The 1,153,433-nt window shown below is 42.2% G+C and overlaps 1 protein-coding gene across 1 annotated transcript; it reads right to left on the reverse strand.

Annotated features, from left to right (window-relative positions):
* Positions 1-250,662: 250,662 nt before the first annotated feature.
* On the reverse strand, positions 250,663-933,835 carry LOC122787919 (heat shock factor protein 5-like). The gene is made up of 6 exons (XM_044054845.1): positions 932,705-933,835; positions 854,325-854,672; positions 633,577-633,671; positions 610,335-610,862; positions 460,354-460,543; positions 250,663-251,795 (listed from the first exon to the last, which is right to left on the reverse strand). Exons 1-6 carry the CDS (start codon positions 933,264-933,266, stop codon positions 251,728-251,730), a joined length of 1,791 nt encoding a protein of 596 aa, XP_043910780.1. The 5' UTR covers positions 933,267-933,835; the 3' UTR covers positions 250,663-251,727.
* Positions 933,836-1,153,433: the final 219,598 nt, after the last annotated feature.

Genomic DNA, 1,153,433 nt, shown 5'->3' on the forward strand with positions numbered 1-1,153,433 from the left:
TTAATGGACACATGGGACCTCAAAAACCTCAAAACCACCAGAGCCATGAGAGCCAGAAGAGCAAAAATCTCAACACGGATATAAATAGGACATGCTGAGGGACAGATTCATCACCCAGAGACCCTCCCCTACCATGGAACAGAATCACAGTCCATGTGAGGAGGCAGAGCAAGAGACCCCTTCTGTTCTCTGTCTGGAGAAATAGCAGTGGATGGGAGATGTGCCTGAGGTTTACCCCTGGGATCTCTGTACAGAGGCTGCTGGAACACTGCAACAAAAACTAAAGGATATAGGCATTCTCCTAAAGGGGTGGTTTGTAGCCACACACACAGGGGGGATAAACTACCTAGGGCAGCTATAGCTATCATCCAAATGGAGAAGTGAACATTAATACCATCCTAGTTTTGTCTGAGATTGAACTAAGAGTCAGTCTGGAGTACTTTCATGCCAGTCAGTAGGTTTAATTTGGGTCTGAGTCACAATTCCTATAGTATATGTTTTTCTCATCTACCTCATTTCTCCATAGACTGCATTTGTAAGCTAAACTTCAGTTACATGTATATTAATCCAAAAATGAACTGCTTTCAGGCCTTTGTTTATAATGCTAAGAACCTGGATGTGTTAATCTTCATGAACCTTACTGCACTAGCCTATGCAAAGCTAGTGAAAGATATAAACCGTGACAACCACTGATGTGCAGTGATCATGGGGTTATAAAGATTAATTTGTTGCTAGATAATTCTGCCAAAGTGAAATCTAAACCAATGCAAAGAAGGTTAATTACAGATTTTACGGACGCAAAACAGTCACTGTATAAATCTAACTGGAGTGAGGTGTTCAGTGGAAAAACTGCAATTGGAATGTGGAAAGTTTTGAAAGATAAACTGAGTGCAAAAAAAAAATAAAAAAAATGTTTAACATCAGGACCTAGGCATACAACAACAGGGGGGTATATTTCCATAAGAACAAGATAGCTGGTTAAGGTTAGAGACAAAAAATATAAGAAATGGAAGAGGTGTTGAACTACAACTTTGAAAACTAAAATAAGCAAGCTGGACAAACAGATTAAGCATAGTGTAAGACAAGAGCAAGAAAATTTATATAAAGATATTGAGCATAACAGGAAACCTTTTTATAGATATATAAAGTGGAAGGAGTAAAGACACACAAATTGATAAACTGTGCAGATTGTAAAATATATTCTTAGATACAACAGATTATAGATATATTTGCAAAATCTTATGCAAAACAGTTTGGCTCCACAAAAGGGCTGATAAGTTGTCCTAGTGACATCCAGGTAACCCCAGATATTGGAATCAAATTAGACTATATTGAAAAAGAACTGTGTGAACTGGATCCAAACAAAGCACAGGGAGGGGACAGAATTAGTAACAATGACCTGAGAACACTTCAGCAAGAACTTACAGTACCATTATATCTATTATTCACTGGGTCATATAAATATGGGGAGATTCATCAAGATTGGAGACATGCTTATTAAACCTGTCTGAAAGGGAAAGGGAAATAGGACAAACCCAGAGTCACACAGACCCTTAAGTCTATTTTCTTGTTGTGGAAAAATAATGAATAAGGTAATATTGGATAAGTTGTTGTCAAAACTGGATAGGTTGGGACTTGAAACCATATATCAGCATGCATATGTTGAAAACAGATCTATTACCACCTGTAACATGATGTTCTATAACAATATAATAGTTATGAATGAAAAATTTTGCTGTGATGTAATTTATATAGATTTAACTTCAGCATTTGATAGGATCCTACACAAAACACTGATCAATAAATTAGTACAACTAGATATTGATGTACTGTTGATAAGATGGACAGCTGCATGGCTTACAAATAGGACATGGCAAGTATCATACAGCAACTGGACAGGTGAAATCCTTGGTTACAGTCAGAGTGTCCCACAGGGTTCTGTCCTAAGTCCTTACTTGTTTAGACTGTATCTTTCAGACCTAACTTTTTTTTATCTGAGGTGTTCTACTGTCTATATGCAGATGATCTGAAATTGAGTAAACTGATTACATGTGTTACAGATAAGGCAGGTCTGCAAAATAACTTGACTAAATTGACCATTTGGGCACAGGAGAATAAAATGCTGATAAATACATCAAAAACTAAGCATATGAGATTTGGGAGACATAAATTGGAAGGTAAATATTTAATATAGCACACAGTGATTGAAACTGTAGATTAATTTAAGGACCTGGGTATATGGGTAGATTCAGTTATAAGTTTTTCTAATCATATCAACCAATTGGTTAATGAGAGTTATAGAACTATAGGTTGTATAAAAAAAGATTTATAAAGTATAGAAAATCAAAAATAAAGAAGTCCTTGTTTGTTAGTTACATTAGACCTAAACTTGAGTATGGAATAACAATATGGAAACACTATAAGAAAACAAGCATGAGTAAACTGGAAAAAGTGTACAGCAGAAATATACATGGATGTGAAAATTTCAGTCATTATGAAAGACTAAAATTTCTGAACTTGTACAGTGTCTCTTACAGATATCTAAGAGGAGATCTTATTCAAGTATATAGGGCATTTAGACACAGCTACCTCTGGGAATGTTTGGAGTTATCAGAAAGTACTAGAGAATCATCACATAACCTAGGTAGAAGATTCTATAGGAATAAGAAGTGTACTAATTGGTTCTCTGATAGAGTAGCTACCAAATTACATTAAAGCAAGTACTAGTTTAGATATTTTAAGAACATCCTGGTCACTTATGGGAACAAGTGTTTTGGTATATTGGGAAGCTAGAAGAGCATTAATGCCCGTGCTTGAAATATTTGTATGTATGTAGGGGCAGCCTTAGGTCAGTTTGACCTATGTGGCTCAAAAGGGCCCTGTTCTAGGCTATTGCGAAATCATTATGCCTTACATGACCCAGAGATTTACTTTAGAGATGCTACAGCACCTTCCTAATAGCTGTATTGTAGTCGCACGTCTTGTTAACTGTGTGGACAAAATTTCCTGTCATGATCTGCACTAGCCACTAGTCCAGTATTAGTAACTGCAGCTTCATGCCTCTAGTATGGCTCAGATTGTTAGTTGTTTGTGCTCTCATAGTGGTCGGTTTGCTGTCACTGAGTACTCAACAGGATTTTCAATGCAAAACTAGTTGGATTAACCATCTGCTTTTGTGTACCATTCTGTCTGCTCTATCTGAAGAGAATAAGGCCAGGCTTAATTTGAAGACTGACCGGATACTGTTTTCTTCTGCTTCTCCTGCTGATACAGGGTTTATGGTTAGTTGGTAATAGATGGCAGAGAAATGCTTAGTGCAATCATAGACAGGAGCAAAATAATCCTAATGAACTGAAAGATGAGGTGTGTGTATGCCGAGTTGTCAGAGGCAGATGTGAATAAAACAAAATCATTCACTTGGTAGAAAGCTAGAAAACAGTGACAGAAATAGCCTGACTCCTACAATTTCTTTAGTAGTAGTATTACAGTTTCATAGTCACAAAATTGTTGCCAATCAGAAAATTAAAGCCAGAAAATCACCGGACTGGTTTGAAGAGGGTTGTTTTGAGGGAAGTGTATCGTAGAAGATTAAATAAACTCTGTGGGTTATGGCTGCTTTTCCTAGATCCATGTGGCTTTCATTAAGGCATTCTGATTTCCTTCCACCTGTGAAAACATGATACTTAAAGACTACCCTAAATTATCCCTGCATGTAATCCCTAGTTATCCTTGTAAGCGGTGGTATGACTGAAAAAGATCTACAGTTTAATAAAAAAATAAACATTCAGGTACATTTAAAGTGGGGTGTGATATGAGCAGTGCCATTTTAATGAGAGTCCCGAGATGGTGGTCGTGATTACTGTTGTTGTTGAATGAGTAAGTTTAACCGTTTTATATTATTTGTTGAAACATATTGTTTGCAACAAGGTATAAGAATTAACTTGGTGAGAAACTCCAACCATTCAGATCAATTGTAGGGGATGGCTGTAGGCCCATAATGTAAGACAGGGGCAGGAGTAATATGAAATTTGAAAAAATAATGGAGGTTAGAAATGTTTCATGCTACTTTTGGCTCACTTGTCTTCTCCCAGCCATTAAGTGCAACCCCACTGACTCATTTATCTAGTAGTTCCTTGCATCCAAGGGGCAGTAATGAGTGTGAAGATTTGTACCAGGTTTCATATTTTAAGATCCAGCCTGTCTTTCAGCAGCATTTTGTTTGGTCCTGTCTGCAGCTTTGGGGTATGTAGTGTACTAAACTTACAAAGCTTATTTATTTAAAAGCTTGTTAACCAAAGCAGAGCACTGATCATTTTCAGGCTCAGCATGCTGGAAATATAGCAAATTAAACAGTAAACTTTAACCACTGTCGCTACAACAAAGGTATGCAAGAGTAAACATGAAGGGAAGTATAAATCAGGATAATCTGTAGCATGAATGGACGCACACATTCATTAACATGGTACAAGAATTCATTCAGTAAACTCTATAAGAAGAGTACCTATGCATTGTCATAATGTAATATAATATGATATTTCTACACAGAAAGTAATATGCTAAGAACAAAAGATGTGTAGTATCTATTATCATTGGACATGGGATGTGAAGTAGAGTAAAACCTGAGTCAAATAAGAAGAAAATTTGAAATGAGGAAGACAGAGAAGAGAGAAAAAAATAATAAAAAGAAGTGCAGGGAGAGAGAGAAGTGTGTGTGTGTGTGTGTGTGTGTGTGTGTGTGTGTGTGTGTGTGTGTGTGTGTGTGTGTGTGTGGTAGCTGGGTGAAGTATGCAGATATCTCTTACTCTAGTTCAGGAGATCTGGGGAGTATTAGAAGTGTTTGGGAACATATTTATTGGTAAGCTAAGGTGCACTTACCTGATGAAACAGAGTGTAGAACACGGGGCCTTTGTGACCCATCAAGTAGGCCACTTATTGTATGCCTGAGAGAGTTCTGTAAACAATGAAAGCAAAACTACAAGAGATGGTAAATGTGTGTAACCTATTAGTCCAAATCTTTACTTCTGTTTTAATATGACTTATGACAAAATATGAACAAATTGGTTTAAAATAATGCATTAATTTGACTGAAAACTCAGAATATTGAAAATGGGAGTTTGCCCAGAGTTTGTATATATAATTAGCAGAGGGTGTGTGTGTGTGTGTGTGTGTGTGTGTGTGTGTGTGTGTGTGTGTGTGTGTGTGTGTGCACAAGCGGGGTGGTGCAGAGTCCCCCCCCGCATTAAATAGGTTTTCATTATTCTTGGTCTTCAGCATTTTGGGTTTCAGTTTAAGTTTTTGATTAAATGAAAATATTCCAAGTAAACATACTGTTTCATTTTTAGTATGTAACAGCATATATTTGTAATACTTAATATGAAATAGTTTTGCATCCAGGAGACCACCATGAAGGGATGGTAAAAGTGGTAGGTGTGAGGGTTAGCTGAGGGTCCTCACCAAAATGGTCAAGATTCAACCCTGTTAGTAGTGCCATAGGCAAAACTGTTGCCATTGATCTCATGGTCTTCTAAAGCTTTCTCAGCCAAAACATTTATCATAAAAGGAACCTGAGCAAGACACTTGCACAGAGTAGTTCAATTGCTGGGAGAAGGTGCTCTCACACAGCTGAGAGGCTGGCTGCATTAAATAATATTTATTTAGATTACCTATAGCACTGCCAAAATATAGGTTTCCCTACATGCTGTTCAAGGAGCAATTGGTAAGGTTCTACTACCCAGACACAACTGGCCATTTTGCTTACAGGTCAAATGGTGGATATCATAATATTATTCGATCACAAGTGTGAGTCTGCTTCGAAATTTAATAGGAATTTTGCAGCTAGGTTGATGAGGTTGTTCATTCATCATCAGCTTTGGCTGGGAATTTATTTCTCTTAAGTGACTGTGTCTTGATAATTCACAGTCATAACCTTGGTATATTCCAGGTATTACCTCCCAAACATGAGTTATCACATTTCAGGGGAAATCATCTCCCAGATTGTGTTAATTCAAAAAAAGGATGAGACAGTTCTAATCAGTTTCTTAAAAAAAAGTTCATTTAAATCCGTCAGAGCTAAGAAGGGAGTGAAATCTTTCATGTCAAGGTCAAGGGGATCTTTCTCCTGTCTGAAAAAGATATTAGGCACATTTTTCTCAGTTGCTTCAAAGCATTTTTTCTGAGATTTTGGAGAGATTAAATTGTATTCAGCAGGTTTAAGGGTTTTACTGTGACTTCTCTTAGTGGATCATGTATATAAATATGCATACATGTATGTATATATGTGTGTGTGCATATGTGTATTTATCTCTATGCATATATATATATAGGTGTATGTATATGTGTGTGTATGTATATAATACGCACACTTACATACACATATTGTGACAAGCCCTCTTCATTCCAGGGCAGTAACTAAGGAGTCTCAGTCCTTACTACACTCTCCGGTAAGGGAGTGTCACTAAAAGCAGGGACAGAAATACACAATTTCCCCTAAGAGTACACCAGGAACAGTTTTCAAAACCTTGGTTTGGACTATATGCTTCACTCCAGGTCCCCAAACGAGTCTCCACACTAACCACTGCAGAACACTGTGTCCCAGTTCTAGGTATCTGATGCACACACTCTTAAATGTCTGATATTTACACACACACACACACTCTTGGGAAAGAATGACACAAATTTACCTGCTGTGTTTCTTTGCCCAAATTACAAGGTGATGGCTGCCATCAGTCGAATACCACAATATCCTTCAAAAGGGGTGTTTAGTTATATTGGGTAAAATAGATATTGAAACAAATGGTAGTATGTATCACAAGCAGTAAGGCTTTTCAGAGTGGCCCTGGTGTTATCACAATAAGCATAAACACTCGAGTTATTAAAAATATTCACTAAATAACCAGCCAGAATGAGAGGTAGTAAAACACTGAATAAAAAAATGAAAGGATTTAAAACATGTAAATACTGAATAATTGATTCCAATAAACAGAGTTTCACACACACAAAATATGAAAATACTGTAGGACAGATCACATATTGAGTTTGGAAAACCTCTAGCTGTAGTTCCATTACTATCTGAAGATTAACTGTCTATATCTAATGTAAATAACTCAGCATAGCAAAATTATACTCTTACTTCTGCAAGGCAAGATGAGGAATTATGTCCACACTCCGGGATCTTGTCTGTCCTCAGCAACTGGAACCACTACTCTGGAAACAACTGGACTACTACTGCTGAACTGGAAAACAACTGAACAAATGACTCCGAACCTGCAGATTTTTTTTAAGTTACAGGAAGCTGCTATGAGAATTTTACTCTCTCATAGCAGTATTTGAAATGTAAAGAAACAGCTGCAGTGAAGATTCTGTTTTTCCAGCTCTGGCATACAATGACATCACAACTAGGTCAGCTGACTCTGGCATGAGCTGCAGTGAAGATTCTGTTCTTCCAGCTCTGGTACACAATGACATCATAACTAACTCAGCTGACTCTGGCATAACATACATTCAGAATTCTCTTAAAAAAAAAACAAGTACACTTGGTCAGATAGAACAACAATGACATTCAATCATCTTGCATAAATCAAAGTGATAATCAAAAGACATAAACTTATTTACAAAATTGTACCTAATTATGCTGGTATATGTAATGCAGGGTAATTTACAATTATTTGCAAAACTTCACCCAGTCATGCTACCATAGATAACAGTACCTGATATCCTCACAAACACACACACACACATACATAATATAGACATATATATGTGCGTGTGTTTATATACAGATATGTATATAGATCTACTTCAGTAGATCGAAATGTCAGATAACCAAAATTGAAATTCATGAAACTAGAAGACTGTAGTTTCATAACAACAAAATTTTACTATGTTGAAACTTGTAAGAATGAAGCACCTACTGCACATGTCCAACAACAATGAACTTCTGAATGGAGATCGTGGAGCACAGAGAAAAACAGCTGCTCTATTTAAACAATTTAGAGTAGCTCACACATGCAATAAGCTACCAAATTATATTATAGCATGCACTAGTTTAAATTTTTTAAGAACAGCCTGGACATTTATTATGGGAACAACTGTGTTGGTATATTGACAGGCGAGAAGGGCATTATTGACTGTGGTTGAAACATTTGTATGTATACTAGTAATGTGGTGGTCACAGCATCTCTGTATATTAAATAACAGCAGCATCCTACTTGTGAATATGGTCCACTAAGAGACCCTTTTAGAGACAGGCGCACACCACTACCACTATGAGCACTCTTAAGCAGCTTTTGTGAATCTTCTGATAAAAGCCTTAACTGTACCTGTCAATCCATCATCCAAAATGCACAGGAAGCATCACTTTGGCTCAGTCTTGTACCATTGTGCAACATGCAAAAAAATAAAGTAAGCATATCAAAGTCAAATGCCTCTGAGTCAAAGTATGAACGATGGGAAAAACAGTAACCAAATTTTATAAGGATGGATTGTGTGATCAACTGTTTCACTGACACCCCATTTAATTGAATTTGTAATCATAAAAGTTAAAACCAGACAGCCTTGTCTGTTATGGGAGCCAGATATCCATGCCACCCATGAATGGGGCTTTGTCTAGTCACCACCGTATTAAATATAATTATATCAAAGACCTTATCAAGCAGTCACTGACACATACCTGTCAACTGTACAGATTTTTGCCTTATATTTTTGGTCTGTTTTTTCATAAAATTGTGATTTTCTGTCAAATTAGTGGCAAATCGTTAAAGACTGAAGTTAGAAATAATGACAGACGTTTGAGTTTCAGACTTCATACCCTTAAAAAAATTGTGCTAATGCAAAATTTGTTGTTCTGTCAACTTTCTAAGTTTGTAAGGCCAATATTTAAAAATTGTCCCTATTTTTGGGCTTTTGTCCAACTTTTATATATGGCTTTGTCCAGATTTCTTGCTTTAATAAGATGAGATGTATGCACTGACATACCTCTCAACTGTCTAGATTTTTGCTTCATATTTTGATTTGTTCATCATAAAAGTTGTGGGTTCCTGGAAAATCATTGAAGACTGAAGTCACTAAATAAAGACAGATGTGTTGAGTTTCAGACTTCATATCCTTCAGAAAATACATACTAAAGCAAAACCTGTTTTCTAGCAACTTTGCAAGTTTATGAGAGCAATCTTTGAAATCTGTCCCTGATTTTGATCTTTTCTCCCCCCATTATTTTTGTTTTTGTCCATATTTGTTGTGCTTAGAGGTTGAGAAACATAGTCACTGATGAATCAATCAGTTGCCTATGTAGAATATGACAGGAACATCCTTTGACCCTCTTGCAATCTGATTCTTCTTCAAGCACTCATGGCATGTTACAAATCCACTGTTTTGTTGCTTAAAAAATAGTCCTGCAAGAATTAATTTTATCATAAGACAGCTGATGAGTTCAGCATTTGAAAATATGTCCTCACATTGTGGCCCTGCAGTGTGGAGCAGCATGCTCCATTATTAATGCTATATTTCCTTAAGAGGCAGAAAGACAGACTGACTCACTGATAGCATTGTCACTTTACAAGACAGAGCCTTCCAGTAAACCTGAGTAGGAATGAAATCCAAGAAAGCAGTTGTTAAATCAGGCACAGGTAAGATGGCCTGCAGAGAGGCCAGCCTGAAGAGCTAAACCCATAGATGGAGCTGGTGAAATGACAGCAACCTCAGCCTTTGGTAAGTGCAGCCAGTGTTTTATATGCAGATTAAGCCACATTGACATTAAAGTCCAAGTATTGCCCATCTCATGGGCCTTGTAGGAGCAGTGCATTACAGGTGTATATCTGGTTATTGTTGTGTATAAAATTATAGGAATAGGCTTCTCTATGTGTTATGTAAATGACATTTCAAACAGCCATGAACTGTCTGTGTTTTTATCATGATAATGTCATGAAAGTGCAACTTTTGCTGCATATGATTATTGTTAATGTAATTATGGCATTAATCATATTTTGAATATGATCACTACCATTATTCAGCTGCAACTCCGCAACAATGGCAGGACACATTAGAATACAGAGGAGAAGGAGAGACTAACAAGAAGAAAGCAGTGGCCGACTCTCGTACTGTAACACGTATGACCTGTCTGCATACTATGCTGCCTGAGTCAGTGTAAGACATGGCACCAGCTAATGCTTTCCTGATCCTATTGTGTTTCTACCCTGCAGAGGAGCTGCCTGTTCTGGCAGCCCCCCAAGACCACAGATGGAGTATGGAAATGCCCTGCTCTGATGATTATACACCATGTAGTGCAGCTGAGCATCCCACACTGGGTCATGGCTGCAGCTCCATATTCCAAAATCACTGAGGTAATTATCCAGGTGGCTTAGCTGTTGTCATTTGGGCTCTAACAGATGGATATCTGCTAGTGAAGCCACACAAAGCCCAAGTCCATGGTTATTTTGACTGTACTATCATGGTGTAGAGCTGCTAGTTAAATTAACCGAAACAGGGAAGAACTACACAAGTCCAAATGAGCCAAACAGAGACAACTAGAGAAATTCAGATTATGACCGTTGCAACATTTACATACATAGTTACAAGCTGGACTTCACTGTCATGAATAAGTTAAGCAGGGAACAGTAATGAGTACCCAGAGCAGCATGGTATATGCAGATGCTAGATGGTGCTGCATCTTTTATTGTGATCTTTGGCACTGCGACTAGACTGGTAACTTTTCCCCAGACCACTTTCGCTGTAGGCACTTTTTCGGCATGCCCTCCTCCCCCCACTGCCTTTGTTTCTGCTATCTTGTAAGTAGATCTGTACCCTTTACCAACCCATCCACAGTGATACCACTTATCCTCTCACTCTGTTTCTCCACTTTTTTCTATTCCCATCTTCACCTTGTCCATACACCTCTTCCTTCCTTAATTCCCTTCTATTGTCCCTCCTGTGCAGTAAAGTCTGAACATGCTAAGCTGATCAGCCCTCGCAACATTGCCTATTTGTTTTAGCTCATCCTCCACAATAGCGCAAATCTTTCTTTTAACACACCCACTACTGATATGACTTTGATCATTATAAGCATATTATCATTTGGGCTGGCTTGCATATTTAACTTTTCATCTGTCTTGTTTCTATTGTATTGTATTTTTTTTAATAATTATAACTGTATTCAACAAACCTATCAAATCTGCTAGACATTGTCTATACTCATACCGTGTTGCTAAGGCCTGGAACTCCTTACTTGTATCCATCAGGTCAGTGCCCTCCCTTCTATCTTTCAAAACCATTCTGAAAGACTTTGTAGCCAAAAGCTGGCTCTTTTCTTGCTCAGCACTTGAATAAACTATATCCCTAAATGTGGAGAAATACCTATTCATACCTTACACCTCCTTACTCTCCTTTTTCCACTGACTTGCTTACTTCTATCAATTTCTCTACTCAGCTTTCTCTCTAAATATACCATAAGAAGGCTTTTATCTCATTTCATATTGCACTGATGTGTTATTATACTAACCTACCTTTAATTTCCCTACAAAACTCGCTTAAATTTCGCTAAATATTAAATCATTGTCATATAACTTCTTGTTTTTGTTTTTCTTTCGGCTTTTCCCGGTTAGGGGTCGCCACAGCGGAACTCCGGTCCGCTAATGATTGGCAGTCAATTTTTATGATGCCGAGGTGCCAGCCCGATGCCCAACCTTCAACGAAGGCACACCCATTCACGCATGTCTTTCGAATGCCACTCGACCGCGGGGAGGACATACAGACTCCACACAGAAGGCACTCCAGCCGAGAGTCATACGGGAGAACCTCTTGCTGTGAGGCGACAATGCTACCGCTGCTTGTATCTATTCTAAACCAATGTTTTTATATTATTTCTCATTTGTATAATTATTTAAACTGTCGATGTTGTTTGCATTATTTTTAAAGATTGTAAAATTATTATTCTTAAAATGTTTAATACTTTGGTGCTTTTCTCCCCCAGGCCTCTGCTGAAAACGGGATCCTAACAGTCAGACTTTCCTGGTAATCAAATGTCAATAAATAAATAAGCATTTTGCTTTACAAAGGCCATTTCTCTCACATCTGTTGTATATTTCCTTGTAATGTACAATGCTTCATCAAAGTCTTCTGTTGCATCCATTTCCAATGTCTGATTTCTTCAGGATATTTGCAGTTTCAGCCTCCTCATTAATGTCATGTTATACTTACTATAATCAGCCCACTGACCAACTGACTTGAGATGCATCTCCCTAGACTATATGAAGAGAGATATGATGGAGCTCTCAGAATGTGTCCCAAAGTGGTATAAGAACAGCATTCCAACTTCTCCAAGCATGATGCCACAATACAAACTGAAGATGACTGACTTCAATAATAGTTTTTCTTTCCTGTGTCATTCTAAGGTAGTGTGATATCTGTAAGCATGGAAGGAGATAGTCAACAGAGAGCACTGCTTTACCAGGCATGATCTGCACCTGTCCCTTCTAGGCTTTCAAATATTAGTTAAACACCATCTTCCCCTATAGTGCATTTTTTTATGCAATGCCACCCTGACAATAAACCCAACATAGAGATAAAGACAATAGGCAAGAGGGGGCCGGAATTTATTGCAAAAAAACTGGCAAAGCTACCAAGATATTGGGAGAAAATAACTAGATAGGGAAAGACAATAGAATGAGAAGCTGCCAAGAATTTATTTGGACTGCAGGTTAGAGACTGCCTTCCCTGTCAGGGATTGATATCAGAGTACAGGCTAAGAGAAAGAAATAGGGGGGGTCCTAAATGAAAGACCAGCACTGGTAGAGTTTTTAACAGACTCTAGAACAGAAGCTGCCATTAAAAAAGAAATAATTAGTAGAGCATATAAAATATTACACAGTAACCATAAGAATCAATCAGAGGAGGTTAGAAAGGATTGGGAAGAGAGAATGGATAAGCAATTCACAAAGAAACAATGGGAGGATATATGTATGTCTCCCAAATATGCAACATAATCGAGAAGATTTAGGATTTTTGCCTGGAAATATTTACATAGATATTTTTATACCCAAAGTAATTTTTCCTCAGGTAGACAGCAAATGTTGGACGTGTGGCAGGGAAGAAAGTGGTAATTGCAATCATTTTCTGTCAGTGCGGTGAATTGGCGGACATTAAGGATCATCTGCGGGATGCAGTGTCAGAGATGCTGAGTGGGCAGATTGGTCTGACGAGGGAGATGATTTTCTGAGCTATGATACAGAATTGGAATTGCCTAGACATGGTAAGGCCTTGCTGTGTCTAATAATGGTGGCTGCCAAAAAAGCAATTACTAGAAAATGGAAATCAAAATCTAAACCAACTATACTGGAAGAAGTGAATATAGTAACAGAGATAAAACAACTGGAACTGAGATCTTTAAAAAAGGGTAGGAGCAAACTACAAAGGAAAAAAATGGGAATTGTGGGAACAATACATACAAGTGAGGAATGAGGCCTATTTATGGGCAACTCTAATTACCCAGCTAGTAACTGGAAATTATATATGACACCAAACTTGCAGGCACAGGAATTCCTGGACTGCGTAAACACAAATTCCCTGGATCACATTGTCAGTATGCCATGCAGGGACACAAACTTACTGGACCTGGTACTCACTAATATGGGAGAGTTATGTACACCGCTTAGTGTAATGTCCTTTCTGGTCAAGTCAGACCACAGAACAGCCTCCTTTGAATTAAAAATAAGGACCAGAACCCCAGCTAACACTGGAACATTCAAGAACTACTCTAAGGGTAACTTCCTACTATTAAATGATAACCTGGCAAAATTTCCTGCCCCCCTGAGAACACTGCTGCCTATGTGGAACTGTTGAGAGAACCCCTATACAAGCATCTTAATAGCTGCATAAAGGCAGCTGTACCCACCAGGAGTAAATACAGAACTAACTCAAAAAACAAGCCACCCTGGTGTAATTAAAATATCAATAGGCTGTATAACGAATGAAAATCATGACAGAAATTGAGATGTAGTGCCCAGCAGAATAAAAGGACAACCAAAAGGCATTCTATGATGATTGCAGCCTCAAAGGCAATACACAATTGTGTGCTGAACTCATTGTTAAAACAGCCACCTACACTGATCCAGAAGATATAGCAAACCTACAAGCAGACAAATTAAACTCTAACTTTACCCCTCTTCCCCCAGCCGCTCTTCAGGCAATACCATCAAATGCAACTCCCCAGCAATCACTAGGGAATAAGTCCACAATGTGGTCTCTATGGCTAAGAATACTGCATCAATGTTCCCTGACAGTATCTCAGGCTACCTTCTGAATAGCATGAAACATGACCTATCAGGCTCCCTGGAATCACTAACTGCAGTTTCCAAACAGGCTTCATGTCTCACGAATGGAGAACTGCAAACATCATCTCTTTACACAAAAGCAGGTGATTTGTGGACCATGGAAACTACAGACCCCCATGTTTCACTAGTCTTATGCATACCCATGGAAATATTTATTGTGGAAATGATGAATAATGACAAAGGAAACTTCCACACACTGGACCCAACTCAGTTTGGTTTTATCAGTGATAGGTCATACCTACTCAACCTGGTGGACTTCTTTGGATGAAGGGAAAACTATTCACACTACTTACCTTGACCGGGCCAAAACATCTGAAACAATACCCCACATGACCATTGTTTGGCAAATTCAAAAGGTTGGGTATAAAGCTTTATGTTAGTGGATAGCCATTTAGCTCATTGACAGGACCTAAGAGATTAGAACTGGGGAGTCCACCTCTATAATGAGACCAGTCACCAATGGAGTGCCTCAGGAATCAGGCTTGGGAGCACTCCTTTTTGTATCTACTTCTCTGAAGTCCAGTCTAGTGTCTTGTGTTTCTGTCTGACAAAATTTGCAGATGATTGCAAATTAGGATAAGTCACAGAATACCCTACTGATTCTAATGATGTCCTTCCATATCACTGTTGAAGTATTCCTAATGTAAGGGATCTCCTGGCAAGGATAGCCCAACGTCCATGCATACACCAAAGCCTTTTAGTATTTACAAGTGCCGTATGTCTCACACACGCTCCCTGCACAAGATGATGTATGTATGCTCACACTTCAGAAATTTGCCACCAGTGTGAACACCTTCATTGAACATCTGTCTGAATGCAATCATTGAATGTCTGTCAAGCTTTCTTCCTGTGCTGGTTACAAACTGTTTTTCAGATAAGTGCCCCACTGGGGTTCTGCCTTCTTTCTTTTTTATTTTTAGTGTTTGTTTTATGTCATCCAGAAAGGGAAAATGTCATTGTGAGAGGCCGATTCTCAATAAAGATCATCACAACCAGTGTCCCTTCTCTCTGTGTGCTTCCCACGATCATACATAGTGTTTTATCTGCTAAGCACTTGTCCCCAAGACTCTATGTAGTTGCCTCTCCTCCTTGTCTATTTCCCTTGAAAACCAACATCCTAAGCCATTGGCTCAGGGTACTGTGATGCAGTCTTCTCATCCTGAAGGTTAGTATTTGGCCAAGAAAAAGGCCAAAAAACTCTGGTATGATATGGCTGCTGTTCAGCCTCCAACAGACATCTCTCTCAAGGCTAGTGAAACCCAGAGGATTGTTTGTTCATTGCTTTTGAGTTCACTGCCACAACCCCACTGGAGTACAGCATGGATCTAACTTCTCATACATCCTCTGAGACTTTCCAAACATCTGCTCCAGATGTTGAGGGTGATCCTTTGCTGATTATATCTGAGGTACTGAGGGGAATTCTGCAGATCTTAGTGAGGGAGGAGATCCTTACTACACTTATTGAGTGTTGACAAGCATATGACCCTCTCAGGCTTTTTCAGACTGATGACCTACAGAAAAATAATCAGAATGATGATATTTTTTTAAGTGGGATTGTTCCCAGGTTTCTGATATCCAGAAGAGGTATTATGAGCTCCTCCAGATAGTCTCTCAAGCTGCCTGCTTTTCCTGTAGTTCTGGCTACCCTCCTGGATACTTTTCAGCAGCTTCTGTAGCCCCTGATTCTTGGTCCCCAGCTCCTAAGAAACCTGACAGATTTTACATGGTGCCTGATGATTGTAAATGACTGTATAAATGTCCTTCTGATGATCATTCTGCAGTGTCTGTCTCTTCTGATGAATCCTCCAAGCTGTTGCAATATACCAAACTGTTTCACTGCTTCCTTCAGATAAGGATAGTGGGGCCATGGAAAGGCTGGGCATAAAAGTTTATACTGCTGCCAGGCTGTCTATTAGGGCTATTAATTACCAGATTCTTATAACTAGTTATGTTTCAGCTCTTGTTTCTCAAATTTCTCAGGTGATTTCTGAAGGGAAGCCTTTGACAGTTTCTTTATTGGGTTCTACCTCTTAAGATGCCTGCCACTCTGTCAAATACAGTTATGCTGCAGCTGATGCTTTTTCCAGGGCTGATGCATTTGGTTCTGTTAACAGATGTTACTCTTGGCTTCATCTTCAGGCTTTACCTGAAGGCCAAATTATTGAATGCTCCTTTGGGTAATAAAAATCTTTTAAACTTTTTAAATCCCTCCAGGATAAGGGCAAAGACTTGCAGGCATTGAAACACATTTTTCTTTCTCCTATTCTATTGTTCCAGAGGAAAATTACCCTTCCAAATCTACCTGTGTTTACAGACAGTTTCATCCTCTGCCTGAGGGTTCTAGACCTGTATCTCTCTCTAAATCTGCAAAGATCCCTGTTTCCCATAAACTTCCTTTTCCTTTTCAGGACAAGGCAGGTTCGATTTGACAATTTGCTCTCCCTTTCCCTCCAGGAAAGGTTCCCTTGTCCCCTCCAAACTGGTAAAAATGTCATGGGTTGGAAATCTCTTCCTCCCTTTCTGGGCATCCCTCAGCCTTCTCTAGAACAGCTTCCTCTCTTCCCAGAGGTGGTGCTTCTTTTGTGACCCAGAGCACCATTCAAGCTATGCTCCCTGCCCAAGAAGGGAGAGGTTTTTTATTGCAGAATGTTTCTGGTTCCCAGGAAGGAGGGCACCTGGAGACCAATTCTGGAACTTTCTCAGCTTGATACCTTTCTCAAGGTCCCCTCTTATCGGATGTTATGTCTTCAAACTTTGTTTCCTCCTCTTCATCCCCAGGCCTTTCTGGTCTCTCTGGATCTCAAGGATGCACACCTACATATCCCCATCTATCCCCTTTTCAGGAAATTATTTTAATTTCTCTGTTTCTTCCTGACATTGACAGTTCTCTGCTTTTCCCTTTGGCCTCTCTTTTATTCCAGGGGTATTCACCAAATGCCTTGCTCCTGTCGTCGCTTTTTGCAGGATGAGGGGGGGGGTCCAGATCTTTCCTTATCTGGGTGATCTGCTCTTTCATGCTTTGTCCATTGAAGATCTGCTTCAGGATCTACAGTTTAACATTTCTCTGCTGCATAGTGTGGTGTCCACCATAAAATGTCAAAAATCAGTCTTGACTACTACTCAGGATCATGTTTTCCTTGACTACATGATCCAGACTGTCCCCATGTTGGCATTTCTTCCTGCCCCCAAGGCCCTGTTTCTGATTGCCTTTTTCCAGTCTTCTGTTCCTCTGCATTCAGTCTTGGCCAGGAAATTTCTCAGGGTCCTTGGGAATGGCTTCCACCATTCCCATGATGCCTCTGGCCTGGCTCCATATGAAAAAGCTTCAGTGGTACCTCAAGTCAGTGTGGCTTAAACATTTTCACCACCTGAACTACTAAGTTCCCTTCTTTCCTTGTCTTAAGCTCAAGCTTCATTGGTGGATTCATCAACTTTCTCTCAACCTGGGGTTTCCTTTTCAGTCTCCAATCCTGAGTTGAGAACTATTTAATGATGCCTCAGACGGGGGGGAGCTTCCTTTGGCTGTCTTAAGGTTCAGGGCCTTTGGCCTCTTCATCAGAAGTCAGACCACATCAACATCAAGGATGTGAGGGCTCTGCTTCTAGATCTTCAGGCTCTTCATACCCTCTTTCATCCTGGGTCCCTCAAAGATTTCTCAAACAATACCACAGTGATGTGTTATGTCAATAAGCAAGGAGGTGGAAGGTCCTACCTCCTTGTCAGGCTAGTTCTTCAGGTCTGCGACACAACTGTCCAGTATCAAGTGACTCTTCAGGCTATCTGTATTCCCTCAAAGTGCAATCTCATGTCAGACACTTTGAGCAGGTCCAACCCACAAGTTCACAAATGGATGCTTCACAGAGATGTGCTCCTGGACATGGTCCTTCGGTGAGGTATTCCTCAGGCAGATCTTTGTCTCCCCTATGAACAAACAACTTCCTCTTTTCTGCTCCAGAGTCCCAAGTCCTCTGGCTTGGAAAGTGGGATGCCTTATCTTTCCTCTGGAAGGGGATGTTTCTGTATGCCTTCCCTCATGTTCCTCTGCTTCTGAGATTCTTGCACAAGATCAAGCATGACTCTCCCAAAATCCTGCTGGTGACTTCCTTTTGGCGAGATAGCATTCGTTCCCCCTTCTTTCTCACTTGATCAAGGGTAATCACCACAAGTTACCTCACTTGGTGGACTGTTTTGCACAAGGCAAGTAGTCTATTATCCATCAGCATTTGTTCAGTCTTCATCTGACACTGTCTTTGATCCCTTTTGGGCACCTTTTTTCTGAGGATGTGTTTTGGGCCCTGCAGGAGGCCAGGAAGCTCACTACCAGGAAATTGCATTTGTCCAAATGGAAGAGGTTTTCTGTATGGTGCCACTGTCACCATCAAAACCCTCTATCTTTGGATGTTCATCTGGTTCTCTCTCATTTGTGTGATCTGCTCCATGTTGGGCTGTCATATTCTTCTTTTAGCCCACCTGTCAGGAATTTCTGCTTGTCTGACTTGAATCCTCCTCTAGCTTCTAGATTTCTTAAAGGTGTCCTTCATATCAGGCATCCATGGAAGCCTATTCCACCTTCCTGGGACCTCAGTTTTGTTCTTGAAAAATTGACTTAAGCTCCTTTTGAGCCTGCAGCTTCAGCTTCCTTATAACTTTGTACTTGGAAGTCTGCTGTTCTTTTGAGACTTGTTTCAGCCAAGAGGATTTCTGAACTTCAGGCTCTCATGTATGCTCCTCCTTTCTTAGTTTTCCACAGGGACAAGGGTGCATACTAATCTTCCTTTTATGCCTAAGGTGGTCAATGACTTGTCCCTTAATCAGTCTATTAACTTGCCTTACTTTTTTCTCCAGAGTCTGCCAGTAAGAAGGTTCTTCACACCTTGGACTTGTATAGACAACTTGCATATTAGTTGGATAAAACTAAAGTTATTCACAAATATGAGCAGCTTTTTATTTGTTTTCATCCCATGTTTTTGGGTTTATCTGTTTCCAAGCAGGCTATCTCTTCCTGGAGTTTTAAAGCCATTTATTTTTGTTCTTTTCATGGCAAATGTCTTTCATCTTTAGGTAATGGCTTACTATACCAGCACTGTTGCTTCCTGTAGTATGTTTTTCAAGGGTCTGGATACCAATTCCATCCTTGAGGCTGCTTCTTGGTCTTCTGTCCATACCTTTGCTAAGCATTGTAAGTTAGATGTTATTTTCAGGGCTAGAGCTGGTATTGCTGGGGCTATCCTGCATGGGTTTCTTGAAGGTTCTTTAGTGCCTTCCTCTTCCCAGGTTTCCTCTTGATCTTTTGTACTATCCCTTTTGTTAAGAATAATGGAACAGTGATATGTGGTGGTGGTGCTGCAGTAGCGTTGTCGCCTCACAGTTAGACGTTGCCAATTCGATTCTCAGTTAGAGCATCTTCTGTGTGTCGACATGTGTGAATGGGTGTTCCTTCGTTGAAGGTTGTGTGTTAGGCCCGGCAAGCCAGCAAGTAAAAATCTACTGCCAATCATTAGCGGACTGGAGTTCCGCTGTGGCGACCCCTAACCGGGAAAAGCCAAAAGACACAAAAAATGGAACAGTGATATGCAAGGACAAAGTGCAGTAGTGTAAAATCTTACCATAGCAATAGATGGCCTGTTAGAGTATTCGCTCCATCACTCTTGACCCCCTCTGTTCTAGCCTGTTCTCCTTACCCTGGGCTCTTCTCTGTTTTCTTCTTCTAGATGCACATGCTCCTTTTGGTCCCTGGGGACATTCTGTTCCTTCTGCGGCTTTTCAGTTCTGAAGTGTCTATCCGGACATCATCTTTAAGCCCTACTCCATGCATGGGGAGCATACATGTACAGTGTATGTTGCCTGTAAATCCTAAAAAGCTTTTGTATACTTGCTGGATGTTAGTCTGTCCTTGGTAGTAGATCCCTTACATTAGGAATACTGCAACAGTGAGGAGAAGGACATCTACTGTTCTTATAATATTTTACATGATGGTACTTTCTCCAAGAAGGACCGGCATAGACAACTGGTGTCAGAGCCATGGACTCGAACTAAATAGCAAGAAATGCATAATAACATCCTTTTAGAAGTTGGCTAACCCTGTTAACCTTCATAGTGACAACACACCCCTAAGAGTCAACCCAATAGTCAGGGACTTGGGGAGACACAAACATGGTAATCTTAGTCTTTGGCCATCATACGTCTATGATAGTTGGGGAAATCTTTCTATGTTGAACAACGTCTAACCAAAGGTATGAGATCTGGGTCCAAGGAGGTCATTATTCCATTGTATTTGGCACTAATAAGACTTATCATTGAGTACAGTGCTCCTTTTGGTATGTGCATAACCAGACATATACAACAAATGGAACATCCACAGAGGTTCCTCATTAAAAAAATACAGGGTGTAAATAAAATTTCATAGGCTGACCTTCTCAAAGCCCTATCCCTATATTCTGTCTCCTACAAGCTGTTAAGGGGAGATCTATGCCCACCATACAAGGCATTTTCAGACCCCACATTGATAGACATCCTACATATCCGTAAAACAAACAGCACCAGAAGTACCCACTCTAAAGACTTCATCCTTGACTCTCATATAAATAGGACATGCTGGAGAAACAGGCATGTATCCCAGAGACTACTCCCTTCTATGGAACAGACCCAGCTTCTGAAGCAGAGTCCCTCCCTAATCCAATTCAAATTTAACTTGGTCAACTGGATAGGAGAACCAGAAATTAATCCCTGGTTTGGTGCATAATGGACACAGGCAGCCTGTAGTTGTTTCATCTCCCCGGACCCTGCTTGTAAATGTTTAATCTCCCAAGTCCCTGCTTACACTACCAAGGGTACCATAACTTGTCAGAGATTTTGGATGCATGGTTAGGTTTAAAAAGGCCCTATTGGTCATTAGCCTAGTACACATCCATGAACCTATTAACCATGTCTTATCACAGTTTTTTTATTCACATGCATTTATCTTTGTGGACTCATTTTCAAAATTGACATTATGTAATATTTTCCCCTATATGCATCATAGTTCTGATGTCCTTGGGCAAAGGTCTCAAGAGCAGCGTTAATACTTGACAAATGGGCATAATGTTTTAAAACAACAGAACCACAATACATTCCTTTAGGGTACCTAGTGACCTGTTTGCTTGACAAAAGCATAATTGAAAGTTAGCTGCATTTGTTTTTGTTTTTTTTTTTTTGTTTGTTTTGTTTTTCAAAAACCGCTATATATTCCTACAGTGTATGTTCTATCATTTGCCCAGCCACCTCTGCATAGGATCTTCTATGCTTTTCTGATTTCCTTTAATCTATTTTCCTGTGTGTTTTCTTTATATCCTCACTAAGAAAATCCCCTGCTTTTGAAAACATTTCAGATTTTGCACATCCGTTTGGATATTTTGCCCATATGTCAGATAAATTACCATTTTCTATTAGCATCATGTCAAAAAAGTTGTCCCTCATTATGCACAATGAAAACAAATTATTTGTTTGGACACCTGCTCCTACCTTCAGACTACTTTTCATTTTTTATTTCAAAATCACATGGATCACAGAGTTATCTTCTCTTTCCCTACAAGTACATTTCTTCCATTTTATTGTATTTGGTTTTAAAACAATAAATGACAAAAATTCAGCTATAAAGCAAACAAATATTTACATAGGTCCACAGCTGATCAGTGCATCAAAGTTAAACATTTCAACAACAATTAATATTTTCAAGCAAGTCTTTAAGCCAAGATGTATATGAATGTGTAATATTATAAATTCTCATCTTTGTAGTATGCAGTTCACTTCTGCAAACTATACTTTTCCAGTTTTTAGCAATTACGTTTCTGGCTATAGCAAGAATAGTCCAAAGAAAAGGCACTTGGGTTTTTGGAATTATCTAAGGAAATGGAGCATTAAATAAAACCAAAGATTTAGAAATATTACATCTATCTGATGATAGAACTTGAATGAAGCCATTGATTTCTTTCAAGAAAGGGGAGAGGACTTCACATCCATATACCATATGTGTCCAGTCAGTTATTATTTCAAAATCACATCTCCAGCATTTAATTCTATTTGATTTATACATAATAGTAATTGTGTTATGAGTGACAAAATCTCTGTGTAAGAATTTCCAAGTGAAAATTTTCCAATTTAATGGCCATGTAATTTTATCTGTAGATTTCAATGTTGTTTTCTTCAGAAAAGTCTCCATTTGTTTTTGAGGAGTAGTTCCAATAGGAATTGTCTAAATATATAAAATCTAACTTAATTTTATACATTTGTGACAAATGATTTATTTTTCAATGCATTATTATTGATATTTATTACAAATTCCAATAATCTGAGAAACAATTTATCTGGGTTAAATATCTTATTAATCTCTGTGTTCAGAAAGTCTATATATATTTGTAAAATTAACAATTTCTCAGAATCCTGGTTGTATTTGGACTTAAAATTTTCAACAGCATATATATCAGTACCACTTAAGAACTGATGCCAATAAATTAAGTTACTTTATTGTTTCAATACTAGCATTTTGTTGGTTATGAGTTTCTAAGCAGTCATTTGTATATGCAATCGGAAACAGAAAATATTAAATCTTTAATACAATGGTTAGAATATGTGAACTTTTGGAAAGAGGAAATGATGTTATTTATATAGGGAAGTTTGGGTCCCTATCAGTTGATTGAGTTTTCAGAAACTCAAACTCCATATTGTCAAGACCATATGATCGACTTTTTGAAAACTCAAAGCTTTTGAATGGAAATCACTGTATATTGACAATCAGAAAATGTACCCTTTTCCTCACTGTAATGCCATCTCAAAGTCTGTATATATAATTTGCAGGGGGTGTAGGGGGCACAGCCCCACACATGAGAGGTTACAGGTGGGCTTACCCCCTGCAAATATGTAAAAAAGGTAGATTTTTTTACGTTTGAGTTTTTAGAAACATGATCATATGGGCTCTTTGATATTTTTTTCAAGTTTCTGCAAAATCGATCTGATATAGACCTGGATTTTGAAAAGGTCTAATTCCATTTGCACAAAAATCTTTTAGTAACCAGATAAAACTATTATGGACTATTTGTTTGTGACTGGATAGGATTTTTTTATTTACTAATATTTATTGATGTATTTGTCTCCACTTTGAATCATAATATGAATTTATCCAGAATGCTTGAATATCAGGGAATCCTATTCCACCATTATAACAACATTTTCTGTGCCAATCAAAGGAAACTCTTGGTTTATTAGAATGCCAAAAAAAAAAATAAATAGAATATTATTTATCTTCATCAATTTATTAGGTGGAGATAGTATTAAAGATTGTAAGACAAACAGTATTTTAGGGAAAATTACCATCTTAATAAGTATTACTCGTTCTTCCATGCTAAAGAAGATTTTGATCTCATTTGTGACTGAAAAGAAGTTGTGTGCTCACCATAATGTTTCATATGTGTTGTCCATTTTCATTTATCCTCAACATATGGGTTTGCTTCTGAGTAACAGAACTGACTCTGCCGTTACTACAGCTTGCAGAAGCCAAAAACTCTCAAGCTCACCCCTTACCCATAGTGCTCCTTTCCTGTTACCTCAGATCAAGTTTGCAGAAAGACAGAGAGATAGAAACCCAAAAACTTTCACAGAGTCCATATGGAATCATATAATAACATTAATAATAACAGAAGTGGCATATGTCCATTATCCAAACCACCAAAACTTGAGAGCAGGGTGAAGGAGGGTGGGGAGTCGAGGATAAATAAAAATGGACAACACAGATGGAATGTTATGGTGAATGCATAACTTTATCTGATGTTGTCAACTTTCATTTTATCCTTGGCATATGGGACTGAGTCCCCAGCTACTTTAGGCCTTAGGTGGACTTGAGAAAGGATATTCCTCAGTACCATAGAACCAAATAACGCTCTTGCCCTGAATACCAAATCCAATTTGTAATGAGTAATAAAGGTATGAGCAGTAGCCCAGGTTGCGGCTTCACAAATGTTATCCATAGAAACTCTAGAGTGAAAAACTGCTGAGGTAGCAACTCCTCTTGTAGAATGATCCTTTAAAGGCCTAGGCAAATTAATTTTGTTTTAATTATAGATAAAAGAAATGCAATCTTTGAGCCATCTGTCTAGTGTCACTTTACTCACTGGTTGGCTAAGTCTTGTAGGGGAAAATGACACAAATAGTTGGTCAGACTTTTTTATATTCTTAGCTCTATGTACATAGAAGTGCAGTTGTCTGTGAACATCTAGTAAATGTAAGTAGAATTCACCTTTGTTAGCAAAACTGGGAAAAATTCTGGTAAATTAATTGTCTGATTAATACTGGTCTCTGACGCTACTTTAGGCAAAAAGGAAGGATTGGTTTTTAGTGACACACTATCTTTGTGAAATATAATTTTCAGAGATTTACATAACAAGGCTTATATTTCTGAAATCCTTCTGGCAGAAATTATTGCCCCTAAAAATATAGTTTTCCAGGATAAAAACTTTAGATCACATTCAGCTGATGATTCAAAAGGAGACTGAACAATGGTTTGTAACACTAAGTTCAGATCCCAAGGTGAAGTAGAATCTTGTAAGATGGTTTTCGCAAGAGTGTTCCTTTCAAGAAGACTTTGCAAAGTTTATGAGAAGCCAGAGGAGGAGTCTTTAAAAACATTATGGAAATTAGAAATAGCTGCTAATTTAACTTTGATGGTAGAATGGAAAACACCTGCCTTGAAAAGTGTAGCTAAAAATTCTAAGAATTTATTAATGGGCACTAAAAAGGGATTAATATTGTTGTCACGAGCCCAAAAGGTAAACCTCTTCCATTTACTAGCATGAAGTTTACATGTAGCTGTCTTAAGCGAGGCTAAGAGTATCTGATGTTCCAGGGAGGGGAGAGAGAGGGATGCCTGGCTATTAATGGAACTGGAGAAACCAAGCTGTCAGCTTGAGGTTTACAATGTTTGGCTGGATTAATCCCTCTGAGTGAGCTAAAAGGTCTGGAGCTAGGTCCAGAATCCAAGGCTATTGAATCAGATAAGTTCTGAGAAAAATAAGTCATATTTGTTGAGAATCAGTATAGTGCAATGAGGATTACTTTGCTCTTCAACCTGATTGCTTTCTGTAGAAATTTCAGGATTAGAGGAATTGGAGGGAAGGCATACAGTAGTCCAGGGGACGTTACATGGAGAAGAGCATCTCTCTGTGACTCCCCCAGAGGAAGGATCAGGGAAAAGTAGTTGCTGCACTTGTTGTTTAGTGGAGAGGCAAACAAGTCACAGCAAGGCTGGCCAAATTGATGAAAAATCCTTTTCATCACTTTCGGACAGAGACCACTCGTGAGGCAGGAAAATACACCTGCTGTGTTTGTCCACTATCAGATTGGAAATTACCGGAATGTGCATTGCTATCAGAAAGCAGTTGAAAGAGATTGCCCACTGCCACATTCTGAGAGCTTCTCAACAAAGGGGATAGGATTTGGTTCATCCCTGCTTCTTGATTTTACCAAACTACTGACATATTGTCTGCTTGAATTGCAATTGTTCCTGAAGGAAGAGCAGTTTGAAAGGCTTGCAAAACTCAAAGCACTGACCTTAGCTCCGGTACAAGTTAGCCTCTAAGGGGGACCAGGTTCCTTGGACACTCCTGCCCAGATAATGCCCCCACCCCATCTGGGAGGTGTCCATGGTCACTATGGCTTGGGATTGTGATAGGGCACAAAAATGGCCTAGGAGAATCTCTTCTGAATGTATCCACCAAGTTAGATCTTTCTTTTTCTAATGATTGGTGATCAAAATCTGGTCTGAGATGGGTTGGTGTAGTATTGACCATTGGGACGCTAGTAACCATGGCAGTATCCTCATGTGGAATCTTGTTGAAGGGAACTAGTGTTATAGCTGCAGCCATGGAGCCCAGTGCCTGTAGGGACTAGGCAAGCAATTACCTCTTTTGTTGTTGATTCTTTTCTGTACATGGACTCTGATTTTCTGCAGTCTTAAAGAGAGAAGAGCAGCTATGGAAGTTTGAGTATTTAGAAGGCCTCCTCTGAACTCTAAATTCTGTGTTAAGGTTAATTTCGGTTTTTCGTAATTTACAGTTGTTCCTTGGTAAGAGCAAATGTGGAGTACATGGTCTTTTGAGTCTATCATTTGATGCCTCGTTGAGGGTGCTAATGAGCCAATCATCTAGATATGGAAATACTCGGAATCTCTGCAGTCTCAAGTGAGCTGCTACTATGCCATATACTTTAACACTCTGGGGGCTGTGGTGAGACCAAAGGGCAAACTCTGAATTGAAAGTGATTGTCTCCCAGACAGAAGTGGAGGAATCTTCAGGATCATTTGTCCATCTTTATTTGGTAATACACAACCTGAAAATGTATTATTTATTGACCGGGAAAGTCTGACTGGTTCAGGAGCCCATTTTCAGAAGAGGCCCAGGGAGAAAAGACCCACAAACACATTGATTACATAACTGTAATTTTACAAGACAGTACATAAGAAATGACACAGTATGTTACAAGAAATTACAGAATATTACAGAATTTACAGGAATTACTGTAGAATAAGTACAATATAGCATATTGAAAAAAGATTAATAAAATTGTGAGAAGTTACACTAGCAGTGTAATTTACAAGAGGATATTATATATATATATATATATATATATATATATATATATATATATATATATATATATATATATCTACACACACACATTTAATTTTTTTTTATAATATTGAAATAGGTTGAAAGTTAAGAAATGGAAAATATCGTTAGGGGGTAGTATTAGGCTAATGGTTATTAGAGGGAAAGTATAGTCATTAGTGGGGTAGTTTTAAAGGGATGAGGGGGAAATAGAAAAGGGTTTGTTAGATTAGTAAGACTAGAGGTTGTTTAAAATACCTATAAATCAGAAAGAGTTTCTTACTGGATTTTAAGGGTAAAATTGGGGGTGAGCTAGAGGAAAGCTCCAGGAGAGTAGGATGACTTATCTATTTGGGTAGATGCAGGGACAGCTTTTAGTATTTAGTAGGTAGTTCTTCAAGGTGAGTTTGAATTTATTGAAGCAGCTAATGGTATTTATGCTGGTTAGAAGTGAGTTCCATAGTTTAGCGACAGTGTATGAGTAAAGACAGTGTCCAGCTCTTTTGTTTGGTATATGAACAGTTATGAGTTGTTTATTTTCAGAGTGAAGGGTTCTGGTGGGGCTATAGGGTACTAAAATGTTCTTCAGGGAAGTTGTTTGGACTGTAGATAATTTTATGTGCTATGGACAGTTGAATGAGGTTAAGGTGTTGTGGAAATTCTAGCCAGTTTAATTCCCTTAAGGGTTGGCAGTGATGGGAGCAGTACGAGTTGCTTGTGGCAAATTTGGCAATTTTGTGGTAGCAGGACTAGAGCTTATTTTAGGGTTGAATGCAGGTTAATAAAAATGGGGGCACTGCATAATAGGGAGGGGAGCAAGTAAGTGTTGGCAAGAGTTTTTTTGGTGGTGCTATCCATGAAATGTTTGTCTGTATAGAGCTCCTAATTTGCAGTGTTTTTTTAATGACATTACCAATATGGTGCTCAAATGTACGTTTGTAAATGGTAATACCTAATAATTTAGCATGGGATATGGTTTCAATTTCTGTATTGTTTTGGGAGAAAATACAAAAGTCAGGTGAGAGGGGTTTTGCTGAGAAAAGTAGAAGCTTAGTTTTTTTTTTGGCATTAAGGAGTAGTTGTGATTCAGTTAATCTGGCTTCGATTGAGGTGAAAGTATCTTGGGTTATCTGTTGCAGGTGGTGTAGATTATTTGAGGAGGAAATGATGGTAGTATCATCTGCATGTTGGATAATGGAGCTAATAGGAGAAGCAGTGTGAAGGTTGTTGGGAAATATGTTAGAGTAGAGGTCCAAGTATGGACCCTTGTGGTGCTTCAGTTTGGTTAGTTTGGCATTCTGATAGACTATTTTTGCCATTTTACACATTTTTGCCTGTTTATGAGGTAGCTGTTAAACCATTAGTGGGTGGGTGGGGTACAGCTGACATTAGAAAGGTGTTGAAAAAGTTTGTGATACTGTATCAAAAGCCTTTGACATGTCGTCTAGTAGTAGTACAGAAGTAATACTACCAGAGTCGGTGGATCTCTGTACAGTATCCATGAAGGAGATAAGAGCAGTGCTAGTGCTGTGTGAGGGATGAACGCCATGTTGGGCCGGGGTGAGTAGGTTGTGTGTGAGGTGGTGAAGTAATTGTTTATGGATGCACTTTTTCAGGAGTTTGGATAGTGGGGAGATGGAGATTAGGCAGTAGTTGGGTTCATTGGAGTTGCCTCCTTTATGAAGTGGGGTGGTGATTGATTTTCTTTCCAGAGATTGGAAACATAAGATTCTGTAATGGTGCAGTTGATCAGAATGCTGATGGGGTTTGCTATGGCTTTGGCAGTGAGTTTTAAGTATTCTGGTGGGAGTTAATCGGAGGAAAGAGCATGGTTTTAGTTTTCTAAGGAGTCTCTGAATTTCTGAGGTTGGTATTGGTTGTAGTGAGAAGAGGCTGGCCGGTGTAATATTGCTTTGGTGAAGGGGAGAAGAATTGTCTTTGAGGGGAGGAGATGATCTTTCTAAGTGAGAACTGCTTGTATGGGATAGAGGAGGAGGAGGGGGAAAGGAATTTGATAAGGTGAGGGTGGAGGAAGAGGAGTCAATGTTATTAATTTGTGTATGCTCTTTATAAAATGTGAATTGAGCATAGTGGCTTATTTTGAGGGTGTTTTTCTGGGCATTGTGATGGGTTTTGTTTGATGCCAAGGGTAAGGTTATTAGTTATGCTTTTCCAGAATTGTTTTGGGTTATTTCTATGGTTAGTTAGTTGGTTAGAGAAATGGTTTCTTTTGTCCGTACATACTAGTTTCTTGCTTTGTTTCATGTATCTAAGGTTATGTTCATTTTGTATTTTTGCCATTCTTTCCAGGCCTTGTCTCTGTTTTGTAGAAGTTGTTTAGTGGACTTTGTTAGCCAGGGGGCATGGTTTGATTTTACTCTTTTAGTATGAGGTGGGGCTGGGTTGTCTGTTGAGCACATCCAATCATCTTTTTCCCAAAATGGAAGAATGGACTGTACTGTGACTATCCAGAATTTGGTTTGGCAAATGGCTTTGTTCAGTACACTTGGATTCAGAATTGGTCTCCAGTCCCCTGTATTCTTTGGCACTAAAAAGAATAATGAGTAAATTCCAGACTGTGGTCTGGTGGGACTTCTTGGATGACTCTTTTTTTTCTAGCAGTTTCTAGAACTGCTTGTTCCCTCTGACTGGGTGCAACATCTGAGATTTTCTTGCATGTGGGAAGAGGAAAGGAAAATGGAATTTTATAACTCTAGATGTAATACTCTGCATCCAAGCATCCGATGTTATTTGGAGCCAGGCATTTTGGTGCAGGGATAAGCATCCCTCGACTGCCTCCAGAGGAAGACAATCAGGCCTCCTTTCAGGAGCACTGATAAGGTTTACCAGAGAAAGAATTTCTGAAACCCTGATTTTGCAGGCCACCTCTACCCCTGGGGGAACTACTTCCACATGTGTCCTGAAAAGGCCCTTGGGACTTTTTGAACCACATTTTTATACTGCTGCTCTGATTTATAGAGCATGGTCGTTGAGGAGTGGAAAACATACACCCACCACAGAAAGAGTCTTTCCATCTTTCTAACACCTGAATAAAGTTTATCTAACCTCTGGGCTAAAGAAGGACAATCCGTCAAAGGGTGCATTGACGAATGAAGACTTAAATGGCTCCGCAAAGTCACATAGGCACATCCAGGCATGTCTCCTAATGGCAATGCCTGAACCCACTGCTCTAGTGGTCCCTTTGGCTACATGAGCAATGAGCCACATGGACAAATTGGACACAGACTCCAGGGTTACCAAATGGGAAGGCACTTTCTCTTGGACATCCTCAGGAACAGTTTCTGTGAAGGTATCTGATAATTCCTTGACCAGATCCCTCTGAAGTCTGGTGAAGTGTGCCAAGTAATTCAAGGACCTTAAAGCAAAAGTTGATGAAGCATAGACCCACCTACCAAACCTATCCATCACCCAAGACACTGTGTTGGGTGAATTGATAGAAGTGATCTCCTTGGCCAGTTGTTTTTTGTGACTGCCGCCATGACCATGGCATCAACAGCTAACCCCTTGGCATAGAACTATTTGTCTTCAGGGGTAGACAGAATTAGTCAGGTGGTGTCTGGAGAGATTCTCTGGTATCCCTAATCTTCCATGCCTATCAAGAGATTAACTGAATGAGCTCATCAGCAGGAAGAGTCACCCAAAAGGTAAATAGTCAAGTGCCAAAAGCTTGCAGATACACTAACCCTCAGGAGAAGGATCTTAACTTCGTCACCCCTCTGCTTTCATATTTGCAGGATGTCTCCAAAGAAGACATCATCAGTGGGTGACCTTGGGAATCCTTCCCCTTAATCAAACTCTGTGTTTTCAGTGATCGATTCCTCTGGGGTATCCAAGTGTTTCCTCTTGCACTTCTTCTTCTGAGGAACCTCCTTCGTGGGATGATCTGGGGAGGTATCAGAAGAAGAGGGAATTCCCTTTGGGAATGCTGTGGTTTTGGCACCTGCTGCCCAGTGGAGGTACTGATTGAATATCTGGACAGCAAGAAGGCAAGGTTATCTACTCCAAAGTGTAACAGGCCAGCTGGTTAACTGCTGCAATCAAGGCTCTCTCCACACCTTCGAAACGGAGCCCAGAGCTGAGAAAGACCGCCTCAGAATTGTGGTCACTCACCGCTCTGAGGAGACACCTCCTAAGGCCAAGCCAAAATGATCCATGCTGAGGCTCTAAGGTGCAGAGAAAGCTAAAAAGAAAGTCAATTCTAGCCCCTCGGAGCTGAGAGGACAAATGTGGCACTGGGAGGTTGCCAGTTCTGACTGAACCAAAGAGCTCAGAGTGAGAATCAAGTCCTAAGACATGGACATCTTCATCTCTGATACAGTTGATGCTGGGAGACTTCGAGCCAAGGGCTCTAAAGCTTCAGATGAAGTTAGAGGAGGAAGTGCTGGAGTGGTAAATGAAACTTTGGATCCTAAGCCAGTGGGGACAGGAGCCACAGTGGAACTTAACAGTCCTCTCACCCAGAGTATCTTATTTACCAGTCTCTCCACATCCTCTTCAATTAGGCTTTTGGTGAAATGAAGAGACAGATTGGAAGGTGATTTGGGCCTTTCCAGAAAGAATGAAGGCAGCCTATCTGGAAAGGGTTCAAACGAGGGTGAGTATCTACTTCTAGGCAGTGTCAACTTGGAGCATTCTCCCTATAGCTTACTCGGTGCTGAAATGTTCAGAGCTGAGGAACTAGTCTGCACTAATGATTGTGGTGCTAATGGGTCAAGCTGCATCTCGCCAGAAACTTATGGTGTGGAAGACGTCATTTTATCCAGTAGGTTCGGTTACGAAGAAGGTGTAGGAAGAGGCATCTTTTGTACTATGTATGTCAGTTCTGAAGAAACTCTAGGAACCGAAGATTTTAGCTTTTTTTTTTGTAGATGGTGCCAAGGGAGAAGTTGTCATTGACAGACTCCTTTTCTTTTGTTTCTCTGAAGATTTAGCGGAGAAGGAGGAGGAGGAGAAGCTGATGCATCAATTTTACTTTTAACCTTTTTCAAACCAGATATGGCCTGACTAAAAGCAAATGGGATAAGGCCCTTCAATATTAGTTTTTTTATTTCAACTAAAGCTCTGTGGCTGAAGGAACAGCATATAGAGCAGGTCTCCTGAAGATGAAGGGGGCCTAAACAGTACATACATAACAGGTGTGCTTCCGAAAAAGGTATTTTATGCCCACAGTTTTGGCACCTCTTAAACCCAAAAGGGGATTTGGAAAAAGAACTGCAAGCAGCCACATACTCACACAAACACACATGCACTTAAGAAGAAGAGAAAGTGCTATAAAACTACCTTTTTTACGAGAAAATCCAGGAAAGTTGCACAGGGAAAAGGCCATCAACAATGACAGTCAAGAATACAAACGTATTGCAGAGAAAGAGAAAGTACACAAAAGTGCAGAAGAGGTTCAACACCATATAAGATAAGGTAAGGGAAAGTAAGGGAAACAGACTACTGAATAGTCAGAAAAAGAAAACAAACTTTTACTTAGCTTGCTTGAGAGTAAAGACAACCACATCTGACACACAAAGCGGCAAGTGAGATCTGGGGTAACAGGGAAAGAAATATTGTGGGTAAGGGTTGAGCTTGAGAGTTGCTGGCTTCCACGAGTTCTAATAATGGTTAAGTCAGTTCTAATGTTCAGAACTGAACCCATATGTCGAGGATAAAATGAAAATTAACATCAGATCTTAAAATGTTATCAGCAACCTGTTGAACATTTTTATAATTTCTTTACTATTAGACATAATGGTTATACCATGATATTTAATTTGCTTGCTATTCCAATTGGTTAGGATATTTTTTGCATGAAATTTTATTTTTTTTATTAATTATTAATATAGTTTTATTATGATTAATTCTTAAGTTCAAGATTTCTTCAAACTGACTAATAGAGCTAATTGTTTGTTGTAATGAATTCTCTATATTTCATATTGTTAGTAAAATACCATCAGCAAAGAGTTGAATCTTTAGTTCTAAATCTTTTATTTTTCTACCATTAATGTTCTTATTGGATTTAATACTATCAAAGGATTCTATAGCTAATGAAAAAAGTAAAGACGATAATGAAAAGACCTTGTTTTGTGCCTTTTTGTAATTTAAAGGAATTAGAAAGAAGAGAACCCATTTTAAGATAAGCATGGGGTTATAGAAATTAATACAATTAGCTCAGGTGAGAAATTATGCACTTCAAGTGCTTTAAATGGGTATAACCAATTTACTGAGTCAAAAGCCTTATCTGAATCAAGACTAATGATAGAAAGGTCTTTTTTATTTTTATTTGCCTAGTTTGTTAATGTATGTATCCTTATATTGTCTTGTACTTGTCTATTTAAAGTAAACCCAGTTTGATCACTGTTAGTTTAGGTATAAGTAAATTAATTATGTTAGCTAAAATGGGCATGAACATCTTATAGTCCATGTTTAAAAGTGAAATGGGTCTGTATGATAAATACTTCGTAGGATCATTATCTTTTTTTAAAATAGGTAATATAAGGGAATATGTCCATGATGGGAGGACTTCAGCAGCTTTTATTTCTCTATAGAGCTTATCTAATATTTTAACTGTGTCATCTGGTAGTATTTTATATAGTTTTGGTATAAGACCATCTAAGCCCAGTGCCTTATTATTTTTTTAACTTTTTTTATTTGAAATTTTATTTCTGTTAAAGTGAATGGTCTACCTTTTTTACTTGTTCACTTGTTATTTTATTTATATTTTCCATTAGAAAAGTTTCAACTATATCATCATTATCTAGGTTATATGTATTTATATTTTCATAAAATATTTAAATCCCTCAAGAATATCTTTAATATCTATTCTTTCTTTTTTGTTATAGGTGTTATAATGTCTTTGATATTATTTAGTTTATTCATTTTCTTTGATCTAAGAGCAAGTTTATACAAACTTAAAGGGTTTACTGAATATGCCTGAAATATAAGTTTTTCCATGTTTATCAAAACTTTAGGATTTAGAATTTCAGCATATTTTTAGTTTTTAGCTTTTAAGTTCAGACTGACTGATAATGTGATTTGGTTTTAGATTTAATTGTAGAGTGTCTGTTTTAGCCTGTAGTGTATTCATTTCTTTATCTCGTTCTCTTGTTTTACTAATATACCAGCTTGTAACTCTTCCACTTAAGTAAGCCTTTAGTGAATCCCCATTCATTTTTATTTCTATGACATTTTTGATCTCTTTTACATATCAATCCTTGAATGCTTTTATTTTAAAAATGTATGTTGGTAATCTCCTGTGATGTATTGAACTGTCTGTTTTTAAAATAAAGATTATAGCATTATGGTCCTTTAATCGACATTAAAGTATTGAAACTTCTCTGATATGTGATAACAGAATGTTTGAGACATGCATTTTATCAGTGTTTGTTTGTGTTCCATGTTTATATGAATAATGGGTAAATTGAAGTGAGTTTGTTTTCTTTAACTCCTACATGTCCTTCAACGTCATTAGATGTACAAAAAAAGTGTTTGGCTGAAGATGTGATTCACAGCTTTCTATTTGCAGTGAAATCTTTGTCTGATAATATGCAATTAAAATCAACAGCCATTATTGATTCACCTTTCATGTAATAGGCTATTAATATTTAAGTGATTTTTTTTTTTTTGCATATTTAGCTCTGACTCCTGGAATCCAATAAGGGTTCACCAATGTATATAGTTTTCTGGTCCACTCAGTTATAACAATGTTTAAAATACCATTTTTACCAACATAGTTATATTTTACTTTAGGCATTACTTATGAGCTCTTCCATAAAATGAGGGTGGGGTGCCTCCTCTTTTAGCTCAAAAGCGAGAAACTTCTAAAAACATTTTTTTTTAATGAAAGTTTATTTACATGTGTTTCCTGAAGAAATACTATTTGAGCTTTATGTAATTGCAAGTATTTGAAATGACTCCCCCTCTTTACTGGATAATTCAATCCATTAATATTAATAGATATACATTTAAAATCAGACATTTATATTAGACAAAAAAACACAGGTATAGTGAAAATCACTTGCTATTTACTTTATATATAACCATATGAAATCTTCAGCTATGGACAAAACTTTTGAAACCTATTACCGAACAGTATAACCCTAAAGCAGGTCTGTGTTCACACAATCGAATGGCTATTCCATGAGCAGTAATCCATGAATGTCACTCTCGTATTGTAAAATCATTGTAGAAAAATCATCAAAAGGTAAAAGTTGGCCAACAACAAGGAAGTACTGCACTGTATATGGTAAACTAAGCAAAACCTTTTAAAATGTGCCCTTTCCTCCCACTGTAGTGCAATCTTATAGTGGTTATATATAGTTAGGGTGGTGTGGGGGTGCAACCCCCTACCTTCATGGGTTATTTCTTTGTTGGCCAACTATTACCTTACAATGATTTTTTTTTATGATTATTTCACTCTTCAATGAAAGTGACGTTTGGGGATTACTGTTCGTGGAATAGCCATTAGGTGAAGTTTTTCTTTGACGTGTAAGAACATAGACACTCCTAAAACATTCTACCATGGAATAATGTATTCCTAGTTTGTTGAAAGACAGACAAACTACCCCTCAAACTCTCCACTAGACTAACAAGGCTTAGCTCATGCTTGTGATTCATATTCATGTGTCTCATATGTTTAGTGTGCATCATGTTAAAAAAGCCCGTCAGTGAGTTATTATGAATAAGGAAAGTTTAACAGGTGTTCAGAATCTTTATTATAAGTTGACAAAACAAAATATCTCTACAGTCATCTTTCCCCGTACCTTACATTATCTCCCTGGTCTACTATAGGGAGGAAGTAAGTTGTTGTTTTCATATTTATTAATTTATAAGTCAGATGCTATATATGTGTTCTGTTTTATTTACTATGTGCAAAGCTGTTCACAGGATCATAAGTTCATAAATTAACACCAGGCTAACTGCCCTAGCCCAGCCAATTACATCTTAATCACATTTTCCTCTGACGGTCCAAAAAGCATCTATTTCCACACTCTCGCTAGATGTACTAGTTATCTTGTTGTCTCTTGCCAGTGATTATCTAATAATAGATAGGCTCTGTATCACCACCCATTGTAGTCTTTTGGAATCCAGTTAGATGAACACCTCTAAAAACCTGTCTTACCTACAGCTTAGAATATACAAGTAATATGGAAGTTCTAATTGTTCCAACTACATGAAAAATATGGACAAATAAACAGAACTAAATGCGTCAGCTCAATATGTTTTAATATCATCTTCATCAAACAAAATATTGCAGGATTTATAAAAGTTGGAACAGTGACAGAGATAGAAAAAAAGATCAGGTATGTTTAAGTTTGCCTGACTGTCTGTCTGAATTATATATTTTATGTGTAGAAAGACAGAAAGAATACAACAAAAAATGTTTTGCATTGAAATATTACGTCATCATGATCCAGTGATCCTCTGGCTGTAAGAGGGTGAATCCTAAGGAAATTCATCATTCTGCATTTACTGATTATTTCCTTATGTCATGTCTTTCTATATCCTCACAATATTTCTGCGCCCTACAATATTTATGAATATAGTGGCAGATAAATACTTTGTTCTGACTTTAGAATTGAGACTTTTGTTACCCCATATTTTAATGCTTTTGAAGAAGGTAAAGCCGCTGTGTCCATTCTGCAGTTCATAATTGTGAAGATGTAGGCAGACCGCAAGAAAAAGTTATCTTTTTTTAATACAAAGTCAGCCTTTGAGCATGAACTTAGTTGCAGAGAAATGATAAAATCAGTGTGAATACAGAAAGATGTGGTTACATGCAGGAAGAGAAAAAAGGAGTTGTGCTTACTGGATAAAGTACTTGTAGACAGACACTGGTATGTATTGCAAAGTGAGTGAAGCAAACATGCAAAATGCAGTGCAGCAAAATGTAGAGCTGTACGTAACAGTCATCACTTTATATACACTATGGTGTAAATAATCTCAGAATGTAGAGCTGTACGTAACAGTCATCACTTTATATACACTATGGTGTAAATAATCTCAGAATGTAGAGCTGTGCGTAACAGTCATCACTTTATATACACTATGGTGTAAATAATCTCAGAATGTAGAGCTGTACGTAACAGTCATCACTTTATATACACTATGGTGTAAATAATCTCAGAATGTAGAGCTGTACGTAACAGTCATCACTTTATATACACTATGGTGTAAATAATCTCAGAATGTAGAGCTGTACGTAACAGTCATCACTTTATATACACTATGGTGTAAATAATCTCAGAATGTAGACCTGTACGTAACAGTCATCACTTTATATACACTATGGTGTAAATAATCTCAGAATGTAGAGCTGTACGTAACAGTCATCACTTTATATAAACTATGGTGTAAATAATCTCAGAATGTAGAGCTGTACGTAACAGTCATCACTTTATATACACTATGGTGTAAATAATCTCAGAATGTAGACCTGTACGTAACAGTCATCACTTTATATACACTATAGTGTAAATAATCTCAGAATGTAGAGCTGTACATAACAGTCATCACTTTATATACACTATGGTGTAAATAATCTCAGAATGTAGAGCTGTACGTAACAGTCATCACTTTATATACACTATGGTGTAAATAATCTCAGAATGTAGAGCTGTACGTAACAGTCTTCACTTTATATACACTATGGTGTAAATAATCTCAGAATGTAGAGCTGTACGTAACAGTCATCACTTTATATACACTATGGTGTAAATAATCTCAGAATGTAGAGCTGTACGTAACAGTCATCACTTTATATACACTATGGTGTAAATAATCTCAGAATGTAGAGCTGTACGTAACAGTCATCACTTTATATACACTATGGTGTAAATAATCTCAGAATGTAGAGCTGTACGTAACAGTCATCACTTTATATACACTATGGTGTAAATAATCTCAGAATGTAGACCTGTACGTAACAGTCTTCACTTTATATACACTATGGTGTAAATAATCTCAGAATGTAGAGCTGTACGTAACAGTCATCACTTTATGTACACTATGGTGTAAATAATCTCAGAATGTAGAGCTGTACGTAACAGTCACTTTATATACACTATGGTGTAAATAATCTCAGAATGTAGACCTGTACGTAACAGTCATCACTTTATATACACTATGGTGTAAATAATCTCAGAATGTAGACCTGTACATAACAGTCATCACTTTATATACACTATGGTGTAAATAATCTCAGAATGTAGAGCTGTACGTAACAGTCATCACTTTATATACACTATGGTGTAAATAATCTCAGAATGTAGAGCTGTACGTAACAGTCATCACTTTATATACACTATGGTGTAAATAATCTCAGAATGTAGAGCTGTGCGTAACAGTCATCACTTTATATACACTATGGTGTAAATAATCTCAGAATGTAGAGCTGTACGTAACAGTCATCACTTTATATACACTATGGTGTAAATAATCTCAGAATGTAGAGCTGTACGTAACAGTCATCACTTTATATACACTATGGTGTAAATAATCTCAGAATGTAGAGCTGTACGTAACAGTCATCACTTTATATACACTATGGTGTAAATAATCTCAGAATGTAGACCTGTACGTAACAGTCTTCACTTTATATACACTATAGTGTAAATAATCTCAGAATGTAGAGCTGTACGTAACAGTCATCACTTTATATACACTATGGTGTAAATAATCTCAGAATGTAGAGCTGTACGTAACAGTCATCACTTTATATACACTATGGTGTAAATAATCTCAGAATGTAGACCTGTAAGTAACAGTCATCACTTTATATACACTATGGTGTAAATAATCTCAGAATGTAGAGCTGTACGTAACAGTCATCACTTTATATACACTATGGTGTAAATAATCTCAGAATGTAGAGCTGTGCGTAACAGTCATCACTTTATATACACTATGGTGTAAATAATCTCAGAATGTAGACCTGTACGTAACAGTCATCACTTTATATACACTATGGTGTAAATAATCTCAGAATGTAGAGCTGTACGTAACAGTCATCACTTTATATACACTATGGTGTAAATAATCTCAGAATGTAGAGCTGTACGTAACAGTCATCACTTTATATACACTATGGTGTAAATAATCTCAGAATGTAGACCTGTACGTAACAGTCATCACTTTATATACACTATGGTGTAAATAATCTCAGAATGTAGACCTGTATGCGTAACAGTCATCACTTTATATACACTATGGTGTAAATAATCTCAGAATGTAGACCTGTATGTAACAGTCATCACTTTATATACACTATGGTGTAAATAATCTCAGAATGTAGAGCTGTACGTAACAGTCATCACTTTATATACACTATGGTGTAAATAATCTCAGAATGTAGAGCTGTGCGTAACAGTCATCACTTTATATACACTATGGTGTAAATAATCTCAGAATGTAGAGCTGTACGTAACAGTCATCACTTTATATACACTATGGTGTAAATAATCTCAGAATGTAGAGCTGTACGTAACAGTCATCACTTTATATACACTATGGTGTAAATAATCTCAGAATGTAGAGCTGTACGTAACAGTCATCACTTTATATACACTATGGTGTAAATAATCTCAGAATGTAGACCTGTGCGTAACAGTCATCACTTTATATACACTATGGTGTAAATAATCTCAGAATGTAGACCTGTACGTAACAGTCATCACTTTATATACACTATGGTGTAAATAATCTCAGAATGTAGACCTGTACGTAACAGTCATCACTTTATATACACTTTGGTGCAAATAATCTCAGAGAAAATTTACTGGATAAGCTTCCTCAATAATTTTATTCTGCCTTTAAGACATTTGTCAAATAATTTGTGTTTAACACATCTGCTTAAAACTTTAAAAGCTATAGACGCATCGATTAAGTCCTGCATTACTTTTGTACTGCTACAGAATTGTCCTGTGCTGAAACATAAGCACACAGTGTGTGTGCAGCTTGCCTGCTGATTTTGCATTTTAGCAAGAAAATGAAAAGTTACATGAACCATAGAACAGTCATATAAAGCTTTAAGAAATCATAGTAACTGTGGGGATGTGTTCAAGCATGGCAACTTGTAGAAAAGATTGAAAAGGCTTCTAGAAATCTATATAAAATATTTTAGAAGTTATATTATGCTTTTAACACTTACTCTGGCTGTTTTGTACTTCCATTTTGGATTTGCTTGAATAAATGTTTCAAAGAATTACACTAATTCTAGAGAGCTGTATAGAGTACTGAATAATTATAATGTGTACAGATTTAACAGCTGTTTTGGTGCTACTATAATCACATTTTGTTTCTCACTGTTATGTATAAGGTATGATGACCGTCTCTTGCTTTGGCACTTGCTATGCCTGCCATGTTACTTATATTGTAGATATCTATGAAGAAAACTTTGAAGCCTTCCATTTCAGCCTCCATTTATTATATGCACCTTAACTCCCAACTTCTTTGCTCAAGAATTCTGGACAAAGCCAAAAATAATGCAGGAAAAAAGACCCAAAAGCAGGGGGAATTTTAAATTATTACTCTAATTCACTTAAAGTTGAAAGAACACGTTTTGCATCAATATGCATTTTCTGGACAATAATTAAGCAAGAAACTCTGACTAGTAGCATTATTGACTGCCATAACCTTCACCGATTTACCAGGAAAATCAGTCATTCTGCAAAATCAGACAGTTGAGAGATAGTGTGCATTATTGCATAATATGTAGCATCAAAGTCATTTCGCTGTTTAAGACAGAAATGTTGAATAAAATATTTAAATGGGCCTTGGAGGTTAGATGTGTTAAAAGACAGTAGTACATGAGTAGCATCCTAGGAATTCTGTCTGCACACATCTTTACACTGATTAGTTAGCAAGGAGAGATAACTTGTATAAAAATTAAATGAGAGCATGCCAATATATCTTGTCCCTTGTTTATGTATACAACTAACTTGAAAATATAATTGCAAGTGGATTTATTTGATGTCATTAAGGGTGCCCTTCTACTGTGCCCCATTTCTTTAGAGGGTTTTTTAATGTTATCTGACTACTCCAGTATATAGACACATAAATATATATTATAGTTTTGGGTCTGTTCATTGAATGAAGATTTTATTGACAATGAACTAATTAAAAATATTCTCTTAAAAGTACATTTCCTTGAGCAAACACATGATGGAATGAGGAACAAATCATTATAGTAAGTAATAATGTTTAACTTCCACAATACTACTACTGCAAACATGCATTTTGTTAAGAGACTGTGGGCAGACTGTGAGGCAAGTCCTGTAACTGGTTCCCACCCTGAAATATAGGATCATCATCTCCTCCTTATCTTTATATGTAGATATATCTCTTAAAGGTCCAAAGAGCAATTTTGCAGAGAGACAGTGGTTGAACTGACTACACCAAAACCCTCTAGAAATTGTACTATGAGATGTATTGATTTAGGCCACTTACATGCAAAATAAGCCTGAGATCCTTGATCTTTTTTTTGGCTTAAAAAGGTATTTTGAATAATATCCACACTTCTGGTCTGGTCTGGTGAGACCTCCAGTGTCATTCATTCTTCTAGAAGGTTTACAATATCTGCAGCTGTTGCTGTTTACTGGGGATGGGACAACCAGAACAGGAAGTGAGAAAGATGTGAATTAGAATGACATACCTTCTGGATACTATGTCTAATATCCATTGGTCTTGTTAGCAGTCCCACTGACCAAAAGAGTGAGAGATGACCCTTAACTTCCTCCAAATGGAACATTCAGATAACACCTTGCAAAGATTGTTGATGCCCCCCCCCCCCCAGTCTGAAGACCATGGAGGCTCGGACTTCTCCTAGAACCTTTGCTGTTGCATTGGAGTCAGCCCCAAAAGAGAAAAAAGAAAACACTACCACGCCTATGTTGTTTCTTCCTGGGCTGCTAATTCTGTGGCTGTTGGTCATGCTAGAATCAAGAGGGATGGTTAGGAGCTGTGAACTTAACAAAAGTCGTTAGCACTTTCTCCTCTAGTTTTACATTTTACTTTAGGTGCAAAAAAGCCGGCAAAATTAAACATGGATGCACTCAGGTCATTGAGCCAGAACTATCAGTGTGACTCACAGTCCACAGCTATTACCCGATCTAGGAACCTAAACCTTGTCTGTGACATAAATAGGACATGTTTGTGGGACAGATGTGTGTTTCAGAGACTACTCCCTTCTGTGGAACTGGCTTCCCATCCATGTGATGCAGAGTTGTCCCCTAACTCGGTTCAAGCATAACTTGGACCAGTGGGGAATCAGAAATTTACTTCTGGTCTGGCACCTATGTCTCTAAATGCTAGATATACATTCCTTAAAATAACCTTGGATACCAAAAATTGTTAGATACATTTGGGTAGCAAAAAAAAAAAAAAAATCAGGTCCCATTGTCATTAGCTTAATAAACGGCTATGAACCTATAAACTGCTCCGGTATTCTAAAGACTGACTTACAGATCGCTGTGTAATGACTTCAACAATGGCTTAGTTTGTGATGTCACAACAAGGAGAGCCAATATCTGTGAGCCTAGGGAGACTTGATCAATAAACCACGACGTTTTGCTAGAGATGCACTTGTCACTACTTGGCTTCCAGATACTGGCTTCATAATGCTTTTTTTAGGCCATACCAAGTTGGTAACCCTCCAACATAACAAAACTCACAACTACCTAATGGTATTGCTGCTTATTGTTAGGAGTTTAAATAAAAAAACTGCACTCCCTGGAAGCACTCTTTACCCTAGAGAATGCAGACATATGTGCAGGCACAAGAAAATGGTTCAGAACCATAGAAAGCACCCCAGCTATCAAAGGCTACAATGCTTTTCATACATTTTGATCCCTCTCAACTCAGGATTAAACAAAGGGAGGGAGGTGTCTCAGTGCTCATAAAGAACAGGTACACTGCTAGATGGGTCCAACAACATGACTCATTTAAGCTACTACATGTCCAACTAACAATAGGTGTGACCCCCTATCATATCTTTGCCAGGTACAGATCCCCTAACATGAGTCTGGAAAACCACACCTCTTACCTAAACCTACTGGAATCTCTTAACATTCAGCATAATGCCATATGGTGACTTCAACTACCCTGCCATAAACTGGGAGACTTGTACAATCCATAATTCATTTGCTCAGAGGGTTTTGGTCTTTGTCAATGCAAAAGCCCTGAACCAACTAGTTAGCTCCCCAAGTAGAGGTACAAATATCCTAGACCTATTATTCACAAACATGGTGGGATGCTTCTCCCCCCTCCATGCATTAACTCCTCCCTGATGAGATCTGACCTCAAAATGATTTTATTAGTATTCAAACTAACTTAGAACCCCTATCAAACTCTAAACTTGTTAAGAACTTTGCTAAGGCCAGTTACCTCATATTAAGTGACAGCTTATTAAACTTCCACACCCCTTTGAACCTGGATGACACTCAGGCCTACTCTTACTGTACACAAAAGCACTGTACAACCACATTCATAGGTGCATAAGGGAGGCAGTACCTATCTGAGTCAAACCTATGATTACTGCTAAAAATAAACCACCCTGGTGGAACCCTAGCATAAATATGCTATTCAGCAAAAGGAAAAAATCCTCTCCAAAGTCAAGAAGGAACAGACAAATCAGTGCAAAGAGGCACTCACCAGTCTAAAACAAATTAGAAAGCTGGTCAAATCTGCCAAAGCAAATTATGAGGCAAAGATGGCCTCCAGGGTGAAAGATAACCATAAGGCTTTTTTTAAATTATGTTCATAACCTCAGGGAAAACATTTGGTGATGTGCAGAGTTAATTATGAATGGCAAGACAACACTTACACCCAGCCTGAAACTACAGAAAACCTGCTGGCCGACATGTTCAAGTCAAACCCCCACCCCATCACCTCCTACCACAGCTAAAGAAATACCCAAAACCATCCCCTACCAGTCATTATAAGGGAACAGGTCCTTACTGTGCTTGCTAAAGCCAAAAGATGCTTCTTAAATAGCTTAAAACAAAATCTGTCAGGAGCAGTAGAAAACCACTTTAACCACAGCCTCTGAATGGACTTTGTCCCAGAGGAATGGAGGACTGGAACAGTTGTCCCTCTGCACAAGTGGCGGCCCATCAACTGAACTACAAACCCATAAGCTTGACCAGTCTTATCTACAAGGACATGGAGGGAATTATCATGGACCTGATCAATAATGACATAGGAATTCTCCAAAAACTGGATCAGACCCAATTTGACTTTGTCAAAGGTAGGTCTTGCTTGCTCAATCTGTTGGACTTCAAGAAAGTCACCAGGGCCATGGATGAGGGTAGAACAGTACACACTCCTTATCTAGACCTGGCCAAAGCTTTTGACACAATCCCCCACTTGGGGATCATAGATAAACTTACTGAGTTATGCATAAACCCTCATATCATCATTAGATGGATAGCCAGCTGGCTCACTGACAGGGCACATGTTGTCTGGATAGGTGAATTCCCTTCCAATAACAAACCTGTTACTAGCAGTGTCCCACAGGGCTCAGTGTTGGGTCCCCTCCTGTTTGGTATATACTTCTCTGAATTGATAGCCAGTGTTGGGGGCCTCTGGCTCAGCAAGTTCACCGATGATTGTAAGCTGGGAGCAATCATTGACTCCCTAAACGATGTTGACATCCTACAAACGGTTCTAAAAATGACAAACGACCGGTGACAAACCATGGTCTTGAACTGAATGCTAAAAAAAATACATAATCATGCCCTTCAATAAATCAGATATTCCTACAAATTATAATATTGATAGCACCCCCCCAAAAGTAAACCCAGTGGTGAGGGACCTAGGAACACAGATAGTAACCTAAACTTTGGCCACGAGGTAGCTACAGTATTGAGGAAATCCTTCTGTGTGGCTCAACTTAGGTTCATAGGTAGGTACCAGGCTATCTGCTTGAGGGCATTTTTAAGCCTAGCCAGAGTGTGTCGGCTTTTGCCACCCCATTGATTAACTGAGCCTCTGTCAAGCAGAACCAATGAAGTGATCCCAGGGGTGTATTTTCTTTTACCCATCCACTCGTCAACGCTTCTCTTGAAAAGTGTTAGTGAGGGGCTCTGCCTAATGTAGTTAGGAATTTTGTTCCAAAGCATGGGAAGTCTCTGTGACAGGAATCTATCCCTCCACCATGTTCTATTTATTGTTGTGGCAAGGTTTAGCTCACTAGAGCGTGTGGCTCGCAGTGACTTGGATTTCTTTAGGTGGAGCATGTCCATCAATTTTGAGTTGGACATGGCTTTGTAAGTCGGGCAGAGATTACCTCTGAGTAAGCGATATGCCACTAAGTACTGCTGGAGTTTTTTCAGTCGGGCTGCATAGGACATATGTTTGAGGCCAGTAATCCTCTTGGTGAAGTGCTTTTGTGATCTTTCCAGCTGTTGGAAGTGTCTTGTGAGGTACATCCCAAATGGGGCATTGTACTCTATAATGGGTCTGATGAGTGACAAGTAGAGGGGCACTATAACCTCTTTATTTCTAGCTGCGAACCCCTTAGTAATTAGATGGGCCACATAGAAGGATTTCCTAACTACTTTGGCAATATGATTGTCAAAGGAGAGATTACTATCTACCTGGGTCCCCAGATCTCTTATTACCTCTTCTGTATTAAGGGGGCTGCCGCCTATGTGGTAATTCGTGGGTGTTTTGTTTTTCACAAATGGGATGACTATGCAGTTTTTGGCATTTAGCTTGAGGCCAATACTTTGAAACCAGGGGTCTGTCTCAGTAAGGCCTTTTTGAAGGATGTCCGTGTCAACCAGAGAGTCAATTATGGCTCCCAGTTTGCAGTCGTCAGCGAACTTGGTTAGCCATAGTCCTCCTGTGTTTTTGCCTGTACTTCTGAGAAATATATGCCAAACAGTAGGGGTCCCAGAACTGAGTCTTGCGGGACACCACTTGTGACTGGTTTAGAGTCGGACCTGGAGCCCGCTATTCTTACCGTGTAAGTTCTGTCTGTAAGCCAGTTGGCAACCCATCTTGTGACGTAGGGGTTTATGTTCAGGCTGTTGAGTTTTTCTATAATACCTGAGTGAGGAATGGTGTCGAACGCCTTGGTGAGATCAAGATAGGCTGTGTGAACCACCTTTCCTTCGTCTATGGCCTTGGTGACTGTCTCGAAGAAGTCAACCAGGTTTAGTAGGCATGATCTGCCCTTAAAGCCGAACTGGGTCGGGTCAAGTGTTTGAAGGTTCCCAATGTCTTTGTTAATGAGTTCCATGATGATGTGCTCCATAGCCTTGCAGACCAGGCTAGTCAGGCTTATGGGGCGATAGTTACCAGGGTCATTTGTGGCCCCACCTTTGTGGAGCGGGACTAACCATTGCTGTGTGCCATTCTATGGGCATGTAGCCTGTGGAGTGGCTGAGGTTGAACAGCATGTTTAGGTGGGGGGTTAGTTTATTCTGTAGTTCATGCAAGACGCAGCCTGGGACACCATCTGGCCCCACTGATGCTGTGTTTTTGGCTTTTGAAAGGGCTGTTTTCACCTGTGCTTCTGTGATTTCCGAGTCACTACACTTTTCCGGTATTGTTGTGGGCCCTTTTAAAGGTGAGAGGGAGGTGGTTTGCACTGAATCTATCTGCCAGGATGTTGACAATATCAGTAGGTTCAGTATATTTTGTGCTATTTTGCACTAGCTCAGAGCATATCTGCAAGTTGCCACTTAGATTCTTGACATAGCTAAAGAAGGCTTTGTGGTTATCTTTCGAATCCTTGGCTATTTTTCTTTCGAAGTTAGTCTTGGATGATTTTATGAGGGACCTTAGTTTCTTACTGATACTGATCAGGGATGTCTTTCCTTCTTGGGATTTGCTTTTTTTCTGAACTAGTTTCCTCCTCCTGTTGTATAACCTGTTTATGGCAGGGATCCACCAGACTGGTTTCCTTCTCTTAGGGGAGTGAGTCTTGGTCTTGCTAGGGATGTCACGATCCATGCATCCTTGTAGGTTCTCATAGAGTGCAATTGTAAAGGATTCTGCATCTTGGGCAGTGTTATCCTTTAGCGTGGGGACTGTGAAACTTACCACCTCTGCCTTAAGTAAGGTGAAGTTTGCTTTAGAAAAGTTTTTCACTGTGGTTTCCTTGGTTGGGGGTGGTACTTATAAGTAAAGGCATAGCATCAAGATCTAAGAAAGTCATAATGCGTACTCTGACCTCATCAGCCCCATAATCTCATACAATGCTCCCTTCCGCATGTACCTAACCAGGCACTTACAACAATTGGAGTGGCCCCCAGAGGTTTCTCACTAAAAAATACAAAGTGTAAGAGACATGTCTTACACAGACTGACTAAAGGCCCTATCCCTTAACTCCATCTCATATTGTTTATTGAGAGGGGACTTATGCCTGGCATACAAGGCATTCTCTGATCCAGCCCTGATGAAAATGTTAGATATTCTCAAGGGTAACATGTTCCCCATGGTCCTGAAGATTATTTGTGACTATAACAGTACTTGTTGGAAAGACAGATTCGTATCCCAAATGCTACCTCATATTTGGAATAAACTTCCCATCTTCGTAAAACAAAGCACCTCCATCACTCTCTTCAAAAAGTACTGCCCATGTCCCTTATGGACAGAGGCAGTCTGTAAAGTGACTCAGGGCTCCAACACCCAAAGAACCATTACCCTGATACTAGCCCATCCCATATCTGGGGAATTAAGATATAATATTGTCCTATCCTAGGTATGACCAACTAGGCATGTAAAACCTCTTGTGTCATTAGCTTAGTAATTTTTTTTTTATTACTATTATTATTTGTTTATCGGGAAAGTCCAACTTGGAACAAAGCCAATTTTCAGCAGAGGCATGGGGAGAAACATTCCAGATGCATGTCTTTGTAACATGGGAGGAAACTGGAGTACCCAGAGAAAACCCACACAAATGCAGGGAGGATATGCAGACTCAAGACAGAAGACACTCCAGCCGAGAATCAAACAGGAGAACCTCTTGCTGTGAGGTAACAACGCTACTGCTGCACCAGTACGTCATCCGTAATCACATATGAATCTATGTAGAAATGCACCAGGATGATAAAGAAGTCTAAAATGATACCTGTATTACTAGGAATAAGGCCACTAGCAAAAGGGAAGTAGGATGCCTCCAGTTGCTGCAGGTGTCTGGTGAGGTACATACAAAAGGGAGCATTTTACTCTATTAGTAGTCTGATAAGGGGCGAGTACAGAGTTGTAATCTCTTTCACTCTGGATGCTATACCTTGACTTATGAGATGAGCAATGTAGAAGGCCTTCCTCATCACTGTAGGCACATGCTGATCAAAGTTAGGGTAACTATCAACCTGTGTTCCCACGTCTCTCATCACTGAGTTTGAACTTAAGGTGTTATTTTATAGATTGCAGGGATGTCCCTCTTGTTGAAGGAAATGATGATGCATTTTTTTGGATAGAGTTTAAGACCATGGTTTTGGCACCAATCATTTGTCTGCGTAATCCCATTTTGAAGTTTGTTGACATCATTCTGGGATTAATTGATTGCTTCAGTTTTCAGTTGTCAGTGAACTTTGTCAGCCACAGACCATCTATTTTTGCCTGAACTTCTGAGAAATAGATCCCAAACAGTAGAGGGCCCAGAAATGAGCCCTGTGGAACACCACTGGTGACAGGTCTGCTGACAAAGGTGGAATCCCTAACTTTGACTCTGTGTGTTCAGTCAGTGAGCCAGTTGGCCACCCACCTAATGCCATATGGGTTGATCCCCAGCTGAGTGACTTTCCCAATGATGCCTGAGTGGGGAATTGTGTTAAAGGCCTTGGCTAAGTCTAGATAGGCAGTATGCACTGATTTGCCTTCATCCAGGGCTTTGGTGTCATTCTCAAAGAAGTCCACCAGGTTTAACAGGCATGATCTACCCTTGACAAAACCAAACTGGGTCAGGTCAAGAGTTTGAAGGTCTCCTTTATCTTTATTAATAAGGTCCATGATGATTCTCCCCATGGCCTTGCAGATAAGGCTGCTTAAACTTATGGATCTATAGTTCCTAGCATCAGTTGATGGACCACCTTTGTGCAAGGGGATACTGGTTATTGTCTTCAGTTCTGCTGGGACAAAGCCAGTGTTTACACTGCACTTAAACAGAGTAACCAGTGGTTCCAGTAACTCATGTTTTAGACCATTTAGTATGCAGCCTGGGATGTTATCAGGGCCCATACAGGCTGTGTTTTTAGCTGTGGACAGTAAAGTTATCTGCTTTTTTAAGATACTAGATGGAGGACTGGTGAAAGGTAAGCTATGGGGTATGATTGGTGGGAAAAGGGTGGTGAAGTTTTCACTTAAACTATCTGCTAGCAGATTAGCTGTTTCTGCAGGTTCATTGTGGGTGATATCACCCACTACTACTAACTCTGCACAAATCTGAGCCTTCCCATTTAGATTTCAGATGTAGTTAAATAATGCTTTATGATTATCCATAGCTAGGAATGCTAATTTAGTTTCGTAGTTAGCTTTAGAGGATTTTACAAGATGACTAATATGTTGGATTTATGGTTAGGCCTTAGTGGTTGCAAGACACTGATGTGTGGACTATGCATGGTATGTGGTGTGGAGGGTTGTGGAGTTCTCATGTGTTTTTGCCTCTGAGGATTCCTTTGTTTGGGTTTGTTTTTGCTGAGAACCTCTGCATATGTGGATGTGTGTGTAGCTGTGGGTGGTGTTTGAGGTGTAGTGATTGTGTTGACAACCTTCTCAGTACCAGATATACTGGCTTGTGAGAGAGAGAGCATAGACTCTAGCTTCTTTATGTAATAGCATCTCTCGCAAATTGTGTTCCTAATTGGTAGCAGTAGATGGTTGTCCATGTACAAGAGGCAGTTGCTACACTGTCTCAGGATGTCCATATCAACCAGGCTGGCAGGAAAAACTGCAGGAAATTGTCCATCCATATTTGTCAGAATCTGAGGGAGAGAGGCCAGGGAGAGCTAAGGGTTAGGCCTAAAGCCCAAGTGCTTAAACCCAAACTAAGAGGCTTAGAATAACAAAGGCAAAAATATCCAAGATGGAACACAAAAGAGGACACCACTGAGACATGTAAAGCAATTTTAATGACCAAAAAGGTTAAGCGTTTTCGACCTTACATAAAGGCCTTCTTCAGAACAAATGATTCTAATACAAATGAATACTAATATACCCCTACTAATTGATAAATCCACCAATAAAAATAAGAAATCAGTTAATTCAATTAAGAAAACCTTTAAAAATATGTCAACAAATTTCTGTGTGTAAACCATGTCTACATTTTCTACGTACAAATCACATTGCAAACAATATTAACTTTGTAAACATTATTAGAAAAAAAAGAGGGGGATATATAGTGAAAGATTTTCATTTACATTTGTCATAACAAAGTTTCTATGTGGTATTATTTTATAATTAACACCAGCATTTAAACCAGGTGGATTATAAGCATTAAACAATACCTGCCATCTAAGTTCTCAATAATCTAGCTCCCTTTCCCTCTCCCCATTAAAATTACTAGATGCTTGATTAATGACAGTAAAGTAAAATATATCTAGGCTTAGAATAACACAATTTAAACAGGTTTAAAACAAGCATCAATCCATATGTTACCACATGGGTAGCAAACTGGCTCACTGAACCCACATAATCAAAATGGGGAAGCCACCTCAAGCAGCAGACCCGTAAGGAGAGGCATACCCCAGGGATCAATCTTGGGACCTCTGTTATTCGGGATATACTTCTCTGAGGTGCAGGCCAAAACCAGTGGGGTATGGCTGACCAAGTTTGTAGATGACTGCAAGCTGGGTGCAGTCAACAATTCCCCAAGTGATGTGGATGTCCTCAGAGGGTCTCACCCAAACAAACAACTGGTGCCAGAAACATGGCCTCAAGCTGAATGCCAAAAAATGCATCATCATCCCCTTTGGGGAGAGTGATGTCCCCACATATGTTAATAACAATGTCTTAAGTACACAATCAGTAGTGAGGGATTTGGGCACCCAGGTTGATAGCAACCTGACTTTTGACCACCATTTTGCTTCCATTGTATGGAAAGCTTTCTATATGGCCCCCCTCATAAGTAATGGTATCTCATCCAAGGACAAAGAGGTCATAACATCCCTGTATTCTTCCCTTATAAGCCCAATTATTGAGTACAACAACCCCTTCGGCATGTACCTTGCAAAGCACATGCAGTAGCTGGAGAGACTACAGAGGTTCCTCAGCAGGAGAATCCAAGGCCTCAAACATCTATCCTACACAGATAGGCTGAAAGCCCTCTCCCTCTATTTAGTTTCATACAGACACTTCAGAGTCGACCTCTGTCTGCCACACAAAGCAATCTTGGACTCCGCCCTGATGGGACTGCTGCATACCCACAAGTCAAGCTCCACTCAAGCAACTGTACGCGCAATCTCAACCTGGTGAGTGATATCAATAGGACTTGGTGGGACAGATATGTGTCCCAGAATCTCCCCGATCTGTGGAATAGACTCCCCTTCCACATCAAGCAGAGTACCTCATTATCCCTTTTTAAGCACAACCTGGATAACTGGATGGGAAACAGTAAATACATGCCTGGGATTTCCACCTGTGTCCCTGCTGGATAGGGACTTTGGGTGCTGACTTGTCTAAACATGGGGTAAACTCTTGGTTAGGCTTATGAGGACCTCAGGGCCACTAGCCTAGTAACCTCTTATGATCCTATGTCTGATTTTCCTGTTCAAGCTGTGGAGGGTGTTCTCCCACTGCTGAGATGTTTTCCTCTTGCTTTTAGACAGCGTTTTCCTCCTCTTATTGCAGAACCTGTTTATGCTGGTTGTCCACCAGTGTGGCTTGTTTTTACTTTTTTTTTCTCTAAAATCTTTTTATTGATTTATAAGAAATATCATAACAACAACCATTATACATTGTACATAAAGACTTTTTGGAGTTGACTAGAGATGTACAGCTTGTGTAAGCAGATTGCAAGTATTTAGGATAAGAAAAATAACATACAATACTACATACAATATTTACAATAGGTAACCAAGAAACAAATGAGAGAAAAAAAAATTTAAATTATAGACAACAGTAAAAATTGACAAATGAGAGTAAATAGATCCTAATTATGTACCAAGACCAGAAAAACTTTAGAAGCTATTAAATGTTGATAATACACAGGACCTTCTCCAATACTTTGTTTTTCAGAGCCATTTTTTTGGACTCTTTATCATAGTTTTTTGAGCAGCAATGTATGAGTAAGCCATTTTTCTAAAAGTATCCCAATTTAATTTAGTACGGTCACACCAATTTTGGGTAATATAAAGTTTTATAAGTGAGCAAATAAATATAAACACATGAGTATCTATTCTGGAAAGCTGTACTACTGGTGTATGAAGCATAGCAATTTCCCAAGACAAAGTGGATTTATGATAACCCATTTTCTGTAACCTTACTTTCAAAGAAGTCCAGAGTTTGTGGGAAAAATGGCAATACCAAAGAATATGCAAAAGATCAGCTTGGGGAAAAGAACAACATGGGCAAGAAGGAGATTTACTAGCATCAAATTTATTCAGTTTATAAGGAGTATGATAAGCATTATTATTAATCATCAATTGTGTATAGAACAATTTCTTAAATGGGGAATATTCCAGAGAGTTTCTAATGGCCAAAATTTTTTGATTTTCAGTAATTTGAGAATTATGATTCACCCAGATACCTGAAAAAAGACAGCATGAGCCTTGTATTAATTTATTTAACAAGTTATAAGAATTTGAAAGCATTTTCACAGGTGATGATATTGTTCTAATTATCGTGTCTAGATTTTTCAGATCTTGCTCTCTTGGTTTTATGAGACCACATTTAACCATAATCACCCCCCTTAATTGACGCAAGATTATAGTATACTTACAATTAACTTTCAAAGTGTTACGTAGGTTAGCCAGGTTCAACTCTTTATACTTCAAGAGATCCCAAACACATATGTTTTATAAGGGGATAATTTGTTAGATTGAATGGTGAATTATCTGACATTATGTTGGGATTTAGGTGAAGTGGTTGAAGTAAATGAAAAATATTATCAAGATTGATAAGTTTTAATAACTCCTGAAATGCTTTGATCTTTTGTTTAAGGAAATTAGAGATTTTTAGAGTGTTCAAATTATCTATAGAGAAGAACAGAATGGCCTCAGGATTTATGTTTTTAGATAAAATATACTGATACCATAACTTAACCCAAGTCGGAGCCTGAATATGTTGAATATTATTTAATTTAGAAATGGACCATAGCTTGTTTGCAGAAACAATTAAGTAATAAAGATAAAAATTTGGTAAACACAAACCACCCCTATCTTTAGGGATTGTTAATCTAGAGTAGGAAACCCTAACAGTTTTAGGAAACCACAAAAATTTAGCTAATTCTTTATTAACTTTGTCAAAGAAGGATTTGGGAATTATCTGATCTGAAGAATTGAATTGATACAGAAATTTGGGAAGGATGTTCATTTTGATTATTGCGGCTTTGGATAGAAGTGATAAATTCAGATATTCCCATCTACGCATATCAGACAATATTGAAATCCAAACTTTATTCAAATTATTTTGAAAAGAAGAATGGTTATTATGCTCCATATGAATACCCAAATATTTCACCCCAAACGTAATTTGAAACCGGGAGTCAGAAAACAAGTAAGATTTATGTACCAAATGATTTAAAGGTAGAATATGAGTCTTCTGAGGATTTATGAGATAGTTCAAAGCAAGAGAAAATCGTTCAATAGAATTAGTTATTTTATTAAGATCAGTGATAGGAGTTTGGAAGTATAAAACTAGATCAGCAAAAGCAGAGAAAAATAATTTAGTATTGAGAATCCTAGGAATCCTATGATATGTGTTTTGTGTTATATATAGTAGTAATGGTTCTAAATATAGATTAAAAAGAAAAGGAGACAAAGAACAACCCTGCCTCGTACCTCTGGTAATCTTTATAGGGGATGATGTGGAGCCATTAATGTGAAGTCTGGTAAAGGTTTCTTTATATAGAGTTTTTATTAAATTTATAAAAGAGATGGGAAAATTAAAACAGGACATGGTTTGAAAGAGAAAATCCAAACATACTCTATCAAAAGCATTCGATGCATCTAGGATCAATGCATACATTGGGTTATTGTCACTTTTTGTAAGATGTATAATAGACTCCAAAGTCAGGGTATTGTCCCATACATGTCTGTGAGACATAAACCCTGTTTGGTCTAGGGATACTATTAATGGTAAAACCTGATTCAACCTATTAGCAAGAATAGATGATAAAATCTTGATGTCTAAATTGATTAATGAAATTGGCCTATAATTACAAGGGTCAGTTTTATCTTTATTATTTTTCAAAATTAGTATAGTTTTTGAGGTGTTCCAGTGAAGATCAGCTATGTTGTTAATTTTTATATAGTTATACACTTTGAGAAGAAAGGGAGCAATTACTGACTTAAAGGATTTGAAGAATTCCGGTGTGAAACCATCAGGTCCAGGAGATTTACCAGGTTTAAGTCTATCAATTGACTCAGAAATCTCTTGGAGACTAAGAGGGGCTGAAAGAAGGCTTTGTTGATTTACATTTAACATAGGGAATATTAAAGAGCTTAGAAAGCTGTTTATATGTCTATTTACCATTGATTTGGAAGATTTAGAATATAACTCTGTATAAAGAATTGTAAATAGATGCATAATTTCCTTATCCGTGTTGTATAATTTGTTTTTATATTGTAAGGGTGATATTTTAGGCCTATCAAAATTATTTTTAATTATTCCAGCCAAGGTTCTAGAAGGTACTTGAGCCCATTCAGAGTACATGACTAATAATCTTTGTTCTAATATTGAGAGATTATTTTGATTAAGTAAAATAAGTTCTTTTTGACAATCTATAATTTGCGTTTAGTTAGTTATTTGGCGCCAAAGAATTTATTTAAAGTGTAGACAGTTATTTTTCACTAGTTCTGAAGAAGACCAGATAATATGGTTGAAAGCGTTAAACTCTAACCAATTTTTGGCGTTTTTTATTTTGCTACACGTTATTTATATGGTGTAAATCAGTATATGCGCCTTGTTCTTATATTTTTAATAGTATCGTAGCTTTAGTCTGTGTCATTCGTTTGTCTCGCTGGCGTTGTGTGGATTAAACAAACTGTGTGTGAAGAACTGCATCCTTGTGTTTACTGGGACAACTAGCGCTCATTGGTGGAACCGAAGTTTTTTGGTATACAATAAACATTCCTCTTAACCTTGCCTTACAAGCAGCCCACCGTATATCATAAGGAATATCTGTTGAATCTAACTTGTTTTCCATATCTTGAATTATTTCTGAACACATTTTGCAAATATCTTTATTTAAGAGTAGGTTGTTATTCATTGTCCAATTGTTTTGTTTGGATAAATTACCAGCTTTAAACGTTATATTTAATTTTAATAAAATTCTGGAATGATCTGAAAGAAATCCGGGTTCGACAGTAAAGTCCAATAACCATTTTGAAAGAGTATTAGATATAAGAAAAAAATCTAATCTAGACCAAGAACGATAGCATTTTGAGTAATATGTGAAAATATCTTTTTTATTTGAGTACTCTGTAAGATGTAACGGGTCTATGAGATTATAGTCTAAAATTAAATCTTCGAGAGCAAGAGATGCTTGTTGATTACAGGAAGAGGAACAACTAGTGCGATCAATGTCTGGGTTTATTACAGCATTCCAGTCCCCCCCTACTATAACATAGTGATCTTTGTAAGAAGTGAGTATATTATATATCTGTAGAATAAAGAAATGTTGTTGGCTACACGGACCATATAAATTTAGTACCAGAAGTGGTTTATCCAGATTATGTATGGTAGAAGTGAAAAGGCACCATCTACCCTCATTATCATGTTTTTCATCAATAATAATCCCTTGAAATTTTTGTTTGATTATAATAGCCACCCCCCTAGAATTAGAAGTGTCCCCAGAAGCTATTATTCTTTTGATCCATTTTTTTATTTTTATCTTTCTCCCAATCTACTCTGGGAATATGCGTTTCTTGTATGAAACATATACTGGCCTGTGATTTATAAATCAGATGAAAAAGTAAAGATTTCTTGGCTTTATTTTGGATTCCTCTTATATTCCAGGAATCAACTATTAATAAATTTGTCATGTACTTAATAAAGGTTTGATATCATATGTGCAGGAAACTAGTGTAATTTCATGTAAACAGATAGTGAAAACTAAAAGGAGACCTAATCTGGTCTTGGTAAAACAATAACTCTCTAGTAAAATATGCTTCAAAATAATATTAACTTTAAACTTACACACTTCCTTCTTCCCTACCCCAGTGCCTACCCACCAAAGCTCATCTATAGAAGGAAGATATATAAATCCCACTACAAGTTTAGTGAATTTGGTTACCAATAACTTCACAATGAAAGAAGAAACTTTAAGTAAAGTCCTGAAAAGGACTAAAACAATGTTAACAAAACTAAACATATTTACACAACTAACAAAGCACAAGATGTCCGACATACTCAATCCCCATTCAACTGTATAATCACAAGCTCCTATAAGACAGAAATTATTGCATTGAAGTAATTAACATCATATATCAGGTTTTAATATTACTGAGACTAAAATAGAATTAGTAAAGCGTAATAAAACAATACATATTATACACCTTAATGCGTGTGAACTATATAACAGCACATCCCAAACCACGCAACTTAAAAATAGTATAAATATAAAGTATACATATTACAATATGAGATAGAATATTTATAAAACTATATGCTATTTAAACATTATAATGCTAACTAATCATCTGTAACATCATGTAAACTAAACTATAGGACACAAGCATATAAGGTTACTAGTAGTAATGAGATCACCATCAAAACTAATGAAAAGTCATCTATCAATACAAGTCCACACCCCTCCTAACCCTAGTTATGCATATCATTAATAAAATAAAACATGTTATCTTAATGTATTCATGAGACCTTAAAAATCAAGCCAATATACTGCCTAACCTGAGTATTGTTTCATTTAGAATTTGAGTAAAATATGTTCTAGTAAGGTCACAAGAGGTTGTATATTACCTCTGACAATCATGCAAACATTTTACACATATAAAATATTAACATATTAGCTGAGAAACTTTCAAGCATAAAAGCAGTAATGCAGGAATACAATTAAACACTCTAACTAATAATAAAGAAATAGAGAATTCCATAAGACCCTCCATAAACTGTAACCATTTCTCCAGTTCGTCGTACAAAATAAGAATCCTATTTACATTATATTAACATATGCCTACGAACCAATTTTTCAGTCTTAAAGAACAACCTTTCAAAAAAAAAAAGAAAACATCAATGCATGACATTTTTATAATATTTTAAGTACCTCTCTGCTTAGAGAGAGCCCTATTAATACAAAACAACGAGCATTAAAGCCCCAATCCATTTTCGGAAGCATCATCACTTCCGCACAAAGCAGGTACTCACAAGAGCCTTTGGTAGCTCATCCATCAGCACGCAAGGCTCCTGACACATCATTTGTTAGTAGAACACTGCTGGGATGACTAGGGGGCACAGAACACTTGTCACTTACCATTGGTCTCGATTACGGGAAGCCCGGAAGACAGCCTTGAAGTGATGAGACACATTTCAGTTCTAACACCAAAATCTGCGTGATTATGAAGCACACAGCTGAATCAATACAACCCGTCTCGTGTATCTGATGTACGGAAAGACGAGACGTTCACCCTAAGAGGCCAACGTCATCCTGAAGCTATGAAGTTACAGAAAAACAGCGTGCATAATCCGGAAAGTATTGAAGTAAAACTGAAAAGGATTGTAATGCTGTATTGGCTCGAGACCCTGGAAATTTCCCTCCATTCTGTTTGTTTTTTTCTTTTTTTTTAAATGCTATGTTGTCAAAAACAAAATCACTTTACAAACAATTATGATCAGATACCTCACACATACTGTTAACGCAGAATATATAAAAATACCAATATTCTGTGTTTGTGACATTTCTAAAAGCCAATAAAAGCATATAGAACATAACATGAAACTAGATTGATTTTTCTAATATTATAACAAGTCACTATTCCAATAAATATTAAGAGTGCATATTAATAAATGAAGATATACTGACCAAACAGTAAAAGCATTTACATATTTAGGAGATGTAATATTATGAAACTGACTCAGGAAGAGACTTGAATACTTTTAAAAAAGTGTCTTTAGCTTCTTTAGGGTCTGTAACCATAAATCTTCTGTCATTGTGACTGAAAGAAAGAGTGTTAGGATAGCGCATACGGAACCTTATTCCTCTTTTTATGAGCTCTGCACAGTATGGTGAAAGTTTTTGTCTGTTCATTTTAATTTGTGGAGGTAAATCCTGTGAAAAGGACAATTTATGGTTATTCCAGACAAATTGTTTTTTGCTTTTAGCTGCTTCCAATATATGTTGAGTGTCTTGAAAATTAAGTAGTCTTGTGTAGATAATCCTAGGTGAAGTGGAATCCTGTCTGGTATGCAAGGCTCTGTGCGGTCTTTCTATAACTAAGTTTTTTGAAGTTGTCTCACAATTTAGTAATGCCTCAAATATGTGTTTAGTCACTGATGATAAATTCTGATTTTCATAAGACTCTGGTAAACCTCTAATTATGATATTATTTCTGCGGCTCCTAAGTCCAGTAGTTTAGCTTGAATTTCTGTAATGAGCTTATCTTTAGATTTTAGATCTCTTTCAACTGAGTCTGCTCTTATTTCTAAGGCTATATTTTTGCTTTCAATAATGTCCATTCTTTCACTTATCTGTTTTAAAGTTTTACCAAAATTAGTGAATTGTTCAGAAAAACTTTGTATAGCACTTTGAATAGGTTGTAATGCCATCTTTAAATCATCTATATGAAAGTTAGAGTCATTTTTGTCTTTAGTACTTACTTTAATGATCTCAGAAGATTGTTTGGTGGTTCTTAATCTTTTAGAACTAGTGTCCTTCTCTGGTGAAAGCATAGAGGAGAATTTGGCCTTAGTATTCTGCGTCTCCATGGTATCACAGTTGCCAGCCATGCCCAGAATAGAGGTGTGAAGTCAGGATAACTGATTCTAAGATGTACTTCCAAGGTGCACGTGACCAAAGTCTGATGAATCCAAAATTGTTCCGAGGTAAAATAATTCAAAAGCTGAACTCTTCCGAAGAATAAATAATCCTATTACGAAGGAATAGTCTCAGAGGTGCTTTTTGTAGAAAAAACTGAGGAAAAATATCACTTAGAAGTTGTAAAAAATAGCCGGTTATTACATAACAGTGAGGAGCACAGTGAACAGGGACTAGTCTAGTCAGCAGCCATCTTGGAATCCCATGGCTTGTTTTTACTTCAGGACCTTGTTTTGGTCCTTTCAGGTATGGCTGAATCAGTACATTTGTATAGGTGTTTATACAGGCCATTGGTGTATGCCTCAGTGTAGAAGTCCTTGCTGTCAGTGGGGACAGGAGGTTTGAAACTATTAATGCCATATCTTAGGAGGCTATAGTTTGCTTTGGTAACATTTTTCAACTTGATAACTCCTGAGGGGGGTAAGTTATGATTGTTACTTCAAATGAGACTGATTTATGATCAGACTTTACCAGGGAGGGCTTCAAACATGGGGTGGTGCAGTGATCTCCCATGTTGGTGAATACTAGGTCAAGAACATTAGAGCCCCTTGTGAGGGTGCAGACTATCTGTTCCAGGGCATTTGTGTAAAAGTCCTGGAACTTTTGGGCAAGCATGTTTGTACTTGTATACATTTCTCAATCAGTGGAAGGATAGTTAGTCTCCCATAACCAGAGTGTTTGGCTGTATTGCAAGTGACTGAAGTAGGTCCGAGTAGGCAGTGTGGTTCATGGAGGGGGACCTATAGCTAACAATGATGTGGAGGGGAGTCTTTCTTACAGTTAGTTATACTAGGAGTAACTCTAGGGGGGGTCCTTCTGTTTAACCACTCTTGAGGTGTATTTTTCTTTGATGAAGATCGATACTCCTTCTCCTTTGGTTCTTTCATGTTTATTTTGTGGTCTGAATGTGTGGAAGGCAATGCAGCCTTGCATGGCCGGGGTACTTTCTGTGGCCTTGTACCATGTCTCAGTGATTGCACAAACATTAACATCTTCCAAAGTAAGGAGTGCTTCCAGTGAGTGCAGATTCTGAATTAGACTACTAGCATTAAGCAGCATAACCCTGAATTTTGTTCTTGTGACATTGCCTAAAAAGGGCACTATGGGGGAGGCAAGTAACTTTGCCAGTAACAGAAAGCCAAGAGTTGACAGGTGAGCACCATCTCTAGCAAAGCAGGGTGGTCTATCAACCATATCATCCCAGGCTGACAGGTACTGGATTCCCCTGGACTGACACGAGAAGCTAAGCCAATTGTTAAAGTCAATCATTTTTTGTCTGTCTTGTGGCGTAATCCTAGGTGATGGTAGAATGCTGCTTAAGTCTAGGGGCATGCCTGCCTGGGACACACAATCAGAGAGCTCAGTCATGTCTATCTTCATAAAGTCCAGTGAGGAGGTACGTCTCAAGTCATTCACTCCCACATGGATTATGACAGAGTCACTAAAACCAGTCCTTAATTTCATAAGAGAGAGAAAACACTTTACAAAGCAGACAGTAAAGCAGATTAGTAAGGAAAGGTAGTCATTACAAAATTCACCATAATCTAACAGCAATATAGCTGGCTTTATTGAAGTTTAATTAAATAGTCACAGCTAGAGATCAGAATGCACAACTTGTCAAGGTATTTCTACTTTGTGGGGCCCTGCAAAAAAAACAGCACCACCTAACTAATACCACCATCTCCAAGGTTGCAAAGCACTGAACATAAATTATAGCCTTTCCCATTAAGTTTCTTATTTGGTCCTAAAGATGAACAAATTAAATAAAGAAATAAGCTTTAACAGATGAGCTGAATACCCTCTGCAGCACCTAAGCTAACCAATAGAACATGGGAAGCCATCCCATCTGAAAAGTGAGGGTTAACTGGAATGAAAGCAAAAGCAACTACAGCAGGGGTTTAAATCATAAAAACATAATGGGTCTTCAAATCAGTCATATATTCCAAACAAAGCATACCCTGTAATGTCACAGCTGTGAGATATCTAACTCATTAACATCTATTTGAAGTGGAAAGCCACACCTCTAGCAGCCTACACACATCTTGCATTCCGGAGCATTTATCTGAAAAATAAATTTAAGCATAAGAAAAACAAATCTAAATATTTTGTGAACCATAAAAGCTATTAAAACTGTATAAATAGCAATGTTATCAGTAAGAAGTGTTCTTTGCATTGATAATAGTCAGTGCATTCATAGTCTATTCCATAACTATAACCAGTAGCAGTTAGTGCAAACTATACTGTCAAAGGAAAAATATACTTTAAAAATGATCAAAACATGGTAGGTTCAGGTTAAGGCACTTTAATCTTGCAGCAAGGAGACAAAAACGTGCTAATACAGAGTTTGTCTAACCAGAAACAGGTAATGCATTTATTTTTATAGGTTATCAAATTAATCCTGTCCTACCATGCTGACATAACAGATTACCACGTTTTCATCATCATCTGCTGACCATCTTTCCCATGAATTTCTGCTGATTTAAACAATTTTTGTGTGAAACTTCCTGAGGAAAACAGCATGGCCTTGGTTATTTTCAGTTAGATACTTGTTATGCTACATTCAAGATACTATGGCTAAATCAAGCACAATGCTAGCAGTTCATTTTTCTAATAATCATTTGTCTACCTTATCTCTAAACTACTGCAGCTGCATGGGTTCCCATCCTCTGAACAAGGCTGTTTGTCTAGAATCATTACATTTATAATATAGAGTATTGTTCATTCATATGCTTCTGACCTAGCAGATAAACACCTGCTTCTCAAGTACATTTCCACAAGGCATAAACAAGAATATTGCTGTGCTAGCAGTTACTAGGTCAGAGGGCAACTTGCAAGTTTCAGTAAGCATGCTGCAGTTTTAGAAAAGCATCTTTTTCAGTCTCATATGAAACTCAATTTGTATATAACAGTGCATGAAAAATAGAATGAAAAGCATATTAAAAGCACTTGATTATTAATTTGGCATTAAGCATACACACATTAATACATATTTGTCTAACATCTCCCTCCTGTTAATACTTTTTATTCTATTTTCAAAAAAGGATAAACAGCTTGCTTCTTTTCCTAACCTCTTCCATTCAGGATTTGCAGTTAAGAAAGTCATTCAGTTTAAACTTTTATGAAAGTGTCTCGCATTCTAGCAGCTCTTCAAATTCAGTACTTTGATACATAGTCTCAGATACGGATATATCTATGAATTCTTTAATTAATTTCTTCATGCAGGGATTCCATAACAAATACAAACTCCTATTAGGAGTAATCCTACCCCAATAGCAATCAATATGTTCATAAAAATGGAGCCCCACCCCCCGAAGGCATTCTGAAAAAACTCTGTCAGAGGGTTTGGGCCCGGTTTGGTCATGGCCGACACTTGCTGAATTACCTCGAGATGGTCGTTAATCTCATGCTGATGGTCAGGAATGAATGCACAGCACTCTTCTTTGATTAAAGCGCAAGTTCCACCTGTTGCGCTAGGGTGAAGTCAAGAGGCATTCGGTTTTGAAGCATTACAGTTCTCATGGCATTCAGTTCATCAGTTATCAGTTCAAGGGCAGAAAAAGTCGCATTACTCATGATTTTGAGAAGTTTGGACAGTTTTCGCAGCTCCCATATTGATTTAACTCCGTCATACATGGGTGATATACCTGCCCAGGATATAACAGCATCACTCAAGTCCATGTGCACAAGTTTGGTTCCCACTTTACGATGGTCTTTCCACCCTGCTTCGATTCGTCCCACTGGATTCTCAGGTTTCTTAAGACTTTTTGGTTACGTCTCGAGTATTTTGAATACTCCCCTGAGGCAAAACCGCAGTGTGTCGGATGGCCGGAACCAGGTATCCCAAAAAACAACTGCCAGACCAATTCTCAGGTAACCATTTATATGCCTTTTTGCCACATACAAAATAACAATCCTCTACCTTAGTCATTACTTTGTTACGAAATGACTGCCCTGCATGAAACATTTTCCTATCTATCACTGATAACTGTTTGAAAAGTACAGGATTGTGCTGTACCTGATCAAGAGTTTTATGCATAGATTTCAAAAATGAGTCATAATCTGTACTACAAGATCCACTCAAATCATTTGGTTTTCTATAACATTTGTACTGTACTGTAACATTGCATTTACTCCATCTAACTTGGATGGAGTCATTTTTATAAAAACATACAATTCCTTTTTGTGTCACAGGCAAATACAGTGCTACCTTATCTTGTGTTTTAATAGCGACTGTGTCAAAAACCAGATTTTCCCAGGTCTCATTGACCCCTAGGGGGATAGCAGTCATTAATAAACCCCCGTATGCTGTTGGTATGGCCGTACAGACCCAGCAGTTCGAAACATTAAAAGTCTCTGCGTACACATGTGTATTTGCCTGATAAGTGTTAAAGTTTGGATGCCAGTCTATGTTTGGTTCATTACATCTAATCAGTTCAACCTTTGTGGCAGGAAAAAAGAACGGCCACAGCAAAAAGAACAGTGTGATCAATATTGCAATAAAAACAATCATACAAGTTTTCTGAGGTTGCTCAATGTCTCTACTCACTCTGTATCTGGCCATTTTGTTCTTGTTGTGCAACAGTAACAAAGTTTTTGTCCAGTTCAAAGTTTTTAACCAGTTTACAGTGCGTCAAATGAATCCAGGAAGCTCGCTCTGCGATCTTGACTGCAGTGGGTGTCGACAGTAGTACCTGGTACGGACCTTCCCACTTCGGAGAGCTCCAATTCTTCCGTTTCACAATCTTCACCCAGACCCAGGTGCCTGGGGCTACTGGTGCTTCCGATTTCGATTGCTCTTTATCTGAAACAGAATTTAACTGCAAAAGTTTGTTATTCAAAAATCGCCTCATATATCCTGCAAGTGAACTGTCAGCCTCCTGCTCTGTAGACATGAGAGGTTTCCACTGAGGTGTATAATATGCCCTCCCAAACAAAGCTTCAAAAGGAGTTAATCCCTTTACATTTGGAACAGTTCTCATACTCAACAGTGCTAAAGGCAAACCGTGCACCCAGTTTTTCTGTGTCTCTTCTATCAATTTCCTAAGCTTATTCTTCAATACCCCATTGTGCCTCTCTACTAGCCCTGCAGATTGAGGGTGGTATGCACAGTGGTTCTTTAACGATATCCCAAAATAACGACTGAGTTGTTGGATTGTTTGGTTCACGAAATGTTTCCCATTATCGCTATAAATCTTTTCCGGTATACCAAATCTAGGTATAATTTCTTTAACGAGGACTTTTGCAACAGTAGCTGCATCTGGATTTTTAGTTGGAAATGCTTCTACCCATTTGGAAAACATGTCTATAATAACAAGACAATACTTCTTATTCTCACATTTATTCAATTCTATGAAATCTATACAGATAGTATGGAACGGATATGGTGGTGTAGGAAAATTCCCTTGCTTAGGCTTCAACGCCCCTTGTGCATGATGCTTGTTACAAACATGGCATGCTGCACAAAAAATTTTTGTGTAGTTTGTAAACCCGTAGGTTGTAAACACTCGATTCACTAACTGTACCATCCCCCCTGTTGAGACATGGCTCTGCCCATGGCTCAACAATGCTGCATATCTAAACAAATTAGATGGCAAAATCGGTTTCTTTTCCTTGGAGATGTACATTCCCTTTTCGAGGATTGCTCCTCATTTTATCCACTTTTGTTTCTCAATGTTTGTAGTAAGTGTCTGCATTGTTTTTAACATTTCTAAATCTAAAATCTCTGAGGGTTGTAATTCCTCACTCAAAAGAAAAGTTTCTGTGGCTGAGGCTGCCTGCTTTGCGGCTGTATCAGCCCATGCATTACCTTTTGAAATTCTATCCTGTTGTTTCGTATGAGCTACGCATTTGCAAATAGCTACTTTTTTAGGTAACTGAATTGAATCTAACAAATCTAAAATAAGTTGCGCATGATTAATCGGTTTACCAGTAGATGTTATCATTCCTCTATTTTTCCACTGTTGCGCAAAAACATGTACAGTAGAAAAAGCATACTGACTGTCAGTATAAATGTTCACTTTCTTACCTTTTGCTAAGGTACATGCCCTTGTTAAGGCAATCAATTCTGCTGCTTGTGCAGATAAGTTGTGTGGTAAAGATTTTGCTTCTAAAGTTTCAGTATCAGAAACGACTGCATACCCCACTAGGTTCTGTCCTGTAGGACCCCTCCTGCACGAGCCGTCCACATAGCATGTCACCTCGGCATCATCCAAGGGAACATCCGTAAGGTCTTGTCTAGGTAGTGTCTTTTGTTCAATCTCCTGCAGGCATCAGTGTGGTTTGCCATCTGCAGGGGTTGGAAGCAAAGTTGACGGATTCAAGGTTGTACATCGTTCAGTTGTCATATGAGGTTGGCTCAACAGTATGGTCATACAGGAAAGATGCCTAGCTGGAGAAAGATATGCTACTTTTTCTTGCAGTAAAATAATTGCGACTGCATGAGGCACTCTCAATGTGAGAGGGTGGAATAACACTACTGAGGCTGAAGCCTGCACTGCCATTGCAGCTACAACTACTGCTTGTACACAGTGGGGCAAGGATCGCGCCACTGGGTCTAACTGTGATGAATAGTAAGCTATGGGGCGTTGTTTGTCCCCATGTTGCTGTGTCAATACTGATGTCATATAACCTTGCTTACAATCTACATTTTGGATAAACTGCTTGTTATAGTTTGGTAATCCTAAAACTAAGGATGATGCTATCAATTGTTTCAGCTTACAGAAAGCTGCTTCTGCTTCAGGTGTCCATTGTAATAAATCTTGTGCTGCTATCTGCTTTTTAAATATTAAATCGGCCAGTGGAGCAGATTCCAAAGCATAGTTTGGTATCCAACTCCAACAAAAATTAGTAGTTCCCAGGAAGGACATCATTTCCTTCTTGGTAGTTGGTCTAGGTGCTTGTAAAATCGCTGTTTTTCCTGTCTTCATCTAATATTCTACCTTCTTTGGATATTACATATCCCAAGTATTTAACTTGTTTTCTCCAAAGCTGTAACTTGTCTTTGTTTACTTTGTGACCTTGAGTAGCTAAAAATCGTAATAAAACTATCGTGTCCTCCTTGCATTCTTGCTGGGTGGGGGCTGCCAGCAGAATGTCGTCTACATAAAGTAGAATCTGACTACCTTTCGATGGGATAAATCCCGCCAGGTTGCTTGCCATTTCCTGTGCAAATATTGTTGGACTTTCACAATATCCCTGTGGTAATCTGGTATATGTGTACCGCTTTCCCTGAAATGTAAATGCAAACCAATATTGGCTGTCAGGGTGTATCGGTATCGAGAAAAATGCATTACTAATGTCTACCACTGAAAAATATTTCTGTTCTGGCTTTAAATCATTCAGTAAGGTGTGTGGATCTGGCACTGTTGGTGCCCTGGGTATAACTGCATCATTTACAGCTTGTAAGTCTTGGACCATACGCCATTCCCCGTTTGCTTTCTTTATAGGAAATAAAGGTGTATTACATGGTGAATCAGGAGATTCTATTAAGACTCCTTCCTTAAGTAAGGCTGCTATGATAGGCTTGATTCCTACCTCTGCATCCTTTCTCAAGGGATACTGTCTTTTCTGGGGTCTAAATGCTGACTTTGGCGTTATGGTAACTGGTCCTGCTGTTCGTATAAGTCCTACATCTGATTTCCCTGCTGACCAGAGAATGTCTGGTATGTCTCGCAAGGCTTTTTCCTCTTCTTCCAATAAGAGTAATACTCAGCTATTCTCACTAGCCTGTGAGTGTACAGCTGGGTGTGTCTGTGTGATCCAATTCAATTTCTGTTTCTGTACTCCCTGTTCAGAGAGCTCTAATTCTGTCTGCTTTTCCCACCTTGTGACTTTTTCACCTAAGTCTGCCCATTTTAAAGTTTTGTTCTTAGTCAAACTAACATGTGGCAGTCGATTAGATTTGTAAAGTGCTAAAAACTCCTGGGGCAATGAACAGCTTGCTACACTGTTCCCTTCTGTATCCCAGTACAAGTTTCGCAATACTAGCCTGTTTGCATGGTTCTGAAACAATTCTTGTTCATAATCTTTATCAGGTCCTGGTCTATTACAGTAATATAGAGTACAATGCAACAAATGCTGTTTGTCAATGTCGAGGGAGGGGAACTTGCTGATGGCTACGTTCATCAGTTCTTCGGTTACTGCCCCCGGACCAGTTGTAACCAAGTCCTGGCTGTACCAATAATACATTTCACCCTCCGGTCGCACTACAAAAGTATCCATTTGTCGCTGTGCTTCCATACCCTGCATGGTTGGAACTACGGCTATGCTAAATATCTGAATCAAATCTCTACCCAAAAGATTTACTGGGCATTTTGCAGAAACTACAATTTTACTTTTCTGAGTCATCCCTGAAACGGGGTCTATTATTGTTATGTCATGGGAGAGTGGCTCCCAATACAGCTGTCCATTAGCTGCTTTCACTAGTATATAATCTGGTGATTCTGTATCTTCCGGTAGTTTGGAAGGGTGTATCAGGGTGCGTGAAGCCCCTGAGTCACACAAAAATTTAACTTCCCTCCCCTCTACCAGAAGCGTCACTTCAGGTTTGGTGTCTGCTAAGTAAAGCTTTAAGATCAAAAGAACTAGGTCTAAAATTTCATTTTCTTCTATGTCCGTGTATTCAGACACATCCTCTACCCCTTGTGTCACATCCTCTTCTCCTGCTATCACATTTACACTTAACTTTCCCTGCTCACTCTCTTCCAATGATTCCTGACTATCATATAGTCATTCCTCATCCTCCTTATTTTCTGTAGTTGCCTTCTTGTTTAGACTGCAATCCCTCGCTAAATGTCCTTTTTTCCCGCACTTAAAACACTCACCCTTTTTCTTTCTTTCCTCGAAATCTTCTGATCGTTTGTTAGATTGTTTATTTCCCTGGGTATTTTTCTTACCCTTTTTCCCAGTTTGTACTACAAATACTTCTGACCCATCTTCTGCTGAAAATACTTGAGTTTTCTTTTTCTTTTTACTATTAAAATGTCTTTCTGCATGTCTAGCATATTCAAGTAATGGCTGTAATCTACTTGTTCGATGATCTACCATATGCTTTGTAATAAAGCTACTAATGGGAGTTATACTACCCTTCAAGAATGCGTTCTTTAACTGTTGTTCATATGAGGAATCATGTGTCTGGTTTTCTGGTATCTGCATTCCGCAGTGATTATTAAAACACTCTAACAGTCTAGCATAATATCTATCAACTGTTTCACCTTCCTGTTGAATGCATTGATTAATGCAAGTCCAATCAGCCCTAGGCTTCCACTTTTCAGAGATTCGGTCTGTCAGACCTTTCACTCTGCCATCCAGTTCTGCATTAGTATGTGGGAGTGGTCTAAGTTGTGCGTCACGAGGATTCCAGTCGCCACTAATCATGTGCCAATCTGGACCCACAATTTGTCTAACTACTTTTTCTACTTCCTCTCCATTTAAATGGTAACTTAATCTCATACCCTGTAAGTCTTCTAAAAATTTTCTAAAATTCACTTTTGGGTGGGGAATACCTTCCGTGGCTTTCTGGATATCTTCCGGTGTCCACGGTCTATAAACCAAAAGAGTCGGATCTTGTACTGCCTGTCCTGCCTGAGGATTCGGTACTTCTATGAGCGGACACATCTCTTCTTCACTCATAGCCTGTTATGCTCTATTTAATTCATTTAATTCAATTTCCCTCTTCAAGTCGCGTGTTCGTGACCTGGTCTCGATAGGATTCCTGACAAACGGTTGTGCTTTTGCAGGGACTGCTGGGTATAGCGGAGGTGGATCAGCTCGTCCACTCGCTTCATATTTTGGTAACAGAAGTGGAGGGGGCGAAAGAGGGGCCGTTGCTATTACTAAGTTATTCTTTGTCTAAGAACATTGTCTTTGAATTTTTAATTCTCTGCTCCCTACTATTTGCTTCCTCAAGCCACCTATGCGCCTGAGGGACTCCTAATTGTCTTTGCTTTTTTAATTGACCTTTCGCGTCTATTTTTAACTGTTTTACAAGTTTCATAAGTGCAAGTTTATCTAAATTACCCTTGAATTTATACTTATCGACCCATTTGGTGTAATATTTAACATTATCAGCATGCTGTAATTGCATATACTTTGCGTCTTCAGTTAGGGGCGTGTCCCGGGAACTTTTTGTGCACTGATTTCCCATTGGTGTCTTAGCTAAGCTGTAAATTGTTACGTAACCCTTTCTATCACGTGGTACCACAAATCTATACCTTTTCACAGTTTATCTAGAATAACTGTCTACCTATTCTGTTTCCCTGATCTATGAAAAAGAACAGTAACCCCTTTTTCTGTCCCTAATCTGCATACACAAATTTACCTGACAAAAAGCAGTTCTGTACCTAGTCCCTGATCTTAAATCAGAAATAAGGTAATTCCTCCTTACCTGACCCTCCGTGAGTTGATCCACCGGATCGTTGACTCGTCCTCCAGTCCCAGATCAGAAACAGTGGCTGGCCTCTTTCGAACGTCAATTCAGTCGGAGGTCTTTCAAAACAGAAGAGCCGATTTGGCCTCTTCTCCGTACGGTTGCATGCCACTGGGCCTAATTCTGACCTAGGCCTAGAGCGAGAGATATGTTTCCGGTCCGAAGGACCAATCTGTCAAAGGAAAAATATACTTTAAAAATGATCAAAACACGGTAGGTTCAGGTTAAGGCACTTTAATCTTGCAGCAAGGAGACAAAAACATGCTAATACAGAGTTTGTCTAACCAGAAACAGGAAATGCATTCATTTTTATAGGTTATCAAATTAATCCTGTCCTACCATGCTGACATAACAGATTACCACCTTTTCATCATCATCTGCTGACCATCTTTCCCATGAATTTCTGCTGATTTAAACAATTTTTGTGTGAAACTTCCTGAGGAAAACAACATGGCCTTGGTTACTTTCAGTTAGATACTTGTTATGTTACATTCAAGATACTACGGCTAAATCAAGCACAATGCTAGCAGTTCATTTTTCTAATAATCCTTTGTCTACCTTATCTCTAAACTACTGCAGCTGCAGGGGTTCCCATCCTCTGAACAAGGCTGTTTGTCTAGAATCATTACATTTATAATATAGAGTACTGCTCATTCATATGCTTCTGACCTAGCAGATAAACACCTGCTTCTCAAGTACATTTCTACAAGGCATAAACAAGAATATTGCTGTGCTAGCAGTTACTAGGTCAGAGGGCAACTTGCAAGTTTCAGTAAGCATGCTGCAGTTTTAGAAAAGCATCTTTTTCAGTCTCATATGAAACTCAATTTGTATATAACACAGTGCATGAAAAATAGAATGAAAAGCATATTAAAAACACTTGATTATTAATTTGGCATTAAGCATACACACATTAATACATATTTTTCTAACATATACCCTCCTAGGTGAAGGTATAAATGCATTCCAAACCCCACCCCAAGCTGGAACTGGTAATTATGCCAAAGCTTACACTAAAGCCTTGTACAATCAATTGCATAAGTCTATAAACTCAGCCATTACAGAAAAAATCAAAGCCAGAACCCCAAGTAAAAACAAGCTGCCATGGTGGACATCCAGCATCAACAAACTTTACAATAAATACAAAAAGTTGCTGTCCAAGAAAACAAAGGCAAGGTCCCAACAATGGAAAAGCACCCTTCTCAGCCTTAACAGGCAAATAAATTGTCAAATCCTCCAAGGGCTCCATTGAGAGAAACTTAGCAAGTACAGCCAAGGATAAACATAAGGCCTTTTACAGATATGTACATAACCTAAAAGGTAGGACCCAAGCATGTGCAGAATTAGTGGCCAACAGTATCTCGCACACTAACCTCACAGAGATAGTGAACCCGCTAGTGGATAGGTTTGGTGAAAATTTCACTCCCTTATCCCTTCCTAACTTAAAACAAACCCTCCCGGCTCCCCCAAACGTTCCTCCACCCTACAAATCTGAAGAGCAGGTCCTCAAAGCCTTGTCCAAGGCAAAATCATAGCCTCTGCGGGACCAGACAACATCCCAGGCTGTCTTCTAAACAGGCTAAAACATGAACTAGCATCACCACTGAGTAACCTTTTCAATCATAGCCTAACCACAGGCTTTGTTCTTGCAGAATGGAGAACAGCAAGAGTTATTCCACTCCCCAAAGGTGGCCTAGCAACAAACTTGTTACAGATCAATAAGCCTGATCAGCCTCATCTGTAAGGCCATAGAACGTATCATTATGGACCTCATAAATAAAGACATAGGTGACCTCCAAACCATGGCTCCTACCCAATTCAGCTTTGTGAAGGGCAGATCCTGCCTGTTAAATCTGGTGGATTTCTTTGAAAATGTGACCAAGGCCATTGACTGAGACAAATGTGTGCACACCGCATACCTCGACCTGGCAAAGGCTTTCAACACAATCCCATACTCAGGCATTACTGATAAACTTATCAAACTGAATGTAAACCCCTTTGTTGTAAGATGGGTTGCCAACTGGCTCACAAACCAGACACACACTATCAAAGTGGGAGACTCCACATCAACCAGTAGACCTGTTAGTGAGGTACCACAGGGGTCAGTGCTGGGCCCCTTACTGTTTGTTATATACTTCTCAGAAGCTCAGATCACAACTGAGGGGTTGTGGCTGACCAAGTCTGCAGACGACTGTAAGTTAGGTGCAATCGTTGAATCTCCAAATTATGTCAGTATACTCCATGAGGGCCTCACACAGACCAATGACTGGTGTATTAGTCACTGTCTCAATCTGAATGCACAGAAATGCATCATCATTCCCTTCAGCACAAACAATGTCCCTTCACACTATCAAATCAACAATACCCTAAGTAGCCATGAAGTGGTAAGGGACCTGGGATCACATGTTGACTGCAACCTTAACTTCGACCACCATGTGTCTATGCAGTAAGGAAAGCTTTCTATATAGCACACTTGATTAGTAAAGGCATTGCCTCAAGAGCAAAGGAAGTTATAACCCCCATGTACTCACCACTTATCCAGCCCATAATTGAGTATAACATTTGGTATGTACTGTACTAAACACCTGCAGCAATTAGAGAGGCCCCAGAGGTTTCTAACAAAGAAGATCAAGGGGCACCAGCATTTGCCTTACACAGACTGACTAAAGTCCCTGTCACTATACTCCATATCATACAGACTTCTTAGGGGAGACTTATGCCTGGTCTACAGAGCACTCCAAGACCCAAACCTAATGAACTTGTTGCATATCCATAAATGAAATGGGACTGGGGCTTACCCATTCCAGGGACATAAATATGGCCTACACCTTAAACAGAATATGCTGGAGGGACAGATTTATCTCCCAGCGACTGCCACATCTTTGGAACAGGCTACCAATTCATGTGAAACAGAGCACCTCTGTGATGCTGTTAAGGAGGAACCTGGACGAGTGGATGGGGCACCATAAATTCTTAGCGGGCATAGAGCCCACAACCCTCCTGGACATGGGCAGTCATGACTAAATGCAATCTTGGGTATTGACTAGCATTTCTATGGTATTACAATGGGATGAAACGACTACGCTAAAATGACCTCCAGGTCGATAGCCGAGTAATCTCCTATGATTCTATGAACTACTGTAATATATTATAATGCTCACAAACTCAAGTTATATATTTTTCTAAACTTTTAAAAAATTTCATATCTTGAAAACTGTACAACCCAGACATTTTGTCAGAACTTTTTTGTTAAGTAGACATAAGCTTTCACTTGACAACAAGAAATTTCTCTGTAAGTAAATGTTTATAGCAATAGTTACAGAAATATGAAAAATATGTATTTAATGGTATAATTAGCATTATAATAAAAGTAATACTGAATATCTCTCAAGATGTGCAACTTAAAGTTCAATTATCAGTCATCTTCAACAACATAAAAGGTTTCACCTAATGTCATGAAAGTTTGTAAATCACGTTTTTTGAAGTATTAAGTACAAATGGAAATATTGCTTATTTTCATAATTACGAACAAACTAGCAATATTTCCAGTACAGTTTTATACAAAGCAGAATTTTCAGTGAATTGTCCTGTCTCCCACATTGGTGTTTTGACACCATATACCTCCACAAAATGTAGTTTTCTCAGATATGGAAATATAAACATAAATATGAATAAGTGGAAAACAAAGATTAATTTCTCCACTGTAGGACATCTTACATTAACAATCTTAGTGTCATTTTGTTAACAACTCCTTGTTCTTTCTAATACTATTATTAGCTGATAAGTTACTTAGTTAAAGAAGCCAGATCCTAAAAGGTTCTAGATGCCATTAGGAGGTATGGGTATGAACTGAAAGTATACCAAAACAAGGTATAAGAGGTAATGCAAAGAAAATTAAACAGTAAGTCAACCACATCCGGGGCTGAGTCTGCATGACATTCTGTTCTGGATATCTGTAATGAAGTCTAGACAGAAAAGGACAGAAACAAATACAATGCAGAAATATCAGTGATGTACTTCTTGCACCTTTGTATTTGGTTTTCTTTGACCGGGGATGTACATTTACAAGAGTGGTTTAGCTAAAAACTGAATGTTCACATGACCCTTTGGGATCTGTATCTTAATATTCAATTTTGTATTCCAGTGGGGCATAGAATGGTTTTATTAGGCCATAATGTAAAGGTAAGAATAAATGGTCATTTTTTTTATGTTTTTGTCAATCTCCTCATTAAAAAGAGAGTCAGATTAACACGCAAGCATGTTTTTCCACACTATGCACAAGAAAACAATTGTTTTGCATTTTAAAATAATGCATGAGAAGAAAAAAGGCAAAACTGGTTTACTAACAAAAATATAGTATGAGTACAACTATAAAAAATGTAGTATTTTTGTCAGATTGTATCATTAGGTCCAGAAGCTGCATGCTGGATTGGATCACAAGCAGCTATTCAGGAAAAGAACATCATCTTGACTTAGCAGATTCTATAGCTAGTCCATACATCAGCACTGCCACCACTCCCATATACCCAAACCAGCACACAAGCAATAATCTCATAGAACATCCTTGCAGTGAAACACACACAACACAGTTCTTATGTGGGGTACAACCCCCCATCATCCTCTGCAAGGGTCTTTCCCCAAAACTTACACATCTGACTGATGTAGCACATACCTTGAGGCAAGTGCTGTTGGGGGGATATAGTCACACAAATATCCATCTAGTATTTTTCACATATCTCCCACCAAAAACATTGTATTACATTCTAACTAATACTTTGAAGCACACAATACATCTCCTACCTGCACACACATACTTTAAGCTTTCCACCACTGAGTATACAATGCAAGCTCTACCTCTGAACATACTTTGCATGTAAATAATAAGTCTGGCAGACACAGCCATACTGTGACACACATCAAACACTTCTGATCACACACGCTTTGACCACTACCTACACAAACACTATGTAAGTTATCGATCACTCACCCCACAAAACATTTCATTTACTCACTCAAAACACAGGACTCCCACACAGATGGTATGATTTTGATTACTCATGCCAACTAATGTATTCAAGCTCTCACTCCAAACCTACAAGCACAATATTTACCAACCATACCTACCTACAAATATTGGAAAATATCAACACCCTACTACCAACACACACACACGCACACACACACACACACACACACACACACACACACACACACACACACACACACACACACACACACACACACACACACACACACACACACACACACACACACACACACACTGATCTGCGAGACTGAGCACCTCTTGTACAGTAACAAGCACTTACTTTGAGTGAGAGAACCAGAACAGCCCACAGTGATGGCCCACATGTGCATATATGTGAGATGAATATATATATATATATATATATATATATATATATATATATATATATATATATATATATATATATATATATGTATGATGTGTGTGTGTGCATAAACACTTGACACACATATATATTTCACAACAGTATGCATTTGGCCTCTACTACTTAATGACAGTGCCTTCTAATAGCTGGACATCACCTCATTTCATCTGTTCTACCATAAAATTGGACCAAACAAGACTCAAATCCTAAATAATCAAATGCAACTAAGTAAAAACACAGGAAACCTTACAATAATGCCCGTTGCACTTAATGATTCACCCACAGACAATATGATCAGTGGAAAGAGACAGATGTAGTTCCTTGTAAACCAAAGAAACCTGACAGGATTTTCAAGCCCCACCACAAGCACTGGGAATACTGGTTAAGAACCTCTACTGAAGATTCTATTGTTGTGGTAGCTAGCAGCCATTAAAAGGGATTCTGTGCCTCAGGTCTCCATGATCCACCCAACAGGCAAGGACTAGAGAGAGAGAGAGACTGGTCACTTTGGGAAACTGCATTCACATCTTCAACATTTTTCTAAAGGGAACCGACTTACTACACATAAACATTGCATTCTCGCCATAAAGTCTTGCATGAAATGCTGAAAAGTGCTGTCAGGTGAATAACACCAAGTTCTAGAATAAACAGAATTCAGGCTTCCAATATATCTACCTTGTCCAGATCACCATGGAGTCAGCTCATAATGCAGATGATGGTGCCACAATGGCTACAGGTAATGGTGTGACAGTGTACCATCATGTCTGGCATTGCATGTATAGTTTCTGAGGGAACTTCACTGGGTCCTTCCTAAGTGCCCTGTTTAACAAGCAACTGACTATGACTTTTTCCTTATTCAGCCTGATGAGTAGAAGATCTGTTTGTCTTGTAATGGTATCTCCCATGACCATAATATTGGGTTGTGTGATGGCTTGATTCATGGCTTTGAGGTTGAGACACCATGAGATATGGCTGTATACATTGTGGTTGTTTTAGCAGAGGTTTTTTGAGGTTGCTGAGGATGTTTATTGTAAGTGCAATGTCAGGGAGGTCCTTAAGGTTTAGGAAGATTACTTTCAAGAGTCTCCGCATACGACGGTCTACGTTTCTGGAACCTATTGTGTGGTAGATGCAGTGTGTGTGTTACAGGCAACCAAATTAGTATTGCATATGCTTGCATGTGACAGCCTTGTCTCCAGTGACATTATATAATTACATCTGTCACGTACCATATCAGTTTGTTCAGGAATTAAATGGTTGTCTGTAAACAGGAGAATTGCATTAACTCAGGATGCCCATATTCACCAAAATGGCTGCAGAGATGGAAGGGAAGTGCATATGCATGGCTGCATATCCTTAATACTTGATCTACTTTGGGATAGTACAAGAGGGTTTACAACTGGCTAGAGTGCATGCTGGAATGATATAGGCTGCAGTTAAGACTATAAGGGAACAAACTCATGGGGCTGTACCCCTCAATGTACAAAACTAGTCACTCTTTGTACAACTAAGTACTGAGGAAATTTCAGAAGAAGTTTTACAGGGAAAAATGTGTCTACTTTCCTGTATCTATACAAATCAGTTCTAAAATCCACTGCACAATGAACAGTGGCTGTATAGGAACAGAGAAAAATCAAAAACAAGGAAAAGTGCCTTCTGACCAATCAGAAACCACACACCTTTCTGTCCTTTCAGTAATCCTGGGCCAAGAAATGCCTCAGGTCCCCTATACCCTCACTAGATTTTAACAAAAGCAGTTCTAACTTGAGAACACAAGAAATGGCAGAAAGTGCGAATTCAACAAGAAATAAAGTACAATGATGCAGTTAAATCACCAAGCAGTACACATTTCAAGTGCAGAAGTGATGAAAAAGTATTCATCTGTCCTGCTTTTAGGCTGTATTCAAGCAAAGATCACTTCTTTGGTGGCATTGTTGCCAAACATTGCTGAGCTCTCTGTAACTGAACCAAACATGACACAAATGTGCTATTTGCACTGCTTGGTGATTTATTACATTGCTGTGCTTTATTTATTGTTGAGTTTGTACTTGTTGCCCTTTTCTGTGATCTCAGGTTAGAACTGCTTTGATTAAACTCTTATGAGAGTAAAGGGGACCTGAGGCATTTCTTGGCTAGGATTATTTAAAGACAGAAAGATGTGTTGTTTCTGATTTGCCAGAAGGCTGTTTTCCTTGTATTTCTTTTTTCTCTGCTGTTACATACTGTAGTTGCTGTGTGTGCCTTACCTAACTGATCAAACTGCTTTTGGGACCCTGCTCAGCTATGATGCAACTGAAATAATGACCTTGGAGTACAAGGTGAGCCTATGTATAGGAGTACATAATACAATATTTAAAAAAATACATTATTCTGTAGTCTTTTTACTGTATGAACACAATGCACAGACAATAAATTCAGAGTAAGCTTGTGAAAAAGTTGTTAAACATACAGAAGTCTGAATCATTTGAGCAAATACTAGACCATTCAGAGATCTTTGAATAACTCAATTAAGTAAAACACAGCTGTACGAAGTATTACACAGACTTCAAAGCTGATGCGGGTATAATGAGGCCTCAGTGCACTTAAACTAAGAAGCATTTTGTAAAAAATGTTCTAATTGCTCTATATTGGAAAAGTTTGCTGGAAATCCAGGTGGCATTAATGGACTGTTTTTTTTTTATTTAAAAACAAGCTTTATGGTTGTTATAAATGTCATTGCTGAATTAGGTTCCTGCAAGCTTCCCAGGATTAACAGGTTGGTGCTGGTGAGCTAGGTTTCTTTCATGGCCGCATAAAACAACAACAAAAAAAAAAAACATGATTTTTTTTTTTATTTAGGGAATAAGGCACTATAATGTTGGGTACACCTTGAAGTCTTTTTTTTTATTATTAACATGGAAAGGTAGAAATAATTAGAGAAACCTTTCTTCCTATTTTTTTCCTATTAAAATATTCAGTCAGTGTTTTTGTCAGATACAATGTGTTCCTCATTCCAAGAATACATTGTCTTAGTTATCCTCAGCACCAGTGAGAACAGAGCTAGCAATACAGACACGGGAATCCTTATTGAAGCCACACTGGTTGTGATATGTTTAAAATGCGCTCACTGGATAGACAGGGTTATACCGTGTCCACAGAGGGGTAAATATTTCTACTCTTTTGTTTAGTTTGTTGTGTTAACAATACTACTTTGCATAGTCAGTATCCTGTGACTTTTTTGCCTAGTCAATATCCTTTGATGCATTTTGACCAGGTAAACAGCAGATGTACAGTATACAGTTATTGTTTTTGCATTATAGATCTAAGCAGTAATGTATTGCTGATACCATCTGATGGTCTGTATTACCAATACAGGCAAAGGACACAGACATTCCTGTGCCCACGCATGAGTTAATAGGGAGACCAACTTGTTTGTTGGGCAAGTCCTAAAATAAGAATGTCTTCTGGTTAGAAATGAGCTCCTGATGTCACAGCTACAGTTCTGGTCAGCCAATGATGGAAGTCCTGACTACTGACATTGCTGTCCCCTGCAGTGGGCAACCGGTGTCCGTACAGATGGCTGAATCCGGTGCTGGTAGACAGAACACCTGGAAAGACTGCAACAGAGGGAGCAGTTGCACACATTGCAACACCCGAGTATGAAATTATTTATTCTTCTACTTGCATGTGACATTTGTCAAAATGATTTGTTATATATGCTGCATATGTTTTATTACTGTCATCTGTTTTGTAGATCTGGAAGCACAGTTACTGTGAATAGCACTAATTTCTGGATAGAGGGCAGGGAAATTCTTGTCCCTTGTTGTCTTTTAGTGGAGGTGGAGTGTGTTGTAACTCAGTGCAGACTGCAATTTTACATTCATTCCCATCCAGTTAGTCTGTGTGGTTCCTCCATCTTACACTACCTATTTTCTAGGGCAACAGAACATTGTTCTGTCACACTTCAGGCACACATTAGTAACTGCTGATAATATGGCTTCACTTACAGGTACACCATGCTTACTCTCAGAACATTCATTTTCTGCATGTTCTGCCTTAAAGTGCGTAGTAATATTTTAGATGTGGTTACAGTATGTCAAAATGGTGTTGCCTCCTCCTGCATGACCAAATGCGATATACTTCCTCCTGTTTTTATGCTTTTACTTACAGCACGCTGTGCACACATGCATGGTGCTGTTTAAGTTTGGAATTTGACTGCACATAAATCCAAGCAGGAGCTGCTCTGTTGAATCCTGTACTGAATTCTGCTAAGGCCTGTTACTGTTGGCACATCCATATCGTCTCGGTTGCATTGTATTTAGAATGAAATAATCAGTTCTGGCAAGTGTTAAAATGGCACTTTTTATGTTAGGTTTGCTGCATATTATGTCTCTAACATAAGTGGGCACATGTACACAAGTATCTAGACCCATAGTTTGTAGCATACAAACATGCTTCTGTGTTCCATTTCTGACTCCTAAATGCACTGCCTTATAATTTATTTTGTCACAAAACTTGGTCACTTCACAATGGGTATTACATGCTGCACATCATCTTGAAAGCATGGCATGTATCCATGTGCTTATTCTAATGAATCATAAATCTCTGGCGCCCTATGGGTAATATGTGCCACAAAAGATGTATGTCCATGTTGTGGATATGCATGCCACAGCATTCTTGCAAATGGCACTTTTTATACTCAAGTCACTTTGCATGTCTGCGTAGCTCGGCAGCTGTCATAGGTACAGTTCTTTATGTAATACATTACAAACAGCTGATAGAACTTGGTTCTGCATATATACATGTCATCCACTGCCACTACATGTTTTGCATTTTGGGTATATGGGTGCTACTGCACTGTCATGACATATTTTTCCTAGAGGTGATTCGCATGGCATGCATACATGTGATCCCTATTTATTACACCATTAGGCATTGACTGTGAAACAATGGAGGGGAAAAGACCAGCCAGGAAGCTCTAAATGTCAGTCACCAGGAAGTGGAAAATGGAAAGCCTGGGACAGTGCATGTTCCATGCCACAAGGTTGTGGACTTGAACCCATCATTGTGAAGGAGCTAGGATATGTCTTGCAGAGTTTTTTTATCAAATACCATCCTGTTTTTGAGATCATCAAGGATTCTGCAGACTGCCAGATGTTCTTTGTAGAACACATTAAGTAGCGCACTACATGGTTTTGGTTCATGTTATCATTGTCCGAATCACAGACAGCACTCTGGGTTATATTTTGTTTTTCTTTGAGTGACTCATCTCATGGGTACAGGGAGATTCCCTGCACTACCTAAATATATAAAATCTCCAACACCTTGAAAACTCATTGTTCACAGTCATGCATCAAAATGTGGATGAGTTACCTGTGATTTAAACTAATATCATGCCACTTGGCATGTTTAACTTCACTTATAGCAGAGGTAGTTATCAAAACATGATTTTATCAGACTTGTCTGGTCTTTGATGGGAGACAACCAGCCATAAGTCCCTGTACTGCCATGCCCTGTCCAAGGGCTCCAGGGAAGTCATCAATCACCCTGCTGCATAATGATGCAGCTGCCCTATTTGGCAGTCTGCAGTCATACTCTTCCTTCTTCCTGCTGTGTTACTCTGTGTCAGTGCAGCTTTTAATGGCATCTCTACTGCCATGTCCCCGTCTTTACTGGTGGGTGACATCACCATCAGTGTCTAGTGGGTGACCAATACAGCAAACAAAAAGTGGCCAAAATAGAAAATGTGAGACATTAATGGAGATTTAAGAGGAGAAGGAAAAAAAGGCAGATTAGTGAGGAGGATGACAAGGTGGAATAATTCTGACCCAATAAATTTACATGCAGTTTATTTACAACTGGATATATCTTTATTTACTAGTGTCTTCAACTCTACATGGATGTGTGTATATTTTCATATTACGTATCATTTGTTTGCTGCATGAAATATTCCTTGTATGTTACAGACCTGAACATAACACGTTAGTCATGAAAACATGTGTTAAAATTTTGTAAATATATGATCCGTACATATAATGTATGCATCTGTGGTGACCATCTACTACATACTGCATCTGCTCCCACTGCCAACAAGGATGACAGCAGCATATTTCAGGGTAGATCTATTACTGCCATGCGATAATGCTGCCACTATATGGCACTTACACACTTCACCTTGCATACTCACACAGCACTTGCATGGGATGTTTTCAAATGTCCATGGAACTTCAAATAATGTCCTAACACATGCTTTGGCCTTACATATTCCTGCTGTCCCCATTTGATATACTAGTGCAGTGCTAACACTGTTTTTGTTTATGTTCCCACATATATACAAGCTCTGACTTTGGAATGGGAAATGCACTCTTACTTACACAGACATTGCTACACTGACATATGCTGTGCTTTAGACAGTAAAAGGTCTCGTACTCTATTTCCTGTTTCACATTGCAGCTTTTAAATTGTTTGTTCTACGGCAAAGCTAGGCATTTATTTATTATTACTGTGTGCATTTACAGGAGTTTGGCTACAGCTATACTCAGTGCACACCAGATAGATCACTCTGCATAATATGTTTTGTGCTGCACATTGTGAACAGTGTAGGAAATCTTATTTGAAACTCTCTTCACATTATGTGCTGTGTTTTGTGCACCCTACTTTGTGCAGCACAGAATTAATTTCATACATATGGTGCCAGATTCCAAAAGAGTAGCTTTTAGTGCAAGTCTGCCCTAATTCTGCAAGACTTATTCTCATTGTAAATGACTGACTTCTGTGCAACGCCCATCTATAAACAGGCTTACACTGTGGGGGTCAGATTCCAAAAGACCTGCTCTCATTGTAAGTGAGAACAAGTCTTTCGGAATCGGGCCCATGATGTTTCACACCATACTTTTGGAAGTGATAATTTTCTTAGGAACATTTCAGCATTCTTTCTTTCTGAAATACTGTGCAGAGCACTTTTTCAGACTTGTATGTAAGCCTTTACTTTCTTGTATGGAAATTCTTGGATACAACATGAACACTTCTGCTGAGATATTTCTAACCAAAGTACCTGCCAGCACTCTCTATTAAGCTTTAAAATATTGTGTCCGAACAGTTCTGGACTATAATACCCAGGCATCATGGTCAACAACCAGTTAAACGCTGCTGTACTCTGATAGCAGTCATTGCATGTATTGCTGGCCGTGAATCAACATATCCAGCCTTAGCATTCTTAGAGCTATGGTATACATTTTCGATGCTACGTGAACAAGCAAATGGACAAAAAGAAAAAAAAATGGCCACAGGTAAGATGTTACAACTCTTCACGCTCTCGTTACCATTTCGCACCACATGGCACATTGGTCAACGAACACCCCTCCAGGCACTCGTTGCTTCTATAGTGGTTATGGTTTTCACAGAGTCAAGTTGCTAGCCTGGCACCCAATCCCCCTTGGAAGGTATACCACACACACACACACATGCACTCTCTCTCTATATCTCTCTCACCTAGAGCCAATTTAGTGACCATTCCACCTGCAGCATATCTTTGGAATGTGGGAGGAAATTGGACCAGCCGGACGAAACCTAAGCAAACACAGGGTGGACATGCAGACTCTGCACAGAAGGCACCCCAGCTGAAAATTGAACCAGAAAACCTGTTGCTGTGAGGTGACAACACAAACCATTGCACCATCATGCTACCTCATTACAGCTCTTACTACAAACTAATTTCTTGTTTAGCAAGATTTATCTTGATGTTTCCTTCATGTTAACCCAGACTTTACATACGAAAGGTAAATGACCCTAGTTTATTTCACTTTTTTTTTATTTGTTGACCGGGGGAGAGCACTAATCTCCTTGAATCTTTTTCAGACTCAGCCCAGGACCACTGTCTGGCTATGCTATTTGCTCAGACTCAAACAGTTAATCAACTGAGGCTGAGGGGATCAAACCTTGGACCATACAAAACAGTTTAATAGCTCCTTAATCTTCCTTGCCAACTGCCAGACAGGTTTCAGTCTTCTTGTCTCCAGGCAAAAAGAAGCTACAGCAGACACAGTCAAGAAACAAAAAGTGGCATGAAATATAGTCACGTTACATTGTGTTAATCAAAACAAAAATTTAAATTCTGCATGCTCTCTCATTAATAGTCTACAAGTGATATTTTGATAACACGTTGAATATTTTTCTTTACATTTCAAAAAAACGAGGCAACAAATACTGTAGCAGCAGTTTTACAGAACAGGCACATGCTATACTCTGTGTTTCACGGATTAGGTCATTGTTCTGTGTTCTAATCCTATTGTATTATTACATTTCTGCATCATTTCTTAAATAACACATCTGCATTCTAATCTTATTCTCAAGAAGCAGCATTACACTGCAGCATTGCCAATAATCAAATGTGCAGGAAAACACAGTTAGCCGAACAGAAAAACTGTAATAATATAAGGACTTCTAGTCAGTGGAGTTAGTTCCATGCAAAATAGCCAGTTAAAAAAGAACAGAAAATGTAAACCACACAAAAGCTGCAAAGTGTGCTCTCTGTCTAAATATATTTTCTTAAATCCTCTACAACTCTGTTTCCCGTCAAAAACAGTAAATTAGAATGCTATTTGAGTGTCTTTTTTCCATTTTCAAGTTGTTGTGTTGTGTCTTTCGGCTTTTCCCGGTTAGGGGTTGCCACAGCGGAACTCCGGTCTGCTAATGATTGGCAATTTTATTATGCTGTAATGATATGATGTAAAGGATATTAATCTGAAGTATGAGTATCCCTATGTACATATACCACATACTGACCCATGAGTATCCCTATGTACATATACCACATACTGACCCATGAGTATCCCTATGTACATATACTACATACTGACCCATGAGTATCCCTGTGTACATACTGACCCATGAGTATCCCTGTGTACATATACTACATACTGACCCATGAGCATCCTTATGTACATATACCACATACTGACCCGTGAGTATACTTATGTACATATACTACATACTAACCCATGAGTATCCCTATGTACATATACCACATACTGACCCATGAGTATCCCTATGTACATATATACATACTGACCCACGAGTATCCCTGTGTACATATACTACATACCGACCCACGAGTATCCCTGTGCACCTATACTACATACTGACCCACGAGTATCCCTGTGTACATATACCACATACTGACCCATGAGTATCTATATGTACATATACTACATACTGATTCATGAGTATCCCTATGTATATATACCACATACTGACCCATGAGTATCCCTATGTACATATACCACATACTGACCCATGAGTATCCCTATGTACATATTCTACATACTAACCCATGAGCATAGTATCTATATGTACATATACTACATAGTGATGCATGAGTATCCCTATGTACATATACCACATACTGACCCATGAGTATCCCTATGTACATATTCTACATACTAACCCATGAGTATCCCTATGTAAATATACCATATACTGACCCACGAGTATCCCTTTGTACATATACTACATACTGACCCACGATTATCCCTGTGTACATATACTACATACTGACCCACGAGTATCCCTGTGTACCTATACTACATACTGACCCATGAGTATCCCTGTGTACATACACCACATACTGACCCACGAGTATCTTTATGTACATATACCACATACTGACCCATGAGTATCCCTATGTACATATACTACATACTGACCCATGAGTATCCCTGTGTACATACACTACATACTGACCCACGAGTATCCCTGTGTACATATACTACATACTGACCCATGAGTATCCTTATGTACATATACCACATACTGACCCGTGAGTATACCTATGTACATATACTACATACTAACCCATGAGTATCCCTATGTACATATACCACATACTGACCCATGAGTATCCCTATGTACATATATACATACTGACCCACGAGTATCCCTGTGTACATATACTACATACTGACCCACGAGTATCCCTGTGCACCTATACTACATACTGACCCACGAGTATCCCTGTGTACATATACCACATACTGACCCATGAGTATCTATATGTACATATACTACATACTGATTCATGAGTATCCCTATGTATATATACCACATACTGACCCATGAGTATCCCTATGTACATATACCACATACTGACCCATGAGTATCCCTATGTATATATACTACATACTGACCCATGAGCATCCCTGTGTACATACACTACATACTGACCCACGAGTATCCGTGTACATATACCACCTACTGACCCATGAGTATCTATATGTACATATACTACATAGTGATGCATGAGTATCCCTATGTACATATACCACCTACTGACCCATGAGTATCCCTATGTACATATTCTACATACTAACCCATGAGTATCCCTATGTACATATACCACATACTGACCCACGAGTATCCCTTTGTACACATACTACATACTGACCCATGAGTATCCCTATGTACATATACTACATACTGACCCACGATTATCCCTGTGTACATATACTACATACTGACCCACGAGTATCCCTGTGTACCTATACTACATACTGACCCATGAGTATCCCTGTGTACATATACCACATACTGACCCACGAGTATCTTTATGTACATAAACTACATACTGACTCATGAGTATCCCTATGTACATATGCTACATATTGACCCTTACTGTAAAACAGCCCATTTATATTCTTTGTATATTGACATACAACATTCGTTTGTACCAACTACTAACTGAATACTTTTCTGTAGTCAGTATGTTGAACATTTGGTTAATCCATTGTATCATTCAATGTGAAGCCAGTAAGGTATACTTGATGTAATAGGTGTCAGAACTTTTTTTTTCAGAATAGCCACCCATGAGGAAACTCAAACTATTACTAAAGGGAAAAAAAGAATCATTATGCCATATGGACTGTGGTAACAGCAAGGAAAACTAGTTTGGCACAAAAAAAAATCTAGTTAGAAAAAAATGACAACACAATTAGGTTCCTTGAAGTATGAAAAGTCATTGTCTCTATAGCCACTGATGTTTGAAAGTTATTATATGTTTTTCTAACCAATATATATATATATATTTCTGAACACTATCCTCAGTACAGCCTAGAGAAATTTCTATGTAAAATTGATCTGTCAGAGAGAAAAGAAATGTAAAGCATTATCCCTTCTTAGCATAAATATCAAATTTACGTAATGCCATCTGTGACATTTCTTTACTGATATTACTTAGACAATTTCTTTTCAGTCTCGTACCCTTTTCCATGAATGTTTTATGAGTTTTCTGATTTCATAATTTGTATTGTGTGCCTGATTCCTGTTCTCTACAGCTATATGCATACCAAAACTGGTTTTCTATTCTTTGCACTGACATGATTGATGAGATTGTGACATTTATCCCTTTGCCCTTGCAGATGAATTAGCAACAACAAATAAAGGGAATTATCTGGCTAAAGGTATAGAAGATAATAAACGGTGTCACGGAGCCGAATGCAAAGGCCAGATTTGAAAATTTACATATCTTCTGACATGGCACAACGAAAAGATATGAAATGTGCACAAGAGATTGAGTCATATTTGCAGAGAATCAAAATGAGGTTAACAGTTGCCACCTGGGTCACTTTCCCATTTTCAGAAGGTTAACCTTGTTTATAGCTGCAGGTCTGACTTAGTTTTTAGTGGATAAGAAATCTTTGCATTTGTCCTTTGGGGAAAAACAATGTGGTACAAAATAAATCTTGTTTTACTATATGAATGCCATAAATCATGGTATGTAGTTGCTCTCCGTTTGGTTTGTGTACATGGTATGTAGTTTCACAAAACTGTACTGTACAGCAAGCATTCCTTACTGTCAATCATAAATGGAGTAAAATACAGTCAAATTAAAAAAAATAAATAAAATGTTACAGCTGACTAATGGCAGTGACAGCCCTAGTACTCTACTGCTACTAGTAGTACTACTACTGCTAATAATAATAATAATAATAATAATATCAGTTTGATAACCAAGTAGGCCAACTAGAGAGAGAATCCTTTTCAGGAATGACCTGGAAGCAATGTGTGGTGGTGACTTGCTCAAGGTCACACCATAAGCAAATGACGGCTGGGGGAATCAAACCTTGTACCACAGGAACTACAGCTCACAGCCTTAATCCTTTGTGCTAACAGACGGAAAACCTACATGAAAGCATTTACAATATAAGTAGGAAGACAGCACTAGAGTTCCATTACCTTTGTGCATATATAGATAACAGAAATATAGTATTCATACTACTTTATTTGTTAATTGAGTAAGTGGGCTGTTACATGACCCTTTATATCCATTACCCGGGTCTACTGGCAAACACACAACAGCAAATATACTATATATCAAATTTACATAGCACATAATCTTAATTACCTACTACATGATGTAGGCTACATATACAGTAATAATATAATAAAACATCAGTATCAACCAGTGTTGGTTGCTGTTTCTACAGCTAGCAGGTGGATAATATTGTATTTTTTGAAACCTCTCTTCCTGAGCTGTCTTGTATTCCACCAGCTTTTTCTTCATTTCGACCTCTGATTTTTGCAGCTTTATCGTCTCATCTGAATGTTTATAGCGTCTTCCATTTTTCCAGCCTTTTGTTGTTTGTGTTGATATGTTCCATCAGTTTTTCATTTATTTTAACCAGGTGTTGTATACAATTGTCTTATTTTTCCTGTAGGTTACTAGAATTCATATCTGGATGTTTGCTGAACAACTGCAAAGCCTTCTCCAGTCAGTGTTTCTTCCTCACATTTTGTAGCTGATTTTTTTCTCCAGGTCCCTGATATTTCTTTTTTTCTGGCAACCAGGCAGTACACTTACTAGTCAATTACTGAAATTTACCCATAAACACAAGTCTGCTGGTCTTCTCTGCTGAGTTTCTATTTCCGCACAGGGAGAGCTAGAATTAAACTGTTACTCAATGTGCAGCCATCTTATTGTAAAACAGAAAACAAAAAAAATATGTATTTTAACCAGACTCTATGAAGCATTTCTATTCAAACTCACAAAGCGTTTAAGTTGTTTTTTTTTTTACCTTTGAAGTTTGTGCTGTTTTCAGGCTAATTAGTTCATCCGGAAGAGAGTTCTAGGAGATAGAGGCTAGTTTGGTCAAATATCTTTCAAAGACTGCTAAAGAGAATTGTGTTTGGAGAAGTTTAAAAGTGCCAGAGTTTCTTAAGTAATAAGATGCTTTAGTCGTTTGTTAGCAAGAGAGTCACAGTATCTATCAATCATTGATTAGAAAGTTAAAGAATTCAGCAGTAAATGTCTGAAAGCTATAGGAAGCCATTTGGCTTTCAGTATTACGTGGCAATGATGTTTAATATTAATATTAGCAAGATAGCAGAGTCTCAGAATCTGCTTTTCTGTGGTTTGTAACAAATTAGAATGGACAGCAATATTATAGCAATAACCCACGCCTGGGTGTGGGTAATGCGGGATTTACCCACAATTGGCGTGGTTTCGCCCTCGGGACCAAACAAAGACAACCGTGGGTAAATCCCGCATTACCCACACCCAGAAGTGGGTTATTGCTATTATACTATGACATTATTTAAGAAAAGAAATAATTACTTTTCTTAAATAATGGCATTGTATAATGCCTCTTTGCTGCCCTTCCGCAGCTGTCTGGTATTCTGCGTCTGTTCTGATGTACTGCGCATGCCTACGCAGTACATCAGAGCTGTGGCCAAAAGCAACGGAGAAAGCAAGATCTCCGTTGCTTTTTACTGTTTCGCTATGTTAAATGGGTTTAACATAGCGAGGCAGCTTTAAAATAAGCAACGGAGATGTCTGTTGCTTATTTTAAAGCTGCCTCGCTATGTTAAACCCATTTAACATAGCGAAACAATAAAAAGCAACGGAGATCTTGCTTTCTCCATTGCTTTTTTTTTTAAACCTGTCTCGCTATGTTAAATAGGTTTAACGGAGATCTCCGTTGCTTATTTTAAAGCTGTCTCACTATGTTAAACCCATTTAACATAGCAAGACAGGTTTTAAAAAAAAGCAACGGAGAAAGCAAGATCTCCGTTGCTTTTTACACACTGTATCGCTATGTTAAAGGAGTTTAACATAGCAAGACAGGTTTAAAAAAAGCAACTGAGATCTCCGTTGCTTTTTTTAAACCTGTGTCGCTATGTTAAACTCTTAACATAGCGAGACAGTGTTTTAAAAGAGACTTATAGTAATGGAAAAAGTCCGGGCGACCGGACCTTTTTCCATTAGTATAAGTCGATTTACAACGTGCACGCTGGCCAATCAGCATGCACGTTTTGGAATATTAATGGGGGGTCATGGTATAATAGGGATTGCATACTCCATTCTGGATATTAACACATTGATGCCTACTACATGACTAGTTTCTGTGATAAGAAGATAAGTTAATCTATGAGAGAGCTTCATTTTCTGCATCAGAAACAATTCAACATCTTTTCATAAGATTCTGCGATGTTCATGCTTTGATAACATTTCAGTCTATAATAACACATGCCAGTGATCTAAAAATGCATTGCTTCAGACCTCACCAGTTTGTCTCTGTTCCATGAATTAGCACCTTCTTAGAAATCAAGAAATAATAACAGTTTTGCATAACTCCAATTGCCAGGGTCATTAGAAGAGGCATAAATGCAAAGGATGTTGGAGGGAGTGTATTCTTGACCCATCAAAGATGAGACTCTTGTAGTTTGGCTGATATGTTAGAGTTTATCTGTCACAGCTAACATCAAGGGTTCTCCAAGATGAGTCCTTGTTTAGACTGAATCTCAAGAAGTAACCATCAAGGCCCATAGGGGGGTCACACGAGTAAAGAGTCCAAATAACTGACTGCAGGAATACTAACTTTTTCATGAGATCCAATTCCCAGAATTATTCTTGGACCATATCCTACAAAGCAGATCAAATGCCTAAGGCAATATTATCTTTTTGTGCAGATATTCTTGAAGTAAGCACTACAGGTAAACCCTAGAAGAGTGAGTTTTAACAATTACTACAGCCAAGTAAACCTGTCACACCTAACCCACAAGGCTCTGACATAAGTAACCCCAACCAAACAGCAAATTCCTTTAATTCCTTCTTTACCGAAACTATTCAAACCTTAGCAAGTCAACTTCCCATCAAAAACACAAACATGTCTAACAGCAACCCTAACCCACCCCCTCCATTTCACTTTCAACCTGTCCCTACAACTTATATCCTCTCCCTTCTCAAAAAACTCAAACCATGTACTCCTTCTGCTGACCTACTACCCGCTGAATACTTGCAATTAGCAGCAAAATCAATAGCCTTCCCAGTTTCAATACTGATAAACAGAACCATCACTGAAGGATATGTACCTAAACTTTGGAAAATCTCCCATATTATCCCACTTCATAAGGGTGGAAATTCTACTGAAATCTCTAATTACCGCCCTATAGCCCTTCTTTCACCCTTATCTAAAGTTATGGAAAGGTGTATCCACAAGCAACTGCTTCACCACCTTCTCCAAAATAACCTACTCTCTAACACCCAACATGGTTTCAGACCATCCCACAGTACCACCACTGCCCTCCTCTCCTTTACAGACACAATCAACAAATATCGTAACAACAACACCCTTTCCTCTGCACTTTTCTTAGATCTATCCAAAGCTTTTGACATGGTCAACCACCAAATACTCATAAGCACTCTTCAATCCTTATCAATTGATACCCAATCTATTAACTGGTTTAATTCCTACTTAAGTAACAGACATCAAGCAGTACTCTGGAACTCCACTCTATCCTCCCAACTACCTGTCAACATTGGTGTCCCACAAGGGTCTATACTAGGTCCTCTCCTATTTTCTTTATTTATTAATGACCTACACCAAGTTGCTCCCCAAGCTACATGTATACAATACGCAGACGATTCAACGCTAATCTGCTCAGCCACATCTGTATCAGACCTTCACTCCCTCACACAACACATATTTAACTCTGTAGAAGAATGGTTTTCCCAGCACTGTCTACTACTTAACCCTAAAAACTAAACTGCTCCTCTTTACACCTTCCAGCAAATCTCCCCATATTGATTTTACTATAACATCAAAAGATGGCACACCTATATCACAAGACTCCACTACCAAACTACTAGGCATTACCATTGACAACAACCTGAACTTTGATACCCATATTGACAACACACTTAAAACCATTAACAAGAAAATAGGCTCTCTTTACAGAATCAAACCTTTCCTCACTCCAGAATCTAGAACAACTATCGCCCTCTCCCACCTGATCTCACCCCTTCTCTATGCCTCTCCCATATTTACCAACTTATCAAAAAAGAATCTATCAAAACTAGAAATCTCCTACCACAACATAGCCAGATTTGCCACAGGAAACCCCTACAGAACCCACCACTGTACCAATTTAAAACAACTAGGCTGGCTGGAATATCAACAGCAACTAAAAATTAACCAGCTTAGCTTAGCCCATCAAATTCTTTATCATCCTGACAAAACACCTATACTTTCCAGTCTAATTCAACCATACCACAACCTAAAGTCCCTGAGATCTGCACACAAACTTCTGATAAACACTGTCAAGTCAAACAACAAGGCCGGAGACTGTCTTTTCTCAAACACTGTTGGAAAATATTGGAACCTACTTCCCTCTGAACTCTCATCTATTCCCTCAAAGTCTCCCTTTAAAAAGAAACTCAAGCTTTACCTCAAAACACAATGGCTGTGCCCCTGTACTAATCCTGACTAACTTTACTTCTTGTCAGCTGACTTACTTCACCCCTAAGTTTCACTTTCTTTTCATCTATTTTTCCTCTATCCCTCTCTCTGTACATGTTTATTGTATACTTCATGTTTGTCATGTTCTACAATACTTTGTTCACTCCATCACTTTTGTACCACTTGTTTATTTTTTTCAAAAAATGCTATTTAGCCTATTATTATGTTATTATATCTGCATGTAGTTCTTAATAGTTTTTACTTAGTATCATTAAAATTATATAAGCGGAGCTTATCTCCCCGGGCCTCTACTGAAAATGGACATATATCCAGCTAGACTAGCCCGGTCAACAAATGTAAAATAAAATAAAATAAAATAAAATATTACATTTGTCAGTGCAAAGTTAGCCAGCTGGTAGCAAAAGTCAGTTCAAGTTTATTAAAGCACTTCATTACCAAAGTACTTCATATCAGCAAAACATGAACAGTGAATATCACTGATTAAAGTGAAATAATTGTACAAATACATACAAATGAATTAATTAAATCTTCATTAGGTTTTTCAGTAGCAACATCCAGTGCTAGTAGTGGTAAAAACAAAAATAGTTTTCAAAAGTTGATAAAGGTAATGACACTACAACAGGAAAACAATTAGAATGGTTATCATTAGCAATATATAAGTGGACAAGTGACTGTTAGACCATAATATAAGCAAACAAAAACTGGCACATTTGAGGAGGAAAAATAGTATAAAAAGGTAACCACCTTTAAATGTCAGTGGCAGTCACACACATGGAGCTGACATTCGTACATTTTCCAAGGCTACCAAGTCTCAAGATATTTTTACCTTGTCATTACCCTCCACTCAGGCTGTGGATACCCATCCATTCAGCTAGTTTATGTTTAAAGGTAGGTGGTCAGTCATACTGCTTAACATGTAGGGAAGATTATTCCACAGGTTTGGGCGGCATCTGTTCCTCAACCCATGTTTTATTTATCTGTGTTTGAAAATGTAGGTCCATAGTTCTAGTATTGGTGAAGATTCTGGAATTGCAGTGAAACAGGAGGTCCAGGACTATCAAGTCTCTAATAGTGTGGCAAGTGACCACAGATTTCTCTGCTCAGAAGTCTATAAGGCAATAAATAAAGGGATAGAGCTTCTAGCCACTTTTGGTAGCTCAGGGACTTTCGGCCTGTGGTCTTTTTTTGTCTAGGAACCTTTGGGGTCTTTCCAATTTTTTGATATATTGAGATGCATCCTGAAGGGGTGCTGTGCTCAATAAATTGCCCATCGATGCTGAGTACATGGAAGTTGTTATAGGTTCATAGGTAAGTACTATGACAGTATACCTCTCAATTGTACAGATTTTTGCAGAATGTCCAGATTTGTGGCTTATGTTTTTGGTCTGTTCCTCATAAAACTTATGGTTTTCTGGCAAATCACTGGGATGACCTTAGGACTTAAGTCACTAAATAATTACATACATTTGAATTTTATTTTATTTTTATTTATTTATTTATTTAACATTTGTTGACCGGGAAAGTCCGACTAGGTTCCACAGATCCTGTTTTCAGCGGAGGCCCATGGAGAAATGCTCCAGAAGCATGTCTTTAGAATGTGGGAGGAAACCGGAGTACCCGGAGGAAACCCACGCGAACGCAGGGAGAACATGCAAACTCCACACAGAAGGCACCCCAGATGAGAATCGAACCGGAGAACCTCTTGCTGTGAGGTGACAGCATTAACCGCTGCACTACTGCGCCGACATTATTTTAGAGTTCAAATCCTTCAGAAAATGTGTATTAAAAAGCCCTGTTACTCTAGCAACCTTCTAAGTTTATAAGAGCACTATTTAAAATATGCTCCTATATTTGGGCCTTTGTCCCCCTATTTTGTCAGGCTTTGTCCAGAGTTCATGCACTAAGAGATTTGAGAGGTATGTATGGCAGCTGCCCTTGTGGGTCATTTTAAGCCTAGCCAATTTCCCTTTTCATGCTCGAATTAACCTATCCCGTTTGGTTAGAGATTGGCCTTACCCATCACATGTTGAGTAATTATATATTACCCTTAATGAGAATAACTAGGATCATACCATAGATAATTTGAGGGGATCCATGCACTGGATAATGCATTTAGGGGCTGCGTCTGCCCTTCAGTAGTACAGGAGTCAGTCCTGGGGTAAATTTTCTGTTTCCTTATTTAATTCCTAGTAATTTTCTAATTACTACTTTAGATCCTGATGATATTCCCTTTGGCAATTTGTTGGTTTAAATAAAATAATTTCCTGAAAACTGTTGTCACATTATCAGAAAAGAGGGAGCAATTAACGCAAGTACCTGGGTGTCTAATCACGTTTGTTTTGTAGAGGTATGTTGTGTAGGCAGTATGATGAGTGGAGGGGTTGTCCACAAAAAGTGATGACACTACACTTTTTAGCACTTTGTTTTAGTCCAATTTTAGCACAGCAAGTGTTTACTAGTGAGAATTCATTCTGGAGGGATTGGATGTCATAGGATAACGTAACAAAAATCCCCCATGGGCAATACATTTCAGAACAAAACTATTCCTGAGAACATGAATAGATTCTGCAGAGCATTAAAAGCCAGCCAAATACACTGTTCAGAAGTTTCCTCCAGCCTCCAAGAAGGCAAAACGAGATAGAACAGGGGAGGATTTGAGACTGCCCATCTAATTATCTAGGTTTACCTTGAAGGTGGTAAGGATACTACTCTGCTTGACATGTAATGGAAGTTTTGTTCCAGAGGTGAGTGAAGCACTGGGATATGAATTTATCATGCCAATGTCTTTTATTTTTGTGTTGCTGAAAGCTTAGTTCCTTTAACCAGTTATTTGAGGTACCATTTATTCTGCAAAGGAACAGGAGGTCAAAGAGGATTGGGTCTTTCATCGGCTCAAAAGGCAAGCTACAGATCTCCACTATGGAGTCTATAGGAGACTGAGTACAGAAAGAGACCTGTCAGTTTCTCCTAATAACTAAAATTTTTGAGTCCACTCATGTTTTTTGTTATGAATCTTTGAGGTCTTTCAAGTTGAATGACATGTTTCAATAAGTACATGCCAAAAGGTGCATTATATTCAGTAATTGGTCCGATGAGATATAAGCAAAGGGGAAATAAGACTTGTTTTGATCTAGTGGAAATGCCTTTGGAAATTAAAATGAGACAGATAGAAGACTTTCCAAACCACTTTGGAAGCATGATAGTCAAATAATAAGGAATTATAAACAAGACTGCCTAAATCTCTTATGACAGTATCTGTTTGGAGGGATATGTCACCTATTTGTAAGTGAAAATATTTTATCAAAATGACCTAAGCTACGTTTTCTCACATTTGAGACCATTGTCCTTGCACCAGTTGTTAACTTGGTATAAGATTGAGTAACACCACCCAGTTTACAGTCATCTTCAAACTATAATCACAGTCCAGCAGTGTTAGCCTGAAGTTCTGAGAAACAGATGTCAGATAGGAAATGCCTTAACCATGAGCCCCGTGCTACATCACTGGTATTTTTGTTTATTTATTTTTTCCTTTCAGAAGTGGCACCCATGACTGTAACCACATGAATTATTTCAGATAACAAGTTACTTATCCACCTAACAACACAATGATTTACAGTTAGATTGTATGTAAATATCTGCACTGGGTATATCATTAAGGGCATTGGACAGCTGCAGATATGCTGTCTGTACTGCATAAGCACTATCAGTTAATTCTTAAAATAAAGTAACAAGGTTAAAGTAGCAGTTAATTCCTCCAACAAAACCAAATTAAGAGTCCAGGGTTACAAAATGTTCAATGTCCAGATGAAAGTGGTCTGAGATAACACTCACCATGCTACTGAGACTTATAGGTTTATAGTTTCCAGGGTCTGTGGCTGGGTTACCCTTGCATAATGACATTACAGTAGCTGTTTTCCAGGCTACAGCAATGTAGCCAGTGGGGAGGCTTAGATAAAAGTAGGGGTACAGATAGGCCATATTTGGCACTGTTAAACAACTTGGTATATTATCACGGTCAATAGTTGAAGTGTTCTCAGATTTTGAGAGGGCTGAGTCAACTTGTTTCATTGTAATTAAAGGGGGGTGGTTGGGAATGTAGAATAGGTTATAACTGTGGGTGGCATAAAAGTTTCACTAAATTTGTCAGCTAAGATATTAGCCGTTTCCTTTATGTCAGTGTATGCTGTGTAATTGTGGACTAGATCTGAATGTTGTTTGATGTTTCTGCCTAATATCTTGTGACAGTTAAAGATTTATAGTTATTTTTTTGTTTTAGTGATTATTTTAAGTTCATACATAGTTTCAACCTTCCTAATGGTTTCCTTAAGCTCTCTACCAATTTGCTTAAGTATACTTTTAAGCTATGTAGAATGAGACCAATTTCCTTCTCTTGTTATACAATTTTTTTATGGATATTCCACCACAGGGGGTTATTTTTTAATTTTTCATTATATTTGGTGAGGACAGACCTGCCTTATCAGTGTACATAAGTGGGGTAGAAGTCAGAGGCATATGCAGCAGCTTCAGTAATATGATCCAATTGAGGATGGTTACAGTGGAAATTATTTTTGCCATCAAGTAACTGAAGAAGATTTGCTTTTGAGAAGTCTCACAGATGCATTTCCATGAGAAATACCACCAATTATAAAGGAAAAGTCGCTATTTTGCAGTCTGATTTAGCAAGGAAAGAAGTAGCCATATTTGTGAGGACTAGAAGGATACTGGGGACCAAAGTAGTAGGATGGCTAACTATTTGTAAAACAGAGTTGGCATTTATAATGTCAAGGAAGTGTTGGACAGTGTAGGTCAGTAAGTTTATTGATTGTTGAAGTCCTCCAGCAGAAAGTTGTGGGTTTAATGGGGATTTTAGCTAATAAAATAAGATAGCTATCTTGATCAGAAGGGCACACAGAGGATGTTCTATAACTGGCTATGAAGTGGCAATTAGTCTTGTTTATGGTGATTTGGACATCTAGGAGTTTAGATGTGGTGTCCTGAGGAATATGTCATGAGGTGGTGCATTCTTGATAAATACAATGGCCAGTAGGTGTGAAGACATGATAGGCACTATACCCAGGAATAGAGGGAGTACTTTAATTGCCCTGAAATCATGTCTCTCTAATTATAAACATATATGAATGTGTTCAAGTTTCAAAACACCCTCAGGTTTGGACAACTTTTTGTTTAGACTTTTGGTATTGAGTAGACCCACATTAATGTGTTATCAATTAGAATTTCTTGGGATGGAATGTCTATCATATGGACTCTTCTTAAAAAAGGCACTATGGGGGCAGAAAGGCTTTATCTAGAAGGCAAAACCTGTGGTGGCAAAGTAAGAAGGCTTGTTACCCATGTCATTCAAAAAGGATGTATACTGGATCCCACCCCACCCCCCCACCTTAGAATGACACCAGTTACAAAATGAATGATTAAAGCCAGTTACCTTGTCTTTGAATGCTGGCATCATTCTCTATGTTGGCAAAATGCTACTCAAGACCAGAGTCTGTTCTGTTTCAGACACATGCATAGCAAGCTCAAACATATCCTTCTGCATGTCACTCTGAGTTGAGTGAATATGGTCATTCACCATGACATGGACCAATATTTGGTCAAAGTCATATTGATCAGCTGGAGAGATTGAAGAGCCTTTGTTACATCCCAGAGCATGGCTCTAGAAAAAACATTTGTCACCTATGGTTATCTAACCTGGTGAGGGTGGGGTCCTTATGTCTGACAATAGAGTCACCAATTAGTAAAACATTAGCACGGTTAGATGCAGTCTCAGTTGGACAAAATGTCTTGGAGTCTGCATCCTTGTGACTCTTAGAGCTATGCGTGTCAGTTGTGGGTGTATTGCTGTATGAAATAATAGCTGAGGTTTCATAGCCTTTAGTCTGAGAGGCTGAGGCAGTATTCTTTCAACAAATTTCGGCATAAAATGGTGTAGAAGTGGCCTGCTCTGTTTGCTGTGCTTACTGAATTTGTTCTGAGGTGATACGTTGAGTAAATACTTACACTTCTCACATAATGAATCATTGCAAGGTGGCAATAATATATCTTCGGTAAGCATGAGACATACTACACTGCATTAAAATACCTAGTGCTGGATACAGAAGGGATAAAAGCCGAGTGAGATCCCATATTGTCCAGTGCAGAAAAGGCAGTATAACAAACTAAGATTAATAATTTCGGCATAAGACAATGCAGGATAATTGACTGAATATATGCATGTATCTGTGAATACATAAGCAATAGTTGAAAATTTGCAGAATGGTAAAAAGATCAACCACATTTGGTTGAATGCATAAAATCCTGAATGGACAAAAAACATTTTTTTTCTTTGTGCTACTCACACCACCAATACTTATATACACCAACTCTGAGGTCACACAACAATGGAGAAAAAGGGCAAAGTCCTAGGCCCCACTGTTAATCTTAGGTTTAATGTTTTTCGACCCAAGAATTGCCAAAAAGTGTCAGTCGATTCATAGGTCAACTGAAAAAAAAAACAGAAAAAAGAAATTATATATATATATATATATATATATATATATATATATATATATATATATATATATTAGAGTGAATGTCTCTTTGGTCGACATCTGTTTAGTTAACAAACGTTGTTCAGTGTGTGTGAGATCACACAATTTTTGGGATATATTTTTTGCCCAATATCATCCAATCTCTGAGTTAGTATATGTAATTAGCATGTTGTGTGGGCTTGTCCCCCTTCAAAAAATGTTTTGCGCTATTCTTTTTTTTTTTTTTTATTTTGCATACACTGAGGTTATTTCTCAGCACATGAATAGTAGTGTGTCTACTTTGACACTGACATTTTGTGGTCATCATTTGGAATATTGATGTTTGGATGTTTTTGACAAATTTCAGTACATTCGTATATATGTGTGTGTATATATCTATATATATATATATATATATATATATATATATATATATGTGTGTGTGTGTGTGTGTATACATATATATATATATATATATATATATATATACACACACACACATATATATATATATATATATATATATATATATATATATATATATACACACACACACACATATGTGTGTATAAACAATGTGCGTGTGTTATACATATAATAGAATGAGCAGTATGTTTAATTTTCATATGTAGCAGCATTAAATCCCACAGGATGTCTTAAAAGCACTTAACATAAACTTTAAAATGGTACTGACATACTGAAATGGTCTAAAATTCAGTCACCTGAAAAAAAGTTCCAAAGAAATGGACGGACAACAGTAAAGTCCACAGCAAAGCAACAGAACAAGTTCATGGCCAGCAAGTCTCTAAAGAACAGTCTTCAGACAGAATGACAATCCTTGGATTATGATGTCAAACATGACACCAAACCAATGTGTGTGAAAATAGCAACTTCATCCATTTTTTTTCCATCCACTACAATGGTGAAGCTATAAATGCTGGCCAAAACCAGCAAAACAATTCCACAGCAGTACTATAGCACTAGCACTGGGACCTCAGATCTAACTTAGACATTATAACCAGCAAAAGAGCAGTTCTGGAGTATTCATAAGACAACCAAGGGTGAAACGCTAATGCTGGAGTTGAATGGTCTTGCAACCATCTGTCAAAAAATGTTTTGAGAGCTGCTAACGCAAAATAGTGTTTTGCAGAGAGATGCAAGTCTCCCTCTACCTCTCATTTTATAGAGGCTATAACACACAACACACTCACTCACTCCAGTTGTCATTCTACTTGGAAGTGCCTACTTAACAACCACTATCCCTTCCCCCTCCTTTGCGAAAGAGATGGATAGCTGGACGCTCCTGTCATGTATCAATTTCAGGTAACGCCCACACTGGGTGTGTCCATTCAGCATGTGAAAGGCCCACACTCCCTTGGTGTCTACTGTCCTCAAGAAAGTGTGGAAATGGGTAGATTACTTCATGTGGAATACTGAATCCAGGATTCAAAAGGAAACTAGGGTATATCTGGATGGGCACACTGTTTTTGCAAAAGACTAGAACATGGCTCCTTACATTTACGGATATGAAGCTCCAAGATGTTATGTATAGTGCTGGTGGCTACCAAGAAGCATCTTCTAAAATATGAATTCAAACAATGGTGAAGTAGCATGCTCAAGCAGCCAGTGGACAAGCCTGTCAGCTGTGAGGTTCCAGTCCCAAAGACAGGAAGAATTATTCAAAAGACAAATAAGTGATACTTTAAGGATGTGCTTAACCAGCCATTGCTGTGTCACAGTCCTGCCCTAGAAAAGGTTAGAGCTGAAATGTGCTGCTTGACATTTGAATAACTGAATCTCAGATTAGACTTCTATACAAGATAAGTCATGATAACCTGCAAGCTGACGAGCAGAAGTGATACTAGATGCTGCGCCAAGCAATCTGAGAAAGAATTCAATTGGAAATATAAGAATGCTGAGTGAGAGGCATGCTACCAGCTTTAATAACCTCAGAGATCAGCTAGAAAAAACAGTGGATGCAAGGTATCTACATCAAAAGCCAGGCCATTGCATGACATTAGTAGTTGCTGCAACAATGATGGACATCCTTGGCTTAATCCAGGAAAGCTTCCTGTATCAGTAGGGACCTGAGAGCTCAATCCATACACTTCTAGGTTACCAAGGGGTGACGCTGAGTGTTTGGTGTTTTGGACATTAACTTTGCTATGAGATATGAGATCAGTGAAAATGACACACGTGCATGCAAGAATCCAGTGTTATTACAGAGAGAACATGCCCACCTCTTCCTGTCATTTGTCCTGCTGAACTGAACATAAGTGACCGATGCTTTCTTCAGAGTGACTAATAGGCTGATCTCTCTAGTTCTACATATCTGGAAGCTCTTGATCAGATGAGTTCTGAATCTGCAGCACCAGCAAAGAACCTGGCACGTGGTACAATGTCTACCAGCTTGTTCACTTGCCAGGAGTCGCGAACCACTGGAGGAGTAACGCCCCATATAAGACCCTCTAACACTTGGAGGAGCGTAAGCTCTTATACCCCCCTTACTTGTTTAGGTACCACACAATGGACAGATTGTGTGACAGGATTAGGAGAGGTCCGAGGAAAACTTTTGCCTTCAAGTCAATTCATACAGCACTTAGAAATAACTTGTTGATGCATAGCCCTTCTCCAGGAGAGAGATACTTCCTGCATAATATAGAAGCCAATGTTAGCACCTCAGAAACAGATGAGGCATGCATGGTTGAAAATTGTAATGGGTTCAGTTGCCGAATGAAGGACCAAACTGAAGACAAGTAAGGACTGTCTACCACTCTATAGACTGGCAAAAATGTTTGATTACCAAAAAAGGTCCAAAAGTATAGGATGTATTTGAAGGTACTGACAGCAAACTGACCAATGTAACATTCACATCTTCAAGTGTGCATATGGCTTCATGACTATTACTGGCAGCAGTTATGGCCAGAAGGCACAGCAGAGACCAAGCTTGGGCCATGCACTGTATCCTGACGAAGATAAATAGAAGCATCACATCCTAGGCCATCTCCAAACCAGTGCAGGAATAGATTACCTTGGAGTGAGTCCAGCTTTGTACCAGTAATTGCCATAATTTGAATGTAAGTCAGAGAGGTTGTCCTCAAATTTAGAGTCAACTTTAAGGACTGCTACTCTAGGAGCTCCCACATAAGGGATGATTAAGGGAGTTTAAGGCTGACCTGGAGCCAGTCATCCAGGTAAGGGAGCACATGGATATAATTCTCTTTCAAGGTGCTGTCTTCCAAGACCGACATACTGATAGACTGTTGAGAAGAAACTCAGATGGCACTGATAGACTGTTGAGAAGAAACTCAGATGGCGGTATTTGGTGCTGGAAGTGATACTCAGCTATAGAAGACTGGAACCGCCTCTTGTACAAGACCAAAATGATGATTCTCAAAAGGTGTCTACTATGCCAAGTTACAGGATTTAGATGTCCTGTAGGGTAAGTGCATCTCTTCTGATAGAGTGGCCATCCAAAACCTGATGTGGCACATATGATACTTAGTCACTGTTATTCACAATGGGCAGTAAACCTTCTGTTTAATTTATGACCAAGAATAGATGCGATTAAAACCCTACTTCTCTTCCAGAGTCAGGGTAGCTACAGCCTATTTCAGTACTAGGATAGATTTATCTGAATAGTTCTGCTAAGATAGATGGATCTGCTAGAGGCACACTTCATGGGGAAGACCCGTGTGTTGCAGAACATGACCAAGAGTGACCACCTTTAGAAACCACTTGCCCCTTGTGTGTCTTATACAAAGCTATACCTGTTGTGCAGTCCAAGACCAGAGTCTGGACTGATGTGGAACAACCAGTGCTGCAATCATCTTAGCCAGTGCTGTAGAGAGCAACACTGTGTGATGCTTTTGGAATCCTCCTTGGGCAGTGGGTAACACTCTGCCTCTTTTGGGGTTGGCCAGGTTTTTGAAAAGGAAGAAGTGGTAGTGGAAGGGAACTATAAAGGCTCAGCACAGAAAGAAAATACCTGATTCTTCCTCAGAATGTCATCAACCATATCATGAGTGGACAAATCAAAAATAAATCTCCTAATGTATAGGCATCCAGGATCCTGTTCCTGAGCTGTTCCTTCACTTTTTACTGTGGGCAGTTTCAGCAGTTCTGACCTGTGTATGCTCACACCTGAACCTGTAACCCTTCCCAGGAAATCAGTACAGTGAATTACAGCAGGATGCATGCAGGCCAAGCGTACTTGATATATAGACAGTCTCTCAATGAAGTTAAACCTTCCAGGAGGACATATGGGTCATCGAGCTTCCGCATAGATCTAATCCAGCCAATTCAGTGCTTCAGCCTCAAACCCTTCCAAAATTTCCCATAATGCTCTGCTACCTCTGACTTACTCAGATCAAGTTTGGAGCCTGAACCTAAAGGTCTTGTACTGCTTCTGTTTCAGGACAAAGATTGTTCACACCCAACAGACACGTACTGCAAAGAAGGCTGGGTTGCTGTATTGGACAGAATGGAATAAAAGGATCTATAAGTAAGTACATGACTTTTGTATCCAATTCATCCAGTCCATCTGCTCCAACATATGGGTCAGAATCCCCAGCCTCATAACTTCTGGATGGCCTCAGGATGGGACAACTTTCAGAAAAGAAGCCCTGGCTCTGGAAATGCAGTCCAACATGTAATGTTTAATAAAGGTGTGAGAGGAAGATCATGTAGCTGATTGATTCATGTCATCCAAGGAGAGAGATGTGAATGCTGTTAAGCTGCTACAGCTTTAGTGGAATGAGCCCTGGGTTTGGAGGATAAGGACCTGTTATGGAGGGTGCAGACAAAGGAAATGCAGTCAGACAACCATTGAGACAAGGAAATCTTAGAAACTTTCATCCCCAGCTTGTTCTGGGCAAAGGACACAGGCGCCATTCTGTGGAGATAGAAATGGTGTTGCCTGTGTACATCCAATGTATGCAAAGTATATTTACCTCTATTTTGGTAGTTAGTGAAGAACACAGGAAGATAAATACGTTATGGCAGGTTGGCCTCAGAAGTCACTTTTGGAAGGAAGGTAGGGATGGCTCTCAATGTAACCTTGTCCTTGTGGAAGACACGGACAGGGTTACATTGAGAATGCCATCTTAGTGTAAGACAATGCAAGGAGAAATGGGATAGTGAGTGAAGTTCTAAGATCCTCTTTGCTGAACTGATAGCCACTTTGAACATGGTTTTCCAGGAGAGGAATTTAAACTCTGCCCGTGCTACTGGGAGGCCAGTGATGGGACAGAGTTTTAGTGGGGGTCTGTTCCCCGTGAGAGAAAATGGCTGAGAGAGTGACAAAATAAATGCTGCTCTTGATGATATGTGAATTTGCAAATAAAACAAACAGGCTCAGGAAACAACCAAGGAAAGCAGTGCAACGAAGTGCTGTAAGGTCCTTACAACACTTTGTTGCACTGCTTTCCTTGGTTGTTTCCTGAGCCTGTTTGTTTCATTGTTTTTTTTTGCTGCTTACCAGTTTGTGAATTTGCAAATAGGTCACAGCAGGTGGCACCCCAGCTACTGAATATATCCTCTGCAGTTGCTGGATTCAGGGACTACTGAGGCAACAGGAGATTCTTGCTGATCCTATTCACTAGACTGTTGAACATTCCGGAAATGAGCATTACAGTTAATTGGTGAGAGGCCATCACAAATTGCCACAGCCTCGCGACAAAGCAGATAAGATCAGCCCCCCCCCCCACACACACATGTTTCTGTACCAGGCTACAGTCATGTTGTTCATCTGCATGTTTATCACTTCCAGAAGGAGACAGTCCAGTAATTAACACATGGAGAGCTCCCTTAATCTCCAGGACATTTATGTGAAGACCTACCTCATATTCTGACCAAAAAGCTTGGGCTAGTCTCCCTTTGCAATGCCCCCTCCCACTAGAGGAAGGATGTGTCCATTGTTACAGCTGCTGATGGAATGGGAACCTGTAAGATCCTGCCTGTCTGTCTGATGATGCCAGCAGAGAATAAAGCCATCAGTACAGGTGAGACCTGCATGACTGAGTTAATACAATGGGATGAGAAAGTGAATCATACTTCTGAGACCACTGAGACTCAAGCAGCCATTTCAGAATCCTCGTGTGTAAAGAGCAAACTTCACCATTAATATCAATGATGCCACGAGGCCCAGTACCCTCAAGACAGACATCACCTGTGGGCACTCGAGCTTCAGAAGGATTTGTATTGCAGTCCTCAGGGATAAAATTCTGTCCTGTGGAAGAATGGTTGTTGTGTCCAACTAGCAGCCCAGAAAGACTAAACATAAGGCTGGATTTTCCTAGGTTGATGGATATGCCTAGGGAAGCACATCACTGAAGCATGTAATCCCTGGCTTGTTGAAGAAGCCGCAGGAGTAAGTAATCCAGGTAAGGGAAAATCTTGAATCCCAAAAGACATAGATGAGCTGCTACTACTGCCATGCATTTGGTGACCACCCTGGGGGGCTTTGGTGAGACTGAAAGGCAAGGCTCTGAAATCGTTGGGACTGGCTCGCAACCAGAAACACAGTCTCCTGGACTCCATTATTTTTATCTGAAGCCAAGTATCCTGAAGATCTATGGAGTGCATCCATCCATTTGTCCAATGTCACAGAAGAATTGATGACACTGAGATGATTCAAAAGCTGGTCTTTAAAGATAGTTGTTTAGGAAACTTAAGTCAAAGATGGGCCAGAATTCCTTTGTTTTCTTTGGAACCAAAACGAATCTTGAATAAAATCCAGACCCTAGGTGTTCTGGTGGGATCTCCTGGATGCCGCCCTCTTGCAAAAGAGAATGAATTTTTTACATAGCAGTCTTTGCCTGATCGGATGGGACATCTGGCAGTGTAAGAGGCTGGGCGGAGGGAATCTCCAAAAATGTAATGAGATAACCTCCGGACACAAACCCCTTGCTCACTTGCCTTGTGTTTTGCAGACCACTTCTACTTCTGAGCCTGTGTCCTTTGAAGTGGCCACCTCTGCCTCCGCCACTTCTGTCAGAATAGTCATACTAACACCTGGACGCTTGAAACCAGAGTGATTGTGACCCCCCCCCCCTTAGGTGCCAGTTAAATTGGTGCTGAGGGGGTTTGTATTTCATTCCCACTGCAGAAACAGTCTTACCATCCTGCCCACTCTTCTACATCCTTTCTTTCACTGCAGAACAAAATAGAATGGTACCTTCAAAGGGGGCATTTGTGAAGTATGATTTATAATTATCCTCAAAATCACACAAATGCAGCCAGGTATGGCATTTCCTAGGGATGCTTGCCCCAGCTGCCCTCTCTGCTCCTGGCGTCTCCTAGTGATTCCTGTCTCAGCTGCTCTCGCTGCTCCTTGTGCCACATTATGCAAAAGAGTGGCTTAAACTGCTTCTGTGACTCTGGAGTAATAGGATTCTTCAGAATGGATAACTCTTGCTGAGCAAGATCCCTCTGGAATCTTGTTATATGAGTGCATAGTTCATGTCCCAAATGGCAAAGAAGCCAAAAGCATAAGCCTGCTTCCTCAATCTATTCCTTGACTCCTTGTTGAGCAGATGGATAGAGGGAGAGTCTTTGAATAACTCTGTCTCTTTTGTGGCTGCTGCAGTAATTATGGAGTCTACTGGTGGATGTTTTGACCAAAAGACTTTGTCTTTGAGAGAATGGAGAATCTTACCTGGCTTCCTTGGAACCGATTTGCAAGTGTCAGGTTCCAGCCATGACTTCCTCACCACCAACAGCCACCCTGTATGTAGAAGAGGTCATTCCATGTACCTCAAACAGTACTGCTTCATCCTGAAAGGGAGTTTTAGTGGGCAAGGATCCCCTCTGTCACATTAACTCAATGATCTCTCTGAAGGATGCATCCTCTGCAGGGGACATTGGGGAACCCTCTCCATCTTCTGAGTTGGTATGAGAAATGACCGACTCAGACAGTGAGTCCAGATGTATCCTTCCCAATGCTTAGAAAACAGCACCAGCTTCCAATGGATCCAATGACACTGCACCCATGGTCTGATCCAGCTCCCCAACAGGAGAATGCGAAAGGGACCCTGGGGTATTTTTGTCTCTGCCCAAGGGGGCAGTACTGAGCAGGGGATCAGGCCTGATGTTTCAAAACCAGCTGTTTCAGAGAGAACCACCGAAGGTGCTCACCTGAGTCCCAGGCTCTGAGACTCAGACACTGGATCTGAAAAGGTCAGAAATGGGTAAGTCAGACCCAATGACACTGGAGCCAATGAAGCATGTATTAATGGTTCTTAGGCCACAGGATCTGGGTAACAATAAGGATCTGAATGAACAGGACCTGAAAGGCAGACCAGTGAGGTACCCTAGAATATGGCAAAAGTGTATGGATCCAACCAACTTTGGAGCCGATGGAGTTGCAATAACCCCCATCTCAATCTGAGTCTTGATAAACTTTTGTAATAGTTGATATAAATCAACTTCTGTAGGACCTGAAGGATTTTGTAGAGAAAACTGAAGAAAGCTTTGAAACGGGATGTTCCTGTTTCTTTGGTGAATCATGACTTGGGATAGGAACCCCCACCTCCAGATTCAGGAGAGAAGTGGAGGGTAGGGGTCCATGAAGCATGTTCTTCATTTCTCAGGACCTTTAGAGCTGATGATGGAACCGAAGATTCAGAGGAACGTTTCTTTGGATCCAAACCCTTGGCTTTGGAGAGCTTATTGCCTCACTTATTAGATTTAGAAGTTTCTAGATTTGGAGGAAGAAGCCCCCTTGACAATCAGTTTATTCCTCTGGTCTACAAGTGTCTTTAAACCAAAAGCAGCACAAATGTCAAAGGACCGACCGAGATGAGAAACCCCCCAGAAAGACAATACAGATCATGAAGATCTTCAGGGGGAATTTTATAAACATACCTGGAGTACCTCCTAAAGCTACTGGATTTCTCCATTGCTAAATAGCCAAACACAACAGTTAACAGTGACTAGAACTGTAAACTGAAATACTCCACTACTAAATTGCAAAACAGTATTAAGGAAGTAATTATAACAGCATATAAGCTAACTGCTCCAAAAAGCTATCCAGACAAAAGCTGATCAGGAGGAGAAAAAAAATACAATCCTAATCAACACTCTAAGCAATAATAAACACTACAAAAACTAGTATAGTAAGAAACTGGAAGAAAGGTAGAGACAAGGCTGAGGAAGGAAGGGATATACATAAAAAATTTTAAATCTTAATCTAATGAAACTGTCTAAACAATATGAGAAACAACATTATTATATGTATTATCAATAACTAGCCCAAAATGTCAGCACAAGGTGATATAGAAAATGAAAAAGTACACAACTGAGGCAGAGTGCTTATCTGCTGAAATCTTGCTACAAATCAAAAGGCGGCAAACAAGATCTGAGTTAGTCAGGGGGAGCAGGGCATTATGGGAAGGGAAAATTTTGAAAGGGCTCAAGGCTGGTGCACTGAATCACACAGGTCAGATCTCAGCAGAGGCTCGAGGATTGGTATGTCAAATCAAACAGACTGGATGAATAAGATCTCTGTGCTACAATTCAAATCCGAACTGAAAGAGCACCTGAAAAATAATGCAGTGTGTTTATGTTTCAGGGATGCAGGATAAGACATTAGGTGCCGGACCTGTTAGATAGGAATAATTGTAAGCACTACCTCAACAGTTTGTAAGTATACAGAAATAAACCTCTAGTGAACATCCTTGTAAATAATGCAAATAGCAATTCATTTACGCAAACTGTACACTTAAGTATTATTATACATAAGGCCCACAGACCTTCTTTTAATAATGAGCATTAATAGATTTTTTTGTTAATTTCATGTATGCTGTTTTTCTGCTAATATTTGTCAGCTGGTCATAATTATCTCAAAAGTGTGCTGCTATTTAGTGTCTGACTGTTGTTAATTTGTCTTGCATATTGCTCCTGTGACGTAGCTGAAAAGGGTCCTCTGACTTAGCCTACTATACCCAGTTACTAAACTGCAATGAATAACATGTTCAAATAATTTTTGGACAATGTCCCCAGTATTACATGTACCATTCATAATAGCCACAGTATATAACATAGTAGGACTGAGTATTGTTTGACTAGACAGGATTAATTTCTTCTAAATTCAGCTTCAAAAGCAGTTATAGATTAGTTTTTCCATAGACGTCATGAATAAGCATCGTTGAAATCATAGTAACTTCATTAATTCTTCATCACTAAACATTTTATGTTCACATCAACTAGGTCAAACACTTAGTCTTATGATGTACAAGCATTTATCTTGAAATGGACAAGTCTTTAGCCATGTTTTTCCAACCCATGGGTTAGTGCCCCCCTTAAGCAGTGCTTTTAGATTTGCTTTTGTTTTCCCACCCTGCAAAGCTGCTAAACATATGACTCTAGTCTATTAATCTTTATATTCCTTAATCTTAACAAGATATTATCTTTGTGAAAATGTCATGAATCACTTATCTCAGCTTGGAGTAATATAATCTATCAGATTTCACTTTTAATGTGATCTGGGGATTGGGGGTTGGCGTAACAGGTAAGGTGTTTACATTGAGACTGATTCTCACCTTTGGTAACTATCTGGTTATTAGCTAGGCATGTAATAGTCTGCAAACTGATTATCTAGTATTTACATACAGACCTAATAAAGATTTCCAGTCATTTGGGTAAAACAACCTTCACCTACATCATTTACATGACGGCTGTAGCTCTTTCCAATAAGATATCTTTCTCCAATCCTCCTTCCACGCTTATTGTTCATTCCCACTGATGAAAAATGTCATAGCTTGATAGTTTATACTGTATGGACATCTTTATGACCACTTCTGATCCTCTTTAACTGGCTGACTCCTTTTTAAAGTCTGTCTCCTTGCTTCTCATTCTACCCTGGCCACTACCACACCAACAGTCCACTATTTGTTACTGGTTACAATGTTATGCCTTCCTGTCCACTGTTCAAAAAAATATCAAAGTCAAAATAATAATATAAATGGGGATTTTCATTTTGAAAGGAAACCATTGGGCAATTTCTGCCTTGTTTGCTTGTTTGAAGATTTTTTTTTATTTCAAATTCTACATCTATTTCAGTTCTTTTTTTACTGGTATGTTCAGTGCAGCTTACATAAATCTGTGCTATTTTCAGCATATCTGTTGCATACTAGTTATGGATTTTAATTAGATGTTTCCAATTAGTCTCATTAGTGTAGTTTCCAATAGCAATATGTCTTGAAGCATGAAGGATTGTACCAAGTGCATCAAAACAGAAGACAAAAGCAACACCTTCACTTTCTAAAACAGTGGTTGTCTGTTTATGAAATTAAAAGTTACATTCTTACCATAACTAGCTATCTGTATTTTCATTCTTCCTCAATGTATGGGTTCAGATCCGATCCTCAGATCCAACTTTGCCATTTATTTCAGACCTAGGATCCAGCTCTTGAACTCCTCCCTGTACCCATAATGCTCTGCTGTATCACCAAAGTCCCAGATCGAGTTTGTTGCCCAATCCCCATAGTATGAACACAGACATGATATGAGGAAAAAAGACAGGGCTAAGACCTGGAACTGTAGGTTCCATTACAGTCCAATAGGTCAATCCTGAAGCTTTGGATTGGGGGTGGATGGGAGGGAAGTTAAGGAAGAATGAAAATGGACAACACAGATACCTTGTTAAGGTAAGAACAAAACTTTTAAATCTGTTGTTGTCCTTTTCATTCTTCCTCACCATATGGGACAGAGTCCCCAGCTACATTGTTGTTGGGTGGCCCTCATGGAAGGATATTCCAGAACAGCACTGAACCAAAGGATGCTCTATTTCTAGAAGTAATATCCAAGTTGTAATGAGAAACAAAGGTATGGGCATTGGACCATGTAGCTGCAGTACAGATGTCGTCAGTAGATGTTCTGGACCAAAAAGCAGATGAGATAGTCATGGATCTGGTTGAGTGAGCCTTGGGGAGGCCTAGGTAATGTTTTGCCTTTTTGTGAATAGATCAAAGAGATGCAATCTGTTATCCATTTGACTAGAGTGACTTTAGACACTGGATAACCCAATTTCTTTGAAGAAAAAGAAACAAAAAGCTGATTTGTTTTTTTTGGAATTGTTTAGTTCTAGTAAGACAAAAACGTAATTGTATGTGTACATCCATGAGGTGTAGCATGTGTTCTCATTTATTGGTAAAAGTTAGAAAGAAAACTGGTAAATGAATGGATTATCTAATGTTATTCTCTGAAGCCACTTAAGGTAAAAAATGAAGGGTTAGTTCATAAAAATTGTGTTTTCCCCTCTCTTGGCCAGTAATCAAGCAGCCTGAATCCTCACCACTAACACTGTAGAGGGACATTCACTTGGAACAAAAGTAGATACACATAGTATTTCCAGATGCAGCTCTCTGCATCAAGCACAATTTTCCTTAAGAGCACACAGGGAACACATACAGTCTGGGGTCTGAGTTTCTCTCTCTCTCCAGGTCCCCAGTAAGACTCCCCATTGGCATAAGCTGAAAGGTTGAGTCCTCAGCTGAGTGTCCAAGCCAAGTCCTCCAGCAACCCTATCTGTGAAACCAGTGCTTTGTGTTTCTGCTCCAAGAAGTTGATCCACACACTCCTTGAGATTTGATTTACACACACACCTGGGAAATCCTGGCACTAGCTATGCCCCCTTCTGCCCAGATTATAAGGTAGTTACTGCCACCAGACACTCCAAAGCCAGCTACTCTAAGGCTGTTACAAGGGTACCCAATTATACTGAGTGAAATTAATATTAATACCAATGGTAGTGTTTGACCAATCCAGTAAGGCTTTCAGGAGTGGCCACATAGTCTCCAAATAGATATAAGTACTCTCAAAGGTTAAAATATTCTCCAAAGGACCAGCCACAATGAAATGTTTAAATATATTTAATAGTAAATAATAAAAGAATATGAAATATCTAGGTCTATATCACATCATCGAAGTTTTACAACTTTGAACGCTATATGGTCGAACCCATATGTTCAAAGTTGAAAAACTTCAAAAACTTAAAAAAAAATAAAAATAATGAAAAACTTACTTGACTGCAAGCCCCCCTGTACCCCCCGCATTTTAAATATACCAACTCCGAGATTGCACTACAGTGTAGTAAAGGCAAATCTTCCCTTTCTGCACTGTACTCCATTGTAGTACGGTCTTGAAGTTGGTATATTTAAAGAGTGGGCAGTGTGGGGGGCACAGGTTTACTGTGCTGCTGCTTTCAACTGACTGAGTGGGATGTCAGGAAGTTTCTTCCTTTTGGTAGGAGGAAGAAGTGAAAATGGTATGTAATAACCTCTGGATATTCTGCATAGCACCCAAGAATCTTGTGTTATATTTGCCCATGTATCTGGGTGCAAGGACAATCATGCCACGACTGCCTCCAAAGTTATACAGTCAGCTCTTCAGGAGTGCTGGAAAGGCTTGTCTGAGAAAGAATCCCAGAAGCCCTTTTCTTGCAGACCCCCTCTGCCTCTAGGGTGGCATCTGGCATTGAAATTTCCCCCTCTGACTCTGGAGGAATTGCCACCATATGGATCTTGGAAAGGACCCTGACATTTGCAGAACCACATATTCTTACTGCGTCTTTGATTCCTAGAAAAGGTGTGTTGAGTCATAGAAAACTTGATTCCTACAGCAGACAGCATCTTTCTATCTTGCTCACTGTGGGTTAGCGCCTCCTTAACTGATGGCCCAAACAGAGAGGAGCTGTCAAAGGGGGCATCAATAAAAGATGTCTTAAAAGGTTCTGTGAAGTCACAAAGCCACATCCAGGTATGTCTCCTTAAGGCAATGCCAGAACTGGCTGCTCATGAGGTGCCTTCAGCTGTGTAAGAGATCAACCTTATCAAAGCATTGGATATGGACAAAAGAGTAGCCAACTGAGAAGATGTTGTTTTGAAGTCCTCAGCAGACATGGAAAGCTCCTTGGTCAAATCTGTCCGAAGTCGTGTGAAATGTGCTAGGCAATTTAGTTACCTCAGGGCAAAGGTTTAACGGGCAAAATTTGCTTTCAAGACCTTCCCATCACTCTAGGTTCCCTGTTAGGCAGATGGACACTAGGGCTCTGTTCTGCTAGCTCCTTGTTGATGGCTGCCACCACCACCATGCCATCTATCTGGACCCCTTTGTTCCAATGTGGCCTATCACAGTGGGGGTGCCAAAAACTTGTCTGGTCTCTTTGGAATAGGTCCAAAGGTGTCCAGCTCCTTCCAAGCCCAGTGGGCCACTAAGTCAATAAGTTCATCTGCCGGGGGGGGGGGGGTGACCAAAGACATGGGCCAGAATCAAAAGCCTCCAAAAATACCAATTCCTCTGGTGAAGGGTTTTGGGAAGACCAACCACCTTTCTGTTTTAAGATCTCTAAGATATCTCCAAAGGAGATGTCATCAGGTGGTGACCTGGGGGACCCCCTCTCCCTCATCAAAATCGATATCCTCTGTGAGAGACTCCAAAGGGAAGTCTATGTGTCTCCTTTTACATTTTCTCTTCCAGTAAACTTCCTTTGTGGGATGTTTAGATGAAGTCTCAGGGGGGGGGGGGATTCCTCCACAGGAACTGGCTCAACACTCATTGATTCTGGCTGTTGCTGCAGAATAGGCCCGTGCAACTGTGAGCTAGGATCCGAACAGAAAAAGTTGTTGGAGCTGAGATATGAGATGAAGGTTCTTTATGGAGAGAAAAAAGCCCTTTCTATCACCTCAAAGGCAGACAGACCAGAGAAAATGCAACCTGCCTTCTCAGAGCCGAAACTCCCAAGGAAGGCATACCCGGAACCTCCCCGGATTCCAGCCTCAGGGGTAGAACCAGATCCAAAGTGTTGAGGCTCCGAGAGGAAGGGACAGATGCAAAAAAATCGGAGCTGAGCCCATCCTCTCAGATCCGACACTGACACTTTAGCACTGAGACCTATTCTGATCTAGTGGCATCAGGGTAGATCTGGTCAAGGAAACAGTCAAAGAAGAAGAAGCTTTCCTTTTAACCGACACCAGACCCCAGGGGATCTCAGATTCTGGGATTCCGAAGCCATTGAGCAGACTGGAGAAAGAGAAAATATGGCTGCAGAAATTGTAGGCATACTAATGGATCCAGTACTGTATGAAGTTGACAAGACCCCCATCTGTATCTGTGCTCTAAGAAACTTTCACATCATCGTCTCCACATCTGTTTCCAACAAGCTCCTGGATGACATAGAGGAGGAAGAGGAAAGAGGCCTAGATTGCTTCTTGGGTGTCTGAAGCAATCTCGAAGTTGGGGTAGGAGAAATGGCCTTAACAGTATATTCCAGTGTAGTGGTCCTATAGATAGGACCCTGTATAAGATCTGAGGCTCTAGGATCTGAAGGTACAGAGGTGGGGCTTTTATTTTAATGACTGCAGTAGATGATTTCAGATCCAAAGGCTTTGGATCTAATGGTCCAGGCTTAGGATCCAAAGGCATAGGATCCAATACCTTTCTGGACTTGGAAGGAGGCTCCAAAGGAGAGCAATTTCTATGCTCAGGAGGAGCTGATTTACTGTGTTTAGAGGGGGTTTGAGCCCCTGAAGTAGTAGTAGCCAGTAAACGTTCTCTCAACACATGTTTATTGCACTCCTCCACTAAGGCCGTGGGATTAAATGTCGCACAAATCTTACAACTGGTATTTAGATCAGCCCCTATACAATACACACAGTCCTTGTGGGCATCCAAGTCATGGATTCTATGCCCACAAGAAATGCACTTCTTAAACCCTGTGGGTTTCTGTAACATGATAGAGAAAAAAAATCACAGCAATAACCAACAGTAAGAAGACAATCCGCAACACCAAGTAAAAGTAATGACCTTTTTTTTTTAAACAAGAAAACTAACAGCAAAGAAAGTTCAAAATACTAACAATGGTAACAGAAAGATACTCTTATAAGGCAGACAGACAGAAAATAGCAGCAATGGTAAAGGAGAATACTGTTTACATGGTAGAAAAGGAGGTAACCTAACACCAGCGATAACTTTGAAAGAAAGGGAAGGAATTAAAGTAGAGGAATGTTTAAGGACAAGTTTTAAAAACAGAAACTTCTACTACTGACAAAAAACCCAGAATCATTCAAGAGCTAAGGAAGCCTGCGTCTGTTCACAAAGGCGGCAAACAAGATCTTGGGCTTTGGTGATACAGCAGAGCATTATAGGTACAGGGAGGAGCTCAAGAGCTGGATCCTAAGTTTCAGATAAATGGCTGAGTCAGATCCGAGGATCAGATCTGAACTCATATGTTGAGAAAGAATGAAAAGGACAATATCAGATCTAAGCAAAAGTACTGATAAATCAAAGCAAGAAAACTCTGAGCAAAGCAAACTGCAGCCTTGCCACCTACTGTACAAATATTGGGCTCTGTTCATTAATGTTGCACATGATCCAAAGCTCATACAAAAGGTCAAAGGGATTCAGAAGGAAGCTATGCACAATGAAGTGGCAGTATACACATCTCTGTTTCTGTTGAAGACAATGACTGCAATTGATATGTAAATAGGGAACTACAGCATATTCTGCAATACATAAACATGTGAATAATGCAGTATATTATGGAGCAGATGCCAGACTTTGTCCTTACAATGAGGACTAAACACAGATATAACTGGACAAAGACAAGGTCACAGTATTGGTGATGTGCTGCTCATCATGCAGTGTCTTAACAATACCACTACTATGAGCCAAGACACTGTATAAAACAAATTATTTAGTGAAGGGATACAAAAGCCCATTCCAATGTGCAGGCAAGCACTACAGTGCAACCAAACACCATCCTGTACCCAACATTGTTAAATTACTAAGTTCCTGCAAATGAGAGTACTTCAAGAACAAGATCCTATAATTAAAATATTAAATACTATAATGACCTGCAATCCAAGATCATGCCAAAAGAGTGTGAAAAAAATCATATATTGCACCTTGATATGATGAGAGCGGGAAGCATCCCCAGTCCACCAATGTCCACACACACCCAGATATCACCTTCATTAAGTTTCAACTTCAAATACTCCTGCCAGTTTATAGCTAAGGACATACAGTGTTTATATAAATTAAGTAAACACTCTTATTTCCCATGGAGCTTTTTCCAGGTCATGTGCTGCTTTTTATAGATTTGTATCTCCATTGGTGTATACTAGGTTATCACTCAAGTACGGCATTAGGTGCCTAGCCACTGCAACTCCCACTACCTGATACCCCTATCCATAAGAACGGAGAAGCAAGACCAGGAGTGATTTTATGGGCAACCACAAAGACAGGAAACCCAGTGCCCAAAAACTACAACAGAGAAGTTGCTGCAACCAGTAGTAAATCATGAATGCACTGTCGAGTATCAGCAACAGAGAGCTGGAGATAATCCAGCAAAAACTTTATTACAAATTAAAAAATAAACCATAAAACACATTAACTTTATCACTGCATTTTTCGTCCTACAATCTCAGACTTCTTCAGTTGCACAAACACAGGTGAACAAGTTCAATACATAAATAAAATTACCTCCAAAAATCAGGCTGGCAAAGTCAATTAAAAATCAGTTAAGTTAATACTGCACTAGCCTCAGTCTACTAGAATGAATGACCCTAAAAACTATAAAAAATACTAAGGTAGAAGAAAAAAACCTTGCATATAATAATGTAAAACTCTAGTCTGCAAAGTAGTTAAATTCTACTCCCTATCCCTGAGTTTAAAATGCCTCTGCATTAAAAACAAAGACAAAATGCATGAATAAATGCATGGATGAAAATAATATAGAAGCCACATAAAACTTAATTTCTAAACAGCTGTCCAACAGCACCATCAAGTGTTTTAAAACCTTGACTTGCAACAATGTACAACAGAATTACTTAAACATAAACGTAAAATATTAAAACCTTAAATACATTGCATCACTAAATAAAAAATAATATATAATAAAATACTGTCATATTAAATTTAAAATCCTCCTAAAAGTAAAAGTGGAATATGAATGAAGACCACTTAATCCACACTTGTTCTGCATGGGACATGAATAGTCCATCCCTGATAGCTTAGCCACCCTAAATTTGAGGACTGGGGCCAGAAAATATTGTCATTAAAACCAGGTAGTCTATTTGCTTCTAAGGTGAGCTGCCAATAAACCTCTATATTCTGTCCTTGTTTCCCATACCCCACCCAAGGATCTTTTTCAATTTCTTCTAGAACAAAGAACATGAAGCTTGATTCACTACATTTGATTTGATGCCTATATAAGGCGTTCTTTTTTTCTTTTTTCCTAATCTTGTACGTGTTTATAAATTCTTTTCCTCAATCTACGCTCAGTCTTCCCTACATAGAAGGAATTGCACTTTTTACAAAGGGCAGGATAGATCACTCCTTCACAGTTGCAGTTATAGCAACTATTTGCTTGTATTATTTTGTCCTTACCAACAGTGAAGACAGAATCTCTACTAGAGATATACAGACATTGTGCGTAGGCCCCACACTTGTATGTCCCAACTTTCAACCTTCCTTCATTTTTATTGTTGTTCTTATGTTCTAACAGTTCCCTTTTCTAAACACAAATTTCACGGGGGTCCCTAAAAAGGTTGTCCAGATCAGAAAGCAAGCAAATCTGTTCCAGTTTTTATTGATTACCTCTTTAATAAGTGATATATGACTATTAAAATTCATAACAAAGGCACTTTTAAAATTATCCTCCTGTTCTACCTTTGAATCCACCTCTTTGTTTTCTGTTTGCATCACACCTTCCCTTTGTATATCCTCCTTATCTAAAATAGGAGAAAATCTCCCTTTCTCCCTTCTCTAACTTCATGAATAACTTCATCCACTAATTTAAGGGGGTATTTTCTATCCAAAAACATCCTTCGTAAATTAACACAGTCACATAACACATCATCTTCCCCAGAAGTCATTCTAGAAATACAGGTGAATTGTCCTTTAACAAGACTTCATTTTTGTTTATATGGGTGAGCACTATTAAAATGTAAATAGGAGTTAAAGAACATCTCCTTCTGATAGATCCTGGAAATACATTTTTGATTTATTACATCCTTTAGTATAAAAACATCCAAATAATTCATATCTTTGAAAATATGATGGGTGAATTTTAAAGACTGAGTAGTAGTCTTAATATATTCTAAAAATTCCATAAGCTTGCCTTGTGGACGCACCCAGAAAATACAAATATCGTCCAGGTAGCACTTGTATAGATTCTAGTACTTGGAATAACAAGACTTAAAAACATATTTGTACTCCCAGACAGATAATTCAATATTAGCAAAAATGGGGGCACAACAAGCACCCATAGCCACTCCACTTTCCTCTCTGAAAAATTCCCATTCTAAATGTATCAAATTATGCCTTAACACCAAATCTATCAGTATAACAAACATTTTGACCTCATCACAAGTAAACTCACCCCTTTCCTTTAAAGCTTCTTCAAACCATTGTAAACTGATATCATGGGGTATAACCATGAAAAGATCAACAATATCAAGAGTGACAAATATAAAATCCTTCCTGAACATGTCAGACTACACAGATCTTAAAAAATCCTGGGAATCCTTCAAAATCCCTTTCTCTCAACTCCATACCTTCTTAAGTTTAAGGTCCAGGAATTTAGTCAGTGGGAAGGTCTTAGAACCTAGAAATTAAGTTTTATGTGTCTTCTATAGTATTTTAATCCATGCATTTATTCATGTGTTTTGTTTTTGTTTTTAATATAGAGGCACTTGAAACTCAGCGATAACAAGTAAGATTTAACTACATGGCAAACTAATTAGAGATTTTTACACTATTCCTATATGCAAGTTTTTTTCTTCTACCTTAGTATTTTTTATAGTTTTTAGGGTCATTCATTCTAGTAGACCTCGTTGGTGCAGTGTTAACTTTTTAACTGATTTTTAATTGACTTTGTAAACTGATTGGTGGCTCAGTCTGATTTTTGGAGGGAATTGTATTTATGTTTTGAACTTGTTCACCTGTGTTTGTGTATCTGAAGAAGTCTAAGATTGTAGGATGAAAAACAGTGATAAAGTTAATATGTTTTATGGTTGATTTTTATTTATTTACTTTTTTGTTGTAATAAAGTTTTCATTGGATTATTCACAGCTCTCTGTTGCTGGTACTTGTCACTGCTCTTGTGATTTTTTTGGTGATTTTATGGGTCCACATACACTCATTCAGGTTGTTTTTTTAAACAAAGTTAGGGTCCTATTTTGGTCCCTATGGACAGGGAGCTTATTCTAATGTTAAGGGATCTGTTGGAAGTGTTATCTGGACAACACATTCTTTTAGTATTAAGCTGTAGATTTAAATCCATAGAACAAGTATTGGTGTTGCCTGTTTTGCAAACATATAAACGGTCAAGCAGGAAAGTGCCATTTGCAGCATTGTAAGCTATGCAATGGTCACCACTTAGAGAGTTGTAGGAGATGGAGTACAGTGATTGGGCATATGGATTTTAGATGTTCTGTGTAGCTTAAGGAGCTCATACCCAAGGTGTTCTTTGTAAGGAAGCAGTGCACTTTTTTCTAGTTTGTCATATCCCAGGATAGATACATGCCTAAGGAGAAATTATATTCTTTTATGGGACTGACAAGGGAGAAGTAGAGAGGGACGATAACTTCCTTTGACCTGAAAGATGTCTTTAGTTGTTAATTGCACTAGGTGAAAGGATTTTCTAATGATTGTTGACACCTGGTGACTAAAGAGTTTGTTGCCTACAAACATTCTAGATCTCTTATGACACTGTCCATTTTGAGGGAGGTATCATTTATGAGGTAGGTTCTGGATGCTCCCATTTTACAGCGAGAACAATACATTTCTTTGTACGGAGCCTGAGTGTGATTAGACTTTTTCAGAAAACATGGAAATCATTTGGTAAGCTGATAACAGCTGAGTTTGCAAGGAGAATATGGATGTCCTATAGTAAGCTGTTAGCTCTCAGTTTGCTGTCATCAGCAAACTTAGCTAACGACCCCTGATAGCTGCTTGGAAATCAGTAAACTATATGCCGATGTGGAGTGTCCCCTAAACAAAACCTTGTGGAATGTCACTTGTAAGATATCTTTTTGAGGAGTGTGTGCCACCAACTCTAACTTCTGGGTCTTGCCTGATAGCCTGGTGCTATCGAAGGAGTCGTGTAAGACAACATTTAATTGTCATTTTCTAAATAATGCAGAAGTGTGGGATAATGTCATAAGACTTGGTTAAATTCTAGCACTAGCCCATTAACAGCAGATAAAAATCTTTACTTCAGAATTTTAATTGTACTGGTATAGCTATGGAGAAGACTAATACCTCTTTGGAGAGGAGTGTTCAGAGGGAACAGTGAGGAGGTCGGTAAGGAAATGACAGCAGTGGATATCTGAGAAACAAATCTGGTTGGCAGTATTAATACATGCTGCTTTTATCACTGAGCAGGTGAAGGCAATTCTGATGTGTGAGAAGCAGATATAAGGAGGGCAGCAAAGAGCCCTGCAATCATAGTAATGTACTGAGGTTTGATGGGTATTCTTCTAGCCCAGTCATGGGATAAAACATCTCCTAAGGTGATGGGTTGAGGAACATTTTAGAGTAGTGATAATCCTAATGCCATAATGTTGTAAGTAAAATTACCAGAAGCTTATTGTGCCATAATTTTGGCAGATGATTGCAGAGAAGGTCAGTTTCTTTGTGTCATATAATTTCCAGTGGGAGATCTTTTATGAAGTATCTCTAGCACCTGGGAATTATGAAGTGTGGAGAAATACACTTCCAGTGAGGTGCATGTGTTACAGTATCTTGCCTGAGCACACCATGGTTCCTCCAGCCCTTCATCTCAGCAGCTTTGATACTATGTGAGAAGGGCAATGTTCACTACGTTTCTGGTACGGTATGATTTTTTTTTTTGTATAATCTCCAAGTTTGTCTCGATGAAAACATTTCTCTCTCTCTCTTTCCTAGACCATTGTTCAGAGTTTATAGTGCTACTGCTTATTAAAAGGCCAATTATTGTGAGTTCCACTATAGTGAAAAGTAAACCACAGTTTCAATAGTAATTGTCTACATGACAAGCTATTCCCCCAAATGCAAACCAACGGTATATAGGGGGGAATGCTCTGAGGTACCTCTTGGCATATATTTCCCTGTAAACACTGTAATGATCTCATAATTCTGAGAAGGACAGTTACAGATTCTCAGACTTTGAACTGCGACCATTTCATACTCTAAAGCTTCAGATAACATATTGAGAAGTTCAGACCCTTGGGTGTAGAGTCAGGCTTCAAAGGATTCTAGGTTATTGTGCATCTTTATTGTCATATTCTGTTTATATAATGTTGTGATCCTATCTTGTGGCAGCACTGGTCTAAGTATCATATTCATTTAGAATCTAGAATATAATTTTGTTGTAAACATGTTTAGGAATATACAGCTTTAGGTATTGTGCACAGAAGAGACGTCAATGTGTAATGCTCTAACATTCCACTGCTCTTCATTTATTAGTTTACATATCTTTTCTGCTTACATTTGCTGTCTGCCTTTCATTAAGTTGGAATAGCAGCAGAGATGTTATGATTTTCATGTTTTGCATAAACCTGGATTGTACAATACCCAACACTGTAAAATTTGCATTAGCAAGGGAGATTTGTGTAGGTGGAGTGCTTCCTTGCAGATCTGTTCAACAAATTCATGGAGCTCAATTCCTCTTTATTTACCTTTTTTATTATTTCCTTGTAGGAGTTTTTTGGTTAGCCTTGTATTTTAATATACCAAGAGGGTTATCGCCAAATATTGTGTTTTCCAAATAATACTGCCCAGAATGCCATAACTGCAAGGTCTCTCTGATATCATATTGTGGAATTGAAACTTGTGTCTCTAGACCAGAGCAGTCTGCTTTTAGTATTCCTTTTTTTCTTTTCTGTTATCATTCCAGCTGCTGTGTTAAATATAAACTGTTAAATGATAACAGATGAGCTGTTTTTTTCAACAAGACACAACAGTAAATATTTCTGTAAATAAAATAAATAGACCTGCAGAAAGCTGCACTTCACTTAACATTTCTTGAGGCCTGTCTCAGTCTTGACTTTGTGTGATGCACGACTTCATGCTGGCAGATTATTTTTGTCAGCCACTGATTCAGTTATTTCTTTATTTTATTTTTTTTATTTCAAAATTGAGGATTGCAGACTGTAGCACATGATTTCTCCTAGCATGCAGGTGGTATCTTTCAGATATTTGCTTTCTCGTGTGGCATATTAGAATTGTCGCAGAACACAAAGACAAGAATTTGAAAGGTGAATGCTGAGTTATAAAAATGGTAAGCATTATTTTTTTTCCATAAAACGTGTCCATCAAAAAAATTGTTGAACCCCCCCCCCCATTTAGATGGGGTCTATATTAAATCACCGAATGCTTAAAGTGAACCCTGACTTATCGACCCTATGTAACCAAAAGCTTAAAATCCCGAACACTTGGAACAGTGATTTTTTTTTCCCCAGGGAAAAAAAAATCGCTGTTCCACAAAATAAATAAATTAAATAAATAAATAAAAACTTCACCCCTCCCCCACACCCTCCTACTTAAATATACCAACTCTGAGATCGCACTACAGTTTGGAAAATGGCAAAGAGGTGACCAAGCGATTTCTTTCCCAGGGAAAGAAATCGCTTATATGCCATTTTGCTGTTTCGTGCTTTCAAGTTCGATCAAGACGCATTTGAAGGATTGCATCTTCAATGATATAATAGGAACCCTTTAGATGTGGGGGGAACACCAACATATGCCTGTTATACCAAAGAATCCCTGGGTTAATCATAATATTTTCTTCCACAATCTGTGACTGTGAACAAGTCACATAGCCACCCAGTATGGTGGTTACTTGGGATGGTTCAAGGATAGAGGAATTAGTGTCTGCCACTAAATGCCATTTACAACATGTTAAATTTTAGCTGTGCATAGGACAAGTTTTCCCCAAATAATGCATATTGAGGAGAAAGTTGCATATCTCTCTGGTGATCTAGTTTTTCTTTTTCTCCTAATTAGCATCAGTTTTACTACTTGCATTTACCTGAGAGCCTTTAAATGTATCACACAGAAATACAGCAGAAAGCCAGGATATTAGCAAGAAAATGAGAATAGTTCAGAGTCTGACTCATGATAAAAGCAAGTTACGTACTTACTTTAAAGATCCATTTTGTCTCATTTTTGTCCACTTAAATTGTTTGGCTTGTCTGATACGATCAGATTCGACCTTGGCACCTCCTTCCAGAGCTTTGGATCTGAGGCTCTGACTCCTCCCCTACCCAAAAGTCCCTTATCTCCTCTAAGCTACCTCAGATTGAGTTTGCTGACTTTATCCAAGTTATAGATCTATTCCATACCTCTCAACTGTCCAGATTTTTGCAGAATGTCCAGATTTATGCCTCATATTTTTAGTCTATTCCTCATAAAATTTGTGATTTTTCTGGCAAATCACTGGGATGATCTGAGGACTGAAGTCACTAAACAATGACTTACATTTCAGTTTCAGACTTCAAATCCTTCAGAAAATGCATGTTAACACAAACCCTGTTACTCTAGCAAATTTATAAGTGGAATATTTAAAATCTGTCCCTATTTTTGTTCCCCCATTTTATCAGGCTTTGTCCAGATTTCTTGCAGTAAGAGGTTGAGTGGTATGAATTATATTCCTAAAAACTGTAGAAACCTGCAAGTGTCAAGGCTAATTGGCTTGCTAATACCCCAGTAGGAATCAAAGGAACTTTTTGAACAGGCAGGGTCTTAGCTGAATTCTATCGGAGCACCAGAAGTTACAGGTGACAATTTGGAAGGGGAGCAGGAGGGATGGATGTTGAACTGGATGAAAATGAGACAACACATATCTATGATTATAGTAAATACATAACTTTTGTATCTGATATTGTCTATTTTTGTCTTAGTCAACTTCTGAGACAGATTCCCAACCTACTAAAAAGACACCTGTGTGGTATCACGGAAAGACATTCCTGAGTAAAGTGGAACCAAAAGATGAACATGCTCTGGATTGCACGTCCAGTTTGTAAATGAGATATAAATGTGTGAGCCATGGACCATGTTGCTGCTGTAAAACCCCGTCATTATGCACAAAGGAAATATAGCTTGACAGCCATTTAGAAATCGTGACTTTGGTGTATTTCTTCCCAAATGAAGTGTACCACAAGGGTTTGGATCCATGGGACTCAGATCCAAGAAGTGAGCTGGCAATGGAGAAAAAGGTAATAGGGTCAATAGGCCTATATCTGGAGCTCCCGTCTGGGACGACACCAGGAGGACCCCAGTTGGATCTGTGTCCTTAAGAATTTCCTCATCAATACAGTCAACATCCAGTTCAGTAAGACTTCTGGTGGATCAGACTGACTTCAATGATGAAGGCCTGGAGAACTGTTTCTCTTGTAAAAATAGATGAATGGAGCCGAGGGCTCACTGGCACCAGGGAAAATCTAGCATGAGGAGAGGGAGTTTGGATCCGACATCCTTGATGTTTTAGGTACCAGACACACAGGATCAGGGGAGTTTTTTCTCAGTTTCTTATGTGTCTCTTTTTCCAACTTTTCAGATCTTTTCTCTAAAGAATTTTCATTTTCTCTGTGCTTTGCTTTAGACTTGTCTCAATCCTTTTTCCTGTCTTACTGCTTGGGGAAGCTGAAGCTAGCCTAGAATCAGAATATGAAAATCCTGTCTGAGTGGGAAGCAATCCTTTTAAAATACATTCTTCTTTCCTGCCTTGAAAAGCCCTAGACCCAAAAACACCACAAATATCACAATCAGCTTGAAGGTGGAGAACAACTAAACAATGCACACATACAGAGTACAGGTTTTAAAGAGGGATTTTGTGTTTGCAAACTGACATTTTTTAATACCTTGAGGTTTATCTGACATCAGAAAAAATTACAACAAACACAGTAATCGAAAAATTTAACACACATACCAAGTCTAATTCTAAGTGAAAAAAATCACACTTTTATCCTTATATTTAAGATATAATACCAATAAACAATTTAGAAGAAACAAAACAAACACCTTTCAGTTAATCTGATGCTATTATACTGCAAGTATCTTAAAAATGCCTAACAATTATGTCATAGATCTATAAACTACACTAAGTATACTAAAATGGAAGAGTCAAAGACATCTAAAATATTGGAATTAACACTTTCACTTATGAAAAACACAGCTCTTGGACACATATCTGGAAGATTCATGTGGCAAATGAGATCAGAGGTAGCTTAGAGAAGAGAAGGGTATTATGGATATTTGAGGAGTCACAGGCTCAGATTCAAAGTTCTGGAAAAAGGTGCCGAGCTCGGACCTGATAGGATCCGACAACCCAAACACTGAGTCAGATGAAAATAGACAACACCGGATCTATTTCCAGTCACAGGTTTACTCCTGTACAGGATTAAGCAGTGAGTGTGAATTATGTCTCATTAGCATGAGCTGTGCCCTGCTGAAGTCCATGTCACCTGAATACTGCTAGGGCGCCAGTTGAAACACACCCTGGACTTTTGTGGAATTACCTACTGGCTCACCATAATTATTATTATTATTATATAACTTAGTTACCAGTTATACAAGTATTATTATATAACTGAAATTACAATGTTGCAATGCTGCAATATACACAGAAGATATCTTATGTACTAGATTGAGTTATACAAGTATTATTATATAACTTAAATTACAATGTTGCAATACTGCAATATACACAGAAGATATCTTATGTACTAGGCTGAATCTATACACTGCCATTAAATAACTCATTGTGCAATAAATGACAAACAGCTAGTTATTATACACAAACAATGACTCATTTCATGGGAGTATGTCACTTCGCTGAAGGTAGTTTCTATGAATGCAATAGGGTGTGCTCTTCACTGAAACTTTTCCCTGACAGTGGAGTTTGCCTTTTCCTCCAGTGTTGTGCAACTGGAGGTGGTAAATACAAGTCCAGCGTGTAAGAGCAGTGTACCTCCAAATGGCAGGGGGTGCTCTACCCCTACAAAAACATCACTGTAATGTTTGCCAAAGGTAGTTTTAGTGAATGGTTTTAGATTTGTTTTCGTTCACTGAAATTACCTTTGGCAACTTGCATGAATTCCATTTCATACAGCCTGTCATCAATAGAAACTGCAGAAAAATAAGGATAACTAAATGTAGGCACAATAGTTAAAAAAAAAAAAAAAAAAAAAGTTGACTGTAGTTATAGTTACTTGCTTATTGTCCACTCTCATCCCTTCCACTATTTTGGAAACAACAATTTCCAGTTCCACCCTGCCCACCAAAGTAAAATACTCTACCAGTCTAGTACAGTGAAAACAGCAGCACCCATCCTCTGCGGAATTTTCACTATGGTGAAAAGGCAGAGTTGTCTGATGTGTATTTTTTTCCCAAAATATAAGCCAGTTTATTCTGTCAGTGGTAATTATTGCTTCCCTGTAAGCTGTATTGATAGTGTCTTGTTGAACACACAAACATACTCTAGTGTGCATCAAGTGTGACCTTGTCCCAGACACTGAAGATGGAAGCTTCCAGTCCACCAGTTACACTTTAATTGTTATGCAGAAAATATTGATTTAGTCATCAAAAAAGGAAAAAAAACTTTTTTAATGTATTCACCAAAACAATTAATGTACTCATGTACTCACCATAATGTTTCATCTGTGTTGCCCATTTTTATTCTTCCTCATCTGTTGGGTTCGGATCCAATACTCTGATCTGACTCGGCTGCTTTTTCTAGATCGTAGAACACTTGAACTCTGAATTCCTCCCTTTACCCATAATGCCCTAGTCACCTAACATACCTCAGATCTAGTTTGCTGCCAGTAGACCTAAAGAGCAGTGGAGATTAAGGAAAGAATAGTAACTGGTTCTCAAACAAGGAACAGGGGTTCCTCCAATACCCTTCAATCTCTCCAGGAATAAAGTAAAGAGGGGGTTCATGGGTGGGAATTTGAGGAAGAATGAAAATGGACAACACAGATGGAACATTATGGTGAGTACATAACTTTATCTGATTTCACTTTCATTCATTCCTCAACTGTTGGGGCAAAGTCCCCAGCTACCTAAATCCCGGGAGGACACTAAGGAAGAATTCCTGAGTAGAGCTGCTCTTCCTCTAGAGACCAGATCCAATTTGTAATGAGCAATAAAGGTATGAGGATTAGCCCAGGCTGCAGTTGCACAAACTTCATCCATGGAAGTTCTTGACTAAAAGGCTTTAGAAGTTGCCATGGACATCATGGAATGGATTTTTGGTGGTTTTGGTAAAGACAACCCCACGTTTTCATAAACAAAGCTAATACAATCAGTCAATTATTTGGCCAATATCACTTTAGAAACTGGTTTGCCTAATTCTGAATCAGAAAAGGAAACAAATTATTGTTAGGATTTCCTTAAATCTTTGATCCTATGAAGGTAGAGGCATAATTGTCTGTAAACATCCAACAGGTGTAACGTACATTCTCCTTTGTTTGAAAATTCTGGAAAGAATACCGGAAGGTTGATAAACTGGTTAATATTGGATTTTGGCACCACTTTATGTAAAAAGGAAGGAATGGTCTGTCAGGAAACCCTATCCTTATGAAAAATTAAATAAGGAGGTTTAAAAGACAGACCCTGATGTTCAGACAGACTTGCAACCAGAAAAACAGTTTTCCAGGTCAAAAACTTTAGATCAAACTTAACTGATGGTTCAAAATGGAGTTGGGTCAAGGCTTAAGAACATTTAAATCTGAAGGAGAAGTAGGATCCTTTAAAGGAGGCTTAAGTAAATAGGTTCCTCTGAGAATGGTTTGCAAATGTTGGATGAAGCTAAGGTAGAGTTATTTACTCCTATATGAACATTGGAAATGGCTGCTAATTGGACTCTGACAGTTGAGCTAGCCCTCTCAATGAAAATTATCGATAAAAAAATCAGGAAACTTAGAAAATGGTGTTGAAAAGGGAAGTACATTCTTTTTGTATGCCCCAAAAAAGAAGTTATGTACTTTGCATAATGTTCCATCTGTGTTGTCCATTTTCATTCATCCTCCATCTATGGGTCCAGATCTGACTTGGCCATTACACCAGCTCGTGGCCTCTAACAAACTCTCTTGCTGCTTCTTCCTTACTCATAATGCACCCCTAGCATCCCTCAGATCTTGTTTGCAGCTTCACAGGAAGACCATAAAGGAATAACTATATGGAAGTAAATATAAATGACATACTTAGTACTAGACAAAGAACCCTCCTTTCTCTCTGAATCAATTATGAAAATATGGAGGGAAATGCCATATTTGGGGCTCAGTTCCACAGACAACAGTTTGTTGAAGCCTCTTCCATCTCCAGAAGTCAGAAGTGAGAAAGGGAAGTGGGTTGGTGGGTGGAGAGTTGAAGATGAATAAAAATGGACAACACAGATGGAACGTTGTGGTACGTACATAACTTCTTTATCTGACGGCAGTTTTCATTCATCCTCCACCTATGGGTCAGATACCTTAGCTATCTGAACCTCTGGTTGGACTCCAAGGACTTGTATTTCTGAATATGATTGAGCCGAAGCCTGTACTTATCCAGGACCTCCAATCTAACTGTAAAGGTATGAAGATTTGGCCAAGATGTAACTATAGATATATCATCCATGTAGATTCTGGACTGGAAAAATAGCGAAAGAAGTCACAGATCTGAATGATTCTTTAGTGGTTTTGGTAAGCAAAGAAGTTCCTTAATTTGACAGGTTGCCTTTCATTTATCTATAAACATCTGGCTAAGATCACAATTATGATATATTTCCCAACTTGTTCTGTTGAAAGGAAAGGAGTGGTAGAATAGACTTCTTACCATATCATATATATATATATATATATATATATATATATATTATAGTTAGGATTATAACTTTCTATGCACAACTAGTAAACGGAGCATGTATTCCCAACTTATTGTAAGCTCATGCACCATCTTAGGAAGGAGAGGAGGGTTTGTATTCAACATGACCCTATTCTTTTTTTTTATCCAGATGCAGGTTTACAGGGGAAATATTTGAAGGTTTATAGAATCATATTTAATTTGAGTGTAATAGGATCTGTAAAGTAGGATTGTCTGCAAATGGTAAGTATTCAAAATAATTTTCTTAATATTGTGACAATTCGGAAAGAATCCTAGATGAAAGCAGAGATAGGTGTGAGTTGTAGTTTGAAAAACTGGCTCTGCTCCAAAAGAAATCTTCCTCACTACTTTTTCCACAATTTCTTCTGTGAGGCTTCTGAAAGAACTAATGGAATATAATGATGTAGAACTATGTCTTTCTAGAAAGAGGAATGTACCTTGGAGGGGATCAGATCGACTGATGGTGACTACCGTATCTTAAGCAAGTTTATCAAGTTAGAAGGCTGAGGCATAGATGGATTTGGTTTGGATTGCAGCTGATCCGACAAAGTCGGTTCTGATAATTTTGTCTTTATCTGATCTGAAGAGATGGTGGGATCATTTCACTTGGTCTTTTTAATATTTGAGGTTGAGATCAGATCTTTATGAGACCTTCTTATGAAGAATCTGAAGCCGAGGAAGAAAAAAAAAGATGGCTTAGGAGATGAGGTATGGGAAGATGTAAGTTGTAGAATTTTTCTTATTCTGGTCCCCCTATAAAGCAGCCTTCAAAATTGACTTCTGAAAAGTTTCCTAGGGAAGAATCAATGGAAAGTTAAAGATATGAGAAGAGTAAATGAGTAAGAGAAACCAGACTGTCAGTTTTAGATAAGAAATGTCCTGAAAGACCATATCTGTCGGATGACAGAAGTTATTGTAGATAAAGTTCAGAGCAAAAGAAAAATATATTTGTAATGGTCAGAAAGGTACAATAAGAATGACTTTGTCCATCTATTAAAAGGGGAAAACAGTTTGATGAGGACCGTAGGACCCAAGAGGATTACCATATTTTTCCTCCTAGCTGTTGCTAAATGACATTGCAAATCAGGGAAGAAATTTTCTGTGGATGCTTTTCACAATGATTTCAGATTTGTCATGCTGATGGTATACAAGAAAGGTCGTAGCCAAATTAGTGCTGTCAACTGATCAATTATTTCCATCACATAATTGTAGAGATGCAAGCCGTGAGGTAGTAAAAATGGGCCTGCTCAGTCATTTTGCTATGACAGGCCTATTTGATACCACTAGAAGGTAGATTTTAGAAGTCATCCACTATTATGCACTCCCCTAGGGCTCTTGATACTTGGAAAAAAATGTTGGTTTCCTCTTGTATGTTGTTGTACCACATCCACTAGGAGAGAAACTGTGTGCATACCTGGATTATTCAAATTAATCTGAAAAAAGTTTAGAAAGGATAAGCCAGGTGATGAACATACAGAAATAGTGTGATGAGCTGACTTGTTAAATGCAACAAGACCAAAAGTGGTCTCTAGTCCTGATTACAAAAGGTCTGGTGAGATCTTTGAATGAATTCCTTTCTTTGCTTCCTTAACAATTATCAGTGCTGTCTCTTCCATTCAACCTGGTTGAACAACAAGAAGTAAGAAAAGGATGAAGATAATCTGATGGAAAGAACTTTTGGGGGGGGGTCATTAGCAGACAGAGACCAAGACAGATTCACACTGGATCTTCCTTATAGCCCTGTAAGTTTGTCAGAAAATTCAGCAATCTGAAAAGACACACCACCGAAGTATAAACACACTTCACAAAAAACTGTCCTCCATCCCAGACACTGCACAGAAGGATAGCCAGAGGAACTCTGCTTTGTTAGCTGCCCATTTTTTTATTTTTTTAAACCACTCGTTTTAATCAACTTTCCTTTCCACTGGTGGCCATTTGCATCCCTGTCTTGAGCAGCATTGATATTATCCTGTCCATATTTTCCCAAAGATGTAGACTGAGAGAAAAAAAAAATGAGAAGCGAGAGATTTCCAGACATGCCTCACTGTTCATCAGTTCCAAAAATTCAGGATCAACAATCGACAAAAGTGTAGGATTCAAGGGAAAGCCAGGTTCTGACCCAAAGTGGCCGAATAAAGGTTCCACGTGCCATCTGAAGGACTCCATCCATCTAGGTCGAGGTTCATAATCCGATGGAAGACATCAGCTAAATCCATCGGATCCCACAACAGCCATGTCCACCTACCTAAAGGGAACTTGGATGCCAAGGTAGTCCTGAATCTCTTGATCCAAAATTTTTCTGGTACCTTGCAAACTCTACTCACAAGAAAAAAGTGGACAGAACAATAACTTAAGGCAAAAAAATCTAAATACCTGAAAGGAAAGCTCCTCACTAGAACATATCTCTCAACCTCTTAACACAAGAAATGTGGACAAAAAAATAGACTAATGGGGAGCGAAGAGTCAAATATAAGGACAGATTTTTAAATAATTAATGCTCTTGTAAAGTTAGAAAGCTGGTAGAAAAAAACAGGATTTGTATTAGTAAGCCTTTTCTGATGAATATGAAGTGTAAAACTCAAATATGTAATTTTTTGGTGACACTAATCCTCCAAGATTTGCATGAAGACTAAAGATTTTATGTACAAACAGACCAGTATTTTGTATTAAAAAATCTGGACATTTCAAGAACATCTGTACAGTTGAAAGGTCTACTCCAGAACCAAACTACGCCCATTTGTCAGATTGGAAGACTCAAGATACAACCCAACACAACAGAAAGGAAAGAACATATGAAGAGAACCAATGGATGCTTAAGGAGCAAATTCCATCATTGCAAGCAACAAACCAGGATCATCCTAAATTCCAACTCTCATCCAAAACAAAGGATGGATTGCATGCAGCTAGAGTAAGGCTTGGCACTAAAAGAAGGCGAGACTGAATATCAGAAGAAAGTCCTAAATTTATTGACATTTGGTGAACGGGAAATTCTGACTGGGTCAGGAACAAATACAGTATGCTATAATAGACTGCAAGTATGGTAGGATCTGTATTGGCATGCATTTACTGAAGGATACGTCTGAAACCCAAATACATGTCACTATTCCATGACTTCAGTCCTCTGTGTTCCCTCTTGGAGCAAGAAATCTGGACAAAGGCATAATAAAAATGGGACAAAGGTCCAAAAACATCAAGGACAACTTTTAAATATTGCTCTTACAACTTAAAAAGTCCCCTGCCATAAACAAACTTTACAACAAAAGGAAGAAACTGTTGCAGAAAAGAGGAAAATCCCAGGATGCAAAAAGCTCCCTTACCAGCCTCACTAAGAAGCTGAGATCCCTCATAAAATCCTCCAAAGCTAGTTATGAAAATAAAATTGCCAAAGATTCCAAAGACAACCACAAGGCATTCTATAACAATGTCAAGAATCTAAATGGTAATGCTCAGATCTGCTCTGAGCTACAACATAATGGCATTAAATATACTGATCCCAAGGATATTGCCAGTATCCTGGCAGATCAATTCAGTACCAACTTCACCCTCCTCTCACCCCATAAATGGCCCATCTCAATACCGGAAGATTGCCAAATTCCGGTAATAACGTCCACACAGGTAAAAACCACACTCTCCAAAGCTAAGAATACAGCATCCATGGGACCAGATGACATCCCAGGCTGTGTACTACATGAACTACAACATGAACTGGCACCTCACCTAAGTGTCATGTTTAATAATAGCCTCACCTCAGGATTCGTACCCACTGAGTGGTGCACAGCTACAGTTATCCCACTCCACAAGGGGGGATCCACGTGGAGTATGACAAGCCTGATCTGCAAGGCCATGGAACGTATTATCATGGAAGTTATAAACAAAGACATTGGCAACCTTCAAACACTGGACCCCACCCAGTTTGGGTTCGTGAAGGGCCGATCTTGTCTCCTGAACCTGATTGACTTCTTCGAATCAGTCTCCAGAGCTGTGGGCGAGGATAAGGTGGTCCACACAGCCTATCTGGACCAGGCCAAGGCCTTTGACACCATCCCCCACTCTGGAATCATAGATAAACTTACTAAGCTGGGCATTAATTCCTACGTCACTCGATAGGTTGCTAACTGGCTTACTGACAGAACCCACACTGTAAAAGTAGTTGACTCCAAATCCAGCTGCAGACAAGTGACAAGTGGAGTACCTCAGGGTTCAGTCCTGGGACCACTCTTGTTTGGCATCTACTTCTCTGAAGTACAGGTCAATACTAAGGGACTCTGGCTAACAAAGTTAGCAGATGACTGTGAACTTGGAGCCATTATTCAATCTCCAAATGATGTGGATACTCTACAAAAGGGCCTTACAGAAACAGATGCTTGGTGCCAGAGCCATGTGCTCAAGCTCAATGCCAAGAAATGTATAGTTATCCCCTTTGGGAAAAAAACATCTGCCCATGAATTACCACATAGGTGGCAGTACACTAAACACAGAAAGTGTGATAAGAGACTTAGGGACACAGGTGGACAGTGTTCTCACCTTCGATAATCACATCGCCACAACAGTCAGGAAATCCTTCTATGTGGCACACCTCATCACTAAGGACTTTTCATCCAGAAAAAAGGAGGTCATTGTCCCACTGTACTCATCCCTCATTAGACCCATTATAGAATACAATGCCCCATTTGGTATGTACCTCTCAAGACACCTGCAACAACTAGAAAGGCCGTAGAAATACCTCACTAAAAGAATCACAGGCCTAAAGCAGATGCCCTATGCTGACCGCCTTAAAAAACTCCAGCTATACTCTGTCACATATCGTCTACTCAGAGGAGATCTCTGCTTAACGTACCAGGGGAAGAAATAGCCAGGGAATTGTTATGGCTTGGCTTGTATAGGCCCTAGGGCTGATAGCCTAGTACCAACCTATGAACAACAGAATATCGAGTTTTATGTTGGCATAAATTTTCCGAATAGTATGAAATCTAAAACTCAAAGGTCTGTTATTAGTTTTAAACTTCAATCTCAAATGATTTGCTACTAATTTGCCAGAAACCACAATTTTTAAAAAATGGAACAAAAATATGAGGCAAAAGAATAGACCTTCTGCAAAAAAACCTATACAACTGAAAAGTATATGAATTCTTGATGCAGAAAGTTGGGCTGTACAGCTGAAAGAAATGCTCCTGAACCAAGTACATCTGTTTGCTGGATCCAAAGACTTAGCATCTGACTGAAATATCTCTCCTTTCAATCTGATATCAATATTCTGCAACAAAAAATCAGAATCCATGCAAGAAGAGGAGTGTGGAGTGGAAGACGAGCTTAATGTAGAAAAGAAAAAAAGCTGCCCCTGTATGCTCAGATCTGCCAGGACAGACCGGAAATCGTAAACCACAACAGATAGTAGCCGGATCACACTTAGAAACACCTGGTCTTTGCCATAGACCCCAGGTCAGGAGATATAGGATCTGACAAATTTCCATTGGATCTGAAGAGGGTTAGGTCACAGCAGACTTGGATCTGACACTCTATCATCAAAGTCTTTACAGGAAGAGCTCCACACCTTTTGTGAGCAAAAAAGAACTTTACATTATGACAGCGCTGCACATTGTACTAGTATTAATTTAGAAAGGTTCTAGGAAACAGGATTTGTAGTCTGAAACCGGAAGTATTCCATATTTAGTGAGTGACATCTTTAGATCATCCAAGCAACGTACAGTTGAAAGGTAACACCACTGTTAGTCTATAAATATCCTATACTGCTCTCCTGTGCCTTCCTGTATTTCTGCATATTATTATACAATATTTTAAAAAGACTTCTCATTGGAACTGCCAGACAAGAGACCAGAAAAGGACAATTGGCTGATGACAGGGAGAGGGTTAGCTCACTACAAACCTCAGATCGAACCAGAGTAGTTATAAAATTCAGAGTTTTTTCTGATGATGACAGAAACCAATTTAGACCTTTTGAAGGGTCTCAGATGAGATCGGATTTGGGGGGGGGGGGGTTGAGGTTTCAATAAAACCGCTTAATAAGAAACGTATTAGGTTAGTGGGTTTTTTTTTTCCTGTGTGTGAATGCAGAGGTCGAGTCCACCACAGAAAAAGCAGTTTACTGAAGAAACTCTATAATGAGGAAGTGCAGGAAATTTAAAAAGGAAGGTAAAACCTGTGTACATAAAGACAGAATTATTTAAAATTTAAATTAGTATATCACAAAAAAGAATTAAACATACTGGCATGAGGAAGGGAAGGAGATATTTTATGAGAGAAATAAAGGAATTTATAAATAAATTACTTATCCTATATTGTGAAGCTCGAGGGCTGAAGACAACCACAACCAGTGTGTACAGTGGCAAACGAGATCTGAGGGATGCTGCAGGTGGTGAATTATGGGTAGGACGGAGCTCGAGAGTTTGTTAGAGGCCATGAGCTGGTGTAACGGCTGAGACAGATCTGATGGTCGGATCTGGACCCATATGTGGAGGATGAATGAAAATTGACAACATCAGATCAAATCTTTTCCATTTATTTTTGCAAATTTTTTTAGTGGAAGCTTTGTGGGAAGAAAACAGAATGTGATGGATGGGGGGGGGGGGGCCTGGAATGTCCAGCAACCAATGGAACTGGAAAACCATGCAGTCAATCTGAGGACTGAGATGTCCAGATGAGTCATGACGGTCAGGTGAGACAGAAGATCTGGAGTTTAATCCATAATCCAGGGTGGGTGTAGAAGATGAGGCCAAAGGAAATGAAACTGTGTCTGACAAGACCAGGATGGGCAATGTGGATAACTATGTTTTTCAATTGAGATGTTTTCTGGAGAAATTTGAGAATGAGAGGGAACTGGGGATAGGTATAAAGGAGACCTGAGGGCTTGTCATGAAGTGGAGCCTCCCTCAGTGGCTCCCCCAATGGGGGGATCATGGCAAAAAAACAGCTGTACTTGTTTAGGGGAGATGCAAAAAGGTCACAGCATGGTTGGCCCCATCAACGGAAAATCCTCATAGCCACATTTATGTTGAGAGACCACTTGTGAGGCATCAGAATAGATATACCTAACTTGGACTCCCCCAAGATCGGGGTATCTGTTGCTATCAGAAAGAGATTGGATGAGATCGCCCATTGCCATACTCGCATAGTTTCTTGACAAAGAGGGTCAAATGTGGTTCCCCCTTGTTTGTTGATATACCAGACCACTGACATATTGTCTATTTGAATTGCAGTAGTCCTGGTTGGGAGAGTGTCGTGGAAGGCCTGCACTGCTAGGAGGATAGCTCCCTTCTCCAAGACATTGATATGCATGTTGGCTTCTTACCATGGGCCTTGGACCATGTTTCCCAGCAAGTGCCCCCCACCCAGTCTGAGAAGTGTTTGTGGTCACTGTGGCCTTGGCTTGAGGGAGAACAAAGGGATGGCCTTCTTATATTTGATTGGTGTGGATCCAGCAGAGATGGTAATTCTTGCAAGCTTGCATTATTTTGACTTGACTGGATTATGGTTGGAAAACAGACTATTGAGTTGAGTGTCCATTGAAGGAGTCTCATATGGAACCTAGCTGGCGATACAAGGGTGATTGCCACTGACATGGACCCCAATGTTTAGAGTATGAGACAGGTTGAAAGAGAGGAGCTCTGAATGATCTCTTCGACCTGAAACTGAATTGTTTGAATTCGAGACAGAGGGAGAGAAGCTGTCTGAGTGACTGTATTGAAAACAGCACAAATAAATTCTAGAGTTTGAGTTGGATTAAGTTGAGATTTGTTGTAATTGACAGAAATCCCCAGATGAGATCACAGTTGGAGTAATTAGCCCATACCTGAATTAGTTGATGCCTAGTTGGAACAGTCAGGAGCCAGTCGTTAGGATATGGAAATATTCAGGATCCCCACAGTCTCAAGTTAGCTGCAACTACTGCCATGCACTTGGATAATCACCCTGGGGGCTGTGGTGAGACCAAAGGGCAGTGCTTTGAATTGGTACTGACTGGCTCCCAGCCGGAAACATAGATATTTTCTGGATTACCTATTCATTTTTGTGTGATAGTATGTATCCTGAAGATCATCTGAACACATCCAGTTATCCTTGTACAGAAACAGCAGAATGGACTGAACTGTGACTATCTGAAACTTTGTATGTTGAACTGATTGATTTAGTTTGCTAGGATCTAAGATTGGTCTCCAGTCCTCTATCATTTTAGCAGGGAAAAGAATCTTGAATAAGTTCTGGACTATTTCTGGTTGGGGGGGACCTCTTGGATGACTTTTTTTAGCAGCCTATTTCTAGTGCTGCTGCTTCTCTCTGAATGGGTGGAACATCAGGGATTTTGTTTGACACTAGTAGGGGTGAATGGGAAAATGGTATGATATAACCTCTGGCACTCATAAATCTGTTATTTCTAGCCAAGCTCTCTGGTGCAGGGATAAATGACCCTAGACTGCCTCCAGAGATTGACTATCGGGCCTCCTTTCAGGAGCACTGATAGAATCTGTCATGGAATGTATCCCTGCATCCCTGATTATGTGGACCACCTCTGCCATGAAGATGGTGTCTTTCATTTATGTCACCCCCCCTGCCCTGGCAGAACTATCTCCAAATAGAATCTGGAAGGGGCCCTGGGATTTCTTACACTACATTTTCTGTTTGCCTCGTTGGTTCCTGGAAGAGGTCAGATGAGAAGTCGAAAAATGTACGTCCAGAGCAGACAGGGTTTTCCCTTCCTGCTCACACCTAGAGAGGGTCTCTTTCATTCTGGGGCTGAAGAAGGATCCTCCGTCAAATGCAGCATTGACAAAAGAAGATTTGAAGAGTTTTGCAAAATCACAGAAATGCATCCAGGCATGTCTCCTAATGGAAATGCCTGAACTTACTGCCAATGTGGTACCTGCAGACACATGGAAGATAAGCCTCAAGGACCAGTTTGAAATAGACTGAAGGGTAGCTAACTACAAGAAACTAGTATTCTCTGTCTAAGAGGATATGGTTCCAGAGAGGGATTAGGAAAGTTTTTTGATCAAATCCTTCTGAAGTCTTGTGAAATGTGCCAGATAATTCAGCATTCTAAGGCCGATGATTGCTGAATCATAGCTATGCTTCCCAAACCTGTCTAGCACCCTAGACTCCCTGTTAGAGGGGTTGACAGAGGAACTTTGCCCTACCAATTCCTTTTTAGTGGCTGCAGCTACAACTGTGGCATCAACTGGCACTCCGTTACTCCAGTGTGATCATTCCTTAGGTGGTGCCAGAATCCTGTCTGATCTCTTAGGGATTGGCTCAGTTGTGTCTGGCTCCTTCCACTCCTGTTGAGAGACTAAATTTATGAGCTCATCAGTGGGCGAAGTCACACAGGAGGTAGATGGTCCAGACCCAAAGGCCTCCAAAAACACTGACTTTTCTTGGGTAGGGGTATTGGGGGACCAACCACCCATTTGTTTTAGGAGTTTTAAAATGTCTCCAAATGAGACATCATTGGGTGTTGATCTGGAGGACCCTTTCTGTTCATCAGTGTCCTTAGTGCCAGACTCCCGAGGGCAGTCTATGTAACTCCTTTTGCACTTCCTCTTCCAGAGGAACTCATCAGTGGAGTGCTCTGGTGAGGTATCGGAAGAGATAACAATACCCTGTTTGGTGGCCTGGAAACTGGTTTGAACTGGCTGCACCAGTGGAATGGATGACTGAGGCTCTGGATGCAAAATTGAATGGGATTAGGAAGTCAGAGCTGAGAGGGTAGAGAAGTCTGAACTCTAGGTATAGAGAAGACTCTATCCACTACCTTACAAATTTGAAAAACCACACTCGAGTTTGCAATCTACATCTGAATACTATGGCAGTAAACGAGATCTGAGGTATGTTAGATGGATGGGCCTTTGTGGGTAAAGGGAGGAGCTCGAGAGTTCAAGTATTCTACAATCCGGAAAAAATGGCTGAGTCTAATCCTAATTTCAGAACCGAACCCAACAGTTGAGGAATGAATGAAAAAGACAACATAAGATAAACAGATCTCTTTTGTCTGTTTCCATCCTTTCTCAACGTATGAGTGTCAGATTCAACCTCAGCAACTTCTAAGCTTTGGATCCAGTGCTCAGGCTCCTTCCCTATGCATAATCCCTCATGTAAGGAGTGACCTACCTCAGACTGAATTTCCCATCAATAAAAAGGAATTTAAATTGTATAGGTGTTGACAGACAAACAACCTGGCAAACATAAAAAGTGCCTGCCACTGAAAAGAGAGTGAGAGAAGGAAACAACCTTTAGGAGCCATGATAAGGTCAGTTAGAGCCATCTCAGAATGGAAACATAATAAGAAAACTACATACAAAAAAATGAGGAGTGTGATGGTGGGAAGGTAGTTGAGGAAGGACGAAAACAGACGGCACAGATCTATTGTTGTGGTGAGTACACAGCTTTCATATCTGATGTTGTCTTTGCAGTTTGTTCCTCAACATGTTATAGAGTCCCCAGCTACTTTCTTTCTTGTGAGGCCTTATGGAAGGGTATTCCAGAGAACAGCTGAACCAAAGCAGGCTCTAGATTTGGACTGCATATCCAATTTATAGCATGATATTAAGGTATGTACCTTAGTCCAGATAGCTGTAGAGCATATGTCATGAATTGGGACACTAGAGAAGAAGGCTGTAGACAAAGCCACATATACGGTGAAATGAGCCTTTGGGGTTGAAAGAACTGGCAATCCTCTTTCTTGATAATCAGAGGAAACCCACTATGACAACCAGCGTGAGAGGCTGACTGGATTCTGATTTTCCCAGTTTAGTAGTAGAAAAGGGCATAAATAACTGATCAGATTTCCTGAAAGGTTTTGCCCAGTGTTAATAAAAATGTAACTGACAATGAACATCCAGCAAATGCAAGGTACATTCACCCTTGTTCGAAAAATTTAGGAAGAACACTGAAAGACTTGCAGACTGATTCATGGATGATTCATAAGCCACCTTAGGAAGAATAGAGGGTTTGTTTTTAAGGGATATTCTATTCTTGTGAAAAAACAGGTAGGGAGATTTAGAGGAAAGGATGTGTAGCTCAAAGAGTCTCCTAGAAGAAATGATAGCCACCAGAAATAGAGATTTCCATGATATAAACGTCAGATCAACCTTAGCAACAGGTTTGAATGGGCCCCAGTCAAAGCCTGTAGTTCAATAGTAATGTCCCACAGAGGGACTGGATCTCCGAGTGAAGGACATAGTAGAAAGGTATCTCAGAGATCCAATAGTCATATGATTTTCCTTTCATATGGAGAGAGGATATTGGAGCCAACTGTACCTTGATTGTGGAATAGCTTGCTCCACATTTGAAATGATGAGTGAGGAAGTTCAAAAATTGCTGGAAGAGGGCCTGAGAAAGGGTCAATATTTTTTCAACCACCCAAACAGAAAACCTTTTCCATTTGCTTTTATAAATTTCCGGTATTTACGTATTATCGCAACCACATTTGGAGGATAAGAAACAGCTATTTTCCAAGCCATAGTCGTGCCGACAAATGTACTTAAAAAAAATTACTCAAAATATATGTATATACGACAAGACTGGTAGAAATATCCTGTTGTTTTTAATGCACACAAGTGGTCCAAAACTGTGTGAAAATCAGTGGAGGTACACAGTCTGTTTTAAAACCGTTAAGTACTACTGCATTACAAGTAAGACAGGAGTGCCGGCACACCTGTCAACTCTCCAGCTTTTCCCAGAATGACCAGATTTTTGTGTCGTAGCTTATTTTATTTATTTATTGTTTTGTGCATCTGTGGGTGCTGTTTTCCACATAAAATGTGTGGTTTCCTGGCACAAGGCAGGATAGTTAAAAAAGCTTCACTGTTAGTAACACTTGTAAGCTGTCGTTTTGGAAAAGAAAAACTCAGACTCCACCATGACGACGCTGACAGCTCTAAACCCCAAAGAAGCATATATGCTTCTCACTGTTGCACATGTACTTCTACCTCTGACATGTGGAAAGCGGCACTTCTTTATGGAAATCCTACACTTTGCAGGATAAGCTCTAACTTATCGCCAGGAGTACGGCTTTCAAAACAGTGTGGTTGCATTACAGTCATTTAAAAGACTTTATATTTTAAAGTTTGCACTGTATTTGGCTTGGCTTGTGTTTTCTTTTTCTGATTGGCGTGTTTGGTAGCGTACACAGGTAGAAAGGGGTAGGATTACTAAAATCACTTGCCATTATCTTATGGAGTTCATTATCTTAAAAACGCTGAACAAAGGAAGGGTAGGATTATTAAATTCACTTGGCGTTTTCTGAGGGAGTTCATTATCTTAAAGTTCAACAAAATTTAAAACATTACTGTTTTATAAATTTCTCAAAGCAATGTTTACACAAGCATATTATGACAGCCATGCACTGTCAGCATTCACGCCATTCTAAGCAACACGTTATTTGACTGAGAATGGAATGTTGCCATGAATGCTGACAGTATGTTGCGATAATACGTAAGTACCAATTTTCCTACTAGAGGTTCTTTGGGAAGAAGACAAAATGTGCACAACTGGAAATGAAAGCCTGGGCTGTCGAATCATCATTGGAATTGGAGAAACCATGCAGTCAGCTTTAGGGACTGAAAGTTCAGATAAGACCATCCCCAACAGGTGAGATACAAGATCTGGATCCGAGACCAGTGAACTAGATGAGGCCAAAGGAGGGGAAACCAGACTTCTCAAGGTCAATAAGGGGGTTAGAAGTATGACTAAGACCTTCATTGCAGATACTTTCTGAAGATACTTTGGAATCAGGGGTGTCGGGAGAAAGCCATAAAGGAATCCTGGGGCCAGGAGTATGTTAGAGCTTCACTAGGTTATTCCCCTCTTGAGAGAAAAGAGCAAATAACTTGTTGCATTTGGAGTTGTGGGGAGAGACAAAGAGGTCGCAACAAGGTTGGCCCCAGCAGGTGAACATCTGCTCCATTACTACTGTTTTGAGGAAAAACTTGTGAGGGAGTAGGATAGACCTGCTCAACCTATCCCCAAGGATATTGGATTTCCCCTGGATATGGACTGCTAATAGTGACAAGAAGATATTGCCCAATCACACACTCATGGCCTCTCGACATATGGAATATGATCTAGTTCCTCCCTGTTTGTTGTATGAAACAAATGTCATGTTGATATTCTGAATGGCTATCACACCCAAAGGGAGAGTCTTTAAAGAACTGCAATGCTAGAACAGCTGCTTTCATCTCCAATATATTAATGTGAAGACTGGCCTCTGATTGGGACCTTGCGCCTTGCACTGTCTTAGCAAGATAATGCCCCCCCCCCCCCCCCCCAGTGAGAAAGCATCCTTGCTCACTGTGACTTAGGAGGGAAGGAAGATTAAAAGGTTGTCCCTGTAGAAGATGCAGAAATTCTATCCACCACAGTAAGCAAGTTCTGCAAATGCTCATTAGAATTACTAGGAGATACATAGGTTGCTTCCTGATTGACCATTGAATAGCTGTAGTCCATTGAAGAAGCCAAATGCAGAATCTGGTAATTGGCACTAATGTGATGTGGGCTACTATGGAGCCTAAAAGGCAAATAATTAGTCTCACTGGTAGATTACGATGAGTTAAGATGACTTCTTGAAGGGAATGTCATTCTTGTTTGAGAAAGTTTTGGTATCTGAAATCTTGTGTCCAAAAGTGCTATGATAAACTCGAGGGACTGGATTGGTTATAGCTAGGATTTTTCTAGATTCACTGTAATCCTCAAGTCTTAAATGAGTATATTCCTTGTAGGATCATTAATAAGCCAATCATTCAAATACAGGAATCCCCTGAAACCCTGTAGTCGTAGATGAACTGCCACTAATGCCATACACTTGGTGAACACTTGGGAGACTATGGTGAGACCAAAGGGAAGCAATCTGAATTGGTTGAGTGTCTCCCAGCCAGAACCAAAGGTACTTTTCTGGAGCGCCTGTCCATCTTTATGTGGTAGTACACATCCTGAAGATTTATCGAACACATTGAGTAATTCTTCCTCAATAAAGGAAGAATGGACTTAAATGTGACTATACAGGATTTTGTTTGCTCTATGAACTTGATCAAGTAACTTGCACCCAAAATTGGCCTTAGATCCTCATTTTTCTTTGGCTCTAAAAAGAATCTTGAATAAATTCTGGATTCTGTCTAGTCTGGAGAGACATATTGGATGATTCAGTTTCTTAGAAACTTCCTAATTTCTGAAGCAGCTTCTTCCTTTGTGCCCAAAAAGAATTCCTGATGTTCCACCCTTACAAAGGGAAGAGTATGAAACAAAATTAGATAGCCTCTGCTTATGATCCCCTGCAGCTATTTGTCTTGAGTGATGGACATCCAAGTTGCTGGGTGCAAGGATAAACATTCCTCAATTGCCTCCAGAGTGTGACAGTCAGCAAACATCCTGGAGTGCTGGAAAAAGCTTCTTCAAGAAAGGACCCATGAAGCCTTGGTTTTGCAATCTACCTCTGCCACTTGGGTGACATCCATTATAAGAGTTTCACCTTCTGCCTGAAGGAGCTCTTTCTCCAGAAGTGTAAGATGCAAAGCCTTGGGATTTGTGAAACTAAATTCTCTTTTCTCCCTTCTAGTTTTTGGTGAAGGTCCTTTAAGCGGTACAGAATTTGATCCCTAAAGCAGATAGGGATTTACCACCCTTCTCACTTCTTGAGACTGTCTCTCTAACTTTGGGACCAAACAAAGCTAATCCATCATATGATGCATTGATGAAGGACCTCCTGAAATATTCTGCAAAATCATTTAGTTGCATCAAGGTTTGCCTTCTTATGGAAATACCTGTGCTGGCTGCTCTGGATGCATCCTCTGTGGCATTAGAGATAAGGGAGCTAGAGGCATAAAATAGTGACTGTAGGGTAGCCAACTGTGAATCAATGGATTTTCTTTGATGTGCAGACAAGGTCTGTGGGAGAGAATTGTCGATTTTCTTTGCCAAATCCCTCTGGAAATGAGTGGTGCATGCCAAGTGGTTAAGTGCTTTTACCAAAAAAGTGATATAGAGCAGGAGTAGAAATGCTTCATAAATCTGTCCATTGCATCTGATTCCCTATTTGGTGGGTGAACAGAGGAATTTTTGTTCTGCAAGTTCCTTCTTGGTGACTGCCACTACCATAGAATCTGCCATAGGGCACTTGCTCCAATGGGAACATTTTTGGGAGCAACCAAAAAGTTTTTTTTGAGAATAGGCTCAGCTGTGTCCATTTCCTTCCATGTTCAGGAGGAAATCTTGTCTACTATCTCAATGACCAGGGGTACCATGCAATAAGTAGATGCTCTAGAAACAAAAGCCTCCAGAAAAACTAATTCTTCTGGAGAAGGCCCCTTGGAGAACCAACCCTGTTTGAGAAGTTTGAGACACCTTCAAGAGGGATGAGGGAGATCCTTCTCCCTCATCAAAATCAGTGTTGATGGTTGAGGATTTCTTGGGGAAATCCAAGTGTCTCTTCTTACAACTATTTCTTGTGAGCCTCCATGTGGGTTGTTCAGTAGGGGACTCTGAAACTGATCTCTCTCTCTCTGGTGGCCAGACTTAAGGCTCAAGGATGCTGGCTGTCCAGATGGGACAAGAAAAGCAGGCTACAGACCCTGGCAAATCTTACTGGGGGAGGGCTGGGTCCAGTTCTGAGTGGGTGGACCTCTTTATAGGTTGAGAAGGTACTCTCTCAAAATCCTTGAATGTCAGGCTTGATGCAGACCCAGGAAGCTTTGCTGTCAGAGCTGAAACTCCTGAAGGTCACTCAACCATAGAAGTCATTTAGTTGTTGATGGATAAAAGGGAGGAATGGATTCAAAGACATTGGATCTGATCCTACTGTCGTAGTCACTGCTGATGGTTTGGCTATGAGACACTGACTCCGACAGCTTTGGAGATGACTATGTCAGAGAAGTCATAAGTCATCAGAGTCTAGGAAGCATGGAGCCTGGCCCTGATGCATATCTGTCTTGGGCAAGAGTCAGATCCAGAGACTGTGATCCAAGAGGTCCGATCAAAGAAGGTCCCATTTAATGATTGAGGAGAAGTGGTTCTTCCAGATCAGACAGTGGTCTCAGCCAGGCTCTGATGCATATCTGCCTTGGGGAAGAGTCAGATCCGGAGACTGTGATCCAAGAGGTCCGATCAAAGAAGGTCCAGTTTAATGATTGAAGAGAAGTGGTTCTTCCAGATCAGACAGTGGTCTCAGCCAGGAGTACCCCCAACTGGATTTGGGTCTGTAGGAACTGCCTCATCATCCTGTCCATGTCGGCTTTATTGAGGCTCCAAGATGACCTAGCTGACCTCAGAGAAGTAGAAGAACGTGGCCTGGAAGGATAACTGGATCTTCTTGCAGGACTGGAGACCAAAGCCTAAAGGAGATAGGATCTGGAGATAATCCAAGTAGTGTTATGGATATAATAATTATTAAATCCAAAAACAGAGTAGGTTCTGAAAGTCTAGAGATCTTAGTAGATGGAGCCGACTAGGGTGTAGGATCTGGAGATCTTTTCCTTTTTGATTTAGATTTATCTTTGTCCTTTTCTTTGTCCTCTTAATGCTCCTTGGTTTTATCTGCATTTTTTGAAGGTGAAGATGGAGAATGGGAAGAAGCAGCAGACGCAGACTTCCCAAATCCTGAAGAGGGCTTCTCTCCTGTAGTAGGCTGAAGGAAACCCTTAAGAATCGGCTAATTTCTTTTATAATTTCTTTTATCTATGATAGCTCATTGCCCACCTCACAAATAGAGCTGACAATGTGTAAATAGGAAGGCCCTAGGCAACACATGCATTTACTGTGTGCATCTGAATTTCATAACTTGTGAGAGCATGCTGTCTATGTTTTTAAAACCAAAGGGCTTGTCAGCCATCCTCACAGACAAAATAAAGAAAATGGAAACGGAAATTAAGTTGTCCTAGAAGAAAGAATTTTAAACTATGATATGTATATATAAATACCACTACTACTACTACACTATTTTTTTTTTTTTACTTTTTATGACTTAAGCCCCAAGAGAAGCAAGAAACAGAGAGAAAAAGGGGTAGTGGACAGAAAGCATAAATGTTAAACAGGAGGAGTACAAAAATGAAGCCCAAATGAAAAGTACTTGTCTGGGTTTACTATCAAATGGGCGATCAGACTCTGTGCGATTCAAAGTAGTCCAAATCGACCCCGTTTGGTTGAATCAGAACAGCAAATGCAAAAATATAGAAATCTACAACAGCAAATGCAATACAGCATTCGCTGTTGTGCACTTCTACATTTTCATGCAGATCACACTATAGTGGGGATCGGAAAATGTACCCTTTCCCTCACTATAGTGCCATCCTGAAGTTTGTATATCTTAGTAGCAGGGGGTGTGGGGGGGGGGCACAGCTTCCCTGCAAACATGTTCTTTACTGTGCAGTGCACAGTCCTTCCATTTGCGGAAGTGCGTTGAATGTTCGAATTATGTCAAATTTGAACATTCACCACTTCTGCGTTCAATATTTTTGTTGTTCGCTGGAGATGATTTCCATTTTTACGGTTCATAGAAACAATAATTTGCTTGCAGTGAAATTGACAAAATGATAGTAAACAACTAGTCTGTTAAGATATAATTTTCCCGAAAACAACTACTGAGCACCAAGATCCATCAAATCCATATGGCAGCAAATGAGACCCAGGGTATCTCGCTCCTTACACATGGGATTATGTAGGGGAAGGAGCCTGAGCACTGGATTAAGAGTTATGTATTTACCATAACTTGGCATCTGTGTTATCCTACGCCATCATTCATCACCATAGGGTCTAGGATAAGATATCAGATCCGAGCCAGCAACATACTACATACTGATCCAAGGCTCTAGCTCCTCCCTCTCCCATGATGCCCTGCTGCCCTCTGACCCTCAGATCAAGTTTGCTGCAATGTACCTCAAGACTACTCCCACATGACTGGAGGGAAAAACTCCAACTTACTCCCTGATCTGCAAGGTAGGGGGATGGTGGAAGGGAAAAATATGATGAATGAGAACATAGGATAACTCAGATGCCAAGTTATGGTAAGTACATAACTCTTAATCTGATGTTATCCAAGTCATTATTCATCACCATAGGGTCAGAGTCCCCAGCTACCATCTACCCTGGGAGGCCTCAAGGAAGGACATGCCAGAGCACTGTGGAGCCAAGGAAAGCCCTTCTCCTAGAAATCAGATCAGTCTTGTAGTGAGAAATAAATGTGTGAGGGTTATACCATGTGGCAGCAGCACAAATGTCATCAATAGAAATCCTTGCTTAAGAGACTGAAGAAGTTGCTATGGACCTAGTAGAATAAGCCTTGACTTTTCCTGGAACCTCAAGGTGGGTAAGGTCATAGACAGTGGAGATGCAGCTAGATATCCATTTAGAAATAGTGACCTTAGAAACCAGAAGACTGTGTCTACTAGGGGAAAAGGCCACAAAAAGCTGTTCTGACTTATATAAATCTTTTGTCCTATGCAGGTAGAATGGTAACTGTGGGTGAACGTGCAAGGTATGTAGGATGTACTCCCCTTTGTTGGAATAGTTGGGGAAGAACACTGGAAGCTGAATACATTGATTTAGAGAAGATTCAGAAGCAATCTTGGGCAAGAAGGAGGGGTTTGTCCAAAGAGAGAGACTGTCCTTGTGAAAAATCGTGTATGGAGAAGTAATGGTAAGAGCTTGCAGTTCTGAGACCCTCCTAGCTGAGGTAATAGCCACCAGGAAGCCCGTCTTCCAAGACAGGAACTTGAGATTACAGGAACTAGCAGGCTCAAAGGGACTCCTAGTCAGAGACTTCAAAACCAGTGTGATGTCCCAAGGAGGCTAACGATCCTTAATCGGTGGCCATAGCAGAAAATACCCTTTCATAAATGCTTTACAAAACCTAAATGAAAAGGTAGACTCGGAGTTCTCATAAAAGTTGGAAATCACTGCCAACTGAAGCGTGATAGCAGAAAAACTTGCTCCCCCTTGGAAAAGGGAGGACAAGAACAACAGTATGTCTGAAACTGAAGCAGAAAAGGGATCCACATTCCTGCTCTTAGCCCAAATGGAGAACCTTTTCCACTTACTACTGTATACCTTTCTAGTGGAGGGTTTCTGGGAGGCTAGAATGATGCGTTTAATGGAGGACACTAGCCTGGACTATTTCAATGTAATCATTGGAAATGGAGAAACCATGCAGTTAGATAAAGGGTCCAAAGATTTGGGAGAGGAAACCCTGATGGATGGGAAATCAGATCCTGACAGGGTCCAGTACTCTCTGTCTGCACAATGGGTAAGAATGTGTTCCCCCTGCCTTTTGACATACCAGACCACTGCCATGTTGTCTGTCTGGATTGCAATAATTCCTAGAGGGACGCAGTCCTGGAAGGCTTGCAAAGATAGAAGAACTGCTGTCATCTCTAGAATGTTTATATGCAACTTGGTCTCTACTGGTGACCACATGCCTTGGACAGTCTTCCCCTGTAAATCCCCCCCTCTCTCCAGCAGGGGAGACATCTGTGATCATAGTGGCCATGAGTGATGGGAGCAAAAAGGGCCTGTCTAGAGAGAGATCCTGAGATTTAAAAAAACACCGGAGTTGACATCTGCACATGGATGTCAGTTTTATGTTCATTAACAGGGGATGAAACAGAAATAACCATTGGACAGCTAAGGTCCATTGTAACACTCACATGTGGTACCTGGTCAGAGGAATGAGATGAATGGCCAAGGCCATGGATCCGAGAGCCCGAAAAAACAGGCAAGCTGGGGGGGGTGGAACAAGTCTAAGATCTGTATGACTTCTTCTCATATCAACTGAATTCTGCGCAAATGTAATGCTGCAATCTCTGAAATGGAGTCTAACAACTCTTATGAATTCCAGCTGTTGAGTGGAGATCAGATTGGATTTCACAAAGTTTGACAGTGATCCACAACTGAAGGAAGAAGGAAAGAACATAATGAATCGCTTGTATCAGTCAATGCCTCAAAGGTGCCATGAGGAGCCAATTGTTGATATACAGAAAGACCTGGAACCCCTGCAGTTGCAGGTGAGCCACTACCACTGCTATACATTTAGTAAACACCTGGGCGGGCTGTGGTGAAGACTGAAGTGTAGGGCTCTGAACTGGTAATGATTGGCTCCTAGCTGGAAGTAAAGCTGTCTCCTGGAATGCCTATCTATTTTGATGTGATAGTAGGCGTCCTGGAGATCTACAGAGCACATCCAATTGTCCTTGCGTAAAAGGGGCAGAATAGACCGAGCAGTGATCATCCGGAACTTTGACTTCTTTACTGAAAGATTGACCTCCAGAATAGGACATAGGTCCCCCACCTTTTTTGGCACTAAAAAGAAGCAAGAGTAAGTGCCTGATCCTCTTTGTCCTGCTGGGACCTCTTGGATTGCCCTTTTTAGAAGAAGTTGTTGAACTTCTTTGAAGGCCAACTCCCTCTGAAGGGGTGGAATGTCTGGGAGGTAACTTCTTACTGGAAGTGGTTCTGAAAAGCGAATGAAGTAGCCTCTGGAAACAATATTTAACACTCACTGATTGGAAGGGATGTTTGTCCAGGCTAGTGGGTGTAGGGAAATGTGACCCCCGATTGCCTCCATGGCAGAGCAACCAGACAACACTTCAGGAGCACTGATAGAGTTGCTCAGAGAAGGGTTCCCTGGAGGTCTGATTTTGTGGACCACCCCTGCCTCAAGGGCATAGTCATCCATTGAAACCTCTTCCCCTGCCTCTGGAAGTGGAATCCTCAGGAGCTTCCTGGAAGAAAGACTGTGACTTATGGAACAACATCATCTTAGTCCCCCATTGGGTCTTAGAGAAGGACCTCTGGGGAGTTGAAAGCTTGATTCTCACCCCAGACAGATTCTTCCCTTCCTGCTCACTGTGGATCCAAGTGTCCTTCAGAGAAGGCTCAAAAAGAGTAGAACCATCGAAGGGGGTATTGGTAAAGGATGCCTTGAAGGTTTCTGTGAACTCACATAAATGTAACCAGGCATGATACCTCAAAACAATGCTGATACCAGCTGCCTGAAAGGTAGCTTTTACAGAACTGGAAATTAACATCATTTAGGAATTTGTGAGGGAAGTCAGAGTGGATAGCTTGGGAGACACCTTTTTGAGGTCCTCCACTGGCAACATCTCTGTAAGAGAAGGGGAAAGCTCTTGGACCAAATCCCTTTGGAGGAGGTTAAAATTAGCACACAATGTGTTGCTGTCAGTCCAAAAGTAGCTGAGGCATACACACACTTCCTATAATGGTCTGTTGCCCAGGACTCTCTGTTTGGGGAATGGACCATGGAACTATGCTAGCTCCTTTTTAGTGGTGGCGGCAACCATGACTGGGACACCTTTGCTCCAGAAAGAATGGACTGCAGGTGGGCTAAAAAATTTATTGGCTTTTTTTGGCTCCACTGTGTGCAGTTCCTTCCAGGACCTGCTGGGGATTAGATCTACTAACTCACCAGCAGGGGGAGACACCCAGGAGGTAGACAGACCCATCCTGAAGGCCTTCAGAAATGCGTACTCCTCCGAAGATGGAGATTGGGGAAGACCATCCAACCTTTTGCTTCAAGATTTCAAGGATATCTCCAAAGGAGAACATGTCAGACGGAGATCTGGGGGACCCGTCTCCTTCCTAGAGGTCCATATCCTCAGTGAGGGACTCCACGGAGAAGTCCAAGTGCCTCCTCTTGCACTTTCTTTTTCAATGTACCACCACTGCTGGCGGCTCTGTGGAGGACACAGAAGAGATGGGAACTCCTAGAGGGGAGGAGACCTCCTGAAGACTCTATCGGGAGGGCTGACCCTGGACAGGATAGGAGGCCTCACCAGCCAAAATAGAGAGAGGCAGGGAGGAACCAGGAGGTGCAGCAGTGGAAACTCCAGTCCTGGAGAAGGTCTTCTCTACCACCCGGAAAGCCAAGGGGCTGGAAGCTGGTCCATTACCACATCCAAGGGAGTGGTCCCCTGGAGAGGAGGAATGAGTCCAGAAACAGCAACATGACCCCTTTTTGATACCAGGCTGGAGCTATCGAAGGCAGAAGTTCTCAGGGGAAGAGTCCAGTCCAAGAATATGGTACCAGATCCCCCCTCCCGTGGTGCTGATGTTGACCACTCCAGAATGGGGAGCACCTCACTCAGAGAGTGGAGGAACAGAATAAGCCAGGGATCTTGATGGGATCGAGACAGGGGAAATACTCGGCTTCACCGGAATCTGACCACAGGCAACATGGTCCCTAGATTCCAAAGCCACCAGTGTTGAATGAGTTGAATGAGAAACCGGGAGGGGTGAGGTCCCTCCTGGCCAGATGGACAGGGGAATCTAGGATCCCCAACTGTATTTGGGCCTTGAGGAAGTTTCTCTTCATCCTATCCATATCTGAGGGTAAGAGACTCCTTGAAGATCTAGATGAGGAAGAGGAGTGGGTAAACTTAGAGGAAAATTATTTAATAAGACAAAGTTCCATTAACCAAAAAAAAACACAAAATAAACTTCAAACACCACTAAGGGTGACAGCATACTGGTTTCAGCTTATAGCCTTCATCAGTGCTAACTTAAATGTGCCTATTAAATTATTACATTTATACATAAGCAAATCCAATATTATTGGTTCTTTATAGCAATTTATTTAAACCAGGTATAAACAAGGCTCCTAATTTCACTATCCACATATGTTCCTTAAAATTTAAAAGTGGATGTAAACCCTCATGTGGTCTTGTATTCTTATAAATTCTATCTATGATGGTAAACGTGTGTATACAATAGGCACATTTAAGTTAGCACTGATGAAGGTTATAAGCTGAAACCAGTATGCTGTTTCACCCTTAGTGGTGCTTGAAGTTTACTTTGTGTTTTTCTGGTTAATGGAACTTTCTTATTAAATAATTTTTCACTAGTGGCTATATGGAGTGCTGGCAGCTTTTGTTTGGGACTTGACTTTTTGGGCCTTGCACCATGCTGTACTTGCATAAGGTTTTGTACACTACTGCTTTCTTGATTTTCCGTGTGCTGTTGGTGCAATAGCCCTTGGTTTCATCAGATGGTGTATAGCAATTGAGCATTTCGGCTCTGGTTCGTGAATTAGACATTGCTCCATTAGGATATATCTTTTGGTTTGTGCATGGCCCTGGTGTGTAAATTCAGGAATAATTTATGGGGGCGAAACAGGCCTGTGGATTGGCAATGCTGGTGGCTTTTGATTTGGAATTATTTTGTCTTTATAGTGGATTACAGCTACATGTAATGCAGGGACGAGGAAGCAAATGCCACCGCCTGTTTATCTGAACAACTGAATGGCTCCTGAGTTTTTTATTTTAAGGGATTTTGTGTGTGTATGACTGTTGCCATTTAGTGACTAAAACCCTTACACTGGGTCCATTTTCAGAACGCAAGGACAAGGAAGCAAATACTGTTGTCTGGTTATTCAAATAATTGAATGGTTCCTGGACTTTTTTATGACTAAGAACTTTTTGTGCATATAACTATTATCATTCTGTGTTCGTTAACAAATCCCTCTTCCTATTTAGGTTGTAATTGTTTCCAGGGATATAAAGCATAGTCTCTGGTGAAGTTTTCTCCCTTTATTATTTAGTATATATAACTATACTTTAAGGGAGAAATTTTTTAAGAATAATAAGTTTTTTGTGCAAGGAAGGGGTATTGTTTATTATACCATGATCCCCCCAAAATGTGCACGCTGATTGGCGTTATACTAATGGAAAAAGGTTTTCCATTAGTATAACTTCATATTTACATGTTAAATGGGTTTAACATTGTTAAACTCATTAAGGGCAGTAAACAGGCATTATACTATGCCATTATTTAAGAAAAGTAATAGTTTCTTTTCTTAAACAATGTCATCCACTTCTGGGTGTGGGTAATGCTAAATTTACCCCGGTTGGCTGTTTGGTCCCTCGGGCTTCACCCTCGGGACCAAACCACGCATAATGTAGTATTCATTATGACCATTGTCGGATAATACTTCACATGGTGTATTATAGTGCCTAGTTAAAAAAATTGAAATTCCAATATTACTTATTGACATAGAACATATTTTCCTACCCTCTCCCTTATTTTCAGGGCAAAACAGATAGAAAAGCTTTTTTTATACTGCCCTTTATATATTAAAATACAGTGGTTCAGTGGCTTTGAGGTTAGGTGAGGGCTATTGCACTGATAGCTAGGGAAAATTTTGGAGTTATCTCACAATGTTTCTTTTTGTTTTAGTTGAGCTTTAGACCTTTCAATGGATCTTACACAAATCATCCGGGGTGTGTCTGTTGACAGGGATGACCTGCAAATTTTTGATTCATGTTTTCAGACTAACAACAAGGGGGGTACCGAGTCTTCGGAGTTTAGTTCCTGTAAGGATACCTTTGGGGATTTGCTAAATGAGATAAAGGAGATTAGAACACATATTTGGCATCTTAGGCTATTTAAGGCATATTTAAACAAAAATGTTTGCCCACGAGGTCTAGCGTAAGAATACAACCCTTTGTCAAGGGTGGGGACCAGATTTTATTGACCCAATGGGAAGAGGCACAGCAATCAGCCTCCATGATTTGTAAAGGTCTTGATTGAATTTTATGAACATAGGGTTGGTATTATTTCTCAAAATATCAATGACCTGTGTGATAGGCTTGTCCTGGAAGCCTTGTACCTTATCTATAAGGAACAGGTCTCCCTATTGTCTGAGAGTTTGATACATTTAGAAAAAGATCTTAAGGCAAGAATGATTAAGAAATATCAGCAGGATATTCGGAACTATTCTGGAGGAAAACCCTTTGTGGCCAAAAAAACAGTACAGTTCAGTGATAAAAAAGGTTCCATTTTGGTAAATTTTAAAAGGAAAAGGAAACACGCAATTTAACAAAAAAAAAAAAAAAAATCCAAAGGTTCCTCAGAGGGAGGTGGTGGTGCTGCGGTAGCGTTGTCTCCTCACAGTAAGACGTTGTCCTGTTCGATTTTCAGCTAAAGCGTCTTTTGTATGGAGACATGCGTGAATGGGCGTACCTTCGTTGAAGGTTTTGCATCAGGGCTGGCAATCATTAGCGGACCGGAGTTCCGCTGTGGCGACCGCTAACCGGGAAAAGCCAAAAGACCCAAGACAAGGAAGGGAGGGAGGAAATATAGAAGGCAAGTTTGGAAACTATGTTGGCTCGGTTGCCACGGAAATATTCATTCTAATGTTCACAATATTTCTTCCTTAGAGATGACCTCTGCAGAATGTACTGTATTGAATAAAGGCATGGGATTTGTTCCCAGTTTCTGTGTGTCAGAATATTCTTTTCCATAGGATGTCAATTTTTGTAGAACTCTTAATCTGAAACTTTATTTCAATCGGGTTGTGGATCAACAGAATGAAGATTCTAACAGTTTTCGTTTTGGATTTCTTCCTTTGCACCTCCCATGAATAAATATGTTGGAATGTTTCAGAATTTAGTTTGAAGGATTTACATTTCCATAAACAAGTTTTTAGTCATGGGGGTTTGGATAATATCACGAGGGATGAACATCAAGCTCTGTGTAGACTAAATACCAATCATAATATTCTCATCAATCAAGCAGATAAGGGGGGTGCAGTAGTCATTTGGGATTGGGATAGGTATCAAAATGAAGCCGTCAGTCAGTTGTCTGACCATCAATATTATCATTTGATGGTTTTGGATCCAACTTCAGTCTTCAAACAGGAGATAGTTTTTTGGCTTTGGCCTTTGAAGAAGGGATAATTTCTAGACAAGTTAAGTATCATTTATCAGTGGTAAACCCCACGAGACAAAGCTTCTATATGTTACCAAAGATCCATAAAAACTATTGTATACCCCCTGGCAGACCTATAGTGTCAGGGAGGGGTTCATTTACAGAACCCCTCTCGGCTTTTTTGACTAAATATCTGAAACCTCTATTGGAACATATAAGGGCTTGTATACAGGATACTACCCAATTCCTTAACATTATTGCAGATATGCAGATTGAGAAAGGGTGGCTACTTTGCACATTGGATGTTAGTGCATTATACAACAACATCTCACATTGGGCATGTTTGACTGCCTTAGAATTTTGGCTTACACAGACTTCTTTATATGATCCTGGGTTTAACACCTTCCTATTATGTCTTACTGAGCATGTGCTGAATAAAATGTTTTCTATTTTGACAATTCGTGTTATTTATAGTTAAAAGGGACAGCAGTGGGAGCGTCCTTTGCTCCCATTTATGCTGACCTTTTTATGGGATATATATAGAACATAATTTGATATATGATGCTAGTCGCAACATTTATTTAGAAGCCATTGACATCTGGTGTCGCTATTTGGATGACTGTTGGCTGGTTTAGTGTTCGGACGAAATGTATTTACAAGAATTCGTGGAGTATTTAAATGGAAATAAGTGGGGGATCAGGTTTATGTTCAATTACCATCCTCAGACCATTACTTTTTTGGATGTGCAGGTTAATGTGCTGGATGATGGGACATTAAGTAGCACTGTATATAGAAAATACCCACAGTTTAACAACTTGCTCCATGCCACCAGCTGCCATGCACAACGTGTAATAAATAATATCACAATTCTTGAGACTTAAGAGAATTTGTTCTAGGGCAGCTGATTATGATACACTTGCTAAGGGATATGATATATAGGTTTCAAATGCGGGGTTATTCCAATCAGGTTATACAGAAAGCAGCAACCTCTGTGCAATGTAATGATAGACAACAGGCTTTAAAATATTGGGACAAAACCCATACACAAAATCCGCTTATTAGATTTATTATGGACTTTGGTTACAATACAAGTTTTCTGAAAAGTATTATATATCGACATTGGCAGATCTTACAAATGGATGATAGGATATCGGGGTTGTTACCATAGAGGTTCAGGTTGTCTTACAGGAAAGGTAAGAGTCTGAGTGGGTGGTTCAATCACTACAAGAAAGAGAATAAATGGGGTAGAAGGAGGAGATTGGATGGTAGTCCGTTAACAGGCAGCCATCCTTGTGGGAATTGTAGCTTTTGTAAGCTGGTCCTGAAACAGAATGTTTTTACCTCATCAGATTGTTCCAAAGTATTTGATATATTGATTTTGGTAATTGTAATAGTGATTGGGTGATATATTTAGGTAAGTGCACCTGTCCAGCTTTTTATGTAGGACAGACCTCACACCCACTCAAACTAAGAATATCTGAACATCTTAGTGATATTAAGAGTAAGAGAAGTGGTAATGCTTTATACAAACACAGTATTAAACACCCTACAGCTAGATACACATTTACCATCATAGACAGAATTTATAAGAATACAAGACCACATGAGGCTTTACATCCACTTTTAAATTTTAAGGAACATATGTGGATAGTGAAATTAGGAGCCTTGTTTACACCTGGTTTAAATGAGTTGCTATAAAGAGCCAATAATATTGGATTTGCTTATGTATAAATGTAGTCATGTAATAGGCACATTAAGTTAGCACTGATGAAGGCTATAAGCTGAAACCGGTATGCCGTTTTCACCCTTAGTTGTGGTTGAAGTTTTTGTGTTTTTTTTGGTTAATGGAACTTTGTCTTATTAAATAATTTTTCACTAGTGGCTATATGGAGTGCTGGCTCCTTTTGTTTGTGACTTGACTTTTTTGAGCCTTACACCATAGCGTACTTGCATAAGGTTTTGTACACTACTAAACTTAGAGGGAGATCTCCCTGACCTACTGCGATGTTCTGGGGTATGGCTCCGATGTCTCAGAGCTGACTGCATCATTTATTTTGGAGGTAGAAGGGACAACTGCCTCCTCCAAGACTGTAATCAGATCCAACAATCCTGTCGGATCCAAAGGCTTAGCTGACACACAGGATAATTCTGACGAAGTGGTTGGATCCAAGGGCCTCTGATCTGGAGATGCCCTTGACTTGCGAGAGATCTCTGCAGCTCTTGGCTCCGAAGACCTTGGATCTGAGACAGACCAGGCTGGAATCAGATCTGGAGACTTAGGATCTAACAGCTGTGGTTTCTTAGAAGGAGCTGGCTGGAAAGAAGGCATTTTCCTCTTCAGATCTGAAGAGGAAGCCTTCCAGGGGGAAATAAAGGTCCCCCCCTGGCTCAGGCTATTTAAAAATAGTTTATTGCAGTGCTCCATCAAAGCCCTGGGGGTTAAATGTGACACAAATGTCACATTCAACCTCCAGGTGTTGAGAGCCCAAGCAATACAAGCACTCCTTGTGTGTGTCAGAATTAGGCATCTTCAGACTGCATGAGGAGCATTTCTTAAATCAGCCATAATTAAAAAAGCTAATTAAACTAAACTAAACCACTAAAAAAATTATCACAGCAAAGCACTAATGGCAACAAGAAAAAGGGCGCCAAAACCCAATGCATACTAAGAAGAAAACCTTAGCTAAGGGAAGGGGAGGTAACAAACTATAAGAAACAACAGCATCAAACTACAACAGAAACTTATTCTAATAACTAGACCTGAAGTTACAAGAAAATAGAAACAAGCACTTATCTGTCTAGAGCCAATGGAAAATGCGTCTGCACAGACTACATGGCAAATGAGATCTGGGAGTCAGAGGGCAGCAGGGCATCATGGGAGAGGGAAGAGCTAGAACCTTGACTCCATCTGTAGTATATTGCTGACTCAGATCCGATATCGGATCTTGGACCCAATGGTGATGAATGATGACTTGGATAACATCAGATCCAAAGTTTAAAAGTGGCCAAAGGCAGATCAAAGATTGGATCCAAGACCCATACATTGGGGAACGGACAGAAAAGGCAACATCAGATCATTAAGTACATTATTCACTATGCATAAATCAAAACATTTATTTTACATTATATATTATTGACTAGTTATACACAAATGGTACAGTTATTTTGCATTATAACAGGATGTACGCTATTGAATTTATTTATATATATATATATATATATATATATATATATATATATATATATGATTATATTTTAAAAATATATATAAATAAGTAAAGAAATGTTTTCACTGCAGCTGCCCTTAATTTGGTTCTGTTGTTCATCCTAGGTTCTTAACAGCACTGCTCCTTTTCCAATATCTCTCACTCGCAGTGTTTTCCCTGCTAGTTCTGGGATCATCTGCCCACCTAGTTCAGGTTTCCTCACTTACCTGATGAATTCACAGATAGTTTGTCGGCATCGTCATCTGCCTAATGAACTGGGCCTGCCTGCTTCGTTCACCCTTGCTACTCTCGGGCTTCACTCTGCTCCCTTACCCTGCCCCCAATTCTCACCTGCCCCCACAATCTGCACATTTATTGACACCAAACCACAATCCCTCCACATCCACACCCACCACCTCACCCAGTTCCAAAACAACACCACAATTGCAAATATTAACTAGCTCCACCCCTCCACCAACTAAGTCCTCCCACCATACTCTATACTTCCACACTATCACCAACAACCAAAACACCACCTACACACCCTCTGGTAACTGTTTATCTCTCATCTATTACTACTAGTTACCCTTGTTACACTTTATACCTCTAGCTGCTACCATAATGGTCACATAATATTCCACCCCAGCCCAACCCTGTTCCTCCTACCGAACACACATTTACACTCCTTTCACCAACATCCAACCTCACTTACAGAATTACTCTACCACTGAGCTATACAAGCATAAATATACAGATTCCACCATACCTTCCACTAAATCCAACAGATTAACTAAACTTATAGTCAAAATTCAATCTCCATTTCTATTCCTACAAACACAGCTCCAAATATTTGGTGATTTACACCCCATCCCTGGCTTCACAACTGATGCTATCAGCCTCACTAGTCCAAACATCCAACATGCAATTAACTGTAAAAAATCCTGCAACTTACTTATAGTTGGTATGAAAACTAGAAATATCATGAACAAAATTGATGAAGTACACGCCACACTCTCAGCTTACAAACCAGACATCAAACTCCTTACTGAGACCTAGCTCAAGCCCCACATTAAGGACAATGAAATAAATGTGGAGGTGTTGCCTTGCTACACAAGACTGTCCTCAAGGTAGACCTTGTACATAAAGATATGCCAACATTTAACATTGCAGAATCCATATTCACCAAAATTCAAATGTCTACTGAAGCAACTAAACTTAGTGTGAATTTATATACTCCCAGGTGACAACATACCTACCCTTGAGTCTTTACTGAACTGGGCATCTGCAAACCTCCCACAGGTGACACTCTTCCTAGAGGACTTTAACATTGACTGGAAATCCATTAACACAACTATCTCCTCTAATCACATCAATCTGTATTCCTATACTCAGCTTAACCAAACACCCAGCTGCATTGACAAAAACACAAACGAGGAAGCCATTCTAGACCGGATACTTACAAACAACCTATCTGCTGCCCAATACTGTGGTACACTACCAAATGGCCTTAGTGACTATCTACCCATATTCATATTAAGATAATACCTAAAAACCACTAAAATAACCACCCTACATTAAATCCATAATTCAAAAAATTTCATACCTCAGCATTTCATTAATGCACTAAGGTATTGAAACTGGGCACCTCTTACAATCTTCATATTAGACAAAGCAGTGGACTACTTCAATTCCACCTTTATAAGCATATTAAATCAGATGGTCCCCCCTACGGACAATTCTAATAAAAAAAAAAACAGCCCCATTGCTCTCTACAAACACAAGAACGCTTCTCAAACTTAGGGATAAAGCTTGGGATACCTGGTATCACAACAAGACTGATCACAACAGGCATATCTTCCTTGAACTACGCAATAAAGCAAAAAAAAAAACAGATAAGGCAAGAGAAGAAAACTCACTACACAGAGCTACAAGTGAAACATACCACTAACCCCAAAAATTTCTGGGCAGCTGTCATCCAAGTTTTACAACCAGGCAAACCCAGTACCACTCCCCCCAATGTCAGAGGAGACAATATAGAGATAGCTACCCAATTCAATGACTACTTCACTTCCTCCATCCTTAACCTAACTAGCAACAGCCAGACCAGCACCTCCCACAGCCAATTAGCAACCCAAACTCATACCCCCATTCACTCTCAAACCAGTTCCTACCAACACAATATACAAGCACGTGACTAAACTAAAACCCAACACCCTGGCAACTGATAAACTCCCTGCAGAGTACCTCAGAATTTCTGCTAGTGCTATAGCTTACCCCATCTCAGTACTAATCAACTGGTCTATCAATGAGCATACAATTCCAGCCCTTTGAAAAACATCCTATATAACACCCTTGCACAAAGGTAGTTCCTCAACCAAACTTAACTACCACTACCCCAGAGCAATCTTATCCCCCCTATCAAAATTCTTAGAAAAATGTATCCATTCTCAGCTGATGAAACATTTACTTACAAATAATCTCCTCACCAACACTCAACACAGCTTTCACCCATCCCATAGCACCACCACAGCACTCGTATCCTTCACCAACACTGTCAACTAACATAGAAACCTAGGAAATCCTAGTGTCTGCCACCTTCTTCGATCTGACCAAAGCATTTTATGCAGTATCCCACAGCAAACTACTTACTGTCCCAGCCGAACTCAACCTAAACAACCCCTCCTTGCTCTGGTTTCAGGACTACCTATCCAACTGCCAACAAACAGTTAAGTGGCAAAATTCCCTCTCTTCCCTTCTCCCAGTAGCAGTAGGTGTACCACAGGGATCCATTCTGGGACCCCTACTGTTCAGTATCTTCACAAGCACCCAGCAGGCTACAGAAGTTCAATACGCAGATGATAATACAGTGATCTGCTCAGCCCCCACACTCCATACACTCCAGATTATAACCCAAGAGGGCTTCTCCAATGTTGAAAACAATTTACAAAACTCTCAACTAATATTTAACCTCAAAAAGACCCAGCTTATGCTTTCCCGCCCTACCAAAACTATTGACTCTTTTGCTCTTTTCTCTATCAGTTCTGCCAGTAACACCCAAATCTCCCCAGTATCACAAGCTAAACGTCTTGGTGTAATACTTGACCAAAACCTAAAGTTTGACAAGCATATAGCCCAAACCATATCCAAAGTTCATAAAAAACTGGGAACCTTATACCGCTGTAAAAACTACCTAACCAAGTAAACCAAAATCACTATATTCAGAACTCACCTTCTTTCTGCATTGCTCTATGCATCCCCTATATTAACAAACCTTGACAGACAGACCTAAACAAATTGTCCATGTGCTATGATAAAACAGCTAGATTTGCAACCAACTCTAATTTCTACTCCCACCACTGTCACTCACTAAAACAACTAGGTTGGCTAGAACTCCACAACTTACTAAACTATAACTGGCTCACCATGGCTCACTACTTGCTGTACCACCCAAACAAGATTCCTGATCTCTCTGGCTTACTCAACTTTCAGAATTCTGCACATCAACTAAGATCCACTAAAAAAGCCCTTCTTAAAGTAGCTTAGTGTAGACATAGAGCAGGGCAATCCCTCTACTCCTACACAGTTTCTAAAATCTGGAATTCTCTTCCACCAGACATCAGATTGCAAAACTGGAGTCCCACCTTTAAATCCCAGTTAAAAGCCCACCTCAATCTGACCTGGCAATGTACTTGTACTGATCATGGCTAGCCTTGCTACCACCATTCAGATAAATCTTCCTCCAGCACTACTCATAGATTAAACTCATAAAAAAACTACCAACAATGTACTGTATTTTTAAATGAATGTATATAACTGTATATAGTCTGTGTGCTTTCTTTTTCAAATGCATATATTTTGCTTTACTACTGTACGCTCTGTAAATTGCATACTGCTGTAATTTCTCCTAATGCTATGCCATGCTATTCCATTGTTTGCCCTATTGTATGCTCTATTAATTGTCTGACTTTTGTATTTTTGTCATGTATGTGGAGCTTTTCTGCTGAAAACGGCCACTTGTTTGCCCTGTCAGACCAACCCAGTAATCATATCTAAAATAAATAAGTATTTAAATGCTATAAATTAGGTCTGATACTTCAGAGAGTGGAAATGCCAATGTCAGTTAAAAAAGTGAGCAGTGGGGCTATGTGGGGGGGGGGGGGCACCTCATGTGACCAGTAATGCATAGATTCCATATTTTACCCTTGTAATCTGCAAGCCATCCTAGGGTAAGCATGTAATCTGCAGAGTGAATTAAACACTATGTGCATAGTATTAGCTTCTGTACGTAAGATCTAAAGCACATGTGGCCACAAAGATTAATTGAATGCAGTCAAGAGGGATTTAAAAGTCTGCAGTTGTTTTAAGATTTATACAGGATAAGGTACAGAACTTTTGAGCAGAAGGGGACTCTAGTTACACGAGACTGACTCCTTAGTGGAGATGGACTCCTTCAGTATGATCAGATAAAGCATATTTTGAAGTTACAATGGCTTACTAAAATGAAAGTTATGTACTTAACCATCATGATAGATCCACATTGTCTGACTTTCATCTAGTTCAACATGCGGGTTGTTGGATCTGACCTCGGCAGTGATGTTAAAGCTTCCACAGTTCCATGGCTCTGACTCCTACCGTACTCATAATTCACTGAACTCCACCCTAGTACCACACACCAAGTCTGCCCCTTACAGAACAATGACACTTAAATATGACCATATATTAGAATACTGAAACCAGTTACAGAGAAGGAGCTAGGGAAGTAGTCAGACAGGTTATAAAGTAGCGACCAGCTGGTCATCTCAAAGCCATATGTATCAATTTGATATGTAGACAGGAGGGAGGGAGGTTGAACAAGTATCAAGAAAGGACATTCCTGAGGATTGTGAAACCAAAGGAAGTTCAAGATCTGTATTGTACATCCAGTTTATAATTAGACACAAAGGTGTGGACCATGGAGCAAGTTGCTGCTGCACAGATGTCATGGATGGGAAATTTCTTATAAAAAGATGTTTAGCTGACTGTTGCCCTTGTAGAATGAACCTTTGATTTAGCCCGAAGGGTAAGAGAAGGCTCCGAAAAATATCTGGATCGAACCATCCCTCTGGAACCGATGCTACAACTCTAAGTCCCTTCCCAGTCCAAAGGCATCAGAGTTGAAAGAGAAAAGGAAGCTGTCGGTGTCAAAGTAGCTTGTATTCTCTGCACTAACACAGGCTCTTCAGAGTCAGCCAGATCCAACACTACCATAATGAAAGGATGGACTGGGACAGATGAGATGAGTGCAGGGGTAGAATATGCAACAGATGGTACGGTCCCCGGAGATCATACCAAAAGAACCACAAGCTGGATTTGCGTTTTAAGAAATGTTCTAATCATCCTATTAGTGTCATATTCCATTAAGCCTCGAGATGACCAAGCACATGAAGGCACAGACAAAGGCCTGGAACATCATCTTTCTTGAAGAATCGGAGAATGCAATCTTGGGCTCACTGGTTCTGGGGAAAACCGGGGCCAAGGAGATGACTGAATCCAAGAAGCTTTCAGCTCTAACTTCAGGGCAACTTTTGGATAAGGTCCGACCAGCACTGTCGGATCTGAAGAACTTTTTTTGGCTGAAGGAGACATCCTTTTCTTTTTCCTTCTGTCTGCCCTTCTTGTTTTCCTTTTGTTGTGACTTCTCTCTAGACTTTGGCTTATCCTGTTTCTTGACAGGGGAAGCAGAGGAGGAAGGCCCAGGCAATGATGAACCCTGTCTGAGGAGGAAGACCTTTTACAATTAACTTTTCACATCTAGCTTGAAGCACCCTGGAGCAGAAAGAGGCTCAAAATGGACAGTCTTAATCTAAATGGGCAGAGACCAAACAGTAAGTGCAAAGTGTGAGGTCTTGTGAGGGAGCTTATGCCCATACTCAGCACACTTTATTTATTTGGTATATATCTTGTTTGGTATATATTTCTCGGAGGTACAGGCCAACATGGAAGGACTGTGGCTGACCAAGTTCGCAGATGACTGCAAACTGGGCGCCATAATCGACTCTCCAGCCGACACAAGCATCCTCCAAAAGGGCCTCATAGAAACAGACAACTGGTGCCAGAGCCATGGCCTCAAGCTAAACGCCAAAAAGTGTATAGTCATCCCCTTTGGCAAAAACAAAGTGCCCACAAATTACCACATAGGTGGTAATCCATTAAGTACAGAAGAAGTAATTAGGGACCTGGGGACCCAAGTTGATAGCAATCTCTCATTTGACAACCACATGGCCAAAGTGGTTAGAAAAACATTTTATATAGCCCACCTAATCATGAAGGGATTCACATCTAGATTAGGGGAGGTCATCGTGCCTCTTTACTCATCCCTCATCAGGCCCATAATTGAGTACAATGCCCCTTTTGGGATGTACCTTACCAAACACCTGCAGCAACTGGAAAGACCCCAAAAGTACCTCACTAAGAGGATCAAAGGGCTCAAACAGATGCCATATGCTGCCCCGTTAAATAAACTCCAGCTCTACTCAGTGGCATACCGCCTGCTCAGAGGTGACCTGTGCCTAACGTATAAGGCCATTTCCAACCAGGAATTAAGGGACATGCTGCACCTCAAAAAATCCAAATCCCATCGAGCTACACGCTCGAGAGACTTGAACCTCAGCACTGAAATAAATAGGACATGCTGGAGGGACAGATTCATAACCCAGAGGCTCCCTTCACTCTGGAATAAAATCCCAGTCCAGGTTAGGCAGAGTCCCTCATTGACTCTTTTCAAGAGGAATCTTGATGAGTGGATGGGAGATCGTAGGTTTACCCCGGGTATCACTTCTGTGTCACTGTTAGACAGAGGCACAGTATACTAACCTCGAAAAAGGGCATAGCAAAATTAATTTAAAATGGGTGGCGAAAGCCAAACATACTCTGGCTAGGCTTATAAATGCCCTAGGGCAGATAGCCTAGTATGAACCTATGAACCTATTTTAACATTTATTTACCGGGAAAGTCCGACTTGCAACAAAGCCAATTTTCAGCTGAGGCCTGGGGAGAAACACTCTAGATGCATGTCTTTGTAACATGGGAGAAAACCGGAGTACCTGGAGGAAACCCACATGAACGCAGGGAGGACATGCAGACTCCACACAGAAGGCACCCCAGCTGAGAATCGAACCAGAGAACCCCTTGCTGTGAGGTGACAATGCTACAGCTGCACCACTGCACCGTCCACTTCTTAGGTTTTAGAGTCGCTATCTTAAAAACAACTTGTCACATACACAACAATATAGCTAAGTAAGTAAATATTCTATAGTTGATCCTACAAACTACTAAAAGACAAGAAAGAGACTGTCTATAGTAAGACTATACAACTACCAACTCTTACAAAACTACCTGAAATTATCTAGTTAAACTATCTAAACCCTAATTAGACACAGAAAAACTTCTGCGCTAATCATACTAAACTTGAGAGAAAAATATTCTCTGTAGGAGAAGGAGATCCAGAAGAAATAATTTCTATAAAGGATATGGTAATAGAGCCCTCACAACACATCTGAAGTCTTCAGGTGGAAAACGAGATCTGAAATACTAGGAAGGAGTTCAGGGAATTATGAGTAGAGGAGAAGTCAAGAGCCCTGGAACCATGGTAGCTTCAAAATTGGTGCTGAGGTTGGATCCGACAACCCATATGTTGAATCAGATGAAAGTAGATAACATTGGATATTGTATTAAAAATAAATGTGAGAACTTTTTGAAGACTGACATATATATGATAACATGGAAGGTAAGGTTAATAGGCTTGCTGTTTGCACATGAGTTTGCACTGGATGTCCCCTCCCTCTAGTGTCTCACTTTTGCAAACTATTATACAGCACACTTGATACTAACATAAATAGCACACACAGCAAAATAATCCACAGCCAGTATATTATTTTAAAAAGTCGTCTCAACAGATCATGTCATAAAGCAACCACTCACAGCAAATCCAATTAAAATATATATTAACTGACAGATGTCCCCTCCCTCTAGTGTCTCAAGTTATTTTTTGACCAGGCTGTGTTTTCAATAAGACTTTTGCAAACTATTATACAGCACACTTGATACTAAGAGACACTTCATCCAGTAATGAGTTTCAGTGAAATGAATTGTCGGTACACTTGATACTAATATATATAGCACATATATATATATATATATATATATATATATATATATATACACACACACACACACACACACACACACACACACACACACACACACACACACCAAAAAATACAATTTGGCAGCTGCCTTTTCCCAGACATGCACTTTCACCTGGTTCAAAACAAAAAAAAAGTTATTTTGAATTATTACAAACTGCAGAATGTTTAAAAACAACATTAGTATTTTATTTATTTTTGATAATATATAGTATACACAAATTTATAAGCCATCTGTGCCATCTTACAAGATATTCTGACAACAAAGAATGCCTTGCAGCTGAGGAGGCAAAGTAAAATATCTTATGTAGATCTAAAAGTGCAAAGTGCTTTGGACCCCAAAGACCTGTCTAAAGTAGAAACTGTAATGTATTGTCTGCCTGTCTATCTTTCAAAACCTGCATGCATAATTTCCTTTAGGCTTGTCAGTATGCATTACATTCACCTTTAGCCTTTCAAATATGTTTTAAAATTAATATTTTTGTACTCAACTCTAAGGATTACTCTTATTTTGTTAATCAAATCTTGAATCTTTGAAATAATCCAGTTATTACTGACAACCTGCTTAACGGGCATGCTGAACAGTGAATGCTAGTTACAATGTTCTATCCAAACCTAAGCCTATGGAATGATTATTTGGGACAGTATTGCTCCTTTTATCTTATATTTTGCCTACCCTGTTTTTTTTCTATATAGTCTTTAGTACTTCAGGTTTGTGAGAAAACTGTTTTCTTTCTATATAGTCTTTAGTACTTCAGTTTTGTGAGAAAACTGTTTATTAACAGATCTCATTGTAGAAATCTAGACAGCCTATCCTTTAATGGCATTATCCTTAATTAATATGATTGCTACTGGATGCCAATATATACATCATGTATGCCCTGAAGTGCTCTCCCATCTTCCCTACATGGGGAAACAAACAAGTTAGACTGTAGGAGCAGATCAGAGATGCAGTGAATAAATAGAAAGCCCTACTGATAATCATTGTGATTTGAATGTGGGTTTTCTTTAGGTTCACTAAGGCCAACAATTCTCAATTGTTTACCTTAATAATAAAGGAGGAGGTATCATTTTCAATGATATTAGATAAAGAGACTCTTACAATACTGAAATCTGGCACTTTAAGTCCTGCGTGATTTACTCAGGAATGCACATAAAAAACTCGTTCAGGTTTAAGTTAGTTGTGGATCTTTAACTGGTGGTGGTTTAAATGCACTCATCAACAGTTGTGTTTTTAACCCTTGCTAATCCCAGGAAAGCCGTTTATGACATGCCAGGTAGTGATTTGTATTTCAATAAACTTCTGCTTTGCTGTTTTAATGTTGTTTTATTATTTTGGATATTGTAGTTTACATAAATTTTAGATTTTACTTTTTTTCTGGATTCTAATCTGTGCTTTTCAAACCTTGCAAAAACTCATGCTTTCTTGATGCCAGTAGTTGTTCTTGTTTAGGTTCATAGGGAGATAGTAAGCAATTAGTTTGTACACTATTACACATCTAGCTAATAACCAAACAGCATCCAAAGGTGAGAATCAAATCCAATCCTTTTATTTCTTTTGCATTACCCATAACAACCCCAAATCTCCATTGTACACCTCTCTAGTTATCCAGTCTGTGGAATTTCATACGCAGTTTAAATGCTTTCGATTGGCAAACATTCTCCTTCTTTGAAGTCTCTCTCTCTCTCTCTGCTCTTAATAAAGACCAGCAATTGAAAACAGCTAGCTGAATAGCTGACAAAGTCCAATATTCTATGGTATAGCTGCAGGACTTTAAAAACAGATAAAACTCCTATTAAATGATGAAATTGTTATCAAGAGAAAGTAAGTAAACTTTCTTTTCTCATCTGCAATCAGAAAATCTTTAAATCTATCGTTACATTTATTTAAAACAGTGTTTCTCAAACTTTTCTGATCGTAGCCCACTTTGACAAAGCACATAACTCAGTGGCCACTAGCCCCTCCCATAAATCACATGATTTAAAGCTAGGTCATATTTTGAGTACTGACACACGTAAAATCTCATTCCTGACATACTAATTTAATGAATAATTTTCCCCAGTAACCCCTTCATTCATTTGTATTGTGCATGCACAAGCAATAAAATGAGACAATAAATTATTTTGCCCAGCAGTCACTTCAACAGTCTGACCATGTATGCACAAGCACTTCCCTTATACACGAATTAATTATTTCACTGAGCAACATCTTCATTATCATGTCCAGGTATACACAAGCACCAAAATGTAACATTTCCAAAAGAGACCCCTTCAGTAAAATGTCCACGTGCAGTATGTAGAAGCACTAAAATGAAGCATTTCCCCAAGCAACTCCTTCAGTAACATATGTACAAACACGAAAATGAAACATTCACCCAAGCGGCCCCTTAGGTAAAATGTTGTGGCATGCACATGCACCAAAATTAAACATTTGCTCAAGCAACCTCTTCAATAACATATGTACATGCACCAAAATGAAACATTTGCCCAAGCAACCCCTTCAATAACATATGCACAAGAACCAAAATGAAACATTGACCCAAGCAACCCCTTCAGTAATATGTTGAGGTATGTATAAGCACCAAAATGAAACATTTTCCCAAGCAACCCCTTCAATAACATAAGTACAAGCACCTAAATGAAACATTCACCCAAGAGACCCCTTCAGTAGAGGTATGCACATGCACCAAAATGAAACATTTGCCCAAGCAACCCCTTCACTAACATATGTACAAGCAACAAAATGAAAAATTGATCCAAGCGACCCCTTCAGTAAAATCTTGAGGTATGCACAAGCACTAAAATTAAACATTTTCTAAGTGACCCCTTCAATAACATATGTACAAACATCAAAATGAAACATTCACCCAAGTGAGACCCTTTCAGTAAAATGTCGAGGTATGCACAAGCACCAAAATGAAACATTTGCCCAAGCGACACATACCTAACAAGCATGCAGTCTTGGTGAAGTTCAAAGATTCACTGGTTTCAAATAGACTTCCAGCGCGTGACACAGCACAGACAGAACTGGTACTTTTAGGGTTTCTCTTTCTGTTTCTGGCACGCTGCTGAACCTCTGCTGATTGGTTATCTCAGCTTGCAGTTGTAAGCTGAGATTAACCAATCAGCTTCAAGAAAAAAGGGACTTATGGGAGCAACACATCCAGACACCAGACAAAGACCTTTATTTCACTAAAAAAAATGGACAGTGAAGAGGACAGATATATTTATTATTAACTCTTGAGGCACACCAGGAAATCCCCACAGCCAGACCACACTTCGGGAAAGGCTGATTTGAAAGCTTAGAAAGTTATAATAATTCTCAGTGTTTAACAACAAATGAATACTAGAAATACCCAGGTGAGGTGGATATGAGGCATGGTGACAAATGAGTTAGGATTTATGGCAATAACACATCTATATATGGTTGGCACTTGTCCAAGAAATAAAATAACTACATTTTCTAAAAGATGAAGACAATTCACAATGAATATGACATAAGTCAGAAACACATTTTTTTTTCTTTTCTTAAATATTTCCTGTTAGGACTGAAATCGGTCTCAGTTCAGCAAAGCTAATCTCTCAGCCTTAGTAAAAAGTTGTGTCTAGGGAACATCAACTAAAACACACATTGTAGCATGTGTGTGACTACAAGAGTGTATAGGACTTCTTCCATGCTGTAGCACATTTTTACAATTTGTACTTACATAAATGTACATACATCAGGCACAACACACAATTCCTCAACAAACTTTGAAACAGTCCTCTTATGTGGTTACTAGATGGAATGAATGAATAAATAATTATATGCATGCAGAAATTGCAAAAAAAAAATGTTCCCATTGATGATAACCTTGGATTTTGGGCTCTTGGTCCCTGTCTTCAAAAGCCATCAGTGAATGTGTGTTAGATGCAGAAATATAAAAATTGTTAGAATGAATGGTATTCTGCTTTATGAATGAGGAAAACATTTTGAGATTTGGTATAAATCAAATACAGTATTTAAGCTTGCTCCTTTGATAAAAAGGGGAAGAAGCCTGTGATTTAGGCAGGGGTATTCTGTTTTGTAGTAATCCTAGGCTGGACAGGCTAGCTACCACTGGCTGACTAGATTAATAGTACGCTGGAGTTTCTTACACAGTTGTGGGTACATAACTCATGTCAGGAAACAGGATATCCTGTAGTGGACTCAAGTGCTAAACTTTCTTCTGTTATCTTTATTAAGAAACAATGAACAAACACAATCTTCGCTACCATTTTAACCATATAAAACTCAAACTAACATCGCTACATGCCATAAGAATTCTCAGACTTTCTCCATCATCAATATATCTACACTTTATACAAACAAAATTGAACAGATCTTCCCCAAACCTTTGTTGTAGACTTCCTCCCATGCAGTACAACTAATACTAGTCGTTGTGCCCTCCCGCTAATAAATCATAGTTCATCTCATCTCCAGTGCTTTATACTACATGGGGGAAAAGCTGACAGATACTTATTCATAAGAAGCATGCTTCTCCCAAATGTGAGTTGTTTAAAGTGTAGAAGGCATCGTCAGCAATGCATACTGCTTTTCTGCAAATAGATGTCCTAAATTATAGCTAAACAAGGTATTTAAAATATATCATAATAGTTTCAGCGTATTTTCCCTTTTCCCTATTTTGTATCTACTGACAAGAAAAACTGTGTTGTTTAACCAGTAGTACATCTTCTGTTCCCTTTGTCTCCTGTTTTTAAACTTATATCTGCAACATTTCCATCTCTGGCTTGCTCTCATTCCCTCTTCAGCTCTGATTTTCACAGTTGCTTCCTTTCTAATTGTTTCAGTGCTGTTTCACATTGCTGACCTGACCCTGTCAGTACTGGTTCCAACCAGCTAGGCCACTGTGATATCCATCTCCAGTCTGTATTCCAACCCGTCCCCCAGTTTCTTTCATTTTCTTTTCTTTCCAACCTCTCCTGCAATTTTGCCTTCCTTCCTGTGGCACCACATTTTACCTCTCTAAACCACTCTAATCCGTTTCCTACACCACTGCTAGAATATACCTTACCCCTTGCATACTTTTGTCTGAACTTACCTTACACTCCACTGATTGTTTTTCACTTTTGACCTTGATTCTTCCTTTCCTTGGCTCTACCCGCTCTGTTCGCCCTACGGGCTCACTCTGCTCCTGTACCCTACTCCAAATCCCACCCCAATACCCTTACACTTAGCTAACCACTCCCACCATCCAATACAAACTATTTAGCTAGAGACTTTCACCACTTCCACCATCCAATCCAAACTACCCATCATACCCCCAAAATCTCCTCCTACAGTTCACCCGTTATAGTAAGTCTACCTTTCAGAGTTTACTGCCAAACACAACTTATCCTGATAAACTACTAAACAATTAACCTAAACCGTAATCTCTTACTCAAACTAACTTTACAACTTAACTCACCCCCTACTACTACTCTAATAACTAACATTATGACCCTCGAATCTCTATCCCTACTTACTCAAATAATACTTCTAATTACCTTAACTTACCTAAATTATATCACCCAGCCTACTAATGCAAACCACTCTCCCCCTCCCCATTTCACACCACTACGCCATCCTCTACAAGGTACACCTCTACTGTTACTCTTGTATCTCCCAGTCTCTACCCTGTCAATACTAGCATGCCATACCCCTATAGACTCCTACCTAACTCTAAAAACACTGTTCCCAACTACACTAGTTTAATGTTCACAAAACTCTCTACCTATATAATACACCCCAAACAAACCAAATACCTCATCTATCATCTTATCTCTATCCTTCTCTCCAGGGACATCCACCCAAACCCAGACCCTTCTAGCACACTGCATCCAACCCCCCAAACCCAGACCCTTCTAGCACACTGCATCCAACCCCCCAAGCAACAGGCAAACCCCTCCACTTCTCAGTTATAAATGCTCAGAGCCTATATAACAAAATTCCAAACCTTCATGCCTGGTTTCTACATAGCCAGCCCAATATTCTCTCCATCTCAGAAACATGGCTTAAGCCCCACATACAAGATTCTGAAATAACTCCTCCCAACTATCGCATGTTAAGGAATGACAGAACACAAAAAAGGTAGGTGGTGTAGCACTCCTTTACTCGGCATCCCTCTTAGTCACCCCTATACCATACCCTTTCCGAAATTTGGAAAGGCAGAAATAATACCAGCCATACTCCACCTAAACAAGCATAAACTCATATTTGTTCTCCCTCTATATTCCCCCTGGCGACAATATCTCATCCCTTGAAGATATTCTCTCCTGGGTCTCTACCAACATTCCTCATGGGTCCATAATCCTGGGGGACATGAACATAAACTGGGCCACAATCCAATCTCACACTAACTCACTCAATATTAACTTGTATAACTTTACACAACTAATCAGTTCCCCTACCAGGCCTTCCAAGAACTCCATCACTGGAACTACAATAGACTGGATTCTAGTATCCCATCCTCACTATATCTCTGGAGGGATAGATTCCTGTCCCAAAGACTTCCCATACTCCGGAACAAACTACCTATCTATATCAAACAAAGCTCCTCATTAGCACTCTTGAAGAAAAATCTTGATGATTGGATGGGAAATGGGAAATTCACCCCAGGGATCACCTATGGGGCTCTGCTTGATAGGGGCACAGGAAAATAATTTTATTTGGTGGCGAAAGCCAGGGTACCTTTTTGGCTAGGCTTATATAGGCCCTAGTACCAATAGCCTTGTACCTACCTATGAATCTCCCAGACCCACTAGCTGACCATTTCCCCCTTTTGCCTACTGTCTCCCCTCTTCTATACAACTAACTCACACCTATATTTCCACTCATTGCCAAAAGAACTTCAATGCTGAAACCTTCTCAAATGCACTAAAAAGCACAAACGGGAACCCATTAAAACCTCTCTCCCTAGATAATGCTCTATCCTACTTCAACTGTACTTTCATAAACCTGCTCAACTCCTTTGCCCCTCTAAAAACAAAACATATAAAAAGTAACCATGTACCCTGGTTAAGCAAAAACACCTTAGCTACTATGTGACTCAGTGACAAAGCATGGAAACGTTATCATAAAAATAAAACCACTATCGCCCTAAACGAATATAAAACACTATGAAATAAAAAGTAAAAAAAACCTTATTACCTTAGACCAGAAAGCCTATTTCTCCACTCTCCAAACCAACCACACCACCAATCCCAAACTATTTTGGAAAGGAATCTCATCTCTCCTCAACCCGGGAAAAAAAGAAAACCCTTGGTACAACCCAGATGCCTCTGACGTGGACTTGGCCACCCAATTTAACTATTTCTTCATAGAGTTCATAAGCAAGCTAACATCATCCTTCACCAACACCTCTACAACCCCTCCTCAACATGCTCCCATCCCTTCCTCCCCTAGCATCCCTTTCCCCTCAACCTCCACCTTTCTCTATCAGTCCCATCTCTATATCCACCATAAAAAAACTTCTAAAATTAAAACCTGGTTCCAATGCCCCTGATGAAATTAGTAGCCACAAAAGCCATTGATCTCCCTATCAGCATACTAATTAATGTGTCTATCTCAGAAAGCCAGGTCCCCCAGCTCTAGAAGAAGGCTTTTATTATTCCTCTCCATAAAGGTGGCAATAATAATGACAACCCAAAATTTCACCCTATCACCATCCTATCCCCTATTTCTAAGCTACTTGAAAAATGTGTACACCAACACCTCTTACCCTACCTCATCAATAATCAGCTTCTTACCCCCACACAACATGGCTTTAGACCAGGTCATAGTACCTCCACTGCCCTCCTCTCCTTCCTAGAAACAATCAACAAAGTCCGTGACTCTGGCCACTTTGTATCCACTCTTTTCCTTGATCTCTCTAAGGCATTTGACACCATTTCCCGCAACCTTCTTCTTAGCAAACTCTCTAAACTTAACCTATTCCCTTCCTCTACCCAGTGGTTCTCAAGCTGTCTTACAAACAGGCAGCAAGCAGTTAAATGGAAAAATGCTACCTCACCTTTCCTTAATACATCCACAGGCATCCCCCAAGGTTTCATTCTAGGCACCCTACTATTCAACATATTCATAAATGATTTTTTCCGAGCCAGTTCTAACTCCAGTCTCATCCAATATGCTGATGATTCTAATATAATATATTCCTCCCCTTCCATCACAACTCTTAACAATCTAACACAAGCCGCCTTCTGTTCCACTGAACAGTGGATGCTCGACAACCATCTAGCCCTTAATGCAACCAAAACAAAACTAATGTTATTCAATGCATCCAAAACCTCTTCCCTAGACAAACAATCCTTCATAATTACCAGCAATAATAATACCCCCCTAGAACTAGTCTCTGACACAAAATTACTAGGAATTATCATTGACAATCAACTAAAATTTGATAAGCATCTACAAGAAAATATCAAAAAAACCCATAAAAAATTAGGTATGCTTTACCAACACAGTCGCTTTCTCTCTCCCACCACCACCAGGATTACATTAGCTAATACATACCTCATCCCATCCCTTTTATATGGTGCATCTATCCTAACCAGCCTACAACCTTCCCTCAAAACAAAACTCTCATCTTGTTATAACAAAATATCCAAATTTGCGGCAGGTCATAGAGCTTCTTCTCACCACTGTAATTCCCTTCACCATGAAACATGCTGGAGGGATAGGTTCCTGACCCAAAGACTCCCCATACTCTGGAATAGACTGCCCATACATGTCAAGCAGAGCGCTTCCTTGGCCGTCTTCAAAAAGAACCTTGACGATTGGATGGGAGATAAGAAATTCACCCCGGGGATCACATCAGTCACCCTGCTAGACAGGGGTCCAGGGAAGTAAATATTGTGGGAAGAAATATCCAGGGAATTGTTATGGCTAGGCTTGTATAGGCCCTAGGGCCAATAACCTAGTACCAACCTAAGAAACAATTAAGTTGGCTAGAATTACCAAACTTACTCACATATAGCCAGCTCATCCAAGCACACAAACTCATTCATAACCCGTTTCTTTGCCCCTCCCTAGCAAATACCTTTGAAATGCATAAACCAGATATATTCCTAAGATCCATTTCCCAAAACCTAATTAAATTGCATAAACCAACACATCCTGCTGGGAATCAGTTGATGTCCTTCTCTCTTGCATGCCTCTGGAACTCTCTCCCTTCTCCCATCTGCACCACCAGCAGTCTCTCCTTGTTTAAAACCTCACTGCACTCGAACCTTACTTCACAATGGAAATGCTCTTGCTCTCATCCAACCTAATTCTACCACACTTTCTTGCTAACTTTCCAAAGTTTGTTGCCTGTCACTACCTCCTAAAGTTTTACATCCCTTGGGACATATTCGACCAATGACTAAAAAATTATCTCACTGTAATTCCCTTAACAAAAAAAAAAACTACTAACTGAATTAACCTGATGTAATTTCCCTAATGAAAATCTTTTGTTATTTCTGTATTATGTAACATCTATTTGAATTGTGCAATATGGGTTTGTACTATACAAAATATGTATTTAACATTTAATTGAAATATATATTATGGATTTGTGCTCTTTCTGTACTATGTATTTGTATTTCTCTGGAGCTTTTCTTCCCAGGACTCCATTGAAAATGGGCTCCTTGTAGCCCAATGGACTATCCTGGAAAGCAAATTGCAAATGAATAAATAAAAACGTTTTTCGGTTCTTTGCTTTGCTTGCAGAGCAAGCACCATGATGTAATGTGGGAGACAGTAGTCTGACAGGGCTTATGCTGTTAGGATTTACGCTGCTAGGCACTGATGTTCACTGCAGGGCACGCAGGATGTGTTGGTGTGAGAGAAAACTATTAACAGCTGCCATTCTGCTTTAGCGACTGAAACTTACTGTGATCATTATGTTAACTTATTTTGAAGTATGTTACTTCAAATCAACATGCAGTGCACCTACCTAAAGTTTGTTTTTCCCCTGCCAACAGTGTTTTTTCAAGGATTCTAAAGGAAAGAAACATTGATAACTGCTGCCTGTTTTCTATGTATTACACCATGGCATACTTCTGAGATGATGATCTGCCTGACACCTCAGTCTTAAATTAGCTGGAGCAAATGGTTCACATGTAGTGAATGCAGGACACATTTCTTGTTGTCCTTCACATAGCTGGCCTTAGGCATAGGCCAACTAGGTGGCCGCCTAGGGCGCCACACTAACAGAGGCACTTTTCCAGTAATCTGGATGGTGTAGGTAGACCAGGATGGGGGCCACAGGGTGGTATTGGGGGGCACTGTGGAGACATTTTGCCCAGGGCACCAGTTGACCAAAGGTCGGTCCTGGTCCATCAAGAGGACTATTAACTAAAGTGCAACTTCCCCTTTTACCTCTTCTTTTATGACCCTTTTCAGTTTGCTTTCCAGACCTGCCACAGTACAAAGACTGCCCTTGTTATGGTTTAAAATTACTTTCTTAACGCTTGGGATCAAAAGGTGTATTAATTACTGGTTGTCCTTGTTCTCATGGCAGTTCCGGATAGGGCTGAACATGGGATCTGCTTTGAATGCCTGGAACATTCATTAGAAAAAGAACACTCATTCATCTACCTACTTAACTGAATAAATTACTTGAAACTTCAACAAGGTGTCTTTACTCCTCCCACATGGTTAGTATCACAAAAACAGTCTCCTATATCTGCTAGCTAAAGTGATTTTATATGGACTAATCCTCTGTACTTTGTCATACCTCTGATCTGTGGAATTCTACAAATTTTCACTTTGAGCCTTGATCTTTTCTCTCTCTGCACTTGCTTTCTCTTGGTAGGCTAATCAGAATAAGAGGGTTACAGTGTCATTATGACAACATACATCTTTGCCTCACTCTCCCTCCAGAATATGGGATAACTCTGATTTTCATTTATGGTGATCCTGACTGTATCCATAAAGGCAGAATTCATTCTTTATACATTGGGGAATAGGAATCATCAGGTCCATTGAACCTGAATATTGGTTCAACAGATTTCTGAAATTCCATTGTGATTTTTGTCTTTCATATAAAACCTTGCAGGAAATAGTAGGAAAGTGGCTAAAACTCAGCAGCACATTGAAGATAATTGTCTTGGAATGCTATTCTTAGGGATTCCAGATTTCCACCCTTCAGTATTCACATTATCTTTGGAAAGAAGGCTTGAATCTCTGTCAGAGATGTGCATATGATTTGTTAGTTGTTCTCCATGACAAGTTGACACTTCTGGAACACATCAGCTGTCATTAAGTCTGTATCCTTTCATCTGTAGAACATTGCTTGCATCAAGGACAAGAGGATCTGACTGGTTATATACACCCTGGGTTTGTCATGGCTTGACTACTCTCAGTACGGCCAGCTTCTGGACTACGAGCTTGACTGTCTCCTGCTTGGGTCAGACTTCACTAACAGGTTATTTACTGGCACTTCACATTACCAACATACTACACCTGTCCTCTGGCATCTGCACTGGCTGCCTGGTACTATATTACATGGGAACCCAATCTGATAAATTCAACTCAAATACTGTCTGGTGTGCATTCTCTGTTCTTCCCTGCCTTTAGTTTATTTTACTTTATTTTGAATTTGTTAACTGGGGTAGAGCACTGATCCCATTGGACCTATTTCAGTCTCACACAGGTGTAAACGGGTCTACATTATATCCTCGAAATCTGTAAACAGCGAATGCTATCTACAGCAAAAATGCCATGCATCGAATTCACTATTTCCAATCTTCACTGTAGTGCAATCTCACTATTTCCAGTTTGCTGCACACCATTTTCGCTGTAGACAGCGTTTGCTGTTTACAACTTCCGAGGATAAAAAAAAGTCACAAAAACTGTAAATCCACAGAAAGAAGTCGGGAATCCACACAATGTAGAATTTAGTGCTTTTGTCTCTTTATTAGAAGCTTAATCAGAATAATCAGTACAAGCAGCCCCACACTTAAATACATCTCCCACAGCATTAATAATGACATAATTTCCTGTAGAACATGCATGCAGAATAAAATCCATGTTAAAATAGTAACATTCCTTTCAAAAAATTTTATTCATTTAAAACATGTTAACAATGTTTTTTACTTGAATGTATATGTATACAAATACACATATATTCAACCATATATTTACATATAAAATTCTGCTTTTAATCTTAAAATCGAACTGATGGGCATGGCACTATTCAAACAAGGATACTCAGAGGCATTGTCTCTCACTTGCCGCTTCAGTTCCAAAAAATCATTTAGGGGCCCTCCCCTCTCCCCCATTATAACTTGATCTATAATAGTAAATCTGAAATAATGTCCATCTTGTGTAGCAATATGTGCAGCTAAAGCATTTGTCATGTCTGATGTTGTAGTTTTCATTCAATCCCCAACAAATGGAACAGCATCCTAGCTACATGTATCCAGGGTGGACTCAAGGAAGGATATTTCTGAGCACTACAGAACCAAAAGATGCCCTACATCTGGAAACCAGATCCAACTTGTAATGAGTGATAAAGGTATGAGGAGTAGCCCAAGTTGCTGCTACACAAATATCATCGATAAACTTCTTGGATAGAAAAAACATGAAAGTAGCCACAGATCTAGTGGAGTGTGCTTTCAATGGATGTGTAAGAGAAATGGCCGGTTTAGCATAAAAAAAGGAGATGCAGTTTGTCGGCTACTTTAACAGAGTAACGTTGGAAATCAATTTCCCCAATTTTGGTTCAGAGAAGGAGATAAATGGTCTGCTTTCCTGATTTTTTTCTGTTGTGTGGAGATAGAATTGTAATTGTCTATGAACATCCAATAAATGTAGGATATATTCTCCTTTGCTGGTAAACTTAGGAAAAAACACTGGCAAATTGATAGTACTACTGATGTTGGATTTTGACACCACCTTTGGAAGAAAATATGGGGTGAAACACAAGGCAACTCTATCTTTGTGGAAAACCAAGTAAGGAGGTTTACAAGATAGAGCTTGGATCTCAGAAATTATTGAGGAGGCAATGGCAACCAAGACAATTTTTCTCCCTGAAAGATATTTAAGGTCACATGTATCTGCTGGTTCAAAGGAAGGTTGTGCGAGAGACTGAAGCATCAAATTCAAGTCCCATAGAGGTGCAGGGTCTTTAAAAGGGGCCTTTAGAAGAGTGTCCCTTTTAAGAAGACTCTGCTCAATTTGAGAAGCTATGGGTGCACCATTCAATCCTGTATGGTAATTTCAAATTGCTGCTAGCTGTACCCTAATTGATTGAGGTACTGGAACAGTCTTGAAAAAGGTGAACAATGAAATCTAGAATGTGATTAATGGGAATTGAAAAAGGGTCAAGATTATGTTGCTGAGCATATATGGCAAATCTTATTCCATTTGCTTGAATATGTTTTCCTTATCAAGAGTTTATGGGAAGACAATTGCACTTCAAACAGGTGATGACTGCATAAATTCTCTGGCTACTAAGGGAACTGGAGAAGCCAAGCCATCATCTTGATGTTTGGTATATCCGGGTGTGATATTCCTGTCGGGTGAGACAGGAGGTCCGGAGATGGCTCTAGATTCCCTGGTGCTTGAACCAGGTGAAGCCATAGGAAGGTAAACCAAATTTGTTGAGGCCAATAGGGGGCAATGAGGATCACTGTGTTCTTCCACCTGGCAGCTTTCTGTAGAAATTTTGGATTCAATGGAGTAGGTGGAAAGGCATAAAGGAGACCATGGGGCCAATTGTGAAGTAGACCATCCTTCGGTGACTGTCCCTGTGGGGGAATTAGGGCAAAGTAGTTGCTGCACTTGCGGTTTAGGGCAGAGGCAAACAAACATTGCAGCATGGCTGGCCCCACCGATGGAAAATCTCATCTGCCAGTTTCTCATTGACTGACCACTCATGTGGAAGAAGAATGCACCTGCTCAGTTTGTCCACAATCACGTTGGATCTCCTCGGAATGTGGGTTGATAAAAGAAAGCAGTCAGAAGAAATCGCCCACTGCCAGAAACTCGACAGCTTGGTGACACAATGGGTAAGACTTGATTCCCCCTTGTTTGTTGATACACCAGACGACTGACATTTTGTCTGTTTGAATCACAATTATCCCAGAGGGAAGTACATCTTGAAAGGCTCACAACGCCAAGAGCTCTGCTCTCATCTGTAGGACATTTATATGCAAATTGGCCTCTTCAAGGGACCAAGTACCCTAGACTGTCTTCCTCTGATAATGCTCCCCCCTCCCCATCTGGGAGGCATCCATGGTCACTATGGCCTTGGGCTGTTGGGGAATGATAGGATGGTCATGGAGCAGTTGATTGGACTGGATCCACCAATACAGCTCTCTTGCAAGTGTTGGTAATTTTTTTCTGATACAACATAAAATGATGGAAGATTGACCACTGAGTAGCCAACATCCACTGTAGGATCTGCATGTAAAACCTGGCCAACGGGATTAAGGTTATCGCTGCCGCCATGAGGCCTAGAGTTTGGAGAACTGTGCGGACTGAGATTGATGTGTTCTCAGTAATCTTCTTGACCTGTGATGTTATTGTTTGAACTTATTGAATATTATTCTCCCTCCAGACCTCTCCAAAACTCTAATCATAGACCTACTATAAATCTACAAACCCAAGTCTAAATTTGGATGCAACATGTACAGCTATCACCCCACTATTGTTTGGAATAGGCTCCCACTAGAAATCAGGACCCTTATACATCCTAAACAATTTAAGACAGCCACCAAAGGGCACTTTAAACGTCACTGGTCCTGGCACTGCACTCTCCCTCCTTAAACATCCCCTACTTCTCATACCTTAATCTATATTCTGCCCTTAACTCACTGTTCTCACTAGCTCTCTCTAATCTTCCTTGACTACTCTTTCTACTGTATTCTAAAATCTGTTAAGCAAATTGCCTCAGAGAAACATTCTATTGTAATTATCTTGCCTTCTTGCAACTACATCATGATAAAACTGGGTTTTTGTAACCACTTACCCCAAAAACTATATTCATCTTAATGACATATTTCTTTTTATACATCTTGAAATAGTTAAGCTATACTCCTGATTATTGACACTGTATAACATTGTATTGCTACTTAATGCCTTGTAATAATCCTGTAATATTGCTGTTTGATGCTAATTTATAATGAAAATTGTATAATGTTGGAGCTTTTCTCCCTGGGCCTCCACTGAAAAAGGGCTCTTCAGCTCAGTCAGTCAATCCTGGTCAACAAATGTAAAATAAATAAATAAATAAAGTTGGTGTGGTGGAAGGGAAGCAATGACTGTCTTTATGTTGAGCAGTGCTCCAATAAATTCCAATGTCTGAGTTGGCTGAATTTGTGATTTGTTGTAGTTTATGGTTATTCTTAGGAGAACACAAGTGTGCAGAACCTGATCCCTTGCATGTATGAGTCGATGCCTGGTTGGAGTGGTAATGAGCCAATTTTCTAGGTAGGGAAACACCTGGAATCCATGAAGTCTGTGGTAAACACCCTGAGGGTTGTGGTGATTCCAAAGGGCAGTAGTCTGAATTGGTGTTGACTGGCTCACAGCTGGAAGAGTAGGTACTTTCTGGTTCACTTGTTCATTTTTATATGATGATAGGCATTCTGAAGATCTACTGAGCATATCCAGTCGTCCTTGTCCAGAAAAGGGAGAATGGACTGAATCATGGCCATCCAGAACTTGGTTCATTGAACAAATTTGTTTAGATTTGTGAGATCCAGAATAAGTCTTTCTTTGGCAACAAAAATACCTTGAGTAAATTCCATATCCTATCTGGTCTGGTGGGACCTCATGGATGACTCTCTTTTTCTATCAGCTTTTGAATCTGAATTGCTGCTTGATCCCTCTGACTGGATGGAACATCGGGGATTTTTCTGGGAATTGGTGGTGGTAGGGAAAATGGTATAGAACCTCTGGATATGATCCTCTGCACCCACGTATCTTTTGTTAAATCTAGCCAGGCTCTCTGGTGCAGGGATAAACATCCCCTGTCTAAATAGGTGGACTGTCTGGTCTCCATTCAGGAATGCTGGTAGGGTTTATCAAAGAAAGATTTCTGTGCACCTTGGTTTTGCCAGCCACAAGGTTGACAATGTCTGAGTCCCCCCCCCCCTCTGTCCCTGGGGGCACTTTCTCCACATGTGTCATGGAATGGACCTTGGGACAACTTGAAATAAATTTTCCAGCCATTTCACTGATTCCTGGAGAAGGATCTTTGGGAGGCTGAAAAACATGCACACAGTAGACAAGTCTTTCCATCCTTTTCACACATGGACAGCATTTCTTTCATTTTAAGGCCAAAAATGGTAGTTCCATCAAAGGGAGCATTGATGAAATTGGACTTTCTAATAAAATGTGCAAATAGTTCAGTGACTGCAAAACAAAGGCCACTGAAGCAAAGACATGCTTCCTCAGTTTATCCATCACCCGAGACTCCCTGCTGGGGAGATGGACAGTGGAACTTTTGTCAGCTAGTTCCTTCTTTGTGGCTGCCGCAATGACCATGGCATCAACTGGAACCCCTTTCCCCCAAAAACTGTCTGTCCACTGGTGGTGCCATTATCCTGTCTGGTCTCTGAGATATGGGTTCTGTGGAGTCAGGCTCCTTCCACATCGTCCTAGAGATCATGTTGGTGGGAAGAGTCACCCGGGAAGTAGTGTGTCCTGTACCAAAGGCTCTAGGAGAATGGATTTTTCCTGCATAGCATTGGAGGATGTCCAATAGCTAGAAGCGGCAAATGAGATCTGAGGTAATGAGGTAGGTGCATTGTGGGTAAGGAAGAAGCTCAAGAGATCTGGTGGCTGTGAGCTTTAGCATCAGCTGAGTCGGATCTGATGGATCAGATCTGAACCAGTTTGTTGAGGATAGAATGAAGATCGACATCAGATGAATTGTTTTCCAAAGAAGAAACTTCATATCACAATCATTTGCCGGGGCTCAAAGGGTTTGAGCCAATCCCTATAGGATGAATGTGAGGTGTCAAGGAGGAGATGGATCTTTTATTAGAGGTCTAAGGAGAAAAATTAATTTAATGAAAGCTTTAAATACTCTGGAAGCTGACAGTGGGAATTGTTTCCAGTGTGGAAGTTGGATATGGCTGCTAATTGAAGTTTAATAGTATGAGAAACTGTCTCCTTCCTTAAAAAAGAGTAGAGAGAAAAATAAATTCTCTTTTGATGTGATGTAGAGATTTTTTTCCATTTACTTCTGTAGAATATCTTGATGGAAGACCAAGAAAATGTCATGAACTGAAGACACTAGCCTGGACCATCAAAACTATCACTGGAAGTGGAGAAACCATGCAGCCAACTTGAGACCATGGAGATTGGGATGTTGCACTTCTGATGGGTGAGATAAGAAATCCCGATTGGTCTCCAGTATCCATGGATGATATTTGACGTGAGACCAGAGGAAGGGGAACTATACCTGTCGAGGCCAGAAGTGGGCAATGAGTATCACTGAGCTCTTCAGCCTGCTTGCTTTCTGTAGAAACTTCTGAATCAATGGAAGAGGGGGGTAAGCATAGATGAGACCTGGGGCCACTCTTGAATCAGAGCAGCTCTTAATGACTCCAAAGGGGGAATCAGAGTGAAGTACTTATTGCACTTCTTGTTCAGGGTAGAGGCACAGAGATCCTAGCAAGGCTGGCCCCAATGGCTGAAGTTCATGTTTGCTAGTGACTGACTGAGGGGCCACTCGTGTGGAATCAGAATGGATCTGCTGAGTCTGTCTGCCAACACAATGGTTTTCCCCTATATATGTGTTGCAGTTAGAAAGTGGTCTGAAGAGATGGCCCATTCCTAGACCCTCATGGCCTCTTTGTACAACTGGTAGGAATCAGTTCCTCCTTGTTTGCTGATGTACCAGACTACTGACTGCTGTCCATATGGACCGCAAAAGGCCCCAGAGGAAGAATGTCCTGAAAGGCTTGCAACATTAGAAGGACTGCTCTCATCTCCAGGACATTGATATGCAGCTTGGTCTCTGCAGGAGACCAAGTATCTTGGACCATTTTCCCCTTGAAATGCCCCCACCCCAGTTGGGAAGTGTCTGTGGTCACTATGGCAGTTAGGGGGATGATGACAGCTGGCCTAAAAACAGGTTGTCCGACTGTATCCACCATCGAATATGATGTTTGCAAACTGGAGTGAGCTTGATGGGAAAAGATAGAGGCTGGTAAAGAATAAACCACTGTACCACCAATGCCTACTGAAGGATTTGCATGAAGAATCTTGCTAGACGGACCACAATAATGGCAGCTGACACTGATCCAAGAGTTAGTAACACTAGATCTGAAGTAGGATGTTCATTTGTCAGCAACCTGTGGGTTACAGATCTGATATCGGATCCGAGCCGGCAACTTGTTTCAAGCTAATGGATCCGAGCTCCTAGCTCCTCCCTTCACCCATAATCCCCTGCTAACCCTCCATGACCTCAGATCTAGTTTGCCGTGCTTGTGGATGGCTGGATCCTTTTGAGCTCGTCAGCTAAGTGGAATTTTACTACTTTTATCTGTACTTTTCCTGTCAGAATTTTTCTTTTTTAGTTAAATTAATTAAGAAAAAGTGTGCAAGTGTTAGGCTCCCTTATTATTTGTTCTTTAATTAGTTCCCCTCCCTTCGCTGATCGTTAGTGTGTGAGTGTGTGTTGTGTTTCTTTTTGGGGCCTGTGTGTGTATGTAGTTGTTTTTTTCTTTAAAAAAATGGCTGAGGCCCCAAAAGCCATATTTTCCAAATGTACCGAGTGTGGCCATAAGCTCTCCCCGGCTGATGGCCACACTTGGTGCGTTCGGTGCCTTGGGGTTGAACACCTTACCTCAGGCTGTACCATCTGTGCAGCGTTCAACCCCAGGGCACTGAAAGAGCGGAGGTCGAAGCTGGTCCTTGCGGGACTTTTACCCCTGGACTCGGCTTCGGCCTCCGCTACCTCTGCTGCTCCTGTGGCTCCACCACAGCCTGTGGTCGATGCCACTCCTGCCCCCCTGCCTCCGTCCAGGACTCAAACTCCCACTAAAGTGTCGGAGGACAGGGAGGCCAGGAGGGAGAAACGGAGGGAGAAGCATCACAAGTGGCGGGCTGAGACCTCTGTTTCGGCCCCGCCAGCTAAGCGGGCTTCTCCCTCCACTGCTTCTAGGTTTCCTCCTCCTCGGCTCCGATCCCCTTGTTTCTCCCCTGGGCCCGAGGTGGAGGAGACCCGATCTCCATAGAGGTCATTGAGGCGGCATTCCAGGCCTGCCTCGGTGGCCTCTTCGAGATCTACTTTTAGTTTATCCGATGCAGACTTGGACCGGATGATGCGAAGATTCATCCAGGCCCAGCTGCAGATGGGAGTGCTCTTCCCTCCCCCCCCCAGGGGGGGGAGCTCGACACCTTTTTTCCACCCTATTGCTCCTTATTCGACCCGCTATCCGGGTTCGGAGCGTTCGGAACCGAGCAGCGTTGGAGCCGGGGGTGGGTCGGCACCAACAGTACTTGGTACTTCAGATCCGACCCTGCACTCGAGCCTGTCGGATCCGACCTCTCAGAGCCGTGGTCTGAGCTTTGGATCCGGGGGATTCAGTGTGCCTTCGGCTCCATCCAGGTCGGAGCCCACTGGTCCCTGGGATCCGACGGTCTCGGCGCCGGCTCCGATCCCTTCATCGGATCCGAGTGGGAGCCGACTTTCAGATCCATTAGAGAGTGGCTCTTCCTCGGCCTTCGATGTTGTGGAGTGGGCTCTGTTGAGAGCATCCGGACCCCCGGTTCTTGCATCGGCTCCTCCCTGCACTCCCTCTCTGCTGGGCCAGGCTTCCATCACCCGGCCAAAGGGACAGCCTGCTTCGATGTCACAGATGGTTCCATTGGAACAAGATGTTGCTGGCGAGGCCTCCTCGGACAGTCCCCCCAAGGAAGTTCCCCGTAAGCATAAGTGCAAAAGGAGGCACATGGACTCGCCTGAGTCCTTAATCGAGGACACGGACTTGGAGGAAGGGGAAGGCTCCCCAAGATCGCCCCCTGAGGATGTCTCCTTTGGAGACATCATGGAGATGCTGAGGATCAGAGGTGGGTGGTCTGCCCCCCAAGTCTTCCTCAGACGAGTCTGTGTTTCTGGAGGCATTTGAGGCAGGCCTGTCTACCTCTTGGGTGTCCCCTCCGGCCACCCCCCTGGTGGACCTCATTACCACCAGGGCGTGGAAGGATCCGGACACCATGGAGCCAATACCGAAATGCCCAGATAGGATTCTTAGCCCCCCCTCAGACCGATCACATTGGAGTAAGGGGCCCCCCGTAGATGCCATGTTGACGGCGGCAGCCATGAAGAGGGAATTGGCTCAGGAGAGCCCCTCAGTCCATCCACCGAGCAAAGAGTACCGTTTGATAGGCTGCTTAGGGAAGCGAGTCTTTAGTTCAGCGACCTTCTCGGTAAGGTCTCTGAACTATATGGCACATGTCATCAGGATGCAGTGGGATATTATCAAAGAATACGCTGCATCCCCCCTGAGTCCATGTCGGAGGATGACAAACAATTGTACTCCACCCGAATGGCCACTCTGAGATCGATTTCAAACACCTCTATGTAGCTATTGTCCCACGCCACAGAGGGAGCCGCTAGGGCTAGCAGAGCAGGCCTAGTCATGAGACTTCAGGCCTGGCTCCGTCATTGCGATTTTGCGGAGCCCTTTAAAGCGTCCTTCGCGAACGCCCCTTTTGATGGTTCTGCCCTATTTGGCAAAACAGTTCGCGAGACATTTGTCCAGAGCGAGAGGGACGGGAAGACATTGTCTGCCATCGGAGTCCGCTTCTCTGCTCCCCAGAGGTCCTTTTCGAGGAACCAAAACGGTCAGAAGAAGATGTGGTTCCGAAAATCACAACATTCCCAACCAGCTCCGGACAACCAGTCCTACCGTGGCAGGAGGTGGACAGGGAGGACACCGCCCCAGGGGCAGAGGGGCTCCGAGAAACTTTGGGTCCAGAGAACCTTTCTCTGAGTGGCCCGTGCAGCAGCCCTGAGGGGTTGCCCGGCTGCTCCACTCTGGAGGCAGTTGGGGGGCACTTTTCGGAACACCTAGCGGCATGGGAGTCCATCACAACAGACCACTGGGTGCTTCACATTATATCCAGAGGGTACAAAATACCACTACTCCATGCCCCCAAATCCAAGAACCTCCCCGATGTACCACCTGATCATAGGGAGGCCGCAGCTGCAGAAATTCAGCAGCTGCTAAGAAAAAGAGCCATCCAGCCCGTCCCCCAAGACCAGCTCGGATTAGGGTTCTACTCCAGGTTCTTTTTGGTGCCAAAAAAGACGGGGGACTTGAGACCAATCCTAGACCTTTCCCGCTTGAACCTGTCAGTAACCAAGGAAAACTTCCGGATGGTCACTCTTCAATCTATTCTCCCCCTTTTAAGGGAGAACGATTGGATGTGTTCCACAGACCTCAAGGATGCCTACTAACACATTTTAATGGACAAACAATCCAGGAGGTTCCTTCACTTCCGGCTGGGGGCCAGTCACTACCAGTTCAGGGTCCTTCCCTTTGGCCTCACCACAGCCCCCAGGGTGTTCACCAAGGTATTAGCAGTGACTGCGGCCCACCTGAGACTCCAGGGAATACAGGTCTTTCCGTACCTGGATGACTGGCTCCTGACTGCACCAACAAGGCATCTACTTTGCTCAGCCAGAGACTTCTTTCTCCGTCTAGCCCCACAGTTAGGCATTACTATCAACGTCGGCAAATCTCTACTGGCTCCAACGCAGGTCATAGAATTCATAGGTGCCAGTATAGACACCAGAGATTTGCGAGCCTTCCTAACTTCCAAGAGAATCCGGAACTTACAACTTCATGTGCGGGCTATCCTCCAATCAGAGGCTTCACCAGCGGAATTAGTCCTGAGGGCACTAGGCTCCATGGCGGCAGCGATTACGCTCCTTCCATGCGCCCGTTTGAACATGCGGGCACTGCAATGGACTCTGCTAGTGCAATGCTCCTTTCTATCCCTTCCTCTCCACCATCCCATTGCTATCAGCAAGGCTTGCAGGAGGGTGCTTCTATGGTGGCTCCAAGCCTCGAACTTTCATACCTTCTGTACCTCTCCCTCTCTCACCACGGTGACCACGGACGCTTCCCGCCTCGGGTGGGGGGGGCATTATTCAGGCACGACAGTCCAAGGCACGTGGAACGATACAGAGACCTCCCTACATATCAACGTTTTGGAGATGAGAGCGGTGCTGTTGGTGTTGCAAGCACTTCAGGGCCTCCTCCCCACAGGAACGATTGCAATTCAGTCGGACAACATGTCGGTGGTCTGGTACATCAACAAACAGGGGGGAACCAGATCTTACCCTCTTTGCCACGAAGCCATGAGAGTGTGGGAATGGGCGATCTCCTCCAACCGCTTTCTGATTGCAACGCACATTCCGGGGAGGACCAACATCCTAGCGGACAAGCTCAGCCACACCTTTCTTACCCCATATGAGTGGTCTCTCAATCCACTAGTAGCGAAGCAGATATTTGCAACATGGGGGCAACCCTGCTGCGATCTTTTTGCATCTCCATCAAACACCAAATGCGGCAATTTCTTCGATATAATCCCCACTCCAGGGGAAACTCCAAGAGACGCTCTGGTGCATGCTTGGCCACTCGGTCTACTCTATGCCTATCCTCCTCTACCACTAATGATACAACTCTTACAGAAAGCCTCACGGTTGAGGAGCAAGATGATCCTCATTGCCCCATTCTGGCCTCGGCAAATTTGGTTCCCTTACCTGTGGTCTCACCTTGTGAATCACCCTTGGATTCTAGATCCCACTCCGGATCTCATCTCCCATCCGTCGAACTTACCAACTCCAAACCTGGACAATCTGAAACTGACAGCTTGGTTGCTCCAGTTCCACTCCTAGTTAGGACTCCCGGTATCTCTTCACCAGTCAAAGCCATCCTCGTGGCAGCGCATAAGCCCTCCACCAGGAAAGTGTACCACAGTAAATGGAAACGTTTTTCCATCTGGGCGGAGCATCACGATCTAGATCCCTTTATGGCTCCTCTTCCATCCATATTAGACTTCCTAACTGAACTCTTTCAGGAAGGCGCTAGTTGTTCATCTGTAAAAGTGCAATTGGCAGCCATATCACATTACCATGTGGGACATGATACAGGGCCTTTGATGTCAGCCAAGTTGTGTGAAACCTTTCTCAAGGGCACCTTTTTATTTAGACCCCCTGTAAAGGAAGCCGTGCCCCCCTGGGATCTTACATTAGTTCTTCAAGCCTTGACTGCTCCACCCTTTGAACCCACTGCTTCAGTAGATCTCAAATTCTTGTCATGGAAAACAGCATTCCTTGTAGCCATCACTTCAGCGAAAAGAGTGTCAGAGCTTCAAGCTCTCTCTGTGAAGCCTCCTTACCTGATCTTTCACCCAGATAGAGTGTACCTCAGGATCAATCCCTCCTTTCTTCCCAAGATAGCATCAGAAACCAACATAAATCAATCCATAAATTTACCGGTTTTCTTCCCTAAATATCAGAATAAGGGAGAGTACAAGCTGCATTCATTAGATGTTCATAGGCAGCTTCGCTTTTATACTCATAGGACAGCTGGCCATAGACAATCCGACCAGCTGTTCGTTTCCTTTGCCAAATTTAACTTGGGGAAAGCTATCTCTAAAGTATCTTTATCTCGCTGGATTTCTCAATGTATCCTGCTGGCGTATCAATCCTCTGGTAGACCCGCACCAGAAGGAGTTCGTGCTCATTCCACCCGCTCCATTTCTACCTCTGTGGCCTTCAAGTCTAGAGTTCCATTGGATGATATTTGTTCTGCAGCCACTTGGGCTTTATCTCATACCTTTATTAACCACTACAAACTAGACGTGCTTTCTAGAGGGAGAGCATCCTTTGGCTCTGTGGTGCTTCGTAATATCCTTCCATGATGGCCACCCAAGGTGCAGGTAGCTGGGGACTCTGTCCCACAGGTTGCTGACAAATGAACATCCTACTTCAGATCTAGAAGTTATGTACTCACCATAATGTTCCATCTGAGTAGGTAGTTCATTTGTCTGCAACCATCCCCCCCTCCTTCCCCCTGGCCTTCTTCGGATCTACTAGTAGTTAGATATCCTTTTGTTGGATATATATTGAGGGGCAAACTCGATCTGAGGTCATGGAGGGTTAGCAGGGGATTATGGGTGAAGGGAGGAGATAGGAGCTCGGATCCATTAGCTTGAAACAAGTTGCCGGCTCGGATCCGATATCGGATCCATAACCCACAGGTTGCAGACAAATGAACTACCTACTCAGATGGAACATTATGGTGAGTACATAACTTCTAATTTTGCTACAGGGGATAGAAGAGACAGTAAGTACCATATGTGATTTCTCAGAAATGTGATGCAATGAAGAGGAAGCGAAGACACTTGGGTCATAGTATCCAGTTGGGTCCTTGTGAACTCTATAATTTGTTCAGGTGTCAGGTTCAATTTAGTAAGATTTATTGTAATGTCTAGGGAGTGGGAGATCTGAAGCAAGTAATCCCTGATTTGTAGAAGTTGATGCCTGGTTGGGGTGGAGAGCAGCCAATCATCTAGGTAAGGAAATACCTGGAATCCTTTGAGCCTCAGGTGAGCTGCGATAACTGCCATGCATTTGCTGAACACCCAGGAGGCTGCAGTGAGCCCAAAGGGCAGTGCTCTGAATTGGTAGCGATTGGCTCCCAGCTGAATGTGCAGTTGTCTCAAGGAATGCCTGCCCATTTTGATGTGGTAATACTATCCCAGAGATCTATACAGCACATCAAATCATCCTTGCACAGAAGAGGCAGGGTGGCCTGAACCATACCATTTGGAAGTTGACTTCTTTACATACTAATTCAGATAGCTTAGATTCAGAATTGGTCCATTAAAAGGAAGTGGGAGTAAATTCCGAAGTCTACTTGTTTGGTTGGGACTTCCTGGAATGTAATAACCTCTGGATATTATACTTGGCACCCAAGCATTGTTTGTAAGATTTGTCCAGGCATCTAGGTGCAGGGAGAGATGGCCCCTGACTACCTCCAGAGATGGACAGATGGGCAGCACTTTAGGAGCATTGATAGGATCTCTCAGAAAAGGAGTCTCTGAAGCCCTGGCTCTGTGGACCCCCTCTTCCTCTGGAGTGACATTTACCATTGAAACCTCCTCATCTGCCTCTGGAGGAGGTATCCCTCCACAGGTCTTGAAAAGACCCTTGAGATTTCTGGAACCACTTTTTCTTTCCTCCTCACTGATTTCTACAGAAAGTACAGTAAGGGGATGAAAACTTGATTCCCAAGGCAGACCTCTTCTTTCCCTCCTGTTTGCTGCAGGTAAGAGTATCTTCCACTGATGGTCCAAACAGAGAGGAGCCATTGAAGGGGGGGGGCATTAACAATGGACATCTTAAAGGGTTCTGAAAAGTCACATAGCCTCATCCAGGTGTGTCTCCCTATGGCTATGCCTGAACTGGCTGCTCTTGAGGTACCCTCCCCTGCATGGGAGAGCAACCTCGTGGAAGAATAAGCAATACTGGAGAGAGTATCTGGTTGGGGAGAGACTTTGAGGTGCTCCACCAACATGGTCTCAGCAACAAAGTTTGAGAGCTCCTTGATCAAATCTTTGCAAACAGGTAAAATGTGCTAAGTAATTTAACAACCTCAACACGAAAGTGACTCAGGCATAGATGTGCTTTCTGAATCTGTCCATTGCTCTGGACTCCGTTTGATGGATGGACAGAGGAGGTCTGCCCTGCTAGCTCTTTTTCAGTGGCTGCCACCACAGCAATGGCATCAACAGGGACACCTTTGCTCCAAAGGGGTCTGTCTGCTGGGGTAACTAGAAATTTATCTGGATGCTTGGGGATGAGCTCAACAGTGTCCAGTTCCTTCCAGGCCCAGCGGGAAACTAGATCTGCAAGTTCACTCACCTGAGGCTCACCAGAGACATAGATTGGCCTGCCCTGAAAGACTCCAGAAACACTAACTCCTCAGAAGGAGGCAGTTAGGAAGACCAGCCACTCTTCTGTTTCAGGATTTTCATGATGTCTCCAAAGGAGACGTCATCAGGTGTCAATTGAGGGGATCCTTCTCCGTCATCAAAGTCTGTATCCACTGTGAGAGACTCCAGCGGGGAGTCCATGTGCCTCCTCTTGTATGTCTTCTTCCAAGGTACCTCTTCTATTGGGTGTTTGGGGGAGGTATCAGAAGATTGGGGGACTCTCTGGGGAAAGAGTATGGAGGTTTCCTCGGGGTAGGCTGACCTAATGGAGCAGGAATGATGGGCTCAGTGCTTGGGCCCAATGGAGGATGAAGGGGTAGGATCCAAGATGTGAGTAGACGGATATCTATGCAAGGAGAAGGCCTTTTCCACCATCTGGAAAGCTGACAGACCCAGGGAAACTCTTTAAATTCCTCTTGGAGCCAAGGCAGCCAAGGAGGAAAAGACTGCCCTCGCCCTGGATCCGCTCCCTCCAGAAGGAATTAAACCTCAGCTCTCAAAAGCCGAGGCACCAAGAGGAAGGTATGGATCCAACAGCTTTGGAGCTGAACCCCCCCTCCCCCAGACCTGACACAGACTTCTCAAAATCTGAGCAGAGCTTGTCAGGGAAACCGTCATAGTCAAGGAAGGGAGCTTCCTCATTTCTGACTTTTATTCTCTTGGGTATCCTGAACCCTGGGACTCTGAAACCATGGGTTGGATCAGAGAAGGATAATGAATAGGCTGTCCAGGTGCACTCATGGATCCAAGAAGGGACGGAGTTGGCAAGACCCCCATCTGGATCTGAGCCTTGAGAAACATCCGCATCATTTAGTTCATATCGGCCTCTTTCAAGCTCTTAGAAGATCTGGACAAAGCTGAGTAAGCAGGCCTGGGATGTTTCATCGGTGTCTGAAACAATTTGGGTGGAAGAGACCAGGAGCTGGTTTCAAAATTAATTCAGGAATTTGGCCCTTAGCTGGTGCATCTGAGTATTTTGGATCTGACGCTAAACTTGATGGCAAAGGAAAGGTTGTTATTGTGATTCCAGGGAGGTCAGTGGATACGAGCAAGGTATAACCTTCAGATCTGAAGTTCTCTCACGCTTCTCGGGAAGTTCTGACGGAGTCCTCAGAGACACTGAGAAGGCTTGTTTTTTATTTCTTGGAGCCTAGGGGTTTGGAGGGGGTACGAGCCCCAGAAGAGGAAGGAGGAGCACCAGGAAGCAGTCATTTAAGCATCAACTTGTTGAACTGATCTGAGAAAGCAAGAGGATTGAAGGAGGCACACACTTTGCACTGGGCCTTCAGGTGTTCTGGCTCCAGACAGCGTGCACACACTTCTTGTGGGCATCTGAATTAGGGATTTTGTACCCATAAGAAGTGCATCTCTTACAATCAGTATTTTTCTCAGACATCTTGGAATAGCTGTAAAATGAAACACACAGCCAGGACAAAAAAATAGCTTACAGATATTCACTAAACAGTGAAAAGGGAACCAAAAAAAAGAAAGTTTTATTTGTTTTTTTTTTTTGTAAACTAGAGAGAAAGGTAAGAAAGGTATAAGAAGTGACCATGGGCACCGGGCATGGACATGCGAAAAGCAAACAGGAGAATATTTGAGGCAAAGCCATAATGCCTGTGAGAACTCAAGGAGGAGGATAGAGCTATGCCAGTTATCAGGTTATAATAGTTATAAAAGTTATGAAAGTTGTAAAATAGTAAATAATCCCCCAAAAAATAGCACACTCCTACAGCACTGAGAGTCAAATCATGTCCTGTTGCTTTGGTGACAAGATCTGAGGAGTTGAGGATAGTGTAGAGCATTATGGGTAGAGGGAGGAGCTAGGGACTCGGATCCATGTCTTGGAAATGTGGCAGAGTTGGATCCGAGGTTTGGATCTATAACCCATCAGTGAGGAAGAATGAAAAGGACATCAGATTCTAGAGTTTGCTTGAGAACCAATTCCTCCTTTTTGCCAAAGTTTGCTTCAGAAGCAGTACTTAACCTAATTAATATACCAGCTTTCTTTCCCAACGTCAGTAACAAGTGGGAATACATCCTTCACTTGTTGGACATGCATAGATAGCTCAAATCCTGTCTTCACAGAATGAACCCCCCCCCCCCCCAGGAAATCTGACAAGCTTTTCCTTTCATTTTCACAAGCAAAATTGGGAAAGCCAGTGTCAAAAGTAACTTTAGCCAGATGGCTCACTGATTGTATATCTTATGTCTACAAAGAGAAAGCAGTGACTCTTCCGAGGCCTTCAAGGGCACATTCAACAAGATCTATTTCCACTTCTGATACATTCTTGTCTAGAACTTCAGTAAGTGATATCTGTGCTGCTGCTGCCACATGGTCTAATGCCCATACATTTTTACCTCATTATAAACTGGATATTTTTCCCAGGGACAGGGTGGCTTTTGTCTCTGCATTCTCCGAAAATATCCTTACATGATGACCACCCTGGGTTTCAAGGAAATGTGGACTCTGTCTCATGAGTTGAGGAATGAACAGAAAAGATACCATCAGATACAAAAGTTATGTACTTATCATAACATGCAGCTATGTTGTCTATTTCCGTCCTTCCTCAATCTCCATTCCTCCACACCATGGAAATTATCTATATATTCTTCTGGTATGACCTGTGGGATTTGCTCTGAAGATCTTTTTCCTTTTACCTCAGCTCAAGATCTGATTATCTGCTGAGTGTTTCTATATCACTATCTACACTGTAATGTATTTCACTTTATATGGGATATTTTGTGGTTAAGTCTCTAATAATTTAGGTTTGAGGGCAAACTCAATCTGAGGTAATGTAGGGTTTGGAGGGGATTGTGGGTAAGGGGGGGGGGCAGAGCTATGGAGCCTAAGTCTTGAAAAAAGAGGTCGAAGTTTGATCCAAAGCCCACGAGTTGAGGAACGGATGAAAAAGGCAGCACCATATCTAAGTGTTTAGTAGCAGTGGAACCAACTAAATCTATAGCTGCTAGATCAGGTTTGAGAATAATGTATAAAAACTTACTGCAGGCATTAACACACACACACACACACACACACACACACACACACACACACACACACTCTAAACCAGACAGAACAGGACAAATGGCTGTAGGTTCTGGAAATTCCTTAACAACTCAGTATTTTATCCATGGTGGTGCAGCGGTAGCATTGTTGCCTCACAGCAAGAGGTTCTCCCGTTCAATTCTCAGCTGGAGTGTGAGGAGTGCCTTCTGTGTGGAGTCTGCATGTCCTCCCCGTGGTTGGATGGGCGTTCGAAAGACATGCGTAAATGGGCATGCCTTCATTGAAGGTTGAACGTCGAGCTGGCACCTCGGCATTAGTGAAAATCTACTGCCAATCATTAGTGGAGCAGAGTTCTGCTGTGGTGACCCCTAACCGGGAAAAGCCGAAAGACAAGCAACAACAATTCACAGTATTTTCCGAGGAAGTGAGAAACCTCAATGTTCTCCCACTGAAAACATTGGCTCATTCTATCAGTAGTCTTAGAGAAACAGAAACCCCCATAGGGAAAATCAGAAACTGAGCTCTCTTCTGAATCTGATTCAGAAATCTGAGAAAAAAACACCCTACATGCCCTTTGCCTTCCTGTTGAGATTCAGAATTCTGAATCTCTTCTGGAAAAGAAATATCCCTCTTTCCTTTACCAGAAACTATTTTACAATAGCCTGAATTAAATCCACAGCCAGACTGAGTAAGCTACTTCTGTCTAAGGAAATTTGAGGACGAGTACACATATGCTTAGTTTTCTATTTATTTTTGACAGGAAAAATGAGGACAGCACATTACTAATGACAGTAGCAACTTTCCCAAGGATAGGCACAGCATTCTGACACAACAGTGAAACCTTCCCTGTTCTCTCTCCCAGGGCTGACAAGTAGTTCTCTCTCACCCATTGAGGGGACCCCAACACCTGCAGAAGACGTGGCTAATACCTGGTCCACAGTGCCTATAGGTACTACACCAGAGGGTTTTTGGATTAAAGATGATTGATCTGAGGTACAACAAATGGCCATATCAGAGTCACCCACCTGCGGTTGAGGTAAACTGATAGCCTGCTGTGATGGCAAAGGCTGTTTGTTTAATTTTCCTTTTTTTTTTTTTTTGGCTGGAAGAAAGACCAACCATAAGACCAATAGTTTGTTCCCTGGTCATGCCGAAAATGCTGCCTCTTTTCTGGGAAAGATGAGCAGCAAATGCCTGTAAAAAAAAAACTACCAAGTTTTTAAAAGTCACTTTTTTCACATAAAAACACATTAAAAACACTTTAAAACACTTTCCAGTCCCAAAACAGTAAAATAAATACAAGTTTTCCACAGAAAAAGTAGTTTTCAGTTATTTTACACAACTTTTAAACTGACAGGACAAAAGTAGCTCCCTTTTAAAAGTATAATACAGTCTCGTGACAGTCCATTAAAACACAAAACTCCTAGCTGTAAAATAAATTTCCTGAAGAGGAAAGTAATAAAATACAAACAATATTTAGAAAATGGAAGTTTTTTCCTTCAAGGGAACTTATCTGCCCAGCAAAGGAACAGCACTAAGCCAACCATCAGTCATTGAAAGCCTTATGGAGAGAACTCTTTGGTGGCAGTAAAGCTCTAAAGGGCTTGGTGCCCAAATTTGTCTTTCAGTCAGCTCAGCTTGAGCTTCCTGACAGTTTGGATGTCTGGAAGGTACCCTGAAACTTTGGAAGATGGTCAGCTGTTGTATCCTTGCCAGGATATAACCCATATAGCTAAGACTACTGCAACAGTGATCACTATGATGTACATCCAGTGTTCCCTGGGCCACAAGGGATTCACCACATTAATCTTTGGGGAGTCCTCCTGAATCTTCAGAAGTATCCTGGAAATCATTCCAAGGAAAAGAACAGGGATGTCTTCCAGGCCTTCTTGCATGGATTCCTGGAACAGAATTTTGTCAGTTGATTGTTTACAGAGGAGGTAAAAAGGTCTACCTGAGATGATCCCCACAGATGGGTCTAATATTGGAAGACCCCCCGAATCAGACTCCATTTGTATGGGTCTGCCCTGGTCCTGCTCAGCTGGTCTTCCAAACAATTTTGCTCTGATGAGGTGAAAGATGCCTGTAGAATGAGATTGTGTTATAAAGCTATATCCCATGCTAACATGGCTAGTCTGCATTGGGATTCAACACAAAACAACAAAAGAAACCACAATGAAAAACACTCAGGAGGCAGCTACTAAGAACACAATCCAAAATTTAATGGTGCTTCTGGTGCCTTGGCATACAGCCTTCAAAAATAACATAAGTCACCACCATTCCCCATTATATCTCAAACTGCTCCAATTAAACAATCTAATCATTCAATTAACTTGCTACATAAGCCTGCTTAAATAAACATACTCCTATACACAAATTTCTTTCAATACAAATATATCACATACATTATAAATAACATTATAACTTTACATGTTCAAATTCACATCTAAATTCATATCTTTAGGTTTCAGAGTATTATAATTTGATATAAATCTACTTTCCATCTTTAACAAACTGGCTAAAAAATCACCCCTTCTCACAAGAAAAGGTGTAGCCAAAACACTAAAAAAGAAACTGGCATCAAAACCCCCATGTGCGTTAATAAAATGTTCAGCTACTGGGCTATCTAAATTCTTATTTCTAATATGGCCCAGATGTTCAAGAATTCTAACTTTAACCATACACTTAGTTTGTCCCACATACCATCTCATAGGAGTGCACCCACATGGTACAATATAAAAAAGCCCACAAGAAGTACATGAAAACCTCCCCACTGAACAAAATAATTTTTCATTAATCTTGCTACCTGAAATGTTCTTACTCCTAGAACATACCTTACATCTTCCACAAGTGAAGGAACCTATGCTAGTCCCATGTGTGGAAACTTTTTTAAAATTTAACAACTCCCTCAAATTTAGTTATCTTCCATAAGAAAATGTGACATGTCCTGGTAACAAATGCTTTTAACTGTTCATATTCACACACCACTAGCCACAGATCCTTCACTGACCTTCTTGAAATATCAGAAAATGGGGAAAATGGGGTTATGAAAAACAATTTTCCCCTGCCTTTCAGTATCCTGAACAGAAAATTGCATCTGATGATGTAAATTTTTATTCATTCCTTACTGTTAGGACTTCAGTTCTGTCCTCGGAACTGACATGGCTGTTACCAAGCTCATGCCAGCCAAAAACTCTCAGCTGAGACCTACCCACAATGCCCCTCTCAGTCTCTTCAGATCTCATTTGCTGTGTTCCTCGTCAGACATGCCAAGCCTTCTCTCAAGCTAAGTGCAGAGTTTTTTTGTGATTAATCAATATATTTACCTTCCTCTAGTCAGTTTTCCCTTAAGATTATCGCTTTGTCTTTAACTTTATATACTTTCTTACTATAACCTACCCTCTACCTTTGGTAGTTCTTTTCATACCATTGTTGATCTCCCTCTTCCCTACCGCTTTGTGGTATTTCTTAGTATCATTGTTGGTACTCCTCTTTTCTACCTGTTTAAAAAAAGAAAACTCTTCTTCTATAACCTTGCTGTTGTTTTTTGGTTGGTTAAATTGTAGTTTAGGACTATAGTGTTTGAGTAGTTTCCATGATGTCTGATAAAAGTAAAACTAGGATTTAAACAGTGTGATAAGTGCAGGCCCAAGATGCCCAACTCAGATGGCCATGCCCAGTGTGTTTATTGTTTGTGCGTTCACCACATCAATGCATCCTGTGATATATTTGTTTTAGTTTCAGCAACCGTACATTGGCTGAATGTAAGAACAAGTTTATTCTGAAGGGTATGCTGAAAACACCCTTCTTGGAGGCTCTTTCTGGGATGGAGGTCTCATCACCTCCTAAGCATAAGGATGTGAAAAAACATAAAGAGAATGGAGTCACTCTGTTCTGACATCTCTGTCCTCCTCAGAACCAAGTCAGTACCAGGCTTCTCCCGTGCCTTTGGCACACTGCTTCGGCACCAGGCTCCATGTCTTCTCCCTTGGTGCTGCCCTTAATTCTGACTCCAACCACTGTTTCAGCTTTGGCACCATCCCCTATAATTCCAGTAACGAGTCTTTATTCACAAAGCTAAACAACTCTTAAAAAGAGATTTAAGACAGCGCTTTCCTGGACCTGGACCCAGGCTTTATCAGTCAAGAATAAAATACATATAGTAACAAGCCATTTTTTAGCATATTTTTGTTAATTAATCACATGCTTTTTTTTTCTTAAAGATTAATGGCATCTGTTTCAAATGAAATAGAAAAGAATATGTTTTAAAACTCTGACAATACTAACAAAACATAACTAAAATCAACTATATATATTATAATTAAATTCAGTAAATCATAAAAGAAAGGCAAAAATTTGCATCATGTTTATTTTGTCACAAATATTAACCATATTGACAATATATAGGTAGTCCATGAATGGGATAACTGTCATTATTTATAACCTGGCCCTTCTAAGCCATCAAGTCTAAGCTGCCAGATTAACTATTCCCAATCCCCACCTCTAATATTGGGATTTACCTGTTCATACCACCATGAAAAACAAGTTTATAATTAAAACCACCACAGGTAATACAGTGACCGATGTAAAAATTAATTTGACGTGCTCTTAAATAAATGTGGTGATTTGGTGATTATTAATCATAAAAGAACATTGTTTACAAGCACCACATTTATGTTGTCCTACAAACTGTGTTAGATCTTCTCTCGAATATCTCTTTTTTAAATTCGTCCCCTTTTCGAACAAAATGTTAGTTTCTTATGGATGATATGCTCATCATCATTCATTGGTTTCTAAGACAAACCAAATAGTGTTTTATTTCTATTTTCTATATCTTCTCAGAAAAAGTGTAAATAAAATTGCCTCCATTTTCCATTGTGTGCAGGCTTGTTGTTCTGGAACTAGGAATGTTGGAATGTTTATGCCCAAATAGTGGTGTATATAATGAATCCCTTTTATTTATAATCTCATAAATGAGATTTTTGACTAAGTCCTTGGGATAACCCCTTTCAATGAACATCACACTTAAATTACTTACTTCATCAATGAAATCAGTCAACCTGCTGCTCATACGGGAAGCTCTGATGAGTTGCCCCTTCAGTATTCCTTTCTTTTGATGGAAAGGATGTTGACTGTGATGACTGAATGTCCCTGAAAATTGTTACATCCAAATAGTGAAGTTCGTTCTCACTAATCTCATGTGTAAAAGTTAGGAAATCAGTGGTTGAATTAATGTATTGCAAAAAAGTCAAAAGTTGTTAATGATGCAGATATCATGCACTGAACTCTCCGTGTACTGACACAAAACACTACTGTAGACAAATGATCACTTCTTCAGTACTTTAAGATCCCAAAATAAAAAAGCACAAGTTAGACGAGCAGGAAAAGTAGAAAAATTTTATTTTTCCACAACGAGATATAAAAAAAACCAGTAAATTCAAAAGCAGCGCTTTCCGTATAAGTAGCTTTTTTTCAAGTTAGGTGTTAGGTGTCAATATTTAAACTAAACCAACCCTGCTCATGTGATTAAATTAATTGCATCATTGCCATCAATTAACTGTTAGAAAAAAATGCTTAAAAATGTATACATTCTAAAAAATGCAGTTCTACTCTTTAAAAACATTAAAAGCTGTTGCTTTACTACCCAATCTTATTGTAGCTTGATGAAAAAGTAATATAACTAACTTTGAAAATCTTAAAATGTAACTTAGTCTTTTATATAAACCCCTTGTGTATGAGATGCATTGCAGACATTTATTAAAATATAATACTTTCTTTTGGGGTACAGTTAGCACCAGTTTTGATACCAAAAACATTTCCCGTGCCCATTACTTCTGAGGGATGTGTAAATTCCAAAAATGTCACCTGAATGCTTTGTGTAAACCCCTTGTATATTAAATTTATTGCAAACCTGTATTAAAATACAATACTTTCTTTTGGGTTACAATTAGCACCTGTTTTGATGCTAAAGTCAAACATTCTTCATATCCATCACTTTTAAGGAATAATTGAACCAGCAAAAAATCGGAAATCAAAAATCACCAAATTCAAAGCCATTAGTGTTGGTACATCTTCAAATTGTAACAATGTAAAGGTGCTTCATTTAATCCTATTTCTTCTAGCTTTAAGAATATCACCTATACTTATCCCTTCATTTAGGCCTGGGTGTTTGGTTGCATTAAGTTTTAGTTGCCAAGTTAATTCTTTAATGCCAAGTATTGTCTCCCAGTCTCCCCCTCTCAAATCCTGTTTTACGTTGTCCACTACAAAAAACTTTAATGTCATGTTCTTACAACTGAGAGAGTGTTTATAAAAAGCACTTGTCTCTTTCTTTGTTTTGATGTCATTTATGTGCTCATATATTCTACGTTTTAATTGCCTCTCAGTTTTGCCCACATAAAAGGATGGGCATGTTTGGCAGAATCCTATGTATATTACAGCCGATGAGTTACAATTGTAGTACTTTTACATGAGGGGATATGAACCTGTTCTTTATTGATAAGATAAGAACACTGTTTGCATCTACCACATGCAAAGGTCCCTTTTCTTTTTACTACTGAACCTTGCTGCTTTTCTGCTGAATTGATGTTTTGTTCAAATATTCCCTTCAAATTAATGTTCCTTTTTCTAGTGAAGGAAATATGTTCAGGGAATAGTTTGTTAAATTCATCTTGTAACGCAATCATAGGCCATAAATTCTTGATAGTGTTTTCAATCAATAAGGAATCCTGGGAATATGTGTATAAAAAATTCTTGTGTTTGTCACCCTTTGCAGCATATTGCTTACTAAATGTTACTGGCCCTGTTCCCAACAAAGGTTTAAGATCATTCTCTCTTCTATGAACAATTTCATCCAGTATGACCTGAAACAATTTAAAGGGATAACCAAAATTCTACCTCATCCTGAAATAGTTTGTCTGTACTACACATTCTGGACGCCTCACCAGCTGTCCGGATGACCACTGTCAAAATGCAAATATGCATTACAGTGTGTTTCCTTCCTGTATATCTGTGAAGTAAAGCCTTTTTGATTGGATCTTTTCGTTAATGTGATGTCCAAGTAATTCAAACATTTATTACTCAAAGTGTAAGTAAATCTGAGAAAACTAGTGGTGTTCTCCAGATAGCCAATAAAACTTAAAAATTGTTGTTCTGTACCTGACCATAAAATGCAGATATCGTCCAAAAACCTTTTATAGAATTTAATGTGTTCTTTCCAGCTGGTATTGTGGATGAATTCCTTTTCCCACTTGTGCAAGACTATATTTGCATATGCAGTAGCGCATGGTTTTTGTTTGTAAAATTCTTCATTGAAGTGTATAAAGTTGTTGTGCAACACAATTCTCATAAATTCTAATATTGTGTTAACTAAATCACTGCTAAGACCTGATTCCTTAACAATAGCTTCCCCAAACCAATCCATACCTTGCTCATGCGGTATGCTAGGAAATAATTCGACAATATCTATTGTTGCCATGAACAGATTAGAATTGTCCATTTCCTGGTTTATATTTTTTCAAGTGAAAATCAATAATTTTAAAGGAGTCAGGCCCTTGTGCACTTTTGGGAACAAAAGTACAGCTGTTCTGGGTTTAGGTACAAGTAAAATCCTTGCAAAAGTAAATCATGTATATAGTATTTGATTTTACTCACTGCTATATTAAGCTCATTCAACGAGCTTGGTTCATATGTGTTAGTATTTTGCAATAAACCGTAGATATAATTCTCATATTCAAGCTGTTCATTACTCTGGTTTTGTTTTTCTTTAAATTGTTAACCACATTCTGCAAGTGTTCAGGGAAATTAATGGAGCCATAGTTTTTATTTCTGGCTAAATTGTCCCTAAAATTTTTTTCTATAATTTCCTCAAACATTTTTAATTTAGGATGGACCGGGGGGTTAAAAGTGCTGCTTCTAACAAGAGCAATTTCAAGTGGGGCCTGGTTTTTAAAAATTGCAGTTAGATTTAAATTTCTTATGAATAGTTTGAGTTCAATTAAAAGCCTAGGAAGAAAAGCTGGCCTACTAGGTACAAATTGTAGTCCTTTAGTAAATAATTCAAAAAAGTCTTTAGTAATATTCATGTCTGTGTAGTTGTATATGCTAAAACTGTCAAATGTGTGAACACTGCACAAGCCGTGTTCACTTACAACCATGGAGACCAGTATGTCATCATTATTGGGAGAATTGTCATAACTCAACGTCTCTTGCCCCATGCATTCTGTTGATATTGATTTGATTTCACCCTTGGTCTGCCCTGGGGAAGTTGAAAACCCTGCTGCATGCTATTGGCACGCATTTCATCATGGTTATAACCATTGTTTCTGCTGTGTGTAGTTACAGTCTCAGTGTTCTCAAAAATGTTTTGTTTGTGAGCCTGTATTCCATTAGGTCCCTTTCTAACTTTTTTGTCTTCCTATCTAAGACCTTAAAACAATGCTCATCTACTTCTCTGAACGTTTCATTATATTTTCTTTTGTAACTTAAAAATCTTTCATCATTGATAATACTGTCGTGCAATGCATTTAGTTCATTCAACAAAACATCTTCTTTTTTCATATAGTCATCAACCATTAATTTTAAAACCTCAATTCCAGTTTTGTTAAACAAATCTGTGAGCTTAGAATGCAAAGTTGAGCCTGCAAAAGCGCTGTTGGGGTATCTAAAACCAACTTTGATGCATTCCTGCAAATAATTAATCTCTAACTGTGAATTTTTAAAGGCATAAAGTTTATCTTTAAATGCCTCAAAATCATTGTCCAACTGCTCCAGTTGCAGATTAAAAGTACCTGTTTTGAAACACGGCAGCTGTTCCATCCAATCTTTAAAGTTGAAATTATTGTCCGTGTTAAAAGTTCCATTTTATCCGAAACAAGTGGATGATTCCTCTATTAGAAGATCCTGGTCTTGGGCCTCTTCTACATCTTTCGCCTGCTGCTGGTTGCAAGGTATTCCTGAAGTACAGGAACCATTAGACTTGTTAGAGTTCAATATAGTGTTATTTAGTCTGCCATGACTCAGAACCAGGAAGCAAAACGAATCCCACCAGGCAAAAGGCACTGAACTCTCCGTGTACTGACACAAAACACTACTGTAGACAAATGATCACTTCAGTACTTTAAGATAGCTCCAAAATTTAAAGCACAAGTTAGACGAGCAGGAAAAGTAGAAAAATCCTTTTATTGCACCACAACGAGATAAAACATTCCAGTAACCACAAAGCCTTTAGCCCGTTGTAGTAGGGCTTTTTTTCAATGTTATCAATATTTAAACTAAACCAACCCTGCTCATGTGATTAAATTAATTGCATCATTGCCATCAATTAAATGTTAGAAAAAAATACTTAAAAATGTATACATCTTGAAAAATGCAGTTCTACTCTTTAAAAACATTAAAAGCTGTTGCCATGACCACATTCAACCAAGTGCTTGGTATGTTAGCCGAGCTGAAAGGACTGCTTAAAATGCAACAAAAGGACATTTCCAAAACAACGTATTCTGCTACTGTAAGCACCCAACCAACTCAGCAATCTACCAATGCGGATGCAGGCTGCAGGAGGGTTTCTTCGGAAGCGCTGAATGAGAACCAAGAGATAAATGAGAACGGAAAGATTTCTAATACCAAAGAACTAAAGACAAAACAAAAGATTTTGATTTTGCCAACTAAACCATATTGGTTCTGTCTCCATCGAATCAGATTTTGATACTTTTAAAAATAAATTGTATGCTTTAAAAGTAACCAATGTGAAATAGATTATTTTAAATTTCCCAATTTTGTGAAACAAGGCACTGCACATTACAAACAACTATGATATATTTGACAAAGCAGGTTTAGAAGTCATTAAATTAATGATAGCAGAATATGCATCATACAGTCATTTCAGACAATGAATTTGCCATGGTTAAATATGACTATGACAAGGTCTTGACCACTTTTGTGCAAAAATTATGACAAGGAAGATTAGGTAACTAGAAAGGGAGGAATTAGCATATCCCTGTCACAATAAAACCAATGGAACAACAAATAACATCGGACAAAGATATTTCTTTGTATTTCAACACACCTGAAGTGTTTAACCCTGTTACAGTGTCTAACCATACTGTAAACGATAATAACATCATGGTAATTGAGGAAAGTAACTGCAAGATTTTCAGAATGAACAATTTCAGCATATATAACTATACTGAAGTTTTAATAGACGAAACAGCTTTCAAAATCTTCACAAAGGGTTTTCACTATGTACCATCCAGTAGGGTGAACTTAGCATGTTTACTCGTGGATCTTAACCTGTTCACCAGGGGATTGAATTTGAAACACTTTTTCAAAGATAAAGCATGTGAAATTACAGGGCTTAACAGAAAAAGTACTTTCAAGTTATATGAAGAACTAGTTGAGCAAGAATTAAGAAACAAGTTCCTTCATTCCACAGTGGTGCAACAAACTAATATGAACACGGAAGAGCTTGATTATATTTCCATGTTATCTAAGGAACATATTAGGGTAATGAAGCCAGACAGCATGCACAACATGTTACACGATGAGATTCAATATTGTTTGACATCCCACAATGAGTATAATATTGCCTTAGCCAAGATAAAATATACACTTTATGACAAACTTAATAATTTTTGGTAGTAAGCAAACCCAGGGTTCCTATTATTTTATTATTTAGACCCATTGTCTCCGGTGCAGGTGGGGTAATGGAACCCATAGCTAAATTTATTGATTATATTACCAAACAATATACCCCGGCTATGACCCATGTAGTTAAGGATTCCTGGGAATTTCTTAAAAATGAAACTAAGTTGAGTAACAACTTTATAAATTTAACAACTGAAATGCTGAGCATTGTCTTGGACAATAACTACATGTTCTTCAACGGTGAACTGTTCAAGCAATTGAAAAATGCAGTACTACATAGATGGGAGCAAGCACACATTTTTCAATCTGTATGGGCTCAATATATTACCTTTTACTGCAGATACCTGGATGATATCTGCATCATTTGGGATGGTACTAGGGAACAACTTTTGACTTTTTTGCAATACATTAATTCAACCACTGATTTTGATGTTCATTGAAATCATTATATACACCACTATTTGGGCATAAACATTCCAACATTCCTAGTTCCAGAACAACAAGCCTGCACACAATGGAAAATGGAGGCAATTTTATTTACACTTTTCTCTGGAATTTCATAGAAAAAAAACACTAAATTTAAGTTTTGTCTTTGTTTGTGAAACCAATGATGAGTTTAACAATGTTCTTTTATGATTAATAATCACCACATTTATTTAATTAATTTAAAGCCCCACGGACACTTTACTTGTAACACAAAAGAGTATATGAACACATCTACAAGATACTATACAGACAGTTATCCCATTCATGGACTACCTATATATTGTCAATATGGTTAATATTTGTGACAAAATAAACATGATGCAAATTTTTGCCTTTCTTTTATGATTTACTGAATTTAATTATAATATATATGAGGCACAATTATTTTAGAGTGCATAGTTGATTTTAGTTATGTTCTATTAGTATTGCCAAGGTTTTAAAACATATTCTTTTACCTTATTTGGCTCTATTTCATTTGAAACAGATGCCATTAATCTTTACTCATGTGATTAATTAACAAACGCTATTTAAAATGGCTTTGTTGCTCTGTAGGTGATCTGGGACTTTGTTCTACCATCCCCCTTGGTGCCAACCTTGGTTTTGACACAGGCTCCGACTACTGTACCTGCATCAGCACCATCCCCGGCCATGGTGCCGATGTCTTATATGGCTCCACTGACACAGTCTGTTCCAGAGGTTGAGCACCTTCCCTGAACCAGATACTGTCCCTCTTATGACCCCTTTTTGGGACACCAGTTTAGTCCATTTCTTGAGAGACCAGAATCTCCATCAGCAGCTTCCTTCAGATCCACCAGGAGTCTTTCAGAACAAGATGTAGTGAGGGTTGTAGACCAGCTTTTGGCAGCTAGAGGTTTACCCACCCCTGCTAGGTCTTCCTTCCCTCTTGTAACGGAAGCTCTTATGGCATATTCACCTGTATATCCTCCTCTGGCCTCCTCCCAGATCCTGGAGACTTTGGCACCAATGGCCATCCTGGTGCATTTTGTCTCCGCTCTGAGAGCGGAGGCTTCCCTGTCAGCATCGATTGCTCTTGGTGCAATGACTCCATTGGAACTGGTGCACTTTCGGAGCAGTGATTGGGCTGTCGGCACTGTGGCTCCTAGTTCAGTGCCTATTTTTTCAGTGGAGCCATCCATGGCCACAGTTCTCCTAGCAGCTATCGGTCCTCTTGGAGCTCCTCACCTGGAGGCAGGCTCCTCAGCGTGGGCTGTGACCCCAGTTCCGAGGTTGTCCTCCTCAATTCCGGGCTCCCATTCCTCCTCGGCTGGCCCTGCTTTCCAGGTGATGGAGAGGGTCCTTGCCAGAACAGGCTCACAGTTGGCACCATTGGCATTGACACCAGAACCCCCTCTAGCATGCAGCTGTCTCAACCCCCTACTCTGGGACCCTGAGCACGGGAGCCGCAAGACCTTCTCTTGAAGGGAACCCTTTCTCCAGAGTTGTCCTCAGAAGATCCCACTGGAGAGCCACCCTGGAAGAAACTTTGCAAGAGGAAGCATCTTGATTCCTCTGAGGAATACACCATTGTCTGCTGTGGGCTTACGTTTTTCCACCTCCCCCCCAGAGATCCTACTCCAGGAACCAGAGGGGAGCAAAATTGTGGTTCAAGAAGTCCCAAGGATGTTTTCGTGACACTCGTGATGATCAATCCCCCTGGGGCAGAGAGGGCAACTCTTCCGGAAGATGCCCCTTTTGGGGTAGAGGGGGTCTGCGCAACCAGGTGCTAGAGATTCCTTCTCTAGCCAAACCTTCCAGCACTCCTGAACAGAGGCCCAATAGCTTTCCTCTGGAAGCAGTTGGGGTCGATTTTCCCTGCACCTACAGGCCTGGCGATTCATAACAACAGATGCGTGGGTGCAGAGAATAATATCCAGAGGCTATCATATCCCATTTGATCTTACTCCCAGACCTGTAAAATGAATCCCCGATGTCCCACCCAGTCAGAGGGAGGCTGCAGCCTTAGGAAATGAAAAAGCTGCTCAGAAAGAGTCATCCAGCCAGTCCCACCAGACTAGAGAGGATCCGGGCTTTGCTCGAGGTTCTTTTTAGTGCCAAAAAAGACAGGGGACTGGAGACCAATGCTGGATCTTAGCTTACTAAACAAATTCATAAAACCTCAAAAATTCCAGATGGTCATGGTACAGTCCATCCTCCCCCTTCTGGGGGACAACTGGATATGCTCTAGAGACCTCCAGAATATGTATTGCCACACATAGATGGACAAATGCTCCCAGAGATTTCTCCACTTCCGACTGGAAGCCAATCACTATCAGTTCAGGATACTGCCCTTTGGTCTCTCGACAGCCCCCAGAGTGTTTACCAAATGTATGGCAGTCGTAGTAGCTCATCTCCCACTACAAGGATTCCAGGTGTTTTCATATTTAGACGATTGTCTCCTTACCGCCACGACCAGGAATCTTCGCATTCTCAGTCTCTCTTACACTCAAAACCTTGCTCTTCGCTTGGGTATCACAATCAACATGGACAAATCACAAACGTCTCCAACAAGAGCACTGGAACTCATTGGAGTGATCTTTGACACAATGTCCTGCCAAGCTTCCCTTCCTCCTCACAGGCTCTCAAAAATAAGAAGCCAGATTCAAGTCCTCCTTCCACAGACCTTTGTACCAGCACGCCTTGTACTACAGCTATTGGGATCTATGGCAGCAACCATTACCTTAATTCCACTAGCGAGGTTTTACATGAGACTAGTATAGTGGCTCCTTTCATCACAATGGTCGATCTTGACCCACTAGACCACATGATACGCCTTACAAACCTTTGCAAGAAAGAAATGATTTGGTATGAATGAAGCTAGAATCAAATCTTTGGTATCAACCATTCTGTCTTCCCCAGCCCAGGGTCATGGTGACCATGGATGCTTCCCTGTTAGGGTGGGGGGCATTTCCAGGGAAAGACAGTCCAGGGCACCTGGTCCCCCATGGAGGCCAATTTGCACATAAATGTCCTGGAATTGAGGGCAGTTCTCTTAGCTTTGCAATCGTTCCACGCATCCCTTCCTTCCGGGATGATTGCAATTCAGTCGGACAACATGCCAGTCATCTGGTACATCAACAAACAAGGTCGGAACCAGGTCTTATCCCCTGTGTCGGGAGGCCATGAGAATTTGGCACTGTGCGATGGCTTCCAACTGCTTTCCTCATAGCAACGCACATTCTGGGAGTTCCAATCTTATTGCGGACAATCTGAGCAGGAACATTTTGATGCCTCACGAGTGGTCTCCCAGTCCTTTAATAGCAGATCAGGTCTTCTGCCATTGGGGCAGGCCTTGCTGTGACCTGTTTGCTTCTCCCCTAAACAACAAATGCAGAAGCTATTTTGCCCTGATCTCCCCTTCGGGGCAGTCACAGAGGGATGATCTTTTCTGGGTCTGCTGTATGCCTTTCACCCATTTCCTCTCATCCCAAAATTCCTCCAGAAAGTTCAAAGGTTGAGAAGCAGAGTGATGCTCATTGCCCTTTATTGGCCCCGTCAAGTCTGGTTCCCTTTCCTATGGCCTCACCTGATTTACAGCCTGTGGATCCTGGATCAATCCCAAGGTCTTCTGTCTCATCCTCAGGGACTGATTTACCCCAATCTCCACAGCCTCAAGCTCACAGCTTGGTTTCTCCACTTCCGATGATTGCCAGGCTACCTGATATTTCATCCCCTATTCACGAGATTCTTCTGGCTTCAAACAAACCTTCCACCAGGAAAATGTATTCTAGTAAGTGGACTAGGTTCTATAGATGGGCCAAAGAACATAACATAGACCCCTTTTCCATGCCTATTCAGAAGATCCTACAATATCTCACTACCCTGTTTCAAGCAGGAGTTTCAGCATCAATGATTACAGTACATTTAGCAGCTACTGCAAATTTTCACAATGGAACTGACAATTCATCTAAGTCACACCGACTGTGCAAAACCTTCATGAAAGGAGTATTACATATTAAACCACCTGTCAAGCCTCCTATAGAGCTTTGGGCCTTGACATTGGTGCTTCAGTCATTAACAAGCCTCCTTTCAAGCCTTCTAACTCATGTGATATGAAATTTTTGTCTTGGAAAAGTAGCCCTTACCTCAGCGAGAAGAGTATCTGAGTTGCAGGCCTTGAGTATTAAGAGACCTTACTTGATTTTTCATAGAGAAAGTGTGTCCCTACGTACTGATCCCTCCTTTTTGCCCAAGGTCATTTCTGGGTTTTCCATGAATCAATCTATTGACCTACCGGTTTTCTTCCCTCATCATTCAAATAGAGGGGAATACCTTCTGCATACCCTCGATGTTCATAGGCAACTTCATTTCTACTTGGACAAAACTAAATCTTTCAGAAAAATGGATCAATTGTGGCCTTTGCAGGACCCAGACTGGGTAGGCCTGTCTCCAAAATAACTTTATCTTATTGTCTCAGAAACATCATTACTTTCATCTACTATCAGAACAAAGTGTACTTACTTTCCAAAATAAAGGCTCACTCTACTAGATCGATGGCTACTTCAGTGGCCTTTCATTCCAGAGCCTCTATAGATGATATCTGTGCAGCAGCCACTTGGGCTAGACCTCATACCTTTATCACTCATTACAAATTGGATTTGGCCTCCAGGGGACGAGCATCTTTTGTTTCTATGGTGCTCAGGAATGTCCTTCCTTAGGGCCACCCAGGACTCAAGTAGCTGGGGACTCGGTCTTAACAGTAAGGAATGAATAAAGATTTACAACATCAGATAAAGAAGTTATGTCTTACCATAATGTTCCATCTGTGTTTTAGATCTTTAGTCATTCATTACTTCCCGCCCTCCTTCCCCCTGCCTGGACTCCTGGTGGACTTTAGGATTTCCTTATTAGTTAAGGTATTTGCTCAGACAGAGCCTCCTACTGTCACTTTTATTACTTCTGTACTATAATGGTGGGCAAACTCGATCTGAAGAGACTATGAAAGGGGCATTGTGGGTAGGTCTTAGCTGAGAGTTTTTGGCTGGCGCGAGCTTGGTAACAGCCATATCAGTTCCGAGGATGGAACCAAAGTCCTAACAGTAATAAATGAAGATCTACAACACAGATGGAATGTTATGGTAAGACATAACTTCTATTTTTTTTAAAGTAACCATACTTGTTACTTCTATCACCACTACCCCACATTTAACACACTGTCCTCAGCTTTTTTCAGGCTGTTACTAGAATAGACCCTTTTCAACAGTTTATGTTCTACCTTCATAAACTTTCCTGCTACTAACCTTTTAGCAGATGTATTGTCATAAATCCTTTTAAATTCCCCCCTAGGCAATGCTGCCATCAAATGTGATGGATGCATACTACTGACTTATAAAAAGCTATTTACAGCAGTGGGCTTAATGTGGGGTTTATGTTCTACCTTCAAATTTTTCCCCACATAAAATTCTACATCCAAAAATTGAATGTTCTATCTACAGTGAAGGTAAACTGCAACCCCAATTCATTGTGGTTCAATTGATACAACAAATACTGACAACTCTTCTAAATTACCCCTGCAAAAAAATCAAATCCTCAATATAATGTTTAAACAAAATAACTTTAACAAAAAATTTTGTAAGATAAATAAATCTATTCTCAAAAAAAGCCATGAAAATAATAGCATCACTGGGGCAAAAGAAGCCCCCATTACAGTACCTTCATTCTGCAAATAATCACCCCAAAATAAAATTAGTTGTGTTAAAACTCTAACAATTCCACCAAAAAGGCTGTACATGGTCCTTCCCCTAACATCCATTAAACTGCTTCCAGTTCCCACCTTCTCTTAATGTTGGTATATAATGCTTTAATACCTATGGTTGCCCAATATAAATCTTTACACTAATGAATCTCCTTCACTTGCTGACATGTCAGCTGTACACTTAATATGAGAAGGAATTCTTGATAAAAAGCATTTTAAATGAAAATCCAAAAATGATCCCACACCTGCTACAATTGGTCTCCCCGGGAGATAATTCATGTTTTTATGCACTTTGGGGATGGCATAAAAAATAAGGTCTTTACAAAATGTAATAATTTGCTCACATCCCTGTTCAAAAAGAAACCTAATTTTTCACCTTTATCCAAGACCTCTCTCAAGTATTATAATGTCTCATGGGGTTGTTTATTATTTGTTCGTATTCTGGTCCTGCTAACAAATCAAAAACCATTTTCTCATACTTTTCCTTAGAAAACACCACTCAATTTACCCCCCTCTCCTTGTCTGCCTAGCAAAACAACTACAAATTCATGACTTCTACATTGATTTAAAGTTTCCCATTCTGCTTTAGATAAATTATACGATTTTTGAGACTTCACAAACTTCTGATATTCAAATTCTACTTTTTTGATTAACACCCTTTCAAAACGTACAATATTAGAGCATCTACAAGGAATAAAAGTGCTAGGATTAGAAAGATAGGGGACCATTAATTTCCCATAACCAGTGAAATAAGCAGTATTCCCATCGCCCTCATTATCAGAAACATAAAAAAACTCATTTTCATATACAGACATGTCAAGCAAAGAATCTTCCATATCAGACCTTTCAACATTTTTAACTTCATTAAATACTTGTCTACCTTCAAAATATACTCTTAAATACAATTTTCTGCAACATTTTTTAATGTCCAAAATGACATCTGCCAAATATGGGAAATGAGTAGGAACAAACGTGCTTCCTTTTAACAACAAACATTTGTGTTCTTTACTCACGGTGGCATTCAATAAGTTTATAATGAGTAACTGTTCAGGCACACACCCTATTCTCATTCATTTCACAAGAAAAAACATTTCTCTCTGTGTTTGAAAATACTTACTGAATGCCAACAATAAGTCCACAATAGCTCCATTATCACGTCATAACTCCACATTTTCAGTCTTTTCTTTATTTCCTTTTACCCCCTTGGTTTCTCCAATTCTGGCCCTTATCCTTTTGTTGGAAATCTTTTTGCAAAGGCTGCCCTGTCTCACTTAGTTGCCGAATATCTTCAAATGAGACATTCTTCTTCCTTGACTGTATTTCAGATCCGGAAGAGTTACGTGATGTAAAGGACCTATCGTCAACAACTTTGGTGATCACAAGCTCTCTTCTACTTGGTTTCCATTGCCATAGAAATACCAGATCTTTATTAAAGTTTGAAATGTCACGGTTTAGCTTCTTTTTCTTTCGTTCAACAACCTCACTCTCAACTTTACATAAATGGACTTTAATGCCCTTCATAAAATTAATAAAGGGCTGCTCAGTTGTTTCCTTCACCAATGCATCTTGTAGCGCCTCAATATTGCACCAGACCTTCTCATACTGTCTTTCGTTCTTTTTTACCAAAATCAATGTACATTGTGTGGAAACCTGCTTCCCCTCCTCCATTAAATTGGCTTTATCATCAGTAAAGTCATAGGCAGGCAATTTATCTACAAGGAGACCCCTAAGGGTAATTTTCAAGTCCAAATATTTTTCCCGCAACATAGTGTCATAAAATAGTCACTTCCTTCACCATGGACCTAACTGTTTGAAATGGCTGTGAAAGATCCCCTAAATTCAAGCCAGTCCAGGGATCCATACCTGCCAGTTTATCTTTCCTCTCCTTTAGCCAGTCCTGAAAAAATGACTTATTAACAGGCTCCTCATTACTTTCCACATGAAAAATACCAGGAACAGCAGATGCTCCCTCCAGAGACATGATGAAAACTACGATTCAACACAAAACAGTAAAATAAACCAGAATGAAAAACACTCAGGAGGCAGCTACTAAGAACACAATCCAAAATGTAACGGTGCTTCTGGTACCTCAGCATACAGTCTTCAAGGAGTAACATAAGCCACCACCATTCCCCATTATATCTCAAACTGCGCCAATTAAACAATCTAATCATTCAATTAACTTGCTGCATAAGCCTACTTAAATAAACATACTCCTATACACAAATTTCTTTCAATACAAATACATCACGTTATATATGCCTCAGTGTTTTTTATTGTAGTCTGCATTGGGAGTATGATCTGGTTTCCTCTTGCGTACCACATCAGCGTGGTGGCGTCTGTAAACATTTAATGAGATCACAGATTCAGAGAGTTGACAGCATTTATTAGTAGCATTTCTCTTACATTAGTGTTTTAATAATTTTTGTCCCACAGACCCTGCACTTTTATACCTATTGATACTGCTCCCTAAGCAAAGTCTGTGGTGTGTGCTGTAACTGACTGCTTTGGAGCAGGAGGGGAGAATGGGAGATCTGGATTCTGAGATATTTGATGTCTTCACCACATGATCTCCCTTTTTACACATCCCAAAATTGGAATTTGAAGTCAGTGGGTGTTTATGCTGCGACCATAGAGATTTCAGATATCATTGTATTTTTCTCATTTGGAGTATTGCAGGAAGTATCACGGATGGCATGAAACCCAGAATACTGAGGTTTTCCTTTGCTGAGACAGAAGTCTGAGTGGAAAAGCCCAGGAATAGACAAATATAGATCAATTTTTTCCCTGTGGAAGAAAAGCTCTCTGTACTGACATATCCAGCCGACACCCCAGGAATACAATCCTGTGTGAATGTACTCACCATAACATTCCATGTAAGATCATCTCGCCTTCATTCTCACTGATGGGTTTGGAGCCGATCCTCGGCTCCGACTTGGCCAGATGCTAAAGCTCGAGGTCTTCAAACAGCTCTTCGCCTACTCCCTATCCCATGATGCATTAGTGCTTCCCTCATATCTTGTTTGCCCAATCATACTGATAACTAAAGTACATAGGGATTGAAATAAGAATACCGTAGATAAGGACAAGGCATCACTAAGATTTGTCTGAACTTTCTGGCCCTCAAGACTTTAAAGATAGGGGGTTGGTGGGGTGGGACGTAAGAATGAAGACAAGACGAACAACTCACATGGAACGTTATGGTGAGTACATAACTTCTTTATGTGAAGTTGTTCTATTTCACTTTCATTCTCACTGATGGGTTAGTGTCCCAAGCACCATCTCCTTGGGTGGCTCATGGAAGTATATTCCTCAGAACCTAAGGAGGCCCTACCTCTGGAGGTCCTGTCCAGTTTGTAATGAGTGATAAAGGTATGAGGTGAGGACCATGTGGCTGCTGCACAAATGGTATCTATAGGTAGCCTTGCTAGAAAGGCTGAAGATGTGGAAACTGCCCTGGTTGAATCAGCCTTAACTTTATGATTTAGTGCCATGTGCGTAGAGCTGTATGTGAAAGAAATACAATATGACAACCATTTTGACAAAGTGTTTTTTACCACAGGAGTACCCTTCTTCGAATCTCAAAAGGAGACAAAAAGTTGATCTGACTTTCTGAAGTCCTTAATCCTGTCTAAATAGAATCAAAGTTGCCTATGGACATCGAGTTTGTGCAGCAAGTGTTTCATTTTGTTAGTATATTTGGGAAAAAAAACAGGTAATTCTATAGTCTGGTTGAGATTTGTTTCAGAACAAACCTTATGTAGGAATGAAGGATTTGTTCTCAGCTTTACTCTGTCATTATGAAAAATCAAGTATGGGGCTTTGGGCGAGGCATATAATTCTGAAATTCTTCGAGTGGAAGAAATAGCTACTAGGAAAATAGTCTTCCATGATAGGTATTTCAAATCACAGGATGATGCAGGTTCAAAGGGAGGTAAAATGATTCATGAGAGCACAAAATTCAGATTCCATGGAGCAGCTGGGGTTCTAATAGGTGGTCTCAAGTGAATAGTACCCTTAAGGAAGGCTTTAGAAAGTCTGTGTGACATGATGGGGTTCTGTTGATCACCAACATGAAAATTAGAAATTGCTACCAATTGAACCCTAAGGGTTGCCACAGCCGCTCCTTCATGAAAGTTTAGTCAGAAACTCTAAATTGGAAAAAATTGAAGCCATATATGGATCAACATTATTATTTGATGCTCATATGGAAAATCCTTTCCACTTGCTAAGGTATAGATTCCTGGTAGAAGATTTATGTAAAGAGATTAGGATGTTCTGTGCTGCAGGTGATAAATTGTGGAACCTGGCTATTCGTGGAACTGGAGCAGCCAAGCTGTCAACTTCAGAGTATGAACTGCAGGATGAAGAGCCCCTGATGAATGCATCAGAAGATCTGAAACTGGGCCCAGAATCTATGGTTCTTCCAGTAGATGAGGCTGCAGAAAGGGGAACCAAATATGACAAGGCCAGTAAGGGGCTATTAGAATAATGGTCCTTCCCAGAGTGCTGGCTTTCTGTAGGAATTTGGGTATCAGAGGAAATGGGGGAAAGGCATAAAGAAGTCCCAGGGGCCAACTGTGTATGAGTACATCCCTTGGGGTATCCCCCGAGTTGGGGATCAAGGCAAAGTAGTTGCATATGGTGTTGGTGGGGGTTGCAAAGAGGTCACAGCAAGGCTGGTCCCATCTGCAGAATATCCTTTCCACTATTTCTTCTTTCAGGGACCACTCGTGAGGCAACAGAATTGCTCTGCTCAACTTGTCCGCTATCACATTTGAGCTCCCCGGGATGAGCGTTGCTATCAGAAAGTGCTGGGTGGCTATTGCCCACTGCCATACTCTCAGGGCCTCTCAACATAACGGGTATGATCTGTTTCCTCCCTGTTTATGTACCAGACTAGTGACATGTTGTCTGTATTGCAACACTCCCTAGAGGAAGAAAGTTTTCAAAGGACTGCAATGCTAGAAGTACCACTCTCATCTCTAGGACATTGATATGCAGATGAGCCTCATGATTCTCCCATGTGCCTTGGGCTGTCCTTCCCTGAGAATGCCCAAATGCCCCCCTCCCTATCAGGGAGGTGTCCATGGTCACAGTGGCAACAAGGGTTGGTAGAACAAAGGGACATCCTATTGTCACTTGAGAAGAGGGCAGCCACCAAAGAAATCCCTCTTGCATGACTTTGCTATTATAATGGGATGAGACACTGCATGTTCCTGATAAGACCATTGTGTGAAAACAAGCCATTGCAGTATCCGCATGTGCATTCGGCCTAATGGAATGGCAATGATGGCTACAGCCATGGTCCCTAGTAATTTGAGCACTACTGAAACTGGGGCTCCCTGTTTGGGGATGAGGTCCAGAACTTGTTTGCGAAGGCTCACCACTCTTTCCATTGGAAGTTTTATTGTCATGGAAACTGTGTCGAGATCTGCTCCTGTAAAAATGGTATGTCTGGATGGCTGTAAAGCAGATTTGTCCCAGTTTACAGTAATCCCATATCGACTGCAAAGATCTAAGGTTGTCTCCCTTGCTTGTATGAGTTCATGCTTGTTGGTGGCGGTGAGGAGCCAGTCGTCCAAATATGGAAACCCCTGGAATCCTAACCATCTTAGGTGAGCTGTGACTACTGCCATGCATTTGGTGAACACTCTGGGAGCTGTAGTGAGACTAAAGGGTAGAGCTCGAAACTGGAAGTGACTGGCTCCCAGCTGAAAGTGCAGATGATCCCTGGATGGTCTGGCCATCTTTATATGGTAGTACGCATACTGGAGATCAACTGAGCACATCCGATTGTCTTTTCCAAGAAAAGGAAGTATAGACTGTAGTGTGACCATCCGAAACTTTGTTTTTTTTTGACAGATTTGTTCAATTTGCTGAGATCCAAAACTGGTCTCCAGTCCAGTTTTCTTTGGAACTAAAAAGAACCTTGAGTAAGTTCTGGATCCTCTCAGATCTGCTGGGAATGGTTGGATGACACTCTTTTCTAGCAACCTTGTAATCTCTATGGCTGCCTGTTCCCTGTGATTGGGTGGAACGTCTGGGATTTTTTTCACAGGGAGTGGAGGTGTAGCAAAGGGAAAGGTGTATCCTCTGGATATTATGCTTTGCACCCAACGATCTTTTGTGATTTTTAGCCAGGTGTCTGGGTCTAAAGATAAGCATCCCCTGACTGCCTCCAGAGAAGGACAGATGGGCCTCCTTTCAGGAATGCTGGTAGGGCTTTCCAAAGAACCGATCCCTGTCACCCTGATTTTGTGGGTCCACTCTGCAGCGTGGACAGCGTCTTCCATTATTGCCCCCTCTTCTGCCTCTAGAGGGGGTTTCACCACGTGTGTCAAAGAAAACTCCTTGGGCTTTGCAGAACCACATTTTTCCCCACTTTTCCAACCTTTAGGATAAGGTCTGGTGGGGGTGGAAAAATGGACTCCTATGGCAGAGTCTTTCCATCTTGCTCACACCTGGTAAGCGTTTCCTTCACTTTCGGTCCAAAAAGTGATGAACCATTAAAGGGGGTGTGCACAAAGGATGACTTGTAGAGCTCCGCAAAGGAACATAAGCGCATCCAGGAGTGTCTCCCAGGAGTAATTCCTATACCCGCTGCCCTACTCGTTCCATCAGCTGCATATGAAATCAGATGCATGGAAAAGTTTATAAGGGAATTTAGGGTAGCAAGCTGGGAGGTTACCTCATCTGAGACCTCCACAGCTACCGCACCCTGTGGAGTATCTCCCAACTCCTTAAGGAGATCTCTATGCAGTCTAGTAAAATGTGTGAGGTAGTTCAGGGATCAAAGAGTAAAGGCTGCTGAACTAAACATGCGCTTTCCGTATCTGTCCATGATCCTAGAATCCCTATTAGGAGGATGAACAGATGTGGAGGTCTCCGATAACTCCTTTTTGGTGGCTGATGCCACCAACATAGCATCAACAGGTACTCCTTTGGTAAGGAAAGCCTTGTCCTGGGGTAACATTATAAATTTGTTAGGCCTCCGAGGGACTGGTTCTGTGGTATCCGGGGACTCCCATGCCTTTTGAGAGAGAAGGTCCATCAACTCCTCAAAAGGCGGAGTCACCCAAGAGGTGGAGGGTTGAGACTCGAAGCCCTTCAGCAGTACTGACTCATCACCAGTAGGGTTAAGGGAGTTCCAGCCATCCCTCTGTTTTAGTATTTTTAAGATATCACTGCAAGAGATATCTTCAGAGGGGATGACCCTTCTGACTCCTCTAAGTCAGTATCTGACAATGGATTCCTGTGGGGAATCCAGATGCTTCCTCTTACAAATCCTCTTCCTGGGAACCTCAGTGGGAGCTTCTGGGGAGGTCCTGGAAGAGCAGGGTTCACCCAATGGGGGAACTTGAGACTCTGGGTCTCTATGCTTTTGAGGGATCAGTGAAGCAGAGGCAGACACAGGAACTTTAGGGGAGGAGATTGCTGGTACCGATGACCTGGGTGCCTGAGGGGCCAATGCTCTCCTCATAGCATCAAAGGCCCAACGCTTCAATCCTAAGAGATGCCTGGATCTGTAGAAGCAGGCAGTTTCTGTGGCGCCGAAGCTGTGGGCTCCGAGCCTGAGGTAGGTGACAAACTCCCCCAAGCTGAGGCCCCAAGAAGCAGTGTCGGCACTGAAAGATCGGTACGACTATCCTCTCTGGACCCGACCTGGCGAGTGTTAGCTCCTAGACTCTAAGGTAGGTACCAAAAAAGTCAGAGTAGTCAGAACCAAAAGCCCCAGGGGTGTATGATCCGGCGGTTCCACAGTCATCAGCTCCGAATACTCCGGCTCCAAAACTTCAGATCGAATCAGAGGAGGAACTGAAGAAATGGGCTGAGTTTTGCCCAAAGGGTCGAACCCAACAGAATTTTTGCTAGCGCCTGCAACTGCAAAAGCCTCTGTGCCACTTGATCCACATCCTTATCCGATAGTCTTGAGGACCGGGAAACTATAGAAGAGGCTTCTGACTGCAAAATTGGAGACTTTAGAGTAGGGGATACCGGTTCCAATACTGGGGACCGGCTCCTATTGACAACCACCACCTCCGGTTCCATAGGCATTGGAGCTGAGGTTGTAGTCTGGCTAGATTTAGATATTGATGAGGCCTTTTTCGGCTCCGATTCTGAGGATGAACTGGAAGACAAAGTTTTTGAAGACTTAGTAGATTTGTCCTTATCCAAGACTTCTTGAAAAGAAGATTTTAATAAACCTCTCACCATTAATTTATTATTGCATTCATGGAGAATGCAAGCACTAAGAGAGTGACAGATGGCACAATTTCCTTGAAGGTGCATCTCACCTAGACAATAAACACAGTCTGTGTGCTCATCTGTGATCAACATCTTTTGTCCACATTTGGGACATTTCTTGAAACAAGATTTAGCCTTCTCAGACATGGCAAAGCACTCTTATCCACAATAATAGCCCCAAAGAAAAATATAGGGCTCTAACTATATAATACCACAGTAGACAGTCTATGTAACTATAAGGTGCACAATATCAATAATAGCAATAGCAGCAATAATAGCCCCAATAAAAAACATTGTCTAACTCTAAACTACAGAAAACTACGATACTAACTATAAGAAGGACACAGTGTTATTCAAAGATATAATAACAATCCAACCCTAACAACACTACAAGGCTGAATTAAATTTACAAGTTCAATCTAATAGTATAAAACGAGCTACTGCTGCCCTAATAAAAAATGGGCTTACTACTTTAAAACAGAAAGGATGGGGAGGTAAGTTGCTCTAACTAACTAATCTCTAAGATATTATAAATAAGCCTAGAAAAAAAGGCCTCCAAAGCAGAGAAAAAAAGCAAACTAGAACTAAGTAAAACTATTAAACACTGAAAAAGTATATAAAAGTCCTAAGTGTTAATATATATATCAACACTGAGAAATGTTAAAGAGAAAATGCAAAGAAGTTAGAACAATACTGACCAGAGCTGTCAAAGAACTCCTGATCTGTTGCAGCGGCAAACGAGATCTGAAAGAAGCACTATTGCATCATGGGATAGGAAGTAGGCCACGAGCTGTTTGAAGACCTCAAATTTTAGCATCTGGCCGAGTTGAAGCTGAGGATCGGCTCTGAACCCATCAGTGAGAATGAAGGCGAGATATAACAACTTCACATGAAAACTTCTGAACATTTTTTTTTTTTTGGAACCCCTGTCTGTGTAGGAGCTCTTATCACTCATGTGAGAGATTTCTAACACTTTGAAAAAGACTCTTCAAAAATAAGCAAGTCTACATATGGAAAATGTAGCTTGTAAAGGCCTATGGCAGGAGCTATATACTTTGTAAACACTCTTGGAGCAGTTGATAGTCCAAAGGATAAGGCACAGAATTGCTAATGTGATCCAAACACATGAAACGCCTGTCCCCCATATAGTTATTGTCCCTTATTTGACTGCTCTTTGTTCTAGTTGGCTCCTGCTTTCTTTTAGGAACCTCCCTGCCATTGAATTGTAAACCTCTGCTTACCAGCAATCTGCTGAAGCTATTTGTTTCTTGAGAAAACTGAATGAGGAAGCTGAAAATCCCTTGGAAAATTTGTTGGTGGGCTGAAAAATCTGAGAGATTCCCTGAATCAACTTACCTCTATCATCACATTTTTTGATAACCTCTGCAGCAGAGGGTCCAAAAACTAAGTCTCTGCTGAAAGCAGAATTGAAAATTATTATTTATGTACTTACCAGAACTTAGTATCTGTGTTGTCCTCCTCTTTCTGCTTCACGTATGGGTCAGAGTCCACAGCTACATTATTTCTTGGCCGGCCTCAAAGAAGGATATGCTGGAACACCAATGAATCAAAGGATGTTCTGCTCCTGAACAAGACATCTAATTTATAGTAAGTCACAAAGGTATGAGAGTTGGACCAAGTGGCTGCAGGACAGATGTTATCAATGGGAATCCTAGATGAAACAGCAGCTGATGTAACAACGGATTTTGTCGAATGAGCTTTTGGAAGACCAGGCAACTGCAAACCATTCTTTTCATAAACAAAAGAAATATAGCTAGTAATCCACTTTGCTGTTGTCACTCTTGAAGCAGCTTGACCCTTATGATTAGGAGAAAAAGAAACAAATAATGCTCCGATTTTCTAAACTGCTTTGTCTTATGGAGGTAGAAACAAAACTACCTGTACACATCTAATGAATGTAAAAGGTATTCTCTACTGTTAGAATAGTTAGGAAAGAACACTGGTAACTGTATCCATTAGTTTATATTGGTGGAGGAAGCCACCTTCAGCATGAAAGGATTAGTATGAAGGCAAACCCTATCCTTGTGAAAAATGAAGTAGGGATGCTTAGAAGAAAGCTTGCAACTCTGATACCCATTTTGCTGAAGTAATGGCAACAAGAAAAGCGGATTTCCATGACAAAAACTTCAAGTCACAATCCTTAGCCAGTTCAAAAGTACTCTGGGTCAAGGCTTGTAGAACAACAGTCAAATCCTAAGGAGGAGTAGGCTCTTGGAGTGGAGGCCTCAGAAGACAAACCCCTTTCATGAAAGTTTTACATAATCTAGCAGAAGCAATAGACCCTGAAGGTAATCCAGAATGGCTGAAGTTTAAAAGATTCTAGAAACGACAGACTACAGAGGAATCTGAGCTGAAAAGGGATCGATGTGATTGTTGACTGCCCAAATCAAAAACCTTTTCCACTTACTCTTGTACACCTTCTTAGTAGACACTTTCTGAGAAGCCAAAAGGATAGCTTTGACCGGAGAAGAGCACCTGGACCCTCTAGCAATCATAGAAACTGGAGAAACCATGTGGTTACCTTCAGAGTGGGAAGATTGGGGTGGCGTCTTAACATAGGGTGAGAAAGGCGGTCCTGTTTGGGTTCCAGCTTTCATGGAAAATGTTTGAGGAAAGGGAACCACACCGAATGAGGCCAAAAGAGGGCAATGAGGATCACTGTGCACGTCAACCATTTGGCCGTCTGGAAAAATCTTGGGATTAAAGGAAGAGGAGGACAGACATACAGAAGCCCCGGAGGCCAATTGTAGACCAGAAAATCCTTTGGGGAACCCCCTGAAGGGGGAATCAGAATGAAGAAACTGCTGCATTTGTTGTTGTAAAGGGACACACAGAGGTCGCAGCAGGGGAGACCCCATTGGTTGAATATCTCATTCGCTACTGACTGAGGGACCACTCATAAGGCATTAGAATAGATCTACTGAGTCTGCTAACACATTGAATTTCTCCAGCACATGTGCTGCAAGTAGAAAGTGGTTTGAAGAGATCACCCATTCCCAGATCCTTGTGGCCTCTCTTGCAGAGGGTACAAACGGGTTCCTCCTTGCTTGTTGATGTACCAGCCTACTGACGTGTCCGTGTGAATAGCAATAGCCCTTGAAGGGAGAATGTTCTGAAAGGCTTGCAACAACAAAAGGACAGCTCTCATCTCCAAGACATTGGTATACAGACTGGTCTCTATTGGAGTCCATATGCCTTGGACCATCTTCCTCTGGAAATACCCCCCCACATGGGAAGCATCAGTGGTCACAGTGGCTGAAGGTAGGGGGAGAGTGAAAGGCCTGCTGACTGTGAGATCTGCCTGAGTCCACCGCTGTATATGAGACCTGCAAATATTTGTGAGTCTGACAGGAGCAGATAGGGGCTGATACACAACAGACCATTGAGCAGATAGCATCCATTGGAGAATGTGCATATAGTACCTGGCTAGCAGAACCAAAAGTACAGCAGCTACCATAGAGACCAGAGATCATAGACTCAACCTGGCTGGAGGAGATGGGAGATTCAGCATGGCTTGGACTTGAGATTTCAAAGTGTCCCTGCGATTTTGTGGCAAAGCAGCAATTTGAGTAGTAGTGTTTGAACCAACATTGGTTGTGACTTGTCCAAATTTATGGCAATGCCTAAAGTGAGACAGCTGGTAAAGATAGTCTCTGGCCTGACAAAGTTGACGCTGAGTAAGAGCACTCAGGAGTCAGTCCAGGTATGGGAATACCTGAAATCCTTGCAGTCAGATGAGCTGAAACCACTGCCATACACTTGGTAAACACAGAGAGGGCTGTGGTGAGACAAAAGGTCAGGGCTCAAAATTGGAACTGACTGGCTCCCAGGCTGAAGTGTAGATGACTTCTGGAGTGCCTGTTTATTTTTATGTGATACTACGCATTCTTGAAATCCACTGAGCAGATTCAGTCATCCTTACTCAGCAATGGGAGGATGGAATGAACCATCACCATCCAGAACTTGGTCTTCTTTACATACCAGTTGGCTTAATTCCAGAATGGACCACAGGTCCCCTGATTTCATTGGCGCCAAAAAGAAATGGGAATAAGCTTTCTGATCGATTGGGATATCTTGGACGACTCCCTTAGACAGCAATATGGCGATTTCGGTAGCTGTCAACTCCCCTCGACTGGGTGGGATGTCAGGGAGTTTTTTCAGTACATTTGGAGGAGGAAGGGAAAAGGGAATGTAGTACCCTCTGGAAATAATATTTCGCACCTAAACATTTTTCATGATTTGGGCCCAGGTGTTTGAGTGAATAGAAAAATGCCCCCCAAATGACTCCAGAGTAGGACAGTTGGGCAACGCCTGAGAGGTACTGAAAGGGCTTGTTGGGAAAGGATTCCCTAAAACCCTGGTTCTGTGGGGCGCATCTACCTCTAGGGTGGCATCTCCCATTATAGCCTCCTCCTCTGCTGCTGGAGGAGAGCTCTCCACTTTGGTCAAGAAAATAACCTTGTGATTATGGGACCATGTTTTCATAGCCTCCCTTTGATTCCTAGAGTAGGTTCATTGAGGGGTCGAAAATTTAATCCCCCAGCAGACAAGGTCTTACCTTCTTGCTCGCTGTGGGTCAGGGTGTCCTTAACAGATGGTCCAAATAGTGAGGAACCATCAAAGGGGACACTGACAAATGATGCCTTAAAGGGCTATGCAAAATCGCACAGTCTCATCAAAGCATGGTGACGCATTGCGATGCCAGCTGCTCTAGAAGAACCCTCTGCTGAGTGCTAGAGAGTCATAGATTTCCTTGATCAAGTCTCTCTGAAGGCCAGTAAAATGTGCCAGATAATTAAGCGCCCTCAGCGAAAAAGTAGCTGAGATATAAGTTCACTTCCCAAACCTGTCCATTGCTCTGGAGTCCCTATTCAGCGGATGGACAGTCAAGCTCTGCTGGGTGAGCTCTTTCTCAGTAGCAGCTGCCACCATCATAGCATCAACTGGAATACCCTTACTCCAGAAAGTGTGGTCCTCAGGGGGTGAAAGGATTTTATCTGGATGTCTAGGAACTGGTTCTATGGTGTCCATCTTCTTCTTCGGGCTACAAGGTCTACAACAGCATCCCCCAGGGTGACTACCCAAGACCCATCCAGAAGGCCTCCAGGAATATAGAAACCTCCAAAGATGTGCATTTGGAAGATCAGTCACCTTTTAACTTCAAGATCTCTAGGATGTCTGCGAAAGACATTATCAGGTGGCATTTTGGTTGCCCCTCTCCCTCATCATAATCTGTATCCTTGGTGAGGGACTCCATAGGGGAGTCCATGTCCTCTTTTGTGGGATCTCCTCAGTGGGATACTCAAGGAAGAAGATGGAAGAGGAAGGACCTCCGGTGGTGCAGACTGGAAGTCCTTCGAGACAGGCTGACCCTGGGCAGAAATGGTAGATTCAAGGCCCCGATCCAGACTGGGCACATGGGGTGGAGCAGCAGTCAAAGGGTCTGGCACTGTTCTGACAGAGAAAGCCTCTTCTAAAATCTGGAAAGCCAAGGGTCCCAGGGAGATCCCATTGAGCACTCTAGGAACCAAAGCTACAGAGAAGACGGAGGATGTTCACCAGAACACCAACTCCCAGACAGAAACAGTCCTGCACTGAGGGCCAAAGCTCTAACTGGGAGGGACTGATCCGAGATCACTGGAGCCGTAGCTCACCCCTTGGATTTGGGAAGCACTGCGACCTGAAGACCTCGGAGCAGAGGCAGTCAAGGTAATGGTTGGAGTCGAGGAAGCAAAAGCCCTCTGATCCTACCCTGAATCCCTGAGGAGACTACTGTCCTGGGGCTCTGAAACCAAAACCCTCATTGGAGAAGGAGAAAAAGGTGCAGAAAAGACAGGCTCGGATCCACAGAGCATGAAGAACCCCATCTGAATCTGGGCTTTGATAGATCTGACCATTTTGTCTATGTCAATATAAAGGCTCTGACAGGATCTGTTGGACGCCACAAAAGACAGATGAGAATGCCTGGGGGGTTTTGCAGGATCTTAGTATGGTCAGAGAAACCAAAGTGATGAATCTCCCTGGAGACCTTGAGGAAGACTGCGGATCCGAAGACCTACGATTCTAAATGGACTACCCGGATGTAGAGACTTGGATCCAGAGACATGGCAGAAGTGGAGGGCTCACTCAGAGCCATTAAATTGATCAGATCCAACGGAGCCTATATAGGCCTAGGCGCCAATGTAGTCAGATCCAATATGTGCGGGGTCTTGGCAGGCAGCTCCCAAGACTCCCTGGTCTCCTTAAGGTACCTTTTTTCACCTCAGAGCCAAGCAAATGTGTGGAGGGGGATTGAGTCCCTGGAGAAGAAGAAGAAGCTGGAAAAAGACCCATCAAGATCAGTTTGTTTCTCCTTTCTTGTATGGGTCTAAGGTTAAACCCCTCATAAATGCTGCAAGTGGTGGCCAGATGAGCCCACCCCAAGCAATATACAGTCATGAGCATCCAAATGTGGAGTCTTTCTACTGCATTTGGAGCAACTTTTGAAACCAGCTGGCTTCTCCACAGCAGACAAGAAAAACACTGTACTATTAACAATAGACTATCGAACAGTCCACTCTAACAGTAAAGGACTAACAACTAACAACTACACCGTACAACTGCTATTAACAATAGCTGTTATAACTATAATAATTAGAAGTTATGTACTTACCATAACGTTCCATCTGAGTAGGTGTATTCATTTGTCTGCAACCTGTGAGTTATGGATCCGATATCGGATCCGAACCGGCATGGTTTTCCAGCTATGGATCCGAGCTCTCAGCTCCTCCCCTCACCCATAATGCCCTGCTCTCCCTACATGACCTCAGATCGAGTTTGCCATAAATCAAAATACCCTAGAAAGGGTAACATGTAATATGCAGGAAACTGACAAGGCCAGGGGGATAGGAGGGCGGGATGGTTGCAGACAAATGAATACACCTACTCAGATGGAACGTTATGGTAAGTACATAACTTCTAAATCTGAAGTAGGAGATTCATTTGTCTGCAACCTGTGGGACAGAGTCCCCAGCTACCTGAATCTTGGGCGTCATGGAAGGATATTCGAGCACCCGGAGCCAAAGGGTGCTCTACCTCTAGATGTAATATCCAACTTGTAGTGGGAAATAAAGGTATGAGATGAAGCCCAAGTGGCTGCTGAACAAATATCATCCAGAGGAATCCTAGCTTTAAAGGCCGCTGAGGTAGAAACTGACCGGGTTGAATGGGCATGTACTCCCTCCGTGCGGGCCTCCCAGAAGATTGATAAGCCAATAAGATGCACTGCGAAATCCAGCGTGATAAGGAGACTTTGGAAATTGGTTTACCCAAATTGAATTTAGCAAAGGAAATAAACAACTGGTCGGATTGCCTATGACCAGCTGTCCTGTTCAGATAAAATCGAAGTTGCCTGTGAACATCTAAGGAATGTAGCTTGTATTCACCTTTGTTTTGATATTTAGGAAAGAAAACAGGGAGGTTAATGGATTGATTAATATTTGCTTCTGAAGCTATCTTAGGAAGAAAGGACGGGTTGGTCCTGAGGTATACACGGTCCGGATGAAAGACCAAGTAAGGAGGCTTGATGGAGAAGGCTTGAAGTTCCGAAACTCTCTTGGCCGAAGTAATGGCTACTAAAAAGGCCGTCTTGAAAGATAAAAGTTTTAGATCTACCGTGGCCGCAGGTTCGAAGGGGGGGGGAGCGGTCAAGGCCTGAAGAACCAAAGAAAGGTCCCATGGAGGAACCACTTGCTTTACAGGGGGTCTAAGAAGAAAAGTACCTTTTAGGAAGATTTTACACAATTTGGCAGACATCAGTGGACCGGAGTCATGACCAATATGATAGTGAGAAATTGCCGCAAGTTGTACTTTGACCGTGGAACTGCTGGCACCATCATTAAAAAGAGTGGTTAGGAAGTCAAGCACCAGAGGAAGGGGAACTGTGAAGGGGTCTAGACCTTGCCGCTCCGCCCAAATGGAGAACCGTTTCCACTTGCTGCAGTAAACTTTCCTGGTAGATGGTTTATGAGCCACTACCAGGATAGCCTTAACGGAAGACGAAATACCAGGAGTCCTGATTAGGAGTGGAACTGGAGCAGCCAAGCAGTTAGCTTCAGGTTGTCCAGATTCGGGGTTGATAGATGGGACGGGTGAGATATCAGATCCGGAATGGGATCTAGAATCCAAGGTGGATTCACTGAGTGAGACCTTAGGAAAGGGAACCAGATCTGTCGAGGCCAGAATGGGGCAATGAGAATCATTCTGCACCCCAACCGAGAGGCTTTCTGAAGAACTTGGAGCATCAGAGGCAAAGGAGGGTAAGCGTAAAGAAGACCGGGGGGCCAAGCATGCACCAGAGCGTCTCTTGGGGTATCTCCGGGAGGAGGGATTAGAGCGAAAAAACTGTTGCACTTGGTGTTTGAGGGAGATGCAAAAAGATCGCAACAAGGAGTTCCCCACTGTGCGAAGATGCGTTTCGCTACTTGAGCATTGAGAGACCACTCATAAGGGGAGAGAATGGTGCGACTGAGCTTGTCCGCAAGGATGTTGGACCGACCCGGAATATGCGTTGCGATGAGAAAGCGGTTGGTGGAGATTGCCCATTCCCACACTCTCATGGCTTCTCGACAAAGAGGGTAAGACCTGGTTCCCCCCTGTTTGTTGATGTACCAGACAGACATGTTGTCCGACTGAATCGCAATAGTTCCCAAGGGAAGAAAGGCCTGTAGTGCTTGCAACTAAGAGCACTGCTCTCATCTCTAGAACATTGATATGCAGTAAGGTCTCTGAATCGTTCCACGTGCCTTGGACCGTCTGGCCTGCAAAATGCCCCCCCCACCGGAGGCGGGAGGCGTCCGTGGTTACCGTGGCGAGAGGGGGAGAAGCACAAAGGGGGCGGCCTCCGTGGAGATCCTGTGAATGGAGCCACCACAAGAGGGACCGCTTGCAAGCCTTGCTGATCGCAATGGGATGATGCATAGGAAGAGCAAGATAAGACCACTGAACTAGGAGTGTCCATTGAAGGACCCGCATATTGAACCTGGCAAGAGGTAGAAGAGCTATCGCTGCTGCCATGGACCCTAGAGCCCTCAGGACCAATTCCGCCGGAACTGAGCTGGAGTGGAGGATGGCCCGCACCTGGAGCCGTAGATTCTGAACTCTGTCTGCAGTGAGGAAGGCTCTTAACTGTCTCGTGTCTAACCTGGCACCTATAAAATCTATGAATTGCGTAGGGGCTAGGTTGGATTTTTCTGCATTTATTGTGATGCCCAGGTGGGGAGCTAGATGGAGAAAGGAGTCTCGCGCCAATAATAGTAGATGCCTTGTTGGGGCGGTAAGGAGCCAGTCGTCCAGGTATGGGAAGACCTGTACCCCCTGAAGCCTCAGGTGGGCCGCTACCACTGCTAATACTTTTCAGAAAAAGTGTTGTGAACCAACCAACAGCACAATCCTGCCAACCGGGTCCCAATAGCTCGAACAGAACAACGTCAGGAAACTCAGCTCAGGAAATCTGCTGGAACACGGTAGTGTCTCCAAAAGTGCACCAACAGTCAAGAATCAGTCGATAGTAAAAAACACAGGTTTAATTCCACAAAACACAGGTTTCCACAATACAGGTTTAGCGCTTTCATCTACATCAGGTAGACTTCTTCAGAACCAGTTGTCACTAATTACATCAGCTTATTTAAAGCAGTTTTGGCGCCAAAAATTCATATAATACATAATAAATAGTACCTCTCCCTAAAAAGTTAAAAAGTTAAAAATAGCAATACAAACTATGTGTTGAACTGTATGTTTGAAACAAATTAAGCATAAAATGCTTGATGAACCACTAACCTAGGGAATATACAATAGCTGCTATGTGTAAACGAATATAAATAAACATATATATAAATAAATAATAAATAAGTAAATGAGTGAAAAAGTGTGTAGTGATTGTTACAATATCTTGTAGGTAAACAATATAATAACAATGGATCATTATATTTATGATGTAAGAAACTTACCAACCACAATAAGGGGGTTATTTGTGCGTGTGGATAATGCTAGCCACGGTCCAATAATAAGAAAGGTTTGATACTAATACTTTCGTTTAGACCTGGCCATGAAGTAGCATCGCACAAAATCTGCCATTTTGTCTCAAGGCATGACAATCCTACCTTCCAATTACCTCCATACTCGCTCACCCCTATTTGATCAATAATTAAAAATGTAAAACTGTGGTGGGGACCTTTTTCACTAATGTGTTTACTTAATGCATTATTCGTGTCAACTTTTTTGATTTTGTATAGGTGTTCGTATATGCGGGTTTTTAGCTTTCTTTCTGTCTTCCCAATATAATATGCTTGACAGCAAGAACAAATAGCCAAATAGACCACCCGCATGGAATTACAGTTTCCTTTCTTGCCATAACATATAGTTCTATTTTTGTTGCACAGTTTAATAATGTTCCTCTCATTTATGTATTGGCAATACCTACAACTACCACATTTGTGAGTGTGCTCATTTTTAGATTTATTCAAATCCTTTTTCTTTCCCCCCTCAACAATCCTCTTGATATTAACTGAAGTCTTGAACACACTGATGGGATGTGTTCCCAATACTGAGGCTGTGTCCTCAGAACTCAAAAATATATCCCAATGTCTGTTCAAGATCTCCTTAACCAAGTTGGAAAAAGGGTTGAACATAATGACGCACACATTCGTTCTATCACCAGTCACTTGCTTTTGGATGTTCTTCCCTACAAATGTGCCTCCTAACAGGGGAATGTACTTGTTTCCCCATGATCTGATGACATATTGAGTTACATCTGTCACCATCTCTAAAGGGTATCCTCTGGCCAAAAACATTTTGGAAACAGTGTCCATCTGTTCCTCCATATCCTGTCTCGTGGAACACATTCTTGCTACCCGAATGCATTGTCCCTTGAGAACATTGCGAAAAATGTGCGGGGGATGGCAACTGCCAAATTGTATATAATCATTTGAGAAGGTGGATTTCCTGAAAATTTTAGACTGAAAACCATCAGTTAGTGGAAGGTAGGATTGTCATGCCTTGAGACAAAATGGCAGATTTTGTGCGATGCTACTTCATGGCCAGGTCTAAACGAAAGTATTAGTATCAAACCTTTCTTATTATTGGACGGTGGCTAGTATTATTCACACGCACAAACAACCCCCTTATTGTGGTAGGTAAGTTTCTTACACCATAAACATAATGATCCATTGTTATTATATTGTTTACCTACAAGATATTGTAACAATCACTACACACTTTTTCATCTATTTATTCATTATTTATATACATTTATTTATATTCGTTTATACACAGCAGCTATTGTATACTCCCTAGGTTAGTGGTTCATCAAGCATTATATGCCTAATTTGTTTCAAACATACAGTTTAATACATAGTTTGTATTACTATTTTTAATTTTTGAATGTTTTAGGGAGAGGTACTATTTATTATGTATTATATGAAATTTTTGGCGCCAAAACTGCTTTAAATAAGCTGATGTAATTAGTGACAACTGGTTCTGAAGAAGTCTACCTGATGTAGATGAAAGCGCTAAACCTGTATTGTGGAAACCTGTGTTTTGTGGAATTAAACCTGTGTTTTTTACTATCGACTGATTCTTGACTGTTGGTGCACTTTTGGAGACACTACCGTGTTTCAGCAGATTTCCTGAGCTGAGTTTCCTGACGTTGTTCTGTTCGAGTTATTGGGACCCGTTTGGCAGGATTGTACTGCTAATACTTTGGTGAACACCCTGGGGGCTGTAGTGAGACCAAAGGGAAGGACCCTGAATTGGTAGTGACTGGCTCCCAGCCGGAAGCGAAGAAACCTCCTGGAGCGTCTGTCCATTAGAATGTGGTAGTACGCATCCTTGAGGTCTATAGAGCACATCCAGTGATTTTCTCCCAGAAGGGGGAGAATGGACTGCAGGGTAACCATTCGGAACTTCTCCTTGGGAACTGCCAGGTTTAAGAGTGACAGGTCTAATATTGGTCTTAGGTCCCCCGTCTTTTTTGGCACTAAAAAGAACCTGGAGTAGAACCCTGATCCGATCTGGTCTGGGGTGACGGGCTGGATGGCTCTTTTCTTCAGCAGATGGCCAATTTCTGCCAAAGCGGCCTCCCACTGACCGGGTGGAACGCCGGGAGGGACTTTAATTTTGGGATGTGATTAAATGGAATGAGGTATCCTCTGGATATGATGCGGAGGACCCAGCGGTCTGATGTTATGGACTCCCATGCCGCTAGGTGCTCCGAGAAACGCCCCCCCGACTGCCTCCAGAGTGGAGCAGCCGGGCAACCCTTCAGGGCTGCTGCGCGGGCCGTTCAGAGAAGGGTTCTCTGGACCCGAAGTTCCTGGGAGCCCCTCTGCCCCTGGGGCGGCGTCCTCCCTGTCCTCCTCTGCCACGGAAGGACTGGTTGTCCGGAGCGGGTTGGGACTGCTGCGACTTCCGGAACCACATCTTCTTCTGGCCCTTTTGGTTCCTAGAATAGGACCTCTGGGGCACAGAGAAGCAGATTCTGACGGCAGACAGCGTCTTCCCGTCCTTCTCGCTCTGGGTCAAAGTATCACGAACAGTTTTGCCAAAAAGGGCAGAACCATCGAAGGGGGCGTTCGAGAATGACGCCTTGAAGGGCTCCGTGAAATCGCAATGGCGGAGCCAGGCCTGTCGGCTGGTAACTAGGCCTACCCCTGCAGCTCTAGTGGCTCCCTCCGTAGCATGGGACAGTAACTGCATAGAGGAATTAGTCACGGACCTGAGAGTGGCCATACGGGTGGAGTGCAACAGTTTGTCCTCCTCCAACATGGACTCTGGGGGGGATGCAGCGTATTCCTTGATAAGATCGCGCTGCATCCTGATCACGTGCCAAGTAGTTGAGCGCCCTCACTGAAAAGGTCGCTGAACTAAACATTCGCTTCCCCAAGCGGTCCATCATCTGAGACTCTTTGCTCGGAGGATGGACTGAGGGACTCTCCTGTGCGAGTTCCCTCTTGGTGGCTGCAGCCGTCAACATGGCATCTACCGGAGGCCCCTTGCTCCAGTGGGCACGGTCTGCCGGGGGACTAAGGATGCGGTCTGGCCTTTTGGGGATTGGCTCCATGGTGTCTGGTTCCTTCCACGCCCTGGTGGTAATTAGGTCCACCAGGGGGTCGGCAGGAAGGGACACCCAAGAGGTAGACAGGCCCGCTTCAAATGCCTCCAAGAACACGGACTCTTCCGAGGAAGACTTGGGGGCAGACCACCCCCCCCTTATGCGAAGCATTTCCATGATGTCTCCAAAGGAGACATCCTTGGGGGGTGATCTTGGGGAGCCTTCCCCTTCCTCCAAATCCGTGTCTTCTGTGAGAGACTCGGGGGAGTCTATGTGCCTCCTTTTACACGTATGCTTGCGAGGTGCATCCTCAGGGGGGCTGTCTGAGGAACCCTCGCAAGCGGTGTCCTGTTCCAATGGAACAACTTGGGGCAATGGAGCGGGCTGTCCCAGTGGCCGGAAGGTGGAAGCCTGACCCAGTGCAGATGGAGCGCGGGAAGGAGCCGAAGCAAGTGACGGGGGTCCGGAAACCCTCAACAGGGCCCTCTCCACTACATCAAAAGCCGAGGGGGAGCCAACCTCGACCTAAGGATCCGATAATCGGCTCCCCCTCGGATCCGAAGAGTGGATCGGAGCCGGCCCCGAGGCATTCGGATCCGAGGGGGCAGCGTGCTCTGACACAGACGGCGCTGAAGGAACACTAATCCCCCCGGATCCGAAGCTCGGATCCAGGCTCCGAGAGGTCGGATCCGAAGCACTCGAGGGCAGGGTCGGATCCGAAGTACCTAGTACTATCGGCGCCAACCCACCCCGCCCGGCTGCTCGGCTCCACCGCTCCGAACCCGGGTAGGGGGTCGGAGAAGGAGCTATAGGTTTGAAAAAAGGGGTCGAGCTCCCCCCCAGAGGGGGGGGGGGGAGGCAGGAGCACTCCCATCTGCATCTGGGCCTGGATGAACCTTCTCATCATCCGGTTCAGATCAGCGTCAGATAAACTATATGTAGATCTCGACGAGGCTACCGAGGTAGGCCTTGAGTGCCTCCTCGATAGCCTCGACGGAGATCGGGTCTCCTCCTCCTCAGGTCCCGGTGAGAAGCAGACCAGAGACCGGAGCCTAGGAGGGGGAGAGCCAGTAGACAAGGAGGCCGGAGGAGAAGCCCGCTTAGCAGGCGGGGCCGAAACAGAGGTCTCGGCCCGCCGCTTGTGGTGCTTCTCTCTCCGGTCCTTTTTTCTTGCTTCCCTCTCCTCCAAACCACTAGAGGGAGGTTGAGTCCCAGGTGGAGGAGGGGGAGCAGGAGAGGAGGGAACCGAAGACACGGTACCCCCTGAAGGAGCGGTAGCCGAAGCCGTGTCCGGGGGCAGAAGTCCCGCCAGGACCAGCTTCGACCTCTGCTCCTTCAATGCCCTGGGGTTGAACCCTGCACAAATGGAACATCCAGAAGTGAGGTGTTCAACCCCAAGGCATCGAACGCACCGAGTGTGGCCATCAGCAGGAGAAAGCTTATGGCCACACTCGGAGCACTTCGAGAAGAAAGCCTTAGGGGCTTCAGACATACTAAGGATTTTTTTTTTTTAAATAATAAGTGCTAACTAGCCACAAAGAAAAAAACACAGGCCCAAACACACACTACGCACCAGCGAGGGGAGGGATAAATAAAAGTTATAAAGTTATTAAAAACTTTAAATTTTAAACTCAAAAGATAGGGAACCTAACACTTCCACACAAAACTGACTAAAACTTTAGAATTAAATGCTGTAAAAATATAACAATTGACACTTAGCTGAAAAGCTCTAAAATCCAGTCTGGTCACCAGCGCGGCAAACTAGATCTGAGGTCATGTAGGGAGAGACAGGGCATTATGGGTGAGGGGAGGAGCTGAGAGCTCGGATCCATAGCTGGAAAACCATGCCGGTCCAGATCCGATATCAGATCCATAACCCACAGGTTGCAGACAAATGAATCTCCTACTTCAGATCTACTATATAAAGACAGAAACAGAGAAGGGCCAAAGTCTGAAAGGAAGAGGTGGTAAAGGCAAGCAAAAAAGCCTAATGCATCTCGAAAGACTAGAGATGAGGGGAGGAGACAAAGAACACTGCCAATACAATCAAACTAAGTAAAACTGCAGAGGAAAAATGACCAAAATCTAACCAAAAAAGCAAAGACTTAGCTGAGCAATGGAAAACTACATCTGGACTCACCGGTGGCAATTGAGATCTGAGGGGGTTGGCCTAGAGGCAGAGGATTATAGGTAGATGAGTTTGAGCCTGGAAGCTAAAGTCTGTGGGAGGTGGCCGAGTCGGATCCGAGGATCAGATCAGAGACCCATGCATGAAGCAGAATGAGGATGACAACATCAGAAACTCATGTTTACATCATCTGGGAGGTTCTGAGAATGCAGCCAAGCAAACCTTCCCAACATAGTGCTAGTAGAGTCACAAAAGGGAACTGCAGATAGAACATTTAAGCCTGTCAGTTGACAATTCTCAAAATTAAAAGTTACGGAAGCATGCACTCCTTTTCCGAATTTAACAGTTTTACCTTCCTTGTCTGAAATAGGAATTGTTTGTTTCTTTCAGCTTTTCCCGGTTAGGGGTCGTCACAGTGGAACTCCGGTCCGCTAATGATTGGCAGTAGAGTTTTACGTGCTGGCTTGCCGGGCCTAACACACAACCTTCAACGAAGGAACGCCCATTCACGCATGTCGCCACACAGAAGATGCTCTACCTGAGAATCGAACGGGCAACGTCTGTGAGGCGACAATGCTACCGCAGCACCACCACCGCAGTCCTTGTCTGAAATAGGAATAGAATTATGAAATTGTTTTGCCGCAGCTGGATTAAGTAAATCATCAGCTGCTTGGACAGATCTGGGATACGTGACTATACACTTTGAAAATCTTGGTGCAGCAGGCTGGCTGTCAGACAAAACCACAGGTTGTGACAAACACATTCTGCAATGTTGACAGCACTAGGGGAATGGGTGAAGGTTCTGAGAATTCCGGTTAAAACAATTCATAGTATTTTCTGAGGGATTGAGAAACCTCAGTGGTTCCACCACTAAAAACACTGGCACATTTTGGAAACAAATTCAGAGAAACAGAATCCCTCCCAGGGACAGTCTGAATCTGTAGAGAAATGGGGCAGATACAGGTTTTTCTCTTCAGATTTCTGATTGACTCAAATGAGAAGATGGTATCAGAGTCTCAAATTTCTTCAAGAAAATAGGAATCCATTTTACATTTTCCAGAAAATACCTTATAAGAAAGGTCAGTAGCCTGTACAAGACCTACATCCACTTCTAATAAACTATTCCTATCCACAGGAACTGGTGCAGAAGATAAATATTTAATTTTCTGTTTTTTTTTTGACAGGAAAGTTGGGGCAAACAGGATTTTTAATGGCAGCTTCAGCATCCCCAGTGATGGGCACAACATCATGGATAAGCAGGGGCACCCTCCCTGCCCCTTATCCCAAGATGCACAATAGTGGCTCTCCCAGAATCAACAAGAGTGGCTCTCCCTTGCCCACTGAGAAGACCCCAACAGCTGGAGAGCATGTGGTGAATCCCAGGTCCACAGTGGCTGTATGGGCGACACCTGATAGATCTGGGAAAAAAGATGAGTGGTCTGAGGAACGAGCTTTGGCCCTAGCAAAGTCACTCACCTGCATCTGAAGCAAATTACTAGCCTGCTGTGGAGGCAAAAGCTGTTTAACTTTTTCCCAATCAAGTCTGCAGAGGAGCACTCTTTTCGGCATCAGGATTGTTCTGAAAGGCTTGGCACCCAAACATATCTTTAGGTAGCTCAGCTCAAGCTGTCTAACCATTTCGGCATGTGGAAGGTGCCCTGAAGCTGGCTGGTGCTTATATCCTTAGTAAGATTAATCCCATATAGGTAGGGCTACTGCAGTGGTGATCAATATGATGAACACCTTGTCTGCCCAGCAATGGAAAGTGTTAGGTGACTGTTGATCCTTGAAACCCATGAGATTAGCACTCTGACATGGCAGTAAAACTTTTAAGGGCTTCTTGCTCAAACTTCTCTTTTTAGTCAGCTCAGCTTGAGATGATTAACTGGGTGGCATGGAAGGTGAGCTTAAGGTTTGGAAGCTGGCTGGTATATCCTTAGGAGGATATAACCCATATAGCCAAAGCTGCTACAGCAGAATATCTGCAGCTTCCCTGACCACAAGCACATTAAACTCCAGAAGGTTCCAACTCTGGACAATAGCGTGTATGTTTTCTTTTCATAGCTGCAACTCTAGGACACGGCTGAAAGGGATTCATATTGTGAAAAGATGGACTCTGCAAGGACAGGAATGTACAGACTGGCTACTTGAATGAGAATGGGACCTAGCAATTGCATGGTAGTGGTGTGGCCTTGAAGGTAAAAAGAAAGGGAGTGTAGAAGACTCCTAAACGAAGGTGGTGGAGCTGCCCTCTCCCCCTACTGGAATAAAGTAGGTGTTAGGCACCACTTAGAAATTTTACGTGCGCTATTCTTGTCATCAGAGAATCCATCTTTGATGAACCAGCCTGTATCTGACCATATGCTACAACTTAGCAGTGCCTGTCAAGTTATCTGATTCCTAATTGGATTGTGAACAACCAACAAGAATACACCACAGTTGTTGGCCTAATGCTAGTCAGGACACACTTCCTGGCACAGGGGACAGTAGTATGTATTCCTTACTATCCTCTTTGTTCAGAAAAAATGCCACCACCTTGATGCCGAAGTTACTAGAAGGAGGTTCAAGTAACACTGAAGCTTCTGCAGCCTCATTGCCAGAAAAACTCTCCTTTATTTTTTTTCAGGGAGATTTACATTTGACTCTCATAATGCAACTCCAAGTGACAGTGGTAGCCTAAACAGAGCTATCTAGCCTGCTAATAATGCATCCATCATTATGGGTTTGTGTCAAATCTGGAAAGACAAAGGGAGCCCTATATCAGAACTGAAGAAAGGCATCTGCCATTTAAGAGACTGGTAATCTGAAACGAGGACCAAGAGAAAAGAATAACGGCACTGCAGCCATCATGAGAAGACTCCATATTATAGGCAGGCTAGCTGGAAAGTGATGGGTCACTGCAATTAGCCCCAACAGGCACAAGAGTACATACAGTGACATACTTCTAGGAGGCAAGATCCTTTATCCTCTGTGCATCCTGTAAGGGAGGGAGGGAAGGAGAAATAAGGATTTCTCCAAGCTACAATTAAACACTGCTGAGTAAAAAAATAAGTTATGTTCTTACCATAACGTTCCATGTGAGTTGTTCATCTCGCCTTTGTTCTTTACACGTGGGTTCGGAGCCGATCCATCGGCTCTGAGTCTGCAGCTTTCCAAGCTCAAGAACTTTGAGTTAGCTCGAGGCACAGTCCCTGTCCCATGATGCTCTCCTACCAACCCCAGATCTAGTTTGCTGAACCAGTAAGAAAAAAACACGCTAAGCAACCAATTATAAACAATATACAAAGTACATAACTATTTACAATAGCTAAACAATAATCTGGTTGGAAAGAAGGACACTAGCTAGACTACCAGTCATACCTGTTCTTCTATAACCTGGAGGGGGAAGGTGGGAGGGAGTGTAAGAACAAAGGCGAGATGAACAACTCACATGGAACGTTATGGTAAGAACATAACTTCTTTATGTGAAGTTGTTCAATCTCGGCGTTTGTTCTTTACACGTGGGTAGGGTCCCAAGCAGCCTAATCCTGGGTGGCTCACGGGAGTATATTCCTGAGAACGGTGGCACCAAAGGAAGCCCTGTCTCTGGAGGCCCTGTCCACTTTGTAATGAGTGATAAACGTATGAGGTTTGGACCAAGTAGCAGTTACACAAATGGTGTCCAAAGGTAGACGGGCTAAGTGGGCTAAAGATGTAGAAATAGCCCTGGTAGAATGAGCTTTCACCTCACATTCTAAAGGTTGTTTAGCTGAAGAATATACAAATTTTATACAATCAGCAATCCATTTGGACAATGTAACTTTGGATACCGACAAACCTTTCTTATTGTCTGCATAGGAAACGAATAGTTGATCAGATTTCCTAAATTCTTTTGTTCTGTCCAAGTAAAACCTCAATTGTCTGTGAACATCACGCTTATGTAACATGTACTCCATTCTATTAGCATGATGTCTGAAAAAGGTAGGAAGGTCAATAGACTGGTTCAATTTTGCCTCTGAGCAGATCTTAGGAAGAAAGGTTGGATTTGTTCTTAGACACTCTGTCAGGGTGAAAGACTAGATATGGGGGCCTGATAGAAAGTGCTTGTAGATCAGAAACTCTACGAGCCGAAGTAATAGCCACTAGGAAAATTGTCTTCCAAGAAAGGAACTTCAAAGGACAAGATAATGCAGGCTCAAAAGGTGGAAGAATGAATTCAGATTCCAGGGAGTAACAGGATGTCTGATAGGTGGCCCAAGGTGATGAGTCCCTTTCAAAAGGCTTTACATAATCTGTGGGACATAATGTTTGAGCCACCAATCCCACATGGAAGTTAGATATGGCAGCTAATTGAACCCTTCTTGTAGAAGCTGCAGCACCATCGTGAAAGAGCGAAGTCAAGAATTCCAGAATACTATGAATAGGGGCAACATAGGGATCCATACCATGATTAGAAGCCCAATGAACAAATGGCCTCCATTTGCTATTATAAAGTTTCCTGGTGGAGACTTTGTGAGAGGAAACTAAAATATGTTGAACCACTGGAGACAAATCATGTGAGCTGGCTAGGTTGGGAAGTGGAGCAGCCAAGCTGTCAGTTTGAGGGAGACAAGAGAGGGATGAAGAATTCCCAACGAATGAGTCAGAAGGTCTGGCACTGGGTCCAGAACCCAAGGTTCTTCCACTTGGTATTGCTGTAGGAAGGGGAACCATATCTGCCAAGGCCAAAACGGGGCTATTAGAATAACAGTCCTTCCCAGGCTTTTGGCTTTCTGTAAGAATCTGAGAATCAGAGGGATTGGAGGGAAGGCATATAGGAGAACCGAGGTTCAATCGTGTACAAGTGAGTCCCTTGGGCTGTCCCCCGGTGGGGGTGGAGGGGTACAGGGCAAAGTAGCTTCTGCATTTGGCATTCATCGGGGATGCAAAAAGGTTGCAGCAAGGCTGGCCCCATCTGCGAAATATCCTTTCTGCCACTCGTTCTTCGAGGGACCACTCGTGAGCCAACAGAATGGCTCTGCACAGTTTGTCCGCTATCATGTTGGATGACCCGGGTATGTGTGTTGCTATTAGAAAGCGCCCAGTGGATACAGCCCACTGCCAAGGTCTCATGGCCTCTCGGCATAAGGGGTAAGACTTGGTTCCCCCTTGCTTGTTGATGTACCAGACTACCGACATGTTGTCCTTCTGTATTGCAATCGTCTCTCAAGGTAGAGAATTGTGAAAGTGTTGCAATGCTAGAAACACTGCTGTCAACTCTAAGAGATTGATGTGCAAATGAGATTCCATGTCTGACCAAGTGCCTTGGACAGTTCTTCCCTGAAATAGCCCCCCCCCCACCCTATCAGGGAAGCATCTGTGGTCACTGTGGCTGTGGGAGGGGAAGTACAAATGGGTGACCTACAGTAACTTGGTGGCTGTTCAACCACCAAAGAAGGTCTTTTTTGCAAGCATTTGTCAGAAGAATCTTGTGTGACATTGGAAGCTGTTGATAAGACCACTGTATGAATACTAGTCATTGGAGTATCCTCATGTGCATTTGCCCCAGAGGAACTGATATGAGTGCAGCTGCCATGGTGCCTAACAGCTTCAGAACCTGGAATGCCAGAACTCTCCTTTCCATTAACAACTGGGACACTTGACTTTGCAAGGATATTACTCTTTCTTGAGGCAATCTGACCAGGGAGGTGGTGGTGTCTAGATCTGTTCCTATAAAGGAAATATGCTGCAACGGCAATAAAATAGAGTATGTTCCACCCATAAACGCCTGCTAGTTGTCTCTTCTCTCTTCTTCTCTTGGGCTGGAGATGGAGCCGACCCACCCCCCCCCGCAGCGCTCTAAAAAAAAGGTGAGCTGGTTCCACTGTGCCTGCCGGCTGCCCCCTATATATCACAATGCATGCTGGCGTGGCTCAGATCTCGCGTTTCTGTGAGCCCAGCTAAAAATATAACCCCAGGAATACTGGAAAATTTCCACCTCTAGAAACAAAGGAAGAGAAAGGGGTGACCTTAAGCCTGACTCTCCAGGAAATATGCAGGCATATACCTACTCCAATGAAAGAGAGTGAAGAAAGAGAGAGGTCACAATCTCTAAGATCTGTCCCCCAGGAAGGGGAAGGAGGTAGTGGGACGCAAGAAAAGAGGAAAGAATTCAACTTGGAACGCGTTGGTAAGCACTGCACTTCCTTCTGTTTCCTAATATCTCGCCTGGACGCGTTTGTCTGGATTGGACCGCCCCTAGCTGGGCTGTGGTGCCAGGCCTACAGAAACAGACCTTGAGCCTGGGAAGGGTCCAGTGTTAGCCAACTTAGCTCGAAGCTAAAGAACTTATAATGAGAAACGTAAAGTGTGAGAGTAGACCCAAGTAGCCGCTGCACAAATGCAGTGTATATAGGCAGTCTGTCTTGAGCTCTGGTGGAAGTAGCTGGGGCCAATGGAAAGGCTTTGTTAGGCTTTAGGTTTCACTAGCAATAAACAAGGGAAATCATGGTAACCAGAATCTAGATAATGATACTGCCATGAAAGTTGAAACTGAAAGTCCCTTCTGCATAGGAGGAGGCAGCCGGGGAACAACAGCTGGTCAGAACATCAATCCAAATTCAGACCAATTAGAATATTGGATTAAAAGGAGGAGGTCAATGTTTTTGGAGGTGAGCGTCGAGGGCTATCTTAGGTAAAAAAGCACGGTTGGTTCAGAAGTACCTGTCCTTATGAAACAACAGATAAGGAGGTCGTATTGTGCTGAGTGCATGAAGTTCTGAAACTCTAGAAGAAGGAAGTAATAGCCACCAGAGTAGAGAGTCCCATGATAGCAATCTTAAGCAGGAGACTGCAGGTCTGAAAGGGGAAGAATCAAAGAACTAAAAACTAAAAGAGGGTCCAAAGAGGAGGGGGATTATAGGAGGTCTGAAGAGGGAAAACTCCTTTCAAAGGGGAGGGCAAGCACTTGTGGGACATTATGGCAGACTCTGAAATGCCTACATGAAAGTTAGAAATAGCTGCCAGTTGAACTTTAAAGTGAGAAATATGAACCTGCAAGCGAAGAGAAAGAAAAGAGCTGAAAAAGCAAGATCGGATGGAAGCAGGAAAAAAGGATCTAAATCCTTGAGCCCAACAGGTGAACAAGCTTCCACTCCCATTTATAAAACTTCAACAGACTTTGGAAGATTTGTACTTAAAAATCAAAATACAGAGTGAGACATTTGAGGAATCCTGGCTAATGTTAATATTGGAGGAATTGAGGGAAGAGGTTCAGAGAGGAAGAGAGGGAAGGGAGGACTTGACCTCAGAGAGGACAAAGATCTGAAAAAGGGTCCAGACTGGTCCAGATGAGAAACAGAAAAAGGATGTAGAAAGGGGAACCACCAAACAGAAACCCAGAAAGGTAAGGAGCAATGAGGATGGGCCTCTGAGGAGGGTGATTTCTAGCTCCTGATGGAGAGATTGAGGGAAGGGGAGAATTCAAGGTACAGAAGTCGTGAAGAGGAGCGAGACCAGTTTGTGTATGTCTGCTATTCTCTCGATGTGTTAGTCTCTCAACACACATGTTGACTGTGTCTAGATTTGCAAAAAAAACAAACAAAGGAAAGTCCAACAAGGGGTGTAAAACAGCTAACAATAGCTCGCTGACCAAAATGCGGGTTTAAAGATAATTTGAAACAACGACGGTAATGGGTTGATAATTGTCTCTAGATTTGCTATGATGGTAATGAAGAAACACAGGCGATAAAAATAAACAGACTTTTCGCATTTTGAAAATGCTAACTTTTTGACAAATAAAAAGGTGTAGTCCATGGCCATTAGAAGAAGATGCTTGGTGGAGCTGAGAGGAGCCAGTCGTCGATATGGAAACAACTGGAACTCTCTTTAGTCCTCAGGTGAGAGAAGCTACCACTGCCATGCATTTGGTAAACACCGAGGGGGACCAAAGGGCAGGGCCCTGGAATGACTGAATTTGAAATGACTGGCTCCTAGCCTGAAAGGGAGGAATCTTCTGGAGCGCCTGTTCATTTTACGTGATAAAATGATCCCTAGAGATCCATGTATATTCTTCCCATTAGGGAGGATGGACTGGAGCGATGGACTCGGATCTTTTCTTTGACTGACTTTCTCAACTGACTTGTTCAAGATACTGAGATCCAGTCCTGGCCCCCAAACCACTCCTGAGTTGGAACTAATTGGAACCTGAGTAGTTGGTCTGGAACTGGTTGAATTGCTCTTTGAAATTTCCAAAGCTGAATTGTTTGCTTTGAAAAATCCAAAAGGGAAAGATCCCTTTGATTGGTTTTTTTGATCTGGATGAACACGAAGGGAATGGAATAGCCTTAGCAATCATGGGGAAGTAGTCACTTGATAGCCTGATGGACTGTACAGGCTTGTCTCTACCGTCAGGGATAGCCAGGCTTGCCTCGGGTGGACGGTGGGGGATGCTGAAGATGCTGAGGGTGAACCGCCGGAAAAAGCAGGGGATGTGCCTGGTTCTGCTTCTCCCCCTCTCGCTCTCGCATTGCCCTGGTTCTGCTGGGCTCTGGAACCGGTCCTGCAGGTGTAAAGGTCCCAGGTACACACAAGAAGAAGTGTGACCGGGCAGAGACATTTCTTGACACTGACAGCACGCCACTTCTTCTTCAGCGCCTGAGCGAACTAAACTTGGATATACTCGAACCGAAGTGTACACACAGACAAGAAACACACACACACAGATTATAGAAGTTAAAGGGGAAAAGGAATTATTTTAAAAGAAAGGTAAGTTATTAACAAGCTCAAGCTTCAAACACAACACAACCCCAAGGGAAGGGGAAGAAGGCCCGAAGGTCTAGGAAAAAGGTTGGATAAAAGCAGATTTTTTGAAATTTAACGTTATGCCCAACCTGGAACACAGGTTGATAGTCTAATCTCTGGCGCAAATTAGCTGATGCCTGGTGGTTGGGGTGAGGAGCTAGTCGTCGATATATGGAAACACCCGGAATCCTAAACGTCTCAGGTGAGCCGTGACCACTGCCATACATTTGGTGAACACACTGGGGGCTGTGGTGAGACCAAAGGGCAGAGCTCAGAATTGGTAGTGACTGGCCCCCAGCCAGAAATGCAAGTGATCTCTGGATGGCCTGGCCATTTTGATGTGGTAGTACGCATCCTTGAGATCTATAGAGCACATCAAATCGCCCATTTTGAGAAACGGAAGTATCGATTGAAGCATGACCATCCGGAACTTTTCCTTTTTGACAAATTTAGTTTGCTGAGGTCTAAGATGGGCCTCCAGTCCCCTGTTTTATTTGGAATTAAAAAGAACCTGGAGTAAGCGGACTGGCTGGATGACTCTCTTTTTCTAGCAGCCTTTGAATTTCTATGGTTCCAGAGACTGGGTGGAACGTCTGGGATTCTTGTACGAAAGGAAGGGGATTGTGAAAAGGGAATGATGTAACCTCTGGCAATTATGCTTTTTACCCAAGAATCTGATGTAATTCTTAGCCAGGCATCTGGGTATAAAGCTAAGCGACCCCCCGACTGCCTCCAGAGCAGGACGGTCGGGCCTCCTCTCAGGAGCGCTGATAGGGCTTGCCAAGTAACTGCTCCCTGTCACCCTGGTACTGCGGACCCACTCTGCCGCCTGGGTGGTGTCTACTATAGCCCCCTCCTCTGCCCCTGGAGGGGGGTTCACTACGAGTTCTGGAAAGCTCCTTGAGACTTTCGGAACAACATTTATCCACCTTTCTGCCCTTTGGGGTATGGTCTAGTGGAGGGGTGGAAAAATGGACTCCTACGGCAGATAGTCTTTCCTTCCTGCTCACACCTAGTGAGTGTCTCTTTGACTTTTGGCCCAAACAAGGAAGAGCCATCAAATGGGGTATTAACAAAGGAAGACTTGAAGGCTTCCGCAAAGGAGCATAAGCGCATCCAGGATTGTCTCCGCAGAGCTATCACTGAACCTGCTGCCCAGCTCGATCCATCGGCTGCATAAGAAACAAGCCGCATGAAGGAGTTCACAATAGAATTAAGGGTGTTAAGCTGTGCCGTTACTTTCTCCAAAACAGCATCATCTGTTTTGCCCTGTAGGGTATCTCCAAACTCTTTGAGGAGATCTCAGTGAAGACGGGTAAAGTGGGTCAAATAATTGAGCGATCTCATTGCAAATGTCGCAGGACTAAAGATGTGTTTCCTGTATCTGTCCATAGTCCTAGAGTCTTTATTAGGAGGATGAAAAGAAGAGGTTTCTGACATCTCTTTCTTGGTGGCTGCCGCCACCCAGCATGGCATCAATGGAGACTCCTTTCGTAAGAAAAGACCTGTCTTGAGGGGAGGTGATAAATTTGTTGGGCCTCCGAGGGACCGGTTCCATGGAATCCGGAGACTGCCACGCCCTTCGAGCGACCAAGTCCATTAATTCATCAAAGGGCGGAGTAACCCAGGAGGTGGAAGGTTGAGACCCAAAGGCCTTCAGGAACACCGACTCATCCTCAGTACGGGTAAGGGACTGCCAGCCACCCCTCTGCCTTAATATTTCCAGGATTTCTGCAAATGAGACATCCTCAGATGAGGACCCTTCTGATTCCTCTAAGTCAGTGCCTCCTCTTGCATAGTCTTTTTCTGGGGACTTCATCAGTGGGGGCATCCTGTGAAGTCTCAGTCAAGCAGGGGTCACCCAATGGGGGTTACCTGGGTCTCGATGCTTGGTGGGGACCTGTGGTGTAGGGACAGAACGCGTCCCTTTAAGGGAGGAAGAGGAAAGATCCAAAAGGTAAGGGTCTTAGAAGACACTACCCTCCTCATGGCATCGAAGCACCGGTTTCCCGACCTAAGGAGTTCACCGGTTCCAAAGAAGACTGCAACCTCCCAGGGGCCGAGACCACAGGCTTTGAACTAGAGGACGGAAACGAGCTCATCTGCGCCGAAGCCCCGAGAGGGAGTCTGAACCGAAGCATCAGTTCGACTCTCTCCCTTGGAGCCAGTGAGAGAGTGTCTGCTCCGAGACTCTTCGATCGGAACCAAAGAAGTCAAGGTTGATGGAGCAGAGGGCACTGGAACAGGCCTCGGCTCTGAGGGTTCCACCACTATCAGATCCTCTCTTTCCAGCTACGAAGGCTCAACTGGCCTCGGGGAGGAGCAGAAATCATGGTGGGGGTCATAGGCTTCGAAGCTAACTGGGTCGAAGCTGAAAGCAATTTGGCCAGGGCAGGGTTCACCAAAAGTCTCTGCACCACGCGGTCCACATCGATGTTGGAAAGGGTACCGGAAGAACGGGTCGAAGGAGCCACCGACTTAAGGATTGGGGACTTTAAAACTTCCGACACCGGCTCCAACACAATGATTTGGCTCCGAGGTAAGATTGCGGTGCACGGCTCCGAAGGCTGTGGAGCCGGAGACTGAGTCTTCCCAGAGGTGCTCGGAACAGAAGACTCGTGCTCCAATGACACCTTAGAAGACTTCGACCCCTTCGAGGACTTGGAGGTCTGGTCAGTCTTGTCTAATGCTTCTTGAAAATCTGGCGTCAACAGCCCTCTATCGACCAATTTCCTTCGCCTCTCTAATAAAACCCTGCCACTGAAGGAATGGCAGATAGAGCAATCTTCTTGTAAATATAGTGGACCCAAACAGTACACACAAGAAACGTGGTTATCGGTGATGGACATCTTCTGTCCACAGTCACATCTTTTAAATCCAGATTTTTGTTTCTCAGACATTATAAACAGAAATTATGCACAAATATCAGATCCCTGATAAGAATATCAAAAAGTCGAAACCACAGAACTCCTTAGAAAGTTCAGATCCCTGGACTGCAATGACTATGAGAAAAGTGACACAAAAACGTTCAATACAGTAATTATAAGAAAAATAAGGGGATAGGGAATTAGATTTGACAGAGCCCTGTCAAGTAAATACAACTCAACTATACCTAAGATACAACCAAACACCCTAATACTGGGTGATTTCAACTACCCTGTAATTAACTGGGAAAACTACTCATGTACCAACACCTTTGCCCAACGGTTCTTGGAATTCATAAATTCCAACACCCTGGATCAACTAATCCTTAGTCCCAACAGGGGCTCCAGTATCTTAGACTTGGTCATTACCAACATGGGAAATTGATGCTCCACACCTATGGTCACCCCCTCGTTGGTCAGGTCTGTCCATAAGCTAATCACCCTTGACATCCACATCCCAGCCCCCCAGTAGGAAACCTCTGTAAAAAAAATTTCTCCAAAGCCAACTTCATGCTACTCAAGTCAGAAGTGATAAACTTCATGCCACCCATGCTGACGGGAACTGAAAGTTTGACTGCTGAATCCTACACTAAGACATTGTACGAGCACATCCACTCGTGCATGAATTGTGCCATCCCCAATACAGCCAAGCCGCTTGCCTCCAAAAAAGGGAAGCCAATCTGGTGGTCCCCTGCCATAAACAAACTTTACAACAAAAGGAAGAAACTGTTGCAGAAAAGAGGAAAATCCCAGGATGCAAAAAACTCCCTCATCAGCCTCAGTAACAAGCTGAGATCCCTCATAAAATCCTCCAAAGCTATTTACACAAATAAAATTGCCAAAGATTCTAAAGACAACCACAAGGCATTCTATAGCTATGTCAAGAATCTAAATGGCAATGCTCAGATCTGCTCTGAGCTACAACAGAATGGCATTAAATATATTGATCCCAAGGATATTGCCAATATCCTGGCAGATTGATTCAGTGCAAACTTCACCCACCTCTTGCTCCCTAAAGGGCCCATCTTAATACAGAAAGATTGCCAAATTCCAGTAATAATGGCCACACAGGTAAAAAAAAACGCACTCTCCAAAGCTAAGAATACAGCATCCATGGGAACAGACGACATCCCAGGCTGTGTTACTACATGAACTACAAAATGAACTGGCAACTCACCGAAGTGTCATGTTTAATCATAGCCTCACCTCAGGCTTCGTGCCCACTGAATGGCACACAGCTACAGTCATCCCACTCCACAAGGGGGGATCCACCTTGGATCCCGGGAACTACCACCCCATCAGTCTGATGAGCCTGATCTGCAAGGCCATGGAATGCATTATCATGGAACTTATAAACAAAGACATTGACAACCTTCAAACACTGGACCCCACCCAGTTTGGGTTTGTGAAGGGCCGATCTTGTCTCCTGAACCTGACTGACTTCTTTGAATCAGTCTCCAGAGCCGTGGACAATGGTAAGGTGGTCCACACAGCCTATCTGGACCTCGCCAAGGCCTTCGACACCATCCCCCATTCTGGAATCATATATAAACTTACTAAGCTGGGCATTAATCCCTACGTCACTCGATGGGTTGCCAACTGGCTTACTGACAGAACCCACACTGTAAAAGTAGCCGACTCCAAATCCAGCTCCAGACAAGTGACAAGTAGAGTACCTCAGGGTTCAGTCCTGGGACTGCTCTTGTTTGGCATCTACTTCTCTGAAGTACAGGCCAACACTAAGGGATTCTGGCTAACAAAGCTCGCAGATGACTGCAAACTGGGAGCCATTATTGAATCCCCAAATGATGTGGATATTCTACTAAAGGGCCTTAGAGAAACAGATGCTTGGTGCCAGAGCCATGGCCTCAAGCTCAATGCCAAGAAATGTATAGTTATCCCCTTTGGGAAAAAACATGTACCTGTGAATTAACACATAGGTGGCAGTACACTAAACACCGAAAGTATTATAAGAGACTTAGGGGCACAGGTGGATAGTGGTCTCACCTTCGATAACCACATCGCCACAACAGTCAGGAAATCCTTCTGTGCGGCACATCTCATCACTAAGGGCTTTTCATCCAGAAAAAAGGAGGGAATTTTCCCACTGTACTCATCCCTCATTACACCCATTATAGAATACAACGCCATGTTTGGTATGTACCTCTCGACATCTGCAACAACTGGAAAGGCCACAGAAATACCTCACTAAAAGAATCACAGGCCTAAAGCAGATGCCCTATGCTGACCGTCTAAAAAAAATCCACCTATACTCTGTTGCATATCATCCACTCAAAGACGATCTCTGCTTAACATACAAGGCCATGTCAAACTCAGAGCTGCTGGGATCTAAACCTTGTCATCACAATGAACAAAACATGCTAGAGGGATAGGTTCCAGACCGAGACTCCCCAGACTCTGGAACAGACTGCCCATACATGTCAAGCAGAGCACCTCTTTGGCCCTCTTCAAAAGGAACTTTGATGATTGGATGGGAGATAGGAAATTCACCAAATACTGTGGGAAGAAATAGCCAGGGAATTGTTATGGCTAAGCATGTATAGGGCCTAGGGCTGATAGCCTAGTACCAGCCTATGATAGCATCAAATGTACAGCAAGCAACATAATAAATTATTGATGAGGCCATGTTGAGGATCCTCTTTTCTGTTTCCTTTTCATCTAAGTCAGAAAACATGAAAAGCTGCTCCAGAGCCAGTTTCAGTAAGGATGTGGTGAGTATGATGCAAACTTTTAACAAATGTGTCATCTCCTTTTGACATATCTGGAGAAAGAGACCTTAGCATTCACCCACCCAAAGACGTATGCTTGTCCAAGGGAATGAAAAAGAAATCAAGCTCAAAGTGCCTGAAGATCAGACAGGAACATTTGGGTGGCTGTGTAAGTGTGACCAATGGCCTTCTTTGGAACAGAGGTATATGATCTCTGCTGACTTTAAGACACAAAAATGGCTTCTTTCCTGACCATTTCTGACTGACAGACAACCAAATGTTTATCCTCTTTTTTTAGTACTTGTTTTGATTTTGTTTTTTTTGTTTGGAAGAGGAGACAGATTAAGCCATTGCTTAATTAACTTCATACCTCTAACAACTTCATGAAAGGATAGGTTATCGTGGTCTGCAAGACTTGGGGAGAAGGACTCAATACAGCCTTATCAATCTTGGTCATCCCTACATAGACAGAATGGGGTTTGCATGGGGTGCATGACTGAAGCAAAGTGAGAATCATCTCAAATGTGTGTAATGGAGGCATGTATCAATCACTGAATATAATGTCCCCTTTGCATGTATCTGTCCAGAAGCATGCAACAACTAGAACTACATAATATACTTTACTAAAAAAATACAAGGCATAAACAACATGTTCTACTTGGACAGACTCAAAGTCTTGTCACTATACTCATTATCCTACAGACTGCTAACAGGTAACCTATGTATGGCATAGAAGGGATCCTCTTAATACTGGCCATCTCTGGTCTTGCTCCTAATAGTAGGTGCTGGGGACACTGGTATGGCACTTTTCTGTAATCAAATGGCAAGTTGTATGGCACCCCCCCCATCAGTGGGGGATGTACCCATGTGTGAGTAATCAGTGGCGGCAGCAGTCAATGTCCACTTTCTCAAGGAAATATTGGTGTAAGTTATGGATTCCTGCTCTCCTACGTTCTCTGACACCTGCACTGTTTTGCATGAACTGTCAACATATTTTACTATTTGTGAAGTTTGCCTCTGTGTGTGTGTGTGTGTGTGTGTGTGTGTGTGTGTGTGTGTGTGTGAGATGAGATGAGATGCCCTTCTGACTTTCCTCTCTAGTACATGTGGTTTAATTTGCTGAAATACCATTTGCAACAGTTGCCTCTTAAGTGCAGTCATCCCTGGCAGTAGCAGCAGCACATCTCTTATACTTGTACTGGCTAGTGATCTTGTGACTGAAGGGCCTACCTGTTAAAGCCTCACTTTTGGCATCAATTGTGGTGACCTTCCAATGCTAAAAACTTTTGTCTTTCAAGACATCCACTTGGCTATTTGTTTCTTTTTTATGGGGGTACATGTAAGGCTTTAAATGTCCTTATTCTACATCCTTAGTAAATCTGGCACAGTTTTACAGTTACAGTATTATCTGCAGCAACAAATCTAAAAAATATATTTTCAGGCATTTTATCTACCATATGTGAATCACTTATGGTAGATATGTTATTACATGTGAAAATGTAGGCAATTACTTATCTCAATTATCAAAACAATACAAATTGTTCTATGTATTAATTGGAAACAAAGCAAAAAGACAGAAAGAGGCTAATTGTTTTGAAGAAGCAAGAACTGGAATTGAGGTGATTTCAGTTTTATATTTTGATACGTCACTGCAAAACAGACATCACAGCACTCTGTGGACATTTGCTGGAAAAATCAGAATGGATGTCTGTTGTCAAGTAGAAACCCCATATACTTCACTGCTGGAAGAATCCTTGAAAAAAGAGGTGAAGTTTATCACACACACACCTGCTCCAGTGAGGAAACACTGTAACTTAACTACAATTTGTTGGATGAACAGTGCAAACTTTAAATCATTTCCAGCTTTATTATTTTAAGAGTTAACATTCTATGGAATATGCCCTCAGTGCAGTAGTGGAAAAAGTTTAACACTGAAATGACTGAAACAGAAAAAAATATGCAGATTCCAATGGCATTCGTAATGTACTGGTACTGAAATAAATAAGAAATCAGTTTAAGTAACACTATCCTGGAAGACGTCAACACTATGGTACATAAATCCTGTTTTCCATAACTGAACCTGCTAAAATCTTGGCACATTTTTAAATACAAATGTTGAAGAAATGGCTTTGTTGTACATTTAGTTCGATCAAATTTTGTGCATATTTATAAATTCAAGATATGTAGCATATACAGTGGTAAACAGAACACAACTCTACAACAAAAACAAGAATTAAAAAGAGGGGGTTGATTCTTGTCAAGGGAAGAAACAACTGTCTGTAAAGAATGCTGCAAACAATTATACATTAAGGAAAAAGTGCCTAATGGCCTAGTTCCAAATAAAGGAGAAGGTGTCAGTGGTTGCTTGGACTCTCAAAACTCTGGGCCAGTGCAGGCATATCAAACTGCACATCATGCTACTGGTTTTGAATGATGAAGTTAAACTATCAATGTAGAACAGAAACAGCCCAAGCTGCTGACAAAACAGCAACAGTGATGCAAACAACTATGAAAACATGGAAAGGAGTTATTTTTGAATATGACAGTCATATCCTTGGAAACAGCTTTGTCATCTTCCTGATGTTGTGGCACTGTGACTCTTCTACTGCCAGTTTAGTATTTCTTGTTACTAAAGTGGGATTTTCTTGATAGCTGAAGTAACTGTACATCATGAATTATCAAGAAACTCCTTCAAAAGAAAACTGGAAGTACAGATACCAGCAGCTGTTAAAAATACATGTTACTCAAAAGGCTTAAATTAGTTTGCTGTCTACAACAGCTTCACACACATTTTTCAAGTTTTGGTGAATAACTACAGCAGATGCAAAGACAACATATAGGAACTATCCCTAACTGCTGACATGTAGTGCTATATTTTTCAATTATAAAGATGAGCAGCTATCTACAGTTATCTACAGACACTCCTCCTTTTCAAAGACATGCTGTTGATTGCAGGCAATATTCACCAGCAAGTGAAGATCTGTGAAATGAAAAAAAAAAACAAATGTCAATAAAATACAGATTTGTCTTAGTAATTATAAAAGTTAACATAGTTACAGGTTATATAGTTAAAATTTAGCCCGCTGTCTAATTTTATCATCCACCCTAATGGAAAAAGTATAGTTGTGTAAGTAAACTTGTCATGACGGTATATGTTCAAATAGATCACTGTTTCAGTAGCATAAACGGGAATCTGAAGGGATAAGGAGTGCTGGTATTGGGGTGAAACAGAGTTGTGGAACCACTGTTTCTCATACGAAGCCTGGACAAAGGAATCATGAGAATTGTAGAGGCCATAAAACCCAGAATCCCAAGATATTCCCTATCGGACAAAAGAGACTGATTGAAGCATATTAGAAATTACTTGTAAAATTATACTTTGTCCTTAGCAAGAAAAGACACCATGAGGGAATGCATCCAGAAGACATAGCAGAAACACTATCCTGTGAGACAGAATGAAAAAAGAAGTTATGTACTCACCATAACGTTCCATCTTGAGTAGTTGTTCTTCATTTGTCTTTAACCTGTGGGTTCCTGGATCCATATCAGATCCGACTCGGCCGTATATCCAGCATCTGATCCAAGCTCAAAGCTCCTCCCCTTACCCATAATGCTCCTGTCTCCTTCCTCCTTTCAGATCGAGTTTGCTGCCCAATCCAGAATTATCACCTGACCCGAGACTTGTCCGTAAAAGAAACCAAGGATAAGGATAAGGATAAGAGGCACACTTACAGTGACCACCTCCATTATTCTTAGAAGACACCAACAGTTCAGACAAGGCCGGAGGAAGGCGGGAGGGATGGCTGAAGACAAATAAAGAACAACTACTCAGATGGAACGTTATGGTGAGTAAACTTTTTTATCTGAAGTAGTCTTCATTTGGTCTTCAACCTGTGGGACAGAGTCCCCAGCTACTAGACACCTGGGAGGCCTTCATGGAAGGATATTCCAGAGCATGGTGGAGCCAAAGGATGCCCTGTTCCTGGATACAATGCCCAATTTATAATTTGAGATGAAGGTATGGGATGAGAACCAAGTGGCCGCAGAACAAATATCATCTACTGAAACTCTGGACCAAAAAGCTGCTGACGTGGCCATAGACCTGGTGGAATGCGCCTTCACCTAACTTGGGGAAATCCCCTGGCTGAATACGCCCGAATGATGCATTGACAAATCCAACGGGTGATGGTAACTTTAGGAATTGGTTTCCCTAAAAAGAGTAAACAGTTGGTCAGATTTAAGAAAGGTTTTTGTCCTGTGCAAGTAGAAACGTAACTGTGCAAGTCTAGTAAATGCAATTTCTATTCTCCTTTGTTCTGAAAATTTGGAAAGAAGAGCAAGAAGTTGATTACTTGATTAATGTTGGCCTCTGAAGCTACTTTACTTAGAAATGATAGATTAGTATGTAAAGACACCCTGTCCTTATGAAAAATCATATAAGGGGCTTTGATTGATAGAGCTTGAAGTTCCGAAACTTTCCTGGCGGAGGTAATGGCAACCAAAAAGGCAGTCTTCCAGAATAGAAAGAGCATATCCACTGAAGCTACACGTTCAAAGGGAGGCGAGACCAAGGCCTGAAGTACTAGGGTAAGATCCCATGGTGGTGCAGGGTACTTTACCAGAGGTCGAAGAAAAAAGGTACCTTTGAGGAAGGCCTTATAAAGCTTTGAAGATGCTAAGAAAGACATATTATTCCCCATATGACAATTAGCGATTGCAGCAAGTTGAACTTTGATTGTAGAAAAGCTGGCACCTTGTTGAAAAATTCCAGTTAAAAATTACAACACCGCAGAAACTGGAGCTGTGAAAGGATTTAATGCACGCTGAGATGCCCAGATAGAAAAATGTTTCCATTTCCTGGAGTACACTTTTCTGGTGGAAGACTTATGAGCCACCGCCAAAATTCTTTTGACGGGACAAGATAATCCGGGTGTCCTGCCTATCATGGGAACTGGAGCAGCCAAGCAGCGAGCTTTAGACTGTCCAGGTCTGGATGGGGGATCCCTGAGGGATGAGAGATGAGATCCAGAGCCGGATTCAATGTCCAAGGTGGAGCCACCAGATGAGACCTCAGAGAGGGAAAACATACTTGGCAAGGCCAGAATGGGGCAGTGAGGATAACTAAGTTCCCCAGCCTGCGAGGTTTCTGAAGAAATTTTGATATTAAGGGAAGAGTAAGATAAGCATACAGAAGACCGGGGGGCCAAGCACTTGTGAAAGATCTGTTCCGCTACTAAAGGATTCAGAGAACACTTGTGAGGCACTGGAATAGATGTGCTGAGCCTGTCCGCTAGAATGCTGGACCTCTCTGGAATGTGTGCTGCCACCAGAAAATGGCTGGTGGAGATTGCCCATTCCCATACTCTCATGGCATAGGGGACATGATCTGCCCCCCCCCCCCGTTTGTTGATGTACCAGACCACCGACATATTGTCCGTCTGGATAGCAATCCTTCCTGAAAGAAGATGGGCATGGAAAGCCTGCAACCCTAGAAGCACTGCCTTCATCTCCAGGACGTTGATATGCAACTTGGTCTCGTGGGGGGGACCACATGCCTTGAAATATCCTCCCCGTGCCCCCACCACCCCAGCTTGGAGGCGCCTGTAGTCGTGGGAGAAAAGGACGTCCCCAAACCAGGTCAGGAATGAATCCACTAGCGAAGAGAGTCCCTGCACACTCGAGAGATTCAGACAGGGTGAGTCAATGGAAGATCTAACAGGGACCATTGTCCACTGAAGGATCCACATGTGAAGATGTGCCAAGGGCAAGAGATTGATCATGGCCGCCATGGACCCCAATGCCCTTAATACTGTTTCTGCTGTTGGAGACTGAGTTTGAAGAATGCAAAGAACATGTAGCTTCAGACTGTGTATTCTGTCTACAATAAGAAACACTCTGGTTAGAATTGTGTCTAATTGCACCTCAATGAAGTCTAATATTTGGACTGGAGTCAGAGATGATCTGTTGAGACTGATGGCAATGTCTAACCTCTGGGGTAGAAGAAAAGAATCCTTCGCTTGATAAGGTTGATGACTGGAAGGGGCAGTGAGGAGTCAATCGTTTAGGTAGGGAAATATATGAATGCCCTGGGGTCTCAGGTGAACCAATACTACTGACATCACTTTGGTAACCACCCTGAGGGCTGAGGTGAGACCAAGGAGGGGGAGCACTTTGAACTGATAATGACTGACTCCTAGCCAGAAGCGGAGAAACCTTCAGAAGCATCTGTACATTTTGATATGATAGCATGCATCCTGGAGGTCGATCAACCAAGTCCAATCTTTCTCCTGCAGGAAGGGCAGAATAGACTGAAGGGCGACCATCCGGAATTTCACCTTGGCAACAGACAGGTTCAAGGTGGATAGATCCAAAATGGGTCTTAGCTCCCCCGTTTTCTTTGGCACAAAAAAGAACCTAGAATAAATACCTGCTCCGAAATGGTCTAGGGGGACGGGTTGGATGACTCGCTTTCTTAGCAGCTTTGCGATTTTCAGTGCTGCATCCTCCCTGTATGTGGGTGGAATGTCTGGGAGGTGTTTGGGTGGTGGAGGTGGCTCGAGAAAGGGGATTGTATAGCCTACGGATATAATTTGCAACACCCAAAATCTTTTGTGATGGACTCCCACTCCTTTAGGTACAACAAGAGATGGCCCCTGACTGCCTCCAGAGGTGAGCAGTCGGGCAGCTCTTCAGGGTTGCTGAGAGGGCTGTCCAAGAAAGATTCTCAAGACCTGTAATTTCTCGGACTCCCTCTGCCTCTAGGGCGATGGCTATCAAATCCCCCTCTGCCCCTGGGGGAAGGTGAGCCCTGAGTGTTTCGGGGAAAATTCTGAGATTTCTGAAACAGCATCTTCTTGGTCCCTCGCTGAGGGGCCGAGAAGTGGATCCCAATGGCAGACAGTCTTCCTGTCCTTCTCACTTTGAACTAAAGTCTCACATACAGACTTCCCAAACAGGGAAGAACCATGGTAAATGTTGTCTTGAAAGGTTCTGAAAACTGACAGAGCTGAAGCCAGATGTGTCGCCTGATGGTAACGCCTGTACCAGCTGCCCTAGCGGCTCCTTCGGTTGTATGGGACAGGAAGCGCACAGTGGTGTCCGCGAGTGATTTTAGAGTGGCTATACTAGCGGAGGAAATCTTCTTGTCCTCCACCAACATGGACCCTGGGGTCGACTTGGCTATCTCCTTAACCATGTCTCGCTGCAGCCGAATCACATGTGCCATGTAATTCAGTGGCTGAACAGAGAAGGTAGCTGAAGTGTACACCCGCTTTCCAAAATTGTCCATGGCCCTTGACTCTCGGTTAGGAGGGTGGACCGTAGAAAACTCTTGAGTGAGCTCCTTCCTAGTGGCAGCTGCCACCAGAATGGCATCAAAGGGAGATCCCTCTCCACCACACTGAAAGCCGAAGGGGAACGGAAATCCTGAGAAAGGGCAATAGGAGCCATCACCCTCTGACCCGACAGGTCAGAGATACCAAGGGGAAGGCTCCGCTCCAACAGACTCGGAGTTGACACCAACCCCTCAAATCCGACGCCGAGGCTACGGCTCCTAGAGCTTGTCGGATCCGAGCCAGTCAGATCAGACCTTTTCAAGGTACAAGGTACCGTCGGCCTCTCAACACCAAGTCTCCTCGGTTCCAAGGGCTCCGAAACTGAAGGCTGGACTGGAGAAGGAGTAATCGAGGTGAAAAAAGGCTGCATGTTCCCCGCTCTGGAGGGGAGGGGGGGGCATCGCATCTGTATCTGGGTGCGATAAAATTCTGCATCATCCTATCCATCTCCACTTCGCTAAGGCTACAGGTGGAGCAGGAGGAAGAGGCGACCGGATCCGGAGCTCCTCTGGTTCCCGGGGAAAACCGAGGAGAACAGAGCCAGGGAGACTCCAGTCTTGCAGCCGCTCTAACCGTTGGTGGTGGTCCAGCCGAAGCCAAGCGATCCAGGGATCACTTCTTTGGCCTATCCCTTTTAGTTGCTTTGTCTCCATCCCGGGACCTCTTAGCTGGAGTTTTGAGTCCCAGAGGCCGAGGAGGAGGCAGGGGCAGAAGACGGAGGCACACAAACTTGAGTCCCCGAAAAGGGAAGAATGCCCTTTAGAATGAGTTTCTCTCTCCTGTCAAGTGCTTAGGGATTAAACCTGGCACAGATGGAGTAGGAGATTTGGAGATGGCCTGCCCCAAGACACACTAAGCACAGTGTGTGGCCATCAGCTGGGGAAATCTTATGGCCACACACTGTACATTTTCTGAAGCCGGGTTTGGGATTATCAGACATGTCTCAACCTCAGGCCCAGCACCCACTCTATCACACAGACCACACACGCAAGGAGAGAGAGAGAGAGAGAGAGATTTTTTTTTTTTTTTACCGAAGGGAAACACAAAGGGGAAGTAGACAGTAGAGAAAGGCAGGTAGAGAGAAACAAAAGAGAGATTTACACCAAAAACAGTACTTACCACAAACTTTTATCACACAGACTTCGGATCACGATGTGGGCATGTAGTGTGGCAAACGAGATCCGAAGGGAGGAAGGAGACAGGAGCATTATGGGTAAGGAGAGAGGACCTTTGAGCTTGGATCAGATGCTGGATATACGGCTATGGATCCGGGAACCCACAGGGTTGACAACCAAATGAAGACAACTACTTCAGATAAAAAAAGATTTTTCTAAATTAACCCGAAATCCCATAATGAGAACAAATTCTTGACAAGTTGGTAAATGCATGTAAATATAGGAAAATGAGAATACCCTGCATCCTGCATTGAAATATTACTGTTGCCAAGCACTCTATAAACACCCCTGGCTCTGTAGACCAACCAAAGTGTAGGGCAAAGAACTGAAATTGTAAACCAGACACAGAAAAATCTTAAAAGATGTCTAAATACTTTAAAGTGGGAATGTGATGTTAAGTATCTTTTAAATCCAGAATTATTACTAACCTGAAAGGTAGAATGAAATGTAAGGGAATGTAGAGAGAGCATTTTAAATTTTGGGAATCTGAAGTGAAAGTTTAGAAAAAGGTCTAGGACAAGTCTCCAGGTTCCGTCACCCTTTGGAACCAGAAAGATGCTTAAATTAAATCATTGCCCTGTATGATGTGGGGAACAAGTTCCATAACCCTTTGTGACATCTGCTCCAAAATAGGAGCAAACAGTGAGGTCTGACTGGACATTTATGAAGGAATACCATTAAAAGGGAATGACTCTTAAAATCCAAGTGTATGAAATTATCTGGTGCTACAGACGGAAGGAAGGACCTATTCATTGAGGCAGCTTTCTAAAATGCCTGGGTGGGAAAAATGGGAAAACATGACAGGACATACAGTCAGTCTGACTTTTTAAATGATCCTCTGTTTTTGGAGGATACTCCATTGCATTGCTTTCTGAGATTCTGTCTGCCTGTCTCTTGCTGAGACAGTTTAGTTTGTTTTCTATAAAAGGATACTGAACAGGAAGGAACGTTATTATATTTTGGAACAGAGGGTTGAAAAATCTGTGATGCCCTGATTTAACTTACCTGTTTTATCAAATCTTTAAGGATCTCAGCAGAGGAATGGCCAAATACTACTCCTTTATCCAGGATCTTAGTTTTGACATCCTCTGGTAAATTCTGGCAACATAGCTATGCAAGCCTTCTCATCACTTGATCCAGCAGCAGCTGCTCTAGATATATATAGTATCAAGTGTCATAAGAACAGTTTAGAGAGTGTTTGGTTACTCGAGACATTCAGAGATGTCTTGGCTAAAAAGGAGGGGAGATCATCAATTAACTTTCTGTCATTAATATTAGGCGCCAGTAGAAACTTTAACAAATGCAAACCCGGCAGTTCAGTATTCTAAAGGATAAGGGAGAAGAATACTAAACATTCTTCCCAAATATATGAAATGCTTTCCCATCTTTGTTAGAAAGAATATTGTTAGCTGCCAAAATATGTTGGCAGAAGATAGCTTTGCCAAGGAAATCAGTGCAGGGTGTGATCTGCGTTGTGAAAATAGAAATTTGTGTATAATTTATTTAAAAAAAAAACAGAAATGAAGTAATCTTATGTAATTTATCAATTTTTTTTCGGGGAGGTGTGCAGGAGGTTGACTGTCAGGCTGCCAAGAAAACCTCTAATGCTGGCAAGACAGGAGGAACAACTGCAGACTAAAGAAACTTCACATGTAATAAGTTATATCTTTTTCTGAGACTCTGGAATTTCTTTTTATTCTCACAGAAAGAACTCCCTCTTTCTCTGGCTACAGAATAAAAAAAAATAACTCTCTTGGGGGGATCTGATTCCCCCTCCTGTGGCACGCAGCCACTTGAGAAACACAACCTAAATCTAATTCCTGTTCCTCAGAATGAGAATCAGAACCTGGGACAGGAAACTCTTAAAATTTTAGGAAGAGTCGGAATGTAAAGAATGAAAGGCTTGAAATAAGCCCTTCGTAAAACCCATCCAATCTCTCCTGTCCATCCTATGTGAAAACAGAAGAAAAAATGCCTAACATTTCGGTTTTCTTTTCCTGGAAGACTCCCCACAAAAGACTGACACAAGGATAGGTCCCATCCCCAGGAATAAAGATCCTTACTGCAGATTTGCATACAGCATCATCTACACTCTCCACCTACACCAGTTGTGATTCTTCCTTGACTGAAGAGGACAGCTAAATAGCTGCCAAGGACATGTCTTTCTCATGGTCCTTTGTAACTTCTCGAGGCGCAACACCCCGGGCATTGACAGAAATCAATAAACAGTCCAAGGTACCTGAAATTGCCAGAGCAAAGTCACTTATCAGCAACTGAGGTGAAAATGAAGCTGACATGAAGACCAAAGGCTCCTGTACAAATTGTCTTGCAAATAGGGAAATAAGAACCAAAAACCCTGAAGCTAGGTCCATGCTGTTCAGAAAAAAAGTGACTGCCTTTGGTTTTGGATACCTTGCCTGGAGATTTAACAATTTTATTGCAGCAGCTTCCACATTTTGTCCCAGGGCCCGTGGAAGGGGATAGTCACAACTTAGTGCAAACGTTGGTCACCACTGATCCATGTTGTTCCACATACAATCTATCAATACATCCAAACCCCATAGAAAAAGGTACTGTTTTTGATTTAAAAGCTTGGATAAACAATCCTGATTTTATGATTCAAGATCTAATCACTGGAGGTTCACTAACAGCACAAATTAGATTGATTAAATAAATGTAGGAACTTGCAGTTAGATACCATGTTCCTAAATGAATGTGTTAAGGCCAAAATAGTGCCAAGAGGTTTGAGACTTTGGAAATTTCCTGTTGGCCTTATAGTGAATTCAGCTTTACATTGCAATTTAACTGAACTATTTGACCGCACAGGAGTCGAGTTAACTCATTACATCCGAATGACACCTCCAGGTGCATCTGCAGTTAATTCCTACTGAAGCCTGTAGGTGTCAAATATTGCCTGTTTATATTTGCTGCTATAATTCTAAAATAATGCTATATTACAAGGTTTTAAAAGATTTCATCTTAAAGCTTACACAACAGCAAACTCAACTGCATTAATATTTCATCTCTGTCTTGTGCAGGTAAATAAGAAGTTATGTACCTACCATAACGTTCCATGTTAGTTGTCTTCTCACTTCTCTTTCGAGTGCTTGATGGGTTCGATCCTGCACTTGCTAAGCTCTACCGCACTTTTTAAGCTCTCGTTAGTTCTCCCCAGGCAGCCCCATATCCCACCCATATCTCATGATAAGCAAGGATCTCAGTGCTGACAAGCAACGCATAGCAAAGCATAAAAAAAAAGAAAGATAAAAACCAGAGGATGGAAGAAAAAGAAAAACTTACAGGATGGAAGCTGGAGCTCTTCTGAATGGTCTTCAACATAAGGGGGGGGGAGGGAAGAAGAGGAGCTTAAGAAAGAGGGAGGAAAGCAGAAAAGAAGGCAAGAAGACAATAAACACCTCTTTCTTAATGTTAAGTTGTCAATCTCTGGGTCATTCTTTCTCTCAGCCATTCCTGTGGATGGCACCGCTAAACTAGCACCTCTATGATGGGTGGCTCAAGGACTGTAGAGCCAAAACTGGCTCTGTCCCTGAGGGAAACTGTCCCTGAGGCCAAGAGCTCCAAGTGTGTGAGGAGTAGCCCAAGTGGCCGCTGCACAGTGGCCAAGGAAGTCTGAAGTAGCTAAAGGTAGAAGAGCTTGAGCTTTAGTTGAGTAGACAAGCAGTTTTTGAATGTGCTTGCTTTCTTTGAGCTATAAATTTCCAGAATGACTTATAAATTTCAGAGATGACCGTCACCTTAAGAAAGCCACAAGGACAAGGTCAAACAGGAAACAAAAAGTTGATCAGATTTGTTCTACAAAAATCTGATCAGATTAATAAATTCTATATCTCTTGAACATCAAGATAATGTAGCTTTTGTGAATGTCAATCTAAATAAGCTGTTAATAGTTTGATTTAGATTGTTCCTTGAAGCAATTTTTTCTTGAAAGGTTGAGAGAGCTGTGAAAATGAAAAAGGTGAAAACCTACTCTGTACGAAAGCCTGAAGTTCAGACACCCTCAACAGAAGAGCATGAAGTTAATGAACCTAAAGAAAGATGTAAAAGCTTCTAGAATAAAGTAATCCAGCTGGCTCGAAGGGGAGAAACAAAAGGGGATGTCACAGCTAGGGGGAAGAATCATGAGATCAAGGATAAGGATATTGATTTTTTAGTAGGAAAATTCCTTTCAAGAAGGCCCTGCAGGGCCTATGGGACAAAGGCCCTTCAGAGCCTATGCGACATATGATGAAAGGAAATAGCAGCCGACATGAATCTGACAAAGGCAGAAAGGCAGACTCTGAAAAATCTCTGAAAGGAGCAGTAATGGAAAAAGGATCTGGCAAGAAGTCCAATTTAGGATGAACAGGGGCAGGAAAAGAAGGATCAATATTTGCTTTTGTTAAGAGAAATCCTGGTATTTGCTTTAGTAAATCACTATGAGAGGATTTAACTTAAGCTATTAGGAAGGAATGCTGTGCTAGAAGGAGAAGGAAGGAAGGCTAGCAAAGGAAGGTTGAGAGAGAAGCTGTGAGATTGACCTGTGAATTGATTATGCAGCTGACCCATGGTGAGCACTGGGTCCGAATGCCTGGGTCCAGATGCCACCACTGCACCAAAAGGTGATGATGGAGGAATGGAACCAAACTTGTCGAGGTAGCTAAGGCAAATGAGATCAGGAAAGCTCTCAAAGGCACCTGAGGGGATCAACTGAGGGGATCAAGGGAAATGGAGGGAAGGCATAAAGGGGCCCTGGGGCCAATGAGGGGTCAGAGGGGCCTGCTCTGGATGAAGAGGATAGAGGGAAAAGGTTGCAGAAGATTGGGGGACATTTGTTTTGGGAGTAGCAAAAAAATTCCAATTCCAGATCCACCCAGAGACAGAAAATCTTTTGAGAGACACCTCTGCTGGAGACCACCCCAATCTGCTCAATCTAGCTCTGCTCATATGCTCCACTATAATGTTGGCCAGGCTATTAATAAGCCCGCTACCCATTTTCTGAGAGAGAGGACGCCCATTGCCATATAGACTGGACATGTTTCGCAAGGGGTAGGACTTTTGTCCGCTAGACTTGTTGTGGATATATTTTGCAGAAAGGAAAGCAGTTGTCTGTATGGACTGCAATTGTCCCTACGGGAAGAAAGTCGCTTGCACTGCATTACTCAGACTGTTCTATGTCTCATCTCCACTCGAGCAGCTGCGTGCCATGAGCCTGCCCGCTGATGGGCCCCACCCCCCCCAGGCAGGAGGGATAATGACCGTGCAAGTCAGGGAGGCAAGGGTGGTGACAGTGGCTATCGGGGATGGCCTTATGTCACCATCCAACATGTGAGCCCGGGAGCAGATGTGATTGTGAACGTCATCCAAGATGCTCATTGTATGCGAATGTCACTGAAATCTTATGGCCGATGTGAGTTGCTGGTACTGAAGAAGTGTGATGTAGAACCACTGGAGGGAAGGCATGTAGACTCGAGCCAGGGAAGAAGAATAACCTTTGCAGCCATGAATGAGCTGACCTTTTTCTTGCTGGCCAGAATGATTTCTTGCTGGTCTGAATGTGGCTGACATGAGTGTTCTGTTTTTGTTTGTGATGTTCGAACCCAAATTAAGACATGCAACAGAAAGGTAATTTCAGCTCAGAGGCGTGGGATGACTTTTTGCGATTGAGATAGCTTTCGAAGTTGGACAACAGAGCCCATGAATCCCTCCCGGTTCATTGTGTAATCCCTGGCTGCCCTAAGCTTTCGGCCAGTCGTGGGTGGCTGACAGTGAACCTGGAATCATGGCGTCTCTGACCTGTGACTTTGACCACCCAGGTGAATTGGTGAACACTCTGGGGCTTTGGTGATCACTCTGGGCAGGGCTCTGAACTGGAAGTGACTGGACCCCAGCGAAATGAAGCCTGGAAATCTCTGGGCTGAGAAATCTCCTGATGTGACTGTGCGATTCCTGAATATCCTGAAGCTGAAGATCTATTGACCAAGTTTGTTGGACAGACTTGAGAAGTGTGAATTGATTCCAATTCTTCCCCCCCTTTCCGACTTTTTGGGACAGACTGTTGATTCTGTTGAGAATCGTCTCTTGTCTTTGGGGTCTCCCTGCTCGAGCAGTCTTTTTGAGATTTCTTGAGGGATCTGAGCCTGAATGGTCTATTGTAACTGTCTTGAATTTGAGACTAAACTCTGGTTTTGACTCTTCTGACTACATCTGTCTTAGACCGAGGGTACATCTGGAGTCTTCTGTGGAATTATGTAGGACTTTCCTCAAAGGCTTTATGTAACCATTGGATATGATCGGGGATGCTCAGGGGTCTTGGACAGAGGCAATGCCTGGCTTCTGGGTACAGGAGGCTCTTCCCTTAGAGCCTCAGGGATGCTGAAAGGCTTTCTGAGAGAGGCTCCCCTGTTTCCTGGTTCTTGGGACCCCCTCTGCCTCTAGGCGTGACATTTTCTGCCTCCTCTGCGGGCGCTTGTTGGGTTTACCACCTCTGCCTCTAGGGGTAAACTGAAGACTGAAAAAACGGGTCCCACACCTGGATTTACTTTCAAATACATTTTAGAAACAAAGCCGTCCTTTCCAACAGCAGAAAGAAAGGGGTGTCTGTTGGGACCCCAACAAGGAAGGAGACCTATGCCCAAACAAAGCGACGCAAGAAAGGTTTCTTCACCTGAGGGAAAGGCGCCTTGAAGCCATCAAATCACACATAGCGCATCGACTTTTAAAGGGATGCGCGAACATCACACTCTTGGCTCTCCAGGCTTACAGAGCCCCTGCACCTGTAGGATATATGTTTTTCTTGAGCCCATGAGGCCTATGTAAGGCTGAAGCCACATGAGCCCGTTTGCAATAATATTGAGGGTTCCTAGCTGCGCAGCAATTTAAGGACATCCCTGGGTAGCCAGCAGGATGGAGTGAAATAACCAGCCTCGTAGCGCGCCTTAACGGAAGGATGTGACAAAGGGAATTCAGCTTAACATCCTAGCAAAGGCTGTACCAGGAAGGAGGGCAGCGCTACCAGGGCAGTTCATGGTGCTAGAGTAGCGGTTAGTGGGATGGATGTCGGGCAGTCATAAGGAGTTCTTACTTACAATGGGTAGCCACCACCATGGCATCATTTGCCGGCCTCCTGTTTTTAGTAAGGGCAAGCTTGGACAGAGGTGCAGTAGGAAATTTTGAAGGCATAAAAGGGGACTGGCCTCTACAGGAGGCAGAGGGTGGAGCGCCTCGCGTGCAATAACTGGTGGATCCTCCTGTCTCATCCTCAGAGGATTCCAGGTGGTGGACTTTCTCCAGGATCCAGGGAGTTCTTAGGTATCCTGTCTCCTCTACATCATCAGGGAGACCATCTGGGCCTGTGACCTATCAAGAAAGGGAGACTCAGGAACCTCGAGAAGGAGATATCCTCTCCTGGGGATCTAGGGGTCCTCCTCTTGGGAACAGGCGAGATCCAGTGGAGGAGACGGGGAGTCTCTGCTGGAGGTTCATGGAAAAGTTCCTAGGGAGGATCTCTGGGTCCTGTGGCAAGAGAAGACGAGAAAGACCCAATGGGGAGCTAGGGAGGGAGGAGACACTGGGTCCTGACTCAAGAGGTATACCAGAGGCAGTACCTCCTCCTATAGAGGAAGTGAAGCTCGGAAGCAGTCCAGAGAGAACCGCAGTGGCCAGCTCACCGGAGGGACCACGCTCGACCCAGGGAGGTCCGGGAGCAGCCCTCCGAGTCAGAGAGGCAAGGAGGGCTCAAAGGGGAAGAAAGGGGTCGAGGCCCTCCTCACTCACAGCTCACCAGGTGTCGAGGCTCCAAGGGGACGAATCCCTCTAAGAAAGTCTCATGCCACTCATAAAGTGAAATTTGAAGGAACGAAGCCCCACCAAGCAATCCCCAAGGAAGGTCTCAAGACTCCATAAGACTAGAACTCTAAGGAACTCGAGGGAGTAGTTGAAGGGGGAGCGTGAACGACAAACTATCTTCCTTGAAGACTCCAACCCGAGCTTGAGGGTAACCTTGAAGGAGACTCGACCACGGGTGTGGATGGCTCAGCCTCTCTCTGAGACATGATATGTAACATTTGGATGAGTACCTGAGACTGTCCGATGGCTCCTGACCTCTCTCTAGGAAGCGGGCTGACAATAAACTCCAGGAAGGAGACCTCGACTGCCCGTCTGAGCAGGATGAGTAGCCGCATGTAAAAGTGATCGTGGGCGCCAGCTAATCGACCCACTCTTCCTGGATATCGCCTCAGCAGTCGAGCCCACGGCACAGTCAGTGAACCTCCGGAGCCGAGGAGCCGACACCCGATGCCCGTCAGCGCCGGTCGAGCCACCAACGAAACGGTGTCTAGATGGGTAACGATTTTCGATGAGTACAGGTCGGCACCGATAGCCGCCCTGAGCCAGAAGGCTAATCAAGAAGCCGATACTGATTCGCTTCGACTGTCGGAGCGGGCTTTGTTGCCGCGATCGCTAGGCCTGGAGGCCTGGAAGTGAGCGAAGTCGATACGAGGCCGCGCACGAGTGACCGGCGCCGCTTCCGGGCCTTGGCAGATGAAGTGCCCCAAAACGGACACTGCAGGACTCTGCCCTCCGCCAAGACACAAACACACAGAGTCCTGCAGGTGAAGAAGAAAGCAGGAACAGGTGGCTGAAGGAAGTGACAATAGAGACATCTCTAACTTCTGACAGAAGTCACACTTCTTAAAGAAAAGGTCTCCTTTAACTTAGCTTAAACACACACACACACGAGTCACAGTTTAAAACTTAAAGAAATAAAGTTTGGACTAAAAAAATAAACACACACACACCACAGGGAGGGATGGGATAAGGTAATACCAACTAAAAAATATTAAGTAAACGGCAAAACACTTTAAGGGGGAATACTAAATTGATAGCATATTGAATAAAAAATATTTTTAACAGGAGGGATTGAATATCAGTAGAAAAAATAATCTTAGCTTTGAGCTGGTAAATAATTAGATATTAACTGGTGTTTTTGTGATATTCATTTATAGATATTTTCACATTTTTCAAAATATTTCAACAACCAAGCAACACAGACAGAACTCCTTAGCCTCATGTGAAAGTTCTCAGCTGGATGAATAAAATGCTGCTGACAGTATGTGTGTAACTTCAGTGGTTCCTGAGATGTTAAGTTGTTTACAAAATATTACAAATGTAATAGTTACTGTTTACTGTGACTTATAAAATTTGGTTTACGACCTAGAACTTAAAAAAATACTACCACTATAAAAATAGTTTGTGCTGAAGGATTTGCCATTTATACTTTTCATAACTCCTATGGTTCCAGAGATAGGAACATTTGTTTGAAATTTGAGCACATAATTTGATTCTGTGAAAAGGATTAGGCTCCACCCATTGGATGTTCCAGTGTAAACGTCTTGTGCTCCATTGGTATGAATGAGTTAAGTTGCTCATAGACATTGAGCAAAAAAATTGTTTTTAGAAAAAGACGTCTTTCAGTTGAATTCATGTATCAAGGCTGACCCCGCCTTACTGACTTATAAAACAGAACACTTAAAAGTATTTAACCAGGTGGATAACCTGGTTAAAAAGAATAAAGTCAAAAAACAGAAAAAAATTATGGAGGGACAAACGAAAATATGAAGAAAAATCAGGCTTATCCAAATCCCCAAAACTTCATTAAAAAAAAAAAAAAGCCTTGAATAGATTTAAGGGAGGAGAGTTTGAGATGGACACCGATATCAATCATACCCTGCATTTTCCAACATAGCAGGACCACTAGACAATCTTGATTTTTTTGACAACTTTCAAAATGATTAACCCACCTCTGACTAGAGACCATCAACTAGAATTATTTTGCAATGTTCCCCTTTTCGGAACTAACAAAACAACTCCCCCAATCCTGCGTGACGTACGAGGAAATGGAGAAACAAACAAAAAAAACCTCTGGGATATTTTCTGATATGAACAATATATACTATGATTCACCATGTCATGTGATTGTCAAATATGGATTTAAAGTATTTAGTTACAGTTATATAAACCTTCAGGACAAATATGTTTCATTGTTTAAGAAAGGATTTAAGTTTGACCCCACATTCAAACAGGACATAGTGCATGTACTGATACATTTCAAACTTTGTTAGACAAATGAATTCAATTATGTTTTTTGCCAATACAAACAGAATGCATACTTCAGTTCTACTCAAAAGGAGAAGCACATTTACACCACCTAGCAACCCATAGGCAAATCAAGATGTATTTTGAGGGTGAATATTACCACCAGACAACAGGGATAGCCCCAATATATCCCAACTTGGACAGCGCAGTGGTAGCATTGTCGATTCACAGCAACAGGTTCTCCGGTTCGATTCTTGGCTAGGGTGCCTTCTATGCGGAGTCTGCATGTCCTCCCTGCGTTTGTGTGCTTTTCCTCTGAGTGCTATGGTTTCCTCCCATGTTACAAAGACATGCGTCTGGAGCATTTCTCCCCGGGCCACTGCTGAAAATTGGCTTAATTCCAAGTCGGACTTTCCCGGTTAACAAATATTAAATAAAAACTTGGTTTTGGCCAAATGGGAGCACAGTAAAGTGTTCTGTTCACCTTTCTTTACCAAAATATTTAGATACTTCAGTTTTTGGACAACATTCTTATTTTATGGAAAGATGAGGATTCCAATTTTGAAAAGTTTTTAGATGAGTTGAACAATTCAATTACGTTTCTTAAATTCACCTCATCCATGGGAGTTGATTCCATAAACTAAGAGAATTTTATTGGTTACTTGGTTTTAAATGAGTACTTAATGGTGTTATAAAGATGTGTTCTGTTTCTGTCTTTGTTTCTGAAGAAGTCTGTTTTTGTAGACAAAAGAGTTGAATAAAAATTTTAATATGCTAAAGTATACTGAGAGCTCCTTCTGTCGTTGGTTAATTTGGAGGTTTTGCAGTTCTTATTTATGACAATAATCATCCTTTCTATCAGAAAAAGGCCAAATGGTGTGCCTTTCAAGACCGGTTTCAGTTGATGCAACGTTTACTATAGAACTGGATAACTATGCTATATGTTTTCAGAAAGAGGATAGCCCGATTCATTAGTGCATTCAGTGAAAGAAGAAATACTTCTTGGGCTCACAACATAAGATAACATTCAGTAGCGGCAAAAATCTTAATATTTTTGAGAGTAGTCACAACATTTTAAGAAACAGGCATAGTCCAAAATAGTGTGGATTTTATAAATACTGTAAGTACATAAATGATAGCCTTTATATTACAGTGGAAAATTATGAAAAAACTTTAACATGTCTAGGATCATGTAACTGTACCACCAGAATGGTAATGTTTTTAGCTTCCTGGACATCCTGCCCAGCCTTCTATATAGGAAAAATTAACAGAATGCTCAAGGATAGAATGTACAAGCATGATTATGACATCAGGAAACAAAAGGTTACGAACACATTATACAGACATACTCTTATACACAAATTATAAAAGTCTCTTACTTTTCATAATTGACAAGCAGGACGGGGTGGAACAGTGAATTACTTTTGAAAGAAAAAGAATTGCAATGGCAGCTATGGTTAGATGCTATGAAGAAACCAGGGCTGAATGATAAATAAGCTATCAACTGTAGTGTAAAAAGGAGAGCAGAAAAGTTGTAAACATTTTTTAACAGCTTGTTTAATTTTGTAGATGTGTACATATTTTATGTACATACTTATGCACATAAAAATTTTAACTTTTTTTACTGTTTTTCACTGTTGCAGGATCTATTACTGTCTTTTAACACTGTTTTGTTACGCTTGTCTTTTTAAGTGAAAGGTTAATTGCAACTGCATTCCAGGTTGGTCACATGTTTTTTCAAAGTTATCCAAGCCTCTACTAAGGCTAGTTCTTTCATCTCTGATGATGCCTTCTTTCGCAAGGTGAAAGCACTAAGATTTAACTCTGTAGAAAACTGGCTATTTGAAAACCAAATTACTATTTCTCCCTAAAAACCTTAACCACATAAAGTCTTCTTTCTTCATACTGTCACAAAATAACACTCAAATACAGGTGGACACCAGTACAAAACTCTTGGGTGTTACTATTGATGAAACACTAACCTTTGATTTGCACGTCAGTAATTGTATCCGAAAAACGCATCTCAAGCTAGGTCTCCTCTATAGAAACAAAAAATATCTTACCAAAACAGCAAAACTAACCCTTTCAAATGCCTACCTCTTACCCACTTTACTTTATAGCTCCCAAATTCTCACCAGCCTCAACAACGGACTACTAAACAAGTTAGAAACAACTTATAACAGGATTGCCAGATTTGCTGCCCAAAATTCTTACAAGTCCCATCACTGTCTCTCACTACGAACTAAATTGGCTAGAATTACCTAACCTGCTTCGGTATAATCAGTTTCAGATTATTCATTCCATTCTCTACAAACCTTCTTTCTGTCCAACTATCTCATCTCTAATCTCTCATTACCTACCCACTAGATTACTCTGCAGTTCTGAACAAGGCCTACTAAAATCTACAAACCAAGGACTAAAATGGGTCTCCTAGTCTATAGCTTTAACCCTTCCAAGGCCAGGAATAGCCTGCCACTAGTTATAAGATCCCTTGAACATCCCAATCAATTCAAAACCGCTACAAAAAAATACCTTCATGAAAAATAGACCTACCAATGTAATTATCCCCGTAAACACTCCCCTATAACCTTCTACTTCTCTTCCTTCCATTCAATAAACAAACTTACTACTTTATCTTCTCCTCTTTGTACATCACTGTACAAACATAACTAGTAAAATATTTCAGCTATGTAACTATTGCACTATTATGTATATAATATGTAATTATGAATGTATCCCTCTGATAAATGTATTCTATATGTATTTCACTTGAAGTTTAATGTATGACACTGTAATGCGATAATGTATGGTACTGATGAATGTAATGTGTGGCACTGTAATGCAGTAAACTATAGTAATTTATTTCTATATGTATTTAATATGTAAAATTTCTATTTTCTGTTGGAGTTTTTCTCCTCGGGCCTCCGCTGAAAATGGGCATTTGCAGCCCAGTCGGACAAACCCTGTCAACAAATATAAAATAATAATAAAAAAATAAATTAAAAAAAATTGTACTTTGTGAATAAACTTTTCTAAATTTATGGACAAAGCAGTGTCGTACATTTCGTTCAGCTTTTTGTTCTGTTTGTATATCTTCAGCATTTAACACTATAGCTGCCAGTTTCTGGTTGAGCTCCCTGGAGGAGTTAAGGTGTGTTTTTTCCTTTTGGAATTGTCTGCATACTGCAACAAACCCTGCTTCCAAGTGTTTGTTTTGGAAGAGCACAGTTGCCTGCTAGCAGCTGAGGCAAATTAGGAGCCGGCGTGACACCCTTTAACTTTTTTTCCTCTGGCTGACAGGGGAAGGTGAAACTATAGAGACTGATGGCTGCTACATGGGTAAGCAGAGTACGAGACCTCCAGAAACATAAGGGCGACAGGCTGTCCAGAACACAAATTCACGTTTATTTTAAATATTAAAACACACCATTAAACGCTTTCATCATCCAATCATGATTTCAGAATAAAAAAAAATTAAATAAAATACAAAGCCAACTTAAACAGTTACGTATTAAACCATTCAAGGACCCCCCCCCCAACACACACACACACACACACACACACACACACACACACACACACACACACACACACACACACACAGATTCCACTTAATTTTTTTTAAAAAGACAGGAGTATTTCACTCACAGAGACATGGGTAAGCCCAGTAAAAATTGTATGGGAAGTCTGTAGGAGTCAGCAAAAACAAAGGTAGAGAAACGAGAAACAGGCAAACCAGTTGTTAAATGTAAACTGTTCCACCAAACAAGTAAAGGTAGTAGCAAAGAAAAATATGGTAGCAGTTGTACAAAGTATAGCTCCAGACCACATAAAATAAACCAAGAACTTTAATATTTGGCAAGTGCTTTCACCACTGTCTGTGGCTTCTTCAGTAGGGAACAAGAGGCACTGAGTTACGTAAACCACAAACAGTATCATACCCTGAATAGACAAAACCTGAAGAAAAACTGTCAAAATTTTTTTTTTTTGTATTAAAAAAAGCTGACATAAACACACAAAAACTCCCTTAGAAATGCATAACATTCTTAATAGTTTCCTAGCAAAAACAAGTATGTGCTCACCATAACAATGCATCTGTGTTGTCTTTTCATGCTTCCTGAAAAGAGGGGTCTCAGATATGGCTTTGGTCACTTCAATAGACTTTGGCTCCGTAAAGCAAGCTCCTCCTCTGACCCATAATCCTCTCCTTAGCCTATATTACATCAGATTGAGTTTGCCATCTATTCAGTCTACCATTTTGCACCTAAACAAGGTACTCATTAGAGAAACAATCCAAAATAAACCCCACTCCAGTCTGACCGGAAAGAAAGAAGAGGAAGACAGGAGCTCATACAGGAAGGCAGAGAGGCAGGAATAATCTCTATGGGAAGACTAGGAGTGAAAAGGAAAATCTTCCAAAGCAGAAAGGAGGCTGGAGGGCAGGAGGCTGAGGAAGGATGAAAAGAGAACACAGATGCATTGTTAATGTTGAGTAGATAACCTTTGTATCTGATGATGTCGTTTTCATCTTTTTCTCAACCGATGGGACAGCGTCCCCAGCTAGGAAAACCTCTGGGTGGTCCTCAAGGAAGCATATTCCGGTGTACAGTGTAGCCAAATGCTGCTCTGTCCCTAGATAAGATGTCCAGTTTGTAGTAAACAATAAAGGTATTAGCACTGGACCAAGTGGCAGCTGCACAAATGTCATTTATGGAAGCCATGGACCAGAAGGCAGATTATGTGGCCACAGATATGATGAAGTGAGCCTTAGGAGGTTCCAGGTAATGTCAACCCTTTGTTCTAAACAAAGGAAATGCAATCAGTGAGCCATCTGGCTAAAGTTCCATTTGATACTGCCTTGCTTCCTTTAGATACTGCCTAACCCAATTTTAGCCTTGGAAAAATAAACAATTGGTCTAATTTCCTGAATTCTCCAGTTCTATGGAGACAGAATCTAAGCTGCCTGTGAACATCCAGAAGGTGCAGCATATTTTCTCCCTTGCTGGTAAACCATGGATGGAAAACAGGTAGCTTGATGGGGACTGGCTGATAGCTGTCTCTGATGCCACCTTATGTAGGAAAGAAGGGTGGTTTCGAAACAGATATGGTGGCAGGGAAGAGACTGACTGGAATTCTGATTCTCCTCTAGCTGATGTAACTGCAACCAGAAAAATGGTTTGCCAAGACAGAAATTTTAAGTTTACCTTGGCAGAGGCCTCAAAGTGGAACCGCCAAAGCCTAAAGATGTACTGTTAAATCCCATGGATGAGTAGCGTCCTTAATAGGTTGACAAAGTGAAAAGGTACCTTTGAAAAAGGCTCTGTGTAACCTCAGTGATGCCAAGAAAAATGATTTTCGCCTATGTGAAAACTAGAGATAACAGCGTTGAACCTCAATTATACAAAAAGAAGCTATTTATTTTCCATCTGTGTTGTCAATTTTCATTCTTCCTCAGCTGATGGGTTTGGATTCGACCCGGCCACTTTTACCATATCATCGGATCCTACAACTCTTGAGCTCCACCATTCAACCATAATGCCCCAGCAGCCTAACATATCTCAGATCAAGTTTGTTTTCCCCTAGATATAAAAGGGCAACCTACTGCAGAAAACAGCAGCGGTGGAAAGAAAATGGAAGCTGGAGCTTAAATAAGGAACAGGTTCCTGCACAACTCTTAGATCTCTCCATAAGCAAAGACAGAGAAGGGTATACAATGTTATGGTGAGTACATAACTTTTATCATGTGATGTCATTTTCATTCATCCCTCAACTGATGGGACAGAGTCCCCAGCTGCTGTAATCTTGGGAGGCCCTTATGGAAGGATAATCCAGAGCACTGCTGAACCAAAGGCTGCTCTGTTCCTAGAAAGCAAATCAAAGTTGTAATGATCAATGAAAGTGTGGAGATTATCCCGAGTTGCAGCTGCACAAATATCATCTAAAGATGCTCTAGACAAAAAGCTGATGAAACTGCCATAGATCTTGTGGAATGGGCTCTAGCAAATTTTTGTAAAGATAATCCCAATTTACCATAGACAATAGTTATACATTTTACCATAGACAATGGTTATACAATCAACCATACTTTTGGCCATTGTAACTTTAGACAAAGGATTGCCTAATCGATAGGAGAAAAAATAAATAACTGGTCAGACTTCCTAAAGTCTTTGGTTCTATGGAGGTAAAAACAAAGCTATCTATGCACATCCAACAAGTATAACGAATGTGCTGTCCCCTTTGTTTGAAAAATTGGGAAGGAAAACTGGGAGATTAATGACCTGGTTAATATTTGACTTGGAAGCTAACTTGGGTAAAAAGGATGGGTTAATACACAATGACACCTTGTCTTTGTGTAAAAAATTAGATAAGGTTTTGAAGATAGACCATGGAGTTCAGATACTTTTTAATCTGATGCAATAGCCACTAGAAAAATTGTTTTCTAAGATAAAAATCTTAGGCCAGCTTTAGTTCAAAGGGAGACTGAGTTACGGCCTGAAGAATTATATTTAAATCCCAAAGGGGAGTAGGATCTTTTAAAGGAGGACTAAGCAAAAAGGCTCCCCTGAGAAAGGCCTTGCATAATTTAGAACAGGCGAATGTACAGTTATTTTTCACCCATGTGGAAATTAGAAATGGCAGCCAACTGAACTCCAGTAGTTGAAAATTAGTGTCGTCTTTAAAAATTGAAGCTAAAAAATCAAGAATCACTGGTACAGATGCTGAAAAGGGTCCAGATCTTTGCTAAGGACATAGACAAATATTTTCCATTTATTCTTGTAATTCTGTCTAGTAGAAGCTTTATGGGAAGACAGCAAAATATGACTGACCTGGTAGGAGAGCCTGTGCTGTCTAGCAATAAGTGGGAACTGGAAAAAATATGCAGTCAGGTTGAGGCCTGTTATGTTCTGATAAGCCATGCTTGTTGGGTGAGACAGGAGGTCTGGAGATGGATCCATATTCCAGGGTGGATGTTAAAGATGAGGGGAGAGTAATGGGAACTAAATCTGACTAGGCCCAAAGAGTGCAATGAGGATAAGTGTACTCTTCAATCAAACTGTTTTCTGAAGAAACTTTGGTATTAAAAGTAAGGATGGAAAAGCATACAGAACACTGGAGAGCCAATTGTGAGCTAGAACATCTCTCTGACTTCCCCAATGGGGGGAGTGGGGCAAAGGACCTGCTGTATTTTTGTTAAGAGAAGTAGTAAATTGATTGCTGCACAGCTGACCCCACTGACGAATAAATCTGTCTGCCTCACTGGCATTGAGAGACCACATGTGAGGCATTAAGATGAACCTGCTTAGTTTGTCTGAAGTCACACTGGATTTCCCCAGAATGTTCATTGCTATCATAAAATCATTGGAAGAGATCGCTCATTGCCATACTCTTATAGCCTCTTGATAAAGAGGGTAAGATTTGGTTCCCCCTTGTTTGATGATGTACCAGACAACTGACATATTGTTCATCTATATCGTAGTTGTCCCGGATGGCAGTGTGTGGTGAAAGGCCTGCAATGCTAGGAAGACAGCTCTCATTTCCAGGACACTGACGTACATCTTGACCTCTTTGGGGGGACTACACAGCTTGGACTGCCCTTCCCAAGTAGTGCCTCCTTAGCTAAGCTGGGAAGTGTCCGTGGTCCACTGTGGCCTCGGGAAGGGGAAAACAAAGGGACAGGCTTTGTGGAGTTTGTTCAAATGGCCTTGGGAAGGGGAAGGCAAAGGGACAGGCTTTGTGGAGTTTGTTCAAATGGATCCACCACAAAAGATGCCTTTTGCATGCTTGAGTGATCTTGACTAACACAGATGGTGGATGATGGAGAATGGACTATTGAGTTGATACAGTGCACTGAAGGACTCTCATATGGGCTCTGGTCAACGGAACCAATCTAACAGCTGCTACTATGGAGCCCACTGTTTGTAGTATCAACTGGGCAGAAAGAGATGAATTCTGGATCACTTTTTTGACTGGGGACTGTACTGTATTTATCCGAGTAGAGGGAAGAGAGATGGTCTCTGTCTGAGTGCCTACAAACTCCAAAATCTGTGTTGGGGTGAGTTGATACTTGTAACTGACTATTATTTCCAGACGAGAACACAAGTGGAGCAAGTAGTTTTCTGCCTGTAGTAGTTGTGGCCTGGTTGGGGCAGTAAGGAACTAGTCATCTAGACACTGAAACACTTGGAATCCCAGCAGTCTCAAGTGAGCTGCTACGACTGCCATGCATTTGAACACCCTGGGGGCTGTGGTGAGATCAAAGGGTAGGGACTTGAACTGGTAGCAACTGGCTCCTAGCCGGAAGCACAGGTATTTCCTGGAACACTTGTCTGTTTTGATGTGATAGTACTCATCTTGGAGATCAAAACAGCACATCCAGTCATCCTTGTGCGACAATGGCAGGAGAGACTAAACCATGACCATTCATAATTTTTGGAGTGTTTGACAAATTGATTCAAATTGCTGCAATCCAAAATTGGTTTTGGATCCCCGTTCTTCTTTGGCACTAAAAAGAATCTCGAACAAGTTCTGGATCCTTGGTGGTCAGGGGGACCCTTTGGATGACTATTTTTGCAAGCAGTTTTTTCTGGATACCACTTTCTTCTGACTAGGTAGAAATTCTGAACTCCTTTTGGTCCGACTGGGAGGTTTAAAGGAAAATGGTATGTAATAACCTCTGGCTATTATACTCTACACCCACTTCTCTGATGATGGCTGCCCAGTCCCCCCCCCCACCCCAGACTGCCTTCAGATTGCAGCAGTTGGGTAACTTTCAGGAGTGCTGAAAAAGCTTCTCAGAGAAAAAACCCCTGAAGCCCTGGTGTTGCGGTTCCCCTTTGCCAAGAGGGTGACTTTTCCAATTAGTGTGCCCTCTCTCTCTCTCTGCCACGGAGGGGGAGGGGAGATCTGTCTCCATAGGAATCCTGGGAAGACCACTGAATCATGCAGAACCCCATCTTATACCTCTTCTCTGTTTCTGGGAAAAGGGCCTCTGAGGGCTGGAAAAAAGAATTCCTACGGCAGATAATGTCTTCCTATCCTGTTCATTACTAGAGAGAGTTTCCTTCACCTTTGGACCAAACAAGCTGGATCCATCAAAGGCAGCACTGATGAATGATGTCATGGTGGGGGGGGGGGTTGCAAAATCACAAAGTACCGCCTTATGGCAATTCCTAAACCTGTCACTCTTGAAGCTCTCTCTGAGGCATAAGAAATCCACCTCATGGAGACCTTCCATAGGGACCAAAGGGTGGCCTGTTGGGAAGAAACCATTTACTTGTCCCCGGAGACATAGACCCTGAAAGGACATCGGAAAACTCCTTGATCAATTCTCTCTGATCTCGTAACATATGTCAAACAGTTCAGCAACCTGAAGGTAAAGGTTGCTGACACATAAATATGCCTCCCAATACTGTCCAGTGCCCTAAATACTTTGGGGGATGGACATAACTCTGTTCAGCAAATTCCCTCTTGGTGGCTGCTACTACCACCATAGTATCCACTGAGGAAATCTTTGCTTGAATGGGCCAGATCCTTTAGCTCAACAAGATACTTACCTGGTCTTTTAGGGAAAGGCTCCATGACATCTGGATCCTTCCTAGCCTGCTGGAAATGAGGTCTACCATTTCATCTGCTGGGGGGGTGACTACCCAGAATGTAGATGAGCCTGCTCCAAAAGCCTCAAGCTCGTAGAGTTATCCTGGGAGAAGAAGGTGTCAGATGACCAACCACCTTTTTGCCTAAAAAGTTCCAGGATTTCACTGAAAGCAACATTCTCAAAGGGTGTTTTGGGGGAACCCCCACCCTGTCATCAAAGTCAGTGTCTTCCATCACAGACTCCTGCAAGGAATCTAAGTGCCTCCTTTTGCATTTATGCTTTCAAGGAGGCTCACTGATGGGATGCTCTTGGGAGGACTCAGAAGGGTGAGCAGAATCCTGGATGAGGACTGTCTCTAGAATTGACTGGGGCTGGCTGTCTTGATGGAACAGAGTGGAAAGACTCAGGATCCACAGTAGACAGATGTGGAAGGAGTGGATCTTAGGGGGCAAGGATGTCTTGTCCACAGAAGTGGAAAATGCTCTCTCTACTACCTCAAAGGCAGAAGTCATTGGGGAGCCAAGAACTAACCTGGTAGGAGCCAAAGCCACCTGCTCAGGACAGCTCCAGGTGTTCCAAGATCCTGCCTTGACATAGAGGTTGGAGCTGAGCTGTCTAGTGTCAAGAATCGAAGGGAAGGGATGTCTGCAAAAACATCAGAGTCTAACCCAAACCCTGGATCTGGTGCCTATGCTATGGCTCCAAGATCCTTCTAGCTCTGACAGATTGAGTTGTCTTGATCAGAGAAGGCGTCTGAGTCAAAGAATGGGCCTTGGGATCCAACACAGACAAAAAAGAAGTTATGTACTTACCATAACGTTCCATCTGTGTGTCCATTTTCATTCCTCCTTAACTGATGAGTTCTGATCTGAGCCCTTTGATCTGACTCAGCCGTTGTAAGAGCTCGTGGCAACCTTGAACTCTCGAGCTTCTGCCTTACCCAGAATGCACCACCCCATTACCTCAGATCTTGTTTGCAGATTACAGCCAAAGACAAACCTTTTACTTATGTAGAAAGAATTTTAAGCAGAAAATAGCAGATAACAGAAGCACAAAGCTATATCTGGAAAAGGCAAGGTAAAGACCCCCAAGGCTGGCTCTCTCCATTCGCTCTTCAGACTACACTGGATGGGGGTTGATGGGTGGGAATTTGAGGAGGAATGAAAATGGACAACACAGATGGAATGTTATGTAAGTACATAATCCAACAAAAATGTCACCGTATACCTTCTCCCTGAAAAGAACCAGACACCAGGCAGGGTAAGGTTATAAGCGCTTTTGTTCCCCTTTATTCACACTCAGTACAAATGGAACTTCATCAGATACAAAATCATATACACCCCCCCCTTTTTATATACAATTCAATTAATTAATCACAATCAATTAACTTAAATGAATTAATTAGTTAAGTGTTCTCTCAAGTTAAAAACACATTATGTTCTTTCTTTAAAAATATATAGCCATGTATAATACATGAATAGTTATCCTACAAAAAGCACACATATAATAAACATTTCATCTGTTAAGAAAATATAATTATAAATAACAATACATATATTAGATACTAACTTAATTCCTTCTATATTCAACTACATATACCATTTTTATCTAATCTCATCTGCCTTTAAATGAAACAAGCTCCTTAGAGAAATTCTGTCATTGATACCAGGAAAAACTGTGGCATTCAACAAAACCTGCCAGTGTGTGTCCCTATATGCTAAAAAACAGGGCCAATTACCCCACTTCCTGTCTACCTACCTTTTCCAATACACAGAAGAGGAATTTCTTAAAAATCCTTACAGATTATGCTGTGTCTAAATAAGGCATTTGTTTTGTCTTGTCTCTTAATTGCATAAATATGTTGGTAAATTTGCTTTTTTAACTTGTTTTCCATTTTTCCTATATGACATGCACAGCAGGACTGGCACAAGGCCACGTAAACAACTCCTTTTGTATTACAGTTATAATTCCCTGTCCCTGGAATTATTCTATTGTGACCTTCTATCAATATTTTCCTGAATTCATAGATGTACCTGCATTCCCTGCAGACATTGCATTTCTTCATATTACCTAATGGAATCCTATCTTTCTTCCTTTCAAATAGGTTCTTAATGTTGGGTCCTCTTCTGAAAACTATTTTTGGTTTATTACCCCATTTTTCAGTTAATCCATATGCCCCAAGAACACAATTCCAGTTCTTTTCCACCATTTTACAGACCTCTACACTATCCTCATTATATGTTAGCACACAGCAAGTAGTTACCTCTTCTGTCTTCTTAACATTCAACAAACTCTCAGGTTTTTTCAATAATGGGGGATAGAAATCTTCTCTCCTGCTTGTTACATAACTCTCCTGTCCCTCTAGGATACTAGTTGGATAACCCATTATTCCCAGCATAGTCTAACTGTACCATTTGTTCTTCAAACCTATTGTCATCTGTTGTTAATCTTGATATTCTAATCATTTGGCCCTTTACCAAATTTCTTTTTTGCCAAAAGGGGTGGTCAGATAACTATTCGAGTGGGTGGGCTTCCTAAATATACATGATTCATAACATCCATCCCTTCTATTTTTGCATAGGTGGATGTCCAGATAATTAATTGCTTCTTTTTAAATTTTACTGGTAAAGCTCAAAAAATCAGTAGTGGCATTAATATAGTTCAAAAATTCATCTGCCTCATCAAGCCCCCCTTCCCATAATATTAGAATATAGTCCAAAAATCTATAATAGCTAAAGATATTTTTCCTGAACATTGAATTTAACACAAATTTGGTTTCCCAATACCAAAGAACGATATTAGTAAATACTGGTGCTACTGCTGCACCCATTGCTACCCCTCAGGTTTGCTTGAAGTGTTCCCCCTGAAACCATACAAAATTATTTTTCAGAACCAATTCCATGAGGGTAACTAACACATACACCATTTAGCTTGAAAATCTAGTTCCTTCCCTTAGTGCTTCCTGGAAATATTCTTTTCCTTTTTCATGTGGAATACAAAGAAAAAGGTCCTTAATATCATTAATCAAGAAAACTTCTTCCTTGAACTCATTCTTTGCCATGCACTGTAATAAATGCCAAGAGTCCTTCAAGACATGTTTTTATCCTCAAAAAATCCTTTTAGATGGAAATCTAACATTTTTACTAAAGGTTCTGTTTTACTCCCACCTCCTGCCACTATGGGTCTCATCGGTGGATCCCCTAATATTTATGAATTTTGAGGATCCCAAAGAAGGCTGGGGTTACAGGATTGTTCACCTTTAAGTATCTCACCTCATCTTCACTGAAGTTATATTCCTGGAAGAGTTCTTCCAAAATCATGTCTAATCTAGCATTAAACATGTTAACCTCATTCAGTGATGCTGCATTAAAGTACGAACTGTCATTCAAATATTTAATCATTCTGGTGGTGTAGTCATAACGTCCAATTACAACTACCCCCCCCCCCCTTTATCGGGCTTCATGATTCTTACTTCTTGCTTACTCATCAACTCTGTTAATGCCTGTTGTTCCTTTTTGTTAAATTTTAGTTAATCCGTCTAGTCCCATTTCCTATTAAATTCCTGTATTCTGTTTCATTCAATCTTTCGAAAAGGGCCACCCACTGGTGTTAATAGGGGGGGGTTATAACTACTTTTTCTTTTTAGGGTTACTCTGGTTGCATCACTCTCCTTCCCATTCTGCATTACCAACTTTACATTTAAGGCCCTTGCAAACATCTTCAAATCAAAAATGGTATTAACCATATAATTCTGTTTCTTAGGGATAAAACTAAACCCTTTTACAAATAGTTCTGCATGGGTGTTGTTTAATATAATTCCACTGTAGTTATAAATCTTAAGGCACTTATATTCCAGAATACAAACATTTCCATTATTGTCATTATTGTTCCCTGTATTATTACTATTGTCAATATACATATCTTCAATAGGGACATTATTAAACTCAAAATCATGTTGTAAAAATATATAATTTCCTTCATTGGTTATGCTCAGTACACCTAAATTTTTGTTTGCTCCCCAAAGGTTCATCACAATATATCTCCTGTGTAATTTCAGCACAATGCTTTTCCATGTTTGCATCAAAATCATTATACAGTTCCTTAAGACATGCTTCATTAGATAAATCATTACATTCTACAGCATACTGTAACAATGAGGCATTATTGCTAAAACTTTCATTTATAGTATTCAGTCCATTTCCAATGTCCCAAGTATCAGCAACAGGCTCTTGAAACACCACAGTACAAGGAAATTCAGTATAACACTCAGTGCTGACATTTCCGCCAAACACAGGTGACCTTTCATTTGTTTTATTCTGGATTTTTGTATAATCAGTCTTCCCCATAAATTTATCACCAACAGTGTTATGCATCACCTCAGTACTAGAACAGTTAGAAAAATACTTCAAGCTGTCATTAACAACAAAGTGAGATGGCCTTACCTTTGGTAGAATGATTGTGGTGGTAGTCTCCCCTTCCTTCTGTTTTGGCCACCTTGTTGTCCACGATAGTCTCTCCAATACTGTTTTTTTTGTTGTTGTTGTTGTTTCTGGGTGTCCAGGAACCATACTTGTTTTTCAGCTGTGCAAACCTCCTTAGCAGTGGTTGAAAATCCTGCTCTAAACCAGTCCTTTGCTCACCAAACCCCTCCAGTTCGTCAACCTCATCTTCTGGCAAAATTTCCACAACTTCATCTGTTTCTACGAATGAAACTCTTGGCTAACCTTCTGCACCTGGAATCGGGTATGCCCTCTTCTGCTCTTATTCTTCCTGGCCTCATTTCAGCTTCTTCTCTTTTTTTTCTTTTTATTGTTATTTTCGTGCTGCTCAACCCTCAGGAAGATGGTGGAATAAACCCTTTTATTTGTCTCAAAGAGGCTATCAGCAGTTATTTCTCTTTGTAATGTCACAATTTCATCTTTCAAACTGCACATTATTCTAGCATTGTCTTTAATTAGTAACTGCATAAAGTCAATGCCTGTCCAGGTCAAACAGTTCTAAAAGTTCCCAGTGTAGGACCGAACCACTCTGAATGTTATTAGGGAACTTGCAGATTCTTAGCCCCTTCGGTACTCTTCCCAGGCGTATACAGTCTTCGAAAAACATATTGTCAAGCTGTAATCCCCTGAATTTTTTCAGGGTTTTTTCCAATTTGTAGATTTTATGCTTGTAATTGGAAACAGGATCATCACCTTCTCTTGGCTGGCCCCCGAATCCGTCCCACGATGGTATCGGTTCCCTATTCAGCCAGGAGAGGAATTCTCCATCACCGATTGGTTGCAAGCCTTTTCCATTCACTTTGCCTAATCCAATGGCATTCAGATCTCTCCGTACTGCCCTCGAGTAGCATGCTCTAGCTTCCTGCAACTCACCAGGTGACTTTTCAATGGCAATACAGTTGTTAACATTCATTTATTTAGCAGTACAAATTTCTTTTGCCCTACCGGAGCATACTAAGTCAACTTTAGTATTAATTTGGGATATTAAAGCCAAAGGCTGTGTAAGACTTGCACGGTCATTATTGCTAATATTGTCCACAGATTTATCCATTGCCAGGAACTTGTCAGTAAGCACTGGTCAGTCTATGATTCACAAAAAATACTTGCTTGTAGTTTCTCTCTTCAGAGCCAACTTCCAAAAAAGTGTCAAAGTCTTTTCTTGATCAAGTATCCTTTGTACCGATGTACACCAATATCACAGTAGTAAAACACACAAAAGCAAATAATACAACAAAAATGTCACAGGATACCTTCTCCTTGAAAAGAACCAGACACCAGGCAGGGTAAGGTCATAAGTGCTTTCTTTCCCTTTATTCACACTCAGTACACACGGAACTTCATCAGATACAAAACCTTACACACTTACCCCCTTTTTTATATACAATTCAATTAATTAATCACAATCAATTAATTTAAATGAAATAATTAGTTGTGTGCTCTCAAGTTAAAACACATTAATATGTTCTTTCTTTAAAAATATATAGCTATGTATAATACATGAATAGTTCTCCTACAAAAACACATACATAATAAACATTTCATCTGTTAAGAAAAAAGAAGTTATGTACTCACCATAACATTCCATCTGAGTAGTTGTACTTCATTTGTTTTCAACCTGTGGGATACGGATCTGTATCAGATCCGAACGGGCAAAAATTACTAGCATCAGCTCCGAGCTCCAGACTCCTCCCCTTACCCATAATACACCTCCACTGCTTTCCATCCCCAGATCGAGTTTGCAGAACTTATACTTAGAACCCGACCTGATAACATACTTGTGACCTATACTACAGACCGTAGGCTGAACATGCGCCAAGGTCCGGGGGAAGGAGAAAGGGACGGTTGAAGACAAATGAAGTACAACTACTCAGATGGAACATTATGGTGAGTACATAACTTCTTTATCTGAAGTAGTTCACTTCATTTGGTCTTCAACCAGTGGGACAGAGTTCCCAGCTACTAAACTCCTGGGAGGCCCTCATGGAAGGACCGTGGAGACATAGGATGCTCTCCTTCCAGATGTCAAATCCAATTTGTAATGGGAAATAAATGTATGAGATGAGGACCAAGTAGCTGCTGAGCAAATGTCACCCAAAGACACCCTAGATCAGAAAGCTGTAGATGTAGCCATGGACCTAATGGAATGAGTTTAACCTGACCTAGAGGAGACATGCCTTTGTCCTTATAGACCTGCAGGATGCATGAAGAAATCCATCTAGCTATAGTGACCTTGGAAATAGGTTTGCCCAAAAAGGGTCTATAGAACGAAACAAACAATTGATCAGATTTACGAAAATTTTTGTCCTGTGTAACTAGAATCATAACTGACTATGAACATCCAACATGTGTAATTTGTATTCCACCCTGTTGATAAAATTGGGAAAGAATACAGGCAAATTTATAGTCGGATTGATATTGACTGGTGACGCCACCTTAGGAAGAAAAGATGGGTTGGTTCGAAGGGAAACTATTTCTTTATGAAAAATCATGTACGGGAATTTTATGGACAAGTTCTGTAGTTCTGAAATCCTTCTAGCAGAGTTAATCGCCACCAGAAAAGCTGTTTTCTACGATAGAAATTTTAGATCTGCAGTTACGGCAGGCTTGAAAGGCAGAGCGACTAGAGCTTGGAGAACCATAGAAAGGTCCCACGGGGGACAAAATCTTTGACCGGGGGGGCATAGCAAAAAAGTGCTTTTAATGAAGGCTTTACAGTCTAGAAGATGCCAAGGAGGCAGAATTCTCACCCACATGAAAATGAGAAATGGCAGCCAACTTGAACTTTGACAGTAGAAGAACTAGCTCCATGCTGGAAAATATCAGCTAGAAAATCAAGAATGGTGGAAATAAGAGCTGTACAAGGATCTAAACTCTTCTGAGAGGCCCGAAAGAAAAACGTTTCCATTTGCTGCGATAAACCTTTCTGGTAGAAGACTTTTGAGCAGCTACCAAAATAGACTTAACTGAGGAGAAAAATCCGGGAGTCCTAGCAATCACGGGAACTGGAGCAGCCAAGCCATGAGCTTCAGGCTGTCCAGAATCGGATGAGGAACCCCCGATGGGTGTGGAATCAGATCTTGAATGGGCTCTAGGATCCAAGGTGGAGACAGAAGGTGAGACCAAAGGAAGAGAAACTATACCTGGCATGGCCGGAATGGGGCAATGAGAATCACCTTGCTCCCCAGTCGACAAGCTTTCTGCAGAAACCTCTGGATGAGAGGAACTGGAGGGTAAGCATACAGAAGACTGGGAGGCCAAGCATGAACTAGAGCGTCTCTGGGGGACTCCATTCAGAGCAAAAAACCTGCTGCACTTTCCTTCGGAAGTAGATGTGAAGAGATCGCAGCAAAGTTGACCCCCACTCGCTGAAGATCTGTTCCGCTACAGATAGTCAGAGACCACTCGTAAGGCATTAGAATGGTCCGACTTAGCCTGTCCGCTAGAATGTTGGACCGTCCAGAATGTGCATTGCGATGAGAAAGCGACCGGTGGAGATCGCCCATTCCCACACTCTCATGGCCTTGTGGCAAAGGGGATAAGATCTAGTCCCTCCCTGTTTGTTGATATACCAGACTACTGACATGTCTGATTGAATGGCAATCGCCCCCAGAGGAAGAAAGGCATGAAGGCCCTGCAACTCTAGAAGGACTGCCCTCATCTCTAGGATACTGATATGCAAGCTGGTCCCTATGGGGGGACCACAGGCCTTGGGCTGTCCTGCCTGAACAATGCCCCCCCCACCCGAGTTGGGAGGCATCCATGGTCACTGTGGTTTGGGCCAGGGCGGGAACAAAGGATCGTCCCTCCAAAATGTCTGGAGAGCTCATCCACCATATGAGGGACGACCGACAACTTGACTCAGGTGGATAGGATAGGTTACTGGTAAATTCAACAGGGACCACTGAACCGCTAGAGTCCACTGAAGAATCCGCATGTGTAGCCGAGCACATGGGAGGAGAGTTATGGTCCCCGCCATCGAGCCTAGGGCCCTCAACACTGATTCCGCTGTCGGGAGGTGAGAATGGTAAATTAGGGAGATATGCATCCTAAGGTTCTGAACTCTTTCCTAGGTCAGGAACACTTTGCACTGTAGTGTGTCTACCCTGGCACCAATGTAATCTATCACCTGTACAGGCTCTAGTAGAGACTTGACTGTGTTGATTGTGATACCCAAACAGAGGGGGCAAGTGTCAGAAAGTAATCCTTGGTTTGGGAAAGTAGACGCCTGGTGGGAGCAGTGAGGAGCCAATCGTCCAGGTACGGACAGACCTGAATCCCCTGAAGTCTCAGGTGAGCCGCTACAACCGCCATCACTTTGGTAAACACCCTGGGGGCTGTGGTGAGAACAAAGGGTAGGGCTCAAAATTGATAATGATTGGCCCCTAGCTGGAAACGAAGGAACCTTCTGGAGCTTCTGTGCATCTTTATGTAATAGTAAGCATCCTGGAGATCTAACAAGCACATCCAGTCGCTCTCTTGCAGGTATGGCATGATGGACTGTAGTGTGACCATCCGGAACTTTTCTTTGGCAACTGACAGATTCAGGGTAGAGAGGTCCAGGATGAGCCTTAAGTCCCCCATTTTCTTTGGCACCAAAAAGAACCTGGAGTAGAAGCCTGATCCGGACCGATCTGGGGGGACGGTTTCAATGGCTCTTTTTCCTAGCAGCTTGGAAATTTCCTGTGCTGCTGCCTCCCTTTGCGTGGGTGAAACGTCTGGGAGGTGTTTGGGAGGTATGGGGGAACCCACGAAGGGGATAGAATATCCTATGGATATGATTTGAAGCACCCAGCGGTCCGTTGTTATGGACTCCCATGCCGCTGGGTGCAAGGACAATCGTCCCCTGACTGCCTCCAGAGTAGAGCATCCGAGCAACCCCTCAGGGTTGCTGCCCGGCTTTGTCCGAGAATGGTTCTCAAGACCCTAAGTTTCGTGAACCCCTCAGCCTCTGGGCCGGCGTCCATTCTGTCCCACTCTGCCTCTAGGGGAAGAAGAGCCCTGAACGTCCCGGGAATACCGAGACTTCCGGAACCACATCTTCTTTTGCCCTCTCTGGTTCCGGGAAAAGGACCTTTGAGGGTTAGAGAAGCTATTTCCGAACGCAGACAGTGTCTTCCCATCCTTCTCACTCTGGACTAGTGTCTCCTTGACAGTCTTACTGAAAAGAGTCGAACCATCATAAGGGGCATTGGCAAAGGATGCCTTAAAGGGTACGGTGAATTGGCACAACCTGAGCCAGGCATATGCCTCATGGACAAGGCGGACCAAGCCGCCTTAGCCACTCCTTCCGTAGCATGGGAGAGGAGTTGCATGGACGTATTTGATACTGCTCTGGCCATTTTCGCGGAGAACGAAGCCTTGTCCTCCTGCGACATGGACTTGGGTGGAGACTCCTCCAGCTCCTTCACTAGGTCACGTTGGAGTCTCGTGACATGGGCCAAGTAGTTCAGTGCTCTCATAGAAAAGGTAGTTGAAGCATACACCTGCTTCCCTAGGTGGTCCATCATCCGTGACTCTCGGTCAGGAGGGTGGACCGAGGAACTTTCCTGAGACAGTTCCTTCTTCGTGGCTGCTGCTAACACCATGGTATCCACTGGGAAGCCCTTGTTCCAGGAAGGCCTGTCAATAGGGGCACTCAAAACCTTATTGGGGCACTTGGGGATCGGCTCCACGGTATCTGGTTCCTTCCACGCCCGCAAGGTGATCAAATCCACTAAAGGATCCCCAGGAGGGGACACCCAAGATGTAGAAGGGCCCATGCCGTAAGCCTCCAGAAACAGACTCATCAGAGGAGGGCTTGGGGGCAGACCAACCTCCCTGCTGGTGCAGGATCTCCATGATATCGCCAAAGGAGACATCGCCAGGAGGTGATCTTGGGGAGCCCTCCCCATCATCTAAGTCTGTGTCCTCGGTTAGGAACTCAAGAGTCCAAGTGCCTCCTCTTGCACGTATGCTTGCGAGGCACACCTCCTGTGGGGCTCTCTGGGGAGCAGTCGCAAGCCATCTGTTCCTCTGAGGGAACCGTCTGGGGCTCCTCGGGCACAGGCTGTCCCTCTGGTAAGTCAATGGGGACCGTAGACCGAGCAGAGAGGGTCTGGGCGGAGTCTGGGGGGGTGGTCAGGGGCCTCGATCCAATGGAGAGGACCCGTTCCACCACATTGAATGCCGAAGGGCAGCGGACCTCCTGGGAAGCTAATAAGGAGGCTGGTCTCCCCGGATCTGACGCGAGAATCGGAGCCGGACCCGAAGTGGACGGAGGTCCGAGGAAGGGAACCTGGAGCAACAATGTAGTTTCCGATGGAAAAGGTTCCACTCCCACGGATCCAACACCCAGGCTCCGGCTCCGAGAGTGGCTCAGACCCAAACTGGTCGGATTCGAGATGCTCCAGGCAGCTGTCGGCGTCAAGGACATAAGGACAGTTGGCGCCAACCCCTTGACCAAGGCCAACCTCGGATCCGAAAACTCCGAAGCCGAAGGTCGGATCAGGGATGGAGAAATGGGCTGAAAAAGGAGAAGCGAGCTCCCCCCCTCCTGGGGGGGGGGGGGTGGCGGCAAGATCCCCATCTGGATCTGTGTATGGATAAACCGCCTCATTATCTTATCCAGATCCATGTCTGATAAAGAACGGGTCGACCGAGACGAGGCCACAGACTCCGACTTGGCCGGTCGGGGAACCAAGGCCCAGGACACTGAACGTGCCTCCTCCAGCTCTGGGGAGAACCTCGGTGACCAGAGCTGAGGGGAGTCACGGGTCCGTGCAGACTTGCTTGAGGATGAGAGGTCCGGGGACCTCTTCCTCTTTTCCTACGTCTTCGACTCTCTTGCCCGCTCTCTACCTTTCCTCTGCTCCGCTACCACAGACTTAGATGCAGGAGTTTGAGTCCCAGCCTGGGGGGGAGGGGAAGCCAGAGAGAGAGAAGCGGGAGAGGCAGCCACTGTGACTGAAGCCAAAGACGAGGAAGGAGAATCAGTGGCAAGCAGACCACCTTTGAGAGACAACTGGTGTTTCTATCCATCAAAGCTAGGGGATTGAACCCCGCACAAATGGAGCTGTCCACATTATGGTGGGCCACACCTAAGTACAACACACACACACAGTGTGGCCATCTGCTGGGGAGAGCTTATGGCCACACTTTGTGTAGCGCTTAAAGATAAGCTTTTCAGCCATACTATCCAAACAAGAAGCCTTAAAAAAAGAAAGAGACAGACCAAAAACTTCCTTTCTTTAGACTAATAATACACCCACTCACCACACTAGACTGACTATGGGGGGGGGGGGGCACCACAGACAAACTACTCTAAACGAACTACAACTACAAACCTACACTCGATGCCAAAGCGATGGGAGGGGAGAAAGGGTACCTATACTACCCTGAAACAGCTAAAAGTAACAGAAAATTTAGAAAAACTTACAATTAGAATCACCTGCTAGCTGGAACTCTACAGACCCAATGTTTTACAAATCGCGGCAAACGAGATCTGGGGATGGAAGGCAGTGGAGGTGGATTATGGGTAAGGGGAGGAGTCTGGAGCTTAGAGCTGATGCTAGTAATTTTTGCCAGCTCGGATCCAATACGGATCTGTATCCCACAGGTTGAAGACCAAATGAAGTAAACTACTTCAGATATATATTTATAAATAACACATACATTAGATGCTAACTATATTGTGATATATATATATATATATATATATACATATATATATATATATATATATATATATATATATATATATATATATATATATATATATATATATATATATATATATATATATATATATATATATATGTGTGTATATATATATATATATATATATATATATATATATATATATATATATATATATATATATATATATAAAAAGGGGGGGAAGTGTGTAAGGCTTTGTATCTGATGAAGTTCTGTTTGTACCGAGTGTGAATAAAGGAAAGGAAAGCGCTTATAACCTTACCCTGCCTGGTGTCTGCTTCTTTTCAAGGAGAAGATATCCTGTGACATTTTTGTTGGATTATTTGCTTTTATGTTTTACTATTGTGATATTGGTGTACATCAGTACACAGGATACTTGATCAAGGAAAGACTTAGACACTTTTTTGGAAGTTGGCTCTGAAGACAGAAACTGCAAGCAAGTATTTTTTGTGAATCATAGACTGACCAGTGTGTTTACTGACAAGTTCCTGGCAATGGATAAGTCTGTGGACAATATTAGCAATGATGACAGTGTATGTCTCAACACAGCTTTTGGCTTTAATATCCCAAATTAATACTAAAGTTGACTTAGCATGCTCCAGTAGAGCAAAATAAATTCATACTACTAAAGAAATGAATGTTAATAACTATATTGCCATTGAAAAATCTCCCGGTGAGCTGCAGGAAGCTAGAACATCCTACTCGGGCGCAGTACGAAGAGATGTGAATGCTATTGGAGTAGGCGAAGTGAATGGAAAAGGCTTGCAACCAATGGGTGATGGAGAATTCCTCTCCTGGCTTAACAGGGAACCGATACCATTGTGGGATGGATTCGGGGGCCAGGCAAGAGAAGTTGATCCTGTTTCCAGTTAAAAGCAAAAAATCTACAAATTGGAAAAAACCCTGAAAAAAATTCAGGGGATTACAGCTTGACAATATGTTTTTTGATAACTGTATACGCCTGGGAAGAGTACCGAAGGGGCTAAGAATCTGTAAGTTCCCTAATAACATTGAGTGGTTCGGTCCTACACCGGGAACTTTTAGAACTGTTTGACCGGACAGGCATTGACTTTATGCGGTTACTAATTAAAGACAATGCTAGAATAATGTGCAGTTTGAAAGATGAAATTGTGACATTACAAAGAGAAATAACTGCTGATAGCCTATTTGAGACAAATAAAGAGGTTTATTCCACCATCTTCCCGAGGGTTGAGCAGCATGAAAATAACATTAAAAAGAAAAAAGAGAAGAAGCTGAAAAGAGACCAGGAAGAATACGAGCAGAAGAGGGCGTACCCGATTCCAGGTGCAGGAGGTCGGCCAAGAGTTTAATTCGTAGAAACAGATGAAGTTGTGGAAATTTTGCCAGGAGATGAGGTTGACGAACTGGAGGTGTTTGGTGAGAAAAAGACTGGTTTAGAGCAGAACTTTCAACCACTGCCAAGGAGGTCTGCACGGATGAAAAGCAAGTATGGTTCCTGGACACCCAGAACCAACAACAACAACAAACAGTATTAGAGAGACTATCGTGGACAACAAGGGGGCCAAAACAGAAGGAAGGGGAGACCACCACCACCACAATCATTTTACCAATGGTAAGGCCATCTCAGTTTGTTGTTAATGACAGCTTGAAGTATTTTTCTAACTGTTCTAGTACTGAGGTGATGCATAAGACTGCAGGTGATAAATTTATGGGGAAGACTGATTATACAAGAATCCAGAATAAAACAAATGAAAGGTCACCTGTGTTTGGTGGAAATGACAGCACTGAGTGTTATACTGACTTTTCTTGTATTATGATGTTTCAAGAGCCTGTTGCTGATACTTGGAACATTGGAAATGGACTGAATACTATAAATGAAAGTTTTAGCAATAATGCCTCATTGTTACAGTATGCTGTAGAATATAATGGTTTATCTAATGAAGCATGTCTTAAGGAACTGTATAATGATTTTGATGCAAACATGGAAAAGCATTGTGTTGAAATTACACAGGAGATATATTTTGATGAATCTTTGGGGAACAAACAAAATCTAGGTGTACTGAGCATAACCAATGAAGGAAATTATATATTTTTACAGCATGCTTTTGAGTTTAATAATGTTCCTATTGAAGATATGTATATTGACAATAGTAATAATGCAGGGAACAATAATGAAAATGGAAATGTTTATATTCTGGAATATAAGGGACTTAAGATTTATAACTACAGTGGAATTATATTAAATAACACCCATGCAGAACTATTTGTAAAAGGGTTTAGTTTTCCCCCTAAGAAACAATTATATGCTTAATACCATTTTAGATATGAAGATGTTTGCAAGGGCCATAAATTTAAAGTTGGTAATGCAGAATGGGAAGGACAGTGATGCCACCAGAGTAACCCTAAAAAGCAAAAGTACTTCTAACCCCCCCACCCATTACCACCAGTGGCCCTTTTCGAAAGATTGAACGAAACAGAATACAGGAATTTAATAGGGAATGAGACTAGACGGAGGAACCAAGAAGTAAGAATCATGAAGCCCGATAAGGAGGGAGGGGTAGTTGTAATGGAGCATTATGACTACACCACCAGAATGATGAAATATGTGAATGGCAGTTCCTACTTTAGTGCAGCATCACTGAATGAGGTTAACATCTTTAATAGTAGATTAGACATGATTTTTGGAAGAACTCTTCCAGGAATATACCTTCAGTAAAGATGAGGTGAGATACTTAAAGGTGAATAATCCTGTAACCCCAGCCTTCTTTGGGATCCCCAAAATTCATAAATCATTGGGGGATCCACTGATGAGACCCCCATAGTGGCAGTTTAGCAAAAACGTTAGATTTCCATCTAAAAGGATTTTTTGAGGATAAAAACATGTCTTGAAGGACTCTTGGCATTTATTACAGTGCATGGCAAAGAATGAGTTCAAGGAAGAAGTTTTCTTGATTAATGATATTAAGGACCTTTTTCTTTGTATTCCACATGAAGAAGGAATGGAATATTTCCAGGAAGCACTAAGGGAAGGAACTAGATTTTCAAGGGATATGGTGTATGTCTTAGCTACCCTCATGGAATTGGTTCTGAAAAATAATTTTGTATGGTTTCAGGGGGAACACTTCAAGCAAACCCTAGGGGTAGCAATGGGTGCAGCAGTAGCCCCAATATTTGCTAATATCATTCTTTGGTATTGGGAAACCAAATGTGTGTTAAATTCAGTGTTCAGGAAAAATATCTTTAGATATTATAGATTTTTGGACGATATTCTTATATTATGGGAAGGGGGGGGGGGGCTTGATGAGGCAGATGATTTTTTGAACTGTATTAATGCCACTACTGATTTTTTGAGCTTTACCAGTAAAATTTAAAAAGAAGCAGTTAATTACCTGGACATCAACCTATACAAAAATAGAAGGGATGGATGTTATGAATCATGTATATATAGGAAGCCCACCCACTCGAATAGTTATCTGCACTTTGAGAGTGACCACCCCTTTTGGCAAAAAAGAAATTTGGTAAAGGGCCACAAGATTAGAATATCAAGATTAACAACAGATGACAATAGGTTTAAAGAACAAATGGAAGAGACTATGCTGAGAATAAGTGGTTACCCAATTAGTATCCTAGAGGGACAGGAGAGTTATGTAACAAGCAGGAGAGAAGATTTTTATTCTCCTTTATTGAAAAAAACCTGAGAGTTTGTTGAATGTTAAGAAGCCAGAAGTGGTAACTACTTGCTGTGTGCTGACATATAATGAGAATAGTGTAGAGGTCTGTAAAATGGTGGAAAAGAACTGGAATTGTGTTTTGGGGGTATATAGATTAACTGAAAAACTGGGTAATAAACCAAAAATAGTTTTCAGAAAAGGACCCAATATTAAGAACCTATTTGAAAGGAAGAAAGACAAAGATAGGATTCCATTAGGTAATATGAGGAAATACAAAGGCTGCAGGGAATGTAGGTACATCAATGAATGCAGGAATATAGTGATAGAGGGTCACAATAAAATAATTCCAGTGACAGGGAATTATAACTGTAATACAAAAGGATTTGTTTACGTGGCCTTGTGCCAGTCATGCTGTGCATATTATATAGGAAAAACGGAAAACAAGTTAAAGCGAATTTACCAACACATTTATGCAATTAAGAGACAAGACAAAACATATGCCTTATTTAGACACAGCATAAACTGTAAGGATTTTAAAAAATTCCTCTTCTATATATTGGAAAAGGTAGGTAGACAGGAGAGGGGGATAATTGGCCCTGTTTTTTAGAATACAGAGAAACACACTGGCAGAATTTGTTGAATGTCACAGTTTTTCCTGATATCAATGACAGGATATCTCTAAGGAGCTTGCTTCATTTAAAGGCAGATGAGACTACATAACAATGGTATAAGTGGTTGAATATAGAAGCAATTAAGTTAGTATCTAATATATGTATTGCTATTTATAAATATATTTTCTTAAAGGATGAAATGTTTATTATATATGTGTTTTTATAGGTTAACTATTCATATATTATACATAGCTATATGTTTATAAAGAAAGAACATATTAATGTGTTTTTAACTTGAGAGCACACAACTAATTAATTAATTTAAGTTAACTGATTGTGATTAATTAACTGAACTGTATATAAAAAAGGGTGGAAGTGTATAAGGGTTTGTATCTGATGAAGTTACGTCTGTACTGAGTGTGAATAAAGGGAACGAAAGCACTTATAACCTTACCCTGCCTGGTGTCTGGTTCTTTTCAAGGAAAAGGTATCCTGTGACATTTTTGTTGGATTATTTGCTTTTATGTGTTTTAGTATTATGTAAGTAAATAACTAATTTTAGCTGATGTTGTCAATTTTTACTCCATTCTCAACTGATGGGACAGAGTCCCCAACTAGTATAATCCTAGGGTGGCCTCAAGGAAGGATATTCCTGAGCACCATTGAGCCAAAGGATGCCCTACTTCTAGAAATTGGAAGTTATGTACTCGCCATAACGTTCCATCTGAGTAGGTAGCTTCATTTGTCTGCAACCTGTGGGTCTTGGATCCGAGCTGGCAACTTGTTTCAAGCTAATGGATCCAAGCTCCTAGCTCCTCCCTTCACCCATAATGCCCTGCTAACCCTCCATGACCTCAGATTGAGTTTGCCCCTCAATATTTACCCCCCAAAAATGGGTATCCAACTACCAATAGATCCGAAGAAGGCCAGGGGGAAGGAGGGGGGGATGGTTGCAGACAAATGAAGCTACCTACTCAGGTGGAACGTTATGGTGAGTACATAACTTCTAAATCTGAAGTAGGGAGTTCATTTGTCAGCAACCTGTGGGACAGAGTCCCCAGCTACTTGCACCTTGGGTGGCCATCATGGAAAGATATTGCGAAGCACCGCAGAGCCAAAGGATGCTCTTCCTCTAGAAATCACGTCCAGTTTGTAGTGGTTAATAAAGGTATGAGATGAAGCCCAAGTGGCTGCTGAACTAATATCATCCAATGGGACTCTAGACTTGAAGGCTGCAGAAGTAGAAATGGAGCGGGTGGAATGAGCAAGAACTCCTTCTGGTGCGGGTCTCCCAGAGACTTGATACGCCAATTGGATACATTGAGAAATCCAGCGTGATAAGTATACTTTTGAAATTGCTTTCCCCAAATTAAATTTGGCAAAGGAAACGAACAGCTGGTCGGATTGCCTATGGCCAGCTGTTCTATGAGTATAAAAACGAAGCTGCCTATGAACATCTAATGAATGCAGCTTGTACTCTCCCTTATTCTGATATTTAGGGAAGAAAACCGGTAAATTTATGGATTGATTTATGTTGGTTTCTGATGTTATCTTGGGGAGAAAAGAGGGATTGATCTTAAGGTACACTCTGTCTGGGTGAAAGATCAAATAAGGAGGCTTCACAGACAGAGCTTGAAGCTCCGAAACTCTCTTTGCTGAAGTGATGGCTACAAGGAATGCTGTTTTCCAAGACAGGAATTTGAGATCTACTGAAGCAGCGGGTTCAAAAGGTGGAGCAGTCAGGGCTTGAAGAACTAATGCAAGATCCCATGGTGGCACGGCTTCCTTTATAGGGGGTCTAAGTAAGAAGGTGCCCTTGAGAAAGGTTTTACACAACTTGGCCGACATCAAAGGCCCTGTATCATGTCCCACATGGTAATGTGATGTGGCTGCCAATTGCACTATGACAGTTGAACAACTAGCGCCTTCCTGAAAGAGTTCGGTTAGGAAGTCTAATATAGATGGAAGAGGAGCCGTAAAGGGATCTAGATCATGATGCTCCGCCCAGATGGAAAAACGTTTCCATTTACTGTGGTACACTTTCCTGGTGGAAGGCTTATGCGCTGCCACAAGGATGGCTTTGACTGGTGAAGAGATACTGGGAGTCCTAACTAGGAGTGGAACTGGAGCAACCAAGCTGTTAGTTTGAGATTGCCCAGGTTTGGGGTCGGTAAGCTCGACGGATGGGAGATGGGAGATGAGATCCGGAGTGGGATCTAGAATCCAAGGAGGATTCATAACCAAATTTGCCGAGGCCAGAATGGGGCAATGAGGATCATCCTGCTCCCCAACCGTGAGGCTTTCTGTAGGAGTTGCAGCATCAGGGGTAGCGGAGGATAGGCATAAAGTAGACCAGGTGGCCAAGCATGCACCAGAGCGTCTCTTGGAGTTTCCCCTGGAGGGGGGGATTAGAGTGAAGAAATTTTCGCATTTGGTGTTTGATGGAGATGCAAAAAGATCGCAGCAGGGTTGCCCCCATTTTGTGAATATCTGCTTCGCTACTAGTAGATTGAGAGACCACTCGTACAGGGTAAGAAGGGTGCGACCTGAGCTTGTCCGCTAGGATGTTGGTCCGTCCCGGAATGTGCGTTGCAGTGAGAAAGCGGTTGGTGGAGATCGCCCATTCCCATACTCTCATGGCTTCGCGGCATAGGGGGTAAGATCTGGTTCCCCCTGTTTGTTGATGTACCAGACAACCGTCATGTTGTCCGACTGAATCGCAATCGTTCCTATGGGGAGGAGATCCTGAAGTGCTTGCAATGCGAACAGCACCGCTCTCATCTCCAGAACGTTGATATGCAGGGAGGTCTCTGTGTTGTTCCACGTGCCTTGGACTGTCCTGCCTGAATAATGCCACCCCATCCGAGGCGGGAGGCATCCGTGGTCACCATGGCGAGAGGGGGAGAGGTGCAGAAGGGATGGCCCGTATGGAGGTCCGAGGCTTGGAGCCACCATAATAGAGCCCTCCTGCAAACCTTGCTGATAGCAATGGGGTGGTGAAGAGGAAGGGATAAAAAGGACCATTGCACTAGAAGTGTCCATTGCAGTACCCCCATGTTCAGACGGGCGCATGGAAGAAGCATAATCGCTGCCGCCATGGAGCCTAGTGCCCTCAAGACCAATTCCGCTGGAGAAGTCTCTGATTGGAGGATGGCCCGCACATGGAGTTGCAAATTCCGGATTCTCTCGGAGGTTAGGAAGGCTCGTAGCTCTCTGGTGTTTATTCTGGCATCTATGAATTCTATGACTTGTGTTGGGGCCAGAAGAGATTTGTCGACATTGATGGTAATGCCTAATTGTGGAGCTAGGCGGAGAAAGAAGTCTCTGGCTGAGCAAAGTAGATGCCTTGTTGAGGCGGTCAGGAGCCAGTCATCCAAGTACGGAAAGACCTGTATTCCCTGGAGTCTCAGGTGGGCCACAATCACTGCTAATACCTTGGTGAACACCCTGGGGGCTGTGGTGAGGCCAAAGGGAAGGACCCTGAACTGATAGTGACTGGCTCCCAGCCGGAAGCGGAGGAACATCCTGGATCGTCTGTCCATTAGAATGTTGTAGCACGCATCCTTGAGGTCTATAGAGCACATCCAATGGTTTTCCCTTAAAAGGGGAAGAATAGATTGAAGAGTGACCATTCGAGATTTTTTCTTGGTTACTGATAGGTTCAAGCGGGAAAGGTCTAGAATCGGTCTCAAGTCCCCCGTCTTTTTTGGCACCAAAAAGAACCTGGAGTAGAACCCTAATCCGAGCTGGTCTTGGGGGACGGGCTGGATGGCTCTTTTTCTTAGCAGCTGCTGAATTTCTGCAGCTGCGGCCTCCCTCTGATTGGGTGGTACATCGGGGAGGTTTTTGAGTTTGGGAACATGGAGTAATGGTATTTTGTACCCCCTGGATATAATGCGAAGCACCCAGTGGTCTGCAGTGATGGACTCCCATGCCGCTAAGTGCTCCGAGAAGCGCCCCCCGACTGCCTCCAGAGTGGAGCAGCCGGGCAACCCTTCAGGGCTGCTGCGCAGGCCGCTCAGAGAAAGGTTCTCTGGACCCAAAGTTTCTCGGAGCCCCTCGGCCCCTGGGGCGGCGTCCTCCCTGTCCTCCTCTGCCACGGTAGGACTGGCTGTCCGGAGCGGGTTGGGAATGTTGCGATTTCCGGAACCACATCTTCTTCTGACCCTTTTGGTTCTTCGAGAAGGACTGCTGGGGAGCAGAGAAGCGGACTCCGACGGCAGACAACGTCTTCCCGTCCTTTTCGCTCTGGACAAGTGTCTCACGAACCGGTTTGCCAAACAGGGCAGAACCATCGAAGGGGGCGTTCGCAAAGGACGCTTTAAAAGGCTCCGCAAAGTCACAATGACGGAACCAGGCCTGACATCTCATGACTAGGCTTGCTCCGCTAGCTCTAGCGGCTTCCTCTGTGGGGTGGGACAATAGCCGCATAGAGGTATTAGAAATTGATCTCAGAGTGGCCATTTGGGTGGAGTACAATTGCTTGTCATCCACTGACATGGACTCAGGGAGGGGGCAGCATATTCTTTGATAAGATCCCGCTGCATCCTGATGACATGTGCCATATAGTTCAGAGACCTTACCGAGAAGGTCGCTGAACTAAAAACTCGCTTCCCTAAGCGGTCCATCGAGCGTGACTCCTTGCACGGTGGATGGACTGAGGGGCTCTCCTGAGCCAATTTCCTCTTCGTGGCTGCTGCTGTCAACATGGCATCTATGGGGGGGCCCTTACTCCAGTGTGATCGGTCTGAGGGGGGGCTAAGTATTTTGTCCGGGCGTTTTGGTATTGGCTCCACGGTGTCCGGATCCTTCCATGCCCTGGTGGTGATGAGGTCCACCAGGGGGTCGGCCGGAGGGGACACCCAAGAGTTAGACGGGCCTGCTTCGAATGCCTCCAGAAACACGGACTCGTCGGAGGAAGACTTGGGGGCAGACCACCCACCTCTGATCCTCAGCATCTCCATGATGTCTCCAAAGGAGACATCCTCAGGGGGCGATCTTGGGGAGCCTTCCCCTTCTTCCAAGTCCGTGTCCTCGGTTAAGGACTCAGGGGAGTCCACGTGCCTCCTCTTGCACTTATGCTTGCGGGGTACTTCCTCGGGGGGGCTGTCCGAGGAGGCCTCGCCAGCAACATCTTGTTCCAATGAAACCATCTGTGACATTGAAGCAGGCTGTCCCTTTGGCCGGGTGATGGAAGCCTGGCCCAGCAGAGAGGGAGTGCAGGGAGGAGCCGAAACAAGGACCGGGGTCCGGATGCTCTCAACAGAGCCCTCTCCACAACATCGAAGGCCGAGGGAGAACCACTCTCTCTTGGATCCGAAAGTTGGCTCCTACTCGGATCCGATGAAGGGATCAGAACCGGCGCTGAGACCATCGGATCCGAAGGACCAGTGAGCTCCGACCTGGACGGAGCCGAAGGCACACTGAATCCCTCGGATCCGAAGCTTGGGCCACGGCTCCGAGAGGTCGGATCCGACAGGCTCGAGGGCAGGGTCGGATCCGAAGTACCGAGTACTGTCGGCACCGACCCACCCCCGGCTCCAACTCTGCTCGGCTCTGAACGTTCTGAACCCGGATAGCGGGTCGGGGAAGGAGCAATAGGGTGGAAAAAAGGTGTCGAGCTCCCCCCCCCGAATGGGGGGGAGGCAAGAGCACTCCCATCTACAGCTGGGCCTGGATGAACCTTCGCATCATCCGGTCCAAGTCTGCATCGGATAAACTAAAGGTAGATCTCGAAGAGGTCACCGAGGCAGGCCTGGAATGCCACCTCGATGACCTCGATGGAGATCGGGCCTCCTCCTCGGGCCCCGGGGAGAAACAAGGAGATCGGAGCCGAGGAGGAGGAGACCTAGCAGTGGAGGGAGAAGCCCGTTTAGCTGGCGGGGCCAAAACGGAGGTCTCGGCCCGCCGCTTATGGTGCTTCTCCCTCCGTTTCTCCCTCCTGGCCTCCCTGTCCTCCGACGCTTTAGCGGGAGTTTGAGTCCCGGACGGAGGAAGGGGGGCAGGAATGGCAGCAACCACAGGCTGTGGTGGAGCCACGGGAGCAGCGGAGGCCGGAGCTGAGTCCGGGGGTAAAAGTCCCGCCAAGACCAGCTTCCACCTCCGCTCTTTCAGTGCCCTGGGGTTGAGCGCTGCACAAATGGTACAGCCTGAGGAGAGGTGTTCAACCCCAAGGCACCGAACGCACCGAGTGTGGCCATCAGCTGGGGAGAGCTTATGGCCACACTCGGTCCATTTCGAGAAAATGGCTTTTGGGGCCTCAGCCATACTTAAAAGTAAAAGGTAGAACTACACAAACACACAGGCCCCAAAAACACAACACACACACACACTCACTAACGACCAAACGAAGGGAGGGAACTAATTAAAGAAAAAAATTTTTATACTAAAGGGTTCCCAACACTTACAAACGTTAAAATTTGAAAGAAAAAAGGAAAGTTTGACAGAAAATATGAACTTATCTGACAATACACTTGCTGAGCTCAAGGGGATCCAGCTATCCACAAGCGCGGCAAACTAGATCTGAGGTCATGGAGGGTTAGCAGGGCATTATGGGCGAAGGGAGTAGCTAGGAGCTCGGATCCATTAGCTTGAAACAAGTTGCCGGCTCGGATCCGATATCGGATCCAAGACCCACAGGTTGCTGACAAATGAACTCCCTACTTCAGATCTAAGTTTAGCTTGTAATGAGATACGAAGGTGTGAGGTGAAGCCCAAGTTACTTCTGCACAAATATCATCCATGGAGGCTCTTGAATGAAATGCTGAAGAAGCTGCCAAGGATCTTGTTGAATGAGCACACAATTGTTTAGTTAAAGGCAAATTCATTTTATCATAAATGAAAGAAATGCAATTAGTGAGCCATTTGAATAGGGAAACTCTAGACAGTGGCTTGTCCAGTTTCTTTTCCGCAAAAGAAAACTGATCTGATTTTCCTGAAGTCCTTTATTCTATGTAAGTAAAAATGCAATTGCATATGCACATCTAGTGAATGCACCAAATATTCACATCTATTTGTATAATTTGGGAAGAACAGTGAAAGGTTGATAAGATTGTTTAATGTTGGATTCTGATACAACTTTGGGCAAGAAGGATGCATTACTTCGCAATGTAACATTGTTTTCAAGAAAAATTGGATATGGAGGCTTCACCGATAAATCCTGAATTTTTAAAACTCAGCTGGCAGAAGTAATGGCCACCAAAAACAGTCTTCCAAGATAGAAATTTGAGATCACAATTATTTGCAGGTTCGAAGGGTAGAAGAATCAAAGCTTGCACTACCAGAGTTAAGTCCCATGCTGGAGTAGGATCTTTAACTGGAGGTCACAACAAAAGTGTTCCACGTAGAAGCATCTTACAAAGCTTATGCAAAGCAAGAGAACAGCCATTAAGACCAACATGGAAATTGGAAATTGCTGCTAACTGAACCCTTACTGTAGAAAAAGTGGCTTCTTGATCAAAAAACAATGACAAAAAATCCAGTATAGTGTGAATCAGTGAAAAAGGATCCACATCATTTTCAAGTCTCCAGTGCACAAATCTTTTCCTTTTACTAGCATATTTTTTCTTGTAGATGATTTGATGGAAGATAATAGAATTCGGTGAACCAAGAAGGAGAGCAAAGGTTGTCTGGCTATTATTGGAAATGGAGAAACCAAGCCATCAGCTTGAGCTTTGGAGGATCCAAATGAACCATTTTTGCCTGGTGAGACAGTAGGTCTGGAACTGCATCCAGAATCCAGGCCACAGGAAGGGGAACCAGATTTGTCAAGGCCAAAAGGGAGCAATAAGAATGACCTTGCTCATTAGCTTGGCAGCTCTCTGAAGAAATTTCAATATCAGGGGGATCAGAGGATAAGCATACAGTAACCCGCGGGGGCCAGTTGTGAAGCAAAGCATCCCTCGTTGACTCCCCGAGGGGTAATAAGGGAAAAGTAGCTTCTGCACTTGTTGCTTATGGGAGATGCAAAAAGACTGCAGCAAGGCTGGCCCCATTTGTGGAAAATAATGTCCATTAATTTCTGGTTGAGGGACCACTTGTGAGTTAAAATGCAACTGCTCAGTTTTCTGCTAGCACGTTCGTCTTCCCAGGAATATACGTTGCTATGTGAAAGCGGTTGGAAGAGATTGACCACTGCCACACTCTTAGTGCTTCTCGACAAAGGGGCATGATTTGGTTCCCTCTTGTTTGTTGATGTACCAAACTACTGACATGCTGTTTGTATAGCAATCTTTCCCAGAGGGAGAGCATCTTGAAAGGCTTTCAATGCTAAAAGCACTGCTCTCAACTCCAGAACGTTGATATGCAAATTGGCCTCTTTGGGGGTGGGGGGCACATGCCTTTGACTGTCTTTTCTAGGTAAATGCTCCCACCCAAGCTGGGAAGCATCCATGGTCATTATGGCCTTAGGCTGAGAAGGGACAAACAGACATCCTTGTAGTAGTTATTCTGACTGGGTCTACCACATCAGGTCATTTTTTTGCACAAACTGGTGATTCGAACTGGGGCTGATAGGGGAAGCTGAAGTATCGACCATTGACATGCCAACATCCACTGAAGAATCCTCAAGTGGAATCTGGCCAGCTGAACAAGGGATTCACTGCCACCATCAATCCTAGTGCTTGTAGGACAAGACGAGTGGGGACTGTGGTACTGCAAAGTATCTTGTCAACTTGCGATTTTCAAGTTTGAACTGTGGAAAGGGGAAGAGAAGCTATTGTTGACCTTGTGCCTAGTAGCATCCCTATGAACTCTGTAGTTTGAGATGATTGCAGATGTGACTTTTTGAAATTTTAAGTTATGTACTTACCATAACTTGGCATCAGTCGCATTTTCAAAGACTTGGGTCCAAGTGTCGAGCTTCTCCCTCTATCCATAATGCTTTACCCTCTACTCAACCTCCTCAGCTCAAGTTTGCTGCCTAACATCTGAAGGACAAATGTAGCGACAGAAAAGAAATGACCAGAGGTTCAAACAGCAACCCAAGCTTCCCATGTATTCCACAGGTCCCTAGAAGTCATCAGGTAGGGTGGGTGGCTGGGAAGGAAGGTGAGGAAGAATGTTGATTTCTCCAAGGACTTGGAGGGTACAGAAGAAGTGCTCGAAGAAGTAACAGCTCTCTTTTTAGGTTTCTCTTTGGAGGGTCCAAATATAGCTTTTTCACAGGAAGAAGGCAACACAAATGCCAAGTTATGATAAGTATATAACTTAAAAGCCTGATTATGTCCTCTTCATTCTTCATCACAGACTGGTCAGAGTCCCCAGCTACTTCACTTTTGGGTGGCCTCATGGAAGGATATGCCAGACCACTGCTGAACCAAAGGCAGCTCTGCTTCTGGAAATGATGTCCAACTTGTAATGTGTGACAAAGATATGAGTTTTTGTCTGTGGCCACTTCACAAATATTGTCAATCGATACTCTGGAAGAGAATTGAGATGAAGTAGCCGCAGATCTGGTTGAAAGAGCTGTAGGCAGACTAGGCAACTGTAGTCCATTCTTGGAGTAAATCATAGAAATGCAGTCTTTAATCCATTTATCTAATGTAACTTCAGAAACTACTTGTTCTAAACGGTTAAGTGAAAAGACAAAAACGGTCAGTTGTCCTCCTCCAGAAATGGAAGACTTGACTGAATTGTGACCATCTGAAACTTTGTTTCTGAACAAAGTTGCTCAGACTGCTGAGAACTAATCTCCAGTCCCCCGTTTTCTTTTGCACTAAAAAGAATCTTGAGTAAGTTCCGGATCCTTTCTGGTATGGGGGGACCTCTTGGATGATTTTCTTGTTTAGCAGCATTTGTACTTGAATTGCTGCTTGTTCCCTCTAACTGGGTGGAACAGGGGGGATTTTCCTGGAATTTAGCGGGCAAAGGGAAAATGGAATTACATAACCTCTGGATATAATGCCAAGTGTCTTTTGTTATTTCTAGCCAGGCTCTCTGATTCAGGGACAAACGACCCCCGATTGCCTCGAGAGGGGGACAATCAGGCCTCCTTTCAGGAGCGCTGGAAGGGTTTACCAAAGAAATATTGTCTGGACCCCAATGTTGCGGGCATCCTCTGCTGCAAGGGCAGCGGCTACCATCTGAACTTCCCCCTCTGCCTCTGGGAAGATCCTCCACATGTGTCCTGGAAAGATCCTTGTGACTTTCTGAACCACATCTTTCCACCACCTCGATAATTCCTCGAAAAGGATCTTTGAGGGTGGAAAAACATACGCCCACATCAGAAAGGGTCTTTCCATCCTTTTCACACCTGAACAACGTATGTTTTACTTTGGGGCCAAAAAGGGAAACGCCATCAAAGGAAGCACTGGCGAACACAGACGTGTAAGGCTCCGCAAAATCACACAAACACATCCAGGCATGTCTCCTGATGGCTACACCTGAACCCACTGCCCTTGAGGTTCCTTCTGCCATATTAGAAATAAGCCTTATAGACAAATTGGAAATTGACTGTAGGGTCACCAACTGAGAAGTGACAGAATCTTTCACCTTTTCAGACACTGTTCCTTTGAGAGTATCTGAAAGTTCATTAATCAGAACCCTCTGACACCTAGTAAACTGTGCCAAGTAATTCACAGACCTTAAAGCAAAGGTTGCTGAAGCACAGACATGCTTCCCAAATATGTCCATTCCCCACGACTCATTATCAGGAGGAGCTACTTTTGTCAGAAAGTTCTTTTCTAGTGGCTGCTGCCATGACCATGGCAACAACAGGAGGACCTTTCAACTGAAACTTTTTAAGACTCTGGATGGGTCATAATTTTATCTTACAACTTAGGAATGGGCTCAATGGATTGAGGTTTCTTCCATGCCCGCTGCAAGACCAACTCCAGAAGCTCATCAGCTGGCGGGACCACCCAAGTAGTAGACGGGCCAGTACCAAAAGCCTCCAGTAGTACAGATTCCTCCAGCGAAGGGTTGCTGGGCTTCCAGCCACCTCTATGTTTCAGGATTTCCAAGATGTCTCCAAATAAGACATCAGGAGGTGACTGTGGAGACCCTTTGCCCTCATCAAACTCTTGTGTCCTCGACTGATTCAGGGAACTCAATATGCTATTTCTTGAATGTTCTCTTCTCGGGGACCTCATTGGTATAAGAGGAGAGGGGAATTGGTATTGGCTGTCCCTGTAAAGAGGATAGCTGAGGCTCTAGGCACAGAGGTGGAACAGAAGAGGACATAAGATCTGAAGGAGGAGGCATTACCTGGGTCTGAGGTGCAGACAGAGCTCTCTCTCAAACCCTAAAGGCAGACTGTCCCAGAGATGGATAAAGACACGGATCTGAAAGAACATGCCTCTGATCTGTAGTTCTGCCCTGTCCTTAAGACAGCCTCCCTGAGGCCAAAGTCAGACCCAAACTGACCACTGCTGAGGCTCCAAGATTCAGAAACTGCTCGAAAAACCTCTGAGTCGACTGCAGCATCTCAGAGCCGACAGGGTAGAACTCGCCCCAAAAGCTCTCCTGATCCGATTGAAATGAAGAGCTCACAGCAAGTATCTGATCCTGGGATGTCAGAATCCCCAATTCAAAAGAGGCGGTGCTAGATGATTCAGATCCAAGGGCTCTGAAACCTGTATGAGTAAAAGGAGGAATCTGCAGAAAAGGAGTAGTGGATACATGAGCTTCCCGACCCGATGGGGTAGGAGCCAAGGAAAGAGCTGACTGGTTCTGCGCTGAGAGGATCTTTCTCACTAGCCTCTCTACGTCTTCTTCAGTGAGACTTCTGGATGAATGGTTGGATAGAACTGATGGAGACCTTGGTCTTTCTGAAAAGGGAGAAGGCACTCTGGATGGGACTGGGTCCACCAAAGAAGAGTAACTTGCACTAGGCAGAATAAGTATCTGATCCGAGATCTTTGGATTCGACAAATCTTTGCTTGGCAGAGACTTTGGATCTGAAGAAGCCATCGGATCCATGGACTTGAATTTGGGCTTAGTGGAATCCGACAAAAGAGTAGGATCAGATCATTTTTGCCTCTTCTTCAAATGATCCAAAAATACAATAGGATCCAAAGAAGTTCTTTTTGTTGATTTTTCCAAGAACTTGGAGGGTACTGAAGAAGTGGTCGGATAAGTAACAGCTGTATTTTTAGGTTTCTCTTTAAAGGGTCCAAATATAGCTTTGTCACAGGAAGAAGGCAAAAGTCCCTTTAGAATCAGTTTGTTTCTGCGATCTACCAACGCTCTAGGGTTGAAAGTGTGGCAGATTGTGCATTTCTCCTGCAGGTGGAGAGGTTTCAAGGAAAAACCACATAAGGTGTGCAAGTCAGACACAAGGATCTTCTGACTGCATTTCCCACTTTTTTTGAACCCAGACGAGCTCTTGCCTTTGTCAGCCATCATCAAAAAAGAGAAGAATTAGCACAACCACAATAATTACCAGTGTAGGATAAAAACAACACAAATAGAAGTAATGTATTTACCATAACTTGATATCTGTGTTGTCCGTTTTCATTATGCATCACTACTGGGTCTACGGATCCGACCTCTGATCCTACTCAGCCATTTCTTCAGACTTGCGATCCGAGTCTCAAGTTCTTCCTCTCCCATAATGCCCCACTCCTTCTCTAACCCCTCAGATTGAGTTTGCTGCCTTCTCAAAGGTGATTTAGATTTATACTACTAGAAAAAAACAAAAGAAAGTGACCACAGTGAAGCTCAAACTAGGAACTTGTAGGTTCTCATATCTTCTAATATCTTCGCTAGCACTCTTAGCTGATATAGCTTGGGGGAAGGTGGGTAGGATGTGATGCATAATGAAACTGAACAACACAGATGCCAAATCATGGTAAGTACATAACTTCTAATCTGATGCTGTCCATTTCATTATGTCTCACGACTGCGTCAGAGTCCCCAGCTATGTAAACCCTGGGTGACCCTAAGGAAGGATATGCCTGAGCAACACGCAGTCAAAGGATGGTGTTTTTAGAAATAATGTCCAACTTATAGTGAGAGACAAATGTATGAGATATGGACCATGTTCTGCTGCACAAATTTCGTCAACAGAAGTTTTTGCAGAGAAAGCAGATGACTTAGACATGGACCTAGTAGTATGAGCTCTAACAGGATGGGGAAGTTGCATGCCAGACTTGGAGTAGACTGTAGAAATACAATCAGTAATCCACTTGGCTAAAGTAATTTTGAATACAGCCTAACCTAGAAAGAAATGAATACTTGTTCAGATTTCCTGTCTGGTCTTGTTCTGTGTAGATAGAAGTGCAACTGTCTATGCATATCCAGCGAATGCACCACATATTCACCCTTAATGGAATCATTTGGGAAGAATATTGGCAGGTCAATGGTCCGATTAATATTTGTCTCTGTGGCAACCTTCGGTATGAAGGAAGGGTTCGTTCTGAGGGAGACTCTATCCTTGAAGAAGGTAATATAAGGCAGTTGGGAAGACAGTTCTTGTAATTCCAACATTCTTCTTGCTGAAGTAATGGCCACTAGAAAAGCAGTCTGCCAAGACAAGTATTTTAAGTCACATGAGTTAACAGGTTCAAAAGGTCTCTGAGTAAGGCCGTGAAGTACAAGAGTGAGATCCCAAGGAGGGGATGGATCGTTTACTGGAGGTCTGAGATGAAAACCTCATCTTATGAAGGCCCTGCATAACCTTGAAGTGGAGAGGGAAGAAGAAAGATTGCTACCTTTCCCTACATGAAAATTCGCAATAGCTGCAAATTGTAATTTTATAGTGGAAAAACTAGCTCCACGCTGAAAAAGTGAACTGAGAAACATAAGAATATATGAGATAGGCAGAAAAAGGATCAATATTCTGTTTTGACACCCAAATGGAAAATCTCTTCCATGTATTATTATATACTTTCTTGGTGGAAGACTTCTGAGAAGCAAGTATAATCTCTCCAACAGGGAAGGCCAGCTTGAACTTTCATAGAATCACAAGAAGTAGAGAAACCAAGTGGTTAGTCTCAGGGATCTGAGATTGGGAATCTGATGTTCTGATGAATGGGAAATTAGATCCTGCCTGGGGTCCAGTATCCATGGGGGATACTTGCAGTGAGACCACAGGAAGGGGAACCATACTTGAGGCCAGAAGAAGCAATGAGGATGAGAGTGGCCTTCAACCTGCTGGCTTTCTGTAAAACTTTGGAAATCAGGAGAATTTGAGGATAAGCATACGGGAGACCTAGGAGTCCAATCGTGGACTAGAGCATCCCTTGGTGACTTCCCCTATGGAGGAATCAGAGTGAAATACTTGCTGCACTAGTTCAAGGGAGAGGCAAAGATGTCACAGCAATGTTGGTTCCAATGGCTGAATATCTGATTCACTACTGACTGTTTCAGGGGCCACTCATGTGGGTTTATGATCAATCTGCTCAGTCTGTCTGCAAGAATGTTGGACTCCCCTGGAATGTATGTTGCAATGAGAAAGTGGTTTGAAAAGGTTGCCCATTTCCAAATCCTCATGGCCTCCCTGCACAATGGGTATGATCAGGTTCCCCCTGCTTGTTGATGTACCAAACAACCATCATATTGTTAGTAAGAATTGCAATCATTCCCATAGGGGAGGTAGTCCTGAAATGCGTGCAACATCGGAAGAACCACCCTCATCTCCAGGACATTTATGTGCAATTTGTTCTGTGTCGTGGACCATTCATCCCAGAAAATGTTGCCCCACCCCAACAGGGAAGCGTTCGTGGTCACTGTGGCTATAGGTGGAGTAGGAGTGGTAGTCATCTGTAAGCATTCACTACTGCAAATGACGCTTGCAAACTGGGTGGCCAGACAGGGGTTGACAATGGATGCTACAGAATACATCATTGGACTGCTAGGGTCCACTGGAGAACTCGCACAAAGAATCTAGCTAGAGGAACCAGAAGGATGGCAGCTGACATAGACCCTAGAGCTATGAGGACCAGGTGAGCTGGTGGTGTCGAGGCATGTAGTAAGAGTTGTATCTGCTATCTGAATTATCTTATTCTCTGTGGAGGTAGCGCAGCTCTCTGTGTGGTTGTGTTCAATTGTGTCCCTATAAATTATATGTCCTGTACAGGAGACATCTTTGACTTTGCCAAATTTACTGTGATCCCCAGGTAATTGAAGAGTTGTAGCAGAACATGAATGGGGTTGAAGTAGTTGATGCCTTGTAGGTGCCATCAGCAGCCAATCATCTAGGTATGGAAACACCTAGAATCCCTGCAGACGGACGTGAGCTGGAAACACTGCCATGCATCTGGTGAACACCCAGGAGCAGTGCTGAGACCAAAAAACAGTGCTCTGAATTGGTAATGATTGGCTCCCAGCTGGGAAGTGCAAATGTCTCCTGAAGCACCTAGCTATTTTGATATGGTAGTACGCTTCCTGGAGATCCGTACAGCACATCCAATTGTCCTCGGCTAGAAGTGGTAGAATGGACTGTAGCGTAACCATGTGGAACTTTGAATTCTTTACAAATTCAGACTGCTCAAATCTAAGATCAGTCGAAGGTCCCCTGTTTTCTTTGGCACCAAAAAGAAGTTTGAATAAGCTCTGCATCCTTGATTTTCGGTTGAGACTTCCTGTATGACTCATTTTTTTCTAGAAGTTTCTGAACCTCTAGAATGGTATTTTTCCTCTCACTGGGTGGCACATCGAGAAGATATCACCCAGAACTGGGAAGAGGAAGAGAAAAGGGAATATAGTAACCTCTGGAAATTACGTTTTGTTATGTTTGCCCAGGGGTCTTGGGTGTAAAGATAGTCTGCCCCTGACTGCCTCCGGTGTAGGATAGTCGGACAGCTCCTCAGGAGTGCTGATTAGGGTGTTTCTGAGAAAGGTTCTCTACCACCCTGGTTTTGTGGACCCCCACTTCGTCTGGGATGGCACTGACCATTAAATCCTCTCACTCTGCCTCTAGGAGAGGATTCATCCAACAAATCTGGGAAAGACCCTTGAGATTTCCAGAACCACATCTTCTTCCCACTTGGTTAGTTCCTGGAGAAGGTCCACTGGGGAGAAGAAAACTTGATTCCTATGGCAGATAAGATCTTACCTTCCTGCTCACTGCAGGTAAGAGTTTCTTTAACTGATGGGCCAAACAGGGAGGAACAGTCAAAGGGGGCATTTATGAATGATGCCTTAAAGGGCGGAGCAGTGGTTAACATTGTCGTCTCACAGCAAGAGGTTCTCCTGTTTGATTCTTGGCTAGGATGTCTGCATGTCCTCCCTGCATTCGTATGGGTCGTCTCAAGGTACTCCAGTTTCCTCCCACATTCCAAAGACATGCTTCTGGAGCACTTCTCCCCAGGCCTCTGCTGAAAATAGGCTCTGTCCTAGTCGGGGTTTCCTGGTCAACAAATAGGTTCATAGATTGGTACTAGGCTATCAGCCCTAGGGCCTATACAAGCCTAACCATAACAATTCCCTGGCTAGTTCTTCCCACACTATTTACTCCCCTGGACCCCTGTCTAGCAGGGTGACTGACGTGATCCCTGGGGTGAATTTCCTTTCTCCCATCCAATTGTCAAGGTTCCTTTTGAAGAGGGCCAAAGAGGCACTCTGCTTGACATGTATGGGTAGTCTATTCCAGAGTCTAGGGAGTCTCTGGGTCAGGAACCTATCCCTCCAGCATGTTTTGTTTATTGTGATGACAAGGTTTAGATCCCTGGAGCGTGTGGCTCTGAGGGATTGGGATTTCTTTGTGTAGCATGTCCAAGAGCTCTGGGTTTGACATGGCCTTGTATGTTAAGCAGAGATCGCCTCTGAGTAGACGATATGCGACAGTATAGCTGGAGTTTTTTTAAGGCAGTCAGCATAGGACATCTGTTTTAGGCCTGTGATTCTTTTAGTGAGGTATTCCTACGGCTTTTCCAGTTGTTGCAGATGTCTTAATGGGTCTAATGAGGGATGAGTACAGTGGGACAATGACCTCCTTTTTTCTGGATGAAAAGCCCTTAGTGATGAGGTGTGCCACATAGAAGGATTTCCTGACTGTTGTGGAGATGTGGTTATCGAATGTGAGACCACTGTCCACCTGTGTCCCTAAGTCTCTTATCACACTTTTGGTGTTTAGTGTACTGCCACCTATGTGGTAATTCACAGATACATGTTTTTTCCCAAAGGGGATAACTATACATTTCTTGGCATTGAGCTTGAGCCCATGGCTCTGGCACCAAGCATCTGTTTCTGTAAGGCCCCTTTGTAGAGCATCCACATCATTTGGGGATTCAATAATGGCTCCCAGTTTGTAGTCATCTGCGAACTTTGTTAGCCAGAGTCCCTTAGTGTTGGCCTGTACCTCAGAGAAGTAGATGCCAAACAAGAGTGGTCCCAGGACTGAACCCTGAGGTACTCCACTTGTCACTTGTCTGGAGCTGGATTTGGAGTCGGCTACTTTTACAGTGTGGGTTCTGTCAGTAAGCCAGTTGGCAACCCATTGGGTGATGTAGGGATTAATGCCCAGCTTAGTAAGTTTATCTATGATTCCAGAGTGAGGGATGGTGTCAAAGGCTTTGGCGAGGTCTAGATAGGCTGTGTGGACCACCTTACCCTTGTCCATGGCTCTGGAGACTGATTTGAAGAAGTCAATCAGGTTCAGGAGACACGATTGGTCCTTCACGAAGTCAAACTGGGTGGGGTCCAGTGTTTGAAGGTTGCCAATGTCTTTGTTTATAAGTTCTATGATAATACGCTCCATGGCCTTGCAGATGAGGCTCGTCAGACTGATGGGACGGTAGTTTCCAGGATTCAAGGTGGATCCCCCCTTGTGGAGTGGGATAACTGTAGCTCTGCGCCACTCAGTGGGCACGAACCCTGAGGTGAGGCTATGATTAAACATGACACTTAGGTGAGGTGCTAGTTCATATTGTAGTTCATGTAGTACACAGCCTGGGATGCCATCTGGTCCCATGGATGCTGTATTCTTAGCTTTGGAGAGTGTGTTTTTTACCTGTGTGGCCGTTATTACAGGAATTTGGCAATCTTCCGGTACTGAGATGGGCCGTTTAGGGGGTGAAGTTGGCACTGAATCGATCTGCCAGGATATTGGCAATATCCTTGGAATCAGTATATTTAATGCCATTCTGTTTTAGCTCAGAGCAGATCTGAACATTGCCATTTAGATTCTTGACATAGTTATAGAACGCCTTGTGGTTGTCTATAGAATGCTTGGCAATTTTGTTTTCATAACTAGCTTTGGAGGATTTTATGAGGGAACTCAGTTTCTTACTGAGGCTGGTAAGGTAGTTTTTTGCATCCTGGAATTTTCCACTTTTCTGCAACAGTTTCTTCCTTTTGTTGTAAAGTTTGTTTATGGCAGGGGACCACCAGATTGGCTTCCTTTTTTTGGAGGAGAGCATCTTGGTTCTATTTGGGATGGCACGATTCATGCATGAGTGGATGTGCTCGTATAGTGCCTTAGTGTAGGATTCAGCAGTCGAACTTTCAGTTCCCGTCTGCATGGGTATCATGAAGTTTGTCACTTCTGACTTGAGTAGCATGAAGTTGGCTTTGGAGAAGTTTTTTATGGAGGTTTCTTTACTGGGGGGTGGGATGTGGATGTTAAGGGTGATTAGCTTATGGTCAGACCTGACTAAGAGGGGGTGACCATAGGTGTGGAGCATCGATTTCCCATGTTGGTAATGACCAGGTCTAGGATGCTGGAGACCCTGGTGGGACTTTGGATTAGTTGATCCAGGGCATTGGAATTTATTAATTCCAAGAACCGTTGGGCAAAGGTGTTGGTACACAAGTAGTTTTCCCAGTTAATGGCAGGGTAGTTAAAATCACCCAGTATTAGGGTGTTTGCTTTTATCTTAATATTTTCCAGTATGTTTAGAAAGGTGTAGTGAGAATCTTGGGGCATGGTGGGGGATCTGTAGCAAGCTACAATTTGGATTGCAGACTTACCTAGTGTTAGTTGCACCTGTAGTGAGAATCTTGGGGCATGGTGGGGGATCTGTAGCAAGCTACAATTTGGATTGCAGTCTTACCTAGTGTTAGTTGCACCTGGAGAAATTCAGACGCATTGTGTTGGGCAACTAGCCTGGTGGTGTGAATATCCTTGGTGAATAAGGACACTCCTCCACCTTTAGTGTTTCGGTCCTGGTTTGGTGGCTGAAAAGTGTGGTAAGAGTTGTAGCCTGGTATTGCAGGGGTGCTCTCTGGAGCCTTGAACCATGTCTCAGTTACTGCACAGATATCGATGTTCTCCATTTTTAGGAGTGCCTCGAGAGAGTGCATTTTGAGGTTTAGACTTCTAGCATTGAGTAGCATTACCTTCAGATTTTGCATGCTTGTACCTGTTACGGTGGTGATTTTGTCCTTTGAACTTTGCCTAAAAAAGGCACTATAGGGGTAGCAGGAGCCTTAGCCAGTAACCTGAATCCCAGGGGCGACAGGTGCAGACTATCTCTGGCAAAGCACCGTGGTCTGTCTATCATGTTGTCCCAGGCAGACTGGATCCCCTTTGAATGACACCAGAAGCTTAGCCAATTGTTGAAGTCAATCATTTTGTCCTTATATTGTGGTATCATTCTGGGCGAAGGCAGGATGCTACTCAGGGCTAGGGTCATACCTACCTGGGCCACATAATCCGAGAGCTCTTCCACGTCTCTCTTCATGTAGTCCAGGGAGCTACGTCTCAAGTCATTCACTCCAACATGGACGATGACATTGCCATATTTGTACTTGTTGTGGAGTGACTTGAGTGCATGCGTCATGTGGCGGATCCTGGCACCCGACAGGCAGCTGACTGTAATTTTCTCCTTGTTCAACCTGGTGAGTGGGACATCAGTGTGCCGGACTATAGAGTCACCTATGACTAAAGTGTTAGGTACATTGTCTTGCCTTAGGGGCTGTTGCTGGGTGGCACACTGGTGTTGTGAGCTATGTGACACTTTGGTTGTGATTGGTGTCTATTTGTGTTTCAGCTTCAGAGGTCCTTGTTGCTTGGGCAGGTTACCGCTAAGGGCCTCCGCATATGTGGATTTAGTGTTGCTATATGTGGGTGTTGGTGGTGTGGGTTTAGAAGGGCTATGTGTTGCTTGAGGTGTAGTGTGGGTGTTAACCTTCTCCTCTTGACTGTCTAGCACAATCTTGGGTGGAGAGAGCTTTGCTTCCAATTTGGCTATATAAGTACATCTCTCTCAGGTTGTAGTGTTGGGTGGTAGGAGGAGAGGATTGTCTGTTAAATAAATAAATAAATAAATAATAAATGAAGGGGTCCACAAACGCACAAAACCTCATTCAGAAGTGTCTCCTAAGGGTTATGCCCGAACTGGCTGCCCGAGAGGTTCCTTCCACAGCATGGGAAATTAGCCTACTAGAGGAATTAGCGATGAAGGACATAGTAGTCAGTTGGGGAGATACCTTCTTGAGGTCTTCCTCCGACAAAGACTGCACCAGGGAGTTGGTGAGTTCCTTGACCAGGTCTCTCTGGAGGCATGTAAAGTGGGCCAAATAATTTAATGTCAGTGTAAAGGTGGCTGAGGAATACACACACTTATCATGCCTGTCCAAAGTCCGAGAAACAGAGGAGCTCTGCTTGGCTAGCTCTTTCTTTGTGGCTGCCGACACCACAATGGCATCAACTGGGACACCTTTAATCCAGAATGGATGGTCAGTAGGGGGACTAAAGTATTTATCCACGGGTGTACTGATGGGCTCCATGGTGTCTGGCTCCTTCCATTCCACGTGGGCGATCAGGTCATTGAGCTAGTCTGCCGGTGGGGTCACACAGGACGTAGATGGGCCCTTCCCGAAGGCTTCCAGGGAACACTGACTCCTCGAAGGAAGGAGGTTGGGATGATCAGCCACCCTTTTCTTTAAGTATTTCCAAAATATCCCAGAAGGAGATGTTATCAGGTGGACCCTTCCCTTTCATCGAAGTCAGTGTCCTCTGTCAATGACTCCAGAGGGGTGTCTAGGTGCGTCCTCTTGCATCATCTCTACTGATGAAACCTCCCCCATGGGGTACTCTGGCAAGGACTCAGAAGACAGGGTTGTTGTGGGTAGGTCTGGAAGCTCTCCGGGAGGGGCTGACTGTCGACAGGATAGATGGGAGAAAAGCTCTGATCAGAAGGAGATCGGGTATGACCAGGGAGAAGACCGGTCGTATCTCAAGGTTTGTTGATCGCCCTTTCTGCCAGCTGGAAAGCAGGTGAAGCTGGGGATGCTCGTCTCCTCTCTCTTGGTGCTGGAGCTACCAAGGGGGAGAAGGACAAGGCCATCCCACGTCAGACACCGCCAGAAGGCACTGGGCCCAAACTGTCAAGGGCTGAGTCCCCAGGAGCAGGAACAGCTCTGAAAAGGTCGGAGCCGAGACCAATCCAGAGTCGTCTGGGCCAATGTATTATGTCTGGGACCTGCTCAGCTCTGAGGGCACCAGAGCCGAGCTAGAATGGGACACTGTCTGGATCAAAGAAAGGAAAATTCCATGCTCTGACAATGGCCCACTCAGGAAAACCAGATCCTAGAGTTCCGAAACCAGAGGTTGGATCGGAAGAGGAGGGTGACGTATTGGGGTTGGAGCTCTCACGGATCCTGCATGGGTTGGAGATGGCAAGATCCCCAGATGAATCTCAGCTTTGAGAAAACTCTGCATCAATCCTGTCCATGTCTGTGTGAAACAGCTGACAGGATCTTGAGGTTGAATGAATGGGTGGACCTGACCAGAGATAGGCTGATTCGAATGGTCAGGGCTGGGGCGATTTCCTCCGAAGAGGAGTGTGACTCTGGGATCTCCGATCTGAGGGTTTCTGACCTGAGGAGGTTTTCCCCAGAGATGAGAAGCTTTGGATCCATAAAGCTTCCATAAGATCCAAAAGGCTACTAGGACCCGAAGGCTGAGGATACGACACTGAGAGTGTCTTGCCTGGTACCGACTCTATTGGATCTGAAGAGACACGAAAACAAGTAGGATCTGATGTAGAATGATCTGACAATTTTTGGTGCTTCTCTGGCAAAGAAGACATGGATCCCAGGGCAGCTGATGGGGCATGCTTCTTAGCAGTGGGAGTTTCAGCTCCAGAGGTTGGCAAAAGACCTCTCAAAATCAACTCACTGCGCCAATCAGCAAGGGCTCGGGGATTGAAGTTCACACAGATGTTGCACTCAACCTCCAAGAGCCCTGGCCCTAGACATTACACGCACCTCTTGTGGGCATCCAACTGGGGAGTCTTATGTCCACAAGGAGGACACCTTTTGAAACACATAGGTCTGTCAGAACCCGTAGGTTTGTCAGACATACTATAAGGATAGTGAACACACACGCATACACACACACACACACACACACACACACACACAAACACACAAACACACACACTACAGATAAATCAAAAATACCAGTAAATATTTTTTTTTTAAAAGAAGTGAAGGGGAAATAATTGTTAGAGAAAAATGGGAAGGGTGGGAAACAACCCTATCGCCAATGAGAAGCTATAAGAGCTAGCTAAAAAGGGACGGGAGATGCAAAAAACTAACCTAACAAAGAAATATAACTAAAGGAGCGAAAAGAGAAAAGGACAAAACTCACTGTAGACTATATGTATGAAAAGTCAATTAACTCTAAGCTGAGGCTGCGGAATCGCGTCTGTGCTGAAAGGCAGCAAAGCAGAACTGAGTGGTTAGAGAAAGAGTGGGGCATTATGCGAGAGTGAGGAGTTTAAGGCTCTGATCATAAGTCTGGAGAAATGGCCAAGTTGGATCTAAGGTCAGATCCACAGACTCAGTTGTAAGGCATAATGAAATGGACATAATCAGATTACAATCTTTAACAGAAACACTTTTAAACAGAAGAGAGAAAGGGAAAAAGGAAAACCAACAATGGTACTAAAGACTACGATAATCATAGAAGAGGGGAGTTACTAACAATAGTAACAGAAAATACCGTGAATGTCAAAGGAAAGGAAAAAGGCAGAGAGTTTCTGAAAGAGGTAAGGGAGAAAACTAACTGTAGACAGAAAAACGTAATCTACAAATGATTATGCAAAGAGAAGGGATAAATATAAGTTTTTAAATTGGTTACTTATCACTAAAGCTTGGGAGAACAACGGACCATGTCTTTTTGCTGGAAGTGGCAAACAAGATCTGGAGTAATGGAGGTGGAGGGTTCTGGGTAAGGGAGAAGCACGAGAGTTCAAGGTTGCCACGAGCTTTTACAACAGCCGAGTTGGATCCGAAGGCTCAGATCTGAACCCATTAGTCAACGACTGAATGAAAATTGAAAACATCAGATCTCAGTATTCTCAGATCTGAAGACTCCAAAGCCAGGGGATGGATAAGAGTAGAACTCAAAAGTTGGGGACTGGACTAGTTGTCAGCAGATGGATCCGATGGAAGACTGAGAAGGAATGATTTCCAACTGAATCTGGCTTCTAGGAAATTTTTCCTCACCCTGTCCACATTGGCTTCTATCACACTCCTAGATGACCTGAAAGATGGAGTATGAAGGTGGTTTGGAAACCAGCTCAGCTGTCTCTTGTAAGAAAGGTCATTGGATTCTTGAGGAAATAGGCTCTGGAGAGAATCCAGGTGACCTGTGGAGTGGAGATTTTCATTTGGATTGATTCAGAGCCTATGGAGCGTTTGGATCAAGTTGGATTAGAGGAAGCAGTGAGATCCAAGGACTTTGCATTTTTCTTGGGTAGAGCTAAGCCCAAAGCAGGAGGAGGAGAATGCAATAGGAGGAATGCTTCCTAGAATCCTTAAGCTCACAGACTGAATCCCCTTGGTTTCTCTGCTGATTTCTTGGAAGACAGGGGAGCTCCAGAAGATGAAGATGATGGAAGCAGGCCTTTCCATAAAAGCTTGTTTCCGCACTCTGCCAGCGCTCAGTGAATAAACCCTGCACAAATGTCCCAAACTGTGTTAAGGTGCCCTTTTCCAAGGCAATACACACACTGATTGGGCATCTGAACTGGGAATTTTGTGCCCAGAAGATGAGCATTTTTTTTGAAACCAGTTGGTTTGCCAGACATCTTGAACCAACTGACAGGAACAGCAATAACAGAAGGATGAGGAAGACAAGAAAGGAGGGACTACCAACAATGGTAAAACAGAAACAACAGCAGTGTTACAAAATGAAATGCCATCAATGACAGCAGTGAGCAGAAACAATAAACAGTGGCGTGAGGCCTGACAAGACCAAAATAAAAAACGCTCTAGTCTTAACTATATAGCTATTATATTTCTAGAAAAATAAAGGGATGTAAAAAGAAACAAGACACAAACAGTTGCCTGCTAAAAGAGAAAAAAAGAAAGAGAGAATGACTTGTCTAACCCCAAAAACCACTTCAGCTGCAGGTGATAACAGTCAAACACATCTAGTAGCAAATGAGATCTGAGAAAATCCAAGTTATGGAGAAGATTTTGGGTAAGGAAAGCAGCTTGTGCTATGGAGCCAGAGTCTATTGAAGTGACTGAAGCCGGATTTGAGGTTGGATCCAAGACCCTTTAATTAAGAAAAAGACAAGGTCAGATCACAATATATATTTTATTTATTTATTTTATTTTACATTTGTTGACCGGGCTAGCCTAGCTGGATATATGTCCATTTTCAGTAGAGGCCCGGGGAGAAAAGCTCCAAGCATTAGCAGTGACAAAGATTACATTATACAGTAATAGTCAAAATAAATTACAGGACATTGTTACATTGAGGTTGAAATAATTTATACAGAGTCCTTAGTAGGTTAAAACTACGATCAAATACAGAGAACAATCATTTGAGAGAGAGCAGAAATTTCATTCAGAAAATCACACATTTCCGCAGAAAAATTAATTTAATGGAAGAGTTCCCCAACAGGGAACTTATCTGCCCAGCCCTGATGGATCTCTAGCCGACCAACAGTTCAAAGAAGTGCTCTAAGGCTGCAGAAATGCTCTGATATTCTCACTCTATCTTTATATGTAGCTTCTCTTGAGATCCTGACAGTATGTGGCAACTCATATATACCAACTCTGAGACTGCCATACCTTGGACAAAAGGGAATATTCTGAGAAACGATGTAGTATATGTATGTCCAAGCTTTCAGCTATTCAGTCTCTGTATTTTGGGACTTGGAGTAATGGGTCCCAGCATTTCCAATGGTTATCTTTAATGACTGTATCTACAGAGGTTAGAAGTTGAGGGACAGAAGCTCTGTTGTGTAGGGATACTAGTTTCTTCCTGCAGCAGACTGAATACATTTTTCAAGTATTCTGGAGAGGTCGAATAAACTGCTATAGCTTTAAAGTTAGTGTTGTCTGTTGAATTCCTGCTCTTGTGTAGAGGAATAATGTGATTTTTTTTTCCCCTACAGGGACAAAGAAAAAGACGTTATGCAATTGCCATAACGTTCCATCTGTGCTGTCCATTTTCAATCTTCCTTAACGTATGGGTTTGGATCTGATACTCAAATCCGACTCAGCCATTATTCTAACTCGTGGCCACCTACAAACTATTGCGCTCCTTCCCTACCCATAATGCACAACCCTTAACATCCCTCAGATTTGGTTTGCAGACTGACATGAAGACCATAAAGAATTGTCATAATTAGAATTCAACACATGGGACATGTGGTGCCCCAGGAATTTCATTCCTCCAGAATTCGCTTGTGATAAATGAAGGGGGATGGAGAGTGGGGAGTTGAGGAAGAATGAAAATGGACAACATAAATGGAATGTTATGGTAAGTACATCATTTCTTCATCGGATGTTGTAAATTTTCATTCTTCCGCAACGTGTGGGACAGAGTCCCCAGCTATCAAAATTCCTGGGTGGATTCTAATGAAGGATATTCTTGAGTATGGTTCAGGCAAAGCTCTCTCTCCCAACCAGCTCCAATTTCTAATGAATGATAAAGCTGCTAGGATTAGACCAAGTAGTTGTCTCATACCTAGACTCCATTCATAGTCTAGACTGGAATATAGTGGATGTTATCATAGGTGTAGTTAAAAGACCCTGTATTGGTGTGTTAGGAGAAAATTCAATTTAGTGTCGACAAACAAGATATAATCTGTGAACCGCTTGGTTGTAGTTAAGTTTGTGACCAATTTGCCCATTTTGTGATGTGTCAAGGAAGCCACAAATTCATCTGTCTTCCTAAGTTGTTTGTTCTCTGCAGGTAGAAATGTCATTATCTATAAACGGTTTACTATTGGCATTTCGAATCCGCTTCGGTCGACCATTTAGAATGCTGGATCTGGAATGCCAAAAAGTAAACCAAAGTAAAAATGAATACATCGACAACCGTGGTTCGATGTATTCGACATAACAGGAAATGATGTCACCCCCCAGAACCCCCCCCATACACCCTGTACATTAAATATACCAACTCCGAGACTGCACTATAGTGAGGAAATGGGCTAATTCCTTGTCCCTCACTAAAATGCGATCATGCACAATGTCGAACCAAAATGCTCGAAATACACTACCTGTGTAGTTGACACATTTTGGTTCGACATTCTGCTGACTTGAAAACCATATGTAGATCACATGCCAGTCGACCGATGCAGTTCCAAAGTTTTCAGTGTAGACCTCTATAAACATCTAGTAAGCACAGCATATACTCTCCTTTATTTGGAAGTAGTTGGTGCACTTGTTCTGGGTGATGCAAAAAAGTTTGTAGCAGGGTTGGCCCCGGTAGCAGAAAAATCAAGTCTGCTACTGACTGGTTGAGAGGCCACTCGCATGGAGTCAAAATGGACCTGCTGAGTTTGTCTGCCAGAACGTTGGATTTCTCCGGTATGTGAGTTGCAAGTAGAAAGTGGTCCGAAAACACTGTCCATTCCCAGACCCTCATAGCTTCTATGCACAATGGGTAAGACTGGGTTCCTCCTTGCTTGCTGATGTACCACACCACTGACGTCTGTGTGGATGGCAACAGTTCCTAGAAGAACGTCCTGAAAGGCTTGCAAAGTGAGAAGGACTGCTCTCCAAAATGGGTCTCAGGTCCCCGGTTTTCTTTGGCTCTACAAAGAAGTGCAAGTTGGATGACGCTTTTTTGCAGTAGTTTTTGGATCTCTGCTACTGTGTACTCCCTCTAACTGGGTGGAACATCGAGGAGTTTCTTCAATCTCTCTGTTAGAGGAAAGAAAAAGGGATATAATAACCTCTGTAAATAATCTTTAGCACCCATTTGTTTTGTGTTAGATCGGCCCAAGCAGCTGGATACAGTGAAAAATGACCCCTGACTGCCTCCAGAGATGAGCAGTCTGGCAAAGCTTCAGGAGTGCTGATAGGGCTCATCGGAGAAAGGTTCTCTGAAGCCCTGATTTTGCAGTCCCCCTCTGTCCCTGGGAAGGTGTCGCCCACTGAAACCTCCTCCTCTGCCTCTAGAGGAAGCTTCCCCGTGCTGATCATGGGAAGACTCCTGAGATTTTTGGAACCAGGTTTTCTTTCGATTGCACGGTCTAGAAAAAGTGTGTATAGGGGCTGAAAACCTGACCCCGATGGCAAACATGGTCTTCCCCTCCTACTTGGTGCAGGGCAGGGTCTCTTTGACAGATGGCTTGAAAAAGGAGGCTCCTTTAAACACGGCATTTTGCGAAATCGCAAAGTCTCATCCAGGCATGTCTTGTACTAGCAATGCCTAAGCCGGCTTGCCCATGAGGCATCTTCCGTGGAATGTGAGATGAGCCTCAGGGAAGAATTGGACAAGGATGAGCAAGTTGTCTGTTGGGGGAGACTTTCTTGAAATCCTCCGCTAACATGATCTCTGCTAGAGAGTCTGAGAGTTCCTTAACCAGATCCCTCTGCAGTCGATTAAAATGTACCAGTTAGTTTAACACTCTCAGTGAGAAAGTGGCCAAGGAGTTAAACCTGCTTACCAAACCTGTCTATCACTCTGGACTCCCTGTTCGGCGGATGGACAATGGAGCTCTGTTCAGATAGTTCCTTTCTGGTAGGTAGCTGCTGCCATGATCATGGCATCAACCAGAATACTGTTGGTCCAATATAGTCTGTCCTTAGGGGCAGACAAGAACTTATCTGGTCATTTCAGAATCGGTTCAATAGAATCCGGCTCCTTCCAGGCCTGGGGGGACAAATCCATGAGCTCATGATACTGGACTTCACAGGGGAGTCACTGCACCTCCTTTTTCACAACTTCTTATGAGGGATCTAACATCTGTGGGATGTTCAGAGAAAGTCTTGGAAGAAGAGCGGGCTCCCTCTAGGGGAAGAGTTTGGAGACTTGCCTAGACGGGCTGACTCCGGCCAGGTGTGATAGGCTCAAGTCTCTGATCCAAGGGGGGTCAACGAGAACGGTCATAGCTCAGTGAGACCAGATCCCTATGACTACAGAAGGCCCTTTCCAAAACTTGGAATGCTGAAGGACCAAGTGAATCCTTCCCTAGTTCCACAGGAGCTGAGGCTACTGAAGAAGAAAGGGCAGGGATCCCCAAGCCATGGGTTCCAGGTAGCATTGAACCCGAGCTGTCCAATGCTGAAGCGCCGAGAGGAAGAGATGGCTCTGAGAGTTGGAGCCAAGTCCCTCTTGTCAGGATCTGATGGGGACATCCCAGATCTGAGACCCACTGCGATCCAATGACATTGAAGCAGAGGCAGTCAAGGCAACAGTCACAGAAGGGGTAGGTGCTCATACCCAACCCCAGCTCTCTCTTGGTTGGCTATGATACTGAGGGACGGATTGGAGAAGGAGATTGCGCTTGGAGGGAAATGTTCACAGAGCCCAGAGGGGATGGAGCAGAGAAAACCCCCAACTGGATCTGAGTCTTAAGGATCTTCCTGATCATCCTGTCCACATTGACTTCTGAGTGGTTCTTAGAAGACCTGGAAGCAGCTACTGACAGAGGCTTAGAGTGCCTGATGGGCATCTGCTGTAATCTGGAGGGAGAAGCAGTCTCCATGCCCAGCACCACTGTGGGACCCCTCATTATTGGATCCAAAAGCTTTAGGATCTGAGGTGGCTGTCATAGCTTTGGGAGAACTGACCATCTGAAAGATACCAATCAGATCCGAAGAGTGCTTTGGATCCACTGGCACCGAAGTGGGCCTCCGATCCGAAGATCTTGGAACTTTAGCTGGCATCTCCAAAGACTCCAGGGACTTGAGGATGCTTCTTCGAGTCAGAAGACCATGCCACACTCTTAGAGGAGGTATGAGCCTGTGGAAAGATATTTGAAAGAGGAGGTAAGAGGTCCTTGAGAATTAATTTGTTTTTGCGGTCAACTATAACCCTAGTTATAACTAAAATGCTCAGCAAATTGTGAAGATACCAACATCATTTATAAGAACATCTGTATGCAATAAAAAGAAAGATAGTAAGAATGCAAGAAAAGGTGACAACTTTAATGACTTAGAACATCTAGGAGCTGGACTGGATATTCAGAATTAGAGCACACAAGTACCCTGGATTAGGATGTTATATTTTTATATACATATATTTTTTTTTTCTATATATATTTTATATATTTTTCTTTATATATGTTTATATATTTATATATTTTAAGATTTTTGTTATATAGTTGACTGGTGACTTCTATTACAGGCCTTCTAAGTAACTCTGAATTGACTATTATTATTTTTACCCTTTCTATCATGATTTCTTACTAATAACCCTAGGGTTGAAACCCCTCACAAATGGAGCAAGCCGACTGCAGATGCTCAGGCCCAAGACAGTAAACACACAAGTGTACATTAGAATGAGGGAATTTACTTGCTCATTCTGAGCACCTTTTAAAATCTGCTGGTTTATCGGACATCATTAACCAAATTATTGAAAAGAACTCTACAAACACAACAGCAAAACAGCTTTCTTACAGAACTAGAAAACTGAGCGACTAGTTATTACAAAGATTTCTAAATATCTATAAATAAATTATAAATATTTTTTGTTTGTTTGCAACAAGAAGAAGCCTTAACGGCTGGAAGGCGAAGCGAGAGAAGCATGAGAAGCCCAAAACAGAACAAGAAAAAAAAGGAGAAAAATTCTAACCTTACACTGCTAAGGAAGGGGAGGAAACTAATACAAAAACACAACTGTTACGAAGATTGAAGAATATGGAGAACTATTGAAGGATTGCTACTGCTATTCAAGACTCTAGAAACATGTCTGTCACTGCTGGTGGCAAACAAGATCCGAGGAAGTTGGGCAGAGGACAAAGCATTATGGGAAGTGGAAGGAGCTTGTGACTTGGATCCTAGTCTGTAAAAATGTGGCAGAGTCGGATCTGAGAGTCTGATCCATAACCCAACCATGAGAAGGAATGAGAGAGACAACATCAGATACAAGACTTATGTCTGACAGATCCAAATGCTTAGCATCTAACAGAGAAGTAACAGAAGACCTGTCAAATCAGAGGAGAATGTAGGATCCGAAATGAGCCCTAGGGGACTTTTTCGGAAGCATAATTATTGTTGTTTGAAAATAAAATTGTCTGTCGGACCCGAAAAACTTAGGATCCAATGACAGGAGTCAAACCTTTCGGATCTGAAGAGGATTTAAGATCCGGAAGAGATCTTAGAGATGTCTGATCTGAGGTGGCTTGATCCAAACTCTTTAAGACTCTCTTCTCTTTTTATTTTTTGGAAAGATCCTTGAATATCGAACTCCAGCAATGTTCTGAGAAAAAGGTAGTTAGCAGCAAACCTTTCAATATTAATTTTTCTTTCTTTGTTCAAGTTTTGAAAAAATGCGTGGTCAGATCCGATGACGGACAGATTGGACATAGCTTTGGATGCAGTTTTTGTACCTTCTTTTTCGGTTCTGAAGAAGCAGGGACTAGAGAAGCCGAGCAACTAGACTTTTTGACAGGTCTTTATATTTTGTATCGGGGGTTGAGCCCCAGCAATGGCTTTGGAAAAAAGAAGATGGCAGTAAAGCCTTTAACATCAGTTTATTCTTCTCTGTTCTCAGAAACTCACAATAAAAAGTGCAGTCCTAAACAATATAACCAAGGTTGTAGCAATGGAATTAAAAAAACTACAATAAATGTTGTATAAAAAAGAAATATCTAGTAATAAAGCACTGACATCAAAATGGAAAAATAGAGCTGTAAAATAAACTGTCATAAAAATGGAGAAAAATGGCTGGCTGGTAAAAGAAATAAAAGATTTGGGATTTTTCTCCATTTCAGATTTTCTGCATTAATAGTTATAAAATAGTAAAAAAGGTAAAGGGAAGAAGATTTTTCTTAGAAGTAAAGGAGAAAAGTTGATAAACTCTTCAAATTTAAGATTGAAGAAATAGTAATTTGTTTAAGTTAGAAAAGAATAAGAAATAACTTGTCTTTCACAGAAAACTTGAGAGCTGAAGGCAACCACATCTGAACTCTAAAGTGGCAAATGAGATCTGAGGGATGTTGGGGTGGTGCCTTATGGGTAGGGATGGAGCTCAAGAGTTTAGAGTGGCACATGCTAGAATAACGGCCAAGTTGGATCAGAGTATTGGATCCAAACCCACACATTGACAAAGAATGAAAACTGACATCGGATCATAGGAGTCTTGCAAATTACCTATTTATAAAGATTGAGACAGGGCAGGCATTGTTATTGACTTCTATTTTAAAGTACTCACTTGGAAAGTCATCAACTAAAGTACAGCATGATTTGAGTTTGAGTGTTTTACACAACATGTGGGCACAGATTTGAAGGTAGATGTGGTTACGTGTTGCTGTTGAGTAGGATTGAAATTAGATGCTGGAAGGGATTCCTTGGTTAGGGATGCTACACTATATATGAAATAAGAGTTGAATTGTACTGCAGATTCAAGTGGTGAGTTATTGGGAATGGTGAAAGGGTTGAAATTTTGGCCGGGATGTATTACTTTTTTAATGGCTGACCAGAATTTTTTAAAGTACTGAATGCAGAAACCAGGAAGTTAGGAAGACTACGCAACTGACATATACAGTGTAATCTATTGGTCAAGAGAAACAGCAGTGGCCTACTTACTAAGTGGTCCTTAGAGTGCAAAAAAAAGAAGTGAAGTACTCACCATAATGTTCCATCTGAGTTCTTCTACTTCATTTGTTTTCAACCTGTGGGAATATGGATCCATACTGGATCCGATCCGGCAACTTTAGTAGCATCTGCTCCGAGCTCCAAGCTCCTCCGCTTACCCATAATACACCTCCACTACCTTCCATCCCCAGATCGAGTTTGCTGAACCTTATACTGATAACCCGACCTGAAAAAATACTGTGACCTATAACTGCAGCCCGCAGGCTGGTCAAATGTCAAGGTCTGGGGGAAGGAGGGAGGGATGGTTGAAGACAAATGAAGTAGAACAACTTAGATGGAAAGCTATGGTGAGTACATAATTAGAAGTTATGTACCTACCATAACGTTCCATGTTAGTTGTCTTCTCTCGCCTTCTTTCTTGCTGGATGGGTTTGGAGCCGATCCTCGGCTCCGACTCGGCACTTGCTAAGCTTGAGAACTCCTTTTACCAGCTCGAGGCAACCCTATATCCCATGATGCAAGGCGAGGCTACCTCAAATCTCGTTTGGTAGCTAAAACACCCTGCTAAATAAAACTATTCCCAAAGGAAGAGCAAAGACTAACCTAGAAAAACTAGGCAAAGGTTCTAAAGATAGACTCTTTCTGCTGAAGACTCAGGAGAGTGAAAACTGAGAAAGAGAAGCCCTTCCAGATCTGTCCAGGCCAGGGGAAAGGAGGGAGGGACGCAAGAAAGAAGGCGAGAGAAGACAACTAACATGGAACGTTATGGTAGGTACATAACTTCTAAATGTTAAGTTTTCAATCTCGCCTTCATTCTTGCTGGATGGGACCGTGTCCCTAGCACCTGTATCCCGGGTGGCTCAATGGAACAGACTCTTGAGTACTGTGGAACCAAAACTGGCTCTGTCCCTGGAGGCCAAATCCAATTTATAATGAGATACAAAGGTATGAGGAGTGGCCCAAGTAGCTGCTGCACAAATGGTATCAATGGGTAGCCTATCCTGAAAAGCTGAAGATGTGGACAGGCTCCTGGTTGAATGCGCTTTTGGTTTTGAGGGTAGTTGCTTGCCTCTGAGCGAGTACACATAAGAAATGGTAGAGGACAACCATCTGGATAAGGTCACTTTCGACACTGGGAGACCTTTCTTGTTTTCTGCATAGGAAACAAATAATTGATCAGATTTCCTGAATTGTTTAGTTTTATGCAAATAATATCTGAGTTGACGATGGACATCCAAAAAATGAAGTTTTTGTTCAGCTCTGTCGGAATAATTAGGGAAAAAAACTGGTAGATCGATGGATTGATTAATATTAGTCTGAGAAACAACTTTGGGCAGAAAAGATGGATTAGTTCTCAAGGATACCCTATCTTTGTGAAAAACTAAGTATGGGGAACGGATACAGAGGGCATGAAGTTCAGATATCCTCCTTGCTGAAGTGACAGCCACTAAGAATATTGTTTTCCAGGTCAGCAACTTTAAGGAGCATGAAGCAGACGGTTCGAAGGGGGGTAAACTCAAGGATGCTAACATCAAATTCAGATCCCATTGTGGAGGAGGATGTTTTACTGGAGGCTTAAGGAGAAAAACACCTCTCAGAAAAGCTTTGCATAGTCTATGCGACATTATGTTATGATCTTGCAAGCCAACATGATATTTAGAAATTGCTGCCAGTTGAACTTTAACTGTCGATGAAGAAGATCCTGACTGAAAAACTTCAGCCAGAAAATCTAAAATTGAATGCACCGGCGCAGTAAAAGGATCAATGCACCTGGAGTTTGCCCATAGGGAAAAACGTTGCCACTTGCTAGCATAAACCGTTCCGGTGGACGACTTTAAGGAAGCTATTAAGATATCTCTGACAGGATCAGAGATCATAGGAAGCCTGGCTAGGGAAGGAAGCGGAGCAACCAAGCAGTGAGGTTGAGAGAACGAATGGCCCGATGCTGTTGACCCGTTTGGTGGATCAGAAGATCCAGAACTGGGTCCAGATGCCAAGGCTGCACCAGGAGATGACGATGTAGGGACGGAAACCAAATTTGTCGAGGCCAGTAAGGGGCAATGAGAATCAACTTGGCTCTCAAAACGGTAGCTTTCTGAATGACCTGTGGAATTAAGGGGAATGGGGGAAAGGCGTACAGAAGTCCCCGGGGCCAATCCTGGGTAAGAGAGTCACTCAGGGGATGGCCTGGTAGGGGAAAGAGGGTGAAGAAGTCCGGGCATTTGCTGTTTTGGGGTGTAGCAAAAAGGTCGCAACAAGGGGTGCCCCACTTCTGAAAAATCTCGTCCACTACCGATTGTTTGAGAGACCACTCGTGAGGCATGAGAATAGCTCTGCTCAGTCTGTCCGCCAAGAGGTTGGACCTGCTGGGGATGTGCGTTGCTATCAGAAACCGATGAGAGGAGATTGCCCATTGCCAAAGTCTGAGAGCTTCTCGACATAAAGGATAGGACTTGGTCCCCCCCTGTTTGTTGATGTACCAGACTACAGACATGTTGTCCGTTTGAACTGCAATAGTCCCCGAGGGAAGAAAGTCGTTGAGGGCTTGCAACGTTAAAAGCACCGCTGTCATCTCCAGGACATTTATGTGCAGATGGTATTCTGTGGGTTGCCAAGTCCCATGGACCATCCTGCCCTGATAATGCCCCCCCCCACCCGATCAGAAAGGCATCCGAAGTGACTGTGGCAACCGGAGTTGGGGGAACAAATGGTCGGCCCTGATGGAGCAGAGGAGAAGACATCCACCAGGTTAGATGAGTCCTGCACGATTGTGTGACCAAAATTTCGTGCCTCATGGGTAGGTTCTGGAACGACCACTGAGTGAATAACATCCACTGCAGAAGAAGCATGTGGAAGCGAGCTAATGGTAGAAGTACAATGGCCGCAGCCATAAGACCTAGAACCTTCAGAACCAATCTGGCTCTGACTTTGTTGCTCAGTAATATGATCCGAACGTATTTTTGGATGTCCAGAATTCTCTGATTTGTTAGTCTGGCTAACATACTGACGGTGTTTAGTTCTGCGCCTAAAATGGTGATAGACTGGCAAGGCAGCAGAGAAGATTTTTCGAAATTCACTGAGATTCCCAACTTTTTGCAAATCTGCAGAGTGTAGTCTCTGCTTTGAAGAAGCTGATGCTTGGTGGTGGCGGAGAGGAGCCAGTCGTCCAAATAAGGAAACACCTGGAATCCTTGACGTCTCAGATGAGCCGTAACCACTGCCATGCATTTGGTGAACACTGTGGGGGCTGAAGTGAGGCCAAAGGGCAGGGCTCTGAATTGATAATGACTGGTCCCCAGCCGAAAGCGGAGAAACCTCCTGGAGCATCTGTGTATCTTTATGTGATAGTACGCGTCCTGAAGGTCTATCGAGTACATCCAGTTGTCCTTGCCCAAAAAGGGTAGAATGGACTGAAGCGTGACCATCCGGAATCTTGCCTTTCTGACAAATCTGTTTAGATTGCTCAGGTCTAAAATCGGTCTCCAATCTCCCGTCCTATTGGGGACCAAAAAGAATCTTGAGTAGATGCCGGATCCTACTTGGTCTGCTGGAACAATTTGGACGGCTCTTTTTTCTAGGAGCTTTAAGACCTCCTGTTTTGCCAAATCCCTTTGACCGGGTGAGATGTCTGGAAGGGATTGGTGAGGTACGGGATACCTTTCGAAAGGGATTTTGTAACCCTCGGATATGATCGACTGTACCCACATGTCTTGTGAGAGGGAATGCCAGGCAAATGGGTACAGCGATATCCTTCCCCCGACTGCCTCCAAGGGTGGACAGTCGGGCAACACCTCAGGGATGCTGAAAGGGTTTGTCAGGAAGAAGCTCCCTGCTACCCTGATTCTGGGGACCCCCCCTGCCTCTAGGGCGGCGTCTGTTATTGTTACCCCCTCTGCCTCTGGGGGTAAACTGACCACGTGTGTCTGGCGTAACTCCTTGGGCTTTCCGGAACCACATTTTCCCTCCTTTCTGACCTTTGGGATAGGGTCTTGAAGGAGTGGAAAAATGGACTCCTACGGCAGAAAGGGTTTTGCCGTCTTGTTCTCACCTGGTCAAGGTTTCCTTCATCTGCGGTCCGAACAAAGCCGAACCGTCAAAGGGGGTATTGGTGAAGGACGCCTTAAATGGGTCCGCGAAATTACAAAGCCGCATCCAGGCCTGACGCCTAAGTGCCACTCCTGTGCCTGCGGCTCTACTCGCTCCATCGGCCGCATAGGATATGAGCCGCATGGAGGAGTTGGTTAAAGAATTTAGGATTGCTAGCTGTGAGGCAATCTTGTCTTGAGCCCCAGCAGCTGAAGGATCCTGAACCACTTCACCTAGTTCCTTGAGAATGTCTCTCTGAAGTCTGGTGAAATGACAAAGGTAGTTCAGCGAACGCATAGCAAAGGTCGCTGAAGAAAACATCCGCTTGCCATACCTGTCCATGGTCCTAGAGTCTTTGTTAGGAGGATGGACAGGCACGGAAGGATCCGCATGTTCCTTCATGGTGGCCGCTGCCACCACCATAGCATCCACAGAGACGCCTTTAGAAAGAAACTGCTTGTCTGAAGGGGCGTAATAAATTTGGATGGCCTCCTGGGGACAGGTTCCACAGAATCCGGGGCTGCCCACGCCTTCCGAGCCACTACCTGCATGAGTGGGTCGAAAGGCGGAGACACCCAGGAGGTGGAGGGTCGGGATCCAAACGCCTCCAGGTATACCAACTCATCCTCGGAGGGGTCGATGGAAGGCCAGTTCCCCCTCTGAGGAGTTCCAGGATGTCTGAAAAGGAGACATCCTCAGAGGGGGACCGGGGGGAACCCTCCGACTCATCTAAGTCGGTATCTGATGTTGTAGACTCAGGGGAGTCTGTGTGTTTCCTCTTACACGTCCTCTTGCACGGGGGTTCCCCTGCGGGATCAGGAGAAACCTCGGAAGAGGAAGTTATTCCCAATGGGGAAACCTGGGGCGATGGATCCCAGGGTCTGGGAGCAAGAGGCTGGCAAGAGACGACAACAGGCACCGAAGAGGGAGGAGCTAAAGGAATGGACCGTTGACCTGGCTCAGGTGCCAGGACACTCCTCATCACCTAAAAGGCTCCCCTCCCAGGGAGACCAGAATACTCCTGTTCGAAGGGACAGGAATTCCAACTCCACTGAGACAGAAGGCTCGAGGCCGATGTCGGTGCCGAGCTCACCAAAGCGAAGCCCGAGAGGGAGAGCGGGTCGGACAAGGGTCCGATGCCACTAGCCCCTCGGAGCCGACAATGGAAACTCGACCGGATCCCTCCAAGGAAGGTCTCATGGAGGAGATCGGAGCCAAGACGACGGAGCCGAAGGGGATGTATCGCCCCAGCGCCGACACGGTCACTGTCCCGAAAAGCTCCGGCTCCAAACTCTGGAGGAGAGTCGGGGGAGGAAGTTCAAGGGGAATAGCAATAGCCGAAATCTGTTGAGACGGGCTGTGGAGCATTTGGGCTAGTGCCTGTGACTTCAACAGCCTGCTTACCACCCTCTCTAAATCGTGGTCTGACAGCCTGGAAGATCTCGAAGATCGGCTCCGATGACTCCGTTCCGATAAAAGAGGAGACCTCGGAGCCGAGCGAATCGACTCCAGAGAAGGGGACCGAGATCTCTTCTTGGACGAAGCCATCGGAGCCGACGTCCTCTCGGTTCCAGATGGAGCCGAAGACTTTTCGGCTCCGATACTGGATAACACCTCGGCACCAGCCGGTGCCGACAAGGTAACTGGAGACTGTGTGTTGGAGCCGGAAGGAACCGACACTACCATCTCAGAGGTAGAAAGATCGGCTCCAGCCGGAGCCGATCTCGACTCCGAAGGAGTCGGAGCCACCGGGGAAGGCTTAACAACCGTAGCCTGAACCTTAGGTGGCTTGGAAGGTTTACCCGATCCGGTCTTTGTCGGTGAATCTTCTGGCTTTAATAAGCCACGGAGGATCAACTTGTTCCTCCTCTCCTGCAGGACTCTCTGGCTAAAAGAGTGGCATATAGCACAGGAGTCCTGCAGGTGTAAAGGCCCCAGGCAATAAACACAAGAAGTGTGACCGTCTGTCAGAGACATCTTCTGGCAGCACGAGTCACACTTCTTGAAGCCTGAGACCTTTCCTTCTCTAGACATAGTCTAATAAAAAGACAAAAAAAAAAAAACACACACTCAACAAGAGTCACACAATTAACCCCCAAACACACACACACTGACAGGGATTAATGAACTGGGAGGCTTAGGCCTAACAGAAAGAAAATTAAACTTTTACCCCAAAAAAGGAATATAGGGTGGGAAATATAGTATTAGCTATACACTCTATAATAAAACTAACCAATATAGGAAAAGGGGAAGAAATATCCCTGACTAATCTGTTGAATTAGAAAAACTCACCTGAGCTGGCAAAAAAGAGACCTCTTCGCGAAGCGGCAAACGAGATCTGAGGTAGTCTCACCTTGCATCATGGGATATAGGGTTGCCTCGAGCTGGTAAAAGGAGTTCTCAAGCTTAGCAAGTGCCGAGTCGGAGCCGAGGATCAGCTCCGAACCCATCCAGCAAGAATGAAGGCGAGATTGACAACTTAACATCTTCTTTATCTGAAGTGGTTTACTTCATTTGGTCTTCAACCTGTGGGACAGAGTCCTCAGCTACTAAACTCCTAGGAGGCCCTCATGGAAGGATATTCCGGAGCACCGCAAAACCAAGGGATGCTCTCCTTCTGGAAGTCAAATCCAATTTGTAATGAGAAATAAATGTATGAGATGAGGACCAAGTGGCTGCAGAACAAATATCGTCCAAAGTCACTCTAGAACAAAAGGCAGCAGACGTAGCCATGGACCTAGTGGAATGAGCTTTCACCTGACCTGGAAGGGGATATGCCTCTGTCCTTATAGACCTGAAGGATGCATGAAGAAATCCATCTAGCAATAATGACCTTGGAGATAGGTTCCCCAAAAAGGGTTTATAGAAAGATACAAACAATTGATCAGATTTACGGAAAATTTAAGTCCTGTATAAATATAATCGTAACTGTCTATGAACATCTAATAGGTGGAGTTTGTATTCCATCTTGTTAGAAAAATTAGGTAAAAACACAGGCAAATTGATGGTCTGAATGATATTGACTGATGATGCCACCTTAGGAAGAAAGGATGGATTGGTTCGAAGGGAAATCCTATCTTTGTGAAAAATCATGTAAGGAACTTTGATGGACAAGGCCTGTAATTCTGAAACCCTTTTGGCAGAGGTACTAGCCACCAGAAAAGCTGTTTTCCAGGATAAATATTTCATATCTGCTGTTGCGGCAGCCTCGAAAGCCGGAGTGACTAAAGCTTAAAGAACCATAGTAAGGTCCCATGGGGGAACATGAACTTTGACTGGGGGGCGTAACAAAAAGGCGCCTTTAATAAAGTCTGGAAGAGGCTAAAGAGGCAGAATTCTCGCCGCATGAAAATGAGAGATGGCAGCCAACTGAACCTTGACAGTAGAATAACTAGCTCCGTGTTGAAAAATATCCACTAGAAAATCAAGAATGGGGGAAATAGGAGCCGTGAAAGGGTCTAAACTCCTTTGAGAGGCCCAAAAGGAAAAATGTTTCCACTTGCTTGGATAAACTTTCCTGGTTGAAGACTTATGAGCAGCCATCAAAATAGATCTAACTGAGGAGGATAGTCCAGGAATCCTAGCAATCACAGGAACTGGAGCAGCCAAGCTGTGAGCTTCAAACTGTCCAGATTCGGATGAGGCACCCCCGAAGGGTGTGAAATTGGAACCTGAATGGGATCCAGGATCCAAGGCGGGCCAGGAGGTGAGACCAAAGGAAGGGGAATCCTTATCTGGCGAGGCCAGACCGGGGCAATGAGGAACACTTTGCTCCCCAGTCGACGAGCTTTCTGTAGAAACCACGGAATAAGAGGTACTGGTGGGTAAGCATACAGAAGACTGGGAAGCAAAGCATGAACTAGAGCGTCTCTAGGGGACTCCCCCAGCAGGGGGCCCAGAGTGAAAAACTCGCTGCACTTCGAGTTGGAAGGAGATACGAAGAGACTGCAGTAAGGTTGACCCCACTCGCTGAAGATCTGTTCCACTACTGAAAGATTCAGAGACCACTTGTAAGGCATCAGAATGGTCCGACCTAGCCTGTCCGCTAGGATGTTAGATCGGCCCGGAATGTGTGTTGCGATGAGAAAGTGACAGGTGGAGTTCGCCCATTCCCACAGTCTCATGGCCTCGTGACAAAGGGGTAAGATCTGGTCCCTCCCTGTTTGTTGATATACCAGACCACTGACATGTCTGAATTGCAATCATTCCCAGAGGAAGAAAGGCATGAAGGGTCTGCAACGCAAGAAGGACCGCCCTCATCTCTAGGACATTTATGTGCAATCTGGTCTCTATAGGGGACCACAGGCCATGGACTGTCCTGCCCGAACAATGATTCCCCCCACCCAAGTTGGAAGGCGTCCGTGGCCAATGTGGCTTGGGCCGGGGCTGGAACAAAGGATCGTACCTCCAAAATGTCTGGAGAACACACCCACCATATGAGGGATGACCGAAAGACTTGACTGAGTTGAATTAGATATGCCAATGGCAGTTCCAACAGGGACCATTGTACAGCTAGAGTCCACTGTAGAATTCTCATGTGTAACCGGGCACATGGGAGAAGAGTTATGGTCGCCGCCATTGAGCCTAAAGCTTTCAACACTGATTCCGCTGCTGGGAGATGAGAGTGGTAGATCAGGGAGATATGCAGCCTCAGGTTTTGAACTCTCTCAGAGGTCAGGAAGATTTTGCACTGAAGAGTATCTATCCTGGCACCGATGTAGTCTATCACCTGTACAGGATCTAGGAGAGATTTGGATGTGTTGATTGTGATCCCCAAACGCAGGGCAAGAGTCAGGAAATAATCCCTGGTTTGGGAGAGTAGACGCCTGGTGGAAGCATTGAGGAGCCAATCATCCAGGTACAGATAGACTGGAATCCCCTGAAGCCTCAAGTGAGCCGCTACCACCGCCAACACTTTGGTAAACACCCTGGGGGGCTGTGGTGAGACCAAAGGGAGGGCTCGAAATTGGTAATGATCGACTCCTAACTGGAAGCACAGGAACCTCCTGGAGCTTCTGTGCATTTTTATGTGATAGCAAGCATCCTGGAGGTCTAACGAGCACATCCAGTCGCTCTCTTGCAGGTACGGCATAACAGATTGTAATGTGACCATCCGGAACTTCGCTTTGGCAACTGACAGGTTCAGGGTAGAAAGGTCCAGAATGGGCATTAAGTCCCCGTTTTCTGTGGCACCAAAAAGAACCTGGAGTAGAAGCCCGATCCAGACTGATCTAGAGGGATGGTTTTTATGACTCGTTTTTTTGAGCAGTTTGGAAATTTCCTGTGCTGCTGCCTCCCTTTGCATGGGTGGTACATCCAGGAGGTGTCTGGAAGGTTTGGGGGAACCCACAAAGGGGATAGAGTATCCTGTGGATATGATCTGTAGCACCCAGCGTTCTGTTGTTATGGTCTCCCATACCACTAGGTGCAAGGACAATCCTCCCCCGACTGACTCCAGAGTAGAGCAGTCAGGCAACCCCTCAGGGTTGCTGCCCGGGTCTGTCTGAGAAAAGTCCCGAGACCCAAAATTCCTTGGACCTCCCCTGCCTCTGGGCCGGTATCCATTCTGTACCCCCCTGCCTCTGGGAGAAGAAGAGCCCTGAGTGCCCCAGGAATACTGTGACTTCCGGAACCACATCTTCTTTTGCCCTCTCTGGTTCTGAGCAAAGGACCTTTGAGGGTTTGAGAAGCGGATCCTGATGGCAGACAGTGTCTTCCCATCCTTCTCACTCTGGACTAATGTCTCTTTGACAGTCTTACCAAAGAGAGTAGAGCCGTCATAAGGGGCATTGTCACAGGACGCCTTGAAAGTTTCTGAAAATTGACATAATCTGAGCCAAGCATTGCACCTCATGGACACGCCGGACCCAGCCACCCTAGCCGCTCCTTCTGTAGCATGTGAAAGGAGTCGCATGGGTGTGTTGGAGACTGCTTTTAAAGTGGCCATCCTCATGGAGAACGAAGCCCTGTCCTCCTGCAACATGGACTTGGGGGGAGACTCCTCCAGCTCCTTTACTATGTTGCATTGGAGTCTGGTGACATGGGCCAGGTAGTTCAGCGCCCTAATGGAGAAGGTTGCTGAAGCATACACCTGCCTCCCTAGGCAGTCCATTATCCACGACTCACGGTCAGGAGGATGAACCGAGGAACTCTCCTGTGCCAGTTCCTTCTTTGTGGATGCTGCTACCACCATAGCATCTACAGGGAAACCCTTGTTCCATGCTGGTCTGTCTGTGGGGGGACTTAAGATTTTGTCAGGTCTTTTTGAAATTGGTTCCATGGTGTCATGTCAGTGAGGTGACCAGATCCACCAAAGGATCCGTGGGAGGGGACACCCAGGAAGTAGATGGGCCCATGCCGAAAGCCTCCAGGAATACAGACTAGTCAGAAGGAGGTTTGGGGGCAGACCAACCTCTCCATTGGCGCACGATTTCCATGTTGTCTCCAAAGGAGACATCCTTGGGAGGTGACCTAGGGGAATCTTCTCCATCATCCAAGTCCGTTTCCTCGGTAAGGGACTCGAGGGAGTCCAAATGCTTCCTCTTGCACTTATGCTTGCAAGGCACCTCTCAGGTGGGGGGTCTTCAGGGGAAACTTGCAAACCACTTGTTCCTCAGGGGGAACCGCCTGGGGCTCCTTTAGAATGGGCTGTCCCTCTGGTAAAATGAGGGGGACCGTAGCAAGAGGTGAGGGGGTCTGGGTGGAATCCAAGGGGGCAGTCAGGGGTCTCGATCCAGCAGAGAACCTTTTCTACCACGTCGAACGCCGAAGGAGAGCGAACCTCCTGGGAAACCAATAAGGAGGCCGGTCTCCCTGGATCCGAAGAGAGAATCGGAGCCACGCCCGAAGTAGACGGAGCTCTGAGGGAGGGAACTTGGTCTGACAAAAGTGATGAAAAAAGTTCCACTCCCTCGGATCTGACACCCAAGCTCCGTCTCCAAGAGCAGCTGGGATCTTGAGCTGGTCGGATCCAAAAAGCTCCAGGCAGCTGTCGGCGTTGAAGAAGCAGGTACAATCGGTGCCGACCCCCTGACTAAAGCCATCCTCAGATCTGAATACTCTGAACCTGATGGACAGATCAGAGAAGGAAATATCGGCTGGAAAAAAGGAAGCGGGCTCTCCCCTCCTGAGGGAGAGGGGGCTGGGCAAGACCTCCATCTGGATCTGAGTACGGATGAACCTCCATCATTTTATCAATATCAACCTCAGACAAATACCGGGTGGACCTCGACGAGGCCATGGACTCTGACCTGGTGGGTCGGGGCACTGAGGCCCTAGAAGCTGAGCATGTCTCCTCCGGATCTGGGGAGAACCTCTGAGATTGGAGCCTAGGGGAGTCACGGATCCGTAATGTTTTCACAGGTGAAGGGAGGTCCAGAGACCTCTTTTGCTTTTCCCTCGTCTTCGACTCTCTCTCCTTCTCTCTGACCCTTTTCCGCTTCCACAGGCTTTTGTACAGGAAGTTGAGTCCCAGCCTGGGAGGGAGGAGTAGCCAGGGGAATAGAAGATGGAGAGGCGGCCACAACAGCCGCTGTGACCGAAGCTGGAGACGAGGAAAATGTCTCTGAAGGGGGAAGAAGGCCTTTGAGGGCCAACTTGGCCTTCCTATCTTTAATGGCGTGGGGGTTGAATCCCGCACATATAGTGCAGTCCACACTCAGATGGGCCATGCCCAAGCACATAACACACAGTGTGTGGCCATCTGCAGGGGATAATTTATGGCCACATAAATATAGGCTTGTCAGCCATACTATCAGTAGAAAGAAAAGAAACTGAAGAAAAAGTTATATTTCTGACACCCACACCCACTAACCACACTTGTACACAGAAAAAAAAAACCTGAGGGGGGAGGGGAAGCAAAAATCCACACAATTATACAAACTAATCTAACTACCCTAAAACACTACAACTCGACGCACCAAGCAAGGGGAGGAGAAAGGGGAACCTATTCTATCAGTACCTGACGATTTTTAAAGAAAAAAAGATACTGAAAAGTTTTTTACCCACTTGAAAAACTTGGAGCTCAAGAGATCACAATGCATAAGCTATTTGTGGCAAATGAGATCTGGGGATGGAAGGTAGTGGAGGTGTTTTATGGGTAAAGGGAGGAGCTCGGAGCAGATGCTAGTAAAGTTGGCGGCTCGGATCCGTATTCCCACAGGTTGAAGGCCAAACGAAGTAAACTACTTCAGAGCAACTCCTTTGGGGGGAATGTGACAACCTCTTTCCAGAAAAGGGCAAGCATGTATTTGACTAATATATTTGACTAGTTACAGTTAATACACAGCAAGACTCTTCTTCTAAACTTGTTTACTTTGCGTTTTCAGTAAAAACTTTCAAGAGTTTGGTCTTATAACACAGCTCCTGCATTATCGAAGTGAGGGATAGATGTATGGACCACAGGCTCTGAAAGGAAAGAAAAGAAAAAAAAAAACTCTACTAAACTGTAATATATGGAAGCAAAAAAGTTAATACTTTTTCCAAGAGATGGAGGAAGGACCATGATTAGTAAGAGCAAAAGGATATGAAGTATTGCAAGAGTACAGAGTTGGTAAGAAAGTTTAAGAATGGTAAGGTCAAAATAAGAAGTTATGTACTCACCATAACGTTCCATCTGAGTAGGTGGCTTCGTTTGTCTGCAACCTGTGGGTCTTGGATCCGATATCGGATCCGAGCCGGCAACTTGTTTCATAGCTAATGGATCCGAGCTCCTAGCTCCTCCCCTCACCCATAATCCCCTGCCAACCCTCCATGACCTCAGATCAAGTTTGCCCCTCTATAGGTATCCAAAAAGGGTATTCCAATAAAACAACTCACATAGATCCACTGAAGGCCAGGGGGAAGGAGGGGGGCGATGGTTGCAGACAAATGAAGCCACCTACTCAGATGGAACGTTATGGTGAGTACATAACTTCTTAATCTGAAGTAGGGACTTCATTTGTCAGCAACCTGTGGGACAGAGTCCCCAGCTACCTGAATCTTGGGTGGCCATCATGGAAGGATATTGCGGAGCACCGCAGAGCCAAAGGATGCTCTCCCTCTAGAAATTACGTCCAGTTTGTAGTGGTTAATAAAGGTATGAGATGAGGCCCAAGTGGCTGCCGAACAAATATCATCCAACGGAACTCTAGATTTGAAGGCCACAGAAGTAGAGATAGAATGAGTGGAATGTGCGCGAACTCCTTCAGGTGCGGGTCTCCCAGAAGCTTGGTACGCTAAGAGAATACATTGGGAAATCCAGCGTGACAGGGAGATTTTTGATACTGCTTTCCCCAAATTAAATTTGGCAAAGGAAATGAACAGCTGGTCGGATTGCCTGTGACCAGCGGTTCTATGAGTATAAAAACCCAGCTGCCTATGAACATCTAATGAATGCAGCTTGTACTCTCCTTTATTCTGATATTTAGGAAAGAAGACCGGTAGATTTATGGATTGATTTATATTGGTTTCTGATGCTATTTTGGGAAGGAAGGAGGGATTGGTCCTGAGGTACACTCTGTCCGGATGAAAGATCAAGTAAGGAGGTTTCACAGAAAGAGCTTGAAGCTCCGAAACTCTCTTCGCTGAAGTAATGGCTACAAGGAATGCTGTTTTCCAGGACAAGTATTTGAGATCCACTGAAGCGGCAGGTTCAAATGGTGGAGCAGTCAGGGCTTGAAGAACTAGTGAAGGATCCCAAGGGGGTACAGCTTCTTTTATAGGGGGTCTAAGCAAAAAGGTGCCCTTGAGAAAGGTTTTACACAATTTGGCCGACATCAAGGGCCCTGTGTCATGACCCACATGGTAATGGGAGATGGCAGCCAATTGTACTTTGACAGTTGAGCAACTAGCGCCTTCCTGAAAAAGTTCGGTTAGGAAGTCCAGTATGGATGGAAGAGGAGCCGTAAAGGGATCTAGATTATGATGCTCCGCCCAGACAGAGAAACGTTTCCATTTACTGTGGTACACTTTCCTGGTGGAAGGTTTATGCGCTGCCACGAGGATGGCTTTGACTGTTGAAGAGATACCGGGAGTCCTAACTAGGAGTGGAACTGGAGCGACTAAGCTGTCAGCTTCAGACTGTCCAGATTTGGGGTCGGTAAGCAAGACGGATGGGAGATTAGATCCGAACTGGGATACAGAATCCAAGGGGGATTCACTAGGTGAGACCACAGGTAAGGGAACCAAATTTGCCGAGGCCAGAATGCGGCAATGAGGATCATCCTGCTCCCCAACCGCGAGGCTTCGCTACTAGTGGGTTGAGAGACCACTCGTAAGGGGTAAGAAGGGTGCGGCTGAGTTTGTCCGCTAGGATGTTGGCCCGCCCTGGAATGTGCGTTGCAATCAGAAAGCGGTTGGTGGAAATCGCCCATTCCCACACTCTCATGGCTTCGCGGCATAGAGGGTAAGACCTGGTTCCCCCCTGTTTGTTGATGTACCAGACAACAGACATGTTGTCCGACTGAATTGCAATCGTTCCTATGGGGAGGAGATTCTGAAGTGCTTGCAACGCGTACAGCACAGCTCTCATCTCCAGAACGTTGATATGCAGGGAGGTCTCTGTATCGGTCCACGTGCCTTGGACGGTCCTACCTGAATAATCCCCCCCCACTTGAGGCGGGAGGTGTCCGTGGTCACCATGGCGAGAGGGGGAGAGGTGCAGAAGGGTCGGCCCGTATGGAGATCCGGACCATGAAGCCACCATAATAGGGCCCTCCTGCAAGCCTTGCTGATAGCGGTGGGGTGGTGGAGAGGAAAGGACAGAAAGGATCATTGTACTATAAGGGTCCACTGTAGTACCCGCATGTTCAGACGGGCGCATGGAAGGAGCGTTATCGCTGCCACCATGGAGCACAGCGCCCTCAGGACCAATTCCGCCGGTGGTGCTTCTGACTGGAGGATGGCCCGCACATGAAGTTGCAAATTCCGTAGTCGTTCCGACGTCAGGAAGGCTCGTAGATCTCTGGTGTTTATTCTGGCTCCTATAAATTCTATGACTTGTGTCGGGGCCAGAAAAGATTTGTCGGCATTGATGGTGATGCCTAACTGGGAGGCTAGGCGGAGAAAGAAATCTCTGGCTGAGCAAAGTAGATGCCTTGTTGGGGTGGTCAGGAGCCAGTCGTCCAGGTACAGGAAGACCTGCATTCCCTGGAGTCTCAGATGGGCTGCTATCACTGCTAATACCTTGGTGAACACGCTAGGGGCTGTGGTGAGGCCAAAGGGAAGGACCCTGAATTGGTAGTGACTGGCTCCCAGCCAGAAGCGGAGGAACCTCCTGGATCGTCTGTCCATTAGAATGTGGTAGTACGCATCCTTGAGGTCTATAGAGCACATCCAATCGTTCTCCCTTAGAAGGGGAAGAATAGATTGAAGAGTGACCATTTGGAATTTTTCCTTGGTTACCGACAGGTTCAAACGGGACAGGTCTAGAATGGGTCTCGTGTCCCCGTCTTTTTTGGCACCAAAAAGAACCTGGAGTAGAACCCTAATCCGAGCTGGTCTTGGGGGACGGGCTGGATGGCTCTTTTTCTTAGCATCTGCTGAATCTCTGCGGCTGCAGCCTCCCTCTGATCGGGTGGTACATCGGGGAAGTTCTTGAATTTGGGGACATGAAGTAATGGGATTTTGTATCCTCTGGATATAATTCGAAGCACCCAGCGGTCTGTCGTGATGGACTCCCATGCCGCTAGGTGCTCTGAGAAGCCCCCCCCCCCCACTGCCTCCAGATTGGAGCAGTCGGCAACCCTTCAGTGCTGCTGCGTGGGCCGGTCAGAGAAAGGTTCTCTGGACCCAAAGTTCCTCGGAGCCCCTCTGCCCCTCGGGCGGCGTCCTCCCTGTCCTCCTCTGCCATGGAAGGACTAGTTGTCCAGAGCGGGTTGGGAGTGTTGCGATTTCCGGAACCACATCTTCTTCTGACCCTTTTGGTTCTTCGAAAAGGACTGCTGGGGAGCAGACAAGCGGACTCCGACGGCAGACAACATCTTCCCATTCTTCTCGCTCTGGACAAGTGTCTCGTGAACCGTTTTGCCAAACAGGGCAGAACCATCGAAAGGGGCGTTTGCAAAGGATGCTTTAAAGGGCTCTGCAAAGTTACAATGACGGAGCCAGGCCTGACGTCTCATGACTAGGCCCGCTCCGCTAGCTCTAGCGGCTCCCTCGGTGGCGTGGGACAATAGCCGCATAGAGGTATTTGAAATAGATCTCAGAGTGGCCATTCGGCTGGAGTACAATTGTTTGTCCTCCGCCGACATGGACTCAGGGGGGGAGGCAGCGTATTCTTTGATAAGATCCCGCTGCATCCTGATGACATGTGCCATATAGTTCAGAGACCTTACCGAAAAGGTCGATGAACTAAAAACTCACTTCCCTAAGCGATCCATCGAGCGGGACTCCTTGCTCAGTGGATGGACTGAGGGGCTCTCCTGAGCTAGTTCCCTCTTCGTGGCTGCCGCCATCAACATGGCATCTACGGGGGGACCCTTGCTCCAGTGTGACCGGTCTGCGGGGGGCTCAGTATCCTGTCCGGGTGTTTCGGGACTGGCTCCACGGTGTCCAGGTCCTTCCACGCCCTGGTGGTAATAAGGTCCACCAGGGGGTCGGCCGGAGGGGACACCTAAGAGGTAGACAGGCCTGCTTCGAATGCCTCCAGAAACACGGACTCGTCGGAGGAAGCCTTGGGGGCAGACCACCCACCTCTGATCCTAAGCATTTCCATGGTGTCTCCAAAGGAGACATCCTCAGGGGGTGATCTTGGGGAGTCTTCCCCTTCATCCAAGTCCGTGTCCTCAGTTAAGGACTCAGGGGAGTCCACGTGCCTCCGCTTGCACTTGTGCTTGCGAGGCACTTCCTCGGGGGGGGGGCTGTCCGAGGAGGTCTCACCAGCAACATCCTGTTCCAATGGAACAACCTGGGACATTGAAGTAGGCTGTCCCTGAGGCCGGGTGATGGAGGCCTAGCCCAGCAGAGAGGGAGTGCAGGGTGGAGCTGAGACAAGGGCTGGGGGGTCCGGATGCTCTCGAATGAGCCCTCTCCACTACAACGAAGGCCGAGGGGGAACCGCTCTCCCTGGGCTTTGAGAGCTGGCTCCCACTCGGATCCGATGAAGGGATTGGAGTCAGCGCCGAGACCATCGGATCCGAAGGACCAGTGCGCTCCGACCTGGATGGAGCCAAAGGCACACTGAATCCCTTGGATCCGAAGCTCGGCCCATGGCTCCGAGAGGTCGGATCCGACAGACTCGAGGGCAGGGTCGAATCTGAAGTACCAAGTACTCTCGGCGCCGACCCACCCCCGGCTCCAATGCTGCTCAGCTCCGAACGCTCCGAACCCGGGTAGCGGGTCAGAGAGGGAGCAATTGGAGCGAAAAAGGGTGTCAGGCTCCCCCCCGAAGGGGGGGAGGCAAGAGCACTCCCATCTGCAGCTGGGCTTGGATGAATCTTCGCATCATCCGGTCCAAGTCTGCATCTGACATGCTGAAAGTTGATCTCGACGAGGCCACCGAGGCAGGCCTGGAATGCCGCCTCGATGACCTCGATGGAGATAGGGCCTCCTCCTCCTCGGGTCCTGGGGAGAAGCAAGGAGATCGGAGCCGAGGAGGAGGAGACCTAGAAGCTGTGGAGGGAGAAGCCCGCTTAGCTGGCGGGGCCGAAACGGAGGCCTCGGCCCACCGCTTGTGGTGCTTCTCCCTCCATTTCTCCCTCCTAGCCTCCCTGTCCTCCGGCGCTTTAGCGGGAGTTTGAGTCCCAGCCGGAGGAAGAGGGGCAGGAGTGGCAATGACCACGGCCTGTGGTAGTGCCACGGGAGTAGCGGAGGCCGGAGCAGAGTCCGGGGGCAAAACTCCCGCCAGGACCAGCTTCGACCTCCGCTCTTTCAGTGCCTTGGGGTTGAACGCTGCACAAATGGTACAGCCTGAGGAGAGGTGTTCAACCCCAAGGCACCGAACGCACCAAGTGTGGCCATCAGCCGGGGAGAGCTTATGGCCACACTCGGTACATTTTGAAAAAATGGCTTTTGGGGTCTCAGCCATACTTGAGAAAAAAAAAGTGCTATACAAACACACACACACTAACGACCAGCGAAGGGAGGGAAAAAACTATGTAAAAAAAATATAAAATACAGGGAACCTGACTCTTGCACACTTTTTAAATTTAACTATAGAGGAAAGTTAAATAAAATCACACTTAACTGACAAATTTGCTAAGAGCTCAAAAGAATCCAGCCATCCACAAGCGCAGCAAACTAGATCTGGGGTCATGGAGGGTTGGCAGGGGATTGTGGGTGAGGGGAGGAGCTAGGAGCTCGGATCCATTAGCTATGAAACAAGTTGCCGGCTCGGATCCGATATCGGATCCAAGACCCACAGGTTGCTGACAAATGAAGTCCCTACTTCAGATCAGGTTTTGCATGTGGTATACCGATAGTAATAAAGTATACAGAGTTGTAAAGAACAAATTATCAGAACAAAGCACTGCAATGATAAGCACTATATAATACCATAACTTAGTAAACCTTCACTGGATTAACCAGTATACCAAAAGTGATCTAGTTCAATTGGTCGATGAACAACATTGTCGAAAACCACATAGTTGAGACCACATGATCAACAATGTAGTTCGTCAACCATTTTGACAGATTGCGGTATAATGGGAATTGGAGAATGTAACCTTTTCCCCAATGTAGTGTGATTTTGGCGTTAGTATATATAATTAGCAGGGGGTGTGAGGGGTGCAATTGGGCTCCCCCGCGCAAAAAAAAAGAAGTTATGCACTTATGTCCTGTGTTGTGCATTTTCATTCTTCCTCAATTGTTGCGTTCTTATCTGACTCAGACGTTACTAAAGCTCCTGGTACCCAAACAGCTCTCGAGCTCCTCAACTTACCCATAAAGCATCAACCCCTAACACACCCTAGATCTTATTTGCTGATATACCTAAAACAGAACATACTAATACATATACATTTATTCATATACAAATACTCTACAGAAAAAAACTGTACCTGGAGCTCAGCATTTGTTTTTCCAGAAGCCTATTCTGATAAGGGTTGAGGGGGTTGGTGTGCGGGAAGTTGAAGAATGAAAATGGACAACACAGATGGAACATAATACTAAGCACATAACTTCTTTATCTGATCTATCCTCAACTGTTGGGACATAGTCCACAGCTAACTAAAATCCCGGGTGGACTCTAAGGAAGGATATTCCTGAGCACACAGGCTGCTCTTCCCTCAAGACCAGATCCGGTTTGTAATGGGTGATAAAGGAATGAGGATTTGCCTAAGTAGCAGCCACACATATATCATCCATGAAAGCTCTAGACAGAAACACTGAAGAAGTTGCCATGGACTTAGTTGAGTGGGCCCTTCGAGGTTTTGTAAGGTTAGATCCAACTTGTTATAGAGGAATGATAGGCAATCTGTCAGCCAGCTGGTTAAAGATACCTTTGCAACTGGTTTTCCCAATTTAGAATCTACAAAGGACACACACAATTGATCTGTCTTCCTAACCTGTTTTGTCCTGTGTAAGAAAAATAATTGTCTGTGGTCATCCAACAAATACAACATATATTTATCTCTGTTTGCAAATTTGGGAAAGAAAAGTTGCAGATTAATGGACTGGTTAATGCTGGATTCTGACATCTCCTTAGGAAGGAAAGAAGCATTGCTATATAATGTTACTCTCTCCTTATGAAAGATAACGTAGGGAGGTTTACAGGACAATGCTTGAAGTTCTGAAATTCTTCTAGCAGAGGTAATGGCCACTAGAAAGATAGTTTTTCCAGGTCAGGAACTTAAGATCACATTTAGCTGCTGATTCAAAAGGAGAATGAATTAAGGCTTGCAGTACCAAGTTCAAATCTCATGGTGGAGTAAGATCTATATACGGGGGGTCTCAGCAAGAGTGTGCCTCTCAAAAATGATTTACAAAGTTTAGAAGAGGCCACAGAAGAATTATCAAATCCAATATGAGATTGGAGATTGCTGCTAACTGAACTTCAAGCATTGAGGAGATAGCGGCCTCATTAAAAATTGCTGCCAAAAATTCAAGTATAGTATGTACAGGAGCTGAGAAGGGAGTCAGTGTGTTTTTGTTGTGCCCAACAAATGAACTTTTCCATTTACTTGTGTAACGTTTTCTTGTAGAAGGCTTATGGGAAGATAAAACATCGAACATCGTCTGATCCTAAATCCCAAAAAAACTAAAATGCTGTTATTTTCACCAACACGTAGGTCTACCATTTTCACCTTTACCATAAAATCAAATGATGGCACAATAATCTCCCCTGACCCATCTACAAAACTATTAGGTGTCATCATAGACAATAATCTAAAATTTGACCTACATGTTAACCAAACTATAAAAAACATCAATAAAAAACTAGGGTCACTTTACAGAATAAAAGCCTTCCTAACCCCTCCAGCTAAAATTGCCATAGCTCGCTCTTACCTTCTTTCAACCCTTCTGTATGCATCCCCTCTACTCTCGAATTCGAACAAGACTGTCCTTAACAAACTCTCAATTTGTTACAACCACATTGCCAGGTTTGCCACTGGGCTGCCTTTTAAATCAGCTTGGTTGGCTTGAACTACCCAGCCTAATCCAGTATAACCAACTGATTATGGCCTATAAAATCCTCTATAATCCGGACAATACTCCTGCACTTAAAAATATTATCACCCCCTATAACAATCCTAGACTGCTTCGATCCTCTAACAAACTACTAATTCAGACTAGCAAAATTAATAACACAGCCAGTGATTATCTCTTTGCAAACTCTGTAAGTAGATCCTGGAACTCTCTTCCAGCTGATATTACCTTACTTTCCACCTTAGATCAATTTAAAACTAGACTCAAACAACATTTGTTACTTAACTGGCTATGTCATTGTATCAAGCCTGGCTAACTCTCTCTAGAATGTGTAAAAATCTGTTAACCAGTTTACTGTGTAATTTAATTTAATCCTGACTTGTGCTCAAGATTAACTGTAACCTGTGGAACTTGTTTAACTTGCTTACTTATGTAATCTCTGTAAATAGTCTGTTTGTAATATGTAATGCTGGTATTATGTAATGCTGTATCTGCTTACCCTTGGAGCTTTTCTTCCCGGGCCTCCGCTGAAAATGGACATGCATCCAGTCGAACTATCCCGGTCAACAAATGTAAAATAAAATAAATAAAAGAATATGATGGCTGGAGGAAGAGAGCACTGGTTGTCTGGCTATTAATGGAATTGGAGAGAAAACACTGTCAGCTTGAGGTTTGAGATATGCGGATGAATCATACGCGTTGGGTGAGACAGGCAGTCTGGAATCAGATCCAGAATCCAAGGTTGGTAAAGCAGATGAGGCCACAGGAAGGAGAACCAAATCTGTCAAAGCAGTAGGATGCAATCAAGTTAACTGGCTCTTCAACCTGGCAGCTTACTTCAGGAATTTTGGAATTAGGGGAATTGGTGGATAAGCATAGAGCAGACTTGAGGGGGGGGGTCAGTCGTGGAGTACAGCATCCCTCTGTGATTTCCCAGGAGGAGGTACTGGAGCAAAGTAGTTGCTGCATGTGTTTAGGTGAGAAGCCAAAAGATCACAGCAAGGCTAGACCCATTGACGGAAAATGATTTCTGTCAATTTCATGTTGAGAAGACCACTCGTGAGGTAGATGAATGGACCTGCTCAATTTGCCTGCTATCACACTGGACTTCCCAGGAATGTGCATTGCTCTGTTAAAGTGGTTGGATGAGATCACCCATTGCAACTGAGCGCTTCTTGACACAAGGGGTAAGATCTGGTTCCTCCTTGTTTGTTGATGCACCAAACTACTGACATATCATCTGTTTGAATCACAATTGTACCTAAAGGGAGACCGTTGTGGAAGGCCTGCAACATTAAGAGCAGTGCTCTTATCTCTAGAACATTGATATGCAAATTGGTCTATTTGGGGGACCAAGTGCCTTGGACTATTTTCCCAAGGAAGTGCCCCCCCCCCCCAATCTGGGAAGCGTCTGTGGTCAGGTATGGCCTTGGGTTGAGGGAGAATCAAATGACGGTCTTGTAGAACCTGATCTGCCTGAATCCACGACCAGAGGTATCTCTTGCACGCCTGAGTGACTCTTATTTGTGCTGACATGTGCTGGTAAGGATTTGACCACTGTGTTGCTAGCATCTACTGAAGAATTCTCATATGAAATCTTACTAGAGGAACTATGATTATAGCAGCCGACACTGACCCCAAGGCTTGAAGGATCAAATGAGCTGAAATTTTAGTATTGTGAATTACTTTCCTACCTGGAATCTGATAATCTGCACTCTTGCGAGAGGAAATGAAGCTGTCACTGTTATATTGAAGACTTCTCCTATCAAGTCCAAGGTTTGAGTTGGTTGTAACTGGGACTTCTCATAATTTATGGTTATCCCCAGATGAAAACAAATCTAAAGTACCTGATCTCTTGCTCTTATTAGTAGATGCCTGGTCAAGCGGTAATGAGCCAGTCATCTAAATACAGAAACACTTGGAATCCCTGCAGTCTCAGGTGAACTGCTACCTCTGCCATCCATTTGATGAACACCCCGGGGGTTGTGGTGAGGCCAAAGGGCAGTGCTCTGAATTGATAATGACTGTCTCTCAATTGGAAGCATAAATACCTTCTGGATTATCTGTTCAGGATGTGTGCTATCACATAAAGATGAAGGTCTATTGAGCACATCCAGTCATCCTTGCCCAACAAAGATAGAATGGACTGAACCATGGCCATCCAAAACTTTGTATGTTGAACTAACATGTTCAAAATGCTGAGGTCCAATATTAGTCTCTAGTCCGTTTTTTTGGCACTAAAAAGAATCTTGAGTAAGTTTTGGACTCCATCTGGTCTGGTGGAACCTCTTGGATGATTCTCTTCTACCAGCTTTTGTATTTCTGGTGCTGCAGCTTTCCTCTGCCTGGGTAGAATATTGGAATTTTGCATACAATTGGAGATGGAAGGGAAAAGGAAATTATATAACCTCTGCATATAATCCTCTGCACCCAAGTATCTCTTGTTATATCTAGCCAGGCTCTCTGGTGCAGGGATAGTCGACTCCCAATTGCCTCCAGAGCTGGACAATCAGCCCTCCTTTCAAGAGCGCTGGTAGGGTCTACCAGAGAAAGAATCTCTGTATCCCTGGTTTTATGGGCCTCCTCTGCTGCAGGAGCATCGTCGTCTGTTAAGAGTTCTCCCTTAGTTCCCCTAGGGCAATCTCCACGTGTGTCCTGGAAAGGACCCTGGGACTTTCTGAACCACATCTTCTGACCACCTTGTTGATTCCTCGAAAAGGATCTCGGAGGGGTCGAAAAACATAAGCCCACTGCAGAGAGGGTTTTTCCATCATTCTCGCAGCTGCAGTGTGTCCCCTTCACTTTTGGGCCAAACAATGAACTGCTGTCAAAGGGAGCATTGACTAACGAGGACTTGAAATGCTATGTAAGGTCACATAAGCACATCCAGGCATGCTTCCTAATGGAGGCACCTTCGGCTGCATATAAGATAAGCCTCATGGACAAATCTGAAATGGATTGTAGGGTAGCCAACTGAGAGACCACAGAAAATTAAGCCTCGGCAGTAATGGTCCCTGAAAGGGGTTTTGACAGTTCCTTGATCAAATTCCTTTATAGTCTAGTAAAATGTGCCAAATAATTCAGCAAACTAAGAGCAAAGGTCACTGATGCATAAACATGCTTTGCAAATCTGTCCATCACCCTAAACTCCCTGTTAAGGGGGTGAACAGGTGAACTTTGTTCTGCAAATTCCTTTTTGGTGGCTGCCACCATGACCATGGTGTCCATGGGCACCCACTTACTCCACAATTTTTTCCTGACAGATGGAGCCAGAATCCAATCTGGCCTCTTAGGGATTGTCTCAAATGAGTCAGGTTCTATGCCTGCACAAAGACCAAATCAATGAGCTCGTCTGTGGGCGGAGTTACCCAGGGGAGTAGACGGGCCAGCTCCAAAGGCTTCCAGAAATACTGATTACTCCAGTGAAAGGTTGCTGGGAGACCAACAACCTCTCTGTTTAAGGATCTCTAGAATGTCTCCAAATGAGATATCTTCCAGAGGTGATTATGGGGACCCTTCTTCATTAAAATTGGTATCCACAGTGACTGACTCTTGCGGAGAGTCCAAGTGCCTCCTCTTGCACCTCCTTTTCCGAGGAACTTCCTCAGTAGGATGTTCCGTTGAACTGCCGGAAGAGTTTGTAAGACCCTGCTGGGTGATATGCATGCCTTAAGCTGGTTGTCCTTGTGACATAGAATGATGTGGCTCAAAGTGCAAAGACATATGGGAATCAGGTGGAAGATCCAAACAGGTTGGTTCCATCCTTCCTGTCTGAACAGAAAACATTCTCTTCATTACCTTGAAGGCAGATCTCTCTGGAGAGGAGGAAGACATCGGCTCCAAGATGGTGCACTTCTGGATCACTGCCTCCCACTACTCCAGAGCAACCCTCCCTGAGGCAGAAGTCATAGCCGAGCTATCCAATGCTAAAAATACCTTGGAGTCAACACCAGTGCCTCGAACCTGACAAGGTAACTTTGGCTCCGAGAGTCATCCGGATCTGAAGAAGTCAGAGCCGGTGCACTCACAGTAGTCATAGAATCCAAAGATTATAGTATCTTCGGAACCGAGCCAGATGGATCCAGAAGGTTCGGATCCAGGGACTCTGAAACAACTGGAATCAGAGAAGCAGCAGACAATGGTGGAGTAATAGATGGATGGATTCCTTGACACAAGGGGGTACGAGCTGGGAAAACACCCATCTGTATCTGTGCCAAAAGGAATTTCCTCATTCTGTCCACATCTTTCTCAGTTAGACTTCTGGAAGAACGAGATAATGCAATGGATGGTAACCTGGAATACTACCTTTCTAAAAAGGGAGAAGGGGACCCTAGAAGTCACTGGATGCAAGCTTGGAGAATATTTTGTTCTCAGCAGTGTCTAAGGATCCAAAGAAATTGGATCTGAAGATTTCCTTGTCTGAGTCAAAGGGATTGGATTGGAGCGGCTTTCAGATCCGATCTAGATTTTTTCTTCAGCAGCTCCAAGGAAGGCGTTGAAGAAGTGGAAGATCTTGGAGACTTCGTCAAGGTCTCTCTAGTCTTAGTCTTGGGGGTATGAGCCCCAGCAACAGCTTCTCCAAATGAAGATGGAAGCAATCTTTTTAATATCAGTTTATTTTTTATATCAGCTATTGCCCTTGGGTTGAAGATTTTACAAATACAACAATCCTCTTGTAAGTGCTGAGGGCCTAAACAATAAATACACAAAATGTAGGCATCAGAAAGAGGTAATTTATGCCAACACTTTTTTTTTAAGCTGGCAGGTCCTTCATCTGACATGACAACTAGCAAAAGGGAAAAGAGAAAGAAAGAGAGTATTTTTTTTAAACTCTCTAAAAAAGCAAAAAGAGAAATACAAGCTTGAGAGGTCAGGCTAACCACAACCTTGAGCGAAAACAGCACACGAGATTTGGGGTATGTTGGGGATTGGTGCATTATAGGTAATGGAGGAAAATGAAAGCCTTTTGGTTACCACAAGCTTTAGTAACGGCAGAGCTGGATCCGAGGATCAGATCCAAACTCAACAGCTGAGGAGAGAATGAAAATTGATATCAGATCATTGTTTTTTTGTGTTTCCATTGATCACCAAACTGCATTGTCGAACATGTAGTCTTAGCCATGTGGGTTTCAACAATGTTGTTCATTGACCATTTGAAATAGTACTGTCTAAAGTGTAATATATCAAAACACCAGCAAATGATATTACATACATGCTTGTTAAAGGGCATAGGATCTGCATACATAAATCTTATATACCTTGAATGAAACTGATACAAAAACAACACCATACCAAGGTATTTTCATTATTCACCACACAGTCTTAAAATAAACAAAAATGCAATGTTGTTGTTGCTTGTCTTTCGGCTTTTCCTGGTAAGGGGTTGCCACAGCGGACCTCTGGTCCGCTAATGACTGGCAGTAGATTTTTACAAAACGCCAAGGTGCCAGCTCGACGCTCAACCTTCAACGAAGGCACGCCCATTTATGCACGCATGTCTTTCGAACACTACCCAACCGCGGGGAGGACATGCAGACTCCACACAGAAGGCACTCCCAAGCCCAGCCGAGAATCGAACGGGAGAACCTCTTGCTGTGAGGTAACAACGCTACCGCCTTACCACCGCAGCAACACAACATATAAAGAAGACAGTGACTGAATGGAAGTGGAGACCTAAGTGAGAGGAGATTTAGTAATACATTCTACTACAGTGACCCTCCCACCCTCAGATCAATTATTACAGGCATCAATCAGTTTTATAGCCACTACAGAGCAATTAACAAGAAGGCACTATGTAAAACAGGTTTAATTTCATTTACTGAGTGCAGAAACGAGGAAGCTAGGGAGACTAAGTAACTGGTATATGCAGCTCATCTATTGGTCAAGAGAAAGGACAGTGGCTTACTCAGCAAGCAGTCCTTAAAGTACAAGGACTACTCCATAGGGGGAATGTTGCAGTCACTTTCCAGCACACACCAGGTGTGTGTTTGACTAGTTAAAGTTAATAAACAGCACAGATCTTAATGTTAAATTTGCTTACATTTCACAATGACAATATTCTCAGTGGACTCTTTTTTTAAGAATTGGTCATTGCGACAGAGCTCCTGTGTTTCAGAGTCACAGATGGATGGTAGTAACCGCAGGTTTTTACATATATAAAGCAGAAACACAGAACCCAACCTTATATCCCAGCTATAAATTTATACAAGAGAATACAGTGTGGATGGTGAGGCTAGCTACTGCAGCAATGAGGAATTCAAACATCCACTGTTATGGGTAAGTGCATTTTACACAACTGTAAAATAGTCATCATTCCTACTGCTGCAATAGCCTTGAGGCTATATGGGCCGATTACAAAAATCTATACTCCCTGGGAGGACAAAAGGTATGGGTCTGGGAGCCCTTGGATAATGGTCAAAGCAAAGCACACCCTGGACCCTGAAAAGGAAACCGGTGTGTAATGCTTTGTAAAGGTATGCATGGAGGATCATGTAACTGCCTCTGGAATCAACCTCTTTCCAGTATGCCATCAAATAAGACAAGACTCTAATAGAATGTGCCTTGATACTGCCTAGAATGGATCTGCCGTAGCGGGCATAATGAAAAGCAATAGCTGAGGACAACTACCTAGAAACTGTCTGTTTAGACACAAGGTTTCCTTTGATAACAAACAGCTGATCAGTTTTTCTAAAAGACTTGGTTCTGTCAAGATAGTACCTGAGCTGCCTATGCATCTCCAGGGTGTGTAGAATCCTTTCTCCCTGGATTTGTTTAGACTCTGGGTAGAAAACTGGAAGATTGATGGCTTGACTCCCTTTTGGGCAAAAAAAAAAGATTTGTTCTTAAAGTGACCCTATCTCTGTGGATTATGAGGTAAGTTTCATCCACCACTCACTCTTCCTGCAGATGGCAGAGCAATGATAAGTACAGTTTTCCAAGTCAAGAACCTTAAATCTGCTTGATGCAAAGGTTCAAAAGGTGTCAAACTCAATAACTTCAGCAGGAAGCTGAGATTCTATGAAGAAGCACTCTATTTATGACGAGATCTCAGGTGTAAAACTTTTTTCATAAAATGTTTTTACCACATATAGACAAGAAAGAGGATGATCCATGGGATAATGTGGTGAAATAGCCACAAGATGAACCTTTACAGGGGGGTAAGAGAGGCCAAAGGAAAGTAACTCACATGAATGTTAGAACCCCAGCAGTAAAAAAAAATCCCTGATGTGTCGCTAGTTATTGGTTAGGCACAAACTAGAACATGACTTCCCCTTACCAACACATGATTTTTCTAGTAGCAGATTTTCTTGCCTCCTTTAGTAACTCCTGCACATCCTCATGAATTATGTGACTAAGAGGTATTAGAACTGAATCATCCAGGCAATCAGTTTAAGTTGACTGAGACAATGGTGCATCAAACTCCCTGGCTTGAGTGAGTAGATCCAATCTGTGAAAAAGCTTGAGGTAATTGCCCTTGGACAATTTCCTAAGAAAGGAGAGCCATGTTGCCTTGGCCAAAAGGGAATCACTACAATGATTTTTTGGAAAATCCTTCGGAATCTTAGAAATTACCCTGGATATTCATGAAAACTGAAAAAAGCATAAAGGAACATCCCTGTCCAAGGTAATGAAAATGCATCTGTTTTCAAGGCTTGCTTGCAAGGAGTTCTGTGCAGAATCTGTTTAGTAATCTGTTTTGAAAATATGTGAATAGATCAGTTTGAGGTTTTGCCCAAAACTACATTAGCTTCCAGAAGCCCCCTCATTCAATTTCGACTTGTGAGGGTCTATCCTGGTCTTGTTAAGCTTGTTTGTCACTTTGGTTTGCTCTGACATGAATGTAAGATGCTTGGAGGGATAAGGAATGCTGTACAGCTATCTCCCAAGCCAACATAGCCAGCCTGCATAGGGGCACAACCTTGTTACCTCCCTGCTTGTTGATGTATCACATGATTGTCTGTAATTTATGAAGAGGTCCCGGGGACCTTACATGATGAAGAGATTTTAAGGGTTGGATCACAGCCAACAGCTCCTTTATACTGATGTGCTTTGGTTTTGTCTGAATGACTCCAACAGCTTTACAAATTTACTCCCATAAAAAACTGTTCCCCAAGCATAATCTGAGGCATCTGTGGTGACAGATTGGTTTAAGGTCTGAGGAGGGAAAGAGAGAATTAGATTCAGCTGAAGTTATCTCCACAAAAGCAATTCCATTTTTTTGAAAGTCCAAAACTGGAATTTGAAGCTCCATAGGATGTAATTACTAGGTACATGTGCTTTTTTAAAAGCAGAGGTGTCTTTCTTATGTGTAAACTGGTTGAGGGAATCATACAAGCCTTGAACCACTGAATCCTGAGAAATTCTCCCGCAGAAGTCTGAGATGGATTAGCAAAACTCAGGAAAGATTCCACATAAAAATCCACCTTCTTTTGCATGAGAAAGACCTCTTGAAGAGAGAGGTATCTAGAATGCAAACAAGAAACATAATCATGTGAGATGAAGTCATGGAGGACTTTGCAACATTTATCTGGAAGCCCACATTGGTCAGAAAAGACATAAAAAGAAGTTATGTACTCACCATAAAGTTCCATCTGAGTTGTTCTTCATTTGTCTTCAACCTGTAGGACACGGATCTGGGATGAATCTGACTCGGCCGCATTCTCCAGCATCGGATCCGAGCTCCAAGCTCCTCCCCTACCCACAATGACCCTGTCTCTTTCATTCCCTCGGATCGAGTTTGCTGCCCACCATAGCAACCCAACCTGACACAATATCTTACCCCTTAGAACAGTAACCCAGATATTATCATAAGGAATGACAATTTATGCCAAAGAAAGGGCCATGTCTTTTCCAGCCAGACCACCACACAGCCCATATAAGGTAGGGAGGAGGAGGGGGGACAGTTGAAGACAAATGAAGAACAACAACTTGGATGGAATGTTATGGTGAATACGTAACTTCTTTATGTGAAGTTGTTGTCTTCCTTTGCTCTGCAACCTGTGGGACAGAGTCCCCATCTACCAAACACCTGGGAGGTCCTCATGGAAGGATATTCCTTAACACGGTAGAGCCAAAAGATGCCATACTTCTGGAGAGAATATCCAACTTGTAATGGGAGATGAAAGTATGTGAAGATCATAGGAGTTTACTAGGCTAATGGCCCTGGGGCCCTTACAAGCCTAGCCACGGGTTTATCCCTAAAAAAGAAACCACAGTCAGCACCTGTCACCCCTGTCAATGAAGGACAAAGGTGGAACCCCTGGGACAAATTTGTGGTTTCCCATCCACTCATCAAGGTTGCGCTTGAAGAGGTAAGCGAGGTACTCTGACATGTATGGGAAGTCTATTCCAGACACTGGGCAGTCTCTGAGAGACAAACCTGTCTCTCCAACAGGTTTTGTTGATGTTGCATATTAGATTTAGGCCTACTGAGCGGGTGATGCACCAGGAGTTAAACTTACGGATATGAAGCATCTCTAGTACGGCAGGGTCCGAAATTGCCTTGTAGGCAAGACACAGATCGCCTCTGAGCAGTCTGTATGACACCAAGTAAAGTGATAGTGATTTGAACCTGTTCGCACATGATAGGTGTTGGAGGCCATGGATTCTCTTTGTGAGGTAATTCTGTGGCCTTTCCAGTTGGTGCAGGTGTTTGGAGCAGTACATACCAAACGGGGCATTATACTCAATTATAGGTCGAATGAGGGAGGAGTACAGAGAGGTAATCTTTTTTCTGGATGCAATGCCTTTACTTATGAGATGAACCAAGTAAAAGACTTTTTTGACCACTGTCACGACATGATGATCAAATGTGAGATTGTCAACCTGAGTACCCAGGTCTCACCATGGATTGTGTGTTTAGGGGGTTGCCACTGAAGTGGTAATCAGTAGGGGCTATGTTTTTGCCGAATGGTATGATAATATTTTTTTTTTTACCAAAGTACAGTCCCAAGAAGGTGTAGGGTCCTTGATCATTGGCCTAAGAAGAAAGATACCTTTCAGAAAAACTTTACACAGCTTAGAAGAGGCTAGAGAAGCTGAATTTCCCCAATGTGGAAATTAGAAATAGCCGCCCACTGAACTTTACCGGTAGAGAAGCTGGCACCCTGTTGAAAAATGCCTGCCAGAACTCTAAGATAACAGGAACTGGGGAGCAGTGAAGGGATCCAAATCCCATTGAGATCCCCAAATTGAGAAAATCTTCCACTTACTCGAATAAACCTTGCTCGTGTAAGATCTATGAGCTATTGCCAAAATCCTCTTAACCGGAGAAGATAGCCCAGGAGTCCTATCATGGGAACTGGAGCAGCCAAACGGTGAGCTTCAGACTGGCCAGATCTGGATGTGGAATCCCTGAGGGATGTGAAATCAGATCCGGAACCGGATCCAATTTCCAGGGAGGGCACACTACATGAGACCACAGAGAAGGGAACCATATTTGGTGAGGCCAGAAGGGGGCAATGAGGATGACTGACCTCCCCAGCCATTGTGCTTTCTGAATGATTTTTGGTATCAGGGGTAGTGGAGTATAAGTGTAGAGAAGACCGGAGGGCCAAGCATGAACTAGAGCATCTCTAGAACTCCCCCAGAGAGGGATTCAGAGTGAAAAACTTCCTGCACTTCGCTTTGGAAGAAGAGGCAAAGAGATCACAGCAAGGCTGTTTCGCTACTGAAGGATTCAGAGACCACTCGCAAGGCATTTGGATAGACCTGTTGTGCTTGTCCGCTAGAATGTTAGACCTCCCCAGAATGTGTGTTACCACCAGAAAACAGCCGGTGGAGATTGCCCACTCCCACAATCTTATGGCTTCACGGCAAAGGGGGTAAGACCTGGTTCCCCCCTCATTTGTTGATATACCAGACTACCAACATTTTGTCTGGATGGCAATAGTCCCTAGGGGAAGAATGGTATGAAGAGCTTGCAGTGCCAATAGCCCCGACCTCATCTAAAAGACACTGATATGCAGATGGGTCTCCAGGGAAGACCACATGCTTTGAACTGTCCTTCCCAAGCAATGCCCCCCCCCACCCGAGTAGGAAGGCGTCCGTGGTCACCGTGGTCAGAGGGGAGGGAAGAATAAATAGGCGACTGTGAAGAAGTTCCAGGGACTGACGCTACCAGAGAAGAGAATCTGTGCATGCTCACGATAGATTAACAGGATGAGACAATGGTAGATCTAGAAAAGACAACTAGACTGCCAGGGTCCATTGAAGCCACCCTCATGTGTAACCAGGCCGTGGGAAAGTGGGTGATCGTGGCCGCCATGGACCCCAACACCCTTAAAACAAACTCCACTGGAGGAGATGGAACTTGAAGAATGTGCAAGACATGAAGTTTGAGAGACTGAAATCTGTTGGGTGTCAGGAAAACCTTGGTCTGAATGGTGTCTAGCTGGGCTCCAATGAAGTTCAGAACTTGACCTGGTTCTAACAGGGATTTGTTGAGATGTATGGTGATGCCCAACTTGTGAGCGGTTTGGATAAGGAAATCCCTGGCATGGCAGAGTTGATACCTTGAAGGGGCGGAAAGGAGCCAATCGTCCAGGTAGGGGAAGACCTGGAAACCCTGCAGCCGCAGGTGAGCTGCTACCACCGCCATCACTTTGGTGAACACCCTGGGGGCTGTGGTAAGACCAAAGGATAGTGCTCTGAAATGGGAGTGACTGGCCCAAGCCAGAAGCGGAGAATCTTCCTATGGCATCTGCACATTTTGATGTGATAGTGCACATCTTGAAGGTCTGCTGAGCACATCCAGTTGTTCTCCTGCAGCAAGGGCAGAATAGATTGGCATGTGACCATCTGGAATTTCATCTTGGCAACTGACAGGTTCGGGGCAGAGAGATCAAGAATTGGCCTCAAGTCCTCCATTTTCTTTGGCACTAAAAAGAACCTGGAACAGATGCCTAACCTGGACTAGTCTGAGTGGATGGGCGGGATGACTTGTTTTTCTAGCAGCCTGGAAATTTCCTGTGCTGCTGCCTCCCTTTGAGTGGGTGGAACGTCCGAGGGGTGTTTGGCTGGAACTGGCCTTTGAAGCAAGGGGATTGAATATCCTCTGGATATAATTTGCAACACACATTGATCGTCTGTAATAGACTCCCAGGCTGTTGGGTCTAGCGAGAGTCAACCCCCGGACTACCTCCAGAGATGAGCAAGCCGGGCAACCCTTCAGGGTTGCTGTGTGGGCCTGTCCGAAAACGAATCCCGAGACCCTTGGTTCCTCAAGCCCCCTCTGCCACGAGGGCAGTGTCTGTCGAATTCCCCTCTGCCTCTGGAGGAAGGTGAGTCCCGAGTGTCCTGGGAATAATCCTGAGACTTCTGGAACCACATCTTCTTCACCTCCGTTGATTACTGGAGAAGGATCTTTGAGGTGTGAGAAGTGGATTCCAATGGTCCGTTCTCCTTGCTCTGGACCCAAAGTGTCACGTACTGTCTTTCCAAAGAGGGTGGAACCATCGTATGGGGCATTTGTAAATGACGCCTTGAAGGGCTCCAACAAGGTACAAAGTTGGAGCTGGGCGTGATGCCTGATGGCAATTCCTGCTCCGGCAGCCCTGCCGGCTTCCTCAGTAGTGTGAGAAGGAAGCAAAATAGAGGTATTGGCAATGGAGGTGAGGGTGGCCATTTGAGAGAAGAAAACCTTCCTATCCTCCACCGACATGGACAGTGGGGTAGACTTGGCGACCTCCTTCACTAGGTCCCGCTGAAGCCTAATAATGTGTGCCATGTAGTTCTGCGCACATACAGAGAACACTGCTGAACCGTAGGCCCGCTTCCCAAAACGGTCCAAGGTCCTGGACTCTCAGTCCGGAGAGTGCACCATGGAGCTCTTCTGTGCGAGCTCCTTCTTGGTGGCCGCCGCCACCATGGCATTGACAGCGGGTCCTTTTGACCAGTGTGGCTTGTCAGAAGGGGCACTGAGGATCTTATCAGGGCATCTCTGGATTGGCTTCACCATGTTGGGCTCCTTCCACACCTGAGACTGTCACAAGATCCACCATGGGATCTGCGGGAGGGGACACCCAGGAAGTAGAAAGTCCTGCGCCAAATGCCTCCAGGAACACCGATTTGTCAGGGTTGGGTTTTTGGACCGACCGCCACCCACCCTGCCGCAGGATCTCCATGATGTCTCCAAATGAGACATCCTCTGGGGGTGATTGGGGGAACCCTCCCTTTCCTCCAAGTCCGCTGTCCTCTGTGAGAGACTCTGGCGGGGAGTCTAAGTGCCTCCTTTTACACTTGCATTTTCAAGGAACCTCCTTTGGGGGGTTTCTGGTAAGGACTCAAACATCCAGCTGTTCTCGTGTGGGAACTCCCTGGGGCGGAGAGGCAGCAGGATGTCTGAGGTGGCAGGATGGCAGAATCCAGACCAGAAACAGAGGGAGCCAGGTTGGATTCAGAGGATGACATCATTAAGGGTCTTGATGGGATCGAGAGAATCCTTTCCACCATGTCAAAGGCAGAAGGAGAACAAACCCCCTGAGCTGAGGCAACAATCGGGGAGCCGGAGCTGAACCTCTAGGCACCAAGACTCCGATTGGAAGGCTTGACTCTGAAAAACTCGGAGTCAAAACCACCAACTCGGATCCAGCACCGATGCTATGGCTCTGAGAGGCAGACAGCTCCTAGCTCACTACAGCCGACCTGCAATGGTCGGTGTCGAGGTACCAGGTACCATCGGCACCGACCCCTCAACGTGGTGGGCCCTCAGCCATGAGGACTGCATAACCAGGGGTCAGATCACAGAAGGAGTGATTGGGGTGTAGGCGGACTGCATGCCCTCCAATCCGGAGGGAGAGGGGGCAGGCAAGACTCCCATTTGTATCTGAGTGAGGATGAACTTCCGCATCATCCTGGCCACCTTGGCTTCAGAAAGGTTGGGGTGGATATGGAGGAGAAGGCCACCGACACTGGCCTAGACAGGCGATGAGGTGATGCCAATACCGGGGAACAGCTCCGAGGCACTTCCAGCTCTGGGAAGAAACAAGGAGAACGGAGTCAGGGAGAACCAGCGCTAGGAGCCGATTGATACTTAGTTGGTAGCTCAGCTGAAGATCATCGGTCAGGGGACCGCTTCCTCAGACTGTCATGGTGCTTACGCTTCTCTCCGTCCCCGGTCCTCTTAGTGGGAGGTTGAGTCCCAGAGGCTGGGGCGGAAACAGAGGTAGAAGCAAAAGGGGTGGCCTGGCCCTCCTTAGTAGGTGGAGGGAGAAGGCCCTTAAGAATAACCTTATTCCTCCTGTCAATCAATACGCGGGGACTGAACCCTGCGCAGATCGAACAGAAGGAATCAAGATGAGGGACCCCTAAGCAAACAACGCACAGTGTGCGGCCAACCACCGGGAAAAGCTTATGGCCACAGTCTGTGCACTTACGGAAACCCTGGTTTGGGGGTGTCTTGACATAATCAGCAGCAGAGAAAAACCAAAACAGAAACACATGCGTGCACGCACGCACAGACACACACACACACTTAGAGATACAGAGAGAGTGAGAGTAAGAAGAGTTTTTTTTTTTTTTTTTTTTTTAAATCAATGCCTAAACGTGAAAGGTAGGGGAAGGTAAAGATAGAAAGGGAATTTTAGATAGATAAAAGAGAATAGGATTTTAGATTTTAAACATACTTATCGAAAAAGAAGCCTGGAGCAGCAGACCACGATGCTTGCAAAGAGAGCGGCAATCAAGATCTGAGGGGAAGAAGGAGATGGGCATTATGGGTAAGGGAGAAGCTTGGAGCTCGGATCTGATGCTGGAGAAATGCGGCCGAATCGGATCCATCCCAGATCTGTGTCCCACAGGTTGAAGAGCAAATGAAGACAACTTCAGATCTCACAGCTCCTTGACATCTGGATAAAGACTCTGTCAAGATAAGCAAGTACTCCAAATAAGGAAAATGTTAATTTCATTCAGTTTGCAATGTGGTATGACTGGTGTTAGACATTTCATGAACACTCCTGGAACCGTAGTTAAGCCAAAGGGTAATGCAGAGAACTGAATGTGACCGAGACACACAGTGATTTAGAAATTTCCTGAAGCTTGTAGCTATGGGAATGTGACAATAAGCATTTTTACGTCCAGTGTTACCATTTAACTCACTGGAGGATGTGGGGTAACAGATTATGCAAGTTCAACATTTTGAATGTTGTTTACTTTCACATACAGGTTTAGGAATACAAGATCTAGTACTGTTCTCATAGAGGCCTCTTTCTTTGGTACCAGAAACATTCTGGAATAGAAGCCTTTTACCCCTGAGACACTGGTTCTACGAGTCCTTGGGTGTGTGAAGACAGAAGAACCTGAGGAAAATATTCTGCTTGTTTTACAGAGTGGGGAGGAATTCCCTTGAAAGGAGGTTTTTGTATCCAGTGCCATATGTAACCTGCCTGCACCACTGTTAACATTCAAGAGTCTGAGAAAATCTTTTGCCAAAGGGGATATTGAGGACCAGTTTCTGGAAGAGGTTTGTAGAGATGTTGGACAGGGGGATGCTGGCATAGTCATTCTGTACCACTGGTCTATCCTTTTTTTCTGAAAGGACCCTGTTTTATGTTGTTTCCCTCCATCCATCTCTGTTGGGCTCCTTGTTTGCGAGAATAGGACTGGTTTTGCTTATTTGGCTTTTTAATGAAAGCGGGAGACCTAAAAACTTTTAACTGGGGGACAATGGACGATCCTAGACAGTCCCTGAATCAATTTTCTTCCAACATCAAATTTTTTGAGAACCTGGGTAGCAGAGGAGCCAAACAATACCTCCTTGTCTAAAGCAGAATCAAAGATTTCAGACTTCTCATTAGGAAACATTTGGTTATGTATCCAGACAGATCTCAACACTGTAGCAGTTACATTGTCTCTTGACATAGCATCTGCATGGCAATACACATTCTTTATAGGATGCCGGGATACCTGGGATAAGGTACAAAAAGTCTGACTCAAAAAAGAAATTTATTGTCTAGGAACCAGGTAGCCAATTCTCTGACTAATCCATAAAACAAATCATAAACTTCTATATATATATATCTCTGATCATTCAGAATTCTGAAAGCTGCAGTGTAAGAAGAAAACAATCACTTATTAGTTGGTTTAACACTTTGCCTTCCTTAGAAACACTACACAGAGAAACAGAAGTATTTATAACTAAATAAACTAAGAAAACTTCTAAGACCCTTTGAGAAAGACACTGGACCTTGCCTTCCTTGTTATTAGCAGAAGGGTTAGTGTTCAATAACAACCCACTGCCAGCTTGCAAAGAAATGGATATGGTTGCTGGGTCTGATCTAAGGTGAGAGAAAAGAAATGCATTAATCTGAGGCACTTTATACATTCATCTGTTTAATTATGTATTTATACATTTATCTTCACTGACGACTGGTTATCAGGATGACTACAAGTAGTGTTCAAAACATTCTCCAGGGCTTGCAGTACAGGAGGGATGGATGAGGAATATCAATTTGCAACATATTACATCTCCTCAGTACAAGGGAGCATCTAGTTGTTACCATAAAATACCGCATTCGTCCTAACTATACTCCTATTAAAAGAAAATTCCTCCACAAGAGAGTAAGAGCTAATATTTTCAACACAGTCAGAAAGTTGGGCTTGTGAATCTGAAGGAGAATGAGCCGTTTCTGTCATCACCAGAAACCCTGTTTCTTCATGAATTTCTTTAAACGGAATGCCCAGCTATAACAGCTTCTGGATACCGGAATTTGTAGCCTGTAATGCATACCTTACTAAGATAAGAAAATCATCTTTCATAACTGTAATTACTATTTAAGATAAAAATAAGTTATGCACTGACCATGAAGTTCCATCTGTGTTTTCCATTTTCATTCTTTTTGCGTTAACTCGACCATTACTATAAGTTGTGGTGACCATAAAGCTCTCGAGCTTCTCCCTTACACACAATGCACCAACACCTAACATACTTCATATCTTGTTTGCTAGATTAGAATAAGTAAGAAATATAAAAAGAAGTTATGTTCTTACCATAATGTTTCATCTGTGTTGATCTACATTCATTCCTGACTGATGGGTTCGGTTCTGAATCTTTAGAACTGACTTGGCCGTTATACTAAGCTCATGCCAGCCAGAAACTCTCGAGCTAAGACTCTACCCATAGCGCCTCTCTTCCCATTACCTCAGATAGAGTTTGCCTACCAATAAGAAAATATGGAAGCTCTGTCTGAGCAACAACACTATAACAACCCCAGGACTAGTTCCGAACCTCCAGGAGTCTCTATGTGGGGGTAGGAGGGTGGGATATGAAGAATGAATGAAGATCAACAACACAAATGGAACGTTACGGTAAGAACATAACTTCTTTATCTGATGTCAATCTTCATTCATTCTTGACTGACGGAACAGTGTCCCCAGCTACTTTAGATCCTGGACGGCCCTAAGAAAGGATATTTCTGAGCACCACAGAGCCAAAGGATGCCCTTCCTCTGGAGACCATGTCCACTTTGTAATGAGTGATAAAGGTAGGGAGGAGTAGCCTAATTTGCAGCTGCATATATGTCTTCCATAGAAGCTCTGGAATGGAAGACCGCTGAAGTGGAAACGGATCTTGTAGAATGAACTTTAACTTTTGTTGGTAGTTTGAGTTTATTCTGGTTGTATATAAAGGTAATGCAGTCTCTTAACCATTTCCATAAGGTGACCTTTGAAACAGGTTTGTCCAATCTGGTACCTGAAAAGGATAAAAACAGTTGGTCTGACTTTCTAGAGGATTTTGTTCTGTCCAAGTGACAATGTAATTGTCTGTGGATGTCCAACATATGCAAGCAGTACTCTCCTTTGTTTGAAAAATTTGGAAAGAAGACGGGTAAGTCTATGGTCTGGTTGATATTGGACTCTGATGCAACTTTTGGAAGGAAAGCAGGATTGGTTCCGAGTAATACTTTCTTTGTGGAAGATTATATAAGGGTGATTCGCACACAAAGCCTGTATCTAAAATTCTCCTAGCAGATTGTCTATTGCCACTAAAAACTTGAAGTCACAAGTGGCTGCTGGCTTGAAGGGCTGACAAACTAAGCATTGTAAAACTAAGGTCAAATCCCAAGGAGCTATGGATCTTTGAAAGGGGGTTTTAAATGCTGAGCGCCTTTAAGAAAAAGTCTGCACAGAGGATGAGAGATCAAGGAATGATCATTAAAACCGTTATGAAAATTCGAAATGGCAGCTAGATGAAATTTAATGGTAGAAGTTGAGGCCCCCAATTGAAATAACGTGGCTAAGTATTCCAGGACCTTATCAACTGGTGCCGAGAAAGAATCAATGCCGTTTGTACACGTCCAAATAGAGAATCTTTTTAATTTATTTAGGCACATTTTTCTGGTGGACGGTTTATGTGAAGCCAGAAGTATGTTCTGCACTGGGCAGAAACCAATCCATCAGCTTGAGATGTTGAAGGCTGGGATGCACCAAGTTCTGAGGGTGAGACAAGAGGTCTGGAGTTGGATCCAGATTCCACTAGCGATGAACCGGGAGAGGCCAAAGAATGGGAAACCAGACTTGATGGGGCTAGTAAGGTGCAATGAGAATCACTTTGCTTCTCAACTATTGGGCTTTCCTCAGAAACTGGGGATTTAGCAGAATTGGGGAAAAGGCACACAGAAGTCCCAAGGACCAATTGTGAAGAAGTGCATCTCTCGGCGACTCCCTGCGAGGGGGAATTAGGACAAAGAAGCTGCTGCATTTGTGGTTTAGGGACAGGCGAACAGATCGCAGCTGACCCCATCGGTGAAAGATCTTCGTCGCTGCATTGGGATTGAGAGACCATTTGTGAGGCAGAAGGATACACCTGCTCAGTTTGTCCGCAATCACGTTGGAACTCCTCGGGATATATGTTCTTATCAGAAAGCTGTTTGAGGTGATTGTCCATTGCCAAACTCTTAGGTCTTCCCGACATAGGGGGTAGGATCTGGTTGAAATGCTTGCAATGCTAAAAGCACTGCCCTCAGTTTTAGGACTTTGATGTGCAAATTGGCATCTTGTGGGGACCAAGTGCCTTGGACAGTCTTTCCCAGAAAATGCCCCACCCACACCCTATGTGGGAAACGTCCGTGGTCACTACGGCCTTGGGCTGAGAGGGGTAAAAAAGGAAGACTTCATAAATTTTCTTCTGGCTTCATCCACCAAGATAAATCGTTTTTTGCAGCAATTTGTAATCAAGACTGGATGGGACATGGGGTGTGTCAGAAGTGACCACTGTGGCACCAAGAGCCATTGCAGCAACCTGATGTGATACCTCGCTAGGGGAAAAAGAAGTTATGTACCTACCATAACATTCCATGTTAGTTGTCTTCATCTCGCCTTCTTTCTTGCTGGTTGGGATCGGAGCCGATCCTCTGCTCAGACTCGGCCATCTTCTATAGCTCGAGAGCTGTTTACTGGCTCGAGGCTACCCCTTATCCCATGATGCCTAGCGCTAGCTACCCAGATCTCGTTTGTAATAGCTAACCCCAGACATAGCCAGAGAATCAACCTGTCCAAACAAACAGGTTGAGCATACCTGTCATACTCTGTCAGTAGAGGAAACAAATCAGAGAACACTCAGCCAGTGAAACTAAAACTCCTCTCAATCCAATAGGACAGAGGGACGGAGGGCGGGACGCAAGAAAGAAGGTGAGATGAAGACAACTAACATGGACCGTTATGGTAGGTACATAACTTCTTTATGTTAAGTTGTCTATCTCGCCTTTGTTCTTGCTGGTTGGGACAGCGTCTGTAGCACCTACAATCCTAGGCGGCTCATTGGAACAGACTCTTCAGAACAGTGGAACCAAAGTCAGCTCTGCTCCTGGAGACCATATCTAGCTTGTAATGAGAAATAAAGGTATGAGTATTTGCCCACGTAGCAGCTGCACAGATAGAATCCATGGGCAACCTAGATTGGAAGGCTACAGAGGTGGCCAAAGCCCTAGTAGAATGACCTTTTGATTTGATAGGCAACTCTTTGTTTCTCAATTGATAAATTAAAGTAATAATGTGAGACAACCACCTGGATAAGGTCACTTTGGAAACTGGGAGACCTTGTTTGCCTAGAGCGTAGGAAAGGAATAGTTGGTCCGACTTCCTTATATCCTTAGTCCTATGCAAGTAAAAACGCAATTGTCTATGAATGTCCAATTGGTGTAATTTGTATTCTGCCTTGTTGGTGTGGTTAGGGAAAAACACAGGAAGGTCTATAGATTTGTTTAAATTGTTTTCTGAGCAGATTTTCGGAAGGAACGAGGGATTAGCCCTCAGAGCAACCCTGCCCTTATGAAAAACCAAGTATGGAGGACAAACACATAGTGCCTGAAGTTCAGAGACACGTCTGGCTGAAGTAATAGCTACCAGAAAAAGTGTTTTCCGAGATAGAAACTTAATAGAGCAGGATGCTGCAGGTTCAAAGGGGGGCATAATTAACGAGGTTAGTATCAAATTACGGTCCCAAGGAGGAGGGGGATCTCTCACTGGAGGTCTAAGGAGAGTAGTCCCTCGTGAAAAAGGCTTTACAGAGCCTATGAGACATAATGTTTGAATTAGACAACCCAACATGAAAGTTAGAAATGGCCGCCAATTGAACCCTGATTGTAGCAGAAGTGGACCCAGAATGAAAAAGTTGTGATAGGAACTCCAAAATTTCGTGGACTGTGGCTGAAAAAGGATCTACGTTCCTAGCCTCTGCCCAACAAGAAAAACGTTTCCATTTGTTAGCATAAGTCTTTCTAGTTGTGGACTTGTGAGAAAAGACAATAATCTCACGAACGTCCGGGGGAAATGCTGGGAAGCCTGGCTAAGATTGGAAGTGGAGCAACCAAGCTGTGAGCTGGAGTGTTTGGAGGGATTGATGCAGCCCGCCTGATTGATGAATCAATAGGTCTGGAATCTGATCCAGAGTCCAGGGCTGATCGAGAAGGTAATGGTGCAGGAACAGAAACCATATCTGTCGAGGCCAGTAGGGGGCAATGAGGATCATTTTGCAACCCAACGATATTGCTTTCTGTATGAGTTTCGGTGTCGGGAAATGGAGGGAAGGCATAAAGAAGTCCCTGAGGCCAATCGTGGACTAGAGCATCTCTGGGTGTGTGACCTGGAAGCGGAAGAAGGGAGAAGTAGTTGCTGCATTTGCTGTTGAAGGGGGTGGCAAAAAGATCACAGCAAGGCTGTCCCCATTTGCGGAAGATCAGATCTGCAACTACCTGATTCAGAGACCACTCATGAGGCATGTGAATAGCTCTGCTGAGCCTGTCCGCTATGACATTGAACCTCCCAGGGATGTGCGTCGCAATCAGAAATCGTTGGGAAGAAATCGCCCACTGCCAGAGTCTGAGTGCTTCTCGACATAGGGGGTAGACTTAGTTCCGCCCTGCTTGTTGATGTACCAGACCACTGACAATGTTGTCCGTTTGAATTGCAATGGTCCCAGAAGGGGAAGAGTCTTGAAGAGCTTGCAATGCTAGGAGCATGGCTCTCATTTCTAGGACGTTTGTATGCAGGTGGTACTCGTGAGGCTGACAAGTGCCTTGGACTGTCCTGCCCTGATAATGCCCCCCACCCTATCAGGGAGGCATCCGTGGTCACCGTGGCAACCGGAGGGGGCTGAATGAAGGGTCTGCCCTGAGTCAGTAGTGGGGAGACCATCCACCAGGAAAGATGCCTTTTGCATGCTTCTGTAATCATGATCATGTGAGACATGGGCAGCTATTGGAAAGACCACTGTGTGAACAGAAGAAACTGAAGGATCCTCATGTGAAAGCGGGCCAGTGGAATTAGAAGAATTGCCGCTGCCATGGAACCCAGAGTTTGAAGGATGAACCTGACTTGGATCCTTTTGCTCTGCATTAGAATTTGTACTTGCTGGTGAATTGTAGACACCCTTTCTGGCGGTAGCCTTGTGGACATGTTCTTTGTGTCTAAGTCTGCTCCTATATAGGTGATAGATTGACAGGGCAACAAGGCAGATTTTTTGAAGTTTCTTGTAATGCCTAGCTGGGAGGAGATTGTGATAGTGTAGTCCCTGGCTTGCAGAAGTTGATGCCTGGTAGTAGCAGTGAGGAGCCAGTCGTCTAGATATGGAAACACCTGGAAACCTCGACGTCTCAGGTGAGCCGTGACCACTGCCATACATTTGGTGAACACCCTGGGGGCTGTGGTGAGACCGAAGGGCAGAGCTCTGAACTGGTAATGACTGGCTCCCAGCTGGAAGCGAAGGAATCTCCTGGAGCGCCTGTTCATTTTGATGTGGTAGTACGCATCCTGAAGATCTATGGAGCACATCCAATTGTCCTGACCCAGAAAGGGTAGAATGGACTGTAGCATGACCATCCGAAACTTTGTTCTTTGAACAGACTTGTTTAGTCTGCTGAGATCCAGAATCGGTCTCCAGTCCCCTGTCTTTTTTGGAACCAAAAAGAACCTTGAGTAAGTTCCAGATCCGTGTTGGTCTGCCAGGACTTCCTGGATGACTCTTTTTTTCCTAGTAGTCTTGAAACTTCTATGACTGCTTGGTCCCTCAGATTGGGTGGAACATCAGGAAGGGATTTGCTTGACGATAAGTGGGGTTGACAGAAGGGAATTTTGTAACCTCCGGATAGAATTGACTGTACCCATTTGTCTTGCATTAAATTTTGCCAGGCTTTTCGGTACAGTGAGAGTCTTCCACCGACTGCCTCCAGAGGCGGGCAGCCGGGCAACCCTTCAGGGATGCTGAAAGGGCTTCTCAGAGAAGGATTCTCTGTTGCCCTGGTTCTGCGTACCCCCTCTGCCATGAGGGCGGCGTCTATTGTTGTTATTTCCCCCTCTGCCCCTGGAGGAAAAATCGCTACGTGTGTCAGGCAAGGCTCCCTGGGATTTTGGGAACCACATTTTACCACTCTTCTGACCCTTAGGGTATGGTCTGGAAGGAGTGGAAAAATGGACTCCCACGGCAGAGAGAGTCTTGCCTTCTTGCTCACACCTAGTCAGTGTCTTTCACCTGTGGTCCAAAAAGAAAGGAACCATCAAAGGGGGTGTTGGTGAATGACGCTCTAAAGGGTTCCGCAAAGTTACACAGCCGCATCCATGCATGTCTCCTAAGGGCCACGCCCTTACCTGCGGCTCTACTCACACCATCGGCTGCATAAGAAATGAGCCTCATGGAGGAGTTGACTACAGAATTAAGGGTTGCCAGCTGGGAAGCCACTTTAGCTTGAGCCCCCTCAGCTGATGGATCTTGAAGGGTATCTCCTCTGAAGCCAGGTAAAAATGGCATAAGTAGTTCAGTGACCTCATAGAAAAGGTACCTGACGCAAACATTCACTTCCCATATCTGTCCATGGTCCTAGACTCCTTGTTAGGAGGATGGGACAGACAAAGAGGTTTCCGCTAACTCTTTTTTTGGTGGCTGCTGCTACCACCATGGCATCAACAGGAACACCTTTGGTAAGGAACTGCTAATCATGAGGTGCTGTGATGTACTTGCCAGGTCTCCTCGGAGTTGGTTCCACTGTATCCGGGGCTGACCAAGCCTTTCGAGCCACCATGGACATAAGTTGATAGAAAGGCGGAGAAACCCAGGAGGTGGAAGGTCGGGAACCGAACGCATCCAGGAATACAGACTCTTCCTCGGTAGGGGCTAGGGAATTCCAGTTCCCCCTCTGCTTAAGCATTTCAAGGATGTCCGAAAAAGAAACATCTTCACAGGGGGATCTCGGGGACCCTTCCGAATCATCTAAGTCTGTATCCGAAGTGACAGACTCAGGGGAGTCTATGTGCTTCCTCTTGCAATTCTTCTTACGAGGGGGCTACTCTGAATGTTCAGGGGAGGCCTCGGAAGAAGAGGAAACACCCAGTGGGGTGCCCTGTAGCGCCGGTTCCCCACGCTTGGGGTCTAGAGAAGGAGCAGAGGTTGGCACAGGCACTACAGGGGATGGAGCCCGTGGGGCCGATAGTGGAGCTGACTCAGTGGCCACCACACTCCTCATGACATCGAAGGCGTCCCTGCCACAATGCTGAGAAGGCTCCTGTTCCAAGGAAATCGGAATCCTTCTCAGCACCAAGGGAGATGGCTCCGAGGCCGATGTAGGAGCCGAGCTCACCTGCGCCGAAGCTCCGAGAGGGAGAATGGGGTCGGACAAGGGGCTGATGCCACTCGCCCCAGTGGAGCCGACGAGGGAGCCCCGGTGCCCAGATCCATCGACGGACGGCACCATCAAGGGAATCGGAGCCGACGACGGAACTGAAGGAGACAGTTATCGGAGCCGACGGTTCCACTACTTGAACCCCAACGAACTCCGGCTCCGAGCTCAATGGAATCGGAGGAGGAACATCGATAGAAGTGGACGGAGCCGACACCTGTTGAGGAGGGCTGGACAACATCTTGGCAAGTACCTGCGACTTTAGCAACTTACTGACCACTCTCTCCACATCGTGATCCGAGAGCCTACAGGATTGAGAGGAGTGTTTGCAGCAGGGGAGACCGAGGAACCGAATGTATCGATTCCAGAGAAGGGGACCTCAGCCTCTTGTGGCTCCGCGAAGGCTCCGAAGTTTTTGATTGAGCCAACGGGGAGATAGTCTTATCGCTTCCAGCCGGAACCGAAGTAGCAGGTAGAGACTGAATCAAAAACGGCTCCGAACTTGGAGCCGACGATTTGGTAGATTTAGGGGATTTCACAGGCTGAGTCTTGGCCAGTGAATCCTGGGGCTTTAAAAAGGCCCCTAAGAATAAGCTGCTTATTACGCTCCTGCAGAACTCTGGGACTAAATGCATGGCAGATAGAACAAGAGTCCTGCAGGTGCACAGCACCTAAACAATAGACACACGAAGTGTGCCCATCTGTCAGCGACATTTTCTGACAGCATGAGTCACACTTCTTGAACCCAGACACCTTGGATTCTTTGAACATCCTGTAACAAAAAATACAATAGCTACCAATCAAAATACAGTCTAGAAAAAACACAGTACACTACAGACTAAAGCTAATTTTTTTTTTTTTTTTATAGGAAAGCTTCTAACTCAAACGGCTAGCCTATAAAGAAGATAGAAGGAAAGCCTCTAACTTAAACGGCTAACCTGACAGGAATAAGGAAGGGGGAGAACTCTCTAAATTAAATGAGTTCTAAAGGGACAGGAAGGAAGCTACAAATACACACTTAGCTAACACAACAAATATAAGACTAAAAACTAACAAAACCCCCTAGGAAAAGACTATTTCTAGTAAAAAAGTTCTATAAAGAAACTTTATACGAGCCTGAGCCAGAAAAAACGACACCTCGCAGCTGAAGCGGCAAATGAGATCTGGGTAGCTAGAGCTAGGCATCATGGGATAAGGGGTAGCCTCGAGCCAGTAAACAGCTCTCAAGCTGTAGAAGTTGACCGAGTCAGAGCCGAGGATCGGCTCCGATCCCAGTCAGCAAGAACGAAGGTGAGATAGACAACTTAACATCTAATGTTATTGTTGCTGCCATGGATCGGAGAAGTTGTAGTACCAGATGAGCAGGAACTTTGTCTTGGGACAGGATAATTTGTAGTTGCGATCTTATCTTTAGCAACCTATGATGAGTAAGGGAAGCCACACAGGATACTGTATTTAGTCTTGTTCTGATAAATTCCAGATCCTGTGTGGGAGACAGCTGTGACATTTCTTTGTTGACTGAAATGCCTAAAGTTTCACCAAGATGCAAAACAAAATCTTTGGCTCAAAGCAGGAAATGCCTAGAGGGGGCAGTGAAGAGCCAGTCTAAATATGGAACACCCAGAATTCCTGTAGTATCAAGTTTGCTGCTACGACTGTCATGCATTTGGTGAGCACCCTGGGGGCTTTGGTGAGGCCAAAGGGCAGTGCCTGAAATTGGTAATGATTGGCTCCTAGCTGGAAGCAGAGAAATCTTTTGGAGTGCTTGTCTATCTTTGTGGTAATACACATCCTGGAGAACTATAGAGCACATCCAATCATCCTTCTCTAGAAAGGGAAGGATAGACTGAACCGGGACCATCTGGAATTTTGTCTCAACACAAATTTATTTAATAGACTGAGATCCAAAATTGGCCTCCAGTCCCCTGTCTTTTTTGGCACTAAAAAGAATCTTCAGTAGAATCTAGATCCTATCTGTTCTGGTGGGACTGGTTGGATAACTTTTTTGAAGCAGCTTTTGAACTTCTAGTGCTGCTTAGATCCCTCTGACTGGGTGGAACATCGGTGAATCGCCTTTGGGGTTTGGGGAAAAGTGAAGGGAATGCAGTGACCTCTGGTAATTACTGTCTGCACCCAGAAATCTGATGTTATTGTAAAACAGACTGAGAGGTACAGAGAAAAATCTTCCCCCAACTGCTTCCAGAGGTAAACAATCGGGCATCTGTCAGGAGCGCTGGTAGGGTTGTCTGGAAAAAGAATCTCTGGAACCCTGGTTACGCGGACCACTTCTGCCATGGGAGGGGTGTCTTCCAGAAGAGTTCCCCCCTCTGCCCCCAGGAGAATACTCATCACTTGTGTCCCGAAAAGGTCCTTGGGTCTTCCTGAATCACATTTTTCCACTCCTCTGATGCCTGGAGTAAGGTCGTTGTGGAGTGGAAAAACACATGCCCACAGCAGAAAGGGTGTTCCCATCTTTTTCACAACTGGCTAATGGGTCTCTAACTTTTAGGCCAAATAATGAGGTAGCATCAACAGTAGCGCTGACAAAGGAAGACTTGAAGGAGTCTGCAAAATCACACAAGCGCATCCAGGCATGCCGCCTAACGGCAATGCCTGTACCTACTGCTCTAGACGTCCCTTTGGCTGTATGTGCAATAAGCTGCACAGACAAATTCCAGGGTGGCAAGCTGAGAGGCAACCTTATCTTGAACCTTGACAGACACTGCTCCTGCAAGGGTGTCTGAAAGCTTAGTCATCAGATCCCTTTGGAGTGTAGTAAAGTGTGCCAAGAAGTTCAAGGACTGAATAGCAAAAGTCGATGAAGCAAAGACCCGCTTCCTGAATTTGTCCATTGTCCAGGATTCTCAGTTTGGAGGATGGACATGGAACTCTTTGACTTCCTTTTTGGTGGCTGCCATCACCACCATGGCATCCACTGCTAGACCCTTAGACCAATGAGGCTGATCCTCTGGGGCTGAAAGAATCTTGTCCGATCTCCAGGGAATAGGCTCTATGGTGTCAGGAGCCTTCCATGCATGCTGAACGATCAACTTGATTAGATCATCAGCATGCAGGGTCACCCAAGATGTAGATGGACAGTCATGAAAAGCTCGCAATAAAACAGATTCCTTAGAGGATGGGTTTGAGGACTTGCAATCACCCCTCTGTTTTAATATTTCCAGGATATCTCTAAAGGGGATATCTTCAGGGGGTGACCATAGGGACCCTTCCCCTTCATCGTAATCTGTATCCTCAGTGACTGATTTTTCTGCAGAATCCTAGTGCTTCCTCTTGTACGATCTCTTTTGGGGTGGCTCCTCAGGGGGGAAGTTCTGAGGAGAACTCCGAAGAGGGTGTATGCTGAACTAGGGTACCTTGCTGCTCTTGTCCCCACTGTCCAGAAGTAGCAGATTGTGGCAGCTGCAAACCACAGGGAACAAAAATATGGCACTCCAGAGACAGAACCAACTGGAAGCCTGCTGAGGCTAAAGCTCTCTCCATAATCTGGAAGCTAGGCCTGCCCGAAGAGGGACGGGAGCCCAGAAATGAGAGACGAATTCGGACCAGGGTCAGACACTGCTCCGATGAGTAAACCGGTCGAGTAGGAGCCGAGAGAGAACTTGAAATTACCATGGTACCGAGAGCCATGGATGGCACCATAGAAAAAATCGGAGCCAATCCAAGGAACACAGAGCAGGCAGCCAAGTCACCATGGTCCTGTGGGTGCGACAGTTCCGAAGGCACCAAAGCCCACAGGGTAGATTCTGGCACCAAGGTGAGACCCACTATTGGCACAGAAGCAGTTGACACTGGGATCGTCAAACCAATGGGCTCCAAGACCTGGGGGGAGGTTGAAGGAGGAATATATGTAGGAGTCCTGGAAGAGTATAGTTCTGGGAGGGAGAGAGGTCCGAGAAGGTGCAGGGAGGCATCTGGCTGCTAAGAGCTGATCCACTAATCTGATTACATCCAATTCCGACAGACTCCTGCAGGAATGGATTTATATTCCTGAAGGAGATTCAGGTCTTTCCACAAAGGAACTTGGCTGTTGACTCAAAAAGGGGTTTATTGAAGGGGAATATCAACATCGACCTTCGGTACCATGGTCTGCTGAATAGGGGGAGAAAATGGAATTGGATAAGTAGATGTAACAGTTGTCTGCACCGGAGAGGTTGTTGTCGCAGAAGTCGTGGTCAGTGCTGTAGTGGTTTTAAAGATCAACAGTAGACGGCACCGATACTGATTTTGTTGTTTTTGATACTAGAGCAGAAGGCAATAACATTTTCTTTGGTTCCGAAGAAACTGTGGGAACTGGGATTTTTGAGATTTGGAGTCATGTACTTAAGGGGAAGATGGTACCGAATGACTATTTTTCTTTCTTTTTTTTTTTTGTGTCAGACTTTGGAGATTTTGAAGTCTCCACCTCAGAAAGAGCTTCACCAAAGGGACATTTCAATAAGCCTTTGAGAATTAATTACGTCTCTCTGCAAGAGTTTGGGCACTAAAAGCCCTTTACCAATATCACAAGGAGGTTGAATTTCCAGATGAGGAACACCCAGACAATAAACGCAAGAAAGATGCCCATCAGAACTGGGCATCTTTCTGCCACAGTCCTTACACTGTTTGAACCTGGAGGTTCCTTTTTTTCCTCTGCCATGTCTTGTCAAGAACAACATAATGAGCGCACACACACACACTTGCAGTAAAAAAAAAAAGGGGGGGGGGGAGAAAAAGGTTTAGAAAAGTAAAAGCCCTTCCCCCCTAACTACGGTATATACAGAATACCCACACAGGTAAAGGAAGGAAAGAAACAGGAGAAAAAATACCAAAGATAGTATTGAAAGATTACCAACAGTAAGAGGGAAGGAGAGGCCTAATACCAGCAATGGTAAAGTAGAGATACCCTGAGGTGAAAACAGGGATAGAAGGCTTCCCAATGAAGTCCCTCAAACAAAAAGAGTTAAACAACAGTAAGTATTACGATATGAAAAATTTTTAAAGTATAACAGTAAACAAATCAGAAAAATTTTGAGCACTTAACTGTGAGCATTGGCTGACGCGTCTAATTTTCTACACGACAAACGAGATCTGAGGTAATGGGAAGAGAGGCAGTATGGGTAGAGTCTCTGCGAGTTTTTGGCTGGTACGAGCTTTGTGTAATGGCCAAGTTGGTTCCGAGGATTCGGAACCAAACCCATCAGTCAAGAATGAATGAAGATTGGCAACATCAGATCTATCAATAAAAGCCATGTACTTGCCTTAACGTTCCATCTGAGTTGTCGATTTTCATTCACTCTTGACCAATGGGACTCTGTTCTGATCCTCAGGACCATCTTGGCCCTTATATAGCTTGCGCCAGCCAAAAAAAACTTTCCAGAACTTGAAAACAAAGGAGAATATATGTTGCACATGTTAGATGTTCATAGACAGTTACATTTCTACTAAAGTAGTTGGGGACTCTGTCTCATTGGTCAAGAATGAATGAAGACTGACAACATCACATAAGAGTTATGTACTCACCATAAAATTCCATCTGTGTTGTTGATCTTCATTCATTCTTGACATCCCACCCTCCTTCCCCCTCCTGTAGATTTCCTGGAGGATTGGACACTTGTCCTGGGATCCTTTATGTTTGATCTTGGACATTGCTTCTACCTTTATCTATATGTTCTTCTGTCTTATTTTGTCTGCAAACTCAATCTCAGGTAATGGAGAGAGGGGCATTGTGGGTGGAGTCTTAGACTGAGAGTTTTTTTTGGCTGGTGCGAGCTGTATAATGTCTGAGCCGGTTCTCAGGATCGGAACCAAGTCCCATTGGTCAAGAATGAATGAAGATTGACAACATCAGATCTCTCGTTACTCCAGAAATCATTGTTGAATGGTTGGGAGTTGGCGGGTGGGGAGATGAGGAAGAATGAAAATGGTCAACACAGATGGAAGGTTATGGTGAGTACTTCACATCTTTATCTGATGATGTCAATTTTCATTCATTCCTCAACACTTGGGGCAGAGTCCCCAGCTACCTGAAATCCTGGGTGGGCTCTATGGAAGGATATTCCTAAGCATGGTTGAGCCAAAGGCTGATCTTCCCCTTGAGACCAGATCTAGTACACAAAAGATACAGTCAGCAAGCCATCTTGCAAAAGTTACTTTTGTAACTTATTCACCTAATCTGGTACCTGCAAAGAAGACAAAAAGTTGATCAGATTTTCTAAATTCCTTTGTCCTATGTAAGTAAAAATGTAACTTGTCTATGAACATCTAACATGTGCAACATATATTCTCCTTTGTTTTCAAATTCTGGAAGGAAGACAGGCAGATTAATAGAGTGGTTGATACTGGATTCTGACACCACCTTAGGAACGAAAGAAAGGTTTGTTAGTAATGTTACTCTATCCCTATGAAATATCAAGTAAGGAGGTTTGGAGGACAGTGCTTGAAGCTCAGAAATTCTTCTAGCAGAAGTAAAGGCCACTAGAAAGATAGTTTTCCAGGTCAAAAATTTAAGATCACATTGTGCTGCTGGTTCAAAAGGGGAATGAGTTGAGGCCTGCAGTATTAAATTCAAATCCCATGGTTGAGTAAGGTCTTTATAAGGTGGTCTCAACAGAAAAGTGCCTCTCAAGAAGGCCTTACAAAGCTTAGATGAAGCCAGGGAAGAATTCTCAAATCCTATATGTAAGTTAGAGATTGCTGCCAACTAAACTCTAATGGTTGAGGAGTTAGCTCCTTCATTAAAAACTGTTGCCCAAAAATTCAGGGACACTCTGGACAGGGGCTGAAAAAGGGTTGATACATTTCTGATGCGCCCAAAAAACAAACCTCTTCCATTTACTTCTGTAAAGTTTCCTTGTAGATGATTTATGGGAAGATAAAAGTATCTGATGGATGGGGGAAAGAGCATAGTTTGTCTGGCTATTAAAGGAAGTGGAAAAACCATGCCATCAGCTTTAGGTCTGAGATATCCAGATGCATCATTCCCATCGGGTGAGGCAGGAGGTCTGGAACTGGATCCAAAATCCAAGGTTGGTAAACTAGATGAGGCCAAAGAATGGGGAAACAAATCTGTCAAGGCCATTAAGGTGCAATGAGGATGACTCTGCTCTTCAATCTGGCAGCTTTCTGAAGAAATTTGGGGATCATGGGAGTTGGGGGATAGGCATACAGGAGACTGGGGGGGCAGTCATGGAGTACAGCATCCCTTGGTGATTTCGCAGTGCGGGGACCAGGACAAAGAAGCTGCTGCACTTGTATAGTGAAGAAACCAAAAGACTGCAGCAAATCTGGCCCCACTGATGGAAAATCATATCTGCTACTTGGTTGTTGAAGGACCACTTGTAAGGTAGTAGAAATAACCTGCTCAGTTTGTCTGCTATCATGATGGACTTTGCTGGGATGTGCATTGCTATCAGAAAGCAGTTGTAAAAGACCACTCATTGCCATACTCTGAGGGCTCCTCAACACAAGGGGTAAGGTCTGGTTCCTCCTTGTTTATGTACAGTGGATATAAAATGTTTACACACCCCTGTTAAAATGCCAGGTTTTTGTGATATAAAAAAATGAGATGGCAATAAATCATTTCAAAACTTTTACCACCTTTAATGTGACCTATAACCTGTACAATTCAACTGAAAAATAAATCTGTTAGGGGAAAAAATATAAAAAATAAAAAAAACGTACAATAAGTTGGTTGCATAAGTGTGCACTCCCTTAAACTAATACTTTGTTGAAGCACCTTTTGATTTAATTACAGCATTCATTCTTCTTGGGTACACTCCTGACATCAATTAGAGAGACTCTGATTAACCCCAAATAAAGTTCAGCTGCCCTAGTAGGATTTTCATGACATTTACTCAGTTGCCTGCTACAGCAAAAGCCATGGTTCACACAGAGCTTACAAAGCATCAAAGGGATCTCATTGTTGAAAGTTATCAGTCAGGAAAAGGGTACAAAAAAATTTCCGCAGCATTGGATATACCATGGAACACAGTGAAGACTGTCAAAAAATGGAGAAAATATGTCACAACAGCGACATTGCAAAGAACTGGACGTCCCTCCAAAATTGATGAAAAGACAAGACAAAAACTGGTCTGGGAGGCTGCCAAGAGCCCAATAGCAACACTGAAGGAGCTGCAGGAATTTGTGGCTAGCACTGGTTGTGTACTACATATATCTAGACTATGGTGTAGTGTTGCAAGATGGAAGCCTTTTCTTACACAGAAAAACATCCAGGGCTGGTTAAAATTTGCAAAACAACACATCAAGTCTCCAAAATGTGTTATGGTCTGATGAGACCAAGGCTGAACTTTGTCCACAATTCCAAAAAGTGCGTTTGACACAAAAACAACATTTTGCATCACCAAAAGAACATCATCTCCACTGAGAAGCATGGTGGTGGCAGTATCATGCTTTGGGGTTGCTTTTTTTCAGTTGGAACTGGGGCTTTAGTCAAGGTGGAGGGAATTAAGAACAGTTCCAAATACCAGTCACTTTTGGCACAAAACCTTCAGGCGTCTGCTAGAGAGCTGAAGATGGAGGAATTTCACCTTTCAACATGACGATGGCCCCAAGCATACAGCCAAATCAACAAAAGAATGGCTTCACCAGAAGACAGTATTTTGGAATGGCCTAGACCTAAATCCAATAGTAAATCTGTGGGGTGACCAGAAGAGGGCTGTGCACAAGACATGCCCTCACAATCTGGCAGATTTGGAGCACTTTTGCAAGGAAGAGTGGGCAAATATTTCCAAGTCAAGATGTGCCATGCTGATAAGACTCCTACCCAAGACTGAATGCTGTAATTAAATCAAAAGATACTTCAACAAAGTATTATTTTAAGGGTGTGCACACTTATGGCAACCACTTATTGTACATTTTTTATATTTTTTCTCCTAACAGATTTGTTCATTTTTCAATTGAGCTGTACAGGTCATAGGTCACATTAAAGGTGGGAAAAGTTTTGAAATTATATGTTGTGGTCTCATTTTTTTATATCACAAATAACTAGCATTTGAGGTGTGTAAACTTTTTATATCCACTGTACCAGACTACAGACATTGTCCACCTGAATCACAATTGTTCCTGAGGGGAGAGATTCTCAGAATGCTTGAAACGATAAGAGCATTGTTCTCATTTCTAGGACACTGATATGCCTGTTGGCCTCTTCGTGGGACCAAGTGCCTTGGACTATTTCCCCCAAGAAGTGCCCCCCACCAAACTGAAATGTGTCCATGGTCACTATGGCCTTGGGCTGAGGGAGAATGAAAGGACGGCCTTGAAGAACTTGACCTGATCGAATTCACCACCAAAGATAACTTTTGCATACTTGAGTGATTTTTACTTGGACTAACGTGTTGATAAAGAATTGACCCTTGAGTTGCTAGCATCCACTGAAGAATCCTCATGTGGAATCTCACTACAGGAATTAAAATTATGGCCACTGACAGTGACCTTAGGGCTTGAATCGATTTTGCTGAAACTATTGTACTGTGAATTATCTTTTTTTTTTTCTAAAAACTTTATTGAATTATTACTCATGACATAGAGACATTTACATTGATATAAAAGTAATCAAACTGTATTAACAAGTAAACATTTACCAACATTACACTTCAGCTCAATAGCACGAGTATACCAGAATTCACAAAGGGGTGAATGAAAGATGTTGCCAGTTGAAAAAACTTGTATAAAAAACACTTTATTATAAATTACGGCAAGGTTAAGCGCTTTCATCTAAATACATAGACTTCATCAGATGAAGTCTTATGTATTTAGATGAAAGCGCTTAACCTTGCCGTAATTTATAATAAAGTGGTTTTTATACAAGTTTTTTCAACTGGTAACATCTTTCATTCACCCCTTAGTGAATTCTGGTATACTCGTGCTATTGAGCTGATTCATTGTTGGACTCGAGTGTTGATATATTTTGTAACATTACACTTCACATATCTTGCTATATATCATATAAACTAAGCAAAATTACATAAATTATTCAGTTACTACTTTTTTTAAAATCAAGAAACATCTTTATTAAACCATCACTTACGACATAGGCAACCATACATTTATATAAATGAAAACAAACCACACCGACACAATTCTAGTTGCAAGCACTTTACATCACAAACCATACTGATATACACCCACTTGCAAACATTATACATCACTTATAATCTACACAATCATTTTTAGTCAAACTGCATACCACATTTAAGTCCTGCCTTCTTTTAAACCTCATTTATTCCCTGTATGTATTTTTCCACAATTCCCATTTCTCCTGTGTAGTTTGCTCCTACCCTTTTCTAAAGATCTCAATTCCAGTTTTGTCTGTTACTATCTTCACTACTTCTAGTGAAATTGCTTTAGATTTTGATTTCCATTTTCTAGTAACTGCTTTTTTGACAGCCACCATAAAGAGACACAGCAAGGCCTTACCATGTCTAGGCAATTCCAATTCTGCATCATAACTCAGAAAAATCATCACACCAATCTGCCTACCCAGCATCTCCGACAGTGCATCCCACAGGGAATCCTTAATGTCTGCCAACTGACCACACTCCCAGAAAATATGTTCCCAATTACTACTTCCTTGTCGCACATCCAACATTTGCTGTCTACCTGAGGAAAAAATTCTCTGTAGTCTACTTGAGGTATAAAAATTTCTATGTAAACACTTCCAAGCAAAATCCTAAATTGTCTAGATTTTGTTGCATATTTGGGAAATGTACATATATCCTCTCATTATTTCTTAGTAAACTGCTTAGCCAGTCTGTCTTCCTAATCCTTTCTAACCTCCTCTGATTCTTATAGTTATCGTGCAATATTTTATAGGCTCTACTAATTATTCCTTTTTTAATGGCAGCTTCTGTTCTAGACTGACTCTACCACTGCTGGTCTTTTGTTTAGGACACACCTATTTCTTTCTCCTCGCCTATACTGATATCAGTCCTTGATAGGGAAAGCAATCTCTAACATGCGGTCCAAATAAATTCTTGGCATCTTTCCATTCTGTCATCTCTCCCTCTCTAGTTATTTGCTACCAATAACTTGGTTCCTTTGCCCGTTTTATTCAATAAAATCCAGCCCTCTCTTGCCTATTGTCTATAACCCTAATTGCAGCCATCCCTTCTGTCAGAATTTTCTTTCTGCATTCCTGTGTTGGCTTAGTTCTTAGGATATTTTTTGCACTTTATAAATATAATATTCTGTATGATTATTTTTATTCTCCTTAAAGGCTTGCATCCAAAATCTCAAGTTTCCTGGTTTCTTGAGCTCCTCCCTGTTTTATCATCAACCCTTTCCACTTTGAATTATAGTTTTCTGCTTGTGCTATGTATAGGAGCCTTAACTGTGTAGCTCTGACATACCCCTTCAAATTGGGTAATCCCAATCTGCCCAGTTGTACTGGAAGAAAAAGAAGTTATGTACCTACCATAACGTTCCATGTTAGTTGTCTTCATCTCGCCTTCCTTCTTGCTGTTTGGGTTCGGCTCCGACTCGGCCATCTTCTATAGCTCGAGAGCTGTTTACTGGCTCGAGGCTACCCCTTATCCCAGAATGCCCAGCGTTAGCTACCCAGATCTCGTTTGTGATAGTGCACACTAGACATAAGTAGAGTAACCAGTTACCTAAAAACTGGTTGTCCAATACACCTAAACAAGGAAAGAGTCATAAATTATCTGGCATGTGAAGTAATAAAAGATACTCAGCCAGTGAAAACAAAAAGGAACTCCTCTCAATCCTCTAGGAAGGGGGAAGGAGGGAGGGATGCAAGAATGAAGGCTTGATGAAGACAACTAACAAGGAACGTTATGGTAGGTACATAACTTCTTTATGTTAAGTTGTCCATCTCGCCTTCATTCTTGCTGTTTGGGACAGCGTCCCTAGCACCTAAAATCCTGGGTGGCTCATTGGAACAGACTCTTCAGAACAGTAGAACCAAAGGAAGCTCTGCTCCAGGAGATCATATCCACTTTGGAATGAGAGATAAAAGTGTGAGGGTTTGCCTAAGTGGCAGCTGCACAGATTTAGTCTATGGGCAACCTAGACTGAAAGACTACAGAGGTGGCTAATGCTCTAGTGGAATGACCCTTTGGTTTAGCTGGTAGCTCTTTATTTCATAACTGATAAATAAAGGCAATAGTATCAGATAACCATCTGGATAAGGTCACCTTTGAAACTGGAAGGCTTTGCTTGTTGAAAGCATAAGAAAGAAATAACTGGTCTGACTTTCTTAGTTCCTTAGTTCTATGGGGTAAAAACGCAATTGTCTGTGCACATCCAATTGGTGGAGCTTGTATTCTGCCTTGTTGCTGGGATTAGGAAAGAAAACTGGGAGATCTAGGGATTGATTTAAATTGTTCTCTGAGCAGACCTTAGGAATAAAGGATGGATTGGTCCTCAGAGAAACTCTGTCCTTGTGAAACACCAGGTAAGGAGGACGAACACATAGTGCTTGAAGTTCTGAGACATATCTAGATGAAGTGATAGCAACCAGAAAGTGTCTTCCAAGACAGAAATTGTAAGGAACATGATGTTGCCGGTTCAAAGGGAGGCAAAATTAAAGAAGCTAAAACTAAATTGAGATCCCAAGGAGGAGGAGGATCTCTAACTGGGGATCTAAGAAGAGATGTTCCTCTCATAAAGTCCTTGCAGAGCTTATGAGACATTATGCTAGAATTAAACATACCGATATGAAAATTAGAAATGGCAGCTAGTTGTACTCTAATGGTAGCGGAAGCCGCACCAGACTGAAAGAGTTGTGCTAGAAATTCAAGAATTTCTTGGACTGGGACTGAGAAAGGACCCAAATTTCTAGATTCTGCCCAGTAAGAAAACCGTTTCCATTTACTAGCATACATTTTCCTCGTAGCAGACTTATGTGAGGAAACAATAATATCACGGACTGCTGGGGAGATATTGGAAAGCCTGGCTAAGGATGGAAGTGGAGTAACCAAGCTGTGAGGTGGAGAGTTTGAAGGGATTGGTGCAACCCGCCTGATTAATGAATCAGAAGATCTGGAACCGGGTCCAGAATCCAAGGTTGATTCAGAAGGTGGAGGTGCAGGAATGGGAACCATATCTGTCGAGGCCAATATGGGCAATGAGGATCATTTTGCACCTCAACGATTATGCTTTCTGTATGAGTCTTGGTATTAGGGGAAAAGGGGGAAAGTGTAAAGGAGTCCCTAAGGCCAATTGTGGACTACAGCATCTCTGGGTATATGAACTGGAAGAGGAAGTAGGGAGAAGTAGCTGCTGCATTTGTTGTTGAGAGCAGTGGCAAACTGGCTGCAGCAAGGATGTCCCCATTTGCGGAAGATAAGATCTGCAACTTCCTGATTCAGAGACCATTCGTGAGGCATGAGGATAGCTCTGCTGAGGCTGTCCGCTATGATTTTGGTTTTCTCAGGGATGTGCATTGCTAAAAGAAAATGCTGGGAGGAAATAGCCCATTGCCACAGTCTGAGTGCTTCCCGACACGAGGAGTAAGACCTGGTCCCGCCCTGTGTGTTGATGTACCATACCACTGACATGTCCCTTTGGATTTCAATGGTCCCAGAAGGAAGAGAGTCTTGAAGGGCTTGCAACGCTAAGAGCGCCACTCTCATTTCTAGGACATTGATATGCAGATGGTACTCGTGAGGTTGCCAAGTGCCTTGGACTGTCCTGCCTAGATAATGCCCCCCCACCCTATCAGGGAGGTGTCCGTGGTCACTGTGGCTACCGGAGGGGGTCGTATGAAAGGTCTGTCCTGAATTACTAGTGGGGTGTCCATCCACCAAGAAAGGTGCCTTTTGCATGTTTCTGTGATCAGGATCATGTGAGACATGGGTAGCTCCTGGAAAGACCACTGCATGAAAAGAAGCCACTGAAGGATTCTCATGTGGAAACGAGCTAATGGCACAAGAAGAATGGCAACTGCCATGGAGCCTAGAGCTTGGAGGACATATCTGACTTGAATCCTTTTGCTCTGCATTAGAATTAACACTTATTGACGAATAGTGGAAACTCTTTCCTGTGGTAATCTTGCAAACATTTCTTTTGTGTTTAATTCTGCTTCTATGTATGTGATAGACCGATAGGGCAACAAGGCAGATTTTCAAAATTTACTGTAATGCCTAGATGAGTGCATGATGTGATTGTATAATCCCGTGCCTCTAAGAGTTGATGCCTGGTAGCAGTCAGGAGCCAGTCGTCTAGATAGGGAAACACCTGGAATCCTTGACGCCTCAGGTGAGCCGTGACTACTGCCATACACTTGGTGAACACCCTTGGGGCTGAGGTGAAACCAAAGGGCAGAGCTCTGAACTGGTAATGACTGGCCCCTACCCGGAAGCGAAGAAATCTCCCGGAGCGTCTGTCCATCTTGATATGGTAGTACAGGTCCTGAAGATCTGTCGAGCACATCCAATTGTCCTGACCTAGGAAAGGGAAAATGGACTGCAGTGTCATCATCTGGAACTTCACTTTTTGTACAGATTTTTTCAATCTGCTGAGATCCAGTATTGGTCTCCAGTCCCCTGTCTTTTTTGGTACTAAAAAGAATCTTGAGTAAGTTCCGGATCCTAGTTGGCCTGCGGGGACTTCTTGAATGGCTCTTTTTTCTAGCAGTCTTGAAACTTCTGTGACTGCTTGATGTCTTAGATTGGGTGGGACATCTGGGATGGGCTTTTTTGATTCTATGGGGGATTGATGGAAGGGAATTTTGTAACCTCTGGATATAATGGATAGTACCCGTCTGTCTCTTGTTATATTTTGCCAGGCTTTCGGGTACAGCGAAAGTCTTCCCCCGACTGCCTCCAGAAGTGAGCAGTTGGGCAACTCTTCAGGGATGCTGGAAGGGCTTGGCAGAGAAGGTTTCTCTGTCACCCTGGTTTAGCGGTCCCCCTCTGCCACAAGGGCGGCATCTGTTATTGCTGTTTCCCCCTCTGCCCCTGGGGGAAAAATCACCACGTGTGTCAGGCAAGGGTCCCTGGGATTTTCGGAACCACAACTTTCCGCTCTTTTGACCCTTGGGATAAGGTCTGGAATGGGTGGAAAAACGGACTCCCATGGCAGAGAGAATCTTGCCTTCCTGCTCACACCTGGTCAACGTGTCTTTCACCTGAAGCCCAAAGAGAAAGCCATCAAAGGGGGTATTGGTGAAGGATACTCGAAAGGGTTCTGCAAACTGACACAACCTCATCCAAGCATGTCTCCTGAAAGCCACACCTGTCCCTGTGGCTCTGCTCGCTCCATCGGCTGCATAGGAAATCAGCCTCGTGGAGGAGTTGACTAAGGAATTAAGAGTCGCAAGCTGAGAAGCTAATTTGGCTGGTACTCCCTCAGCTGTAGGATCTTGAAGGGTATCTCCAAGCTCTTTCAGGAGATCCCTTTGAAGACGTGTAAAATGGCATAGATAGTTCAGGGACCTCATTGAAAAGGTCGCTGAAGCAAACATTCACTTTCCATATCTGTCCATCGTCTGAGACTCTGTTTGGAGGATGAACAGATGAGGTTTTTGCTAACTCTTTCTTGGTGGCTACTGCTACCACCATGGAATAAATGGGCACACCTTTGGAGAGGAACTGCTTGTCCTGGGGGGGTGTAATAAATTTGTTTAGTCTCCTCGGAGTAGGTTCCACAGAATCTGGAGCTGACCAAGCCTTTCGAGCCACTACAGACATGAGTGGATCAAAAGGAGAAGATACCCAGGAGGTGGAAGGTTGGGAACCAAATGCATCCAGGTATACAGACTCGTCCTCGGTAGAGGCTAGGGAAGTCCAGTCCCTCCTCTAAGCATTTCAAGGATGTTCGAAAAGGAAACATCTTCAGAGGGGGACCTTGGGGACCCTTCCGATTCATCCATGTCTGTAGCTGAGGTGACAGACTCGGGAGTCTATGTGCTTCCTCTTGCACTTCATCCGGGGAGGCTCTTCCAAATGATCAGGGGAGGCTTCGGAAGAAGAGGGATCACCCAATGGGGTGTCCTGGGGCATAGGTGCCCTACACTTGGGGTCTGGAGGAGGAGTAGAGGTTGGAACAGACACCACGGGGGGAGGAGCCGATGGAGCTGGCAGTAGAGCTGTTTCGGGGGACAGCATACTCCGCATGACCTCAAAGGCGTCCTGACATCTAGGCAGAGAAAGCTCTGGCTCCGAAGAAACAGGAGTCCTTCTCCACGTCGAGGGTGATGGCTCAGAGGCCGATGTTGGAGCCGAGCTCACCTGCGTCGAAGCTCCGAGGGGGAGAATGGGGTCGGACAAGGGTCCCATGCCACTCCCCCCCCCGGAGCCGACGAGAGAGCCCCGGCGCCCAGATCCCTCGATAGAAGGTACATTCGAGGTAATCAGAGCTGACGTCGGAACCGAAGGAGAGATGATGATCAGCGCCAACAGTTCTACTACCTGCGGATCCATGGTCTCCGGCTCTGAGCTAAATGTAGTTGGAGGAGGAACAGAAATAGAGGCGGTTGGAGACTATACCTGTTGAGGTGGGCTGGACAGTAATTTTGCCTGTGACTTAAGCAACCTACTTACTACTGTCTCCACATCATGATCCGATAATCTAGAGGATTGCGAGGAGTGGGAAGAATGATGGCTACATTCACTCTGTAACAAGGGTGACTCAGGTGCTGAGTAGATGGGCTCCAAGGATGGAGACCTAATGTCTCTTATGGCTCTGAGATGGCTCCAAAATAGCAGATGGAGCCGACAGAGGAGTTGCCTTGTCAGTGCCAGCCGGCACCGACATACTTGGTTGGTCAAGTAAAGGAGTCTACTCCGAAGGTGGAGCCGACAGCTTGACAGACTTAGGGGATTTCGCTGGCTGAGTACTTTTAGCCGGATAATCCTGAGGCTTCAGTAATCCCCGAAGGATTAATTTGTTTTGTGCTCCTGCAGGACCCTTGGACTAAAAGCGTGACATATAGAACAGGAGTCCTGCAGATGAACAGCGCCCTAACAATATACACCACTAGTGTGCCATCAGTCAGAGACATTTTCTGACAGCATGAGTCACACTTTTTGAAGCCAGATACCTTGGTATCTTTAGACATTTTGCTAACAACCACAACAACAATAAGAAAAATCTATACTGCAAAATTAAGAAACAAACAGTCTTTCTTTTTTTTTTTTTTTTTACAGTTAAGGAACAGAAAGGAGAGCCTCTAATTTAAACGGCTGTCCTAAGGGGGGGGGGGGGGGACTCTCTAATTTAAACGAGTTCAGGGGAAACAGAAGGCCTGCGAGTTATGGAGTGACGGCCAACAAAGCTACAACACACAAGAAAGCGATAAGGGATAAAGTAATATATCTCAACAAATACTTGACAAATTTTTAAGAATAAACAACAATTATAATACAAAAAAACTATACTAAGCCTGAGCCAGAAACGAAGCAACCTCGCAGCTGAAGCGGCAAATGAGATCTGGGTAGCTGACGCTGGGCATTCTGGGATAAGGGGTAGCCTTGAGCCAGTAAAAAGCTCTCGAGCTATAGAAGATGGCCGAGTCAGAGCCGAAGATCGGCACTGAACCCAAACAGCAAGAATGAAGGCGAGATGGACAACTTAACATTCAGCTTTTCCCATTTCCATTTTCCCCTCCCAGATAAAGCCCTTAAACTCAATATTGCTATCAAACGAAAAAAGCTGAACAAACTGGTAAAACACAAAGCCCAAGGTGGTAGACTGGAAAAAACCAACCTATATATAAGCAGTCACAGTAACAACACGAAGTTAGTTTCTTTAAACTAAACTTTATAATAGTGTTCGGAAAACGACGATGCGTCCTTCCTCTCCAGAAAAACAAAGCTTAAAACATTTAATGCATCATGTGGTACCAATTAATTAGTCCATATGCCTAAACTAAGGCATTTAGCAGCATAAATTCAGATCAGATAAAATGATAAAATAAACTCCTTACATGAACATTCATATACACCACAAAAACAACTATATTTACTTCTAACTTAATTAATACTTTAAACAAACCTTAGAAATACTATCAAAAAAAAAAATAAATATCATATATTTTAAATTATTATTAACCCAATACCTTCAAGAGGATTGAAAATGAAGAAATATTCTTATAAAATTAACAAAACATCCTTATCTAATACTTTTTTCTAATATACTTTAATACTATATATATCAAAAAGTGCTTTTTCATTTTCAATATTTTATATTTAAATTAAAAAAATAAAAATAAATATTAAAATATAAAAATTAAAAGGCACTACAAAAATCAATTATAAAATAATTAGCTAATAACTAGCTTCCCTATTATTTTTTTTTTTTTTTTAAAACACACACAATGTTTTTTTTCATTCCTATTAAGCCCTGGGCGCGCTTGTGGCTCCTATTCTTATCTACCAACTTAGTGTTTGAGCGTCCAGTTGAATTTGCCATGGTCCTACAAGGCAATTTTGTAACACCATGAATTCAATTCATGGGTGGGGGATATTATAATATGACATGAATATGACATGACATATTAATATAAAATAGCTTGGAAATAATATAGTATAAACACGTTGCAAAATTAGTCAGGGTGGTGATAGACTCTCAATATTGCTGTCCACAACTTCTCATCTCGTTGAGGAAAATATGCCTGTGCTGTGTACAAGACTAATGGAATTAATAAAATGCTATGTCTTGCCATAACTTGGCAACATGTCTGTCTTCATTCCCCTTCATGATAGGGTCTCGGATCCAACCTTCGGATCCAGGTTGGCCACATTCTCCAAACTTGGATCTGACACTTGAGCTCCTCCTCCTTTCCCATAATGCAATACACCCACCCAAGCACCTCAGATCGAGTTTATTGATTCCATACATCCAACACCTAGACAGCAAAAGAAAGCAGATGAAGCTCAGACATGGGACCTATATGTCCCATCATGTTCCACAATCGTCGTCGTCTTCATTCCTCATCACAATAAGGTCAGAGTCCCCAGATATGTAATTCCCAGGTGGCCCTCATGGAAGGATATGCCGCAGCACCATCGTTCAAAAGGAAGCCCTGCTCCTGGAAATGATATCTAACTTTGAATGTGCCATAAAGGTATGACTGCTAGACCATGTCACTGCTGCACAAATGTCAGTGGAGGATCTAGATGAGAAGATGGAAGAAGTAGCCATAGCCCTAGTGGAATGTGCCCTAGGAGGGCGAGGTAATTCTACAACCTTTTGTGAGTAAATGAAAGAGAGACAGCCAGTTATCCATTTTGCTAAAATAATCTTGGAAACTGCTTGGCCTACTTTGTTAGCCAAGAAGGCTATGTACAACTGGTTAGACTTACCCGTGTTTAATTCTGTGCAGATAGAAACATAAATGTCTATGAACGTCAAGAAGATGTAGAGCATACTCCCCTTTATTACAAAACTTTGGGAAGAACATTGGTAAATGGTTGGACTGACTGATATATTCTGTGGCTACTTCAGGCATAAAAGAGGGATTGGTACATAAAGAAATCCTGTCCTTACGAAAAATTATGTAAGGAGGTTTGGAAGATTAGGCTTGTCGCTTGGAAATTTTCTTGGCCAAAGTTATAGCCACCAAAAAGAATGTCTTCCATGACAAAAACTTCACGTTGCAACTGGCAGCTAGTTCCAAGGGTCCCTAGGTTAAAGCCTGCAACACGACAATGAGATCCCAAAGCTGGGAAGGGTCCTTAATGGGAGACCTCAACAGGAAAATACTCTTCATAAAAGATTTGCATAATCTAAAGGTGGACAGGGAATGAGATTGACTAGCAGTGTGAAATTGAAGCTTGATGGTAGAGAAGTTAGCTCCTTCCTTAAATAGGGTACTAAGGAAGAGTTGACTGTCCGAAACTGGTGCTGAGAAAAGATCAGTATTCGTATTCCTAATTGTAGCCCAAATGGCTTACCTTTTCCATTTACTGGTGTAGACTTTGTTAGTTAAAACCTTTTGCGAGGCTAGAAGAATTTTATGGACCAGGGAAGCAAGCCTGGACTGTTTTGCTAGGGTTGGAAGTGAAGAAACCACATCATCAGCCTGAGGGCACGAAGGATTAGGTGATGCATCCCTGATGGATGAGAGAGGAGATCCTGTCTTGGCACCAGTATCAATGGAGGATATTTCAGATGAGACCAGAGGAGGGGGAACCAAACCTCATGAGGCCAGAAAGAGGCAATGAGGATGACTGAGCTCTTCAGCTTGCTTGCCTTCTGAAGAAACTTGGGAGTCAGAGGAAGAAGGGGGATAAGCATACAGGAGACCCAGGGGCCAATCGTGGATCAGTGCATCCCTTGGGGACTCCCCTGGAGAAGGGATCGAAGTACAGAACTTGCTGCATTTGTTGCTGAGAGGAGAGGCAAAAAGGTGCAGCACGTCTGACCCCAGTGATTGAAGATCATGCTCACCACTGACTGACTGAGGGACCACTCATGCGGAATCAGAATTGATCTGCTGAGTCTGTCCACCAAGTCGTTGGTTTTCCCCAGGATGTGCATTGCAACCAGAAGGCGGTCCGAAGATCTCGCCCATTCCCACATCCTCTCATGGCCTCCCTGCACAAGGGATATGAACAAGTTGTTGATATACCAGACAACGGACATATTGTCGGGTGGACCACAATAGTCCCCAAGGGGAAAGCATCCTGAAAGGCTAGCAACATTAGGAGAACTGCTCTCATCTCCAGGACACTGATGTGCAACCTGGTCTAGATGGGGGACCATGTGCCTTGGACCATCTTCCCACTGTAATGCCCCCCTCCCACCCAAAATGGGAGGCATCCTTGGTCACTATAGCTATAGGTTGGGGGTGGTTAAAAACGGTCTGCCTAGTAGGAGATTGTCTGACTGAAGCCACCACCTGGTGTGCTGTCTGCAAATTGGAGTCAAGCTGATGGGACAAGATAGAAGCTGATGGAGAATGGATCATTGTACTGCCAATGTCCACTGAAGAATCCACATGAAGAACCTAGTGAGAGGAAGTAACAAGATTGCTGCTGACAAGGATCCTAGGACTTGAAAGACTTGCCTTGAAGGGTGGCACTGGTGAGATAACTCTTGGACTTGATTCCACAGTGTTATCACATGGTGCAGAGGAGGGAAGTTATTAGATCTCTCATTTTCAGCTGTGTTCCTATGAATTCCAGGTTCTGCACAGGAACCACATTGGACTTTGTTTAGCTTTATAGTGATACCCAGGAAGTGTGAAAGCTAGCTTAAGTAGTCTCTGGCTTGGATAAACTGATACCTCGTGGGGGCAGTAAGGAGCCAGTCATCCAAGTATAGAAACACTTTGAATCCCTTGAGTCTCATGTTGGCTGCTGCTACTACTGCCATGCATTTGGTGAACTCTCAGGGACTTTGGTGAGCCCAAAGGGCAGTGCTCTGAACTGGAGATGACTGGCTCCCAGCCGAAAGCACAGGTATCTCCTAGAATGCCTGTTTATTTTGATGTGACAGTATACGTCTTTCAGATCTACTGAGCACATCCAATCGTCCTTGCACAACAATGGCAGAATGGACTGAATTGTAACCATTCGGACCCTCAACGTCTTTACATAACAATTTAACTTGCTTAGATCCAGAATGGGTCTTGGGTCCCCTGTCATTTTCAGCACCAAAAAGAAGTGGAAGTAGGTTCCAAATATGGTTTGTTTGACTGGGACCTTTTGGATGACTCTCTTTCAGCAGTTGCTGAATTTCCTGTGCTGCCTGCTCCCTCTGACTGGGTGTCAGATCAGTGAGGTTCTTGTTGGAGTTTGGAGGGGGAAAGGGAAATGGCAATGTAGTAGCCTCTGGATATTATGCTTAGCACCCAGGGGTTTTGAGTCAAATGGTTCCAGGCTTCTGACTGCAAAACGAGTCAATCCCCAACTGCCTCCTGAGATGAACAGTCGGGCAGCGCTTCATGAGTGGTGATAGCGCTTGTCAGAAAAAGTCTCTGAAGCCCTGGTTTTGTAGGCCCCTTCAGCCTCTAGATTGGCACCTACCATTAAACCCTCCTCCTCTGCCTCTAGAGGAGTTCTCCCAGTGTGAGTCCTGAAAATGTCTTGGGATTTATGAAACCACGTTTTCTTGCCTCCACTTTGGTTCCTGGAGAAAGGACCTCTGAAGCATAGAAATTTGACTTCTACAGCAGGAAGGGTCTTCCCATCCTTTTCACTGCAAGTGAGAGTATCTCTAACCGACAGCCCAAACAGTTAAGAGCCATTCACAAAGGGCACCTTAAAGGGCTCCGTGAAATTACATAGCCTCATCTAGACATGCCTCCTTAGCAAAAGTCCTGAACTGGATGTTCATGAGATACCTTCCGTTGTATGGGAGATTAACCTCATCAAGGGTTGGTGACAGAAGATAGAGTGGTCAACTGGGGAGAAACTTAAATTCCTCCATAGGCATGGACTCGTAGAGAGGCTGTGAAAGCTCCTTGATCAGATCTCTCTTCAGCCGGGTAAAGTGAGCTAGGTAATTTAATGACCTCAGCACAAAGGTGGCTGAGGCGTAAATGCACTTTCCAATCCTGTCCAATGCTCCAGACTCTTCCTTAGGCGGGAGGACACTGGCAGTCTCTTCTGCCAGTTCTGTCTTAGTGGCTGCTGCCACCACTATAGCATCAACTACAGGACCTTTGCGGGTGGAAGCAGGAACCTATCAGGGCACTTGGGAATGGGACTGATGGTGTCTAGTTCCTTCCATGCCCGGCAGGAAACAAAATCAACAAGGTCGTCCATGGGTGGGGGGGGGGGGCTCCAGGTTGTAGATGGGCCTGCCCCAAATGTCTCCAAGTGCAGACCCCTCGGAAGGAGGAGGCTGGGAGACCACCCACCTTTTTGCTTCAAGATTTCTAGAATGCCTCCGAAGGAGATGTCCTCTGGTGGGAATTCGGGGTGATTCTTACCCCTCATCTAAGTCAGTGTCCTCTGTTAAGGACTCCATAGGGGAGTCAACGTGCCTACTTTTGCACATCTGTGGGACCTCCTCAGTGGGATACTCTGGGGAAGTATCAGAAGAAGGGGATCCCTCCTGGACAGGGAGATCCTGGAGGCCTCTTGGGACAGGTTAATTCATGACAGGATGAACAGGCTCAAGGCCCTGACCCGACAGGGATACAGGGGTGGATTGGGAGACATATGGTGACAGATCTCCAACTCGGGAGAAAACCCTCTCCACTACCTGAAAAGCCGCCGGACCAGGAGAGGTCCTCTCAGTCTCCACTAAAGCCAAAACCACAGGGGGAAAACGGCTAGGACTTTCACCAGATCTGCGGCCTCCAGAAGTGGTCAGACCCGAGCTGTCAAGGACTGAGGTGCCTAAGGGAAGAGATGGCACCAACAAAGATAGAGCCGATCCCAGACCCCTGAACCCAGCACCGACACCTCTGCTCCTAGATTCTCTGCTCCGAGGAAATAGCAACAGGGCTAATTCTAATTAAGGGTAATACTGGTGTCGAGGAAAGAAGCTTCCCCTGCACTGAACCTGACACACACAGTAGTCCCTAACCCTGCAACTCCAAAAAATAGGGCCACATCGGAGAAGGAGTCCTGATGGTATGGCCTGGGTAAGCTCACGGATCCAAAAGGGGACAGAGCAGAGACTACCCCATCTGGATTTAGGCCTTGAGGGAATCTCCATCATCTTGTCAATCTCTGCCTCGGACCAGCTTCTATAGGATCTGGAAGAAGCAGATGGGGGGGGCGTCAGGAGTGTTTGAATTTAACTGAGTGAGCAGGAGATCTGTTAAAAGCTCTCAGATTCCGAGCCAGTGGATCTGACACCAGAGCTGATCGTGGAGGAGGCGACAAAGATATAATTTTCCCTGGATCTGAGGATGCTGGTGGATGTGATGGGGTAGATGCTTTCTTCAGATCCTAGGGGTCAGATCCGAAATTTTCCTTGATGTGGCTTTGGGCTTTAGAGCATCTCTTGGGGAGACAGGGAGAGACCTCTTTTTTTTTGCTTCTTTAGCAGAAGATGAAGTGGAAGCCAAGAAGGGGTCTGAGCCTCAGGAGCCGATGATGGAAGAAAACCCCTCAGTATGAACTTGTTACTTCTGTCTGCTAGAGCCCAAGGATTAAAAGAAGCACAGACTACACACACACTGCCTTCAAGTGGTCTGCATCTAAGCAACAGACACGCTCCTTGTGGGCATCCTGACTGGGGATTTTATGCCCATAGGAAGTGCAACTTTTAAAGCTGGGAGAAGGTTTGTCAGACATGACAACAATCAAATCCTGCCAAAAACCAATAGACAGTCAAAAGGCGAAACTGGAAAGGTAACTAATCTTAGACTAGAAACTTAAATCGGAACTGAGACTAATTCTAATTTAACGTTAACTGTAATTTAACTTTAAATGTAACTTTTAACTACAACAAACTTTTTTTTTAAACAGGAAGGAAAATAAGCAAAGAGAAACACACACACACACACACACACACACACACACACACACACACGCACACGCACACGCACACACACACACACACATTAAGGTTTAAAGAAGAATTATAAGAGGGAGGTCATTTAAAACCCAATGCTACTGAAAAACTATCCTGACTTTCCTGAGAAAGGTAAGTATTGCTCAAGAGCTCGGAGAGCCGCTTCTGGACGCTGAAGCAGGAAATGAGATCTGAGTTGCTTGGGTGGGTGTCCTGCATTATGTTTAAGAGGGAGGAGATCAAGATTCGGATCCAAGTCTGGAGAATGTAGCTAATCAGGATCTGAAAGTCTGATCTGGGACCCTGTCGTGAGGATGAATAAAGAAGACAACATCAGATAAACATTTTTACTGTTTGTATCTTGTTATCTACAGCCATATAACAAAGCTTCCATTTTCTCAGTTTTTGTATTATCTTTTTCTTAGACTCATCCCATATATCCTTAGCTGCCACACCAGAATCATTTTTAATCCGTATTCCTAAATATTTCATTTTATCATGTCCCCATAAATAAGGATATTGCTGAACCAATGCATGTGTGGAGTATATAATTTACTGCTATTGCCTTTCCTTTCACAGGATCATAGGTCCATAGCAGGTTACTAGGCTATTGGCCCTGAGGCCCTTATAAGCCTACCCAAGAGTTTAGCCCACGTTTAAACAAGTCAGCCCCCGATACCCCTGTCCAGTAAGGACACGGGTGGAATCCCAGGGGTATATTTTCTGCTTCCCATCCAGTTATCCAGATTGCGCTTAAAAAGAGGTAAAGAGATACTCTGCTTGACATGGAGAGGGAATCTATTCCATAGGTGGGGGAGTCTCTGGGACACAAATCTGTCCAGCCAACAAATCCTGTTGATGTCGCAGACCAGGTTGAGGTCGCACGTGCGAGTTACTGAAGTGGAGCTTGACTTCTGGATATGCAGCAGTGCCATCAAGGTGGGGTCCGTGATTGTCTTGCATGCCAGCCAGAGGTCACCTCTGAGGAGTCTGTATGAAACTGAGTACAGGGATAGGGCTTTTAGCCTATCTGTGTATGGTAGATGTCTGAGGCCCTGGATTTTCCTGGTGAGGAACCTCTGTGGTCTCTCCAGCTGCTGCATGTGCTTTGTAAGGTACATGCCGAAAGGGGTGTTGTACTCAATAATGGGCCTTATAGGGGATGAATACAAGGATGTTATGACCTCCTTGTCCCTTGGATGAGATGCCCTTATTTATGAGGTGGCCATGTAGAAGGCTTTCTGTACAATGGAAGCAACATGCTTGCTATCAGCCTGGGTGCCCAAATCCCTCACGGCTGATTACGTGCTTAGGACGTTGTTATTAATGTGATAATTTGTGGGGACATCCCTCCCCCCAAAGGGGATGATGATGCATTTTTTGGTATTCAGCTTGAGGCCATGATTCTGGCATCAGTCAATTGTCTGAGTGAGACAGTCTTGGAGGATGTCTACATCACAAGGGGAATTAATGACAACACCCAGCTTGCAGTCATCGGCAAACTTGGTTAGCCATAGCCCACTGGTTTTGGCCTGCACCTCAGAAAAATATATCCCAAATAACACAGGCCCCAAGACAGAACCCTGGGGTACGCCGCTTGTTACTGGTCTACTGGTTGAGGTGGCTTCCCCTATTTTGACTTGATGGGTTCTAGCAGTGAGCCAGTTTGCTACCCATATGGTAACATATGGATTGATGCCTAGTTGAGAGAGAGTATCTATTATGCCCGAGTGGAGAATGTCAAAGGTTTTGGCCAGGTCAAGGTAGGCGGTGTGCACTATCTTCCTCTCTTCCATGACTTTGGTGACTGTCTCAAAGGTGACAGTGCTATTTGTGACTTGCTGAGTAGGGTCACGTAACTTGTGGACTTAATGACGCCATTGTGTCACTGTTTAACTAAACAGAATTCTGTGACATCGCTTTCTGGGAGCCAAGAAGTGGTTTTGAGCAGTCAGGGAAATGCAGGCTCTGGTGTTAGTGGTGTTGTCCGAGAGACTAATGGACATTTTATGAATAGTTTCGATGGACAAAAAACCCCGGAAGTGTTTCGAATTGAAGGAACAATGAACAAACAAAGTGGAACTACCAATGACGATGTTGGGCACAATAAATTACCTCAAGGTGACTGTTTAAATTCTTCCAATGGCAAGGACATGTACCAGGTTAATTTAGGTACCTGGTTAAACAGGAATGTGACTTATGATGCTGTTGTAGTATTGAATGACGAAAATGATACAACAATAATTTATCTAACTTGCATGATTTACTTTTTAAATTTAAAACATTAAGTGCTGCCAACGCATATCTTAGGGAGTGTATCAAATTGAAAATAGTACCGAAAGGTTTAAGGGTGTACAGATACCCTAATAATATTGAGGAGGGTTCAGATTTCCATTTGGACCTGATTAGAATCTTTGATGCATGTGGCCTGGATATTCTTAGGGCCATTATTAAGCACAATGAGAAATTCCTAGAAACAGTGAATGTAAGAATTAACAACATCAATTCTATGTTAATGAATGATTTATTGTTTACTGTGGAGGATGAGAAAAAAGTTATTTTAATTTAAGGGCAGAAATTGATGATAATGTGAAGTATATTGTCGACAGGAAAAAGCGGAAAATTAACAGGGACCTTTCTGAATATGAACATAATATTCAATACCCTAAACCTAAAGGCCCTATAAATTTTGGAAATACCAAACATTATGGTAGAGATGTGGATCAGGGCCACAGGAGCGGCCTTAGGTCAACTGGTGCCCTAGGCAAAAGGGCTCCATGGTGCCCCCCACCACACCACCCGGTGTCCCCATCCTGGTCTACCTACACCAAATAAACACTGAAAAAGCATCCCTGCTAGAGCGGCGCCCTAGGTGGCCATCTAGTTGGCCTATGCCTAAGGCCGGCTATGCAGGGCCAGAGACTCCCTGAATATAAGGAACAGGTTGATTTTGAAGGAATGGTCCCGGTAAATAATTACAATGACCCTTTAGAATATCCTCCCCTCTGGAGGTCCGAGAGGTTAAATAACAAGGGTTCCACCAATTACCATCAGGGAAACTGGAGGGGATGGAACAATCTAAAGGGCAGATAGAAGACACTTTGGGAGGTTCGACTATTGTGAGGAAAGGATCACAACTAACCTACAATAGTCACACCATTTTTAATTATAGTAGTTTAGATATTACAACAGTGTATTTTGACCTTTTTTCTAAAGGTTTTAAGTTTTTTCTGAATACGAAATGTGATATCAGCAAAGCTTTAATTGATGTAAGGATGTTTTTACGCAAAAAGAACTTGGAGCTTTTAATAGAGGGGCAGAACACAATAAGTGACACAATGAAAAAGAAAAGTGTATGGAACCCCCCCCCCCCCCACTGCACCCACAGTCAAAAAACTTTGAACATGTTTTTTGACAAAGAATTAAGGGAAAGAACAAGCACCAATAAGGTTAGACCCAACCTAAATGGCGATGAGAAAGTACTTTTGGAGTCTCTTAGAATGAATAAATACATCAGGGTGATAAAACCGGATAAAGGGGGTGGGTACGGTCCTCATGGATACTGTTATGTACGAGGGGAAGATGATGGATTTATTGTTAGATGACAGTAAATATACTAAGATATCTGTTAATGAAGTGCACATAGCATATAAAACATTTTTTTTTTATGTTAAATGATTTGGTACTCGAGAGTTGTTTTGTTTAACAAAGAGCCTAGGGTACCGTCCATTTTCGGGATCCCAAAGGTCCACAAGGACATTGAGAACCCCCTTTTAAGGCCAATTGTTGCTGCTGGCCAATCGGTCACTGCACCTATAGCAAAATATTTAGATTTCAAATTAAAAGCATTATCCATGAGTGCTAGTAATGTTTTAAAGGACTCATGGGACTTTTTGACCAGTGTAAGGGACATCCAAGTAACAGACAACAGCAATATTATTTTTATCACCATTGATGTAGTCGATCTTTTTACTTCAATCCCACATAAGGCTGGCTTGGAATTTTTTGAAGAAAAGATAAGGAAAGAAAGTAAATTCACAGACAAAGAAATATGTTATGATGACCTTAATGGAGATAGTATTGAAAAAGAAGTTATGTACTCACCATAACGTTCTATCTGAGTAGGTAAACTTCATTTGTCAGCAACCTGTGGGTATAGGATCCATATCGGATCCGAGCCGGCAGCTTCAAACAGCTAAGATCTGAGCTCCAAGCTGCTCCCCCTTACCCATAATCCCCTGCCATCCCTCTCTGACCTCAGATCAAGTTTGCTATAGTAACACAGAACATTACAACAAAGGATCACCTGCAAATTCTAACCTGAAGTTATCCAGAGAAAAGGACAAGGAATCCTTCTAGGACGCACTATAGGTTAGGGGGATGGAGTGGGGGGGTTAGTTGCTGACAAATGAAGTTTACCTACTCAGATGGAATATTATGGTGAGTACATAACTTCTTTATCTGAAGTAATTAACTTCATTTGTTCATCAATCTGTGGGACAGAGTCCCCAGCTACCCAAACATGGAAGGATATTCCGAAGCACTGCAGAGCCGAAGGATGCTCTCCCGCTGGAAATTAGATCCAACTTGTAAAGGTTAATGAAAGTATGGGATGAAGCCCAAGTGGCTGCTGAACAAATGTCGTCCAAGGACACTTTGGAGCAAAAGGCAGCAATAGTAGAAATCGATCGGGTAGAATGAGCATGAACTCCTTCAGGTACAGACCGACCAGAACTCTTATATGCAAGAAGTATACATTGGGAAATCTATCTGGACAATGTAACTTCTGATACTGGTTTGCCCAAAGAGGGTCTTGCAAAGGATACAAAGAGTTGCTCAGATTGCCTATGTTCAGCGGTCCTGTGCAAGTAGAATCTCAATTGCCTGTGTACATCCAGAGAATGTAGTTTGTACTCACCCCTGTTTTGATAATTTGGAAAGAAAACTGGTAAATTAATAGATTGATTAATATTGGGCTCAGAAGCAACTTTGGGTAGAAAGGAGGGATTGGTCCCGAGGGAAACACTATCTTTATGGAAGACCAAGTACGGAGGTATGGTGCAAAGGGCTTGAAGCTCCGAAACCCTTCTAACCGAAGTGATAGCAATGAGAAAGGCCGTCTTCCAAGACAAGTACTTTAGATCCACCGAGGCTGCGGGTTCAAACGGAGGGGCCGTCAAGGACTGGAGAACAAGGGTTAAATCCCATGGAGGGACTGCGTCTTTAACCGGAGGCCTTAAGAGGAAGGTGTCTTTTAAGAAAGTCTTACATAATTTGGAAGATGCTAAGGAACCGAGATCACTTCCCACATGATAATGGGAAATTGCAGCTAATTGGACTTTGACCGTGGAAGAGCTAGCACCTTGGTCGAATAAAGTCGACAAAAATTCTAACACCGCTGGTATGGGATCTGTAAAGGGATCCAACTTTCTATGCTCTGCCCAGATAGTAAAGCGTTTCCATTTGCTGTTATAAACCTTTCTCATAGAAGGTTTATGGGCGGCTACTAGAATAGCCTAAACAGGGGACGAGATACAGGGAGTCCTAAGTATTACTGGAACTGGATCAGCCAAGCTGTGAGCTTGAGGTTGTCCAGATTCGGGGTTGGTAATCCTAGTGGGTGAGAGATAAGATCCGGGGTGGGATCTAGAATCCATGGAGGATTCACTAGATGAGACCATAGGCATGGCAACCACGTCTGACGAGGCCAGAATGGGGCTATGAGGATCACTCTGCTCCCCAACTGACGGGCTTTCTGCAAGAATTTTAGCAGTAGGGGAAGAGGAGGATAAGCATAAAGTAGACAGGATGGCCAAACATGCACCAGAGCATCTCTGGGAGATTCCCCTGGTGGGGGAATTAGAGCAAAGTAGTTGCCGCACTTTGCATTTGAAGGAGACGCGAAGAGATCGCAGCAAGGTTGACCCCACTTGAGGAAGATTTGCTTTGCTATTCTGGGGTTCAGAGACACTCGTACGGTGAGAGGATAGTTCGACTCAGCCTGTCTGCCAAAATGTTCGACCGACCCGGAATGTGCGTCGCTATGAGAAAGCGGTTGGTGGAGATCGCCCATTCCCAAACTCTCATGGCCTCTCAACAAAGCGGGTAGGATCTGGTTTCCCCCTGTTTGTTGATATAGCAGACCACGGACATGTTGTCTGTTTGAATTGCAACTGTCCCTAAGGGAAGAAGGGCCTGAAGTGCTTGCAACACCAAAAGCACCGCTCTCATCTCTAGGACATTGATATGCAATAAGGTCTCTGAATGGGTCCACGTGCCTTGGACGGTTCTGCCCATACACTGCCCCCCACTCTAGGCGAGAAGCATCCGTGGTCACTGTGGTTAGAGGTGGGGACATAGAAAAGGGGCGCCCTATCTGGAGGTCCGGTGACTGGAGCCACCAGAGCAGGGATTTCCTGCAAACCCTGCTGAGGGGGATGGGTGAACTCAGTGGGTGTAGCAGGATGGACCACTGAACCTGCAAGGTCCATTGTAGTATCCTCATGTTCAAGCGCACTAAAGGTAGCAAATTGATCGTGGCCGCCATGGAACCTAGAGCCCTCAGAACCAATTCCGCTGGAGGAGCTGAGGATTGTAGAAGGGCCAGTACGTGGAGCTTCAGAGTACGAATCCGGTCCGGAGTTAAGAAGACTCTCAATAGGTTTGTGTCTAACCTGGCTCCTATGAAGTCTAAGATCTGGGTTGGATGAAGGGAAGATTTGTTGAGGTTGATTGTGATTCCCAGCCGGGAGGCCAAGTGGAGGAAGTAATTTCTGGCTGAACATAGTAGATGCCTGTTGGGGGCGGTCAGGAGCCAGTCGTCCAGGTACGGGAAGACCTGTATTCCCTGGAGTCTCAGGTGGGCCGCTACTACTGCCAAAACTTTGGTGAACACCCTGGGGGCTGTGGTGAGTCCAAAGGGAAGGGCCCTGAACTGGTAGTGACTGGCTCCTAGCTGGAAGCGGAGAAACCTTCTGGATAGTCTGTCCATCAATATGTAGTAGTATGCATCCTTGAGGTCTAGCGAGCACATCCAGTCGTTTTCCTGTAAGAGTGGGAGAATGGATTGAATGTTGACCATCCGGAACTTTTCTTTGGCCACTGACAGGTTTAGAAAGGACAGGTCGAGGATTGGCCTTAAATCCCCCGTCTTTTTTGGCACCAGAAAGTACCTGGAGGAGAAGCCCGATCCGGATTGGTCTCGGGGGAGGCGCTGGATCGCTCTTTTTTCTAGCAGCTGCTTTATTTCTGAGGCTGCTGCCTCCCTTTGATTGGGTGGGACATCGGGGAGGCTCCCGGGATCTGGGAGGGGGATTCAGAAAGGGGATTTTGTAACCTCTGGATATGATTTGAAGCACCCAGCAATCTGTTGTAATGGACTCCCAAACTGCTAGGTTCCTCGAGAAACGCCCCCCGACTGCCTCCAGAGTGGAAAAGTCGGGTAATCCTTCAGGGCTGCTGCACGGGCCGATCCAAAAAGGGTTCTCTTGACCCGAAATTCTTCGGTCCCCCTCTGCCTCTGGACCGGCGTCCACCCTATCCTCCTCTGCCTCTGAAGGACGAGGGGTCCAGAGCGAAACGGGACTGTTGAGACTTCCGGAACCACATCTTCTTTTGTCTCCTTTGGTTCCTGAAGAAGGACCTCTGGGGAGCCGAGAAGCGGACTCCGGCAGATGACGTCTTCCTCTCTCTGGACCAGCGTATCACGGACGGTCTTGCCAAAAAGCGAAGAACCGTCAAACGGGGCATTTGCGAAGGATGCCTTGAAGGGTTCTGCCAAATCGCAGAGGCGGAGCCAAGCATGTCGTCTTAAAACAATGCTCGCTCCGCTGGCTCTAGCGGCTTCTTGCGTAGCATGGGAGAGGAGCCGCACAGAAGTGTTCAAAATGGACTTGAGTGGCCATTCGAGCTGAGAATACCTTCTTATCCTCAGTCAACATGGACTCTGGGGGCGACCCGGCGTATTCCTTGATGAAATACCGCTGGAGACGTATGACGTGTGCCATATAGTTCAGCGACCTTACAGCGAAGATAGCTGAAGCGAACATCCGCTTCCCCAGGCGGTCCATCGTCCGAGACTCCTTGTTGGGAGGATGGACCGAGGAACTCTCCTGGGCTAGTTCCCTCTTAGTGGCAGCCGCCATCAACATGGCATCTACTGCAGCACCCTTGCTCCATACCGTCCTATCAGTGGGGGGACTGAGGATTTTATCCGGTCTCTTTGGAATGGGCTCAACAGTGTCCGGTTCCTTCCATGTCCTGGTAGTAATGAGACCTACCAGGGGATTGGTGGTAGGGGACAACCACGAGGTAGATGGGCCTGCGTCAAACGCCTCCAGAAACACAGACTCATTCGAGGAAGGTTTTTGGGCTGACCACCCCCCTCTAATTCGAAGCATCTCCATAATGTCTCCGAAGGAGACGTCCTCGGGGGGGGGGGGCACCTTGGGGAACCTTCCCCTTCGTCCGTGTCTTCTGTCAAGGACTCAGGTGAGTCCAAGCGTCTCCTCTTGCACTTACATTTGTGAGGGACCTCCTCGGGGGGGGGGGGGGGGCTATCCGAAGAGGCCTCACCAACCACATCTTGTTCCTCTAAGGGAACCATCTGGGACATAGGCGCAGGCTGTCCCTGGGGCCGGGTGATGGAAGGTAGACCCATCTGAGAGAAAGTGCAGGGTGGAACCGTAGTAGGAGCCTCAAATCCCTCGACAATACCCTCTCCACAACATCAAATGCCGAGGGAGAACTGCTCTCTCTTGGATCCGAGAGCAGCCCCCTCGGATCTGATGTGTGGACCGGGGCCGGCGCCGAAGCAATCGGATCTGAAGGGCCAGTATGCTCCGACCTAGACGGAGCTGAAGACACACTGACACCTCCGGATCCAAAGATCAGCTCTCGGCTCCGAGAAGGGACTCGACAAACTCGAGGGTGCGGTCAGAGCCTAAGTACGAGGCACTATCGGCGCTGAACCTCCCCCGGCTCCTACGCAACCCAGATCCAAAGGCTCCGAACCTCGGAAGTAGGTCGGAGAAGGAGCAATCGGGGCAAAAAAGGGGGTTAAGCTCCCCCCGGAGGGGGGGGGAGGCAGGAGCACTCCCACGCATCATCCGGTCCATATCTGCATCAGACAAGCTTCGGGTGGACCTAGAAGAGGCCACCGAGCCGGGTCTCCTCCTCCGGCTCCGGGGAGAAGCGAGGTGAATGGAGCCGGGAAGGAGAAGGCCCGGAAGCCCTGGGAGAGGCTGCTTGTTTAGCTGGCGGAGCCGAGGAGGAAGACTCGGCCCGCCGCTTGTGGTGTCTGTCTTTTTTCTTCTCCTGCCTAGCTTCCCTCTCCTCCTGGCCTAAGGTAGGAGGTTGAGTCCCGGCCAGGGGAGCAGGGATGGAAGGAGGCACTACCGTGGCAGGTGCCACGGAGGGAGAGGGGGCCGAAGCCGAATCCGGGGGCAAAAGTCCCGGCAGAATCAACTTCAACCTCCTGTCCTTTAGAGCCCTGGGGTTGAAGGCTGCACAAATAGTGCAGCCTGAGGAAAGGTGGTCAACCCCAAGGCAAATAACACACCGAGTGTGGCCATCCGCTGGGGATAGCTTATGGTTACACTCTGTGCATTTAGAGAAAAAGGTTTTTGGGGCCTCAGACATAGTCTAACTAAAAACAACACAAGGCCCAACACACACGACTTCACACACACGGAGAGGAATAAACTACACTAAAAAAATAACAAAATAATTTTATAACTAAAGGGTTTTTAACACTAGGGAGCAACACACACAACAAGCAATATTAGCTACAAGAAAAAGTTAGAAAAAAATAATATTTTTCTCACTGAACGACTAACTCCCACGCCTGGAACTCGTTCAAAGCTGTTGATTCAACCGCTGCGAACGAGATCTGAGGTCAGAGAGGGATGCAGGGGATTATGGGTAAGGGGAGGAGCTTGGAGCTCGGATCTTAGCTGTTTGAAGCTGCGGCTCGGATCCGATACCCACAGGTTGATGAACAAATGAAGTTAACTACTTCAAATCAATAATTATATTTATTTCCAGGGTGAATTTTTTTAAACCGATAAAAGGTGTGGCTATGGGGGCTATGTGTGCCCCTACATATGCTAAGCTGGTTATGGCCTGTTGGGAAGAAAAATGTATTTTTGGATCAAAATTTAAAAATAGTTGGGCCCTCTACAAGCGGTTTTTGGATGATATTTGTATATTCTAGACTGACGGTGAGGAGAAATTCCACAAGATTTTGATTATATTTCTAAAAGCACAGAATTTTTGAGGTTTACCTTCAATATGGGCTACCAAAGTATTGATGACCTAGATGTTAACATTTGGAAAGGACAAGAAGGTTTTGATTCCAAAGTGCATAGGAAAGAAAAGTATTGTAATTCCTTTCTTCATTTTAATAGTGCCCATCCATTCCAACAGAAGAGAGGAATGTTAAAGGGGCAGTATGTCATGGGTAGCAAAATGACCTCATTAGACAGTGACTTCATGGATGAATGTAATTTGTTGAAGCAAATGTTTTTAGACAGAAGTTACCCAGGGCTATTGATTAGTGACATTCAGAATGAGGCAATCTTACATAGAATTGATAGGTGATAGGTTTATACACATTCTTAAAATCCATGGACTCTGACATGTTGAAAAAGGGGCAAGTTCCTAGTAAAAATACGACTGGTGTTTATGAGAACATTTTTGTGTTAGATTATAATGGTGACTCTAGTATTATTAGGAATGTGGTTCAGAGTGAGTGAGACAATTTTGTTAAACTATCAGATTTGAATTTAAGGTTTGATATACCCCTGAAATTTGTTTACAGGAAGGGAAGAAATGTTAAGGACCTGTTGGAGAACAAATACAGGGAACCTGTTGCCAAAAAAACTGGGACCTACAAGAGTGGAGCATGTCAGCAGTGTCCTTGCATATCTAATACCTCGGAAATGTTTATAAACAGCAGGGATAGAACTATTAAGTCTAAATCCTACAACAATTGTAACAGTAACGGACTTGTGTATATTGTTTTGTGCAAAACATGTGATGCATTTTATGTGGGTAAAACGGAGAGGTGCTTAAAGAGAAGGATACACGAGCGCCTCTATGATGTTAAGAAAGGTAATAACAAGAATGCCTTATGTGAACATGTTCAGGTTTGTGTATCTGCATCTTTTACATTTTTTCTGACTGATGAGGTTTCTATTGATAAAAGGGGTGGACCATGGGAGACCATGTTAGAATATTGTGAATTATACTGGCAGCTGGTTTTAGAAGCCAGTAGATGGCCAGGTTTAAATGAGACTGTCTCCATCACCCTGGTTTTAAAATTGAGAGCTGCTAAGTTATAGTACTCAAATTTTATTTATATTTTATTGCAACATTTTTGTATCTTTTACTTTTAAGTATTTTAAGTATTTATTGTGATTGTTCATACTTAGGTTTTATTATATGAATTTTATTTATGGTGACACCTACAAAAGTTTCATTGAGCATTTTAAGCATAATTTATGGTATTTACTTATTTATGTAATGTACCTTTAAATTCTCATCCTCAAATTTTTAATTAATTGTATTTAATTGTTTTTAACATCTTATTGGTCCAGCTAGTTTGAATTAAGTATTCAATGAATTAATTGAACAAAATGGCTGTATCTGATGGTGTGTAAAAGAAAACGTACTGGTTGTGTGTCAGCGTTAATATTTTATTGTGATCTAATACTCAGCTGGATTTTACTGTGGTTTTGGATTAAACACCTATATTTTATACTGTGGAAACTGCTGTTGAGTGCTCCTTTCGGTTTATTGGTTTATCTGAGCGCTTTCCTCCTGAACTTGGTACTGTCTCAAAGTTGTTGACCAAATTTAGCAGACATGACTTTCCCTTGAAGCCAAACTGTGTAGGATCGAGTGTTTGGAGTTTGCCAATGTCCCTATTAATGAGGTCCATGATAATCCATTCCATGGCCTTGCAGATCAGGCTAGTTAGGCTGATGGTTCTAAAATATCCCAGATCAGTCCCAGATCAGTGGACGTTCCACCTTTGTGTAAAGGGATGACAGTGGCTGTTCTCCACTCAGCTGGGACGAAGCCAGTACTCAGACTTTGGTTGAATAGGGTGGCTAATGGTGCTGCAAGTTCCTGCCTGAGTTTCACTTAGGATGCAGCCTGGCATGTTATAGGGTCCCATGGAGACTGTATTTGTTTGCCTTTGAGAGAGCAGTGATCACCTGTTGCCTAGATATAAGGGGAAGGGGGCAGGTACTGGGGATGTCCTGATTTACTGATGGGGACAGACGGATGAAAATTTCGCTGAATCTGTCAGCCAAACAAGTTTGATATATCTATGGCATTTGTATATGTCTGGTCTTTGACTACCAGTTTTAAACCGATCTGGGTGCTTCCTTTGAGGTTGCGGGCATATGTGAAGAAGGCCTTATGATTGTCTCTAGTAGATGTGGCCAATCTGGACTCAAAGTGTGCTTTGGAGAATTTTATTAGCACTCTTATTTGCTTGTTCAGGCTAAGGAGACATTGCTTCCAACTGGGCACCTGCTCCTCCTTCATCTTGGACAGCAATTTTTCCCTTTTGTTTTAGAGTTTATTTATTGCAGATGTCCACCAGACAGGTTTACTCTTCCTTGCGGAGGATAATTTAGTCCTGTTGGGTATTCCTAATTCCATTCATCTATATAAATCCTTGTATAGTGTTTTGTTGTAGTTTTGGATATTGGTGCCAGTTCCTACAGAGGGGGGAGAGGGCTGTGAAGCTGTTTATACCATCCCTCAGGTGGCTGTAATCAGCTTTGGAGAAGTTTTCATGTCTGATCCTAGCTACAGGTGGGTTGGAGGAGATGGTGACTTCGAAAGTGACCACTTTATGGTTGGATCTTACCAGGGAGGATGATACTATAGGGATGCTGCAGTGGGTACTCATACTGGTTAATACCAAGTCCAAGATATTATCACCTCTTGTGGAGGTATCGACCAGTTGTTCCAAGGCATTTGCATTGACAAAATCAAGGAATCTCTGGGCATTTGTGTTTTCTGGCAAGAGTAGTTCTTCCAATCTATGTTTGGGAAGTTAGCCACGCAGGAGCAGGGTACAGAGTTGAATTTTGATAGATTCAAACAGGTCCAATTAGGGAGATTGTACATCTTGAGTCAGATTTGGGGTCCGGTAGCTAGCTATGATTTGAATAGGGGTTTTGTCAGTGGTTAACTGCACCTGGAGTGTGTCCTGTACGTCATACTGTTTGACCAGCCTGGAGGTGTGTATGTCTTTAATGTATATTGAAACTCCACCTCCTTTGGCTTTACTGCCCACAGTTTGGGGTCTGAATGTATGATAAGATGAGTAACCAGGTAAGACTGGGGTGCTCTCCGCAGCTTTGAACCAGGTTTCTGTGACTGCACAGATGTCAACATTTTCCAAGGTTAAGAATGCTTGCAATGAGTGCAGTTTCATGTTTAGACTCCCAGCGTTTAGCAGCATGAACTTTAATTTGCGTTTTGTTGAAATGTTTATGTTGGTTTTATCGACCTCAGGACTTTTCCTAAAAAAGGCACTATGGGCCTTTGCCTGAAGCCCTGGTGAGACAGATGCAGGCCATCTCTGGTAAAGCTTTATTAATTTTGTATCCTGAAAAGATCTGAAGCTGTCTCAAAATGTTTCACAACACTGCCTCTTTCTGGTTTTGTCAGGTATAAAATATCATCTGCAAATAGAGAGCTTTTCTTGGCTATCATACCAATGATATGCCTGAATTTCTGAGTCCCTTATTCTCTTTATCAGTGGGTCTAAATATAATGCAAATAAAGGGGAAAGAGGACACCCCTGCCTGGTTCCTCTGCTCAAGAAGAAATTATCAGACAGGAGCCCCACACACTTTAATTTTCACCCTGATCCCTTATATATCCTCCTAATCAACCTTATAATTTTTTCAGGAAATGCAAATGATTCTATTGCCCTGTTCATAAAGTCCCAGCTTACTCTGTCAAATGCTTTCTCTGTATCAAGACCCACCACCAACAATGGCATTTTCTTTCATTCTGCATCCCTCAGTGCTCTATTAATGTTGTCAAATTTGTATTTATTTTATTTTACATTTGTTAACTGCGATGTTCTGACTGAACACAGGTCCATTTTCAGCTGAGGCCCGGGGGGAAAAGCTCCATAGTAAGTAAAATTTTACACAATATGTTAAAATACAGTATACAGAGAATTTTCAAACAATATGTTAAAATACAGTATAAAGCAGAAAACATAAGACATATATATATATATATATATATATATATATATATATATATATATATATATACACACACACATATATTCTCATATATATATATATATATATATATATATATACATACATATACAGAAAAAATAGTTACACATGGTTAATAGAATAAGTGTGCAAATGTCTCTTCTCCACAAAACCACAGTGATCCAAATCTATCAGTTTTGGTATTACTTTTGCCATTCTTTTAGTCATTATAGACATGAACACTTTATAATCACGGTTTAGTATTGAAATAGCATGAAGCAATAGTATGAAGCTGGATCTGATGGGTCTTTACTCCCTAGGTATTACAGCTACCACTGGTTTCTTCCAGGATGTTGGTACGTCTCTACCTCTTAAAATACTGTTAAACAGAACCTTCCAGATCTTTATAATTTTTTCCCCCTCCTAGCTTCCAAACTTCCACAAGAATGCCATCTATTCCTGGGGACTTTCCTGTAGATTGGTTATGCATCACAATTTTTCTCTCATCTCCTCCTATCCTAACCATTAGTAATTTAGCCTCATCTACCTCTAACTTTAGTATATTTAATTATTCCACAAACATTTCCATTTGTACCTTTTCCTGATTTCCATTTTTCTCTGTTTTATACAGACTTTCATAGAATTTCCAAAACACATCTAATATCTCTACAGGATCTCTCATTACCTTCCTTGTTATAAGTTTCCCAAAGTTTGGCGAGAGCCTTTTCTACTATTTGTTGTCTGAGTCATTGTGATAAAAGTTTTTATGCTGTAGTGTTACTATCAAAAACAAACAAAAAAAAGCCTTTGCTTAACAGCAATCTCTTTAAACTCTTGTATATTACTGAGGTAATCCCTTATTTTCTGCTTAGTATTCTGCAGTTGATCCTCCTCTTGTTCTGCGAGATCCCCCCTATTCTGCAATACTTTAACATTTGTCAGTCCCTCTAAATAGTTCTTGTTTCTTAACCATAACTCCCTTTCTTTTATTTCCACCCTATTTTTAAACTCCATCTTAACTTAATCTCACTCTCTAGCTATATTTTCAGAAGTAATTTCTATCTACTCAGCTCCTAAATAATCTCCGCTACTCATCCCTTAAAGTCATCTCTTTTCAACAAATAGGTGGGAAAGTGCCATTGTCTCATTTTTGTTTCATTACACTGTGTTTTCATTTTAGTTATTACTGGCACATGATCTGAAATAGTTACTGGATGCGTGCTGAGACCTTCAATTAAATGCACATGTTCCTGTGAAATTTTAATTCTGCCTAGCTTAGCCCAGTCTTTATATCTTGGAGAATAATTTGTAAATTCACTCTGAACCCCTTTTACTGAATTCACATCTTCCAAGCCAAATATTTTCATAACTTTCTTCAAAAATCTACCCTCCTTTTTTATACTTTCCCTTCTGGACCCCCCCAGACACATCTTCACTGCTGCAAATCAAATTCCAGTCCCCACATACAAGTAATATCCCCTGCTTGAAAGCTGATTATTTCTCCCATAATTTTCTTAAGCTCCATTATAGAAGTTTTAGGTGGAATATAAATGCATGCCAGTGTAATCCTCCTCCCTTGCCAGCAGCCCCTTAGCACTACAAATCTGCCATTATCATTTTTTATCCTCTTCTGTCGCTATTGGAGCTCCTCTTTCAGTTAATATAAGTACTCCTCTTTTTTCTTTGTCCCAAATATTCCTCTGAATAACCATCCTGAAAACCTTTCTTTATCAAATTCACATGTTTGGTTCTTTCCAAGTGTGTCTTCTGTAACACAGCTATTTGCACTCTACATTTTTTAATATACTTCACTATTCTTTCTTTTTTGTATTTATCTGCGAGACCATTAACATTTAAAGACATTACAAAAAGCATCACTGTGTTAAAAAGTTATTCCCACCTTTAATGTATAACACCTTTTTTGTTAAATGTCTAGTTCCAGCTTTTGTGTTACATGCATAAACTGTTTGGCAGGTTGAACTTTTTATATAGTTGTTTCTTGTTATATCCATTTGAGCCTATGTCACATTTTACAAAACATTTTGTTTTACTGAAAGCCCTCATACAAAAAAAAAAAGCAAACAACCCCTAAAACCTATTACTTGAATACTAACACATGAAACTATATACATCTTCAAACACTGAAATTTTACCATCCTAATAGGAACAAATGTCTCAAACTAACAGCCACACTTACAAACTTGAGTTAACCTAAAAGAAAGGTTAGCCATGCTAAGACACGTGGCGCATCATGTGCTTCTACTAAGTGCTAACTGGTATTGTCTTATCTTTATAGCTCTCTCAGCTAGGAAATCCCCCAAATGCTTTCAGGGAACATTATCTCCTAGCCAGTTTATCTTTTTCTCCAGCCAATCACTCTCCACCAACTGTAATCAATCTCTCTTTATCAGATTGTCTCCATGGAGACATAAGAACCAGAAAGGCAATTTCTCTTTAGTAGACTGTTTCCATGGAGACATGAGGGCCAGATACAGAATTGCTACTAAGCATACATTCATTTGCTAGAAAAAAAATCCTCATAATAATCAATATTCTATTTCATTCACCTTCTTTCTCTTAAAACATGTTACTAAATCAGTCCGCGCTCTGTAATCTTGTCATTTCCCCATACAAGAATGAGAAAAAGCACATTCATTTTACCTTTGTCATGTTCTTTTAACCAGGCTTTTTTTTGTTTACACTGCAGTGCTTACATTTCTTAAAATTGAACAGGAACAGAGAAGGGAGAAAGGGAAAAAAAAGAATATCAGCACCTATTTACAATCCCCATTACACTTAAAAATAACTGAAAACACTTTACTTTATAGCATGCAAAGAAAACCATACACCACAAGAATAGTAATATTAAGGGGGAAAATGTTTTCTTTACTTACAGCTAACTTTTTCTCTTGTCTCTCCCTTCACAAAGCATTCTTCCGAACATAATGACATGAAGAAGGCCATATACTTCAGAGGCCCCCACAAGTCCAACAAATTATGAAAAAGTCCAATATTTCCAGATCTTCTTGAGCTGTCGTATTTCACAAATACAGTAGAGAGTCAATTATCTGAACTAATTGGGACCTAGGGTTGTTTGGATAATCAGACTGTTTGGATAATCAAACATATAATTGAACCAGATTAAAAAAAACTTCTAAAAATGCTTTTGATGGACATTAAACAAGAAAAATAAAGCAAATTTACTCTAAGTACAAAACAGTACAGTATATTATTGTAATAAAATATTTGCCAAATTGCAGCATAACAGATACCAAACAGGACACAACTACATATAATCCACTATAAAAATCATGAATTGTTTTTTGAACCAAATTCAGTAGTCTTTTCTTGGCAGCTAAATCACTCATTCTCTTCAACAGCAGAAGTTGGATAGGACAGCTTTCTTCTTGTTGTTCATACCAGGACATTGCAGCTTCCAGTGCTGTAAAAGCCTTTTCATGACTTGGTCCACTTTTTCTGTGTTCTTTACCATCCTCATCTCTAACTTCATCACCGGTCGCTTCCTTTTCTTCTTCTTGCACAAATGACAAAATTTCATCATTCAAAATTTGAAGGCCAGGATCGTCATTTTCTAACCACATCTGTACATCATCTTCGTCACAGCTGGAAAAATCCTGGGATTGCCTGGATCACGTCCACAATTTTGTTTAGATCCTCACTGGCGTCCACATCAGTTGTCTCATTTTCTCCTCTTTCAGCCAGCAATCTATTCCAAGCCTTTTTAATATTCTCTTCTGAGAAAGTGTTCCAAGCATCAGCCACGATACAACAATCTTTAAGATCAAGTCTTTTTGAAAAGGCCACCAAACTTTCCTCATCTTCAGCCAAAAGTAAACAACATATGACTTGCTTCTTATACACCTTTTTAAGCTTTTCCATAACATATTGATCCATTGGTTGAATCAATGCTGTTACATCTGCTAGCAAAAAAACTTCAAAATTTTCATCAACTGCATTCAATTTCTCCACTCCTGGATGTGATGGTGCATTATCCAGCAGAAGTAGTACTTTTCCTGTTTTCTTTTCTTTCTGTCTGAACTAGTTTACATTTAGAATGAACACATTTGTATACCAATAAAGAAATATTTCACAATTCATCCAAACACTCTTCTGTGCTCTGTAGCACAGTGGGAGACATGTCACATTTTTGAAACATCAGGGCTTTTTGGCTTTGCTAATCATTAGTGGGGGTAAGAGATGGCTTCCAGTGGCATTTGCAGTTATCATAACTGTTACTCGCTCTTTGTTAACTTTAAAACCAGGTGCCACTGTTTCTCAACTAAATGCAAGTGATTTACAGGACAATGATTTCCAGTATAAACCAGTTTCATCAGCATTATACACGTCATCGAGTGAATAGCCTTCTTTTTCCAAAACGGCCAAGAATGTTTCTTTAAATCTTTCAGCTGCAGGTGCGTCAACAGATAGATTCCCCTTGAACCTCTAATTCTCTTATGCTATGATGAGATTTTAAAGTTGTTTCACCAGCCACTGCTAGCATTAAAATCGGATGGACCATTGAGCTTTTTGTTTAACCCAAATGCTTTTTCACACAACAGTACACCAGAGATGGGTTCCCCTTTGCTTCTTCTTTGCACAAATGATAAATACATAGCTTTTTCTAATTTTTTGTCTTTCAGGTTTTTCATGGTTTTTCTCCTTTTTGACACTGCCCAAATTCAATGCAAACTTCAAAATTATATCTTTTTACTTTTGTTATCAGAGATTGTAGCCTTCCCAACACTGAAAATCTTCACAAGAGATGATCCAGTTCCACCCTTTTCTGGTCTATTGATAATCTGAATTTTTGTTTCAACAGGTAAAACATTGTGATTCATTTTTCTTGTGGAGAACATAATCACACACAAAAATATACCTGTAACAAAAATAACAGAACTGAATACAGTATTGTATGCCCACGTAGGCAGCCCCAACTCCTCACATCCTGTAGATGACTCATCATCAAAGCATGTGTCTGCCACTCATTCACTACATATTTACCTTTTAAAAAAATACCCTGTACTGTACAGTATAATAGTTAAGGTGTTTACCTTACAGACACAAGGTTCAGGGTTTGATTCTCACAAGGAGTAATTGGCTAGGCTTAAAATGGCCCTAAAGGGCTACTAATCTATGAACCTACTGTATTTCAAATTTTATAGCACAAACAATGATAGACATTTGCTGAACAAAGCAATACAGTCTCACAATGAAAACAGACTTAGCATTAAAACTTCTCTGCCCTTTGAAACTCACTTTCATTGAAACAGTACTGAAACTCAGATTCAAAGAAAATGCATCTGGCCAGTGGCAGATAAAGTACATATTTGGGCTGTTTTTCAAATCATAGGCCCCTTGCACATTTTAAGGACCATGCATAAATGAATACACCTTCCTGATTGTATTAAATAATATTCTCAGTATAATACAGCACCATTTGCTAGAGCGTATTTTAAAAAAGAAGTTATGTTCTTACCATAACGTTCCATCTGAGTAGTAGACTTCATTCTTCTGCACATATGGGTATATGGATCCGATTTGGATGCGAGCCGGCAAAACTTTTCAAGCATCAGCTCCGAGCTCCTCCCCTACCTATATTGCATCACTTCCTCCTATCTAGCCCCAGATCGAGTTTGCTGTCACTAGAAAGCAACATAATCACAACCCTAAACAGGAAACCCTGAAAAGTGAGGGGGACGGAGGGAGGGAAGGTGCAGAAGAATGAAGTCTACTACTCAGATGGAACGTTGTGGTAAGAACACTTCTTTATCTGAAGTAGATGACTTCATTCTTTCTGCACATATGGGACAGAGTCCCCAGCTACTAGTATTCCTGGGAGGCCCTTATGGAAGGATATTTCTGAGCACCGCAGAGCCAAAGGATGCTCTCCCTCTAGAAATAAGATTCAATTTATAATGAGAGATGAATGTGTGCGAATTGGCCCAAGTCGCTGCTGCACAGATATCGTCTAATGGAACTCCTGACCAGAAAGCTGCAGAAGTGACCACTGCTCTAGTGAAATGAGCCTTCAGTACACCAGGAGGAGATAAACCTTTGTCCTTATAAACTTGTGCAATACACAGAGTGATCCACCTTGCTAAGGACACTTTCTAAACTGCTTTGCCCAAAAACGGTTTTGAAAAGGAGACAAACAATTGATCCGACTTACTGAAGGGTTTAGTCCTATGGAGGTAAAAACGAAGCTGTTTATGGACATCCAATAAATGAAGCTTACGTTCACCTCTATTCTGAAAATTTGGGAAGAAAACTGGCAAATTTATAGATTGAATAATATTGGCTGCTGAAGACACCTTGGGAAGAAAAGATGGGTTTGTACGCAGTGAAACCCTATCCTTGTGGAAAACTAAATAGGGAGGCAAGGAGGATAAGGTCTACAACTCTGAAACTCTTTTAGCTGAAGTGATGGCGACCAAGAATGCTGTCTTCCATGACAAAAACTTAATCAGAACAGAACTGTCTGGCTCGAAAGGGGGAGAAGTCAAGGCCTGAAGGACCAAAGTCAAATCCCGGTGGGCACTGTTTCTTTAACTGGTGGTCGCAATAAAAAAATGCCCTTCAGGAAGGCTTTACACAGTTTGGCAGAAGCCAGAGCGGCCTTATTTTCACCTACATGAAAATTGGAGATGGCAGCCAGTTGAACCTTGATGGTGGAAGCACTTGCGCCTGACCGAAAAAGATCTGCCAAAAAATTCAATATGACCGGAATAGGGGCGGTAAACGGGTTCTGATTGCGCTGAGAGGCCCAAATGCAAAAACGTCTCCATTTACTATTGTAAAGTTTCCTAGTGGAGGCTTTAAGAGAAGCTACCAGAATATTCTTAACAGGGGACAAAAGTCCGGGAATCCTGATGATCATGGGAACTGGAACAGCCAAGCCGTCAGCTTGAGACTGTCCAAGTTGGGCAGGGGCAAGCCCAACGGGTGAGAAATTAGATCCGGACATGGATCTAGAGTCCATGGAGGAGCCAACAGGTGAAGACCATAGGAAGGGAAACCACACTTGGCGCGGCCAGAAGGGAGCTATGAGAATGACACTGCACTGCAGCCGGCAAGCTCTCTGAAGGAACTTCAGAATGAGAGGTAACGGGGGTAAGCATACAGTAGCCCTGAAGGCCAAGCATGGACTAGAGCATCCCTGTGGACATCCCCCAGAGGGGGGATCAGAGCGAAGAAGTTGCTGCACTTCGAAGTTGGAAGGAGATGTGAAGAGATCACAGCAAGGGTGACCCCAAACACGGAAGATCTTCTCCGCCACTGATTGTTTCAGATACCACTTGTATGGAAGAAGAATTGCTCTGCTGAGACTGTCCGCTAGAATGTTGGTGCGTCCCGGTAAATGCATAGCTATGAGAAACCGACTGGTGGATATGGCCCACTCCCAAACCCTCATGGCCTTGCGACAAAGGGGGTAGGATCGGGTCCCTCCCTGTTTGTTTATATACCAGACTACAGACATGTTGTCTGATTGAATGGCTACCGTTCCTGGAGGTAAGACAGGATGGAATGCTCTCAACGCTAAAAGCATTGCCCTCATTTCCAGGACACTGATGTGTAGCTTGGTCTCTGGAGGGGACCACGTGCCTTGGATTGTTCTTCCCAGGAAGTGCCCCCCACCTGAGCTGGGAAGTGTCCGTGGTCACCGTGGCTTGAGCCGGAGGGGCTAGGAAGCTGCGCCCTGCAAAAATGTCCGCTGATGGAAGCCACCACTGGAGTGACTTTCTGCATGTCTGATTGATTCGGATGTGGAAACTCATCGGATGGTCTAGCCAGGACCATTGAACCGCCAGAATCCACTGAAGGACTCTCATGTGAAGACGTGCAAGAGGGGGGGTAGAGATTGCAGCTGCCATCGAACCCAGGGCCCTGAGAACATTTGCTGCTGTGACTACAGAGTGCTCCAGGATCGCTGATACATGGAGTCTGAGATTTCCTATCCTTTCCGGGGTGAGAAAAATCTTTGAATCGAATCCAACCGTGCCCCGATGAAGTCTATGATCTGAACTGGAGTCAGGTGGGACTTGTTGAGGTTGATCGTGATGCCTTACTTGTGAGCCAGACCAAAGAAGTAGCGTAGATCCTGAAACAAGAGACGTTTGGTGGATGCAGCGAGGAGCCAGTCGTCTAGGTAGTGGAATACCTGAATGCCCCGAAGTCTCAGGTGAGCCGCTACGATCGGCATAACCTTGGTGAACACCCTGGGGGCTGTGGTGAGACCAAAGGGTAGGGCTCTGAATTGAAAGTGACTGGCCCCTAGCTGGAAGCGGAGAAACCTCCTGGAGCTCCTGTAGACCTTGATGTGATAGTAAGCGTCCTGGAGGTCTAACGAGCACATCCAGTCGCATTCTCTCGGAAACGGTAGAATGGACTGTAGAGTGACCATCCGGAATTTTTGTTTCTCTACCGACAGGTTGAGGATAGACAGGTCCAGAATGGGCCTGAGGTCCCCCGTCTTCTTTGGCACTAAAAAGAACCTGGAGTAGATGCCTGATCCAGATTGATCTGGGGGGACAGGCTTGATGGCTCGTTTTTGTAGCAGCTTCGAAACCTCTAAAGCTGCAGCCTCCCTGTGAGCGGGTGGAACATCTGGAAGGCGAGCTGGAGTTATGGGATGTGAAATGAAGGGGATAGAATATCCTCTGGATAAGATGTTTAACACCCAGCGGTCTGCAGTAATGGACTCCCATGCCACTGGAGGCAAGGAAAATCTTCCCCCGACTGCCTCCAGAGTAGAGCAGCTGGGCAATCCCTCAGGGTTGCTGAGCGGGTCTGCTGGAAAAAGGTTCCCTAGACCCGTAGCTTCTGGGACCCCCTCTGCCTCTAGGACGGCATCGGTCCTGTCCCCCTCTGCCTCTGGGAGACGAATATTCCTGAGTGTCACGAAAGGACTGTGATTTCTGGAACCACATCTTCTTTTGCCCCTTTTGGTTCCAGGAATAGGACCTCTGGGGGTTAGAGAAGCTGATTCCGATGGCTGACAGTCTTTCCGTCCTTCTCACTCTGGGTTAGTGTGTGACGTACAGTCTTCCCAAAGAGGGATGATCCATCGAATGGGGTGCTGATGAAAGACGCCTTAAAGGGGTCCACAAATTGACACAGCCTGATCCAGGCGTGTCGCCTCAAACCAACGCCTGTACCAGCAGCTCTAGCGGCTCCCTCCGTGGCATGAGAGATGAGACGCATAGAGGTATTAAGTCACTGATTTCAGTGTAGTCATCTTCGTGGTAAAGAACTGCTTGTCCTGCTGCAACAGGGACTCCGGGGGCGACTCAGTTAGCTCCGATATAAGGTCTCGCTGCAGTCGGATGACATGTGCCAAGTAATTCAGCGCACGTATAGAAAATGTCACTGACGAGTACATGAGCTTCCCAAAACAACCCATCGACCTGGACTCCTTGTCTGGCGGATAGACCGAGGAACACTCCTGTGCCAGTTCCTTCTTTGTGGCAGCTGCAACCACCAAAGCGTCTACCGGGGCTCCCTTGGACCATGCCTGCCTATCTGACGGCGGGGAAAAAATTTTGTCTGGCCTTCTGGGTATAGGCTCTACGGTGTCAGGATCCTTCCATGCCCTACTGGTGATGAGGTCCACCAAAGGGTCAGCTGGAGGGGAGACCCAGGAAGTAGATGGGCCCACACCAAAGGCCTCCAAGAATATGGATTCATCCGCAGAGGGTTTGGGGGCTGACCAAGCTCCTCTTTGGCGGCGAATCTCCATAATATCTCCAAACGAGACGTCTTCGGTAGGTGATCTGGGGAACCCTCTCCTTCATCCAAGTCCGTATCAGTGGTAATGGACTCAGGGGAGTCCAAGTGCCTCCTCTTGCACTTGCGCTTACAAGGTTCCTCTCCAGTGTGACACTCTGGAGAGGATTCGTAAGCCTCCGGGGGTTCCCTGAGGGGAACAACCTGGGGATGCCTTGGCACGGGCTGTCCCTGAGACAGGGCCATGGGAGCAGAATCCGAAATCAGAGGGGGTCTGGGTGGGATCTGAGGATGTGAGCTGAGGTCTCAACACCTGAGAGAGGACCCTTTCCACTGCCCTGAATGCTGATGGAGAGCACACCTCCGTAGAACGTAAGGAAGAGGCTTTCCCTGGCACCGAAGCAAGGACCAGAGCCAACGGCGGGGTAGTCTGGGCACCGAGGGTGGGATCCGAAAGAGCGAGATCTCGACCCTCGGGTCCGACTCCCTGACCACGGCTCCGAGAGTCCCCTGGATCCGAGATCGGATCAGCGGAACTCAAGGTGACGTCCGGCATCGAGGAAACGAAAGCCATCGGTGCCGACCCCACAGCTCTGAAAGGTCTCGGACCCGAGAACCCCGAAGCGTCTGGTCGGATCGGGGAAGGAGCAATAGGGTGGAACATAGTAGAAGGAGGACCCCCACCAATGGGAGAGGCCCCTGGTAAGACCCCCATCTGAATCTGGTTCTGGATGAACCTCCTCATAAGCCTGTCCATATCAAGTTTGGATACACTCAGAGTCGATCTGGAGGAAGCGACCGACTCGGGTCTAGGTCGGATCAGAGGGGAGTGTGGAGCCGAGGAGAACAAGACCTGGGTACCTTAGAAGAGGGGCTGGAGAAGGTTTCCCTGTTCGGAGACCTTTTTCTGGGCCTGTCCCTCTCTTTATGGCGCCTCTCCTTCTCTCTCTTGTCCCTACCTCTGTGAGACGACTCTGAGGAAGCAGGCCTGGTGGGAGGTTGAGTCCCTGCCTGCACACAGTCACTGGCTGGGGAGGAAACCGAGGCAGACTCCAGGGCAGAAGCTGGTAGCAGACCTTTAGCCACAAGCTTAGCCAGACGATCCTTCAACGCCCTACGGTTAAAACCCGAACAAATGTTGCAGGATGCTGACAGATGGGCAACCCCTAAACATAGAACACACAGAGTGTGGCCATCGGCTGGAGAAAGCTTATGACCACACTCTGTGCACTTTTTAAACAGAACTTTAGGCTGATCAGCCATAGTAAAAGACAGAAAAAAACCCTAGGGCCCACACACACAGACTTAACAGGGATTGGGCCTAGGCGGGAAACAGTAACACAATAATACACAAACACTTAGATTAATAACTATATATATATATATATATATATATATATATATATATATATATATATATATATATATATATATATATATATATATATAATTTTTTTTTTTTTTTTAAAACTAACAAGACGACCAACGCGATGTAAGGGAGGAAAAAGGGAAGGTATTTCACACTCAGCAATTAGCAACAAAGGACCAAAAACCTTACCAACTAGCTAGGAGCTGAGAGACCACGATGCTGACTCACAGAGCGGCAAACGAGATCTGGGGCTAGATAGGAGGAAGTGATGCAATATAGGTAGGGGAGGAGCTTGGAGCTGATGCTTGGAAAGTTTTGCCGGCTGGGATCCGTATACCCATATGTGCAGAAAGAATGAAGTCAACTACTTCAGATCTTGTAGTTTTGAACATTTGTCTAGTAAGCAATGAAGCAAACTGTATGACCCAAGAATGAAAAACTGCCCAATTCCGAACATTTCATCAGTAAAAGTCTACTCAAGCTTCTGTCATTACAATCCACCAATATCAGTCAATGCACAATCTCTACAGAACTAATAATAATCCCATATCAGAGAGATCTGTAACTGAGGATTGCAGCATCCACCCCCTTTAAAGTACAGCACAGTATGGTATCAGCAATCCATCTATATACTGTGGGAATAGAACCCACAGCCTTCTGCATCAAAAGCAAGTATATACTACCTAATGTGCTACTAACAATGCTTTAGCACAACAGTGATGATCATTTGCTAGACAAAAGTTGCACATTGTAAACAGACTTGGTATAAGCAGCACTAAACTTCTCTTCCCCTGAAGCTCTCAGCTCCTTGGAAAATGCGCTCGACACTCACTTTCTTGTAGAATGCACTTGACACTTATCCATACCTCTCAACTTTGTAGCACAAGAAATCTGTAAAATGCCAAAATGTATGGGAGACAGAGGTAAAAGCTCAAAACCAGGGCACATTTTAAATATTGCTTGTATAATCTTAGAAAGTGGGTCTATATCATGACGTTGAATGATGAGGAGAGAGAACGCTCATTTATCGAACACTAAAAACCAAAAGCAGTAAATGTCGAACACACAGAACAGCGATTTTTTTCCCTGGGAAAAAATCGCTGCTCTGCCAAAAAAAAAAATCCAAACACAAAATACCCCCCCACCCCCTACTTAAATATACCAACTCCGAGATCGCACCACAGTGGAAAAATGGCAAAGTCCTGAAAACAGCCCAGCGATTTTTTTCCCTGGGGAAAAAAAAATCGCTGTTCCGCGTATTTGGTATTCAGTGCTTTGAACTTTTATTGTTCGATAAAAGAATATTTGCTCTTTTTATCGTTCAACTTCATAATATAGACCCTTAGAAAGTTGCTAGAATATAAGGTTTTGAGTTACTGTACCATGCATTTTCTGAAAGATGGTCACATGCCTTTTCTCCCAATGCACGGTTTACCAATCTTATAAAAATCAGTTTCTCAGTGGTGGAAGGGGTAGAAAATTCAATCTCTTGCACCCAAGGTACAGGGTTTGAGCCTGATCAATAACACTAATCACCAGTTATCCCTAACTGTGGCACACACACACGCACACACACACACACACACACACACACACACACACACACACACACACACACACACACACACACACACACACACACACACACCTTCCAGCATCTCTTCACACACACACATACACCTTCCAGCATCTCTTCACACACACACACACACTTTCCAGCATCTCTTCACACAGAGAAAAACTTAAATTCTCTTCCAGCAATTGAAGCAGAGTATTCCCCTTCAAATGCAACCGAAAGCTAAATATTGAGAGAAGTAAAACATATTCCCTTCCAAAGCAATCAGGTACAGCAATGAACACACTGTTCGTGAAGCAATCCGCTAAACACACCTACCTGATTCTGTGAAGCAGAAACGGACAAAATTCAATGATGTTCCAGCAACAAAGCAGCAAAAACTTTCCAAGCAATGATAAAATTACCAACTTCCCAATCAAGCAAAACTGATGTTAAATTGCAATTCCTTTCCTGGAATGATGATAAACTATGAGCGGTATAAAAAGACGCACGGTGCATGTGCAGATGCAACGGCTCAATCGTTCGGATGATTGACAGTTCGGATAACTGAAGTTCAGATAATCTATGCTCTACTGTGTAATTATTGCCCGGTAATGTCACATTAAGTTACTGGTTTAATTACTGTTCATGTCCATCTCCCAAATCCTGTTTCTGCTTCATTTCCAACATACTCATGATTCTTCTAGTCAGCTCTCGTGGTCCCTTCCTTCTCTCTAACATTTTCCATTGAAACAGTGGAAAAGGTTTCACAGGTTCATCTTTCTGTGGTCTTTATTACCAAAAGAACAAAAAGCAGAATCACCTTCTGTTTCACAGCTCACTTTTTTGTTGGACAAACTTTTGTATTTCCTCCTTACCATGCACTTCATCAAAAATGATTTTGTTCCTCCAGGGAAGAATACCTTGAAGACAGCTGAGTTCAGCAGTTTGAATCTCATGTCAGCGTCTCAACATTCTCTGAATAGTGACATGAATTTACTCCTCTTCTGCCTGGTCTACAATGAGTAATCATTCTCCACAAACACTCTGCTGTCTCCTAGTTTTAGTACTTTGTCCTTCTGCTACAATTTTGTTAGAATCAACTCTTCCCGCTGGTAGGATCGCATCTTCACTGTTAAAGGTTTAGGTTACTTTCTCATAGCCAGGTTTGGAGCATACACACAATGTGCCATTTCAACTAACAACTCCTGCTGTGGAATACCAGTCCAGTTGATTATTTGTGTTTTCATAAAAGTAATGCAATCTGTTCCTTTCAGCTTCTCTGTTACAGCTGAAAATCTCAGGTTTTTCCTATGTGCACTGTCCGCTAATTCTATTATTTTTTGAAACATTTCTTCTTGAGCAGTCTCATATTCAGCCAGCCTTTTCTTCATTTTAACCTCTGATTTTTGCAGCTTTATCACCTCGTCTGAATATCTGTTTAAAGCTTCTTCCATTTTTCTAGCCTTATGTTGTTTGTGTAGATATACTCCATCAGAGTTTCATTTATTTTAACCAGGTGTGTGTGCAACTGTCTTATATCTTTCTGTAGGTTACTGGAAGTCGTGTCTGGAGGTTGCATTGCTTTTTGTTGAACAGCTGCAGAACTTTCCCCTGTCAGCTTCTTCCTTACTTTTTGTAGCTGTTTTTTTCCAGGTGCTTTGCATTTCTTTTTTCCTGGCATCCAGGCAGTAAACATACTAGCCAGTTGCTAAAATTTACCCATAAACACAAAAGCCTACTGACCTTCACCGTTGAGTTTCTGTTTCCACACTGGGAGAGCTACAATCAAGCTGTTACTCTATTTGCAGCCATCTTGGAAGTCTGTGAATTATCTTCTTGACCTGGAATCTGATAGTCTGTATTCTTGCAACAGGAAGAAAAGCTGTTACTGATAACAGTGTTGAAAATTCTTCTAATAAACTCCAGTATTTGAGAAGGTTCGGACTAAGATTTGCTGTAATTTATGGTAATTCCTAGGAAGGAGCAAGTTTGGAGGTGTTGATCTCTCGCTCTTAGGAGCAGGTGCCTGGTCAGGGCGGTAATGAGCCAGTCGTCTAGATAAGGAAGCACTCAGACTCCCTGCAGTCTCAAGTGAGCTGCTACTACTGCCATGCATTTTGTGAACACCCTGGGGGCTGTGGTGAGACCAAAGGGCAGAGCTCGAAACTGGTAATAATGGACTCCCAGCTGGAAGAGCAAGTAAGTTCTGGACTGTCTATTTTTATGTGACAGACCTTCATGATGCATATTATTGAGCACATCCAGTCGTCCTTGCCCAAAAAGGGCAAAATGGACTGAACCATGACCATTTGAAACTTTGTGTGTTGAATGGATTTTTTCAAGTAGCTGAGATTCAAAATTGGTCTCCAATCTCATTTTCTTTGGCACTAAAAAGAATCTTGAGTAAGTCTCGGATTCTGTCTGGTTGGACCTCTTGGATGATTCTCTTTTCTAGCAGCTTTTGCATTTCTATTGTTGGTGTTTTCCTCTGACTGGGTGGAACATTGGGAAATTTGCATGAGGATGGAGGTAGAAGGGAAAAGGAATTGTATAACCTCTGGAAATAATCTGCACCCACAATGCTTCCATATCTAGATGACCATAAAGTCGTCTTTCTAGCCAAGTTCTCTGGTGCAGAGATAAACGACCCCTCGATTGCTTCCAGTGGGGAACAATCCAGCCTACATTCAGGAGTGCTGATATGGTCTGTTGGAGAGAGAATCTCTTAGACCCTTGTTTTTTTGTGTACTTCTGCCACACGGGTGTCGTTTTCCATTTGAGTTCCCCCCTCTGCCTCTGGGGGAACTATCTCCATGTGGGTCTTGGAAAGGACCCCGGGATTTTTTGAACCAAATTTTTTTATTCTCTCCATTGGTTCCTACAGCGGACCTTTCAGGGGTCGAAAACCGTACTCCCACTGCAGACAGGGTCTTTCCATCCTGCTCGCACCTGGAGAATGTGTCCTTCACTTTGAGGCCAAATAGAGATTCAGTCAAAAGGGACACTGATGAAAGAGGACATGAAGGGCTCTGTAAAGTCATATAAGTGCATCCAGGCATGCCTCCTAATGAAATGCGTGAAATCGCTGCCCTTACCTGCATGAGGGATAAGTCTCATAGATGAATTTGAGATGGGCTTAAGGGCTGCCAGCTGTGAGGCCAGAGAAGTCTAGCAGTAGTGGTCCCAGACAGGGATTTTGACAGTTCCTTTATAAAGTCCCTGTGGAGTCTTGTAAAATGTGCCAAGTAGTTAAGCAATCTGAGAGTAAAAGGCACTGAAGCTTCCCAAATCTGTCCAAATCCTTAGACTCCCTGTTAGAGGGATGGACAGTGGAACTCTGCTCCACAAGTTCCTTCTTAGTGGCAGCTGCCACAACCATAGCATCTACAGGTACTCCCTTCCAGCAGATGATGCCAGAATTCGAACCGGTCTCTTGAGGATAGGTTCAACTGAGTCAGCCTCCTTCCATGCCTGCTTAGAGATCAAATCAATGAGCATATCAGCAGGCGGAGACACACAGGAGGTAGACAAGCCAGATCCAAACTCCTCCAGGAATACCGATTCCTTAAGAGAACCAACCACCCCATTCGTTTAAGGATCTCTAGAATGTCTCCAAAGGAGACATCTTTGGGTGGTGATCTTGGGGATCCTTCCCCTTTGTGGAAATTGGCATCTTCAGTGATAGATCCCTGTGAGGAATGCAAGTGCTTTCTTTTACACTTTCTCTTCTGAGGCACTTCTTCAGTGGAATGCTCTGGAGAAATATCAGAAGAGATAGTGATACCCTGCTGGGTAGCCTGGAGAGTTTGGGCTGGCTGCCCCTGTGGGATCAAATGTTGAGGCTTAAGGTGTAGAGACGCATGAGATCCTAAAGGGAGATCCAAGGGGGGAGAGACCGTCCATCCTGCCGAAGCAGAGAAAACTCTCTCCACCACCCCAAAAGCAGAACATCCTGGGAAAAATGAAGTCAATGTAGATGTGAAGCTGCATTTCTGCCCCATTGGCTCTGTCTGCCCTGAAGGCATTCCACCCAAGGTGGAGGTCGGAGCTGAGCTGTCCATTGCCAAGGCTCAGAGAGACAGAGATGGCTCAGACAACTTCAAAGTCAACTCCAACATCATAGGTCTGGCAAGGTTGCAATGGCTCCGAGAGTCATCTGGTTGCGAATTTGCCAGAGAAGGAGCCAATGATAAAAATATCATTGAATCTGACCCATATAGTCTTGGCAACTCAGATCCATGGGCTCTGAAACCGACTGCAGGATCGGAGAAAGAAGCAATACAGGACAGGTATAGCAAACCAAGGCTTCCTGACCTGAAAGGGCAGGAGTCAGAAGAACCCCATCTGTATTTCCGCTGGGAGAAATCTCCTCCTCATCCTACCCACAATGGTTTCAGTGAGACTCCTGAAAGAATGAGAGGAGGCTACAGATGGAGATTTTTAATGCCTTTCCAAAAACGGGGATGGGTCCCTAGATGTCATCAGATCAATGGTTGGTGAATATCGAGTTCTCTGAAGAAGTCTTGGATCCGAAGTACTCAGATCCAAAGAAGTTTCTGGAGATTCAGGAGCTGGCTTCAATATAGAATCCTTCGCGTCTGTCCTATGCCTCTTCTTAGGAGGTTTTATGAACAATGGATTGGAAGATCCAGATGTCCTTGGGGACTTTACTGAAGTCTCTTTAGAAATAGTTTTGGGGTTTGAGCCTCAGTAATTGTTTTCGAAAAAGCAGAAGGTAACAAACCTTTTAATATCAACTTGTTCTTACAATACGCGATGGCTAATGGGTTAAAATTCTTACAAATAGAACAGTCTATGTTCAGGTTGTCTGGGCCCAGGCAATACACACACAAATCATGTGCGTCTGACAGTGGACGTTTATGACCCCATTTTTTTTATATTTCTTAAACCCAGAAGGGCCTTTTTCAGACATAATAGAACATACAAAGAAACAGAAGAGTTTTTTTTTTTTTTTTTAACTAAGGACAAGAAAAATAAGGGCAAGTGAGGAAAAAGTACCAGGAATGGTGCACAAGAGTACACTGAAAACTGTAAGTAAATAGTTAGAGAAAGAGTAAATATATACAAAAATACCAGCAATGATATATATAAGGGATACACTAAGTTTATGAAAAATAGGGAAAAAATAGCCAACAAAAAACATTTATCTGAAAATAAGCCTGAAAGCTCAGATGACCACATGTATTTCATGAAAGCAGCAAATTAGATCTGGGGTTTGTTATAGAGTTTGGTGCATTGCGCGTAAGGGAGAAGCTCAAGATCTTTATGGTCACCATGAGTTATAGTAACGTCTGAGGTGATTCTGAACTCAGCTACTGAGAAATGAATGAAAATTGACAACATTAGATACAATGTATAACCCTTTTTTTTTTTTTTTTAATTTCTCCAAATCTTTTGGGTTTCTAATACTATGACAGGAATGGACCTCATTCCGAAGTCAAAGTATGATTAAAGATTGTGAAATTAGTATTGTTTCAATCTGCCAGAAGTGCTCTTCGCAGCACCTACAATGTGCCCAGTAATGAGACCTCCTGCAATTTGTACGGAATTACATGTATCAGTAACATATCTACACACGACTGGAAATTTTTTTTTTTTTTTTTATAAAACCCATTGCTCCTACTACTACTGGAACTGTCTGGGTATCTTTCTTCCACATCACTCTCATTTCTGTCTGAAATCTTGATATTTTATGACTTTGTCCCTCTCTCTGTACGCAAGACACTGTTGTCACTGGGTGTAGCGATTTCAGTGATCAATGCTACTTTTTTCTTCTTTTCATGGACCACTATATCTGGTTTTCTCAAGTCTACCTTTTGAACTGTTGATATTAGGAGAAGACGTGATGTAGACCTAATCATCTTCTATGATGCTTTGTGGCTCATGTTTCCAGTGTTTTTCAGCTACTTCAATATTATATTTGCACAATCCCCACTGCAACTGTCTTGCCACATTATTATATCTTTCAGTATACAGTCCTTCTGCCATTAGTATGTCACAACCAGCAACAAGGTGTGCAACTGTTTCCAGTTCTATTTTACAAAACCTACATTTGTCTCTCTCTCCCACATGTTCAATGGACCTTGTAAACCAACGTGTACGTAGTTCACTGTCTTCAGCCACGAATATTAACCTTTCATCTTTTGGTTTGAATTTGCCTCTCCTTATCCATTACTGAGATTGATCCTGATCAACATGAGGTTGTTCCAGATGTTTTCTATATCTGCAACTATATTTAGCGTCTATATATATATATACAACATCAAAGCTTTAGTTAATCGAATAACTAAAGCTTGATCTTGTAATATCGACAGCTAAAATTGTCAAACAGCCAATTCAACCAAGGGAAACACTACCCTTGGCTGAATAAAAAAAAAAACAAAAAAAAAAAAAACAAAAAACTTTACATCCGAAATCAAGTGGGGGGCTGTGTCCCCCCACCTAAATATACAAACTCTGAGATTGCTCCAAATTGGAGAAACTGGCATACTCCCCAGAATGGCCACGGGAAGTGTTTCCCTGAGTTAAATCAACCGTTCGACAATTTACGGTTTCGATATTACAATTTTAATTAAGTAAAGCTTCGATCTTGTAATATAGAACCTATATTTATGCGTTTTCCACATTTCTTGCCTTCTCATTTGATCCTTCACCTTATATTCTTTCTTTTGTTTTTTTTTTGGCACATTCAGTTGCCTGATTTTTATCTACTTCTCATTTGATTTCCATTCCTGCTTGATGCCGATATGCTTCTGCTAGACTCAGAAGAGAAGTCATTTTAGATTTAATTTCTTCATGTTTCAAAACATTCACTATGTTTGGGTCTTGTGACGTCAGCAGATATGTATGCAGTCCCAAAATTGCAAATCTATACATGTAATCAATTTCAAGGAGGTCCATACCTCAATCAGAATGGGGAATATATAATCTTGGTATGCACTGATTTTTATAAATTATTTGATGAACATGAAGCATCCTTTTTGTTTTCCTGTCTAATCTATCCAACACCTTCTGGGGCCAGTCAATCACTCCAAAACTGTAAGTTAGGACACGAAGTGCAAATTGGTTTATAGCTTGAACTTTGTTCCTGGATGTCAGCCCTGTTTCAGGATTAATTTAAGTCTTCTAAAATATTCCTTACTGAGTTTTATTTGCATTTGTTCATGTTTTATTGTGGAGCCTTCATCAATTCCCAAAATATTTATATACACCCGCTTGCTCATATTCTTCTATATCACCTTCTTGTCCCAAAACATAAGTTAATGTACTCACCATAACGTTCCATGTTTGCTGTCCTTGATCTCGCCTTCCTTCTTGCTGTTTGGGTTCGGAGCCGATCCTTGGCTCCGACTTGGCCGTATACTATAGCTCTTACGAGCTCGAGGCTAGCCCCTATCCCAACATGCCTAGCGGTAGTTACCCAGATCTCGTTTCTGATAACCCAGCAGTAGACCATACTGGTAGAAAAATGCTCTATTTTACATATAAGAGAATACCTGCATATAAAGGTGTAAATCATCAGCAAGAGTAAGAAGGGGAGACTAGGACTAACCAAATGGCATGGTAAAGGGAAACACAGCCAGTGTAGCCAATAAAAGGGAATTCCTCTCGATCCTCCAGGAAGGGGGAAGGAAGGTGGGATGCAAGAAGGAAGGCGAGATCAAGGAAAACAAACATGGAACGATATTGTGAGTACATAACTTCTTTGCTATGTTGTCCCTATCTCGCCTTCATTCTTGCTGTTTGGGACTGCGTCCCCAACACCTGATTCTTGGGTGGCTCACTGGGGAAAACTCTTCAGAACTGTGGAGCCAAATGATGCCCTGTTCCGGGAGGCCACATCTACTTTGTAATGAGGGATAAAGGTATGAGGATTAGCCCAAGTAGTTGCCGCACAGATCGAATCCAAAGGCAGTCTGGCTTGAAAAGTAATAGAGGTAGCCAAGGCCCTTGTTGAGTGTCCTTTAATTTTTCCTGGAAGTTTTTCATTGCACAAATCGTAGATGTATATTATAGTGTCTAAAAGCCACTTAGATAAAGTCACCTTTGAGATTGAACAATCTTTCTTCTTGTCCACAAAGGATATGAACAATTGGTCAGATTTTCTGAAGTTCTTGGTCCTGTGTAAATAAAAACGTAACTGTCTATGAACGTCCAATTGATGGAGCTTATACTCTGCCCTGTTGCCATGATTGCGGAAGAAAACAGGAAGCTCTATGGATTGATTCAAATTGTACTCAGAACACACCTTGGGTAAGAAAGAGGGGTTGGTTCTAAGAGAAACTCTATCGTTGTGGAAAATCAAGTACGGGGGACGAATAGCTGAGGCCTGTAATTTTGAAACCCTTCTAGCTGAGGAAATGGCAGTTAAGAAAAGGGTCTTCCAAGTCAGAAATTTCAGTGGACAAGAAGCAGATGGCTCAAAGGGGGAAAGAATCAGAGTGTCTAAAACTAAATTTAGGTCCGGGGGGTTCTCTTATTGGAGGTCTTAAGAGGGTAGCACCTCTTAGGTATGCTTTACATAGCCTATGGGACATGATGGAGCCCATTTCTCCCACATGGAAATTAGAAATAGCAGCCAGCTGAACCCAGATATTAGCTGCCTCTGCTACTCACGCAAAAGTTTCAGCAAGAAATTTGAAAATCTTTGAAATGGGTGTAGTAAAAGGATCAATCTTGTTTTTGCTTGCCCAGCAAGAGTTTACTAGTTTACTAGCATAAAGTTTCCTTGAAGTTTGCTTATGGGAGGAAATCAAAATGTGTTGAACTGCCGGAGAAACATCAGGAAGCCTGGCTAAGACGGAAGTGGAAAAAACAAGCTGTTAGCATGAGAGTTTGAATGGAAGGGTGGGGAGCACCTGACTGATACATCAGGAGATCTGGAGCTGGGTCCAGGATCCAAGGCTCCCCTTGCAGATGAGGCCAAAGGAATGGGAACCATATCTGATGAGGCCAGTAAGGGGCAATGATAACTAACTTGCAACCCAACAACTGAGCTTTCTGAACAACCTTGGGGATCAGGGGAAAAGGTGTAAAGGTGTAAAGCAGTCCCGGGGGCCAATCGTGAACAAGTGCGTCCCTGGGTGACTGTCCCGATGGTGGGACTAGGGCAAAGTAGCTGCTGCATTTGTTGTTAAGCAAACAGATCGCAGCATGGCTGGCTCCATTTGCGAAAAATCAAGTTTGCAACTTCCTGTTTCAGGGACCACTTGTGAGGCATCAGAATAGCCCTACTGAGCTTGTCCACTATCACACTGAATTTCCCAAGGATGTGCGTTGCAACCAGAAAGCGTTGGGAAGACATCACCCATTACCAAACTCGTAGTGCCTCTTGACACAAGGGATAAGACCTGGTACCGCCCTATTTGTTGATGTACCATACTACCAACATATTGTCTGTCTGAATTGCTATAGTCCCTGTAGGTAGAGTCTTGAAGTGCTTGCAACACCAGAAGCACCGCTCTCATCTCTAGGACATTGATGTGCAAGTGATACTTGTGTTTCTGTCAAGTCCGTTGAACAGTCTGTCCCAGATAATGCCCCCCCCCCAAAATCTGGGAAGCATCCGTGGTTACTGTGGCAACGGGTTGGGGGGTTAGAAATGGTCTGCCCATTGATACCAGAGGGGAGCAAAGCCACCATGCTAGGTCCATCTTGCAAGACTCTGTGATCCATATCTGATGCAACCTTGGCAAATCCTGGAATGGCCATTGAGAAAAAGGAGCCACTGCAGAATTCTCATGAGGAAGCTCGCCATAGGGACCAGAGTAATTGCTGCAGCCATTGAACACAAGACCTTGAGGACAAATCTTGCCTGGATTCTCTTGTTTGCCATGAGGATTGAAACTTGACGATGAATGGTAAACACTCTTTCGTGAGCCAGTTTTGCTATCATGGCCCTTATGTCTAAATTTTCCCCTATAAATGTAATATACTAACAAGGCAGGCTTTTCATAGTTTATGGTGATGCCTAGTTGTGTACACGTGTGAATAGTGGAGTCCCGTGCTTCGATCATTCTATGCTTGGTGGTAGCAGTGAGGAGCCAGTCGTCTAGATATGCAAACACCCGGAATCCTAGACGCCTCAAGTGAGCCTTGACTACTGCCATGCATTTGGTGAACACCGTGGGGGCTGTGGTGAGACCAAAGGGCAGCGCTCTGAACTGGTAATGACTGGTTCCCAGCTGGAAGTGTAGATACCTCCTGGATCGCATGTCCATTTTTATGTGGTAGTACCCATCCTGGAGATCGATAATGCAGTGTTACCATCCGGAACCTTGTTTTCTTGACTGATTTGTTCAGTTTGCTGAGATCCAAAATAGTCCCCTGTCTGTTTTTGGAACTAAAAAGAACCTTGAGTAAGTGCCGGATTCGATTTGGCCTGCGGGGACTTTTTGGATGGCTCTCTTTTCTAGCAACCTTTGAACTTCTAGGTTTGCTTGATCCTGAAGACTGGATGGAACATCTGGGATTGACTGTTTTCTTGAAAGGGGTGGTTGGGAGAAGGGAATTTTGTAACCCCTGGATATTATCGATAGTACCCATGTATCTTCCATGATTGTTTGCCAGATTTTTGGGTACAAGGATATTCTGCCCACCGACGGTCTCCAGAGGCAGACAGTCAGGCCTCCTTTCAGGAGCGCTGGAAGGGCCTGGCAGAGAAAGTATCTCTGTCAGCCTGATTATGCGCCCCCGCCGTAAGATTGGCATCTCCTGTCATTATTTCCCCCTCTGCCCCTGGGGGAAAAATCTCCACGTGTCAGGCACAACAACCTGAGATTTCCAGAACCACATCTTCCTGCTCTTCTGACCTTTGGGGTCAGGTCTGGAGTGAGGGGAAAAACATACTCCCATGGCAGAGAGAGAATTTTGCCATCCCGTTCACAACTGTTAAGAGTCTCTTTTACCTGAGGCCCGAACAGCAACGAGCCATCAAAGGGGGGGGGGGTTTATAAAGGAGGACTTGAAGGGCTCTGCAAATTGACAAAGGCACATCCAGGAGTGTCTACGCAGGGCAACTCCTGTGCCTGCTGCCCTACTCGCTCCATCTGCTGCGTAAGAGATCAGCCGCATTGAGGAGTTAACTACAGAAGTCAAGGTCTCAAGCTGTAAAACCGCCTTGCTCGCAGCTCTTTCAGCTGTAGGATCCTGTAGGGTATCTCCCAACTCCTTTAGGAGATCCCTCTGAAGGCGTGTAAAGTGGGACAAATAATTCAGCAACCTGAGAGTAAAGGCCGCTGAAGAAAACATTTGCTTCCCATACCTGTCCATCGTTCTGAATTCTTTGTTCAGTGGATGGACAGAAGTAGTAGTCTCCACTAGTTCTTTCTTGGTGGCTGCTGCCGCCACCATAGCATCAACAGGCACACCCTTTGATAGAAAAGGCATCTGGAGTAGTTATGAATTTATTGGGCCTCCTCGGAACTGGTTCCATAGCCTCTGGAGAGCTCCACTCCTTCAGACTCACTAAGGCCAGCAGTGGGTCAAAAGGCGGAGACACCCAAGAGGTGGACGGTTGAGAACCAAATGCATCCAGGTACACAGACTCGTCCTCAGAAGGGGCAAGGGACTTCCAGCCACCCCACTGTCTAAGGATTTCCAGGATGTCAGAAAAAGAGACATCCTCAGTGGGGGACCGTGGGGGACCCTTCTGAGTCCTCCAAGTCTGTGTCTGAAGTGATGGACTCAGGGGAGTCCAAATGCTTCCTCTTGCGTTTTATCTTTCTGAGGGACCTCCTCAGAGGGGTGCTCTGGGGAGGTTTCGGAAGAGGTGGGGTCACCCAATGGGGCGTCCTGGAGCACGGGTTCCCTACACTTGGGGGGGCTCAGTGGCAGACACCGGCACCGAAGGAGTAGGGAGCAATGGAGCCGAGGGTGGAGCGGTTTCAGAGGACAGCACACTCCTCATCACCTCGAAAGCACCGCGTTCCCGGCCCGAAATAGTCTCTGGCTCCGAAGAGACTGGAGATCTCCAAACAGAGGGCGATGGCTCCGAGACCGATGTAGGAGCCGAACACACCTGCGCCAAAGCTCCGAGAGGGAGAGCGGGGTCGGACAAGGGTCCGATGCCACTTCTCCCCTTGGAGCCAACGAGAGAACATTGGCCCCTAGATCCCTCGATGAGCTAACGAGGAGATCGGAGCAGTAGTCGGAACCATGAGACCGGTGGTAATCTGAACCAATGGTTCCACCACAATGACTTCCATGCACTCCAGCTCCGAACTCAAGGGAGTCGGAAGAGGAATCAGTATAGGTGTTGGTTGGACTGTAGGCATCACTTCCTTATGGGCTGGGCTTGATAATATTCCTGCTAATGCCGGTGTCTTGAAAAGCCTCTTCACCACCTCTCCACATCATCCGAAAAACTCCTGGATGACTGAGAGAAATGGGTGGAAGACCGATGACTGCCTGCACAGATTTCAAAAGTGGGGACTGTGGAACAGACCGCACCGGTTCCAGAGAGGGAGACCTGGTTCTCTTTTGAGTCCTGACTGGCTCCGAGACTACTGATGGAGCCGCCATAGAAAAGCTTTTGTTGGAACCAACACTCAGATCTGACAAAACCCAAATTCTTTCATTTACTTTTGATGACTCCAAACTCGGAGCCGACGAGGAAGATGTCATAGTGGACTTGTCCTGTTTTTTGACTGACTGACTAACCTCAGAAGATGTATTGAAGAAGCTCTTCAATAAGCCACACAAAATCAACTTATTTTTCCTCACCTGCAGGACCCGAGAACAAAAGGCATGACATATGGAACACAAGTCCTGCAGGTGGACAGCCCCTAAGCAATAAACACAACTCATGTGCCCGTCCGTAAGGGACATCTTTTGGCAGCACGAGTCACACTTTTTAAAATCCGAAGGATTTGATTCTTGGTGGGATCCTTAGACATACTATTAAACTATCAAATAACTACAACAGACACCAAGAATGACAGTAACAGCAAACTTGAACTATCACTATGACTAAAACTGTAACTTTAACTGTTTTTTTTTTTAAAAGAAAAAAGGAAGGGGATTAGCCTTCTAGTAAAATGGTAAACCCCCTCAACCGAGGAGAGCCTCTAACTTAAACGGCTGCTCCTGTAAAGGTAGGGAAAAGAGAGAAGAGAAAGCCCTTTAAAACGTGGGGCTGAAAGGAGAATAACCCTCTAAGGTAAAACGGGTTCACAAGGGCAAGGAAGGCCCAAAGAGAACAATGGCCAACAAGAACACAGAAAACAGCAGCAGAAGGGTTGGAAAAGAGCTCATCTAAGCAGAAAACACTCTTAACACTCAATAATATTCAGAAAATAACACTATTTTTGTCCAAAAGTTAGAATTTAGCCAAAAAGAAAAAAATACTTAGCCTGAGCCAGTATGAGCAATCTCGATGCTGTAAGCGGCAAATGAGATCTGAGTAACTACCGCTAGACATGTTGGGATAGGGCCTAGCCTTGAGCGAGTAAAAGCTCTCGAGCTATAGTATACGGCCGAGTCCAGAGGCGAGGATCGGCTCCGAACCCAAACAGCAAGAACGAAGGCGAGATAGGGACAATATATAACATATGATGTTTTCCTGGTGCTGCAGCTTTCCCGCTTTAAAGGTTGCTTTGCACATTTTTCAATACCAACTGACATTCTATTATCATCTGAAAAAGTTCTGACTACTTGCAGTTGTGCTTTCAGTTCTTCATCTGATGAGCGATACAGTTTTAAATCATCAACAAAGAGAAGATGAGAAGTCTTTACACTTTGTTGCTTTCTGGGAGCCAAATTATAGCCATGACCTAATCTGTTAAGCAGGCAACTTAATGGGTTAAGGGCAAGGTGAAATAGCAGTGGTGACATACAGTCACCCTGGAATATTCCCCTTTGGATTTTTATCTCTGAAATAATAATTTGTCCTTTATCATGGCTTAACTGCAAAGTGGTTTGCCACTGTTTCATGGTCACTGTGATATAGCTTATTAGTATAGGGAGTATCTTATAAATATTTAAGCACTCTTTTATCCATGAATGTGGGATACTGTCAAATGCTTTTTTGTAGTCTTTCCATGCCATACTTAGATTCTTCCTCTTTTTACAGTTCTCCACTATGACTTTAACAAATGATCTTTTGTTCCACATGACTTTCTTTTATCACTCTTTTGTTCTATTGCCATAATTGAGTTTTCTTCTGAATGACCATAAACTCTGTCGGCATCAGTTCCAGTGTGTAGTTTATATGTCGGATTTTGGTTTTTAGGGTAGCTTGCAGGTTTAGTCTTAAGTAGGGGCATTGTTTTTCCTGCTAGCCAGGCTGGTGTTTTCAGCCTGTGTATATAAATACTTCTCACTCATGGCTAAATCTTCATGCAAAAATGTTAATACTTTTAGTCAGAGGTTAGGTACTGCATCTGGGCCTGGGGTTTTCCAATTAGAGGCACTTTTTTTTTTTACCTTTATTTCAATTTCTCTGGCTGTTACTTCATCCCATTTCATATCCTGTACATTTGAATTTCTTATTTTTTCTTTTACTTCTATCTATTTAGCATCTTTATGTTCCACTGGATCTTTTTAAATACTTCACCAAATGTATCTATTTCTTCTTTTTTGGTGGTCTTTCAATTCCTTTTACCTTGTTTCCCAATTCTCTATAAAACGTTTTTGGGTCATCAACAAACTGCTTATTTTGTACTTTTGCTTTACACTTATCTGTGTATCTTCTAAGTTTTTTTGCCTGTGCTGATATTTTTAGTTTATTTGTGATAGTGCATAATAAATCCTGATCCATTATAATACTTCGCATTGCTTTTATCAAATCTATCTTTGAGTAGTTTTGTCGATCTATTCCCTCTTCTAAACTCTTCTAACAGTGACACTTCCTGTCTTAATTGCTTTATAGTTTTCTCTATTCGATACTTCCATGATGGCATTCGATTTCTCCCTGTCGTTTCCTTTATTACCCTGTGTTCTTATGGTAGGACTTTATCTGCTATGCTACTTGGCTGCACAGTAATGTATCCTATTTACTTCTGCTATATCGAATGAACCTTTATGGACAGTCCTAATTACTGTCTTCATTTGTTTTATCAAACTTCTAACTTTTTGGTTTTATTGATCTTCTGCAGGATACTTCTTTCACTAATTGTAATATGTCTAGCCATCTCTATTAAAATCAAGTAACTCTTCTCTTAGATCATTTTCTTCTAAACTGAGAACACATTCTTTGTTCATTTCTTGCGGCCATTTTATAGAAAGTGTCAGAGCTTCCTCCTGTGCCACGTTCTCTTCAGTTTTACATGCGTCATCCATTGCTCTTTCATATGGGAACTCAGTGGCCTATCATTCCATGGCATTGACTGTGTCAGAGTTGACACAGTTTCCTGTTCTTTCCCTTGCTGTATAGCTCCAACTGAACCTTTGTACTGATTTCCTTTGGGAGGCTTCAAAGTATCTTCATATGTCAACTGATTAGATGCTTCCTGCTCCACTGGTTTCTTATTAATTTGGGTGTCCATTGCTCTATACTGTTGTATTGTTATCCGAGTTAAATTTTGTCCACTAAATCCTTCACTTAGCAGGTAATCCATAACCTCATTTTCTATTTCTTTAACTTCTCCATTACTAATCCTCTTTTCTACTTTTCTTTTGTTTTCTTCTTTTTTTTGTATTGTAAAATTGTCAATATCTGGATGTCTTTGCCTGTATTTCTCTTCAAATATCTTTGGTGCTGCTCTTTTTGCACTGATTAGTTTTGCTTTCTCCTTTGCATAAATATTACACCATATTAAATCCCTTTTTCTTTCCCATGTGCATATTTCTTCTTCGGATGTCTCCTTCTCTTGTTTCTCCTTACTTTGGGGACTAGTTGTTCCATCATGCTGTGATATGACCTGTGTTAGACTGTCTACATTTAATCCTTCACTTGGCAAATATTCCATAACCTCAGCTTCTATTTTTTTTAACTTCTACTTGACTAATCTTTTGTCTTACATTCCCTCTTTTTGATCTTATTTTTTAATTGTGAAATTTTCCATATCTGGCTGCCTTTGCCTACATTTCTCTTCAAATATCTCTGGGGCTGCCTTTTTTGTGTTGATTAATTTGGCTTTCTCCTTTGCATAAATATTGCATCACATCAGATCTCTCTCCCTTTCCCATGTCCATATTGCACCACATCAGATCTCTCTCTCTCTCCCATTCCCATGTCCATATTTCTTGTTGATACCCTTCAAACATCTCTCAATTTTGTTCTTTAAATCTTGGTACTTCCTCAGTTGCTTCTTTTTCCAAATGGCACAAGGTTTATTGGGTCTATACAGTGTTTTTCACGAATCTGTGGTATTAAATGAACACACATTTTTATTTGAAGCTTCTGACAGTTTTTCTTATGGAAGTATTTTTCTTTCCTCTAATTTATATCTCAATCTTTTGGTATATCTTTTGTCTGGAAATTCTGGGCTTCTTGCATAACAGTAACAATACATAATTTCTTTCTTATCCTCAATAATCTGCTCTATCGTCTGTATGGCTCTTTTTTGACCATCGGTTTTTGTGATTTCTGTGGACTGCTACTTCAACAGGAGGCCATCTTCCCACTGGACCTGGCCTAGCCCCATTGTAGGAATATTTCCACATCTTCCTGAGAATTCTACACTGTCATTTTTTCCAATCCTAGTACCAGTGCATTTACCAGGACTGGGCATTTTTTATCCTGGGACATGTGCACCCACCTATCTTCTTTATTTTTTAACCTACTGCTGTCTATGATATATGCCATATAAAGTATAGTCTATATATCTGTGTCATCTTGGTGAGATTTTGTGAAAACAGGATCCACCTCGTGAAGGTACTTACCAAAATTTGAGGATGAATTCAGTTCCCGCAGTACTTGTCTCCTTTTGCTGATTTTTATCATCTCCCCAATCAGACCCCTAGTTTTTTTCTTTATAGGAGTCCTTGTGGAAGAAGACTGACTCAAAGGAGGAATGTCTGACCAGTCTAATAGTCTCTTGCCTCAGTTACCCCATGATGAATCTCCCAGTGTGTCTCCCAGCCTTAGGGAATATGGTTCTTACATGCCCATATCGGACACTGGAACAGCTGAAGAGGATGACCCATAGTTCATTGTGGGATAAAGGACTACACTAGACAAAGTTAGAGAGGAAACTGAGTAGTCAATGGAACAAATGGAAAATACAGGTTCACTCACTATTGGCTGTGGAGTAGACATAGCTCAAGTTAACGGCAAATGCTCCTTGGTAGTGCTTTTTTCTTTCTAGGGACAGTGATAGTGGAACCAGCAGGACAGGAGTAACTATCCATCCTACAGCCAAGGAGGAGATGAAAAAAGAGGTAAGCTTTGCTGGAGCGAGTTGGTCAGAAGGTAAGTTGTTGCTTAGTGTATACAAGCAACACACTACCAGTTACACTTCTTGTCCCAGCCCCTTCCCAAAGTAAAAGCACAAGGAGTACTCTGTTTCCCTGTCAGTACTCCTTGTATTAAGATAAAAACACTGACAGTAAAAGAACAATGGAAGGTAGGTTGTCACAAAGTAAATGTAGAAACTGCATTGTAAAAAGATGTCCCTGCCAATCTCAAAATAAATCTTTTCGTCACAATTTTACAAGTTTACACAAGCAGAACATTTAGTGAAAATTAACTCCTTATTAGCTAAATAACACAGGCAGTTATAAATAGTAGTTCCTGACAGCAGACTTCTGATATTAATAAAAAAAGACTAGATTCTTAAAGGGAAAATACTGCTATTAAAAAGAAATGAAAAAAATCAATAATTTCTTAAAAGGGCAACAATTCCTGTGTGAAGGGGTTCCCCAACAAGTACTTATCTGCCAGAAAAGAAGCTCTTAGCTGAATGGTGCTCCTTTGAAATCCCACAGATGCTTCTCCTCAGGGCAGCTAGACAGTAATGAAAAACTCTTCACTCCTACTACTGATTTCCCACCTTGGGGTTAACCAATCAGCAGTCAGAGTGAAAGTGCGGGGGGAGCCAGAACTTTGCGAAGCTGGCTGGTTGGTGTTTCCTTGGCAGGAAAGGAAACCTATACAAAAGGCTACTGTAGCAGTGGGAATGATGAACATCACCCCTTACAGTCACAGCTCTCAACCTTCCATCTCCAAAATGAGGAACACTGCCTTTCATAATGTGGAACAAATGGACAAAATATGGAACACCTACTTACAACTTAATAACTTCAACTAGGAAGCTTACAGGATGATTAAAATGGGCTACTTTATACTTACAAAAATTCTTTTGATGAATTAATATGATTCAGCACTATTTGCCATAGATTTAAGTAAAAAAATTCCTAAGTCTGAATGTGTGACAGACTCAATGTGGAACTTTGAGGAAAAAGAAGTTATGTCTTGCCATAACTTTCCATCTGTGTTGTTGATCTTCGTTCATTTATTACTGATGGGTTATCGGTTCCGTTCTCGGAACCGAGCCGTTCAAATATCAAGCTCTCGGGCCAAGGTCCTACCCAGAATGCTCTGCTCATTATTACCTCAGATTGAGTTTGCAAGTTGACAGATAAAAGTAGAGGCTACCTCTGGTCATAACAGACCTACAATAAAAGAGTATATGAGATCAACCAGGAACCTCTGGAGAGGGACGGAGGGTGGGAAGTAATGAATGAACGAAGATCAACAACACAGATGGAACGTTATGGTAAGACATAACTTCTTTATCTGATGTTGTTAATCTTCGTTCATTCCTTAATGATGGAACAGAGTCCTCAGCTACCTGTATTCCTGGGTGGCCCTCATGGAAGGACATTCCTGAGCACCATGGAGTCAAAGGAAGCTCTACCTCTGGAGGACAAGTCCAATTTGTAATGAAAAATAAAGGTATGAGGTTTGGCCCAAGTTGCAGCTGAGCAAATATCATTGAGGGAAGCCCTAGCATGGAAAGCCGTTGAAGTTGCCATACACCTTGTAGAATGTGCTTTCACTCTGTGAGGCAAAGTGACGTTGTTGTTGTTGTAGATAAAGGTAATTACAATTTCTCAACCATGAACCAATGTAACTTTTGAGACAGGATGACCTCGTCTAGTTCCAGAAAGGGCCAGAAACTGTTGGTCTGATTTACGGGTAGATTTTGTTCTGTCCAGATAAAATCGTAATTGTCTGTGAACATCCAAGGAGTGCAGGCAATACTCTCCCTTGTTAGAGTGGTTAGAAAAGAATGCTGGGAGATCAATAGATTGGTTGATAGACCACTCTGACACCACTTTTGGTAAAAAGGAAGACTTAGTTCTCAGTGATACCCTATTGTTATGGAAGATAAGATAGGGAGGATTAATGCATAAGGCTTGAAGTTCTGACGGGCGTCTGGCCGATGTGATTGCAATCAGAAACAGAGTTTTCCAAGAGAGAGATTTCACATCTCATGAAGATGCAGGTTCAAAGGGGGGAGCTGTTAGAGCTTGCAGAAACAATGCCAAATCCCAAGGGTTGTACTGGTTCTCTAAAGGGAGATTTTAAGTGGATAACCCCCTTCAAGAAAGTTTTACAGAGTCTATGTGACATAAGGGAAGAATCCTGAAAACCAATGTGGAAATTTGAAATGGCAGCTAAATGCACACGAATAGTAGAGACAGACACCCCAGAGTGGAAAAATGTGATAAATAATCCAAAACCACCGAAACTGGGGCTGACAAGGGATCTAATTGTTTATTCGCTGCCCATAGAGAGAACCTTTTCCATTTATTAAGATAGATTAGTCTGGTGGACAATTTATGAGATGCAATAAGAATATTGCACACAGGGGACGAGAGGTTTTCCTGCCTGGCAATCATTGGAAGTGGAGAAACCAAGCTGTGAGTTTCAGGGTTGTTAGACTGGGGTAAGTCAGACCCTGCGGATGGGAAATCAATGGGGATGGATTGAGGATCCACGGCTGATCTAGCAGGTGAGGCCAGAGGAAGGGGAACCAGACTTGTCGAGGCCAATATGGAGCAATGAGGATCACTTTGCTCTTCAACTGTCATGCTGTCTTCAGCAATTGGGAGATGAGGGGAAGAGGAGGATAAGCATAAAGTAGACCCGAGGGACAAGCGTGGACTATAGCGTCTCTCTGTGACTGTCCCCGAGGGGGGGATCAGGGCAAAATAGTTGCTGCACTTGTAGTTGGTTGGGGAGGCAACTGGTCGCAGCAAGGCTAGCCGCAGCGGTTGAAGATTCTTGCTGCTATCATAGGATTGAGGGACCACTCGTGAGGTTGCAGAATGCACTTGCTCATTTTGTCCGCTATCACGTTGGAGCTCCCTGGAATGTGCTTTGCAATTAGAAAGCGATTGGAAGCTATCACCCATTGCTATATTCTCAAGGCTTCTCGGCATAATGGGTAAGATCTGGTGGCCCCTTGCTTGTTGATGTGCCAGACCACTGACATGTCTGATTGGATCGCAATAGTCCCTGATGGAAGGATGGAATGAAATGTTTGCAACGCTTGTAGAACCGGCCTCAGTTCCAGGACACTGATATGCAAAAGGGCCTCTGTCTCCAACCAGGTGCCTTGGACCGAGTTTCCCTAACACATCCCCCCCACCCTACCCCATCACGGAGGCGTCCTTGATCACCGTGGCTTTTGGTTGATGGGGGTTGAAGGGGCAAGACCATTGTCAGGGATTTCAAGACGTCCACCAGAGTAAATCTTGCTTGCATCTCTGAGTTACACTTATCTGTAAAAACAAAGGATGTTGTAGAGGGTACCACTGAGTGAGAATTAACCATTGAAGGAGCCTCATGTGGAATCTGGCTAGAGGAACAATGGTGATCGAGGCTACCATTGACCCCAAGAGTTGGAGTATAGATCGAGCGGGAGATTTGTGGTGACACAGCAGCGGTTGAACTTGTTGCCTTATTCTTTGAAGCCTGTGGTCCGGAAGCGATGCTGTGCAATTTCTCATGTCCAACAGAAACCTTATGAATTCCAGAGGCTGAGCTGGGATCATGTTAGACTTCTCTGAGTTTATAGTGATTCCCAGGCTTTTTGTTGTGAGGAGAGTGTAGTGCAGGTTTTCTTCCAGTAGACGCTTGGGGGCGGTGAGGAGCCAGTCATCTAGATATGGAAACGCCTGTAATCCTTGAAGTCACAAGTGAGCAATAACCACTGCCATGGATATGGTGAACACTCTGGGGGCTGCAGAGAGACTGAAGGGCAGATCTCGAAATTGGCAGTAACTGGCTCCTATACGGAAGCGGACGTATCTTCTTGAGTGTTTGTCCTTTTTTATATAGTAATACGCATCTTGAAGATCTACCGAGCACATCCAATCGTCGTCATCTAGGAGAGGAAGGATAGACTGAACTGTGACCATCTGGAATGTGTCTGTTTTTACAAATTTGTTCAGTGTGCTGAGATCCATAACTGATCTCCAGTTCCCTGTCTTTTCTGGCACTAAAAAGAATCTCAAGTAAAAACCTGATCCTATCTATTCTGGGTGGATGACTCTTTTTGTAGCAGCTTTTGGATTTCGTGTGCTGCTGCTTCCCTTTGAGTGGGTGGAACGCTGGGTAATACCCTGCATGAGTCTGGACAAAGAAGGAAGGGGATGCGATAACCTCTGGATATTATACCTTATACCCAAGAGTCGGTGGTTATATTTTGCCAGGCAGCAGGGTACAAGGAAAAATTACCCCCAACTGCTTCCAGAGGTGAGCAGTCAGGCAACACTTCAGCAGCGCTGATAGGGTTGGTCAGAGACTGAATCTCTGGAACCCCGGTTTCGCAGACCTCCTCTTCCCCAAAAGGGGTGTCGTCCATTGGAGTTTCCCCCTCTGCCTCTAGGGGAGAACTCGGCACATGCGTAACGGAAAGAGCTCTGTGATTTCCTGGGCCACATCTTCCCACTCCTCAGATTTCTGGAGTAGAATTGTTGAGGAGTGGAGTGTTTGACACCAATGGCAGATAGGGTCTTGCCATCTTGTTCGCACCTTGCCAGCGTATCTTTCACTTTAGGGCCACACAAAGAAGCGGCCTCAATGGGGGCGTTCATGAAGGAAGCTTTAAAGGAGTCCCCAAAGTCGCAAAGGCGCATCCAGGCATGTCATCTGGTGACTATACCCACGCCTGCCACTCTAGCCGCTCCTTCCGTTGAGTGAGAAATAAGACGCATGGAAGAATTGGAAATGGACTCTAGGGTCGCTATCTGAGAAGCCACGTTGTCACGGACCTCATCAGAAACAGCTCCTGCCAAGGTTTCAGAGAGTTGGTTGATAAGATCCTTCTGAGGCCTGGTAAAGTGTGCCAAATAGTTCAAAGACCTTACGGCGAAGGTCGATGAAGCAAACACACGCTTCCCTAGTCTGTCTATCGCTCGGGACTCCTTGTTGTTTGGATGGACAGTTTGGCGGTCTTCTGCCAAATTCTTCTTAGTTGCAGCCACCGCCACCTCCATAGCATCTATTGGAAGACCTCGTGACCAATGTGGGTGCTCAGCTGGGGGTGATATTTTATACGGTTTCCTTGGTATCGCTTCCAGGGTGTCAGGAGCCTTCCATGCGCGCTGGACGAGCTCATCGGCCGGCGGGGTGACCCAGGAGGTAGGGGGCTGGGTACGAAAAGCCTGCAGGAATACGGATTCTTCAGAGGAAGGATTAGAGGACTTCCAGTCACCCCTCTGCCTAAGGATCTCAAGGATGTCACCAAAAGACACCTCATCAAAGGGTGACTGTGGGGACCCTTCCCGTCATCAAAATCTGTATCTTCAGTCAGCGACTCCACAGTGGAGTCCATGTGCTTCCTCTTGCATGACGCTTTGCGGGGTACTTCCTCAGTGGGAGGTTCTGGGGAAGACTGCAAAGAGGGGGTCTCCTGAGAAGGAGAAACCTGAGGCCCTTGTGCCCAGTGTTTGTGGCTTATGACAGCTGGGGCACAGAGGGAGGGGAAAAGGACTCCGACATGTGGGGTTTGCCAGCTGAGGCAAGCGCCCTCTCCATGGCCTGGAAGGCCGGCCCACCCAAGGAGGGATGGGAGCCCGGAATAGAGCACGACCTCAGAACCGGGGTCACACCCCGTCGCCGACCCCCAGACCAAGGATCTCAAGGACTGTGAACCGTGAGAGAGGGAGGATTCCTGGAGGGTGCCATTGAAAAAAATCGACATGGAATTAAGAATGCCCTCCCCCACGGCACAGCCACTGGCCTGAGAAGAGCCCGATGCCCAGTGCACAGAGGGCGACAAGGACAACTCCGGTTCCAAAGTGAGATCCAGTAATAGGCTTCGATACTTGGGTGGAAGTCGAAGGAGCAGTGTACATTGGGGTTTGATGAGATATACGTTCACCTGAAGGAGGGAACATGGACTTTTGACAGGTGAGAGATACCTCTGGCCACAAGCAACTGGTCAACAAGCCGCAATACAACTTGCTCAGAGAGGCTCCTGGTTGACCTCATACAGAGACCTGATGGCGATTCTAACCTTTCTAGAAAATGACTATGCTGGCTACCAACGAATGGATCCAAGGAAGGAGAGTACTTGGTCCTTACTAATTCGAGAGGTGCAGAGCCCAGAACAGAGGACGTCTACACTGAAGAAAACGGTGTGGAAGTAGTCTGTGCCAATGATGTCAGTGCCATAGAAGTTGAAGGTCTCTGCACCGTAAAGGCAAAAGTCTGCCCCGATGGGTACGGTGCCATTGAGGAAAGTGTCTGCACTGGTAACAAGGACGGTGCCGAGAAAAACTGCACCGAAGAACATGGTGCTGAAAATGTCTGCCCTGTGAAGAACAATAACGTCATACTCATAGCCGAAGGGGATTGTACCAACTGTGCCTAAGGGGACTGTACCTGCATGGACAGTGCCGGTAAGGGCTGTGACAGAACTGTTGGAGCAATAACTGTCTGCACAGGGAACTCTGGTGCCTATAAGGAAGACATGGCTGGAGCCAGAATCATTTGAGGTGGTGCCGATCCTGGAGCTGACAGGGTCACAGGTGGCAGCGCCGAAGTAGTAATCAATTACACCTTCTTATGAGTCGACTCCCTACGATCTCCAGAAGGCGAAGAAGGGAGCGACTTTGATGAGGAAGAGAAAGAACGCCTCTTATGGGGTTTGGCAGGAGGGGGTGAGCTTTCCGACCCAGAAATAGCTTCACAAAAAGGAGATTTGAGAAGACCATTCAATTTTAAATTATTTTTTCTCTCGTTAAGAGTCTTGGTCGAAAAAGTTCTACAAATCCCACACGGGGGATCTACAGTAAGGTGGGAGACATTCAGACAGTAGACACATAAGTCATGGCCATTGGAAAGCGGTAACTTATGGCTGCAATCATTACACTGCTTAAAACCAACGCTACTTTTCTTATCCGACATAATGATGTGGAGAAGAAGAGTGCCAAAACGAAGAGGAAAGGCTACCCAAAGGGGTAAGAAGAAAGAAGGAAGGATTACCAATGATGGTAAGAAAAGGGTAATAAAGCGTACTAGACTAAAGGGAGAGAGTCTTAAGTATATGATAGGATAGGAAAATATTAGTAGAAACTGTATGAAAAACTTTAAAGCAAGAGGAATGTATAAAACTTTCAAAAAATTAGACATTTAGCTGAAGAGAGTGGCTTGACACGGCTGTATAGCAATGTGGCAAATGAGATCTGAGGTAACAGTGAGCAGAGAATTTTGAGTAGGACCCTGGCTCGAGAGTTTTTGGCTGACGCAAGCTTGATATTTGGCCAGCTTGGTTCTGAGGATGGAACCAATAACCCATCAGTAAGGAATGAACAAAAATTAACATCATCAGATCATGGGTTTTTTTAAGACCCAAATAAGGAACGTTCCTCATAATGAGGTACACTTGATAGGTATGCTTATAGTAAGTTACTAATGAACACTGAAGAAGGTTGGAGGATCCATGGACAGACATACTAAAACTGGCTGAAAGACGTACCTTGTAAAGGAGTACAAAAGTTTAGAGGATGTTAATGCACACAAGTATTTGAGCACAAGTGATGCATATCTCTGATAGAACCCTGGTTATTAACTAGGCACTGACAAGAAACACTCTTACATGTCAAACTAAGATGTTCTTCTATGAGCAGGATTTATTGAATAGGTTCATAGGTTCATCGCTAGGTACTAGGCTATAGGCCCAAATGCCTAAGTAAGCCTAGACAACAAGGATCCCTGGTTCACGCCACTCAAGAAAGTTATTTTCCTGTGCCCCTGTCGAGCAGAGCCACAGAAGTGATCCCCATGGTGTATTTCCTATTTCCCATCCACTTATCAAGATTTTTCTTGAAGAGTGCTAATGAGGAACTCTGCTTGAATAGGTTCATAAATAAACAGCCTTGCAGGTCTTGAGCCCAGGACCCTATACACTATAGTCACAGTAGTTAACCACCAAGCCATCACAGAAGTACTTGCCTCCTTTAGTACCAGCTGCACGCCTTCTAAAAAGAGTTGTGTAAAAGGTATCAAAATTAAATCAGACAGGCAGGTAACTGAAGATTTTGTTGGTGTATCAACCTCCCCCCCTGTCTTGAATGAGTGGATCTGGGTTGTGAAGAAGCTTGTGGTAATTGCCCCTTGTCAATTCCATAAAAACAGAGAACCACCATTGTGTCGGTAAAACGGGGTTAGTGCAAATATTTGGAGAGTTGTCCTGAATATTCAGAATTACACTGGATTTTGGAAGAAAAGGTGGAAATGCAAAAAGGAATATTCCCATTCAAGGGAATGAAAACACTACTGTTAAGCTGTCTGTTTTGAAAGGAGGCAAACAGATCTCTCTGAGGTGCTTCCCACAACTGGATCATTTCCTGGAAGAATCCCCATTCATAAGGGGTCTTTCCTAGACCCATTCAGCTTGTCTGCCACTATGTTTTACTCTAACAAAATGTAAGAGGCTTGGACAGCTAAAAAATACTTGAGCTAACTCCCAAGCAATCATAGCCAGCTTGAACAGGTGTTGGAACCTTGTGTCATCCTGCTAGCAGATGTAAACAAGTCACTGTGGTGTTGTCTGTAAATTTTCTGGAGAGGTCCAGGAGACTATAGGTGATGAAGAGAGCTAAAGGCTCTAACACAGCCTAAAAGTTTGTGTGTTTTGGTTCATCAGAGGAATCCCACAGGTTTTGCACTTTGATCCCATAGAAACTGTCCCACAAGCTAAATCTTAGGTGTCTGTAGTTACAGACTGAGTTGGAGGTTGAGGAGAAAATGAGGGAGACCTAAATCTGGCTGTCTAAGTAGTCTCCACCAATGTAATTTCTAATATATAAAGCTCAACATTGGTAGCTGAACAGCTAAAGGAAGCAAGCTTTGGATCCATTTTTTATATACCACAGAATCTATTTCAAGTGTAACCCAATGACAGGAATCAAGAGAAACATAGATGCCATGAACCTCCCTCCCCAAACCATATGAAACACTGTGACTGAAGTCTAAGACTAAGTTTAGAAGCTCAGGAAGGTTTCCAGATAAAATCCCCTTTTCCTGCAGCAAAAAGCCCTTTTGCTGTAGAATCTCTATAAAACATTCTAGAAGAAAAATCCTGTATGACTGTGTCAAGGATGATTTCTGAAAGATTATCTGTAATCCCAGATTGGACTGAAGAGAGAAACCCACGTTAAGGATTCTTTTGGGAAACAGCTCTGGAAAGATAAGTCATCCAAAAAATGGGGAAGAAAAAAATGTATTCTCCAGTTTTCAGTGAGCTATGGCTGGAACTAGACACTTAGTAAATTCCCTTGTAGCAGAAAATAAACCAAAAGATAACACAGAGAACTGAAAGTGTGACCAAGACACAATATCTGAGAAAATTCCTGAAGCCTTAAGCTTTGGGAATGGGGTGATATGCTTCTTTTAGGTGCAATGCTACCATAAGCTTTCCTGGGAATGAGAGGTGGCAATCTCTGAAAGGTGAACCTCTAGAATTTTTCAACTCTGACTTGCAGACTTGGAAAGGAAAGATCTAGAAATGCTCTCTAAGATAACATTTTATTTGGTACTAGAAATAAATAGGAACAGAATGCTTTGCCCCTTTGATTAAATGGTACTGGTGCTATAACTCCTGGGGTGAAGAATTGCTAAAGAACCTGAGGAAAAATTCTGTTTAGTTTGGAGGGTGGAGAGGAATTCTTCTTAAAGGAGATTTTTGTATCCAATGCCCGCCTATAAGTCTCCTGAATCACTGTTAACACCCACAAATCTGTCAAAAGCTTTAGTCATAGGAGAATGTGAAAGCCGACTGTTGGGAAAAGTTTAGACAGGTCAGGGGGGATGCTTGCATGTTCAGTCAGAAGTTGTAGACTGCCCCTTTTTTGTAAAGGTTCCTTTTTTCTAACAGTTCCTGTCCTGTCATTTCTTCTTGTTTCCCTATATATGCTCAGAAGGCAGGCATTAAGAGTTCTGTTTCTTCGGACTGAAAAAGGATCTGAGAGATTTGTAAGGATACCTAGAAAATCTTAGAAACTCCCTTAAATTCTTTCCATCTGTCATCATACTGTTTAAGGACTACAAAAGTAGACAGGTCAAGAAAACCTCATCTAGAGGTGAAAACAAAATTTCAGACTTTACCTCTTCAAAAACGTTTTGGTTAGAGTCAGAGGTCCAAGATGCAGTATCTGCACAAACATACAACATCTTAAGGCAAGTTAATATACACTTGAGATAAGTTGGATATAAGAAAACACGGATAAGCCCTTCCTTCATGGTAACAGCGTCAGGTAGATTTCTCGAACTGTATAAAAAAAAGCAGAGATTTCTGTTTATAGGTGACATAGTTAAGAACTCTATATGCCAAAGTGGAAGAAGAAAAAAATTCTCTTACCTAATTTGTCCAAAATGTTCCTCTTTACCATAGGGGAAGGTATTGGTTTGATAGATACTATAAATCCCATCTGTTTTATTGGGACTGAAATTTGTGGATAAAGGTTGTTATAGACAGTATCACCTATCTCCTTGACAGCTGGTACTAGAGGAGAAATCCGTACAGAATGAGAGACAGTACTGTAATATTTCCTCAAATCAGGGGGAGCATACATTTGCTCCATTAAACAAGTCTTAAACATCCTGGCAATAAACTGAGAAATGGAGAATTCCTCCAAAGGAGAATGTGAAGACCTAGAATTTTTGTCCATATAGAACTGGTTAAAGAATTTACATGAGACAAAGCCTTGTGTTTGCATATGTCAGAATCATCTGACATATCTTCATTATGGATATTAAGGCTGACTTGCTTAATAAGTACTATATACAATGTTCCAGGATCGGCTGTAAGAAAATCCTCTTTTCTTATAATTGCCCTTTGTGCAGGAAAAAAGCAATGTTAAACTTTTTGTTTTCCTCTGTACCGGTATCTATGTATACTGACTTGGAGAAGGAGTACTCATCCCTTAAAGAAGACTGTTACCTCTAATCTATCCATCAGCATCCCCCTGAAAACGCCATGCCATAGAAAGGATGGTTCTCCCATGTCTGCAACTGGCACTGCTGAACACATGGCCGACCCCTGGTACATGGTGGCTGAACAGACTACACCAGAGGAATCAAAGAGGTAAGTGAGGGGTCTGAGGAGCAACTGCTGGCCACTACAGTCACCCACTACTGGCTGAGGTGAAATCTGAGCCTGTGTACTTGGCAAAGGCTCTCTGGTAAGTAAATTTTGATTTCTAGGAACTTAGGACAACAGACCAGCAAAAGCAGGGTAAGTAACCATGCTGTGACCAAGGAGAATGCCTCTGCTTTGGCTAGATTAACTGGAAACAGTCTGCCACAAAAAGAAGTTATGTACTGACTATAACTCTCTATCTGTGCTGTCCATTTTCATTCTTCCTCAACTTATGGGTTCGGATCCGATCCCTCTAATCTGACTCGGCTGTTGCAAAAGCTTGTGGTAACCAGAAAACACTTTAGCTACCCCCTTACCTACAATGCACCAACTCCAAGTACCTCAGATCTTATTTTCTAATAACAGAAAGAAGTATTAAACTACAGAGACAGGAGACTATATCTGGAGCTATATACCAAGGAAGTGACATAATCAACAACACTCTTTCTTCCAGGAGATTACAGGCCAGGGGTTGGTGGGTGGGGAGTTGAGGAAGAATGGAAATGGACAATACAGATGGATTGTTATGGTGATTACATAATTTCTTTATCTGATGTTGCCAATTTTGATTCTGTCCTCAACTTATGACACAGAGTCCCCAGCTACTTAAATCCTTTGGTGGACTCTAGGACGATTACTCCTGAGCACCACTGAAACAAATGATGCTCTACTCCCTGAGACCATATCCAATTTGTAATGACTAACAAATGTATGGGGGGGGGGGGGGGTAGCCCAAGTTGCTGCTGTACAAATGTCGTCCATGGAAGCTCTAGACTGGAAGACTGATGAAGAAGCCATGGCACTAGTGGAATACGCTTGTGGTTTTGATAAAGTAATGCCCAATTTGTTGCATATATAAGAAATAATATTAGTGAGCCATTTGGCTAAAGTAATTTTGGCAACATGTTTTCCCAGCTTTATGTCAGAAAAAGAGACAAACAACTGGTCTGTTTTCCTGATATTTTCTGTTCTATGGGGGCAAAAATGTAATTGCTTGTGGACATACAATAAATGCAACGTGCATTCATCTTTGTTAGAAAATCTGGGGAAGAATACAGGCAAAATGATTAATATTTGCCTCTGAAACCACTTTAGGGAGAAAAGAAGCGTTAGTTCTTAAAGTGACCCTGTCTTTGTGAAGGATCAAATAAGGTGGTTTCAAAGACAAGGCCTGAATCGCTGAAATTCCTCTAGCAGAAATAATGGTAACTAGAAAAATAGTTTTCCAAGAGAGATACTTGAGGTCACATTTAGCTGCAGGTTCAAAGGGGGGTTGAGTAAGTTGCTGCAGAACCAGATTAGGGTCCTGTGGGGGGTATGGTCTCTAAAAGGAGGCCTCAGAAGCAGAGTACCTCGCAAAAAGGTTTTGCATAGTCTATGGGATACAAAAGAAGCACCTTCAAATCCTATGTGAAAATTTGAGATCGCTGCTAGCTGCACCTTCACTATGGAGCTAGCTCCATCTTTAAAAAGTAAGGCTAAAAATTCAAGGATACTATGCAAAGCAGCCTAAAAGGGATCAACGTTATTTTTATGGGCCCAGTAAGCAAATCTTTTCCATTTACTGGAGCAGAGTTTATGTGAAGATAAAAAAAAGATTCATATATAAAGCATTAATTGATGTAAGCTAACTATTATCTGATGAAGTCCTATTTACTGAGAGGACGAAAACGCATGACTTTTTAACAGCGTTAATTTGGAGTGTCTTTTCGTGTTCGTTATTAAAGTATTTTAATCGTGCTGCAGGAGTCCTTTGCTGTCTTTCCAGGTGGATCGTGATTATTTCTAAGTAAAGTTTGACGTTTGTTCGTAGTGGTATATTTTTCTTCTTTTGCTACCCGGGATGGAAGGCGGGACCCCGGCTACTCAGAAGGAGGAAATGGGTGAATCGCGTAAGCTGATAGGTCAGCTTATGGAACTGATTGACCTGCTTACACCTTTGTGCCATTCCCTTTGCGGTAAGAAACACGAAGCGGGTGTTGTGGATGTGGAAAGAACCGAATGGTTATTGGGGACAAAGTCCAAAAGGAAACGCAACACCAGTGATTCATCACAACAGGATTTGTTGTTGGAGGAACCGAACGGTAAAACATTTAACCTAGCAATTACACCAACAGTTTTTGCATCAACAGGAAGTAACAGGAGAGAATCTTCACCTGTTTCGGATGGTAACAAGGACATAGTTAAGCCTTTAATGAGTAAGGCACGCGAAGGTACTGTCAACCATTCTGTTTATAATACGTTAAAGAAAAAAGATACTGGTGACTGGCTTAAAATGCCTTTCAACATCAAATTCGATGGTATGAATAAACTGAACGTTGTGGACGGTGAAACACACCTAAATAAAATAGATAAACTCACTAAATTAATGTTGAAATTTAAAACTTTAAGTATTGAAAATGAATATTTGATCGAATGTATTAATAGAAAAGTGGTCCCGAAGGGACTAAGGGTATGGAAGTACCCAAATAATGTACAGGCTGGCTCAGAGTTTCACAATGAATTGTTGAATGTTTTTAATCAATGTGGTTTGGATATTTTAAATTTAATTATCAAAGAAAATATTAGAGTACAGAATGATTTGAAGAGGGAAATTGACACATTGGATAGTTGTATCAAGGAGGATTTAATGTTTGGCATAAGGGAAGAAAGGGATAGATATCACAAAGTGAAAGAAGATATAGATTTGAAATGTAATGTGATAGTACAGAGAAAAATTAATAAACTAAAGAGAGATGTGAATGAATACCAAAACAAAAGTAGTTACCCCAAACCACCATTTTTCAAACGTGAATATCATCCTAACTTTAACAACTATTATGATGTGCCACCTAACAATAATGAAGTATGGATGAATGCTGATTATGATACTGAATTCCCGGCCCTAGGTAGAGAGGAACAAGCTACACATAGAAACCATGATGGTTATCAGAATTTTCACAGGAGGGGGGGGGGGGTATTAAATTCAACACACCCGATCCCCATTTCAGATGATATTGAGAATGTAATATCTGTAGCAGGTATAAGACATACTTTTAATGAATTTTCCATTTACAACTTTAGCGACATTACATTGAATAAACAACATTTTTATTTATTAAGCAAAGGTCTCAAATTTATTCCTTATGTGAAAGGTGACATAGTTAGTACTATTATAGACATGAAACTATTTCTTAGGAAAATTAATTTAGAAGTTTTGTTCTCCCAGAATGCAAAGATCAGTTTTCCCCCTCAGGACTCGACTCCGGTACGCAAGACCATATATAACCCCCCCATTACACCCCCAAATCAGAAACTTGGAAACAGTGTTGGAAAATGAAATAAGGAAGGTGTATGATGAAAGTCATTTAGAATTTAATTTGACTAAACATGAAAATCAGACATTAAATGAACTAAAGAAGAATTGTGAAGTGAGAATTATGAAACCCGATAAGGGTGGTGGGGTGGTGATTATGGACAACATATTATATGAAAGTAAGATGAACTGCATATTGAGGGATACTTCTAAATATGTTGTTGTTTCCCTGAATTAATTGAATTTAGCATACCGTAAAATTGATAGTTTATTAAATAATATGCTATGTGAAGGAATAATAGAGAGAAAGACATTTGAATTTTTATATGTGGCCAAACCAAGAACGCCTACTATATTTGGTATACCAAAAATCCACAAAAATATGGAAGACCCACCACTGAGACCCATTGTCTCAGCGGAGGGATCCAAAACACTTCGTTAGCTAAATTTGTGGATTTTAAGGTAAAACATTTATGTGCTGAGAATAAACACATATTAAAAGATTCTTGGGATTTAATAAGGAGTATAACCCCAGACTTATTTTGTGAGAATTTAATCTTCGTTACTATAGATGTGATCGACCTTTTCCCTTGTATACCATACGGAGAAGGACTGAGAATGTTCGAAGACATGATATATAAAGATAAGAAATTGACCCACACAGATAAGGTGATTACTATGAGCTTAATAGACACAGTACTAAAATACAACTTCCTTATTTTCAATGGAGAATATTACCAACAAGCAAAAGGCATATCAATGGGTGCAGCTTGTGCACCCACTTATGCCAATTTGGTATTAGCAAAATGGGAGGAGGACTGTATATTGGACTCAGAATATAAAGACTGTTGGTCTTTATATCGTCGATTTTTGGACGATATTGTCATCTTCTGGACAGGTGGGTTGGATAAATTCAAAGCATTTTTTGATTACATCAGTAACGCTACTAGTTTTTTGAAATTTACCTATACTACCTCAAATGACAGTTTGTGTTATTTGGATATAGAAATATACAAGAATAATCAAGATTTTGAAACTAAAATTTATAGGAAGAAAACCTATTGTAACTCTTTTCTCCATTTCAATAGTGCACACCCCTCACATTGTAAAAAGAATATTGTCAAGGGACAATTTGTGAGGGGTAGTCGAATGACTAGTTTTAATAAGGATTTTGTGGTTGAATGCAATATACTTGAAAAAATGTTTCAAGAAAGGGGTTACCCTAATGATTTTGTTAGGACCATAAGAAATGAGGTAGAAATGGGCAGAACAACTAAATTTCAATCCATTAAGGGTGTAAAGATGGGTAACGTTTTGAATAACGAGACTTCTAAGCATGCAGAAATTGGCATTAAATATGAACAAAGTTTGGTCATGGAGTATAACATCTCTAATATTAGGATAAAGGAACTATTTAGGAAGGAATGGGCCAAATTTTCAACCTTAACGGATATAGAAAATATAAATAAAATATCTCCAAAAGTAGTATACAAAAATTCATGGAACATGAAAAAGATTTTAGAATCTAACAGTAAATGTAACAGCACAGAGTATACTAATGGTCTAAATAATGGACAAAAAAAGATAGGAAGTTTCAAATGTGGCCACTGTAACCAATGTTCATTTATGATGAACATGAATGAGATAAAGATAAAGAGTAGAGGGAAAATTATTAAAAGTAAAGGTTACCATAATTGTGAAACAAGGGGAGTTATATATTTGGCCTTATGTAACAAATGCAGTTCATTTTACATAGGCAAGACGGAGCGAGTCCTGAGGAGGAGAATCTATGAACATAACTATGAAATTTTAAAAGAAAAAGAGACCAACGCGTTATTTAAACACACTAGAGAATGTGAAGGAGCTAAATTTTTATTCTTTGTATTAGAGCAAGTTAAAAGGTAATTAAGAGGAGGTTTATGGGAGGAGTGGCTGGAATACAAGGAGCTATGGTGGCAAATTAAATTGGATGCCACAAAAATGCCAGGATTAAATGAACACATTTCTTTAGCTCCAGTATTAAAATTAAGAGCAGCAGAAATTTAATTCCCTTGGTATTAACAATTTGGCCAGAAGGTGGCAGTATTACATTGTGGGATGAACTTAAAAACAATTGGAATAGGTTATTTATATGGTTTTATTTATTTACTCATTTATTTATTTATAATATACACATACATACTATCGATTTTTTAAGATGTGGAACAAATATGAACTGAAGAAACTAAAGAATTGTTGTTTTTAACATCAATACTTATAGTTAAAATAACGTATTGTCCAGATTATGAACAAATAACTGTTTTAATTGATTTGGTTTTAATATTCATGAGCTACAGCAGCCTGATTTGATAACTATAAAATGCATTGGTTAGGATAGGTTGATTTTGAATGTTTGATTCATATATAAAACATTAATTAATGTAAGCTAACTATTATCTGATGAAGTCCTATTTACTGAGAGGACGAAAATGCATGACTTTTTAACAGCGTTAATTTGGAGTGTCTTTTCGTGTTCGTTATTAAAGTATTTTAATCGTGCTGCAGGAGTCCTTTGCTGTCTTTCCGGGTGGATCGTGATTATTTCTAAGTAAATTTTGACTTTTGTTCGTAGAAGATAAAAGTATCTGACGAGCTAGAAAGGAGAGCACAGGTTGTCTGGTTATAAATGGAACTGGAGAAGCCAGGCAGTCAGCCTGAGGTTCGGCATGTCTGGCTGGATCTTGCTTGTTGGACGAGACAAGGTTTGTAGTCAGATCCAGAATCCATGGTTGGTGGAGTAAGTAAGGCCAAAGGAAGGGAAACCAAATCTGTCAAGGCCAAAAACATGCAATGAGGATAACTTTGCTCTTCAACATAGCAGACTTCTGTAGAAACTTGGAAATTAGTGGCATTGGTGGGGAGGCATAAAGCAACCCGATGGGTGCATCGTGAAGTACAGCATCCCTCTGGGACTCCCCCTGTGAGAGAAATCAGGGCAAAGTAGCTGCTGCACTTTCTGTTTAGGGGAGAAGCAAAAAGATAGCCACAAGGCTGGCTCCACTGACATGAAATCATATCTGACACATTTTTGTTGAGAGACCATTTCTGAGGTAGAAGAATGCACCTGCTCAGCTTGTCTGCTATCACAATGGAATTCCCCAAAATGTGCGTTGTGATCTGAAAGCAGATGGATGAGATCACCCACTGCCACACTCCGAGCGCTTCTCAACACAAGGGGTCAAATTTGGTCCCGCCTTGCTTGCTGATGAACCAAACTACTGAGATGTTGTCCATCTGAACCGCAATTCGCCCCAAGGGGAGAACTTCTTGAAAGGCTAGCAATGCTAAAAGCACTGCTCTCATCTCTAGAACATTGATATACAAATTGGACTCTTTGGGAGACCAAGTGATATGGACTGTCGTTTACAGATAATGCCCTCCCACCCTAACTGGGAAGCGTCAGTGGTCACTATGGCCTTGGGCTAAGGGGAAATGAATGGATGACTTCTTTGTATAACTTGTTCCGACTGAATCCATCACCAGAGATCTCTCTTGCATATCTGAGTACTACATATCAGAGTTGGTAAAGTATTGCCCATTGTGTGGTGTAGGATCCTCATGTAAAACCTGGCTAATGGTACCAAAGTTATTGACACTGCCGTTGATCCTAGGTCTTGAAGAACCAAGTAGGTAGAAACTTTGGTGCTGTAGATTATTTTCCTGACCTGTGTTCCTAAGGTCTGAACGCTTAGGCGTCAATAAAGCTATCATTTGTTGAGCAATGCTCCTATAAACTCCAACTTCTGAGTAGGTTCCAAATGAGACACTTCATAGTTTATGGTATCCCCAATAAGACCATGTCTGAAGAACCTGATTCCTTGTCTCTATTACTTGATGCCTGGTTGGGGTGACAATGAGTCAGTCGTCTACACATGGAAACAACTGGAATCCTTGCAGTCTCAAGTGAGCTGCCACTACTGCCATACATTTGATGAACACCTGGGGGGCTGTGGTGAGTCCAAAGGGCAACCGTCTGAATTGGTAATGACTGGTTCCTGGCCAGAAGGGTAAGTACCTTCTGGACTGCCTATTCATCTTTATGTGATAGTACACATCCTGAAGATCTAACGAGCACATCCAGTCATCCTTTTCCAGAAAAGGGAGGATGGACTGAATCATGACCATCCAAAACTTGGTCCATCAAACTGATTTGTTTATGTTGCTGAGATTCAAGATTGGTCTCCAGTCCCGTTTTCTTTGGCACTAGAAAGAATCTTGAGTAAGTCCCAGATTCTATCTGGTCTGGCGGGAACTATTGGATGACTTTTTTTTTTTTTTTTCTAGCAGCTTTTATATCTGAAGTGCTGCTTGTTCCCTCTGATTGGGTGGAACAGTGGGAATTTTTCTTGACACTGGAGGAGAAAAGGGTATTGTATACTCTCTGGATGATCTTCTGCATCCATCTATTTGTTATCTCTAGCCAAGTTCTCTGGTGGAGGGATAAATGACCCCAGATTACCTCCAGAGGGGAACAATCATACCTCCTTTCAGAAGCACTGGACGGGTCATCTTTGTTTTCTCAGGGGAAGCTCCAGATAAGGCCTCAGGAAAGGAGGAAGGAAGTAAACCTTTGAGAATTAATTTAGTCTTTCACGCCACCAGATCTCTGGGGTTGAAGGAGTGACAAATGGAGCAGTCCTCCAGGAGGCAGTAGGACCCTAAACAATACACACACACACACACACACACACACACACACACACACACACACACACACACACACACACACACACACACACACAGAATGTGAATATGAAAGCAGTATCTTGTGGCCCCATCTGATGCATTTTTTTGAAATCAGTCGGTTTCTCTGTCATAGTGACACTGAGAAAAATTCAGTAAAGGACTTTAAACAGATAGATTAAATATAAAATAGAAATATATATATTTTTTTTAAAAGAAAAAAGGGTAAAAGATTACCAAAGAAGGTAATTAGAAGGAATTGTATTCAAAAGTGTAAGGAAAGGAAAAGAGAGTACAGAAAAAAATACACAAGTACAAGAGGGAAGAAAGAGAAGGGTTTAGACAAAAGGGTAAGTTTAAATTGTAATTAGACTGAGAAAAAGAGAAAATGGAGTTTTAAGATAAGAAAAATACAACCGATCTTTCAATTTGAGTCACTTCAGAGCACTGTAACACCACGTCTTTCGCTAGAAGTGGAACAGAGATCTGAGGTAATTGGGGTTGATGCATTGTGAGTAAGAGAGTAGCTTGAGAGTTTTCTGGTTGCAATGAGCTTTTGCAACAGCTGAGTCGGATCCGAGGGATCGGATCCGAACCCATAAGTGAGGACAGAATGAAAACTAACATCAGATGGTAAGTTCTCAAAATGTTTACATAAGTAGAATACTTACACTTCCCTGTCACATAATGTCCCCAAAATCACAGTAATGCACAAGCAGTACACTAGACACTGTCAGAAAGCCACTAAGAAAAAAAGTAAATTGGACAGAAACAAATGGCAGGTAATTTGTCACAGTGTGAATGCAAGTACCATGTGTCCCATAGTTGTTCTTGCCAAAATAAATGATGATACATACCCAACTTTATTTTTATTTTATTTATTTTTATTTAACATTTGTTGACCGGGAATGTCCGACTAGGTTCCACAGAGCCTGTTTTCAGCGGAGGCCTGGGAGAAACGCTCCAGATGCATGTCTTTATTAAATAAAACTTTCAAAGTTCACATAAGCAGTACATCTGCTCATAAATAAGGATCCTGCAATAGACAAAACTAAAAATAGCAGTCTCAGACAGGAACCATAATATAACATACACGTATAATATATTTTTTTGTGTGAGAAAGGGTTCCTCAAAGGAGACCTACCTGCTAGAAATTAGCTGAAGGCTGGCTTGATGCTCTTTGTGAAGCTTCTGAGCTGCTCTGCCTCTTGCATGACCTGAAAGTTTTCAACTACATGAAAATAATTAACAAACAGCTGCTTCATTACTTGTGCTGTTTGTGAACTAGCAAAGGTCTAACTAGAGTAAGATAGCAATGATGACTTATAAGTTACCTATTTATATCCATTTGGATTTTTTTTAAAATAAAGATATTCTTTTCAACTGTTGATTTTGTGCATTATTTTGGACAGACTTTTCAGATGCAGCAGCAAAACAAGCAGAAGAACTTACTGTTCTATTTGTGGTTCATGCTGTTTGGGACATTTTTCTTATCAGTGTACATGCTATGGCTTTCTTTCTGCTTGAAACCAGCAGTGCTGACAGTACTTTTCTGCCTTTATACCATGAACTGCATGTTTGCTGCTTTGCAGGCCTCCAGAAGTGAATAACCATTACACCTTGAGGCCACAGTCCTGCATTTTTTTCCTCCTCAATCTTGTCAGGTTTTCCTTAGCCTTTTTTTTGTTTTTTAGCCAGCTGAAGCCGTTTCTCATGTCACTTTTATTTACCTGGGTCATCCTGTCGGAGCTGACCTTTTTTTACCCTTGCTTTGTACTTTTTGTTGTTTAACAAACAACTAGAAGGCTTTAAGTTTCTTCAGCCTTTTTAAAGCTGTAAGCTTTATAACTTTAGCTGCTTTCTTGAATATTTTACAACGTTCACAGTTATCAGAATCAGTGCTCCAAAAATAAATTTCGCACAATCTTTAGGAGCTACTTACCTTCCCAAATCAAGTTTATTTACAAACTTTTTTGTGGAAGTCATTACACTACAAAATCGGTTATAATGTTGTCTCAATGACTATTATCTTAAGAAAAATCATATTCTAATACTTACTGATAGGAATTCTGGATGAAGTGACAAACTACTTGCAAAAGAAAAACAACCAGTGGCCTTGATATGGTGCATGAGAGAAAAACAGTAGTGTGATAGCAACAGAGATCTCCACAACCTTGAAAAAATATCCAGATCACTGACATTAGTGAGTAGAAACTGGCATGAAGAATACAGCTGCAAGGGTCTATTAACAAAGAAACATCTTATGATGCTTCATAAAGTGACTGCATTTAGTCAAGCATGCTGTCAGGTGTATTAAAGGAATATACTATACTACGCAAATATTCTTTATGATGCATGCGTTTTATAGAACCTTACCTGGTGATTCTGCTTGTGTTATGTCTCTCTCTTCTGTGTATTTTTCTGGAGTTAAAAAAGCTTTGTTTTCAGAGGCTCCACTTCTAAAAGCTGTCTCATGTACCTCTCCCTCTGAAGAGAGATTTGCCATCTGCTCATTGACTTGAACAAGTTGAAGGGTTGTGACCTGGTCTGAACTGCCAGATTTCAGCTAAAAGTTTAATAATAATAATAATAAATATTATATTCAGTGACTGACCTTATACATTAACAGTGTCCAAAATGGTTTTTAGTGTATTCCTGTATATTCCCAGGTTTCTATAAACTTTCCTAATAAAAAAAAAATATTTAATAGCATGTACCTCTTCAACTGCATGCAAACGAGAAAGCCAAACAAGAGAAACAAATGGAGATAATACAAGTGGTATAAGGAAACCCACCATAACAGTTGATCAAATAGTTTGCAGCTGCAGCAGCCATAGCTATATAGGTTATATCTTTCCTAGGATACAACACCCAGACAGCTTTCAAAGCTTAAAGGCACCTTCCATACTTCCACACTGCTAACAGCATGAGCATGGTTGAAGAAAATTAGTGTTCTGGGTGACAAACTCTTCAGAGCTTTCATGCCAACTGAAAGAGGAGGGCTAGAGCCCTGAAAGAGGTCAGTGCTAGGTAAATAAAAATCTATGTTATCATCCATATCATCATACAAAGAAGGAGCAGGATGGAGGGGAGGGAGTGGCTATTGCAATAGTGATCTATTTGAACATCTACTATTATATGTTTGCTTACACAACTGTACTATGTTCAAAATTAGATCACTGCTGCACCTTACCTGTATGGGTGGAATACCACAGTTGTTAGATTTGGGAGGTGAATGAATGAGGATCACGGAGCTCCTGGATAATGGTTTTAGCACAGCCTGCTCTACACTTCAAAAAAGAGTCTACTTTGTAAAAGTATGAACAGAGGACCAAGTTGCTGCTTCTAGGATATTTCTGTGCCCGTCACTTTTTAAAAAAGCCACTAAAAAGCTATGTCCCTTATAAGAATGTGCCTTGACTCTGCCTGGAATCGACTTGTTAAAGTAGGAATAGCAAAACAAACAAAAAAAAAAAGGCATGGGATAACCATGTAGAAATTGTCTGTTTTGACACCGGTTATCATTTTCTCTTACTTTGTAAGAAATGAGTAACTGATCAGACTTTCATGAGGATTAAATTCTTTCGAGATGGTATCTGAGCTGTCTGTGGACAATGAGTATGAAGAATCATTTGTACCTCATTTTAGGTTTGGAAAGAAGACAAGGGGGATGGACAGCTTGGCTCAAAGTTAACTTAGTACTACTTTATGCATAAATGAGGATTAGTTTTCAAGGTAGGGTTACTACCTGTCCCACTTTGCGAGGGACAGTCCCTCTTTGGGCAGTTGTGTCCTGCAAAAAAAATGTAAAAATGGCAAATGTCCTGAGATTTTAGAACAAAAATATTTCCTATATTTTATTTAATAGTTGCATAAAACAGTTATTCTGTATCTGAATCACCTAAATATTACAAGAAACAGAATAAACAACTAAAATGCTACAAGAATAAGCTTTTATTTAGGCAAAAAAGTGACATTCTGTCCTTTGTACTGGCTGTAGATATGTTTCAGCCTGCAAAATCTAACATTTGTACCAAAAATGTCCCACTTTGGGCATTTGAAAAGGTGGCAACCCTATTTCAAGGAAACTCTTATATTTGTGGAAAATAAGGTTGACTCATGAGAGCTTGCAAGTCATTCTTCTTGCAAAAATCAGAGCAATCAGCAAAACTGTTTTCCATGGTACAAACTTAAAATCAGCCCACTGAGTTGGCTCAAATAGAGGAAGAGTTGTTTATTTTTCAAAAAAAAAAAAAAAAAAGTCCAAAGGAAGAGCTACCTGTTTGCTAGGCGGACAGGTATGCAGAGCCCCTTTCAAAACATTTTAACTTACGAATGCAACAATGAAATGGCTGACTAACCTTAGAGTAAGAAAGGCCAAAGGATAATATAAAGTTATGTACTCACCATAACTATGCATCTGCGTAGTCAATTTTCATTCTTCCTCAATGTGTGGGTACTGAATCTGACTGTCGCACACACTAGACTTTTGGATCCAATGCTCAAGTTCTTCCCTCAATCCATAATCCCCTAGTTAGCTAACAATACCTCAGATTGAGTTTGCTACCTTATAGATCCTAAGATACAGCTGGAAGAAGGCAAGAACAGAAAAGCTAGGGCTCAAACCTGATACAAAGGTTCCATAAAATCCACAAGGTCACTCCAAAAGATGAAGGAAAGGAGGAAGGAGGGTGGGGAGGTGAGGAAGAATGAAAATGGACAACACAGATGCATAGTTATGGTGAGTACACAACTTTTAATATTTGATGTTGTCCTTTTCACTCATCCTCAGCATGTGGGACAGACTCCCCAGTTATGTCAATTTTGGGTTGCCCTCATGCAAGGATATTCCAGAGAACTGTTGAACCACAGGCAGCTCTGTTTCTGGAGGTCAAATCTAGTTTGTAATGAACAATAAAGGTATGATCTTCAGACCAAGTAGCTGCTGCACAAATGTCATCGATGAAAAGCGGAAGAAATTGCCATGGATCTACTAGAATGTGCTTTAGGAGGCTTGAAAAGGAGAGGCCTTGCTGAGTATATACAAATGAAATGCAATCAGTAATCCATTTAGCCAGGGTAACTTTAGAAACTAATGATCCCAGTCTGTTTGATGAGAAGGAAACAAACAGCTGTTCTGGTTTCTGAAATCTTTTGTCCTGTGTAGATAAAATCATGTCTTTGTACATCTAAAAGATGTAGCAAGTACTCTTCCTTATTTGAAAAATTGGGGAAGACGACAGGCAAATTAATTGTTGACATTCAAATCAGATGCTACGTTTGGTAAGAAGGCTGGATTAGTTCATAAAGTAACCCTGTCTTTGTGAAAAACAATGTAAGGGGATTTGGAAGATAGAGCCCGGAGTTCAGAAATTCACCTCACAGATGTAATAGCTACTAGGAAGGCTGTTTTCCACAAGTGTTTTTAAATCAGATTTTGCTAATGGGGGATAAGCATAAAGGAGACTAGGGCCAAACAAGGGCTACAGCATCTTTCTCGGTGACTCTCCTTGAGGGGTGATTAGGTAAAGTATCTGCTGCATTTGTTGTGGGGGGATGCAAAGAGATCATCTTCACCACCACTGACTGACTGAGAGACCATTCATGAGGCATAAAAATGGAATGCTGAGTCTGTCTGCTAGTATGGTGGATTTCTCTGGTGTGTGTTAACATAAGAAAAAGGTTGGAGGAGATCGCCCACTGCCACACACATTGACTCAACAAAGGGGGTAAAATCGTGTTCCCCCTCTTTGTTGACTTACCAGGCCACAGACATGTCGGTTTGTACTGCAGCAGTACCTAAAATGAGAACATCTTGAAAAGCCTGCAATGCTAGTAAGACTGCTCTCATCTCTAGAACACTCACCTATGAATTGGTCTCTTGGGAGGAAAACGTGCCTTGGACCATCTATCCTAAAAAAATGCCCCCCCCCCACCACCACCACCACAACTGGGAGGCATCTGTGATTACCAGGGCTAATGGAGGAGACAGGCTAAAGAGACAGCCTAGACAAATTTTATGAGTCTGAGTGGGAAGGACAGAGGACTATGCAGAACAGACCACTGAACAGCTAAAGTCCATTGGAAAACATGCATATTGAACTGGGCCACTGGAACCAAGGTTCTGACAGCTGCCATCAAACCTAGAGCCTGAAGGACCAGTTCAGCTGGAGAAGGGTGAACAAGAATTTATTCTACCTGAAACATGTGTCCACACGATGTATAGGAATGGAGGCTATATGAGTTATTGTGTTCAACTGGACACCTATGAACTCCAGGCTCTGTAAAAGCTGTAGATGACATTTGGAGGTATTGATTGATATGCCTAGTTTTGACAAAGTTGGAGAAAATAGATCCTGGATGGCTGAAAGAGATGCCTGGTTGGGGTGGTGAGGAGCCTGTCAACTAGATAGGGAAACACTTGGAATCCCAGCATTGTCACGTGTGTTGCTACCACTGCTATACAGTTGGTAAACACCATAGTATCTGGTGAGACTAAAGGGCAGGATTCTGAACTGGTAGTGAGTAACTCACAGCCGAAAGAGCAGAATCTTTGGGATCATCTGTTCACCTTGATGTGATGGTACTCAGCCTGAAGATCGAATGAGCACATCCAGTTGTCCCTGCACAAAAAAATGCAGAATGGACTGAACCATGACCATTTGGAACTTTGACTTCTTCACAAATTGGTTCAAGTTGCTTAAATCTAGTCTCGGGTCCCCTGTCGTCTTTGGCACTAAAATGAACCTTGAGTAAGTCCCAAATCATCTTTGGTCTGGTAGGAATTCCTCGATGGCACTCTTGTCTAGCAGCATTTGAATCTCCTGAGCTACAGCTTCTCTTTGACTGGGTGGCACATTGGGAAGCTTTCTTCTTTTGTTTGAGGGAATCTGGAAAAATGGTATGAAATAACCTCTGGATTATTTATCACCTAAGAATCTTTTGTTCTAGAAGCCTAGGTGTCTGGGTACAAAGCAAAGCACACCTAGACTGCCTCCTGAGGTACACAGTCAGGCAACCCTTCAGAACTGCTGAAAAGGTCTGTCCGAAAAAGAATCTCAGAAGCCCTGGTTTTGCGGGCTTCCTCTGATGCGAGGACAACATCTTCCATTCAAACTCCCCCATCTTCCTCTAGAGAACATGTCCCCGCATGAATCCTGGCAAGATCCACAAAACTTACTGGATTAAATTTTCTTTCCTCCTTTTTGATTCTGGGAAAAGGATTGTTATGGGGTAGAAAAGCATACCCCTACGGCAGACAGGCTCTTTCTGTCCTGTTCACTCCCTGGAAAACATTTCTTTCACAGAAGGGCCAAGGAAAGACATTCCATCAAAGGAAGCATTGATGAAAGAAGACTTGAAGGGCTCTGCAGAGTCACATAACTGCATCCAGGCATGTCTCCTAATGGCTATGCCTGAACCGGCAGCCCGTGAGGTACTTTCCGCAGCATGGGATATTAAACTTATGGATGCACTGGAGATGGATAAAAGAGTGGTCAGCTGGGAAGAGGACCTCTTGTAGTCCTGCACAGACATGGGCTCTGAGAGGGATTTGGAAAGCTCCTTGGTCAAATCCCGCTGCAGTCATGTGAAGTGTGTTAAATAATTCGGGGACCAGAAGGCAAAGGTCGCTGAAGCAAATATGCACTTTCCATACCTGTCCAATGCCTTGAACCACCTAATGGGGGGATGGACAGAGGAGTTCTGCTCTGCTAGCTCCTTTTTTTGTAACTGCCACCACAATCATAGCATCAACAAGGACTTTTTTGCTCCAGTGGGGTCTGTCCTTTGGCGGTGCCAATATTTTGTCTGGGCATCGGGGAATTGGTTCAATAGAGTCCAGTTCCTTCCAAGTCTGGTGAGATATTAAATTGATAAGCACATCCACCGGGAGAGCCACCGAAGATGTAGAGGGGCTGGAACCAAAAGCTTCCAGAAAAAAACTCCTCCCCTGGGGACGGATTATCTCAACACCATTCAACTTTTTGCGTAAATATTTCCAGGATGTCTCCAAACGAGAGATCATCCGGTGGAGATCTGCAGGACCATTCCCCTTTATCGAAGTCAGTATCTTTGGTGAGAGATCCCATGGGGGAATCTGTATGTCTCCTTTTGTACATTCTCTTTAGGGGAACCTCATCAATGGGATGATCTGGACAGGTAACTGAAGAGAGGAGAAGTTCCTCAATGGAAACTGTCTGGATGCTAGATGGTACTGGCTGTCCCTGTGGAGTAGATCTGATAGGATCAGAGCTCGAACCTAAAGGGGGAAGGGATGGAGGATCTAAGGATGAAAGAGTAATTGGATCTCTCGGTTGAGAGAAATCCCTCTCCACTACCTCAGAGGCAAACAAACCAAGAGAAGCCATAACTGGCCGCACCAGGACCAAAACCTCCAAAGCAACTAAGCATTGACCCTGCTTGGATCCATGCCTCGAGGAGGAAGTTGGACCAGAGCTATTGACTGCAGAAACTTTGAGGGCCACGGACGGTTCTGATAACATCAGAGTGGAACCCAGCACCCCGGATCCAGTGCTGACGTTTTGGCTCCAATACACATCCCGATCCAAGACAATAGGTAGGAGTTGAACCAGTCAGGGAGGCCACTGGAATCAAAGACCTAGCCATCTTCGGATCCAACACAGACACTCTCGTGGCTCTTGGATGTGATGGCTCTGAAACCATGCACTGGATCAGAGAAGTAGAGATCACTACATAAGTGAACAGAAGGCTCAGAGATGCGATGGGAGCCTGAGACAGAATAACTCCCATCTGAATCTGATCTTTGAGGAATCACCAAATGATCCTATCCACGTCAACCTCAAAAAGACTTCTAGAGGACCTGATGGACAAGGTTGATGACTGTGGTCTAGACTCTCTCCTCTGTGGCATTTGTAGAAACAGGGAAATGAGTAAATGGGAGACTGATTCAGCTGTGAACCAGTGTGAGCAGGTTTGAGGAGACTTAGTATAACAAACAGATCCAAGGTTTTTGGATCCGAGTTCTTTCTTTTAGGATCCAATTTTCTGAATTTTTTTGAGGCTCCAAAGAAGCCATGATCAAAGTCAATGCCTTCAGAGAATGGGGAGGAGAACTCTTTCAAGACTCGGTCTCAGAACACGATTTAGAAGGTTTACTGGGGGTTTGAGTCCCTGATGAAAAAGGAGGCTGCATCCCCTTAAGGACTATCTTATTATCCTATCAGACAGTATTCTAGTATTAAATGTAACACAAATAGAACAACTGGTATCAAGGTGTGCCACTCCTAGGCAGCAGACGCACTTCCTGTGGGCATCAAACTTAGAAATCTTGTGCCTACAGGAAGTGTACTTTTAAAAATCAGTTGGGTTATCTGCATTAGTCTTGAAAGAAGCACAAAAGAAAGAGAAAGGCTCAGACTTTCTCCTTCGCTCTCTTTTTGTTTTGTTAGTATAGAAATTTACCAGCAATGGTTGATAGAATACCCTCTAAAAGGTTAAAAAAAAAAAAAAAAGGAAAATACCAACTATGGTACTTTAGAGACTACCAAATGGTATAGAAAAATGTACAAGGGCAAGATCAGGAAAAAAACTTTGCGTGTTAGAAAAAATATAGGACAGGGAGGAAATAAAGGTAGTTTAAAATATACTGGCTAAAGATTACTACTCTCAAAAAAATTGCAGAACTGCAAAAAATTTAGTACTCTGAGATGGTTCTGCATCTGTGAGAGATGGCGGCAAATGAAATCTGGAGTATTGCTGACTAACTAGGGCATTACGGGTAGAAGGAAGAGCCCAAGAGTTGGATCCAAAAGTTTAGTGTATGTAGCTAAGTTGGATCCAAGGTGGTATCTGGTATCCAAATGTTGAAGAGTAAAAAAGACAACATTAAATTCTGCACAAATATTGTAGAACTAGAGAAATAGTAGTCTTAAGAGGGTCCTGGTTATTATTTTGGTACTAACTAGAAAATCATTTCCATTTGCGAATATGTGATTTGCAACTGGCAGGTTTCTATGCCTCCTTTAATAACTGCTGCACATCCTCAGAAAAAAGGTATTACAAGTCTATCCAGGCAGTTAGTTGAAGTTCTTCCAAGCTCAGGTGTATCAAACAACTCATTTTGTGTGAGTAGGTCCAGTCGGAGAGGAAGCTTGAGGTAACTGCCTTTGGTCACTTCAAAAACAAGGTAGAATAAAAAGTTACGTCTTAACATAACTTGGAATCTGTGTTGTCCATCTTCATTCCACCTCATGACTGGGTCTCAGATCCGACTCAGCCACATTTTCCAGACTTGGGAAATACCCTCAAGCTCCTCCCTATTACCCACAATGCACCACACCCACTCCAGCACCTCAGCTTGAATTTGCTGATTCATCATCCATCGATGACCAGAAAAGAATAGAAATAAAAGGCAAATGAGGCTCAGAAGAAGGAGCCAAGTGTCCCACAATCTTCTATACATCCTCTAGTAAAATAAGGCAGGGGGTTGGCTGGGTTGGAATGTGAGGAGGAATGAAGATGGACAACACAGATTCCAAGTTATGGTAAGACATAACTTTTTACTGTGACGTCCTCTTCATTCCTCCTTATGATGGGGTCGAAGTCCCCAGCTGTGTGATTCCTGGATGGCCATCATGGAAGGACGTGCCGGAGTACCATCGAGCCAAAGGAAACCCTGCTCCTAGACCAATATTCAATTTGTAGTGTGCAACAAAGGTGTGATTGTTTGACCAGATGGCTGACGCATGAATATCATCAGTGGAAATTCTGGATGAGAAGGCAGAAGTAGCAGGCATAGATCTAGTAGAATGCGCTCTTGGAGGCAGAGGCAGTTCTAAGCCTCTCTGGGAATAAATGAAAGTGATGCAGTCAGTGATCTATTTGGCCAGTGTTATTTTAGACACCGCTTGACCTAGTTTGCTAGCAGAGAAGGTTTTAAACAATCGCTCTGATTTTCTGTGCTGCTTTGTTCTATGCAGATAAAAATGCAGTTGTCTATGAACATCAAGGAAATGTAGAAAATACTCTCCATTGTTGGAAAAATTAGGTAAAAATACTGGTAACTGAATGGATTGGTTAATACTGTTCTCTGTGACTACTTTAGACATAATAGAGGGATTGCTACACAGTAAAAACCTGTCTTTATGAAAAATCGGGTATGAAGATTTGGAAGATAACACCTGTACTTCAGAAATTCCCTATACTGAAGTAATGGCTACTAAAAAAGACCATCTTCCATGACAAAAACTTCAGGTTGCAACTAGCTGCTGGCTCGAACGGTCCTTTATTCAAATGCTGCAGTACAACAGTAAGGTCCCACTGTGGGGAAGGATCTTGAGTAGGTGGTCTCAGCAAAAAAATGCCCTTTATAAATGCTTTGCATAAGTAGACAAGGAGTGAAACTGGCTAACTGAATGAAAATTAGAAATTGCTGCTAGCTGAAGGTTGATGGTAGAAAAACTTGCTCCATCTTTAAAGAGGGTACGAAGGAAAAGCAAACTGTCTGAGACAGATGTTGAGAAGGATCAATATTTTAATTGCAGCCAAAATAAAAAAAAATAAGTTATGTACTTACCATAACGTTCCATGTTTGTTGTCTAGTATCTTGCCTTCATTCTTGCTGGTTGGGGTTCGGAGCCGATCCTCTGCTCCGGCTCAGCCGCATACCAAAGCTCGAGAACTTCTACTGGCTCAAGGCTACAGCATATCCCAGGATGCCTAGCGGCTGTTCCCCACATCTCGTTTGAGAGACTACTCCTAAGAGTATGCTAAGATACAGAAAAAAATTTATGAAATATATTGGTCATAAAGGTAGAGGCAAGAAGGGAATCAGACCGTATTTTGCCAATTGCAAAGTCCTCTATATCCTCCAGGAGGGGGAATGGATGGGTGGGATGCAAGAATGAAGGTGAGATACTGGACAACAAACATGGAACGTTATGTTGAGTACAAAACTTCTTTGTTATGTTGTCCTATCTTGCCTTCATTCTTGCTGGTTGGGACAGAGTCCCCAGCACCTTTTTCTTGGGTGGCTCAAGGGAATAAACACTTCAGGACAGTGGAACCAAAGGATGCCCTGTTCTGGGAGGCCACATCTACTTTGTAATAAGAGATAAAGGTGTGAGGATTAACCCATGTAGCAGCAGCACAAATTGAATCCAATGGGAGTCTAGATTGAAAGACAATGGAAGTAGACACCATTCTAGTTGAATGTCCATTAACTTTCCCTGGCGGTTCTTTACTATGAGAATTACAGACATAGGTGATGGTCTCAGTAAGCCATTTGGACAAAGTAACTTTAGAGACTGCCATGCCTTTTTGATTTCTGAATAGGAAACAAACAACTGGTCTTACTTTCTGAAGTCTTTGGTCCTATGCACGTAAAAACGCAACTGTCTATGCACATCCAGTTGGTGAAGCCTATATTCTGTCTTGTTGCCACAGCTAGGAAAAAACACAAGCAATTCTATAGATTGGTTTAAATTCGCTTCAGAACAAACTTTTGGTAAGAAGGAAGGATTTGTTCTGAGGGAAACTCTGTCTTTGTGGAAAATCAAATATGGAAGTCGGAAAGACAGAGCTTGCAACTCTGAAACTCTCCTAGCTGAAGTAATTGCTGTTAAAAAGGCTGTTTTCCAAGATAAAAACATTAGTGTACAAAAGGATGCTAGTTCAAAGGGGGGAAGGATCACGGATGATGATACTAAATTTAGGTCCCATGGAGGAGGGATTCTCTTAAGGGTGGTCTTAACAGAAAAGTACCCCTGAGGAAAGCTTTGCATAATCTATGGGACATTACATTGGATCCAAGGTCTCCCACATGATAATTTGATATGGTGGCTAATTGTACTTGTATAGTGGCCGCTGCTGCCCCTTGATTAAAGACTTATGTTAGAAATTCCAAAACTGCAGGTATAGGGGCTGTAAAGGAATCTGTGTTTTTTGTCTGCACAACAAGAGAACCTCCTCCATTTGCTTGCGTAAAGCTTCCTAGTTGTCTTTCTGTACTGCAGGGAATAATTCTGAAAGCCTGGCTAAGATTGGAAGTGGAGTAACCAAGCTGTCAGCTTGAGGCACTGAAGAGCAGGATGAAGCGTTCCAGACTGATGTGTCAGAAGATCCGGCACTGGGTCCAGGATCCATGGGTCCTTCTGAAGGTGGGGCCAAAGAAAGGGGAGCCATATCTGAGTAGGCCAGAGAGGAGCAATGAGAATTACCCTGCGACTCAACGAGAGAGGAGCAATGAGAATTATCCTGCGACTCAATGACTTGGCTTTCTAAATAACCTTTGGAATCAATGGAAAAGGGGGAAAAGCATAAAGAAGTCCCGGGGGCCAATCGTGGACAAGTGCATCCCTCGGTGACTCTACCGGAGGGGAAATGAGGGCAAAATAGTTGCTGCATTTGGCATTGAAGGGAATGGGGCAGGGAGATCCTGGAGAGTGCTTGGGACAGGCTGACTCAGGACAGAATGAGTAGGCTCAAGACCCTGACCTCATCCGGGATACAAAGGTAGGCTGCAGGACATGAGATGACGGTTCTCCACTGTGGGAGAAAACCCTTTCCGCTACTTGGAATACCAGTAGACCCAGATGCCCTCTCCTCCTCCCCCAGAGCAGAAGCAACAAAGGGAAGGTGGCCAGGGCTCACACCGGATCTGTGGCCTCCAGAGGGAATCAGACCCGAGCTGTCCAGGGCTAATGCACCTAGGGGAAGGGATGGCTCCGACAAAGACAGAGCCAACCCCACTCCCCTGGACCAGGTGCTGACACCTCGGCTCTGAGATTCACTCTGGTCCGAGGGAATAGGAATTAGAAGTCATGTACTCACCATAACGTTCCATCTGAGTAGGTACTTCATTTGTCTGCAACCTGTGGGTCTTGGATCCGACCTCGGATCCGACCGGCAGCTTTCCAAGCTTCAAGATCTGAGCTCCTAGCTCCTCCCCTCTACCCACAATCCCCTGTCACCACCACACTACCTCAGATCGGTTTTGCTGTATCACCTGAAAAAAACTGTAATAAACAGGTTCAGATATTCTCAAGAATCATAAAGATCCTAGAAACCCGATAAAAGGTTAAGGGGATGGCAGGGGGGGGGATGGTTGCAGACAAATGAAGTACCTACTCAGATGGAACGTTATGGTGAGTAAATAACTTCTAAATCTGAAGTAGTTACTTAATTTGTTCTGCAACCTGTGGGACAGAGTCCCCAGCTACCTAAACAAAGAAACCTGGGTGGTCTATGGGAGGATATTCCGAAGCACCGTGGAGCCAAAGGACGCCTTGCTTCTAGATATCATGTCCAGCTTATAATGAGAAATAAACGTATGAGCAGAAGACCAAGTGGCTGCTGAACATGTCATCCAACGGCATCTTGGACCAGAAGGCTGCAGAAGTTGCGATGGACCTTGTGGAATGTGCACGGATTTTGAATGGGGTTGTTTTGCCTGATGCCTTATAAGCCTGAGAAATACATTGACAAATCCAATTAGCCACTGTCACTTTGGATATAGGTTTTCCCATGGATGAAGAAGCAAATGACACAGAGTTGATCAGCCTTACGAACATCTTTGGTCCTGTGCAGGTAAAAACGCAACTGTCTATGTACGTCTAGTGTATGCAACATGTATTCTCCCTTATTTTGAAAATTTTTGAAAAACACTGGCAGATTGATAGTCTGATTGATATTTGCCACAGATGCCACTTTTGGTAAGAAAGACGGGTTAGTCCTGAGGGACACTCTGTCATTGTGGAAAATAAGATAGGGAGGTTTCATTCACAAAGCTTGGAGCTCTGAAACCCTTTTAGCAGAAGTTATGGCCACCAAGAATGCTGTTTTCCAGGACAGAAAATTAAGGGGTACAGAAGCTGCAGGTTCAAAAGGAGGTTTCGTTAAGGCTTGCAGAACAAAGGTTAAGTCCCAAGGGGGAGTCACGGATTTCACTGGTGGCTTGAGAAGGAAAAGCATGCAAGAATGTCTTACACAATTTTGTAGATGCTAGAGATCCTAATCCGTCTCCCACATGAAAAATGGGATATTGCTGCCAACTGTACTTTTACCGTTGATGCACTGGCCCCTTGTTAAAAAATCATGGACAAAAAATCCAAGACTGTAGGAATCGGAACAGTAAAGGGGTTGAGACCTTGGCTGTTAGCCCAGATAGAAAATCGTTTCCACTTGCTATTATAGATTTTCCTGGTGGACGGTTTATGAGCTGCTACCAGAATAGTTTTCACTGGTGACGAGATACCGGGAGTCCTTGCCATTAATGGAACTGGATCAACCAAGCCGCGAGTTTGAGGTTTACCAGGTTCGGTGTTGGGCACCCCGTTGGGTGCGATATCAGATCTGGAATGGGATCCAGGATTAAAGGGGAGGAGAGACTGTGAGACCGCAGGTATGGAAACCAGATTTGACGAGGCCAGAATGGGGCTATGAGGATAATTTTGCTCCCCAACCGTGCGGCTTTCTGAATGAACTTCGCCATGAGCGGAAGCGGGGGGTAAGCATAGAGTAGACAGGGAGGCCAAGCATGAATCAGAGCGTCTCTGGGGCTCTCCCCTTCTGGGGGAAGAATTGCGAAGAACTCGCTGCATTTTGTGTTTTGGGGGGTAGCAAAAAGATTGCAGCGAGGCCAACCTCACTTGCGGAAAATTTCCTTCGCAACTTTCGGATTGAGAGACCACTCGTAAGGACTGAGAATTACTCGACTCAATTTGTCCGCCAGAATGTTGGATCGTCCCGGAATGTGCGTTGCTATCAGAAAGCGGTTGGTGGATATCGCCCATTCCCAAACTCTCATGGCTTCTCGACAAAGAGGGTAGGATCTGGTTCCCCCTTGTTTGTTTATATACCAGACCACTGACATATTGTCCATCTGTATTGCAATCGTTCCTAGAGGTAGAAGGTCTTGGAGAGCCTGCAACGCTAGAAACACCGCCCTCATCTCCAGAACATTTATGTGCAAGGCGGTCTCCGACAAGGTCCACGTACCTTGGACGTTTCTGCCCAAACAATGCCCCCCCCCACCCTAGGCGAGAAGCATCCGTGGTTAACGTGACCTGGGGGGGGGGGATCACAAAGGGTCTCTGCTGCCTGAGTTCTGGGGAGTGAAGCCACCAAAGGAGGGATTCCCTGCAAACTCTGCTCAGGGAGATAGGAGTGTTCAATGGGTGGAGTAACAGTGACCATTGAACTTGGAGTGTCCACTGTAATATACGCATCCTTAGGCGACCATGGAGAGAGAGGCCGACAGCCACTGCCATCGAGCCTAGTGCTCTCAGGACTAACTCCGCCGGCGGAGCTTTGGTGCGAAGAAGAGTCAAAACCTGGAGTGAAAGGCTGGACAGCCTGTCCGAGGTCAAGAAGGCCCGAGAAGATCGGGAATCTAGCCTGGCTCCTATGAAATCTAATGCTTGCACAGGATGAAGAAAGGACTTCGGTATGTTGACAGAAATGCCCAAGCTGTCGGCAAGAGACAACACATAGTCTCTCGCGGTACAAAGTTGATGCCTGTTGGTTGCTGTGAGGAGCCAGTCGTCTAGGTATGGAAAGACCCTTATGCCCTGAAGTCTCAGGTGGGCCGCAACCACTGCCATGACTTTGGTGAACACCCTGGGGGCTGAGGTGAGTCCGAACGAAAGGACCGTGAACTGGTAATGACTGGCCCCTAGCCGGAAGCGGAGGAACCTCCTGGACCGTCTGTCCATTAGAATGTGGTAGTACGCGTCCTTGAGGTCTATAGAGCACATCCAGTCATTCTCCTGCATTAAGGGGAGAATAGATTGTAGAGTGACCATCCGGAATTTTTCTTTGGGGACAAACATGTTCAGGGTGGACAAGTCTAGAATGAGCCTGAGGTTCCCCGTCTTTTTTGGCACTTAAAAGAACCTTGAGTAGTAGCCCAATCCGGATTGGTCTGGGGGACCCGCTGGATGGCTCTTTTTTCTAACAAATTTGAAATCTCTACGGTCGCCGCCTCTCTTTGATTGGGTAGGACATCGGGGAGGCGACCACCTGAGGGAGGACGAACTATGAAGGGAATTTTGTAGCCTCTGGATATAATTCGGAGCACCCATCGATCGTTCGTGATGGACTCCCACATTGACAGGTGCTTCGTTAAACGCCCCCCAACTGTCTCCAGAGCTGGACAGTCGGGTAAGCCCTCAGGGCTGCTGCGCGGGTCTCTCGGAGAAAGGCTCCCTAGACCCGAAGTTATGTGGTCCCCCACTGCCTCTAGGCCGGCGTCCACCCTATCCTCCTCTGCCTCTGGAGGGTGCGGAGTCTGAAGCTGGATAGGATTGCTGAGACTTGCGGAACCACAGCTTCTTTTGCTCCCTCTGATTCCTTGAGAAGGAACATTGGGGGCTCGAGAAGCGGACTCCGGCAGACAGCGTCTTCCCGTCCTTCTCGCTTTGGACTAGTGTATCGCGTACGGTCTTGCCAAAAAGCGAAGAGCCGTCAAAGGGTGCGTTCCCGAAGGACGCCTTGAAAGGTTCTGCAAAATTACAAAGACGGAGCCAGGCGTGACGTCTCAAGACAACACCTGCCCCGCTGGCCATTGCGGCTCCCTCCGTAGCATAAGACAGTAGCCGCATGGACGTATTTGAAATGGACTTGAGAGTGGCCATACGTGTCGAGAACACGGTTTTGTCCTCGACCGACATGGACTCAGGTGGAGCTGCAGTGTATTCCTTGATCAAATCCCGTTGCAGCCTGATGACATGAGCCATATAATTCAGCGCCCTCACGGAGAAGGTTGCTGAAGCAAAGGTCCGCTTCCCTATACAGTCCAGCGCCTGGGACTCCTTGTCCGGCGGGTGGACCGTGGAGCTCTCCTGGGAGAGTTCTCTTAGTGGCAGCAGCCACCAACATGGCATCAACTGGAGACCCTTTGGCCCAAGCCTGCCTGTCTGAAGGGGGGCTAAGGATTTTATCCGGTCGGTGTGGGATAGGCTCCATGGTGTCAGGTTCCTGCCAAGCCCTGGTAGTCAGGAGATCTACCAGGGGATCTGCCGGTGGGGACACCCAGGAGGTAGATGGGCCCGCTTCAAACGCCTCCAGAAATACGGACTCATCCGAGGAAGGCTTTTGGGCAGACCACTCCCCCCTAATACGCAACATTTCCATGATGTCTCCAAAGGAGACATCCTTGGGGGGTGACCTTGGGGAACCTTCCCTTTCCTCTAAGTCCGTATCTGTGGTGACGGATCCGGGGGAGTCCATGTGCCTCCTTTTACACGTCTGTTTACGAGGCACCTCCTCTGTGGGACTATCAGAAGAGGGCTCGTCAACGGCCTCTTGTTCCTCCGAGGGAACCAACTGGAGGGTCTGAGCAGGCTGTCCCAATGGAAGGATGATGGAAGTTAGACCCGTATGCAGTGAGGGAGCAGAGGGATCCAAAGCCCGAGTCGGGGACCTGGAAGACCTCGACAGTACCCTCTCCACTACCTCGAACGCCGAGGGAGAACTACTCTCTTCCGGCCCCGAGAGCAGTCTCCTCGGCTCCGAGATAGGGATCGGGGTCGGAGCCGAAGCCATCGGATCCGAAAGGGAGGTGCTCTCCAACATAGGCGGTGCCGAAGATGCACCCGCTCACATGGATCCGACACCTGGCCCACGGCCCCAAGATACTCGAGGGTATGGTTGGTGTCGAGAAGGCTTGGGCCACCGGCGCCGACAAAACCCCGGCTCCGAAAGGGCCTGGATCCGAAGACTCCAAAACCCGGGTTTAAGAAGGAGAAATCGGGGCAAATATTGAAGCTGCACTCCCCCCCTGTGGAGGGGGGGGGGGCAGGAGCACCCCCATCTGCATTTGGGTCTGCAAAAACCGACACATCATCCTATCCATATTGGCGTCGGAGAGAGACCTAGTAAATCTAGAGGAGGTCGTTGAGGCGGGCCGCCTCGACGACCTTGAGGGTGATAGGAGCTCCTCCTCCAGCTCCGGTGAGAAGGAAGGAGATCGGAGCCGAGAAGGAGAAGGTCCGGACACCCTCGGAGGCGATTTAACAATTTTTGAAGGCGGAGCCGAGGGATGAGGCTCGGCTTGCCTCTTGTGTCTGTGCTTCTCCCTGTGCTTCTCCCTAGAAGGAGAAGACTGAACTTCCCTCGTACTCAAGGCAGTAGTGGGAGGTTGAGTCCCAGCCTGAGTTGAGGGAATCAGGGGTGCCGAAGCTACCTGGGCAGCCTGCATCTTGGAGGGAGAGGAGGAAGAGGCCTCCTCCGGGGGAAGCAATCCCGCCAGAATAAGCCTGTTCCTCCTGTCCCTCACAGCCCGGGGGTTGAAGGCTGCGCAAACCTGGCAGTCTGAAGACAAATGGGCAACCCCCAGGCATATAACACACTGAGTGTGGCCATCAGCTGGGGAAAGCTTATGGCCACACCCAGTGCACTTTGAAAAAATAGCTTTATGGCCTTCGGCCATTTTTCTGACACATACACACTCAAACGCCCAAACACCTATGGGAAGGTTTAACTGAATAAAATGCAATCCTGAAAACAAAAAAGGGCAGAGAAACACTCTCAATACTCTTCTTTTTAACTTATTAAAGTTTTAAGAAAATCTCTTGAAAAAAAGATTCACTTCCCTGTCTAAGCTCAGGAGCTCTTCTCAAGATGCTTGTGATTCAAGCCGCGGCAAAAACGATCTGAGGTAGTGTGGTGGTGACAGGGGATTGTCGGTAGAGGGTAGGAGCTAGGAGCTCGGATCTTGAAGCTTGGAAAGCTGGCGGTCGGATCCGAGACCCACAAGTTGCAGAACAAATGAAGTAACTACTTCAGATCAGGGCTGATCAGGGGCACCATCAGAATCGAGGGAGGTAGCTTACCTGGCACCAAGGCTGACACTCTCGGGAGTCCCGACACCTGTAACTCCAAAGCCGAGGGTTGGATTGGAGGACTTCTGATGGTATGGCCCGGACAACACACGGATCCAGTAGAGGATGTAGCCGGCACTTCCCCCATCTGAATCTGACCCTTGAGGAACTTCTTCATCATCCTGTTCACATCTACCTCGGACCTGGAAGAATCTGATGAGAGAGATCTGGAGTTCTTCGACTTGGGCAAAAGGGAGTTCCCTAACTGGCTTGGGGACTTACTCCGAGCTCTTACATCCAGAGCCATAGGATCCAAAACCAGAGACGAAGAGGAAGGAGGTATCTTGGGGAGCCAGAGGGAGACCTCCTCTTTGGAAGAAGATGACAAAGCCACGGAGGGAATCTGAGCCTCAGAAGTTGAAGAAGGAAGAAAACCCCTTAATACAAGTTTATTGTACCTATCCTTGAGGGCACACAGGTTAAAAAATGCACAGACCTCGCAAGAGGCTTTAAGGTGATCAGCACCTAAACAATAGACCTTGTGGGCATCTTGGTTGGGGATCTTGTGTCCACAAGAAGTGCAATGCTTGAAACCCAGGGAAGGTTTGGCGGACATAATTCCAAATAAGATTAACCTGGCCCTAAAGTCTGCCAATAACAATAGACACACACACAACACACAATGGAGCACTAAAAGATCGCTATAACTTTTTTTTTTATTTTTACAAGTTAAACATTAAGGGAAACATATCTTAATACCACTACAGACAATGGTCTGTTGGTAATCCACACACACACACACACAACTACAACTAAAGTCCTACTACCAGATAAAGACAATGAGGGAGGAGTTAAGAAATAACCTAGCACAAGGAAAAGTAAAGTATTTTTTTGTACTTCGCTATCCATGCTATCCAAACTGCTTGAGTGCACAGATCCGCGTCCGACTGCTGATGTGGCAAACGAGATCTGAGGGGCTGGGTTGGGTGTAGTGCATTATGGGCAACAGGGAGGAGCCTAAGAGTCGGATCCAAGTCTGGAAAATGTGGCCAAGCTGGATTCGAGGATCAGATCAGAGACCCAATCATGAGGAGGAATGAAGAGGACAACATCAGATTCATTGTTGTGCAAGCCAGAAGGGAGTCATCACAAGGATCTTTGAAGAGTCCTCTTGAATCTTCAGAATGACCCTGGATATTATTGGAAAGGGTAGAAATGTATACAAGGACATTCCTATCCTAGGAAATAAAAATATATCTGTTTTCCAGACTTGCTTGCAAGGAGCCAGGAAGCTGAATTTTGCCAACTGTTTGTTATAAATGGAGGTGAATACATTGATACGAAGTGCTATCCCCAGCTGGATCAAATCTTGGAAAATCCCTTGATTCATTTTCGATTTGTGATGGTCCGTCCTAGTCCAGATCAGCTTGTCTGCCACAATGATTTTTTTTCTGACAAGAATGAAAGACGTGGAGTGAGATTGTGCTGAACTGGTATATTTCAAGTTACCATGCCTAATCTGCAGAGAGGGTAGTATTGGCAGGATGTAAGTCATATAGCTAAGGCTACTGCAGCAGTGATCAATATGAAGAACATTGTATGTTCACTTTAAAAACATAATCAAGAAGTGTATTAAGAGAAGCTATGCCTTCAGAAGAAGGAAAAGTGGCAGTAATGGTCCTGATATTTTCAAAAGGGGCAAGTAAAGATTGTAACATTTACATTTGACAATTAAGAAATCTAAAAATAAAAGCAGCAGAAGTATATACTCTCTCCAAAAATCCATCAAATGCTTTCTCATCTTTATGGGGGATGGATAAAATTGACTAAGTATTTAGCTACAGATGGGTTCAATAAGGAAATCTCTGCAGGGTCAGATGTGGGATTAGAAAAGAATTTGTAAGACTGAGGACATTTATGCAGTCTGCCTTTTTAGGGTTGCAGGCTTGCTGTCAGGCATGGATGCAGGCTTTAATAAAAAAAAAATCCTCCAAGGCTAGAAAAGGAGCAGGAGTTGGTTGAGGAATCTTCAGCTGTATGTAATTCATCATATTTTAAAAAAAAACTGGAATGTCATTGTGTTCGCACTGAAACAAATGGTTCATACAGATAAGGCTTCAGAAAAGGAAAATTAATCCATGGGAAAATCAGAAGAAATACTTGTAAGAAGCAGAATCAATTGCCTGAGGAGAATGAACAGAATCTGTCCCCTCACAATCACTTCCCTGATCATCACATTAGGAATCTACAGAAAATGAAGAATTACCTTTTCTCTTACTAGTAAATCCAGAACGATGAACTAAGCCCTGATCTAAGCCCAATAAATCTTCCCTGTCAAAAGTAGCATTGACAGAAAAGGATAAATGTTTAACATTTTGTCTTTTTGACAGGAATCTCCACAGAAGCACAATGACTTATTTATGTCAGGGACATTACCCTGGGGAACAGGAAACGTACACAAAACTCACAAACCAATAAATAAACTGCAGAAATGAATTCCTCGGATAAACGCTGTCAAACTGCTGAAGATGAATTCCAAATTCTAACTGCTAGCAAGTTCAGCTACTCCAAGTACGAAGATGCAAAAAAACGGAGCCAAGGTGAATCCAAAACGAAGAAATTTATTAACAAAATCCACAACACAAGCGCTTTCGCCTGGTCTTACCAGGCTTTTTCAAGTGTAAAAAATAATGATTACTTGGACTCCATATAAAGTGCTTGAGTAATGCCCATAGGTTAATTAATTAATGACATTAAATAATTCAATTAGCCTGGCATTTAAAAATTGATTAAAAATACATTTAAAATAAGTTTAACTAAACATCATTGCAGTTCTTTAAAAACAAATTGTAAAAATGACAAAATACATTAAATGTAAGAGATTGGGTGCATATAATTAATTCGTATGAATACAAATATCTAAGAATCCAAAATTAATTTAACATTTCACAGTGCATTTGGACAAAATCAGTACTGAGGTGATGTCAAAAGTGAACATCAAAGTATGCAACTTCCTTATGTTATTTATAGAAGAATTGAACTCAATACCAGGTGTGTGACCCTGTCCCAGCTACTTTAAAGAAAGAAATCAATTACAAATGTAAAACAACCCAAAACCCCCTTGTCCCAAACCAATAACAGGTACTAATGTAATAAAAGTGTGAAAGGGAAAAGAGAAGTGCAAAACAACAAGGTTTGGTCACCATAGCAAACAATCCCACCAGAAGGAGGGGGGGGGGGAGAAAACAACCTCGAAAGGTGAGAAAAAGTAGGTCATCCAACATACTTGGGACCACTGCAAAGATCAAAGTGCATAACTTCTAGCTTTCAGAATGCTTGCTAAGCTTATACTATCATTCAAACCTGGGGCTTTTGTTGCATTCAATCTTAATTGCCAGAAGAGTTCTCTTGAGGCCAATGCAGTTTCCCAATCCCCTCCCCTCTGATCTTGAATGACTTTCTCAAGGACAAAAAACTGGATAGACATACTAGGACATACTGCAGAGTGTCTAACAAAAGCATTGGTGTCATTCTTGTTTTTGATGTCATAGACATGTTCGTATATCCTACGTTTCAATGCCCTTTCTGTTTTTCCCACGTAGAAAGCTGTGCATCCCTCGCAGAAACCTAAGTATACCACCCCTGTCGAGTAACAAGAGTAGTGTTCACTGGCTGTTAGTGTGATGTTACGGGCTGAAACATAAAACTTGTGGGTGTTAGCAATAAAAGGGCATTGATGACATCTACCACATTTAAATGTGCCCTTCCTTTTCTGGCAACCAAAGTGTTCTGAACTACTCCTTGTGCTATACTCGAAAATGCCCTTCAAGTTCGTATTCCTTTTTCTAGTGAAGGAAATGTTAGGAGGAAAAAAGCTGCCAAATTCCTCATGTGAAGTGACCACGGGCCAAAAGAACTTCATGGTTCTTTCTATGTACCCAGCATCAGCTGCGTAAGTATAAACAAAACTCCTGGAATTGGTCTGGTGTTCTTTGTCCTGGGCTCTAGGAAATGGTGATCCTGTGCTTAATAGTGCTGGGAAGCATCTATCTCTCTTGGTTAGGATCTCATTGAGTATACTCTGAAACAAACCAGGTGGATAACCTCTATTAAGAAATGAGGACCTGAGAAATTCTATTTCCTCCTGAAAATCTCCACAGAAGCACAATGACTTATTTATGTCAGGGACATTACCCTGGGGAACAGGAATCCTAGTGTAGCTAAAAAGAACATTCCCTGCTCCTTCCTCCAAGATAGGAGTGGTTCTCCCATGCCCAACAAGGGCACCCCAACAACCATAGAGGACATGTCTAATCCCCAGTCCCTGGTAGCTGAAGGGGCTACATCAACGGAAACCAAGGAAGATGATGAGTTGCCTGTGCAACCAGAAATGGCCACTGCAGGATCATCCATATGTAGCTGAGGCAAAGCATTAGCCTTCTGAAGAGACAAAGGCTGTCTAGAAATTTTCTTCTTCTTGTGGACGGATGAAGGAAGAACATAGGAAACAGTAAGTTGCTCCACAGTAAACCAAGAAAGAGGCCTGGATAATGACAGCAGCAGTCAGTAACAAGTGGCAAGTATCAAAATACAAATGGCAAGTATCAAAAAAAAAAAAAAAAAAAAAGTACTGTATTCACCAGAAAAAAAAAACACTGCAACAGACATACACTTACCCAAGCCCACAAAAAAAAGTTTTTATCAAGGGTAAATCTTAGAAAAATACAAATTCACCGTAAAAGAAATAAAAAGAACCACATTTTTATTGACAGGAAAGTTACATAGCAGTCAAAAAACTGTAATTCCTAGAACAAATAAACCGTTCTGGTCAAGAAAATATTGTTATAATCATAAAATTAATTGTGGAACATTTTTCCCAAATGGAATGCATCTGCCCAGCAACTGAGAAAATGTTACCTGACCCTCCATCCTTAAAATCCCACAAGAGGAATGAACAGTCTTTGGCAGTATGAAAGCTCTGAAGGGCCTGGCACTCAGACTGCTGATTGTTTACAGCAATGTTCAAACTGTCTGGGCACACAAAAGGTACCTTTAAGCTTTTGAAGTTGGCCATCTGACAAATACTAGGCAGGATATAATCCATACAGCAAAGGGTACTGCAGCAGTGATCTAATGATGAATATTCTACTAATATTGCTCCTTATGTTTGTCACCTTTCTTACACTGTATGTAGAACCTCAAATGCTCCTAGCAGAATCCCGGAATAGGTTTATAGGTAGGTACTAGGCTATCTGCCCGAGGGCATTTATAAGCCTAGCCAGAGTGTGTCTGCTTTCACTGCCCCATTGATCAATTAACTGATCCTCTGTCAAGCAGAGCCAATGAAGTGATCCCAGGGGTGTATTTTCTGTTACCCATCCACTCGTCAAGGTTTCTCTTGAAGAGTGTTAGTGAGGGGCTCTGCCTGATGTAATTTGGAATTCGGTTCCAAAGCATGGGGAGTCTCTGTGACAGGAATCTATCCCTCCAGCATGTTCTATTTATTGTTGTGGTGAGGTTTAGCTCACTAGAGCACGTGGCTCGCAGTGACTTGGATTTCTTTAGGTGGAGCATGTCCATCAATTCTGAGTTGGACATGGCTTTGTAAGTCAGACAGAGATCACCTCTGAGTAAGCGATATGCCACCGAGTACAGCTGGAGGTTTTCCAGTCGTGCTGCATAGGATATATGTTTGAGGCCAGTAATCCTCTTGGTGAGGTACTTTTGTGGTCTTTCCGGCTGTTGGAAGTGTCTTGTGAGGTACATCCCAAATGGGGCATTGTACTCTATGATGGGTCTAATGAGTGACGGGTAGAGGGCACTATAACCTCTTTATTTCTAGATGCGAACCCTTTAGTAATTAGATGGACCACATAGAAGGATTTCCTAACTACTTTGGCAATATGATTGTCAAAGGAGAGATTACTATCTACCTGGGTCCCCAGATCTCTTATTACCTCTTCTGTATTAAGGGGGCTGCCACCTATGTGGTAATTCGTGGGTGTTTTGTTTTTCCCCAAACGGGATGACTATGCATTTTTTGGCATTTAGCTTGAAACCATGACTTTGACACCAGGTGTCCGTCTCACTAAGGCTCTTCTGGATGATGTCCGTGTCAGCTGGAGAGTCAATTATGACTCCCAGTTTGCAGTCATCGGCGAACTTGGTTAGCCATAGTCCTCCTGTATTTGCCTGTACTTCTGAGAAGTATATGCAGAACAGTAGGGGTCCCAGGACCGAGCCTTGCGGGACACCACTTGTGACTGGTTTAGAGTCGGACCTGGTGCCCGCTATTCTTACTGTGTGAGTTCTCTCTGTAAGCCAGTTGGCAACCCATCTCATGACATAGGGGTTTATGTTCAGGCTGGTGAGTTTTTCTGTAATACCCGAGTGGGGAATGGTGTCGAAAGCCTTGGCGAGGTCAAGGTAGGCTGTGTGAACCACCTTTCCCTCGTCTATGGCTTTGGTGACTGTCTTGAAGAAGTCAACCAGGTTTAGTAGGCATGATCTGCCCTTAAAGCCGAACTGGGTCGGGTTAAGTGTTTGGAGGTTCCCAATGTCTTTGTTAATGAGTTCCATGATGATGTGCTCCATAGCCTTGCAGACCAAGCTAGTCAGTCTTATGGGGTGATAGTTACCAGGGTCAGTTGTGGCCCCTCCTATGTGGAGAGGAATAACCGTTGCCGTGCGCCACTCTATGGGCACGTAGCCTGTGGAGAGGCTGAGTTTGAACAGTGTGTCTAGGTGTGGGGTGGGGGGGTTAGTTCGTTCTGTAGTTCGTGCAAGATGCAGCCTTGACATCATCTGGTCCCATTGTCGCTGTGTTTTTGGCTTTTGAAAGGGCTGTTTTCGCCTGTGCATCTGTGATTTTTGGGACACTACACTTTTCCGGTATTGTTATGGGCCCTTTTGGAGGTGAGAGAGGAGTGAAGTTTGCAATGAATCTATCTGCCAGGATGTTGGCAATATCAGTAGGTTCAGTAAATTTTGTGCTATTTTGCACTAGTTCAGTGCATATCTGCGAGTTGCCACTTAGTTTCTTAACATAGCTAAAGAAGGCTTTGTGGTTATCTTTTGAATCCTTGGCTATTTTGTTTTCGAAGTTAGCCTTGGATGATTTCATGAGGGACCCTAGTTTCTTACTGATACTGATCAGGGATGTCTTTCCTTCTTGGGATTTGCATTTTTTCTGAACTAGTTTCCTCCTCCTATTGTATAGCCTTTTTAATGCAGGGGTCCACCAAACTGGTTTCCTTCTCTTAGAGGAGTGAGTCTTGGTTTTGCTAGGGATGGCACGATCCATGTATCCTTGTAGGTGCTTATACAGTGCATTTGTAAAGGTTTCTGCATCTTGGGCAGCGTTATCCTTTAGCGTGGGGGTTGTGAAACTTACCTCTGTCTTTAGTAAGGTGAAGTTTGCTTTAGAAAAGTTTTTTTACTGTGGTTTCCTTAGTTAGGGGTGGTGATGAGGTGTGGACATCGAGTGATTAGTTTATGGTCTGATTTAACCAGTGACGGGTTGACCTCCGGTGTGGAACACCTGCCGCCCATGTTGGTGATGACCAGGTCCAATATGTTTTCACCTCTGGTAGGGGAGTTTACCAGCTAATCGAGGGCGTTTGAGTTGATGAATTCCAGGAAGCGCTGGGCCTGGGAATTTGTACTCAAGTAGTTTTCACAGTGAATGGTAGGGTAATTGAAATCACCCAATATCAGGGTGTTCGGTAGGACCTTCATGTTTTCCAGTGTCTCCAGAAACGTGGAGTGGTGTTCCTGGGTCATGGAGGGTGATCTGTAGCAGGCCACAATTTGCAATGCAGATTTGCCCGATGTTAGTTGCACATGGATAATCTCAGAGGTGGTATGCTGCGCCATTAACCTGGAGGTGTAGGTATCCTTGATGAATATGGATACACCCCCTCCTTTTTGTGTTTCGGTCCGTGTTCTGTGGCTGAAACGTGTGGTATGAATTGTAGCCCGGAAGTGCTGGGGTGCTCTCTGGAGCCTTAAACCAGGTTTCAGTTACTGCACAGATGTCGACTTTCTCCATACTGAGAATTGCTTCGAGGGTGAGCATTTTGGGATTTAAACTCCTGGCGTTGAGTAGCATAACCCTCAGTTTTTTTGTTAATTGCGCTGTTTACGGAGGTGGGTTTGACTTTTGAGCCTTGCCCAAAAAAGGCACTACGGGGACAGCAAGAGCCTTTGCCAGTATTCGAAAGCCTAGGGGTGACAGGTGCAAGCCATCTCTTGTGAAGCAACGTGGCTTGTCGAGCATGTCGTCCCAGGCTGACAGACACTGGATCTCCTTTGAATGACACCAGAAGCTCAGCCAATTGTTGAAATTGATCATTTTTGTCTTTATACTGAGGTATCATTCTTAGTGAGGGCAGGATGCTACTCAGGGTCAGGGTCATACCAGCCTGGGCTTCATGATCAGAGAGCTCTTCCATGTCTCTTTTCATGTAGTCCAGGGAGGTACGTCTCAGGTCATTCACACCAACATGAACAATGACAGAGTCATATTTGTACTTGTTCTAGAGTGACCTGAGTGCTTGTGTTATGTGGCGGATTCTGGCTCCCGACAGGCAGCTAACAGTAACCATCTGCTTGTCCAGCCTAGTGAGTGAATAAAGAGCCTTGCCCTGCTGGGCAATCAGTGTCAGGGTATATTAGTGCTTGCTATTAGGTCTGAGTAAGTGCTGGGCTGTAAGATGCTTTTTGAGTGCTTAGGTTGACTAGTTTCAAGGGAAAAACTGAAGAGGAGACTTAGTGGAGCCGGGAATAATTTAACCATAGCTAACCGGCACTGCCCGGTGCACAAAACCCTGCAAACACGGTTTTTATAGTATTGAAATGAAAGAGAAAGTAGCCCAAAATGGCCAATAAACTACTAACGTCTGGGCTGGAACCACTCCTCCAGGGACAGATAGGTTGCTCAAAGCTCCCCTCTCTCATAGGTGAACAGAGAAACTGCCTTCTATCCAAGTAAGGTATGGGCAACTCAGAAACCAGTATCACAGCCCTGAATTCAGCGATAGCCTGAAAACTGGACTATACTAGCTTAGAAAGGCAACAAACAAGGAATTTTTTTTTTGAAAAGATAAGACAAAAACAGTAAAAAATACACTTAAAACAGCTTTAAAGGACTACAAACTATCAGAAAAGGCTATTGCACTTTAGTGTGTAGCCTACAACAGTTAAATTATTTAAACAAAAAAATGTTTTAAAAGTACAGGCAGTAAGTACAATATGTGAAAAAAAAAAGCTTTTAAATCACAATAAACGCTGGAAAATCTGCGTTTAGGCGGAAAACAGTTAAGTACTGCAAGAAAGTACAGAAAAATGATACTTAATCACTCCAAAGTCTCTCTCCTATGTTAGAAGGCTTGTATCAGTTTAAGGCTTTGTAGTGCTACCCAGTAGGTTAGTTACAAGAAAGATGGGAAACAAGCGCAGATGTGGCCTTTTAAACCAGAAAGTTGAAAGAGACGGACAAACTGTCCAAATGGTCAATAAACTACAATTTCTGGGCCAAGAACCTCTCTTCTCATGGTAGACAGGCTATACCTAGTGCTTATCACTCCCACTGATAAGCTAGAAGGCTTTCTTCCAACACAGAAAGGCTTGTGGGGCTCAGAAGCTTACCAACAGCCCTGGATACAGCAACTCTGTAGCTAGTTACAGGAAAGGTGGGAAACAAGTGCAAGTGCAGCTTTTAAACCAGAACGTTGAAAGAGATGAAAAAAAACTGCCCAAATGGCCAATAGCTACAATTTCTGGGCCAGGAAACAATCCTCTTCTGGTAGATAGGCTACCTAATGCTTACCACTCCCACTGATAAGCTAGAAAGCTTCCCTCCAACACAGAAAGGCTTGGGGAGACAAAGAAGCTTACAAAGAGTCCTGGATACAGCAAATCTGTACCTGGACTAGACTAGAAACAGGAAAGACAGGAAACAAAAGCAAACACAGACTTTTAAATCAGAACGTTGAAAGAGATAGAAAAGCTTCCCAAACGGCCAATAAACTATAATTTCTGGGCCAGAAACCACTCCTCCTGTGGTAGATAGGTGACCTAGTGCTTACCTCTCCCACTGATAAGCTAGAAGGCTTCTCTCCAACACAGAAGGGCTTGGGGGGCTCAGAAGCTTACCCAACTGTCCTGGATACAGCAAATCTGTACCTGGACTACACTTAGTTACAGGAAAGGCAGGGACCAAGCAAACGGGCTTTTAACCAAAAAGTAGAAAGAGATGTAAAAACTGCCCAAACAGCAAATGAACTGCAATTTCAGGGCCAAAATCCACTCTTCCCGTGGTAGATAGGCTACCTAGTGCTTACCACTCCCACTGATAAGCTAGAAGGCTTCCCTCCAACACAGAAATGCTTGGGGGGCTCAGAAGCTTACCAACAGTCCTCGATACAGCAAGTCTGTATCTGGACTTGACTAGTTACAGGAAAGGCAGGAAACAAGCTTAGATTTTTTTTTGTTACAGAAAAGCAGCAAAAATGGCAGTAAATACAATTCAAATTGTAGTGCAGGCCAGCACACCTGAGTGTGTAGCAACACTACGGCAAATACAGTTCAAATAAATGCAATTAAATTAACAAATGACTAAAAAACAAGTGCAGAAGGCATTAAATTAGAAGGCTACTAACAAGCAGTAATAAGTGCTGAGTAAGAGCGACTGAACACATAGCACGCAGAAGAGCAACTAAGACAGTTACAGTAACAGCAGCTGAATAAAATGTATAAATAAATATATATATGTGTTTGTGTGTATATATATATATATATGTAGATATATATATATATATATATATATATATATATGTATATATATATATAGCACGCAGAAGAGCAACTAAGACAGTTACAGTAAGAGCAGCTGAATAAAATATATAAATAAATATATATGTGTGTGTATGTATATATATATATATATATATATATATATATATATATATATATATATATATATATATTTTGAGGGAGGGAACAGGGAAGGATTAAGAGGCTACAGGGGTTGAGCTTCCCAAATGCTCTCTTTGTACACAGTAGGAGTGTCAGAAATCAGAACATGATCTCACTGCACTCAGTTGAGTGAGCAAATGAGATGGGCCCAGAAGGAGTATCCAAATACAAATCTACAAGGGGGGCGGGCAATTTCAAAGCCACCAACATTAACACCAAAACAAGAAAAGGGAGGGTGAGTGGGGAACTAACTGTAGAGAGACAGCCACAACTTCAGTTGAGTTAATATTCAGTGAAAAACACAAATAAAAAAGTAAATACAGTACTATATGCAAAAGAGCAGATAAAAGTGTACTTAAATTCACTTGTACGTCCAGCTGATTTCAGGTAGATGTTAGCCGGCCAAAGCTCAGTGAAAACCAATCTGTTGAAGCGTTTAACCCAGAAGTCCTACTATGACAAAAGCTAATTTAAGTATACTTTTCTCTGCACTTATTTAAGATTAGACATTTGTAGATAATTGTTATATATAATACAGGGAGATAATACTCCCTGTCTGTAGCTGCAGTTTGTCCCCCCCCCCCCACCCCCGTTCTTGTTGTGGTATTAATCTTGGTGGCTTTGGAATGCCCACCCTGCTGTAAATCTGTTTTTGGACACACAACTGAGAACAGTGAGATCATATTTTGATTTCAGACACTCCTACCAGTCCCATCTCCTCTGCTGTGTACAGAGGGAGCACTTGGGAAGGACATCCCCTATAGCATTTTAATTTGCTCTGTTCCCTACCTCTCCACAAAAAAAAATGACTTAGTTTCTTGAGCTGCTCACATAACTGTCTTCTACCTTAATACCTTAATTTGCTGTTCTGTATGCTTTTAAGTGTTCAAGTGCTCTTATTTGATTTTTCATAAACTTGTTTTTGTCATTTCTAACTTATCTGCATTTATTTAAACTGTATTTGCCTTGATATTGCTACACACTTGTGTCTGCTTTCACTGCCCCATTGATCAATTAACTGATCCTCTGTCAAGCAGAGCCAATGAAGTGATCCCAGGGGTGTATTTTCTGTTACCCATCCACTCGTCAAGGTTTCTCTTGAAGAGTGTTAGTGAGGGGCTCTGCCTGATGTAATTTGGAATTCGGTTCCAAAGCATGGGGAGTCTCTGTGACAGGAATCTATCCCTCCAGCATGTTCTATTTATTGTTGTGGTGAGGTTTAGCTCACTAGAGCACGTGGCTCGCAGTGACTTGGATTTCTTTAGGTGGAGCATGTCCATCAATTCTGAGTTGGACATGGCTTTGTAAGTCAGACAGAGATCACCTCTGAGTAAGCGATATGCCACCGAGTACAGCTGGAGGTTTTCCAGTCGTGCTGCATAGGATATATGTTTGAGGCCAGTAATCCTCTTGGTGAGGTACTTTTGTGGTCTTTCCGGCTGTTGGAAGTGTCTTGTGAGGTACATCCCAAATGGGGCATTGTACTCTATGATGGGTCTAATGAGTGACGGGTAGAGGGGCACTATAACCTCTTTATTTCTAGATGCGAACCCTTTAGTAATTAGATGGACCACATAGAAGGATTTCCTAACTACTTTGGCAATATGATTGTCAAAGGAGAGATTACTATCTACCTGGGTCCCCAGATCTCTTATTACCTCTTCTGTATTAAGGGGGCTGCCACCTATGTGGTAATTCGTGGGTGTTTTGTTTTTCCCCAAACGGGATGACTATGCATTTTTTGGCATTTAGCTTGAAACCATGACTTTGACACCAGGTGTCCGTCTCACTAAGGCTCTTCTGGATGATGTCCGTGTCAGCTGGAGAGTCAATTATGACTCCCAGTTTGCAGTCATCGGCGAACTTGGTTAGCCATAGTCCTCCTGTATTTGCCTGTACTTCTGAGAAGTATATGCAGAACAGTAGGGGTCCCAGGACCGAGCCTTGCGGGACACCACTTGTGACTGGTTTAGAGTCGGACCTGGTGCCCGCTATTCTTACTGTGTGAGTTCTCTCTGTAAGCCAGTTGGCAACCCATCTCATGACATAGGGGTTTATGTTCAGGCTGGTGAGTTTTTCTGTAATACCCGAGTGGGGAATGGTGTCGAAAGCCTTGGCGAGGTCAAGGTAGGCTGTGTGAACCACCTTTCCCTCGTCTATGGCTTTGGTGACTGTCTTGAAGAAGTCAATCAGGTTTAGTAGGCATGATCTGCCCTTAAAGCCGAACTGGGTCGGGTTAAGTGTTTGGAGGTTCCCAATGTCTTTGTTAATGAGTTCCATGATGATGTGCTCCATAGCCTTGCAGACCAAGCTAGTCAGTCTTATGGGGTGATAGTTACCAGGGTCAGTTGTGGCCCCTCCTATGTGGAGAGGAATAACCGTTGCCGTGCGCCACTCTATGGGCACGTAGCCTGTGGAGAGGCTGAGTTTGAACAGTGTGTCTAGGTGTGGGGTGGGGGGGTTAGTTCGTTCTGTAGTTCGTGCAAGATGCAGCCTTGACATCATCTGGTCCCATTGTCGCTGTGTTTTGGCTTTTGAAAGGGCTGTTTTCGCCTGTGCATCTGTGATTTTGGGACACTACACTTTTCCGGTATTGTTATGGGCCCTTTTGGAGGTGAGAGAGGAGTGAAGTTTGCAATGAATCTATCTGCCAGGATGTTGGCAATATCAGTAGGTTCAGTAAATTTTGTGCTATTTTGCACTAGTTCAGTGCATATCTGCGAGTTGCCACTTAGTTTCTTAACATAGCTAAAGAAGGCTTTGTGGTTATCTTTTGAATCCTTGGCTATTTTGTTTTCGAAGTTAGCCTTGGATGATTTCATGAGGGACCCTAGTTTCTTACTGATACTGATCAGGGATGTCTTTCCTTCTTGGGATTTGCATTTTTTCTGAACTAGTTTCCTCCTCCTATTGTATAGCCTTTTTAATGCAGGGGTCCACCAAACTGGTTTCCTTCTCTTAGAGGAGTGAGTCTTGGTTTTGCTAGGGATGGCACGATCCATGTATCCTTGTAGGTGCTTATACAGTGCATTTGTAAAGGTTTCTGCATCTTGGGCAGCGTTATCCTTTAGCGTGGGGGTTGTGAAACTTACCTCTGTCTTTAGTAAGGTGAAGTTTGCTTTAGAAAAGTTTTTTTACTGTGGTTTCCTTAGTTAGGGGTGGTGATGAGGTGTGGACATCGAGTGATTAGTTTATGGTCTGATTTAACCAGTGACGGGTTGACCTCCGGTGTATAACACCTGCCGCCCATGTTGGTGATGACCAGGTCCAATATGTTTTCACCTCTGGTAGGGGAGTTTACCAGCTAATCGAGGGCGTTTGAGTTGATGAATTCCAGGAAGCGCTGGGCCTGGGAATTTGTACTCAAGTAGTTTTCCCAGTGAATGGTAGGGTAATTGAAATCACCCAATATCAGGGTGTTCGGTAGGACCTTCATGTTTTCCAGTGTCTCCAGAAACGTGGAGTGGTGTTCCTGGGTCATGGAGGGTGATCTGTAGCAGGCCACAATTTGCAATGCAGATTTGCCCGATGTTAGTTGCACATGGATAATCTCAGAGGTGGTATGCTGCGCCATTAACCTGGAGGTGTAGGTATCCTTGATGAATATGGATACACCCCCTCCTTTTTGTGTTTCGGTCCGTGTTCTGTGGCTGAAACGTGTGGTATGAATTGTAGCCCGGAAGTGCTGGGGTGCTCTCTGGAGCCTTAAACCAGGTTTCAGTTACTGCACAGATGTCGACTTTCTCCATACTGAGAATTGCTTCGAGGGTGAGCATTTTGGGATTTAAACTCCTGGCGTTGAGTAGCATAACCCTCAGTTTTTTTGTTAATTGCGCTGTTTACGGAGGTGGGTTTGACTTTTGAGCCTTGCCCAAAAAAGGCACTACGGGGACAGCAAGAGCCTTTGCCAGTATTCGAAAGCCTAGGGGTGACAGGTGCAAGCCATCTCTTGTGAAGCAACGTGGCTTGTCGAGCATGTCGTCCCAGGCTGACAGACACTGGATCTCCTTTGAATGACACCAGAAGCTCAGCCAATTGTTGAAATTGATCATTTTTGTCTTTATACTGAGGTATCATTCTTAGTGAGGGCAGGATGCTACTCAGGGTCAGGGTCATACCAGCCTGGGCTTCATGATCAGAGAGCTCTTCCATGTCTCTTTTCATGTAGTCCAGGGAGGTACGTCTCAGGTCATTCACACCAACATGAACAATGACAGAGTCATATTTGTACTTGTTCTAGAGTGACCTGAGTGCTTGTGTTATGTGGCGGATTCTGGCTCCCGACAGGCAGCTAACAGTAACCATCTGCTTGTCCAGCCTAGTGAGTGGGACGTCAGTGTGCCTGACTATAGAGTCACCTATTACTAGTGTGTTAGGTATGTTATTTCGCCTTAAGGGCTGTGATTGTGAGGCACACTGATTTTGTGTTTTATGTGTTGTCTGGTTTGTGAAGGGAAGTGCAGGTTGTTTGGGTGCCTGCTTTGGAGGTCTCTGATGCTTTTTTATATTTTGATTTAGAGCCTCTGAGTATGATTTTGTGTATTTGTGTGTATTTTTTGCCAGTGCTGTTTTAGTAGGTCTGTGTGTGGCTGGAGGTGTGGTGCAAGTGTTAACCTTCTCCTCTTAACTGTCTGTTCCAGTCTTGGGTGGAGACAGCTTAGCTTCCAGTTTGGCTGTATAATTGCATCTCTCGCATATGTTAGTGTTTTGTGGTAGGAGGAGAGGGTTGTCTGTGTACATAAGGCAGTTGTAACATTGTCTCAGGATACCCAGATTCACCAGCTGGACTGGAGAGTGCACCTGAAGTTGCCCTTTAGTCATGCCTGAATAGTAAGGTGAGCTGCTTAGTCGCTTTGTTGGTGAGGGGTGAATAAAGAGCCTTGCCCTGCTGGGCAATCAGTGTCAGGGTATATTAGTGCTTGCTATTAGGTCTGAGTAAGTGCTGGGCTGTAAGATGCTTTTTGAGTGCTTAGGTTGACTAGTTTCAAGGGAAAAACTGAAGAGGAGACTTAGTGGAGCCGGGAATAATTTAACCATAGCTAACCGGCACTGCCCGGTGCACAAAACCCTGCAAACACGGTTTTTATAGTATTGAAATGAAAGAGAAAGTAGCCCAAAATGGCCAATAAACTACTAACGTCTGGGCTGGAACCACTCCTCCAGGGACAGATAGGTTGCTCAAAGCTCCCCTCTCTCATAGGTGAACAGAGAAACTGCCTTCTATCCAAGTAAGGTATGGGCAACTCAGAAACCAGTATCACAGCCCTGAATTCAGCGATAGCCTGAAAACTGGACTATACTAGCTTAGAAAGGCAACAAACAAGGAATTTTTTTTTTTTGAAAAGATAAGACAAAAACAGTAAAAAATACACTTAAAACAGCTTTAAAGGACTACAAACTATCAGAAAAGGCTATTGCACTTTAGTGTGTAGCCTACAACAGTTAAATTATTTAAACAAAAAATGTTTTAAAAGTACAGGCAGTAAGTACAATATGTGAAAAAAAAAAAGCTTTTAAATCACAATAAACGCTGGAAAATCTGTGTTTAGGCGGAAAACAGTTAAGTACTGCAAGAAAGTACAGAAAAATGATACTTAATCACTCCAAAGTCTCTCTCCTATGTTAGAAGGCTTGTATCAGTTTAAGGCTTTGTAGTGCTACCCAGTAGGTTAGTTACAAGAAAGATGGGAAACAAGCGCAGATGTGGCCTTTTAAACCAGAAAGTTGAAAGAGACGGACAAACTGTCCAAATGGTCAATAAACTACAATTTCTGGGCCAAGAACCTCTCTTCTCATGGTAGACAGGCTATACCTAGTGCTTATCACTCCCACTGATAAGCTAGAAGGCTTTCTTCCAACACAGAAAGGCTTGTGGGGCTCAGAAGCTTACCAACAGCCCTGGATACAGCAACTCTGTAGCTAGTTACAGGAAAGGTGGGAAACAAGTGCAAGTGCAGCTTTTAAACCAGAACGTTGAAAGAGATGAAAAAAAACTGCCCAAATGGCCAATAGCTACAATTTCTGGGCCAGGAAACAATCCTCTTCTGGTAGATAGGCTACCTAATGCTTACCACTCCCACTGATAAGCTAGAAAGCTTCCCTCCAACACAGAAAGGCTTGGGGAGACAAAGAAGCTTACAAAGAGTCCTGGATACAGCAAATCTGTACCTGGACTAGACTAGAAACAGGAAAGACAGGAAACAAAAGCAAACACAGACTTTTAAATCAGAACGTTGAAAGAGATAGAAAAGCTTCCCAAACGGCCAATAAACTATAATTTCTGGGCCAGAAACCACTCCTCCTATGGTAGATAGGTGACCTAGTGCTTACCTCTCCCACTGATAAGCTAGAAGGCTTCTCTCCAACACAGAAGGGCTTGGGGGGCTCAGAAGCTTACCCAACTGTCCTGGATACAGCAAATCTGTACCTGGACTACACTTAGTTACAGGAAAGGCAGGGACCAAACGCGAAACGGGCTTTTAACCAAAAAGTAGAAAGAGATGGAAAAACTGCCCAAACAGCAAATGAACTGCAATTTCAGGGCCAAAATCCACTCTTCCCGTGGTAGATAGGCTACCTAGTGCTTACCACTCCCACTGATAAGCTAGAAGGCTTCCCTCCAACACAGAAATGCTTGGGGGGCTCAGAAGCTTACCAACAGTCCTCGATACAGCAAGTCTGTATCTGGACTTGACTAGTTACAGGAAAGGCAGGAAACAAGCTTAGAATTTTTTTTGTTACAGAAAAGCAGCAAAAATGGCAGTAAATACAATTCAAATTGTAGTGCAGGCCAGCACACCTGAGTGTGTAGCAACACTACGGCAAATACAGTTCAAATAAATGCAATTAAATTAACAAATGACTAAAAAACAAGTGCAGAAGGCATTAAATTAGAAGGCTACTAACAAGCAGTAATAAGTGCTGAGTAAGAGCGACTGAACACATAGCACGCAGAAGAGCAACTAAGACAGTTACAGTAACAGCAGCTGAATAAAATGTATAAATAAATATATATATGTGTTTGTGTGTATATATATATATATATGTAGATATATATATATATATATATATATATATATATATATAGCACGCAGAAGAGCAACTAAGACAGTTACAGTAAGAGCAGCTGAATAAAATATATAAATAAATATATATGTGTGTGTATGTATATATATATATATATATATATATATATATATATATATATATATATATATATATTTTTTTTTTTTTTGGGAGGGAACAGAGCAGGATTAAGATGCTACAGGGGTTGCCCTTCCCAAATGCTCTCTTTGTACACAGTAGGAGTGCCTGAAATCAGAATATGATCTCACTGCACTCAGTTGAGTGAGCAAATGAGATGGGCCCAGAAGGAGTATCCAAATACAAATCTACAAGGGGGGCGGGCAATTTCAAAGCCACCAACATTAACACCAAAACAAGAAAAGGGAGGGTGAGTGGGGAACTAACTGTAGAGAGACAGCCACAACTTCAGTTGAGTTAATATTCAGTGAAAACACAAATAAAAAAGTAAATACAGTACTATATGCAAAAGAGCAGATAAAAGTGTACTTAAATTCACTTGTACGTCCAGCTGATTTCAGGTAGATGTTAGCCGGCCAAAGCTCAGTGAAAACCAATCTGTTGAAGCGTTTAACCCAGAAGTCCTACTATGACAAAAGCTAATTTAAGTATACTTTTCTCTGCACTTATTTAAGATTAGACATTTGTAGATAATTGTTATATATAATACAGGGAGATAATACTCCCTGTCTGTAGCTGCAGTTTGTCCCCCCCCCACCCCACCCCCGTTCTTGTTGTGGTGTTAATCTTGGTGGCTTTGGAATTGCCCGCCCCTGCTGTAAATCTGTTTTTGGACACACAACTGAGAACAGTGAGATCATATTTTGATTTCAGACACTCCTACCAGTCCCATCTCCTCTGCTGTGTACAGAGGGAGCACTTGGGAAGGACATCCCCTATAGCATTTTAATTTGCTCTGTTCCCTACCTCTCCACAAAAAAAAATGACTTACAGTTTCTTGAGCTGCTCACATAACTGTCTTCTACCTTAATACCTTAATTTGCTGTTCTGTATGCTTTTAAGTGTTCAAGTGCTCTTATTTGATTTTTCATAAACTTGTTTTTGTCATTTCTAACTTATCTGCATTTATTTAAACTGTATTTGCCTTGATATTGCTACACACTTGTGTGCTAGCTTGTACTGCATTTAAAGTGTTTTTGCTACTGTCATTAGCTCATTCTTTCTAATACAGAGAGAACTTTCTGAGAAAACCAACCCACTTAACTAAAAAAAAAAAATATATATATATATATATATATATATATATATATATATATATATATATATATATATAAATTCCAAGCTTATTTTCTGCCTTTCCTGTAAATAGTCTAATCCAGATACAGATTTGCTGTATCCAGGACTGTTTGTAAGCTTTTGTGACCCAAGCCTTTCTGTGTTGGAGGGAAGCCTTCTAGCTTATCAGTGGGAGTGGTAAGCACTAGTTAGCCTATCTACAACAAGATCCAGATACAGATTCTTAGTTTTAGCACTTGAATTTGCTTATCCGTGCTCAGTACTTGTTCAGAACTTGTAAGCACTAAATAACCTACTAATTACTACAGCACTCAACCTTCCTCATTACCTACAGGAAAACATTTTGGTACTTACTTTCCTCACTTGCTTAGAGAAAAAGAGCTCTTGTACTCACTTTCCTCACTTGTCTAGAGGAAAATATTTTTTTATTCAGGCATGTCCAAGGGTTAGCTCCCAGTGTTCTCTCCTGTCTATCTGATGAATCTGGGCATCTTGGGGCAATGTAGCAATTGCCTCATGTACACAGACAACCCTCTCCTCCTATCACCCAACACTACAACCTGTGAGAGATGCACTTATCTAGCCAAACTGGAAGCAAAGCTCTCTCCAACCAAGACTGAACTTGACAGTCAAGGGGAGAAGGTAATCACTTGCACCACACCACACTCATCACATAGTTCCACTTAACCTACACCACCAAAATCCACAAAGAGAAACACAAAAACATTCACGGAGGCTCTCAATAATAATCTGCTCAAGCAACAGAGACCTCCAAAGCAGAAACGCAAGCAACGTCCCACCACCAACATAACCCAAATGACACATAGCCAACAGACTCAGTGTGTCACTCAACCACAGTCCATAAGGCAAAACGTACCCAACACACTAGTCATAGGTGATTCTATAGTCAGGCACACTGATGTTCCACTTACCAGGCTAAACAAGAAGAAGGTCACTGTCAGATGCCTGTCGGGTGCCAGGATCCGCCACATAACTCACGCACTTGGGTCACTCGACAACAAGTACAAATATAACTCTGTGATTGTCCATGTTGGTGTGAATGACCTGACGTACCTCCCTGGACTACATGAAAAGGGACATGGAGGGAGCTGTCTGATCTTGTAGCCCAGGCAGGTATGACCCTAGCCCTGAGTAGCCTCCTGCCATCACCCAGAATGATACCGCAGTACAAGGACAAAATGATTGAGTTCAACAATTGGCTAAGCTTCTGGTGTCATTCTAAGGGGATCCATTATCTGTCTGCCTGCAACGACATGGTCAACAGACCATGATGCTTTGCCAGAGATGGCCTGCACCTGTCACCCCTGGGATTCCGGATACTGGCAAAAGATCTTGCTGCCCCTATAGTGCCTTTTTTTGGGCAAGGTTCAAATGACAAATTCACCACCATAAAAGGAACAGGCAAGCAAAAACTGAGGGTAATGCTACAAGTCTAAATCTCAAAATGCACTCACTCGAGGCACTCCTTAAAATGGAGAACATCGATGTCTGTGCAGTGACTGAGACCTGGTTCAAGGCTCCAGAGAGAACCACTGCATTACCAGGCTATAACTCACACCACACTTTTCGGCCATCTAACGTGGACCAGAACACCAAAGGCGTAGGTGGGTCCATATTTATTAAGGATATCCACACCTCCAGACTAGTTGCTCAGCATAATGCAGTCAAGGTTATCCAAGTGCAACTAACTCTAGGCAAAACTGCAATCCAAATTGTAGCTTGCTACAGATCCCCCACCATGCCCCAGGATTTCCACTCCTCTTTTCTTGATATACTGGAAAATATTAGGGTTCAACCAAACACCCTAATATTGGGCAATTTCAACTACCCCACCATTAACTGGGAAAACTACTCGTGTACCAACACCTTTGCTTAGCACTTTCTGGAATTCATAAATTCCAATGCCCTGGATCAACTTATCCACACCCCCACCAGGGGCAACAATATCCTAGACCTAGTCATTACCAACATGAGTGACTGGTGTTCCACACCTGAAGTCAATTCCTCTTTGGTCAGATCCAACCATAAGCTAATCACCCTAGATATCCACATCCCACCCCCATTAAGGAAACCACGGTAAAAAAATTCTCCAAAGCCAACTTCATGCTTCTTAAGACAGAAGTGGTGAACTTCATGACACCCACGCAGATGGACAATACAGTTAAGACTGCTGAATCCTACACAAATGCACTCTATAAGCACTTACACGGAAGCCAGTCTGGTGGTCCCCTGCCATAAACAAACTCTACAACAGAAGGAAGAAATTGTTGCAAAAGAGAGTAAAATCCCATGAGTGGAGGAGCTCCCTGGTCAGCCTCAGCAAGAAGCTGAGATCCCTTGTAAGATCTTCCAAAGGTAGCTATGAAAACAAGATTGCCACTGATTCTAAGGACAACCACAAAGCATTCTATAGCTTTGTCAAGAATCTCAATGGCAACACCCAGATCTGCTCTGAGTTACAACACAATGGCACAAAAATTACAGAACCAACTGATAATGCCAACATCCTGGCAGGTTCAGTGCTAACTTTACCCCCCCCCCTCTCACTCCCTAAAGGACCCATATCTATACAGAAAGAATAAAGAGTCCCTGTAATCAACTTCACATATAAAAACAGCATTCTCTAAAGCCAAAAACACAGCATCCATGGGACTGGACAACATCCCAGGCTGCTTTTTACACAAACTTTGGAACAAACTGGCTCCCCACCTAAGCACCCATGTTCAATCATAGCCTCATGTCAGGCTTTGTGCCCACTGAATGGCGCACAGCAACAATTATCCCACTCAATTATCCACAAAGGGGGAGCCACCACTGATCCTGGGAAATTTTCGCCCTATAAGCCTGACGAGCCTGGTCTGCAAGGCCATGGAATGTATCATCATGGAATTCATAAACAAAAACATTGGTAACCTCAAAACTCTGGACCCCACCCAGTTCGGGTATGTGAAAGGCAGATCTTGTCTCCTGAACCTGGTTGACTTCTTTGAGGCAGTCACCAAAGCCGTAGACGAGGGTAAGATGGTTCACACAGCCTATCTTGATCTCGCCAAGGCTTTCAACACCATCCCTCATCCTGGAATTATAGTAAACTCACTAAACTAGGTATAAATCCCTATGTCACAAGATGGGTTGCCAACTGGCTCACTGACAGAACTCACACTGTAAAAGTTGCAGACTCCAAATCTGACTTCAAATCAGTGACAAGTGGAGTACCACAGGGTTCAGTCCTGGGACCTCTCCTGTTTGGTATCTACTTCTCTGAAGTACAGGCTAACACAGAAAGCCTCTGGCTAATGAAGTACACAGATGACTGCAAACTAGGAGCTATAGTAGAGTCCCCAAATGATGTGGACATCCTACAGAAGGGCCTCACTGAGACAGATGCCTGTTGTCAGAGCCATGGCCTCAAGCTCAATGCCAAAAAGTGCATTGTTATCCCCTTTAGTAAAAACTCTGTACCCATGAACTACCACATAGGCTCAGTCTTCTTAACACCGAATGTGTGATAAGAGACCTTGGGACCCAGGTGGACAGTAGTCTCTCCTTTGATAATCACAATGCCACAGTAGTCAGGAAATCCTTCTACATGGCACACCTCATCACAAAAGGGTTCTCATCCAGGAAAAAAGAGGTCATTGTTCCCCCTCTACTAGACACTAATTAGACCCATTATAGAATACAACGCCCCTTTTGGAATGTACCTCACAGGACATCTGCAGCAGCTGGAAAGGCCACAGAAGTACCTCACAAAGAGAATTACTGGCCTCAAACAGATGCCCTACACTGATCATCTCAAAAAACTCCAGCTTTACTCTGTAGCATATCACCTACTCCAAGGTGATCTCTGCCTAGCACTCGAGGCCCTTCTCAGTATGGAGAACATCGATGTCTGTGCTGTGACAGAAACTTGGTTCAAGGCTCCTGAGAGCACCCCAGCACTATCAGGTTTTACCTCATATCATGCGTTCTGGCCACAAAACCCGGACAATACCAGGAAAGGAGGAGGGGTATCCATATTCATCAAGGACACCCACACCTCAAGATTGGTGGCATCGCACGATGCATCGGAAACCATCCAGGTGCAATTAACCATAGGCAAGACTGCTATGCAAATTGTAGCATGTTACAGGCCACCCTCGCAAACTCAGGAACCTCACATGGCCTTCCTGAAAACACTGGAAGGGATAAATGTATCTCCGAACACCATCATACTAGGTGACTTCAACTCCCCTAATATAGACTGGGAACACTACTCAAGCCCAAACACTCTAGCCCAAAAGTTCCTGGAATTCATAAACTCAAACGCCATGGAACAACTAGTCACCATCCCCACAAGAGGAGAGAACATACTTGATCTCATCATCACGAACATGGGAGCACAATGTTCAACGCCAGAAGTATACCCCTCACTGGTGAGATCTGATCACAAATTAATCTCGCTGGAGGTCCTCATCCCGCCACCACCCGAAATGAAAAAGACCACAGTAAAGAACTTCTCGAAAGCCGACTTCACACTTCTAAAGACTAGTGTGGTCTCCTTTAAGGCCCCTGAGCTGGCGGTTAACATTACTCAAACCGCTGAATCACTTACAAATGCCTTCTACCAGCACCTGCAGGGCTGCATGGATCAGGCAATCCCAAGCAAAACAAAGACTCTTTGTACCAAAGGCAAGCATCCAGTCTGGTGGACCCCAGCCATAAACAAACTCTACAATAAAAGGAGAAAGCTACTACAAGATAGAGCAAAATCCTTAAAAGGTAAGACACCGCTGATCACTAAGTAAAAAGCTAAGAGCTCTCATAAAATCATCCAAAGCTAATTTTGAGAAAAAAAATAGCTAAGGACTCTAAAGACAACCATAAAGCATTCTTTAGCTATGTCAGAAACCTAGGAGGAAACTCCCAGATATGCTCAAAATTAGTTCAAAATGATGTGAAGATTACTGATCCTACAGACATTGCCAACATACTGGCTGACAGGTTCAGTGCAAACTTCTCCCCACCCTCCCCGCCTAAAGAAGAGATATCTATACCAAATGATTGTAGCCCCCCAAACATCTCCAACGCCTAGGTGAGAACTGCTCTCTCCAAGGCAAAGAACACAGCATACATGGGACCTGATGGGGTCCCCGGCTGTGTCCTCCATGAACTCAACGAGGAATTAAACCCACAGTTAGGACAGCTGTTTAATCTTAGTCTCACCTCCGGATACGTACCCAGGGAGTGGCGCACAGCGACTGTGGTCCCACTCCACAAAGGCGGTGCCTCCACCGACCCTGGAAATTACCGTCCCATTAGCTTGACAAGCCTGATCTGCAAAGCCATGGAAAGGATCATAATGGATCTCATAAATAAAGACATAGGGAATTTGCAGACTTTGGATCCAACCCAGTTTGGCTTTGTCAAAGGCAGATCATGCCTTTTAAACTTGGTTGACTTTTTGAAACAGTCACCAAGGCCATTGACGAGGGAAAGGCAGTCCATACAGCCTACCTAGACCTGGCGAAGGCTTTCGATACAATACCCCACTCGGGTATCATTGAAAAACTCATCAACTTAAATGTAAACCCATACATTACAAGATGGGTTGCAAACTGGCTGAGTGACAGAACCCACAGGGTCAGAGTTGCTGGCGCCATGTCAGACTCTAAGCCTGTCACAAGTGGTGTCCCACAGGGCTCAGTCCTGGGCCCACTCTTGTTTGGCATCTACTTTTCTGAAGTACAAGCAAACACAGGAGGGTTATGGCTGACAAAGTTCACAGATGACTGCAAACTGGGCGCCGTAGTTGAGAACACACCCGACACAGATATCCTTCAGAAGGGTCTCACAGAAACGGATAACTGGTGCCAGAGCCATGGCTTCAAGTTAAATGCCAAGAAATGCATAGTCATACCCTTCGGGAAAAATAAGGTTACCCCTAGCTACCATATAGGTGGCTATCCCCTGAACACAGAAGAAGTTATTAGGGACCTGGGAACCCAGGTTGACAGTAGCCTTTCATTCGACACTCATATTGCTAAAGTAGTTAGGAAGACCTTCTACATTGCCCACCTTATCATGAAGGGATTCACATCCAGATCAAGGGAAGTCATAGTCTCCCTATACTCATCACTCATCAGACCAATGATCAGTACAATGCCCCATTGAATGTATCTGACCCGACACTTGCAGCAGCTGGAGAGGCCACAAAAGTTCCTCACCAAAAGAATAAAGGGTCTCAAAAATCTGTCTTATGCTGCACGACTGAAAGAACTCCAGTTATATTCAGTTGCGTACCGCTTACTCAGAGGTGACCTATGCCTGACATACAAGGCCATGTCAAACCCAGATTTGATGAATATGCTTCATCTCAAAAAATCTAGATCCCTCAGAGCCACAAGAGCAGGTGACTTAAACCTCGACACGGTTATTAATAGGACGTGCTGGAGATATAGATTCATCACCCAAAGACTCCCTATGCTGTGGAACAAAATCCCGGTTTATGTGAGGCAGAGCACCTCGCTGGCCTTGTTCAAGAGGACTCTTGACCAATGGATGAGAGATCGCAGATACACCCCAGGGGTTACCTCGGTGTCACTGCTCGACAGAGGCACAGCTAAATAATGGGCATAGTTTCTCCAAACTAAGGGGTGGCGTAAGCCACAAAACTATGGCTAGGCTTATAAATGCCCTCGGGCAGATAGCCTAGTATGAACCTATGAACCTATAAAGCTATGTCAAACCCACAGCTGTTGGACATGCTACACCTAAAGAAATCCCAATCTCTCCGAGCTACACGCTCTAGGGACCTAAACCTTGTCACCATAATAAACGGGACTTGCTGGAGGGACAGATTCCTGTCCCAGAGACTTCCCATACTCTGGAACAAGCTACCCATCTCTGTCAAGCGAAGTTCCTCATTAACAGTCTTCAAGAAAAATCTTGATGAGTGGATGGGAAATAGGAAATACACCCCAGGGATCACTTCTGTGGCTCTTCTCGACAGGGGCACAGGAAATTAACTTTCTTGGGTTGGTGTAAGCCAGGGAACTTTGTTGGCTAGGCTTACATAGGCCCTTGGGCCTATAGCCTAGTACCTACCTATGATAAGACCAGCAAACCACTGAATCCATTACGAGAGGGAGAAGTGGTAAGGATGCAGACATCCAAAGGTTATGATTGGACTGGAGTCATGAATATATTTGCCCAGAGCTGAGATTGTACATGAAATCACAAGGAGTAGAGTTTAGGTAGAATTGAAAACATTTGATGCCAGTGTCCGAGCACATACCACAGTACATAGCCTGTGAGAAAGACTGTTTATCTCAGAAAGCCTGTGAGAAAGACTCTTATCTCAGAGTGAGTTGTCCAGTGTTCCAGTTCCAGAGGAAGTTCCACAGAATATTCCCATTCCTGTGACGAATCCTGAAGTTCCTGATACGAGTTGCTCACGAAAGACATCCCTGTTGCTAAAACCAGTCCAGATTATGTTACCAGATATGGTTGCATCTCTAAACCACAATGTTCTTTGTGTTTCACTGTTGCAGTCATTACATTTGGGTTATCTGCTTGCAGGTAGCCCTCAGTCGGCCTGATTAACAAAGTCTTGGGTCCTGCATCGGTTCCTGTCCCTTCTTCCATGACATCAGGACATCAGGTCGTCAGGGGTATAAAACATGCAGCCGATGCCATTACATCAGTCTTTCTTGCCGTGCGGTGCCCGAAGCAGAAGCAGTTCACAAGTACAGGTCGGCCGACTCCTGAAATTTTCGTTTTCGAGTTTCAGAACTGAAGTCTTCAGCTAAAGCAAAGTACCCCGTTGGGGAAACTTTTTCTTGCTCCTTACCAATGTCAGTAAAAGTTAATAATTGCATTACTTGTGGAAAGCAAATACCTCAAAGATTTTCATTCATACTGTATTCCTTGCCTAGGCCCTGACCACGATGTACCTTGCTGTCGGTTTTGTGCTTTATTTAATCAGCACACTATCCGTCATGTGTATATTTTCACCTCTAAATATTTCGGTTCTCGGTTTAATTATCCAGAAATGCTGTCAGTTAGCCACCCGACTACCGGGATTCCGAAAAAACGCAAAGATAAAGACAGAGACAGGCCGCCGATGTCCAAAACTGCCGACGATGCTTCTCCTAAACCAGTTGCCAGTTTGCCGGTGCTCAGGGAGGTGCTTTCGCAGCCCCTGATACCCGCTACTTCTGATTCACAGGCCTCTACTGAGACCCATTCGGAGTCCGGTATGCCGCGAGATGCTTCAACTATGGAACCCGCGGATGTCTCTACCTTGGATGGGTCCGGAGCTGCTGTGCAGGCACCGGCTTCTGAGGATGTATTCAGGCCTACGGACTTGCATATTAAACAGACGCCTCCTTCTTTACTTAGGCCTAAATCTCAATCCATGCCTAAAAAACTGATGCCCAGGCCACATGCTCAGGCCTCTATGCCTAAAAAAACAAATAAGAATGGCTGAAGATCTAATAACTCTAATCAGGGGTAGCCACCCCCCCCTTCTAAGAGGCCTAGGACTGAAGTTGATTATGAATCTTCTGATCAGGGTTCTGTTCTTTTCTGATTCTTCTGATGATCTGGATTTGCCCTTATCTACTTATGAAGATTCTGATGCAGAGGACTCCATTCCTTCTGCTTCCCCTCCTGAGGATTTTTCTTTTGGAGAAACCTTACATACTTTAAGGGAGCATTTCCACTGGGAAAGCCAGGATTTTTCTGATTCAAAAAAGAGGCTTAGGGATTTCCTTCTCCTACCTCAGCATAGGTCTTTAGCTATTCCTCCTGTACTAGACATTGTTGATGATGCTTTTTCGGAATCTAGTTTGGCCCCTGATTCCCTGCTTCCTGCTTCCAGAAAACCTGACAGATAATACAGGGTCCCAGAGTCCCACAAGTTCCTTTTTAAAAATCCTATTGCAGATCCAGAGACGATTTCACAGGGGCCCAAGAGCATTAAGGCTTCTACTACTAAAAATCCCCCTTCTGATACAGACTCCAGGGCGCTGGATAGATAGGGTAAGAAGGTTTACACTTCTGCAACCTTGGCCATTAGGACTTTAAACTGCCAGTTTCATATGTTAAAGTATCAGCAACATGTTATTGGACTGCTTAAACAGAAAATGATGTTGATTCCTGATTGTGTGGAAAATAAAGAATTACAGGATTTAATGCCTTCTGCTGAACAAGTTGGAAAACATACTTTGCAATGTGGTTTTGATTCATTAGAGGCCTCTTGCAGGGCTGCTGTTACAGGCTCTGTGCTCAGAAGGCATGCTTGGCTTAAGGAGCAATCTTTGCCTGATCAAGTTAAAGCTAAATTGTTGGATGCTCCTTAAAATCAGGACCGCCTGTTTGGCAACAAGGCTGAGGAAGTTCTTAAAAAGATGGAAGATGAAGCTAAATCTATGCAAACTGTTACAGATGTTTTACAAGTTCAGCCTCCTAGATTTAGTACGCACTGGCCCTCTAAGATTTGGTCCTTTCCAGCCCCTTCCAGGTCTTCTCAAGCCAAACCCAGATACAGCAAAAACCCCAAGTTTCAGCCCCAGAGGACACACCACAGAACTAAGCAGTGGGGGGCTTTCACTCCCACATCTGGGAATAATAAGACTCCCCCTATGGTAAACTGTCTCAATGACTTCCTTTTAAAATTTCCAAGCACTTATCAACTGACTGCCCCTTTGGGGGGAAAGATTGCTCTTCATGCAAAGAATTGGAAACTCATTACCCAGGACAAATGGGTTTTAAATATAGTGCCCCAGGAATACAGATTTCACTTCCACATGTTGCCAACACCAAGCTGGTGGCCGGGCCTACCCCAAAATCAATGGGCAGAGGCCCCCCCCAAAAAATAACTTTTTCTCTTGAGCATGGGAGCTATTCAACTGGTACCAGAAGAGGAAAAGGGACAAGGTTTCTACTTGAGACTTTTCCTGGTACCTAGAAAAGACAATTCACGGCGTCCTATCCTGGACCTGTCTACTCTAAACACCTTTTGGAGATTCCAAAATTCAAGATGCTGACTCTTCACCAATTACTTCCTATGCTAGGCAAAGATGCCTGGTTGGCAACACTAGATTTAAAAGAAGCATACCTGCACATCCCATTCAGGGAATCTTGCAGAAGATACCTACGCTTCAAAGCAGGCTACACGCCCTCTGTTCTCTGCACTGCCGTTTGGCTTATCTACTGCGCCCTTTTGAATCATCTGGCCTTTGTACAAAAGGTTCTAACTTGTCTGGGGTACACCATAAACGAACAGAAATCCCACCTGGTACCCTGTCAACAAATTATATTCTTGGGAGCAAGCTTGAATACATCTTCCCAGATGGCTTACCTCACGCCACAGAAACAAATTCATTTGACAACCTACTTCAAACAAGTGGCCACAAAAATCCTGCTATCTGCGAGACAAATACTGCAAGCCTTGGGTTTCATGGCCTCCTGCATTCTTCTAATTCCATACGCAAGACTGCATATGAGGAAACTACAGTGGTATCTAAAAAGCTTATGGTGTCAACATTTTCAAGACCTAGGAACAATGATTCCTATCATACCTTGCCTACGCCTAGAGTTCCTTTGGTGGGCAGTGGCCTGCCAACAAAACAAGGGACTACAATTCACACCACCCCCTGCCGCCCAAACCCTAATAACAAACGCATCAGACTATGCATGGGGGGCTCACCTGGCAGGGAAGTGCATTCAGGGCAAATGGAACCCAAGTCAAATGCACCTGCATATCAATCAAAAAGAAATGTTAGCTGTACAGAATGCTCGGACAGCCTTCAAGGACCACATTCTTCCAGGACAACTAATGGTAAAGATGGACAACACCACTGTTATGTGGTACATAAACAAGCAGGGGGGGTACACATTCTTACCCCCTCTGCAGACTAGCCATGGCATTGTGGAACCAGAGCCTTAAGCTACCAAGTGAACCTACAAGCTCAATTCCTGCCAGGAAAATTAAATACACTGGCAGACGGACTAAGCAGAAACCTTATGGACCCACACGAGTGGAAACTGGAACCAACGATTTTCAACATGTTGACAAGCAAATGGAGGAGCCCAGATATAGACCTGTTTGCCTCTCCCCAGAACTACCAATTGGACAAATTTTGCACAAGGACTCCCCACAAACAAGCCTGGAAAGTGGATGCTCTGTCCTACAGCTGGAAAAAACCTATCAGTCTATGCCTTCCCCCCTCTGCCTCTGTTCTCCAAAGTACTACTAAAAATAAAACAGGACAAACCAAGGATGATTTTGATTGCTCCAGACTGGCCGCACCAACACTTGTACCCCCTCCTGTGCAGTGGGTCACAGTTATCTCCATGGCACCTACCTCAGACTCCTTCTCTGCCTTCTCAGCAGGAGAACCAGATTCTGCACCCTCAGCTTCTAACACTGAACCTTGCAGCATGGCTAATTACTTAATCTCTCCTTTACCATCCCTCAGCAAACCTGTGATGGATATCATTTTAGAGGAAAGGAGGCCTGGTACTAGAAAATCTTATGCTGAAAAATGGAAAATATTCTGTGCCTGGAACCAGTCTCAAGGGATGAGCACAGCAGCGCCCAATTTACCTCAGATTTTACAATACTTAACTGAGATGCTTCACAAGGGCCTGTCTTTTTCCTCCATTAAAATCCACACCTCAGCCATTTCAGCTCATTATAACACAGAACCTCCACTCTTCTCTCATCCACTGCTCAAGCAGTTCCTCAGAGGGGCCAAAAATTTGAGACCACCCAGGAGAGCTCCAACCCCAGCCTGGGACCTTAACTTTGTCTTGGAGAAACTCATTATCTCCTTTCGAGCCAGATGCTACTGCAGACTTAAAACTTCTTTCTTGGAAAACAGCTTTCCTTTCAGAAATCACTTCAGCTAGAAGGGTATCTGAATTACAGGCCCTTATGGAAGTGGAGCCTTTCATCATCTTTCATGCGGACAGGGTGTCCCTCAGAACCAATCCATCTTCATGCCCAAGGTGGTATCCAGTGTGGCTCTTAATCAGTCCACTCATTTGCCAACCTTCTTTTCCAATCCACAGAATAAAGGGGAACGGATACTGCATTCCTTAGATGTGCACAGACAACTTAGATTCTACGTGGACAGGACTAAACCTCAAAGGAAATCTGAACAACTGTTGGTGGCATTTGCTGCAGGGGCAGAGGGGAAGGCTATTTCAAAGCAAACCATTTCTAAATGGATAAGCCATTGCATTAATTTCTGCTATAAGCACCATGGAAAACCTATCCCCCAGGGGATCAGACCTCACTCCACCAGGGCTGCATCTACCTCTACAGCCTTTCTCAGAGGCATCCCTACCAGGGACATCCTAGAAGCTGAAACCTGGAGTGTTCTGTACATACTTTCACCAAGCATTATCATTTTCCAATTTTCTCTAAATCCAGAGCTGGCTTTGCCACTGCAGTCTTGCAGGGCCTTAAAGCTGGCTCTAATGCTATCTAAATTCCTCCTCCCAACCATAGTTTTGGGAATCTACCCAAATGTAATGACTGCAACAGTGAAACACGAAGAACATAGTACAGTTGTGTACACTTACCATAAATGTAGATGTTCGAGTGTATTCACTGTTGCAGTCCTGGTTACCCTCCCTCCAGCCCCCTAACTTTTGGCTATACCTCTACTTTCCTTTACTATGCTTGAAAGCCTTTTTGGTGTATTTGCTTTTTTGTTGGAGGTATATCTTTGTACTTTTATATTTAATTGCTTCCCATTAGGGGGGCACCTGACATCTGGGGCAAGGAAAAACTGATGTAAGGGCGTCGGCTGCATGTTTTATACCCCTGACAACCTGATGTCATGGAAGAAGGGACTGCAACCGACGCAGGACCCAAGACTTTGTTAATCAGGCTGACTGAGGGCTACCTGCAAGCAGATAACCCAAATGTAATGACTGCAACAGTGAATACACTCGAACATCTACATTTATGGTAAGTGTACACAACTATACTTTATAGATACATGGTAACTTGGACATGAATATTGTGTTTGTTTCTAATGTCTAAAATGCATGTCTAACTCCAATGCTGTTTTTTTTACGAACGGTAATCTTTTAAAGAGGGAGGATGTACATCAATGTGTGTATGTACCTTTAAGAAGCTATCTAAGGGCTTGCACAAGTGTATAAATACCAAGCACATGAGACCCTGACTGCTATTTTGTAGTAAGCTGTTGAGATGTAAGCACGTATGTATGCAAGGTCTTTGTTAATCAGTCCATTTATATTTTATGATGCTGCTATCTATCCTGATGTGTTTCTATGTAATAAAGCATCTAAATGAACTACCCCACCTGCTTGTCATCTATGTTAGAGACAGACGAGCGACAGTTCCTTTTTAGCCATGATGCAATAACACAATTATACAAAATGAAGTGCAACTATGTAAGTAACTTTCCATAATAGTAGCTTATTGAATACATTACTGTTTCAGTACTCCTTATAACTGGGAATGAACCACAAGGATACCTGTATGTCTGGCTAGTCAATACATTTCACATTCCTTTCTCACATGCCATATGGCCATCTTTAGCATGAGCCGAAGTGCTAGTATAAGAGGAACGTGTTAATGCAAAACAATTCAGAGTCTTCTTTTCCCCTAGAGAGAAGGCTGAAACCTAAAGTTCCAAGTCAAGTTCCAGAAAGAGAACATACAGTGGCAAATAAATAAGTGGGATAGGAGAGGATGGTATATGTACTGCAATAGTGATCCATTCAAGTGTCTACCACTATGGTAAGTTATCTACACAATTGTACTATGCTCTTTGTAAGATCACTGTTGCAGTAGTCCTTACAAATGGGACATTTTTCAAAGATTATGTAGAGTGGGTAGAACGAGTTAAACCAGAGTCCACAATGCCATGCAGAAGAGGGCACTCCAGCTTTGGTACTGCAAGAACATCCACTTTATAATGTGTAGCAAATGTGTCAACAGGACCAATTAGTACCTTACAAGATGGTCCTAGAAGTACTCTCTTTCCAAAATGTTCCTAAGGTAGCAAATGTCCTGGTGGAATGTGCTTTTCAGTGCTGCAGCAGATTCTTGCCGTAGCTAGAGTAACAGAATCAAACACAATCTGAGACATCTAGAATTTATTTAGAAAGTTGCTGTAACGTTTTGATCACAAGAAACAAAAAGTTGATTTGTTTATGGCCATATAAGCAGTTAAGAATTATTTCTTACTTATTTTGGAACAGAGTAAAAGGGAGCACATCTGTTTGGTTACGGGTAAAGTCATAGTCTGACTGTGGCATATAAGAATGGTTGGTTTTGAAAATCACTATGACCTTGTGAACGACCATGAAAGGATGGATATACATTAAGGAACTGTAACTCCAATACGCTATTAATGTACAGCTGTGTAAGTAAACTTAACCATAACAGTAGATGTTTGAATTATCACTGCTGCAGTAGTCTCAGCTGTATTGGTTATTTCCTGCCAAGGACATAGCCATTCAGCTTCCAAGCTTTAGGGCACCTTCCACACTCAAACTGTCAGGCAGCTCTGGCTTGGGCATGAAGCATTTCAGAGCTATGCTGCTGAGCCCTCAAAAGAAAAAGCTAGAAATGTGAAAAAATAAATGTCCACACACTGGCATAAAAATCGGACCAAAAACGGAGGGGGGGCAGCTACTGCAGCAGTAATTATTCGAACATCTAGTTTTTCTTACACAGCAGTACTATGTTCATCATATTGATCATTGGTGCAGTAGCTTTAGCTACATGGATAGATTAACTTAGCTAACTACATTTGGGAGGTGGAAGGAGAAGAGTCAGAGAGCCCCTGATATGGACTTACAGAAGGAATCAGGCTTATAGTGCTTAGAGAGGACTAAGTGGCAGCTTCTAGAATATTTTTGGGATCTAACCATTTCTAAAAATCCACATATGAAGCCAAGGCCCTGGTAGAATGGGCCTTGACCCTGCTGGAATAGTTTTGATAAGGTTGAGTACAGCAAAGGATAATGTCCTTAGGCAACCATTAGGAAATTGTCTGTTTTAACACAGGTTGTCCCTTCTTTTTATCATTACCACAAATGAACAACTGAACCAAAGGTTTGGAAGATTTAGTTCTGTCAAGACAGCACCTGAGCTGCCTGTGGCTATCCAAGGTATACAGTATCCTCTCTCATATCTAGGTTTAGGAAAGAAAATGGGGGAGATGGACATGTTGGCTTAAAGTAAACTCGAATACCATTTTAGGTGTAAAAGAAGGATTAGCTCTCAAAGAAACCCTGTCCTTTTGGGAAATGAGATTGGGCTGACTAACTAAAAGAGCTTGCAGCTCACATACCCTTCTTGCAGAGGTCACAGCAATCTGTAAAACTGTTTTCTTTAAGCACCGCAAGTCAGCCAGGTTAGCTGGTTCAAATGGTACCGACTAACCTGTTACCTTCTTTAACACAAAATTAAGATCCTAAGGAGGCATCTTCGGTTTTCTTAGAGGACTCTTATGCAAAACCCCTTTCAAAAACATTTTGATATGAAACTGCATTGAAAGAGGAGGCTCCATGGGCAGACATGTTAAAATGGCCACGGTGGTGCAGCGGTTAGCGTTCCCGCCTCACAGCAAGAGATTATCCAGTTCGATTCTCGGCTGGGGTGCCTTCTGTGTGGAGTCTGCATGTCCTCCCTGTGGTTGCATGGGTTTCCTCAGGGTGCTTCGGTTTCCTCCCACATCCCAAAGACATGCAGTAGGTGGATTGGATACTCCAAACTGGCCCTAGGTGTGAGTGTGTGTGTGCCTTCTGTGGAAGGTTGGGTGCCAGGCTAGCAACTCGACATCGTAAAACTCCACTGCCAATCATGAGCGGACAGATGATCCACTGTGGTGACCCCTAACCGGGAAAAGCCGAAAGAAGAAGAAGAGTAATATGAAAGGAGATAGGATACTAACTTGAATAAACAGTGTAAAGCCAGAGAACAACTAGCCGTGAATGGGTGCTGGCTACGTTGTTGGCACCAACTAGAAAAATGAACGATTTTCCAGTAGCAGGCTTTCTTGCCTCCATCAGTACCTGCTGTGTGTCCTTAGTAAATGGGTGTCTAAAAGGAATTAAGACCTTATCATCAAGGCAGACAAATTAAGTTGATTGATGTCGGAGTGTATCAAACACCACTGTTCTTGTGGGAGTAGATCCAATTTATGAGGAAGCTTGTGGTAACTGACTATGGCCATTTCCAAAACAAGACAGAGCCACGGTTGCCTGGGCCAGAAGGGATTTGCCACAGTGGTTTGGGGATTCCTTCTGAATCTTCAGAAGTACAGTGGATATTGGTGGAAAGGCTGGGAAAGCATATAGAAGCATTCCTGTCTAAGGAAAAGAAAAGACATGTGTCTTTCAGGCCTTCTGTCATGGAGTCCTGGAACAGAATCTTGCCACTTGATTGCTCAGAGAGGAGGCAGACATCTACCTGAGGAACTCCACACAGATGGATCAAATCTTGGAAGACCCCCAATCTGGTTTCAGTTCGCGGTCCTGCTCAGCTTAACTGCCACACAATTTTACTCATGGAATGTAGGATGCCTGCAGAGTGAGACTGTGCTGTGAAGTGATATTCCAAGCTAACACGGCTAGTCAGTAAAAGGGGGTACAACCTGTTTCCTCAACTGCATGTTGATGTACCACATGACTTTGGTATTGTCTATAACCACCTGAAGAGGTCCTGGGGACCAAAGATGTTTGAGAGTTGAGTGCCTTGATCAGGGCAAGCATCTCCTTGATATTAATGTCCTTGTGTCTGTCCTTGATAACCTACACCGTCTGCATTTTTACCCCCCCTGAAACTGCTCTCCAAACAAAGTCTGGGGAGTCTGTCATGACTGACTGCTTTAAGCAGTAAGGGTGAAGGGGAGACCTGGATATAAGGATATCTGTTGTCTCTACCAAACAGTTTCTCTTCTGACATACCCTAACACTGGGATTTGAAAAGAGAAAGTGTTTGGTGCAGGCACCAAAGAGATTTCATATACCACTGTATCTTTCTCATGTGGAGCCTTGCAAGGGTATCATGAGAGCCATAGATGCCATGAGACTCAAAATCCTGAGGTATTCCCTTGCAGTGACTGAAGTCTGAGTGGGAAACCTTTGAAACAGATCTAGATAAAGATCTAGGTTTTTTTTTTCACATGGAAGAAAAGATCTTTGAAATGAGGCGTCTAGCTGATATCACAAGAACACAATCCTGTGTGAAAGAAGAAAGACTTTTGGATGTTCTTTTGGAATCTCAGCTTATGTAAGAGTTCTTTCATTCACGAGAAGGATTCCTGATACTTTGAAAAGGACTCTGAAAAGATACGCAAGTTATCTAAATGTGGAAAAATGTGAATATCCTGCAGTCTCCAATGAACTACAACTAGAGCTAGACACTTTGTGAACACCCTTGGGGCAGATGATAGTCCAAAGGGTACGGCAGAGAATTCATAATGGGATCCAGAAACATAAAACCTTAAGAAATGTATAAAGTCTGAATTAATAAGGGATATGATAAGCATGTTTTAAGTCTAGTATTACCAGGAAACTTGAAACAGGAAGAGTTAACAGGTTGTGAAAGGGCATCATTTTGAATTTTGGCAATATCACAAACAGGTTTGACAAAGAAATATCAATCCAGAACTGGTCTCCAAGCATTTTCTTTCTTTGGCATTAGGAACGTGTCTGAATAAAAACCCTTCCCCACCTGGAAAGGACGAACTGGTTCTATCACTTCTTGGAAAAGCATATGATGAAGAACTGGTGGAAACAAGAGTCTGATCTGGAGGAATAGGAACGACCCCCTGGAAAGGAGGAATTTCCTCCTCCTGCCATCTGTAATCCTGATGAATGATTTTCAGAACCCATTTGTCTGGAATCAAAAGTTACATACTTACCATAACAATATATCCATGTTGTCTCTTTCCGTCCGGTTCAACCTGTGGGTTATCTGATCTGACACCAGCCATTTCCAAAGGACTTCAATTCCCCAAGCTCCACCTCCTCTAACCATAATACTTACCTCTGACAGAATTAACTCAGATCGAGTTTGACCATCTGAAAAATGCTTCCACTGTGAATTCTGAGAACATGACACCAAGGACCCCAAATGCAAGGAGGAGGAGAAGCAGCCTTCATGACAAGGTTCAAGAGAAACACAATACAGGGGAGGGAGGTGGGGAGGGATGGTTGAACTGGATAGAAAGAAACAACATGGATCTGTTATTATGGTAAGTACATAACTTTTATATCAGATGTTGTCTTTCTGTCCAAGTTTAACATGTGAGACAAAATCTGCAGCCCTCTCACAACCTAGGAAGGTCCTATGAGAGTACATTCCACAATATGGTAGAACCAAAGGAGACTCTAGATCTCAACTGAATATTCAGCTTGCAGTCAGACACAAAAGTGTGTGAACTCACCTGAGTAGCAGCAACACAAATGTCATCCATAGCAGCTTTCAAGAGAAAAGCTGTAGAGATAGCCATAGCTCTAGTAGAGTGATCCTTTGGTTTGCAAGGCAAAGCCTTTCCTTTCAAACTGAATCCAAATGAAATGCAGTCAGAGATCCACTTAGAATAGACTTAGACATAGCCTTTCTCAACTGGGACTATGAAGGGGAGACCTTTGATTTAATCTTCTGAAGGACTTGGTTCTATCAAAATACAATCTCAATTGCCTATGAAGATTGAAACAATGAAGCAAATATTCTCTTTTGTTTGAAAATTCCAGGAAAACAATTGCTAAGTGAATGGCCTGATTTAAATTGTTTTCAGTTGCCTCCTTAGACAGAAAATCAGGATCCATTCTGAGAGATACCTTGTATTTAAGAAAGACCAAATATGGTGCAAACCGTAATTTTGGGCTCAATGATATTTTTCAGTTTTGGTTTTATTGTTATGATATTTTATACAGATTGCAAAAACAAGTGTTTCTTTGGATTCTCAAGGTCTCAGTGTAAATTCATTCAATGGCCACAAGATGGTGCTTTGTTGTTATTTCAGATCCAAAAGCCCAAATCAATTTAAATGTATTTAAATGTATTAAAGGTTTTAAATTCTTAGACAAATTATAATAAAAGGGTATAAGTTGAGATTATATGTTTTAGAGAATTGGACTTATTTATTTAGTTTTTACATAGTTTTATGAATTAATCATTCAATTAAATGAACCTTAATTGAATGTGTTAAATTCAAACAGCATATAAAAGCATTTCAGTTTTAAAATGGATGTATAACTGATGAAGTTGGCTGACAAAAAAAGTATGTGGATTTTTGTTTTGCTTGTCTTTATTTGATCCAGTCTTTGTTGTGGAGTGTTTCAAAGTGTTATTTGTGCCTGGTGGAGTTCTCATCACACTTTTCATGGTGTTACCAAGGATAAAGACAGCGGCTCTGACACACGCCTGGCCAAAGTAACAGTCGCCAGGAAAAAGAGTCTTACAACAAAGCTCAGTGGGAGGTCTGGCAAGCACATGAAGCATAAAAGGCAAATCCAAATCCCACGGAGGGGCAGGAGGCTGCAATAAAAAGGTTACCCTGAGAGAAGCCTTTAAAACCTTTAACACTGCCATGGGTATATTATCTATGTCAAGTTGAAAGTTATAAAGAGCTGCCAAGTATACTCTAATAGTGGAATAATTAGATCCTGAATTAAATAATTTAGCAAGAAAATCAAGGATAGCCTCCAAAGGCAGTGAGAAGGGGGTCCACACCCTTATAAGAAATCCAAAAGGTGAACAGCCTCCACTTACTAGACTTTGTAAGTAAATAACTTCTGAGAAGAGGACAAAATAGAGACCACTCCGTCTGAAAGCCTGGGATCTCTGGCCATCAGAGGAACTGGAGAAACCACACGGTTAACCTTAGTGTTCAAAAGTCTGGCAGATCCAAGTCTGATGGATGAGAAATCAGATCCAGAATGGGTTCAGAACACAAAAGGGCACCACCGAAGAAGCCACAGAAAGGGGAACCACACCTGATGGGGCCAAAACGGAGCAATGAGGATTATAGTTGTTATGCAATGGGCAGCCTTCTGGAGAAATGTTATCATCAAAAAAGATGTATACAGAACACCCAGGAGCCAAGCATACAGAAGAGTGTCTCTGGGTGACTGTCCTTGTGGAGGAATTAAGATGTATTTACTGCTACACTTGGTGCTGGATGGGGAAGAAAAAAGAACAAAACACGGAGCACCCTAGAGCCAAAATATAGAAGCAGCAACTCTTGGATTTAGGGACCATATGTGAGAGAACGTTCCTGCTCAAACTGTCCACTACAATGTTGGACTTCTCTGGGATGTGCATTGCTACCAGGAACCGTTGTGACAAAATTGACCACTGCCAAACCCTCGTGGCTCTTGATAAACAGGAAAGAATCTGGTTCCTGCTTGATTGTTCAGATACCAAACAGACATATTGTCCATCTGCACTGAGATGACACACTTAGGTAGAAAGTCTAGAAAGGCTTGCAATGAAAGGAGGACCACCCTCATCTCCAAGACACTGATGTGAATATTGGCCTTGACTGAAGACCAGGTTCCTTAATCTGTTGACTTTTTGAAATGCTCTCTCACCCAAGAAGGGAGGCATCTGCTGTGACCGTAAGTTGCAGGGGAGGAAGAATAAATGGTTTTCTGGGTCACCAACTGGGGAGATATCAACCATCACCTGATTTGACTTCGACAGGTGTCTGCCAATATGATGGGAATCTCCACAGGGTAAGTCAAGTAGGACCACTGCACTGCTAGTGATTGCTACAACCATGTGACCAAGCCGGAGGCTTCCTGTAAGACAGTAATGAGCTGGCCTCAGAACGAAGAGTAGATACTCAGCTGAAAGTTTTGCAATCTGAGATACTGTGTTCAACTGGCAGCCTATGAACGCCACTGTCCGGACTGGTTGAAGGCTGGACTTCTGATACTTTACCGTGGTTACCAAGGAATGGCACAGTTGGGAGTATAGAGTCCCTGGCCCTGACTAGTGATGTGATCGTGAAGTCTGAGAAGCCAACTGTCTAGGTAAGGAAAGACCTGGAAACTCTGCAGCCTGCGCCAGGGTGCCTTGACTGCCATGCACATGGTGAACACCTATGTTGAGGTAAGGGGGTGGGGTGATGATGAAAGCAAAGGGCATTGCTCTGAACTTGTTATGATTGGCTCCCAGTCTGAAGCATAGAAACCTCCTTGAGAACCTTGCTATCTTTACATGATGTAAGTGTCCTTGATGTAGATTGGGCACATCCAGTCATCCTTCCTCAAGAGAGGCAGAATGGACTACACTGTGACCATTCACAACTTGGTTTGTCTGACAAAGTGATTCAATTGGCTTAAATCCAAAATTGATCTGAGGGCATTGTTCTTTGGGACCAGAAAGAACCTGGAAGAGACCCTGGATCCATGTTGGTCTGTTTGGACCCCTTGGATGACTATTTAGAGTTTTTGGATGTTGACAACTGCTTCCCTTCTCTGATGGGGTTGCATGTTAAGAAGGTGTTTGGTATTTTCTTTTGGGGGAAACAAAAATGGAATCATGTAGCCTCCCGAAACAACTCTTAACACCCATGCATCTGAGGTGATGTCATCCCAAGCTTCTGGGTGTAGAGTCAAATGACCTTTGACTGCCTCCATTCCCAGACAGTCAGGTAGTCCTTCAAAGGCACTGGAAGGGCCTCTTGGAGAATGCTCCATGGAAGCCCTGTTTGAGGGCCATCCCTGCACCCAGGTGGCACCCATTCTGCCCCCCCCCACCCCTAGCAGCAGGAGGTACCTTCTGCAGAAGCATCTTGAAAAGGCTGCTGTGCTTTTCTAAAGAAAAGATCCCCCCACTTCTCATTCCTAGAGAAGGTACATTTTGGAACACCAAAATGCACTCCAGCCGCACACCACATCTTTCCTTCCTGCTTGCTCCTGGTCAAAATTTCTACCTTTATGCTCAAAAGGTGAAGAGCAACTGTAGGGGACACAAATAAAAATGCCCTGAAGCAGTACATGAAGTTACACAATCTCATCCAAGCATGGCGACAGCCAGAATGTGCCACTGGCTGTACTGGAACAGACGCATGAATATGGTAACAAAAGAGTGCAAGCTGGACAACTGAGTCTCCAGAGTGTTTTGAGAATCTGGAGTCTGTTGTGTTTAAACCACTCTTGACACGATGTTCCACTGAAATCTTGTCAAGGGAGCCAGGTAATTTAACACACTCACCCCAAATGTGGCTGACTCACAGACGTGCTTCCTAACGAGTCCAGTGCCCTAGACTCTCTGTTAGTGGGGAGAACAGATGAACTCTCTTCTGAGATGTCCTTTTTGGGTGCTGCCACCACCACATCAGCATCAATGGCAAGACCCTTGCTCCATTGTTGTCAATTCCTGGGGGGGGGCAAAAACTTATTTGGCTTTTTGAGAATCTGTTCTACCAGATCGGGCTCCTGCCAAAACACAGTCAATAAGTGCATCCGGAGGGGGGGGGGACCACCCAGGACATAAATGGGCCCACCCTGAATGCCTCCAGAAAATAGTGAGACTGTACATGAGGCTTTAGTTGTCCAACACCCACAGTGGTGAAGCAGCACCATGGGCTCTCAGAAACAGCAGTCCTTGTCAGCGATTTCAAGAACCCCTCCCTCACCTTCCTTGAGGTCGGTATCCTCAGTGAGAGACTCCAATGGGGAATCAAGATGCTTCCTCATGCACCTCCTATTGCCATTATCTTCTTGCCAAGGGGAATCCAGTGGTGAAGTGGAAGAGGTAGGTGGTCCTGGATGGAGGGTAGTCTGGGGGCCAACTTGAGTGTGCTGTCCCGGGGCAGGCTGATACAGGTCTGCAGGTACAGATGATGAGTGGGGAGGGATGCCAGTTGTCATCAACCGCTCTGTCTCCAGGCGGGAGAACATCCTCTCTTTGATAACAAAGGCAGTGACGAAAGCAGGCTACCCAAAGCCCACACCCCAAGGATCCAAAGACTCCAAGGACATGCTAGAGTCTGGGGCTACTCTCACCTTCCCATACATCAAGACTGGAGCTAAACTATCGAGTTGTAGCGCCAAGTGGGACGGACGACTCCAAATCCAAAAGCATCAAACCCTGCCACAAAGGGATGGCAGGGGTGGGAGCAGAAATCAGCCAAACTGTTGCATCTAACCCAAAGGTGGTAAGGCAATTGGCCCCAGAGATCCCAGAGCTGTTGGGCCTGAGGGAGGAAAAAAGTCCACCAGAGCCAAGGCCTCAGGTTGCGGACCCGAGGCCAAAGAGATCAGGCCTAACTGCATCTGGGAGTGCAAGAAAAGACTGCATCAGCTGCTCCAGTGCAGCAGATCCCAAACTCATGACCAGCTGGACCAACCAAGATGAAGAAGCCACAGAGGGAGGCTTGGAGGCCTTCGTACCAGAAGGCTCTGAGGACCAGGCCCAAATCAAACAGGATCAAACCTGGGGCAGAGACGCTGAAGACTCCGGAGAAAACTCTTGGGGAGAAGAGGAATAGAAAGGCAAATGACCATGCCTGGGGGAGCCCCTTTCAACAGAAAAGGGTTATGGACACTGAGCATCTGGGAGGAGGCCTTTCCACAGTCCGTACTGTGGGAGAATGGGTCCAGGTTTTTGACTCCCAGGACATCTCCTAGACTGCTGTAGGAGACAATACTTTGATCCAATTGGTTACAGGCAGGGGGAGACGTGCATTTAAGGTCATCCTTAGAAAAATTGGGGTCTTTTGTCCCCTCCTTTCAATCCCAATCACACTTGCCATGTTTGCTAGCTGCAATGGAGGAGGAGGAGGAGGAGAAAGTATCCCCTGACAGGCAAAATACCCTTCAGGACCAGCTTGGCCCTCCTTTCACTGACAAAATTGGACCAAAAGCTATCACAAATGGCATACTGGGTCTCCAGGTTTGCAGTCCCAAGACAGTACACATAACGATCATATGATTCTTTTGAAAGAAGTTTGTGACCACACACCACACACTTCTTAAATCTTTTATCCAGCAATTAAAGATAAACACAACACATAATAAAATGGAAAAAAAAGCAACTACCTAACTATAAGCACAGCAACAACTCCACACTACTACTCAAAAGTTACAACTAGAGCTAAATAACCCCACACAAGTAGGTGAGAAAAGGTCATAAATGTTAAGAAACAATGCTACACTAATGCTAAATTGGTATACTACCTAACTGTATCTTCTAGAAAATTACAAAAACACAATTAATATTAAGAAAGAAACTAGTGTAGAGAAAAAGGAGAAACTATGGCATGAATGTACACAAAAATGGTACACCCCCAATACAGCATGAAATCAAACTGTTATCCTGGAAGCAGCAAACAACATCTGAGGTAGTTCTGTCACTGCTTAGGTATTATGTGTACAGGAGGCAGAGCACAGGGAATGGAGTCTTCTAGAAATGGCTGGTCTCTGATCTGAATCAGATCATATAACCCAACAGGTTGAACACAGATGGAAAGGACAACATCGGATCTCTATGTTGCCAAAGAGAAAAATGGGGATTCAGACGTTTTAGAAGAACAAAATGGGTCAGGGTGGAAGGGTTCACAAGGCTTCTTGAACAGTCATTCAGACTTGGATTGTCCTTGGTTTTGGGTGGTTTGAGACTTCTTTTTGGAACCATCTTGCCATTCACCTGTATTTTGTTAAGACTGTTTATTCTGCTTTTTGCCAAAACTGGATGAGGAGTTAGAAAATCCCTTGGAAGAACTGGAAAAGGAGGGATGTAAAATCTGAAGAGATTCCCTTGATCAGCTTGCCACTTTCATCACACTTTTTGATCACCTCTGCAGCAGAGGGGACATCCACTAAATCTCCATCCAATGGAGAATTTAAAATCTCATTTTTATCATCATCTGGGAGGTACTGAGAATGGAGTCGTGCAGCTCTCCTCAAAACAGTACCAGGGTAATGGCCCTGGAAGAAATATCAACAGCATCATGTGCACACTGTAATATAAGAGAACACTGAGGTTTTGTGCAATATAAGAAATTAAGCTATTTAAAGCAGATTTCTCCTCACAGGAAGAAACTACAGAAAAAACAGTCCTCATACTTTAACAATTAGTCAGACAAAACTTTAACATATGAGCCTGATAATTCAAAATTCTGAAAATCAAAGTTGCAAAAGTATGCACTGTTCCCCTATACATACCAGTAATTCTCCCATCATTATCAGAAAGGGTATGACTGGAATTGACTAAGTGCTTGGCAGCAGTGGGATCAACTAGAGCTATAGCTGCTGTGTCTTGTTTGGGAGTAGCTTATAAAAATTTAAGACTGAGGAACGTTATGTATTCCATTTGCCTTTTTAGGGACAGCTGGCTGACTATCAGGAAAATTGCAGGCGGTAATGCACACATCCTCTAAAGCAGACAGAGCAAACAGAATGGGTGTATGATCTGAAAAATCCTTCTGTAACAACTCAGTATTTTGAGTGACTGAGAAACCTCTGTGTTCTCCCACTGAAAACACTGGCACATTTTAACAGCAGTCTCACAGAAAGAAAACCCCTCACAGGAAGAATCTGAAAATAAGCTTTTCTCTGAGTCTGAATCAGAAATCTGTTGGGGAGACCTGTATCCATCCCTGCATGTTCCTCTCTGGATTCAGAATCTTGATTCTCTTTAGGAAAAAAGATCTCTCTTTCATTTACCAGAAACTACTTTATAAGAAGAATCAGTAGCCTGTATTAAAGGCTGAGCCATACCTAGTAAATAACTCCTATCCAAAGAAACCTGAGCAGGAGTAGATACGTGTGCCATACCTAGTAAATAACTCGTATCCAAAGAAACCTGAGCAGGAGTAGATACGTGTGCTTTTCTATTTCTTTTTGACAGAAAAGGCCAATCATGTTACTAATGGCAGCAGCAGCAGCTTCCCCAGGGATGGATACAGCATTCTGACACAACATGGAAACCTTCCCTGTTCTCTGTCCCATGACCGAAATGAATGGCTCTCCCTTGTCCACTGAAGGGACACCACAGGATTTGGCTAACCCCTGGTCTATAGTGGCTGTAGACGCTACACCAGGGGGATCCGGGGTAAAAGATGAGTGGCCTGAGGTACAACTGGCCATGGCAGAATCACTCACCTTGAAGCTCAGGCAAATTGTTAGTCTGCTGCGGTGGCAAAGGCTGTTTTTTTTTCTTTGTGGCTGGAAGGAAGGATGGACTGTGGGACCAGTGCAATGTTATAAGGTCAAGCTGACAATGGTGCCCCTCTTCCTAGGAAGACAAGCAGCAAATGCTGGTAAACACTACCCGTCTACAAAAGTTACTTTTTTGACAGAAAGCACAGTAAAAGGCACTAAGCAAACCCCACAAAGTAAAATAAACAAAATTTCTCCACAGGAAAAAAAAAAGTGTTTTCAGTTATTTTACACCACTGACAGGAAAAACGAGTGATCCATTTAAAAGTGCGTTACAGTCTTGTGACAGTCCATTAAAATACAACACTCCCAGCTTAAAAATATCTTTCCTGTAGAGAAAAGTGATACAAACAGCAAAATAAATAGAAAATGGAAGTTTTTTTTTTTATATTACAAAGGGAATTTATCTGCCCAGCAATGGAACTGCACAAGCTGATCGTTGCTCCTCGAAAGCCTCAGGAGCATAATTTTCAGTGGCAGTAAAGCTCTGAAGGGCTTTGCACCCAAATCTGTCTTTTAGTCAGCTTGGCTCAGGCTGCCTGACAGTTTGGAAGTGGAAGATGCCCTGAAGCTTTGGAAGCTGGCCAGCTGCTATATCCTTGGCAGGATATAACCCATATAGCTAAGGCTGCTGCAGTAGTAATCAATATGATGAACATCAGAGGTTAAGGCTACAAACAAAACAGAATTCTAAGTTAAGAATTTTCTACAGAAGAAATGCCTGCTGGTTTAAAGGAAGTATGGATAAGCTTTCTAAAAAACAATTTAAATCTCAAGAAGTTGCTACCCTTTTCTTTGAAAGTCTAATTTGTAGTAAGCCCTTAAACTATTTAACCTACAAAAAAATAGATAAAGGAGGATGTAGTGGCAGACAGGCAGGGATGGCTGAAAGATTATTTGTTTACATTTGTTGACCGGGAGTGTCCGACTGGACGTAGGTCCATTTTCAGCAGAGGCCTGGGGAGAAAAGCTCCACAGTTAAAATATACAAACACTAGTTACATTGGATTTACATAGCAATTAACTATTTGATCAACATAGCAATTAATTACAAACATAGTTACAGATGAAGAACATAGTACATCAGTAGACAACTAGAATCTTTATAATCTGCGAAGTACATAACACACATTAACAACTGTTACAATAAGAAGTTCCTGCTGTATAGTAAGTAGTTAGGCTTATGAGCATCCGAGCTTGCTATAATCAAGGTAGTTAGTGGGGTGGAAAGAAAGGTAGTGGGTGGATGGGGTGGGTGATATTAGAGGGGGAGTTGCAAGGGCCTAGCCAGCATATTTTTAGGTGCACTTTTAGTAAAGTTTTGAAGTGGGTGCATGATGGTATGGAGGTAATTGTGGGTGGGAGGGAGTTCCATAATTTGGCTATGGCGCAAGAGAATAGTGCTTCTCCAGCAGAGGTATTGGCTTTAGTGACCTGTAAGTGCCTTTTGTTGCTGGATCTTAGTGGTGCGGTGGTGCGATAGGGTTGGAGTAGATTCTGGAGGGATGGGACTTTTAGTGGATGGTTTACTAGTTTGTGGGCGAGTGTGAGTTGATACCATTGAAGGAGGTGAGGGAGTTCAAGCCAGCCCAGTTCAGCAAGTGAGAGACAGTGGTGACTACGGTAGGATGCCCCTGTGGCGAATTTGGCAATTTTGTTGTAGCAGGTCTCTAGCTTGTTTAGATCGCATTGCCTTAGGTTGGTATATATTGGAGAGGCATAAAGTAGGGTGGAGATAAGGTGGGAATTTGCTACTGAAATCTTTGCTGCTTTGGTGAGAAGTTGCTTATTTCTGTATAACGCTCCTAGTTTTTTTGTGAACTTTTTTATGGTCATGGATATGTGAATGTCAGATTTTAGTTTGTCTATTTCCACTCCTAGCAATTTGGTGTGTTTTGTTGGGTGTATAGTGGTGGTGTATTTTCTTGTGATGTTAAAGTGAGAGTTGTTTTGAGTACGTTTGGTGGGTTGGGAGATGAGTATTTTAGTTTTGTTTGGGTTGAGTATTAATTAGGCATTGGATAACCAAGTTTCAACAGAGGAAAAGGCTTCCTGTGTGACTTTTTGCAGTTTGGGTAGGGACTGGGCTGAGCAGATGATGATTGAGTCATCTGCATATTGTATGTGTGTGCCATGTTTGGTGGCAGAGGCTAGATTATTGGTGAAAATAGAGGAGAAGGGGTCCATGGATGGATCCTTTGGGAACCCCTATAGAGACAGGTAGTTGGTGAGATATGTCATTCTGCCATATAACGGATTGTTGGCGGTCAGACAGGTAACTCTGAAATCAGTTGGTGAATGATTGAGAGAAGGATAGGTTATTGAGAACAGAGATGAGTTGTTTGTGTGGGACCATGTCAAATGCTTTAGATAGATCTAGGAAAGTAGCAGAGGAGAGAGAGCCATTGTTTTTATGCTGAAGGATAGTGTTAGTAAAGGAGAGTAAGGCAGTGGTGGTGCTATGGTTTGATCGGAAACCATGTTAAGTATTGGAAAGGAGGTTGTTAGTAAGGAGGTAGTCTGAGACCTGAGAGTGAATGCATCTCTCTAGTATTTTGGAGAGTGGACAGAGAAAGGCTATGGGGTGGTAACTGGTTAGTTTTGTGGAGGGGAATTATATGTGATACTTTCCATAGTGTGGGAACGTAACTTTCTGACAGAGATCTGTTAATCAAGATGGATACTGGGTAGGCTAGAGCATCAGCTGCGATTTGTAGGTATTCACTTTGGAGGTTGTCTGCTGCTAATTTGGTGGGCTTAAGTTTAGTTAAGAGTTTTTTTATGTTGGAGGTCAGAACAGGAGAAAAAGAGAAGACAGTGGGGAGATTACTAGTTGAAGGTGTGGGTTGGAGGGGAGGGGGTTGTGTTGTCTAGCTAGTGATAGTATGGTTTGTGTGAAGTGTGTGTTGAATGAGGTAGCAATATTTTCGGAGGAGTGAGGGATGTTAGGAGGAGGGGTACTGACTTTACCTGGGTGGAGGATGGAGTTTATGGAGGACCAGAATTGTTTGGGGATGTGTTGGGAGGAGTCTAGGGCAGACTGGTAGTACTGGAATTTGTCCTGTTTTATTAGCTTTTTGACTTTATTGCGTAGTTCTAGGAATTTCTATCTAGTTGAGGGGGTTCTGGTTTTGCTCCCATGCACCCAAGCTTTATCCCTGTTTTTCATTTCTGACTTAGTGGTTTTCTGTAGCCATGGGGAGGGTTGTGCTTTGGTTATGGAAAGTCTTATGGTAATTAAGGATGCCCAGGAAGGTAGTAGTAAAAATTCAACTGCGTCATCAATACTGAGATGCTTTAGAGGATGCCAGTTACATTCTTTGAGGGATGAGATGAATGTGAGTGGGTTAAAGTTTAGGTTTTTACGTATTTGACGGTAGATGACAAGTTTAGCTTGGTATAGGTGTTTTTTGAGTACGAATGTTGGGGAGTGATCACCGACGCTATCTGATAAGCAGCCTGCTATATATGACTGGGGGCTCTTACTGACTAGTATCCAATCCAGGGTAGTGTGCTTGTTGGAGTTTTTATTTATGCTGGTGGGTGACTGGACTAGTTGGGTGAAGCCATGAAGGTTTAGATGATGGGTTGGATGGTTGCCAGAACAGGATTGCCAGTCAATATTGAAATCACCTAAAATTATAGTTTCTTAGGGAGATGGTGGCTAGACCAGGTAAGGAGGTCTTTTAGTGGAGGGATGTTTTGGCCACGTGAGAAGTAGCATCCAATTATGTTGATGGTTTTATTTTGAGGTTGGTATATATTATTTCTTCATTGCCTATTTGTAGAGCTGATGATTTTAAGATCTGGATGTTTAGATGCTGTTTAAATATTATAGCTACACAGCCTCCTTTGTTGTTTAGCCGGTCTACTCTTAGTATGCCGTAACCGGAAGGGAGGATTTGCTCACTGGTAATGTGAGGTTTTAGCCAGGTTTCTGTCAGGATGACTATATCTGGAGAGTACAAGTCTATGGTGGCATAGAGTTCATGGACCTTGTTGGATATACTTCTAATATTTAGACTTAGTAGAAGGAAGTCACTTGGCTTTCTATTGGCTGTGATTTGGGAGAAGATGTGTTTTTTAGTCTGATTATGAGAAGTGGGGTTGGAGATGGTGGGGCCAGGGTTGGATGTCTCCACTTTGGGCTAGTTTTGATATACATGAGGATATTTGTTTTCTCAGTTTTTGAATGTGTTGGTTTATTAGGGAAACTTTATGATAGTGCTCTGTGGGTAATGGGTATGGTGGGAGGGTTACTATGTTAAGTTGTAGGGATGCATTTTGTTTGAGTAATACAGTTGATAGAATATGTGGGGGTGCATAGGGATGGTTCTGGAGTTGGTGGGAGGGGAGCTGAGTGAGGGTGAGACATGAGTGGTGGTGTGAGTAGTAGTACAGTGGTATTGGTTGAGTGGGGGAATGATGGAGTTTTGGTAGGATGTAAGATATGCAAGGACAGTGCATGCAGTGAGCATAGGTATGGTATGCTTATACATGTTAGCTGAGGAGAAGTGATAGCAGTGGGAAGATGGAGGAGGTAGTGTTGTGTTTAGTGCCGTGGTTGGCTGTTGGAAAGATGGAGGGGTTTGCGTGTGTAATAACGGTAGGACCACTGGGGGCGGGAGGAAATTGGGGGCAGGGTGGGGAGCGAAGCAGGCAGAGACCCTGTTAGTTGCTCTTATGAAGGGGCTGGAAACAGTCAGGTAACAGAGTAAACTGATAAAAGAACATATGATAGTGAATGTGGAGACTCAGGTAGGTACCTTGTATTTCCATGAAGTGCCAGTCAACTGTGCCCCAGTTCAGGCAGTTTTAGTAAGTTTTATGGCAGGGCTGAGCATAAAGTGCTCAAAGGGTGGTTGTAGTTTTAAAAATGGTGCCTGCCACAGGTAATATTTATTAACTTTGGGATTGGCTTAAAGTAATAAACAGGGAAGGAGGAGAACAAGGGTGTGAGCAGGCGGTCCTTTTCTACTGCTGCTAATGAGCCAAGATCAAGCAAAGACAAGTTTGTGTTTAAGAAACAATCAGAACTGACCAAGGACTGCTCTGAAGCTGTAAGTAATTTCTTAACCATTTCTCCGGTGGAAAAACAGGATAACCTTGTATCAGTAGGCTACCATGGTCTCAGTTTAAATTAACAAACACACAGTATTTGATCAGTTGTGGATACTATTTGCTAACAGAAGGGAATAAAAGAGAAAATGGAAGATGAGTGTGTGTGTGTGCGGGGGGGCTGTTTACAAGCCAAAGCAGGGTGCTCTCCAGGGGATAATGAATATTAGCTCAAACAGGTAGACATATACTCAAAGTTAACTTCAGCTGTTTGTGTTTGCAGACAGTTCAGACCCAAACTACGCTTATCTTATAACAATTATAAAGATGTGCCTTGACATAACTGTTTGCTAACCCAGAATGAATTTGCACTGGTAATGAAAAGCCAAGGTTGCCACTGCTGTGTAATAGGTTCAGTCTTTTGCTTTGGCACCATAAAGAAAATATTTTCTATTTAGATAATTAAGTTTTCATAGTAGCAGGTTTTCCTGTCCCCTTAAATACCTGCAGCAGATACACAAAATAAAGAGTGCTAAAGGGAATAAAAAATCTAATACCCAAATCATTAGATTTAAGATCTGATGATTTGGATGAATCAGCAAATTTTGTCCTGTGTAAGCAAGTCCAACCTGTCTAGCAACGTCTCATGACTTCCTCTGGACAGCTGCATAAGAAGGGAGAACTAGTGTTGCCTTTGTCAAAAGGGCATCACCAACAGCATCTTTGGAATGTCCTTCCTTATCTTCTGGAGAGCCCTGGAAATGAGAGAAAAGGGGGGAAATCTGTTCTGATAGATTCCCAAACTGTACAGCAAACAGCTTTCCATGCATTTCTGAAAATAACTCTGCAGCAGGAATGTTTTAGTTTGTTGTATCTGAAGGCAGAGACTTATTTGAGAAATTCACCACTGGTAGGCTATTTGCAAGAAGACCTTGCAGCGTAGCTTGCACTTGGTGAGGGTCTGTTCTGGATCTGCTCAGAATGTCTGCTACTGCATTCTTCTCTGAAGGAAAATGTTACATGGATCATGGATGAATATATTGTGTTGAATAATTAAATCCCAAACTAGCATGGCTAGTCTGCAAAGGGGGAGAGTAAGTGCTTGTCACCCCTTGTTTGCGTATGTACCACACAGCAGTGGTGGTTCTGTTACCACCTGTAACATACCTTGAGTACAAAGTTAGTTTGGAGCTTTCAGAACATTAGTAAGAGTCATCATCTTTTTGAGATTCATGTAGGGTTTTCAAATTCCCTATACATTAATGGCTTTGCAGTAGGCCCCACAAGCAAACTTTGTGTGTGGCAGCGTTCTGGCAAGGATGTAGAGGGATGAAGGAACTTCAACATTGGATGCAACCACCAAAGCAATTTCTTTCTCAAAAAGTAGAGAACTGGCATTTTTAGAATGAATGGTAGCGTTGGACCTATGCTGACTAGAGATATCACTGACTCCTCTTCTTTGTGGTATCATCAGAATGGATAAGGTTGTGAATCTTAGGGCTTTGAGAAATTTCCCTACTGAAGTCATTTATTGTTTTGGCAAGCTTAGGATGTAAAATTCATATGCATGCATCCTTGTCTGGTAGAAGGAAGATAATCATTAGACAGGTGTTTAGGAGATGTCCGTTAGCTCAACTGGTTAAGTAACGTAGCACTGTAAATGGAAGTTGATTGTTTGTGGGTTCAAATCCCACTCAATCATTGATATGCAGAACATCTGGGGGGAGATTTATCTTAATGGGGGTTATTGGCTAGGCTTTAAATGGCCCTTCAAGGCAGTTAGTGTTGTATTCACCTATGAACTTATGAACATCCCAGGAATACAACTCTGTGATTGGGTTCCTGGGATGATTTTTTGAGGTTTAGGCTAAATCAAAGAAAGTGAAGAAGACTTGGTAACTTCTAAGACTCTTGACATTTCCTGTCTGGATGGAATTTGAATCGGACAATCATCTAGGCAGGGATATATGTGAATGCTTTGGAGACAGCACAAGGCTATTACCGGCGCAAGGCATTTTCTACAGATTCTTGGACCAGAAGATACTTAAAATAGTAAAGAAGTAAACTGATAATGTAATCCCAAAGCAAAGGATCAAAAAAAAAAAGTCAGTGATTCATGTGAATGGGACTGTGAATCTAAGCATCCTTTAAAAAGAGAGTTATCAAATATGTTTCCCCTATTTCTTCCTCAGGCTCATTTGATAACTCTCTAAGCATCCTTTAAATAGAGAGTTATCAAATGAGCCTGAAGAAGAAGTAGGGGAAACAGGTTTTGAAGAGTTAGCATTTTGAATCTTGGGGCATGCATGAAGGTATCTAATCCAGAGAGTTCTAGAATGGGTTACAGGTGCCCTCTTCTATGGTACCAGAAAAAGTCTTGAATAAAATCCTTTTCCCCACTGATCTATAGGAGCTGATTCTATAATCCCTCGAAGAAGTAAGTCTAAAATGATTGGAGGAATGAGGTGGTGCTGGTCTTTGGGAATATGTGCTATTCCAGAGTATGTAAGAAACAATGCCCATTGAAATTTTTATAATTTTCTTATGTCTAGCACCTAAGAGTCTGTTTTGATAAATTTCCAGACAGGAAGGCAAAACAAAAGCTTTTCAAAAATTGTCTGAGGTAGGCAGGGGGGGGGGCATAGGAGGGGGACATTCAGCAAGGATAGACAGAAATTGTTTTTCATTGGATCCTTGCAATCCATTTATCAGTTTTTGAAGTATTCATGCCATTTCTTTTTAAATTAACCCTTCCACAATTTTTGTTGTCTTGATTTAGGTTGCTGGCAAAACAAAGGTTATGGTTTAGCTGGATACTTTCTTTGAAACTTATTTACCAGAAACTGAAAAAAGTTTTTATACCTTGAATATGTTTTTCTCTTTCATCCAATCTTTTGAAAACTTGTAGAAGGATGCCCAATTAACAAGTCTCTGTCTGTTGTTGTTGTTGTTGTAGTAGTATCTTTCGGCTTATCCCGGTTAGGGGTCGCCACAGCGGAACTCCGGTCCGCTAATGTTTGGTAGTGGATTTTTACGTGCCGAGTTACCAGCCCTGACGCACAACCTTCAACGAAGGCATGCCCATTCACACATGCCTCCACACACAAGACGCTCTAGCTGAAAATCAAACACGTCAACATCTTGCTGTGAGGCGACAACGCTACTGCAGCCCCACTACCGCGGGTAACAAGTCTCTGTCTGTGAAAGCATAAAACAATTGAGTTTGACATCATTTGATAGGGGCTGAAGCATTAGGCAAGCATGTCTCCTCATGAAACAAGAAGTGGTGAGTGCCCTAGAATCAGCATCCAGTGTCATAACCACACTTTGTAACAGGGTTAGTAATCTGGGTTGCTCAATACTGTATATCCAGAAAGTTAGCTTTGATAATATTAGGAATGTTAGCCATAACTTGTTCCATATTATCCAGAATGGACAAAATGTATTTTGTCATGTGAGTTTGCAATTAGCATCTCTGAAGGATATGGTAGCATGGTATAAACCTTTTTATCATATCTGTCTAATACTCTACTGTCTTTATAATTTAGAACTGGGATTAGAAATAATCCTGATTCTCTTGTCTAAGTCAAGGGAAATAACAACTTGGTCACAGACGGCTTTTTTTATTAAGATATTTATGACTGTAAGGAACTGTCTAAAATCTGTCTTTTGGAGGCTGGAAGCTGTGACTAAGGCGGAAGCATCTAATACTGCTCCCAAAGCAAGAGAAATAAGGGGTTTGGGGAGCATCCATATGTAATAACTAATATTTACTTTGGGAGTCAAAGACTTTGCTTTCCTGTTTAAAATAATATTTTCGTTTTGCAATAGTGTCCCCAAAGGAAAATCATTTGTTAGGTGAGACTAAAGATAATGTGACTTCAGCTTCTGACTCAATACTAGAAGGGGAAGTAATCTGAGGCAAATAATCTAAACCTCCTTAGTCAGAATCAGAAAAGTCTTTCTCCTCAGAATAATCAGAAAAAAATAATGTACTGCTGGTAAAGCAGCATTTTTTCCTAATTTTTGTACAGCTGATGACCAGATTCAGTCAAAGAGAATTTGGCATGATTTGGAATTAAACTACTAGAAAATGTATCACTGGAGATTGTGCCAAGGATGGGCACCCGAACATCAGTGTTTTATAAAACTACTGGGAACTGCATCACCGGGGATGTGATAGCTCAGGAAGGGTACCCAAACATTAATGTTTCATAAAACCAAGTGGCTAAACTCTAGTTTGTAGCCAGACATGTTCCTTCAAAGTGAACTTGTCTACCTTCTGCATTTAATGCAAACATTACACTGAAAAACAAGATTATGTTATGCAAACATGTTGACTGAAATTATATAGTGGAAGGGAAGGAAGGACCAAAACAAAAGTTATGTACTAACTATAACAACAGATCTATGTCATCTTTTTCTGTCTGGTTCAGCATGTGGGATGTCACATTCAGTCGGATCTGTCCTTGGCGCCTTATACCGGAGTATTGGATCCGAGAGTTCTGACTCCTTCCCTAATCACAATTCCTCTCTCCTGTCTGAATTACCTCAGATCAAGTTTGTTGACTGATTCCAGCTGATTCAAATAAAATAGGAAGAACTGGAGAAAAGGATGGAATTTTGAAAGGAAATTCGCTAAACATTAAAGTGGAACAATGAACAGGATCCAGACAAGGTCTTGTCAAACCTCAGAAGAAGAAAAATGAAAATTTGGAAGGGAGAAGGGGAAAGGAGGGAGGTGAGTTGAACCAGACAAAAATAAGACAACACTGATCTATCATTATGGTAAATACATAACTTTCGTATCTGAGTTGCCTGTTTTCGGCTAATTCAACATATGGGACAGACTGCCAAGCTACCCAAAAGCGAACTGGGTAGACTCGGGGGGGGGGGGGGCATTCCTGTCTATGGCAGAGCCAACCAATGTGAGAGTCCTAGACCACACATCTACCTTATAAAGAAATCCAAAGGTATGATTTGAAGACTTGAGTCGCTGCGGCACATACATCACCAACAGGCACTCTTTTCATGAAAGCTGTTGAAGTTGCTATCGCTTTGGTAGACTGAGCCTTAGGTTTAGAATGCAATGGCAGCACTTCTGACTTATAAATGAAGGAAATGCAATCTGCTAGCCATTTTGAAAGTGTGACCTTTGACACGTTGTCCAAACTTTGTCTTGGAAAAGGATGCTAACAATTGGTCAGACTTTCTGGACCTTTTAGTGCAGTGTAGACAGAACCTGAGTTGCCTATTGGTATCTAAGGTATGTAATGCATATTCTCCTTTGTTAGCAAAGTTTGGAAGAAGCCTGGCAAATCAGTTTGTGGTTCAGGTTAGATTTTGAAGCTACCTTGGAAAGGAAGAAGGGGTTTTTCCTCAGTGAAACTCAGGTCTTATGAAAACTAAGGAATGGAGGTTTGCAAGAAAGTATTTGTAATTCTTTCACATTTTGCTGATGTAATGGCAACCAAAAAAGAGAAGTTATGTCTTACCATAACATTCCATCTGTGCTGTTGATCTTAACCAAACCTTGACAGTGGGTTCGGTTCTGAACCTCAGAACTGTGATGGCCGTTTACTTCAGCTCGTGCCCTCCAAACTCTTGAGCTAAGCTCTACCCATGATGCTCCTCACAGATTACCTCAAATCGAGTTTGCCAAAAAGTGGCAGTCAGACATGAAAGGCCAAAAATGCATGATAATTAGATTAATTGAGGCCAAATATGAGTGCTTAAAGGAAAGCTAGCCAAAGTCTAAATTTGGTCTAAGAGTCTCAGGATGGGGGGACAGAGGGTGGGGATGTCAAGGATTGGTGAAGATCGACAACACAGATGCACATTGAGGTAAGACATAACTTCTTTATCTGATGTTGTCAATCTTCACTCAATCCTTGACAGTAGGACAGAGTACCCAGCTACTTTAGCCTCGGGAGAGCTCTTGGAAGAATATTCCTAAGCACCATAGAGCCAAAGGATGCTCGTCCCCTTGAGACCTGATCTAATTTGTAATGAGTGATGAAGGGTTGATGAGAAGACATAGTGGCTGCTGCACAAATATTATCTAAAGAAGCTCTGGCATGAAAGACTGCAGAAGTGGCTATTGCTCTTGTAGAATGGGCTTGAACTGTTTTGGAGAGATAGAGTCCTTTAGAATGATAAATGAAGGTAATGCAGTCTCTAAGCCACTTGGTCAAGGCAGCCTTAGACACTGGGTTACCTAGATGGAGAGAAGAAAATGCCACAAAAAGTTGGTTAGATTTTCTAAATACTTCAGTCCTGTGAAAATAAAAACGTAGTTGCCTGTGCATGTCAAGAAAATGGAGAGCATATTCTCCCTTGTTTGAAAAATTTGGGAAAAAGTCCGGTGGCTGTCAAGTCTGATTATTAATAGTTTCGGTTACAACCTTGGGCAAAAAGAAAGGATTTGTTCAAAGCGCAACTCTGTCTTTAATTAAAATTAAGTATGGAGGTTGGCACGACGGGCTGAAGTTCTGAGACTCTTCTGGTAGACGTGATAGCCACCAAAAATAGGGTTTTCCAGGACAAATATTTTAAATCACAAGTTACCGATGGTTCAAAGGGGTTCCGAGTCATTGCCTGAAGGACCATAGTTAAATCCCAAGGAGGGAGAGGTTCTTTAAATGGAGGTCTTAGCATGAGAAGACCTTTTAGGAATGTTTTATACAGTTTGTGTGACATCAGTGGAGCACCTTCCAGTGCTGTATGGAGGTTTGAAATTGCAGCTAGATGCACTTTAATCGTTGAGGTAGAGGAACCTGACTGGTAAAGTAAGGCTAAAAAGTCTAATACCTTGTGGGTAGGACTTGAATATGGATCTAATCCATTGTCTAGAGCCCATCTAGCAAATTTTTCCTATTTGCTTTGGTATAATTTCCTTGCAGACAATTTGTGGTGAGTGATGACAATCTGTCTGACAGGTGAAGAAAGAGGATGCCTGGCAATCATGGGAACTAGAGAAGCCACGCAGTGAGCTTGAGGTTTTGGAGATTTGGATGCACCATGCCCTCCTGATGAGACAGTAAACCTGGAAATGGGTCCAGAAGCCATGGTTTCTGAATCAAATGAGGCCAAAGGAAGGGAAACCAAACTTGTTGAGGCCATAAGGATTATTGAGTTCTCTGTCCTTTTGGCTTTCTTCAGGAACTGTGAAATGAGAGAAATTGTGAGAAAGACATAAAGCAGACCTGGAGGTCAAGCATGGAGAACAGGGTCTCTGGATGACTCCCCCTGAGGGGGGATTAGTGCAAAGTAACTTCTGCACTTGTTGTTTAGAACAGAGGCAAATGGATTGCACCAAGGTTGGCCCCAGTGGTAAAAAATGTTCGCCACTGCTGGGTTAAGAGACCACTCATTAGGCAAGAAAATAGTTCTGCTCACTTTGTCTGCTATCACGTTGGAACTCCCCGGAATGTGCGTTGCTATAAGAAAGTGACTGGAAGAAATTGCCCATTGCTAAACTCTGAGTGCTTCTCGACACAACAGGTAAGATTTGGTTCCCCTTGTTTGTTTATGTACCAGACTACTGATATGCTGTCTGTCTGGATCGTTACTGTTCCTAGAGGGAGGACATCTTGGAATGCTTGCAACACTAACAGCACTGCCCTCATCTCTAGTACACTGATGTGCAATTTGGCCTCCAGTTGGGACCATGTGCCTTGGACTGTCCTTCCCAGATAATGCCCCCCCAACAAGTCAGTGAGGCATCCATGGTCACTGTGGCTTGGGGCTGGGGGAGAATGAAAGGATGACCCACAAGAATCTGGCTGGAGTGTAGCCACCACAACAGGTCATGCTTGCAACGACTAGTAATCAGAATTATTTGAGACATTGGTTGGTAAATGAAAGACCATTGGGATGCCAGTAGCCATTGCAATATCCGCATGTGATATCTCGCCAAGGGGTCTAGTGATTGATGCTGCCATGCAGCCTAAGGTTTATAGAGCTAATTTTGCTGGGACCTTGTCGTTGAGCATCAGTTGACCAATCTGAGATCTTGTGTGTTGTAGCCTTTCTGGAGGGAGAGATGCAATTCCCAAGGCAGTGTCTAGGTGGGCTCCAATGAAGTCCAGTTTTTGAGTGGGCTCAAGTGAGTACTTTTTGAAATTTATAGTTAGTTCCACAGATGCAAAGAGATGTATGGTGTAATGTCTTGCCCGTTGTAATTGACGCCTGGTGGCAGCGGTGAGGAGCCAGTCGTCAAGATACGGAAATACTCGAAAACCTTGCAGTCTTAGATGAGCTGCTACCACTGTCATGCATTTGGTAAACACCCTGGGGATTGTGTTGAGTCCAAAGGGCAGTGCTCTGAAATGAAAATGACTGGCTCCTAGGTGGAAGCTCAAAAAACTCCTGGAGCTCTTTTCCCTTTTTATGTGGTAATAAGCATCTTGGAGGTCGATTGAACACATCCATTTGTCTTTTTCCAGGAATGTAAGTATTGACTGAACCGTGACCATCCAGAATTTGGTTTGCTGTACTGGCTGAGATCCAAGATAGGTCTCCAGTCCTGTTTTCTTGGACACTAAAAAGAATCTTGAGTAAAATCCGGATTCTTTCTGGTCTGGTGGAACTTTCTGGATAACTCTCTTGCTCAGCCGTTTTTGAATTTCTAGAACTGCTGCTTCCCTGAGACTGGGTGGTATGTCTGAGTTTTTTCTGGGGTTTTGGAGATTGTGATAGAGGAATTTTTTTGTCCGTTGAAATTTGCCAGGTAAATTGGTGCAAAGAAAGTCGTCCCCCGACTGCCTACAGAGGCGGGCAATTGGGCACCAGTTCAGGGTTGCTGGAAGGCAGCTCTAGAGAAGGTCTCTGGATCCCTGATTCTGCGGTCCATTTCTGCCTCTAGGGTGGCATCTTCCATTGCTTCCCCCTGTGCCCCAGGGAAAGTCTTTGCCTCGTAAATCCTGGAAAGGCCCTTTGGATTTTTTAAACCATAGTCTCCCACTTCTCTCGTTCCTAGAATACGGTCTCTGAGGAGTGGAGAAACGTGTGCTAACCGCAGAAAGGGTCTTACCGTCCTTTTCACATCCAGCTAGGGTATCTGTTACCTTGGGACCAAACAGGGAAGATCCGTCAAATGGAGCGTTGACGAATGATGCTTTAAATGGCTCTGAAATTTGCACAAGCGCATCCAGGAATGCCTTCTAATGGCTATGCCTGAACCCGCTGCCCTAGTCGTCCCTTCAGCTGAATGGGCAACAAGCCTCATGGATAAGTTAGAAATTGCTTCCAGGGTTGCCAGCTGAGAGGTAACTTTATCTTATACCCCTTCAGCCACTGCTCCTTCGAGAGTATCTGAAAGCTCCTTGATCAGATCCCTCTGTAGTCTTGTAAAGTGTGTGATATAATTCAAGGACCTTATAGCAAAGGTCGATGAAGCATAAACTCGCTTCCCAAATCTATCCAAAGTCCTAGACTCTTTGTTAGGGGGATGGATAGTATGATTTTCCTCGGCAAGTTCGTTTCTGGTGGCTGCCGTTACCACCATGGCATCAACGGGAATTCCTTTGACCCAAGGTGGCTCCTCTTTAGGACCTGATTATACTCTATCATGTCTCCTAGCGATTGGCTCTATGGTGTCAAGAATCTTCCATACCCACTGAGTGATCAATTTAATGAGATTCAGTGGGTAGAGAGATCCACGAAGTAGAGGGTTGAGCACAAAAAGCCTTCAGGTATAGTGATTCCTCTGAGGAAGGTTGGGAGGAGGACCACCCACCCCTCTGTTTCAGGATTTTAAGGATGTCCCCGAAGGAAACATCATCAGGGGGTGACCTGTGAGAACCTTCCCCTTCTTCGAAATCAGTATCTTCAGTGAAAGACTCCTCCGTGAAGTCTAAGGGCTTCCTCTTGCACTTTCTTTTCACAAGGAATTCCTTGGGGGGGGGGGGGTGATCTGGGGAAGTATCCAAAGAAGAGACTACCATGGTAGGTGTTACCTGAGACTTTTATGCTCTTTGCCCTGGGGCTGAGACTGATGGCGGCTCAGGTTGAAGGGATACCAAAATCTGTCCCGACAGGGATGGCACAGACTGTGATTGTCCAATAGACAATGCCCCCTCCATAATCTGGAAGGCTGGTCCCTCCCCCCATAGAGGAATGGGAGCCAGGAGCTGAAATAGACTCCTTCAGAACCAGGGTCACACCCCGCACCAAGGAAACCGCCTCTAGAACAAAAGCCTGGATCGATGCTGTAAAGGCTGAGGCACAGAGAGACATAGACTATACCGAAGGAACCAAAAAGGTACCATGCATCTTGGACCCGACCAGAGAGTCTTGAACCCGGGAGGTCTCCGAAGCCAAAAGCTCAGAGCTACTGGCAGTCCTTGGAACCGGAGATGAAAATGCTACCGGAACCAAGACAGAGGCGGGAGAGTCAGGATCAGGAGTTCCAAAGGCTCAGCAAGAGTTGGAGGAGGAGGATATGGGGGTGTCATAGGATGAATGGTTTTGATGCAGGTGTGGCTTGGAACCTAGGGCAATCCCCTCGCCACCAGTAGCTGATCTACCAGTCTCAATGTCTGTCTCTGTGAGACTTAGAACGAACAGATGCAGTGGAAGGAAATTTTGGAGGTCTCACTTCCACAAAAGGAGTGTCTTTAAATGGGTCCACAAATGGGGAGTAGGATGTTCTTGGGAGTGGAGGCAGCCACGATTGCTTCGGTACCAATATATCAGTAGGTACCGAAGAAGAAGCTGTATGCTCCAAAGCCAGTTTAGTGGTAGTAGCAATTGTCGGTGTAGACAAATCATCCGGTGCCAATGAACTCTTCGGTACAGAGGAAGTCTAGCTATTTTCCTTGACTGTTCTGAGGACTCTGGAACTGAGGAAGACCTTTTCTTTGAGGTGGGAGAAGAAGATGAAGTAGTACCAGCTTTCTCTTTGGACTCAGAAATGGCATCATCAAATCCAGTTTTAAGTAGCCCTTTTAATATTTGTTTTTTTCTTTCCATTAAAGTACGGGTAGAAAACCCATGACAAATCACACACTTCTGCAAATGTTTCTTACCAAGGCAATTCACACACAGGGTATGCCCATCTGAATTGGGCATTTTGCCCTCACATTTCTTGCACCTTTTAAATCCAGAGGTGCCCTTAGGGGGTTTAGAAGGAGAAAGTTTCTTCTGTTATTCTGCCATAACAGGTTCAAGCAGTCACACAAGTTAGAAATATAGATAAAGCAAGAATTTTTTTTTTTTTTTTAAATAGAAAATAGAACAAAAATACCAGCGGTGGTATTACAGACTACCTTTAAAGGTAATTAACAGAAGTGAAAGGGGGGGGGGTACCAACAATGGCACTTGATAGTCTACCAACGGTAGACGGAAGACTGATAAAACCAGCTATGAGGAGGAGGAGGAGTGGGGAGAAATACAAGGAGTTATGAAAAAGAAACTTTAGGATAGCGTCAAAAATTTAGAAATTACTCACAAACTAAGAAAAGGCTTGCGAGAGTGAATGAACCTGTCTGGTCTGCGAAGTGGCAAATGAGACCTGGGATAATCTCTGTGAGGACCATTATGGGTAGAACCTGGCTCGACAGTTTGGAGAGCTCGAGCTGAAGTAAGCGTCCGTCTCTGTTCCAAGGTTTGGAACCGAACCCACTGTCAAGGACTGAGTGAAGACTGACATCAGACAGTTTTCCAATAAAGGAACTTTATTTTTGGGTCAAAGATCAAAGTAAAGGTATAACATCCCAAGGAGGGACCAGATCACAAACTACAGGTCTCAATAAAAATGTTTCTCTAAGAAACGCCTTGGTCACCTTAAGAGAAGCAACAGGAGAATTGCTATGTCCTATATGAAAATTTGATATGCGGCCATCTGGACTTGACCTGTAGAGCAGCTACAGCCTCCCATGAAAAATTCAGAAAGAAACTCCAAAATCGCTGGTAAAGGAGCTGAAAAAAGGTCTAATCCTTTTGAAGAAGCCCACACAGAAAAGCATTTCCATTTACTTTTGTAAATCTTTTTGGTTGAATCACTCTGAGAGGAAGAAATTATATGGACAACAAGGGCAGAAAGCCTGGCATTTCTGGCTATCTTTAAAATTGGAGGAAACCATGCAGTTAGTTTTAGGCCTGGAAATGTGGTAGAGGCATCCTGGATGGGTTAGTGAGGAGATCTGGAGTGGGATCAAGAAACCATGGTGGGTGCAGAAGATGAGGTCAAAGAAAGGGATATATACTATACCTACTGACGCAATAAGGGAGCAATGAGGATTACCCTGTCCTTGTATTCCATGTTTTTCTTAATGAATATGGTGATGAAGGGAATTGGTGGGATGGAAAGGAGTAAAGGAAACCTGGGGGCCAAAAATGGGCTAGGGCATCTCTCGGTGACTGTTCATATGGAGAGATGAGGGCAAAGTAACTGCTGCATTTGCTGTTTAGGTATGAAGCAAACAGCAAGGTTGGCCCCCATGATGGAAAATCTCAGTTGCTACTGTTGGTTGGAAGGACTACTCATGTGCAAATAGTATAGTTCTGCTCAACTTGGCCACTAAGTTCACAGGGCGTCCCAGGAATGGGAGTTGCTACTAGAAGGTGGTTTGAAGACACTGCCCACTGCCAAACTCAAATGGTTTCCCAGCAAAGAGGTATGAATGTGCTCTACCTTGTTTACTGATGTACCAGACCACTGACATCTTGTGCGAGTGGATGGTGATCACATCTTTGGGAAAATGGTCCTGAAAAGCCTGCGACATTAAGAGAACCAACCTCAACCAAGACACTGACATGATGTTTGGCCTCTGCTGATGATCACATCTCTTAAATAAATTGTCATCCCTTCGTAATGACTTATCCCCACCCTTGAAGGGGGCATCCATGTTGACTGTGGCCTTGGGAACAGAAGGACAAAACATTTGCCCTGAACAACTGCCTGGGATATAATCCACCACTGTATATGATCCCTGCACACCTGAGTAAGATGAATTCTGTTGTGAAGAAGGTGAAAATTCTGTGACCACTGTTCTGTTAATGTCTACTGTAGGACTCTCATGATATCTGGCCATGGGAACTAGAGTACTGGAAGAGACCATCAGTCCTAAGAGTCGTAGAATAAGTCTTGCTTGTGATCAACGGAGTTGCAACACTTGAAAGGCTACGATCTTAATGGACTGACTCTTGCAATTTGTTGGACAGTATCTATTTGGCAACCAATGAATTCTATACTAAGAGAGGGATGAAGTTTGCTTTTGTTGTAGTTGATTGACATTCACATGTGAATTGCCAATGAAAGAAGGACTGGCTGGTACTGTAATAGCAGGTCCTTGGAGGTAGCAGTTAGCAGCCAATCATCTAAATATAGGAAGATCTGGATCCCTTGTAGCTGGAGATAAACTGCTACTACAGTCATTATCTTGGTGACCACCCTTGGGGCTGTGGTGAGCTTGAATGGCAGCTCCCTGAATTGACAGTGACTGGCTCCCATCCAGAAAAGGAGAATCCTCCTGGAGTGCCTCGATCTTGAAGCCTTGGAGCTCGAGAGAACACATCCAATTATCCTTCCTCAAATGTGGTATGAAGGACTGCACCGTGACCATCCAGAATTGTGTCCGTTTGACATACTAATTTAGATTGCTGATGTCCAATATTGGTCTGAAGTCCCCTGTCTTTTTTGGAACTAAAAAGAACCTGGAATAGACTCCAGATTCTAGTTTGTCTTTGGGAACCGAACGGATGAGACTTTTGTCAAGCAACTTGGATACCTCTGTTGCTGCAGATTCCAGATGACTGGGAGAAGTTATCAGCAGTCTTTAGTCTTGCCCTTGGAGAATCAGAAAAGGGTATTATGTAATCTCTGGTGATAATCTTTATGACCCATTAAATGGAAGATATGGTTTGCCAGGCTACATGGTGTAAGGAAAGGTGTCTTACGACTGCCTCCAGACTGCAGCAGATGGGCAAACTTTCAGGGATTCTGATAAGGTTTCTCACTGAAAGGCCCATGGAAACCTTGATTTTGCAGACTGCTTCAGCCTCATGGGTGACGTCCAGTCAGATTGCTTCCTCTTCTGCCTCGGGAAGGCCTATCCCCAGGACTGTCCAGGTAAAAACCTTGGAACCTTCTATCACCTCTCTAATTCCTGAAAAAGGATTTTTGAGCAGCAGAAAAATGAATACCTACAGCAGAGATGGTCTTACTGTCCTGTCCGCACCTAGTAAGTGTATCTTTTACTTTTGGTTTAAACAAGGTGGGACCATCATATGGGGCATTTATGAAGGATGTCTTAAAAGTTCTCTGCAAAATCGCACAGCTACATATAGGTATGACTTCACGTGGTAATACCTGTGCTGGCTGCCCTTGATGTACAATCAGCTGCATTAGATATCAGTCTCATGGCTATGTTAGAGGAAGACTGAAGGGTAGACATTTGTGTGTCCACTGTCTTCTGGACATCTGTAGGTAAGCTACCCAAAAGAGACTCGGAAAGCTTCTTGATCAAACTTCTCTGGAAAAGAGTCGTGTGTGTCACATAGTTCAGTGCTCTAAGAACAAATGTCATTGAAGGATATGCCCATTTCTCCAGTCTGTCCAGTGCTCTTGAATCTCTGTTTGGGGGGCTGGACAGAGGAACTTTCTTCTGGTAGTTCCTTTTTTGTGGCTGCCACCACCATAGCAGCTAAAAGGGGGACCCCTGGACCAATGTTTCCTGTCTTTAGGAATAACTAAAATCTTGTCAGGCTTTTTTGAGATAGGCTCTGCCACATCAGGTTCCTTCCATGCCTTCTGAGTAATAAGACCTATTAAGGCATCAGAGGGTGGGGCCACCCAGGACATCAAAGGACTAGACCCCCACTGCCTCATCAGAAGGAGATTCTGTAGATCCCCCCCCATTTCATCAATTCTAAAATGTCTCCAAACAAGATGCCTTGGGGGAAGGGGATCTTGGGGAACCTTCTCCATCATCTAAGTCAGTGTCCTCAGTGACAGGCTCATGAGACAAGTCTATATGCTTCTGTTTGCAAGTCTTTTTCTGGGGAATGTGCCTCGTGGCCTCTGAAAGAGACATTTTAGGAGTCAGATGTGGACCTCAAATGTCGAGCAGTCTCAAGCTGATTGGGTCTGCCTGTCCCTGTCTAGCCTAATAAGAAGAAGGTGGTACAGGTTCCAGCGGGAGCCAGGATGGATCCAAACTCTCTGCATGCACCAGTAGTCTTTGTCCAGCCAAATCCCTCTCCACAATCTTTGAAAGCTGACTATGCCAATGGGGCCAAGGAAGAACTACTACCCATAACAGCAAAATTGGTAGCTTTCCCGTCTCCAAAGGTGGATGGCTCCGAGGAGGACCTCACAGCTGAGTTATCTACAGCCAAAGCACCGAGGGGTAGAGAAAGTTCTGAACCTCGAGTCGACTCCACTGTTGGGGCCCTGACTCAGATGCTGTGGCTCCAGGACTCTAACACTACTTGACCCAAATACAAGGGTATCAAGAGAGTGAGGGAAGAAGTACAAGCCAAAGTCTCCAGGGCTATTGGATCCGATGCTGATTCTGTGGGAGATTTGGTTTTCGACCCAAAACCATATGCATCTGCTCCAGAAAGGGAGACAGCATTGGAGTGAGTATGGCTGGTGTCGATGGGTCCGATCACAGTCCTCTCCTCGGGAATGGAGCTGGGAGGACTCCCAGTTGAATCTGTATCCTCAGAAACTTCCTCATCATATGGTTGACATCCATTTTTGCGAGGATTCTAGTGGACCAGATCCTGAAGAAGAATGGGCAGAGGTCTTGATGGTAGCTTTTGAAGTATCAGGGAATGAAGCCTGGGGCTGATCAGCCCAAGAGAAATGGAAGGTTTCGGGGAGGAAGTTTGGATACTAGCTGCAGTTGGATCCGACTGCCTCGATAACTTAGATGCCAGACCCAGGACAGTACTGGAATCTGGAGACTGTTTCTTAACTTTGTCTACTTTTTCTTCTTGCCTTTTTTCAGACTGTTTGTTTTTCTTTTTCTCTAAACTTGTCTTTCTGTCTTTCTCTCTTTACACAGACCATTCTCTCTCTTTTTCTTTCTCTCAGCAGAAGGAGAGGTGAAGAGTGCCTTTGGATCTGTGGAAATTCTGGACCCTGCTTGAGGGTAAGGAGTCCCTTGATAAGTTTTTCTTACCTTCCCTGGACAGCCCCTGTGCCAAAGGCAGCACACACATTGGAATTGTCCTGCAAGTGGGAAGGTCCTAGGTACTATGCACAAAGAGAATGTGGGTCTTGGGGTGGTATCTTGTGTCCACAGGATGGACACTTTTTGAATCCAGTGGGACTTCTCAGACATCAGAAAAAAATATTTTAAATACTTACCACACTATCAAAACTTACAGCAGTAACTGTTATCTAAAAAGACACACAGGAAGAAATATATTTAGAATATATTAATTCTAAAGATATATACATATGTATGTGTGTGTGTGTGTGTGTGTGTGTGTGTGTGTGTGTGTGTATATATATATATATATATATATATATATATATATATATATATATATATATACACACACACACATGCATACATATATATATATATATATATATACACACACACACACATATATATATATATATATAGGTTCATAGGATATTGCTAGGCTATTGGCCCTATTGCCTTTAAAAACCTAGTCATGTTATACCTTTGATCCCTTACTGACCAAGTTGTATGGTCTATATTTGCAGCACATGTCTATGATCAGCACAGACTGCCCTTAACCAAGAGGGACATATGTGACACCCCCAGGGTAAATTTACGGTCTCCCATCCAGTTAAGTTACACTTAAACAGGGTCATCAAGGAGCTCTGTTTTACGTAAATTGGGAGTTTGTTCCAGAGGAGTGGCAATCTATGGTAGACATATCTGTCTCTCCGGCATATCCTGTTAATGTCGCAGGCTAGGTTAAGATACCTAGAGTGAGTGAATCTTGTCCCCATTTGACTTGCGGATGTGTAGCATTTCCATTACGGCAAGGTCTGAGGCTGCTCTGTAGGCTAGGTACAAGTCACCTTTCAGCAGTCTATAAGATAGAGAGTACAGTGACAGGGCCTTCAGTTTGTCCATGTAGATCATGTGTTGAGGGCCTTGAATTTTCCTGCTGACAAACCTCTGAAGTCTCTGCAGCTGCTGCAGGTGTCTGGTGAGATACATATAGAAGTGAGTCTTGTATTCTATTAGTAATCTAATAGGGGATGAGTAAAGGGGAGTTATAACATCCTTAGCTCTGGATGTAATGCCCTTTCTTATGAGATGTGCAACATGGATGGCCTTCCTTACTACTGCGGACATACAGTGATCAAAGTTAAGGTTGCTATCAACCTGTGTTTCCAAATCTCTCACCCACAGTGTTTGAGCTAAGGGGGGTAATGTTAATATAATAATTTGCAGGGCCTTCCCCTTTACCAAAAGGGATGATAATGAGAAGTTATGTTCTTACCATAATGTTCCATGTTAGTTGTCTTCTTCTCGCCGCCTTTCTTGCTGGATGGGTTTGGAGCCGAACCTCGGCTCCGACTCGGCCTAATACTAAAGCTTACTGGCTCGAGGCTATGCTATGTCCCATAATGCTAGGCGTCATATACCCAGATCTCATTTGATAGCTAACACTATGGACATATATGTCCCACCAATATATATATATATATATATATATATATATATATATATATATATATATATAACCCCTCTAGAAGAGCTATCAAAAAAGAGGGAGCAAGGGACCTAGCTGGGGAAATAACTGAGGAGGCAATAATTCTCACAAGGTACTCTAGATCTCCCAGGCTAGGGGGATGGAGGGTGGGACGCAAGAAAGAAGGCGAGAAGAAGACAACTAACATGGAACGTTATGGTAAGAACATAGCTTCTCAATGTTAAGTTGTCAATCTCGCCTTCATTCTTGCTGGATGGGACAGCGTCCCTAGCACCTAAATCCTGGGTGGCTCAATGGAACAAACTCTTGAGCACGTGGAACCAAAATCAGCCCGACTTCTGGAGGCCATATCGAGCTTGTAATGAGAAATGAAGGTATGAGGAGAGGCCTAAGTGGCCGCTGCGCAAATAGAATCCATTGGCAATCTTGCCTGAAAGGCTATTGAAGAAGCTAAAGCTCTGGTTGAATGGGCTCTAGGCTTAGTAGGAAGTTCCCTGTTCCTCAACTGGTAGACCAACATGATAAGACGGGACAACCACCTGGACAAAGTTACCTTAGAGACTGGTTGGCCTTGCTTCCCTTCCGCATAGGACAGGAAGAGCTGGTTTGATTTTCTCATCTGCTTAGTTCTATCCAGGTAGAAGCGTAATTGACGGTGAATGTCCAAACAATGTAACTTTCGTTCAGCTCTATTGGCGTAATTTGGGAAGAAGACTGGAAGATCTATGGTCTGATTCAGATTTTTCTCTGAGATTATTTTTGGTAAAAAGGACGGATTAGTCCTAAGTGACACTCTGTCTTTGTGAAAAACAAGATAAGGAGGGCCAACGCAAAGGGCTTGAAGTTCCGAGACCCTTCTTGCTGAGGTGATGGCTACTAAGAGGAGTGTTTTCCATGAGAGCAACTTCAACGAACAAGAAGCCGCCGGTTCAAAGTGAGGAAGAATTAAGGAAGACAGTACCAAATTTAAGTCCCACGGTGGGGGAGGGTCCTTAACCGGGGACCTAAGTAAAAGGGTTCCTTTTAAAAAGGCTTTGCAAAGTTTGTGGGACATGATGCTGGTCTTTGACAAGCCAACATGGAAATTTGCAATAGCTGCCAGTTGAACTCTGATGGTAGCTGAGGAGGAGCCCAATCGGAAGAGTTCTGCTAGAAACTCTAGAACTGTCTGGACAGGAGCCGTAAAAGGGTCCACGTTTTTCCCCTGCCCAGACAGAGAAATGCTTCCATTTGCTAGCGTAAGACTTTCTGGTAGTAGACTTGTGAGAAGCGAGAATGATATTGCAAACTGGTTGAGAGATAAGGGGAAGCCTGGCTAGGGTTGGAAGTGGAGTAACCAAGCTGTGAGGTTGAGAGATCGAAGGGACTGATGCAGCCCACCCGACTGATGGGTCAGAAGATCTGGCACTGGGTCCAGATGCCAGGGCTGCTCCAGTAGATGGCACTGCAGGAACAGAAATCAAATTTGTCGAGGCCAGTAAGGGGCAATGAGGATCATCCTGGCTCTCAAGCCAGTTGCTTTCTGTATTAATTGAGTAATCAAGGGAAAGGGGGGGAATGCATACAGAAGACCCGGGGCCAATCGTGAACTAGAGCATCTCTGGGGGTAGACCTGGGAGAGGGAAGAGGGTGAACAAGTCTGGGCACTTGCTGTTTAGAGGTGTTGCAAAAAGGTCGCAGCAAGGCTGACCCCACCTTCTGAAAATTCTTTCCGCTACTGTCTGGTTGAGAGACCACTCGTGAGGCATGAGAATGGCTCTGCTCAGTCTGTCCACTATGACATTGGACTTCCCTGGAATATGTGTTGCTACCAGAAACCGTTGAGAAGAGATCGTCCATTGCCAAAGTCTGAGTGCTTCTCGACATAGGGGGTAGGATCTGGTTCCGCCCTGCTTGTTGATGTACCACACTACAGACATATTGTCTGTTTGAATTGCAATAGTCCCGGTGGGTAGAGCGCCCTGAAGGGCCTGCAACGCTAAAAGTACCGCTCTCATTTCCAAGACATTTATGTGCAAGTGGTATTCGAAGGGTTGCCATGTGCCCTGGACTGTCCTGCCCCGAAAATGCCCCCCCCCAACCCGATCTGGGAGGCATCCGTTGTCACAGTGGCAACAGGAGGAGGAAGGACCACAGGTCTGCCCTGGAGTACTTGAGGGGAGTCCGTCCACCAAGAAAGGTGTCTTTTGCATGACTGAGTGATTAGAATAGTGTGTGACATGGGGAGCTGCTGAAAGGACCACTGGGAAAATAGCATCCACTGCAGGATCCGCATATGAAAACGCGCTAGGGGGAGTAAAGTGATTGCTGCTGCCATGAGACCAAGTGTTTTTAGTACAAATCTGGCATGGACTCTGGTCTCCTGTAATAGGATCTGAACATGGCTGCGAATGTCTGAAACTCTTTGCGCGGGTAGTTTTGCTGAGAGCTCCACTGTGTTTAAAACGGCGCCTATGAAGGTAATAGACTGACAAGGCGACAATGCAGACTTTTCGAAATTTATAGAGATACCTAGCGCGTTGCATGTTTGTACAGCGTAATCTCTGGATTGGAGGAGTCGATGCCTGGTGGTGGCAGTAAGGAGTCAGTCGTCAAAATATGGAAACACCTGGAATCCTTGTCATCTCAGGTGAGCCGCAACCACTGCCATGCATTTGGTAAACACCCTGGGGGCTGTGGTGAGGCCAAAGGGCAGGGCTCTGAATTGGTAGTGACTGGCTCCCAGCCAGAAGCGGAGAAACCTTCTGGAGCACCTGTTCATCTTGATATGGTAGTACGCATCCTGATGGTCTATAGAGCACATCCAATTGTCCTGACCCAGAAAAGGTAGAATGGACTGTAGCGTGACCATCCGGAACCTTGTTCTTTGAACGGACTTGTTCAGCCTGCTGAGATCCAAAATAGGCCTCCAGTCCCCTGTCTTTTTTGGTACCAAAAAGAACATGGAGTAGATACCGGATCCTTGTTAGTCTGCTGGGACTGGCTGGATGGCCCTTTTTCTTAGCAGCTTTGAAATTTCTAGTGCTGCTAGATCCCTCAGACTGGGTGGAATGTCTGGAAGGGGCCCTTTTGGCTGTTGCGGGGTGTGAATAAAGGGAATTCTGTAGCCCTCGGATATGATCAACCGTACCCATTTGTCTTGCGTGAGTGAATGCCACGCTTCTGGGTACAGTGATAGTCTTCCCCCGACTGCCTCTGAAGGTGGACAGTCGGGCAGCTCCTCAGGGGGTGCTGGAAGGGTTTGTCAGAGAAAGTTTCTTTGCTACCCCGATTCTGCGGACCCTCGGGCGGCGTCTATTATTGTTCCCTCCTCTGCCTCTGGAGGGAAGCTCACCACGTGCGTCAGGCCATACTCCCTGAGGTTTGCGGAACCACATTTTCCCACCTTTCTGACCCTTAGGGTATGGTCTAGAAGGGGTAGAAAAATGGACTCCTACTGCAGAGAGAGTCTTGCCTTCCTGCTCGCACCTGTTCAATGTATCCTTCACGTGAGATCCAAACAAGGCAGAACCGTCAAAGGGGGTGTTAGTGAAGGATGCCTTGAAGGGGTCGGCAAAATTGCAAAGCCGCATCCAGGCGTGTCTCCTTAGAGCAACGCCCGTGCCTACAGCCCTACTCGCTCCATCGGCGGCATAGGAAATGAGCCGCATGGAGGAGTTTACAATAGAGTTCAGGGTCCCTAGCTGGGAGTTGATCTTTTCCTGAGACCCCACAGCTGATGGGTCCTGTAAGGTATCCCTTAGTTCTTTGAGAAGGTCTCTCTGAAAACGGGTGAAATGGCACAAATAATTCAGCGAACGCATGGCAAAGGTCGCTGAAGAAAACATCCGCTTGCCGTACGTATCCATACCCCTAGATTCCTTATTAGGAGGATGGACAGGAACTGAAGGGTTAGCCAGCTCCTTCTTAGTGGCCACCGCCACCAACATGGCATCAACGAGGACGCCCTTAGTGAGAAACCGCTCGTCCAAAGGGGCTGTAATAAATTTTGTGGGCCTCCGGGGAGTTGGTTCCATAGTATCCGGAGCCGTCTATGCCTTCCAAGCCACCACCACCATGAGTGGGTCGAAAGGCGGGGACACCCAGGAAGTGGAAGGGTGAGAACCGAACGCGTCCAGGTACACCGACTTGTCCTCGGAAGGGTTGAGGGCAGACCAGTTCCCCCTCTGTTTAAGGATATCTAGGAAGTCAGAAAATGAGACATCCTCAGAGGGGGACTTTGGGGACCCTTCCGAATCATCCAGGTCGGTGTCAGATGTCACTGACTCCGGGGAGTCGACATGCTTCCTCTTGCATGTCCTCTTCCGAGGGGGCTCCCCCGGATCAGAGGAGGCCTCAGAAGATGAGGATACGCCCAATGGGGCAACCTGAAGCATTGGTTCTCCACGCTTGGGTTCGGGAGGGTAGGCAGAGGCCGAAGCAGGCACCATGCAAGGAGGGGCCGATGGGGCCGACCGTGGCGCCGGTATAGGAGCCAGCACACTCCTCATGACCTCAAAGGCGCCCCCATCAGGCAGAGAGGAGGGACCCAGCTCCGAAGAGATGAGAGCTCCTCCCGGCACCGAGAGGGATGGCTCCGAGGCCGATGGTGGGGCCGAGCTCACCTGCGCCAACGCTCCGAGAGGGAGAACGGGGTCGGACAAGGGTCCGATGCCACTCACCCCCTCGGAACCGACGAGGGAGTCCCGGCGCCTGGATCCCTCCAAGGACAGAGCCAATGAAGGGATCGGAGCCGACGAAGGAACCGAATCAGTTCCGACGCCCCCACGGTACCAACCCCGACGGCCTCCGGCTCCGAGCTCGAAGGAATAGTCAGAGGAGGAACTGGAGCAGGCGTTGGGGAAGCCGCTGTCCATTGAGACGGGCTATGCAATAACTGGGCGAGCGCCTGTGACTTCAAAAGCCTACTGACTACCCTCTCGAGGTCGTGGTCCGAAAGCCTGGAAGATCTAGAGAAGTGAGACCTATGGCTCCATTCCGACAGCAAAGGGGACTTCGGAGCCGACCTGACCGACTCCAATGAAGGAGATCGGAAGCGCTTTCGGCTTGGAGACGACTCCGACACCAAGGTCGGAGCCAACTGAGGCCTCGATGTATTGGTTCCGGCCGGAACCGACGAGGCAGAAGAAGATCCACTCGGCACCGGCTCCGGACATGGAGCTGATGGTTTGGCGAGCTTAGAAGGTTTTCCTGAGAGAGGCTTGGTAGGAGAATCTTCGGGCTTCAATAAGCCCCTTAAGATGAGCTTATTTCTGCGCTCCTGCAGGACTCTTGGGCTAAAAGCATGACAGATGGAACAAGAGTCCTGCAGGTGCAGAGGGCCCAAACAATACACACAAGAAGTGTGACCGTCTGTCAGAGACATCTTCTGACAGCACGAGACACACTTCTTGAATCCCTATACCTTGGTATCCTTAGACGTGATACCGCAGGAACGGGACAACAAAGTCTAAACAAGTATACAAACACACACACAACACTTGACAGACGTTCTTAAAGTTACTACAATAAAACAAAATTCCACGCACACACCTACTAAAGGAACCTGTATAAACCTACTGTACAAAACTACTATAAAAGGGTAAAGGCCTAACCACATTAAGGGTGGAAAAGAGTAGGCAAACTATTAATAAAGGGAGGGAAGACTAGTCGGGAGACTACTAACACTACTAGAAAAAATTTAGGGAAAAAATATCAATCAAAAACTAACTATAATTATAAAAAAATTTAAATACGACCTGGAGCCGGTGAAAACGCAACCTCATAGCTGAAGAGGAAAACGAGATCTGGGTATATGACGCCTAGCATTATGGGACATAACATAGCCTCGAGCCGGTAAAAATAGCTCTCGAGCTTTAGTATTAGGCCGAGTCGGAGCCAAGGTTTGGCTCCGAACCCATCCAGCAAGAATGAAGACGAGATTGGCAACTTAACATCACATGTTTTTGCGCTTAGTTTAATTCTGTGGCTTTGGCACCAATCATTTGTCTTTGCAAGCCCCTTTTTGTAGTATTATACAAACACCAATAAAACAAAATAAAAAAATAAAATGACAGAAATCAGCTTCGCCACATGGATCTTAAATATTTTTGACTTTATTCTGGTACCTTGGCCTTTTGCCTTCTGGGAATAAATTACACAATGCAACCTGATCCAATTTATACACCAAGTGCTTCATGCCATAAATAACCAATTAAACATACAATAATCCAGTTACAAATTACTTAAACATTTTGTCATAAATACAAAATGCTTTAAAAAAAACTTTATTTAGAAATTTATAAATACTTCTTAAATAAAATTTAAAATTCCACTTAAATTCCTATAAAGTCAAATTATTATCCAAATTAATTCCCCTAGGAAAAAGTGTTGTATAATTAATAATCATCCTCTAATTTGAGTTCCTCTTTGAGACTACCCACTATATTCAAAAATGGCTGGGCTAATATATTAAAAATAAACTGTTCCCCAGTCCCCCATGTGCAGAAATAAAATGACTTGCTACTGGACTATCCATGTTTTGTCTTCTAATGTCCCCCAGGTGTTCCATTATTCTAACCTTAACCTTCCTCTTGGTTTGTCCAACATACCATCTAGTCTTCTGGCAGCCACATCCAATAATGTGCATAACCCCGAAGGAGTTGCAACTAAACAATTCCCTAGCTCTGTAGTTCCTACCATTGATCTTCCAGCCATTTAAATTCCTAACCCTACTACATGCTGAACAGTTTCCACAAGCACGTGTCTCTACTCTTATCACCTTGTCTAACTTTTATCCCATCCCCACTCAACAATTCTTTCAAATTGCTATATCTACCATATGAAAATAGTGATGTCTTTGGGAAATGTCCTATTGTCTTATCATCACATACCATATACCAAGATTCTCTAACTATCCTTTCCAAAATGGTGGAAAAAGGAGAAAATTTAGACACAAAAAATAATTTATTCTCTCTATGTACCTCACCTTCTTCCCATATTTTATACAATACTTTTCATCAAACCTCTTGTTCATTCCCAAAACCTAGCTTCCAATAAAATGGGTTCAGAGTAACTGCATGCAGCCAGTCTACTCTGAACCTCATTCAAATAAATACCCTCAACGTCACATCTGACGTATTCTGATAAATTCTTCTTAATTCTCCATAAGGCAAGGATTTGATGGCGGGGGAAGGGGGGGTGCATACTGTTTGCGTGAAGAAAATTATTTACTGACGTTGGTTTCCTACAGGGTCTAAACTGGACCCTATGACCACTACCTACATACAATTCCACATCCAAAAATGTTCTACTAACAGGATTCAAATGACATGTAAATTTTAAACCATGGGAATTACCACTAATCTGCCCCATAAATTCTAGGAACTCTTCCTGTTCACCTCTACACACAAAAATCAAATCATCAATAAATCTTATATATTATACAACAACCCCCCATTAATATTCCAAAACGTGCACGCTGACTGGTCAGCGTGCACGTTGTAAATCAGAGTTACAGTAATTGAAAAAGGTCCGGTCGCCCAGACTTTTTCCATTATTATAATTTTTTTTTTTTTACAGCAACGGAGAACGCAAGATCTCTGTTGCTTTTTACAATCTGTCTCGCTATGTTAAACCCTTTAACATAGCGAGACACTTTAAAAAGCAATGAAGCTCTTGCTTTCTCCGTTGCTTTTTTTCAAAACTGTCTCGCTATGTTAAATGGGTTTAACATAGTGAGACAGCTTTAAATAAAGCTGCTGTCTCACTATGTTAAACTCGTTTAACACAGCGAGACAGTTTGTAAAAAGCAACGGAGATCTGGCTTTCTCCGTTGCTTTTGCCCACAGCTTTGATGTACTGCGTAAGTATACGCATGCGCAGTACATCAGAACTGCCGCAGAATACCAGACAGCTGCGGAAGGGCAGCAAGGAGGCATTATACAATGCCATTATTTAAGAAAAGTAATTATTTTTTTTCTTAAATAATGCCATTGTATAATAGCAATAACCCACTTCTGGGTGTGGGTAATGCTGGATTTACCCACGGTTGTCTTTGGCCACTCGGGCTTCGCCCTTGTGACCAAACCACACCAACCATGGGTAAATCCAGCATTACCCACACCCAGGCTTGGGTTATTGCTATAATATACCACATTTCTTGAAAAATATTCACTGGGATACATGAATTGCTTCTCAAATTCGCCCATATAAATGATGGCATAAGTAGGGCATAAGACACCCCATTTGCTGTTCCTCTTTTTTGTATGAAATTCTATTCCCCCATTTAAAATAATTATGAGTGAGACTCCAAAATGGACAGTAAATAAGAGGTTCTTGGGCCTTCACCCATCATCATACCCATTGCTTCCAATCACCACTTAGTCTTGATGTTACTGTAGAAAGCACTAACATCAACTGTGGCCCAAAAGTAATCATCTTGCCATTTCACCATTCTCAAACTCTCACAAAGTTCACCCGTGTTTTTTATGTGGGAAGGAACTCTCAACAAATATTTCTTAAATTGAAAGTCCCACCCCCCCCAACCCCATATTTTCCAAATATGAGCCTATCCCAGATATTATGGGTCTACCTGGAGGATTGGACGAACTCCTATGGATCTTGGGCACAGCAAAAAACTTTGGGTCCCTGGGTTCCTTAACAAATAACTTATTTACATCAATGCCCTCCAAGAAACCAAGACTTTCCCCTCTTTCCAACAATTCACATAACTCTGAATTAAACCATTTAACCGGATTGTTACCAAGTTCCACAAAATTATCATTTTCACAAATTAACTCATTTACCATACTGTCATACTGATCTCTGTTCATAACAACCCAGTTACCACCCTTATCAGCCTCTTTCAAAACATAATCATTCAGATATGAACTTACATTTTGCAAATGTGTCCATTCATCTTTTGTCAAATTATATTCCTTTCCTTTTTTCAAAAACATATAGAATTCATGTTCCACCCTTTTAAAAAACACATTTTCAAACATACTGATTAAAGAATTTTTGGTGGCATAAAACTGCTGTTAGTAGGAAACGGGGGGATACATAAATGGCCATAACCAGCATGGAAACCTTCATTATGTTCATCAGTAACAGAATTACATAATACATTATTAACATCAGTTTCCCCTTCCTCTATTAACTCAAAAAACAAACCCATTTCATGCAAACTCAAGTCCAACAAAGTGTCGTCATTATTCACATTATTAAGAATATTAAATCTTTCATTATCCTGAAAATACACTTTCAAAAGCAGCTTACGGCAGAATCGCTTGACATATAATATTAAATCTGCCAAACATGATATTCTAGTTGGGACAAACTTTGCCCCTTTTAACAGTACAACATTTTTAACATTATCAGGAAGCTGTAAACTGGATAAATTAACAATTTGTAAAGGTTCAAAATAATGTTCACAAGATTCATTGCATTATGTTGAGGGAAACATACCCAAGAATCCACAGAGTTAGCAAAGTTCCTTACTTCCTGTTGTACTTTCCGCTGCTTTTTTTGTTGCGAGATTGCCCTTGCTTGGGGATTGTAGAGAGTTTGTGGATTTTTGGGGGGGAATTCCTAGTCTCCCCCACTTGCATATCTTCAAACGGCATGCTTTTCTTGCTTAAATTTGTATCGTGCGATGAAAAAGATGAACCACATACTTCTCTGGATCTAGAAGCTCCTCCTCTGACCTGCCAAGACATCCTCTCCATTGCCAGGAATACATTGTTCTCAAAGTCCTTAATATCCCTATTCATCTTTTTCTTTTTACATTCCAAAACGTTACCCTCTGTTTGCTGCACCTTAACCTTAATTCTATTCATAATTTCTTTATATTTCACCTCGGATGCCTCACTCAAAGCATCCTGCACCTCTGTGATCTCTCAATACAACTTATCAATAATTCTAGAGTTTCATTTAATCAAGATCTGGAGCAAATTTAAAGTACAAGTAAGGACAGCTTGTCGCCATTCATCTAATAGACCACTCTCCTCCTCCATAAAATCACTGGCAGGTAAACGGTCAATCTGTAAACCTCGCTGGGTGATGACCAATAATACAGCAACTTAATATCCTAAAATACAGTCACCTCATTTATCATTAACTGTTCCAACCGGTTAAATTTCTCGGTCAGACCATCTTCACTGGTGAGAAGCCAGGGATCCCTAGAGGATAAGTTTCAACTCCCTCTCGTGTAAAATGTCCACAAAAAGCACTTGTTCAGAGTTTGCAGGTTAGGAGACCTTATACAAACACAAACCACCAATAAAACTAACATAAACCCCCACAGAAATCACTTTGCCACATGAATTTTAAATATTTTTGACTTTATCCTGGTGCCTTGGCCTTTCGCCTTCTGGGAATAAATCACACAATGCAACCTAATCCAATTTATACACCAAGTGCTTCATGCCATAAATAACCAATTAAACATACAATAATCCAATTATAAACTATTTAAACAATTAAACATTTTGTCATAAATACAAAATACTTAAAACTTCATTTTGTCATTTATAAATACTTCTTAAATAAACTTTAAAATTCCACATAAAGAAATTCCTATAAAGTCAAATTCTTATCCAAGTTCATTCCCCTAGGAAAAAGTGTCCTATAATTTATAATCATCTTACACTCTAATCTACTGAGTTCCTCTTACAGACTTAGAGATTAGTTTTTTTGTAGTATTTTATTTGTATTAGTATTTTGATGTACCACAGCGCAGTGGTATTGTCTGTGTACCACCTCAGTGTGCCTGGTGGGAGATGATCTTTGAAAATTTGTAAGGCCAATATCAGGAGTCTCATCTTCTTGATACTGATATGCTTTTTCTGTTGAGTGAGGGTCCATGAGTTTCTCACTCTCCACTCTCCTAAGGTTGCCCTACACCCTGTGTCTGAAGCATCTGTGAAGAGGTCCTGCTTGGGGGGCAGGGACTGTAGGGGGTAGGCCTGAATCTGGGCTATTCACCAGTTCAGTTCCTTGGAAAGGCATGGCAGCATGGAGACCATGAACTCCAGGGGATGCACATGTTGCTTCTAGTTTGTTCTCGAGTACCATTGGAACCTTCTCATGTGAAGGTTTGTCAGGGGTACCATGGGGATGGTGGAGGCCATGAATCCCAGGAGTCTGAGAAATTCTCTGGACGACAGGGCTTTGAGGGGAAGTACTTCCTTGAAATAAGAAGTGAATGCCACATTTTTTTCTGGGGGAAGAAAGGCCATCATTTGTCCTGTTAGGATCCAGGATCCTAGGAACACCTGATCCTGTGAGGGTACCAAGGATTATTTTTTTTGACATTTATGGTGAATCCCAGACTTCTCAAGAGGGAAATAGTGAAGTCCAGATATTGTAGGACCACTGGAACTAACTGGGCCTGTATCAGGATATCGTCTAGACAGGGGAAGAGTTGGATTCCCCTTGTCCTGGCAAAGACCATGACTGGTGCAAGGCATTTTGTAAACATTCTTAAGGCTGTAGAGAGACCAAATGGCAAAGCATAGAATTGAAATTGTGCAGAATCCACTGAGAAATTTCCTGAAGAGAGGATGGACTGGGATGTGTAAGTAGGTGTCTTTTATATCCAAGGATACTAAGAAGGCCTGGGGAAGGATCAGGGGAAGAAGGGTAGGAAGAGTTAGCATCCTAAAGGAGGGAACCTGAAGGAAGGTGCTGAGATGGGACAAATCCAGGATTGGTCTCCAAGGACTTCCTTTCCTAGGGACCAGGAACATCCTGGAATAAAATCCCTTTCCTCTTGCATGATTGGTCTCCAAGGACCTCCTTTCCTGGGGACCAGGAACATCCTGGAAAAAATCCTTTTGCTCTTGCATGTATAGGGACTTCTTGAATTGTTCCTTGTGTGAGGAGTTCCTGAAGCACCAGAGTGAAGAAAGTCAGTTGGTCTTTAGGAGGTTGAAGGGTGCCTTTGGGAGTAGGTTTGGCCTCCCATGTCACAAAGTATCTCTGTTTTATTACAGAGAGGACCCAAGAGTCCTGGGTAACCTGATTTCAAGCAGGGAAGGAGAGAGAAAAAGAGAGAGAGAGAGACTCATGGAAACAGGGGTGTTTGGATGTAGTGCCTAGTAGTCACAGGCTACCAGGCTTACCCTGAAAGGGCTGTTTGGGAGCAGGGGTACATGGAGCAGACCTGGAAGAAGCTGTTTCCTGGAATCCTTTTTGCTTTTGGTTAGCATCTGTCTGGCAGGCCTTCTCACAAAGGAGATTTTGGTAGGGTAGTTTCTTTGTGTCTCAGATTCTGTAGTTCCTTACTCTTCTCTTGAAGCACCTGCTGAACCAAATAAATCTTTGTTGTCTAAGGGTGTGTCCAAGAGTTTTGACTTGATGTCTTCAGGGAGAGGCTGCCACCTAAGCCAGAAGTATCTCCTGATGATAGACCCAGAGGCGGCAGCACTAGATGAGGCATCTACTGCATCATAACTGCACTTGACGGAGTGCTTAGTTACCTGAGTGCAGGAATTCAAAAGAGAAAATATTTTATCCTTGGCTGGAGAGTCTGGGAGGTCCCCCCATTGTTTAGCCACATCAGAATAATTCACTGCAGAGCCAAAAATGAAAATAAAAATGCCCCGGATATCCAGAGAAGTTCTTAGCAACAGTGTTTGCCAACTTGTCATTTCGTATGTCATTCAGATGTTTAAATATCCTTCCTTTAAACAGACAATTCATCTTCCCCACATAAAACTGGGGACAATCTTTACAAATAGCAACATACACCAAATTAATAATGCAGCAATCAGAACAGAACCTGGGGATAAATTCCATACCCAAAGCTGGATGTATAAAACCTTTTGCAATAGATACAGAGTTACAGGCTTTACATGAACAACAAGGAAATGTTCCATATTTATTATCCTTTGAATTAGCTTTTGTTCTGGGTCCATAGCATAGCTGCCTTTTCAAAGAAAGGCTATTCTTGAAATAGAAAGCAGAGTTATCGCCAACGACTTGTTTAATCTTGTCTGTCATAAGTATAGGCCAGTTCCTTTTTACTATTTCATATACTTTATTTTTCACATACTCCAGTGACATCTATAATCTGGTATTGGTATCAGGTTTGACTGAAGGGGCACTATATGCTCCCTGTTCCTTTCTTAAAAAAATAAGGCTCGCCAGCTGTTGACTGAAATGTCATCCCTTCACCCATTCTTTTTTGCACTTCCTTGGGGCAATAGTCTCTTTTAATAGAGTCCTTACTTAGTTTCTCAGAGGCTGTTTTAAAACAATTATCATCTGTACGCAGCCGGAAAGATCTTAAAAACTGTCCTTTAAGAACATTTCTATAGGTATGGCCAAGGTGCATACTTGTTCGATGCAGTAAGTTATTTCTCCAAAAACTTGTATAATTCTTGTATCAATCGTGACATCTTCATTAACCCTAGGACGAACATTCAAGAAATCAATAGTCTAAAGAATACGACAAGGTAAATTTCAAAAAACAAGTACTGTTGTTCAAATAAACTAAAAAAGTCATTCAAGGTTCCCAAGGGGCCATCCCAAAGCAGGAAAACATCACCCACAAAACGCTTGTAATATATGATGTTCACGGCAAATCTACTATTCTTTTTCAAGACATGGTCTTGCTGCCAGCTAACCATAACCAAGTTTGCAGGGAGCTTAAAGTGCCCCTACAGTCAAGCCTGATACCAATACCAGATTAGTTTTTACATACTCCAGTGACATCTATAAAGTATGTGAAATAGTGAATAGGAATTGGCCTATACTTTTGACAGACAAGATTAAACAAGTTGTTGGTGATAAACCTGCTTTCTGTTTCACGAATAGCCTTTTTCTGAAAAGGCAACTATGCTACGGACCCAGAGCGAAAGCTAATCCAAAGGATAATAAATATGGAACTTTTCCTTGTTCATGTAAAGCCTGCAACTCCATATCGATTGTAAAAGGTTTTATACATCTAGTTTTGGGTATGGAATTTATCCCTAGGTTCTACTCTGATTACCACAGTATTAATTTGGTGTATGTTGCCATTTGTAAAGATTGTCCCCACTTTTATAATGGGTAAGACGAAATGAAAGCTTAAAGAAAGGATATTTAAACATCTGAGTGACATATGAAATGCCAATTTGAATAATGCTCTTGCTAAGCACTTCTCTGGACATCCAGGGCATGTTTTTTCTTTTTTGGCTCTGCAGTTAATTACTCTTGATCTCAAAGGTGGAAATATTGTGCACCTGACTGAGCTTGCAGAAATGAAATGGATTGTGACACTACAAGCTGGTAAGGCACCAAGTTTTAATGGTGTAGTTCCTTTAAGACCTGCCTTGAGACCTTGTGGACTGCCACGATGAATAGATTAACTGGATTGGCTAGGCATTACATGCTGTAATACTGTCTATTTGCTGACTTGATTTTAAACGGATACTTTGTATCTCTTGCGTTAGATCTGAAGAAACGCCTTGAGCATGAAAGCACTAATCTGTTTTTATTTGTCTTTTTTTTTGTTTTGTTAGTGTTTTATTGCCAGCACTGTATTCTGCTTGGTTAGTAGGACTGTTCTTTCTTATTTAATGAAGATGGATACACCTCCGCCTTTGGTTCTTTCATGCTCATCTTTAGGTCTAAACATGTGTAAGGCACTGTAGCCTTGCATGGCCGGGGTGCTCTCTGTGGCCTTGAACTATGCCTCTATGACTGCACAGACATCAGCATCTTTCCAAGGTAAGGAGTGTTTCCAGTGAGTGCAGTTTCCAATTTAGACTCCTAGCATTAAGCAGCATAACCCTGAGTTTGTCTCTAGTGGATTTTTTTACATTGGGAATTTTGTTCTTATAACATTGCCTAAAAAAGGCATTATGGGGAAGCAAGTACCTCTGTCAGTAACTGAAAGCCAAGAGGCAACAGGTGAAGACCATCTCTGGCAAAGCAGTGTGGTCTGTCCACTATATCTTCCCAGGTTGACAGATACTGGATCTCCCTGGACTGACACCAGAAGCTAAGCCAATTGCTGAAGTCAATCATTTTTTGTTTATACTGCGGCATCATCCTGGGTGAAGGTAGAATGCTGCTTAGGGCTTGGGACTTAACTGCCTGGGGCACATAATCTGAGAGTTCAGTTATGTATCTCTTCATATAGTCCAGTGAGGTGTGTCTCAAATCATTCACACCAACATGCACTATGACATAGTCATAATGGTACAAGTTGGTGAGAGACTTGAGTGCATGCGTCAACTGACAGATCTTGGCACCTGACAGGCAGCTGACCATGACCTTCTTGTCCGCCTGGTGATGGGGACATGTGTGTCTCACTGTGGAATTGCCTATGACCAGGACATTTGGTTTTGAGGTGTTTTGCCTTAGGGACTTATTGGCTGAGACACCACTGTGTGTTATGTGTAGTGGATTCTGTTGGGTCTGCAGTGTGTACAGTATATTTGCACTTGGGAGGTCTCTGATCTTTAGGTAGGCTTCTAGTGAGTGCCTCCGCATATGTGTGTTTGTGTGTTGTGAGCTTGTTATGCGCAAGAGGTGAAGTGTGTGCGCTGACAACCTGTTTGATATCTTTTTTATTGTTATGTGAGAGAACTGATTCCAAATTCATAGTATAGGTACATCTCTCATATGGATTTGTTTTAGGGGTAACTGATTGTCAGTATACATGAGGCAACTGCTACATTGCCTCAGGATGCCCATGTTAATCAGCCCGGCTGGAGAAATGGTGAGAAACTGTCCGTCCATTATGGCAGGTATATAATGTAGTAACGGGTCTATATTATCTTGTCGAAACAGCTTAACAGTGAATGCTATTTCGATGAGAAATAAACAGCTAACTGCTAGCAAAAAAAAAAAAATTGCTTGGCCATCACCATGACATAGCCCTTTACCCCACTGTAGTGTGATCTCAGAGTTGGCATACTTAGTTAGGGGGGTGTGGGGGACAAAGCCCCCCACTTTGAAATGTTTTAACTGGTGTGTTGTTGGTCTACAGATTTTTTTCCCCTAAGAAAAAAATCTGTGACCTGGGCTTTCGCTGTTTTTGTAGTTCACTGTTTATTTGTCGTCAAAACGGCATTTGCTGTTATGCTGTTTCGGTAATATAAACTACACCTGTAGTAACTAGTGGGGAATGAGGTAGATGGACCAGGTTTTACTGTAAGACTAACAAAAAGTGGCTATTCTATGGAGGGCTAGGGGTAGAAAACTGTGTCCCTGCTTCCCAATGCACTCCTGATATGTTCATAGCTCGTGTGTGTGTGTGTGTGTGTGTGTGTGTGTGTGTGCGCATACACACACACACACACATACATATATGTAGATATATATAAATATGTATTTGGCTATAAACCTACTAGAACACTACAAACAAAAAAACACTTTATTATACAGAAACTCTACTAACCTACCTAGTTTTCTATTACTGAATACTATAAAATAACTACTACACTAAAGGAATGAGAAAAATAGCAATAATTTTCACTTATCTCCCTGGAGAATAGTACTTGCAAAGCCTGAGAAGGAGCTAGTGAAAGAGTCTAATTTACAGTGCTAGGTAAAGGTGTGTAGAGATGACCAAGTTGCTGCCTCTAGTATATTTCAGAGAGTTCATCTCTTTCCAAAATGCCACAGAAGTAGCTAAAGCCCTGGTAGAGTGGGCCTTGACCTTGCATGGAAGTGTGTTGTCATAGTGGGAGTAACAAAAAGCAATAGTAAGAGAGAAACATTTCGAAACAATCTGTTTTGACACTAAATGTCCCTTATTCTTACGATGTGTGAAGATAGGTGAAGGCTGCCAGCCTAGCCAGATAGAATTTTGTAGATAATTCTGTTATTTGTAAATATTAATATAAGCCATAGGCTTGTTCTCTTAAATGGGGGAAATGGTGTTAAACGTGGGAACTACAAAAATGTAACAACAGTGCACTCTGCTGTAACAAAGCTGAGAAGTCAGTTCTTTGATGTCAAAACTCGGAACCGAGATTTCTAGATAAAGGTATTCTGCCTATTGTTTTGAAGTCAGAGTTAATAGCTAGAATTTGTATGTACAATTCCTTTTATTGTTCTGGCTTCCTGACCAGCTGCAAGATCAAGGGTTATTAACCTCTGATAGTCTGTTAGCCTGAGAACCAGAAAGAAATGATGTAATCTGAAATGAATCAGTGGTACTGTGTTATCAATTTAAGGACAAAAAGAATGAGAACATTTGTCTTGAAACATCCAACTCACCAGTCTGCCTGTGTCTATATGTAAGTAGGATTTTAGAACTGTGTTTTCTCTTAGATATAGCTAGGAAATAGGAAGATTAGACTTGTTTGTTTTTCTGTGATGTCAGAACTTTTCTACTGTATTATTTTAAGTATTTCTCTGTGATCTCTGAACACTTGACTAGCACTGTGTAGTAAGAAGTATCATCGTGTTTTTTTTTTATATTTTTTAAACCTTTCAACTTTGGCTGTTTTGTGTAGAGATAATTTAAGCTCTAAGAGTACATTGCATGTATATAGTGATATTGTACCATGTCACTCCAAGTAAGTCTTGACTGTTCAGTCGCACTTACCATTTGGATAATAATACTGCACAGTATAATAGACACCCTTTCGTAAGGGCCTTTGAGTAGCTGATAAATATTAGCTGGGTGGTGGCAGTGATTTTTACTGTATAGTCTAGGTAAAAGGGGTCCAGTTGGATAACATGTGCCATCTTTCCCCAAGAGCATCTGTGTGGTTGTATAAACTCTTATCTGTGTGTGTGTGTATGTCAGCTACTTGGGCAGGGACACAAAGCACTGGTTGGACAGAGAGGGTGCTGGAGGTTTTAGCTTGCCCACTAGGCTAAGATCTGGACCCTATAGCTGTGTTAGCTGTGCCAGTGGGGAGTCTTATTGGGGATCTGGAGAGAAAGGGAGAAACCAGCCCCAGACTGACTGTGATCTCCGTGTGCTCTTAAGGGAAGTTGTACTTTACTGTGTGTGCATTTATCCTTTCCCTATATGGATGCTCCTCACTGGTGTTGGTGGTGAGGACTGAGGCTCCTTGATTGCTGGGCCAGTGCACGGGTGTGGTGGGATATCCAAACCACATATTAATTGGTTGGCAAATACTAATTGGCTTGTAGTGGTGTGGGTAGAGTGAATTCCTGTAGCTTGTGTACAGTAATCACTAAAGGTGTTTTGTACTCTAAATCAGTCCTGCAGTGAATACTCGGAGTTCAGATCATAATTGTTTTATTTCTTTTTTTAGCTAAGTTAGTCAGGGAGAGCAGGTAGCATGTTAACAGAGGAGTACAGAAAGCTGACAAGGAGCCAGCTGGCTGAGATGTGCCAGGCTAGGGGACTGGTGCATGGAAACCTAACTAAGGCAGACATGATTGCAGCTTTGGTCACAGCTGCTTCAGAAAACTGCAACCAGGAGGACGATCAGACTGGCAGTGGAGATGTACATCCCTCACAGAATGGACAGCTCAACCTTTCTGCAGAAGACTTAAAAATCCATCTGGAGCTAAAGAGACTTGAGTTGGAGGCCAAGCGTTTGGAAATAGAAGCAGCTGATAGACTGAGACATCTGCAGGCTGAGGAGAATGAGAAACTGCTACGCCTGGAAGCTGAGTAAAAGGAGAGGCAGAGGCAGCATGAGAAGGAAATGCTGATTCTTCCCCAGAGTCATGGAGCTAATGGGGAAGGGAATAACTGGACCCGAGAATCACAAAAGGTCAGTAAATTTCTTCCTCAGTTTAAAGAGGGGGATAATTTCGATAGTTTCACTTATATGTTTGACAGGGTATGTAAACAGTACGATGTTGACCAAAGGATCTGAGTCCAGTTCCTGACCCCCTTACTCCATGGTAAAGCTGTAACTGTGTTGTCTAAAATGCCTGACATTGTTTTAATTATACTATAGTTAAGAACTGTTTGTTAGAATTGTTTAAGCTAACACCTGAAACATATAGGAAAAAGTTTTGTGAGAACAGACGCAAGACAGATGAAAGTGTGTGTGAATATGTTGCTAAACTGAGCACTTATTTTCATAGGTGGTTGAGTGGATGTCAGGTCACCACTTCTGAAGAGCTGGCAGACCTTTTGGTGAGGGAATAAGCCCTTAGCAATTTGCTTGAGGACATGAGGATCTGGTTAGCTGATAGACAGTGTGCTACTTCACATGTGTTGGGGAAGAAGAGAGACGTATACCTGGCAAGCAGGTCATCCCTGCACAGGAAAGGGACCCCCCCCCCGTACTACTCATGGGTCTAAAGGAACCCATGGTGAGCAGCACAGACTACCCCAACAGAATCTGCCAGTAGCAGGGGAAGCCACTAGCCCAGGTAACATGTTCAGGATCTAGGGTTAAATGTTTTGAATGCAACCAGTGGAGCCATGTGGCATACAGATGTCCATGGAGGCAAGGTAGGGAACAAAAGGTGAGGAAGCCAGTAAGTAGGGAAGACAACATGCCAATAGTAGGTTGTCTTGAGACAACAGGGGTACCGAACTGCCATCCTGCAGATGTCCTGATAGGGAAGGATTTGGATGAGGCAGTACCATGTGCTTATGCAGTTACACGGAATCAAGCTAGGAGACAAGCACATGGGTCTGGTAGCCTGGGGGTGACCCAGACAGACTGCATACTTGCCGCCAGCACTGGTGAGGTTTACTTCAGGCTGGGAGCTATTCTGTAGCAGTGAGACTGAATGTAAGTCACAGCTGTTTGTGGGTACTGATGTTCCCTTGGACATAGTGACTGCAAAGGTAGAGGTGAGTAGTAGTACCCAGACTGACAGAGAGGCACCACTGTCAGAGGATGCCAGACTTCCTGTGGAAGGAGAGCTGGGAAGGGTTACAAAGAGAGCTGAGACAGGCTCAGCTCTCAGACCCTACATTGCAAGGCTTTGAGGCAGGTAGCTAGTGAGGCACCTGATTCTCAAGGAAGGGAGATTCTGTATACTGGGATGAATGGTTACTGTATAGAGAGTGGACCTCTGAGGGAGGGCTAGAAGGTGAGAGAATACAGCAGTTGGTAGTGCCTAGAGCCTACCATCTGGTGCTTCTAGCCATAGCCCATGATATTCCCTTTGCAGGACATATGGGCATAAAACATACAAAGAGACGTATTATGCAGAATTTCTATTGGCCTGGAATTTCCAGAGATGTAACAGGGTACTGCAGGACCTGTGAGCTGTGCCAAAAGGTAGGCAAGGCAGGAGACAAGGAGAGAGCTCCTTTGATGCCTTTGCCTGTGATTGAGGAGCCATTTCAGAGGGTAGTTATGGATATTGTGGGGCCTCTGAGTACCCCAAGTTTCACAGGGAAAACGTATATCCTAGTGGTAGTGGATTATGCTACACGATACCCTGAGGCGGTGACTCTGTCCTCCACTGAGGCAGAAAAGGTGGCAAATGCTTTGTTAGAGATTTTCAGCAGGGTAGGTTTCCCAAAAGAAATATTGACTGACAGAGGTGCCAATTTCATGTCAGACCTGCTGGCTTGTATGTGGAAGTACTGTGGGTTGAAGCACCTGAAGACCACCCCCTACCATCCCCAGACTAATGGTCTGGTTGAGAGGTTAAACTCTACGATCAAGTCCATGCTACTGGCATCTGCAGACCAGTTTAAGAGGGAGTGGGACAAATATTTGCCCCATCTGTTGTTTGCTTCAGAAAGGTTTCACAGGAATCCACAGGTTTTTCACCCTTTGAGTTGCTGTATGGGCATAGGGTGAGGGGGCCTCTAGATTTAATTCGAGATGAGTGGAAAGGTGAGTGTGAACCTCACAAGGAGTCTGTTGTGGCATATGTCCTAAATCTCAGGACAAGGCTCAGGGAACTCATGGGCTTGGCCCAGGAGAAAATGGCAGAAGCCCAACAACAGAAAAAGGTGTGGTATGACAGGAATGCTCGAGCTAGAGAGTATGGTGTGGGGCAGCAGGTAATGGTTCCCATTCCTGTCAGACACAACAAGGTGCAAGCAGCTTGGGAGGGATTCTACAAGGTGGTAAGAAAGGTAAGTGATGTTAACTACATGGTGGAACTGCTAGGCAGGAGGCAAGGGCACAAACTGTACCATGTTAACATGATGAAACCTTACCATGATAGGGAGGCCCTTGTACTGTGCATTTGCAGTGGACTTCAGGAGTTGTCTGAGGGAGATCTCGTGACATCTCCTCAGTGAGGTTCGGATTGACACCTCAGTGGAAGGGGTAGCAGTGTCCCAGCAGCTATCTCCTACCCAAGTTCGAGAAATCTGAGCAGTGTTACAGAAGTTTGGGGACATGTTCACTGGGAAACCAGGGTGCACCCAGCTGGTGCGGCACCAGGTGGATACAGGACCCCAAAGGCCTATTAGGCAGGCCCCTTATAGGGTGCCTGAGAGAGTCAAAAAGACTCTGAGGGAGGCGATACAGGAGATGTTGGAACTAGGGGTGATTCAAGAGTCCAACAGTCCCTGGGCCTCCCCAGTGGTGCTGGTGCCAAAGAAGGATGGCATCCCCAGGTTCTGTGTGGACTACAGGAAATTAAATAGTCACACAGAGTCAGATGCTTACCCTATGCCTAGGACAGATGAGGCCCTAGAGCAGCTGGGTGGGGCTACGTATCTTACAACCATTGATCTTTCCAAGGGTTATTGGCAGATGCCCTTGACTCCCAGTGCTAAAGAGAAGTCAGCCTTTGTGACTCCTTTTGGCTTGTATGAGTTCACAAAGATGCCCTTTGGGATGAAAAATGCCCCAGCAACTTTTCAGAGGCTGGTAGATCATATCCTAGCAGGAGCTGGAGGGTTTGCCCTTGCTTACCTAGATGATATTGCCATCTGCAGTCATTCCTGGCAGCAGCACCTTCAACATGTCAGGGAGGTGCTGGGCAGACTACAGAGGGCAGGGTTGACCATTAAGCCGAGCAAATGTCAGGTGGGTATGGCAGAGGCCTCCTACCTGGGACATAGAGTGGGGAGTGGTAAGATCAGGCTAGAACCTGCCAAAGTAGAAGCCATTCAGGCATGGCCTGCACCTGTTACCAAAAAGCTGGTGAGGGCATTCTTAGGGACAGCAGGGTACTACAGAAAGTTCGTCCCTGGTTATAGTACCATAGCTGCTCCCCTCACAGACCTGACAAGGAAGAATACGCCAGATAAGGTAGTGTGGACCCCAGCATGTGAGCAGGCATTCCAGGAGCTTAGGGAAGCTTTGGGAGGACCCCCTATGTTAGCCAGTACAGAATACAGCAAAGAATTTGTTGTGCAGGTGGATGCTTCGAACCATGGGGTGGGGGCTGTACTTAGCCAGATTTCTTCAGAGGGAGAAGAGCACCCAGTGGTTTACCTCAGTCATAGGCTCCAACCCAAGGAGGAATGCTATGCAGCTGTAAAAAAGGAATGTCTAGCCATAGTGTGGGCACTGCAGAAATGTCAGTCTTATCTGTATGGAAGAAAATTCACTGTGACAGATCACAACCCCCTAACATGGTTACACAGAGCCAGCCAGCAAAATGCCAAGTTGCTAAGATGGAGCCTAGGGTTGCAAGCATATGATCTGTCAGTGCAGCACCGCAGTGGGATTAGCAATGCTAACGCAGATGGGCTCTCAAGACAGGGAATGGAGTAAGGTGTACTCAGATAGACCTAACTCTCTTAAGCAGCGTTTCTCAAGGGTCACTTGAAGAACTAGCTTGAGTCCCCCGGGGTGGGGTGGGGGTGTGTGAAGATAGGTGAAGGATGCCAACTTAGCCAAATAGAATTTTGTAGATAATTCTGTCATTTGTAAATATTAATATAAGCCACAGGCTTGTTCTCTTAAATGGGGGAAAAATGGTGTTAAATGCGGAACTGCAAAAATGTGCACTCTGCTGTAACAAAGCTGAGAAGTCAATTCTTTAATGTCAAAACTTAGAGCCGAGATATCTAGATAAAAGCATTCTGCCTATTGTTTTGACGCCAGAGTTAATGGCTAAAATTTCCATATATAATTTCTTTTATTGTTCTGGCTTCCTGACCGGCTGCAAGATCAAGGGCTATTAATCTCTGAGAGTCTGTTAGCCTGGGAACCAGAAAGAAATTATGTAATCTGAGATGAATCAGTGGTACTGTATTATCAATTTAAGGACAGAAAGAATGAGAACATTTGAGCATTTGTCTTGAGAACATCCACTCACCATTCTGCCTGTGTCTATATGTAAGTAGAATTTTAAAATGGTGTTTTCTCTTAAATATAACTAGTAAATAAGATTAGTTTGTTTTTTCTGTGATGTCAGAACTTTTCTACTGTATTATTTTAAGTATTTCTCTGTGATCTCTGAACTCTTGACTAGCAATGTGTAGTAAGAAATATTGTCTTGTGTTTTTTTTAATTATTAAATATGTTTAAACCTTTCAACTGTGGCTGTTTTTGTGTAGAGATAATTTAAGCTCTAAGAATACATTGCATGTATATAGTGATAGTGTACCAAGTCACTCTAAGTAAGTCTTGACTGTTCAGTCGCACTTGCCATTTGGATAATAATATTGGACAGTATAATTGGACACCCTTTCATAAGGGCCTTTGAGTAGCTGATAAATATTAGGTGGGTGGTGGCAGTAATTTCTACTGTATAGTCTGGGTAAAAGAGGCACAGCTGGAAAACCTGTGCCAGCCTTCCCCAGGAGTGTCTGTGTGGTTGCATAAACTCTTATCTCAAAGTGTGTGTGTGTCAGCTACTTGGGCAGGGACACGAAGCACTGGTTGGACAGAGAGGGTGATGGAGGTTTTAGCTTGCCCACTAGGCTGAGATCTGGACCCTATAGCTGTGCCAGTGGGGAGTCTTATTGGGGACCTGAAGAGAAAGGGAGAAACCAGCCCCAGACTATCTGTGATCTCGGTGTGCTCTTAAGGGAAGTTGTACTTTACTGTGTGTATTTATAATCCTTTCCCTATATGGATGCCCCTCACTGGTGTTAGTGGTGCGGATTGAGGCTCCTTGATTTCTGGGCCAGTGCATGGGCGTCACACCATCATAGGAAATAGCTGATTAGACTTACCGAAGGTTTTTGCCCTGCCAATATAGTATTTGAGTTGCTTGTAGACTTTCAGAATCTGTATAATTCTTTCTCCCCTATATTTTGGTTGTGAATAGAAAATGGGGAGATGAACAGAGTTGCTCAAAGTATACTCTGAAACCACTTTAAAAAGGAAGGATTTGTTCTCAAAGTTGCTCTGTTTTTGTGAATGATTTGAAAAGCTTGAATCACCATAATAGCTTGTAACTCAGACACTCTTCTTGCTGTAGTCAGAGCACTGAGTTACAAAAATTATGGACTCATGATAATGCATCTGTGTTTTCTCTTTTAGTCCTTCCTCAACTGATGGGTTTGGATCTGACTTTGGTCACTTTTTAGACTCTGGCTCTGTAGCTCAAGCTTCCCCCCTTACTCATAATCCACTCTAAAATGGAATGTACTGTATTTTTTTTTGTCTGGTTGAAACTCCTTCCCACCTCTTCCAAACTGTCACCTTTAGCTTTGAGATGGTTGAGTGGATTTTATTCCCTGCCAGTACAGTCATGAAAGACTGTACCCACTTTCCTCAAAAACTTTGGCCTATCTGAATTAAGAGACTGGTTCTTAAAACAGGTCCTATATGTAATATGCTAACATATCTCACAAGGATAGGAGGGCAAACTCGATATAAACATCTATGGCAAAGCCTATGGAATTATAGATAGGGGAGAAGTCAGAGCTCAAGATCCAATGAAGCTTCAAAGCCAGTGCCGAGTTCAGATTTGGTCGGATATGACAACCCATACATATGAAACGGAGGGGAAAAAAAACAAAAAAAACAAACGACACTGGATCTCTGTATTGCCAGAGATAAAGTTTGTCCCCTAGCATTTAAATGTCCTAGCCAATAACGGAATATAAACACGAAGTAGACAAACTACAATCAAAACTCTAAAGGAACAGAAAGAGAAGAAAATCTGGAGCTTGCTTAAAAAGCGATCAGTAGGAAGATCCCCAGGTCATACTAGGAGACCATATCGAAAACTTTCACAAGTGTTACAGGAATGGAGGGAGGTTGAGGAAGGACAAAAACAGACAACACAGATGCACCATTATTGTGAATACATAACGATTGTATCTGATGTGGTCTTTTTCATGCGTTCCTCAACTGATGGAACAAAGTCTCTAACTTAAAAAAACCTAGGGTAGTCCTCATGGAATGATATTCTGGAGGATGGCAGAGCTGTATACTGCCCTATACCAAGATAAAATATCTAATTGGTAATGAGTACTGGTCCATGTGGCAGCTCTATTGAAGTTCTAGTCCAGTCTTGTGGAATGAGCCCTAGGGGGTGTTTGGTAAAGTCAATCTCTTTTTCTTATAAAACATAAGATATGCAACCAGTAAACCATTTGGCTAGAGTTACTTTTGACAAAGACTGACCCAATTTAGCTTTTGAAAAGGAAACAACTGTTAAACTTTTATGAAGTCTTTAGTTATGTGGAGGTGCAGTCTGTGTAAATTGAACAAATTAAGCATATATTCCCCTTTGTTTGAGAACCTTTGGAAGAAGACTGGCAAATTGATGGATCAATTCATGCCGACTCTGAAGTTACCTTAGGTAGAAAGGAAGGTTTAGTTTGGAGGCAAACTCTATCCTTAAGAAAAACCTGTAAGGTGGCTTGGAAGATTGTGCCTGCACTTCATACACTCACTTAGCTGACATAATAGGCACCAGAAAAATGGTTTTCCAAGACAAGAATTTTGGGTCCACTTTTGCAGAAAGTTCAAAGGAAGCCTGTGTCATAGCCTAAAGAAGCACTGTCAGATCCCAAGGAGAAGCAGAGTCTAACAGGCGGTCTGAGTAAAAAGGCACCTTTGAGGAACGCTTTACACAATTTTAGAGATGCCAAGGAGGAATGGTCTTTGCCTACGTGGAAATCGAAAATTGTGGCAAGTTGTATCTTGATTGTAGAATAACTAGCTCCACTATGAAAAATGGAAATGAGAAAATCAAGAATGGCTGGAATAGGAGCTGAAATGAGATCTAATTGTCTCTCTTGAGCCCAAACAGTCTTTTCCATTTAGTCTTATAAACCTTCCTAGTAGAAGATGCAAGAATGTGCCATACTGGAGAGGAAAGCCTGGACTATTTCACCATCACTGGAACTGGAGAAATCATGCAGTTAGTTTTACGGACTGTATGTCTGGGTTAGGTAGCCAAGATGGATGAGACAGGAGATCTGGAGAGGGATCCAACACCCAGTTGGGGTGTACTAGATGAGGTCACAGGAAGTGAAACCATACTTATAAAAGTCAGAATGGAGCAATGAGGATTACTTTGCTCTTCCATTGACATGCTTTCTGTAGAAATTCTGTAAAGAGGGGAGTAGCTGGATATGCACAGACCAGCGGGAGGCCAATCATGAATGAGAGAGTCACTCCCCGCTTGGGAGGGACCAGGGCAAAGTATCTTCTGCACTTGAAATTGTGCATGTGTGTGTGTGTGTGTGTGTGGGGGGTGGTGAAGAGGTTGCGGCATGGTTGGTCCTACTTGCGAAATATCTGCTTCTCTACTGAAGGACTGAGAGACCACACTCATAAAGGGGGAGAGGAATGGATATGCTCAGCCTGCCTGCTAGTTTACTGGACTTCTCCAGAGTATGCATTGCTAGAAGAACAGCCCAAAAAATTTACCCATTGCCACTGCTTTGTTACATAAGGGGTAAGAACAGGTTCCCCTAGTTTGTTGTTGTACTAGAATACCGACATGTCTGTATAAAAATCATCTTTAAAAGGGAGAACATCTTGAACGGCTGCAACGCTAGAAGGACTGCTGTCATCTCTGACACTAATGTGAAGACTGGCCACCAAGGGGGGAACCACATGCCTTCAACCATCTGTCCCAAACACTGCCCCCACTGGGAAGCATCTGTGGTCACCATGGCCTTGGGGAAAGGAAGAGTAAAAGGGCGGCCCAACAGACTTCTGTTAGAATCCACCTGTTTATATGCAGTCTGTAAATCTTTGTGATTTGAATAGGGTAATTCCTGGGGTGCCGACCTATTGAACATTGTACTGCAAGTGCCCACTGTAGAACTCTCATGTAAAATAAATCTTGCTAGCAGCGCAAGTATAATAGATTCTACCATTGAATCAAGCAGCTGTAGAAACCTGGCTGGAGGTGAATGAAGAGATAACATTTGCATGGCTTGACTCTGTAGTGTGAGCAGCCTGGCTTGTGGCAGACTTTGCAATCTCAGAAACTGTACTGAGGTAAGCACCTATGAACTCCAGGACGTGGGGGGTGGGGGTGAGACTTGCTGCAGTTCACTGTGATCTTCAGTAGGAGACATAAATGGATCAGGCAGTCACGAGCATGAAACAGAAAGATGCTTGGTGAGATCAGTGAGGAGCCACTCATTCAGATAAGGAAACACCCGGAATCTTAGCAGTTTCAAATGAGCTGCAACCACTGCCATGCACTTAGTGAACACCTGTGAAGCTGTGGTGAGGACAAAGGGCAAGGCTCTGAAATGAAAGTGACTGTCCCCCAGCCAGAGGTGAAAGTATTTCCTGGATCACTTGTCTATCTTGTTGTGATAGTATGTGTCCTGAACATCTACTGATCATATCTAACTATCCTCTGTAATAGAGAATGGACTGAACCATAACCATCCAAAACTTTGAGTATCTGACAAGTTGGTTTAAGTGGCTTAGATCCAAGACTGATCTGAAGTCCTCAGTTTTCTTCAGCACCAGAAATAATCCTAAACAAGTTCCAGACTCTGCACAGATCTCACACACAACATTCAGGGCCCCAAGACAATACTGTGACTGGGCATCTGAATTGGGGAACTCTGTGCCCACAAGAGGAACATTTCTTAAAGACAGTGGGTTTCTCCAGCATGACTATCACAAAAAGACCAAGACAAATACCAGCAATGGTAATACAGTACTCTGTTATCCAGACAGGAAATTGCAAAAGACATCATAAGATGCACTGTTTTCCAAGTCAAGAACTTCAAACCAGCCTTGCGAGTAGGCTCAAATGGAAAAAAAAAAATTGTTTCTCCAGTACAAAAAAATTCACATCCCAAGAAAGTCACTTGTCTTCTAGGTGGACGGATATGTAAAACCCCTTTCACAAACTGTTTGATATGAGGTACAGTAGAAAGAAGGAGATCCACGGGCAGACAGGAGAGATGGAAGAAAGATGCATCACGATAGAAGAGTAAGAAAGACTAGAGGATAGTAACTCGTACAAATACAGCCTTCTTTGCTGCCAACTACAAAGTAGAATTGTGTAAGTTGCACTTGGCCATACCATGTTTAAATTCTTCACTGCTGCAGTAACCTATGGGTTGTATCCTGCCCAGGATACAGCACTCAGCCATTTTCCAAAGATTTAACCCCCTCGCACAATCAAACTGGCTACTTATAGTTAATCCCTTTTGGCAGGAAACTATAGATGCAGCCAGAGTGACTAAAAATCTTCAATGCTTTTTTGTCACCTCATGCAAATGCATCTCTGAAGCTTCTCTGAAGTAACGGTTTGCCAAGGATTCCTGTCAGACAGATAAGATCCCTTTTGGGTACCCTATGCGCACACACAAATAATAATTTTAATATATTTTAGAGTTATGCATTTTTTGGAAAAATTAGCTGTATTTCACTTTAAGAATACTGGCTTTGCAGGCATGTTGGTAGAATCTAAGGAAGGACACAGTACAGTTGTGTATAATTATCATAATAGTACACGTCCTACTGATCACTGGTGCAGAATTACATCCCAATATCCTTCCCCCACTCATATGTTTATCCCTCTGTCTTCTGTGGACCTAGTGGCAACCAGTTTCCTGCTCCCCTCCTCTTAGCTGACCTCATATTTGGTTTATTACACTCTGGATATATGACCATATGGAATGTTTTGGCTTTGGTATGTAGGCTGAACATAAATTTACCTTGGCAAGATATCCAAACAGTATTGGAATACTGCAACAGTGATCAGTAGGACATCTACTGTTATGATAACTTCTTACACAACTGCACTTTTCACTAGATCTAATGCAATGTGTACCTGATACGTTGCGAGTATGAATGGATGATAAATGAAGTTATTTCTGAAATTCCAAACAGCAACTTTCTCAAATGGTATGTAAAACCTATTTCCTCACTGTACTTTCCCAACCTGGGGGTAGATAAGAACAGGGAAGAAGTTAAAGGTGGATAAAGGCTTTTGTCATGCAGATATTTTCAGTTGCTAGTATTTCCTATATGTGATGCAGCTTCCATTCCATTTGTGCACCTGACTGCTTCCTACGGAAGGTTCTCTAGTTAGCTGGGTAGTTTCTTGAGTATTGCGCTGTAGGTGGGATATATAAATAAGTAAGTGCATTCCTAGTATTCCCATTATTTTCTCCTCTTTGCTTTGCCTCAAGTATCTCTCTCACTCTGTTGCCGAGTGGGTTCTCGGCAGACACACGTGCCGCTATCGTCAGAGTCTTCTCATCGTCAAGGTTTGCTTTAGTTGTCAGGCATACCTCCACAGGGCAGTGCCTGTAGCAGATGTGCTTGATGCGGCATTTACAGCATCAAGTGCACACTTTAACAAATCAAACTCCATTCATTCTAAAATGAAAGTGTTTGGTCAGACTCTCTTCATTGCTTAATTAATGGCGTGTTGTAAAAATCCACCAATTTGTCTCCATTCAAATCGAGAACCAAAAAAAGGCTTCTTCTGTTGCCTCAAATTGGCTACACTTATTCTTCAGACTATGCTACTCTACCTACTGCCTGTTTCTGCTCAACTAAACTACGTCCTACCTGTCTAGCCACCATCCTCATCCAGTAGTTAATGCCAGTCATGTATAGCATACTCCCTGCTTTTCTAACAATCTACTACTCTATCTGTTGTCTTCTCTCATAAGTTCATAGGTGTTTACTAGGCTAACGGCCACAAGGGCCTTTTTAAGCCTAGCCATGCATCCCAAATCTCTGACAAGTTCTGATACCCTTGATAAGTGTAAGCATAGGCTTGGGAGATGAACCATTTACAGATTGCCTGTTTGCATTAGAGACATAGGTGCCAAACCAGGGATGTATTTCTGGTTTCCCATCCAATTGTCCAAGTTGCACTTAAATTGGGTTATGGAGGAAAAAAAAGTTATGTACCTACCATAACGTTCCATGTTAGTTGTCTTCATCTCGCCTTCTTCCTTGCTGGTTGGGATCGGAGCTGATCCTCGGTTCCGACTCGGCCATCTTCTATAGCTCGAGAGCTGTTTACTGGCTCAAGGCTACCCCTTATCCCATGATGCCTAGCGATAGCTACCCAGATCTCGTTTGAAATAGCTAACCCCAGACAAAGCCAGAGAATAAACCTGTCCAAACAAATAGGTTGAGAATATCTGTCATACTCTCTAAGTCAGTAGAGGAAACAAACCAGAGAACACTCAGCCAGTGAAACCAGAACTACTCTCGGTCCAATAGGACAGGGGGATGGAGGGTAGGAAGCAAGAAAGAAGGCGAGATGAAGACAACTAACATGGAATGTTATGATAGGTACATAACTTCTTTATGTTAAGTTGTCTATCTCGCTTTCGTAATTGCTGGTTGGGACAGCGTCCCTAGCACCTACAATCCTGGGTGTCTCATTGGAACAGACTCTTCAGAACAGTTGAACCAAAGTCAGCTCTGCTCCTGGAGACCATATCTAGCTTGTAATGAGAAATAAAGGTATGAGGATTTGCCCACGTAGCAGCTGCACAGATAGAATCCATGGCCAACCTAGATTGGAAGGCTACAGAGGTGGCCAAGGCCTTAGTAGAATGACCTTTCGGTTTAATAGGTAACTCTTTGTTCCTTAATTGACAGATGAAGGTAATAGTGTGAGACAACCACCTGGATAAGGTCACCTTGGAAAATGGGAGACCTTGTTTGCCTAGAGCATAGGAAAGGAATAGTTGGTCCGACTTCCTTATTTCCTTAGTCCTATGCAGGTAAAAATGCAATTGTCTATGCACGTCCAATTGGTGTAATTTGTACTCTGCCTTGTTGGTGTGGTTAGGGAAAAACACAGGAAGGTCTATGGATTGGTTTAAATTATTTTCTGAGCAGACTTTCGGATGAAAAGAAGGATTAGTCCTCAGAGCAACCCTATCCTTATGAAAAAACAAGTATGAAGGACGAACACATAGTGCCTGAAGTTCAGAGACACGTCTGGCTGAAGTAATAGCTACCAGAAAGAGTGTCTTCCAAGATAGAAACTTAATGGAGCAGGACGCTGCTGGTTCAAAGGGGGGCAGAGTTAAGGACGTTAGTACCAAATTACGGTCCCAAGGAGGAGGGGGATCTCTCACTGGAGGCCTAAGGAGGGTAGTTCCTCTCAAAAAAGCTTTACAGAGCTTATGAGACATAATGTCTGAATTTGACAAACCAACATGAAAGTTAGAAATGGCCGCTAATTGAACCCGGACTGTAGCAGAAGCGGACCCGGAATGAAAAAGTTGTGCTAGGAACTCCAGAATTTCGTGGACTGGGGTTGAAAAGGGATCTACGTTCCTAGCCTCTGCACAACAAGAAAAACGTTTCCATTTACTAGCATAAATTTTTCTGGTTGTGGACTTGTGAGAGGAGACAATCTCACGTATAGCCTGGGAAATGCTGGGAAGCCTGGCTAAGGTTGGAAGTGGAGCAACCAAGCTGTGAGCTGGAATATTTGGAGGGATTGATGCAACCCGCCTGACTGATGAATCAGTAGTTCTGGAATCTGATCCAGAGTCCAGGGCTGATCGAGAAGGTAATGGTGCTGAACGGGAACCATATCTGTCAAGGCCAGTAGGGGGCAATGAGGATCATTTTGCAACCCAACGATATTGCTTTCTGTATGAGTTTTGGAATCAAGGCATAAAGAAGTCCCTGAGGCCAATCGTGGATTAGAGCATCTCTGGGCGAGTGACCTGGAAGCGGAAGAAGGGAGAAGTAGTTGCTGCATTTGCTGTTGAAGGGGGTGGCAAAAAGATCACAGCCAGTCTGTCCCCATTTGCGGAAAATAAGATCCGCAACTTCCTGATTCAGAGACCACTCGTGAGGCATGAGGATAGCTCTGCTGAGCCTGTCCGCTATGATGTTGGACCACCCAGGGATGTGCGTCGCAATCAGAAAACGTTGGGAGGAAATCGCCCACTGCCACAGTCTGAGTGCTTCTCGACACAGGGGGTAGGACCTGGTTCTGCCCTGCTTGTTGATGTACCACACCACTGACATGTTGTCTGTTTGAATTGCAGTGGTCCCAGAAGGAAGAGAGTCCTGAAGGGCTTGCAACGCTAGGAGCACGGCTCTCATTTCTAGGACGTTTATGTGCAGATGGTACACATGAGGCTGCCAAGTGCCTTGGACTGTCCTGCCCTGATAATGCCCCCCCCCACCCCATCAGGGAGGCGTCTGTGGTTACTGTGGCTACGGGAGGGGGCTGAATGAAGGGTCTGCCCTGAGTCACTAGTGGGGAGGCCATCCATCAGGAAAGGTGCCTTTTGCATGCTTCCGTAATCATAATCATGTGAGACATGGGCAGCTGTTGGAAAGACCGCTGTGTGAACAGAAGCCACTGAAGGATCCTCATGTGAAAGCGGGCCAGTGGGATTAAAAGAATGGCTGCTGCCATAGAATTCAGAGTTTGAAGGACGAACTTGACTTGGATTCTTTTGCTCTGCATAAGAATTTGTACTTGCCGACGAATTGTAGACACCCTGTCTAGCGGTAGTCTTGCGAACATGTTCCTTGTGTTTAAGTCTGCTCCTATGTAGGTGATAGATTGACAGGGCAACAAGGCAGATTTTTTGAAATGTATTGTAATGCCTAGCTGGGAACAGACTGTGATTGTGTAGTCCCTGGCCTGTAGAAGTTGATGCCTGGTAGTAGCAATGAGGAGCTATTCGTCTAGGTATAGAAACACCTGGAATCCTTGACGTCTCAGGTGAGCCGTGACCACTGCCATATATTTGGTGAACACCCTGGGGGCTGTGGTGAGACCAAAGGGCAGAGCTCTGAACTGGTAATGACTGGCTCCCAGCTGGAAGCGAAGAAATCTCCTGGAGCGCCTGTCCATCTTGATATGGTAGTACACGTCCTGAAGATACATCAAGCACATCCAATTGTCCTGACCCAGAAAAGGTAGAATGGACTGTAGCATGACCATCCGAAACTTTATTCTTTGTACAGACATGTTTAGCCTGCTGAGATCCAGAATGGGTCTCCAGTCTTTTTTGGTACCAAAAAGAATCTTGAGTAAGTTCCGGATCTGTGCTGGTCTGCCGGGACTTCCTGGATGACTCTTTTTTTCTAGTAGTTTTGAAACTTCTATGACTGCTTGGCCCTTCAGATTGAGTGAAACATCTGGAAGGGATTTCCTTGACTGCAAGGGGGGGTTGACAGAAGGGAATTTTGTAACCTCCGGATATAATGGACCGTGTCCATTTGTCTTGCGTTAAATTTTGCCAGGCTTCTGGGTACAGTGAGAGTCTCCCCCCCGACTGCCTCCAGAGGTGAGCAGCCGGGCAACCCTTCAGGGATGCTGAAAAGGCTTATCAGAGAAGGATTCTCTGTTGCCCTAGTTCTGCGGACCCCCTCTCCCACGAAGGCGGCGTCTGTTGTTATTGTTTCCCCCTCTGCCCCTGGAGGAAAAATCGCTACGTGTGTTAGGCAAGGCTCCTTAGGATTTTCGGAATCACATTTTTCCACTCTTATTACCTTTGGGATATGGTCTAGGAGGAGTGAAAAATCGGACTCCCACGGCAGAGTGTGTCTTGCCTTCTTGCTCACACCTAGTCAAAGTGTCTTTCACCTGTGGTCCAAAAAGAAAGGAACCATCAAAGGGGGTGTTGGTGAACGACGCTCAAAAGAATTCCGCAAAATTGCACAGCCGCATCCATGCATGCCTCCTAAGGGCTACACCCGCACCTGCGGCTCTACTCGCACCATCTGCTGCATAAGAAATGAGACTCATGGAGGAGTTAACTATAGAATTAAGAGTCGCCAGCTGGGAAGCTGCTTTAGCTTGAGCCCCCTCAGTTGATGGATTTTGAAGGGTATCGCCTAGCTCTTTAAGGAGATCCCTCTGAAGCCGGGTAAAATGGCATAAGTAGTTCAGTGACCTCATAGAGAATGTCGCTGAAGCAAAAATTCGCTTCCCGTATCTGTCCATAGTCCTAGACTCCTTGTTAGGAGGATGGACAGACGAAGAGGTCTCCACTAACTCTTTTTTGGTTGCTGCTGCTACCACCATGGCATCAACAGGGACACCTTTGGTAAGAAACTGCTTATCATGGGGTGCTGAGATGAACTTGCCAGGTCTCCTCGGAGTTGGTTCCACTGTATCCGAAGCTGACCAAGCCTTTCGAGCCACCCCTGCCATTAGTGGATCGAAAGGCGGAGAAACCCAGGAGGTGGAAGGTCGGGAACCGAACGCATCCAGAAATACATACTCATCCTCGGTAGGGGCTAGGGGATTCCAGTTCCCCCTCTGCTTAAGCATTTCTAGGATGTCCGAGAAGGAAACCTCTTCAGAGGGGGATCTCGGGGACCCTTCCCAATCATCTAAGTCTGTATCAGAAGTGACAGACTCAGGGGAGTCAATGTGCTTCCTCTTGCACTTCTTCTTACGAGGGAGCTCCTCTGAATGATCAGGGGAGGCCTCGGAAGAAGAGGAAACACCCAATGGGGTGTCCTGGAGCACCGGTTCCCTACGCTTGGGGTCTGGAGGAGGAGCAGAGGTTGGCACAGGCACTACAGGGGACGGAGTCGGTGGGGCTGATAGCGGACTGACTCAGTGGCCAGCACACTCATGACATCGAAGGTGTCCCTGCCACGATGCAGAGAAAGCTCCGGTTCCGAAGAAATCGGAATCTTTCTTCGCACCGAGGGAGACTGCTCCAAGGCCGATGTAGGAGCCAAGCTCATCTGCGCCGAAGCTCCGAGAGGGAGAACAGGGTTGGACAAGGGTCCGATGCCACTCGCCCCCTTGGAGCCGTCGAGTGAGCCCCGGCGCCCAGATCCCACGACAGATAGCACCATCGAGGGGATCGGAGACTACGAGGGGATCGGAGACTACGACGGAACCGAAGGAGATAGAGTGATCGGAGCCGACGTTTCCACTACTCGAACCCCAACGAACTCCGGCTCCAAACTCAATGGAGTCGGAGGAGGAACATCGACAGAAGTGGACGGAGCCGATACCTGTTGAGGAGGGCTGGACAACATCTTGGCAAGTGCCTGCGATTTCAACAACCTACTGACCACTCTCTCCACATCGTGATCCGACAGCCTGGAAGACCGAGAGGAGTGAGAAGATCCGTGACTGCGCTCGCTCTGAAGCAGGGGAGACCGAGGAGCTGAATGAATTGATTCCAAGGAAGGGGATCTTTGCCTCTTGTGGCTCTGCAACGTCTCTGAAGATCCCGATGGAGCCGACGGAGAGATAGCTTTATCAGTACCAGCTGGAACAGAAGTGGAAGGTGGAATCTGAACCAAGGATGGCTCCGAACTTGGAGCCGACAGCTTGGAAGATTTAGGTGATTTCACAGGCTGAGTCTTGGCTGGTGAATCCTAGGGCTTTAAAAGACCCCTAAGAATAAACTTATTTTTACACTCCTGCAGAACTCTTGGGCTAAATGCATGGCAGATAGAAGAAGTGTCCTGCAGGTGCATGGCGCCTACACAGTAGATGCAAGAAGTGTGCCCATCTGTCAGAGACATTTTCTGACAGCATGAGTCACACTTCTTGAATCCAGAAACTTTGGATTCTTTTGACATCCTGACAAAAGGAACACTAGAAATACAACAAAAAGTATCTAGCAAATACAGTCTAAACAAAAACACACTATACTAGCAGACTAACACTAAGGGTTTTTTTTTTTTTTTTAAATAATAGGAAAGCCTCTAACTTAAACGACTAGCCTAAGAAAGAAAGGTAGAAGGAAAGCCTCTAACCTAAACAGCTAACCTGACAAGAAGAGATAAGGGGGGAGGGGGAGAACTAAGTTAAACGAGTTCTACAAGGAAGGGGAGGAAAGCTACAATAAACACTAGCTAACAGATAAAAACAAGACTAAAAATTAACAAAAAAACAGAAAAAGGACTATTTCTAATGGTAAGAAAGTTCTATAAAAAAGTTATACGAGCCTGAGCCAGAAAAATGACACCTCGCAGCTGAAGTGGCAAACGAGATCTGGGTAGCTATCGTTAGGCATCATGGGATAAGGGGTAGCCTCGAGCAAGTAAACCGCTCTCGAGCTATAGAAGATGGCCGAGTCAGAGCCGAGGATCGGCTCCGATCCCAACCAGCAAGAACAAAGGCGAGATAGACAACTTAACATCTTTGCTTCACATGGATGGGGAGCCTGTTACATAGACGAGGTAGTCTCTGGGATACACACCTCTCTCTCCAGCAGGTCCTATTTATATCACAGGTAAGGTTTAAGTCTTTAGAACGGGTAATTTTGGAACTGTTTGTTTTGTGGCTATGCAGGAGGTCCATCAGAGTGGGGTCTGACAATGCCCCGTATGTCAGGCATAGATCTCCCTAGTATCCTTTTCTCCCCTAACCAAACTCTTATCTACTGCTACAATTTTATCCATTGTCTTCTCTCTACCTACTGTCCTTTCCTCTCCTCACCAAACATTGGCATTTTCTAACTGCTATCATTACCTTATGCTACACAGCAGATAGTTACTGCTTGACTTTATGTGCAGTGTAATAATTCAAATCATTTAAGAGTACAGACAGCTTTCCCCCCTCATTTCTATCTACTTTAAAAATTCAAATTTGTTTACCGATAGAATTCAGCTCACTTTTATAAAACTGTCTTATTTACACAGTGCAAGCTGTCTCTCATTAAGGCCCATGTGTTCAGGTCAGTAATAGTTAGGGCTCATCCAGTGAACTAATGCATTACTGTTAGCACGGAGAGTTAGATTTTATCTAATAAACTTTTCTTCATCTAGCAGTGAATTACTATCCATTTTTCCCTTCTTTTCTTTGTAATTCTTTACTTTTCTCCACCTAGTGTACTACTGTTGCACAATTTTGCTTTTATGCATATCTGCACGCTGTCTTCCAGTAAAATCCCTTTTATTTTTAAAAGGAGAGCAAGCCATCCCCTACACCAAGAGAGTTTGGGTTGCTGACTTAGATATCACCCAGAAAGAAAATCATCAGCTGGGGTTATCCCCATTGTAGACAGCCACAGAAACCAGGGTAACTGCTTAAGTGTAGGCAATATGCAGCCTTGCATACTAACTGCTCTTAGGTAAGCCACTAATATCAGCTTCCCCTTGTGGGCTTACTTTTAGCATAACTAAGACAATGCATAGTCTACATAATCTTCGTACTACAGTGCCTTAACCACCAGCAGCTAAATACTGTTAATGATACCACTAAAACTACTGTCGAGACAGAAAGTATAAGTTCTATCCTCACCATAACTTGGCATCTGTGTTGTCCATTTTCATTCTTCTTCATTTATGGGTTTCGGATCCAACTCTGCCACATATTATAGACTTCATTTCCAACTGTCGAGCTCCTCCTTCTACCCATAATGCCCCACTCCCTCCTTGTTACCACAGAATAAGTTTGCTGTTCTATTACAAGTAATAGATGAGGAACAGATATATTCAGATAGAAAAAATAAGGCTCAAGCCAGAAAAAATAAGGCTCAAGCCAGGAACAACAGGTTCCAAACACAGTCCAAATAGGTACATCCAGAAGAAAGAGGATGGGGGATGGATTGGAGGGGAATTAATGAAAATGGACAATACAAATGTCAAGTTATGGTGAGTACATAACTTATAAATTTGATGTTATCCTTTTCATTCATCCTCACTTATGGGACAGAGTTCCCAGCTACGCTGATCTTGGGTGGCACTCATGGAAGGATATTCCGGTGTACAGACGAACCAAAAAAGGTTCTATTCCTAGATATGGTGTCCAGTTTGTAATGTGAGACAAAGGTATGAGTTTTGGACCCTGAAGCTGCTGCACAAATGTCATCAACAAAAATCCTTGACTAAAAAGCCAATGAAGCAACAGTAGATCTAGATGAGTGAGCTCAGGAAACTTTTGGTAATGGCATAACCTTCTGAGTGCAAATCCAGGAGATACAGTCTGTAATCCATTTAGCTAGGGTTCCTTTAGAAACTGACTGGCTTAGGCAACTTGGAGAGAGAGAGAGAGAGAGAAAGCTGGTTTGACTTCCTAAACTGTTTTGTGGAGGTAAAAACGTAGTTGTCTGTGTACATCAAGGAGGTAAAGCATCTACTCTCCTTTATTTGCAAAATTAGGAAAGAAAACTGGCAAGTTAATGTTATTCTCAGAAGCCACCTTAGGTAAAAAAAGAGGGGTTGGTTCATACAGAAACTCTACCTTTGTGGAAAATAATGCAAAGAGTCTTTGCTGAAAGAACCAGGAGTTCAGAAATTCTTTTTGCCGACATTATATCTACCAAGAAGGCTGTTTCCATGCTAGAAATTTTAGGTCAGATTGTCTGGAGGTACAAAGGGTTTTGTGTCAAACCTTTGAGCGCAACAGTAAGATCCCAAGGCGGTGAGGGATCCTTTATTGGAGGCCTTATCAGAACTATGCCTTTCATAAAGGATTTGCACAATCTAGAAGAAGCTAAGGAAAGGATTTATTCACTGTGTGGAAACTGGATATTGTTGCCAAATGAAGTTTAATTGTAGAGAAGCTAGCACCCTCTTTGAAAAATCGACAAAAAAAAAAAAAAAAAAAAAAAGTCAAAATTGGAGCAGAAAAGGGATCAGTGATCTTATCTGATGCCCAAATAGAGAATCTTTTCCACTTGCTTCTATAAACTTTTTTGGTAGAATCCTTTTGAGAAGCCAAATAATGTCATAAACTGGGAAAGTAAGCTTGAACTGTATAACTGTCATTGGAAGTGAGGGCCTGACTGTTGGGTTGTTGGGTGAGAGAGGAGATCCATAGTGGGTTCCAGTATCCATGCAGGATAACGAAGATGAGACCGTAAAAAGGGGAACCATACTTGCCGAGGCCAGAAGGGGCAATGAGGATTACTGAGCTCTTCAGCCTGCTAGCTTTCTGCAAAAATCTTGGAATTGGAGGGAGCGGAGAATAAGCATAAAGAAGACCCGAGGGCCAAGAGTGAAAAAGAGTATCTCTCGATGACTCTCCCTGGGGGGGGGGGGGTCGGAGGAAAGTACTTGCTGCACTTGTTGATGGCAGTGGAAAATAGGTTGCAGCAAGGTTGTCCCTAATGTCTGAAGATCACGTCTGTTATTGACTGAGAGACCACTCATGAGGCATCAGAAATGCTCTGCTTAATTTTTCTGCAAGCAAGTTGGTGTTCCCCAGGATGGGTGTTACAATACGAAAGTAGTCTGATGAGATTGTCCACTTCCAAACCTTCATGGCCTCTCTGCAAAGGAGGTAAGACTGGGTTCTTCCTTGCTTGTTGATGTACCAGACTACAGACATGTTGTAGGTCTGAACGCTAAAAGGATTGCTCTCATTTCCAGGACATTGATATGCAACTTGGTCTCTTGGTGGGATCACATGCCTTGGACAGTACTTAAAAAGAAATGCTCCCCCACCCCAGCTGAAGTGTCTGTGGTCACTGTGGCTACTGGATTCAGTAAAAGAAAGGGTCTGCCCAAAAGAAGATCACCTGACTGTATCCACCAGCGTATGTGTTGTTTGCAAATCTGGGTGAGTTTTACTTGAAAAGATGTGGTTGATATAAAATGGCCACTGTACACCTAGAGTCTCCTGAAGAACCCACATAAAGAAGCATGCAAAAGGTAGTAGTGCAATGGCAGCTGACATCGACCCAAGTTCTTGAAGCACTAACCTTGCTGAAGGGGGGGAATGTGCAAGGATAGCCTGAACCTGTTTTCTGATAGAAGTGCGGTGGAAAGCCAAATATACTACCTGTGTTGATGTGTTCAAAACTGTCCCGATAAACTCCAGGGCCTGAACTGATGCAAGTTTTGATTTGGCAAGATTTATTGTGATGCCCAAGGTGTCACAAAGCTGGAGCAATAAGTCCCTGGCATGTATGGGTTGATGCTTGGATGGGCCATTTAGAAGCCAGTCATCTAGATATGGAAACACCTGGTGTCCTTTCAGCCTCAAGTGAGCTGCGACTACTGCCATGCATTTAGTAAACACCCTGGTGGCTGTGGTGAGGCCAAAGGGCACAGATCTGAACACATAATGACCGGCTCTAAGCCGAAAGCGGAAATGTCTTCTGGATCATCTATTTTGATCTGATAGCAAGCATCCTGAAGATCTACAGAGTACGTCCAATCAACCTTGTGCAGAAAGGGCAGGACGAACTGAACTGTGAGCATTCAGAACTTCACTTTCTTCATAAATAATTCAATCTGCTTAGATCCAAAAATGGGTCTGAGTTTCCCAGGTTTTCTTTGGCACTAAAGGGAATCAAGAATAAGTTCTGAATCCTATCTGGTCGAGAGGGACCTTCTGAATGGCTCTTTTTTCAGCAACTTTTGAATTTCTTGAGCTGTGGCCTTCCTCTGACTGGGTGGAACATCGGGAAGTTTTTCCTTTGATGATGAGGAAGAAGGGAAAATGGTATGTAAATAACTTCTGGATATTATTCTTGGCACCCATTGATCTCTTTTAATGTATGTCCAGGCATCTAAGTGCAAAGAGAACCAACCCCCAACTGCCTCCAGAGTTGGGCAGTCGGGCAGAACTTCAGGAGCGCTGATAAGGCCTGTTTGGTAAAGCACGTCTAAAGCCCTGCTTCTGTGGGCTCTCTCTGCCTCCACAGTGATGTCTACCATTAAAATTTCCCTCTCTGCCTCTGGAGGAATTTCCCCATCTGAATCCTGGAAAGGTCCTTGAGACTAATGGAAACCACATTTTCTTACCTCCTCTCTGTTTCCTTGAGAAGGGCCACTGAGGCATCAAAAACTTGATTTCCACTTCAGACAGGGTCTTCCCTTTTTATTCTCTGTGGGTAAGCGTACCTTTCACTGATGGTTCAAACAAGGAAGTACCATTAAATGCGGCATTAACAAACGACATCTTAAAAGGTTCCACAAAGTTGCAAAGCCACATCCAGAGGTGCCTTCTTATGGTGCTGCGTAAACTGGCTACTTGTTAGGTGCCTTCAGCTGTGTGAGAAATCAACCTTGTCAAAGCGTTTGAAACAGATGAGTGGCCAGCTGAGATGAAGTCCTTTTGAAATCCTCAGCAGCCATGGACTCGAATGTGTTTAAAATTTTTTTTGTCAAATCTCTCTGAAGCCTAGTACAATGTGCCAGATAATTAAACTACTTCAAAGCTAAAGTAGCTGAGGCAATCACCTGCTTTCCAAACCTGTCCATCGATTTGGACTCCCTGTTAGGCAGATGATCAGAACAGCTTTGCTCTGCTAGCTCTTTCTTAGAGGCTACCGCCACTACCATTGGATCAACTGGGACTCCTTTGCACCAGTGGGGTCTATCTGTAGGTGGGGCCAAAAATTTGCCAGAGCACGTGGGAATAGGCTTGACAATATCCAGCTCCTTCCATGCCCGGCAGGAAATGAGATCAATATGTTCATCCACTGGGGGAAGGGGGGTTACCCCAGACACAGATGGGCCAGAGCCAAAAGCCTCCAAGAACACCAACTCTTCGGAAGAAGGTGTTCAGGAAGACCAACCACCTCTCTGCTTTAGGATCTCTAGAATATCTCCGAAGGCGATGTCATCCGTTGGTGATCTGCGGGACCCTTCTCCTTCATCAAAAATGGTGTCTTCAGTGAAAGACTCCACAGGGGAGTCTGTGTGTCTCCTCCTACATGTCCTCTTCCAGGGAAGTTCTTCTGTGGGATGTTCTGTAGAGGTTTCAGAAGAGAGGGAGAGTTCCTCTACAGGAACTGGTTGGAGACTTAAGGGAACTGGCTGTCCTTGTGGAATAGGTCTGACCAACTCATAGCTTGGAACCGATGAGAGAAAAAAAGGGTAGAATCTGACACCTGAGAAAACTGTTCTCTCTGGAGAGAAAAAGCCCTTTTTACCATCTCAAAAGCCAAGGGAATGGCAGAGGCTCCAACCTGTTCCCCTGGAGCTGAAATTTCCAAGGAAGGCAGATAAAAATCACCCCTGGATCTGAGTGTCGAACTGGATCCAAACTGTCCATGGCCGAAGCTCCGAGGATGAAGGATTGATCTGACAAAACCAGAGCTGATCCCAGTCCCTTTGATATGATGCCAACGCTTCGGCTCCAAGACCCATTCTGCTCAGTCTGGGGCATAGTCAGAATGGAGGAGGAAACTTTCCTTGGATTTGACACTGAACCTCTCAGGGATGTTGGGTCTTGAGGCTCCAAAACCACAGGTTGGATTGGAGAAGGAAATAAAATGGACTTAGAGAGCACACTCATGGATCCGGTAGGGGATGGAGCTGGCAAGACCCCCATCTACATCTGAGGTCTGAGAAAATTTCACATAATCTTATCCACATCTGCTTCTGACAAACTTCTGGAGGACCTAGAAGATACTGTGGAAGGGAGCCTGGAATGTTTCTTCAGAGTCTCAAACAGTTGCTCAGGCAAAGATGGTGAAACAGGCTTGAGCATAACATCAGGTGTACGTCTCCTATGAGACGTGCTGGGCTTCAGATGCGAGAACTTCGGATCCAGAGTGGAAGTCTTTAGTGAGGAGGATATGACTGAAACCTTCAGATCCGAGGACTGTTTCAGATCTGAGGATCGACTGATAGGTATTAGATCCAAAGATGTCGGATACATGATTCTCCACCATCTCCAAGGAAGACCTTGGGGATGTCGGAGGAGATCTTTTCTTATGAACTGAAGAAACAGATTTACTAGATTTTGAAGGGGTTTGAGCCCCAGACATAGAAGTAGCAGGTGGTAAACCTTTCAATATCAACTTGTTACACCTGTCAGCCAAAGCCCTGTGGTTAAAAATAGAGCACACTGAACGGTTCCCATTCATAAGCCTGAAACATCATAAGCCTGAAAATCAAAATCCTGAAACCAAAAGCCTGAAAATTCAGAATCCTGAAAACTCAAAATCCTGAAAGACCAAAATCCTGAAACTCAAAATCCTGAAAACACAAAATAGACATACTGATGTCATTGTGGCTTTGCTATTGTTAGCCCTGTGGTGTTAGGTCATGCGTTGGGGTCAGGTAAGTGTGCGGTTGGTTTTATTTTAGGGTTAGGCGGTTTAAGTGAGTTAGGGTTAGGGGCAGGTTAGGCATGTATGCAATAGTGACAAATATTGGGGTTAGGGCGGTTTAAGTGAGTTAGGTTTAGGGGGCGGGTCAGGTGAGTGTGCGATAGTGACGGACCTTAGGGTTAGGGTTAGGGTCAGGGTCAGTTGGTAGATATTAGTGTCTTTATAGTGACATATTAGCATTATTTGTGTTTTCAGGATTTTGAGTTTCAGGATTTTGGTCTTTCAGGATTTTGGGCTTTCAGGATTTTGAGTTTTCAGGATTCTGAATTTTCAGGCTTTTGGTTTCAGGATTTTGATTTTCAGGCTTATGATGTTTCAGGCTTCTGAATGGGAACCCACTGAACAGACCATATTCAAATAGTTGGGTCCAAGGCAATAAATGCACTCCCTGTGGGCATCACAGCTGGGGATCATATGCCCACAGGAAGTGCACTTCTTAAAACCTGTAGGTTTTTCAGAAATGGCCTTGGAACTGCAGAAGGAAAAATATTCGCAGAAAAAAACAATGCATTTTTTTAACAAGCAAGAAAGGAAAGGTAAGGGTCTTACCAACAATGCTAGCTACAGAAATTAGCCTGGTAAAAATGTACCAACAATGGTACAGAAATACTACTTCATAGTACAGAAAGAAAATAGAAAGAAGATTCTTCCTAATGCCTGTGAAAACTAAAAAAGGGAGGCACAGAGGAAATGTATAAAGAAACAAATCAGCAATTTCAAAAAGGGAAAACTTTCTCTTACAACTACTTGAGAGCTAGAACCTGCATCTAACCACGATGGCGGAAAATGAGATCTGGGATAATAGGGATAGAGAGTGGGGCATTATCTGTAGAGGGAGGAGCTCAAGAGTTGTATCTGAAGTCTATAGTATGCAGCCGAGTTGGATCTGAAACCCATAAGTTCGGAAAAATGAAAAGGCTAACATCAGATCATAAAAGTTACCGGCAAAGGCAAAAACACAAGGAGCTTAAGCTGTTCAAACATTAAAAAATTGCCTTAATTTCCAACAGCAATTTTATCACAAGGTGTGACTCTTGGTCTGCTGACTGTGTAAACAAACCTAGACTTTTTTTTGGTTCAGTTCAAATATTTATCCCTTCCCAAGAGGGGCTTGCCCCACTCTGAGCAGCTGCTCTCTAAGCAGATTTGCTACACCCTCTACCCTAACCCATTCCCACTCACCTTATATCCCAAAATTTTAAAGCTAATCTCCCCATTTTCACTCCATCACGACCACAACCTCATTAACACCTAACCAATAAGAATTCCACCTATAAACACTACAATATGCTTTAACACTACCACCAAGTATTCTACGCTATCACTAGCTCCTCCTCTACAGCAATTCAAATGTCCCTACTATTACTCTAATCTCTATTACCCATCTCAACAGCCTAATCTCCTTATTACTATTTCCACTCTTACTATCTAGCTACTATTTTCACCTTCCAGCTCCTATCTTTATGCCTATCCCCAAACACTATCACCCTCTTAACACCTATTTTATGCCTACTCCAACTTGCTCACATTTCGCCATGTACAATTATCTATTTCTCTTAGCCTGCCTCTTTTCACTACACATCTAACTAGATAAGAAGCCTACTTCTCTCCCACTATTCCTCATAAATCCATCCATCTAGCCCCACCACTGTCCGTCTTATTCTAGATTGCTTCTATCTGGCCATCTCTCTTTAATACAAATACAATACTACTAATAACACTACTCTTGTTTCCTATAACCAAAAAATGCAAACTCCAACACATCACAGAAAATCAAATACAACTACCTACTGGCCCAAAGCATGGTCTCATCCACTTCAAAAAATATAATGTGGCAACATCCATCCCTGTCATGGCCCTAACCCAACCTCTACTTCACACATCCAAGCTATCAAAACCCCTTTTTCTCAATAGCTTTACTCAATACTGCCATCATCCTCAGCATCCCCTACTAAACTACAAATGCACAATACTACTGCTTGCAGTGTCTGCAAAAATATACCACTACTGCATGCATAGACAAATGTACTACCTCCACATATTAGTAACCACAGAAACTTGACTAAAACTGGACATAAAGATGAAGAAATAATTACCTGAATATAGCATCATTAGAAAAGCCATGACTGTTAAACATTCAGTGAGAGAGCCATTATATTTCAAGCCACACTAGAACTTTACTGCGATCACCCCACTTCACCAAAAACTAGCAGTAAATAATTACTAATATTAAAAACCTCAGGCAAAAAAAATAAAAATCATTATTCATTGTAGTTTCCTACATCCCTCCAATCCAAACTCATGCTAATATTAGTGAAAATATTCTAAGCTGGTTATCCTCTAACATTAATGAAGAATTAATTTTAGGCTAGGCCCTAAACCTAGACAGCTACACAAATGAATCAGGTTTCCCCTCTCAGTATCAATTTACAACATTCAAACAAGCTGGTCATTGAGCCCACCAAAACACACAGATAATCCAACAAAACATCCATTCCAGACTGTATACGTTCAACCTACCCAAACAAAATAAAGCTAGATGGCTTTCATCCAGATACCTTGTGATCACCATCCTGCATTCATCAATAGAGACTACCACAAAAAAAAAAAAAATTCCCTCAACTCCCAAGTTTAATAAGAAACCTCACCAGGTTCAACACCACCACATTCAAAGATACCATCAAACAATGTAATTGGAACCCTCTCAAATACCTTCAAATAGATGAAGCTGTCTCCTACTTCAACCACTCTGTTCTAACCATACAAAACAAGCAAGCACCACTTGGGCACTAGAGAGTAAAAGTAAATGTTGCCCCTTGGCTCAATAGTAAAGCCGAAAAACTCATGAATGCCACAGCTAGAGTTTGGAAACAACTTCATTTATAAAGCCTATACTGGTTGTGTGAAGGTGTTTTCATTGCCAGCTGGGAAAATAGTAATTCTTACACTATTCTAAAATATTTTATTCCAAACCTTTTGTACTTAACTGTGGAAATGTAGGCTATAACATGGAAGGTACTGGTATCAAATGCAGCAGGGTTGTTTGCTAGTGAAGTTCCATTGATTCAGGCTCGCATCTCCACGATTGTGCACTCTGAATCTTTTGGCTAAGAGTGCAGCTCTTGTGCAAGTAATATTATTTCATGAAGATCCTTCACTGGTACAAGTATTTTGGTATATGATCGTTTATATCATACAGTGTCCCGATTGATGCAAAATTCCTTTTTATCCATCTAAGCCATTCAAGTTGTATCCCAGTATTAATTTACAGCACTCAAACAGCTGGTCAATCAGCCTACCAGAATAAATAGACAGTCCAACTAAACATCCATTAAAGATGCATACTTTCAACTAACCCAGAGAAAATAAAGCCAGATGGTGTTCTCCCAGATAATTGTCGAACCCATTAAAGAAATTGCTCAGATTTCTGCAGCTTCCTTTTAATTCAGTTTTTCAAATAACTTCTCTCTTTCATGTTCCATTTCAATACTTTTAAAGATTCCTTGGCTGAGATTAGTCCTCTTTCATAACACTTCTCTGCTTCTTCTGGAAGAACAAGATGATGTTATGGAGGGAGACCGTGAGCGCAGGCAGGATTATAAAAAGGGAGATGGAACCTGAGAGGGTACTGTATCTGGGGGGTAATGGGTCCTAGGTAATGACTTCAGATCTGATATGAAACGATCCGAGGAAGCTGATTTACTTCTGAAGCTGGCTATAGGAAAGGAGCAGGCTTCAGATCCAAATTTTTATGTTTATTTTTAGGAGGTTCCATCACTGGATCTCAGGATGAGATTGAGGACAAGATGGACCTGAATGCTTTCCAGAAAGCTCCTTTTGCTTAAGTTTGAGCGGTTGAGCCCCAGATAGAGCTTCAGAGAAGGAAAAAGGTAGCAAGCCTTTTAGAATTAGCTTGTTTTTCCTGTCCACGATGGCCTGAGGCTTAAAGGACTTGCAAATTGTGCAATCTGTTTGAAGATGTTCTGGGCCTAGGCAAGAGACACATAAAATGTGAGCGTCTGAAAGCAGTAATTTGTGATAGCATTTCTGACATGTTTTAAATCCTGAAGGCTTTTCAGACATATTAATGCCAAAAATCAAAAGAAAAACAAAAACATTTATTTTTATATTTATTAAAGAGAAGGAGGAGAAATCCCAACAATGGTATCAAGAATGCACCCAATGTGTAGAAAAGGGGAAGAAAGGTTTACCAAGAATGGTAACAAGAAATACACACAGTGTAGGAAAGGGAGGTAAAGCAGAAACTACAATAAGGGAAGTAATATACATAAAATATAAAGGTATGAATACAATAAAATTTGACTTAATCTCAAATAACTAACACTAAACTCGAAAGCTCACAGAGACTACATCAGAACACAAAAGTGGCACACAAGATCTGAGGTATGGTATGGGAAAGAGCATTTTGGATAAAGGAGGAGTTCGAGAGCTTGTTAGTGGACATGAGCTGAAAATAACAGCCGAGTTGGATCCAAACCCAATTGTTGAGGAATGAAGGAAAATTGACATCAGATCTGTGACATTCTGCATTATGATCGTGCTCCAAACAGAATAAACATGGAGTGTCATACCTCTCAAATGTCCAGATTTTCACAGACTGCCCACAGTTTTCCCTCGTATGTTTGGTCTGTTTGTGGTTTTCTGGAAAACTGAGGACTGAAGTCACTAAATAATGACAACCATTTGCGTTACAGCATTCATATCCATCAAAAGTGCATGCTAATGCAAAAAAAAAAAAGTTATACAACATTCCATCTGTGTTGTCCGTGTTTATTCTTCCTCAACTATTGGGTTCAGATCTGATCCTAGGAGCTGACTTGGCCATTGCTATAGCTCATGATAACCTAAAAACTGTCGTGCTCCTCCCTACCCATAATGCACCAACCCCTAACATACCTCAGATCTTGTTTGCTAGATGACATAAATTAAGAAATATTAATATAATATGTCTGACAGAAGAAGCCATTATCTGGGGCTCAAACTAAACCACAGTGGTGTGTTCTATGATCTCTCATTCTTGTAGACATCCATCATGACAACGGCTGGGGATTGGTGGGCGGGGAATTGAGGAAGAATGAAAATGGACAACACATATGGAACGTTAAGGTAATTACAAAACATTTTTATCTGATGATGTCCTGGGTGGACTCTAAGGACGGATGTTCCTGAGCATGGTTGAATCAAAAGCTCCTCTTCCCCTCAAGACCACATCTAGTTTGTAATGAGTAATAAAGATTTGAGGATTATCCCAAGTTGCAGCTGCACATAAATCGTCCATGGAATGCCTAGATAAAAATACTGATGAGGTTGCCGTGGATCTAGTTGAGTAGGATCTTAACAGTTTTGATAATGAGATGCCCAATTTATTGTAGACATAAAATATACAGTCAGTAAGCCATCTTGCCAAAGTTACCTTTGTAACAGATTTACCTATATTGTAGTCCACAAAGGAGAAAAACAGTTGATCGGATTTTCTAATTTATTTTATTCTGTGCAAGTAGAAACATAATTGTTTATGAACATCTAACAAGTGTGAAATGTATTCTCCAGTTTTCAAATTTCGGAAAGAAGACTGGTGGATTAATGGACTGGCTGATCCTGGATTTTGACACCACCTTACGAAACAAGTAAGGATTGGTTTGTAATGTGACCCTATCCTTATGAAAAATCAAGTAGGGAGGCTTAGAGGATGATGCTTAAAGTTCTGATATTCTTTTGGCTGAGGTAAAGGCAACAAAAAGATGGTTTTCCAGGTTAGGTTAGATGAAGCCAAAGAAAGGGGCACCAAATCTGTTGAGGCCAGTAAGGTGCAATAAGGAGGATAACTTTGCTCTTCAACTTAGCAGCTTTCTGTAGAAATTTGGGGATCAAGGGAATTGGTGGGTAAGCATAGACAAGACCAGGGAGGCCAATCATGGAGCAGAGCATCCCACTGTGATTCCCTGGAGGGAGGATAAGGCCAAAGAAGCTGCTGCACTTGCTGTTTATGGGAGAAGCAAAAAGATCACAGCAGGGCCGGCCCCATTGATGGAAAATCATTATCTTCACGTTTATCTTGAGAAACCACTCGTGAAGTAACAGAATGGACCTGCTCACTTTGTTTGTTATCATGTTGGACTTCCCCGGAAAATGCGTCACTATTAGAAAGCGACTGGATGAGATTGCACATTGCCACACTCTTAAGTGCTTTCCGACACAAGGGATAACACCTGGTTCCCCTTAGTTTGTCAATGTACCAGACTACTGACATGTTGTCTGTCTAAATCACAACGGTACCTAAAAGGAGAGCATTTTGCAAAGCCTGCAACACTAACAGCACAGCTCTCATCTCTAGGACTTTGATATGCATATTGGCCTCTCTGGGGGACCAAGTGCCTTGGACTGTTTTTCCCAAGAAGTGTTCCCCATCCTATATGGGATGCATCCATGGTCACTATGGCCTTGAGCTGAGGGAGAATGAAAGGATGGCTTTATAGAATCTGATCTGATTGAATCCACCACCACAGGTGGGTCTTTCATGCTTGAGGGATCCTCACTTGAACTGACATTCATTGATAAAGAATTGACCATTGTGTTGCTAATCCACTGAAGAGTTCTCATATGAAATCTTGCCAGAAAGACTAAAAATATGGCAGCTGACACTGACCCCAAGCCTTGAAGAAATCGACTGGGCTAAAAATGTTGTACTGTGAAGAATTTTCTTGACCAGAAAAAGAAGTTATGTCTTACCCTAACGTTCCATCTGTATTGTTGATCCTCATTCAGTCATTACGCATGGGTATCAGTTCCGAGCTCGGAATCGAGCCGGCCATTTTCCAAGCTCGCATCAGCTTCAAACTCTCGAACTAAACTCTTACCCACAATCGCCCTTTCCTTGTTACCTCAGATTGAGTTTGCAAATCAAAGAAGGTATAGGCTACCTCTGGTCAAATAACCTAAGAGAACTGGATGGTGAGATCCACTAGAAACCACAGGAGAGGGAAGGAGGGAGGGTCGTAATGACTGAATGAAGATCAACAATACAGATGGAACGTTATGGTAAGACATAACTTCTTTATCTGGTATTGTTAATCCTCGTTCATTCCTTATGCATGGGACAGAGGCCCAGCTACCTCTATTCCTGGGAGGCTCTCATGGAAGGACATTCCTGAGCACCATAGAACCAAAAGATGCTCTTCCCCTGGAGGCCAAATCCAATTTGTATGATTGATGAAGGTATGAGGCGTAGCCCAAGTTGCAGCTGCACAGATGTCATATAAAGAAGGTCTGGCATGGAAGGCAGCAGAAGTTGCCACCGACCCTGTTGACTGAACTTTCATGGTAGTAGGCAACAAGATATTACTTTGTGTATAAATAAAGGTCACACAGTCTTTCAACCATCTAGCTAATGTGACCTTAGCAACAGCAGATCCTAATCTAGGTTCAGAAAAGGCCAAAAATAACTGGTCAGATTTACGAAAGGGTTTAGTCCTGTTTAAGTAAAAACGGATTTACCTGTGTATATCATGGGTATGTAGGGAATACTGTCCTCTGTTTGAATGATTGGGAAAGAAAACTGGCAATTCAATGGCTTGATTAATGGACATTTCTGAGATCACTTTAGGCAGAAAAGACGCATTAGTTCTCAGAGACACTCTATCTTTATGAAAAATCAAGTATGGACTCTTGATACATAAAGCTGGAAGTTCAGAAATACGTCTGGTAGAAGTAATAGCGACCAAAAACAAGGTTTTCCATGACAAATACTTGAAGTCGCAAGAAGAGGCTGGTTCGACAGGTGACATTGTCAGAGCTTGTAGAACTAATGATAAATCCCATGGTTGAACAGGTTCTCTAAAAGGTGGCTTCAGATGATTCACACCTTTTATGAAGGTCTTGCACAATTTATGAGACATGAGAGGAATCTTGGACACCCTCATGAAAATTAGAAATTGCAGCCAAATTTACTCTAATGGTAGAGGCCGATAGACCCGATTGAAACAGGTTGGCCAGATAGTCTAGTATTATCGACACTGGTGCTGAAAAGGGGTCTACTTGTTTATCTTTCAGCCAACAGGTAAATCTTTTCCACTTGCTCAGATAAGTAATTCTAGTGGAAGACTTATGAGAAGCAAGGAGAATATCAGGTACTGGTAAAGAAAGATAATTCTGCCTGGCAATCAAGGGAATTGGAGTAGCCAAGCCGTGAGCTTCAGGCTATTCAAGTTGGGATGAATCAGGTTTTGTGGGTGTGAGATCAACTCCGGGGTTGGATGGAGAATCCATGGTCGATCTAGTAGGTGAAGCCAAAGGAAGGGGAACCAAATCTGTCGAGGCCAATATGGTGCTATGAGGATCACCTTGCTCTTCAACCGACGGGCTTTCTTCAGAAACTGGGGAATGAGGGGAAAGGGTGGAAATGCGTAAAGAAGACCCGAGGGCCAATCGTGGACTAGGGCGTCCCTGGGTGACTGTCCCGGAGGGGGAATCAGGGCAAAGTAGTTGCTGCATTTGTAGCTGGTCGGGGATGCAAAGAGGTCGCAGCAAGGACGGCCCCAGTGGTGGAAGATATCCGCCGCTATCAAGGGATTCAGGGACCACTCGTGAGGTTGAAGAATGCACCTGCTGAGTCTGTCTGCTAACACGTTGGAACTCCCGGGAATGGGCGTTGCTAGAATAAAATGGTTGGTAGCCATTGCCCACTGCCATATCCTCATGGCCTCTCGACAAAGGGGGTAAGATTTGGTTCCACCTTGCTTGTTGATGTACCAGACCACTGCCATGTTGTCTGATTGAATCGCAATCGTCCCAGACGGCAGCAGGGGATGGAATGCTTTCAATGCCAGAAGCACCGCCCTCAGCTCTAGAACATTTATATGCAGATGGGCCTCCAGTTCAGACCAAGTGCCTTAGACTGTCTGTCCCTGACATAGCCCCCACCCCACCCCACCCCATCAGGGAGGCGTCCATGGTCACCTGTGGCCTTGGGTTGCTGGGGGGAGAAGGGGCGAGACCATTGTGAGATTGTGTGTCATTCACCAATTTAAATCTTGTTTGCACCTGTGGGTTACTCGAATCATGGCTGAAAGAGGATGCTGAAAAGGATACCATTGGGTGAGCAGTAGCCATTGTAGAAGCCTCATGTGAAACCTGGCCAGGGGAACAAAGGTGATGGAGGCTGCCATGGAACCCAACAGCTTTAGAACCGAGTGAGCCATGGATTTTTCCTTTGAAAGGATCGGAATTAGTTGTTGCTTTATCCTTAGAATTCTGTGCTCTGGAATAGCAGCACTGCAGTTTTTTTGTGTCCAAGATAACCCCTATGAATTCTGTCGACTGAGATGGGGTGAGATTGGATTTCTGTCAGTTTATGGTTATGCCCAGCCTTTGAGCAGCGAGGAGAGAGTATGCCAGGGCTTTTTCCAGTAGATGTCTGGTGGGGGTGGAAATGAGCCAGTCGTCCACGTAGGGAAATACCTGGAATCCTTGAAGTCGCAAGTGAGCTGTGACAACTGCCATGCACTTTGTGAATACTCTGGGGGCTGTAGAGAGTCCGAAGGGCAGTACTCTGAACTGGTAGTGACTGGCTCCCGCATGGAAGCGCAAAAATCTTCTTGATGGCCTGTCCACCTTTATGTGGTAGTACGCATCTTGAAGATCTATAGAGCACATCCAATCGTCTTTTTCCAAAAGCGGGAGGATAGACTGTATTGTGACCATCCGTAATTTTTGTACTCTCACAAACTTGTTCAATATACTGAGATCCAAAATTGGTCTCCAGTCCCCGGTTTTCTTTGGCACCAAAAATAGTCTTGTGTAGAATCCGGATCCTATCTGGTCTGGAGGGACTATTTGGATGACTCTCTTTCTTAGCAGCTTTTCTATCTCTAGTGCTGCTTCTTTTCTTTGACTGGGTGGAACGTCTGGAAGATTTTTTGAAGGGACGGGACAAAGATCGAAGGGGATATGACAACCTCTGGTTATAATCCTTTGTACCCAGGAATCGTTGGTGATGGTTAGCCAGGCAGAAGGGTACAAAGAGAAATGTACCACCTCCGAGGAAAGGAGTTGGGCCGCTCTTCAGGAGCGCTGGTAGGACTGACCTGGGAAAGAATCCCTGGAACCCTGGTTACGCGGACCCCCTCTGTCCCGAAAGGAGCGTCTTCCCTGTGAGTTTCCCCTCTGCCTCTGGGGGAGAACTCGGCCTGTGTGTCACGGAAAGTTTCGGGAGGAAGCACATTGAGGGGAAGAATAATGGACACCTACAGCAGAAAGGGTCTTACCGTCCTGTTCACATCTGGCCAGTGTGCTTTTAACTTTGGACCCAAACAACGAGGAGGCCTCAATGGGGGCATTAAGAAAAGAAGACTTAAAGGGTTCCATGAAGTTGCACAAGTGCATCCAGGCGTGTCGTCTCAAGACCGCAGCTGAACCCGCTGCTCCTTCTGATGCGTGAGATATCAGTCGCATAGAGGAGTTGGATATAGATTCAATGGTGGCCAGCTGAGAGGCCACTTTGTCACGGACCTCATCAGACACGGCACCAGCCAGGGTTTCAGAGAGCTCAGAAACCAGATCCCTTTGAAGCCTGGTAAAATGTGTCATATAATTCAGGGACCTGATAGCAAACTTCGCTGAAGCAAAGGTGCGCTTCCCTATCCTGTCCAGGGCCCGGGACTCTGTTAGGTGGATGGACAGTCTGGCTTTCTTCTTCTGCCAGATCCTTTTTTGTTGCAGCAGCCATCACCAAAGCATCCACAGGAAGACCTTTGGACCAATGGGGATCCGAAGCAGGAGGGGACAAAAACTTATCTGGCCTCCAGAGAATAGCTTTGACTGTATCAGGAGCTTTCCAAGCATGCTGCACGATGAGCCGGACAAGTTCATCGGCAGGTGGAGTAACCCAGGAGGTAGGGGGCCAGGCGCGAAAAGCCTGCAGAAACACAGATTCCTCAGAGGTCGGATTAGAGGATTGCCAGTCACCTCTCTGTTTCAGGATTTCGAGGATATCACCAAAGGATACCTCAGAGGGTGACCGAGGGGATCCTTCCCCCCTCATCGAAATCTGTGACTTCGGTGAGTGACTCTTCTGTGGAGTCCATGTGCTTCCTCTTACATGAACTTTTCTGGTGGACCTCCTCAGTGGGAGAAGCTGGACAAGACAGAAGAAAAGGGGATTCCTGAGGGAATATGTCCTGCGGCCCTTGCACCCGGTGTCTGCTAGATGCGACTTGTGAAACCAATGTACCAGAGGAGGGCGGAGGTATAGACAGTCCGGTATCACCAGCAACAGCTAAAGCCTTCATCAGTTGGAAGGCTGGTCCACCCGAAGAGGAGTGTATGTCTAGGGCAGGGGTCACCCCTCCCCTAAGTGGCTCAGCCTGCCGACCCGGAGTCCCTGAATGGCTGTGGAGCAGCAAACTATGCATGTCACAGCTGACATCCTGGGTCGTAGCAAAACTTTCCTGCCACAAAGCCAACTGTGGTTCCTTAGTGAGATCCATAAAGGGAACTGCAGAAGGGGAAGACTGTGCTTTATCCATAGACTTCAAAGGCAATGAAGGAGGAGAATAAGAAAGGGTCTTTGGAGATGGGTGATCACCTCCCAAGGAAAGATAGTTCCTGAGGAGTGGGATACCTCTGGCCAAGAGTACCTGGTCCACAAGACGCAACACATGTTCGGAAAGGCTTCTAGTGGACCTCACAAAGACTGAGAGAGAAACAGGCCTGTCCACAGAAGAGGCAGATTTGGTGCCCATCTCATCTGACTGCACCGAGGACAACAGTGCAGAGAGGGACTGGACTATTGTTGTCTGCACTGAAGAAGTCATCGGTGCCGAGGTCATTGTCTAAACCGACACAGGGATCAGTGCTGAAGTGGTTGTTGGTGCCGAAGCAGGAACCGACAAAACTGGAATCAACAATAACGGCATTGGTTCCGAGGAAGATCTCGGTGCTGACGTGGTCAAGGTCTGCGCCGACTGAATGGTCAGTGCCGATACAGTGGTAATGGTCTGAACCGAGGAGCCCCTCGGTGCCGATATATAGAAGGCTGCAGGAGAAGACTGAGCCGAAATCACTAATGGAGCAGAAGGCCTCGGTGACGAAGGTCTAGGCACCAAAAGTACTGGGGCTGACTGAATGAGCTCTGGAGCAGAAACTTTAGCCTTTTTAGGTTTTGTTTGGCGGGAGTCCCCAGCCGGGGACGAAGGCAAAGACTTGGCCTTAGTAGGAACATACAAAATTTTCTTATGGGCTCCAGGAAGGGTTGAGGCCTCCAACCCAGAAATAGCCTCTGAAAAGGGAGATTTTAGAAGTCCCTTCAGTATCAACTTGTTTTTCCTTTCCAACAAGGTTCTATTAGAAAAGTTCTCACAAATAGTACAGGGTGGGTCAACAGATAAATGGGACGCCCCCAAACAATAAACGCACAAAGAGTGTGCATCAGAAGTAGGTAATTTGTGTCCACAATCAGAACACCTTTTAAAACCCGGACTACCTTTCTTATCTGCCATGATAGAAAAAAGGGATAGTAGAAAGGGTACCAGCAATGGTACAAAAGAATACCCAAAGGTATGAAAAAAGGAAGATTACCAACGATGGTAGGGGAGAAATACCTCATGATAAAAGGTGTACAGAAAAGAGAAGAAAAACTCAAGAAAATATGGTCGCTAGATGCGATAGGGTAAGAGACAACGAAATAGAAACTTTTCTGACAGAAAAAGTTATATAAATGACTATTCTGACAACAAATAACTATACTTAGCTCAAGAGAAGCAGCTTGACACGACCGAATGCAATGCGGCAAACGAAATCTGAGGTAACAGGGAGAGGGGGATTATGGCTATGAGTTTAGCTCAAGAGTTTGTAGCTGACGCGAGCTTGGAAAATGGCCGGATCGATACCCATGCTTAAAGAATGAACGAGGATTAACAACATCAGATCTTGTGTTTGGCAGAGTTATAAGCACTTGTTAAAAAAAATATTTTCTTATCTTACTGCTTCTGTTTTGGATCAGTCATGGTTACAGTTTCTAATGTAAATATATATATATATATATATATATATATATATATATATATATATATATACATATACATACATATACTTTTTTTATTTCAAGTCTCCCCCTCCCCCCCCCCATTCTTTTAAGATTACTTTTTATTTTCTTTTTGTGTTAAAGGTAGGTGACGAGTCATCTTCCACTGCAGAACAGGTTTGTGGCAACAGAAAAAATGGCTGCAAATGAGATCCTTGAGGCGGGTCTATATTACAACATCGAACTAAAAGAAGTTCAAACATTGTAATATCGAGCCCTAAAGTCCGAAAGTGGAAAATAGCGAAGCCACAGCACATCGACTTTTTTCCCAGGGGAAAAAAATCGCTGGGCCGTTTTCGGGGCTTTGCTATTTCCTCCACTGTGGTGCGATCTTGGAGTTGGTATATTTAAGTGGGGGGGTGAAGCCCCCCACTTCAGTCCAGGTTTAAGGTTAATTTTCTTTTCTTTTTTTTTTTTTGTCACGGAACAGCGATTTTTTTCCCCTGGGAAAAAATCGCTGTTCTGTGCTTTCGGTTTTATTGGGTTTCAAACATAATGGTTCAATATGACAACGATCGAACTTTTGTTAGTTTGACGTTGTGATATAGACCTCCTCGAGGCTATAAGGCAGCAGATGTGTGATTGGATGTTGAGGTATGGGGGGCCTGCATTAGCTTTCTTACAAGCTTTATCAGTAATGATGCACAAGTAACTAGCAATACACTCATGGACAATTTTATGCACAGGTAACTAGCAGTGTGACTAGTCAGTTTTACTTGCCTCTTTAAAAACTAACACACAATTTTCACATTTTAAACACCTCTGGTTTTCTAGTTGGGTAATATGATTAACACATTGACAGAAAGTACAGCTGTGTAAGTAAACTTCCTGTATCAGTAGATTTTCAACTTAATCATTGTGTGAAGCTGGTTGGCTGGTCCAATCTTCGGCAGGATGCCACATAGGCTACTACAACACTGATCTAAATGATGAACATCTCAAAGTGTTGTTATTAGGGTTCTGTTAAGAAAAACAAAATCTTTGCTTACCGAATGGTACTGCATTGTTTCAGAACTAAAGCAGTAGGAAAACAAAAGCAAATATTTTAGACACAAACTGAGATTACTGAAAAAAAAAGTTTTACAAATTGGAAAATACAACTATACAGGTTGCACCCTTTTCTGACAGCAGGGAATGCAGATTAGATCTGGTGTCTAAAATGTACTATACAATTAGTAGTGATGGTAATAGAAGATTAGAAGTCCTTAGGAACTGCTCTGAAAGCTCAGTTCAATATTTCTGATGATTGCAGACACACTATTTTCTGTGCAGTCAGAATATTTGCAGAACTCCATAAAGGAGCAGTCTTTTACAACCCAACAACCTTTACTGCTCATCACAAAGGCAAAAGAATGATATATCACAAAACGTACACTAAAGTCATGGTGTGAGCTGACATCTCACATTAAATGCAAAACTCACTCTTACAGATAAGAGTGGACAAAAAAAATCTACTGTGCAGGAAAATACTTCAGAATTCCACTTATCACATTACTGTGGGTTTCAGCAACTTTCTCACAATACTATCAAAAAGAAGTTATGTCTTACCATAACGTTCCAGCTGTGTTGTCGATCTTCACTTATCCTTGACTTGTGGGTTCGGTTCTGTATCTCGGAACTGACTCATCTGTAATTCCAGATTGCGCCTTCCAAAACTCTTGAACTAAGAAGATCTTACCCAGAATTACCTCAGATCGAGTTTGCATAACATAGTCACAGATAGTAACCGATCAGAGACCATATCTGTATTCCTACAAGGAAAGAATCATTCTTACGGGAAAGATCTGTTCTACCAAGAAACCGAATGGCAGGGGGAAGGAGTGTGGCTATGTCAAGGATAAGTAAAGATCGACAACACAGAACGTTATGGTAAGACATAACTTCTTTAACCGATGTTGTCAATCTTCACTTAATCCTTGACTTGTGAGACAAAGTCCCCAGCTACCTAAATCCAGGGAGGTCTCACGGAAGAATATTCCTGAACACCATCGAGTCAAAGGACACTCCTTCCCTAGAGACCAGATCCAGCTTATAATGAGTAATAAAGCTATGAGGAGAAGCCCGGGTAGCCGCTGCACAAATGTCATAGAAGCTCTGGAATGAAAGACTAGGGAAGCAGCTACTGCCCTAGTTGAATGTGCTTTGACAGGTCCCAGTAGTTGCACTTTCTTTTTGTTATAAATGAAAGTTATACAGTCTTTAAGCCATTTTGATAAGTAACATTAGAAACAGATTTTCCCATAGACGCACAAGAAAAGGAAACAAACAACTGGTCCGATTTTATGATTTCTTTTGTCCTGTGAAGGTAAAAATGCAATTGTTTATGTACATCTAATAAATGAAGACAATATTCACCCTTGTTAGAGAAGTTGGGGTAGAAAACTGGGAGATGTATAGTCTGATTAATGCTGGTTTCTGACAATATCTTAGGCAAAAAGGAAGGATTTGTTCTCAAAGAAACCCTGTCTTTGTGAAAAATAAGGTATGGGGGTTTGGAAGATAAGGCCTGTAGTTCAGAAATCCTTCTTGAGGAAGTAGTCTCCATCAGCAATAATGTTTTCTAAGATCAAAACTTCAAATCGCACGTTGCAGCAGGTTCAAAGTGTGAACTAACTACTGAGTGAAGTACAAGATTCAAGTCCCAAGGTGCAGAAGGGTCTTTGTATGGAAGTCTGAGCATCAAGGTTCCTTTTACAAAAGCTCTGCAGACTTTGTGAGCCATCAACACTGTGTTATTCAAACCATTATGAAAATTTGAAATTGCAGCAAGATGCGCTCGAATAGTCGAGGCAGATGCTCCTGCTTCAAAAAGCAGTGTTAAGAACTCCAGGACCTTATCAACAGGTGCTGAAAAGGGGATCGATATTAGTCTTTAAAGCCCATTCTGTAAATTTTTGCCACTTACTGGAGTACGACTTTCTAGTTGAAGGTTTGTGGGAGGCTAGAACAATTCTACTAGGGACGTAAGAGGCAAATGCCTGGCAATCATTGGAACTGGAGAAGCCACGCAGTGAGCTTGAGATTCGGTAGATTCAGATGAACTAGTCCGTCCGGATGGGACAAAAGGTATGGTCCAGTGTCCAAGGTTTCCAAATCAGGTGAGGCCAAAGAAAGGGAAAACAGACCTGACAAGGCCAGAATGGGGCAATGAGAATTATTTTGTTTTTCAACTTATTGGCATTCTTTAGAAACTTAGATATGAGAGGAATTGGGGGGGGGAGCATACAATAGACTGGGGGGGGGGCAATCGTGTAGAACAGCGTCCCTCAGTGACTCCCCGAAGAGGAATTAGGGCAAAGTAGCTGCTGCACTTGTTGGTCGGGGGGATGCAAAAAGACCACAGCAGGGCTGGCCCCAGAGGCAGAATATCCTTTCCGCCACCAACGGATTGAGAGACCACTCGTGACGCACTAAGATGGTACTGTTCAGTTTGTCTGCAATCATGCTGGAGCTCCCCAGAATATGTGTTGCAACCAGAAAGCGGTCGGATGAAATTGCCCATTGCCATACTCGGAGTACTTCTTGACAAAGACGGTAAGATCTGGTTCCCCCTTACTTGTTGATGTACCAGACTACTGCCATATTGTCTGTCTGAATCGCAATTGTTCCCAAGGGGAGAGTATCTTGTAATGCCTGCAATGCTAAAAGCACTGCCCTCATCTCTAAAACACTGATGTGCAAATTGGCCTCTAGCTGGGACCAAGTGCACTGGACTATCTTTCCCAGATAACCCCCCCCCCAATCTGGGATATGTCTGTGGTCTCGATAGCTTGAGGTTGAAGAGGAACAAAGTGTCTGCCTGACAAAATTTCGCTGGAGTGAAGCCACCAACTCAAGTCTCTTGCATAAGTTGGTGATTAATACTGGATGGGACATTGGCTGATTTCAGTGATGACCACTGGAATGCCAAGAGCTACTGAAGAATCCACTTGTGGAATCTGGTCAGGGTAACTACTGTAATGGAAGCAGCTATTGATACTAGCATTTGAAGCAACAGCCTTGAGGAAACCTTTTTGCTGAGAATAATCTGAATGACTTGTGATCTGATTCTTTGAAGTCTTTCTGGTGGAAGATATGCAGTGCCTGTACTTGTGTTTAGCATCACTACTATGAATTCCAATTGCTGAGTTGGCTCTAGATGGGATTTTTTGTAGTTTATAGCGATTCCTAACAAGGAACATGTTTGAAGAACATAGTCTCTTGTCTTTAAAAGTAGATGCCTGGTAGCAGCAGTGAGGAGCCAGTCATCTAAATATGGAAACACACAAAATCCTTGCCGTCTGAAATGAGCTGCTACCATTGCCATGCATTTGGTGAACACCCCAGGGACTGTGGTGAAGCCAAAGGGCAAGGCCCTGAACTGCTTATGACTGTCTCCCAGTTGGAAGAGCAGTAATCTTTCTGGATGGCTTGTCCATTTTTATGTGGTAATATGTATCTTGAAGATCTTCTGAGCACATCCACGGAAGTATAGACTGAACCGTGGCCATCTGGAATTTGGTTTATTGAACCGATTTGTTCAACTGGCTGAGATCCAGAATCGGCCTCCAGTCCCCTGTTTTATTTTTGGCACTAAAAAGAATACTGAGTAATCTCTGAATCCTATCTGGTGTGGTGGGCCTGCTATGACACTTTTGTCGAGAGGTTTTTGACCTTCTAAGACTGCTGCATCCCTGTGACTGGATGGGATTTTCAACTGTTTGATTGTCCGAGAAAGGGATATGGTAACCTCTGGTGATGATCCTCTGCATGCAATTGTAAGTTATCTTCGGCCAGGCAGGAAAGTGCAGGGATAATCAGCCCCAAACTGCCTCAAGAGGATGGCAGTCGGGCCTCTTTTGAGGAGCGTTGATAAAAGTTACTAGGCAAAGAGTCCCAGAAACCCTGATTTTTGTGGGCCACCTCTGCCTCGAGCATGGCATTTTCCATTGTGACTTCCCCTTCTGCCCTGGGGGAATTCATGCTGCGTGAGTCTTTGGAAGGCTTTTGGGACTCTTTCTGAACCATAGCTTCCCACTTCTCTAGTTCCTGGAGTAAGACTGTTGAGTGGCAAAGTGCACGCCCATGGCAGAAATGTTTTTTCCATCCTTCTTACATCTAGCCAAGGTATGTTTAACTTTAGAGCCAGAAAGGGATGTTCTGTCCAACATCGTTCATGAAAGAAGTCTTAAATGGCTCCGCAAATTCAAATAAGCGCATCTAGGCGTGTCTCCTAATAGCTACGCCTGAACCTGCTGCCCTGTGAGCCTCATGGACGAATTATAAACATAATCAAGGGTTACTAGATAAGAAGTTACCTTTTCTCTAACCCCTTCAGCTACTGCTTCTGTCAGAGTATCTGAAAGTTCTTTCATCAGATCTCGATGAAGTCTCATGAAATGTGCCATGTAATTCTAGGACCTTAGTGTGAAGGTCAGTGAAGCATATATGCGCTTCCCAAATCTATCCATCATCCTAGACTCTTTATTAGGAGGATGAATAGTAGGACTTTCATCTGGAAGTTCCTTTTTGGTGGCTGCTTCTACCACCATAGCATCAACTGGTATTCCTTTCGCCCAATGCTGCAGATCTTGGGGAGCTAACAAAATACAGCCTGTTCTCTTCAGGGTTGGCTTGATAGAGTTAGGTATCTTCTAAGCCAGCTGAGCAATTAACTTAATCAGATCATCAGCGAGTGGGGAGATCCAGGAGGTAGAGGATCAGGCACGGAAAGCCTCTAGGTATACCGATCCCTTCAGTCTTCCTGGGAGGAAGGTTCAGCCACCCCTCTAGTTCAGGATCTCAAGAATGTCTCTGAAGGAGACTTCTTCTGTAGGTGACCCTGGGGAACCTTCCCCTTCATAAAAATCTGTATCTTCAGTGAAGGACTGCTTCCTCTTTCACTTTCTTTTCACGGGTACCTCTTCGGTGGGATGAGCCGGAGAGGTATCTGAAGAGGAGATGACTGCAGCGGTTGGATCCTGGGGCTTCAGCACCCACTGTCCCAGGGTGCAGGCTGGAGTAACCTCTGGGCAAGAGGAAGGGCGGGGCTGTAGGTCAGACGAGAGTGGTATCAACTAAATGCCCGCAGTGGACAATGCCCTCTCCATGGCTTGGAAGGCAGGCCCCCTCCCCCGTAGAGGAATGGGGGCTCTGAACTGAAATAGACTCCTTCGGAGCCAAGGTCATACCTCACCTGAGAGGCTGCCTTAGAGACTGGTGTCGAGTTAAAATGTGCCTACACCCCCGAGTGGCATGGATGGCTGACAACAACAGAGTAGAGCCATGCCCTAGGAACTGGCAATGAAGCTGTGACTCAAGGAGGTCTCTGGTTCTGACAGAACCTAAGAGCTCAAGGCTGTCTTCGGTGCCAGAGAAGAAACTCTGACCGGCACAGAGAGTCAAAACTGGGACTGTCGGCACTGAAAACTCTGAAGGCCCAGTTGGGGTTAGAGGAGAAACAGATACTGGAGTCGAGATAGCTAAGGTTGCACAGCTAGAAAGGCTAGGAACCACTGAAGTGGAGAAAACATGGTACGAAGTCTGTCTTTAAAGTAAAATTCTTTCGGTTCCAGAGAAGTTTCCAAAATAGTGGTGGAGATTGTAGTAGTAGTAACAGCAGTAGTCAGCTCTGAAGCAAGTGATACAGAAGCAGGCACCAAAGATGTATCCTTTTCCACAGTCTGTTCTGAAGAAACTGCCGGAACCAGGGATGTCTTAATTATTATAGATAACTGTGCCGAAGATGGTGTTGGCACCGAGTTGCTCCTTTTCTAAGAATGTTTTGATAAAGAGAACCAGATATGGCCTTGTCAAAAGCAGTTTTAATAAGTCCTTTAAAGATAAGCTTATTTTTCTCTCAACAGGGGCCTGGCAACTGAAGCCATGACATATGGCACAGTCTTCTTAAGAGTGCATCGGGCCCAAACAATACACACATAGGGAGTGTCTGTCGGAATTAGGTAGCTTGCATTTGCACTTTGGCATCCTTTCAAGCCAGACGTTCCCTTATGTTTTTCAGCCATCTCCAAGCACACAGACACAAGCAAGGAAGGCGGATAAAATTAAAATTTAGATTTTTAGGTTTTGATAGTTATACTAACAATGGTAGGAAAGTTTACCTCCCAGTAAAGAAGGAAAGGAATAAAGGAAACAAGAAAGAGAGGCACCAATGATGGTACGAAGAATTACCTAAATGGTAAGAGAGGGGAAAGAATATACCAACGACGGTAAGGATAAGAGAAAACACCAATCATGGCAAAAAAGCAGAGCTGGGTAATACAAATGAAAGAAATCTAGAGATTTTACTTACTGCCAAATGAAATAGCTTGCTCGAGAGCTATTTAGATAAACATGTCTGGCATTGAAAAGCGGCAGACAAGATCTGAGGTACTTCTGCAAGGAGCATTATGGGTAAGAGCTTAGCTCAAGAGTTTTGAAGGCGTGAGCTGGAATAACGGCCAAGTAGGTTCTGAGATGCAGACCTTAACCCACAAGTCAAGGACTAAGTGAAGACTAACATCATCAGATCATATCTTAACTGCCTGAATTATTCTGATGACCCCTACAACCCCAGAAATTGGAGAACTGGGTTTTCCAACAACTACTGCAGACAACTGGGGTTGAAGGACTACTCTGCTAACAAATGCATGCATGTATTATGTAAACACTGAAATATTAATAGTACAATATAAGCTTGCTGCTACATTTGGAAATCGTGCCATATGCTGCGATACTACAGAAGTAATGGCAGAACAACACAGTTCATAGAGATGATCACTGTTCTACACAGCACAACATCCTTTGTTTACAGCAGCAGTCTCCTTTTAATGCAGATACTAGTAACTAGTCCAATATGAAAACATGCACACACAGTTTCTAATACTAACATGACATAGCACTGCACTTTTGAGCTTTCCTCTCCCAGTCTACGGAATCACTCAGTCTTTCAAAAAGAAACCGACTACTTTTGTACTAAATAGGCAAGCATCATTAACCTACGTGCTGTACCAAGGACTCATTGCAAACCAGAATCTTACTCAACAGACTTAAAAATGGTCTAATACAAATATAATGTATTTACTTGTACCTTTTCTGACTTGAAAAGCAGCTGGTCTAGAATGGCTTCTGGTGTGCCAGAGATGTTTCTGCTTAGCTGCTTATTCTGCAACTGTGCAGTGGTGTGTTCTGTAGCTGAATACGTGCTAAATGTAACAGTAGTATTCTCCATTTTCTGGCTAGCTGGAACAGCATATTCGTAACTGATATTCTGTGAAAAGCAGCAGCCCTCTTGCTGATTAAAGTCTGAAACAAAGGAGGTGGATTCAGTGACCACTGGGTTTAAGGACTTGAGCTGCCCGCCCACTGTATTTGAAGCTGAAATGCCATGATGTGCAGGGCTACTAGGCAGTTGGGATACATCAAATGGCGATGTGGGAATCCCGTTCCTATTTGCATTCCCATCCACCATTTCCAATTCTGGGGATGATCTTGACTTATCAGCAGTCTGAAGAACAGTCTCCAAGTTTATATCTATGTCTCTGTTCTCACTGGTGGGGCTACACTGCCAGTTTGGCAGCAGTAGTTCCACTGAGAGGGAAGACTGTGATGCCTCATTCTACAAAATTAATAAAAAAATGCATATTAGTGAACAGCAGCAATCTTGAGTAACATCTTTTGTTTCCAACATTCAGACATGTGACTTGCATATTCAAAAAAAGCCTTTAAAAGAAGCAGTCTCAGAATTTAACCAAATGAAATGGCTCCCATCAGAACAAACAGTATAAAATCTATGTAAATTAGGAACAAAGCTTGAAAACAGATTTCACAAAACAAATCTCAACGCAAATTTCAGACATCTCAGAGACTGTACCAAATCTCCTATTAAATAGAGAAAAAAAACTTCTACGCTAACCTCCAAGAAAAACACCAACATAAACCAAAGCACTTTTGGGCATTGCTGACAACTCTTATTTACACTGGTCAACAAACCGCACCAGCACCATCAACTAACAATAATAATTACTGTTGCTCGTACGGTCAGGATAAAACAGACGAACAGCTGTGGCTTCGGTTCAAGCAGTTTTATTACACATACACACATCAGGATTAAGGCTTAGTAACTTAATCTTATAAACAGACTGACTACTACACTCATACATGTTAACACTCTGGCTGTTCTCTCAAAATGCCACTACCACCCGCACGTGCTCACTATTTATATATACATATACATCCTCCCTCTTTGAGAAACAGATTATACACTAAATGACAGTATTCACCGACATGCAATTACACAGAAATGATCCCTTGACATGCAATTATACAGAACTAATTATTTGACATGCAATCATACAAAATTAAACATATATAAAACAATCATGTCCAGGTAGTTGTGTATTTTACACTACGTCTAGAAATACAACCTAATAGTGTAACATAAAAATCAGAATTGGCTCTAGCAACGGGGACTGTCTTCAAGGAATGTTCAACTCTGGGGACATATGGGACATCATCAGGAATGGGAATGGATACTAAGACATATTCTTCACTATGAACATTGTCTGGGTTGCTCTGAGATCTAGAGTTTATATCATAGGTAGGCTGCTGAGATATCGATTCAGACACCGGAAGAAGATGCCTGTGGTTTCCCCTGTATTCTATACCCTCAGATTCCACTAAGTAGGATATCGGCTCGGCACATATACCTCTCACTTGACCAATTAGATCAAAGCCTTTTGCCGTTTGCATCCTCACTCTCTCTCCTTCAATAGACAAAGGAATCTGCTCATTTTATCATAGCTGGACGTCTGAAAGGAATGCTTCTTAAACAGTTGGGCTTTGATTATGCTAGTGTTTTTAGCATTAAGCACCTACAGACTAGAACTGATTGGCAAGATTGTTCTGGTTTGCCTAGATAGTCTCTGAGTAGGCGAGCCAAGTAGGTTGCCACGAGGTATATTTCTGAGCTTAAGTATATTCAAGAAGATATCGGTATTGTCATGCTTTGACCTCTCTAGTAATTGCTTTATGCTCTGTACTGCACATTCAGCCAGGCCATTTGACCGTGTGTATTCCGGACTACTAGTAACATGGATAAAGTCCCACTCTTTTGCAAATTTCTGTAATAATTGACTGGTAAACTGGGTACTGTTGTCAGAAACAACTTTGTGCGGACTACCATGGACTGAAAAATGACATTTCAACTTAGTAATAACAATACTGGACATTAGGTTAGGTAGCAAACTGATCACAAACCAGTTCAAATAAGAGTCTGCCAACACTAAGTAATACTGATTGTTCCAGTCAAATGTGTCAGTGGCTACTGCTGACCAAGGTATTTCAGGAATATGGCTTAGATGAAGTGGTTCTTTTTGCAAATACGGTTTAGTACTGTTCCATACTGAACAGGATGAAACCACTTTATCAATGTCTTTTGACAGAGAAGAGGCCAAAATACTAGCCCTCTCGCCCTTCTTGATAGCTTCGGAACCTAGGTGGCCATGATGCAATATATGAATGTGTTCATGTAAGGAAGTAGGAACAATAACTTCAGGACTTTTGAAAATGATACCATCTTCCATCAGCATCTCATCTCTGTATGGAAACTAAGGTTGTACTTCTGGCGGCACACAAGATTGCTTTGATGGCCATCCGGTATTGATGAAGTGGTTGAGGTTCTGCAAAATTGGATCAGTCTTTGTATAATCTTTTAGCTAATCAAGATTCGTGGTAAAAAATGTACGCACTTCCATGACATCAAAGTCATAATTCTCTGCATCAAGCTGTTCTTTGCTATTTCTGGGCAATCTGGATAAGGTATCAGCCAGATAAAAAAGTCTGCCTTTTGTATAGACCATTTTGAAGTTGTATTTTTTGTAGTCTGAGCATCATGCTTTGTAGTCTTCCTGGAGCTGTATGCATAGGCTTCATTAAAATAGCGACTAGAGGTTGATGATCAGTTTCTATTTGGATAGCTCAGCCATAAATACAATCATGGAACTTCAAACATGCGAACACAATTGCGAAAAGTTCATTCTCAATTTGAGCATACTGCATTTCAGTTTGGATAAGAGTTCTAGACACACAGGCAACTGGTGTGCCCTCTTGAAGAATAACTGCACCAAGACTGAACTTTGAAGCATTACAGGAAAGAACTACTGGTCTGTGGATATCATAGTATCTCAATGTATGTGGGTTGGCAATTTGCTATTTGAGGTTATCAAATGCTCTCTGGAGCTGTTCCAACCATGACCAGGCAACATTTTTGCATGTCAGCTCTCTCAAAGATGCTGATAATGCATTAAAGTCACGGATAAATTTGCCCAAATAGTTAACTATAGCAAGGAAACTCTGTAGGGCTTGGACATTGTCTGGAGCTGGCATCTCAAGAACGGCTGCTTTGTTTGGAAGGGTCTGGTCGTAAGCCTGTACTGGTAAATAAATGACCTAGATAAGTAACTTCTGGAAGCCTGAAATGACATTTCAGAGGATTGAGCTTCAAGTTTACTTAATCCACTCTGTAAAGAACTTTTCTGTCATGCTCTGCTTTTCCATTAACTCCAACCAGTAAATCATCCACTATTATAGCACACGGATAACCGAAAAAATTGCTCCATTGCACGCTGAAAGATTTCACTGGCAGAATTTATTCAATAAGGCATTCTGAGAAATCTGTATCTACCAAATGGTGTGCTGAATGTAGTCAGTAATGAAGATTTACGATCAAGCATTACTTGCCAAAATAAACTGTTTGCATCCAAGACAGAAAAAACAGTGGCACTTGGCATGAGGACGGCAACCTCCTTGACTATATGTATAGAATGATGAGGTGTCCTGCCTTGTTCAAGTCTCTTGGGTCAATGCACATTCTGATTTCATCTCAGCTTTTCTTATGAGCAACTACCATGGAAGACACCCACTCAGTTGGTTCTGTGACTGGATAAATCACACCTTGCTGCACCGTCTTATCTAACTGGACCTTAACTTTGTCCTGCATAGTTTCTGGAACTCTCCTCGCTGGTCTGACTACTGGACTGACCTCTGGATCTACTTTCATTAAGTACACAACTGGAAGTTTGCCCAGCTTGTCGTTGAACACATCAGCATTATCTGAGAAAATAGCATCAGTGAAGCTGGAACTAGGACATGTGCTTACATGATAGACTTCTTTGGTAAAAGAAAGCAGTTTCATTCTTAAACTGTCTCTGAGATCTAATGGTGATTGCACAGGTCTTCTGACTACATAAAACTGCAAGCTGTAATTGTTCTCAGCCAAATAGCTTGAAACCACAACTGAGCCTTTGGTTTGAATCTCTTAACCTTCATAAGCAACAAGTTTTGCACAATTAGTCAAATTATGTATGTTGTTCACCAGCTCTTACTCTAGCAAATGTTTCTGCTGACATCACATTACACTTTGAACTGGTGTCTACTTTCAGCTCTGTGGGTTTACCATTGATCCAGAACAGTACAAAACACTTTCTTTGCCAGCAAATCTACTGCATTAACCTTTTCACCGACCACTGATAAACCCTCTACATAGAAAGTAGGGATGCAGCTTTCTACATGATCAATTGCTTTTTTGAGCGACCTTTCTTAATAACTGAATAAGGCTTGCTTGGTTCACAAACCTTTGAAAGTGGTTCCATTTTTTTACACTTGTGGCATTATTGAACAAATGGTAAGCACGTCTCTCTTTCAGACTCATGATTGGCACCAAAGTTACGACCGTTAACAATAAGACTTGACTTGGGGTTTGCTGACTCACCCGTATACTGCACTAAGCATGTCTATTTTGCTGAGCTAGTCTTGGAACTTGCTAGAAAGTTAGAGGTCCTCACTGGAAAACCTGCAGGGGCTGTAGCTACCATATGCTTAGGCCTGCTTCTGCTAGCCACGTGCTGCATGCTGTCAACACTTGCTCTAGAGGCTGCTAAGACCATGCTATCACTTGCAAGCATACTTGTCTGCCTTTCTGTGAGCTCATGGATTTGACAAATCTCTATAGTTTTGCTCAATGTTAAATCACTGTCACGAAGCAAAATCTTTCTCACTGCAGCATTATTAACACCACACACAAGCCTGTCCTTATTAACTCATCTTTCAAATGACCAAATCTGCACATTTTAGGTCTTTTGTATAAAATAGGTGCCTCTTGTCAAGGGGTTGAACATTTCTATAAATTGACATTTCAAGCACCCCGGGTCCTCTCTTGACTCAGCCGATACAACAATATATATGGCGGTTTTCCCTCTCTCCTGCATACAGAAATGAATGCTCTCTTTCAATGGCTTCTGATCCTGCTACGTTACTCAAAATAAATGCCCTCGTACGTGCATCATCGTGAGAAAAAGCTGCTTGTATGAAAATATCGTATTCCTGCTCAAATACTCTCCAATTCTCTGCAGTATTATGATCAAACACAAGTGGACTGGGTCTGCGAAATGCCTCTGCCATGCCAACATACAGTAGTGAAGGTGCTTGAAATTATGTACGAACACACACACACATTATATATATATATATATATATATATATATATATATATATATATATAATGCCAAAACTTTATGCCCGAACTTGTAATTTATGCCTTGCAAATAACTGCACTTTGCCAAATAAATCTCCGTAGCACAAAGACACTTTAAAATCACTGTACTTTACGAAACCACCCTTTATCAATGTAACAAAATACTTCAAAATTACTGCACTTTGCGAATAACTGCACACAGCACAAGAAGCTCAGAGTAAGAAACACTTCAAAATGAATGCACTTTGCAAAATAATTCTGTACAGTGTAAGAAGCACTTTGAAATGGCAGCACTCTGTGAATAAATGTACACAGCACAAGAAACTTTTCGAAATGGCTGTACTTTGCAAAATAACTGTACTTTGCACACAGCAAACTCTTTGAAATAATTGCACCGTAATAAAGCACACGCTCTGCAAACACTTTGCACATTTATGTTTTGAATGGCTTTGGTTAATGCGAAATAGTAGCTTATGCCCAAATATGGTTGTTTACTAAAAAAAAATGCAGCTTGCTTTTCTAAGCATATTTTGCCCTTTTATTATACTCTACATACCCATTTAAACTCATCATTAATACTGCATTTTGTGCCTTTTGTTTGATTAAGTTTTGTGCTACTCATTTGATTAATGTGTTTTTGTGCCTTATGAATGCTTCGTATAGTTTTCTTTGCAAAATAAATAATTTGTGCAAGTGCTGGTTACCTGAAGTTTCATTTCTGGCCTTTTTAAATCGGTTCTTTATCACCCAACCTGCTCAATATACCTTCACTGTCAACTCTGCATCTCATGGTTTGAAGACGTTGCAATCAATCTCGGTTCTGACACCATGTCAGCTCGTCCCATCAGGATAAGACAGATGAACAGCTGTGGGTTCGGTTCAAGCAGCTTTATTATGCACAAACACATCAGGAATGAGACTTAGTAACTTAAACTTATAAACAGACTGACTACTACACTCATACATGTTAACACTGGCTGTTCTCTCAAAATGGCACTGCTGCCTGCACGCGTTCACTATTTATATGCATGTGCCTACACTTAGAAATGCTTCTTCAACACACAGGACACGTTCTGTTCTACAATTACCTTCTAAAGGAATACATTGAAATGTCAGCAGCCCCACTGGCCTACCAAGTTCCCGTACTTATCAACTGTTTCATTACGGCTAGCCATGTCCCAACCCTCTGGAAAAACTCTTACATCATAACCTCTTCACAAACAGAGAAATTCAATAAAATTCTTTTGCTACAGACGTATCTCGATATTGTTTTCAAAGCTACTCAAGGAACACACTGCCCTCCTGTAGCAGACCCAACATGGTTTTTGTCCAAGTGATAGCTAGTTAGTAATTTAGCAAGAAAAACAGTGACACATGCTTTTGATAGGTCATGGAAGATGGATGAGACTAAATGACCTGCAATTCTATGATGACTGATTCTGTTGGTGAAATGTAGAAAGTTCTACACTTCACCAGCACAATCCGTAATCAAAGAAATGAAGGTCACTTAGTCTCATCCATCTTTCTTGACTTATCCAAACCATTTGACAGTGTTTTTCTTGCTAAACTACTAACTGAAATTTCCTCCATATACGTCTCTCCCAACCAACACTACCTTGATTCAATAGCTATCCTAGCAAAAGGCAGTAGCCTGTAAAATGGCAACACAACTTCTCAACCTTAATTCTAACTGCTGTAGGTTCCCCCAAGGCCCGATTCTTGGCCCACTTCTATTTACCAAACAAGCTACAATTCTGCAGTATGCCAGTGACTCCACCTTCCTCTGCAGTGCAACAAGACTTTAACTGATCCAAGCCATTTGCTATTCACACCCAAACAATTATCTGCCCTCAAACATTCTTGTTATATTATATCAAACAATATGATCACTATAAAAAGGGTAACCTACATAACACTACTATGTGCACTATAGAGAAAAATCTGAAATTTGATCAGCATATACAGCAAGTCTCCTCTTTTCAGGTCAAACTTATACTTTACTGCTGCTACAAGGAAAAACGTTGCCTAGTCCCACCTCCTACCCACACTGTATGCATTGGCTTATTTAAAGCATGCACACTGTACAGCAAACAAAATTAGATGCATGTCGCAAAAAGCATCAAACTTTACTACAAACCTCTCACCACTGACTTGCTTTACAACACGGTGGCTAAAACTACCTCAAGCCAACAAGGCACGCACGTAGGACTGTTGGTGCTCAGTCCAAACCACGACAATACATCCAAAAAGAAAGGGACCAGCACTCTATGGCAACAGATAAAAGTAAATTTATTAGGATTGTAAAAACAACCTAATGGTGGTGCACACAATGTGACAATAATGAAATACAAGTTCAAACCATGATGCATCTTGCTACTTATTTTATACTCACTTGTTAAAGTGGTATTACCCATATTCATTTAGTGATCCATGATAATGACAAATCTTGTTTGTCTAATAAATTGAATGACCATCTTAAACATTTGAATTCACCACTAGTTACATATTTATACAATTAATGGTATTCACAATATGTAATAAAAATTTTTAATTAATGACTAAGCATTCAGATTATACTCAATACTGTGGTGAAATCTATTTATAGCAACTCAAAAATAATACTGATACAACAGTTTCCAAACACCCCAATCAATTATAATAATAAATAAAGGGTGTATACATAATAATATGCATATTGTTGATTATTTTCTAAACGCATATTATTATTAATAGTATATTTGAGAATTTGAATGTTTCTCATGACTGACAATTATGTATCTATTACTAATAAATGTTTGATTCTGGGAAATACTTTTTGAATTATTATTAAAGATAAACCAATTATCTAATATGTCTAAGATTATAGTAATGGACTGCCTCAATATAGTTCTGGTATAGCTGTTACATACCTAGAACTTATCCTTCATGTACATGATATTCATTAAGTCCAGGTTTAAAGAGGGCCCCAAGTGTGGTGATCCATCTTTGTTCCATATTATTGAGTTTGGTATGCCACCCCATCTTAAAGTTTCTGTGTGATTGTATTCTGTCAATAATAATAAACTGAAATGAAGCCGTGGTGTGTTTAGTATGTTTGTATAAGGCATTGGTTATCTGCCTATTTCTAATGGAACTGAGGTGTTCGCTGATTCTGATCCTGATTGGCCTAGAAGTCTGGCCTACATAAAAAGCAGAACAGGAGCACTGAGCCAAATATATCACCCAGTCTGAGCTGCAGTTGCCAAAGGTTTTTATATTGAAAATCTTAGATGTGTTTTTGCTAGTAAATTCTTTAGTTTTCCAAATATATTGGCACAAACTGCAATGTCCACATGGGTAGCAACCAACTAGTGCATCCCCAAACAATGTAGTCTGATGTTTGATACCCGGAATATACCTTTTATAATGTGCAAAATTAGACTGAATAGTCCGTCCTCTACGATAGGAAAATGAGCAGCTTTCAGTTAGAATATCCCGAAGAAATGAATTGGACTGTAATGTACTCCAATGTTTATTAACAATTTGTCTGAACCATTTGGTGTTATTGCCATACGTGGTGACCAGCCTAATCGGTTGCTTGGCCAACTGAAGCCCTTCCATAGATCTATTGTATTTGAGCAGATCCTCTCGACTTTTTGTGTCAATTTGTGCAACTGTTTTGTTAAGCTGATTTATATTATATCCTCTAGCCACAAATCTGGTGGTTAGTTCAGCTGTTCTTATGGAATATTCTGTATTAGATGAACAAATCCTTTTAAGGCGCATGTATTGTGATTTGGGAATGTTGGTAATAATGTGGCGGGGATGAGAACTTTTTGCATGCAGAATCGTGTTGTACTGCGGGAACTTTCTGTGTATTGTTGTCGATAACGTATGATCCGCTAGTCTGTTGACTAACACATCCAAGAACACAATTTCTGTGTATCCAATATTGATCGTGAATTCTATATCAAATGGATTGTTGTTGAGATATGCCACAAACTTGGTAAGAACATCCTTACTACCCCGCCACACCAACCAGCAGTCATCTAAATACCTCCGCCATCTGTCCATATATTCCAAATAGATGTTCCGCTGAGTATCATAAATGAAATGTAATTCAAAATATCCCATAAAAAGATCGGCATAAATTGGAGCAAACGAAGCTCCCATGGCTTAATTTGCCAATAAGGGATCCCTTCAAAATAAAAGATGTTTTTTTGTAAAACAAACTCAGTTAGTTGGATAAGAAAATTATTGAATCCTGTTGAATATAATTTTGATTCTTTTAACCAATATGTTACAGCCAAAATGCCAGCTTTATGTGGGATGCTTGTATATAGTGATGTTACATCTAAAGTACACAAAAGCCAGTTTTCCTCCAATTGGGAATCTTCAATAATATTCAGGAATTGTGTCGTATCTTGAATCCGGGATCTGACCATGGACAATAATGGTTTGAGATATTCAGTCAGGAAAGCAGATAAAGGCTCAGTTAAAGACCCATGACCTGACACTATTGGTCTCCCCGGAGGGTTATTTAGATCTTTGTGTGTCTTAGGTATTAGGTAAAGATATTGGGGCATTGGCTCTGGAACTTTAAGTTGGTTAGCTACTTGTAAGGTGATAATTTCTTCTTCTTCGGCTAAATCAAGAAATGAATCTATTTCTGATTTGAAATTAGAAGTTGGATCCACTATCATCTTAATGTAAAATCTAGTTTCAGATAGCTGTTTCATGGCTTCTGCCTTGTATTTGGTATAGTCCATAACCACAATGCCCCCACCTTTATCTGCATTAGTAATCACAATGTTTTTGTTTTGTTGTAATTGCCTGAACGCATCACGTTCTTGTTGATTCAAATTGTTCCGAAAACTGTCCATATTTTTTGAATAATGTAAATCCCTCAATACACATTCCTTAAATGTGGATACATATTTATCCATTGGTGGCATGAATGAAGATTTGCCAAATTTGAAACCGGTAGATCTTTGAGAATTAGTTGTATCTGAAAAAAATAACTTTAAATTAAGGGTTCTGCAAAAATTATTAATATCTTCTACCAATAAGTGTTCAGACACTGGTGCTGTGGGTACAAAATTCAGTCCTTTATTAAGCACATTGTATTGAAATTCTGTTAATGTAACTGATGAAATATTCAATACATTATTTATTGTGTTGTGATTTGTTTCAGAAGTGTCTGTAGACTGGTTGTACCCCTTTCTGTACCCATGCTTGTGCTTCCTGCCTGCTCTACGTTTCTTGCTCCTAAAGGGAGGGACTGCTTTCTTTTAGCCACTGGGGACGCCTGGTTGGAGGAGGCCTCTCCTTCCGTAGTGGATGAATAGTCATCATCCGCGGTGACCTGATTTCTATTTTCTTGTTTTTTTAGAATGGGTCTAGGTCGCTTCCTACCTCTAATAGGTCTATATGTGCCTTCATTAAATCTCACATTCTTAGTGGTGACAAAAGGTATGCCTTGTTCATAATCCCCTAAGTCCCGATTAAATTTATGTAGTTTTCTTTTCTTAAGATCTGTTTCAATATTCTCTAATTCCTTAGATAATTGTGTTAACTGGTCTTGATAATGGCTAGACTCAGAAAAGATTTCCACTTCAGAACAAGTTGTTTGTAATTCTGGAGTAAAGGTCTCAATATTTCTTTCATAATACTTAATAAGGCAATCCACAAATAACATTGATGCTTGATGTTGTGCCATAGCCCAATCTTGCCTTAATTCTTGATCAATGTTAGAAACCAGAGGTTGTAACTTAATACAGAGTCCTCTTGGTGTTATGTCCTTAATTTTGTATGCCTTGAATGACTTCAAATGCCAAATATTGGTTCTAAAAGCTTTCATTTGCCATTGTAACTTGGTGAAAACATGTGTACATTTGTCTTTAGAAATACCACTACTCTCATTCATAGAGGTATGGCCCATATTGAGCCCAAAAACTTCTAAATTGTCCTTATCTGCAGACAGGCCTTTTAAGATGTCATTTAAATCCATGTTTTGCATGATGATATCCAAATTGCACAAATAATGTGTGTGTTAATGTATTTGTAAATATTCTAGATGTAATCCAAAAAATATATTGTTTATAAATCTCTATGTTTATTGTCCTTAAACCCGACCAGAACTACCTCAAGACCTAATCTACACCCAAGATAGTCACAGCTCATAATTATATCTACAACCTTACTAATGGCCCCTCTATAAAAAAAATCCTACAGCAGTATTCACCATGCAGAATGTTGTGTTCTAGTGAAAAACTTATTCTGGCCAACACAAAGTTAAACAATGCTGCAAGAGATGCTCCTGTATTCCAGTTATGTCAGTAAATGGAATAAGTTACCAGTTCTATTAAAACCAATAGACAATTTGAAGGACTTCAAAGCAAAATTAAAACACCACCTGACTCCTGGATGTGCTCATGTACACCACCAGGATAACATGGAACCTATAAGTCACTATCATGTCTACATGACACAGGGCTGACAGACACCTTAAGTACTTTTACAGCTGTACTATCTCACCACCATTTTTCCACAAATGTTTTCCTTTCCCTCCAATTTCACTAAATTGCCATTTTTCCTTCTCCTCTCTTCCCACCACCACTTTACACTTTCCCACTATTTCCTCCTATTTTTCCTAGTCTACCTCCTTTCCTTCAATTCTGTAATATAACATTACACTGTTTTCATGCTGGATAAACTGAGTACCACTCTCTAATATCACACTTACTTAGAATTTTGCATATTAGATCATTACTTCATGTTGTTTCTGTTCTTAATGTAGTGTTTTATTAGAAACCTACACATTAGGCCATTACTGTATTCAGTCTGTTTTTTTATAGTATCTTCCTTAGCACTTCATTGTATTAGAACATAATTGCATGTATTTTTATTCTCATTGTTTGGAGATTTTCTCTCCAGGCCTTTGCTGAAAAGAGGCTGTCTTGCTCAGTTGGACTTTTCCGGGCAAGAAAAATAAATAAAAAAATCAGTAGCAAAATAATAATCCATTGAACATGGATGAAGGAAGTACAGAGGCATATTTCCTCATTGAATTTGCACATTTTCAAATACAGAACTAATGGTGTTGAAACAAACTTATTGTCAGTCCTGATCTCAGTGACTCCATTTTGCATCCAGTAAACATGGAAGTACATTTTTCTTTGATATTTAACATTTCCGAGATATTAAAATCAGTTTTGAATGGTTTCTTTAATTTCTTCTACATTTTTACTGTCTTTTCCCCGAATCTGATGTTATAGTTATTAACCAAAGTTGTATGCAAGTTTGCACTGGATGTCAAATGGTTTCTGTGCTTTGCCTAGCTATTTATATCAATTTTGAGTGGTCCTGCTGTTTTCAACATTTTTACTGACTTTTCTCTGAATTTGAAGTTATACTTATTAACTGAAGCTGTTTTGTGCTGCATTTTTATACTCTGCTATAATTCCATAAAACAATTATTTTTTATTTAATAAACAATTTTTTAAGCAGATTAAAGGGATAGCCATGGGGTCAACAGTTGCACCAGCCTTTGCTAATTTAGTTTTAGGCTAGTGGGAATATGAGATGTTCTCACTATTGGTTACCAAATATAAAGTAGTTTACTAAAATAGGTTTGTAGACTATTTGTTTTTGATTTTAGAGGGAACTTGATGTTATTGTCTTAACTGATGAGATGAGTGTTACTTCTGATTTTTTACAGTTTACTAAAGAGGAATGTGGCTTTGAGTTGGCCTTTTTAGATGGAATATACTGTTAGATTTGAAAGTAGGATTTTTTTTAGAAAAAAATACCTTCAGTAATAAATACTTAAGTTATGAGTAATCATCCAAGGTTTATTAAAAATAATATTCCTAGAGGACAGCTAATAAGAGCCTCTAGGATGACATCAGATGATAGAGAATTAGAAAAAGAGATACTGTATATAGTTGATTGGCTTAAGTTGAGTGGTTATAATGTCAATATGCTTCAAACAACAGCTGAAGAAATCAGAAAATCAGACCCAAAAAAAAAAAAAAAAAAAAAGATTTTTTCCCACCCATTTTGAAGAAAAGTTTTCAGAAATGTATTAATTTATTTACTTATTTAACATTTGTTTACCAGCAAAGTCCAACTTGGAACAAAGTCAATTTTCAGCATAGGCCCAGGGAGAAATGCTCCAGACTCACGTCTTTGAAACGTCGGAGGAAACCGGAGAACCCGGAGGAAACCCAAACGAACGCAGGGAGAACATGCAAACTACGCGCAGAAGGCACCCTAGCCGAGAATCGAACCAGAGAACCTCTTGCTGTGAGGCGACAACGCTACCGCTGCACTACTGCGCCCTCCAGTTGGGTATGGAATTTTGTTAAAATACAGCAGTATGTAACATTGATATGACAGTTTATGGGTATAAAAAGAAGTTATGTCTTACCATAACGTTCCATCTGTACTGTTGATCCTCATTCAGTCATTACATGTGGGTAGTCGGTTCTGACCTCGGAACCGAGCCGGCCATCTTCCAAGCTCGCGGCAGCTACAAACTCTCAAGCTAAACTCTTACCCAGAATTCCCCTGCCCCTGTTACCTCAGATTGAGTTTGCAAATCAAAAGAAGGTAGAGGCGACCTCTGGTCAAATGACCTAACAGAACCGAATGGTGAGATCCACTGAAAGCCCCAGGAGGGGGAAGGAGGGAGGGTTGTAATGACTGAACAAGGATCAACAATACAGATGGAACATTATGGTAAGACATAACTTATTTATCTGATATTGTTAATCCTCGTTCATTCCTTACGCATGGGACAGTGTCCCCAGCTACCTTTACTTCTGGTAGGCTCTTATGGAAGGACATTCATGAGCACCATAGAACCAAAACATGCTCTTCCCCTGGAGGCCAAATCAAACTTGTAATGATTGATGAAGGTATGAGAACTAGCCCAAGTTGCAGCTGCACAAATGTCATGTAAAGAGGCTCTGGCATGGAAGGCAGCAGAAGTTGCCACCGAACTTGTAGAATGAGCCTTTATGGTAGTAGTTAATGGGATATTACGTTTTCTATAAATGAAGATTACACAGTCTTTTAACCATTTAGCCAATGTGACATTAGCAACAGCACATCCTAATCTAGGTCCAGAATAGGCCAAAAATAACTGGTCTGATTTACGAGAAGCCTTAGTCCTGTTCAAGCAGAAGCAAATTTGACAGTGACTATCTAGGGTATGTAGGCAATGCTCTCCTCTGTTTGAATGATTGGGGAAGAAAACTGTCAATTCAATGGTTTGATGGACATTTCAGAGATCACTTTTGGCAAAAAGGAAGGATTAGTTCTCAATGACACTTTATCTCTATGAAAAATCAAATATGGTCTCTTATGCATAAGGCTTGAAGTTCAGAGATACGTCTGACAGAAGTAATGGCGACCAAAAACAAGGTTTTCCATGACAAATATTTGAGGTCGCAAGAAGAAGCTGGTTCAAAAGGTGGCATTGTCAAAGCTTGTAGGACTAATGACAGGTCCCATGGTTGAATAGGTTCTCTAAAAGGGGGGTTTAGATGACTCATGCCCTTTGACAGCCTTGCATAATTTGTGTGACATAAGAGAAGAGTCTTGGACACCATCACGAAAATTAGATATTGCGGCCAAATTAACTCTAATGGTAGAGACCGATAGACCAGATTGAAATAAGGTTGACAGATATTCCAGTACTATCGACACTGGTGCTGAAAAGGGATCTACCTGTTCTTCTTTCAGCCAAATAGTAAACCTTTTCCACTTGCTGAGATATGTAATTCTGGTGGAAGACTTATAAGATGCAATAAGAATGTCACGTACTGGCAAAGAAAGATTGTTCTGTCTGGCAATCAAAGGAATTGGAGGAGCCAGGCTGTGAGCTACAGGCTGTTCGAATTGGGGTGAATCAGATTCTGCAGATGGGAGATCAACCCCGGGGTTGGATGGAGAATCCACGGTTGATCTAGCAGGTAAGGCCAAAGGAAGGGGAAGCAAATCTGGTGAGGCCAATATGGTGCTATGAGGATTACTTTGCACTTCAACCGGTGGGTTTTCTTCAGAAACTGGAGAATGAGGGGGAGAGGTGGAAATGCATAAACTAGACCCAAGGGCCAGTCGTGAACTACAGCTTCCCTGGGTGACTGTCCCAGAAGGGGAATCAGGGCGAAATAATTGCTGCATTTGTAGTTGGTCGGGGACGCAGAGAGGTCACAGCAAGGAAGACCCCAGCGGTTGAAAATTTCCGCCACTATCAAAGGATTCAGGGACCACTCGTGAGGTTGTAGAATACACCTGCTGAGTCTGTCTGCTATCACGTTGGAACTCCCGGGAAAGTGCGTTGCTAGAAGAAAGCGATTGGTAGCCATCGCCCATTGCCAATTGCCATATCCTCATGGCCTCTCGACAGAGAGAGTAAGATTTGGTTCAACCTTGTTTGTTGATGTACCAGATCACCGCCATGTTGTCTGATTGTATCGCAATAGTCCCAGATGGCAGCAGGGGATGGAATGCTTGCAACACCAGAAGCACTGCCCTCAGCTCTAGAACATTTATATGCAGATGGGCCTCCATTTCGGACCAAGTACCTTGGACTGTCTGTCCCCGGAATAGCCCCCCCCACCCCATCAGAGAGGCTTCTGTGGTCACTGTAGCCTTGGGCTTTTGGGGGGAGAAGGGGCGAGACCATTGTGACGGATTGTGTGCCATCCACCAATTTAAATTTTGCTTGCACCTGTGCGTTACCCGAATCTTGGCTGAAAGAGGGTACTGAAAGGGATACCATTGGGTGAGCAGTAGCCATTGTAGAAGCCTCATGTGAAAACTGGCCAGGGGGACAATAGTACTGGAGGCTGCCATGGAACCCAACAACCGGAGAATAGAATGAGCTGTGGCTTTCTCCCTTGAAAGAATTGGAATCAGTTGCTGCTTTAGCCTAACAGTTTTGTGCTCCATGATGGTTTGCTCTGCAATTCTTTGTGTTTAGGATGACCTCTATGAATTCTGTGGACTGAGATGGGCTGATATTGGATTTTAGCCAGTTTATGGTTATGCCTAGCCTTTCTGCAGTGAGAAGAAAGTATGCCAGGGCTTCTTCCAATAGATGTCTGGTGGGGGCGGAGATGAGCCAGTTTGGGTATGGAAACACCTGGAATCCTTGTAGTCACAAGTGAGCTGTGACGACTGCCATGCACTTTGTGAACACTCTGGGGGCTGTAGAGAGTCCAAAGGGCAGTACTCTGAACTGGTAATGACTGGCTCCCGCACGGAAGCAAAGGAATCTTTTTGATGGTCTGTCCACTTTTATGTGGTAGCACGCATCTTGAAGATCTATCGAGCACATCCAATTGTCTTTTTCCAAAAGCGGAAGGATAGACTGTATTTTGACCATCCCGAATTTCTGTACCTTTACAAACTTTTTTTTTGGCACCAAAAATAGTCAAGTAGAATCCGGATCCTATCTGGTCTGGAGGAGCTATTTGGATGACTCTTTTTCTTTGCAGCTTTGAAATCTCTAATGCTCCTTCTTCCCTTTGACTGGGTGGAATGTCGGGTAAGCTTGTTAGGGGAGCGGGACAAAGGTCAAAGGGGATATGATAACCTCTGGTTATTATCTTTTGTACCTAAGAATCGGTGGTAATGGTTAGCCAGGCAGAAGGGTACAAAGAGAAACAACCCCCAACCATTTCCAGAGGAAAGCAGTTGGGCCGCTCTTCAGGAGTCCTGGTAGGATTGGCCAGGGAAAGAATCCCTGGAACCCTGGTTATGCTGACCCCCTCTGCCCCGAAAGGGGCTTCTTCCCTGAGAGTTTCCCCCTCTGCCTCTAGGGGAGAACTCTGCCTGTGTGTCACGGAAAGAACCTTGAGACTTTTTGTGCCATATCTTCCCACTCTTCTGGTTTCTGGAGAAAGCCCATTGAGGGGAAGAATAACGGACACCCACAGCAAAAAGGGTCTTTCGCATCTGGCCAGTGTGCTTTTAACCTTGGGTCCGAACACCAAAGAGGCTTCAATGGGAGCGTTGAGAAAGGAAGCCTTGAAGGGTTCCGCAAAATTACACAAGTGCATCCAGGCATGGCATCTCAGAACAGTGCTTGAACCCACCACTCTAGCTGCTCCTTTTGATGCTTGAGATATCAGGCACATGGAGGAGTTACATATCGATTCGATGGTGGCCAGCTGAGAGGCTACTGTCATGAACCTCATCAGACACAGCTACAGCTAAAGTTTCAGAGAGCTCAGAAATTAAGTCTCTTTGAAGCCTGGTAAAATGTGCCATATAGTTCAGGGACCTGACTGCAAAGGTCGCTGATGCAAAGGTAAGCTTCCCTATTCTGTCGAAAGCCCGGGACTCTTTGTTGGGTGGATGGACAGTCTGCCTTTCTTCTTCTGCCAGGTCCTTTTTAGTCGGGGCAGCCACCACCAAGGCATCTACAGGAAGACCTTTGGACCAATGGGGATCACTAGCAGGAGGGGACAACATTTTATCTGGCCTCTGGGGAATGGCCTCAACAGTGTCAGGAGCCTTCCACGCACACTGTACAACAAGCCGAACAAGTTCGTCGGCAGGTGGAGTAACCCAGGAGGTAGGGGGCCGAGCACGAAAGGCCTGCAGGAACACAAACTCTTCAGAGGTCGGGTTAGAGGGCTGCCAATCACCTCTCTGTTTAAGGATTTCAAGGATATCACCAAAGGATACCTCAGAGGGTGATCGAGGGGAACCTTCCCCATCATCAAAGTCTGTCCCTTCAGTAAGGGTCTCCTCTGTGAAGTCCATGTGCTTCCTCTTGCATGAGCTCTTTTGATGATCTTCCTCACAGGGAGAAGCTGGGGAAGATAGCGCAAAAGGGGTCTCCTGTGGGAGTATGTCCTGAGGCCCTTGTGCCCGGTGTCCGCTAGGAACGGCTTGTGTACACTGCAGTCCAGAGGAGGGCGGGGAGAGTGAAAGCATAGGATTGCCAACCGACGCAAGAGCCTTCTCCATTAGCTGGAAGGCCGGTCCACCTGAAGAGGGGTGTGGACCCATGGCAGGGGTCACCCCTCGCCCAAGTGGCTCAGCCTGCCGACCCGGAGTCCCTGAATGGCTGTGAAACGCCAAAGTATGTACGCCACAGCTGACATCCTGGGCAGTGACAAGACTCTCCTGCTGCAAAGGCAACTGCGCCTTCTTAGTGAGGTCCATAAAGGGAACCGTAGTGGGGGAAGACTGTGCTATATCAAGGGGCTTCAAAGACAATGAAGGAGGAGAATAAGTAGGGGTTTTTGGTAAAGGGTGATCACCTCCCGAGGAAGGATAGGTCCTGGGGGGTGGGATACCTCTGGCCAAAAGCAATTGATCCACAAGACGCAACACATCATGTTCAGAGAGGCTTCTAGTGGATTTCACGGATATGGCTGAGAGAGAGTCAGGTCTATCTAAGGACGGAGCAAGCTCGGTGCCCACCACGGGGGAGGTCTGCAATGAAAACTATGGAGCTGTACTGGTCTGAACTACTGGTGTCTGCACCGAGGAAATCATCGGTGCTGAAGGCATGGTCTGCACAGACGATGAAGTTGGTACCGAAGTGGTTGTCAGCGCTAATGCCTGAGCCAAAAACATCGGTGACGAAAATTGAATGGTCGGTACCGAGAGTGTAGTCGGTGCCGGGTAAGTTGTCGGAGTCGAAAAAGGAATGGTCGTCGAAATTTACTGAATAAAGACGAGATTAAAATAAGTTATAACAGAAAAGGCAGTAGGCAAAGTTGTAGATATAGTGGTTATCATAGATTCATAGGTGTTTACTACGCTAACAACCATAAGGGCCTTTTTAAGCCTAGCCATGCATCCCAAATCTCTGACAAGTTTTCGTACCTTTGATAAGTGTAAGCAGGGACTTGGGAGATGAAACATTTGTCTCCCAGGCTCCTGCTTGTAAAACATTTTACGGATTGCCTGTGTCCATTAGAGAGACAGGTGGAAAGCTAGGTGTGCATTTCCTGTTCCCCATCCAAATGTTCAAGTTACATTTGAAATGAGTTAAGGAGGAACTCTGCTTCACATGAATGGGGAACGTGTTCCAGAGATGGGGGTAGTCTCTGGGAATACATACCTGTCTCTTCAGGAGGTCCTATTTATATGACAGGCACGCTTTAAGTTTTTAGAATTGGTAATTCTGGTGCTGTTTGTTTTGCTGATAAGCAGGAGGTCCATCAGAGTGGGGTCTGACAATGCTCTGTATGCCAGGCATAGATCTCCCCTCAACAGCCTGTAGGAGACAGAATACAGGGCTAGTGCTTTGAGGTGGTCTGCACAGGACATTTTACTTGATCCCTGTATTCTTCTAGTGAGGAACCTCTGTGGATGCCCTTGTAGTGGGATACAGGCATAACCAGGAATTGGATAGGTATGACTTGAGTTGGAGTTTGAAAGGCTTGTGGTGGTAGTCCAGTTTTAGTGACAGAAAGAGAGAATTCCAGATTTTGTCTGGGTAGCTGGAGTACAAAGCGTCACCGGCTGCATTACTGGATTTAGTGTTGACTAGACGTTTTCCTATAGAGTGCTGCAATCTAATGGGAGAGTACTGCTGGAAGAGGGCAGACACAGAGATGTTTGTGGGTTTACAAATGAGATTATGAATTGTGACCAGATGGGAACAGGATAGACAGTATGGTAGTTCAAGCCAGTTCAGTTCTTTGAGGGCTATATATTGAAGAGTCCTGTGTTGGTGGTTGGGTATTTTGCGGTAGCATTTTTCCAGCTTTAACTGTGTAGCCTGTAAGTTTAGGAATATGAGGCAGAAATAGTGTGGAGGCTAGGTGTTTTCTGTCAAACTCGGCCAAGCTCACCTGCGCCAAAGCCCCAAGAGGTAGATTTGGGTCAGACAATTGTCCAACTCGACTCTCCTCACTGGACCCGATGGGGGAGTGTCGGTCCCTAGACCCCTGGAAATCCGATGGAACTGAGGAGGTTGGAGTGGTAGTCGGGACCGAAGATCCCAGAGCAAGTCTTGGCCCCGACGGTTCCACTACAATCGGATCCAAGCACTCCAGCACCAAAGCCACAGCATGGGTCACAGGAGGAATCGAAGAAGGGGAAGTGATGGTTGTTGGTCCTGAATCCTTTTGGGTCTGGGTCGACAGAATCTTGGCCAGCGCTGGCATCCGTAAAAGCCTCTTGACCACCCGCTCCACATCGCCGTCCAAAAGGCTCCCGGAAGATCGAGAGGACGGGGTCGAGGATCTCACTGACTGTAATATAGGAGAATGTAACACTGTAGAGACCAGTTCCAGAACTGCAGATCAGCTCCTAAGACAGAACTCTGTCAGCTCCAAAATCACTAGAGGAGCAGAAAAGGTAGTTTTCTCGGGCCTGAAAGCCTTCGGGTCCGACGATGACTCTTTAGCATGCTTCTTCATGGGTTCCGAAGATGGAGCTGTGGAAGACTATCTTTTAGAGGATTTCTCCGCTCTAGAAGATGAAGACTGATGGGAAGATTTAGAAAGAACTCTGATTCCATTCCAGAGATTCAGTAAAAGGTACCTTCAAAGCCCCTGACTATCAGCTTGTTCTTTCTCTCCATTAACATTCTGGAGTTGAAAGCATGGCAAAATGAACATGATTCTTTTAGGTGGACAGCACCTAAACAATACACACAACTGGTATGTCCATCTGTCAAAGTCATCTTCTGGTTGCATTTGTCACACTTTTTAAAGGCCAAAGGCTTAGATTCTTTAGTATCCTTAGACATAACTCAGCTTGAATAAAAAAATACAAGAACAACAACCTTTTTTTTTTAAGATTAACACACCACCTATCAAGGAAAAACATAGATAATAATAGAAGTCTCTAATTTAAACAACTCCTCACAGAAAGAGGAAAAAACAAGGGAAAGCCCTCTAAGTTAAACGGGCTGAAGGGAGTCCTCCAAACTTAAACGGACTACCCAACAATAAGAAAATAGCAAAATATAATAAAATCTTAACAGTAAGAGACCCAGAAACTCTGGAATATAAACGAGTTGGGACCGGGATAGGGAGAAAAACACAAATGGCCTAGCGGTAGACTACGGCCAACCACAAAGAATGGCACAACAATGAACTAGAAAGGATCAGTAGCACACTACTACATTAAACCCTACAATTAATACTGGATTTTATCTAGAAGAACAAATATTATAAGTATTTATTTATTTATTGACATTTGTTAACTGGGTTGGTCCAGCTGGGCTTGTGGCCCATTTTCAGTGGAGACTCGAGGAGAAAAGCTCCAAAAAAACACGGTTTACAGAGAATCAAACATTTGAGTCAAAAATATGGTCAAAATCAGTTATACAAGAACGTTAGAGAGACAAAGTAGAAATACAAACACGATATATACATTTCAAAATTTTTACAGACTAAAAAATATTTCCACTTAGCCCGAGCCTACAGGAAGCACCCGATCTGTTTAGTGGCAAACAAGATCTGGGTAATCTTACCTAAGCATGATAGTACAGGGTATAGCCTCGAGCCGGTGGAAGTTCTCGAGCTTTAGTACAGGCCGAGTCGGAACTGATTCTCGGTTCCGAACCCATCCAGCAATGAATGAAGGCGAGATAGGACAACATAACATTACTTTTTTCCTAGCTTGAAATTAATAATTTTTACAGAAAAGGTAAACTTTCTGCCAGGAAAAAAAAGGTGTGAAAGGTTTTTCCCTGACGGGAATTTATTTGCAATGGAGAAGTGTTATCTCACCACTGATCCTCAAAAGCACACAAGAGGAGTGCTCTTTGGTGGTAGGAAGACTTTGAAGGGCTTATCACCCAAAATACTCTTTCTTCAGTTCTGCTCGAGCTGCTTAACAGTTGTATTTCATGGAAAGTGCACTTAAACTTTGCTGTCTGGCTGTTATATACTTGGCAGGATATAACTGATGTAGCTAAGGTTACTGCAGCAAAGATCAAATGATGAACATATAGCAAATAATGTATCTTTATGCTTACACTGATGCTCAAAAACAAACCTAAAAGAATGCTCTGACTCGATTTATCCCCAAAATATAAATAGGGGTGATCAGAAAATGCAAACTAAAGCTATCCAAAAGTACAATGAACAAGCCTGAGAGCAGTTCTTGATTCCTGTTGATATGTGATAAATGAGATCTGGAGCATTATGAGATTGATGGGGCTTAACTTTGAGCCTGTACAGTCTGAAAGTTGCTAAACTACTACTACCTGTGGCTTCTGGTCTTAGAGGTGAAGTGAAAGAAGTGGATCACGTAACATTAGCAGTTCTCCATTCAAGGATTTTATACCATTCACACTTGATGAGGTAAGGTCCTGTTAAATATCATGCCCACCTCCACATGTATAAAACCGAACAATTCTACACATTACAGAGTACCAAAAATCAAACATGAAATTAAAAATAGCAAGGGCCAATGTAGATTTCTTACGTTTGCCTTGAAATCCTAAAACGTCAGCCAATTAACAGTGTTTTGTCTATCAGATAACTATCCTGGCAACCTAAACACTAATCCTTACTTTATAATATCTCCAGTTCAGTAATATCTTACTGAGATTCATTCTAGCAGTGGCCCTAGAGATGCTAAACATATAACATCTGCTCAGAATTCTTCATTGGGTAGCTTCACTGATGAGTACAGCTGATAACTAAGGTAGAAGCTCTCCCTTTTAAAATCTTTTCTGGAAAATTTGACATTTGCCAAAAGTTACTACACTGTCACTAAGTAATAAAAACACATGCTTCCTTGCCACATGAACAGTCATCAAGTCTTAGGCACTAAGATTTTCAGAAAAGATTTACAGCGTTTTAAACGGTCATTACAGACTTACCTGATAACAGCTACAGGAAGTGTAGGATCCAGAGCTTGAAGTGGCGTGGCTTTTAACAGAATCCATATCTGTTGAAAGGGGACAGCATTGAAAAACTACACAGAGAAAGCCCAGATTAGTGGCAGTGGACACAGTACCTACAATATATTATAGTCATGCCATAGATACATCAGTGTAAAAGATCGTGACAATTTGTGTGCTTTCCTTTAAAGATGTGCCATAAAAATGGGCATAAACATCCATGAACATTACAGGCTGTGGTGGTCAAAGGCCACCACACATTCTTAGTATGATTAACTCTTATAAACATCCCTCATCACCAATGTGTCTGTCACCTTTAAATGACTAAAATACACAGAAGTAATAAATCTTAAAAGCACTGTTTTTTTTTCTTTTGGCCTCTTTGCAGCTGACTATTACCTGCCACTGGTGCCTCTCCTTGATCTTGGACAACTGAAATCATTCCTGACCCCTGACCTGAATCAGCATTCTTCCATTGTCTGAGAGAAGATTGAAGCATCCTAGTGCAGTGTCACACTTGCAGCTAAACTTTTAGTTATGTACTCACCATAACTTCAGATTTTTACCCATCATCCTCCTAATTCTGACTGATGATGGATGGCCCCAGCCTCGGCTCCTCTCTGGCACTCCTTGCCAAAAGAGCTAGTCTCTTTTATGCTTGGCTTATTATATCCCCCAGGATGCACCACTACTCCCCCAGATCTAGTTTTTCATACATGCACACAATGCATGCCTTATATAATAACATCGCATGATGAAAGATATAAAAAAAACAAGATAAAACAGAATTCAAACTCTTCAATCTCTTAAGGCAGGGGGAGGAGGGTGGGGAGGGAGGAGATCCCAAATGATGGATCCCATGGATCTGAAATGACTGTTTATGTGCAAAGTACACTGAAGATGTTATGTGATCTCTCCTCTACACTACATTCTGACTGATGGGACAGCCCTCCCTAGCACCTGAATCCTGGGTGGCTCACTGGAAAACACTCCTGAGTATCATCAAAGATGCCACATCCAATCCTAGATGGGATGCCATCCAATTTGTAGTGAAATGAAAGGTGCACAGATTTCCAATATAGCGTGCTAAAGAATAGCTAGCTTGGAAGCTCTGGTAGAATGAAGAAGCTAAGCTATAGAAGTTGCTTATAGAATAGTGAAGTGCCCTAGTTATGATCTGAGAAGAAGCCGAAGCCTGAAGTATGCAATCCATTTTCCATTGGCTTTTAGGATCTTTTGTGATGACACTTTATTATGGGAGAATGACACAAACAACTGGTCTGACAGAAATAGTTGCTGGATTGAATCTGAACATCCAATTTGTGATTGCCTGTGAACATCGGAATAAGAAGAATGTAAAGGAAACATTAGAAGAGAGTGGGAAGAAAACTAGAACTAACTTGAATTGTGGTAGGGAAAAGATGGGGCCACTATGGATAAATATAAGGATGGGACCTAAAATGGATAGGGTCTAAGTGATTGGAAACGGGAACTTGCAAAAGCATAGCACTGAAACTCTGAAGCTCTTTTTGAAGTGCTCTGAAACTCTTCTTGCAGAGCCGGGTTCAGACAGAAGATTTTGGTGATAGAGAGCAGTTTTCCAAGTTGAAAGGAGATATTGTCAGCAACTAAGGCGTCAAAATCTCGCGGGGCAGCATGAAAGATTGCAACTGGGTCAGAAGAATCAAGGAGGATCCATGGAAGGAGGATGCACAGTGCAGCCTTATCAAGGAGGACCTTAATGGGCACCAGAAGATCCCTGCTGAGGACAGTTGGAGGAGAGAGCAACAAGAGACTATTAGGAAGGCACAGGGTTAAAGGTGGCGAGATGCCAAAGATAAATGAGCAAACTAGTTCTACACTTATGAGTTGAGCCATTGTCGTGGGCTCTTTTTGACTGAGGTAGAATGTCTAGTTAAACGGTCTATCAAAGGGCCAAAGATAAAATAAAGTAATGTGGAAGAGCCAATGCTTTAAGGGAGTCCAGTGGATCAAGAAATGCCTGTGAAGAAAGATTAAAATTAGATTCAAGTCCTACTCGAGTCGGAAGTGGATGAATTCTTCAGTGATGGATTAATAAGTCCACCTGGAAGTAGTAAAGACCAGGAAATGGATCCTGCATGCCGGCGTAGGGAGGAACAGTCTTGGGGGCGAGGCCAGTATGGGGCAATCCTCTGCACTGAAGACCCCCCTTGGGCAAGGGGTTGCCCAGGTCTGGAAATGGTGAAGACCCCTGGGAATGGAACCTTGAAAAACAGGAGCAAAGCCCAGCATCATGGAAAGCCAAGGCTGATGTTCTCAATTGGAGGTATCAATTCCTTTGCATAATTTATTTGGGAGCCCCTGATGTGGGATCAAAATACAGAACCTGAAAGACTGGTTTGTCCAGGAGAGTTGGAAAGATGAGAATTGTGCTGCAAAGAGGTAATGCCACCAAATTTGTTGTGCAACTAGATGCCAGTTCCTAGGATGTTCTGGCCTCTGGATAAAGAAGCGGTATGGGTCATGTCTGTTACATCGTCTGTATTTCTGAGGGGTAAACCACCCGTGGCCATGTAGCTGTTGCAAGCAATGCTCATCTCCTCCACACTGTGATGTTCTGCAAGCGGGGATACCCTGAGGAGGAGAAAACCGTCTGAAGTAGAGCCCAGACCACTGACATGTTGTCTGGAAGGGTGTTGTCGGATGCCCAGTCTGGAAGAACTGTCCACTGCCAGAGCCTGCCCAGAGTTATTGCCCCATGGCTCCTGGGAAGGGAGTGTCTTGAGAGGAACCCCTCCACAGGGGAGGGAAGATTGAGCCTGAGCATCTGTAAGAATGCCAGAGGATACAAGAGGAGTCAGAATTCCAGGGTAATTGATCTGACATTGGAGATTGAAGGGGGAATCCTGATCCTGATTGAGAGTTGGAAAAATCCTGCTGGGGAAAGGGATCTTAACAGATGAAGAAAGAAGCTTGGCAGACGCTGCAGGATCTGAGCTCCTAAAAATAAGAATTGGGAAGGCTGGGGGCAGAACAGAAATTGGATCGCTTGAAATTGGCACAATGGAGGATCTATTGATCAGGCAGACAAGAATGGCCAAACTTAGAGTGGTCTCTCTGGCAGTCAGAGAACTTTATGATGTGAGGGCAGCAAGACAGACTTTACCAGAGACAGGGTAAGGAACTGGAAATACATGGTGAGTGGCTGCCTTTGGCTCCAGTAAACTAGTAGAAATCTGGAAAGAGGGCAGCAAGACTCCAGTGACCAATTCCATTGAGGCCCCACTGCTTCAAGAAGTTAGGGGCGGCTGCGAGGTCTGGGGACACAGTGAACCATCTGGTCCAAGTGGGAGAGAGTCAATGGCATAAATAACATCGTGACTGACCATTGGGCGCAGTGGTTCATACCACCCTTGCGCCTGATGGGAGTGTATATGATATTATCCTCGTCTGGTCTAGAACAGATGGGAAAAATTGTCCCAATGGAGTTTGTGGGCTGAAGGTTGGATGAGTGGATTTATTTCTTGTATGGTGTGGTCTGCTGATCTCAGTCTTTGTCTTTTCAGAGAGGGTCCAAACGCCTTTTCTTCCTTGGGTGGTGGGGGATCCTGAATGGATCTTCATATGACGGAATTTCTGGATGACTCCGGCTGATGCAGCCTCTGCCCCTAGGCTTTTCCGTGCTTTCCTCCGCGTGGGTTTTTGAGCCGGTGGAGGCACAGCCGCTCAGGGCTGAGTATCGGCGGGGGGCCCGAACTCCTCCGGCAATGCGGGTCTGTGACATTGTGGGCCCTGATTGACTCTTGACTGATTTAGGTGGAAAAATTTCCCCACACAGATAAGGCCCTCGCTGGTGAATGGGAATTCCTGGGCCTCCGGGAGATGGCCGAACCCCATCCTACCTGACTCTCCAAACTTAGGGGCCCGGGCTTCCCTGCGAATTTGGCGTCTCTAGCCTGCAGCACAAAATTTTCCCTCTGGATCATCGCACGGGCTTTGTTCTTTGAAAAAAGGACGAAATTTGCTCGACCCGATGGGACCAAAGGCGACCTTGGGAGCACTTGGGCCGAACCCTCGGAATAAGGCACCCAGCCTCTGGCCTTGAACCCCTAAGCTCACAGCCTTTGCTCACAGCGTAAATGCAGAGACAAACAATGAGGTCCGAATCGAAGCGTCGCATTGGAAGACTTGAAGGAGGAGGCACTACGGACTCCGTAGAGCCCCCCTCTTGTCTCCCAGCGGAGCCTCGCCGACGACTGCCTGGAAGTCATGCCCCTGAGGCCAGATTCATCAGGAGGGGCCGGCTTAGAATTGGCGTAGGTTAACCGACTGGGACATTGCTGCTCCTGGAAGGATTCCCAGAGAGGAACGCTACAACTCAGCCAGCCAGATAGTCCTATGCCTGGTAAAATAAATGAGATCTCAAGTTGCCTAAACCATGGTCCAAAGTCAGCTTGGGGTACCTGCTTGGCCGCCTGACGAATTTATTAGGACCGCGGATGGGCGATTCAGGAATCTTTCGCCACCCCTTGTAGGTAAGACTCAGAAGCCACCACGCTCAGGCCGAGACAAGACTTCTAGGAGGACGACTGAGGGGCAGAAGGTTGGTGACGCCTCCGACTCGGGTCATCTGGATGTGGTTAAGAATTGTTTCCATGTCCAGAACTGGTATCAAAGGGCTGGACACTCAAAGGAAGTGAGGAGGATGCCACTGGGGAAGGTAGAGGGGAGCAGGAGCTTTGATTTAACCTGCACGGGGGGTTTCCATCAGTGTTTGATCATAGCTACTTGGGGGAGTGGATAGACCTCCAAGACACCTGCGACGGGGACCTCAGGGACCTGGCAGATCAGTGTGTGAGGAAAGATGGCCCCACCTTCTGAAATCACCTACCCTGGGGATGATGTTCTTTGGGGTCGTTCCGCGAACCTCGCCTCCAGAACCTACCCTCGTTTGAAGGTCTCTCCCACTGGGGGTAACCTCGAGGCAGGGGCGGGGGAGGGAACCCCGGGGACCCAGAGAGGGCCCTGCAAGGATCAGTGTCGCGTGTAGGGGCCGAAGAGTGCCCACGCGCTCACTCCCAAGGGAGCCGAATCAAGGGGGGTTCCTCCTAAACTCCCTCGGTCTCCCCAGAAGGACCCCCCCGTCCTGGGAGGGGACGGAGGAAGGCAGGAGTGGAGCTTCCACGAAGCTCCGCAGCCACTGAAGGAAGCCCAGTGGAACCTTCAGGAAGGTGGGAGCCGAAGGGAGAGGTGGACAAAAGGACTTGGAACTGAGCCGGAGGGTTCACTGGTGGAGCCCCGGGTTAGATGGGAGTCCGGCTTGCACAGCTGGACTGCAGTGGCTGAGCACCTGCCCCAACAGGCACTGCGAAGCAAAACTGGGAGAGGAAGAGTAGGAATGTGTGGACACCCCTCATCCAGGCATCCAGTCTGCCAACTGAAACAGAGGCGAAAAGACTGGTTCGAGACTGCCCAGATGGAGCCAGGCTCCACCGGGGCCCGAGGCACATCCGCGAAGGAGGAGGAAGCAAGAGGCAGGAGCTCCCGAGCCGAGCAAGTTAAGGCAGGGCTAGGGGACAGCTCGGGTCTCAGTGGGCAACCTTGCCGGGAGAGAATGACTGGCGAGTCGAGGCACCCGGCCCGAACTGAGCCCCCCGCACGAGGCTCGCGGGCAGCCTTTTAGCGGCTCGATCGGATGGAGGAGCGAAGGTCGTTTGACTCCCGAGCCTCAGCCACCGAGAAGGAGGAAGCGCGCGCTATCTTACAATGAGGAGCGATTATTCGGCGCTGCAGTCCGGCTTCGCTTCAGGGAAGGAGAGACTGAGTGGGGACAAAACGTTTTACGCACTATACAGGTCCATCCAGAAGCCCAACATGCAGCGGCATATGCCCATTAAGGCTGAAAATGTTTGTCGTGTGTCACAGTATTTGTAATCTTTTACCAGTAGTTGATATCATTCTGTGCTAAAGTCTCTCCCTTCCCCAAGAATAGGCAAGCCATTAACATACTACTACATTTCCCATCCCCCAGGTAGCTTAAAGTACTGATGCAGTACGTGTTAAGAAACTTTAACACCCATGACCCACAGCGGGTGTGAGCATCACAAGGGACTCTGCCTCCCCTAAATCTTTAGATGCATCTCTTAAACAGCAAGGGAAAAATGGTGCAGGAGTAAAGGATAAAGAAAGTTGTGTTGAGAACTCGCATAACAGTAGGTTGTTGGTTTCCATTTTGTCTTCCCAGTGTCATTCATTGCTGGGTTTCACCCCTTTTTATTTTATTATAGCAACTCACTATCAATCAGTAAGTAAAGAACAATCGGGTTTCATTGTACTCTACTAAAGTAAAGCATACCTTAATACTTTCTTTAAAGAGACATGGCTGTAATACATCTTTATGTACTGAAAATGGTAGACAGAAAAAATAAGCTGAGGCCTGTGAAACAGAGATGCCACCACTGTGAGAAAAAAAAAATGACTTCTCCCAGCCATGCCCTGTTCTCCACACCATACTCTGCCAATTTTTAAATGTATTCTACTGCCTGTGGGCAAAAAAAGCATCACTTTAAAGCAAATGGCAGTAATAAAAATAGTTTGTGGTCAGTGATTTTACAAACATCAATATTCTTTTTTAGCCAGTAAAGAGAATACTGGAGTTTGTAAACTTGTATCCAGATTACTGGATCATCATCATGTTTTCTGAAGTGCCCAAACAAAAGGGGTAGGTGTCAACCTTCCTCTCAATTCTTAGACCACAATCAAAACTTGTTAATAAAAAATTGGTAAGCTAACCATTATATGGATCAAGTACATTATAAGTAACAATTTTTGGGAATCCAGTGCATTCCTGCCATACAGTAACTTCTCAGTGAACCATGCACAGCTTATCAGTAATGACTAGCAATAATCTCAACTTCAGATAACATCTTACAAGGAAGTAATAATATTAGCAGGTAACATATATGAAAGTTATGTACTTACCATAATGCTTGATCCATTTTATCATCTTCTGTCCATCTCAACATTTAGGTATATTGGATCCGTACAGATACATCTTTGGCACTTTAGGCAAGAGACTTGGCTCCAAAGCTCAGGCTCCTCCCCTTCCCACAATGAGTCACCATCCTACCAGTCCTTCAGGTAAAATTTGGCTCATAGAGCAAGATATAACAACCTCTAAGTGACAACCCTTTTTTATCAGATAAAGATCAGTATATCGCTGAACAAGGCCTTGATCAAAATCATTGTGATCCAGTGAGAGCCACAGAAAGGTGACAATTTGGCAGGAAGATAGTGGGGAGAGTGGGTGTTGAGATGGACAGAAGACAACAACATGGATCGGGCATTATGGGAAGTACATAACTTTCAAATCCAATGCTCACATCCACCTCAACAACAACTGGTACAGAGTCCTCAGCTATGTGAACCCTGGCAGACATTATGAAGGATCTTCCAGAGAATGATGGAACCAAAGGAGGCCCTTTATCTAGCTTATAAGAAATAAATATATAAACTGTAGAACATCTAGCAGCTGGACAAACATCAGTAATAGTGACACTGTTGAAGACAGTGGTAGACACAATAACCACTCTAGAAAACTATACTTATGGTTTGAAAAGTATGGATAACCCTCTAGATATATAACAAACACTATACATTCAGAAAGCCTCATGGACAAAGTAACCTTAGAAACCCTGAACCCTACTTGGACTTGAAAAGCTGGTCACACTTTTAAAGTCTTTTGTCTGATGCAAGTAAAAGTGCAACTGGTGAAGAACTTCCAAAGAATGTAGCTGATATTCACTTTTGTTAGAAAAACTTAGAAAAAGACTGGTAAATGGAATCAAGGAAAATGCAGAAGCCACCTTGGGCAGAAAATCTAAAGTAGTCCTAAGAGACACCTTAGATACTGAGGCTTACATGACAGTGCATGCAACTCAGAAATCCTCCTAGAAGACATACCAGCCACTGTACTAGAAAAAGTATTTTTCAGGACAGAAACTTCAGGTTAGCCGTACTTGCAAATTATCTCTCTGGTGGATGAAACAAAAAGGTAAACTTTAAAAAGGTTTATGGGGTATGTCGTTAACCCACACGAAAATTAGACATCACTAGCTAGACTTTAATCGTGGCGTAACTGGCCTCCAACTGAAAAGCTCCCTTTAAGAACTCCATAACAGAAGGAAGTGGAGCCAGAAAAGGGTCCAGTCCCTTGGAACAAGCCCAAAAAAAGTAGTTATGCACTCTCCATAACATTCCATCTGAGTAGTTCTTCTTCATTTGTCTTCAACCTTTGTGTATTTGGATCGGATCCGAGACGGCTGCATCACGAGCATCTGATCCGAGCTCCGAGCTCCAAGCTCCAAGCTCCTCCCGTTACCCATAATGCCCCTCTATCTCCTTCCTTCCCACAGATCGAGTTTGCTGTACAAGAAAACATAAGCCTGACCCAATCAGACCTTACCACTAAAGGGTCTTCACAAAACCTAGGCCAAGCATGAGCAGGAGAGCCACCATAGTGCCCTCTCCTACATACCAGTATAGGACAATAGTGATCAGTTCAGGGGGAAGGAGGGGGGGACGGCTGAAGACAAATGAAGTACAACTACTCAGATGGAATGCTATGGTCCGTACATAACTTCTTTATCTGAAGTAGTTTACTTCATTTGGTCTTCAACCTTTGGGACAAAGTCCCCAGCTACCAACGCTGGGTAGCCCTCGTGTAAGGATATTCCGGAGCATCGGGGAGCCAAAGGATGCCCTACTCCTGGATACAATGTCCAATTTGTAATGAGATATGAAGGTCTGAGATGAAGACCAAGTAGCTGCAGCGCAAATATCATCCAGCGATACCCTAGACCAAAAGGCCACTGGTGTTGCCATAGATCTAGTTGAATGGGCTTTCACCTGATCTGGAGGGGAGATACCTCTATCAGAACATGCTCGAAGGATACATTGTGAAATCCAGGGAGCAATGGTAACTTTGGAAATAGGTTTGCCTAGAAAGGGTTTGGAGTAGGAGACAAACGACTGGTCAGATTTACGAAAATATTTTGTTCTGTGTAAATAAAACCTCAATTGCCTGTGCACATCCAATAAATGTACCTTGTATTGCCCTCTGTTTTGGAAGTTTGGAAAGAAGACAGGCAAACTGATAGTTTGATTGATATTTGCTTCTGAGGCTACTTTAGGGAGAAAGGAAGGATTAGTGTGCAGGGAAACCCTTTCTTTGTGAAAAAAACATGTATGGGACTTTGATGGACAGTGCTTGAAGTTCTGACACCCTCCTAGCCGAAGTGATGGCCACTAAGATGGCTATCTTCCAAGAAAGAAACTGTAAATCTACTGATGCTGCGGGTTCAAAGGGAGGGGGGAGACAAGAAGATGAAATACAAAGGTAAAGTCCCACGGAGGTGTAGGATCTTTCACTGGGAGCCGTAAAAGAAAGGTACCTTTAAGAAAGACTTTACAAAGCCTAGAGGAAGCTAGAGAAGCCATACTTCCCCCCACATGGAAGTTAGAGATGGCAGCCTATTGGACTTTAACCATGGAAGAGCTAGCACCTTGATGAAAGATACCAGCTAGAAAAATCTAGAACAGCCGGGACCGGAGCCATAAAGAATCTAACTCCCATTAAGAGGCCCATAAACAAAAACATTTCCACTTGCTACGATATATTTTCCTGGTGGAAGATTTGTGAGCTTCCACCAATATGGTCTTAACCGGAGATGATAAACCGGGAGTCCTAATCATTACTGGAACTGCAGCAGCCAAGTGGTGAGTTTCAGACTGTCCAGGTCTGGGTAAGGAATTCCCGAGGGATGAGAAATGAGATCTGGAACTGGATCCAAGATCCATGGTGGAACTACCAGGTGAAAGCAAAGAGAGGGGAACCAGACTTGGCAAGGCCAGAATGGTGCAATGAGGATTACTGACCTCCCCGACCTGCAAGCTTTCGGAAGAAACTTTGGGATGCAAGGTAACGGGGGGGGTAAGCATAAAGAAGACCGGAAGGCCAAGCATGAGCTAGTGCATCTCTGGGGGCTTTCACCTGAGGGGGTTTCAGAGTGAAGAACTCGCTGGATTTCGCATTGGAAGGAGATGCAAAGAGATTGCAGCAAGGCTGACGCCACTTGAGAAAGATCTGTTCCGCTACTGAAGGATTCAGAGACCACTCGTAAGGCATCAGAACAGTCCTGCTGAGCCTGTCCGCCAGAATGCTGGACCTTACTGAAATATGCGTTGCCACTAGAAAGCGGTTGGTGGAAATCGCCCCTTTCCCACACACTCATGGCTTCGCGACAAAGGGGGTAAGATCTGGTTCCACCCTGCTTGTTTATATGCCATACTACGAACATGTCTGACTGAATAGCAATTGCCCCAGAGGAAGAAGTGCTTGCAACGCTAGAAGAAGCGCCCTCATTGATAAACAAATTGGTCTCAGAGGGTGGACCACGTGCCTTGGACCGTTCTTCCCGAGCAATGCCCTCTCCCCACCCTAGCTGGGAAGTGTCATTGGTCCTGTGGTGATGGGATAAGCTGGGAAAAATGGTTGTCCCTCGACAAGATCCAGGGAGAGAATCCAGCAGAGAAGAGAGTCTCTGCACGCCCGAGATATACCAATCGGATGGGACAGAGGTAGGTCCAGAAGAGACCACTGAAACGCTACCGTCCATTGAAGAACTCGCATGTGAAGCCGTGCAAGGGATAAAAGATTGATTGTTGCTATCATGGAACCCACAGCCCGCAGCACTGACTTTATTGATGGAAAGATAGTCTGTAGGATGTAAGATATATGGAGTCTTAAATTGTGGACCCTCTCCGAGGCGAGGCAAACCATTTGAACTGTATCCAGCCAGGCTCCGGTAAAGTCTAGACTCTAAACTGGAGACCGTGACGATTTGCTGACGTTGATGGTAATGCCCAGACTACTAATAAAAGGAAATGGTCCCTGGCTCGGCAAAGTAGATGCTTGGTTGGGGCAGCAAGGAGCCAATCGTCCAGGTAGGGGAAAACCTGAATCCCATAAAGTCTCAGCTGAGCTGCTACTACCACCATTATTTTGGTGAACACCCTGGGGACTGCGGTGAGACTAAAGGGTGGGGTCCTGAACTGATAGTGATTGGCCCCCAGCCAGAAGCAGAGAAACCTGCAGGAGTGCCTGTTCATTTTGATGTGATAGTACACATCCTTGAGGTCGATTGAGCAGATCCCAATCCTCTGCCTGCAGATAGGGCAGAATAGACTGAAGGGTGACCATTCAGAATTTCTCCTTGGCCACAGACGGGTTCATGGTGGAAAGATCCAGAATTGGTCTTGGGTCCCCCATTTTCTTTGGCACCAAAAAGAACCTGGAATTGCCTGATCTGGATTGGTCTAGGGGGACAGGTTTGATGACTTGCTTTCTTAGCAACTTTTCTATTTCTACTGCTGCTACTTCCCTTTGTGCAGGTGGAACATCTGGGAGGTGCTTTGTTTGGGGAGGTGGATCCATAAATGATATGATTTGTAACACCCAACGGTCTGTTGTCACGGACTCTGTCCTTTGGATGTAAGGAAAGACGGCCCCCGACTGCCTCCAGAGATGAGCAGTCGGGCAGCCCCTCAGGGCTCCAGTGCGGGTCTGTCCGAGAAAGGTTTTCAAGATCCAGCGTTCTTCAGATGCCCTCTGTCTCTGGGCCAATGTCTATCATACCCCCCTTTGCCTCTGGGGGAAGATGAGCCCTCAGTGTCCCGAGAGAACTGAGATTTCCAGAACCACATCTTCTTTGCCCCTCGCTGGTTTCTCGAGAAGGATCTTTGAGGGGTGGAGAAGCAGATCCGACGGCAGACAGTGTCTTCCCATCCTTCTCACTCTGGACCAGCGTCTCACGCACAGATTTCACGAACAGGGAAGAACCATCGTAGGGGGCATTTGCAAAGGACACCCTGAAGGGTTCTGAAAACTGGCATAGCCGAAGCCAGGCATGCCGCCTCATAGCAACGCCGGACCCGGCAGCCTTAGCGGCTCCTTCCGTGGCATGAGAGAGGAAACGGATGGACATATTCATGACTACTTTCAGAGTGGCCATGTGTGCATAGAACATTTTCTTGACCTCTGCTGACATGGACTCCAGAGGCGACTCAGCAACTTCCTTGACCAGGTCACTCTAATCAGATGACATGCATCATATAATTCAGTGCTCTTATGGAAAAGGTTGCTGAAGCATATACCTGCTTCCCCAAACTATCCATAGTCCTCGACTCCCGGTCAGGAGGATGGACCGTAGAGCTCTCCTGCGCGAGCTCTTTCTTGGTGATGGCCGCTATACCATAGTGTCTACTGGGGACCCCTTACTCCAGCTATTTCTATCTGGTGGGGGGCTGAGTACCTTGTCTGGCCTTCTTGGAATAGGTTCCACAGTGTCCAGTTTCGGTTCCTTCCGTGCCCTGGTGGTGATCAGGTCCACAAATGGATCCGGGGGGGGGGACATCCAGGAGGTAGAGGGGCCAGTGCCGAATGCCTCTAGGAACACTGACTCGTCTGGAGTTAGTTTTTGGGCGGACCACCCTCCTCTTTGGCGCAGGAGTTCCATGATGCCTCCAAAGGAGACATCCTTGCGGGTGATCTGGGGGAACCTTCCCCTTCCTCCAAGTCAGTGTCATCTGTGAGGGACTCTGGAGAGAAGTCCAGGTGCCTCCTTTTGCACATTCATTTGCGAGGCACCTTCTCAGTGGGACTCTCTGGGGAGGGCTCGCAAAATTCCTGCTATTCCCATGTGTTAGCCTCCTGAGGTAAAACAAGCACAGGCTGTCCCTGAGATGACAGAAGAATCACAGCCATACCCAGAACCGAGGCAGTCGGGGTGGAATCCGAGGAGGAAATGGTCAGGGGTCTCGACCCACTCGAGAGAACCCTTTCCACCACGAAGAATGCAGGAGAGCGGACATCCTGGGAAACAAGGTAGCAAGGAAGCCGCTCTCCTTGGATCTGGTGGAGGAGTCGGAACCAAGCCCACAGGAGCCGAGATGCAAAGGGGTAGACTGTGGTATGACAAACTCAGAGCCGACAGAACCCCTTCAAATCTGACGCAGAGCCTATTGCACTGAGAGGATCCGACACACTCAAGGTAACTGTCGGTGTCGATGTACAAAGTATCATTGGCGCCGACCCCAAGACTTCTCGGATCCAAAGACTCCAAAACTGATCGGAGAAGGAGTTATTGGGGGGGGGGGTGAAAAAGGGTTGCAAGCTCCCTGCTCCAGAGGGAGAAGGACTGGCAAGATTCTCAACTGGATCTGGGTGTGGATACATTTCCACAGCATTCTGTCCATCTCTGCCTCTCTCAAACTGCGTGTAGAATGTGAAGATGAAGCCACTGACACCGGCCTGGAGTGCCGGTGAGGACAGGCTCTAGATGGTGGACTGGACACCTCCAGCTGCAGGGAGAATCTGGGTGAATGGAGCCGGGGAGTACTAGGTCTAGAAGAGATCTGTGTCTTGGGAGGAGGACCTGACAGAGCCGAGTGGTCCAGGGATCACTTCCTCAGTCTGTCCTTTTTAGATTTCTCCCCACCTACAGGCTTCATGGTTGCAGATTGAGTCCCAGAGGCCTGGGAAGGGGACAAAGCAGTAGCGGCCACTGATGCAGCCAGGCTAGAAGTAACGAGGATGGCTATCTGTGACGAGGAAAGAAGCCCTTTCATAATTAGTTTAACCCTTCTGTCCTTGAGGGCCCTAGGATTAAAACCAGTGCAAATAGAGCAGGCTGTGCCTAAACACACTAAGCACAGTGTGTGGCCATCAGCTGGGGAGAGCTTATGGGCGCACACTGTGCACTTCTGAAAAACAGGCTTGGGGATTTTCAGCCATGCTTCGGAAGAAAGGCTCACACATACAACAATCACACACTCGCTCACTGACAAGAAGGGGTAGTGGGGAAGTGATGAGGGAACTACTACACTAAAACTTTTTTTTTTTTTTTTTAAAACAACCGACGACTAAACGAGGCAGGGGAGGTTGTAAAAGAAAGTAGGGGAATCCTACACTAACACCTGCAGAGAAAAATGTCACTCACCCAATGATAAGCCTGAAGCTCAGTGACCACGATGCGTAGCTTTTCAGCGGCAAACAAGACCTTAGGGAAGGAAGGAGCTAGAGGGGCATTATGGGTAAGGGAGGAGCTTGGCGCTCAAATTAGATGTTAGTGATGCGGCCATCTCAGATCCAATCCGGACCCGAATACCCAAAAATTGAAGACCAAATGAAGTAACTACTGCAGATCTAAAATCTCTCCTGATTACTTTTGAAAAATGTTGTGGTGGAGGCTTTAGAGAAGAGTTAAGGCTGAAGATCATAGATACCACTTGACAGATTGAGGGACCATTTATGGGGCAGAAGGATTGATCTGCTCAATTTGTTTGTAAGAATCTTGGATTTTCCTGGAATGTGAATTGCAAGAAGAAAAAACTTGGAAAACATTGCATCCTGCCAAACCCTCACGTCTTCCCAATGTCTGTAAATAAGAATGGGTTCTGCATTGCTTGTTGATGTACCAGACCACAGACATATGATCTGGCTACAGAGCAGTCACACCTGTGGGGAGGTGATCCTGAAAGGCATGCATTACCAAGAGAGCTGCCCACATCTTCAGTACAATGATGTGAAGCTTGTCTCTCTCTGGAACGAGGTGCCTTGACTGTGCTCCCTTTGAAATGTTTCCTGAGAAGTATCCATAATCACAGCAGCCTGTGGTGAAGGAAAGACAAAGGGGCTAAGTGAACAATTGAGGATTTTATCCATCTCTGCTTATACTGCCTGCAAAACGGGATACGTCTGGCAGAATAATCAATCCATCAGGTTCAGACTGAGGATGAACCACTGAAAAGAAAGAGCTCACTGAAAAACTCTCATATAAAACCTTGCATGAGGACCGAGAATGACTGATGCTGCCACGGATACCAACAGATGAATCATATGGACTGGAGGATACTGGCACAGTAACATCTGAAAAGCTTGCATACATAAAGACAGCCAAACTCCCAGTAGCCAGACTTTTATCTGTCAAGCCTGGACTAGTTTCGCTGAGGATTTCCCCCCAATTAATTGTGATTTTAGGGATGAGCACAGGTGGAGTAAGGAATCTCTGTCTTGAATTAGAGAGACTTTTGTGGTGGTCATTATGGGCCACTTGTCTTAATAAGGGAACAGCTAGAACCCCTGCAGTCTGATGTGCAGCCATCACTGTCCTACACTTGGTGAACACCAAGGGGGCTGTTGTGAAGCTAAAAGACAGTGGCCTGAATTGAAAATGACTAGCTTCAAGCCAAAAGTGCAGATACCTCCTCGACTGCCTGGCTATCATGATGTGATGCATCCAGGAAGTCCACCGAGCATATCCAATCATCATTCCTCAGCAGGGGGATTATGGATTACACCCTGACCATGCAGAATGTCTGTTTCACAAAGGTGTTAATTTGATCGAGGTCCCCATTCCTCTTTGGAACTAAAAAGAATCTAGAGTAGACTCTGGAGTCTCTCTGGTCTGGTGGGGCCTCCTAGATGACACTTTTGTTTAGCAGCTTTGAAATCTGTAGAGCCGCTGACTTTCATTTCTGAGGTGGAATGTCTGGAAGGGGCTTTTACCTCAAGTCTGGAGGGGAGCAAAGGGGGATAAAATAGTATCTGGTAATTATTCTCAATGTTGATCAATGGGCGGCCACGGTGGTGCAGCGGTTAGCGTTGCCGCCTCACAGCAACAGGTTCTCTGGTTCAATTCTCGGCTGGGGTGCCTTCTGTGCGGAGTCTGCATGTCCTCCCTGTGGTCGTGTGGGTTTCCTCCGGGTGCTCCGGTTTCCTCCCACATCCCAAAGACATGCTGTAGGTGGATTGGACACTCTAAATTGGCCCTAGGTGTGAGTGTGTGCATGTGTGTGCCTTCTGTGGAAGGTTGGGCGCCAGGCTGGCAACTCAACACTGTAAAACTCCACTGCCAATCATGAGCGGACAGGTGATCCGCTGTGGTGACCCCTAACCGGGAAAAGCTGAAAGAAGAAGTAGATTCTCAATGTTGATCAATATTGAGTGATGTTTGCCCAGGCATTTGAGTGCAAAGACAAGCAGAGTAGGGCAGTTGGGCAAATATTTAGAAGAGCTGAAAGGGTGTGTTAGTGACTGAACCTCACCACTGGTTTTGAGGACCATCTCTGCCTGTAGAGTGGCATCCACTGCATTCCCCCTGCTGTCCCAGGGGACCCTGACTCCAGGAGTGCCTGTGGTACACTGAGAAAAAGACCTTTGCTGGGTGATAAATTGGACTCTAATGGCAGAAAGAGTTTTCCTCTCCTGCTCATCTTGGTACAAGTATATTTTACCTTATCTAAAGAGAATGGACCCATCAAAATGGGCATTCAAGAATGACATTTTGAAGTTTTTTTGCAAAGTCACATAAATGCATTCAGACATGGCAGCTGTAGCTGATGTCCTCAATGTGCCATCCACAGCAATACACAATAGTAACATGGACACAATGGAAATTGCATGGTGGCCACCTGTGGCACCAGAGACACAGTTTGAGGTCTAATAAGTTCATACGTGTTACTAGGCTAATGACCACAGGGGCCTTTTTAAGCCTAGCCATGCATCCCAAATCTCTGCTAAGTTCTGGTACCCTTGATAAGTTTACGAAAGGGCATGGGCGATGAAATATTTACAAGCAGGGGCAGGGGAGATGAACCATTTGCACACTGCCTGTGTCCATTAGAGACATAGGTGCCACACCAGGGATGAATTTCCTGTTCCCCATCCAGTTGTTCAAGTTACACTTGAATTGGGTTAGGGAGGAACTCCACTTCACACGGATGAAGAAGCCTGTTCCAGAGATAAGGTAGTCTCTGGGTTACAAGCCTGTCTCCTACAGCAGGTCTATTTATATCACAGGCAAGGTTTAGTCTTTAGCACAGATGACTCTGGTGCGGTTTGTTTTTTGGATATGCAGGAGGTCCATCAGAGTGGGGTCTGGCAATACCTTGTATGCTAGGCATAAATCTCCCCTCAACAGCCTGTAGGAGACAGAATACAGGGATAGGGCCTTGAGGTGGTCTGCATAGGACATGTTATTTTCACACTGTATTATTTTAATGGGGAACCTCTGTGGCTGTTCCAGTTGTTGGATATGCCTGGTTAGGTACATACAAAAGGAGGCACTGTACTCAAGGATATGTTTGAATGTTGAATACAGTGGAACAATGACTTTCTTGGACCTAGATGCCATAACTTTGTTTATAAGTTGCACAGCATAGGATAATTTCCTCACTGCTGCAGACATGTGATGGTCAACGACTAGATTACTGTCTGTGTGTGTCCCCAAGTCCCTGACTAATGTCTCATCTCTTAGGGTTCTGTTGTCAATATGACAGTTACCACGGGTGGATGATTTCCCAAAGGATACTATTATACATTTTTCGGCATTTCGTTTTAGTCCATGGCTCTGACACCAGTTGTTTGTGTCTGTCAGCCCTTCCTGAAGAAACATTTGTGTTAGTGTGGGATTCAATGACAACTTCTAATTGCAATCATCTACAAATTTAGTCAGCCAGAGGCCATTAACATTGGCCTTGACTTCAAAGAAGCAAATGCCAAGAAGGAGTGGTCCCAGGCTCAATCCCTGTGGGACTCCATTTGTGATTAGCCACTTTGTACAGGTGAACTCCCCATTTCTAACTTCCTGGGTCCTGTCTGTGAGCCATTTAGCTATCTATCAGGTGACATAAAAGTTTGTATGTAATGTCTTGAGTTTGTCAATGCCCAAGTCAGGTAATGTGTTAAATGCCTTGGCCAGGTCCTCAACCATTTCTTTGGTGATCTTCTCAAAGAAGTCAACCAGGTTCTGTAGGCATGACCTGTCCTTGACGAAACCAAACTGGGTTGGATTCATTGCTTGGAGGTTTACTATGTCATTACTGATCATTATCATGATAATTCTTTCCACAGCTTTGTGTATGAGACTAGTGAGACTTGAGTCTGCAGTTTCCAGGGTCTGTACATGGCCAACCTTTGCGCAGAGGGATGACTGTTGCTGTTCTCCATTCATGAGGCATGAAGCCTCCTTAGTCAAGTCCCTCTGCAGAAAAGTCAGGTGGGTCATGTAGTTCAGGTCACATACAGCAAATATCACTGAAGCATACACATGCTTTCTGAATCTGTCCAATGCCTGATACTTCTTATTTGGGAGATGGACAGGGAAACTTTCCTTAGACAATTCCTTCTCGGTGGCTGCTGCCACCTGGATAGTATCTGCAGGGAGGCCTGTACTTCAGTGTACCCTGTCCTTGAGAGAAACTAAAATTTTGTCTGGTTTATGTGGTATGTGTTCCACCACATCTGTCTCTTTTTAAGTCTGCTGTGGCACAAGGCTGACTAAATCAACCCGGCAGGGATCCCAGGATATAGACAGGCCAGACCCAAAGGCCTCATGGTACAGTGACTTCGATAGGGAAGGGGTGCCGGTGGACCAACTCTCCTTTTGTCTTAATTTAAGAAGATGGGATTTCCAGGATGGCGGCTGCACAATGATCAACACCTTGAATTCAGCTTTCCCACTGTGCAAAAAAGAAACTTTAGAGATAAGGGCTAGTAATTCTGACAGGCCAAAAATCAATCAAAAACAGACCACATGAAGGGATCAGAGCACACTTGAAAAACAAACTTTAATGACCGGACTAACCGCTTTCGTCAAACACGTTGACTCCTCCAGAACCTGGTAAAAAGCACACAAACACCAACTTTTAAAACCCCCTTTCCCTCATCATCTGTTATTCAACCACTGAAATTCATCTTCCAATTAAACAATTTTAAAAGGTTTATCTAAGAATTTTTTCTAAAATGTTTCTTACAATTTAATTTTAGTTTAGTAAATATCCCAGAAACATTGAAAACTTATCAAAGTAAATAAAGTATAAAATATTAGAAAATGAAAAATAAAGTGTAAGATACTCAAGCATGATAGGACATAAATCTCTGGGTACTAGCAATATAAACAGATTCATTCAAGCCAGGGGGACACTGGCTTTCAATTTAAGCTGCCACAAAGTCTCCCTTTTCTCTCTTAAATCCTTCCACAGCCTACTTCACATTTTTATTGACAACATCGATCCCAAAAAAGCAAATGTGTGCTCCGGATTTTCTTCTATCCAAGTAAGGTAATGGACAACACAGGAACTACACCACAGCCCAGAATACAGCAATGCCTGTATACTGGTCTAAACTAGTTGAGAAAGGCGGGAAAAGAAGGATTATTTTTTTGTTTTTTTGTTTTTTTTTGTAGAAACACACAGAAAATGCAGAGACAGTGATAAAGTAGTAACATAGGCTAGCACACTTTAGTGGGCAGCCTACAGTTAAATTAAACAAACAAACAAGCAAATTTATTTATCAACGATGATACCCAAGAGCTACTAGAAAGTGTAGACGATGGAATGATACGTTTAGGAAAAAGGGGATACTAGCAATAGTATCAAAGAGTACAAACATATGAAAAAGCAAGCAGTTTTTAATAAAGAACAAAGAATTTAAGACTTCAAAGAAAATCAGTTATCTGGCCCGACAGGAATGGCACCACATCTAACTCGCAAAATGGCAAATGACATCTGGGATAATTAGGATAGTGCACTATGGGTAACAGATGAGTTCAAGAGTTTTTGGTACCCAGGAGCTATTGTAGCAGCCAAGTCAGTTCCAAGGATCACAACAGAACCCACAGGTTGGGGATAGAATGAAAACTGACATCAGATCAAGCCCTTTCCAAGTGAGCCGCCTCCAAACAGTAGACACACTTGACATACGGGTCTTTCAGTGGGATTTTGTCCCCACATGCCAAGCTCTAAAATCTGGAGGCTTTGTCAGGCAACCTGAAAAAAGAGCACTACAGTAAAGTACACACACACACACACACACACACACACACACACACACACACACACACACACACACACACACACGCACACCAGTTGAGTGAGCTTTCAAAAATTCATATCAGCGATATGATCAAATTTCTTAAAACCCGAAGCTTTTGAATGGAGACAGCAGTACAGTGAGGAGCAGAACATTTACCGTTTTCCCCAATGTAGTGTGATCTTGGACTTGGTATATATAATTAGGCGGTGTGAAGGGGGGGGTTTGCTCCCTGCAAAACCGTAAAAAAAGATTTTTGTGTTTTTTTTTGTTTGAGTTTTCAGAAATTTGATCATATCATCTCACCAATACGAATTTCAAGTTTCTGAAAACTTGATCAACTGACATAGATCCATATAAACGAAAACTTTAACTCTTGTTTTTGGATAACTGAGAATACACTTGAGGGAAGAGGAAAATAGCAAGAAGCTACAAACTAAGAGGATAAACTACATAAAAATAGTAAAGACTTCCAAATAAAAGAATTAAGTATAAAGGTGGGAATTACCTGAAAAAAAAAGAAGTTATGTACTTACAATAACATTCCATGTGAGTTCATCTCGCCTGCATTCTTACGTATGGGCTCGGAGCCGATCCTCTGCTCCAAGTCAGCCTACTACAAAGCTCGAGGTCTTCAGAGAGCTCGAGGCCAGGTCCCTATCCCATGATGCACCCAGACTTACCGCAGATCTTGTTTGCTGCGTATAATAATACCATGTGTCATTCTATCACTCTTTACGAAAGAGAAAGCCATAGAAGGGTTCAGCAACCAGGAAGAATCAAGTATCTCAGTCCTGGAAAAACCCTGGAGGGGTAGGAGGGTGGGAAGTAAGAATGAAGGCGAGATGAACAACTCACATGGAACGTTATGGTAAGTACGTAACTTCTTTATGTGAAGTTGTTATATCTTGCCATTCATTCTTACAGATGGGTAGCATCCCAAGAACCATCTTTCTCGGGTGGCTCACAGGAGTACGTTTTTCAGGACAGTAGAACCAAAAGAGGCCCTGTCCACTTTGTAATGAAAGATAAAGGTATGAGGTCTTGACCAAGTGGCTGCTGTACAAATGCTGTCTATAGGAAGTCTAGCAGAAAAGGCAGAGGATGTAGAAACTGCTCTGGTAGAATGAGCCTTAATTTTGTGTTGTAAGGGCATATTAGCAGCTGAATAAACAAATGTGATACAATCGGATAACCGCTTAGAGTTGTTTTTGCCACTGGCATACCTTTTCTGGAATCTGAAAAGAAAACAAAAGTTGTTCTGATTTCCTAAACTGTTTTGTTCTATCCAAGTAAAATCTGAGCTATGAACATCAAGCTTGTGCAGCATATACTCTTAAGTTGTTGGAGTGCTTGGGGAAGAAGACTGGCAAATCAGTAATTTGGTTAAGGTTAGCTTCAGTACAAACTTTAGGCAAAAAGGAGGGATTACTTCGTAGTGAGACTCTGTCAGCATGGAAAATCAAATAAGGAGGCTTTATGGACAAGGCTTGAAGCCCTGACACACTACTGGCAGAAGTAATAGCTACTAAAAAGATAGTTTTCCATGACAAATATTTCAAATCACATGAGGAAGCTGGTTCGAAAGGAGCGAGAATAATGCGAGAAAGCATAAAATTTAGATTCCATGGGGTATAGGGGGATTTCACAGGTGGTCTGAGATGAAAAGCCCCTTTGAGAAAGGCTTTGGATAGTTTGTGTGACGTTATGTTCAATCCTTCAAATCCGGTGAAAATTAGAGAGAGCAGCAAGTTGAACCCAAACTGTTGCTGCTGCAGCTCCTTTGTTGAAAATCATGGTCAAGAACTCTAATATAGAGGCCATAGGGGCTAGGTAGGGATCAATGTTGTTTTGAGAGGCCCAAATAGAAAATGTTTTCCATTTGCTAAGGTATAGCTTCCTCATAGAGGATTTATGAGAAGATATCTTTCATTTCCCTGCTATAAAACCTGCATTTGTGAGGTTTCTGCGCTAGTATACAGCTCAGCAAGCTCCTGCCTGGTGCCCTGCAGAGTTCTACAGTAGCAGAGAGACAAAAGAGAGACTTTGGAGTGATTAAGTATCATTTTTCTCGCTGCCTTTAGCTAATTCCGCCTAAAACGCTGATTTTCTGCAATTTAAAAAGCTTGTTTCAGCTACATATTGTACTTATTTTACTGCCTGCACTTTAACAAAGTCGTTTTTGTGTTTAAATTACCTGTTTAACTGTTGTAGGCTACACACTTGTGTGAAAACAATTTCTGTGCATTTAAAGTGTTTTTTGATTGTATCTGCTTTATTTTCCAAAAAAAAAAAAAAAAATTGTTTTCCCGCCTTTCTATACTCCAGTTTTCAGGTTAGTGCTGAATTCAGGGCTGTGTTACAAGTTTCTGTGTTTGCCCATAGCTTTCTTGGATAGAAGGAATTTTCTCTTGTTGTTCACTGTGAGAGAGGGAGCTTTGAACAGCCTATCTGTCCCTGGAGGAGTGGTTTCAGCCCAGAAATTAGTAGCTTATTGGCCATTTTGGGCTAATTTCTATCTTTCATTTCCCTGCTATAAAACCTGCATTTGCACGGTTTTGTGCACCGGGCAGCGCCGGTTAGTTAGGGTGTAAGTATTCCCGGCTCCACAAAGTCTACTCTTCAATTTTTCCCTTGGAACTAGACAAACTTTCAACTTAAGCACTCAAACCACTCACTTCTCATCCCGGCACTTGCTTAAAACTCATAGCAAGCACTAATAAACCTTAGCACTAGACCCCCCCCCATACTGTAGAGAAGGACAAGGCTCTCTATTCGACCTTACCAGCCAATCAGTAAAACAATTCACTGTACCTATCCAGGCATGTCCAAAGGACAGTTTCAGGTGTACTCTCTGGTCCACCTGGTGAATCTGGGCATTTTGAGGCAATGTTACAATTGCCTCGCACACAGACAACCCTCTCATCCTTCCACCAAACACTAATACATGCGAGATATGCAATTATATAGCCAAACTGGAGGTTAAGCTCTCTCAACCCAAGACTGGACCAGGCAGTCAAGAAGAGAAGGGAATTACCTGCATCACACCACCAGTATCACATAGACCTATGAAACCAGCACTGGCAAAAAACACATAAATACACAAAAACATACTCGGAGGCTCTAAATAAAAATCTGTAAAAGCAACAGAGACCTCCAAAGCAGACATCCAAGCAACGTCCACCCTCCAACACAAACCATGAAACACATACTTCACAAAACCAATGTGCCACACAATCACAGCCCTTAAGTCAAAATAACATACCTAAAACACTAGTAATAGGTGAATCTATAGTCAGGCACACTGACGTCCCACTCACTAGGCTGAACAAGGAGAAGGTTACTGTTAGCTGCCTGTCAGGTGCCAGGATCCGCCACATAACACAAGCACTCAGGTCACTCCAGAACAATTACAAATATGACTCTGTCATTGTCCATGTTGGTGTGAATGACCTGAGCCATACCTCCCTGGACTACATGAAAAGAGACATGGAGGAGCTCTCTGATCACGTAGCCCAGGCTGGTATGACCATGACCCTGAGTAGCATCCTGCCCTCACCAAGAATGATACCACGGTATAAAGGAAAAAATTATCAATTTCAACAATTGGCTAAGCTTCTGGTGTCATTAAAAGGGGATCCAGTGTCTGTCAGCCTGGGATGACATGCTCGACAAGACAAACCCATCGCCATAAATAGAACAAGTAACAGAAATGCTACTCAATGCCAGAAGTCTAAACCTCAAAATGCAAGCACTCGAGGCACTCCTCAGTATGGAGAAAATCGATATATGTGCAGCAACAGAAACCTGGTTAAAGGCTCCAGAGAGCACCCCAGCACTACCAGGCTACAACTCATACCATACATTTTGGCCACAAAACCCGGACTGAAATACAAAAGGCGGGGGAGTATCCATATTCATCAAGGATACCCACACCTCCAGTTTAGTAGCACAGCACGATGCTTCAGAGATCATCCACGTGCAACTAACAATGGGCAAAACTGCTATTCAAATTATAGCTTGCTACAGATCACCCACCATGACCCAGAACCCCCACTCTGCATTCCTGGAAACACTGGGAAACATAAAGGTCCTACCAAACACCCTGATATTGGGTGATTTCAATTACTCAAAGATTAACTGGGAGAACTACTCCAGTACAAACTCCCTTGCCCAACATTTCCTAGAATTTATAAACTCAAACGCCCTGGATGAACTTGGTCAACACCCCCACCAGAGGTGACAACATATTGGACCTGGTCATCACCAACATGGGCGACCGGTGTTCCACACCCGAGGTCAACCCTTTGCTGTTAGATCTGACCATAAACTAATCACTCTGGATATAAACATTCTGCCACCACCACCGGTCAAAGAAACCACCGTAAAAAACTTTTCAAAAGCAAACTTCACATTACTTATGACCAAGGTGGGAAGTTTTAAAGCCTCCATGCTAAAGGATAACGCTGTCCAAGCTGCAAAATCCTTTACTAATGCACTCTACAGGCACCTACAAGAATGCATGGATTGTGCTATCCCAAACAAAACCAACACTCACTCCTCCAAGAAAAGGAAACCAGTCTGGTTGACCTCTGCCATAAACAAGCTATACAACAGAAGGAGGAAACTAGTACAGAAGAGAGTAAAATCCCAAGAAGGGAAGACATCCCTGATCAGTATCAGCAAGAAACTACATTCCCTCATAAAATCATCCAAGGCTAGTTTCGAAAGAAAAATTGTCATGGACTCCAAAGATAACCACAAGGCATTATTTAGCTATGTCAAGAATCTAAGTGGCAATTCTCAGATCTGCTCGGAGTTAGTGCAGAATGGCACAAAATACACTGAACCGACTGATATAGCCAACATCCTGGCAAACAGGTTCAGTGCAAACTTCACCCCCCCTCTCACGCCCAAAAGGGCCCATAACTATACCAGAAGAATTAGTGCCCCTGAAATCACAGACACTCAGGCTAAAACAGCCCTCTCCAAAGCCAAAAACAGGGGCTATAACTGACTCTCCGGCTGACACTGACATCCTCCAAAAGGGTCTCACTGAGACAAATACCTGGTGTCAAAACCATGGCCTCAAGCTAAATGCCAAAAAGTGCATAGTCATCCCCTCTGGAAAAAACAAAGTACCCACAAACTACCACATAGGTGGTAACCCCCAAAATACGGAAAATGTAATACGGGATCTGGGGACAAGCAGATAGTAACCTCTTCTTTGATAATCACATTGCCAAAGTGGTTAGAAAATCCTTCTATGTGGACCATCTAATCACAAAAGGGTTTGGATCCAGATCGAAAGAAGTCACTGGGCCCCTCTACACATCACTCATCAGACCCATCATAGAGTACACAATACCCCATTTGAGATGTACCTTACAAGACACCCGCAACAACTGGAAAGACCACAGAAGTACCTCACCAAGAGGATCACTGGCCTCAAGCAGATGCCCTATGCAGCTCGACTGAAGAAACTCCAGCTGTACTCTGTTGCATACCGCCTACTCAGAGGTGATCTCTGCCTGACATACAAGGCCATGTCTAACCCAGAATTGATGGACATGCTCCACCTAAAGAAAACCATATACCCTCAAACCACACGCTCCAGGGATCTAAACCACCAGAACAATAAATGGCACGTGCTGGAGGGCTAGAATCCTGTCCCACAGACTTCCCATGCTCTGGAACAAGATTCCAATCTACATTAGGCAGAGCTTCTCACTAACCCTCTTCAAGAGAAACCTTGACGAGTGGATAGGAAACGGAAAGTTTACCCCAGGGATCACTTCAATGGCTCTGCTGGACAGAGGTACAGGGAACTAATCTAAGGGGGCGGCGAAAGCCAACACATTCCAGCTAGGCTTATAAATGCCTTCGGACTGATAGCCTAGTACCTGCCTATGAACCTATATTATAATTTGCTGCGTTTCATTAGAAAGGTTATGGAACCTGGCTATGTTGGGAATTGGAGCAGCCAAGCTGTCAGCTTCAAGGACTGAGGAGAAGGATGAAATTCCCCTGACGAGTGCGTCAGAAGATCTGGAACTGGGTCCAGAGTCCAAGGGTCCTCCAATTAATGAAGTCGAAGGAAGTGGAACCAAATCTGACGAGGCCAATGAGGGGCTTTTAGAAAGATGGTCCTTCCCAGGGCTTTTGTTTTCTGTAGTACTTTGGGAATCAAGGGAATTGGTGGGAATGCATAAAGGAGACCTGGAGGCCAATTATGTACGAGTGTGCCCCTTGGGGCTTCTTCCGGAGGGGCAATCAGGCCAAAGTAGCTTCTGTGTTTCGTGTTCATGTGGTTGGCGTAAAGGTCGCAGCAAGCCTGGCCCCACCTGTGGGATATCCTGTCCGCTATTTCATTCTTGATTGACCACTCGTGAGACAACAAAACTGCTCTGCTCAGCTTGTCTGCTATCACGTTGGATTTCCCCAGGATGTGCGTTGCTAACAGAAAGCGCTGGGTGGATGTAGCTCATTGCCATACTCTTAGGGCCTCGCGACAAAGGGGATAGGACCCGGTTCCTCCTTGTTTGTTCAAATACCAGACCAGTGACATGTTGTTTGTCTGAATCGCAATTGTTCCCAGAGGAAGAGAGTCCTGGAAGTACTGCAATGCTAAAGTACTGCTCTCATCTCCAGGACATTGATATGCAGATGTGTCTCCTGATCGGTCCATGTGCCTTGGGCTGTTCTTCCCTGAAAATGGCCCACCCCCACCCTATCAGGGAAGCGTCCGTGGTCACTGTGGCCGCTGGTGGGGGTAGAACAAAAGGACGACCTATCGTAACATGAAGAGAGGTCAACCACCACTGAAGATCCTTTTTGCATGTGTTTGTGATCATTATAAGATGAGACATTGGGAGCTCTTGGTAAGACCACTGAGTGAACAACAGCCGTTGCAGAATCTGCATATGCATGCGACCCAACGGTATGGCTAATATTGCAGCTGCAATCAAGCCTAACAATTTTAGTACTTCTGATGCTGGAGCCTTGTTTTTGGATATGATTTTGTGGACCTGCTGATGGAGTATAAAGACACTCTCTGCTGGAAGTCTCAAAGTGGTTGTGATGGTGTCCAGTTCTGCTATGATAAAAACGGTATGTTGCAATGGTGACAAGGCAGATTTTTCTGAGTTTACTGTAATGACCAGATGACTGCAGAGTGAAAGAGTGGTGTCCCTGGCTTGTATGAGCTGATGCCTGGTGGTGGCAGTGAGGAGCCAATCTTCTAGGTACGCAAACACCTGGAATCCCAAGCATCTCAGGTGAGCCGTGACTACTGCCATACATTTGGTGAACACTCTGCGGGCTGTAGTGAGATCAAAAGGTAGGGCACGAAACTGGTAATGATTGGCTCCCAGCCGGAAGTGCAGATGATCCCTGGATGGTCTGGCCATTTTTATGTGGTAGTACGCATCCCGAAGATCTATCAAGCACATCCATTTGTCTTTCCCTAAAAAGGGAAGTATCGACTGAAGCATGACCATCTGGAACTTCTCTTTCTTGACAGTCTGCTGAGGTCCAAAATATGTCTCCTGTCCCATCTTTTTTGGAACTAAAAAGAATCTTGAGTAAGTTCCGGATTCTATCGGGTCTGCTGGGACTGGTTAGATGACTCTTTCTTAGCAACTTACACTGAACCCAACAGGGTAACCACTAAAAATAAACAAACACAAAATTCACGGACTGCACCAAGCCGTTTTAATGAAGAGCTAAAAAAGGCTCCAAAATACTAAGTGCTTTCACCATTAAAACTAATGGCTTCTTCAGAGTAAAAGGAGGATACAATTACATTATTTAAATATAGAATTCCACTTGCACGTTAACCAATCACCTTTCTCGCTTGATTGTCAATCACATTAACATACATTATAGTGTTTGTTGCACCATAAAACATGCATAAAAGGCATACATAAAAACATATATTTATATATACATGTTCCCCATAAACATTCCCTATATATACATGTTTTTATCAACTAATACTTTTGCTAAAAACTGATTTTAATTTTAACAAGCATTACCCCCCAAAAAGAAACACAATGATTTTAAACAACCATTGCCCTTTGTTATAAAATGGGCTTAATAGAAATATGGTCATTGAGTCGAGGGTAAATTGTTGCATTTAATATCACCTGCCATTTTAATTCTAAAAACTCAACTCTAACATTGTCATCACCACCTCTCTCACTTGTCAATACTCGGTCAACTACAAAAAATATAAACTTCTTAAAATTGACACAATTTTTAGAATGCAAATATAATGCATTATGGTTGTCTTTGTTTTTTATAGCTCTCTGATGTTCTGCTATCCTTTCCCTTAACTTACGTATGGTTTTTCCCACGTAAAAACCTGCACATGATATACATGTTGCTAAATAAACAAACATGATATTAAACGTGATATCAAATGCAACAACTTACCCTGGACTCAACGACCATATTTCTATTAAGCCCATTTTAAAACAAATGGGGGGGGGGGGTAATGCTTGTTACAATTAAAATTATAATTAAAATCAGTTTTTAGCAAATGTATTAGTAGATAAAAACATGTATATATAGGGAATGTTTATGGGGAACATGTGTATATATAAATATGTTTATGTATGCCTTTTATGCATGTTTTATGGTGCAACAAATACTATAATGTATGTTAATGTGATTGACAATCAAGCGAGAAAGGTGACTGGTTAACGTGCAAGTGGAATTTTATATTCAAATAATGTAATTGTATGCTCCTTTTACTTTCAAGAAGCCATTAGTTTTGATGGTGAAAGCGCTTAGTATTTTGGAGCCTTTTTTAGCTCTTCATTAAAGCGGCTTGGTGCAGTCCGTGAATTTTGTTTGTTTGTTTATTTATCTTTCTTAGCAACGTTTGGACCTCTATAGTTGCCTGTTCCCTGTAATTGGGTGGAACGTCTGGGCTTTTTCTTGCCAATGGAGGGGGTGTGGCAAAAGGAATATCCTCTGGAAATGATACTTTGTACCCAGTTGTCGTTTGTTATTTTGAGCCAGGCGTCTGGATACAAAGATAAGTGACCCCCAACTGCCTCCAGTGTAGGACAGTCGGGCCTCCTTTCAGGAGTGCTGGTAGGGCTTCCCAAAGAACTGATCTCTGTCTCCCTGATTTTGCTGACCCCCTCTGCCGCAAGGGTGGCGTCTTCCATTATTGCCCCCTCCTCTGCCCCTGGAGGGGGATTCACCACGTGTGTCCTGAAAGGCTCCTTGAGCTTTACGGAACCACATCTTTCCTCCCCTTTGATCTTTGGGGTCGGGGTGGAAAAATGGACTCCAGCAGACAGAGTCTTTCCTTCCTGTTCACACCTGGTCAAAGTTTCCTTAACTTTGGGCCCGAAAAGGGAAGAGCCATCATAAGGGATGTTGACAAAGGATTACTTAAAGGGCTCAGTGAAGGAACACAAGCGCATCCAGAAGTGTCCTAAGAGCAATTCCAGTACCTGCTGCTCAATCCATCAGCAGCTTATGAAATGAGGCGCATGGATGAGTTTACTATGGAATTGAGGGTAGCAAGCTGGGAGGCAACTTTAACTGAAGCTCCTGCAGCTGCTGTACCCTGAAGAGTATATCCGAGCTCTTTTAGGAGATTTCTTTGCAGTCTAGTAAAATGGGTGAGATAGTTGAGTGAACGCAGCGCAAACGTCGCTGAACTGTACGTGCGCTTCCCGTATCTATCCATGATCCTAAAGTCTCTATTAGGAGGATGGCTAGAGGAAGAAGTTTCTGAAATTTCCGTTTTGGTGGCTGCTGCCACCAACATGGCATTAACTGCAACTCCCTTGGTAAGAAATTATTTTTCCTGGGGGGCAGAAATAAATTTATTAGGCCTCCTGGGGATAGGCTCCATGGTGTCCAGAGACTCCCACACCCTTCGTGAGAACAGCTCCATAAGCTCAACGAAAGGCGGAAACACCCAAGAGGTGGAGGGTTGAGACCCAAAAGCTTTCAGGGGAACCGACTCATCTTCAGTAGGGTTGGTGGACTGTCAGTCACCCCTCTGCCTAAGGACTTCTAATATCTCAGCAAATGAGATATCCTCAGGGGGAGATCGTGGGGACCCTTCTCATTCATCCAAGTCAGTATCGGATGTGAGAGACTCCTGTGGGGAGTCTATATGCTTCCTCTTACAGATTCTCTTCCTGGGAACCTCATCGGTGGGAACTTCTGGTGAGGTCTCGGAAGAGCAGAGACCACCCAATTGGGCTTCCTGAGGCTCTGGGTCTCTACGCTTAGCAAGGATCTGAGAAGCAGAAGCGGCCACAGGTGCTTTTGGAGAGGAGGTAGCCAGACCTGAAGTCGAAGATGTCCTAGGAGATATAACTTTCCTCATGGCTTCGAAGGCACCTCTGCTCCAATGAGAAGGGATCGCGATCGACGATCCGTCGATACCCCCGGCACCGGGACCGGGACAGTGGGCTCCGAGCCAGAGGTAGGAGCCAAGGTCATCCGAGCCGAAGCCCCAAGAGGCAAATTTGGAACCGACAAGTCGGTCCGACTATCCTCCCCGAACCCAACCAGAGAGTGTCAGCCCCTAGATTCCTCGATCGGAGCCGAGGATGTCCGAGTAAATGGAACCAACAAGTTGGTCCTACTATCCTCCCTGGACCCAACCAGAGAGTGTCGGCTCCTAGATTCGTCGATCGGCACTGTGGACGTCAGAGTAAACAGAGCCGAGGACACTGGAACAGGCATTGGCTCAGAAGGCTCAATGATCATCAAGTCCGACTCCCCCAGATTTGAAGGACCGGTATGGCTGGGAGGAGGAAAAGTAGTAGATGGTAAAAGGGTCTTAAACCGTTTGGGTTGGAGCCGATAAAAATTTAGCAAACGACTGCGCCTGCAAAAGCTTCTGCACCACATGATCCACATCCAAATCAGAAAGGCTTATCGAAGACTGAGATGAGTGGATAGAAGGAGGTACAGATTGCAGGAGTGGAGATTTAGGCACTTCGGATACCGGTTCCAGGACCGGGGACTCACTCTGAAAGGACAAGACTGTCTGCTCCGATGGCTGTAGAGCCGATGTCGACGGCTTTTTAAATTTCTTAACTTCTGAAGAAGTAGAAGCCTTGGAAGACTTTGAAGATTTGCTAGACTTGTCCTGGTCACTCAAAGCTTTCTGGAAAGACTGTTTAACAAGACCTCTATCGATTAGCTTTCCTTTCTCTCCTGAAGGATCCTGGAAGAGAAAGAATGACAAATGGAGCAACTTTCCTGAAGGTGTAAAGCTCACAAACAGTAAACACAATTAACATGGCTATCTGTTATAACAATTTTCTGTCCGCATTTTGGACATTTCTTGAACCCTGACTTAGAATGTTTATCCCTTTCCTAGTCAGCCATAATGAACAGCACAAAATCAATGAAACTACAACAATAAGCGAAAGACACACCCAAAACTATTTAAACAAGCCCTAATAAAAAAAAAAAAACACGTGTTAAATATTTTATGACAAGTGTCACTTTAAACACACACACTATATGTCAAAGCACTTCTAAATATGAAAAGTTATCAAAGCACACAATAACTATATAACTATTCTAACTATACTAAATACGAAGGCCTTTACAAGAAAAATGAAGGCCAGCAGCTATATTATATATATATGAAAAAGACACACCAAGGAATAGCACACTAAAGATATATAAATGTAAAGAAGTTAAAGCTAAAGCTGAGAAAGAACTAGCGATTTTTAAGAAAACATTTTTGTAATAAAGTGTTACTGGGCGAGCTATTGCTGAGGAACCTCCGATCTATTGCAGTGGCAAACTAGATCTGAGGTAAATCTAGGTACATCATGCGATAGGGACCTGGCCTCAAACTGTCTGAAGACCTTGAGCTTTGCAGTAGGCAGACTTGGAGCAGAGGATCGGCTCCGAACCCATCTGTAGGAATGAACATCCAGATAGAACAACTTCGCATCAGATGGGAACATAAACTAGAAAAGTCACAAACAGTTCCTTATTAGGGCCAAGATCCATCAGATTACACACCCACACAGGTCATAGGTCCAGAAGCACCAATATGATTCGGCCATAATCCCTGTGGGTGACGTACCTCCCCAGACTATATGAAAAGATATGCTGGAACTCATAGAAAAAGAAGTTATGTACCTACCATAAAGTTCCATGTTAGTTGTCTTCGTCTCGCCTTTTTTCTTGCTGGTTGGGCTCGGAGCCGATCCTCGGCAACGACTCGGCCATCTTCAAAAGCTCGAGAGCTGCTTACTGGCTCGAGGCCCCCTATATCCCATGATGCCTGGCGCTAGATACCCAAATCTCGTTTGGTAAGTCTAACTGCAGACATAATAATAAAGGAATCCTATCCTAGAATGCATAGATCCTACTGGAGAGACTACTAGTCAGAAAGGAATAGCCAGAGAAGACTCAGCCAGTGAAAATTCAAGAGGAACTCTTCTCGGTCCACTAGGATAGGGGGATGGAGGGTGGGACGCAAGAAAGAAGGCGAGAAGAAAACTAACATGGAACGTTATGGTAGGTACATAACTTCTTTATGTTAAGTTGTCTGTCTCGCCTTCATTCTTGCTGGTTGGGACAGCATCTGTAGCACCTAAGTCCTGGGTGGCTCATCGGAACAGACTCTTCAGAACAGTGGAACCAAAATCAGCTCTGCTCCTGGAAACCACACCCAACTTGTAATGCGTAATGAAAGTATGTGGGTTGGCCCACGTAGCTGCAGCACAAATAGATTCCATGGGCAACCTAGCCTGAAAGGCCACAGAAGTGGATAAAGCTCTGGTGGAGTGACCTTTAGGTTTAACTGGCAATTGTTTATTTCTCAGTTGATATATAAATGTGATGATAGAAGTCAACCACCTGGATAAGGTTACTTTGGAGACTGGAAGACCTTGTTTGCCGACTGCATAAGACAGGAAAAGTTGGTCCAATTTTCCGATGTCCTTAGTTCTATGCAAATAAAAGCGTAGTTGCCTGTGAACATCTAACTGATACAACTTATATTCCGCCCTGTTGGAGTGGTTAGGAATAAACACTGGAAGGTCTATGGACTGACTCAAGTTACTCTCTAAAGAGACCTTAGGAAGGAAGGAAGGAAGGATTAGTTCTGAGAGCAACCCTGTCATTGTGGAACACGAGGTACGGAGGACGGATAGAAAGAGCCTGAAGTTCCGAAACTCTTCTGGCTGAAGTGATAGCTACCAGAAAAAGGGTTTTCCAGGATAAGAACTTCAAGGAACAAGAAGCTGCAGGTTCGAAAGGGGGCAAAATTAGAGAAGCTAAAATCAAATTTAGATCCCACGGTGGTGGAGGATCTCTCACTGGGGGCCTGAGCAGAGCGGTTCCTTTAAGAAAGGCTTTGCATAGCTTATGAGACATGATATTGTTTTCCGACAGGCCAATGTGAAAATTTGAAATTGCAGCTAACTGAACTCTAATTGTAGTGGAAGCGGATCCAGCATGGAAGAGTTCCGCAAGAAATTCCAAAATGTGGTGTACAGGGGCTGAAAAGGGGTCTATACTCTTAGCCTCTGCCCAGGAAGAAAAACGTTTCCATTTACTAGCGTAAGTTTTTCTAGTCGTAGATTTATGTGATGACAAAATGATTTTGCGCACAGAGGGGGAGGTATCTGGAAGCCTGGCTAAAGTTGGAAGTGGAACAACCAAGTAGTGAGCTGGAGAGATCGTAGGGATTGGTGCAGCCCGCCCGATTGATGAATCAGAAGGTCTGGAACTAGGTCCAGAGTCCAAGGCTGCTCGAGAAGATGGTGATGCCGGAATGAGAACCATATTTGTCGAGGCCAATAAGGAGCAATGAGGATCATTTTGCAGCCCAGTACGGTAGCTTTCTGTATTAGCTTCGGGATTAGGGGGAAAAGGAGGGAATGCATAAAGAAGTCCCTGAGGCCAATTGTGGACTAGAGCGTCTCTGGGGGAATGCCCGGGAAGTGGAAGGAGAGAGAAGAAATTGCTGCACTTGCTGTTGAAAGGAGTTGCAAAAAGGTCGCAGCAAGGTTGGCCCCATTTGCTGAAGATTTGGTCCGCAACTACCTGATTCAGAGACCACTCGTGAGGCATGAGAATTGCTCTGCTCAGCTGGGATGTTGCGTTGCAATCAGAAACCTCTGGGAAGAGATCGCCCATTGCCAGAGTCTGAGTGCTTCTCGACATAGGGGGGTAGGACCTGGTTCCGTCCTGCTTGTTGATGTACCATACTACTGACATATTGTCCGTTTGAACTGCAATGGTCCCAGTCGGAAGAGAGTCCTGAGCTTGCAATACTAAGAGAACGGCCCTCATCTCCAAGACATTTATATACAGATGGTACTCGTGAGGTTGCCAGGTGCCTTGGACTGTTCTGCCCTAAAAATGCCCCCCCACCCAATCAGGGAGGCGTCCGTGGTCACCGTAACAACTGGAGGGTGGAGTGTAAAAGGTCTGCCGTGGGACCCTGATGTGGAGACCATCCACCACTCAAGGTGCTTCTTGCATGCTTGTGTGATCATAATCATGTAAGGCATGGGAAGCTGCTGGAAGGACCATTGGGTGAAAAGAAGCCACTGGAGAATCCTCATGTGAAAACGAGCTAGAGGGACAAGTATGATCGCTGCTGCCATGAGACCCAGAGTTTGGAGGACAAACCTGGCTTGAATTCTTTTGCATGCTAATAAAATCTTTACATGTTGGCAAATCACTAATATCCTGTCTGGTGGGAGGCTCGCTGACATGTCTTTGGTATTTAAATTTGCGCCTATAAAGGTGATAGATTGATAGGGTGACAATGCAGACTTTTTGAAATTTATTGTGATACCTAGCCTGGAGCAAGTCTCGATAGTGCAGTCTCTGGCACGCAGAAGGTGATGCCTGGTGGTAGCAGTGAGGAGCCAGTCATCTAGATATGGAAACACCTGGAATTCTTGTCATCTCAGGTGAGCGGTAACTACTGCCATACATTTGGTGAACACCATGGAGGCTGTGGTGAGACCAAACGGTAGAGCTCTGAACTGATGATGGCTGGCTCCCAGCCGGAAGCGAAGGAATCTTCTGGAGCGCCTGTCCATTTTGATGTGGTAGTACGCATCCTGAAGATCTGTAGAGCACATCTAATTGTCCTGACCCAGGAAGGGTAAAATGGACTGTAGCGTGACCATCCGAAACTTCGTTCTTTGTACTGACCTGTTCAGTCTGCTGAGATCCAGAATGGGTCTCCAGTCCCCTGTCTGTTTTGGTACCAAAAAGAACCTTGTGTAAATTCCGGATCCTTGTTGGTCTGCTGGGACTTGCTGGATGGCTCTTTTTCTTAGCAGTTTTGAGACTTCTTGAACTGCTTGGTCCCTTAGATTGGGTGGAACGTCTGGAAGGGACTTGTTTGACCTTACGGGGGTGCAAACAAAGGGATTTCTGTAGCCTCCGGATATAACGGACTGTACCCATTTGTCTTGTGTTATGTCTCGCCAGGCTCTTGTGTACAGAGATAATCTTCCCCCGACTGCCTCCGGAGGTGGGCAGCCGGGCAACCCTTCAGGGACGCTGGAAGGGCTTCTCAGAGAAGGATTCTCTGCTGCCCTGATTTTGCAGACCCCCTCTGCCACGAGGGCGGCATCTATTATTTTTCCCTCCTCTGTCCCTGGATGGGAACTCACCACGTCTGTCCGGCAAGGCTCCCTGGGATTTCCGGAACCACATCTTTCCACTCTTCTGACCCTTGGGATATGGTCTGGAAGGAGTGGAAAACGGACTCCTACGGCAGAGAGAGTCTTGCCTTCCTGCTCACACCTGGTAAGGGTATCCTTCACCTGTGATCCAAAGAGAGAGGAACCATCAAAGGGGGTGTTGGTGAAAGACACTCTGAAACGTTCCTAAAAGTTACATAGCAGCATCCAAGCGTGCCTCCTTAGGGCACCGCCTGTGCCTGCGGCTCTACTCGCACCATCGGCTGCATACGAAATGAGCCTCATGGAGGAGTTTATCACTGAATTAAGAGTCGCCAGCTGGGAGGCTGCCTTAGCCTGGGCCCCCTCAGCTGATGGATCTTGAAGGGTATCTCCAAGCTCTTTCAGGAGATCCTTCTGAAGACGGGTAAAGTGGCACAGATAATTCAGGGACCTCATGGAAAAGGTCGCTGAAGAGAACATCCACTTCCCATATCTGTCCATCGTCCTGGACTCCTTGTTGGGGGGATGGACAGATGAAGTTTCTGCCAACTCCTTCTTTGTGGCCACCGCTACCACCATGGCATCAACGGGGACACCCTTGGTCAAAAACCGTTTGTCCTGTGGTGCAGTAATGAATTTGGCAGGTCTTCTGGGGGTCGGTTCCACTGTGTCTGGAGCTAACCACACCAGGCGGAGACACCCAGGAGGTGGAAGGTCGGGATCCAAACGCGTCCAGGAATACCGACTCATCCTCGGAAGGGCTTAAGGAAGTCCAGTTTTCCCTCTGCCTAAGCATCTCAAGGATGTCTGAGAAGGAGACATCTTCAGAGGGGGATCTTGGGGACCCTTTCCGACTCTTCTAAATCGGTATCTGATGTGACAGACTCTGGGGAGTCAACATGCTTCCTCTTGCATTTCCTCTTGCAGGGTGGCTCTTCTGAATGATCAGAGGAGGCCTCGGAAGAGGAGGATACACCCAAAGGGGTGTCCTGGAGCACTGGATCCCCACTCTTGGGGTCTGGAAGAGGGGCAGAGGCTGACACAGGCACCTTAGAGGGAGGAGCCGATGGGGTCGATCTGACTCGGGGGCCAGTACACTCCTCATCACCTCGAAGGCTCCCCTGCCCGGACGCAGAGAGGGCTCAGGTTCTGAAGAAACCAGAACCCCTCCCCGCACCGAGGGGGATGGCTCCGAGGCAGATGTGGGAGCCGAGCTCACCTGAGCCGCAGCCCCGTGGGGGAGAGTGGGGTCGGACAAGAGTCAGATGCCACTCACCCCCTCGAAGCAGACGAGGGAGTCTCTGCGCCCAGATCCCTCCAGGGACGGTACCATGGAAGGTATCGGAGCCGACAACGGGAACCGAAGGAGAAGGTATCGGAACCGATGGTTCCATGACTCGAACCCCAACGAACTCCAGCTCCGAGCTCAAAGGATGAGTCGGAGGAGGAATGTCTATAGACGTGGATGGAGCCGACACCTGATGAGGGGGGCTGGACAACATTTTGGCTAGGGCCTGCGATTTTAGCAGCCTACTGACCACTCTTTCCAAGTCATGGTCCGAAAGTCTTGAGGACCGAGAAGAGTGGGATGAGCGATGACTACGCTCTGACTGGAGCAGAGGTGATCTTGGAGCCGAACGTATCAACTCCAGAGAAGGAAACCTGGATCTTTTTCGACTCTCAGACGGCTCCGAGGAATGTGTCGGAGCCGACTGGGAGGGAGGAACATCTGTTCCAGCCGGAGCCGAGATGGATAATATAGCTTCACCGAACGACGGCTCCAAACTGGGAGCCGAAGGTTTAGGTTGCCTGGAAGATTTCACGGGCTGAGCCTTAGCCGGTGAATCTTGGGGCTTAAGCAAACCCCTCAGGATCAACTTGTTTTTGCGCTCCTGCAGGACTCTTGGACTGAAAGCATGGCAAATCGAGCAAGAGTCCTGCCAGTGCATGGCACCCAGACAATAAACACAAGAAGTGTGACCATCTGTCAGAGACATTTTCTGACAGCATGAGTCACACTTTTTGAATCCGGACGGCTTAGGATCCTTGGACATTCTGAAGGAAAACCAAGGAACAAAGAAACACACACACAAAAGTTAAGGTAACTAACCACTAGAAAATACACACTACAGTTACCACAACAAAAACTTCAAGCAGGAATATATATATCTGCACTACTACAACACAGAAAACTATAGTTAACTATCACTAAACAACTAACAGTGATAATAGAGAAAACTTTTTTTTTCTTTTTTTAAAAGAGGTAGATAGAGAGAAACGGTTATCCTCTAACTTAAACGGAAAACCTTTCTGTCGTAAGGAAAGGGGGGAGGGGAAACACTCTAAACGAGTTTCTGAGGAAAATAACAAGGATTAGGAAAAAACTAGCTACAACACAACAGTTTATATCCAATGACTAATTCTACACTAAAAAAGAGAGTTTTATGACAGAAACAACGATAATAATAACATTTTATACGACCTGAGCAAGCAGAACAACCTCGCAGCAGAAGCGGCAAACGAGATCTGGGTATCTAGCGCCAGGCATCATGGGAGATAGGAGGCTTCGAGCCAGTAAGCAGCTCTCAAGCTTTTGAAGATGGCTGAGTCGGAGCCCAACCAGCAAGAATGAAGGCGAGATAGACAACTTAACATTGTGTGTTCCAAGCTGGTATGAGCCTAGAACTGAGCAGCATTCTACTTTCTCCATGGATGATGCCCGATACAAACAGAAGATGAATGACTTTAAAAACTGGCTTAGTTTCTGGTATCATTTTAAGGGGGTGCAATATTTGTCAGCATGGAAGGAGATGGTCAGTACACCCAGGGATGACCTGCACCACTTCCCTCTAGGTTTTCATATATATTAGCTAAAACAATGTACTTCCACCATAGTGCCTTTTTCAGTCAATGCAAACCTGACAATTCTCCCAACATAGGAAATCAAAGCCAAGAAAATCTAAATGTGTTAATGCTCAATGAAGAGTCTAAACGAAATTCTACTCTTTACTGTAGAGAATGCTGACATCTGTGCAGTCACTGAGATATGATTTAAAGTGTCGGAGAACACCTCAGCAGTACAAGGCTATAATGCCTTTCACACATTTAGACCAGCTACTACACAGGAAGAGACTAAAGGTGGAGGTGTCTCAATTTACATCAAGAATAAATATACCTCAAGGCTGGCCAAACAGGACGATGCACTTCTCCATGTTCAAATCACAATAGGCAAAATCCTATATCACTTCCTTGCAAGCTATAGGTCCCCCTCTATGTCCCAGGAAACCGAAGAAGTTATGTCTTACCATAACGTTCCATCTGTGTTGTTGATCTTCATTCATTCATTACTTATGGGTTATTGGTTACGTCCTCATAACCGAGCCGGCCAATATCAAGCTTGTATCAGCTAAAGACTCTTGAGCCAAGGTCCTACCCACAATACTCTGCTTCGTTACCTCTGATCGAGTTTGCAAGTTGATAGATAAGTTCATAGATAAAAGTAGAGGCTACCCCTGGTCATAACAGCCCTACCAGAAAGGAGTACATAAGATCAACCAAGAACCTCCGGATGGGGGACGGAGGGTGGGAAGTAATGAATGAACGAAGATCAACAACACAGATGGAACGTTATGGTAAGATGTAACTTCTTTATCTGATGTTGTTAATCTTCATTCATTCCTTACTGATGGGACAAGAGTCCCCAGCTACCTGTATTCCTGGGTGGCCTTCATGGATGGACATTCCAGAGCACCACGGAGCCAAAGGAAGCTCTACCTCTGGAGGCCAAGTCCAATTTGTAATGAAGAATAAAGGTATGAGGTTTGGCCCAAGTTGCAGCTGAGCAAATATCATTGAGGGAAGCCTTAGCATGGAAAGCTGCTGAAGTTGCCGTAGATCTTGCAGAATGTGCTTTGACTCTATGAGGCAAGGTGAGATTGTTTTTGTTGTAGATGAAGGTGATACAATTTCTCAACCATGAAGCCAAATTAAACTTTTGATACAGGATGACCCAGTCTTAGGTCCAGAAAAAGCCGGTCTGATTTATGGGTAGATTTTGTTCTGTCCAGATAAAAATACAATTGCCTATGAACATCCAAGTAGTAAAAACAATACTCTGCCTTGTTAGGAAAGAACACGGAGATCAACAGACTGGTTGATAGATCGCTCTGACACCACTTTTGGTAAAAAAAAAAGCAGAGTTGGTTCTCAGTAAATACCCTATCCTTATGGAAAATAAGATGAGGAGGTTTGATGCATAAGGCCTGAAGTTCTGACAATCATCTGGCCGATGTGATTGCAATCAGAAACAAAGTTTTCCAAGAGAGATATCTTACATCATAAGAAGACGCAGATTCAAAGGGTGGAGCTGCTAAAGCTTGCAGAACCAAAGCCAAATCCCAAGGTTGTACGGGTTCTCTAAAGGGAGGTTTTAGGTGGATAACTCCTGTCAAAAAAGTCTTACAGAGTCTGTGTGACACAAGTGAAGAATCTTGAAAACCAATATGAAAATTTGAGATGGCAGCCAAATGTACACAGATAGTAGAGGCAGACACCCCAGAGTGGAAAAGATTTGATAAGTAATCCAATACCACCAAGACCGGGGCTGACAAGGGGTCTATTTGCTTATCTGCTGGCCATAACTTCCATTTGTTAAGATAGATTAGTCTGGTGGACAATTTATGAGATGGAATAAGAATATTGCTCACAGAGGACAAAAGGTTTTCATGCCTGGCAATCACAGGAAGTATTGAAACCAATCTGTCAGTTTCAGGGTTGTTAGATTGGGGTGAATCAGACCCTGCGGATGAGAGATCAACGTTTGGGATGGATTGAGGATCCACGGTTGATCTAGCAGGTGAGGCCAGAGGAAGGGAAACCAGACTTGTTGAGGCCAATATGGAGCAATGAGGATCACTTTGCCCTTCAACTGTCGTGCTTTCTTTAGAAATCGGGAGATGAGGGAAAGAGGAGGATAGGCATAAAGAAGACCAGAGGGCCAAGCATGGACTAGAGTGTCCCTTGGTGACTATCCCCGAGGGGGGGATGAGGACAAAGTAGTTGGTGCACTTGTAGTTGGTTGGGGAGACAAATAGGTCGCAGCAAGGCTGGCCCCAGCGGTGGAAGATTTTTGCCGCTATCAGAGGATTGAGGGACCACTCATGAGGCTGTAGAATGCATCTGCTCAATTTGTCCCCTATCATGTTGGAGCTCCCAGGAATGTGGGTTGCAATCAGAAAGTGGTTGTGAGCTATCGCCCCACTGACGTATTCTCAAGGCCTCTCCGCATAACGTGTAAGATCTGGTGCCCCCTTGTTTGCTGATGTACCAGACCACTGACATGTCTAATTGGATCGCAATAGTCCCTGACAAAAGGATGGAGTGAAATGCTTGCAACGCTAGATGCCCCACCCTCATTTACAGGACATTGATATGCAAAAGGGCCTCTGTCTCCGACCAGGTGCCTTGGACAGAGTTTCCCTGACAGAGACCCCCACCCCATCAGGGAGGAGTCTGTGGTAATCATGGCTATCGGCTGATGGGAGGTGAAAGGGCGAGACCACTGTTGGGGATTTTGAGACGTCTACCAGAGTAAATCTTGCTTGCATCTCTGAGTCACACTTATTTGAAAAGACAAAGGGTGCTGTAGAGGGTACCACTGAGTGAGAAGTAGCCAGTGAAGTCTCATATAGAATCTGTCTAGAGGAACAATGGTAATCGAAGGTGCCATTTACCCCAATAGCTGAAGTACAGATCGAGCTGGGAATTTGTGGTGACAGAGCAGCGGTTAAACTTGTTGCGTTATTCTCTGAAATCTGTGTTCTGGAAGGGATGCTGCGCAATTTCTCATGTCCAACAGTACCCCTAATAATTCCAAAGACTGAGTTGGAGTTTTGTTGGATTTCTCCCAGTTTATAGTGATTCCCAGGCATCGAGCTGTTAAGAGAGTATACTGCAGGGTTTCTTCCAGTAGACGCTTGGTGGGGGCGGTAAGGAGCCAGTCGTCTAGGCATGGAAATGCCTGGAATCCTTGAAGTCACAAGTGAGCGATAAACACTGCCATGCACTTTGTGAACACTCTTGGGGCTGTAGAGAGACCGAAGGGCAGAGCTCGAAACTGGTTGTGACTGGCTCCTATACGGAAGAGGAGGTATCTTTTTGAGCATTTGTCCATTGTTATGTGGTAATACGCATCTTGAAGATCTACAGAGCACATCCAATTGTCTTCTTCTGGAAGAGGAAGGATAGACTGAACCATGACCATCCGGAATTTGTCTGTTTTTACAAATTTGTTTAGTGTACTGAGATCCAGAATTGGTCTGCAGTCCCCTGTCTTTTTTGGCACTAAAAAAAAAATTTGAGTAAAATCCGGATCCTATCTGGTTTGGGGGGCCATCTGGATGACTCGTTTTTTGTAGCAGCTTTTTGATTTCGTGTGCTGCTGTTTCCCATTGACTGGGTGGGACGTCGGGTAACACTCTTGATGAGACTGGGCAAAGATGGAAGGGGGTATGATAGCCTCTGGATATAATCCGTTATACCCACAAGTCGGTTGTTATGTTTTGCCAGGCAGCAGGGTACAAGGCGAAACGACCCCGACCTCTTTCAAAGGCAAACAGTCAGACAACGCTTCAGGAGCGCTGACAGGGTTGGTCAGAGAAAGAATCTCTGGAACCCCAGTTTCGCGGGCCTCCACTGCCCCAAAAGGGACGTCTTCCATTGGAGTTTCCCCCTCTGCTTCTAGGGAAAAACTCAGCACGTGCTTCCCGGAAAGAACCCTGTGATTTCTTGTGCCAGATCTTTCAACTCCTCTGATTTCTAGAGTAGAATCCCTGAGGGGTGGAGTGTCTGACACCAACGGCAGACAAGGACTTGCCAACTTGTTCAAACCGTGCCAGCGTATCCTTGACTTTAGGGCCAAACAAAGAAGCGGCCTCTATAGGGGCATTCATGAAGGAAGCCTAAAAAGAGTCCGCAAAGTCACAAAGGTGCATCCAAGCATGTTGTCCGGCGAATATACCTGTGCCTGCTGCTCTAGCCACCCCTTCCGTTAGGTGAGAAATAGGACGCATGGAAGAGTTGGAAATGGACTCTAGGGTGGCTATCTGAGAAGCCACATTATCACACACTTCATCACAAACAGCTCTTGCCAAGGTTTCAGAGAGCTGGTTGATAAGATCTCACTGAAGCCTGGTAAAATGTGCCAAATAATTCAAAGACCATACGGCGAAGGTTGATGAAGCAAATACACGCTTCCCTAATCTGTCATCGCCCGGGACTCCTTGTTGGGTGGATGGACAGTTTGGCTCTCTTCTGCCAAATCCTTCTTAGTAGCAGCTGCCACCACCATAGCATCTACTGGGAGACCACGTGACCAGTGGGGGGGTGCTCAGCGGGGGGGGGGGGCAATAATAGTTTATCTGGCCTCTTAGGTATCGCTTCCATGGTATCAGGAGCCTTCCATGCATGCTGCACGATGATCTGTATGAGCTCATCGGCAGGCGGGGTGACCCAGGAGGTAGGGGGTGCGAAAACCCTGTAGGAATTTGGATTCCTCAGAGGAAGCATTGGACGGCTTCCAGTCACCCCTCTGTCTATGGATCTCAAGGATGTCATCAAAGGACACCTCATCAGAGGGTGACCGTGGGGACCCTTCCCCGTCATCAAAATCCGTATCTTCAGACAATGACTCCTCAGTGGAGTCCATGTGTTTCCTCTTACAAGATGCTTTGCGGGGTGCTTTCTCAGTGGGAGGTTCTGGGGAAGACTTCAAAGAGGGAGTCTCCTGAGGAGGAGAGACCGGAGGCTCTTGTGCCCGGTGTCCGGGAGTTGAAGCTTGTGGCAGTTGCGGCACAGAGAGGGGAGATGACTCCGACAAATGAGCTTTGCCAGCGGAGGCAAGCGCCCTCTCCATGGCCTGGAAGGCTGGCCCGCCCAAGGAGGGATGGGAGCCTGGAACAGAACATGACATCCTCAGAACAGGGCCACACCCCACCCCCAGACCAGGAGTCTCAAGAGGACCAAGAACCGTAAGAGAGAGAGCACCCTGGAAGGTGCCTTAGAAAAAAATCAACATGGAGCCAGGAATGCCCTCCGAAATGGCACAGCCACTGTCCTGAGAAGAGCCAGATGCCCAGTGCACCGAAGGCCACAAGGACAACTCTGGTTCCAAAGTGAGATCCACTGTTGGGAGTTGGAGGGAGGGAAGCTGCTGTCAGAGTAATAGGTTTCGAGACTTGAGTGGAAGTCGAAGGAGGAGTATACGTTAGGGTTTGAGGCAAAATACGCTCACCTGAATGAGGGAACGTGGACTTCGATGGTTGAGAGAGACCTCTGGCCACAAACAACTGGTCAACAAGCCGCAACACATCCTGCTCAGAAAGACTCTTGGTTGATCTCATGGAGAAGGCTGATGACGATTCTGGCCTTTCCAGGAAAGGACTATACTGACTGCTTGCAAAAGGATCTAATGAAGGGGAATATTTGGTCCTTGCTAATTCAATAGGTGCAGAGCTCAGAGCCGAGGAAGTCTGCACTGAAGAAAACAGTGTGGAAAAAGTCTGCGCCGAAGCTGTCAGTGCCGTGATAGTTGAAGGTGTCTGTACCGTAAAGGCAAAGGTCTGCCCCGAAGGGTACGGTGCCTTAGTGGAAAGTGTCTGCATCGGCAATAAGGACGGTGCCTAGAAGGACTGCACCAAAGTACATGTCCACCAAAGTACATGTCGGTGCTGAAAAAGTCTGTGCCATGAAGTACAGAAGAGTCATACTTGGAGCCGAAGGTGACTGTACCAATGGTGCAGAAGGGGACTGAACCTGTACTGACGGTGCCATTAGGGGTTGGGAAAGAAGTGTCAGAACCGTAGTTGTCTGCACCGGGAACTCCGGTGCCGATATTGATAAAGGAGACATGGTTGTAGTCAGGATCATTTGGGGCAGTGCCGACCCTGGAGCGAACAGGGTCACAGGTGGAAGTGCCGGAGTAGTAATCAATTTTACCTTCTTGTGAGTCGACTCCCTACAATCTCTAGAGGGAGAAGAAGGGAGTGAATTCGATGAAAAAGAGGAAGAACGCTTTTTGCGGGGTTTAACAGGAGAGGAACTTAGGAACTCACTAATATAAGAGAGTGCTGCACACATTGTAGTGTAATGTCCTCTCTGGTATGGCCAGACCGCAAAATGTTCTTTGAAGTAAAAATACAGCCAGGAACCCCCGATTATAGTGGAACATTCAAGAACTACTTTTAAGGCTAATTTCCTAATATTAAGTGATAACCTAGCAGAATTTCGACCCCCTCAACCAAAAAAAAGAAAAGAAAAGGAAAAAAACTGAACACTGCTGCCTGTATGGAACTTTTTACAGAAATCTTATACAAGCATGTTAATAGCTGTATAGAGGCAGCTGTACCTGACATAAATAAGTACAGAACTAACTCAAAAAACATGCCAGCCTGGTGGAATTACATCAACAGTCTGTATAACAGAAGGAAGAAAATCATGGCAAAGATTAAGAGGTGTAGCACATAGCAGAATAAAAGCACTACCATCAAACTAAACATTTCAGAGAATAAATAGTCTACCAATGCCAATTCTGAGTTGAATCTGGCCTCCCCAGCTAAGGGCAACTACAATACATTCTTTAGCTATGTTCATAACATCAAAGGGAATACACAATTGTGTGCACAGCTCACTGTTAATGGAGCCACTTACAACGATACAGAAAATATAGCAAACCTACAGGCAGACAGATTCATCTCCAACTTTACCCCTTTCTCATATGTTCATAGGTAAGTACTAGGCTACCTGCCCTTGCAGGCCGTTTTAAGCCTGGCCAATTTTCTTTTTTAGTGGTCAAATTAACCTATCTCATTTGATTACAGATGGGCCTTACCCACCCCTTGGTTGATAATTATATACTACCCCTAATGAAAATAATTAGGATCATAGGTTCATAGGTTTATACTAGGCTATCTGCCCTAAGGCATTTATAAGCCTAGCCCAAATTTTTGTAGCTTACGCCACCCCTTATATGAAAAAATACTGTGCCCATTAGTTTGTTGTGCCTCTGTCCAGCAGTGACACAGAGATGATTCCCGGGGTAAACCTACGATCTCCCATCCACAGGTCAAGATTTCTCTTGAACAGAGCCAGCGAGGTGCTCTGCCTCACATGGACCGGGATTTTATTCCACAGCATAGGGAGTCCCTGAGTGATAAATCTATCCCTCCAGCACGTCCTATTTATATCCGTGCTAAGGTTTAAGTCGCTTGCTCTAGTGGTTTTGGTGGATTTGGATTTTTTGAGGTCGAGCATGTCCATTAATTCCGGGTTGGACATGGCCTTGTATGTCAGGCACATGTCACCTCTGAGCAGACGGTATGCGACTGAATAGAGCTGGAGTTTCTTCAAACTGGCAGCATATGACAGATTTTGGAGTCCCTTTATCCTTTTGGTGAGGAACTTTTGGGGTCTCTCCAATTGCTGCAGATGTCGGGTGAGATACATCCTGAATGGGGCATTGTACTCGATCATTGGTCTGATAAGTGAAGAGTACAGGGGAACAATGACCTCACTAGATCTGGATGTGAATCCCTTTATGATCAGGTGGGCAATGTAGAAGGTCTTTCTAACCACTTTAGCAACGTGAGTGTCAAAAGAAAGGCCACTGTCAACCTGGGTCCCCAGGTCCCTGATAACCTCTTCTGTGCTTAGTGGATTGCCACCTATATGGTAGCTTGGGGTTACCTTGTTTTTCCCGAAGGGTATGACTATACATTTTTTGGCGTTTAACTTCAGGCCATGGCTCTGGCACCAGCTATCTGTTTCCGTGAGTCCCTTCTGAAGGATAGCCGTGTCCGATGCACTTTCCACTATGGCGCCCAGTTTGCAGTCATCTGCAAACTTTGTCAGCCAAAGTCCTCCCATGTTGGCCTGTACTTCTGAGAAGTAGATGCCGAACAATAGGGGGCCAAGGACCAAGCCCTGTGGGACACCACTTGTGACCGGCTTGGAGTCAGACATAGCGCCAGCAACTCTAACCCTGTGGGTTCTGTCCTTAAGCCAGTTTGCAACCCATCTTGTGACATATGGGTTTACATTTAAGCTGGTAAGTTTTTCTACAATACCCGAGTGGGGTATTGTGTCGAAAGCCTTTGCAAGGTCAAGGTAGGCTGTATGGACTGCCTTTCCCTCATCAATGGCCTTGGTGACTGTTTCGAAGAAGTCGACCAAGTTCAAAAGGCATGATCTTCCCTTGACAAAGCCAAACTGGGTCAGGTCCAATGTCTGCAAGTCCCCTATATCTTTGTTTATGAGCTCCATTATGATCCTCTCCATAGCTTTGCAGACTAGACTTGTTAAGCTTATGGGGCTGTAATTACCAGGGTCCGTAGAGGCACCGCCTTTGTGGAGTGGGACCACAGTTGCCGTACACCACTCCTTGGGCACGTATCCTGTGGTAAGGCTGAGATTAAACAGCTGCCTTAGGTGCGAGTTTAATTCCTCATTTAGCTCGTGTAGCACACAGCCGGGGACACCATCCGGTCCCATTGATGCTGTGTTTTTAGCTTTAGAGAGAGCAGCTTTCACCTGCGCATTTGAGATGTCTGGGAGGCTACACTCTGCTGGGATAGTTATCTCTCCTTTAGGGGAGGGGGGTGAAGTTTGCACTGAACCTGTCTGCCAGTATGTTGGCAATGTCTGTGGGTTCAGTGATTTTGTATCATTTTGGACTAATTCTGAGCATATCTGGGAGTTTCCACCCAGGTTCCTAACATAGCTGAAAAAGGCCTTATGATTGTCCTTTGAATCCATGGCAATTTTTCTCTCAAAATTGGCCTTAGTTGATTTTAAGAGTGCTCGTATTTTTTAACTAATAATGATCAGGGTGACTTCCCTTTTATGGATTTTGTTCTATCATGTAATAGCTTTCTCCTCTTATTGTAAAGTTTGTTAATGGCTGGGGTCCACCAGACTGGACGTTTGCCCTTTGTGGAAAGAGTCTTGGTTTTATTTGGGATTGCCTGATCCATGCAGTCCTGGAGGTGTTCATAGAAGGCATTTGTAAGGGCTTCCGCAGCTTGGGTTGTGGTTTCCACTGGCTCAGGGGCCTTGAAGGATACCACACCAGTCTTGAGTAGTGTGAAGTTTGCTTTAGAGAAGTTCTTCACTGTGGTCTTTTTGTTTGGGGTGGGGGCGGATGTGGATTTCCAGTGAGATTAGTTTATGATCAGATCTCACCAATGAGGGATATACTTCCGGTGTGGAGCATTTTGTCCCCATGTTTGTGATAATGAGATCTAGTATATTTTCTCCTCTCATGGGAACAGTGACTAGCTGTTCCATGGCATTTGAATTTATGAACTCCAGGAACCGTTGGGCTAGAAAGTTAGGGCTTGAGTAATGCTCCCAGTCTATATTCGGGTAGTTGAAGTCACCCAGTATGATGGTGTTTGGAGATACATTTATACCCTCCAGTGTCTTCAGGAAGGCTGTGTGGGGTTCCTGAGTTTGAGAGGGCGACCTGTAGCATGCTACAATTTGTAGAGCGGTTTTACCTATGGTTAGTTGCACCTGGATGGTTTCAAGCTTGCATTGCCACCAACCTGGAGGTGTGGGTATCCTTTATGAATATGGATACACCCCCTCCTTTTGTGGTGTGGTCCAGGTTTTGGGGCCGGAACGCATGATATGAGGTAAAACCTAATAGTGCCGGGGTGCTCTCAGGAGCCTTGAACCAGGTTTCAGTTACAGCACAGACATCGATGTTCTCCATACTGAGAAGGGCCTCGAGTGCGTGCATATTGAGATTTAGACTTCTGGCATTGAGCAGCATTACCCTCAGTTTCTTCCCATTTTTGTTTTCTAGGGTGGTAGGTTTAGAATTTGAGCCTTGCCTAAAAAGGCACTATGGGGTGGCAAGAGCCTTAGCCAATATCCGAATCCCAGGGTGACAGGCGCAAGCCGCCTCTAAGCAGCGTGGCTTGTCAAGCATGTCATCCCAGGCAGACAGACACTGGATCCCCTTTGAATGACACCAGACATTAAGCCAATTGTTAAAGCTGATCATCTTGTCTCTATATTGTGGCATCATTCTTGGTGAAGGAAGGATACTGCTCAGGGTCAGGGTCATATCTGCCTGGGCTATATAATCAGAGAGCTCCTCTATATCTCTTTTCATGTAGTCCAGGGAGGTACGTCTCAGGTCGTTCACACCAGCATGGACAATGACTGTGTCATATTTGTACTTGCCGTGGAGTGACCCGAGTGCTTGTGTTATGTGGTGGATTCTAGCGCCCGATAGGCACCTTACTGTGACCCTCTCCTTGTTCAGTCTGGTGAGTGGGACGTCAGTCTAACTGACTATGGAGTTACCTATGACAAGTATGTTTGGTGATGTATTTGGCCTTAAGGGCTGTGACTGCTTTGCACACTGCTTTTGTGGTTTATGTGTTGCTTGTGGGGTGTCTTGAGGTAGCAGTTGTTTGGGTGTCTGCTTTGGAGGCCTCTACCACAGATAATCTGAAGGGGACTCATGCAAAGGACACAGTATTTAGGAGGTGTCTTTGTCCATTAGTAGTTCAGGAAGCAGTCTTGAGGTAAGTGTGTTGTTTTCCATCCATAGATCCAAGTTACATTTGAATATGGACAGGGATGAACTTTGTTTTATGTAGATGGGGAGTCACTTTCACAGCAGCAGTATCCTCTACGAGATACACCTATCCCTCCAAACTGTTCCACTGACGTTGCAGAAGATGTTTAGATTATCCAACTATCACTAGGGAACAGCTCCTCAATATTTCCTCTAAGTTGCCTTCTAAACAGCATGAAACACAACCTACCAAGAACTCTAGAATCACTATTTATTTGTAGCCTGCAAACAAGCTTTGTGTCTCACGAACAAAGAAGAGCAGCTGTCATCCCACTGCACAAAAGCAGATTAACTACAGACCCATAAGTCTCGCTAGTCTCATATGCAAACCCAGGTAAAGAATTGTCATGGAAATTATCAATAATATACAACCCCCCCTGACAGCGAATCCAACCTAGTATGTTTTTATGAAGGGCAGATCATGCCTATTCAACCTGGTGGACTTCTTTGAGAAGGTCACTAGAGCAATGCACGAGGACAAAACAGTTCGCACTGACTACCTTGACCAGGCCAAGACACTTGACAAGACCCCACTCAGGCATTGTTGTCAAATTCAGGAGGTTTGGTATAAAACCTTATGTCACCTGGTGGACAGCCGGCTGGCTAACAAACATGACCCAGGAAGGGTCGGGTCAGCAACACTGTATCTCAAGGATTGGTCTTAGGACTGGTGCTTTTTGACACCTACTTCTCCGGTCAAGGCCAATGACAAGGCCCTCTGGCTGAACAAATTTGTAGATTATTGCAAATTAGGAGCAATCACAGAATCTCCCACAGACACTAATGTTCTCCAGGAAGAGCTGACAAAGAAGTAATTGACGTCAGAGCCATGGTCTAAAACTAAATGCCAAGAAATGCATAAAAGTATCCTTTGGGAAGTCTGTCACCCCTGGTAAATACTATATTGACAACACACCACTAACAGTCGACACAGTAATTAGGGACTTGGAGACCCACCTACACAGTAATGTAGCCTTTGTCCATCACATGTCAACTAGTGAGGAAATCATTATGTGCTGTGCATCTTATAAGCAAAGGTATGGCATTTAGGTCCAAGATGTTAAATTGTTCCACTGTATTTTGCACTCCTCAGACCTATCATTAGGTACATACCAAAGGGGCAGTGTACTCAATCAGGCATATGCAACAATCAGAACATCCACAGAGGTTCCCCGTGAAAAGAATACAGGGCATAAATAATATATTGTATGCAGACAGCCTCAAAGCTCTTTCCCTGTATTCTGCCTTCTATAGGGTTTTGAGGTGAGATTTATGCCAAGGAGAACTACAAGGCATTCTTGAGCTACCTCAAAGGCAATACACAAATTATGTGTAGTTGAAGGAGGGACCTACACTTTACCACAAGATACACCAAACCTACAGGCAGACTCTGCTCTGACAGCCACCTGCATATTAGCAAAATGGCACCAGAATTACCCATTCTAAAGAATTAAACCTTACCTGTCATAAAAACAGGACCTGCTGGAGTGACAGGTATGTATCTCGGAGACAACTACTTCTCTGGAGCAGGTCTCCATCCATGTGAAGAATTCCTGCTTAACCCAAATGAAGTGTAACCTGGACAACTGGATTGGGAACAGGAAATTCACCCCTGATTTGGCACCTACATCTCAAATGGACACAGGCAGCCTGTATATGGTTCATCTCCGGACCCCTACTTGCAGATGTTTCACCTCCTAAGCCCCAGCTGACATTACCAGTAATACCAGAACTTGTCCAAAATTTGGGATGCATACCTAGGCTTAAAAGCTTCAGCTGTCATTAGCTTAGTACACACCTATAAACCTAAAACGTAGAAAATCTAACACCTATCTCTGAAAATAACACTGCAATGAACTTTGAAGCCTACACCTGTCTTGTAAAGCAGCAAATGAGATCTGAAGGGACTGACAGGGTGGCAGAGTGTATTATGGAAAGGGCAGGAGCCTAAGTCTTGGAGCCGAGAGTCAGATCTGATATATACCCAGTTGTTGAGGTGACAGAAAAGACAACAAAGGATCAAATATTATAATGGGATGGGAAACCTGTTCAGGATTAGATTAACTGCTAAGTGTCAGGACAGTCTCCAGTTTCCTGAATAGAATAAGCAGGTTATCTCAGAATGAATGAATGAACGAACGTACGTAGTGAGAAGTATTCCGAAACAGAGACACCAGCTAAGTTTCCACAAACTTTCTGCAAAAAGTTTTCTTTACTCCTGTCTCCTTCATAACGGGATAGTTTAAACTATAAATCAGTTTAGCTCTTATACCACAAAACTTCAGAAATGTATTCACCACCACTGCACAAAACCCAATGAAAAAGAAAACTAACAGGAGACAGCAAAACAATCCACAAGATGGGGGTATAATTATACCAAAAACTCACAGCTTTCTTTCTGTATCCTTAGTATTCATCACTTCTGGGGAAAGTCCCAAGGCATCAATCCTACAGGGAAGAGACGGTACATGCAACACATCCTGAATCTCTGTGGCAAGAAAACCACTTTGGACTACACATCTAACGAGCAGTGTTTTATAAAGGATGACCAGAAGAATATGTAGTGGCTTCACAATGTCAGCGCTGAGACTCCTCTAAAAAAGCTGCCAATGTGTTATATCAGAAAAGAATGTAGTTGCGCCATCAATTTGGAATGTCTTGCTTAAACATTGGAGTGCTCAACCTGGTATGACCAACAGAAACAAACTGGTATGATATAAAAAGTTCCACTTTTAGAAAAAAAAATGTAGGTCCATACATGCCTAGGATGATTTATATTATGTAAAATCCTATCTCCCATGTTCTGAAGATATGGTCAGAAAAAACAGCTAAATTTCTGAATAAAGGTTATGTTCGTTATCACCGTGAGCATAAAATAAAAGGTATGTACTTAAGATAACAGATTTGAGTTGCCTGTTTCTGTCCTCCTTCAACAGATGGATTATTTAAACCGGCTTCAGCAACTCTCAAGCTTTGGATCCAGTGTTCAGGCTCCTCCCCTTACCCATAACCCCTTGGAAGGACAGAGATACCTCAGATCGAATTTGCCCCCATACCAGAGTAAGGACATTGCCCTTAAATTTATGAGACCAAAATTTACATGGTATAAAGAAACTGGCTGGCAAGTCTAGGACTTAAGCCAAAGTAGCTCAATATGGTCGCTCCAGGAGTCAAGGGAAAACCAACTCAAGGGGAAAGGAGGGAGGGAAGATGAGGAAGGCTGGAAGCAAACAAAACAGATCTATCATTATACCAAGTACATCACTTTCATATCTGATGTCTCTTCTGTCCATTCCTTATCAGATGGGAGAGAGTCCCCAGCTACTAGTATTCTTGGGAGGTCTCATGGAAGGATATTCCAGGGCATAGCGGAAACAAAGAAGTTTCTCAACCTTCACTGTAAATCTAGTTTATAGTGGTAAATGAAAGAATGGACACTGGACCAAGAAGTAGCAGCACAAATATCATCATACTCTGATATCAGAAAAGTCCAAAATAGCCAGAAGAGGGGCTGAAAAATTATCTAGGTTTCTGCTTGAAGCCCAGATAGAAAATCTTTTCCACTTGCTTTTATTAATCATTTTGGTGATAGGTCTTGGTAAAAAGATCAAAATGCAGACTACTTGGAATGAAAGCCTGGACTGTCTAGCCATCACTGGAATTGGCAAAACCATGTGAATAATTTGAGGACTGACTATCTGGATGAGGCAACCTGGACAGGTGAGACAGAAGATCTGGGGCTGACCCCAGCATCCAGGGAAGGTGAACAAGTTGAGACCAGAAGAATGGAAACCACACCTGTCAGGGCCAAAAGGGAGCAATGAGAATCACTGCAGCCTTTCTTGCCAATGCTTTCCTTAGGAATTTCTGTATGAGAGAGGTATGTGGAATGCATACAGGAGACAAACTAGCCAGATGTTGTTCAGAGTATCACTCAGTGATTTGCTACACTTGCAATTGTACTGGGAGGCAAAAAGATTGCAGCAAGGTTGGTCCCACTGGTCAAAAATCTGATCTGCCACTGTTGGATTGAGGGACCACTGAAGATGAAAAAGACAGATCTGCACAACCTATTTGCTACAACAGTGGACTTTCCTGGAATATGTGCTGCTGTCAGAAAGTGGTGAGAAGATCTCGGCCATTGCCACACTCTCATGGCATCCCGACACAAGCAGCAGGATCATGCTCCTTGTTTGTTGATATACCAGGCCACTGACATATTCTCTGTCTGGGTTGAAATCACACCTGTAAGTTGACTGTCCTGAAAGGCCTGCAGTGCCAGGAGGACCGCTCTCATCTCCAAAATGTTGATGTGCAGTTTGACCTCTGTAGGGGACCACATTCCTGAGAAATGCCGTCTCCCCCACTATAAGGGGGTAGCATCTGTGGTCACTGTCAGGTAGTACAAAGGACAGCCCTGGGAAACTACTAGGGACCAAAGCCACCACTGGATATGAAACTTGCAAATCTTTGTATGCGAAATCTAAAAATTCACAGGCAGATGCCAGATCAACCACTGAGCAGAGAGGGTCCACAAGAGAACTCTCATGTGATATCTGGCGAGAGGAATCACAGTGAAAGCTGCCATGTAGAATCAATTTTGCTGGTAGTTTCTGACATGAAAGAACAGACATCCCAGTTTGTGGAAGCTTGCTGACTTTCAGTTTTGTGTCCAAAAGTTCTTCAATACATTCCAAGGTATGTACAGGGTGAAGCCTAGAATGGCTGTATTCACTGTAATGCCTAGTTCTGAGCAAAGTATGAGCAAGGAGTCCCCAGCTTCGAGAAGACAATTCCTGAAGGGGTTTGTTATGAGCCAGTCATCCAAGTAAGGAAACATAGTTGGAACCCCTGCAGCCTGAAATGAGCTGCAACCATGCCGTGCACTTGAACACCCACAGGGCTGTGGTGAGACCACAGGGCAGGACTCCAAACAAAATGACTGGCTTCAAGCCTGAAACAAAGACATTTCCTTGAGCATCTGCCCACTTTTATGCAATCTGAAGGTCGATCAAGCAATATCCAGTCATCCTTCCTTAGTAATGACAGTATGGACTGTACCGTGACCATCCAGAAATTTGCTTCACAAATTTATTTAAGTAACTTGGGTCCAAAATTGGTCTGAGGTCACCATTCTTTTTTGGCACTAAAAAGAATCTTGAGTAAACTCCGGATCCTTGTTGGTCTGGTGGAATCTCTTGGATGACTTGATTTCTTAGCAGCTTTTCTGTTTCTGACGCTGCTGCTTGCCCTTTGGGTGTGTGGAATACTCCAACATTTAAGTGAGACTGAAGGTATAGAAAGGTGATGGAGCAGTCTCTGGTTATTATCCTCTACACCCAAACATCTTCAGTGATGGACACCCAGGCCATAGGGTAGAGGAGTAAGTGCCACCTTGACTGCCTCTAGTGAGCGGCAGTCCAACAAACGTTCAGGAGTGCTGATAAGGCCTATCGGAGAAGGGAACCCAAAAGCCCTGGTCTTGCAAACTACCTCTGCTTATGCCTGCGGCGTCTGCCATTACAGTTCTTCCCCTGTCTTGGGAGGGGGGGGGGTCTCTCCAGGAGTGTCAGTTATTAATCCTTGAGACTTCCTGAACCAAAGTTTCTTCCCTCCCTTTGGTTTCTAGAAAAACTCCTCAGAGGTATAAAAAAACAGATCCCTAGACAGACAGGCTGTTAATGTCTTGTTCACTCCTAGGTACATTTCTTTAACTTTTGGACTGAACAGTATCAATCCATTATGGGGCACTGACAAAGGATGTCTTAGTGTTTCGCAAAATCACACAGGTGCATGCAAGCATGCCTCCTTATGGTTATGCCGGTGCCCACAGCTCTAGCGGTACCTTCTGTGGTGTTGGAGATGAGGCGCACTGAGACATTAGACAAGGATTGGGAGGTAGCCAACTGCAACTTGACAGACTTTCTCTCCTCAGCAGATAGGGACCCTGAGACAGAGATTTGGAGAGGTCTTTGGTCAAATCTCTCATAATTTCTGCCAGATAATTCAGCACCCTGTGCGCAAAGGTCACTGATGTGGCCGCTTCCCAAATCTGTCCACTGCCTAAGACTCCCTGTTAGGGGGATGGACAGTGGACCGCTCTTCAGCCAGTCCCTTCTTTGTAGCCAACCTCCAATATGAAATGAACGATCGTACCCTTACTCTCGTAAGTACAGTCTTCTGGTGATACTAAGAATTTGTTGGGTATGTGTGGGATTGGTTTGGCCATGTCCGATTCCTTTCACGCACATTTAGAGATTGACGTCCATCTCATCTTTTGGGGGGGGGGGCCAAGAAGTAGAGGAGTCAGTACCAAAAGTCTCGAGAAATACTGAATCCTCTTGGAACAGAGCCTGTAATGACCACCCCACCTTCTGTCTGAACAGTTTTAAAATTTCACCGAATGAGATGTCCTCAAAAGGGATCTTGGGAACTCCTCCCCCTCATCAAAGTCAGTATTTTCAGTTTGGGACTTCTGTGGGAAGTCAATGTGCCTCTTTTTGCTTCTGAGGATCCTCTGAGGAAGACTTGGGTCCACAATGTGGACAGACTTAGTCTTTTAAAAACTGCCTGCCCCAATGGGACAGAGAGAGCAGGATCAAGATCTGGGGAAAGGGAAATCCTGTGGGATGGGATGGGTCTGAGAGGGAAGACTGCTCCCTAAAATGAGAGTACAGACCAAGACGGAACCAGAAACCGTTCCAATAGGAGCCGTAGCTCTCAAGGTCTTGCATGTCTCATCTCCAAAGCAGACATAAAAGCCAAGCTGTCCAGTGCCAAAACTCCAAGGGAAAGGAATGGCTACAAAGAGTATCTGATATGAGCCTACCCCCTGGGTCTGACAGTGAGGTCTCAGCTTCGAGATCTATCAGGATCCAAGTCACTGGATCACAGGTACAACCAGAGTCGAAGACAAACATGTCTTCGGATCTGACATAGACACATATTAGTGAGTGCAAGGATTCGATAACCTGACTCCCCATGATAGACCTGGGGGAAGAGCGATAAGCTAATGAGAGAAAGAAACCATTCTCCTGGCTCTGATGGGTCAGAGCCAGAATAAAACCCAGCTGCAAGTATGTCCTGAGGAATGTCCTCATCATTCAACTCGCATCAGCATCAGAAAGACTCCTGGAGAACCAAACTGAACAGAAGGAGAGGAAGCCTTGGAGGAAGGTCTGAGATCCAATGGGGAAGCGTCTCCTGAAGAATGGTGTATAACAGCATGGGTGATATCATCCCTGGAGAAAAACATGGCTCCGGTAAGGGAGATGTACCTGATCCAATGGTAATGGTCTCTGATGTGATGGTCGGATCCAAGGGTTTCAACATCTTTGGTGCTGGTGCTAAAGAAGTAAAGCAATCTGAGGATTGCTTGTTTTGGTACCTTGGATGTTTTCCTTTAGCTTTCTTATGACTTTTTTCAGCCTTTGAACAATCAGCTAGTTTCTTGCTCAACGGAGAAGTGATAGAAAAAATAGAGAAGTGGCAAGAGGGAATCTCTCCCACAGAGGCAGCCAGGAGCCCATTAAGAACCAATTTGTCCCTCATCTCAGCTGGGGCCCTATGCCTAAAGGCCACACAGACGCAGCACTGTTCATCCAGGTGGGCAACCCCCAAACAATGAATTTTGCATGTATGTCTGAACTGAGTACTATGGCCACAAGCTACATATTTTTTAAAACATGAAGGTTTGTCAGACATCATGAAAACATCCGAATCCAAGTCCGGTATCCCTACAAGAAACAAGTAAAGACAAAGTATGTATACATATAACCAGTAGCAATCACAATAAACTACCAAACACCTTAACTAGAAAAAGATAAACACACTAAAAGCCAAACTACTAGCTATCTATAACGACTATAAGGAGGGCGCCTTTCTTTTTTGCAATGAGGTTAAGAGAAAGTCTAAGAACTGGAGATTAAGACTTTGTGAAAGAGAACGTGAGAAATTGCCACAAAAAATTCTCACTTATCTACATGGGCCTAAGCAAATGAGACCTCTTCTGAAGCAGTCAAGCAGCAAATGAAATGTGAGGTCTCTCTCTCCTTGCAGGGGGGATATGTGTAATGGAAGGAGCCTGAGCACTGGATCCAAAGCTTGAGAGTGGCCGAAGTCAGTTCGGATAACCCATCCATTGAGGAATGGAAGGAAGAGACAACATCAGATGGATGATTTAGTACAAAGCAAAAGCCTATATTAGATTCACAGCAGTAGCAAGGCAATTAAGCCAGGATGCAACCTCTGCCTTGCCTCTACCCACCCTTAGGTTTTGATCCACTTTTCAAAAGAGGGCTAAACTAGTCATACCAAAGATGAATTTAAGAATACACATCTGATTGTTCAGCTCCTTTTTAAAGGTAAGACAGTCTGTCAGATATTTAACTTGAACAAGACGTTTGTATCATAGACAGGGTAAGCACCACATGAGATACCTATTCCAGTTTACCTTCATAATAGCGAAACACAGTGGTGTGATTGCTTATATGAGCAAATCGTAACCACAAAACTTACAACAGCGACAGTTGTAAATGTTCAAAAATCAGCAAATCGAAAAGCCGAGTCGCTGATTTTCGAACATTAATGTAAAAAAAAAAAAAAAAAATTAGATAAAGTGTAACGCAGGGAAAGCCCCCCTGCATCCCCCATGTGGGGGGTTGCGCCCCCACCCCCCCATTTTATTATCCTAACTCCGAGATTGCACTACAGTGGGGAAAGGAACCATTTTCCAATCCCCACTATAGTGCAGTTTGCCCCAGTATGTCAAATGTGCAATGAGCGAATCTCACTGTACATTCGCTCATTGCACATTCAAACCTTTTTCCGTTCGGCATTTGCAAACTGCTTTTTGGAAAACTGCTGTTCGCCCTTGTGCAATATGCACATGTAAAGGTAAACCATCTATTCCGCCACCTTATCTTATTTGTTGGAATAGCTTTAGGTCTCTGGCTGTACTGTTGGTAGGACTTCTTGACTTTTGGGATATAAGATTTCTTGGATTACTGGAACCCTTATGGCCTTATAAGCAAGACACATCTTAAAGGAGTCTATTTACTACTAAACACAGAGATAAAACCTATCGTCTTTCTTTGTAGCTCATATCTTGTAAGCCCATGATTTTTTTTAAGTTAAGAACCTCTGGGGTATTTCCAATTGCTTGATATGCTTATAATGCACATTCCAAAGGGGGCATCACACTCAGTGGGTCTAATCACTGCAGAATTCAAAGAGGTGAGAACTTCTTTTGGTCTGGAGGAAATGTCTTTTGCTATGAGCTGTGTAAGGTAAAAGTATTTCCTAGCCATTGCTGCACTGTAATGGTCAAATGTGAAAAAGCTATCCAACCAAGTACACACTTCTCTCACTACACATACCCACACATTTTGAAATTGTGTGTTTTCTATACTATACATGGTTCTAGAAGTTGCTTACCAAATGTGACAATGGTGCATTTTTCCCTGTTTAGTTTGAGTCCATTTGTTTTATACCAGCTATTGACCAGTGTAAGCTCCTGTTGCAGTGCCAGTAAGTCAAAGGGGGGTACTTGATGACCACTCCCAGCTTACACTCAACCGTAAATGTTGTTAACCAGAGATCCATTTTTTTTTTTACTATACAGTGATTTGAGAAGGATACTAAATAGCGCAGGTGTCAACACAGATCCCTGAGGGACTCACCTGGTCATTTTTATGCTCCTGTTATGTTAGCCCTTTCCAAATGCCAGCTGGCTGTCTACCTAACCACATATGGATCAGTTCAGAACTCCTTCAGCTTGTTCACTATACTTGCTTGTGGTAGATATCAAATGCCTTGGTGAGGTCAAGGAACATTGTGTGAACAGCTTACCTGAGTAACATGCACAAAGATGTGCATTAGTGTCATCAGACAAGATCTGCCTTTGACAAAGACAAACGGGGGGGGGGGGGGGGGCACGTCAAATTAACTTTTTTAATGATATAGTTAATTAGGTCATTTATATGTTCCATGTCTTTGCATGTAACATTTGTTAGACTGGTAGGTCTGCAGTTCCCAGGATCACTGGTGGGGCCACACTTGTAAAATGGCATCAGAACAAATGTGTGCCACAACCAAGGAACAAAGCCTATTGCTAGCCTCTGGTTAACAGATTGAGGAGTGGGTCTGCAAGCGTTTGTTTAGTGTTATTTATTAGGCCCCATGGATGAGGTAGTGTTTGTTTTGTAAAGTTCTTCTCAGCACATGTTCTTTTGTGAAGGATGGTGGTTTACTTCCATCTGCTATAAATGGGCTTGGAACAGATGTTTCTGGGGTGATGTTAGCATTAAATTAATTTGCTAGTATGTTGGCTATATCCACTGGATTGTAGTAGGTTGTGCCATTATGAATAAGCTCTGAGCAATGCTGAGTATTTTTCTGACATAACTAAATAAGAATTTGTAACTGTCTTTGGTTTCTGTAGCTAGTCTGAGTTCATGGGATGCCTTTGTTTTTTTTGATTATCTTTTTTCAGTTTCTTAGCTGGCTGTTTGATGTTCTCTTTAATTTTATTTTTGTTCTGATATATAGATCAGGAGTTCTTTCCTTTTATTACATAGTTTATTAATGTTTGTGGACCATCATGCTGGATTGTTTTTAAACTTCTCCATTTCACTGAATCTAGCTGGGACTGCCAAGTTAACACATTTGTCATGGTGCATATAGAACATGTCTGCATAACTCTTGACAGTATCAGCATTATGGGTGATACCATTATATTTGAAAACTTCATAACAGAATTGTAGGAAATTTCTACGTTTGAACTGTGATATTTGTTTCTGATGGTTTGGAGAGTTTGGCGAAAGAAGGTAAGCTGTTGTGGTCTGATGTGACCAGTGATGGAGGGCAGCTCATGGGTGGTATATACACATGCAATGTTTATTAGGACTGGGTCAAGTAAGTTATGTCTAGTAAGTTATTTAACAGTCTGATCTACAGAGTTCTTGTTATACAGTATTAATAACTTTTACACATGCCCTACATTGGTGGCACAGCTACCCAGTTTATCACTGGGTTGTTAAAATCACCTAAGATAACATATAGGGAGTTTATCAAGAATATTTAGGAATGTTATATGATTTTGTGGGTGCATGGATGGGAGTCTGTGGCACTCTGTGATCTGGTAGCTGATCCTATTTAGCATAATTTTATATCTCTGTAAGCTCCACTTGTGGGTCACTAGGTATCTGTCTCAAGGTAATTTGGTATCTTAACAAATATGGATATGCCACTGCAGTTTCCATTTTGTCTAAATGACGGGTAAGCAAAAAAAACCCATGTTTTGAGGGAGTGCTCTCTCAGCTTTTACAGCAGGTTTCTGAAAGAACACTTTCATGGATCTGCTCCAAATGAAGGAGGGTCTCAAGCAGTTAGTTTAGACTTCTGCTGTTAAACAGAGACACTCTGATATGGTCCAGTGGTTGGTCTGTTTTGGAAGTTAGGTTGCAACAGCTGTTATCTAGACCTTGCCTAATAAAATGCAGTGTGGGCAGCAAAATAATTCAACAGTGTGTGGATGCCTTGGAATGAGAGGCACAAACCATTCTTGGCGAAGCAAGTATGGTTGCCAACCATTTAATCCAATATCGGCACATAATGAGACCACTAGAAGGATACCAGGTATTTAAAAAAAATTGTTAAAGTCAGCATTCTTTCCATATTATTTCAGCATCATTTTTGGTAATGGAAAACTTCCAATTGATAACAGGGCATTTCCTGCATTTGTGACGTGCAAAGAGAACTCTGCCATGACGCTCTGAATATCCCTCAGGATTTTGCATGCCAGATTATCTATCCCAACATGGAGACATGTCAGTGTCATAATCATATTCATCTGCTTTATGGGTCGTCATGGCCCTTGTAACATCCGCAATTTTGCCTCCTGAGAGACAGCTCACAGTCATCCTGTTTTTCCCAGTCTCATTGGTGTGCAAGCAATATGCCTAACTATGGAGTCACAGATCACTAATACACTTTCATTTCTGTTTGTAGATTGTTTTGGTGTAATAGACTTAGGATATGGTATTTACTGGTGGCTTCCAGCTGTATTGTTGCAGTGTTTGCTTACAATGGGCCTTGCACCTACCAGATCACTAACTCCAGCAAAGATTATTTTATTTTATTTTTTTTCAAAAATATTTTTATTAGTTTTAAAACTTTTACAAAAAAGAAATGAAAATAAATACAAGATAAGGAACTTGTAAGGTACATCAAACCATGAAAAAAAAAGTAAAGTACATTCTAAATTAATACAAACAGTTAACAAGTTTTGATTTATAGACAAGCAGTTATTTTAACAAGTACCTTACTCCTGAAGGGTAAAACATTCACCAAGGTGCCCCAGAAAAACATAATACAAATAGAAATCAGGCCTCCCAAGAGGAGGATAACTTTAATCAGATAACATACTATTATATAAAGTATAAACTATTAACTATTTTGGGGGTACACCACCTAAAGTAAACTATACATGTCCTAAAAACCTATTTACACCACATTTACAATATGGATGTCAGAGGACCTCTCCGAATAAAATTACATGACAATTAGTAAAGTGTTGTTGTGTCTTACGGCTTTTCCCGGTTAGGGGTCGCCACAGCGGAACTCTGGTCCGCTAATGATTGGTAGTTGATTTTTACATGCCGAGTTGCCAGCCCTGATGCACAACTTTCAACGAAGATACGCCCATTCACGCATGTCTCCACGCAGAAGACGCTCTAGCTAGGAATCGAACCGGACAGCGTCTTACTGTGAGGCAACAGCGCTACCGCAGCCCCACCACCGCGTTTACATTAACAAATAAATTTGGGCCATACCTAGTACAAAAAGGATCCAGCTTGGAATGCAAATGTATAAGAAAAAAATTTTGCTGGATTTTACTTATTCCGGATTAGATCAAAGAGATTTTCCCAATATTTTTTTAAATAATTATTTTTCTTTTTGCTAATCGTGCACATTTTGTGCGCTGATATATATTTTATTGCCGTATCCTTAAAGATTTCCCATGAAATTGCTGAGGGGTTGATCCAATTTTTAGTAATGAAATATTTAAGGAGAGCACAAACTGAGACAAGAACATGACTGGGAATACCTTTGATTTGAATAGGAACAATATTAAGGATCATAGTTTGCCAAGAAAATGTAGTTTTCTTATACCCCATTTTTTCTAATTGAATTCTGAGGGAGCACCAGAGTTTATAGATGGTCTTACAACTCCAGAACATGTGTATTACATCAACATGAGGGAGAGTGCAGAAAGGACATGTTAAGTTTTTTATTACATCCAAATTTTTGTAAAACAACTGGGGTGTAGTAAGAGTTATTATTTATCATTAGCTGTGTGTAAATTAGATTTTTGAAGGGGGTCAAGTTTAGTGTTTTTCTGATTGTTTCATACTTAGATTCGCTAGAGATTTCATCCTGCATTGAATCCCAGTATCTGGAAAATAAAAGTGAATGACTATGTATAATGGACGACACAAGTTTATAAGTATGTGAGATCATTTTGTTTTTTAGGGACAGCGAATTGATGACTGATTGTGGTAACTGAATATCTTGTTCCATAACTCTGTATTTAAGGAATTTTTGTTTTATAAGTGAGCTGAGTTGTCTTAAAGTAGGGTCATATTTATTAGGAGCCCCAAATAAAGTTTTAACCTCTGCTGCATTTTTTTGTACTATAAAAATGCCAGACTGTAGCCTTCTTGATAATAGGAAAGTTAGATAGGTCAATCATTTTATTATTGATTTTTAAATTTGGATTCAGATGTATGGGTTGAAGAATGGGGATTGTATTTTGCAAATTAAGGGATTTCATCAGATCATAAAAAATAAGAATTTTGTTTTTTTAGAAAAGGCAAAAACTTAATGTTAAATTCACCAACAGGTGTGAGAAAAGGGATAGACTGAGGATTAATTTTGAATGAACGTCTATAGTTATACCAGATCTTGACCCATACTGGAGACCAAGATTCTTCATACGGATCATAACTGGCTATTTTTATTAACCGACTTGCGGCAATTATTTGATAATAAAGACTGAAATCTGGAAGACTTAATCCACCCTTAGCTTTTGGGATAGTTAATTTCCTATATGCTATTCTGTTTGATTTATGGAACTATAAGAATTTAGAAATTGTGGTCTCCATTTTACAAAAGAAGTTTTTTGGAATATTAAGAAAAACAGAGTTTAAATGGAAAAGAATTCTAGGTAGAATATTCATCTTGATAATAGCAGATTTTGATAACAGTGAAAGGTTAATATTTTTCCATCTGGTTAGATCATTGTTTATTTGATCCCAAACTTTATAAAGATTAGTTTTCATAAGTTCTTGATGAGAGTGCGTGAAGTTTATACCCAGATACTTTATTGAATATTTAAGAGGTATGTCAGAAAGGGGAAGTAGTATTCTAAATGCTTCTTAGGATTCAACGGAAAACATGATGATTTGGTGGGGTTAAGCTTATAGTTAGCAACTTTAGAAAAGAGATCAATAGAGTTTCGAATTTTCTGGAGGTCTGTGTTAGGAAGTACTTTACTTCGATGTTATAGATTTTTGGGATACGATGATAGGTCATCTGTTTGATCCAGATAAGAAAAGGTTCAAGATACAAGTAAAAATGATAGGGTGATAGCGGACATCCCTTGTCTGGTGCCATTTGTAATTTTAAAAGGATTTGATAATGTTTTATTTATATAAAGGGAAGTAGAGGCATTTTTATACATCATCCTAATAGTATTAATGACCATATCCGGGAAATTAAAGTATTCCATTGTTACATATAAGAAGTTGAGATCCATATTATCAAAGGCCTTAGTTGCATTTAACGTTAAAGCGTATCTTGGATGATTATCTTTTTCAAGGAACAGCAATAATACCATATGGCATAAAGAAAACAGGAACACAGCAGTGTGGCAAATGTAAAGCATGCCAGTTTGTCATCTCTAGTTTTGCTTATATTAATAACATTCCCTTTGAAGTAAAGGACAACTTTGATTGTAATTCAGATGGTGTTATCTATGCACTTAGCTGCCCCTGTAAGAAATTCTATATAGGGGAAACAAAAAGAGCATTTAAAGTAAGACTTTTAGAAGATGCTAATGACATAAAAAATAAGAAAGAAGAAAGTCCTGTTGCAATACACTTTTTAAATTTCCATAACAGTGACAATAAGGGGTTGAAGGGATGTGTTTTAGAACAAATTAAACATCATAATAATGCAAGTTGACAATGTTAAACAGCGCTTGCAACATAAGGAAGCTGTGTACATTTTAAAATTTAAAACACTACACCCATTTGGTTTGAATGAAGATTTTAACTGGAAGTTGCTGCTAAATTGAATATAATTATGCAATTTAACTAATTGTTTAATTAAGCTTGTTGATCAAGTCTTTTTGTATATATATGGTTAGTATATGTGTGTTACTTGTACTCCTTGAAGGCTGTGGCCGAGACGTCAGAGAACTTTTAATAAACTACTTTTGGTGGATCCTTCTTTGTTGGTTCTTCGTTTGGTTTGGATTTTCAGTTGTTTCACTCATGTCTACGGATCCACATTTACATCTTCCAAGAGTTTTTCGAGAGAATGCAGAAGGCACTCAGTTATCCTTGGATAATTTTCTCAGTAACTCTACAGAGCGTGGTGAGCGTCAAACTAATTTCAGAAATGTTACTGATAAAAATTCTTTTACATGGGAGAAATGGGAAGATGAAAGACGCTCACGTTTTCCTAACCCGTTTTCTAATGTAGGTATGAAGACTCCTATTTCAGTAAATGCAGAAAGTAAACAGCTGTTTTTGGAACTTGAAAAAAAGATGTGGAAAGAAACTGCTACTTTTTTCAATATATGTAGCCTACAAAAGTATCTAGATATTGACATTACACCTAGGGGTTTACGAGTGTTTAAAGATCCAACTACCCCTTTTGACATGTCTCTAGATACTGATTTAGCTTTCCATAAACGTTGGGTTGCTGCTTCACACCACTGTGTAACTGAATGGCTTCATATTTTAGTCGAAAGAGATCGACTTAAACAAAAAGAACTTTGTACTGACATAAAGAAATTGTGCAGTGATTTATCTACTCATGTTTCACCTGTTGTTATGGATGAATTTCTTAAGCAAACCAATGACAAGCTTAAGGAATATGAACTGACTTTAGTAGAGAGGAAAAAGGGCAAGCTGCTTAGAGATGTGCGAGACTACAAGTCCAGCAAGGCTTTTCTATCTAGGGCCAATAGAAACAGGTCACACAAGCAAGTTAGGTTTCATCAGGAAGACAGACGTGGACAGAATCATGCTTCATCAGCGTCTGCTTCAGAAGGTGGTTACATATCCACTGAGGATGAACATGGAGACATGGACTTTCCAGGACTTCCTTTAGCTCAACAGCCAAATGCCTTTTGCCAGACTTTTCGTCAGGAATCACACCCATTTAACGCTGGTACACAGGGACAAAAACGCCAACGTGAATTTCCCCACAACGCTGGATATGAACAACAGAGGACAGGGGGTTATAAAAGAGGTAAACGATAATTCCCTGCAAAGAGACATTAACAGTTATGTTGTCAATTTATCTAAATATCACTTCAGTGATGCAGAATTATTTGTTTTAGAATTAGGTTTGAATTTTATTCCTACTGTTGTTTCTAGATTACATGACATACAGACAGATGTCTTTTTGTTTGGTAGGAAACTGTACCTTAAATATTTTTTTAGTCAACTCAAGGATGGTGAATGTGAAATGTCGGATGACAGTTGTTCTTTCTCTTCAGATAGCTTTTATTCTTGTGCATCTGAGGAAATAGTTAATGCCTATTTTAAATTTGACACAAGCAATGTTCCTTCCTCTAGTCAGTTCACTCCACAAGTTCTACATGGTGAAGTGACTAATTTTGTTAGAATGGTAAACCACTGTACTGGTGTAATGTATGAAAAATTCATGAAAGATAAAAACAATATAAATTATAATATACAGTACAAAGATTGGAAAACTCTGATGGCATTAAGTAAAGAAAATAAGATTATTTTCAAGCCAGCAGACAAAGGCAACAAGTTGGTTGCCATGGACTGTTTAGATTATTTTGAAATGTGCATGGAACACCTGAATGACAACCAGACTTATGAGCAGGTAGATATAGACAGATACCATCTAGCTATTATAGCTTATAAAGAACTCATTCAAAAAGGATATAGGTTAGGCTATTTTAATAAACAAGGTGTAAAAAATAAATTTCAGGTGGACCAATGTTCCATGGCTTACTTTTACTGCCTACCCAAAATCCACAAAAAGCTGAACTAAACCAGGAAGACCCATTGTCTCTGGACGGTTTTATTTTCTACATAATTTGGGCATTTTTTTGCATAATTATCTGTTACCATATGTGAAAGTATTACCATCCTATATTACTGATGTATTTGAATTTTTAAAGAAAATACATGACACACATTGGAACAACAGAATGTATTGGGTGACTGTCGATGTAAAAAGTTTGTACACCAATATAAGTCATTCTTTCGGGTTGGAATCTGTTAGATTTTTTCTAGGAGAATCTCCATCAACTGAATTCATTATTGATTTGATATTTTTTTCTTTAAATAACAATTTTTTTGAGTTTAACAACACATTATACCGTCAAAAACAAGGGACGGCCATGGGGGCTGCATTTGCCCCCATGTATGCAAATCTGGCAATGGGTCTGTTTGAAGTTGAAGTTATTTACAGACATTCATTTTTTCAAAATTATGTTATCAAATACTTCAGGTATGTTGATGATTTAATTTTTTTAGTGGAAGGTGGTAGAACCCAGGTCCAACAGTTTATTGCTGATTTAAATCTTAATATATTCTCTATACAATTTGATGGTCTCAGAATAGGCACTCACATGCCTTTTTTGGACATAGTTTTAGACATCAGTAATGGTACGCATTTAATAACTTCTGTTAACAGGAAATTTGAGGGGGGTACCCACTATGTCCATAGCACTAGTGGACATCCCCCCCATACAATTGGTTCTCTGCCATATGGAGAAATGGTTAGAGTTTCTCGCTTATGTAACAACAGTGAAACTTTTTACAAAGAGCTACAGCTATTATTTGACGCGTTTGTCAAGAGAGGCTATAGTATACAAATGTTAACTGATAGTTATAATAAGTTTAATAACAAAAATAATAGAACAATGGTTCCATCTTATAAAAAGGTGTATAATTTTCAACAATTTACCAAAGCACAACAACAAGAAAAAGAGAACATGTATTTTGTTACTACTTATGGTTGCTTCACAGCAGAATTTACAAAACTTTTTTCACAATTTTGGGAATACTTTAGTTCCCTTAATAATGTTAATTCTTGGTTGAATGTAGATTTGAAATTTTCTTATCGAAGGGGCAAGAATATCAAAGACTTCCTGGTAAAGAGTAGATTTAACTTTCCAACAGTATCGATGCCATATGGCATAAAGAAAACAGGAACACAGCAGTGTGGCAAATGTAAAGCATGCCAGTTTGTCATCTCTAGTTTTGCTTATATTAATAACATTCCCTTTGAAGTAAAGGACAACTCTGATTGTAATTCAGATGGTGTTATCTATGCACTTAGCTGCCCCTGTAAGAAATTCTATATAGGGGAAACAAAAAGAGCATTTAAAGTAAGACTTTTAGAACATGCCAATGACATAAAAAATAAGAAAGAAGAAAGTCTTGTTGCCATACACTTTTTAAATTTCCATAACAGTGACAATAAGGGGTTGAAGGGATGTGTTTTAGAACAAATTAAACATCATAATAATGCAAGTGACAATGTTAAACAGCGCTTGCAACATAAGGAAGCTGTGTATACTTTAAAATTTAAAACACTACACCCATTTGGTTTGAATGAAGATTTTAACTGGAAGTTGCTGCTAAATTGAATATAATTATGCAATTTAATTAGAAGTTATGTACCTACCATAACGTTCCATGTTAGTTGTCTTCTCTCGCCTTCTTTCTTGCTGGATGGGTTCGGAGCCGATCCTCGGCTCCGACTCGGCACTAGCTTTAGCTCGAGAACTCCTTTTACCAGCTCGAGGCAACCCTATATCCCATGATGCAAGGCAGAACTACCTCAGATCTCGTTTGGCAGCTAACTAACCCTGCTAAAGACTTATCCTAATATAATTAGGAACCATGGTTCCTAAAAGAAGTCCTCATAACAATGCTCCAGAGGAAGCAGTCTAATAGGAACTCTCCAAGATCTGTCCAGGCCAGGGGGAAGGAGGGAGGGACGCAAGAAAGAAGGCGAGAGAAGACAACTAACATGGAACGTTATGGTAGGTACATAACTTCTAAATGTTAAGTTGTCAGTCTCGCCTTCATTCTTGCTGGATGGGACCGCGTCCCTAGCACCTGTATCCCGGGTGGCTCAATGGAACAGACTCTTGAGAACAGTGGAACCAAAACTGGCCCTATCTCTGGAGGCCAAATCCAACTTGTAATGAGACACAAAAGTATGAGGCGTGGCCCAAGTAGCTGCTGCACAAATAGTGTCAATGGGAAGTCTATCCTGAAAGGCTACAGAAGTGGATAGACTCCTGGTCGAATGTGCTTTTGGCTTAGAAGATAGTTGTTTGCCCCTTAGAGAGTACACATAGGAAATGGTGGAAGTCAACCATCTAGATAAGGTCACTTTAGATACTGGAAGACCCAACCTGTTTTCTGCATAGGAGACAAACAATTGGTCTGATTTTCTAATTTGTTTAGTCCTATGTAAGTAGTACCTGAGCTGACGATGAACATCCAAAAAATGCAGCTTTTGTTCAGCTCTGTCAGAATAGTTAGGAAAGAAAACTGGTAGATCAATAGATTGGTTAATATTGGCTTGAGATACAACCTTGGGAAGAAAGGAAGGGTTAGTTCTGAGTGAAACCCTATCCTTATGAAACACCAGATAAGGTGAACGAATACAGAGGGCCTGAATTTCAGAAACTCTTCTTGCAGAAGTAACAGCCAGCAAAAATATAGTTTTCCATGTCAACAACTTTAAAGAACACGTAGCAGACGGTTCGAAAGGAGGTAGAATTAGGGATGCCAACATTAAGTTTAGATCCCATTGCGGAGGAGGATGTTTCACAGGCGGTTTTAGGAGAAAAACTCCTCTCAAAAAGGCTTTGCATAACCTATGAGACATGATGTTATTGTCCTGCAAGCCAACATGAAATTTGGAAATAGCAGCCAGTTGTACTTTGACTGTAGATGATGATGATCCCGAATGAAAAACCTCCGCCAGGAAATCCAAAACAGAATGTATAGGAGCGGTGAAAGGATCAATATTTCTGGCGTTTGCCCAAATAGAAAAACATCGCCACTTGCTAGCATAAACAGTTCTAGTGGACGACTTTAAAGAAGACACTAAAATGTCTCTGACTGAGTCAGAAATCATTGGTAGCCTGGCTAGGGAAGGAAGTGGAGCAACCAAGCAGTGAGGTTGAGAGAATGAATGGCCCGGTGCTTCTGACCCGACTGGTGGATCAAAAGATCCGGAACTGGGTCCAGATGCCAGGGCTGCACCAGAAGGTGATGATGTAGAGACGGAAACCAAATTTGTCGAGGCCAATATGGAGCAATGAGGATCAATTTGGCTCTCAAAACGGTGGCTTTCTGAATGACTTGTGGAATCAATGGAAAGGGAGGAAAGGCATAAAGAAGTCCCCGAGGCCAATCCTGGGTTAGAGAGTCTCTCAAGGGTTGGCCTGGAAGAGGAAATAGTGTGAAGTAATCTGGGCACTTGCTGTTTTGAGGTGTAGCGAAAAGATCGCAACAAGGGGTGCCCCACTTCAGAAAAATCTGATCCACTACAGACTGATTGAGAGACCACTCGTGAGGCATCAGAATAGATCTGCTTAGCCTGTCCGCCAATAGGTTGGACCTGCCGGGGATGTGCGTTGCTATCAGAAACCACTGAGAAGAGATCGCCCATTGCCAAAGTCTGAGAGCTTCTCGACATAAGGGATAGGACCTGGTTCCGCCCTGTTTGTTGATGTATCAGACCACGGACATGTTGTCCGTCTGTACTGCAATAGTCCCTGTGGGAAGAAAGTCGTCGAGGGCTTGCAACGTTAAAAGCACTGCTCTCATCTCCAGGACATTTATGTGCAGGTGGTATTCTATGGGTTGCCCCGTCCCGTGGACCATCCTGCCCTGATAATGCCCCCCCCCACCCGATCAGAGAGGCATCCGCGGTGACTGGGGCCACTCGAGGAGGAGGAACAAAGGGTCGGCCCTGATGAAGAAGAGGGGAAGATATCCACCATCGTAGATGAGCCCTGCAAGACTGTGTCACTAAGATCTCATGTCTCATGGGCAGATCGTGGTACGACCACTGCGTGAACAACATCCACTGCAGGAGACGCATGTGGAAGCGAGCCAGTGGAAGAAGAACAATGGCTGCAGCCATTAGGCCTAGAACTTTCAAGACAAACCTGGCTTTGACCTTGTTGCTTTGTAACAGAAGCTGAACAAATTTCTGGATGTCCAGAATCCTTTGATCTGTTAGCCTGGCTAACATTTTGACGGTATTTAACTCTGCGCCTATAAAGGTGATAGATTGGCAAGGCAGCAGAGAGGATTTTTCAAAATTCACCGAAATTCCTAGACTCTTGCAAAGCTGTAAGGTGTAGTCTCTGGACCGAAGAAGCTGATCCTTGGAGGTGGCGGAGAGGAGCCAGTCATCCAAATAAGGAAACACCTGGAATCCTCGACGTCTCAGGTGAGCTGTGACCACTGCCATGCATTTGGTGAACACTCTGGGGGCTGAAGTGAGGCCAAAGGGCAGTGCTCTGAATTGGTAATGACTGGCTCCCAGCCAGCGGAGAAACCTTCTGGAGCGTCTGTGAATCTTTATATGATAGTACGCATCCTGAAGGTCTATCGAGCACATCCAGTTGTCCTTGCCCAGAAAGGGCAGAATGGATTGCAGCGTGACCATCCGAATCTTGCCTTTCTGACAGACTTGTTTAGTCTGCTTAGGTCTAGTATTGGTCTCCAATCTCCCGTCCTTTTGGGGACCAAAAGAATCTTGAGTAGAAGCCGGATCCTACTTGGTCTGCCGGCACTGTTTGGATGGCTCTTTTTCCCAGGAGTTTTGAAACTTCCTGTTTGCCAAATCCCTTTGACCGGGTGAGATGTCTGGAAGGGATTGTAGAGGTACGGGAAACCTTTCAAGGGGATTTTGTAACCCTCGGATATGATCGACTGTACCCACTTCTCTTGTGATAGGGATTGCCAGGCTACTGGGTACAGCGAAATTCTTCCCCGACTGCCTCCAAGGGTGGGCAGTCGGGCAACACCTCAGGGATGCTGAAAGGGCTTCTCAGGAAGAGACTCCCTGTTGCCCTGGTTCTGAGGACCCCTGCCTCTAGGGCGGCGTCTATTATTGTTACCCCTCTGCCTCTGGGGGTAAACTGACCACGTGTGTCCGTGTAGCTCCTTGGGCTTTACGGAACCACATCTTCCCCTTCTGACCCTTGGGATATGGTCTAGAAGGAGTGGAAAACTGGACTCCAACGGCAGAAAGAGTTTTACCGTCCTGTTCACATCTGGTCAAAGTATCCTTCACCTGAGGTCCGAACAAAGCCGAACCGTCAAAGGGGGTGTTGGTGAAGGACGCCTTAAAGGGGTCCGCAAAATTACACAGCCGCATCCAGGCTTGGCGTCTAAGAGCAACACCTGTGCCTGCGGCCCTGCTCGTTCCATCGGCTGCATAAGATATGAGCCGCATGGAGGAGTTAGATATCGAATTCAGGATAGCAAGCTGAGAGGCAATCTTTTCCTGAGCCCCAGCAGCTGAAGGATCCTGGACTACTTCTCCCAGTTCTTTGAGAATATCTCATTGAAGCCTGGTGAAGTGACAAAGGTAATTCAGCGAACGCATAGCAAAGGTCGCTGAAGAAAACATCCGCTTTCCATACCTGTCCATGGTCCTAGAATCCTTATTAGGAGGATGGACAGGTACTGAAGGATCCGCCAGTTCCTTCTTAGTGGCCGCCACCACCATAGCATCCACAGAGACACCTTTGGACAGGAACTGTTTGTCCGAAGGGGCCGTGATGAACTTGGATGGTCTCCTGGGGACAGGTTCCACAGAATCAGGAGCGACCCACGCGTTCCGAGCCACTACCTGCATGAGTGGGTCGAAAGGCGGAGACACCCAGGAGGTGGAGGGTCGGGATCCAAAGCCTCCAGGTATACCGACTCATCCTCGGAGGGGTCAATGGAGGGCCAATTCCCCTCTGTTTGAGGAGCTCAAGGATGTCTGAAAATGAGACATCCTCAGAGGGGGACCATGGGGAACCCTCCGACTCATCTAAGTCGGTATCAGATGTAGTAGACTCAGGGGAGTCTGTGTGTTTCCTCTTACACGTCCTCTTCCGAGGGGGTTCCCCTGCAGGGTCAGGAGAAACCTCGGAAGAGGAGGAAATTCCCAATGGGGAAACCTGGGGCGATGGATCCCTGGGCCTGAGAGCAAGAGGCTGGCAAGAGGCATCTGCAGGCACTGATGAGGGAGGAGCTAGAGGGATAGACCGTTGACCAGGCTCAGAGGCCAGGACACTCCTCATCACCTCAAAGGCTCCTCTCCCCGGGAGACCTGAACATACCCGCTCCGAAGAAACAGGAATGGTCGGCTCCAAGGAGAGAGAAGGCTCCGAGGCCGATGTCGGCGCCGAGCTTACCAAAGCCGAAGCCCCGAGAGGGAGAGCGGGGTCGGACAAGGGTCCGATGCCACTAGCCCCCTCGGAGCCGACAGTGGAAACCCGACGACCGGATCCCTCCAAGGAAGGTCTCAAGGAGGAGATCGGAGCCGACGATGATGGAGCCGAAGGATGTATCGGCTCCGGCATCGAAACAGTCGCTGTCCCAAGAAGCTCCGGCTCCGAACTCTGGTGTGGAGTCGGAGGAGGAATCTCAAGAATCGGGGCTATAGCCGAAGTCTGTTGAGACGGGCTATGGAGCATTTGGGCCAGTGCCTGAGATTTCAACAGCCTGCTTACCACCCTCTCCAAATCGTGGTCAGACAGCCTGGAAGATCTCGAAGATCGGCTCCGATGGCTCCGCTCCGACAAAAGAGGAGACCCCGGAGCCGAGTGAATACTTAGTATCGAAGGGGACTGGGATCTCTTACGGGCCGGAGCCATCGGAGCCGAAGTCCCTTGAACCCCAGATGGAGCCAAGGATCTCTCGGCTCCGGTGCTGGATAAAGTGTCGGCTCCAGCCCGAGCCGACAAGGCAACGGTAGTCAGGGTATCGGAGCCGACTGGCACCGAACCCACTACTCTAGCAGAAGAAGTATCGGCTCCAGCCGGAGCCGATATCGGCTCCGACGGAGCCGGAGCCACCGGAGGAGGCTTGGACACAGTAGCCTGAGCCTTCGGTGGCTTAAGAGGTTTTCCTGCCCCTGGCTTAGGAGGAGAACCTTCAGGTTTTAATAAACCTCGGAGGATCAATTTGTTCCTCCTTTCCTGCAGGACTCTCTGGCTAAAGGCATGACACAACGCACAGGAGTCCTGCAGGTGCAAAGGCCCCAGGCAATACACACAAGAAGTGTGACCGTCTGTCAGGGACATTTTCTGACAGCACTGGTCACACTTCTTGAAGCCTGAGACCTTGCCTTCCCTAGACATCCTAAAAGGATATACACAAACAGTTCCCACAAACACACAACTTAATCCCTACACAGACACACAGGAAGGGAATAACTTGCGGAACTAGGCCTGACTAAAACTTTAACTGAAAAAACTATTTTAAAAGTTTAAAAAGGAAGGGAATAGGGTGGGCTGTACTAAATACAGGCTAACCTAACACTGAAGGGAAATTAAACCCCTAACTAAACTTTTTCTTCTTTAACAAGAAAAAACTTACCTCAGCTGGCAAAGAAGACCTCTTTCGCTAAGCGGCAAACGAGATCTGGGGTAGTTCCGCCTTGCATCATGGGATATAGGGTTGCCTCGAGCTGGTAAAAGGAGTTCTCGAGCTAAAGCTAGTGCCGATTCGGAGCCGAGGATCGGCTCCGAACCCATCCAGCAAGAATGAAGGCGAGATTGACAACTTAACATCTAATTGTTTAATTAAGCTTGTTGATCAAGTCTTTTTGTGTATATATGGTTAGTATATGTGTGTTACTTGTACTCCTTGAAGGCTGTGGCCGAGACGTCAGAGAACTTTTAATAAACTACTTTTGGTGGATCCTTCTTTGTTGGTTCTGCGTGAAGTTTATACCCAGATACTTTATAGAATATTTAAGAGGTATGTCAGAAAGGGGAAGTAGTATTCTAAATGCTTCTTAGGATTCAACGGAAAACATGATGATTTGGTGGGGTTAAGCTTATAGTTAGCAACTTTAGAAAAGATATCAATAGAGTTTCGAATTTTCTGGAGGTCTGTGTTAGGAAGTACTTTACTTCGATGTTATAGATTTTTGGGATACGATGATAGGTCATCTGTTTGATCCAGATAAGAAAAGGTTCAAGATACAAGTTAAAATGATAGGGTGATAGCGGACATCCCCTGTCTGGTGCCATTTGTAATTTTAAAAAGATTTGATAATGTTTTATTTATATAAAGGGAAGTAGAGGCATTTTTATACATCATCCTAATAGTATTAATGACCATATCCGGGAAATTAAAGTATTCCATTGTTACATATAAGAAGTTGAGATCCATATTATCAAAGGCCTTAGTTGCATTTAACGTTAAAGCGTATCTTGGATGATTATCTTTTTCAAGGAACATTAATAATGTATGCAAAGTGAGAGTATTATCACAAAATTGTCTTTACTTTATAAAATCCAATTGCTCTGGAGAAATAATTGATGCCATCACTTTCTGAATTCTATTTGCATAAATGGTATATAAAATTTTCATATCTACATTTATAACGGCAATAGGTCTATAGTTAAGAGGGTTTGATTTGCAGAGTTCGGTTTCGGGATGAAAATAGTTTTGGAATTATTCATATACTAGTCCGTAATCCCTTCTGATATGATATGATTATACATGCTAAGTAGGATTTTTGTAAGATTACTGCAGAAAATTTTGTAAAATTCACCTGTAAATCCATCAGGGCCTGGCGCCTTATTAGGTTTCAGTTTTTTAATAGCTGCAGTTATTTCATTTACTGTTATAGGGGTTTTTAACTGGGTAATTTGTGTGGAAGATAGTTTTAGGACATTAAGCTTATTGAAGAAGACTATGCATTGTTCTTTTTAGAATTGAGTTTTGGGATTGTAGATTTCCATGTGAATATCTACAAATGAATTTACAATATCACTATTTCGATACGGGATTTTCCCTTTGTACTTTATATAGTTTGGTCCTTCTTTGATATTTATTAGTCTTGCTAGAATCTTGGATGGAGTTTGAGCCCATTCTGAGTATCTATGTAGAAGCTTTAATTCAGTCAAAGAGTAGTTTTGTTGGTGGAAGAAATATATTTCCTTCTGAAGTCCGTGAAGTTTAATTTCCAAATCAGGGGAAAAATCTTTTTGCAGTTCTGTGTCAATTTTTTAAACTCTTTTGTGATGTTATTAATGTACAGACTCTCTTTCTTTTTATAATAAGATGCTTTTTGGATAAGTATTCCTCTAATGACAGCTTTAGCTGCTGCCCATTGTATATCTAAAGGGATATTGGAAAGCAATGATTCAGCTTCTAAGTGTTTTAGATATTCATTAACCTCCTGCAAAACGTCATTTTTTTCAGAATGTTACTATTTAGTGACCAAGTGAAAATCTTACTGTCATAATTCCATTTTTGGTTAGGGTTAATGCCAAGTGATATATTCGGATGACCAGATATAGATCTGGCCTCATGAGCAAAATTAGCAATTTTAGTCGAGAAATCATCTGAGATCAGATAATAATCAATCCTAGACCAAACATTATGTGAGGCCGAATAGAAAGTGAATTTATTAGACTCCCTGTCAATCTCAGATATTTAAAAAGGGTCAACTAAATTAAAACTATTCATCAAATCTTGAATAGAAGCAGTTATTTGGGTGGGATGTTTTCTGTTCTTATTCGAGCTATCATTTGATGGATCAATAAGAGCATTCCAGTCGCCACCAATAATGAAGAAATGATCATGGTATGGAAGGAGCAGATTATGTATTTCCTGGATGGACAAATGTTGGTTTGAACATGGACTATACACATTCAAAAACAAAATCGGGGACTTAACTTGTAGGTATGAGCAAGTGAATAAACACCATCTTCCATTCGAATCAAATTTAGTATCAAGCACTTCTCCAGGGAAGGACTTTAAAATATCTGTACCTTTTGATGCAAAGCTGCTCCCTGCTGATATAATCCATCTAATCCAATTTCTTTATTTAATATTGTCCCATTGGTCATTTGTCATATGCGTCTCTTGTAAAAAATAATTTTGATTTGTCTTAATAAATCAGGTGCATAACCAGTTTTTTTTTTTAATGTCCTGAAGACCATTTACATTCCAAGAATTCACCCTAATCTTCTAACGGTAAGTTAAAAAAAAAACAATAAAAACAAAATAGGGTCAACAGAGATACTGGTTTCACCAGGAACGGTCCATATAATGATAGGTCCTTTTCTAACACACAAAAAAATAAACTGTACACAAACCTGATGTTCTGACATCCATGCTCCTAACCTTATAACCCGTGCCTAACCACCCATCTCCATGATATGATTTTATTTGCAAATGTAAAAGATACAAATATACTGTTGTTAAACATTTTTGTATAAAATAAATGTTACAGGTATGCAACAGGGAGACATAAATACTAACCTTGATAGTCTGTGTCACCCAGCATTCACAACTACACCCTCATACCACTCTAAAAAACAATTTAATACTAACATATAAATCTAAAATGTACATTTAAGGGCAAAAATATGCTTAGAATAGTTAATAAAAGAGTATAAGAATCATACTTTCTAAAAGACTTAATATATATATCATTTTAGCAGATTATAACATGGAATTAGTTATGCTTACAGGTGCATAAGGTTGGATTGGTATATATTATTATGATTGTACACATTAGTTTAGAACTAACCCCCTATAAATCAAAAATACTGTATCTTATCACAGACAGTAAGCAGGCAAGTGTAACTATATCTGGCATTCCGAGGGTAATGGCATATCTATAAATATTATTTTAAAATCTATTATTGAAAATAAAAATCACATACCTAAAATAAACACGCATCTAAAATAAACAGAAAGACCATTTATAGACCCAAACAAAGTAATCAGATGAGTTTTGGATATCATTTGCAGATACTGGAGACTTATAAAGCTTATAGAACATATAACTATACACTTCACCACTATAAGATACAAATCACTTACTTAGCTGCAGCATTAACACAATTAAATTAATACTTAGTTACCGTATTAGCAATTTAACTAATACTACAATAGAAAACTAAATACTAATCAGTTAATATTTGGCAGGCATAATTAACTAGAGACATATATATATGTATATATATATATATATATATATATATATATATATATATATATAATATAAAACATTCATTAACTAAATATAGCCCACACTGACATAATGCTTTTTAAATTAAATAATAATGTTACTAACATTACCCTGAATGAAATCCTTCAATGTTCTTACATTTTCAGCATCACACAGAACCCAAACTGTACAAATACAGTCCACTTCTTCATAAATACGATGTATTTTGTGATTTTTAGCTTTCCCAGTAATGCTTTGCTTCTTTACTTCTTTTCCCAAGCTCTCTGACCTCGTGACATCATCGGCCAATGTTTTCGTTGAATTCTGGGATATGGAGTGTAGAAACAGCCCAGCAGACAAAAGAAACCCTCACGGAGCTGTTATGTAGGCCTCCCCAGTCCTCAGGAAGCAACAAAAGTCCAAGAAAATGGAGTAATTTAAAGCAGAAGAAAATAAATTTGAGAAAAAAAAAAGATAAAAAACGACAGGAATATTTCCAGAATGTCCACAGAGTGACAGAAAAACCAACAGGACATTAAATCGGGTATGATTAGCTCAGTTAGCTTCCTTTGTTTACAGATCTGAGAAAGTAAAAAGTACCATTTCTGTAGGAAGTAATTTCTTCTGTTAGTGTTTCTAGACCTATCTTCAGAGAGAAGCTGCATTTTTTTAAAGCAGTACATTTTTCTTTATTTTATTTTAAATAGCTTTGCCATAAGTTTTAAATAACTGGTGCTTCCTTGAAAACTTGCATAAATGTTTTCTTTGCCTCCTCCACAGACTGTATAAATGCTTTTGGTCTTTATAGTTAAAGGAAAGAGTGGCTGGGTATTTCATTTGGAAACAAATATTTTTTTTTATTAGCAAAGCACAGAAAGCGGCTAGAGCTTGTCTCTGTACTTTAATGGGCTGAGGTAAGTCTTGTGATAATGAGATCCTGTAGCCTCTCCATGAGATGTTTTTTTTTTCTTCTTTGCAGCCATTAGCAGTAAATTAACATGTGCAGCATTAAGCAGTTTTGCATAGATATGTCTGGGGTTAGCTTCATTTTGAGTTTTTCATAGTGCTCTATGAACTCTTTCTACAGTAATTTCTTTTGCAAGAGATTTATCTTCAGTTACTAGTTCAAAGATCTCTGTTAATATTACAGGTAGTTGGGGTTGATCAAACTTTTCCGGAATGCCACGTTTTAAGATCTTATTTCTCCTACTTCAAGCTTCTAAGTCAGTTATTTTTTGTTGTAAGTCATTAATTATTTTTGCATTTGAATTTACCTTAGCTTGTAAATCCTGTATCTGCTTTGAGTTCTCCTCAGTTTTATTTTCTATTGTGTTTATTCTTGTTATGATTTGATCCAGGATTGAAACAAAGGAATTTAGCTTATATGAAAATAACTTGAACTCATCTTGCAATGGTTGTGATACTGACTTGATATCTTCAAGTGAAAGTGCAGATTCAGCTTTGGTTTTAGTAGGCCCTTTGTTCAGCTCTTGCATTGATTTATTTATTTTTTGTCTCTTGGATATTACATCCTTCTCAGGGGTAATTATAGAGGAAAGTTTAGTTTTTGTAGTTGTAGAATCTATGGTTTCTTGCTTACTAGCCATCTCTTATTTGAAATACTGTTATATGCAGAGAAGGATATTACCATGCGGCCTTGGCCTTCCCCATAATGAGTTCTGGTAAATCCTTAGAAGAAAGTAAGGTTTAAAATTAGCTTTTTTTATCCAAAATGCTGCTGTAGATCCAATCCTTTCGACGTATTTTAGCAGAAATACTCCTTTCTTTTGACTTTTAAAGCCAGATGCAGGTTATTTTGAGCGGATAAACTTAGCTGGAACAGGAGCAGCAGAAAGTATGTGTTTAATACTCGGCAGCCATCTTGAACCTCCAGCAAAGATTATTTTAATTGTTTCGGCATATGATAATTTAGTATGGGTATGTGCAGTCCATTGTATAGGTGACTGATGCTCACAGGATGTAGATGTGTGTATCTGTGGCCTTGAAACTGGCTAGATACCTGCATCTCTGTCAAACAGAGATGAGTTAAATAAAAGATCACTATCTGTCTGCATTATGTAATTTTAACATTGCCTGAGTACACTAAGAGCTAAGAGACTGTCAACACAGTGGTAGAGTAGTTGGTTGGCCTTCCATTTTGGAACAAGGGTGTAAGGGGTATTAAGGAATGATAAGAGATAACAGCATTTTGGTTCCTAGATTAAGGTATTAGTTCTAAGAAAAATACTGATAGATTAAATTATGTTTGAGCACTACAATAACAGTAATTATAGCCTAGCTTGGCTATAAGGTCAGTAATCCAGCTGACCTACCCAGTAAACCAATGGAAAATAAATATAAAGTAAGTTTAACAGACTTTAAGGGAGAACAGAAGATGATAAGAGCATTTTGGCACCTCATTCAAGAATTGATTCAAGGTAAAATAATAAATGAATATACAATTTGTTTCAAGCACCCCAAAACAGGCATGCTATAAATACTTTGTTACAGATTACATATGAGGTCAGCTTAGAAGTGCAGCATTTGCCACGGCTCTACTCCAAGATTTGTGCAGTCCTAACTAGAATGTGGGATTGATTAACTGTGGTGCCTAAAAGAGAATTTGAAATTGAAGGGCCTATGTCTGGCTACTACAGTGTTAACAGAGCAAAACTGTCCTCTGCCATAGATTAACCACTACTGCCCTCAGCAAACTCACTGACCAGAAAACCAAACAAAACTGCAGTTTAATGTAAAAGTGGAAAAGCACAGGAAGAACACTTAGTTGTAAAAGTGGTAAAATAAGCAAATTTAAGACACAGGTAGTACAAGAACTCTTCTATTTTTTCTTGAGGTTTGGGCAAAAAAAGCCAGAAAAATCTCTTGGCACACATGCTACCATCACAGGTCTCCTAAAGCCATTAGAAAAGACCTAAAAAGCCATAAAATCTCTTCTCTTATAAGGAAAATATAAGATTCTGAAGCCTTAACAGCTCAATATTCTGAAACCATTTTGGCTGAGGTGACGGCTGTTAAAATCAACTCCAAGTCAGGAACTTGAAAGCAATCAAGTGCACAGACACAAAGGAATGATATTGTAAGAACATTTATAACACAAAGTACATCTCAAGGAGAATAATTCCTTCTTTGTGGGTGGGGGTTGGGTCCTACATGAATGCTGCTATTCCAAAATAGTTTAAATATATGTAATAAAGAAAACAGAGAATCACTTGCAGTGCACAAAGAAAGGGATGAGCAGTGAATCCTCACAGAAAAATAAGCCATGCCTTGGTCAAAAGGTGTAAATAAAAGGTATGTACTCACCATAACATTCCATTTATGTTGTCCATTTTCATTCTTTCTCAATGAATGGGTTTGGATCCGACTCGGCCACTTCCTCTTCAGATTCTAGGATGTGACTCTTTAGCTCCTCCCTTACCCATAATGCCCCTGATCTCTGTATTACCTCAGACTGAGTTTACTGCTATTATACAATATTCCAGGAAAAAAAGTTTAACTCAAAAAAGCTAAAACAAAACAGTGATAGTTGAAAGATCAGGAGCTCAAACAAGAACAATGGTTCCCAATAAGAATTCTATTAGGTCACTCCTAAAGACATGGATAGGGGGAAGGAAGTTTTGGGAGAATGAAAATGGACAACACAGATGGAACGTTATGGTGAGTACATAAGTTTTATATCTGATGCTGTAATTTTCATTCATTCCTCAATAAATGGGACAGTCTCCCCAGCAACAATTACTTAGAGAGGCCTTCATGGAAGGATATTCTGGAGCACCGCAGAATCGAATGATGCTCTGTTCCTGGAAATAATGTCCAGTTTGTAATGAGAAACAAAGGTATGAGCATTAGACCAAGAGGCAGCTGCACAAATGTCATCAATGGAAGCTCTAGCCCAAAAAGCAGCTGACTGTGCCTTTTGGTTGTTTTGGTAAGGTTAGGCCTTTCAAGGAATAAACATGAGAAATACAATCTGTTATCCATTTTGCTAGAGTAATTTTCGACACTGGTTTTCCCATCTTGGTGTTAGAAAATGAGACAAATAACTGATCTGTTTTCTAAACTCCTTAGTTCTATATAGGTAAAAATGAACCTGTCTTTGTACATCTAAGAGATGAAAGCTATATTCTCCTTTATTTTCAAAATTTGGAAAGAAAGCTGGCAGGTAATAACTTGATTGATATTTGATTCAGAGGCCACATTCGGTAGAAAGGAAGGATTAGTGCTTAGGGTAACCCTATCTTTGTGAAAAATGAGATATAGTGATTTTGCAGAGTGTGCTTGGAGCTCTGAAACTCGTCTAGCTAAAGTAATTGCAACCAGAAAGACAGTTTTTCAAGATATAAACGTAAGGTCTACTTTAGCGGATGTCTTAAATGGAGGATGTACTAAAGATTGTAATACCAAAGTCAGATCCCAAGGTAGAATGGGATCCTGAAATGGAGGTCTAAACAAAAATGTACCTTTTAGGAAGGCCTTGCACAACTTAGTTGAAGCTAAAAGAAAAGCCTTATCGCTGATGTGGTAGTTAGAGATGGCTGTTAACTGTACTTTAATGGTAGAGAAGCTTGCCCCAGTATAAAATATAGAGAGCAAGGAGATCTAAAATAGCTGGGTTTGAAGCAGTAAAAGGATCTAAGTCTCTTAGATGTGCCCACAAGGAAAGTCTTTTCCATTTGCTCTTATAAATCTTTCTGGTCGAAGGTTTATGGAACGAAGATAGAATGTGACTAACTGGAGAGGAAAGCCTGGAATATCTATTCATCAATGGAATTGGAGAAAGCAAGTGGTCAGTTTGAGGCCTATGTCTGGATGAGTCATCCCTGCAGGATGTGGCAAGAGATTCGGAGTGGGATCCAGTGCCCAGGGTGGATGTACTAGTTTAGGCAACAGTAAAGAGAACCATGACTGTTGGGGCCAGAAGGTTTAAATGAGGATTACTTTGCTCTTCAACCACCTTGCTTTCTGGAGAAACTTGGGTATTAGGGGTAGGGAAGGGTAAGCATAAAGGCGACAGAAGGGCCAAACATGGACTACAGCATCTCTCAGTGACTGTCCCTGAGGAATAATTAGGACAAAAAACTTGATGCATTTGTTGTTGAGGGGAGAGGTGAACAGACTGCATAACAGCTGACCCCATTTGTGGAAAATCATCTTTGCTACTGACTGACAGAGACCAGTTGTGAGGAGTCAGAATGGTCCTGCTGAGCTTGTCCACTAATATGGTGGATTTCCCTGGTATGTGCACTGCTACTAGAGAGTGGATGGAGGAGATTGCCCATTGCCAAACTCTCATTACCTCTCAGCATAGGGGGTAAGATCTGGTTCCCCCCCTGTTTGCTGAAGTACTAGACTACTGACAAGTTGTCCATCAGAATAGCAATAGTTCCTAGTGGAAGGGCCTGCAATGCTAAAAGCACTGGTCTCATCTCTAGAACATTTAAATGCAAACTGGCCTCATCTTGGGACCATGTGCCTTGAACTGTCCGTCCCAAGGAATGCCCCACCCTAACCAGGAGGTGTCCATGGTCAATGTGGCTTTCAAGGGAAGAAGGATAAATGGGAGGCCTAGATAAATCTCTTCGGAATGTATCCACCACAGTAGAGTATTTCTGCATACCTGAAATAATTTTACTGGATGTCGCACAGATTGTCACTGAAAAGACCATTGCACTGCTAGAGTCCACTGACGAATTCTCATGTGAAGATGAGTAGTGGGTAGTAAAGTTATTGCAGCAGCCACTAACTCTAGGGCTTTGAGTATTATCTTGCTGGGGGTGAGGGATTAGACAGAATTTGACTGACATGTGATTTCATAGTAAGGATTCTGTTTTGAGGCCGAATAGCTAGGCAACTGACTGTCTAGACGAGCCCTTATAAGCTTCAAGGCATAAACTGGCTGAGGTTGGGACTTCACCAGATTTATCGTAATCCCCAGAGATTGAGATAGAAGTAGAAGGTAATTTGGGGCCTTTTCCAGAAGATGCCTGGTTGGTGCGCTTAGGAGCCAGTTGTCGAAATATGGAAACACTCTGAATGTCTGAATCTGCACAGTCCTAGATGAACTGCTACCCAAGAACACAGCATCCATGGGACCTGACAACATCCCAGGCTGCGTTCTACATGAACTACAGGACAAGCTGGCACCCCACCTAAGTACCATGTTCAATCATAGCCTCACCTCAGGCTTTGTGCCCATTGAATGGCACACAACAACGGTTATCCCACTCCACAAAGGGGGAGCCACCACGGACCCCGGGAACTACCGCCCCATTAGCCTGATGAGCCTGGTCTGCAAGGCTATGGAGTGTATCATCATGGAACTTATAAACAATGACATTGGTAATCTCCAAACTCTGGACCCTACCCAATCCGGGTTTGTAAAAGGCAGATCATGTCTCCTAAACCTGACAGACTTCTTTGAAGCGGTCATCAAAGCCATAGATGAGGGTAAGGTGTTTCACACAGCCTATCTAGATCTTGCCAAGGCTTTCGATACCATCCCCCACTATGGAATTATAGACAAACTCACTAAATTAGGTATAAATCCCTATGTCACAAGATGGGTTGCCAACTGGCTCACTGACAGAACCCACAATGTGAAAGTAGCAGACTCTAAATCCAACTTCAGACCAGTGACAAGTGGAGTACCACAGGGTTCAGTCCTAGGTGCTCTCCTGTTAGCCTGTACTTCAGAGAAGTAGATACCAAACACAGAAGGTCTTTGGCTAACACAGTTCGCAGATGACTGCAAACTAGGAGCCATAATCAAAACTCTTAACGATGTGGACATCCTACAAAAGGGCCTCACTGAGACAGATGCCTGGTGTCAAAGCCATGGCCTCAAGCTCAATGCCAAAAATTGCATTGTCATCCCTTTTGGTAAAAACTCTGTACCCATGAACTACCACATAGGGGGTAGTCTACTTAACACCGAAAGTGTGATAAGAGACCTTGGGAAACAAGTGGACAGTAGTCTCCTTTGATAATCACATCGCCGCAGTAGTCAGGAAATCCTTCTATGTGGCACACCTCATTACAAAAGGTTTCTCATCCAAGAAAAAAGAGGTCTTTGTTCCCCTCTACTCATCACTCATTAGACCCATTATAGAGTACACTGCCCCTTTTGCTATGTACCTCACAAGACATCTACAACAACTGGAAAGGCCACAGAAATACCTCACAAAGAGGATTACCATTCTCAAACAGATGCCCTATGCAGACCATCTCAAAAAACTCCAGCTTTACTCTGTCGCATATCGCCTATTCAGAGGCGATCATACCTCCCAACCATACCAAATTACTCGGTAAAAAACGAGTTTTGGGGTTAAATAATGGGGTGCCACGATTATTGAGTGGCACCCCTTCATTTCCAATTTATTTTTAAACATTTATTTAAAAATTTGCGGTTTTCGCTGACGTCATCACGTACGCGATGACATCAGCGTCAGCTCTGCCAACCAGTCGGAATTCAGCTCAAGCCCACACAGGGCACGTATTTCCGGCAAACGTGAGCAGGAACTGTTTGGATTTATTTTTTCTGCTGCTGCTGGCTTCTTTTTAGCATGGAGAGCTGCTCTGCTTGGATTTAAAGTAAACGCGAGCGGGAACTGTTTGGACGGCTTATGTTTAGCGTGCCATGGAGAACTACTCCTTGGATGTATTTATTCTGCTGCTTAGCGTGGAGATTTATTCTGTCATGAGCAGATTATGCTGGCTGGAACTTGGAGGTAAGGTGTGTGTGTGTGTGTGTGTGTGTGTGTGTGTGTGTGTGTGTGTGTGTGTGTGTGTGTGTAAAGTCTAGGGCAAAAAAAGACTGTAAGGGCTATTTATGGCCTTATGTGCGTGCGAGAGCTCGGAGAAACTTTTAAGATGAAAAGAGAAATGGCACGGCAGTCTGCAGACATGTATGTAATGTATTGCTTTTCTGTTAAGCTTCTAATTCTGCAGTTTCAGAAAGTGTATTGGGTATTTGTGTTTTTTCTGTTTAAGGCAAGCTGAAATGAGAAACGGGCCAACGTGGCAGTTATGTGCGAGAATGGCAGAGTGCAGAAGTGTTTATTTTATTTTCGGTCAGTACAAGGTATTATGAGAAAAAGACCTTCAGTTGCTTAACTTGCTTTATTGTTTTGTACTTACTAAGTGATTTTTTTTTTTTTAAGTCATGCAATTATAGAACAACTGCAAATGGGGCTAGCTGAAAGCCGGGTCACTGTTCTATTAAGCTTCAGTTCTAATTGAGAAACTGCAGTCTGCAGAAGTGTATTGCTTTAATGCTTTTCCTTTAAGTTGAAACAGGAAATGGCAGCCTGCAGAAGTGTACTGCTTTTCTAATAAGCTTCTAATTAAGAAACTGCAGTCTGCAGACGTGTATTGCTTTTTCTGTTAAGCTTCTGATTTTTTGTGTGGTATTGCTTAATGCAGGAGTCAATTGCTTTGTGTGTGGTATTGCTTACTACAAAAGTCAATTGCTTTGTGGTATTATTGCTTACTACAATTAAGATAGCTCCTACTTGTGGTCTGTTCCTCTTAAAATTTGTGGTTTCTGGCAAATCAGTCAGAACTGAATTCACTAAATAATGATGGCCATTTAAGTTTCAGTCATCCTATCTTTCAGGAAGTGCATGGTAACACAAAACATTTTATTCTAGCAACTTTTCTAGGATTATACAAGCAATGTTTAAAGTGTTCCTGATTTGGGGCCTTTGCCCCCCCCATAAATTCTGGCTTTTTCCAGATGTCTTGTGCTGCATAGTTTTCAGGGGGATCGAACTTTAGTGCTGCTTATGTGACGTCTGTTTGTGTTAGTAGCACAACAGGTAAAATGCTTGCTTTTAATGCAGAAGGCTGTGGCTTCTACTCCCACATCATGTAGCTAGATTGCAAATACTGCACTGTGTACTTTTGGGGTGTGGATACTGTAGTCCTAAGAATGTCTTTGGCGGAGAATGGAGATACCTAGTAACTATGAACCTGTTATCAGTTTACCATCCATTCCCTATTGCAATATTAATAGCTCACCATTTTTAATGCAATATAGGCAATTTACTCCTCAAGGGCAACAGGCACTTTATTTTTTAGATGAAGCAATGAAATATAAAGTTGTTTGCTAGCAACAAGCTCTTCATTACTTACAGATCTCTTTAATGTGAATTATTCAGATGACTTTTCCTTTTGCAGATATTGTGCATATTTATGGATACTGGTGGATTGTAGAAGTTTGACTAAGACTGTTATGATGGAAATGTTCTGAATTGGGGTACTGGGCAGTTTTGTCATTATTGGTTTGTGCATTTTGTTTCACTGCTTACTGGGAAAATGTTCAAAACAAATTTAAAACGCGCTCTAACAAGTGTGCTGTATTCAAGGAATATAGTTTATAAGAATACAAGGGATATAATTTAATACAATCAGGAAGGTGCATCAAAAATCACATGTATGACAGCCCAAAGGTAATCTTTATCCACCACTGGCCAGATGCATTTTGTTTGGATGTGGTGAGGGTTTCAATGCTGTTTCAATGAATGTGACTTTCAAGGGCAGAGAAGTTTTAATGTAAAGTCTATTTTCATAGTGAGACAGTATTGTTTTGTTTAGCATATGTTTGTTAGTGTTTGTGCATTATTGTGCTGCAAAATGTAAAAATAAAATCCAAATAATCATTGTAGAAGTAAAGCAGTATGCACATATTAGTGTTTATGGTAAATGGGGTGAACTAGCCAGGTAATATAACACTGGAATGGCTGCAGGGGAACTCTGGTGCCATATTTTGGTTGTCTTTTCTTTAGTTTGCGTTTGAAAGTTGGTATCCCACAGTTATGTATGCAAATTAGATGTTAATCAGCGTACAGATTTGTATCTATTTTTCATGGGCCTTGTCCAGATTTTTGATGTTTCCAGGTTGAGAGGTATGCAGGCGATCTCTGTCTAACATACAAAGCTATGTCAAACCCAGAGCTGTTGGACATGCTCCATGTAAAGAAATCCCAATCCCACCGAGTTACATGCTCTAGGGACCTAAACCTTGTCACTACAATAAACAGAACATGCTGGAGGGATAGATTCCTGTCCCAGAGACTTCCCATACTCTGCAACAAACTACCTATCTATATCAAACAAAGCTCCTCATTAGCACTCTTCAAGAAAAATTTTGATGATTGGATGGGAGATAGGAAATTCACCCTGGGGATCACTTCTGTGGCTCTGCTTGACAGGGGCACAGGAAAATTATTTTCTTGGGTGGCAAAAGCCAGGGTACCGTTTGGCTATGCTTATATAGGCCCTAGAGCCAATAGCCTAGTACCTACCTATGAACCCCTGCCATGCATTTGGAACACAGCCTGGGAGGCTGTGGTGAGACCAAAGGGCAGGGCTCTGAACTGATAATGACTGGCTCCCAGACAGAAATTTAGATATCTTCGGGAGAGTCTGTTCATTTTTATATGATAGCATGCGTCCTGAAGCTCTAGATAGCACATGCTGTCATCCTTCTGAAGGACAGGCAGAATGGACTAAACTGTGATCATCCGGAACTTGGAATTCTTTACAAACTGGTTTAAATAACTGAAATCCAAAATGGGTCTCAGGTCCCCTGTTTTCTTTGGCACTAAAAAGAACCTTGAGTAAATTCTGGATCCTCTTTGGTCTGGGGGGGATCTCCTGAATAACTCTTTTGTCCAGCAGCTTTTGAATTTCCAGAGCTACTTGTTCCCTCTGATTGGGTGGAACCTCGGGGAGACGACTTCTCTTCTGTGGAGGAACTTGGGAAAAGGGAATGAAGTATCCTTTAGATATGATCCTTTGCACCCAAAAATATTGTGTGATGGTGGTCCAGGCTTCTGGGTGCAAGGATAAAAGCCCGCTGACTGCCTCCAGAGGGGGGCAGTCAGGTAACCTTTCAGGAGTGCTGATAAGGCCTATCTGAGAAAGAATCTTGAGAACCTTGATTCTGTGGACCCTCCTCTGCCACAAGGGAGGCATCTCCCATTGCAGTTATTTCCCCTTCTGCCTCTGGGGGAAAAATCTCCACTTGATTCTTGGAAAGGCCCTTGGGCTTTTCTGAACCACACCTTCTTCCCACCACACTGGTTCCTGGAAAAGTTTCTTTGTGGGGTAGAAAAGCAGATTCCTAAGGCAGACAGGGTCTTTCCCTCCCTCCTCACTACAGGACAGCATGTCTTTAACTGTTGGTCCAAATAAGGAAGATCCATCAAAGGAAGCATTGATGAATGATGCCTTAAAGTGCTCGGCAAAGTCAACAGCTGCATCCAGGCATGTCTCCTAATGGCTACGCCTGAACTGGCAGCCTGTGAGGAACCTTCAGCTTCATGTAAGATTAACTTCATGGAAGCAATAGTAATGGATTTTAGGGTGCCCAGTAGTGAGGAAAAAGAAGGACATGGACCGTGGGGAGAGTTAGAGAGTTTCTTGATTAAGTCCCTTTGTAACCTCATGAAATGCATCAAATAATTCAGCTACTGTAAAGCTAAGGTCCCTGAAGCATACACTTGCTTTCCAAACTTGTCCAATGCCCTAGGCTCCATGTTAAGGGATGGATAGAAGAGCCCTGTCCAGCCAACTCCTTTTTAATAGCTGCCACAACAACCACGGCATCTACAGGAACACTCTTTGTCCAATGTAACCTGACAAGGCACTAAAAATCTTGTCCCAGGCGCTTGGGGATCGGTTCTGCGGAGTCTGGTTCCTTCCATGTTTTATGGCAGACAGAGTCTATTAGCTCATTCACAGATGAGGTAACCCAAGAAGTAGATGGTCAAGACCTTAAGGCTTCCAAGAACACTGATTTCCCCCTGGGAAGGGTTTTGGGCAGACCAACCACATTCTTGGCGAAGGAAATGTTCCCGAACGAGACATCCTCTGGTGGCAATCTAGGGGACGATTCCCATTCATCAAAATCAGTGTCTTCTGTGTGAGAGATTCTTGTGGTAAATTCAAGTGCCTCCTCTTGCATGACCTCTTCCAAGGGACCTCCTCATTGGGATGTTCTGGGAAAGTGTCAGAAGAGACGGGAAGTTCCCTGGTGGAAACTGCTTGGAAGCTCATATGGGCTGGCTGTCCCTGAGGTGTAGGAAGAGAGAACTCAAAACACAGGACCCAAAAGAGGTTGGGGTCATAGATCTGAAGAAGGAAATGTCATAGCCAGTCTAGGTAAAGACAATAACCCACCCACCACCTAGAATCCTGAGGGCCCAGGAGACAGCAAGGGCAACTCCACCAGAGCTGAAAATCTCAGATCAGGAAAAACCCCATGGCTTCCAAGCTCTTGGATTTGAAGGGGGAGTCAGAGACTAGCTATCCAAGTCCAACAGAAAGCGATGGCCCTGAAAACTTCAGAGTCCAGGTCAACCCCTCAGATCTGGCGCTGATGCTTTGGCTCTGACAGTCATCACACTCCAAGTGAGTCGGAATCGATCAGGTGAGGGAAGTTGGAGTCAAGGATGCCACAGCTTTCGGATCCGGTGGTTCAACTCTCAAGGCTCTTGGATTCCAGGACTCTGAAACAGCAGGTTGGATCAGAGAAAGAGCGTGTACAAGGTGGAAAGTAAGCTTTAGGCTCACAGATCCAATGGGAGATGGAGCAAAAAGAACCTCCTGTCCACCTTCGACTCAGAGTGACTCTGGGAGGACCTAACAGAAGATAAAGTGGATGGTGACCTGGAAGACTTTTTCGGGTCTCCTGGAGGAAGGGAGACCTTAATCTAGAAAAGACTGGCTCCGGAGAAAATCTTGGAGTTTGGAGCCGAGGAAACCTAGTGACTACAGGTATAGGATCCGAAGCTTTCAGATCTGAAGTTTTAGGTACCTTAGCAAGAGGCTTGAGAGTAAGGTATTGACTGAGGAGACTTGGCGGAAGAATGTTTCCTATGCTCCCTAGCCTCTATAGTTTTCTGAGAGTGGGTTTGAGCCCCTAATGAAGATATATCAGTAGAAGTAGCCAAAGTGGGAAGTCCTTTAAGTATTAACTTGTTCTTTTTATCACTTAGTGGGCTGGCATTAAAGGCCACACAAACAGTGCAGGAGCTGTCCAGATGTGTTGGCCCCAAACAGTACACATACTCCTTGTGGACATCAGAGTTTGAGATCTTGTGCCACAGGAAGCATACTTTTTAAACCCAGTAGGCTTATCAGCCTTACTGGAAAAAACAGATAAACTAAAATTACTGAACAAACCAATAGTGAGTGCGTGTGTGTGTGTGTATATATATATATATGTATATATATATATATATATATATATATATATATATATATATATATATATATATATATGTGTATATATATATATGTATATATATATATATGTATATATATATATATATATACATATATATATATATATATATATATATATATATATGCATGTATATATATATATATATATGTATATATATATATATATATATATATATATATATATATATATATATATATATACATATATATTTATATGTTTATATATGGGTCTACTTTACATACCCGAAACGTTATTCACCGACACTCCGTTGACCGACACCTAAAGACCGACAGTACTAAATACCAAAACTGTAACACGCCGACGATCGTAATCCCGACAATTGCACTTAACAGCAAATCACGTAATATTCAGCATTATGTATAAGTGTACCATACATCTACAGGGAAGTAGCCTACCATGGTCAGTATTTGTGAAACCTCCTCAAATACATCACCAATACTGTGATACTGCTCACAAATACTGATCATGGTAGGCTACTTCCCTGTAGATGTATGGTACACTTATACATAATGCTGAATATTACGTGATTTGCTGTTAAGTGCAATTGTCGGGATTACGATCGTCGGCGTGTTACAGTTTCGGTATCTAGTACTGTCGGTCTTTAGGTGTCGGTCAACGGAGTGTCGGTGAATAACGTTTCGGGTATGTAAAGTAGACCCATATATATATATATATATATATATATATATATATATATATATATATATATATATATATATATATATATATACACACATGTATACACATATTTATTGTTTTTTTTTTTTTTTAGGAAAGGGCTAAAGGGCTACCAACTATGGTAGTTAAAGAATACCTCAAAATGCAGTAGAGAAAGAGACAAAGGGCTACCAACTATGGTAGTCAGAGAATTCTTCAAAAAAGGGTAAACAAAGAAATGACTAGCAAATATGATATAAAGTTTACCTTATTATAGAAAAGATCGAAAGGAAAGTAAGGGAGACAGTACACACCAGAAATTAGAAAAAGGTAATAAATTCAAAGCTTTAACAATAAACTCGTGAAAAAACAACCCCACTAGAGCTTGAAAAGTCGCAATCCTGTCTGATCTTGGAAGGGTGGCAAATGAAATCTGAGGTAATACAGTGATCAGGGGCTTTATGAATAAGGAAAGAGCTCAAGAGTCGGATCCTAGAATTGAAAGAAAGTGGCAGAGTCAGATCCAAACCAATGGTTGAGGAATGAATGAAAATGACATCAGATAAAGTAGTTCAAAACAGTTGCAGTTTAATTTGTAAATGGGGAAATACCTTTAAGAATGGCACTGTAGAAAGATTTTCTAGTGGTCTGCTTTTTGGCATCATTCAAAATCCTAACCAACTCCATAGAGAAATATGAACTGTTAGAAGTTGGAACTCTAAACTCCCAGCTGCAAGGAGCATAATACTGAGTGAATGACTCTTCTCTTCTTTTCTAACAAGCGATTCCCCCTTACAGGTAACAAGAGTCCACAGCTGGACAAGGAAGAACCGCATGTGCCTTGGACAGAACTGAAGTATTAGTATCCCTTCAGCCTTCTTCTTCATAGCTTTTAAAAGGACCTTCTGGATGAAGGAAAGCCTACAGAAGGTGCATTCATGTGAAAGGCATCCTGACACACTTTCATAAAAGAAAGGTTGCGCTCTTTATAGGTAGACAAAAAAATCTTTTGACTGACTACTTTAGATGTACATCAAATGGCTATACACTTGAGGATTTAAAATGATATTCCAAATCCAATAAAACCCTGGGACAGATGAAGTCTGTCAAGCTGCTCTGCTTTTGTGGTAAAAGGACTGCAATGAAGTGGTTATTCTTTGACTCTACCAAGCTCCAGGCATTCAAATCATTCAGAAATGCTGAGAAGAATGTTTCACCCAGGGTTTTAGCAAAGAAGTTTTTGCTCGGGTATTCTGACACCCTAAGAAAACTCCAGATAATTTTCCACAGTTACACAGCAACTGTTATAGGTTTGATGGGAAATGGGGGGGTACATGGTAACGTTTTTTTGGGAATATAAGGACTTGGTAGATTTTAAAAATTCCTTACAGGGTACTTAAAAATATTAACGAAGAAAATTTAATTTAAATGTACTTACACTTATTATTTATTTTAATTTAATTCCAATTTAAGTAAGGAAAATGATTCTTTTGACTAGGATACAAAAAATGAATTGCCTAAACATAGTAAGACCCAGCTAAGCTTAATGCTGTTGGCTACCAAAAAAAGGTTGTTGTGTCTTTTGACTTTTCCCGGTTAGGGGGTTGCCACAGCAGAACTCCGGTCCGCTAATGATTGGCAGTAGATTTTTACGTGCCAAGTTGCCAACCCTGACGCACAAATAATTACTAGAAAATGGAAAACAAGAGCTAAACCATCTGTAACACAATTACTGAATGTTGGAGATAAAAGAATTTGAATCAGGATCTTGAAAAAGGAAGACATAAATTACATAGAAATAAATATAATCTGCGTGAATACTTAAAAAATAATGTTCAGGAAGAGGACCGAAATTTCAAAGGAGGCAGAACTTGAGCAATGTAAGTAATGCTAAACTAAATAATTAAGAAATAAACCAATTAATGCATGAAAAGGAAAAATCTCTGTAATGGTTTGCTTTTTTATAACTGTATGTGTACCCATGTCACTGTGTATTATGTGAAGTTAATAAAATTGTTAAAAAAAAAAAAAAAAAAAAGAATGAGTTTCACCAGTTTGTTTATATACCAAACTGAACATTATCTTCATAAATTCATATTAGGCTAACTGACCTTGGCCATTTTTGGTCCATTTTAAGTCTAGCCAGTTACCCCATAAGAGAATCAAACCCTGCACTTTGTGGCTGTAAGGTAAATACCTTAACCATTATACCAGTGTCCCCACCCAATTATCTAATATACTCCAAAGAGTCAGTGGGCTAGACTATGTCTACGTGCTTTAACAGCCATCTGTATGGCCAACCTTTCCTTTAGATTTACCTGCTGCTTGGCCTGAGAAGTAGAGACCAAATGGTCTATTCAGACTGAATCTAAACAGTAGAGTCCTCTGGAGTCTGAAATGTCTTTCACATGAATTGTGATGGAAGCAGTAAGAAAATAATCTCTGAGATCACACAGAACTCTTCTCCAAGGCAAGCTGTCAAAGACATTTTGAGAAAAATATCACATAATATGTACCGATTCTTGCATAATAAATAATTAAAATACTGGTATATGACCCAGAAGAGAAAGGAAGACCTTTGCTGTTAAAAAGCCTTGTCCACTACCAGCTAGATAATACGCAGCATAGCCAGAACCTTCTCCTCATGCATAATACAGAGTCTAGTACTTGTCTTAAATGTTTGTTGGGATGGTACCATGCCAGACTGTCACGCTGATCTTGAGTCCTCAGTAAGCTAGAACAGGGGTAATGAACTTAAGTATTCCACAAAATGTTTCCCTGATATGCTATGTAGCAAACGGTTATTAAGATAGGAGTGCATATGAATGCCCCTAAACATGAGAATTGCAATGACTGATGCAAAGCATTTTACACTGGGGGAAAGTCGGGAGACTGAAAGGGAAAACTATACTGTTACAGATCACTGCCCACGAAAAAGCTTAAGAATCTACCAGCTGATGCAAATAATAGAATGTGGCAACAGGCATGACTAAGATCCAACAATGACATGCAGTATTCATGAAATGTGAAAATGAAGGCTAACCAATGTTCTTGTGCTCCCTTAAGTTTTATAGTAAGTCTCAAACTGTATCTTTCTTGGAACTAAAAAAATATGGGAATAGCAACCTCATGCCTTGAAGTGAGACAGACCTTTTACGATAACCTTTCCTGATAACACTGTACTCCCTAAAGGAGGTATAATGATTTGAGAAGATATGGGTGTCTCTGGTAACAGACAAGGGGCAGGTTTTTGATAAAATTTCTGTCTTTTTCAACACAGCACAGACAACTACAGATCCTACGAAAAAATCTTCCCTTTTTTTTTTTTAGAACTGCTGAATTTTATACTCCTCACCCACACACACAACCACAATGGCAAGAGAGGTGAAACAGCTGGTGTCAAAAGAGTGCAACAGTTCTTTCCCTGTGCCAGCAGCTTAGAGGAAGAAAGAAGATATTTAGCTATTGAAAACATTCCTTGATCCTAAAGGATTACCTGTTAAACCACTAGTATTTTTTTTAATTCTCATTAGATTCGTTTATGGTAGAAGAAAACACATTATCTAAACAAGATAATGGATGCCCAAACAAAATAACTGTCTTTCGGCTTTTCCCGGTTAGGGGTCGCCACAGCGGAACTCCGGTCCGCTAATGATTGGCAGTAGATTTTTACGTGCTGGCTTGCCGGGCCTAACGCACAACCTTCAATGAAGGAATGCCCATTCATGCATGTCGACACACAGAAGACGCTCTGAGAATCGAACGTGCAATGTCTAACTGTGAGGCGACAACGCTACCGCAGCACCATGCCCAAACAAAATAATTTACAGAAAGTTCTCCTGTTATAAAATGGCTGTCTACAACCCCTGTCCCAAAATCTACAAATATATAGTACATGGATACATTTCCCTTTCTTACCATTTTTCTCAATTTCTTGTGAGAACTTTGTAGATCAATGTGTGTGTATATACCTTTAAGAAGCTATCCAAGGGCTTGCACAAGTGTATAAATACTGAGCACATGCAAGCTAGACTGCCATTTTGTAGTTAGCTGTTGAGATCTAAGCATGTATGTATGTATGTAAGGTCTGTCTATTAGTTTGTTCGTATTTAATGATGCTGCTATCCATCCTGATGTGTTTCTATGTATTAAAAGCATCTAAATGAAAACTCCAGCCTTCTATACATATGTGTTACAGATGAACAAGCAACATAGTGCCAGAAGTGGCATGTCTAAAGGACACAGAATCAGAAACGGCATTTCTAAAAAGCATGAAGTCAGAGGCGGCTTGGCTAAAACGACTTAAGGCACTTCCTAGCAGCTGGTGGAATATACAAGAGTGAATCAGCCCTAAAATGTGCAAACTTCGCAAAACAGCATAAACGAATTTCAGGTATTAAAATTTGCTCAGCACCATTTCTTTTCGCATAATATTAAATGGGGCATACAGAACGTTCTAAATGATATTTGCATAAACTGATATGTACGATATTGATAAAATATTCAAATTACGACAGAAAATGTTTGAAATGAAGTCCAAATTGCATAAAATGAATAAAATAAGGTTAAACAACCATATTTTCGCAAAGCATGTATTTTTCGTATTAAGCAAAGATATACGAGTTATCAGAAGTTTATAAAGTGTTTGCATGTCTGTACAGTGTTACAGTAAAACTATTTTGCACAAGTACAGCTGTTACAGGGCATATTTCACAAAATACAGCCATTTAAGAGCATATTTTCGCAAAGTACAGTATTTCTAACAGTTTATTGTGCATCTGAATGTTGTTACAAGCTTATGGAACAGTTTGTACATAATTACAAGGACCATAGTTTCATTGTGTTTGTGTATACTTTGTGGGCATGGCAGACAGATTTCAAAAACACAGTGCACTTGTGTTTCACAGTAATATTGCTGAGAACTGGAGAGTGTTTGAGCAAGAGTACAACATTTTCATACAGGCTGCATTTTCTGATAAAGATGACCATGCAAAGGCATTTATTCTACTTAATCTGTCTGAGTCAGAAGCCATAGAAAGGGAGCATTCATTCGTATATACTCCTGCTATCTATACCTGAGAGGGGGGAAACCGACATACTGTTGTACCGGCTAGAACAGGGGTAATGAATTTAAGTATTCCACAAAATGTTTCTCTCAAACAGTTATTAAGATATGAGTGCATATGAATATACGTATATATATATATATATATATATAAATGAATATATATATATATATAAATATATATATAATAACTAATTTAAATATAAAATATTAGTTCAAAGAATTAATAGGACCTCATCAGCACTGTACATAAACTAAATAGGTCTGCATCATATTTGGCGTGTAATGTATAAATTGTGGCACATATTAAGATGTCATTAACTATTTCAATGAATAAGTGATCTGTCTTTCAAAACATGTTTCAGAGAAACACTGTCATTAAGGCCATATTGTCTGTCTGCTTGTAATTTTGTGATCCATTTCTGTTCTAATTTCTCAGTTTTATTTTTAATGTCAATCATTCGATTACCCTTGTCAAGGATATCAAGTACCAGGAATTTAAAGGAATGTTGCATACCAGTGTCAATGATATGCTTAGCTGCAGCAATGGTTACATCCTTATTTATCTTATAAATATGCTCTCTAACTCTTACTCTAAGGCATCTATTAGTCTTGCCAACATATATCAAGGACAGATTGTACAGTAAGCTAGATAGACTAGATCTTGAGTGGAACAATCTGCATAATATAAAATTCTATATTCTTTTTTAATAGTTGGATGTACAAATAAATAATGATTGGCCATATAGGGACACACACACACAGCACAATGTCTACAACTATGTGTCCCTATCCTTTCTGAAATAATGGAAGATTTTGGTTGAATATTCTGATAGCATAGCCTTTTCTTAATGGATTTACAGTTTCTGTAGGCTATTTTAGGATGAATACCTACAATTCTAGTTATATCTTCATTATCTGTCAAAACATGCCAATTCTTATTAATTATCTTAAGAATATCCCTGTTGTCAGAAGTAAAAGACACCACCATTCTACAATCTTTAGATTTTTTCAGAAGTTAATATAGTACAGTTCTGCTGTTCTTTCTTGGAGAAATAAGGTTTCCCTTTTCCCTGTCCATCTTTACTTGTATTACAAAACATGCTCTGTGCTTGTTTCTCTATAATAACTTCTCTCTCCAAAATTGTGGATTAACTCCATCAATGAAGAGTAACACTTTATTGTCAATGGTTAAATGTGAAAGACGAAGAAATTGTGCTTTCATAATGTACTCAAAAACATGGTTAGGATGCATGCTAGATCTCTCAAGTAAATTAGTTTTCTAACAGCTCTTTCTATATATACTGGTATGTAAAGTGCCATTCTTAAAAGTTATGCTGATTTCTAAAAAGCTTTTCTGGTCTCTAGAGGCATGCATTGTAAACCCCAAAATAGTGGTAGTTGATTCAATATATTTAAAATATTCATCTAGGGTACATAAATCACCTTCCTGTATGACGAATATGTCGCCCACAAAACGTTTATAAAAATAGATATGTTCTGTATAGTTGTTGGCTAAAATGAATTTTGTTTCCCAATGTGCCATTACGTCGACATAAGAATTGGCGCATAATGTACCTATCGCCACGCCATTTCTCTGTAAAAAGTACTCATTGTTGAAAGTAAAAACATTATTCTCTAATATTAATTCAGTAAACATACATATAGTACTTATGAAGTCAGTAGAGTAAGTAGAGTGTTCCTGAAGATATTCTCTTCATATTGGATGCCAATAGCATTGGAATACAGGTAAACAAAGAACAAACATCAAATGTGACATCACAGAAGTTTTTACCTCTGCGTTAAAACATTTAAAATTCAATGTACCAATAAAAGCACATATCACATATACGTCACTCAACTAATCAATTGCATATTAAATTGTAGACCACTGAATTTAAAATATAAGTTATAAAAATTACATTGCACTGCTAAAAAAAATGTGTTTATATGAAAGGAAACTACAGATGCAGAAGCTAAAGAAACTTGAGATTGAGACAGATCTATCTGACTTAAGTCAGGAAATGTTTTTTCGTGGCCATATATTGAGAGGTGAGAATGACTCATTAGAATCTAATACTTGTCCCTCAGAACCAATTAATGTAAATATCACTGACGTAAGCAATCTTAATGCAAAATATGAGGTCTCCAAGGAGACCATGACATCAGTGTCGACTAGAGATGAAATTGTGAATTTAGACAATACCAGTGATATTATTACCTTAGTCCACAGAGCTGAAGATGTAAGACAAATGGCGGGCTTGTCACATCACATCCCCCCTTAAACCTATAGTTTAGAGTAAAGGTTGGTTAACCGAACCAATGTTTATTTATGTAGAGAATATGTTGAAACCTATTAGTCAACACTGTTACCATTATTACAGATACTTGTAGTTTTCTCGTGTCATTGTTTGATCATAGTGAATCTAAACATTACTAAATAATTTCTTGCTTGTCACATTTTATGTTTGTTCTTTATCTGCATTCCAAAAATACTATTAGCATCCAATATGTAAGAGAATATCTTCAGGAACACTCTACTTACTCTAATGGTTTCATAAGTACTCTATGTATGTTTACTGAATTAATATTAGAGAATAATGTTTTTACTTTCAACAATGAGTACTTTTTAAAGAGAAGTGGCGTGGTGATGGATACATCACGTGCCATTTCTTATGCCAACATCGTAATGGCACACTGGGAAACAAAATTCGCTTTAGCCAACAACTATAAAGAACAAATCTATTTTTATAAATGTTTTGTGGATAACATATTCATCATATGGGAAGGTGATTAAATATGCATCTAGAGTACATTCAAAATATACTGAATCAGCTACCACTTTTTTGGGATTTACAATGCATGCCTCTGGCGACAAGAAAAACTTTTCAGACGTCAAATTAACTTTTAAGAATGGCACTTTACATACCAGTATATATAGAAAGAGCTGTTGGAAAAATAATTTACTTGAGAGACGTAGCATGCATCCTAATTATGTTTTTGAGAACATTATAAAAGCATAATTCCTTTGTCTTCCACATTTAACAAGTCATGAAGTGTTAGACTCTTCATTGAGGGAGTTAATCCACAATTTTGAAGTGAGAGGTTATTCTAGAGAAACAAGCACACGGCATTTTTATAATTAAAGATAGACAGGGAAAAGGGAAACTTTATTTCTCCAAGAAAGAACAGCAGAACTGTACTATATTAACTTCTGAAAAATCTAAAGATTGTAGAATGGTGTTTTCTTTTACTTCTGACAGCAGGGATATTCTTAAGATAATTAATAAGAATTGGCATGTTTTGACAGCTAATAAAGATATAAGATATAAAATTGTAGGAATTCATCCTAAAATAGCCTACAGTAATCGCAAATCCATTAAGAAAAGGCTATGCTATCAGAATATTCAACCAAAATCTTCAATTATTTCAGAAAGGATAGGGACATATAGTTGTAGACATTGTGCTGTGTGTCCCTATATGGCCAGTCATTATTTATTTATACATCCAATTACAAGAAAAGAATACAGAATTTTATATTATGCAGACTGTTCTACTCAAGATATAACCTGTCTAGCTTATTGTACAATCTGTCCTAGATTTTATGTTGGCAAGACAAATAGAAGCCTTAGAAAAAGAGTTAGAGAGCATATTTATAAGATAAATAAGAAGGATGTAACCATTGCTACAACTAAGCATGTTGTTGATGCTGGTATGCAAAATTTCTTTAAATTCCTGGTGCTTGATATAATTGATAAGGGTAATCGAATGGGTGACATTAAAAATAGAACTGAGAAATTAGAACAGAAATGGATCATACAATTACAAGCAGACAGACAATATGGCCTCAGTGACAGTGTTTCTCTGAAACCTTTTTTGAAAGACCTCTTATTCATTGAAATAGTTAATGACATCTTAATATGTGCCTTGATTTGTGCATTATAAGCTAAATATGATTCTTCATTGAAGGTTGTGCGTTAGGCCCGGCAAGCCAGCACGTAAAAATCTACTGCCAATCATTAGCGGACCAGAGTTCCGCTGTGGTGACCCCTAACCGGGAAAAGCCGAAAGACACAAACAAACATGATTGAGACCTATTTAGTTTATGTAAAGTGCTGATGAGGTCCTATTAATTCTCTTAACTAATATCTTGTATTTAAATTGGTTATATATTGTTTTATATATTTTTTTAGATATTCTTACACACATATATATATATATATATATATATAAAATATATACATATATAAAATATATACACACGTGCGCACCCTTTTTAGGATGCTGTTCTTGGTTTTTATAACTAATGTTGGTTGTCATGTTCTGAAGATATATTCGAGAGACATAGGTATTGGTTATAAGGCCTAAAACAAATATTTTTTAAATAGGTTCTTGTTTAGGGATGCAGTATTATTTAATAGTAGACGTATTTATTTTAATTTGTTAGATTGTCATTTTGGGTGGCCACAGTGGTGCAGCGGTTAGTGTTGTTGCCTCAGAGCAAGAGGTTCCCTGGTTTGATCCTTGGCTGGGGTTCCATCTGCGTGGAGTCTGCATGTCCTCTTTGTGGTCGCGTGGGTTTCCTCCGGGTGCTCCGGTTTCCTCCCACATCCCAAAGACATGTTGTAGGTGTATTGAACACTCTAAATTGGCCCTAGGTGTGAGTGCGTGCATGTTTGTGCCTTCTGTGGAAGGTTTTGCGCCGGGCTTGCAACTCGACACCGTAAAACTCCATTGCCAATCATGAGTGGACAGGTGATCCGCTGTGGTGACCCCTAACCGGGAAAAGCCGAAAGAAGAAGAAGTTAGACTGTCATTTTACCGTAGAATAGAAATGCTGTTTAGATTGTGTTTTAGTAATACAACATTATATTTCTTAATAAATATGCCAGTGTGCTGGTTAGGGTATTGATCATATGACTTAGTCAGAGACACTGATTGGTTAGATAGGAACCGGAAGTCTGAGCAGCATGCATACACGCAATGGTTTCTGAAGAATAACAATGTATGTATAATTTGGCTTTTATAATCCAATTGTTAAATAAGGCTTTGATTCTAGTATGATGACAAACTACTCACTTTTAGGTATGTAATTCACATTTTAAATGTTTTAGATTGTCAGTGTGACAGCTGATTTTAAATTAAAATGAGCTAGGATATATGAATGCCAATGTGTTTTTTAGCAGTGCAATGTCATTTTTATAACTTGTATTTGAAATGCAATGGTCTACAATTTAATATGTAATTGATTAGTTGTGCGACGTATATGTGATATGTGCTTTCATTGGTAGGTTGCATTTTAAATGTTTTAACTCAAGAGGTAGAAAATTCTGTGATGTCTGATGAAGCGTTGACTTATCAACGTGAAAGCACTTACTTTTCAATAAATTGTGATTTTATCGGTATATTTGCCCATCCATATTTGCAATCCCATGGTAGTTTCTTGGATAAAAGGGAGAAATGTTTAGCTTTTGGTCAAAAATGCCACAACTGCAAATTGGAATCATATCAAAAGGTGTTGTAAATCAAAGCGACCACATTCTTTTATTAAAAGGGAACATTTTAAGAAACAAGTTGATCAATTAGAGAGCTGCAACAGTTCTCTTTATGTGGATGGTGTGTTAGTGCTTCATGAAACAGTCAATGTGGTAGATTTAAGGGCAAAGAATGAAGCATTTTGTACTGTTCTGATAAATGGCAAACCCATAGAGCTCAAAGTAGATACAGGTTCGAAGTGCAATGTTATGTCAGCAGAAACAGTTGCTAGAGTGTGTAAAGGTGAAAAGCTTGATTTGGAAAGGTGTGGGAAGCTTGTTGCTTATGAAGGTGAAAAAATTCAAACGGAAGGCTCAGTAATGCTTCCATATTACTCTGCTGGAAGAAGCTACGGCTTGTTTTCTGTGGTCAAGAGGTAAGTCCAGTAATTATTAGGTCTCACAGACTGTTTGAAAATGAGACTGCTGTCATTTAGTAAGGAAGTCTGTCATGTTAGCTTAAAAGACCATTATTTTAATTTTGCCCAGTACATTTTTTTCTACCTATGCTGATCTGTTCAAAGACAAACTAGGCAAGCTTCCAGTTGTGTACTCCATGAAGTTAGACCCAGAGGTCAGTCCAGTTATCAGGCCAGCAAGTAAAGTTCCAATAGCATGCAGGACAAAGTCAAAGTTGAGCTAGATAAAAAGGTGCGACAAGCTGTGATTTGTCCAGTTGAAACTCCAACTGAATGGGTATATTCCACGGTGGTAGCTCATAAGAAAAGCTGAGATGACATCAGAGTATGTACTGACCCACAAGAGGTGGACAATTGGACCATGCAGTAGTACAGCGGTAGCGTTGTTACCTCACAGCAAGAGATTTTCCGGTTTGATTCTCACCTGGGGTGTCTTCTGTGTGGAGTCTGCATGTCCTCCCTGCATTCATGTGGGTTTTCTCCAGGTGCTCTGGTTTCCTCCCATGTTACAAAGACATGCGTCTGGAGCGTTTCTCCCTTGGGTCTCTGCTAAAAATTGACTTTGTTATAAGTTGGTCTTTCCCAGTCAACAAATGTTAAATAAATACATTTGAACAAAGCGCTAAAAAGACCTCATGATCCAATGGGCACAGTCGAAGAAGTTGCAACTTTGATGCCAAATGCCACTATTTTTTTTTGTCCTAGATGCAAAGAGTTCATTTTGGCAAATTCAACTTGACAAGAAATCATCACTGCTCATTACGTTCAGTACTCCATTTGGCAAGTACAGATTTTTTTTTTTAATTTTGCAAGTGAAGTCTTTCAATGAACAATGGAGCAAATTTTTCTTGGTATCCTTGTGCTATTATAGTAGACAACATACTAACAGGAGGTCATGATGAAGCAGAGCATGACAAACCTCAGAAAATTTCTGGAAAAAGCATGTCAAGTGAATCTTAAGCTCAAGCCACACAAATGCAAGTTCAGGCTACAAGAAGTTGCTTACATTTATTTACCAGTTCAGGCTGACGACCAGACCCTTCAAAGCAAACAGCCATTCTCCAGATGCCAGCAACAAAAAATGTTCAAGCCCTGCAATGTTTTCTTGGCATGGTTAACAACCTAGGCAAGTTCATTCCAGATGAGCCAACTTTCATCGCCACTCAGAGAGCTGACATGTAAAGACATATCCTTGTCTTGGTTAGAGCAACACCAAAGAGCATTTGAAGTCCTGAAGCTGTGAATTGCTAGTCCACCAACTGCCAGATACTGTGATGTTTACAAACCAGTTATGCTTTCCTGTGATGCTTAAAAATTTAGTCTAGGTGCAGTCATTCTACAAGAGGATCAAATTGTTGCCTATGCATTGAGAACTCTTACTCATAATGAAATGCAGTATGCCCAGATCGAGAAAGAGCTATTGGCAATTGTGTTTGCATGTTCAAAGTTCCATGGTTATGTTTATGGTAGACCTATCCACATTGAAACAGACCACCAACCTTTAGTCATTATCTTGAGAAAGCCTATGCATTCAGCTCCAGCTAGACTGCAACGCATGATGCTGAGATTGCAAAAGTATAATTTCAATCCTGTCTAGATGAAAGGCAAACTTCTTTATCTTGCTGATATTTTATCAAGATCACCCAGAAACACCACAGAACGGCACACGAGTGAGAACTTTGATTTTGAAGTCATGGAAGTGAGAACTTTTTCTTCACATGTCTTGAGCTAAGAAATCACACAGCCACAGATATAGTTTTACAGCGGCTCGACCACTTTATCAATCAAGGATTGCCATCAAACAATCTAGTTTACCTCAAGAAGTGCAACCTTATTTTCCATACAGAGATGAGATTTTGAATGACAAAGGTATCATTATGAAAAGTCCAAAAGTAATTGTTCCAAAGTCCTTGCAACAAGACTACATTATTGTCTTGCATTGTGCTCAGCCAAGAATCGACTGTACCAAAAGAAGGTGAGAGAACTTGTATTTTGGCCTTTTATGTCACAAGACATTGAGAGGGCACTTTCATCTTGTTCAATGTGTAATAGTACAAAGCCACATCAACAGAAGAAACCACTCAGCTAAACCAGATTCCGGAACTACCTTGGTCGACAGTAGCCACCAACATCTTCGAGTGGAACGGTCAGTATTATTTGGTGTTAGTAGACTCTTAATCCAATTGGTTCAAGATTGACCTACTTCCTAACCTAGCATCCAGTACTGTCATTACGAAGATGAAGCATCATTTTGCAGTACATGGTAGTCAGCACAAAATTATTTCTGACAATGGCATGCAGTTTACAAGCATACAATTCAAATGATTTGATGAAGTATGGGACTTTACTCATGTCACAAGTTTACCTACAGTCAAATGGTTTGGCAGAACGTGCAGTTCAAAGTGCAAAACAGTTACTAGGGAAGTCAAAACGAGACAACAGTGATGTTTTCCTGAATCTCTTGAATATCAGAAAAGTTCCTAGTGATAAACATCCTGGTTCACCTGCTCAGAGATTTCTGTTGAGACAAACTCAGAAACACATTACCAATCAGTAGTCAATTGTTGGTTCCATGTGTCAAGAACAACAGGTCAGTGAAAACCAATCTGTTAAAGAAACGTTTAACCCAGAAGTCCTACTATGATAAAACCAGCACACCACTCAATCCATTACGAGAGGGTGAAGTGGCAAGGATGCAGCTGTGCAAAGGTTATGATCGGATTGGTGTTGTGAAGAGTACTTGTCCAGAGCCAAGATCAAACATTGTGGAATCACAAGGAGCAATTTTAGGCGGAATTTGAAACATTTCAGATGGGTGTCTGAGCCTAGCACATAGCCTGTGAGAAAGACTCTCTATCTCAGGGTGGGTTGTGCAGTGTTCCAATTCCTGAGGAAGTTCCAGAGGACATTCCCGTTCCAATGACGAATCCAGAAGTTCCTGATACATGTTCTGCACCGCAGATTGTCCCTGTGGCTAAATGTGGTCCACACTGTTATGTTACGTGATATGGTCGCATTTGTAAACCCTTTAGCAGATATGAAGCAACATGGACATGCACACTGTGTTTTGTTTCTGATGTATATAGTAGAGCATGTCAAACTCGGATATTGTTTTTTCAAAGGGCAATTTTTTTAAGAGGGATCAATGTATGGGTATATACCTGTAAGAAACTATACAAGGGCTTGGACAAGTGTATAAATATTGAGCACTGGCAAGCTAGACTGCCATTTTGTAGTTAGTTGTTGAGATGTAAGAATGTACGTATGTGAGGTCTGTCTGTTAACTAATTTGTTTGTATTTAATGATGCTGCTATCCATCCTGATGTGTTTCTATGTATTAAAGCATCTAAACGAAAACCCCAGCCTTCTTGTCATATGTGTTAAAGACAAAAGAGTGACAATCTTATTTCCTTGTTCTAAAAGAACATCTAATGTTACCCGGATGGTCCGTAGGTCTGCTTAACACACCGTCTAGACAGCACTGCCTCATCAGCCATACTTTTATTCTATGCATTACTGGAGATGCATCTTCACTATCAGCATGTCACTTCTGTCATCTTCACTGCATCATCATCATCATGTCTTCCTCATCATTTTCACTGCATCTTCATTATCTTAATAAATAGTCATCATAGTATCTTCCCTAGTAATGTCATCACATCTTCATATCATCATCACTGCATCATTATTTTCATCAACATCAATGCCATTTTCATCTTTGTCAACATCATCACTGGCATCATCAACCTTAACACTGTCATTTTCATCATCACATCTTCATCATTGTGCTATCATTCTCATCTTCATCATTACATCTTAATCCTCATCATCATTGCATCCTCACATCATATTCATGGTCATGTCACTATCATCTTCGTTTTCACCTTTGCCAACATCATTATCATTCTTATATCTTCATTTTATACAGACACAGAATATTGCACAAGTCTGCATTCCAGCACAATATAATGTACAACACAATTACCCTTTACTGTAGGTTAATACTGAGATAGTTTACATACCCCTAGTCTTTTTTCTGAAAATGACTACTGAAAGTCCCATGGCAGACAACTACTACTACTGTTACATATGTGTTACACTATTGTGGAGAATTGTAAAAGAGGAAAGAAGATAACTATGGCATGGTTAAATTACAAAAAAAAGCATTTGACAGCATCCCACGTTCATGGATAAAGGAATGCTTACAGATGTAAGATACACTCTACATTGATTACACTATAGTTATCATGAAAAGGTGTCAAACCACTTTGCAGATTTGCCATAATAAAAGACAAACTATATCATGCCAGGTATAAAATCTGAAAGGGAGATAGTCCAGGGCAACTCTGTCACTGCTACTCTTTTGTCTTGCCTTTAACCCATTACACTGTCTACTTAACAGGTTAAGTCATGGTTACAATTTGGCACCCAGAAAACAACAAAATTAAAATACTTATCTTGTTGTGGATGATTTAAAACTGTATAATCATCATGATGAGGAGCTGAAAGCACAACTGTAAGTGGTCAAAACTTTCTCAGATGATACAAGAATGCCATCTGGTCTTGAGGAAATGTGGGAAAGCTGCAGCACCATGAAATATCAGTTTGGGGCACAAATGTGATAAAAATTAACTTGAGCAGGTGGCGATATATATAAATATTTGGTAACTGATGCTCCACTGACAATAAAACATGAAAAAATGTGAACAAATCTAGGTAAGCAATATTTTAGAAGATTAAAATTAATACTCAAAATAGCTCTGACGGCTAGGGACAAAGCCCAATCTATAAACTAATTTGCTCTTCCTATTCTAAATTACAGTTTTGGGGTGACTGACTGGCCCCAAAAGTTGTTGGATCAGCTGAACATGAAAATAAAAATGCCTCACACTATCAAATGATATATAAAAAGCAGTGTATGACGAGATTATATACTCCTTGTTCTGTAGAAGGCATGGGCATCCCTGAAATTGATTATATGTACAGAGCTGCAATTGTAGGAGTGCATACATATCTGCTGACCTCACCAAATGCATACATAGCAAAAGTTTTAAAACATGAGGACAGCAAGTCTAAGTTGACTTCCTTACATAGTTTATCAGAAGCATATTTGTGTCAAGCAGAAATGGAAATTAAACCAGAAGCAGACAAAATCAGGCAACAATTGAATGTGTCAAAAACAAAAGAAAGAATATAAGGAGAAGAATCAGAAGGATGAGAAGGCAAGAAATGTGCAAAAGGCATAAATATAATTGCAAGGAAGAAAACTCATGGTACAAACTCATGGTGATCAGGACCTGACCCTTGAATGGTTAAGGAGAGGTGCATTTAAACCAAAAGATGAAAGGTAATATTACCGGCTCAGGACAGTGGACTACATATACTCTGGTTTACAAAGTCCACTGAACATGTGGGAGGAACAGACAAATGCAGGTTCTGTAAAACATAACTGGAAACAGTCACACATCTTATTGCTGGCGTGATGCATTAACGGCAGAGGGCCAGTATACTGAAAGGCATATTATACAATGACTGGTCATTAACATTCAAAAACGTGCACAATGATTGGTCAGCCAACCAGCATACCTATTGTAAACTGAGCATATATCAACAAAAAAAAGTCCGGTCACCCAGACTTCCTTCTATTAATATATGCAACTATTTTCCAGTTTTCTTGAGTTTTTTAAAAATAAATAAATAAATAAAATAAAGTTTAAATTCCAGACAGTTTAGATATACGAGAGAGACAGGGCAGAGAAAATAAATCGGGTATGTTATGCAAACCTAAAGAAATGTACCTGACTTTCCTTGTGTTTTCTCTGCCCTGTCTCTCTCGCTCTCACCTCCAAACTGTCCAGATTTCAAAAAATAAGCAACACAGATCTTCCTTTCTTCGTTGCTTCCTTTCCAAAGCACTGATATACTGTGTAAGTGTGGGAATTTAAGTCCCATACGTATGCGCAGTACATCAGGAAAGCAGCAGGATCAGGATATAGAAAGAAAGCAAAAGAGCACCACAGTGGCATTATACAAAGACATTATTTAAGAAAAGTAAGCAATTTTTTTTCTTAATGTCACCGTATATTAGCAGTAACCAAGTCATGGGCGTGAAATACTGAAGATTAACACATGACTGTCTTTGTTTAATCACTCTAGCTTTGCCCTCATGATTAAGCCACACCAACCATGGGTAAGTCTTCAATATAGCGCACCCAGTCATTGCTTATTACTATAATAAAGTGGCAAGACTGCTGCATGGGGGATTGTTCAAATATTACAGTACTGGAGTAGATGAAAAACACTGTAAACAGCCACAAAGCATTATAGAGAATGACGAAAATTAATAACAGTTCAAAAATTAGATGTGAGAAAACTAGATATAGTCCATGAAAAGACAAATGTAGCACTGATCACTGAAACTGTACAAGCAGTGATTTGTGTCTTATGTAAAGAGACAGCGACAGCTGCAAAATACCAGCATCAATAGGCAGAAATGAGAGCAATGGGGAAGAAGGATGTTCAGTTCCAATAGTAGTAGGAGCAGTGGGTCTCAATCTACAGACATATTTAGATATGCTATCCATACATGTAACTCTGTATGAATTACAGAAGCAGTCAGTTCTGGGCACATTGTGGGTGCTGCAAAGAGCACTTCTGGGTAACATCAAAGATTAAAACAATACTAATTTCATGACCTTTAATCACACTTTGACTTAGGAATAGTGTCATGGTATTAGAAACCCAAAAGACTTGGGAGAAATTAAACTGTGTGAGAAGCATTATACACTTTTAACAAGGAATCTTATTCTATTCTATTTTGATTTTATCTGAATATAACTGCATTTATTTGTTGTTTTATGATCTGACTGAGTGACTGTGCTACACTTGTGTTGACATCAGTTACAGAATACAGGAAACACCTAACCACTGCAAACTGTGAAACTTCTTTACACCATCAGAATGCTAGATCACATGACATGGAATTAGGAACCAAATGGACAGCTGTCCAGCCAACAATAAATACAAACACAAGTTTATCAAATAAACACAGTTCCACTGAAGTAAAACTATGCATTTTAGAAAGAGAGAGAGAGACCATTTTGCATAATGACAGTATAACTTAAAAAAATTAGAAGTTATGTACCTACCATAATGTTCCATGTTAGTTGTCTTCTTCTCGCCTTCTTTCTTGCTAGATGGGTTCGAAGCCGATCCTCGGCTCCGACTCGGCCACTCCAAAAGCTTGAGAGCTAGTTTCACCGGCTCGAGGCTCCCCTATATCCCACAATGCTAGGCGGTAACTTCCCCAGATCTCATTTGCCGCTACGCGATCGAGGTGCTCTTTTCAACCGGCTCAGGTTAGTTTAAAATATTTGACAGTTTAGTCAGTCAGAAATCCCCTTTAAGTTAGCTCCCTTTCATAACTTTATATAGTTAAATACTTTTATCCATTTTAGTTAATTTTTCATTAGCCTTCCTATCCTAAATTATCTAACCCCTCCCTTGGGCCTTAGGCCCACTCCTCCCTCCCTTGGTAGTTGAGTGTCTGTGTTTTTTGTAGGGAAATTTTTAGTTTATTCTTTGTAGTTATATTTTAAAGTTTATTAATTTTAAAGTGCAATCGGTGTGTGTGTGTGTGTGTGTGTGTGTGTGTGTGTGTGTGTGTGTGTGTTTGTGATTACACTTTATTTTTCTCTTTGGACATGTCCAAAGAATCAAAGGTCTCAGGCTTCAAGAAGTGTGACTCGTGCTGTCAGAAGATGTCTCTGACAGACGGTCACACTTCTTGTGTTTACTGCCTGGGACCTTTGCACCTGCAGGACTCATGTGCTGTTTGCCATGGCTTCAGCCTTAGAGTCCTGCAGGAGCGAAAAAATAAATTAATTCTCAGAGGCTTATTAAAGCCTGAGGGTCCCTCCACTCAGTCTTCGTGGAGACCCTCTAAGTCCTCCAGGCCTTCGGCTCCAGCCTCTGAGCCGACTTCTGGGGACTCTAAGTCCATTCGAACATCGGCTCCGGCTGGAGCCGATGAATCTCGAATGCATGTACCTACGCTGTCCTCGGCTCCGGCCGGAGCCGAGGAAGATATAACTGAGTCGGCTCCGATAAAGTTGTCGGAGCCGACAACTAAGAAGAGGTCCCGCTCCCCATCTATCGGCTCCGTTCATTCGGCTCCAGCATCACCTTTGCTGTCTGAACGGAGCCATAGATCCCACTCTTCTAGGTCTTCCAGGTTATTGGACCACGACCTTCAGAGAGTAGTGAGTCGACTTCTTAAGTCTGAGGCATTAGCCCAAATGCTTCAAAGTCCGACTCAACAGTCGAAGACTATCCCCACCACTCAAAATATTCCTCCTCTGACTCTTTTGAGTTCGGAGCCGGGGCGGTACGGACCCGAGACTGTGGTGACGTCGGAACCGATACCCTTGTCTTTGGTTCCGTCGTCGGCTCCGATTTCTTCCTTGGAAGAATCTCGGCGCCGGACTTCCCTCGTCGGCTCCGAGGGGGCGAGTGGCATCGGACCCTTGTCCGACCCCGCTCTCCCCCTTGGTGCTTCGGCGCTGGTGAGTTCGGCTCCGACATCGGCCTCGGAGCCATCACTGTCGGTGCCGGGGGAGGTTTTCAGTTTTTCGGAACGGAGACCTTCGGCTCTGCCTGACAGGGGTGCCTTTGAGGTCATGAGGAGCGTGTTAGAACCTGGTTCTAATCCACAGTCGGCTCCTTCTGCCCTTCCCTCCATGGTGCCTCCGGTGATTTCTACTCACTCTCTTGTCCCCGACCGTAGAGAGCCAGCTCCTCAAGTTTCCCCTGTGGGGATCTCCTCCTCTTCCGAGGCCTCTCCTGACCCTGTAGGAGAGCCCCCTAGGAAGAGGCAGTGTAAGAGGAAGCACATTGACTCCCCTGAGTCTGTCACCTCTGACACTGATTTAGAGGATTCTGAAGGTTCCCCTCGTTCCCCCTCTGAAGATATCTCCTTTGCAGACATCCTTGAAATCTTAAAACAGAGGGGGAATTGGCCATCCCTCAACCCTTCAGAGGATGAATCAGTGTACCTTGAGGCATTTGGCTCTCGCCCTTCCACCTCCTGGGTGTCCCCTCCCTTTGACCCCCTTATGCAAGTGGTGGCAAAGAAGGCTTGGGTGGCTCCTGACTCAGTGGAACCCACCCCCAGGAGACCATCTAAGTTCATCACGGCCCCCAAAGACAAAGAATTTCTGACCAAGGGCGTCTCTGTTGATGCTATGGTGGTGGCTGCAGCTACCAAGAAGGAGCTAGCTGATCCTTCGGTACCTGTTCATCCTCCTAACAAGGAGTCTAGGTCGATGGACAGGTATGGGAAGCGGATGTTCTCGTCAGCGACCTTTACAATGAAATCGCTGAATTACCTGTGCCATTTTACTCGACTTCAGAGGGATTTACTCAAGGAAGCGAGTGAAATGCTGAAGGACCCAACAGCTGTGGGTTTTCAGGATAGGATGAACTCTCAGCTGGCTACCCTTAATTCTATCACCAACTCCTCCATGCGCCTCCTTTCATATGCGGCTGATGGAGCAAGTAGAGCAGTAGGTACAGGTGTAGCCTTGCGTAGGCACGCCTGGATGCGGCTTTGTAACTTTGCGGACCCCTTTAAGGCGTCTTTCACTAATTCTCCCTTTGATGGATCATCCCTCTTTGGTCCTCAAGTGAAGGAAACCTTGACTAGGTGCGAGACAGATGGATCGGCTCCGAACCCATCTAGCAAGAATGAAGGCGAGATTGACAACTTAACATTTACCCTTTTCACATGTTTTTAAAGTTATGCAATGATCTCTATCCGAATTTATAAAGAACTAAACGTGTAGATTCACAAACATATGATTGTTTAAAAAAAAGGTTGAGGATACAAACTCATCAACTCATTACAATTTCCCTGTTTTGTGTGTGCACAGTGTACATTTCTTGAAGCTTTAGTTATCCATTCTTGTTTCTTCAATTGTTGCAAGCTAAGAATGGTCATTAAATCCTCAAATGAATTAGCCATCCTGCAGGAAGGTTTGTTCCAAATAAATGTTTTAAAAATCATGGACTGAAAATAAATGCCAAAACATTATATTATTGCATCATTTGGGAAGTCATCTACATCAGGGAACTACCACATTGACAATATGACCCTATGAGTTGACCCAGTTCAGGGTCTGGGACTTTATGTGGACAGTGACCTAACTTTAAACCAACATGTGGCCATTGCTGAAAGTAAGTCCTCCTGTACTGTACAGGTTATAAACAAAGGGATTGAGTCTAGATATAGAGAAGTCATTTGATCCCCTTTTAGTTGGCCTTTATTAGGCCAGTCATTGAGTATAATGCCCCCTTTGCATATATCTGGATTCATTATGAAGACACATGCAACAACTGGAACACCCACAGAGATACTTTACTGAAAAAATGCAAGGCCTAAACAACATATGCTACATGGACTGACTCAAAGCCCTGACCCAACATTGATGGATTTACTAAACATCAGCAAGTCAAACTGCATCAGAAATACTTGGCCTAGAGATCTAAACCTCTTCTGCAACATCAACAGGATGGTACAGACGAACAGGCATATCTCACACAGGATAAGTCTCCTCATCCACATAAAACAAAGTTCATCCCTGTCCATATCCAAGAGCAACTTGGATCTATGGATGGGAATAGAAAATTTACCCCAGGACTGTCCCCTGTATTAATAGTAGGCAAAGGCAGTCCCTAAATGCTTTATTCCATGCATGGATCCCCTCAAATTATCTGTGATATAATCCTAGTTATTTTAATTTGGGTTAATATATAATTACCAACCATGGGATGGGTAAGGCCAATCTCTAACCAAATGGAATAGGTTAATTCCAGTACAAAAAGCGAATTTGGCTAGGCCTGAAATGGCCTACAATGGCAGCAAGCCTAGTACTTGCCTATGAATCTACGTTTCCTCTTCCCACCTATGTTTGCTATTAGTACAAATGAAATGTGAAATCACAGCTCAAATGTCTTGTTTAATTTACTGTAAAACAATCTGTATTCGACTGAAAGTCTCAATATTGTGATACTGAAAAGCAGCTGACTGACAACCCATTTGAGTGAAAGTTATTTCACTGAATCACAAATCACAGATGCAAAATTCAACATATTAAAATACACCATAAAAATATTTTTTCCAGGGGTTCAAGTCCCCCCTGCACCCCCATGCCCCCTTAATTAAATATACTAACTCCATGGTTGTGCAATCATGGAGAAAAGAAAAAAACCCACCATGATTGGCACATAAAAACATCTAAAATTTGGGGGTGAGACATGCAGGGGGCATTGCAATCTATACACAATCTTCTAGGTTCACTTACCTAGGAAATCACATCTTCATAAACGAGACCATCACATACAACATATACACTTCTACACATTTCTGCCATGCCTAATTCAGTGAAATGAGTTTCAGTCAAATGGGTTTTCGGTTAAGTGTGTTTTCAGTCAAGTGCTTTTCAATCAAACTGTTTCAAATGTTTGATTGCAGTCAAATGCATTTCAATCATATCACAGTAAACCATCTTGTCTTCATTTTTACAGGGTTGTTTTTCCAACCATTGCTGTATCAACATATACTTTGTATATTCAAGAAGGGTACTGCTGCAGAGGGACTTCCACCCTTGCAAAGAATATTTGCGGTTAAATGAAGTGGGTTTGGACAACTGTGCCTGGTGAAATTAGTCTTGGTCCTTCATGATGAATCCAGTCATGACAGCCCCTTCTCTCTCTCTCTCTCTCCAACCCTAGTACAACTAACATACTTGGTGTTCTGACATTAACTGTAACATCATATGATAATTTATACCCTTTGGGGGTCCTTAATCATCATAGTCAATAGTTTTGTCATGCTGCACGTTGTTGTTTTTCTTTCGACTTTTCCCAGTTTTATTTATAATTTGCCTCACCTTTCACTTTAAAAGATTTAAAGGGTAAGGGAATAGAAAAAAAGTCTTCTGCTAGAATAAACCCTTTAATAAAGGTTTATAACACTGGCAAAAATAATTTCTTAAAATGGCATTACTATTATTAAAAAAAAAAAAAAAAACACAAAACAAAAAAAAAATGCAATGTAATCAATGCCAAAAGCAGATGCATTCAAAAAGTGGCTTTTAATAAAACTCCGTGAATCCATAGTTTAGAAACAATAATTTTAGTCTTCAAAATACTTTTACATTAATTTATTTTTTTCTCTGCAATTTTCAAGCACAAGTAGAGATTTTAAAACACTTGCATCACTTTTAACACCTTCAGGGATTTGTTTCAATGATTCTTCTGAAGAAGCTTTCTCAACCTCCATCTTCTGCTAATCTTTATTTTCGAATGGGTGTGTCTGTTATCTTGTATGGTAGGTAAACTGTTACACCAGTTAAGTACAAAGACGTGAGATTAACTACACATGCAAAAAGAAGTTATGTACTTATAACGTTCCATGTGTGTTGTCGATCTCGACATTTATTCTCACTGATGGGTCTGATCTGATGTGTCGGATCAGTGTCTGCTTTTTCAAAAGCATTCTTCCCTACTCATAATGCAGTTCTCCAACTTCCTCAGATCTTGTTTGCCTACCCAGAAAACATAAGGTGAGGAAAAACTTGTCTTCTGTCAAATAATACACACAGTACCTATATTTATTAATGGGGCAAAGGTAGTATTGCTGAGGCTATGGAGATCCATGAATCCAATATCTACTCTGTCTCCTAGGAGTTTTGGAAGGGGGCATGGAAGGTGGGTTGTGAGAATAAAGGTCGAGCTGGACAACACACACAGAACATTATGGTAAGTACATAACTTCTTTATGTGCTGTTGTCAATCTCGCCTTTATTCTCACTTATGGGACCGCGTCCAAAGCAATCTGAGTCTTAGGTGGTTCATAGAAGTATATTTCTCAGAACCATAGAACCAAAAGAGGCTCTACTCCTGGAGGGCAAATCCAGTTTGTAATGAGTGATAAAGGTATGAGGTTTTGCCTAGCTAGCTGCAGCACAGCTATTGTCCCAGGGTAACCTTGCTTGGAAAGCTGAGGATATAGCTACTGACCTGGTGGTGTGTGCTTTAACACGAAATGGAAGAGGTCTGTGTTTAGAGTTGTAGATGTAGATATATAAAATGTGAGCCATCTAGATAGGGTAACCTTTGAGACTGGTCGACCTTTTCTAATTTCAGAATAGGATATAAAGAGTTGATCCGATTTCCTAAATCCTGAAGTTCTCTGCAAGTAAAAGCGTAACTGTCTATGTACATGCAGAAGATGCAAAAAGTATTCACCTCTGTTCTGCTGATTTGGGAAGAAAACTGGCATCTCAACAGGTTGATTCAGGTTACTTTCCGACACAACCTTTGGAAGAAAGGAAGGAATAGTGTGTAGAGAAACTCTGTCCTTATGAAAAAACAGGTATGGAGGTATGGTAGCCAAGGCTTGCAACTCTGAAACTCTTCTGGCGAAGGTAACAGCCACTAAAAAAGTTATGTCTTACCATAACGTTCCATCTGTGTTGTAGATCTTTATTCATTCATTACTGTTAGGACTTTGGTTCCGTCCTCGGAACCGACAGTGCCATTACAAAGCCTGCTCCAGCCAAAAACTCTCAGCTAAGACCTACCCACAATGCCACTCTCACAGTCTCTTCAGATCGAGTTTGCCCGCCATTATAGTATAGAAGTAATAACAGTGATAGTAGGAGGCTCTGTCTGAGCAGATAGCTTAACTAATAAGGAAATTCTAAAGTCCACTAGGAGTCCAGGCATGAGGAAGGAGGTCGGAAGTAATGAATGAATAAAAATCTAAAACACAGATGGAACGTTATGGTAAGACATAACTTCTTATCTGATGTTGTAATTATTTATTCATTCCTTACTGTTAGGACCGAGTCCCCAGCTACTTGAGTCCTGGGTGGCCCTAAGGAAGGACATTCCTGAGCACCATAGAACCAAAAGATGCTCGTCCCCTGGAGGCCAAAGTGATAATGCTATGAGGGCTTGCCCAAGTGGCTGTTGCGCAGACATCATCCATAGAGGCTCTGGAATAAAAAGCCACTGAAGTAGCCATCGATCTAGTAGAGTGAGTCTTTATTTTGGAAGGTAAGGACACTTTGTTCTGATGATAGATGAAAGTAATGGCATTTCTGAGCCAAGAAGATAGTCATTTTGGAAACAGGCTTACCCAATCTGGGTCCTGCAAAGGCCACAAAAACGAAGTTATGTACTCACCATAACGTTCCATGTTTGTTGTCCAGTATCTCACCTTCAGTCTTGCTGGCTGGGTTCGGAGCATAAATTTGGCTCTAACATGGCCTATACTAAAGCTCGAGAGCTTCTAATGGCTCGAGGCTGAGTCCTATCCCATGGTGCTTAGCGGCTGTTCCCCAGATCTCGTTTGAGGAAGAAAGTTTCCTATGATATACTCAATATCTAAAAAGGATAATATCTGAAACATATCGTCATAAAAATTAACAAGAAAGGGCAAGAAGAGAATCGGACCTTATCTACCAATTTCTAAGAAATGTCCTCTAGATCCTCCAGGAGGGGTATGGCTGGGAGGGACGCAAGATGGAAGGCAAGATACTGGACAACAAACATGGAATGTTATGGTGAGTAAATAACTTCTTTATGTTATGTTACCGCATCTCACCTTCATTCTTACTGGTTGGGACAGAGTCCCCAGCACCTTCTTCTTGGGTGGTTCAAGGTAATAAACTCTTCAGGACAGTGGAACCAAAGGATGCCCTGTTCTGGGAGGCCACATCTACTTTGTAATGAGTAATAAAGGTATGAGGGTTAACCCAAGTAGCAGCAGCACAAATTGAATCCAAAGGAAGTCTGGATTGAAAGGCAATGGAGGTAGATACTGCTCTAGATGAGTGCCCTTTGATTTTCCCTGGTGGCTCTTTACTGTGGGAGTCGTAGATAAATGTGATGGTCTCAGTAAGCCATTTGGACAAGGTAACTTTTGAGATTACCAAACTATTTTCTGAATAGGAGACAAACAAATGGTCTGACTTTCTGAATTTGTTGGTCCTATGCAAGTAAAAACGCAACTGTCTATGCACACCCATTTGGTGGAGTTTATATTCTGCCTTGTTGCCATAGTTAGGAAAAAACACTGGTAATTCTATATTTTGGTTTAAATTCCCTTGAGAACAAACTTTTGGCAAGAAGGAAGAATTTGTAATGAGGGAAACTATCTTTGTGGAAGATCAAATAAGGTGGACGGATAGACAAGTCTTGCAACTCTGATACTCTCCTGGCTGAAGTAATTGCTGTCAGGAAGAGTGTTTTCCAAGATAAAAATTTAAATGAACAAGATGATGCTGGTTCGAAAGGAGGCAGGATCAAAGATGAGAATACTAGATTGAGGTCCCAAGAAGAAGGAGGTTCTCTGAAGGGAGGTCTTAACAGAAAGGTACCCTTGAGGAAGGCTTTGCATAGTCTAAGGGACATTAGACTAGATCCTGATTCTCCCACATGATATTTAGAAATAGCAGTTAACTGAACTCGAATAGTGGCTGCCGCTGCCCCTTGATTAAAGATTTCTGTTAGAAATTCCAGAATCGCAGGTATAGATGCTGTAAAGGGGTCTATGTCTTTTGTTAGCCAAACAAGAGAACCTATTCCACTTGCTTGCATAGAGTTTTCTAGTCATCTGCTTGTACGAGGAGACTAGAATGTGATGAACTACAGGGGACAATTCCGGAAGCCTGGCTAAGATCGGAAGTGGAGCAGCCAAGCTGTCAGCTTGAGGGTGTGGAGGGCAGGATGGAGTGTTCCTGACTGATGTGTTAGAAGATCCGGCACTGGGTCCAGGATCCATGGGTCCTCCTGAAGGTAGGGCCAAAGAAAGGGGAACCAAATCTGACAAGGCCAGTATGGTGCAATGAGAATTAACCTATGACTCAACAACTTTGCTTTCTGGATAAACTTTGAAATCAAGGGAAACAGGGGAAGGCATAAAGAAGACCCAGGGGGCCAATCATGAACCAGTGCATCCCTCGGTGACTCTCCCGGAGGTGAGATTAGGGCAAAGTAGCTGCTGCATTTGGTATTGAAGGGAGTGGCAAAAAGGTTGCAGCAAGGCTGGCCCCATTTGCGAAAAATTTGATTTGCAGCTTCCTGATTGAAGGACCAGTCGTGAGACATGAGAATCACTCTGCTTAGCCTGTCTGCTATAACAATGGATTTCCCTGGGATATGCATTGCTGTCAGAAAGCGTTGAGAAGATATCGCCCATTGCCACACTCTCTGGGCTTCTCAACATAGGGGGGTAGGATCTGGTTCCCCCGTTTGTTGATGTACCATACCACAGACATATTTTCTGTCTGAACTGCAATACTAACTGTGCGAAAAGTGTCCTGAAATGCTTGCAATGCCAGAAGCAATGCCTTTATCTCTAGGACACTGATATGCAAATGGTACTCATGATCTTTCCAAACCCCTTGGACCATCTGTCCCAGATTATGCCCCCCCCCCCCGGCACCCTATCTGGGACGCGTCCGTGGTTACTGTAGCGATAGGTTGGGGAAGTACAAACAGTCTGCCCATTGTTACCTGAGTGGACTGGACCCACCAAAGTAGATCCTTCTTGCAGGAGTGTGTTATGAGGACTTTGTGAGACATGGGTAACTCCTGCACGGACCACTAGGCGAACAGTCACCACTGCAATATTCTCATGTGAAGTCATGTCATGGGAAGTAATGTTATCGTCACTGCCATAGAGCCTAGGACTTTTTAGCACAAATCTTGCCTGTACTCTGTTCTTGTTGAGTAAGATAATCACTTGACTGTGTAACATCTGGATCCTTTCTTGAGGTAGCTTTGCCAACATATCGTTTGTATTTAAATCTGCACCAATGAATGTAATATACTGTGATGGCAACAAGGCAGATTTTACTGCATTTATAGTAATGCCTAGTTTTGAGAAGAGATGGATGGTGTAGTCTCTTGCTTTGATCAGTAGCTGCTTGATGGTGGCAGTTAGGAGCCAATCGTCTAAGTATGAAAACACCTGGAATCCCTGACATCTCAGATGAGCCGTGACTACTGCCATGCATTTGGTAAACACCCTGGGGGCTGTGATGAGTCCAAAGGGCAGAACTCTTGAGCTGGTAGTGACTGGCTCCCAGCCAGAAGAGTAGAAATCTTCTTGCGCACCTGTCCATCTTTATGTTGTACATGTCCTGAAGATCTAATGAGCACATCCAATTGTCTATTCCCAGAAACGGGAGTACAGACTGCAGTGTTACCATCGGGAACTTTGACTTTTGCATCGACTTGTTTAGTCTGCTGAGATCCAATATGGGTCTCCAGTCCCCTGTCTTTTTTGGAACTAAAAAGAACCTTGAGTAAATTCTGGACCCTAGTTGGTCTGCTGGAATTTCTTGGATGACACTTGTTTTTTTCTAGCAACGTTTGGATTTCTAGTGTTGCTTGATCCCTTTGACCGGGTGGGATGTTTGCGATAAACTTTGGCGGCTGAGCTGGACATTGAAAAGGAATGTTGTATCGTTTGGATATAATGGATGGTACCCATTTGTCTCGAGTCAAATTTAGCAAGGCTTCTGGGTACAGCGATATTCTCCCCCTGACTGCCTCCAGAAGTGGACAGGCAGGCCTCCTTTCAGGAGCCGCTGGAAGGGCCTACCAGAAAATGTTTTTCTGTCTTCCTGGTTATGTGGACCCCCTCTGCTGCGTGGACAGTGTCATCCATTATTTCCCCCTCTGCCCCTGGGGGAAGGATCACCACAAGTGTCAGATAAGGCTCCTTTGGACTTACGGAACAACATTTTTCCGCTCTTTTGACCTTTAGGATAAGGTCTGGTCGGGGCAGAAAAACGGACTCCAACGGCAGACAGTCTCTTACCATCTTGTTGGCTCCTGGTGAGAGTTTTTCACTTTTGGCCTGAACAATGATGAACCATCAAAGGGAGTGTCAATAAAGGAAGAACGGAATGGTTCAACAAACTGACAAAGTCGCACTCAGGAATGTCTACAAAGAGCTATTTCTGTGCCTGCTGCCCTGCTTGTTCCATCAGCTGCACAAGACATGAGGCACATGGAGAAGTTGGATATGGAGGTTAAGGTTGCAAGCTGGGAATTAACCTTATCAGATAAGTTCTGGGCTGTAGCACCTTGCAGGGTATCTCCTAGCTCTTTTAGGAGATCTCTCTGAAGTAGCATGAAATGCGACAAATAATTCAGCGACCGTTAGGTAAAGACCGCTGAGGAGAACATACGCTTCCCGTATCTGTCCATCATATGAGAATCCTTGTTCAGTGGATGAACAGATACAGAAGTTTCAGCTAACTCCTTTTTTGTGGCCGCTGCCACCACCATTGCATCTACAGGAACCCCTTTTGTTAAATATTGCCTATCTTCCTGGGCCATAATGAACTTATTAGGCCTCCGTGGAACAGGGTCCCACTGAGTCCGGAGAGTCCCACACCTTTCGACTCACCAAACCTAGGAGTGGGTCGAAAGGTAGAGACACCCAAAAGGTGGAGGGGTGAGAGCCAAATGCCTACAGGTATACCGACCCATTTTCAGAAGGGGAAAGGGACTTCCAGCCCCCCCTCCTCTGCTTAAGGATCTCCAGGATATCTGAAAAGAAGACATCCTCAGAGGGTGACCATGGGGACCCTTCTGTATCCTCTAAGTCAGTATCAGAAGTGACAGACTCAGGGGAGTCTATGTGCTTCCACTTAAACTGTCTCTTCCGAGGGACCTCCTCAGGGGGATGCTCCGAGGACGTATCGGAAGAGGAGGCTCCATCCATTTTGGCTTCCTGGGGCACTGGCTCTCTACTCTGTGGGTGATGGAGGGGTAATGAAGAGGTGGACACTGTTCCCTTAGGGGAAACAGAGGCTGGAGCTGAAGGTGGAGCAGATTCAGCTGAGAGCACACTCTGCATCACCTCAAAGGCACCGCAGTCCTGGGCCGAAACAGACTCCGGGCCCAAGAGGCTGAGAGATCTCCGCGACACTGAGAAGGGTGGCTTTGAGGTAACCAAACTCACCTGAGCTGAGGCACCGAGTGGGAGAGCTGGTTCCGACAAAGGTCTGACTCGACCCCCACCCCCCCCGGAGCAGACCAGGGAGTGTCGGCCCCAAGGTCCCTCGATGGACGAAGACATCGAGGAAACCGGAGCAGACGTCCGAGCAGAGATATCAGTAGTGATTACTGGCTCTGGCAGTTCCAGCACAACGACTTCCATACTCTATGACTCCAAACTCGTTTGAGTTGGAGGAGGAATCAGTGTAGTTGCGGGTACCGTTATCGGCTTCAAGATCCGATGGGCTGGGCTTAAGAGAATTTCGGCTAGGGCCCGGGTCCAAAGCAACCTCTCTACTACCCGCTCCATGTCATCATCCAATAGCCTGGAGGATCTAGAGGAATGACTGGAAGACTTGTGGCTACCTGCCTCCGACTGCAGTAAAGGAGAAACCAGCACTGAGCGAACAGACTCCAAGGATGGTGACCGGCTCCTTTTCTGGCTCCGTAACGGTTCTGATGAAACAGATGGAACTGAGGGAGAATAAGAAGTTATGTACCTACCATAACGTTCCATGTTAGTTGTCTTCTCTACTTTCTTTCTTGTTGATCTGGTTCGGAGAGATCCTCCTCGGCCTCGGCTGCACTGCTTTAGCTACTCGAACTCCAGCTCAAGGCAGCCAGGCAGCCCCACCCCATGCTAGCAGGATGGAAGGTACCCAAGTACGTTTGTTGACAAAGGGCATAACACCAAGCATAAAATACTTCCCCAAAGGAAGAAAAGGACAGAGAAAAAAAAGGACCAGGTCTGAATGGTCTTAGCATATCTATTAGCATTATAGTTTCTGGTCTCAGGGGAAGGGGAAGGAGGGAGGGGAAGTTAGAGAGAGAACAACTAACATGGAGAGCTATGGTAGGTACATAACTTAATGTCAATAACTAATGTCAATCTACTTCATTCTCTCTTGATGGGGACCGCTTCTGCTTGATGGGATCAAAGGCCCCTAGATGGAACAACCCAAACTCTCAAGTGAACAAACTCCTTGCGGATCTGTCCCTGGAGGCCAAGTCAAATTTGTAATGGAGGAAAATTGGTGTGGAGAAAAACAGTGGTGTGTCCAGCCAAGTGGGCGGGTAAAAAGGCTTATAAAGAAAAGAAAAGCTGTCTTATACTTGAAAAGCTGTAGAAGTAGCCCTAGTCCTAGTTTTTTTTGGCTTTAGGTTTTGGCATTAGATGAAGAAAGAATGACGGACAAAGGATTCAGTGATGACCTAAGGAAGGCATCTGACAAAGTATCCAAAAGAAACAGGATTTTCTTTTTATTTTTTTTTATAAAATAATATCTTCTGACCAGAGATTTTAAAAGTTTTGTTCATAATGTAGCTTTTAGCTTGAAACAGCTGAATAGTTAAGAAAAGAGAATTGGATCAATGATTCATTTAGTTTTTTAAGAAAAAGGACTATAGAGTAAAAAAATGGATTAGTTCTTGAAAATGAAGTTTAATCTCAAATAAAAAAATAACGAATTAGCATGAAGAGCATGAAGTTCAGACACAAAATCAAATAGTAAGTAATAAAAGAGAGCATGAAAAAGTTTTCAAAGAAAGGAACAAGAACATAAAAACTTCGGTAAGCTGGAAGGAAGGATAGATAGAATAAAAGACAAGAAACAGCTGAGGAGAAGGATTGAGGATTGGAGGCTTTAATAGGAAAATTAGATCCCAGGAGGGAGCCTATGGGACATGCTTTAGTGATCCTGCTATCCCGATTAAAAAATTAAATAGGTTTCCATGGGAATAAGAAACATGATCCAGAAGAGGGAGGCCTGAATGAAAAATAGCAGCCACCGAACCTCTGACTCTGAACCAGGGCAGAACAAGGAAGTAATTTTTTTAAGAGGCCAAGAAAAGAGAACGTTTCCATTTGCTTGTGATCAATGGCTTGGGCCCTTGCTTTAAGTGAAGAAGATGATTTTTGAGGCTTGCTGGGTAAAGGAAATCTGGCTAAGGAAGGAAGTGAAGCTTACCCCTGTGCCAGGAGTGAGGTTGATTGACCGAGGAGGCTGACCTATTTGGCAAACGAGTGAATCTGCACGACCGACCCTGCAAGGATAACCTGAAAAAGAATCAGGCAGATCTCGGCCGAAGCAGAGGGGGCAAGCTGAGGAAAAAGGTGGCAATGGCAATCAAAGAACCAAACTTCTCGAGGCCCTGGAGATCAGAGGAAATGGAGGGAAGGCATAAAGTAGCTGGAAGACAATCGGGGGGTGAGGAAAAGGAGGGAAGGGATGGCCTGATAGAGGGGCCAAGGAAAGAAGATGGGCCCTGTCTGGGGCCTTGCTGAGTAGGGCTGTAGATCGATCTGATTTTTGCTGTTTTGGGAGTCAAAAATATGCTCTGATTGGGAGACAGAAAAAGAGAACCCGCTATGGACTGCTGCTCAATCTGTCGCTATAATGTTGGTTTTCCCTGTTGCTTGCTGCTCAACCATAACGCATGAGAGATGAGATCGCCCATTGCCAAAGTCTGAGCGCTTCTAGATGGCCGGGGGACACTTCTGTCGCCATTGGTTGAGTCCTGACTTTCTAATAATAAGTCTGTGGACTTGGAAACTAATTGACATGTTGATAAGTCCCTACGGGAACAATGTTGTCGGGAAGAATTCATCTCATTAAAGCACGGTAAGAAAAGTCTCTACTCTCTTGTGCAGTTATCCATGAACCATCCTGCTCCAGGACAGGACCCCCATCGCGGATGATGAGGCATCCGTGGTGACAGTGGCTATCGGGGACTGGCATCGACACCTGCCTTGGTGAACCTGAGACGATGTCCTTGGTGACAAGATGTTCGGGTGACGGTGTCAGCAACCAGTGGAACTGAGACGCATGTGTCTGTCTCAAGCAAGATGCTGTTTGTGTATCTGGTATGAGGAGGAACTGGGCAGACCACTGAAGGGACATGTAGACATGAAGGGGGCCATGAGACCTATTTTAGAAGGATGAGACATGGCCCTTTCCCTTGCTGGGCAAAAGCCATGAGACCAGATATGAATGAACCATTCTCTTTGTTCTGTAAGGGTAGCCCTGACATCCCTGACATGACTCTGGAATGAGCTGAAGAAGATTAATTACTGGCAGAATACACTGAAATTAAACATGATCTAGATGTTGATAGAGAATAGAGGAAGATGCACAAAATGCCTAAGTGTAACTGTTCTTGCCTGGTGGTATGCCTGGTAAGCAGGGTCAAAGTAGAGTTGTGGAACTGCTGGCACTGGTAAGCTGTGGCGGCTGACAGAGCTGAGCCATTTGTGACACCTTGGGCATTTGGTTTTGAACTTTGGCGGGGAGCTGAAGCAACTGAAACTGACATGAGAACAACTGGGGAGCTGGGAAATCTCCTGAGCAGGAGTGAATTTGCTCTGAACACCTGTGACAATTGATGAGATATCCAGCGGAGAAATCTCCCTGAGCCGCCTGTGAATTTTCGAGTGAGAAAGGGTGATATTGGATCATCCAGTTGTCCTTAGGAACTCTTCTGTAAGAACTGACTCTTTGGCATCTCTATCTCCAGGACAATCTTGTCTTTCAACAGTCTTGTTGGAATTGCTGAGATCCAATATTCTCCTCTACTTTGAATGGTTTTGGAACCTTTTTTTGCTTGAGGTTTTTGTCTAACTCTGTGGTCCTTTGTAACAATGTGAATGGCTCTCTTTTTGGAGTAGTTTTACTTGATTTCTAGGGAGGCAATGTAAAAGGAATTGGATGGCCCATCTGGAAGGTCTTGAGGGTGGGAAGGAGCTTTCCTGAAAGGATGATAAGTACTCTTTTCCCCTCGACTGTACCGGCCCAACTTGCCCAGGGGAATGCCAGGCTTCTGCAACAGTTACAGCCCCCGACTGCCTCAGGGGAGGGAGACAGCTCCCCTCTCTCCCAGGCTCGCTGCCTAGGTGTTGCTACCCCCGGCTCCCTGTTTCCTGGTTCTCTGGACTAGAGGGGGCGTGACTCCTTGCGGATTGTTGTTACCCCTCTGCCCCCTTCTGACTCCACACGATAGGCCTAGAAGGGATTTTGGATACATCGGAACCAAGGGGATGTCCTTGTCCTTCCAATCACAGTGGAAGTCAGGGTGTCCTGTTTGAGGGCCAAAAGGAAAGAGTCAAAGGAGTCCTGTTCACACCTGCATAAAAATTCACCTGAAAGCAAAAGGCATTAAGGCCATCATTCTATGAATGCCTGAAGGCAGGCTTGGGATCATAGCCCATCTTGGCCTCTAATAGTTACTTGGCGAATTAGCTCTGGAATTCAATGCAAGATCATTGCCGGTTCCTAGGAGTTGTGCATGATCTGAGGGTGCCTGGAATCTTGTCTTTCCTTCTGCGACTTCTCTGTAGGACCCTGACATAGGCTGTAGGATCCTGAACTGAAGCTCCCAGCTCCTTCCAGGATATCATAGCGGAGTCTGCTGAAGGACATAGGTGGACAAAGAGGCGATAGATCCGGTAAGGTCCTTATTCAAGTCCCACCGCATCTATCCATGGACCTATGGTAAGTTCTGGTTTGTTGGATGGTACGGGAAGGATTTTGCAAGGCAAGGCAGCGGGTAGCTGGCTCCAGCATGTTTGGACCATGTTTCTCGGGCCCAACAAAGTTCGGAGCCAAAGAACTATCGAGTTTGGTGCTGCTTGTTGGCTCAGACAACGGAGCCAATGAAGCAATCTTTTTGGTTGTGTCTGATTTTTTAGTCTGATTTCCTTTGTCCACTTTTAATAAGCTCCTCAATATAAGCTTATTCCTCCTCTCCTGCAAGGCCCTGGAGCTAAAACTATGGCAGATGGAGCAGGAATCTTGAAGATGGAGTGGTCCCAGACAGTACACACAACTAGTGTGTCCGTCAGTAATGGACATTTTTTGAGTGCAGGAATCGCACTTTTTGAATCCTGACTTGTTTCTTAGCTGGTTTCTTAGACATGCTAGCTATAAGGAAAAAACTCTCAATAAAATTTAGAAAAGATTATATCTTTTGTAGAAACAGAAAGCAAAAAACAGGTATCTAATTTTTTTTTTTTTTTTTTTTTATAAGAGAAGAGGAAAGGGAGGAGGAGAAGTCTCTAAGTTAAACGACTATCTTCTCCACCGAAGACACCTCTAACTTAAACTGGGACTTCTAAAAAGGGGAAAGAAGGAGAAAGGGACAAGAATCCTCTAATTTAAATGAATTCTTGAGGAGAAAACAAGGCCCAAAAAAAAGACAGCCGCAAAGGTAGAAATATAAGGTTTAGAGAGCCAGAAATAGCACAAGGCTATTACGATAGAACTAGTAAGTAAAACAAATAATTATTAGGAAGTAACTATTAGAAAAATATAAAATATTAAATTTTACAAGCCAGAGCCAGTGAAGACAATCCCGAAGCTTCAAGCGGCAAACGAGATCTGGGGAACAGCCGCTAAGCACCATGGGATAAGACTCAGCCTCGAACCAGTAGAAGCTCTCGAGCTTTAGTATAGGCAGAGTCTGAGCTGAGTTTCAGCTCCAAACCCAACCAGCAAGAATGAAGGCGACATGGGACAACATAACATCAACTGATCTGTTTTTCTAAGAGATTACTTTTGTCCAAGTAGAAACAACATTGCCTATGAACATCGAGGGTATGCAGAAGGTATTCCCCTCTATTTGAATGGTGAGGAAAGAAAACCGCTAGGTCAACAGATTGATTAACGGAAGACCCAGAAATGACCTTGGGCAAAAAGGTAGGGGTCAGTACTTAGGGACACTCTTTCCCTATGAAAAATCAGGCAAGGTCTCTTGACACTCAAGGCCTGCAACTCAGATACTCTTCTCGCTGAGGTAAGGGCTATTAGAAGCAGAGTTTTCCAAGACAAAAGTTTTATATCACAGGAGTTAGAAGGCTCGAAAGGAGGACTTAACGACTTAAGCACCAAAGTCCAGTCCCATGGCTCTATAGGAGACTTGTCCGGAGGTTTAATATGTAATGCTCATTTCATGAAGGTCTTGCACAGTCGGTGTGACATAGTAGATGAATTGTCCAATAGCTGCTAAATGCAGTGTAACTGTTGATGCTGAAGCTCCTGCATGTAATAGGGTAGTCGGGTATTGTAGGATCTTCTGAATAGGCATGGAAAAGGGATCTATGTTATGTTCTTTGTCCCATCTAGAGAAACCTAGTCCATTTACTAGAATAAATTTTTCTGATGGAAGGTTTGTGAGAAGCCAGAAAAATCTCGCCAGCCAACAGGGGATGCAATATCAGGTAGCCTGGCAATCATCAGAAGTGGAGAAACCAAGCTGTGAGCTTGAGGCTGTGTAGATTGGGGTGAATCAGACCCTGAGGATGAGACAGCAGACTTTGGGATTGATCCAGTATCCAAGGGCTGTAAATCAGGTGAGGCCACAGGAAAGGGAACCAAACTTGACGGGGCCAATAATTGGCAATGAGGATCACTTTGCTTCTCAACCTTAGAGCTTTCTGGAGGAATTTTGGGATGAGGGGAAACAGGGGAAAGGCATACAGCAGACTCTGGGGCCAATCGTGCATCAGAGCATCCCTCGGTGACTCCCCCTAGGGGGGGATCAGGACAAAATAGCTTCTGCATTTGTTGTTTAGGGGAGAAGCAAACAGGTCGCAGCAAGGTCCGCCCCAACGGCAGAAGATCTGATCTGCTATTATAGAATTGTGGGACCACTCGTGAGGCATCAGAATCTTCCTACTCAGACTGGAACTCCGGGGAATGTGCGTTCCTGTGAGAAAGCGGTTGGAAGCCATTGCCCAATGCCAAATTCTCATGTCTTCCCGACACAGGGGGTAAAACCTGGTTCTACCTTGTTTGTTGATATACCAGACAACTGACATGTCCGATTGAATTGCAATGATTCTGGATGGATGGGATGCGTGGAATGCTAAGAGAACTGCCCTCAATTCCAGGACATTTATGTGCAAATTGGCCTCCATGGGGGACCAGGTGCCTTGGATCATCTTTCCCTGGAAATGCCCCCCCCCCTCCCCCACTGTAACAGGGAAGCGTCTGTGGTCACCATGGCCCTGTGCTGGGGGAGACAGAATGGTCGACACCAAAGATTTGATTCTGGCTTCATCCACCAAAACATTTCTTTCTTGCACAGATTTGTAAGGCATATCATGTGGTCGAGTGGGTGAGTTAAGATCGACCACTGTGATGAGGGGACCCCTGCAATAGTCTCATGTGCATCTTTGCCAGTGGTATCAAGGTAATGGTTGCTGCCATAGAGCCCAATAGGTGTAGTACAAGGTGTGCTGGAACAAATGTCTGTGGGAGGAGGACTTGGATCTGGTTTCTTATTTTTGAAAGCCTCTGAGGAGGGAGGGAAGCTTGACAGGATGTTGTGTTGAAGATCGCTCCAGTGAATTCCAGTGCACTTGATGGGGACATGTGATTTGTCCATGTTCATCGTGATACCTAGGCGAAGAGCAAGGCCTTGAGTATAAGAGAGACTGACAATGAGAAGATTTCTGGACGTGGCGGTAAGGAGCCAATCGTCTAGATATGGAAACACCTGGAATCCTTGTAGTCGGAGATGAGGTACGATGACTGCCATGTATTTGGTGAACACTCTGGGGGCTGTCAAGAGACCAAAGGGCAGTACCCTGAACTGATAATGATTGGCTCCCAACCAGAAACGGAGAAAACTTTGGTAGCGTTTGTCCATCTTTATGTTTTAATATGCATCCTGGAGGTCTATAGAGCACATCCAGTTGTCCTTCCCCCGAAAGGGGAGAATGGACAGTACCGTGACCATCCACAATTTTTGAGGTTTGATGAATTTGTTTAGTAAACTGAGATTCAGGATTGGTCTCCAGTCCCCTGTCTTTTTTGGCACTAAAAATAACCTCAAGTAAAAGCCGGATACTGTTTGGTCTAGTGGGACTGGTTGGATGATTCTTTTTCTTAGCAGCTTTTTGATTTCTAAGGCTGCAAGCTGCTCCTGACCGGGTGGGACGTCGGGGATTAATTTCACAGGTCTGGGGGTGAGGTCGAAAGGGATACGATAGCCTCTGGATCCTCTGCACCCATGCATCTGTTATGAGCTGCCAAGCCTGTAGGTGCAGGGAAAAATCGACCCCCGACTGCTTCCAGAGGAAAGCAATCGACCGCTACTCAGGAGCGCTGGAAGGGTCTGCCAGAGAAGGAATCTCTAGCACCCTGGTTGCATGGACCCCCTCTGCCCCGAAAAGGGCGTCTTCCAAAAGAGTTGCCCCCTCTGCCCAGGGGGAATTGCTCGTCACAAGTGTCACGAAAAGATACTTGGGACTTTTTGAACCACAATTTTCCTCCTCTCTGATTCCTGGAGTAGGACCTCCGGGGGGTAGAAAAACATATGCCCACAGCAGAAAAGGTCTTTCTGTCCTTCTCACTAAGTGAAAGTGCGTCTCTTACGTTGGGACCAAAAAGGGAAGATTCATCAACAGGTGCGTTGACAAAGAAAGATTTAAAAGGGTCTGAGAAGTCACACAAATGCAAACAAGCATGTCGTCTCATAACGATTCCCAGTGCGGCTGCTCGAGCTGCCCCCTCAGTAGTGTGAGAAATCAAGCAGACTGAGGTGTTCGATATTGATTCCAAGGTAGCTAACTGAGACGCAACAGTATCACGCACCTCCTCAGGCAGTACCTCCGCCAAAGAGGCTAACATTTCAGAAATTAGGTCTCTCTGGAGGTGAGTAAAGTGTGCCAGGTAATTCAGTGACCGGATGGCAAAGGTTGCTGAAGCATAGGTCCGCTTCCCCAGTCTGTCCATAGCCCGAGACTCCCTGTTTGGGAGATGAACAGTGGAACTATCTTCCGCCAGTTCCTTCTTGGTTGCCGCCATCACAATGACCATGGAATCGACCACCAGCTGTTTGGACCAATTGTGTGGACAAAATTTTATCTGGCCTCCAGGGTACAGGTTCTATGCTGTCCGAGGCCTTTCAGGCACGCTGCACAATAAGTCGAATGAGCTCATCTGCAGGTGAGGTCACCCAGAAAGTAGATGGCCGAGCACGGCAAGCCTGCAAAAACACAGATTCCTACGAAGAAGGGTTGGAGGGCATCCAGTCTCTCCTCTGCTTGAGGATCTCGAGAATGTCTCCAAATGAGACGTCTTCCGGGGGAGACCGTGGGAACCCTTCTCCCTCATCACAATCAGTGTCTTCAGTGATGGATTCCTCAGGGGAATCAAGATGCTTCCTCTTGCAAAGTTTCTTCCGGGGTGGCTACCCAGTGGGATCTTCTAAGGAGGAGTCCGGAGAGAAGGTTGCCTTGGAGGGCAAGCCTTGCGGCTCCCATGCCTGAGGTTCCAGCGTAAGAGGGTGAGACGTCTGCAAGCTAGAGGGGGGGGGGGGTCTGGTTCCAATGACAGTGGTGTCAACTGCGAGCCTGTTCAAGCAAGGACCCTCTCCATCACCTGAAAAGCTGGCCCACCTGAGGAGGGATGGGAACCCAGAACCGAGAAGGATGACCTCGGAACAGGGGTCACACCCCGCCCCCAGGTGAGGAGCTCCGAGAGGACTGGCAGCCACCGGGAGAGCCGTAGCCATAGACGGTGCCACAGAAAAAATCGGCGCAGAACAAGGTGCCACAGTGCTGACAACCTAATCACTGCTCCTAAAGTGCCCCAGTTCCAAAGGAGCCGTGGCGCTAAGAGTAATTGGTGCCGACAGGGAAGCCTCCGCCTACCAGGATGGCCATCAGTACTGAAGTCTCCGAAATCCAGGTGGAGGTCGGAGGAGGATAGACAGGAGAATACTCTGTGAAAGCTTTCTCTCCAAGGGGGAGGGAAGACCTGATCTGGGTGGTTAATCCTCTAGCTTTCAGAAACTGGTCCACAACCCTCACTACATCCTGTTCCAAAAGACTCCTGATAGATGTGAAGGATGCTGCTGATGGAGTCCGGTCAATCAAGAAAATAACTAAATTGCTGTCCCAAAAAGGGGTCATAAGAAGGAGAATATCTAGTTCTTGGAAGGTGCTCATTCTCTGGAACTGAAGGAGTCATTACCAGAGGAGCCATGCAAGACATTGGCACCGTGGCTGGGGAAGGTGTCTATGCAGGCACAGTAGTCATGGCCCGTGTCACAAACAAGGTCGGCACCGTAGGAGATGGTGCCAAGGTCAGTACAGTGGAAGGAGTCTGAGTCAAAATCAAAGGTGGCATCGAGGGAGAAGACAAGGACCCTGGTGCCGAAGCTGGTCTGCGCTGATGGCGCAGGAGAAGCCTGGTGTCGACTCGTTCCTGAGGAGGACGGGGATGTCAGAACCGAAAGACTCCATTTCTACATATGTCTTTTATCATCTTTATGCTTAGGAGGTGGTGAGACCTCCGTCCCCGAAAGAGCCTCCACAAAGGGTGGTTTTAACATACCCTTATGGATAACTTTGTTCTTGCGTTCAGCCAACGTACGGTTGCTGAAGCTAGAACAAATGTTGCAAAAAACATTGAGGTGGTCAACGCCCAAACAATAAACACACAGTGATAGTCAGAATTGGGCAACTTACGCCCACACTTATCCCATTGTTTGAAACCAAACTTGGCCTTATCCGCCATAATACAGAGTATAACAACACTAACACATAACAGACCTAGCAATAAGACAAGAGAAAGCATTTTTTTTTTTTTTTTTTACAGATAAAAGGAAAAAGTACCAACAATGGTACTAAGAAATACCAAAGGTAAGAGAGGACCTAGTAAGGCAGGGAGAGAGGGAGTAGTATCAACATTGTTATGAAGAACTACCAAAGGTAGTGGGTAGGGCTTAGTCAGGAAAGAATAAGGTAGAGACAGGAAAAGACTAGAGACGAGAAAAAAGCGGTTTTTACAACACACTAGATCGAGAAAAATACCACAAAAAGCTAACACTTAGCTGACAGAAGACTAGGTGCGTATGACATGGAAAGCGGCAAACGAGATCTGAAGAGATTATGACAGGGGGATTGTGGGTTGGTCTTAGCTGACAGTTTTTGGCTGGCGTGAGCTTGGTAATGGCTGTGTCGGTTCCGAGGATGGAACCAAAATCCTAACAGTAAGGAATGAATAAAAATTTACAACATCAGATGGAGTGTTTTCCAAGACCGAAACTTTAGATCACGTGGCTGAAGGTTCAAAGAGGAGGGGATAAGTGATGTTTGTTAATATTAAATTCATATCCCAGAGAGGTGTTTTGTATGGGGTTCTAATCATCACTGTTCCTTTCAAAAAGGCTTTACAGAGTCTGTGCGAAATAATCGTAGAGCTGTTTACTCCCATGTGAAAATTTGAAATTGCTGCCAACTGGACTCATAGTAGAAACAGCAGCACCCTCATGAAAAAGTTTTGCTAGGAATTCTAGTATAGAATGCATGGGTGCAGAAAAAGGGTCTATCTGATTTTCGTTTGCCCATTATACGAACCTGTTCCATTTACTCTTGTACAATCTTCATGTAAATGTTTTATGGGAAGACAACAAAATATGTTTTACCAGGGAGGAAAGAGGAGGAAACCTGGTGATCAAGGGAAGTGGAGCGGCCAAGCTGTCAATTTGAGGTTGTGTAGGCTGGGGTGTCCCAATCCCGATGGATGCGTCAGAAGGTCTGGAGCTGGCTCCAGAATCCCTGGTTCGTCCAGAAGATGAGGCTGTAAAAAGGGAAACCAGACTTGATGAGGCCAATAGGATGCATTCAGGATTATCGTCTCCAACATACTTTCTTTCTGTATTAATTTGGAAATCAGGGGAAATGGAGGGAAAGCATAGAGGAGTCCAAGAAGCCAATCATGAATAAGTGCATCCCTTGGTGACTTCCCCATAGGGAAGGGATCAGGGCAAGTAGTTTCATTTGGCATTGGTGGGTGATGCAAAGAGATCGCAGCAAGGCTGGCCCCATTTTCGGAAAATCTCTTCTACAATTTTCTGATTGAGGGAACACTCGTGCGGCCATAATATGCCCTGCTCAATTTGTCTGCAATCACGCTGGATTTTTCCAGGATGTGCTTTGCAATCAGAAAACGGTTGGAGGTCATTGCCAAACCCTTAGAGCTTCTCAACAAATAGAATAAGATCTGGTACCTCCTTGTCTGTTTTATGTACCAACTACTGACATGTTGTCTGACTTGAACTGCTATCATTTCGAAAGGGAGAGTGTACTGAAATGCTTGCAGTGCCAAGAGCACCGCCCTCATGTCAAGGATGTTTTATGTGCAAGTGAGCCTTGTGTTCCTGCCAGGTGCCTTGGACTGTCTTCCCCAGATAATGCCCCCCCCCCCCCATTGGGGAAGCATCCGTGGCTTGGGGTTGAGGGGGATAAAGGGATGGCCTTGAGCTACTGAAGGAGAGTGACTCCACCACTCAAGATCCTTCTTGCAGGAGTTGGTCATGAGACTCTTGTGGGATATTGTTAATTCCAGGATTGATCATCGTGTGGAAAGTAACCACTGAAGTATCCTCATATGTAGGTGAGATAGGGGAATAAGTACAATAGATGCTGCCATCTTTCCCAGAACCTGTAGCACTTGTTTTGCAGTGGTTCAAGTTTTCCTGATTAAGACTTTCACATGTAAGCAGAGATTGCGCACTCTGCTGTGAGGGAGTGTTACTATCAGCGTGGTTGTGTCTATCTCTGATCCTATAAATATTAAGTTTGAGATGGTTCTAGAGCAGATCTGTCAAATTTTATGGTAATGCCTAGGTAAGACCAAACCTGAATTGTATAGTCCCTGGCCTGTAACAGGAGATGCCTGGTCAGGGTTGGTTATGAGCCAGTCCTCCAGATATGGAAACACTCGGAATTCTTGGCATCTCAAGTGAGCTGCCACTAATGCCATGCATTTAATAAACACACTGGGGGCTGTAGTGAGACCAAAGGGCAGAGCTCACATCTGAAAGTGACTGGCTCCTAACCAGAAGTGCAAGAATCTTCTGGATTGCCTTTCATTTAGGATGTGGTAGGACGTATCCTGAAGGTCTATGCAGCACATCCAGCTGTCTTTTTCCAGGAATGGAAGTACTGACTGCAGTGTCACTATCCAGATCTTCTTTGTCTTCACTGATTGGTTTAGTTTGCTGAGATCCAGGATTGGTCTCCAGTCCCCTGTGTTATTTGAAAATAAAAGAATCTTGAGTAAGTCCCGGATCCTCTCTTGTCTGCGGGGACTTCTTGGATGACTTTTTCTTAGCAACTTTTGAATTTCTAACATTGCTTGCTCCTTTTGACTGGGTGGAACATCTGGAACCGACTTGTTTACTGGAGTGGAGAATGGAATCACATGTCCTATGTATATTATGTCCTGCACCCATTTGTCATTGGTTATCTTTCGCCAGGTTTCAAGGTGCAGTGACAATCGTCCCCTGACAGTCTCCAGAGGCGAGCAGTTGGGCACTCCTTCTGGAGAGCTGGAAAGGTCTGCCAAAGAAAATTCTCTGGAGCCCTGATTCTGCAGGCCCCCTCTGCCATGAGGACGGAATCTTCCGTTATTGTTCCCCCCTCTGCCTCTGGGGGAACTACCACATTGTGTGGCCTGGTAAGACGTCTGTGATTTCTTGAACCACATGTTTACACTACCTCTCTGACCCTTTCGGGATGTTCTGGTAGGTGTGTAAAAATGTACTCCAGTGGCAGACAAGGTCTTACCTTCTTGCTCACACCTGGTCAGCATTTCTTTTACTTTAGGCCCAAAGAGAGATGAGCTATCGAAGGGAGCATTAACAAAGGAAGACTTAAAGGGCTCCATGAAATCACAAAGGAGCATTCTAGGCCTGTCTTCTGATAGAGATGCCTGAACCCACATCCCTACTTGCTCTATCTGCTGCATATGAAATGAGTCGCATGGATGAGCTAACAGCTGAATTGAGGGCAGCAAACTGTGCATTGACCTTATCTGCCGCCACATGAGCCACAGTTCCTTTAACAGATCCCTCTGAAGTCTGGTGAAATGAATAAGACAGCTCAGTGATCACAAGGTAAAGGCCACTGATGAGAAAATGTGCTTCCCGTATCTTTCCATAGTCCTGAAATCCTTATTAGGAGGATGGATATAGGAGTTGGTCTCGAAAAGTTCCTTTTTTGTGGCAGCCGACACAACCATGGCATCATCTGCTACACCTCTGGTTAAGAAGGCGTGATCCTTAAGAGCTGTAATATACTTGTTTGGCCTCTTGGGGTTTATGGAATCTCAGGTCTCCCAAGCCTTCCGAGAAATTAACTCAATAAGTTCATCGGAAGGTGGTGTCCCCCAAGATGTTGAAAGGCGAGATCTAAATGCCTTCAGGTATACAGACTCCTCGGCTGAAGTGGACGAGGACTGCCAGTCACCTCTCTGTTTTAAAATTTGTAGGGTGTCTCCAAAGAAGACGTCCTCAGGAGGCAACTGTGGGGACCATTCTGCTTCATCCAGGTCAGTATTGGAAGTGACGGACTCCTCTGGGAAGTCTAGATGCTTCCTCTTGCATGATCTCTTGCAAGGGACTTCCTCAGTGGGGTATTCTGGGGAAGTTTTGGAAGGGGGGGGAATCCCCTGGGGGACACCCTGAGGCCTGGGATCCCTGTGGTCCTGTGGATGGGAGTGAAAAGGTAAAGACACCTGTGCCGACGAGGGAGGAAGATCCAAGTAGAGCTGTGCCTGAGACTGGGGAGAAGTCATCACCCTCCTCATGACTTTGAAAGCAGATCGCACATACTCCAAAGAACTCCCGAGAACCGACCAACCAGATGTGAGGGCCGAAGGAATCTGGACAGCAGATGACAGAAACTCCGAAGATGAACTGGGAGCCAAACCCATCTGCGCTGAGGCCCTGAGAGGCGGGGTTGGATTCGAGGAGATCCAAGTCAGCTCCAAGGACCCGACTGGTGAATGTCGGCTCCCAGAGGACTCCTGCTCCAACTGGGTGGAAATGCTCGGGGCAGATACCAGATCCGAGGAGCCAATGGGTCCCGGACCCGATACAGAACACCAGATGGATATCGGAGTCTTCTGGATCCGAAACTGAAGGATGGATTGGAGGAGGAGCAGGCGCTGAATGGGAAGACTGTGTCTGATCCGACTCCTTTGGGTTTGGATCCAAAAGTAACCAGGCCAAGGGAGGTGTCTTTAGAAGTCTCTACATTATCCTATCCACATCTTCATCTGAGAGAATCCTAGTTGACCTGGTAGACAATGTTGGTGATCTGGGTCTGGTCAAAAATGGAGAAGGGAGCTGAGAAGTAATGAGCTCAAAGGATCGAGACTGGCTCCAATATCGGTACACAGTAGGCAATGGGCCTTTCAGAGCCGAGCAGTCAGTAGTGGACTTTGGAGACAGAGGTTCTTTCTACTCCAATAAAGTCCCTGATCCGGAGGTTCCTGTCTGCTGCGAAGATTCTGTTAGAGCGGACATTTTTGGCTGTTTTGATTTTGGCTCCGAAGGGGATTTCAGAGCTGGAGAATGTCATTTTCCCACTCTCTCGGACTTATCTGATTTAGGAGAGGTGGGAACAGGGGAAATAGCCTCAGAAAATGGGGTTTTCAATAACCCCTTCAAGATCAATTTATTTTTACATTCCATAAGTGCTCTTTGGTTGAACGCATGGCATATGGAACAGGACTTCTACAGATGAAGGGCCCCAAACAATACACACACAGTGTGTGAATCACTGAGGGGCATCTTCTTACTACACTTTTCACATTTTTTTTTAAATCTACAGGCTTTCTTTCCTTTTGAGACATACTGGAAGAGTACAGCCACAAAAACTTACCAACAGCAGACCAACTAAATAAAGACGGAAAATATTTTTTTAAAACAACAACATGGGAGGGGGAGTCCTCTTACTTAAACAGACTTAGGTTAGATGCCCTGTAACTAAAACAGATGCTAACCAGTACCAGAGGGAAGAAATGACTAACAAGACACTACTAGCTGTTAATAGCAAATAAGAGAAAGGAAAAGGAACACCCTCTAACTTAAACGGGTTTGAGTTAGATGTCCACTAATGGAAAGGGGAAAAACTAACGGAGAAAAATTACACTAAACTAGGAAGGAGATATAGCCATATCTATGAAAAGGGAAAATATTTTTAATTCTAAAGAACAAAGATGATAGACTAAAATTATCAAGATAGTAATAATAATAGAAAACTTAGCCCAGAGCTTGCTAGAAGATCCTTCTTGCAGCGTGGCAAACAGGATCTGAGGAAGATGGGGAACTGCATTAAGGGTAGGGAAGAATGCCCACAAGCTCTGCAGAAGACCTCAGGCTTTTGAAAAGGCCAAGACGGATCCTACACATCAGCTCCGGCCCATCAGTGAGAATAAAGGTAAGATGACACATCATAACTTAAAGATGTTATTTGTAGTCTAAGATATTTCAGAGACAGCACTGGCTTCAACGTTTCATAAAGCATTCAATGCTCCTTTAGAGATATTATTAAATTATTAGCAGCACACAAAGTGTTAAAACAAAAACTTAAGATTATTCAAACAATAAGTGAATACACCTTGTAAATCCTTGTCACATCCAACCCATTGGGTTAATAGGTGAATACAAGGCTAACTAAAATAGATGACAATCTCAAATATGACCACCCTATACTGCACACCATTAAATGTACATACCAGAAACAAAACTCCCTTTATAGGATCAATGGATTCCTTACAGATATTACAAGAAAAATCTAGCCACTACCTTGTTACTGCCGACAATCTTATACGCCGCTCCTATCCTAACAAACTTCAACAATACTAAAAAGAAACTTGTCTCCTGCTACAATAAAATAACTAAATTTTCCACCAGTCTTTCTCATAGGAACCACCATTGTTTTAGCTTAAAGCAATTAAACTGCACAACTGTCTAACATATTCACAACTAACTACAGCACATAAACTCCATCATCCAGAAAAAATGCCCTGCACTACAAAACTTATTACTACCCTATTGTTCAGCAAGGGACCTCCATTCTAGATACAAATTCTTATTACGTACAAATAAGTCAAATAATGTTGCAGGAGACTTGCTCTACTCCCAATGCGTTGCTGAACTCTTGAATAGTATCCTCCACGCAAATATAACTCTCAGACAAACTCAGTAGTTTTAAACCACTGCTTGAACAACATCTTACCAATCCTGGTCCTGTACATGCTCATTACAAGGTTAAAACTGTGTTCACTGTACAATACTCTCCAAAATACTCTCCTTAAACATAATATTCTTGATCTCTTACTGAAATAATAAAATTAGTTATGTACTTATCATAACTTTCCATCTTTATTGCCCATTCATTTATCACTGACATATGGGTTCTCAGCCGTTACTACAGCCCACGAGAACCAAAAACTCTTGAGCTTAGGTCCTATCCAGAATGCTCCGATTGAGTTCATAGGTTGGTACTAGGCTATCGGCCCTAGGGCCTATACAAGTCTAGCCATAACAATTCCCTGGATATTTCTTCCCACAATATTTACTTCTCTGGACCCCTGTCTAGCAGGGCGACTGACATGATCCCTGGGGTGAATTTCCTATCTCCCATCCAATCATCAAGGTTCCTTTTGAAGAGGCCCAAGGAGGCGCTCTGCTTGACATGTATGGGCAGTCTATTCCAGAGTATGGGGAATCTCTGGGTCAGGAACCTATCCCTCCAGCATGTTTTGTTCATTGTGATGACAAGGTTTAGATCCCTGGAGCGTGTGGCTCTGAGGGATTGGGATTTCTTTAAGTGGAGCATGTCCAACAGCTCAGGGTTTGACATGGCCTTGTATGTTAAGCAGAGATCACCTCTGAGTGGATGATATGTCACAGAGTATAGCTGGAGTTATTTTAGATGGTCAGCATATGGCATCTGCTTTAGGCCTGTGATTTTTTTTAGTGAGGTATTTCTGTGGCTTTTCCAGCTGTTGCAGATGTCTTGTGAGGTATATACCAAACGGGGCATTATACTCTATAATGGGTCTAATGAGGGATGAGTACAGTGGGACAATGACCTCCTTTTTTTCTGGATGAAAAGCCCTTAGTGATGAGGTGCGCCACATAGAAGGATTTCCTGACTGTTGTGGCGATGTGGTTATCGAAAGTGAGACCACTGTCTACCTGTGTCCCTAAGTCTCTCATCACACTTTCGATGTTTAGTGTACTGCCACCTATCTATGTGGTAATTCATGGGTACATGTTTTTTTCCAGAGGGGATAACTATACATTTCTTGGCATTAAGCTTGAGCCCATAGCTCTGGCACCAGGCATCTGTTTCTGTAAGGCCCTTTTGTAGAATATCCACATCATTTGGGGATTCAATAATGGCTTCCAGTTTGCAGTCATCTGCAAACTTTGTTAGCCAGAGTCCCTTATTGTTGGTGTGTACTTCAGAGAAGTAGATGCCAAACAAGAGTGGTCCCAGGACTGAACCCTGAGGTACTCCACTTGTCTAGAGCTGGATTTGGAGATGGCTACTTTTACAGTCTGGGTTCTGTCAGTAAGCCAGTTGGCAACCCATCGATTGACGTAGGGATTTATGCCCAGCTTAGTAAGTTTATCTATGATTCCAGAGTGGGGGATGGTGTCGAAGGCCTAGCCGAGGTCCAGATAGGCTGTGTGGACCGCCTTACCCTCGTCCACAGCTCTGGAGACTGATTCCAAGAAGTCAATCAGATTCAGGAGACAAGATCGGCCCTTCACAAACCCAAACTGGGTGAGGTCCAGTGTTTGAAGGTTGCCAATGTCTTTGTTTATAAGTTCCATGATAATGCGTTCCATGCCCTTGCAGATCAGGCTTGTCAGACTGATGGGACGGTAGTTCCCAGGATCCAAGGCGGATCCCCCTTGTGGAGTGGGATAACTGTAGCTGTGTGGCACTCAGTGGGCATGAAGCCTGAGGTGAGGCTATGATTAAACATGACACTTAGGTGAGGTGCCAGTTTATTTTGTAGTTCATGTAGTACACAGCCTGGGATGACATCTGGTCCCATGGATGCTGTATTCTTAGCTTTGGCGAGTGCGGTTTCTACCTGTGTGGCCGTGATTATCGGAATTTGGCAATCTTTTATTACTGAGATGGGCCCTTTAGGGGGTGAAAGGGGGGTGAAGTTGGCACTAAATAGATCTGCCAGAATATTGGCAATATCCTTGGGATCAGTATATTCAATGCCATTCTGTTGTAGCTCGGTGCAGAGCTGAGCATTGCCATTTAGATTCTTGACATAACTATAGAATGCCTTGTGGCTGCCTTTGGAATGTTTGGCAATTATGTTTTCGTAACTAGATTTTATGAGGGATCTCAGCTTCTTACTGAGACTGGTGAGGGAGTTTTTTGCATCCTGGGATTTTCCTCTTTTCTGCAACAGTTTCTTCCTTCTGTTGTATAGTTTGTTTATAGGAGGGGACCACCAGATTGGCTTCCTTTTTTTGGAGAAGAGCATCTTGGTTCTATTTGGGATGGCACGATTCATGCACAAGTGGATGTGCTCGTATAGTGCCTTAGTGTTGGATTCTGCAGTCGAACTTTCGCATCCTGTCTGCATGGGTGTCATGAAGTTTGTCACTTCTGACTTCAGTAGTATGAAGTTGGCTTTGGAGAAGTTTTTTAAGGAGGTTTCCTTACTGGGGGGTGGGGGTGGGATGTGGATGTCAAAGGTGATTTGCTTATGGTCAGATCTGACCAATGAGGGGGTGACCACTGGTGTGGAGCATCCATCTCCCATGTTGGTAATGACTAGGTCTAGGATATTGGAGCCCCTGGTGGGACAATTGATTAGTTGATCCAGGGCATGGGAATTTATGAATTCCAAGAACCGTTGGGAAATGTTGGTACCCAAGTAGTGTTCCTAGTTAATGGCAGGGTAGTTGAAATCACCCAGTATTAGGGTGTTTGCTTGTATCTTAATATTTTCCAGTATGTTTAGAAAGGTGTAGTGAGAATCTTGGGGCATGGTGGAGGATCTGTAGCAAGCTACAATTTGGATTGCTTTCTTACCTAGTGTTAGTTGCACCTGGAGAATTTTAGATGCATTGTGTTGGGCAACTAGCCTGGAAGTGTGAATATGGACACTCCCCCACCTTTAGTTTTTCGGTCTTGGTTTTGTGGTCGAAAAGTGTGGTAAGAGTTGTAGCCTGGTATTGCAGGGGTGCTCTCTGGAGCCTTGAACCAGGTCTCAGTTACTGCACAGATATCGATGTTCTCCATTTTTGGGAGTGCTTTGAGAGAGTGCATTTTGAGGTTTAGACTTCTAGCATTGAGTAGCATTACCTTCAGATTTTGCATGCTTGTATCTGTTACGGTGGTGGTTTTATCCTTTGAACCTTGCCTAAAAAAGGCACTATAGGGGTGGCAAGAGCTTTAGCCAGTAACCTGAATCCCAGGGGTGACAGGTGCAGACCATCTCTGGCAAAGCATCGTGGTTTGTCGATCATGTCTTCCCAGGCAGACAGATACTGGATCCCCTTTGAATGACACCAGAAGCTTAGCCAATTCTGTGATCGAGTTTGTAGATAGAAAAAGCCAGAAAATATAATCCTAATAACACCTGTATAGAGACCCTATCTGGTGTCATATATGAAAAATGCATAATTAGGACCATAATTCATTCCACCAAGAGATCTGAATGGAAGGGGAATGGAGGGTGGGGAGTCACAGATAAATGAAGATGGACAACACAGATAGAACATTATGGTAAGTACATAACTTCTTTATCTGATGTCAATCTTCATTTAAACCTTGACATATGAGACAGAGTCCCTAGCTACCTTAGATCTTGGAAGGACTCAGAAGGATATTCCTGAGCACCATATAACTAAATGATGCTCTTCTCCTAGAGACCAAATCCAGCTCTGATGAGTAATAAAGGTATGCAAGATATCCCATGTCGCTGCTGCACAAATATTGTCCATGGAAGCCTTAGAATGAAAAACTTGCTTAAGTAGCTTTGGCTCTAGTATAGTGTGCCCTAACAGGCCCACATAATTTGACTTTCCTCTTGTTGTATATGAAGGCTATACAATCTTTTTTAGCCATCTAGATAAAATAACCTTGGATACTGGCTTACACATTCTGGAACTTGAAAAGGAAACAAACAGTAGGTCAGATTTTCTTATGCCTTTTGTTTTATGAAGAAAGAAGCGCAAATCTCTATGAACTTCCAGTAAATGCAAACAGTACTCACCTTTGATTGAGAAGTAGGGAAAGAATACACTGGTAAATTGATTAATATTTATTTCTGACTCCACTTTTGGTAGAAAAGAAGGGTTCATACTCAGACACCCTGTCTTTGTGAAATATCAAATACTGTGGTATGCAATATAAGGCTTGTATTTCTGAAAATCTTCTGCTAGAAGTAATCATTACCAGAAATACAGTGTACATGATAAGAATTTCAGGTTGCGCTTGGCAGCAGGCTCAAAAGGGGAAATGTACTATTATCTGTAAGTCTAAGTTTAGATCCCAAGGTGCAAATAGATCAGTATATGGAACCTTTAACATCAAGGTCCCTTTTTAAAGAACACTTTGCAAAGTTTAGGAGAAATTAATTAATATTTTTTTCTTTAACCCATTATGAAAACATCAAACAGCTGTTAGTTGAACCCTGATAGTAGAGGAAGAAGCTCCTCCTTCAAAGAGCAAAGCTAAAAATGTTGTTGATAGAAGTGGCAAACAGGTCAATGCTATTATCACAATCCCAATAGGAAAATTTCTTCCATTTACTACAGTAGAATTTTCTGGTGGAAGGTTTATGGGATGCCAAAAAATCCTATGAACTGGGGAAGTAAGATTATTATGCCTCACAATCAGTGGAACTGGAGAAGCCAAGCCATGAGCTTGTGGTTTTGAAGGTTTGGGTGAACTAATCCCTCTGGACCCAGATTCAGATCTCCTGTCCCATCCAGAGTCCACGGTCACCAAATCAGATAAAGTCAAAGAAAAGGGGGGAAACAAATCCGTGAGGCCAGAAGGGGGCAATGAGGATTACCTTACTCTTCAACCTGACAACTTTCTTTACAGACTGAGGAATTAATGGAATTCAGGGAAAGGCATATAGAAATCCTGAGAGCCAATTGTGCAGGAGACCATCTCTTGAGGACTCCCCCAGAGAGGGGACCAGGGCAAAGTAGCTGCTGCCCTTGTTGTTCAGGGGTGATACAAATAGGTCACAGCGACAAAAAAGAAGTTATGTCTTACCATAACGTTCCATCAGAGTTGTTTCATCTTTATTTATTCCTTACTCTTGGGATTCGGTTCCGACCTCAGATCCTAGCTGGCCTTTTTTTCAAGCTCGCGTCAGCCACAAACCTCTTGAGCTAAGATTTTACCCATCATCTCCTTCTCCCTGTTACCTCAGATCTAATTTGCAAGTTGGAAAAATGAAGCAGAGGCTACCTCTGGTCAGGCATGACCTAACAACTGGAAAGAAGGACAAATGAGATCCACCAGAAACCTTTGCAGGGGGAAGGTGGGTAGGTCGTAATGAATAAATGAAGATGAAACAACTCAGATGGAACGTTATGGTAAGACATAACTTCTTTATCTGGTGGTGTTAATCTTTGCTTATTCCTTAATCTTGGGACAGAGTCCCCAGCTATCTTGTTCCTGGGCGGCCCTATGGAAGGACATTCCGGAGCACCATAGATCCAGAAGAATCTCTGCCTCTGGTGGCCAAGTCCAACCTGCAATGAGCAATGAAGTTATGAGGCCAAGCCCAGGCTGCGGCTGCACAAATGTCATTCAACAATGTTCTCACATGGAAGGCTGCAGAAGTTGACACTGATCTTGCAGAGTGAGCCTTTACTCTGCCAGGTAAAGGGGCACCATTCTTGCCATAAATTAAAGTAATACAATTTCTCAACCAAGTGGCTAAAGTAACTTTTGAAACTGGACAACCTAATCTGGATTCAGAAAAGGCCAAAAACAGCTGGTCAGATTTTCTATTAAATTTAGTCCTGTCTAAGTAAAAACAAATTTGTCTATGTACATCCAAGGTATGCAGGCAATATTCCCCTCTGTTAGAATGAGTAGGGAAGAACACTGGCAAATCAATAGTCTGATTGATAGATAACTCAGAAACGACCTTTGGCAAGAAGGTCGGATTGATCCTTAATGAAACTCTGTCCTTGTGAAAGATGAGGTAGTGGAGTTTGATAGACAAGGCCTGTAATTCAGAAATACGTATGGCAGAAGTAATAGCAACTAAGAACAGCGTTTTCCATGACAGATACTTTAGATCACAGGTAGATGCAGGCTCAAAGGGAGAAACTGTCAACCCTTGAAGGACAAAGGTCAGGTCCCAAGGTTGAACAGGTTCTCTGAATGGAGGCTTTAGTTGGGTTACACCCTTCAGAAAGGTCTTACAAAGTCTGTGTGACATTAAGGAAGAGCCCCGGAAGCCATTATGAAAATTAGAAATTGCAGTCAAATGAACACAATCTGTGGAGGTTGCTAACCCCGATTTAAAAAGGTCTGAAAGATATTCTGGCACAACAGAAACAGGGGCTATAAAAGGGTCCATTTGTTTATCTTGTAGTCAAAGAGAAAACCTCTTCCATTTTCTGCGGTAGAGTAGTCTGGTGGATGATCTATGAGAGGCAATCAGGATGTCATGCACAGGGGAAGATAGATCATGCTGCCTGGCAATCATTGGAAGTGGATTAACCAAGCTGTCAGTTTCAGGCTGGATAGGTTTGGATGAACCAAATTCTGCGGGTGAGAGATCAACTCTGGAGTTGGATTGACAATCCATGGTCGAACTACCAGATGAGGCCACAGGAAGGGAAACCAAACTTGTCGAGGCCAATATGGAGCAATGAGGATCACTTTGCTCTTCAACCGATGTGCTTTCTTGAGGAACAGGGGAATGAGGGGTATCAGGGGATAGGCATATTGCAGACCAGAGGGTCAATCATGGACTAGAGCATCTCTCGGTGACTGTCCCAGAGGGGAGGGGGGGTCAGGGCAAAGTAGTTGCTGCACTTGTGATTGGACGGGGATGCAAATAATCTGCAGCAAGGCTGGCCCCAGTGGTCGAAAATCTTTGCCACCAGAGGACTGAGAGACCACTCGTGAGGCTGTAGAATGCAACTGCTCATCTTGTCCACTATCAGGTTGGAGCTCCCGGGAATGTGCGTCGCTATCAGAAAATGGTTGGAGGCTATCGCCCATTGCCATATTCTTATGGCCTCTCGACAGACCGGGTATGATCTGGTTCCCCTTTGTTTGCTGATGTACCAGACTACTGCCATGTTGTCTGACTGAATTGCCATAGTAGCAAAAACTTTATGCTTTGCAAGTATGGTATGCTCGGCCCAACCATTAACATCCAAAACACCAACGGCCAGCAAATGCAATACAAAGATACTGATGTCTGGAATAAAAGTCAAATATTGTATTAAGTATTATAAACACCTCCAAACCTGTTTCGGCTAACCAGCCTTCATCAGTGGGTAAATTTAACCTCCAATAAGAATACTCATTATTTATACTCATCCCCAACCAATGGGGAACATGGTATAGCCCGTCATAATGGTTAAGTACAATGGAATGTTAACAAACATACAAGTTTTGCTTAACTATATTATTTGAATGTATAGACATTAACAAACAAAATTAGCACAAGAGCATGAGACAATATATAAAATAGTAAATAAGTGAAACAAAAAGAAATTATACAAATAACACAAATATGCATTTTTTTATAAATAACACAAAATGAATCATAACTGTCAAGTGTAACTCCACCTGGGGGGCATATCCCAAAAGCTTCATACAATATATACAATATATTGGATATTATAATATATAAGAGAATATATATATAATATAAATAAAATGTAAAGAATTTGTTAATGTGTATATATATCTATGTATATGTAAGACATAACATGTATAAACATGAAATGTGAGAAGACATACGTCCCATCCAAAAATCTAGTTTTACATTTAATGTAAAATTCCTGCATACCCAATGTAGTAACCTGGTATGTACAATAATTAATCAGAAAGCATGTTCCACGAATTTTAGATATACACTTGCGTTCAAGTATGAACATATTTAGGCTTCAGAAGAAGATGAACCCACAGCAGCTAATAGTTGGTGGATTCACCAAATAAACATGTCATCTCCAGGCTTTTTAAAAATGATCATTGAGACCTGGGAGAAATAATGCCCCCAAGGTTAATGATCCAATATTTCTCCTTATGATTTAAAATAGTGTGCCAACCCTGTTGGTTACTTCTGTCCCCTGTGATTCTATCTATGATCATAAACATGAACTTGGCATTAGTATGTTTCAAGGTATGTCTGTATAAAGCATTAGTTTCATTTTTTTATTGCGGATGTCAATTTTGTGTTCAGTCATTCTAATTCTAAGTGAACGAGAGGTCTGGCCCACATAAAAAGCTGAGCATTGGCAGGTGGCTAAGTAAACAATCCAGCTACTACTGCAGTTACCAAACACCCTTAAATTATACACTATGTTGGTGTCGGCACTGGTAAATTCTTTAAGTTTACTTACATTAGAGCATGAACCACAATGTCCATACGGGAAGGTGCCCAAAAGTTTGTCTCCAGTCATTGTCATTTGCTGATATATTGCACCCCCACTTTCCTTATGTTTGTAATGGAAAATAGACCCCCCAATATTTTTCCCCGCCTAAACGAAAACATGCATTTAGGACCTAAAAGTACCTCATTTGCCAAAAGTATATTCCAATGGGTGTCCATAATGTTTTTTAAAACATTGTGATTCCGTCCATATGTAGTCACAAACCTAAGAGTGGGTTCTTCCAATGTAGTTGCTCGTTTCTTGTATTGTAATAATGTGTTTCTATCTTGAGTGTTGGACCATTCACTTGCTGTAAGTACATCTGATTCTCTATATCCCCTATCCATAAATCTGTTGTAAAGATCTAATCTGGCGTGTTCAAGATCTTGGTCTGATGAGTTGATACGCTTAATACGCATGAATTGGGATTTCGGTATATTCAGGATGGTGTGGCGTGGATGCATACTCGAGGCATGGAGCAGAGTGTTGTACTGTGGATATTTATGATAGCACCTAGTATTCAAAGTATGATCTTCATTCCTATATACTGTAACATCCAAAAAATCAACAGTGTCATGATTTGATGTTACAGTAAACTCAATGCCCCATATGTTTCCATTCAGATATTCCACAAATTCCTGTAGGTTTGCCTGGTCTGCCCACCACACCATCCAACAATCATCCAAATATCTACGCCAGATGTCAATCTCCACCATATACAGGCTATGGAGGGGATCATAGATCATGCATTCTTCAAAAAAGGCCATGAATAGATCTGCATATATGGGAGCAAAAGATGCTCCCATAGCAGTACCCTGTAGTTGCCAGTAGCACTCTCCCTGGAAATAGAAGACATTTTTGTTAAGTACGTGTTCTGCCATACATACTAATAATGTATTAAATCCAGGTGGATATCAGGCCGAATGTTCTAGCCAATACTGTAGAGCCTGACGTCCCGCCCAATGTGGTATGCTTGTGTACAAGGATTTCACATCCAGTGTACACAGTAGCCAGCCTTGCTCCAATTGTGTATCTTGTATAATTTGAAGAAAGTGTGTGGTATCCTGTAATCTGGTTCTGACAAAAGTAAGTAGAGGTTTCAAGTATTGTGTAAGAAAAGCTGATAGAGGTTCAGTTAGTGAACCAATGCCAGACAACATTGGTTTTGAACGGGATTTATGTATCTTCGGAAGTAAATAAAGTATTTGTTTATGAGGGTCCATAACAGTTAGATGTTTTACAGTGTTCTTGGTAATAATACCTTCCTCCACTGCTTGGTTTAAAAAAGTATTGATTTCTTTCTTAAATACTGTGGTGGGATCAATAGGCATATACATGTAACACCGAGTATTGGCAAGTTGTCCCCTGCCTTCATTCAAATAATATCCCATATTCATAACCACTACTGCACCTCCTTTATCAGCTGGTAGAATAGCAATATTATGATTGTTTCTTAATTGGTCCATAGCAACCTTTTCAGATGGAGATATGTTTTGGCCCATAATACATGATTCCCCATGTGGGAAATGTAGATATGTGAGTACCGATTGAAGGAATATGGAGACATGTTTATTCATAGGTGGTTGGAATTCAGATTTATGAAATCTGAATTCCTCAGATCTTTGAGAGGTTTTGTGTGTAAAAATAATTTGAGATTAAGGGTACGACAAAAGGATAACACATCATTAACTATATTGTATTCATCAGAGAAAAAAACAGGTATAAAACCAAGACCTTTATTAAGTAATTTTTCTTGTTCGTTTGTAAGAGTTACATCTGATAACAGCTATCAAAATGTGTTGAATTTATCAGTTATTTCAGAAGTGTCTGTATTAACCCTTCCACAGAGTTTGTTCTTGTACTCATACTTGTGTTTGCGTCCTCCCCACCGCCTCTTTCCATGTCTAAAGGGTGTGCTGCATTAGATTTCTTACGGCTAGGTGATTCCCGATAACTACTACTATCATTGTCCGTATAGGAGGATTCCTCCCCTGATGTGCTAATGAAAGACCTGTCATTGGTCTTAAGAATCGATCTAGGTCTCTTTCTGGGCCTATTGTTTGCTGTCCCCCTACCGGTGTCTGTAAATCTAACAGATCTAGAGGTTTCAAATGGACGACCCCTTTGGTAATCCGAAATGTCCCTATTGAATTTTCAAATTTTTCTTTCTTTGGTCTGTTTTTCAAAAATGGCCAAATCCTTTGAAAGTTTATTTACAGAGGTAGCATACATAGGTAGGGACTCATACTTTTTACATTCTTCACAACAGGTTTTCACCTCAGTAAGATTGATGTCAACCATCCTTTCATAGTACGAAGTAAGTATCTTAACAAACATCATAGAAGCGTGCTGTAATGCTAGGTTCCATTCCCTAGTTAGCCTCTCCTCCGGCCTGCCAGCTAAGGGTTGTAAACGAATTCTCAGGCCCCTTGGAGTTATTTCCCTATTTATGTATGCTCGAAACAATCTTAGATGCCAAATATTTGCTCTTAAATTCTTCAGGCCCTTATTCAATTTATTGAAGGCCATATCACATCCATTAGACGGATTTGCTAAGGACCCATTCTGATTATTGCCTGGTATGCTGTCTATCCCAAAGATTCCAATGTCATCCCTATTGGCACATAATCCATGAAGAATGTTCTCCAGATACATATCTATTGGTGTTAGAAGGGCAAAAAACTAATTGAGAATCCAATAGTATTTTAAGGATACACTAAAAAGTAATCCTGATCAAACAAAATATTAGAATTGGCCCTTTAGGAATACCAATATTCCATATTCTTGTATGAAAATTGAAAGGACAATACTGATATCAAAGGGGCGTGTCTATATTATTCTAATTTCCAAATCCTAAGTCACCGATATTATACAGACAACAATCTGAGGACAGCAACTCAATAACTTCAAAACCCGAAAGAAACCCAGATCCACCTGTTCATACGCAATTCAAAGTATCTCAACTGTCAAGTGAAACCTGAACAATTAATTCAGAATCCAAATAATCCTTTATGTAGTAACACACCAAATAAAGCTATTTGTAATAACACAGGTTATAAATATTATAAATATTATTAATTTAGCATTTACCATCAATTTTGTGCTACTTTGGTTAATATAGCTTAAGGTCTCTGTTCTTCAAATGAAATGTAAACTTCTATGAACAATAAGGTCACTTAAATTGTGTGGGCAAAAGGCCTAGGCCTAGTTTATTAATAACCCCTATATCAATAAATTGACATACATAATATCATGTAATAAACATGAAATCCAAAACACCCTTGTAGCATGCAAGTTCTATATACTGTTCCAATTCAGAACTTGCATTTGAAAAGCTGTAGATAGCTCTGTTTGAAATAGTAATGGTTATGTATAGTAATCCAATGGTGGTACAAATTCTACATATAGAGGCAACTTGTAAAAATTATACATAGCTCCCTAATAGTTACTTGTATTTTGTAGGCCAAAGCCTTACCTCAGAGCTAGGATATCCCCTATACAAATAGCCTATTATTGTTTTGCATAGATTCTGGAATCAATATAAAGTTCTATATGTTGTTCCAAATCAGGAATCCAAAGCTGCATTTAAATGGCTGTAAATGACTCTGTTTAGAATAGTGATGGTTATGTATAGTAATCCAATAATGGAAAAACTCTATATATAGGGAAGAAACTTATAAAAATTATACATAGCTCCCAAATCGTTACTTGTATTATGTAGGCCAAAGCCTCAACACAGAGCTATAGCTCTCCCCTATATATAGGATCAAATCACCTATTATTATTTTGCATATATTTTGGAATCAACATAAAGTCAAAGAGCAGCCATATAGAGTATACCTTCTATAAAATAATCCAAACCTCTCATCTGTGATCCTTTTCCAATACTAAGCTGTCTGAAATGTATTGTTTCTGTTTGATCTTATAAAACACAGGTTTCAATTACTCCCTATATTATACTTACTCAACCAGTCATATATGTATAAGATACAACATTCATATTAGGTTCACATATAATTATAAAAAAATTAAATATACATTAAACATGATTCCCGGATTCCTTGATGACTGTCTGCTTGTTCCTTCTGCCCCACAATATTGGTACCTCATATAGATTAGTCACTGAGTAATAGACCATATGTTTAGATATAAACCCTTGAATTGTTAACAAAACCAGACAGTGAATAAGATAAATTTCCACTTGTGTGAGTAGATAGAAGAAAAACACAGTACCTTGTAACCACTGGGTTGGTATGAGAAAATACAAGTGCAATATACGATCACAAGAAAACGTTTTGAATATAGCTGTCCATGATCACACACCCATACGGCTATATGGTCGATGGGCACATCTGAAAAGAACACTTTGTTGTTTATGAGGCATACGGTATTCTAATTGTGTGGTCGCTGAGAGCCATACACAATTTTTGGGATCTTACAAAGCACATATAACCGATTATATAAATCCAGTGGATTGCAAGGTACTGTGTCCAATTTCTCTTTCTTGTTCAGGCGGAAAATACATTTGGATTGTGATTTTGATAAATGGGCTAACGGTTACCATTGGAGAGTGTTTGTGTGCAATTTTTGGGGCGCATTTACGAAAATAACATTTTGGCATATAAGGCATATAGCCTTATGGGTGCATGATCGTGGACAGCTATATTCAAAAAGTTTTCTTGTGATCGTATATTGCACTTGTATTTTCTCATACCAACCCAGTGGTTACAAGGTACTGTGTTTTTCTTCTATCTACTCACACAAGTGGAAATTTCCCTGCCTCAGTTATATGGCCTGTCACGAGCGAAGAGTGACTTTATAAATGCTTGGGTTTTCCAGGGATGTGGATCCATGTTCATAGAACTGTGACATTTGGACTATAATATACTTTGCATTTATCTTAATCACTGTCTAGTTTTGTCAACAATTCAAGGGCTTATGTCTAAACATATGGTCCATTACTTAGTGACTAATCTATACGAGGTACCATTACTGTGGGGCAGAAGGAACAAGCCGACAGTCATCAAGGAATCCGGGAATCATGTTTAATGTATATTTAATTTTTTTATAATTATATGTGAACCTAATATGAATGTTGTATCTTATACATATATGACTGGTTGACTAAGTATAATATAGGGGGTAACTGAAACCTGTGTTTTATAAGATCGAACAGAAACAATACATTTCAGACAGCTTAGTATTGGAAAAGGATCACAGATGAGAGGTTTGGATTATTTTATAGAAGGTATAATCTATATGGCTGCTCTTTGACTTTATGTTGATTCCAAAATATATGCAAAATAATAATAGGTTATTTAATCCTATATATAGGTGACATCTATAGCTCTGTGTTGAGGCTTTGGCCTACATAATACAAGTAACGATTTGGGAGCTATGTATAATTTTTATAAGTTTCTTCCTTATATATAGAATTTTTCCATTATTGGATTACTATACATAACCATCACTATTCTAAACAGAGTCATTTGCAGCCATTTAAATGCAGCTTTGGATTCCTGATTTGGAACATATAGAACTTTATATTGATTCCAGAATCTATGCAAAACAATAATAGGCTATTTGTATAGGGAATATCCATAGCTCTGTGTTAAGTCTTTGGCCTAGATAATACAAGTAATTATTAGGGAGCTATGTATAATTTTTACAAGTTGCCTCTATATATAGAATTTGTACCACCATTGGATTACTATACATAACCATTATTATTTCAAACAGAGCGATCTACAGCTTTTCAAATGCAAGTTCTGAATTGGAACAGTATATAGAACTTGCATGCTATAAGGGTGCTTTGGATTTCATGTTTATTACATGATCTTATGTATGTCAATTTATCGATATAGGGGTTATTAATAAACTAGGTCTAGGCCTTTTGCCCACACAATTTGTGACCTTATTGGTCATAGAAGTTTACATTTCATTTGAAGAACAGAGACCTTAAGCTATATTAACCAAAGTAGCACAAAATTGATGGTAAACGCTAAATTAATAATATTTATAACCTGTGTTATTACAAATAGCTTTATTTGGTGTGTTACTACATAAAGGATTATTTGGATTTGAATTATCTGTTCAGATTTTACTGGACAGTTCAGATACTTTGAATTGTGTATGAACAGGTGGATCTGGGTTTCTTTTGGGTTTTGAAGTTATTGAATTGCTGTCCTCAGATTGGTGTCGGTATAATATTGGTGACTTAGGATTTGGAAATTAGAATAATATAGACACGCCCCTTTGACATCAGTATTGTCCTTTCAATTTTCATACAAGAATATGGAATACTGGTATTCCTAAAGGGCCAATTTTAATACTTTGTTTGATCAGGATAACTTTTTAGTTTATCCTTAAAATACTATTGGATTCTCAATTAGTTTTTTGCCCTTCTAACACCAATAGATATGGATTTGGAGAACATTCTTCATGGATTATGTGCTGATAGGGAGGACATTGGAATCTTTGGAACAGACATCATACCAGGCAATAATCAGAATGGCTCCTTAACAAATCCATCTAATGGATGTGATATGGCCTTCAATAAATTGAATAAGTGCCTGAAGAATGTAAGAGCAAATATTTGGCATCTAAGATTGTTTCGAGCATACATAAATAGGGAAATAACTCCAAGGGGCCTGAGAATTCGTTTACAACCCTTAGTTGGCAGGCTGGAGGACAGGCTAACTAAGGAATGGAACATAGCATTACAGCACGCTTCTATGATGTTTAAGATACTTACTTCGTACTATGAAAGGATGGTTGACATCAATCTTACTGAGGTGAAAACCTGTTGTGAAGAATGTAAAAAGTATGCGTCCCTACCTATGTATGTTACCTCTGTAAATAAACTTTCAAAGGATTAGACCATTTTTGAAAAACAGACCAAAGAAAGAAAAATTCGAAAATTCAATAGGGACATTTCGGATTACCAAAGGGTTTGTCCATTTGAAACCTCTAGGTCTGTTCGATTTACAGACACCGGTAGGGGGGCAGCAAACAATAGGCCCAGAAAGAGACCTAGATCGAATGTTAAGACCAATGACAGGTCTTTCATTAGCACATCAGGGGAGGAATCCCCCCTATAAAGACAATGATAGTAGTAGTTATCGGGAATCACCTAGCCGTAAGAAATCTAATGCAGCACACCCTTTAGACATGGAAAGAGGCGGCGGGGAGGCCGCAAACACAAGCATGGGTACAAGAACAAACTCTGTGGAAGGGTTAATACAGACACTTCTGAAATAACTGATAACGGCTATCAAAATGTGTTGAATTTATCAGATGTAACTCTTACAAACGAACAAGAAAAATTACTTAATAAAGGTCTTGGTTTTATACCTGTTTTTTTCTCTGATGAATACAATATAGTTAATAATGTGTTATCCTTTTGTCGTAACCTTAATCTCAAATTATTTTTACAGACAAAACCTCTCAAAGATCTGAGGAATTCAGATTTCATAAATCTGAATTCCAACCACCTATGAATAAACATGTCTCCATATTCCTTCAATCGGTACTCAAAGATCTACATTTCCCACATAGGAAATCATGTATTATGGGTCAAAACATATCTCCATCTGAAAAGGTTGCTATGGACCAATTAAGGAGCAATCATAATATTGTTATTCTACCAGCTGATACAGGAGGTGCAGTAGTGGTTATGAATATGGGATATTATTTGAATGAAGGCAGGGGACAACTTGCCAATACTCGGTGTTACATGTATATGCCTATTGATCCCACCACAGTATTTAAGAAAGAAATTGATACTTTTTTAAACCAAGCCTGAGGAGGAAGACATTATTACTAAGAACACTGTGAAACATCTAACTGTTATGGACCCTCAAAAACAAATACTTTATTTACTTCCGAAGATACATAAATCCCTTTCAAAACCTCCGGGAAGACCAATTGTGTCTGGCATTGGTTCAGTAACTGAACCTCTATCAGCGTTTCTTACACAATACTTGAAACCTCTACTTACTTTTGTCAGAGCCAGATTACGGGATACCACACACTTTCTGCAAATTATACAGGATACACAATTGGAGCAAGGCTGGCTACTGTGTACACTGGACGTGAAATCCTTGTACACAAGCATACCACATTGGGTGGGACTTCAGGCTCTACAGTATTGGCTGGAACATTCAGCCTTATATCCACCTAGATTTAATACATTATTAGTATGTATGGCAGAACACGTACTTAACAAAAATGTCTTCTATTTCCAGGGAGAGTGCTATTGGCAACTACAGGGTACTGCTATGGGAGCATCTTTTGCTCCCATATATGCAGATCTATTCATGGCCTTTTTTGAAGAATGCATGATCTATGATCCCCTCCATAACCTGTATATGGTAGAGATTGACATCTGGCGTAGATATTTGGATGATTGTTGGATGGTGTGGCGGGCAGACCAGGCATACCTACAGGAATTTGTGGAATATCTGAATGGAAACATATGGGGCATTGAGTTTACTGTGACATCAAATCATGACACTACTGATTTTTTGGATGTTACAGTATATAGGAATGAAGATCATACTTTGAATACTAGGTGCTATCGTAAATATCCACAGTACAACACTCTGCTCCATGCCTCGAGTATGCATCCACGCCACACCATCCGGAATATGCCGAAATCCCAATTCATGCGTATTAAGCGTATCAGCTCATCAGACCAAGATCTTGAACACGCCATATTAGATCTTTACAACAGATTTATGGATAGGGGATATAGAGAATCAGATGTACTTACAGCAAGTGAATGGTCCAACACTCAAGAGAGAAACACATTATTACAATACAAGAAATGAGCAACTACATTGGAAGAACCCACTCTTAGGTTTGTGACTACATATGGACGGAATCACAATGTTATAAGAAACATTATGGACACCCATTGGAATATACTTTTGGCAAATAAGGAACTCAGGAAACTTTTAGGTCCTAAATGCATGTTTTCGTTTAGGTGGGGAAAAACATTGGGGGGTCTATTTTCCCATTACAAACATAAGGAGAGTGGGGGTGCAATATCTCAGCAAATGACGATGACTGGAGACAAACGTTTGGACACCTTCCCGTGTGGACATTGTGGTTCATGCTCTAATGTAAGTAAACTTAAAGAATTTACAAGTGCCAACACCAACAGAGTGTATAATTTAAGGGTGTTTCGTAACTGTAGTAGTAGTTGGATTGTTTACTTAGCCACCTGCCAATGCTCAGCTTTTTATGTGGGCCAGACCTCTCGTTCACTTAGAATTAGAATGACTGAACACAAAAGTGACATCCATAATAAAAAAGAAACTAATGCTTTATACAGACATACCATGAAACATACTAATGCCAAGTTCATGTTTATGATCATAGATAGAATCACAGGGGACAGAAGTAACCAACAGGGTTGGCAGACTATTTTAAATCATAAGGAGAAATATTGGATCATTAACCTTGGGGCATTATTTCCCCAGGTCTCAATGAACATTTGTAAAAAGCCTGGAGACGACATGTTTATTTGGTGAATCCACCAACGATGAGCTGCTGTGGGTTCATCATCATCTGAAGTCTAAATATGCTCATAATCAACTTGAATGCAAGTGTATATCTAAAATTTGTGGACATGCTTTCTGAATAATTATTGTACATACCACGTTACTACATTGGGTATGCAGGAATTTTACATTAAATGTAAAAATAGAAGTTATGTTCTTACCATAACGTTCCATGTTAGTTGTCTTCTTCTCGCCTTCTTCTTGCTGGATGGGTTCGGAGCCGATCTCGGCTCCGACTCGGCCACTCTAAAGCTCGAGAGTTGGTTCCACCGGCTCGAGGCTCCCCTTATATCCCACAATGCTAGGCGAGAGTTACCTCAGATCTCGTTTGTAAGCTAACCCCAGCTTATAATAGTAACAGAATAACTATAAACAGAGTCCACCTCTAACAACAGGGAGAAAGAAGGGTGACCTACATCCTGATTCAGGAAATATGCACAGCAGCATATGCCTAAGTAAAGAGGTGGTAGAAAGAGAGGTCACAATCACAACTCCTCTAGGTCTGTCCAGGCCAGGGGGAAGGAGGGTGGGGCCAAGAAGAAGCGAGCAGAAGACAACTAACATGGAACGTTATGGTAAGAACATAACTTCTATATGTCAAGTTGTCTATCTCGCCTTCATTCTTGCTGGATGGGACCGCGTCCCTAGCACCTTGTCCCGGGTGGCCTAACGGAACAGACTCCTGAGAACAGTGGAACCAAAGTTAGCTCTATGCCTAGAAGCTAAATCCAACTTATAATGAGAAATGAAAGTGTGAGGAGTAGCCCAAGTAGCCGCTGCACAAATGGTGTCAATAGGCAGTCTGTCTTGGAAGGCTATGGAAGTAGCCAAAGCTCTGGTGGAATGGGCCTTAGGTTTGTTAGGCAGCTTTTGGTGTCTAATTTCATAAACAAGGGAAATCAGAGATGTTAGCCATCTAGATAATGATACCTTTGAAACTGAAAGTCCCTTTCTGCCTTCTGCATAGGAGACAAACAGCTGGTCAGATTTTCTGAATTGTTTTGTTCTATCCAAATAGTACCTTAACTGACGATGAACATCTAGCCAGTGTAATTTTTGTTCAGACCTATTGGAATATTCTGGAAAAAACACAGGGAGGTCAATGCTTTGATTTAGATTAGACGTCGAGGCTACCTTAGGCAAAAAGGACGGGTTGGTTCGTAAGGATACCCTGTCCTTATGGAACAACAGATAAGGAGGTCGGCAGCTGAGTGCATGAAGTTCCGAAACTCTTCTAGCTGAAGTAATAGCTACCAGAAAGAGAGTTTTCCATGATAGCAATTTTAAAGAACAGGAAGCTGCAGGTTCAAAAGGGGAAAGAATTAAAGAACTAAGAACTAAATTTAGGTCCCAAGGAGGAGGAGGATTTCTTATAGGAGGTCTGAGTAGAAAAACTCCTTTCAAAAAGGCTTTGCAAAGCTTGTGGGACATTATGGCAGACTCTGAAATACCCACATGAAAGTTAGAAATAGCTGCCAATTGAACTTTAAGAGTAGAAGGAGATGAACCTGCATGGAAGAGTTCAGCTAGAAAATCAAGGACCATTTGGATGGAAGCAGTGAAAGGATCTATGTCCCTTCCCTGAGCCCAATATGTGAAGCGTTTCCACTTACTCAAATAAATCTTTCGAGTGGAAGATTTATGGGAAGCTATCAAAATATCTCGAACAGAGTGAGATAATTGAGGAAGCCTGGCTAAGGTTGGAACTGGAGGAACCAAGCAGTGAGGTTCAGAGAGGGAAGGGAGCGATGAAACTGACCCGACTGATGGATCAAAAGATCTGGAGCTAGATCCAGATGCCAAGGTCGCTCCAACAGGAAATGATGTAGAAAGGGGAACCAAACCTGTCGAGGCCAATAAGGAGCAATGAGGATCAACGAGGCCTTCTGAGCGATAGCTTTCTGTATCACTTGAGAGATTAGTGGGAAGGGAGGAAATGCCTACAGAAGTCCCCGGGGCCAAACTTGGACTAGAGCGTCTCTGCTGGGCTGGCCTGGTAATGGGAATAGTGTGAAATAATCTCTGCACTTGCTGTTTTGGGGAGTAGCAAAAAGGTCGCAGCAAGGCTGACCCCACTTGAGAAAAATTTCTCTCACAACAGAGTCTTTCAGAGACCACTCGTGAGGCATGAGGATAGCTCTGCTCAACTTGTCCGCGATTTGATTGGACTTCCCGGGGATGTGCGTTGCTATCAGAAACCGCTGAGAAGAAATCACCCATTGCCACAGTCTGAGTGCTTCTCGACACAGGGGGTAGGACCTGGTTCCGCCTTGTTTGTTGATATACCACACTACAGACATGTTGTCTGTCTGGATTGCAATCGTTCCCAAAGGAAGAGAGTCTTGAAGGGCTTGCAACGCCAAAAGCACTGCTCTCATCTCCAGAACATTTATGTGCAAGTGGCATTCGTCTGGTTGCCATGTGCCCTGGACAGTCCTGCCCTGATAATGCCCCCCCCACCCGATCAGGGAGGCGTCCGTTGTCAGAGTAGCAACCGGAGGGGAAGGAACAAAGGGTCTTCCCAATAAGAGCTGAGGGGAAGACATCCACCACAGGAGATGATTTCTGCATGTCTACGTAATCATAATGGTGTGGGACATCGGAAGTTGCTGGAATGACCATTGTGTAAAGAGCATCCATTGAAGGATTCTCATGTGGAATCTGGCTAATGGAAGCAGAGGTATGGCAGCCGCCATAATTCCCAACACTTTCAGAACTAACCTGGCTTTGATTCTGTTGTTGCTGAAGAGGAATGAGACCAGTTTGTGTATGTCTGCTATTCTCTGATCTGTTAGTCTCTTGAACATGTCGACTGTGTCTAGATTTGCGCCTATGAAGGTAATAGTACGACAAGGCGACAAAACAGACTTTTCGCAATTTATTGAAATGCCTAACTTTTGACAAATGCGAAAGGTGTAATCCCTGGCCATTAGAAGAAGATGCTTGGTGGGAGCTGTGAGGAGCCAGTCGTCCAAATATGGAAACACCTGGAATCCTTGTCGTCTCAAGTGAGAAGCTACCACTGCCATGCATTTGGTAAACACCCCGGGGGCAGTGGTGAGACCAAAGGGCAGGGCCCTGAATTGAAAATGACTGGTTCCCAGCCTGAAGCGGAGGAATCTTCTGGAGCGTCTGTTCATTTTTATGTGATAGTACGCATCCTGAAGGTCTATAGAGCACATCCAGTTTCCTTTTCCCAATAGGGGAAGGATGGACTGCAGCGTGACCATCCGAAATCTTGTTTTCTTGACTGATCTGTTCAAGATACTGAGATCCAAAATTGGTCTCCAGTCCCCTGTTTTCTTTGGAACTAAAAAGAACCTTGAGTAGATTCCGGATCCTTGCTGGTCTGCTGGAACTGGCTGAATTGCTCTTTTCGCCAGCAGCTTTGAAATTTCCAAAGCCGCTAGATCCCTTTGAGCGGGTGGAACATCTGGAAGGGATTTTTTGATTGGTTTGGAATGCGAAGAAAGGGAATGGAATAGCCTTCGGAAATGATGGACTGTACCCATTTGTCTTGAGTCAGGGATAGCCAGGCTTCTGGGTACAGTGACAATCTTCCCCCGACTGCCTCCGAAGATGGGCAGTCGGGCAACACCTCTGGGATGCTGAAAGGGCTTATCAGAGAAGGCTTCTCGATTGCCCTGGTTCTGCGGACCCCCCTGCCTCTAGGGCGACGTCTACCATTGTTATTCCCGCCTCTGCCTCTGGCAGGGAACCGACTCTGTGCATCAGGCGAAGACCCTTGAGATTGTTTGCGGAACCACATTTTTCCACTTTTCCGACCCTTTGGGTAAGGCCTAGAAGGAGTAGAAAAACGGACTCCGACGGCAGAAAGAGTCTTGCCATCAGTCTCGCACCTAGTCAAGGTTTCTTTCACTTGAGGACCAAAGAGAGATGATCCATCGAATGGGGAATTAGTGAAAGACGCGTTTTAAAGGGTCCATAAAGTTGCATAGCCGCATCCAGGCATGCCTACGTAAGGCCACACCTGTCCCTGCGGCCCTGCTCGCTCCATCAGCCGCATAAGAGAGGAGGCGCATGGAGGAGTTGGCTATGGAGTTCAGGGTAGCCAGCTGAGTGTTCATCTTATCTTGAAAACCCGCAGCCGTAGGATCCTTCAACATGTCACTCGCTTCTTTGATCAAGTCCCTTTGAAGACGAGTAAAATGGCATAGGTAGTTCAGCGAACGCATTGCAAATGTCGCTGACGAGAACATCCACTTCCCGTACCTGTCCATGGACCTAGATTCCTTGTTAGGTGGATGGACAGGCACTGAAGGATCAGCTAGTTCCTTCTTAGTGGCAGCAGCAACCACCATAGCATCCACAGAAACTCCTTTTGTCAAAACTGTTTATCTGCTGGTGCTGTTATGAATTTTGAGGGTCTCCTGGGAGTGGGGTCCACCGAATCAGGAGCCGTCCATGCTTTTGCTACCACCTGCATGAGGGGGTCAAGGGGAGACACCCAGGAGGTGGAAGGACGAGAGCCAAACGCCTCAAGGTACACAGATTCATCCTCCGAAGGGTTGAGGGCTGGCCAATTTCCCCTCTGCTTAAGGATCTCCAGAATGTCTGCAAAGGAGACATCTTCAGAAGGGGAATGGGGGGAACCCTCGGAATCCTCTAAATCTGTGTCAGAGGTGACGGACTCAGGTGAGTCTATGTGTTTCCTCTTACACTTTCTCTTCCGAGGGGGCTCATCTGCCAAAACAGGAGAGGCCTCGGAAGAGGATAAGATCCCCGCGGGGGATTCCTGAAGAGCTGGCTCTCTGCGGTCCGGGATGAGGGAGTGAGTCGACTTGACCTGAGGCACCGAAGAGGGGGGGGCGGACGGAGCCGACTGTGGGGTAGAACCAGGTTCTAACACACTCCGCATGACCTCGAACGCACCCCTGTCAGGCAGAGCCAGAGGTCCCCGCTCCGAAAAGCTAAAAACCTCCCTCGGCACCGACAGTGATGGCTCCGAGGCCGATGTCGGAGCCGAACTTACCAGCGCTGAAGCCCCGAGAGGGAGAGCGGGGTCGGACAATGGTCCGATGCCACTCACCCCCTCGGAGCCGACAATGGAAGTCCGGCGCTGAGATTCTTCCAAGGAAGAAATCGGAGCAGACGATGGAGCCGAAGACAATTGTATCGGCTCCGACGCTACCACAGTCTCGGTTCCAAAACGACCCGGCTCCGAGCTCAACTGAATCGGAGGAGGAACATAGTGATGGACAGGGGCAGGCATCGACTGATGAGTCGGGCTCTGAAGCATTTGGGCTAGTGCCTCGGACTTAAGAAGTCGACTCACTACCCTCTGAAGGTCATGATCTGACAGCCTCGATGACCTAGAGGAGTGAGATTTATGGCTCCGTTCAGACAGCAGAGGAGATGCTGGAGCTGAATGAACGGAGCCAAGGGATGGTGACCTAGACCTCTTCCTAGATGTCGGCTCCGAAGGTCTGGTCGGAGCCGACACGGGAACTTCTAATACCTCGGCTCCAGCCGGAGCCGAGGGAACCACAGAAACTGTGGATTGAGACTCATCGGCTCCAGCCGGAGCCGATGTAGATGGAGGTTTAGTAGCCTTAGGTCTCGGCTCAGTAGCTGGAGCCGAAGACCTAGAAGCCTTGGAGGGCTTCCCCGAAGAGACAGTAAGGGAGTCCTCAGGCTTGAGTAAACCTCTTAGAATCAATTTGTTTTTTCTTTCCTGCAGGACCCTGGGACTGAAGCCATGGCAAACAGCACAGGAGTCCTGCAGGTGCAAAGGTCCCAAGCAGTAGACACAAGAAGTGTGACCGTCTGTCAGAGACATTTTCTGACAGCACGCGTCACACTTCTTGAAGCCTGAGACCTTTGATTCTTTAGACATTTTATAAAGTGTAATCACACACACACAGTCAAACACCCTGATTACACCCTACCTTATTTTAAACTCAAAAAATAAAACAACTATCAAGGTTTTAAATTAAGAGAAACAACACACACACTCACTAGGGAATGGGAAAGAAGGCCTGAAGGCCCGAGGGAAGAACTTATAAGTTCTTGTGAGAAAAAAACGGAATTTTGAGAGAAAAGGGAGAAAAATCCACTAAACTACGGGAAACAAGTATTAGAATTAAAACTAAAGGGGTTTAAGTACACTAACTTTACTTGAAAGTCACTTACCAAGAAGCCGGTAGAAAACCAACACCTCGATCGCTGTAGCGGCAAATGAGATCTGAGGTAACTCTCGCCTAGCATTGTGGGATATAAGGGGAGCCTCGAGCCGGTGGAACCAACTCTCGAGCTTTAGAGTGGCCGAGTCGGAGCCGAGGTCGGCTCCGAACCCATCCAGCAAGAATGAAGGCGAGATAGACAACTTAACATCTAGATTTTTGGATAGGACATATGTCTTCTCACATTTCATGTTTATACATGTTATGTCTTACATATATATATATATATATATATATATATATATATATATATATATATATATATACACATTAACAAATTCTTTACATTTTATTTATAATATATATGTGTTCTCTTACGTATTATAATATCCAATATATTCTATATATTGTATGAAGCTTTTGGGATATGCCCCCCAGGTGAAGTTACACTTGGCAGTTATGATTCATTCTGTGTTATCATTTATAAAAAAATGCATATTTGTGTTATTTATATAATTTCTTTTTGTTTCATTTATTTACTATTTTATATATTGTCTCATGCTCTTGTGCTAATTTTGTTTATTAATGTCTATATATTCAAAAAATATAGTTAAGCAAAACTTGTATGTTTGCTAACATTACATTGTACTTTAACCATTATGCCGGGCTATACCATGTTCCCTATTGGTTGGGGATGAGTATAAATAATGAGTATTCTTACTGGAGGTTAAATTTACTCACTGATGAAGGCTGGTTAGCCGAAACCGGTTTGGAGATGTTTATAATACTTAATAAATACAATATTTGACTTTTATTCCAGACATCAGTATCTTTGTATTGCATTTGCTGGCTGTTGGTGTTTTGGATGAATTGCCATAGTCCCTGACGAAAGGATTGATTGGAATGCTTGCAACGCTAGTAGCACTGCCCTCAGTTCTAGGACACGGATATGCAGATGGGCCTATGTCTGTGACCACATGTCTTGGACTGTCTTTCCCTGAAACATCCCCCCCCCACCCTATCAAGGAGGCATCCGTGGTCACTGTGGCGTTGGGCTGATGAGGGGTGAAGGGGGGACACCAGTGGTGAGGGTTGTTTGACATCTACCAGAGCAAGTCCTGTTTGCAAATCTTGGTTATTCGAATCGGAAAAGTTATGGGGTGCTGGGATGGGTACCACTGAGTAAGAAGCAGCCATTGAAGAAGCTTCATGTGTAGCCTTGCTAGAGGGACTATGGTGATGGAGGCTGCCATCGATCCCAGCAGTTGAATAATGGATCGAGCTGAGGCTAGATTTTGTGAAAGTATTGCCTGAACCTGTTCTTTGATCCTCTGAAGTCTGTGATCTGGTAGAGAGGCTGTACAAGTCATTGTGTCCAGAATCACTCCAATGTACTCTGGGTGACTTGGTGTAAGGTTTGACTTCTTCCAGTTTATCAATATTCCAAGCTGCTGTGCGGTGTTTAGGGTGTAAGTCAAGGCCTGATCGAGTAGACATCTTGTTGGGGCAGTAATGAGCCAGTCGTCTAGGTAGGGAAACACCTGGAATCCTTGAAGCCGCAGGTGAGCTGTGACTACTACCATGCACTTTGTGAACACACTGGGGACTGTAGAGAGTCCAAAGGGCAGTACATGAAACTGGTAATGACTGGCTCCCGCCTGGAAGCGAAGATATCTTCTTGAGCACCTTTCCACCTTTATGTGGTAGTACGCGTCTTGAAGATCTATGGACCACATCCAATCGTCTTTTTCCAAAAGTGGAAGTATAGATTGAACCGTGGCCATCCGGAATTTTTCTGTCTTTACGAATTTGTTTAGGATGCTGAGATCCACAACTGGTTTCCAGTCCCCTGCCATTTTTGGCACCAAAAAGAATCTTGAATAGAAGCTGAATCCCGTCTGGTCTGGGGGGACTGTTTGAATGACTCTTTTTCAAAGCAGCTCTGATATCTCTATAGCTATGGCTTTCCTTTGACTGGGTGGTACGTCGGGTACTTCTGGGTAAGGGGGCAGTGAAGAAAGGAATATGGTATCCTCTGGTGATGAGCCTTTGTACCCAAGCATCTGTGGTTATGGTTTGTCAGGCAGAAGGGTACAAGGAAAACGACCCTCGACTGCTTCCAGAGGAAAGCAATTGGGCTGCTCCTCAGAAGCGCTGATAGGGCTGTCCAGAGAATGATTCCCTGGAACCCTGGTTTTGCGGCCCTCCCCTGCCCCGCAAGGGGCGTCTTCTGTTGGAATCCCCCCCCCCCCACCTCTAGGGGAAAAAACAGATTGAGAGTCACGGAAAGGACCCTGAGAGTTTTTGTGCCACATTTTCCCACTCTTCTGATTCCTAGAAAAGAACCACTGAGGAGAAGATAAACGGACACCCATGGCAGATAGGGTCTTACCGTCCTGTTCACATCTGGCCAATATATCTTTTACCTTGGAGCCAAGCAAAGTAGTGGTCTCAACAGGGGCGTTAAGGAAGGAAGCCTTGAAGGGATCCGCAAAGTCACAAAGGTGCATCCAGGCATGCCGTCTCATGACTATGCCTGCACCCGCAGCTCTCGCCGCTCCCTCAGTAGCGTGTGATATAAAACGCATTGAGGAACTGAAAACCAATTCTAGTCGCTAACTGAGAGGCCACCTTGTCTCGGACCTCATCAGAAACTGCTCCTGCTAAGGTCTCAGAGAGTTCGGACACCAGGTCTCTCTGTAGCCTTGTGAAATGTGACAGGTAGTTCAAGGACCTAACAGCAAAGGTCAATGACTCACTTCCCTAATCTATCCACCGCCCGGGGGGGGGGGGCAGGTGGACAGCCTGGCTCTCCTCTGCCAGTTCCTTCTTTGTAGTGGCAGCCACCACCATGGCATCTACAGGGAGACCTTTCGAACAATGGGGGAACTCTTCTGGGAGAGAGAGGATTTTGTCCGGCCTACGAGGTATGGCCTCCACAGAGTCTGGTGCCTTCCACGCACGCTGCACGATGAGCTTGATAAGCTCATCGGCAGGTGGGGTAGCCCAGGAGGTTGGGTGCCAGGCGTGAAAAGCCTGCAGGAACACAGACTCCTCTGAGAAAGGGTTAGAGGACTTCCATTCACCTCTCTGCTTTAAAATTTTGAGCATGTCACCAAAGGAAACCTCGTCAGAAGGTGAATGTGGGGACTCCTCCCCGTCATCGTAATCTGTGTCTTCGGGTCACTGACTCTTCCGTGGAGTCCATGTGCTTCCTCTTACACATAGTCTTGCAGTGGACTTTCTCAGTGGGAGATTCTGGGTAAGGTTGCAAGGACGGTGTCTCCAGGGGGAGAATGGCCTGAGACGCTTGCGCCCAGAGTCTGGGGGTTGCGACTTGAGACATCTGAGGCTCAGAGGAAGTGGCAGTCTCTGACAGAAGTGGCCAAGCAGCAGCCAGAGTCCTCTCCAAGGCCGGCCCGCCCAAGGAGGGATGCCTCGAAACCCCCACAGAGGTCGGAGTATAGGTAGGAGTCTGTGGAGAAGGGTGATCAACTCCAGAGGGGAGAGACACTTTTGAAGGGGCAGGAATTCCTTTGGCCAAAAGCAGCTGGTCTATAAGATGCACCACATCATGTTCAGAAAGGCTTCTAGTAGACCTTACTGAAAGTCCTGAAGGCGATTCAGGCCTGTCCAAAAAAGGGCTAGTTACGACCACTGAAAAAAGGTGTCTGAATAGGTAATGTCTGCACTGAAACTGGCGGTGTTTGTATAGTCTGCACCACTAAAGCCGGCGCAGAAGTGGTATGCACCGAAATCAATGGTGTGGAAGATCCCTGCACTGAGAACGGTGTTGTCAAAATTGGAGTTGTCTGCACCGAAACCATCGGCGCCGTAAAAGCCTGCAAAGAAGAAATTGTCGGTGCCGAGGGGGTCAGCGCCGAGAAAACTGTTGGCGCCAAGAAAACTGCACCGAAGATGTCTGCACCAAGAAACTGGACAGTGCCGAAGAAGTCTGCACAGAGACTTCAGTCAGTGCCAAAGATGACTGCGCCGATATACCAATCGGTGCCGAGAAAGTCTGCACTGAACTAGTCAGTAGTCTGCACCATGAAGGCTGAAGTCTGCGTTGAAAGCAATGGTGTAGAGGGACCAGCAGACATAATCGGAGACAGGGTCAAGAGAGTCTGTGCCAAAGCAGCCGCTGGCACCGATGACTAACAATTTAGCCTTTTTATGGTTCAATTCCTTAGGGTCTACAGAGGGAGATGATGGAAGAGACTTAAACCTTTTATGTTGTTTGAAAGGAGGAGAAGATTCCTGCGACCCAGAAATAGTCTTGCAGAAAGAAGTCTTAAGGAGACCTTTCAGTACTAGTTTATTTTTACGTTCGTTCAAAGTCCTGGCAGGAAAACCTTCACAAATCTGATGGGGCAGCTTCACTGTGAGATGAGGCACGCCCAAACAGTAAACACACAAGTCATGCATGTCACAGTGAGGCAGTTTGTGTCTGCACTCCGAACACCTCTTAAAGCCTGGACTCTCTTTCTTCTCAGACATTATATCCACAAAATATTCAAAAACTAGGCACACACACACACTGTAGCAAAGCCCAAGTGAGGGCGAGGAAAGACTACCAACAAAGGTAGTAGAAGATAACAAAAAGGTACAGGTAATAAAGAAAAAGAAGATACGACTTAATAAAGTCGAAAAACTAAGAATTCTGAGAGAAAAAAATCAAAAAAAAAATTATGAAAATATACACTTAGCTGGAGAGGAACAGCTCGACATGGTTGAACAGCAACGCAGCAGACTAGGTCTGAGGTAACAGGGAGAAGGGCATGATGGGTAAAATCTTAGCTCTAGAGGTTTGTGGCTGACGCGAGCTTGAAAAAAAAAAAAAAGGCCAGCTTGGTTCCGAGGTCAGAACCGAATCCCAAGAGTAAGGAATAAAGGAAGATTAACAACATCAGATAAATCTTTTCCGTCACTTTGTGATTGAGAGATCACTTGCAAGGCAAGAGAATACATCTAATCAGTTGGTCTGCTGTCACATTGGAACTCTCCAGAATATGCGTTGCTGTCAGACAGCAGTTGGAAGAGATTGCCCACTTCCAAATTCTGAGAGCTTTTTGACAAAACGAAGTAAGACTTCGTTCCTCCCTGCTTGTTGATGTACCAAACTACTGACACACTGTCTGTTTGAAATGCAATCGTTCTCAAGGGGAAAGCGGTTTGAAAGGCCTACAATGCTAAAAAAACACTGCCCTCAGCTCCAGGATGTCAATATGCAAGCTGGCCTCCATGGGAGAACGAAGTGCTTTGGACAGTCTTGCCCAGATAATGCTCCCCCATCTGAGAGGCATCCGTGATCACTATGGCTTGGGTTTGGCATGTGACAAGGGGAGGGGCCAAGAGAATTTCCTATGACTGAATCCACCAAGCTTGATTTTTCTTGCAAAATTTGGTAATCAAATACTAATTTGACATCTTTTTATACAGTACAGTCCACGGACATGTTAGAAGTCACTGTAGAATTCTCATGAGAAAACTCGCTAGGGGGACTAACGTAATGGCAGCCTCCTTTGAACCCAAGGAGTGTAAGACTAGATGTGTGGCTACTCTCTTGCTTCTGACAAAAACTTAAGCCTTGATTTTCTGCACTCAGATAATCTGAGATAAGGTAGGGAGGCTATGTAAATCTTGGTATTTAGTACCACTCCTACGAACTCTAAAGAATGTGTTGGAGGTAGTTGTGATTTTCTGTAATTTATGGTAATCCCCAGGTTGGCACAGGTCTGGAGAACATAGCCTCTTGCTTGTACTAGTAGATGCTTGGTGGGAACAGTAATGAGCCAGTCATGTAAGTATGGAGATACCAAGAATATGCGCAGTGTCAAGTGAGCTTCTACTACTGTTATGCATTTGGTAAACACCCTAGGGGCTGTGGTGAGATTAAACGGCAGAGCTCTGAAATGATAATGGCTGGCTTCCAGCCAGAAGCAGAGAAATCTCCTGAAGCGCTTGTCCATTTTCACGTGGTAATACGCGTCCTCGTGATCTATCGAGCACATCCAATCATCTTTTCCTAGAAACAGGGAATAGACTGAATCGTGACCATCCAGAATTTCATCTGTCACATGGACTTGTTCTAAAAACTTAGATCCAGAATTGGTCTTCTGTCCTCTGACTTTTATGGCACTAAATGAATCTTGAGTAAACTCCGGACTTTATCTGTCTGGCGGGACTTCTTGGATTACTTTTTTCTAGCAGTTTTTGAATTTCCAAAACCGCTGGTTCTCTCTGACTGAGTGAAACATCAGGGATTTTGTTGGAAATGTGTGTGTGTGGGGTATGATGCATCTTCTGGTTATGATCTTGTGCACCCAAACCTCCAAAGTTATCTGAAGCCAGGAGTGTTGGTGCAAGGACAAACAACCTCCTCCCGACTGCTTCCAGGGAAAAACATTCAGGCCGCCTTTCAGAAGCGTTGATAGGGTTTTCCAGAATAGGAGTCCCTGGAACCTTGATTCTGTGGACCACCTCTGCCGCATGGATGGCGTCTTCCATTAACACCCCTCCTGCTCCTGGGGAGCCACTGCCAAGTGTGTCCTGGAAAGGTCCTTGTGACTTTGAACCACATTTTCCTGCTCCTCTGGTCCTAGAATAGGACCACTGAGGAGTAGAAGAATGTATGCCCACTGCAGAAAGGGTCATTCTATCTTTTCCACACCAGGACAAAGTTTCTCAAACTTTAGGGACAAAAAGGGACGATCCATCAAAGGGAGCAATGATGAATGAAGAGTTGAATAGCTCCACAAATTTGTACAAGTGCATCTAGGCTTGCTCCTTATGATTATGTTTGAACCTGATGCTCTGGTAGTCCCTTCAGATGCATTAGAAATGAGCTGCATAGAGGAATTAGACACAATTTCCATGGTAGCGGAGGCATCGTTATCATGTGCCTTTTCCAAGACAGCTCTTGCCACGGTATCCGGGAACGTCCTGATCAGATCCCTTTGAAGCTTGGTAAAAACTGCCCGAAATTTCAAAGACCGTAAAGCAAAGATTGATGAAACGTAAATCCAATGCCATACCAATCCATCATCCAAGAGTCTCTGTTGAGTGGATGGATAGAGGAACTTACATCAGCCAATTCCTTCTGAGTGGCAGCCACTACAACCATGGCACCTACTGATCTGTCATCAGGAGGCGGAGTCACTTGAGGTAGATGGGTGAGTGGGAAAAGCCTGTAGGTATGCTGATTTTTTTTTGGGGGGGGGGGGGTAGAATATTTGTGACCCCGTTTCAAAATTTTCAAGTAAAAATCATCAGGGGATTCTCTGGGGGGCCCCTTCCTGTTCATCAAAAACAGTATATTTGGAAGTGGATTCCTGCTGGGAATCTAAGTGTTTCTACTTGCACTTTTTCTTCTGGGCTTGATCTAGGGAATGGTCTGATGAGGTATCAGAAAACGACAGAATCTGTATCTGAATCTCATGAGGTTTTAGCACTCACTGGTCCAGTGGACGAGCAGACTAGATAACTGGACTTAAGGAAAGTCAAATAAACTCAGTACATTGCAAGAGGCTTCCATGCACACAAGTTCCTTTAGTTCTGCTGAAAAACATGAGAAAGACACTTTAAAAATACCACAAAATAAAAGCTAAACAGTTGAGGGCTTTTGTCTGTTAATTCAACATCTTCAGAACCGCTAGCTACTAACACAGTAAGCTTAAAATAAGCTTTCAAAAACACACACCCCTCAAAAATAACAAATCAAAACTAATATTCAAATCAGGAGTCCATACACCCTATTTAAAAAAATCTACTAGCAGTAATATAACCAATGACAAAGATACTTCTGATAACCAATGAGAAAAGCAACGTTGGCAATTCAACCAATGGTAGCAGTGACAAAAACTAATATACAGATGAAGAATACATAAACCCTTTGGCCTTAATACATTCCAGTTGTGTGTCAATAAAATTCCTTCTTCAGATTCAAACGCGTTATGTGTATACTGCTTGGGACCGCTCCGCCTGCAAGAAGGGGGGTTACTGCCATCCATGCTGAACTTCTGGACTTTTTTTTCACAGAACTAGTTTGGAGTTCACATGATTAATTGTTAAAGAAAATGAGAGGCATTTAGTCAAAATTAAGGAGAACATTAAGAAATTGATGGACTCTATTACCTCAGACATTGAATATGAGAACCACAAATCAAGGTATAATAAAACGTTAGAGTCCACAGAGGTGAAGTTGATAGCACAGAGACCGTTGTGTTTATACCAACAAGACGGTGCATCTCCTCCCTCCTAGTATTTATTATTTTGCATTTGTTGACTGGGAAAGTCCGACTGGATGCATGTCCATTTTCAGCGGAGGTCCGGGGAGAAAAGCTCCACACTTAAATTTTAAGCAAAGCAACCTAAGTTGTGATGAGACTGAGCCAACTGTAGTACCTGATTGACAGGCTTCAACAACTGAAAGTGGTGCCCCTTTAGGTGCCCCCCATTAAGACGTTCCAAGAGACTGGAGAGAAAGCAAGGGTCCAAACCAATCAAGAATGGAGAATTTCAAGGGAAGCCCCAGGAAAAGGAGGAGGAGTCATTGGCAACACAATTAAATAATTTGGAGGAATTCCCACTAATAATATATGTTGAAAAGGTGAAAATAATTATTTTAACTTTAATATCTACAATTATACCGATGTGGTTGTAGAACCAGCTCACCATCATTTATTTTTGAAAGGGCGTAACCTCATTCCAACCAGTAGAGCTACAATACAGAAGACTCTTATTGATTTAAAGTTGTTTTCCAGGAAATTGAATTTTCAGATTTTGTTTGCTGATAAAGAGGAACAATCAGGAATATCTAACACTTTGAGGAGGAAAAGTGTGGTAAATCCTCCCCTTCACCCTGTCAATATGTTTGAAAGGTTGTGCGAGAGAGAGATCTCAGGGGTCTCCTGAGTAATAAGAACCGGGGTTGATTTTACAAACTTATGGAACAAGATGAAGTGGTTTTCAAAGACATTAGGTCTAGAAGTGACATTCGTTGTATGAAACGGGACAAGGGTGGAGGTTTGGTCATTATGAGTACTCACAATTACTCATGACATTTACATAACATTTTGGTAGATTCTGAGGCTTATTCAGCTCTGTGCCTTAATGAAATCAGTATTGCTCACAGGGGCATAAAGGTTATGTTGGATGAGCTGCTGCGGTTTGCTGTCATTTCCCAGGATTTGTACAACTATTTGAGGGTCCTGAATCCGGTGAATCCCAAAATTTTTGGTATCCCTAAGACTCATTTGGATTTATATGACCCACCATTGAGACTCATCGTGGTGGCCAGAGGGTCATGTACGGAGCCCCTGGCCAAATATACTGATTATCGTTTAAAAAACGTTTTGGTGGGCCATAGACATATTGTGAAAGATTCACGAGACCTAGCCGACAAACTGTGACATCGATAACATCCAGGATTGTGTTTTTCAACATGTGACATTGAGTCTCTTTTTAGTGATTCCCCAGGAATTGGGTCTGACATGGTTTTCAGAGATTATTAGCAGATTTGGTTATGTACCAGCTGCAGAAGTAGACTTGCTTAGGAGCTTTATGGAGACAGTACTTGATAATAATTACTTGTCATTTGATGGTCAGTTCTTTAAGCAAAAAGTGAGAGTAGCAATGGGGGGTCCACATGTGCCTCCATTTTTGCAATATACAGATGTTTAACAACACTGTGTTAAAATGGGAATTGGATACGGTGTTCAAACTCCCCCTATATGTGAACTGTGTAGCCTGTTTCTGTTTTTTTAGATGACTTACTGACCATCTGGAGGGGGTCACAACAGTAGTTTTCAGATTTTGTATCGGAATTGGAGGGTACCACCAACTTTTTACGTTTCACTTGGAAGGTTGATCATTACAAAATGAACTATCTGGACATTGAATTGGTACAATCAAGTGTTGATGGGCTGGATACTAGAATTTATAGGAAACCCACTTATTATAATTCCTATTTGTTCTTTTCCAGTTGTCACCTTTTTTTTTCAAAAAAGGGGATAGTAAAGAGCCAAACTAATCTGTGTGTCACATTGTCTAAGAGAATTTGCAGTGTTGATGGACATGTTCTGCGAGCATGGTTATCCTGATTTGGTCTTGTCTCCCCTTCATGCCGAGATCTTGGGCAATAGAATGGCTGGAGGCTCCTATGCACCAATTATTAAATCTGGCTTACAAGGTGCTATGATAACCCATTATGAATCCATTTTTGACACCAGTGCCAACATGGTGTTATTTTACACCACAGATGCTAAGGACATTGAGCAGGTTATACGTAAGAATTGGTTTATTTTTCAGCACCATGATGAGATGAAGAAATTATGGGTGAGCCAGCCCACTTTTTCATATAAAAACAAGTTTAATATTAAAAATTTGTTAGAGAAACTACTGGTGTGTCAAGAGAGGAACGGTGCTGTGATAACAAACAAGTGTGAAAGGTGCAAATAGTGTAGGTTTACTGAAACTGAATACACTGGGCAGATTTACAAAACAATTGGTCCTTGTGGCTACTTTTATTATTGGTCCATTTTTCCATTCTGGACCTTTGAATTGGGTAAGACGTAACCTATGGAGTTTATGTACTGTTCATCTGTATATTACTTTTTGTCACTGCTACCATTGGTTGAATTGCCAAAGTTGCTTTTCTCATTGGTTATCAGAAGTATCATGGTCACTGGTTACATTACTGCAGGTAGATTTTTAATAAGGTGTATGTACTCCTTATCTGAAAATCAGTTTTGACTGGTTATTTTTGAGGGGTGTGTGTTTTTGAAAGCCTATTTTAAACTTACTGTGTTAGTAGCTAGTGGTTCTGAAGATGTCAAATTAACAGTCGAAAGCTCTCAACTGTTTAGCTTTTATTTTGTGGTATTTTTTGAAGTGTTTTATCAAGTTTTGCAATGGAATTAAAGGGACTTGTGTAAGTGGAAGCCGCTTGCCATGCACTGAGTTCATTTCGATTGTGGATTTGTATTCGGTATCTGGGTTTGGTTCTTTATTTTGGACTTGAGAAAAGAATACGACTTGAGGAGTAAGAGGTCAACTGAGTGGCTGAGCAGCCGAGGTTCATTGCATAGCCTCGAAGGCTGGCCCCTCTGAAACTGAAACAAAATGTGGAAAAGATAGGTAAAAACTAAGCTCTTCTCTGACTTGCCAAAGTATAAGGAACTCAGAAGTCTGATAAAACAACACATTATTAAAGCTAAAAAAAGAAATTCTGATGAAGTTCGTCTTGGCGGACGAAACCTGGGTAAATCATTGGTTGTGTTTGTTGCACTGCGTTGTGTTGGCTGTACCAGTTCGTATGCTTTTTTAAGAATAAAATTCCATTATTGCTGCAGATACTTTGGAGAAAATTCTTCAGCGTGGAACTTTTTGGTGACAGTGACAATATTCAACCTTTGTATAAGGAGGTAACGTGCAATTGCTGTGGTTTACCCCGACCGTGGAACTTCCTGGTCGATACTTACTAAAAAAAGAAATCCACCTACTGCTCAAAGATCTAATCCTAAAAAATTCTGGAATTCAATCAACCAAATACTGCATCCTGGGAATCTTTTCCCCAATCTCTGCCATAAGAAAACACCTGAAGAAACTGCTGCCATCTTTAACAACTATTTTATTGAATCCATATCCAAGATGATTACCTCAGACCCCCCTTCTACTAAAGCTGTGAACTCTGTAAAAAACTGGTCTACTAACGTCTTTGAACTCTTTCCTACTTTAATCTCTACTAATACTTTTTCCCTCACGTCTATTCCTACTAACTACATTAAGTCTCTACGCTCCAGGATAAAACTCTGTTCCAAATCTGCTGACAATATTCCTTCCTATTTCCTCCAGTTAGCAGCTGACTCATTCACTCTCCCAGTATCCATCTTGATAAATTGCCGAGTCAAAGGTGCCTTCGATTGGGAAATAATTTTACACTCTACCTATATGTAAAGGAGGTAACCACAGAAATCACTAACTTTAGACCCACTGCTATCTTATCCCCACTCTCAAAAGTAGTGGAAAAATGCATACATAAGCAAGTCATTAAAAACTACAGGAAAACCTGCTCTCACCCACACAATATGGCTTTTGCCCTAAACATAGTACTACCACTGCCCTCATATCCTTCCTTAACACTATTTCACTGGCCAGAGATGATGATAAGCTTAGCTCCTGCCTTTTCTTAGACCTTTCAAAAGCCTGTGACACTGTGTCTCACTCACTCCTATTGATTAACTAACCTCAATGTTTCCACTTATACTGTTGCCTGGTTTTCCGGCTATCTCACTGATTGACTGCAATCAGTGAGATGGCTCTCTGCTCTCTCCCCTTCTCTACCTGTTAAAATGGGTGTTCCCCAAGGCTCTATTCTTGGTCCATTACTCTTCAACATCTTTCTATTCTTGGTCCATTACTCTTCAACATCTTTACTAACCTATTCTATAGTTCCTGACCCCAACCATCTCTGGTACAATACGCAAATGACTTTGCAGTCATCACCATTGCTGACATCCCCCTCTGAACTCCTCTCTACCACTCAGGCATCCTTCAACTCAGTTGAAACCTGGGTCTCTCGTATGCTTATTTTGAACCCAAAAACACAAAACTCCTACATTTCTTACCTAAAAATGTTAATCACCATAAACCTACCTTCTCTATACTTTCCCTCAATAACACTCCTACTGAAGTTGAATCAAGCACAAAACTCTTAGGTGTAATTATAGATGATCCGCTTAAGTTTGACTTGCATGTTAACAACTGTATCCAGAAGACTCATCAAAAACTGGACCTCCTATATAGAAATAAAATGTTTCTCACCAACAAAGGAAAAGTAACCTTTTCCTATGCCTACCTCCTAGTCCTACCCAGCCTACTGTACAGCCCTCAATTCCTCGCAAATCTCAACTCCTCTCTCCTTACTAAATTAGAATCGGCCTACAACAAAGTAGCCAGATTTGCAGCGCACCAAACATATAAATCCCATCACTGTCACTCATTAAAATACCTAAACTGGTTAAAATTACCTCACCAACTTCTCCCTTCTCAGCTCCTGATTATTCACTCCATTCTATACCACCCCCCCTACTGCCTCAGCTTATCTTCTCTTATCTCTCAATATATTCCCACTAAATTTCTACATAGCTTAGACCTAGACCTTTTACAAATCTATAAACCTAAAACTAAAATTGATTACAATCTGTATAGCTTCAATCCTACTGTGTCTTGGAACAGGCTGCCATTAGAAATTAGGTCCCACAATTAACTTAAAAGAATTCAAAGCGGCTACCAAGGAATACTCACCAACTAACTGGTCTTGTCACTGTTCTCACCACTCATAATCCTCCTTACTATCCCCAAGCCTGTGCTCTACCTGCTCACGAAGCTGTTCCTGCTTCACCGATCTCTACTTATTTTTCCTCTAAGCTCTTCCCAACCCTTTTTACCTCTTGTAACTCCCATGCCAGCAAACTCCTTAAACATCTATTAAAAATTTGCATCACTCTTCTCTCTCTCCCAATTATGATGATGCACAGTAACTACAAATGTATATGACTCTTGTTCATCTTGCTCTGTTGTCCAAATTGTATTGCTGTCTTATTTACACTTAGTATAAAAACTTTGTATCCTTTTTGTTAATTTTATAAATTCAATTGTTTATCTCTATTGTATTGATTGTGGAGCTTTTCTCCCCAGGCCTCCACTGAAAAAGGGCTTTTCAGCTCAGCTGGACAATCCTGGTCAATAAATGTTAAATAAATTAGACAGCTCGAACTGTACTGTCCAAATGACCGGTTTGCGTGCCAAGCCATTCAGAGCTTTTATGTCAAGCAGAGAAGGGAGGCTGAGCCCCAAATGGACATACCTAGGAGTAAAAGGACATGAATGTCTACATTTTGTAAAAAGAATGCATCTTTTGTTACGGTATATTTACTTACACAAATGCACTATGTTCGTCACACTAATCGCTACCGCAGTAGCCTAACCTATATGAGAAGATAAATGAGGGGAAGAATCATCATCCCCTTGAGAATGGTGCTAGCAAAGCCTGATTTAGATACAGAGAAGGAATCAAGCTTGCAGTGTCTTGTAAAAATCCGTACGGAGAACCATGCTGCTACTTCTACAATATTTTTAAAATACAACCCTTTCCAAAAAGTCAAAGATGAAGTCAAGGCCCTGGTAGAGTTAGCCTCGACCCTGCATTGAATAGTGCTGTTTTGCTGAGAATAAAAAAAAAGTAAAAGGCAGACACAACCATTAGATAAAGTCTGCTTTGACACAGGATGCCTCTTCTTACCTACACAAATAAACAAAGACCTGATAAGAAGTCCTAAAAGTTTCTGTTGTGTCAAGATTGTAATTGAGTTGCCTGTAGACATCCAAGGTATGCAGTATCCCTTCTCCCTCATTTTTAGTTTCAATAAAGAAAAACGGGAGATATATAGTTTGTCTTAAAGAAAACTTGGATACCACTTTAGGCTTAAAAGAAGGATTTAGTTCTCAAAGAATCTCTTTCTCTGTGGAAAATGAAATAGGGCTGACTCACCAAAACAGCTTGAATCTCAGCCACCCTTCCTGCAGAGGTCAGAGCAATCGGCAAAACTGTCTTCCAAATTAAGAACTTTGTCAGCCAGGTTAGCTTCTCTAACACAAAATTTAAATCCCAAGGAGGGGCCACTAGTTTTCTCAGAGGCCTCTTATGCAAAACTCCTTTCAAAATATTCTGACATGAGAATGCATTGAAACAGGAGGATACATTGACACATATGCTGACGTGGCCAATAAATGAACCCTGACGGAGGAACAAGAAAGGCCATTGGATGGTAACTCTCCCAAATATTGTAAAACCAGATAATAACTAGCCCTGAATGGGTGCTGGTTATGTTGTTGGTACCAGCTAGAAAACCTTTTCCATTTACTAATATATGCTTTTTAGTAGCAGGCTTTCTTGCCTCCATTAGTACCTGCAACACATCCTTGGTAAGCAAGTGCCTTAAGAGAATTAAAAACCTACCATCCGGGTAGTCAGTGGACATTGACTGAAGTCAGGGTGTATCTAACACCCCTGATCTTCTGAAAGTTGATCCAGTCAGTGAGGTAGATGTGGTAACTGCTCCTGGCCACTTCTGAAAGAAGGGAGAACCACAGCTGCCTAATCCAGAAGGGAGTCATCACAATGATCTTGGGGGATTCCTTCTGAATCTTCAGAAGTACCCTGGATATCAGTGGAAAGGGTAGAAAAGCATACAGGAACACTCCGGTCCAAAGAGAAGGTACAAGTCTTCTGGGCCTTCTTGCATGGAGTCTTGGAGCAGAATATTGCCAGCTGATTGAACACGGAGGAAGCAAATAAGTCTACTTGAGAAACTCCCCACAGATGGACCAAATCCTGAAAGACCCCCTGTACTAGTTTCCATTAGTGAGGATCTGCCCTTATCCTGCTCAGCTTGCCTGCCACACAATTTTGCTCTGACAGAATACAGGATGCCTATAGAGAGAGACGCTGTGTAGCTATATCCCAACCTAACATGGCTGCTAAGAAAATCTAAATGAATGCATATTATCAGTCTCAAATGAGTATAAAGACTTGGAAATTATAGTCGATAATAACCTTTCTTTTTCAAACTATTTATACACCGCCAGACTTAAGGGATTTAGAAAAAAGAAGTTATGTACTCACCATAACGTTCCATGTTTGTAGTCAATCTCGCCCTTCATTGTTACACATGGGCTCGGAGCCAATCCTCTGCTCTGACTCGGCCTATTAGCAAGCTCAAAGTCTTCTAGTTGGCTCGTGGCTAGGTAGGTATCCCATGGTGCACCAGTATAATCCCAATATCTTGTTTGCTGCTAACTATAGCAAGAAATAACAAAAAACTATCCAGAAAGAACAATAATAAAAGGTCTCCATTTGTTAAGAAAATATTCTCTCTCCAGATCCTTCCAGGAATGGGGTAGGAGGGTGGGTTTGTAAGAAAGGGTGAGATGGACTACAAACATGGAACGTTATGGTAAGTACATAACTTCTTTATGTTCTGTAGTCCTATCTCGCCTTCATTCTTACACATGGGATAGCTTCCCTAGGACCTTATTCTTGGGTGGCTCACAGAAAAATACTCCTGAGTACCGTGGAACCAAAGGAGGCTCTACCCCTAGAGGTCAAATCCAATTTGTAATGCTTAATAAAGGTGTGAGAGGTAGCCCATGTTGCTGCTGCACAAACATTATCAATTGGAACCCTGGCTTGAAAGGCTGGCTGCAGAAATAGACTGGGATCTTGTAGAATGAGCCTTAACTTTGAACGGTAAAGGCTTACCATCGGAAGAATAAACGTAGGATATACAACTGGAGATCCAATTCGAAAGGGTCACTTTGGAAACCAGGAGACCTAATCTGCAGTCGGAAAAGGAAACAAATAATTGGTCTGACTTCCTGAATTCCTTGGTCCAGTGTAGATAGAACTGTAATTGTCCAACTGATGGAATCTGTATTCTGCTGCGTTGGAATGATTAGGGAAGAACACCGGAAACTCTATAGTTTGGCTCAAGCTGTTTTGAGAGCACACCTTGGGGACAAAGGATGGATTAGTATGAAGAGATACTCTATCTTTGTGAAAAATCAAATAAGTGGGCCTGACAGACGGTGCTTGTAAGTCTGATACTCATCTAGCAGATGTGATTGCCACCAAAAACAAAGCCTTCCAATACAGAAACTTCAACGAACATGAATGAGCTGGTTCAAAGGGTGGAGATGTTAATTTGGATAGAACGAAGTTTAAATCCCATGAAGCTACCGGTTCCTGAAAGGGAGGTCTCAATAAAGTAGCACCTTTAAGGAAGGTCTTACACAATCTGTGTGACATCAGATTGGACTCATGTTGACCCGAATGAAACTTTGATATTGCTGCCAACTGAGCCCCAATTGTGGCAGCACCAGAACCCTGGTGAAAAAGTTCAGACAAGAATTTCAATACCACTGGAATAGATGCGGTATACAGGTCAACATTCCTTTCCTCATCCCAGATAGAAAACCTTCTCTATTTGCTGGTGTATAACTTTCTAGTGGAGGGTTTGTGAGAAGATGTAAAAATGTGGGTCACAATGGGTGAGAAATCATGAAGCCTGACTAGGGATGGAACTGGAGCAGCCAAGCTGTCAAACTGAGGGTATGGAGGTTGGGATGAAGAGAATCTGACGTGTCAACAGATCTGGCACTGGGTCCAGAGTCCATGGGTGGTCTAGTAGATGAGGCCTGAGAAAGGGGAACCAAACCAGACGTGGCCAGTAAGGAGTGATGAGGATCAATTTGCTTCCCAACAGTTTCGCTTTCTGAATCACCTTGGATATGAGAGGAAAAGGAGGGAAAGCATAAAGTAGACCCAGGGGCCAATTGTGAACAAGTGAGTCTCTCGGTGACTCCCCCCGAGGGGGGATAAGGGAAAAATAGCTGCTGCATTTGGAGTTGATCGGGCTGGCAAAAAGATGACAGCAAGGCTGTTCCCCATCTGCGGAAAATCTGTTCCGCTATTTCCTGCTTCAGAGACCAGAGACCACTCGTGAGGCATCAAGATTTCCCGGCTGAGTTTGTCGGCTATCACGTTGGTTGTTCCCGGGATGTGCATTGCCACTAGAAGATCTCGCCCATTTCCAAATACGAATAGCCTCTCGACAGAGTGGGTACGATCTGGTTCTGCCTTGTTTGTTGACATACCATACTACCGACATGTCTGATTGTATTGCTATTGTCCCAAGAGGAAGAAGGTTGTGGAGTGCTTGCAACGCCAGAAGCACTGCCTTCATCTCTAGGACATTGATATGCAGTTGGGCCTCATGATCTTGCCATGTGCCTTGGATAGTCCTGCCTAGATAATGCCCCTGCACCCTATATGTGAGGCATCCGTGGTCACAGTAGCAACGGGTTGGCGAGGAAGGAATGGAGTGCCTGTGGTTAGTTGGTTGGGTTTGATCCACCAACGGAGGTCCTTTTTGCAAGACTCTTAATATGATGTGGTGGTATAGAGGCAGTTGTTGGAAGGACCACTGGGACGCTAGAAGCCACTGAAGAATCCGCATGTGTAGTCTGGCAAGAGGGACTAGTAATATGGTGGAGGCCATGGTCCCTAGAAGTCTTTGCCTTGACTTTCTGGAGGGGGAGAAGATGAAGAACTTGTTGCATGAGATTCTGTGCTCTTTCTGCTGGAAGATGAGCCAACATGGCGACTGTGTCTATTTCTGCGCCTATAAAAGTCACAAATTGAGAGGGTGATAAGGCAGACTTTTCCCAATTTATAGTAATCCCTAACTGGCCACAAAGTTGGATAGTGGAGTCTCTGATTTGAAGAAGGAGATGCCTGGTGGAGGCGGTCAGGAGCCAGTCATCCAGATACGGAAACACATGGAATCCTATACGTCTCAGGTGAGCTGTCATTACTGCCATACACTTGAAGACCCTGGGGGCTGTGGTGAGACCAATGGGCAGAGCACGAAACTGGTAGTGACTGGCTCCCAGCTGGAAGGGTAGATGGCTCCTCGACACTCTGTCCATTTTTATGTGGTAGTATGCGTCTTGGTCTATTGAGCACATCCAAGTGTCTTTCCCTAATAAAGAGAGAGTATAGACTGCAGTGTTACCATCCGGAACTTGTCCTTCTTTATGGATTCGTTTAAATTTGCTGAGGTCCAAGATGGGCTTCCAGTCCCCTGTACGTTTTGGCACTAAAAAGTATCTGGAGTAAGTTCCGAATCCTACCTGGTCTGCGGGGACAGTTTGGATGACTCTGTTTGCGAGCACCTTGTTCACTTCTACAGTTGCTTGATTCCTGTGATTGGATGGAACATCTAGAATCTTCTTGGGAACATGAGGTGGAAGACAAAAGGGTATGGAGTAACCTCTGGTGATAATTCTTGGTACCTATTTGTCTAAGGTGATACTTAGCCAGGCTTCTGGATACAAAGAAATGCGACCCCCCTGACCGGCTCCAGAGAAGCACAGTCGGGGCCCCACATCAGGAGCACTGATAGGGCCGGCCTCAAAACGAATCGCGGCCTCCCTGGTTTTACGGTCCGCCCCTGCCTCTAGGGTGTATCTACCATTTGCACCTCCTCCTCTGACTCTGATGGAGGAGTCACCCTGTGTATCCTGGAAAAACCTCTGGGACTTCTTGAACCCCATTTTACCACCTCTCTGACCCTTGGGGTATGGTCTAGAGAGGATGGTAAAACGTACTCCCACAGCAGAGAGCGTTTCCCTTCTTGCTTGCACCTGGTGAGTGTCTTTTACCTTGGGTCCAAACAAGGAAGAACCGTCAAAGGGGGCATTGGTAAAGGTAGACTTGAACGGCTCCGCAAAATTACACAAGCGCATCCAGGAGTGTCTCCTAAGAGAAACTCCTGAACCCGCTGCCCTGCTCGCTCCATTGGCTGCATAAGAAATCAGCCTCATTGAGGAGTTAAAAATGGAATTCAAGGTGGACAACTGAGCAGACACCTTATCAGGAAATCCTTCAGTAGATGTACCTTGTAGTCTCTCCTAACTCCTTAAGGAGATCTCTCTGAAGCCTTGTAAAATGTGTTAGGTAGTTCAGTGATCTGACAGTGAATGCCGCTGACAAAAAGATACGCTTCCCGTACCTGTCCATCATTCGAGAGTCCTTGTTCGGCGGATGGACAGAGGAAAAAGTCTCCGCTAGTTCCTTCTTAGTGGCAGCCGCCACCACCATGGCATCTACAGGAACACCCTTGGATAAAAATGCCTTCTCCTTAGGGGCTGACAAAAATGTATTGGGTCTCCTGGGGATGACTCAATGGCATCAGGAGTCTCCTACACCTTTCGACTAACAAGTTCTGAAAGTTCGTCAAAAGGTGGAGAGACCCAAGAGGCTGAAGGTAGCGACCCAAAAGTCTTCAGGTACACCGACTCCTCATCAGAAGGGGTAACAGTGGGCCAGCCACACCTCTGCTTAAGGATCTCTAAGATGTCAGCAAAGGAGACATCATCAGAGGATGACTTGGGGGACCCTTCTGACTCCTCGAGGTTGGTGTCAGAGGTAAGAGACTCATCCTGGGAGTCTACATGCTTCCTCTTGCATGTCCTCTCTCGAGGGGGCTCCTCAGAAGGGTGGGGGCCACCAGTCGGGGGCTCCTGAGGCTGCAGTTCTCTGCTGTCTAGAGAGGGAGTAGGTGCTGAGAAGGAGGTTGGTGCCCGAGGGGGAAGAGTGTCGGTACCCCTGGGTGGAGCTGATGATCGGGACAGCATACTCCTCATCATCTCGAAGGCTGACCTCTCTGGCTCCGAAGACCTCCCCCGCTCCGAGGAGATGGAGGAAGTAATCGGCTCCGAGATAGATGTAGGGTCCGAGCTCACCCTAGCCGATGCACCGAGAGGGAGACTCGAGGTCTGGTTCCAGGCATCCTTGTCGGGGCTGACTGGGGAGCTTGGGCTACTTGACACCACGGACGGCACTGAAGGTGTCGGAGTGGAATTCGGCTCCGAGACAGCCTCGGGGGGAGCTGGAACAGAGGGTTCCACAACCAGTGGTACCGAGCACTCCAGCTCTGAAAGCCCAGCACGGCTCGCAGGAGGAACCACAGAAGGGGAAATGGACAAAAGTGGCTCTGGGACCGACTGGTTGGAGCTAACAGCATTTTGGGTAGGCAGACGACTTCATGAGTCTCAGCACTACTCTCTCCACATCTTCTTCTGATAGGCTCCTGGAAGATCTGGAAGACCGTGTGGAAGATCTACATCTCTGTAAGATAGGGGATCTTAAAGTTGGGGAGACCGGCAAAGGATCTCTGGACCGGCTCAGATGTCTGCTATCAGTGCTCGGCTCCGAACTGCCTGGGGCCGACACAGTAGTCATAGTAGGTATGCCCTTGATCGGTTCCGAAATCAGTGGAGCTGAGGTGGGAGAAGACTTGTCTGGTTTCGACATTTTGGGAGGCGGTTCCGAGGCACCGGATGGAGCCGGGGAATGCCTCTTGGAAGGTTTAGTCTTTTCTTTTCTAGATCCATGTGATTTAGAGGAGGAAGACGAACTGGCCAAATCTTCCTCAAAAGAAGGCTTAAGGAGACCTTTTAATATTAATTTATTCTTCCTCTCCTGTAATACCCTGGCACTGAAAGAATGGTAAAACAACCATGTTTCTTGTAAATGGAGGGCTCAGAGGCAATACACACAGTTACTGTGGCCATCGGTAATAGACCTCTTCTGGGAGCATTTCACACATTTCTTAAACCCCGAGGGTTTATGATCTTTTGCCTCTTTAGACATGGCACTGATGATGCAGCGAAAAGACACAAGCTAAACACAGAGAGAGAGTACTAGGTCCTCTAATTTAAACGGGCCTAGCCCTGACCACACTAACAATCACACAACCACAAGGACTAGTTCCTCTAACTCAAATGGACTAGCCCTGGGTAGAGAAGAAAGGGAGAAACCTAGGTCCTCCAACTCAAACGGACCTAGAACAGAGGATAGTAAAGATCTGAAACTGCCAAATATACTGACACACGCACACAAGGTAGAGGCCTGTGTACAAACTCTATGCCGAAGAATCAAAAAAGGGTTGAAATGTCAAGAACCCTTGTCAACTAAGGTAAATATCTGACAAATAACTCCATGGATTACTTTAAATATAACTAGGTAAGCTAATAACACTGCACACTAAAGAACACTAACTAGGTTAAGCTAATAATACAGCACACTAAAGAACAATATACACAGAAGGTTAAAATGAGCACAACGCGTGCCTTAACAGCAAGCACTAATTATCGAACTTATCAACTACCAATTGTCTAAGCTAATCTAGCACTGAAAATAACTACTAGGGGCAAAACGCCCATCAAATAGAACAAAACTGGCACACAGGATACCAATGGCCAACCTGTTCTCAACAATAACTCACTTCTTTTTCTTGTTTCGGCTTTTCCCGGTTAGGGGTCACCACAGCAGATCACCTGTCCGCTCATGATTGGCAGTGGAGTTTTATGGTGTCGAGTTGCCAGCCCAGCGCCCAACCTTCCACGGAAGGCGCACACATGCACGCACTCATGCCTACGACCAATTTAGTGTGTCCAATCCACCTACAGCATGTCTTTGGGATGTGGGAGGAAGTTCCAAAAACGCCAAAGCAATGCAAGTCAAATCGCCCAAAACATGACCTCTTTCCACACAGATGCAGGAAACAATTTTATTAAGCTTCAACAATGCTTTTCGTTGTTTTCAAAAAACAACTTCTTCAGATAAAAAACATTTTAAAACACTGGGGTTTAAATTCCCCACTTTCCTATCACATGTTTAAAAACAATAATGTGAGTGGCTGTCCATATTCTGCTTAGAAGGCAAGCCCCACCTCCCTTTAGTTTAATAAACAAACAGTTCTACGGATGTTATAAACATCAAAAACCATTGGCTACATGCATAAACCTACGCTGATAGATAAATAAAAACATTTCTAAAAATATTTACTACAAAATGTTTACTTTAAACATACTTCGTGAACTTAATAACACATTTAAATGTATGAATTCAAAGCCAATTAATTTTCAAACTGCTATCATAAATAGTATAGGGTGTATTATATTTAATACAAAATAGCTATCAATTTATAAGGCATTTGTTCATAAGAAATTATGTTGTGAAGCATATATTTATATGCATCTATACAAAATAATATATTGTAAGGCATATATTTGTATGTATCTAAAAAGTATGAAAAATAGAAAGTAAGTTTACTACCGGTTTAAACTTCTTAGTTTTAAAATGCACATAATGGAACTTAGTTCATTTATCCCTGGGCAATGGCAAGCATCCAGCCTCAATTGCCACAAAAGTTCATTTTTCTCTAAGATCAATGAGTCCGGTCCCCCTCTCCCCTCATTCTTAACTTGATTTATTGCCCGGAATGTGAACTGATGATGTGGGTACTCCATGATATGTCTTGCAAGTGCACTCTCCGCTTTGTCTCTCCCCATGGCATACACATGTTCATATACCCGTTCGCAGAGTTTTCTGTCGGTCTTCCCGATATAGAATACCGGACAGCATGTGCACCTTGCTAGGTATACTACTTGCTTGTTTTGACAGTCAAATTTATCCCTTATTTTATATCTCTTCCCCTTGATCTCAAATGTTTGGCATCCATGTATTTGCAATATCTACACATATTGCATTTGAACATACCCGTTGCATTTACCTGCCTGTTTGATTTCTTTTCCAGGATTTGCTTCAGGTTATTTCTCTGTTTGAAAACAGTCCCAGGTTTCTCCTGGAATTTGCTTCTCAATACACCATCATTCATTAACATATACCAATTCTTTTGGATTATGGAAACCACACTTTTAGCATCTAGACTATATGTAATAATAAAGCCGTAAGGGCTAATAGTTTGACAACTTGTGGTTCCATAATTTGTTCACTGTGTTGATTAAGGATGGGTAAATAGATTCCCCTTTCCCTTTTTAACTGGACTTCTTCGATCAAGTCCTGAATTAGGGTGACGGGGTAACCTCTTTTCAAGAATAAATCTCTCATAAAGCTGCATTCTTCTTGGAAATCATGGTCTTTAGTGACCATCCTCACAGCTCTAACTGGTTGTCCCTTTATTACAGATTTCTTTTGTGTAAAGGGATGGCAACTAGAGTACTGTAAGAAGGAGTTAGAGTATGTGTCCTTACGGAATATTTTTGCTGTAAAGCATGCATTACCCATGTCCTTAATTAGGTCTATGACCAAATATGCTATTCTATCTTGTGCGAAACATGATGTAAATTTGAGGAATTCTGATGTAGAAATTAAAAAATTCAACCATCTCTTGTGCAACTTGTATGTCCCCCTTAACCAAAATAAATATATCATCAAAGAATCGTGTGTACAATTGCATTTTCTGTTGGATATATGTTAGACATAACATACTCCCTCTCCCAAAACGCCATTAACAAATTGGCCACACTGGCTCCACAAGGGGAGCCCATGGCCACACCTATTTTTTGAGGGTAGTACTTATTGTTAAATGTTACATAGTTACATGATAGGATTATGTCCAAAAGTTCCTCAACTAACTTGATCTCGTGACATGGTGCTTCTTTTTGTCTGATTATAGAGGCCACCCATTCAACTGCTTCCAAATGGGGAATGGAGGAATAAAGATCTTTGACATCTATAGTGAGGAAATTAAATTCCTCACTAAATGTGGTCCTATTAATTTCCTCTAAAAACGACCATGAATCTTTAGAAATCTGCTTTTCACTTTTGACGTATTTTTTTCAAAATATTAACAACTTTTGTACATGCATATGTGATGCTGTTCCTTGCATCAACTAATGGTCGCATAGGTGGATTATACAAGTTCTTATGAACTTTTGGTATTCCGAACAGAATAGGTACCCTAGGTGCTGGCATGGTAAGATAATTATAAAGGTCAATGTATATCCTGGCTTCTTAGATACTTCCACATAGGTATTAGTGTTAACTATATCCACTAATACCTATGTGGAAGTATCTAAGAATGAATTAAACATTGGATACTCTAGGATTAGGTCTTACATCAATGACATGTTTATAGAAGAATTTATGGTGCCCCATCCACTCGCCCAGGTTCCTCTTGAAAAGTATCATAGAGGTGCTCTGTTTCACATGAATTGGTAGCCTGTTCCAAAGACATGGCAGTCGCTGGGAGATAAATCTGTCCCTCCAGCATGTCCTATTTAAGTTGCAGGCCATATTCAAGTCCCTGGAATGGGTAGCCCTAAACCCATTTGATTTACACATATGCAGTAAGTTCATTAGGTTTGGGTCTCGGGTTGCTTTGTAGGCCAGGCATAAGTCTCCCCTAAGAAGTCTATTCGATGCGGAGTAGAGTTACTGGGACTTTAGTCGGTCCGTGTAAGGCACATGCTAGAGGCCCTTGATGATCTTTGTCAGAAACCTCTGAGGTCTCTCTAAGTGTGCAGGTTCTTAGTATGGTACATACCGAATGGGGTGTTATACTCAAGATAAGTGCCAAGTATGGGGGGGGAAGTTGTATCTTCTGTTGCTCTCGAGGCGATGCCTTTACTAACGAAGTAAGCTATGTAGAAAGCTTTCCTTAAAACGGTAGACATGCGGTGGTCAAAGTTAAGGTTGTGGTCTACATGTGATCCCAGGTCCTTACCACTTCATGGGTACTTAGGGTATTATTGTTGATTTGATAGTACTGAAGGGAATTATTATGCATTTCGTTTGAGACCATAACTAATGCCATCAGTCGTAGATCTGTGCGAGACCCTCCTGGAATATACCAACATCATTTGGGTACTCAGTGATTGCAAACAGTTTGCAGTTCTGTACAAACCTGGTCTGCCACAACCCTTTAGTTTTGACCTAAACTTCTGAGAAGTATATAACAAACAGCAGGTGGCCCAGCACTGACCTCTTTGGCACCCTGCTGGTAACAGGTCTGCTGGCTGATGTAGATACACCCACTTTGATAGTGCATCCCGTTTGTGAGCTAACTGTTAACCCATCTTACCACAAAGGGGTTCACTACGCATTGCATTTTTTGAGCCAATGCCATCATTACTTATATAGTCTTTAATGACAACTTTCTTAACGTATTACTAAATCTTGAAAATTATAACAACTCTAACTAACCAGCATGGGGGTATTAATTTTCAAATTAGGTTTTGTAAAACTTCCTTGCGTACTAAATATATTACTCATACCAATATTATGGAATCAACTATCAAATATTGTTAGAACAGCTACAAATTTAACCAAGATCAAATCTAAGCTAGTGTCATGGATGGGAAACAATGCTTTTGACCTCACTGCATTCAGTCAGTGTTCTTTGAGCGGCCCCTGGACCATTGAACACAGTTAAATAAAAAATATAAAAAGACCCTAAACTTTTATGCCTATTGACATTACTCCCCAAGCAATGTCTAAGGTTTCCGCTGTGACTGACTGCTTTGCAGCAGGAGAGGAAAATGGGAAACCTGTATTCAGAGAAATCTGATGTCTCCACCATCTTATTTCTCTTTTTACAAATCTCGGAACTGGAATTTGAAAATCCAACAGGTGTTGATGCTGGAACCAAAGAGGTTTCAGATACCACTGTATCTTTCTCGTAAAGTTTTGCAAGAGCTATCACAAAAATCATGGGTGACATGAGACCCAGAATCCAGAGGTCTTCCCTCTTAAGTCAGAAGTGTGAGAGGAACTCCCCTAGAAAGTAGTTAAATCCATCCATCTATCCACCAAAAAGAAGTTATGTACTCACCATAACATTCCATCTGAGTTGTCCATCTCTCCTTCATTCTTTACTGATGGGATTCGGAACCGATCCTCTGTTCCAACTCAGCCGCGTTCAAAAGCTCAAGGTCTGCTAACTAGCTTGTGGTTTACTCCCTATCCCATGATGCTCTATGGAATTCCCCAGATCTTGTTTGCTGGTGTACTAAATATTGTATATAAAGAACATCTTATCTACAACACAAAAAACCAAGAAGAGGGTCAGAGAGTAATAGATGCCAAATAGTAACCCCTTGATCCTCCAGGAGTCAAAGGGTGGAGACAGGAGGGTGGGACATAAGAATGAAGGCAAGATGGACAACTCATATGGAACGTTATGGTGAGTACATAACTCCTTTATGTGATGTTCTCCTATCTCGCCTTCATGCTTTACTGATGGGACAGCGTCCCTAGCACCATCTTTCTTGGATGGCTCACTGGAGAACATTTTTCAGAACTGTGGACCCAAAAGAGGCCCTGTCCTTGGAGGCCAAATCCACTTCGTAATGAGTGATAATGGTATAAGGTGTTGACCATGTTACTGCAGCACAGATTGTATCAATTGGCAGTTTTGCACAAAAAGCAGAAGAGGAAGAAACAGCTCTATTTGAATGAGCTCTTATCTTGCCTGGAAGCTGTTTGTTTACAGACTGGTAGGTGAACATGATGCAATCTGACAACTATCTGGATATAGTCGGTTTTGCTACTGGAGTACCATTTTTACAGTCTGAAAATGATACAAACAGTTGATCAGTCTTTCTAAGGTTCTTTGTTCTGTGTAAGTAGAAACGTAATTGTCTGAACATCCAGTAGGTGTAACACATTCTGCCTCATTGCTATAATTGGGGAAAAAAATTGATAAGTCTATGGACTGGTTTATGTTTGATTCAGAGCATACTCTTGGTAAAAAGGACGGATTCATGTGGAGAGAAATTCTGTCCTTATGGAACAGCATATAGGGGTGTTTGATAGATAATGCTTGTAGTTCTGAAACAAGTTTAGGCGAAGTGATTGCTACTAAGACAGCTGTTTTCCACATTAAAAACTTGGCTCAAAGGGGAAAGGATTATGCGAGATAAGACAAAATTTAGGTTCCATGGGGCAGAGGTGGTTTGGTGGGTGGTTTTAACAGATTTGTACCTCTCAAGGAGGCTCTACAAAGTCTCTGGGACATGATATTCAGGCCTATTTCTCCAACATGAAAATTAGAGATTGTGGCTAGTTGAACTCGAAGGGTCTATATTACATGAATGAGCGATCAAAATACGGAGTACAACATGCTCAACATACTTTGATCGTTCGATCATGTCATCGAAACCCAAAAAGACTGAAAAAAACAAAATTGAAAGATTTTGTTTGTCCCACTCCAAACATACAACCCACACACATACAACTGATTCATACAAACCCCTACACACTCACATCACTCAAACACCTACACAAACACACATACTTTTAAAACAAAGTGGGGGGCTTCACCCCCCCCCCACAACTAAGTATACCAACTCCGAGATCGCTTTACATTGGGGAATGGGCAATTTCCCGGTAATCATGCAAGTGATTAGCGGGAAACTGCCCTTTCCCCAATATACAGCAATCTCTGAGTTGGTATATTAAATAAAGCAGCCTCTAACAAAGGCATTCCTGACAGTGTAGCGTGTTTACGTCACACGCTACACTCACCTGGAAGGCCGACCAAAACATTCTGGAACTCAAAATTACAACATCTGGAGGTTCTGATTACATGAACGGTCGATAAAAGTATGTCGAGTATCTTGTACTTGACATTTTGATCGCTCGTTCATGTAATATAGACCCAGACTCGAATGGTAGCTGCAGCTGCCCCCTCCTGAAAAAGCTTCACTAAAAATTCCAAAATGGAAGGTAAGGGTGCAGCAAAAGGGTCAAGATTATTTTCTGCAGCCCATGAAGAAAATCTTTTCCATTTGCTGCGGTATAATTGTCTCGTAGAAGCTTTGTGAGAAAAACATCAAGATATGTTGCACTGAAGATGAGAGGTCTGGTAGCCAGGCTATGGTTGGAATTGGAGCAGCCATGCTGTCAACTTGAGGATGTGCAGAGATGGATGGAGCATACCCAACGGATGTGTCAGAAGATCTGGAACTGGGTCCAAAATCCAGGGCTCCTACTGAAGATGAGGCCAGAAGGGGTACCAGATTTGATGAGGCCAGTATGGGGCAAGAAGTATTAAGGTGCTTCCCAATGTATTGGCTTTCTGAAGAACTTTTGATATCAAGGGAAGGGGAGGAAAGGCGTAAAGGAGACCCAAGGGGGAGTAGCTGCTGCATTTGGTGTTCATGGATGTGGCAAAAAGGTCACAGCAGGGCTGGCACCATTTCTGGAAAATTGTTTCTGCTATGTCGTGTTTCAGGGACCACTCGTGTGGCATCACAATAGCCCTGCTGAGTCACGTTGAATGTCCCCAGGATGTGCGTTGCTATCAGAAAACATTGAGAGGAGATTGCCCACTGCCATACTCTCAGTGCCTCTCGACACAGGGGGTATGATCTGGTTCTTCCTTGTTTGTTTATATACCATGCAACTGACATGTTGTCCATCTGGACTGCAATCGTTCCTACCGGAAGAGAGTCTTGGAATGCTTGCGACGCATGAAGCACCACTCATTTGTAGGACACTGATGTGCAAGTAGGCCCCTTGATCCTGCCAAGTGCCTTTGACTGTCTTTCCCCCATAATGCCACCCCCCATCTGAAAAGCATCTGTGGTCACTGTGGCTAACTGTTATGGAAGAAGAAAAGGTCGACCTAAGGTCACTTGATTGGAGTGAAACCACCAATGGAGGTCTCTCTCGCAAGATTCTGTTAATATGATCTGATGTGACATTAGTAGTTCCTGCATGGACCACTGAGTGAACAGCAGCCACTGTAAGATTCTCATGTGCACCCGTGCTAATGGTATTACGTTTATCGCTGCTGCCATGATGACTAGTACTCTTAAAACTGTCCTTGCTTGAACCTTCCTTTTGAAAAGAAGGATCGAGACCTGAAGCCGTAAGGCTTGCACTCTTTCTGGGGGCAGCTTGACCACCATTTTCGTAGTATCTAGATCAGCGCCTACAAAAATATGTTGAGATGGCAATAAGACTCCCCAAAAAGAAGTGAAGTTTCAGGGTGGTGTCTCGTGCTTCTGATAGTAGATGCTTGGTGGTGTTGTTTAGGAGCCAGTCGTCTATATACAGAAACACTCGAAATCCTAGACACCTCAGGTGAGTCGTCACTAATGCCTTGCATTTGGTGAACACACTGGGGGCTGTAGTGAGACCAAAGGGCAGAGCTCGAAACTGGCAATGACTGGCTCCCAGCCGAAAGCGTACAGGACTCCTGGATGGCCTGTCCATCTTTTTGTGGTAGTACACATCCTGGAGGTCTATAGAGCACATCCAATTGCCTTTTCCCAAAAAGGGAAGTATCGACTGCAGTGCTACCATCTGGAACTTTGTCTTTGTTACATAGTTGTTCAATCTGCTGAGATCCAGTATGGGTCTCTAGTCCCGTTTTCTTTGGAACTAAAAAGAACCTTAAGTAAGTTCTGGATCCTATCTGGTCTGCGCGGACCGGTTGGATGACTCTTTTTTTCCTAGCAACTTTTGTATTTCTATGGTTGCTTGTTTCCTGTGACTAGGTGGAACATCTACAATGTTTTTGATAGGTGGGATTGGAAGGGAAAAGGGTATGTTGTAGCCTATGGATATGATACTTTGTACCCATTTGTTTTCTGTTACTTTTAGCCAGGCATGTGGGTACAAGGATAAGTGATCCCCGACTGCCTCCAGGGAAGGACAGACGGGCCTCCTTTCATGGGCGCTGAAAGGGCTTACCAAAGAAGGATTCTCTGTTGCCCTGATTTTGCGGACCCCTTCTGACACGTGGCCAGCATCTCCCATTATTGCTTCCCCCCTCTGCCCCTGGGGAAAGGCTCACCACGTGTGTCTGGAAAAACTCTCTGGGGTTTTCTGAACCACATCTTTCCTCCCTTTTGACCTTTGGGATAAGGTCTAGATGGTATGGTAAAATGGACTCCAACTGCAGAGAGAGAGTTTTCCCTTCCTGCTCACACCTGGTTAGTGTGTCTTTGACCTTGGACCCAAAAAAGGGCGAGCCATCAAAATGGGCATTGACAAAAGAAGACATAAAAGGTTCCTCAAAGCTACACAAGCGCATTCAGGAAAGTCTCCTTAGGGAAATTCCTGAGCACGCTGCCCTACTCGGTCCATCAGCGGCATAAGAAATGAGGCTCATGGATGAGTTTACTACTGAATTTAAGGTGGAGAGCTGGAAGAACACTGTCTGATGCCCCCACAACTAATGAACCTTGTAGAGTATCTCCTAGCTCCTTCAGGACATCTCTCTGCAACCTCGTCAAATCTGTAAGATAATTCAGAGACCCAAGTGTAAAGGTCACTGAAGAAAACATTCGCTTTCCATATCTGTCCATCGTCCGCAACCCCTTATTCGGGGGATGGACAGAAGAGAAAGTCTCTGACAATTCCTTCTTGGTGGCCGGTGCCACCACCATAGCATCTACTGGGATACCTTTTGTTAGGAAGGCTTTATCCTCAGGGGACATTTTAAACTTATTTGGCCTCTGGGGAACAGGCTCCATGGAATCTGGAGACTCCCATGTCTTTCAACAAATCAATTCCATAAGTTGATCGAAAGTCAGAGTCACCCAAGTGGCGGAGGGGTGAGACCCAAAAGCAATCAGGTATAAAGACTCCTCATCAGAAGGGCTGATAGGCTTCCAGCCACCTCTTTGCTTAAGAATCTCTAGGATGTCTGCAAAGTAGATATCCTCAGAGGGTGACCATGGGGACCCTTCTGAGTCATCGAGGTCTGGGTCAGATGTGATCGACTCGTCTGGGGAGTCCAAATGCTTCCTCTTGCATAGTCTTTTTCGAGGGACCTCTTCAGAAGGGCATTCTGGAGAGGTTTCAGAAGAGATGGGTTCACCCAGTGGGTCATCCTGAGGCTTTGAGTCTCCACGTCTGTGTGGAATCGGTTGTGCGGAGACTGACACTGGTGCCTTTGGGGGAAGGAATGACTGGATCTGAGACTGGGGCTGCCCATGGTGACAGCACTCTCCTCATCGCCTCGAAAGCCCCCCACCCATGACCTGAGAAAGCTCCTGGTTCCAAAGAACCAGAAGGTTTCCCCAGCACCAAGGTGGTTGGCTCCAAAGCTGATGTAGGCGATGAGCTCACCCGAGTCAAAGCCCGAGAGGAGAGTTCGTATCCAACTATCGGATCCGACTGTCCTCCCCGGACTCGAACAGAGACTGTTGGCCCCTAGACTCCTCAAGTTCAGACGGCATCGAGGAAGTTGGAGCAGAGGTTGGAGCCGTACATCCTGAGGCAGGTCTCTGCTCCGACGGATCCACTATGATCAGCTCCATGCATTCCGGCTGCAAAGTCCCGAAGTGGGTGGAGGAGAAGTCGATAGTGATGGGGCAGGTCCACTCGTCTCCCAAACCCTCTGGGTCGGATCCGACAATACTTTGGCTAGTGCCAGTGTACTCAAAAGGCCTCTGCACTACACGAGCCACATCATCTTCTGACAAACTCCTGGAGGAGGAGATAGGGGGCCAGGAGATCTTGATCTCTGTAAAAATGGTGACCTCAAAGTCAGAGACACCAGTTCCAGAACAAGGGACTGGCTCCGAGTGTGCAATGTAAACCACCAACAACCAGCAAAAAACTATAGTGAACACACAGTAATGAAGAAATAATGATTATTTATTTATAATACCTTAGAAGAAATTATAAATAAATAATCATTATTTCTTCATTACTGCGTGTTCACTATCGTTTTTTGCTGGTTGTTGGTGGTTTACATTGTTGGCTTGACCCTGCATGCCATCCTTGCGGAGCGTATGGTTGTTTTCCGAGTGTGCAATACCAATGTCTCTGAAACAGATGGAGTAGAGGTAGATGGTTTCTCCGGCCTGATAGACTTTGGGTCCAGAGACTTTTTGTGAAGATCCAGATTGGTCTGAAGAGGATGAAGATCTTTTTGCTGACTTAGCAAATCTACAAGGAGGGGAAGAGATTTCATTGGATGCACTCTGACCTTCATCTATGGCTTCAGAAATAGAAGTTTTTAGTATTCCTCTTAATATCAGTTTATTTTTTCTTTCAAGAAGATCCCCCGAGCTAAAAGAGTGGCATATAGAGCATGACTCTTGCAAGTGTACTGCTACAAAGCATTGGCTATCCATCAAAGACATTTTTTGGGAACATTTGGAACATTTCTTGAAACCAGAGTGTTTAGTCTCTTAACTGTTTCGACATTAAATACAGCAAAGAACTAAGCAACACCAGGAAAAATTTTGATCTCTCAGAACAGAAAAAAAAAAGAAGTTCTGTACTCACCATAATGTTCCATGTGAGTTGTTCATCTCGCCTTCATTCTTACTGATGGGTTTGAAGCCGATCCATGGCTCCGACTCGGCCAAATGCAAATGCTCAAGGCCTACTCCCTATCCCATGATGCACTGGTACATCCCTCAGATCTTGTTTGCTGCCAACTAAACTGACTAGATAAGCCCCCCCCAAAAAAAAAAAATAGTATCAAAGGATGCACTAGATAAGGATGAAAGACAACACAGACTTGTTTCAACTTCTCAGTCCACAACAAACTGGTAGGGGGTTGGAGGGTGGGATGTAAGAATGAAGGCGAGATGAACAACTCACATGGAACGCTATGGTGAGTACATATCTTCTTTATGTGAAGTTGTTCCATCTTGCCGCCCATTCTTACTGATGGGTAGCGTCCCAAGCACCATCTTTCTCGGGTGACTCACGGGTTAATGTTCTTCAGGACAGTGGAACCAAAGGAAGCCCTGTCCCTGGAGGCCTTGTCTACTTTGTAATGAGTGATGAAGGTATGAGGCCTTGACCAAGTAGCTGCTGCACAAACAGTATCTAATGGTAATTTAGAAATAAAGGCTGATGAAGTAGCTACAGCCGTAGTAGAGTGGGCCTTTATCTTCTGTTGTAACAGTGTATTCACTGAACTGTAAATGAAGGAAATACAATCTGATAACCATTTTGATAGTGTTTTTCGTCACTGGAGCACCTTTTTTAGACACTGAAAAGGAGACAAAGAGCTGTTCTGTTTTCCTGAAATGTTTGGTCCTGTCTAAATAGAATCGAAGTTGTCTGTGAACATCAAGCTTGTGCAGCATGTGTTACATCTTATTAGTGTATTTAGGGGAAAAAATGGGCAATTCAATAGATTGGTTGAGATTTGTCTCTGAGCAAACTTTAGGTAAAAAAGATGGGATTCGTTCTGAGCGAGACTGTTATGAAAAATCAAATAAGGGGGTTTAATGGACAAAGCCTGTAACTCTGAAACTCACAGAGCAGAAGTAATAGCTATTAAAAATATGTTTTTCCATGATAGATATTTCAAGTCACAAGATGAGGCTGGTTCGAAAAAGGGTAGGATTATTTGGGAAAGAAAAAAATTTAGATTCCATGAAATAGTTGGAGCTTTGATGGGTGGTCTCAAATGAATAGTATCCTTGAGAAAGGCTTTAGAGAGTCTATGTGACATATTAGAACCCTGGTCACCAAAAAGAAAATTAGAAATTGTTGGTTTGCAGCAGCTGCCCCTTCATTGAAAAGTTTAGTCAAAATTTCCAGAATGGATGAAATTGTAGCCAGGTACGGGTCAATATTGTTTTGAAACACCCATATAGAAAACCTTTTCCATTTACTAAGATATAACTTCCTGGTAGACGATTTATGAGAGGATGTTAAAATATGCTGAGCCGCAGCTGAGAGGTTGTGAATCCTGGCTATGTTTGGAAATGGAGCAGCCAAGCTGTCAGTTTGAGGGACTGAAGAGAATGATGGAGAGCCCCTGATGAATGAGTCAGAAGATCTAAAACTGGGTCCAGAATCCAAGGTTCTTCCAATAGATGAGGCTGGAGGAAGGGGAACCAAATTTGACGAGGCCAGTAAGGGGCTATTAAAATGATGGTCCTTCCCACAACCTTGGCTTTCTGTAAAACTTTGGGTATCAGAGGGAAAGGAGGGAAGGCATAAAGGAGACCCAGGGGCCAATTGTGTACAAGTGCATCCCTTGGGGCATCCCCCGGAGGGGGGATTAGGGCAAAGTAGCTGCTGCATTTCGTGTTTGTTGGAGTTGCAAAAAGATCGCAGCAAGGCTGGCCCCATCTGCGGAATATCTTTTCCATTACTTCTTCCTTTAGGGACCACTCATGAGGCAATAGAATTGCCCTGCTCAGTTTGTCTGCTTCCACATTTGATCTCCCCAGGATGTGTGTTGCTTTCAGAAAGTGCTGGGTGGAAGCTGTCCACTGCCATACTCTCAGGGACTTCTCGACATAGGGGATAAGATCTGGTTCCTCCTTGTTTGTTTATGTACCAGACCACTGACATATTGTCTGTCTGAAATGCAATAATACCCAGAGGGAGAGAGTCTTGAAAGGACTGCAACTCTAGAAGTACTGCTCTCATCTCCAGGACACTGATATGCAGATGAGCCTCATGTTTCCTCCATGTGTCTTGGGCTGTTCTTCCCTGATAATGCTTCTCCCCAACCCTATCAGGGAGACGTCCGTGGTCACCATGGCTATAGGAGTGGGTAGAACAAAGGAGCGGCCCAGAGTTACTTGGTGAGATGTCCGCCACCACTGAAGGTCCTTCTTGCATGAATTTGTTATCACGATTTTTGTGTGACATTGGAAGTTCTTGATAAGACCATTTGGTGAACAGGAGCCATTGCAGTATATGCATATGCATCCGACCTACAGGAATCACAGTGATTGCTGCCGCCATTGTCCCTAACAATTTGAGTACCATTGAAACCGGGGCTTTTTCTCTTGGGAGCAGGTCTAGGACCTGTTTTCGTAGAACACAAACTCTTTCTGGTGGAAGGTTTAAGGCCATGGTAATGGTATTTAGCTCTGCTCCTAAAAAATAATATGTTGTGATGGCGACAAGGCAGATTTTTCTGAATTTATGGTAAATCCCAACTGACTGCAGAGGTTCAAAGTTGCGTCCCTTGCTTGTATGAGTTGATGCTTGGTGGTAGCAGTGAGGAGCCAGTCATCTAGGTACAGAAACACCTGGAATCCCAAACGTCTCAGGTGACCCGTGACTGATGCCATGTATTTGGTGAACACTCTGGGGGCTGTAGTGAGACCAAAGGGCAGAGAGCAAAACTGATGACTGGCTCCCAGCCGGAAGCACAGATGATCCCTGGATGGCCTTCCATTTTTATGTGGTAGTACGCATCCTGGAGATCTATCGAGCACATGCAATTGTCTTTCCCTAAAAATGGAAATACTGACTGTAGCGTGACCATCTGGAATTTTGTCTTTTTTACTGACTTGTTTAGTCTGCAGAGATCCAAAATGGGCCTCCAGTCCCGTTTTCTTTAGAACTAAAAATAACTTTGAGTAAGTTCCGGATGCTCTCTGGTCTGCTGGGACTGGTTGGATGATGCTCTTTTCCAGCAACCTTTGAATCTCTGTGGAAGCTTGTTCCCTGTGACTGAGTGGAACGTCCGGGATTTTTCTTATGGGGGGGGGGGGGTGACAAAGGGAACTGAGTATCCTCTGGATATGATGCTTTGTACCCAGCTGTCTTTTGTTGTTTCTAGCCAGGTGTCTGGGTACAAAGAAAAGCATCCCCCGACTGCCTCCACAGATGGACAGGTGGGCCTCCTTTCAGGAGCGCTGATAGGGTTTCCAAGAGAACTGGTCTCTGTCGCCATGATTCTGCAGATCCTCTCTGCTGCATGGGCAGCGTCTTCCATTATTATCCCCTCCTCTGCCTCTAGAGGGGGGTTCACCATGAGTGTCCTGGACAGTTCATTGAGTTTTACGGAACCACATCTTCCCTCCCTTCTGACTTTTGGGGTAAGGTCTGGTAGGGGTGGAAAAACGGACTCCGACAGCAGAGTCATTCCATCCTGCTCACTCCTGGTAAGCATTTCATTCACTTTGGGTCCAAAAAGGGACGAGCCACTGAAAGGGGTGTTAACAGAGGATGACTTAAAGGGCTCTGCAAAGGAACATAAGTGCATCCAGGAATGTCTCCTAAGAGCAGTTCCTGCACCCGCTGCCCTACTCGTTCCATCAGCTGTATATGAGACCAGATGCATGGAAGAGTTTAAAAGAGAATTAAGGGTAGTGAGCTGGGAAGTTACCTTCTCTGAGACCCTCGCAGCTACAGAACCCTGTAAAGTATCTCCTAGTTCTTTCAGGAGATCTCTTTGCAACCTAATAAAGTGCGTTAGATAGTTCAGTGATTGGAGAGTAAAAGTCGCTGAACTAAATATGTGCTTACCATATCTGTCCATGATCCTAGAATCCTTATTAGAAGGATGGACAGACGTAGACGTTTCTGACAGTTCCTTCTTGGCGGCTGCCACCACCATAGCATCAACGGGCACTCCTTTGGTCAGGAAAGTCTTGTCCTGGGGGGAAGTTATAAATTTATTAGGCCTCTTAGGGACAGGCTCCATGGTATCCGGGGACTCCCATGTCCTTCGAGAGATTAGCTCAATCAGCTCATCAAAGGGTGGAGACACCCAAGTGGTGAAGGGCTGAGACCCAAAAGCCTTCAGGAGGACTGACTCATCATCAGTAGGGTTACTGGACTTCAAGCCACGCCTCTGCTTAAGAATTTCCAGGATATCTGCGAAGAAGATATCCTCCGAGGGGGACTGTGCGGATCCTTCTGACTCATCTAAGACGGTGTCTGAAGTGATGGATTCCTGTGGGGAGTCCAGATGCTTCCTCTTGCAAAGTCTCCTCCTGGGAACTTCTTCAGTTGGGAGCTTCTGGAGAGGTCTCGGAAGAGCAGGGTTCACCCAATGGAGCTTCCTGAGGCTCAGTGTCTTTATGCTTTAGAGGGATGTGTGATGTACAAGTAGACACCTGTGCTTTAGGGGATGGAGCTGCCAGTTCTGATGGTGTGGTGGTTCTGGCACGAAGAAACCTCTGGATCTGAAGAAATAGGAGATTCCAATGGTGCCAGAACTGCAGGCTCCGAGCCCGTGGTAGGAGCTGAGCCGAGGCCCCGAGAGGCAAAGTCGGAACTGAAAAATTGGTTTGACTATCCTCCCTGGACCTGATCGGCAAGTGTCGGCCCTTAGACCTTCCGAAGATGTCAGGATAGTTGGAACCGATAGACCTGAAGCAGGCGTCTGTTCCGATGGCTCCACAATCATCAGCTCTGAGCACTCCAGCTCCGAAGCTTCGAGTCGGATCGGAGGAGGAACAGAAGAAGATGGAAGGGTTTTTGTCAGTTCTGAAGTCCAGGGGATCGGTCCCGATAGAAGTTTGGCCAGCGCCTGCAGAAGTCCCTGCACCAGACTATCCACATCCATGTCTGACAGCCTGCTTGAAGACCGAGAAGACGGAATGGATGAAGCCACTGACTAATTTTGATGACATTAAAGTAGAAGACAACGGCTCCAATACTGGGGACCGGCTCCTAACTGTACCAACAGTTGGCTCCAAAGATGGTGGAGCCGATGTTGAAGACTTATCAGTTCTGGATTTGCTGGTCGGTGGACTCTTACTTGGCTCCAACGAACCAGAAGAAGACTTAGAAAGTTTGTCACGGTTGTCCTTGTCCAGTTCCTGTTGAAAAGAGCATTTTAAAAGACCTCTATCAATCAATTTCCTTTTACGCTCATGCAACACCCTAGCACTAAACGAGTGGCATATATAGAGCAGTCCTCTTGGAGATGAACCTCCCCTAAACAATAAACACAAGCAGAATGTCTATCTGTTATGGACATTTTCTGACCACATTTTGGGCACTTCTTGAACCCAGACTTGGACTGCTTAATCTCTTTTTTGTTGTTGAGACATGTCTCACAGATAGCACCTATATATATATATATATATATATATAGATATAGATATATATATATATATATATATATATATATATATATATATGTGTGCGTGTGTGCATATACATATATATATATATATATATATATATATATATATATATGCAAAAAAACACACAAACTTACAGTATTTAAGCCTTGTATGAAGAAAAATGCTTGTAAAACACAAAGAACTATTAAACTACCATCTAACTACTAGGCCCTAATACTTGGGCTTGGAAACACAACAGCAATGAACCCCTCTAATTTAAACGGGTTCCTCAGCACACACTAAAAGAAATGAACACCAAACAAGCCTTGAAATATAACAGGCTTTGAATAACACTAGATAATTTAAATGACTAGGGTGGGAAGATATCAAAGGCCTAAAAACATGGCCAGAAACCGACTACTAGCACACACTCACTAAAACTAATTTACTAACTAGCTATAACATAACAAGATAAAGAAAACTTATTCACTACAATACCTAACTACTCTAAGACAAAATTTTAAGTAAATATTGAGAAAATACTAAATATAAAAGTTTGACTGGCCAGAGCTTAGCGAAGCACTCCGGGTCTGTTGCAGCTGCAAATGAGATCTGAGGGAAGCACCAGTGCATCATGGGATACAGAGTAGGCCATGAGCTGGTTGAAGACCTCAAGCTTTTGCATTTGGCTGAGTCGGAGCCCAGGATCGCTCCGAACCCATCAGTAAGAATGGACAGCAAGATAAAACAACTTCACATCAAATATATATATATATATATATATATATATATGTGTGCATAAAAGGGGGGCCCTCTAACTTAAAAGGGCTAAAAAACGCTCTCCAAGTTAAACAAGTTGGCTAGGGCGAAAAGAAGGGGTTAAAAAAAAAAATAAAAATAAATATACATACATATATATATATATATATATATATATATATATATATATATATATTTTTTTTTTAACAGCAAAAAAACACACATCAAGAAGAAATATAAGGTTTGGTACTATAACAACAAGCCTTATAATCTAAAGAGTAACTAAAAAAAAATTAAACTACAAGACACACTTAATGGCTCTAGAAGCACGAGCCCCCTAACTAAAATAGACTGAATAGCCTTTCAAATGAGCTGAGCTCTATTAAACAACTCACACCTACAATAATAGTCTATGACTAACACTAATAGTAATAATAATAACAGTAACACACAGGAGTTGGGATAGGGATGGACTGTAGGCCTAGAAACAAAAAATTACTGCCCCAGAGATTAACAGCGAGCAGCGGACACAGTCTAGACTGTGATTAACTTAGCTAAAGTACTATGAAGAAAAAGGATTAAACTTAGCCAGAGCCAGTTGAGGAAAATGCTCGATCTGTTTAGTGGCAAATGAGATCTGGGAAATTACACAGAGCATCATGGGTTAGGGAGTAAGCCATGAGCTAGTTAGGAGACCTCAAGCTTATTAAAGCGGCCGAGTCAGAACAGAGCATCGGTACTGAACCCCATCAGTAAAGAACGAAGGCGAGATAGGACAACATCACATCCCCTTTTTCCCATTTTTGCACATGGGGTCAGGGTGTCACCAACAATGACAATCATCTAAAGCCTAGGTTTACACCACCAGGTGGCTAGCCCTGCCATGGCAGTTTTTCCACACCACACTCATGCTTATGGTCAACTTAGAATGCCCAATCCACTTACTGCATGACTTTGGAATGTGGGAGGAAAGTGCAGCATCCGGAGGAAATCCACATGAACACAGGAAGGACATGCAGACTCCACATAGAAGGCACCTCAGCCAATAATCAAACTGGAACTTTTCCAAGAAAAAAAAGAGAAAACATAGATCTATTTTTCCTACAGAAGAAAAGCTCTTTGTACTGATGTGTTAAGCAGTCACCCCAGAAACTGTGAGAGAGTCAGAAAATACTTGAATGCTCTCTTGGAATCCTAGCCTGTCTAGGAGCTCTCTAACCCAAGATGGTAATTCCTGATTTGAAGACAACTATGCAAAGATAAGCAAGTCATCTAAATGTGGATACCCCTGCAGCGGGCCATCACAAGAGCTAGTGACTGTGAACAATCTTGGAGCAGTGGATAGCCCAAAAGGTAAGGCAATGAAGTGATAACGTGGCCCAGCATAAAAAACCTTAAGAAATGCCTGAAATCTGTATGAATAGGAATGTGATGATATGCATCTTTTATATATAAGGTTACTAGAAAGCTCAAGTGAGGAAGGAGTGATAAAAGTTTGAAAAGTGAACGCATTTTGAACTAGGGCACTAACATAAACTGGTTCCAAAGAAAGATGGAGAACTGGTCTCCAAGAGTTTTCTTTCTTTGGTACTAAAACTATTCTTGAGTAAAATCTGTCCGGTAAGGAGGAGGAGGAACAGCTTCTATTATGCCCTGAGATTGCATATGATGTAAAACAGGAGGAAAGAGAAAAGTCTGATCTAGTTGATGACAAGTAATCTCCTGAAAGAGAGGATTTTCCTCCCCCTGTAGCCTAGATGGAACATATTCAGGACCAATCTATCTGCAACAAACTGTTGCCAGAGAGTGAAATGGAGATTCAGACCTTCTGGAAGAACTACCAGACTGCCAGGGTGTGAGGGGTGGCATGGCCCCTCCTACAGTCATTCTGACTTTTTTGATTGTCCTTTGTTCTGAGGAGTTCCTGCTATCTTTTTTGGAAGATTGCTTTTTAATGGTCTGCTTGCTAGCTTTCTGCTGAGACTGTTTTTCTTTTTTCCAAAGTCAGACAAGGGAGCACAAAGTCCCTTTGGAAACTCGAAGGAGGAGGACTGAAAACCTCAGAGATTCTCTGAATCACCTTTCCCCTCTCATCGCATTTTTTGATAACCTCTGCAAAAGAACGTCCAGAAATTAAATCTCCATCCAAGAGACTATTCCAAATTTCATTGCTTACATCATCTTGGAGGTTCTGAGAATGCAAACAAGCAAACTTCCTTAAAACAGTTCCTGCGGAAGCAACCCTGGAAGTAGTATCAGAGTCATAAACACACATTAAACAATGAGGAGTGACCTGGGGAACAAAAGAAACTAAATTACACAATGCACATGTTTCCTAACAGGAAGAAACTGATGCCAAGATATTCCTCATATGTTCACAATTAGGATAAACATACAAGTCTGACAGTTAAGAATTCTATAAATCTAACTTGCAGAAGCATACACATTATCAAAAGTTTTTCCATCTTTATCAAAGGAAAAGGATCTCAACAAAACGCTTAGCAGCTTCTAGATCTACTAAAGCTATAGCTACTATGTCAGGTCTAGGATTGCCGTATAAAACTTGAAAGATACAATCTGTTTGCTGTCTTCAGAAAAGCAGGTTGACTGTCAGGGAAAATGCAAGCTATGACAAAGTCATCCTCGAAGGCTGGCAGAACTAGTGGAATAGTAGAAGTTTCTGGAAATTCCATTTGTAACAAATCATAATATTTTCTGGGGGACTGCAAGACCCCAGTATTTTCCCACTGAAAACACTGGTTTATCCCAGAAGCAGTCTCGAGAGAGAGAATGAGATACCACACATTCTCATGAGAATTAGAAACATAAAGGGCAAAAAACTGCATTTGTCCCTTCATAATTCTCTACAGATTCCATTCTTTGAATTTCTTCAGGGAAAGAGAAATCTCTCCCTATTTTACTATAAACTGCCTTACAAGGAGGGTCAAAAGCCTGCTCTAGACCCAGAGCCATGCCCAATAAATTACCCCCCCCCCCCGAGTAACTGACACAGGAGAAGATATATGTTTAGTTTTCTGTCTTTTTTTGATAGGAATCTGTGTAAAAACAGTCCCAGTATTGCCAGTGACAGCTTCCCCAGTGATGGGCACAACATTCTGGTTAAATAGGGGCATATTCCCTGCCCCTTCTCCACTGATCGACAAGAGTGGCTCTTTGTTCACTGAGGAGACTCCAACAGCCACAGAGGATGTGGCTAACCACTGGTGCATGGTGGCTGTATGGACTATACCAGAGGGATTTGAAGAAAAAGATGAGTGATTTGAGGAGCCAGCTTTGGCCACAGCACAGTTACCTACCTGTGGCTGAAGCAAATTACCAATCTACTGTGGTGGCAAAGGCTGTTTAACTGTCTTTTCCTTTTTGCGGCCAGAAGAAGGTCTGACTGATGGACTAATTTCTAAGGTTGCTTGTTTCCTGTGACTGGGTGGAACATCCAGAAATTTTTTTATGTGTGGGGCGGGAATTGAAAAGGGCGTGGAGTAACCTCTGGATATGATGCTTTGTACCCACTTGTCTTTTGTTATTTTTAGCCAGGCGTGTGGGTACAAGGATCATCACCTGCCTCCAGAGAAGGGCAGACGGGCCACCTTTCAGGAGCACTGAAAAGGTTTACCAAAGAAGGATTCTCTGTTGCTCTGGTTCTGTGGACCCCCCTCTTCCGCATGGCCGGCATATTCCATTATTGCTTCCCCCTCTGCTCCTGGGGGAAGGCTTACCACGTGTGTCTTGAAAAACTCTCTGGGATTTAAGAAATCACATTTTTCTTCCCTTTTGGCCTTTAGGATAAGGCCTAGAAGGTGTGAAAAAAAGGACTCCAATGGCAGAGAGTGTTTTTCATTCCTGTTCACACCTGGTTAGTGTGTCTTTGACCTTAGGCCTGAACAAGGATGAGCAGTCGAAGGGGGCGTTAAAGGATGACTTGAAGGGTTCCACAACGTTACACGAGTGCATCCAGGAATGTCTCCTAAAGGAAATTCCTGAATCCGCTGCCTTACTTGCTCCATTGGCTGCATAAGAAACGAGCGTCATGGATGAGTTAACTACTGAATTTAAGGTGGAGAGCTGGCAGGACACTATCTACCACGGCAGCTACTGAACCCTGGAGAGTATCTCCAAGCTCCTTCAGGAGATCTCTCTGTAACCTGGTGAAGTGTGTAAGATAATCCAGGGACCTGAAAGTACAGGTCACTGAAGAAAACGTGTGCTTTCCACATCTGTCCATCATAAGCGACTCTTTGTTCGTGAGATGGACAGAAGTTGATGTCTCTGACAACTCTTCCATGGTGGCCATCGCCACCACCATATCATCTACTGGGACACCTTTTGTAAGGATGGTTTTATCCTCTTGGGATGTGATGAATTTATTTGGCCTATGGGTAACAGGCTCCACTGAGTCTGGAGACTTGCACGCCTTTTGAAAAACTAAATTTGTAAGTTCATCAAAAGGCGGAGACACCCAAGTGGTGGAAGGGAGAGACCGAAAGGCTTTCAGATAAGCAGACTCCTCATCAGAAGGGTTGATGGGCTTCCAGCCGCCTTTGCTTAAGGATGTCTAAGATGTTTGCAAAGGAGACATCCTCAGAGGGTGACCCTTCTCACTCATCACGGTCCTTGTTTGATTTGATCGACTCCTCTGGGATGTTCAAATGCTTCCTCTTGCATAATCTCATGCGAGGGACCACTTCAGAAGGGTATTCTGGAGAGGTTTCGGAAGAGAAGGGTTAGCCCACTGGGGCATTCTGAGGCCTTGGGTCTCCATGTTTTTGTGGCATTGGTTCTGCTGAGACAGACACCTGTGCCTTTGGGGGAGGAATGACTGGATCTGAGAGTGGGGCTGCTTGTGGGAACAGCACTCTCCTCATCACCTCAAAACCCCCCACCCATGACCCGAGGAAGCTCTCAGCTTCAAAGAACTACAAGGCTTCCCCGGTGCCAAGGGGTTTGGCTCTGAAGCTGATGTAGAAGCTGAGCTCACCCGTGTTGAGGCCCCAAGAGGCAAGTTCAGATTCGACAACTGTCTGATCCGACTGTCCTCCCAGGACCCGACAGGAGAGCTTCGGCTCCTAGACTCCTCGAGCTCAGACGGCACCAAGGAAGTCGGAGCTGAAGATGGGGCCGTAGATCCTGGAGCAGGTCTCTGCTCCGATGGTTCCAGTATTTTCACATCCATGCATTCCGGCTCTGAGGCCCCGAGGTGGGTCAGAGGAGGAATCAATAATGATGGGGTAGGCCCACTCGGCTCCGAAACCCGCTGGGTCGGTTCCGATAATAATTTGGCTAGTGCTGGTGTACTCAAGAGCCTCTGCACCACCAGATCCACATAATCTTCTGACAAATTCCTGGAGAACCGAGAAGTGGGGGCAGGAGATCTCTATCTCTGTAATGTAGGTGAACTTAGTCGGAGAAACCAGCTCCAGGACAGGGGACTGGCACAGAAACTGCAGTACCATCGGTTCTGAAACAGGAGGAGCCAAGGTAGAAGGTTTTTCGGGCCCAACGGATTTCAGGTCCGATGAAGACATTTTTGAAATTTTGTTTGAAGGTCCAGATTGAGCTGACAAAGATGAAGATCTTTTACTAGACTTCTCAGATCACGAAGGAGGTTTTCTTTAATGTACTCTGACCTCTGACTTCTTCTTAGACTTCCGAAAAATAAGTCTTTAACAATCCTCTTAGTATGCGCTTATTTTTTCGTTCAAGGAAAACCCTCGAACTAAATGAATGACATATGCAGCATGATTCCTGTAAATGTACAGCTCCAAGGCAATAAACACATTCAGAATGACAAATCCGTCAGACATTTTCTGGGAGCACCTAGAACATTTCTTGAACCCAGAGGGTTTAGTGTCTTTTGATTGCTTAGACACATTTACCAAGAAAAAATATACAACTGTAACAATACCAGTTAAATTTTAAACTATCTAAATAGGAACAAGAAACTACTTAACTATTAAACTTTAACTTTTTTTTTTTAAGTATGAAACACACCACACAGGAAAAAAGCCCTCTAACTTAAATGGGCAGAGCCGCTCTCTAAATTAAATGAGCTGACTCAAGGAAAGAGATCCAAACTCATTTCCAGTAGTAAATAACCAACACCCATACACTGAGACAATGGAGGAAAAAGTTATAGTTAAAAATCAGCCAACAAAACAACTAAGCACACAGCACACTTGACAGATTTAATAGCATGAGCCCTCTAACTAAAACAGGCTGAGCTGCTCTCTGAGTTAAACGAGCTGACTCAGAAACTCAGTCTAAAGTTCTATCAGTAAAGAAAATTCCACGACAAACAAATTGAATCAAAAATACTTCACTAACAAATGTACAGATAAGCCGGATAGGGATGGAGGTGTAGGCCTAGAGGTAAAGTGACGGCCCCAGAGAATAACAGTTAACGGACACAGTCTAACACTGTGATAAATAGTCAAAAACCTTCTAAGATAATAGCACACAAGAAAATATTTAGGAAAAAAATATTTTTAACAGGTATAACAAGATTGTAAAGAAACTTAGCCACAGCCAGTTGAAGAACGCCCAATCTGTTTAGCGGCAAACGAGATCTAGGGAATGCCCTAGAGCATCATGAGATAGGGAGTAAGCCACGAGCTAGTTGGAGACCTCAAGCTTTTGTAAATGGCCGAGTCGGAACCCACAAGTACAGAATGAAGGTGAGCTAGGACAACTTCACATTGTTTAGTTTTCTGTCTGTTTTTGATAGGAATCTGTGTAACAGTCTCAGTATTGCCAGAGACAGCTTCCCCAGGGATGGGCACAACATTCTACCTAAACAGGGGCATATTCCCTGCCCCTTCTCTATTGACCGACAAGAGTTGCTCTTTTGTCCACTGAGGAGACCCCAACAGCCACAAAGGATGTGGCTAACCCACTAGTGCATGATGGTTGCATGGACTATACCAGAGGGATTTGAAGAAAAAGATGAGTGATCTGAGGAACCAGCTTTGGCCATGGCACAGTTACCCACCTGTGGCTGAAGCAAATTACCAGCTTACTGTGGTGGCAAAGGCTGCTTAACAATCTTTTCCTTTTTGAAGAAGGTCTGATTGAGGGGCTAGTACTTTATTCCATGGTCAAGCTAAAAATGGTGCCCATTTCCCAAGGAAGCTTAACAGCAATGGTCAATAAAATAGGAAAGTAGTAAAACAGGATTCTTCCCCAGGGGAGAAAACAGTAAAAAGCACTTTAAACACTTTCCCCAGTCCTAAAAAGTAACATAACAAGAAGTTATGTACTCACCATAACATTCGATTTATGTAGTCCATCTCGCCTCACATTCTTACCCGTGGGTTCAGAGCTGAATGTCGGCTCCGACTCAGCCATACTTTAGCTCAAAGTCTTTCAATTGGCTGGGCTAAGATGGTATCCCATGCTGCACTGCTCTCTATCCCCAGATCTAGTTTGCTGCAAGCACCAGCACTCACTCTCCATGCATAACAACACCTAAGGAAGGAAGAACAAACCAAGAATGACGGGAACTCTGAAACCAGGCCTAACCTCTAGATCCTCCAGGACAGGGGAAGGTGGGGGGGTAAGTAAGAATGTGAGGCGAGATGGACTGGTGAGTACATAACTTCTTTATGTTATGTAGTCCAATCTCGCCTACATTCTTACCCATGGGACAGTGTCCCCAGGACCTAAATCCTGGGAGGCTCAGTGGAAAATGCTCCTGAGCACTGTGGAACCAAAGGAAGACATGTCCCTAGATACCACATCTAACTTGTAATGAGTAACAAAGGTGTAAGGAGATGCCCAAGTGGCCGCAGTACAAATATCATCCATATACAATCTGGCCTGAAAAGCTGTAGATGTAGATACAGACCGGGTAGAGTGAGCCTTGGAACGGTAAATCTCTTCCCCCTGAAGTATAAATGAAAGAAATACAACTGGAAATCCACCTGGACAACGTGACTTTGGAAACAGGAGACCCAATTCTGTTTTCCAAAAATGAAACAAACAACTGATCAGATTTTCTGAGGTCCTTCGTTCTGTGCAAATAAAATCGTAATTGTCTGTGCACATCCAACTGATGAAATTTGAATTCTGCCTTGTTCAAAAACTGAGGAAAAAACACTGGTAATTCAATTGATTGGTTAAGGTTACTAACTGATGCTACTTTGGGAAGAAAGGAAGGATTTGGTCTGAGAGAAACCCTGTCCTTATGAAAAATCAAATAAGGTGGTTTAATTGATAAAGCTTGAAGCTCCGAAACACGCCTGGCTGACGTGATGGCTACCAAAAAGACAGTCTTCCAAGTTAAGAATTTTAAATCGCAAGTTGCTGCAGGCTCAAAGGGGGGTGAAGTAAGACCCTGTAGAACAAAGTTTAAGTCCCAAGGCATAACAGGTTCAGAGACAGGAGGATGAAGCAACAAAGTGTCTTTCAGGAAAGCCTTACAGAGTCTATGTGCCATTAGACTAGGTTAGTCTGCGACGTGAAAGGTAGAAATTGCCACCAACTGGGCTTTAATGGTTGTGGCAGCTGATCCCTGGTTGAAAGGCTTAGAAAGGAACTCCAATTCTGACGAGATTGGAGCTGTGTAAGGGTCAATCTGTTTGGCATGTGCCCAGATGGAAAATCTCTTCCATTTGCTGTAATAAATCTTCCTGGACGAAGGCTTATGAGAGGTAGATAGAATATGAACCACATCTGGCAAAAAATGGTGAAGCCTAACTAATGACGGAAGTGGAGTAGCCAAGCTGTCAACCGGAGGGTCCAAAGAGAGGGATGGAGCTGCCCTGACATGTGAGTCAGTAAGTCTGGTTGTGGGTCCAGAATCCAAGGAGCGTCCATGAGATAGGGATGGAGAAAGGGGAACCAAATTTGATGAGGCCAGTGTGGAGCAATCAGAATCATTTTACTTCCCAAGGATTGCGCTTTCTGAATAACCTTTGACAGCACAGGAACCGGAGGGAAGGCATACAGTAGACCGGAGCGCCAATTGTGGACTAGAGCGTCCCTGGGTGACTCCCCTGAGGGGGGATAAGGGTGAAGTAGCTGCTGCATTTGGCAATGAGGGGGCTGGCAGAAAGGCAGCAGCAAGACTGACCCCACCTGTGGAAAATCTGCTCTGCAACTTGACAGTTCAGGGACCACTCGTGAGGCATCAGAATAGCTCTGCTTAGCCTGTCTGCAATCACACTGGACTTCCCCGTAATGTGCGTTGCTACCAGAAAACGTTGGGAAGACACTGCCGACTGCCACACTCGCATGGCCTCTCTTCAAAGGGGATACGACTTGGTTCCTCCCTGTTTGTTCAGATACCATACCACCGACATATTGTCTGAGTGGATTGCAATAGTCCCGAGAGGAAGAAAGTTCTGAATTGCTTGCAACGCTAGTAGCACTGCTCTCATCTCCAGGACATTGATATGCAGATGCATCTTGTGCTCTTGCCATGTGCCTTGGACTGTCCTGCCTAAATAATGCCCCCCCACCCCATCTGGGAGGCATCCGTGGTCACCGTGGCAACCGGAGGCGAAGGAACGAAGGGTTTTCCCCACATTGAGATTGTCGGTGTGAGGCCACCAACTGAGATCCTGTCTGCACCTGTCTGTGAGTAGAATAGGGTGAGAAAGTGGAAGACATTGAAGAGACCACTGGGCGAATAGTAGCCACTGAAGGAGCCTCATATGTAACCTTGCCAGGGGAACTAACATAATCGTAACAGTCATTGTCCCCAACAATTGGAGGACCAATCTTGCTTTCACTCTTCTCAGAGGGAAGAAGGCATAAATCTGTTGTTGTAAGACTCTGATTCTTTCCTGTGGTAGAAACGCCCGCATGAGCATGGTGTCTAATTCAGCAACTATAAAGGTGACACGCTGTGAGGGCAACAAGGCAGATTTTTCCCAGTTCAAGGTTATGCCCAACTGTTGACATAGGTTGATAGTAGAGTCTCTGGTCTGAAATAGCAGATGCCTGGTGGTGGCAGTAAGGAGCCAGTCGTCCAGGTATGGAAACACTTGGAATCCCTGACGTCTCAAGTGAGCAGTCACCACTGCCATGCATTTGGTAAACACCCCGGGGGCTGTGGTGAGACCAAAGGGCAGGGCTCGAAACTGAAAGTGAGTGGTTCTCAGTCGGAAGCGTAGGTGACTTCCGGATGCCCTGTCCATCTTTATGTTGTAGTAATCATTCTTGAGGTCGATGGAGCACATCCACACTTCTTTTCACAACAATGGGAGAATACATTGCAACGTGACCATTCGGAACTTGGACTTTTGCACATGGATGTTCAATCGGCTGAGATCCAAAATGGGTCTCGGGTCCCCTGCCCTTTTCGGCACCAAAAAGAATCTGGTGCAAGTCCCTAATCTGATCTGGTCTGAGGGGACATGTTGGATGGCTCCTTTTTCTAGCATCTTTGAAACCTCTGAAGCTGCGGAGTCCCTTTGACTGGGTGGAACATCTGGGATTTTCTTGATTGGAGGGGGAGTTGACGAGAAGGGAATGATTTATCCTCCGGAAATTATTCGTAGAACCTATTGGTCCTGGGTGATACCTTGCCCAGGCCTCCAGGTATAGTGAGATGTGACCCCCGACTGGCTTCGGAAACGCACAGTCAGGCCTCCCATCAGGAGTGGCGGCAGGGAGAACCACGAAAGGAATCACGGTCTCCCGAGATATGAGGGCCTCCTCTGCCCCTAGGACGGCGTCTACCTGAGTAACCACCCCACTCCCCTGTCTCTGGAGGGGGACTCACCTTGTGCATCAGGAAAAAACCTCTCTGATTTCTTGAACCACATCTTCCCACCCCTCTGGGCCTTGGGATAAGGCCTAGAGGGAAGGGAAAAACAGACACCTACAGCAGACAGAGTTTTTTCCTCTTGCTCGAACCTAGCGAGAGTGTCTTTCACCTTGGTTCCGAACAAAGAGGAACCATCAAATGGGGCGTCGGTGAATGTAGACTTGAAGGCCTCCGCGAAATGACAAAGGCGCATCCAGGCATGTCTCCTAAGAGCGACTCCTGAACTTGCTTCCCTACTCGCTCCCTCGGCTGTGTGAGAGATCAGCCTCATGGAGGAGTTTGCAACTGAATTGAGGGTAGACATCTGAGTGTTGACTTTCTGAGCCACCGCCTCAGAAACGTTACCGGTTAGAGTATCTCCAAGCTCCTTTAGGAGATCTCTCTGAAGCTGTGTAAAGTGTGATAAGTAATTCAGTGACCGCAAAGTAAAGGCCGCTGAAGAAAACGTATGCTTCTTGTACCTGTCCATATTCCTAGACTCCTTGTTGGGGGGAAATGGATGGTGGAAAAAGTCTCAGCCAATTCCTTCTTGGTGGCCGCTGCCACCACCATGGCATCCACAGGGACTCCCTTGGATAGAAATTCCTTATCAGAAGGGGCAGACAAAAATTTATTGTGTCTCCTGGGGACTGGTTCCACAGAGTCAGAGGTTTCCCACACCCTTTGACAAACCAGATCCAGAAGCTCGTCGAAGGGTGGAGACACCCAGGAGGCGGAGGGCTGAGCACCTAAGGCCTTCAGGAACACCGACTACTCTTGGGAGGGGGCTTTGGATGGCCAGTCACCTCTTTGCTTCAAAATCTCTAGGATGTCAGAGAAAGAAGCATCCTCAGAGGATGACTTAGGAGACCCCTCCGATTCCTCGAGGTCAGTGTCTGATGTGAGAGAGACATCTTGGGAATCTATGTGCTTCCTCTTTCACATTCTCTTTCTGGGTGGCTCCTCAGGCAAAAACTCTGAGGGGCCCTCAGAAATATGGGGACCACTCGTGGGGGTACCGTGAGACCTTGGGGCTCCGCTGTCAAGAGATAGAGGGCGATCAGAGACCTGAACCGGTGCTGTAGGGGAATGAGTGACCGAACCATATGATGCCGCTGACGACCGGGCCAGCTCGCTCCGCATGGCCTCGAACGCTGGTCCTCCTGTGTCCGAAGATCGACCAGCTATAGAAGACCTTGGATCAGAAGGGACTAGGTCCGAAGCAGAGACAGGAGTCAGGCTTCCCCGCGCCAAAGCACCGAAAGGGAGACTAGGAGCCGAGAGGTGTCCCGAAGCCTCTCCCTCCGGTCCGACCGAGGAATCCTGAGTCCTGAACCCCGTGGATGTCGCCGACGGTTTCGGAGCTGACGTCGGAACCAATAAGCCAGGAGGGGCTGTCGAAACTGACCTAGGGACATCAAACGGAGCCGAGCACTCTGGCTCTGAAAGCTGAGATGCGCTCGGAGGAGGAAGTATCGATGTAGGTAGAGAGACCAGCTCCGGAGCCGACTGGATCGGAGCCGAAAACAATTTAGCCAGTACCGGTGACTGAAGAAGTCTCTGCACCATTCTATCGACGTCCACATCCGATAAGGCCCTGGAGGATTTGGAGGATAGGGAAGGAGATCAAGACCTCCTCTCTGAAGGAGACCTACGAGGAGGAGGAGATACCAGTCTAATGTTAGGCGACCGGCTCCGAACAGGCTCCGAGAAAATTGAGCCGAAGCAGGTTCCATAGACACTGACACTTCCTGTGGCCCTGAAGACAATGGAGCCAAGGATGTCATTGAAGATTTAGCTGTTTTCTCCGGCGGCTCCTTGGATACTGATGGAGCCAGGGATCGCTTTTTAGCCTTGGAAGATTTTGCTTTTGATGGAGAAGACTTAAAGCTGGAAGCACTCTGCAAACCCTCCTCAAAGGAGGGTTTCAGAAGTCCCTTCAAAATCAATTTGTTCTTCCTTTCCTGAAGAACACACGGGCTAAAAGCATGACAAAAACTACACGATTCCTGGAGGTGAATCACTCCCAGACAGTACACACAAACAGAGTGTCCATCAGTGATAAACATCTTATAACTACACCTCGTGCACTTCTTAAAGCCCAAGGGCTTATGCTCCTTAGTATCTTTAGACATAGTCACCACAAAACCGAGTAACTAACCCAACAACCAGACCAACAGTCAATCAGCCACAAGCGCGGGAACAGAACAGACAGTACACCACAAAGACCTCTAACTTAAACGGTCCTAGAACACAAGTACAAGAGAGAGGACCAATTCCTCTAATTTAAATGGTTTTAGCCCAAGGGAAATAAAGTTAGCACACAAGGTAAGCAAGGGGACAGACTAGGTCCTCTAACTGAAACGGGCAAAGCCCATTGGAAACAGCTAGTGGGATACCACAAGAACACGCTAAAAAGAGAAAAACAACTTTTCCACAAACACAGTTCAAGATACACACACAAATAGCTATGAAAATAGCTTTTTTTTTTTGCAAAAACTTTTCTTTTATAAAGAAGAAAAGAGTACTTAGCCACAGCCAAGAGCGAGACCATGTCCGAGCTACAAGAGTGGCAAAAGAGATCTGGGGATAGAGAGCAGTGCAGCATGGGATACCATCTTAGCCCAGCCAATTGAAAGCCTTCGAGCTAAAGTATGGCCGAGTGGGAGCAGACATTCGGCTCCGAACCCACGGGTAAGAATGTAGGCGAGACTGAACTACATAACATCCACAGTTATCCACAGAAAAAGTAGTTTTAAATAACGTTTTGTCACCATAAAAATAAGAATGCTCTCATTTGAAAACACATAAAAGCCATTAAACAGTTAATAAAAACACTTATTTGGCTTAAAAGTCCTTCTTTAAAAGTAAAAAAAAAATTCTGAAGTAAAACAGAAAGTGGAAAGTTCTTCTCCCAAAGGGAACTTAATCTGCCCAGCAATGGAACAGGATTAGCTGATAGCTGATCCTCAAAAGCTTGCAGAGTACAGCTTTTCTCCATGGCAGGAATGCGTTGAAAGCCTTGACACCCAAATATGACTTCTTAGTCATCTCATTTCGAGCTGACTATTAGTTTAGGTGCATGGAAGGCACCCTGTATCTTTAGAAGTTGGCTTGCTGTTATCTCCTATGCAGGATAAAACCCATGTAACTAAGGTTAATTCAGCAGTGATTATAATGATAAACATCATCTCTCTTCCAAAAACCCAAGAATGGAAATGAAATTTCAGAGGGTTAAAATGTTAGGGCCCACATAGTTTTTAAAAAAACATGTTTAGCTTGGCAAGAGTAATCATGAAAACAACAGATGTCACAAACTCTGGAATCCTGAGATATTCTGTAGCTGAAGTTTAAGAATGATTGCAGAAACTCAAGAAAACTTCTAGATACAAGTCCATTTTCTCCTGGGATAGGAATGACCTTTCCAGGGAAAAGTAAAGACGGCATCCTATAAAAACTATCCAATGAGATGGAATTAAGGAAGATTTTTGACTGCTGATCTGAAAACCAAGGCTGAGGTCTGTAGCCCAGGTGAGGGACTTCTGACATCTGGAAAAAAGACGCTGCAAAGATTAGCATGTAGTCTAAATATGGAAATATATAAATGCCCTACAGTCTGCAATAGGCCGTCACTGGAGCTAGACACACTTTAAACACACTTGGTGCTGTAGACAATCCGAAGTGTAATGCAGAGAACTGATAATGTGACCCAGACACAGAAAATACAAGGAAACCTCTGAACTCTTGTGACAATGGCAATACGATAAGCATCTTTCTCAAATCTAGAGTTATCAAAAAACTCAGAAGAGGAATGGTGAGGTAGCAAGACTATGTAAAATCAACATTTTGAACTTTGGCACTTTCACAATCAAGATGAGAAAGGACAGTTCAAAAAATAATCTCCAGGATGCGTCCCTTTTTGGCACAAGAAGCATTCTTGAATAAAAACTTTTTATGTCAGATTTTGTGGCATTGGTTCTGTGACCCCCAAGGAAGGCATACAATTTAAAAACATAGGAAACAGTTCTGTTTGGTCTGGAAGGTCAGGAGGAATACACTGAAAAGGAGGGGTAGGTTTTCCCAGTACCATCTGCAACCCTCCTGGACTATTTTTGGAATCTACTTGTCTGAAATAATTTGCTGTTATAGAGGAAGATTGAGAACCAGTTTCTAGGACAGATTTGAAGAAGCAATGACATGGAAGAAGGGATGAGGGAGGAGGAGCAATGCTGGAATAGTCATTCTAAAGAGGAGGCCTGAAAGTATACCTGCTTTTATTAGATCTATCCTGCCAATTTTTCTTAGAGCCCTACTAGTCAGAAGCTTGTTGGGATTGCTTAGTTTGCTTTTTGAAAAAAGAAAAGGGGGGGGGGACCAGGGCTTTAGTATATTTAGGAAAAGAGGGCTTAAAAATCTTTGTAAGCCCTTGAATATTTCTGCCTCTTTCAAACTGTTTGGCCTGTCTACTACTCTGGTACTCAAACAAAACTTCCTTATCCAAAAGCGAATTCAGAATCTTAAATGTATTATCATCTGAAAACATCTAATTACTTAACTAGGTAAAATGTGTCATCACAGCAGTAGTAGCTGTATCCCTGGACACAGAGTAAGCACAATAACACAGATTCTTTAAAGAATGTTTAGATACTTGAGAAAGCAACAATAACAGGATTCATAAAAGACCTACTTTCAGAGGGCAAAATGACAGATGAAGACTGACTGAAGGATAGCACTTCAACTCAGGAAGCAGATCTCTTACCTTGGCCAACCCAGGAAGAACTTTGCAGAGAACCTCCCATGAATACAGAAAATGGATCGATCATGCCCAGAAATGACAACTTCAGTCCATGATGACAGTAGGGGGTACAGCAGAGGGTCCCAGGGAAACAAGCGAGTGGTCTGAGGAACAAGCCGTGACCACTGCAGAGTCACGCACTAGTGGGTGAGGCAGTGAGTAACCCCGCAGGGTAGTTAAGGGCTCCTTAGTAGCTTTTTTTTTCTTTTTCTTTTTACGTACAGCTGGAGAAGGAACCACAGGACCAGTAAGGGAATCCATGTTCCTGCTAAGACAGAGAACCCTGTTCACTGCTAAGTATTCAGTCGTGTTCACAAGCACTACACACACCAACCCTTCCCCACAACAGTCCCAATAAACATACAATTAAATGCATAAAAAGTACACGTTTGTCTCTAAATATCATGGAATACATTTACCTGGAAAGCTTAGTTGAAAGAACTTTAGAATGCCAAGTTTTCACAAAAAGTACACCAGCACTAAACACACTTACTCTTACTAATGTCCAAGTCCTTAAACTAAAAAAAAAAAACAGAGAAAAGTAAAAACACAGCACATTTTTACCACAAACAAGTACCCAAAACAGAGATAATTAGACCTAGCTAAAAATATCTTTTGCAATGACATTTCTGATAATAAGTGAACACACAAATGTCAGTCTATTTAAAGAGAATCAGTACCATTTTTAGTCAAAAACAGACAAAATTTAAAATATAGTGGGAAGGCCTCTCAAGGGTACATATCTGCCTGCAGTGGAAAAGCAGAGCTGAACATTGATACTATGAAGCTCAGGAGGAGTGCTCTCAAGGATGGTGGAGTATTTTTAGCAACCATACTCCTGTTTTCTCCCTTTGGAGCTCTTGCCACAGCAGCCTAGGAGCATCCACAAACCTTTGGACACTGGTTGTCCATTATTTCCTGGGAGGAATAAAACCTTAGAGCTTTAGGCTACTGTAGCAGTAATACTGATGAACATCAAGGACAGAAGTCTGTGGGTGTTGAATTCAGAATAGAAATTTTGGATATAATAGTGAGGTTAAGTTTTTCAAGCCATTTGTGCTTATTTACCACAACGTCAAGTTTATCAGTAATGAGAAACATCTGAAGTGGATGGTCTTTCTAATTGTTACAGAAAGTGAAGTATAAGGCCTAGCTCACAGATTGATTAATTTATTTATTTGCTTTTGATTATCAGGATAGTCCAAATGGGCAAAACCTCTTTTCAGCAAAGGCCCAGGGAGAAACGCTTCATATTACATATTGTTACACAGGCAATTAGCATGATCTAACAATAAAAATATATTACATAACACTGAGCTATATGTCGTTTAACAGATGATCACCATGTCAAGTACACTATACAGTACTTACAGCATGCTAAAGTCATACATATCTAATGAATATTTGGCATTATTTTAAATTTTATGTATAAAGTCAAACAGAAATTTTACTACACGGACATCAGATAAGGAAGATGCATGTTTTATCCAATCAGTATTCACCTGAGATATGTAAACAAGTAACAGTGTGAGGATTTTATCATACTTGATATAGCTACACAAACAGAGGACTTGCTAACGGTACTGGTATGAGATTGTGATTGTTTTGTTGATAGGTATGACTTGAGATTTTAAAAAATAGATGTATAGTGATTAAAATGAGGAGGAGTCTTAATAACAGGTGTGTTACAACTGCATGACCATTTTGTTGATAGGCAAGTTTTCAAGGTGATTTTAAATAGTACACAAAATATTTTTAATGTTTGCTGGGACAGAATTCCAAAGTTTAGGAACATATACAAAGTACAGTCAGTCAACATTCTAATTCTTAGATTTTTGAGTAAATACTAGGTGTTGGTTCAGTGAATGCAGTTCTTTGTTGTGAAGAGTACCAGTTTAATAACTGTCTGGTAGCAGAGCATCTAATCTGTCTCAGCTGTAGTGGATGTTCTTGAATATTTTTTTAATCATGCTGGTAGGAGTTGTGGTAAGTGAGAAGATAGTGACATCACTGCTCTATTGGGTGTGCTGGATTTATTAAAACAGCAACATTTATGTTGAACAAATTAAATCTGTATGCCGTATTATGGTTTTTCATCTGTGAAAGTGCAGGGTTGTGATTTCTTTTTACCATGCTGAATACATTTGATTGATGACCAAAACTGTTCGAGTTTTACTATGGTTTTCCTGTAGAATGGTATACAATTTTGTTGAGCCTTTAGAATGGTTAGGTGTTTGTTGCTGATGAGAGGGCTAGGTGACACAGTTCGCACTGGCTTGAGGCATTGTATGCTGGTAATGTAAAATGGTGAAAAGTGGTAAGAAGCCTGCATGTATGTGAAATGTATAACGCTGGTGAGGTATGACTTATATCTATTTTGTTAAAACATGAGTGGAGCCCATAAAATAAGCAGTATATATATTAAAATTAAGTTATTTTGAACATGCTGCAAAAGTTATATAGGAGAGTTTAGGGTGATGAAAACGAAATGGAAGGACATGCAGCATTACGTTGGGCAATGTTAGGCAGGTATGATCAGATGCTAGTAGAGTGTTATAACAATGTTACTTGAAAGCACCTGTTAAAAATGAGTATTACAATAAGGGAAGTTTGACAGAGAAATATTTTAAGAGTATGTATGCAAAGGTCTTGAATAAGATAAAGTTGTTAGTAGACTAACTGGTGGTACGAAATACAGGATGATATTAAAATTACTCCTTTTTACACAACAAATTCATAAGGTTAAGAATTGTTATAAATTAGATTTATTCTGGCAATTATGAGATTAAGAACTGTAATAAATTAACAACATAATAGTCAGTCACCTGTTTCAGAAATTAATGCCCCTAAAAAGCAGAAATTCAGAATAAAAATGCTGCATGGTATAATGGTTCTAATTAAAAAAGAATGTTGTAAACTGGAATATATTTGCTGATAACGTTTACATAATTGATAATCTGTGAGAAGACTGCAGTAATAAATGGTGAAGTTGTACTGAAGATAATTTTAATATTAATGAGGTGTTATGGTCAATAAAAGAGATTATCTTAAAAAGAGTACTTGTTTGCATATTAATGAGATATATCATGGTTAATGAAGGAGACTTTCTGAAAAAAAAATAAAATGACTTGTTTAATCTTTTGCTAACATACTAATTTTCATGTAGCTACATATTACAGAAACAATACATACTGTACAATTTAACCATGCATTTCTGAATTATTTCTCTGCCCATGTCTATGCCTAGACGAACATAATCATTCAATGTGTATATAAAAAGCTACCCAAACTGCTGCTCACCTGGAGGATAGTAGGTATGACAGTAATCTGGTAGTGAAGACACACAACTGTTGAATTTCTGATCAGATGCAGTTATTCCCTGGTATCCTTTTTGGACTTGGACTGAAGTAGAATTGGACTGCAGAGTGTAGGGCACATCATTTGGAAAATGCTGAGTGTTAGGGAAAGAAAGGCCTTCCCCAGAAAGTGAGTATGATTCCATCTGGCCTGTCATCAGCCCAGCAGAGTTCTGCCAGGGATGAGATGGTACTGGTGTTTGATCCAAGTCTTTAATTTGGAAACTGCCATGAGGTGCTGACAGGTAAATATAAGGAGAAAAGCTGTAGATTTGGCCATTGTTTACAGGTCCTGAAAAAGCACAAAATATTATTTTTCAGTGTTTTTCCTAAAATGGAAAAATGTTTTAAAATGTATTACATGCTACAGCAATGACTTTATGAGGAAAATACGAGACCTATATGTGATCAAAAGTAGATCACCCCAAAAGATAGTGCCAGAGCCAAGCTCTCTGAAGCATCAGCTTCCAGGATGCTTTTGCACTATACTGGTTCTACAGCGAGACTGAAGTTGTACGATCCATGTTCACCCCTAAACAGTTTTCCCTTCCTGTGATATTCATGTGACTGCAGAGATTAGTATATATAAAAAAGCGGGTGTGAAGTTAGCCTCATGGAAGTGCAGTGGGAAATGTCCTCCCCTAAAAAAATAGTGTTTTACCAATTTTGTATAAAAGTTAACTAGGTGTGCATCAGGGGAAATACCACAGGTGGTACCTCTGTAAAAAAAAAAAAAAAAAAAAAACATATCAAGTCTCTTGTTTGCCCAAAAAATGCACTTGAGTGAGGCTTACACATTAACTTTTAATCTCTGAGGCAGACAAATTTCAACAGTTGATAATATTTTGGTATTCTTACTTTCCTCTGTCTCCATGTCAAAGGGAACTTTCTGAGCAGTACCTATGGTTCAACTTGTGAAAAAACCCGTGGTGGTGGTGCTGCGGTAGCGTTGTCGCCTCACATTAAGACGCTGTCCGGTTCGATTCTCAGCTAGAGCATCTTCTGCGTGGAGACATGCGTGAATGGGCGTACCTTTGTTGAAGGTTGTGCGTCAGGGCTGGCAACTCGGCATGTAAAAATCAACTACCAATCAATAGCGGACTGGAGTTCCCGCTGTGGCGACCCCTAACCGGGAAAAGCCGAAAGACACAACAACAACAACCACCTATGGTTCAACTTGTGCTGACTTCTGTCTTAAGCTTGAGGTGCTGCTACTGGCCTTGTGTGACTATTCAAAGTCAACACCAACTTCATTTCTTCAATTCTTCTGATGAAGAACTTGTTCTTCACATTACAGCAGCTTCCGTGGGAGATTGTAAAGAAACTAAAGTTGTGTACTTACCACACTGCTACATGTTTAAGTAGTAGTTCCATCTTCTGTAACCAACAAAGCAGATTCCACAGGGATTTGGGCTGCCCAAAAGCTAAAACCTTCCTTGGTGCTAGGAACTACCCCCCCCCCCCATCATGCACCACAAATACTACACACTCCAGTTGTACTTGTTGCAGCTCTGTGATGAGAGAGGAAGAAAACAGAGACAGAAAAAGAAGGGGCTCAACTCTTCACAGACTGATTGTTAATTGAAATATATAACTTTCACATCTGATAAGTACAAATCCATTTTCTGTAACCAACAGGTCACAGTCTCTTGCTAAGTGTCTAGATGGTCGCCTTTACTGAAATGTACCATGGACTACACCATCACAAAATAAAATGTGGACCAACAAGTAGCATCCAGCTTGTGCTGCCTCACAGCGGTGTTAAGGGAAAACCAAGGTTGCAACTGTACAAGTGTCTTTACGTGCAAAGGCACTTCAAGTACCTACAACTTTAGAATAATGAGCCCAACACATCTGTGATGACTGCTGACACAGAAAAGATAAGGGGGAAGCCAGTGTTGGATTTCAAGATCTGGCATCCATTTGCCATGTCAAATAGCATTTGTGTGTGTGTGTGTGTGTGTGTGTGTGTGTGTGTGTGTGTGTGTGTGTGTGTGTGTGTGTGTGCGCGCAACTAACATGGTAAAAAACTCAATAAAAATAGCTGAAAACATGGAAAGGGTGAGCTCAGAAACTGTATCACCCAATTTAGACTTAATGAAACAAACAGTTGGTAATCTTTAAAAAAAAAAAAAGACATAGTCCTAAACACAAAGAATATCAACTTCTCCAACAGATACAGCAGAAGAATAACAAGCTAAATCTTCCAAGGCCAGAAAAAAGCCATGATGATGAGTTTGGCTTTATGAATTTTTGCTTTCTGGATGAATCTCTGGCAGTTAGTACAGAAGATTAAAGCTCTGACTTAACAAGCTGCTTTCTGTGGCAAAGGTGCCAGGTTAGAATCTTTCTGCCTGCATTTAGGGGGTTGGGTATGGCATGACTGTGAAGGTGTTTACCTCACACATAAGAGGTACAGGGTTTGATTCATACTAAGGGGAACTGGCTAGGCTTAAAATGGCCCACAAGGCCAAATTACCTACTACTTACCTTTGAACCTATAAATCTTGCCATCAGAGGAATTGGAAGAAAATTGTAGAGGAGCCTGACTGGCCACATGTAGGGAGTTTCCAAAGCAGTGGTGTTGATTGGGGAGGCAAACACATTGTAATGGTACACCCTCCCCATTTTCTGAAGCTCTATCTTGCCACTGAGGTGTTAAGGGATGAATAATGTGGTAGCAGCAAGCATCTTCTCAGCTTCTCTTCCAAGGAACTGGACTCTCCAAGGATATGAACACTAACAAGAAAACAGTTGCAGGATATCACCCATACCCAAACTTCCATAATTTTCTGGCATATAGGTAGGATCAGGTCCCATCTTGCTTTTTGATATACCATGCATCTTTCATGCTGTCCATCTGCATAGTCAGACCCCCTGCTGTGATGGATTCCTGAAATGTTGGGAAGGTCAGCAGGACTGCTCTCACTTCCAGCAGACAAACTGAAGTGTCTGATAAACACCTCCACCCCACCCCACCCTGCCCAAAGGCCAACACATGTGTGAGGACTGTTGACACAGTACCACTAAGGTGGAAGGCAGTGCTGGAGTTCAAAATCCGGCATCCATTCACCATGTCAAATAGCATTTGTAGCCCTAAGAGATGCAGATTTGATGGTTCAGAGCCTCTATATTCTGAGACCACTGCACATGAAGGATCCACTGGAGAACTCCACATAGTTAAAACAGATAGAAAACTTAGTTTCAAAAAAAGAAGTTATGTTCTTACCATAACGTTCCATCTTTGTTATCCTTCATCTCACCTTCCTTCTTTCTGTTTGGCTCCGAACCCAAACAGATCTTTTTGTTTGGGTTCGGAGCCGAGCTCGGCTCCAACTCGGCCACATACTATAGCTTGAAAAGTTTTTACTGGCTCGACGCTAACCCTATCCCAACATGCCTAGAGGTAGCTACCTAGATCTCGTTTGTGATAACCAACCACTGGACAAAGCAGGTAAAACAAAAATCAATTTACCATAAGTTACCACAGCAGATAAACCCCTTGTAACAGGAAGGAGGCATAACAAGGGAGAGGACAAAGACTATATATCTAAGCTGCTGGAGTGAAAGCAGAAACTCATCCAGTGTAGCCAAAAAAAAAAAAAAAAAGGAAATCCTCTCGATAGTCCAGGAAGGGGAAAGAGGGAGGGATGCAAGAAGGAAGGCGAGATGAAGGACAATAAACATGGAACATTATGGTAAGAACATAACTTCTTTATGTTATGTTGTTCCTATCTCGCCTTCCTTCTGTTTGGGACAGCGTCCCTAGCACCTAAATCCTGAGTGGCTCACTGGAAAAAACTCTTCAGGACCATGGAACCAAAGGATGCCGTGTTCCGGGAGGCCACGTCCACTATGTAATGAGTAATGAAGGTATGGGGGTTAGCCCATGTTGCTGCCGCACAGATGGAATCTAGAGGTAGTCTAGCCTGAAAAGCGATAGAGTTAGCCAAATACCTAGGCGAGTGTCCTCTAATCTTTCCTGGGATTTTCATGTTTCGTGACTCATAAATATATGTGATGGTGTTCGAAAGCCACTTTGAGAAAGCTACTTTTGAAACCTGAGAACCTTGCTTCTTCTCTGAAAAGGATATAAATAATTGGTCTGATTTTCTAATGTCCTTGGTTCTATGTAAATAAAAGGGAAACTGCCTATGAACATCCAATTGATGGAGCTTATACTCTGCCTTGTTGCCAAAATTGGGAAAGAAAATGAAGTTCAATGGACTGACTGAAATTGTACTCTGAACATACTTTTGGCAAAAAGGAAGGATTAGTTCTGAGAGAGACTCGCTTTGTGGAAAATTAAATAAGGAGGGCAAATGGAATGTGCCTGTAACTCTGAAACCTGCCTGGCTGATGTAATGGCAATCAAGAAAAGGGTTTTCCATGACAAAAACATTAGAAGAAAAGAAGCTGATTCAGGGGGGGGGGGTGTTAGAGCTGCTAAAACTAAATTTAAATCACATGGAGGGGGAGGTTCTCTTATTGGGGGTCTTAATAGGGCAGTACCTCGTAAGAAGGCCTTGCAAAGTTTATGTGACATGACGTTAGAACCTAAGTGTCCTACGTGAAAATTGGAAATGGCAGCCAGCTGCACATGAATCGCAGCTGCAGCTGCTCCTCGTTCAAAGGTTCCAGCCAAAAAATCAAGAATCTTTGAAATAGGTGCAGTAAAGGGATCAGTCTCATTCTTTTTTGCCCAATAAGAGAACCTCTTCCATTTTCTAGCATAAAGTTTCCTGGTAGTGGGTTTGTAAAAAGAATCCAGAATGTGTTGAACCACAAGGGAAATTTTCTGGAAGCCTGGGTAGGACTGGAAGTGGAGAAACCAAGCTGTCAGCTTGAGGGTTTGTATGGGAGGGGTGGGGAGCATCTGACTAATGTGTCAGGAGGTCTGGAACTGGGTCCAGAATCCAAGGCTCCTCTTGAAGGTGATGCCAAAAGAACGGAAACCATATCTGAGGAGGCCAGTAAGGGGCAATAAGGATCAATTTGCAACCCAACAATTTTGCTTTCTGAAGAACTTTGGGAATTAGAGGAAATGGGGGGAAGGTATAAAGCAGTCCCAGGGGCCAATCGTGAACAAGTGCATCCCTGGGTGACTGTCCCGGTGGTGGGACTAAGGCGAAGTAGCTGCTAAATTTGTTGTTTAGGGGAGTGGCAAAGAGATCACAGCATGGCTGGCCCCATCCTGGAAAAATCAGATCCACAATTTCCTGTTTCATGGACCACTCATGAGGCATAAGTATTGCCCTGCTGAGCTTGTCCACTATCACGTTGGATTTCCCCGGGATGTGCGTCGCAATCAGAAAACGTTGGGAAGACATCACCCATTGCCATACTTGCAGAGCCTCCCAACACAAGGGGTAAGACCTGGTTCCGCCCTGTTTGTTGAGATACCACACAACTGACATATTGTCCGTCTGTATTGCTATAGTCCCTGAAGGAAGAGAGTCTTGAAGTGCTTGCAATGCCAAGAGCACCGCCCTCATCTCCAGGATACTGATGTGCAAATGGTACTCGTGTGGTTGCCAAGTCCCTTGAACAGTTTGTCCCAGATAATGCCCCACCCACCTCATCTGGGAAGCGTCCGTGGTCACTGTAGCTACTGACTGGGGGGTTAGGAACTGCCTAGGGTGTCCTCGGGGTAGTAGAGCCACCACTGCAGATCCCTCCTGCAGGACTCTGTTATTAAAATCAGGTGTGACATTGATAGATCCTGGAATGACCACTGAGTGAAAAGGAGCCACTGCAGAATTCTCATATGGAAGCGTGCCACAGGGACCAGAGTAATTGCTGCCGCCACAGAACCCAAGACCTTCAGTATGTACCGTGCCTGAATTCTTTTTTTTAGTCATGATTACTGAGACTTGACGAATGGTAGAGACCCTTTCTTGAGGAAGTCTCGCTATCATGTCTCTTGTATTTAATTCTGCCCCTATAAATGTAATACACAGACAAAGCAGATTTTTCTTAATTTATGTTGATGCCTAGTTGTGCTCAAGTGTGAATTGTGTGGTCCTGCGCTTTTGTCAGGTGATGCTCGGTGGTGGCGGTAAGGAGACAGTCGTCTAGATACGGAAACACCTGGAATCCTAGACGCCACAGGTGAGCTGTAATTACTGCCATGCATTTGGTGAACACCCTGGGGGCTGTGGCGAGACCAAAGGGCAGAGTTCTGAACTGATGATGACTGGCTCCCAGCCAGAAGTGTAGATATCTCCTGGATCACTTGTCCATTTTTATATGGTAGTACGCATCCTGCAGATCGATAGAGCGCATCCAATTGTCCTGACTCAAAAAGGGGAATTTGGACTGCAGTGTCACCATCCGAAACTTCACTTTCCTGACTGATTTGTTAAGTCTGCTGACATCCAAAATGGGCCTCCAGTCATCTGTCTTTTTTGGAACTAAAAAGAACCTTGAGTAAGTTCTGGATTCGATTTGGTCTGCGGGGACTTCCTGGATGGCTCTTTTTTGTAGCAACCTTCGTATTTCTAGGTTTGCCTGATCCCGAAGACTGGGTGAAACATCTGGGATCGATCATTGTGCTCTTTTGGGGGGTGTTTGGGAGAAGGGAATTTTGTAACCCCTGGATATTACGGACCGTACCCATGCATTTTCTGTTATCGTCTGCCAGGCTTTTGGGTACAGTGATAATCTGCCCCCGACTGCATCCAGAGGTGGACAGCCGGGCAACCCATCAGGGGTGTTGGAAGGACCTAGCAGAGAAAGTATCCCTGTCGCCCTGCTGCGCCCCCCCCCACTGCGAGACCAGTGACTCCCATTATTTCCCCCTCTGCCCCTGGGGGAATTTTCTCCATGTGTGTCAGTCAAAGCTCCCTGGGATTTCCGGAACCATATCTTACCACTCTTCTGACTTTTGTGGTAAGGTCTCAAGGGAGTGGAAAAACGTACTCCCATGGCAGAGAGAGTCTTGCCATCTCGTTCACACCTGGCAAGAGTCTCTCTTACTTGAGGCCCAAACAAAGAAGAGCCATCAAAGGGGCATTTGTAAAGGAGGACTTGAAGGGCTCCACAAATTGCCAAAGGCGCATCCAGGAGTGTCTCCGCAGAGCAACTCCTGTGCCTGCAGCCCTACTCACTCCATCTGCCGCGTAAGAAATCAGGCGCATGGAGGAGTTAACTATTGAGGTAAAGGTCGCAAGCTGGTTAGCCGTCTTGTTTGCTGCTCCCTCAGCTGTAGGATCCTGAAGGGTATCTCCAAACTCCTTGAGGAGATCCCTCTGAAGTCTTGTAAGGTGTGATAAGTAGTTCAGCGACCTGAGTGTAAAAGCCACTGCCGGAAACAGACGCTTCCCATACCTGTCCAAAGTCCGGGACTCCTTGTTAGACAGATGGACAAAAGAGGAAGTTTCTGCTAGTTCCTTCTTGGTGGCTGCTGCCACCACCATAACATCAACAGGCACTCCTTTTGAAAAAAATGGTTTGTCTTCAGGGGCAGTTATAAATTTATTGGGCCTCCGCAGAACTGGTTCCATGGTTTCTGGAGAGCTCCACTCCTTTTGACTCACTAAAGCTAAAAGTGGGTCAAAAGGCGGACACACCCAAGAGGTGGAGGGTGAGGAACCAAAAGTGTCCAGGTACACGGACTCTTCCTCAGAAGAGAAGAGAGACTTCCAGTTACCCCTCTGTCTAAGGATTTCGAGGATGTCTGAAGAGAGACATCCTCAGAGGGGGGCCGTGGGGATCCTTCTGACTCCTCCAAGTCTGTCTCTGAGATGACTTACTCAGGGGAGTCCAAATGCTTCCTCTTGCATTTTTTCTTCCGAGGGACCTCCTCTGAGGTATGCTCATGGGAGGTTTCGGAAGAGGTGGGGTCACCCAATGGAGCGTCCTGGGGCATAGGTTCCCTATGCTTCAGGTGGAGGGGAGGCTCCGAGGCAGACACCGGGATAGAAGGGGAAGGAACCAATGGAGCCGTCTCAGCAGACAGCACACTCCTTATCACCTTGAAGGCACTGCGGTTGCGGATGGAGAGAGACTCTGGCTCTGAAGAACCTGGAGCTCCCCTCTGAACCGAGGGCGATGGCTCTGAGGCTGATGTAGGAGCCAAGCTCACCTGCACCGAATCACCGAGAGGGAGAGGGGAGTCAGACAAGGGTCCGATGCCACTCCCCCCCTCGGAGCCGACATGAGAGCATCGGCCCCCAGATCCCTAGACAGACCGATATATCAAGGAGATCAGAGTGCTGTCCAGAACCGATAAACCTAGGGTTGTCGGAACCGACGGTTCCACCACCACAACTTCCATACACTCTGGCTCCTAACTGGATGCAGTTGGAGGAAGAATCGATGGAAAAACTGGATGGGCAGACGGCACCACTTCCTTCTGGGCTGGGTTCAACAACTACTTAGCAAATACCGGTGTCTTGAGCAACCTCTTCACCACCCTCTCCTACTTAGCCTGAGCCAGCAGAAGACAATCTCGAAGCTGCAAGAGGCAAACGAGATCTGGGTAGCTACCACTAGGCATGTTGGGATAGGGGTTAGCCTCAAGCCTGTAAAGACTTTTCGAGCAATAGTATGTGGCCGAGTTCGGCTCCGAACCCAAACAGAAATCTGTTTGGGTTCAGAGCCAAACAGAAAGAAGGAAAGTGAGATAGGGACAACATAACATCTCTGCTTTAACAGCACCTATGCCAAAGACGGCTCTGTTCTTTCTGCTCACTTGGCTAGCTTTACTCAGATTATTTTTCTCCAACTCTTAAAGCCACTTTGCTTCACAGTCTTTTTGTACTTTATCACACCTCCTCCTCATATTGCACTTGTTTCCTAAACTCTTACTTTTTCTCCTCCTCACACCCTATCACTAACTACAATTCTTCCTCTGTCCATTTATCTTCCTGCTCATTTCCATAACTTCTCATTTTCAGCTACATTCTGTTTCTCTGTCTGTAAATTATTACTAAACTCAAAAAACACCCCAGTTTGATATTTTCCCTGCAGCCATCATGCTATAAATATATTACTGTATGTTATTTCTCCTTTCAATAACTAGCCATTTTATGTTAACCTTTTAACACAAAAAGCACAAGAGAAATTATGTTCATGTAAGAAATATTTAAAAATCACGTAAATAAGCTCATGTATAGATGTCTTTACCCTGCAATTATAAATGTACATTATGAGTAACTTAAATGTGGAACTTTTGCAGCTCTAGTAGATACAAGAACAGTACAGTCTTTTGTTTGAACAGCCTTAATTCTACCCACTTGGAGTTTTGCTCTGCATAACTCAGTGTCCAGAATGTAGCTTAGGAATTTCAACAACTGTGCAAGTTGCAGCAGGGATTTTGTAGGATTCAGTGTGTTATTCGCAGAGAATATAACAAGATGATCAAAAACTCCACCACCACTGTGTGATTGCTAGAGAAGGCAACCTGCAGTTAGTTATCCAGGTTGGGAATACACTGGCTTACTGCAGACAAAAGTGCACTACACCCACAAATGTGCATTTGGTGAACACCCTGTGGGCTGAGGCAAGACAGAATGGAAGAGTCTATAAATAACTGAGGCAGCTCTGGTGTACAGACTTGCCTAGGATTACTTCATGATTTTTAACAGACAATCATCCTGGAGGTCCAAAGAGAAAATCTAGACTCCTCCTTGACAAGGAAGGACTGACTCTGCAGCGACTCTGCAGCAACCATTCAAACATTTTCCTCTTTGACATGTTTTTAGGTTAGTAGGATCCATAAATAGAAGTTATGTTCTTACCATAACGTTCCATGTTAGTTGTCTTCTTCTCGCCTTCTTCTTGCTGGATGGGTTCGGAGCCGACCTCGGCTCCGACTCGGCCACTCTAAAAGCTCGAGAGTTGGTTCCACCGGCTCGAGGCTCCCCTTATATCCCACAATGCTAGGCGAGAGTTACCTCAGATCTCGTTTGTAAGCTAACCCCAGCTTATAATAGTAACAGAATAACTCTAAAAACAGAGTCCACCTCTAACAACAGGAAGGAAGAAGGGTGACCTACATCCTGATCCAGGAAATATGCACAACAGCATATGCCTAAGAAAGAGGTGGTAGAAAGAGAGGTCACGATCACAACTCCTCTAGGTCTGTCCAGGCCAGGGGAAGGAGGGTGGGGCCTTAAGAAGAAGTGAGAAGAAGACAACTAACATGGAGCGTTATGGTAAGAACATAACTTCTATATGTTAAGTTGTCTATCTCGCCTTCATTCTTGCTGGATGGGACAGCGTCCCTAGCACCTTGTCCTGGGTGGCCTAACGGAACAGACTCCTGAGAACAGTGGAACCAAAATTAGCTCTATGCCTAGAAGCTAAATCCAACTTATAATGAGAAATAAAAGTGTGGGAGTAGCCCAAGTAGCCGCTGCACAAATGGTGTCAATAGGCAGTCTGTCTTGGAAGGCTAAAGAAGTAGCCAAAGCTCTGGTGGAATGGGCTTTAGGTTTATTAGGCAATTTTGTTGTCTAATTTCATATACCAGGGAAATCAAAGATGTTAGCCATCTGGATAATGATACCTTTGAAACTGAAAGTCCCTTTCTGCTTTCCGTGATAGGAGACAAACAGCTGATCAGATTTTCTGAATTGTTTTGTTCTATCCAAGTAGTACCTCAATTGACGATGAACATCCAGGCAGTGTAATTTTTGTTCAGACCTATTGGAATACTCTGGAAAAAGACAGGGAGGTCAATGCTTTGGTTTAGATTTGATGTCGAGACCACCTTAGGCAAAAGGACGGGTTAGTTCGTAAGGATACTCTGTCCTTATGAAACAAAAGATAAGGAGGACGACAACTGAGTGCTTGAAGCTCTGAAACTCTTCTAGCTGATGTAATAGCTACCAGAAAAGAGTTTTCCATGATAACAATTTTAAGGAACAGGAAGCTGCAGGTTCGAAAGGGGAAGAATCAAAGAAGCAAGAACTAAATTTAGGTCCCAAGGAGAAGGAGGATTTCTTATAGGAGGTCTGAGAAGAAAAACTCCTTTCAAAAAGGCTTTGCAGAGTTTGTGGGACATTAGGGCAGATTCAGAAATACCCACATGAAAGTTAGAAATAGCTGCCAATTGAACTTTAAGTGTAGAGGGAGATGAACCTGCATGGAAGAGTTCAGCTAGAAAATCAAGGACTAGTTGGATGGAAGCGGTGAAAGGATCTATGTCCTTTCCTTGTGCCCAATATGAGAAGCGTTTCCACTTACTCAAATAAATCTTTCGAGTGGAAGATTTATGGGAAGCTATCAATATGTCTCTAACAGAGTGAGATAATTGAGGAAGCCTGGCTAAGGTTGGAACTGGAGGAACCAAGCAGTGAGGTTCAGAGAGGGGAGGGAGCGATGAAACTGACCCGACTGATGGATCAAAAGATCTGGAACTAGGTCCAGATTCCACGGTTGCTCCAAGAGAAAACGATGTAGAAAGGGGAACCATACTTGTCGAGGCCAGTAAGGAGCAATGAGGATCAATGAGGCCTTCTGAGCGATAGCTTTCTGAATTACTTGAGAGATCAGTGGGAAAGGGGGAAATGCATACAGAAGTCCCCGGGGCCAAACTTGGACTAGAGCGTCTCTGCTGGGTTGGCCTGGTAAAGGGAACAGAGTGAAATATTCTCTGCACTTGCTGTTTTGGGGAGTAGCAAAAAGATCGCAGCAAGGCTGACCCCACTTGAGAAAAATCTCTCTCACTACAGAGTCTTTCAGAGACCACTCGTGAGGCATGAGAATAGCTCTGCTCAACTTGTCCATAATATGATTGGACTTCCGGGATGTGCGTTGCTATCAGAAAACGCTGAGAAGAAATCGCCCATTGCCACAGTCTGAGTGCTTCTCGACACAGGGGTATGATCTGGTTCCGCCTTGTTTGTTGATGTACCACACTACAGACATATTGTCTGTCTGGATTGCAATTGTTCCCAAGGGAAGAGAGTCTTGAAGGGCTTGCAATGCTAAAAGCACTGCTCTCATCTCCAGAACATTTATGTGCAAGTGGCATTCGTTTGGTTGCCATGTGCCCTGGACTGTCCTGCCCTGATAATGCCCCCAACCGATCAGGGAGGCATCCGTTGTCAGTGTAGCAACCGGAGGAGGTGGAACAAAAGGTCTTCCCGACAGGAGATGGGGGGAAGACATCCACCACATGAGATGCTTTTTGCACGCCTGCATGATCACAATGGTGTGAGACATTGGAAGTTCCTGGTATGACCATTGAGTAAAAAGCATCCACTGAAGGATCCGCATGTGGTATCTGGCTAATGGAAGGAGAGGTATGGCCGCAGCCATAATTCCCAACACCTTTAGAACTAACCTGGCTTTGATTCTGTTGTTGTTGAGAAGGAGTGATACCAATTTGTGAATGTCTGATATCCTTTGATGTGTTAGCCTTGCAGACATGTTTATCGTATCTAGATTTGCGCCTATGTAGGTAATAGTACGACAAGGCGACAAAACAGACTTTTCGCAATTTATTGAAATACCCAGTTTTTGACAAAGCGAAAAGTATAATCTCTGGCCATCAGAAGGAGATGCTTGGTGGGAGCTGTGAGGAGCCAGTCGTCCAAATATGGAAACACCTGGAATCCTTGTCGTCTCAGGTGAGAAGCTACCACTGCCATGCATTTGGTAAACACCGGGGCAGTGGTGAGACCAAAGGGCAGGGCCCTGAACTGAAAATGACTGGTTCCCAGCCTGAAGCGGAGGAATCTTCTGGAGCATCTGTTCATTTTTATGTGATAGTACGCATCCCGAAGGTCTATAGAGCACATCCAGTTTCCTTTGCCCAAAAGGGGAAGGATGGATTGTAGCGTGACCATCCGAAATCTTGTTTTCTTGACTGATTTGTTCAAGACACTGAGATCCAATATCGGTCTCCAGTCCCCTGTTTTTTTTGGTACTAAAAGAACCTTGAGTAGATTCCGGATCCTTGTTGGTCTGCTGGCACTGGCTGAATTGCTCTTTTGCAAGCAGTTTTGAAATTTCCAAAGCTGCTAGATCCCTTTGAGCGGGTGGAACATCTGGAAGGGATTTTTTGACTGATTTGGAAAACGAAGAAAGGGGATAGAATAGCCTTGAAATGATGGACTGTACCCATTTGTCTTGAGTTAGGGATAGCCAGGCTTCTGGGTACAGTGACAATCTTCCCCCGACTGCCTCCGAAGATGGGCAGTCGGGCAACACCTCAGGGATGCTGAAAGGGCTTGTCAGGAAGGCTTCCCGATTGCCCTGGTTCTGCGGACCCCCTGCCCCTAGGGCGGCGTCTACCATTGTTATTCCCACCTCTGCCTTTGGCAGGAAAAGCGACTCTGTCGTCAGGCGAAGTCCCTTGAGATTGTTTACGGAACCACATCTTTCCCCTTCTGGCCTTTGGGGTAAGGCCTGGAAGGAGTCGAAAAACGGACTCCGACAGCAGAAAGGGTCTTGCCATCAGTCTCGCACCTAGTCAGGGTTTCTTTCACTTGAGGACCAAAGAGAGATGATCCATCAAAAGGGGAGTTCGTGAAAGACGTCTTGAAAGGGTCCGCAAAATTGCATAGCCGCATCCAGGCGTGCCTACGTAAGGCCACACCTGTCCCTGCGGCTCTGCTCGCTCCATCAGCCGCGTAAGAAAGGAGGCGCATGGAGGAGTTGGATATGGAATTAAGGGTAGCCAGCTGCGTGTTCATCTTGTCTTGGAAACCCGCAGCTGTAGGATCCTTTAACATTTCACTCGCTTCCTTGATCAAGTCCCTTTGAAGGCGAGTAAAATGGCACAGGTAGTTCAGCGAACGCATGGTAAATCTCGTTGAGGAGAACATCCGCTTCCGTACCTATCCATGGACCTAGATTCCTTGTTAGGTGGATGGACAGGTACTGAAGGATCAGCTAGTTCCTTCTTTGTGGCAGCAGCTACCACCATAGCATCCACAGAAACTCCTTTTGTTAGAAATTGTTTGTCTGCTGGAGCTGTTATGAACTTAGAAGGTCTCCTGGGAGTGGGGTCCACTGAATCAGGAGCCGTCCATGCCTTCTTAGCAACCACCTGCATGAGGGGTCGAAGGGGGGGGACACCCAGGAGGTGGAAGGACGAGAGCCAAACGCCTCAAGATACACAGATTCGTCCTCCGAAGGGTTGAGGGCTGGCCAATTTCCCCTCTGTTTCAGGATCTCCAGAATGTCTGCAAATGAGACATCTTCAGAAGGGGAATGGGGGGAACCCTCAGAATCATCCAAATCTGTGTCTGACGTGATGGACTCAGGTGAGTCAATGTGTTTCCTCTTACACTTCCTCTTTCGAGGGGGCTCTTCTGCCAAATCAGGAGAGGCCTCGGAAGAGGATGAGATCCCCACAGGGGGCTCCTGAGTAGTTGGCTCTCTGCGGTCCGGGATGAGGGAGTGAGTCAACTTACCCTGAGGCACCATAGAGGGAGGGGCGGACGGAGCCGACTGTGGAGTAGAGCCAGGCTCTAATACACTCCGCATGACCTTGAATGCACCCCTGTCAGGCAGAGCCAGAGGTCCCCGCTCCGAGGAGCTAAGAACCCCCCTCGGCACCGACAGTGATGGCTCCGAGGCCGATGTCGGAGCCGAACTCACCAGCGCCGAAGCCCCGAGAGGGAGAGGGGGGTCGGACAAGGGTCCGATGCCACTCACCCCCTCGGAGCCGACGAGGGAAGTCCGGCGCCGAGATTCTTCCAAAGAAGAAAACGGAGCCGACGACAATTGTATCGGCTCCGACGTAATCACAGTCTCGGTTCCGACGACCGGCTCCGAACTCAAGAGAGTCGAAGGAGGAAAATGTCGATGGACCGGGGCAGGCATCGACTGATGAGTCGGGCTCTGAAGCATCTGGGCCAGTGCCTCGGACTTAAGTAGTCGACTTACTACCCTCTGAAGGTCATGATCCGACAGCCTCGATGACCTAGAGGAGTGAGACCTTTGGCTCCGTTCAGACAGCAGGGGAGATCCTGGAGCCGAATGAACGGAGCCAAGAGATGGTGACCTGGACCTCTTCCTAGTTGTCGGCTCCGAAGGTCTGGTCGGAGCCGACACGGGAACTTCTATAACCTCGGCTCCGGCGGAGCGAGGAGCCACAGAAACTGTGGACTGAGACTTATCGGCTCCAGCCAGAGCCGATAAAGGCAAAGGTTGAGAAACCTGAGGTCTCGGCTCAGTTGCCAGAGCCGAAGACCTAGATGCCTTAGAGGGCTTCCCTGTTGAAACAGACAGGGAATCCTCTGGCTTGAGTAAGCCTCTAAGAATTAATTTATTCTTTCTTTCCTGCAGGACCCTGGGGCTGAAGCCATGGCACACAGCACAGGAGTCCTGCAGGTGCAAAGGCCCCAGACAATAGACACAAGAAGTGTGAGCGTCTGTCAGAGACATTTTCTGACAGCACGCATCACACTTCTTGAATCCGGAGACCTTTGCTTCTTTAGACATTTTGTCTGAACAGGTGTACACAAACACGCATACAAACACACTAGTTATACCCTGTCAGATTAATACAATAAAAAAGTAGTAATACTAGTAAATTAAACTACAATAAACTACTATAAACACACACACTCCACTAGGGAAGGAAAGGCCTATAGGCCCAAGGGAAGAACCAAAGGTTCTTGGGGAAAGAAACGGAAAATTTTTGGGTAGGGAATAAAAGTTTTCTAACCTACACTAACTAAGTAAAAATATTAAATTAAAGGGGTTTTTAAAGACTAATTTTCACAAGAAAATAGTACTCACCAGGAACCGGTAGAAAAACCAACCTCGAAGCTGTAGCGGCAAACGAGATCTGAGGTAACTCTCGCCTAGCATTGTGGGATATAAGGGGAGCCTCGAGCCGGTGGAACCAACTCTCGAGCTTTTAGAGTGGCCGAGTCGGAGCCGAGGTCGGCTCCGAACCCATCCAGCAAGAATGAAGGCGAGATAGACAACTTAACATCTGGTTTTATATTCTTTGTCTTTTTTGGCAGTAAAAGAGTTTATCTGGACACTGTTATGTCTGTTTGAACTTCCTTGATGGCCTTTATGTTTCAGGCTTAGGGTCTTTGTTTCATCAGTTTCTTATGAAAGGGTGGACATCTGGAAGGGAAGGGGATAGGAAAACCGAGGTGGAAACAATGAGGTACCTTGCATCCCCTTGGATACGACTGTGTCCTCATCCACATGTCTATAGCTATGATTTTCTTTGTAATTCCCTGGACATGAGTCTGTCTCCATCCACCTATTTTTAGTTATGGCTTTTCATACAGAAAAGTGGAGGCATAAACAATTCTCCAACTATTCTAAAATGGAAAATGCCATACAAGATCTCAGGGCTACTGTTGGTCACCTTTAATAGACCATGGCTACCCAATGACTGCCCAAAAAAAAAACCTAGTCTCAGGTTACACAACCTCTCCAGAAACTGCCTTGGTTGTTGGTGATCCTTCCAAATTACTCTTTATTTTGCTACCACCCATGTCTGTGCAACATGCAGTAAGAGCTGTTCTGCATTTTAGAAATTGTATGCTTATTTATTTAAAATTTGAACCCAACAGCAGTGACAGTTTTGCCCTCTTTCTTTATGTTCTCCATGTCTGCCTTTACTTCTAACCAAAATAATAAAAGTCACTAGAATGTGGTGTTCATAAAGGTAGCTTTGGTGTCCTCAGTGAGGTCAGTTACACAGAACTATGCGTGTTGGTGCATTGCTATGTCAGATCCTACACCTTTGGGCAAACCTTTGGCAACAGGTATACCCACATCATTAAGGTTCATGATAGTAGAAACTGCTGCTGAGTGGGACAGCAACTTTTCTTTAATAGGTCCACAAGGCAATTGGTCCATAATCTGGATCACCTCAATGGACACAGACCTTTGGAGCTTGACCATGTGGGGATAATATTTAAGCACCCTCAAAGAAAGTATAGAGAAAGCAAGCTATAGGTCTCCCTCTGTGACCCAGGAAACCCATAACATGTACTTAAATTTACTGGAAACACTCACTATCCTACCAAATATCATATTCATGGGTGACTTGAATTATCCCACTATTAACTGACAAGTATATACGACACCAAATGTGCAGGTACGTCTCAGTGAGGTCAGTTACACAGAACTATGCGTGTTGGTGCATTGCTATGTCAGATCCTACACCTTTGGGCAAACCTTTGGCAACAGGTATACCCACATCATTAAGGTTCATGATAGTAGAAACTGGACCAGACTGCCAATAAACCGAACAGGGGTGCAAACATGGTGGATCTGGTCCCTACTAATATGGGACAGTGCTGCACACCTCCTAGTGTAATGTCTTCTCTGGTAAGGTCAGACCATAAAATTGTCTCCTCTGAAGTAAAAATAAAACCTGGAACCTCAGCTAATCCTGGAGTGTTCAGGAACTACTCCAAAGGCTAACTTCCCACTATTAAGTGAAAACTTGGCAAAATTTCAAACCCTCATAAACCCTGAGATTACTGCTGTCTATGTGGAACTGTTCAAAGAAACATTATACAAACAAGTTAGTAGCTACATAGAGGTAGCTGTATCTACCAGGAAAAAGTAGATAACTAAGTTAAAAAACAAGCCACCCTGGTGGAATCAGAGCAATAGGCTGTATAACAGAAGGAAGAAAATCATGGGAAAAATTAGGAGGTGTAGCACCCAGAAGGATAAAAGCACTCTCAAACTAAAAAAAAAACCAACTCCAAGGACAAAATAGTCTATCAAAGCCAAATCAAATCTGAGGTAAATTTGGCCTCCCAGGCCAAGGACAACCACAAGGCATTCTTTAAAGTATGACTGCAACTTCAAAGGCAATCCACAGTTGTGTGCAGAGCTCATTGTTAATGAAGCCACCTATACTGAGCCAGAAAATACAGCAAACCTACTGGCTGACAAATTCAGCTTCAACTTTACCCCCTCTCCCCCCTTCAACCTCCCCTCAGGAAATACCATCAAATATAACTCCCCCTACTATCATTGGGGGACTGCTCGTTATTGCTCTCTGTAAGGCCAATAACACTGCATCAACAGACCCATACAATATCCCAGGATTCTTTCTATAGAGCGTGAAACATGACCTATCAGGCCCTCTGGAATTGCTGTTTAACTGTAGCCTCCACACAGACTTTGTGCCTCATGAATGGAGAATCAGTAACAGTCATCCCTCTGCACAAAGGTGGGCCATCTACAGACCCTGGAAACTGCAGCTCCACAAGCCTCAGTTGTCTCATATGCAAATCCATGGAAAGAATTATCATGGAAATGATCGCTAATGACATAGGAAACCTCCAGACACTGGACCAAACCCAATTTGGTTTTGTCAAAGGAAGGTCATGCCTACTCAACCTGGTGGACTTCTTTGAGAAGGTCACCAAAGCAGCAGATCACACTGCCATCCTTGACCTGGCAAAGCCATTTGACACAATAGCCCACTCAGGAATTGTTGACACACTCAAGAGGTTCCATATAAATCCTTATGCTACCCTGTGGAAAGGCATCTGACACACACAAGACCCAGGAAGTTACAACTGGAGAGTCTGTATCTACAAAGAGGCCAGTCACAAGTGGAGTCCCCCGATGATTGGTCCTTGACTGCTCCTCTTTGGCATTTACTCTGAAGTCAAGGCTAATGTCAATGGCCTTTGGCTGGCTATATCTGCAGAGAATTGCAAATTAGGAGCAGTCATAGAATCCCCCAGTGACACAAATGCTCCTCAGAATGGACTGACACTGATGTTTTAAAAAGAAATGCTAAGAATTGCTTAATAGTGTCCTTCAGGAAGTCATCAACCCCTGGCAACTATCATATTGACAACACACCCCTAAGAGTTGACCCAGTAGTCAGGGATTTGGGGACACACACACTAATCTAGCCTTTGACCATCACATGTCTATAGTAATGAGGAAATCATTCAGTATTGTGCAACCTATAAACAAAGGTATGGCATCTAGGTCCAAGTAGGTCATTGTTCCCCTGTATTTGGCATTCATCAGACCAATTAGAGTACAATGCCTCCTTTAGTATGTACCTAATCAAGTACACTCAACAAGTGAAATGTCCACAGAGGTTCCTAATTAAAAGAATACAGGGTATAAGTAACATGTCCTGTGCAGACCACCTCAAGGCCCTATCCTTGTTGAGGGGAGATCTAGTCATTATCAGACCCCACCCTGATGAACCTACTACATGTCCGTAAAATAAACAGCACCTGAATTATCAATTCTAAAGACGAACTTTGTCTGAGATAAAAACAGGACCTACTGGAGAGACAAGTAAGTATCCATGTGACTACCCCTTCTCTGGAAAGGCTACCCATCCATGTGAATCCGAGTTCCTCCCTAACCCAATTTGACTGTACCTTGGACAATTGGATGGGGAATAGGACATTCAGGACATTCATCCTGGTTTGTCACCTATGTCTCTAATGGACAAAGTCAACCTTTAAATGGTTCCTCTCCCAGACCCTTGCTTGTAGATGTTTCAGCTTCTAAGCTAGGCTTAAAAAGGCTCTTGTGGTTGTTAGTACACTATAGGTTCATAGGTGTGTACTTGGCTAACTAGTTTCCCAAAACAGTTTTACATTCAAAATGACTTGTCTGGCTAGTGAACAGTACAGGTGGTGCAATACAGAAGTCATCTTTAAAGCAGATGCCTCCATTAAAGTAGATGGCATAAGAGTATCCTACCAGAATCTCCAGTTTCTGGGATGCTAGCAGACATGGTCTCCATTTTTTTTTCTGGTACTGAGTCATCATATTAAGGTATTCAGATGTGATAATCATTTCTTTTGACATATCAGCCAACACTGAGATCAAAGAGGTCTGCTCGGTTGACCTAAAAGACTTCTGAACAGTCTGAGTGAGGAGGACATAGCGTCAGTAAGCTAATCCCTTCACTGATGATCATCCTAAGGGCCTCCTCAAATATTGGGTTACTAGGAAGGGATGCAGAGGTATCTGTGATGTCTTAATCATCCAGATCAGGCAGAAGACATTCAACATATGAATCTATGCACTTCCTTCTGCATATGACCTCGCCATGTATCTTTGGTGGAAGAGCATCTAAAAAGGAGGACGACTTTCTTTTTTGCCTTGAGAAGGTACAAGGTCTTTGGTCTCTCTGTCCTTAATGCTTTGTAGGGTCTGAAATTCTGCAGGACTTCAACATCACAGCAGAGTATGGTATGTGGGAGGGTATTAAAGCAACAAAGTGGCTTGGATTGGAACTGAAGGTGGCATCAGCCCCGAGGCAACCTGTGCTGCATACCCATTTGGCAAGAGGGTTGGCCCACACATCAGCACTGAAACCATGGTGCCTGATGTCGATGTGGAAACTATGAGCCCAAACACCAGTCCCATGGCCACCTTTTAGGCCAAGAAGGTTAGGGACAGACCTATCAAGTCTGACACTGAATTATGTCAATGAGACTGGCATCACAGCTGAAACCATCAGTGCTGGATATGACACCCCGGTCTCTGCAAATGAGAAAAGCTGTAGTATCACCAAAGACAATGCATCAGTCAGCACTGGCAATGTCATTCTTGGAATGAGAAAGTCCCAACAAGGAAATTCTGTGCGTCTTTGGGATGAGAAGAAAAGGTGCTGTGGATTCTCTGTCTTCTTTTGGCATAATGCTTAGGGTGTTTACCTTACTGATACAAGGTGTAGGGTTTGATTATCACATGGGGTAATTGGCTAGGCTTAAAATGGCCCACAAGGGCAAGTTAGCCTAGTACTGATCTATGAACCTATGAATCTATGAACAAAGTTCCAGAGATAGAAATATAACACAACAGTAGGCATTAGCAGTTGCTTTCTGTTACCTGCTCAATTTTGTTTTCTGTTTTAAGAAATCTGCTTGGCCTCGTGTTTTTGATGTGAGAGGTAGACACTTAATTTATCTAGGCTGACATTTCATGTGTTTTATCATTGGTTAAATTGTCTCCTGAGTGATACTTAAATACTCTATGAAATTCTGGCCTTTGTCTGAAAAGATTTCAAGCCTGCATATACTAAAGCACTCCTGGTGATTCCCTGCTGGGGTTTCTCACTCACCGTTCCCTCTGTTAATCTGCTTTTTAAACCTGGTCATTTTAAGCTGCCCACCCCTTATGTAAACTGAACTTGATAAGCTCCTCCCTTTCTAAACTGCTGTTGATATCCTGAATTATTTATTTACCTTTCCTTGTGCTTATGTTGAAAAAGTACGTTTTGCCTCTCATTGTCTGCTCTACTTCATCTGACTTCATTATCTAGCTAGCTATCAGATAAAATAGTGTATTTTTACACTCAAGCAAACACTTGTTTTACATCAAAAGATGTCAGTGGATTTTTCATTTAGTGCACTGGGAGGCAGCCTGGTCTGTTTAGGTTGGGGAAACACCTGAGATATCTGAATGTAGTTTTATTGAGAGTACAGTGTATTTATCAGCTTGTCTTGTCTTTTAGTGCCTTTACAAATTCTGTACAATTGAGTGGCTCTTGGTTCATTTATTCAAAGCAAAGTACGTTTATTGAATGATCACATCTTTATAAGCTGTTTAAGGTTCAATGCTGTATCAATATCTTTAAGTTTGTTTGTGATAACACTTCACTCCCGACACTCATTTACTGAGCTTTTACATTAGGAAGACTTGGATTATTTATCTAGTGGCAGTAGGTGTTTACCTGGTCTATCTGAGCTGGAAAACATACAGAAGGGCTCTAAGTATTTTATGCACTTGATTTACACTGTTCTAATACCTAGATAGCATAGACTAGATTCAGACCTGTTGAATCTAGCCTGTTACTGATACACTTGAGCACTAAACCATCCATCCTACATTAAGAAGGGCACCCCTGCACTCTTGTGGCAGAAGAGTGTGGATCCAGCCTTGTCTGATCTGGGGATTGCTGGAGGCAGGTTCACTGTGTGTTTTCCTATTAGTAGATTAGATTAAAAGTGTTTTAATTTCACCTGTATTTAAGCCTCCCATTTGTGTGTTGCAACGCACTGTGCAGCAGGGGTTAGCAGTGCCCTGTATAGATGCAAATGCCTTGAAACTCAATTTTTTCCTAAACATCTGTCAGCAGAACCCTAACAAGCTTCCCTACTGCACTATGGGCAACTCAGTTGCACAATGAGCAGCGTTGCCATACTTATCAAACATAACCTTCAATAGAACAAGCACCTTTGTTAGTCCTAGCACAAAAACTGGTCAAACTAGCCCACTACCTTCCCTAATAGTGCATATGTTTACCAACTTACTATAATGGAGGAGCAGTTTTCCATCATTTCACCAGCCAGCCTGAGTGATGTGGGTATCCCGAGGCAATATAGTAATTCATGTATATTGACAACCACTTACTCCTAAAAACAAGTACCCTCTGTGAGAGATGTAATTACACTATGACATTGGAATTAATTCTCTCATGTAATAAGAAACTGGACATTAAACAGGTTGTCTGCACATATACTTCACCTCTCATACAAAAGAAGGTCACAAAACACAAACCCACATATGCAAAGGTACTCTGTTAGAAGACTACAAAAAGGTCAGAGATCTCCCAAACATAAACCATTTGCGCATACTGCTGTGTGAATAGAAACCACTGCACATAATAACACATACCAGTGTCTCAGCAAGTAAGCCCCTAAGGCAAAACACCTGAAAACCTAATGTCTTGGTCATAGGTAACTCCATAATGAGTCACATAGATGTCCCCCTCACCAGGCTGGACAAGAAGGTCACAGTCAGCTGCCTGTCAGGTGCCAGAATCCATCAAATCACACATGCACTCAAGTCACTCAACAACAAGTACTGTTATGACTCTGTCATAGTCCATGTTGGGTTGAAAGACTTGAGACATACCTCTTTGAACTATATGAAGAGAGACATAACTGAACTATCAGACTGAGTTTCCCAGGCAGGTATGACCCTAACCCTAAGCAAGCAACAGTCTACGTTTACACTAGATGATGCCATAGTATGAACAAAAAATGATGGACTTCAACAATTGGCTTAGCTTGTGGTGTCAGTCCAGGGGGATCCAGTATATGTCAGGCTGGGAAGACATGGTCAACAGGCCACCCTGCTTTGCCAGAGATGGTCTGCACCTATCTCTTCTAGGCTTTCGGATATTGGAAAAGGTGCTTGCCTCCCCCATAGTGCCTTTTTTAGGCAATGTCAAAAAAAACAAAGTTCCTGACGTAAAAAAATCCACTCAAGACAAACTCAAAGTCCTGCTACTTAATGCTAGGAGTCTAAACATGAGACTGCACTCCCTGGAAGCACTCTTCACCTTGGAAAATACTGATGTTCTTGCAGTCACTGAGACATGGTTCAAGGTCATGGACAGCACCCCTGCTGTGCAAGGCTATAATGTCTTCCACAAATTCAGACCTCAAAATGAGCATGAAAGAACCAAAGGTGGAGGTGTATCCATCTTTATTAAAGCACATACACCTCAAGACTGGCCAAACAGTATGGCTCTCTCAAACCACTCCATGTCCATTTACTATAGGTAAAATACCCTACCACGTAGTTGTTAGCTATAGGTCCCCCATCATGAACCAACAAAAGCAAACCACCTACCTGGACTTACTGGAATCGCTCATCATACTGCCCAGCACCTTAGTCATGGGAGACATACATGAGCATGAACATACTCGTCCAAAGGTTCCTGGACTTTGTCAGTACAAATGCTCTGGAACAGACAGTCTGCACCCCCACAAGGGGCTCAAATGTCCTAGACACAGTAGTCACCAACATAGGGGTCATTGCATTCCCCCTTGTGTGATGCCCTCTTTGGGTAAGGTCAGACCATAAATTAGTCTCATTCGAAGTAATTATTGGACGTGTCACCACCACAGGAGCAAAAAAAAAAAAATAAAAAAACTTTTCCAAAGCAAACTACAACCTACTACAGCGATGGTATAAAACGTTTTATACTCCCCGCAATCACAGATAACAATGACTCCTATGCAGAAGTGTACACAAATGTCCTGCATAAACACTTAAGCAACTGTACAGACTCTGCTGCACCTGACTGGTTAAAACCAGGTCCTCCCAAAAAAACAAGCCTCCCTGATGGACTTCAAGTATAAATAGGTTATATAACAAAAGGAAGAAACTGATGTCTAAGAACAAGAGGGAACTGACTCAGCAGAGGAAGAATTCCCTGAAGGGCTTGAACAAGCAAATCAGAAATCTTGTAAAGTCCTCTAAAGCTAATTACGAAGTTAAAATATTATTCCTAGCTAAAGATAATCATAAGGCATTCTTTAACTATGTCCAGAATCTAAACGGTAATGCCTAGCTATGTGCCGAACATGTACTAGATGGTATCACTCGTTGCTATGTTCGTCTTTCGGCTTTTCCCGGTTAGGGGTCGCCACAGTGGAACTCCGGTCCGCTAATGATTGGCAGTAGATTTTTATGGTGCCGAGGTGCCAGCTTAATGCCCAGCCTTCAGCGAAGGCATGCCCATTCACGCATGTCTTTCGAACGCCACTCGACCGTGGGGAGGACATACAGACTCCACACAGAAGGCGCTCCAGCCGAGAATCGAACAGCAGAACCTCTTGCTGTGAGGCGACAATACTACCGCTGCACCACCGCGGCTTCTCACTCATGCCATAGCGGAGGAAATTGCCAACCTGCTAGCTGACAGATTTGGCGTAAACTTTACCCCTCTTGTCCCCACCAGTCATACCCCAAAGCATACCTTACACCAGTCCTCTGCCTAGTATCTCTAGAGATCAGGTCATATCTGCACTCTTGAAGGCCAAAATCACGGCCTTAATGGGACCAGATAGCATCCCAGGTTGCTTATTACGCAATGTAAAATGGGACTTAGCAGACCCACTTGGCGTTCTCTTTAATCGTAGCCTGAGAAATTGCTTTGTTTTAGCAGAGTCTAGAACAGTAGCAGTAATCTCCTTGCACAAAGGGGGGGGTTATCAACTGACCATGGGAACTATAGACCGGTAAAAGTCCAACCAGCCTCATCTGCAAGGCCATAGAAATAATCATCATGGACCTTATCAAGAAAGACAGAAGTGACCTTTAAACTCTAGATCCAACCCTGCTTGGATTCGTTAAGGGTAGATCATGCTTACTAAACCTAGTAGATTTCTTCGAGAAGGTCACCAAAGCCCTGGATGATGATAAGACAGTACATACTGTCTATCTTGACCTAGCTAAGGCTTTTGATATAATCCCCCCCTCAGGTGTTATTGAGAAACTTTCCCAGCTGGGGATTAACCCTTATGTCACTAGATGGGCAGCCAGTTGGCTCAGTAACAGAACACACACTGTCAAAGTTGGTGATTCCACCTCTACCAGTAGACCCTTCACCAGTGGCGTACTACAAGAATCTGTGCTGGACCCTTTACTGTTTGGAATCTATTTCTCGGATGTTCAGGCTAAAGTACATGTTGAGCATTATGGGATAAAGGCTGAGCTACTTAGACTGAGAAAGTCCTAATTTCCAAATGGTCCTAATGCCAGTGGACTTTGTCCTGACCCAGAGACTCCCCATACTCTTGAATAGACTGCACATACATGTCAAGCAGAGCGCCTCTTTGGCCCTCTTCAAAAGGAAGCTTGATGATTGGATGGGAGATAGGAAATTCACCCTGGGGATCATGTCAGTCTCCCTGCTAGACAGGGGTCCAGGGAAGTAATATCCAGGAAATTGTTATGGCTAGGCTTGTACAGGCCCTAGGTCCGATAGCCAAGTACCAATCTATGAACCAAAGACTTTGAGGCTGGATTGATTGTTATTATATGCTCTCTTTTCCTACTGGAGAAATTTCCCCTAAAGATAATGTCCAACATCTTAATGGCCTTTGTAAAAGCATTCCCTGTTTGTCCCTTATGGTTCATTTCTGTTACTACCATTCCAAGGTTTTTTGCCTGATCTGTGCTTTTTTTTGGTGGGGGGGGGGGGTCCTCAAATTTGGTATTCCACTTTAGGATTATAACAGACCAGATTTAAACTTCACTGAATTAAAACTTAGATGCCACTTCTAAGTCACCCAGTCAGTTTCTTCAAGATCTTTTGAAGGCTTATTCACTTAGCTTCCACTGTCCCTACCATCTGTTTTTAAACACGGGCTTCAGACAAGTTGTCAGCCTGACCACAACGGGTTGAGATACCTTCAAAATGTACAGTTAGGCATTACTAAAAATTATACTTCATGTACACCAAAAAGGACATTTTGTATTCTCAAGATTAGTAAGTGCTTGCATGATTACTGCTGTAGTAACCTTAGCTATGAGTTACATACTTTCACAGGTATAACTGTTGACCAGCTTCCAAAGCTTCAGGGCACCTTCCATGCACTCAAACTGTCAGGCAGCCTGAGTTGACTAAAAGGCAAGTTTAGGCGCAAAGCCCTTCACAGCTTTCCTGCCGACAGAGGGGGGCTGCACCCTGAAAAGATAACACTAGGAACAAAAAAAAAAAAGTCCACACCTTGACATAAAAATCATATCAGAAAACAAGACTGATGGATGGAGGGATGCAGAGGTTACTGCAGCGCTGATCATCTACTGTTGTGGTAAGTTTTACTTGCACAACTTGATACTGATCACTGTTGCAGTAGCCTTAGCTATATAGGTAGATTACCTTAGCTAACAACATTTGGGAGGTGGAAGGAGAAGTGTCCAGCAGCCCCTAGAAGAATGGTCACAGCAAAACGTGATCTGGACCTAGAAAAGGAATCAAGCTTATAATGCTATGTAAAGGTATGTACAGAGGACCAAGTGACAATTTCTAGAATCTGTTTCTAAAAGGACAGAGATGAAGCCAAGGCCCTGGCAGAGTGGGAATTGACCCTGCCTAGAATAAATTTCTTATGGTGAGTATCACAAAACGTGTAATAGCCTAAGACACCCATTTGGAAATATGTTTGGACACAAGTTGTCCCCCCTCCTTACCTTCACAAGAAATGAATAACTGATCCAAAGGTCTGAAAGATTTAGTTCAGTTGAGATAGTACCCGAGTTATCTGTGAAAAAACAAGGTATGGAGTAACACTCTCCCTCTCTCTCTCTCAGTTTTAGGTTTCCAAAACAAAACTTTGAGATGGATAGTTTGGCCTAAAGTAAACTTGGATACCACTTTAGGCAAAAAAGTAGTTTTAGTTCTCAAAGAAACCCTCTCCCTATGGAAAATGAGATAGCGTTGACTCACCATAAGAACTTGCAATTCAGATATCCTTCTTGCAGAGGCAGAGGAATTGGTAAAACTGTCTTCCATGTTAAGAACCTCCAGTCAGCCAGATTATCTGGTTTTAAATTAAGCAAGTGTCGGCTTCTCTAACACAAAATTAAGATCCCAAAGAGGGACCACCAGTTTTCTTGGATGCCTCGTATACAAAACCCCTTTCAATAACATTTTGACATGAGACTGAACTGAAAGAGGAGGATACATAGAAAGACATGCAGAAATGTCTGGTAAATGAACCTTAATACAGGAATACGAAAGGCCATATGATAGTAACACACATACAGTAAAACCAGGGAACAACTAGCCCTGAATGTGTACTGCTTATGTTGTTGACCCTAGCTAGAAAACTTTTTCCATTTGCTAATATATGCTTTTCTAGTAGCAGGCTTTCTTGCCTCCATTAGTACCTGCTGCATGTCCTCAATAAACAAGTGCCTGAAGAGAATTAAGACCCTATCATCTGTGCAGTCAGTCGAAGCTGATTGGGGTGAAGGTGTATCAAACACCCCCGATATTGTGTGATTAGACCCATTCTGTGAGAACTTGTGGTAATTGCCCCTGGCTATTTTGAAAACAAGAGAGAACCACAGCTGCATGACCCAGAAGGGAGTCACCATAATAATATTGAGGCATTCCTTCTGAGTCTTTAGAAGTACCCTCAACATTAGTGGAAAGGGTGGGAAAGCATACAGAAACATTCCTGTCTAAGGAAAACAAAAGGCATTTGTTTTCCAGGCATTCTTGCATGGAGTCCTGGAATATAATCTTGCCAGTTGATTCTTCAGGGAGGAGGCAATGAGGTCTACTTGAACTCCTCACAGAGGGATCAAATCCTGGAAGACCCCCAATGTAGTTCCAATACAGTAAAGTCTGCACTGATCCTGCTCAGCTTGTTTGCCACACAATTTCGTTCTGAATGAATGCAGGATGCCTCTAGAGAGTGAGACTGTGCTGTTTAGCCATGCTAGCTTGGGATATACCTTGTCTACAAAGGGGGTATGACCTGGTTTCCCCTTGGTTATTGATGTACCACATGACTGACGTATATTGTCTGTAACCATCTGAAGAGGTCCCAGGGGCCAAAGATGGTTCAGATAGCTGAATGCCTTGGTCAGGGCAAGCATCTACTTGATATTTTTGCACTTTCATCCGCCCATGTTATCTTCTCATACCCATGCTCTTTTATTCCTCATGAAACTGGTCCACAAGAAAAGTCTGAAAAGTTTGCAAAGACGGAATTCTTTGCAGCATGGAGGGGGAAGGGGAGACTCGGATTTAAGTGTATCTGTTGTTTCTACCAAAAGATTTCTCTTCTGAGAAACCCCAGCACTGGATTTTCAAAAGATAAAGGGTGTTTATGCTGGAAACGGAGAGGTATCAGATACCACTTTTTTGCCATTTGGAGTCTTGGCAGGGGTATCCAGAGAATCATAGATGCCAGGAGACCAAAAATCCTTAGGTATTTCCTTGCAGTGATCAAAGTCTAAGTGGAAAACCTTTAGATCTAGATAAAGATCTATTTTTTTTTTCCCTGTGGAAGAAAAGATCTTTGAGCTGAAGTGTATAGTTGACATACCAGGTACGCAATCCTGTTTGAAGGAGTCAAGAAAAGACTTTTGAATGTTCTCTTGGAATCCCAGCATGCATAAGAGATCTCTCACCCAAGAGAGAGACTTCTGAATAGTTTGAAAAAGACTCTGTAAAGACAAGCAAGTTGTCTAAATGTGGTAAAATGTAGATACCCTGTAGCCTGCAATGAGCTATAACTGAGGCTAGAGACTTTGTGAACACTCTTAGAGCAGTGGCTAGTCCAAACGGTAAGACAGGCAACTAATAATGTGATCCAGACACACACAACCTTAAGAAACTTCTGAAGTCTGGATGACAAGCATCTTAAATGTATCGTTGTCAGGAAACTTGAAACAACAAGAAGCGGTAACAGGTTGTGAAGTGTCATCATTTTGAATTTGGGCACTATCACAAACAGGTTTAGGAAAGAAACATTCAGAACTGGTCTTCAAGAATATTATTTCTATGGCACTAGGTACATCCTTGAATAAAAACCCTTCCCTACCTGGGAAGGAGGACAGAATGTAATGAATATCTGGTGGAATCAAGAATCTGATCTGGGGGATGAGGAATGACCCTGGAAAGGAGGAATTTTCCCCCTCTGCCATCTGTAACTTTGATGAATGATTTTCAGTACCTATTTGTCTGAAGCTATCTATTGCCAAACAGAAAAATAGAGATTCAGACTTTCTGGAAGAAAAAAAGGGGCCAGGGTGGGAGGGTTTCAGAAGGTCTCTTGAATAGTGATTCAGACTTGCTGGACTGTCCATGTTTTGGGAGGTTCACAGCTTCTTTTGGAACCCCCTTGCCATTTCTTCTTAAATATGTTACCTTTATTTTGTTGTCTGTTTTTTTTTTTGCCAAAAATTGGATGAGGACAGAATAGAAAATCCCTTGGAAAATGAGAGCTGAAAAATCTCGAGAGATTCCTTGGATGAAATTGCATCTTTCATCACTTTTTATAACTTTTGCAGTAGAAGGGCTAAACACTAAATCTCTGTCCTAAGGGGGATTATTTAAAATCTCAATTTTAAGACCATCTTGAAAGTTCTGAGAATGCAGGACACAAACTTTCTCAAAACAGTACCAGTGGCCATTGCCCTGGAAGAAGCATCAACAAAGTAATACACACACACTGTTATCAATGAGTAGTGACCTGTGCAATACAATTAAGTTATTTAAAGATGTTTTTCTTTGCAAGAAACTGCACATAAAACATTCCTCATACTTTCACTTTTTGTCATAATAAACTTTAAAATATCAGCCTGCCAATTCAAAATTATGAAAATGTTAAGTTGTAGAAGTATACACTTTTTCCCATACTTATCAAAAAGAGTAAGATTGGATTTAACTAAGTGCTTAGCACTGAGATCAACTAAAAGCTATAGCTGCTGGGTCAGGTTTGGAAATAGTGTGCACAATTTTAAAAGAATGAGGAATGTTATACCTCCTATCTGCCTTTTTAGGGGCAGTTGGCTATTAGGAAAACTGCAGACAGTAACACACGCATCCTCTAAAGCAGACAGAAGAGGAAAAATGGGTGTAGGTTCTGGAAAATCTTTCTGTAACAACTCGGTATTTTCTGAAAACACTAGCACATTCTAGCAATAGTCTTAGAGAAAGAGAAACACCCCTAGTGAGAAACAGAAACTGATCTCTCCTATGAGTCTGAATCAGAAATCTGTTAAAAAATGTATTTACCATAAACTACTTTACAAGAAGGATCAATAGCCTGAATTAAACCCCAAGTCAGACACAGTAAACTTACTCTTATCTAAAGAAAATTGAGAAGTAGATGCATGATTGTTTTTTTGTTTCTTTTCAACAGGAAAAATGGGGGCCAACCATGTTACTAATGGCAACAGCAACTTCCTCAGGGGTGGGCACAGTATTCTGACACAGAGAACACCTCCCTTGCCCACTGACAGGACCCCAACAGCTGCAAAGGAATGTGGTCAACTCCAGGTCCATAGAGGCTGTAGGTGCTACACCAGTGGGATCCAGGGTAAAAAGATGAGTGATCTGAGGTACAAGTGGGCACAGCAGAGTCAAGCACATCCTTGGGACAGCTACCCTGCTGTGGTGGCAGAGGCTGTTTGTTTTTTCTTTTTGTGGTTGTAAGAAGGACCGACCATGGGACTTACTAGTCTGTTCCACGGTCAAGCCAAAAATGGTGCTCTTTTCCAGGGAAGACAAGCAACAATTGCTTGTAAACATTTTCAGTCCACAAGATACTTTTTGACAGAAAAACACAGTAAAGAGCTCTTTAAAACACTACACCAGGCCCACAAAAGAAAAATGTTATTATCCAAAAAAAAAAAAAAGTTTTCAGTTACTTTACACCACTTTTAAACTGACAGACAAAAATACGCCATTTAAAAGAATGTAACAGTCTCGAGAAAGCCCATTAAAACACAACACTCCTAGCTTTACAATAACTTTCCTGAAGAGGAAAGTAATAACACATCCCAAAGGCAACTTATCTGCCCAGCAATGAAAAGCACAAGCTGACAGTCAATCCTCGAAAAGCCACACAGCATACTCTTTAGTTGCAGTAAAGCTCTGAAGGGCTTCGCACCCAAACCTGTCTTTGTCAGCTCAGCTCAAGGTATCTGACAGTTTAAGCATGAGGAATGTGTCCTGAAGCTTTGGAAGCTGGTCGGCTTTTATATCCTTGGCAGGATATAACCCATATAGCTAAGGCTATGATCAGTATGATGAACATTATTACAACTATTCTGTTCAATCATCCCAATCTTTGTTATTGACAGCAATTTTACATGATTCAGAACATCCAAAACTACAGTTAACGGTGGATCTCATGGCATCCCTTGTATCACAGGCAAAGGCTGCCAATTGGCTCATTTACTGAATCACTCATTTGATAAGAAAGGGGTTTCTGTACATTGGTCTAATATTCCTCCCTCTTACTGATGAAAAATATACATCTTCCTGACAGTTTATTCCTTTTACACTTCCAACAGAAGGAAAACTTCTGCCTCTGGCCATGCCTACTATAAAAAGTGAAATCTTAGAGTTTGGACCTACTAAAATAAGGATAATCTCAGACTTTGGACATTGAGACACAGGAGTGTTTCATGTGCCATGCTTCACAAAACCCTCTTCTTTCTTTTCTTTCTCTTCCATCTCCCAAAAGGGCTATTAACAGTTACCCAGTAGTAGGGTATCTTGTTTGAAGAAACTAACCCTTGTGCCATGCATATCTCTGGGGCAAAACGTTTAATGCCACACACACACACTTAAAACTGCACTTTGTGATAAATACCTCAGAAATAAAAGGGGACAAATGTGATTCAGTACCCCAAAACCCTGTTACCTTGGCATGCTCATCCTACAATAACTTGTGAGGATGTCACTTGAGCCTATATGATAAGACTTAAGACTGAAATCCCTGCTTATTCTACATGCTGGATATTTGAAGCTGAATCATCAAAAATCTTTTTATTATTATCTAAAAGAAAAAAAAACTACTTCAAAGTATTGTTGGGAATAGATCAGGCAGCTGTAAGGGCCGCCTGCATGTCATCTGCAATTACATTCTTAAACTAAAACAAACTCCTAAGACATCTTATGAAGCCTTCCTGGATCACATTTAGGTCCTTGAAAGTAGATGCTCTCAAAGCTTCAAAATGTTTATTTGAAGGAGAAAGATATTTTATAGACATTGTACAAAGATCTTTAGTTTCATATAAGATCACCCTGTCAACAATTTGCCAGTTTCAACTGAAAGGACAGCCCCATTAGCTTTATCAAAATCCCAAAACATTAGCGGAGAGTCTAACTACTCTTCACGAGAAAGCCTTCACTGTTACTCTTTTCTTTCAGAGAGTTCTGCAAAATGTGGAAGCAGCCCATTTTTGTCATGTTTACTTAAAATGTTACACATTTCAGTATTAATATTTGCTATTACTGTAGCTAACAAGTTACAATCTAGACCTACATAAAAAGTTTTGCCCATTTCCAATACAATTATTATTCCCAACAATAAGAGATGAGAAAACTTGGGCTTAAACAGCATGCATCTTGACTGTTTCACTGACACAATTTGTGGAACTGGGCATATGTTTGTGAAATTACTTAACTTAACAATGTTCAGAAACAGTTTTCCTATGGCATTTTTGTTTATACAAGCCAGCACTCAAAACAGTTCACCCAGATATTAATACGAAAACAAAAAACAGAGAAAAGTGCACACACTAGATGCACTTGAAGCCTTCTCTCAGAGAAACCTAGTATTTCTAAGGAAAACTGAAACTCAAGTACACACTGCATAAACAGATACATCTTATGATACAGCTGCAAACAAAAAACTTATGCTGATTAACAGCAAGTTGATATTGTAACAAAGCAGTGATTCTCAGTACACTTTTGAAAGTTAAAATGCTACAGTGAAGTGTGTATCCCCTTTTTAAGCCCTGACAATAAGCGGGCACCACAGCTATCTTTGTCAGATTAAGAAATCAACGGTCAGAAACTTGAAGTCTGAATCCCAACTGCAAGTCTCAGATGCAGATTGACTTAGTGCAGCCAGCCTTCCACCACAAATTTCAGTTGTTGGCACACCACATACCAAAAGATATGACCTATAACCCTAAGAAATAATGCTGCAAAATGCAGGTACTAATATTTTTAAACTGCAGAAATAGCAGAGGCTTAATGCACCCTAGAGAAATTACTTGTGCCCACTGCAGCTATCTACCATTTATCAACACCTCAATCCTTCAGATCAGGGCCCTCAGGAGGAGAAAATTTACTGTATGCAACTATGGGAAGGATATGGAAGATGATGTCCTAGGGCAGTGTCATTCTGTTGGTCGGAGACGGCTTTTTTGGTATGCTCTCCCCACTGTTCCCAGGTTGCAATAAATATGTAAATTTTGCTGAACTAGTGTTACTGATCACTACACAGAACTGCTAGTCCCCAGCTGTAAAACTTCAACCCCTTCACTGGATAAGTGGCGCAAACACTGCTTTGCCCTCATTCCCACTTCCTCATCCAAATGACTTCGGTTTCATTTCTTGCAGCTTGAAAGCTCTGATGGAGCCAGATCTTCCTCTCTGCCTTTGGCTATCAGTATGATTAAAGGGTCAAACATTTAGGGCCTTGGGAACAGACTACATAATCACTGCTAAAATGAAAGCCTTTTACTGCCACTACCAGGCTTAAAATGACATAGCTGCTTTCTGTTTAGCTGCTCCATTTTGTATTCTGTTTTAATGGATCTGCTTGTCCTAGTGTTTTTGTTTGATGTGGCAGACAGCTACTTAAATTATACAGGCTGTACATTTCTCATGTTTCTTTTCATTGCTTAATTTGTTTCTTGAGTGATACTTAAATACACAGAGAATGTCTGTGTCTTTGTCTTTACTGATAAAACTCAAGGCCTGCAAAAACTACAAACACTGTTGGTGACTTCATGCTGAGTGAGGAAAGTAAATCTTTTTTTTGTCTGTGATTTGCTTAAATGGATAGAGCTGTTTTCTGTGTTACATATTCCATTTTGTTTTCTGTTTTAAGAACTCTGCTTGGCTTAGTATTTTTGCTCTATGTGGCAGATAGTCATTTAAATTACCAAGGCTGTCTCGCATGTTTTCTTTCACTGGTTAATTTGTTTCTTGAGTGATATTTAAATACACAGATAATTTCTGTCTCTATAAGGTTCAAGGCTTGTAAAGCACTATTGGTGACTTCCTGATGGTTATTTCCCAACCCTCCCTCACATTCCTTGATCTGCTTTTTAAATTTGGTGATTTTAAGCTGCCAACCCTTACTGTAAATTGAGTTTTATAAGATTCTCCCTTTCTACACTGATGTTTATATTTTGAATTATTTATTTGCCTTGTACTGTGTTTCTTTAAACTGCATATGCCTCTAATTGTCTGTTCTACTGATTCACTTGCTCTGAATTTATTATCTAGCTAGCTGTTGGATTAAGTAGTGTATTTTACACCAAGAGGACTGTGGATTTTCCATGTAGTGGTAGTGGGTGGTATAAGTTGGAGAAACTCACTAGTGTCTTGTGTGTAGTTGTTTTATTAGCTGGTGATCTTATTAATCAACTTACCTTGTTTTTACTGCCTTTATAAATTCTGCACAATTGAGTGGCTCTTGGTTCATTTCTACACAGTAAATTACTTTAATTGAATAATCCCACTTTTATAAAATGTTTAAAGTACCTTGCTGTTATCTGAATTACTTATTGCCTTTCCTTAAGTTTAAGTTTGTTAGTGGTAGCATTTCACTCCAGACACTCTCTTACTGTGCTTTTACATTAGGAGGACTGGGATGATTCAAATAGTGGCAGTAGGGGTTTACTTGGTCTATCTGAGTTGGGAAGCACACAAAAGGGCTCTAACTGTTGTTTTATTGACCAGAGGGCTCAGTAGTCAGTGTTCTATATTTCCAGTGTTGGTATAAATTCGGCACACTTGCATGGAGCTGCTCGCTGTGCCGATGCCCTGTACAGAAACAAACATCTGGAAACACTGCTTATTTTCATTATACTATGAAAGTTTACTGCGCTGTTTATTGTTTTTTGCACTTCTTTAAAGTTGCATTTTCAAACTGCTGTAAGAGCTGCTGTTCTACACCCAAATATATTGTATCTATGTTAATATTATGCATCTGTGTGAGGTTCCTTAACAAATGGGCTCCAAACCAGTCATTAAGTCTGCACTCTTGTGGCAGGAGAGGGCTAATTTCGCTTATTTAAGCTGGGAATTACTTGTGGAAAGCTCACTGTATACTTACCTGATTGGCTTTAGGGCATAGTTAGTGAAAAACTTGCTTTTTTTCTGATCGTATACAAGTCCCGAGTTTGGGAGAAGCTGATCATCGCTTAGCAGCAATTACCGGTGCCTTGTATACACGCAATCACGAGAAGTTGAAATTCGCCTATAAAAACCACCTTGGAACTTTACCTCAGTCCCACGTTACTCAAAGGGCAAGTAAGCAGCATTGACACATTTAGCCAGGACTATTTAGGTCTACCTTACCTTATTACAGCACCCAGGAATATTGCTGCTCAGGCAGTATCTGGTTTGGCACTGGGCAGTGTAGCTGGTTATTTCAGCTGCAGATTACACCAAGTACGCAACCTTCCCTCATCCAGTTACAAACATTCTCCACTCCTATTCTTTCAAGTACACATTAGGACCCACACCCATGGATGGGTACTTTCCTAACATCTCTGCCTCAGGATGCCCATGTCCACCATGCTGAATGCAATGTAACAACTGCCTTATGTACACAGACAACCACTTAATTCTTAAACAGACAAAGTATGTGAGAGATATAGTTACACATTGACACTGGAGGCTAGACTTACACAGACAAAAAAAGCAACAAATCAAGTAGTCAGCAACTCGCACACATCACTCACCGCATCGGCAAAGGACCTCACACACAGACCCACATATGTGGAGATGCTCACATGTAACTTACCCAGACCTCAAAGAACTCTCAGGCACAGTCCTCAGAAACTCCACATGCACAAAAACAAGACAATTCCCATCAAAGCACAAGATCTCATCTCAATGTGTCTCAGCTACCAAGCCCATAAGGCGAAACATTCCACAACCCAATATTCTTGTCATATCATAGGAGATTCCATTGTAAGATGCACTAGCGTCCCTTTTACAAGGCTGGATTAGGGGATGGTTATAGTTAGTTGCCTCTCAGGGGCCAAGATTCGCCATATCACACAAGCAGTCAGGTCACTTAACCCTACATACCAGTATGACTCAGCCATAGTCCATATGGGCATGAATGACCTAAGACATAGCTCTTTGGACTATATGAAGACAGACATGAGTGAGCTCTCAGAATGCATCACAAGCATACATGAGCCTAGCACTGAGCAGCATTCTACCATCTCCAAGGATGATGCCACAATACCAGCAGAAAATGATCGACTTTAACAATTGGCTTAGCTACTGGTGTCATTCCAAAGGGGTCCAATACTTTGTCAGCATGGGAGGACATGGTTAACAGACCACTATGTTTTGGCAAGAATGGCTTCACCTGTCACCTCTAGGCTTTCAGATACTGGCCAAAACATTATCCACCGCTACACTGCCAAACAGACAAACCATCCAACATAAAAAAACTACTCAGGACAAGCTAAAGGTGTTACTGCTCAATGCTTGGAGTCTTACCAAAAAACTGCACTCCCTGGAAGCTCTCCTCACCATGGAGGATGCTGATGCCTGTACAGTTACTGAAACATGGTTCAAAGCCACAGAAAGCACTCCAGCAGTGTATGGCTATAATGCCTTTCATACATTCCAACCACAAACTGAACATGAAAGAGCAAAAGGCTGAGGTGTATCTATCTAAAGAATAAGCACACCTCAAGGCTGATCAAACAATATGACATGCTTGAGCTAATCCATATCCAACTAACCATGGGAAAACCCATTACCATATTCTTCCTAGCTACAAGGTCCACCACCATGAACCAGGAAACACATCCATCATTCTTGAAGTTGCTACAATCACTCACCATCCAGCTCAATGCCATACCCATGGTTGCGTTTAACTAGTACTCCATTAATTGGGAGGCATATACGACCACTAACATGCAGGCCCAAAGATTTCTTGACTTTGTAAATTCAAATGCACTTGAGCAGCTAGTTTTCACTCCCACTAGGGCAACAAAGATCCTTCATCTGGTACTCACAAATACGCGAGTGCTGCACCCCTCCCCCCAGTGTGATATCCTCACTGGCAATATCGACCACAAAGTGGTCTCCCTTGAAATAAAGTTAAAACTAGTCCCCCAACCTAATCCCAAAACCTTTTAAGAACCTCTCTAAGTTAAATTACTTCTATAAGGGATGGCACAGCCAGTTTCCAAGCTCTCCCAAATCCAGAATACAAAGAAACCTATGCAGAAGTGTACACAAAAGCCCTGTACGACAATATAAACAACTGCATAGAAATAGCAGTACCAGACCAAAATAAACCCAGGTCAAACTGCAAAACAAGCTACCCTGGTGGAACCCTGCTATTAATAGGTTGTACAACAAAAGAAAGAAAATCCTGTTGAGAAGTAAGAAGGAATGTACACAACAGAGCAAAAAAAGTCCCTCATTAGTCTAAAGAAGCAAATCAGAGAACCAGCTGAGTCTCCAAAAGCAAATTTTGAGGTAAGGATAGCCTTGAATGCTAAGGATAATCATAAGGAATTTTTCAGTTAGACTGGAATAGGCACAAAAAAAGGAAACTGGAGCCAGATACTGTGATACTTAGCGCTTTTGTTCGCTCTTTATTCTTCCAACACACGGACTTCTTCAGAATAAATCCACAGAAAGAACTACCACCCATTTAAATTACTTCCAATCAAATCCTAACCAATCTTCATTAAAAGAAATGATTAAATAAATCAATAGGACCTCGGTTCCGTCCTCAGAAACGATACAGCCGTTTCCCAGCTCGCACAAGCCAAAAACTCTCAGCTAAGAACCTACTCACAATGCCCCTCTCCTAGTTACTTCAGATCGAGTTTGCCCACCCTAGATAAAAGATGTAGTAATAGAAAAAAATAGTAGGAGGTTCTGCCTGAGCAAATATCCTAACCAGGAGTTCCTAAAGTCCACCAGGAGTCCAGGCAGGGGGAAGGAGGGCGGGAAGTAATGAATGAACAAAGATTTACAATACAGATGGAACGTTACGGTAAGACATAACTTCTTTATCTGATGTAAATCTTTGTTTATTCATTACCGATAGGACAGAGTCTCCAGATACTTGAGTCCTGGGAGGCCCTAAGGAAGGATATTCTTGAGCACCATAGAACCAAAGGATGCTCATCCCCTGGAGGCCAAATCCAATTTGTAATGAGATGTAAAGGTATGAGGACTTGGCCAAGTGGCTGCTGCGCATATATCATCCATAGAGGCTGCCAGTGCACATCAAGGGTGTGCAAAAGGTCCTCCCCTCTATTAGAGTGCCTTGGGAAGAAAACCGGCAGGTCAGTAGATTGGTTAATGGAAAAAACAGAAATGACCTTGGGCAAGAAAGAAGGGTCAGTACGAAGGGACATCCTATCCGTGTGGAAGATCAAGTAAGGACTCTTGATGCTCAAGGCCTGCAGCTCAGATACTCTTCTCACTGAGGTAAGTGCTACTAAAAGTATGGTTTCCATGACAAAAATTTCAAATCACATGAATCAAACGGCTCGAAGGGAGAACCTGTGACAGACTGAAGCACCAGAGTCAAGTCCCAGGGTTCTAAGGGAGGCTTAACATGTAATACTCCCTTCAAAATGGTCTTGCATAGGCGGTTTGACATAACTGAAGAATTATCAAGACCATTACGAAAATTGGCGATAGCTGCTAAATGTACAGTGATCACTGAAGCTGAGGCTCCTGCATGTAAAAGAGTAGTCAGGTATTGTTGGATCTTTTGAACAGGCATAGATAATGGATCTATGTTCTGGTCTTTGGCCCAAATAGAGAACCTAGTCCATTTACTAGAATAAACCTTTCTAGTGGAAGGTTTGTGTGAGGCCAGAAGAATTTCATGAACAGGAGATGGGCTGTCGGGCAGCCTGGCAATCATTGGAAGTGGAGGAACCAAGCTGTGAGCTTGAGACTATGCAGGTTCGGATGAAAGCAATGAGGATCACTTTGCTTTTCAACCTCTGAGCTTTCTGGAGAAATTTTGGAATGAGGGAAAACACATACAGAAGACCCGGGGGCCAATCGTGCGTTACAGCGTCCCTCTGTGGTTCCCCCTGAGGGAGGATCAAGGCAGAATAGCTTCTGCATTTATAGTTTAGAGGGGAAGCAAACAGATCGCAGCACGGTTTGCCCCAATGTTGGAAGATCCGGTCTGCTATTACAGGGCTGAGGGACCATTCATGAGGCATCAGGATGTTCCTGCTCAGATTGTCCTCAATAAGGCTGGAACTCCCGGGAATGTGCGTTGATATAAGAAAGCGATTGGAAGCTATCGCCCAGTGCCAAATCCTCATGGCTTCCTGACACAGGGGGTAAGATCTGGTTCCACCTTGCTTGTTGATATACCAGACGACTGACATGTTGTCTGACTGAATTGCAATGGTCCCCGAGGGTAGGGATGCATGGAACACTTGCAACGCTAAGAGAACTGAACTCAGTTCCAGTACATTTATGTGCAAGTTGGCCTCGATGATGGTCCGGATGCCTTAGACAGTCTTTCCCTGGAAATGCCCCCCCCCACCTTAACAGTGAAGTGTCCATGGTCACCGTGGCCGTGGGTTGGGGAAGACAGAATGGTAGACACCAAAGATTCGTTTGTGGCTTCATCCACTATAACATTTCTTCCTTGCAAAGGTTTGTAAGGCGTATCATGTGGTTGAGTGGGCTGGTTAACGACGACCATTGTGGGGAAAGGAGCCACTGCAGGATTCTCATGTGCAGTCAAGCCAGTGGTACTAATGTAATGGCAGCTGCCATGGAGCCCAAGAGTTGCAGCACAAGACATGCTGGTAGATATGTGTGAGGAAGAAAGTGCTGGATTTGGTGTCTTATTTTCAAAAGCCTGTGAGGGGGGAGAGAAGCTTGACAGGATGTTGTGTCGAAGACCGCTCCAATAAATTCCAGTGTCTTTGTTGGGGACATCTGAGATTTGTCTTTGTTGACTGTAATCCCTAAGCGGAGAGCGAGACCTTGAGTGTAAGAGAGGCTGTGGACTAGCAGATTTCTGGTCGGAGCAGTAAGGAGCCAGTCGTCTAGATAGGGAAACAACTGGAATCCTTGTAGACGAAGATGAGCTACCACAACTAGCATACATTTAGTGAACACTGGGGGGGGGGGGGATTGTCGAGACCGAATGGCAGTGCCCTGAACTGTTAATGAGTGGCTCCCAGCCAGAAGCAGAGAAACCTCCGGGAGCGGTGATCCATTTTTATGTGGTAGTATGCATCCTGGAGGTCTATAGAGCACATCCAATTATTCCTCCCTACGAAGGGAAGAATGGACTGTACTGTGACCATCCGGAATTTTTGTCCCTCCCTTGGAAGGGAAGAATGGACTGTACTGTGACCATCCAGAATTTTTGTCCCTCCCTAGGAAGGGAAGAATGGACTGTACTGTGACCATCTGGAATTTTTGAGGTTTGATAAATTTGTTCAGTAGGCTGAGATCCAGGATTGGTCTCCAGTCCCGTTTTTTTTGGCACTAAAAAGAACCTTGAGTAAAACCCGGATCCTGTCTGGTCTGGTGGGACTGGTTGGATGGCTTTTTCTTGGAAGCTTTTCTATTTCTAAGGCTGCTAATTCCCACTGATTGCATGGTACATCGGGGATTCGTTTGAAGGGTCTGGGAGTTAAACTGAATGGTATTTGATAGCCTTTGGATATTATTCTCTGCATCCAAACATCATTAGTAATAAGATGCCAGGCTGGTACATGCAGAGAAAAATGACCCCTGACTGCTTCCAGAGGAAAGCAATCGGGCTGCTGCTCAGGAGCGCTGGTAGGGTCTGCCGGAGAAAAAAATCTCTGGTGCCCTGGTTACGTGGACCCCCTCTACCCCGAAAGGGGCATTTTCTATACGAGTTGCCCTCTCTGCCCTGGGGGGATTGTTCATGAGTGTCACGAAAGGATCCTTGGGATTTCTTGAACCACATCTTTCCTCCCTTCTGGTTCCTGGAGTAGGACCTCTGGGGGTTGGAAAAGCGTATGGCCACAGCAGACAAGGTCTTTCCGTCTTTCTCACTACGTGCAAGTGTGTCTTGTACCTTGGGTCCAGAAAGTGCAGATTCGTCGACAGATGCATTGACGAAGGAAGACTTAAAGGGGTCTGCGAAGTCACACAACCGTATCCAAGCATTACGTCTCATGACAACACCAGATGCGGCATCTCAAGTTGCCTCCTCGGTGGTGTGAGATATCAACCGCATTGAGGAGTTCGAGATGGATTCAAGGGTAGCTAGCTGCGAGGCGACAGTGTCACGCACCTCATCAGGCAGTACCCCCACCAAAGAAAAATTAGGTCTCTTTGGAGCCGAGTAAAGTGTGCCACATAGTTCAGTGACCGAATGACGAAAGTCGCTGAAGCATAGGTCCACTTCCCTAGTCTGTCCATGGTCCAGGACTCCCTGTTTGGAGGATGGACAATGGAACTATCGTCTGCCAGTTCCCTCTTGGTGGCCGCCACCATGACCATAGAATCAACTGTTAACTGCTTTCAGGTGTAGATAAAATTTTGTCTGGCCTCTGGTGGATGGGTTCTACATTGTCCGGGGCCTTCCAGGCATGCTGCACAATTAGAACGCAAAACACAGAAATCCTCTACCAACTAATAAAACGGCTGGTGTAAAATAAATATAGTTGAAGTAGCAACACCAACTGTACCACAGCTAGGAAGTTTATTATAAAACAGGTAAGCGCTTTCAGGGATGTGCCCCTTCATCAGACAGCTCACAAAAATAGTTCATTCCTTATATAGTAGAAGCATCTGCTATCAATTAAGTCTTAAAGATACAATGTTAAATACAAATGCTTTAACCTAGTCCACTCTAGTATATTTTGAATATGCATATATCTGGTTCAAAAATTCATAAATATTAGAACACATATTATGTATATGAGTCATGGTTAATAATGGCATAATGGTTAAGGTGTTTACCTTATAGATACAACATGCATGGTTCGACCCTCACATGGGGCAACCAGCTAGTTTCAAAATGGCCCACAAGGGCACCCAGCCCAGTACCAATCTATAAACCTATATTAAAATTGCTAAAACCATGTCCTACTATGCAAAAAAAAATTTAAAGACATAAACTATAACATGCAACATGGATATAAATATATATAGTGCACTAACATCATGTAAAATATAATATGTATGTGTATGAAAAAGCATGCTGAAATATAACAGTATCTATGTAAGCATAAATATGTATGCATGTGTGTATAAAAATATATAGAAAATAAAAAATGTATATAATTATCTAGAAAATATATATAAAAAAATATATAAAATATATACATATATTTCAACATGGCCATGTCATCGGAGCCCATGGCGCCGAAGAAAATATCGGCACCGTGGTTGGGGATGGTGCCGAGACATGTACAGTCATCGGAGCCGATGTGGGAACCAAGGACGGCACTGAAGTCAGTGGCGCTATGGTTGTAACCAAAATAGGAGTGAATAACATGGTCGGAACCAAGGGAGAGGACACAGGTATATGATCCACGCCCAAACAGTAGACACAACGGACATGTGTATCTGAGTTAGGCATCTTACGTCCACACTTGTCACACTGTTTAAATACACTCTTAGTTTTGTCTGACATGGTAAGGTAACAATGCTATCCTATAGAAAAAATAATGGAGAAAATACCAGTGATTTTATTTTAAAGAATACCACTAGTAAAAAGGGAAGGCCTGTCAAAGACAGGAGAGGGGGACAGTACCAAAAAAGGTAAATAAATTAAATTACCAAAGAAAAGGGTTGGAAATAGGCTTAGTTCATAGGTTCATAGGTTCATACTAGGCTATCTGCCCGAGGGCATTTATAAGCCTAGCCATAGTTTTGTGGCTTACGCCACCCCTTAGTTTGGAGAAACTATGCCCATTATTTAGCTGTGCCTCTGTCGAGCAGTGACACTGAGGTAACCCCTGGGGTGTATCTGCGATCTCCCATCCATTGGTCAAGATTCCTCTTGAACAAGGCCAGCGAGGTGCTCTGCCTCACATAAACCGGGATTTTGTTCCACAGCATAGGGAGTCTTTGGGTGATGAATCTATCCCTCCAGCACGTCCTATTAATAACCGTGTCGAGGTTTAAGTCACCCGCCCTTGTGGCTCTGAGGGATCTAGATTTTTTGAGATGAAGCATATTCATCAAATCTGGGTTTGACATGGCCTTGTATGTCAGGCATAGGTCACCTCTGAGTAAGCGGAACGCAACTGAATATAACTGGAGTTCTTTCAGTTGCGCAGCATAAGACAGATTTTGAGACCCTTTATCCTTTTGGTGAGGAACTTTTGTGGCCTCTCCAGCTGCTGCAAGTGTCGGGTCAGATACATTCCGAATGGGGCATTGTACTCGATCATTGGTCTGATGAGTGATGAGTATAGGGAGACTATGACTTCCCTTGATCTAGATGTGAATCCCTTCATGATAAGGTGGGCAATGTAGAAGGTCTTCCTAACTACTTTAGCAATATGAGTGTCGAATGAAAGGCTACTGTCAACCTGGGTTCCCAGGTCCCTAATAACTTCTTCTGTGTTCAGGGGATTGCCACCTATATGGTAGCTAGGGATAACCTTATTTTTCCCGAAGGGTATGACTATGCATTTCTTGGCATTTAACTTGAGGCCATGGCTCTGGCACAAGTTATCCGTTTCTGTGAGACCCTTCTGAAGGATATCTGTGTCGGATGTGTTCTCAACTACGGCGCCCAGTTTGCAGTCATCTGCGAACTTTGTCAGCCATAATCCTCCTGTGTTTGCTTGTACTTCAGAAAAGTAGATGCCAAACAAGAGTGGGCCCAGGACTGAGCCCTGTGGGACACCACTTGTGACAGGCTTAGAGTCTGACATGGCGCCAGCAACTCTGACCCTGTGGGTTCTGTCACTCAGCCAGTTTGCAACCCATCTTGTAATGTATGGGTTTACATTTAAGTTGATGAGTTTTTCAATGATACCCGAGTGGGGTATTGTATCGAAAGCCTTCGCCAGGTCTAGGTAGGCTGTATGGACTGCCTTTCCTCGTCAATGGCCTTGGTGACTGTTTCAAAAAGTCAACCAAGTTTAAAAGGCATGATCTGCCTTTGACAAAGCCAAACTGGGTTGGATCCAAAGTATGCAAATTCCTATGTCTGTATTTATGAGATCCATTATGATCCTTTCCATGGCTTTGCAGATCAGGCTTGTCAAGCTAATGGGACGGTAATTTCCAGGGTCGGTGGAGGCACCGCCTTTGTGGAGTGGGACCACAGTCGCTGTGCGCCACTCCCTGGGTAAGGATCCGGAGGTGAGACTAAGATTAAACAGCTGTCCTAACTGTGGGTTTAATTCCTCGTTGAGTTCATGGAGCACACAGCCGGGACACCATCAGGTCCCATGGATGCTGTGTTCTTTGCCTTGGAGAGAGCAGTTCTCACCTGAGCGTTGGAGATGTTTGGGGTGCTACAATCATTTGGTATAGATATGTCTTCTTTAGGCCGGGAGAAGTTTGCACTGAACCTGTCAGCCAGTATGTTGGCAATGTCTGTAGGATCAGTAATCTTCACATCATTTTGAACTAATTCTAAGCATATCTGGGAGTTTCCTCCTAGGTTTCTGACATAGCTAAAGAATGCTTTATGGTTGTCTTTAGAGTCCTTAGCTATTTTTTTCTCAAAATTAGCTTTGGATGATTTTATGAGAGCTCTTAGCTTTTCACTTATAGTGATCAGCGGTGTCTTACCTTTTAAGGATTTTGCTCTATCTTGTAGTAGCTTTCTCCTTTTATTGTAGAGTTTGTTTATGGCTGGGGTCCACCAGACTGGACGCTTGCCTTTGGTACAAAGAGTCTTTGTTTTGCTTGGGATTGCCTGATCCATGCAGCGCTGCAGGTGCTGGTAGAAGGCATTTGTAAGTGATTCAGCGGTTTGAGTAATGTTAACCCGGCTCAGGGGCCTTAAAGGAGACCACACTAGTCTTTAGAAGTGTGAAGTCGGCTTTCGAGAAGTTCTTTACTGTGGTCTTTTCATTTACGGTGGGGGCAGGATGAGGACCTCCAGCGAGATTAGTTTGTGATCAGATCTCACCAGTGAGGGGTATACTTCTGGCGTTGAACATTGTGCTCCCATGTTCGTGATGATGAGATCAAGTATGTTCTCTCCTCTTGTGGGGATGGTGACTAGTTGTTCCATGGCATTTGAGTTTATGAATTCCAGGAACTTTTGGGCTAGAGTGTTTGGGCTTGAGTAGTGTTCCCAGTCTATATTAGGGTAGTTGAAGTCACCTAGTATGATGGTGTTCGGAGATACATTTATCCCCTCCAGTGTTTTCAGGAAGGCCATGTGAGGTTCCTGAGTTTGCGAGGGTGGCCTGTAACATGCTACAATTTGCATAGCAGTCTTGCCTATGGTTAATTGCACCTGGATGGTTTCCAATGCATCGTGTGATGCCACCAATCTTGAGGTGTGGGTGTCCTTGATGAATATGGATACCCCTCCTCCTTTCTTGGTATTGTCCAGGTTTTGTGGCCGGAACGCATGATATGAGGTAAAACCTGATAGTGCTGGGGTGCTCTCAGGAGCCTTGAACCAGGTTTCTGTCACAGCACAGACATCGATGTTCTCCATACTGAGAAGGGCCTCGAGTGCGTGCATCTTGAGGTTGAGACTTCTGGCATTGAACAGCATTACCCTTAGTTTTTTTTCTTTGTTTTGTTCTAGGGTGGTAGGTTTAGAATTTGAGCCTTGCCTAAAAAAGGCACTATGGGGTGGCAAGAGCCTTTGCCAAAATCCGAATCCCAGGGTGACAAGTGCAAGCCGTCCTTGAACCAGCGTGGCTTGTCCAGCATGTCATCCCAGGCAGACAGACATTGATCCCCTTTGAATGACACCAGAGTTTAAGCCAATTGTTAAAACTGATCATCTTATCTCTGTATTGTGGCATCATTCTTGGTGAAGGTAGGATACTGCTCAAGGTCAGGGTCATACCTGCCTGGGCTACATAATCAGAGAGCTCCTCTATGTCTCTTTTCATGTAGTCCAGGGAGGTGCGTCTCAGGTCGTTTACACCAGCGTGTACAATGATTGAGTCGTACTTGTACCTGCTGTTGAGAGACCTGAGTGCATGCGTTATGTGGCGGATTCTAGCACCCGACAGGCAGCTTACTGTGACCCTCTCCTTACTCAGTCTGGTGAGCGGGACGTCAGTGTGTCTGACTATGGAGTCACCAATGACTAGTGTGTCTGGCATAGTGTTTGGCCTTAAGGGCTGTGACTGCTTGACACTCTGACTGTGTGGTCTATGTGATGCAGGTGGTGTGTTCTGAGGTGGTAGTTGTTTGGGTGTCTGCTTTGGTGGCCTCTGCTGTTTTGGTAGATTTTTGATCAGAGCCTCCGAGTATGTCTTTGTGTGTTTATGTGTGTGATTTGAGGTTGTGATGGTATTATGTGAGACTGGGTCTATAGTGTGTGTGGTTACCTTCTCCTCCTGTCTGGTCTTGCCAGTCCTATGTTGAGAGCTCAGCCTCCAGTTTGGCCGTATAGTTGCATCTCTCGCATGTATTTGTGTTTTGTGGGAGGAGGAGAGGGTTGTCCGTGTACATGAGGCAATTGTAACATTGCCTCAATAATCCCAGGTTCACCAGCTGAGCTGGAGAGGATATTAGCAACTGATCACTCGACATGCTAGAAGGAATAGACAGAAAAACTTAAAAAAAGGTTTTGGGGATGTGGGTGACCGAGAAATGGGGTTTGCTTTTTGGGGTACTTTCTATAACAAGAGTGCTGTATCGAGGTGATAAGTACTGTAGGAGCAAGTGCTTAGCTATACGGATAGAGAATAGTCTACTTGGGAGTCAAGTAGAGATAATTTATAGTTGGAGGATACACTAAATAGAACAGTAGTACACTTTGAGGAAGGTAGTTTTAAGGGAAAATTTGAAGAGTGAACTTTAGGTAGCCCTAATAGTTTAAATCTGCTTAACCGGCGCTGCCCTAGTGTGCAACGGTAGCAGCTCCGCGCTAACGCGTGCTTTATAGCAGGGGACTGGATAAAACAGGAAATGACCCAAAATGGCCAACAAATTACAAGTTGCTGCTTCTAACCACTCCTCTGAGGACAAACAAGCAGCTCAGTACTCCCCACTCCCACTGGTGAGTAAAGAAACTACCTCTGGCCACACAAGAAAATGGAGGAACACAGAAACCAAATACAAAGCCCAGGGATCAGCAAAATCTGATCACTGGAACAACTAGCAAGTAAAGTTTAGGAAAGGAGAAATATTTTTTTGTTTTTTTGTTTTTTCAAACAGACAGGAAAAATGCAGTAAATGCTTTGTTTTCGACTAAATTGCTATCAAAGGCTGGTACACTTGAGTGTATTAGCCTGTTAGTTACTTTTAAGCAATACTTTAGCCCACAAGTGCAATCAACAATATAAGCTCACAAACACAGGAAAATAAGGCAATAAAACAGTAATAAAGGCACAAACAGTAGTCGAAAAGCTTAAAAGATCGAAAAATGCAAACAAAAGTTTTAAAAAATACTTATGATCAAGAAAGTTGCTTTTTCTGCTCTCTGCTGGCTTAGGAACTCTGCAGGGGACCACGAGGAGCTATGCCAAGTTCTCTAATGCCAGAAAAGACCGCCAATGCGTGCTTTATAGCAGGGGGCTGGAAAAAACAGGAAATGACCCAAAATGGCCAACAAATTACAAGTTGCTGCTTCTAACCACTCCTCTGAGGACAAACAAGCAGCTCAGTACTCCCCACTCCCACTGGTGAGTAAAGAAACTACCTCTGGCCACACAAGAAAATGGAGGAACACAGAAACCAAATACAAAGCCCAGGGATCAGCAAAATCTGATCACTGGAACAACTAGCAAGTAACGTTTAGGAAAGGAGAAATATTTTTTTGTTTTTTTTTGCTTTTTTTCAAACAGACAGGAAAAAATGCAGTAAATGCTTTGTTTTCGACTAAATTGCTATCAAAGGCTGGTACACTTGAGTGTATTAGCCTGTTAGTTACTTTTAAGCAATACTTTAGCCCACAAGTGCAATCAACAATATAAGCTCACAAGCACAGGAAAATAAGGCAATAAAACAGTAATAAAGGCACAAACAGTAGTCGAAAAGCTTAAAAGATCGAAAAATGCAAACAAAAAGTTTTAAAAATACTTATGATCAAGAAAGTTGCTTTTTCTGCTCTCTGCTGGCTTAGGAACTCTGCAGGGGACCACGAGGAGCTATGCCAAGTTCTCTAATGCCAGAAAAGCCTGCCAAAGCGTGCTTTATAGCAGGGGGCTGGAAAAACAGGAAATGACCCAAAATGGCCAACAAATTACAAGTTGCTGCTTCTAACCACTCCTCTGAGGACAAACAAGCAGCTCAGTACTCCCCACTCCCACTGGTGAGTAAAGAAACTACCTCTGGCCACACAAGAAAATGGAGGAACACAGAAACCAAATACAAAGCCCAGGGATCAGCAAAATCTGATCACTGGAACAACTAGCAAGTAAAGTTTAGGAAAGGAGAAATATTTTTTTGTTTTTTTTTCAAACAGACAGGAAAAAAATAGGTTATAGGCGACAGTGAGAAAAAGCTAACTTGACTAAAAATTTAGTAATTTTGAAGAAAAACTGTCATAAAATTAACAATTGTCTACTTAGCTTTGAGAGAGATGGCTAACACGTCTGACTAGGAACGTGGCAAACGAGATCTGGAGTAACTAGGAGAGGGGCATTGTGAGTAGGTTCTTAGCTGAGAGTTTTTGGCTTGCGCAAGCTGGGAAACGGCTGTATCAGTTCCAAGGACGGAACCGAAGTCCTATCTGTAATGAATAAATAAAGATTTACAACATCAGATGTGAAGCTTACACAAGATAGTCTCATAAATCTTACCAACCATTCAGTCCCTGATACTTTGGTGGGGCTGAACGAGCGACTTTCTTCTATTATCGTTAAAGCCATTAAAGAAGGCTTCACATGTTGCCAGGGTAACCACTTGAACAACGTATCTCCCTTGCATATGCAGAACAGTGCCAGAAGTGGCGTTCCTGCAACTTCCCAGCAGACGGAGGTCCTTGGTAGAGCGTCTGAGAACAGTCAGTGGCGTTCTGTAGTTAATACATCCCAAGCATCTCCTCTGCCTTCTGAAGCATATAATCTTGTTTCCGACAATGGAAATCCATTTAGGACTGTGTCTACTGTTTCCCAAGTAAGTGGTTGTTCAGTCTAAAGTGTCCTGTGATTTTGAGACTTGCAAAAATTATTTATTCTCTTTAGAGAGATTGACTTTGAAAATAGTTACTTTACAACTCGAAGTTTTTTATTTAGAAGAGAACAATAGACTGGGCTGTCTGCCCTTTGGGTTGCGAATACAGAAGTTTCCGAACTGTGTAGTACAAGGTGATGCTTTTTTTCTTGAGTTAGTAGAACTTTTTAATAACACCGGCTTAGCATTGATGAACAGTTTGATTAGATATTATAAGAGTGAATTGTCAGAAGCAAAAGACAAAATGACAGTTCTTGAAACTAAAATAAGAAATAATAAGTGTTTTCCTACATTCAGGTTGTTTTATAGTGGAATTTCTATAAAAGCAGATAGACAGAGCGCTTCCATTATTGCTCGTAAACAGGGCAAATTAAAGAGAGACATGACAGCTTATAGAGACAACAAATCATATTTTGTGAACAATGGTGCTTTTAGAAAAAACAATATTAAGCAGAAAAAAGAAGTTATGTACTCACCATAACGTTCCATCTGAGTAGTTCTACTTCATTTGTCTTCAACCTGTGGGTCTCGGATCCATATCGGATCCGAGCCGGCAACTTCACAAGCATCTGCTCCAAGCTCTTCCCCCTACCCATAATACACCACCACTGCCTTCCAACCCTCAGATAGAGTTTGCTGCACCCTACACTGAACCCAATCCCAAAATACCTTACACATACACAAGAAAAAAAACAGCTATGAACGCTGTCTATATGTTAAGGCCAAGGGGAAGGCAGGAGGGACGGTTGAAGTCAAATGAAGTAGAACTACTCAGATGGAACGTTATGGTGAGTACATAACTTCTTTATCTGAAGTAGTTTACTTCATTTGATCTTCAACCTATGGGACAGAGTCCACAGCTACTAAACACCTGGGTGGCCCTCATGGAAAGATATTCCGGAGCGCCGCAGAACCCAAGGATGCTCTCCTTCGAGAAATCAAATCCAATTTACAGTGAGAAATAAAGGTATGAGATGAGGACCAAGTAGCCGCAGAACAAATGTCTTCTAAAGATGCTCTCGACCAAAAAGCTGCGGAAGTAGCCATGGACCTTGTCGAGTGAGCTCTAACCTGACCTGGAGAAGACAAACCTTTATCCTTGTAGATCTGAAGGATACATAGTGAAATCCACCTGGCAATGGTCACCTTGGAAATAGGTTTACCCAAAAAAGGTTTAGAAAAAAACACAAACAGCTGGTCAGACTTACGAAAAGTTTTGGTCCTGTGCAAATAGAATCGTAACTGTCTATGAACATCCAACAAATGCAACTTGTATTCAATTTTGTTTGTAAAATTTGGAAAGAAAACAGGTAAATTGATAGTTTGATTAATATTAACCTTTGATGCAACGTTTGAAAGAAAAGAAGTACTGGTGCGAAGAGAAACCCTGTCCTTGTGGAAAATCATGTACGGGACCTTGACAGACAACACCTGAAATTCTGAAACCCTCCTAGCAGAGGTGATGGCCACTAGGAAGGCTGTCTTCCAAGACAAAAACTTAAGATCTGCAGTGGCTGCCGGTTCAAAAGGAGGAGGAGCAACCAATGCTTAAAGTAGCATAGTAAGGTCCCACGGGGGGGATGGGATCTTTGACTGGAGGACGTAAGAGGAAGGGACTTTTGAGAAAGGCTTTGCACAATCTAGAAGAGGCCAAAGAAGCAGAGTTCTCTCCCACGTGAAAAGAGAAATGGCAACTAATTGAACCTTCACCGTAGAGCTAGCCCCTTGTTGAAAAATATTTGCCAAAAAGTCAAGGATAGCCAGAATGGGAGCCGTGAAAGGATCTAAACTCCTTTGAGAGGTCCAAAAGGAAAACCACTTCCATTTGCTGTTATAAATCTTCCTGGTGGACGACTTATGAGCTGCCACCAGAATAGACCTGACCGAGGAAGACAATCCGGGAGTCCTAGCAATCAAGGGAACTGAAGCAGCCAAGGTGTGAGCCTCAGACTGTCCAGATTCGGATGAGGGACCCTCGAGGGGTACGAAATGAGATCCTGAATGGGATCCAAGATCCAAGGAGGAGCTAGAAGACGAGAGCAAAGGAAGGGAAACCATACCTGGCGAGGCCAAAATGGGGCAATGAGGATCACTTTGCTCCCCATTCGACAAGCCTTCTGTAGGAATTTCAGATTAAGGGGTACAGGAGGATAAGCATAAAGAAGACCGGGAGGCCAAACATGGACTAGAGCATCTCTAGGGGAATCCCCCAGTGGGGGGTTTAGAGCGAAGAACTCGCTGCATTTCACGTTGAAAGGAGCTGCGAAGAAATCGCAGCAAGGTCGAACCCACTCTAGAAAGATCTGCTCCGCTACTGAAGGATTCAGAGACCACTCATAAGGCATCAGAATAGTCCAGTTAGTCTGTCCACTAGAATGTTGGATGACCCCAGAATATGCTTTGCTACCAGAAAAATGACCGGTGGAGATTGCCCATTCCCAAACTCTCATGGCCTCGCGACAAAGGGGGTAAGATCTCGTCTCTCCCTGTTTGTTGATATACAGACCACTGACATGTTGTCTGACTGGATTGCGATGGTTCCCAGAGGTAGAAAGGCATGAAGGGCCTGCAATGATACAAGGACCCCCCCTCATCTCCAGAATGTTTATATGCAAACTGGTCTCGATAGGGGACCACATGCCTTGGACTGTCCTTCCAGAACAATGCCCCCCCACCCTAGCTGGGAGGTGTCCGTGGTCACTGTGGCTTGGGCAGGGGCTGGAATAAAAGGTTGTCCTTCCAAGATTTCCGAAGACTGCATCCTCCATAGAAGGGATGACCTGCAGACTCTGCTGATTTGTATCAGTTGCGACAACGGTAGATCCAATCAAGACCATTGCACCACTAGAGTCCACTGTAGTACTCGCATATGTAAGCGAGCGTATGGAAGAAGTGTTATCGTCGCTGCCATAGAACCCAGGGCCCTTAAAACCGACTCTGCTGAGGGAAGATGAGATTGGTAAATGAAAGCGACATGCATCCTTAAATTTCGAACTCTCTCGGAGGTCAGGAAAACTTTTGTCTGTAAAGTGTCTATCCATGCTTCTATATACTCTATAACTTGGACAGGGTTCAGAAGAGATTTTGCTGTGTTGATTGTAATCCCTAAATAGTGTGCAAGATGTAGGAAATAGTCTCTGGTCCGACAAGGTAGATGCTTGGTGGGAGCAGTAAGGAGCAAGTCGTCCAGGTAAGGGTAGACCTGAATCCCCTGAAGCCTCAGGTGAGTTACTACTGTCATCACTTTGGTGAACACCCAAGGGGCTGTGGTGAGACCAAAGGGTAGGGCTCAAAACTGATAATTGTTGGCTCCTAGCTGGAGGCGGAGAAACTTCCTGGAGCTTCTGCGCATCTTTATGTGATAGTAGGCATCTTGGAGGTCGAACGAGCATATCCAGTCGCGCTCTTGCATGTACGGCAGGATGGACTGTAAGACGACCATCCGGAACGTCTCCTTGGCAACTGACAGGTTCAGAGTAGACGGGTCCAGAATGGGTCTTAAGTCCCCCGTCTTTTTTGGTACCAAAAATAACCTGGAGTAGATGCCCGATCTGGACTGATCTGGGGGGACAGGTTTGATGGGTCGTTTCTTTAGCAGCTTGGAAACCTCTAGCTCTATTGCCTCCCTTTGTGTGAGTGGTACGTCTGGGATGTGTTTGTAAGGTGTAGGGAGAACCACAAACGGGATTGAATAGCCTCTGGAAATTATCTTAAGCACCCAAAGGTCTGATGACATGGGCTCCCATGCCGCCAGGTGCAACGACAGGCGACCCCCGACTGCCTGTAGAGCAGAGCAGTCGGGCAACCCCTCAGGGTTGCTGCGTGGGCCTGTCCGAGAACGGTTCTCAGGACCCAAAATTCCTCAGACCCCCTCTGCCTCTGGGCCGGCATCTGTCCTGCCCCCCCCCTTTGCCTTTAGGGGAAGAAGGGCCCTTGAGTATCCCGGGAATGCTGAGACTTCCAGAACCACATCTTCTTTTGCCCTTGCTGATTCAGGGAAAAGGATCTTGGAGGGTTAGAGAAGCGGATTTTGATGGCAGACAGTGTCTTCCCCGTCTTTCTCACTCTGGACCAAGGTGTCATGGACGGCCTTACCAAAGAGGGAACAGCCGTTATACTGGGCATTCGCAAAAGATGCCACAATCTGAACCAGGCATTACGCCTCATGGACACACCGGACCCAGCCACTCCGGTTGCGTGAGAGAGGAGTCGCATAGACATATTTGAAACTGCTGTCAAGGTAGCCATCCACGTGGGGAACGTAGCCCTGTCCTACTGCGACATGGACTTTGAGGGAGACTTAGCCAGTTCCTTAACCAGGTTGTGCTGTAGTCGGGTAACATGGGCCAGATAGTTCAGCTCCCTGATAGAAAAGGTCACTGACGCATAAACCCCCTTCCCTAGGCGATCCATCATCATAGACTCATGGTCGGGGGGGGGGGGGACGACGACCGTGGAACTCTCCTGAGCTAGTTCCTTCTTGGTTGCGGTTGCTATCACCATAGCGTCTACTGGGGACCCTTTATTCTAAGCCGATTTGTCTGCAGGGGACTCAATATTTTGTCCAAGCATTTAGGGATTGGTTCCACTGTGTCCGGTTCCTTCCAAGCCAACGAGGTGACTAAGTCCACTAAAGGATCTGCGGGGCGGGGGGGACACCCAGAAAGTATTCGGGCCCATGCCGAAAGCCTCCAGAAACACCAATTCGTCCGAGGAAGGTTTTGGGGTGGACCACCCTACCCGCTGGCGCAAGATTTCCATGATATCTCCGAAGGAGATATCCTTGGGAGGTGGTCTGGGGGAACCTTCCCCATCATCCAAATCAGTGTCCTCAGAAAGGGACTCTGGGGAGAAGTCAAAGTGCCTCCTCTTGCACGTATGCTTGCGAGGAACCTCTCTGGTGGGGCTTTCCGGAAGGAGCTCTCAAACCACTTGTTGTTCCTCAAGGGAAACCGCCTGGGGCTCCTCGAACATGGGCTGTCCCTGTGGTAAAATAACAGTATTCACAAACAAAGCAGAGGAAGTCGAGGCAGAGTCCGAAGATATAGTCAGGGGTCTTGATCCATTGGAGAGAACCCTTTCCACAACGTTGAACGCCGAGGGAGAAGGAGCTTCCTGGGACACCATTAAGGGAACCGCTCTTCCCGGATCCAACGCGGGAATCGGAGCTGGTTCCGAAGAAGATGGAGTTCCGAAGAAGTGGCCATGGCCCGATAAGGTCAGAGCCGATGGAAAAAGCTCCACCCCCTCGGATCCGATACCCAGGCTCCAGTTCCTAGAGCCACTCGGATCCAAACTAGTCAGATCCGACATGCTCCACAGCTGCCAGCATCGAGGGAACAGGTACCGTCGGCACTGACCCCCTAACTAGGGGAATTCTCGGATCCATGTAGTCTGAAACAAGGCGTTGGATCAGAGGTGATACAGTTGTAAAGAAGGGAAGCGAGCTCCCCCCTCCTGAGGGAGAGGGGGCCGGTAAGACTCCCATATGAATTTATGTGTGAATAAATCTCTGCATCATTTTATCCAAGTCAAATTCGGAGAGACTATGGGTGGACCTCGACGAAGCCACGGACTACGACCAGGTGGGTCAAGGAACCGAGGCTCTAGAGGGTGGTCTGGGCTTGGAGAAAATCTAGGAGATCAGAGCCAAGGGGAGTCACGGTGCCTAGATTGAATTTTGGTTGGAGGTCCGTTCAGATCTGAAAGGTCCGGGGACCTCTTTTTCTTATCAGATCTATGCTCTCTCTTTCCTTCTCTCTGCTTTTTCTACACTCCCCTTCCACAGGCTTAGAGGCAGGAGGATGAGTCCCAGCCTGGGAGGGAGGAGAAGCAAGTACAGGAGTAGAAGGAGAGGTGGTCACAGGTGCAGCAGTGACCGAAGCAGAAGAGGAGGCGGCCGCCTCCGTAGAAGGGAGCAGGCCCTTCATAACTAGTTTCGACCTACGATCCTTAAGGGCGCACGGGTTAAAACCCGTGCAAATATTGCAGTCTGTAGACAATTGGGCAGCACCCAAACAAAGCACACACAGAGCATGGCTGTCAGCAGGCGACAGTTTGTGGCCACACTCATTACATCTTTTAAAGACCTATTTACGAAGATCAACCATAACTCATTAAACAAGAAAAGATTTTGAGACACTCCACTCACCATAAACTCAGAACCACAAGCACACAGAAGGCTGAAGGAGGGGGGATTCTAACTTCTACAAACTACGTAAAACTAAGACAAAAGTACCTACACTCGACGCACCAGCGAAGGGGAGGAAAGGAGGAAACGTATGCTACACCACACACACACAAGACACTAATAAACTTTTCAAAAAAAACTTACAACATGGAGCTCAGGAATCACGATGCATTGAAAGCCGCGGCAAACGAGATCTGAGGGTTGGAAGATTGTGGTGATGTATTATGGGTAGGAGAGAAGCTTGGAGCTCGGAGCAGATGCTTGTGAAGTTGCCGGCTCGGATCCGATATGGATCTGAGTCCCACAGGTTGAAGATCAAATGAAGTAAACTACTTCAGATAAATCTGATTTATCTTCAGTTGGTGTGGATTCAGATTTAAATGGGCCATCTGTTTCTTCTATTCCTACTGACATATCTCAGGGAAACACGGGTGATTCTTTCACTACAATACAAGAGCTTGGTGTTCCCCCGACCTCTACTAATGGGGGTCCTTTTTTAATATACAAAACTGGGAATCAAAAGACTCCGAAATGGTCCAAGAATGTGTACACTAGGGGCAATGGCCGGGGGAAAAACAACATGAAAAAGTAGTGACTTGACAGCACTTCTAATATTGACATTGTGAACTTGAGTAGTGTGGCTTTATCAAGTGAAATCACGTTACAACGTAGATTTTCTTTTATTCCTGCCAGTAGATTAAATATTACTAGTTTATTTATTGATTTTAAATTATATATAAGGAAATTAAATTTGAAGTATATTTTCATGCTTTACCTATTGAAAATGTATCTGTGGTCACTCCCAAGATGTGGAGTACTTACAATCCAGCTTTAAGTTCTACATTGCAAGTGTTTGGTAATCTTTGTAAACAAAACTTTAGGAATTTTAAACATGTAGACAAAGTTGTGGTTAATCTTTCCTCATCTGAGATGAAGGCTTTGCATGAACTAGGGAACAACAATCATTTAACAGTAATGAAGGCAGATGGGGGGGTGGGTTCCCTTGTGATTATGGAGATGGATTCATATGAGAAAGCCATTTACGGTCTCCTAAGTGACGACAATAGCTACAGATCAGTCACTATTAAACAAGTGGAAGACAGCTTCAAAACAGCTGATGTACTTTTATTTGATTTGTTTTGTCAGAACAGTATCAGTCATTCTACATATAGGTATTTACAAGTAGAACATCCTAGATTAGCACTTCTGTTTGGTATTCCTATGAAACATAAGGATAAATTAAATCCTCCATTTAGGCCTATAGTGTCTTCAGCATTTTCCAAAACTGAGTCCATCTCCACTTGGTTAGATAATATTTTGAATCCAGTTGTACAAGATTCGAAATTCTATTTAAGGGATTCATGGCACTTGTTACAGTTATTGTGTAACTATAATAATATAGATACACCTTTTGTTTTTACATCCCTTGATGTAAGATCTTTTTACACAAATATTAACCAGGAGATGGGTTTGGAATATTTTAGAGAATATCTTACCGAATTTACTACTTTTGGAAATGACAAAATCAATACCTTATGTACATTAATGGAAACTGTACTTGGCAATAATTTTTTCAAGTTTGGCAGGCAAATCTTTCAACAAATTTCTGGAGTGGCTATGGGGTCCCGTGTACCTCCACCATTTGCAAATATAGTGATGGCTATGTGGGAAACAAGATTTCTTATGAGCCATCCATTAGCATGTAACATTTTGTTGTATACACGTTACACTGACAATTTATTTTTCTCTATGGAGGATGATTTTGAACTTTTTTTACGGCTTGTTGGTGACCTTAATAAGACCCCCAAGTTTTTGCATTTCACAGTTGGAGGTTTTGGTACCAACATTATTTTTTTGGACATAAATTTGCAGTTCACTACTACTATGTCTAGATGTTTTAGTCAGATCTACAGAAAATCCACATTTGTGAACCAATAACTTCACAAAGATAGTTTACATCCACAACACATGAAAAGGGGTGTAGTTAAGGGGCAGTTAATTAGATTTAGTAGGCTGACTAGTGATGATTCGGATTTTGCAACAGAAGTGGACAGGCTACTGTATTTCTTTGTAGAGAGAGGTTACAATCTTTATTGGTTAAAAAGGATGGTTCTTGAAGTTGCTGAGTTGAGAAAAGGCACAGCTTGTCCCATTTTAAAGGGTGTAGTTAACCATGTATTCATCTCTAAAAATGTTTCCGAACATTACCAGTTGGTTTATCTATTCCAATGAGTAATGGTATGGAATTATCAAGAAGATCATTTGTGATAATTGGAAAATTGTGATGGGTTATCCTGATTTGGTCAAGGTATTGGGAGATGGACCTAAATTCGCCTACAAGAAAGTTGTGAACATCAACACCATTTTGGAAAGCAATAAAATATTGTATACTGCCCCTAACAATAGTTCCTTTGGTACCTTTAGCTGTGGTCATTGCAAACAATGTAGGTTTATAGCAAATTCTAGTTCCATAGTGCTTGGTGAAGCTAATAAGATCTTATGGGCCGCAGATCATTACACCTATATGTCTAATTTTGTGGTTTATATTGCCAAGTGCAATTCTTGTACAAGCTTTTATGTTGGCAAAACAATCAGGATTTTAGCTAGAAGAATTTATGAGCACATACTAGCTGTGAAAAATAAAGATCAAAATAATGTTTTGGCCAGACATGCTTTAGTATGTAAAAACTTCAAAAAGTACACTTTTCTTGTGGTAGAAAAAGTTAAATCAGAAGTTTTTTCAGGTGATTCCAAAAGTTTATTAGAATGTAAAGAAAGCAAATGGCAGATTGCCTTGATGGCAGACAATAGTCCTGGACTTAAAACTATCAATATTAAATGTTTTTAGCAATGCAGAGATTATAATACTGTTGTTTAGTCTTTAGTTTATAATTTTTTTAAGTTCCTATTTAATTTACATGTTTTTAAAGTGTGTTTACTGCTTTAAAAATAGAAGGCATTCCCTTTACTGAACTGATTTATTTAATTATTTCTTTTAATGATTGGTTAGGATTTGATTGGAAGTAATTTAAATGGGTGGTAGTTCTTTCTGTGAATTTATTCTGAAGAAGTTTGTGTGTTGGAAGAATAAAGAGTGAACAGAAGTGCTAAATATCACAGTATTTGGCTCCAGTTTCCTTTTTTTGTGCCTATTCCAATTTTTCAGTTATTTCCACAGTCTTAAGGGCCATGCCCAACAATGTACGAAAGTAGCTGTAGATATAATAACCTATACTCAACCGGAAAATATAGTAAATCTGCTGGTCAACAAACTCAGCTCAAATTTTCCCTCTCATCACCCCCATTTCTCCTCCAAGAAATACCCTCCACCAGTCCAACACCAGTTATCACCAAAGAACAGGTTCCCATTGCACTCTGTAAAGCTAAAAACATGGCTTCAATGGGGTCTGACAATACACCAGATTGCCTCTTAAACAGCTTAAATCAGGACTTATCAGGCCCATTAGGATCTCTATGTAGCCACAACCTCTGGGCTGGCTTTGACCTAATAGAGTGGAGGACAGCAACATCATCCCTCTGCATAAAGGGGGACCATATACTCACCTGGAAAATTAGACCCATAAGTTTGACCAGTCTTATATGTAAGGCCATGGAAAGAACAATCATGGACCTGATAAGTAATGACATGACATAGGAAACTAACACTGGACCCAATCCAATCTGGCTTTGTTGAAGGCAGGTCATGCCTACTGGATCTGATGGATTTACTTAAGAAAGTCACTAAAGCCGTGGATGAGGATAAAACACTGCATAACTCTTACCTCGAACTGGCCAAGGCATTTGACACAATTTCCCACTCAGGTATTATAAATAAACTAATAAAAACTGTGCATAAATCGCTATGTCACCAGATGGATAACCAACTGGCTCATTGACAGGACACGTGGTTCAAGTGGGTGAATCCAGATGCAGAAGGAGGCCAAGTTACTAGTGGTGTGCCACAGGGCTCAGTCCACTTCGGAATATACTTCTCTGAAGAAGTCAAGGCTAAAGTGGAAGGCCTCCGGGTGACAAAGTTAACTGATGACTGCAAGCTGGCAGCAATCACTGAATCCCCCAGTGATGGGAGATATCCTTCTGGAGAATCTAGCTCAGACAAAAGACTGAAGCCAGAACCATGGCCTTAAATTGCAAAAAAAAAATGCATCATCATCTCCTTTGGGAAATCAAATGGCATCATCAATAGCACACCCCTAAGAGTAAACTCAGAAGTGAGAAACAAATCCCCCAGTGATGGGAGATATCCCTCTGGAGAATCTAGCTCAGACAAAAGATTGAAGCCAGAACCATGGCCTTAAATTGCAAAAAAAAAAATGCATCATCATCTCCTTTGGGAAATCAAATGGCATCATCAATAGCACACCCCTAAGAGTAAACTCAGAAGTGAGAAATGAAAGTACAGTAAACTCTCAGTTAACCGGAACTCAAGCAACCAGAAAAAAAAAAAGAATCGAAGAAATTAAAAGCACTACACCCTCACACACTCCCCTTGAGTACCTTGTTCCACATTGGCCCTTTTTTTTTCAATTATAAAGGAATTCCCAATACTATTCTAGCATGTCCAAAGGTCAGTTGTCAATCTCCTCTCCGGTCCAGCTGGTGAATCTGGGAATCTTGAGGCAATGTTACAACTGCCTCATGTACACAGACAACCCTCTCCTCCTCCCAAAAAATTCCAACACATGTGAGAGATGCAACCATATAGCCAAACTGGAGGCTAAGCTCTCTCAACTCAGTACTGGCGTAACCAGTCAGGAGGAGAAGAAAACCACACTCACTACAATTCCAGTCTCACATAGACCTACCACGACAGCAAACCAAACATATAAACACACAAAAACATACTCGGAGGCTCTAAATAAAAATCTGCTTAAGCAGCAGAGACCTCCAAAGCAGACACCCAAGCAACCGCTACCCCAAAACAAAACACATGCAACACATAGCTCACAAAGCCAGTGTGCAGAACAGTCACAGCCCTTAAGGCTAAACAAAACACCTGATACACTTGTAATAGGTGACTCTATCGTCAGGCACACTGACGTCCCGCTCACCAGGCTGAACAAGAAGGTCACGGTGAGCTGCCTGCAGGTCGCTAGGATCCGCCACATAACGCAAGCACTCAGGTCACTCCAAGGTAAGTGCAAATATGACTCAGTCATTGTCCATGCTGGTGTGAATGACATGAGATGTACCTCCCTGGACTACATGAAAAGAGACATAGAGGAGCTCTCTGAGCATGTAGCCCAGGCTGGTATGACCCTGACCTTGAGTACCATCTTACCCTCACCAAGAATGATGCCACAATATGAAGACAAGATGATCAATTTCAACAACTGGCTTAAGTATTGATGTCATTCAAAGGGGATCCAATGCCTGTCAGCCTGGGATGACATGCTCGACAAGCCACGATGCTCCGCTAGGGACGGCTTGCACCTGTCACCCCTGGGCTTTCGGATATTGGCAAAGGCTCTTGCTACCCCCATAGTGCCTTTTTTAGGCAAGGCTCAAAAGAAAACCCACCTCCATAGGTATCACAAGGGATAAGAAACTAAGAGTAATGCTACTCAACGCCAGAAGTCTAAACCTCAAGATGCACGCACTCGAAACTCTCCTTAGCATGGAGAACATCGATATCTGTGCAGTAACAGAAACCTGGTTCAAGGCTCCCGAGAGCACCCCAGCACTACCAGGTTATACCTCATACCATGCTTTTCGGCCCCAAAACTTGGACTGAACCACAAAAGGAGGGGGGAGTATCAATATTCGTCAAAGATACCCACACCTCCAGGTTGGTGGCACAGCACGAAGCATCAGAGACTATCCATGTGCAACTAACAGTGGGTAAAACTGCCTTCCAGTTTATAGCCTGCTACAGACCACCCTCCCAAACCCAGGAACCCCACTCGGCCTTCCTGAGAACACTGGAAAAATATGAATGTCTCTCCAAACACCATTATATTGGGCGACTTCAACTACCCAAACATAGACTGGGAGCATTACTCTAGCTCCAACACCCTAGCCCAAAGGTTCCTAGAATTTATAAACTCAAATGCTATGGAACAACTTGTTACCACTCCCATAAGAGGGGAAAACATACTGGACCTGATCATCACCAACATGGGGACTATATGCTCCAGACCAGAAGTGTATCCCTCACTGGTAAGATCACACCATAAACTAATCTCACTGGATATTCACATCCCGACCCCACCTCCTGCCCAGAAAACCACAGTGAAAAACTTCTCTAAAGCAAATTTCACACTCCTCAAAACCGAGATGGAATCCTTCAAAGCCCCCGGGCCTGTGGAAAATACGGCCCAGACCGCAGAATCCTTTATAAATGCATTCTATGAACACCTTCAGGAATGCATGGATCATGCAACAAATAAAACCAAGACCCAATCCTCCAAAGGCAGACGTCCTGTCTGGTGGACCCCAGCCATAAACAAACTATACAATAGAAGGAGGAAGCTACTACATGATAGAGCAAAATCCCAAAAAGGGAAGGCATCTCTGATCAGTATTAGCAAAAAACTACGGGCACTCATAAAATCGTCTAAGCTAGACGTGTCCAACCTGCGGCCCTCAGAGCTTTTCCATGTGGCCCTCAACCTCTAATTGCAACATCAATGTACGCATGCCCCAAAACACTTTTTTTGTTTTGTGTTTTTCGCTCCCGTGACCTGTAACGCTAATGTCCATGTGCGCATGGCCAAAGCACCCTTCTAGTTTTGTTTTTGAGCCAAAAAAGGGTCAGTGTGTTTACGCCATTATTTTGCGCCGAACAATCAGTGTGTGTGTGTGTGTGTGTGTGTGTGTGTGTGTGTGTGTGTGTGTGTGTGTGTGTGTGTATATGTGTGTGTGTGTTTGTTCTCGCTGAAGAGGGACTCATGTATGGGTTTGCCTCTGTTGCCTTTGAAAGGGACAGCAATTACCTATGTTAATAGGTAAGTACGGAGTGAGTGAGTGCATGCCTGAAAGCAGAATTGTGTGCGTGAAAGTAGAACAAGAATGTGTGTGTGTGTATGTGTGTACCTGTGTGCATGACAGAGAGAGACGCATGCACAAAGAGGCTAACAATGATTAGTCTACCTACTGAACACAAACAAGTTAGCTCACAAATATATCATACATTGAGTACACTTTCATTAAATTGCGGCTTTCCTGACAGGGAGAGTGTTGTATTGAACATGAACTCATACCTCTTAACTGTATGGATTTTCAAAGAATGTCTGGATTTTTGCCTCATCTTCCAATTTGTGTCTTTTGCTTAGGAAACAAAATTAGTCATCCAAGGTAATGCAGTTCCAGGTAGTAAAAATGAGACAGAAGCCTAGGGTTAATGGGTCAGTAGTGGACTGAATATGTGGGACTGTAGCATATAAAGTTGTATTGTTTTTTCAGACAAACAAAAAAGCACCTAGTACTGTTTTTTCATTGGTGGGTTCTAAGCAGTGGTAGACTGGACAACAGTAAGCATAGCTTTGGCAGATCATCAATACTGGCAAATCAAGTGGGCACAATGTCATTTTTTAAATGTTGGAGATTTTAGTGTGTATGTGTGTGCTTATGTGTTGGGAGTGCTGCAACAGTAGATGATCATTAAAGACAGAGGCTTATGGACTGTGGAGAATATGTTTCTTTGTTTCAAAACCTAATACTTGGGTACGCATGCCAGAATGAGATTTTTTAAGACATAGCTTCCTGCCATTTACAGTGGATGGATATTTACATTTAATGGACAATGTATTAGTGTGGGCCTGTGGGGTTCTGAAGGATGCCAAATGTACCACTGCCAATGTCTTGTAAAGTGACCTGAAAATGGATATTGGGATGTTACTGAAAAAATATAGTAAGTGGGCTTAGAAATATAGTTTAATTAAACAAAGTGTACTTTCAATTTACAGGCCATAATTTAATTTATTTCAGGTAGTCCAGATACTGGTAGATTGTATACCATTAGACTTAATTAGGGAGAGCTGTCATTCTGGGGAAACAAGCAGCTCTAGTTTCAGTGAAAGCTCTGTGGTTGCTTGCAGGTAGGAAGTTGCAGGATGTTGATGCAATGTGTTTTGTTTATTATTTTTAATGCATTGGTCATTTCAAAGCATGGTTTTCTTTGATGCAAAAGAAGGCAGGACTGAATGAGCCATATAGTGTTTAACTGATAATATTGGGATAGAAAGATTATAAGTGATGTATAATGGTTTGCAGCTACAGTTGTTTCAATGGTGTCTGTGATGCATAACTATTTTTGGGCCTGTGTTCTCCTTTTATTTTTCGCTTTGTCCAGATTTCTTGCTCTAAAGTTGAGAGGTACGGTTCCATACTAAATCAGAAGTTGTATTTACCTTGTAAGACTTTTCGGCATAATTATGAAAAACAGAGCCTTTTTAATATCTCTGCTTATTTCCAATATAAACTGCCATGTAACCTTGCAAATAACCTTCTTATTAAGCTACTTTACGTCTTTTGGAATTGACAGGTATGATTCATCTGTTCAGACATAAGTACAGAGTGCTAATGTGACTTTGATTTCTTGCAGCAGTCTGTGGTTTACATAATCACAATAACTTTTCTGTGTTTCTGGGTGTGTAATCAATTTAACAGTTTTAAAGATGTTTTCCAAAAATAAATAAATATATAATAAATAAATAATCCTCTCTACACTTTGAGCTATTGACAAAGTCTGGGAATTTGTTTTTTTCAAAAGCGAAGGTCAGCATTACAGCTCAATAAACTGTCAGTCTGTGAGTAACTTCTTCACAAATTAAAATGTCTGAATGTCAAATGGCTTTAGATTGGAGGGAAGTTTATTTTTATTTATTTTATTTTACATTTGTTTACCGGGAAAGTCCGACTGGACACAGGTCCATTTTCAGCGGAGGCCCGGGTAGAAAAGCTCCAAAAATAACACAAAACAATATAATACAATACATGAGAGAGAGAGACAGCAAATTATGGATGTAGTACTCATACAATATGGCAGATTACACCTCGTAACAGTGAGAATCATTGAGGTACAGAATAAACTTAAAAACATTTTTTTACAGTTATAATTACAGCAAGGCAAATATCAATGAGTAAAGTTTTTAGGAGAAAGCTGTTTGTACATAGCTGAAGCTCTGAAACAATCTTTTGGTATGGATTAACCTGGGGATTGACACAAGTTATACGTTTACACCAGTATGTAGCATTATAGTTTATGGTTTTCTTATTGATTTACTTTTTGCCGAGCAGTTGTTTGTTGATCTATTGATGGTCTTTTGGTGGTGGGAAATTACATGGACGAATCCATCTCGATTATGATTTTTTTTTCCAGATATTTTGACTTCCAGACAATTTCATTCAGTGAGTGGGTGTCATGTGATTACTGAGGCTGCCTATTTTACAAGTAGGGCCTTTGTTTGTGTGTGTAAGAGAGAGAGATTTAATATGTATACTGAATATAATTTTGCAAATGGAATTCTTAGTTAAACATGCCCCTCTTCTTGGGCAACTAGACTTGAGTAACCAATATTAGATCTTAGCCGTTCAGCTGGGAAAGGTTAGTATGTGTATTTTCCATCTGGTTTGATGAAGGCTATGCTACTTACCCAAGGACTGCATTCATGGCTATCCATCCAGCCATTGTGTTGCTGAACTACATTGTTTGATAATGAGAGGAGCTTTTTACAGAAGTTGAAGGTTTTTGTGTCAAGAACCTGTCCATAAAAAGTGGCTTGTTTATGTTGCAGTGAAGGCTGTGGTCTTTGTAGTGAGTGTTTTAAGTATAACCAGTATTTCTGAGGTAGAGGAAGTCTCTTAAGGCAGGATCTTTCTTAGCCTGGTAAGCAAGCCAATGATGAAATTTATAGGGGCCAGTGAGAGACGGAGGAAAGCAAGAAGCTTTTTAGTCTGTTTGGATAACTAAGTGAACTTAGTCCTTTGACCTTTTTTGTCGGAAATGGTTGTAGTCTTTCTTTTGGCAGGGAGTTTTGCTGAGGCACATGCCAAAAGGGGCATTGCACTCAATAATAGCTCTTGTAAAGGAAGAATACAGGGATATTATGACCTCCTTGTCCCTAGATGAGATACCCTTACTAATGAAGTGGGCCATGTAAAAAGCTTTCCTTACAACAGAGACAACGTGGTAATCAAAAGTCAGGTTTCTATCAACCTGGGTGCCCAAGTACCATACAACTTATTGCATGCTTACAACATTATTATTAATGTGATAATTTGTGGGGACATCACTCTCCTCAAAGGGGATGATGATGCATTTTTTGGCATTTAGCTTGAGGCCATATTTCTGGCACCAGTTATTTGTTTGGGTGAGACCCTCTTACAGCTTATTCAGAATTATTTTATTATGTCAGTAATATGAATTCTTTACTTTATTGCAAATTTGTTGGGTTATTTTTGTGGATTATAGTATTGTAGAACTGCTGATGTTGACATTTTACGTAGTTGGACCGCTGGAATGGTTTTCCCAGTGAGAAATGCTAGTGCTGTAGTGAATATCTGTTTATTTGTAAAAAAAAAAAAAAAAAAAAAAAATATATATATATAAAGATATATATCTATATATATATATATATATATATATATATATAGATATAGATATATATATATAGATATATTAACTAAGATGCTAGCGTTAACTGTTAGATTAGAGAATTAGAATTAGAATGAGAATTAGAATTTTAAGGCAAATATTAGGCATTTATTACATTTATTCATTGTTCAAATGCACCTACAGTACAGCCAGGAGGTCGACTGTGGTCTTCCGGAGCAGCGAAAGAGTTAACTATATGATATATTTTATATGTGGCCCCAAAACCATTTCTGTTCACTCAATGCGGCCCCAGCAAGCCAAAAGGTTGGACACCCCTGGTCTAAGGCCAGCTTCGAGAGAAAAATTGCACAGGACACTAAGGATAATCACAAGGCTTTCTTTAGTTATGTTAGGAACCTGGGTGGGAATTCCCAGATATGCTCAGAATTAGTCTAAAATGACAAAAAATACACCAAACCCACAGACACTGCCAATATCCTAGCTGACAGGTTCAGCGCAAACTACCCCCCCCCACCAAAAGGGCAAATATCTATCCCAGCAGAGCGCTGCCCCCCCTGACATCTCAGATGCTCACGTAAGAGCCGCCCTCTCCAAAGCAAAAAATACAGCATCAATGGTACCAGACGGTGTCCCAGGCTGCATCCTACATGAACCCCAAGAAGAGCTAAACCCAAACATAAAACTACTGTTCAATCTCAGCCTTACTACAGGATATGTACCCAAAGAGTGGCGTACAGCAACAGTGGTCCATCTCCACAAAGGTGGTGCCTCAACGGATCCTGGAAACTATCGCCCCATAAGCCTGACTAGCTTGGTCTGCAAAGCTATGGAAAGGATCATCATGGACCTCACAAATAAAGATATTGGGGACCTACAGACACTGGATCCTACCCAGTTCAGCTTTGTTAAGGGCAGATCCGGCCTCTTAAACCTGGTCAATTTCTTTGAAACAGTCACCAAGGCCATTTACAAGGGGAAGGTGGTCCACACAGCCTACCTGGACCTCGCAAAAGTCTTCGATACAATACCCCACTCGGGCATTATAGATAAGCTCACCAGCTTAAATATAAACCCCTATGTCACTAGATGGGTTGCAAACTGGCTCAAGGACAGAACCCACATGGTTAGAATTGCTGGAGCCATGTCAGACTTCAACCAGTTACAAGTGGCGTCCCACAAGGCTCAGTCCTGGGACCTCTCTTGTTCGGTATATATTTCTCGGAGGTACAGGCCAACACGGAAGGACTATGGCTGACAAAGTTCGCAGATGACTGCAAACTGGGCACCATAATCGACTCTCCAGCCGACACAAGCATCCTCCAAAAGGGCCTCATAGAAACAGACAACTGGTGCCAGAGCCATGGCCTCAAGCTAAATGCCAAAAAGTGTAAAGTCATCCCCTTTGGCAAGTGCCCACAAATTACCACATAGGTGGTAATCCATTAAGTACAGAAGAAGTAATTAGGGACCTGGGGACCCAAGTTGATAGCAATCTCTCATTTGACAACCATGTGGCCACAGTGGTTAGAAAAACATTTTATATAGCCCACCTAATCATGAAGGGATTCTGAAAAAAACAAAAAAATTCTTGCTTTTTTCCTACTTTTCTGACATTTAAAAAAGTTCAGTTACAGGCTTGCTGTTCTTGAACTGTTTGTAGGTTTGTGAGGCCATTTTTTGCTTGGGCTAAAGGGAAGTCTCTCTGTTGATCAGTGGCAGTGAAAAACATTGAGCAGCCTGCCTGCCCCTGTGGGAGTGGTTACTGACTTGAAACTGTAGTTTTACTGGCCATTTTGGGTCAATTCCAAAACTCCTTCATCTTCCTCTCTTAAAACCCTCTTTTGCGCGGTTTTGCACGTTTTTGCGCATAGCACAACAGCGGGCAGTGCCGCCTAATTGGGTTTAAACTATTCCTGGCTCCACAAAGTCTGCTCTTCACTTTTTCCCTTAGAACTGCTCTCTCTCTCAATTTAACACCATATTCTCATTCTAAGGCCCTTCACTGGTCCAATTAAGTAATCCTACAAGTTAGCACTATTAAACCATAAGCACTACTTACTCTTATACTCTCTACGATTACCCTGTCCTCTGTTGGTCCGTCTTAAATTCAGTTTCCCTATATTACTCTAGCATGTCCAAAGGTCAGTCAATGGTTTCCTCTCCAGTCCAGCTCGTGAATCTGGGAATTTTGAGGCAATGTTACAACTGTCTCATGTACACGGACAACCCTCTCCTCCTCCAAACAGGTTCAAATATATGTGAGAGATGCAACTATTTAGCCAAACTGGAGGCTGAGCTCTCTCATCTCAAAACTGATGTAACCAGTCAGGAGGAGAAGGTAACCTCACACAACACAATTCCAGTATCATATAGTCCCACCACATCAGCGAACAAAACACATAAATACACAAAAACATACTCGGAGGCTCTAAATAAAAATCTACCTAAGCAACAGAGACCTCCAAAGCAGACATCCAAGTAAACGCTACCTCAAAACAAAACACGCACAACACATAACCCACAAAGTCAGTGTGCCAAGCAGCCACAGCCCTTAAGGCTGAATAACACACCTGATACTCTTGTAATAGGTGACTCTATTGTCAGACACACTGACGTCCCGCTCACCAAGCTGAATAAAGAGATGGTCACGGTGAGCTGCCTGTCGGGTGCTAGGATCCGCCACATAACGCAAGCACTCAGGTCACTCCAAAGCAAATACAAATATGACTCAGTCATTGTACATGCTGGTGTGAATGACCTGAGACGTACCTCCCTGGACTACATGAAAAGAGACATAGAGGAGCTCTCTGATCATGTAGCCCAGGCTGGTATGACCCTGACCTTGAGCAGCATCTTACCCTCACCTAGAATTATGCCACAGTACAAAGACAAAATGATCGATTTTAACAATTGACTCAAATTTTGGTGTCATTCAATCTGCCAGCCTGGGATGACATGCTCGACAAGCCACGTTGTTTCGCTAGGGACGGCTTGCACCTGTCACCACTGGGCTTTCGGATATTGGCAAAGGCTCTTGCCACCCCCATAGTGCCTTTTTTAGCCAAGGCTCAAAAGTCAAACCCACCCCCATAGACAGCACAAGGAACAAGAAACTAAGGGTAATGCTGCTAAACGCCAGAAGTCTTAACCTCAAGATGCACGCACTCGAAGCTCTCCTCAGTATGGAGAACATCGATATCTGTGCAGTGACAGAAACCTGGTTCAAGGCTCCAGAGAGCACCCCAGCACTACCAGGCTATACCTCATATCATGCTTTCGGCCCCAAAACCGGACCGAACCACAAAAGGAGGGGGAGTTTCCATATTTATCAAGGATATCCACACCTCCAGGTTAGTGGCATTGCACGAAGTATCGGAGACCATCCATGTGCAACTAACAGTGGGCAAGACTGCTTTTCAGTTTATAGCATCCTACAGACCACTCTCTCAAAGTCAGGAATCCCACTCGGCTTTCCTGAAAACATTGGAGAACATGAAGATCTCTCCGAACACCATTATACTGGGCAACTTCAACTACCCAAACATTGACTGGGAGCACTACTCAAGCCCCAGCAGCTTAGCCCAAAGGTTCCTGGAAATTATAAACTCAAATGCTATGGAACAACTAGTCACGACTCCCACAAGAGGGGACAACATACTAGACCTGATCATTACCAATATGGGGACTCTATGCTCCACACCAGAAGTATATCCCTCAATGGTAAGATCAGACCATAAATTAATTTCACTGGATGTCTACATCCCGACCCCACTCCCAGCCCAGAAAACCACAGTGAAAAACTTCTCAAAAGTGAACTTCTCACTTCTCAAAACCGAAGTGGAATCCTTCAAGGCCCCAGGGCCAGTGGAAACTACGGCCCAAACTGCAGAATCCTATATAAACGCATTCTACGGACATCTCCAGGAATGCATGGATCATGCTATCCCAAACAAAACCAAGACCCAATCATCCAAAGGCAGGCGTCCAGTCTGGTGGACCCCTGCCATAAATAAACTGTACAACAGAAGGAGGAAACTACTACATGATAGAGCAAAATCCCTAATAGGGAAGGCATCTCTGATCAGTACTAGCAAAAAATTACGATCCCTCATAAAATCCTCCAAGGCCAGCTTTGAGAGAAAAATTGCACTGGACACCAAAGACAATCATAAGGCTTTTTCAGTTATGTTAGAAACCTGGGATGCAACTCCCAGACTTGTTCTGAATTGATTCTAAACGACAAAAAATACACTGAACCCACAGACATCGCCAATATCCTGGCAGACAGGTTCAGTGCAAACTTCTCCACCCCCAAAGAGCAAGTATCTATCCCGGCAGAGGGCTGCCTCCCAAACATCTCAGATGCTCAGGTGAAGGCTGCCCTCTCCAAAGCAAAAACACTGCTTCCATGGGACCAGATGGCATCCCAGGTTGCGTCCTACATGAACTCCAAGAGGAACTAATCCCTCAAATAAAACAGCTATACAATCTCAGCCTCACTACAGGATATGTGCCCACAGAATGGCGTACAGCAACAGTGGTCCCACTCCACAAAGGTGGAGCCTCTACGGACCCTGGAAACTATCGCCCCATAAGCCTGACTAGCTTAGTCTGCAAGGCTATGGAGAGGATCATCATGGAGCTCATAAACAAAGACATTGGGGACCTACAGACACTAGATCCTACCCATTTCGGCTTTGTCAAGGGCAGATCCTGCCTTTTGAACCTGGTTGACTTCTTCGAAACAGTCACCAAAGCCATAGATGAAGGGAAGGTAGTCCACACAGCCTATCTGGACCCTGCAAAGGCATTTGACACAATACCCCACTCGGGCATCATAGATAAGCTATCCAGCTTAAATATAAACCCCTATGTCACAAGATGGGTCGCAAACTGGCTCAAAGACAGAACCCACAGAGTGAGAGTTGCTGGAGCCATGTCCGACTCGAAACCGGTCACAAGTGGCATCCCACAGGGTTCTGTCCTGGGACCACTCTTGTTCGGTATATACTTTTCCGAGGTACAGGCAAACGTGGGAGGACTACGGCTCACCAAGTTCACAGATGACTGCAAACTGGGCGCCATAATCAACTCTCCAGCTGACACAAACATCCTTCAAAAAGGTCTCACAGAGACAGATAACTGGTGCCAGTGCCATGGTTTAAAGCGAAATGCCAAAAAATGTATAGTCATACCCTTTGGCAAAAACAATGTGCCCACAAATTACCACATAGGCAGAAACCCATTAAGTACAGAGAAAGTTATTAGGGACCTGGGGACCCAAGTTGATAGCAATCTCTCCTCTGAAAACCACATTGCCAAAGTGGTTAGAAAGACCTTCTACATAGCCCACCTCATCACGAAGGGTTTCACATCTAGATCAAGAGAGGTAATCGTGCCCCTTTATTCATCCCTCATCAGGCCCATCATAGAATACAATGCCCCTTTTGGGATGTACCTTACCCGACACCTGCAGCAATTAGAAAGACCCCAAAAGTATCTCACCAAGAGGATCAAGGGTCTCAAACAGATGCCATATGCTGCTCGGTTAAAAAAACTCCAACTCTACTCAGTTGCATACCGCGTACTTCGAGGCAATCTATGCCTGACATACAAAGCTATGTCAAATCCAGAATTAATGGACATGCTTCACCTCAGTAAATCTAAATCCCTTAGAGCCACACGCTCGAGGGACTTGAACCTCAGCACAGAAATAAAGAGAACTTGCTGGAGGGACAGGTTCATAACCCAGAGGCTCCCTTCGCTCTGGAATAGAATTCCAGTTCATGTGAGGCAGAGCACCTCACTGAATCTCTTCAAGAAGAATCTCGATAGGTGGATGGGGGATCGTAGGTTTGTCCCAGGGATTACTCCCGTGTCACTATTAGACAGAGGCACAGTAAACTAAACCTTAAAAAGGGCACAGTATACTCAAATCAAGGGGTGGCGTAAGCCATACAGAATCGGGCTAGGCTTATAATTGCCCCAGGGCAGATAGCCTAGTATGAACCTATGAACATCTAGATCAGGGGAGGTCATTGTGCCTCTTTACTCATCCCTCATCAGGCCCATAATTGAGTACAATGCCCCTTTTGGGGATGTACCTTACCAGACACCTGCAGCAACTGGAAAGACCCCAAAAGTACCTCACCAAGAGGATCAAAGGGCTCAAACAGATGCCATATGCTGCCCGGTTAAAGAAACTCCAGCTCTACTCAGTGGCATACCACCTGCTCAGAGGCGATCTGTGCCTGACGTATAAAGCCATGTCCAACCCGAATTAATGGACATGCTGCACCTCAGAAAATCCAAATCCCATCAAGCTACGCGCTCGAGAGACTTGAACCTCAGCACTGAAATAAATAGGACATGCTGGAGGGACAGATTCATAACCTAGAGGCTCCCTTCACTCTGGAATAAAATCCCAGTCCAGGTTAGGCAGAGTCCCTCATTGACTCTCTTCAAGAGGAATCTTGATGAGTGGATGGGAGATCGTAGGTTTACCCCGGGTATCACTTCTGTGTCACTGTTAGACAGAGGCACAGTATACTAACCTCGAAAAAGGGCATAGCAAAATTAATTTAAAATGGGTTGCGAAAGCCAAACACAATCTGGCTAGGCTTATAAATGCCCTAGGGCAGATAGCCTAGTATGAACCTATGAACCTAAGTACAGTACAGTTTTAATGTGCTGCACTTTCTGCCCCTCACCCAGAAACATACCTTATGTTTTTAGCATTTTAGAATTTTAAAAGATAAGAGAGGAATAAATTGCTTCTCTCCCCACCCTAAGAACAAGTCAAACCAAACAAATAGTATAGGGTACAGTATCAGTCATGCCTATTTTTAATAGTAACTCTCAAGCAACCAGAAACTACAGTTATCCGACATCTACCAATCTTCATTGGTGCCAGTTAATTGAGAGTTTACTGTACACAGATAGACAGTAGACTGAACTTTGACCGCCATGTGTTCACAGTGGTGAAGTCGTCGTCCTGTGTGGCACATCTTAAAAGTAATAGCATCCAGATCCAGGGAAATTAAAGCCCCAGTGTACTCAGCCCTCATTAGACCAATAACAGAGTACAATGCGCCATCTGTCATGTTCTTAACTAAGCACTTGCAGCTAGAGCGACCTCAGAGGTTCCTCACAAAGAAAACAGAGGGTGTAAACAACATATCCGATGTGGATAGACTAAAAAACCTATGCCTTTATTCTGTCTTTACCGACTACTAAGGGGTGACCTATGCTTGACCTACAAGGCAGTTACAAATCCAGCCATGATTCGCAAGTCAAACAGCACAAGTGTCACCCAGTCTAGGAATCTAAACTTAGCGGCTCAAACATAACATGCTGAGGAGACAGATATGCATCTCAGAGATTGCCCCTTCTTTGGAACAAGCTTCTTTTTCACATTAAGTAGAGCTTTTCCCTAGCCCTCTTCAAAAGCAGTTTGGATCAACGAATGTGGAATCACAAATTCACACCTGGGGTAGTACCTATATCCCTTATAGATGGGGCAATCTGTAAGATGCTCAATGCATAGGCAAAAAGCCATGCCATCCTCTTACCCTAGGGACCATATATTGGTTAAAATCGGGTTATACTGTATAGGCTTGTAACAGCTCTTAAACAGTTAGCCTAGCAATCTCCTATGAACCACGGCATAGACAAACCTGATAAGGAAACAGACATGGACAAGGTAATGCTTAAAAACAAATGATTAATACAGAATACCCATCAGATGAGTAATAGTAAACAGAAATCCCAGGGAAAGCTTCCTCATAATTATCACGAGATTGTTCTAATGATACTGCAATTTACCCACTTATGAGGCCAGGCTGCAAAAGATTTGCTCTCTTGGTGAATGACTTACTCTAGTGTAAGGCCTGTTTCTAAAGCAGGCTTTACGCCAGACTAATTCACACCAAGAGCAAGTCTTTTAGACTAGGTCCCAAGAAATGCCCCTCTTGGGCAAAGCTTTGTCACAGAATCTTCAAATGATGTCAACAATCCTAAACGAGGGTCTTACACGAACAAATTATTTCTGCCAAAGTCATGTCCTTAAACGCAGTGCAAAAATGTGTATTATCATCCCTTTCAGTAAAAGTGATGTTCCTGCTAACTACCACATAAATAGCAACATCCTAAGTATGCATTAAGAGGTGATAGACCTGGGAACACAGGTTGATGGCAACCTTAACTTTGATCACCATGTCTCCACAGTGGTAAGAAGGGCATTCTATATTGCTCATCTCATAAGTAAGGGCATTGCCTCCAGAAATAAAGAAGGTATAAACTCCCTGTACTCTTTGCTCATCAGGCCAATAACTGAGTGCAATGCCTCTTTTGGTATGTACCTTTCCAAGCACCTGCAGCAATTGGAGAGACCACAAAGGTTCCTCACAAGGAAAATTCAAGGTTTTAAGATGATCAACATAAGACAAATGCTAAAGTCACTGTCAATTTATTCTGTTTCATACAGACTGCTCAGAGGCGATCTTTGTCTTGCATATAAGGCAATCTCTGACCCTGCTTTATTGGAAATGCTGCATATCTGCAAGTCAAATGGTACACGGGTTACTCCTAAAAACCTCAACCTGCTATGTGACATTAACAGAACCTGCTGGAGGGACAGATTTGTCTCCCAGAGATCATCACACCTTTGGAACAGACACCCACTTCATGTCAAAAAGAGCACCTCACTGGCCCTCTTTATATGCAATCTGGATGACTGGATGGTTAACCATAAATTCACCCCGGGAGTTACACGTGTCCCTCTTGGACGGGGCAGTAGGTGCTCCTCTACACATCACTCATCAGATCCATCTTAGCGCCCCATTTAGGATGTACCTTAGAAGACACCTGCAACAGCTGGAAAGACCACAGAAGTACCTCACCAAGAGGATCACTGACCTCAAACAGATGCCCTATGCAACTCGACTGAAGAAACTTCAGCTGTACTCTGTTGCATACCACCTACTCAGAGGTGATCTCTGCCTGACATACAAGGCCATGTCCAACCCAGAATTGATGGACATGCTCCACCTAAAGAAAACTATATCCCCTCGAGCCACACGCTCTAGGGATCTAATCCTCACCACAACAATAAATAGGACATGCTGGAGGGATAGATTCCTGTCCCAGAGACTTCCCATGCTCTGGAACAAGATTGCAATCTACATTAGGCAGAGCTCCTCACTAACACTCTTCAAGAGAAACCTTGACGAGTGGATGGGAAACAGAAAGTCTACCCCGGGGATCACTTCAGTGGCTCTGCTGGACAGAGGCACAGGGAACTAATCTAAGGGCACATCGAAAGCCAACACATTCCGGCTAGGCCTATAAATGCCTTTGGGCAGACAGCCTAGTACCTACCTATGAACCTAATCGTGGAAATAAGGGTAGGACTTGGTTAGGTTTGTAAGAGCCCTAGGGACATTAGCCTAGTAACTTCCTATGAGCCTATGAAAAGGTGACTGTTCACGTTAGGACACACCGGGCTGAGTAGTAGCAAGCCCTGCCTCTGCTGTGACATGGGTGGACTTCATAATGTCAGACCTTTTATTTTTTCAAGTAACAAATACTTGTGCGAATCTCGTGAAGAGGAGATTAAAAAAAAATAGCCTAATGATCATCGGGGGGGGGGCTAATGACCTCTGCAACCCCCCAAAGAACTACAAGACAATTAAATCTACGTAAAGCAGAGGGATGGCAGCCCCTTTGCTAGATGTGCATGACTGTCTTTCACTGACATTGTCAGTAATGTCCAGTAGAGTTCCCATTTCTTATAGTTTAACCTTCTTAAACTTTTTAAAGTTTCAAGAAGCAAAGAATTAGAAAACGATTAAAAAAAAATGTCAGACTTACAGCCCTACTGGAATGTCAATCAAGTCAGTAACATCCATTTGTGCAAGAAGTATGATGGGTGTGTCCTAATATAAACAGTTACCCTTTAAAATATGTGGAGAAAAAGTAAACAATAAAAATATAAATGTATTTCTACAAAAGCAAGCTCTTGAATTCCTCATTTTGTTAAGAAGCACAGTTTTTAGATATAGAGAGTAATGGATGTGCAAACACGCATCAATACTACAGAAAAGGCAAAATACTGAAAATATTGCTTTTGACAGTATCTCTTTTAAAAGGGGTTTTAACTCCCTTAGCTCTTCACTAACCTGAGTTTGGTTGTGTGGAGGCACTAACCCCGTTGTCATACTTCTACTATAACCACTATGTGACTTTGTTTTCACATTACACTACTCCAAGTTTTAGTGTAATTAAAGGGGTTCACTAAATCTGAAAAGAACATTTGCAATTGTTTCTACTCCGTGCAGCACATGAGCTCTCAGCTTTGAGGTCAAAATAAGAAACAGTATTCATGTACTTTGATTCTGTACTGTTCATCCTCCATCCATTTCTTTTTAATACACGCTTATTTTATGGTTGCATGAATTCAAAGCCTATCAAAGCAAGAAAAAGGGGGATGCCAGTGCATTTCTGGACAGTGCCTGCCTGCTTGCACACAATTAAGTACAACTCTGGGCATCACTAATCTACATAACCACATCTTTTTGGTGTGTGAGGAAACAAGCCACTAACAAAAAACCTACACAAAGGGAGTGTGTGAAAACTTTATAAATAAAGCATCCCAGCCTCAAAGTAAACCTGACAGCCAAACTCTGGGCAACAGTGGTTCCCCAGTAGTATTTTGGCAGAGTTGTCAGAACATCGGACCTCTGCTGAAAAAGGGCGCAAGCTCAGTCAGACATTCCCGGTCAACAATATCAAATAAAATAATAAATAAAATTACAGTGATAATAGCTTGATGGCTGCCTTTGCAATAGTCTCATAAGTTCAGTATAATTTTTTCAAGAGCCTTATTTTAAGTGTTCTGCTAAGTATGTTCCTGCTTTTTCAAACTAAATAAATCTTGTTAGATGGTGGAACTCAGAGAGAAAATGGCTTGAATGGTTTTGTAGTGCATAATGGCAACAATTACACACAGAAATCCTAACATTTAAATAAACCTTACTGTTTAGCAATATGTTCTTTGGGAGAATCAATACATACAATGTGTGCTGAAGACTGGAAAGATGTTGATTAAAAGATGGTAGGAGAATGCGGCAAAATGATGAACTAAAACATCTTTATTATCCATACCTCTTAAATGTCTGTGATTTTGCCTTATATTGTTGCCCTCGACTTAGTAAAATACTTAATTTTCCAATAAATCAACTGACAATACAGTGAATTAATAACACAAGTCATTTGAGTTGTTCCAACTTTTTTAAAGTGAATTGGAGTAATACTTAAAATTGTCCCTGATTTTTGTTGGCCTTTGTACCGCCATTATTTTTGGCTTTGTCCAGAATTCTTAAAAAAATAAATTGAGATTTAATTAAGGTACTGAAAAACTAATTAAGGCTCTGAAGTACATCTCCTCCACATTGATTGTTTTACCCAAAAACAAAATGAAATTTTGTTAGTTATGTCATAGTCGTCCTAAAAGTAACTCCAGTGAAACAGTCTGGTGATAATGGAAAAAACTGGCAATGCAGCAACATGTGGTCATTTTGGAGAACAGTAGGCCTTGTGTAATGACAGCATTCAATATTCTGGATCTACACTTACACAAGGTCCAGTGTTCTCCATTATCACCAGTCTAAAACACAAATGCTAGTGGTTGTACCACTGTGCCACTCTTGTTACAGTGTACTTGTTCTTAAATATTGGCTTACTGTTCTTACAAGTTTTTTCATTATACTTACCAAATGTCAAGCACAATAATTACACATTTTAGATATGGAAAATACTAAATCAGTTAAAATTAGTGGAGTACAACAAGGACAGTACTTCCCTTACCTGCAGAGCCCTGCCTCTGGGAATGATAAAGGTGATGATCTCGCTTAGCTGGCTTTTCATTTTTCCCAGCATCTTCCAGTGAGGTACTGAGTAGTTTCTGAAAACGGTTTGTGCGCCTATAGTTGACTTCTCTCCCCTGAGCTAACTTCTCTCTGTTAGCTTTAGTCAGTCTTTTCAAATTGATAAGTAGCTCTGGGTGACCCTTCTTGAAGTACATGTTATGAAAATGATGGCAAACACAGTTCTTGGCACCTGATGGTCCTCCTCTACACAAATTCACATGACCATTCTCACAGCCCTGTGCTACTTTGTTAAAACCATACAAATTTAACTGTCTTACAAAACTTGTGAAATTGCTGGTCTTGAACTGCTCTGTGGGCTCAGAGTATCTGGATCGACAAAGGAGTTCCGACTGAAAGAGCTTTTGGTCTATAACTATTCCTAAACCATTAATATCCCACTGAATTGATTGATACTGTGGGTTGGTAACAAGCCTCCAAAGTTTGGCAGGGAAGCTACTAGGGTTGATGGCTGTAGCCAACAATCTACTTTCAAATTCCATATGTTAAGCAGTGTATTTCAGACCACTGCACTTCTTGATCTCCCTCCGCACCTTCCAAGAAATAAAGTTGGCAAACTGCAATGGCGTCAGAAAGTGCTAACACTGAAAAAAACTGATGATATAGCTAGTATTGAATCCCCTGCACTGACACAGTTATGAAATAGATTAAGGAAAAAAAATTAGACAAGCTGCAAATAAGTTAATGAGGGCAGCGATTACCAACTTAATCAAACGTCCTATTTTAAAACTGGCAAAAGAAAAGCAACCTAGTTGATAAACTCTAAAAATATTTTTTACTTAAAGTGGCCAAAATGTTTGCTGAAAGGCAGCCCCTTCCTTTTTGCAAATTATAAGCAATTTGGGATCCTGGTGATTTGAGCTCCGTGTCCAGCTCCCTCCATCACAAAATTGCTCCCTAGTTATCACCACGACGGCCTACTCTGAACCGCCTCGGCAATCTCTTTGGATGGCGTAGTACCGTTACACTGTCTAGATATTCCCGAACTGTTATGTGTTTTTAAATTCTAAAGTTTGTTAATGGTTGGTTAAACAAAACTGAAGCCTCGTGCTTAAGGTCGCTCAATCTGGGGTTAGCAAAAGTACCAGTGTAGTGCGCAAACTCGTCTCGTAAAGCTGCAGGGCGGGAAGCATCGGGTGTGTCGTGTGTTCCTTTAAGTGCTGGGGATCCCCTGGCAGACCATTATCTGGTTATCAGACATATTTTAGAGACAGGGAGAATATGGTAGCCTGTGCACTTGGATCATTAGAAAATGAAAAGAGTAAGTTAAATCATATGAATATACTCTGGCTGGACATCGCTAAATACGATTAATATCCCAAAAGTTGCTGACCATATAATACTTTTTTTGTTCGGTCCCGGGGAGAAAAGCTCCACATTAAAATAAGCTGAGATGTACGCTGATAGTACAATTTTAGTTATCCAGAAGGGCAAATACTTTTATTAGGTGCTCTGCCCGATTTTACAAAAAAAACTACTTTTCAGTGTATGCCTTAGGAATATTTGTTGCGCGGGGTTATCAGGTTTTACCCACAGGCGACCACAGGTACCATGTCTTAACCAGAGGACGATATGGACGACATCCTCAACACTTAAAACATGGTGGTGTGTCCTTTTCTGGATATTGATTGGTCTGTAGGTTACTATTTGTATTATGTTGAGTTTTGCAATGCTAAATTAATGAATTTGATTTAACTTTTTCTGGGTTATCAGCCTAGGATATTGAAGGCTGTTGTGGTATGTTTCAGTAATATTTTATTTATTTAATCTGTACTTTATAACCTGATAGGTGCACCGGCACAATCTTTTTCAGACACAACCCTGGCCACAATAGCTAGTACAGTATGTTGAATTACAGGTGCATTAATAATGAAAAATATTAAAAAAATGATTATACATGTAGCATTACATATAAACATACTGGAACGTAAATGAAAAACAGTATTAGCCAATGTATGAAACAGTTACAGAAAATAAATATGTAGGAAAGCTATGGCATAAAAGAATGAAGAAACGTGGACAATTGTTTAAATTAGGACACACCAGGACGTGTAGCAGCTAGCCCTGTCCCCGGTGTTCTGTGGGTGGACGTTGTAATTATAATTAGTAAATATTAATTTTATCATTATAAATTGTATGTGATATTAAAAATATAGTTGTATTAATGTCCATCCTGACAAACCAGGATGCATAGGAACAAACGCCGCTTCTCGATGTCCTTTGGGTGCACATTGCAACTGTAATTTATAAACATATCATTTTAAGTCGTTCTTAATGAGATGAGAAATTAAAAAAAAACAATAGGCAGCTTAATATCCATGAGAGAGGCTTCCCCACCACCACCCAGTTCATAGACTATCAGGCAGTAGAACTTAAGATTTTGTATATCGGGGGGCAGAAAACCCCTTGCTAGGTGTGTGGTCTTTCACTCTCATTAAGTCAGTAATACCTGATATTAGACTTTCAGATACTTTTACTTGCACTTTAAACTTTTTATTATTCACATAATAAAAATAACATTTAAAAATAACTACCACATCTGACAGCCCCATGGGAATGTCATTCAAGTCAGCACCACCCACATGTGCAAATGACAACTGTGTGTCCTAATATAAACAATTTCTGAAACTTGTAAGAGTAAGATTATCAGCAGAACTTAAAGATAGGAAAAGGTAAAATAATTAATACCAAATAAAGAAAAGTAAACATGAGAAGAGCAAGATAAGTACAGGATAATGGGGAAGATAGCTTTGTGATCCATAGTGGATATCCAAAGTAGTATGTAATACATACATACAAAGGCAAGTACATTTTGGAACAGCTTATATCAATTTAAAAGACCTAGGAATTACGTTTGATCCTCTTATGTGTTTTTACTTGTCCACTGAGTTCCAAATTAATGTGTTAACAGAAGTAAATATATCTTAAAAATTTGTCAAACCTATTTTTATTTATTGCATTTGTTATGGGGATAGTCCAACTGGGCAGAAAGCTACCCCTTTTCACTGGAGGCCTGAGGAGAAAAGCTCCAGGAAAATTCCAACATTGCATAAATAACATAGCAAACAGAGGTATACAAATAATTAACTATACAGATTTTAAACAGAGTATCATTAATTAATAGCAGCGTCATGTAATGAGTTATGAAACTTTTCCAGGGGGTTGGGGACGCTATTGGAAAAAAAAACATTACTTAAACAGAGGTACACAAGTAATTAATAAATAAAGAACACTTAAACAGAATAGGAAGAAATAAAGAATTAGTACTAAGAAGTGAGAGAGAGCATTTTATGATAGGTAGGAAGAAGAGGGCGAGATAGGGGATGAGGGGGAGATTTTCACCAATAGGTATCTTTTAGATATTCTGTTGTCTGTGCCATAAGATTTGGTGTTTCCCGTGATTCTTAGAGGAGGGGAGTTCCACACTTTGGCCAGGAGAGAGGACTATAAAGAATCACCGGCTGGCCAGGAAAGAGGAGTACAGTAACTCAACAGTTGAGGAGTTAGCTTTTGTAACATTATGGCAGTGGATCTCAGCTGTTTACTTGCACTATGAAGCTGGCAAATATTTTTCAAACTAGGGCATTTGTGTGGATACTAGATGAGATTATGGGAAGTGGCTAGTTAGGAAGATGTAAAGTAATGCCTTAGCTGTAACCACTGAATTTTTTTTTGAAGGCCAGATAGGGAAATGTCCTGTAATGACTGGTAGCAAAATTTGACTCCTCATTATAGCACTATTCCAAGAGGGAGAGTTGAGTGGATTTTAGGTTAATTAAGATGGGAACAGCATAAAGTAGTGCAGGGCTGAGTAGGGATTAAGCAATACTTTTTCTGGCTTTGTCAGTGAGGTATTATTTGACTGTAGAGTGTACCTATCTTTTTGTTGGTGTTTTTTACTGTTTGTTTTGGGTGATAATCAAATTTTAAATATTCATCAATAGTGACTCCCAAAAGTTTAGTTTGACTAACTAGTTTTATGTTAGTGTTGTTAGAGTAGTTGATTTTGTAATTATTTTTGTAGTCAGTTAAATGCTTTAGGGATAAATTGAATCAGTTTTGTTTTTTAGGGTTAAAGAGTAGGTGTGTATCAGACAGCCAGGCCTCCATGGTTGAGAAAGACTCTTGGGTAAGTTGTCTTAATGTATCTATGCTTTTAGCAGAACAGATTATTGTTGAATTGTCTGCATACTGTATGACAGTGCCTTGTTTAGTATGATAGTGGCTTGTTTAGAAGCTTGGTGGAAATCATTAATATATTGAACAACAGGAGACCTAAAATGGATTCTTGAGGGACACCCACTTGAATGGGAAAGAAAGTGGATTTCATTTTGCCATTTTATTGCTGTTGCCTATTTGAGAGGTAGCTGGAGAACCAAGATAGTGAAGTTTCATATGTTCCTAGGCAAGCTGGTTTTTGAAACAATTTCTGGTGGGGTACCATATCAGAAGCTTTTGATAACTCAAGGAGAAATGCTGAGACTAAGTTCCTATTGTTTCAGAATTTGTTAACAGATATTATAAAACTATGGAGAGCTGTATGCAGTATGAAAAGGACAGGAACTATGCTGTGTTGAGGAAAGGAGGCAGTTGTCACTGAGAAGGATGAGGAGTTGAGACTGGATACAATTCTTTAGAATTTTTGAGAGCTGAGACAGTATGGCTGTAGGCCTGCGGTTTGACAGTTCATTTGAGTTTCCACCTTTATGGAGAGGAAGAATGTATCACCTTTCCGTGGGGTTGAGGCATAGCTTTTAGTGATGGAGCAGTTGACTAGGATAGAGACAGGAAATGCTATGGCATCAGCAGCAGTTTTCATGTACTCAGATGGTATGTTATCTGGGGTAAGAGTGGTAGGTTATAAGATCAGTAATAGTTTTTGGATTGCACAGATTGAGTCTAGTTTGAGTACAGGTGTTTTGGGGACTAGCAAGGGATGAGAAGAACTTCTGTGTCTACCTGTACTGAGGGTTTAATAAGGGGGTTATTGTTTGGGTGAAGTGGGTATTGAATTCACTGGATATGCTGTCAGTATGGTTAGATGAAGTAGGTGTATTGGTGTATCAGGTTTTAACAGATGGCTGATCGTAGTAAAAAAAATTTTTGAGGCTGCTATAATTTGCTACCTGTATATTAATATATATATTTTTAATCAGTTTTGATTGTTAGAGGAGTTTTTGAGATGTTTATGTTATTGATGGGCAGCTGTGGTTTTAACTTGCTTCAGTTGTTTCCAGTCTCTCTCTCGCTCTCTTTCATGAGCATTTCAGTACTTTTTGAAAGCCAGATTCAGTTTATTTCTTTCAGTTCTTTCTGAAGGTACTTCATTTAATATGTTAAGGAATATTGAATTGAACAGAACTGCAGCTTCATCAAGTGGGAGGGTTTAAAGAGCCCATCTTGCCATTTTTTTCCGATTTTAGTACTGCAATGAATTGGTCTTTATTAAAGGTGGAGATTTGACGAGCAGGGTTGTAACAAAGCTGTTTTTGGTTAGGTTTATGGTGCCTTATTGCAAAGATGTGTAGGTGATCACTTAAGGTGGCAAGTAAATGTACCTGTTGAGAGGATTTTGTTTGGGGCATTAAAGGAAGAATCCAGTCTAAGATATAGGCTCTACCAGTGTTTTTTTGTACCTTGTTGGAGGTGAAATAAGCTGAGAAAAAAACATATAGATTAATGACATTAGAAAGACTGTTACTGTCAATAGTTTGCCAGCTAATATTTAGGTCTCATAAAATGATTCTCTCAAGCGAGATGTTGTTTGATGCCCAAGAAAGAAGTTCTTCAGTGGCAACTATATCATTTTCTGGGGGACTTTATGATCTTATAATGCAAAAGCTTTCATGAAAATTAATTTGCAAGGAATCTGTAAAGGAAAACACAAAGATCAATGCACGTTAGGTTCAAGTAAGGCACCCGTTATTACTTGCAGCAAGGAGACAAAGCATGTAAGTACAAGGTTTGTCTGATTTTCCATAGTTCAGCATGCTATTCTTATACAATTCTCTGCATGTACACAAGAAAATATTGTTAGATTTACTGCTGACATGGTCAGAAAAGAATATATTGTTAGATTTACTGCTGACATGGTCAGAAAATTGCTGTCTTGCAAAAACATGTTTGAGAAAAGCAACCTGGCCTTGGGCTAATTTCAGCCCTCCTTTGTTTTTCACACTTATTCAGCTGTCCAGTTCTTGATATAATACATTTGCTTAGGGTCAAGATACAACCCTGGCGTCAATACACATTCTGCTGACTATGGTAGACTTTCAGGCGTCAATTGTTCTCTTATCAAGGTTTCCTGCAGCTGCACATATTTCACACAGAATAAGCAAAATAAACGTATTAATTTCTTTTTAACCCTAAATGCATCTAAGCTTGCACATTGCAGTTATACATTTTCTTAACATTTCCCCCCTTTTAATACTTTATTCTACCTTCAAAACAAGCATAAACAGTTTTTCTTCTCATACCCATTTCCTACTTAGGATTTACAGTTAGAGAGTCATTCAGTTTAAGTCTGTGAAAGCATTTTTTCAGTTTTGAGTAATTTCTCGAATTCAGCATCCTGATATAAAGTTTCTGAAACTGAAGCGTCTATGATATTCTTAACTAGTCCTTTCATACAGGGGATGCGGCAGCATCCACACACCATCAGTAAGGCTATCCCTGCACAGATGGCAATCAGAATGTTCATGAGGATGCTGCCCCAACCCCCAAACCATTTCTGGAAAAAGTCCGTTAATGGATTTGGTCCTGGTTTGGTCATGGCCGACACCTGCTGGATTACTTCAGGATGGTTGTCTATCTCGTGTTTGTTGTCAGGAATATACGAACAGCACTCCTCCTGGATTAAAGCGCACGTACCTCCTTTCGCCGCTAGGGTGAAGTCAAGAGCCATGCAATTTTGAAGTACCACTGTTCTCATTGGCAGTTAGTTCATCGGTTACCAATTCTAGGGCAGAAAAGGTTGCATTACTCATTATTTCAAAAAGTTTAGATAGTTTTCTTAGCTCCCAGATCGATTTCGTTGCTCCATATGCTGGTATTATGCCTGCCCACGATATGACGTCATTACCCAGATCCATGTGCAATAGTCCTTTGTTATTCCCAGGGCCTAAGTCATGATGGTATTTCCAGGGTGCATCGATTTATCCCACTGGATTAGCAAGCTTCTTGATTTCTTGGACATTTCGAATTTTCCCTTGAGGTAAGACTGCCGTGTGTCGTATGGCCGGAACCAGGTACCCCAGAAAACAGCTACCGGACCAGTTTTCAGGTAGCCATTTATATGCTTTTCTTCCGCATGTAAAGTAACAATCTTCTACTTTAGTGGTAACTTTACTATAAACATACCCTTGTCCTGTGTGAAACATTTTTCTGTCAATTATGGACAGTTGTTTGTAGAGAACCGAATCATGTTTTACTTCCTCAATTGTTCTATGCATCATTTCAAAAAACGAATCATAGTTTGTATTGCAATAAGATCCGGTGTTATCAGGTTTAGTGTAGCATCTATAAGGAACTGTTACATTGCAATGGCTCCATCCTACCCTGACTGTATCATTCTTATGAAAACATACAGTTCCCTTTTGACGAATAGACAAGTGTAATGCTACTTTATCTTCTGATGTGACATTCGATGTGTCATGAATTAGGTTTTCCCAGGTCTTATTAGCCCCTAGGGGAACTGAAGTTAGCAGTAGTCCCCCATATGCTGTTGGTAGAGCTGTGCAGATCAAGCAATTCGAAACATTGACGGTTTCAGCATACATGTAATTGATTGCCTGGTAAGTATTGAAGTTCAGGTGCTACTCACGCTTACTAAATTCTACTTGCGTAACAGAGAAGAGAAATGGCCATAACAAAAAGATTATTGTTACCATGATGATCAGTAGGATGGTCATGCAATATTTCTGTGGAAATTATTGTTCTGTATTGTCTCTGTCTTCTCCGGTTCTTCCAAAAAGATATTTTCTTGATTCAGTCATTTTACTCGGACACGTGATCTTACTCTCTGCCCTACAGGACCTTCGCACCGATGATTGCTTCACTGGGTTTGAGACTGATCAGTTCTTATTGATCTGACCCCCCCTTTGTAGCCAGACTTTTGTGCTTAGGGTCCAGATGGAGAGGTAAGGTCTTTGTCCAATTCGAAGTTTCTCATCAACTTGCAGTGCGTCAGGTGTATCCACAAAGCCCGTTCTGCTATCTTGAATGCAGTAGGTGTTGAAAGATGCACCTGGTAGGGACCTTCCCACTTTGGTGATCCCCCAGTTCTTTCGCTTCACGATTTTAATCCACACCCAGTCTCCTGGCGTCACTGTCACTTCCGATGTTTCGGCTTGCTTCTGACTTGAAACAGAATTAAACTGCAACAGGTGTTTAGAACTCAACAACTTTTTCATATATTCAGCTAGTGTAAAATCAGCTTCCTGGTCTGATGACATGAGAGGTTTCCACTGGGGTGTGTAATAAGACCTTCCATACAGCTTTTCAAAAGGAGTCAGTCCTTTTGCTGTAGGGACAGTTCTCATTCTCAACAATGCCAGAGGTAAACAGTACTGCCAGGTTTTTCCTGTTTCAGCTATCAATTTCCTTAGTTTGCTTTTTAGTATGCCGTTATGCCTTTCAACCAGCCCTGCAGACTGCGGATGATATGCACAATGATTTATAAGAGAAATACCAAAAAACTTACTCAGCTGCTGTATGGTTAGATTTACAAAGTGTGTACAGTTGTCACTATAGATTCTTTCCGGAATACCGAACCTAGGAATAATGTCCTTAACAAGTACCTTTGCTACTGTAGCTGCATCTGGATTCTTGGTTGGAAAAGCTTCCACCCACCTGGAGAACATATCTATAATGACAAGACAGTACTTTTTGTTTTCACATTTATTTAGTTCTATAAAATCCATACAAATAGTGTGAAACGGGTATGGTGGTGTGGGAAAACTCCCTTGCTTAGGCTTTATCGCCCCCTGTGCATGGTGTTTGTTACAGATCCGACATATTAAACAAAATTTTTTAGAATAGTTTGTAAATTCGTACGTTGTGAACACTTGGTTCACCAGCTGTACCATCCCCCCTGTTGAGACATGGCACTGCCCATGGATCAACAATGCCGCATAGCGGAACAAGTTAGAGGGTAGTATTGGTTTTCCCTCCTTAGAGATGTACAGTCCTTTTTCGAGGATTGCGCCTCGTTTCATCCATCGCTGTTTTTCTGCTTGCGTAGTGAGTGTCTGCATTGCTTTTAACATATCTAAATTCAAGGTTTCAGAGGGTTGTAATTCCTTATCTAGAAGGAATACCTCTGCAGCTGCCTGTTTTGCAGCTGCATCAGCTCTCGCATTACCTTTCGAAATTGTCCTGTTGTTTAGTATGAGCTGTACATTTGCAAATAGCTACCCTTCGAGGCAATTGAATAGATTCTAAAAGATCTAAAATAAGCTGCGCGTGATTTATAGGTTTGCCAGTAGATGTTATCATTCCTCGGTTTTTCCACTGTTGTGCAAACACATGTACAGTGGAAAAAGCGTATTGGCTATCAGTGAAGATGTTTACACATTTATCCTTTGCTAAGGTACATGCTCGTGTCAGAGCAATCAATTCTGCTGCCTGAGCAGATAAATGATGCAGTAAAGATTTCGCTTCTATAACTTCAGTATCAGAGACTACTGCATATCCTACTAGGTTCTGTCCTGCAGGGCCCCTTTTGCACGAGCCATCCACGTAGTATGTTACCTCGGCATTATCCAAGGGGACATCCATGAGGTCTTTCCTAGGTAATGTCTTCTGCTCGATTATTTGCAGGCAGCGATGCGGTGTGCCATCTGCAGGAGTTGGGAGCAGGGTAGAAGGGTTTAAGGTCGTACATCGTTCAATTGTCATTTGAGGTTGGCTCAACAATATGGTCATGCAGGAGAGATGCCTAGCAGGAGAGAGATATGCTACTTTTTCTTGTAATAAAATAATCGCGACTGTATGAGGTACCCTTTGAGTGAGTGGGTGAAACAAGACTACTGAAGCCGAAGCCTGCACTGCCATTGCTGCTGTGACTACTGCCTGCACACAGTGTGGCAAAGATCGTGCCACTGGGTCTAATTGTGATGAATAGTAAGCAATGGGACGTTGCTTATCCCCATGTTGTTGTGTTAGTACTGATGTCATATAACCCTGTTTGCAGTCTATAGTCTGGAAAAAACGCTTATGGTAATTAGGCAACCCAGAACTAGGGAGGAGGCTATTAACTGTTTCAGTTTACAGAAAGCAGATTCTGCCTCCGTTGTCCATTGTAACAACTCCTGCGCTGCCATAGGTGTCTTGTAAATAAGGTCAGTTAAAGGTGCAGTTTCCTAGGCATAGTTTGGAATCCAGCTCCGACAAAAATTAGTCGTTCCCAAGAAGGACATCATTTCCTTCTTGGTGGTGGGCTTCGGTGCCTGCAAAATTGCCACTTTTCTGTCCTCATCTAAAGTTCTACCTCCCTTGGATATTACATATCCCAAGTACTTTAACTGTTTTTTTCCAAAGTTGCAGTTTGCTGTTATTCACTTTGTGTCCCTCAGCAGCTAGAAATTGTAGAAGTGCTACTGTATCTTCTCCGCAATCCTGCAGGGTGGGGGCTGCTAATAGAATGTCATCGACATAAAGTAAGACCTGACTACCCTTTGGTGGGTTAAATCCTGCCAGGTTACTTGACATTTCTTGTGAAAATATAGTAGGGCTCTCACAATATCCCTGTGTTAATCGCGTATATGTGTATCTTTTTCCCTGACACGTGAATGCAAACCAATACTGGCTGTCTGGGTGTATTGGTATTGAAAAGAATGCACTACTAATGTCTACCACAGAGAAATATTCTTGTTGAGGTTTTAAGTCATTCAACAAGGTGTGTGGATCCGGCACTATAGGTGCCCTTGGTATTACTGCGTCATTTGCAGCTTGCAAATCCTGAACCATACGTCATTATCCATTGGCTTTTTTAACTGGAAATAAAGGTGTATTACACGGAGAATCAGGGGATTCTACTAGCACCCCTCCCTTAAGTAATGCTGCTATGGTAGGTTTTATTCCTGCCTCTGCATCCTTTCTTAAGGGGTACTCTCTTTTTTGTGGTCTAAACGCTGATTTTGGTGTAATACTAACTGGACCTGCAGTACGGATAAGTCCTACATCTGATTTTCCTGCTGACCAGAGGGTCTCTGGTATATCTCGTAAGGCATTTTCTTCTTCAGTCAACAGGAGTATCCATCAGCTGTCTCCGCGAGACTGCAGATGTACAGCTGGGTTAGCTTGAGTCACCCAATTCAATTTTTGCACTTGTATTCCCTGTCCTGACAACTCCAGTTCTGTTTGTTTTTCCCATCTTGTAACTTTCTCCCCTAGGTCTGCCCGCCGTGTTTTTATTCTTGGTCAAGCTTACATGTGGTAGTCGATTGGACTTATAAAGCGTCAAAAACTCCTGGGGCAGTGAGCAGCTGGCTACACTATTCCCTTCTGTGTCCCAGTATAAGTTTCTCAGTACCAATCTGTTTGTATGATGCTTAAATAATTCTTTTTCATACTCATTATCAGGCCCTGGTGTGTTACAAAAATACAGGGTGCAATGCAGCAGGTGCTGTTTATCAATGTCCAGGGAGGCAAACTTACTGATGGCTACGTTCATCAGTTCTTTGGTCACAGTCCCTGGACCAGTCGTAACCAGGTCCTGACTATACCAATAAAACGTTTCACCCCCTGATTGAACCATAAAGGTGTCTGTTCGTCACTGCACTTCCATGCCCTGAATAGTTGGAACCACCGCTATGCCAAATAACTGCATAAGATCCCTGCCCAAGAGATTTACTAGGCATTTCGCAGAAACTACAATCTTACTTATTTGTGTTAATCCTGAAACAGGATCTGTTATGGTGATATTGCGGGAGAGGGGCTCCCGGTATAGCTGCCCATTCGCTGCTTTGACCAATATGTAATCAGGTGACTCTGAATTGTATGGTAATTTGGAGGGGTGTATCAGGGTCCGTGATGCCCCTGAATCACACAAAAATTTAACCTCACTGCCTTCCACTAAAAGTGTAACTTCCGGTTTTGTATCTGCTAAATAGAGCTCCAGGCTCAATAAAGCTAAATCTAGTACTTCATCTTCTTCTGCATCGTCATTGATTTCCTGTACTTCCTCTGCTTCCCTTTTCACATCCTCGTTTGTCCTTTCTCTACTGGTCTGTTCTTGTGATTCCTGATTATCATATAGTCAGTCCTCACCTTCTTTATCTTCCATTGTTGCTTTCTTATTTTTCCTGCAATCCTTTGCTAAATGTCCCTTTTTACCACATTTAAAACATTCTCCCCTTTTCTTGTGTCCTTCAAAGTCTTCTGATCGTTGATCAGACTGCCTACCTCCCTGTGTATTTTTCCTGCCCTTTTTCCCGGGGTGCACTACATAAACTTCTGCTCCATTTTCCATGGAAAATACCTGAGCCACCTTCTTCTTTTTGCTATTAAAATGCCTTTCAGCATGTCTAGCATATTCGAGTAGTGAATGTAATCTACTCGTTCGATGGTCAACCATGTGTTTTGTAATGAAACTGCTTATAGGTGTACTCCTACCTTTTAGAAATGCATTCTTCAGCTGCTGTTCATATGGGGAATCTTGTTTTTGATCTTCAGGAACCTGCATTCCACAGTGGTTGTTAAAACATTCTAACAGTCTAGCAAAGTATTGGTCACCTGATTCACCCTCCTGCTGAACACATTGATTAATGCAAGTCCAGTCTGCCCTAGGTTTCCATTTCTCAGAGATGCGGTCTGTAAGTCCCTTCACTCTAGTGTCTAATTCTGCACTACTGTGTGGAAGAGGTTTTTGTGCAGCGTCACAAGGATTCCATCTGCCACAAATCATGTCCCAATCTGGTCCTACAATCTGTCAAACTTACTTTTTCTATCTCTTCCCCATTTAAGTTATAACTTAGTCTCTTTCCTTGTAAATCTTCTGAAAATTTTCTGAAATTAAGTTTCTGATGGGGAATCCCTTCTGTAGCTTTCCGGATATCTTCTGGAGCCCAGGGTCGATACACTAAGATAGTTGGAGTCTGATCTTCCTGTCCTGCCTGAGGGTTCGGAACTTCTATAAGTAGGCATATTTCTTCTTCTACAGGTTGTGTATCCTTAACTACCTGCCATAATTCAGAGCCTTCTTCTTAATTATTTCCCTTTGTTCGGGACCTAGTTTTGATGGGATCTCTAACTTTAGCTAGTTTCAATTTTATAAAGTCCCTATCTCTAGTGAGCATAGGATATAATGGGGGTGGGTCAGTCTGTCCACTTGCTCCGTACTCTGGTAGAGAAGGGGGAGGTGGAGGTGCCGATGCCACTACCAAGTTATTGTCTTCTTTATCTAAAAACATTGTCTTTGAGTTTTTGTTCTTTTGGTCTCTGCGGTTTGCTTCCTCCAGCCACCTGTGTGCCTGGTGAATTCCTAACTGTCGTTGTTTTTTAACTTGACCCTTAGAATCAGTTTTGAGTTGCTTGATAAGTTTGATAAGTGAGGATTTTTCTAATTTTCCGTCAAATTCATACTTAATAACCCATTTTGAAAAGTATTTAATATTGTCTGTGCGCTGTGACTGCATATATTTTGCATCTTCCGTTAACGGTGGATTTCCGGGTGTCTTTGCACAATTATTACCCATTTTTCCCTGTTTTGTTTGCTACATAGCCTGTTCAGAAAAATATTGCCTGATGCCTTCAGATTTTTACGTGTACCACGGATTTTGTTAAAGTCTCTTCAGAATGACTGTCTAAAGCCTACTGATCTGTTTCACCTGATCTATGACAAGATTGTACCTTTTCTATCCCTGACTGTAAGAAAACACAATCTGACAGAAACAATACACATCCAGTCCCTGATCTTGAAACAGAAAAAGTAGATTCACCTTACCTGAGCCCACATGATTGATCGCTGATTCGCAGAAAACCCGTCCTTCAGTCGCAGATCAGAAAGTGGCTGGCCTCTTTTGATGACAATTCAGTCGGAGGACTTTTCACATAAGAAGAACCGATTTGGTTTCTTCCCCGTACGGTTTCAGCCACCTGGCCATCTGATCCGAGGTGAAGTGAGAGTTTCCAGTCCGAAGGACCAATCTGTAAAGGAAAACACAAAGATCAATGCATGTTAGGTTCAAGTAAGGCACCCTTTATTACTTGCAGCAAGGAGACAAAGCATATAAGTACAAGGTTTGTCTGATTTTCCATAGTTCAGCATGCTATTCTTATACAGTTCTCTGCATGTACACAAGAAAATATTGTTAGATTTACTGCTGACATGGTCAGAAAAGAAGATATTGTTAGATTTACTGCTGACATGGTCAGAAAATTGCTGTCTTGCAAAAACATGTTTGAGAAAAACAACCTGGCCTTGGGCTAATTTCAGCCCTCCTTTGTTTCTCACACTTATTCAGCTGTCCAGTTCTTGATATGATGCATTTGCCTAGGGTCAAGGTACAACCCTGGCCTCAATACACATTCTGCTGACTATGGTAGACTTTCAGGCGTCAATTGTTCTCTTATCAAGGTTTCCTGCAGCTGCACATATTTCACACAGAATAAGCAGAATAAACGTATTCATTTCTTTTTAACCGTAAATGCATCTAAGCTTGCACATTGCAGTTATACATTTTCTTAACAGATGCTATAATGTATTTTGACACTGAAAAGAGTGGGTGGGCTTATAAGAGACCTAAAGCGGATTAAAGTATTTTTGTACATAATGGTCACCCCACCACTTTATTATGAGTTCTGTTCCTTGTGGTAAGATGTCTTCATATTTAATTTCTTGTTTAAGACACGTTTCTGTGGTTACTGTTGTATCTGGGGATAGAAAGGCTATCCAGGCATGAATATCAGTAAGTGTGTTGGCTCTCTGTTGAAATGTTGGCACTCAGAATACTGAGTGCCAAAAAGCCCCCAAAAAAGGACTGAAAACATGGGAGAAGAGCACGTTTCGAAAATCTGTCTTTTCCATAAAACTTCTTTTTGCAGGGGGCAAGCCCCTCACAACCCCCCAAAATTTTATATACTAACTCCGAGATCACCATACCTCGGAGGAAAGGGAACATTGTAGGAAGTGTCTTCTCAGACTAAGTCCGATCTTTCAGCCATTCATTCTTGACATTTCGAAAATCGCTCTAGCAGGTCCTAACATTTTAAATGGTTACCAAGTTTGTGTCGTATACTTCTGTGGTTAGTTATGTATACATAGTGACCATTTGGTTTTGAAGGATGACTGTTTTGTGATGTGGCAGACTTTTTATATTGTTGAGTAGTTGCAGGACCTGGGTTAGGATGGATTAAGTGAAAAGACTGCAGGGAGATTGTATATGTATGTCTTCAAATTTAAGCCTTGGTCTAGGAGGAGGCTTGCTGTTTAAATTGGCATCAGTGCAATTCTTTATTTTAAAGGATTGGACAGTAGCAGATGAAAAGATACTAGGGGCTTTTACATAATTTGAGATGTTTAGCGTTTGGGAGATAACTGGAGCATGTATGGAAAATTGTATAAAGAGGTAGGTGTTGGTACGATGTAAGGAAGGCAGCAATTGTGAAGGATAATAATATAATTGTGTAGAGTAGTAGCACTGTAGATATGGAGTAATTAAGAATGAAATTGAAGGGAATGAGAGAGGAAGAGGGGTGAATGTGAAGAGTAAAAAATATATGTTAAAACTAAGGAGTAGTTAGGTGGGTGGTGTGAATGTAAAGAGGAAAAAAATGTTAAAACTAGGGAGTAGATTGAGGGTAATACTAGTTTAGTGTGTAAAAGACAAAAGTAGCAGTGTCTGTTGGAATGAAGATAGACTGTAGGAGGGGAAGAAGAGAGGAGTTTAGCTTAAGGTCTGGTTGACTGCCGTATTAGAGATGTGACTGGGATTGTCTGTAGTTATGTGTATGCCTTTAAGAGGGTGGAAATTAGGTGGAGTTGTAGATGGAGTCCAGGTGCTATAAAAGTAATGGAATGGGAGGTGACTTTGAAATTAGCAGTTGGAAGGGAGTGTAGCAAGCAGCTTCCTCACCAGTAGGATGTAATCACTGTGGTCATGTCTAGTGTGAAAAAGACAAACTGTCAGTTATCACACAGGTAACTTCTGTACAGGTTTCTTCTGCCTTTAACATTTATTCCAAATCAAAAGATACTGCTTTACAAAACCGTGCTTAGAACAGAGTAGATTTGTATCTCTGCAGCTTGAGGAAATTGTAAAGATGTATTATATCAATTTATCTGGTGGAGGGACATGCATGTTAATAGGGTATGTGGAAAAAAAGGCCAGCAAATCTAGACATAGTCATGCATGAATATGTGCCTGTACTTAGAACTACAGAGCAGACATTTATACTGGGTATTTTACAATTACCTATTGCAGGGCACTTATTCCAGGAATAAGTTTTCCTACAAAAATATTTCTTGTTACATGTGATAGATGCATGTGCTGCCTCTGTTGAAGTACCTGGTCAGGCAAGATCCACTTCTTTCTGCTGTCCATGGAGCATCTCAAATTATAGCAGAGAGAGATCTACTGTGGGCAAACCAATAACAAGAACCAGGGTTGTGCACTCGTAGTTGCTCACTATAGAAGCTAGATGGTCTCTTGCTGCAAATGTAATCCTTCACAGACTTGAATAAATACTCTCTTATTTCCTTTTGCTCTTCTTAAAACATCTCTTTAATACAATCTTCAGAAAACAAAATTCTTATGTTTGCTAATATAGCTAACAACAGAGGGCATCATTCTGTAAGACTACAAACACAAAATGGCTCTTTGCATCATCCAGGGCATTTCTTCTTCTCAACACACATTTAAAATGCTCATTAAAGGATATTCCGCTTCACTCCTTTGCAAACTTAACATTACAAACCAAAGCTACTCCCACAGGAAAACTGACTGCATGCAGCTTTGCTAGGTCAGAGTGCTCTCTAGCCAGCTATGAAAGGACTTTTGCCAAAGTAGCACCAGCTTACTGAAACAACATTCCCAAAAGATTTGGAGAATTGAATAGGTTCATTTATTGAAAAAATCTCTTTGTTACATCCGATTCAAAATAAGTTTAAGTGCTTCAGATATTCAAATTAATTCCTCAAAGCATTTTACATTTACAGTTCTGGCAAGCTGCTTAACATGCAACTACAGTCTTTTGTTTTTCACACGTGAATGCAGTTCTAGGTTGTTTTTTCACTTTTAGTTGCACTTTGCAAATACAGTGAATTTTGTTATGATACGAACAGATTCTACTACCTGACATCACATCCAAACTTCATGTTTCATGTGAGCAATATGCTTAAGAGGGTGGGTGTTGCACACTTGGAAGTCTGTTTTCTCCCTTTAGCTCCCACCCTGGAGGGCATTATTATGCTTAGAAAATGGACTATTTGTTTAATTGTTTTGAGCTTGTTTCATCACTAATTTATATTTTTTTGGTGTAAAATAGTTCATGCACCTAATATTTCAGAGTTGCTGTAAGATATTTAATTGTTGTTGAAGGACTTATTTTTGCATCCATAATATGCATTGTATAAGTATTTAATCATGTCTACATAACCATGATTATTTACATATATACACATACAAAACAAAACAAATGCAGAAGTAGAGAGACAGCCTTTCATACCTATACAGCAACTCAGATGCTTGCACATATATACACAGACAGGCAGAGACAGGCAGACACTGTACACCAAAAACACAGTCGTACATACATATACCCACATGCGTGCACACATATGTGCCCAACAATTACAATCACTTTCTTATCTGTGTACACCTCAAGTGTTTCATTGTGATCAAATAAATGAAAAATTGCATGCAGTGCAAGGCATTGCAACTCCCCACCATACCACTCAAATATCCTGATTACCTTATATAATCTTTAAGATTTAACTGTGGACTTTGAGCTCCCAATAGTCAAAAGGAGTAATGAGATATTCATTAATTACTTTAGAAAACTGAAAGAGAAAATAGTGAATGTAGCATGTTTCTGTCTGAAGAATTTTGCAGTTAGAAATAAAAATTAATTTCTTGTTAATATTGTGAGTGCAGCTGCTAGCAGAATATTTATAAACTTTTGGGGTACTCTGTTCATTTGGATATTTTGTAGTAGGGAGTGTACACTCCCTTGAAGAACTGTTAACTAGTGATTCTACCAAGCAAACAAAAAAGACCTTTTAATTTAATTTGTTTTACTGTAGATACTTGCAATGAATTAAAGCTGCAGCTTATTGCCTCCTAATTTGTTACCTTTGTCTGCCTGATCTAAGTTTGAATTTCCTCTTTGCTACTTGACTTACACTCTGAATTGCATTGTTATTTTCTGATCTGAATAATGTATAAATCAATTAAAGTAGTATGGAGCTAACGGTCAATCCACAAAAGCAAACAACAAAAATATAATGAAAGTAAACCACCATGACTGAAGATTCCAAAGTTAAAATTGCCTTTTTTATTAACAAAAGGTTAGCTGTTTCGTGTAATAAGCACTTCTTCAGACTTAAACATTTAAACCAAGCTCCATTCTTGTATACATCATAAAAACAATTGATTCACATAGCAACCACTCAGAAGTTATTTATTTTATCCACCCATCAACTAAAATATGATTTGAAGTGAAATTTTATGCTGACTGCAAGAGCCAAGATTTGGTATACTTGGCTACCTGTAAAGACGGTTTATGTTTTTATGTTGGTAAAACAAATTGTAGTTTGAAAGACAGAATTATAGAACACTTGAGTGAAATTTGGAAGAATGTTGATTCTAATGTACTTTTTAAACATATTAAAGTGAATCTTGGCCCCTCTTTTTTTTCCAAGTGCTGCGGTTAGTACATAAGAATTTAAGGGGTGGTCCTTTAATTGATGGAACTGAAGCTGCTGAAACAAAATAGATAGATACTTTGCAAGCAGGTAAGTTTTTTGGCTTGAATGATAGATTTCCCCTTAAGCCAATTTTGAAATTAGGTAAATTGCGGCATTAATTTATTTAGATGTTAATTAGTGGTTGCTATGTGAATTCATTGTTTTTATGATGTATATAAGGATGGAGTTTGGTTTCAATGTTTAGGTCTGAAAAAGTGCTTATTGCACAAAATTGCTAACTTTTTGTTAATAAAAAAGGCATTTTTAACTTTGGAATATTCAGTTGAGGTGGTTTCCTTCAATTATATTTTTGCTGAATAATGTATAATTTGTCTTACACAAATGCTGACAAAAATTTAGTCCAGTGACTGAATTAACAGTTTTAGGGCAGCAAATAATATCCATGCAGTTTAAGTAGCTGTTTTCTTTATCTTGTCTGTCATGTTCAAGTCTCAGCTCTAAAGTTAGAGTAAAATTACATGGTGCATTAAACATTAAAATATCTTTGTTCACTTTTCCTGCTTTGCTATTCTACAAATTCAACGCCTAAACAATGACACATTTTCTAAAACCTGGATTCAAAACATTACCTAATTATGTTTCATAAAAACACAGAACTTTTTTTTCTTTCTGAACACAGGTTTGTGTCTTAAATACATTCACGGTAAGCTCCAGAATTAACTTAACACTATATTAACACAAATTACACAGTAAAACTAACTCATTCCCCCAAAAATCAGTGGTGTTTTTGTGTACACACAAATCAACAAATACGTTTATCTCTGCAAAAAGAAATACATCTCATTACCGGACTCCAACCCCTCAAATCATAATGTTTCTGTAGTTCAGTTTAGATCACAGTACAACAGCTCGTTCTGTGAAGTGGTAGATATTTTCCTTTTTGTTTGAAAAATATGCATTAACATATGTGTGCAATGCTTATTTTAAATAAGGGAAGATTAACACGTTTTTATTCTATATGCAGTATTAGTTCCATTTGAAACTGAAAACATGCTTTTCTGAAATTGTGCTTTCTGACACTGCAAGATGCACTCTGACCTAGTTTGCTAGCACAGCAAAATACATGTTTATGCTTTGGAAATGTACTGGAAAGCAGGTGATTTTCTGCTAGGTCAGGAAATTAAATGGAGAATAATCATAATTTCTGTAGATCCATTCATTATGGACAATAAGCTCTGTTCGTGCTAATGAAAAAGTGCACAAGCTGCAAGAAAGTTAGATACTATAAACAATGAACTGCTTCAGAAATCTGTACTTGCATTGTGCTTGAATTAGCTGTAGTACCTAGACTTGTAACATCACATAGCAAGAAAGTTATAATTGACCAGTGGTCGTCAAGGCCATCCTGTTTACTGAAAAATCTTTTTAAACTTTGAAGAGTCAGCTAGAAATGTGAGAAACATCTGTAAAGTAACAGAATTGTGAAATGGTGATCTGCTACATCAGTCGTAGTGGGCAATGTCTTGAAAGAAAGGTATAATAACTGTGACACTTCCTGATTTAGTCAGACAAACTCTGTAACTGCATTTTTTGTCTCCTTGCACAAGAATAAAGATACCTGAACTGAACCTTATGCTTTTGGTCTTTTGAAGTATTTTTCTCTGACATTTTTTTGGTTCTTTGGAGCCGGAAACCCTCGTTTAGCCTGGGATCAGATGGGCCAGGTGGCATGAAACTGCGCAGGGAAGATACCACATCGGATCTTCTTCATTGAAAGACCTCCAACTGAATTGTGCAAAAGAGGCCAGCCACTTTTCTGATCTACGACTGAGGGCGGGTTCCGTTTGAACAATGAGTGACCAATCGCTGAGGCTCAGGTAGGGTGAATCTACTTTTTTCTGTTTTAGATCAGGGACTTGATTGTATTTGTTCTGTGAGAATTTTTGTTAAAATTCAGGGACAGAAATATTGCTATCTTGTCATAGATCAGGGAAACAGAATAAGTAGGCAGGTAGTCTGAAGAGACTGTAAATACTTGGTGGTACCACATTAAAAACAAAAGGGTTACGTAACATTTAAAAGGTTAGAACAAAATGGGTAATACGTGCACAAAAACGAAAAGACCCCAAAGCCCACCGTTAACCGAAGACGCAAAATATATGCAATCACAGCGCGCCGACAATGTTAGATATTATACTAAATGGGTTAATAAATATGAATTTGATGGGAAACTAGAAAGATCCTCGCTTATCAAACTTATTAGACAGCTAAAAACCGATTCTAAAGGTCGGGTTAAAAAACAGCGTAAATTAGGAGTTCCTCAGGCACACAGGTGGATTGAGGAAGCAAACCGAAGAGAACAAAAGAATAAAAATTCAAAAGCAATGTTTCTAGACAAAGAGGATAATAACTTGGTTATAGCATCGGCCCCACCGCCCTCTCCGGTTCCGGTTCCCTTATCAACTCCCTTACCGGAATATGAAGCAAAAGAACAAACTGGCCCACCTCCACAATATCCAGTTATTCCTATAAAACCACTACCATTTGTTAGAGATCCTGTCGAGACTAGGTCTCGAACACGTAATTTAAAAGGGGATATTGAATTATATCAAATGAATGGAAATTCACGGGCTATGCGTGAAGAAGAGATATGCCCACTCATAGAAGTACCAAATCCTCAGGCAGGACAAGAAGGGCAGGACCCAACTCTCTTAGTATACAGACCGTGGACACCGGAAGACATCCGGAAAACCACAGAGGGAATTCCCCATCCAAAAGTTAATTTTAGAAAGTCCTTAAAAGACTTACAGGGCATGAGATTAAGTTATCACTTAAACGGAGAGGAAGTAGAAAAAGTAGTCATACAAATAGTAGGTCCAGATTGGCACATGATCAGTGGCAACTGGAATCCCCGTGACGCTGCACTTAGGCCCCTCCCACATAGCAGCGCAGAACTAGATAACAGAGTGAAAGGTCTGACAGACCGAATTTCTGAGAGATGGAAGCCTAGGGCAGACTGGACTTGCATTAATCAATGCATCCAACAAGAAAGTTAAACTGTTGATAGATATTTTGCCAGATTATTAGAATGTTTTAACAATCACTGTGGAATGTAGGTGCCTGAAGATCAGACACAAGATTCCCCATATGAGCAGCAGTTAAAGAATGCATTTTTGAAAGACAGTATTGCATCCATAAGTAGTTTCATTACTAAACATATGGTAGACCATCGTACAAGCAGATTACAATCACTGCTTGAATATGCTAGACATGCTGAAAGGCATTTTAATAACAAAAAGAAAGCCCAAGTATTTGCTGTAGAAGATGGAGAAGTTTATTTAGTACAGTCTGGACAAAAAGGCAAAAAGAATGCCCAGGGAAATAAACAATCTGATCAGCGATCAGAGGACTTTGAAGGGAGAAAGAAAAGAGGTGAGTGCCTTAAATGTGGGAAAAAGGGACACTTGGCAAGGGATTGCAGGAAAAATAAGAAGGCAGCAGTGGAAGACAAAAACGATGAGGGTGAGGACTGACTATATGAAAGTCAGAAATCACTAGATAGGAATAATAGAGAAAGGACAAATGAGAATGTGATAATAGAGGAAGTGCAGGAAGCTACCGATAATGAAGAAAACAACATATTAGACTTAGCCTTACTGAGCTTAGAGCTCTATCTAGCTGACACAAAACCAGAAGTGACACTCCTGGTAGAAGGGAGGGAAGTCAAATTTTTGTGCGATTCAGGGGCATCACGAACCCTGGTACACCCCTCCAAACTACCAGAAAATTCAGAATCACATGATTTTATACTAGTAAAAGCAGCTAATGGACAGCTGTATCGGGAGCCTCTCTCCCATAACATGACAATAACAAATCCTGTTTCAGGATTAACCCAGAAAAGCAAAATTGTTGTTTCTGCAAAATGCCCAGTGAACCTTTTGGGCAGAGATCTTATGCAACTATTAGGCATAGCAGTAGTTCCAACCATGCAGGGTATGGAAGCACAGCGACAAACTAATACTTTTGCAGTGCAAATGGAAGGTGAGACATTTTACTGGTACAGCCAGGACTTAGTTACGACTGGCCCTGGAGCAATAACTGAAGAGTTAATGAATGTAGCTATCAGTAAGTTCCCCTCCCTTTGTATTGACATACAACACCTGTTGCACTATACTCTGTATTATTGTAATACACCAGGACCTGACAAAGAATATGAACAAAAATTGTTTAAAAATCATGCAAACAGATTAGTACTGTGTAATTTGTACTGGGACATGAAAGGGAACAGTGTAGTTAGCTGTTCATTACCCCAGGAGTTCTTTTCACTTTACAAATCAAACCTAATACCGCATGTTAGTTTAACTAAAGAAGAAGATTTAAAATGGATAGACCTAGGAGAGAAAGTTACAAAATGGGAAAAACAGACAGAATCAGAACTGTTAGAACAGGGAATACAAAAACAGAAACTGAATTGGATAACACAAACACATCCAGCTGTACACTTGCAGTCCAGCAAAGACAGCTGAGAAGCCCTCTTATTAGAAGAGGAAGAAAAAGCTTTGTTAGACATACCAGAAACTCTCTGGTCAACAGGAAAATCAGACGTAGGACTTATTCGCACAGCAGGACCAGTTACTATCACGCCAAAGTCAGCATTTAGACCACAAAAGAGACAGTACCCCTTGAGAAAAGATGCAGAGGCAGGTATTAAACCTATCATAGCAGCTTTGCTTAAGAAGGGAATACTGGTGGAATCTCCTGATTCGCCATGTAACACACCCTTATTCCCAGTTAGAAAAGCAAATGGACAATGGCGTATGGTCCAAGATTTACAAGCTGTAAATGACGCAGTAATACCAAGAGCACCTACGGTGCCAGATCCACATACCTTGTTGAATGATTTAAAACCTCAACAGAAGTATTTTTCTGTGGTAGATATCAGCAACGCATTCTTTTCGATACCGATACACCCTGACAGCCAGTATTGGTTTGCATTTACATTTCAGGGGAAGCGGTATGCATATACGCGACTACCACAGGGCTATAGTGAAAGCCCAACGATATTCTCACAAGAGATGGCAAGTAATTTAGTGGGATTTATCCCACCGAGAGGTAGTCAAATTTTACTTTATGTTGATGCCATCCTGCTGGCTGCCCCTACCCAGTGAGATTGTAAGGAAGATACTATAGCATTATTAAAATTCCGAGCAGTTGAAGGACACAAAGTAAGCAAAAATAAATTGCAGCTTTGGAGAAAACAAGTGAAATACATTGGATATGTAATATCCAAATATGGCAGAACATTAGATGAGGACAGAAAAGTAGCAATCTTACAACCACCAAAACCCACAACCAAGAAGGAAATGATGTCCTTCCTGGGTACGACTAATTTTTGTCGAAGCTGGATCCCAAACTATGCTTTGGAATCTGCACCTTTAACCGACCTGATTTTTAAGAAGCCTATGGCAGCACAAGATTTAATACAGTGGACACCAGAAGCAGAATTAACTTTCTGCAAACTGAAACAATTGATAGCATCATCATTAGTTTTAGGATTACCAAATTATCACAAGCATTTTTTCCAAACTGTAGATTGCAAGCAAGGTTATATGACATCAGTATTGACTCAACAGCATGGGGACAAACAATGCCCCATTGCTTATTATTCATCACAACTGGACCCAGTGGCGCGGTCTCTACCCCACTGTGTACAAGCAGTAGTTGCAGCCACAATGGCAGTGCAGGCTTCAGCCTCAGTAGTGTTATTCCACCCTCTCACATTGAGAGTGCCTCATGCAGTTGCAATCATTTTACTGCAAGAAAAAGTAGCATATCTTTCCCCTGCTAGGCATCTTTCTTGTATGACTATATTGCTGAGCCAACCTCACATGACAATTGAACGATGTACTACTGCAAACTGGGCTTGTCCTATGCTGCCCGACTGAAAGAACTCCAGCTCTATTCAGTCATCGCTTGCCTAGAGTGACCTTTGCCTAACAACATACATACATGTCAAACCCAGATTTGATGAATATGCTTCACCTCAAAAAATAGAATCTCGAGAGTCACAAGGCACAGACTTGGAAACCTCGACTGGACTATTAATTAAAGGGCGTGCTGGAGGATAGATCATCACCCCTATGCTATACCGGTATATGTAGGCAGAGCACCTGCTGTGGCCTTGTTCAAGAAATCTTGACCAATGGATGGATGAGATATCATATATATTACCAGTGTCTCATCACCACTCATGCTCAACACAAAATAATTTCCCCATACTAAAGGGGTGGCGTAAGCCACAAAACTATGGGCTAGGCTTGTAAATGCCCTCGGGCAGATAGCCTAGTATGAACCTATGAACCTACTTTGAATCCGTCTACCTTGCTCCCAACTCCTGTGGATTGCACACCCCATAATTGCCTGCAGGTAATTGAGCAAAAGACACTGCCTAGAAAAGACCTCACGGATGTTCCCTTGGATGATGCCGAGGTAACATATTACGTGGATGGCTAATGCAAAAGGAGTCCTACAGGACGGAACCTAACAGGTTATGCAGTAGTTTCTGATACTGAGATTGTAGAAGCGAAACCTCTACCACATAACTTATCTGCACAAGCAGCAGAGTTGATTGCCTTGACATGGGCATGTACCTTAGCAAAGGGTAAAAGCGTAAACATTTTTACAGACAGCCAGTATGCTTTTTCTTCTGTACATGTTTTTGCACAGCAGTGGAAAAAGCGAGGAATGGTGACATCTACTGGCAAACCGATTAATCATGCACAGTTTATTTTAGATTTGTTAGAATCTATTCAGTTGCCTCAGAAAGTAGCTATTTGTAAATGCATAGCTCATACAAAACAAGATATGACTTCAAAAGGCAATGCGAGAGCTGACACAGCTGCAAAGCAAGCAGCCTCAGAAGCATTTCTTTTGAACGAGGAATTACAACCTTCTGAGATTTTAGACTTAGAAATGTTGAAAACAATGCAAACACTTACTACACAAGCTGAAAAACAAAAGTGGAAAAAACGAGGAGCAATTCTCAAGGAAGGGCTGTACATCTCCAAAGAGGGAAAACTGATATTACAGTCTAATTTATTTAGATATGCAGCTTTGTTGAGCCATGGGCAGAGCCATGTCTCAACAGGGAGGATGGTACAGTTAGTGAATCGGGTATTCGCTACGTACGGATTTACAAACTACACTAAACAATTTTGCCTGTCATGTCACACTTGTAATAAACATCATGCACAAGGGGCATTAAAGCCCAAGCAAGGGAGTTTCCCTACACCACCATATCCATTTCATACTATCTGTATGGATTTCATAGAATTGAACAAATGTGAAAACAAAAAGTACTGCTTTGTCATTGTGGATATGTTCTCCAAATGGGTGGAGGCCTTTCCGACTAGTAAACTAGATGCAGCCACTGTTGCAAAGACCCTAGTTAAAGAAATCATTCCTAGATTTGGCATACCGGAAAGGATCTACATTGACAATAGTACACATTTCGTTAACCAAACTATACAACAGTTAAGCCAGTATTTTGGGATTTCTTTAAAACATCACTGTGCATATCACCCTCAATCTGCAGGGTTAGTAGAGAGGCACAATGGAGTTTTAAAGAATAAGCTTAAAAAACTTATGGTAGATACACAGAAGAACTGGGTGTACTGTTTGCCCCTGGCACTGTTGAGCATGAGAACTGTTCCGAATGCAAAAGGACTGACACCTTTCGAAAAGATTTTCGGATGAGCTTATTATATACCTCAATGGAAACCTCTCATGCCTGCAGACCAGGAAGCAGATTGGACACTTGCAGAGTATATGAGGAGTATGCTTAATAGCAAACATCTTTTACAGTTTAATTCTGTTTCAGATAAAGACCAAACTAAACCATTCGAAGTAGCAGTAGCCCCAGGCACTTGGGTCTGGGTGAAGACAATCAAAAAGAAGAATTGGACGACACCAAAGTGGGAAGGTCCGTATAAAGTACTGCTGAGCACGCCCACAGCAGTCAAGATTGTGGAACGTTCATCTTGGATTCATTTGACACACTGTAAACTAGTCAAAAGCTTTGAACTTGATAAAACTCTTGCTAACACACAGCAACAGTAAAATGACAAGACCCAGAGATAATAGGAATGCTGAACGACTTCAGCAGTGTTGCATAATCATCTTAATAACTGCATTAGTGACAATGTTCTTTTTGCTGTGGCCTTTCTTTTTTTCAGCCACACCAGCTAGACTGAACAAACGTGATTCAACACTCATAGACTGGCATCCGAACTTTAACACTTACCAAGCAATTAAATATGTGTATGCTGAGACTTTTAATATTTCAAATTGTTGGATTTGCACAGCTATACCAACAGCATACGGGGGATTATTGATGGCTGCTGTCCCCCTAAGGGTCAATGAGACCTGGGAAAACTTGATATTTGAGACTACACATGTGAAATCTAGAGACAAAATTGCATTATTTCTACCTGTTACACAAACAGGAATTATATGCTTTTTTAAGAATGACACGATTCAAGTAGGTTGGAGTAAATGTAATGTGACTGTTTCTTATAAATGTTATATTAAACCTAAAAATGCTAAAAATACAGAAACAATTTGTGATGCAGATTATGACTCATACTTTGAGTCCTTGCATAAAACTGTCAGTGATATACAACATAATCCTGTTCTTTTAAAGCAACTGTTTATTATAGATAAGAAAATGTTTCCTGCAGGGAAGGTGTATATCAATACTAAGGTAGAAAACTGTTATTTCATATGTGGGAAAAAGGCATACAAATGGTTGCCTGAGAATTGGTCCGGCAGTTGTTTTTTGGGTTACCTGGTCCCGGCCATACGACACACTACAGCTTTGCTTCATGGGAGAATTAGAAATGTCAGAGACGTCGCAAAGAAACCTGAAAATCCAATCAAGAAACCTGAGAATCCGATGGGACAGATCGTAGCAGGCTGGAGAAACCATAACTCCGTGAAAGACAAAAGTAAACTAGCACACATGGACTTGAGTGACACTATCATATCCTGGGTTGGCATAGCCCCTGCATATGGTGCAGTTAAATCAATTTGGGAACTGAGGAAGCTATCGAAACTTCTCGAGGTCATGAGCAATGCAACTTTTTCTGCTCTTGACTTAATGACTGATGAACTGAATGCAATGAGAACTGTGGTGCTTCAAAACGGCATGGCTCTTGACTTCACCCTAGCGGTGAGAGGTGGTACGTGCACTTTAATCAAAGACAAGTGTTGTTCGTTTATTCCCGACAATAAACACGAGATCAACGATCATTTGGAAGTGATTCAGCAAGTGTCAGACATGACCAGGCCAGGCCAGGCCCGAACTCACTGACGGACTTTTTCCAGAATTTGTTTGGGGGGTGGGGTTCCATCCTAATGAACATCCTGATTACCATTTGTGTGGGATTACTTTTGTTAGGAGCATGTATTTGCTGTGGAATTCCCTGCATGAAAAAATTAATCAAAGATTTTATAGACATGTCAGTTTCTGAGACTTTGTATCAAAGTACTGAAATTGAAGAACTGTTGAAAAAGGAAACACTTTCATAAGTTTAAACTGAATGACTCTCTTAGCTGCAAATCCTCAAAGGAAGAGGTTAGGAGAAGAAACAAACTGTTTATGCTTTTGAAATAGAATAAAAAGTATTAACAGGGGGGAAATGTTAAAAAAATATGTATTAACATATGTGTGCAATGCTTATTTTAAATAAGGGAAGATTAACACGTTTTTATTCTGTATGCAGTATTAGTTCTATTTGAAACTGAAAACATGCTTTTCTGAAATTGTGCTTTCTGACACTGCAAGATGCACTCTGACCTAGTTTGCTAGCACAGCAAAATACATGTTTATGCTTTGGAAATGTACTGGAAAGCAGGTGATTTTCTGCTAGGTCAGGAAATTAAATGGAGAATAATAATAATTTCTGTAGATCCATTCATTATGGACAATAAGCTCTGTTCGTGCTAATGAAAAAGTGCACAAGCAGCAAGATAGTTAGATACTATAAACAATGAACTGCTTCAGAAATCTGTACTTGCATTGTGCTTGAATTAGCCATAGTACCTAGACTTGTAACATCACATAGCAGGAAAGTTATAATTGACATGTGGTCGTCAAGGCCATCCTGTTTACTGAAAAATCTTTTTTAAACTTTGAAGAGTCAGCTAGAAATGTGAGAAACATCTGTAAAGTAACAGAATTGTGAACTGGTGATCTGCTACGTCAGTCGTAGTGGGCAATGTCTTGAAAGAAAGGTATAATAACTGTGATACTTCCTGATTTAGTCAGACAAACTCTATAACTGCATTTTTTGTCTCCTTGCGCAAGAATAAAGATACCTGAACTGAACCTTATGCTTTTGGTCTTTTGAAGTATTTTTCTCTGACACTTTTCAACAGTAGACTTAAATTGTAGTGTCTTTTTTATCCCCTTCACACTATCTTTCAGAAATATTTGACATAGACTTTGGATGCTTCTCCATTAAAGTTCATTTAGCTGCCATGTATAGCTTTCATACTGGCCAGGACTTCATGTCCTTTGTTCTCCTGAGGTATGTAAAGCCTTTTTCAGAGGTATCTTTCTTCTTAAACCCTCAATCAGATATGCTATTCCCCGCTAGATATTTACATAATTTTGGAGAAGCTTACCTTCCCTTCCCTCCCCATTTGTACAGGCTGCATCAGAAGAGTTGTATTTTTTATCCTGCAATCATTGTTTCTAATGGCAGTTACATCTCACAAAAATCTGTTACAAACACTACTAGTTACACCACTGCCCCACTTTTCATAAAGAGAGGCTTTTATTGTGGGTTAATGCTTTATTTATGCCTAGAGTAGCCATTGAAATAAATTTAAACCATTCGGTTCATTTGCTGTGTTCTTTTCCCATGAATGTATGCAGTTTGGGTACATTATTCATTCTTTAAAGGTGCAATGGCATATCAGGTATTATCTGCTAAGAGAAGAGAGTAGCAAGTATACTGAACCCATAAACATATGGGTTAATTGTACTTCTTAAAAAGCAACTTGGGATTAGTGCTGCTCTTTTGCTTTTGGTGAGAGAAGGAACAAATGACCATTGATTCTTCACTGAGTGCAGCTGTGCTGAGACCAGCACTATCTGCTCTAGCAGACAGCACCTCCAGTCAAGGGTGTAGACAGGCATATTCTTTGTAGTCTGTTGAGTACATTTTATTCTGAGCATCACATCAACACAATTTTTTTTGAGGTCATATTATGTCTGCAACTGTCTAAGTGAATGCTTTTAACAATAGGTGCCGTATTGCTAATCTAAAAACAATATCGGAACAGCTGGAAGTGTTACTTATATATATTAAGTGCTTGGGAGGTAGCATTTTGAGAGACATGTCTATTTTTAAGTGCCAGGTGTCCAACGGGGGGGGGGGGGGTAGCTCTAAGAGCTTGTGAGTACAAAATGGAATTTGGTTACTACACCCCTGCCTCCAGTAATCAACTTCAGACCTTTGTAAGTGCAACTTCCCCCTTCAACCTGCAATAGTAAGAACCTAGAACCATGGATATGCACTTGCCAATCGTCTCTGTAGCCAGCTTGGTTGAAATGGGCATCCTAAGACAACCACCTATTACTTAAACAAACTGGCACAGTATATAAGAGATGTAGCTCTAGTGGAGGCAAAGCTCTTATACAAACCCACAACAAATAACATGCAAGTTGTCAATACCATACAGTACTACGCTAGCACAGCGCTCTCCAAGTACAGAGACCTACATGTGCTGAGGCTGTTAAATATAACCTATCTAAACCACAAAAGACTCCTGAATGTAACTTAACAAACAAGTACCCTCAGCAGTCTCACAAACACACAACACAAGTAACACCCACCGGGAAACATACATCTAATAGTCATACTGACTCAGTTCAAAAGCCTATAAGGTAAACTTCCACACATTTCCAGTATCCTAGTCACTGGTAACTGCAGAGTAAGTCATACTGATGCACGACTCAGCAGATGTATATTTCCTGTTGGGTGTTACCTGTGCAACGAGAGGGTCATAGTCAGTTGCAAGATTTGCCACATTATTCATGCACTTGAGTCTTTGCAGCGCAAGTACACTTATGACACAGTCCTAATACTATGGGTGTGGATGACTTGGAACATAGCTATTGGGACTATTTGAAGAGACACATGATGGAGCTTTCAGATATGGGGCTGAGTCAGGTATGAACCTAGCCTTCTGCAGTATTCTACAATCACCAAGAATAATGATGCAATGTAAACAAAAGACTGTTGACTTCAACAATTAGCTTTTGGAGTCATTCTCATGCTGTACAATGTATGTCAGCCTGGGAGGAGATCATAGACAGTCCAAACCGCTTTGTCAAGAATGGTCTGCTCCTATTCCCCCCACCCCCAATGCTTTTGTATGTTGGTTAAATCCTCGTCCACTCACATTGTGCCTTTTTTAGCCAATGTCAGTCCTGTAAAGCTTACAATATAATAAAACAAAATCTGGATAACATAAAGTTATTGTTGCTCAATACTAGGGACCTTAACAAAACCTCCACTTGCTACAAGCACTCCTTACAACAGAAAAAAAATGATATATGCATCATCACAGAGACCTGGTTTAAGAACAGTGAGCGCTTCATCAGTGCAGGGTTTCAGTGCGTATCATGCATTCAGGCCTACCTTGTTAGATGAAGCAGCTAAGGCAGTGTGTTCTTAAAAAGCCATATCACCATCAGACTTACTAGACAAGATGACCTGGAACTCCTCCACATCCAGCTTACTATTAATAAAACCACTTATGTCATAGCTAATTTTAGGACCCACCTCTATGTTCCCCTTTAGCTCATACCTCTTACCTAACCAATATGGAGTTGCTATGCATTAAGTCAAACTGCATTTTCCTAGGAAACTACCCGCTCCGTGCCATTAACTGGGAGAATTGCACATCCTTAAATATGTTTACGTAGAGCTTTCTGGACTTCATCAATTCAAACTGTCTGGACCAGTCAGTCCACATCTCAATCAAGGGTAACAAAATCCTGAACCTGGTTCTTACCAATATGGGGTAGCTTTGCTCCCCAGCAATAAGTTCCTCCCTGGTTAAATTGGACCACACATCTGTCACATTCACCTTAAGACTGAAGCTGGAAGCATCTTCAAATACCTCAGTATTCAGAGATTATGCCAAGGCTAATCTACTAATACTGAGTGATGACCTTGCTAAATTCAAAGGCCCCTTCCATCTTGTCAGTTGTACTATTTATGTAGAATCTTTTACCAGCAAATTCTGTGCACATATAAATAGATGCATCTGTCCCCCTCAGAAGTAAATGCAATATTAAATTTAAGAATAATACCCTATAGTATGATCCTAATATAAACAGACTATATCATTAAAAAAAACTCATTGCACACGAGATTAAATTTAACTCTCAAAATTCCAGTAGCACTATTGCTAAACTTAACAAGGAACTTCAGGCCCTGATCAAATGATCCAAAGCCACATATGATGTAAAAATAACCACCCTGATGAAAAATAACCACAAAACCTTCCTTAACTATGTTACAAATCTCATAAACATTGCCCAGCACTGCGCAGAACTAATAGCCAAGGATATCACATACTCAAACCCAGAAGACATAGCCATTCTTCTAGAGGACAAATTTAGTTCAAACTTCCCCTCTCTTCCCTTCTGTATTCCCAGCTGTCATACCTGCATGTATAGCCCCTCCTCAAATATCCCAAAAACAAGTCCTCAAGGTGCTAACCAAGGCCAAGAGCACTACTTCTGTAAGACCAGATAATGCACCAAGCTGCTTACTGTTCAATCTGAAGCATGGCCTGTCAGACCCCTTGCAGATGTTATTTTATATCAGCCTCCAAAGTGGCTTTGTGCCAGATGAATGGAGGACAGCAACATTCATCCCCTTGCATAAAGCTGGTGTATCAACAGACCCAGGTAATTATAGACACATAAACTTGATGAACCTCATCTATGAGGCTATGGAAAGAATAATTATGGAATTAATAAATAAGGACATGTGTAACCTACAAATCCTTGACCCAAGCTAGTTTGCATTTGTCAGGGGATAGATCCTGTCTACTTAACCTGGTCAACTTCTTTGAGAAGGTTTCTCAAGCAATGGATGAGGGCATATCTGTACATGCTGGATATATAGATATTGCAAAGGTATTTGATACCATCCCACACTCGGGTATTGTAGATAAACTCTCCCAGCTAAATGTAAATCCATATACGACTCAGTGGATAGCAAACTGGCACACAAACAGAACCCAGGAAATTAGAGTGGGTAACTCTACTGCCTCCAGAAGGAATCCAAACTGTCAGTAGCAGTGTACCCCAATGTTCTGTCCTTAAGCCACTCCTGTTAACATATACTTTGACCACACAGACGTAAATGCCAAAGGCATATGGCTGGCCAAGTTTGCAGTTGGCTGTAAAGTTGGTGTCATCATCAAATTCCCCAGAGAACATTAGAATCCCCCAAAATGGTCTTTCAAAAACAAATACCTGGCATTAAAAGTACGGACTAAAACTAAATGCCAAGAAATGTATAGTTGTATCCCTTGTCAAGCATGGCTTCCCTTGTAAATGTCACATTAACAACACACTCCTAAATGTTGATCCAGTAGTCAGAGTTATGGGAACCTATGTCGACAAACTGTCCTTTGATCACCACATAACCATCATTGTAAGGAAGACCTCCTTCATTGCACAGCCTATATTGGAATACATGGCATCAAGATCCAGGGATGCAACTATTCTACTGTATTCATCTCTCATCATGTCGATCATTAAATTTAATGCCCCATTTGGTATGTACCTGTCTAAACACTTGTCACAACTGGTGTGACCACAACACTTTCTTACTAAAAACATGTAAGAGGAAGGCATATTTGGGGGTCTGAGTCTGTCATGAGCGACCAGTGTAGAACGGGAATGATGATTAAAAGAAATCTTGAACTATGAGGGGCATTCATGCAGAGGGTGCTGACCTGTTCTAGAAATAACCGAATTTCGAATGTAGTTCTAACAAAGGCAGAGGGGGCCATAAATGTCCAGGTTAAGGGATATTTTGCCAAAAATAATCATGACACTCTTAGGTTTACAGTACAGGGGTTGGTAAGAACCCAGAGGGAATAACATACCTCTCAAATGCCCTGATTTTGCCTCATATTTTTGATCTGTCCCTCATAAAATTTTTGATTTTCTGGTAAATCATCAATGATTGCAGTCAGTCAAAAATATCAGATGTTAGCGTTTCATACTTAAAAGAGAAAATGCATGTTAATGTAAAATCTGTTCTATTAAGATTTTAATTGAAATAGATAATACTTAAGAACTGTTCCTGATTTTGGGCCTCTGACTGTGCCACCTTTATGTTTGGCTTTTTCCCTGATTCTTGAGCAAAGAAATTGAGAGCTATAGAAAAAGATAATAATATGTGATTCTAGGACAGTTCTTGGAGAGAAGGTCAAGAATAAGATAGTTTACTCTGAGCAAACTGAAGGAATAAACAAGCTATGTTAATATATGTTGGATAGAATTTACAGAGGTATGGACAATCATGAGGAGGAAGCAATGAATGTGAAAACAGGAGAAAGGCTTTGACAAATGATTGTGCTTCCAGAAGATAGAAAGAAGGGGTGGGGACATGGAGGAAGCATTGTACAAAGAGCCAGAGGTTAACAAAAGTGGGGAGAGATTCAAAGGAAGTTGAAAGGAAAGTGGCAGAAGGCATCAAAATTGGAACAGAAGCTTTTTTATGTACATAGAAAGTAGGAAGGGAGAGACAGATTTGAACAGACTGAGCAAAGAAAGGTAGGAGAAAGCAGAGGTAGTAAATTGACACTTTGCTTAATTCTTTTCAAAAATAAGCAAGAAGAGGATGCCATGTTGAGAGGAAGGAAAGGAAAGGGAATCAATGAGTGCATCAACGAGTGCATGTTTAATACGGTTTATTAAGCAAATCAGTATGTTGTTGAGACTCATGGAAGAAGTGATTTGTTCTTTGAGACTACTTTAAGGGCATTATACTTGGTGATGGTGTGAGATGGAGGGGTTGACTGGGGATAGTTGGAGTTGGACTGACAGTTTCAGGGAAGTAGTAGACTTCATACTTATTTGCCAATATGCAAGCAGTGTATTTCAGGTTTGAGTAGTAGACACCATTATAGAAAAGTTCAAAGTATTAGTGTGAATTATTTCTTAGTTTTATGACATAGCTGAAGAACGACTTAATATTTATCCTTTGCATCATTTGCTAGCTTGACTTCATGGGATGCTTTGCTGCTCTTTATAGTTGCCTACAGTTTTGTAATGAGTGTTTTTTATAGGGTCCCTATTAAATTATCAAACTTTTCAAAGTTTGAATGTCATATGGTCGACACCATATGATCGAACTTTGAAAGGTTTGAAGGTGAAAGGCAGTGGCTCCGTACATGCAGAATGGGAAAATTTCCCTTTTCTGCACTGAAATGCGATGTTGGAGTTGGTATATTTAAGTAGGGGGGGAGAGGGGGGCTTGCCCCCCCCTGCTCAGAGCATTAAGGCAAGTGTTTTTTTTTTTGTTTACGTTTTTATTATATATTCGAAGATACAAGTTTCGCTCATATGTTGTCGAACATATGAAGTTCAAAATTTTTAAACTTCGAATATATAATGTTGTTGTGTCTTTCGGCTTTTCCCGTTTAGAGGTCGCCACAGCGGAACTCCGGTCTGCTAATGATTGGCAGTTGTTTTTTACGTGCCGAGTTGCCAGCCCTGACGCACAACCTTCAACTAAGGTACCGCAGCACCACCACCGCAGTCGAAAACTTAGAATATATAATATAGACCCTTTTTTATATTATCTCCATGCTGAGGGTTCTGACCCTACGTGGTAATTTGAGCAGTTTTTTCTTCTGTTATATAGTTTGTGTTTATTGACTGACCAACAGGGAGGCTTGTTTATGAATTTAGTTTTATATTTGATTCTGGTAGGTTATTTAATCCTGCCAGATCAATACATTTGTCTAAATGGGCAAAAAAAAATTAATGTAGTTGGCTGTATATCCCGGGTCAACTGTAAAGTTTTCATGGATAAATTTAAAGATCTTGTTATATAGTAGTAAAAGATTTGCCATTTTGAAGTCTCTAAGGAAGATGGTGTTGGTTACCCAGGGAGTGGATGTTTTGAGGGTAAAGGTAATCAGTAGGTGGTTTGACATAACAAATGATTGGGGATGGGAACAGACTGGAGCCAAGCATTTGAAAGCAAGGCCAAGAATGTTCCTCCCTTGGTGAGATTGAGGACAAGTTGATCCAGGCAGTTTTTCTTTACCCAGTCCAAAAAGAGTTGGGCATACCTTAATGTTGGTAGTATAGGCAATCCATTCTTTAGAGGGCTAGCTGAAGTTGCCAGTGATTTATGAACCATTGATTATAGAGATATTTTCAAGGAATGCCAGAAAGTTTTCATGATCGTGCGGTGCCATTAATGTGGATTGATAACACCCTACAAGTTGAAGTTTGAGATATCCTTCCTTATCACTGTTGCAGTATTTTTTGCTCTTGGGATATCCTGCCAAAGGTAGCCTAATGTACATCCAGCATACCAAAGCCTTTACACCTTCCAGGTATCATACGTCAGACATATGTCCTACAAACAAGGCGTAAAGTACATGTGTGAAATACGGATGCCTTATTCACAGCAATTTTGTCACCAGTCCAAATATACCTCTGAATTCAGTCCATGCACTGTTCACCAAGCTGGTTCACCTACTGAGCCTTCTAAAGATAAATGCCTGTTGGGGTTCCTTGCTTTATGTTTTCCTCCTCGTAGTTTATTTTCATGTCATCCAGGAAAGGAAAATATAAGTGTGGGAGGCATATTCTACATAAAGATAGACACAAGAAGTGTCTTTTTGGTTTGAGTGCTACACACAATAATACACAGTGTGAAATTTGTCAGGCATTTGTCCCTAAGACAGTCTGCAGTCATCTGTCGTCCCTCTCTATTTATTTGGAAAACCAGCATCTGAAGCCTTTGATTCAGGGTACCATGGCCAAATCCACCTGCCCCGAAGTTCAGCCACCAGTTAAGAAAAACGTCAAAAAGGCACATAGTGATCCTGCTGCTGTCCAGTCTCCACTGGTTGTCTCCCTTAGGTTGGATGAAGAGCCCAATGATCGTCCGCTGCCAACACTAGTTCCTTCTGCTGTGATCCAGTTGGAAGCCAACACAGCTGTCTGCTTGTATGTTCGCCAAGGCTGCACATACATTTGCTACAGATGTAGAGGGGAACCAAGGCTGATTATATATGAGGGGCCTAGGGGGATTCCCCAAATATTAGGGAAGAGGTGCTTGGTACCCTCAGCGAATCTAGGCAAGGGCCTGAACCTCCTAGATTTGGTAAAGCAGAAGTTTCTTCGAAAAAAAAAGAAGCAGAAAAACAGAAATGTGGCTTCTGTGGCTAAGGATCCTCATAAAGAGTAGCAGGACCTTACTCAGGAGCTTTTCAATGCCCTTATGGCCCTGAAGCAACCCACAAAGGCTAAGTGCCCCTGGTTTTGTCCTGGTCTTCTGCCCCCTTCTAAGAGACCTAGGGATCCTGATTCTTCTGATGAAGAGGTGGATTCTGGTGAAGAATTCGTGGCATATTCTTCGCAGATCCACACTTGACTTGCCCTAGGGTCTGATGAAGAAGATTCACTGTTCCCTGATTCTTCTTTTGAAGAATTATCTTTAGGGGATATGGTGGTCTGTATAATGAAACATTTTAAGTACAACTGTTCCCAGGTTTCTGAAATACAAAAGAGGTATTAAGAACACTTGCAAATGGACTCGGCCAGACCTTCTGCAGTCCCACCTGTTTTACCTGTCCTTTTGGATACATTTGCTGCAGCTTCTCAATCTCTAGCCCCTAAGAAGCTATACATATTTTATAAAGTCAATATGTGTCTTTCGGCTTTTCCTGGTTAGGGGTCGCCACAGCGGAACTCTGGTCCGCTAATGACTGGCAGTTGATTTTTACGTGCCGAGTTACAAGCACGGACGCACAACCTTCAACGAAGGTACGCCCATCCACGCATATCTCCACGCAGAAGATGCTTTAGCTGAGAATCGAACCGCACAGCATCTTACTGTGAGGCGACAATGCTACCGCAGCACCACCACTGCGGATATATATTTTATAAAGTCAATGAGGATCATAAATACATGTAAAAAAGTCCTTCATCTGATCCTACTGTTGTTTCCATGTCCACATATAGGCCATCTTTTTCCAAGCTTTTACCTTCTGATAAGGACAGCTGTGCTATGGAGAGGTATTGGAAAAAGTGTATACTTCTGCTACTTTGACCTTTAGGGCCATTAATTATCAGACCCACATGACTAGATATTTTGTGGCTATTATCTCCCAGTTAGAGGGGGCTTTGGATGATATGCCTGTTTTGGCAGTAAGACATCTGCCATTTCTCCTCCGAGTTCTGCCTCTCAGGTGGTTCACTATTCCATTAAATGCAGCTATGATGCTGCTGATGCCTATTCTATGTATGCTGCATCTGGTTCTGTCATAACAGGATACTCCTGGTTGCACCTTCAAGCCTTACCTGAGGACATTAAGGCCAGACTTTTAGATTCCCTCTTAGACAGCCAGAATCTCTCTGGTACTGCTGCTGTAGAACTGTTTAAAACTCTTTAGGATAAGAGTAAGGTTACTCAAGCTCTTATTTCCCCTGTACCTACGTTCCAGAATAACTATCCATCTAAATCTTCTTTTGTCCATAGGCAGCCTAGACAAAGAGCAAGAGTGTTCCCTAAGCAGATTTTCCCAAACAAACCCAATCAGGCTTCTAGAGGCCAAAAATCTAAACCTTCTTTTCCTGACAAATTTGCCTCTGTCTGACATTCAGCCTCTCCTTCCTCTCAGCCAGATTCCTCTGTTGCTCAGGCTAACCCTATCCTTTTCTGTTTTGGTGACAGATAACCACAGATGCCTAGGTTCTCTTCATCTTCCCAACTGGATATTTATTTAATGGCTTGGAAGTCCCTTCCTCCATTTTTCAGACTTTCTCAGCCTCCTCTTTGAAAGCTTCCTCATTTTCCTTTGGTTTTTCAGGATCTGGTGGATCAGGGAACCATCCATCCTGTTCCCTTGTCTCAGCAGGGAACAGGTTTTTATTCCAGAATGTTTCTGGTACCCAGGGAGCAGGGGTCATGGAGGTCTATCCTAGACCTGTCCTTTCTCAACACATTTCTCAATGTCCCTTCCTTCAGGATGTTGTCTCTTCGGGCACCTTTTCCTCTGCTGCTTCCTCAAGCTCTTCTAGTATCTCTGGATTTGAAGGATGCTTACCTCCATATTCCTATTCACACACTTTTCAGAAAGTTTTTGCATTTCTGTTTCTTCCTCTAATTATCAGTTCTGTGCTTTGCCGTTTAGTCTTTCTACATCTCCAAGGGTATTTGCCATATTTCTGGCCCCTGTGGTAGCCTGCAGGATTCAGAGAATTCAGATATTTCCTTAAATGGATGACCTTCTGATTCAAGCCCCCTCTCAGCAGCTACTGCTTCAAAATCTGCACTTCACTATCTTTTAACTGTGCAGTGTGGGGTTCACCCTCAATCTCAAAAAGTCTGTGTTGACTCTCTCTCAGGATCAGATGTTTTTGGGTTGCAGGATTCAGACCATTCCAATGTTGGTTTTTCTCCCACCTCCCAAGGTCCTCTGTTTGACTGCTTATTTCCAGTCTCTTTTTCCTCTTCCAGTCCTTTAGCAAGACAATTTCTCTGAGCTCTAGAGTACATGGCGCCCACCATTCCCATGGTTTCTTTTGCCATACTCCACATGAGGAAATTTCAGTGGTATTTCAAGACTATTTGGCTCCAGCACTACCACCCGCTGGAGTATCCAGTCTCTGTCTTACCTTGTCACAAGCTCAAGCTCCACAGCTGAATTCATCAGATTTGTCTGAATCCAGGTCTACCTTTTCAGGTTCCTCTTCCTACTCAAAGGCTGTACACTGATGCTTCTGATAAAGGTTGGGGAGCATTCTGTAACATCCTAAACAGTCTAGGGCCTTTGATCCCATCAACAAATAACAGACTATATCAACATCACGGAGATGAGGGCTGTACTATTAGCTCTCTAGATTTTTCACTCCCTTTGGGTTCAAAGTCTTCTAAAGGGTTTTACAGACAATACCAGTGTCATGTGGTAAAATGACAAGCAAGGGAGCACAAAATTTTACCTTTTTTGCAGATTGGCTCTTCAGGCTTAACATTTTGCAGTCCACCATCACTTGATTCTTCAGACAATCTACATTCCTCCAGAGCACAATCTGGTGACAGACTCTATGAGCAGGTCCAGGGCAAATCCTCATGAATGGATGCTTCAAAGGGAGGTGTTTATGGACATTGTATATCAATGGAGTACTCCTCAGGTATATCTTTTTGCTTCTTCTCTGAACAGCTATCTTCCCCAGTTCTGTTCCAGAGTGCAAAGTCCTGTGGCTTGGAAAATGGATGCCATGTCTTTTTCTTGAAAAGGGATGTTTCTGTGTGTCCATTCCCCTGTTCCTCTACTATCATAGGTCCTGCACAAGATCATGTTAGACATACCCAAAAGCTTGGTGATTTCCTTTTGGCCTAGACAACACTGGTTCCCCCCTCTGTTTCATCTGGCCAAGGGCAGTCATCACAAGTTCTCTCACAGGATAGATCTTTTCACATAAGACAAAGAATCTCTCATCCACCCTCACTTGTCCACCCTTCAACTGACACTTTGGCTGATATGGTTTTGATTTCTCCCAGACATGAGTTTTTCTGAGGACATGCTTTGGGTTTTGTAGGAGGCCAGAAACCCACTAACAGAAAATTTTATGTGACTAAATAGAAGAGATTTTTTATTTGGTGTCTCATTCATGACCTAGATAATTTTTATGTGGAGATCCCTAGGGTCCTTTCTTATTTGTGTGAGTTGCTCAGTAGTGGTTTGGCATATTCAGCTGTTAAAATTCATTTCTCAGCCATTTCCACCTGTTGGACTATGAATCCACCTGTGGTTTCTAGTTTTGAAGTCAAATAATTTTTAAAATACGTCCTTCATATCAGGCCTCCAAGAAAGTCTATTCCTCCTTCTTGGGACCTTATTTTTTTTCTTGAAAAATTGACTCAGTCCCTTTTGAGCCTGCCTTTTTCTTCTTCCCTACAACATTGTATTTGGAAGACTGTATTGTTGGTGGCCTTTACTTTTGCCAACAGGTTCTCTGAACTTAAAGCACTCATGGTGTTTTTTTCTTTTTTTGGTTTACCACAAGGATAGGATGTCTCTTAATACCAATCCTTTTATGCCCAAGGTGGTTAATGATTTGTCTCTGAATCAGTCCATTCATCTTCCTTCTTTTTTCCCTTCTCCACAAACTACAAGTAAGAGTGCTCTTCACATCTTGGATTTACATAGCTCTGATATTACTTGGACAATATCAAATATATCAGAATATCTGAGCAACTTTTTATTTCCTTTCATGCCAGAAAATTTGGTTTGGTGGGGCCTAAGCAAACCATCTCCTCCTGGATTTCTAAGGCAATTTGTTTTTGCTATTCTTGTCATGGCAAGCAGCTTTCCTCTTCTATTCATGCTCATTGTACCAGGTCAGTGGCTGCTTCTGGTGCATTTTTCAAGGGTCTGGATGCTACAGCCATCTTGGAAGTTGGTACTTGTTCTATTTGCACTCTTACTAAACATTACAAGTTGGATGTCATTTCCAGGGCCAGGGTGGGTTTTGCCAGGGCCATCCTTCATGCTTATGTGAAGGGTTCTTTTCTACCTTCCTCCTGCCTTAGTTTCCAGTAGCTCCCAAGAGAAAAGAATACTGTAACAGTGATAAGAATGGACAAATAACTTATTTGTAAGTTCTTACCATAACAGTAGATGTCCTACTTCTTAATGTTGCAGTATTCTTTCCTTCTTCCTGCCCTCCTATTGCTTTCTGTTGTCCACCTTCTGGCCATGGGGGTCTTTCTTCCATCCTTTTCTCCTTCCCCTAATTCTTCTTCCTTCCTAGATGTACATGTTATTGCCTTCTCTTGGGTTCCTCTGGGTCTTCTGGGGCACTTCAGTTCAGAGGATTAGGCATCTCTACATCACATATGTACCTTATACCTTGTACATAAAACATATGTCAGATGTGTGCTACCTGGAAAGTGTAAAGGCTTTGGTATGATGGCCGGACATTACGCTATAATTGACAGGATATTCCAAGTTCTTACACAACTGTACTCTCACTGGGAAGGGTCTCTGGGTTTCACTTTCGGGATGCTGTCCCAAATTAACAGTGAGATTCTACCACAAATACAAGTAAGTTTAAAAATGTGGCGTATACAAAACTCAGGCACATAGTGGTTTATTTTCTTTACATTGGAATCATGTGTTGGTAATTACACAGACATGCCATATACTGAAGTTCCTCCACATCATGCAGTTTATTATTCATACTCCTGACATTGAGAAAGGCTAACTTGAGGTTGTCAATTTTGGGAATCAGTTTGTTAGGCTGGGATGTTCATTAGATGAACTGTGCTTAAAAAGGCAGAATGCAGGTAGTAAATGCTTTGGCCAGTATGCAGAAACCCTTGAATGAGAAATGTAGGCCATCCTTTGCAAAGCAATCTGGGCTGTTTACCAGCTCGTCCCAAGGCAATACAAACTGGATTCCCTCGGAGTGACACCAGCTACTTAGCAAATTGTTGATCCCAATTATCTTTTCCTTGACTCTAGGTCTCATCCTCAGTAAAGGGGGGATGTCTCTCAGAGACAGTGTCTTACTCTTGACTAAAGCTTGTGTAGCATGGAATGTAGGTAAGTTGTCATACTTGCTGATGGAGAGGGTCTTGACAGCCTTTGATATGTCTGAAATCCTGACTGCTGAGAGGCAGCTTACTGCAACCCTATCCTTTTCCAGCCTCAAGAGTATGGAGTCCGTGTTCAATTGACAGTGCCTCTACCCTCAGTATATTGCTTTAAGTAAGATTCATCCTCAGAATGTTAAGGCCGGCTCTGTCAAGGATACAAGTTTTAATGAGGCCATTAATACCACTGAAAACATTTTAACCTGCCCATTTAGGAGATTTACTCTCCTAAGAGAAGACTGCCTTAGTGCTTAAAGTATCAGAATCCATGGGAGAGTCACTCTTCTATTTAGAACGTTCCAAAATCACTGGAACAAAAATTCACATCCTAATTGACATCCACCTCCCCATACTTAGCTGATTTACTGTATAAGTTTGGTAAAAGTAATCATTGTCTTTAACTATAATGTGAAATTAGATGCTGCAGTTTTGACTGTGGAAATTTCTGACTTATCTAGTATGTCTTCCATTCCTCAAGGTACTTCACATTTTTTCAAGGAGAGGAAGTTATTGGACAGGTAAGATAAGGGTGTTTAATACCTTAACATGGTGGGATCTTACATACATAGATCATATGCTATCTTTTTCAAATTTTGTTTTAGGTCTAATTACAAAAAATACAAACAGCTTATCAGGTTCTAAGGAAAATAGTGTTCTTCAGGCAGTTGAATTAATCTCACCATCTTAAGTGTGAGAACAAAAACTGCAGGTCCAGAATGTTCAGAAAATAAACTACAATTTCAGTAGCTGTAGTTCTTGACATTTTTTTGATATATGTATACAACTTCAGTAGTATTCTGTGGTTTTCTAAATGGGAGGGGTATGGTAATATCACCTAACCTTGGGTTCATATCTCTCAACCTCCAGATGAGAGACTCTGGGACAAAGGACCTGAAAATCAGGGCATAAGGCCACTTAATTAGCACAAGACTTGAATATGCAAGTAAGCAAATTAACACATAGACGTTCAATTACACAGCAACATGACATCATATGAAGAAAGTCTTTATTAAAAAGAGATACTCATATATGCACAAGCACGTGATATGAACATTTTCATATTTTCAGTTTGTCAAGTCAAGTACGGCATGCTAGGATTTCCCATCCTGCACACCCCAGCAGATCTTCAGTTTTAATGTATAGATAGGTGGCTAACACAAATAGAGGCACACACAAATAACTGCAGACCAAATAAATGGTTCACTTACAACAAATATCAAAGTCCAAAAACACTTTAAGTGAACCACGGCAATGCAGAAAAGCCAGTCAGACCACCATGTCTCTGACGAAAAACCTTTCAGACATTAAAACAAAGTTAAAAACTATACATACACACACACACACACACACACATATATATATATGGGGTCACTACATAATCTCGAAATTTTGAAATATCGAATTTCAAAATCTCGAGACTATGTGGCCGAAACCCCTAAATACTGAAAGACCAGAAGCGTGAAATTCAAAATCCCGATGTTCGGAGATATTGAAGTAGTGCTTCTGGTGTTGCAGTTTGTTGACGGATAGGTGGAAGTTCAGGTAAGTATCTATGTGTAAGTGTGTTGGTTAGGGGCTTTAGTGTGTGTTGTGACTGTGATGTGTGTGTGAGGGACTGTGAAATGCGTGGGTGTGAGTTTCCCTTGTGTGTCTGTGCGATCTCGGAGTTAGTATATTTAAGTGGGGGGGTGTGGGGTGTAGGGGGGGTTGCCCCCTGCTTATCTGTAGTGTAGGATGATATGTTTGATTGTGGGGGGAAGTTGTGTGTATGTGTGTGCTGTATGTGTGTTATACGTTCGGTATTCTGAATTTCTCACTTCTGGTCTTTCGGTATTTAGGGGTTTTCGCTACATAGTCTTGGGATTTTGAAATTTGATATTTCAAAATTTCAAGATTATGTAGTGAACCCATATATATATATATATATATATATATATATATATATGTGTGTGTGTGTGTGTGTGTGTGTGTATATATATATATATATATATATATATATATATATATATATGTATATGTGTGTGTGTGTGTGTATATATATATATATATATATATGTATATATATATATATATATATATATATATATATATATATATATTTACACAATAAATGAACATTTCTACCAATCAAACAACAGGGTTAAAAACAAAAATCTTGTCAGCCAGTCATAATACAAATTTAAAACATCACATCAAAATTGTTGCGATTATTTAAAAGGGCAATGCATCATTACTGGCAACGAATGACCTTCACCCCAATATTTCTCCCACGTTAATCATAAAAAATAAGAATAAACAAAAACATGAAAAAAAATATATATAAAAACATTTCACTTAGGAAGAGTCCTAGTTCTAAGGATAAGTTTCAATGAAACTTTGTCATTAATGCCTTTTCCTGCATCAACTGTTAGTCTAATAATCTATCTCACTTCAGAAATGTGTGTTAAATTTTCAACATCACCTCCATGTTCATTTCTTTTTATCACCTCAATGGCCAGAAACCTAAAAGAATGTGTTAAATCATACATGGGAATGTGTTTAGCTAATTAGGAAGAGGTCATCGACAAAGCATCTATAAAAACACTTGTTCCTTATTCATTGATTTTGAAATGGTTTATTTCTCCTACATAGCCATGCCTAAGTTAGCATAGCTATTTGCACTAGAAGTGCCCATGGCTACTCCATGCCTTTATAAAAAGATTTCATGGTCAGATAATAGTATATTATATTCTAAGACCATTTCCATCAATAAACATGTTAAGTCAACAAATTTACAATCATTATATAAAATAAAAAAACCTCTACTACTGAACACTGTGACGCCCCACCACTGGACCAGTAATCAAGGAGCCTCAGTCCTTACCACTAGCACTGGTGGGGGACGTACGTTAGGAGGATGACAGGTACACACACAGTATTTGCAGATGCAGCTCTTTGCATCAAGTACAATTTTCCTTAAAAGCACACAGAGACCACAGTCAGTCAGGGGCTGGTTTCTCCCTCTTTTTCCGGCTCCCCAGTAAGACTCCCCACTAACACAGCTATAGAGTAGAGATGTCAGCTGAGTGGCCAAGCCAAGACCACCAGCACCTTCTCTGTCCAACCAGTGCTTTGTGTCCCTGCCCAAGTAGCTGACACACACAATGTTAAGTTGTCAATCTCGCCTTCATTCTTGCTGGATAGGTTCGGAGCCGATCCTCGGCTCCGACTCGGCACTTGCTTAGCTTGAGAACTCCTTTTACCAGCTCGAGGCAACCCTATATCCCATGATGCAAGGCGGGCCTACCTTAGATCTCGTTTGCCGCTTTGCGAAGAGGTCTCCTTTTTTGCCAGCTGAGGTAAGTTTGAGTTTTCAAACAGCTTAGTCAGGGTTTATCTTCCCCTTTTCCTTTTTTATAGTGTGTAGTGTTCATACAATCCACCCTATTCCCCATATAGTTAAAAACTTTTATTTTTTATAAAAAGCTTAACAATTTTCAGTTAGGCCTAGGCCTCCCTTATTAATCCCTATCTGTGTGTCTGTGTTTGTGGGATTAATTGTGTGACTGTTTTGGGGTGTGTGTGTGAGTATTTTGTTACTCTTTTTCTTGGACGATGTCTAAGGAGGTAAAGGTCTCAGGCTTCAAGAAGTGTGACTCGTGCTGTCAGAAAATGTCTCTGACAGACGGTCACACTTCTTGTGTTTACTGCCTGGGGCCTTTACACCTGCAGGACTCCTGTGCTTTGTGTCACTCTTTTAGCCAGCGAGTCCTGCAGGAAAGGAGGAATAAATTAATCCTCCATGGCTTACTAAAGCCGGAAGGTTCACCCACTAAACCTGGGTCCAGTAAACCTTCCAAGCCATCTAAGGGTCAGGCTACAGCTTCCAAGCCTTCCCCGGTGGCTCCGACCGGAGCCGATCTTTCTTCTTCTCAGGTAGGGTCGGTTCCGATCGGTTCCGACACCCAATCTGCTGTTGCCTTGTCGGCTCCGGCTGGAGCCGACATATTATCCAGTATCGGAGCCGAGAAGCCTTCGGCTCCATCTGGAACCCAGAGGACGTCGGCTCCAATGACTTCATCCAAGAAGAGATCTCGGTCCCCTTCTTTGGAATCTATCCACTCGGCTCCGGGGTCTCCTCTTTTGTCGGAGCGGAGTCATCGGAGCCGATCTTCGAGATCTTCCAGGCTGTCTGACCACGATTTAGAGAGGGTAGTAAGCAGGCTGTTGAAGTCGCAGGCACTGGCCCAAATGCTCCATAGCCCGTCTCAGCAGACTTCGGCTATTGCTTCACCCCTTGAACTTCCTCCTCCGACTCTCCACCAGAGTTCGGAGCCGGAGCTTCTCGGGACAGCGACTGTGTCGGCGCCGGAGCTGATACATCCTTTTTCGGCTCCGTCGTCTTCGGCTCCGATCTCCTCCTTGAGACCTTCCTTGGAGGAATCCGGTCGTCGAGTTTCCCTTGTCGGCTCCGAGGGGGCTAGTGGCATCGGACCCTTGTCCGACCCCGCTCTCCCTCTCGGGGCTTCGGGTGTGGTAAGCTCGGCACCGACATCGGCCTTGGAGCCTTCCCTCTCAGTGGAGCCGGGAATTCCTATTTCCTCGGAACGGGAATATTCCGGCCTCCCAGGGAGGGGAGCCTTTGAGGTGATGAGGAGTGTCCTGGCACCTGAGCCAGGTCAACGGTCCATCCCTCTAGCTCCTCCCTCTTCGGTGCCTGTAGACGCCTCTTGCCAGCCTCTTGCTCTCAGGCCCAGGGATCCATCGCCCCAGGTTTCCCCATTGGGAATATCTTCCTCTTCCGAGGTTTCTCCTGACCCTGCAGGGGAACCCCCTCGGAAGAGGACGTGTAAGAGGAAACACACAGACACCCCTGAGTCTACTACATATGATACCGACTTAGATGAGTCGGAGGGTTCCCCACGATCCCCCTCTGAGGATGTCTCCTTTTCAGACATCCTTGAGCTCCTCAAACAGAGGGGGAATTGGCCCTCCATTGACCCCTCCGAGGATGAGTCGGTATACCTGGAGGCTTTTGAATCCCGACCCTCCACCTCCTGGGTGTCTCCGCCTTTCGACCCACTTATGCAGGTAGTGGCTCGGAAGGCGTGGGCAGCTCCAGATTCTGTGGAACCTGTCCCCAGGAGACCACCAAATTTATTACGGCCCCTACAGACAAGCAGTTTCTTTCCAAGGGCGTCTCTGTGGATTCTATGGTGGTGGCGGCCACCAAAAAGGAACTTGCGGATCCTTCAGTACCTGTCCATCCTCCTAACAAAAATTCTAGGACCATGGACAGGTATGGAAAGCGGATGTTTTCTTCAGCGACCTTTGCTATGCGTTCGCTGAACTACCTTTGTCACTTCACCAGGCTTCAAAGAGATATTCTCAAGGAACTAGGTGAAGTGGTCCAGGATCCTTCTGCTGCTGGGGCTCAAGAAAAGATTGCCTCACAGCTAGCAATCCTGAATTCCTTAACTAACTCCTCCATGCGGCTCATATCCTATGCAGCCGATGGGGCGAGCAGGGCCGCAGGCACAGGAGTGGCTCTTAGACGTCAAGCCTGGATGCGGCTTTGTAACTTTGCGGACCCCTTTAAGGCGTCCTTCACCAATACTCCCTTTGACGGTTTGGCTTTGTTCGGACCTCAGGTGAAGGAAACCTTGACCAGGTGTGAGCAGGACGGCAGAACTCTTTCTGCTGTTGGAGTCCATTTTTCCACCCCTTCTAGACCCTATCCCAAGGGTCAGAAGGGAGGGAAGATGTGGTTCCGCAAAGCCCAAGGAGCTGCGCCGGACACACGTGGTCAGTTTACCCCCAGAGGCAGAGGGGTAACAATAATAGACGCCGCCCTAGGGGCAGAGGGGGTCCTCAGAACTAGGGCAACAGGGAGTCTCTTCCTGAGAAGCCCTTTCAGCACCCCTGAGGTGTTGCCCGACTGTCCACCCTTGGAGGCAGTCGGGGGAAGGATTTCGCTGTACCCAGTAGCCTGGCGTTCCCTTTCACAAGATATGTGGGTACAGTCGATCATATCCGAGGGTTACAAAATCCCCTTCGAAAGGTATCCTGTACCTCAACAATCCCTTCCAGACATCTCACCCGGTCAAAGGGATTTGGCAGAACAGGAGGTTTCAAAGCTCCTAGAAAAAAGAGCTGTCCAGACTGTTCCAGCAGACCAAGTAGGATCCGGCGTCTACTCGAGATTCTTTTTGGTCCCCAAAAGGACAGGAGATTGGAGACCAATATTAGACCTGAGCAGTCTAAACAGATTTGTCAAGAAGGCAAGATTCCGGATGGTCACGCTTCAGTCCATTCTGCCCTTTCTGGGCAAGGACAACTGGATGTGCTCTATAGACCTTCAGGACGCGTACTATCACATAAAGATTCACAGGTGCTCCAGAAGGTTTCTCCGCTTTCGGCTAGGGACCAGTCATTATCAATTCAGAGCCCTGCTCTTTGGCCTCACTTCAGCCCCCAGAGTGTTTACCAAATGCATGGCAGTGGTCACAGCTCATCTGAGACGTCAAGGATTCCAGGTGTTTCCTTATTTAGACGACTGGCTCCTCTCCACCACCACCAGGTGTCAGCTTCTTTAGACCAGAGACTACACTCTGCAGCTATGCAAGAGTTTGGGAATTTCAGTGAATTTCGAAAAATCTTCTCTGCGGCCTTGCCAATCTATCACCTTTATAGGCAGAATTAAACACCGTCAAAATGTTAGCCAGACTAACAGATCAGAGAATTCTGGACATCCAAAAATACGTTCGGATTTTATTGCAGAGCAGCAAAGTCAAAGCCAGATTGATACTAAAGGTTCTAGGTCTTATGGCTGCGGCCATTGTTCTTCTACCACTGGCTCGCTTCCACATGCGTCTTCTGCAGTGGATGTTATTCACTCAGTGGTCGTTCCACAGTCTTCCGATGAGTCACAAAATCTTAGTCACACAATCGTGCAGGACTCATCTGAACTGGTGGATATCTTCCCCTCTTCTTCATCAGGGCCGACCATTTGTTCCCCCTCCTCCGGTTGCCACAGTTACTACGGATGCCTCTCTGATCGGGTGGGGGGGGCATTATCAGGGCAGGATGGTCCACGGCACGTGGCAACCCATAGAATACCATCTGCACATAAATGTCCTGGAGATGAGAGCGGTGCTTTTAACGTTGCAAGCCCTCAACGACTTTCTTCCCGCGGGAACTATTGCAGTGCAAACGGACAATATGTCCGTGGTCTGGTACATCAACAAGCAGGGCGGGACCAGGTCCTATCCGTTGTGTCGAGAAGCTCTCAGACTTTGGCAATGGGCAATCTCCTCTCATCGGTTTCTGATAGCAACGCACATCCCCGGCAGGTCCAACCTCTTGGCGGACAGGCTGAGCAGATCCATTCTCATGCCTCACGAGTGGTCTCTCAATCAATCTATAGTGGACCAGATTTTTCTGAAATGGGGCACACCTTGTTGCGATCTTTTTGCTACACCCCAAAACAACAAGTGCCCCGACTTTTTCACCCTTTTTCCCCTACCAGGCCAACCCCTGAGAGACTCTCTAACCCAGGATTGGCCCCGGGGACTTCTGTACACTTTTCCTCCTTTTCCCTTGATTCCACAAGTCATTCAGAAAGCCACCGTTTTGAGGGCCAAGTTGATTCTCATTGCCCCTTACTGGCCTCGACAAATTTGGTTTCCGTCTCTGCATCGTCACCTCCTGGTGCAGCCCTGGCATCTGGACCCAGTTCCGGATCTTTTGATCCACCAGTCGGGTCAACAGCACCGGGCCATTCATTCTCTCAACCTCACTGCTTGGTTGCTCCACTTCCTTCCCTAGCCAGGCTTCCTATCCGGTCAGAGATATCTTAGTGGCTTCTTTAAAGTCGTCCACCAGAACCGTTTATGCTAGCAAGTGGCGACGTTTTTCCATTTGGGCAAATTCCAGAAATATTGATCCCTTTACTGCTCCTGTGCATTCTGTTTTAGATTTCCTGGCTGAAGTTTTTCAGTCAGGATCTTCTTCATCTACAGTAAAAGTTCAACTGGCTGCTATTTCCAAGTATCATGTTGGCTTGCAAGATCATAACATTATGTCACATAGACTATGCAAGGCCTTTCTGAGAGGAGTGTTTCTCCTGAAGCCGCCAATAAAACATCCTCCTCCACAATGGGATCTAAATTTAATGTTAGCATCCTTAATGTTACCACCCTTCGAACCGTCTGCTTCATGTTCATTGAAATTATTGACCTGGAAAACTATATTTTACTGGCTGTCACTTCAGCAAGAAGGGTTTCGAGATTCAAGCTCTCTGCATCCGTTCCCCTTACTTGGTCTTTCACAAGGACAGGGTATCCTTGAGAACAAATCCGTCCTTTCTTCCCAAAGTTGTTTCTCAAACTAACATTAATCAATCTATCGATTTACCAGTCTTTTTCCCTAATTATTCTGACAAAGCGGAGCAAAAGCTTCATTTTTGGATGTCCATCGTCAGCTCAGGTACTATTTGCATAGAACTAAACAATTCAGGAAATCAGACCAATTATTTGTCTCCTATGCAGAAAACAGGAAAGGTCTTCCGGTATCAAAAGTGACCTTATCCAGATGGTTGTCTTCCACCATTTCTTACGTGTATTCGCTCAGAGGCAAGCAACTACCTTCTAAACCAAAAGCACACTCAACCAGGAGTCTATCCACTTCGGCAGCTTTTCAGGATAGACTACCCATTGATACCATTTGTGCAGCAGCTACTTGGGCCACTCCTCATACCTTTGTCTCTCATTACAAATTGGATTTGGCCTCTAGGGACAGGGCCAGTTTTGGTTCCACAGTTCTCAAGAGTCTGTTCCATTGAGCCACCCGGGATACAGGTGCTAGGACGCTGTCCCATCCAGCAGAATGAAGAGATTGACAACTTAACATTTAGAAGTTATGTACCTACCATAACATTCCATGTTAGTTGTCTTCTCTGCCTTCTTTCTTCCCTCCCTCCTTCCCCCTGGCCTGGACAGATCTTGAAGAGTTTCCTCTTCTCAGGTTGTTTCCTCCTGAGCCTTCATTAGAGGAGTCCTTTATTATGAACTTGGTTTTCCTAGTTATATTAGGTTAGTCCTTAGCAGGGTATGTTAGCTACCAAACGAGATCTGAGGTAGTCCCGCCTTGCATCATGGGATATAGGGTTGCCTCGAGCTGGTAAAAGGAGTTCTCAAGCTAAGCAAGTGCCGAGTCGGAGCCAAGGATCGGCTCCGAATCCATCCAGCAAGAAAGAAGGCGAGAGAAAACAACTAACATGGAACGTTATGGTAGGTACATAACTTCTAATTCTTGGAGATTTGTTTTACACCCCCGCACACATACCTGGGAAAGGCTGGCACAAGTTTACTAGCTATGCCCCCTTCTGCCCAGACTATAAGGTAGTTTTTACTGCCACCAGCCATCTCTTTATCAGCTACTTTAAGTCCCTTAACAAAGGGTACCAGTTTTACTGCGTAATGTTGCTATCAATACAAGTGGTAGTTTGACCAAGAGCAAGGCTATTAGGAATGGCCCACAGTGTCACCAAATAAATATGCAAGTACTCCCAGAACTTAAATATCTCTACAAAGGATCAGCCACAGTGAAAGGTTTAAATATATTTAATAATAAATATTAAATACAAGAAAATAGTATATAATCACAGTAACATCAGAGTTCAAAATCACAGGAAATATTTAAAACAACATTGCAGGACAGTCTCAAATAAATAAAGAAAACATCTTAACTATACTTCACTATAATTCCTGACTGAATCTAAGAGAATTACTATACCCTAGTTAATTTACTTACAGAGCAAGCATGTCAGATGTGGTGAATGGGTCTTTCAGCTGAAGTTTTCAGGTCAAAGACAAAATACTCAGTCTCTCTCAGAGACTTCTTAAATTAATATACAAAATATTACTGCTGGGATAGCTTGCAGAATGACTTAATTTCTTGTCCTCTGACTGTATCCCAGGTAAAACCCCAATTGATGAGGCTGGTAGCATGTAGCATCTACCTGTAAAAATACATAAACAAGGGCTTTTCCTAGATCTAAGGCAGATCCTGGAAGTCATAAAACAATAAACACTTCCAGAACAATACAGAAAAACTTCTAGTTGTAGACATTGTGTCTGTTACTGCACTGAAACTGAAAGATAACATCCTTTTATTACATGGCCATAAAGTGATTTAATTTCAGCTATTTTTCTGAAGTTAACCTCTTGTGTTTCAGTTTCCATTGTTAAAATACATACATCTAAACAGTTACAATAGTGCAGGTACATTTCTGTCCTATTCCAGTAGGACATGCTGTGGTTACATTTTAACTCAGTACTTTACAAAATATCTGTTCAGCATACATCTGTACAAACCATCTTATATGACATGCAGTTCTATTCTAATACATTTGTAACACAAGCATGTGAATCATGTTGATATTCACAAATGACATATAGTTATTTACAAAATTTCAGATAGCTGGGCTGGCAGTATCTCCTTTTATGACAAACACTATATAAAATAAAAAAACAGAATTTACAGTCATAATATCCATCATCCAATAAATATTCCTTAAGCATCTCTATGCCTTCCATGTTAGGTATGACTGTAAATAATGATTGTACATCTAAGTTAACTAAGCAAAAAAAACTTAATTTCTTCCATCCCATCCAATGACACATTTATATAAATCATTAAGAAACTGTCTTAAAGTCTTCTAATATAAATTGGTTCCTATCAAGAACTACTTTAAGATGTTTTTCAATAAAAATTGATAAAGGCTCAGTGCACCAATTATGACCGGACACAATCAGTCTAAAGGGTGGAAAGAGAGGATCCTTATGGATCCTAGGGAGTCCTTGTATTACTGGTATCAAGTGGGAATCCACAATAAAATAATTATATAAATCCAAATTTATAACTCTATTTAATAACCAATCATATAAAGTATGATTAATTCCAGTGATCATTGTACTAACCTCAGTTAGAGTGACCTTCTTATAAATGTCTTCATCATTCAGCATTGATTTCATAGTGCCAAAATAATAGTCTTGTTCCATAATCACAGTCAACCCCCCCCCCCTTGTCATCAGGCCTGATAATTGTTTGATCATCCTGCAAAGTCTTTAAATTATACTCTTCTAATTTTAAATTTCTAAAATTTTACTTGCACCTTGTATTTGTAAAACATTATACAAATCATTCTCACAAAGTTTTATAAATACATCTATAATAGGGTGATTAACAGGTACTTATGTGCTAGGTTAACTCTTTTCTAACCAAGTTTTTGTCCTTAAACTTTAATTTCAGCATTATATTTCTTGTAAACAATTTTAAATCAAGAACTGAGTTTGTTACCTCTCCACGTTGTGTAGGTATAAAATTAAGCCCCTTTTCAAGTAAAGAGCACTCAAAACCAGTCAAAAATCTGGAAGAGATGTTCCAAATTAGGGACTATCCTTGCCTTGCCACATTTTCTTTATCATTTAAGTATTCGGCGATTCATGTTGAATTTTCCTTTTCACTCATCCTCTACGAAAGTGCTAACATAATTGATTAAAGGTTTTTCATCAGAGACACGGTGGTTTGACTGGCTTTTCTGCATTGTCGTGGTTCACTTAATGTGTTTTTGGCCCTTGATATTTGTTGTAAGTGAACCGTTTATCCGGTCTGCCATTATTTGTGTGTGCTCATAATATGGAAGCAGTATACAATTTGAAATTTTATTCAGAAGTCCAGATGCTCCAACATTTAGATTATTCACCACAGGTCTACACATCATGTCCCCACAGTCAGAATATACAATATAAAAGAGCAGTTATTCAACTTGATCTGGGCAAAGTCAAATTCTGTAGCTGACACTGTAGAATGTTCCTTATTGTATGCAGTTGTTACCTTTCTTACAGCCTGCAGCATGTCCTTGTGAAGCTGCACACAGTAGCAGTCATTGTCCTTATTCATTTTTATGGTCAATAAAGTATTTAACGTCTTGGGTCTGAGTAACTGGCTGACTTCAGTTTTTACTTTGCAGACCATACTGAATGCCTGCTGTGGTTCACTTTTGAAGTGTGACAAACAGAGGACAGTCAGCATTAGTATTTGAAAGGTTGTCAGGACTTGCAGTGCAGGGTTACTGAGCACCATAGACCAGCACCTCAGAAAAGTGGATGTGCCTGATCCATATGGCCACTCTGTCATCTGATACAAAGGAACAAATGCTTATTGGCTTGCAACACTCTGTTAGAGAGCTGCAAAAATCAAGATGAGTGCCAATATCATTAATCGTGGTGGAAGAAAATTTCAGCTTCATACCAGGATCTAGCGAGTTACCTAGGTTCTTTTTTTTTCCCATTTTGAGCAGAACTGCAGTGTAAAACTGATTAGCCCCCTGAAAAACTTTCTGCTGTTACTGTATCGCTCTTGTCATCCAAGTATGTTTCAGCATCAAGACCAATGTGGCTTTCAGTGTCATGCAGGATGGTCTCTTGCATTTCAAGAAGAAGTAATAGCAATCATCTTGTCAAGAAACTTCCTAGCAACAGCTTATTTTAGTATTCAAGTTTTATATGCCTATATTACCTTCTGTATGTTAGCATGCAATGTCAGCAGTTTACTTTCAATACTTTGTATTCCTAGATTGACGTTTGCAGTGGTTCAAGTGCATACAGCAGGAACAGGGATGCCAGTTTAATGTCATGGCTTTGCAGTCTCTCATCTATAAGCTCCATGTTCACAGATTATTGCTCAAGGGACAATAATAGGACGTCAAGGAGGGCCATAAATCAAGCACTCTTTTCATTACTTATGCTCCCACTTGATGTCTACGTTTAGCAAATCTGATGATTTTGAGGGGTTCACTGTTCACAAACAGTTCAAACTCTTCTATTAGTACTATGTATTGCTTGAAAAGTGACAGTAAATGTCAGATATTAACTCCTGCACAGGTAGAGCCACTGCCTTTACACCTGAATTAATGCATAATTCTGCAATGTGGCACAAACAACCCATGTTGAAAATATGGGGATTAAATTCTTTTAGCCAAGACAACACCAAATTCCATTTTCCAGTCATGGATGCAGCATTGTCTGAGGAGTAAGCTGCCATATTGCTCACTGGAATGTTGAAGTTTGTCAGTCTCCGTTATCTAATCAAAAATAGGTTAGCCACTTCCAATGTCATAAGCGGGCATGTCAAGGAATCTAGCAACATTTTTGGCAATGCCCTAGTCCAAAAACCAAGTAAAATTAAAAGCAATTTCTCATCCAACATATCTGTACTCTGATCAAGGTATGGCAGTTTGCAACGCTTTAGCACTTCATCTTGTTGGTATTTTGGCCCCATTACATTCTTTGCAATACATGCAGCCTTTATTGATCTGCAGGTCATGCTTTGCACCATCCATGGATTCATGTAGTACTTCTTCAGCAAATGATCCCATGAAGTAAATGGCAAGTTGTGTTTTGTAAGTAGGCTGATAAAAGCTACCTCATCTTCCAATACTTTGCAGTTTGTTTGCTGCATTTCAAACATTTTGCTCACCTCCTTGCAGTTGCATGTTTTGTGTTCAGCTTGTGCTTTTTGGTGTTCACATTTCACTGCAGATCTTTTGCATCGGCATGCAGTTTCTGAACAAAGAGAAGTACAAACATATTATATTGTCTGTCATAACCATTGACTACCATCATTCACTTCAAAAACTAATCATCTTTTGCAACAACATATGAAGTATGAAACTAATGTCAATTGTTTTCTGAGCACTTGACACTAATGTCTTGCCTGCAATAGGTGGATTGTAATTCACTGCAAAAAATTACAGGGATCTTTTGCATCAGCACACATTACCTGTGCAGAAGTATGAAACTAATGTCTGTCATGGGCATTACTGACCAACTGAAATTCAACCTTAAAAGAAATGTCCGAGTAATCTCAACCGCAGCTGCTATAGTCCACAACAGTCTTTTATTAACACAGTTACTGAGCGCTTTTGTCTCAATAAAGAGGGACTTCACCAGAATAACAAGAAGCCATAAAAAAGGCAGTTTAAATACTAAGCATCAATTAGAATTCCACTAATAAAATGTTAAACATTATTTGAATCCTTCACACATCAATTAATTATTTAAAAAAACATAGATAGGATCAGCACAAAACAACTTTTTTCAACATAAAGTATATATTAACAAATGTATATTTGTTAAATATATATACCCAAGGTTTTGAAAGTATATGTATCTTAAAGTTCATAAGTTCATAGGTAGGTACTAGGCTATTGCTGCTAGGACCTATATAAGCCTAGCCAAAAAGGTACCCTGGCTTTCGCCGCCCAAGAAAATTATTTTCCTGTGCAGAGCCACAAAGGTGATCCCCGGGGTGAATTTCCTATTTCCCATCCAATCATCAAGATTTTTTTTGAAGAGTGCTAATGAGGAGCTTTGTTTGATGTAGATAGCTAGTTTGTTCAAGAGTATGGGAAGTCTCTGGGACATGAATCTATCCCTCCAGCATGTTCTGTTTATTGTAGTGACAAGGTTTAGGTCCATAGAGCGTGTAGCTCGGAGGGATTGGGATTTCTTTAAAAGGAGCATGTCCAACAGCTCTGGGTTTGACATAGCTTTGTATGTTAGGCAGAGATCGCCTCTGAGTAGGCAATATGCAATGGAATAAAGCTGGAGTTTTTTGAGACGGTCTGCGTAGGGCATCTGTTTGAGGCCGGTAATCCTCTTTGTGAGGTATTTCTGCGGCCTTTCCAGTTGTAGATGTCTTGTGAGGTACGTACCAAACGGGGCGTTGTACTCTATAATGGGTCTAATGAGTGATGAGTAGAGGGGAACAATGACCTCTTTTTTTCCTGGATGAGAAACCTTTTGTGATGAGGTGTGCCATGTAGAAGGATTTCCTGACTACTGTGGCGATGTGATTATCAAAGGAGAGACCACTGTCCACCTGTGTCCTAAGGTCTCATCACATTTTCGGTGTTAAGTAGACTACCATCTGTGTGGTAGCTCATGGGTACAGAGTTTTTACCAAAAGGGATGACAATGCACTTTTTGGCATTGAGCTTGAGGCCATGGCTTTAACACCAGACATGTGTCTCCATGAGGCCCTTTTGTAGGATGTCCACACTGTTAGGAGTTTCGATTATGCCTCCTAGTTTGCAGTCATCTGTGAACTTTGTTAGCCAAAGACCCTCTGTGTTAGCCTGTACTTCAGAAAAGTAGATACCAAACAGGAGAGGACCCAGAACTGAACCCTGTGGTACTCCATTTGTCACTGGTCTGAAGTTGGATGTGGAGTCTGCTACTTTCACAGTGTGGGTTCTGTCAGTGAGCCAGCTGGCAACACATCATGTGACATAGGGATTTATACCTAGTTTAGTGAGTTTATCTATAATTCCGGAGTGGAGGATTGTGTCAGAAACCTTAGCGAGATCTAGATAGGCTGTGTAAACCACCTTACTCTCGTCTTCGGCTTTGGTGACTGCTTCAAAGAAGTCTGTCAGGTTTAGGGGACATGATCTGCCTTTTACAAACCCAAACTGGGTGGGGTCCAGAGTTTGGTGATTACCAATGTCTTTTTGTACAAGATCCATGATGATACGTTCCATTGCCTTGCAGACCAGTCTTGTTAGGCTAATGGAGCAGTAGTTCCCTTGGTCTATGGCGGCTCCCCCTTTGTGGAGTGGGATAACCGTTGCTGTGCGCCATTCAGTGGGCACAAATCCTGAAGTGAGGCTATGATTGAACATGGTGCTTAGGTTGGGTGCCAGTTCATTCTGCAGTTCGTGTAGAATGCAGCCTGGGATGTTATCAGGTCCCATGGATACTGTGTTCTTGGCTTTGGAGAGTGTGGTGAGAGTGTGTTTTTTTTTCCTGTGCAGGTGTGATTACAGGAACTTTGCATTCTTCCGGTATAGAGACGGGCCCTTTAGGGGGGTGATAGGGGGGTAAAGTTAGCACTGAACCTATCTGCCAGGATGTTGGCAATATCAGTTGGTTCTGTATATTTAGTGCCATTGTGCTGTAACTCAGAGCAGATCTGAGTGTTGCCATTGAGATTCTTGACATAGCAATAGAATGCGTTGCGGTTCTCTATAGAATCAGTGGCTATTTTGTTTTCGTAACTAGCTTTGGAGGATTTTATGAGGGATCTCAGCTTCTTACTGAAGCTGACCAGGGAGTTCCTCCAATCATAGGATTTTACTCTTTTTTGCAACAGTTTCTTTCTTCTGTTGTAGAATTTGTTTATGGCAGGGGACCACCAGATTGGTTTCCTTTTTTTGGAGGATAGCACGATCGATGCACTCATGTAAGTGCTTATAAAGTGCATTTGTGTAGGATTCAGCAGTCGTACCTCTATTGTCCGCCTGCATGTGTGTCATGAAGTTTTCCACTTCTGTTTCAAGAAGTGTGAAGTTGGCTTTGGAGAAATTTTTTTACGGTGGTTTCCCTAGTGGGGGTGGGGGCGGGATGTGGATGTCTAGGGTGATTAGCTTGTGGTCGGATCTTATCAACGAGGAATTGACCTCTGGTGTGGAACACCGATAGCCCATGTTGGTAATGACCAGGTCTAGGATATTGCTGCCAAGAACCAAACCTCCACAACGAACCAAAAATAAAATAAAGTGGGAAAACGAATCCAGGCCAACACAGGTTTATTAACGAACAATCAGACAAAGGTTTACCTAGGTTTCGTCCACATAGGACTTCTTCAGAATACTGAAGTCACAATTAACACCATGTATATATATGCATGTATATATATGCAACCCCAATCAATCCAATTAAACAGTTAATCATTAAATCAATAAGAGTTTCAACTAAATTACCTTTCCTACATGGGACAAAATTAAAACCCTTAGAAAAAAGATTAGCATGTTCCGTACCAAAATTAGCACTGGAATAATTGTATAACTTAAAATCATGTGTGTCATTTACCAAAATAATGGGATTACTCAAAAGACCATCCATTGGCTCATTAGAAACAAAGTCAGCCAAATGAATGTTGTCAACATCACTAACATTAAAATTTGGGTAATTAGAAGCATCAACATTAACTTCTGTCATTTCACAACCAAAAAGATCATCCAAAGAACAATTGAGTGAAACATTAGAAGGAAAACTTTGATTGTTCACGTCTAACCCATTCAGTGTCACCAATGTAGGATCAGTGAAGGAAGACAAACCCATATAAGGGCCGTGTTGCTGATTAGACTCAATATTGTCATTAATAGTACCACAATTATCATCAATAAAATAATCATAGGTGCTTAAATTGAGTAAAGAGTCATTCAAATGAACTTTTTCATCACCTGTACACTTAAAAAATAATGAAGATTCATCAATGTCTTTAACATCCGTTACGTGATCCACACATGCATTGGACTTGAGGCTTTGATTATTAATAATGTCGCAGCTTGTTATAACACGCTTGGGATGTGCAAAAGTACACCTTGGACTGAACATACAAGCATTCAGAAAAACTTCATGCCGCGTTTGTCCAACAACCACATCCCTGGTGGTTTCAACTGCTGAAATGGCTCCCCTACTCACCTCACAATTTCCACATTCCAAAAATTCAGAATCACAGTCTGGACTACAATAGTTATTAAATGCAACAAATGGTGAATTTGGCGTTAAATGAAACGCACCATGAAAAAGGCTGTTAACATCTCCGGCTGACACTTGTAAATTACACTTATCCACGCCACCTAGTGATGTTCTACCCGAACAACAAAGGGAAAAGTTTACCTGCGTGGCTTCCAAGCCCCTTGCTGAGCGTTGAACCCCTGGCGCCCAACTTTGGGTCGTGTCCCCAAATGACCCATATCGTTCTCGTCGTTGGAAGACTGTTCCCTGTTCCGAATCCTCTTCTAACGCCTTACACCATCCTCTAAAGGGCGTTCGTCCTCACCGCTTATACTGACTTCTGGATTATCCTCTGACGTCATGACGCCACAAGCTTCCTTAGGATGATTGAATGTTCCTCCTCGATTAGAATGTCGACGTGAATCCTTCTTAGATTTGGGGTAAACGCTACCAGCTTCGTAAATTTTCATGTCCCTCTTAATTTTTTGCGATTTCTTATTAAATATTGACGCACAACTATTGTCAATGTCCTTAATGATGTTCGTGTAATTAGTGTAATAGCGATCAAACAATAAATCTTGGACTATACTTTCATTGATAGACTCTAAGTCAGCAACAAATGCTTCAATCTTAATATTATTGTATTTCACCATTATATTCATAATGTCTAAACCAGTCTTATTAAAGAGATCATGTAGTTCATCCAACATAGGTTTATTGCCGTCAACCCCATTCGGGTATCTCCACACTCAGTCCTTTCGGTACCATACCCAACTCAATATTCCTAGTTAAATAGCTATTTTCAAGCTGAGTTCTCTTTCAATAATTCAGCCAAAGTTTTACCCATGTTAACACTGTTATGATTAATGGGTACGCAGTCAGAAGCAAAATTAAAACTATTAGATTTCCAGTGCGCAGTATTAAGACCAAGTGGCTGCTTGTTACCAATGTCAAAACGCACTTCCTTAACATTCCCATTACACACTGGGGGAACATTACAATCAGTTGTGACCGGCACAGTACCTGTATGAGAAGTGGCTTGGGTGAGTGGCATGCCTAAACTCCCCGACGAAGATGAAATAGATGTAGGCAAATGTCTCTCAGTAATATTTTTGATTTGAATGGAATGTTCCTCTAGTTGAACATTAATGCGTTGTAATAAATCCATAATGCTGGTCAAGGAACAGTCGTTCTCCATAGCACAATCCAAACCAAGAACCAAACCTCCACAACAAACCAAAAATAAAATAAAGTGGGAAAACGAATCCAGGCCAACACAGGTTTATTAACGAACAATCAGACGAAGGTTTACCTAGGTTTCTTCCACATAGGACTTCTTCAGAATGCTGAAGTCACAATTAACACCATGTATATATATGCAACCCCAATCAATCCAATTAAACAGTTAAACAAAAATTAATCAAATTTAAAGATATACACATTGTCACTGTTAAATACGTACTGTTAAAATGCCTACAATAATTACTTAAAATAGAAACAACATCTAAACATTCTGTTTGATACTATGCTACTAACCTAAAAAAATGTATAAATATATATAAATAGATTAAATAAATATATTACTAAAAATGATTTCAACAACTAAGACATAATGAATATACAATATGAAATGTAGATGAAAATTGTATATAAAAGTATGTATATAAATATAGATATAAATGTAAATGTGTAAATAGATGTAAATATATATATAAATGTAAAAAAAATACTAAATCCATAATAATCAAATAGGATATTGCTGCCCCTGGTGGGGGTGTGGATAAGTTGATCCAAGGCATTGGAATTTATGAATTCCAGAAAACGTTGAGCAAAAGAGTTGGTACATGAGTAGTTTTCCCAGTTAATGGTGGGGTAGTTGAAATCGCCCATTATTAGGGTGTTGGGTTGTAGCCTAATATTTTCCAGTGTATCAGATGAGGAGTGGTAATCCTGGGGCATGGTGGGGGATCTGTAGCAAGTTACAATTTGGATTGTGGTCTTGCCCAGAGTTAATTGCACTTGGATAATCTCGGATGCATTATGCTGAGCAACTAGCCTGGAGGTGTGGATATCCTTAATGAATATGGACACACCTCTGCCTTTAGTGTTTCGGTCCAGGTTATGTGGCCGAAAGGTGTGCTATGAATTATAGCCTGGTAATGCAGGGGAGCTCTCTGGAGTCTTGAACCAGGTCCCTATCACTGCACAGATGTCGATGTTCACCATTTTAGGGAGTGCCTCAAGTGAATGAATGCATTTTGAGGTTTAGACTTTTAGCATTGAGTAGCATTACCCTCAGATTTTGCTTGCTTGTACCTGTTAAGGTGGTGAATTTGTCATTTGAACCTTGCCTAAAAAAGGCACTAAAGGGGTGGCAAGACCCTTAGCCATTATCCGGAATCCCAATGGTGACAGGTTCAGGCTATCTCTGGCAAAGCATCGTGGTCTGTCGATCATGTCATCCCAGGCAGACAGATACTGGATCCCCTTCGAATTACACCAGAAGCTTAGTCAATTGTTGAAGTCAATCATTTTGTCCTTGTACTGTAGTATTATTCTGGGTGATGGCAGGATGCTACTCAGGGCTAGGGTCATACCTGCCTGGGCTACAAGATTGGAGAGCTCCTCCATGTCTCTCTTCATGTAGTCCAGGGAGGTACATCTCAGGTCATTAACACCAACATGGACAATGACAGAGTCATATTTGTACTTGTGGAGTGACCTGAGTGTGTGCATTATGTGATGGATCCTGGCACCAGACAGGCAGCTGACAGTAACTTTCTCTTTGTTTAGCCTGGTGAGTGGAACATCAATGTGCCTGACTATAGAGTAACCTATTACTAGAGTGTTGGGTACGTTGTTATGCCTTATGGGCTGTGGTTGAGTGGCACTCTGAGTTTGTGGGCTATGTGTCATTTGGGTTGTGTTGGGGGGGTGGAGGTTGATTGTGTTTCTGCTTTGGAGGTCTCTGTTCCTTGAGCAGATTTTTATTGAGAGCCTCTGCGAATGTAGGGGTGCGTTTCGTGTTTCTGTGTGTGTGTTTTGGTGGTGTAGGCATTGCTGAATTGCCCCAAGATGCCCAGATTCATCAGGTAGACAGGAGAAACCACCGGGAACTGACCCTTAGACATGCCTGGGTAAGTGTTTATTTATTAAGTACTAAAAACTGTTTTCCTCTAGACAAGTGAGGAAGGTTGAGTGGTGTAGTAATTTGTATCTTATTTAGTGCTTACAACGAGTTCTGAACAAGTGTTGAGTTCAAAGAAACAGATTTTAGTGCTAACACTAAAAAAACTGGTTCATTCTAAGGGAAATTTTTAAGAGCAGACTTTATGGTGCCAGGAATAGTTTAACCCTAGCTAAGTGGCGATGCATAAAGTGTGTATATATTTTTTAATATAACAGTAGCAAATGGGCAAGCTGATTTAAACAAATTAACCAATTAACCAATAAAAAGCTAAAAACTGAGCCTCATTCCAGCAGTCTTCGACCAGACAAGTTCTAACTGCACACTTCTATCACTTTGGTGCAGGGGAACCTTCTCCAAAAAAAATGGTCTGGATTAGTGCTCAAGTTGTACAAACAAAGCTAGATTCAGCAGGTATGAATTTAGTCTATGCTACAGCAAACAAGGTGTACCAATTTCAGAAAGAAACAGTTCAAATAAGCAGGCACAATAAGCCTTTAACAGAAACTCCCAGCTCAGAAGGGCAGAATTTACCCTCTCCTCCCACAAGAGTGCAGACCACACCTTCTTAATGTAAAATAACTGGCCCAAAGCCCTAGTGCTTAAACCAGAACTAATACACTTTTAGAATTACAGACACTAAGCCTTCAATCAGCAAATCCCAACTTAGAAGGATGTAAGCTACCTGTCCTGCACAACAGTGCAGACCACAAACCTTCTTAATGTAAAACAACTGGTCTGAAGCCCAAGTGCTTCAACCAAAGGTTTAGAATAACAGTTACAATTTAATCAGGCTACTAACAAGCAGTAATAAATGCAGCAGAATAAATGCAATTAAGTATTTTTAAGAACAAGCAGCAAAAGCAAAATAAGTAATAAAGTAGGAATAAACACAAATACAGTAAAAGCAGATGAATAAAGTGCAATTTTTTTATATAACGATAGAAAACGAGCAAACTGATTTAAACAAATTATCCAATTAACCAGTAAAAAAGCTCAAAACTGAGCCCTGTTCCAGCAGTCTTCAATCAGGCAAGTTCTAACTGCACACTCCTGCCACTAGGGTGCTGGGGGAACCTTTTCCAAAAGAGAAGGCCTGGATTAGTGCTCAAGTTATACAAACAAAACTAGATTCAGGATACCTGAATGTAGTCTATGCTACAGCAACCAAGATGCACCAATTTCAGAAAGAAACAGTTCAAATAAGCAGGCACAATAAGCATTTAACCAGAAATTCCCAGCTCAGAAGGGCAGAATCTAGCCTCTCCTCCCACAACAGTGCAGACCACAAACCTTCTTAATGTAAAACAACTGGTCTGGAGCCCAAGTGCTTAAACCAAAAGGCTTAGAGTAGCGGTTGCAATTTAATCAGGCTAATACCAAGCAGTAATAAATAGAGCAGAATAAATACAGTTGAGTAATTTTAAGAAGAGGCAAAAGCAAAATAAAGTGTTTTTATTTTAGTAAAGTGCAGGGAGAGAGGAAGAAGGAACAAAAGAAAAATTTAGGGTTAAGGACCTAAGTGGGTTGGCCTTCTCAAGTGCTGTCTCTGTATTAAGTAGAGTGAATATCAGACTGGGAGGGGTGTCCCAGATCAAATTTACAGTAGGGCGGGCAACTGCAAAGCCACCAACTATAACACCTCCTCAAGAATAGGGTGGGGGGGAGCAGTTTCAGGACAGATGACAAACAGCAAACATTGCCAGAAAATATATAAAATAATTCAGTCAGGCAAAATTAAGACAATGCAGAACTCTGAGAGGCTAAAATGCCAGGAAATATACTTATCAATCGGCGATATATTTCCAGATTGTTTGAGAATCACACTGCAGCCAGAACAAGTTTGCTATATTTTGCTTGCTTTTTCATATAAGATTGGAATAATAGAAATTGCCTCATTCAGGCCTGGGGGAACATTGCAGCTAACCTAAGCTGCTATTCTGTTTCTTTTTTGTTTAAAAAAAAAGTGGAAAAATACTTTGAAGAAAAAAGAAGAAAGAAGAAAAAAGAAACAGAATGGCAGCTTAGGTTAGCTGCAATATTCCCCCCAGGCTTGAATGATGCCATTTCTTTTGTTCCAATCTTATATGAAAAAGCAAGCAAAATATAGCAAACTTTAAGGTACATATTTTTTTCAAAACCTTGGGTATATATATTTAACATATATACATTTTTTAATATATAATTTATGTTGAAAAAAAGTTGTTTTGTGCTGATCCTGTCCATGTTTTTTTAAATAATTAATTGATGTGTGAAGGATTCAAATAATGTTTAACATTTTATTGGTGGAGTTCTAATTGATGCTTAGTATTTAAACTGCCTTTTTTATGGCTGCTTGTTATTCTGATGAAGTCTCTCTTTATTGAGACGAAAGTGCTCAGTAACTGTGTTAATAAAAGACTGTTGTGGACTATAGCAGCTGTGGTTGTGATTACTTGGACAACATTTCTTTTATGTTTAGTATTTGCTGGCTTCTGATTTTATTAAAATTCAACCTTAATCCAATAAACTACTTTTCTGTAAGGGAGACAGCCACTACTTAATGGCATATTAGTTCTATTTTTTTTATTTTATTTTTTAAGCAACATACATTTCCAGAATACTGCTAAAAGTAATTCTGGACAAAGGAGATTGTGTGTGTGTGTGTGTGTGTGGGGGGGGGGGGGGGTGTCAGACATGGGTTTGAAAACCAGGGTAGGGGCAAATTTTAATTACTCTGTTTTACTTCATACAACAGGCTTCTCAACAACATGCATTTTCTGAATAATTATTATGGAACTATAATGTCTGACAATAATAATAGTGTGTAATACTCTCCAACACACCAGAAAAGCAGAAGAATATTTTCTGAGAATCATCATAAAAAAATATGGTGTTGATATACTTGCTGCATTTCTGTACAAAAATTAACATGAAATCAACTACTAAAATGATTGATCTTCATTGACCAGAAAAATCAAACTTTATAGAAGACAGAACTCAGATGTAATGCCCACTGTCCAAAGCTTAAGTTGCTTCATTCTCTGTGTAAAAAACAATACAAAAAAGAAAGTAAAAATGATAAAACTAATGTTGAATAGTCCACAAAGCAGAAGATCATAGATAGAACAAAAATGATCACATTTGCAATATTTTGTAAACAAAAATTAACAATACTCGAGCACTTTCTTTGACTGCTGGTTATGTAAGCTACCTGGTAGATGTGGGCTTCTTAACAGTGTTCATACATCAATGAAAAGATGATCAGAATCACACACCTTTGCTACTCAAATTTTTGTTTGGCTTGATAGTAAAGACGATGTCCATCCCAAATATTCCTCAGCCTAAAATAGACCAGGCTCAACCACATATTACCCATCTTGAAGAGACAAAGCCAAAATAATTGGGGGGGACAAAGGCCCAAAAATCAGAAACCGATTTTACATACTGTTCTTATGAACTTCATAGATTGGGGCAGCAACAGGTTTTGCAATAAAATGCATTTCCTTAAGAATAGAAAGTCTGAGTTTTTAATATCTTATTATTATTTGAAACTGAAAACTAATATGTATTTGCCAGGACATACAAAGAAAAAATTATGCATTTTTTTATTTTAATGAAGAACAGACCAAAAATACAAGACACAATTCTGGTCATTATGACATCTTGGACACTTGAGCAACCCTCCAAGCATCTTTCTGCGTACTTAAGCAGTCCCCTAAGCCTCTTATTCAACCTCTTGATGCATTAATTAGAGATAAAGAAAAAATAATGGGGAGTGGAGTCACAAAAGGCCATCATCAGAGAGTGATTTTTAATATTGCTGTTATAAATTTAAAATGTTGCTGTACTGCCAAGTTTTGCATTAACATTCACATTCTGAAGGATATAATGTTTAACGCTCAAATGTTACATTATTTAGTGACAGTACACCTCAATATTTTCCCCCAGAAAAACAAATTTTGTGAAGTGCAGACCAAATATTAATTCAAGAATCAAGGATAAAGCAAATAATAATGGTGTGGGCAAGAGGAGAAAATCAGAGACTAATTTATTGGTTTGTTGAGCTAAATTAACGGGTTTATATGAACATGCATTTTCTAAGGACTTTAAACTGAAGTCTGAAACTGTTTATTTAGTAACTACTAACCTCATAGGATTTGACAAACATGATGCAATCATGCATCTAAACCTCCAAACTTGAGACCAATATCAGGTGCGTCATATATGTGGACAGAATTATAACTTTGCACTTCTAAACTAAGGACAGATCTAGAATAACAGTTTTTGCTTTGGACACGGGTTCAAATGGAAAAAAAAAAACAAATACAAATAAGTATACAAACAAAATCATGGCTGCCCTGCAAAACTGGAAGAACAATAATACGTCAGTCTTACTTAAATACTGTCTTCTTTGCAGTTCGGGGGAATAAAAAGGCAGACAAACCTATTCAGAAGGTGTGTAGCCATGGCAGTGGGGGAAAAAAAACAGAAACAATCCAAATCTCCATCTACCTATATAGTAAACGTCAGATCTCCTATGACCGATTTCCTGGAGAAACTTGCAGGCAGCAGCAGAACTCCTCTTTGGCAGCTTCAGATGATCTTGTGGACTCCAGCTTCTGGTCCCTAATGATAATACAGTTGTGTAAAATCTTAAAATAGCAGTAGATGTCTTTTTCTTCACTGTTGCAGTATTCTTATCAGTAGGGACCTCCCGCCCAGGGCAGCCTAACATTCAGCCAGTATACCAAAGCCTAATAAACTTGTATGAGCCATATGTCACACCTATGCTCCCCACAAAGAATGTAGGGTGTAAAAATGACATACAGATTCAGATACCCAGAACTGAACTGCCCCAGAAGAGAATAGTCTCCATAGGACAAAGGCATCCATGCACATCCAGAAGGATAAAATGCAGAAAAAAAAGGGTAAACCATCAGTAAGAAGGGAATCTAAAACAAAAGGCAAAATAAGAGAGAGTTGGAGGGAGGAGCAAATACTGCAACAGTGAAGAGAAGGACTGTTATGGTAAGATTTTACACAATTGTATTATATCCTTCTACATCCCTGCTGCAGCATTCTTAATGATAGGGAGAGTAAAAGAGCTCAAGAAACAGAATGAGGGTTGGAAGGCTGAGAGGAGCCCTCAACAAACCCATATAAAATGGTTCTAGCAAAACCTGCTCTGGTTAGGGTTGCCACCTTTTCAAATACCTAAAGTGGGACATTTTCTGTAAATAGCTGAGATTTACCAGGACAAAACATACTCATGGCTAGTGCAAAGGACAGCACTTTACTTTTTTGCCAAAATAAAAGCTTATTCTTGTAGTATTTGAGTTGCTTATGCTATTTCATATAACATTTAGGTGTTTCAGATACAAAATAATTTATGCAACATTATAAAGAAAAGTTGTAAAATATTTTTGTCCTAAAATCTCAGGACAGTTGCCATTTTTTAGTTTTTCTTGCAGGATACAACTGTCCAAAGAGGGACTGTCCCTCGCAAAGAGGGACAGGTGGTAACTCTAGTTCTGGTCCTAGAAACCATATCCAATTTATAATGCTTAGTAAATGTATGCCCTGAAGACCAAGTGACAGCTTCTAGGATGGAACTGGTGTCCAACCTTTTGAAGACAGCAACAGCTCTAGTGGAATGAGCTCTAATAGAAGTAGACAAAGATTTGCTATGAAGAGCATCCAGGAGGAAATTATTTGCTTAGAAACAGCCAAACACAATGTCCTGGGATGAAAGGAAACAAAAAAATGATCAGACTTATGAATGGCCTTAGTTTGGTATACAAGACCCTCTCACTAGTAGACAGAGGAGAAGGGAAAAAGGTACCAACTGATTCAAGGACAACTCATTTACTAGATTGGGCATAAAAGACAAATTAGGACAAAAGAGCACCCTGTCCATGTGAAAAAAAAAACAAAAAAGGAGGAATGGCCATAAAGGCCTGGCGCTCGAAAACCCTCCGAGCAGAAGGAACAGCAAGCAATAAAACAGTCTTCAAGATCCAATTTTGCAAAGAAGCAGATTCTGCAGGCTCAAAAGGAGCCTGACTCAATTTTTCCAAAACAAATTTAAGGTCCCAAGGAGGAGGAATAGGTTTGCTTGGAAGCCTAATATGCAGGACATGTTTAAGAAATTGTTTGACCTCAAAATGAGAAGCTAAAGGAGAATTCAAGGGCAGACAAGCAGAAATGGCTGACAAATGGGCCTTCACATAAGAATTGGCCTGGCGAGACTGGAGTAACTCACACAAGTAAGAGAGGACCAAAGTAACCCCCACAAAGAGTCCTTGTTACAAGCATGGCACCAGACAGAAAATCTTTTCTATTTGGATGTATAATATTTTCTGTTTGTGGGTTTCCTTGCCTCCTGTAAAACCCTGAGCATGACCTCAGAATAGAGGTGCCTGAAAGGGATTAAAACCCTACCACCCACAGTGTCAGTTGAAGAGTGGACAAGTGAGGATGGATGAGACTTTCCTTGTCCTGTGTGAGAGGTCCACACAGTGAGGTAACTTGTGGTGATTGCCCCTGGCCAGATGCATTAAGAGGGGAACCAGTGCTGTCCTAGCCAGTCCAGCTGAATCTTCTGCAAGACACTTGGAAGTAGAGGAAGAGAAGGGGAAAGCATAAGGAAACATCCCCTTCCAAAGAAAAGAAAGGGAATCTGCCTTCTACATCAGATGCCATGGTAAACTGGAACAGAAGGGAGGGAGCTGTCTCTTCAGAGGGGAGGCAAAAAGATCTGCTTGAAGAATACCCCACCAATGGCCAATGTCCAGAAATGTGTTTGTTTGAAGCAACTATTTGTGAGCCTGTGTTTTGGATCTGCTCAGAGAGTCTGCCACTAGATTGTGCTCTGAAGGAATGTATACTGCCTGAAGAGTTAACTGATGAATGAAAGCCACCTCCTAAGCCTGAAGAGCCATCCTGTAGAAGAGGTAAGATTTTGTGCCTCCCTGCTTGTTGACATACCACATCACTGTAGTGTTGTTTGTGTACACCTTTAAGTGACCTGGAGAGAACATGGGGTGAAAAGCTTGAAGGGACAGAATCAGAGCTCTCATTTCTTTGATGTTTATAGAATCTGACTTCTGATGGGGGGGGGCACAGACCCTGAACTTTCAGGTGACCAAATGATGCCCTCCACCCCATGTCTGAGGCATCAGTGAGCAGTTCTTGAGAAGGGACTGGAGGTTGAAAGGGTAGGCCTGGGTTGAGAGCAAACTGGTGAATCCACCACTTAAATTCCTTCTTTAGGCAAACTGACTTGAGGTACCATTGAAGCTTCCAGATATGCAGTCTGGCAAGAGGGAGAGGGACAAAACTTTTGGAGGAGGAAGAGAGGCCAGCACTGGCGCTGCCTGAATCCTGCATCCCAGATGCACATGATCTGGAGAGGGAGTCAGGACGGACTTTTGGAAGTTGATAGTAAACCCCAGACTTTGAAGAAGAGAGATGGTGTACTCCAGATCCTGTAACACGTGACTGGGAGAAGGTGCATGAAGGAACATGTCATCTAGATAAGGAAAATATGAGTACCTTGGAGCCTGCAGAAAAGAATCACAGGTGCTAGGCATTTTATGAATACCCATGGGGCAGTAGAGAGGCCAAAGGGCAAAGCAGAGACCTGAAAATGAAAGGAAGAAACAGAAATGTAAAATCTTCCTGAAAAGTGGGTGAATAGGGAAATGAAAGTAAGCATCCTTCAGATCCAAAGACAACAGAAAAATCTAAGGTAGTAAAATAGGAAACAGGGTTTGAAGAGTAAGCATCCAAAAAGAAGGGACCTTGAAAAAGGTGTCATGCAGAGAGAGATCCAGAATAGGTCTCCAAGTGCCCTCATTTTGAGGAACCAGGAACATCCTGGAATAAAAACACTTTCTCACATGGGAAGGGGGGGGGGGCTGAATGGTTTCTTGGTTCACCAGTGACCCTAGAACCTCCAGGAAATGATGAAGTTGCTTTAGAGGAGATTGAGGAATCCCGAAAAAAGAGGGAGACACTTCTATACCATGAAATAACCCTGATGGATGATAGAAAGAACTCAGTTTATTTATTTAACATTTGATCTGATGTTGTCAGTCTTCACTTTATCCTTGACAGATGGGTTTGGTTCCAATATTGGAACTGACTCGGCTGTTTCTTCAGCTCGTGCCAACCAAAAACTCTCAAGCTTCACCTCTACCCACAATCCCTCTCTCTGTTACCTCAGATCTCATTTGCCACTCTCCAAAATGGTCGTGTTTTGCCAGTGCTCTCGAGTTTCAGTGGGTTTAGGTAAATTCTTTCTCTTTACTTCTCAGAATTTTCTTCTCTCTCTCTCTTCTTGATTGCTATACCTTTAATTTTTTCCTTACACATAGTATAGTCTTATAGTATCATTGTTGATACTCTTACCCTTTACACATTTGTGTATTCCCCTATCATTATTGATAGTTTCCCACTCCCTCTCATTTGTTAGTTCTTACCCCTTTCCCATACACGATTGTGTACTTCTCCAACTATCATTGCTGATTGTTTATTCCCCCCTCTCTCTCTTCAAAAAAAAAAAAAACTTCTCTTTCCACTGCTAGTACTTTTGAAATGCTTGGTGCGAGTGTAAGTGTAAGTGGCTGTCTTTCAGCTGTATCTCCTTTTGTTGGCATGGCTGAGAAGGGTAAGGGCCCTTCTGGCTTTAAAAATGCCAGAAGTGCGGCAGTAAAATACATTCATTGGATTTTCATTCTCTCTGCATCTGTTGTCTGGGTCCCCTCCATTTACTTTACAAGGAGACTGCAGCATTTGTCATGCCTTTAGCCATTGAGCCCTTGTTGAAAGGCACAATAAGCTTATTTTGAAAGGTTTGCTTCCATCAGCATTTAGTGAAGCCTTATTTTCTGTGGACAAAGTAAAAACTGACATTTCCTCCCCTTCATTGTCAACTACAATGGACAAAGGAAAGAAAAGGAGTCTCTCAGTTCCAACCTCTCCATCGGTTCCGAAAACAAAGCAATTGAAACCCTCAGTTCTGAAACTGCCTACGGAACCACAGGCCTCTGCTTATAAATAACCTGTGCAGACAACTACTTCAGCACCGAATGTTATCTCAAGTCCTTTGACTTCGAAGGCCTCGTTGCTGGAAAAAAATTACTGCTTCACTTTCCATGACACATTTCCTAGGTGTTCTTATTCACCTTCTATTGACTCTTTCACTGGAGAGCTTGCAGAAGTTTTTCTGCAGGGGACTATGTACCCTTTTAATTCACCTGTCCTCTCCACCAAAAGCCTTTATGAACTCGACATGGAGAGGCTGGTGAATAAAATTCTATGGGCTAGAGGACTTTCAGGCCCCCTTTCAGTTTGGACTGCCTTGGGTCTTGGCACCAAAATTTATTTTACCACATTAACTACTCCTTCTCTAACCTCCTCTGAGATCTTAAGACTCATCTGTTCCAGATCTCCTGGTGCCAACTGTACCAGCCCTGGAGTTATTTGCATATTCAGAACTGGTAGTTCTCCTAAACTCTACTGTGGCTTCAGAACCGGAGACCTCCTGGAGCAGTAGCTACCCTGTCAGTTCTTGGGGGCAGGTCTCAACTCCAGGTTTTTAGGAGCCATCCCTGCTCCTTGGAGCTTCGGCTCTAGTTAGTTCGGCACCGGCTTCTGTCTCGAGGGTCAGTTCTTCAGAGTGGAGAGTGACCCTGTTCCCAAGACAGTTTGTCTCTGTTCCAGGCTTTCTTCCCTCTTTAGGGGGGCTGGCCTTCGAGGCTATGGAGAGGGCCCTCTCAAGTGACTCAGTCAGCGCCTTCCCCCTTGGAACAGGTGCCCCCTCTAGCTTAATTATTCCTCCTGCTTCTCCACTGGGACAGCAGGTGCTGAAGTCTCAGGTTTCCTCAGGCTCAGGTTCTGTCATCTTCTGATACCTCCCCAGATTATCCCCCCCTGAGAAGGCCCCTCAGAAAAAGAAGTGCAAGTACAAGCACTTGGATTCCCCCAGGAATCAGTTACCGAGGACACAGATTTCGATGAGGGGGAAGTGTCCCCACGGTCACCTACTGAAGATGTCTCATTTGGAGATATGTTAGGAATTTTAAAACAGGGGTGGCTGGAAGTCCCAGAACCCTTCCTCAAAGGAATCTGTTTACCTGTAGGCTTTTGGCACCCACTCATTCATTTGATTTCACAGTGGGTGTGGAAGACTACGGACACCATCGAGCCCATCCTTTAAAGACCTGATAAAATACTGTCTGCCCCTGAGAATAAGCAGTTCTGGGCCAAGGAGTTAGTTGTGGATGCCATGGTTGTAGCGGTGGCCACTAAAAAAGGAACTTGCTGAGGAGAGTTCCTCTGTCCATCTGCCCAACAGGTAGTCTCAGCTATGGACAAATTTGGGAAGTGGGTCTACACTTCATCGACCTTTGCTATAAGGTCCTTGATCTTTTTGGCACACTTCACAAGACTTCAACAGGATCTGATTAAGGAATTGTCAGACACCCTGGTAGGAGCTGTAGCTGAGATAGTTCAAGAGAAAGTGGCTTCCCAGTTAGCCACCCTGGAGTCTATGTCTAACTCATCCATGAGGCTGATCACTCATTCTGCCGAAGGGACTTCCAGAGCAGCGGGTACAGGCATAGCCATAAGGAGACATGCCTGGATGCGCCCTTGTAACTTTGCAGAACCATTCAAGTCTTCTTTTGTCAATGCTCCCTTTGATGGAACATTCTTGTTTGGCCCTAAAGTGAAACAGACTTTATCCAGGTGTGAAAAGTTGGTAAGACCCTTTCTGCTGTGGGCGTACATTTGTCCACCCCCCCCCCCCGAGGTCCTTTTCTAGGGACCAAAGGAGTGGTGGAAAAATGTGGTTCAGAAAATCCCAAGGGCCTTACCAAGAGACACATGAAGGCAGTTCCCCCAGGGGCAGAGGGCAGAACCAAAATGGAAGATGCCATCCTCGCCGCAGAGGTGACCTGCAAAACCAGGGCTTCAGGGATTCTTTCCCAGGGAAGCCCTTTCAGCTTTCCTGAATGGAGGCCTGATTGTCTTCCTCTGGAGGCAGTCAGGGGATGCTTATCCTTGCACCTAAACACCTGGGTAAACATAACAACAGATTCCTGTATGCAGTGGATCATATCCAGAGACTATATCATTCCCTTTTCTCCCCCTCCCCCTCTACTCAAGAAAATCCCTGATGTTCCACCCAGGCAGAGGGATTCAGCAGTGCAAGAAATTCAAAAACTGCTGGACAAAAGTCATCCAAGAAGTCCTTCCAGACCAGAAAGGATCTGGACCCTACTAAAGATTCTTTTTAGTGCCAAAAAAGACAGGGGACCGGAGACATATTTGGATCTCAGTGTGCTGAACAAATCTGTTTGCCAAACAAAGTTCCAGATAGTCACGGTACAGTCTATTCTTCCCTTAGAAAGATGACTAAATGTGCTCAATAGATCTTCAGGGTGAGTATTACCATATAAAAATGGACAAACACTCCAGAAAGTTCCATCTCTTCTGGCTGGGAGTCAGTCATTACCAGTTCAGAGTACTGCCTTCTGGTCTTACCACTGCCCTCAGGGTGTTTACAAGATGCATGGTAGTAGTAGCTCACTTGAGACTGCAAGGATTCAGGATGTTTCTGTACTTGGATGACTGGCTCATAACCACTTCAACCAGGCATCAGTTAATAGTAGCTAGAGATTACACTCTCAGTGTATGCATCCATCTGGGGATTATGGTAAATATCGAGAAATCACATTTAATACCAATGCAAAATTTAGAATTCATAGGGGCTGTAATAAATATGCAAAAACTATAGCATCCCTTCCTGCAGAGGGGCTTCAAAGAATAGTGGTACAAGTTCAGAAGATAATCTGCAAAAAGAAGGTTCCTGCCTGATTAGTTTTACACGCTCTAGGGTTAATGGCAGCATCAATAACTTTAGTACCTTTAGCTAGGTTTCATATAAGACTGATCTTTGGTGGATACATTCTGAACAAATTATTCACAGTTGTCCCTTTCTTCTTCCAGAGCCCATGGCCATAGTAACAATGGATGCCTCCCAGATGGGGTGGGGAACATTATTTGGCTAAGACTATCCAAGGCACTTGGTCCCCATTAGAGGCCAACTTGCACATCAATGTCCTGGAGCTAAGAGCAGTGCTTCTTGCATTGTAGACTTTTCAGACAGCTGTTCCTCAGGGGATAATTGCAATTCAAACAGACAATATTTCAGTTGTTTGGTACATCAAAAAGCACGGTGAAACCAAGTCTTTCCCCCTTTGTTGAGAAGCCCTCGGAGTGTGGCAGTGGGTGATCTCTTCCAACCAGTTTCTAATAGCAGCACACATTCCAGGGAGTCCCACTGTGATTGCTGACAAGTTGAGTAGATGTATCATTCAGCCTCAAGAGTGGTCTCTCAATCCAGAAGTGGAGAAAATTATCTTCCTTCAATGGGGTCGACCTTGGTGTGACCTGTTTGCTTCCCCCTAAACAAGTGCAGCAGTTACTTCACGCAGATTCCCCCTCTGGGAAGTCACCCAGAGACGCTATTCTCCACAGTTGGCCACCCAGTCTCCTGTATGCCTTCTCCCCAATTCCTAATTCCAAAATTTTTACAGAAAGCACTTTTGACCTCAATGGATTTGGTTCCCCTTCCTCTGGTCTTATCTGATTTGACAACCTTGGATTCTGGATGCAGTTCCAGAATTTCTGTCCCATCCAGATGGTCTTGTTCACCAGACATTTTGAACCTCAAGCTGACAGCGTGGTTTTTCCAATTCCATTAGTTGCCAGGTGTCATGATGTTTTCTTCCCAGCCCACCACATCCTCTTGTCGGCTCTTAAACCTTCCACTCTAAAACTGTACTCTAGTAAGTGGAAGAGATTTACCATTTGGACCCATGAAAAGCAAATTATTCCCTTTTCTGCTTCCATAGAGCAACATATCTTAGACTTTCTAACCTCTCTTTTCAATGCTGGAGCTTCCCCTTCCACCTTCAGATTACAATTAGCTGCAATTTCTAATTTTCATGATGGTTTAGAAGAACGTTCTTTAGTCTCGCACAGGCTTTGTAAATCATTCCTAAAAGGTGCACTTTTGTTAAAACCCCCTTTCAAAAATCTGACTCCTCCTTGCGATCTGAACTTAGTATTACAGGCTGTAATACATTCTCCCTTTGAATCCTATGCGGAATGCGACCTGAAGTTTTTATCTTAGAAAACACTGTTTTTGGTAGCCATTACCACCGCCAGTAGGGTTTCAGAGATCCAGGCCTTGACATCTGAACCTTTTTATCTGATTTTCCACAAGGATAGAGTCTCTTTACGTATATAGCCCTCCTTTCTACCCAATGTAGTATAAGAGGCTAACGTCAATCAAGCGATTAATTTGCCAGTTTTCTTCCCAAATTATTCCAATAAAGGGGAATACGCCTTGGATTTACTTGATGTTCATAGACAGCTATGTTTCTGTCTTCACAGAACTAAAGACATTCGAAAATCAAATATAGTAAGGACTTTCCTTTTCCAGTGCAAAGTTGGATAAGGCAGTCAGCAAGGTAACTGTGGGTAAATTTATGATAAGAATAAATTAACCTTGTCCAAGCCTGTGAAAGCACATTCTACAAGATCTATAGCCACTTCTGCAGTTTTCCATTCTAGAGCTTCAGTGGATGATATATGTGCTGCAGCTACTTGGGCTTCGCCCCATACCTTTATTGCTCATTACAAATTGGACTTGGGTAAGATCGCCCACTTCTTCAGTGGTGCTCAGGAATATTCTTCCTTGAGTCCATCCAAGATTTTTGGTAGCTGGGGACTCTGTCCTGTCTGTCAAGGATAAAATGAAGATTGACAGCATCAGATCAGATGGAGAAGCTATGTACTTACCATAACAGTCCATCTGTGTTGTCTGTCTTTATTTATCCTTGACTCCCCTCCATCCATCCCCCAACCTCAAAAGAATTTTTGGTGGAGCAGATCATATATTCTTGAAGTATGATTTTTTTCAAGCACAGTAGATATGGCTTCCATCTGGGCTTCCCTTATATATATATATATATATATATATATATATATATATATTTATATATATATATGTGTGTGAGTGTGTGTGTTTATATACTTTCTGCAAACTCGATCTGAGGTAATAGAGAGAGAGAGATTGTGGGTAGATGTGAAGCTCAAGATTTTTTTTGGCTGGTGCGAGTTGTAGTAATGGCCAAGTTGGTTCCGATATCAAAACCGAACCCATCTGTCATAGATAAATGAAGATAGACAACACAGATGGAGCATTATGGTAAGTACATAACTTGTTTTTTACTGGGAAAGTCCAACTTGGAATGGGCCAATTTTCAGAGTAGGGGTCGGGAAGAAACACTCCAGACTCAAGAGTCTGAAGTGATGAGCAGCCAATTTGGAAGACAAAGGGAAAGCTTAAGGGACAAAAGGAACTTGATCTAATGGGGGGTGAATTGTCAAAGAGAAGCAGACTTATCAGATAAAGGAGGCTACTGGGCCATAGAAATCTGAGAAGTGTTAACAGAGTGGGCCTGCCTACCACCTTTCCTACCCTTGGAAGCTTAGTGGGGTTGTTTGCGAACAAAAACAAATCTAGAAGGATAATTCCTCTGATTCCTCTGTAACTTAGGGATAGGAGAGACAAAAATATAAGGCTTGGCCTTTCTCTTGAAGAGACTTAAACAGGTCAACAGCAGCAGTCCCAGAAAGATGTTTGTTATGCAAAGTAGCATCCAACAACTTGGCCTTAATGTCCTCAGACAAAGACTAAATACAAAGCCAAGAATAACGGCTTATGACAGACCCAAACCCAAAAGCCGCACCCCTGGAAGAGGCATCATAGCTATGCTTAATAGAGTGGTGAGCCACTTGAGAATCAGAACCTAAAATAGATAAGGCAGAGGATTTGCCTTCAGAATCAGGGGGGTCCGAAATAACCTGACAAGCCTGAGAAATCAAGACCAGAGCATAGGTCAGGTCATGTGGGTCTGGTAATTAACAGCCCTAAAGGCCAAAGTAGAAGCAGTATAAACTTTCTTACCAATCAACCCCATTGCCCTACTATCCTTACTAGAAGGCAAAAGTTTGGAAGAGGGCAAGAGCTTAGAAGTTTTGTCAGAAGAGACTGACACCACAGCAGTATTAACAGAAGGACATTTAAATAAAAGTTGATAATTCTAAGAAACCTTATAGAACCACAAGGCAGCCAACACAGAAGGAACTGCAGATGGCTCAAGAGTATCCACCTAAAGCAACTCATAGCATTTCTGAATATCAGAAAATTTTGAATAATCCCCCTTAAAGTATTCCATCCTCTTCTCAATTATGTCTGCATAGGACAGTTACTCAAAAGGAGACTCATGGCTAACAGACTTCTCATCAGAACCACAAGTCAAAGGCAAAGGAATCTGTAAAGAATAGGATAAAGTCCCTCATCAGACACAGAATCCCTGTCTGAGGAATCCGGTTCCCAATGTCTTTTAGAAGGGGTACAGGTTCAAGGAGGAGCAGGCACCAAAACCCCTTGAGGAGACTTCAGGACCATCAAAGCAGAAAACAAGCCCTGAGTAAACTCTTGCCATTCTCTTTTAGGATCTTTAGGATGGACCAAAACATGCTTTATTTTTTGTCTTTTATTGGAAGGATTCTGACCCTTGGCGAGGTTCGATGAGAGATCCTGGAACCTCCTCCCTGACCAGTATCTGCAAAATCCCTCTAGGACCCTCCGAGATAATCAACTTCAGTTCTCCCTTGATGTATGGAGCAGATGCCTGCAAAGCCTCAAAGGATGTGTGGAAAGACAGATTCACGCCTCTTTCTGATAGGGTCATGGCAGAGGAATCTGATATAGACATCAAACGGCCTACAGAGCTATTATCCACTTCTAGAGAGACTTCCTGTGGAGACTGGACAGCTAAAGAATCCACCCGAGACATCTTGGCCTTCTTCTTACCTAGTGGGAGTATCTCTGGGTTAAAGGATTTGCCATGTTACCCTGGGCTAACTGGTTAAGCTGTTGGCTTTCAAGATAAATGGCCAGGGAAGACAAATGGCTTTTGAGTGTCTTAGGCACAAACACCTTACAGATACTACAAGAGGTATGATTGTGGAAAGCACCCAAACAAAAAAGACATTGTTTGTGATGATTCTAATGGGGAATCTGCCTCCCACACTGACATTTTCCCTTTTTCTAAGACATGAACTCTAAGTAAGCAAAATAAAATACAAGACCAAGAAAAAAAAAAGGCAACCTCAATGGGGGGACTTATCTAGTGACTAGGTATTCAGCATGGTAAGAAGCCATTCAGACGAACAAGCAATAATGGTGTTCATGCTGGTGGCAAAGAAGTTTTCTTCAGGGGCAGTTCACTTCTGGGTAGCTGCACCTGTATGTCACTTTTATGCCCTGTGTTCTGTGCAGGGAGCATAGGTGTGATGCATGGTGCATACAAGATCATTAGGCTTTGGTATACTGGCCGAACATTCGGCTGCCCTGGGCAGTAGATCCCTACTGTTAAGAATACTGCAATAGTGATAGAGAAGGACATTAGCAATAGCTTCCTCCTTCAAATTAGTAAACCACGACTCCCTCAGTGACAAAAATGTCTCTCAAACTCCAGAAGAGTTAGAGCAGGTCCTGCTCCCCTTGAGTCCAATGACGAATGGATAGTTCAGCTTCCTGCTGTGCTAAATATGCAGACCTAATGGAACACTACATGGATCTTAGACCCACTGCCACATATTAATCAGGCAGGAAAGAGAAAGGTGAGCGATGTCATCAGCCCACTGGCAACATGAACATTAGGTGCAGTAAAGAGATGCTGTAATTTCCTGAAACATCTGATACTGCTTGCACTGATTTTTAGTATTAAATTAGTGAGACTTTATACTATAATTAGTTTACTGGTTCTTACTGGTGGCAAAAGAAGGTTTCCAGGCTAGTTGTTTTATACTGAAGTTTAAATACTCAGTAAAAAGTCCATGCAAAAATTATTCTAAAACAGAACTCCAAGCAGTTATAGTTACCCCTGCCCCAAGAGTCATTCCTGTTGGTATCAGGAACCAGCACTTTCCCATAACTTCTCTAGCCAGCTACAGATGCTGAGCCCATAAGGCACACATCCACCCAACCAAACATTCTTGTTATGGATTACTGTACTGTAAGATATTCAGATGTGCATTTTACTAGGCTGAGCAAGGAAAGAGTGATGGCTAGTTGCTTGTCTGGTGCCAGGATCTGTCAGATCATGCACACCCTCAAGTCCTTGAACAACAAGTTTGACTCTGCCATACCTCATGCTGGTGTCAATGACTTGAGGTGTACGTCCATGGACTATATGATGAGAGGAATGATGGGGCTCTCAGATGTGTCTAAGGCAGATATGAGCCTATCATTGAGCACAGTTCTACTTTCTTCAAGTGTGATGCCATGAAATAAGCAAAAAATAATTGACTTCAATAATTGGCTTAGTTTTTGGTGTCATTCAAAGGGGGGTTCAGTATTTGTCAGCCTGGGAGGATATGATTGAAAGACCACTCTACTTCACTAGGGATGGCCTGCATCTGTCTCCTCTAGGATTTCGTTTACTGGCAAATACATTGACCAGCCCCATAATACCTTTTAGGTAATAAAAAAACATTGGGGCAACATTCAAAAACATAAGTAGACTAATAACCGAAACATGAAGACATAGAACACGAGGCTCCAAAAATAAAAGTAAAATCAAAGCTTTAATCCATAAAACGTCTCATAAAAATATTTCATAAAAACATTTAGCGCTTTCGTTTAAACACCATTGGACTTCATCAAAATGAAGGTTAAAGAGAAATTCAGTTACTTCAATAGGATATCAATCAACTGAATCAGTTAAGTTACTCAGTACAATTAACTTAACGTAACAAAACACTGTTGATACATTTAAATGTATAATTAAAACTTTTTAAAAATATCCAGTACTTGGAAGTCCTGTTAAAACCTATTGAAAATTATAATTTAATAGAGCTGTACTTAAGCACTGGTTGTATTGAAATGCTTTCATTTAAACCTGGAAAGTTGAGGGCATTCAATTTCAGATGCCAGAACATTTCCTAACTTTCCAGTTTTGTTTCCCAGTCACCCCCACATGGGTTTGTTTACTTGCTCCAAGATTGGAAAACCAAATTTGTTGCAAGGGTCACTTAATGATAAATGTTTATATAGGGCAATATTACATTTCTTGTTCTTTTTTTCCAATAAACATCTTTATTAAATTATCATGTTTGACATAGATAATATTACATTTATATTTATCCTGTTTGGCATATACTTTTCAGAAGTACAGGCAAGCACGGAAGGGCTGTGGCTGACTAAGTTTGAGGACGACTGCAAACTGGGTGCTATAATAGAGTCTCCGGCCGACATGGAGATACTCCAGAAGGGCCTAAATGAGACTGATGCATGGTGTCAAAGCCATGGTCTCAAGCTAAATGCAAAAAAATGCGTAGTAATCCGCTTTGGAAAAAACAGAGTACCCGCAAACTACAACATAGGAGGTAATCCCCTGAAATCTGAAGAAGAAATAAGGGATCTAGGGACCCAAGTAGATAGTCAGCTTTCCTTTGATAACCATGTTGCCAAAGTGGTTAGAAAATCCTTCTATGTGACCCATCTGATCACAAAAGGGTTCGCATCAAGATCTAAGGATGTAATGGTGCCCCTCTACTCTTCCCTCATCAGAACCATTATTGAGTACAATGCACCAATTAGAATGTACCTGGCTAGACATCTCCAGCAGCTGGAAAAACCACAGAGGTACCTAACCAAGAGGATTACTGGCCTCAAACAGTTGCCCTATGCAGCATGATTGAAAAAGCTAAGACTGTTCTCTGTTGCATACCGCTTTCTCAGAGGCAATCTCTGTCTAACGTACAGAGCCATGTCCAACCCAGAATTGTTGAACATGCTCCATCATAGCAAAACCAAATCTACTCGAGCTACACGCTCTAGGGATGTAAACCTCAACACAACAATGAATACAACATGCTGGAGGGATAGATTCCCTTCGCAGAGACTTCCCTTACTATGGAACAGGGTCCCGATCTACATAAGACAGAGCCCCTCACTATCACTCTTCAAGAGGAACCTTGATGAGTGGATGGGTAACAGAAAGTTCACACCGGGGATCACACCAACAGCACTACTAGATAGGGGCCAAGGGTACTAGCTGCTAGTACAAGGGTCTAGGGAACTACTAAAGGGGCTGTGAATACCGCACAATGTGGCTGGGCTAATATATGCCTTCAGGCAGATAGCCCAGTACCAACCTATAAACCTATGAAAAACAGGCAGCATTGACACCACTTTAGTTGCAAACATTATACATCACAGACTCCATTGAAACAACTATAGTTGTAAACATTATAAATCACTTATAATCTATCCAGTCATTGTCAGTTAAGCATCATATAACTCATTCAAGTCCTGCCTCTTAAACCTCATTCCTTCTCTGCATATATTGATCCCACAATTCCCATTTTTTCCCTATGTAGTTTGCTCCTTCTCTTTTCTAAGGATCCCAGTTCCATTTATTTTATCTCTGTTATTATATTCACTACTACTAATAAAGTTGGTCTAGACTGATTTCCATTTGTTAGTAATTACTTTTTTGGCAGCCACCATAATTATACTCAGTAAGCCTTTACTATGTCTAGGCAATTCGGATTCTGTATCATACCTCAAAAAAAATCATCTCCCCAGTCAGTCAAGTCCATTCGCCCAGCATCTCCAACATAGCTGTTTGCAGGGAATCCCTAAAGTCTGCCATCTTACTACACTCCCAAAGAATATGTTCCCAGCCACCTCTTTCCTGCCCGTAACATCTCCAACATTTGCTATCCACCTGAGGAAAAATTCTTTGGAGTCTATATTGGTATAAAATACCTATCTAAGCACTTCTAGGTAAAGATCCTAAATCTCTAAATCTTCTAGACTCTGGTACATATTTGAGAGCTACACATATACCCCCCATTGTTTCTTTGTGAATTGCTTATCCAGTCTTTCTTCCCAAACCTTTCTAAGCACCTCTGATTGATTCCTATAGTCGTCATGCAATATTTTATATGCTCTACTAATTATTGATTTTCTAATGGCAGCTTCTGTTCTAGATTCTATTAAAACCTCTACCAGTGCTGATCTTTCATTTAAGAGCCCCCTATTTCTTTCTCTTTGCCTATACTCTGATATCAGTCCTTGATAGGGAAGACAATCTCTAACCTGCAGTCCAAATAAATTCTTGGCCCCTTCTATTACCTTTCCCTTTCTAGTTATTTGCTGTCAATACCTTGGTTCCTTTGCCAGTTTTCTCTAATAAATTCCAGCCCCCTCTTGCCTATCATCTGTATCTTTAACCATAGTCATTCCTATTGGCAGAATCTGTTTTTTCCATTCTTGTGCTGGTTTAGTTCTTAGAATACTCCCTACTATTTGATGAATATAATACTCTGTATGATTTTGTTGTTCTTAAGAGTCTGCATCCAAAATCCCAATCTCTTCATATTACTTGAGCTTCCCCCCTGTAGAATCATCATTCCTTACCACGTTGAATTATAGTTTTCTGCTTGTGCTATGTATAAGATCCTTAACTGTGTTGCTGTAAAATACCTCCTCAAATTCGGTAATCCTAATCCACCTTGTTCTATTGGAATAATCATTTTATCCCATTTGACCCTTGCTGTGTTCCCTTCCTGGATAAAATCCTTCAACTGTTTTTTTTAATTGCTATCCACAGCTTTTCCTCTGGTTGATAAACATATGCCTGACCTGTGTATAAGACTAAAGGGACTAAAAACATTTTAATTGCTTGTATCTTAGTATCCATATAACAAAGCTTACAGTTTCTCCATTTTTGTATTAACTTCTGTTTAGTCCCTACCCATGTATCCTTAGCTGCCACAACAGAATCATTTCTAATCCATACTCCTAAATACTTCATTTTATCTACCATGTCCCCATAAATATGGATATTGTTGGACCAATTTGTGTGTGGATACATAATTTACTACTATTGCCTTTGTTTTAGCTTCATTAATTTTGTATCCCGAGAAGATATAAATATTCCACAACACTATAATGTTCCTTTCTGGTTTTGTCATGTATAAAATAATAGAAACAAGGTGTAGTGTTTGAATAAAACCAGTAATCCAAAAAACGAACACTGAAGAGCCAAGACAAACACCACCATCCACGACCATATAAATCCAAAAAGTTTATTGTGACTAGAACAAAACGAACAGCAGCAACAATTTAGACCAAAACGAACAGCAACAGCAATATATTAATGCTTTTCCACACCAATATACGCGTTTTCGTCCCTTGTAATAGGACTTCCTCAGATAACATTAATTAAAATCATTATCATTATATACTTTAGCTCAAGGCCAATTAACCAATGAATACATATGCATTCTATTCAAATGGGCCTATCTAATCTTTCTTAAAAACTCATTAATATTCATATGTCTTTTAATATTCAAGATATTTATGTATATCTTATTAAACGTGAACATTTCATTTTATTTGATCCATAAAAGACATACTTAATTTAAAATTCTTACTTAACATTATAAAGTTATATTGTGTGAAACTAATAAAAAATAGTGAAAAAGAAGAAGAACTGAATGTGATCAGTATATACAAACAATGGTATTAGGACCCCATCTAGTGTATGACCATGTTACTACATTACTAAGAACATTTATTTAAATAAATAACCAATATAATCTATTACCACATGTGTTAAATATAAAATTTGATGACCACTAAAATTAGTCATTAAAAAATTCATTGAGAATAAATATTCAAGTTATTAAAAGTATTAAAAATATTAAATATGTTAAAATCACTAATGCTTGTACCACATGTTTCATTAGATGAAACACTAATTCAGAATTAAAATTTGTATCATATCTTATTAGCTCTTAATTTTAATAGTGGTCCATTGGAAAGAAATTCATTAAGCCCAGGTTTTCTACTCGCATCAAGATTAATCTACCACCATAATTCCCTACTTTCTAGAATCTCCTCCCATGGACCACCTCTGATATCCGGTTTTATTTGTTCTATTACGAAGAATACAAATTTAGCTCCACTACAATTTTTAAAGTGCTTATACAGTGCATTTGTCTCCCTTGCTTTAGAAATATCATACATATGTTCGTAAATTCGCTTTTTTAAAGCCCTTTCGGTTTTACCTATATAAAATGAATAACATTTTATACAATATGCTAGGTAGACAACTCCTTGAGTGTCACAATTGGAAAAACATTTACTTCCTATCCTTCTTTTCCTACTTATATACTTCTTCCTTGTTCGTAATATAGGGGCATTGTTGGCATCTTCCACATTTGAAGGTGCCCATCCTCCTATTACTTACTGTTCTCCTATCACTTCCTTTTCTTTCCATCATGTTTCTTAAATTTGGTGAATTACTAAAAACAACTTTAGGTTGGATAGTTTTAATTTCTTCCATATCTGAAAGGAAGTGAATTTTTCCCATTCCCTTAATAAAATACTTTTAATGTTTTGGTTAAAGGAATTAAATTCCACCACTAACCTTTTCTGGAATATTTCCGTGATGTTATCCCCACAATTGACTTCTTTGTCCATATCTCTAATTTCTTCCTGTCCCTTAATGGGTTGGAACCTATCCTTCCTACCAATTTCTACCTCCTTCCTTATATCTCTAACAAATTCCTTAGGATAGCCCCTCTCTAGAAACATAATTTCCAACTTATTACATTCTTCCTTAAAATCAGTCTCCCTACTTGTCATCCTAGATCCCCTTACAAACTGTCCTTTGACTATGTTTTTCTTACAATGTAAGGGGTGGGAGCTGTCATAGTGTAGGAAGGAATTACAATATGTTATTTTTCTGTACACTTTAGTTTCAAACTTATGATCCATCTTGTATACTTCCACATCCAGGTAATTTAAAATATCTGAATTTATTACATATGTAAATTAAAAAAAAATTTTTTTTAAAAAATTTGTGGTGGAGCTGATATATTCAAAAAACTCCAAAAATGTATCCCGTCCTCCAGTCCAAAAAATCACTATATCATCTAAAAACCTATGATACATTATCCAATATTTTTTAAAATTCGAATTAATAACAAATTTTTCTTCCCATTTAGAAAGGACTATATTAGCAAACGTAGGAGCACACGCCGCTCCCATGGACACCCCAGTTCTTTGTTGGTAATATTCACCATTAAAAATTAGAAAATTATATTTTAATATGGTGTCCATGAGTGTGACAGTAGCAATTTTTTCTTCATGTGTCATTTTTTGATCAAAAAATATGCTTTCTTCAAAATAATCCATACCTTCTTTGTGTGAGATACTGGAAAATAAATCGATTATATCGATAGTAACGAACATTAAATCATCTTTATATACCTCAGGTGTGAGTTCCCTAAGAAAGTCCCAGGAGTCCTTTAAAATTATTTTGTTGTTTACCCATATGTGTTTAGCTTTAGAATCTACATATTTAGCTAAAGGGACAGTTTTAGCACCCTCCGCTGTTACTATGGGTCTAAGGGGGGGATCATCTTGCTTCTTATGAATTTTGGGTATGCCAAACATAGTTGCTACCCTTGGATTCCTCACTTCTAAATATTTTAAGGTCTTGTTGTCAATTACATTCTCTAAAACCAAATCTTGTAAAATTAAGTCTATTCTTTTATAAGCTACTTGCATCTCATTCTTTGAAACCACTGTATATTTCCTGTAGAATAGTATTCATTTTTGCTTCATATATTATTTTATCCATAATTACAATTCCCCCTCCCTTATCTGGTTTCATTATTCTCACTACCTGGTTATTCATTAAGTCATTCAACACATTATATTCTTTTTTGTTTAAATTATATTTGTGCCAATACCTTCTTCTTTCGTCTACTTTTTTTACTTCTTTTTCCAGTACAGCTTCAAAATTTTTAAGTTGAGATATTAATGGCAGGTTGAACGTAGATCTTCTTTCTAGTTCAGACCCTTCACCATTGTTTTTTTAAATCCTGCTCTGGATGCTAGGATTGTTAAATTAATTTTCCTAACAAATAACTTTACATATAATATAGTTATAGTTGCGTCCCCCTTATTAATTGGAATAAATTTTAAACCTTTACTCAAAAGACTAAAATGTTCCTTAGTCAGGGTCAAATTACTAAAATTATAAATAGTAAATCCTTCATATGTATTCTTAACATTCTCAACAATAATATCTTGTGGTACAAATACATTCCTATTAGGGACTGGGGTATTTAAAAAAATCTCCCCCTCCCTCTTCTCCCCCCCCTTTTCTGAACATTTCCTCTCCTATATTGTGGCGGTTGATACTCTTGTATATTTTCCTCCAAAGGTGGGAATTCTTCATCATAATTCCAAACTTCCTCTCTCTCCCTTATGTCCCTTTCTTTATTACCCCATTTATTATTAAAAACTTTATTATCCATTTTAAATTGTGCAGGTTTCGGATAACTAATATGGTTAACATACTCCTGAATGTCCCTATTCAATTTCCCCATCTTTCGCTGTATAATTTCATCACATTTCATATCAATATCTCTTCTTATTTTGTAATATTTTTCCTTCTCTTCCTGAATACTAAATATTAAATCATTTTTAATACACAAATCCAGTTCTTCTATTTATTTAACTAAAGCATTCTGTTTCCTATCATTTTCCTCTATAATCAATTGGACTATCTCCAGTCCACATTTATTAAACAATTTTACCAAACTTTCGTGAAACTGTGAACCAATCTGTACATTATTTGGGTAGTTATATACCCTAAGCCCTTTAGGCACTATTTCTTTGGTTAAACATTCCTTTAAATAAGCATTTTCTATGCTAAAACTTCTGTATTGTAACATTAACTTGTGTAGTTTATCAAGTTTCACAACATAAGAATTACCATCAATGCATCCATTATTTTTATTATTACTGTCCGTATTGAACAAAAAATCTCTTCTTAGCCACTCATTAGTGGTTCTCATATTCAAAAAACCAGTACCTTTTGGCGCTACCAAGGATTTAGGTCGAGCGCCTTTGTCCATTATATTGTCACTACTCAAATCAACCCTTCCTGCTTCCGAATCAAGAATCCTAGGTGTACGCATAGGATTGAAGTTAGTCCCTTCAATTTCTCCAAGGTCACCGGCTTCTTGAAAGTCGCCCATGAGCTCCCTTTTTCGTTTAAATGATTGTCCTGGAAACCCTTCGGTTGCGCTTCCATTGAAGTTGGAATTAATTTTAGCAGGAAGCAAACTGTGGCACAGAGGTGTGAGCATGTCAATCAACTCCGTCAGTTGACCAATCAACTTCCTGGATTGGCCCACTTCCTCCTGCCCTTCCGGATTTATTGTAAACAGCGTGAAGGTGCGTTCTTAGCTCAAACACGAACCAAAACCAAAAATAGAAACAAGGTGTAGTGTTCGAATAAAACCAGTAATCCAAAAAACGAACACTGAAGAGCCAAGACAAACACCACCATCCACAACCATATAAATCCAAAAAGTTTATTCTGACTAGAACAAAACGAACAGCAGCAACAATTTAGACCAAAACGAACAGCAGCAGCAATGTATTAACGCTTTTCCACACCAATATACGCGTTTTCGTCCCTATTGCTTTAATTAATTGCTATCCACAGCTTTTCCTCTGGTTGATAAACATATGCCTGACCTGTGTATAAGACTAAAGGGACTAAAAACATTTTAATTGCTTGTATCTTAGTATCCATATAACAAATCTTACAGTTTCTCCATTTTTGTATTAACTTCTGTTTAGTCCCTACCCATGTATCTTTAGCTGCCACAACAGTCATTTCTAATCCATACTCCTAAATACTTCATTTTATCTACCATGTCCCCATAAATATCGATATTGTTGGACCAATTTGTGTGTGGATACATAATTTACTACTATTGCCTTTGTTTTAGCTTCATTAATTTTGTATCCCGAGAAGATATAAATATTCCACAACACTATAATGTTCCTTTCTGATTTTGTCATGTATAAAATAATATAATCTGCAAATAGAGCCAACTTTTCCTGCCTACCATATTTTCTGAATCCCTTATTTTCTTTGCCAATGGTTTTAAATTTAATGCAAAGAACAAAGGGGGAAGCAGACAACCCTGCCTGGTTCCTCCACTCATGCATAAGTTAACAGATACCTGTCGCTCATCTGGTCAGGATAAAACAGATGAAGAGTTGTGGGTTCAGTTCAAGCAACTTTATTACATACAAACACATCAGGATTGAGGTTTAGTAACATAAACTTAAACTTATAAACAGACTGACTACCGCACTCATACATGTTAACAGTCTGTTTGTACACTCAAAATGGCACTGTTGCCTGCACATGCTCTCTATTTATATGCACATGCCCTCACTTTGAAATGATTCTTAAAGTCACAACACACACTGTTCTACATCCTCTCTCTTTGAGAAGTAAGTCACGCACAGTAATAATGAAAACAATCACTGACATGCAATTGTACAGAAATAATCTTTTGACATGCAGTTATACAGGACTAATTAGAAATGAAACAATCATGTCCAGGTTGTTGTGTATTTTACACTAGGTCTGGAAATATGACCTGATTGTGTGACATAAAAATTACGACTGGGTTTAGCAACAGGAACTGTCCTTATTGAATGTTCAACTTCAAGGACATCTAAGACATCATCAGAAATGGGAATAGTTACTGAAACATGTCCTTCAACAGGAACATCGTCTGGATTGCTCTGAGATCTAGAGTCTGTATCATAGGTATAGGTGAGTTCATAGGTGAGTATTAGGTTAGCTGCCCTTTCAGGCCATTTTAAGCTATCCAATTTCCCTCTCAAAGGTGAGAATCAAACCCTGTACCTTGTGACTGTGTAGTTAACGCATTAACCATTATACCCATCCTCAAAATATGATGCTGCGATATTGTTTCAGACACCAGAAGAAGATGCCTACAATCACTTCTGTATTCTGTACCCTCAGATTCTACTAAGTAAGATCTTGTCTCAGGATGTACACCTCTCACTTGACCAATTGGATCAAAACCTTTCACTGTTTGCATCTTTACGATCTCTCCCCCTTTAAAAGTATGAAGAAATCTGCTCATTTTATCATAGTTAGACTTCTGGAATGAACGCCTTTTGAATAGTTAGGCTTGATTGCTTTAGTGTTTTTATCATTAGGCACCAACAAACTGGAACTTATAGGCAAGGTTGTTCTGATTTGCCTAGACAGACATCTCTGAGCAGGTGAGCCAAGTAAATTGTCACTGGGTATAATTCTGAGATTAAGTAAATTCAAGAAAACATTGGTATTGTCACACTTTGACCTCTCTAGTAATTGCTTTGCACTTTGTACTGCACATTCAGCTAGGTTATTTGACTGTGGGTACTCAACACTACTGGTAACATGGATAAAGTCCCACTCTTTTGCAAATTTCTGAAATAACTGACTGGTAAACTGGGCACCATTCTCAGAAATAAGTTTGTGTGGACTACCATGGACTGAAAAATGACATTTCAATTTAGTAACGAGTACTGGACGTTAGGTTAGGTAGCAGATCAATCTCAAACCAATCTGAATAAGAGTCTGCCAACACTAAGTAATGCTGACTATTCCACTTGAATATGTCAGTGGCTACTGTTGACCAAGGTAGTTCAGGAATCTGGTTTAGATGAAGTGGCTTTTTTTGAAAATTCAGTTTTGTACTATTGCATACTGAACAAGATGACAGTTCTTTATTGATATCTTTTGACAGAGAAGGCCAAAATACTAGTCCTCTCGCCCTTCTTTTGGTAGCTTCAAAACCTGTGTAGCCACAATGCAAACTTTCAATGTATTCATATTGTAAGGAAGTAGGAACGATAACTTTAGGACCTTTGAAAACGATACCATCTTCCATCAACATCTCATCTCTGTAAGGAAAATAAGGTTGCATTTCTGTTGGTACACAAGATTGTTTTGATGGCCATCCAACACTGATGAAGTGAGTGAGCCTTTGCAAAATTGGATCAGTCTTTGTATGACTTCTGGGCTCATCAAGTCTTGTGGTAGAGAAATTACCCACTTCCATGACATCGAAGTCAAAATTCTCTGCATCAAGATTTTCTGTAGTATTTCTGGGTGATCTGGATAAGGTATCAGCTAGATAAAGAAGTTTGCCTTTTGTTTAGACCATTTTGAAGTTGTACTTTTGTAATCTAAACATCATTCTTTGTAGTCTTGCTAGAGCTGTATGCATAGGCTTCTTTAAAATAGTGACTAGAGGTTGATGATCAGTCTAGCTCGGCCATAAATATAATCATGAAACTTTGAACATGCAAACACAATTGCCAAAAGTTCCTTCTCAGTCTGAACATACTGCATCTCAGTTTGAGTAAGAGTTCTAGATGCATAGGCTACTGGCCTGCCCTCTTGCAGAATAACTGCACCAAGACCAAACTTTGAAGCATCACAGGAAAGAATTACTGGTTTGTGGAAATCATAGTATCTTAACATAGATCGACTGGAAATTTTCTGATTCAGGTCATCAAATGCTCTCTGGTGTTCCAACCATGACCAGGTAACATTTTTGCATGTCAGCTCTCTTAAGGGCACTGATAATTCACTGAAGTCTGGTATAAACGTGCCCAAATAGTTAACCATACCAAGAAAACGCTATAAGGCTTGGACACTGTATAGAGCTGGTATCTCAAGAATGGCTGTTTGGAAGGATCTAGTCTTAAGCCTAAACAGGTAAATAAATGACCGACATAAGAACTTTTGGTAGCCTGAATTTACATTTCAAGGATTGAGCTTTAGTATAATTTCACATGCTCTTTACAGAATTTTCCTAAGGTTACTGTCCTGATCTGTGTCACCATTGCCTCCATCTAGTAAATCATCCACTGTTATAGCACACGGATAGCCTGAAAAAATTTTCTCCGTTGTATGCTGAAAGACTTCACTGACAAAATTTATTCCAAAAGGCATTCTGAGAAATCTGTATCTACAAAATGGCATACCGAATGTAGTTAGTAGTGAAAATTTGCCATCAAGCATAACTTGCCAGAATGAACTGTTCGCATCTAAGACAGAAAAAACAGTGGCATTTGGCATGAGGGTAGCAACTTCTTCGACTGTACTCACAGGATGGTGGGGTCTCTTCAATGCTTTGTTTAAGTCTCTTGGGTCAATACATATTCTGATTTTATCCGAGTCTTTCTTATGAGCAACCACCATGGAAGACACCCTTGGTAGGTTCTGTAACTGGACAAATTACATCTTGCTGCACTATTTTATCTAACTGGACTTTGACTCTGTCCTGCATAGCTGTTGGAACTCTTCTACTGGTCTGACCACTGGACTGACATCTGGGTCTAATTTCATGGAGTACTCAGCTGGAAATTTACATAGCTTGTCTTCGAAAATATCAGCATTCTCTGTGAAAATAGCATCAGTGAAAATGGAACTAGGACATGTGCTTACGTGATGGACTTCTTTGGTAAAAGAAAGCAGTTTCAGTTTTAAACCGTCTCTGAGACCTAATAATGACTGTACAGGTCTTTTGACTGCATAAAATTGCAAGCTGTAACTGTTCCCAGATGAATAGCATGAAAACACTACTGAGCCTTCGGTTTGAATCTCTTCACCTCCATAAGCAACAGGCTTCGCACAAATGGCCAAATTAAGTTGTTCACCAGCTCTTACTCTAGCAAATGTTTCTGCTGACACAACATTGCACTTTGAACCAGTGTCCATGTATCAGGGCAGTACAAAACACTTAATCTTTTTTGCCACAGATCTACTGCATTAACCTTTTTACCAACCACTGACACACCATCTACATAGAAAGTAGAATTGTAGCTTTCTATATGATCAACTTGCTTTTCTGAGTGACCTTTCTTAATAAATGAATGAGGCTTGATTGCTTGATTTACAAAGCTTTTGAAAGTGGTTCCATTTTTTACACTTGTGGCATTCTGACCAAATGCTAAGCACTTTTCTCTTTTGGACTCGTGATTGCCACCACAATTACAACAATTAATAATGAGACTTGACTTGAGTTTTGCTGACTCACCCTTATGCTGCACTGAGCATGTTTGTTTTACTGAGCTAGTCCTAAAACTTGCTGGAAAGGTACGGGCTGACCCTGGAAATCCCGCAGGGGCTGCAGCTACCATGTGCTTAGGCCTGTTTCTGCTAACCACATGCTGCACTCTGTCTACATTTCCTCTTGAGGCTGCTTAAACCATGCTCTTATCACTTACAAGCATGATTGTGTGCCTTTCTGTAAGCTCGTGTATTTGACAAATCTCTATGGCTTTGCTCAACATTAAATCACTGTCTCGAAGCAAAATCTTTCTCACTGCAGTATTACTAACACCACACACAAGCTTGTCCTTTATCAGCTCATCTTTCAAATCACCAAATCTACATGTTTTAGCATTGTTTCTCAAGTCAGTAATATAAGCTGCTGGTTTTTGGTCTCTTTTATAAAATAAGTGCATCTCCAATGTAACATTTGTCTGGGGGTCACACATTTCTCTAAATATATGTTTTGGGTCCTCCCTTGATTCAGCTTGTACAACAATATGATGGTTTTCCCCTTCTCTTCCATATACTGCTGGGGCATACACAAATGAACACTCTCTTTCAATGGCTTCTGACCCCCCCCCCCACTAGATTAAGCAGAATAAATGCCCTCATACATGCGTCTTTGTCAGGAAAAGCTGCTTGTATGAAATATCATATTCCTGCTCAAATACTGTCCAATTCCCTACAGTATTATGATCAAACACAAGTGGACTGGGTGTGCAAAATGCCTGTGCCATGCCAACACACAGTAATAAAGACTCTTAGAGTTATGTACAAACAAACACACTTGCATCAGAAATTTTATGCCAGAAACTTGTAATTACACTCAGTAGCACAATAGACTCTTCAAAATAACTGCACTTTGTGAAATTAGTCTACCTAGCACAGGGACACTGAAATCACCGTACTTTGCAAAACCACCCTTATCAGTGTAAGAAACACTTCGAAGTGACTGCACTTCATGAATGAACTGCACACAGCACAAGAAACTTCTTGAAATTACTGTAGTTTGCAAAATAACTGTACAGTGTAAGAAACACTTTGAAATGACTGCACATTGCAAAATAACGACACAGCACAAGAAACTTCTCAAAATGACTGTATTTTGACTGCACTTTGTGAAATGTCTGTACTTTGCACACAGTAAATTCTTTGAAATGTAATATACTAAAGCATACACTGCAAACACTTTGCACATCTGAGATACTTCATACTTCAAACAACTGTCGTTATACTTAGAATAGCTTTAGTCAATGTGAAATAGTAGCTCTTATCCGAAAATGTGGTCGTTTACTAAAAATGCAATTGCTTGCCTTTCCTGTGCTCATTTTGCCCTTTTATTGTACTTGTTATACTCGTTTGACTTCTGTCATGCTCGTTATATTTTTCTTATGCTTGTTTTACTTTTAACATGCTTGTTATGCAAATCGGAAGTAGTTCTGAATGCTCTGATAAGTATTTTGAAAAACTTTATCAAATATCATGGTTTTGAACATTTCGTTTAATCAGTAATGCATTTTGTGCTTTTTGTTTAATTAATAATATGTTTTGTGCTTTGCAAATGCTTTGTATTGTTTTCTTTATGAAATAAATCATTTATGAGCGTTTTAATTACCTGAAATTCATTTCTGACCATTTTCAATCATTTGAGCAGGTTAGGACAAGGAGTCTGTTTTCTTGTTGCTCAGACAGACTGGGTTTCGGCACCATGTTGTTCAGCCATGTCACTCCTATACCATGTCATTCAGACATGCTGCTTCTGACACCATGTCGCTCATCCGGTCAGAATAAAACAGATGAACTGTTGTGTGTTTGGATCAAGCAGCTTTATTACATACAAATACATCAGGATTGAAGCTTAGTAACTTAAACTTAAATAACCTATAAACAGACTGACTACCATACTCATACATGTTAACACTCTGGCTGTTCACTCAAAATGGCACTGCTGCCTGCACGTGCTCTCTATTTATACACACGTGCCCTCACTTTGAAATGCTTCTTAAAGTCACAACACAGTCTCTGATCTACACCACCAACTTCAATTTTCGCCTCTGATCCCTCATATATACTTCTAATCAATCGTATAATTGTATCAGGGAAAGCAAATGCTTCCATTGTCCTGCTCATGAAGTCCCAGTCTACTCTGTCAAATGCTTTCTCTGCATCAAGACCCACCAATAACAGTGATGTTTTCTTACATTCTGCTTCCCTCTAGATTATCAATGTTCTGTTAATATTGTCAAGTGTTTCCCTCCCCTCCACAAAACCACACTGATCTGTATCTGTCAATTTTGGTATCACTTTTGCCATTCTTTTAGCCATTATAGACATAAACACTTTATAATCATGATTTAGTATTGAAATGGGCCTGTATGAAGCTGGATCCAATGGATCTTTACCCTCTTTAGGTATTACTGTTACCACCACTTTCTTCCAGGGTGCCAGTACTTCTCCCCTTAAAATACTGTTAAACAAAACCTTCCAGATCTATATCATTTTTCCTTCCTAGCTTCCAAACTTACACAGGAATACCGTCTATCTCTTGGGACTTTCCTGTAGATATGTTGTACATAGCCATTTTTATCTCATCTATTCCTATCCTGTTAGTAATTAAGCCTCATCTACCTCTAACCTTGGCATATTTAATTCTTCCATAAACATTTCCATTTATACCTTTTCTTGATTTCCATATTTCTCTGCTTTATACAAACTTTCATAAAATTTCCTAAATATTTCTAAAACTTCCACAGGATCTCTTGTTATCTTCCTTGTTACTGGCTCCCTAAGCTTGGTGACAGCCCTTTCCACTTTTTGTTGCTTGAGTCATTGCGCTAAATGTTTTTGTGCTCTAGAATTATTATCAAAAAACAGTTGCTTAACAGCAATCTTTTTAAACCTGTGCATATTATCGAGGTAATCCTTATTTTCTGTTTAGCATTCTGCAGTTGCTCCTTTTCCTGTTTTGAGAGATCCCCCCTAATTTGCAATACTTTAGCATTTGTCAGTCCCTCTAAATAATTCTTATTTCTTAACCATATCTCCCTTTCCTTTATTTCCACCCTAGTTTTAAACTCCACTTTAATTTTATCCCACTGCCTAGCTATATTTTCAGAAGAAATTTCTATCTTCTCTAGTAACTCTGGAATTAATTCCAAAACCCATTCCTTAAATTCCTTTCTTTTCATCCAATAGGTGAGAAAGTGCCAGTGTCTCATTTTTATTTCATTACCTTGCATTTTTATTTTAGTTATTATTGGTGCATGATCTGAAATAGTTATTGGGTGCATTTCAAAACCTTCAATTAAATGCACATGTTCCTGAGAGATATAAATTCTATCTAGCCTAGCCCAGTTTTTGTATCTTGGAGAATAATATGTAAATTCACTCTGAACTCCTAGTACTGAATGCACATCTTCCATGCCAAACATTTTCATAAATTTCTTCAAAAATCCACCCTCCTTTGTTATATTTTACCTTTTAGGTCCCCCAGACACATCTTCACTGTTGCAAACTAAATTCCCGTCTCCACCTACAAGTAATATTCATTGCCAAAAGCTGATTATTTCTCCCAAAATTTTTAAGCTCCATTATAGCAGTTTAAGGTGGAATTTCAATGCATGCCTGTGTAGTTATCCTCCCTTGCCAGTAGCCCCTTTGTACTATATATCTTCCATTATTATCTTTTTTCCCTCTTCTATCACTATTGGAGCTGTTCTTGTAATTAATATAAGTACTCCTCTTTTCTTTGCCACAGATGTTCTGCTGAATAAACATCCTGAAAACTTTTCTTTATCAAATTTACATGTTCAGTTCTTTCCAAGTGTGTCTCCTGTGTCATAGCTATTAGCACTCTACATTTTTTAATATAGTTCACTACTCTTTCTTTGCAATTATTGTTCTTAATATCATATACATGTTCATATATTCATTTACTAAGACATCTCTCAGTCTTACCAGTATAAAAACTGGGACATCTTAAACATTTAGCAATGTACACTGCACCTTTGCTTGGACAATTTTATTTCCGTAAATGTAATATTGAATTCATTGCATTGTCTAAAATCAGGGTTCCTCTTGCATACATGTAGGTACATTGATTACAATGCCCACACCTAAACATGCCCCCTTTATTAGAATTAATAGTATAATCAGAAAATCTACCTTGTGCATTTTCCATAATATTTTTAAGATTACTTGCAGTCTTGTAAATAAAATTTGGTTCACTACCCAATACTTTAAATATTTTGGAACTGGTTCTATAAAAATATTCCAATTTCTAGCAGTATTTCTAACATCTCTTGTGCCAGTGTTGTATTGTGCCATCATGGCACATTCAAAGCACCCATCAAGGTTTGTATTTGTGTTGTCCAGGATGTCTGTCAATCCATCCCCCAACAAGGTTTATATTTAACCCCCCCCATCCTTTCAAAACTTCATTACTGATATCTTGCGCCAATTTTCAGGGTAACCCCTGACCAAAAACATATTAGTAATCTTCTCTAATTCAACATCTTTGAACTCAGTCATTCTGGCTGCTCTTACACATCGGCACTTCACCAAGTTCTTTTTTTTGAAAAAGAGGGTGGGAATTTAAAAAATACAAGTATGAATTACTAAAAGTAGGATGTTATGTGATCCTATCTCGCCTACATTCTGAATGATGGGTTCGGAGCCGATCCCTCGGCTCCGACTCATTTTATGCCAAAGAGCGAAGTCTCTTATTGGCTGAGCTTACTATATCCCAGGATGCACCACTGCCAGTCCCCAGATCTCGCTTCCCTCGTGGTCTCGAGCTGGCTGGGCTGAGTAGCTTTTATTAACTACTTTTTCTGTCAGTTTTTTGCTCTTTTATATCACAAAAGCTGTTTTAACGGCTATCGCTGCCTTTGTGTACGTTTGAGTTGTGAAATTTATTGTGTGTGATTGGGTTGAGTTTGTTTACAATCCAGGGCCTTTCGGTCAACCTTTGTAAACTTTAAGCTTTTAGTGGTTTAAAGTTCCGGTCATTACAGCTAAGGTTGTGTTTTACACTATTACTGTAAGCCTTGGTTTTTGTTGCAAGCGAATCTATAGTTGTTAAATTTCCTGTCAGAAGTTGTTTAACATCATGTCTCAAACCCCTAGGCCTTCGGCTTTAAAAAATGTTCTAAATGTGCTTTTAAGATGTCTGTTACTGATGACCATTTACTTTGTGTATATTGTTTAGGGGCAAAGCACTTGCAGGAGTCATGCAGCGTATGTCACGCTTTTCCTCAAGGGTCCTCCAGGAGAGGAAAAATAAATTGATTCTCAAGGGGCTAATTAAACCCTCTTTTGAAGAAGCCTTGTCTTCCTCTCCGGCTCCTGCTAAAAAGAAAAGGGCTTCGGTTCCGACCAGTCCGTCGGATCCGACTGCCAAGAGACCTAGGCAGGCCTCTCCTTCGGCTCAAGAGACCGGCCGAGGGAGGAACGGTCTGCCTCGATGCCTCCAGTATCGACTCCTCGGGCTTCGGAGCCAATGGCTGGGGCATCGAGAGGCGGGTCACCTTCGTCGGCTCCACTGCTCTCGCCGGCCAAGGGTCGCGCGGAGGGCGAAAAATCGCTCCTCAGACACTTCCTCCTCGGCGAAGTCTACCTCGCACCGATGGAATCTGGTGTGTGTTCACTTGGCGCCGATTCTCATCGAGTCCCCTAGTCCCTTGGGGCCGAGGGAGGTCTTCTCGAACCCGTTCTGTTTCCTCTCGGTCTTGAGAATGTCGGATTCTGATATAGACAGGGTGCTCCAAAGACTGTTCCAGTCCCCAGTCTTCCAAAATTTGTTTCGTTCCGACCCAGTTGGCTTCGGAACCGATGACCATGACCCACCCATTGCCATTCCTCCTCCGACTGCTTCGGGCTCTGAGCAGGTGCTCTTGGAGCCGGTGGAGATCTCAGGGTCGGCTCCGACCCTTACTCCAACCCGGGCCTCGGGTCCGAGTTTGGACTTCTTCGGTTGGACCCGAGGGTGATGTTTGGGACCTGTGCTTTGGTTCCGAGCCTCCCTCTCGGTGCCCGGCTGGGGACTTCCGTCTACTATCATGGCTCGGAGACCGGACACTCCCAGGATTCTGGGGTCCGGCTTTCAGGGCCATGAGGAGTGCTGGCCAAATCCTCTTCGCCATCTCTCGGTTTTACCAGCACCTTCCCTGGGCGTGGAGACTGGGTCTTTGGCAGTTCCCTGTCCGTAGCCAGCGGAGCCCGAGGCCTGAGGTTACCCCAGTGGGGTTCCCTCCTCCTGAGGGTTCTTCGAGTTGTCTTCAGAGGAACCCCAAGGAAGAGATCGCAAGAGGAAGCACGTGGACTCCCCCGTCTATTACACATCGACACTGATATGGATGATGCGGAGGGGTCCCCTCGGATGATGTCTCATTTGCAGACATCTTAGAGATCCTCAAACAACGAGGGCTGGATATCCAAACCCCTCTGCTGACGAATCAGTGCTCCTCAAGGCCTTTGGGGCTCAGCCCTCCGCCTCCTGGGTGTCTCCGACGAGCTTCTGGATTTAGTTTGTCGATCGAAGATCCAGATACCGTGGAACCAGTCCCTTCGTCCAAACAAATTTTTATCTGCTCCCCGAGAAGGAGTTCCTTACTAAAGGCGTGGCTGTAGATGCCATGGTGGTGGCATCTGCTACACAACAGGACGTGGCAGAGGCTTCAACGTCCATCCATCCTCCTAATAAGGAGTCTAGGAGTATGGATAGGTGCAGGAAGCACATCCTGACTTCAGCGGCCTTTACCTTAAGGTCTCTGAATTATTTGGCACATTTTACCAGGCTTCAGAGGGATCTGGTCAAGGAGTTGTCAGATTCCTCTCGGGTAACCTACCTGAGCAGCTAGCCCAGTCCGTTAGTTCTCAGTTGGCTATCCTTGTCAATTGCTAACTCGTCCATGAGGCTCATTTCCTATGCGGCCGAAGGGGCGGTAGAGCTTGAGCACAGGCGTGGCTCTACGAGACAAGCCTGGCTCCGCTTGTGTCAGTTCGGAGGCCTTCAAGTCTTCCTTCCCTTTGATGGGTCCTCATTGTTTGGACCCAAGGTGAAAGACACCCTTACCCGCTGTGAGCAAGAGGGAAAACGTTATCTGCCGTTATTCCACTCCCTTCGGCCTTACCCCAAGGCCAAAGGAGGGGAAAATGTGGTTCCAAAATCTTTTTCTCCCAACAGCAGGAAGATTCCCGCCCAGAGGCAGAGGGCGGGAAATTTTTCAGGGGGACGCCGTCCCAGAGGCGGCAGGGAGGCCCGCAATTCTGGGGCCCGCGCGTCCTTTCGTGGCTCTTCAGCCTCCCCCACGACATGAGGGATTGCCCGGCTGTGCTGCTCGGAGCCAGTCGGGTGTCGTTGCCAAGCACCTAAAAGCCTGGGAGTCAATCACTCAGGACAGATGGGTGCTTCGGATAATTGCCGGAGGTTACACCATCCCATTCAAATACTCACCCCCTCCGTCCAAGAGAATCCCGGACCCACCACCCAGTCAAAGGGAAATAGCAGCCGCAGAAGCTTTAAAGCTGCTAGAAAGGAGTCATCCAACCGGTCCCCACAGACCAGATCGGATCAGGAAATTACTCCAGGTTCTTTTAGTGCCAAAAGACAGGGGACCTGAGACCAATATTGGATCTCAGCAGACTGAACCAATCCGTCACGAAATCCAAATTCCGAATGGTCACGTTGCAATCCATTCTCCCGTTGTTGGAGAAGAATGTTTGGATGTGCTCCATAGACCTCAAGGACGCCTATTATCACATACCGATACATCAGGCGTCCAGAAGGTATCTGCGCTTCAGCCTGGGAGTCAGTCATTACCAATTTTGTGCGCTGCCCTTTGGTCTCACCACAGCCCCAGGGTGTTCACCAAGTGTTTGGCAGTAGTGACGGCTCACCTGAGGAGTCTTGGATTCCAAGTGTTTCCCTATCTCGACGACTGGCTCCTGACTGCCACCACCAGGCATCTACTAATGGACAACCTCAAAGCCACCATCTCCTGGGTGTTTCCCTAGGGATTACATTCAATTGGTCAAAGTCTGTCTTGCTGCCCTCTCAGCGCATAAAGTTTATAGGAGCAGAGATAGACTCAAGATTGATGCGTCTTTCTTCCTGCCGAAGGATCCGAACTTTACAGGGCCAAGTTCAAGCTCTGATCTCGAGATCCAAAGCCCCAGCCAGGATGGTCCTACAGGTTCTAGGCTCAATGTCTGCCACGGTACTTTTAGTTCCTCTAGCAAGGTTACACATGAGGATTCTTCAGTGGCTCTTGTCAACTCAATGGTCCTTTCAGGATCTTCCCTCAATCATCACATCATGATTACGGAAATATGCAAAGGGACCTTCGCTGGTGGCTTCAAACATCCAACTTGGATCAGGGAAAACCCTTTGTTCTCCCTCCAGTGGTTACCCTGACGACAGATGCCTCCCAGATAGGGTGGGGGCATTGTCTGGGCAGGCTAGTTCAGGGCTCCTGGCTTCCGGACGGCTCTTCTCCACATCAACGTGTTGGAGATGAGGGCTGTACTTCTATCCCTACAGGCCTTACACAAGTTTCTTCCTCAGGGCATCATCGCCATCCACACAGACAACATGTCGGTGGTTTGGTATCTGAACAAACAAGGAGGGACCAGATCGTATCCCCTTTGCAGAGAGGCCATGAGAGTGTGGGAATGGGCTGTAGCTACCAACCGCTTCTTGGTAGCGACCCACATCCCGGAAAGTCAAATGTATTGGCGGACAAATTAAGCAGGACAATTCTCTCTCCTCACGAATGGTCTCTAAACCGCAGTAGCAGCCCAGGTTTTCAAGAGATGGGGACGCCGTTGCACACCATTTGCAACTCCACAAAACACCAAGTGCCAAAGGTTCTTCTCCTTGATTCCACATCAGGAAGTACCAGCCATGGATGCTCTAGCACAACCTTGGCCAACAGGGCTACTTTATGCCTTTCCTCCAATTCCACTCCTTCCCAAAGTTATTCAAAAGCTTCTCAACTAGGGTCTTCAATGATTCTGATTGCCCCATACTGGCCTCGTCAGATATGGTTTCCTTACCTGAAAAGCATGCAGTGGACGATCCGTGGACCTTAGACCTGATCCCGGATTTGCTAATCCATCAGTCGGGACATTGGCATCAGTCCCTTCAATCTCTGAAATTGACAGCTTGGCTCCTCCACTTCCAACCTTAGTTAGAAGTCACACACTAGACCCGGAAGTTGTTCACATTTTATATTCGGCCCACAAACCCACCACTAACAAATTGTACCTCAGTAAGTGGAAGAGGTTTGCTATCTGGGCTCAACTCAAGGGCTTAGACCCTATCACTGCTCCTGTCCCAGAGGTTTTGAAATTTTAACATCCCTGTTTAATCAGGGATCTTCTGTCTCAACTATTAAAGTTCAACTAGCTGCTATCTCTAAATTCCATGAATCCACGGATCCTCCTTTGATGAGCAGCAGACTATGCAAAACATTCATTAAAGGTGCGAGTCTGTTAAGACCACCAGTTTTTCATCCTGCACCTCCGTGGGATCTTGATTTGGTGCTATTAACATCTCCCCTTTGAACCGGCTGCTACATGCAATTAAAATATCTGTCTTGGAAAACGGCATTCTTAGTGGCTATTACTTCAAGAAGAGTCTCAGAGCTTCAAGCCCTGTCTATTAAACCACCGTATTTGATTTTCCACAAAGATAGAGTATCACTCAGGCCTAATCCATCCTTTGTCCCAAAGGTCTGCTCTAGTTTCTGTCTTCAACAATCTCTAGAACTACCAGTTTTCTTTCCAAAATTCTCTAATGAAGCAGAATACACTCTCCATAAATTGGATGTTCACAGGCAATTACGCTTCTATTTAGACAGGACTCAGCAACTTCGTAAGTCAGACCAGTTGTTTGTGTCCTTCTCAGATAATAAATTGGGCCAAACCATCACAAAGGCTACAATCTCAAAATGGATCAGAGATTGCATAACTCAGGCCTATTCTTCTTCGAATAAACATCTTACATCATCTATCAAAGCTCATTCTACCAGAGCTATGGCTACTTCTATAGCCTTTCATTCCAAGCTCGCTATATCGGAAATTTGTGCTGCGGCTACTTGGTCCAACCCGCACACTTTCATTTCCCACTACAAATTGGATGTGGCATCTAAAGGACGAGCATCATTTGGTTCCACGGTACTCAGGAGTGTTTTCCAGTGAGCCACCCAGGATTCAGGTGCTAGGGACGCTGTCCCATCATTCAGAATGTAGATAGGATCACATAACATCTTTTAGTTATGTACTCACCATAACTTCAGATGTTTGGGATCCATCTCGCCTACATTCCTGATACCCACCCGCCTTCCCTGCCTTGCAGATCAGAAGAGATTGAACGGTTTTGAGCTCCACTGTTTTTATCTTGTTTCATCTGACGATGTTATATAAGCAGGGTATGCATGTGTGCATGTATGCGGACAAACTAGATCTGGGGACTGGCAGTGGTGCATCCTGGGATATAGTAAGCTCAGCCAATAAGAGACTTCGCTTTGGCATAGCGTGCAGGAGCGGGCGAGGGATCGGAACCCATCATTCAGAATGTAGGCGAGATGGATCCCAAACATCTGAAGTTATGGTGAGTACATAACTAAAAGTTTTCTAAACATCTGTAACTTAAAACCATTCCTAGTGCATGTAATCAAGGTGTCCAAATAGTTCATATTATTGTTGCTTAAATATGAAGTAAATAAAAAAAAATCCACAGTCTCATTTAAATAGTGTAAAAAAAACTCTCAACCTCATTATCATAACCTTCCCAAAGAATAAAAATATTGTCCCAAAAACACAAATACAACTTACTATTCATAGAGAAACCACAGTTAGAAACAAATTGTTTTTCCCAAACCATGAATACTAGGTAGGCATAGACCACACCTATCGCTACCCTTTTGATTTGTTTAAATAATTCATCCTCAGACACATTGTTATTATGTAAAACCAAGGAAATCAGATCCATAACTATATTAATCTTATGGGATAAAAAAAAATCATCAAGTAAGCATTCAGGAAATAAAACTAAACCCTCCTCATAAGGGATGGAAGTAAAAAGACCAACAATATCTATAGTAAGAACTTTAATGTGATTATTCCATAAAGTACCCTGTAAGCATCCCAAAAAGTCCAAAGAATTCTAAACTAAATGTGGCATCTTCACAAAAATTGTTTAAGCCATATATCAATCAAAATAGCCAAGGAATAAGTTTTGGAACCTTGTGATGTCACAATGGGACAAAATGGTGAAGTAATTACATCTTTATGAACTTTTGGAATGCCAAAGATGGGTGGTATGGTAGGTTTAGAAATCTTTTAAAAGCTAAATACTTCCAGAATCAAATCTCTATTCATTAAAAGATTTTCCAACCTCAAATCTATATGATGGTAAGCAGTGTTAACTTGATTCTTAGAAACAAGAATGTAGGTTCCGGTATTGTGCAAATTTAGTGATGCACTGGAATAATTATAAGAATCAAATAATACTGGAATAATTATAAGAATCAATTAATACCATACCACCCCCTTTATCAGGTTTCATAATTCTTAGGGAGTTATCATGTAAAAGATCATACATAACATCCCTTTTTTGTTTCAAAAGGTTGTAAAAACGGTGTTGGAGTGCATCTCCAAAGCATAAATTTCATCCATCACAGCTTTTTCAAATACATTATTCAAAGCATGTATTAGGAGACTGAAAGTGCTTCTTTTAAAGCTTTGATTCTACTTTTATTTTTGGAGCTGCATGTTCTATGTCTTCATGTTTCTGGTACTCAAGTTTTTTGGTTATTAACCTTTTTTAGGTAATGCCACCCTGATATACCTACTAACATAACAAAACAAGCAAATTTAAATATGGAGGTGATATTGAACCTAAACAAGAAACTCTGCACTCTACACCCCTTTCTCATCCTGGAGGAAACTGACATCTTTGAAGAGACTGAATCATGGTTTAATTTTGGGAGAGCACTCCAGATGTGCAAGGCTATAACACCTTCCACATGCTAAGAACAGCTATTGTGCAGGGGAGGGAAAAAGTGGAGGTGTCTCAGTGTACATCCAAAAGTGACTCACATCAAGGCTGGTAAAGCAGCATGATGTACTAGAGCTTCTTCATGTCCAAATAACCATCAGAACAATCCCGTACCATATGTTAGCTATCTATAGAACTCCTATGACCCAAGAAAACCACAACATCTATCTATTGTTAGGTCTGACCGGAAAGCAGTCTCCTTCAAAATAAGACTGAAATCAGAGATCCCTTCCAGTCAAGGTACTTTTAGAAATTTCTTTAAGAGAAATTACATACTCCTAAGTGTTACATTGGCAAGCTTCAGATCCCCACCAAAACCTAGTTAACTTTACTGAATACATAGAAATATAACCCACCACACTATACCAGCATGTAAACAGTTGCATAGATGCATTTGTACCCTGTAGGAACAAGTGGAGGGCAAAGTCCAGAAAAAAACCCACATGGTAGAACCAAAATATCAACAAGCTATAATAAAAAGAAAATTATTTTGACCAAAAGTAAGAAGAGTAATCACAGAATGTTAGAGCTCTTGCCACTGAAATAAACAAACAAATATGGGCTTAATAAAATTCACCAAAGTCAAGTCTGAGGCTAAATTAGGTACCCAAGTCAAAACAACCACAAGTTATTTTTAGTTATGTTTGTAATCTCAAAAGCACAATGCAACAATGTGCTGAGCTGATTGTGAATGATGTTACCTATGCTGGGGCTGAAAACCGAGTGAAACAACTGCCCAACAAATTTAGCTCTAATCTTACCCCTCTCTCCCCTCCATCTTTTCCTCAAGATATACCTGAAACTGCCTTGCTTCTAGCTGTCACACAAGACCAAGCAAGTGCTAGCAAAAGCTAAAAATATTGCATTGTCGGATCTTGACAATATCCGTGGATGCATCTTAAACATTATGAAACACAATTTAGCCACACCCCTAACAAAGATATTCAGTCTCAGCCGCCGTACAGGTTTTAGTATCAAGCAAATGGAGAACAGTTACTGTAATTCCCCTGCATAAGGGAAGACCTTCCACAGATCCAGGCAATAAAAGACCCATATGTGACCAGCCCCATAGGCAAAGCCATGGAAATACTAATCTTGGAACTAAACAATCAGAATGCAGGGAACCTACAAATACTGGACTCATCTCAGTTTGGATTCATCAAGGGTGGATCATGCTTAATCAACCTGGTGGATTTTTTGTTTATAAGGTCACCAAAGCAATGGATGAAGGCAAAATGGTACACACTGCATAACTTGACCTGGCCAAAGCTTTTGACGCAATTCCCCACGCAGGCATAATAGAAAAGCTAAATAAACTAGGAGTAAACCTCTATGTCACCCACTGGATTGCCAACTGGCTGACAGACAGGATGCAGATAATCAAAATAGGGGAAGTTACCTCCACAAACAGACCAGTCAGTGGAGTCCCCCAGGGTCCTGTGCTGGGACCTATCCTGTTTGGCATCTACTAGGTTTGCAGATGAAAACAAGCTTGGAGCAGTTTTTGAATCCTCAAATGACTGAGCCACCCTGAAGGAAGGTAATTTCCAAATAAATAAATGGTGCCAAAATAATGGAGTGAAGGTAAATGCCAAAAATGCATTATTGTATCCTGTCGCACGTCTGGTCAGGATAAAACAAACAAACATTTGTGGGTTTTGTTCAAGCAACTTTATTACACACAAACACGTCAGAAATGAGGCTTTGTAACTTAAACTTAAATAAACATCTGATGTTGTAAATCTTTATTCATTCCTTATTGTTAGGACTTCAGTTCCATCCTCGGAACTGACATGGCCATTACCAAGATCACACCAGCCAAAAACTCTCAGCTAAGACCTACCCACAATGTCCCTTTCATAGTTTCTCCAGATCTCGTTTGCCGTGTTCCTCGTCAGATGTGTCAAGCCTTCTCTCAAGCTAAGTGTAGTGTTTTTGTGAATTATCTTTATAATTACCTTCACCTAGTCAGTTTTTCCTAAAGATTCTTTTCGTCTTTAAATTTATATACTTTCTCTCTAAAACCTACCCTCAGTAGCTCTTTTCATACCATCATTGGTTCTGTCCCTCCCTTTCCTACCATTTTGTGGTATTTCTTAGTACCATTGTTGGTACGCCTCCTTTTTTATATCTGTTCAAAAAAAAAAAAAAAAAAACTCCTCTTCTATAACCTTGTTGTTTTTGGTTGATTCAGTTGTAGTTTAGGACTTAGTCTAGTTTTCCATAATGTCTAATAAAGTAAAACTAGGTTTTAAGCAATGTGATAAGTGCGGGTGTTAGATGCCCAACTCAGATGGTCACGCCCAGTGTGTTTATTGTTTGGGTGTTGACCACATCAGTGTATCTTGTGATATTTGTTCGAGCTACAGCGACTGTACATTGGCTGAGAGTAAGAACAAGCTTATTCTAAAGGGTATGATGAAAACACCCTTCTCAGAGGCTCTGTCTGGGATAGAGGTCTCACCACCTCCTAACCATAAGGATATGAAGAAGCATAAAGAGAAATGGAGTCACTTGGTTCTGACATCTCCATCCTCCTTGGAATCGAGTTGACATTGAGCTTCTCCTGCACCTTCGGTGCAGACTACTTCGGCACCAGGCTCCATGTCTTCTCCCTCGGTGCCACCCTTAATTCTGACTCCAACCACTGTACCAGCTTCGGCACCATCCCCCTCAATGCCGACCTTGGTTTTGGCACAGGCTCTGACTACTGTACCTGCATTGGCACCATCCCTGGCCACAGTGCCGATGTCTTATACAGCTCCACTGACACTGACACCATCAGTTCCGAAGGTTGAACACCTTCCCAGAATCAGATATTCTCCCTCTTATGGCCCCATTTTGGGACACCAGTTTAGTCCATTTCTTGAGAGACCTGAATCTCCTTTGGCAGTTTCATTCAGATCCACAAGGAGTCTTTCAGAACAAGATGTAGTGAGGGTTTTGGACCAGCTTTTGGCAGCTAGAGGATTACCCACTCCTGCTAGGTCTTCCTTCCCTTTAGGAACGGAAGCTCTCACGGCATATTCACCTGTATATTCTCCTCCGGCTCTCTCTACTCTCAGGTCCAGGAGACTTCTGTGCCGATGGCCATCTCAGTGCATTTTATCTCTGCTCTGACAGCGGAGTGTTCCCTGTCGGCACCAATTACTCTTGATGCAATGGCACTGTTGGAACTGGCACACTCTCGGAGCAGTGATTGGGCTGTTGGCACTGTCGGTCCTAGTTCGGCGGCTATTTTTTCAGTGGCATCATCTACAGCCACTGGTCCCCTGGCAACTACCGGTTCTCTTGGAGCTCTTCACCTGGAGGCGGGCTCCTCAGGGCGGGGTGTGACTCTGGTTCCGAGGTTGTCCTTCTTGGTTCTGAGCTCCCATCCCTCCTAGGGCAGGCCTGCTTTCCAGGTGATGGAGAGGGTCCTTGTCTCAACAGGCTCGCAGTTGGCACCATTGGCATCGACACCAGAACCCCTCTCTAGCATGCAGCTGTCCCAACCCCCTATTCTGGGATTCTGAGCACAGAAGCCACAAGACCTTCCCTTGAAGGGAACCCTTTCTCTGGAGTCCTCCTCAGAAGATCCCACTGGGGAGCCACCCTGGAAGAAACTGTGCAAGAGAAAATATCTTGATTTCCCTGAGGAATCCATCACCAAAGACACCGATTGTGATGACGGAGAAGGGTCTCCCCCAGAAGACGTCTCATTTGGATACATTCTCGAGATCCTCAAGCAGAGGGGAGAATGGAAGCCCTCCAATCCTTCTTCGGAGGAATCAGTGTTCTTGCAGGCCTTCCGTGCTCGGCCATCTACTTCCTGGGTGACCCCACCTGCGGATCAGCTTGTTAAACTTATTGTGCAGCATGGCTGGAAGACCCCGGACAACATAGAACCTGTCCCTCGGAGGCCAGATAAAATTTTATCCACCCCCGAAGACCAGCCTAATTGGTCCAAGCAGCTGGTAGTTGATTCCATGGTCATGGCGGCGGCCACCAAGCGGGAATTGGCAGAAGATAGTTCCACTGTTCTTCCTCCAAACAGGGAGTCTCGGGCTATGGACAGACTGGGGAAGTGGGCCTGTGCTTCAGTGATCTTTGCCATTCTGTCGGTGAATTATCTGGCACACTTTACTCACCTCTAAAGAGACCTAATTTCAGAAATATCTGACTCTTTGGCGGGGGTACTGCCTGAGGAGGTGTGTGATACTGTTGCCTGTCAGCTAGCTACCCTGGAATCCATGTTGAACTCCTCAATGTGCTTGATGTCTCACACCATCGAGGGGGCAGCTCGAGCAGCTGCATCAGACATCATCATGAGACGGCATGCTTGGATGCGTTTGTGTGATTTTGCGGACCCCTTTAAATCTTCCTTTGTCAATGTGCCTGTTGATGAATCTTCCCTTTTTGGTCCCAAAGTAAGAGATGTACTATCATGTACTGAGAAGGACAGAAAGACCTTGGTCTGCTATGGGGATACATTTTTCCACCCCCCCCCCCGCAGAGATCCTACTCCAGGAACCAGAGGGGAGCAAAATTGTGGTTCAAGAAGTCCCAAGAATCTTTTTTGTGTCACTCATGATGAGCAATCCTCCTGGGGCAGGGGGGGCAACTCATAAGGAAGATGCCCCTTTCAGGGCAGAGGGGGTCCGCTCAACCAGGGTGCTAGAGATTCCTTCTCCATTTGACCTTTCCAGCACTCCTGAACAGCAGCCCGATTGCTTTCCTCTGGAAGCAGGAAACCACGAAGCACAACACCAACCAAGAAAAATAAATGAATGAACCACACGCTGAAATTAAGGAAACAAGCATTTTACTATATAAAAAAGACTCAGTAAAAATTGTACAAAGTAAAGCCAGAGGAACATAGACCAAACTTCATCAGACAATAAAATAATACTACAGTTCAGCATATATCTTATATAGTTTGGTCTATGTGTCTTACGAAAGCACTTACTTTTGTAAAATTTTTACTGAGTCTTTTTTTTATATAGTAAAACGCTTGTTTCCTTAATTTCAGCATGTGGTTCATTCATTTATTTTTCCTCTGGAAGCAGTCGGGGGTCAGTTTTCCCTGCACCTACATGCCTGGCAACTCATAACAATGGATGCGTGGGTGCAGGGAATAATATCCAGAGGCTATCATATCCCATTCGATCTTACTCCCAGATGCATAAAACGAATACCCGATGTCCCACCCAGTCAGAGGGAGGCTGCAGCCTTAAAAATCGAAAAGCTGCTAAGAGTCATCGAGCCAGTCCCACCAGACCATAGAGGATCCAGGTTTTACTCGTGGTTCTTTTTAGTGCCAAAAAAGACAGGGGACTGCAGACCAATCCTTGATCTCAGCTTACTAAACAAATTCATAAAACCTCAATAATTCCGGATGGTCACAGTGCAGTCCATCCTCCCCTTTCTGGGGAAGGACAACTGGATGTGCTCTAGATCTCCAGGACGTGTATTACCACATAAAGAGGGACAAACGCTTCTGGAAATTTCTCTGCTTCTGGCTGGGAGCCAATGACTATCAGTTCAGGGTACTGCCCTTTGGTCTCCCGACAGCCCCTAGAGTGTTCACCAAATGTATGGCAGTCATAGTAGCTCATCTTGACTACAAGGATTCTAGGTGTTTCCATATTTAGACGACTGGCTCCTTACTGCTGTGACCAGGAATCTTCTCATTCTCAGTCTCTCTTACACTCAAGGCCTTGCTCTTTGCTTGGGTATTACGATCAACATGGACAAATCATAAATGTCTCCAACAAGAGCACTGGAATTCATTGGAGTGATCTTCGACACAATGTCCTGTCAAGCTTCCCTTCCTCCTCACAGGCTGTCAAAAATAAGAAGCTATATTCAAGTCCTCCTTCCACAGACATTTGTACCAGCACACCTTGTACTACAGCTATTGGGATCTATGGCAGCAACCATTACTTTAGTTCCACTGGAGAGGTTGCACATGAGACTAGTACAGTGGTTCCTTTCATCACAATGGTCGATCTTAACCCACCCACTCGACCACATGATACGCCTTACAAACCTTTGCAAGAAAGAAATGCTTTGGTGGATGAAGTCAGAATCAAATCTTTGGTGTTGACCGTTCTGCCTTCCCCAGCCCAGGACCACGGTGACCATGGACACTTCCCTGTTAGGGTGGAGGAGGCATTTCCAGGGAAAGACAGTCCAAGGCACCTGGTCCCCCATGGAGGCCAATTTGCACATAAATCTCCTGGAATTGAGGGCAGATCTCTTAGCGTTGCAAGTGTTCTACACATCCCTTCCTTCCGGGACCATTGCAATTCAATCGGACAACATGTCAGTCGTCTGATACATCATCAAACAAGGCAGAACCAGGTCTTACCCCTTGTGTCGGGAGGCCATGAGAATTTGGCACTGGGCAATGGCTTCCAACTGTTTTCTTATGGCAATGCACATTCCCGGGAGTTTCAGTCTTATTGCGAACAATCTGAGCAGGAACATTCTGATGCCTCATGAGTGGTCCCTCAGACCTATAATAGTGGATCAGATCTTCTGCCGTTGGGGCAGGCATTGCTGCGACTTGTTTGCTTCTCCACTAAACAACAAATGCAGAAGCTACTTTTCCCTGATTCCCCCTCAGGGGGAGTCACCGAGGGATCCTCTGACACACAATTGGCTCCCGGGTCTGTTGTATGCCTTTCCCCTGTTTCCTCTCATCCCGAAATTCCACCAGAAGGCTCAAATGTTGAGAAGCAGAGTGATCCTCATTGCCCCTTATTGGCCCCTTCAAGTCTGGTTCCCTTTCCTATGGCCTCATCTGATCCACAGCCCATGGATCCTGGATCAATCCCAAGGTCTGCTGTTTCATCCTCAGGGACTGATTCACCCCAATCTCCACAGCCTCAAGCTCACAGCTTGGTTTCTCCACTTTTGATGATTGCCAGGCTACCTGATATTTTATCTCCTGTTCGCGAGATTCTTCTGGCTTCACACAAACCTTCCACCAGGAATTTATTTATTTATTTTAGTAAGTAGGTTAGGTTCTCTAGATGAGCCAAGGAACATAACATAGACCCCTTTTCGGGTCTACTTTATTCTCTCGAAAGCTTAAAAGGGCAAATACAAATAGCACGACACATAAAGAGCGAACCGTGAATACGTCGAAGGTACTAAACCGCAAAATTTAAATTCTTGAACTGCCATAGTCGGCCAACCCACCGCCTGCAACACACTACATACCTAAACACAATAAAAAAAACACATACATACACTAACCAAAACTCTACTTCTAATCCTAAATTAAAGCACCAAAACCCTACTGCTAACCCTACACTAAACCCCACATACACAACTATCTATGCACTATCCTTAACCCCTCCCCTAACCCTAAGATCCGTAATTACTGCACACTTCCCCTACGGAGCTATACCCAAACAAACTAAATATTCCACACACATGCACTTAAAACCCTACACTAAATCTTAGATACATTACCTACCTATTCACTTACCTTTACCCGCACCCTAACCCTAAGGTCCGTAACTATCACACACTTACGTTACGGAGCTATACCGCAGACGGGCCAGTTATGACAATACAACACTTCTCTTTTCCCGGTTTCGTTCATTCGACATATTCGCGGTTCACTCTTTACATGTTGCACTATTTGTATTCACCCTTTTCAGCTTTCGAGAGAATAAAGTATACCCCCCCCTTTTCCATGCCTGTTCAGAAGATCCTACAATACCTAACTACCCCATTACATGCAGGAGCGTCAGGATCGACAATTACTGTGCATTTAGCAGCTATTGCAAATTTTCATAATGGAATTGACAATTCTTCTGTTATTTTTTTTATATTTGTTGACCGGGTTTGTCCAACTAGGCTACAATTGCCCGTTTTCATCAGAGTCCCGTGCAGAAAAGCTCCAACAGAAAAATAGAAATTTTACATATTGAATACATATAGAATACATTTATCAGTACTAAACATTACTGCATTACAGTGTCATATGTTACACTGTGGCAAGTGAAATATATATAGAAATGCATTCATCAGAGGGATACATTCATAAGTACATATTATATACATAATAGTGCAATAGTTACATAGCTGAAATATTTTACTATTATGTTTGTACAGTGATGTAGCAAGAGGAGATCATAAAGTAGTAAGTTTGTTTATTGAAGGGAAGGAAGAGAGAAGGGAAGTAGAAGGTTATAGGGGAGTGTTTACGGGGATAATTACATTGGCAGGTCCATTTTTCATGAAGGTATTTTTTTGTATCGGTTTTGAATTGATTGGGATGTTCAAGGGATCTTATATCTAGTGGTAGGCTATTCCAGGCCTTGGAAGGGATAAAGCTATAGACTAGGTGACCCATTTTGGTCCTTGGTTTGTAGATTTTTAGTAGGCCTTGTTTAGAACTGTGGAGTAATCTAGTGGGTAGGTAATGAGAGATTAGAGATGAGATAGTTGGACAGTAAGAGGGTTTGTAGAGAATGGAGTGAATAATCTGAAACTGATTATACTGAAGCAGGTTAGGTAATTCTAGATAATTTAGTTCTTTTAGTGACAGACAGTGATGGGACTTGTAAGAATTTTCGGCAGCAAATTTGGCAATCCTATTATTAGTTGATTCTAACTTGTTTAGTAGTCCAGTGTTGAGGCTGGTGAGGATTTGGGAGCTATAGAGTAAAGTGGGTAAGAGGTAGGCATTTGAAAGGGTTAGGTTTGCTGTTTTGGTAAGATATTTTTTGTTTCTATAGAGGAAACCTAGCTTGAGATGTGTTTTTCAGATACAATTACTTGACGTGTAAATCAAATGTTAATTTATCATCAAAAGTAACACCTAAGAGATTTGTACTGGTGTCCAGCTGTATTTGGGTATTATTTTGTGACAGTATGGAGAAGGAAGACTTTATGTGGTTAAGGTTTTTAGGGAGAAAGAGTAGTAATTTGGCTTTGTTTGGATTAAGGATAAGTTGATTTTCAGATAGCCAATTTTCTACAGAGTTAAAAGAGGACTGTGTGTGTGATTTTACTTGAGTTGGTGATTTGGCAGTAGTGATAAGTTTAGAATCATCTGCGTTATCAGTGAGTATCCAGGACAGGAAGAGTAGAGAAGGTCGGTAAAGATGTTAAAAAGAAGTGGCCGAAGGATGGAGCCTTGTGGGACACCTGTTTCAACAGGAAGAAGAGGGGAAAAAGCTGAGAGCCATTTGACTGATTGGAGTCTGTCAGAGAGATAGCTGTTAAACCAAGATATGGTGGATGGAGAGAAGTGTAAGTCTGCTAGTTTAAGGAGGAGTTTATGAGAGACTGTATCAAAGGCTTTAGAGAGGTCAATGAAGAGACAGGAAATATGTTTTTTACTGTCTCTAGCTAATGATACAGAGTTTAGGAAAGACAGTAGAGCTGTAGTAGTGCTGTGCTTGGGACAAAAGCCATGTTGGGTAGGTGTGAGTAGATTTTCTTGCAGAAGGTAGTGTAAGACTTGATTGTGTATACATTTTTCCAGAATTTTGGAGAGTGATGAAACTATGGCTATGGGTCTAAAATTAGTTATATCTATGGAGTTTCCTCCTCTGTGTATTGGAAGGGTGTAAAAATTGCTTCCAGATGGAAGGGAATGTGGATCCCGTGATAGAGCGGTTTATTTGAATAGAAACTGTGAAAGCAAGAACATCAGCAGCAGCCTGAAGGAATGCGGAGGGAATGTTGTCTACAGATGTGGATTCATAGATTCTTAGATTAGTACTAGGCTAACTGCCCTTGTGAGCCATTTTTTAAGCCTAGCCAATTACCCCATGTGAGAATTAAACCCTGCACCTTGTGTCTGCAAGGTAAACACCTTAACCATTCTGCCATCCTCCCACCCCTGCAAGCAGGATTTTAAGCAAGGTTTTAATTTAGATAGTAGAGTTTTAATATAGTTAGTGGAGACAGGTTTGAGGGAGAAGGTAGTGGTAGGGTTACTATTGATGGACGAGTTTGATCTTTTAGGTCTATTATTGTTGGCGGGATCGTTTGTGTCTTGATTTAGTAATTTGGATATTGAGTCTATAAAGTAGTTGTTGAATATTGAGGCAGTTTCCTCATGCATTTTGTCAGGATGAGGGTTAGGGCAGACTAGTGCACCTGGGTGTAGTATTTGATTTACAGCGTGCCAGAACTTTTTAGGGTTGGATTTAAAGGTAGAAGATGGATTGTTATAGAAGTTTTTGTTATCTTTATTTATTTGACTTTTGGCAAGATTTCTAAGTTCTTTATATTTCTGGAGGTCTGGTTAATGTTTAGCTTTAGTCTAAATTTTCCATGCTTTGTCTTTTTTTTAGTAGTGTACGAGTGTTTACGTTCAGCCATGGGGATATGTTAGACTTTATGCGGAGTGTTGTTAGGGGTGCCAGAGAATTTAAAATACTAAGGAAAGTGGAGTTAAAAAAGTGGACAGCTTCATTCAAGGGGGGTAGTTTTAAGAGATTCCAGTTCACTTTTGATAATAAAGATTTGAGAGTTTCAGTATTAATGTTTGTTAGTTTTCAGTGTTTGATAAACCTTTGAGGTTTAGCTTGATGGGATGTGTATTTGAGTATTTTTATTGGACAGTGATCACTTAGGGAATTTGGTAGTGTTTCAGGGTTATGGTATTTGGAAGGGTGTGAGACAAGAATCCAGTCAAGGAGAGATGAGGCTGTATGGGAGTTATTGAAATAAGTGGGATCAGAGATGAGTAAAGTCATAGAGATTAAGGTGTTGTGAGGAGTTTTGAGAGGAGAGAGATAGCCAGTTAATGCTGACATCCCCAAGAATGATAGTTTCATTTGGAATGTGTTGGGAGATATGAGCAAGCATATTTTCCAGTAGGGGATGTTATCACCTGGTGGAATGTAAATTGCTGCAATGGTGATAGTGGAATGACTATTAATATTTAGGTTTGCAGATAAACTTTCGGCTGGGGAGAAGGCTTGGGATTTAAAAGTAGATTTAGAAATGGTAAGGTGTTTAGAGTGTAGGATAGCAATGCCTCCACCTGTCCTTTTTGGTCGATCTAGATGGTGTATGCTATAGCCAGAGGGCAAGATCTCTATGTCTTGGTGTTGGGATTTCAACCAAGTTTCAGTCAGAACAAGGATATCTGGAGTATGGTGGGAGATCCAAGCATGTAGTTCACTTACTTTGTTCAGAATACTCCTAGTGTTTATTGAATAGAAGGAAAGATGTTTGTTTGGGAGATTATTGACTTTGGGGTTAGGAGGGCTAGCAGTAGGGTGTGTTGGACCAGGGTTAGGAATGGATGTCTCCAGCTAAGAGAATGTTTTTGTGGAGGTACATGAGTCTGAGCATATTAGCAGTGGGGGTGTAGTATTTGGTTTTGTGTTTGGTAGGGGTGAGTTGGGTGTTAGGTAAATGTATTTTTGGTAAGGGAGTATTTAATGAGAAGATAGATGGAAAATTGAGAAGGTCTGATGATTATTTATATGGCTATAGCAATTTGGGTTTGTAGGGGAGTTATGTTTGGGGTGTAAGTAGATGCTAAGAGATGTGAGTGTAAGAAGAAGTAGGACAGGCAATAATAGGATGGATGTAGTTAGAAATGCATAGATTTTACTGTTCGAGGAATACATATTGTAGGGTGTTTTTAGTTATTAAAATGCATGCACTGACTGTGCAAAACCTTCATGAAAGGAGTATTGCATGTTAAACCTCCTGTCAAGTCTCCTATAGAGCCTTGAGACTTGACATTGGTTCTTCAGTCATTAACAAGTCCTCCTTTCGAGCCTTCTAACTCATGTGATATGAAATTTTTATCTTGGAAAACTCTACTTCTAGTAGCCCTTACCTCAGCGAGAAGAGTATCTGAGTTGCAGGCCTTGAGTGTCAAGAGACCTTACTTGATTTTTCATAGGGAAAGAGTGTCCCTACATACTGACTCCTCCTTTTTTCTCAAGGTCGTTTCTGGGTTTTCCATTAGTCAGTCTATTGACCTTCTGGTTTTCTTCCCTCATCATTCAGATAGAGGGGAATACCTTTTGCATACCCTCGATGTTCATAGGCAACTTTGTTTCTACTTGGACAAAACTAAATTTTTCAGAAAAACTGATCAATTGTTTCTGGTCTTTGCAGGGCTCAGATTGGGTAGGCCTGTTTCCAAAATTACTTTATCTTCTTTGCTCAGAAACGCCGTTATTTTCATCTACCATCAGAACAAAGCATCTTTACCTTCCAGAATAAAGGCTCACTCTACTAGATTGATGGCTACTTCTGTGGCCTTTAATTCCAGAGCCTCTATGGATGATGTCTGCGCAGCAGCCACTTGGGCAAGACTTCATACCTTTATCACTCATTACAAATTGGATTTGGCCTCCAGGGGATAAGCATCTTTTGGTTCTATGGTGCTCAGGAATGTCCTTCCTTAGGGCCACCCAGGACTCAAGTAGCTGGGGACTCAGTCCTAACAATAAGGAATGAATAAAGATTTACAACATCAGATAAAGAAATTATGTCTTACCATAACATTCCATATGTGTTGTAGATCTTTATTCATTCATTACTTCCCGCCCTCCTTCCCCCTGCCTGGACTCCTGGTGGACTTTAGTATTTCCTTATTAGTTAAGGTATTTGCTTAGGCAGAGACTCCTAATGTTTCTTTTTTTAATTCTATACTATAATGGTGGGCAAACTGGATCTGAAAAGACTGTGAGAGGGACATTGTGGGTAGGTCTTAGCTGAGAGATTTTGGCTGGTGCAAGCTTGGTTATGGCCGTGTCGGTTCCGAGGATGGAACCAAAGTCCTAACAGTAATGAGTGAGTAAAGATCTACAACACAGATGGAACGTTATGGTAAGACATAACTTCTTTTTATAAACAGACTGACTACCACACTCATGCATGTTAACACTCTGGCTGTTGTCTCAAAATGGCACTGCTGCCTGTACGTGCTCAGTATTTATGTGCACGTGCTACATCTGGAAATGCTTCTTAAAGGTACATACACATGCTCTGATCTACATATCCTTTGTGAAGTCATCTACCCCATGGAACTGTCACATCGACAATACGTACCTAAGAGATGACCCAGTTGTTCAGGATTTGGGATTTTATGTGGACAGTGACCTAACCTTTTACCAACATGTGTCCATTGTGAAAGAAAGTCCTTCTATATTGCACAGCTTATAAACAAAGGGATTGTGTCTAGATTTAGGGATGCAATTGTACCCCCCCTTTACTCAGTCCTCATTAGGCCAGTGATTGAATATAATGCCTCCTTCGGCATGTATCTGTCCAGACACATGTATCAACTGGAACTCCCACAGAGATAACTTACTAAAATGATTCAAGGCCTAAATGACATGTCCTACTTGGAATGACTCAAAGCCCTGTCACTATACTCTGTATCCCACAGAATGCTAAGAGGTGACCTGTGTCTAGCATATGCGGCATGCTCTGACCCATTACTGATGGATTTACTGCACATCAGCATGTCAAATGGCATCAGAAATACTACCTTACTAAATCTAGGGATCTAAACCTCTTCTGCAACATCAACAGAATGGTTTGAAGGGACAAGTATATCTCACAGAGGATACCACTGCTCTGGAACAGACTCCCCATCCACATAAAATAAAGTTCATCCTTGTCCATGTACAAGCACAGCTTAGATCTATGGATGGGAAACAGAAAATATACCCCAGGACTGCCCCCTGCACTACTAATGGACAAAGGTAGCTACTTAATGCTTTATCCCATGCATGGGTCCCCAGAAATTATCTGTGGTATGATCACAGTTATTTTCATTAGTGGTAATATGTAATTATCGGCCATGGGATGAGTAAGGCCAGTCTATAACCAAATGGAATAGGTTATTTTCAGCACAAAAAGGGAAATTGGCTAGGCTTAAAATGGCGTACAGGGACAGTTAGCTTAGTACTTATCTATGAACCCATTTGGATTCAAAGCAGATATCTCTGTCCTGCCAATACGGGGGACTAGAAGCAGCCAAATCAGGTGGTCAAGCTCAGGCTGTATTTTGTTATAAAACTGGGTGCTTCTGACAATTTGCGACACTTGAGAGACTTGATTAGACCATATTTCACTGTCATTCTGTGACAGTATACTTGCATAGGGCAGCATTTATCTGAGGTAAGTTTTCTGAATATTTGGTGGTGTTTTTTGTAGTACTTTATTTTATCTTTCTTTTTGTAATATTAGTGTAAGTTATTTGGTTTGGGGGCGGCCACGGTGGTGCAGTGGTTAGCATTGTCGCCTCACAGCAAGAGGTTCTCTGGTTCGATTCTCGGCTGGGGTGCCTTCTGTGCGGAGTCTGCATGTCCTTCCTGTGGTCGTGTGGGTTTCCACCGGGTGCTCCGGTTTCCTCCCACATCCCAAAGGCATGCTCTAGGTGGATTGGACACTTCAAATTGGCCCTAGGTGTGTGCGCGTGTGTGTGCCTTCCGTGGAAGGTTGGGCACCATGCTGGCAACTCGACACTGTAAAACTCCACTGCCAATCATGAGCAGACAGGTGATCCGCTGTGGCAACCCCTAACCGGGAAAAGCTGAAAGAAGAAGAAGTGTAAGTTACTTGGTTTGTTAATACTTTTTAACACTCATTTTCCTTCAGTGTTATTGGCTGATTTTTTCAATCCATTTTTCTAAGTTTCTAATTGTTTTGTTTTTTATTGTTATAATTGTGTGTTTAGCTTAATTTAGATGGGAATGCTATGATGGTTGGATGTAGTGTGTATTTGGGCTCTTCTGTGTTTAGTTTACTTTTTTTGCCATTGAAGTGAATAAGAGGATTGCTCCATTTTTGCATTTTTTTATATCAGAATATACTTTTGTTTATGGTTGGATTTAGCATTGTGGGATGCTGAATATCTGAGGTATGGAGTGTTATTCATAGTCATTATGCTTATGCGAAGGGAGGATTTGTATAGACTGTTACTAGCGCAGGTTTGGCGAGTACTTGTTTTGCCAGATTGCAAAAATCTTAAGCAAATAAGACTGTAATAACATGTAAGTGCAGAATGCAGGCAATTTGTGCATCCATATTATGTAAATTAGCAGCCTATTTGTGATTCATAGTATTTTTTATGCACTTTATTGTCATGAGCATGTGTTTTATAAAAGGCAAAGTCGCATTTTTTCTATAAACTTTACAGTCAGCAAGGAAGCTTGCTGTAGCTGCCAGCCTGGCTATTTCCTGGTGTTTGCTACTTGTCGTGGTTGCTCCAAACCGCAGGTGCCTAACAGAACTCGCCGGCCAAGAAGGAGCAATACAGACAAAGAATGACTCATTCTAACTTTCTTGACCAAGAAATTTTTGATAGATGTAGAGTAGACTGGGCTATAGTAGGGGCTTTAATGAGTATGTATGGCCCACAAATGAGGAGAGGGGGGATATGTAGTCTTCCCATACCTGTAAACGCCACAGTATGGGAAGCTCTTACTACACTATATGGGAACTCTTCCAGAGACAAACCGGGGGCATGCTGGGTATTTCTCAGACTACTGCCTCAAGGATACTTTATCAGTTCCTCGACAGAATCTTGGCATGTATGGAACAGTATATTTATCTGACAGTGTCATTTGAGGACTGAGCTAGAACCATGAGTGCCTTCTGGGTAAAATGGCACAGATTCCTGGGGCTCTTGGTGTGATAGATTGCACCTATGTTGACATTAGGGCCCCATCTGGACCATGGGAGAAGAGGTACTGGAACACGAAGAATTACCATTCCATTAATGGTCAGGTAGTGCATTATTTATGGAGGTGCATCACCAACATGTTGGCCCAGCATTCTGGCAGTGCTCATGATTCTCATATTTGACACACACACTCACTCTACCGCCTCCTCCTCCTGCATGGCAGGATACCCCATGATTACCTTGTTAGTATGTGTGAAGTTCTCCTTTTCATAGTAATCTCTTTAGGTATATTTTGTTAAATGCCCTTTATTATTTCCCTTCCCTTTTTTCTTTTCCAGGTGATCCATACTACTCACTAGAACTATGGCTAATGGCACCAGTTCATATCCCTAGGAGAGCTGGTGAGAAACACTGCCCTGTCACAGACATAGATTGCAACTGAGCAAGTGTCTGGCATGCTGAAAACCCATTTACATTGCTGGAAAAGCCTAGGTGTGCCCGTCAGTATGACTCTGCTACTGCGTGCAGGATGTTTACAGCACATTGCATTTTGCAAAACATGATCACATATCAGTTGCCCCATGATAGCAGTGCAGTTCCTGCTATTGTTCCTTCCCCCAATGCCATTAGTGATGGTGGCCACCGGACAACAGTAGAATAGGACCCCATGCAGCACGCTTATACATGGTACATGGCTGTGTAGGCAAAGAGGTGGCATCTCATCCACAACTATGGGCCATGATATTCAGATAGTTGTACTCGGAGTAAAAATCATATAAATAACTTGATGTCTGCAGTATTGCCTGTGGACTATGCTCTGTGTGCATGGTAAGTTGTGACTGTACATTAACCATTTTCATTCATTTTAAAGAAATGATTTTTACCCAGCAAATTGCTTGTTTGATTTGTTTGGTAGCAGCATACCTCCGCTTTAATGCCTAATTGTCAACCACAAATTGTGTGGTTAATGGTGAAAGCATATGGAAAAATGTTGGCAATGAGAGTCACTTGCTTGCTTTGCGTGTTGTTTAGTGATACACAATTGTCATTTTCACAAGTAGCAGTGATGAAGCAAGACTGTTCATTATCTAGCTGTTGTGCAGGCAGGATTGCAAGTTTTATCCAAAAAGAATGTTGACTGCAGCATGTATAGGTGCAGTTTTCCACTTGGGAGACCACGATGAGTCCACAATTACCTGAAAGGAAAATAGAATTAGAGTTCTTTTATGTTCTGCTATCTCTCTCTACTGTTTTTCAGATATAACAGCAAAGAAATTTCTGCAGAGCAGCTACTGGGTGCTTTGCTTTATTGAACACTGATTTTAGCACGAGTTACAAGGTGTCCATCTTTGTTGTAGGCTATTACTATGCCCCATGTTCATGTTAGTCTGCTCATCAGATTACTTGCTTCAGCCATGGACACAAATCCTTGTGTTGTTGTTCTTTTGGCTTTTCCCGGTTAGGGGTCGTCACAGTGGAACTCCGGTCCACTAATGATTGGCAGTAGATTTACACGGTGCCGAGGTGCCAGCTCGACGCCCAACCTTCAATGAAGGCACGTCCATTCGCGCATGTCTTTCGAATGCCACTCGACTGCGGGGAGGACATGCAGACTCCACACAGAAGGCGCTTCAGCTGCGAATCGAACGGGAGAACCTCTTGCTGTGAGGCGACAACGCTATCGCTGCACCACCGCGGCTGTCGGACACAAATCCTTGTGTCATCATAAAAAATACTACTCAGTTGTGCAGAGCTGAGGGTGAGGTAGCAACAGTGCTGATTTCACTGTCAGGATTTATCATAGTAGCACATGCACAGTCCTACTCCTCTCCCCATGCTAACCACAAAATATTGCTTTAAATAACATTTTCCACAACCATATAAAATGACCCTTCCCCTTTTTTTCCTCTTTCTTGAGCTCATTACCATCAAAGTTCCCAGTTGTTGTAAATAATTATGCATGGATATCCATGCTTGAAAATTGAAGGTTGTGCAACTTTCATTACTTGAGTGTGCGGTGTCATTTACAGATCTAAGGTGTTATACACATTATCTCTCTAACAATAATGTGGATGAGCATCCCAGTGAACATGACCTAGTCCTGGTATGCTGGTATGTGAGCTTGATGTTGATTTGCTGGGATGGCATGATTTATTGAATACAGTTGAACCTCTAGACACTGATCTGGTAGTGCTGCTTGACTGAGACCTTGATTGTGAGGTTCTACCATGTAATGTGGAATACTGACAAAGCCAGCCTGCCAGTCTTCCTTTAGATTATGTCACATGTACTCTTTGCAAAACTTTGTTGGCAATCACAAGGCGTGTGACTTATTCTTCTTCATGTGCGCAAACTGTCTCCTGTCCACAGCCATCTTTGCTACCTGTGTGACTCTAGTAAGTCTGTATTAGTGTGACCAGGTAGGCGGACATGAATGTTGTGTGTGCCACCATACTGTGCATGAGGCTTACCAAAGCATTGTCCCTTTCCTGCACCATTTCTATGTGCTGATGAAATTTCTCATATATACCCTGCAATACTTTAACCATCTCTGCTTGACTCTGTGAAGCAGTGGCCTGTGCCTGACAGTGTCTCTGCACTTCTGCTGGGCAACCAAGGCCTTCCATGTCTCAGGAGCTAGCTGTGAGATATGCCTTCACTTGGCTCCCATTTGCATAGGCATTACAGTGGATATTGCTAACTCTGAAATGGTAGTGATTTCTTCAAGGTATATGGGATGTTCACAAGAGACTAGTGTTGAGTAAGGTGGTGTTCCTCCCTCTTAGTTGTAATGCTGTGTCATTCTGCTGATTGCCTGAGGCCATGTTATTACCTGCTCTGGGTTTGCCACTGTCCTCAGGCTGTGTCATGTATATGAAAGTTATGGCTTCATTGTTGACGCCATTTTGCTGTAAACATCAGCCGGCTAAGATATCACAGTGGAAGTGTTTGTTTCTGGTGCTGACCTTGTGAAGCAATAAGTGATGACATGATTACCGAACCTTAGAAAATAAAAATGATTTATCTATAAACAGATGATTCATACACTTACCATGCAGACATGGGGTACATTCTTGTTTGCCTGAAGTGGCTGGGGCACCTGGTGATGAAAAACATTATGGGTTTTATGTACACAAGTAACCTGTACAGTATATGTCAGCATGAAGTATTGCCATCACCTATGCACTAACCTTCCAAACTACATAACTGTGGCTGCTGCAGTGGTCTGAAAGTACTGTTGTCCATACCAGCACTGATGATTCCTGTGGCATCGTCATCTGCATCATAGTTACCCATTATGAAGAGCAGATACTTTTCAGCAGGCGTTATTGGCTGCAGTGTGGAGGGGCCCCCACCAGTACTGTTATGGGCCATTGCATTATGCACAGCTTTTCTCCTCGTAGATCCCACTAGCTTATTTGCTTTTTTCCTACACAGTACCAATGTGCGGTTCCTTTCCTTTGCAGAATTGCGTCAGCCACTAATTGGTTCCATGCCTTAGTTCTGTCTGTCGGCTTTGGCCCTGCTTTGACAAAGAGATATTTCCCATATGTTCTCTGAGCATCTGTAAGGATGTGGTTCTCCTCTGGACTTAGGCTTTTTTCTCCTGTGTCTTACTTCTTGTTGCTGCTTCATTTTGTAAATTGGAAGCATATATTGGGCCAAAATTAAATCATTGTCTCAATCAGGAATGTGTTCTTCATGTTAGTTTATAACATATAGTAATGTTGCAGCATGTTGTAACCTGAAAGCACATATTCTGTCCCATAGTTAACCAGATACCCACACGTTATATACGTAACTAGACTTCAGTAGTGCAAACTGCAGAAGCAGATTGAGTGTGGGATTATTTGTGCTCTGTAAGTCAGTCCAACCTGTACTTAACTATAGACTGGTAATATAAAGGCTTACTGTTGTGGTGTGGCTGTAGGCATTTTTAGGTAATGTAAAAGTCATTGAATGATACTGTCCTACTTTTCTATAACCCTTGCTAATGAAAATTAAGGCCACAAAGAACCAAAATACATGTGTCGACAACTGTATAAAATAGTACCTTACACTTACAATGTCATTTATAAGGTTGCAAGAATTTAACGTGTCGTATCTTACCAGTAAATATAGGCATCTAGTGAAAAGATCTACATAAATTGCACTAAACTTGGTGGTTTCCTAGTAAGCCTTGAGAATTTCCTCCCTTTTAATTTGCGCTTTTCCTGGACTGCCGATAAAGAGTGGGGCTGGTACAGTTCAACATGGTGCACTGAAGTCTGTTGATATAAATTAGGGACCGTTTATAAATTTGCTATGCAGATGAGGGTCATCAAAGATGAGTCCTTTGAATGACACCATTATGCAACTGTCCATTTGTTTCAGAAGACATAAAATGAGATGTTATGTTGTCCATATCACCTTTGTTCTTGCTGTTTGGGTTCGGAGCCGATCCTCGGCTCCAACTCAGCCATATACTATAGCTCGAGAGCTTTTACTGGCTTGAGGCTAGCCCCTGTCCCAGCATGCCTGGTGGTAGTTACCCAGATCTCGTTTGCTGCTTTCAGCGTTAAGATTGTGGATACTGGCTCAGGCTAAGTGTTTTTTCTCTTATTATATTTTTGAAGAAAATTTCTCATTTATATTGTCTAACTTGTTAACTGTAGTTGTCCTTCATATTTCTACCTATCCCTATCCTGTCTGAGTGACTTGCTTTTGTGTGGACTAACTGTTTTTCTCTCTGGTCCTTTCCCCTCTTCTAAACCCGTTTAACTTAGAGGGTTCTTCTTCCTTTTTCTTGCCTTTCCTTTAAGTTTAAAGGAGTTGCCGTTTAAGTTAGAGGGTCTCCCCCTTCTCTTCTTTCTGTATAAAAAAAAAAAGATTTTTTTTTTGTCTGTATTGGTATAGTTATTTTGTTAATAGTGTACTTTTTTTCATTTTCTAACTTTATATAGTGATGTTCGACATTATGTCGAAAGATACTGGCAAGAATCAAAACTTTCGGGTTTCAAGACGTGCGATTTGTGATGTCAAAAGATGTCCCTTACGGACTGGCACACAAGTTGCATGTATTGTTTAGGGCCTGTTCCCCTGCAGGATTTGTGTTCTATTTGCTATGTATTTAGTTCATGAGTCCTGCAGGAAAGAAAGAACAAATTGATCTTACGAGGGTTACTGAAAGGTCCCTTTGATACTGCTATGGAGGGGACTGAGCCAGCAAAAAAAACGAAAAAACCCAAGCCTTCATCCTCTTCAGCTCTGATTTTCGATCCATCTAAAGAGAAGGACAAGTTACAAACTAGGCCAGACCCGACTGTCTGTTTCGGTTCCATCTATGGTTTTGGAGCCAAAAGGTCTCATAAGCAATCCAGGTCTCCTGCCTTGGAACCAGTGCGGCTTGCTCCACAGTCTCCCTTATTACAGTCTGTGGCAAGCAGTCACTGGTTTTCAGCACATTCCTCTCGATCATCTAGGAGCCTCTCGGATGATGATGTGGAGAGGGTGGTGAAGAGGCTTCTTAGGACACCAGCATTAGCTAAAATACTTTCGGGCCCATTCCAGATGGAAATGGTGCCTACAGCCCAACCAACACCTGTCTCGATTCCTTCTCTGACTCCTTTGAACTCGGAGCAGGAGTGTATGGAAGTTGTAGTGATGGAACCGTCAGTTCCGGTAACCTCCTCTGGTCTTTTGGTTACGACTACTGCTCCGATCTCCTTGATACCTTCTTCTATTGAGGGATCTGGGAGCCTACACTCCCTCATCGGCTCCGAGGGGGGGAGCGGCATTGGACCCTTGTCCAACCCTACTCTCCCTCTCGGAGCTTCAGCGCAGGTCAGCTCAGCTTCTACATTGGCCTTGGAGCCAACACCCTCTGTTCAGAGGAAGTCTACGGCTTCTTCGGCGCCAGAGACTTTTTCTGGTCAGGACCGCAATGCCTTTGAGGTCATGAGGAGCATGCTGTCTGCTGAGACAGCTCCACCCTCAGCTCCATTGGCTCCTTTGTCTTCAGTGCCGGTGTCCGCCTCCAAACCTCCGCTCTGCCCCAAGTGTAGAGAACCCATGTTCCAGGACACCCCATTGGGCAATCCCACCTCTTCTGAAACCTCCCCTGAGCATCCCTCTGAGGAGGTCTGCCGGAAGAGGACTTGCAAGAGGAAGCATGTGGACTCCCCTGAGTCCTTGACATCAGACACAGACTTGGATGACTCAGAAGGGTCCCCACGGACCCCCTCTGAAGATGTCTCTTTTTCAGACATCTTAGAAATCCTTAGACAGAGGGGTGATTGGAAGTCCCTTGCACCTTCTGAAGATGAGTCAGTGTACCTGGATGCATTTGGTTCCCGACCTTCCACCTCTTGGGTATCTCCTCCTTTCAACCCACTATTGCATGTAGTGAGTCAAAAGGCGTGGAGCTCTCCAGACATGATGGAACCAGTTCCACGGAGGCCCATTAAATTCATTACATCCCCTGAAGACAGAGCCTTCTTACCCAAAGGTGTTCCCATTGATGCTATGGTGGTGGCAGCAGCCACCAAGAAAGAATCAGCGGAAACTTCTTCATCTGTCTATCCGCCAAATAAAGAGTCTCGTACGATGAACAGATACGGGAAGCGTGTGTTTTCTCCAGCGACCTTTACACTCGGGTCGCTGAACTATTTGTCCCTCTTTACAAGGCTTCAAAGGGATCTCCTCAAAGAGTTAGGAGATACCTTACAGGATCCTGCAGCTGCTGGAGCCTCGGACAAGGCAGCTTCTCAGCTTGCGACCTTGACTTCGGTGGTTAACTCCTCCATGCGGCTAATTTTTTATGCAGCAGATGGGGCGAGCATGGCAGCAGGTACAGGGGTGGCCTTATGCAGACACTCCTGGATGTGCCTTTGTCAATTTGTGGAGCCCTTCAATTCTTCCTTTACCAAAGCCCCCTTTGATGGCTCGTCCATATTCGGGCCGCAGGTAAAAGAGGCTCTTACTAGGTGTGAACAGGATGGCAAGCCTCTCTCTGCTGTGGGAGTACGTTTTTCTGCTCTTATCCTAAGGGCCAGAAGAGTGGAAAGATGTGGTTCTGGAAATCCCAGGGAGCTTTGCCTGACACACTTGGAGATTTTTCCCCCGGGGCAGAGGGGGAAATAATGGATGACGCTGGTCTCGTGGCGAGGGGGGGGGGTCCGCAGAATCAGGGCAACAAAGATACCTTCTCTGGTAGGCCCTTCCAGTGCTCCTGAAGGGAAGTCTGACTGTCCGACTCTGGAGACAGTTGGGAGGAGATTATCCTTGTACCCAAAAGCCTGGCAGACAATCACAGAAGATACATAGGTACTATCGATAATATCCAGAGGTTGCAATATATCCCCTTCTCCCAACTTCCCCTGTCAAAAAAACAACACTCTATCCCAGATGTGCCACCCAATCTTTGAGATCAAGAAAACCTAGAGGTTCAAAGGTTGCTAAGAAAAAGAGTCATACAGGAAGTCCCCGCAGACCAAATCGGATCTGAAATTTACTCAATTTTGCTTCCAAAGAAAACAGGGGAATGGAGACCCATATTGGATTTCAGCAGGCTGAACAAATCAGTAAAGAAAACAAAGTTTCGGATGGTAACACTGTAGTCCATTCTTCCCTTTCTGGGAGAGGACAACTGGATGTGTTCTATCGATCCCCAGGATAAGTGCTACCACATAAAAATGGACAGACTGTTAAGAAGATATCTACGCTTCCAGTTGGGAGCCAATCACTATCAGTTCAGAGCGCTGCCCTTTGGTCTCACTACAGCCCCCCTGGGTGTTCACCAAATGCATGGCAGTAGTTATGGCTCACCTGAGGTGTCTAGGATTCTGGGTGTTTCCATAGATAGACAACTGGCTTCTACTGCCACCACCGAGCATCAGCTAATCAAGGCAAGGGAATCCACAATTCTCTCTTGTTCTCAACTAGGGATCACCATAAACTATAAAAAGTCTGCCTTGTTGCCTTGTCAATATATTACCTTTATAGGGGCAGATTTAGACACAAGGGCCATGATAGCAAAGCTGCCTCAAGAAAGAGTATTAACGATTTGTCTCCAAGTTGCAATGCTATTGACAAAAAAGAGAATTCAGGCAAGATTTGTCCTCAAGGTCCTGGGTTCTATGGCAGCGGCAATCACTCTGGTCCCTATGGCTCACTTCCACATGAGAATTTTGCAGTGGCTCCTCTTTGCACAATGGTCATTCCAGGATTTACCCATGTCGCATCAGATTCTGATCACGGAATCCTGCAAAAAAGATCTGGAGTGGTGGCTTCACTCCCCTATGGTAACAATAGGCAGGCTGTTTCTAACCCCCCAACCTGTAGCCACAGTGATCATGGATGCTTCCCAGAAAGGGTGGAGGGGCATTATCTGGGATAGACTGTTCAGGGGGCTTGGCAGGAACACGAGTACCACTTGCACATCAATGTCCTGGAGATGAGAGCGGTGCTTCTGGCGTGGCAAGCACTTGAGGACTCTCTACCTACAGGGACTATAGCAATTCAGACAGACAATATGTCGGTAGTATGGTACAACAACAAACTGGGTGGAAACGGGCCTTACCCCTTGTGTCGAGAGGCTCTACGAGTTTGGCAATGGGGGATGTCTTCCCAACGCTTTCTGGTTGCAATGCACATCCCGGGGATATCCAGCATGACAGCGGACAAGCTCAGCCGGACTATCCTGATGCCCCACGAGTGGTCCTTGAAGCAGGAAGTTGCAAACTTGATTTTTTGCAAATGGGGCCAGCCATGCTGCGATCTGTTTGCCACCCCCCTCAACAACAAATGCAGCAGCTACTTTGCCCTAGTCCCACCACCGGGACAGTCACCCAGGGAGGCAGTTGTGAACGATTGGCATGAGGGACTGCTTTGTGCCTTTCCACCTTTTCCCCTGATCTCCAAGGTTCTTCAGAAAGCACAGTCATTGGGTTGCAAGTTAATCCTCATTGCCCCTTACTGGCCTCATCAGATATGGTTCCCATTCCTTTGGCCTCACCTGCAGGGGGAGCCTTGGATCCTGGACCCAGTGCCAGATCTTTTGATGCATCAGTTGGGGGATCTCCATCCTTCCATTCAAACTCTTAAACTCATAGCTTGGTTTCTCCACTTCCAGTCTTAGCCAGGCTTCCCGATTTTTCTCCAGCAGTTCAACACATTTTAATTTCCTCCCATAAGCCCACTACTAGAAAACTTTATGCTAGTAAATGGAAGAGGTTCTCTTGTTGGGCAGGCAAAAATCAGGTTGATCCCTTTACTGCACCCATTTCAAAGATTCTCGAATTTCTTGCTGAAACTTTTGAGTGGGGAGCAGCTGCAGCTACTATCCGGGTTCAGTTAGCTGCCATTTCTAATTTCCATATAGAAGAAATGGACTCCAATATCATGTCCCATAGGCTATGTAAAGCATTCCTAAGAGGTACTACCCTCTTAAGACCTCCAATAAGAGAACCTCTCCCCCCGGGATCTAAATTTAGTGTTAGAAGCTCTGATTCTTCCCCTCTTTGAACCATCTGCTTCTTGTCCGCTCAAATTTTTGACTTGGAAGACCCTTTTCTTGGTTGCAATTACCTCAGCTAGAAGGGTGTCAGAATTACAGGCCTTATCTATTCGACCCCCATACTTGATTTTCTATAAAGATCGGGTTTCTCTCAGAACCAACCCCTCTTTCTTAGCCAAGGTATGTTCTGACTGCAATTTGAATCAATACATAGAGCTTCCTGTTTTCTTCCCCAATCATGGCAACAAAGCAGAGTATAAGCTTCACCAATTGGATGTTCATAGACAGTTACGTTTCTATTTACACAGGACCACAGACTTTAGAAAATCTGACCAATTGCTCATATCCTTTCCGGACAATAAAAAAGGTTGCGCAGTCTCAAAGGCGACTTTATCTAAGTGGCTTTCAGACACTATAAAACATATCTACAATTTGCATAAACAAGAACGTCCAGGAAAAATTAAAGGACACTCAACAAGGGTCTTGGGTACCTCTATTGCTTTTCAAGCCAGACTGCCTTTGGATTCGATCTGTGCGGCAGCTACTTGGGCTAATCCCCATACCTTTATCACTCATTACAAAGTAGATGTGGCAGCCTGGAACAGGGCATCCTTTGAAGAGTTTTTTCCAGTGAACCACTCAAGAATCAGGTGCTGGGGATGCTGTCCGAAACAGCAAGAATGAAGACGAGATATGGACAACATAACATAAAGAAGTTATGTATTCATCATAACGTTCCATGTTTGTTGTCCTTGATCTCACCTTCCTTCTTGCGTCGCACCATTCCTTCCCCCTTCCTGGAGGATCAAGAGGAATCCATTATTTTTATTGTTTATACTGACTGGGTTTCCTTTTTACCATACCTTTTGGTTAGTCCTTGTCTCCCCTTCTTACTCTTATGGATGGGTTGCACCTTTATATGTCGGTGTCTTCTGATATGTAAAATAGCTTATACCTCTTTTCTAATTGTATGGTCTAGTATTGGGTTATCACAAACGAGATCTGGGTAACTACCGCTAGGCATGCTGGGATAGGGGCTAGCCTCGAGCCAGTAAAAGCTCTCGAGCTATAGTATACGGCCAAGTTGGAGCAGAGGGTCAGCTCCGTACCCAAACAGCAAGAAGGAAGGCGAGATCAGGGACAACAAACATGGAATGTTATGGTGAGTACATAACTTCTTTTTCAGCTTCTCAGGGCAAGCTGTGCTAAAGGATGCTGGGGGAGATGTGTGTGAGGTAATACTTCTCAATCACAGTACAGTGTGAAATATCTTTTGTATATGCACGCACTGTACTCTGTTAATAGAGCTGTACTCTGTCATAATAGGATTGCATCCTTAATAACCTTACAATAATTTAGAAAACACTACCTATCCTTTACTTGAATGGGTAGCAAAATGAGCAAAGTTAAATAATGTACTGTTCTATATTCCTTAACAGTTTCTGCTGAGTGAAAATACACCATATATTAAAAACATTCACCTCATTCTAATACTATTATGATTAAAAAAATATTAAAGCGTATTGTTTATTTAGATGTGCATACAAATGCCCCCCTCCAATACAAAAAGGCCCAGGTATTGTACTGCATAAAGTGTGCCATTTATATAACAAATAAAACAATGGCAATGGAAAGAAAAGGTGGAAGTCCGTGTGAGTGTTGTAACCAACCTTCACACTGCTATCACTTACATAGAATTACCCTCTATGTGGGTGTATGGGTTTAGCATGGTGGTTACACCTCAGAGTGTGCATTTCACACTCTTTAACCCCTTGTATGAGGTTTACATAATTTTTTTCTGGGATTTTGCAGGGATGGCTTCTGTTAAAGCACAGGGTCAAGTCCTAAGCTGGTCCAATAAGGCAGACCAAGATCCTCCTCTACCTGCAGCAGGGGTCTTACCTGCAGAATTTGGAGCTGGCTCAGAGTTGAAAAAAATTGTCATTTAGTAGAAGCTGGGGGATCACATGTCCTCCCTGAGAGGGATCCCCTGTCCTGAGCAACAAAACAGGTACACTTCTGATGACCTGCAGAGGTGCAGGTGGAGTAGCTGGACAGGTGGGTTTTAGAGGCCCAAGTGAAAAGGCCAGAATTCTGTAGTAAATATTTTTTATTGTTTGTTTATTCTGAAGGGTACTGAATATGTAAATATATACATAAATATGTACAGTGGATATAAATAATTTACACACCCATGTTAAAATGCCAGATTTTTGTGATATAAAAAAATGAGACCACAATAAATCATTTCAAAACTTTTCTCACCTTTAATGTGACCTATAACCTGTACAATTCAATTGAAAAACAAACAAATCTGTTACGGAAAAAAAATATAAAAAATAAAAAACATACAATACGCTGGTTGCATAAGTGTGCACACCCTTAAACTAATACTTTGTTGTGTGTGCACACCTTTAAACTAATACTTTGTTGAAGCACCTTTTGATTTAATTACAACATTCAGTCTTCTTGGGTACACACCTGCTATCAATTAAAGAGACTCTGATTAACCTCAAATAAAGTTCAGCTGTCCTAGTAGTATTTTTCTGACATTTACTCAGTTGACTGGTACAGCAAAAGCCATGGTTTGCAGAGAGCTTACAAAGCATCAAAGGGATCTCATTGTTGATGGGGTTCTCAGTCAGGAGAAGAGTACAAAAACATTTCCACAGCATTGGATATATCATGGAACACAGTGAAGACAGTCATCAAAAAGTTGAGAAAATATGGGACAACAATGACATTGCAAAGAACTGAACGTCCCTCCAAAATTGATGAAAAGACAAGAGAAAAACTGGTCAGGGAGGTAGCCAAGAGACCAACAACAACACCACCGAAGGAGCTGCAGGAATTTCTGGCAAGTGCTGGTTGTGTACTACATGTGGCAACAATCTCCCATATTCTCCATATGTCTGGACTATGAGGTAGAGTTGCAAGACAGAAGCCTTTTCTTACACAGAAAAACATCCAGGCCCAGCTAAAATTTGCAAAACAATACATCACGTCTCCCAAAAGCAAGTGGGAAAATGTGTTATGGTCTGATGAGACCAAAGTTGAACTTTTTGGCCACAATTCCAAAAGGTATGTTTGGCCCCAAAACAACACTTCGGATCACCAAAAGAACACTATCCCCATGGTGAAGCATGGTGGTGGGAGTATTGTGCTTTTGGGGTTGCTTTTCTTCAGCTGGAACTGGGGCTTTAGTCAAGGTAGAGGGAATTATGAACAGTTCCAAATACCAGTCACTTTTGGCACAAAACCTTCGGGTAGCCGCTAGAAAGCTGAAGATGAAGAGGAATTTCACCTTTCAACAGGACAATGACCCCAAGCATACATACAAATCAACAAAAGAATGTCTTCACCAGAAGAAAATTAAAGTTATGGAATAGCCCAGCCCTAAATCCAATATAAACTCTGTGGGGTGACCTGAAGAGGGCTGTGCACAACAGATGCCCTTGCAATCTGACGGATTTGAAGCACTTTTGCAAGGAAAAGTGGGCAAATATTGGCAAGTCAAGATGTGCCATGCTGATAAGACTCCTACCCAAGAAGACTGAATGCTGTAATTAAATCAAAAGGTGCTTCAACAAAGTATTAGTTTAAGGGTGTGCACACTTATGAAACCAGCGTATTGTACGTTTTTTATTTTTTATATTTTTTCCCCTAACAGATTTGTTTGTTTGTCAATTGAATTGTACAGGTTATAGGTCACATTAAAGGTGGGAAACGTTTTGAACTGATTTATTGTGGTCTCATTTTTTTATATCACAAAAACCTGGCATTTTAACAGGGGTGTGTACACTTTTTATATCCACTGTATATTACATCCTTTGAGTCATTGCAAAACATTTTATGTTTATATGTACATATTTAGGCATAGCTGTTTTAAATGATTAAAAGATATCAGTTGGCATAATGGTTAAGGTCTTTACCTCCCATGCACAAGGTGCAAGGTTCGATCTTGACCTCCGACGAATGCCTGTTTGGAGTTTGCACGTTCTCACTGTGTCTCCGTGGGGTTTCTCCCATGTCTGAAAAACATGCTGAATGTTTCCATCTCAAACTCACCAATGAATGGAGCTGTGGGCAGCTGCACATACTCTACATGGTGCCCTATAGGGAGAAGAGTTGTACAGACCAACTGCTATGGGAATCTACTGTGGTGCTCAGTATTCTCAAGACAGGAGAACATGGATCACAGACTGCATGCCGTGGCAGGGCTAGCCACTCAATGGTGTAAAATATGGCTCTAGGTGATCCGGTCATGTCGAATAATGTCGCCAAAATGGGCATGGGTAGTTACCGGTGATAAGTGGGTTGAAGACCCGGCCTCCTACTCTCAACTATGCTAGGGGCCCTTGCTAATGGTGGGAGGGGTATATGTGCCCCTGTTGGCAAGTGTGTGCCCACCATAAAGCCCAGGAGCCCTCGGTCAGTAATCTACTGGACGGGCGGCGTCTACTTGCCCAGCCTGGGTTACCTGGGATAGCTCTGTTGAGTGAAAGCTGGGCATGAAACCAACCAACCTGCCAAACATGAACTGAGAATTTCATTTACATAAAATTAAAATTAGTGTTTTAATAGAAAGTGTGTATAACAAATGTTTTGGAGGGGTAGGATGTTTTGTTAATGTTTATTATTTCATTTGTGCAGCAACATTAATTATATTATTAGAGATTTTAAAGTGATCACATGATGCTTTTTATGTATAAAATAGTTAATCGTGGTATATTGGTTCACTCTGATGAAGCCCATTGTTGAGAAGGTGAAAGCGTTTAGTGTCGTGTTCCATTAAACGTGTTGGTGACTATACATTCAGTGGTGGTGTTTTATTAGTTTTATGCTTGTTTTTGTGGTTTAGCACTCTTTGGGTGCGTTTTATTGTTATATGAACTGAGAATTGCTACACTTAATGTAGGTTCACTGACAGGATGCAGCTTGGAAGTGGATGACATAATGAAACGGAGGAGGCTGGACATCCTATGTATCCAAGAGACGAGATGGAAGGGCAGTGCAGCAAAGCCACTTGGCTTGGGATCCAGACTCTACTACTCAAGAGGGAGACAGGTTAGAAATGGTGTAGGAATTATGGTGAGAGAGAGGCTTCAGAAGGCAGTGAGGGATATCATCAGAATTAATGACAGACTCATGGCAATCGGACTCCAGTGTAATGTTAGGGCAGTATTCATAATCTCAGCCTGTGCCCCACAGCAGGGATGGGATAGTGAGGAAAAGAGTGCATTCAGACAGCAGTTGCAGGACCTACTAGATAAAGCAGGACAACATGAATTAGTGTTTATAATGGGTGACTTGAATGGACATATCGGGACAGACAGAACAGGATATGAGGACTGTGTGGGTCCATGTGGGTGAGGCAACAGGATAAAGAAGGAGAAGTCATTCTGGACTTCTGTCTGGCAAATGGCTTGATAGTAGCCATGATATGGTTCAGAAAGAGAGATAGTCAGAAGATCACATACAAGAGTAGCCAGTATGTAACTCAGGCAGACTTCCTCTTAGTAAGGAAAAGGCACTGGGGGTAGAATTCATGATTGCAAAGTCATCCCCAGTGAAACATATATAAACCGCTGGTTGCCACAATCAGCTGCAAGCAGTGGTCAAGAAGCCTTTAAGGTCAACAGAAACTAGACTGAAGATCTGGAAGTTGACTGGAAAGAAAGTACAACAGTTCAAGGAGAGAAAGTACAACAGTTCAAGGAATTACTCGGGGCTCTAGCACCCTAAGAAGAGGAGGAAATAGGTGGAGTTGAAGAAGAATGGCAGCACCTCAAAACAACATCTGTGAGAGATACAGAAGAGATATGTGGCTGAGCCAGGTATGGAAATAAGGTACATAAGGAAGCTGGTAGTAAAATGCAGAAGTCCAGGAAGTCATCGAAAGAAGTAGTGCAGGAAAAAGTAAGTGATAGAAAAGACGGACTTGGCTAGGAAGGAATACTGGCTGGCTAACAAAGAAGGTAAGAAAGGAGTTGCAATAGCAAAGAATAGGATACTACCAGCTTCTGTAAAGTGACTCAGTAGGTGGCACAAAGAAACTATATCAGGTTGCAAGGCAAAGACAGAATGATAAAGAATAAGGGATGCCAGCAACAACCTAATCAGCAGTCCACAGGACATCAGAGGCAGATGGAAGGAGTACTTCCAGCAGCTTCTAAATGAAGAAAACCCCACAGAATCTGTACTGCCCAAGACACAGCCTACAATGGGAGAAGAGTAGTCGTCCACCATAGAAGAAGTAAGAATTGCATTAAGGAAAATTAAGTCAGTGAAAGCATCTGGCTCAAATGAGGTCACAGCAGATATGATAAAGATGCTGTGTGAGATGGGCAGAAATGGCTTCTGAGGGTGCTCATAGCAGTGTTGAGAAAAAGGTGTATCCTAGATGACTGGAGGATAAGCATACTCATGCCAGTGTACAAGGACAAAGGGCATATCACAACTGTGTGCAGTACAGAGGTATCAAACTCCTGTCACATTGTATGAAAGTTTTGGAGAGGGTGACTGATAAACGGATATGCAAAGTAGCAGAAAGTAAGATTGTCGATGAGCAGATCGGATTCAGGTCAGGATGCAGCACAACTGACCCAGTGTTGGCAGTGAGACAAATAGCTGAGAAGAAGCTATAGATGAGGAACGAGTCCAACTGAGCATTTCTAGACTTGGAGAAAGTGTATGACAAGGTCCCAAGAAAGCTGATTTGGGCAGTACTGTGGTACTTCGAAGTCCCAGAAACATTGGTTAAATTAGTACAGGCTATGTATAAGGACTCACTGACTCAAGTACAAACAGTGTTCGGTCTCTCAGAGGGGTTCCCAGTGGGTGTATATCAGGGTTCAGCCATGAGCCCACTGCTGTTCATACTGGTGATGGACTACATTAGCAAACAGGTCAGAGGGGACAGATCAACAAAGTTGTTGTATGTAGATGATGTGTCATTACAGGCAGACTGAGAAAGAAATTCAGCAAAGGAGGGGGAAATTAATTGCAAAACTAAAGGCACATGTGATGAGACTAAGTACAGATAGTCCCAGTGGTAATGGCAGCAAATTGGGGAAATCAGAAGAAGCTGAGAACTGAGATAGAAGGGAAGATAGTGGAACAGGTTAATAGCTTTAGGTATCTTGGAGGAGTGGTTGAGGAGAAGCAAAGTTTGAATGAAGAGATCAAAGCTAGAATCAAAGGGCTTCAGCCAACTGGCACAGTGTATCAGGTGTAGTATACTACAGAAGATTGCCAAAGAAGCTGAAAATTAATGTATACAAAATGGGTGTGACTAGTACTACTGTTGTTATGTCTTTTGGCTTTTCCCGGTTAGGGGTCACCACAGTGGAACTCCGGTCTGCTAATGATTGGTAGTTGATTTTTACATGCTGAGTTACCAGCCCTGACGCACAACCTTCAACGAAGGTACGTCCATTCACGCATGTCTTTACGCAGAAGACGCTATAGCTGAGAATCGAACCGGACAGCGTCTTACTGTGAGATGACAGTATGGTACAGAAACCAGCACAGTGAATAAAGAGCAGTTGAGGAAGCTAGAGGTTTTGGAAATTATGTGCCTGAGATGGGTGGTAGGATGCACACTGGGACAGACAAAGAAATGACATAAAAAGCCAAAGTAGCTCCAATTGCAGAAAATACCAAAGAGAACAGATTACAGTGGTTTGGGCACATGTGCAGAAAATCAGAAGACAATCTAGTGAAAAAGATTTAGGACAGACAGGAGGAAGGTAAGACGAAATAAGGGTGTCTGGCAAAGAGGTGGATGGATTGTGTGTGAAAAGATCTGCGACATTCAGGCATGAATGTCGAAGAAGGCAGAAGTGTAGCATTGAGTCGAAAGAGTTAGCAACAGTAAACACAGCACCATGACCCCAATTAGAAAATGGGGAAAAAAAGGGGGGGGTTGATGATGATGATGACTAAGTTGAAAAGCTTTCCCTTAAAATGTCAATAAACCTCATATGAACTTGTCTAAATTCTCCTCCTTTGACAAACTGATTAGTATTTTTAGTTTTTCCTTTCTTCTGTTATCTTCGTTACATCTTTATGATTGCTGTTCATACAGTATGTTTAGTAGAGATAATCATATTTTACTACCTGCTATACTTTTAATTGTTTGTCTAAACCACTATGCTTATGTAAATATCTTATGCAATCATATGTTATTACCTGCTGTATTTTATAACTGTATGTGTAAACCACAGTGCTCATGTAAATATCTTATGTGTATAGTATGTTAGCAGTTGTTTCTGGAGCTTTTCTCCCTGGGCCTCTGGTGAAAATGGACAGCTTTGTCCAGTCGGACCTCCCCGGTAAACAAATTCAAAATAAATAAATAAATACATAAATACATAAATGCCGGTGTAGCTATGAAGAAGATTTTATAGGTTCATTGGTAAATACTATGCTAGCTGCCCTTGCTGGCAATTTTATGCCTAGCCAATTTAAATTTTTGTGGTCGAATTAATCTATCCCATTTGGTTAGAAACTGGCCTCATATATCCCATGGTCTATAATTATATATCACTCCTAATGAGAACAACTGGGATCATACCATAAATAATCTGAGGAGATCCATGCATGGGATAAAGCATTAAGGAGCTGCCTGTGTCCATTAGTTGTACAGTTCTGGGGTAAATGTTCTGATTCCCATCCATAGATCCAAGCTGTGCTTGAATATGGAGAGTGATGAACTTTGTTTAATGTACACGGGAAGTCAGTTTCAGAGCAGCGGTATCCCCTGCAATATATACCTGCCCCGCAAAACCATTCTGTTGATGATGCAGAAGTAGCTTAGATCTCTAGGCTGAGTATTTCTGATGCCAATGGACTTACTGATGTGCAGTAAATCCAACAGTACTGGTTCAGAGGATGCTTTGTATACCAGACACAGGTCACCTCTTAGCAGTTTATAGGACACTAGATATAGTGACAAGGATTTGACTCCATCCATGTAGGACATGTCTGGTCCTTGTATCCTTTTAGTAAGGTATCTCTGAGGGCGTTTCAGTTGTGGCATGTGTCTGGACAGATACATGCCAAAGAGAACAGTATATTCAATGATTGGCCTAATGAGGGGTGAGTAAAAGGGAACAATGACACCCCTAGATCTAGACACAATCCCTTTGTTTATAAGCTGTGCAGTACAGAAGGACTTTCTTATAACAATGGATCCATGTTGGTCAAAAGTAAGTCATTGTCCACATAAGTTCCCAAATCCTCAAAAACTGGGTTAACTCTTAGGGGCACATTGTCAATGTGGCAGTTCCCTGTGGTAGATGACTTCCAAAAGTTTACAGCAATGCATTTTTTGGCATTTTGTTTCAGTCTATGATTTTAGCACCAGCTATTTATTTGGGATAAGCTTTCCTGCAGGATGGCTAAGTTATTTGGGGATTCAGTGACTACTCCTAGCTTGCAGTCATCTGCAAACTTAGTCAGTCAGAGTTCTTTGTTACTGGCTCTTACTTCAGAAAAGTACATACCAAACATGAGGAGTCCCAGCAAAAAACCCTGGGGGTAGGGGGACTCCACTGGTGGTGACTGGTGTCTGGCAGTAACTTCTCCTATTTTGATTATCTGTGTTATATATCTGAGTTAGTTGGCAATCCAGCAGGTGACATTTGGGTTTATTCCCAGTTTAATTGGCTTTTCTAGTGTGTCTGAGTGGGGGAATTTTGTCAAAAGCTTTGTTTGGGATGAGGTATGCAGGATATATCATATTCCTTTCAACCATCACTTCGGAAACCTTTTCAAAAAAATCCACTAGATTGCTTAAGCATGACCTTCCCTTGAATTCATACTGAGACTGGTCCAGTGTTTGGATGTTCCTTATGTCTTGGCTGATTAGTTCCATGCTAAGTCTTTCCATGGTTTTGCATATGAAACTGGTCAGACTTATGGGTCTTTAATTGCCTTGGTCTGTGGAAGGTCCTTCCTTGTGCAGGGGAATGACCGTAGCAGTTCTCCATTTGCTTAATATAAAACTTCTGTGAAGGCTTCATTCTATTTAAGATGCATCTAGAGATATTGTCAGGACCCATCAATGCAGTATTTTTAGCTTTTGATAGTAGTTTTAGGACTTGGTATTATATAATAGCTGGAGGCAAGCAAGTTTCAGTTATAGCTTGAGGGACAGACTGAGGGGAAACAGGGGTAAAGTTAGATCTAAATTTATCGGCCAGTAGGTTCGCTTTATCTTCAGCCTCATTGTAGGCAACATCATTTGCAATCAGCTCAGTGCAGTACTGCATTGTTGTTTTGAGATTATAAACATAACTAAAAATGCCTTGTGATTGTCTTTAGCTTGGGTAGCTTTTTAGCCTCAAACTTGGCTTTGGTGGATTTTATTAACCTCCTAAGTTTGTTTATTTCAGTGACAAAGGCTTTAAAATTCTGGGATGTACTCTCTTTTATTTTTGGTCAATATTCTTCTCTTTTTATTTTAAAGCTTGTTGATGTTATGTTTTCACCACGTGAGTTTCTTTCAAGGGTTTGCCCTGCACTTGTTCCTAAGGGGTGCAGTTGTGTCTGTGTTGCTGTTTAAATGCTGGTGTAGTGCAGTGGTATATGTTTTTGCATATGCAGTGGAATCAACTGTTTGGTAGGGATTTGAAGCTTGCCAATGCATCATTTAGGAGTAGTTAGTTTGTCTTAAAGAAATTTCCAAAGGTACCTTGGCAGGAAGGAATGTCTGGGTTTAGTTTTATTTTGAAGTAGACTGCATTATGGTCAGACCGAAGAAGTGATGATGTGCAAGGGACAGTGCAAGATGCTCCCAAATTAGTAAAGGCAAGAACCAAAAAGTTATCCCCTCTAGTGGGTACTCTGAGTAATTGTTCCAGGCCATTTGTATCCAGGAATATCTGTGCTTGTGTACTAGTGGTGGTGTAAGTTTCACAGTGTATAGTGGAGTAGTTTACATCATCTAGGAAAATGGTGTTGGGTTCAATACCAAGTTACTCTAATTCCTGTAGATAGGTGTTGTGGCTTTCATGTGTCATAGAGGGAGTTTTGTAGCTTGTTGATATATGATACAGGACTTTTCTGATGGTTATTTGGATATGAAAGCGATCTAATGCACCGTGCTGTTTACCAGCCTTGATACGAGTCTCTTCTAGATGAAGACTGAGGCATTGCCACCTTTTTCCCCCCTCTTGTACAGTAGGTGGTCTAAACTTGTGAAGACATTATAGCCCTGGTCAGCTGGAGTGCTTATCTTTATTTTAAAACATGTCTCAGTCACTACAGGGACATCAGTGTCTTCCAGGATGAGAAGAGCTCATAGGCTGTGGAGTGTCTTATTTACACTGCTAGCATTGATCAGTAGCACCTTCATATTTTCTTTTGCTTGTTTCATTATGTTAGTATGTTTATCAGGTTGGCATTACCAAATAAAGGCACTATGGGCATGGACAATGTCTTTAGCAATAATTGAAACCCTAGAGGAGATAGATGCAGGCTATTCCCAGTAAAGCAGCATTGTCTGTTGATCATATCCCCAGGCTAACATAGGATCCAATTTGAATGACAACAAAAACTAAGCCAATTATTGAAGTCAATTATTTTTTTGCTCATATCACAGCATCATCCTTGGAGAAGGTAGAGTGCTGTTTAATGCTAGGCTCATACCTGCCTTGGACACATTCTCTGAGAGCTCCATTATGTCTCTTCATATTGTCCAGAGAGGTAGACCTCAAGTCATTGTCACCGGCATGAAAGAGTACTTGTTCAAGGACTTAAGTGCATGCGTGATTTGACAGATCCTCACATCAGACTAGCCACTAACCATCACACTTTCCTTGCTCAGCCTGGTAAGAGGCACATTTGTTTGTCTTAAAATGGAGTCACCTGTAACAATAATGGTTAGTTGGGCTGATGCCTGCCTTATGTCCTCAGCATTTGTGACTTTTTTTGGTCTGTTTCCTTTTATTAGAATTGTATAAACTTAGAAATTTTTGGATGCTGCAAGTAACCCATGTTTTTCTAAGATTTACTGTCATGTACTAGATATGTATTTTCTTTCTTCAAGAGGATAATGATGGAATGAATAAATATGTACGTATATCTATATATATATATATATATATATACACATACATATACCATATATATGGTTTACTATTAAAATGTGGAAAATCAAAACTATTTTTCACTTTTTGATCAAATTCTTTATCCGAATTTGCTAATACCAAATTACCAAAATGTCGGAAATGGTAACCACAGAATCGACATTCGAACACCAGAAGTTCCATTGTCGAAATTCCCTGTTACTGGTAATGTTTCCATCCACATCCCCTACATATTATATATTCCAATTCCAAGATCACACTATAGTGAGGAAAAGGGTAAATTTCCCAAGCCGCACTGTAGTGCGATCTGTTAGAACGTCAGTCCCATAGTAACGAATGCACACAACCATTTGCTAATGAGGATTTGAACATTTCTGGATCTGCATTACGTTAACTGGAAAACACACATTCGGCCCATCCCGGTTTTGCAAAAGCGCCATTCCTGACAGTAAATATATATATATATATATATATATATATATATATATATATATATATATATATATATATATATATACACACACACACACACACTCATACTCATATATACATATACATATTTATGCAGTATGTGGGGTTCTGGGCTGTAATATCCATATCCTAAATTACCCGAGATTACATTTGTTGTGGCCAGCTTCCTTAGATTCCTTTTGTCCAGTTTTTTCTTTACACATTCCTATTTCAATTAACATCAATACACATGGCTCAGATTTTGAATTTCTTTTCTGGTGTAAGTATACAGTTTTAGCTTTTGAACAAGAGGTGTACAGTGATACCAGGTTACCTTATGTCAAGTTTCACTTTCAGTTTCCTTCAGTAGAGTTGCATATGACAGTGTTTTTTTCTGTAGAAATTTTTCTGAATATTTGGTGTGATTTTCACATTTTTGTACTTCTGCTGTAGTGGTGTATTCTTTCTGTAGTTGAAATGTTAGTTTGTTATTTGATTTTAATGTGACTTCTTTGTGTTGTTGCATTTTGATTGGTTGATTTTTAGGTATTTTTTTTCTTATTGTTTTAGGATATTTTTGAATTGTTAAATATGAGGAATATTATGTTGGTTGGTACTATGTAATGTGGGATTCTTGCATGTTTCATTAGATTATGGTCCCTCCTTGTAAGTTATTTAGATCTGCAAAATATAAAGAACTGAGAAATAAGACAAAAAATTATTGATAAAGATAAAAAAAAAGACTTCTACTATCACCCTTCAGCTGCCCTAAAATCATATCCAAAAAAATTCTGGAATGCCATAGACCAAATACTTCATCCTGATAATCCTACTTCACCTAATCCATCTCCTGACAAATCTCCCAAAGAGAGTGCTAACTCCTTCAGTGCCTATTTCATTCAGTCAATAGCCAAACGTTTCAATCCTAATCTAAAATACTGCAGTAACAATGTTTCAGAATGCTTGGAACCTCCACCAACAACCAACTCTGCAAACTCTTTTTTTCCATAAAGCAGTCCCTACTGCTTACATCAAAACCTTTCTTTCCAAACTAAAACCATGCTCTGTTTCTGTTGACAGTATCCCATTTTACTGTCTTCAGATAGCTGCTCCCTCTATTGCTTTGCCTGTATCTATTTTAATCAACCATTCCATCTCTAAAGCTAAAGTACCTGCTATCTGGAAACAATTCTACACCATACCTATTCACAAAGGTGGCAATTCCACAGAACTCTCAAACTTCAGACCAGTAGCTACCCTCTCCCCTCTGTCTAAACTCTTAAGAATAATGTATACATGCATAAGTAATGCAATATCTTATACAGGGCACACTCCTCACTCCCACTCAGCACGGTTTCTGACCCAAACATCGCACCAGTACAGATCTACTTTCCTTTCTCAACACCATTTCTATAGCTAGAGATAATCATAAACTTATCTCATGCTTATTCCTTGACCTCTCAAAAGCCTTCAACATTGTCTCATATCCTCTGCTACTGAATAAACTCTCTGATCTCAGCTTCTCTACTACAACAATAGCATGGTTCTTCAGCTATCTCACTGACTGACAGCAATCAGTAAGATGGCACTCCTCACTATCATCTCCCCTTCCAGTGAAAATGGGTGTCCCCCAAGGATCCATCTTTGGACCACTACTTTTCAGTATCTTCACCAACTCACTCTACTCCTCTTGTCCACAATCCTCATTAGTCCAATATGCAGATGACTGCACAGTTATCATCATTGCTAACTCACTGTCTGAACTTCTAACAGCTACCCAGTTTTCTTTCAACTCTGTTGAAACCTGGCTCACCAATAATCAGCTCATCCTTAATCCCCCAAAAAACAAACTCTTAATCTTTTTCTGCAAACTGTTACTCATATCAAATCTACTTTTCAAATAAAATCACTAAATCACACTCTCATAGTTGCTGACTCTAGTACTAAACTCCTTGGTGTAACCATTGATGATCAGCTAAAATTCGACCTCCATGTAAATAACTGTATCAGGAAAACCCCTCAAAAACTAGGACTTCTCCACAGAAATAAAAACAATTCCTAACCCCTGAATCTAGAACCACAATCACCCATGCTTATCTTTTGCCATGCCTAACATACTGCTCCCAAATACTCACAAATCTTAACTCCACCTTAGTTAGCAAACTAGAATCAACCTATCACAAAATAGCCAGATTTGCCGCACAATAAACCTACAAATCTGTCCACTGTATCTCTCTCAAACATCTAAACTGGCTCGAACTAGCACACCTCCTACTCTTCTCTCAGCTCCAAATTATATACTCCATTATTTATTCACCATCCTACTGTCCAGCACAAGGCACCATAATCTCCCACTATGTCCCATCCAGACTACTCAGGAGCTCCACCCAAGACCTTTTACAGCTCTACAAGCCCAAGTCCAAAATAGGAGCCATTGCATACAGCTACCTTCCCTCTATTGCTTGGAACAATCTCCCACAAGATGTTAGATCACCTTCACATCATAAAGTATTCAAACTAGCCACTAAAGAGTACTTAAAAAGTCACTGGATTTGTACCTGTTCTCAGCCTCCTTGAATATACCTTCACTAAATAACAAACCTAACTTCCTCTATCTTACCATCATTTCTTCTCCTCTATACCAAAATATTTACAACTTAAACTAGTCTACTTCATCATTTTTTACCTAACACTATCTCCTTTCCTTCTACTGCAGTATTCTTCATAACATTTTTATATATAATTGTAACTTCATATATATATATATATATATATATATATATATATATATATAAAACTGTTCTTCATTTTTTTTTATGAATGATTATAATGTTAACTGTGTTTGTAACAGTTATATTTTTTGTAACTATGTTTTGGAGCTTTTCTCCCCGGCTCTCTACTGAAAAAGGGCTTTTGCTTAGTCAGACAATCCTGGTTAACAAATGTAAAATAAATAAATAAAATAAATAAAATTTGTTTACTTGGAAAGTCCGACTGGGACACAGCCCATTTTCAGTGGAGGCCCAGGAAGAAACGCTCCAGATGCATGTCTTTTGGAATGTGGGAGGAAACTGGAGAACCCAGAGGAAACCCACACAAAGGCAGGGAGGACATGCAGACTGTGCACAGAAGGCATCTCAGCCAAGTATCAAACTAGAGAACCTCTTGCTGTGAGGCGACAATGTTAACTGCTGCACCACTGCACCACCGAGATAATGGAGGGGAATTCCTTGTTATCATATGTCTTTTTTTTTTTTTACTATACAAGTATGTACTTTTGCTTTGTGATTGAATTTAGTGCTTTGCGTATTTTTTGAGTTACAGTGTGTGGTAGTGTTTTATGTTTAGTTTTATTCTTTTTTATTGTGGTTTTGTTATCATCATCTGTGAAAAAGCAGATCTAGTGTGAGTTGTCTACTTTTGTTAGGGTTATGTAATAAAGCTATAGATTTTTGTTTTATTTTTATAGTATTTATATTTTGTTTTGGATATGTATTCTTTTTCTGCACCCTATTCCCTTTCAGTGGTGCAAAGTTAGTGTACCGTGAGATGCCACAATTTTAAATTTAGTATATATTGCCTTGGTTTTTCACTTTCAGTTCTGGTTCTGCTGTTACATGGATCACAGTTACTGGTCTCAGAATATCAGTAGGCACCAAATTGGCACATAGCATTTTATTCTCTGAAATCAAAGTTGATATTATATATATGTGTATATGTATATATATATATAGAGAGAGAGAGAGAGATGTGGAAATGTGGATTAATATTATATCATGTTTTTGGAAACTCTAAATTTATGATTGAGTTTCCAAAAACACAAGATTAAAGAAAAAAAATTATGTTTTTGCAGGAAGGCAAGCCCCCTGCAGTCCTCACACCCCTTGCAACTTATATATACCAACTCTGAGGTTGCACTGGAGTGGGGAAATGCTAAATTCCCTATTTAAGCACTTCTATGTTGATTTCTTATCCAATAAAACTGGTCCTCTGTAGCAAAAGAGTTCCAACTAAAAAATCTAAAATACAAACACAATGGAACTCAAAAATTGTAGCAGATCTGTTTAAAAAGGTAATATTTATTCAGCAAAACGTTTGAGAGAAACACTTTAGCAGTGCTTTCAACAACTACAGAAAACTTATTTGCTTCATAAATATCACAAATAAAATTAAACCAATCAAAATGCAGCCTAAATGATCCAATAAAATAATTAAACAACTAATATAATCATTAAATGAACAAAGCTGGTTTACTACTAACAGTCTCATTTGACCCTGGATAAACATCAGCATGGAAATAATCCACTTTTATTCAGTACACTCAGTGTTTAATACCATATCATCTCCTCTATTACTCTTATTAATAATACTAATAACTCTAAAAGAGAATTTGTGAGACTCATCCATATCCATAATCTGCTTTGGTAAGGCATAATTCTAAGTCTTCCCACGTGTAGCTAAAAGATGTTATGATATCCATTCCTTTAACATCCTATTCATCTTACCTAAATAAAAACAATTACATTCACAAGTTGCTAAATAAATCACATTCTTGGTTTTACAAGTTGCAGAACAGCATAAGCAAAAAATTATTTTAGTAAATGGATGTTGAAGTTCATTAATCTTATTAACATAACTACATAACATAACTACAAAATTGGCAATCATAGCATGGAACAGTACCTTTGTTACTGCATTAATATTAGATGGCGAACTAAAATCTTTAAAACAAAGTTGTTGTTTTAAATTATTTTCCTTCTTATATACAAAGTTAGGATATTGACCAGCAATCTGTTTAATAGTGGTAGAGGAGCATAAAATAGACCAATTTTCTTTAATAATCACTTTTATCTTGTTAGTATGCATATTATATTTAATTTGATATCTATGTTGTGATGTAAAAATGGTATGTTGTCTAGAATATCTACTATTTACCTGCTCTTCAGAAAAGTAGTGTCTAGCCAAAGTATTTCTTTCATGCAAGACTCTATTTTTATTTTCATCAAAACATCCATACTGTAACCACTATTTTGAAACTCAGAATGCATTTCATTAAGTTGTGAGGGACAGTCATCGTCATTAGTACTGAGACTACTGGCTCTTAAAAATGGGCTATGCACTGTACCATTATAAATATTGCTTGTTTGCATGCTATGAGCATGCAAATAATGAGACATTTGGAAATTTTTTTCTATTTTTTTTTTCGTAGACAACATGCCATTTTTAAATGGCAGATGGAATCAATAGGGATATATAGTCTCTCCTTGAATGCATTTAACAGCCTACGTCTCCTGTATCCATAACTTCTCACTCACTCTTCTCTTTTCATTTGCCTTCTCGAATGCCTCTTTAGATTCCCTCTCTACCACCATTTCTGCTATTTCATTCTATAGGCCCACAACCTTATCTTTAAGGAAATATTTTTGGAAGCATTTAACAGCCTACGTCTCCTGTATCCATAACTTCTCACTCACTCTTCTCTTTTCATTTGCCTTCTCGAATGCCTCTTTAGATTCCCTCTCTACCACCATTTTGCTATTTCATTCTATAGGCCCACAACCTTATCTTTAAGGAAATATTTTTGGAAGTCCATTATGAGTGTTGGCATCAAAATCTCGAGCATGCGCATAGAATGCTTACTTACACTTTAGTGAAAGGATGCGAGTATGAAGAATTTTTGACCTAAAAATCAAAGTTAGCAGGATGAACCCCTGACGGTAACTTGGATGACCCGAGTTCAGTATGGGTACAGAAGATGGTCTTTATTCACTGAATGTTCTGAAGAGCTCTTTAACTCATCTTCCAGGAACCGGTTCTGTATTCCAGATTCACGTGGAAAAAGAACTAGATAAACTGCTGATGATATTCAGCATTTAGTGAAGTTTGGTATGACGGCTGTTTACAACCACGTTTGGCATTTTCGTGATGTGATCTAGCGATTATTATTCTACATTTGAGGCGGCTTTCATTTTGTTCTTTGGACTGTAATTGTGAAGGAGGCGCATTTGCTGCGAATCTACCAGATTTTTGGTACCACGCAGTCTACAGAGGTGAGGGAGGCACAATTCCTTGGTCATTTATGACTATTAGGGATCCTTTGGAAATGATAAGCTTTAGGATTTTTTCATTTGGTGTGTGATACCATGTCTTGGAGGTTGTTCATTCATTTTCCTTTGGGGACATTTTTCGTGTATTGGCTTCAAGAATATCACCTGTGACATGGTCTGGGCCTAAGTTTTTCCATTTGCTGAACTGGGGGACAGTTTTGGTTGTTCCTATCAGTTTGGATATATACCTAACAACATACTTTTGGTCTCTCTTTTTGTCGGGACAATTTTGTCACAGTTTGTGTGTTTCTTGTAAAATGAGCCCTTCATTGTGACTGGGTTTGGACAATTTGTGAACTGATAGGGTGATGCTTTTCAAACCTGTTTAATTTACAGGGCTCTGTGCACAGGATTGTACCCATTGGGTTATACTTTTTGCTGTTGTGATTAGCAACTATCTTTTTATTATATTTTTGCATTTTTACTTATCTTATTTGGTTGACTATTGCATCACATTTTCTTTGTTACACTCACACTTCTACTTACTGAGATATCTGCTATAGAATTGTTTGTACTTTTATTGCTCACGCTGAGTTTGCTGCTATTTCATTACTGTTGACAGTTAACTGGATCATTATTGAACTGTTTCCTTCCACAGAGCTATTTCCTGCTGTTAAATAGCCTACCACTACCCTATCTTCCAATATCTATCCTACACTACTCCTCCATGACTCCTCCACACTATCTCACCTCATTTACATGTCTTTTCATTCTCACCATTCTGTATAATGCATCTTCTTATTCCAATACCACACTACCGCCTCTTTTCACCCCACTCATCCTCCACTATCTCCCTTCCACATCCTTCATCCCTCCATTTTTATTTGATATCCCCCTCCCTCCTTCAACCAAATCCATTTCATTACTTTAAACTAAAACACCATACACTCTACAAAAGTCTCCCACTTTCAAATGTAAATTACATCTCCCTTTTACTTTACTCCAATTCTAGGTTTCAACTCCTCTACTCCTTCTCTTGTCTTGCTCTTGCAGGAGATGTCCATCCTAACCCTGGGTCAACACCAACTAACATTCTCTCTCCCACTACCCCCACAAATAGGCACAATAATAAATACCTTAAATTTATTACCATTAATACCCAGAGTATTAATAACAAAATAACAAACTTTCATGCCTGGCTAAATATAACTGAACCTGACATAGTAGCAGTAACAGAAACCTGGCTAAAACCTCAAACTAGTAACTCTGAAATTTTACCACCTGGCTACCAAGCACTCAGGTCCGATCGCCTAAACAAAAAAGGTGGTGGTGTAGCCTTAGTCTACAACTGCCTGCTAAATCTTAGCCCATACCAAAATACCATTCCCAACTTTAATAATGCAGAACTAGTCATAGGAATCCTCAAAATAAACAACTTCAAAAGTATCTGTATTATAACCATCTATATCCCTCCTGGAGACAACTCCTCCACCCTAGAGAATATTCTCTGTTGGGCCTCAAACAATATTAAACAGGAAACTTTCATTCTAGGTGATGTAAATATTGATTGGAATAATATTAATAACAATACTCCCCTTCAGTCTATCAATCTTTATAATTTTACTCAACTAATAACCAACATTACCAGACCTAACAAAACCAACCCTCCAGGGTCCATCTTGGACTGGATCCTAGTCAGCCACCCTAACAATATCTCCAACTCTGGTACCTTACCAGACTCATTAAGTGATCATCTCCCAGCCTTTATTAACCAAAAAACCCAACAGCTCCCACACCAACAACAATATGCCCTCTCTCGCAACCTAACTAATTTTAATCCTTCTGTATTTTCAGAAACCCTTCAACTAACAAACTGGGATTCACTAAACACTCTTCCCCTAGATGAAGCCCTAGAACTCTTCAATACTACCTTCCTTAAAATCCTAGATTCCCAAGCCCCTCCCCGTACAAAAAGGATAAAGTTCAACTCTGCCCCTTGGCTAACTAAAGACACTAAAACTCTAATGCGACAAAGGGATAAAACATGGAAACTATACAACAAAAATAAAAACCCAGCCTCTTTACTGCAATTTAAGCAACTCCGCAATCTTGCTAAAAAACTTATTATAAAGGATAAGAAATCTTACTACGGCAAACTTCAGTCCTCCCTCACAAATAATCCCAAAAAATTCTGGAATTCCATCAATTCACTCTTACATCCAGGTACAAAATCCAATCCCTGTCCAGACAATAATAAGACTGACACTGAAATAGCAACTCTCTTTAACTCGTTTTTACTGGCTCAATAGCTGAACTGACTAAATCCTTCTCCTCTTCCACCCCTACCCCTAACCCAAAGCATCCTTCTACACCCATCCCTCACTCCAACTCTCATAACCCACCTCCCACTTTCATTCTACATCCCGTGTCTACCACCAGTATCAAACAACTTCTTCGCAAACTCAAACCATGCTCCAATGCCCCTGACAACATTCCATCACTCTTTCTCAAGCTCGCAGCAAATGGCATCGCCATACCTATCAGCATTCTCATCAATAGATCCATCCAAGAATCTTATGTTCCCAAACTTTGGAGAGCTGCCCACATTCTGCCCCTCCATAAAGGAGGCAAAAATAACACCATCTCTAACTTCCGCCCAATAGCAATTCTTTCCCCAATCTCAAAATTCTTGAAAATGCATACACCAGCAACTCATGCCCTACCTTCTCCCTAACCCTCTCCCCCCTCCCACACCACATGGGTTTCGCCTGGCCACAGTACCATAACCGCTCTTCATTCCTTCCTAGAAATTGTCAACCAAGCCCGTGACTCTGGAAAAATTGTCTCCACTGTTCTTCTTGACCTTTCTAAGGCCTTGACACTATATCCCACACTCTCCTTCTCAACCACCTCTCTAACCTTAATCTCTCCCACAACTCTCTTTCTTGGTTCAGAAGTTATCTCTCTGATAGATCCCAAGCTGTGAAATGGAATACTGGTACCTCAAAATTCCTACCTACCCCTACCGGAGTCCCTCAGGGTTCTATTCTCGGGCCTTTGCTCTTTAACATCTTTATCAATGATCTCCACTCTTCTATTCCTCTTGCTCAAATAGTACAATACGCAGATGACTCCACTGTTATCTGCTCTGCTAACCTTCCCGAGCTCCAAGCCAAAACCCAATTGGCCTTCACAACCATAGAAAATTGGATGCTTCAAAATCATCTTTCCCTCAATGCCAATAAATCCCACATCATTCTCTTCTCCCCTCAAAAGCTCTGACTCCTGATAAGTCATCCTTCATAATTTCCAGCCTCTCCCAGTCCTCAATAGAAGTTGTTAGTAGTGCTAAATTACTCGGAGTAACCATTGATGAACACCTGAAATTTAATAATCATATTCAACTAAACATAAAGAAAACTCATCAGAAGCTCGGTATGCTTTATAGAAATGCAAACTTTCTTACTCCATCTTCAAGACAAACTCTCGCCACTACCTTCCTTCTCCCTTCTCTACTGTATGGTGCTCCTCTTCTATCCAATCTCTCCACTTCTATCTCCACAAAACTTGAAAGTTGCTACTACAAAATTGCCAAATTCGCTACTAACTCCACTCATTCTACACACCACTGCATCTGCCTCCGTAGTCTTCAATGGCTAGAACTCCTAATCAACTCAATTTCCTCCAGCTTACTACTGCACACAAACTAATCTTTAAACCCACTGCTTGCCCAGCATTATCTAATACCTTCACCATATACAATCCTCCAAGGCCTCTAAGATCTAGCCACCAAAATCTTATTTCAGTTTACAAACCCAAACGACCCCTGGCCAACTCCTACTTTCCTATACTACAGCAAAAAATGGAACTCACTTCCTTCCCTTCTAAGAGCCACTACAAACTATGAACACTTTAAATCTCTTCTTCATTCTCACCTTTTCCAAAATTGGAAATGTAATTGTATACTTCCTACCTAGATCTCTATTTATCCTAGTTCCATCCCACCCCTGGTTCCCTTCTTCTGACTCTCTCCCTAGCTCCCCTCTCTTCTTCATTATCTCCTCCTTCCTCCCTGAATAAACCCTTTATTTTCCTTCAAGTGCTATGCTTACTCTCACCTTAAATCTTTTGACTTTTTTTCTCAAGGTGGTCTCCTGGACTCAACCACAATTTGAACATTAGTTATCTGTTCTTTTTCTATCCTCTTCTGACACCTCTCCTTTAATTTCTTTGCTTCGTATTCGTTTCTCCCATGCATCCCTGCTCTTGCATTCAAACTCTATCTATAATTTCCTTTCCTTTCCTACTTTACTAACATTCACAGTTGCACTAATATATTTTTTTCTTATGCATAGTGCCCAATGCACCTCATTCTTGTTTGGAAATTGTTAAAGTATTATGCTATTAGAACAGAGTGTGTTTTTGTGTGTATTAGTTTAGATCTGTTCTGCTGTGTTTTTGTGTGTAATGTATTATCATTGGAGCTTTTCTCCCCGGGCCTCCACTGAAAACGGGCTTTCGGGCCCAGTGGACTTCCCCGGTTATCAAACTGGAAATAAATAAATAAATAAATAAATGTATATGTGAAACCCCTGAACTCAGATTACAAAAGTGTGATAACATTCTCTCCTGATCTAATTTCTCAAAAACACTTAGGAGAGCTATTCATGCTTATGAGTAATATGAGAAAGTGCAGCAGATTTTAAAAAATATTTTTTCCATGGTGTGAAGACATCAGTACTTAAGTGGACAGCAATCCCCCTACACCCCCAGACTTTATAATTTTCGGTCTGAGGTCACTGCATCTTGAAAAAAGAGTGATAACTGACGGGTATTGTAAAAAACAGTCTTGGTTTTTCTAGGAGGCAGTGAGACTGGATAACACAGTCTGCTGCATTATTCCCTTCTTTCCCCCTCCATATTTCCTGTTCAAGATGACCCCTTTACATACCCCTGACATGATCTTGTGTACTAATATGTCTCCCACGTTTCGTATAGTATTTAGTGAGAACCACTCTAACTTGATCGCATGCAGCCTTCTTTTGGTTTACTTTCGGATTTCATTTAGAAGTCTATTATCTCCTTGTCTGGCTTCCAGCAAATCACATAGTATTTAGGGAATGGTGTGACCAGGGGAACTGTACAGTAGAAGTAATACTTTTTTTTCTGCTGCCATTGCTCTTTCACTCTGCTCCTGTTGGTGCAGTCTGTATGCAACCAACACCTGACAATTTCTTTCCTGCTCTGTAACCATCAGTTCTTCCTCCCCAGATAATAGTAAAAATAGGGTTGTTGTGGCCCTGCTGGTGCAGTCCATGTGCAACCAAAACCTCATGATTTCTTTACTGCTCTGTTACCATCAGTTCCACTCCCCCAGATGACAGGTAACACTAGGGTTGCTGTGGCTCTGCTGGTGCAGTCCATGTGTAAACAACAACTGACAATTTATTTCCTGTTCTGTTACCATCGGTTACATTACTCCAGATGATAGGTAACGGGAGGGTTGTTATGGTACTGCTGGTGCAGTCCATGTGTCCAGCACCTCACAATTTCTTTTCTACTGTGTTACCATCTGTTCCATTCCACCAGATGATAGGTAACAATAGCTGCATAGAGGCATCGGTACCCACCAGGAAGAAGTACAGAACTAACTCAAAAAACAAGACACCATGGTGGAATCATAAAATCAATAGGCTATATAATAGAAGGAAGAAAATTATGGCAAAAATTAGGAGGTGCAACACCTAGCAGGTTAAAAGCAGTCTCATCAAACTAAATAAACAATGCAGAGAACAAAGTCTATCAAAGCCAAATATGAGATAAATTTGTTCTCTCAAACCAAGGACAACCACCAGGGATTCTTTAGCTATATCCACAACTTCAAAGGCAATACATAATTGTTCACAGAGCTCATTGTAAATGGAGCCACCTGTACTGAGCCAGAAGATATAGCAAACGTACCAGATGATAAATGCAGCTCCAACTTTACCCCCCCCCCTCAAATTTCGCTCAGGTAATACCATCAAATATAACCCCACTGCTCTCAGTAGGGAACAGGTCCATAATGCTCTCTCTAAGGCCAAGAACAGTGCATTGATGGGCCCAGACAATATCACTGGATGCCTTCTAAATAGCATGAAACATGACCTATCAGGCCATCTGGAATGGCTGTTTAACTGTAGCCTCCAAACAAGTTTTGTGCCTCATGTATGAAAAAGAGCAGCAGTCATCAGACCTATCAGTGATTACAATGCCCCCTATGGTATGTGCCTAACTAGATTTGGCCTGCACCTCTGAGAAATATATCCCAAACAGCAGAGGCCCCAAGACTGATCCCTGGGGCACACTGCTTGTTATGGGTCAACTACTTGAGGTGGCTTCCCCTATTTATTTTTATTTATTTATTTATTTATATTTGTTGACCGGGAGTGTCCGACTGGACGTAAGCCCATTTTCAGCAGAGGCCCGGGGAGAAAAGCTCCACAGTTAAAATAAACAGATAGTAGGTACATTGGATTACATAGTGATTAACAATTTACATAGCAATTACTTATAACATATTTACAGATGAAGAACATAGTACATCAGTAGACAACTAGAATCTTTATCTGTGAAGTACATAACAGACATTAACAAAAGTTACAATAAGAAGTTCCTGCTGTATAATAAGTACTAGGCTTATGAGCATCTGACCTTGCTATAATCAAGGTAGTTAGTGGAGTGATAAGAAAGGTAGTGGTTGGATGGGGTGGGTGATATTAGAGTGGGAGTTGACTAGGTATCAGTGAGCCAGTTTGCTGCCCATCTGGTAACATATGGACTGATGCCTAGTTGAGAGAGTTTATCTATTATACTTGAGTGGGAAATAGTATCGAAGGCCTTGGCCAGGTCAGGGTAGCTGGTGTGCACTGTCTTCCCCTCGTCTATGGCCTTGGTGACTGTCTCAAAGAAGTCGACCAAATTTAACAGGCATGACCTCCCCTTGACAAAACCAAACTGTGTGGTATCAAGTGACTGGAGGTTGCCATTGTCCTTGTTTATAAGGTCCTTGATAATCCATTCCATGGCCTTGCAGATCAGGCTAGTTAGGCTGATGGGTCTATAATTTCCTGGTACAGTGGACGCTCCACCTTTGTGCAAAGGTATGACAGTAGCTGTCCCCCACTCCACTGGGGCGGAGCCGGTACTCAGTCTTTGGTCGAATAGGGTGCCTAATGGTGCTGCAAGTTTCTGCCTGAGATCATGTAAGATGCAGCCTGGGATGTTATCGGGTCCCATGGAGGCTGTATTTTTTGCCTTTGAGATGGCAGTGATGACTTGCTCCCTAGAGATAATGGGAGGGAGGCAGGTACTGGGAATGTCTTGTTTTACTGATGGGGGGGTCAGAGGTGTGAAGTTTTCACTGAACCTGTCTGTCAGCTGGTTGGCTATATCTACAGGGTTTGTGTATGTGGTGTCCTTGACCACTAGTTCTGAGCAGATCTGGGTGCTTCTCTTGAGATTACGGACATATGTGAAGAAAGCCTTATGACTGTCTTTAGTAGATGTGGCCAGTTTGGATTCGAAGTTTGCTTTGGAGGATTTCACTAGTGCTCTTATTTGCTTGTTCAGGTTAAGGAGAGATTGCTTCCAATTAAACACCTGTTTCTTCTTGGTCCTGGACAGCAATTTTTTCCTTTTACTATAGAGTTTATTTATTGTAGATGTCCACAAGATTGGTTTACCCTTCTTTGAGGATGATTTCATCCTGTCTGGTATTCCTGATTCCATGCAGCTATATAAATGCTCATATGGTACTTTGGTGTAAGTTTGGACATATGTGCCAGTTTTTGTGGAGGGTGTGGGGGCTGCAAAGCTGTTTATACCTTCCCTCAGGAGGTTATAATCAGCTTTGGAGAAGTTTTTTTGTTTGACCCTAGCTGGGTGGGGGGTCGAGGGAGATGATGACTTTGAAAGTGACTGCTTTGTGATTGGATCTTACCAGGGATGATGACACTGTAGATATTTTGCAGTGGTTACTTGTGTTGGTTAATACCAAGTACAAGATATTTTCACCTTTTATGGGGGTGTTATCCAACTGGTCCAAGGCATTTGCATTGATGAAATCAAGGAATCTCTGGGTATTTGTGTTTTGGCATGAGTATTTCTTCCAGTCTGTGGTTGGATAGTTAAAGTCGCCCAGGACCAGGGCAAAGGGTTGAATCTTGATGGATTCAAAGAAGTCCAGATAGGTAGAGTGGGCATCTTGAGTCAGAGTTGGATGCCTGTAGCTAGCTATGACTTGAATAGGGGTCTTGTCAATTGTTAACTGCACCTGGAGTATTTCCTTATATGTATGTATATATATATATATATATATATATATATATATATATATATATATATATATATATATATATATTGCAGCTCCACCTCCTTTTGTTTTGCTACCCATGGCTTGGGGTCTGAATGAATGATAGGATGAGTAACCTGGTATGGCTGGGGTGCTCTCCGCAGCTTTGAACCAGGTTTCTGTGACTGCACAAATGTCAGCTTCTTCCAGGGTTAAGAATGCTTGCAGTGAGTGCAGTTTCATGTTTAGACTCCTAGCATTTAGCAGCATGACCTTTAATTTACATTTTGATGACATTTTCATGTTGGCTGTTTTGACTTCATGGCATTGCCTAAAAAAGGCATTATGGGGGAGGCAAGAGCCTTTGTCAGGAGCCTGAAGCTGAAGGGTGACAGATGCAGGCCATCCTTGGCAAAGCATTGTGGCTTGTCAGTCATGTCATCCCAGGCTGTCAGGTACTGGATCCCCATTGAATAACACCAGAAACTAAGCCAGTTGTTAAGGTCAATAATTTTCTGTTTGTATTGAGGCATTATTCTGGGTGAAAGTAGAATGCTGCTTAAGGCTGCCTAAGAAACATACTCAGCAAGTTCGATCATGTCTCTCATCTTATAGTCCAGGGAGGTACGTCTCAAGTCATTCACTCCAGCATGGACTATGACAGTCATAACAGTACCTGTTGAGAGACTTGAGTGCATTAGTGATATGGCAGATTATGCCGCCCGACAAACAACTAACTGTGACTTTCTTCTTATCAAGTCTGGTGAGGGGCATATCTGTGTGTCTCACAATGGAGTCTCCTATGACTAATATGTTGGGTTTATGCTTAGGCCTTAGTGGCTGTGCGACACAGATGTGTGGACTGTGTGTGTTGTGTGGTGTGATGGGCAATGGAGTTTGCATGTGTTTATGCCTCAAAGGTCTCTCTTGTTTGGGTATGCTTTTCTTGAGGACCTCTGCATATGTGGAAGTGTGTTGTGTAGCTGTGGGTGGTGTTTCCGGTATGGTGTTTGTGTCGCTAACCTTCTCAGTGCCAGATATACTGGTTTGTGGGGGAGAGGGCAATGACACTAGGTGCTTTATGTAAATGCATCTCTCACAAATTGTGCTCCTAGGTGGTAGTAGCAGAGAGTTGCCTGTGTACATGAGGCAGTTGCTACACTGTCTCAGGATGCCCTTATCTACCAGACTGGCAGGAGAAAATGTAGTAAATTGTCCATCCATATTTGTCAGAAACTGAAAGAGCTAACAGGGTAAAGTGAGGAAGGTCTGCAAGTAGTACTAGTAGATGATAACACAAGTGCTAGTAAGGGAAAACTTGTAGCTTTGATACCTCAAAAAGGGTTGCAAAAACGTGCAGCTGAAGCTCTGGATGCCACATACCTGTATCTAGACTATGCTACTCAATTTTAAGGTTAAGAACCCAGTAAGAAAAAAAACTTATGCTGAAGCACAAATTAATCACTTATAGTCAAAGAGTAAAACTTGCAGTATGAAAAAATACAGTTAAACAGCAGTAAAATGCAGTTAAACAGTAATAATTTGCAGTAGATAGCAATGAAATATAGTTAAACAGTAGATTGCTTTGAAACAGTAGCTCACAAATCACAGCATGTGGAACGTCCCCAGAGGTTACTCACTTAATGAATGCAGTGGGTAAGTAAAATGTCCTTTGCAGACTGCCTCAAGGCCCTGTCCTTATATTCTGTCTCCTACAGGCTTTTGAGGGGAGATCTATGCCTGGCATGCAGACATTGTCATACCCCACTCTGACAGACCTGCATATCCACAAAACAAACAGCACCAGAATTACCAGTTCTAAAGACTTAAACCTTGCCTGTGATATACATAAGACCTGCTGGGGAGACAGGTATATATCCCAGAGACTACCCCATCTCTGGAACAGTCTCCCCATCCATGTGAAGCAGAGTTCCTCCCTAACCCAATTCAAGTGCAACTTGGACAATCGGATGAAGAATATGAAATTCATCCCTGGTTTGGCACCTGTCTCTCTAATGGACACAGGCAACCTGTAAATTGTTCATCTCCCAGGCCCCTGCCTGTAAATGTCTCATCTCCAAAATCCCTTCTTACACTTATCAAGAGTATCAGAACTAGTCAGAGATTTGGGATACATGGCTAGGTTTAAAACAATCCTTGTGGTTATTAGTCTAGTAAACATCCATGAGCCTATGAACTAGAGTTGTTGTGGTCCTGTTAGTGCAGTCCCTGTGTAACCAACACCTCACAGTTTCTTTCCTGCTCTATTACCATCTGTTCCACTACCCCAGATGATGGGTAACATTTGGATTGCTATGGTCCTGCTGGTACAATCCATGTGTAACCAGCACCTCACAATTTCTGTTCTACTCTGTTACCATCATTTCCCCCTCCCCCAGAGGATGGGTAAGACTAGTGTTGTTGTGGTACTGGTGGTGCATTCCACTTGTGATCAGCACCTCACAATTTCTCTTCTGTTCTGTTACCATCAGTTTCCTGCCCCCCAGATGATAGGTAACACTGGGGTTGTTGTGTCGCAAGTACATTACTTTGCTTTTGTCTGCACAGTATCTCAGCATCTAGCTCTCTGGACCCTTGGTCAACTTTTTCAAAGGCTTCCTTAGATTGCCCCCTTCCATCTTCTATTGCTGTACCTTTTCTTGCCATTAGCAGTATGAATGGGATAAAACCAGCAGTGGACCTGTAATAAAATTAGTATATTTTGATCATGACCTAAAACTTAACTTTGCTAAAAAAAAAAAAAAAAAAAAGGCATTATTTATATGTATTGCAAGAACCGTTAACACCTTGGTTTATAGTAGCCTAACTTCGCAGAGTTTTCTAAAATAGCTTTACTATATCAAAATCTTTTTGTCTATAGATTTGAATTGTTTTCCTTGACTGTCTTTATGGCAATGTCTTCCATCAAAATCCTCAATTCTGAATCTTAGGCAAATCAGCATTGCATGATAAAATAAAATTCATACATTTATCTTGCATGACAATGTTATAAACTTCTTCATGGTAATGAATGACCAACAATGAAGACTCTCCTTTTTCAAGAAATTGGGATGGTTGACAACTACCACAGTTTTTTTTCTGATATGCTTTCCAAATCTCTCTCCAATGCTTCATTGTCAATAGTGACAAGATTAGTTCTGACAAACTTAGCCTTGACTCTGTTTTTCTTCTTATTAAATGGATATATATTCTTAAAGTTTGTGTAAGCATTGCTGGCATCCTCTTTATGTATGGCACTAGAAATTGACTTAATAGCTGTTGTTTTGTAACTCCATTTAAAACATTGAAACTCAATAAATCGACGTCTCATATATAATGAGCCAAAACACTGAGCATCTTAAACCATCAGAAGAAAACAATAAAACAGTGATTCTCCATGATGCTTATAAATGCTAACTCCGCGATCACACAGCTGTGGGGAATAATGAAAAACTGCTTACCTCATTATTACCGATTTTGCACCAAACACCATAAAGCCACCCCAAACCCAAATCCCCCCAAGACACAAGTGTAAGCATTCACACACACACGTGTGCACACACACACACACGTGTGCACACACACACACACACACACACACACACACACACTCATGGTCAGTTTTTAATGGATTCTGCATATATCAACCAAATAAGTTTGATGAAATGCAGAATCCATTAAACATCAACAATTTCACTTTTGATCAAACAAATAGCACCCTTTAAAAACACAAAACTGACATTAAAGTAAAATTCAGTTTCTTCAAGGGTTCATATGTAGTAACGTTAGTGAAATTAATAAACTCATCATCGCATCTAGAACAGATGAAAAAAATGCATAAAACAAAATTTGACAATTTTAAAGAAATTGTTGGAATCAACAAATAATTACTCTCAATGTGCCATAAAGAAATTGTCAAAATTGGGCGCAATACAGATTTCTATTGGAGTTCATTGTATTTATGAAAAATATTCCTAAAAATGAAAAAAAAAGTTGCTCTGTAGTACTGCTTCCAAATAGTCGTAAATAACATTAATGTCAGACTGCAAAGTGTTTGCATTGCTTGCCAGATATTCTTTAATCCACTAGATCACGAAATCATATGGAATAATGCTGTATAGATTATTAATATCTGCTGTCATTAATAAATCTGTGATACTAATATTCAAGTCTCTTATTATGAGTATCATATTATTGGAATCAAATAGGAACGAAAGAATGAATCCATGTCACCACAGCTTTCCAATTACATTCTAATAAAAGAGTTAAGAGGTGGTATGTTTGAACCTCTCACTTCTAGAGTAAAGTGGAATTAATGAATGATCATAAAAACAATGGCCTCTTCTCCACTGCTGTATTTCTAGATCTTTCTAAGGCCTTTGACATGGTATCACATGAACTACTACTCTCTGGTCTCTCCAACCTCTCATTTTTGCAATCAGCCACCAACTGGTTCCACAGCTATCTATATGGCCACCGACAATCAGTTATCTGGGATGATAACCTATCTTCTCACCTTCCAGTTACTCTTGGTGTCTCCCAAAGTTCCATCCTTGGTCCCCTACTATTCTCCCTCTTCACTGACAACCTACATACTGCTACCAGACATGCATCTCTCATATAGTGCGCAGATGACTCTACCCTCATCTGCTCTGCCCTCACTCTATCAGAACTGTGACAAATCATACAAGAATCATTCTCATCTGTAGAAAAGCTAGCTATCCAAAGATCAGCTCCTACTCAACCCTAGTAAGACCAAACTCCTCATCTTCCAACCCTCCAAATCTACCCAAAACTCTCCCCACTTCAACATTATTGCCAAAGACAATACCACCATCTCTCCATCAGAACACTCCAAACTACTTGGCATGGAGATTGACAACAAACTTAGGTTCGACACCCACATATCTCTCACAATAAAAAAAGTTCACAAGAAACTTGGTGCATTATATAGAAGCAGCCAGTACCTCACCAAGTCAGCTAGAATCTCCATTGCCAATTCCCAGCTAATCTCTACCTTACTCTATGCATCTCCCATACTTACAAACCTTAGACAGACAGACCTATACAAGCTGCAGGCCTGCTACAACAAAACTGCTAAATTTGCCACTGGCGATTCCTACCGCAGCCATCATTGTATCTCCCTTAAAGAACTAAACTGGCTGGAACTCCCACAGTTCCTTCACCTGAATCAACTCTCTTTTGCTCATAAACTTGTAAACCATCCCCTCAAAATCCCATCACTTCAAACTCTTCTCCAACCCTACCACTCCACTAGGCCCCCACGCTCAAGCAACACAAATCACCTCCTTGTTATCAAAGCCAAAAACTCAGCCGAAGAAGCTCTATTTTCTTGTGCCATATCCAAACTTTGGAACAACCTTCCCCCCCTTAACTACTCTACCTTCCTGCAGTCATTTCAAGACTGCACTTAAATCGCACCTAAATATGCACTGGCTCTGTCCTTGCTCAAATCCGGATAAATGCCCCCCCCATCTTCTTCCTTCCTCAACTCAGACTTTCAACCCAACTATTCTTAAATTAACTGACTGCCACTAGTGCTAAACTCAGTCTGATAATGTTAGTCGACTTTGCTTAAGTTTTGATAATTGATAGTCTACTTTGTTACAACTTTTATTATTAAATATTGATAGGCTACTTTAACTATGCAACCCTTTAACTGTTTTACTGTTTACAATTATTGTTTAGTTACTGTATTAATGCCAACAACCACTCGTGTTGTATGTCATTATCTCTACTTTGTGTTACATTCACTCATGTACAAACTCTGGAGCTTTTCTCCCCTGGCATCTGCTGAAAAAGGACCTGCATCCAGTCAGAATTTCCCAGTAAACAAATGTAAATAAATAAATGATTGTTGGTATCTTACTGAATTTTGAGGATCCCAGATAAAATAGATAATATGGGTACACTAATTAAAAAAAAAAAACATGTCATTTGTAAAAATGCCTGTCTTTTGAAGAGTCTCTAAAAACATCAGTATCTGAATATTCAACTCGTAGTTCAGTTTTGTCTGCTTCTTTGTAAACACTGATGTCTGATAACTGAAACAGTTTGGATTCATACTCACCAGTATCCATCAACAAGTACCTTTATCGTATTTCTTAATACATAAAACACCATCATTCCTTAAATTAAATAGAGCTGATTTTTAACATTAGTTAAATTGTGAAATTTTTTTCTTGGCTGACTTAGCCAGGGCATTGTTAATGTCTCTTTTATAGGTGTCTTTGAAAACACTGATAGCACTCAATAAAGGGATACAAACCCCAAACTTAAGAGTATGTTGTTTTTATTTTTACTATAGATGCAGGAGAGCACATTAAAGATCTTAAATGAGGTTCCCCAATCTGTAGTAATAGTGGATTTTGCATGTAAACATTTAATTATATATCTGAATGCTTTAGCTCCTCATCCTGTTCTGGAATTGGTTGTTCTGCTGACTGTTTGGCTGGTAATAGTACTAGTTGGTGAAGACCTGCTATAGATTTTCTATTCTTCTTCATGTCTTGAATGATAAATGTCTGTTTTCCCAGAGACGACATCTCCACTGACAGTTTCTCCAGCATGGATGCTGTTAAGACATTCTTCGAAAGAACCTCTGCCTGGGATTCACCTTGATTAGACCTAAATGAGGTCTTCTGCTTTATATTTCTAATACAAAAGAGGTTTGTAATTGTAAGTTTCTTAAAAAAAATGCCTTTGGCTTAATAAAGTAACTTTTGTTTACCTTAATATAGAAACAATATTATTAAACTGTTTATACTCGTGAACAGTGTTTTTACTAAAATCTTTTAGTGTTTTTACCATAATTCTTCCTAAGGAATTTTTTTACACATCCTGCTTCGAAGTGCACCTTCCTCTTTATCCAGTTTATGTAATATAATTTCATATTAAGGGCTTCTAGACAAACAACTGTTTCAGCTTACCAAATGTAAAATTCACAGAACACTTTAGTTCCATAATTGGTAGGTCATTGTTGAATTAGAAATCTCATATATTGAAAAGCCAGTTTTATTATGGATTTTCTGCTATTCATCTAATAAATTTTACTAGTCCTAGTATCATTATTTTTTTTTTTTGGTCTGTGCACAGACCTCATGGTACATGCCTGACCTTTAAACTTCCTCTAAATCTAAATTTTTCCATTGCAATATCTAATTCGATGACATCTTTCTCAAATTTACAGAGATGTCCTTCACTGTCAAAGTTAATATCTACCCTGGGTTGCAGCATTAAAATCTAATAAGAAGCACAAAGGAGGTTGCATTCACTCCTGGAGTCTTGTTAAAAAAATAATTTTAGTGGTGTTATTACCTTCTATATAAAGTCTGGAACTAAAAGAAGACCTGATGTGTAAAACAAAATCTTGTCTTATAACATATTTTTTCATCAACTGTTTGTTGCCCACTTCTAAATAAAGCATTTGCTTTCTAGGTGCAATAGGAAACTGACTGCCACTCATGTCCACTGAAGACTGTTAAAAAAAAAAAAAAAAAGAAAAATCACAACTTGACTGAACGAACACCTTGGGCACATAAAATAATATCCCCTCCCAAAAAAAAACTGCTTTGTGGACAAAATAAAATCAAATTAATTTAAAGTAACTACTTTTGTCTCATTAGTCACTGAGATTTCATCTAACAGCTATTCAAATACACTTTATATAATAAAGTGAGAGACTATCATCAATACAGTGGCTAATGAAATCAGATCGGGTCATGACTTACAACCTAACTTGCTGTTTCAGGGAATGGTCTTCAAAACTACCTTGAAGTTGTTATGATTATTTAAACCAGAGGTACACAAAAGTCTGGAAATAATTGTCATCTTCGTTCTTTATAATCTATCATTGTTTAAATCCACCCCATGTACATTTAGTGCTACATAGCCTAACACAAAGAAAACAAACCTTTTAAAATTGCTACATTTTATGAATGTTTACACACAGTAGTATTCTCATTTATTCCAGTAATTGCAGTTTTATTCACAGTCTGATATTTAATGATCTTGATCTCTGGCCAATATAAAATCGTAATATGAGATGCACCCTTCTGCATAAATTAATTATTTGATGTAAAAGTTAAATAGCCACTGGCTTCATAACTTGAATGTTGTGACAGTAAAAGGAAGGAGAATTTGCTTAAAAACAGAATGCTGTTTACATTTATTGCAGGCAGAACTATGTGCAGTATTCCTGTTTGTATGAACTGTATTATTTCATTCTTCATGGTACTCTAATATAGTTTTAATATTCAACTTACTTTTGACTTGAAAGATGGCTTCATTCATCATGGCTGTCAAAATTCACTGTGTGTGCTTAATCTTAAGTGAATCAGCACTATAGATTGAAATGCAGCTCCTTGATTTATCTTGTTTGACAGTGTCAGACAGTTCTTCTCAAGGGTCATCAAAGATGGAGCCTTTTCCTGCTGAGACTTCTTAGAGTACTAAGTTGGGAAGGGTAATCTCTGGAACAAAGTTACTCACCTGATATTTTTAAATCTCTTTTATATGCTTCATTGTCTATAGTGAAATGACTGATTCTTCAAATTAAATAGATGCAAACTGTTAAGTGTTAATAGCTATCTGTCTTCTAAGTATAGCAGTTGAAACTTACCCAGAAGGCTGTTGCCTAATGAATAGCTACATTTAAAAACACAAGGGCGTTTGGTGCTCCAAAAACAGCAAGTTTGTCAAAAATTGTATTTATTAGATTAGATCACTGTGAAGTGGAATTTTTCTTTTCACTCTCAATGCTCACACCACAAAGTTGAATATAAGAAATGCAGGGTACTTGGGTGCATGTTTGCCCCCCCCCCCCCATCAAGAAAATGTCTTGAAGCTTTATATCAGTGGACTTTGCATTTTTTAGTTATGTTCACACCATTTGAGCAATTGCCTGTGAATGAATTGATAGGTTTTAAATAGACTTAATACATGATAATGATTAATTTAAAGGAAGTACAGTTGATGATTAGTAGCATAATTTAGTGTTTTGTCAGATTGCTATGTTCCTCACTGACATTATAATATAATGTAAAACAAAAACGTACATTTTTTTTTCTCTGCTTTCCTCGTGTGCTATCATCATTAAGATTAACATGCTTAAATTATTGGCGAGTATTGAAAACTATAAAAACTTTGTATAATATATTAGGCAAATGTAATCTCCTGACATTGCAAATTTTCACTAGTTTAAATTCTCTCAAAATGACTTATTAATGTAACATCATATTTTAGTTTCAAGCTCTACAACAGTTTATATCATAACAAAAAAAAAGTTATAGCAAAATACTAATCACACCTCATGGAGAATGCATGTGAACCTCTGTGATAACATATGTTTTGTTATATTTCTTCTTATGGATCTGAAGACAAGCTGTCATTACTGAAAGAAGTATAACACCATAGATGACAAGTTAGTTTTATCTTGCTTTTATTTTTTCCTTTTTGTAGTCAACTTGTAGAACTTCCTTTGAATTTACACATTTTCATGTTTTCATTTCATGTTCATTATCTGGAGCTTGCCTCGACTGTGTATTTGTCCTTCACAGTTTTTATCTGAACTGCCCAAATCCACTGTTGTTAACTTGGGCAATACTTTAATGTAAAGGTGTTGGCGCACACGTGCATTGTTTTACACACAGTTTGTGTGTAATTTACAGGTGTGACAAAAACATACTTTTGCCATTGAACTAGAATCATGGAAGTATGAAAGGAAAATATGTTCCTTCCGTAGTTCTATGACTGTAACAATGCATAAACTGAATGCTTCTTTGCACGTGTGTGTGTGAGTGTGTGTGTGTGTGTGTGTGTGTGTGTGTGTGTGTGTGTGTGTGTTGTGATCTTAATCACTATTATAGGGGTATCCTAGTTGAAATGAAAAAGGACTTTCAAGGCAAAACTTACTCCTGTCTGTCCAGCAGCAGTAGCACACCAGCATGAAATGCTGGAGGTTTTAGCTTGAGTCCCAAATAAGAGGAATTTTTCTTCCTTTCATATCTCCACTATTCTAACAATGCCTAAACAGAAGCCTTTTTGTGTGTGTGTGTGTGTGTGTGTGTGTGTGTGTGTGTGTGTGTGTGTGAAAGAGAGACTTGTCATACTATTAGGGACATGTCTCGCTGACCACTGCACATTTCACATATTTATAGAATCCCTGTGAGATTGGGTGGAACTCTTTTGAATTTAAGTCCTGAAGTCTAATGGTGACTTTAATGGTTCCTATCCTGTAGTTTGGTGTATTTTGCTTATTTCTATTTTGACCGAATGTTATAAAGTCTTTTATAGCAAAAAGAAGTTTGACTGAACATGTGATGTAAGTTATGCATTCTTCAAACTAGACAGACTATTAGCAGTATTACTTAGTACGAAAAAAGACAGAAATAACGGACAGAATAAGATACCGCAATGAAAATCGTTCTGTATGGTATTGAAGCAGACCATTCAGAAGATGATCGGCTTTCTTAAAACTAAAGATGCAAAAGTATAGACCATTCAGAAGATGATGGGCTTTCTTAAAACTAAAGGTGCAAAAGTGCAGAATATGTGGGGTTTTGACGTCATTTGTGTATCCTTTTATTTATATTTCATTTTATTCACTAGCAATATCCAAATTCACTTTGCATTAGTTTAAGTAAGAAAATGTTCTTGGTGTCAGAGATGCAGTCACTCTTTTGACAGTTCTATCACCCCTGTGGCACAAGTATAACAATAAACTAACTTTCCTCTCTGCATGCTTAAGAAATCAGAACATTCTACCTCAGGAAAAAAAATCTTGATTTACTAGAATGGATGAAGTAAATGAAAAATATATGATTTAACATTTTCTTAATGAGCTTTATATCTGTTTTATAAGACTGTTTCACTGTATGGGATGGCACTAATTCTGAACTTGGAATTATGTCGCCTGTAATCAGAGAGCAGCTTGATATCTGTATTGTTTCAGGCCTGTTGCCATGGGGTGATCATATTGATGGCATTTAGACATCTGCTTTGAGTATGCCTTTTATTTGTTCCTTACCTGACAATGACAAAGAGCTAAAATATGCCCCAAGGACTGCTGACAAAGTGAGACTGATAGAAATAGGGAGGAAGAGAATGATGGAAATCCTGTCAGCCTTGAAAGGCTCTTTCATTCTTTGTCATGTCAAGCATAAGACTTCAAAGGAGCAGTGTTTGATCTCATTCAGTATACTGTGCATGATCCCTTCAAAGGAAACATGGGAGTGGGAACCATGAACAGCACAAACTTGATTATCATCGCTGTAACATTTACGTGTCTCAGGTATATTATGTTTTGCTTATACCAAGATGATCTCTGTCTAAAACAGGAAATAAAGAACAAAGTGCATATATTCAGCTAATAGTTAAAGGCACCACAAAACTCTTTTTAGAAAGTGCAATGCATGTCTGTGCTCATTGCAGTTACACAGTAATCAGTTGTATCCTAACAGGAAGAAAGTGTCTGTGCAGAAAGAATATGATTAGGTTTTAGGAACATTTATTAAAAAGAGGATTTGTTTCAAATCTTCCTTTGCCAGATACGTGTAATTCTTTGTGGTAAGCTCAATGTCAAACAAATTGGTGTAGTTAATACAGAATTACTTATAAAAGGGCCTTCAGTTTTCAGCAGTGTAACCACTTCTCTGATCAGTTTCTTTATTATTCGATGTCCATTTTTTGACCTCTTGATATGAGGCAGCTTGTTTTGCAGAAGTATTTGTCACAGAAATGTTTTGCATGCAATAAAGAAATAGCAGAATGGCATGAATTACAGAGAATTCACAAGTAGAAAGGTTTACTATGGTAATCCTGAAAAAATCTGGAAAGTCAAAATCTCAAAACCTTTATACTCTTAAGACCAACACTGAAGACCACAATATCAAACTTCCAGACTTGACACCCCCCCCCCGTCCCCGGGCGCATAACATATGATAGCACCCATTCCGTGGTCAGTACTGGTAGGGAGATCAGTATTTATGATTTTTCTTTGATCTTTAGCATTTTGGTCTTATAGTACTATGGTCTTGGAATTTTGATTTTCAAGATTTTTTCCAGCAATAAACCACTGTGTATGTGTATATATATATTTTTTGTAAGACTGAAATTTGTTTGGTTTTGTCCATCTGGTGGGGGATTCAGCCAATAGTTACCAAGGAACAGGTAGTAGAAATAAGCTAAACCCAGCCACATAGATGGTTGTCCAACAGTGGCAAGGCAGTAATGTTATGGCGCTTTCATTTTATTATATTCAGAACTGGCATGAAAATAATGAACAATGGCGTCAGCTTTTTTTTTTTAAATCTAACCTTATGCCTAGGACCACAAATGATAGACAGTATGCCGTCTGCCAACAAAATTACTCATTGCTTACTAAGGCCCCTCCAAATACATGAAGAATAAATGTCAGATTGACTGGCAAAATATCTTGATCAAAGCTGGTATTGAAATTGGTATTGTCTGGTGTGGTTAATATGAATTAATCCAAGTCCTCCAACAGTGAAATGGTGTCACCTTTTATTTAATTTGCTAAACATCTTCTAGCTGTGTGATAAAGTATTCTAGTTCTGAAATAAAGCTGTATATCTTTTTATACTTGCCTTTCAGAAGATTTTTCTTAATGTGTGTTGAATGACAATTAGGATAAAGCAAAAGATTATTTCATTTGGAGAGCTTAGCATAAAACTTAGAATGTATTATCCCATTTTAGTAACTAGTAAACTAAAATCAATGTACTGTGTGTATTCTATCCTGTTGATGTACTGAAATTCCTCATGTATCCTACTGTATAATAATTTCTCTTATACTGTATGTCACTTTTCTAGTGTAAATATCTATTTTACTATTACTTGTATTTTTATTGAAATCCTTTCATTTACTATGTAACAATATTGGTTTTAATTTCTATTTGCTACTACTGGAGCTTTTCTCCCCGGGCCTCTACTGAAAATGGAAATATATCCAGTTAGACTAGCCTGGTTAACAAATGTAAAATAAATAAAATAAATAAATAAAATACATTTTTCTTATATAAAGTTAAATTCATATAATATATATTATCATGCTATATTTATCTTTAGGTTTAAAGTCCTTATTTAATGAGATTACATGAAGTAATACATTCCATCGCCTTACTCCTTCTATTTGAGATAATTAAATAATTATTTATAAAAGATATATACAGTAAAAGATTAGACAACAATGGGTTACCCGAAGTGAAAATTAACTCTGGCAATGTAAGTCATAAACAGATATGTATAGTCAGGGACAGATATAAAAGGATATGGGAGAGGACGAGAAAGTAACAGGCTTAAATAAGCTCACAGAGCGGCAGGTGATGGAATGTAGGTTATGGAAGAGTGATGAGAAGTGGGTTGAAGCACTGGAGATAGTTTCTAAAGGTTTTATGGTGAATGAGATATCAGGAAATGAAGCTGTTACACAGATGGTATAAGTTCCTGAAGATATTAAGAGAGGAAGGTCAGTGTAAAAGCTGAGAGTGTTTGAAATGTCGAGAAAAAGAAGTATACAATATTCATGTATGTTGGAGATCTGAAGTAGTGTAGAGAGAATAGCAGGCAAAGAAAGCAATATGGAACAAGCTATATATTGGAGAGGTAAATGAGGAGTGGGTGGTTTTTCTGTTCAGAGTGGGCAAAGAGCAAGGGTTATGGAGGAGAGAAGAAAGGAGGTTTATGCTGTTAATGGCTGGGTGGTTTAACAAGGAGATTGCAAGGATGGAAAGTTGATAGGAGAGTGGATAAGGCAAGTAATGGCATGTTAAGGTAATAGAAGTTGAGTCAAAAGATAAAAGCAGAAATGAGATATTGTCTAGAGGGCTAAGCAGAAGAGAGTTGGAGGATAGCAGGAAAAGAGAGGCAAGGGGTATATGCTATAATCTGAGGTGAAATAAAAACTGTAGAAGATAGCAAGATTGCAGACAAAAATATGATCTGAAGTAGTTAACTTCATTTGATCAGCAACCTGTGGGTATCGGATCCGTCCTCGGATCCGAGCCGGCAGCTTTCCAAGCTAAAAGATCCGAGCTCTCAGCTCCTCCCGCTTACCCACAATGCCCTGCCACCTCCCTACAGTCCTCAGATCTCGTTTGCTGCAGCTTCTGAGAGCTTCTATCGATGAGCTCTTGGCGTTGGGTGTAAGTTAAAGAAACTTTAAAACTTTTAAAAACTCTTTTATGCATGTTGAGTGAGTGTTGTAGGCCCTTAGTTTTTGTTTATATACCTCTTTCCTCCTTTTCTTGTGGTAATTTAGTGTTTAAATTTAAGTATTTCCCTCCCCTTTACTGTGTGTGTGTGGTGCGTGCGATGGCTGAAGGGCCTAAGGACATTTTTTCAAAATGCACTGAGTGTGGCCATAAGCTGTCCCCAGTGGATGGTCACACTCAGTGCGTTCTCTGCCTAGGGATAGGCCACTTGTCTTCTGGCTGCCAAGTATGTGTGGCCTTCAACCCCCGGGCTTTGAGGGATAGGAGGAATAAGTTAATCCTGGCAGGGCTTTTGCCTGCGGATTCTTCTTCCTCCCCTCCCACTAAGGCACCAGCCGTGGCTGCAGCTGCCCTGCCTTCAGTTCCCCCTCCCCTGACTGGGACTCAACCTTCCTCTGTGTCTCAGGGAGAGGGGGACTCTTCTTCTAGAGAGAAGAGGCACAAGGATAGGGAGCAGCATAAAAGCCATAAGAGGCGGGCAGAGTCTCATTCCTCTGCTCCGGCAGCTAAAGTAGCTAGCCCTCCCAAGAGGGTCTCCCGGTCTCCACCCTCTCGGCTCCGTTGCCCCCACTTTTCCCCAGAGCCGGAGGAGTACCACCAGACTCCCTCTAGGTCTTCGAGGCTTCCTTCCCATTCTGCATCGGCGACCTCTTCGATATCCACCAGAAGCATGTCTGATGCTGATTTGGACCGGATGATGCGTCAGTTCTTGCAGGCCCAGATGCAGATGGGGGTGCTCCTGCCTCCCCCCTTCTGGTGGGGGAGCTCGGCCCCTTTCTTTGCCCCAATTGCTCCTTCTCCTATTTGCTATCGGGTTTCAGAGTCTTTGGATCCGAGCCGTCTCAGACCCGGGGAGTCGTCGGCCCTGACAGTTGTGGCTACTTCGATGCCGACAGTACCCTCGAGCATGTCGGATCCGAGCTCTCGGGGCCAAGAGCCGAGCTTCAGAGCCGCAGGGGTGAGTGTGTCTTCAGCGCCATTTCGGTCGGAGCTCACTCTCCTTTCTGGTCCGATTGCATCGGCTCTGACACCGGTCCTTGCGTCGGAACCGAGGGGGCTGCTCTTGGAGCCAGGGGAGAGTGGTTTGCCTTCGGCTTTTGACGTAGTGGAGAGGGTTGTGTCGAGGAGTTCCAGGTCCCCGGTCCGGGCTACGGATCCACCCATCACTCCCACACATTTGGGCCTATCTTCCGTCGTCTGGCCCCAGGGACAGCCTGCGTCGGCGCTCCAGTTGGTTCCCATAGGGGAACAGGACCCCGTTGGTGAGCCCTCCTTGGACAGTCCCTCCGAGGAGGTGCCTCACAAACGAAAGTACAAAAGGAGGCACATGGACTCCCCTGAGTCCCTCACAGAGGACACAGACTTAGAGAAAGGGGAAGGTTCCCCAAGGTCACCCCCGGAAGACGTCTCCTTCGGAGACATTATGGAAATGCTACGTATCAGAGGGGGGTGGTCTGCCCAAAAAACCTTCCTCTGATGAGTCAGTGTTTCTGGAAGCATTTGACGCAGACCCGTCTACCTCTTGTGTGTCCCCCCCGGCTGATGCCCTGGTAGACTTGATTACTGCCAGGGCTTGGAAGGAGTCGGACACTGTGGACCCAATCCCTAAAAGACCAGACAAAATACTCAGCCCCCCCTTCTGACAGGAATAAAGGGTCCCCAGTAGATGCCATGGTGGTGGCGGCTGCCACTAAGAAGGAACTAGCACAAGAAAGTTCCTCGGTCCATCCTCCTGATAAGGAATCTCGGACGATGGACCGTATTGGAAAGCAGATGTTTGCTTCAGCTACCTTTTCTATAAGGGAGCTGAACTACCTGGCACACGTCATCAGACTCCAGCGAGACTTGATAAAGGAATACACTGGAGCTCCCCCAGAGTCCATGGCGGCCGAGACCAAACGGACCTTCTCGGCTCGCATGGCCACTCTAAAGTCAATTTCTAACACTTCCATGTGGCTCCTCTCCCATGCCACGAAGGGAGCGGCTAGAGCTAGCAGAGCAGGGGGTCACCTTATGGCGCCACGCCTGACTTTGCCTTTGTGACTTTTTGGAACCCTTCAAGGCGTCCTTCGCGAATGCTCCCTTTTGACGGTTCTACACTATTTGGCAAAACCGTCCGCGACACGTTACTCCAGAGCGAGAAAGACGGGAAGAAGCTGTCTGCTGTCAGGGTCTGCTTCTCTAATCCTCAAAGGTCCTTCTCAAGGAACCAGAGAGGACAGAAGAAGATGTGGTTCCGGAAGTCCCAGCAGTCCCGTCCCGCTCCGGACCCCTCGTCCTTCAGAGCAGAGGAGGACAAGGTGGACGCCGGCCCAGAGGCAGAGGGGGGCTGAAGAATTTTGGGTCCAGAGAGCCTTTCTCAGACCGACCCACGCAACAGCCCTGAGGGCTTGCCCGGCTGTCCCTCTCTGGAGGCAGTCGGGGGACGTTTTTCGGAGCACCTACAAAGTTGGGAGTCCATTACTACAGATCGTTGGGTGCTCCGAATAATATCCAGAGGTTACACTATTCCCTTTCTGCATCTTCCCCCTTTAACGAAGCGTCTTCCCGATGTCCCACCCGATCAAAGGGAGGCGGCGGCGTCAGAAATTTCGAAGTTGCTAAAAAAACGGGCCATCCAGCACGTCCCCCCAGAGCAGTACGGATTAGGCAATTACTCCAGGTTCTTTTTGGTGCCGAAAAAGACGGGGGACTTAAGGCCAGTTTTGGACCTGTCATCTCTAAATCTGTTTATTGCCAAAGAGAAATTCCAGATGGTCACTCTGCAATCTATTCTCTCTCTCTTACAGGAGAACGACTGGATGTGCTCCATAGACCTCAAGGATGCGTACTACCATATTCTCATGGACAAACGGTCCAGGAGGTTTCTCCGCTTTCGGCTAGGAGCCAATCACTTTCAGTTCAGGGTTCTTCCGTTCGGCCTCACCACAGCCCCCAGGGTGTTCACCAAGGTCATGGTAGTTGTAGCAGCCCACCTGAGACTTCTGAGACTTCAGGGAATTCAGGTATTTCCATACCTGGATGATTGGCTCCTCACCGCCCCCACTATGCATCTGCTTTGCTCAGCCAGGTATTACTTCCTAGCCATGGCCCAGCATCTAGGCATTACTATAAAATCTTCAGAAGTCGTCTCTGCATCCTGTGCAAGTTCTGGATTTTATAGAGGCCAGGATAAATACGCTCCAAGCCAAAGCTTTCCTAACCACGGACAGGTTGCGCAGCTTGTCGCTACACATAATGGCGCTCCTGCAGTCTCCAGCCCCACCTGCAGAGTTGGTCCTGAGAGCCCTGGGCTCCATGGCGGCAGCCATAAGCCTGTTGCCCTTAGCAAGATTGCATATGAGAATTCTACAGTGGACTCTTCAGGTTCAATGGTCACTACTACTCCATCCATTGGAGTCACCAGTTCCCCTGAGCAAGGTTTGCAGGAACTCCCTTCTTTGGTGGCTCCATTCCCGAGAGCTGCGGGAGGGGAGACCGTTTGTGATGCCCCAGCCCCAAGCCACGTTGACCATGGATGCTTCTCGCCTCGGGTGGGTGGGCATTCTATGGGCAGAATCGTTCAAGGCATGTGGACTCCCTTAGAGTCTGTTCTGCATATCAATGTCCTGGAGATGAGGGCGGTGCTTCTAACGTTGCAAGCCCTTCAAAACCTTCTTCCTCTGAGGACTATTGCAATTCAGACAGACAACATGGCGGTAGTCTGGTATATCAACAAACAGGGAGGCACCAGATCTTACCCTCTTTGTCGAGAGGCTATGAGAGTTTGGGAATGGGCGATTTCCACCAACCGCTTTCTGATAGCAACGCACATTCCGGGTCGGTCCAACATTTTAGCGGACAAACTGAGTCGCTCAATCCTCACACCTTACGAGTGGTCTCTAAACCCATCAGTAGCGAATCAGATCTCCCTCAGATGGGGTCAACCTTGCTGCGATCTTTTTGCTTCTCCGTCAAACACAAAATGCAGTGAGTTTTTCGCTCTGATTCCCCCTATGGGGGAAGAGCCCCAGAGACGCTCTGGTGCATGCTTGGCTCCCCTGGTCTCCTGTATGCTTATCCTCCTCTTCCACTGATGACAAAATTTCTGCAGAAAGCTCATCGGTTGGGGAGCAAAATAATCCTCATAGCCCCATTCTGGCCTCGCCAGATCTGGTTCCCGTACCTGCGGTCTCACAGTGTGGTTCCTCCTTGGATCTTAGATCCCATTCCGGATCTGATCTCTCATCCTGCGGGATTACAGCCCCCAAACCTGGGCGACCTCAAGCTCACGGCTTGGTTGATCCAATTCCACTAATCGCAAGGACTCCCGGTATCTCGTCTCCCGTGAAATCTGTTTTGGTATTGGCGCATAAACCTTCTACTAGAAAGATATACAGAAGTAAATGGAAGTGTTTTTCCATATGGGCAAAAAATAGAGACTTTGATCCTTTTACTGCTCCTATCCCAACGGTTCTTGACTTCTTGTCCCATATCTTCGACCAAGGAGCTAGTGCTTCTGCAGTCAAGGTTCAAATGGCAGCTGTTTCCCATTTCCACACTGGGGATAGCCTTGGCCCCTTAGCATCCGCCAAGATATGCAAAACCTTTTTGAAGGGCACCTTTCTGTTGAAACCTCCTGTCAAGAATGCGGTTCCACCTTGGGACTTAACCTTGGTTCTTCAGGCCTTGACTGGCCCACCCTTTGAACTGGCGGCTTCAGTTGAGTTAAAATTTTTATCTTGGAAAACGGCCTTCCTGATTTCAATTACTTCAGCCAGGAGAGTGTCTGAGCTTCAAGCCCTTTGCATGAAACCCCCATATCTGGTCTTCCGTAAGGACAGAGTGTCTCTCAGGACTAACCCTTCTTTCTTGCCCAAGGTAGCCTCTGAATCCAATATTAACCAATCCATTAATTTGCCTGTGTTCTTCCCCAACTTTCAGAACAAAGAGGAATACAGATTACACTCATTGGATGTACACAGACAATTGCGTTTTTACTTGCACAGGACGGCTACTACTAGGAAATCAGATCAACTGTTTGTTTCTTTCGCTAAACCATCTTTGGGTAAGCCTATTACGAAAGTTACCTTAGCCAGATGGATATCCCAATGCATCTGGCATGTTTATTTAGTCTCCGGCCAGCCTGAACCCTTGGGGGTCCATGCCCATTCTACCAGGTCTATGGCTACTTCTGCAGCATTCTGGTCGAGAGTTCCTCTAGACGACATCTGCTCAGCAGCTACTTGGTCCTCTTCTCATACTTTCATTTCTCATTATAAATTGGATCTGATATCCAGGAGTAGGGCATCATTTGGCTCCGCAGTGCTTCGGAATATCCTTCCTTGAGGTCCGCCCAAGGATTTAGGTAGCTGGGGACTTTGTCCCACAGGTTGCTGATCAAATGAAGTTAACTAATTCAGATAAAGAAGTTATGTACTCACCATAACGTTCCATCTGAGTAGGTAACTTCATTTGTCTGCAACCGACCCCCCCTTCCCCCTAACCTGTTTTATGGTTATTCCATCACGCAGGGTTTCACTTGGTCTTGTATTTGGGGTTGTAGTCTGTTTCTTTTTTGGCAAACTCGATCTGAGGACTGGAGGGAGGTGGCAGGGTATTATGGGTAAGGGGGAGGAGCTGAGAGCTCAGATCTTTTAGCTTGGAAAGCTGCCGGCTCCGATCATTGGACAGATCCGATACCCACAGGTTGCAGACAAATGAAGTTACCTACTCAGATGGAACGTTATGGTTTGTACATAACTTCTTTTTTACATAAGTAGTGAACTGTTGTGTGTTTGGTGCACTGTATCAGCAAAAATAGAGAAATATTAATTCCATTTATCAAAGTTATATTAATGAATGCAATGGAGTGTTATAAGCTATATGGGCCTAGTTAATGTACTTTGACATAAAATGTACATTTTCAATAAAAATGATTTAGAAAAAAATGTATATCTGGTACGACATAAATTACTTAGCTGTGCTATATATCTAATAATATAACACTTTGCCATATAGAAATGCTTTTTTTTCTGAAGACAAGGCAAGTCATTAGGAAGGTTTTATTGATATGATTTGTGATATCACAACATCTGTAGAACTGTAGGAAAGGCAGGCCAGAAGCTACAGCCGTCCAGGTGCCAGCTTGTAGGGTGCTGAACAGATTAATGATTTACAAGCTATTATTATAAATGACAGCTTTATTTATTTAACTAGCTAACTAATTAATATTTTATTACCAGGTAAGTAAACTGATCTGTTTATCCTTTTCAATCATGTCCCAGGTTCATTAGAGCAAAAAATAAAAAATAAATAAAAATACAAGTATAAACATAAAAAACGAAGAACATACAGAAACAATTAACACAAGCACCAGATACATACATAAGCAAAATAAATATACATAAAATTTGAGTGAGGTGTACATATTTACAGGATGCAACAAGTAAAATTTAAAATTGGGTTCAAATGAGAGTTATAACCAAAAGCACAATATTGAATTTGCATTCCTCTCAAAAAATGAGTTAGAATCCTTACATACCCAGGCATATTAAGGAAGCCAAATAACTAACCATTGTCTCAAAAGCAGTAGCAGTAATCTTCACTGATGAAATGCTCTTTGAGGACATCTTTGAAAATATGTAGAATTTGAGGACTTTTAATTTCACTAGGCAGGTGATTACAAATGGTTAGACACAGACTAGACAAGGTTCTTTCATTTTCTGTAGTTTTAAAGTGGGGCAGGCCAAGGAAAGATAGTTAATTTGGCTGCTTTGAAGTGAATGGGATTGATCCCTGAAAAGTAGTTTTACCTTGGGGTAGCGCAGTATTTTAGTTTTAGAATATTGAAAAGTAGTATATTCAGCATTGTTAAGAACTAACATCTGGTTGGTTTCTTGTAATAATCTACAGTGATGTATGAGGTCGTTAGTCAGAAGTATAAGTCTATACATTTTGTTCTTGGCTTGCAAACTGCCAAACCTGTTAATTTCTTTTAAATGTAACACCCAGTTATTAGATTGCTATGTAACAACCCATTGCTTAAAGGTATGATGGTTTAAAAGCTGTCAGTGTCAGTATGATGCCCTGGGTTCCAAATTCCACTACTACAGTTCTCCATATTTGTCTTGTTAACTTTCAGCTATGCTATCTTGTGGAATGTAGTTTCATAGCAAAAAGCAAACGTCTCCTGGATTGCTCCTGAAAAGGGAACTTGTATCCATTGAGCTTACCCATTTAAAAACAATAAGAGAAAACAAATATAGACCATTATGTTTCTGAACCCTGACATTGTATAGCTAGATTCTCAGGCTCTGTCACCATAAGCCTCCTTCAAAAGTACTTCATTTCCCCCCCCCATTTTAAATAGAAAAATCTTTCCAGAAACACACACGCAGAACACAGACTTGAAATAAGGAAAATTTTCCCAATGCATTATTTTTATTATTATTATTTTTTTTTTGCTACTGATTTACAAGTAGGTACATGTATTTATTAGATATTCTCCTTGAACATGAAAGCTCAAAATACCAGATAGTTATTTTAATCAGTTTTTACTTGGGCCTCCCCATGAACACGCCTGAACCTCCACAGGGAAACTAGTCTCATCACTTAAGAAATGCCACTGTATAGCAGTAAACTCAAAATGAAGTTGCATAAACCTCTCGGGTCCAACATTTGTAGAAATGACACATGCAGTCCATTAACTCACTGGGTCCTTGAGAGACTGAAGTATTTTTAGACCCAAGAAGAAACCATAAAATATTCTTTAAATAGCACTCCCATTATGAATATACAATGATTTACCAGTGGAACTAGATCCTGTATAAAACACATTTCACTGCAGAAAAGGTTTATAGCGGTAGGTCATATTGAGAAGTGCACCTTCCAGTGAAACCCCTGAAGTTTGAATTCTCACTCTAAGGGTGAGGAGAGCAGCAGATTGCATTTAGCAACTGCCTACAGTAGTGAGTACACTAGACTAAATTAATTGCTTTCCCCAGATTGGATTGGATTGGATTATATTCGATTTGATTAGATTAGACCATACTGCATTAATTTAAATACGTACTGTGTATGAAGTGAGGCTTAATATTACAGGCTAATTGTATGTGGCAGTTTCACTAGTACCATTGGTTATTTATACAATAGGTCTTGATGAATACCAAGGAGTTGATAAAGTGATGCTATTCTGAAAGATGGTTTCCCCATGTAGTACACAGTATCACCTATGGCTGCATGTAGTCAGGTGAGCAGTGGTGGTAGCGGTGCCTTTTCAGGGAAATTTTATCTAGGGAGTTAGATAATCTAATAATAACAATAAGTTGCAAACAAGCTATAACTTATTAATCCATGTCTGATTCCTATAACCTTAACATGTGTACGCATTCCTGAGTAAGATACTTAACCTGGCAATCACTTAAATAATACTCCTGAAAAGCCACATTAAAACTACTGTATGTTATCAAGTTAATAAAGGAATAAAATAAAAAGATTCATTGTGTTAAATATATATGTGGCACATGTTCATACTGTTCAGTAAGTCACATTTAGAAAACATTTTCCTCTCAGCAGTGTGCTTCCGAAACCTAGCAATTATGGTTATTCTAGTTTCAGGAAAGGATAAAAATGTGTACATTCTTAGTAGGTGACAGTTGTCATTATGATGAAATAGCTACACTTCAAAATGAGAAAAAGAGAGAGAGAATTCTGAAGCTATGATTAATGCCACAGCATTGTCAAGGGATGACCTGAGACACAAAACGTTTGTCATAAAGCATAAACAGCCACTAACAAAACAGTTGTAGCACACTGACAATCCCATCAGTCTTTAAAAGAGGAAAGGCATCATGGCTGCAGTCATGCATCTGTAGGGCATATTGAGCATGCACAAATGAAGGCAATTATTTTTGATTAAAAATACATTTTGTTAATTGTTTTTAAACTAGACAAGCTTTTCTAAATTATTATTATATGTGTTCATTTTGAGCCTTTACATAGATTTGATGTATACAACAGAATGTGTGCACCTTTCACCATTGAATGCTGTGTTCCAGGCAAGAACCAAAGATATAGTTATTACATGATTTGCAGTTTTCATTGCTTAGTGCTGTCACACTATCTGTTAATTTTTAAAGTTAAGGAGCAGCATATTAGAACTTAATAGAGACAAACAGTAGCTGTAAAAACAAAAATAGGAGAGTTTTCCTTCAAGAGGCCTCAGGTCTGCTGATAGCAGTGAAAGTCAGAGTATTTCTTCTTAAGATAAAGTTCATTTTTGAGTCAAGACTGGTGTTCATAAACATTGACAGTAATTGCAAAGGGTTAGCACTTGATTTAAAAATCTTACCAAGACTCTACACAGTTCACAAATGTAGGCAGACTCCATGGGGAATCCACATGTATTACTGCATGCCTGGAAGAGTCCAAATATAAGTAGTTGTGCAAATGATGTACCACTTTATCTTCCACAATTCACAAATAGGAGAATTGCCAAGGAAACTTTTGTTCTACAGAGGATTTTGTGGACTATAACTGTGGATGTACTGTGCTTGCATCTGTTACCATGCACCTGGTGTCCTGTAAAGCTGATGCACTGCTCAACATAATGCTTTGGGTGGCAGCATCATCTTCATAATAAAGGAAACTGCACAAAAATATTAGTATTAATAAAGGGGTGCAATGGTACATCCTGTAGCTTTGTTCAGTGCACTGTGTCACACTGAATCAATCACATGCTGCCCCACTCCCAACACAGTGATGCAGTCAGCCTGCACCAGTGGTGTAGAGGGCTAATGCCCTGACTATGGCCCAGCAACCTGGAATCAATTAGCAGCTTTGGTTCTTGATGATACAAGCATGGAGGATGAATGCCTGTGTACTGGAAAGAAGAGTGAGCTCTCAGACGCACCACTACAGGTCCTTGGTGAAGGCTGCGGACTCAAGTGAGGGATGTTGTACTGTATGCAGACAAGGCTTATAGCTGAGGAACATGTCTGAGATGCCACAGAACCCATTACATGCCAGATCCTGAATTTGGGATGACAGTAGGAAAGTGTAAGGAATTAGTCTGCAAAACACTCCCAGGTAGCAGTGCGATGATGCCCAGGGTTTGTTGATCTCATCACTGGGATGGGATTAAACTGTGGAAGCCTAGGACAGGTCCACTAGACCCAGAAAATGTGAGGAGGAAATATGAGCAGCAAATGGCCAGCTACTGAGCATTAAAAAAATACTCCCTCTCCCTCAAACAACATAGTGATGAAACCAGGTGCTCACCAGTGGGGATAAACCCACTCCAGATCCCTCCATTTGCAAAATATGCATATAAACCAGATTCCACAGGTATGTCTAAGGAGATTGAAATTTTTATGAATAGTTCATGCTCATGTCTACAAATTGGCAAGGCAAGAGTAATTATGTTTTGGCCCTTCATCCACTGACTGATGTGGTTAATATATTCACTATTCCTACAATGTAATAAAACCCTCATATTAAGTAACACGCTCATACTTTTCCTTCATAACATGAATTATTTATTAAAGCCTGTAGTCATAATAAAACAGATAACTCTTCTCAAGTATAGGACCTGCATAGTTATGCTGCTTGTAAAGCTAAAAATGGAATACATGTGGAGAACTGTAAATGCTATCCTTATACTTATTGACTCTCTGGGGACACTTCTGACATACCCCAGCAAGTCAGTTATGTTTTGTGCATATACTTCACGAACCATGCCTGTGGAACTTTTGTTGCAGACAATTTTGTGCACTTTCTAACAGCATGGAATTGTATGTCTGTGAATCTCAGTTCTTCTTGACTGTAAAAAAAAAAAAAAGGCATGTATATTTGGGCTGGCGCAATGCATTTATGACTCAAGTGATCAGTATATAAGTTCATCTTCTGCCACTAAATCATAAATATGCACACTTAGGATGTTTTTGGCCAAAAACCTAGAAAAATGCATCCATACCCAGGTGCTAAAATATCTCCTAGACAGCAACATCCTGTTTCCTACTCAACATGGTTTCAGACCTGCTCATAGTACCACAGTAAACCATCTCAAAAATGAAGGCCTCTAGGTGTCATCTCTTTTTTTTGGATATGTCCAAAGCATTTGACACAGTCTCACACCAAATCCTGTTAAACAAACTAAACCAGTATCACCTATCAAATTCCACTCTTACCTGGTTCCAAGGCTACTTAACTGACAGGTAAGCTGTGAAATGGGACAATTCTCTCTCTCCACAGCTCCCCATTAATATAGGAGTCCCACAGGGTTCTATTTTAGGACCACTACTATTCACAATCTTCACAAATGACCTCCATACCTACACACAGCATGCATCTATCATTCAGTATGCAGATGATACTACCATAATCTGTGCTGCACAAAACATTCCCCCCTCCTGCAAACAACTCAACTAGCATTCTCTGACGTTGAAAACTACCTTACCAAAGCCCAACTTATCCTCAATCCAAAGAAGACTCAGCTTATGATTATAACCAGTTCTAACAAAAACACTGATAACAGTCAATTCACTATCTACTCTACAAATGCTACTCCAGTCACTCCAGTGGCACAGGCTAAGCTATTGGGAATAACCATAGACTCCCACCTAAAATTTGATATCTCAACTTAACTATTAAAAAAGTGGTGGTGCTGTGGTAGCGTTGTCGCCTCACAGTAAGACGTTGTCTTATTCGATTCTCAGCTAGAGCGTCTTCTGTGTGGAGACATGCGTGAATGGGCGTACCTTCGTTGAAGGTTGTGTGTCAGGGCCGGCAACTCGGCACTTAAAAATCTACTGCCAATCATTAGCAGACCAGAGTTCCGTTGTGGTGACCCCTAACCGGGAAAAGCCGAAAGACACAACAACATGCCAAACTGGGATCACTCTACTGTATCAAACCATTTCTTACCAACAGCACAAGATCAGCCATTGCCCGCTCCCAACTTCTATCCACCCTACTCTATGGATCTCCCATTTTGACTAATCTCAACTGAACTGAACTGAACTAAGCAAAATGGAAGCCTGCTGTAACAGAATTGCCCGCTTTGCTGCTAATTGCTCATATAGAACTCACTGTATTGCTTTGAGACAGCTCCACTGGCTTGAACTGCCCAACCTCCTTACCTACAGTCAGCTCTGGCTGTGTCATTCTGTCTATTACCTCCCCAATAAGTGTCCTGCTATCAAAAACCCAGTACAACATTACTCAGCCAAAAGGCCTCTTAGATCATCAAGCAAACTACTACTAGAAGTCACCAACAGCTACAGTAGCTTTGGAGACACACTATATAGTAGTTTAGTGGCTAAAAGGTGGAACTCTGTCCCCACTTTCATACAAAACAAATCGTCCAAAGCCTCCTTTAAAAACCTCATTAGGCAACATCTCAAGCAAAGTTGGCAGTGCCATGACTGCTCCCCAGGCTAGTGAAAGTGGATAAGGTACACATACTAAACCTAGAGTACTTGATAATAGTTTTCACTCTTACTCACAAACACTGGCTAATGTACAGTGTATGTACTGTACCTGTGTACTATGTATGTATTCTACCTATGTTCCAAATTTCAGCTGTACACCACAAATCTATTAATTACATTTATTTTTAAATTAGTATTTTCTTGTTTGTTCTCTCCACTGTAACTGTTGATGTGCTGCATACAACTGTAAAAACATGTCTATTGTAATTTGTGTGTATACTGATCATGGCTAAATATCTAAATGTAGCTGTAATTTTTCTATGTGGAGCTTTACTCCCCGGGCCTCTGCTGAAAAAAGGCCTTTTTGGCTCAGACCTCGGTTAACAAATGTAAAATAAATAAAAATATATATTTTAATAGATACAGTGGATATAAAAAGTTTACACATCCCTGTTAAAATGCCAGGTTTTTGTGATATAAAAAATGAGACCACAATAAATAGTTTCAAAACTTTTCCCATTTTTAATGTAACCTATAATCTGTGTAATTCAATTGAAAAACAAACAAATCTGTTAGGGGAAAACATAAAAAATGTACAGTAAGCTGGTTGCATAAGCGTGCACAGCCTTAAACTAATTCTTTGTTGAAGCACCTTTTGATTTAATTACAACATTCAGTCTTCTTGGGTAGGAGTCTATCAGCATGGCACATCTTGACCTGGCAATATTTGCCCTCTCTTCCTTGCAAAAGCGCTCCAAATCTGTCAGATTGCATGGGCATCTCTTGTGCACAGCCCTCTTCAGGTCACCCCAGTGATTTTCTATTGGATTTAGGTCTGGGCTCTGGCTGGGCCATTCCAAAACTTTAATTTTCTTCTGGTGAAGCCATTCTTTTGTTGATTTGGATGTATGCTTGTCATGTTGAAAGGTGAAATTCCTCTTCATCTTTCTAGCAGATGCCTGAAGGTTTTGGGCCAAAAGTGACTGGTATTTGGAACTGTTCATAATTCCCTCCACCTTGACTAAAGCCCCAGTTCCAGTTGAGGAAAAGCAACCCCAAAGCATGATACTGCCAACACCATGCTTCACCATGGAGATGATGTTCTTTTTGTGATGCAAAGTGTTGTTTTTGCCGCAAACATACCTATTGAAATTGTGGCCAAAACGTTCAGCCTTGGTCTCATCAGACCATAACACATTTTCCCACATGCTTTTGGGAGACTTGATGTATTGTTTTGCAAATCCTAGCCAGGCCTGGATGTTTTTCTCTGTAAGAAAAGGCTTCTGTCTTGCAACCCTACCCCATAGTCCAGACATATGGAGATTACGGGAGATTGTTTTGACATGTAGTACACAACCAGTACTTGTCAGAAATTCCTACAGCTCCTTCAGTGTTGCTGTACGTCTCTTGGCAGCCTCCCTGACCAGTTTTTGTCTAGTCTTTTCATTAATTTTGGAGTGACGTCCGGTTCTTTGCAACATCACTGTTGTCCCATATTTTCTCCACTTTTTGATGACTGTCTTCACTGTGTTCCATGGTATATCCAATGCTGTGGAAATTTTTTTGTACCCTTCTCCTGACTGATACCTTTCAACAATGAGATCCCTTTGATGCTTTGTAAGCTATCTGTGAATCATTGCTTTTGCTGTAGCAGGCAACTGAGTAAATGTCAGGAAAATCCTACTAGGACAGCAGGACTTTATTTGGGGTTAATCAGAGTCTCTTTAGTTGATGGCAGTTGTGTACCCAAGAAGACTGAATGCTGTAATTAAATCAAAAGGTGCTTCAACAAAGTATTAGTTTAAGGGAGTGCACACTTATACAACCAGCTTATTGTACGTTTTTTATTTTTTATATTTTCCCTAACAGATTTGTTTGCTTTTCAATTGAATTGTACAGGTTATAGGTCACATTAAAGGTGGGAAAAGTTTTGAAATGATTTATTGTGGTCTCTTTTTTATATCACAAAAACCTGGCATTTTAATAGGGTTGTGTACACTTTTTATATCCACTGTATATTACATCCTTTGAGCCATTGCAAAACATTTTATGTTTATATGTTCTTTAAGTCCAAGTTGCTTGTCTACTGACAATCTAATTTGCTATTCTTCTTCCTAACACTCAAGACATAAATTGTAATTTCCTTCATATTCAATTAGATAAACAGAGTCAATAATAAAAAACTCAATTTTTCTAAAAATCTTTGAACACTCCTGCACATTTACCTAAAGACCTACTAAAGTCACTTTTTTAATTGCTGTAATGTGTAAATTCTTTTTGCTAATTTCCTAATCGTCTTTCTTGTATGATAGCTATTGCAGGTTTCACGTATCACTATTTACACAATACCTCTAGAGTTACAGTCAAATCTACTCCTCACCCAAACTGATCTATTCATCCCTTTAATGAACACATTGGATGAGTCACTAATAAATATGCAATATTTACAATTATTACATTTATAGGTACCCATTGCAGAAGTAATAACTTTCCTTTTTAGTCTAGACCTTTCCAAAGTGGATTTAATGTTATTACCACTTTTATAATGTTTGCGGATAACACTGTGATCTGTAGTGAGAGTAGGGAACAGGTTGAGGAGACCCTAGAGAGGTGGAGATATGCTCAAGAGAGAAGAGGAATGAAGGTTAGCAGGACTAAGACAGAATATATGTGTGTGAATGAGAGGGAGGATAGAGGAATGGTGAGGATGCAGGGAGTAGATTTGGAGAATGTGAATAGGCTTAAATGCTTGGGATCAATAGTTCAGAGTAATGGTCAGTGTGGAAGAGAGGTGAAGAAGAGAGTACAGGTATGTAGTGGGTGGAGAAGAGTGTTGGGAGTGATTTGTGACAGACAGGTACCAGTAAAAGTGAAAGGGAAGATCTGCAAGAAGGTAGTGAGACCAGTTATGTTATATGGGCTGGAGACAAAAAAAGCAGGCATCAGAGCTGGAGGTGGCAGAGTTAAAGATGTTAAGATTTGCATTGGTTGTGATGAGGATGGACAGGATTAGGAATCAGTATAGTAGAGTTGGCTCAGGTTGAAAGGTTTGGAGACAAAACCAGAGAGGCAAGAGTGCACTGGTTTGGACATGGGCTGAGGAGAGATGCTGGGTATATTGGGGAAAAGGATGCTAAGGATGGATCTGCCAGGTAAGAAGAAAACAGGAAGGCCTACGATAAGATTTATGGATGTGATGAGAGAGGACATGCAGGTGGTTGGTGTGACAGAGCAAGATGCAGAGGACAGGAAGAAATGGAAACAGATGATCCTCTGTGGTAACCCCTAATGGGGACAACTGAACGAAGAAGAAGAAGATCACTTGTATATTTAAACTGTTTTTGCTCCTAAAACAATTAAGTCTGTGTTTCCCAAAATGATTTTCCAATTATCTAGCATTATATCTTTTATGACATTCATGTCTAAAGAAAGCAGTAAGAGAAATGATCTATTGTATAAAGTCTCGAACACCAGCAACCTAACAAACTCGGAACTTTAATAACAAAACAAAAACTTGGAGATAAAAACATTCACGGTTTAGCACTTTTGTCTTATGTAAAAGACATCATCAGAACCATGAAACAGGAAGTAAAAACAATTTTTAAAGGAAATTCATAAACACACCCTCTAAAACACCCAGTCAGGTGACAGGGACCACTAAAGCCTGGGAAAATCTTAGAGACAGTAAATACAGAATGAATAACACTATTTACAAATTGGGAAGGTCTCATTTTAAGTTCACTGATAGAAGAAATACCATCATTAATCCCTGACAAATGTGTGTCGCCTAATCTAAGTTGCCACAAAATTTCACAGTTTAATAATTTGTTCTTCCAGTGCCCTTGTGTAGGCAGCTGCTTGTACTTGTTCCAAAAATTAAATCATTTAAAACCTAGACATGATAGAGAATGCCTCACAAGGGCGCTCTTGCTATCAGCCTTCTGTATACTATAAACATGTTGATAGAGTCTTCTATTGAAGGTATTGATGGTTTTGCTTACATAAAACACTTGACATTGGGTGCAAACTGCAGTGTGTACCACCCTTTCAGAATAGCAATAAAACTTGTCCTCTTTCACATGTTTCATGAAAATGTCCACTAAGGGATCCATATACTTTTTCTCAGTGTAACAGCATTGAGGATGTCTCTCACATTTCTGAGTCACTGGAAGTCTGGAAATGAGGTCAAGACAAGGTCTGTCCAGATGTTGGGCTTCCTTTTATATGTAAATGTGGGCTGGCTATTAACCGACTTACTTTTATCACACTGTACTACTACTCTTTTTGCTTGGCTCCAAAGCATAGAGAGATGGAGCACTAACTGCAACCCAGGTGACCGTGGTTTGATTAGTAATTCCAGCACTGGTGGAGTCAGACAGGGCAGGTGATAAGTAAAGGGGCATGGCCTGTTTGCCTCTGTTGGGGGGTGGGAGAGGTTTGCATGCATCTTGGGGCACATTGGCTTATGCCATTTCCCTGGAGGGGACCAGAGAACCGCTGCTTGTGTCATGAGGGGAGGAGCAGTGCTGCTTATTGGGAATGCCTGTTGTGGGAATGAGGGGATATCTTCTGTAAACATCCCCATTGCACATCCCTCCCCAGTGCCTCACTGGATGCATGTAATTAGGGCTATGGAAAAAATAAGAAAAATCCTCGAACCACACTTGATGGCTATATGAACGATGGCCCCTTCCATTCAACTCTTGGTGATAGGCAACAAAAGAAACAGGCTGTTAATTGGCAGGTAATGAGTGCCAAGAGTACAAAAAAAAACTCTTTATGATATTAAATTTCTGTCTGTTGATGCCATTGCAGTCAACACTAGTCAGCATGAAAGTGTTGGAAATAAGCCAGTGGTTATTTATTGTTAATAGTACATTTATGTTTGTAGTAACCTGCAATCAGTGTTACCTATGTTCTTTAAGAATAACATTTTCATAAGTAATGTGTAGACATAGTATAGGATTCAGTACACAGCACTATGGGATTCCCCTGATAGTAAGCACTTCTGAAATATATGCCTTAATTGCTTGTCTTTTCTTCTTCCAGTCAGCCATGTCATAGCAAACTATCAAAGTATGTGCTAATATTAAACATGGCAGTGTTGTTAATGACATGCATGCAAAACAGTAAAACAAACAAAAAAAAGAGTCATATAAATCAAGTAAATAACAGACCAAGGTCCTTAGTTGACTTATAGCGTCTTAAACCTGAATCAAGTTTGTGCAAAAATAAGTCTGTTTCATTGCATAGAGGGATACTTCCCTGACTACGATACAGATGACCTAGGATCACTTAGAAGTCTAGGTCCTGGAGAAGTCAGGAAAGGAAGGTATAAGTGTGAGGGCAACTTTGCCTCATCCAGCGAATAGAGGTTGTTAGATCTGCTGAAATTCCAGCATCCATTGCAAGAACAGATGAGCATCATGAAGCACTAAGAACTAGACTTGTGTGCTTGGATTCTATCAAGCTGTTTGTGGTAACCTTCTTGCGACATTTATGCAGGAATGCGCAAGCACAAGGGAAAAGGCATTGTAAGCCCCTGTGATAATGCAGGTACATACACAGCCATCAAGGCTGAAATTAGAATTAATAGAAAAATCCCACCCATAATCAAGGGTGTGTGGCTTTTATTTTTTGGCCTAAAGTATAGATGTTCATCATTCCCACTACCTCAGTGGCATCTTACTAGCGTTTTGGGTTGTCTGTCAAAGTAACGCAGTACTGGACAGTTTTCAAAAACTCACTCCCCTCCCTCTCTCTTCTTGTGACAGCTGATCATATCCTGAGAGGGAAATCTTTAGGTATCACAGTATGTGAGTGTTCATTCTTTTTCAGCCATCCAAAGAAGAAAGTCCTTTTCCTCTTCACAGGATCCAGTGCTGAGTTTTCTGGCTTACAGCTCAGATAAGCCCCATTGAGGACTGGCTTCCTCTAAACTTTAACTTTTTTTCTCAGAAGTGCATTGTGTATATGTGCTGTTAGACATCAGGGGGTTTGACTCTACTCTTGTTAGTCTGCTTTATTTTCATAATTTGACAGGAAAATATTGCAAAACATTGATTTTTTTTTCAGAATTCATACATTATTTACTGTATATATGACTGTGTGTTTTTAACATTAGATCATGATTTTGCCATTAAGTTATTTGAATGTACTGTGAAGATTTCTTTCCCTCTTTGACAAGAAAATATAGTTTAAATTGCTATTCACTATTATTTTGTGGCAGTTTAATGTAGTTAAAATGTGTGGAGCTAATTTTTAACACTGGTTTGGCACATTAGTTGCTTTTATGTTTGGACATTGTGTACTGGAAAGTCTTTAACTTCTGTTGGTTGTAAAGATTTCTGAACACATCTCAAACTGATTTTTCTGATAATAGCACAGTCTGGCCAAATTTAATTGGGTTGGGACATACTTATTACTATAAACTTTTAAGTGCTTATTGTGAAACATTATCCAGTATTGTCAGTTTATTATTCTGGCTGGTGGTCTCTCCCCTGACTTAATGAATCCTAACACTGGTACTCCTACCTCCAATCAAATCCATTTGCACCTAAAAAGAAATAAAATAAAAATATGCCTTGGTCTATTGTTAGTGATTCAGTTGGGGCCACTACTTGGCCTGCAAACCACTTACCTTTTGGTCCATCTCCCTGTAGTGCATCTTTGCCAGCCACTATGGAGCTGGGGTTAGAGACACCCTCCAGGGTTCTTCCAATATCTAGTTATAGGAGCAACCAAATCCTTTAATTGCAGAAGTCTGGGGTAAGAGACCCCTAGTCATACATAATACTGTGTCCCCAGATATTTTATTTAGTAGTGAATTTCACAAGAAAAAGTAACTGAAGCTTCATTATGCAGCTGATAATCATACTACATCAGTTTATAAGGCTGTGGTTTCCTTGGCTAAGAGTGTTGTACTGACTTCAAATTCTGGTGGTTTTGTTTCCATCAATGACTTTAGTGCTGGTTTGTATAGAGATCTTCCTGTTGCTTCCAAGAATGAGGAAATTGATGAGAACAGTGGTGATTTCCCAGCTGACACGGAGTCCAGTTACTCTGATCCTTTGGAAGATGAACCCGCACTTATGTCCAAACAACTGTTCATGTTTCTTCAAATGATTGCTAAATTTAGTGATGTTTTTGCTTGTGAGCAGTCAGGAACTACCTCAGTGCTGGGCAGGATGTATGACCTTACAGAGGATGAGATGCCCAATTCCGTGGCTATCTCCCCTCTCTTACCAGCCTTGGAAGACATTTATAAAGCTGCCTGCAGGACAGCAGTATCTATTCCATCCGTCCTGAAAAAAAGCTCAGCAATAATATAGGGTCTTCTTAAATATGATGGGTCTGTTTTCCCATTTGACTGTTGACCCAGCTGCCTGGTCCAATAAAATTTGCTTGGTTTCATTTAATCCAGTGCCCTCTGATAAAGAGAGAAAATTGTTAGGTCTTCTGGGCAAAAAGATGTCCCTCTCTAGTAATCTAACCTTTAGAATGTTAAATTATCGAGGCTGTATGTAAAAATTTACAGTGTGTATACATTTAGGATGATTTTGCTGCAGTCGTTTCAAATTTGATTCTGGTTTAGAAGCATGCTTTAATAGGTGTGCTTGATTGTGCAGATATAGTCTTAGAAATGCTGCTGCTTCTGTTGTTTTAAGATGGTATGACTGATTACATAATCACAACTTCTGTGATGATTTAGCAGACAAATTTTGAATGCACCTTTAAGTTTTGCTATGGCAGAGACATATTAATGCATCAGGTATCTAGGATATTTCATGTACCAAAGTTCTCCCAAAACAAGGTGTCTTCTTTCAAGGAGCAGAACAGACAAAAATCCCAGCTAAGCAAAAGTCAGAGATCCAAAAGGAAATTGACAGGAAGATAATTCTTCAAAACCAAATGAAGCATCCATTTCCAAAAAAGGATCAATCTCATGCAAAGAAATGACTATGCTGAGTCACAGAGCACCCCTACACCTCTCCTGCCCTTCCTTCTCTTCCTCCTTCTCCAGGCTCCCTCTCAACCCTGCAGCCAGTCTGCAAATAGTCTCAGAAAAATGGGTTCTGAGAATAATTCTTAGAGGATGCACTTGGAAGTCAATAGAAAATCCTCTCCCTTCTAGTGGAATTCCCCCACATCTACCAGTCAGAGCTGTTTCTCCAGTGGTCCATCACATGGTCAATGCATGGGTCACAGAACAAGGATTTTTCTCCAGATTTTTTTTAGTACCAAAAGAAGGAGCACTCCTTGAGACCAGTCCTAGATTTGTCTTTCCTAAACACCTTTGTAAAAATTCCGAAATTCAAAATGTTCACTGTATGGTCAGTCTTAGCTTTGTTTCCAGACCACTGTAAATCTAAAGGATGATTATCATCATCATATTTTTGTTTGTTCCCAATTTCAAGAAAAAATTAAGATTTGGTATGTCTGGCTTATATTACCAGTTTTCTGTATAACTCTTTGGGTTATCTACCATACCTCAGGTGTTTACAAAGTGTCTGGCCCCATTGGTTGCCTACTGCAGAACCCTAGGCATCTACATGTTTCCATATTTAGATGACTTGCTGATTTGTGCAGATCCCATATCCAGTTGTTGTTGAGCCCTTATACAATGTCACATCCCTCCTTTCCCACCTGGGGTTCAAATTATGCCTTCAAAAGTCCTTCCTCACACACCCTCCCAATGAATTGTTTTCTCTGGGAAGTTGGATAGACATAGTAAAAAGCATGGCCTTTCTGTCAGAAGACAAAGTTATAACTTATCAGGGCTTTTTCTTGGATTTCTTTTTGCTAGACGTGGCATCAGCAAAAGAGTTCCTCAAAATTCTAGGCTTCATGGCATCAGTGATCCTTGTGGCATCATTAGCCTTACTACACATGAGAAATATTCAGTGGTACTTGAAGAATTTCTGGACCCAGCACCGTCATTCCTTGGGTTCCCAGGTACTGGTACTGGGATTTGTGAAACAGGAGCTGCAGTGGTGGAGCGATCAACTCTGTCTAAATCCTGGACTCCTCAGTCCAATCTGTCCAGATGGACTTTTTAAATTTGCATAGGGAACAGTGTCCACTGGAGTTCAAGCGCAAAGCTTGTGGGATCCTCAGGAAATGCCAAAGCACATAAACATGAAGGATATGCTGGCAATGATTCATGCCTTAAAAGCTCTTCACCACCTATGGATTCTGGGTCCTCTTCTGGTGGTCATAGACATTACAGTGATGTGGTGCCTGAACAAGCAAGTGGGGTACAAGGTCATACCCTGTTTGCCAGTTGGCAATGATTGCCTGGGAGCTGGGTCTACAACGTTCTCTGACTCTTCAGGCTGCATACATTTTCCAAGAGCAAAACACAGTGGCGGACAGATTACGCAGATACTGAATAAATCCTCACAAGTGGAAACTCCATGTAGAGGTCTTCCTGGACTTTATTCTAGATGTGGGGGGGGGGGGCACATCAAGTAGATCTGTTCACTGCCTTTCAAAACAGACAACTGAATTTTTTTTTTTTATCACCGCTCTTAGCAAAAGTACTACAGATCACAACCACAAAATGGCGGAATAGCCAGTCTTTCAAAGCACAAATAAAATTGATTAAAATAACAAACACGTAAATCAGAATGCGCAAGAAAATTTCAAGGCTCTAGCACCTTGGCTGTCAAGCCTTTACAGAATGTATCTTTATTCACTTAAACAATTAAAACAAATCAGAAATAATTACAAAAAAAAAATCAGAAATAATTACAAAAAAAACATTTCAAGTTGCACTTCTTATTAAGTCCCCCAGGGGATAAAGAATTAAATTTTAAAATAAAACTTGATTCCTTTTTCCATAATTTCCTCTTTATATCACTTGTATTCATGCCATCACTCCCTATGTGTTCCATAATAGTAGCTTGTAACCCCTGTGGTTGCTATTGTGGAATTTTGAGAAATGGAGGGCTATAGGACTTTCCATCCTGCACTTTTTGATGCCCCTAATATGTTCTTCAGCCTAGTTGTAAAACTTCTCTTAGTTATAGGTTCATAGGTAGGTACTAGGCTATCGGCCCAAGGGCCTATGTAAGCCTAGCCAGCAAGGTTCCATAGCTTATGCCACCCAGGAAAGTTATTTTCCTGTGCCACTGTCCAGCAGAGACACAGAAGTGATCCCCGGGGTGTATTTCCTATTTCCCATCCACTCATCAATATTTTTATTGAAGAGTGCTAATGAAGAACTTTGCTTGACATAGATGGGTAGCTTGTTCCAGAGTATAGGAAGTCTCTGGGACAGGAATCTATCCCTCCTGCATGTCCTGTTTATTGTGGTGACAAGGTTTAGGTCCATGTATACATTTTTTTACAGGGACATCTTAGTCCATATATCACCCTTTCACTTTCATATCCATAAACACCTTTTATCTGAAACCTCTTACCATTGATTTCTGTGAATCTATTAACTATATATTAAAACATTTACCAGAGGGGAAAGAACCTAACAACTTAGGTTCCCTATTTCTCTTTATATTAGGTAGATTAAACCTACCATGTACCACAAAATCTCTAATATTTCTACCCCTCATATACGAAATTTGGGGTAAATCATTAAAAGTAAGATCTAAATACCTACACTTTTCCAAGATTCCCCAAAAGTATTTCACTAAACTATTTAATCTTTCTGAAAATATTGTATATTTAGTAACAAAAATTATCTTCTGCTGTACCCCTGTCTTACCATTTGATATTTCAATCCTCCTTCTTGCATATTGGCCAGGGCCCTCTGACCCCTTAAATAATATTTTAATACCATCCCCTACTATTTCTCTGTCATAACCTCTATCCAAAAACATTCATGTGGCCTTTTCTATTTCATATTGACATTCCACCCTTTCATTGGATAATCTTTTTATTCTCAAAATTTGCCATATGGAATAGATTTCAATGTGTGTGTGTGTGTTTGTGGGGAGGTGACAACTCTCACCATGCAGAATATGATCAAGCTTTCTATGAATCCTAGTTTGTATAACTCCGTCACTCCTATCTTCCAAAGTGATATCCAAAAAATTTACTTTTGTTCCCACTTGTAAACCATCCAAAAAGATACCAAATCTGTTCCCATGTAAACTGTGTATAAAGTCCTCGTCCCCCATCACAAATGAAAATTAAATCAACTATGAATCTATAATGCTTTACTACATATTTCTTGAAAAAATCAGTTATTATAAATATACATGCAGTCATATAATCCCATAAATAGATTTGCATACATGGGGGCAAAGGCTGCCCCCATGGCAGTTTCCTGCAGTTGCCTGAATAGTTCCCCATTAAATTCAAAAATATTATTTAAACAAAAACATATCAGTTCTATAATATAATGTGTTATTGGAGTATCTTTCAAAAATACAATAAAGCTTCCATACCATATATATGTTGAATACTTGTATATAAACTCACTACATCTGTTTCTATAAAATACATGTTACTTGTCCATTTTTATGTTTTATTTTTTCCATAAACTCAAATACATCTTTAATGTAAGAAGGCAATTTTATAATCTCAGCTTGTAAATATTTATGCAAAAAGCATGACAGGTTGTGAGTAAAATAACCACATGCTGACACAATGGGACAGCCCAGTGGATCCTCCATACTCTTCTGAATTTTGGGTACACAAAAGAAATATGTCATAGTACAATCTTTGATACTAAACCTATATTGCACATCCTCATAGGAGAAATATTTCCGTCTTAAACCTTTATTTAATAAATCTTCTATTGATTCAGTGCTTCATTGTAAAACGCTAACCCCACTTTTTCATATACCCTTTCATTGTTCAAGTGAGCATAACACATTTTCATATATTGAGAAATGTGAAGTACTACTAGTTTCCCTCCTTTATCAGCTGGTTTGAACACCAATTCTCTATTTTTTTACTTAAATTTTGTAAACTTAACCATTCATTTTTACTTAAATTATATGTAATATGAGCCTTATTCATGCAAAAAAGTTTAAATAAATTTTCCACACTATACTGTAATAAAGCTGAAAACTGTTGTATAATGTAATTCCTAAAGGGGAGTATAAAGTCACTTTTAAAAGTAATTCCCTCTGTATTACATGTACAATATGCATTGGATTCATATTCCAACATGCATGAATATTCATCACTTAAATTAGAATCACTTTCTTGACTTTCCTATCTTTTCATTTCTTCCATACTTTTTTAGCCCCCTCAAAATAATCCCTCAAATGCAACTTTCTAACAGGCTTAAAAAATTTTGCATTTAATTTCATGCATTCTAGGTAAGACTGTAGGAATAAACTTTACACCCCTGTTAAGAACCGAAATTTCATCATTTGATAAAATAAAACCTGACAGGTTTACTATAATCACATTTTGTGTTTGTTGGTTATTTACATTAATACCACTTGCCTCGTTTGTATGACCGGGAGTTGTAGGTCGACTCCCTATTAAACTCCAATACATTGTTCTGGTTATTCCTTGACCTTTTCCGACTGTCATTCTGAAGTTTCTTTGGTCACAAAAAGTTCTATTTAAATATCCTGGATTTCCTGCATTGGGCAGGCATGGGAATTCTCCATTGTTTTCACTGTCATATTCTGCTGAAGACGCCAAACTCCCCGCCGAAGTAGACAAAGTTTTCTTCAGTCCTCTAACTTCCTGTTCACGTTCATACCTGACATGGCTGCATTTCAGTTTAACATTTTTTTTATTTCAATCAATTCCTTTTCAAATGGAAGCAGCTTATCATTAACCCCAGTCAGAAAACAGTCTAAAACTTCATTATTGGTTTTCTATACAATACTGCGGCATAAAGGTTTGGTCTCTTTCTTCAGCTTCTGTTTTAATTATGTCTCTTTCTCTTGAGTTCTCTTAAGATGTTAACCCACTCAACACTACATTTGTGTACTGCAGCAGTCCAACAGGCATAAAATTTCTTGTCCTCTTCATCCTGCAAATCAAAAGGAGCCGAGGGATTCTTTACTGCCTGTAGACCCCTCGGTGTGATGTTTCAGATCTACATATCTTTGTAGACTTAGTAAATTAAAAAAAAAATTGAGGTCTCTCTGAAAATTAATTTCTCCACTTCCTCACACTGTACCTGAATTTCTGGGGCTACCGCTGCTTCCGGATTCTTTCCTATAGTTGAAAACGGATTGTCAAACCATTGACTCCCATCTTCATCCCATTTGTTGAAAATCATTGATAATGCATCACTGCGATGACCCTGATTATACTACGAACCATTCTTCTGGGCTGCTGGTATCATGCCTTCTCCTGTTTGGACCAAAAAGCTTTCTATGGTCCTTTCAGTAGAATCCTGAGATGTTTCTCTAAAGATTTTAGTCAATGATGTAAAGGAATTGCTGCCATGCAGAAATATTTTTTAACCACCACTCATAGCCAAAGTACTGCAGATCACAACCACAAAATGACGGAAAGGCCCGTCTTCCAAAGCACAAATAAAATTTATTAAAATAACAAGCAAGTAAATCACAATGCACAAGATAATTTCAAGACTCTAGCGCCTCGGCTGTCAAGCCTTTACAGAGTGTATCTTTCTTTTCCCATACCTCATACCCGTACCTATATAAAGTCACTACGTCTATTACTATAAAATACATGTTGTAAATATATATTTAATAGTTTCACAGAAATCAGTGGCAAGAGGTTTCAGATAAAAAGTGTTTGTGGATGTGAAAGTGAAATAGTGATATACGAACTAAGATGTCCATGTAAAAAAAATGATATAGGGGAAAGTAAGAGAAGTTTTACAACTAGGCTGAAAGAGCATATTAGGGACATCAAAAAAGAAAGGATGGAAAGTCCTATACCCTCCATTTCTCAAAATTCCACAATAGTAACCCACAGGGGTTACAAGCTGCTATTTTGGAACAAATACGGCGTGATGGCATGAATACAAGTGATATAAAGAGAAAATTATGGAAAAAGGAATCAATTTTTATTTTAAAATGTAATACTTTATCCTTTGGGGACTTGATAAGTAGTGCAACTGGAAATGTATTTTGTAATTACTTCTAATTTTTTTAATTGCTTAAGTGAATAATGATTTTATGGTCACATGTATTTAAGGGAGGTATGGGAAAAGAAAGGTACACTCTGTAAAGGCTTGACAGCTGAGGTGCTAGAGGCTTAAAATTTTCCTGTGCATTGTAATTTACATGTTTGTTATTTTAATAAACTTTATTTGTGCTTTGGAAGACAGGCTATTCCGTCATTTTCTGGTTGTGAACTGAAAAAATTCTGTTCAAGACATCCTTGCAACCATGCCTGGAAGACAGATTCTCTGTCATTCCCATTCTTGGTAATGTTCATGTATGCCTTTTCACCCTTCCCAATGTTTTCCAAGGTACTTTTAAAGATTCAGGAGAAATTACCATAGATCATTGTGGTGACTCCCTTTTTGCCCAGGTGAAGGTGTTTCTTCCTTTTAATGGAATTAGCCAAAGCCAATTACCTCAGGTTTCCTTACAGATGGGATCTGCTCACAAAGCATCAGAGTTTAATGGTGCATCTCAATTTAGCACAATTGCAACTGACAACCTGGATGATTCCATTTTGATACATTTCAGGCATTTGTTCCATGAGGATGTGCAGCAGTTATTTAAGGAGGCAAGAAAACCTGCAACTAGAATATCTTATGTTTACATATGGAAAAGGTTTTCTAGATGGTGCCTAACCAGTAACAGAGGTCCCCAAAGAGTTTTGACTTCTCTGGTTTTGAAATATTTGTGTAAGCTACTTAGAGGTGGTTTGTCATACACTTCTATCAAAATGCATCTTATGGCCATCTCAGCTTGTCTGTCCATGGAGCCCCCTTTTTTCTCTATTTTTGTGGTTAGTTTATGAAAGGAGCATTGCATGTTAGGTCCCCTTGAAAGCAAATTCCTTTTCCCTGAGATCTCATCTTTATTCTTGAAAAATTGACCTTATCTCTTTTTTAATCTGCTTGTCAGGTTGTTTTATGGTTCATTACTTAACTTGTTGCTCTGACATCTACAAGGCGAGACTGAGCTGCAAGCTGTCTGGTGGGACACAATTAACTGATTTTTCACATGGTTGTGTTAGCCACTAATCAATCATTCATGCCTAAAGTTGTTTCTGAATTTAACTTGAATCAAGCCATCAATTTCCCAGTGTCTGTCTTCTTCCAATAAAAACAAGGGAAAACAGATTCTGTATATCTTGGAAGTGAACAAGCAGCTCAGTTACTACCTTGATGGAACAAAGCACATTCTGAATACTTAACAGCTGTTTATCTCCTACATGGGGGCTAAGAAAAGTCAACCTGTCTCTAAGCAAACTATTGTATGATGGTTGTCTTCTAATAGTGTGTTATATTAGTCGCACAAGGTAAATGATTTACAGGCAAACTTAAGGCTGACTTATCTAGGGCATTATCCTCTTATGTGGCATATTGGAAAGAGGTGGATTCTAAAAGCATTCTTGAGGTAGCAACCTGGCCCTGTGTTCATACTTTCACAAAGTACTACGAACTGGATCCTTTTCAAGGCCCAGCACTGGCTTTGCTAAGACCATACTTCAGGGGCTTCTGGATCCATATCCTTCCACCTCCCAGGTAGAGTAAGCTTTGTGAACCTACCCAAAATGCCACTGAGACAGTGGAAATGATGAACATACATACTTACCTGCAACAATTGATGTTTGAATTCCTCACTGTCCCAGTGACAGCACCCACCTGCCATCCTCAGACTGTGCATAGTTGAGGTGGGTTTCAACTTGTATGATTTGGTTGTTGTTGGGTTTGTTTTTATATGGTATACTGATTGGCTGCAAATTTACCTCTTGCTTTATGATTCTGCTTTCTGGTACTTTCCTGTCTTTGTTTGTGACAGCAAAAAAGCCTGAGTACTCACTTCCTGTAACAGCTGAAGGCATTCCTGTCAGGATATGCTCAGCCAGTCAACTGTCATTAGAATAGAGAAGGAGCAGAGTCTGAGATTTTGGAAGCTGGCCAGTACTGGGTTGCCTTGGCAGACAATCCAGAATTCCACTGAGGCAGTAAGGAATTTGAATATCTACTGATACAGGTAAGCAGAACTTAAGCTTTATTTGAAAAGTACATTTGCATAATAAGAGGGAGAATACCAGGAACAGCAGGAACATTATACATTGAATATACTGCCCACTGCTTTAAATTGTCATTCGGTGGACCTACTTTCATGAAATAAGACAATTCAGTCTCCAGATTAAGTCATGAAGTGTATGAATTGCAAAGCTTCACGTGTCAGTATACCCATCACTATCAAATGCTGTTTGTACAGTACTAAAAAAATTCATATTGGTGGCATTCCCTTGCATGAACAATATTAAAATATTGTACTATGTGATTTTTGGAATAATTATTGTGAATATTCTGTATGCTACATAATGTACATAGAAGCATTACAGTCATTTTTAACAATGCTCCTCATCTCTGAAATGTAGTTACAACCAAATGCATAAATATTCTTGCTATGCATTGTATAGAAATAATTCAAAATATATATGTGATTCCATTTATGTAAGATACACGTGATTGTAGAACATGTTTACAAAGCATCTTTACAAACATTACATCCAAAGCATTTGTACACTATTTTTTCATGTACTTCTGTTGTCACTGTCCATCCTATTTCTGCCAATCTCTGCAAGTTTCGTACTGTAGCATATAAAATGTGAAACTGTATATGGAAAAACTGACTGTAGTTTCTGATCACTTTTTAGAATTTGCTAGTTTATCAGTGCTATATCTATTACCACATTAGAAAAGCTAGTGTTTTGGTGGTTGGCCATAGATGGCTGCTGAATAGTACAGTCCCTGGTAGATGTTACACAGGTAACTGGAGAATCTGACAATTGACAGAAAAATTCTTTATAACTTGCCTTAAAAAGGAGCTACATCATTTTAAGAATATTCTCTTTCTGACATCTTGGCTCTGGGCTTAATTTATCATCTCTGTTACAACTTCCAAGTCTTGATCAAATCATGGACATGATCACTTCTAGATAATCTCAAAGTGACATGGCTTTAAAGAGGATTTATCACAGATGATGACTTCCAAATAGGAATTATCTATGAATGTAGAAGGGGTCTCATTCAAGAAAAGTGTAACAAACAACTCCTTAGAACCATAATTTAACAACAAAGAGTTCAGATAGAAGATTTAGAGACTTTTGTTTCTGATAATGGCAGTGGAATAAACTAGGAGGATTTGCATGCTAAATTCCTTTTAAAACTAAATAGTTGGTTATTAGACAAAATGAAAGATTCAGAGCACAAGAAAATGGGGAACACTCTTATAATACATGGATTGCCAGCAAAAATAGAGGGTAGCAATATGGTGAACTTTTTAATCACCTGGCTTCCAAAAATACTAAGCTTGCAGGAAGGACTCTTTTTCAGAATAGAGAGAGATCATGGGTCTCTCGTGAAACCATATACAAAACCAGAACTGTCTCCAAGATCCATACTTTGAAATTCTATTTCTTATTTAGGCAAGGAAGTTATACTAAGAACCACATGGTCACATCTTCCTGTCATGGTGGGTAATAATACCAGATTTGATAATGACTTGGGTACTACAGCAACAAAATTCATGGTAGCCCTGGTGAAAGTTCTTAATAAAAATTATATTAATGAATATCATCTTTTTCCAACTAGAGTAAAACTATTTCTGTCTGATGAGACAAGAATATTTGTCGCACATGAGGAATTATTTTCATGTGAAGATGTGGACTGGTACTACTCTTCAATAAAGAAATGTTGAGTAAGGCAGCTGGAAAATATGGTAACAAAGAAAATACAGGGCAGTAATGTTCAAGAGATAAACTGTAGTAAAATATATAATGAAAATACTTGTGTAAAGCACACAATTTGGCTGTATATATTATTTTCTATTAAGGAGAATGAGAGACGAATCTTGAAAAAAATATTTAAATATTGTTTTCTGTAATATTAGTTTGGTAAGTTTAAAGTTCTCACTGTTTTTAAGGCCTTTATTGAATCATCACTTAAGACATAGGCAGAAATAAACATCCTTTCATCCACAGCCCATTTTCCCATTTTTCGCTTGGGGTCAGGGTGTCACTTTAACACACTCATCTAGAGCCAAGGAATCACCACCGGGTGGCTAGCCCTGCCGCTGCTGTAATTCCATGCCACACACTCACATGTACACTCACACCTATAGACAATTTAATTTGCCCACCCCACCTACTGCATGTCTTTGGAATGTGGGGGCAAACCTCAGCACCCAGAGGAAACCCACACAAATACAGGGAGGACATGCAAACTCATATTTATATATTAAAAAATTGTTAACATGTTCAGTTACAAACATTATGCATCACGTGTATTCTGTTTTGCAGTTATCCCTTAAACCTTACTCCTCCTCTGAAACATTGTTCTGCATATATTATTTCCATTTTTTTCTATGCAATTTGCTCATATCCTTTTCCCACTTCCCATTCTTTTATATCAGTTGCAATATTCACCACTTAAAATACAGTTAGTTTAGACTTTGATTTCCATTTTCTTGTAATTGTATTTTGGGCTCCACCAGAATTAAACTTAACAAGGCCTTACTATGCCTAGGCAATTCAGAGTCTATATTCCAGATTAAAAAAAATAATTTTCTTAGTTACTCTCATTTGCTCACCCAATACTCCTGACAGAGTACTCTGTAGGGAATTTTTAAAGTTTGCCAACTCATTACACTACCAAACCATGTGTTTCCACTTACCTTTTCCTTCTTCATCACACCTCTAACATTTACTATCTACTTGAGGGAAAATTCTTTAGAGTCTGTTTGGGGTATGAAAATACCTATGCAAACACTTCCAAGTAAAAATCCTAACTATTCTAGACTTTGTTGCATATTGGGAGTAGCACACATGTTCTCCCATTGTTTCCTTGTGAATTCCTTATCCAATTCCTCTTCCCAGTCTTTTCTAACCTCCTTTGATTGATTCCTATAGTTATTGTGTATTATTTTATATGCCCTACTAATTATCCAGTTTTTAACAGCAGCTTCTGTCCTAGACTCAACTAAAAGCTCTACCAGCAGGTCTTTCACTTAGGATTCCTTTATCCCTTTATCTTTGCCTACACTCGGATATCAATCCCTGATAGGGAAGGCAGTGTTTTAGCTTGCAGTCCAAGTGTCTTCCTGGTTTCTTCCCTTTCCATCACCTCTCTCTCTCTCTCTCTTTATTTGCTCCTAATACCTTGGCTCCTTTGCCAGTTTTCTCCAGCAAATTCCAACCTCATCTTGCCTATTGTCTGAACCTGTAGTTGCAGTTATCCCTATGAAGTTTTCACTGTTTTGATCAAAATGTAAGCCATTGTCGTCATTTTCAGTTCAAGTGAATGGTTAATTTCAAGGATCACTTAATCTGTTAATAGTATAGTGCACTTTCATTGTTAAAGTACAGAAATACATTTGAGAGTCACTTGCACATTTAAATATGCAAATTGTCATGTTATGTTAATTTCCCCTTAAATATATTGTAAAAGACATTACTAATATTTTATGCCATTTAAATTAAAACTAAACTTGTGCCTGCCTCGGGGACACTTTTATTTCATGTTTCAGCATGATTTTATATGATTAGATTATTTTTGAGGCTAATAAAGATGTTGCCTTCACAGGGAGTCATTATCCACCTGGGAGAAATGACTGAGTTGTCACCTCATGTTTCAGAATGACCAGGACTTCAGAAGGGTGAGCTTCCAGGATAAGAAACATTTAAGTTTTACTTTTTTTGCAGCCTTTTATGCTTTAATCCATTTATAGATAGATATATGTGAAGTAGAGTGAGTACTAGTATGTCAGAGTGAGTAGCAGAAGTGTAATACACAGTTTACTTTCTAGTTGCAAGAAGAGTAAAAAAAAGCAGTGAATGTATTATTCCATACGGCATGTATCACTAAAAGGTAGAAGCTGTATAATCTGGATTAAAATTGGTTATTTTAAGTAAACCGTGAAAATAACACTTCTGCTTAAACTGATACCAGTTGCTATGGGCCATGGTGTATACATTCTCATATGTCCAGATACATAATTGGATTTGTGGGCTGATCACTGAGTTTACTAGCATCTGTTGGATAGTATATGCACATATACTGCTTCTTTTTCCATTTTACGGTTTGCATACATAGTATGTTAACTATGGAAAAGTATAAATATTTTATAGGGAAAGACTATTTTGTTTTCTTTATGGCACACTAGAAAATTAAATTGTGAAAGGAAAGCTATGTATACCTGTTTTCTTTATAAGTTAAGACAGCTGTAAACAGTGTAAAGCTCTTTTACACTGCTGCTTTTGAATAGCAGCTGGATAAATAAAAACATTGTGCATGTTGTTTCATTGTACTTGGGATATATGTTTAATGCAGCTGCTATATGTAAATAAATATCAGAAGTAATTTATTATTGATTGCTGCTGAAAATAGTATAAAATTATGTGTGGAGCATGGCACTTGTATTATTTTCTGTTCTGTCAGGATATAAAATATATCATATAAGCAAAAAGTACAGTTGCTTCTGCTGAAAAAGCCCTTTTTACCAAATAGGCTGTATTCTTTGAATTGCAACCTATTCACCCCTTTCTATAGGACTTCAGTGAGATACCTTCTTTTTTGCCCACACTTTGTTTCCATTCTCTGATGTTAAACCCTATCCGAACTCTGTACAGTCTCATGACTAGTACTTTTGTTGTGAGAAGAGTATAGAACAGGGAAGGGAGAAATAGTTTATTGATAAAATAAATAGTCTGTGTCTTGAGTGGTATATTTAAGGACATGAATATAAAAATTCTAAAACAACACCTTTTCTTTTATAGATAATATGTTAAAAATGTAGTGTTCATTGGCATGGCTGGCATAGCTGTCTTAGGAAAGGTGAACATTGTTTATTTGACATGCATTTATAAATTATACATATATTACATTAGAATAAACATCATCTGTCATCTGAGAAAGGGTAACGATAGAGTGCTGGTGGTTATTTTATGTATTAAATGAACATAACATGATAGATTAGACAGAGTTTGAGGCTTGCTTTGACAGCTCTTGTACACTATGCTCCCTAATTGGGGAGAATTTTAAATTTATTACATTGACTATATTGTCTTTAATATTATTATCATAGACTGTTGTATATGCATCAGATGCAGAATGCTCTTGATTATTTGAAATGTGGGTATTTTATAAACAGACTGTATGGTGCCCTTCTGAGCAGTTGTGCTATGTTCTTTTTAAATTACTCTATATACACTTGTTTAATTTATAGTAAATGTCTTCATGAGATGTAGTTTATGCTGATCATATTTACAGGACTTTTGCAAACCCCATACAGAATATACTGTGCTTCAGCCTCATTAATTTAGCAAGAAAAGCTTGCAAGCTTGTGGAAAGGTAGAGAATTTAAGTAAAAAACAAGAAAAGTACTTCCTGGGTAAGAAAACAAAGAAAAGTATAGATGTTTGTTATTTTCAGTTCTGCAGTAGCCTATAACTGTTTAGGTTATATCCTGCTCAGGATATGGCTGTCAACTCTTCAAAATTTGCTGGGTCCCCTCCATACATGTGTCCTGGCTGCTGTCTCTCAAGATCCAGAGGGAGAAAACAGCAGCCTCGGTGCCAATTTCTTCAGAACTTTTGTGCTGCCCTTGAGAGAGCATTTCTGGGTTTACCGGATCTACAGTCTGCTCCGATCTTCCATTTCTGGCAGAAAGGTCCCTTCGGGAAAAACCCTTCCACACAGAAATTATGTATGTATATGTATGCATTATATATTTTTTATTTATTTATATTGGCAGAAGTTGGGACTGGATCCCTTTGAGAATAACAAGAATTTTTCTGTGTTATCATTTTACTGGGCATGTCTTCTCAGGTGAGTTACTTTTCATAGCTGGGTATAATAACTAGGTCTGTGGCACTTTGTATGGGGAAAAATGTGCTGGCTATGTACTCTTTGTGAGTAAAATAAAGGAATTATGTGTTTAAATGGACTGTAAGTATATTTTGCTTGTGTACAGTTTGTGACAACTTTTGTTTATTTTTACCCAAGTCAGTGACACTTAACTGTGAAAATGAAAATCTTAATTGTGGAGGACTGACGTATACTGCTTGTGCATTTAATTTTGTAATATTAGGGGGACTGTGTAGGGAAGTAAATGCATATACTGCTTGTGAACATGTGAGTTACCTTCTTACCAACTTGTTCCAGGAATCCTTGCTGACAGACAGGCTTCTCCCATGGGAGGAACATGGATACCAATACTGATCCTGCAGTACCTCCTCCCTTTGTACCTAAAGAGAAAAAGAAAACACATAAAAGAGCTCCTGCCTGCACCGCAGGTTCAGCCTACTCTTCAGTCATTGGTGGGTGACTCTGCAGTGACCACAGCTTGTTATTCAGATCATTCACTGGTTTCCCAGGATTTTCTGGTGTAGTCCCGTCCATCACCATGAACCAGGAGGTAGGTAGTTTGCGGCCCTGCCAGTCTTCATACTGGGCATGGGACAAACAGTCTTCTTTGGGTATGTGAGTTTCTGTGGATGGTTCATCCCAAGGTGGCCGGGATAAGAGGCTTGTTTCCAGGGCTGATGTGCCATCCTTCAGTCATTCTCCTTCTAGTGATATCCTTGAAAATTAAAGATATCTCGAGAGACAGTAGCCGGGGCACATGTGTGGAGGGAGCCAGAGACTTTGAAGACTCACCAGCCATTATATCCTGGGCAGGATATAACCCAAATGCCTATAGGTTTATTAATCTAAAACCATGTCTCCCAGATGTCCTTCTATATCACTGTTGCAGTATTCTTTACATAAGGGATCTCCTGCCAAGGATAGCCCCGTGTCTGGCCAGTACACCAAAACCTTTAGGTCTTATAGTTGCCATACATCAAATGTATGTTCCCCGCACAAGGTGTATGGCATAAAGGTGACATATGGACACAAATGCTCAGAACTTCTTTGCTGCCAGTCTGAATGCCATTATCAAACATCGGTCTGAATGACCTTCTGCTGTGCCCCATTGGGTTTTTTCCCTCCTTTTTTCTGTTTTGTCTGGTATTTGTGCTCATGTCTTTCAGGAAGGGAAAAATGTTAGTGTGAGAGGCAGATTCTTCATAAAGAGAGTCGCAACCAGTATCTCTTTTGCTTGGGTACCTCCCACGACCATACACAGTGCTCTACCTCCCAAGCATTTGTTCTTAGGACTCTATGCAGTCATTTATCCTTTTTGTCCATACATCTTGAGAACCAATGGCTTAAGCTGTTGGCTTGGGTCGCTATGGCAGAATCCTCCTATCCTGAGGGCCAGCCATCTGCCAAGAAGAAGAACAAAAAAATTAGGCCTGATCTGGTTGCTATCCACTCTCTCCCAGATGTCTCTGTAGAAGCTAGTGAAAACCCTGAAGACCATCTGGTCCTTGCCTCTGATTCCTTTGCCACAACCCCATCAGAGGCCAGCATAGATTCAAATTCTGTCACATCCTCAGAGACTTTTTCAACATCCACACCTGATGTTGAGGGAGAACCTCGGCTAATGATATACAAGGGACCGAGGGGGATTTCTCAGATTTTAGTAAGGGAGGAAATACCTCATTGTTGAATCTCACCAAGGGTCTGAACCTTCAAGGGTTTTTAGGACAGATGTCCTGCAGAAAAAGAAGCAAAAAATGAAACATATTCCCCCTGTTGTTAAAGATCCCCAGCGTAAATGGCAGGATTTTACTCAGGGTCTGTTTAATGCTTTAATGGCATTGAAGCCTTCTCAAAGGGTGTCTGTCCCTGCCCCCAGTCTTCCACCCCTGTTAAAAGGCCTAGGGAACTGGATTCCTTGGTTTTGGACTTGGATTCTGGAAAAGAATCCCTGGCTTATTCTTCCCAAATTCCTTCCCCTCTGGACTATAGTTTGGAGGAAGAAGATTCTTCAAGTCCAGACTCCCCCATACTGTTGCTCACATGACAGAGTATTCTAAGTGGGATTTTCCCAGGTCTCTGACATTCAAAAGAGGTATTATGAGCTCCTACAGAAGAAGTCTCCCAAATCATCAGCTGTCTCTCCTATTTTGGTTGTCCTATTGGAGACATTTTCTCCTGCCTCTGTAGCTGCTGGCACTCAGCCTCTAGCACTCAAGAAACCTGATCGGTTCTGCAAGGTGCCTGAGGACTGCATGTTTTTGTATAAGCAACCTTCTGCTGATTCTTGAGTGGTCTCAGTTTCTTCTGCTAAACTTATAAATTGTTGCCATCTACTAAGCCTCCTTTTTCTGATAAGGATAGTAGAGCCATGGAAACATTGAGCAAGAAAATTTATACTGCTGCCACCTTGTCTTTTAGGATCATTAATTACCAGACCCTTATGATCCGGTATGTTTTGGCACTCCCTTCCCAGGTATCTAAGGTGGTGTCTGATCTTCCTGATTCTGATGGGGACTACTACTCAGGTTGCCCATCTCACAGTAAAATGCAGCTGTTATGCAGCTGATGCCTCTTTTTCAGTGATCACATGTTATTCTTTGCTACATCTTCAGGCTTTACATGATTTAGGCCAAGCTTTTGGATTCCCCTCTGGATAACAAAAAAATATTTTTGGGACAGCTACTGCTGATACTGACTTATTTAATTCCCTCCAAGATAAGAATAAGAACTTGCAGGAACTCAAACATAATTTTTGTCTCCCTTATTTCCAAATTTCAGAGAAATTATCATTCTAAGTCTGCCTTTATTCATAGACAAACTTGCCCTCCTCTTAAAGGTAAGAGGGGTTATAGGCATGCTACTCCTGCTAAGTCTACTCAGACTTCTGCACCCCAGAAGCCTTCTTTTTAGAGCAAGCCTGTTTCTATTTGACTTTTGGCCATTCCTTCCCCCAGCCAGGTCCCGTTGTCTCTCCACCTTTCTTTATCTCTTCCAAATTGGCATCGGATCACCTCAGACTCTTGGGTGCTGTGCATTATCCATCAGAGATATTTCATTATTTGGAAATCCCTTGCCCCCTTTTCATGCATTCCGCAACCTCCTAGAGAACAGCTTCCTCATTTTCAGAGGTTCAGCATTCCTTCTTGATCAAGGTACCATTCAGCTTGTTCCACCAGCTTAGCTCAGCAAGAGGTTTTACTCCAGAATGTTTTTATTTCCTCAGAAGGAGGATACATGGAAACCAATTCTGGATCTTCCACTGTGAAATACCATTCTCAAAGTCACTTCTTTCTAGATGTCGTCTCTTCAGACCTTGTTTCATCTCCTTCTTCCCCAGGCATTTTTGGTTTCTATCGATTTCAAGTTTGCATACCTTCACATCCCCATTTACCCTCTGTACTGGAAACTTTTACTTTTCTCTGTTTCTTCCTTACATTTCCAGTTCTCTGCTTTGCCCTTTGGCCTTTCTACTGACCTAAGTGTATTCACTAAATGCCTTGTTCCTGTCATTGTTTTTAGAAGGCTTCAGGGGGTACAGATTTTTCCATATCTCAGTGACCTGCTCATTCAAGTCTCTTCTCCCAGCAGTTTGCTGCAGTATTACCAGTTTACCATTTGTCTTTTACACAGTTTGGGATTTACCAGAGAGAGTGTGGAGTGGGTTGAGAGTATGAAATTCCTGGGTATACATGTATCAGAGGATTTCTCATGGTCGGGAAACACCAGCCAACTGGTCAAGAAAGCACACCAGTGCCTCCAATTTTTAAGAATGCTGAAAAAAGCTAAACTTCCTCCTCATATTCTCTCCACCTTCTATAGAGGTGCAGTAGAGAGCATCCTCACCTGCAACTTCACAGAGTGGTTTGGAATCTGCACAGTTACAGAAAAGAAGGTGCTACAAAGAGTGGTGAGGGTTGCAGAGAAGGTAACAGGTTCCAGTCTTCCATTGATACAACATCTTTATTCTACAAGAAGCATCCGAAAGGCCACCAAAATAATACAGGACAACACGTATCCTCCACATGGACTGTTTAAGGATCTGGCATCGAACAGGAGATATTGCAGCATCCGCTGCAGGACTACAAGATTCAGTAACAGTTTCTTTCTTACAATGATTAGACTTATGAACTTGGGCACTAGTCCCAGGGGTCTAGACACATAGTAAGTCAATTTTTTTTATTTATTTGTGCAATATATGTTGTTGTTTGTCTTTTTAGCTTTTCCCAGTTAGGGGTCGCCACAGTGGAACTCCGGTCTGCTAATGATTGGCAGTCAATTTTTATGGTGCCGAGGTGCCAGCCCAAAGCCCAATCTTCAGCGAAGGCGCGCCCATTCACGCATGTCTTTCAGAGGCCACTCGACCGCGGGGAGGACATGAAGACTCCACACACAAGGCACTCCAGCCGAGAATCAAACAGGAGAACCTCTTGCTGTGAGGCAGCAACACTACCGCTGTACCACCGCGGCTTCCTACTAACATATATTTCAGGTAACTGCAATATTTATTTATTATATCCATAGTCCGTTATTTAACTCACTCAAGTGCAATATTAGACAAATAACTTGGGCATTCCAATCTGTAGTGTGTTTTGTATTATTTTAAATAGGATAGTTATTTAACTCAGGGGAGGGTATTCTTTTCATTTATGAGTGATGGTAAATGTCTCTACTTTTTCTGGCATGTATTGGGAGTAGTATTGCATTTGTTAGTTATGTTTATTCCTCTACTTGTATGTGTTGTTTCACTTTCCTTTGTAATCTCAAAAAATGAGCTGATGCAAGAAACTTTGTTTAGGCTACATGTATGTAGTTCTAAATGACAATAAAGTTTACTTTGACTTTGACCATAAACATACAGAAATCATTCCTGATGCCTTCCCAGGTTCATGTTTTCCTGGGGTGCAGGTTTCAGACCATTCTTATGCTGGCATCTCTCCCTGCTCCCAAGGGTCTGTCTCTGACAAACTTTTTCTAGTTTCTTCTTCCTCAGTCCTCTCTCATGGCCAAGGAATTTCTCAAGGTTCTGGAATTTATGGCCTCCACTATTCTCATGCTCTCTCACGCCAGGCTCCATATGAAAAAATTTCAGTGATATCTCATATCAGTGTGACTTCAACATTGCAACCTCCTGAAATTCTCTGTTCCTTTTTTTTCTTGTCTCAGACTTGAGCTTCAGTGGTAGATTCATCAGCTACCTCTCAATCCAGGATTTCCATTCCAGGCTCCAGCTTCCTCTCAGGAGGATGCCTCAGACTTGGGTGGTGAGCTTCTTGTGGCCCCCTAAAGTTCCAGGGTCTCTGGCCTCCTCATCAGAGGTCAGACCAAATCAGTATAAAAGAGATGAGAGCTCTGCTTCTGCCTTGGCAAGTTTTTCATTCTCAAAGTCTTCACAGAAAATACCACTGTTGTGTGATATGTCAACAAGTAGGGGTGCAGAAGTATATCTCCTTTGTAGACTAGCACTTCAGATCTGGAATCCAGCTATCCAGTATCGAGTGACTCTTCAGGCGGTTTACATTCCCTAAGAGCACAATCTTGTGGCAGACTGTTTGAGCAGGTCAAGAGCACAGGCTCATGAATGAATACTTCACAGAGACATTGTCCTGGACATATTCTATTGGTGGGGTATTCCTTAGGTAGATTTTCTTGCCTCCACTCTGAACAGACAACTTCCTCTATTCTGTTCCAGAGTCTGAAGTTCTTTTAGCTTGGAAAGTGTTCTCCCTGTCTTTGTTTAGAAGGAAATGTTTCTGTAAGCTCCCCCCCCCCCCATGTTGCCACAAGTTCTGTACAAGATCAAGCAGGACTGTCCAAACATCATGCTGGTGACTCCTTTTTTTGGCCAAGACAGGATTGATTCCTCCTCCTTTCTCACTCAGCTAGGGGCAATCACCACAAGATAGCTCACCAGATGGATCGTCTCACTCAGAACACGGTATCTCTTATCAATCCTCATGTATCCACTCTTCAAATGACACTGTGGGTGATAGGGTTTTGATTCTTTTTGGCACCTCTTTTCTGAGGAAGTGCTCTGGGTTCCGCAGGAGGTCAGGAAACACTGCCAGAAAGTCACATATATCCCAATGGAAAATATTTTCTGTTTGGTGCTTCTCTTGCCATCAGAATCCCCTGTATGTGGAGGTTCCCCTGGTTCTCTCTTATTTGTGTGATCGGTTGTATGCTGCATTGACATATTCTTCAATTTAAGCTCACCTATTAGCAGTTCCTGGTTGTCTGGCCTTGAATCCTCCTCTGGCCTCCTGATCTGAGGTCAAGCAATTTCTTAAAGGCATCCTTCTTATCAGACCTCCCAGGAAGCCTATTCTTCCTTCTTGGAACCTCAATTTTATACTTGAAAAATTGTCTCAGGCTCCTTTTGAGCCTGCTTCTTCAGTTTCCTTGCAACATTGTACTTGGAAGACTATTCTTCTTTTGGCTCTTAGTTCTGCCAAGACAGTGTCTGAACTGTAGGCTGTCTTGACTAGTTCTTCTTTTTTTAGTTTTTACACAGCGGACAGGGTGTCTGTTCTAATTAATCCTTCTTCTGTGCCCAAGGTGGTCAATGAGTTGCCCCTTTGTCTGTCTATTCATCTTCCTTCTTTTTTTTCCCTTCTCTATAGTCTGCAGTGAGAAGATTATTCACACCTTGGATTTGCATGGAGAGCTTGGGTATCACTTAGATAAAATTAAAGTAATCACAAGTCTGAGCATCTTGTTGTTAATTTTCATCCCAGGACTTTGGATCTGGCTATTTCTATGCAAACCATCTCCACCTGGATTTCTAAGGCCATTTCCTTTTGTTATTCTTTTTATGGCAAATATCTTTCTTTGTCTCTAAAGATACATTCTACTAGGCAGTTGCCTCCTCTGGTGCCTTTTTCAAGGGGTTGAATGCCAACTCCATCCTTGAGGCTGCTACTTGGTCCTCTGTTGATACTTTTACTAAGTATTACAAATAAGATTTTATTTCCAGGACCAAGGCAGGTTTTGCCAGGGCTGTTCTGCATGGGTTTGTAGAGGGCTGTTCTGTGCCTTCCTTCCCCCAGGCTTCTTCTTAGCTTTTGTACTCTCACTTATGTAAAGAATACAGCGACAATGATATGGAAGGACATAGTATAGTTATGGAAAAGCTTACCATAACAACAGATGTCCTTCTTTTCACTGTTGGAATATTCGGTCCCTTCTTCCTTCCCCTACTGTTCAAGCTCTTACCCTGTACTTTTTTTACCCTCATGGCTGATGGGTCCTTATTCCTTTACTTCTCCCCTTTTTCCTTCTGGATGTACATGTTCTGTTTTGTCTCTGAGGGTACCTTGTTCCTTCTGTGTCTTTTCACTTCAGAGTGTTTGCGTCCATATGTTATACCCTGCACATTACGTGGGGAGCATACATGTGAGGTAAGGTGCCTATAAGACCTATAGGCTTTAATATACTGGTCGGACATTGGGCTATCTTTGGTAGTAGATCCCTTATGTAAAGAATGCTGCACCAGTGAAGAGAAGGACATCTACTGTTATGGTAAAATTTTACACAACTGTACTTTTTTCAGGCCGGACCCAGCAGCTATTTCTGTTTCTTCTCCATTTACTAATAAGGTTCAGCTAAGTGCTGTTTATTCAGCTTCAGACAAAGATGGTAGAGCCTTTGACAGGTTTGGAAAAGAGATTTTTTTCTTCTTCAACTCTAGCCTTCAGAATTCTAAGGTACTAGGGCCAGTGATGGCAAACCTTTTGGGCTCTGTGTGTGAAACATTTGGAAAATGCCTATCTTGACTCTGCTGGAGTGTCACCCCCCCCCCCACGAACAAAAGAGAAACAATTTTTTATATATTCACTGCAGTGGTGGTGCTGCGGTAGCGTTGTTGCCTCACAATAAGACATTGTCCTGTTCGATTCTCAGCTAGAGCGTCTTCTGTGTGGAGAGATGCGTGAATGGGCGTACCTTCGTTGAAGGTTGTGCGTCAGGGCCGGCAACTCGGCATGTAAGAATCTACTGACAATCATTAGCGGACCATAATTCTGCTGTGGCAACCCCTAACCGGGAAAAGCCGAAAGACACAACAACTTATTTAAAAAAAATACAGTCCAATCGTGTGCTGCAATGTATTATAAAAGTAAAAGAAAAATCAGTGACTTACAACAGAGAAAATTATATGCTTACTGATAATTGTGCTTAAAATAGTACACCAAAAGATTACCCTACTTTTAATAGTAAGTTTGAATTGAACTGAAAAAATATGGAGCACACTGCAATTGATTTGATTAACATCAATTAATGACTTTTTTTGTTGCTGAGTTTTAATAGATAAGTGCAGGGTCACATATTTGTTGTATTTTTCTTCATTCAGTTTCTTTGGTAAATTGGGTTTTGGTGAATGCTGGTGTGTCACCCAAAACTAGGTGGCGTGTCATAGGTTTACCTTCCCTGTACTAGGCTCATATGTTGAAGTACTTGTTAACTTTTATGTTTAGTTTGAGGAACTTCTCTGCCACATTGCCCTCAGAAGGTGTTTTTTTTCTGAATCTTATTATTGCTTCTCTTTCTCAAGTGTCTAAATATTATTTAAAGACATTGTATGATTATGCTGATTCTGTATCCGAGGCTACAACTACTGCTACTGTGATGAGATGATGTTTTGCAATCAGTATTTTTTTGAAGAAATAAAATCTCAGATTTTTAATTCTCCTTTAGATACGGAGCCTTTGTTTGGTCCTTCTGCTGCCCAGGTACTCAAACCATTTGATGAAAGAGGCAAATTGACCCAGCGAGTTACTAAGATTTTTCAGACCACTTTTTCTAATCATCCAGAAAACCCTGGTGTGTGTGTGTGTGTGTGTGTGTGTGTGTGTGTGTGTGTGTGTGTGTGTGTGTGTGTGTGTGTGTGTGTGTGTGTCTGTCTGTGCGCAAAACAATCATTGTAGCAAACATGTATATAAATAAGAAATGGCAAGAGGGGAAAACAAAAAGCAGAGATCCTTTTAGAAAAAGGGAGTTACTTCTACCTCAGAATGACTATACTGCATTCTTTCTCCTCTTCACTCCTGCACTGTCTTCCACTTAAAATTTGTCCCAAAATCTAGTTCTCAATCTTCCTTTTTGGCAGCAGATTGTTTCAGGAAAATGTGTTCTGAGAGTCATTCAGGAGAATTATGAATGGCGCTCTATAGATATACCTCCTTTTTTAGGTAATTCCCTTCACATCCTCCAAATTAGACTGAAAATTTTCCTCAGGTTGCTCATCTTATGCTTTACTTGGTTGTCAAAGAACCAATGCCTCAAAACCTAAGAGTAGAATGATTCTATTCCAGAATACTACTGATGCCAAAGAAAGATACTTATTGGAAACCAGTACTAGGCCTATCTTTTCTCATTTTGTATGCGAAAGTACCAAAATTCAAGATGTTGACCTTACAGAGTCTGTTACCTCTCATACCTCTTCTAGGTTTCATGATAACCCTAGGCTTAAAATATGCTTATAATTACATTCCTATTGCCACAAAGTTCAGAGGTTATCTCAGATTTCCTGTGTTTGGGTCCCATTATCAGTAGTAGTACACTTTGGGTTATCTACAGCTCCAAGAATGTTTCAAAAGGTATAGTTCCAGTTATAGGTCATTGCAAAATGCAGGGCATTCAAACATTTCCATATTTTGATGACTTACTTATCTTTGCAGTCTTTCCCCAGGTTATCACGTGTCCCTTTCATGGTTTGCAAAGCTCCTTCTCAACTCAGGCTTTCAGATCAACAGTCAAAAATTCTCACTAATTCCTTTTCAAAGGATTATGTTTCTAGGATGCCTTCTAGGGTCTTCAATGCAAAAGGCATTCCTAATCCAAGAGAAAGTGGACCTGTATCTGGAAATCTTCCTGAGCTTCTCTAATCAGTCTCAGACTTCTGCTCGAGAGTATCTCCTGATTCTAGGGTTCATAGCATCCATAATTCTCAAGATTCTTCTTGCTAGGTTACACATGAGAAACATCCAGTCATTCTTAAAAACTGTGTGAACCCAACATTCTAACTCTCTGGAATTTCAGTTTCCAATTTAAGGTTTTGTTAATAGAGATTTGTTGTTATAGAGACAAGTTGCACTGAATGCAGGTATCCCATTCTTTCTTCCAACTCAGACTTAGTCTGTGACAGCAGATGCTTCAGATATTACTTGGGGACAGTTTCAATGGGAATAAAAGTGTAGGCTTTTTTGCACAAAACATAAAGGTCAAAGTACATAAATATCAAAAAGATGTTAGCTGTGATCAATGCTATAGAACATCTTCATCAGCTGTGGTCCCTTGACCTCTGCAGGTGATTACAGACAATACTACAGTGATATGGTATATAAACCAACATGGAGGCACCAGATCTTACCCTCTGTGCAGGCTAGCTATGGTGGCTTGGGTGGTCACTCTGAAGTATTATTTAACCTTGTAAGCTTTCTAGATTGCATCAGAGCAAAATGGGGTGCAGACAAGCTGAAAAAGGCCAAGACAGACCCTCATGAACTGAAATGAATGAGAGGGGCTTCCATTCAGACAGGCCTGAAAACCCATGCTATTTCATTCCTGTGGTTGGGAATATTCCTTTATGCATTTCCAACATTTCCACTGATATGCAGGATAATTATGAAGATTTAAAAGGATTCTCCAATGATTACTGTAGTGACTCCCTTCTGGCTCAGGCAACAGTTGTTCTCTACTATCATGGAATTGGACAAAGGCAGTTACAACAATGGATCTACTCTCAAAAGATTGGGAATCTGATATGCCTCAGTCTCAAACCACTACAACTGACTGCTGGATGATTCAATTTTATTTATTTATATTTATTTATTTATTATCATTTATTGACTGGGAAAGTCCATTGGGTCAGGAATCCATTTTCGGTGGAGAGCCACGGAGAAAAGCTGCACAATTAATACAGTCAAATAAAAATATAGACACTTGACAAACATTTTTTTAAAAGTGAGTGTATTACCCTTTGGATGAGATGTTAAAAAACAGAAGCCCCATCTGCCTGAGTTGGTGGTAACTCAGGTGGATGTAAAAGATCCCACAGCACCTATTGAAAATACTTTTACGCTTCTGTGTTGGCACACGCATTAAGTACTGTATTTGTAGGGGTTCTAATCTCACAGCAGTCAACTTGAGTGTGTGTGTTCATTCAACTATCAGTCTGTGACACTTTCAGTGTTGTCTCTTTACCCAGTGTCCTATAGATTGCTGAGGGATGATCTATGGTTGGCTTACAAAGCATCTGCAAACCCCACACTTATGAATCTCTTGCATATTCATAAGTCAAATAGTACCAGAAATACAAGGTCTAAGTACCTGAATTTTATCTGTGACTAAAACAGAACATGCTGGAGAGACAGATGTGTCTCCCAGAGACTGTTCCTACTGTAGAACAGGCTTCCCATCCATGTGCAGCTGAGTTCATTTAAACAGAACTTAGACCAGTCAATGGGGAATAGGAAATTTACACTGGGCCTGTCACCAATGTCCCTTATGGACAGAGGTAGCTTTTAAACATCTGGCTCTCAATATCCTACTTGGATACAGGACATCATTATTCTTTCAGGAAAACTTTGCTAGGCATAGAATGGCCCCCTGTATCATTAGCCTAATAATAATCTATGAATGTATGAAAGGAGGTGGCTGATCTTTTAATGCAGTTATCATTGAGTAAGGACTTTATTGGTTATAAAGTGTGTGTGTGTGTGTGTGTGTGTGTGTGTGTGTGTGTGTGTGGCGGGGGGGGGGGGGTAAAGGAAAGGGTAGGGCTGAGTTTTAGGCCTATACACCTCTGTTCAGTGCCATTAAGTATTATGCTCCCATTAAGATCTGTTAAGAGAATAGGAAGAATAGTAATTAATTTCTTGGCTGAGGCCAAGACCATGACAATGTGCATAACTGACTGAAATTGTCCTGTATCTTGGTTTGCAGGTCAGAGTGGCTAGTACTGGAGTGCAGAAGCAACATATCATCTGTATACATTATTAGAGAAAATGAAGAGGCACAGTCACGGCTGATGTATCCAGGATAAAAATCTTTACTCAGTGCACAAACACAAGCGCTTTCACCAAATAGCCATCATCAGGTGTGACAATTAGCACACAAGAAATACACACCTTTATAGCTCATGTAAAATATCACATGACACCACTTAAAGATATATCAAGTAAAAAATAAAAAATAAAACATTTTCTTATCATTAAATACAAATTTAAAAGCAGAAATGCAACAACTCTAAAAATGCAACTTAAAAATATATAAACTAGATAGACATATGAATACTAACTACTTCCTTAGAGGTCTCGACTTGAGTTTAGGTTTCAGGGGTATAGACTCATTAAGGCCGTGTCCAGCATCACTTCTTAACCTCACTATCCAGGTGGATTCAAGGTTTTCAGTTCTATTGTGTATATCCCCAAGCCTAACATTCTCATAAATTCTGGCAATAACTAAAAACATGAACTTATGAGTAGAGTCAGTATTCATCACTTGTTTGGCAAGTGCATTAACTTTGTTGCCCTTACTGATATTATAAACATGCTCCCTGATATGTTCCTTAAAGGAACGGTCCGTATTTCCTACATAAAACATTCTACATTGTGTGCAGTGAGCTATATGCAATAGAACTGAAGACCTTGAATCCACCTGGATAGTGAGGTTAAGAAGTGATGCTGGACATGGCCTTAATGAGTCTATACCCTTGAAACCTAAACTCAAGTCGAGACCTCTAAGGCGGTAGTTAGTATTCATATGTCTATCTAGTTTATATATTTTTAGGTTGCATTTTTAGAGTTGTTGCATTTCTGCTTTTAAATTTGTATTTTATGATAAGAAAATTTTTTAATTTTTATTTTTTACTTGATATATCTTTAAGTTTTGTCATGTGATCTTTTATATGAGTTATAAACGTGTGTATTTCTTGTGTGCTAATTGTCACACCTGATGATGCCTATTTGGTGAAAGTGCTTGTGTTTGTGCACCGAGTAAAGATTTTTATCCTGGATACATCAGCCATGACTGTGCCTCTTCATTTTCTGCAATTGAATATTAGTTCTTTTGAGACACAGTGTTTGAGCCTTTTTGTGGTAACAGTTTTATTGTTTTTTTACTATTGTATACATTATTAAGCCGTGGTGGTACAGCGGTAGCGTTGTTGCCTCACAGCAAGAGGTTCTCCTGTTCAATTCATGGCTGGAGTGCCTTCTATATGGTAGTCTGCATGTCCTCCCCGCAGTCGAGTGGCCTCCAAAAGACATGCGTGAATGGGCGTGCCTTTGCTGAAGGTTGGGTGTCGGGCTGGCAACTTGGCACCATAAAAAAAAATCTACTGCCAATCATTAGCAGACCAGAGTTCCACTGTGGCGACCCTTAACTGGGAAAAGCCAAAAAGACAAACAAAACAATTGTATACATTATTAATTTAAGATTTTGTAATTCTAGGGGGAGATCATTAACAAACAGAGAAGAGGACCTAGCAGAGATCCTTGTGGTATACCTGTATTAATTTTAAAAACTGCAAAAAGAAAATCTGTGGTATACCACGAAGTCTCAGAAAACCTGGTATGCAACCTATACTGGGTCAAAAACAAACCAAGCAGAAACTTTGCAGTGTGGAAAATGTGAAGTTCACTCCTTGAAATATGTTATGCACCCAGGTCACTCATAAAATTTGAACTTTAAAATATGTACTACAAAATAATAATACAGCAGATAGACCATAGTTGAGTTAAAAATGGAATATCCTTTATTGAAACACATAAACAAGTGATCCTAGTTGAGTATAATTTGCATTATACTCAACCTGTATTGTGTGCCAGCAGTAGAGGATGAGATATTGCTATGGACCTGAAAGGTTCTCTCTTTTAGATAGGTGCAGAAAACAGCAAACTGTGTTATCTCCAAAGTTGAGTCTTTTGAGTTTGTTGAGAAGAAAGGTATTGTTGACCATTTCAGAAGCCCTTGTCATGTCAATAAAAAAAAAAAAAACGTGCAGTAATACGTTCCTCAATCAGGTTAAAATAAATGGTATCCATGGTCATTACTAGTGCAGTGAAGGTACTGAAGGCATTGCAAAAGCCATAATGTGCATCACATAACATGCCATAGCTGTTAATGTGCTTAAATAGTTGCTTGTATAAAAGTTTTTACATACTTTGGTAATAATGCACAGGGCAGAATCTTTATGCTGGAAAAGTTACATTTGTCGCCCTTTGACCAGCTCATTTGGCT

This window comes from Protopterus annectens, chromosome 13.part0, assembly GCF_019279795.1.
Source record: "Protopterus annectens isolate FY-2018-M chromosome 13.part0, PAN1.0, whole genome shotgun sequence".
In the NCBI taxonomy this organism is placed as follows: domain Eukaryota; kingdom Metazoa; phylum Chordata; order Ceratodontiformes; family Protopteridae; genus Protopterus; species Protopterus annectens.

Excerpts from the sequence above, each read along its gene's own strand:
- LOC122787919 (XM_044054845.1), bottom strand. The coding sequence starts at position 933,266 with ATGGAATTTGAAAGTAGATTGTTGGCTACAGCCATCAACCCTAGTAGC. Across the intron at positions 854,673-932,704 it reads CCAGAGGCAGGGCTCTGCAG|GACCTGTAAACAATGGCCAA; the intron begins GTAAGGGAAGTA and ends GTGCTTTTTCAG. Across the intron at positions 610,863-633,576 it reads CTTCCTGTAGCTGTTATCAG|AATGAGGCATCACAGTCTTC; the intron begins GTAAGTCTGTAA and ends TTAATTTTGTAG.